The sequence below is a fragment of the Betta splendens genome, chromosome 2 (assembly GCF_900634795.4).
Source record: "Betta splendens chromosome 2, fBetSpl5.4, whole genome shotgun sequence".
Taxonomy (NCBI): domain Eukaryota; kingdom Metazoa; phylum Chordata; class Actinopteri; order Anabantiformes; family Osphronemidae; genus Betta; species Betta splendens.
Window position 1 is genome coordinate 22443055 of NC_040882.2, and position 1123461 is coordinate 23566515.

Sequence of the window (1123461 nt, forward strand, 5' to 3'; positions counted from 1 at the left end):
GTGTGTGTGTGTGTGTGTGTGTGTGTGTGTGTGTGTGTGTGTGTGTGTGTGTGCGCATGTGAGGCTGTCTTCAACGCAGACAATTAAACACCTCCAAGGCACGCAGCCAAAGCCCCTCCCTCGCTCCCAGGCACTCTGTCTTCCACTTGTTTCCCTTCCTCCCTTTGCTTCTTTGCCCCCCCCCCTCCTCAGACCCCCCCCCTTCCTCCTCCAGCTCATTCCAGCCTTCCCTCGTCTTCCTCAACTTCCCTCTCCTTTGAGGGAAGAACATCAGCCACTGGGCCTCAGCGGGCGCGGTGCACCCCCCAGCATGGGGTCTGAGCTCTAGCGGGGGCTAGAGGGGGGGGGTGATGCTGCGGGGGAGGCCGACCACCCTGCTCGCTCGCGGCGCGTGCTTATTTATTTATTCCCGCGTTTTCGGCCCCGAGCGGCCGAGAGGACCGCTGCAGTAGCAAGTGCGTATGTCGGAGCAACGTGCCAACTTCACAGCAGGAACGTATCTGAGAGGAGCCGAGAAAGCCGGAGAATGAAGGCATTCTCTTTCTTATTCTCACTTCAGGGAATATGTTGGAAAACACAAACAAACAAACATAATTCAGAAAAACACATTCAGGTGTTCACACATTCCCCAGGCCGACGCCAAGCCGAGGCTGCTCATGCATTCATTCATGTATTGACCCAACATGCTAAACTTTATATACAAACGCTGTCTTTCACCCCCTCCTCCCCTCCCACGGCTGAGGCGCACACTCAGATCCATGCATAAGAACCCAACGCGGCAGCAGCTCAAAGATCTCTTCATTTTGCACGCACGCAAGGCTGCATCACAAAAACGCTGGAAACCCAGATGTGACCCGCGTACAGCCAATGTACATAGATTCGATTGGGTCCCAGCGAAGGTGATGCTGCTTCGCTGCAGCGCTGTGCCTCCGTATGAATGTAAGCAGTGACACCGTTGTTGACCTTTAAGGCAGGAATTGCAAATGGCCTCAAGTTTTTTTAGGCCGTGAGTCAGTTGCATGAGCTGACTCATGCACATCTTCCCCCTCACACATTATGGATGGGTGGCACCTGTCCTTGACCTTTGACCTCCCCAATGCATCACACCGCGCTTCGCGGCCGCCCACGACTTTGTCCCCATCACCGATACAACTCCTGGCAAAGCGCAAGCATTTGGGAGCGTTCTTTGGCCAACCTGCCTGGGTTCACCCGCGTGTGCGTGTTTGCACAACAGCTTGCTGAGCCACATCTCCAGCAGGCGAGCCTGTAAACTGGCATTCCTTCTGGGAAGTGTGGGGGGGGGGGTTGTCAGGAAACCCGCTCTGCCAACAGTGTCGGCTGTTGCCGCTAATTGATATCAATTAGGTTGTATTATTTAGAAATTTGACGTCATGTTCGTCTTTAATTGGGTGCTTTGATGACTCAGAGACGCAGCTAAACGCTGTAAAACTGTCAAAACACAAGCAAACAAATGCTTGCTCACCACAGGCCTTGTGTAGAAAGCTAATGATAATCTGTTAGGAGGTGGTCTCAGTGTGATATACAGTATATTTACATGCCTATATATACATATAAATATATATATAAGCATCACAATTAATTAAAAGTACCTGTTCTTATAATTAATTATTAAAGAATTGCCCCGAAAGCTCCTTGTGAATATTATTTATTTATTTTATATTAATACTGATTTGAAATAGCTCAGCTCTCCTTCACTTGATCAATTTGTCACCTTCCGCCGCCCGACTCCATCACGGAGATCCTCAGTTCCTCGTCACCCTTCTGGCTCCGCCCCCGATTCTTCCCAGAATTAGATTCCATCTGCGTGTAATTATTAGCTGTCTGCTGATGTGCTTACATGTAGCTCTACGTGAAGCGGTGCTTATTAATATTGACAGGAGCAATGTGTTTAAATGTTCAAGCATGCGTGGACATCCAGCTACCTGGGTCTGTGTGCACATGCCTGAACAAGCACGTGAAGCAGAACAGTGTGGCGAAGCACAAACTTATTTCTACTTCCCCTCTCACTCTCCCCTTTCCTCATAAAAATAGATGAAACAGTGGAACGGTGGGAGAGGGGGGATTATCCTCCCTTTTTGGCCTCCCCTCTTTGAGGACGCCGTTAATGTGCCTCGTATGGAGAGAGGGTGGGGCGGGATGAAAGGACTGAAATGAAACGCTAACACGGCTTAAAGATGGGAACCGTCTGGTGGCAGAGGTGTGTCGAGGTCAATTGGAGGCACATGGCGCGACCTTTGACCCCCGGGGATGCTGGAAGGCATCATAAGTTGCCGAGAAGGACGCCTAAAGAAGGCTTGGACACACAAAAGCACTCAGAGGAACCTCACACAGCCGTATGCATGCACGCACACACACACACACACACACACACACACACACACACACACACGTGGAGGGAAAATATCCTCCTCAGCTCCTTCAGCTCAGGAATTTCATTACTTCCTTTTGGCTGCGGTGTTTTAAAGGGGGCCGCGCTCACGGACACAATTACTCAGGGTCACATATGCATTAGCGGAAAAAAATATCCCCTCTCAAAGGAGATGTGTGATATATATATTTTTCTCTATTTCAGGAGGGAAAAGCGAACGCTCATTATTTTTCCTACCCTGAACAATTCTTCTGTGGTTCCCTCAGAAGTCTAAAAAGAACAAAGAGAGGGTTTTGTCCGAGCCGTCGTCGAGAGTGACTTAATGCATTCTAATTAATCTTTAGGCCGCTCCTTTTCCTTTCGCCCGCTCGGTCCGTCAGCCCGTCTCCCTGGCGACGGTGAGGCAAGATGTTCTCACTCACATCGGTCAGCGTCGCCGTCATACATGTTTTATGAAGTCCGAGAGCTCAGCCAGCGCCAGGCAAACACTCTGAAGCATGTGTGCATTAAGAGGAAATTGTATATGTGTGTGCAGCTAATATTTGCCCTCCCGCTGCTTCCCTCTTGTGAGCCGAAGCTGCTTGCTTATGCATTGTTGACCCATTTAAGGGCTTTAGTGTTTTTTTTTCCCCTATTGTGTTTTCTCTCCTAGCTCACAATGCAAACTGTTTACTCTTACACATATTAGCATCTACATAAATAAACAGAAAAGAGCACATTGTACTTAAACACATTATCTCCCTTTTGCCTTTCTGCTATTGGAGAATGTGAGGCTTTCAAGTCGACTACAGTGCGGCAGCTCGGGGTTTATTCGAGGGCCACGGTGCACGTTTTGGGATGAGCATCCATTGGCAACCGGTGGTTGAAGCTCAGAGTCAACGTGAGCCCAGAACGTGACAAACTTCCTGTCACTGCACATGTCCTCCTCCGTGTTTCTTGCAGTTTCGGTGCACCTGGTCGTGAAGGTGAGGAAGTGTGCGTCTAAACACATGGTGCACGACACAACAAAACAAAAAAACAACAAAAACACAAAAAAACAACAAAAAAAAGGCCAATCCCAAAAGAAAATACAAACCTTAGGGTGTGAATTGTTTTGTCTTTGTGTGTGTGTGTGTGTGTGTGTGTGTGTGTGTGTGTGTGTGTGTGTGTGTGTGTGTGTGTGTGTGTGTGTGTGTGTGTGTGTGTGTGTGTGTGTGAGTCAAGGACACAAAACAAGGATTAGGCATGTACTCTCATCTGCTTTGTGTGCGCGGCAGCTGCCTTTTTCAAGCCAGTGAAATGCAGCAATCACCTCACAAAGCTGCCGTTTAGCCGGAGACAGCTCTGATGGCCGAGGCGTTAAGCACGACTTCCTGTGAGTGATGAGAAAAGCCAAAGTGAGTCGCCATTAAGGCCACAACACAAAAGTACCTGAGAGCCAAAACACATCAGCGGAAACAATCAGGGCGAGGTAACGTAACACTGATGGCAAACAATGGCCTTTAATGCGGAGGGCTCCGATAAGGGAGCAGCAGGTGAGTTGTTTGTCTCACCCGGGGGGGAGTTTACACAAAGATTAACCCTTTGAACAACCACAATAGGGGCACACCTGTGACTGTGATTTTGTGTAAAAGAGTTAACTCTTTGTTAACCCCCTGCTTCTTTGTTAGCAGCCCCACCTGCAGACTAATGGCTGCCCAGAGGGCTAAAACAATAGCATTTATCTTGTCTGTAGTTCAAACCAACCTCAGGCGATGACTTTGGCGGAGGTTGTGGAGCCGGTCCCTGGGTGGTCTCCACGGGACGCGCGGCTTGGATTTGAGCTGAGGGAAACTGACTAATGAAGAGGCCGCCTCACGTGTGACGCCCCGGCTTTGCCCGCGTGTGTTCTGATCCTTTGATTTCCTCTGATTACTTCTTTAAAAAGACGTTGCACAAGCCTCCTTTCAGCTTTCGTCAGGCGTGAGCCGGGAGAAAGAGGAGACGGCAGGAAGAGACTGACATGACGACAAAAGACGCCCCTGCACGCGCCTCCGCCACCGCCACCGCCGGGCTGACGAAGCGCAGCATCCTGATCCAGATGATGTGCCTGAAAAATCCACTCGCGCGCGGCCGCACGCGATGCCGCATACGCGCCCAGAACCACGCGCAACGCATATGTGCAGGGCCGGGTTTCAGCCAAAGCCTCGCTAAGTAAATGCAACGCGCGTATGGTTTGTCGCCGGCTGCGAGCTCGAGGATTTGAGCAGCCGTTGGAGGGGGGTGCTGCTGGGGAGATGCTTATCGCTGGCAAATCTGTGTACAGACGCAGGACGGAGTCTGTGGTGCAGGTGTGCAAACTGCATGCGACGCTCAGACACACTGAGGGGAACACAGAATAAATAACAGTGCTTCTGGGCGGCACCGGGCTACTGCTCCGCTGCATGTGTGCGAGGGCTGCAGGATGCCTCCCACTCACGATGCCAGGCTTAGATTTAAGAATCTCCTGGAAGTGACAGATTGGGTTCATGCGCTGTGCAGCGAAACAAGTTGCAGTCATTATCTTGTTATAGCTGTTATGATCAGCTCCCTCTCAAAAGCACTGGTAGAGCGAACCGCACGCGGAGGCACGGCTTTGGGTTTGTCGGGACTCTAATGGTTGCCTCCACCCTCAAACAGGACTCAAGGGAGAAATTAAAGAGAAAACGATGCGTAAGCTACAGTAACTGCAGAAGAAACATATGATATAACACGTTCCAGAAACAGTGAGGACCTAAATAATGCACCTTTCAGACAATCGAGTAGGTGACGGCTCCATCGCGTCCGCACATCGTGACTGTGAAGTCAGGCCACCGCAGCATAAGTCATTTTAATCCCTGAGTGATTGCAGCCGGAACGAGGGCACGGACACGTATGTGCACACTTCACCTTGTCCTAAATCACCGCTGAAATCGCACATCACTCATCTTCATGTGTAATATTAAAAAAAGAGGCTATGCTCCTTTAACACCGCGGGATTGAGCCGGGCTTAATCTTAATCAAAGCGAATGCAGACTCTAAGCAGCGAGAACAGATGGTTTCTCCCTCCTTGGTGTTATTATGATTATTACTACCCCTGCTTTTGCTGATTTCATTTTAGTCTTACGCACATTATCTGGGCTTAAGACTCACCGACCAATTTCAGAAATGCTTTTCCCCGACCTTTCATTAATGTCACAATCTTAATCCATCTCAGTACATACAAGCACTAATCCTCCTCTCCTCTGGAAAAGACCAGTGCTGTCAACACTTGTGTTCTTCGGGTGAACTCCACCCGAGGACAAAGCAGTTTGCTGCCGAAGCCTCTGGAAGAGGAGCAGGGCGGCTGCAGAGGCGAAAGCGTAGACGTGTAAACAGATATTTGCCGAGAGACTGCGAGAATAAAGACGGCGAGCTCCCTCTTTTGTGGCTCTGAGGCTTTGATAGAAAGCCTGCGAGCCGGAGAGTTTATCCTCTGGCAAAGGTGACGGCGGAAGCGCCGGCGCGATTGTCGGAGGCGTTACACAACCTGGGCAGACTCTTCCCCTTTTTCTCTGGCTTAATTATGCGTGTGTGTGTTTGTGCGTCCCCACGCAGGCAGGAGATTGTGTCAGTTTAATCTGAAGAGCTGATGGTGTGAAGAGGGCAAAAAATAATGAGAAACAAAGAATGCACAGTTAAGATCCAGAGAGCACTTCCCCTAATGAATTGTCTGACACACTTTCATGCGCACACACACACACACACACACACACACACACACACACACACACACACACACACACACACACACACACACACACACACACACACACACACACACTCTAAATGAAGCCTCATCTTCTGGTGCTGATACAATACCAAGAAAAATGAGTTGCACTTATTGGTGAATTCTCTTTCTTTTACGGTGCCGTTATTACGGAAGCTAATTTAGAGAGCGCGACCATGAAGTGCCGTAAAGTTGAGCCGAGTCGAGCGACGCGTACGCGGGACCCGCAGCCCCGTCTGGTGCCAAACTAGGCCAATAGGTGCCAAAGACTACAAAGCTTCCCACTATTTCCAGCGTGAACTCACTTGTTTATGTTGCAGTGGAAATGAGGCCACAGACTAATGTGTCCCTCTCAACAAAACAGGCAGCGGGAATGTGGGAATAATCTTGCTTCAAATCAGCGAACGATCACAGCCCACTCTGTGACACCAGGGTTTTGAATTTGGAGCCTAATGTGTGTGTGTGTGTGTGTGTGTGTGTGTGTGTGTGTGTGTGTGTGTGTGTGTGTGTGTGTGTGTGTGTGTGTGTGTGGACTGTAAAGGTCCACTGGACAAGGCTCTCTTTACTCACCCTGACAGGCAGTGAGCTGTAAAAAATTGCACCATATTTCCTCCCTAGTCTCTTCTGATACTGAGAAGCAATGTTTTCACAGCTGCCTTGTTTCTTGGTTTCTCCAGTTTCCCACTGCGTGTGTGTGTGTGTGTGTGTTTGCTTGCATACTATCTTTTTTGTCTTTTTACCCAATGTGAGCAGAAATGAAAAACAAAAACTAGGTGCCAACTGTTTGAGGCGCAGAGAGACGGAGAAGAGGAGGTCCTTCTTTGTTCCACAAACTTCTCTCCCCTCTTGTCATCATGAATCCACCCCCCCCCCCCCCCAACTCCTCCACCCCCTCCCACCACTCCTCCTTCTTCTCTTCAGACAGCTCGCTGTAATCATCTGTTTATGCAAAAGCCTCAATATGATTCAGACTAATCAGCTTGCCACCTCCCCAAGAAATGTTATTTCTGGCATTTTGGGGCTTATTTAATTGAATTTTTTCCCCCTCAACACTCGATGGCCGTTCGCAGCATGTGAAACATGGATGCCGCCTCGTCTGTATCCAATTAGAAGCCAGTCATCTATGATGACAGTGCTGTGTCGGCAGGGAGGAAGATGGAGGGGCGGGGGTGGGGGGGGGCAGCCGCTACTGCAGCTAATAATAGACTAATAACTCTGTCGATGTCTTGTAGCAGTGTTGTAGGAAAGTTGCAGGTTGTAACTGTGAATGTATTCAGCTGATTTTAACATGCTGGAACCAGCATTTATTCGTATTGTTTACCCGGTGTGTGAACTCTCCATCCTTGACTTCCTCCGTTTCCTCCTGGAGACACCGGTAGGATCCAGTGGGTTGTGTTCTCACCGCTCAGCAGCTGCTGCTTGGAGAAGTATTGATTCCTAAGTTCCGCACAACCTTGGCCGTCTGACGGCGGATATTTTGTGCTATAGGTCGCTTGACCTAGAGTCGCCTCCGTTTGGCTGAATGGACAAACTGCCCCAGCAGGTCATTAATGATGTATTTCCTTTGGCCAGAGCGAGCGCGGCGTATTTGTTGGGGTCTAAATGTCTGCGAGCCGGTTTGGTCGCCCTTTGTTTTGAAAAGAGGGATGCGAGAGGGAGGGTGGCGGAGTCTGCAGCCAAAGGCCGTCACACCTGCTCACGGAAGCCGCTGCAAAGCTGGGAAAAAGCAGTGGCTGGAGAGCGTCTCTCTAATAATAGATGTTAGGGTCTGGGAGCAATGCAGAGAAGAGGTGTTTGCATAATGAGAAAGCGAGTGTCTCCATCTCACACACAGGGAAAGAAAACACACTCTTTGTGTAAAGCCCTCTTTCCAGCCCACACACTGTACATGGCATTGGCTTAGCTGTCACCCATATGCCCGGACTTGAGCAGCAGGACACAGAGCCTCTGAGAGACCGCTGTGAGTCCGAAGGCTTAGGAACCTCAGTGTGTAAATGTCAACCTTTTTTAAACAAGTCCGCCACTGTGCCACTCTGTGCCCTTATTCACCCCTCATGAAGCTGCTGGATTAACGCCGAACTGCCAGGATTCTGGGGGCTGGGCAGAAAAAAGCACCAGTTCGCCGAGGCGCTACATCCACATGCATCTGAGAAAGGATTTGTCAATTGTTCATTAGTTTACGTTCGTCCTCTGTGTTCCTGCGGGACTCATAATCCACAGCGATGACCTGCTTTATAAGCGAGTAGGAACGCAGTAAACGTAGCTGATCGGAGGCCTGAAGGTGATGTGACTAATACCACGACTGCAGCTGTAGTGATTTCATACAGTGCGCGTCTCGCTGACAGGAGGATGATATACCGACTGTGGCAAGTGCTGTCTGACAGTAAATGCGCCCCACCCCCCGTGTTTACAGTCTTAAATGGATTACGGTCCACGGGCAGCTCCCAGTTAACCTGCACACGTCTCCTGCAGGGTTCACGCGTGCCTCTGTGAACGGAAAGACAGCCCAGGACTAGCACCTCCGCGAGCCACAGCGTAGCCCCTGGTCGAGCGCTAGCGCGTCGCTAATCAGATTAGCATCGATCATGCGAGTGCCCCGGCTCTGACCTCGGCGCACCACATGCAGTCGGAGGTGCGCTGCAGCGGGCCGGCTGAGGGCTCACGGATGTGCACTCAAGACGTGCCAATATGTGGGACTCGCTCAGCACGTTTGGCTCTAACTCCAGGCTTCCAGGAGCTTACATGTGTTTATCCCACGTGGCAGCGTGACGCGAGTGGGCCGCAGCGGCGGATACCCCTCTTGTAATATGCTAATGTGCATTAGCATTAAGCTCAGGTAGGGGGAGGAGTGGGTGCGAGGGTTAGTGATATTATGATGAGTGCAATTTTTCTTTCTTTTCATAAAGCCGGGGATGAGGTCACGACGAATGATTCCCCTCGACATAAGTCCGGGAGGAAATGAAGCTTGCTCTTTTCAGTGGGGATAATTAGCTTGTCTGACAGTCGATACCCATTTGCGACACAGATATTTCTCCCCCTGCCCTAGTCTGGGACTATAATCCCTCCTTTGAGGATGTTCATGTGACAGAAGTGGAGTTTTTTTTGTCCTTCTGGAATATTCTGGCAAATACAAAGGGTACAATAATACCCATCAACCCCTTGTAATTAGCAAGCATTTGAGATGATGCTGGAGAAACTGAGAGCCCCTTTGACCTTGGCAGAGGCTGAGCGCCCATACATTTAGCGTGTCTGTGGGTTTCAGCGTGCACAAGGGAGTCAAGTTAGGATGAGTAAGCAGTGTGCCTCTGCCAGAGCACCAAGTGTACCCACGCCACCCTTCACCTAAAGCGCAGACTCAGCGTTAATGCACGCGCACACGCGCACCTTCCAAAAGCGTCGGATTGTGCGAGTTGTAGCTAAAACCCGGGCGTTTGTGTGTGTGTGTGTGTGTGTGTGTGTGTGTGTGTGTGTGTGTGTGTGTATGCCTTTGAAAAGTTCTCTCCACGGCTGTTGTTGTTTTCAGCTGCCAACTTGTTGTTGACTGTCTGTGTCCGGCGATGGCTATCACAGCTGATGATGCCCTTCTCTGTCAGGCCGTGACCCTTTACTCCCACTGAATTATCATCTGTCACAGACACAGGGAGAAGGAGCGAGCGCGACGCCGGGGGCGAGAGCGAGGGTACGGCGGATCAAGCGACAGAGGCAAGATTTGGCCGAGTGCCTCCGAGGTGTTTAATTGTCTTCATTGATGACCGCCCCACCTGCTCGCTTGACACGCACTTCCCAGCCAAGACATGTCACGCATAAACAAATAACTCATGCACCAGCCGCACGGGGGAGATTTATAGGGAGCAGGCAGCCGCCGCCTCGCACAGTAAACAGCCCCATAACAGCTTTGTTAAGTCTCAGAGAGTAGCAGAGATTATGGTGAGGCAACCGCAGACTTCCTGCCCAAATAAACAGCCGCAGTCGAGCGCGGAGGACTTTCATGTCTGCTACGATCGCTAGTCCTCCCTCTCCCCATCGGAGCTGCTCCGAGTCTCGGCTGTATTACAGATTCCTCGGGATGAATGAATTAAGAAGCGGACGACTTGAGGTCTTTATATTATGTAACGGGGGGAGATATATGCCACCGTGGACCTTCGACCTTGGCCTCATCCCACTCTGTTCTACCAGCGCGAAGCTAAGTCACTTCAAACGATTTAGACAAACGGCCGTGTCATTAAATTTAATTGCACAGCGCAAACGTGAGCTCCAAATAACAGCCCTCTCTCCCACTCGCAGCAGCCTAGATTTGATCATAAACACATTGCAAAAATTAGATGCGCGGCAGCAGGGTCGCTGCCTACTCTCCTTTTTTTATTTCCCCTCCCCGGAGTTTAGCACAACTGGAAAATTTTCAATTAGAAGCAGCGATGGCGGTTTTGCCCTCCATCTTTTTCCGTCTCTCAGTGTCTCTTCACTGCAGACAGTAGTTTGTAAAGGTCAGCGCTGTCTGTCGGCTTTATTTGAGGGCGTCTGAAGACCCATTTAAGACTGACTTTAACTTCAAATGTGCTGACCTAGACGGTGCTGATCTGCTTGAGCTCAGGGTAGCATGCTGTGATTTCCCTCGTTCTCTAGCCATCTCTTCACATCAGCCTCTCTTTAATGCTTCGGTTATTTAGATCACTGTCTGAAGAAGCCCTTTAAAAACTGCTTAAACACGCTAAATACCACATATAAAATTTAAATTGTTAGGATGTGGGTGTTTTTTTTTTGTGCTGCATTAAAACCATGGATTCGCTTTCGTTCGTGTAGAACACGTATCTTACAGTGGATGATGTAGTTTCTGACCATTTTTACTAAACATTACACATTTATGATCCTAAAGTGGATGCAAAACATAAAATCCTAAACCAGGAGCCTGCTTATATTAAAAACTGCTCCTACTGATCACTGTACTGCAGCAGCTAGACTTGCAAGGTCCCTGTAAGTGTTAAAAGCGCGGCGTTTGCACCGAGTGAGCTGTTGAATACAGGGCCTTAACACTCAGACAGATCTGTGAAATGAGCCTCATGTATTCACTAGTGATGTGATAAAGTGCTTGTCTGGCTACGTAACCTCCGCCTGGGCACAATGGAAACGATTAACATCGGGGTGTTTGTTTACTTCATGCTTCCAGTGTATTGTAAATCATTTCATATGGCTGGACACCCCATATTTTACTGTGCCTCAGCCGGTCGAGTGTTTATATGAAAGCTACTGTGGGCCACTAGGAAATACACCTCCCCCCATGCGTTCACCTCGTAGCTAGGTATGACACTAATCGTTTCAGAGCAGGATGGAGGCACCAAGAGATGAAAAGCAGACATGAGGGAGGGGTCAGGGGTAGAGGGGGTGTAATGGAAGGAAGCGAGTCAAAGAGTGAGAGTTGTAAAATGGCCAAGGGGGATGCTGTTGGCCAAAGTGGGCCATTTGTGTGAGTCTGTGTGTGTTTGCGTGGCTACGGTAAATAGATGTCAGACCCTATCATCCTTTCCAGCCTAACGAGCCGTGGCACTCTCGCTAGGTGAGGCCATTGGGGCGCGCGGGTCAGTCGCTGTTACAGGCACACAGGAAGTACACAGATGCGCACACACAGGTACGAGCTCACGCACGCAGGCGTTGGGGGAAACCGTATAAAAGCGCGATCCGGTTCACAACCTACGCTCGCTTGCCTGAAGAAGCCGAAAACGGCCACGGATGCTGCGCGCACCCATGGTTTGACGTGTGTCTGCGTGGAGGACTGTGAACATGTCCTGCCCCACTTCTCTCTCCTCGTTTCTTGGTGAGAGCAGAGAGGGTGACTGCTATCTGTCCCTTTCTTTAAATAACCTTTCCCTGGGGCCACTACTGGACACATGCAAAGTCAACCCTGCGAACCCACCCACACTCTCCAGCCCATTTACCCTTCACAACACGGGAGCAGCGTTTTCATGTACGGACAGCGTCGAACATTGTGGCTTCGATGTCTCGGATTGGTCGAATCGATACTGAATCAATAACTGCTCTTTTCCCATCATGTATCCTCTCGTTTGTCTCCTGGCCTTGCTACTTGTCCATCAAATCCTTCCACCACTCGCTCATTCACTCAGCCGCTCTTTCATATACCTCCTATTGTTGCTCTCTCTCTCCCGCTCCCATCACTGACTCACTCTTCTCTCGCGTTAAAGCACATCCAATTTGCAGGGACTGAGTTAGAGGTGGACGATATGAATCTTATCTCACTACTGCTTTAATTATTCCATCTTCAAGGTAGAATCCTTTTTGAGGGGGCCGGGGTTATTAAATAGTGTCCATTTTAATCAAGGCGTGCAATAGCCCCAAATTGGGCAAGTAATTAAAGGTGGAATAATGAAATTGAATTGCAGAGCCCACTACATTTTTCACTGAATTGGGTTTGGTTCATCCTGCGGTCAGCAAATGGTCCTCAGTGACAGGAAGTGGTCTCATGGGACTGAACAGGATTTGTTTCTGAAGGGTCTTTCTCTCATACTTCTTGTGATCTTGCGCACCCTTCCCACTCAAACTCTAGTCCTTCCCGTCCCTGTGTTTCAAGACAAATGGGCCAGTAATGATACCCCTTCATCGGCTGCTTTCCTCCTGGTCTGTTCTCTTCTCCTCGGCGTCCTCAGTCTTCCCTGTACTTTGTAATGAAGCATTACTGTCTCTGTCTCCCAGGCAGGCAGCGATAATTACCAGCAAAGTGAAATAGACCGCAGTGAAGCAGCTTTATATACCACAAAGACACCTTTTATGGGATTAGAGTGTCCCTTTTATTGTGTACCTGTCATGTGGAACAAGTCTGCATTCGTGTGAGTGTATGTGTTTGGTTTCCTTAGCAACATGACAACTCGCGGGGTCCTGCAGAGTTTTGTCAATCTATGTTTTGGTGGAGGTTCATAGAGGGAAGCTTTTAAATGGGGCTCTTGGTAGATGCTTGGCAGTCAGGTACAAGGTGCGTTTGAGCTTCTGTCAGTTTACTGGGCTTAAAACCAACATAAGTTAAAGTTGGAGGACTTACACCTCACCAACCTGCTACTCAACACTACTGAACTCAGTGTCTTATTCTTAATATTAGCACCACAACCCTTCCAGGTTTCTTCCAGTGTCATTCCTATACTATAGCATCTATGCTTCCCCTTCTTTGTGCCCCAAGGTACCCATGCACCCTATCAACTGCACTCCAAACAAACAGCCTGTGGATCAGTCAGGCTACCCTGGGATATGCCTCAGGGAAAAAGAGAGAACAAGGCAATGTAGGAAGGAAGGAAGGAAGAGAAAGCAGACGAGGGAAGAAGGAGGAGAAGCGAGACGCCCAGGGATGAACTGCGAAAGTGATGAAATGAGCGGAAGAGAGTAGAGAAGCCAAGGGAGGGGGGAGGATTTGTGCATACAGCACTGTATGTGTGTGGATGTATTTGTGTGAGATGCACTGGGGGGATTGGGTTGCAAGGGGAATGAGCTCATTAGTCCTTAGTGCATATTTCATCCCGTCTTCCAGGTAAATACACTCCACACACTGACGGAGCTCACATCGATGTGTGTCCCCGCTGTTCTCAAGTTTGCATATTCTGATTCATACACACATGCATATAAAGTTGTTTGTTAGCAGCTTTGCAAGTGTGTGTGAAGCAAACAACAACTGTAAATCAGTCTGGATAAGTGTGTGTGTGTGTGTGTGTTTGTTCCAGAGCTGGTTCGATGTTCTTCACAAGCTTGAAGACTTCTCGCGTTCTCTGTCACTCTATTTGTGTTAGTGTCTTGGCAGCCTTAACGTGGAGCCTCTGTAAGCAGGTAATTAATGGGAGTGAGCAGCACAGCTATGTGAGCTGCAGCGAGAGGGGGGTGGTTCGGAGTTGAAGGTGAAGAGGAATCTGAGGAGAGGAGAGATTTTTAATCTGTCGAGAATAACGGCAGCCTCAACTTGACGTCGTGGATGTGAAATCAAAATGGCTGCCGTGGAAAAGGCTTTTATCCTCAGTGAATGTGCTGTTTGCTGAGTCACAGCTTAGCTCTTTAGCGACGCTTTATTACTCATTTCACACATTTGAGTTTTCCGTCTGTCAAAGGGAAGAAAGGAAAAGAATCGGGTCCGGGGCGGAGGGAGGGAGGGGAGAGGAGCAGACGCCGCTGATTGACGTGAGAGATGAGCAATTCTCCACTGAACGTCAGCGGACCCGTCGGTGTCGATGCAGGTGGCTGCACAATGGGCCACGAGCACAAACGCGGCGATGGGGCGAAGCCATTTAAGCTTAATGATGTGACCACCTGCGCAAAGTCCAGATTGGAAACCCAGAGCTCGCGTCGTCCTGCACACTGGCATCATTAGCTCACTTGTGTCCACTTCCTGAGTCAAGGGTCACCGTGACAATTCGCCAGCACCGTATTTAGGAACATTACCACCATCACTCACAGCATTAATGAGGGAGCAGCAGATGGATGCCATTCTAGAAACCGCTTTTAATGACTGAACAGGGGACCGGGCTCCCTTCTCCAATTGGACCCTGCAGACGCTCGCTCTTAAAAGGGCAACTGCCAGATATTCAAGCCAAAATAGAGGCAGGAGGGCTCATTTCTACTCTTTTCCCTCTTTGTAAAAAAAAAAAAAAAAAACAGCTCTGTCTTGCTCTGGCGATCGTGCTCTCCCTTGTGCTCGTGGCGAGTGGAAACAGTAGATGAGAAGGAGAGCTTTATCCTCCGTTGCCTATGTTCGTCGTGCGCAGGCTCAGTGAAGCTGGCTTTGGTTTGATCCAGTGTCGGCCGTTCGGGAGCGCCTTGTGTTGCCTTGTCCACCCCCGAGTCTCTCGATTCACCCGCAATCCTCTGCTTTGTAAATGGATGCCTGTGATGGCCAATCAATACTGGCAGATTAGGAATGGGATTTAGCATTACAAAGGTGGTCCCACAACATACCATAATCCCCCACCCTCATTCCTCCCTTACACTTTTATTCGGAGACACATAAAACGGAATATAAATAGCATTTATCAGCATAGACAAGCTTAAGCGCCACATTCCGGCTCTCTTTGGCTTTTGCCTCTCCACCACCACATTGATCATTAATGCAGCCATTCCGCAGACTAATATTTCAGGTTTTAATTGCCGCACGGAGAGTGCGAGAGCTACAAAGAATAACAACATGCCTATTTCCTTCCCACTTGTTCACCCTTGTGTGTTTTTTAGTTAAATCACACAACAGCTAGAGGACTGAAAAATAGCTGTTCAAACACTTGTTGCAAAGCTCCGGGGAGGAAAGGGCGCAAGGGTTGGTGCCGGAGAGAGAGCAGAGTCAGGGTGCATCTAGGAGCCCCGAGAGGCTCCAGCATCTCTTTGCTGCGACCTCATTTCCCCTGTTTGTAATTAGCAGTGTGCATTAGCAGTTAGCCAGTGCAGATGAGGGCCTTTCAGGACATCCAGGAGACCACAGGGGGGCTGCTGCAACAGGATATCAGGCGCTTCGTCTCGGGTCCCTCAGGGTGAGCCAGGAAAACATCTAAAGCAAACAGCCTCCCAGGTAGTGTCCTCATTAGTGCTATTAACAACATTACTGCCAGTGTTTTGATTGCTGTCATTATCATTAGCAGCTTGTGCAGCCCAAATATCTACCAAGACAGGGTTGGCGGTGGGGTATGACAGGTGTTTTAACTGCGCTCGTGTTGACAGCCCGAAGACAACAGGTTGTAACGTGGAAGTGAGACAAGACCGGTTTTGTCACTACAGTATTTACTCATTATCTTTCTTCTTACACAAGCTCCTTGACCCGTGAAGGCACTTGAGTAGCGTTTGAGAGCAAGCCGCCCAAACCTGTTGTGTAAGACTCGTTAGCAGATGACAACAAGACAACACAGAAGGGCTTTAACCTGTGGGTTGAGACACCCCGAGCTGCGACACCTCTTTTTTTTTAATAACAAAAGAGCATTAAGTGAAATCTCCCGGCTGTGTGCACCAGTCTCTTAACTGCTCTCGCCTTGTCCGTATTGGCTTGATTCATGAGGCCATTGAGCCTTGCCGCAGCAAATTGCTTTCTCTCCCATAATGCCCTGCTGGTAACTGCATGGCATTATGGTCAGCAAAATCTCATGCAGCCCTGATGTTCAAATATATATATATATATATATATATATATATATATATATATATATATATATATATATAATGAGATACAGGCTGCACATGTTCCTTGGCTTGCCTCCCCGGCAAGTTTTAAATCTTCACTAAAACGGCAATGTGTCTTCTAAACAATTATCTGCTGGCAACTAATATAGTAGGTACATAAAGAAACGAGTGTCCTGTTGTGAGAGAGGGATTATGCCGTGTTGCAAACAGAGGACGAGCAAGGAGTAGATGCGAAGACGATGGTTCACAGCTGCCGGGAGCATCTCTAGCTGGAGACTGACAGCTTTGGCATCAGCGAGGGAACGTGCAAAATGAACTGATGATCCGACACGTGGTACGAGCAGAGCGAGGCGCGCGTTCAACGCTAGCATTTGAAAGTAGCATTTTAAACGGGCGACATTTCTACCTCAGTTCACGCCTCCCCTCTCTTCTCTTTATGTTCCCGTCCTGAATTATCACACAACCTACATTAGCGATAGCGATGAAAGCGAGGAACAAGAGCGACGAGAGAGCTCATCAAAGATGGCAGCCATTCTGCCGCTCAGCCGTGTCGCTCGCGCTCGTTTCACGTGGCGCTTTTGTGCATCTTCCACTGCGGGCCTATGATCAGGTGGTGGCACTAACAAGCATTCGACGGTGAAGAGATTAAACACGCGACTGTCAGACGCCACACCCGACGCGTTAAATTACAGCTGCTTACATGTGACATTAAGAAACCTGCCAGTATTAGACACATCAACAAAAGAGAGGCAGCGAGTGAAAGAGAGGGGAGGGAGATAGGCGCTGGATGTGATGTCGGAAGAAATTAGAGGCTTTCAACTACTTACTGACTATTCTTCCAGACTCTGAGATAGAGAAGAGGGAGCAGTAAAAAACAGGCTAAAACATTAATTGCTTACGACCTCCTGATAGAAAGTAAAGCACCCTTTGAACAAGTTTGCACATACAGGCAGTGTAGAGGGTAGCTCGCTTCTTTCTGTGCTGTCTACCCAACCAGCATGATACAACAGCAACAATCCCTCATTTTCTTTGACTGACAGGTCTTTGACTGAGTACTACACATGCAATTTGACAAAACAACAAGGCATCACGTTTACAGGTGTCAAATGCATCGTATTCCAAACATTAGTTACTCATTTTTTGCACATTCGTTTTCCTGAAGAACACGTGTTGACATTTTGACGACCGCACGCTCAGGAAGCCGGTCTAAAGAATAACTATTGGCATCAGCCCAGGATACCAACATCTTTAGAGTCTAATCCTTCATTGAGGCCATTGTCAAAGCCATGGGGGTGATATTGATTGGAATCTGAAAAGAGAAATCTATGGTTTTTACACACTCAATGGCTGCCTCCCTGGTGCCTAGCATTGGAGATGAATCACGCTCCCCTTAAGGCCCATTATTCAGCCATTATTGGCAAGTGCTTGTGCTCTCTTAATTGGACAACTTGTCTGCAACCACCACCCCCCTGGGCAGGCCAGGACAGAGCCTAAGCCAATCAGCCTAATTGATCCTAGCAAAGGGTCTCAGTCACCATTCAACGCTACAGAGGGATGGTGTGCTTTGGCCATTGTATATTTTTAAAATGAGGGTTGAACAGTAACAAAAGGTGTGCATTCACTCATGTGTTCAAGCTAAGCAATCAGTTCTTCCTCTAAATAGTCTGCAGAATTACCTAAACTTTAAACTTTCTATGTGCTTTATAGCACATAAGCAAAGATGTGCAATCAGTAAATGTTATCACAACACTGGAAAAACAATTCGAGCTATAAATCTTTAAACCCAAAAGGCCAAAGTCGGCCACCCAAGCAGGAGTTGCCTCTTCTTACACGACAGGAGACAGAAAAGGACTCGTAAGTGATTTAGCACAGTCTCTGTCTGCAAACATCCTTCCATGTCAGTGGCTCACAAAGCTAATACGCCTCGATTGTTTGGAGAATTACAATGTCCCCTTGATCCCCCAAGACAGAGCTGTAATTTCCAACTGGTTTCATTTGTGTTTAGGAAAGTCAAGGGGTCCATGTGTGGAGGATGCATTGGACAAGAAACCTGCCCCAGAGTCAAACGTTCACTTGGAGAGGCTCCCTGTGCCTCTGATTAAAGCACCGACAGTGAACAATGACGCACTATTCACGGGTCCTGAATGAGAAGAAAGGCTTTGGCCCGAATAAAAGTAAATAGCGCACGGAATGAGAAGCATTAAGAGCAGAGCATTCAGATCAAATGAGCTCGTCTATATTGTAAGATGCAAGAGAGGTACATGTACAAGCAGGCTGTTGTGAGATAAAGGTATTATCTAATGGGTGTGTGTGGGGAAGGGGGTGCAGGAGTCTGCAGCAAATGGGTCCAGTCAGCTGATTGTTGTGTCTCCTGCATATACATCAGCCACAAAGTCAGAGGAGAGAAAGTGGAGAAGAGAGGGAGAAAGACCGAGGGGCACTCAGCGGGCATTTTAAACACTTCGGCGTTAAGCAGACACATACTGATTCTGGTCCTACTGCTCCAGCTGGAGCCGAAGACACATTTACATTCCACTGCTGATTAGAGACATAAAAAAGAACGTCGGCAGAATCTGTGCAGCCTGAGATTCCTAATCACACACCCGCACGCTCGTCTCTGAGTGTACCTCTTCAAGTGGAGAAGTTTGTGATAGAGTAAAGGAGTAGCTTTGAATTCGACATGCTTTTGATCCAATCTGGCAACTCCCAAATATATGGGGCGGGGGGCAAAGAATGAGGCATGGAGTTAAATAAATAAAAGGGGAGAAGAGGAGGGAGGCTGGTGTGTGGACACCTGCTGTCAGGTCCTTCTGTCAGTGTGAAATATTGCTGATCCCACCACACTTCCAGTGGGGAGGTGCTTGTAATGATTCAGTCCTTGCGGGGGTTCAAAATGTCATCTGTCTCACCCACCTCTGAGTGAACCGGTGTCCTCTGAGCACAGCTCTCCAACACAGACAGGGCTGTTTGTACAAATAAGGGTATATGGATTTAAGGAGGTAATTAAAGAATGGGTTCCCAGTCCGTCTCACACTTACAGTAGGTGCCCATGTGATACTGAAACAGATTTTACTTGCTGTAATCAGGCCCCCGTTCTCTCCGAGAGATGCTTCTTATGTAAGGGATGCTGGCCAGAATCCAGAGCATTAAAAACTTTCTTGAGGAGATGTAAGGCTTTAACTTTGTAAATCAAGTTGCAGTGTTTTTAACAAAGACACCCTGTTTTTGACAATTCAACAAGGAGGCGTGAGGATTTTAGAAGATACCGCTTGACGCTGTTTAAGTTTCATAACAGTCTGAAATATAGCTTTAAATCCTTCTTTTTTTGTGACATCTCTTCCATCGTTCGGAGGAATCAATAGTGTACCAGACTGTTGCTGTACAACCCATGAATATCAACGACTATCTTTTAAAGCTAATGCTACTATTAGCACTGCATATGAACCAGGGATGCAGTGCAACGCCTAGATGAAAGTTGTTCTGTACCACACTTTGCTGTGCAGCTTGTTAGATTGACTTCAGCAGGACGCATTGATTCTTTAAGTGCTCGTGGATGTGAGACCATTACCTCATACAAGAACAATGTTGGCTTTGCAGCATCCAAAGAGAAGCCGACTGCATTTCGCACGTTAATCGCCAGTCAGGGTTCATCGCGGCGCTCTGCCGTTCGGTCGGCCCACGTTCCGACTCTTTCCTCTCTGCGCGCGTGACCCCGTGCGGACCCCTGCTGCTCCTCCTCAGCTGATCGATAACCTGCCCTGATGAGTGGAGACTCCCTGTCACCAGCTGCTCAGTCGATGGGAATCGATGAAGAACAATACCCATCTACATCTACAAGCTTAGTGCCCATTTGTTTTCCTTGTTTACCAGCGGTGGATGCTGTTCCATCAAAATCCCCTCCGAGAGTTAAGAGGAAAAAGTCTGAGGGCAACGAGAAACAAATGTGAAGTAAAATGTCATCGCTTCACCATCTGTTGAGACCAGTTTGCTGATGTTAAAAAACAACAATATGCCCTGTTAAATACAGATCTTTAGCCTGTTAATCAGAATAAACATATATTTATGTACATTTAGATGTATACAGTAATAACCTCGCATCTCGGCGTTCACAGACAGAATCATTCCTGCTGAAGCTCTGAATGCAACAGTATTGTTTATTTTCTCTTGTGCAACAAATGTCACTGGCACAGGCGTTGTGCACCTCCATATAGTCTAATTTAACATTCATATGCTGGCACTGAGCAATGTGTATCTCGGTAATATGCTCCCCAGCTTGTTTGTGTCAGTAAATATGCACTGACTTTCAGGAAGATGGCCTAATCCATACTCAGCTGTTAGCAGCTGATATGTTTGTGGAGTATTAAATATTTGGTGGGTTTCCCTGCCTTGCTATGAGATCCGCAGCGCCAATCGATTGGTGGAGATTTAGTAGCCGCAACGCTTCTGTGTGCGAGCGGCAAAATATGCGCACGGCGCCCGAGATTGTTTGGCGCCTTGGCATGTCACCGTGCGCCCACACACGCGAGGACGTAAACAGAAATCAGCTTTGTTTCAAGCAATTTAACGAGTGACACAATACGGTTTGTGAACGCAGGGAGACAAATACAGAAAGGCAGCGATGAGCCACTGCTGCATGTGCACCTTGGCGCCGTGGAGCCTGCCGGGATGAGATGCTCGCCTTCCTTTGCGTTCCTTACCACGGACGCTCACACAAGGCCCTTCACACGACATAAAGCCATTTCAGAAGCACACTATAGCATTTTTATTTATGTTACACGGCAACGCAGTCACTCCCCTGAATATAGGGCAAACACAATCCAAGAATAGATGGCGTTTCATAGCCTAAGCTCATTTCTTTGATTCTTGCAGTGGCTCACTCACTACAAAATCCAGTGGAAATGAAATTTATTCTCCCCTTCCCTCCTCTAATTTATTTCACAAGCATCGTAGCAGGCGAGTTGTCTCAAAGCTCGGTCAGCTTTAAGCGAGGTACAGAGAGGAAAATAAAGTTGCACGGAATATTTAGCGATGGGGGCGTGAATAGTTCTGACACGTTGGTAACTATACCTCAGCAGCTGTGAAACGGTCAGACTGACCCGCAGAAACAAACCAGGCTGTGATTATCTCCAGAGACCAGTCAGCTTTTTGCCTCCTAGACTGTGTTGGACACGCATCAATTCCAAACGCTCCCGCTGGCACTCACACAGCATCCCCGTTCCTTCTGTCCAGATTCAAACACTAATCCCTTACTATAGGCCTAATACAATTAAACGGTATTGAACCGAAGCGTCTTTTCATACATCGCTTCCCATCCAACGGGTGATGCAGGCGAGAGAGAGAGAGAGAGCGGGAGACACATGACCGAGGTTGAAAAGGTTATGATTGTGGCTTGGGGTACGGCCAAGAAGTGAGCCTCGTGATCCTCCAAAGAAAGAACAACATAACAGAGTTAACATATGATGCATTTATCTGTTGGTTACTTACAGCGTCGTATGTGCTCTTGAAATTTGAATAGGATTGTTGTTGTGGTTTGGATCCAACTGTGCTTGTGTAGCTGGGTTTAAAAGGCATAAAGCAGTACAGATGTGCAGATACACTGTACAAAGGGTTAGGAGAGATGGGCAGAGTGTTGCAGAGATGATTTAATGCACTGGCTTTTAAAATTAGGTCCAAAATTACATTTACAGTGTTGCTTTTAAGGTGCCGTGTGTAGTCCAGGTGCACGGGTTGTACTTGGACTAATGCACGGCCTTGTGATCAAACCTCTGTAGCAGGCGGCTATTCATAGATGAGCATTCACACACTGAAAGATTTAAAATATGACTTAGAGAGCAAAAGTGGTCCAAGTCTGTTTTCAAGGTCTGCCCACAGGTCCAAGCAGGTGATTTTCAGCCGACGGCAATGCCATTCACAGGCCCTCCATCATTTTGTGCCCGCTGTCAGTGAGCGGCCGCACGCTGTGCCCTGACAAGACAGAGAACATTCATAAAGTTCCTGCAACGTCTCAGCAACCTTGACAGAACGTGAGGTGTGTGTATGTGTGAGTGTGTGTGTTTTTTTTCCCCAAACTTATCTCCAGAGGCAGGAGTTGAGGAGAGCTCCACCGTTCACAAGTAGCCTAAGAGCACCTGCCACATTCATGGCGCAAAGACGTCAATAAATCTGGCCACTAATGTACCGCAGAATCTTTTTCTCTCACTCCGTCTCTTCCTCTGCCTCTAATATTAATGAACGCCAGCCGAATGCCGCCACGGGCAAAGATAGAAACATGTTCCTTCCGCTGTGCTAACATGAACAAGGTTATAGCTTCTTCTTCATCCTAAATAGAAGCGGGAAAGAGCGCGTTTGCCAAGCGAAGGTTTATTACAGAGCCATGGGTAACCATTAGCCAGGTTATAGGCAAGAATAAATGACTTCATCCATTCAGGGTGGGTATTATTGAAATCTGAGCCAACAAAATTCCCAGCACCAGGTAAGTAGTTTTAGGGCTAAATGATTAAAAGCGTAAATGAAGAGAAATGGTCCACATAGTGCTTGAATATTAATGAGGAAAGCCAGTATAAAAACTCTCCTTTTCCACTTCTTTGACCCAGTATGAGAGGATAGAAATTGGTTTACGGTGTATGGAACCTTGAGGCTATTTTTGGAGGCCGCCTTCGTCGACAACTCAGCAGTTGTAGCAATGAAAGAAAATCAGTATTCTGTATTCTTTTTCCCCCAAAGAATTGTGATAATGAGGCTTCAGCTGCGACTATGTGCCCATTAATATTTGAGGCATCTGAACACACACGCTCTCACAATTCCACCCGCTCCTAATATACTACACACAACATATGGATTCGAAGCAAAGCTCCCAAATTGTCCCATGTAAGACGTACAGTCTGCGCGTTTGCCGCCACTTCATCTCTCTTAAGAAGGAACGTCAAATCATCGGGGAGCGCGTGCGTCGTGATGTGCCTGGCCTATATCCTGTTGCCATCGTCACGTGGCCTCCCCGAGACAGCAGCCATTTGTTACTGTCCTTTTAATCATGCTAATGCAACCTCTCCTTCTTGCACAGAACCCGGCCAGAATTGTTTGCTCGCGCACGCAGACGTTAAAGTTAGAAGAAAAAAAAGAGTGAGCGAAGACGAGAGCGGCTGGGCCGTAGTCCCCCAAGGCACATGAATATCTTAAGTGGAGGATTCTATAACTCTGCCTCTGCGCACCTGTGGGGACACTTTACACAGTCGCACACATACTCATGTAAATGGATGCACACATGCGTGCAGACAAATGCGAGTCGATTGGAAAACAGAGATGCTGAAGTATTGAATCAAATTAATCGGTAATTTTGCAGCCGATGTCTTTTCCGGGCTCCTTTTTTCTTGACTGCTGCACTTTATTAGTATTCCTCTCAGCCGGCACTCCGCTTTCTTCTTCTGCTCTCCCATAGCCCCTCTCTCTCCTCTTGGGAGTTGAGCCCAGTGCATGTTAAGTGATAGGGCTTCAGAGTCTTACCGCCAGGGGTGTGGGTGCCACATACAGCGCACGTATCGGGAGGGGAAAGAATTGGAGCTGGGCCCCTTTCAGTGAGTCCACCCACCCGTGTAAAAATGATCAATCTCATGAATTTGCCAATAGGGAGTCGTTGGGCGATCAGCAGAGACAGAGGCAGATAATGAGCGAGATGGAGGGTGGGAGGGTGAGAGATTGAGGGCAACAGGGGAGGGGAGCTTAGCCTGAGCTGGGAGGGGGCGGCTGCAGGGACCAGGCGAAGGAAATATTCACAGGTATTGACGGGGAAGAAAACGAAGAAAGATTGAGCAGACACGAGAGGATGGATTAGCAAAGACAAAAGGTGAGCCTCGATGGACAGAGCAGCCATGACACATCAGTGTCTGCTCAGAGGGAGGGAGGGAGAGAAATAGGCCATGCCCCCCCCCTCCACACTTTATGTCCGTGTCTGAAGACCAGCAGCCCGTTTAGGCGGCAGCCGAGCAAGGGGCATGTTTGGGGTTCTTCCTTGTCAAGCGTGTGCAGGTCTCACCGAGGTAATGACAAGGGAAGAGACGGTGGTTGGGGCGAGGCGACTCGGAAAGTTTCTGTCCTAAATTGAAGACCTGGTACAGCCTAAGGGTGATTCCTACACTACCAGGCAGGCTGGTATGTAAATGTCACAGGAGCCAACCGAGCGAGAGGCTGTCTTTTACCGTTGGGTTGACAGGACATGACAGGTCGGGGGGTGCATTTCTCGGTTCTGTTGGTGTCAACATGAACACATTGGGTTTGACAAAGACGAGCGAGTTGCCACTAAAAAGCGACTCGGGGAAAGTTGAAAAGTAAAAGAAAACAATTCAGCAAGACAGATTTAAATGGAACTAATAAGAAAAAACAAAGGATGGAGAATGACCAGAAAAACGTACTGTAGACACCTACAGCAACTCGTGTTTCAGCTGGTTTCCTGTTGTTTTAGTTCGGGACCTCCCTCTCTCTATATGAAAGCATGTCTGATCTGCAAGTGTCTTTTGAGTAAATACATATTGAATATGTAAATACACTTAGAGCTCGCATCCACCGACCGTCCTGACGATATTCAGATGCAGCCTGAATAAGTCCAGTGTGTGTGTGTGTGTGTGTGTGTGTGTGTGTGACCTTAAAGAGAAGAGGTTCAGAGATTCGTAGCACAGGGAGAAGAAAGTGAATAAGTCTTTAAAGTGTAGCCTGGGGCGCATTAGCATGTGTGCTAGCTTTTTTGCTACAGCGCTTTTAGCACACCCGTTTGTCAGAGGGAGGCATCATCCTTTATCGGCACATTTCATGTTTCCCAGAGGACGCTGTGAAGCTGGTGATATTATTGAGGAGCGCTGAGCCTTATTAAATTCCAAAGCATATTACCAGCCTCTCTCGCTCGTCCTCGTACACACTTGCATCTCTCTCTCGCGTGCACGAGCTGATTATGTTTCCCTCTCGCTTAATTTGGTTGCACACTCCGCCGTGGCTCGACAGGCCCCTCCTATTCCTCTGTCAAGAGGAAGCAAAGAAAGTAAATACACGTCCCAACTTATTTTTTCCTTCCCACCCCAAACGGCCGAGTTGAAACCAAACACGCTTCCTTAGCACCGGGCGCTCAAATGACTCATTCGCTGTAGTGCAGCCTCATCGGTTCTGCCGTGTGCCCGGTGAATTTATTTTCATCAAAAGACAAAGACAATGCTAATCTTTCAACCAGTGAACTGGTTAGAAAGCAAATTCTGTGTCAGCTCCGCTTAGATTAAGTTTGGAGTCATGAAAAGGATGTTTTAGCTTTTTTCCTTTTGAGCTACTTCTTTCCATAGACAGTGATAAATCCAGTGGTATTAGTTTAAAGTCATTTTACCACATCTCCCTACTTGAAGGCTTCCTCGGTGATAGAGGCTTTAGTGGATGAACATGGCCCTGCTGCATGCTAAACATACAGCGCATCCTCACATACTGTTTACCCAGGTCAAGGAAAGCCATGTGCCTTTGTACCAGGTGTACAGTATTTATCAAACCAGTTTCGTCTCCTCTGCTGCAGGGAAAGCCTATTTACATATGACCTTGCACGCGGCAATTGGTGGAACAGGCATCGGCAGAGTTTTACTTAGCCGGAATGATGTGCTTTTAGCTTGGACGTGACAGCAGAATATGAATATGAAAATATGAAAAGAGCAGTTGAGTCAGCGGCGACTGTGATATTCGTGAGGATTAGACATAATGTGTTTACTAGCCTGGTGGCTGACTGTATATTATGTCAATGGACAGTTTGTGAATGTGTGTGTGTCCGGGGGCGGTTTACATGCACATAGTGTTGCTCTGTTTTACATATAGGATTGTTCTCTCTGCGTAAATGACAAGCTGCCACTAGAGACCAGGTTGAGATCTGTGCATGTCAATATTATGAAAATAATAATTCGGCCTCTGCCGGTGGACCATACACGTTATGTGAATGCACGTAGCGAAGGAATAGTAAACAGTGATGTGAGTCAGCAGTCGAGGTTGGTGTCTGGGGGATAGCACACAAACAATATCACTGGCCCTTGAGGAATAGCACTAATACCCTGTTGGCATCTTTAATATACTGCAGTATTCACAGACAAAGGAGTGACGCGTGAGCTCTAAGACTTTCATGGTGTGTCATGCAATTAAAATCGGCGCTGCTGGCGCCATATTTGATAGGGAGCACAGACGTGCAGCCTCTGGCTGTTGGGGCCACATGATGCGCAGCATCCAAACCACTGTGCACCTCCAGGCTGAACATGTCTGGGTCCACGTCAGGCGTTTCAATCACTCACACCACTGTTCTGTTTGTCACTGACGCAGTCCAATGCATCAGAGAAGAGACAAACACTCCATCACAGTTTTTTTATTTGTTTTTCTCAAGAAAATGAGTCCGGCCTTTATTGTCCTAATCTGCAGTCCAGCTCAAACTTCCTCGTCTGGTGATTGATATTTTGAGATGTCGGTGGGACAAAAACAGTTTGAGTTCTGACGCTCATGAAAGACCCATCAGCTCCGTCGATCAATGTGAATAACTATTTCCCACAACCCAGAAGCATTAGAATCAAGGACGGGGGCAAAGGGGTAGAAAAAAAAAGGCCGACAGAGAGAAGAGGAAAAATCAATCGGTGTAGAGCTTTGCTAAAAGGCAGTAGGGAGGTGGTGGAGGGGTAGAGGGGGCACAAGGGGGGAAATAGGCCTGTCAGGCTGGGTGAAAGATGAAGCGTGTTGTCTGAGCTTCAAAGGCAAAGGACCAAAACAGAGAAGAGAACTCATATTAATATATATTTTAATTAGCATCACTAGTCAGAAGAGACAGAATTAACTTCTCATGCGTTAGAGGACCGGAACACCCCCACTCCACGACTAGCTCTCCGGATGCGCTACCAGAGCCAGGTTGGTGCTCGCCTTTGTCCTCCCAACAGGCAGGTGCACCGCGCTAACTTTAGGATTCACCACTGGTTCCGGTGCTGTGATGCCGCCTGTGTTTCGAGGAGTCGATGAACTAAAATTGTAACGCGGAACCTTAGGTAACCTGAAATCAATCCACTCCGTTGGATCTCGATAGGATTTGACGGCATCTTTCCAGAATCATTTTTGAAGCCCGGTATTTCCAGTAAGAAGGAAACTGGTTGCACACTGTCTTTTTTTAAAGCATAAAGCTTGTCTGATCCAATACAGCAAGTCCACCATTAATTTAGCTTTTTACAAGGTTAAAGCACGAGAGAGGCATTAGGCAGAAGCAGGCTCTATACAGCCTAACTACTTACAGCCCACCTGTCTACATTTCACCAACCCATGACATGAGTCTCTTTCTCCATGTCTGTCTCACGCGCCGGCTCACTCGTTAGTTTGATAGGGGATCCATTTGGATTAAATTGACTCATTTTGTCAGTGGGAATCGGAGCAGGGAAACTGAAGAGGGAGAAATGGGCAAGGCGGCTGCTGCTGCTGCTTTGATCCCTCCGACAGGCAGCGTGAAAAGTGCATTTCATAAAGGATGTTCGCCTGTGATGAGCCCAACAGAGTGACAAATTGGGCCCCTGGTGCTTTAAATAATACACCGTGTATGGCTCCAGCCATGGCGCTGTGGTTCTACGTATATTGCTAAACTGGCCCGTTAAAAAGGACGTGCTGAAAGAGAGGCACGGTTAGTGACTCCAACCCAGAGTTTCACTCCCAATCATCTCCCTTTCTTGTTCATCCGTGTGATACACGCAAATGTTAATGGAAAACTCACTTTCAAGTGTCCACTCGCATTCAAATCCAGATTGGGAGCTTCAAGGATGGGAAGCGACTTCTGAGTGATAACTGAAAAGAGACTTGTCTCCCTGTGGCGTTTGTTGCTGGAGAAAGAATCATGCACTGATGAATGTTTAAGATGTGGTGTGCCACCGTCTCTGACACCCTTTAGCTGGTGAAGCAAGGCGAGAATGCTCTGACGGGCTTCAGCCTGCATCATTAGATCAGGATCACGACAGACAGGATGCATCTAGTACACACACAAAGGGAATTTAATTTTAGAAATGTTCAAATTAAAGTATGAGTAAGATTGAGTACCAAAAACGAAAGACATCTAGGTTGACAGCTGTCACATTTACATCAGATAGATGTTCATTTGCAGATCCTGTCTACTATAATACGCTCCAGACCCATATCCACCTCCTCCCTTTTCATCCCGATGCATCCCATAATAGCAGAATCATCAGAGAATATCTGGAGGTAGTGTGACCCACAATTGAGTCTCAAGTCAGAGATAGACAGTGAATAAGGAAGGTGACAGCGCTGCGCCTCACTGCAGTGAAAAATCCAATATGCTGCTCCGGGAGGGAACAAACTGTGGCCTATCTGCGAGATAGTCTATAATCCAGGACACCTTGGCGTTATCGGCCTGTATCTCTCTGAGCTTCTACCTGAGCAGGAGTGGCTGGATAAACTTTTAAGTCACTCTACAAATCAAAGCTCGCCGAGCTCCAGAGCCCAATATAAGATGACACGTGGGGTCCATGAGTCTGGACGCGTTCTCTACGTACGACCAGCGACTGACGGAGGCTAAGCTGAGCCAGACTCCCTCACCAGATGTCAGCCTCAGCGCAGAGTGAAGCCTTCATGCTGTCACCAAAGTCTGTTTTGGTCCCGGAGCACCGTGGGAGGTTTTACACAGCAGAGGCACCCTGGTCAGACTCAAGGATACATTAAAGAGGTGCTGGAGAACCTATTTGCTGACTGGCACATCCTTTTAGCACTTTTCATCAGAGTGCACTGTGCACAGCCATTTGATGCAGTTTGTTTTTAACCTTCCCAGTAGGCGTCCTGTCTGTCCTGAAGGGAAAATTCTCTAAAAACCTGTCTGGTAGCTTGTTTAGTTTCCTCGGGCTTCACACTGTAAAAGCCGCGTCTAGAAAACACTGTCAAATCCCATCCTGATACATTTGAGAGGTAAAAAAACATCCAAGACAGCTTCTCCTCTAGGTTGTCATAATGGACATGAGGCCACTGCAACAGGTGTTCACGCTTGGATTTTTTGGGTCCAGTTTTGGGCAACACTTTTTTTTTTTAATGTTGCATAACACAAATTTAAATAAAAAAAATAAAAAAAGAACTCAGTTCCCTTCGCAACACGAAGGTCTCTTGCTTTTATGAACCTTCTAAAACACAGAAAACTAATCCCTCTGGAAAACACAGGCCTTTTTCTACCCTGGAGCTCACTGTGTCCGCTTATGAGCCAAAAAAACTGAAAGCCCGTCCCTTGAGGTCAGCATAATTACCCCCACCGCATTTACACCACTAGCTTTCCATTAAGGTCGTGACTCACCGTGGCCAGCTCTCCCTGGCCCAGAATGTGCTAGCAGCTGAGAGCTAATTGCTACACTCAGGATGACAGGCATGGTGGATAGCAGGTGTTATTTGGCTGACTCACAAGCTAACTTGCTAGCCTGCCACTTTTAACCACCGCTCGCAAGTGTTCGCAAACATTGTTTTAGACATCAGGTGCAGAGAGAGGGAGTGATAATTGGGGGACAACGGCAGAAGGCAGCTGATTGGTCGGTATCTCCTGTTTTGAAACGCATGATTTTTCTCCGCTAGGCGAAATACACTAAGATACTCTGATGCAAATTTGCTGCTAATATTCTGCTTGTATAATATTCATGTTCTATGTGCTGCTCAAGGCTGAGCATGAACCGTGTTCCGTAGAGTTACTCTTCAGTTTAACTACATCAGATTTGACGAACCCACTGATGGAAACGTTGCTTCTGCTTCTGGAACAACACTGAACATTCCCCCCATGCAGACCTATAAAGACGCCAAAGCAAACCTATGATTTAGATGTCCCCTCCTATTAGTGCCATCAGTAAACACCACAAATCACACTTTCTCTTTTTAAATTTAGGGAGGATTTAATTGAAATTGTATTTTGACAAATAACCATTTAATGGTGTAAAACAGGCTATTGTGTGAGCGCGCCTGCGAGTGAGTGATAAGAGTAACGGTGGTGGAGAAGCAATAACACTTCTTTTTCTAAAGACTGGGAGGCGAAAGATGGCGAGCGAGTGTGTGTGTGTGCGCGTAAAGGAAAAACACACTTTTATTTTTCCCAACTGATTCAACCAGTTGCTCGTACACTCACAGCAGCTCAGGGAGCCCTACCATTTTCTACACACAACGCTTTATCCATAATCTGTGTTTGTCTTATCAAATAATGCTGTGTGCTTGTCTGTGGCCGGGAAGGCCCAGCGTCAACAAACACACACAGCGCTTGCCTAATGTATGCGGCAGAGTGTGTGTGGTTGTGGAAATCGGCTGACGCTGCCATGTTGTTTTATCGGTTGCTAGCAGCGTCGCGCGTGTGCTATAGCGGAGCGGCTAATGCTAATCCTCGCCGGGCTGCCATTGTGTTCCTGTATAAGCTTCGGCGAGGAAAACATATATGGGAAGTGATGCAGGACGTTACCTTCTACTGTAATTGGGCATTTCCTGAAGCATAACTGCATTACAGGTACAAAAATGTCAGTAGCTGGTAAAGTGAATTGCTCTGAGAATAAAATGAAATCCTGATGACACAAAAATCCTATGATTAAATGTTCTGTGGGTTTCACAACGCGGTTAAGTGCTCTGGCGCTTGGTGCTGTTGCAGCGGTGTCTTGTGTGTGTGGCAGCGAGCCAGCCCCATCCTTCTCATTAGCAGAGTGGATGAGTCACTCGTGGCCACATCGCCCTGCTGTGGTCCGGGGCCCGGGGTGCTGTCGGGACACAGCCCGGACGAGGGCGACCCGGGTGCCGACTGCCAAACGTGGGAGCGCGAAGCGCGGAAACGCTTGTGGGGGTTTGAATGGGCGGAGGGAGGCAGACGTCCAGGGAGAGAGGACGCGTTGGAGAGGGGGAAGCGGACTGCAATTCACATTTGATAATTGGCTGAGCGATCGCCACCAGAATGAAATTATGCCAGTTAATCTCTCCTCAGCTAATTACCTCAGGCTGCACGACATTTATTATTTTAGCGTATTGATTCTGCTCGTCTCGGGCTCGTAGTGCGCCTACTGTGGAAACGGCTTCAAACACAGGACGGCTGTAAAGAAAAGATGCACCGTCAGCATCTACCTGTAACCCCTGCATCACAGGGAGCAAAGCCCCATGGCCTCTTTCCTCTCTGGGCTCCTCTTTGAAGGGGGTGGAGGCTCCAGATCATTCCCGTCGTCGCCCTCGCCAGGCTGTAAACACTTCACGGAGCTGAAAAGGCGGAGGATAGATCACCCGCTGCCGCTTTCAGCCGTACAGCATTCCTCCATCGCGGCCATGAGCAGCGGCGCTGAAGCCAAAAGGTTACGGCAGGATGCGTTTGCATTCAAGTAGGAGATTTCCTGGCTATAGATGGAGATTTACAAATTACCGGCCTCTTAATAGATGTGAACCGGACTGACGGGGGGCACAGTCCGTGTTCCTCTGCCACTGAGAAAATTCTCCACTGCTGATGTTAATGCCATCAATTAATGCCGTTGCTAGCCGTGCGCGCCATGACTTGCATTTTCAAAGGTCATCGCTCCCCAGGACTCCCCCTGTGTTCCTCATTTTCCCCTGCTCCGCTGCCTATTTTTCTCTCTTCTGTTCCTCCCTAATTGTCTGGCAAACATCTCAGCGAGAGAAAAGACAAACACTGCCTTTTTCCCGTGGATATTGCTCCGTCTGAACTCGCCGTCGCCGCATTAATAATTGAGCGCCCGTTCCTGCGCTCTCGCTGCTCCTTTCTCTTCCTCACCTGATTTTCTGCTCTTGGGCCATTCTCTGTCCCCGCGTTGTTTTGTTTCCTTCCTCCCGCGCCTCCGAAGCCTCGTTGGGTTGCGTCGGCGCGTGTGTTCAGACGGGCTGGATGCCTGTCTGCCTTTGATGCTGAGGAGGCGAGGCGATGCCACGGGGCCAAACACGGGGAGTCGCAATCTCACGCCATAATAAGTTCAAGTTTCACCTAATTAAATGGGAACCTATTAGAGGCAAGAAGAAGTAGAAAAGACTGTTCGCCTGAGCTCTAGCCCCATCTCCAGCTCGTTTTCATCCTCGTATCACTTCGCATTTCTTTCTTTTCTCCTATTTTCTCCATTAGACCGCCACGTTTCCTACAGCTTGGTCTTTCAAGCTAATATTTTCCTTCCCGTGCCACACGGAGGAATCGCCCGGCGATGTAAACCGTCACCTTCGCTCTGATTGCTTGGCCATACAAAATAGATCGTTCTGTACAGGGAGGTCTCTGATGAGGGGTGCGAGGCAATCACAAGTCCATTTCCGAGCTGGACTCACTGTTCCCGAGTCCCGAAAACTTTTTTTCTACCTCATCTTGATTGAGAATACGATGTTCCACTCTGGCTTCAAACTTGAACCATGTGGACGAGTATAAACGACATGCGGAGGGTAAAGTTGTTTTTTTGGCTTTGGAATGGGATAGATGCAGATTAGATTGAGTTAGCGCAGAGGTGAGCGGCGCCTGGCATCTTCCTGGACACAGGACTTCATTGTCAGGGCGATCGTTTGAAAGCGTAATGAGGTTAAACCAAGGTCTTTGGACTGATAAGCTAATGTGCGTGTGTCATGTGCCGCGGGGCTGATCCGACCATGTTACCGGGATTTATTCGGAGCACACTACATCTTCTGTTATCAAAGTTCCTTCTATCATCACCGCTTCCTCGCCTGTCCGCTCCTTCCTCGCTCCTCTCCTTCTCCTGTCTTTGTGAATGTCCTCAATTCTTCCTCCTCTCCTCTCCACTGCTCTCTTTGGCAGTGTGTTTGGCCTGTGACGGCCCAGAGGCAGGCATGCTGTCTTCTCCACTCAATCTGCTGTTTCCCTTCTCCCAGGCCCTGACCCCGCTATACTCAGCACACCCACCCTCCCTCTCGCTCATATTTTCTACCCTTCCCTTCCTTTTCCCATCATCCCTGTCTTCATCATCTCCCCCGTGCCCTCCTCCTCCCCGCTCTGACTCCTATCTGTTGTCCAGCCAAATGCAATGCCCGTCAAAGTCACATATGCAAAAATGCATGTGGGCAACATCACCTCTGTTTTGTTTGCTCTTCTCTCACAGTGCGTCTCTATCTCTCTCTCTCTCTCTCTCTCTCTCTCTCCTCCCCTCCCTTTGCGTTTCGTCCTCCCGGTGCCTCAGCTGTTTGGATTGAATCTGCCGGCCGGAAAAGAGAGGGCGAAAGGTCGGGGAGCTTCAGTCTGTGTAGCGGAGTTTCACAGTGAAATATAGACCGGGGAAGCAATGGTGCGGAGGACGATACAGATCAAAAGTGAAAGAGCTGGTGACGTAGATGAAATGCAGACTGGCAAGTGGGCTTTTTGACATGCCACTGTGGAAACGCACAGCGCAGCACTATGACACTGACAATGTAATTGCCCAGAAATGCCCACACAACAGACATCGGCGCGCTCATTCCCAGAAGAGAGGACAGTGCGACTTTCTATTTGTCCCTCTGCTGCAGCATCTTAGCGAGCGCTAAAGACACCGCGTCCAATCGCTACTGTACCCCAGCAGTGGAGACTCTTTGAAACATCCCACAGTGTAAGCCAGTCAGCTGATAGGCTCGCTGACTAAATCCAGCTAAGAAAAGCCACTGCTTAGCCAGTGCAGCCACTGGCCCACTTTCACTCTGCTTTGTTGCACACATGAAGAAAGACTTCACTCATATAGACCCCTTAAAAACACAGCGCGTGGAGCGAATCTCTCAGAGCCCCGTTGCCGTGGCGTCGTGCCGGGCGATCATCAATTGAGCCGTGCCAAACCTTTTTGTTCCTATGGAATTACATCTCAGACGAAGCCGCTGCTCTTCCGCTCTGCCTGTCGCCCCTCTTACTCACCTGCCAATCACTCCCCGATCCGCCGCTGCCTACCCCTCGCCGGCTCTTTCATAAACCTCTTATGAGTAAATTTAAAAGAGGTCTAATGGATTGCATTGTGGGCTTTTCTAAGCAGCCCCTGCGTGGCTGAGAGCCCTTCTCTTCCGCGGACGGAGATAGCGAGCGCTGCCTCTGGCACCCAGGCTGTGCTGCTGTTTCCTGGCGCTCGGCTAACGAGGCCCGAGCCCTCGGGGAGGTAACCTGGGATGGAGCGGCCTCCTTGTTTGGCTTTGAGCATTGCAGGCTTTGTAACACAGCACAGTGACCCACTTGTATTGTGTTTTGTTGTGTCTGAAAGTGTGGACTCGCTGGATGCTTGTGAATATGTAACAAAAGCCAGCTACTGGGCTGTGTGCGCTTTGTCCTCATTCCTGAATTGGGGCCTGAAAGGGTTTAATAGTATGGCATGGAAGCCTCACCGTGTTGCTTGTCCATAGCAACATCCACTGTACAATTGGCTTTTCAAAACTGTAACATGCTTCTATTCTGTCTGCCTAAAATTAAACCTGTAGATGCTGATGTTGAGTGGACATTAAAATTAATTTAGCATCACCTCCACCTATTCCTCAGCCAGCAGGTTAGAGCACTCGTCCATGTTGAACCCAGCTCTAGCGTACTTAGCTTTGGAGTGCTTGTAAAGTACTCGTATTGATGGCCTAACCTCAGGGGGAGGTGACACTTTTGAAGAGAGCAAGAGCATTTTCGTTTTGATATAGCGGCCCAACTCATTAGCTCGGTGGGAAACGTCTTCATTTTTGGCAAGCCCCGCAGAGTCGATGCGCCGCTGCTCCCAAATAATCAGCCTCCTTTCGTGGGACACGCCGAGCGCCGGCTAACTATCTCAACAGCTCATCGTGCAGGACGGCGGGGATGTGATACTGGGGGGAGGCAGACGTCCTCCCCCCCGATGCTTCTGCTAGTTGGCTTGACTGTGACTGGGGCAAGAGGCCATTGAAGGAACAAGCAGCGCTTGGACTTTAGAGAGCGTCGTTTCCTTTTTTTTTCATATAGATGATCGCAAATAGACTGTTGCCATTACATGCCTTTGCTTTGCTTCATTTTCTTGCTTTCATGTTCGGGACTTAGTCGTGTGCATTTTATTAAACACAACCATTAATGTTTGAGTTTACTAAAAGCTACTTGGTTTTGTGGATGACTGTCAGTCTTTCCCTGAGGCGTTGGCTGCGCGTTGAATAGCGATGATTAGTTGATGCTTTACAAAGATCATTTACAGAAATGCATTCTGACAGCTCCGTAGCAGAACCAGGTTTGTGGCAGCAGACTGTAGGAATGGCACTCTTGAACTAACATTGAAAAGTTTGACGGAAGGAACAGAAGACGCTCATCGTGTTTTTTCTTATCCCCCTCTTCCTTTGCTGTCCTTGTTTTAGCTGCATTGTGTTCTCAGTCATGTGTCTGCTCAGCATAACACCTATTTGGTGCTGTGTCTTTTAGTAACAGTGTCAGTTGCTCCTCATGGTACAAAAATATATATCTACTTTATTGCTAAACATAAAGAGTGATTTCTGTTCTATTTTTTTTTTCTTTTACAGGAGAAAAAGAGCATTAAAAGTAAGACATGGTCCAAACTTGTTTGTTTTTCTTTTGTAACATGGGTAAAGGCATGCTTGGCTTGATTTGCACTCACCCTCGCTTTTGCTTGATTTTATTTTCCCATGCGTCAGGTCATAAATAAATTACATCTAACATAACATAACTCTGCAAGTGTGTGATAGTTGAGCATTTGGTCAAAGCTGGAGTCGTGCAGACTCATTCTCTCCTTCCCCTTGTCCCATATCGAGCCAGTTCCTCAGCTTTGGGTTTCTGTGTTTGGGGTAATTATCATTCCCATATTCCACCGTCTGACAGTAGGGTATCAGTGAGACCTGTTGTCCTGGTGTAGCATTGTAATCACATAATTTGCTTTCCACAATAATACAGTAGACGCAGTTAATCTGAGGCCAGCGCCCAGCTAGGTAATTGCTTAAGACCCCTATTAGTGGATTTAAGAGGATATCAGGGCGCCTGAGCTATTAAGCTACTTAGATCAGAATGTGATTGCCGTCTGTCAATCACCAGATAAGAAAATAGGGTGTTGCTGCTTCGCCTATCTGACAAACATCCCCGCCCACACACATCACAGGCGCACGCCTGTAAATCCGCAACGTAAACTTCAGATCAGAGCAAACGGAGAAACACAAACCGACCGCCTCCCTCCTCTCTCTCTCCATCGCTGCCCCCTCCTCTCGTATTTTACCCTCTCAGCACAAACACGTTTTGAAGCATGACATTATTTCAACTATGATTCACGCCACTGTTTTTTAGTTTGAGGCTGTTGTTGTAGCCAGTGGGTCTTCTTTTCATTGTTGTTTTCTGTTACTGTTGCTGTTATGTGCTATGGGTTCTGCATGAAAACCAGTCTTTATCAACACGAGCTAATCCACCGGTGCCAGAGCTCAGAACTTACCTTAGATTAGGTGCCTGGTAATCATTTTTGATCCGTTCCTATTGTTTTCCACCCTCATTAACATTCAGATGCGGTGAAGCCCTTATTAGAGAGACAATACAGATTCACGCATCTAATAAAGGAGTTCATAAAAGCCAAGTCATGACACGTATCACACCAAACACTTAGCGTGAGGACATTTCTTCAGTTTTAAGTGTCAATGATCGAATTTCTCCCGGTAGTGAAACAAAGCCGCATCACTGAAGTTTCTTTCTCTCTCTACCACCTCTAGACTCTCGGCCCTTGCCTGACGTAGCCATGACCGGCAAGTGCACCCGGGAATGCGACGAGTACGGCCACTCGGACTCCTGCTGGATGCCTGTGCGCACGTCGCCCGAGAGACGGCCATCAAAGTCAACCACCACCCCCCAACAACCAAAGCTTTCCACTTTCATGAGCGGCAACGGTAGCGGCAGCAGCAGCGCCGAGCAGCCTGGAAGCCAAGAGACCCTCGCCATGGCCGCGATGGCCAATGGAGACCCCACCGCCTCGCACATGATGGGCGACCGCAATCGCAACCTGCTCAACAAAAAGATGGCCTCCTCCTCCTCCTCCTACGAGGCGTTCAGCTCGCCTTCCTACGGCTCGCCAGGAGGCGGGGAGGAGGTGCTGGGCCACCCCACAGAGGAGATCCCCTTGGCACCCACTGGGGAGTACAAGCCCACAACTTGTGGTACTCTCACGCGGCGGGAGGTGTACCTGTAGGCTGACGGGCTTGAAAGGCACCTACTGTGTCACAACACATGGCATTAAATTACAACTCTAAGCGTAGTTGCTTGCCTGCCACCTTTACAGATCTAGAAGCTTTTTTAGCTGCCCTTGTTCTTCGCAAGGTAGGACTAAACTTTCTCCAAAGACTTTACGACAGCTCCTTAACGAAAGCTCTAAGTGGATATACAAACATAGTACCATTTTGCAAAGTGCTAATTCCACAAATGCCCTGGAAGAATGGAGGAGGTGGAGGCAGTGTTGAGGGCACTGATTGGACTAATGGAATGAGGCTGTTCCACTGGCGAGTCCGGCTCTTGGGACACAATCTGCTGCCTGACAGTAAATCTGTATAATAACAACCCATTTTACATATACAGTACATGCATGCTTTACCCTGTTCCCAGTGAAGGCCCTACCCTCTGAGGAAGATGACCGCTTCTGCTTTTTTTCTAGAAACACTGTAAATGTGGACCGTTTTGACTTCAAAGTGTAACTAGTTATGCCTTTTCTAAGCTCAGAGGGCAACACTTGACCCAGTCTGTGGCTGCAAGATTCCACCGGACGTGATGGTCTGTCTCACACTGGGCTGTCCATGAGTTCTGTCATCTTGACTGTTTGTGATAAAAGTTGACCAAAACGTGACGTTCATATGTTGTGAGGTTGGGAAAGACTAAGCTTTAACTATTCAGCCCAGGAAACAACGTTCATGTCAGTCCTCTCTTGAAACGGACAGAAACGAGGTCCAGTGGATTTCGTTGCGGCCAACAACAGCCGCAACTCTGTTCATATGATAAACAATGACTGATTCTAACTTAGGAGTGTGCACGCTCTTCACAGATGAAAAGTTACTCATTGTACATAAATATAGGACCACAACAGCAACGGCTTTCATTTCCCTTTGTCTCTCTACCTTCCTCAGTCTCTCATTCTTTGTCCATGATCATTGGGATTGGGATCAAACTCCCCTTTTCGTCTAACAAATGATCTGTCACCTGGAATTGTGTGTTCATGGTTGTGCATACTTGGAGTATTTCAGTGGGATGCTGCTCTTTATAGCATTACATTCTTACCCGGTTTCTCTCAATTTTTCACAAATGCAGATTCATTCAACCGAGGCTGCTAAAGATTCGGGGCTAAGCCCAGAAAGTGGCACAAGGCCGTCAGAGTTATGGAGGCGAAATTGGATTTTAGTGTGGGTATGGGTCACACATGCAGTATATAATAGGTGTGTATAGGCCTTATTTAGTGTAGTTATTGTCCATTAGAAGAGTGGCTAATCCAGTCCTAACAGAGCTGCCAGGTTACTGTTATCCCTTTTTTTATAATAGACTGAGCAATAAATATTATAACATACACGACTGACAAGCATCGACTTCTTTTTCACTTCTCAAGCCTTCAACGTGACACTGACCCACATGGCTGTCTGCGATTTCCTTTTTAGCACCAGTAGAAGTTGCTTTCCGTAGTAAACGCCGATGGCATCTTTGAGCACGAATGTAAGAATCAGCTCAAGAGAACAATCAAAAAGCTACGTGCGACAGAGCAGATGCAGCGCCAGGACGGTTTTGGGAAAGAAAAGAAAAAAAAACTAACAAAAATGGAGTCAAAGTAAGACCAAAGCTTCGCAAGCGAGATGAAGCATTCCCCTGTTTCCTTGAAGTACAACTTCCTTGAGTTTTTGTTTTCAAATGAAGGGATGAGCTTAAATGATAAGAATGTGATGTCTCAACAACACGTCCACAACATCCCCAGAGCTTTGTGATCACACACACACACACACACACACACACACACACACACACACACACACACACTTAAACAATGTTGAGATGTCGTGCCTCCCCGTCCACAGTGACTTCTTCTGTTTCACAGCTACAGAGGTACAAAGTCTTATGACTGTAATAAAGTTAAAGAATATCAGATGCAACAGAACTTTTTGTATGTTAGCGAAACCCCTTTGGTTTGACCGGACCTGCTTTTTCTGCATTCCGGGCAATCTATAGTCTGTAAGTACTACTCGTCGTTCGAAGGAAAGTGCTCCTATACTTATCAACTGTATACATAAATATTTACTTTTTACTGCACGTTTAATGGGAACTTACTTCACTTACTGAGAAGGAACAACAAAAAAAAACACAAAATGTACAAAAAAATGTTATCCCTGTAAACATGGAAATCCGCCTTGTTGCTTGCTTTTGTTATACCTAAAGAAACATTAGTACGACTTAGTACATTCATTAAAACCACACACGCACACTGATGGTTTTTTTATACTTAATCCTTGATCCTCATCTCTGACACTACACAAACCCTTTCTTTTCTTTCATTTACATCAACTTTATAGCGTACGATTTGTCATTTTTTATCCTTGTAGTTTTACTTTTTAATCCCATACAATAACAGACAAAACCATGGAAATAATCCTCACAATGTAGTATGTGTTTTACTTTTTTTCCTTTATTTGGTGCCACTTTGTATATTTAGAGTGCTTCTGAAAAAAGAAAAAAAAAACAACAACAAAAAAAATACTAGAGTGAATGCAAATATGCAATTGTGCCTTTTTATACCGATTGGTATGATTAAATGTTGGTTTGGAATGGTGCATAAACACTGACGCGCTTACACAAGTAGATGGGATGGCATTTAAGAAGAGACTGAAATAGATTGGCGGATCTTAGATGAAATCTAAGATCTAAGATGATGTCAGAGGCTTCTCGGTGGATGACCGGACAAATGTTGTTCACTCTTGTTGAAATATCCATTCCTAGCATAGTGCATTGAATGAGTACAGGTACATTCAGAAGTTGCTTGTTGATAGTAATAATACTAATAATGGATTTTTTTGTCGTGTCCCACTCACGTGTATGACATCAGAGGTCGGGCAACCTCTGCGCATGAAACAAGCTCTAGGACCGATTACAGAAGCATAGAAAGATACAGAGTCGGGGGCGAAACGCTTGAAGACATTTGACTGCTCAGAGTCGAGGAGGCCTAGAGATAAAAATGCTAATGCGACGGTTCACGAAGAGGAGTGGAAGTGGGGTGTCGAAAAAAAAAGCTGCAAGGGAGAGTAGTTGACAGAACACACACCTCACGAAGTGCTCAGCAACACAGTCACACGTAGACTTGGAGCATGCGACTCAGTAGATGATGAAACCTGTCCTACAAAATAAGCAGGTGCCGCGATAGAGTGAGAAGATGCTTCTAGATCAGGCGAAAGGAAAGATGCTACATATTGGAAACTATGTGAAATACATTGTAAAGTAGTTCATTGTTCAAACCAATAGACCAAGTACATTTTTATATTTTCGTATGGAAAGAGGTTGATGCTACATTTGGACATATGCAACGTCTGCCGTCAAATCGTTGCTGCCTTGAGGTGAGTGTTCCGTCAGCGCTGTCCTCTGTCCGTACAGCATTCACAGTGTGTAATGAGATTTGTAATATTAACCATTACTATTTGTCCTGCGACTTGGATGTTGATATAGAAATCGAGGAACCAATTTATCATTGTTTAATATGAGTCACTATGCACGCAGCTTAGCTGAACATGGCAAAGTGTATTGAACGCAAGTCCACTTCTATTTATGAGATATTTTACATAATTTAATTTGCTTTTGTACAGGTTTGTGTAAATAAATTGCTTGTCATTTTTGTCTCTGCAGAAATTAAAATATAACATGTTTAAACCAAACTTGTTTTTGTTTGTTTTTTGACTCATGTTTTTAATAAAAGGGCGTCATGGTGGCAGTAAACAACCTCACTGTATCCATTCATCTCAGCGGATAATGAGTAAGACCGTCCAACTAATTAGATGCTCTCTTAATAAGTTAGGCAATTACTTAAATAATCTAAATTCGTAGCATTTTTCCCTTTGGGTTTAATAAGTTTTTTTTAAACATTTTATCCAGAATCTAAATTAATCTCATTTTATTAATCACATTTATTTTCCCTCTGAGACTAATAATCCTTCTTTTTATCCTAAATCATAGTTTTTTTCTTCTGCTTTTAAGAAAAAAGCCAATCAATTTCGGCAAATCAGTCAAATGACAAGTGATTCAATTGTGACATGTTTGGATCTTTAAGCCGTTATCACATATGCAATGCTTTAAATGAAGGTGAGAGATAACAGATGACCAAGTTTTGGCCCATGAGAGATATAGTAGCATGACCCCACCCCCACATCTGACTGGATGTCAGGAGGTGCAGATGGCAGAACGAGCTACAGTATGCCCATGCACATTATAGAGAGGCGGGACTGATGAGGCGTCCCAGCCTCCCCACATCCTCCAGCTATGCCGATATGTGCTGCCAGTTAAATGTTCCTCTCTTATTTGTATGCCAACCACACCACACTGCAGAATCCACTGTGCCCTGCTATAGGGGCCATGTGCTGTAATGTACAGCACCAGTGTATTGGCATTTGGTGTATTCTCTATGCACCAGGTCAAAGGTCAACATAGAATCCAATTATCTGCATTAATCTTTTTACTGTGAAGATGGTTTGAAGTCAGATTGAATCTCCACAAGGTCACGTCCCCAAAGTTAATGTAGTAGGAGTCCACAGCAACAATAGGCAACACACCGGTCAGGGTGGTGTCGTATCGTTTCCACCATTATTCACAGTAGGAAAAACATTGTTTTTCCACAAGGCTGAAAAGTTACACGTGTTTGAAATTCAAAAGTGCAACAATTGTTGTTTTTCTTTCTCTACATGTTTGTCATGCAGAAGCGACGACACTTCTGAGAAATATGAGGTTTGAATCACGTTGATATGCAAATGCTCTCGCTCATTTTCTTGTCCTCTCTGAAGCAGCTTGAATTGCCTGGCATGGAATAATCAACGGGTGGCATTAATTTTTTTTCTGGTGAGAGACGAGAAAATTAAGACAAATTATAATGAATTAGAATGTAATTAATGTTTAGGCAATGCATACCAATGAATTATTGTGAGATTTTTTAATGAATAAAACATGACTGCATACGATGAATAACATAAATAAGAATAAGCTTTATAAAAACACTGGCTGCTTTGATACGGCTGGGAAGCAGAATTCATCAGCAACGAGCTGCTTTGCATAAACGATCACTTCTTAAATAATGCAGACACGCTTCTGACATCGTTTTCTGATAATATTCATCTGATCCTGTGTGAGCTTTGAAGCGGATCAGGTTATCATCAGGTTGTGCCGCAGCAGCAGCGTGGGAGCAGGTATCACTACAAAGGTTTACAGCACCTTACGCTTTCCCACTGGCAGCGACACAACACCCTGTGGCAGTAGCCACCGCCACTCACGCCTGACGTGGGCCTGTTATCGACGCTCGCGTGCACGGCCGCAGACGGCCTCCTGCACACGGAAGGTCCCGTGAGGCGCTGACCTCCCACACAGGGTTCACTGTGAGAGCACGAGGCCTGACGGAGGCGCGAGGGGAGATGTTCACCTGACCCGTGGCTGAAGCAGAGAACATGTCAGAGGTACAGCTTCCCCAGCTTGAATGTGCGAGCTAATTAATGAAATCATCGATCACCTCTCCATCATCAAACTTGCTGTGCGCCATTTTAATATAAACTCAAATCCCATTTATGTTCACTGGTGCGAAATAACAACTCACAATCACATCAGCCGGATGAATTCAACCATAAACCTTGGAGGAAGTCGTTTGATGCCCACAATTTATGGCTTTTTTTATTGTCTTTAAATTTTATTTTTTCTAGCGTAACCACGGGGAAATGGCACCTAAGGAATGGCAGTTATGGCTTGCTTACATTGATCTTTATTCCATATTTGTTTTATGAACGCGCCGAGGGATTGAGGCCTAACTTTTTTACGCGATGCAGATGAAACAAATAAACAAGTTCATAAGGAAACTCCGGCAATATCTTTGATTTAATTGAGATCACATAAATTCTATCACATTTTATTTTGCCGGGTGATCACACCCGCGAGGATGATGTCATTACGGTTAATTTTATCGCTCTCGAAGCGGAGATGGACCTGCGTGCAGGAAAACGCAGCCGCCGCCTCATTCGGTGATCACAGTTAAACTGCTGAAGTCAGGGCTCTCGGATGGAAATCCATTTATTCCAGTGAAACCGTTTGGATACAGATGTCTTCTTTTTATTGCCTCTAAAATTGTTTTAGCTCATTGTAAATATTCGAATAAACGCCTTATTAAATGTTTGAGCTGTGGGATCCTCGCGAGAAACCGCCATTAACATAAATGCAGCAGTTTTAGGTTGCAGCACTTCTCGTTCCGGCTTCTGGAGGTGATAACGACCACACTTGCAAAATAGGACGCGGGGAGGATAGAAAGTGGAGGGAGAGAGATGGAGTAGGGCGCTGCCTTGCAGTTACTAATCACATGATTCCACCTGTGATACGACAGAACGGCTTGGAGCCATGACAACGCCCATTCACATGAGCGCCGTCCAACGATGAGGGATGAAGGCTACTTGTTATGACGCCAACAAAAAAAAAGGTTATTGAACAGGCAAATGTTCTTGCAACCATTAATCACCCATCAGCTGTGAGTTGAATGCACACAAGTTTATATGCGCTAGATTTATGTGGCAGAAGCAATTTGACAAAAATCCATACAAGTCTTAGGAGTCGGAGTCGGGCCGTGATTAATGGGGACTACTTACATAAGAGTAAGTGAGCGAGCGTAAGGAAAAAGCAGAGACAGAGCTGGAGGACATGTAGAAATGACAAACCAATGGTGGGAGACGATGAGGGGGAAAGGACTGAAGCAAGGAGGTTAGAGTTGTGCAAAATAAAAGTCAAAATCCTTCAATCTACTCTCAAAATCAACAAAAAGTGTAATGCTTTCATCGTTGACACAACATCTCTAGTTCAAGGTCCTCCATGAAATCACCTCCGCATTACGTGATTTACAAGTGTGAAGGACAAATGCCAAACACTTCTCTCCCATTGCACTTAAACAACATTATGCCCATCCTGGTTACACACAGAGGTGCAAAGGTAAAGTGCAAAGTTGACCTTTGGAGACCCCACACCAGCGAGGCCTCGCCTGAATCGCTCCCGTTGCCTGTGTGTTGCCTAGTGAAATGAAGAGACACGAGTCACAGAAAGAAGAGTCAGCGAGTGGAAAAGTAAAGAAGAGGAAGAAGTGAGGGGGAAACAACACAGATGAGTTTCACAGTGAACCTGGAGTCACCTGCTTAGCTTAGCGCGGCGCTAACAACCTGCTAATGTGGACAAAAACAAAGAAACCGCGTCCACTTGCACTACAGTAAACATGAGCTACGACATTTAGCTAAAAGGTGAGTTTAGCATAAATAAATGAGTTGACTGGTTTTAGTTGTTGCGTTACTGTATGAGCAGTGTGGTGTTTTATTGTATATCTGTAGTTTAGGTCTAGTGCTTTTATGACAGTGTAAAAGCATTGTGCAAACATTATTATATTTATAAATGGTCCATATCAAACAAAACATAAATGGTAATGGTAACGATATTGAATATCGTTTTAGGCCCAGGAACCAGGACCTCTGAAGGCTAAGACTAATTATTCAGCAGAGGTTTGACGAGATATAACCTGCCGCTCAGCACACGAGGACTGTGCCTCCTAATACTACAGGTAACGATCAAACTCACTCTTTGTGTTTTCAGATGTGATTTGATGAACATATAACTTTTTAATTAAACAACTCAAACACTCCGATGTGCTTGATCGTGTGGGGAGCGGAAGTTCCTACTTAGAGCACAAATGGTGACGAGGTTCCTTCCTGACATATGAATCATGAGATGATGTTATGCAAAGCTAGCCTGGGCGGTGAAGTCCCGCCGCTTCCCCGGCTCGCAGCCGCGTGCGCTAGCTGCTGATCCGATGCCGGCCGCGCACAAACTGCCCCCGACGTCAGTACGGCAACATCTGTGGCATCTCTTCGCTTTGTTTTCCCTTCCTTTTCCTGCCGTGCATTTCACAAGCACGCTTTCATTTCTGAACCGCGTCAAGCTAACGGAGACGCAGAGCGCTGCTCGCCGCGCGCCGGTTTTACGGCAAAGCGCCACCCACGAAAACGCAACACGCTTCTTTCTCTGAGAGAACGATCCGAGTGATCTCATTATTCCCCATGTGGATAAATGTATAATGTATGGAGCTGCTGTGTGTGCGGGCCGGAGCTCACACATGCCAGCGTGTGTCTCTGAGCTCAATAATTAACCCGGCCCTCCAGTCGGGCCCGTTGTCTCTCTGCAGTCTCTCCGTCGCACACAGTTCCCGTGCCACATCACAAACGCAGCGGCCGGCCCAGCGGCGATTGTATTGACCTCGTGCTGTAGGTGTGTGTAAGTGTGTGTGTTGAATCCCTGACTCATCCTGTGGCTGGAGGCCAGAGTGGAGCACAGCTATATTCCATTCTGACACTTTGACAGACACCGAACCATTTCCATCCCACTGTGCCCCGGTAGCTCTGCCACTCTGCTGCACTTCTCATTATTGTGGGGACCAAAGGAGGCGTGAGGCTAGAAATGGGAAGACGATGATTACTAAAAGCTACACAGCACATACGTGTGACCCTGGTCGGCCTACAGCGCAAAACCAGGGCCTGACATGCTGGGGTATTGTCCAGGATTGGAACCAAGGACCTCAAGACAAGCTTAAGGCACATTTGCCCTGTTTTTCTTCAATATGCATATTACCACACTGTATGTGTGTATACTACTGTAGTGCAGTGACATAAAATGTGCCTCTCTCACAGTATGGGAAGAAATGTTGTGGTTCTGCTATGGTTTGGTGCCCAGAGCGACTTACTACTCAAAGACACTGAGCTACATCCTGCTGTACTACGGATGGTGAATATGAAATCAGCCGTGTTCAAAACAAAAGTGCCAGCGCTGTGATGTTGAAAGGAACGGGGCCTTCGCACCGGCTGGGAGCCCCGTGGATGTCAGGAGGTGGAGCCCGGCCCCGGTGCCCTCCAGCCCCGTTTAACCCGCGGTCAAGTTCATCACCGAGTGCAGGTTGTACAAGGCGCGAGGATCCTCCAGTCTGCAGGGGTCTGGCCTTAGCAGGTAGGATCGCACATGCTCTGCACGGGCGGGAAACTACTGCACGACCTCCCCTCAGGTTTTGGCAGAAGCATCGACCAAAGCGGAGAGGAGAATCTGGCTGCGAGGCCTGTTTAGCCTGCGTGGATGTCTTCAACTTTATTACAGGGAAGACGACTCGTCCAAAACCGAAAAGTCCTCTGAGAACGTTATTTTACCGAACTGTTCAAAACATCCACTCAGCAGATCCTGTTCTGTCAAGTAACAACTTTAGCACCTGATAGTTTATGATTAAATGTTCAAATATACATCAATTATGCACCAAAGTGTGTTAATTATTCAGATGTAATTATTTTCCTTTGTATCTGACAATTACCATTTTAAAAAGAATATGCATCACAAACCATGGATCCCAATAAGAGTTTTTGCTCCAAGGTTAATGAAGAAAAATATTATTCTATAAAAATGACCCGAAACATTGCGTTTGAATTATTGCCATCATTCATCAGAAGCGTAGGGACAGGAACATGTGTCCCAACATAAACAAACGCGTTCACTCCAAGCCATTCAACTATTGATTCCTCGGTGATCTTTTTAAGCAGCCGTTGGTCCAACACGCTGCTGCCTATTTACATAACTCATTTCCATACCAAAGTAACACTGTCCATGACACTTACTCATGAATAATTCAGCAGAGGTGTATTTACATAAGGTGCAGAGCCGAGCCTCAACCTGAATCCTCCACAGGCGCTCGCTGGGAATGACTTCAGGATGAGGTCTTCGATGCGTGGGTGACTTCCGCATCAAGCTTTCTGCCTGCTCCTCTCCCACGCTAATTAATTAGCTAATTTCAGCCCGTGGCAGCATTCGCCTATGCAGGAACGCGTACCTGCGGTGGTGGATCGTGAACGGCGGCCTCCCTTTCGCTAATGCATCTCGCCGCCGCGCGTCTGTTTTTGCGTATGGATGCTAATTTGTTTTTCAGATCGTACAGGAGACACCTTTGCATGCGTCGAGTCCATGGACGTGATGCTAGGTTTCGCACGCGGATGCTAGCGTGTGAGCGTCAGGTTGGCGCCTAATCCCAGGTCAGGAGCTGATTTAAGGTCCTGCAGGAGGCACAAAGTGAGGTTTTGAATAAAGAGTCTGACTTTGCATCCTCTGCCTTCTTCCTCCCTAACACACACACACTCCAAGTGTGAAACTCGCGTCCCTTGGCACACCTCGTTTACTTCCTGTCTCTCGCTCTCGTTCTGCACCCGCTGGGGGCAGGGAACAGCTGCATCCCGCGAGAGGCCGAGTGTCGGGAGCCTTTGGTGAAACCTCCGCCGGCCGCGCCGGCACCTCAAGGAGCAGTCGCTCCTGTGCGTTGTTGTGCATGAGCTCCGTGTGATGAACCCACGGCGCATGAACGCACACAAGCTCGGATGTGCCTGCGCTGCAAATCCAAAGCTCACCTGTATGGCAATGCAATGCACATACAAATCTATGTGCACACACAATAAATCCCCACGGATTTGATGATGCTAAGCAGCAGGAACCCCAGGGAGCTGCCCGTCTTGACTAAACAAAACAGATGTTTATGTGCACAATGTCATGCTAATGTCAGCAGCCGCACTCACAGGCCTCTTTATTAAGCACGCGCCTCCACTCCCGCCGTCTGCCAGCGTGCCCTTGAGCAGGACCTTCAACCCGTGCCGTTGTGTAAGCAAGGCTTGAGTTTGAGTGACTGCGTGCGTGGCGCTGACTGCAAGTGAAGCTAAATCAGAATATGTAGCTCAGCACAGAGTGCGGTAGGAGCCCGGAAGCGTCTCATAGCTCCGTCTAAAGGATTCAGGGGAGGTGGGCTGGAGTCGGCGGAGCATCGTTGGGTCGAATGAGATCGCACTGCCCAAGTGCTGTGGCAGCAGTGAAAATATTTAATTCATGTGTCGATTTTGCAACTCACGAAACCACCGGGCTCCGTCTAATATGTGAAGCACGCCACATCACGGGGCCATTCCGGAGCACGCCGGGGTTCCCCCCCGACGCGGCGTCAAACCGGCGGCGGCAGCGCGCGGCTCTGCTCGGCGCCGCGCCGCCAACAGCACCGCAACAGGTGCGCGCGGCATCGGCAGCGTGGGCTGATAAAAACCCAGCATCGCCCGTCACTGCCATAGCAACCACCTGGGCCGTGCAGCAGCGCAGGCACAGATCACAGCAGACGCTTGGGGCTCCTTTCTGGATACGAGCCCCACGTTCACTGCATTTCCGTTGCCGCCAGTGGATAACATGCTGCTAGTTAACCGCTGAATGCTCCCCTCTCATCGCCCGCTCCGGCCACAATTAGGTTGTGACGCACAATGTACTCACAAAGCGTCAAAAATATTTTTCTCAAACAGACGTTACTGCGTCGCCTTAAAAATACAATGATTATATAATTTGCGTAACCACTGAGCTGGTGTCACTGGAATCAAGGAAAACAGACAGCGTTAACGTCCTTCATTATATTCATGCTCATCGTGTTCCAGACTAAGCACGCAATGTGTTTATTAAGCGATTTAATGACTGATTAAATGTTACCTCGTCTGTTTGTGACAGAAATAAAGTGCATTTCTGTTTTTCATGGGAATAGCATTATATTGGAACTACTGTCCCTGAACTACTCGTTCTGACTGATCTGGAAGAAGTGGTTTTGCATTATTGCCACAAAAGACAAAATGCTCGCTTTAGTTACTGTTGAACTCACGACCCTCTGGACTTCACCATCCGTCAGACCAGCTCCTCTCCTCAAGCCGTCGCCAGTGAACTCACCAAAGAGGCGCTACTTGTGTGCGAGCAACTTGTTTTTCTGCGGTGGAGATGGCAGCCAGCGCGCTGCCTCCAACCTGGCACATGGGATTAGTGTCTGCTCTCACTGCTGCCATGCCAATCAGTTCACCACAGACAGAGGGATGGCAGCCCACCCACAAACACACGTGTAAACACCACCGAGCCACCAGCCTCTTCTGAGGAGCCACATGACGGCGCGGGACCCGAAGCCACTGACAGGTTCTCCTTGCGAGTCAACACAAGGAATGCGATGGAGTGTGTTTAGCCGGAGGGTTGAGGGGCGAGCGGGGAGATGTATTGTGCATTCAGCACACACTGCAGATGTCTCCTCCATCCATCTGCTGTGCTTTATAAGAAGTAGAACTTCGATCTTTTTTTTTTTGTTTTCTTCCCATCTCTTTAACACATCAGTCAATGTCCGTCAGGTGGCCTGTGCAGAAACAGTCGTATGACGGATTCAGGGCTCCAGCGTGTGCACCAGTTACACACCCTGAACATCCGGCGCAGTTTATGTACAGAACCGTAGATATGTTACGCAGCATGTTCAAACGGCATTAATATTTCTCGTGACTACTTTTTCTCTGTATGGAAACAGACAACCAGGAAATGAGTTATCACACAAGAGGAATGCCACAGCTCTGTGCTTCAGCTCTACAACACAACAACAGGATTTAGAGAGTTGAAAAAAGTAGTTTAAGACTCAAAAGTTCAATATCAGTTCAAGAAAAAAAGGTTTTAGTGTAGTTTAGTCTAGCGCTATTCACACATTCATCAAGCAGCTAAAATATATATCGAACCAAATCCCTCCACCTGGTTCTTGCACTCCTACTCGAAACAACAGCTCATTGTTTTGGTTAAAAACGCTTGCCTGCTTTTGACTTGAGGCCAGTTCAAACTCTCCTGCGTTCGCGGCAGCGGCCGAGTCGGAAGCAGCGCCGCCGCCCCAGTCTGCGCGGCTCCGGGCACCGAGTGTACATGTGCGCGCGGGCCAGAAATCTGGGCCTTTGCAGCCTGTGCGTCCTGGCAGCGCACGCACTCCGCCTGCGCCAGGAAACGAGCTCGGCCCGCTCCATGCGGCACGATTATCTATTACACAAATGTGTATGTGAAAACATCAGATGTTGTGTCCAATGCTCCGCGCGTCCTAGCGGCGCCGGGACACATCAGCACCTGAAGCCCACGCCCAGCGTTTCCAGTATTGCCCACCGTCAGCACTCTCCCGACTTAACGCTTTATTTGTCATCGCACTGACACCGGATCCCAGAGGAAGCTTGTCTATAGGATTACATTATATCTCCTGTCTCCAGTATTGACACAAGTGGTTCTGAAGATGGAAGGAGGCGGCGACTTCTTCTGTCTCGTAACGGAGCGCGATTCGAGTGCCTTTGCAAACTAATGACGCTGCGACTTGTGGCGCGGCGGAAAAACAGCGGGGAGATGAGGGAGCTCTCGGGGAATCGCGCGATGCCGTTCGTGCACAGGCCCGTTCGCGTCCCCCGGCGCCAACCCGTCAGCCGTGTTTCGCTTCCTGCTCTTTTCCAAGTGCTCCTCCACTGTAGCGCCGGCGTTGGGCGTCCTCCCTCATCCTGGTCCACGTGTCCTCTCTCTCTCCCCCCCTCTCTCTCGTCCCGCCTCCTGCCTGCAGGTCCTCTCTCCCCTTCTCGTCCGGCCCAACACAGTAAAACGCAGTGATGATAATGAGCGCTCGTTGTTATTCCCAGGGCGCCTGCTCCTCCACTGTGCAGCCTCGCTTCCTCTCTGACATTTTCAATTAGGCGCTCCTCTGACGAGCTCCGTGCCCCCTTCGCCTTAACCTCTTCATCCACACACACACACACACACACACACACACACACACACACACACACACACACACACACACACACACACACACACACACACACACACACACACACACACACACACACACACACACACACACACACACACAAAGAAAGAGGATGCATTAACCAGAAAACCCCCTGGGAACTTTTCCAAAATGTTGTGAGAACCAGCCAGATGATGTTGGCAGCAGATACCGTGCATTTAAAACAGTGCGCAGCTCTCCTGCTGAAACACATGTTAAATGGCACCGTGTCTACAAAATGACTCAGGCATTTACATCAGTTGGGGTAAATACAGACTGCGCGCTCCCTGTTGAGCTTCCATTTGGCATAATGGGATCTATATTTTCGTGGTCTCGGCTCGATGTGCTCTGCATTCGCTGCTTCCTGCGCAGCGCCGCCTGTTGCAGGTGTGCGAGTGTTTGCTCTGGGACGCGCTAGTGGTCGGTGCTTCTCCACTGCCAGCGCGGCGCCTAAGACGCGTTTCTGCAGGAGTTCTGTAATCTACTTGGAGTCCCGCTGCGCATGTGACGGACTCCTCCCGCTTCCACTGACTTATCCAGCAGCCGGATGCTCCGTGCTCCCCCCCTCCTCCCCCTCTGCCGCGGCACGCTGTGAGCGGCTGAGGCCGCGGTGACCGAAAGGGAAAGAGGAGGGAGGAGAGGGAGGAGGGCTGGCTGACAGTTTCACTTTCCCGTCTTGCGCCTCCGTCGTGGCTCGGGGAGGGGGACGATGCCCGGCTGTGGACTCGAGCCCGCAATTAGGATTCTACTCAGCCAACCTCCTCCAATGGCTCAATGGGGCGAGAATAAGCAAGCCCACCGGTGATAAATGGCCCACATCACTGCCCGCGTCCTTCCAATGTAACCTGAGCATTAATTACACCAATTGGTATTGCACTGTCATCAATATCCATCTGTGCTGCAGCCTGTATGTGCAAAAGCGTGTGTGCATGTTTGCATTTGCTGAATCCGTCAGTCTTGACCAGCGACGGAGCAAAGGGCCTGTATTTCGCAGGAACACGGAGACGAGATTGCATCTTCCGAGCGAAGCCTTCCAACAGCGTTCACGTGGCTTGTGTGGAGAATGTGAGTGTTCGATACCGGCGAGCACAGACCCCGCGCTGCTGCTTCCTGCATCGCCAGCTTGCCAACATGATTATGGGTTTGTGCAACAAGTCCTGATTGTCCTCGTCTGCATTATCACGTGTGGGTGTCTGAATATTCATCCCGTAGTTAGACTGTCGCGCCTCGGTGCCATTTACTTTCTTGCAGGAGTCAGAAAAACACACTTTGAAACTTCCAGAAACTTAATCAGGTTTAGTTTAGGTAATCCATCACACAGTGAGCACAAAGCCTTTGATTATTTTTGTCATATAACAGCGTTCTCAGCCATCCATCAAAGCACATCAGAGGAGAAAAACAACAGGAACAAATGCGGAAGAAAATATTCCTGGAATACAGGACGGTGTTATGATGCTCTGAGCCATCATGATTCATAATCAGTGGCTTCACCGCCGGTTGAACCTGCAGGGGGTTTAGGCTTCGGTTATTACCTTAATGTTTGTGTCGAAGATGTGGAAAATCAAATAAATGCTAACAAATTGCCCAGACATCCTGGAAAACAGCTTAGAATCACGTAAAATGGGCAAAATGTGCAAAGACTCATTTGTGGTTTTATCATTTGAGGCACTCCTCTAATGAGACGTGTTCTGAGGGACAGTAGCAAGCAAATATGGAGGAAAGCGATGCATTAGTCTGAGCAGCATCTAGCGTCTGGTTCGGACGTGTTACGTGACAGACGTTCCGGCAAAAGCGAGACTTTCAGCTTCCAACTCAATGTAACGTGTCATTTTCACACCCGGCTGAATCAAATTGACCTTAAAGTGAACAAGCTGATATTTTCTGACTATGATTTCCAGCATTTGCCAAGTCAGCAACTGCGGCAGTGCAGAGGAAGGTGAAAAGAGTGCGACTAGCTAAAGTGACTTTGGCTGGAAACTCACCATCTGGCCTGTCACTTCACCCGCACCTTTACGTTTGGCCTTTGTCCCTCGACCTGGTGCTGCACCAGTCGTCCTATTCTTAATTAGCAGACGTACATACCGAGATGAAGTTATGGTTGGCGTCGGAGTTACGTGGCCCCGTACGACTGACTGGAAGCATCCGAGAAGCATATGGCGAGCAGGGCCCATGCCAATCCAAAGTCTGAGCTTGTTTACTTATGCGGAGGGCAGCTGGTTCCAGAACCTAGCATCGAAAAAAAAAACTTGATGAATAAATGTCAAAATTAAATGTAGTTGGTTAGAAGGCGCAATGTGATTTACGCCGCCTGCCTCAAACTTCAGGTTCAAGTCTGACTGGGCCGGCGAATCGGCAGCTCCGTTGCCACGGGGCTGTGAAATGTGTGTGTACTACATCACGCACCTGACTGCGAGCCAAGAGGCCGTTTGTCAAGATTTATGCATGAAAGAAATGCAAAAGCGACAACAAAAGCACCAGCTCAACAAACTGCTAATCAACCTTAATAAAGCTTCCGAGGTACGACCGGCCTCCTGACATCATCACTTTCCGTTGGCTGGGGCTGCGTGGGATACAGACGAGCTTTGTGCCTCGACATTTATGGCAAATGCAAAATCTATTTATTATTCATACGAGTTGTAAATACACAGTAAAGTACATCAAGGTTGAGTAAGCACAGCTCTAAGAGTCCTATAGGCTCTTATAGGGGTGTTTTGGTGTAACAGTGATGGACTTTTCTGCCCGTCTCACAGTGAAGTTGGTATTTTAGGTCTCGGTGAATAATGTGGGGGCGTTAGAGTGTGGTCGTACACAGCAGCTTCCAGGTATAAAGGTGAGTAATAGCATGTCTACACCAAACACGTCAGCAGACGAATCTGACACATTATCATGTTCTGTTCTAGTTCTATTAGGCTATTTTCTAACATGTCAACACTGAATAAACACAGCTCATTACTAAAACGTCAAATGAATTACTGTTTTGAGTTTCATGCAGGTTCACACTTTCACCCCAGAAGAAAAAAAGTCCATTTTCTGCGACTCAACTACCAGACGACCTCACCTGAAAGACAGAATATAATAGGCAGATCCCTTAATAATACAAACTAGAGTTGATTTAAATGCTGCAAATTTAAAAAAAAATGCCTCCGATTGTGCATCCACCACGAAGGTGTGGCAGGAAGGGGAGTGGATTTGTGCTCTTTTGTCTTTCATCTCGCTCCTTTCGGCTGTAGCCCCTCGTTAAAAATGCCCGACTATGAGTTCATCTCATCTTTTCCGTACGTTTCCGTTTTTGGCTCCTCTGAGCTTTTGAAAGCAACAGTTGGAGGATTGTTACCGCGTCACTCTGCTCCTCGACGTGACCGTCTGAGGCGGAAGAGGGGCAGCAGACAGTCTGCGTTTCGGTCTCATTCCCATGCACATACACAAATCATCCGGCCTCTCTCTTCCAACGCACCTCAGGGGTCACTGAAATTAGGCCCGTGGACAGAAATATCTCCCTTTGTCGGAGCAGCAGTGGACGGTTTGTTTTCCGAACTATATTTATGAGATCTCATTATTTTCATTTCCTATCCTGTCACTTAGTATTAGGTTTCCTCCTTTCAGTGCACACAGGAATAGCTCCAGTCTTGATACCAAGCCAGGATCCTCTGAAAGAGATGCATTTCAATAACAAAGGGAGTATATCACTAAGGATTGGAGGTTTAGTACCATAAAATATCATTGATTTTGCTCAAATGCTTCAATCTTGTCACTGTGCCTGTGCTCTGCTGAACTGGAATGGGAGTAAACATAAAATGGTTGCCTTATTACGAGCGGGACGGCTCTGTTTTTTTAGTCCCTCCCTCATAATATTGCAAATGAAATTACAAACCGTTGTGTTCCCCAGCACCATGTAAAAATGGAAATGCAGAGTGTTAATTCATGCATGAAAGCATTGTTGGTGCTGCTGAGAAATTCCACCGATTCCAGACGCTGGAATCCACCATGGTATTATTCATTAAGACAAGTGAAACGTTGGGAGTCTGCAAGTGTATCTCAAAACAGGGCCGACCATATGTTTAGTGTCAATATGACTTCACGGTTGCCCATGTGGAAAATAGCTCCGGGCCACAGAACGCACACTCACAGTGCTGTGTTTAGATAAATAATCTTGAACTGTGAAATACAAAATAGGAAACGAGAGCCATGCCTAAAAATAATTTCCATCTACTACTTTTTTTAATTGTGACGGGGAGGAAAGTAAATGGTTGATTATGAAGAACTCGGGTCTGTTTTCGCGCGAGGGAAGAGTCGTCTGATTGTTTCCAATGCCCTTGGTGATTCTCCAAGGACTGGCCTGGCATGAAATTGGCAGAAGCAGGGACCGAAGCGAGGAGAGAAGAAGAAAGCAAGAAAATAATGTGCAAGCGAGAACAGATATAACTGTGGGTAAAATGTCCAAGAGTAAAGGAATGGTGTGCAAGAGAGCTGAAATGATGAAAAGACCCTGAAATGGGAGGAGGATAATTTGAGGTCTGCTGGGTTTCCTCCCAGCCAAACACACACTCCAGAAACAAAAAAAAAAAAAGTTTAGCACAAACGATCGGGAGCCTTTAGCAAGAGTCAGACATGGTAAAGCCTTCATTAGAGGAAGGGTTTGCACCAAATATACCACAAGAGTAGAAACAGTTGCCACTAATCAATCACTTGGTAGCTTCCTGTTAAAGGAAGGAGGTGCCTCTTTTTATTATGTAGCTCCTTGGTCGTCTCGATGAGGTTATCTCAGAGTTGAGTAGCATCCTCTCATCTTCCTCCACATCTTTTCTTCTTCAGGACGATATTGTCCCTGTGATTGCGTGTCCGTTCAAGATAAAACCTCCAAACATAGTAAGGGCTGATCGGGTTCAACCGAACCGCTGGTTCAGAAGCTGTGAAATCAACAGACTTTGGTGTTTAGCTGCGTCCAGTGTAAATGATAGGAATAATGTACTGTAGTAAATTCTACCTATCCTGTTAGTATTTCCAAGTCCCGTGGCTTCATTTAACGGAGTTGTTCCATTGAAGCCAAAACAAAACCCACCCACTGCAGGTCATTTAAAGTTTAATTGAATTGTCCTCCTGTTTTGTTGTTTATTTCGGGTTCAACTACAAGTCATTAGGTTAATAATCCACAGTCAATAACACTGGGCCTAAGTCACCACCTCTTGACATTGACAACAATCACGGTTTCTTTCAGATCCCCTTCCCAGGAGACCCCGCGCTCCCACGTGGCCCCCTGCTGTTTTTACAGACCCGTTTCATTAGCCACCTAGCACGCGCAGTCCCAGAGGGAAGCCTTGAGGGCTGCGCTGTTGACGAAATGTGCTTTTTACTGCACATCATCCTTCTAAAAGATGCAAAAGCCTCCATTTAGGAAGAGGGAGCTAAACGAGAACGTGCTAATTGGATTGGCGACTCACAAAAGGCAGATTTGACTTCATGCTAATGTGATCACGCTTTTTCTCTCTGTGTGCTCACAGACCAGAATGAGGTGGGTTAGATTCGAAAGAAAGCCAGTGCAGTTTGGGATTTGTTTCGATTATTATATACCGTACTGTATATATATATATAGTCGCACATTTGTGCAAAATGTGATTGAATAACAAGCAAAAAACTATTTTTACCACTGACCACAGTTTTTACTTTTCTCATTCAAAGCCCCAACGCTGACACTGAAAACGACGGTTTGGATTGGAGTTCCTCTCATCTCTCTGCGACTCTTGACACCCTCCGCCGCTCTTCAACGCCATTGGACTAATCAACCTTATCAGCTGTGTGAGTCTTGAGCACTTCCCAATTACAACCTCAATGGATCTGAGATGTTGACGAGGCCGAGGGTATTACTGTCCAATCACACGCGCTGACACCGGGCGTCGGGCTCATCGACCGGGCCTCCTAATCCTGCTGCAAGAATCCATCTGAGATGCAGATGGACTTGATTCCAAGTGTCTTCATTTGTTTTTCTGCAGTGGTTGATGTATAGACCCTGGGCTCCCTCTCACTCTCTGCTGATTAAGACTTATCCTCCAGCAGGCCACACCAAAGCCACATTAATCATCCCAGAAATGGGTTACATGTCAATTTTGTGGTGATAAGTGTTGAGTTGGATAATGGTTGTCACACTGTGTTGGATGAGCGGAAAACAGAGAAGGTAAGCGACGACTTTTCTGCTGACACAGCCGATATGGATTTTACTATAGACTGTGTTGTTAATCTGCAGTTTTTGATGCTTTCAACTTAGAAATGGCTTCTTAATCACGCAGGTCTTTTCAATAAAGAAATAACCTAATATACTACATCAAATGTCTGATTCAATTGGTTCTTGGCATCTGAATCTCAAGCAGGAAACAAGTGTGATTTCACACATAAACAAGCCTCGATAGGAAAGCGAGGGCAAGAGAGTTGTTTTCATCTTGTAGTAAACAAAACATTCCCCTGCGGGCTGAAATTTCCTCGAACATCTGGCTCCATTATAGGCCCCTGTCCAGTCTGCACTTGCTGTAGAAGCTAATTAGAAGGAGCGAACAGATGAGGAGAAGGAGCGAGGCCAGAGCGAGGAAGACCCAAGACACAGATCCAGATTCCTCTTTTGGCCAGCGATGCACGACCCATTTTTTTTTACTAAATCCATACAAGATGAGAGAAGAGTGAGGAAAGAGTAAACGTCCTCCGCTGTCGAGTACTTTGATGTTTTTGGTTTTTAGTTTTAGGAATTATTTTAAACAGGTTTTTCGGCTGTTGTTGCTGAAAATCAAAATAGGTTCATCTCATAAAACCTAGATCAGAAACTTACGGCTTTAGATTAAGTCAAATCACAGTGAATGCATCAAGTTTCTCTTGATCTCTGCACATTAAGTGCAGAGTGTATTAGTACTAGTATTAGTAGTATTAGTGTATTAGTGAGTATTAGAACCTTTGCTCTCAAACAAAGAAAGAGCAACTAAACTGCACCAGACTGAGTCTTAGTCCAAGATTAAAGCTGAGTCTGTGAATCCTTTATGCTCACGCTGTGCTAGAGATGAATTAGAGGCGTCTGAGTCCAGGTGTGGTCATTGCTGTGGGGGCGCTTCTGATGAGCTCAAAGTCCATGCGAACAGAAATGCTGACCTAATTGACAACGTCCTAAGAGAGATCTGCCCATCAGGCCCCGACGGCTGCTTTCACGGCGGCTTCACATGATCCAGGGGCTGTTCCTGCATCACCACACGCTTCCGCCTCGTGCCTTATTGGAAATACTTCAGGAGAGGATGTTAGAAAGCCATTTCTCCCCAAAGCCCTCGTGACAAGCAGAGACTGCTGACGCGGACACTTTGATAGCAGAATGTGACAGAGCCCTCTCCAGCGGAAGCTGCAGACAAAAAAAATAAGAGCATCTCGCCAAATCAGCTCCTCTCTCCACGCACCACTTTTGAAAGCTGCACAATTGATCTGGTGCGCCGCACATGGGTATTCCTGCAAGCACAGAACCTGCGGCTCTTACACTCTAGGAACCATAGTCGGACTTAAAGGCCGTCCTGTTCAATGCGCCGGGGTAATGGATCTATTTACATGCAGCTCCACTCTCTGGCTGTGGAGGCAAATGTGTCAACACGTGCAGCACACAGTGGCTGAAGTTAAAAATGAATGCATGGCCTAAAATAGATTAATTATATTTAACATTTTACTTCAGACCCATTTACATGAAGTTCTAACTGCTGCTCTGATAGTCAATCTGTTGCCGGCGCCACCGGCGGTCAGCACGGAGAAACTCCTGAAAACTAAGAATATATCTGACAAATTAACTTCACCTATGCAATTAAATTTTCCACGTTTAATTTGTGGAAATAGTCATTAGCAAAGCTACTGAGGTGAAAACAGACTTAAAGCTTTTCTTGCATACCTGACGTATGAGGCGGTGATCCAATTAGCGGGAACCGGGCTTAAAGCAGAACAAGAAATAAGGAAAATGTAAAGGTGCAAAACAACACGAGAGCAGAGAAGTGTGAGAAACAGGTTTGGATCTGTGACCTGAGGCGAGGATGCATCTGTTGATACGTGACTTCAAGACTTCCAGTGGCTTTAAGAGTCCAGCAGAGTCCAATTTCGCATTCATTTAAATTAAGGGCTTAACAATATTTCAATGCGTCTGAAGGAACAGGTTAATTGCTAAATTAGCAAAACTAATTGTGTTTAATACTCGGAAAATAAAAGCTTCTAAGCTCGCGATTGAATTTTGGAGGCTGCAGTTTTTGTTTGACTGGCTAAAAATGAAATATGTGTCTGTTATTAAGTCCAGACTCTTCACTTTGTTTCCTGCTTCTTCTAAATTAGTTTGTATCAGCTAAATTCCACCAACACTGCTTCCGCGTTAAAAGAAAAACCATTGACGTTGCAGCTTTGTGCATTCGATTTGGTTAAAAAGTCAGTGCAGTCAGTTTGGAGCCATATTGTAACATTTATGCAAACTGTTGGTGAGCAGCACAGTCTGGCTGAGCTCTGACTGGAACTCAGCGCTATCCGATCGCAGCTCAGATTAATCCCGTGGTCCTAACCTTTCCCTCTTGCCGCGGAGAGAGCAATTTGCCTTGATTCTGTCGCCGCCGTGGGTGGCTCTCCTCCCGATGACACCTCCTGCTGTGCGCCCAGCGTCGGAGGCCGGCGCGCTCCCCGAGGGGTGATGGAGGCGCCAGAAAAAAGCTCACTAACACCTGCCACCGAGAGCATTGTGCTGATTAAGGGGGAACTTTGACTCCCGGCCCGACGAGAGCAGAAGGAGGCCGGGGAGCGGGACGGGGGGGGCAGCGAGGGACGGAGGCAGCCAGCGGGCGCGTTGCGGATCAGGGGCAACAGCCTTGTTACGCTGACAAGATCACCAAAGTCGCGACACTTCAAGCATTTCATTTGCATGAAATGACAACTTTGTGTTCTATGTATAGAGAGATGTAAGGATCAGTAAGTGCGGCCCTGCATTTCAGGCCATGTGCATAAGCTGCTTTAGCTCACACTCAGCAAATTGGCCGCCTTCTCCCAGAACCAACACGTTCCAGCCGCTTGTTTTATGTGCGTTTAAGACAATATTAATAAGTAAGCTCGGAGCCTGTCATCGCTGCAAGGCCCGAAGCGTAAGCGGCTTGAACTCCTCAACTCCGCCCTTCTGTCTCGCAGACAAAAGGTGGAAGCAGGAGCCGGGGTGGCCTGATAGAAGCCCGATAAATGTGTCGACTTTCGCGCCGTCCAAGACGACCCAGCCGCACAAATCACACCCACAGAGGACGCGACGGACCAAGAAGTGCCTGGGATGATGAAGACGTGGGAGACAACGACAGGGAGGGAGCCTTAGAGGCAAACTGAATTATTTGTTCAAGGCTATTCGCCTTTGTTCTTTGTCAGCAAATCCTCTATTGATATTCAGGCAGGGAAACGGGTCCGTCTACAGCCAGTGAGCGATTATGAACAGAAAACAATAATCCATTTGCTGGGCTCAGTTGATTTCTAAGTGTAATCTGCAAAAAAAAATACTGGCAATTATTCTCAGAAATGGAACTGGGGGCGATGAGTGTTACCGGATATCACACGTGTCTCGTGCTGCGATGACCACTGCGGGACTTTTCCTGCTGGTAATTAACCCCTTCGTCTTCCAGTTCATCGACACCAGATCCAGATTACAATTACATACTAATCACTGTTTACAGCCTTTTGTGTGTTTGCGTAAGCTGCTAATCACTGCTTTTTGGGGGGCTCCACGCTGAGTTTCATTAAGGAACAGCGCTCCCCCACCTCCAACCTCTAAACCTCTGTGATGCTCCTGGCAGATTGCTGGGAAGCTCCGTTGCTTTGAACTCATTAAGCTGAGGTAATTGGGACCTTTGAGATTCATCTGTTGCGATTCGGTGACGTTGAGGCGATACTGCGCCATCCTTTTAAATAAGCCTTAATGGTAATTGCACCACGACGCCAAACATAAAGGCCTGTACTAAGAAGATGCAACACAGTTAGCTTATAGGCTTCTAAGCCGAGCAGCCTCTTTTCTGTCAATAGCGTGAAATGAGCAGCCTGTGTAGTTAAACAATGTAAGAAGCTGTAATTACAATTTCTAGTATCAAATGGAAACAAATGTTCTTGAAGTCAAGGACAAGAGTTAAACCATGACTAGAAACTAATGCAAAATCTTGGAGAAAAGTGCATTGGCTCATTAGTCTCTAATGAGCGTCACCGTTATCTTATACGGCCCCAGCTCCCGGTCAGCGGGTCGCGTGACGCCTCCAGAAGGTTCCACGGGCCGACGCAATGGGTGCCGTCGCAAGAGTTAATAAAAATAACCAATTTTCACTTTACCGCCGTGTGCATGCAACGAAACAAACCATTTAAATGGACTTGCTTGTGATTATGTGCAAAACGGGGAGCGTTTTATACTTCAGTAATTTGAATTCCGCAGTTCGGGGCTGTACGTGGTCAGGGGAGGTTGCGGGGAAAACATAATTACAAAAGCTAGTCAAGCCTAACAAAACAGCGCTCAGAGCCGGCGCAGGCGCTGCTGCCGAGCGAGACTTTTTGTCACCCCCATTATTCACAGTCTGTGCAAAACAGGCAGGAATTAGTTTATTGTAATTCTAGAACACGGTAATAAGAGCGGAGAACAACGTATGCGCGCGTCCCAAACAGAGAGGCAGCGCTATTAAAAGCGGGGCCCTCTGCTCAATTAGGTCCAAACGTCTGAGAGTCCACCTCTTAACTATTTCAAGATTATTACAAATGAAGTGTACCTTGAACATGAAACAGCCATCCATCACGCGGAGGTGCGTTCGCAGAGGGTGCAGACACACAGTGGGGCCCTACACCAACTGGAGCTCATACTATTTCAATCAGAGCGGGGTTTTATGCCAGTGCCACCTGCTGAGGTCACTTTCAACTTCGGCAGCTACCACGACTTATACGACTCGTTTAATCCATGGTGTGTAATTGTGACCGGCAAAGGTAATATTAGATGAATGTAATTTGGATCTCTATTACCCACAATGTCCTAATTTCCCAAATTAGAAAGAGTTAAGGAGTCCAGATGGAATAGAGGTTCCACCTGGTTAGAAAAAAGGCTGCTCTGCACACACACAGGCACCTTTTAGTTCCTCTCATAAACCAAACACACCAAACTTTTGCAGCAATAAAAATAGTATATTCAGAAAGTCGTGTGATGAAATGGAGCAGAAAATTCACAGCATTATTGGATAGAGGCAGCAACGCTCACCTTGGGTACATGCCATCTGTCCCTGGGAATCAATCAATCGCCTCAAGCCTATTACGCCAAGCAAATGAGTGAGGAGAGAGACAGAAGGCAGTGTAGACAAGTGTAGCCTCCTTCTGACCAACTTTGCACAGCTCAGCCTTTGAGGAGCTCTGAAATTCATTGTAATTTAACAAAATCCTGTCGCAATCTATGCGGAAATGACTCAGAATGAGACCTAATGCAATCCATCAACTATGTGCCAATCACTCAAACCTCATTTATCATCGTTCACCTCCCCAGCATAAATTTCAATTAACGGTGCAGACGCGGCGCTCCCCTTAGTTCACGCCTCTGAGTATCAGACTCCCACGCTGCTTCAGGAGCTGGTGTCGTGTTGTAAAGCACCAGGAACTTCATTCTACTAAACACACACCCCCATTGCTGCTTTCAGGTACTGTAACAGCAGGACTGTACGTGACGGGGACAGCCCGTCCTCTGACGTGACCTTGGACTTTACGGTTGGAGCAAAAGACTAACAGTAAACCCGAAAGGCCTGACAGACAGAAATTAAAAATCTGATTATGAAATGATCAGACTTAATCAGCCATGAGAACCAGGCAAAGGGAATAGAATAATAAAGGTAATCAAGAGCAGGTTAACAAGCAGAGGTGAACTGGAAGAGAGGGGGGAAGTCGTCAACAAATAATTACCACATTATTGGGCGTCAGGTGCCAAAATACTGTAGTTTTTGATTGTAAGCAGTAGGTCCAAAGTTATGGTACGTTTGGAACCAATGGGCTGAAAGACTCACAAAGGATGACGCTTTGTGACGCTGGTGAAGCCGTGATTTCAGTGTTTTCCGATTGTCTGGACACTTCAAGGCAAACAATTTATGTAGCACTGTGTGTTTAGAGGCATCAGCTTATCTGAGCCGTGGCCTTGTGGCTTGATTGCTGTTATTTTGCATTATTCTCCAAATAATATACGCTAAACATTACATTATACACAGGGTTTACACACAGCGCACAAAGGCGACTGACTCCGAGGAACGAGACAGAGACGGGTGAGGAGGAGAAAGCAGTGCAGTGCAGGCTAAGTGCGTCCACTTAGATGGATAAGGGACTCATCAAACCACATGAGTGTGCTCACACTGAGTTAATTGAGGAAGAAAAATCTGCCTGGAGCTGATAAACAACATTAATTACCATTATTTAGCTTGAAAGTTGCCAGTGCTTCGTCCTCTCTCTCTTATCGCTCCGCATTCTCGTCTCTTTCTCGGGAAAATCACAAGCGAACGGGATTCGGCGGCGCCACACGCAGGGAAACGGACTCTCGCTGACTCCGCTCGGCAAACGGGACGCTGCGTCTCCTCCTTCGGGCCTCGAAGCCTCGGCGCGAGCGGCAGGAGGCGGCGTCGGACCGCATCTGTCGTCTCCGCGGCGGGAATGACTGTAATTTACCGTGCCACCGCGTTGACCGTATTAGGCGACGAACAATAGTTCTGCCACGTTTTTGGACTTCCTCTGGGCCAAAGTCGAGCCCTTGATGATATATAATAGCACTTGGCATCCAAGTTAATTATAAGCTGGCCTGTAAGACTCGTGGGAACCCGCCATTTGAAGGCAATGTGACTGGGATGGTGCGTGTGTGTGTGTGTGGGCAGCGACTAAGCAGCGCAGAACTGTTATCCAAACTGTCAGAGTCACTTTCAGAAGAGTTGCCGGGACGCAATCGGCGTCAACGCCTCTTCCACGCACACGCTACAAACAACGCTGCAGATGCTGCGCGGGATTCGTGAGCGTAGCCTCCGTGAGCTAGCAGCGCTGCAAGTGCGTCAGCTGGTCAATAGTAGATTCAAATGCGAGTAAGAGTTTCCGGGCCCGACCACGCGTTGCAGCAAACAGAAGAGCTGCAGTTTCCGTTCGCTCCAACTCTCTACATCCTCGCGTTCGTGTTTTGCGGCCAGCTCCACTTCCAAGCTAACGCTGTATTTATGTCCTCAGAATTACAACTAATCTCCCCATCAAACAGACGAGATTTACAGCAGCTTACAGCCAGAGAATCCAGTTTGGCTTTGCCTGTAACGAGCCGAGCCATCTCCCCCTTGTCTTCCATCAATCTGACAGTCGACATCGCTTCAATAAACCTGGCCTCGTCTAGACTCACTCTTGCAGATTTAATTCAAACAGCTGTTCGCTACTTACCACAGATGCCCTGAGCACTTCCACTGAGGAATGGGAAGGGTAGGGAGATGGGGGGGGGGGTGGGAGGGGGGTCTCGTGCCTATCCGGAGAACGCATTGCGACGGCGTGGGAGGAAGTGACCTCAAGGGGCGTGAGGATGTCAACAGCTACTTAGCGACACACTTTGTGATGTTTTGTTTCTGACTCTCATACAAATTGCTTTGGCCTGAACAGCTGTTGCCATTACTGTTTTAGAGCTTTCATTCCAGCGTGTTGCATGGTGTTTGTTCCTCCTCTCTGCGTTTAAAGCAAAACTTCTCCCACTACTACTACCAGCGAATGTCTGTAATGTTTATGTTGTCTTTATTGTGCTGTGGCAATAAAGATTCATTTGCATTAGTGTGTCTTGTAAAAACGGTGAGCGGTAGACGGTCAATGGACCCAATGAGGAAGGTTTTTCCATATTTGCAATGACTCCAACTCTCACTTCACCCATTGACTCCTTTAGATTTTAGAGCCGAACATCGTAACATTTCTTCCCCCAGATTCTCGTGAACCGAATCGTAAGCCTTAACGTCCGTCTCCTACGACTACGTCCAAATCCTGTCCTGAAGGTGCAGAACGCATTAGCGCATGTCTAAATAAGACGAGACGTAACCCGAGCAACACGTGGTGTTCCTGTTATCACCCTGTCGGACAGATGCAGGGGTGTCAGCGTCAGCCTGGTAGTGACTGTGAGCGTGAAGGTGTGGAAAGCTCCGCGTCGTCTCATCAGCTGTAACTTTACCGCATGAATACGCGTCGAAATGCACCCGAAGTGCAGCTCCGTGCGAGTGGACGCCTGTGTTTGCTAAGCCGCATCCGCCATCTTGCCTCGGCTCTGGCTGCTGCTCCTCTGCGGGTGTGTGGATGCATTGTGTTCGCTTCCTTCGCAGTCCAACAGGCGGCCGGGTCTCACGGAGCAGATTGTCTGGCTGCTAAAGAGGTGCCGAAGCCCGCGGTGCACCCCCCCCCCCCAACCGCCTTCCACCGCCCACCCAGCAGAGCGCCGCAGATGCCCAGGTATAGCGAGCGCTCCCGTGCACGGGCGCTGCCGGCGGACGGGACGGGTGCACAGAGGAGTGACAGGCTCGGCCCCACGCTGGTCTCCAAGCTGTCCTGCGGATCTGCTCCCACCGCCCGCTCTCGTCCCCTCTCCATTCACTCCTTGTCCTCGCTCGGAGTGGGCGGAGGGGAGAGAGAGAGAGGGGGGACGGATAAAAGGAGGGAGGGCGCGAAGGCGAGGAAAGGAGGCCCAGTGTGACAGAATCGTGTTGACAGTGGGAGAGCCAGAACAGAGCGGTGAATGCTTTTCATTATGAACAGATGGAGGCCGCGCGTGGCAGCCGCATCTGCCTCGCTCGCTCGCTCGCCCGCGTCTGACTGTACCAGCTTCTGTGTGTCTGTGCGCACATTATTTCCTTTTGTCTTATTTTTGCTCTTTGCTCCTCTTCCAGCACATTTGAATCACAGCCGCCTCTTCATTACAATACCGTTGATGGAAATAGCTGTTATTCACTGCAGCTCAACTAATTTGGTGTGGATACAGATTTTCCCCTTTTTTCTGTGAATTGTAGCCATTGACAGAAAATGACAAACGGATGAGTGAAAGACGCCTCTGACTAATGTAATGTAATGAATTCTGATTGGACTAGAAGAGACTGCATTGACTTCATCACCCGGAACATTGCTCCACATGTTCGTAGTGGTCAATCTAATTATCCTGAATATCTCAAATGTATGAAAACGTAACCTGATCTGTCGACACTTTGACCTCCTGTCAAACATTGTGTTGGACAAAACCAGTCCGTTGACCCGTTGAGGCATGGGCTCCACTGGGCTCCTGCACTTGTGATATCTGACAGATGTGGTACAGCCTCCATGGATCAGTTTGCTGAGTAGGTTCTTCCAGTGCTTGGTTGCTCTGAGATCTGGGGAATTTGGAGTCAGCACCTCCAACTCATCGTTGTGCACAACCATTATTTTGACCTTTGTGTCAAGGACCATTATTCTGCTGGATGAGGCCACAGCCATCAGGGAAAATTAATGGAAGGGTGAACCTTCACCAACTTGCCTTCTTTCCGTAAAGAATCCGACGTACTGTAGCACCCAGGTCCTCCCCAGGTGAGAAACACACACACTTCCAGTATCCCCACATGCATCAGTCAGCCCTTGACCCTGTCCCCAGTTCACCACTCGATACTGACCATGGCAGACCAGGAACACCCCATGACAAGATCTGACTCAATCGTCAAATCTTATCTCTTTAGGCTTATTTTACAGTATAAGTGATGGATGTACACACAGTGTGGTGACACTATGGGGCCAAAAATAACACAGACAAGACAGCATTAAAATATGATACACACAATGACAAGAGAAAATGTAAAGTTTATAATGCCTGGTGTAATTTGACATATGCTAAATGCCAAATGCTACATAGTGCAAATGTAGCGGGCCAATAAAAGTATGTCTGGAAGACCGACGGCTGATGCGTGTTATTTTTCTGAAATGTCATATTCTATCTTCTGTTGTTGTGTTTTCAGTATCGCTGATGCGTTTTGCACTTCAGGGTCACCGTAAATAATCGAAGGAAGCGATTCTGAAAGAGAGGCTGGCAGCAGGACAAACAGAAGGAGCGATAAAAAAAAAAAAACAGGAGAGAAGGTGGAAATGGCAGAAAGGACATGCTTAGCGGGAACACGGAGCCGTTTTGGCTGTGAACTGGCACTTTGGTCTCGCGTGGCGTCAGATCGTGACATCGATGGTGACAAACCTAATGACAGACTCTGAACACGTTGGCTGATGAACACAGTGGAAGATGAGGGGACTGGAAACACGTTGGAGAACATAGATTCACACATGTTAGTTTGTCTTTCATTCAGTGGAATTTACTTCCTGGTGCCACGTAGACTGAACAGTATTGTAAGAGTGGATGAAGCTCCAGTCGTCACCATGCAGTCTTTGCCCTGAGTTCGCTGCATTGGGTGAAACAGGCCGTCTATAAGTCGAAGCAGTTTCCGGCTTAATTGACTATCCTCAGCAAATATTGACGTGGTCGCGATCGGCCGGGGTTTCCCCTTTCTGCTGGAAAAGCATGGCACCAAAGGATGTGTACCGACAGTCTAATCCTCCCTGTATGCGTTGAAAGGGAGTAAAGTGGAGCGTGAGAGGAGTAATGGAGCTCTTCATGCGCTCAGTGGCATAATTGAATCTCACAAGTAAAAAAAAAAAAAAAAAAAAAAAGAGCAGCCTTGAGTTCGGAGCGGTGGACAAACTGGAGCAGAGAGTGGATGAGCGCTCCCACACATATACTGTACGTGCACACATTACGTACCCTCGGGGGCAATTATGCACTCCTGCAAGCACACGTGTGCGGTGTAGGTACAAACGCGGGACAAATGGACAGATGAACACAGATCAGTAGCGACAGGTCTACAGAAGGAAACTCACACATGCTGGGCGCCGGTACCACGACGCCCCACAGACTTGGCATCATGACCTCTCCAGAGGGCACTTAAAAGGCTTGAAGGCAGACTCCCCCTCCCCTTTTTGTCCCTCCTTCCCTCCCACCTTCTGTCCTCCCTTTGGCCTCTGTCCAAACAACCAATCACATTGATGGCTTTGTTTTCAACTCTCTCGCCATCACTTCCTCCTGGAGTGTGGGTAACGTCCAGGAATCCGGGACCGATGAGTCCAGAAGGATGTTTTGGGGGAGGGCCAGCGCCGACAAGCCAAACGGAGACCACTCTCTCTAGCCCCAATAAGCATTAAAACAAATACCAGCCGCAGATTTGTGTATGAGATTGAAATCTTAAATATTCTGTGCCCAATATGTGCACGTCTGACTGCCTACAGTTCCTGGGACATACAGTACATGCTGTCAGCTAAGATTCTGCAGAACCCAGTGGAAAAGCTCAAGGATGTTCATGAGCTCTACAACTAGTTACTGTAATACTGCAATGTGCCCTTGAAGCTTCCAAGCAAATAGTAGTTTATTGTTATATTTTTCTGAGACTTGAGTCCTTTGTTAAGTCTTGACTGATATTTTTTAGGCCAGTGTTTTGGCCACAACCTCCCGCTGCTGCCTGGACGTGACTCTGTCCTGGCACTCGATCGCCCTTCGCAACCACTTAGAATGTGTTGACACTTACATACAGTATCTATGGAGATCGTAGTTAAATGGAACCCTGTTACAGCTGCAGAAAACGCGGGATATTGACGAAAGGAGAGGCGCCACGTTGCAGCGCGATCGCACAAACACATTCCGGTTGAGGCAATAGAGGGAAAACGTCAAATAAGCCCATTTTTATGATAGAACCACACAATTTCATTTGGGATTAACACTTCCTTTATGAGGGTGAATATGCAAATGGAACACTAATGAACTTAAAGTATTCTCTTTGTGAGGACTGATTAACCAAGGGGCTCCTCTGCTGCACATTTACATTTTTCTCAAGTCAAGTCAGGGTTCTCCAGTCACAAATTACAGTGCTTTTCCAGGCCAATTACATTGAACAAGTGCACCATTATCCAGTTCTGAACATCACACATGTATATTTGCCCCCTTCATTTTCTCGAGAGCGCTTCAAGCCGAGGGCTCCTCCAGAGAGAAGGGGGACAAGAGGAAACGGGGGAGGCAGGAGAGGTGGGTGGGGGAGGAAACGTACAGAATGGATGAACAGAAGGAGGGAAGGAGGCGTAGAAAGAGGAAGTGAAACGCAGTCTCCTGCATAAACAAGCAGATTTTACAAGCTCAATTATTTAAGTGGGATGAAAAATTGAATCTGAATCAAGGTGAGCAGCGAACTTGAGGAGGTTTCACATGAATACATTGCTGGACACGGGCGGCACAGAGCGAGGCTCCGGCTTCTTCTCATGAAATCAGCTGTTGTTGGCGGTTGTATTTATTGCCGCCAACGGGCCCCACGTGCCCATTCCCGTCCCCGGAGGGCCAATGAGGTGGCGCGGCTGCACCATTGCCCCCCGCAGAATAGGCCTTTGGATTAGATTGCTTTCGTTCTGTAGTCACGCATGAGCCGAGCAAAGGGCAGGAGTCACGTATTATTGTCGGAGTCCCACAGGATCCAGCGTGAAGCGAGCGCCCGCTTCCTCTTTCCGCCAGGAACGCCGCGCTGCGCTGGCATCCAGACACACAGTGACACCACCTTTTTTGCAAAACAACAATAATAAACCAAAATCCAATCTCACAACACAGACAACTCCTATTGGAGTGACAAATGTTCAGGGGCCATCTCCAGCTAGCTTTCCCACTGTTCTATTCATTACCTTTCTCCCTCTCACTTTTTCTGCTCAGCCGCCGCCGCTGTCTCCTCCGCTCTCGGCATGAAATAGACACTCCAGGAAGTACATTTTGTGCAAACTCTCCTCCCGCTGCTACAGCTGATTTCACAAATGATGGCGAAATGGCCAGGAGAGCGCAGGGGTAAATGGAAAAAGATGGCTGTTGCACAGCACCGGCGTATTCCTCCGCTCCCCCCTTTTTTCATAGCTAACGGGGGATGATTAGAAAACAGCAGATGGGCGGGACAGCGTTAACCTGCACCGGCGGCCGCGGTAAATTTAGTTTGAAGATCCCCGTGCGCGAACTGAGCGTTTTAAGGTCACACACACGCACACGCACACACACACACACACACACACACACACACACACACACACACACACACACACACACACACACACACACACACACACACACACACACACACACACACACACACAGCTCAGGACATCCGCACACAGAATGCAGCCGTGCCATGGCCCTGAATACTATCTATTTTGACAATAGGCTGTTTGCGGTGACAGCTCTGACAAGTCCGTTTCAGACTGATATTTCAGACGTATGGCTTATGTGTGCAAAGGGCACGTACTGTCAATAAAGTCTGTTGAGCCCTCGCCTTTTTTTTGGCTGACATGTTTGGGGCGAGAATAAGGAAAGTAGACATTTGGGTGAAAGCTCACCTCATTGATGATTAAAAGAAAAATTACTGCACATGTGGGTTTAAGAAAAGCAAAACTAAACTATAAAATCATCATTTATAACAGAGGCTCGTGTCCAAACACTACTAGTGTTGGAGAAAATATATTTACATCTATTATTCATCTCATTTATTATATTCATCTAATCATTTATATGTATCATTTACTGTACCTTATACATGTTCCATTCATGGTTTGCATTTGCTGTGCCTTATAACCCCATTGACAGGTGCACAGACTTCTAACCACAGGTTTTCAAGTATTGTCATATACGAAGAACAATTTTGTCACATTTGCCATTTGCTCTGTGCTCCTACGCAGGCGTAGGGGTTCAAAACCACAATAGGGGTTGGAGGAGTACTGCTATGCTAATGTGTGTGTTTCCGCATGTTCAGCAATGATGTGATGATGTGATGATGGAGGCGTGTACAAGCTTCAATAAAATGTTGTGCTTTGGGGAAGTAAGTTGGAGTTGGTTGGTCTCTGAGTGAAGCGCTTACAACGCTAAGATCTCAGGCGAACTCCCCTTGGCCAAGTAAAATCTCTGGTTGGCTCTCAGTGTGCTATATTGTTCTCGTCTCTGTATGTATCAGTGCTGTTGTGGTATTTTCAGACCCAACAACTAGTATTTCAAAGAGAGTTTATTTTTTCCATCTTTCATGTTTTTGCTTTTGCTGATTATGTTGATTGGTTTCTGCACTGGGCCTAAAACATTTATGCCACTGGCTTAAAAGTGTTACAGGATTCTCATTGATGTATGTATGCGCAATAAAAGCCTTTCTCTTCCTACCTCACCTGTGTCTGATTAGGTTCCGTCGGCTGCACAACGCTGAGGATAAACCGCTCTATGGCATCAGACTGAAGCTGCTGAGAGACAATAACAAGCTTAGTGCAGAAGCTGCAAATATTAAATTTGTTGCTTTTTGTGTTTTATCATGTGCATATTATCACCTAGATGTAGCTAACTGACTCACACACATTTAAGCTGATGTTTATATGGCTGCAAGTAGTATTTAAGTAAACGACTACAGCAGTGTGGTATAACTGCCTGGAAGATTATTATAGCTATCAAAGAATGCTACAGAGTTCAGCGTCATTAAGACAACAATTTGATGCAGAGTAGCTCCGAGTCCTGAGACGAGTGAGTGGAAAGTGGTTTTAGTTGTGGCCCATGAGACATGACGCTTCGTAAGGAGCCAGATTAGCAACGCTGAATAATGAGTCATATCCAGGGAGGAGTTTGGAATAAAGTCTAACTTATGAATGGTTGAGCTGCATGAAGAAGAAGAAACAAAGATGAGGTTGATTATTTAGAAATTTGTTCACCTAAACTTTCTCAGGCACCAAAATAAACAAACAATATGGGATTTTGTATCCATAATGAATTTAGTGAAGTGGTAGCAGCTCAGTACCTGTCTACTGATACAAATGATCTGTTTGTATTTAAGGCTCCCTTCAGGGCTGAAGAGGCAGAAACTCACACAAAACAGTATAATTAAAAAAATTAAATTCAATTATATGTAGAACTTAGGTAAATATAAATTCTTTAAAGATGCATGAGTAACTTTGTTCTCAGTCTAATTTATCCATCATGTATTTTATAAGAAAAAAAGAAATAGGCGGTTTCTGAGAAATGAAATCAATAAGTAATAGAAAAAGTGGTCACAGAGGATCAAAGTGTGCTGATTTCAGTGTCCCAGGTTGGATCTATTGCAGAATGTCTGTTCTTAATGGACTTCAATCACTCTGGAGCGCCTAAGTCCTTTAATGGAAAGGTTAGGCTCTAGTTTTCCGGCACACTCACCTGCAGTCTGCACAGCGTTATGCATCAGATGCTGAAAGCATTATCAGTAAAATGCTAAAAGGCAGCCTGGTGCTAATGCAGCGCTGAGCAGACTGGTAAAACAATTAGACTATAAATACAAACTCAGCAGATTTAAGATAAATAAAAGTCTGAATCTAATTTTACTGTCAGCTGCACTTTAGCTGAAGCTGCTTAATCAATCTGATGAGTTGCTTTTGTGCAGCACTGGAACCTAAACGTCATCATGTTTTAAATCTCATTGTTATGCAAGTGCAGGTTACCCCTATATTATGTGGAGTTAAAGAAATGTCATGTTAAAAGTAAAGCGCAGTAAGTGGCTTTGGAGACGATCCTTGAAAAACAAACTAAGATCTTTGATGGGCAACAGCTTGTTGGGCTAATGTTACAAAACGAGCATGTGCTTCAGGTCATGGACCCGTGGTACCAGTCTGTGTGTGTGTGTGTGTGTGTGTGTGTGTGTGTGTGTGTGTGTGTGTGTGTGTGTGTGTGTGTGTCTGTGTGTGTGTGCGCGTGGGGAATTTTTTAAATACATACTGGAAAGTGGAAAGTGCACAGTCTTCCAGCAAGTGGGCTGGTGTGGTCGGAGCAGTCAGAGACGGAGAGAGGCAGCTCTGCTCACATTATCTGTCCAATCGATAGCTACCAAATTATGTGAAACATCAAGCATCTGAAGGGACTGTGTGACTTAAATGGGTTTACTGAAGTTGTAACTGATAAATAATGAATACCAGCTAATAAATAAAGCTAATTTCAGGAAATACTAATTACATTCTGACTGTATATTAAGTTGTTTACCAAATTATTGGTGCTAAGCACTAACTTATCATGTTACTTTATGGCTACTTAAACACCCAAGCTGACACTTGGAAATGTAACGTAATTAAAACAAGACGCTCACTCGATATTTCAACAGGAAACTTACACCAGCTGAATGTCAACTGGACTGTTGCACTGCACTGAATCTCAAGGCTCCTCCACTCACATCTACGTCCTGACTGAAACAATGAAGGACGTCATCAAGTCAAGACCTTGTGAATACAAACCGTGCACAAGTTTGGGAGATTATTAAATAAATGTACCGAGCCAATAAAATGTGCCTTTCATGTAGACTTTGCTCCCAGAGCTTTGGCCTGTCGTTGCCCTTGGAGACTTAGTCTGTAAGTCTGAGGGCTTCATTCGTAATCAGATTAAATAATACTATAATCGAAATCTAAGGCTTTTGCTGGACATGTTTAATTAACAGATTTGGGAAATTTTAATCACGTCGTGTTGATGAAGCATAAATCCTGTCACTGCACGGCCAATTTAACGCCTGTGCGTGAGGTAAATAAACAAACACGAGCAAGCGCAATTTACTTATGTACAGTTTTATGTGATTCTCGGAAATTCATACTACAAATGAGGGCGGCCCTATTTTCTGGATGGGGATTAAACTGCCAAATACTTATGCCATGAGTACCATGATGTGTGCTTGGGACTGTTATTATTCTGTTTAAGTATATGCATCCTAAATGTGTCTCACTCACTGGTCAGTATAGGGCCAGTGCCTCCCTGGGCCCCCCGCCTCGGTCACGCCCCTGTATTTTCTAACCACCATCACTGCGGAGGTCATAGCTTGGGCTTGGCACTGTACTGTATGTGGCTCCAGGGCCACGACCGTTGGTCTGTGGATCTACTCTCTTACACATGTAAAAAGCTTAGATCCTATCACTTGATCCAGAGCAGGGAGGTGGGAGTAACAGAGGCTCCTGCACCAGAGTCTCCCTCGTTGCAAGTACATTTTTGCTCTGGTTGACTGCTTCCACCTTTATGTCTCCTCTGGGGATTTGATGCAACATCTGGGGCATTGTCTAGGGTCAGGTTTGTCCACCACCAGGTCTTATCTAAGCCTATTCGCCTATTCTCTCTGGAAATTCTGCCATTTTAGGATCTGTGGGTTTTACAGTACAGTGTGGGCCTGCTTCTGCAACAAACATGGGCGATCAAATATATCACACAAGAGCATCTTTAATAAAGTTACATGCAGGCGTTTAGCTTTCCATTCACGCACCAAAACCAGCTCCGCGTTCTGCCTTTTTGTAGATTGTTGTAGATCATATTTTTCATGATTTTGACAGTTCCTCATCTGATACCAGAACTTCTGCCAAGTTTAAATCCATACTGACAGGAAGCAAGGCCAGCAGTCCCACCAGGGCAGCAGCTGAAGCCTCGCGTGTGTGAAACTGCATTTCCTCGTTCGTGGATAGAGAGATTGTAGGTGATGGGCTGGAAATACTAAATAGAAAGTGACAGATATCAAAATTGCATCGCACCGGCTCTGATGTCTCAGGTAGAGTCAGGAACTTCTACTGTGCTCTCACTGTTGTTCACCCCGTCACCAAAGTTATTAAATTGGAACCGTTCGCACCACAAAAAATTATGACAGTCAATCATTATGTTACATGGAACTGACGGTTAAGGACGTAGAATATGATGATGCCAGCAGAGATTCACAGAGGAAATGTCGAGGAGGTGAAGGACGAAGCTAGAGCAGCTGCATGTCACGCATTTACGAAGCTCCTTTGCTTTGGTCAGAAGGGTGCGTTTGAGTCCTACTAATAAAGTCTTCATTTAATGACAAAAGATTGGTCAAACACAGCAAAACGCGATTTACACGCAGAAAATGTTTTAATCCTATGATGTAAGATGAGCCAAATAACACACACTGCGTATGTAGCACTGAATCATTGATGAGGAAGCTGGATCATATTGATCACAGTTTTCCCTGTGAGTGCCTCATGTTTACTTCTTATAATAAAGACATGCTTTTTAGCATTTTCAAAAATCCTGAAAATCCTAGAAGAAAGCAATGGAAAATGGAACGTGGTTTTTAACATCTGTTTTGAATCTACACAGAAAAAACGAAGCCTTGGGCAACTATGGCGTTAGTGCAGTTTGTTTTGGTCAGACACTGGACGTCAAGCGTCCACTGGATGCACCGAACGTGACGTGAGTGATCGCTCGTGGCCACACAATTGATCCGCTAATGGAACAGAATGAAAGCGTACATGCAGGACCTTCCCGAGACAGTTAGAGCACACGCAGAATGAACAATGTCCTAAAGGACCATCGGCGGCTGTGATTGACAGAGAGCCACTGAAACGCGTTCTCTCTCAACAGTCACAACAAAATCTAATCAAAGCAGGAGTCCGTCCCAGTCGTTAAACGGGTCCTCGGCTGTAAATGAAACTGCTCGGACTCCCTATAAACCTCACGCGCCTTCACCGACGCCTCGAGTATTAAATCAGAATGTGATCATTTTAATGGACTAATTCAGCTCTGTAGTCAGTTATTTATGAAATTCCTCCTCCTAAAGCCAGAGACCAGGAAGTGCATGTCTAATAACTGATTTGGTACTGATATACAGCCCGGAGCTGCTCCGCTGATGATTATTACCGGGAGATTGAGCACATACAATATTATTTTGAACTCTACCATCCAACTGGGTTCTTTACATTATCATAATTCATACGCTCTCTTATTTCCATAAAATCATCCTGTGCACATAACACCTTTTCTGTCTCCCATCGTCTCGGGTGCGATCTACATAATGGCGCCGCGTCGGGTTAGGAGAGGGTGAAACTAATCATATTTATTTGCGGATGGAGGAGACACTTAGCGGTGCTGCTTATTCTGTTGGCATGTGTCCTGCTGTTTCCAAAGCCAAAACAACCAAGGGCAGAGTGGACTGAGGATGGCGACCCGAGGCCCCGCGCGGTGCGACTTCAAGTCAGCCGCCGCGTCTGACGCGCTTCACACGCTGTTCATCAGGCGTTTTGTCCGGTTACAGGAACGAGCTGAGGGCGGCATAAAAAAAGAGCATGAACCCAAACGGCTCAAAATCAGCAACAATAGAAGCTTTACATTGAGGGGGGCATATTGTTCTCTGTGCAGCCGCGAGCGCGCGGGGCTGATTGCTTTGCTGTAGGTTTTTCTTCCATGCCTTCAGGGCTACGGACGCAGGCATCCGGCCTGGAACACCGTCTCCGTCTGCGATATGCATACGGCAGCAGGGAATTATTCGTCAAAGTGAATGCCATCTCATTTGGGCCGGCGTAATCCTGCGCGCTGATACCATCGTCTCAGCTGGTCTGAGCCGGTGCCCACATATATTGTTTACCAGCTCCGCCTTTTTAAGATCTCAATCTAGAGAAAGCGCCTTGCCCCATTTATTTATTTATTTATTTGGCTCTCTTTCCTTCCACTGCCTTTTATTACACTCAGGGCGTCTTGCTAATGCAATGCACTGCTGGCCCGCTGCCACATGCCAATTTATAACACGATAGCTCCGGCCACCACATGCATACCAAGTGATGCTGATTTGTTGTACGGGCGGTGCTGCTGCTCGCTCGGCTAATGTTCCCTTCCTCCCTTGCCCGGCCCCGAAATGGTAATAAGTGTGGTAAAACACAGCACTTAGAAATGGCGGAGAGGTGATGAAGTGGATGATGGGTACAAACTACCAAAAAACACCACAAACACAATAGAGAAGCGGCACTCGAATAAAAATTTAGTGATGGTGTGAAAAACAAAAGGGGCCCTTTTACACATGTACATATGTGATCGTGAGCTCACACGCTGGAGATGTAGGCGCATTATTATTATTCTCTATACATGATACGCCCACATATTCCAGTGTTTTCAGCCCAAATACATTTAGAAACTATTCTAAAGGTCTTAAAGGGCAACTTTCAACTTCTTTCCTATAGCTGGAGTCTGGGTATACAGTACAAAATATTAGTTACAGGATTTAACTCATGGCTGCTCTTAGTTCAAGGGCTCATTTCTATGCATTGCTAAGTGAATATGACTAATGTGATGAGGTGTGTAGAATGAAACATACCTTCAACAGTCATTGATAGTGTAGAGGAGAGCACCTGTAACCATGGTAACTGTACATAAGCCATTAAGGTCTATATATGCTGTATGTAATTGTACTATAACTAATGAAAACACAAAACAATTCATTATCACTGATGGGAAACAAATGGTGCTAAAACTTAAATCTAAAATCTAATTAGTACAATTTGAACAAACCTAATTAACATGTAGATTAAAACACTAAGACTTAAAGTGAATTAAAATCATGAGCCCAGGACAAAACCGACCACACCCCGCGGAGAGAGTTACTGTAGGGAGAACTCTCCACTGCTGCAGCATCCAAACTCCCATCATGACCAATGCAGACACGCATCCTTGCTCAGCTGCTGCTGCTACAGTCCAGGTATTAGTCGTAGCGATGACAGGAGATCTGTGCAAAGCGGCGCGTTTGCAGAGTCTGCATCAGCCTCAGCGGTTCAGCGGACGTCAAGCGCCCGTTCGCACACGCTCCTAAGAAAAGGTCAGCGGCTCATGATGCGCCTGTTTGGAACACAAGCGCCTGCTCTCGACACGCATTTAAATATCAGCCTATTAGTTAAATGGAACCTCCACATGCTCAGTCGGGGAAAACTGCTGCATCACCAGGACATCAGTGAGGGACCATCCACCCGACTGTGTGCGCTCGGTGCTGGCGGGTCTCAGCGTGGCGCTGCTCAGATCAGTGCAAGGCTCAACCTACAGTATAAACCACAACTCAAAATTACTGGCAGCCGTATCACAGTATAAAGGAATATTATGCCTTTGGCCGCCCTGCGAACATTCAGAAGATACCTTGAGGTCATTAAGACAAACTTGAGGAAGCGTCTTTTCTTTCTGTGGCCTTTAATGCACCGTGGAATGATACACCATTCTCCCACCACATGACTGCGAGTGCTGTCACAAAGGTCCCCAAGGCCGAGCTAAGCATAAAAAACAGCACGATGAGAGGTAATTCACTGTGGAAGCCAGACGTTGGCAGTCATATTCATTGGCCAGCTGAGATGAGAATGTGGCCCCCGGAGGGTCAACAATGAGGCGAAGTGAACAGTCGGCATAATTATCGCTTCCTATTTCAGATTGGAAGGGTTGTGGCGATCTGGAGGTCAGCTAAGTGACAGGGCTGGAGAGAGTGCTTGGACGGGGCCCAGTAACAAAAGGTTAGCCCACTATAAATAGCCCTGAAAGAGCCGGTGCTAATGGCAAGAATGGCTGGAGGACGACGAGGCTTGTTTGTAGAGCTGTTGAGTCGAGGAGCACCTGTACGTCAGCGCTCGGTACCGTGGACGGGCCGGACTCGCACTTTCTTGATTTCATTTCCTTTAATTGCCTGTCTTGAATAAAACTCTAGACATGAAAAAACTCGACCGAACAGGATCGGTTTAAACAGTTGGATCAGATCAGGTGAAGCCTTCACAACGTGACTTTCTAAACACCAGGTGGAGTTTGTGTCACCCAGTCATGTGTCGCCTCATGCGTTTTAAAATCAAATTAGCTTTAGCACTGATGAGGGTGTTTGTCCCTGTTTACACCCACTGGACTGTTTACTGCATCAGGCTGCTAATGTGAACATCAGTAGCACACACACACAGGAAAAAGAGGGGGAGAGCGCCATGAATCAGGAAATCTTTGGCGACCCGCGCCTCTAACGACCCTCCTGTGAATTCGCCGAGCGCCTCTCTCTCTGCATAACGCGCGTTTCATGGTTGCCGTCTCCGTATCAGCTAGCGAACAGGCTCCAGGAGCGGCAGCGCCATTAGCTAGCGCGCGGGCGGGCGCCGGGCCTAACTGCACGGATAACCTTTCAGCCGCACTAACGCCGGGAACTCGCTGGGAGCGTCCTAGCATTAATTGGACGATGAAGCAGGCCCCATTTGAAACGCGTGACTCCTCTGTTTGGTAATTGTCACCATCACGACTCGACAACAACAGTCGGCGCAGTTCAAGCGGTTCCAAGCCCTTTGCTCAATGGCATGAATATTCCGACTCGTTGTTCTCACCGAGCTGTCTCCAGAGAGCCGGCGCTCATCAGCCCTGAGTGGGCATGTGTGCTCAGCCATTGTGGCTGGCGCTCGTCGTGGCTGATGGGAAGGTGCTCGGTTCAGGCATCAACTAATCAACTAGCTGTAGCATGAAAGAAGCTGCTCGCGCCACCAGAAGGAAGAGCATTTGGACGGCGTTTGCATTTCCTAGCGGTGGCGCGCAGCCAGCGATATTCAAGATGCTTTGGCTTGTGGCTGGGATTCTTTTTTCACGTTTAAGATAAAGAAGGTACATTGCAAAAAAACATGAATTTACATATTTTTGCATAAATGACCCAGTTTCACAGAAATTGCGATAATGACTTTTTCTTTATTTTTACGGGTGAAAGTGGAGGAATCTAAAACTAAAGACTGATAAGATTGTGCCATTCGAAAATATAAATGTTTTTCCTTTTATCAAACCCGCAAAATGAAAAACAGCCTCTCACTCTTCGCACCTGAAGTAAAATATAGATTAGCTGTCAACAATTTCAAAACCTGACAGGTAAAGTACACGGGGAACGCGAGGGGCACTGAACCGAGGGTAATCGACTGCTGATTAGCAGCGCATCAACATAATTGCAGGCTGTGTGCAGTCGCGTGTATGCGGCGCCCGTGTATTTATACCTATGGAATAATTCCATGTCGGACACGTTCGTACAGGTGCAGCGTGGCTTCGCGTGTTTGTCTCAACGCGCTGCTCTTCTGCGTGTGCATTTGAAAAGTATAACGGCGTTTTGTTAATTGTCTTACAACTTTTCGAGGCATCATTCCATTACAGTTTCACACAGTTAATTTCCCAAGGCCCGATCGCCAATTCAAACGCGTGTGCACCTTTGATTTCACCACAACCAAATTAATGGGATTAGAGATAAAAACACATGAAAAGCACAAACACCCTTGGCCTAATTCTCTCGCTTTCTAATTTTCTCTCACAAGCGTAAAATACTTTACAGCGACTTCACAATCTAGTAGGAAGCAGGAGTGTTACATGGATTGGGTCAGTTCCCCTGCAACCACGTCACCATCTCACCTGTCCTCACACAGTAACAGGGGTTGAGCTGTGCTCCCGTGTCCACTAATGGCTCCATCCGTCTGAGCGCTGACGCAGGAGCACAAAGAGCGCCGCCCCCCCGTTCCCTCAACTTGTTTCTGGAGCGCTCTCCCCTCTTTGCGCTGTGAATGATAGCGCCCCAGTGGCATTGTGGGCGATAAATAAATCCAGCAGGAAATAGGAACTGGATCCTGAAGGGCGGTGTCCGCGCGATGCAAAGAGAGATCAATGCATCTTTTAATTATCAGTGAGGCTAAAGCGCGTCGTTAGGGTCCAGTGTCAGCTGCTGCAGCCACTGGATCTATTACAGGCTTTAGCCCATATTAGAGTGAACAATCAAGAGTATTCATTACAGACAGGAAATGTGTGTTTGTGGCGCTAGAGGTCATTAATCTGCCTTTATTAGAGGAGACATCTCTGGTTTTATCAGCAATTTAAATCAATACTCTGAGTGATAAGAGTGTTTCCTGCTGTTTTTATGATCCCTTCATTTTTGATGTGCTTTATACAGTATCTCTCTCACATCCAGAACCACATGTGGAGGGACTGGAGGAACTGGGCCGCTGTCAACAGCGCAGCTTCCTCATCGCTGCTGGCAAAGCAAGGGCACGCATGCATAAACACACATTTATCAGACTGAGGGGACGCGAGGTGGCGGCTGAGGATTAGCAATAATGGGCAGCGAGGGAAGGATTCAGTGGCGTCTCAGCCCTGACCATTAATCCGCACGGTAACCGAGAGAAGCAGATGGCGGCCGGCAACAAAATCTAGTGGCACTGATGGAATCTGAGTTAAAAAAAATGCTGCTGGAACACAAGGCGAAGCCAACAGAAGACAGCGAGGATCCGTATCGGCGCCGGAGTCGCCGAAGCCGCTCGCCTTCAAAGCAACAGTGCGTGTCGTGGTTTTTCACCTCCCCGACGCCACGTTCAGACACGGGTGAAAGCAGCCCCTGCGTCGCGGCGTGAATCTCCTGGTTGCCATGGTCACATGATGAGCTGCAACGAGGAGCTGAGAGATTCGACCGCTTTGAGACACAGATCCTGTGTTTGAAAGTATCCGTTTAGAAATCCGATTCGAAAATCCAATTGTTCCCATTAGTATAAACAATATTATAAATAAATAATTAACTAAGCAGATTCTACCTTCACCTCCAAACTCAACTGTGACACTATTGCATGGAAACAGACACCTTCAAGTAGGACCAGGACAAATCCCACATGACGTATGAGGAAGCTCCATCATGACACGTCATCACGTCATGAATAACGAGTTCAACATGCAACAGATGGCAGCCGATTTGAGCTCATCACCCAAAACTCTGAAACCCAAAGTTTACTGTAGGTAAATCACCAGATTTGATGAGTCAGCTTGCGATACATTGTAATTTCTTTTTGTAAGTGGCGACAATGGGTGTTAAATATTTAACACCTCATTAGCATGTTGATTTTTCATTGGCTTACACCTTCTGGCTGATAATGATGCCATATGAATCAATGGCTTTAATTACTACTTTGATAAATCTACGAATCTGCCGCGGGGCCTGTGTGTTATCGGTTATGCTGGTTATGCTGTTTATGCTGTTATTGCTGCGTTAACGCGGCTCCAGACGTTGAGTCGCTTCAGCATCTTTTTCCCCTCGTCCCAACTTTAGTGCCGGCATCTCGGCGCTGGCGTCCTTTCTGTCAGATTGCTGCCTTCTCCCCCCGTCTCTCCGCACCCCTCACACTTTCCGGGGAGAGGAATCAGCTCATGTTAAGACCTCACAGTTGTGATGAAAAGGGTAATCATCTTGTCACGGCGCGCGGCCGGACGAGCGCTTTTGAGATTTTTTAGAGTTACGGCTGACACCGCTGACAGGCCGGGTCACGACGCTGCTGCGGGGGAGGAGGAGCGAGGAATTAGGTGGGAAGAATGGGCGCGAGGAGGAGGGAGGACACAATAGAAGATGCCGTTTAAGAATCCTCGTCGTACGAGTCAGAATTAGGCAGAACAAAGTACGCATGAGAAGTGTGAGGTCGTTTTCGCAGGAGCCACTGTGAACTGTTACACTGACATGTCACTATCAGCTTCTGGGGTGTTTCAATAAAAGTCTGGATTATTCATTTATTAAATTAAAATGGGAAGATGCACGAGGTTCCAGCGCCGAGGGAGACGAGGCAGCGGTGACGTAATGACTCTATTCAGTCCTAATTCAATGAACAGCAGCTCTTCTTCGAGGAGCAGATGCTCCAGACTTTAACCTCAAAGTCACGGGTTTTAACTCAGAGACTTAACTAAGACATGACCTACATTCCACATCACACTGTTAATGTGCAGGAGCAGTTTGTTTGTAAAGACGTAGGACTCCACATCATGAATATACTGCAGCTGTTCTTCTTTCCTTGGATTGAGACGTTTTGAAATCTTCTGCCCAGTTTAATATTTCATAGAACATAGAACGGGCAGCGTCTTTGCCTCTGTTTGTCCTGTGTAAATATGGAGCACGGCGTTTAGGAGGCCGGGGCGGAGTGATGTCACATCGGAGGGGCCCCCTCTGTCTCTGGATGCCAGCGTGAGGGGAGAGACGGGTCATTGGGCTGCACCTGGGGAGAGCGGAGGCAAACAGAGCACGGGACAAAATGCCATCAGCGCTCTGTAGCATACGCTGATGGCGTTAGCCACGGATGGACACATCTCACTGCGTCAGACGGGCACAGGGGACCGCGCTTCACACTTGTGTGGTTATGAGAGTGTGTGTGTGTGTGTGTGTGTGTGTGTGTGTGTGTGTGTGTGTGGACGGCACATGTGCTCACACAGGGAATGAGAGGAGCCATCTAGTGACCGACTTTCCTCTTGGACATCGTATCGTTTCACTGCTGGTCTGACTGCACGCGTCAGCGGTGAATGAGCTGAAGATCTGGTTAAACGAACACGTGAAGCAGACGTACAATGAGTCAGTAGCTACTGTACGTGTCCTTAAACTGGACGCTTCATGTAAGTAGCTACTGCCTGTCCTCCATAGCACAGAATGATTTTATTGAATTAAAATGAAATAGTTTTTATCAGCAATGATCATGTTGTTTATTTCCTGTCTATTGTTGCATTTTAACCTCTATGTTAATGTCGTAGTTTATTTTAAAATTGCTCATCTCTCTTTTAAATGCTCTGCAGCTTTATCGCTTCCGTTTATTCCATTGTTGCTGTATTTATGGCATTGATGGTTTGAAACAGATGCATTTCCCACCCTTTTAATTATCTGTATTTATGTTTGTACTAGTAGTAGAACACACACACACTAGCGGTCGTAAAAGCGAGGCATGAGTGCAGACGAGACGTATCGATTATGAACTTTGCAAACTTTTTTGCTCCTGACCCCCAACTCCATGAATGATGGCACTACACTGCAGGAGGAAATTAATTATTGGCTGACGAATAGGCCACTTTTTCTACTGGAGACGTCTGGGTGCTTCAGCTGCCTTCCAACCGCACTGCTTGTTATTCATCGAGGGGGTGAAGACAATAACAGAAATGCACACTTAATATGCGTAAATCTGAAGAAATGAATGCAGCAGGGTAACTTTTTCATGTCAAAACTTGAGGTTATCACTGATTAAAATATCTGCAATTCCCAGTTGGGTATATTGCAATTATTTGTTTGTAAGGATAAGTTATAATCTTCAAAAAAATAAATCCATCCTAATGAAGAAGAATTGCTGCAGCGGAGGAGAGGCAAGAGTACAGAGGGCTTATTTATTTATTTTTTTATTTGCCTTAATTGCACCATTCTTAAGAAAATGGTTTACACATTTGTGTTTTCTCTTGAGAAATCATCCTTTATAAAATCTCAGCTCAAGCCTGGAAGCATTATTCCTATTGTCTACATCACAGCCCGACAATGAGCTCATTCTGTGTACGTCATCTCCAAACTTTAAGAAGTTATGCTTCCGGACTTTTTCTGCTTACCTCCCACAAACCAATCCAAGACTCTGCAATATGCAGTCCCATCTAAATTACACCTGCCAGTGCCAAGAAACATCTACCTAGGAAAAGTGTGTGCACAGCAATGAATATCCTCTCTTCCCTCCATGTGCACTTTTTTTTTTTCCTGGAGCACAGATGTGCATTTTTGGCAGCAGCACACTTCACTGCATCTGCCTGTACCTCCCTGCTCACGGATTAACTGGGACAACTGAGAGTAATTAACCATGCAAAAACCCAGCCTGACTCCTCATTCACCTGCAGAACAGGACAGATAAATAAACCGATGAGCCCGGAATGCATTATTATTAATATTAATACCTGTGTGCTGGGGACGGGTTGGGGTTAGCTCCCTCACCGGCTCTTAACATTAGCTTGAAGAGGTTTTCCCTCCAGTTGCGAGAAAGAAGAAAGCTTGGCTCCATTTCACTCTCCTCATCCACCGAAGCGAGAGCGCATTTTGGCCTTCATCTCACAATCATTCAGAGGAATCGTTTTGCTTTTATTTTGCAGACTTGATTGACTGAACGCTCGAGATCAAGCGGGGCAATGGCGTCACGTGAGGAGGACGCCGTTAAGAGGATTACCTGTCAAGATTTCACCATATTCCTGGTGCAAATCGGATCACGGAAACTACTGTTGACACACGTTTTTGGAAGCAGGCGTTACATCTGTGCCATAATGGGATCGCATTAAAGGTATTAGGTGTCATTTAAGTTCACCTTCTCGGCCATTTATAGATGTGTGTGTGGGGGGGTGGGGGGTGGGGGGGGGGGGGGGGGGGGGTGAAGAAAGTACCAGCCAGTTGTCGGTGGCAGGAGGTGAGAAAGCTTTTTCCCTTAACCAAAAGGTCACGCAATCGATTGGCACAAAGCGAGCAGCCATCCGTAACAAAGTGTCCTTGAGTAAGACACCTCCATGTGGCTGTTGGAGGAGCGGTGGATAAAGTGACGCACCGGCAGCCGCTGCATTGAAAAGTCCAAATCCAGGAGGGTCGCCTGCTGTCATTAACCCATAGTATTTATGCTTTGCGGGGGGAGACTCCGGTGCAGTGAAGCCGTCCAACAGCAGCAGGCGGTGCTTTTTTTCAAATGACACAATAATACGTTACGGATCATTTGACTCCTCTCTCATCTTCCCCCCGCGAGGACGGCACGTTTCGCCAGGAGGGCGACGGAGCCGCCGGTGCCTCCTCTAATGTGGCATCTGGATACAGTGAAATATCAGAGCGTGGAAACCAGGAGATGGGCGTCCACGGCCCCGTGGGGGGGATGCAGCGATCAGACCTTCCACTTCCTGAAGCTGGAGGGTCTTTTACCCCCCCCCCTTTCGTCGAGGCTATGAGCTAAAGATGTGGTATTACAGCAGCTCGAGAGGCTCTGTCACATGATTCAGTGGGCCATTGTGGGGAAAGGTGCTTAGGGAGTGGAGCACACTACTGCATGAGAAAATTGCAGCAGGGTAGAGTGTGTAGATGTGAACAAAATGGTGGGTGGGAGGTCATTTACTGTGTGAGAGTGGGAACAGGTTAGCAGCTAAAAGTCCCGCTGTAAATGCAGCGGGGAGGAGTGAGCACGCGAGGCTGTTTTACCCTGACATTTGCCTGAGGTACCGCCACGCTGACCTTTCCCTCTCGTCTTTAATTATTATTTCTGCCCGAGATGAAAATAGAAACAGATTTACAGTAGAGTGAAAAAAAAAAACTAAAACGCCGTCTGATGTTCTTTCTCTTCATTTATCCACTCTGTGTTGTAACGTTTGGATTTGACAGGCCTGCGACTGTCTGTCTGCACGTTTGAGGTGCCAGAGAGCGGAGCATTAAAAAGAAAAAAAACAGGCAGACTGGTATAAAAAAAAAAAGTGAGAGGCAGAACTGATAGTGGTGAGAATGGAATAAAAAGAAGGAAATTTGCATTAGTAATGGAAGCAACGATTAATATCAAAAGAGAGGAGAACATTTACTGTGGGATGAATGGCATCCTGGCACTTGCTGGGGATCTACTGTACTGCAGACATGCCCAGGGCCACGATTACTCATCTTCTCGCTGCATTAGAACTACGTCTGCTAGCGTCGATAAATAATACACACGCTTGGCATCCTTTGCTTGAGATATCATGCGAGTGCATAATTGACACGTGGACGTTTTTCTACCCTCCCTCCCTCCTCGCTCGCCTTCTCTCTTCTTTATGCCTCCTTATTTCCTCACTGGCATTTCATCAAAAAAAAAAATCACAGTAAATACATAAAACACTCAAACTAATTAATGATTATGGAAGACTGTGGGGTAATGAAAAGTATATAGATGGTGTAGGAGTGCTAAAACCCATTTAATTTCATTTAGAGATGGGAATTAATTAGGGGATGGAAACCCAGCCAGAAAAGGAGCAGATTTACACAAGCAGGGACTTCAGCCAGTCATCCTTCACTCATTAGGGTGCGAGTGAGTGGCGTTCGCTTGGGACTTTCCCAAAACACAGCACAGCCACAGTTTAGGTGCACGCTTTACTTTTACTGTTCCTAAAGGCATGAAGTTGTTGAGACTGTGTGGCAGTCGCGTGGACCTGTTGGCCAGTGTTACTCTGCATCGGTGAGAAACGTTTGTGGTACTTAGGTCAAATCAAACTCTCCGGTGAGTCTTTGCACCTCCATCCAACCCGACCGCAGGCTGGCCGCGGTATCCTGATGGTAAGATAGCCGTATTCATTGATTTGTTTTTTTTTGCTGCTGTTACAATTGACCTATAATGTCATATTTCACTTATTGACAAACAATAATCCAAACAACTAAAGATAAACATCAAGTAAAGAACACAGAGAGTAACAAGTAATAGAATATAAACTATTAACGATTTCCATTTGACACATTTGAATGACATTTTCTACTAATATTATAATCAATAAAGTAGAAGGATACTTCTAAGATTATTTATCATATACTTAAGTTGTTCAAACAGGACCAATTAAGCACAGGGACCACTATCTACAGTTCTAGATTCGTCTGAAGAATTTATTCTATTTACATCCAAAAGTTGCCAAGTGTCACATTACAGTTTTGGTCCTTGGACATTGGACACTGCAGATCCTGCAGGGGCCCCATTAGTGGCAGATTTGAGACTTTCTGAGGCTGCTGTGTACCGGATATGTACCACTTAGAGTTGACAAGTGTACGGTTTCTTTGAGAGACTTTCTGAGATTTCTCAGCACTTTGAGACAAGCGCTGACAGCACTTTTCTGTGAGACTAGTGAAAGTGACACCATTCTTGAGATGGGAGGGAGGGCAAGAGAGAGAGAGAGAGAGAGGACAAGAGAGAGAGAAAGCAGGGAAGGTGATAGAGAGGGAAAGAAAGTGCAGGAGAAAAGATGGGGGGGTTGCTTTGCCTTTTGCATTTCATCTCTCCAGAGCGCTGACTTCAGCATGGATTAGGCAACGTGTTTGTTCTTACTGCTCTGTTCTCCGGTTGGAAAAGAGGAGACGAGAGGAGCTGTACTTCATGCACTGTCAAGGTCAGCAAATGCCTTGAGATAATGATATTCCACTGTAATTGTACCTGTGTGTTGAAGCCAGCCGTCAGCGTGAATAGATGAGGACCACAGCACGCTGTGGATGCTCGGAATAAACAGCCCGGCTGTGTTTTTCTCCGAAGGTGTTCGTAGTGATGCGAACTAATATCCACCTTTGTGTCGGTTTCTGTGTATAAATTTGCCTACAAATACATTGTGCTGGAGGGCCCTCAACAATATGAAAGCGGCTGTCGATTTTTCCAGCGGTAACGCTGCCTTTAGGATAATGACCGAGGGCCTTGAGAGTCTCCCCTGCCATTTGTGAGAGGAGCCCAAGGAAGCCGAGCCAAGGAAAGGAAATCCCTTTTGAGTGAGAGATACAGGCAGTTGAATCATCGCCATGATAACTTTCCTCTGGTTCACAATGTGCTGGCTACTGGAGCTCTCGTCTCTATAATGAACCTCATGGGCTTTGCAGAAGACACTGAGCTGCCTGAGCTGTGTGCGGTAGCCCTTTCCCATAGCCTCTGGCAAGCTAGCACGCTAATGATGCTGTACTGGTTCAAAGTGTTCCACGGAGCACACTCCTGTGCGAGCAGGACGCCCGATGTGTGTGTGTGTTTGTGTGTGTGTGTGTAGCAGCCTCACTGACGTACGTTGTGTTCTTAAAGCTCACGGTGGATTAGGTGTGATTAATGAAATTCTGCTCCGAAGGCTAGCGAACCAGCTGACCGCGGTTTAGAGAGTAGCTGACACAGGTAGGAATCAGGACGTGCAGATGCTGCGTTGTCCCGCGGCGCTAAGTTACAAACGCAGCCTCATCTGTTGCTGGAGCAATTACTGCTTGGAATAGTTACGTAACACACCTCATGTCAATGGGCGCCACTATACAGTACAGCACCTAGGAGTAAATGCCCTAGCATATGGCGCTAACGTGTTTGCTAAAATGTTCTGTTAGCACTTCCGCCGCTCCATATGTTTTACCAAAAATGCTTTGCCAGCTCGTCTCCGTAACGAGTTAGCGCAGCCGTAATGAGCAGCACCAACAATTATTGGGTGGCATTTATGTTGCAGATGTAAATCAGAAACCGCTCGAGACCTTTACGACGCAACATCTATCAGCGAGCGGATGCGAACACGCAAATCATTCATCAGTTAAATCCAGAGGGGCCCCGAGGAAAAGAGGTAAGAGTTGGAGTAAGCTCAGTGAGGCGAGTCAGCGCCCGGTTACTGAGGGATTATTATACATGCAGGACATTTTTAAGACTAGAAGATTAAAGAAGAAGAAAACATGACGGTCATCAATCACTACAATTACTGGTTCTTTAGTTCTACTAGAACACTGAAAACAAATAGATGGTTTCAAACTTCTCTTTGCTTATAATCACATTTATCTTTATGTCTATGATGATAGATGATCTTCCACATTTGTGTCGTAGACATTTAAGGCTTTCACCCAAAAACAGTTTAACCAGGAGTTACGCCTCTGACCCGTCTGTTCATGGTGCAGGTTCATGAAGACAGAAAGTTTCTGTGTTGAACTCCAAATATTAAACCTTAAGGTGCAAGAACAGTATGTTTTCACCTTCGCTTTATCATCATGGAGCATCTGATGACAGCAGCGTAGCGGTAGCGTAGCTCTTAGCCATCAGCGCTGACAGTCGGTTTCTAACCTTTTCCTCGTGTGTGAAAGCGGAGACAGTGATGGAGCAGTGGACTCATCCCGACCTCCAAGGTCCAGACCGTACGCATGAACTTCTGCTGACGCACTCCTCAGCTAAAGGTCTTCACACGACGTCACCTGGACCCCCCACCCCAGCCCAGCCCACCCCCCGATGCCGGCGGTTTCACTTTCCTTAATGTCAAGCCACTTTTGTGCATTCAGCAGCAGCCTGCTCCTCCGAGGAAAAGGTTAAGATGCTGTGTTTGGGGCGTGAGGCTTTGGGGCAGGACGCCTCCCGTGCTCGCAGCACAATAAAGTCCCGCGGGGGAGGCCACAGCTGAAAGTAGCTGACAAGGCCACTTTGCCAGTAGGTCACTGTGTAAATGTGAGCTAATTAATTTTAGATGCAAGCAAGCAGCTCCACTCATCTCGGTTTGTGTGGACAGCAGTGGCTCGAACACACCACCAGGCCGACTGAATGTGTCGGGGCAAAGCTGCATTGTGCCAAATGTTGCTGAGTGTCTTGCCCTCGGGGCTGTGGATTCCCAAAGGCGGATCCCCGGGGTGACAGTTTGCGACTAACAAGTGCAGCTGCCGCTTTGTGCCGTTTGATCAATGCTTATTCTATGGACTGTTAACCAATAATTGTGCCTGATAATGATGTGAATTTGTCTCATATGATCAGCAGGAGACAGACTTAGCGCCTTTTTATGAAAATAATAGCCGGCCCGCCGTGGAATTATGCGGCCATTTTCAGCAAGTATTATTTCCACAGCGGGGGCAGGAATTTCCGACGTGGACACTTGGCATTCAAAGCGGTCGTGGCGCTCTCGGTCTGATTTCCTCTGCAAAATGAGAAAGACAGAAAAACAGAAATGCAAGAGGAGGATGTTGTCTAATCATGGAGCATGACTGAGGGTTTACAGGAAGGGAATTACAGTACAGACGCTGTATACCCTACAAGCAAACACTGGATTTGTTTCAATTTACCAAAGGAAGTGAGGCATGAATAATTCATAGTCGCCTTAGTTAGACTTTAACTCCGGATGATCCCGCGTCTTTCTTCTTGGTGAATACTTGTGGCTTGACAAATAAAACACTTTTTTAGTAGTGATGCTACCTTGTGCCCAAAGCGGAGCTCATTATCCGTGTGCATTCGTTTACAACATGCTGGGAAGGACCGCTGCCCCGGACTATGAAGATGCTACATGTATGAATTAGCAGGTGCGACAAACCAATAGCGCGTGCTACTAGAGTATTTTATGCTGGAGTTGCTAATCACGTGTAACGGTCTAATCTGAGATCTGTGTACAAGAATGAGGAGAAGCTGGATGCTTTGGCTGCTTCATGTGGCTCCACTGAGTAAACGTGTCAGCATTTATCAGTTTATTTGCTCGCCCTGGAGATCAATTACCAGCTTTGTACAGTACAAGCCCAGTCTTACAGCCGGGGGGGGGGGGGGGGGGGGTTTCGAAGGTTCTCTGCCCCTGAAGGAAAGGAGCTGCCGGCACACGCAGCGGCCCCCTGCTGGCAAGCTGTGCACTACACCCTGACCTGAAACTCTCTCCTCCATAACTAATTACTGCTGCATTTAGTCCTAATCTCCCCGTACAGCCCCGTTTGGGTGTCTCTTACTGTACTTTATCAAGGCTACGTCAGCAGGAGCGCTCTTCCTCTGCGCTCAGCGGGGCGCAACAGATACACGACTATAAATGGAAGAACCCAACGCGTGTCATCGCAGTTGCAACAGGTGATTGGCAGGTGAGGTCCACGAGGTGTTCCCTGGTGAGGGTACGAGAAAGGCAGCTAGAATTGTGAGCACTTAGAGGATTAACAACATTAGCACAGTGGGTCCATTCAGCCTTTCATCACCGCTGTGCCAGGCACATGGAGAGAGACTCGTTCGTGACATAACAATGAGGACACTTTTGATGTAATTCAATGCTGCGCAGCGGGTTTGAAAACACACAGCGACACATGTGGGACGTGGTTCAAAATGCAGGCGAAGCCTTTGGAACAGCTGTGCGGCAGATGAACTGCGTTGTGTGGTACCAGCGCGGTTTGATGGACTGGGCCGAGGTGTAATATAAGAGAGATGGAGCAGTCCTCCCACCATAAGCCTCTTCACATGTTTGCATGTATTAATTGACAGTAAAACAAACTGGGACGTCAGAGTTTGGACAAACATAACCTCCACCTGGAGCCGTTGCAGTGAAAAGAGAGCAAGCGGCACCGTTTTGTGTTCCGGCGCGTGTTGATCATCCACCTGTAGCACCAGCGCACGCCGTGCTCGTCGACGTGTCGCGCTGCAGCAGTTTAGTGGAGGATCAGCAGCGTGAACTCGTGCAACGTTGTCTGCAGGAAATGCCATTTGCTGCAGTGACCGGTGACAGCGTCAGCGCCGGTGACGGTGACGGGCGCGTGGGCTGGCGTGGTGGGAGGTCCATCTGGCGCTACGGGCTGCCCTTGTCACCGAGGGGACGCGGCGCTGACATGCAGAAAGAGCAGGCGACAGATGCTCAAAATAAAAAAAATAAATAAAAGAACTACAAGAAAAACAAAAGGGAAAGGAACACACGTGGACAGGAGCTGCAGCTGGTGGTATATCCTTGACTTGCAGCCGCCTTTCCTTGATAAGGAAGTGAAAGACAAGAGCGCGCGTGTGTGTGTGTGTGTGTGTGTGTGTGCGTGCGTGCGTGTGTGTGTGCGTGTGTGTGTGCGTGTGTGTGTGTGTGTGCGTGTGTGTGTGTGTGTGTGTGTGTTCCGCTGCCTCAGCTCCTTGCCGGTGTCTGTCTGTCGCCGAGGGCCCCTCCCTGGTCCCGGATCAGCTGCCGGGCCGTGTCCATTCACGCTTCCCCTGGCTGCTGGTAAATTAGTCCCAGCAAAGAGTCCCGTCTCTCCTCACACCCGTCTGTCCTGTGCTGCGCGCTGGTGTTCATGCCCTTGAGGGAAGTAACTGCGTGTGTGTACGTGCATTCAGCTGCTACAAGCTGTTGTTACGGCCTTTAAGGTAACTAGAAGTGAATTTGCTGTTTTCTCGGTTTTATGGACATAAGCCAAATTACTGAAATGTATTATGATTATCTCTTTCGGAATTTATAGATCCCACTGGGAATTCTGTCATCATGACAGTAATCCTTTGCTAACGGAGACGGGATGAGTTCTGAATCTGCCCCAGCGACTGCTTCTGTTGTCCAACACCGTTTATCGCATTTACTGTATCAAGGAAGTCGCGCTAATCTTTCTTCTTCAAGACAGTCGTGATTTGACGAGTCAGTGTTTATCAGGGCGATTTGGTTCCATTATTACCGAGGAACATGTGTGTTTTTCCCTTGTAGGTGATGAAGCAAACAACGGTAACAAGCCGGCTGGACGTGACCTCAGCCAGCGGTGGCAGATTGTGGGGACGGCCGTATGCAGCACACGCTCCCTTAATGAAGCGCTTAAGTGAATTAACCAGAGCGCTGATAAAACATTAAACAAGACCACACAAAACCATCCGTGGCATCAGCCGGCCGCACGTCAAGCGCTCCTCAACAGCAGGACGAACATGGGTGTAATACAATATGGGGAATTTTAATACATTCACTACAATCATCGCACAATTTTGTCATAGGAACATAAGAACAACCTTTGTTGCCACAGTATCGGAGCTGTGGCATTTAAAAATGCTACAGCTCAGAAGTATGAATGCTCACATTCACTGCCCCACAATAATGTTTTTATTTTAACACAGTAAAACCGAACATCTGTGTGAAGCAAGGACTTTATGGAGATGTTACGGTACAGGTTCAGCCAGTGGGTGGTTGAATTAATGAGGGTACCGGGTCCCACCGCACACAAGCGGGGGACCTCACGTGTGACGTGCCCCCTCCGGGGCTGGGCCATCCATACTATCCCACCCCCTATGGAGCGGAAGGACGACGTGGATTCTGTGGACCCTGACCTTCTCATCACTGATGTGGAACTGAGGTACACGCAGCTACATTCAAGGCAGAATCACCGGGGTTTCACGCCCACAGCTGGGCCCTTCAGCTTACAGCTCAGCCGTAGCTCTCAAGGGTAACTGCATTTGATTTACAGATCACAAGGAACACTATGCGACTGTGTACATGTAATTTTAATTTTGAACACTGAACACAACACAGTCAGCGTGGGCTCCTGTGCATCCCACTCATAAACCAGCCATCAGCACACGGGAACACTGGTATCCATATCAGCGGCCCTTGCATTGGCAGCGGGGCGGCTCGTCTCTTAAGTCATGAATGTAAAACGAATATGTGCGATGGTGAAATCTAACGCTCTCAGCTTTCAAGAAGACACTTTGTAAAAAGAAATGCAGCCTCCTTCCTAAAACTGCTGAGTGTCTGAGTGTTGTGCTATTGATATATCCTCTGGATCAATTGCCCCAATGTCCAACCTCTGCGAAATCAGACAATGGAAGCCAGAGCCAGATGGTAATTTTCTATTGACGGGAGACGCTGGGGCACGGAGGCACGTCACATCTGGGAAGAGGAAGGGCAGCCAATTTATGGCAGGAACAAAAGGTGACAAAATGGCGCCATTGGTGGAACTGCAGTGTAATTCCGACCTTTGCGTTGCGCCTTAGGTCACATACCGGCAGCTTTTCTCAGATCCAGCCTTCAATCCATTAACTCTCCCAACACATGGTTAAGCCATGAATATTGGAACCCAAAGGGCAACTGTAGGAAGTGTTGGAGCAACCTGGCGCTGGCTGCCACAGTCTGGAGAAGTGGGATTATTTTCCGTGTTTTTCTTCAGATTCAGTTTTATGCATTGGTCTGTTCATATCTCAGCTGCCTTCACATCTTCTCCAAGTTCCTGAAACCTTGTCTGAAATCTCATTTTATTCACATGCTGGAAAGCACCTGGCCAAGTTAATACCATTTATCAGGAACCTTAGGAATATCAAATGCTGTGTGTCTGGGGTCGTTTGCATATACTCTTGTCTTTCTGGCACGAGTGGTCTCCACTGATAAACGCAAGAATGTTATTAAGGGCGCGCGCTGCATGATAAAGAAGATGAGGCATTATAAACCCGGACTCTCCGTGCCTCATTTGGGTTCCGCACTTCAGTCATTGACCAGTCTAACAAACAATAACAATGTGCTTGCATGACCTGGCCGTCGTTTCCATAGCGAACCGCATGGAGCTGAGGCCTCATTAGAGCTGCCATGTAAAGCTTGTCATGTGAAATGTCGCACGACAGATCAAGGGTTGACTGTGTAAAAACACTGAACACTCACATTTTAGAAAAGCCAGCTTATTATTAGCCGCTGTAGGAAGACGCCTTCAGATCAACAGCGGGTAGTGGAGGATGTGAGGAAAAAAGGATTTGGTGCAAATGCTGGAAAAAAAAAGTGAATGATGTGAACAGTAGAACGGTAAAGAGCACAGGTGACTCACGACTGCAGCTCAGGGCTCAGGCATCATCGGCCGATCCCCTTGGATATGACTGATAGCCATGAACCAGCAAGCACAGGAACAAGATTGTTGCCATAAACCCAAATCTCACTTTTCCCAAGGAGCCACAAACACTGTTGACTTTACCAACATTAAATATTCATACGCTGCTTCACCACCGAGATGATAAACCTGCCATGTGACTGCAATCTTGCAGTGGAGGCAGAATGTCTGCAATACACATTTGTGGGGTTTGATGAGAGCAATAACAATGCATGCAGGACTGCTGCTTCGGCAGGCACAACAGACGCTGCAGATTGCACCGTGCCATATATTTTATTTTTAATCATGCAAAGCCCCGAGTCTAACGACCAAAACAAAATGCTACATCAACGATAATGATAATGGCGCTCGTGATTAAGAAAGCAAAGCACTAGTGAAAGTGTAAAAGAGTTTTGCGGTGACAGGAACCGCATTTACGGTCCATATGGTCGCCTGTTGAACCCCATAACTCTCAACAACGCAGGGCCGGACCGGGTGGGACCCGGGAGACGCTCCGAACCAGACGACGGGACTCGGGAGCAAAAGTTTTAGCAAACAGACTTCGATGTGTGCCGATACAAATCAAAGAAAGAGCACCCGCGTCCAATCGTGTGTGTGTGAATCATCGACATACTCGCAATCAGTGAGCAATTACACTACTTCACTCGCAATTTGGACACTGACACTACGCACAGACACTGAAATAGCACGTCGCAAATTAGAGGTGGCGATAATCTTTGTGGAAAGGCGCTGAGGAGCAGACAAGCGGGGCAGATGGCGGCGGCTCCTTCAGCGGCCTGTTGAGCGACACACCGAGCGGCTTTGCCAGGGCCGTATCAGCCCGCGTCCCACATGACCAATTATCAGGGTTTCACCTTGCCTGGTGATGCTAGCATTGGTGCCGGAGTGCGTGGGGGCACCTGTTACGGACACTAAGCTTGTTCTCCCAGTTGCCGGCCGCTTTAAAGGGTCCTCCTTGTTTACTGGGGTTTAATAGCGGCGCTGATAGAGCAGCAGATAAACGCACTATTATACATGTGGGGAGATGCTAAGAGATTGTTGGCTCGGGGCGTGATCAGTGGACGCTCAGCCTTCGATTCCCAGGGCTGCGACTCGCTTGGAAATTTGTCAATTACCCCTTTTGTGTGCAAGCGTTGTCAGTGGGGGCGTAGCACAAAGGCAGATTCTGGCTGTGCTCACCTGGGAACCCCCGTCTTCAAAAGGCAAACCTGTGTTTACCGGCCTTGGGAACGTGGCCGGAGATAAGCGGAATTATCCGGTTGTGTCAGGTCCCACGTGTGAAGAACCGGCGTCATTTGACTGAGATTAAGGAAAACCAGTCGCAAGCAGCCGAGCGTGGGAAGAACTTGGTTGGTGGTGAACATGTTCACACGTCAGAGAATCAAGAAGCACTTCTGCTACACAAATGCTTTCCATCACTAATTCACTACCCTCCATGTATTCACTATTTTCATTTCAGCGTTAACCCAATAGTTAATGCTAAATATCAGAATTTCACTCATTACTCCTACTTTGAACAACCAGTGGAACTGCTTAGTCATAGTGACTCATTCATTCTTTCCTTTAGACACTGAACCGTGTGTTTGCTGTTAAGTCCTCAAATTCAAACCAATTAATGTAACTGCAGGTGGTTGATGGTTAAATTCTGTAATAATTTATCTGTTCTGTTTTTAATATTTGTACTTGCTTGTCATGCATTTGTGATCACATCCTGCGTATTTTTAGGAAATACTAAACCATCGAAGATTTAAAAGCAGAAAACATTTGCCGCATCGGACTCGTGCGTCACGCTGCAGCAGGATGACTCGTCGGAATCTGGCTCCTGACTCTCCCTCCAGGTTGGATGTGTGACACCGGTGTCGCCGCTCCACCTCGCCCGAGCGTCTGCCGTCATCTTTGGGACGCGAGTTGAGCTCCTGCCAGCGTGCCGATGAGCCAAACCGTTGTGAAGCCAGAGAGGAGTGACGCGCTGCCAACTTTGTGCGCGACAATCTTCTTCGATTTGACTCCCCCCCTCCTCCCGCCTCCCTCCTCCCACCGCCCTCCGTCCTCGCCACCTGTCCCGCATCCGCTGAGATCGAGTGTGAAGTTTCTCGCTTTTGTCACCAAGACAAGGGACTGTGACTGTGTGCGACTTGTGCATGTGACGGGAGGCCGGTGCCAGAGACTTGTGGGGTCTTTGAGCTTGCTGGACCTCCCATTTTCCCCAGTCGTCACCCTGTCTCCGCGCTGAAGTGGGGTCCATCTGCCGAGTGTCTGCGTGTCAGGCCTCCGCGGCCACGCGAGTACCCTTGCTACGCTACAAGTTCATCTAGAGTGCAAAGCAAATGGAGCACATCTAGCGTCAGACAGATGGACTTCCTTAGTTTAAAAAATAATAGGTTTCAACTCACTGGAGCTGCTGATTTGGCTGAAGTGGCGCCGTTAATGACTATTATGTGTCGTATCGAGTACGCGTGCAGCTTTTTGCCGCCCTGACCTTTATTCTGCACATATACACACATCTGAAAAGACCCCCCACCCACACGCACGCTTGGATTTGTATAGAACAGATGGCGTTAGTCGGCATCCCATGTGTGGTCATCGGTCTCAGCTAAAGGTGGCGCTTCATTCACATCGCGTGCGGAGAAGACCAGCGCCCAGTCATTAACTCTTTGTGTGTTGTTATTCAGCGCACAGTTTGTTCTCCGGCGTCTGCTGGAGCAGCCAGCGGGGAGATAACAACGCGTTGTGTGCTTGGGCTTCTGATGAGCCTCCGCCGCATCCAGCAGTCGCCTGTTTGGGGCTTTGAAAAAGAGAATCTGCTGCCCTACAAATGTACACGAGGACATAAAAACCGACGACTCTGGAACCAGAGAGCGCTCATCACTGTAAACGCGAGTCAAAGGCGGGAGCTGCTCAGCTCTAGTCTGCAGGACTTGCACTTTATACAAGTATTGATCAACTCAGGAACAAGCTCATTCAGAAATAATAAGCAATGTTCTGTGAAATGCTGAATGTTCCTCCTCCTTACTTTTAAATATATAAACCTTAGGTTACAGCGCTTTCAAATGAAAGTTTTAACATAATGCCTTTTTTCCAATCTCATTTGTCGAACACACGGATCAAATGCCACAGGTTAAACCCGGAGGTCTGCACTGCTGAAACCGCCAATAGCACCTCTTTACATTTTACGACGTTTGTTGTCCTACGGAGACTTCACCAAAGCGCTAATTGCAGCTCTCATCCACCGTGAATATGTATGTTATCTCCCATTAAAATAAAATACCTGCTCTATTTAAAACATGTGAAGAGCTACGTTTGAGTGCTAATTCACAGATGTCTCAGGTTTTGACACCCCGTCATTACGGCTGTTGCTTCCTTGGCTCAGCCTGAGTCTAAATTTAACCCGACTGACAGTAAGCGACAAACCCGGCTCCAGCTTTGTGCTGAGAGTCATCCCAAAGCAGCGTCTACACTCCACACAACGGGTGAGCGGTGAGAAATTACTTTACTCTAAATGATGAGCACAGGAAAAAAAAACTCTATAAGCTGAAGTCCAGGTGCGTTTCTGTGTTGTGTTGCACGTTCTACGGCCCTTTTCTCCAGCTCCCACGTAAACTCGGTTTAATTGGCTCTACGTTGCCTGGGTGTGAGTAGTTGTTGGCTCGTTGATGGACTAGCGACCTGTCGAGGAAGTTCCCAGCGACAGCAGGGATCGGCTCCAGCCCTGTGACCTTTACAAAGACAAGCAGCTGATAGATGGTTGAATAACTTATACCCTGGCACTGTCTCGTAAAAACAGATACATATATACTGAGCTTTAATCAGTTTCATTTGCGTTATGCTTTCTGTTTTTGTCTCCTTAATTGTGAGTCTGAGTTACAACAATGAAGATTAGAATTAATTGAAAGCCTTTCATTAATCATGTTCAGGTTGATATCAGTCTCCAGGGAGAGAGATGTTAGGATCTCTGCTTTTTGTTCCGTGCCATATCTGTTCACTCGCAGTCATGAACGCCATTTATTTAGCTGGATCTGCTTTACAATGGGGGTAATGTGGAGATGGGGACGCATGCTCGACTGGAGGGATTTGCAAAGCAGGACCTGTCAATTTTGATTAGCGCTACAGCTGTGCAGGCGAATGCAGACAAAGAGGCTGGAGACTCAGGGGACTGGGTTTCTTTAAGTCTCTAAACCGTTGTGTCCTTTGAAACATGATTATTCAGTACTTATTTCTCTATTTCAGAGCATGCACATGTCAACGATCCATTTTAGACTCAATTTTAATTCATCACAATTTGTGTGTCTGCATAAAAAGTAACAAATGCTCATATAAGAACAATTTTGAGCAAGTGAGAGTGCTCTTTTGTTATTATTGTATATAGAAGCAAAAAAAAGAAAAGCCTCCTGTGACAAAAGAACACCACATTTCTTCTCTGTTACACTTCTGCTATAGTCTCTAATAACCTTGAAGTATTTTCTAGTACAAAGATGCAATTATGTGAAAAATATATGATGCGCTCTTACTGCAAGCTGGGTGACTTACAGTAGGAGAAGAAATGGTCAGAAGCGGCACAGCCCGATCTCCAGCTCCTTCACGTGGACCTATTAAGCTTGAAGAATTGACAGTGAAATGACTGGAATCCCTGCAGTCATCGTATAAATAAGCTCCAGTCTGTGGGACAACAGCCGAATAGATTGAAGATTTATCGACAAGTTCAAAAATGGGGGAGTCGGAGCGGTTTGGGAAGACAGATTCTTAACCTTAAGTGTTACAGCGTGCGGTGAACAACATGCGGGTGTGATGTGTGGATGGAGCCGCTTAAAGGACACCAGGGACAGAGCTGCACTTTACGGACTTTCACTTTGGATTCCTGTGATTCTAGTGAGAGTATGTTAATGTAAATGGCACTGATATATCTGAGAAATCTAAGAGTTGTTTTCTAGCACAGTCATGACATCAGACCTTAAATCGTCTCCAACTGGAAGCACATCAATGACATAAGCCATGAACTCATTTGGTTTAGGTTTCAATCTTACTTTAATGTCCTGGCAAATGTTTGTTTTCCTTATGTATTTATTCATTTGACAAGGCTTCACATTTACATTAGCTAGTACATCTGAAAATACATCAACAGCATCACATAACCAATAAACCACGTACAGTAAATAGATTAAGAAGCTATTGAAAACTGCCCCTTAATGAAGTAGATGTATAAACACTGGAAGATGTAGTGGAATGTTTTACAAGGTTGTTTGCATATCAGTGTATCAGCTGTATCATAATGTTGCATAGAGATGCCCTTAACAACTAATCTACTTTACTGGTGTAAATATTACCAGACATGCTGTGGCAAACTGACAAAATGCACAAACTACCATAAATATGCTCCTTAAAGTTTGGAGGTTCCTATAATGAGGCTAGTTTGTTATAGTGTGAGACTTATAAAACAGGAAATAACAAAGTATCTGCTGCCTAAACCAGTGCTGTCATGTAACAAAAGCACCACTTTTTCTATTATCGACCAATGAACTGTGCAGTTCGTCTTCCTCTTCACATGCATGAATATATAATGAATTAATAAAACCTGGCACGGAGACAGAACCTATTCTTCTTAAATGAAGCCCCTGGAGACAGTGTTATGACTGGCAGCTTGTTGGATAGTGTCTCACACTTGTGGTTAATGAACTGTGAGATGCTGATCAGTGCCCAGTTGCATAGAATGTATCATTTTACCTTCCTTGAACCTTCCTTTAGTGCTTTGTTTTCCTTTCCCCAGGGATTCTTTTATGGGTGTCTCATACGGTTTCAGATATATAATCCTTAGCCAGGAGTTTGCTTTTTTTACTTTTTTATACATACACGTTATCTTTCATGATAATTTTGGCCGTAACACCTCATCTGAGTTACTATGGAAACTGCCTGCAATTGGAAACGATCGTCAGGCGCTTGGTAAATATTACAAGTATTTTGGAGCAGCTTAATAACTTCCGCTCGCCACATGCATGACGTGTTTGACTGATGAGCAGACATTGATTGTAGTGTGTGCTTAATTAATTAACTTCATATAAGAACAATTTCAAGGGGGATAATACGTTCTTTTGTAAAGACAGTTCTACTTTTAACTCAGGTAATGAGTTTGTGGACCCCTGCCACCAGCTGTTCGTCTCTGGTCTACAAAAGAGTTCTGTCAGGGTTCCCAAGGTAATCCGACTTAGTTAAAATACTGGAGACTTTGATTATGGAGAACAAAAAGGGAAAGGGACAGGTTGGGGGGCATCATTGTTGCATGGCTCGCCTGCAATTAGATTTAGCTGTAATTGAACCCCTGGGGAAGCAGTGATCGTCACAATAAAGTGCGGCATTACCTCAAACTGGATTTAGTGGCAACATGATCCTCCACTGCTCTAGGTGAGACATTTAATTAAGTCCCATTGCTTTTGCAGAGCAGCTATATAACTGAATTAACAGTGCGGAGACCCACCAGGCATGTGTTCACTCGCTGCACTCGGTGTCCTCGTATACAGTGCTGTTGAACTCCACAGAGCAATAACAACAAGGGGATGTGCCAGTGTGTGTCAGTGTGTTCTCCCTGTGATGGACAAACCCTGTCCAACGCCCAGGGACAGTTGGGATCTTGACCAGCAACAACTGATGAGTGGACAGAACCTCATTTAAACTTCTTTTATTTATGCAGTTGGGTTACTTTTTTTAACATTTTTCATTAGAACAGTGTGAAGTAAAATAAATGTCAAATCACCATAATTACCTTCATTTCTTGCCAGTTAAGTGAAAACAGGGCATTTATCTTTAATCCGTCATAGCATCGCTGTGCAGATCAGCTTCCACAGGGAATTCTTTGACTGAAATCAAAGTAACACTGGAAATGAAAATGCCAGGCAGAGTGAAGAAGCCTTTGTTTCCAAATAAATACCAACTAAAGGTTCACTTCCACAGTAAAATGAGCATTTCCAATCACTTGTTCACGCAAGCCTTGGCCAAGACGAAGCCCTCAATGCTTCTATTCATGTCTAAGCCAGGTGTTGACGCAAGGGACGTCTAGGATAATCTGTAGGTTGAGGATAAAGAGATGTAGGAGGACTCAACTGGAAGATAAAGTGAGACAAAATGTCAATAATACTTGTGGAGCTGCAGCAGCTCAGGCATCATTAGTGTTAAAATAAGACACATCCAAGCGTCCTTTAAAGAGAAACGCTGCAGGCTACTCTCACTAAGATCAACAAAACCAGCAGCCTCACTGGGAACGGCTTTTACATTTGAATGTGTACTTGCGATCTGTGGCCGCGTTTGTCACATCTCACATTCAGACCAGCGTCTCTGCACCTTTTCAACAGTGTCTAGTCCCATTGAAGTAGAAGAATAACGTCCCCCCCGCCCGCCAACACCCCCCCAACCTCCCCCTGCTCATTACAGCCATCCAAATAAATACTGAGAAGGCGACAGGACTTCAGCTGCTGGAGTCTGCCTCTGAGCTGGGCGTTTTGCAGCAAGACACTGACTCATCACACACAAAACCTAGTCACTGAACAGAGGAGACAGGGATTGGCAAATGTGAGCGAAAAACATGGAAAGATCCAGCATTAGTTGATATGAACAGGCACAGAGAGAAATGGAGCATCACTCATGTTTTCACCTGCTTCCCGCTCTAGTATTTATATACATACTGTACCTTTAAGGCCTTGTTACGCTGGACAGCTGAATACCATGAAACAAGTTACTGCTAACATTGCTAGCAACTGGAACTCTCTGTATTATCTACTGGAGCATCCTGTAGCCACTGAACAGTCAGTGCAGATAAATTAAGCTAAGGTCGGTGGTTAAGGGACCAAACATTATTCAGCTTGTGAGCGTTTCATTTGATCTGTGAAGTTTCTAAGGAGAAATTTCAACAGGAAAAACTTGATAACATACAGTGCGTTTGCATGTTTGCAAAGCTTGCAATGGGTGGATTTGAATTTTTTCACTGTCAAACCATAGAAAAGTTATTCTTTGTCCTCTCGGTCCATCTATCATTCTCCTGCAAAGAGCGAAGATTGCAGCGAGCCACAAGACAACATCTGTCATAGTAGCCCTCAGGCTTACTCCGACTGTGCGAGTAGGGTCAATAGATCTAAACTCACCCAAATCTCGCAGGGCAGCCCAGGCACCGCGTGGCCCAGGGAAGACACTGGCAAGTCAGAGACGAGATCATTTCCAGGCAGGGTTGCAGCCTCTCGACTGTCACACTCGCACAGACAGATGTGACACAGAGAAGTTCATGTCATCGAAGGCTGACAATCAGAAACACGGGTCTCATGGAGGCAATACATACATGCGTACAGTACATACATACACACAAGCAAGCAGCAGTACCTTCTATTTGGTTTAACCTCACAAAACTGTCATTTTCCAGTAGGACACTTTGACAGGCAGCGTAATCTCCAGAAAGAGGCCAAGCAAGGCCAGCTGGAGGGAGGGTTTATGGACACACTCCTCCTCTCAAAGCCAAAAGCTCTGGAGGTCCCTTAACTAGTGGGTAGATCTGGCAAGGTCCAACAACACAGGACCTTTGTGCCACACATCCGATTACCTGCCACTTCCCATAAGCACTAAAAGTCTCCTCTCTAAAGGTTTAACAAGACCCACAAGGAATACGTCGAATTTGACGGCTGTTCCCCCTGACTATGCCACGGTCCCATTATTTAGACTTAGGTATTAGATATAGTACATGAATAGATTTCTCAGAATTTGAGTTTTTACACAGTTACTGTATGGTCTTGAGTCTCATGTCCAAACACGTTGTAATAAAGGAGCACAGCTTCTTCTTCTGTGGTCCCGACACAGCTTGATTCATCTGGTTGATAACTGTTCCATTAACTAGCCATGCCCTGCTTCATTACATGTCCCTAAGTATTTCTGATTCCGAATTTTACTATTCTCACTGAACATCTATATTTGCACTGCTTTAAATAAATGTCCTTCCTGACAGTGGAGGCAACTACGGTATCACCTCATAATGTACTCCCTCGCAGACAATGTCAGTGTGAGCAGGCTTTATAATAATAATCAAATGGTTCCCTGTCAACCTGAACTCCAGCTTTGAAGCAGGAGCTACATGTTATTACCCTTATTGACATTCACAGCAGTCGCCCTGCACTTTCAAGAAAGACTGGGGCAATTGCCCTTGAGTATAACACTTGAATAAAATTCATCTAACTTCCTGCTATTAAGATATCTTCCCACTGGATATATGAGACGTTATCTATCTGTAACCGATGTATTATTTATGACCAGCCATGCTTTAAAGTCTCTTATAAACAAGTGAGTGAACACAGGAAACAAAAGCCAGTGGGGGTGACTGTGTGTGGAGGCATCTGGATGCAGCCGGCATCGCTGGGAAGTTATGTGTAGCTCACAGAAGTCTAGAAAGGCCTGAATAATGAGATAATAACCCTCATAGGACGGCGTCACCCACATCGTTACACTTAGAGGTATCGCTGCAGCTTCTTGAAGACAATGACGAGAGGTCCCAGTCAAATAATCACGGGATTTTACAAAATATTAGAACTTGAGACGAGCCCAGTGGCGTCGCATGTGCAATGTACAGCGTGGTCATGTGCGAATATGAAATGTGCAGATACTAATCACAAGGTACACTGATTGTTATGTTTAATGTGCCATTTTCATTTCCTCAGATGTAAGAAATAATTGGAATGTCTTTTCAGTCGCCTTGCTAATAGCTTGCCTGGAGGTAAAAACCTCAAAAAGGGAGAAAAGGAATGCAGGCAAGCGTGATCAAGACCTATAATTAATTGCGAGTATTGTTATGAGTTTTTTGATGGAGTTCATGTGCAATTGCTCACATGTCATCACATTTGCACGATGCATATCTGTGGTACCCAGCAGGTGTCATGGAAGAAGTAATACTTTGCACAAACAAATTAGTCATTTATGAAATTTTACTCGTCGCCAACTGATTACAACAAGCTAGCAAACAACAAATATCCATTCTTTTACAAAAGACACTTTAGATAATAAAGCATATCAATAGTTTGTGTTTGCTATTTGTGCCGTGTCTGGCAGCGATTTGACGAAAAGTTTGATACACACATTTTCTGCGTGATATCTGTACGCTCCACTACTTATCTGTCTCCTTTTGATTTACAGCTACTCCAGCGACTGTAGGCTCATAAGACACGATGATTAGATCCCTCCCAGCTTTGTCAGGCCAAACAGGTTCACCTAATTTGTCTTGGCATTCATTCCACTTAGTCTCCCCTTTTTTGCTTCCAACTCTCGCTCTCTTTCGCTCACTCATTGGGGAGTTGTCAGACAAGGATAACACCTTTCTGTGGAGAGAGGGAGCGAATGAGTGGGAGCGAAGGAGACGGCTGCTAGGATAAAGAGAACGCACGGTGAAGCGTTAGTTTAACTAATGAGACTTTTCAGAGTCACATTTTTGGTGCCTTCAGAAAAAATGTGCTAGTTTTACCTTTTTAAAGGTGGCTATCGTTATTAAATGACTTCATGTTTGGTGCGTAAGTGCAGATAAATCCTCTGCACTGCTGGTGTGATGCAGCACTAATTAACTAGTAATTCATAAAAAAACTCTAACACAACCACTTTTCACTGACATACAGTACTAGCAGTAACATCTGGCTGTTGCAGACAATGAGGCCCATTTTATCACACAGCACAAATACATACAATATACAGTGATACAAAACTAAGAAAAACAAGAAAATAGGTAATTACCAATCATTTCAAAAAGCTTTTAATAGAACGATGCAGTGTAGCTTGCTGTAGCTGCGAGTGCATGCCCAGTAGGGATCATCTGTCCCTTCAGCCAAACTACAATAGGTGTTGAACTAAACTCTCTCAACACTTGTATATACATAAAAACAGGAAGAGAAAGACGGTCATTCACTCACTTTGTAGTGCTTTGTCCTCAAATGGGACACACCTATAGGCAGTTTAGAATCTCCAACCAGAGACCAGAAAGACACCTGGGCGCCAGATAATCCAACCTGGCATCACTCTAGGCCTTACTGTAAACATGGTTTTGTGTAACTCAAACACAACAACCTGCATTAGTATAAAGGGCTTTAGCTTCTTTCATCTATTCATACGTCTATTCAAACACAAGCTTTCATTTTTGAAAAATCAACCTTGCCCCTGAACAAAATAGAAGTCTGTTCATAAAGCAAGTAAACGTGGCCCAGGATGCACCAAAGCATAAGATCATATAAGAGCATTTATGGTAAATGATATAATGTGATCTAATGCGATGCTACATTCACTTACCATAACGCTTAGCCCTTGGCTGCCCACCCACATAGCCCCTATGGATATTGTCAATGTCTCTGTCACCAGTTGTTTGCCCCAGAATGTGTGTCCCTCCATTTACTCATGCACACACAGACACACACACACATATTATGGATGGCAGGGAAAATGAGGAGAGAGTCATCCTGTCCGCCAGCACTGCAGGGCTTCTGGAAGAGCGGACGCCAATTACAGCCAACCAGACCGAGCCAAGCGCTGCTCCAGTCCACCGGCCGCCCCTCCATCCGTCCGCCGCAACCCCCGACACCCCTTTCATTCTGCCTGGCTCTGTTGCGTTCCCTTTGGTCATAGCTGTACGTTGGCCAGCCATGTGTTACAAATGGGATAAACTGTAGCGGCTGGGTGATGCGTGTCTGTTCAGATAGATGTGACTGGGAAGCTACGGAAGCCAGCGTCCGGGACGCGACACGGAGACGAGGAAGGTTGAGGTTGTACGTTTACATTCGTCTGCGTTAACGCGTTTGTGTGGATTTGCTTACAGACTTTAGTTTGGCAACGGGGAGCAGACCTACTATACCTACATGTACTCAGGGAAAAGAAAGGGAAAACCTTCTTTGACTCAAATGCTTATTCAAAAGATTTCATTTATTCCCGATGCTGAGCAGCTCTGCCAGTCACCGCCTTGGAAGCACATGGCGAGTCTGCAGGCGCACTGGGCGACCATATTGACCTGGCACTGACTGACACGTGTTGGGGGAGGGAGGCGTGAGGAAGTACGGAGGAAAGGTCACTGACCTGCAAGTGTCTGTCATCAAACGCTCCTCGTGCCCCCCTCTCGCCTTGGAAGGACAGAAAACATCTGCTACGATGCTCCTCTCCCACAGTGAACCCTCACACCCCCTGGAGGCATGGCTAGCTTGGATGCGTGCACACAGCACTGCCCGTCCAACCCTGAAGAGCAAACCAAAAACAAACAGTACCAGCCTCAGCACTGTGGCTCCCCTCTGGGCAACTCATCCTGTGACAAACAAGCTTAAGCACCATTAGCCACACCTGACTGTTTAAATGATTGATGTGCAAACAGTAGGAGCCATGTCTGATGTGGGCATCTGTTAACGTTGTATTTATGACTCAAGACAGGGGCTATAAGGTAGCATACGCATAAACCACCAGGGCCAGTCAAGCACAGGAGCTGCTTGATTTAGATCTTGATCTTTATCCATTTGGATCTTTAATCATTTTGTTGTGATTAAAAATCCCTCCCCAAACACCTTCCCACATTATTGCAGGAACTCCATCAAACAATCGGACTGGAATAGAACGCCTGACGCTGGAACAGGGTCGACTGGGAGGATTGATCTGCCTCTGCAGGGATGACAACTTGCTCATTTCTAGAAAGCGATTCAAGTACGGATACAAGGCTCTAATTAAGTCATCCATCAAACGGCAGCCGATATTCTGAGGGCCGATGCTTAAAAGGAGCGATTGAAGCAAAAATCCTCATCTCCCTGCGAGGAGATTAACCACAACAAAAAATGATGTTCTGATGGTCGGTAACCATTTTTGCACATGGACAATCTCTTTGTGACGTAGCCTAAGGAATGTGATTAGTCTATGATTCTTTCATTAAATCATACCAACTTGAATCACACCTGATGATGACCTTTGATGACAGCCAGTAGTCATATTACAGCTTCATATTACTAGTGTCCTCAGCTAAACCCTTTTCTGATTCTGATATTAAGTTCAGAATCAGAACAGTTTAAAAATCTGCCAATCTGTGGTGTCTTAATAATGGGGTACAAATTACTCAAACTGTGCTTATGCCCCTTCAACTGTTCATTAAGATCAGCCGTGACATTACTTTATGTCTTCATCAGGAAGGGTGGAGAGACGAATGGCGATGGTTGCGTTGCTGATGCCCAGTGAAATGGAGTTGGTGTTAAATCAAATGTGTTTTGAGTAAATCCATTATTCAAAAAGCCTCTGTCTGACATTAAATACAACTTTTGCCAGGGGCCATCTGCTTGACTGACCAGTGTGATGGCTCTTGTTCTTCCACCAACCTCTTGATCAGACCATACCGCGGCTTCTAGCCTCGGGCAAGACTCACTGAGGCCCAATGTTTTATTGAAATGGCTGCCAATGCTCAGACCTATAATTCAAAGATTTGAACTCATCCACAAATGAGGTAAAAGCCAAGGTGTACAACCTTTCTTCATCTGGAAAGACCACATTTTAGAGACAGAATGAAAACAGGAACCATAATTTGCATCTCAACTAAGTTCCCAGTGAGTCAAATCAGCCTTTATCCTAATTGGTAAATGACAAATTAGACTTTGCCAATACTTAATTGAAATTGCTGGGCTAAATGCACCCACGCTGTTGCTGCTGTGCTGTTGTGAGAGTAATTACCAAACTAGTCCACAAATGTACAGAGGGTGTACGAATTATCATTTGTCTTCATAGCTGCAGTTGTGGGGATATTGCTCTTGGGGTCAAATTAATTCACACTGGCTTGCTCACTGGTTTTCTTACAGTATTTTTCAAGCCAGCGTTTAAAGGAAACTCGGTCAACATGGCATTTTCCCCGACGGTGGCACTTCTGCAGGCAGGGAGTCGAGCCTGGAGAATCACAACGGCCTCCGCATCATGTGACTGCTAAACAACAACCCTCACACTGTTGACACTACTGTGCTCTAATTTCATCACTGCAGTAAATATTGTATTTGCCTCAGAGTGTTGCACGGGCCTGAAATTTCAACCTGAGTCTAAGAACGAACAAAAGAATTCAGCCTGAAGCCAATATTTTATCAGCCATATATTTTTTCTGTCTGGGAAACACAGCATACAGACACCGGTGCTCCGTGCAGAGTCTCAGTCTCCTCTGCTGCTATGTATTAGTGTAACACACAGCCTCTGTAACACCAGAGCTCACACTATCTTCTTATTCCCCCAGTGTGTGAATATACCTTAAAGGTCTGTGACATTGTTCCAAACTTCCAAATTAAATTGAAATAGTCCCGGGCTCTCATAGATTATAGATGGTCTAAACTTTAAAAAAGCATTTGTCTTTTATTTCTCTTTGTACTTCCTAGAACATATAATAAATCTCAAGATGATAAAACTTGGCATACTAATCTTGGCCTATTCCCATTTTCCACTTGAGAAGTAAAAGGATTTTGAGCCAGAGATAATGTTCCTTTCTATCTCCCCTGTTCATCCCTAACCTTTTGTGTTTCTCTGGGGTAGCTATTGTCTGGAATATGCACAAGTCATTTCAGGACAAAAGAAGCACCTTCTAAGTGCAGCCCCTGCAGTACTTTAAAAAAATACTACAAAGCAAAAATCAGTTTGGCACCATCTTCTTCACATATAGTAATTATTTCAGCCTTTTTCTTGCTGTATTTTTTGCCTTCCCTTAGAGTTCAAGGTACAAGGTTTCTCTTTGAAACACTTGTACTGGAGCGCGTTCACCACTATTTATTAGTAGCAGGAGCATCTTTCTACATGGTTTTGTCTCCTATGAGAAGTAGATGTTATGTGCAACCATCATTTCAGATCAAACTGGGTAGGGAGGCTCTGTGTGTTGTACACGATTGAGTTTATTTTACAGAAGAGGTTAACACCTCTCTCATCGGTGGTGTTTGACTCCACCTGTTACCTCCAAATTACCAAACCTTAGAATATAGATGAAGGCGAGCCTTAACTTTAGCATTATACAAATGCACAACATACTGTGTAGATGCTTAGCGGTCTCTAGCAGAGAGGACAGGCATATGTGGTTAGTTGAGTCACCTAAAGGCATCAGTGGACTTCAAATGCAGCACTTTTCAGATACACTTCAAGGAGCAAGCAGGGGCTGAAATCATTCCCACGGCCACGCTCCGACCAGCTCCTACATGTTGACAGACTTTCTGTGCCACCTTTGACTGGCACCTGATCAAGTCTTCTGCATGTCAGAGTGGCTAAACGTGCTGGATAGTAGCTTACAGTACCTTGGCAAAAGGCCTTTGTTCCATTGCACCGCTTTTACTTCTACGTATCAAAGCATCTGTGCTCCTCGTCCCACCGGTGCATGTAAGTAAACACAGCCAAGAAAACACAGAAGCCCATGGCCAGACGCCTTTCACCATCGTTCCAGCTGCTGCAGTCCGCTTGTCATGCGAGTGGTAGAATCAGGACACGCGATGTCGTCTCACCCACCCATCGAGGGTGTTTCACCGGCAGGTGTTTGTGATGGTATGCCAATGAATCCAGACCACTTGGCTGCGCCCAAATGAGGAGGCACGTGGCGGAATTAGCCTCTTTCATTAATGGCTCCATGTTATTTCAATTTCCTCTGGTAAAAAGGTTATATAGGAATAATTATTGGGGCAAATAGTCCTGCCGACCTACAAGGAAATAATTGGCTTTTAGCTGCAGAGAGAGATTTCCTTGGCTGCCTGAACACAGAGACAGCCCTGGAGTTGCCTGGCGTGCTTACAGCATTAGCAGGGGACCGGCAGTGTGCAGAGACCCCAATGACAGGGAGAAATAATTATGAACGGAACCAATGTTCAAGCCAAGGAGCCAATTTGTAAATGTCTCCTGGTTGCTGCTGCTGTTGAGCCTGTGTTCTACTGTGTTGTGTTTGCATCTGCGTGTGTGTTTTTTCTTTTTTTTCGTGGCTGCTGTTCAAGCAGATGCTGCAAAGACTCACCTCTCGTCAACCCGGTGACCTTCAGAGACGTGTACTGTAAACACTGAACACACTGAAGATGCTTTCTTGGACAAATATTATGTGGAAATCGTTTAGGTGGCGAAAAAGAAGAAGAAAAGAAAAGCACACAATTCATCCATGTAATGGAATGGAGGAATCTTCTGTGGGTGGTGAAGTGTTTTCTGTAAGCAGTGTCACATAATGCAGTTATGAATAACTAAAGAAGCATCTAAGACAAAAATCTTAGCAGCAGTTACAGCCACGGATAAAAGTCAGAAAACAGGTACATTTGCAATGTTTTCAAGGTACAGTGTTGAAAATAAACCCAAGCAGCATCTGCCAAAATGCTCCCTTTTCCCTCCTCTCCCTCCCTGAGCCTCTGCGCTGTCCTTGCCAGACCTGGAGGTGTCACCTGGTACGGCAGCCGGGTTCCCCCCCGTCCCCACACCTGTCGCTTCTGCCACCGCGTCCCCTCACTCCGGTCATCGGCGCCGTCGGTCTATGACGAGGAGCCCCGTCGCCCTCGGAAACCCGCTTGGCGAACGCACTGACGTCGCCTCCCCTGGTTCTGTGGATTCACTTAAAGCTAGAAGAAGAAGGGGAACTTGAAAGCCAGTGACTTTCACTAACACAGTGGAATTGCTTTGAGGATCTGCTAAAAATAAGAGGGATTTTATGACAGAGGGGGGTGTGGGCTGGGGTAGATAATGAATATGTATGTGCATATTTATCCGGAAAATGATTACTTGCTGGAGCATTCATTAATCGTTTTTTCATAATTCATTCTGTGCATATTCTCTTTTTTATTGAATTTAAACAAACCCATTAACGGGGATTAACTTCCCTGAATGAGACTTTGGTTCTCTTCCCAATTGCTTCCAAAAAGGGCCCCTTGTTCCGTCAAGTGGAATTACTTGCGAGCGTCTCCAATCTCCTCGGAAAAGAATTATAGAACACAAGGGTGTGCTACACCGTCCCTCCTTTCCATTTTTGCCACTCTCCCTCAAGTCAATTTATAATCACTTTTCAAAGGATATATCCTCCCATTGTTCTTTTTTTAGCACAGGGCTGTGTGGAAAATGTTTTTGCAGTAATGAGAGCATTATTGCATGTTGTTTTTAATAACTGCTAATTTGTGTTTGACCATCATCACCATCTCTCCCATGGTTGTTGTCAAGTTGTTTTCCTGGGCTTTGTTGCTGCTTATTGCGTGGCACTAATTATAGCCTAAAGAGAATTGCTTTTCCGGACCCTGACCTCCTGCTTCCACTTAAGGCCACAGAGAGGATAAAAAAAGGGAGGGGGGGTGAATGAACTAAAGAGCTGAAGGAGGGTGTGGGGAGAGCTTTGTAGATGATTAACCATAAGGCATACATTAATGATAATTGGATGAGAGGATGCGAGTGGAGCCATGAGCAAGAGATGCACTCCTTTTTTTTTGGTGCTATAATCAACTCTGCTTCTTTTCTCTCTTAAGGAGAGCGTCGCCGAGTCTGGGCAGAGGATGCGTCTACCTTGGGGGAACAACACTGTATTCCACTGAGTAACGCTGCCCCAGATCTGTAATTACAGTGCACACTGCTTATTATAGTGTATAGGTCAATTCATTTGCATTTTTAAAGCATGTTTTTTATTGTCTTATTGGTTCTGGGATAAAACACACAAATTGAATGAAATTCCATGCAAACCATTCCCACACTTCGGAATGCCGCCTGCAAACGCCACCCTGAGGAAATGCTTAAATTCTTCTTTCACAGTTTGTCGCCTATGAAAACTGCAGATCCAAATGGCAACCGCCACCCAAGCAGGGAGCGCGTCACCCAAGGGCAAACATGGCCGCCAGCATTATTGTTCCGGGTGATGAGTCTCTCAAGCAGGTGCGCCTCTAAACACAAACCTCCAATGAGCACACCAATAAAGCGGCCCGGCGCCTGCACCAGTGCAAATACATCCCACTCAGGTGCTAGTCGCTCGCGCACGAGCAGCAAATGGGCACGCGGGCCTCAAAGTGCTCGCGGGTTGTGTGCTAGCGGTTGGCAAAGCTTAAGAACAACATGTAAACGATGCCAGACAGGCCAATTAGCTTTGATTCAGACATGAGACAGGAGGCCAGATATCACACAGGATGGACGAATTTGCTGTGTGAATCGAATGTTGACTAAAAAAATAAATAAGTAAAAAAAAGGGGGAAACAAGCACACACAAAATCAGATGGGAGTCTCCCAGTAGCTGGATGATACCATGGGACTGGTAAAAGACCAAGCACACCAGTAGGGTCTCTCTGCACCCATTCTGTCGTCACTCACTTCCCCACCTCTCTCCCCACTCTCTCCATTCCCCCCGAAGCCCTTGGGTGAAAAAAATGCCAAACGATCACGCTTCTGTGAGCACCATCTGGCAGCTCCTGCACTTATAGCAGCCATCACATCTCTCACTTTCCTGCCAACCTACTACACCACAGTAGTACAGTTAACCCTTTTTTTGCACAGGATGGAAATTATAATGGCTCATCGCTACGTGTATGTATGACCACGCTGCAGCCGTGGCCCACAGTCACATCGATGCTGCTGTGACCGTTTCCTGTAGCCTCTTCAGAATAAAAGTCGCTCCTTCAAAACTGTGTAGTGGCCTGTTTGCTTGAGTATTTACACGCGACGTCCAAACTGAGGAGGAGCGAAGCAGCAGCTCCGTCTTTTCACTCGGTTTTCACTGCATATTGCATCAAGCAAAGTCTGTGGTGAACTTGATAATCTGGCTTTTCCGTGGCGCCCTGTGCCAAAAGCAATTGGAACGCGGCGCAAATAGATCACGTAGCCGACGCAGACACAATGAATAATTCTGTGCCAATGTGACATTCAAATATTTATGTAATGCCGTGTATTAAACAGTTCAGCGTGGCTTTAAATGTGTTTGTGTTCGCTGAATGCGCTGGGCAAACATTCCTGCCGGGGTTTAGTTGAGATTCAGGTGACAGGCCAGCAGTTTTGTACGGTCATATTTTTATCATTGTTTTTAATTTTTTATGTTTGTTTTATTTGCATAATGGGTTTAATGGAAGTCAAGGGTACGGCATATCCCATCTCATTAGTTTCAAATGCACCTTGAAATTAAAATTGCATTTCTGTCAGTCTCTTTGATGCACTCACCTTTGACAACGTACGACTTCTTTTTCCCCCATTTTCATTTCCCATCTGTATCTACGGCACTCTCGGGGCAAGCAGTAATACAGATTTTATTAAAAACTCAAGCATAATTTGTCATGTTGTACAATAAAAGTTAATTCCATTATCCATTCCCATGGAATCATCATCACTTCATAGCTCCACTCTTTCTTTCTAGCCTGCTGATTAGCGACAAAAGGTGAGTTCCTGTTTAAACTACCAGCTCCAGAACACTGTAAATACCAAAATTGCTTCCTGACACATTTCTGGCAGTCGACGAGAAATTTGCTCAGCTGACAGGAGGAAGGTGAGTCAGCAAACTCAGGCAAAACGGGAGATTGAAATGGTTCTTATGGGGGAGGAAATAAAGTGACGCGAGGTGAGGCACAGCGAGCGACAGGGACAGTGAGTGAACGGGCAGGAGAAACTGGGAAAGAAAGTGGAGAAAAGTGCAGAAACGGAGACAAAACAGACGACTCGTCTGCTTTTGGACGTGTATCACAAGGCGGAATAAAACTTTCTTTTACCCCTTCTTTAATACAGCAGCTACAATTTCTAAGCCTCCGACCCCTTTCTCTCAAACGGTTGAAAGAGATGACTGTCATTCTATCACAGAGGTTTGCGTTTGACCTATGAAAATGGCTGTGGGCTGAAAATCCCTGTGCATCACACATGGGTTAATTTTTATCCATCACAAGTGATACTGTATTTTGAATTTTTATCCCTCTGGAAAAACACAAAAGCTGAAGAACTATAATAGCACTCAGAGTGTTTCAACAAGCCTGCAGCCTTGTTCGACTCAGCTATTGTGTTACTTACTGTAGTTCTACGGGCCTGAACGCCCTTAAAGAACCTTAAACTGCTGTCGAAGATTAGTGGAAGCCATATGTCTTGTTCTCTGGGGAGCATGAATATGAATATGTGCTGCTATTTTAATCGGGACTAACTTGGTGTTGGGTAAAAACTTTAGGAACTACTCTGCCAAGAGTGTGCAGCTTCAACAATTTAGGCACGTAAACCTTGACCCTCCCAGTCTCTGGTGCAATAACAAATACACAAAGCCCACCATTACTTGTGTTTTCAAGAAATTTCCAAGAGCACAATAAACGTGGGACTGGCTGGTGGGCAACCTTTGTGCCTTCTGGGTGCCAAGTGCTCCACTACTGATGCATATTTACATAGCGACCCGTCCCAAAGTTAGCATTCGCCATCTGTTGAGAGGAAAACTCGCGCGGAGATACTTGCTGAATGGTAAAAGCAGGACACGCTCTGAAGCTGTACTTTAACTGAGCTAATGAACCACGGACATGGCATCTGACACGGGAGCAGCAGCAGCATCAGAACAAAGGCCATTAGCATCAAACCCAATCGAATGTTTATTCAGCGTATCCTAAACTTGCTCCACCCTTATGTGAGCTCCGTTGTCCATAATTCCAATCAAGACTTTAGTGGTTCAATTCTATAGAACAGGGTCTGAATGCTGACTCATGGCCAGTGTTACACATGATGGCATACAAATAAATACACAATATGGACCATCTTCAGTCCGGTCTCATCGATCTTCTTGACATTTCAGTTTATAACTTCATCGCCGCGTTTGACTCCTTGAGTTGCGCCGCCGTGTCATTAGTGAGATCCTTCCTGTCGCCGCCTGTGCTTGCGCCGTTTGTGGACTGACGACACCGATAAGCCGGCGTGAGTCAGACCCAACATTTTATAGCAGTAGAAGCCAAGTAGAATGCTGTTTGTCTGGGCTCGCGGCCAAGTCTTCCATTAGGCCTTTGGCCCAGGTGAACAGTAATTAAACAAGGCTGCGCTGAGTCGGCACTCCGCATCGTCCACTGCCTCTGCATTCACATCATTTTTGTTTATGTTGCTCTCTAGCGAGTTTTCCTCTCACTGTAGATCTCGGCCATCTGTTTTTCCATCCATATGCTGCAGTTCACGTTAACGTTGGAGGGGAGGCTTCAACTTTTCCTTCTGGAGACGTGGGACCACGATACCGGGTGAGATAATAAGCATAAGTGCCTGGCAGTTGTCCCAAAACAACCAGAACAGAGGTAACTTAGCGCAACCTGCTGCTGCTTACAAGCTCAGCTGAAGCTCCTTGCATCGCTTGAAGACAAGCTCCCACAATTAGCATTAACAATACAAACGATGTCAACGCAACTTGATGCACGTATTTGTAGATTTAACATGGCAAACCTCCTCAATTGAAGCTTGAGCCAACTGGTGGACCACAAGTCACCCGTGTTTATGGGGCACAGATATCAACGCTCATGACAAATACAATAAAGAGCCCGGCAGGAGGAGAGACGGGCTGAGAGCAGGCCCCGGTGTTGTTGTTGTTTGTTTCTAGCTCCTTCCTCTGTGCTGGGAATCTGTAATCAGTGGAGGGAGGAAGAGAAGGCGGGAGGGGGTCAAGATGAGATAGAGAGGTATATGATGGTGAGTTATCAACAGTGGTAGGAGCAATAACAGGCGAGGAAGCACATAAACAAATAATAAAGACATGACAGACGGACAATGGAAGGAGGGGAGCGACGGTAGAAGATGCCTCTTCATCCTCCCACTCTCTTCACTTATCCCGCTCCACTCTGCTCTCAGTCATATGACTGTTGGCTAGCGAGCCGCCCCAGTGGAGGCGCAGACACAGATAGTGCTGAGACGGCACTCGCCGAAGATTACGACGCAGGCCCCGCAGACCAGGAGCTCCACCATTTTCCCTCCCGTCTGTTCGGAGAGGAGCCTCTGAGCCAATGGGAGCTCTCTACGCACAAACACACACGTTAGTGCAATCAAACTGGGAAATCAGACTGCATGTACAGGGTGTACTGGTGAGCTAATGGGGAAACAACGCTGATACGCAATCGAAGGCGAAAGGGCAAGGGCGATGACAGGGAACAAGCTTGAGGAAAACGCAGTGATATTCAAATCCCCTGGTTGTTTCCCCACAGGGCTGAGGATCGATAGCTCTTTATAAAGGGACTTAGTGAACTAATTAGGTAACTAAATGGCTGTGCATTCCAAATGAGCCCCAATGTGCACAACGCGAATGAAGACGTGGAAGCGCAGCGGCAGCAAACTAAAGGTGAAATAACTCATATTAAACCAAACCCCGGACACGTGACCCTCCGATCCACAGCTGAGTTTTTCCCTACATGCAGATGTTGAGCTCGTTAGCGAGCGGCGTCTATCAAGTTAGATTATTGGGGCTTCGCCGACGTGAGAAACAAGTTAAGCACGAGACATCAAAAACTAAAGGCTGGAAAGTGGAAAGCGGGAGATTATGAGAGAGGAATTACAATTAAGGCTAATCTCCGACTTTCAGCACTCGGGGCAAAACTGTTCCAGAGCATTTGTATTGTGCGCTCTGATGAATCTCTACAGAGAGCACAGAGTAATATTTGCTTTCTAGCATTTAATTTGGGAGCAGTACTGTAGCTTAGCTTCTCCTTGGGTTCATATTGTATTAGAACAGTATGTTCCTTTGGGCTTTGTATCACTCCTTTGCTTAATATTTAGAAGAAAAAAACAACCTTACGTATAGATTTCTGTTTCTCTCAATAGTATCTAATAAAAAAGCCTTTAATTTCTCGAGGCTCTGTGAGACCGTGGAAGACTCGCTTTCGTCTCTTACCAGTGCTGCGTAGTCAGTTCGTTATATTTGTGGCATCAACAGTGAAAGTGCATTTTTAGATCAGCCAATAAATTCGTCTTGTGATTATGGGGCTCATAAAAACAGCATGAAATACAAAGTGTGTTCACAGAGCATGCTGCCAGTCTGTCAGTCCGCCTGCCTGTCGCATCAGAACAGAGCGCAAACCGCCCAATCACACGTTCACCATGAGGACGCTGCTGCTGGTCCTCCCGTACCTTCATCCACACACTCAACATACTTCTCTGCTCTCTACAGTTCGGGAAGCGGCCAGTAATTATTATCAGGGAGGATATGAGAAGAGCTCTGGATGGGGCCCATTTAACTAGAACTGTGTGGGCTCTATGGATCATGCATGCACAATTACACAAGGAATGGTTATCGCATTGCTTGTAGCCTTTTAGCGTGGCTCTATTGCATCAATGAAGTGCTAATGCATTTGTGTAATTGCCAGAAAGGGAGGCTGTAGCTTCTTTCTAATAAAGTATAAAGGAGGGTTGTTGAGTTCAAAACGCAAGCAATAAACTCACTCTGAAATTGTTTACATCCGTGGTCCAGAGAAAATAAGTCATTTTTTTAACCAGAATTACAAAGTAATGGCCAAATATCTCATGTATTGTGAACAAATACCAACAAAAATGAGAGCAATATCACATGATGGCTCGTACCGTACGAACCGTGGCCGAGGACGGTGCCATGCACTCATTTATAGTTTGCTGTGGGTTTCATAATAAAACCCGAAATAAAAATCTCTCAACACACACACACACACACACACACACACACAAAGCTTCCTGCAAAACGGCAATCCCTCCAAGCCACCTCCTATCACCAGGCTGCTGCACAGAGATTGTGCAGATACGCCGTGATTGAAGGGTCCCAGTCGGTTGCCAGGATTACTGGTTTGGAGATGATAGCGAGATTTAATACGCCTCTAAAGCAAGAGGCAATTCACCTACTGAGAGAGAAGCCTTTGTACCCGCCATTGACCCGCTCCTGCCCTGCTGCAGACGTCTTTAACCTTAATTTTTGAATCATCACACCCTGTGATGAATTCGCCGCCTTTTCAAACTATAAGTGGTCCTTCAGAACGTGTCAAATTCTTCAAACCTAATGACCCCACTGACCTTTGCTGCAGGGGGATGGAACACTGTCCTCATGCCAGAATCACGCGGCTGCTTTTTTGGTCCAGAAACTACAACTGTTGCCTCAATCCTGGTGGTTTACTCACTGCTCCTCCCTCCACGGTAGCTCCCCGATTCAAGCTCGCAGTTTGGGCTCAATCTTTTCAATTCTTTTAACATGTGCATTTAGTAAATTAACCTAAAAACACTGACCACTGACCACAAACACTGTTTGATGTATACAGTATACAGTAAAACTGTACAAAGGCTGCTAAAGATAAATGCAGCTCGTGTGAGGAGGTTTAGTGGCCTAAATAATGAACAACTGGCACTTGTTTGTCCCAGCTTTGCCTCTACAGACACCAGTTTATCAGATAAATAAATTATTGGTGAAACAAAAAAAAACAGCCACTGATCAGAACGTCAAACAGGAAAAAGTCAAGGAAGCCCCAGAGCCTCGTGTGTGATGTGTTTCCGGTTTTCTCCTTACTGTACCACTACTGTACCGCACGTCCCGCGGGCTCCTGTCACCGCGCGTGATCTCACATTACATGAAACCATTACTCAACATACCTCACTGATGCTTTTTAATGGTGTAGAAAATGTCAAAAACGCTCTGCACCGTAAAAGCTGAGGCTACCTACAGTAGAGGCTCCTCTGGCTATGGTTTTATTTCTTTGCATGTCGCACACACACACACACACACACACACACACACACACACACACACACACACACACACACACACACACACACACACACACACACACACACACACAGAGTGGGTGACATTTAACATATGGAAATGTGATGACATTTACAGCCTCTGTAGTGTCTTGTAAAATGTAAGTAATTGGATCAGGGTCAAAATGACAATATAAAAATGAGATGTGTGCTAAGGTAGCCACTCGAGACTGGAAGAAAAAATTAATGATCTAGGGTCCAGGGCAACTACTTGAAGCTTTGCTGTTTCAACAGTGTTAAGAAAGAACGCTGGAGAATATTGGGATTTGCAAATCCTTTTAATGCATCTTTAATTGTATATTTTAAAGACTTGTGCCTTATTTGAAACTTTATATTAAAACCGAAACCTTCAGAACAAGATGTGGGACCAGGTTTGGCACCGAGCGCCAGCATTCGCACCCCACCCCCAATAAAGCTGGTACAGTAACGTAGAGAAGAGCAACACGACACAAGCTGCAGAAACCTGCATAAACGGCTTAGTCGTTTATGAATCAGTGACCACTGATGGCAACTTTGTCATTTGTATATCTGTCAGTCTGTTTGACATTTAGGAAATGGAGCAAAGACCAGTTTGAAAATCTGTTAATCATGTGTTGATGCAAATGTTTCTCTGTATATTTACTGATATTTGTCTGGCATTTCCTTAAACCAGTCATTAAATGATCTTATCATTAATGCACAATACACAGTTTTTCCATCTTCGAGTGCGTATCCCATTCTGATTCCTGCTTGGAACCCTGCAGTGGCCTTTCTTAAATCTTAAGTAAATAATTCTCTTTCTTACATGTGTATTTTTTTTTAAAAATCAGAGTTGTTGAAGTTGTTGTTGTTAATGCATTACCAACAAAAATCTAACGTCTAATTACTAATCCGTGTGAGCCGCCGTGTGCTGTACCTGCAATTAGACTGAGACGATGAGATCCAACTTCTGAGAGTGTTAAGAGACAGAGTCTGAAATTCGTTATCTTCAACAGATAAAACTTCAAAACATTAGCGGCGCCGCGGCTCCTCTGGGAGCGGCAGCGATAGGGTTTCACGTTTCTCTCCTGGGAGAAAATATGTGCACAACTATATAAATAACTACGAGTGGGAACAAATACGTTTAGACTGCTGGGCAAAACACGACACAGCCACATTGTGGCGAAGGCATTATCTTGGTTAATTAGAAGACTCATTAAATAAGTGAACATGTTGATGTTGGATTCATAGCAGATAGAAGCTTTTTTGTAAATTGTCTAAAATGGCAAGGGTGTGATATCATATTAATTAATCTTGTGCTCAGCATTACCAAATACCCTCAAGCCAAATGCCTCTGAATCAAAGCAAACGGGCTGTGGATTTGATGAATTAGTTAAATTGTGAGATAAATACATTTTGATCATGGTTTGATGTTGCTTCTCACATCCACGGAAGCTGCTAGAACAAAGGAGACACGCACACACAGCCTCGCCAGGCTTTTAAAGCTCACCACTGACTGTAGACGTGAGGCACGGATCCACACAGAGAGGAAATCTTGACTTGAAGCAGCTAAACCTCTGTGTCCCCTTTGTTCATTTTTTCTCCCATTTAAACCATTTCAGCATCTCTCACAAGAACCAAAAAACCATGTCCCAGTGAGGCCGGGGCAAAGCTGTAATTAGTCAAATCTTCTGCCTGAAGCTGCTGTAAACAAATCATTTCAAATGCGGCGGTGACCTCGTGGAATTTCAATTAACATAAAAAGCATGTAGCTTTAAAAAAGAAACACACTTTAGCACTAATGGACTATTCACAAAGACATCTCCACTTAAATGTGTGTGTAAAACCATTAATCACAGTAACACTGGAGCTGTCAATCACTTAAAAGGGACATTCGTAATAATTACCTTGACTGTACAGATGCGAGTCAGAGCCACCGGTCGATGGACACTAGTGAGTGATTGTGCTGTGAAAAGAGCAACAAATGCTGTGGGTGCATTTCAGCAACGCTAATGGCTCATAGATGGACCCTGAATAGATTTAAATCCAACTGACAGTACCCCCCCCCCCCCAGCTTCATATTCAACAACCAACACCACAGGGCGTTACAAGAAATTTTGTTTGTCGCTATAAAATGATGTTTAGATTGAATTGTAAAATGTGTGTTGGCTACGATGCAGCTGCCTTATGTACAGTGCAGTTATGAGAGCTGCAGCACAGCCAGGACAGTAATGACTTGCATTCCTGTCTTTGAGTTGCTGTAAAGGTGGCATCCGCTGCCTCCGCCTTCCCGTCCTCCGTCACACCTAAGGCCTCTCTCACTCACAGGCACTTCTGCACTTAATTCTGCTTCTTGGTAAAACACAGAGCCCGAGCTCTTAATCCTTTATTGGCAAACTGTCTTATTGGCATTGCTTTATTACCCAGGCAGCCCAATGGAAGGGTTAGTATATTCCTGTCACTGTCAGCTTAGCTCGCTGTCAGTGGAGCGGCAGCAGGTTTGCCCTCACTGTTGCAAAGATTTGCATCCCAATAAAATCTATTGATGTGTTTATTGATATGTGTGGTCCATTTTTTCAAGTCCCACACACTGAACGCTGTCTGTTGATTCACTTACTGCTGCCAATGTGACCAAGAAGCTTTCAAATAAATAAATATCTTGTTGATCTTGGCAGATACAGATGTTTTGGTTTAACAACACCTGGAGAGACTCTGTTAGGCATGAATATGAAAAGAAAACCTTTTTGAAAGCCATTATAAATTAATGGATTGTAAACATACATTTAGTAATGACATTTAAAGAATGTCATGAGGTTTTAAGTTAACAGGGTACTTTTTTTTATTCACAACAGTAAAACAGTATTTCGCTTGATTTGGTCACCAATTATTGTTTCACAACTTCTACTGTAGCAGAATATTTTAAAAACAAGCTCCACTTGTTGTTGGTGGTGGTTTCACAGTGAAACCCAAATTAATGTTTACAAAGGTGAAAAGGAGGAAGGGATGTTATTATGAGACAAAAATGAAAATACAGTTTACAGCATAGACTGTAAACAGCAGCAAATCAGTGGAGGATGTGAGAATTCTTTGCGATGGCGGTGGCGGACAAAGTGACAAAAGCTACATATTCAAATCAAGCAATGAGGCCAGCTATGATACTGAGTAGGAGAGATGCGTGAACTGAACCACAGACTATGTCAACGCACATTTACTGGGGATGAAAGCTGCCTTGGTACGGCTGACTCTCAGTTTCAGCACCAAGGACAGTTACACACACGTTCACACTGGGGCTGCTCACACAGTCCAGTGTTCTGTTCATATGCTTTCGCTGGCTACATATCCACTCATTAAAAGGGTGATTTGGAAATGGAGGAAGCCATGCTGTGGTGTGCATCTTCATCAACGCTGAAGAAGATCTGCATGCTGACGTGTAACTTTGGTTTTATGGTCACAGTGAGGACAAATGCGGCGGCTCAAGAACGATCTCGGGCATCATTTGGCTTTTTTTTCCTTCAAACCCAACGCTCCCACTAAGCTGATGGCTCAGCCATTCTGCTGACAAATAACCCCCATGAAGTCAGTGTCTGCAAAACACTGAGAGTGGCTGTGTCTGGAAATGTCAGGCATAGGTCAGAATCGCACCTGTATAGATTGTGTGATTTTTTTTTCTGTTGAATTGAACTGTCAGTGGTTAAATGTTGGTCCTTCTGCTCTACAGCTTCATCATAAAAGCTTCACAAAAGGCTTTTCCTGACCTATCATGGATAACTTGCCTGATGTAGTCAAATCCAAGGCCTCGGGAAGATTACTTTCTATTCTTTTTTCCACAAACTGCCACACTCATCCCACCCGCTCCTCTCGTTATATCAGCCCATATCAGATTATCCCGCGCCTCACTCAGACCATCTACTTCTTGTCCCCATCCTTTGACTAATCAATGGGAGGGGCAGTATGGTAATTATGCTCATCATGGCACAGAATAGGAGCAATCAAGGAGTATGATTTGATGTAGTTGGCCTCCATATCTTGTCCCCATTCACCTAGGAGAAATTAATGATGTCGAATTGAAGCACTGTGCCAAATTAGCTTTTTTGAGAAGAATAAAAAAACTTAGAGCATCCGGGGCACCTTCGATTAATATTAAAAAAGGCTCTGGACCATGCAGTTTCAATTACCTAAGAGAATCGCAATGCTTAAAAGACCTCAAATTGATTTTCTTTCATAAAAGGTCCTCGCTTTGAAAAGGAGGACGAGACTTTTAGAGATACATTTCACAGATAATATATTCACTGATTTAGGTTTTCATTCAGGTTTGTTTGCGTTTGTTTTTCAGCCTAGTTCATTATATGAAGCTCAGAAAATAGGAAAACACTTAGATCACACATAAGATCATTACAACTTAACTGTTTATTCTACAGTTTGTTAAAAGTGTGTCACATAGAATTGTTTCAAAAATTACACTAAAATCAAATCTCAATCGCACGCCTGCAAAACCAGTGATGTTTAATGGAGGTTTGCGGTTCCAGAACTGAAATCAGAAGAATTGAATTCTACTGGGCCTCGTTCCTTCTACAACCTTGTTGCAGTGACAATGTCTGCATATCTCTGTCCAATAATGCAATACTGTGCAGCTCGAGGCACCGACTCGTGCCACCAGTCACGACACCGGTAAACGACAACATTTGTGAAGAATCAGACAGTAAGAATTAAGAGAGAGCTTTTGTCTGCGCAGGCAAAAACATGGTCTTTGTTGGGCTTGTCATGCTTTTGCCTTCTTCACTGCACCTGTTGTCACTTTCATTTACACAAAAGCAATTTACCCAGATTCACAATCAGTTCTGTTTCCTCAATTGACAGATTGCTTTCCCTGAAGTTTAACTGACTTAGTTTTATGTTGTGATCATGAAGTGATCCTTAATTTCTTTTGAGCGCTGAGCTTAATTAGCTTCGTAAAGAGAGGCTAAACGTTGCTGGCACAGTTTGGAACAAATAACCAATTTAATGTCAAAGTGGACCAACAAGGGGTCAAACTGCAGGACAAGAAGGTCAGAGCTGTAAAACGAGGCTGTCAATCATCCCCTCAGGCCAAAAAGCTGGCTTCACAATGCACATGGTTTTAGCATATTATTGTAACTTTTGATCCGTTGTGCAGATTCAGTCACATCATTTATTCATATGAGAGGTGAAAGTCATTCTCCTTCCACAATATCAGCTTTTAGAAAAAAGAAAATGTTTTCGAAGCATCCACTTAGTGTGTCCAGTCGCCGAGAGCCTCAAACAGAAGAGAAAGTTTCCACATCACAATTTGGACATGAAATGTTTTCTCTCCCACAGCGATGCAGGAAACTTGGAACAGAAAGAAGCAAAAGTTGCATTTAAAGCGTGACCCTAATGTTTTTCCTCCGCTGCTGTGAATGTGTTCGATGACTGAGCCTAAGATGCTGGGCTGATCGGGGCCTTTGTGCCGCTAACACCACTCGCTTAATGAATCTCATTTATTCAGTCATTTATAAAAGCCTTGGCTGAACGTGCCTTTGTTTTGTAGCGCTGAGCATAAATGTGTGTGTGAATACTGGTGCATCACGGCTCCACACAGTCGTGCTCATCAACACACACAGACACACACATATTCGACACAGAGTCAGTGACTTGCCATAAGGTGGAGCGCAGATAATAGATTTAGGCAACTGTAAGCAGATTTGGGCGTGCGCCTTACTTAAAGGCAGATCATTCGGTGGCTGTAAACAGGCTTTGGAGAAATCAAACCGTTAAATGGAAAATACATTTATTAATTCAATCCGCTTAGTTCAGGTTCAGCTGCTTTCCTTCAAATTAAGTTTGCTGGATTTCACAGGATATTAGCGGGCACGAAGAAAAGCGGGGCATCGGATGGCTGCCGCGTTGTCGCAGGCGTGTAGGTGCCTTGATGTGACTTTAACCTCGACTCAGAAATGCCTCGGCCCCGAAAAACAGCAGCGACGACATAAAACAAATAAAGCAAACGGCGGCGGAGATTGAATTTTCAACAGCTGAGTGAATAGCTTTCATGTAGTGGGTGCAGCAGGTAAAAGGAGAGAATAGCTGGGAAACGCTTTCCCATCACAGTAATGGTGGAGCCAGCAGTTATTAACGCGCGGAATGCTCAGAATTTCTATGTTAACGCTCCTGTAAATGGACAGTATGGACTATTTGAATACACTGTGTCCGAACTGCATGAAGCCACAGAAATCTCTGCCATCGAATGGGTCTGTGACCAGTTTCTGCAGAAAAGGGAGGTGATGCATGTGGTTTATGCTTGGCTTTACGTCCCCGGCAGCTTTTTGTGAAACCATCAACATCTCAGTTACGGTCCCACCTGTCTCTGCGGTGTCTGGACTTACTTTATTCTCCCGGCAGCTGCAATCTCATTTTTTATCCTCGAGTGGGAGAAAAAAGAAGAAGAAGAAGAAGAAAAAAAAAAAAAAAAAGATGAAAGAGGTGCGACTCTCAATCCAGCCAGTTCACACCTGGTCAGGATGATGGACAATGGTGAGAGAGTTATCTACAAAAGCCCGAGAGCGTGCGAAAGTCTCTCTGCTCCTACTGAAAGTTTTAGCGCTGATCTTTAGAGCTCGCTGTCAATGTGTGGAGGTCAAGCCTCCGGGCTGAACTCCAAACCGCCGTGGGCCTCATGAAACATGGAGGACGCCTGGCCGCGTCGCACCCCCGCTGCACCGGACGCCCCCGTCCGCCCGACCTTCTCGCAGCTCCGCTCCCGAGTCGGAGGTTTCACGCGGCCCAGCTCACGAAAACGCGTTTGCAGCTGTAACGGGGATTTAAAGGCGGCACAGCACAAAATGGAAATTCAACCCCACCACCAACAAAAAATGATTTATGTTGTTGAGTCGGCTAAATCGCCCTCAAAAAATAATACATCACTTTAGCACTGGCACAGCTAATCGCTAGCCTAATGGAATGTGTGCCTGCCATATTGATCAGCAGCACAGCAATCACTCAAACATCCCTTCAATGATCCACTCTATAAACACATGATCGGCCCTATGCACCTGCTCGCGACTGCCAATCAATATTCCCAGCGAGAAATAGTCGTTTCCCAAATCAGACGCTGGAAATGTTTTCCTTAGGTCCGAGTCGTGTTCGCAGGGATCCTTGCGTTCCTCGCGTTCCTCGTTTTGAATTCATTTTCTTGTAGATAGCCACGTTTTGTTTGGACAGAAAGAAAGCATAGATTTATGACTAAGGGTTGAAACATCATTGGAACTCTGCCCACGGTGCTCCGAATGTCTTCCAACCCTTAGTAATAAATTATTTATTACGAAAACCAGCCTTTTTGTTACCATAGTGTTTCAGAAACAGAGCAGCAGCTCTTGATCTGGTGAGAATTCAACACTCTGATCAAGGATCAGCGGGCCGCTGCTTGAGAATAAAGGGCTGTGGTTAAGGAAGTCCTCTCCACCAAAGTACAGTCCACTGTGCATTGAGCCCTGTTGTTTCTAAATCAGAGGAACAAGTTCAAACTAATTTGATCTATTTAATAGCTGAAATTCACAAAGTGAAGGCGATTGAAAGAAAAAAGACTAATAAAACCATCAGTTACAGACAGAGTATTGAAGGCTGGATGAGCTCATAGACAACAGCTCACACTGTGCATTGATGGAAGTCACAACTTAAAGCTCTAAAGTAAAGAACACACGCACACACACACAAACACACACGGTCTGAACATAAGTACTACTAGCGCAGACGTGTGAAACAATTCACAGCCATTTCAAACTCAATTAGCACCAGGCTTGTGTTGCTTCATCGCCGGGTCGTTACGACTGAGGACGGCTCTCGTTCTCCACTGAACGCTCCCGTCCTCAGAAGCCTTTCAAGACACGACGTCATGAATCGACGGGCGCGACCGGGCGCTCGTACGGTGGCAGGTGTTGAGAGCGACCTCAACGGTGACTGAGAGGAACCGATTGAAGGTCTTCCCACGGCAGCCGCCGCTTCGTTAGCACCGGCGCTCGCTCCATACACTCTGCACACGGCGCACGCCTGGTTCTGGAGGACTCCGCTCCCTCTTCACTCGCACAGTCTTTGCTTGTGAGCTGCAAATACTCAAGACCCGACGACTGATTATCTGTGTGGCGTTTGCCTGGAGCTTGTTGGGGCGGATGGAAAACAGGAGTCAACTTTAAATCCCTGATACCTGCTAATGAGTGGTTCCTGGTGAGATGACAAGCAACATAACCGAGTGTAATTTAAACCCTCACTGGACACGAGTGTAATTAAAACCAAGCGCGAGCTATTAAAAACATCCGTCACTGTTTGGTTCCCTCCTCCGTCGCGTGTTTGTGGTCCACAGACGGGAAGCGGAGGCTCGGGTCACGCCGACGTAGCGCACGTGCGGGCCGAGCCGGGTCGTCCTTCCAAACGGCGCCCAATTAAAACGCATCCCACTTGTTCCAGCGCGCGCTTCACAGATGACAAGTGATCACAGGCTCGCGCTAATAATTATCACCGAGCTCCGAGTTGTTTTGCCGCTCGCCGTCTCATCTCGCTTGGCGCCGCTCGTTGCCACTCTGATTCCGCTCTTAATTGGCCTTTCATGCTTTTTGACGTCTCCCCCCTCGAGTTTCTCGCTTCCTCCTGTTTGACCCGGAGAAGTTGGGATCGTTGCTCTTCTCTAAATCTGTCAGGTTCAGCTCCTGGCTCCGTCTTTAGCGTCTTCAGGTCTGTCTTTTGCTTTTATCCCAGTCAACTTTCCTGCGTCTCCCCCCTCAGACGGTTCTCTCCCGTCTTGGTGTTCTGCCTCTGCCTTTTCACTTCCTCTCAGCCTCATCCGTCTGCTTCTCTCACTTTCCTGGACGGTGCTGGAAGGCTTTACCAAAACAGCAATCTGTCAGGGCCATAGGTTACATTTTGCCATCTGCTGTAAGATTAAATTAGGGGAGGTTGTGTATCTCTCATTGTTCGGGCTGCCTGTGCCCTCTGCAGTGTTTTCTTTCACATCAGGCTTAACATGCTGAGATTGTGTAAGAGATGGAGGGAGGGAGGACGGAGGGGGGAGATGACCTGGATGACAACCAAAGTTGAGATGAGCGTTTGTGCTCCGTGTGTCTGGTAGTGAGATTAGTTGGCATCTCTCCGTGCCATTTTTATTTTCTATGGACTCAGATGTGCATTGGCAGACGCACAACTCCAAATGGCCCCTTTCCTATTTCATTTTTGTTGCCCATATATACATCCTTGGACAGCGAGTACAATAGTTGCATTAAGTACCGGGAGGAGGGGGTACTGCTCAGATTTACAAGCTTCTTCAGAATGTGCACTCTGGAAAATCTTCCCCCAGTTCCCGTCCAGACCCGGCGAGAGCAAACAGGAAGCACACAACCCCCAAGAAATGACGGAAGCCTCCGCTTTTATTCTGAAAGGCACTGCTAATTACAGAAACTACATGTGAACGGCGTCTTTGACCTGTTGTAACACTTTCCAGCAGGTCTCTCATTAAAATGCAAATTTGCTTTTAATAAAACGTTTCCGAATGCCCAAAGGTCTTAAAAACGGCCGGCGAAGGTTTCCTGTAAACAACGTTTCTGTTTAAAATGCATGTTTTCAATTATCAGAATGCAACTCAGGGTTTTTCCAACGTGTCTGTCGCTCGCATGCTCGGATCTGTACGCTTGAGCAAAGGAGGTGGGAAACCTTCCAAACACTGTGGCTGAACTGCAGACTTTAAATTATGCAGGCAAAAATTCCCAAGGTGCAAAGGGAGCGAACAGAAGAAAACAAATTATTTGACTTCACCAAAGTAGCTGAACACATTTACCAGTTCCCCTACATTGACTTAAGAAACTGCTTTAAAGACCTCCTGACCTTGAGAAGCCGAGTGATCCTCCATTTCCCAGACAATACCGTACTGCTACTACAGGCGTGGGGGCCGTCTGATCTCACAGCCCTCAGTCATTTCAGCAGATGTGTAATGTGCTTCACCTGCTAAATGACGGGGAAATGGGCTTGTGTGAAATGGACTGGACAAATGGAGCCTGGACCTCTCCGTGTCTGTCCGGGCAATTAGGGAACAGATTAGCTCAACCACAGAGAAACAATTCAGTATTTGCTAATAGACCAACAACTCAGCTGCAGCTCCGATTTGATGATGATTATAAAGACATATCAACTGGTATATAAACGAGTCGGCGTGTAAAAATACACACATGTAAATGAAAACATGCTTCGTGAGGACGGCGGAGGTGGACGGGGGGGGAGAGCGGAGCAGCAAACGAGTGCACGGGGCCCCGGCCGACCCTTCCAGTGACATCTGGACAGCGGTAATAACACGGTGCGAAATGCCATCCCACAGAAACTGCATATTAACAGGCGGCTAATGCCAGTTATCGCCCCGCGCTGCTCAGCTGTCCCCTCAGCGAGCCAACAGGAAGAGAGGAAGAGGGGAACGGTGTCACGGCAACAGCCTGATGTGTTCTGGAATATAAACGTTGCTATAGGAGTTTAGCTCAGTATGTGATATACGGTCACTGCAATACGAGTGTTGTGACGATGTGCGACATGAACACTGAGTACTGTTGTGTTAATGTTTGTTTCACTGGGCAGAGTTTACAATCTGGATTTCCAACTCCACAGGCCACAGGTCAGATCACAGGTCACCAAGAACGAGGCTGTTAAGCGTTACCCCGCGCCTTCATGCACCAACGAGCCGAGTGAAGTGGTCAGAGCAGGTCAATCACCAAAAGAAAGGCACACTATGTTGGATATAAAAAGAATTTAAACAGAGAAGAGGTTTGAGTCAAACACACAGTACCAGGAAGACAGTATTACTGCCACACTACATGTTATATGTAAAAGTCCTTAAACCTGATCATGACTGTTTTGAATTTGTCTCAGTTTAGTATATTCACACAAAACCAAATCACAAGTCATTTCAAGGTCTTCTACATTTTAAATCAAACTCCCTCCAAAGCTCCAAGAACCAGTATTTTGCTTTTTTTTCTTTTAAATTGAACTAGATGTCATTTCTCTCAGCTGCTCCAGTCTGTTTTGTGCGCGTGTTATTCTCGGCCTTCCTGCTGTCACTCCACAGAAACTGGGAGTTTAGAAACTGGGCCCGGCGTCGAGCCCAGGACTCACGGACAGGACGTAACCAGTCACATATCAGCCTCTTTAGTGGAAGGTCCCTCCAGCAGAACCGGGCTCGGGGTTGGACTGGTTGGGATGAGGGCATAGAACCAGAAGGTGACCCTGAGGTCGACTGATGAGCCAGCGAGAAAGAAGATCGCATTGGATCACTGCAGGATGAGCCCTGGCACCGTCCTGCTGAATTATTTCCACAGAAATGTGGACTCGTCCACCGCAGAACACATTCTCCTGTTGTTCGGTCCCAGACATGAGCTCAGACCCGTACGCGCTGGTATTTCCGCACGTTATTGATGTTTTGCTTCCTCTTTGCATAGTAGAGGTTCAGGTTGCATTTCTGCACGCTGTGGTGGGACCGTATTAAGCGATCGGTTTCCCAAAGCTCTCCCAAGCCCATGTGGCTATATTTATCATGATGCCATGAGCGTTTGTCATGCGATTTGAAGGTCACAAACATTCCACCGTGATTCTGTGCTCACGGAGATTAGAGCAGATCCCATGTATTCACTGAAAGAATCTATGAATCCAAGACTAAAATGAATCTTATGCTGCATAAATCAACATTCAATTTATAAATACTGTAAATGTAATGGAAGGAAACAGACAAAAAGAGATGATGCACTGTTCCTATCACACACTAGCACAGAAAAACTGTGCAGGCTTTTTGAAAGTTAACTTTGTATTGTTCAGTCTTTGAAACACGCGTTTGAAATCCTAATTTGTATTTTGGGAAATTAGTCTTTGAACAGCACTTTTTTTTTACTTCAAAAACCCGACGTCTAGTTAAACGGAGGGGGAGGATGTGTGTGTGTGTGGAGGGGGGGGGGGGGGGGGGGTGTTTGGGTCTGTGTGTTTGATCAGGTGCATTTGAGGTGCTTCTATCGCAGTTGTGACTCCATGTGCAGATGTGCGTGAACCAGTGATGGGTTGTACACATGGAGTGTGTGTTGGCGAGCGCGCATTGTACTGTAGAAGCTGCTATGGGGGCGTGTCCGTTGCTCTCTGACTACTGCCTGCTTTAATCTGGCTCGATAACAAGCAAACAGAAGCAGCAGCATCACTCTGCAGTAACAGAAACCAGACTCTCAAATGGAAAATGACCCGAGAGCAACAATACGAAGGAACCATCACTCACCCCCAAATGAGGAAATGTGAAACAGAAAACCTGGACTCTTACAGGACAAATGCTAATGATTTTATTTTACTTTATATTTAACTTCAGGAGAAAAATATCCTCATCAGTTTACTTCGGAACATTCAAAATACAATACGGTACAGTAACTGCTGGGTAGTGGAATCCCAGCATCTCTTACTGGGTTTTCTCTACAAACATCTGATGATATCCATGTAGAAATTAAGACATTTCCAAAAGGTTCAGGCTCCGCTTTATATGCACATTACACTGTGAAACATTCGCCTTGATGCTGGTTTCTCTCTCCCGCTCCTCTTTCAGATGAGTTTCATATTCATTCATATCCCCTGTCATCGTAGACACTCCTTCCCCCCAAAGTCCACATGGAGATTACAATCAGAGGCTTGTCATGTTCAATTTTACAAGCGATTTGTCCCAATTGCCATCTCTCCATTTCCTCCTCATTTCATTCACTTATGTCACTGTGATCAAAGGCGTTCACCTTAGTTTCCTTGTTGCGGGGGGAAAGGACAGGTATTTACACTGGCACTTTCCATAAGGCTCCCCTGACAGGCTGATCATCATAAACAGTCCTGTGCAGGATGCAATAATGGACGATGTCTGGTGCGCCGCTCTGAATCCTAATCTCAGCAGATACTGTGGAGAGATCAGCCCTGGAAGACACAAAAGAACTGCTGCCTAATACAGTATACGTAGCGATGATACAGTACAGTAAACGCAGACAGGAGGTCAGCGCGAGCCAACAATTTAGCCGCCCAGAGGCCGAACCCTGGGCTCTATTCAGAACTGATGTCATGTGAAAGGCCGTGAACTATGATTAGAGAACTTGTAGTTGAGATGCGTCTCTTCAGGCACAGCCCGAAAGGCCACTGGGACCGCGATCTCTTCCGGTCAACGGTTACGAGCAAAGCTTTAGAACAAATGAAAACTTTGAATTCCCTGAATGTGTTAGGGCATTCTGCTGGAATAAAGCCTCTGAAGCAGTGGCTACTGAATCAGTGGGTGCTGGATGCCGTCTCCCACAAGCGTGCGAGACTGGGAGGAAAAGAGGCAAAGTGAAAACCAAAGAAGAAGAGAGGCAGCTGTCGAAACGCCGAGAGATGCTGCTGTAGAAGGGGAGAAACCAGACGGTTGGTCTTGTTACCGGCGTAGCTCCCGCTTCTCCTATTCGACATCTGAGGCTTGACAAGCGATCCGCGCCAACAGCAGTTGTTCTTGGCCGCGTGCTGTCTGAGCGCGTGGCGGTGCCCTCTCTGACCCACCTGCTTCCAGAAGAGTCCTTTCAAATTACGTTTTTGCATTTTTTTTATGCATGTTTGGGCATAAGTCGATCATAGAGCAGAGGTTTTTACCGGATTCTATGCATTTATTTTTGTATCCGATTTACAGTTTGATGGTTTTTTTTTTCCTGTGGAAGCTCAGTCCCACTCGTCACTTTGTTTACTTAACAAGATATAAAATGTGCAAGGAACCCAAACCAAAGGGTCTCTTAAAAGAAAAATTACAAATCTTTAGAGATAATCAGTAACAAATATTTCATTTTCTTTGTCTGGAAATTCAAAGTGTGCATAAAACAGATGAGTCGAAACTGTGTCACACTGAGGTCCTGTGGAGCTATAATTGGATTTGATACAGACTCTTCTTCTTTGATCATTTTACATGTGAAGTCTTCTTAGAGATGATTCCACCGCGCTTTCCTACGGAAGTATTTGGTACATTTGGGGTTTTTAGTAATAAGCTTTAACATGACGTCACTGGCTAAATGTTTATTCAGAAATCAGTCTAAATATAACAAATAGCTTTCATTTCTAAAGATGTATCCATAGAGGGAACTGATCATCTACTGTAGATGCTCCAGATGGATGAAGTGGCACCTGGAATCGCTTCAATCCCACTTCTCTATACAAAAGCCCCAACATCCTCCGGCCAATTACAACTGGCTCAACCAGGTTCCAAGGCAAAGACATCCTCGCTTAGAGTCAGAAAACTTTTTTATTACCTTTTTAATGAATAGCACAAGTCCACTCTGTTATTTCTGTTGTTGACCTTACTTGACTGCTATCAAAAGAAAAAAAATCATTTTGCGTCATATATATATATATATATATATATATATATATATATATATATATATATATATATATATATATATATAATATGAGGAACCACATCTGTGAACAGTCAGTTCAGTACCTTCCCTGACAGCAGCCTCAGTAGACACTGATGCACTGTAGCCACGTGTTTTGATTGAAGTAAACAAGTTCGCATTTTCTTGGCAGGAAACCTCTCACCCACTGCTCGGGCTGTTCTCGCTGCACTCTCACCCACAGCTGAGGATAACAAGTTCCCACTACGCACAACAGAAACATGAGGTTATCTGATGTTTCCTTTAAGTCCTTTAATGAACATGTTTTCCTTGTTTACGGTCGAGTTTGACCACAGAGACCCGAATGTCACTTGGAGAGACAAGATAATAGGAACAAACACTCCCATGCCTCCCAGTCTGACATGTACTATACCGAGATCGCTTCCTTTTCATGCTTCTTGTTTGATGAGAACAGAAAAATAACCCACTTTTCTTTGGAGAAGGTAATTTCATTTCTAAATGTTTAGGCCTTAATTACCCTTGTTTTGCCACAGATCACAACTATGTAACTGGAAGGACAACTAAACTTGCATCCACGATGACAGCATGATCATTTGATTGCATTTTATCTGAATGAATGGATCCCCGCAGACTCACGTGAGTGTCTGCAGAGAGCTGGTATTAGGTCTGAAGCCCCCGTGAGGTTGAGTTGGGGCAGAAAAGGAGCTCTGGGTTCAGAGACACTTGGACTAAGGACATGGGGAAACTCGGAGCGATGGCTGCACGGCCTCATAGTGACTCACACTCATTTAGTTTTGTCGATAATAACTGCACAACAAACACAGCGGCAAGCAAACACGGGCAGAAAGGAGGGAGGGGGGCAAACAATAAAGTGTGCAAGGAATTAATCACTAATATGACTATAATAGAAAACAGAGTAGTGAATGAGTCGCTCTGAATTTTACAGTTCAGCATTGGGAAATTAATTTTGTGTCAACAAATTCAATGACAATGACTAAAGCAGCAGCAAATTGATCCCATAGTGTCAGCGTTGTTTTGAGATCTATATCACGCAATAACATGGGAGCCGGTGATACTGGATCATCCCTGGACATCAACTCTGGGCCCCACTTCATGAAACTGAAAACGTGGGATGACACTGGTGTTTTTCCTCTTCATATGCACAAGGCAGAATCAAAAACTGGACCAATGATCACGGAGGTCCGTTTTTTGTAGTGGAGAGCTCTGACTGCTACTGGTGAAATCAATAGTTCCATAGAAGTGATTGTACGGCTTATAGCAGGGAATATTCAGGATAGGATACAACCTTACTGATCCCACAATGGGGAGATTCTTTTTTATGATGTCGGGTTTCAAAAAGCATCTTAGAGTAGTTGAAAGACAGTTACAAGCTAAATGTTTAAAACACATTAGAATGGAACCTAAAAATATTATCACTGATTTCTAGAGACAGTTTCCAGCTCGTGCACGAGACGGACGCTTCTCTGTCACAGCTGTCGATGTTTCTGGCTCAGCTGCACTGCTGTGTTGACTCTGTCCTAAGAGTTTGTGGAGCGCCGACAGACGCTTTTTACAGTCAATGCAGCCAGCGAGCCACAGGAACCAGGGTTTTAGTGACAAGCGACTGCTCCATTGTTTGAAGCATTAGGAGCGTTTTGGAAGCTGGGTCTGTGTGTGTCGTTCCTGACTTCGTAGCCCAGTTGTTGGAATACAGAGCAGAAAAATCAATGTTACTGAGCGCAGGCGGGCTGTGACTTGATACACAATGATGTTGTGCAGTCAAGGTCTCCCATTCACCATCTCTCCCACAAACACATTCAATTGTATTTTAAACTATGAAAACATACTGTAACATACCAATTCACACAATGAATGAATACAAAATGAATATGGTGCCCAAAATTTTCCTGATGTTCTAAGTGGAAGTAATTTTATTTCCTAATTAAATGTTTTTGTGCTTTATGCCCATTGGGTACAGGAGTAATTGTAAGGTTTGGATAGAGAAAAAATCTACTGTATGACAGTTCTCATTAGTGACCACATGAACTTACATTAACCACACGTGGGAAGCAATTAGAGCCTTGTCATGAGACAGCCAGCCCGAGGACGAGCTGGTTGCATTGATAAGCAGTAAATCAGGTAGCAATATTCAATTTTAGACACCAAATGCTTAAATTAGTGTTTGCATGCTAATGATTAGTCCTTCATGGGTTTCATTATCCACTATATGGTCATCGTTTAACGTCTCGTAAAAGATACAGCATATTCCCACGTCTGACAGAGCTGTCCTTTACAGGCCTTGCAGTTTAGGTCGGAGGAGCAGGACTGGCTCTAGGTCGTGTTTCACAAAGGCCCCTGAAATGTTCAGCACAGAAAACGATGTTGGCAGCTAAGCTACGTGAAGCATTGAAGCATCCCTTGGCAGATACATTACGTACGTAAGACGCACCTTCGCCTAATTTATTATTTGTTTTCTTCATGATCGTCCGATGAAGCAGGCGTAACATAAAAGACAATTGATGAGCGGCTCCAAAGCAAGACGCACAACAGGCTTTGTCTCATGGCCTAATGCAAAGACACTTGAACATGACAAACTTCAACAGTATCTCAATTTCATTTGTCATAGCCCTTGTCTTGGCATTTTCTGGAAATGCTGTAGTAATTGCATTTTTTAATTGCCAAATGTAGGTAATTTATACCAAAGCAAAACCTTAAGGAAGTGTGCTTTGAAATTATATTTTCTGGTCCACAGTAGTAGCAGCCCTATTATGTGTGCAAACTATTGACATGAAGCTATAGATAGCATCCCGTTAGCTTAGCATTTAAAACAAGCGAATACCTAGCATGTTACTCTGATGAGTTTCAGAGCCCAGCTAAGCTAAGCTAAGCTAAGCTAAGCTAAGCTAAGCCAGTTACAGTGTAGATAAGACTGTGATTAATCTCCACACAAGCACATTTAGCAAAATGTCAAACTAGTTCTGTCAAACACAACTTTGCAGAGGCACACATACATCCGACCACATAAACACACACATACACACTCATTGAATCGCAACAAGAACACGCTGCCACTTCCCTCCAGTGCTTCTTCTTTCCCTGACACCCCAAGCCCCTGAGAAAGCAGAGACATAAAGAGGCACCATGTGTAACACGGCCTGACATGCCATCCCTTCCAGCCACTCTCGCTGGCTTTCCCTCTTTCACCAGAGTGCACTAATGAGTGGAAAACAAGCATTTGTTTGTTGATGTGGCTGTTGTGTGGCTGTCTGAAGAATCTTGACCGGGCTGTTGGGAAGCAAGCACCAGTGACTCCAGGGGCCCCGTCTCCACCAGCGAGCCGGGCATCTTGACACCTCCTGAGCCCTGCTTACACTACAGCTATTATTCCCCGACTGCCACAACTGCTTGAGTAGAAAACACTGTTACATGCTCTTGACCCAGTTTCAAGTTCTAATTCTGTAATGGGTTTTAGCCTAATTTAAGCAAGCGGGTGCATATAATTACAATGAAACAGATTGTTACTTAATTGGAGCTCCTTCTCCGGGCATGGAGGCAGGCATTGTTTTCCGACTGGCGTGGGGAGATGAATGTTACAGCACTTGTGTAACTCACTCTGCACTGAAAGGAACTGACTCGTGGTGAGATGACATATGTGCTAACACAAGCTTGATACTAGACATATTTAAAAAATTTTAAATATATCTATATATATATATATATATATATATATATAATAGCTCTGACTCCTTTTATGTTTTAAAATCCATCATAACTTCACAATATTTGAGTTTCAATTAGAAGTCAGTTGGACCAGTGGTTGCTCTGACCGAACTCATAGCTGCCAACACTCCTCCTCGGTGATTGTAAACATTGCAATTTTTTTCAAAACAATATTTATTGTAGTTTTCATTTGTGTGTGCGTCATATTTCATAAGGCTGTTGACCTCCATTTTTAACCAAATATATTTTAAATGAATGATGCTAAAACATTAGAGGCGCCTCTTAATATCCGGCATTTAAAGCTCCCACTGTGACCTCATAGTGTAGGATTTTAGATTCTCAAACCGTAAACATTACAACCCTTTAAAAGTAGCTTTAATAGGGCTGGTACAGGTGGACCTACAGTAATAAAGTGACTGCCTGAGTAGTTAAACACATACTTAATCAGCCAAGGCTCAGAGTTGGACCTACCTCTGTTGGACACGCTGCTGATATCGCCATAAGTTGTCTAATTCTGCTTTGATCTACAGCGTGTCGACTGTCCATCCATTCATTAGCCTCCTACAGGGCCACATCACAGTGTGATTCATGCAGGCGGAAGTGTGCACATGCTGCTTAGAAAGCAGCTCATAAATACTGTGGCTTGTTTAGAGAAGCATCAGCTGGCTCACAGGCGTAATGTGTTCTTGAGTAATTACGCTTCAAATACTAGGTCTCGCGTGTCACTATCGGACACAGCAGCCCTGCTTCTCTTCTGCTGTCCACCCAGTCATTAGCAGAACCTTCCTGTACACGCTGTCCAGTTATGCCACTGCGCCGGGCTCCGGATCAGAAGCTTCCTGGAGCTTACGTGCCCGATGCTGTCGGAAAGTGGATGTCTGCCGTTTGACCCCGAGATTCTCTCCGTCTGTCACAGTGGCACACCAATCTGTCAAAACAGTGTCCTCTTCCCCCATCACACAAACATCAGCCTCACCCCTGCACACATCTCCGCACAGGCTGTCAGGACTCCAGACATTTTCCCAGGGAAGTAGCTGAAAATAAGTCTCAGTCGGAACAGCGTGAGAAAAAAGGAATGGGCTCGGTAATGGGCAGGAAATTGGTTATGTGCTGCAAAATGAGCAACATTTTATTCAAGAGAACTTGATGCAGCACAGTTGGAAATCAGGTATATCTGAGGGGAAAACAGGGTCACGCTGCATAAGCCAAGTTGATGCATTGTGACTAAAGTTTTCCAAAGCCTTGTGCAGGTTCTTCCATCTAGAACACAAAGACTGTAATGTATGCAGCGTCAACAATCACTGCTTTTATTCTGAAATACGCCAAACTGCAAATACACAGCGAGACTCATCCGATTGAAAATAGCACCACAAATATAAATGGAAATTTTTATGGAAATAAGTCAGCGGCGACAATCTACGAGTTCCAGTCTTTACATGGGCGCCGATACGAACCCAGTGGAGTCGACACAGGCTTATTTGGGCTTTATTGCAGCAGTCGGTTTACAGTAAATGTACTGGATGATATGTTTTACATGGAAAAAGCTGCTGTTGGGCCAATGAAGAGGAGCTCAGCGTGGGAAACACCCTCTGTTTCCCCCACACAGTCAGAGCCAGCTTGCCATCCATTACGTTTCAGCTCGTATCATTTGGAAACTGGAACCAAAAGAACATCCTCCACTTTTGGGCACTTTCACGGTAATAGTTGAAAAGCAGCACGTTGACTGCAGCTGCCCCACAACACGCAGCACGGTTACATCACTAACTACATGGTTTTTGAGTCAGTGCTGACTAATTTGAATAACACGGTGCCTTAGTTAATTTGACTTTCTTTCTCGCCGCGTGTCGGAACCATCTGAACCTCGCGTGATGGTTTCACACAGCCAATTAGTGGTGCAGTTGTTGGGTCTCTCGTACGGTTTACGTAAGTTCTTCAGCTTTTCTCTGGGGAACATTAAATACACGAAGATGCTCTTTAAAAGATCCAGCTTGACTCATGAATATGTTTCCCATTAGAATGCAGCAGCCAAGTCGTCTCTTCAAGTCTCATCCTACTGTACCTGATTTTTTTTTCTATTTTAAATAAATTATTTGAAACCCAATTCATTGTTGAGTTTGAGACTTTGTAATATTGATCAGGAACAGGTTATTAATTTCACTACATTGATTTTGAAAAGTGTTATGGGAAAGCAAGAAGCAATAAAAGACCAATAAAACTCAGCTAGTCACGGAGGAAGCTTTGAATCACCTGGAAGATGCTTCTGTCTTCTCAACAGACCAAAAGTAAAAATCTAAGAGTAGCTGTTATAAATGCACAATGTCTGAGTCTTTACCTGAGATTTAGGAGTCATTCACTCAATAATAGCTCTTCTCTGTCTGTTTTAGTGTCTTCATGATGCCAATACCTGGACCTCACAGATACCTGAGCATTACTGCAAACGCTGAAACACTCAACATTTGGGGATTCATTCACACTCACACTCCTTTTTTAGAAGAACATGAATGAGCAAACCTTGTCCTCCTTATTAGATCACCCATCACAGTCACCGCTCAGTCATCACCCACAAATCAAATAACAGTTGTGGTCTGGATGAAAAATGAGAAGGTTTGTCTCCTGTTATACTCCTGACAGGTCCAGACTACACGACAGGTACAAAGGAAAAAGTAAAGTAATTATTTGAATTTGAGAGAAATCACACAAAGTCTTTCATTTCAGATGAATATTGATGAGCTTTTCCTGGATGAGACCACTTTAGTGTCCTTGTGTTGTCACTGGTGTGTCTGAGTGGATCAATAGCGATCTTCACTTCCTCATCAAACTGCATGATGGGGATTATTAGCTTTGGACTGTGTTCACTAATCACGGACCCTTGTATTAGTTGAATCTGTCCGTGTTTGAACTGAGCATGCACAAAATACCTAATCGTGACAGTTTTAACAGCTTCAGACATCCCACAGTACCAAAGTAACCCACTCTCGTCGGCTAATTCCGTGAAATGTAATAAACGTCCTGGTGCACTCGTGATTTGTGTTTCGCTAACCTCGCCGCTTCATTTTTTCCCACTCTAATAGCTTTCTTCGCCATCAGGACTACTCTTAGACTTTCTCTCCAGCGGACAGGGAAGTTCTCTGGGAAAGCTGCCAACTCACTGGAACTGATCATTCAATCTCCTGCAACTCTTGTGCATCTCATAAGCCCCGCTTCCCTGCCTGGCCCTCTCTGAAGGAAAGGGACCCTGCTCTATTATTTCCTCATCTGATCTCCCATGATACACTGCCGGTGCTCATCGCAGCTCAGCCCCTCGTGTGTTAATCCGGCCTTTCATCTGGCACCAGGGGACCTTTCAGCCCATGACTCGTGATATCAATCAGCTGCACAGCTACCAACGTGGTCTTTTACATGAATACACAGATCTGCTGTACACAAGCTCAGCTGTGGGCTTTACGTCCTCTGATCATCACATATTCAAAGAGTAGGACTTTTAGATGATCAGTAGTTGGACGTCCTGAAATACACAGTGGTTTATGGTTGACAGCAGCCACATTTCTTCATGGTGAACATAACTTTCGATGCGCCTTCAAAACTAAGAAAACAGCCTCAGGTTTAGTTTTTCAGCAGCATCAGAGTCGCTGGTCTGCAGGACTGTTTACACTCACTAATAATTCAGCATAAACCAAAGTGCATATTGTATCGCGTCATTGGCAAACACGGATTGGACGCCAACTTTCACCATCGGCGGCCTTCGCTCACTCTTGGGGTTGCAGCGCGTCTCTTGGATGACATCTTGCAACAGTGGAAAACAAAGTCTCAGCGTGCAGTCGTTTGGCCATTTACAATTCTCTTTTCCCTACAAGACACACAAAACATTGCAGTTGGAAGCATTTTAAAGCGTTAGCCTCAGCGTGGCTATGAAAGCTTGTCTTGTCATGTTTCATCAGGGCATTGTCTAACTGGTAAAGGCTAACAAGGGTGAATGCTGGGAGCGTACACAGCGTAACCCAGCCCTCCCCCTCTTTCAGGCTGCTCCCGAGCCCCCTCCTGCCGCAGCCTTCACATGGCATGAATGTCATGCAGATACTGCTTGGAATTGAAGGTTTGTCCTGTAGACACTAGGAAGACAGGCAATATAAAATGTGAGCTGAGAGCGAGTTAGCAGTAAGACGAGGTTATGCTGTCATTCAGTGTCATGGTTATTTTAAAATTGACTACAAATACGTCAATATGGATCCAGCGAAATGTAGTGTGAAGAGGCTTAAGGAAAAAGCACATTGAATTATCGGTTAATTAGTCAAGTGTTTGGGGACAGACACTACATATGTAATTAATGTAAAAAACTGCATATTTCTCTTCAAATTTCCACATTCAACTTTTTACTGTAAATCAACATTGCTGCAGCAGGTCTTTTTTGAAGTGATCACCTGTGTGTCCGATGCTGTATTCACCGATGACGCTAGCAACGCTGCCGAGTGCACAGGATCAAACCTTGTCTCGTCAAGCAGACAACTGCGTACAATGGGATGCAAATTCCTCTGGACTACATGCGACTATAACATCCCCCATGTATTTGCCTGGCAGTGCCCATGAGCAAAGCAGACTCCCAACACCCAGACAAAAGCCCAGATCCATTCACTGCCCAGATTTAGGGGAGGACCCCAAACAACTCCCGCTTTGGCACCGAGTGAAAACCCAGCCACAGGCTTGTGATAAAAGATTAACTGAATAGAAATGGGATTTGAGTCAGCGCTGGAGAACACAGCAGCATGTGGGGGACGGCGGATTATAAGGTTAAAGAAATTCCTTTGAACGGTCCCGTCATGTTGACCAGCCGCTGTAGTTAACGGGGTCGCGTAACGCTCTTTGTTCTCGGAGGTTACGGATCGTTTTGCAAGTTAGTGCCCAAAGTTGCACATGACCAGATGCTGAGATTCCGCATTTATAAATGCTGCATCCGTTTACATCAAGTTGTCCTAAATTAAGCACAATATGGCGACGTTTGCCTTCTTCAAACAGTCGGTCTCCCTCCTGCTGTCACAACACTGATAAGCTGGTTCAGGTATTTGTTTGCGCTTTTCTCTTCATCCTTCATTCATTTCTCAGTTCGTAACTTACTGACTTTCTCCTAAGCTTCAAAGCCGTAAAGACACGAACAAGCGCTTTCAAACAAAAAGATTTCCTTTGACAGACCGGAGTGTTGTGTATCAAATGTAATTTTTTTCCTCCGGCCATGAAACCAAAGCACCAGGGTTCCCACATTCCGACTCCAAAGGGAGATCAGGCAGACGAATTTGTTTATTTTCAGTAATGCTATAAATATCAGCTTCATATTTCAAGACTTTACCGCGAAGGACCAGAATTAAAACACGTGGCATGGGCTAAAATGGAGCCAATGAAGCCTGCTCTAAGGACGTCATGGAGCAGATACTGAAGTATCAGTGTGGCTCTGACATCCCAAATACTTAAAGTCTCCATTTTCCTATTAATTATCAGTATTTGCCAACATTTCTACCTGTTTCCAATCAACATAAGGTTAATTAAGAAGCTGGGCTGAGTTTCGAGCGAGAGAAAGACATTATTTTTGGGAAGAAATCCAGACAGGTCAGCCATTTTCCTTTGGTCACCATGTCCTAATGAAGACAATCTCCCGCTGGTGCAGAGGGGAGTCAGGAATAGTGAGGAGTGTAATTACCGAGCACCCTCGGGTGAAGCCACACGTTCATTATTCCAGATTATCAGGCGGTGGTGGCTGGAGGTGGGCTTGATTTCGCTGGGCTCGCTCTCTGGTTTCAGACCTTCGGTGCAGATGTTTTGCGCGCTTCACAGGACGGCGCGGGTTTGAATTAGGTGCTGTAATCATTTCATTCTCAGACACCCGTTACCTTACGACCCCCCCCCCCCCCCACACACACACACACACACACACACACACACACACTCTGCCTCCCTCCGGCACGCCGCTCGGCCTTCCATTTCTGCCATCGACTGTCATTCCCAGTCATATCCCCACTGTATTCATTAATTTCTAAAGCTGATAGCATGTCTTTGTCAGAGGATCTCTCATGCATAAAGCCTATATCTCATTAACTTACATGACACATATTTTCAGCCGAGATAATGCTGCCGCTCTCGCTGTCTCCATCGTGTTTTGTTTCCCTTTTCACGGCTTTGAATGTATAGCGTCTCAAACGCCGCCCAGATGATTTTGATTCTCGTGGGTTTTTTTTTTTTAAATGGCTGTCGTTATTGACAGGAGGACATGCAGCACAGATCAGGTAATGAATGAATCTCTCAGCCGTTACAGTTGGTGTAGAACACGTGTCCATTTGTACGTTGCCCCAGATTGAAGGTGCTGTAACTGCTCACATGGAACCAGTGCATGCGATGCGTTGCTGTTTACCCGCTCTTGACTTAACAGCAGAAAAACTCCTTTGCTCGTGTAACAACATGTTTCCAAGTCAAACATATTTGTGCAGCTGTGCTAATGTTTTCTCCCCATGTGGCTAATAAGCAGAAAGGAACGAGCTTCTCCATCTGAGAACGTTCAGATTAGGGTTTAATCCTGTAAAATCTGCCCCTCCTCTGTGGGGATGCTGACACAACGCAGCCGAGCAGAAAAGGAAGAAGAATCGAAATACGATTCAATTGTAAAGTAAATTATACCGCTCCCCTCCCGTGTTCCTCCCCAACTCTGAGCTGACGCCTCGTAAACCTTCCTGACACACATCTGACACATGTTAGGCCGAGAATTAAAATTCAAACACCTCGGCATCTTTGCACTTACAGTAAAACACACAGGCACACAGCTTCAGTGACACACAAACGCGCACGTGGGCACGATTACACACCGCAACCTTTTGATGTGCTGAAACCAAGAGGCAGCTGTTAATTAAAAATGTGAAAGGATAATGTTGGTCTGAATGTATGTCTGTTCACTTACAAAAGGCGACTAATTAAAATTTGAAACGTACCCCGGTGCCACTCTTCGCACGTCGCCTCCTCCTGCAGAGAAATGAAGGAGATCGAAATGCGAGCGGTGACACGGGCGGTGCTGCGTTTCAAAGGCGCCGTGCAGGAATGCTGAGCGGCGCCTTCCTCGCCTGCAGTGGGCGTGAGCCGATCAAGGCGCCGGCTGCTCGCATGGGGCTCGGCGCTGGAAAACAGGTGACTCCTCACATTTCCCCGAGACGCTCGCGTCAGACGCACCTCAGTCAGCCTTCAGGTTGCCGTTCGTTGCCTTTTTACAGCCTCGGCTGCGTAATTGCCCGACGGTTTCGCTGCCTCGAGGAGGGCTTTGACACGTTTTACTCAAACAAAGCTCATCGCTCCAACATGTGGAATTTACCACCGACGGCTTGTGAAGCCTGATGTCGAGCTCTGCTCGCTGAGGTGAAATATTGGAGTTCGTGATTCCAGCCCATCAAATTCTGTTATCCACACATAACAAACTAGTAATTACTTTATGTCTGACCTAATTGCCTGTTTTGTACAATAGTTTCTGTGTATTAATGGAGAGTCCATGGTGAGGGAAGTCTCTCTGCCCAGACTGCTGCCCCACGGTGACCCGGCCCCAGAGGAGCGGATGAAGGTGGATGGCTGCACTTTTACAGCGTTATATCATTTGCGATGACTCACATTTGGAACCACTCACAGCCCAAATCTGGGTCTTCACGTTTGTCGCATTTTGAGTGTGGACCGGATTAACTAGCAGTGACCAAACAAGACACAAGTCTTAGTTTTAGCCTATAATTCAAAACATCTTATTCAATTTGGTTTGCACACAGTGATTTTTGCATCATACAGCTGCAGCACGTGTTTAATGATCAACAGCCATTCTAGCGGACAGCAATACTTTGAGCTGAATGATGCCATCATCGTATTAGTATGCTTCCCATGCATACATGTGCAACAAACTAAAGTACTATACAGCTTGAAATATGGATGAGGATGATGATGAGGATGATGATGATGATGCTCTTGCTCAATAACAGCCCAGAGAGCTGGGACACAGCTTCTGCCTGGACCCTGTGGATTCAGTGGGACCCAGCTGATCAATGCAGCCGTGTGTACAACAATCATACTAACACAATAATTCGTTTTGGTTGCTCTGCTTCACCGTTCTTCCTCCTCCCGGGCTCTTCTTCAATGAGGAAGTAGACGTTTGGCAGAGTGGCAAGCTGACGCTACTCATAGTATTTACAAATCCGATTCATTGAATCAATATTGAACACTCCCGGTTCTGCTAAGAGCCCCATTTACCGTAAACATCTCATTTCCTCCGGATCCAAGAGGCTGGAATTGGCGTTCCATGCGCCTGAGCCTGTCACCAGCGCCGCCGTTCAAGCCCATCGTCGGCACCTAATGCCTCGGCTCCGTCAATGGACCATTCAGATGTATTTATGTAGCTGCAGCAGGTGTCATTTACTCGAGGCACACTGCGCTCAGAGGATGCGCTGGAAGATTGTGCGCCCGGGTCACGTGTCGCGGTGCAGATGAGGTGAAATGTTATGGGAGGAAATAAAAGTGAGATTTGCCAGCATTGCGTTACGACCCATGAGGAAAACAGATCTCGATGGTTTGGGCTGTTTGAGTCTTGACTTTAATCTCAGAATTGTGAGATTAAAGTCAGAACTCAATTATTGTTTATAGTGAGTCTAATTCTCCAACGTCTCTGGAAAAAAGAAGAGGAGAAAGTCGGCTCCACATTTATTTTAGATACCTACTGTACTGTATAAACACCGTACTCTGAAAAAGCCAAAGTAATCAGTCAGCATGTGGAAAAAATTGTGTAGTGAAGTGTCAAAATAGTTTTTCAGTCAATGAAACTGAGGCGTCCAAGGAGAAATTCTCTCGCAGCGTCACGACAGCGACTCCAGCTGCAGGTGAATCCAGTGTTTTACCTCGAGCACTCACATTGTTAATGTCCTTGAAATGCTCAGCGCCGTTATGATATTGTGATTTGGAGAATGTAACAAGTCTTTTTGCAACGCCGCCGTCCACTGATATCAGGTTCCTCAACTTTAAAGGTTCGTTTAAAGCCAGTGTCTCCGCGCTGCGTTCAGGGCTCTGCTCTAGTGAGTGTCTCTCCGTGGTGCGTTCAGGGCTCTGCTCTCACAAGTGTCACCGCGGTGCGTTCAGGGCTCTGCTCTCACAAGTGTCACCGCGGTGCGTTCAGGGCTCTGCTCTCACGAGTGTCTCCGCGGTGCGTTCAGGGCTCCGCTCTCGCGAGTGTGTCTCCGCAGTGCGTTCAGAGCTCTGCTCTACTGAGTGTCTCTCCGCGGTGCGTTCAGGGCTCTGCTCTAGCGAGTGTCTCTCCGCGGTGCGTTCAGGGCTCTGCTCTAGCGAGTGTCTCTCCACGGTGCGTTCAGGGCTCTGCTCTAGCGAGTGTCTCTCCGCGGTGCGTTCAGGGCTCTGCTCTAGCGAGTGTCTCTCCGCGGTGCGTTCAGGGCCCTGTGTTTCGCCACCCTTCCCTCGTTCGCCCGCCTTGTTTGTCGTCAGGCCAGTCTGTTTTCTTGGTCTCTTTGCGACATAAATGAAAAGAGTCGCCTGCCACTCGGCGTGAACCATGAGCTCACTGTGTTTAGCGGTGGCGCCGTATCACGAAGCTCAGCGGAAGCTCAATCAAAACTCACATAGATGGAATTCAGTTCTTAATTGCATCAACTTTTGCTGCAGACAAGCCGCTCAAACATCCTTGAATGTCTGGTTTCATGACTCCAGGTCACACTACTAGTAATTAATGGGGACCAATAGCACCCAATAGGGGTGACTGAAGAAACTTCACATTACAGCCCCATCGATTTCTCCGAAGACACCGAGGCCCATCTGCATGGGCTGTGGAGTTGGTGGTTGCCATAGCGACGGGCCAGCTTGCACAAAGTGCCTTTAATTGCTTGATTAGTGAGAACAGCGTGATGTAGCGTTATGAACACACGACTGGGCTGCCAGGAACACCAGCGATATTCAAAGTGTGTATCAGTGCTAATCTCCGACTTGAGGCGGTTGGCAGGCTACCAATTTACTTGCCATGTATGTTTGTCAGGTTAGTCACGCCATGCATGTTTGAATGTTCAGTGAACTCATTGTTGTAGCGCATGTGTATGTGTGTGTGTGTGTGTGTGTGTGTGGTGGGGGCTGTTCTACCGCAACCATTGTATTTTACTTTCAATCTGATTAGAAAATCTCTCCGCCTCTCAGGACGTGAATGTAAATTTAGTTCAAACCCCAAAGTGCACAATTTGAACACTGCTGATTTTTGTGTTTTACAGTGTGGCAGACGCTGAAGTAAGACTAAGCCCCAAACAGCAGACATTGAGATAAAAGTGCTGAGACTGTGGCCGCGTCTTCTACCAACACAATGCAGGAGAAGTCTCTAATGGTTCTTTATAAAGCACACACGGTTTCGGGAAATTGTGCGAGTTTTTGGTGTTAAAGAAAAAGGAAAGCTGAGACTAATGGAAATCTCTGCCTGTGAGGAATAAACATCCCTTATTGCATTCATTAATAATAAGAAGAGGAGTCTCATGGTCACCACATGCAGATTCCTGTGTGACGCACAACGCTGTTGTCTATACAGAGAGAGGCAGATACAGGTAGAGGCAGAAAAGGCAGCTTGAACTATATTAACATGCTTTTAACAAACTACAAAAACTAATTACCTTTTGTTTCCTTCTCTAAACTGTTGTCATACCTATAAACCAGAGTCATTTTAATCAGAGCCACCATGACTCAACAGATTGCCTGTATTTTGTTCAAATTAATTCTACCTTCACGCAGGTTCACGGCTTTTATTTTGCTTAATTGTAGAGCTTCTTTGTTTTAAAATTCACACGCTGTTATTTAAGTCCGCGTAGATAAATAATTGAAATGCTCCTGTTGTTCGGCAGGATGAGTCAGACTCTAAAGGACCCCTCTGCTGCTCCTCCTGTATCTGCAGCATCTGAACCCCCGCTCTCCTCAAAGCCTTCTTTATAAATGACCTTCCTCCGCACCTTCTGTCCCAAACAATGATGGAGTCTGGGTCGGGGGACAGGAGGCTCCATTCAGCTGGATGAACGCACCCCCTGCTGAGCTTTTGGAGACGTTGGACGCGAACCTGAAGCGGCTCCGGCCCTACTGTACATCATAATGCCTCCCGGTGCTCGGTGCCTCCCTCGATTGTGTCGGCCCCGTCCGCTCCGCTAGCCGCGTGTCAGAACGGCTCACGTCGCCGCCACGCAGCATCTCTCCCCTGGCTGCTGCCTCGTCCTGTGAGCCTCACGCGCCTGTCTGTTTGGCTTCCTCCAACGCGCCGCATCACCTTCTCCCCGCTCTCTCTCACTTTGTCTTTAGCCATCAAGCTCCCGCTCGCTCGCTCGCTCGCTCGCTCGCTCGCTCGCTCTTCTCCGACTCCACTGCTCTCTTGCCCTCCACCTCCCAGTGATTTTCTGCCTGCTGAATATGCAGGGCAGAGTGACACGCTATTGTAATGACGCCTGTCCGGACTTAAAATGAGTGCAAAGAACAAGGGAGACAGTCAGAGCTCAAAAAGAACAGAATGGAACCTGTGATGGATTAATGATGATGATGATGTGATCTTTTTTTTTTCTTTTTAGATGCCTGTCAGAGTCTCGCTGGGAATAAAAAAGGGAAAGAAAAAGCAACAAAGAAAAATGAAAACCCAGTTATGACACACAACAATGCATCTTCCACAGCTGCTTTGTTTGTTTCATGTTATTACCCAAGACATTGCAGAGACACTCTCCCCCGAGTTCCTCCCTGCATCCTTCCCCCGAGAGACCACAGCGTGTTTCACACTGCCCTCTTTTGGCCCACCGTCAAACTGCATGCGCGGAGCCGAGCCCCCGCGATGGGAGGCGAAGAGAACGGGAGAGATGGATGGACGGAGCCAGAGTAAACATTTCTAGCTCGGTATAGATTCCTCAAAGCCCGTGTGCGTATTGCAATGTCAGCGTTTGACTGTAACTATCAACATCAAATCAATTTCTCTGAATGCCCCTCTCTCTCTCTCTCTCGCTCTCTCTGCGCACACAGGATATAAAAAGAATTGTTTGTGTACAGTCAGCACTAAACAGATGGGTTTGTAGCCTGGATTTCAACACTGAGACTGTCTGTGGTTCTGCAACTATAACAAACTGCTCCACAATATTGAAGCTCTGCTGTCTCGTCCTGGTCCCGTGGACGCTCCGCAGATCTGACCGCAGCTTTACAGCGTCAGAGGCTTCCCATCAGGCCTGGTTCCGTGGCAGAGGCGAGCGTGAAAGACGGTTCAGCTGGGAATAAAACACCACATCTGAGTCTTTAAGGAGGTCTGGTTACGACAAGCTTCACTTTTACAGCAATCAGACTATTACTTCCATTGAATATAGTTCTTATTTACTGTAGTATGACGGTATACTGTCGAAAATGTTATACAGTTACCCTATAACTAATGTTAGAAGCCTTTTGAAAACCAAACATGACTGTACAGTATCAGACCCAGGTCCAGGTTCCAATAAGAACCTGGTTGCCAGATGTGCAGCATGAGGCCAGTGTCACTGGGAGAACTACCAATGAACTGAGTTAGAGCAGCTGTGGGACAACACATCTGTATCTATCAATACATCGAGTGAGTAATCGCAGGTCAGAGGAGGTAGGACAGTATCGTGCGATGCTGTGAACCCAAATAAACAAAGCCGTTGTGTGCAAGCGTTGCCCAGCGTGCTCCGTGTCCGCGTGCCCCTGGCTGCTAATAACCTTTAGCTAATTACTATTTCTCCCGCATCCTAATATCTGTTCATAAAGCCATGCAGCGCTAATTAGGGGAAGAGAGTGAGATGATATCCAATTAGGGGCCCGTCTCTTGTCTCAAAACAAGCGAGCCAACCCAATTCATGCTCACCTTGCATGCCCCTCAGCTGCACGGGCGGAAGGAGAGGCTCTTTGAAGCGGCGGCCACCGCTCCCTGAAGGTGCTACGCTATTAGCCAGTCAAAACATGTCGCGGTAATGACGATGGGGGGGTTCGTCTTTGCTGACACAAGCAGAGGTCCCGCTTTTAAATGCAGAGAATCTGGCAAGGCATGAGAGCGTTCCACTGGAACCTTGGATTTAGAAAAAAAAAAGTCGATGTGGAGCAAACTTTCCCTTCCCAAACTTACAACAGCATCCATTTCACAGGACCTAGAAGTGGCCCAGCATACAGATGACCTTGTAGTGATTCAGCTCCAAAGCCTCACAGCGGCGAGCATCGCACCCGGCTTCCTTTGGGTGGTCAAAGAGCAATTACTTAAAACAATGGGCTCGCTTATTAAACTCGCAGAATCAAGGTGAGAGAGTGAGGGCGACACGCACTGTAAATGAAGCCACGGTGCAAGAGGAGAAGGACTCACACTGTCTGTGTGCAGCACCTGTGAGTCACCCAGCACCGGTTGGCCCCGCTGGTCATTTCCTTTTTTTAGCCCGGCCCGGTGGGTGCAAAACAGACCCTTTACAGACTGGAATCGGATTAGTGTCACGGGGACAGCGGCAGTGAATGGGAGTCATGTCGGTGGGTGTCGGCGCGGGGGTCCGCCTGTCACCACCCTGTGTCATTTCAGCCTGATGGCCTCGTCCCCACAGACATCAGAGAGTAGCCGATGTAATCTGCAGTCATTCAGCGGTGACCTGGAGAAATGGAAACCAGCGGCGGCGGCGAGAGGGAGGGACGGGGTAGAGCGAGCGGGCGAGCGAGCGAGCGAGCGAGGAATCTGGTCAGCCCGTGTATTTATCTACCTGACACTCTGAACTCTGCAGGACCTGCAGCAAAGCATCCCTCCTCCGCAATATTCAGACAGAATCCTAATGCAGGCGGCGGCGGCGGCGGAGCTAAGGATGCGAGATTGAAGAGCACTCGGCTAATTGACTGAAATGATACATTAACACATATGCTTACCTAATTGCAGGAATCACTCCAGCATTCTCTTAAATTGCAGCATAAACACTTGAGGTTCTGGTAAATAGTCAAACCGGCTCGGTCTGCTCCCAATCTGACTGATAATGAACTCATTTGAATATATTTCTAGCCTAGTAATTACAATCTAATCGGAATTGATGGATCATTTGGGCCCAACCTGCATGAAACATTCATTATTACAAGCCCAACACATGGTCAGAGCATTTTCCACATCAAACAGAAGCGTTTCGAATTAGGAACGGACTAATGAGGTGGACACACTGTACGACTGCAGCAAAATAGCTGCTGCATGTGTATTTTGAGCTTATGCATCACAGCGAGGCGCATTTCATATTCACGCGTCTCTGCATATCATGGGCACAGGAGCAAATTATATAAATCCCTTTACCATGAATCCTGAACGCGCAGAGAAAGGCGCTGCTTTGAAGCCCGAGCGGCCCAACATATAGTGAAAAAAAAGCAGCACACCCATTGACATATTAATGTATTCAATTTTCATCCGTTTCATTATTAGAAGGAACATTAACATAATTCTCCTCCTGGCCGCTGTCCAGCCATCTCCAGGATCTAAAGTGATGGCAGCTTGGCTTGGCTTTCTCCACATCCCTGACCTGCATTCTCAATGGCCTCACACACACACACACCCACACACATACACACACACACCCACAGGGCTCGGGGCCTCTCAGCGGCAGCGGGGATTAGCAAGCACTTCCTCCATTTTGGAGATTTTGTTATTGAGTTGCACTTTGCCAATGCTAATTGTCTGAGCCCACGCAGGGTCAGAGAGGGCCACCTCCCCTCTGGGACGGATCTCTACACTTCATCTGGACATTATATCACCTCCGGCCATGATCTGCGTCAGCATGTCTGCCTTTAATTCCCCTTAATCACATTCAGGCACCGTGGCAGAATCAATAAAGACATGAGCGTCAGGGCCGTGCTGCGTCCAACAATGCATTAAAGAGATAAAAGCTATGTGCAGTATAAAAACCAAAGCACGGAGAAAGTTTACTTTAATTTGCAGATGAACTGTAGATGTACTGTAAGGCCGTTCTGCTCCTACAGCTCATCTGTCTAGGGCTGAAATTCTACTGTTTCCACAGTTCAGCGACAACTCATCCAGCTCCATCAGCTAATAAAGACAACGCGGTGCGATTCTGCTCCGGGCCTTTTCACCCACTGTTTGCTTGGAGAGCCTCCAGCCTCCCGCAGCCCTGAACAGAGCAGGTGGTTTGCAAAACGCGGCTTATTAGGCGGCCAAGTTTACAGAACACTGGATACTTCAGCGCGACTTAACACAACATCACCTTGGCTTCCTGAACTGGATCTGTCAGTCGCTATTAGCTGCTGGGGACGCAGCAGGTAGCGGAGGCCTTTACAGGTGAAGGCTCAACAGCAAATGTGCGGAAGCGTGCGGTGAACATGCGAACGGATATGCTTGTTGATAATAAGTGAGCTGGGGGATCGGAGGGAGGGATGGAGAGTGGGTCTCAAAGCCTACAGTACTGTATGCCCATAGGGACCCAAACCACAAATAGTTGCCGGCTGTACTGTACAGTACTGTGTGTGTGTGTGTGTGTGTGCGTGTGTGCAGCCGAGAGGATGGATCATTCAGTTCATATCTCCTGCAAGTGTAAACTTTGTGCAGCAAAACTGTCATCGGAAATAAGCATCAAATAAAAGAGCTCCACCGTCGGCCTGTTGTAGGGACTCTATGAGATATTAGGCGGCGAGCGGCGGTACAGTGCATCAGGTAGAGCTACTCGCTGAGAAAGTAATAAATCACTACCGTGCTGTTTGTCATTTTGTCTTTCATGGTAAAATGTTTTTGGCAAGCAAAGTGCTTACTCATGGCACTAGGCCCAATCGATATCAGCAGTTTACGGGCGAACTTGGGAATGCCATGAAAATAGTACGTTTTGGACTGAATCAAGAGGGGGGGACTCACACAAGTACAATTAGTGTTAAACGTTGCAGTGCATGAAGCTGTCAGCAGGAGAATAAAACATGCGACCGGTCCGGTCCAAGTCCAGCGGCAACAGCTGATGCAGCTGGTTACAACATAGCAACACATAGCAAACAGAGAAGCAACTGAAAAATTCCCACGATGCCCATAAAAAGATGCTAAATGTTGTGCTAACACAAACATTTACCACACTGTTAATTTAAAGTGCAGCTTTAATCACTTTCTAAAATGTACTCTTTTGAACCATTCATTGGGGGACGTTACATATATGCACGCGGGCCGTTTCCACTCCAGAGGCGGCGTTTTAGCAGTACATGTATCCTCCTTGTGTTTATTCAAAGCGCTGTCCCTGCGGCTCGACCGCGTGGCCAACCGAGGACTGGAGCACACGGCATTTTAATCTGTCAAAATGTCACCGGCTTCGGACAACGGGGGGAAAAAGGGGAGGGGGGGTGGTGCATTTGAACGGAAAGAGAGGGATGACACTGAACAGTCAGTGTGGCCACACGTGAAACCAGTCAGTCAGTCAGTCAGTCAGTCAGTCAGCGCCGGCTCAGAGGAGTGCACTTCTGCCCTTCACATCCCAGCGGACGTCTCAGCACAGGCGCCCGAGCTTCGGCGCCGCCGCCGTGACCTCCTGACCTACGAGGACCAACCTGCTCATTCAGATTAGCGAGTATCGCTAGCGTAGCCATCGTTCCGCTGGCGCGCGTTCGTCAGCGCCGCCGTCTCCAGCTGGGCGTTTTGTGGTAACAGCTGATTCCCCAGATGACGCGGTGGCGTTAGCTCCTGAACAGCTTTCACAGGCAAACATGCTAAAAGGTACGGTGTTAAATTACAACACTGCTTTTAGGCTGCATGTTGAACCGCGTGTACAAAACAAACAAAGTTCTCTCCCAGGAATACTCCATAGTATTCCTGGGAGAGAGCTCTCTTTCTTCAGATCAACTGAAATGAAGTGTTTACAATAACAGCTTTGGCCTACATCATGCTGAATGGGAGGTGACAAAGCACAGCTCTGCAGGAGTGAGCCCATGTTTCCTGCTTGAAACGACTCCAACAAATAATATTTAGCACTTTCAAGGCTAAGAATTGGACAAGAGGTCATTTCTCCCAGCTTTTCCGGTCAAGTGGTCAGTTGTATTTGTGCGAGCTAACGCTAAGCTCCGCTACAGTGCACTGAGTTAGCTTAGCTGCTAGCAACACTATCTTTGTAACCCATAAAGAGTCACCTGTGACTGTAAACATACTTGGCTGTGGACTGATTCCTGGGCTGCATGTTTGCAGATCTAACACATAATTGGCTGAATCCGACCCCGACAGTGTAAAAAGAGCATCAATAGGAGAAAACACTGTTTTCACACAGTCATTTAAATAATAATAAAATGAATGAATGAATGAATGTTGACACTCACAATATAGAGCAAAAATGTTTCATGGCCTGGTAGCTCAGTTGGTAGCGTGTCGACCTCGGAAGGCAAAAGGTGAGCAGTTCGATCCCCTGCCTCGGCATCAGGTGTGTCCCTGAGCAAGACACTTGGCGCTAGCTCCCCGAGCGCCGCTCATGTGGCAGCTCACTGCTCCCCCAAGGGGGATGGGTCAAAGAATGAATTTCCCCACTGTGGGACTATTAAGGGTTAATTTCTTTCTTCTTCTTTCTTAAACGCACTGGATCGGACCCGGACAGAGGCCGCTGCCCACCTCCACACCCCCCTGTGCCGGGCAGCATCCGCAGAGAGAACGCACACACACACACACACACACACACACACACACAGAGAAGCGGTAAATCACACAGTCCGTGTTGTTTTGCTGAAGTTCGTTTCGCCGCTGACATCCTGTTAAGACACTTCCTCCACACCCTGTAATAAGGTAACGAGCACCAAGTTCAGGCATGGCGCCTCATTATGGGAGAAACCTCGTAGCATCGCGCCGTCTAACTTTTGCCTCAGCGCTGGCTTTGCAAATTATTCACAATGAAGGAACTACTCTGTGCTACTATTTAGGAGCCAACCTTTTGTTTCCTCAGGTAAAAGCTAAAGAAGCACGGTTACCTCATTGCCCTCCTGTGCAGCTCCTGCGCAAGCATAAAGTTAGTGCTACCTGGAGAGAGAAGCACTTAGATCCAGCAGTGGCCTCCGCGGGGTGATAAATATATTACTTTTGAGAAGCAGTCAGCTTAATGGCTCGATGAGACATTAAAGATAGAGCAAACACCGACAGTCAGGGAATTTGTATGGAAGGTGTGGTTCCAAAGGACAGGCGAGGTTTCCGCATCGGATCTGCGTCCGCGCGTCTGTAACGCAGCACAGACGATGAAGCGCGAGCAGCGGCGAAGGCAGGGAGTGCAGATAAGAATGAATGCAAATATACAGCAGAGAGCCACAGATTAACCTTGGACAAGGTTGAGCGTCAACGCTGTGAGCGGGCTGGAAGTGCTGCGGCGCCTGCGGAGCTAACACACACACACACACACACACACACACACACACACACACACACACACACACACACGAGGCGATTTATGGCCACGGCTTAAAGACGAGGGCGTGGACGCGCATACGAGCTGCCAGAGCTCACTTCAGCGTCCACCTCCAACTGCCCAGCATGTTAACGAATGAGAACCTGAGAACCTGCTCAGCTGAAAAAAAAAATCTGATGTTGTAAATGTAATAAAACAATGAGGCTGTAGTTACTCTCGTACTAGCAAAGCTGCTTCCTGAGTGTTTGCTGGGTTATTAAACTGGTTTTGCTGTTGCCCCAGCAACCAACCGGGTGTCGCCATGACTACAATCTCAAAGATTACAACTTTAAGATAAGAATTATGTTAAATCTACGTTCCTGGTGCATACAGTATATAGCCCAAACCAAGATCACGCACGCACAGGGATGAACTGAGCTCATGCACAAGAGCAGACGGAATATATGAGCCAAGGTTCAATTTGTAAAAAGTCTGTAAAAGTCTAATAAAAAAGAAAAAGAGGTTCGTAATGCAATACATTTACATTTGTGTTAAACCTGGACATCGCACGCAGAGACATGAGATTTAAGGGGCCAATTATGACTTGACCAACATACATCATGCTGTTACATAACTGCAGTTATAGAGCAGCAGCAGGTCCAACATGAAACTAACCCTGCTTCATGATGAATTAAGCTCCAGCAGCATTAGGCCTCTTTCAAGAACACGACAGCCAACAGCTACTGTTGCTGCCGAACACTGATGAATGATAACTCTCTCTCTCTCGCTCTATCGCTCCTTTGACGTCACACGCAGGGAGACTGTATCTAGGAGCAGGTAAAAATAGTGCAGCAGAGGTAGGAGACATCAGGTTGTGATGTGCAGAGCAGATGGGAAGAGAAAGCGGTGAATACCAATAAAGTAGCTGTGTTTGGCCCGGGTGGCTCCTCCCGTACAGTGTTTGTCAGATCGCTCAGTGCAGCGTCTCCGGACCCCCTCGGATATAAAACCTGGGCCAGAATGTATAAAGAAGCATGCAACTTGTGAAGGTGCTTCTGTTGCTTAGGTGACTTCATCTTGCATTGTGTGCTTGGATGCTATTTTTGTCATGTGAGGTAAAAACACACCATCAGCGAGTGATCGCAGCAACAGGAAATGAGCCAAGAAGCAGTCTCTACATAAAATGGAGCATTGAATTTGATGTGAAAGCTGTTAGAAATGAAAATAATGCCTCCAAGGATGTTGGTCCGGATTTAAAGCCCTGAGGATGTTTATAGGTTGTGACACACACAGGTACACAGACATCAGTGATACAGTAACCACGTCTTTGAGCAGAACTCTAGATGATGTTTCCTGTGCTTCTGTAGCTGTAAACACTCCAAAATCAGTCTGTGATTCACCCTCCGAACTTGTTTTCCGAGCGGGAGGAAACAGCTCGTCTACCCAGCCCACCGTGCGGACCCTTAGAACCAATTAGGAGCGGCGCACACCCAAAACAAGAACATCCGAACACACGCAGGAAAAATAAATAAGGCGAAAAACGCCGTGCTCAGCCGTTTGCATAGACTAGAGACCCAGTCAGACGCCACATCATGTCGTAATTGAGATGATAGAGGAAGCGCTCAGCTCGCATTCAAAGCGTGGAGTGTAATGGATGAAAACCGTGATAAGCTTCTGACGAGGCGCTGCTGATGGGTAAACAAGATGGAGCGATTAATTTATTAATACTTAAAAACAAAGCTGTGTCTTGATGGAGGAGATGAAGCCCCAACTAAAAAGGGCTGTTCCACTACCAGGGGGCTTACATCATGTCACATTTAGCCGGAGGTAACGACACCAGCGCCGCGTAGCTGCTGTTGAGGACCTGATGACAGGCTGTTATCAGCTCCTGAATGGAGTCATGTATTAGAATAGTGTCACTGATGCTGATTATTGTTGCTGGCGTCGCTGTTTTGTCTGGAGTGTGTTGGGTTGTTGCCTGTTCTGTCATTTTCATGACATTCGAGCAAATCGTAGCACATTAACACGTTTTTAGTGTGCCTACACATTTTTGCTCCTTCCTCCAGTCCGCCTCTGTTTGCAGAGGATTCCTGTGTACAGCGCGCACATTCTGATTCCCTGACCTTTGCAGACCTATGAACTGCCATGTCCTGGTTTGCTTTCTCATAATGCTTGCTGTTGACAGGTACACTTCCTGTTGTCATTGCACTTCCTGACTCTATAAGTGTTAAACAAACAATGGATGTGTGTGTTTTAATAACCACAACAGCAGGAGTGCAGCAGGACGATAAACACCACTGCCTGCAGAGCAGACCAACTAGACTCGCTGCACAAACAGTGGCTAAAACACATCACACCAACAGGACACGTTTTTACCTTATTGGGTAAGTGATTGTTGGAACATATGACTTGTCTCTTAGCTGTATTAAGGACCAAGCAACTGCATGACTGAAGAGGTGAATCGGACAAAGATTTACATGTGAAAACCGTTTTCTGTAATCAGCACCATGGACAGCGACCACACACTTTTACAGCAGAGTTTGCCTGCTACACATCACCTTTGCAATGTGGTGATTTAACCCTAAAGTTGATAGTTTTAACAAAACTGAACATTTAACATAACTACTGTACATCACATACATTATTTAATTGCATTAGCAATTTTATAAAATTGACTTAAATTAATTTAAATCACTGTAAACTAAATGTTTAATTCTATGATCATTTCAAGTTAAGCCTAAATTTCAGAAAATAAGTTGATTCTATGTAAATGTAGCATCGCATGATTCTGCCTCACATATTGTATTGACGTCCACACCTTGAACTTCCTTCATCTCCTGCCTCTTAGAAAACAGCTGGTAATGACCTCAAGCTATTGACTCCATGACTACATTGTCTTCACAGATCTCATTTAGGGTTTTCATCTATGATAATGAATTATTTTGTGATGTTAAAATTAACAAACATTTGGTGAATAAAAAAAGCCTCTTGCATTCGGCTGCTGAAGGTAAACATGTAAGCTTGGCTTCTGCATATTCCTGTAGTGCTTCCTAATACTGATGTCACTTCAGCTTTTGCACAGGAAAGAAATACCGTGTTGGGTTTGGCTTGGTCTTTTTCATGAAGGCATTTTTATTACCTAGACAATTTGATTTGGAGTGATTTGTTTATGCCGGAACAGTGGAAGGTCTTTTTTAATAATCACAGGATACATCATCACTTCACAGGTATACTCCACTTGAAACTCCTAGCGTGCACGTGTGTGTGTGTGTGTGTGTGTGTGTGTGTGTGTGTGTGTGTGTGTGTGTGTGTGTGTGTGTGTGTGTGTGTGTGTGTGTGTGTACAATTATATGAGTCAGAAGCGCTGGAGATGCCGCTGCAGACAATATTATCCTCTCTCAAATGCTCCCGTTCCCCGTCGGCTGCTGTAGCGAAAAGAAGGAGAGAGGGAAAGGTTATACCAGCAAGGGTGGGTATTGAAATGCAAGACCACTTCACCCAGCCCAGAAGTGGCTGTCTGAAGATTAATGAGCTATTTGGGGAGAGTTCAGCTATTTCACATGCACAGGGTCCACATTAGTGATATAATTAATTTTACAACACTGGAGTGTTGTCACCCCTCAGTACGGTGCCATACGACTATGATAAGCATTCCCTAATTAAACAGAAAAAAATGGTCTTGTGGGGGAAAAAACAAGCTCAGGTTACAGTCAAGCTGCAGATCAATCCTTCCTTTCTTCACAGAACACGTTTGCATGAGCTTTACATAGTTAAGAATAAAGTGATTGGATGGATATTGATTTGGCGTCTGCATGGAGGATGTGAGAAAGTGTATGTGCAGTGAATCCAGAACGCGTGTTATTTGATAGAGCTGTTGAATCCCTCACTTAAATACAAGCTTCCAAACGCCTTCATTTAAACCACCACTAAAGTAGCGGTAACTCGTTTTACCAAGCAATCGTTTCATGACTAGTTGAGTGTTGGAATAATCTAAAATAAGTTAATAAAATAAAGGGCACAAGTCTGGACTTTTAAATCAGAATATTTACTTTAACAGGCGCTGTGTGGCCGATTTAGTAGATGTGCAGGTCCTTTGTTTGCGGCTTGCCCAGAGCAGACGAGCACGGAAGAGAGAGAGAAGCAGGCGGCGGTAACTGCTTAGGCTCAGATTAAGGAAAGGGCAAATGCATTACTACAGGAAAAAAAGTTTTCTTTTCCCTTTCCCTGAGCCTGGGGATCAAAAAATTGTTGACACAGCGGCTAAGAGAAGCAGGTGTCTTATTAAAAATTCATCAAAGTTGACAGAGAAAGTGCTCGGAGATGAGTGGACACACACACACACACACACACACACACACACACACACACACACACACACACACACACACACACACACACACACACACACACACACACACACACACACACACACACACACACTTTTATTTGGCTTAAAACAAACACAGTGAGGCCAGTAAACCTGCTCTGGCCTCACTGCGCTTGGACCGCGGCTGTAAGAAGTTTAATTAGACAAAATGTCTGCACTCACATCCAATCAACAACAACATGAAAAACTCCCACACGTTATCTCGCTTAAGACTAAATTATTCATTTACAAGGTTTCTATCTGTTCCCCCTTCATCAAATAAATATGAAACTGAACTGAATAAACATTACAAGAACATTACAAGCTGAAACAGTGAGCAGGGGCGTTTCTGATGTACTGAGAAATTTTAATATGCTTAATACACTTGAATGTTCGAGGCACAGAGGATTTGCATACGTTTATGTTTAGTGGTTGTTTACAAGGTCTAATAGAATGTAAACAACGACAGGGAGGCGAGCGGCACGCGCCCTGAGAGGCGAGGCCCTCCGATAAAGGCGCCGGAGCGGCTCAGCGGTCTTAAAATGCCACGTGCAACAAGGTGCAAATGAAAAAACACAATAATTTACATTCTGCAGAATTCCAGCCTAATGGAAGTGGGTAGCGGTGCCCGGGAGGAAAAACAGGAGGTAATGAAGAAGCCATTTGTGTGGATAAAATGTCACGGTGATTGTATGATTGATGCTGCTATAAATTAGATGGGAAATGAAATCACCGCTTCCTCTAAAGCGGCGTAATAAATAAACTGCAGCTCACATGCGACCTGCACCTGGAAGCGAGGGTCTTTTTCTGAGTTTCCTCCCCGATTGTGCTCGGCAGCGGAGAACACGGAATAAAAGTGACCCTCGCGTCCACGTGGGACAGAGCTGCCAACCGCCGTCAGTCTGCCGGCGATGAGCAAAAGCGGAGAACAGACGAACGCTGCCGAGATCTCGCAGAAAATCAATTTCGTGCTCTTTTGCAACATTTCACACTAAGGAGTTGTGGGCGGAGTCTATATTTATGTATTCAGCAGCTCTGAGACCAGTTGCTCTCATGTTGCGCTTGTCAAATCTGCAGCTGCGTCTTTGAAACGAATCATTTTTTGCATCAAACCCCATGAATAATTTTGCATTTAAAGCTATTTCCACATTTGTATTATTTCGTGTGCAAAGCAGACTGAACACAAAATGTGGGCGCCTGCGGCTCGTTTTGCTTTTGTCATGTTTACACGAATTAGCTGCTTTGTGTGAGTTTGCAGGATTTGACCTCTGCTCAGGTAAAACAATTAGGTTAAATAAATATGTGGCGCTGTGGGTCGAATGGGGAGCGGTCGCGTGCCCCGAGAGCTAAGCAGCGGAGGCAGCATCCGTCCAAGTCCGCCGCTGTCCCTCACCAGCTTGTCTGATAGGTAACACAGGCAAAATGGGCAGAAGTAATGGGCGACAACACCGGCGGAGGCAGTGCCAACAGCTCGCGGCTCCTGCATGTGGTGAGCTGTGCCCGTGCGACAGATGGACGAAGTCTCCGGGCTGATTAATGTGCTCACCGGCCTCTACTTCAGTGGCCGCAGCAACGGAGGAGTTCACACGCACGCACGCACGCAAAAATAAAAAGGGGGCTGGATATTTGTTGTGTCTCCAGAACAGGTGTTCCACTTGTTCATCAGGAAGTGAGACGGAGGGGGAATGACGCAGTCGCAGACAAGGTCGAACTGATTCATGGGCGTTCTTCATAAAAGCATCCACAGGTGTTTACAAATGAACATATTGTATAATATGCATCCTCCATGAGCCCCAGTATTTCCCAGCAGCAGAGCATAGGGGACCCCCATCTCCATTAGAACGCCACATATTAAACAGTATAAAATCAATACGCGTCCTCGTCACACGATCAGTGGCCATGAAGCCAACCAGGACGCCAGGACTCAGTCATCGAAGCCCCCCCCCCCTCGCTGTATGTGGCGAGGCAGGGTTCGTTATCCCTCCCTCCTGATGAACTCCCACACAGCATCCATACAGTATGTCACATCCAGGCTGTGAGCCGAGGCTCCATCCACGGCACACAGCCATGACAGCCGTCCCCTCCGCTGTAAAAACAACTGCAGGCTGTGTTCGTTGCCCACCTAATGCCGCGCTGACACACATTCCCTCCTCCACCGGCGGCTCCTCGTTCTTGTTCATACATCTTATCCCGTCTTTAAAGATCCCCCCCTTTGAGATTAGTTGTGGGTAAAGAAGAAAAATGGCATTTTCAGCACAGTGACATCTAATCTGTTTGGCGAGCTTTAATTTCCCCCGACGACGCGAGTGCTGGTGGGCCACGGGCTCACGACACACTCGCTTTTATCAGAGGACGAGTATGAGGTTGCAGATTTTCGATTCCATCGTCTAATCACCAGAAGCACGGTCCCGGCTCCTTCGTATTGAAAACGCATGTGTCAGGTTTGTGTATGAGGTCACATGATACCTGGAAGGAATCAGACCACGTCTCACCTTAAACGCAGCAGGATGAGTGCGTTTCTCTTTGCTGAACTGCAGAACGTGGCTTTTTTGGATTGTCTTATTAAGTCGCATGTTAGTGCAGCAGCGACGAGGCTTCAGCTCTGTTGTTACTCCAGTATTAGTCTACATGAGCAGAGGCTATTTTTCATCCTGACAGGTGTAATGCGTCCATGTTATTGGCATAATGCGCGAGCTTCCTACTGGCGTCGACCTCCTGATGCAGAAAGGTTGTCATTTAGGCTGGAATTAAATTATTGCTCCTGACGCGGCGCTTCAGTCCCTCGTCGCCCGTCCGCCCTCCAGAGCCATCGTTCAATTCCGAGAAATCAGAATTAAGTTGTCAAATTGCTGCCTTGTCTCAAGATCCATCGCTCCCCGCTTCATGTGGCGAGTGGCCACTGCACCTCTGTGGACGGACAGATGGGGTAATAGATTGATCTCAGGCAGAAAGCCGGATGGGGGGAGGGGGGAGGCAGGCAGGGGGCGGCCGGAGAGGGAGTTGAGTGAATCAGGGCTTCATTTTCTACACCTCTGACATGTGTCATAGTGGAGTTTGCTGCCATTACCCTGCGATGACAACAGGCGGGGTTCAGCGCCGGGCGGCTGCGATATGTGCCTGACAGACGAAACTCGGGGCTGGAGCAGCATCGAGATTTAAACGGCCCCTGCTAGAAAACGCACCTGTTGTGTCCAGCTGAGAGACAGGAATCAACTAGTTTCAAATGTGTTAAATACTGTAATATGCATTTCTGCCAGGACTGTAGTTACTAGGGGGTTATGGTTTTCAGCTGTTATTTGATGAACCCAACTATAGTGCAGGGCAGTAGGATCCTGACTGTGTGTGTGTTATGGGTCCAACCACAACATATGCTCGATCTAGATTGACCCGCTTTAGTCCGTGCAGGGATCATTTTTAGTGGAACCTGATCCATCTACTGTCACTTCGTGCCTGCAGCAGGTGTCGGCGACGTCGGCGCGGCGATGGGCTCCGATTGGATAGGAGCTCTTCCGGCGCCGTCCCTGCCTGTCTGTCAAGCAGCTAAAGACTGATGGCCGGTCTCTGACGCGGTGCAGCGCATTAAGCACGGCAGGCATTTCCACGCCACAGTCCTCCATCACCTCCCAAGCACTTAGCCCGGGTTGTGGGGGGAGAGACCCGACTCATCCCACCCACGACGGCGGGGACTATTAGGATGATGCACAGCGGCCCATTCCTCATCCGGCGCTGGATGGTTGATGGATCCACTCTAGCCCTGGGCACCAAATGGGCCAAACCCATTTGGAAAAGGAGGTGAGGGAGGAGGTGTGGATGCCATGGTGGATGTATGATGGAGAGTTATGAGCTTGAGCCTTGTAACGCCTGCTGGGTTACTTCCCCGCTGACCAGCGGGGTCACAGGTTCGGCTGCTCGCCAAAGTTAAAGATTTCATATTTATGAGCCGTAGCGCTCCATTTTTTATGGTCAACATTGGGAGTAATAGATGTTGGGATAGCGGCACTTTCATTTTAGATAAAGACTCTTTTTATATTTTATGATGATGGAAAATTAAACCAAGCGACACCGACAAAAACGGAATATGAGGAGAGCGGTGGGAAGTTGTGCGAGCGCAGACGGCACCTGAATGAACGACGCTCTAATGGGCTGTTTTCAGAATTCAGATCCAGGCTAATGAAAGAAAGGTGATTCGTGTTATTAAATCTCATCAGCATTAATAAAAATTCAATTAATCTGATTTGTTTAACCTCCGCCGCCTCCTATTGGCTTTTCAACCGGCGTCTGCAGCGGGGACCAGCGTCTTTGTGTAAAAAATAAATACATTAGCGACTGTTAACAGCTTGTTACCACCAAAAGATGTCCTTTCAGCATAATCCCCGTCTGATAATGAAATAGAAAATAGTGCGTAGTGCACACAAGCTCCGGTCAACGCGCTCCCCCATGAGCACGGACGCGCACGTGCACGCACCGAATGCAGCATAATGAATAATCACAAAGTCATAATTACCTTCTAACAACCTTTTTCTCACTACAGTGCATCTTTGTGATTGAAGTCCACCCACATTGAGTTAATTGCATTTATTCCCCGATGCCACAAATACGCAATTAAAATGCAGGCATTACACCCAGCCCTGCAAAGTCATCAATACGGTGCTCAAAAAAAAAAAAAAAACAACAGGCCCGCGTTTGGCTCCTCAAACCTGGTTCTGCCGATGCGAGGACAGCATTGGCTCCCTTTTCCACGCCCTGCGCTCATATCACCGTCGATATCCGTCAGTCACTGTTAAAATGATGCCGCCGTGGAAGCAGACGGACATGACCTCTCTGGAACCTACAGATACTCGGGAATGAAGCTGAGCACACGGAAAAAGAGTCGACTTCAGCCGTTTATCTTACATCAGCTTCCTCTCATCTTTTATTTTGACCCTATCAGCTCTTGCTATGTGAGAAATCCTTTAGCTTCAAGTGTTTTTTTTTTTTTTTTTAAACAGTTTAGCTTGAGAATGTTGGCACAGGTGAACCTTGGCTGCGTTAGACTCTCTGTTCAGTTGGTTGCCTCTGAAACTAAGTTTTGTTTTTTCCAACTGCATCGGTGGGTTCAAATGAGCAGAACCCCCGTCTCACTGAAACCCGTCGTCTCTTCGCGCTAAAACAAAGCTGCCTTCCACTTTCTACAAACTCCAGGATTGCTCATTTGAAACAATGCAGACTCTCAACCGCCGGCCCACTCGTGCTTTGGAGGACTTCAACCAAACGCCCTCCTTGCACTGAAGCAGCAGGAGCACTTTAAACACTTCAAGAGCTGCTGAAGGTCGGATCACAAAAGAAACCTGTCAAAAGAGAGCGCAAGGCAGGTACTTCCTCCACACAATAACTCCTTTAAATGATCTGATAGTAAAAGGCTCATGCTTGGCTGATTGTTTACCTGTTATTAGATAAATATTCAGATATATTATTTATTTCCAGCTGAAGTATCAGTATTGATCTGTTGCCCCCAAATGGAGCAAAGGCTCCTATAGGTTACATCATACAGTAGAATGAACACTAATAACATAAATGGCCGCTCATGTCGAAGGACTTGTTGATAAAGTCCTACGGGAGCGAAGCCAGAGCACAACTCCTCATCTCCTCCAATGAAACACGGCGTTGGTATCGATCAGAGTCAACCCCAAGGTCGTCCATATTTGCTCGGATTCCTGGGTTTAGTGCGAGAGTCCGTGTCCCCATCCACGCGTCTGTGCTGCGCCTTCAGAGGCAAACGACTCGTAATAATGCAGCTCGTCGAGCAGGTCGGCCTCTCCCGCGTTCGCTCGGGCAGGTTGAGAGAAACGCTGATGATGCAATGTGCTGACCCACATACAGTACCTGCTCCCAGCAGAGCGTGCCAGCTGGGGCAACCTCCGTCTGCCTCTGTCTCTTACATAAAGCCTTAACCCTCTTCTCACGTCGCCTTCTGATTTAAAAAAAAACAAAAAAAACAGCATCTTCTCTTTATGGCCCTGTTTTCGCTTCACTCTGCTTAAAAGCACATCTCCTCTCGTGTTGTGATCACAGCAAAAGGCCTTCGGTGTCGTGGTCTCACAGAGCTGCCTGCAGCCTGGTCTGAGAAAGTAACACGCCGGTGATTTAGGCGGGAATCAAAAGCGGCGATGTTCACTGCTGTAGAGCAAAAGAGCCGCAGACAAAGGCTGATGCAACCAGATAGACCAGACACAGAGAGAGAGAGAGAGAGAGAGAGCTTCTGATCAGATGCACCGGGTAACTGGGCTCCCACGCTGGTTAACTACACACCGGATGACCGGTTTCCTGCAGCAGAACAAGAATCGCTTAAAAAAAACGTATCACCGAAGACACGCCTGCAGGGCGTCATTATGTACCTGTAAATGAGGCTGTCGTCCTGCGGGCGCCGTCATAGGTCAACTCCATAAGCGGTGGCAAACGATGTGTACGAGCAATAAAACCGGAGGTTTAAAAAGCGATAAAGGTCACGTTTCATCTAATGAGATTCAAAGCAAGCGTTTTAAAAGCTCCTGCTGCGGAGATGAACGGAGCTGCGGGTTGAAAAAAAAGACAAAGGTGTCAAAAGGTCAAAGTTCACAGGAGCCCAGGTTGAAGCCGTGGCACCGCGGCGGCTGCACATCAGCCCCCGACAGCGCTCACGGGGGCCGGACAGGAAGCTGAGCCACTAGAAAAGCCCGCGAGATGGAATGAGAAGGTTCGATTCCGCCGAGGAGCGGGTCCGAGTCAGATCCTCATCCTTCAAACGCCGGTTTGACGGCATCTCCAGGATTCGTCCCCTCGTAGCGTGACAGACCGCAGGCGACGTCAGAATATCAAAACTCCAACTATACAGCAGAGATAATACTGTGTAACCACAGCAGTCCTGAAACTTAAATCCTTTTTGTGGCTCTGGATCAGTGTGGTTTTTAGCGCGGAGGCTTATGCGTATAATTACATAGACACACTTATTTTCTGCATGACAGGCTTCCTGCCATAATAGCTTCTGTTTTCAGGGGGAAAAAAGAAGAATGAGTATCAGGTAAATTGGAATTCTCTCATGTTTTTGCACTAAGCCCGTGTCCAAAATTACTTTCTCTTTCTTTTGTGAAAGGGATGATTGTGTAACCTAAATGGAAAAGGCTAAAAGGACAAGTTAATATGGGCTAGATTAGGAAGCGTATCTTTCCTTGTACACGTTCGCTTTAGATGCTGCTATGAATCTGAATACGAGTCTCGCTGCACGGACCTCGACGTAAAATCCAGCTCCGGCACTTTCAACAACTTGGTAACAATGAGCCGATCCAACGCCGCGCATTTAATATGTTCACTTGCATATTTAATTGAGCTGGGAATTTATTTCCACCTCGCTTATTGACTAAATATTCGATTTCCACTCTCTTCCGGTTTGATGACATTCACAGATGAATGGCAGCACTTTGGGTTGTGGGGTGTTAATGAATGAAAGAGAAATTATTCAATATGTTGCTGTCACACCCCGCAAAATTTATTTCCTGTCTCGGCCTCTGTATCTGCTCTAACTAGAGGGGCTGAGGGCAATATTAACACACTCATTAGGAGCTCGTGGTTTACGCTTATTATTCCATTATCGACCCTGATCTGGAATTTGCATCACGCTTTATTCAGCAGCAATCGATGTGTGGGAGCCTGTTGAGTTTTAAAACTGATGATTGGCGGTGATAAATGGAGGTGCCAGTTCAGCAAAAAAGTCCAGGTAGAAGATGAGCGGCGTGGAGATAAAAATAACAGGAGCCGAAATCATTAAAGCAGATAAGAGAACAAGAAGATACATTTAACTGGGAAACGATTATAGAGGATCTTCGTGTGGAGAGAGGAGGAGGAGGCGCGAGCTGGTGCTGTAGAGCTGACATCCAGTCAGAGTCTTCATCCCTTAACCCTCAGCCACGAGAGGAGCAGCACAATGAGAGGAGAAGGGACGGGGCTGGAATCGGCTTTAGAAGCGCCGGAGCTGAAGGGTTCCTTTTAAAACCTGGAATAAAAGCGTCGGGAAGAGAGGAAGACGCTACCACCGCTAATCTCCCGAAATGAGTCAGCGGGATGAGAGCAGGTGGAAACGCGGAGCGGAAACAATGCGTGCGTGTTGTTTTGCTCGTCTGCAGCCAAGCTTTCGAGCCCGAGACAGAGCTGAAGCGATTCAGGCTGGAGGAGCTCAACGTTCGGTGCCAAGCGATGACAATTCGCTTTTAATTCAGTGGCACAGCTTGAGTTAGATTGAATTCGCCGAGGAATATGAAGGTCAGGTGCTCGACTATGTATCCGCAGCCATTAGTGCTTACTTATAAAGCCATTAATGTCCATTATCATAATTACCTTTACTAACTCGCAGCCACTGCCACTGAGAGAAATCTGCACAAGTTGCAGAGTCCCTGAGAACTCTCCCCGCCAGCCATTAGCGGTGTTTTTCTCGTCTCGCCACCGCCGCTCGTCTTCTGCACTTCCACCCGACCGCCCTCACCTCCTCGCGGCTCCTCCGCTCGCGCGACTCGGCGCTGCCGCGTGCGCATGTTCGCCCGCCGCGAAGAAGGCGGACCATTAATATGCGAGCGCGCGCCATGAATTAGCAATTGGGCCCGGGTTCAGCGGGGGGGGGGGGGGGGCACCGTTGAGCAACCCCCGGCCCGCTGTTCTCCTCGGGGGGGGCGGGTGTCGGCCTACACCTGCAGCTCCGCTCCCGGAGGGAACGCCGGCTCCACACAATAGCTGCACAGAACTCACAAATAGAACTTTGCGGCAGCGTCAAGACAAATGTGGACGGTGTAAGCTGCGCATTTCTCATGCTCTTGCTTATTTTGCTTGGTCCAAAATAATCCTGTCTCTCCATACATAGAATCCCGCCTAGACCTCATTAGCGAATGGCTCTCTAGTGACAATGCGACTCGCTTTTCTTGCCCACGATCGACATCCGGCAGCACTATTTTATTTTCCCCTGAGTGAGTTTTCTTTTTCCCAGCTGCTGAATTTAACAAGAGCCATAGTACTCGGGGTCAAAGGTTGATAATGGCCAACAATCCAATTTCACAGCGCCTGCCTCTGACAGACACCGTGTGATCTTGGGCAGGACCCCTCCCGGTCCCTCTCTCTGCATATCCTCAAGAACACTTTGAACTTAATCAAACTTTAATTAGCCCTCTGCTTTGGTGATAATTGGCAGTGGAGGCAGGGCCAGAGCCCGGCTCCTGCAAGGCGCGGCGCCTCCATGTATCCACCACTAATCATCAAGAGAGTGGAGAGACGTGGAGCGGTGAAGCCGATGGGTGAACGTTAGCGAGTGTAACAGGGCGTCAGCCTGGCGCAAATGACGTTTAAGCGAAAAGAAAAACGCGTTTACGGATATAAACACCGGAGTGAGCGCCGGCCTGCTCTGATGGGTCACACGCTCAATCCCACTCCTTCGCTCGCTTCTTCCTGTACCTGAGTCCAGTCCTTCGCAAGTGTAATTTGCATATTTGCCAACAGAAATCAAACAAATTCAACCTGCAAATGCAAATGAAGCCAGTGTTCTGGCATCGTTTAAAACGGACCCATTTGGTTTCTACCAGCTTGGCTCTGACCACGGCTAAGAGGAATTATGTGAACCATTCACCTTATATTTCGCCGTTTCCATGAAGGAGTGCGCTGACGCGCTCAGCTAAGTGGCCAGAGCCATTACTACAGTATGCACATTAGTTTTTATTCTATTTCGTAAGGACGGAAAAGCGAGTAAAGCAAAAAAGGTAAATGATTCAAGATGTTGGAGGGGAAAAAAAAGCTGTGAGTGTGTGACAGCCTGCCTCTAGTGCATTAAAGCCCAAGGCTGATAGTCTCAACCTGGGCAAAACAAAAAGCAAGAAGAATGCTTCACCTTCATTGCACTTTGTCCATTAAAAGGTTCATGGCTAATCAAATACAAAGTTTCTCAATATAAGACAGCACTAAAGGTGCAGCATAGAAAAAAACAGACCCGCGTGTGTGTTTTATTGAGCAGGAGTCAGAAATATGATACATGGGTGTGTTTTTAAAGCCAGAAAGTAATAAAAAACAATTATGGTCTAAGCCTCTTTGACCTGATGCAGAAAATCTATGCCAAAGCAATCTTGTTGTAGGTGCTATGATCTTCTGAATCGAATGCCCCGTGAAATGAAATCAATGGAGTTACTCACTCTAGAGCCACATCAATCTGCCGAGATTGTGGTGCCGGTGGATTTAGAGGCCTACTGTACAACCCGTAAGAAGACGTGGCTCAATAGTATTAACGGGAAAAGTTTGAGAATAGCAACAGGGCACGTTCCCGTCAGCCTGAAAGACGCTTCGAGCCGGTGTTTAACACGGACAGGGGCGGGCGGTGAACATAAACCAGAAACAGACCTGGAAGGTAACGGGCTAAAAGGCTGTTACCTATAGACCGTCATCGTATCAGTTCATCCTTCAATCCAATGTGCCGGATTAGAATTAGAAGTCCGGGTTTCAAGTTCAGATGGTTGAGTTCCACAAGAAGCTTAACCAGTTGAGCTACTTCCACACAACAATGCTCTTTGCTCCACAGAAGCCAACAAATACATTAAAGACATCTAACAAATCATTTAGTCAAGGCTTTAGATGGAATATGTTCAGCTGTTAGAAATGTCTACTTAGTTTCAATCGAGTTCTTGGAATTTCAATGACTGAGCTTTTGGGTCTTGCATGTAATCTGATTCTAGTTCAGGTTAAAGAAAATACTGGATCCTGAAGTGTGTGTGATGTTAGATTAGAATTTCATCATATGAAAAAATAGGGTGGGGGGCAAATATTAAAGTGACCTCTTGTTCAATGTTTAGAAAAACATCACGCAGCATTATGACACCGCACAAGGTCTGATATTGTGTACATTTATAATTGAATCATAAACAAGACCAACTGCCCTCGAACATTCATTTACATGAAGAAAGACTGATAACTTTGAGGACTTGTAAGCGCTTGCGTGGTTCCAGCCTCGGGTGTAACAACGCGCCGGCTTTTCATCCTGGATTATTGTCAAAATGATCTGAACATGTTCAAGTTCATTCAGCTCCCGCTCTGAGGATGCGTGCACTCATTTAAGAAGTTTTAAAAGCTCTTTGGTTTATCCTTCTTAAATAGGTCCATTCTTCAGTCAGATCAGGCCAAAACAAAAAAAGGAGAGAAATTATATACAAATTCATGTTGTCAGTTGCCAGTGTCAGTATCTGAATATTTTGGATTGAAAATATGTGCCGTATTAAGCAGAAGGGCTTGAAATTCAATTAATGAAATATGTCCTGCAATGCACTATAACCTCTCTTTGATATAAAGCATGGAGGCTTTTGAGATGGGAGGTTTTTTCGTGTGCAGCCGGAGAAGAGTTTGCTTAATGGCATGCTGACGGTGAAGGTGAGCGGGACAAAGGGAGGCTCTTCATACTGTGGACGGCTGAACTGAAATTCTGCCGCTGCCCTTGGAAGCGGAGCTCTTCAACCAAAACCGGACATTACTGGTGAACATCTGTAGCGCTTTGAACAGCTCTCGCTGATTATGAGTTTTAAAGTTTACGGACTCTTCGCTCGTCTTATACAATGGACGCTTCTTGTTTGTGCACTTTTAGATTTGCTCTTGCGTGTTGTGCGCTTCCCAAGGTTCAGCTCCAAGGACCCCTTCATGCACTGATTCATGGTAGGATTTTGAAGCTCCCTTGTGGAGCGCAACAAAGTTATCGCCCAAGGACACACTCTAGCATCAGCATTCACGAAAACCAGTCTGACACGAACTGGAAAGATTTGTTACCTGCTGAGCTGGGAAAAGGAAAAACAGGAAAAGAGGGGAAAGACTTTGAAGCGGGAGCCTCATGAAATCATCAATAAGTGGTATTGACCATTCCCGCTTTTATTTAATAAGGTTCCCGTGCCTATGGCTTGATCTGCTGGATACTCATTGCTATGCTAGTGGTGCTGCAGCGCGCAGTCATACTGCTGATGCCACGCATTTCCACATTGATTACACTTCTGGGATTAGCCCAGATGCAAATGCAATTGTGTGAGTTGGGGAGAGTGTGTCGAGCTACAGACGGGTAAGAGAAATAATGTGCACCTGTGATTGTTTGCACACAGGCAAGTCAGTTCTTGGGCCAAGGTTGCTTAAATTTATATATAAAAAGTCTGTAGAAGTCATTAAACAAGTTGTTAAACAACTCAATGTGTTTAGGCAATGAAACCAGTTTTCACTCGTTTTGAAGCTTGACCTTTTTCAAATCTGAAACTATAAAAAAAAAAAAAGTAAATGAGTTAACTTACCTGATGTCCCAAAATACACAAAAGCATTATTATAATGCAGTTCTGTACTGTGCAATTTTGATATTTTTATCTGGAAACAGCAAACTGAGCTCTGTGGCTTTCCAGCTGAGATGCCACATGAAGGTGGGTGTCCCATGTCTGGTAGACGAGCGTTGAGGGACCCCCAGAAACACACCAGGTAGGGAGGAGGACACTAAGAGTCAGGGAATGATAGGGGTCAAGCTTTGGGTCACTTTGCTGTCTTTACTGTATGTCAAAACTACTTTGATGACTGAGATGGACAGCACCACTTTAAAGGCTTCCAACTTGAAGCTTGAACATATGTTGGAAAATATGTAGTCAGGTTGAATATTCAATATTTAGTCAAGGTGAATAGTGCAGTAGTGCAACTCTAACTAATTCAAATTGGGGGTTCCCTCATGGCAGCAGAACTAAATCAAGTCTCACACAACTTTCCTGACCTCCGACACCCATGTGGGACACGGGGCACTCACAAAATGTCCTGACACGCTGACCTCTGAGGAGGCGTCAAACTGCAGAACTGTTCAAAACCCACAGAAACTCGGTGTGTGTTTCAGCTTCACTCTGCGTCACGAAGCGTGGGATGTTTCGGTTTCCGTCACAGCGCGGCGTGTTTAGGTGGGCAACCGAGCTCGCTGGTCCAACAGCGCCACGGCAGAAGGTCCAAAAGTCCATTTGGGCCTGTCCCGGACGTTTTCACATAAAGATAAACTCATAACGCTACTGAACCAATGCAGCATGATGACATGCATGCGTCTCGGTTTCTAAATTGCCTCGTGACGCATCTCCAGTGGGCGAGTGGGTATTTGTGCTGTCTAGCAGAAGCACGACTGCTGGAAGTGTCTTATGGACGTGGGCTTGCGTGTCTGCACTGTCAGAGCAGATGCAACAATATTCTGCACACGTTATGAGGCACAGCCTTGTTTATGTTTGGGCCGGTGCCGTCCAGTCTGCTTTTGGCTCCAAGTCCAAAGCAATACAGAACTTTTAGTTTCTCCTTAGCAGATCAGCGCCTTCACAGAGCTCGGCGCACACACTGGAGCCCCTATTAGTAATTATTTGGCGTCAAGTTTAATTTAAAAAAGTAAAATCTTGTGTAACTTTACTTTTAAAGGTCTCAGAGCAACAAATCAAAGCTATTACTGTGTTTATGTGAAACTCCACACTTTTCCTTTAAAGCTATTTCCTTCCCTTCTGCAGGTTGGGGAAAATCCTAAAATGCTGCAAGTGTAAACAAAGTGAAATACTGAGCAGACGTCCACAGAATTTCAAGAACAGTTTGCAGCAGGTTTCCCATGCGCATCAGGAGCACATGCATTCAGGAAATACAACAATGCAGAGCACAGAGGCAATGTTTTATGGACGTGTCACCACGTTGTGTGTCTTAGTGCATATCTGAGAATGTATGCAGCACGTGTGTGGACATGCTTGTATAAGCCTGCACGCTTGTGTGCGCCTGATAACCAGAGCATGCGGTCACCTTGCCTCATGATTAAAGGTTTGTGCTCTTTAGCTGCTTAAAAGGAGCCAGTTTGTCCTCAAAAGGGGGGAAAAAAGCCAGAGAAAAGCACGGTTTATCAGTCGCAGCCAGAACTCAATATTTGTTATTTTCCCCTCAGATTAGGCTTATTCACAAGGTCCTATAGGTGAAATGCCTTCAAAGATAATAAAGAGATTAGGATCACATTTGGAAATCCTTACCAGGGGGAGAGGAAGGCTTTTGAAATAAACAAAGCTATCCAAGTTTCTACAATTTCACACTTTTTTCTTTCCCCGTCGCCATGGCGATTTGGATTTGGCTTATGCTTAACTTCTTAAACATTCACATTAAGATCTTCTGATGACTTCTTTTTTCCCCCATGACTAGGTCAGCTATGAAAATTAAAACTTTTTTAAAATCATACTGTACATCAACACATCAGTAGCAGGTGGAACGACTGCAAAGAACGAGTCGTCCTGGAAAACATTCACTGTCGATGAAAAAGGTTCCTGACGCCACACGCGCTGAAAGAAAAATCTATTCATTAGGCAGAATCAAATGAAAGTTGAAATTAGGAATAATTCTCCTGGAACACAGTCTAACAGAAACTTGATTTTTGCACTGGACATCCAATCAAAACTGTGTATGGCCCCGCTCTCCTTCCAAGCTGTCATCCATTGTCTTGCTGTCAGAGAATTTGGAGGGACACTGGGCAGGCCCCAGGTGTCACTTTAGACTTGAAAATGATGATGTCGTGCTGCCAGTCTCCGTTTTTTATGCTCACTCCACAATATAATCACTAGCAGCCAATCAGAATTTCTATAAATAAATCCAAATGAATTGGCCTCAATTTCGCTTAATCAATTCCTGAAGCCATTGTCGTGCCAGGCTGTGATACTTCTGGGATATTGGACTGAGGCACTAAAAATGACAGAAGGCCATAACTATCAAATTAATAACGGTCTCTTCGATTTCTAATATAATTGTTTTTAAAAACCTTGTCTTCCTCTTCATTTCTCCAGTCCTCAACTTGGTCCTTTTGTCCTAACTACTCCCACAGGTCAATTGCCAAAGGAGAGTGGGCAGATTCACTGAAATGACCCACGCTCCCAACCTCTAATCAGCACTGTCACCAGGGAGGTTCCAGCCCCATCGGCGCGTCGATAGCCATTGGTGCAAAGCCACTGGCCTGCCATTAATACAGAGTCACATTTACATAGGGTGACAGGTACACAGAGCAGGAGCCCTGCCCACCTACAGTATAGCGCCCCAGACAGCTCACAGTGCCTGATGCATGAGAAGCTCCTCTTCATACGGCAACTGAACACACACTGTGGTTTTGACTGTTTATGTACTTTACTTATTAGCTACTCAGGGATTGTATTGCTTTTAAATGTCCTATCTGTCTGAGAAACTAAAAATCATTTATCTGTACAGTAACTTGTGTGGTCATTCAACACTTTCAGCCAAAGTGAAAAAGGTGTTGAGGGCCTAATTTTCACCATCACACTGACGATTTCACAGACAAACTTGCAGTTCCTTTAAAGAGCAGAAGGGTAATTTACTATAGCGTTCGTTCTGACAGGAAGCTGATGGGTGATGTGCTGTGGTTAAAAATACTCCCAGTCACAACAACGTGCCAATTAAGGGAAATAGTAGTATCCATAAAAAAATAACCTGGAATATACTGTAGACATCCGTTGACTACCACAGGCTATATTCAAGAGGTGGGGTGGGTTCCAGAAGAAGCATGTTGGTCGAGGGTGGGAGCAGATGGCAGGACAAACAGCGGATCCTTTGATATGTCGGCTACAGCTCCTCAGCGTGAAGCAGCGGCAAAGGCGACTCCTCCACACGCATTAGAACTCATGACAAATTCAGACTTGGAGAAGCGATAAGAGAGGTTAAGTCTCCAGCCTGTGTTTGCGGATCTGCAGTCAGGTGTCATCTCCTTCTACCATGATGCCATTTAAACCAGTCTCCGAAGAGAGTGAAAACACGTTGACGTAGTTTTTTTTAAATGCTGTGAAAATGCAAATGCGCTATTATTTATGACAGTAGAAATAGTAGTCTGCAGACCCAAACTCTTGAACCTGTGGCACCACTGTAAATGTTTTCCTGTTAACCCAGATGGAGGTTATTTAATGTCCAATAGATGTAAACAAATGCACTGCACTAGTTAATCCTCTCTAGGAAAATAATAACTGTGGGGTCTGAAGTGACCCCCGACCTGTGTAAATATTCACATTAGAGATTGCTGAGCATATACTCTCCACGGGCAACACGTTCACATCTGCATAGAGTCGACTGGACATTTAAAATGTGCATAGTTGAAGTGAAATGAATCAGATGGGGTCTGAGATAGCATGGCTTGAGCGGGAGCAAAAGGGAAGTCAGGTGTACGCGCTTAAGAGGTTTTAGCACCGACGGTTTATTTTTAGAGAGTTATGGTTAATTCACACAGGCTGCTGGGCTTCACAGGCCCAAGAAATGTGTGCTTCACGCGAGCATCCAGTAACACTGGAAACCTGGCACCTGCAGGAGCTGCAAAGTCCAACAACGGCAAAAAAACAGCTTCAACTCCAAAAATGGACTCATTACTCTGGTGGATCCTCACAGACCATGCAACGACTGCCTTGAAGTGCAACACTCTGGGCTTTATCAGGGCACTGGTGGTCCCAGTGAGGCCCCGTCGATAGGTCTTTTAGGCCTCTACTTCTGCAAAGGTATGTTGGGCTGTTAGTTCCCAGGGGTTTCAAAGGCTTTCTGGAATAAAGTCTTGAAGATGAGAAAGGCAGCAAGATCTGACAACATTCTACCATGTATCCACAAATGTGTCACCAACTGAGGCGTTATCTATACACACTGTTGGATATATAGGTCAAAGATCAACATGGATGACACTTTTGCCCGAGATCAATGCAGAGGCAAAGAATATGGACAACTACAAAACTAAAAAAAAGCATGTGGAAAATAAAGGTTTAAAGGTGAGGAGCGTGAGTGTAATAGCAGTTTGACGCTCATTCCATTACAAACGTAGGAAGCACATACAGTAAGTGACATAAGGGTATATGGAATTTTACACTTGAGCAGCAACTTTCTAGTTGTAAAGATTAGTTTTGGTTGATAAGGAGAGTCGTCCAAATATAAAATCTAAAGCAAGAACAGTACAAAGCCTATGCAGAATGAATGGTGACTAATATTACATAAAGTGGTCTAAGCATTGAGTATAAGCGAGAGATCCCATAAAAGAGTTCTAAATCTAGACCACGACTGACAACTCGAACATAACCCAGCTGTCTCGGGAGGAGGCAGAAGCCGAGTCTCCCACTATAAAATCAATAGAGGAAAAAGTGTTAGTTAGTGGCTCCCAGTGAGGCGAGCGTGTGGAAGATGAGGCCGACTGTAAACAAGGTTTGATTGATGCGACGTGCAGTAGGTCTTTGTGGAGTTCACTCTGTCCGTCCTAGAAATATGTCAAAGTTTGATCTCTGCGTGATTCATAATCGTAGTATTAGTCAAAGGCAACAACGCCACAGGAAACCGTGAATGAAAAACAATTAGTGTAATTGAAAAGCGTTGTCATTTCAGTGTGTGAATTTAATCTCAAGTTGCAAAGAAAAAAAAAAATCAGTTTTCAGAATCATTCCCCAGAGACATTCATTACTTCTTCCTCCCGTCTTCCATCCCCCGACCACTCATAACAATAACATTAGCTACTCAGGATTTCTCCCTGCACAACACCTGCCACATTATGTGATGACATGAACCATCCTACCATCCCAGCTCCCATCTGGCAGCTGCCAACATTATAACTGTTGGCTAACACGGGGGTTAATGAAACCCCCGTGTTAGCAAACGCACCTCCGCGTTCAGGGCTCAAGCTGCTTGGAGATCGGCGTGCAGCCCTGAAGGATTGGCTCCATTATGGATGCCAGCACGGGGCTACACACACTTCCTGAATAAAATAATGCGCACACCTGCTACCTGGGCTCAGCTGTTGCCATGCAACACCGAGATGATGCATTCTTCTGTGTATTCGCACGCTGTGTGTACAATGTCTGCAATTACAATGCGATTAGTGGTTTTCCAAAAGTGCGAATTTGCACAGGGGCCATTGTTTTTTTGACTTCGTCCTACAAAGTTCACTTGCCTTTTAGAATTAAAGAAAAAGGAATAAGTTCTCATCAGACACAGTGGGTATTTGCAAATCCTCTGTTCTGTTTCTTTTCCTAAATTCCTGAGAGTTTGACCTCTGCCTTCGGAGACGTTAGCATTTCAGATCAAGAAAGTGGTTTGCTCAATAATCCATTAAGTCTCGCCACTTGCGGGGCCATGCTGGAAGGCTCACCATTTGCATTCAGCTTTGTGAGACACCAGGAGAGGGACATATGTGCTTCGTCGCCATCGATACCGGTCCACGCTCGCACCCCCCCCCCATCTCTGTGCACTTAGTGGATGCCAGATGAAAGATCCAGACCTTTCCTCTCTGGCTTTTCAAACCCTTTGAGGATGCAACTCGACATTTATCACAGGCACCATCTTTGAAACAACATGAAAAGGCGAAGGTACCAATAAAGGTGGAGGGGATCGTACACGGTTCTGGAAAACGGTTACAAAAGCAGCTCTCAGATACGCAAATAGAAGGGTAGAGGTATACAGTAGCTCGACTTAATGCTCTGTGCCTTACAACAAGCCTTTTAGTACATGTCAGACAGTGAAGAGCATCACATTTTCTCAAAGCATTAGAACACTCTGGGCATCAATACTGTATTGCTGTGATGAATGGAACCCATTGTTCTCATGAGAAATTCCGTTATCTTCTATGCAAAGCTGGAGCAGTAAGTATCTGAGCTTGTACAGTTTTCTAACCTCATTCAGGCTTAACTTAAAGAAAATGCAGAATAACATGTATGAATCTTTACACAATCACCCTTCAATCCAGCAGGATAAACATTTGATTTGGTCTGACTCTCTCTAATGCGCAAACTACAACGTGTGGGATGATTGACGACTGCATGAGGACATGGACATGACGGTGTCCTCTTACTCACCTTCCTCATCTCACTTTGCTCTCTGCGTACAGAACAACGCTGATGCACACTAATCAGTCTTGATTGAAAGAAACAATGTGGCACGTCTCCAGAGAGACTCAAGGTGAAGGAGTGGAGGGGGATGTGTTGTTGTAAAGAGGTGCACGAGGAATCAGTAAGTACTGAAAAGTGTGATGCGAAGGGCTTTTATCGGTGATTATAGGTCATATTATATTCTTTATATACATATACACACACACACACACACACACACACACACACACACACACACACACACACACCAATCCTGGTCCCCGACCCTCTGTCCTACTTGTTTTCCAACCACTGTCATGCATCACGTGTTGCACTTGAATGCAGCACTGGTTAGACCATGATCACCAATGACCCTCAATGACCAAGGTTAGACATGTATCTCAACTTGCTGCATTGCTTTTAAACTATCAACAAACTTTGGAATGCTAACAGATTCACTCAAGCATTGAGGTCACAATGAGCCACCCAAGTCTCTCGGCCCGTGTAAAACCCAGCTTGAGGTGCTGTTCGTCACACTTCTTAGAACCTGTACCTTCATGTTGTATTGCTCCTGGGCTTCAAAATAGCTTCATTTTTCCATTTGAGAGACTTTAAAGCTGCAAGGAGCTCCTTGCCAGGTGGGAGAGTTGAAAGGGCGGCATGCAGAGTTAGATGCGGGGTAAAAACACAGTGTGACGTGAAAGGAACTGGTGCATACAGATGTTGTAGAACAAACAGAAGTGCTGTGGCCTGACCCGTTGGTTTCACACACAGCCAACACACAGATTTCAAAACGCCTTATTTGTGCTCTAGTCCTCCGTCATCATTTTTTTCGTTGTCAAATGACGGTACAAATGTAGCCTGTGGATTCAGTGTCAGCTACATTTAATAGTGGATACAATGTTTTGTATCTATCTTCTAATTATAGAACGGTGTCAAAATTCTTCACCATTAAGTAGGTCAAGCTGCTTTGCTAGCATTAGCATTAGCATAGCCAAGTAGAGCCTGAAAGGTGCTAGGATGCCTGCAGGGCCTTGTTTTACTTTGTCCTCTATCTTTGGATGGAGACTATATTTGTATGTATGTGACACATGTGATTGATGCTTAATAATATACTTGCTGATATCCCTGACACGACCCTGTCTAAACAGTTCCTCGTCTACTCGTGCCTGTGATCTTAACATTAATCTCATTTATTATTCGCATTGCTTTCATTTTGGAGACCCCACCACTTTATTACTGCAGGAAACCAGAGTGCGCATGGATGAAAATGTTGACTTAGTACAAGGGCAGTCGTCATTGGTATCTTTGTAATTTGATTTATCCTGACTAGTCACTCCACAAATTGGATCCGACAGTGATCCTTAAAATCCGTCTTTATGTAGATGACTCTGCAGTCAGGAAGGTCGTCGTGTTACCTCTGTTAAAGCGCCGTGACTTTTTTTTAAGCCGATGATGTGTTGATTAAGGTAAGTTTTCAATATTAAACACTTGTCACTCACATTTTAAAACATCAATTTCCTTTGGCAATGACAAAGTGTTTGATTTGCTAATTTGCCTTTGAATTGCAAATGGGTTCTCCTTGGAGCTTTCCACATGCCACCACTCAATTTAGTTTCTCTTTGTGTGACTTTTTGCAGAGGTCAACGCCAACAATGCCGCCGTTCCTCGGTGGAATCCTCCGGCCCGATAAGACGCGGAACATGAAAACCCAACAGAACGCTATCAGCAGTGGCAGCGCACGGCGAAAGCCCAGAACGCATGTTGTGAAAGGATAAGCGGAGCAGGGAGCCCGAGCGTGGTCATAACTCCCACAGATGGAAACGTTGTGATTTGTTTGCATGTGCAACAATGTGGAAATGTTGTACAGCACAATGGGGAAAATTAACTGAGAGACGACTTTTACTTTCTGTCATTGTGTATTGTAATATTTTTTCCTATATTTCCAGTATAAAAGCTTCGACACGTAAAAACCCAACTTCGTTCCCTCCCCGTTAAATGAACACCCTGCTTCCGCCTCTAATCGGCGTAAAACAAAAGACCTAAACGTGATTTTCCTCCTCCGCACTTTCCTGTTTATGGCCGTCTCAGAGGAACACAAGTGCTCAAGCAGACATGGCCAATTACCTTTACTCATTAAAAAATCTTGAGCGGGAGCTAATCTAAGTTCAGCGTCTTGACCCGGCAATAAATAACGTCGCGTGGCAGCACATGCCATTCAGCTGCTCAACACCTGCATTCACGGTAAAGAAGGTCACCGTGTAATTATATCGGCGCATCACAGAGGCAGTTTCAGAGCTGGTAAATCATCAACAGATGGCTTGGCATGGTGTAAAACTGCTACAGTACTATAATAACGCCATAGTTTAGCACTATGCTCATTTGTTTTTGATGGCTGCACCTGTCCTTTATCCCACGGTGACCTCTGATTGTCTAGATTGTCGTTATGAGGCCTGTAGACTTGGTAAGAACTTGTCTTAAATGACAACTTGGGTCCTTGTCTTTTTTTTCCTTGGAGCCCTACAGGACACCTCTTAGCAACCTTGGCTTGAGGCAAACCGTGCGTGTTTTGGCTCCCAGCAGAAGGACACACCTGTCCTGCCCAGGTGTTCAAAGCTTCCCTGCTCTTTGTGCAGGTGGCTGGTCTCTTTCAGTTACCCTTCATCATTTAAATGCTAAAGACGAAGACAAAAGAAATAAATATATGAAATAAATGTATGCGCATGAGCAGAAGCTACTACTTACAGTAATAGACTTGTATCTACAAACATGTAGGAAGTGACATTTCATTCATAAACGGTAATGAGACATTTTAGACGATACAATAACTGACCTAACTGCTGTATACTTGTGTTAAGGACTTACAGCATGTGGTGTATTTTCCGCCACAATAAGTGATAATCATACAGTATCTGCAAATGTACTGATTTTTGCAGATATTTCAGTAACATTTCCTCCCTTTTCTTCCCACATGATCACGTTTCCACCTCCATGCTTCGCTGATGGTGCATCTCTTGTTTACTTACATCCATCAACGGCACGATACAGCACGTTTAATAAGCTAACCACACACCAACTGTAGCACTAAGTGTTGAATTAATAAAACCAACATGGACGTTAGGCATTAGGTCAAAGTCTGAAATCAGCTCATCAAACCAGCTAATGTGACACAATTACTGCATCAATTACCCTTGTGTTTGCAGATGCCCTTGGTTCTATTGACATTCCTAAAATTGAGCCATATTAGAATAAAGAACTCAACTTCCACTGCCCAGGAGTAGCTCTAGTAGTGCATTCAGCAAGGGATCCGCAAGTCATAATGCGATATCATTACTTCATAACCCTCATTACAAGGTCCTCATCTGCCAGGGCTTGAGTGCAATGCTAATTATTGCAGAGGAGTAAGGCAGCGAAGGAAAATTGCGGCACAGAATGCCATTTTGATTGGATTTTTCCCCCTTCTCTCATCAAGACCTCGGCTCGTTTAGGAGTCAGCAAAATGACACGCAGCGTCTCATACAGTACATATGTACTGTACCAAGTGATCAACATAGTAACAGTCCCTGTATTCAAAGTGAACTGAAGCAACAGGCTGATTTAACCAAAGCTATACAAAGAAAGTTTGTCTCATAATTCATAAAGCCAAGGTCACATAAAATGCAGCTTATTGCACTAATACGTGTACGTTGAGCATCTTTATATTTCTACAGTATTAAACCTAAAGTAAATGTGCAATTTCCAGCTACTCGTTTAAATTCTGCTCCTGTTCTTTGTGAGAGTGTGTTAAAACTCACTTTGCCGTAAACAGGGTAATGTTTTTTTTCCCCCCTCTCGTTTCCAGGTAAAAGTACAATTGCCTAAATGAGTAGCAACGTTGCTCGTGCACAGATGGGTAATTAGTGCGAAGATGCCGCCTTCATGCCACAGCGCCTGCAAAAATGTCAGCAGGTTCCCCGACCGCATCATCCAGGCAACAAGGACTTTAAACGCGATCATGTCTTCTCCGAAGGCTGGTAAACATCTATGGTTACGCAGTGATGTGTGCGGAGTTACAGCCACAGCAGAGACGCATGGAGGCCTCAGGTTATGTGCCGCGCATCAAACTCCAGGTTCACGTGTGGAGTAGCATCAGGCTGTCAAGCAGTGTCCCTCTGGGTCGCCTCCCTCTTGTCTCCCACTCGTCTCGTGTCTCCTCATCCGTTTGTGGCGCTCCACACGCGACCCTTCGCATGTTGGGAGGCGCGAGTGTGTCCGTGCGCACCTGTCACGCTCGCACATCATCTCTTATACGTTCGCTCGCCCCTCTCTCTCCCGCGGAGACTGACGGACGAACACGCAATCGGGTCAGGGCCTGCTCCGGAGAAGCCGCAGACGTGCTCGTATCATCGCTGTCTCAGCTCGGCTGTCTTTGAAGTGGATGCAGTCAGCTGGATGTTGGTGGAGCTACATGCTCCTCTGGTGGAGGAGAAACAGAAGGCTCAGCACGCTGAGCCTTGACGTGGCCATGTAAGCATGTGCACGCACGCACGCACGCGCGCACGCGCGCACACACACGCACGCGCACGCACACGCACGCGCACGCACACGCACGCGCACGCACACACACACGCGCACGCGCACGCACACACGCACACGCACGCACACACGCACACACACACACACACACACACACACACACACACACACACACACACACACACACACACACACACACACACACACACACACACACACACACACACACACACACACACACACACACACACACACACACACACACACACACAGCTTGCTGAGCTGCAGATATGGAAAAAGAACAGAAAAAAAAGACAAACTTCCCTGCAGAGGAGAATACACCCAAATCTCAGAGTGTAAACAAAAACCATGTGAGCCAGAGATGCAGACGAGTGGAGGTCTTGACCTTATCAGTCGAGGAAAGTCCGAAAGGTGGAAAAGAAGTGGTGGGCTCCCATTAGAGCCAGACAGGTGAAGCCCAGAAGCATTGGCTTCGTAGGAAACCGTCTTAAAGTCGAAGCAAACAGTGGGAGAGAGACAGTAAAGTGGTGGTGATGAAAACACAGCCTCGCGAAACATACGGCTAAAACACCCAAACGTGACATGAAGTAAGAACAGATGTTTGGTAATTTGATTGTTCTCTACTTCAGATGTGTCTCATGTGTAGTTTGGCTAAACTGTCCAGTGAATACATTAGTTTTATTCCTAAAACCACCGCCCAGCAGTACTTGATACCCACAACACACAGCCAAACCATCTGTTAGTTAGTTCTTTGTCTAGAGCTTAAATTTGGTGCTAATAAGAGCTGACAAGCTGGAGCGAGGAGGCAACACTGTTTCAACTTGTGTTAGAACAAATAAAAAGGAACTACTTGTCTATAAAAGGTAAAAAACACTTTAACTCATCTAAATTTTGGGTCTAAGCGAACAGTGGAGTAGTATTTATACATACAGTGTATGTATTTATCTAAGCTGGAAATAAACGGAGCAGCAGAAGCTGCACAACCAACAATACTGTGTAAGGCCTCAAAGCGTTACTTCAGAGCTCCGCCCACTTTATCCTCCACCAGACAAGCCAGATACTTATCAGGCACTCTTAGTTTGCAGCAAGGCGCTTCAGCTCTAATGGAGACACCGGAGTGCATCCAAAAATGAGTTCTAGCGCCCAATAAATAATAATTACAGAAACATCCAGATTGCTCCAGTTGCCTTCTGGGCCTAATTAGCCATGGATTTTGATTGACACTGGATAATACCTCATCAGCCAGGAGTCTAATTTAAACACGTAAAATCACCTTGAAAACTATCAGAATCAAGGAGGTTCCTTTAGCGGCACACTGCACACAAGCAAACCGTGAGAAACTTTGCATTTCGTTCCGCTGTGGCTCATCTTGGTGGCCATTTTCTACAGTTCTCACTTCTTTACCTTTCAAAGCAAACCTGACTGTTCGTTGTTGTAATTAACGGTATTTTTTAAAAGCAGCGCAGAAAATTGTTTTTTCTAATCTCCCAGTGAGTTGCTGAGTTTTTATCTCCATTTGTATTTGCACCAGCTCTCCAGTGAAGTGGGCTGGTTCAGCCTTTTTCGCTCTTTTTTACCCCTCTATGACCACTAATAGAAAATAGGCTTTTGAGGCAGTACATGAGATGGGACACCATTAGAGAGATTACTACTTGCACAGCACTCTAGCTCTTGTACAGCATGTGGTCTTGGAAAAACACTGCTAAAAACCTTAATAGGTCCGGATGCTGGAGCAGGAGAGAGGAAGAGTGAAAGATTAAATAAAAGAAAAAACCCAAACTTCACACAAACTTTTTTTTTCCCCCACTTTTCGTCCAACCTGACCGTTAAGTAACACAGAGTGCAGTCTGACAGTAATCAGCAGAAAGTGAGGCAAGCATGAATTAAAGCTGATAGGCCATAATTTCATCATTAAATCGCTAAGAACAGACGTGTACATTGTAAAAGCTATGACTGGACGGACGTGCCTGTTTAAAACTCTAATTACCACAACCCAGTCAGACTTTACATCATGATGCCAGGACCTAAAAATGTCCATTTTAATTCAGCAATTTTAAATATATTTTGTCAGATCTTTGGTCTAATAGGTATTTAGTATAATGTCTTCATGTTTGATAAAATAAAGATAACTCCCTCAACCAACTGATGGCTGCATCGCGACGACAGTGAATTCTGCTGTGAAATAATTTCTACCAACATAATAACGGACAAATAGCGTTTATATTCATCTACTGAGTTCAGTTGGATAATACTCTGCTCTTGACTGCGTGGTCCCTGAAAGCCTCATGAAAGGCTGCTCACATTTCACCTCCCGGTAGTCGAACGCCACTCGCTCACTGCAGGCACCTACTGTACTACACTCACATACTGTCACACTGTAGTAATTAGTGGTCCAAATGTACCGGGAAGATGCTGCATTGTTGATTTGATTCATGTCAATGAAGAAGCCAGATAATATGACCCAAGTGTTCACGTTGAACCAGATCTGATCCCACTCGTCGTTTGTGACGAGGTCCATTTGAACAGAAGGGAGGAGGCGTCGCACAGCTGGCCTCGGGGTCGCATATGTAAGAGACGCTCCATCTCAGAACCCTGTCACGACTGCACGGCCCGATGCTATGGTCAAGGGGTTTCAATTATTTCAGCATCTGACAAAGCTCGCTTTATCTTCCAATGCGGTAACTCGGATGTGAGCTGTGATCCTTGGGTTCTGTTGCCAAGGAAAAGAAGCCGATCCACCGAGAGGCTCAGAATGAGCCACCGATGACTCAGAAAGGCTTTGTTGCGAGCAGAACTTTGAGTGGGTGACACGCAGTAGCTACTGGGTTCATCCAAAACCGATCTGAAGCCAGTTTCCCCATCCTAAATTCACACGTTGAGAAAATTTAACCTCCAACTTATCAGAGAACTGATACTTTTTTAATGCAGTCATTAATCTTTTGTGCTGATAATTTTACCAGGAGACTTTTCCAATACTTTAAATAAGTATCACCTCAGAGTGTCTGTGGTGTCGACTGGCTTCTCCAAACAGCAAAAGGAGCTTAATTAGGACACATAATTCTGAAAATATGGAAGCATGTATCAAAGATCACAGTGATTATTGCATTAAAAAATGCAAAAGCAACCAATTACTGAGTTCTTAAAATCTCAGGCTATAATGCATCATTATCCCCACAGTCCATTTTGTAAATGACAGTGAATCCAGGTCTTGACTGCTGTTAACGTGAGGTTTCTCCACACTAGTTCTGTGCGAGTGTGTGAGAGGTGAGGAGAACTGTGCTGACGCGCCTCTCCCCCCACCGCCCGCTCCCCTCGGCCCCCCCGTGCTTGGCACCATTACCCCACTGCAGATCTCAGCTCCTCGCACACGAGGAGTTAAGGCTCCGAAGCCGCGTTTTCAGGCCCTTAAAAGCAGAGAGCGAGTCACCTGGCGGCTGCGATCACCTGAGCTCTTACGAACCCACCGGAGCTCACTGCGTCACCACCGCCGTCCCCCCATTCACTCGTTCATTTAATTTCCTTTGTCTCCCTCTCATTTCCTCTTCCCCGTCTTCTCCTGCGCTCTCCCGTTATTCCCCGTATGCTAAAGCATTAACCGGACCATTAATGTGACGCCAATCTACATATGAAATGTAATTTGCATGAAATGAATTTTAACCCTCCATCTGTACATTTGCTCTTGTCCTTAATTTGTTTTAGAGGAACAACTCCATTGGTCACCATCTGGGCATTTGGAAAAAAAGCAACAGAGATGAAATCACTTGATGCTAATGGCATATGTGATTGGCTTTGCAAAAAAAAAAATTAACCAAATAAGTGTAAAATGAATAAATGTACGTTGAAGGAACACAGATGTCATATTAAACATTTAAAGAGGGTGAATGGAAATGTCCCATTAGCAAGACAAACAACACTTCAGACCAGGAAAAAGTCAGTGACAACAGATGCGCAACATAATATCGGGTTTAGGAAACTCATTCTGGGGGTGATAAAAAATGCTGCTAACCCATAATGCAATGCACCCACTTTAAAATCATCACAGTTGGTGCCTGCGTCAATGGCTCCCCCCCGCTACAGGCTGGTGTTTACCAGTTTGCTGCGCCAACCTCACAGACGAGGAGACATTCTACTGTTGTGGTGCTGGCTGTGAAAGTTTGGAGGCGAGAGGAAATGTGGGAATAGATGAGCAGAGCTCTGGGTCATCTCAACCTCAATTAAAGAATTTCAATCAGGCTGGGGTGTAGCCAAGTCGGCGCAAGCCCCCAAAACTTTGGAGGAAAAAAAAAAAAAAAAGAAGAAGAGGACGAGTAATAGAGCAACAGGACAGAAGAGACGTAAATAAGAGTGTTCAGTGTTCTGCTAATGGGATAAATTACTGAGCATAAAGAAATACAGTGTATGGGAGAATATATTTTAACTCCAAGTCTTTTTGATGAATTCTACGGATATCTATTTTTTGTGAAAAAGCAAACTAATCTGCAAACTGTGGAATCGTTCCCTGTTCCTTCTGCTTTGGGGAAAATATACATACAGTACATGGGCGGGTTCTCTTCCAGGTACTGGGGACTTTAGTTGTCTTAATAATTTAACCTGAATTTCATGAGCCACTTACCAACCAAATGGTAAGTGATAAACAGTCTGCGCGACAATTATGCACGTTCATCTCTAATCTCCATTTTGACCTTTGCACCTTCGTAGTCATTTTCAATTTGGTCAATGAGCAGCTCCATTGGAACCTTTGGGGTCGACAGCCTTGCCCAAGGGCACCACGATGGTCCTGATGAGCAGAGGCAGGCACTCCTACTAGTTCTTCACTTGTCCATCCTAGGCTAAAGCGCTGCAAGAGAGGGTGGCTGGATACTATCAGCACTGTTAGTTCAGTTTTGAGGAGCCTCAAGAGAAACAGGAACATCTGAGAGCTGGGACTTTTTGTAGGATCTACTGGCTGCGTCCATCTGCTCTGCAAACACACTATATGTGCTTTGGGAGAGCACGTGCGACTACAGGGTTGGAAAATAGACACAACTGGAGGCTCGTGCAGGTGCAGTCACAACCCTGCAAGAACTTATACATAGATATGAAACCTAAAAACAAATGGTGCAGTCAAGGTCAGTCTGGAAGGTTCAGCTTCCTGTTTGTGCTCACACCTCCACCAACATGCGTTAGACAGATTCAGTTTGCAGATGTTGTTTCATAGTTAGGACAGTGAACACAGCATCATGAGGACAATAAAAGATAGTTTGCAGTTTTCCTCTTCCCTATTTTTTAATCCGCTCTCTCGCTTCTCTCCGCTCGCACCTCCAAAATGTCCACATTTGCATTTTCCCCGGCCTCGTGGGAGCTGCGTTGAGAAAGGCCCCACTTTACAAGGGAGTAAAATAGCAGCAGAAAGAGGCAGACGCGGGGAGAGGAAGGGGGCGCCGTGCTCACGTGCACCTGCAGCGTTTGATGAATGATGAGGATAATGACTGATGATATCTGGGAGGCCTAGGGGAGAACACCTGAGTGGTTCTATCAGGCACGCACGCACACAGACACTCATCTGCGCAGCCCTGTGGCCCAGTCACGGTCACTGCTCTGATAAGATGGCGTAAAGTGTTTGACGGACCCCGTCGCGGTATTTGCTTTGTTTATCACTTGAAATAACCCAACAATTACAGTCCCACATGCTGAGATTCCTGATTTGCGGCGCCGACTTTTTTGTCTGTAGATGAATTACCTGGCTGTGGGCTTTTCAGCGTGCCCTCGCGCGCCCCGACCTACTCGCACATTCAACTATTCAACACCGAAGGGCAGTGCTACGAGCGAACGGAGCCACCAAAACCGCATGTTTAGAGGTTCTCGGCTTTGTGAACGCAGAATTGCAAATGTGAGGTTTGAAAAGGTCTGCAGAATTTGAATGAAGCCCATTTTCATGCAGTACTGTAGTAAGTTATCCATTGAAGAATGTCCAAAGATAATAAGGGCTGAACATTTTAAAAAGGTGTCTATGCGTCTTTTCCCTCCAAAGGTCGACTTCCACACAACGTGGAAGCGCTCTTTAACATTAGACGTATAAAACGCTCAATCAGGTGTTTGCATACAGTAAGTGATGCACAGACGATGATGACAGAGTCAAAAGGAATCAGTCAAAAAACAAGTGTACTTACTGTATTTACTTGACAATAGTTGTATCATATACTGTATTTCTGTGTCTTACGCACTCATTTTGGCAAACTTTATGAGCCAATTAGAATGTGTGCTGCAGGATGACGTGCTCCTTCACTGACATGCTACAGTAAATATTCATGTCTAGTTGTGAATGTGCTGTGAAATGAAACAAAGGTAACGCTGCATTAAATGTCAGGCAGCTGTACGACTAAGTATAAACCGATAATCAGATGTGATCAAAACGGAGCTCCCCTTCTCTCCAACTGGGTAAAGTAGGTAATTTCTAAATCAAATCCTGGATAACACAAAGCCCATCAGTTTACATTACTGATCCATGAGGGGAAGGAAGGATAATGAGCATGTAGTGGGATCACATGATGGAGCAGACACACTGAAAGAGTGCATGATGGTAGGATTGTTAGGCTGCAACGGTCGCTGAACCTTCAACCCACATGGGGTTTAGGTGAGGCCTCCCTGGTGCATACGGTATGTGGAACAGCAATCACCCTCAGGACCGGAGGGAACTTCCTGTTCCTCCAGGAGAATCAAGTTGGAGTCTCGTTAGCTCAACATGCTAACATTGCATTCTGTTTTATTTTGTCTCATTTTACTGTGAAGTCGAGGTCCGATTCCAGTTGAAATTGTTGAAAATAACAACAGACCTTTTGCATATTCTTACGAACTGTACGTCACAATTTGCGTATTACACAGGAACCACACATTATTACATAGGATCGTAAGAAAGTCTTGTTAGCATCGGAACATGTGTCAAATTAATTCAAGTTCGGTTTTGCTCAACGTAAAAGCCTTAAAATGGCCTGTAATGGTTCCTTCCGCCTCTCGCTCACCACAGTCATTACTGCTAATCACTTTCCCACAGACGTCACCAGGACTGAAGTTTTGAGGCCAGAGTTGAAAGAATCATCGTAAACAAAATGACTAGATTTAAAGATGAATGCTTTGATATTCGGTGTATCGTTGCACGGAGCATAGAAACCAAGCACTTCTGTATTTTTCTGTCACAAAAGCTGCTGTATCGACTACTTAGGCAACAGGTAGACAACAGAACGTGCCAGTGGAGTTTACCCCGAGTTTAAAATGGGGGAAATCATAAACCTTCTTGAGATACAAGTCAAATCTGAAGTGGGTAAAGCCCCCGATGCTATTATCTGCAGGTGAGCTGCTTTATCTCCGTTTGTCAGGTCACATTTCCAAAAAAATCCCAAATTAAAATACGTGTCTGTGCAGCAAGATACTGTACTGATTTATTCATTTTCATGGTGACGGTTTCCCCTTGCGTTGGAGCCCAGCTCTCGCTGCAGGGGGAGCAGCGGTGGGGGGACTGGAATCGTGTAAAGGGACCCGGGATTTACCAGTATGATTTGTGCATGTGTTCCGTTTTTTTTTTTCCCTGGAAAGTAATTAAAGCCTGACACGAGCACAAAGGAAATCTCAGCCAATCACTCCTGTGTGTGTGTGTGTGTGTGTGTGTGTGAGATGTGATGTGTGTCCCCGTGCTTACATTCCTAATTACACTTTAACTGTGTCTCTTTTGGACTATAATAAAAGCAAAACACTCTTGGTGCCACTCAGCCGCAGTCGGCGGCGACGAACGCACTGGCAGGAGCTGCGCCACTGATGGACATCTTTAATTAGCCGGCTCTGACACTGGAAGAGTTTCTGCAGCGTTTCATTCATTTTGAACCACTGCTGATTGGGTCAACTCCATTTCAGCACTGTCCCAAATCTGCTGAAGTCCCGTTTAATGTTCCTCGGCTTAAAGTCATGCAAAGTAACCTCCACAAAATGTGTGATGAATGTACAACGCTGAGGAAGTGGAGCTCCTTACAAATTGGCTCGATTTTTATTTTATTCCCATTTAATCTGACCTCAAGGGTTCGCTACTTAGAACAATTATTGCTTTTTAACACTCGCTTCTTACACTAAACAGCTTTTAGTTCAAAGAGAAAGTGTCCTTGGATCTTGTTAGCGCTGCTTAACTTTGCTTTAGTTGATACGTCCAGACAGGAGACCAATCCATCTTCAACATACAAACTACAAGCAGTGAGTCTGTACACGGCTCTCATCCTGCCAGCTTTGACAACTCATTAGACAGAGCGCTTTTCAGCGTTTTCAACGGAACACTGCTTAAATTCTGGGCTTTCCTGGTTCCCTCTTATCGCCGCGCGCCTGCAAACTTGGCAAGGGTGAAGGGGGGGAGGAAATGATGGCTTTAAGGAGGGGGAGGATCTTATTAAACAAATTCTCTAAAGCATTGAGACCAACTGGTGTGGAGTGCGCTGATAACAGCTGGCCATTTTGGAGTGTCACCTCGTCTGGCAGCTGCACCAGCCGAGAGAGGGAGGCAGAAAATGTTTTATTGGCTCCGGCCCACAGATTTGAACACTGTTATTTTGGCAACTTTTTAATTATCTCCAAATGAATGGCTTGATAGGAGCAGTCGTGACGCGAGGCAGAGATACGGGAACATTCTGTTGCCGCGGCGGCGGCGTTCGCGCAGAGATGTGTAACCAAGATGGCCTCTGGTCCAAACTGTCTAAGGAAACTTTGGAGGGCAAGTTTGCTAATGAGAGTGAAAATAATAAAACTTGCTCCGGGCCGTTTTTGCCATATGTCAGGAACAAGACTCTGAGCGGAGAGGTTTTATGATACGTAGTCACTAAAGCATTAAACCTCCGTGTTTCATCGGTTTAGGTCCATTCAAAGTGAGGGAAATTCCATTTTCTAAATCATAGCAGCACCATCTACTTTCCAACATGACTGATTTATCCCTGATCACTCTTTCTGAATAGAAGCTGCACTACAAACGTTTTAACTCTGCAAAAGCACTGAGTCCATGTAATGGACGGACATTTGATAAAACTACCAAGTTACGTGGGAGGAGTATGAGTCACTACATGCTCAAACTCAAAGCAGTGCCCACAACAGAAACATCAAATCCCAGGACAGACAGCATCAACCGAAACAGAAACTCGGTCCAACAAACTTCTAGAAACTGTAGAACTGGAATCAGAAAGAATCAAGTCAATAATAAGAAAAAAAGACAAAAGTGGGTCCAATCAACGAACCTTCACTGGCAGCAGCGTGGCTCGTGACAATGCTGCCAGATCCATCTGTCGTACCAGTGATATTCTTTGTGCGATTGTTAAAGCAGTGTGCAGACAAACTTGCCTGTGTTGGACAGCGAGGAAGCAGCATAACAGGAGCCCAGCAGATCTGAGCCAAGCGCTGCATTTACATTTTGACAGAATTATTTGCCAGGTCCGTTCAAGGTTAACATTTCCCTTCATTTCTGCTCCAAATTTTCCGAGGGTTTGGCTCTGGTTATCACAAAACCAACACTTCATCTCATGCGATATTTCCTGTCACACTTTTGTAAATGATCCGAATAAATTAGTTTTCCTTTTTTTTTTTTTGTTAAGCTCAACCACCGTGACACACACACTAATATCGTACCCCTGGTTCATTTAAGTAATCGAGAAAACATGTACGAACACATTTGCTACACAAGCTGAAGTGCCAGCGTTGTGTTTATACTGAAACCTAATCAGAAATGTTAATATTGCTCCATGCTGCTGTAAAAGGCCTATATAGCTTCATAAAAGACCTTGTCACTGCAATGGGAACATGTGAAAAAAAAAATTGACTCAAACTTTGTGTAAAGTTGAATCTACAGAAAAGTCTAAGACTAGTTTGTCAATTTCTTCACCATGAAAATACATTTGAGTAAGTTAGAAACAAATATCTAGAAAATGTATCTACTGTACTTGGTTTATGTTACTACATGGTTTGTTTTTCTACAGGTTTAAGCATCATGTTTTTGAATTAACATTTAGCATTAGAGCCACAACTTTCCACCGTCATTCAATCAGCGGCGTCTGCTCTTGTGCAAATACTCCAAGTCCGTCGAGATGAGCCTATTTGTTAAAGGATGCTAAAAATACATTTGTCTTCATGAGGCAGAAATGTCACTCGTGCAGCTAAAGCTAATAAGGCGACTCTTTGTCAGCTGAAGTGTCACAGCAAAAAAACTCCTCTCGCCATAAAGTCAAGCGTCTCATGAGCTGAAATAACAGCGTGTCATCGCGGTACCTCTTCACAGCTGACAAGTCCGTCCGAACACCTGAGCTCAGAGTTTTTACTCTGGAAAGTCCTCCGCGCGAGACGGCCTGTCCTCGTCGGCGAAGTTCAGAATGTGCTGACGCCACGGTGTCAAACCGCAAGAATAATAAAAATAATGAACAAAACATCTAACTTCAAGTGTGTGTCTGATGAGGCCGCTCGCAAAGGCCTAAAAATGCTTCCTGTGTTTTACCTACCAATATTTAAGACTATACATCAGGATGGTGAAAACATCCAGATGACTTGATTTATTAGTTATAACAGAAGACAGAGAGAGAGAAAGAGAGAGAGAGAGCTCAACGCATCACGTTATTCAAATAATGCGCCGGCTGTAGTGGACAAGGACAAGTGAGCTTGAATCTAAATAAATGCACAGTGGCATCACAGCGAAGAAATGGGCTGATGAAGACCTCCGAGCCAAGGTCAGCGTAAGTGGGCGTGAATTAAGCCGCTTCAGTTCAGCCAATGGTGCCAATGTGAGAGATGACGTACAAGATGGCGCTTCGTGTCCGCATTCTTACTGTAGCAACAGGTCCAAACCTTAAAAACGCTTCCCTCTTTGAATCATGATCATCAATTCGTGTTTCACAAACGTATATACGTAGTTTCTTAGCTTCTTTTTCAAAAGCTGCAACTCTATGGTTTATTAATTAGCAAAGCAGACCTAAAGCTGCTCTAACACGTCAGACAGCTGTTAATAGCTAATAGTCTGGTGATTCTCAGAGCTTAGACCGGGTCTAAAGAGAAAACATACAACATACAAACATATTGACCATCAGTCACTTCACAAGAGGCGGCTGTTGTGTCAGACATTCATTAACGCCACCGCTCATTCTGTCAGATTGCTCTCATTCACCAGCGTGGACTCACTGCACTGAAGCCAATTCGCTGCCAGTGACGTTTGCCAGCCAGCGCTGCAGGACACTCACCCGTGGGCCGACACCGGCCTGTAGCCTGACGCCATCATTTAATAGGCAACCGCGAGTAAGACCCAGTAACTGGTTCACTCGGTGCAGCAGCACAAGGCGGATCAGAACCAGGTCAATTGTGCTACTTTAAACATGTCTTGGATGCACAGTATATTAAAAGGTGCTTCATTTTACATTATTTAACATTTTCACATGATGATGGAAAAGATGGCTGTGGTTTGAACCGACGGTCGGTCTGAGATTCTAGATTCCAGATTCCAGGGACGCTGGCGCTTAATTGTGTCTCACAAACACACAAATGGTAATGCGTTTCCCCACCAGCCTCCGATGCACACGTTCATAAATAAAACATAAATAAACAAATCTTTTTCCACACTGTAAACCCCACAAGTCATGACGTCCACAGTCATGATGTAAAAAAAAAAAAAAAAAAAAGAGAGAAGAGCCTTGATTTTGATCTGAATGTGTGGACACAGCTGATCAACAACACTTTGGTTTTGAGCGCAGCCTCGCTTTCCCATGTCCTCTCCCCCGCTCCTCACAAATCCATTTCTGCCTGGGACCCACTTCAGTGCTGCAGCCTCCGTGTCCATCACACTCCTTCCATTCATCCCCTCATCTGAGGCCCCGGCTAAGAACACTTGAGCATCATGTGTCCTGGCTACAAAGCCTCTCTGAACTACAAAGTCCGGAGATAAGCCACAATGCCTTTCATCACATTTCTTCTGACCGCGTGGACCCGCTGGAGAAAACGCATACAGCGGTGAACACGTGCTCGCGGGGAGGAACAGGAATCAGCCTTCGCTCTCATCCGGACGACGTAACCGGCTAAAACTCTAATCACTAAAACAAAAAAGAGCCACAGACTCCCTCAGTTACCTTCCTACAGTAAGATTAGTCCCATCACTGCACTTCCTAATATCCCACCAGAGGAATGAGACCATTTCATGGTCAAATCACCAAAGCGTTGCTTCAACTTTACAATGACATTGTAGTGGGTTAATAAAAAGGGGCGTTTGATGAATTTCTAGCTAATGGTTTGTTTTCCCCTGCGTCTTTCACATCACAGCGGTCTTTGATTTCATGTGGTTTTGCTCCGATGGCATCACAAGACACGTCGAGCGTTTTAGGGATCACATATTACTGTACGTCCAACTCAACGCATCAAGTCTGAAGCAGATACACACGAGACCGATGCGATGAAATGCCTTTGAGTTAAACTGATTGTTCTCTTTTGAAAGAAAATGGGATATTACCAAGCTCCGTTTCTACAAACATGGATAAATACCTTCACAAGCTGTGTTTAGGAGCTCTAAAACCTAATAGATGGTTTTATCAGGTGATACATTTCTGGGTGCGCCCACTGTCTGAACCTCTGAATCCATAGCGCACAATGCTCGTCACCCTCAAGTTATAAAATGTGCAGCAGCTTCAGAATCCTTCTGTATTGATGCCGTTTTGCCTGATTTTAAGTGGCGGCTTTTTCTAGACTTCATTGTAATCAAACACAGTTTAGGCACCTAAAAAACAAAGCTACAGCTGATTTAGAGGAATCTTTTATAATTTCTCAACCCATGGCATTCGTGTTACAGTAGCTTGCAGTGTTTTTGGACTGTCCATTTCTACCATGTACTGACTAAACACATTATTACTACTGGCAGTTTTTATTGCACAAAGTTCTTTGTTGTCTCCAACAAACACAAGCAATTAGTTGTCATTAAAGGGGAGGTGAGGTTCACTAACTGACTTAATGACTTCAGTTTTTGTTTATTTCACATCCTTATTCCAACATGTACTCAAACATGTTTAATTAGGTTTCAGAAGAGCTTCAAGACTCAAAAACCTTCTTTATAAATGCAAGTTTTTTGAGTACAATAATTATTTCCTTTATCATTTGTTCCTTTTATAAAGTAGATGAATCAACATGCTTTCTGAAGTTTTTTGATGCAAGGTAATAAATATATATAATAAATAATAGTCTAATCATCTATTCCAACACCAGCCAGGGTCAAACTAGGAAAAGAGAAAAGGGTTAATGCACAACGACCGTCGATGGATAAATTGGGTAAAATTGCAGTATAATAACTATTTAAGTGCTCAGTCTTTTTTGGCCCCAACCTAAAAAAGGACTGACTCGTTTTGTCAAGGACTGAAAAATTAATGCACTGGAGGTGCTTTTTCTTCCTTCCTTCCTCCTCTCTGTCTGTGCGGTGAAGGCGATGACTGTACCTCATGCCCCGTACTCTGCTCTGCCAGCGACTCGGCCCCACGATTGCACATCATCCTTCTCACCCTCTCTCTCTCGCTCCACAACGGCTGTGCATAATTTCCAGCCCCCTCCTTGAAAACTTCGATGAAGCGGCAGGTTATTCTGTCACAATCTGCTAAAAGTGGTGCACACTGGCCACATTCTGCAGGAAGGAATTAGCAGTGCTCTCACGCCGCATTCTGTTTACAAAGTACACGATACTTAAAAAGAAAAATAGGACAGAGACAAAAACACAAAAGGGCTCTAAATGTAAACACGTACAGGAAATCTTATTCATGACATTGTATTTTCATATAAAGTACATCAGAACATGTTTAGAGTAACAAAGCAATCCAGAAATTCAGCAGCAAGAAGTTGTTGTTGGATTTAGTTTTCCTTTTATTCCTCCTGGTGTTTTAAGAATAAAACAGCACGTTGTCTCTGCATAGGGCAACAATTCAACAGTGGACCACAAACGATTGAAGTAGTAGAAGTAGAACAGAACCTAAAAAGTGTTTCCCTCCTGACTTTATAATGTCGGTTAACTCAACACACTGTGTTAAACTTCCTCAACAAGGCTTTGTTTAAAGTGTCAAAGCAATGCATGCTAAAAATTCAACTAATCTGAAGTCTAAGAATGTAAAGACAGAAAAAGAAAATTATTTCCAGTAATATATTAATATATTCCAGTAATTCCACTTTTTTAGTGGTAGTCCTGTATATCACACAGGTACAACAGAAAAAAGTACATACTTTAATATTTTCTAGAGGGACAAATGAGACACTACTGTAAAGGAGGGAGCTCCTCAAACATTTGTTTGAACTGAGAAAACAACATGGCCAACAGAGGCGAAAGGAAAAGTTTTAGAGGAAGTGCAGTTATACATGATTCATGGCGCTGCTTGGAGAGACGCTTACTGTTGTGTGAAATTTGACATTAAGCATCTTTTATTTTATTCCTGTTTTAGTCGCGGACCCAAGGGCAAAGGACCTGCAGTGTGTAATTTGGTTCCGTGGAGCGTTGTCGGCTACTTGGGCTGTTCCGAATGAGCAACCGAGCAACTGTGAAATGCAGATGGGCCCAAAGAAAAGCACAGCTGAGCCTGAACCAAGGTAGTGGCTTGCTGACATAATCCTATCCGCGCTATCGTTTTAATGTCATATCCAGAATACTACAAAACTCATAGCAACAATTCATTCATTCAGTTTTCTCCCAGTTTTGTCCCTACAAGCTAATTTAACGGCCGACGCAAAAGAAATCAAATGAAATCTGGTTTTGAAAGTGCGGCCGTCAGCACAATCGGAGTGTGTTGTGTACAGATCCACATGCGGCGACGCGCAGCGGTTCGTTCTCACTCCGTCAGCTACAGGGCTGCATGTCATCAACATCTCATTGGCCTCCTGCACGGCTCACAGCGTGCCGCCGTCATCGCCGCTGGCAACATGGTCAGCATCTTCCCAATCTGTGCGCCGCTCCTCGTATTAATGCAATTTAACACGGTGTCTCTTGCGTTGGACTCCCAATCGCCGTCGCCATGGCGACGTGCATACAAAGCGTCTTGCAGCATCTTGTTATTGCTTCATTACAGTTGTTGTTTCTTTTCTCGCCTCCCTTTTTTTTTTGTTCCTTTTTAGCCGGGAACCTTGGGTGGGAAATAAGCATGGCTCCATGAAAGGCTGTCCTCCCCTGCAAGCAATTACCCCTCCAGGATAAGCTCTTGTTATTCCCTTTAAGAGCAGTGCTGATTCTGGTTCGACTGAAGCCTTCAGTGGGCATCATGATGAGTAAATCACAGCTTTGTGTGACACAAATTAGGATTATAATAATTATCGATTCCTCTGCCAGTTATTTTCTCAGTCATTGTTATCTAAATTATTAGTTAATAATGTCAAATACACAATTTGTCAGCGTGGCCTCTTGAAATTGCTCATCTGGGTCTGTATATCTAAAACCTGAAAATAAACCATGTACAGAAGTAAAGACAAAGGAAAAGCAAATAGTTATTAGATAAAGCTCCGTTTACCAACCAGAGTAAGACTCACCTGGTGAACTGAGCAGACACACTGCTTTACACTGGGTGCAAAGGGACTGGAGCGCTGCAAACTCGCTCCTATTGTGCTTATTTACGACTTGCCATTCAGGAAAGATGATCAATTTACAGTACAAGTCCGGAGTCAATTGTTTAAGAGGAAAATCGAATGGCTCCACTTAAAATGTCAGAGGGTCAGAAGAGAGGCAGAGAAAATATGAAGAGTGAAATGTTATTTTGATGATATAAATCCATGCAGCAGCGTGACTGTGTCCTTCAAAGTTAAATTACACTGGGACAAAGGTAGCGCTCGGCACAGGGATGCTCTCAACACAACAATGAGAGGGAGGGTCAGCACAGATGACACAAGATCCTGATAAACACCACAATCACTCAAATCTGAAAAGGAGTCCACTTTAATAATAAGCTGTAAAAAACTTATGGGAAATCATTCTGAAAGAAGGTAACGACTACAGCAGCATAAACCGATGTTTACCAGTGAAATGTGCCATTAGTTGCTGCAGCAGTTTGACTTTGTTCTGAATCCATGTGGCCGATGTAGAAAACGCTGGACCTCGTTGAGTTTGAAGTACATTCTTGTCTGACGTCGAACTGCACCTGCACGGTAAATGTCACAGAAATCAATCTGTCCATTTGTGAAGCAGATGTGGAATCCGCAAACATCCTCCGCCAATTCTATTGGCAATCTGAAATTTTAATGGGTTTTTAAAGCTAAATTATTACAGTAGGAGCAATCATATTTACGTGCTCCCATGAATTGGACTCTAAGAGCTGGACTTGGGTAACGTCATATTTTACATTGAAGCGCTGCAGCTTTACCTTTATATTGGGGAGAAATGTATTAAGCTCAGTTTGAAATGAAAGAATTTTGGGGGCAAATTTATATAAACCTTCACTCACATTCATGCAGAAATGCAAATTGAATCGCTGAAACATATTTTCGCATACGTTCATTAACACGAGGACACACGCTGGTGCAGACTGAAAGCAGTGATTCTAAACATGACCTCGTGCGACTCGCTGTAGTCACTGTTGTCACCGCCGACGTGTTCGCCATCTCATCACCCCGCGCGCATTAAAAATGCCACTTCATAATTTTATATTGGGCGGCACCGGAGACAAGCAGCGTCCTGGACCGATTGGAACGTGGCGGCGTTTGATGGATGGGATGGAGAAACATGACACCGGAGCAACGTCGGAGCAAAAGGCAGTCTGGGGAGACGCGCGGATAAATCACGGGCGCCATTTCCCACTGGAGACGGGCTCTCTGTGTTTCACGCCAGACAATTATTGCGTCTCGCGGCGACACGTGTTTCAAGGGCGCCCCGCGACCGGCTGTCAACTCGTCATCTCTCGGCTGCAGCGTCTTCTGTCAGTCTGAGATGCTGAAGGACAGTCGTCTGTACGTTTCAAAGCGCCTTTCAATTCGTGGATGTTTTCTCGGGCCTCTGTGCTGCAGCCGTGGAAGTTTATCGCCGCTGCCGCTATTGGATTTCTTCTCCCCGAGGTGAGAAGCAGATACCAGCTGCCTTTAACCTCACCCATGTAGCCCCGGACCCTCCGCAGATGGTAGAACATCTGTACTGTTCAACATGGAAATGCTGGACTGTAACAGGAGGTTGGCTCGTCCAATTTCAACTGGCAGCAGTTGACGCCCCCCCTTTTTTTTTTTACTTCCTGTTCCAGCTCGATGAAATATTTACTGTGTATACACCCATTCATCTGTGGTGATAACAGGGTCTGCGGCTTCTTTGTTGGGTTTGTTTGGCGAGTTTCCGGGGGACGCACAATCAAAGCGGGAATCAAAGCGAGAATCAATCACAGTGGCTTGTGTGTAGGTGAATGGCCACAATGAAAAGCTCATTGTCAGCTTTGTGCACCAGCTGTGGCACGGGCAACGGATTTAAAAGGTGTGGGACACAGAGGAGAGCATCTGTGGCCACGCTGCCCTCCCTGGGTACTACTAACCTTTCCACAGGCCAGAACGCCCAAATCACTGGCTTCCTCCTGCCTAGGCTGGAAATTCGCTCGGCTTGGAGCGAGCGGCTGCTGCCACGCAAGTGTCTTACGAATGCAAACGAAAGCAGGTCAGGTCTCTGAAGTGATCCGGGCCCTCTGCATCTTCATCGACAGACGTCCCCCGGCCCATTTGCAAACCCACGCTCCTGTTTATTCCCTGTCATCACCATAATACCAGTCATTTGCGTGACATATTTCACAACATGTAATTTTTAGCTAGTCTCTATCTAGAGGGGGGGGATTTGACGGTTCTTCTCCATACAAGACGTGGAGTCTACACATCCAAGGCTTGTGGGGTGGTTCCGGCCCGGACCACCCATGTGGTTAAGCCTCTGCCTGTGGGTGAACCACACCTCTCACCCAATGACAGCTGGGATTGGCTTCAGCACGACCCTCATGAGTACATGCAGTTCAGATAATGAACAGTTGGGAGTCTGCCAACGGAAGGATAGAAAGTGAGAGGATCACTAAAGTAGTCTAATTAATCCTCAGGGCACCATGAATGTACCAAAAACAGTTGTGTAGAGACTTCGCTCAGGCCAACAGACACAGTTTAATAATTATGAGCAGACATTACTATATTCCAGGAAATGGCATGAGGGCTTCATTTATGTACAGGGCAGCCCCTCAGAGATGCTCATCTGGTTTGCATGAATATATTTTATTCTTTTTGCTTCATTTTCCATGGCTGCCTCTCTCTCTCCCCCCAGAGCGGTTAATCAAGGCTCGTGTTGTGCTCTTATTCGACTCCTCCGCATCTCCGCTTTATTTATTCACCTTCAGGTGGGTTTTCTCATACATCTGTACGTTGAGACGGAATTTTTAATTTCCTGTAATTTTCCTGCGCCGATGCGAACGAGGGGGACGCGGCGGGAGGACACGAGCGCGGCTTCGTTTACAGTGACAAATGTGCCTGTGAGGTCGACGGCAGAGTTTGCTGCAGTGTAGGTTGTCTCACATACCAAAGCATGAAAGCAAATATGGCTTTTCATTTTGTGGCTGTGATTAGAGTCTCTATGGAGGAATCTTCCGATTCAGGATAAAAGTTTTCTAGATCATCCTTTACATTCAGACTTTTTTCCATCAGGAGAGAAATAAAAAAAAACAGAGGTAGAGTCGTATCCAGGAAACGAAACCTCACTCCTGCAGTGACACAAGCAGCAAAAACAAACTTATTTAACCCATGTTTTATTCAATGCATAATGAAGAGAGCTAATTTTATTTCTCTGCAGTAGCACCAGATACTGTACGTCTGCAGGGATTCATTACAAATTCATTGCCCATGTTTTCTCCATATTTACTGCAAGAAAATGTGCAACCTCTTATTGGCGTCTTTATGGTCTATTGTATAGTTTCATTTGCATTGTAGTAAAACATATAGATTCACAGTATTTAAAGACAATTTTTACAAAACATGTTTTACTTCTTCAGAATATAGTAATATTTTATTATATATACACACACACACACACACACACAGTATATATAAACACATTTTATTATTGTTAAATAAAACAAATTCCAACACCAGATTATTTTGAAATTAGTTGATTAAAAACAACCATTAATATTAAACCATTCAGTATTAAACATCATTCGTACATTTCAGGTAAAACAAAAATATTTGAATACTTTTTTGAACTGTGGATCAAATTGTTGGCAGCGGTGGAACATTAAAGGATACGGACACCGTGATTGTCTGTGGAAGTGCTGCTTTAATAATGCAGAAATGAAAGATTAAAAATAAAGCGATAAAAGTCGAAACGTCAACGCGAACGTTGCGCTTGGATGTTGTGAAGCCGCGGTGATGAAAACATCCTCTGCTACATCACCTTTCCTCTCACACCCTCATCCATTATTCCGACAGTGGACAACGCTCGCATTGACTGCAGCGAGTTTTCTCCCCTAACAGCTCACTGCTTCACTATGCAGATAATATCTGCTTGACTGTCAGAAAGACAGTCGCATAAAAATATGTCAATATCCAAAAGCTCACAATCTTTCATGCTCTTGAAACTCTTTCCCCCCCGCCAGCCCCGGAGGGAAGGCGAGGAGGAATAAAGATGTTCCGGTTGCCTCGAGGGAATATTTTCCGCTTCTATCACTTCTGTTGACAACGATGTGTGTTGCTTTTTCCTTTCATTTCCCCACTGGGCAAGGTCACCTGCATCATTTACATTTTATGGGAGTGTTTCTGAGGAGAAGATTCTGATTTGTATTAATGTGCATGTACATGCCACTTTGTTTTGTTGACATGCCTTGAATATTCAGCACCATTCAGAGGTAAAGTCAATAAATTGTTTGAGATTACATGCGAGCGGGTATGGAATCGCTTATTCCCTGGAAATGATTGTCCTGGGGTGGATGTGTAGATTTTAAATATCGCCAAGCCACAAGTATTTGCCCTTGAAAAAAAGTTTCTCAGGAGTTTTTAAGAACAGGGTTAAAACTGACATTTACCAGTTGGAGTGATTGGTCTGAATCAGTGTCAGTGTTACAGCGAATGTAACTAACTGAAAGTAAAAAACAACAAAACAAAAATGTAGGAAAAAAAAAAAAGACACTGCTTTGCAACCTACGACGGTCATGTATGAAAATGACACGAGCAGCCTCGATTTCACGGCCCCAGAGGCGACACTTCCATGCCGCCTGGTACAGTACAGTGGAAGGTGGAGGGTTCATCCATTAAACACAATCTCTGACCTGCACACAAACTACAGGTTAGCGCTGCTCCAATTTACCCCAACAGATCCAAACAACAGCAACATTAGAAATTTAGAGCAGACCTTAAACTATGACTCAGAACTCATTTTGTTTGAATGATGGATTTAATCTAGTAATAAAAGCCCATTAGTGTTGCTTGCATAACATCAGTGGCCCAAAATGACCAGACAGTCACAAAATGAGCCTTTGTTCATCTGTTCGCTGTACAAACGTGTCATCTCCACCCGATTGTGATCAATACAGAGTCAGAAGAGTCTTAACCTTGCTCCTCCAGTCTCCAGTTTAATAAACTTTGTGCACGCTCACATTACTAGTGCATCGGAAATGTCTTTCTATTTAGCACATCACATAGAATAGCTGATGAACCAATACAGTCCCCACGAGCGTTAGCAGTGGCCCAGATGTCTGGACTCCACCTGGAATTAATGTGGCATTTTCAAGCTTTTTAAACTGTCAGCTGAGCTCAGCCACAAAGCTCTGTTTGAAAAAAGCCACAGACAAACATTATTACCTCCCAACTCTAATCCCCGGCACAGACATGAGCAAAAATACATCTTAAAAACATCTATAAGCTCATTATCTTTTGAGTGTCAATAGGAAGCGAAAATCGCCGGGATGAGCCGCAGGTTCACACCCGGGAGTCGCATGTTTGACGCGGATGCGCCACCGATATCTATTTTCTGTGCAGCCATCTCCGTTTCAGCTCATATTTTTTTTTAGTTTTATCTTTTTTATTTCGATCACATATCTAACACTAATCGGCCTCTACGCCGAGCGCACTTCCTATAAAAAAAAAAATAAAAACAGTCCTGCTTTGAGTCGTGCGGCTTTATTGAAGGCTGCAGTTCTTTGTCAGGAAAAAAAATAATAATTGAGTGGGAAAACAACAATGTAAACATGAAGAAGCTGCATCTGCCTCAAGACTGGAGTCGGCGCAAGGTTTCACCGTCTAAGTTTTCACCTAGTTCACTTATTTAACAGCAAGAGGAGTTTAAAGAAGCTCTGCAAACAGCATGGGCGCCCCACGCGCCGGACGACACGGCTGGAACAAGCAATTAAAGCATTGTTCAGCGAACTGCGTTGTCTGGGGTCACGCTGCAGTGAAAGCTCATTCCATTTGCATTTCACCTGCAGACGGCGACGTATGTTCACTCGGCGCTAAAGGACATTAGCCGATCCTCTTAGCACGTGTCGCGCACAAGGTCGCGAGTGCAAGTGCAATTTGTTTTGCTTGAGCAATCTTTACTTCTCGCTTTGTTTGTTCTTCGGCTTGTTTTTTTTTTTGTTTTTTCTTGCAGCTGAACTTCTTTAACACACAAGAAATTGTTTTTCTGCTAGATGTGAAAAGAATGATAAATCCGGTCTGATGCACACAATAAAAACGACAACTTTAAACCTACGTGAACTAAGGCGCTTTTAGCCGAGGACGCTTTTGGGCTGCGGCTCCTTTGTAGCTGTAGCAACATTAGCAGCTAGGCCAATTTAGTTTGTGGGCCTTTGTAACGAAGGCAGCAGGTAGTCGACACTAATTTACTGTCTGCCACTTTAACCAGTGAGAGCAACGAGTCGACGGGGCCACATCTATTATAAGACCCCTGTCGAAATGAATGCTATTTAGACATGAAAAACAGGAAGTAGATGCAACATGAACAGAAGAGTGTTAGATGGTGATGAAAGCATTGTCTCCTAATTAACCAGAAACCATCTAAAAGCAGTTAATGGTAATGTATCTTAGATGGGGGTCTATATATACACACACCGTGTTCAAAAGGTATCACATGCAAACCAGCAGGATCATATGTAGAATGTCTGTTCAGCTGAATGTCTGTTCAGCTGCTGCATCTTGTTGGATGAGAGTTTAGGCAACTCGTGATGCAAACGGCGAGGGAGGTTGGCACCGTGTGAATGTCTGAGGTTCACGGAAACTCTTATGCATTCACTGTGAAGTGTGTATTGTCTGTGGCCATTGATAGCAGCCCTCCACACACACAGCTAATTTGCAGACAACCATTTGCATTCCCCCATTTGCATAAAGTAGCTTTAACACAACAATGGAGTCCATTAAAGCTCTGATGCGACGGCAAAGAGAAAGACACGAGAGGACTCTGCAATCTGCTCCATTAAAAGTGAAATAAACAAACTAATGTAAACATTTACAGCTTCTAACTTTACGACTGTACTCCGTTGAGGTCAGAGGTGAGCGCATGCGTGTGACCTAAACATGCCAGACATTATTTTAATCATCCAGTCACTGAACAGTTGTGCTTGATGAATCTGGGTTTGTTCAAAACCGATAATAGGGAAACGCTTTGTGTTGCATCAATTGGAGAAACAGCCGATGTTGGATGCATGTTAATTACAACCTGCACCTAATGTCTGCAAAACACAAACCAACAAGCGCCGTCTGCTACTTATTAGATAACACAGCAAGGTTCACATACACACAGACCCCAGCTCGCTGCATCCGAGACTCAGACACAAAAAGAAACAATTACTAATTCACCAGTTTCTCTGCCCAGGGTGTAGAGTTGGGATTTGTTGTGAACATCCTCGCTTTTGTTGTGACGTGAGGATTTTAAAAAGGCGTAATATTTGGCGTGGTTTAAGTGCGAACGTTCTACGAACATGACAGGCGACATTTCCAGCTAGGAAAAGCCAGAGGATGCTAATCAACGGGCTTCTCACAAAGGTGCCGATGACAACGTAGCCATAGTAACGCTGGCAACGAGGCAGGAACTTTAGGCATAATCACCAGTAAGTGGAAGGAAATAAAAGCCATCTACACAACTCGACTCCGCTGAAACCAAACTGTGCTCACGTCTTACACAAAGTAACATCGCTGTAGTAAATCTCAGACTATTGGTGGAGACTGCGTCAGAAAAGCACTGATTGAATTTAATGGCCAATTTTAAGGCCTCGTGTTGCACCGCTTAGGATTTTATAATGTCGTATTTCCATTATTCCATTTTGTTAAAGAAAAAGACGGGGAACAAAACAGAAATGTGTTAAAAAGAGTTAAGTAAAGTGGCTTTGCTGCTGATTTATCAGCTGGAGTGTGAGCTGTAACTCGAGCCTAATGTGTCATAAAGAGATGGATCCTTGGGAAGCCAGGAAGCGTTTGTGTTTTATTCTTACATCTGTGTGAAAGCGGCTTAATATTTCTGTAATGCATGGCTGCCGTGAGCCAGCCACCTTCTATCTGCGGCTTGTCACGCTCGCTTTCTGCAGCTTCTGTGCAGAGGAGCCGAGTAGTCGGCGCCACGAACAAAAAGGTAAGACGACAAACGGGAGCAGACACGGAAAATAACAAATCCACCCTGAAATAATATTCTCCACCACAGTAAACACACACACGTCTCTGCGTGCATTCTACCTTCACCACAAAGGAAACAGTTTTACTCTTAGACACAGCTAATTATAATGCAAATATATCACAGCGCTGGTTGAGCGTTTGCCCATAGGTTGACAAGAACAAATGCGATATGGAGATTGTGCCTCATTCTGCTTCACCTAGAAAGCCAAGGGCAAATGGAAATGGTTTAGTGGGGCGGAGAGGCCCGAACGTAACCCTGGTGGAGAACTTTGGTCCCCCCCTTTAATTAATGAGCGCCGGCGTTTCGGAATGTAAATACGCAACTAAGCAGACCAGTGTGCAGCCAAGTGAAAAGGCCCCGACTGCAGGAATATGCATAAGCTGGACTGTCTATTAAATTTGAATTGTCTGTCAGCCTGCACACGATGCCGCCTCGTCTCGATCAAGTGAGCATCGTATCAGAAAGATGATGACGTCAGCCTTGATCCAAAATATTCTCTAATATATAATAATTTCCGAGTATACAGTAGGTCAGTGTGAACGGGGCTTCTCACCCCTGACTCTATTGGCTGTGGCCGACGGTGAAGCCAAGTGTAACGTTCAGCCGTACATTATTCTGTGGGTGGATGAGTAATGAGGACTCGTCCATTGAGGTCTATGATAATTGTCCCCAGATACAGCGGAAGCCGAGCGGGTGCATTAACATTGTTTAAGGGGTATAATCTCCAGCAAGCTGCTGATGAAGACTTTCTGTCTGCTGTCGGGTCAGCAGCCGTGGGCCCTGAATTCAATGCATCAAAACGAGACTGAATTATGGGTCATCAGTACCAAAGGCTGTTAATGCACAGCAGCAGGAGCCAAATGCCAAGTGATCGGCGCTCGCTGAGGGGGTCTTAAAGTATTTAACGACTCACGCATTGTTCTTGGCCCTTCACACGCAACTTGGTTTCTAATTTCGGCTTGTGAGGGGCGAAACACATTGGAGAGTGCAGAAGTGCTTGTGGTTCCTCTCTGCGTGGTGAAACAAAAAGGAGCATGCTTCTAATGAAGGACTTGTGTGTGTTGCAACCACCCAATTCTGCCTCTAGGACAGTACTCAGAAATATGCCTCTTTATTATGCCATGTAAATAAGCAGAATGTGCTCTGCAGGAGCAGTGATATTTGCTGAATATCTACAAAAACAACAAATAGTCCCTTGTGCCGTATCCCTGTGAAATACATTTATTTATAAAATGATGATAATACAACAGGGGAGACAGGAAGCCAGGAGCCAATTATTTATCCCTTCGCAGAGGATGACCCTATGCGGTCGAAGAGACAAAGTGATGAGGTCAATCGCTCTCTTGGAGTTTCCAAAGGAGCTAAGCGGGCTTGGAGGAGGAGGTGGGGGGGATTAAAAGAGCATAGAGAAAGGTGGTTTTACAAGTCAGCATGTCCCACAGCTTCAGCCAGGCTCCAGAGCCCGACACACACACACACACACACACACACACACACACCACACAGAAGCTCCCTAATGAGGCCGCTATCCCAGACGAACCCCCTACAAACACCCGAGCAAGCACTCTTCAACTGATTTCTTCATGTTCTGAGCTGGTTCTGTGGGAAACGGACCTCTCAGACCAATGTTCTCATCTGGCCAAGCAGACGAGGGCCATTTACACGAAGCTTCATGTCGGTGATGTATTCCTCATTTTTGTCAGTTTAAACACATTAGCTTTTAATGCTATACTTTCCAGAAACTCTTGGACGAGCGGTGCAGCATTGCCTCATCATTACATCCCAAATGACACCGTCTGAGGGACAGAGCTATTATTAGGATGTGCAATGACAAGTGAGTGACATTTACATACAGCCAATGAGTGAATTTCAGAATAAAGTTCCCTAATGATTCATCTCTTGTTGAAAACCTATAGTGGAAACGCACACGCCAACAAAAACCTTCCCCTTAAATCACTATTGTCTCAAGTAATGAGGTGTCAATTGGACCCCACCGTCTGTCAGCGGAGAGGAGAACATACTCCAGCGAGCCTTTTGGCACATACGTCCCATGAATGTCAAATAGGCTCCGATTGCTGCAACTGGGTGATCAACTCATTAGATACAGTATAATGGACACATCCTTAGCAAAATTCACAGCGGCCAATACCCAAACTCTTGCCAAGCGCCAGTCCCTGTCGGCCGCTCCTTCCTCCATCCCATACTGGTCCCCTCGGCCTCCTCCTGTCTAAATTAGGCTCTATAGGCACTGAATATACTGGCAGATGCCTGGCTTTTTTTCCTGTGTTTGGCTGCAATCAGATCACGAATTAGAAATCGATTCTTATACGTTGAACACGAGGATGTTCAAAGCGAGTGGTGCATCCGAAGTTAAGTTATGAAGTTACATTTTGTTTTAATTCAATGGAACTTTATTTGACTCATCCCTCAGGTGCCGCACAACTGTATTCTGTTATTTTATACTATGTGAAGTGATGTAAAACGTGCACATGAAACAAGATGTGTATAAAACATATAAAAATATGAAAAAGATGTGGATGAAAGAAAACACCAAACTTTAGATTAATTCTTAAAGATTCTTAAAGAAAATTAAATTTAACAAATCCAATTCATGCTGGGAGGCACATGCACATAAACATTTGTGTGAGTCAAGTAAAAGAAAATTGCTGGAAACTGAGTTGTGAATGTGAAATGATTATTTTGGGTTAAGGGTGAAGGACTTGGCATTGGTGTGTAAATGCGCTAAAGAAGTTATTTTTCTCATTTCATCTACAGTAGATCCAGAGATAAAGCTTTTTTCCCCCATTTTTATTTTATTACATTTGACTAAACAGCCTCAATGTATCTGAGGTTGATCATTCAGAGTTTAGTGGAACACAATTAAAAAAATAAATAAATAAAAATGCAGAAAACACACAGTAAGCTCACGCCAAGCAAACATGCACTCAGAGACACGTGAGTATATAAAGTTAGGATTTGGTAACTGGGCCCACATGCAGTAGCAGCAGCAGTGCATCTAATAATAACAGGGCCTATAAATACGCAGGTAAATCTCGGCTCTGTAACCGCAGGGAGCCGGCTGCAGCGTCCACTGAGGGAGCTCGCTGACTAATGAAGTTGGAAAGCTTAGAGCAATTAGACACATCAAAGCTCAAATCTGAAAATTAATTAGGCTCGCCTCTCGTTTGGAAGGAGCATCCGCTCATGCGGCGGCTAATTAGCATAGCGCCATCAAAACACACAGGTGCCGGCGTTGTTGCCGCTAAGGCCACTCTGACAAGCGTGTGCTCGCCGTGAACGAGGGGACAAAAAGAAGGCGAGTGATGGGCGACAAACGCTCAACAGCAACTTCAGCTGCAATTATGAGAGCCTCCCGTGGTCGGAGACGGAGGGCGGCTCCGTTTGAATCACACGTTTTGTTGGAACCAAGCTTTTCGGTTTGTTCACCTGTCCTTTAAAAAGCACCTTAAACGCGGGCGTGTCACATCAGAAACACAGAGTCGGGGTCTTTGGGCAACTTTTCCCCACGTTCGCTGAAGTCGGAGGCCGTTTTTAGAACTTCATTAGCCACGGCGGCGCTGTTTGGCCGTGTGAAGTCACATCAAAGCCGGGGCAATCACATGCTCATTCACACTAATGAAGAGCTCCTTCAAACACAAGAGCTCGGCTTTAACGACACCTGATTTTAAATGTGAGGCGAATTATGGAAATCGCACGTTTCCCCCCAGTTGTTTCATCCTTTTGCATGATGGTTGTTTAAATCGTGCTGAACATTTTTATTGTTTGGAAGCATAAAGTCTAATATTATAACAAATATTGCGAGTGATATTTTTTGTTCCTATTGATCTGTGATATGACGGTAATCAGGGCTTCTTAACCCGTTTCCTCATTGTAATATATTAATCATTTCCTTCAGCCACTCTGCTTTGAAAATTAATGCAGCCCTGTATGTTTTCCCTTTAGGCTGCGCTGTGATTAATGAGCCTGGTTCATTCTACGTTACTCTGCCTTAACAAGAAAAAAAAAAGATCTTCAATAAAGTTACAAAAGTTCACATCCATCAATTCTGCCCTCGTTGATTGTGGCAACGCAAATGGATGCGGAGCTATTTGTGAAATGCAGGCGTGCGAGAGCGAGTCCAAGCGGACGGGATAATGTCTTTGAGGCGATAATGATTCAAACTCAGCAGGCAGCAGCAACTAAGACACAACTCAGGCTCTACAAGTGAACACAGTGGAGGCCCCCAGGTAAACAAAGTTCAGACTCGGGGTGGGAGATAAATCCCAGCTGTAGACAAAGCCTATATTTCTGTATCCCAGCAGTTTTGCTCTAATCTGTCTCTCTCAGCCCTGTAAGCTATTAAAGGCCAGACAAAGGCAGTGCAGAGTTAAGCACCCTGTGGGGAGATCTTATTTACAGTGTAACTGCCACTTTGACTGCCTGCCACCTCTGTCTTGATCCTGTGCTTCCTCGTTTTTTTTACTTTTGTTTTTTTTTTTTTCTTCATGCCCATCTACTATTTTTTTCCGCCCGTCTCCTCTCGACCGTCGCATCCTTCTCCACTTCCATCTGCTGCTGTGGGCCTTTAATCTCGAGCAGCTGAAATTCCATCTTTCAGCCCGGCTCGCCAGTTTGAGAGGCCTGGTGTTCAACTTCTTGTTTCTGACTTGGCATTTAATGGAACGATTGTTCAGTTTGAGGCATACCCCATTAGCCGAGGCCGCGGGTGGAGGGAAACGTAAGTAATAGGAGGCCGCTCCGGCCATTTCTCTCAGGCTCACCACCATTAAAAAAAGGTATCCCCCCTCACCCCCCACTGCACATCTTCACAACACACGGCAACAAGTTGGGATTTGGTGCAGCCCAACTGGAATCATCAAAGCAGGTGAATTTATTTGGGCTCTCCAGCCTCAGTTGGGGACACGCGGCACTGACAGTGTTCTGCCTTCCGCTTTGTGGCGCTGGAGACGGCTCCGAGTGCTCACCGTTAGACCTCGCTATACATATCTGTGCTTTTAGATACAGTACATAGGTGAAGGGAAAGCAGTTCCCACCAACGCCAGAAGCAAAGGAAATCAATATTGTGTCACTCAGCTTTTCTCCAAACTGTCAGCAAGAAAATATACCCGGGGAAGAATTCATCATTTGCATAGTGTGGTACCTTAAAATGCCCTGACACAAGTAATAAAAATGTATTAGCTTGCTGGGACGCGGGGGGCTATGTTGTGCTGAGCCCGTTACCTAGCAGTGCTGAATAAGCTCAGCCTGCAAAACCTCCTCCCGGGCTCCTGACACGATTCTGCCAGGATGTGATCTTATAATTCTGCGACTAACACCTCGCGCGCGTCTCGTTATTGCTAACACGTCTCCCATCCTGAACCCCCCCAACCACCGCTCGGTGCGTCACCGGCCTCAAATTGTTTTGTTGCTGAAACGCCTCGGGCAACAAAAGCTCGAGCTCGAACCGAACGCTCCCGTTCAGTTGTGACGGTGGAAAGCCGGGGTTGTGGCGGCGGCGGACGAGCCGGCAGCTACGCGTTTCTGGCGGGAAAGCGCCGCGCGCCTTTAGCATCCGCCCGAGCGCTTCCCACAGGTAGAGCGTCAACTGTGAAAATAATAACGGCCACTTAGGCCGGGTTCTACCAGCTTGCTCATTATCAGTGGATGCAGTAAATAAGTCAATTAGCATGCAGGCGGTTGACTCGCAGCTATGGCTCAGCTGAAATTGCTTCATTATTTTGCCACATTCATCGAGTAATAGACAGATTTCTCATAGCAATTTTGACTGGTTCAAGGCAAGACGGGCACCTTAATCTCACATTCAGCACAAAGCTTAGTTTTAGGGCGGTTAATTGCATTTTGGAAAATAATTTGATATCGTTTCTCTTGTTTTATTCATGGGTATTTGTTGTCTGTATGTTTTTGTCATAATCTTGAGGTAATTATGATGCGAGCGTTGAAAGTCAACATAGCAATGATTTATTTGAACAGTACAAAAACAGGACTTTTTTATTAGGAGCTACTTATTCACATTATTGACTTTTTCTTTTTGCTGTAAAATATTAAATGCTTAACGTTTTATCTGTGATACTGACAAAAAGACAGTTCTGCATCATCTGCTGCTAACCACATTATTCTATAGTACAGTATAGAAGGACATCTACAAGCCATGTGTTGAAAGGCTTTTGTGAACAGACAAACAACGCCTCAGATAGAGAACACTACCTTAGAAAATGCCTTTATGAGACAATTGGCTCAGAAAGTCTAGCCAAGGATTCGATTCACGGTAACACGGTGAAAACAACACATAACCTGGCTCGAAGGCTAATGTATGGGCCAAACATAAATCACGCTCTGGAACTTTTATCCTGTCACTCCTCTCTGTACCTGCGACATCTATGGTGGCCAAGGTCAGTCACTGTTCAGACATCAGTCGTTCAGCGACAGTCGACAGAGAAGTGCAGCGTTGCAACCTTTTTTTTCTCCCACTCTGGTCTGTGTGAAGCCTGAAAGGTTGCGTTCACTGGCATTGGTGTGTTCAAGAGTGCGTTTCATGTAAAGCTTCATTGTTTGTTTTCACAAACAGTGAAATTGCACACAAGACACAGCCGACGACACACGTCTGCTGCGAAAGCTAACAAAATGTAAGACAAAGCATATGCTGCATGATGTTTTAGAGGTGAACAGCTGGAGAGGAGATATGGACCGCCATATTTTTCTAAAAATGAAACCCTTGATAATGAAAACTATAATATTTTTAATTTTTTGGAGAAGAGATGCAACACAGGGAAAACATCATTTTGTAGGAGTAGAGTGTGAAGTATTACAAAAGTCCATGTTTAGGGAAATACCATCAAACTATAGCCCAAGCCAAACCTGATTAAATCAGACACAAACGCTGATGAAGTCAATTAAAATAACTAAACACATCGGCATCGTACGACAGTTTCTTTCAAACGACAGAAGTGATGCAAGGACGGCTGACGTAAATACAAAACCAAAGATCTACGGGACAGACAGCAATCAATGCTCAAACATGTTGCACAGAGCTCAAACAGCGACACAAGACATACTGCAAACATACAGAAATTAAAGCAGACACTCACCTTAAGAAGAAGCCTGATGTAAACACATGCAGAAACATGGCAGCATTTTAGCAACATACTGTACAGAGCAAGCAACACAACATGGGCAGAGTCATGACTCGGCAGCCGCTGTAGCAAACGCCACAACACTGCAGTGTTATCACGTAAAAGAAAAGGCAAAGGAACCAATTACAAAACCAGAGCAGCTGCTATCGGACCACTTGGTACAAGTATATAGAAGAAAGGAGGTAGAGATTCTGAGTTCTGTCCAAGTCAGAGTCACACACTCACGCATACGGTCAGTTAGTCGGGCTAATTAGGGGTGAGTCACCGTGGTAAAGTTCACCATTTGTGGCAAACAGCTGCACACCGGTCACATTCACATTCAGAGTTGGTTTTGATTTTCATTTACATGGCCTCAATATGAGCAAGAAAGAACTCACACTCTGAATGTAAAGTACTGTACTGTACCTGCTGTGTGGAGGCTCTACACTGACAAAGCCAATGAAGGCTCTGATTTCAGGGTCTGTTTCGCCAACAGAGGCCCAGGCCTCAGCAGCCAACACACATAAAGCAAAGGGCTGCAGATAACGGCAGAGGGCCCGGCAGCCAATCAAAATCACCAGCACAACCACCCTAAAGCACATTTACTGCCTTACCTGTGCTTCTCTTCGTCCTCGCCGTCGGCCGAGTCATCGTTCCTTAACCCGCTGCCCGACGCTCCACTGCCACAGCTGAAGACTCCTTTAAGACTTTTCCCTTTAAATGGCCGGGATGGATCCAGTAGACGTGGTCCGGTCACAGCACCAGGCTTCATTGCTGCTTGAAGGTAGCGAGCGTGACATGGTGGAAGGTTCAGAACAGTCCCCTGTTGACACCTACTTGCTTCTTCAAGGGGCTTCATCAGTCACCAGCCTCCTCATCACACATTTGATGAACATGTGGTGGCTTCCATTTGCAATACTCCCTTTGAATGCAGGAATTATTTTATTTATTTTAAAAAAAGCCACGAGTCACTGGAAAACACACTTCGCTCACTGTTAACATCTGTGTGAATGAACAGACAAGCATTTTAACTCAAATTGTTTGGGGCGTGGCAAAGACGCCATGACAGAGTTTAACTTCCTGGGTAATTAAAAGCCACTTCCTGGAAAAACCTGGCTGTTCATTGGTCAATGGCTAAACAGGTGGGTGGGTCCGTGCTTAGCCAATAAGAAATGACACCATCCTGTGTTTGCTCCAATCAAACTCCTCTCTGAATGCTTCACCCCAAGACTCTGTTTGACCTAATGTTTGAAAATGAAATTAAAAGATAATAAACTGTAATATCAACAAAGTCAATGATATAAATGGCTGATCTTTGTTTTGGTATGTTTTTCAAACTTTATATTAACCAACTAAATCCAAACTCATTGTGGTTGTTTCAGTGGTTTGTACACAGACACATATAATGAGACACAAGGGGAAGCTCCTCATTACGCCTGGATGACGGCCCCCCGCTGTGATGTGGACAGACACTATCGACCTTCTCTGACTTGTGGTAAAAACAGTGTATGTATAAGTAGATGGGATAGATTAAGAGATCGGAGGGCGACTTTAGGGGCCACAGCCTGTCGATATGCGGTCGTGTGGCCAGGATTGTAATGTTTACACCCATCATAGACGTTACACAGGCCGCGCGGCTACTGAGACCCGTCTTACAATTAAACAACTGCACCAGCGGATTAGCCGCAACCGTGCATTTCACATCCTTCTGTAGCTCTTACAAGAGTAATTACAGTTTTTCATGCCACATCCTCTCCTATGAAGATAAAAAAACTTAACATCCCATCTTATCCCAACCCAGCGCTTGACTTTGGGCTGATACAAAAGCCTCTATCAGACTGTGTTACGGAGGGGAGGGGTTTGGCAAACTTCACATCCAGACTTTTGTTGGTTAATAGGTTGCATTAAGCCCGTCAAGTGGTGTGGTGTGTGATAAGCAGTCTCGCGGGCCCAGTAGGGGCCTGAAGAAGCTCTTGTAATGAATGGTTGGAGCACTGCTGATGCACGGCAATCATTAACAGCCTGATAATTACTCTGGATACCTCGGTGGATGGCGTGCGTGCGGGCGCGCGTGCACGTGTGACGCAGATAGAGCTATTACGATGTGTGAGGCCTCCGAGAAAAACAGATAAGCGCTGTGTTTGTGTAGAGTTTGGTTTGCTGGTTGAAACATTGTGTGTGTGTGTGTGTGTGTGTGTGTGTGTGTGTGTGTGTGTGTGTGTGTGTGTGTGTGTGTGTGTGTGTGTGTGTGTGTGGCCTAGAAACGTCCGACTGCGGCTGTGTGTGTTCATATCCACGCTTACAGCTGCAAATATAAGCACATTCTCTGCTGCTTAGTCTGAAGGCACCGTGTTTGGAAGTGTCTCAGGCAGAAAAGGAAACACTGGCCTGATTAGAGAAGCCGGTGATGGATGCTGAGCGTTGGGGTTTGTGTAAGGAATGATAAATTCACCCATAAACGCCCCTTTTCCTGACATCAAAACAACACGACGTCCTCACCTTAAGCATAAATCAAAACTACTTACTCCAATCTAATCCTGACAAAGTTGCCCCACCTCTGCGCGAGTGTTTAGATCTCGTCTCTGTAACATTCACTTCTCTCGTGTATCAGGTTTCCGAGTGACGTCTCCGTGGGAGCGAATCCGTCACCCAGCGTGAGTGACAGGACGCTTCGACAGAGTAATAAAAAGGAGATGCACGGCAACGCTCCTGTGTGTCCGTCCGACGGCTGTGAATGATACAAAACACAGAACCGTGAGCTCCTGCAGTCAAACCCGTGTGCATCAATCAGTTCATCAGACGCTCCTCGCTCGCGACGCATCGCAGCTCCATCCATGAACACCGCGGCCAACTACTGTACCAGCTTCTCGCCGCTCCGGTCACCTGACAGTCAACTCTCACGACGCTGGAATTCTCTGTGATCTCAGGCCAGTGTGTGAGAAGTACAAAGCGCCAACTGAGTGAAAGAAGCAAACAATGACTAATAACACCGGCTCCCAGGCCTCAGCTGTTTCTGGCTGATACGACTGACAGCGCAACCTATTTTTAATCTACCCAAGTTATTGCACCAATTAGATACAAGGTCTTCATTGCAGCGGAGAGCATGGAAATAAAAACAATATATAAAGATTGAAAAACTACACATTTATAACAGTGACAGGCCAAAACAAACACAGAGGTTTAATTTGTGATTTTATTGATTTTGATAAAGACACTGAGTTTGATGGTTCAAACGGTGGAGACGATCCATTGTCATATTGCACAGTTCTCTCTTCACCTCAAGTTTTAGATCAACATTCCAGCAGCGCTTTGCTTTGTGGTTCCAGGCGCCAGTGTTTGGACCCTGGCCAGAGTGGTGTTTCAGTGATTGAGAGCCCAAACAGTGCTGGCCCGCCCTGCCGGGTTTAGTCTACCGAGGGGTAATTGAATAGCGCGGGGCTGCAATAGCATTGGACTGGAGGAATGCTGAGCTGCAGGGGAATATGGAGAAGGTTTCAGCCAGCAGCAATTAAACAGAGAAATGATGCGTGAAATAGTGAGGAGGAGGGGTCGCCGACGAAGTGAGAGGGAGCGAGAGACTGTAAATGGGAGAAAGAAACGTCTGGAGTTTAAGAGAAACAGTGGGAGGAGGAACACGGAGATGATGGTGAGGAGAGATTAAAGCGGTGTAAAACATATGAGCGACGGGGGGAGGAGAGGGGCGATAACGCGCCCGGGGGCGAGGGCGCGGCGCCGCCGGAGCAGCAAACAGCGAAACGGTGCGTTTGGAATGAAGCGAGTGAGACAAAGGCGTCGTTCAAAGACCAACGCAAAGGGAACGAAAGCGGTGGGACTTTTATTGTCTCGCTAATCAATACCTCCACGTTACCTGTCGAGTCCTGAACCGCAACAGCCCCCGTTTTGTCGACTAAGGGCAAAAAGCCCCACACGTGGAAGGTTCGGGTCGCGCCTCCGGTCAATTCCCCGCTTTTCGGCGTCGCGGTAACTTCATGCGCCCGCTCTGAATCATCGCCGATACCGTAGGAGGACAAATGAGTTGAAGGGTGGCCGTGCTCATGCAGGAGGACAATAGGAAATTGATCAGACTAGAATGTAGCGCGTCGGGTGGAAGGAAACAAGGCTGTCCCCGAACCACAGGTAATACTTTCATTTGGTGCTTTTCGGTTTCAATCGCTGACAGAAATTGGATTTGGAGTTATGATATGATGAAGATGTACGCGGCCGCTCGGGGGGAGCTCGGCGGCTCCATTCTGGTCTGCTGACGCGCGGCCACGCAGAAATTCAGCGCATATGAAGGATAATCAAACATCTAGTGTCGTTTAGGGGTTCGACACAGATCTGCTCCAGCGTAATGACATGAAATAGATGGGAAATGACAAAACGAGAGGCAGAATCCCGTTTTGATGTGCATTATTTGAATAGATTCAAGTATTTCTCTATTTCCTTTTTCATTAGAAATAGCCTAATTACAGCTAAGGCTCTATTTTGTCCTCCAATATTTTCCATTACTGAGCAGCTAAAAAAGCTAGCGCTAAACTGAGAAGCAGCAATATTTGCAGTGGTGGGTTTCTCAGACTCTTGGAAGGTTGAGTGCTTGTGTTGTCAACTTTCACCTGATTTCACCTGATGTCAGAGGTTGGAAGAAAGGCCTCCAGGATGAAAAGCAGGAGGAAGTGATTTCATGCTTTTTTTTTTTTACATCTCCACACACACAAGCTTTTTTTTTTTAAGCAGGCTCCTATCGGCAGCCACAGCTGGCCGAACGCACACATACACAAGGTTCAGGGATTCGGGGATTTAGGAGTTGATAGAGAAGAAGGTTTTAAGTGTGAAGACTCTTGAAGTACACTCAAATGTCAGTGACCGGAGCGATGCTAAGGTCCTAAATGACTTCTGCCTGGACTGTAGCTGAGCCGCCACCGTGCACGCGGCCTAATGAGAGCAGCTCTGTGAGGCTGCAGTGTGGAGAATCCTCCTAAAATTGGTCTTCAACTTTCCAAATGTTACACGAGCGAGAGGCAACTTTAGCGAGGGTGAATCAGCTTCACACTTTTCTTACAAAGCCCGACCCAAATGTTCAGTTTCTGTCCTTACACACACACACACACACACACACACACACACACACACACACACACACACACACACACACACACACACACACACACACACGTGTCATCTCTCTCTAACACACACACCCTTTCATCCAGCTTTCGCTCACGAACTACTCCCCTCGGACAAACGTTTCAGAATAAAATAAAACACGCAATAAATCTGAATAAAGGCTGGAATGGAGATGTGTGGAATAACAGTGGATCCATGACCTCTGTGAGCAGCTGCCCCACCGACTCATCCAGCCGCCCTCCTCCTCCGCCTCCACCTCTCCGCCCTCCTCCTGCTTCATCTAATCCTGCCAGAGGAGTTTAATTTACTGCCTTGAGTTCCCCTCACACAATTTCTTTAAAAGTACATTTTATGAGACTGCAATTCCATTTCATAGGGGGCCCTGTACAGTAAATCCTATTTGCAAAGCGTCATATGCGGTCACATTAACATGACAAAAGTGCCCGGCTGCAGTCCTTGCCCATATTATCGCCTGCTGAAGCCCTTTATAGGATACCAGAGTGCCAACTCGTGTCCATCAGGAAAGTTGTAGTGGCTACTGCTGAGGCAGAAGTGTCGATGGAATGGGAGATAAAAGCGCCTCGGCTACGCAAACAGCAGCAGACACCGAATATGAATCAATAATATCACAGCACTCTCCCAAAAACCATCTCCAGCTTAAATGTTGTTTTAGCAAAGTTCAGTGGGATCAAAACATCAAAGCACTGAAAAGATTGAAGAGAGTGCACATTTACGCTGCGCTGTTGAATTCGGTAATCTTCATACGTCGGCCGCTCCAGACACATTATTCATATTATTTCTGGCGAGCGCAGATCTGTGAGGGAAGAGCTTCCAGACGCACTGAAACGCATGGATTCTTCTGCCGCGGTTCCACCGTTCGGCCGTAATAATGCCTCCACGTGGAGATTCGCCAGAGTTGCACGAGTCAAAGTAAACAAGCAGCGAGAGTTTGTCCCGCTCTTCGAAGTCTTTTGATGGCGCATTATCGCCATATGCCCATTAAACAGAATCCAGGTGTGCCCAGGCTTCTTCACCGCCGTCGTTTGCACAAACGCGGATCAACGCGCTAATGATGAGCTTCCGCGGCGCAGCTAATCAACGAATGCGGTAAACTGTGGGTAAACTTGCATTTAAAAAAGTTAAGAAAAGATGATAACTGCATAGTCGTAGCTATTCGGGGAAGAAAGCCACTCTGGGTTCTTTTTGGTTTTTTTATTTCCCTGCTGATTCCAGAAGGGAGACTGGAGTTGTGAGCCGCAGCCATATGGTCGCGTTGCAGCAGCCCATTTCTCGTCATTAATGAGCTGTGATTGATTGGATCATCAGCGCTGCTGTGTGCGGCTCAGGTGCTGGATGAAAGTAAAACAAAAGAAGCTGGAGTTAGGTGACCTCTGACCTTTATATCGATTTAGGAGACAACGTTATCTGGAGTCTGGTCTTTCACCCATTTCGGGATGAGAAATATTCCCTTCATCTGATTTATTTCCCATAATAATGCTCCGGGTGCTTGTCATCTGTGAACCCACACACGTAAAGATCCACGCACGCTTGTGTTCCTCCACTTTGCATGCTAGTTAAGATGGACGTAATCACAGCACCCTAAGCCTTAATCAAAAGTTGAAAAAGTGCTGCGTGTGCAAGTTTACAGTGGTAACCTTCCAACGTGTGACAGTATTTACATAAAGGATTCAGGCTTGGTTGGAATAGTAATTATTGATGTGAACTGTAATGAATCATTTATAACCACAGCCAATCAGACGCTGCCGTGCCCCAGCGCCACCTGAGGGATATTATATATTTATAGCTCAAGGACATGCTGTCATTGTTTGGGCCTAGCGAGCATACTTACTCCGGGGTTACCGTGGCGATGGGTTTTGTTCCCCTCTCCATTGTACTTCGCCATCAAAGGACGTTGCTATTGGCTGTTCAGCAGAAAATGTACCCAGGAGGAAACCGGAGGCCTCCTCTCACACCTCCGGTACAAACCCCAACGCCAGTGCTCTGCTCCTCGGGCTGCTCTCAGTGCACACTTCCATTCAACAAAGGACACTGGTTTGATGTGCACACGTTGGCTGATGACCTTTACTGCTCGCCGGCACCGTGTTTTATTTTTCCGCTCCAGCGTGAAGTCGCCCGGTGTTATTGGACAAAGAGAGGAGGACGCTTCAATTGCACGACGGCGGCTCTAATAGCGATGCACAGATCGAAAGGGAGGAAGCGTACGACATGATGACGCCACGGCCACACTCAAAGGTTCAATATTTGACTGAGTCACACGTGGGAGAGCAGCAAATGTTTGGGCCGAACCCTTCGTCGCTTGGAATTAACCCCACTCCGGCCGTTGCTATTGTAATTGGAAGTCAGACAGGTGACTTTAATACATGACATACAATTGATAATTAGGAGCCTTCCAAAACGCAGAGTAAATTAATTCCTATAAATGAGCTGCCACAACGGGCGGGTTCACAGGTTGTTCATCAGAGAGGCCTCTTCCTGCAGGAGGCGAGCGGCTGAGGCGCACAGACCATTAAGTCCAAACGCGCCTGCATGTAAATTAAAATTAGACATAAAAAAATCATTTTAACAAACTGTCATCCTCCACAAACAGCAGGTCCTGATAACAGGCTGGCTGTTCACCTGTTTGAAATTCAACATGGAAATGAAAAATGATTGTAGTCCTACAATAAAGCACCGTTTGGATCAGATCAGATCTATGGGCAAAAACACTGGAACATGGCCGACGTCTGTCTGCTCTGCACAGATGAGTCCTGTGAAACTTGCTTTACTTTCTCAGAAAAATGCATTTATTAGGAAGTCAGAAAAGTCGTTTGGAACGTCCTGAAACGAAAACCAGCGCAGCAGCTGACGACAGAAACATCGTGGGAGATGTGAAGACAGAAACGCTGCTTAAAATGAATGTATGTGTGTAAAACTCCACAATAACAGCTGAAACCTCTTTGTACAGATCTTAAAAATGTTGGAGTTTTCTTTTAGTATCTAAATTTCAGTCTGTCTCAGGTAGTAACTCAAACCGTTTTTTTTTACATATCACATCTGTGTTAGTGACAAGCTACAATCAGGACAAGATAAGACGTCCGTTTTACCGACAAAGCTGCTGTGGAATAAAAATACAAACCGCCTTCTCCGCTTTGAAATCTTTAAAATGAAGTCAAATTACACACTTACAGTATGCACACGAGCAGCTAATACAAGCACATTTTCCACATGAATCCTTCAGGAATCTATGAATTCACAATCGGCAGTGGCAATCGTGGCGGAAACCACGGCGAAACCCATGAATATAAACATAAAAGTCTCCTGGTTTCCTGAAGGCGATACAGATTTACATGACATGAGATTTACAGGTATTCCAGGCAGCTCCCTGGTCCCACACTTTCCTTCCAACGCCTATTCATCAGCCTTGGATCCACTGCGAGGGCTTAATTCCGAAGGGATCTGCACCTCTGTCATGTGAACAAAGGCGTATGCGATGTATGGCATGTTTAATGGCGGCACGGCTCCTCCGTATGTTGAATAGATGCCCACTTCACGCTCTGGCGCCGTATTATCCTCCTACTCCCGCACGCCCACGCACGCTGCAGCCTATTGTCGAGTGGCGTGCTTTGCTTTTTTAGAGGTCCGGTTCTTAGGAGAGTTCAAGAAGGAAATCAAGAGCTTCAGAGAGGAGTGGTTTCGCTCCATCTCCGCTACCGGGCCTTGTTTAATGTGGTTTTGCTCTTTGCGCTGCTCTCCGGTGTAACGCGCCACGCGGCCTTAGCCACCAGCAACAGAAAGCACGAGCCCCGAGATGACACAATAAGACAGCAACACATCAATCTCCTTCAGGAGGCGCCTCTCCCATTCATAAATCAATAATCCTCCATCATCCAGAGTCACACAGTTGCACTGCATGGTTTTCTGCATTCAGCAGAGTTCAAGGGCTTTGCATATTTGTGAGAATTATGCAAGCTACTCCCTCTCACCGCTAAGCCGCAGTCTCATAATGGTGCTCGAACCCATTCTACGGGATCCTGTCTGAAGTGGTCCTGGCAGCTGCTGTGGGAGCTAGGTACCCGTTTCAGGAGATAGCCAGACCCATTGTTGGAGAGCTGGCCAAGAGTCCCGGCTCCATTTGTTTGGACATCATTCGGCCTCTTTTCTGTTGGATAACAGAACCGGGGTCTATGGCAAACTGACACGCTGTTAAAGGGGCATGACATAAAAATGAACCTTAAGGGGAGGGTCTCTGAAAAAGCAGCATGATTAAGATCAGAGACCGTGGTGTGTACAACCGTCATGGGCAGAAGCATATCAAGTTGATATCACACAGACTTGGTGGTTTGGGTGTGGTTGAATGTCAGGATTCACCTCTGAACCTTTGGTCGACCTCCTCATCTCTTCTGGCTTCATGTCGCTAGGAGGATTCCTCTGTCAGTCTCTGCAGTAATCTGCCTAAATGGATCCACCTGTTGTAGGCAACTTCTTCTCTCCATGCTCTTGACTCTTCTGTTCTCGCCTCACTGATCTACTGGTGGTTTGACTGTCTTGAGCTGGTTTCTTGTGGTGTGGTGACCACAGCTGTTTCAGAGGTTCATCATTACATCACTGACTCCCTGTTATTCTACCTAAACATCTTGAAACATTTCTGTTGGGCGTTTGTCCCCATATTGCATAAGGGCCATAACACAGTTCAAATAAGACTAAACCCATTAGTTGAATATATCTGTAGCAACTGTATAAGTTTTTCTCTGGGGGGCACCTCCTATGCTAGCAGGCCACTGACATTCACTCTCTTTCCTTTGCATTTAACTAGAATTCCCAATTTGGTAGCTACTGAGGTTGGAAACGTTTCATAAAAATCTGAAAACATTATTCCATGGGGTGCAAAGAAGCCACTGTGTATGTGAAACTTGACAGTATCTACAGTACTACATTAAGTGTAATTGTGAAGCTGTGTGAGTGCGTGCATGTGGGTCTCATCTTTCCTGGCACGTTTCTTTTTTAAACTTAAAATGCAGTTTCAACTGCCCGTGACTGTGCAGCTGCCAGATTTCACGTATTTCCATTTTCCGTACGTTAAATCTCGATAAACAAATCTTTGCCTGGGACGAATTCCAAATCTCACTTTGGGTCGTCACTGCACGACAGCAGGATTATTACGAGGAGCTGTCAACTGATGCAATCGTAAAAACAAATTGTACGCAGTGTCATTATTACGCTCGTAAATTCAACAAAAATAAGCACATTTGTATTGTAACAGGCCCAATACCTTTGATAATGTTCAACTGAAGTACCATTAGGCTTAGCACTGGCACTCCTTTAGAAAGCACTCTTTGGATTACCACGGTTTACAGAGCCTCTGTGTGCCCCCTTTGCTTGGCATATGTTATCTGCAGTCGCAGCTGCATGGCACCAAGTACACAATATCCCCCATCTGCTGATCCAGTCATGCACTCCTTTATTTCTATGCCTCTCATTCTCCAAAGCCCACCTGACAGCCCCAGCAGAGGGGCTAACCTGCTACGAACATGGCTGCTCCACAGCACTGGCAGGGAACCGGCCCTTTCCGTTCCTGGAAGGGGCTGCGCTGCACTGATGTGCCATGCAATCTGCGTGCACTGGCTGATAGTTGCACTTAGTTCCACTCATTCGTGCCAACGCGAACAGCCCCTACTGGAGCCGACGGGACCGCGTGCCAGTGTTCCCAGTATCCCCATGAATGGCCGCGGGGGTTTTGAGCCAAAATGGCTGGTGCCATTTTGCAGCACGCCAATTAGTTGTTGTATTGTTGAAGCCGATGTCCTCCGCAGGCGAATGAGACGACTCCAACTGTACGCGTTTGGCGGAATATTTCTAGTATTTGCTACTTTACATTAGCAACCGTCTCCACTGCGTCTGCGAGCAGACAGACGGACAGACAGCAGTGAAAGGCTCATCAATCAAAACCCTATGAAAGGCTCAGGCAAATATCTTGCATTCTGTGCCACTTGTAAGACTGTTGTGAATATTCTTGCATTCAGACGCTCATCATTATCCCATAATTGTCTGAATATGCAAAAACTAATTGGCAAACACGCTGCAACTGCCACCAAAAGGAGGGGGGGGGGGGGGGGGGGTTCAACACAATATCACTGATTGGCATCATTGTCGAGGTTCTACTTTTTTGACAGGATAATTCGCTATAATGACGCATTGACAGATTATAGTAGCTGTTAATATGCAGTTTATCAGCTTTATTTGTTTACTGTCACATTCTACGCATTAAAAATAGAGAATTGTTCTAAGCGCAGTGCCCCGTTTCAAAGACCTCTTGTTAAAAATGAAGTGTACAGCAAAAAGTTACAATTTAAGTAAGATGAAGGAGCTGCTATTCCTGCTTGATTTACTAACAGTGTTTCTCAGAAATAAATGTACAGCGTAGACAAAAAAGCACTACACAAGAAACTAAAGGGTAACACAGGGGACCCGCGGAGAGAAGGAAGTTATTGCGTTTTTTGCCTGATTAATCAAGTCTGTATTCACTCTCTGCAGCCGGCGAGACCGTTCTATTAGCGCTGTTTAGCAGGAAATAATGTACTCGGGGAGGAAGGGGACAAAAGGTTCGGAAGGGGAAAAGATAGAAAGCGGAAGGAGACGGGGACTGAGCGAGGAAGAGGCGCTAGCAGGAAGTTAAAAGGGGAAGGTCCTGGGTGTCTGCAGAGAAGCCGGAGCCTTTGGGGACCCAGCGTGTACAAGGCAGCAATTAGACTTGATGAAGTGCTTCTCTCCACAGGCCCCTTCAGCAGTCATTTCCCACTAGGGCGCACCACGCCACAGCCACATACATCTTCCTGTTGCAAAAGATCTCATTAACGACCAGTAGATGGGACGTCACTTATCTTTATCAAACATATGCATAAGTGCTCCCCCTCCTCGTGACTCTCTCCTCCCGCCACTCTCTCGTTCTCTCTCCCAGACTTAAGACTCCTTGTCTGTTAAGGGAATCAGTTTCATTTGGCAGCTTAGAGAACGATGGGAGGTTAGTCCAGTCAAATGGAACAACTTTCTACATTACTAAGCAAGTGGCAGGGTTGTCTATTTCTCTGCTGAAGGCTGGGATCAATGGCATTGTAATGGGCATAATTAGCACTATAAAGTCAAAGTAAGAGCCTTGAGAATATGGAAATGAATGTGGATTTCAACCTGGTCAATTACTCCTCAAAGCACAGTCCTGTTACATGTATCAACAAAGCTTTTAAGTTAAGTGTCTTTCATTGTGGAAGCTGGGTTTGAGCAGCCTCCGGGAGCTTGAGTCTTTGCCTAAGGTGAGTGGACTCTTTCACCAAACAACAGGTTTGGAGGCCTCCAAGTCTAAGTAGTGAAAGTGTATCTGACTGACAGCCCAACTACTGCATGCGTGTAGAGAATCTTTAAGCGGGACGATGTGCTTAAATTCAATTTCCATCCTCAGAAATATGATCTACATCCTCATAAAAAGGTTATTCAGCACGTCCGGAATGGTAATTAGCATAAGCCAGAAGAGAAGTGTCTGCAGCGTCTCGCCCAGGAAGCCAAATGAAAGAAGTGTGATCAGACGAGGCCTCGGCTCTACCTTTGTATCCCACAAAGTTCTTTGAACCACCTTTACACTTTCTCAGATAGCATCTTGCTTGCTTGCTTCTTACAATAAGGACATTTTCTCCTCATTTACAAGTCATGGGCTATCTCCTGTGGGCCATTAGTTTTTGCTGCCATTTGAGCAGACTGCCGAATCGGTGGCCCCCGATGATAAGAGTCTGGTCGAATATGTATCTAAAATCGGCATCAAAGAAAACAAAGATCTGCTGCTCAAAAGTAATTAGACTCTGTCGCTTCAGATTTATGCAGGTGGCGTCGCGTGTCTGACATTGCCAGGATTGACAGAAATACCCGGAGCTCAAAAGGAACAAGGATCTAAACTATATCTTCTTAAAAGGAAACTCTGAACACTATCTATTTATCATATTGATTAAAGGAGCAAACTAAGCTGGTAGCTACAAAGATAGATGTAGGATTTCTACAGCATTTTGTAAACAACATCAGGAGCTACAGCCACTGCTGTGCATCCAATATTAAATAGGATATCATGCTAACATAAAGTATCTGTGCTAATTGGATTAGGTTGACCAGATTCTGAGATAGTACATATTATGTTACATCAAGGTTAGAAATCAGTACAGTGAGCACGGCAAAACGCCCCCTAAGGGCAACTGTGAAAAAGTTTGACCTCTCCCCCTCCAAAGGTCAAATCAGTAACAATGAGGAAACAAGCTCTACAAGGTAGAGGTAGAAGGCCAAGCTTGAAGAGCTACTGTACGCTAACAAAGGAGGTGTTTCCAGCTCTGAGTCAAACACACAGGTACAGTCGAATGTGGAGCTTGTTACTCACAGAATGCAAACTGTGGTGAACTGATGAACAAGGTAGGAAATTTAGATTATTTAGATTTGAAGCTGCTTGGATGAGTTTTTGCAGTATGAACAAATGAAGTGAATGCAGTGTGGTGTATGTACTGTACTTCATACCCCACAGTATTACCACAGTAAATACAGTACATCTTTCATATCTACAGTTAAGGTTTGGTGGTTTTATGACACAAAATTAATGATGACAGTCTAAATGTTAAACATTGAGAAGCCACGGTGCGGAATCCAGCACAGTTTAATCTGCTCTATCGGAACATTATTTTGTTAAATGGTCCATATCAAACAGAATAAAGCAAACTATGAACGGTGAAGGCTGAACAACGCCTCAAATAAGCTTTATAATAATATATGAGGTTTGTTGGTAACTGTTGGCGTGGTTTCTAATTGTAATGAATGCCCATCGGTTGCAGGGACCTTTGTGAATCTACGAGCGTCACATTCAAAGCCCTGTTCTTAACCCATGTCATACTGAGGTGCATGGCGGCACTATCAAATCGCTAGCAGCCTGTGTTTTCATCCCAAGCACCAAACACTCGTGTTCCCTGAGCACACTAATCACACAGCCGTCTTCTCCTCTCCTCCATCTGCTGGTCCAATCCCTCCAGCCTCTATTCTGTCTACCTCTCCTCTCCTCTCTTGTCACTCATACTACAAAGGTGCCCAGATGCCTCCAATCTCCAGCACTGATCTCCTGCAGCAAAAGGCTGACCCACGTGGGATCCACCTCACTAATCACTGCCTGAAACCACTCTGGGCTCACAGGCCGAGAGATAAAGACAGCCGCGAGCTTTACTCAGCTTTAGCCAGCCTCGGCAGCTATCTCTGCCCGGACTGACAAGCGATACTGTTTCTAAGGTTAAAAAAAAAAAAAAGAAAGAAAGAATTGCTGTCGGGCGCCCTATTCTGCGTTAGCGTTCCATCTCACTATCCAAAGAATCCCACCTCAATCTGTGGGACAAGCACAAAGGAATGTCACCTTTCAGCTGGAGTGACGCACGCAGCGCAGCAGGTTAACACGGCAGCGGGCCCGTATGCATAATAATCGTCCTTTCATTGTCTTTTAATGTTTATTATCATTATTATTTACTTTTTTCTCCCTCTCTCGAACTCTCGAGAGGTGTTTTGTGATAAACGACGAACAGCGAGACCTAGAGAGCGAGCTTCGCATGGCTGCACTGAATCCACAATTAGCCATTTCATTAGCATCCATTAACATTTCATTTTATTGTGTATATGGGAGCAACAGTAGAGGAGGTGAGGGCAGATGCTACATTTTCCCATTGACCCGTGAGTACACATGAACGCACTCTGGTGGCATACTAATGGCACACTGTGTTTATGGATGTGATCAGCGCACGCAGCCAGGGTGGCCTGATAACTGTTGACTAAGTTTAGGAGAGAGAACGCTGGGACCATCCAGTAAACGTGCATCAAAGCCCGTGGATGTTTGCGTTAATCCCCTTCCAGGACCGAGGCACGTGTTCGTACTTGGGCGGGAGATACAGATATTTCCCGACCAGGTTGGAGACACTCAACTAAGGAGAGAGGCTTAAGGATCTATTAATTACAATGGAGGCTTGGTCATTACAGAGGTAAATGCTGACATTTCAGGCAGCGTGTTATTTTGACTGACTGCCTATTAGAGGGTGTAATGCAGCGCGCAAATGTATACTTCAAGCCTCAGTGCTCCAGCGATGGTCGGGGAGAACGGCCCAATCCGCTGGTCTTCATTTAGCAAGGTCGCCGAGGACATCCACAGGTTTGGAGGCGGACGATGCAACACACTCAGAGGTACGTGGACCGCAACTAGCTCTATTAAGACCCTGCCTCGATGTACAGTACATTGATTCAGTTTATGGAAAATAAGAGTTGTAAATCAATTGTTAAGGGCTTTTAGCCGGACTTCAACTAGTGGAAGTGTCTTCTATTACATCAGCGGTCCTTATCTGCCACCTGACAGCGCCTGCACGCTGCTTAAGCTTTGTCTTCATACCATTTCAGTTGAAGAAATGTGAACTATAATGGTTCGCGCTGAAACACTTGGCATCTCTCACTCACTGTAAAACCAATCAGTTCGCTTGAAATGACATATCGCTTGCGCCGAAAGCCGAACAACACATTATTGGCCTATCTCTTACAATGCGCCAGGCCCTGTAATTTTGAAAATGGACGCTCCGGCTCCCCGTGATAAACCTGCCCGTCACCTCGACTCCCAGTAACAAGCTTATGTGTCTCAAAGCCTCCGAGCTCGCGGGCTCGAACTTTGTCTTTTCGAGTCACTGCAGCTTGCCGAGCGACAGTTCCTATTTTCCTTCCCGCTGGGGAAAGGAGAGGGCTTTGTTTGTTCCTCACCAAGCAAGTGTCACCCCTCAGGAATGTCTTACGGTTCTGGCCTGTTACCACATCTTGTCTTGCTTTTATAGCGACGTTGTTATGTAGGGCGGCTGGTGGGTCATGGAGGGCTGGGCTCGCCCCTCACAGAGGTCCCAGTGCAGCAAAAATCGCAGACTTTTTTATGAGTCTAATTGGAACTTGGCAGTGCAGCCATGTGGGCTGCTGGTGGGGATTAGACCAGTGGCTCAGTTGGCTGACTCCTGATGGAACACTATGGGCCCAGTGCAGACGCTTCCCTTGTTACCCTGGAGGGAAACAGGACAGCGCATATGTGTGTATGTGTGTCGACAGTGCGGGGATGGGGAGGTGCTGAGAGGCTGCAGACCTGCTCCAGAGCGATTTGTCTCGGCCAAAAGGTTCCCTTGTCCTTCACAGATGGCTGGGCTTGCACTTCTATTAGTGGTAGAGACACAAACGCGACACAGAGGCAGGAGAGACACCTGCGCGTCAGCGTCCAAATAAACCCGGGCTGTGAGAACCCGATTTGTTTAATTTACAACCCATCACGCGCACAAAAACACCGTGGAATGTATCCAGCGCAGGATCTGGGGAGAAAAGTTACTGAGGCAAGCAGAATCGCATGACTCCTTTGAAAGAATTAGCATTTTCAGCCCGTGGGGAAAAATGACAGAGTAAGAGAGACGGGAAAAGGAAGCTGGACAGAGAAGGAAGCAGAGGAGCTGGATTCCCACAGAAGGGGATTTTTAAAGTCCAATGCTGCGGAAAGCGCTTGCCTTGAAACCTAATTTTCTCAGAGAGAAACCGTGTTGTCATCAAAGCGCTTTGTTTCCCCCACTCTGCAGCGCTTGTGTCAGACGGCTGGGTCGCGCGGGCACCGAAGGGTTAAAGCGTTTAGTCCGATTCATACAGTTTCAGCGCTGTGATATTTATAGGGAGGGACTGTGGCTGATTGGGGTAAAGAGTTCAGCGCGAGCGAGGGGAGGCTGCAGGGAATATCATGCAAATTCCACCTCTCTCGCCACCGTCCCCTCCCCTCTGTGGGGGGTCTGTCCGTGTGGTGCAAACGCACACTGCAGCCTGGTGGAGCCATGTACACAAACCTTCGAGTCGGGTGAATGCGACGGCCACTCTAAGACTTCCTCCTGCACCCGAGCCATGGCTGGTGGCGGCTGGGGCCGGAGGCAACAGAGCAGGCCCCAAAGCTCACAGAGCCACCACCATGTCTCCACAAGCTCACCCAGTGCATCTAATGAGGTGCGCTTCATAGGACGATGCAGTGCAGCCAACAGTTAGGACTGATTTCTTTTAAATAAGGGGACAAACAAGCTGTAAACAAACACACCAAAGCTGAATCTGGCTCTGTTTCACTGATCAGGCACCACCGGCTTAGAGCCCAGGAGCACTTCCTCTCATTCAAGAAACACTTATATAAAGACACGTTGCCTATGAACCTACTTACACCTGCTCCAAAAACTTCCCTGGGGGAAAATGGGACAGTTGTATGAAAAACCGTGCCACCTGTCACTAGTGCCTGAAAGCAGCCTCTGCTCAACAAGCCGTCCACTCCAGTTCTCTGCAGGAGCTGCTCCGTTCGCGGGGTAGCAGTCAGAAAACAGCATACTCTCAGAACAACCCTAATGTCACGCTTGACCTTATATCTGGAGATCTAATGTAGGTGAAGTGAAAGTCGGACGGTCACGGGCAGCAGTCGTCCTTTAACAGATGATAATCGAGGGCTCCTGAGTGGGGCTTTTTAAGAGCGTCAGCACCGAACCGTGGAGACCAAAGACGTACAATAGCAAATCATGGCTGACACCTCTTAACTGCACAGGTCAGCGCGGCTAATGGCCTTCCCAGAGAGCAGCACAACCACAAACAACCCGTGCAGCAAAGTTCACGTTCTATCTTTGGTGTGTTTTGTAGGATTGAGTGGGCAACGCCACTATTTGCCGGTCAAGTCAAATAAATCTAATTGTGCTCTCTGAGCCAAGTGCTATGACAGGAAGCGTACACAAAAATGTGGTGGCAAGGGGGGGGGCGAAGCACGGCAGCGAAAGGTAAAAGGCAAGATGAAGATGAAAGGTGGTTTGACCCTTTTAGCTACAATTACTTTACTTAAAGGGAATGTTTCCAGCCATGCGGCCTCACGGGTCGGGGCGTAAACAAGCACTTCCACCAAGAGGCTGCAGAGTTACTTCCACTCTATTTCGGGCTCTGTTTTATTGCAAGCAGTCACATTAATTAGTCAGTGAACTGAAAATGATGGTCACACTGTAACTCAGAATCGTAACATTTGAACACACATTTTATGATGTGTTTTTTTTTTCCATCAAACACGAATCTGAACCATCTGTCAGGTTTATTAATACTAAACTAATCATATAAAGAGAGGCCAGGAGTCGTGGTGTAGCCAAGGTAACTAATGGGGACTGAGAGACACTAGTTCCATTGTGAGCTACTTTTCTCTGTTTCCAACTAAAGCCTGTCTCTTTACTGCATGCCAGATGAAGTATTTACTTTAACCATGTAAACATAATTTACTAAAGGTAGGGTATAACTGAATCAGGAGTCTGATACTGTATGGACCAGTTCATCCTTCCTACAGTATTTAGTTTAACTCTAGTCCTGCAGCTTGACCTCCTGCTGGTGTTTAGTCCATAGATCATTAGAAAGGATTTCCCATTCAACGCAAACTGCCGTGTGCATGTGTGGTTATTCCTGATGGTTGCACCACTTCTGCCTTCAGATGTTAATTCAAATTAAGCAGATCTGCACCAAAACCTTAAAGGCTGCTCAGCTGGTGGAAAAGGTCACCCAGCGGAAAAAATGTCCCCACTGCAGTGACATTAAGCTTAGCGAGAACACCCTGTACGTCCCTGCAGATTCTCCGCACATTATGTACAGTATGTCTTCATAAAATCATTCATTCTTTAGCCAGGACCACAAGAAAAATGTCTCAGTCTAGAGCCTTAATAGCGTGGTATAGTTTTTATATTTATGTGTTTAGCACATGGAGATATTAGAAGATGCACTTTGCTGTATTTACGTATATTTTCCAACCAGGCAATAAATGAACACAATATTAGCGACAATAGCTAATTAATTTCCATTATCAAGTTAATTACTTACATGTTTTTTTAATTTTATATGCATATCTTTTAATTATCTTTGGATGTGTGCCTCATTAATTTAATATTACAGAGTATTTTATCAGAATTTATAATAGGCTTAATGAAGTGCCTCTGTTTCATTTAGGGTGGAAATGATTTGATATGTTTATTTGTGACCGGGACAGTGTGAGCGCCACATGATATAGAAACACATTGTCAGTCAACTAATAGCTCTCTAATTCATTTCCTTGGCGTTGAATTGATTTTCCTTTCACGCGAACCCCAATTAACAAATGCACTAAGCTGATGAAGCGGTGGACTCCACAGGACACGCGTCGCTGTGAAATGTGTAGGTTAAACATGCATGTGTCAGAAGCTGTTGTTATGAAACTCCAATCCTTATTCTGTGTTTATGCCAGATACATGCGTTAGTCAGCGGTTCATGATATTTTTCATGAAAAGCTCCTCTTGATGTGAGCATGACCAGAGGCCCAAACAAAGACTGGGCTGTTTTGGCTTCTACATATGGTGGTTCCCTGGTTCAGTGTTGAGTTCTAATCATTAGTTACTATAAAGTTCAGCGAAGATGTAAAATGTGGAGCTGCCATCTTCTTCATGTTTACTCATGTTTAGAACTTTGTGCATTTGGCATCAAAAAACGTCTTTTTTCATACACTCCTCCTACGAGCTAGTGTTTCCCACTAACTGCTTTCATTTTCTTCCTGTATAAGGGGTGAAAGCGAAGTTACAGTATAAACGTATTACAGTGCTCTTAACGCAGTCAACAAAACAAATCCAGCCTTTCTGTTGACACACTGTCCCAGAGGAGAGGCCACATCTAATAAAGTTGGCCACAGTGCCTGAGCGAGCCTTGCAGGAGGGATTAAATGGGGTAAATACACAAACAGGAAGCCGCGCCCAGCTGCTGAGCAGAGCTACAGCACTACTGACACCCCGGCTCCATCCATGCTAGGATGATCAGGGACATCCTCGCTGCCTCTGGTGTGAACAGACTGGATCACTTTGACAGGATTACTTCCAGCATCAACAGAGCCTGCCTCCGTTAACCCCAGAGCCTGCTACTGTAGAGAGAGCAGGGACCGGGGGGGTGAGCGGACCGTTACATAAAGGACGGCACAGAGGTGGTTGTTGAGAGCTGAAAGGATCTACATGTTGGTTACAGTATGTTTTGTGCTAAAAGTTGGGTAGAACTTTGGTAAACACTAAACTAAGGTTGGTTTTGATGTGTGAATGGTGGCCAGGAGCAAAGAACAGCTTATGAAAGCTCCCAAATGAGCAGCACGATAAGAACGACAGCTCCGTGGCGTTGGAACGTAAAGACTTACCCCTGGAAATGCACAGAAAACTGCTTCGCCAGATAATCAGCGGCCGCTACTGCACATCTTAAACACGCAGAGAAACATGCCGAGGTTCTACCAGGCTTTGATTAGGATTTTACATGCACCCCAAGGAAAAATATCCACAGAAAAGATGTTGTGTTCCACTTCAGGTGAAGCCGCTATCTAATTTGGAAGTCGTGGCTGGAGATGTACGCCCCCAGGAGAGGCCACGGGGGAACGATACTCCATATTAATGGTTTTCAGCGGGTAAATACCCTAAATGGATACCTACACCTTCCTGCTGCCAGCTCAGACCTCAGCATCCACCGCATACTGTGCAGCTGATCCGCTGGATTCAATGTAAAATAGGATAGAACAAAACCCGTTTTCTCTCCAGGAAACATATTACAGCCATGTGGTGTATATGTCATGTCATTTCTGTGGATTACACTCAAACAAAGCCGGTGAAAAGAGGTCAGATAAACAGATTCAGACTCTGAAGTTCCTCAGTCATCTGGAGGCTGACTCACTGTGGGCGACTTCTTCCTTTCACTGCTCATCAGCTCACCGGGTTACATGGATGGGATGCGAAACGTATCAACCTGAGAAGAAAGGAGCCCAGATGCCACGACTTCAGCGTCCAGATGTGCAGAATTCTGCTGCAGTGGTTCACTGGGCGGTCCGGTGGACACTGAAGTGATCCCAGATCATCCGTGCGAGGCTGTTGAACGGAGACGCCTCAGCATGCTCGGCTACACTCCTCGCAGCCCTTCAGCCATTACCGCTACGCAAGTGCAATAAATAGGAAGCTATACAACATTTTCGCTGATTGGTTAGATGAGATAAAAAGTGAACCTCACTCACGAACCTACTCCAGGGAGAAATATGCCTCCATCACCCTTAATGCTTATGGCGGCCATAAGCTGGAAGATTTTTGTTAAATTCAATGGGAGAATTTGTCCTATTTTAACAAGACACATTTAGCTAGAATATAAATGTGTTGGTTTAGCTCTCTCCTTGGTGTTTAGTGGTATTCAGTATGAAGCTATTCCAACTAAAAAGTGTCAGATAGGAGTTTTTATGTCATGTAGAAGCAGTTTGCAGCCCTGTGCTTCTCACTGACACACTTCTGTCCTGGCTCACAATCCTTCTGCCTCGCTTCTCCTTCAAAGCAAGGCTCCGGTGGCTCTCCGGTGGTGTGCGGTGTGCCTTGGAAGCCTAAACATGACCAAGAATATGTCGAGTAATCCGGGGTTAATGTGTGTGGTCAATCGGAAATCCTGCTCAGATTGCAAAGCAGCATGGGGGTCGGGCCGCCTCCTACACTGCCTGTCTGTAACCCGAGACGAGCTGCCAAACGCTGTGAGATCTCCGGTACATCAGGTCCATTATAACAACACCGCCGAGTCTGATTATAGATGACAGCTGGGTACAAGCGAGCACGTACTTTGCTGCACAGCTGTGGCTCTCGGCTCAGTCTTACCTTTTATTTGTCTGAGCACAGAGACCCCGGTTACCTCGGGTCTGCATCAGCCGCACACCTGGCAGGAGGTGTGGAAGATTAAGCAGCTTTTCAAACTCTTAACATTTTCCAAAGCACGAAGAAACAAAGAGGAACGGTGACAGTTAATTACTGCTGAGGGAATGGCTCTCTTCAATCTTACACCAGACCTTTCTTCAGCCCCGGGCGCTTCAGGCCTGCGACTTGAAGACTGGAAAGAGACAAAAGAGAGGATTGGGAGAAAAAAAACACCCCACGACAAGCAGCTGCCTCCCCTCAGCACCGCAGTCTGTGTGCTAAGCTAAGCTAACAGGCTAGCCACCTCAGCATGTTAAGACAATTCTAAAACCATAAACAGTAGAACACAACATGTTTTCCTTTAGCATATTATCGGTGTGGGTAGGGTTAGCGTCAGGGTTAGGGGAGATGATTCTACCTATTGTGACTAAAATCCTATCGAACTAAATACAAACCCGCTCAAATAGCCTCAATGGCTAGTTCCTAAAGAGTTGAGGATTTGGTGACTTGTCCATATATGTGAGCAGGTTTGTGTTTTCTGAAGGCTCCTCATTGGTACAGTGCAGTACTGTGGCAAAACACCTGCAGCTTCACTGCCCAGGGAAAACTCAGTCCTACAGCAAGTCTCAAATCAGAAGTATTTGCGTGGGCGTCTCTGGACAACAGGCCAGAATGCCGGTAATATTTTTGGCTCTGCGGCTTAATAAGCATCCATGTGCAGCTTCAGTATGGAACGCCATCAAAGCCAAGGAGGGGTCGAACCCAAAGGGAGCGCGAGGCGCCTCGGCTCCGACCTTCCTCGGGGAATCACTTAGGTGACTCCAAGCCGCCGCCGGCGAACACCTACATCCGCTGGAGCAAAGTCACAGAGAACACCGGCGAGCGCTTGATGTTCCGAATGACTGGAGAGAACAAGAGCAACACAGAGTCGGCTGTGCCAATACATTCATCATACCCGGGTCCCCCCCCCGTGGACCGGCTTCGCTGTTTACCGCCTCCCACAGACGCTGTGGAGTGCACTGATGTGAATGTTATGCAGAACTGCAGCCACTGTAGCATATTAACTTAAATGCCTTTTGCTCTGGCTGGTGTCACTATTTTTGGCTGTTTTGCACTGCGCTGCTTTATTTTGGAGGAGATGCACATTCATGTTTAATTAATTAACCGACCCAACTCGATAGCGTTGCCACCTCTTCCTGCCACTGCCCGTATCCCAGCAAACCTACAACCGGTTAACGAGCATCTATTTCAGCCATACAGACTTTTATTGTCCCCATTACTGTGGTATTATTTCAAACCTCTCCACTTGCCTACAAGGGGCGTAAGAGATAATGTCTAAGCCAATTTCCCTGGAAGAGGAGCCTCAACAACATGTCTCTGTTAGATAAGTTAATTACCTCATATCCTACGGCTACACTCGGGCTCCGTCCTCTTCCCCCCACCCCAAACAGGAGAAATGAAAACAACACTCCCGGATGATCAAGACGCGCTCCATGCTAATGCTAATTAAAGCTCTACTATTATGCTCCTGGAGAAGCAAGCACCTGTTAAGATAATCACAGTCACAGCATGTATGTTTCACATGTGCTGCAGCACATACGTCTCGGGCCTGATTACATATTCAGATTTAATGCAAGGATGAGTTTGTGCACAGGAAGTGAAAAATAGGTTGTCATGTTCATGCTACGCTGTTTTGAATTAACAGGTTTAAAAATAATGTAACAGTCTCTTCATCCCTGACCAACAATTCTTGCTTGTGGAACATCTGCATAACCTAAGAAGGTCGGAGCGACTGCAGCGTATGTCCTCATGTCCTATATTTCACCATGTATCAGTGTCACTGTGAATAAAATGCACGTTGCTAACATTCATTTTTTATTACAGCAAGAGTCCTTAGGAAATGTCTGAGTTTAGAGATAGTAGACGATTATTAGTTTTATTCATTGTCACAGAATTAAATCAAGACAACTCTTAATAAATAGAATCCTCCGGGACATACAGTATTTTTGGAGAAACTTTTCTGCCTGGATTTTTTTATGTTATGATAAAAGTGAGTTGAAGCAAAAAAACAAAAGGATTGAAGATTTTACTTTTATGGGGAGAACAGTCACAAAGACGGGATTCAAGGATGCGCCAGGTTAGATCCTGTATTTTTAACAGGAAACGGCTCCATAAAAACATGGAACCAAGCATGAGTTGATCCAGCTACTGTAACAACCCAACAAACAGATGCCTGCAAACCACTGAGCACCATCGCTGTCCAAAAAGCGCTAGGACGCTGGAGTCTGGCTGAAAAAAAGCCGTCCCACGCTGATGGAGGAGCGTCCAGGCTTCGGCTTTAACCTCCACCACCTCAACAAAGCGAGAGGAGACAACGTTGGAGCTGCTGTGATCATCACATGTCAGGGTGGAAACACCTTGACTCCGTTGTGGGAGTCTCTGGCGTTCGTGTCTGTGAGCTGGACATAAGTGCTGTGCGGTGATGGTGGCCTCTGGTTGTTATGGAAACAACCCTTTTTCCCATCATGATGAAATGCAGTCTGAACTGAGCTTTTTTTAAGAAGAGAGGGGGGAGTAACATAAATTAGTCCTTGACATGACAGCGTTTGGCAGCCCCCTGGACGGCACTGATCCACTGCAGGTTCCTGTCAGATCAGACCGCGCAGACATAATGAAATACTGCACTGAAACACGGTAATCCCCAGTCCACGTATTAGGAAATGTCACATCTGCACTTTGTTTTTTGTTTTTTTTTTGTTTTTTTATACATTTAAACTATATTTAGAGTCGCAGTTGCAGACGCTGCTGCTGGAGTGTCACCAAGTCAGTGTTGATTTGTTTATGGATGCAGCGTGAGCTTGAGCAGCACATAATCCCGCGTGTCAGCACTGCTTTGCTCGCAGCCGTCTCGTACGCTGTCAGTGCAACGCACTCCAGTCGCTCTGCAAATACTCCAACCGCCATCACACACACACACACACGCACACACACACACACACACACACACACACACACACACACACACACACACACACACACACACACACACACACACACACACACGCGCGCTGGCGTGAGGGTCCAGGCCCCAGCGTGAGGCTGCTCCTCCGTCCTCCCTCCTAACAGGTACTACAGGGCCTTGCTGGTGTTTAAAGTACAAGGAGCTGCTAACGCAGGACAACACTGTTAAACGTGACCTTTAAGCGTCGCAGATGCAAACGTGAGCGCGGGTGCACTGCCTTCTGCCTTCGTTGTGCGTTGCTGGCACGTGTGAAGCAGCCTCTGCCTCTGCAGTGCTCCCTTACTCCCCTCTGCTGGCGCACGCAGGAAACGAGCGGCAGCGTCAGGATGTTAGAGTCTGCACCTCCTCATTGTTATGACCCAACACACTCTGCCTTGGTGTTAAACAAGGAGAAACAGTATAACACTTGCTGTAGATTTTATTAGTTGAGCCGAGTGCTGTGACTCATTTTCAAGTCAGGAAGGGAGTTGGGGGAGTATGTGATGAGCTCCTCTCACAGGATGACTCTCTCTCTCTCTTACCCTTTCTCTCTCTCTCTCTCTCCATCGCTGCCTCTCACTCTTTCAGTCGCAGCTGAATTCATTAGCTCCGCTGCCATGTTGCCAATGCAGTGAGGAATGGAAATTAAGGTGACAGAACCAATATTAAAAGGCGTCTACTAACAACGCCAACTGATCCTATCAGGCTGAGAGCGCTGATCGAAAATAAATAAATAAATAAATAACTTCTTCCCCCAGCTGTCCTCCCCGTCTCCTGCTGAGTTATCGCCCTTCTCTCCGTCCACCATCTTCCCCGTGGCTTCTCCGTACTCGGTCACACATGACCTCCTCCAGACCATTACGCTTTGTTTTCAGTCCGTCTCAGAGACCTCATTCCATCTCCGCGCTCAGCCGGACGGACGCAGTCACCGTTTATCCCCATCACCCTCAGCACCCAGCTCTCCAGCTGTACCCGTGCACCGGTGCTGCTGGCTGCAATGTGATAGGGAAGTCAACAAACTTTTATTGAAGCAGCCATGATTATGTCATTTTAAATGTGAGCTGTGGACGCGTGGCTGTAAGAACGGCAGTTTATCATCTTGGCCCAGCTACAGCTACTCTGTTTGGATCTTTAATCTAAGCTGGTCAGACTATCAACAAATTAAAGGACTCAATTCAGGAGAAGCTGTACACCAACGTATGATGTCCATTTTGAGACCCAACACTCACTCCAGTGTTTGAGACCATCACAACTCACTCTTCAGCCTCACATTCAGATACTGCAGCTTTAAGCAGCTTTTCAACCTGCTCAAACTCCTGGAGGTTCCTGGAGGTCACACTGCCCAGTTTACCAGGGTGTCCTCGTGGTCCTCGCGGGAACGCTGGCCTAATCTTCCGATGTGTGTCAAGCTAACGGCGTTCACACTGACGGAGTTGTAACCGAGCCCTGGATGGGAACGCGTTCACCTGGAGTCTCTGGGGAGCGGTGTTAAATAATGAACAAGCTCGTGACTAATGAGTGACTGGTGAATCTCTTCGTGAGCGTTCGTCAGGCCTCCACGCCGCCTCCTCCACAGCTCTTTCGCACTTTTGTCACCGCACCGGTTGCTTTCAGCCGCATACGCTCGCCTTCTCCCAGGGGCTTTAACTTCACTGCTCCTCTCCCAGCACCCTGCCTCCTACCCTCCCCGCCTCTCCCCTCATCTCAGGAATCAGACACAGGTCTGCCACTGCTGAGGAAGCAACAGTAGTAATCCTCGGGCTCAACTTCAAAAGGAGGCTCTAAAGACTACAGTCTCAATGGTTCTAGCAACTCAGCCTGCTACTTCTGCTGTGGGAGGAAAAACACACATCCACACACACACACCTCCCCCCTCACCTGCGTCTCCTCTTCCCTCACTTCACTCGTCTTGGTTCTTCTTTATCAGCACTAAATGTTCCTCAGCTCAACTCCTCAACTCCCCTCGGCAACAAATGCTCCCTTTCTCCTTTACCCCGGTGTTATCAGCACCTCATCTCTGCAAGGCAGGCAGGAGTGGAGGGACGTGAGGAGCGGAGGGCGGAGGGCGGCGTGGAGGATAGACGTAAAACAGAAGGCGGTGAGTGAAGGAGAAAAGGAGGAAGAGACTGAGAGGAGGATGAGAGAGAGCCCCCGGCACCACGAATGGTCTCCAAGGGGCAACGGCCCTCTGTCAGCAGATCTATACAGCTCCACTATGGAGGAGCAGCAGCAGAGAAGATGAGATCTGGGTGAAGATGAGATTATAGGGATTGGCCATGCCTTGGCATCGTTGCTTAAAACAGTAAAAGGTACTGAACTGCAAATGGTTGATGGAAGCGTACGAGTGGAGAATAGTGAGTGTCCGTAGAAATGCAGAGAGGACCCGATAACACTATGCTTCGACTGTTTGGGACTATTCCTTTTATTTTGAAATATACCGCGTGTCAAATAATTGATGTTGACACTGTGTAATCATAACCTGAATGATATCACAGCTCCTCTGTTGCGTTCCTCCCCGGGGAATCGGTGAATTTCCTGTTGAAGGTTTTATTCCCCCTGATCTCTCGCTTTGCTCCATCTCTGTGTACACAACATAACCTTTGCATTACTTTCCTCTCTGATTGATATTCTCTCAATCTTTGTGCTAATTTTGTGTATTTTACCCAGAGGTGCTGTAGCTGCACGCCCGGCTGCCTGGAGGGAAGTGCAACCCCACCATTTCCCCATCTCGCCTACGTGTCATTACCTCGATCTGTCCCCACAGACGCGCTTATTTATTTCATTACAACAGCCCTTGCTTTTCTTTCGGAATGAAAAAGGAGCTGTGAATTAAGTTGTTGCGTTTTCACAAAGCAGAGCCCCGTTGAGGTGCTTCTGCTCTCTGTGGGAGGCAGCAGCATCTTTGGAGGCAGACTGACTCAGACAGGCGCTCGCTAAGACATTTGAAATGGAGGGGGATGCTCCCGTTGGAGGCCTCAGATCTCAACCCAGGTCTTGTCCCAGTGGCTAATGCAGCTCCATGCACTTCCTTTGTTATCATTATTATTAACATTATTACTTTTATTAGTCGTTACCCATTATTATCAATAATTAAATAAATATTATAAATAATAATTAAATGAAACTTTTATTGTATTTACATGTTATTAGCTGGTGGTTGAATTATCTTCATCTCCCCTCTCTATATTCTTCTCTCCCTGCCAAGTCTGACATTACTGATATTCATAACAGATAACACTAAAAATGAACACAGCTCATCAATCAGGAGGACTATATTATGTTTAAATCCTCTGTCTGTCCATCAGCGCGCAGCATCCAGCCCAGTACAGTACACGCTGCATGCTAAACTGCCAGACAGGGTGAGAAAAGAAAAAAAATGGAGGGGCGCCCTCTTCAAAGGAGCGGCCTCGCACAATCAGTGTAGCCCTTTCCTTTTCAATTAGCACACAGTCTGCCGGGCCGGCGTGTTCACCTAAGGGCCGGGCTGAGGCCGTGAAATATTGATGGCCCCATCCCGGGGAGCGAGTGCGGCGCTCTGTGCTCGGCTCCCCTGGGTAGGTTTATGTGTTTAAGATCTTTTGACAGCAGACAGCTGAGTGGGTGATTTGTTTGTGTGATCCAAGTGGGCGTGCAGTGACGCACCAGTAGTGGATTGCACTAAATTCAATCAAAAACTGTCTCAGCAAATATTCCTTTATTCTAACTCAGCAGCGCATTAATCTTTCACAACCATAACACAACAAATGGTTCTTTGTTCGATCAGACGAATCTCATGTCTCTCCATCTTTCTTCCCCGGCCGAGGAGTGATGCTCAGTTATTATCTGCAATGTTTTACAAATCACTCTGCAGTAGTTCACCTTTGGCTGCGGCTTGGAAACTCGGAGAGGGCAACTTTTTGCAGGAAATCAAAGACTTTTGCCTGGAACCGCGAGTAAACAAGACCTCATTATTTTCACCCGTGTGATCCTGCAATCATCGGGGATGTAGAACAGACATCTGCATTGGTAATTGCACCAGTTCAGGTGTTGAGTGAATGAACTCCCTCTGTAAACCACGGCGCTCGCTCGCACAACTTTCAACCTTCTTCTTTATTTTTCCCTCCTAAGAAGGACAAAGCACCTTATTAGTTTCGGGGTTGGTGTTTTGTGGCATTGTAATTAATTTGGCGACGAAGTTTCGAGTGATTTATTTTGCTCCTCGCTAACAAACGACCGGCGCTGGCTGTTTATTCATCCCGACGACAAACCGCAGGGTTTTGGCAGAGTTTGAAGGCTTAAAGAAGAGGTACGATGTAAGACAAGAATCTCACGCAGCTTCAAAACGACTCTGACTGGAAAATAACCGGGGCCTCTTTCTCACTCTGTTTCATTAAAAATAGAGCCTTCAACACATCCAGACCTACAAATTGGAGGGGGAAGAAAAAAAAAAAAAACTTCCCAAGGTTTGAATTCTGACATGCATGACAGATCCCCGGAGACACGGTGCACCGTGTGAAGCTAAAAGCCATGAGAGTGCGAGGGGCAGATTGGATTTTATATTAGAGCTCTGGCAAGTGGAGGGGTTCTACACTTAGTCATACAATGACACAGCCCCTAATGGAGCACAGAAACGATGCACTGATATTCTTAATTGATGGATTAGAAGGATATAATTCCCCACAGAGAGCGGATGATCAAGGGAACGGTGGAGAGGGAGAGGAGCTGGAGCGAGCGCAAGGAGCGGCCACTTGAACATGACCTGAACGCCTAATTAACTGGAGGGGGAAAATCCCGAGATGTTTGAATCAGACGGGAGGAGGAAGGTGACCCAAAACACAGCAGAGCTGGTCAAATATTTGTTGTGTCGCCGAGCGGAAGGGGAGCGTTTGCGCAGCGTGACTAGGAGGTGGATCCAGAGCGGAGGCGCGGTGGAAGGAAGGCGAGGCCTCCGGAGGAACGCGCCGCATCCCTGTCGGCGACTCCCCTTTCATGTGGGCCACGCGGTGCCCGATCAGTCCCAGCGCCCGCCCGTCATCAGGCATCAAAGGCCCGTCTGCGCGCGGCTAATCCCCTTTAAACGCGCCTCCTCGCGGAGCAAAGCCGCCGTCGCACCCACAATGCACCTCGGCGCCGGCCCGCGGACTTTCGGGCGCGGGCGCCATTTCCACGGCGACCGTCCGGCAACGCCCCCGCAGAGAGACGGGCTCCGTTTCCGGCTCCCGGTTCGCGTTGATGAATGCGCCGGCGCCGACCGGGGGGACGTGTAAAACAAAGGTCAGCCGCGTTCGCAGCCAGTAAAATCATTTCCGTGGCAACAGATGACAAATGGAGTCGCTTTCTTGCGTTATTGTCAGGAGGTTCTCCGCTTCCCCTCAGTCCTGGCGCCCGCTCCCCTGCACTCCCTGTTCCTCCCTGAAATCCATGAATAAATAATTCAAGCTACACATTTTTCACTTTGCGGCTGAATATGAAATCCATCCCGCAGCCGATCTCGCCACCACCCACCTCTCTGAAGCAGCGCATAAAACACTCCGCGTCTCTTTACCTGAGATCCAAAGGAGACTCAACGTCATTTCCCTCCTCTTGCTGCTTCAGGATCATCTCTTGAGCCCCAAAATGTTGTCTCTCCTCCTAACTACCTGCCCCCCTTCCCATCCGCTGCCCTCTTTACAGCCTCACGCCAAGAATCGGAGACAGACGAACTTGGACAACAAAGCGGCCGATCTCGACGCCTCCGCGCATCTCGATGCAGAGCGACCTGATGCGGGGCCTCTTATCAGGGCCCTCACGGCACGCTGCGTGTCGCGTTTCATCCGTCGATAAAGAAGCTGAGGGAGAGAAGCGAGGAGGCAGGAGGGGGGCGAGAGAGAGAGAGAGAGAGAGAGAGGGAGGGAGGAGGCTTTGGTTATCACACCGATGGGATTAATGGATGTGTGGGGTTTTAAATTGACTCTCAATGACAGCGAGGGCCTCGACGTTTTTTCATCAGATATCGGCAGGTTTCCCCTCATTACTCTCCCCCTCTCTCTCTTTCCCCCTCCCCTCCTTTTCCTCCCTCCTGCAGTAGCTGCAATTTATTCCTAAAGCTCTTACCGTCTCTGTCTAACCCCGACCCCCCCCCCCCACCCTCCCCCTCCCCCACCCGCTCACCCCCCACTCTTCACTCTTTGAATCCAATATTCCAGACAGCATGATGTCCAAATTAAAGAAGGTGATGGAAGCCAATGAAAGTACAAAGCCTGGTGCGGTAAGTCAACTGCATAAATGGACTCAAAGAGCATTTTCAATATTTGATAACTGAATACACTGTCGAGCCGAGTCAGGGAAAATGCACAGGCCGGCGAATCCAATTTTGTTTGTGTTTCTCAGGGTTCGACCCCTTATTATTTCATCTGGATGACTTCAACTAATTATAGCGAGTGATTATTCAAATGCTTTATCAAACTATTTCAACTGTCATCACGTGTTCTGCTAAATAAATATAACTTTTACTCTTTCAGATCAGTTTTTCCTGCCTACTTTTGCTAAATGTTTGTTGTGGTTTTTACCAATCCATGACTGAATCCTTTCTTAATAAATTCATTTCAGCTCAGTGTGTACATGTTGCATACACACATTCCTCATTCTCTTAATTTGCCACAAACACTGGCGTCTGCGTAAAGTGTTTACATGCATCCGGGAACTCAAGGGTCAGTGCCAGCGATTTTCTGTATTTTCATCATTTCCATAGAAAAGCCATGAGGTACGGAAGTTGTCGCTCGCAGAGACTGCGTTTCGTGTGGAAGGAGCGCGTCACTCGCTGCGGCACCGCGACTCACCGACGTATTCCTGAACAAAGACGAGCTTGCGTTGCAGATTCGCAGACTCTGCAGCGAGCAGCGGTGTCATGTGTTGAATTTTCTAAACATCACTCCCGCGCGTCTGCCTTGTTCTGAATCAAATCACCGCTCCCGCTCTGTAATGGGCTCCGCGGCGTGTCCACAGAAGTGCAGCTGCCTCCCTGGGGCTCCGCCTCGCTTGCTGGGACTCTCTGGGGCACGGCTGGCGCCCACAGCGCCCGGATGGAAACACACACCAACAGGTGCGGCACAATATTCTTTCATTTTAAACTTCTCTACCGAAGCTAGTCTGACACATCTGAGGGCGCTTTCTGCATCGTTTAGGAAGAAGGACGTCGTCAGAGATGTCTATCCGCTCCTCACTTTGGTTCAAAAGCCGCATTCATCTGAAAGAAACTTCTGCTCGTGGCGGAAGATGGGCTCGGAAGGAAGAGGCACCACTATCAAAAAACCCGCAATAGCCTAATTAATTCTCACCCTTGTCGCTGTCAGTGTTTCGCATTGACAGAAGCGGAGGAAGAGGCTTTAACGTGGTGAAACCAAACTTCCACCCTAATACAGCCATTTTTCCGCTACGCACTTGGCTGGCAGTCGCACACATCCTCAGCCTCCATGGTGGGCCTGTGTTGTCAGCTCGGGCCTCCTTTTGTACGCGCTTTTCCTTCATGTCACGCATCCTCTCCGTCGCAAAAGTCCCCTGTAGGTTTCCATTATCCCATGTGAATCCTATCAGTGCCAAATCGCACACGGGGTATTGCGAAGATGTTTGGAAGTGGTTGATTCAATTTGCTTGTTTTTGTAGCAAATAATGTGAGCGGGGTACGCCATTCAGAGACCTCCATGTGGATTCGCAAACATCTGCTGCTGGTGGAAAAGATACCCCAAAAGCCTGATGGAATATGGAGCGAGCGTTACCTGCTGGGAGCAATTTGCTGCTGTCAGTTACAGTGGGAACCTTCAGGAAAATGGCTTTATTCTAAGAAATGAACACCGTGCGTTTTTGGAAATTATACAGGTGTTTATGAAAGTCTTTCACGGTAGAATGATATTGTGCTTTCCCCTCAGGAAATTCTGCTCAAGTAAAAACAACATCAGCTCTACAAGGCTCTGTCTAGCAATAGTGAATTCCTAGAAGTCTGTGTCATATGCTCACTAGAGTGCATGCAGGCTTGCAGGACTGCTGTCCGGTTTGATGTAATAGAGTTTGTGGTGGTGAGAGTCAGGGCTTGCTGCTTGTGTGGCTTCTATTCGCAGGAACGGGGTGAACTGCATCTTTACACATGGCTTCCCCTCAGTGAAGGCGAAATGAAGGGGAGCCCTCAGGGCAAACACAAAGACAGGAGGCCTGGAAGGTCTCAGATGAGTACAAACACACACACACGAACGCTTGAGCAAACAACATTCACTCAAAGAAACAGTAGCTTCACATGTACATTTAACAAACCTTATTTCAAAATTAACATCTCCAGCAACAGCGCTCCTTTATGCTGGTCAGGCGGTTTCAGCACCACGGATAGCGCCTGTTAGTCACTATTAGTTCAGTGTCTGGGTTTTCAGCACTTTTAAATCCATTGGGAAATTAGTAACCTACAATATTTAATGTGATCTCTGGTCATCTGCATGTGTGAAGTTCAAAGACCTCGTCTCACCATTGTAAAGGTTCAACTGTCTGCAGACACAGAATGCGTGGGCCCACTTTCCTCTAAACTATCTAAACTTCCCCCTGAAGAAAACAACAAAAAAGTACTTTATTGCTCCTATCATTACTTCTCCTGGTGGATCATTTCCCTTTGTCACCCCTTCATCCCTCTCTGCTCATGATTTGTTGCAATCTCAAGAGACACAACACTGAAATTGCACAGAGGGGATCAGGAATTTACTTCTTGATAACATCTGTTACTAACTATTCTGCTCGGCGTGCAGAATCAGACACCCCAGAAGACCCGTTTTCCCCCTTTATCTTATTTATTTGGAGAAAGGCTTATATTGTCTCATACACCGCAAGGTGCACATAGGAACCTCTGTGCATGGCTAAACGGGAACTTTTATAGCCGTCCCTACCCAGAATGGCAATTAGCTGCGGTAGACTGGGGAAAACACAGAGCGGAGTTGGTATGCAGAGAGCTCTGCAAAGTTAATGGACTTTTAAATCGACACTGTGCGCCAAATTCCCTCATTAATGCCATCCCTGGTCCCTGCCTACGCCACCGTTTGATTTCAAAGGTCAACTCTCAAATGTCAACATAGGAACAGTAAATAGAGTACACTTTTATGACGCACACACTTTATGTCGAACGTGTGCGAGGTGAAGCAGCGGTGAAGTGATGAGGGCCTCTAGGAACATGACATGACATTTTACCTCTGTTTATCTTGCTGTGTACGGGGCACGCCTTGTATATTGCAGCACTGAATTGCTTAACATATGGCTAACACACAAATACACACACTAAATTTATCCTCTTGTGTAAACAGTGCTGTGGTGTTGGTCACTGTGCAAACGCTACTGGATGCGCCTTCTAGGTAATTTATGGTTATTTTAAATTGCATTGAAGCATTTTGGCAAGAATTTTAGTTTCGTGGACGTATGTGTGGCTCAGCTAATGATCTGAGCTGCTTTATTACCAGCAGCTGAACAGCTTCCTATCCCAAAGAACTGAATGCATTCCCAGGTTTATGAAGGTTAGACCAGAAGATTAGTAGAAGAAGGATGAGGCAGCAGGAAAATGGCCTTAACCTTGGAAGTAACGTACATCTACTATAGAATGGCTTTTAAGTCAACAGGTTGGAGCTGCTCACAACCAGCTGCGCTGAAGCAGCTCCTTGTGGGAGCATAATCTATAATGTTTCCTTTTGTTGTGCAGATCTAATCTAAGTATTTACTGAAAGTTATTGTTTCAAAGTGAGTTTTAACCATGTAAGAAAACACAACATGAGAATTTCATTATCGTTTTCCACCAATCTTGATTAAACGACAGTCTAATCAATCACGTTTGATCCTAAAGACATTATTAAAGATTCTAATTATTTGTGTTACCCGTGGGGTTTATGTGACTTTTTCTCTTTGCTGTTGCTAAAACTTAGGTGTGATAAACATGTTGTCATATAATTATTACAAACAATTTATTTATAAGGACGGGTGTTTTAAACCAGCATAAAGTAAGATTTCAAGCTGTGATTTGATTTCACTCAAAGGTAATTAAATGGCTGCAGCAGTTATTACTGAATCATAATTGCACATGAATGTCTAACAAATTATAGACAGCTGACACTTGTAACAAAAGTCAAACAGAGAGTCAATATTCCATTGGAAAAAAATACCACAAATATGATCCTAGACGAGTCAAGAACAGAGGCTTTAGCTTAGCACCAGCTAGCTGGGGGTGGGATCTCACACCATACTGGAGTTAGAACCTTAACCTGAATAAAAAAACCAACATGAGTCTTTAGGTTATCGACTGTGTGTCCATTTCCAGTAAATGGATCCTACTCCAGTTATACTGACGTTAGCCAAACACAGCGAGTGGTTCAGATCTGACATGGACACCCTGCAGCCAACTTCTGGCTGAAAAAGTAACTAACAAACAAAGATATGATATGTAAAACAGACCACAAGGAAGTTTCATCTTCAGAATTCAGAAATAGGTTTACATTTGTTAATTTCTTGTTTTATCAGTGTGGGTGTTGAAAAGCAACCTGAACTCGACTGCAGGATAGGTGCTGCTCAGGAAGCCATGAAGGATGCTGAACAATAAAAGGAAATGCTGTCATGAAGAAGAAGAAGAAACGGCAAAATATAAATAAGGTGTCCGTCTCATGAAGGAGACGAATGCTGTGCCCTCAGTCCGTTCCATTGAGTTCAGAGCTGGGAGGAAAACTATGCCATACTGCGCAAATCTTTATGTCCAGCCTGAGGCTACAAGCTGTAAGTTTTGACCCTGTGACTTTGACGGATGATGGAGCAAACAGCGCCACGGGCCAAAGTAGCCGGACGGGGACGTGTACACTATAATGGAAACTCCACATCACTTTTGGATCGCGTGCAAAAATATCCGCGCAGACACACATCCATTAATGCGTTGACGCGGGGATGTGCGATGGAGACGAACCTCGCTATCGATTGTGCCGCTGCAGCTTTAGGTGCAGAGGGACCTGGGACGAGCGACGGGGGGAGAGGCGGACTTCAAACTTAGCCTCCAGCCGGCAGACTCTATCTATCTGTTTTAATTTGCTTTCCTAATTATCTGATTACCGCCTGTGCCTGTGGATTCCTTCCCGTCCCTAAATATAGGCCCCGATTGTTTCAACGCTCCGCTCGTGAATTCTATTTGTTTGTTGCCGTCCACACTGTGAAAGAGCCGCTCATCCATAAACAGCGGGTTTGTCTCAAAAGCTTTTTTTATTTTAGCATTCGCGCCTGAGCTTCCGTCGTCCGTCCCTGAGGTGAATCCCCCGCTGCACTTTCCAGATGTTTGCCTCTGCAACCACCACCACCACCACCGTTCTCGGCAAATGTTATTAACACGGGGACGTTTGAACGTTGGAATGTGGTCGGAGAGACGGGAAGAAAAGGGGGGGGGGTTAAGAATGCAACCTGCTGGTTATCAGGTTGAGGGGTGACAGGGCGAGTGTGGAAGTGGCAGCTGCGAACGCTTGTCACAGAAAATTTGGGTCAACACACTGCCATCTCCCTGGGACATCTGAGTCCATGAAAGGGAAATAACACACATCTCCCATCGTACGTACGTGTCAGATTCTTCTAAATGTTCGCCCGCTCTTATCGATTTCCTGCCCCCCCCTCCTCCTCCCCCCAGCGTGATTGATAAGCCGGCCGCATTCATCTATTAGTTTTGGTCTTCCACAGCCACTACTCAAGATGAAAGGGACGGAGAGCGTGCATGTGTGTGTGTGTGTGTGTGTGTGTGTGTGTGTGTGTGTGTGTGTGTGTGTGTGTGTGTGTGTGTGTGTGTGTGTGCGCTGGGAGGCAGCTGCCTGTCTGCAATTGTCTAGACAGAATCATGCGCCTGCATACTGAGAGGGGAGGTGCCGCGCCGAAAGCTGCCGCTGTTGATAATTCTCTGCGACGCTCATTTGCTGTGACAGAGACCTAAAAGTTAGTTGCTGCGGAACTTTAAAGAAATAAATAAATAAAAAAGCGGATCAGGGATTTAAAAGGAAGATCAGCTTTTCAGCATAAAACACTCAACAAACATAACAGCAATGAGTTAAGGGGATTATGATTATAAGACTCGCAAAGTGTGCAGTACAATACTATCGACTGTATGCATTCCCCACTGTGTGTGTGTTTTCTACCACGCCAGGCAGAACTGATGTCATAAACTGCTCATTATTCACTGTATATAAAACCAGATATAGTAGAAAATACTTTCAATGTTTCTGCATGAAAAGTCTGACACAGTTTCCAGCTCGACTTCTCAGCCCTCCGCATCTGCTCTCCATCTTTAATGAAATCCCCACACACACACACACACACACACACACACACACACACACACACACACACACACACACACACACACACACACACACACACACACACACACACACCATCAGCCAATCAAGCCCCCACAATGCCTTGCTGTCTGTACAGTATGCCCCTTGGTTATGGCTGTGCCATGCTATAATGGTTCCCTGCTTATCTGACACGCAGTTATGCAAATATCAGGTTCCACCCAAATATCTGGTGACAGGAGTTCTTCTCGCTCTCTCCCGCTTCCTCCCTGATTATGCAGCGATAGGCTCGCTCGGCCCGGAACGGAGCGCTCGCGTGTAATCGTGATTAGTCATATCTGGTGTTCGCAGTGATGTAAAAGCCATCACTGCCTGCTCTTTATTGTCGGCATGCGTGTTCCTGTTTGTGTGCGAGACATACTGATGGACAGCGCGGGCCAGATGGAAAAGCCTCCCTTCGTGCCAGCGCTTCGGGTGCCGCATGTAATGTGCCGTGTTTGCTAATGATGACTCACTGATGCCGCGATGCTCAAAAGGCAGTCAGCAGTTTCCTCGGCTGCACAATTGAAGCGCGCAGACGCTCTTTTGCCATTAGTGGAATTTAAAGACCCCGACGCAGAGCGGGACGCAAACGCGCGGCGTTGGGAATAAACAGAACACAGAAATGGAAAATAGGCAGCGTTGAGTGGTGGCACCATCCGCCTCAACGGGCCTGACAGCAGTCAGACGGAGGCTCGGTGACATGTGATGGCAGGAGGAGCGAGACTGTAAATGCCTGAAAAAAGGGAAGAGAGCATCCGGGGTTGTGGTGCCTTCGACTGCATGAAGCGGCGTCTCTGAAGAGACTGGAGAGGCTCGCGGGATGAGTAAGCTAAATTGTTTTGACCACTTTGTGTCAGCGCATCGCTAACGTTACTATCATAGCGCTCGTATTAGCAAACAGACGCCTGTTTACGAGCGAAGTGGACACGGAGACAGAACGAATGCAGGCCCGATCTCCATTTCCACTGCGATCTGTGTTTTCGTCTCCACCGTCACTGGAGGAAAACATCTGACTCATGTTAAACTCTCCATTATGCTCATCAGCTTCTAACTTTGTTTGTCTTCCATTTGGCTTTGAGCGTCTGGCCAGCGTTGAGGCTGCCGCTGCTTTTAATGGATTGAAATTAAATTGATGTTGCTGCAGCTGCACGCCAGGAAACACGGAGATAAAGGATGCAACACTTTTGAAAACTGCGGAGTCAGTGATATTTCCCTTTGGCTTTGTTAACAGTAGCACGACTGTTAACGTTTTCCACAGAGATTCGGATCCAGTGTTTCCATTAAAACAACAGTAATTGCAAGTTTAAAGTTAATCAATACTCCGGCTATTTACTGATAACGTTGTGCAGCCAATGATTTCAAACCTAATACAAACGCTGCAGAAACGGCTCAGCTCTCAGGTTAGTGAGCTGAAATGCACAGTGAAAAAACGGTGCAAAGTGAGATCAGCTGCATGTGGTCACATGTCAGTATTGGCAGCTTGTATACTTCTGATTTTTGATGCTCAGGGAAATGTGCTCATGTGACTTTTCTTGGTCAGGTGAAGCACAAGCCTGAGCCAGTCAGGTAATGGCGCCAAGCGGGGCTGTTGACAGCAAGACTGAAGGAGGTAGGTGAGAAGTACGTGAGGAGTAAAATAACAACCAGCTCCCTTCTCTTTATCTAGCTCTCTCGCTCGCCCTCTCTCTCTCACACACACACACACTCACACACAAGCTCCATCTCCCCGAGGGGTAGTGATCTGTGACTCCTCAATGTTCTGTGCACATCTGAGATGACAGCACACACAACACGGCCAGCGCTCCACTCTGGGTTCCACATGATCACCCACAGCAGTACTGTACAGCAAACAAGATACAACCACACTGTGTACCGACAAGGAACCGGGCCAGGACTTTCAGTGAATCCAGCGGTGTCACAGCGAGACTGGGCCACACAGAGCGCGCGAACACATGGAGGTTCGTCTCATCCGGATTTAGAGGCAGATGTGAGACTTTTCCTACATCGCCATCGTTTGTTTGCATCCCGCTTCACTTTTGTGCTGACGACACTATTCTATTCTTACTAAATTGTCCAAATTCCTTTTGCTCGTTCTACTGCTGGAAATATGTTGAGTATTATTAAGTTGGCTCGATTAGCTAAACAGATGATGGTAAACTGATGATCAAGAAGATTCAGGTAAAAGGATCTAACACACCTGTTTTATCATACATTTAATTTAAAGGATGCAGTACATGAAAGTGTAATGACAGGATTTATTCAGATTTGGGGTATTTTATTTTTCCTTTAGAGGAACCAGAGAGATTCTGGCACTAAGATCACATTATCCAGGATCACAGCTTTGGCACAGATTTGATAATAAACATAAATTAGTATGAGACCGCTTTTATACGCGAGTCCCTGAGATACTCATTACATTGTAGTAGGAGCGCGGTGCTACTGGCTGCAGGAGGAGGTGTGAATACTCCCATTCTGAGGCTGATTATATGGAAGCAGTGGGAGAAGAGCTCTACACAGATATGACCAAGTGTTTCCTGAAACACGTGTTTCATCTGTGAGACCACCGGTTGTCCCACATATAAATGTGTACATTCATGTCCCTGTAATTTGGAACCCGAGACATCCCACCTTATTATCAGCACAGGGAGAAGCAGAGCAGATTCAATTTGAGGAGAGGTAGTGGATCATGAAGGCATTTCACCATTCGGGAACAAATTTGATATATGTCTGGAAGTCAGGACCCAGAACGGTGGTGTTGTCAGGAAAAGTAAAATGCTGCTTTATTTGCAAGTCCAACTCCAATTTCAAATCGCAGCTCAAACTTTTTGTCGATCTTATCGCTTCTTCGGACTTTTTCTCGAATTTCGGCTTCTACCTCCATTTCGCCGTTTACCAGTAAATTCTTTCCGATCTATTCTGTGGTCTAAAGCTCAGATTAGTTACTGACCATATAGTTTTGCCAAAGATGAAGACTGAGTAAAGGGGCAGACTAGGATTTTCAAAGACTTATTTCTATTTTTACGGCTGTGCTTCTGCCACGCAACAGCCCCTGCTGTAGATATTCCATTACTTTCACCGCAGTTTGTTGCACACAGTGCAGGGATGAAACAGAATAATATTGACAGGGGCTTGTTTCATCTCGGTCATCAATAACGGACTTGTGTTATTCGATGTTCAGCTTGCATGCTGATAATAATTGCTGCCAGTGCATGTACTAGCTGCAATAAAGACACTATTGGATTTCCCCCCAGTTTTTTCTTATTTCATATACAGGCGTGAATAATCCGTTCAGCTGAAGTTCATTCATTCTTTTCACTTATTGTCCTCGTGCAGAGCTGCACTTTTTCCTGTTCAAGCTGTTACCTCATCACAGCCTTTACACATAATTGTGGTCTCCATTCGACTTTGCACTTTTTGCCAAACCTTTTGTGCTAAAAACCCAACAATTAATGAATGTATGAAACAAATGAAAGTCCAACTTAGACCAATGAGCTTCTTAGGAGGCCTGATCGTTATTAGACTGTAATGGCATAATTATGGACCACAACATTAAGCAAAAGGAAAAAAGCCACCTCTCGTGCTCCTGAAGTCATGTCTTTGTTCTTTCATTCTATTGATATTTGCTTTTAGACCTCTCGGCTTTCTCAGATAAGAATCAGCGTTTCTTCTTTGAAATGAGCCCTATCGTGGTGTGCGTTAAAGTCAGCTGAAATGTGAATTCATACCCATAAACGCCGTTAGCTCCAACGATTCCTTTAAGCCTTCAGCGCGGATCGCTTTTTCAAGCCTGGGAAACCACGTGGGGCCGTGTCTGCGCAACCACCTCCATTTACAGCATGTGTACAAAGCTTTAAACACCTCCACTGTTTATCCCTCTTTGAGGCACGGTTCATCAGTAATTAGCAAACTCCAGCTTCAAGTTTTGAAGTAAGACAATTCCATTGTTTTTTAACACAGCTTTAATTCACACCTCCAGTGAAGCCTTACTAAAGGGAGCGCAGCTTCGCTAACTCTTGGCTCTAATCAACTTTTGTTTTTGCCATTAGCTGAAGGGGTTCACGTACAACCTTTGCTGCTTCGTTTGTCATGTTCGATGTGATACTGTTGGTATATTTAGTTTAAATAATTGCTCATTATTGTAACTTTCTGATCTGATCACTGTGAAAAACGTGTTCAACAATAAAAGTATTTTTAAAAGGTGCGCTTGCTAGTATTTTCTTGCCCCTGTTTGATTTCAGATCAAGCTGATTATGTTTTATTGTGGACCTGGATGGAGATTTCTGACTAATATTTGCCCGTTTCAATCTGTCTTTTTATCCGCCTGCCTGTCAAAGCTTTGCAGGAGCGCAGTGAAACACCAGGTTGGCTCAGTGCCCGGGAAAACAGCGAGAGGGGAAACCGCGAGAAACACGGGAAAGATGGAGTGAGAAGAGACGAGCATGAGAGAAAAATGTGATAGCGGCGAAGGTGCCGTGGGAGTTCGATGATGCAAAAATGAAAGCAAAACAACAGGACAGAAAGCAGGGGAAGAAAGAAAGCGCTTGTGAGTGAGACGTGTTTAACTGCGGGAGCTCGTGTAGGAGTGATGGGAGGCCCTGCGGGGCCCCGAGCTAATCTGCAGGTCTGCTCAGGTGCGCTACGGCGGAGATGATTGTGGTTTTCCTCCGCACTCGCCCGTTTAGATGAGCGCACAAAAGACGCTACGAGCGCACGTAGCATAAAACACGCAGCCGCGAAGATCGTCCGCGGACGTCAACGCTGCGGAAACAGGCCACAGGTCACACAGGTTTCCTCCCTCCCTCCGCATCTCGCGCCCATTTTTTGTCTCTAGCTGTGCTCGCGAGCGTTATTAATGAAACATCTCTGTAGCAATGTCATAAGGAGAGACCTATAAACACCATCCCTCATTAAGATAAAGAAGCACAGAGGCAGCGCGCGGCAGCCAAGTGTCCTTCGCTGTCTGTCTCCATGCAGGTGAGGCCATTTCATCAGCTGCTGCTTTGCGAACTGTCTGTGTTTTTGTTTATCCCTGTAGTCACACACACACACACACACACACACACACACACACACACACACACACACACACACACACACACACACACACACACACACTTTACTTGCGATCTGACAAAGTTTTCTGAAAACACTTGATACAATGGATTCCTGCGCTGTGACGAGACCCTGCTCCCCCTTTTCCTCCTCCCTTTATTTTGCTATGAGAGAGGTGGCAAAACAATGAGATTTAATCATCCCATTCTCCTTTTGCAAACAATTAGATTATGGGTTTGTTTTCTTTCAATTTGATAAGGGAATCTGACACCATTCCTCCCCGCGATCCGCAGTCATACATTATGGAGACGGTGGAGCGTGTTCGTGTTAATAGGAATTGACAGGAGCTGCTACAGAAATAACACGAACAGACTTCTCTGGAGTCTCAGGGCCCCACCCAAGACTTCCACACACAACGACACACATACAGTACACACGCACGCACGCACACCGGCGTCAACACACAACAGCGCCAGGGCATCCATGAGAAATTCTCATCAATTATAAAGGAGCTCTGAGCACCATCCATTACACCCAATCAGCTGGAGACATCACTGTTTTACCACCATTAGCATTCCTCTATTCATTAGAAAAGCCCACACACGCATCTGCACGCGTGCAGACAATGAGCCCAGAAAACACGGATGAATATGGAGGAACCAAACAGTTCTCAGAGTGCGGAAGAAAGCGGCTCCAGTCCCTAGTTTATTCATGACCTGAATAGCGTGCCTGCACAAACAAACGCCGGCTAATGGTAATTAAGCAGAAAGAAGGATCATTAGAAAAGAAGAGTCAGACTGGATTAATCCAAGGACGAATGAAAGGAAAGGTTCAATAGGAGCTGGAAGTTGCAGGGAAAACAATGGGGAACTTTCATTCTTCAAGGAAGCGGCCAGTTTGAAAGCAAAGCACAAGACGCCAGGAGGAGGTAGTTTGAATTATCCATCATAAGAGCCCTCACCCCCCCCCATCAGGCTGCTTGTCATTGTGTCTGATGCATCTTATCATAGTGGTTGCAAAACTACAGTACAGGCCCCCAGGTGGAAGGTGAAGAAAGGAATAAGACAGACTCACAAAGAGGTTATCTTATAAAGACAGTAATTACAGGCAAACGTGGATAACGGTCGATGTGATTTAACGTCGGCGAGCTCAGCGTCAGCGCCCCCTCTGGCCACAGGCGGTAATCGCGGGATAATTGCACTGCAGTGGGAGCAAAGATGAAAAGACATCAGATGAGTGGGAGTTCATTCTGTAGCTGTTCTTGAAATAGAACCGAAGGTCCATCAGCTTTTGTGAGACGTCGGGCTGCATTTCGCGAAGTGACTGCATTGTGCTTCATTATGCATGCCATATTGAGCCGAACCAATAGGTAATCAAGGTGAATCAAATATTCATTGGGACACATTTGGCTGTAGGGCACACACTGACCCCCAGAGCAAGAGGGACACATCAAAGCCGACAAATCTTGTCAGAGCGCGGGCTGCAGAGCGCTGACAGAAGATTTAGTTTTGCTTGGGAAACATGAATTCAGAGCGCGCTGGGCTCAGCAGGGGTTCCCAGCGCCACTGCAAGGAAAATGGCCGTGATTTCAGGGTTTTTATAGCAGCGCCCAGAAGACAGAGAACAAAGACAGAAATAAATAAAATGAAACATTTACAGTAGCTACCTTTCCATTTGATCAAGTCGTTTGTCTCCTTCCAACTCTTTGCATCTCCTAGCAACAGTGAACGCATCCCTGCGAGCGCCTCGGCGTCTGACAGCCGACGGCCGCGCTGCTGTGAAGGCAGGTGTGTTTCTCCTCTCGCTTCCTTTTGGCCCGGTCCGTAATACAGACGTACACTGGTCCCACATGTCACAGAGGGCGTCTTCTTGGTAAATAAGTCAGTGGTGTGTTGAAGAAAGAAAGCGTTTGATGTTTCCGGGCTGAAACAACTTTATCGTCCCTGCCCTTTTTCCCCCATGTCTCTGATTCCTTTCTCTCTCTAACTACGTCTCACCAGAGCACTTGCTCCTCACCCTTCGTCCATCACGACTATGTCCTCTTGTTGGAAATCAACCACATGCGTGTAGACACACACACACGCACACGCACACACACACACACACACACACACACACACACACACACACACACACACACACACACACACGGAATCTTGCAGCCCTGCTGCTGGAAGAAAGTTCCGCCGGCCCGGCTTTGTGTTTCAGGTGGTAATTAGCAGTCATTGTTATTGTTCTGCTGATCAGAAATCTCTCACACCAATGAGGGTCATTATCTTGCCATCAGGAGAAAAATGAAAAATAACAGCCCGGCTCAGGGAAGATGCAGAGAGATGTGCGTCATGTGATATGTATGATGATAGAGTTCACAGTCTTATCAAATAAAAAGGCGAGATTGGATCTTTTTCAATCATTTGCATGCGGAGGAGCTTAATATCAATTATAAGATAAGAGTGTGCGATTGTTTCTTCGTCTGGCTAATTGCACCTTTAGACTAGATGGAATATTGTGTGTGTGTGTGTGGGGGGGGGGGGGGGGGGGGGGGGGCGACTTGAAGGCTAGAAACAAGTAGCCGAAAAAAGTGCTGAGAGTGGAGCAGTTCAAAGGGCTAAAGCAAGTCCAATACAGTAAAAAAGAGGAGGGCGTAAATAAAACAGGAGCTTCCAACAGCCCAAGACAACAGGCTGCAGTTTGAAAAAAGGGGGAAGGTTAAAAACTGAAAGCAGCTAAATTTAGAACAAACAAAATCAGTTCTCAAACTGAAAGAAACAGACTCTGGGAAGCACATTGGCAGAATGTATTGTAAAGATAACAGGAGCCTAAATTTAGTCTTAACCCCTCTTTACAGTTGGAGTCCCCACAAATACAAATGTCCTCACTGTGTAGCAAACACAAAAGCACACACACACACACACACACACACACACACACAGCTGATTCCTTCATTGACTAGAGGAGCGAAGCGCTAACCACAGCCTGTACGAGCAGGAATCCCACTCAGCAGCTTTGCTCAGTGGTTTGCTCACCACCACGTCAGGCTGGAAACACCCCACCCTTTGCGTTTCTTTTGCTCTTCTAATTCCCCTGCCCTGGCAAACACCAGCTCCCTCCACCAGGTGTGTTGACTCAATCATCAGTGAACAGCAGGGAGCAGGGAAAAGCAGCAGGACAGTAGCTGTCGAGGACCAGCATTCTAATTCTAATTGATTTTCAAGTGCTGTATAAGTTACATAATGACGCTCTCCACGTGTGATATAAAGTCACCAATTAGGCTTCGACTGCAATTCACAAATCAACACTGCTGAAATCTGTGAAGCACGGTTTTAAAGCCGCACGTGCGACTTTACTTAGGTTAGAATCAACCTACTGTACAACCCACTGTCCAGCTTCCTTTATTCTCTCAAGCAGGAAATCTCCCAGAGAGGCTTGGTACCGTGGAGCACACGCTGTACTGTACACACAGGAAGCCCCGGCCTCAGCTTTGACTGAGTGAGTAAAGCATATAACAAAAACACACGGCTGTCATTATAGAACTTAACACCGTGCTACCGGCGCTGCTGTTGACTTTGATCTGAAAGCTAAAACTGCTTTCGACAGCGATCTCGTCCTCAGATTGACTCACTAATGCCACACAATTACCCGTATGCAATAATGATGAGCTTTCTGAACTGTGCATATACAGACAGTAAGTCAGATATTAGCCATAACAAACACCAATCAGGGACAGGCAACCTTCAAAGGACCGCTCTATAGGAACACCATGCATCTTTAACAAGCAAATGTTTAAATCCCTTCCACTTTGCCACTTTGCACCCCCCACTGTGTTGATAACTCAATTTAGACCAAACAATCTCGAGATGAAGGTTACCGTGGATGGACAGGCATTCTAGATTAGAAGGGGATAAATAAGTAATGGAGTCAGAATGAGGCAACAAATTATGCTAGTCCCTCCAATTCAAATCAATGGGGTCCAATCTATATCGGTGTCCTTGGGACGGTGTGGCTTGGACCGCTGGGGGCATTGGTGGCGCACAGCGAGCTGCTGACTTTCTCATGGAGCGCGTGCGCTGCTGGTCACTGCAGGGAGCCGGCTGCCCGCTTTAATGGGGCGGTCCAGGCCCCTCGCCGGTGGAGGCGAGCCATCGGCCGGCGTGCAGAGGTTGGTCCGGCCTGTGGTGGTTTGAATGTGCAAAGCGGTGTCGTATCACTATTAGAATCATCCTGCTGCACCGCACGGCGTTCACAGTGAGCAGACAAAATGCCAGCGTTGACAGATTCAACCAGGATCCGTTATTCATCCTAAAGGGGCGCTCTGGAGAGAGGAACTGGATCGGTAAAAATGTCCAGCAGGGGACGAATGTTAGTTATTAGAATGAGTGAAGTGTGTAAAATCTGCATAGTACAATTTCCGTAACGCACCTTGATTGTGTCTCTGCAGGTGGAATTAAAAACGCTGAAGCTGTAGCGTTTATGTTGTTGTTTATGTCATTTATGCTAAGTTTCATTATATTCATCTGGGCCTGACTGGTACATTACATATTGTTATTTATTGTGATTTCACAGTGACTAACGCCTGGCGAGCAGAATGGAGGAGACGAGCGATCTGCAGAGCACACCTGAGCCGCTCGGAGCTGCAGTGTGTGGGTGGGCGGTCGCAGCGGAAGGACATCATCCTCCTCGAAGCGCATGCAAAGTGATAATAAAGCGGAGCTCCACCTTAAAGACAGAGTGGAACACAGTTTCACCGAGCCTCGTTTAAAGATGGGGAAAAACTGAACTATTAGCGGTCACGGTGCATTGTGGGTACCGCAGTGCAGTGTGTATTTGCTGTTTGATCTTCCAATCAACGGAGCTGGAGCCGCACGTGATCACTTATGAGTGTAAACTCATGGACGGGGATTATGTGGAAAAGTAGCGTCTTTGGGTCGGACTCACTCGACGCCTACGTGCAGTCGTGTGCTTCAGCTCCACATAGAGCGCTGTAGTAAGGCTCGTACCCAAACAAACGCCTAAAGGAGGACAGAGTTAGCACCGTGACCCCCTCCATCTGCCGACGCTTCTATGATTCCAATAAAAGGAAATCATAAAAATGATCAACAGCCTCATTCTCCCGCAATGTTTAATTTAGATGTTTAACATTCCCGTCTTTATTAGCTCCGCAGCGACTCGCTCCCTCCCTCGTCTGGAGGAGGAGGGGGACTGATTGAGCTTTCAAAGACTCGATCCCAGTTGTACTGCAATTGCAGAGGCTTTTAATTAGATAAAGCTCGGCTGGTTTGAACATATACTTTACAGCCATGTCAGCCTAAAAGGGTCCGCGTGTCGTAAATATCAGCCGGGACGTTAATAGAAGTGAGATTAGAGGCCAGCGTGGATCAGAGTAAAGGAGGCAGCCAGCAGTGGGACGACTTCATGCACCGAGCTATTTATAGCTGCTAAAATGGACGGCTCCATTAATATAAGCCTTACCCTTTCTGGAAATGTAAATCACCGGGGTCGCGGCTTGACGTCCATGTTATACAGCTGCAGTATGTCAGAACTATCAGCGCTGCCTCCCTGGTTCACAGTGGCGAGGAATGAAGCGCACACGATCGCTGGTGCGGCGGTTGAGCGTTTTTCTCACATGAGGCGTATGTTGATGGTGTGTGCAAAAGGACCACGTGCACCAGGGCTCCTCAGAGCAGCGGACGAGCGAGTCCGTGTTTAAAGTTGCTTTACAGCCGCGCTGAGGCCTGTCGCTCATCTCCTCTTTCACGTCTGCCCTTGATGTTTGTATTATTCACAGACACCGAAGACGGAAGGAGAGAGCGAGAGCGAGAGAGAGACAGAGAGAGAGAGAGAGAGAGAGAGAGAGAGAGAGAGAGAGAGAGACAGAGAGAGAGAGAGAGAGAGAGAGAGAGAGAGAGAGAGAGAGAGAGAGAGAGAGGCCAAGGGCTGATCAATAACATCCACATTTCAAAATGGCCTCGGATTAAATCCAACATGCCTTGTTTAAAAAAACCTAAACACGGGGTTCGGGTCTAATTGAGAAGCATCTCACGTGGAATCGAGGGGCTCGTGTCTGCTCTTTTGAAATAACTTGTCATTCTCGGGCTCTTTCTGGAGCGTATCAGCTCACTGCCTTGCTCTCTAATCCCCCTCCTCTCTCTCTGCTGTCACCGCTGCCTGTGAACGCAGCACACAGCTCAGCTACTCCACTGCTGTGCACCTCCGCATGCGTGAGTCACAGCACGGAGCGCTGGGAGAAACGTTATTGTTCGCTCACTTTGCTAAAACAATGCCATCAGCAAAACGCCGGAGTCTGTGTTTTCACGAGGTTTAAACTGGGCCCAAGTTGAATTTGTTGCCGTGAACGTGGGAGATGTTCATCGGGACCCACAACGTCCGGGTCTGGTCCAGACGCTGGAGGAGACCCTCACGGGTCAGAGCGCCTCCACTGAGCTACACGGCGCCAGGCAGGTTTTATTGTTTGATGTTGCAGATCAGCATCTTGCTTCATAAGCTCCCGACACCTTCAGTAGCAGCCACACAATCCAATCTATAAACAGCTTTGCAATAAGATCCACCTGAAGAAAGTTTATAAAGGTTTTGTTGACACTTCCAGGGAGGTGTTAATTAAATTTCACATTGTTTTTTTTCTTTTTATCTGATTTGTATTTGGTGGAGTTGTATTGGCTGAGATGCTCTTCTAACGCTGAGTTCACACCTCCTGCATCCTGCATTAGAAGGGCAGGGGCAATAACAGCCACAATAAAAGGCCCATTTTAGACAAATGCAACTTTCATGACTCTGACCTCAATATAAACATAAATATAGACAAAGTAAGAGCTGTATCAACAAAAACAACACGGTTACTTCACACAGACATTGTGCAGGTAAAGCTCCGCTCTTTACTGCAGCAAATGTACAGTTCCATTATAGAGCAACCAGCTTAAATACATCAGCTAAATAACTCAGAATATGAAATACAAAGTACTCATCATTGTGCAGCACACAGTGCACATCAGTGCAGTGGATAATTATGATGAACTACAAAGAAGCTGGAAACACCATCAATCAATTTACTGTTACTAGTTGTGAAGGACATTTAAAATAGTGGCTACTGGTCTTAAAAGCACATAACTGAGAACAAGTGATGATCACCAGGGGTTTGAACCAAAGCAGGAAGGAGCCAGAACCAAAGGCCCCGGTCTGGTCTCTGTGTAGAAACCAGGGTCCTGTTACGTGTTACATGACTGGGTCAGAACATCTCATGTGCTCCTTGCGTTGAAGCCTAGTTCCGATAACATTTGATTAAACAGCATGTGAGTAAATGTACCACCAGCGCCCGCGGTCAAAGTCAGTGCTGATATGATGATGTCATGACTTTTCAGAGCTTCTTCACCATATGGTGAGCCTGGACTATGGGCCTCACAGGGACTGAGGAAGTGCTGGGTCACACACACTGAGACAAAGCGAAGCCAATGAACTGCACACGCTGGTGAAACCACGGAAACAGACACACGCGAACTTCACTCCTCACATATCAATTAAAAAGAAGCAGTTCCGGCGCCTACTGTGTGACTGTAGAACATGACCACACATCAGAACCACTTAGCTGGGAGTTAGCTCCAAGAATGAAAAGGACGCACCCCGTGAACACAGCACACTGTTATAATAAACTTAATTAATAAAGGCGAGAGACGAAAACAAATATTCACACAGTCCAAACAAATGCTTAAACAGAGCCGCCTCGACCGTGAACGCACAGACGTGGCAGCGCCATGATTGGAATATGAGGACGTGGACAAAGGACAAGCAGCTGGCGTGTGAGGCATAACCAAAATAAAATGTTAATATGAATTTTTCATGGAGGAACCTGTGTGACAATTGCCTACGTGAGCATTTTCTGACTGCTATACATTATTCAATGAGAGCGTGCGACTTGGGCCACGGAGTTCATTCTAACAGCAGAATTTGATGAAACCTATGAATAAAATTGCGATATAAAGTTTATATAAATAAGTCAAGGATGGAGTCTTTGGAGTCCTGTTCGCACTAAAAGCCCAGCTGCTTCGTATGTTTCCACAATTTAACCAACAATGGTACAATTACAAAGAGACAAGGCTGCACGGGTGAAGGAATCCTGAGAGAGAAGAGATGTGATATGATGGAAAGAAATAAGAGACAGAAGAGCTGAACAAACAGAAATCCAATGATGATGTATAACACACTCAAAAGTCGCGTTTGTGACGATTCTTTCCACATTTCTATCGCTACACAACGTTTGTCCTCCTGCCACTCTTTTACTCAGTTGTAATTAGGTGCTGGATTCGGGCGGAGCTAAAAAAAAGTCAAAACTTGGCTTTGTCTCCGCTCTGTAAAAAAGCCGCGGCGTAGCTTCCCTCCCTGTTTGGGTGACACCTCTGCCGCCATCTGCCTCGACGCAGAAACACAGGAAGGATCGTTTTTAGACGGAGCCCTCGGCAAACACACGTTTTTAATTTGCACTGTGTGAGGGGAGGCTGAAAAAGAGCAAAGAGAAACCTTCACGTTAGTAAAATGTTTTAATGTTCACTAAAGAGCACGTTAACAATGGTGCTGTACAGTCAAAGGCCACGCTGGAAACCGCTGCAAATATGCAAATAACTACTAATATAGAACGACAGTTCACCCGCTATAACGGATGCAGGCTGTGTCTGTGATCCCCCCATTAACAATGACCAGCTGTACAGTACGTGGAGATGTAAAAAACACTGTAAAACACTAAGATCAGCAGCCGTCAAATATCACTGCTGAACTGAACTAAAGACGGGAGCGGGCGTTTGACGGCTCAGTGTTCTCCAAACGTTCTCCAAACGTTCTCCTCTGTAGTGCTTGGCTCAGCTCTGACCTACGGCATCTTCGTCCGCCCGCCGCGTCACTCCTGGCTCCTGGCGCCGCGGCCGCTCTTGCTCAGCACCGAGTTGAGCTCGGTCAAGAGGCTGGGCGGCATCAAGCCCTCAACGCCCGCGGGCGGCTTCCTGGCCTGGACGGGCAGAGGCAGCGGCTGCAGGCGCCTGGACGAGGGGGCGGCGCCCGCGGGGGGGCGGGGGTCCACGGGGGGGCGAGGGTCCACGAGGGGGCGGGGGTCCACGGGGGGGCGGGGGTCCACGGGGGGGCGGGGGGCGAGAGGGCGAGGATCCACGGGGGGCGGGGGTCCACGAGGGGGCGGGGGTCCACGAGGGGGCGGGGGTCCACGGGGGGGCGGGGGTCCATGGAGCCACGCCTGCAGGGAGCGTCAGGGGGCGGGGTCGGGCAGCTGGACGCGGCGTTGGTGCAGCGGAGGGGCACCGGTTCCCTGGACGCCCTCGGGTAGATGTCGCCCAGAGACGTCCTCCTGTCGGCCTGCGGAGCGCGAACAGAGCAAATGTACCCTTTTTCTCGTCAACATTGCATCTGAGTGAGTGCAGTGTGGGAATGGAGGATAAATATCAGCTAAAGGCACAGATAAGACACCAGAACTGACTGCTGCTCACCGCTTTGCTGGAGCTCAGTGCCGGTGGTAGAGTCCTGCTCTCGCTGCTCACAGCGCCCCCTCTGGACGCTTTGTGGTCAGCGGCGTCCTTAGCGGCGAGGAGGGTCCTTGAGCAGAGGTCCGAGCCGTACTGAGGACACACAGCCAACAGAAATGAGGGGCCGGACTGCACGCGCCCCTCCGCGCTTTGCTTTGCTCCACGTCCTCCTCTGCAGCGTCTGCAGAGCTCATTTCTGGCCACGCGTCCCCACGACCCGCACGACTGTCCGTCTTTAACACACCCTCATTCCATCACTGCTGGGACCCGTCCTTGGACCTTTACCCCCCCCCCCCCTCCCAGCTCTAACCTCGACCAATCCATTCCACCTTTCTCCAAGCAAGACCCTCCATTGGCAGTTGCTATGGAAACGGCTGGAGCCAAACGCTCGCTAACAGGTAAGAGAAAGGAAATCAAGAAAGCTGGAGTGCTCTCCACTTTCTCATCCATACCTTCGCTCTGCCCTTCCCACAAGCACCGTGTCCTTCCCACAAGCCCCCGCGTCAGAAGCCCACAATCCCCATATTTAGCGGATTTGGGAGGCGAATCCTAATATTTTTCGCTCGCTCCAGCCTGCTGTAGATTTACTGGTTGCAGAGCTGAGAGCCGTTTCAGAAAGCAGATAAAAGTCACCGAGCCCACTAAACAAACACCTTCAAACACTTAGAAACAATAGGCAGCAATCGGCTCTGCCTTTGGAGCCGTCGCTTGCTAACCCACTCCAAGGCACTAAAAGGCTTTTACAGTAAGCGCCTGTGATGAACAACGCCGCCCCGTGAAGGAAACCAAACGGGGGGGGGCGCGAGCGAGGCCGAGCCATCGGCCCAACGAGGAGACGAGGAGGAGGAGACGAGGAGACAACAAGGAGACGAGGAGGAGATGAGGAGACAAGGAGGAGACGAGGAGACGAGGAGGAGATGAGGAGGAGACGAGGAGATGAGGAGATGAGGAGGAGACGAGGGGTCGAGGAGACCAGCAGCAGCGAGCGGGAAACACTGGAGAGACGGCGACAGATCCTCTCCCCGCGTTTGCTTCGCCTTGAATTATTTATGTCATATGTGCTGTGTCAGCGCCCGACAGCGGCGGCGCACAGCTGCACCGCGGGGTTAAGCACCGCAATGTGATTGTTACAGACGCCTTGACCTTATTCTCACGGCTTTTCCGCATAAAGTGATTTATGTTACTGCTGAGTGACCTCGAAAACTTTACAGTTCTCCCCGTGTTTCATGCATTTCGGCTGCCTCGCAGCTGAATGGGAACGGATGATTGCGGAAAATGTGATTTATCGTATCTCCTTGTTGTGAGATGGATTGTAAAGGCGGATTTATTCCTGCTGTAATCTAGTAGATCTCTCATCCAGGCTCTTTGTTTGCTCTGCGTAAGTTGTTTGTGGTTCGCGGCTGGAAGGCGGCTCCAGACGCACTCGCCGCCGCCTCCCTCTCTCTCTCTCGCTCGCTCGTTTGACCTTCTGCTCATTAAATCGCTTCATCACGCTTTTGCCTCGTCGCCTCCTTCAGCGTCTCCGTCGCACTCGATCTTACCTTCATCCTGATGATGTCCGCCACCCAGGTGACCTGCGCCTCCTTCGTCTCGCAGCAGAAATGCCTGAGGAGGAGAAGCTCGGTCACTTCACTCCCTGATTTCCACCTCATTATTCTCAGTAATTTTCGAGCGGGCGACTTGATTTGGCGCGTGGCGGCGGCCGGCGCCGTTTCCTCCGAGGGGACAGTTCAGTACAGTACGTGCCGGCTGCCATTAGCTGTGATTACACCAGCCCACACAGGTAAAGAGTCCCTTTGGTGCAGGAAGTAGGAATCTCGGGTGATGGTTTAAATAACAGCTGCCACTGCTTTTGTTTGCTTTGCTTTGCAGCTATTTCTGTCCTGCACTGCAAGAAATTCATTAAAATTGTTCTTACATTTGGGAATTTGCTGATTTGGAAATATACTATAAAAAACAAAGTAGTTCCATTCAATATATTGACTCAATCTGCTTTATTTTTTATTTTTATTTTTTTATATTCATTCCCTTATTATGTAACTACTAATCATATTTTTTTCCCATTAACATTTTCTTTTATGTACCCACTGTAACAATAACAACAAGCCTTATATAGCATTTGGACTTTCACTCACTTCCTTTGTCTAACGTGAGCATAGCTTCCTGTTATTAACCCACTTCACTACACAGACCCTTAACTCCAGCTCTTTAACTCGCTGCCCTTCGCTGCTTCTGTGTCTGACATGTTTAACTGCTAAAGTGTAGAAGTCAGCGTCATCAATGATTAAAGCGGAGCACCTCTGTGTGACACTCACCACTGGTGTTTATCAGCGTGGACCGTGAAGCCCCAGCTGTTGAAATGAGAAACACACGGGTCACACTTGGCAGTGTTTTGCAAAAAAAAACATGTTATTTTGCGAAAATAGAAAGTTTAAACTTCCAACTCAACACTTGAATAAAAATGGCGAGGAAGCAGGTCAGAATATTTTCATTAAAATGCAACGAAAGAAATAAACATTCTCAAGTGTTAGGTGCGAAGCAGTGGAATTAATCAAGTTCATCAGTGCAGCTGCAGCCCACGTGTTTACACACGGCCAGACCTCAATATGCTCTGGGCCAAAGCCTGCGATTCACCAAGCGCACGGCTGCTCACCTATCAGCCTCAAAGAACAGCTCGCTGCCAGATACTGAGGCCGGAGAACGGGTGGCGCAAGTGGGAGAGTAACCCTGGTCCCACACTAGCGCGCGTGTGCGTCCACCGCCCGAAAGCTCCACAGCGGGAGGGGCGTGAGCGCCACGGCGGCCGCTCGCAGACAGACCTCTGCCTAATGAGGCGCTGGAGCGCCGCCTCTCCTCACCCGCGCTCTCCGTCTTGATTTCTTTATTCACCGTATCACCTCTCACAGCCCACTCAGCTGTATATCCGTGGAACCGCGCTCTCCCCCGTCCCCCTTCATCTCCCGCTGCCGCCGTCTCATCGAGTTTTCTCCCCTCAAGGACTGCGTAACGCAGACAATCGCGCGCCGGACTCATTTTTCACGCTTCTCCAGACTTGGAAATTCTGACATGGGGAAAATTATGAGGAATTATAATTAGGTAATGTGAAATATAGCGTTTGGCTTCTCGACAATATCCTCCGTGTTTGGCCAACGAGAGCTGCGGCACGTTTGGCATGTGTCATAAATTCTAATAATAGCAGATCATTACAATAAAACAGTGGCAGTGAGGCTTCCTATCTGCAGAGGCAGAGTTTGATAATTTGTATTTGTTAAACTGTAATTATGTCTAATCAATTTCATTCCAGTGAAAAATAAGACGGGGTCAAAGGCGTGTTTGGGCGTTTCCCCTGCGAGGAAACCGAACGGGCGATGAATCTATAGAGAACCATGGATCAGACCAGATACGAAAGCAGCTGGAGCAAACGAGGCTCAGTTCATCCTAATAACACACGGGGGTCGATGTGCTAACAACGCGCAGCAGTGGTTTACACTATATAATATTCTGCACTGGAAATATTCCAAATCAATGGTGTAGTTTGATGCAATGTTTACTGCACCGTAAAACGGGCCGGGAGGAAATGGGAATTTACACAATTGCTCACTAAAAGTGGCCCATAATGCGCGATTGACCAATAAAGCGAAGGCAGATGTGTGCGTAAACCAGTCCGGGAGAAGCAGCCGTTTTACTGGACGCACTGGAAGAATCATCAACGCGTCTGTGACGCCCGAGCGACGGTGAAAACGCCTTCACTCGCGGAAGCAAAGCAGGTGAATGAACGCGAGAGCAACGCCACAGCTAATACAGCAGACGCTGGAAGATTAATGAGCTCGGCCCATTGTTTCAGCAGCTCACGCCGGGAGCAGCGCTCGGCGTCGGGTCCGGGTCAGGGTGAGGACGCGAGCGTGTGCTTTACCTGGTCGGAGGTTTGAGCTTCTTCTTCACACCGAGGAAACACTTCACAGACTTGAGCTGCATCGCTTTCTCCGCTTTAGTGCTCTGCGGGAGAAATAGTTATTAGACCAAAATGAAATGTCAGCAAAACAATCGGAGCCATTTCACAGCATCAGAACATGACAATCATCACTGGAAGAACAGAGGAGAACCAGGTCAAACTGGTCTGACACCTACGAATCACAACCCAGCTTCCTGCCACATCATCCGTCCCACAGACAGAACTGCAGAGGCCATTTATTACGTGTTTACTGTATGTAGGATTGGGCAACATTGTCGTGCAGCTTGATATTTAAAAGCTTTCAGTGAAAACAGCCACCCCACACGCACACATGCAGACGCGCGCACACACACACACACACGCACGCGCGCGCACACACACACACACACGCACGCACGCACACACACACACGCACGCACGCACGCACACGCACGCACGCACGCACGCACACGCGCGACCCACACCCATTTTCTTCTCCCCTACTGCCAGAATTACTGCACCTCCATCTATTATTTACCCTTTTTCACGCTCTTTTACGAATCCCATGTTTCAGCTGCAGAAATGTGGCGGGAGGAAACAGCCTGAGGAGAACTCGGACCCGCTGGGCCTCTCTCAAACACTGTACTCCCATTTCTCCTTGCTCTGCTGTAGCCACTACGTAATTCGAACATCTGGAAACCTGAGACGACAGCGTGACCGTCATCACGACGCAGGGAGCGTTGGGTGGAGTTGGGTCCTTGTGGTATTTATTATATTTCAGTTATTTAAGCAGATCTACAACATAACCTTTTAAAGTCCCCTGTGACCCAAAGCAATCTGTGTTCACCCGATACTTTGTGTTTGCATGTAAAAACCCCAGGCAGCAGGTATTTACAGTGGATGTAGCAGTAGATTAAAATGAAAATAAAAGTCTACTTACTTTGATATCTCTGTAGAGCAGCAGTGTGTCGGCACGCAGTTCCACATATTTGTCCTGGAATTTATGCCCTGGCAGCAGTTTAGCAGATCCGTCGTTGAACTTCAGATACTCAGACTTCGTAAACTGCATTTGGCTTCCTGTAAATGAGTCAATTAAAGGGAGACGTGTGCTATGAGCTTCTGGGTCGGCATCAACACCACTGGGTGAAACTGTTACATCTGCTTAAATCACTTTAAACTAACAAATGTGCAAACAGGAAGCTTTTAGCGCTTTCACTGCTCAACCTAATTACATCCTGGACAAGGGTTCAAAGTTTGACCCTTGATCATCACTTCTTCCTTTTAATTACACTTTTCAATCTTTGGGGAACTAAAGACAGAATTTCGTGTATTTTGTCTGAATGGGTCGAGTTTTTCCTTAGATACGTGGACTGAAATGAGGTCTTTTATGAGCAAACACGCACACCGATGCCCCCACACAGGCGTCCGTGTGGATGCTGATGCAGGTTTGATGCAAAATACATAATGTTTGAAATTAGGCTTTGGAAGATGCTGCTGGAGGCAGAAGGTGGACCTTTTACTTGCATGTCTAATGACACACGGGCGGCGGTTCACCTTTCACGCCAGCGTCTCTCTTCGCCCCAGCGAACTTCTTGATGACAAGGACGGCGGAGCTGGGACTGTCCAGCGCGCTCCACTCCAACACCTGCTCCAGAATCTTCTCGCTGTGGTGCAACGGCCGCTCTGCCACAGAGGGATGCACGGTTAGCATATAGGCCAGCTAGGAACTGCTACAGCCAACAACAACAAAGCCACGCTGTCCTCTGGCTTTACATGAATTATAGATGCATGAAACCAAAAAATTAAATAAATCCATGACGGATTCTAGTTAACCAAATAACAAAATATTTTGTTCTCCCCATTTCCATCACAAAACATTTTAAATTATCTCCAGCATATCAGGACCTGATTATAAAAACACACTCATGTGCAAAATAGACCTATTATCTCTTCCTAATTGGTGAACAGGGTACAAGCTATCAGCTAAAAAAAAAAAGCAGACAATTTGCGTCTCTGATGCCTCCATCTCTACACTCCCCTGTTTTTCATAACCAAAGGATGTTAAAAGAGCCACAGTGGTATAACTTATTCATACCGGTGGGCTTATCTCCTTTCTGGAATCTCAGCAGACCCAGGCGAAGGAATTAGTTCCTCATTTCCCAACAAATATTAGCTCCCCTTTTTTCTGTCTATTGTCCTTGATAACAGTGTTTATCTGTGGTTTTCCCACAAAACGCTAAATTAACGCACCTTCCCTCCCCCTTTAGGGCTTTATGAGCAAAATCCCGTCACGGCACCACCTTTAAAATGAGCTTGACTGTTTACTCTTCCGCAGACGCATTGTCTCAGCATGGAAAATATGCTGAACCGTCAGCAAACGCGCTCAGTATTCAACGCAGCCGCGTCGTCGGGCGAGGACGGCGCGCCCTCTAACTTTGTGAGGGCGAAAACAAGCGGAGGAGCGCGGGGACCGCGAGCGGAGCCACTCCAGCTCCGCTCCTGACGCCACGGCCCGCCGTTTGCTCGCGTGCAGGCCTGTTGGCTCCCTTTCAATCAGGGGAAAGTTATTCGCGGCGGTGAAGACGATTCACCGGCGCTGCTCGAGTCGCTTCTGAGTGAGAACGCACGTTCAGGAAGCAGCTCGCGAGAGAGAGAGAGAGAGAGAGAGAGAGAGAGAGAGAGCATAATCTACAATCAAAAGCCCCTTGGAAAAGACCTGAATGGGAATTACTGCCGCGGTGATGTCATCCTTTCAGTCACTTTGAATCCCATCCTTCTATGCAGCGTGGCATTTGACGCCATTTGACCTTTGATGTAAGTTATTTGTTAGTTATTATTAATAATTGCGTGGCATTCAGGTGACAAATAAATCTGCCTGAGCAGTATTTGTAAGTGAGAATGTAGGAGCTGCTCCTGGAGAAGCTCTTCCAGCTGATTACAATGAAATGCCGGTTTAATTTCTTAAAATGGTGTCTGAGAAGCTGCAATTAGCGAAGAGGGTTGTTGTGTGAGACTGATTTGTCCAAGATGCTGCTTAGAATGATTAATCTCAGCTTGTTAAAATGCGTGGCACTGCACCCGGGTCCCTGGGCTGAGGTTCCCTCAACGGCCACTAGTCTTCAGGATGTACTTGGAAGCGTATGGACACTAAAGAGTCAGATCCATTTTTGTTATGAAAGCCTTCACACTTGTAACGAAGAAGCCCCTTAGGTAGCAATTAAGCGCTAAAAGCGTCTCGGCAACGCTCTACAGGCTTCTCATTGTCCTGGCAAATCCTGTGTGGTTGCATTTCACCGCGGCTTAGCTCGGACCAATCTCGCGCCTTGGCGCCCCGTGAGGCCGCCATTGGCCAGGTGCTGAGCAGCGCCACGAGATTTGAATTTTGTGTCACCCGAGCGGAGAGTCTTTGCCTCCGCGCTTGAGATGCTGTTTGGTGAACTCCGATTCTGCAGTCTCTGCATGAGCCCACGAGCCGCGTTGGAGTGACCTCTGGGTTGCTAAGACCAAGGGCCTGTCTTCCAGTTATTTAGTTTGGCTGCAGGACCAAAACAAGAAACTTTCACTCCACAGTTAATGAAGCTACTGAGCTGTTTGGAAGAAATGGATCTGTGCCCTCGTCCTGACCCGTGGCTCACCAAAGACATTATTGTGCAGGTCTGTGTATCCTAGGAACTGTGTGAAACACAAGAATCCAAACAGGATGAACAAAAATACTCAGAGGTCTATGCACATTTATTATAAAGGAGCTTTTTCTATTGTTGTTATTTCTAACATATTCTCCTTTTTTATGGTTATTGTGTCGAAATACATAGTGATTAATTTCACATTGCTGTCAAATGCTGAAGGAGGTTATGTTTACAAATCCCTTAAAAGTGGCACCAGCCACAAAGCAAAAGTAGAAATGTGAGTGGATACAGTTCATCTGAAGCTGTCTTTAAAGTGCCTGAATTTCCTCGAATGGTTTAGTCTTTGAAGAAAAGAGTGGAAAGACATTCATTTTCATAATGATTAAATTAAAAGAATCAACTTTGTTTAATGTTTGTTTGTTGTTTGTTTGTTTTAATCCAAACATTGATTTGTGTATCTGTGGTAGAACAGGATCTGGGCCTGATCCTGACAACGTGTTCCCTGCTTTTGGACCCGACTCTGTGAGTGGAGGACTCACCCAGCTCCCCGTTCTCCACCACTTCGAAGACGGTCCAGCAGTCGTCGGCGGCGGCGCGGCCGACGTTCCTCATGCTCAGCGCGCTCTCCGCCAGCTCCGAGGCCCGCATGCTGGGCGAGACCTGCGAACCGGCGCCGGCAGAACGAGGACCGGTCAGGAGCAAGTCAACACGTCCTGCATATATATGAGCTCCCATCATAAGCCGCCGGATCAATACCGCGCCCCTCGTCCTGCTGCTTTTGAAGAGTCTTTCAATATTTAACGCGTAACATTAATTGCGCTGCATTCTGACTGGCAGCCGTGTACACAGTGCACTGATTAAATACCTGATTCCTTGTGAAGTTAGTAGAACTATCGGAAGCTAATAACCAGGCTGCCTCCCTCCACAGAGAGAAAGCAGGCAGTTAAAGTCAAACTGTGCACCCCCCCACACACACACACACACACATTCCTATTCTAGCACTGCTGCCGACCTGTGAGACGAATCCGTAACCTACAGCCCTGACGCCGTGTAAAATGCAATTACTCACACAATTAAATCAGACATTTCTTTGATTAGTTCGGTTTGATTTATTTCAGTGGCGGTAATCCCATCAGGTCAAACCACAAATGTCTCAGCCCCATTCTATCAGCATCTCCCTGCCTCTCACTCTGCCCCCACATTCATCCCTCATTCGTTCTCCCGCTCCACCGGCCTCTATCCCCCTCTCCAGCGTACAGGCCGTGGATCCGTGAGAGAAAAAGCGATGCACAAACACACAATTATACCTTGATTAAACAGCAGTTTTCTGGCTCTCTTTTTTCCAGGTACACCTCGAAGATCAAGTCCCCAGCTGGAGAGAACTGGAGAGAGAGAGAGAGAGCCGAGATCAGTTGAATTACAAAAACAATGCAGTTGGGATTAATTGGCTTCTCTGCTAAATTCCTTCTCCAGTGTGGCAAGGATCTAAATGGAAAAAAAGTGAGAGACACAGTTAGAGGATTTGTGAAAAGCAAAAGGTCGCTTGTAGAGCTGGAGGCAAATTAAACCTGGCAGCATTAATTGAACACAAAACCTGCCTAAATAAGAGATGTGAGGAGACTTTAGTACAGACGGAGGCACAGATCTCACCTACAGTAAAAGAACAGGGTGGTCCCACGAAAGGAACGCTGTAATTATTCAGCCCTCACTCACAATTAGGCCTATTGATAAAGTCTCCTATCACACAAGAACAACTGAAATAGCCAATATGTATGTAATATGTATGAACGATGTTGTGTCATACTCAATGGTTTTGTGGTGGTGGTGGTGGTGTAATGCTCTGCCGAGGGGACCTTTAGGGTGTAGTACAGGCCGTACTGAGCAAACAAATACACACAAAATTGTGTGAACCATTGTACATTTTGTGGCAGCACCTAATTGAAAGCGCAGGCGTACAGACTGTGTTCATCTCATTTACCTTAAAGCGGATCCAGTACTGCTGCGTACTCTGTGTGATTATTATGATTTTTGCTTTTGCCCATGGATAGGAACATAGTAAAATCAAATGCATGGTCTTGTGCAGGACTAAAATTTGTTGAGAAAAATGTAATTAACCTGTCAGGTCTAAAATACTCCTGCCCCCAAAGTGTTAGAGCAACAGAGTACAGTATCTGCAGAGAGAACACAGCGGTCAGATTTGATAGTAATTGAGGATAAAAGGTTAGAAAGTCAGCAGTGACATTTTTCTCAAATTGAAGGAGATGATAAAGCACTACACACAAAATGGGGTTATTTCTGTTCAGTGAAAAGGCGAAAAGCTGGAAACAGGTGAAAAGAAATGAAGATTCGTTTTAGCGAGCGTGACTGAGCACAGTAGACCTTGGCCTCTGTGTGGAACAGCAGCACACATGTGGCCAGGTCTCAGTCACCATAAGAAAATTACATTCACGAGGAGAAAGAAAAAAATGCCAAAGATGTGCCGTATTGTTAGGTGACGTGACATTTAAAACCCCGTGTTTAAATCGGAGGTGTTAACTTTAAGTGTACTGTCAACGCGAAAGTGTTTTCAAGACAAACCCTCCGCAGAAAAATGTTCAGTGGTTATTACCGGAATGGAAAAAATAAGCTGAGTGCCAGGAAAAATGTAGCGTAGACGCCAAGACAGAGACACGGGTTGAGTGTAACAACCGTCTTCATCTTGTATTAGTAAATTACATACTGCGCCACACTGCAGGATTTAATTAAAACTTCATTTACGGTGAAAAATGCAGCTTTTTTGCTAATGAAACCCAAAAGTTTTACCGTAAGTCCCCGGCAACACCAAGATTACTGATCACAATATTATTCGCAATGTACTCGTAACAAACGACAAGCTGAAGGATACGCCGAGCCATTAAACAGAAAGGAAACGCTATGCTAAGACCATAAACGCAGTAATTAGCTGTGCCTTTTAGGAAGTAGACTGACTAATATGGCCACTGGAGGAGCGTAATGTGTGTTTATCAGTTTGACAGTGGAGCAGTCGGCTCCGCCAGCTGCTCCCTGCTAGGAATCCATTCATCCTGCTACAGTAATTGTCATAAATTACTAACATCTAGTTAGCGAGCTGCATCGATTGGACGCCGGGTCCGGATCTGCGCCGGCTCAAGGGGAGCGGTCATCAGTCCGAGGTGCGTCAGCAGTCGGCCTCTCTCGCTTTGGGCGAGCGAGGCTCAGGAACGAGGGGGAATCACAGCGGCGTCGCTTTGGAAGCGAAGGCGTTTCTGCTCTTCACCAAAGTCATACTCGCTGCACGCGCCCTGGCCGTAAATGCGCCTATTGATTTTCAGGTGCCACTTTCAACTTGCGAGGCATGACATTGTCTTGCACCTCATTATATCACTGATTTACTTACTCCCCAAGTCTGGACACATTAGCCACTTTCGGGGCTCGAGCCTCCGTCTCATTCTCGGCCTTCAACAGGAAACAGATGAGGTCAGAGCCTCGGCCGCCGGTTCAGCGCCGCCGACCTCCTATACCTTTACCACCTGTGCCTTCCTCCTTGTTCTGCAGTGTGAATAAATCCTCAGCCCTTTCATGTTAAATGGACCGTGAAATGTGAGCCTTTTTACTCCTGCCAGAGTCAAGGCTGCAGGGATGGCGGTGTCAGGCGTCTGGTTGCCTGCTCGAGCCACCTCCTTAGTTCAGACTAAAATATCCCAGTAATGGGTACAGTCATGAAAATAGGCTCGTGTGGCCGGGAACTGATTCCCAGGCATAGCTGGGGTTTATTAGCTCAGGTTTAACCCCAGTATCTTCAGCCTAGCCCTGGATATTTGAGGTACCGCAGAGCTGCACTTGCAGGTTTGGATGAGGGGGCGTGTGGAACAGTCCACCTGACAACACGCACAAATGAAGTTGGTACAGTATCTCCACGCATCACCTTCTACTTGTCCGGTTTGAGCTTTTGGACTGTGCTTGTGTATTTTTTTTCGCCTAATGACCCTGTGTTGGACTGAGTATAAATCACACATCATCGTCTCAAATCATTCAAATGAAAAGCGCAAATCCTTCCTCCCACACATTACACACGGCGCTATTGTACACAACCCTTGAATCCATGTGTGGTAAATGACATTATTACATATATTTTATTTTTCAAGGCTTCTCTGTGTGAAACTAAAAAAAATGGCTGCAAGTACTAATTATCACTTGATTTTTGACTCTGAGATCAGTAGCTGCCATGAGTTCAGCAGCTCTGGAGGTTGTACTGATGACGAACAGCGGCCGCAGGAATACGAACAGTAATAATGTGATAAAATAAACCTTCTTAACGCTGAAATCATTCCTAAAACACATAACATGTTTTATTATTGGACATTCAAGGACGGTGGCGCATGGGAAAAGTAATACCTTTCCCATTTCTGGCCTTTCTATTTGCTACATTAAAACCCTGAATCTCTTTGATTCTTACAGTAACTGTAAACAACATGGCCCCGTTTGCAGCTCAGGCCGCTTTATAACAGCGCTGGGTTCCTCCTGGGTAACCTTCTGCCCCACAGCAGCCGACCTGTTGTGAAAGCCCACAGACAGAGCAGAGAGGATCAGGTGGGAAGGAGTGGGAGGAAAAGACTCATTTCTCCATTTAGCCGGAGCCAGAGAGTCTTTTAATTTTCCCAGTTCTCTGAACCCAATGTTTTTTCCTCGACTTCGGCATCCAGAAACACCAACCGCCCTCCGCCTCCATTATTGTGCCCCACGCCCTTCATTACCTGCTCACATCCAACCCTGGTTCCAGACCCTGACTTACTGTGGTGTCCTTCTTTTCCTTCCAGCGTGTGATGAAACTGTTCTCCATCTCCATCTGTTGAACTTGGTCTTCGTGGACCTGGTGGGAACGTTCACAGAAGCGCATTCATGAGAAACCGCCCGTTCAAGTGAAAGCCTGTGACGGTCATTCTGATTTCTAAATCACACTGTGAAGAAGAATCTAATGCCAGCTGCAAATGGAGAGGTTTCTAATTGTGAAGGTGGAAGTTAGCGTTGGGGTCCGACAGCTCCGCACAGAAAGGCGACTATTTTCTTTCACAAAGCTTCATGAAGAAAATGACGTGTTTTTTTTTTTTCTACATCATTATCATTTTCAGTGAACAATTTGCTTTGTTGGAGTTGTGCGAGCGGAGGAGAAGATTGCTGGAGAGGAAAGAAAGCCTCAAACTCATTGTGTGTGTGTGTTTGGGCCTGATAATGGGCCCTGTCGACGGCACGCGGCACCGAGCCGCCGCTCTAATTAGCGACGCCGCTCCCTCGTTTGTAGTCGCCGCGCGTGCACGCGCCGCTATCGGGGCTCGTGGTTGCTTGAGTTTCACGGCCGTTCGTCACGCGGACGCCGCTCCGAAGCCATTGCTACTCTTTTGAACGTCCAAGCAATCTAGCTAGCTAGCCGCGACCCCGCTAGCAGTGACCCCGCTAGCAGCGAAGATGATACAGTGGTTCCACAGTCGACCACTTGCTAAAGTAGAGTATAAATACGTTGTGCCTGCAGCTCTGTTTAGAAACGCAACATGGTAATAGCTGAACGGTTCCAATGTTATTAGTGTTTTCCATCAATCATATAGTTAGAGGCAGTTTATCTCTGGTGTGTGCAGACACTGAAACTATAATATGATATCACTGTATACGCTGAACAAAAGTTAATGCACAAAAACACTTGAAGAACATATTTTGTGTATGTAAGTGTATGTGTGTGTTCCTCTGATTAGTGTTGACACATAGCCACACATCCTGCACATCTCCTTTCTGTAAAATACAGATTTAACTTTACATGACTTTCTGTTGTGATCCCCCTCATTTTATACATGAACGGGAAAGCTGTTAACACGTCGTGCCTTTAAAACCGCAGCCGTAATCGCAGCTAAAGCGAGAGCCATAATAGAAGCCAAAAGCATTGGAGCTGTGACGTCTGAGCAGGTTCCGCCTCCACTCTCCACCGTGCTCACACACAGAGCAGAGTCACGGGTCTGGTCCCATTTCGCCTGCAGCCAAACATGTCCTGAACAAGACTCCGCTGGTATGTTTTGTTCTAGGTGACCTGTTTTTCTAACATTCTCTGTTTTGTGGAGCCGTGACTTCCGTTCACGACTTTTAATTGTCACAGAAAATAATAAGCATACTGGTCACTATTTTTAGCAGCTACGTGTATAAAGTATGATCCAAGCAAACTAAGCGATGTGTTTTCAAGGTCGCCAGCGCTGACAACCGGAGACGTACCCCGAACAGAGTGACGTAGTTGCTGATGAGGTCGCGGACGACGCCGATTTCTTGTGGGGTTTGTCCGCTGGTCTGGAACAAGCAGGAGGAGAAGACGGAGGCTAGTTTTTCACTGGGCATGTGGTTGACGTGGGAACACTGCTGGATCCTGAATCACGGGGAGAGACGTGTTCGGAATGAACAACACAGAAATGCCAGCGCGTCGCGTCGTCCGCTGCCTCAATCTCACATTCACACGCAATAAACGAAGCGCTAGACCTCAGTCTGCATCCAGTCAAGGCCTGAATGTACAAACAATCAGTCGTTGAGCTAATGCAGCTAAATCTCTGAGGAAAGGCTGTGAAACATAAGCTGCAGCCAATGAGACGTCATCTTATTCCCACACCCTGTCTCTATTTCTTACCTCCTGTAACTCATTACTAGTCCTCATTTATGGCGTTAGCCGGCTGCCTTCACCATGAAAAGCCAGAAAAAGCTGCCATTTGTTTCATGGACTATGAACAAGTATCTGTTTTCTAACTGAGCTTTTAAAGATGAGTCAATCAGGTTGTCTTGCTTGGAAAAGGCCATGGAATGGTGCAAAGAGCACAGAATTGATTCATCACTTTCAACTCAAAAGGCACAACTGTGTGAGAAAGCAAGCTTTTCTTTTCTGGATGTAACTTGTAACAGCTCCATCCACTAAAGTCTGGTGTCGGTGAATCTGGAAAATGATCAGATTAAGAACAACAATAATAATATAATAATAACAAAAGCTTATTGTTAAGAGAAAACGAGAAGCTGCATTACGATATCTTCTGGTTCACAGTGAGTGTCCAGCTACTGTAATAATGGATGAGCTGAGGTTTAGTTTGAGCACAGGACACGAAAACGTTTAGAATTATGCCATAAATCAATGTTAAAGTACAGGGTGAGAAGCTGGTTGTGTTGTTTATTTGTGGAAAGCGTGAACGTCATTGTTTTGTCAGCTTTTTCATCTCATTTTTTTAATTTAAACACAGTTTGTGCTATAAATGTCCCCTTCAGGGTGGCGGAAGTCTAACGTGACAGAGTCGCGGCAGCAGCTGTGAGCGCGTGCGACGCGGCCGCTCCGCGAGCGCGTACCTGTACAGATGCCGCAGCAGCGCGTCGAGCGTTGATCTGTTTATCCTGGGCACGTTCTGTATGAAGGTGGAGTACATCTTTACTCGCTGCCGCTCGTCCTTCTCATCTAAAGAACCGCACAGACAAGAGCGGCTTCAAACGCTGCCAAATGTGACAAACTATAAACACAAACGGGCGTCAGACGGCGCTTTTTTTTTTGTTTTTTTTTTGTTATTTGTCGAGCAGATTCGAAGCGGGACGCCTCCGCTACACACCCAGAACCGACACCCAGTACGGATACAGCTCCTTGGTGAGGAGCGCGTCCTCCGCCTGCGACAGGAAGCTCCTCAGGGTGCACGCGACGTCCTCCAGCCGGTGCTCCTTCTCGCGCAGCTTCACGTCGCGGGCGCTGTGGGCGAAGTCCTGCAGGAGCTGGGCCACGCGCCCGGGGTTCCCCGGCTTCTGGTAGACCCCGTCCTGACACAGGCCTGGATGCACAGAGCGGGACACGGACACGGGGGAGGAGGGAAGTAACTCAGTGGTCATGAAGTCGCCTGTGTGTGCGACGAAATGCAATTATGGGGCGACAACCAACCTCGTGGCCGCGGTGAATTATGGAAAACAGCAGCGTTACATAAGCACATTTGAATCTGAATTGGTGGAATAGAACTATTGGTGCACGATGTATTAACCTCCTGTCCCACTTCACAGTCAGTAGCGCTGCGCGGGTCCCCTTTTCCGCATTTATCGTGCATTTTCCAGGCGACAATTTTTCTTGTGTGTGTTTATATGTGGACGGGACGCAAATCCCAGCAATAGACCCATGCAGGTTTGCAGGGACTCACCGTACTGGGTGACAAACGCGATGCAACTGTCGACTATGATGGGGACGCCGCTCCTCGTCAGCTGCTGGTCGCCGAGGGCCTTGCCGCGCGTGCCGGCGGCCAGCGTGATGGCCGCGTGCCACAGCGTGAAGTCCGCCTTGTTGAAGCCGTGGACGTAAACCGTTCTATTAGAGAGACATCAGCGCTGTGTTAATCGTGGTGCGATACCCATCAACAGTATGGTGGTGGTTTGAATTGCTAAGCCGACGACCTGACGCTGTGCACGCGCTCGCAAAAAAGCTGAGCCGCTAAATAAACATGATCAAAAGTAGCCCAAACAAGCGCTCGCGCGGAGCGGGAGGCGCGTGGTTTGATCAAAAAAAAAAAAAAAAACACACGGCAATTAACAAAGTAAGCGCAAAGTGCGGCTGCACGAGCCCGAACCTGCAGACTCGCGCGAGGCCGCCGTGCGTCACGTCTTCCCCTCCTAACCTCTGCTCTCCAGCGAGGCGGGCTGTAATTACCTCGGATGCGTACAGTAGCTGGAGAGCACGAGACAAAGGCGCAATCAAAGCGGCAGCAGCCCGGTTGCATAATGCATAGAGGCGCTGCGCCACAAACACGCTCCCAATTAAGCGCATCTTTTTTTTTTTTTTTTTTTTTTTGCGTGACTTACCTTCCGCCCTCCACCATCAGCAGCACTTGCATCTTGTCCTCGCCCTCCGTGTGCGTGGAGACAGCTGTGGGGGGGGGGGGGGGAGAAGGGCAGCGGGTTGTAAATGCAGCGTACTGTGTGAAAGAAGACACGCGCAGCAATGCGACGGGAACAATTTGGCGTTGACATTTGGATCCGCTCAATCTCCGTCCGCCGTCGACGCCGTCACCGCCGCCGCTAAAAGGTCTCAGTTCTCTTTAAGTGTTCATTTGTGTTGTGGAGATAATCCAGTCAAATAAGAGGCCGCGTAAATGTCTAGACGCGTCTAACTAGTCCGTTCAAACGTGCAGACGTGCGGCGGAGGGGACGGAAAGAGCAGAACATGGAGGAAATGCCAACGCGTCCCAATGGAGCTAATAGCTTTTTCTTGTATGGAGAACACAAATTCAGTTTCTGTGTCGAGGAAACACTGAAGGTGGTTTCAGCAACAGAGGGAAGTGGAGCACGCGGCGTCACACGCTCACACTGAGGCCACTGTTTAAAGCACTGTAATGAGGAGGACGCGAGGGGCTTCACGCGTCCTTTACCTTCTGAAGATCTAAATAACCTCGGCCATAATCTCCTCCGTGGGTTCAAACAACTCACATCATGACAGCCATCTTCTCACAACTGTACAACATCTGGCTCTCTGGTCAGACATAAATAAAAAGTAAAATCCAACCGAACTGTGAATTGCCTTTAATTTGACCTTTGGGTCACGTGAAATAGTCGAGGCCGAAATGTGTCATTTTACCATCACGACACAGAATAAACAACCCTTTCAATGCCGTCCTCCGCTCAATCTCAGCATCTGCCGCTTTAATAAACCTATTGATCGATAATCTGCACTGACAGGAAATTTAATTTGACTGCTGGCTCAAAAAAAAAAAGGGCCAACAAAGACATGTGGTAGAAACGTTCCACATAAAAGTCTTATTTTGGCAAACAAACCCTTTCACTGTTGAGCTAAAAGAACAAAAGCAATTAAATCCCCAAAGTCTCTAAAGAAATAATTTGCTTTTTATTTCATTTGGCAGATTTTCAAGGGCACGGTATTTTATTTTGATACGTAAAAAAAAAAAAAAGAGGCCCGACAACGTCAGAAACTGGTTTTGACTTGAGAGAGGTTTATTAACAGTGTTATCAGGTAAATGCAAAACACTTGTCATCGCTGTTTGAACAAACACACAACAAAGCTCTTTCATCCAGCCGCAGCTCTGTGGAAATGTTTTTATTACTTAATATGTTTGTGTGATAAGGAACTGAGTCTGTGGCCTTGTTCTCTCCATAATTTGTACTGGCCGTCCTGTAAGAGCCGTTTATTGTGGTTTTATTTAGACGGCCTGCGCACGCGCTCGGCGGGAGAATAAAGAGCTGTTTACTTCAACAGGTATTGCACAATAACCTCTGCAGACACCTGGGTTTGTTTACTCTGGATGGAACAAAGTCTCTAATGAGCGCAGCTGGCTGAGCTCCAACCCCGAGAACGACGCCTCAGCAGCTAACGCGCCGCTGTGCCAGCAGCCAGCGCGGCGCCATCGTGGTCGTGTTCGGCCAATTGACTTTTTGGAACGGGCGAAACAAGAGATGCGTTAATTGATACGTCTCAGGGGGGCGGAGTTTAGGCGAGAGGAGCTCGTTAAGGTCGTTAGGGGGTTAAAGGTCGGTCCAGACGCTATGTGTGGGCAAATCCCGTGGATTCAGAACCTGGGGACAGGTTAGTGATTATCCAGCTGTGTGTCGTACTTTGCGTCTCCTGTTTGTGCAGCAGGCGTCTTGACACAGCGTATCACAAAAATATTAGTCCTCTCTCAAGTACACAGCGGAGCCTCCAGGAAGCCATTTTTAAAAGCAGCGCACTCCGGGTCTCTGGAGTTGGGATTCTCGTCTGTGGCTGTTGTTTTACTGAATTTGTTTATTTATTTATTAAAAGCGCTTTGCAAAAAAACAAACTCGGGCAAAAGCCCAGAGACGTGAACGCAGGTGATCAATAAAAGTGGCTGACATTAGGTTTAAGGCCAATTATGGGGCTGAGTCAAACACTGAATAAATGACAAACAAGGAACTTAGGGATATATTTAAAAAAACAAAAAAACACAGACCTGCGAGAAAAATAAAGGACTCCAAAGAAGGTTTTGACAAAAGGATTGTGAAAAGAGCCGTAGCTGTGGGAGCCTGAGGCCACAAAACTAGGAACAGGCGGCGTCACACTGGCGGTGAACTCCAGTTTGAAGTGGTGCATGTAGGAAAAATGTAGTTATTTTAATTGAAAAGTCTATTTATTTAATCTCTGGATGCTACACAGGGGCCACCTTTCATGTGCTGGTGTCACTGTAGAGAAAATAACAGTTAATCCCATGTCACAGACTGTGGTTCCTAAAGGGATCCTTTCAAAGCTCCAGAACCACCATCCTCCAACAAAACACGGTCCCTCCTGGCGCTTGCAGCTCTGCGGCTGTGACAAATACGGTTGGAGAAAGCCGGGAATAGGAATGAGGCTCTCCATCGCGCCCCAGGTGAGCGGAGAGGGTGGGGCGGGCGCCACTTTGCACCATTTGATCCACATCGAGCTGGAAATGGATTAAAACCAGCCGCCGATTCTCTGCTTCTATCAGTGCAATCAGCTGAAATGTCCTGAAATGGCTGTTGTCTGCCAAAGCAGCGCAGGCCTTTTCGTGCAGCGTTGTGTAAGAAGGGAGATTAGCTGAATCCCACTGACTGGCAGCTGTTTGATGGCGCGTTGCGTAACGTTGACATCCGCTGACCTCACGTTACCACGGCGCCCTCTCGAACACGGGCCCGTGGCACCTTCTGCCTAATACAACAAGTCCTTCAGCCAATTAGAGGCGCGATCAGACAGAAATGTGTAATGGGGTGAGAAGCTGGAGTGCCTTCAGACGCCGCATGCATCCTCTGACATCATTAGGCAGCAATAAATGCAAGTGGCAGGACTGCAGCAAATGTGACAGCCGCGACGGATGCAGCCACTTTATGAGATGAGATTTTAAATCTGATTCATTCCCAATTAAAAGCGCCTGTGAAGCTGTTTAAAAAAGGCCAGTTTGCTCATGTAAACGGTGGCAATTTGGGGCCGAGTGGAGGCGAATGCGGTAAAAATAGGTTTATTCTATTTTATCATGATCAAATACAGAAGTTCAGTATCTCCTTATACTGTATACGTTTATCCTTTGGTCATAATGTTCTGTTGCCATGAAATAAACACATTTCTGGACATCAGCAGCCGCGAAAGACTCCTGTCAGACAACACACAACACCACATCCAGAGCAGCGGCGGTTGTGAAGGGTTCCACACGCTACAACATGGACCACAGAGTGAAATATTCATTCCCACTGCTCCTCACTGCAAAACGGAGGAAGCCCTGATATTAGCCGTGTCCAGTCGGACGATAAATTATAAATGTTGTATGTAACATTTTAAAAGTAGTTCCACCAGATGCTGGATGGAGAACAGCGTGTGCTGAGCAGAGTGGAACGACTTCCAGCCTCACGCCAGCTTTAAAACCGCCCTTAACTCTTAGTTTAGTAGAGAAAATAAATTCATGTCAACATCTAGTCCCCATTAGTCGGGCCTCTTACGTGTAAAATACTCCTGTTAAGCTTTATTTTTCACACTGAGCTTTGCCTCTTGTTCCGTGAGCAGCGCCGCTTTCGGAGAAGGTTGCTCTATTCTGACGCACGCGTGTCAGGGGAACGGGTCAGACATGGGTGTTTGTAAAGGGCAAAATGCTTATTGGATGTCCCTGTAAACTGAAAACCCCCTCTCGTGAGTATAGGAGCCAACGCTCACACCGACTCGGCGTCTATGTCTTACAGCACAGTTGCATTGTGGGTTACGGTTGATACCTACAGTATAGGTGCCTCCACGTTTGGACTCAGGCCCAGCATCATCAGCTGTGTCACCTTTTTAACCCCCACCAGAATAAACCAGCGACGATGCAGCCGACAGGAAGCTTACTGAGCTCTTGGAGCTGCTTGAGCTGCAGGACCTCCTCCTCCTCCTCCTCGTCCTCGCCTCGGCTGAAGTGCAGCACGGAGCCGTCCAGCGCGAACCAGGCCTTCCTCCAGTGGTACAGGTCGTGGCCCTCCTTGTAGAAGAGCCTGCCAATCAGCTCGCTGCCTTTCTGCACCAGTCCCTCTGCTTTGGAGGGGACGAAGCACTGTGAGCACGAACAGAGTTGCAAATGAACAACTTCCACCGCCAACAGCTTGAAACTTCTTTTTCTCTTTTTTTTTTTTTTCCCCTCTCACCGAGGTGCCTCGCCTCGGAACAACACAGAACCACAACATGTGCCGCGCTCTTCCTGGAGGTAAACGCCTTTGCTCGGCTGCTGGCCTCCCAGCTCAAACACGTTTCCCAGCACCTTCCTCTACCTCGCGGTCCGTCTGGCCATTGTTCTGGGACTCAAACGGAAATACGGAGGTGTGGGAGGCCTGTGTTACAGATGGAGAGACATATGGACCAACGCGGCTACACCTCCCACTATCTGTGACTGGGCTGCCTGGGATTAAGCAGATAAAAAGGGAATAGGGGACATATTTACGTGGGGTGTTATTATAAGATGCGTGTGGGGGAAGCGATAGCACGACCACTTGTCTCGCTGAAAGAAAGCGCCCGGCGTGTGAGATGGATGCGATATAGCGCCTTTGTGAGTCTAAGTGAAAAAGTAAGTTACGAGGGGGGAGAAAAAACACAGCGGCGACAATCAGCGCGTTCTCGTGCAAAGTGTGTCACCTTTGTGAGCGCGTGGCTCCAGTCGCTCTGCGTCTCCTGCGTCTCGGCGCCGACGATCAGCACGCGCTCCGACTGCAGGTACAGCTCCACGGGAAACACGGCCCTGCCGGAGAGGCGGCGTCAGATATGTGGAGATGCGGAGACGCGGCGATGCGGAGCGGGACGCGTCCTCGCAAACACACAGGGAGCCGTGCGTTTGTTCGCCGCGCGCACAATAAGACGCGCTCGGGCGCGTTTACACAAGTTTGGCTCAAAGGAAAAGTAGCTGGGAAAAAGTCCTGCGCATTCTGACAGTGGATAAAACATAACTTGTTGTTTTTACTCCACTTCCAGACTGGTCCCACTGACGGTGAGGGCTCTATTAGGTTTTATTATCTTTTAATTAATATCCAACACTTTGCTGACAGCGTGTCTTTGCCCCGAGCCGGTGCATGTGCTCGTAGGGGAATTCGCCCCTCCGGCTACAGATCTGGACATAAACACTGTGATTATATGAGCACATATCAAAAGCGGAGCACACACACACACACACACACTCGCCCCGCACTCGATCATCCACGCACAGACACTACTCGCAGGCAAAAGCCCCTGCTGTCGGAAGCAAAAGGGCAGCTATTAATCTTTGTTGGTCTTTCTCCTCCCGTTGTCTCCGCCTCCATCCTCTCTCTCTCCCCCCGCGCTCTCATCCAGGATACGCGGGTCAGAGTATCACTGTCTTGATGGCTCCAACACACTGCCGAGCGGTAGCTCGTTTTTCATGGGCAGCGCCGCGGCGAGGGAGGCTCTAAATGCTGCAGCGGCGGCCATTTAAGGTGGCGCTCGGCGGGGAGGGGTCACGGCGGCGCCGAGCGGCTCCATTCTCACGCGTGTCATGGGAACAGGTGAGACATGGGTGTTTGCATGACCCGGCGTGACCCCCAGCCCCCCCCACACACGCTCCCGCTCAACCCCCCCTCCTCCCGCTGCCTCTCGCCGGTAGGTAGGTGTGCAGGTGCTCGTTAGAGACGCTCCCAGGGGGAGAGGGGGGAGGGGGAGACGGAGGGTGAAGCTAAAGCAAAGCGCTGGGGGAATGGTATCGTAAAGAGAGGATGGGAGGAGGAAACAGAGGGATGGGAGACGGATGCGGCACTATGAGAGTCCCTGAGGGAGGAGGTGGCTGAGGAGAGACAAGAGTGGCAGATAACACATAATAATAATAATATTAATACCAGGCGAGTCTGAGATAAGGACGCGCAGCCGCCATCACACTTTATTTCACTCAATCTGCCTCCGCAGTTCATTTAAACTGACTCCTTCGCATGTAACTCTTAGTTTAGTTGTACCTGTTGACAAGTGACAACAACTATGAGAGTTTTTAAAATAAAAGTCTAATTTTATATATATATACATACAGATAGACAGATGCTATAACAATTCCAACTTGAGCACCTTTTTTAGATGAGCTACATTTAATATCATAGCTAGATTAATAGATGCTCTCAAGCCCTTGCACTTATTTGGATGAGCTAAAGAAGCAGATTTTGTTGTTGAGTGGATTCTGACATAACTTACAGACACGTCTCCTTGTAGTGGAGTGTGCTACAGATCCTCTCCAGCAGCCTTTATCTATTTCTGAAGCTGTTTTCCTTTGTCTCTGAGGCATTTGTGTGCACAGAGTACTTAATTCCCCAGACCTCTTTGTCCTTATGTATATTATATATATATACACACACGTGTGTGTGTGTGTGTGTGTGTGTGTGTGTGTGTGTGTGTGTGTGTGTGTGTATAGATATAGATACGGATATATATAAATCTATGTGTATATTCTGAGGATATAAACCGAGTTCACTGGGAAAGTTACCGTCGAAGTCTTTCAAAGTCTTTTTTGTTTGCAAATGTGAGAAAGAAAGTGATAGAGGGAAATTTTACCAAAAGCAGACTAAAGTTTTAAAGAAGCTAAAGGAAAAGCACAAAGGTTTATGTCTGTGGTTTTGAATTTAATTTGAAGGTCAGAATTAACTTTGGCTCGTCTTGTTGAAGCAGGCGGACGAGACAAAAGGAAATCTGCCTAAAAAACCTCAACTTATCACCAGCCAACATACTCCCCGTGCATTAATTCCTTAAGTGAGGGTTTGTAATATTCATACAAGTTATGCGTCTGGGCCGTGCAGTAATTCGCGGTGTCCTCTGTCACGGTGAAATTACCCAAACGCCGCGTTTAATGGGAACGACACCTACGGCCTCCTGTAGCACGGCGATAGGCTGCTGGTGGGAGTGTGTCATCTGCATACGTTAATATTCATGAGAGGCAGGCAGTCGAAGGGGCGAGGCGTCGGCGCCGCCGCCGCGCCGGGAACTCGCAAAGTTCCAGAAGTAGGAGAGAGCGAGGCAGGGTTTAATCTAGTGAAACGCACGGCCATTATGAGCGTTAGCGATGCAAAATTAATAGCTTTTCTGGCGGCGAAGCCGTGACCTGTAACTGGCATGTCTGCACTAAATATGGTGCACACAATATTATGTCTCAGTTGTGTGTGTGTGTGTAAGTGTCCAGCTCGTTAGAAAGGTCATAGTTTTAGCTGGACAGATGTGTTTCTAATGGCTGTGTAAATAACATTTACAAATAAAAGCATTGTTTCTTCTTCATAACATCTGCTGCTGTCATTAAGGACCTGGCTTATGCTTTAATCATAAGCCATTATCAGGCACACACACACACACACGCACGCACACACACTCCGGCATCAACAGCAAAGGATGGAGGCATCTGTTTCCTCATTGTGTGTCTTCAAGACGGAATAAAATAAAGTTTGTTGTCAGAAGAACTTTTTAAGGGAATGGTAATGTGAGAGGGAGCGATGGAGGTGGAGGTGCATCACTCGCCCGCATCCCCACCAGTAAAAGGATGAAACACAGCCCTCGTAAAGTCTGACGGGCTCTGATAAACCGAATAATGCTCAACCAGAGATTATACTAACGAGATATATGATGATGTGAAGCAATGCAGAGGAGCCTGTGTTTACGCACTGGTTTAAAGCTCTGAAATTCCTGTTTCTTTAGGATCGGCTGAATGGAACCTTTTATTGTCTCCAGGTTCCATTTAATTACGCTGATGCAGGGTTTCACGTACAGTTTGTGTGTGTGTGTGTGTGTGTGTGTGTGTGTATGGTACCCCGCTCCGGTCATGGTCTCTGTGTTGCTGATGGCCAGACTGACCACCTCGGTGACGTCCACCCTGCCGACGGGCGACGAGCTGCGCTCGTTCTCGTAGTAGCTCAGGAAGCCGCCCTCCAGGGTGCACCAGCGGCGAGCCATGTCTGAAACACACGCGCGGTCGGCAGATTCAGAATCAGTGCATTTTAGACCAAGGGACGGATGCGATGACGCCCGGTGGAAGAGGCCCTGCATTTATGGCCCTGCAGTCAGTCTACTTCATGCCTGTGCTGATAAAACCGAGCCCGTTCGCTGCTGAAGAATTCAATTAGCCTGCGTTGCTAGTTATTGGTTTGCAAACAATAAGCACCACTCCAACCCTCCGCGCCACAGCTAATGACTCTCCACAAGCAAAGACCGCTCGGAAGTTTGAGGACTCAGCGTTCACGCATGGATGAGTATGTGGAGACACGGCAGCTGCCTGGTTCAGACTCTGTTCTTTAACAAAAGCCAAAGCAGACAGACATAAAGAGATCCCACCGACTTCAGGCCAGGACTCCAAGCTAGCATCCTTCCACATTTAGCATCCAAGACACATCGCTGCTGAAAGAAGAACATCTGTACTGCAATTAGTAGAAATAAAGCCTAAAGACAGCTGGCAGACTCAGGCCTTCATTTCCAAATTGACTAAAGAAGTCCTGGCAAGGACCAAAACACGATCTGGGTTTGTCCACATCAAAACACAACATTTGAGACCGCAGTCGCTTGACTATACATCGGCTGTCTGTGCATTAGAGGAAGGAAGCGAGTCAAGTAAAGCGCATGAAGGCGCACACAGCCAGATTTACAACAGTTGTGAGAATCCAAGCGCTGAGCAGATTTCAATCAACAAACATGATCTCAGTGGAAAAGCTGGAAAACACACAACGTTGTCTTTCATGACTGTCTGACTGTGCGATTTACATAGCCAATGAGCATGAAGTTCATAAAAACATACCTAATTTTGGATTTTCAAAGTCATCGTGCCATCTGCTTTTTTGTTCTGCGCGCGCACACGCACACACACACACACACACACACACACACACACACACACACACACACACACACACACACACACACACACACACACACACACACACACAACCCCCCAATCACCCCACCCCCCGCCGCCTGCGACTCCAAAGTTTCCACTGTATTCATCTCATGAATATGCTAATTGTGCATTCCTCCGCCAACTGTGTGTGATGTTTGTGAAGGAACAGATATAGTTCCAATAAAGAGGGAAGTGTCTACAACTGGCTGGTAAAAGAAAAAAGATGTGATAAGCACTGGAAAGGAGAATGTCAGTGTCGCTGTATTCACCCCTGCACTGCTTCTTTGAACGGCGCCGTTTGACTTTTCTTTGTCTCTTCTGTCAAAAAAAGCAAAGAAAGAAAGAAAAAACAATTTGGACACAATTCTGCAAAAAGCTTTAAAACTAGAAATGACTAATATTTATTTGCTTACTGTGGCATTTCAAAAATACTGTTCTTCTGACCTCACTTCGCTGAGTTGAAGAATCATCATCTCTATCTGAAACTAAGTGCGCGCGGGTTCGCGATAGAGGCCGACTTTGGTATTTAAAGCCATTACGGATCCAGACTATGTGACAGGACGTTGTTGTCTTGGTGACAGAAATGATTGTAATGCACTTCACTTCTGCAAATGTGTCCCTGCGCTGCCCAGGGTTTGCACAAAATGTCACGTCCATCACGTTTTTTGCTGGAGGATAGTTGGGCTCTTGTTTGTGCCTGTGGCTTCCTGTCATTTTCTTCCTTCCCCCCGTCCTTCCTCTGATAGGATAATACCTCAACGCTTTCATTTTTCCATCTCTCATAATCGTCTTTAAGAGGCGCACTTGATTTTCTAACTGAAGTCAATTGCTATCATAAGCCGGCAGAAAGGTGTAATGTCACCGATTGTCTAGACATTTTGCTTTTTAATGGCTTCTGCAGTTGCAGGGGTTATTATGCGTTAGAGGTTATTTATGAACTCACCCAGGTTACGGGGAAGTACAGCAAGGCACGATGTGCTGTAATGAATCCCAGGCAGCAGGCGACGCAACAGCAAAGCGAAACGCAATGTTTGCTTAAGGAACTCAGATGAAATTAAGGTATAAATGATTAACCCATCACACGCTTCAGTTTACTGGATGTGCACAAGTTCCTCTCATTTATTTGACCATGTCCATGGTATAAATCTGACAGTTCTGCTTGTAGCTCAACCTGTAGCATGCATAGAGCAGAAACAATTAAAGATGAATGATCTGGATCGTTTGCTAGTTCTCAGAGTAACCGTCCAACCGGAGAGGTCAAACACTCCTTGCTAGCGTCTCCAAGTCAAACATTCTGTGCTGCTTTGTCTACGGCGAGGACGCGCCCTACGGCTCACGCTAATGGTTCAACCGCTAGATGTTTCCAAGTGATAGGAGCCAGACAAATGACTCAACGCTGGACAATAGAAATCACAAGAAAGTTCTGGTTGAAACAGTCAAGCAAATCTTGCACGGACAGAAACGCCTCCATCTTGTTCCACATAAAGAAACACGGCCAGGTCAAGGACAGAGCTTTCTGAAACCTCTTGTGAATTACAGAATTGAATCTATTTTTCTATCTCTATAAACCTGGATACAATAAGGATTTGACAGCCACCAGTGAATCGTGGTTTCAGGAGACAGTGTTTCATTTTAAGTCAAAAACAACTGGGAGTCAAAGGTCAAGGGCATCTGAAGTCCCTAAGAGTTGATATCATACCTAATACTGGTAATAAAAAGTGACTCTCGCAGTCCAGATTGGGTCTAAATCTTATCTGCACTGAAAAAAAGAAAAATAAATTGTTAATTCGCTCTTCATTTCAAGGGCAAAGATGCTAAAAAGCCCACAGAGAATCCAGGAAACAAATTGCTGTGGGATTCTGGGTTCAGACAGTGTGGACTCACGAGAGCCAACGCAGGCTGGTGGTCAAAACAAAAGACAGGCCGAGATTTCAGGGAGTGAAGAACTACTAGAGACGGGCTGACTTTCAGTATTACTCAGCTGTGGTGGAATTCTGTGGGTTTTCCCAAACATCGACCAGGAAACGAGCTCTGTGGAAGCCAGCGCACCGCTACAGCGCTAGCTTCCCCGCTACAGCGCTAGCTTCCCCGCTGTCTTCTTTGTTAGCGCTTCCGCGGGCGGGATCCCACCAGCTCCCACACAAGCGCCAGCGCAGCACAGGCGACAATAGTGCTTGATTCACAATCAAGCAGCTGCGTCCATTGCCAGCTGTTCCCCACACACGGCATCGGGCTCGGTGGCCCAGCCGCTCGCCGCGGGGGTCCGCAGCCATCCGCCAGAGACGGCGCCGGCGGAAGCCAACCGCGGCGACGCGCCTCCACCAGCTAAATTGGGCCAATTAGCTTAGATTCGCCGAAAGCGCTCCCCGCAAAGCAAAGGGCCTAAAAGGGACCGTGGAACTCGTGCTTCCTTTTCTCACTCACTCCACGTATGCAGGATGAGCAGGTTGACTGGGCTAATCAAGTCATTATGAGGCAATTAAACTGTCTCACTGTTCATCAGCTGAATGGACCAACTTAGACGGTAACATTTACTAAAAGGTTTTCGGCTCGGTTTTATTTTTAACTACACCCTCCCAGATTTATCGAATGCCCCCCTAAACTTTTTTTATCAACATCGTGCAGACGCCGTTTCAGTATTAATCAAAACAGCAGGCTGTGCCCCTTCCCACTGAATCACCCTCCTCCCTCGCGCCACCTTCCACCTCTCTCCCCCTTCCCGCCAATCTTCTGCCTATCTCGCCATCGGACTAAAATATCTGTGATGAAGACATCTGCTGGACAGCTTGTCAGGGGGGATGGAAATGGAAATGGAGAAACTGAAGGGATCTGTCTGTGCCAGAATTACAGCCCACTTCATTACAGGAAGGAATGGACAGATATGGCCTCAGATAAAGAAAAAAATCATTATGTGCCACGTATTTCTTGCCTAAGTAACGGCACCACTCACTGTGTACGGCAAGTGGAAGCACAGCTATGAGAACAAAGGCTCCTAAAGAGCATATTGAATTTGAACAATTACTTTAAATAGGCTTTGTGTTGCTTCTTCTAAAACTTAAAACAGATTAATGTACTGTAAAAGTGACTACTTAACATTCTCTGACAACTAATTCTCAGTGTAAACCATAAAGAAGATTTGGTTCATTATCAAAAAAATGTGACTCCGGCTTCGTGGCTGCAAGTAATTGAATTGTTCGCACGTCCTCAATAAAAGGCGGCTAATGTAATTCTACTTCTGTGGCTCTGCTTCCCCTCGCAGTCGGCTGCGGGTTAGCGTTGCAGCGCCGCTGATGAGAAAAAGACGGATCTAATCAGGAATTAGGTGGTGCCATTTCCCTGCTGCCACTCACCATTTCAGACAGTAACTGCCTACTGTCTCTCTCGCGCTGCCGAGCTCGCAAACGGTCGCCGGCGAACGCACGCTCTGCGGCGCGAGAGGAGCATGACTCACTTTTCCTGATTCACGCCGGATCCGAACGTGCAAACCGGATACGGAGCGGTAATAAACCTGCTTCAACCTCGTTTGAGATTCAGCTCAAACAACAAAGGCTGTTGTTTTTCTGCCACTAGTCCTTATTCCCTGCAGCTCCTACAGGGAGACAGAATGTACTCAACGCCAGCAAAAGCAGAAAAGTCTGTCATTTTATCAGGACGATACCAGACAATACTATGACGCCCCAAAGCCATGCCTCAAGGTCATTATCACCGTGCGTACGTCATAATCTGAATATAGTTGTTAGAGACAAAAAGATGCTGTGGCAGAGAGGTCCTATTAAGCCCTGAGCGCAGCTGATGAATTATTAAGATGTTGGGTGTATCTATAGACCATCAAACCATTAGCCTGGGAGCCAAAGGCATCCCGGAGTACATTCAAAAATACCTCCTCCTGCCATGCTCGCAAAGTCCCGACAGTGCTTCCTCCTGATTGAAGGAGCTGGAGCACATTGAGTTTTAAATCCAGCCCCTCTGAATTTTTCAATAGGTGCAGCTGCAGTTAAAGCACCATTAAAGTACAAAAGGCAAAGCTTCTCCATAATGGATGAAATAACAAGGTATTTATTGGCCGCAATATCGCAAGCACTTATCCAAGGAGAGACAAATTTGGAGCAGTGTCTAAAATGGACCGGGACAAAATGGTCACCTGCGGCGGAGCCGAGGAACAGGAAGTGGCTGCGCTGTAGACGTTTTAGAGGAGAAACCAGACCGGGGCTCGTGGAGGGTGGAGCGTGCGGAGGGACGCGTACTGGAGGAGCAGGGCTCACGTTGAACATGCGCTCAGACACTTCAAATGGATGCTAATGATGCCGGCTGTGGAAGCGCGCGGCGGCAGCGCCGTCACAATGTGAAGCCGTAATAGTCACTGTCGTGTTTAGCTTGTTTACACTGCCCCCCCCCCACAGACAACATAAACCCAAAGGATAATTGTGGTGTACATCACTTAGTTTTGTAGTACATAAGGCATTCACAGCAAGTGCTGAAGTCACAGGACAATGCAAAATATTCCAAAAATGCTGTCTGGATAGCAGCATAATTAATCTGCACTCTTTTATCCGTTGGATTATTTACAAGCGGCCCCACACACACACACACACACACACACACACACACACCTTCTCTTCCCCCAGGTTTCCCTCACCCCCTCCTTCCCCAGGGGGCGGCATCTGCAGCCATCTACTTCTCCTAATTACCCACGGGCCCCAGCTACAGTCCAGCTGTTCGGAGAAGTGGGACCACCGCGGAGCCAGAGGTGCAGCAGCAGCTTTGAATATAAAATGGAGCCCGGCTAAAAGTTTTTAGGTTTCTTGGAAGAAAACTGAGGGAGAATGTTGAAGTTTGAAAGAAGCATCTCTCACATTTAGACCAGTGTCTTATCAAAATTGTAATGTATTCTTATGAAGTGGCCCTAATTTAGCCTTTGCGTGTGTAGAGCATCTAAGAACCTCCTGTGTCTGACACGGGCTCCCAGAGGAACCATAAAAGACAAGCGTATTGACGGCTTTGACTGGACTGTTTGGTGTAAGGTTTGGCAGTTTGACAAGCGACAGGCTGACACTGATTGATCGATAAGCCTGCAACCGGAGCAGACTTCTGACAAAAACGCAGAGTAAATTGCTTACAAATGGACTGATGGATTGATTGGTGTTGCCACTCACCGTCTCTTCCGCGGCGGTCCAGCGTGGACTTGGAGACGCCGGGGGAGACGTAGAGGAAGCCGTCCATGAAGAGGGACGAGTCCGATGGGCAGGCTCTGTCTGAGCCCGCCTCAAGTCTGGGGAAGTCTGCAAGGTGAGGGAGGAGACAGAGGTGAGCAAGGAGTCGCTTTCCAGCCGCACTTTTGTGTTGTTTTTGTGAGGTCTCAAACTTTACGTTGTGGTGGTGTGTGTGATTCTTTACCTGCATAAAGCCTACAGTATATAACCGCAGCAATATCACTGTATATTGACAAGATATAATCTCTTAAGTGTGCAGTTTCCATCATACTGTATGTCAATCGTTGCTGACATACCATAATATTGTCATGAATATAGTCCGGATTGTTCCCAGATTAAGATAGTGCTAATCCCTTTTCTATCTTTATATTATTTTAGAGTATTTTTCCACAAGAAGCATAAAACATGATTCTACTGCACAAACCGCTGCTTATTTAGTCATGACTTTGTCTCATGGTCAATCTACAGCAAAGTCACAACGAGCTTCTGTGAGAATTTAAAGCTGCCGAATCTGTTGAAAATGAATTCAGCATTCTGTGGTCTTTTGGCCTTTACATTAGAAGATGTCTTCGCCATTAAGAGCCCCCCGTTCAAGCTTATCCTTCTCAAATTCAATTAGCTCCCATTCCGGAGTTCAATTTTCTCCCACAGTCCTGGCAATATCTTGATTTTTATCTCCGCCACCCCCGGCCCTCTCATCAAGAAAGGTAAAATAACTTTAATTGAACCACTTTTAATTGAAGCCACATTTCCACCCCGCACTGACACCGGCCTCATCTCAGCGCTGCATATTCCACAAAGACTTAGCGGAAACCATCTGATGGCGTAGGCCTGCCCGTTCCGAATGCCTGCGCTCTGCGTGGAGTCACTTTATCAAGCTAATTAATCTGGCACAATAACAATCTATGAATGTACAAAATCAGTCTGAGGGTCAACTACAAGCTGGAACTTTCTGCCTCGCTGAGAACAAAGCACTGCCACAGAACATGTGTTTGAGGAAATTTTACTGTGGAAGAATATGTTTCTACTCACAGTCTGGAGAGATTACTATAAATGTTTGTAAAATAGTTCTGGATCTCTGTGTAAATTGCATGTATAACTAAAAGGAAAAAATTAAATACATGTGCTATCTTTGGTCCATTAGCCTCCGACTGTAACCGGTAGCGCGTGGAAAAAGACTCACCGTCGCCGCATCATGCATTTCTGGCGAGTGCAGTAGTGTGGGTGTGATACAATGGATGCAAAGCCAATCTGGAACAAAAGTGACATGAAGCCTTTATAACATCTGTACTCTGGCTCTTATCGAACACGGAGAGGCTGCACCTCGTGGCCGCTTCGTGACGACAAGGAACCTGACGCGGAATTTAATCAGTGAACTGCAGGGAAGTCGCCGCGCGAACAAATCTCCCCACCGCTCAGGTTGAGGGAATGTAAATAAGCCAGTGGCTCGCCGCTGAAGCCGCTGTAACAAGACTCTCTCTGTGAGCTTTCTAAACAGTCCCCCTGGGCCCCGGGAGCTGGACTCTGTTAAGATGGGACTGTGATGTCTGTGGGGGCGGCAGCTGAGAAGTCTGGCTCGTGCTGATTGGCTCAGTCCCCAGTGAAGGGGGGTGACATGACAGAGTGCTCAATTAGCCATCTGGTCGCCCACGGCAACGGTCACAAAGTGGTCCCCAACAAGGCCCGGACAGTGGGGTAATCAGAGCTGCGCGCGCACACATACACGCACGCCGCCACAAGCGGGAAACCACAACGACGAAGGCTGAGATACAGTTTGCAACGCAACACAGAGACCCGAGCAGATTCTCAAGAGGGTAAACATACACTCATTCACGTAACTATGGAAACTAATTCATTTGTTGAGATCCAGCCAGATGCTACACACACACACACACACACACACACACACACACACACACACGCACACACACACACACTTTGTCGCCAACAACACTCATCTCCAAAATTAAACCCATCCACATACTCAAGCGCAGGAAAAACCCTTAATTTTCCCAGACTCTCAGCAGCATCTCGTGACCTCTCCGCTCTCTCAGCGTCCTGTCTGTCGGTTAAAAATAAAAACACGGCAACGACGAGAACAAGCACTAGAAACAAGGCGGAATGGAAGCCCACAATGAAACAAGGCCTTTGATTTAGTGTTTGTGCAGATGTGTGTGTCTGGGCTCGTGTTGGTGTTCATATTTTTATTATCCACACAATGTCTGCTGGATAAATTTTTAATGCACCGGCAGTTCCAGAGATTTGAGGCATCGGGGACGCTCGGGTGGCAACAATAAAACTCCTTTGCCTCTAAATCCGTTGTGTGTCATTTAAGGAGAGGCTCACTGATGTCAACAGTAGGAGGCACTGGTCTTTAGCTTGAGTTTACAGTCGGTGGTGTCCTGGGTGGAGAGAAGAGCTGCCATTAAACACCAACTCTGAGCACAGTTTAGGCATTAGCTGGGGTTTTTAAAAAAGCTCAGGGCTTCGGTGCATCCACACACAGGGCGTCTAGGGCGAAAAAACTCAATTACAGCAGAGCCAGAAAGTTACTGCTCACGCATCTATTACAAGTCGAACAACCTACCAAAAGATGCCGCATCAGCATTTTTGCTCGTGGAAAAGAAAAGTTTGACACTTAGGAAGCACAAGAGACTAAATCCGCTGCTTTATTACGAGTGAAACCCGAAAACAGGTGAAATGGAAAAATAGAACCGACACAACCCCCAGATGACAACGGTCTCACACACCACGGCCACAGACAAACACACTTCCCTTACACCTCCTGACATATTCGGGTTCTGTGTTTGTTGGTGTGTGGGCGGTGTCTGGATGTTGAAGGCAGCGCTGCCACCGACTAGCCGTCACGTTCCCTCGGCCTAAATCCAACTGAGCGCCTATGGCCATTATGTCTGGTTACATCTCGTACACCACCACCACAGACTGTCCAGCACATCCACCTGCAGTCAATGATGCACTCATTGAAACCTGGGAAGAGGTTTCCAACAACACTATCCGCCGACTCATCAGGAGCAGCCCTAAAAGCGTCTACAGGCACTAGGATGAGCCGTTCCAAATACAAAACACTAAACAATAGAATCAACCATGTGTGATGTCAATATTTCACATCAACCATTTCAATTCAATTTCAAAACAAAACAATTCAGCCACTTTCAGATCCTCTAATTTAAGAAAGTAAACACACAAATATGAAACTTGAGGTGATACAGGAACCATGTGACTGATATTAACCACAGAGGATGTGACATTTTCCCAGGACTCCGGAGTAAGACAGGATATTTAAAGGTTGCATTCTGTCTGTCTGTGTGAACTCCAAACAAGTTTAGGGGCAGTAAATTGTCAACAATATCAAGTGGCAGGTGGTTTAATGTCACGCACCTGCAGCATTTAAAAGCCAATTACCACCGTGTCTGTTGGACAGCGAGCGGTGGCACCGGCGGACAGAGTGACAAGTCCAGGCACCAGCAAACCGTCTGCGTGGTAATGAACTGGGCTCGTTTGTCACCAGCAAAGCCACAGATCCCTTAGTCATTAAAACCAGCAGCAAGATGCCGGTATACAGTATACTCTATATATTTGTACAGTAAAAGTTTCAAAGTTCATCACTCTAGTCTGTCAAGTGATGTTTATATTCAATAAACTCTTTCAGTTCAGCTGGGTTTTGTAAAGACGCTGACACGGGGTTAATTAAACCGACTTTGACTTTTGTTCCTTTCACCTCCAAGTCTGAAAAACAGCCTTAAAAAGTTAAAAGTTTCACATTTGCCTGTCTGGACATGGATGGACAAAGCAGTTTGCCACCAGTTGTGTCTAAAGAGATTATCTTAAAAACCTTTTGACATTCACGCTATTTTTTATCTTTTGGTTTAGTTGTGACTAATTAAAACAGTGTCCTCAAAGACCTTCTACTGTACATTAGGCGCTTTTGTTTGTCGTAGCCTCTGGAGTGTAACATACCACTAGACATAAAGGATGAAAAACGAACCTACAAATACTGAAAGGAAGAAACCACCTCACTGGAAGCCTTGGACTATAAGGGATAGAGCCATCATTGGAGCCGCCCTCAGGGGCTCCTCAATAGACAAGAAACACTGCATCCGAGAGCTGCCATTGGCTTTTTAATGGAAGCTGGAATGGGGATATGTAAATGAAAAGCAGCCCTGGAGCATCCCAGGGAGCTGCGGGCTGAGCAGGTACGGGCGGAGAGCCGGGCCCGTGGCGGCCGGCGACCGAGCGCAGCCAAACGCGCCGAGGGAGGCAGCTAATGAAGTGGCAACGCGCCGCCATCAGTAGACGTCCTAGCGCCGGAGCTACAAATGAGCTGCTGCGGAGGGAAGGGACGGAGGAGGGGCTCGGCTGGAACGAGGCTGCCGGCCTTGTTTTGATTCATTATATCCAGTGGAAACGGAGGCTTTTCCTAGTTTTATTTTTACAAACTGGGAGCACGGATCACGCTGTGAAGAGACGCGGCGCACGAAGAGCTACTCCAATTTAAACTTCAGCTGTTAAGACTCCGAATTGTTCAGGGTGTCTGACAATTGTTTCTCGTAGCGACTTACCCCAGCTTCCCACTGGGGGATTGCGAATTTGTTAAAGGACCCCGTTTCGCCATTTGGTTCGATACGGAGTCTTTTTTTACAGCTCGGTGTGGCGTTAGAGTGGAGCTGAGGAGCATCCTCCTTGTGTTTATAAGACAAACAAAAGGGAATAAACAGGTAAACAGTCACCACAGGTAGGCAAACGGTAGCACGCCGCTAAGCACACGAAGTACTGACAGCGCCTATGTGTGTGTGTGTGTGTGTGTGTGTGTGTGTGTGTGTGTGTGTGTGTGTGTGTGTGTGTGTGTGTGTGTGTGTGAATTGTGTGTCTTAGAACTTAACTTCTAATTGACGGCCGAGACGAAGGCTTTCAAAACTCTGAACTGTGCTTTTGTCCTTGATATTGGCTCCCTCTATTCTTCTGTCTATCATCGCTCTGTCAGCGCCGCGCTATACAGTAGGGACGCTGTCTTATGGTTATTGAACTGTTCCCGGCTCCTTCCAGACACAACACTGCGCATGCAAAACTAGAAAAAAGTTAAATTTGGGTTTAATCAGAATTCCTCACGTTGTGCAAACTGGAGGGGGAACGGGCACAGGACCAACGCAGGCGTCATTAACATGGTGGGAAGTGGCAAACCATCAAATATGATGTTTACAGACGTTTTATTGTTTTACACTGAATTTCACTTTGTGCTGCTCCTTTCAGCAGATCCCATGTGATGAAACACAGCAGTGACAGTACTGTCGTACAGTAAACGTCCTGCAGGAAAAGCACTTAGCCACTACACAGCACAGCCCGTTAGGAAATACCTGGCATTTCTTAATCTAAATGAGTCAGGTTGTGGGCAATAGGTTAATAAAATCCTAGCACAAAATGCTTCCACAGCTTGTCTCCGTGACAACACGGGCTTTAGAACCTATTTCTAGTGTCTATGTATTTTGCTCTGCACCGTTAACACTATGGGATGTGACCGACCTTACAGTATAGCAGCTAATAACCTAATGAACTGAGCTGCAGAACATTTTGAGCAGCATCCTTGCAGCCACTGGTCCCAGCCTGCCCAGTTCTGCACTGGTTCCACTGCCCCTGGGGCGAAACCTCCACTGCAGCACCAGAACATTGCACGTCTGCTGGCGCCAGAGTTCGGTGTTTTTGACCTCCCTGACCGGAGCCTGCAGTATCTGATCAGTTCAGCTGGACTCCACGCCGGGCTGTTTGTGATGCATCCCTGCACCCTGCACACACATGCTGTAATGAGGATGTACAGACGCCCCCCGTACAGTGCAGCACATACAAACATAAATGTGCACGCGGCCGCAGCACACCTCCGAGTAATGGCCATCGCCATGGCGACCAGGTGACCCATGCCAGCAATTAGAAGACCCTAACAAGCTCGGTGGCGGCGAGCGCGCACAGATGCGGCGCATACATTATGTAAAGTACAGTCCCCAGCAAATGGCCCGGCTCCTTTAATGTAAAACATTCTTATCAGCAGCCCTGTGTGGAGCCGCACAAACTAAACACAGACGCACAACACAGCACATCTGTGCCGCACCTCCAGCGCCGGAGCCACAAGAGGTGGAACACAAAGACGAGCGGGAGAGAGCGAGAAATTTCAACTTAAAAGTTAGTGCCTTCAAATCTGTAGGTATTTCTGCCTTCATTTCCTATTCATAGCTGTGGAAGCGTTAAAAAGCCCGCTCCCACTGCGCTTATATAAACACGACGGCACAGCGGCGAGTGCGAGTTTTAAACATGATTGGCTTGTTAGAGTATGAAGACAATGGACTGAAAAATGTGGCGCCAAGGGTTGTAAAGCCCAACTCACACACCTACTTGAAAAGCTGCTCACACACCTGTGCCAGCGCTTTTTAAGGCCCGATTCGTAGCCGCGGTCCAGAACCTCACTAACCACAGAAACGTTCTGCGTCGGCTGAAACAGAACCTGCAGTAGAAGAAGCTGGTGGCTCTTACAAAACCAGCTAATTATTATCAATAATTGTGTGTTTTCTATTAAATCGTAGGTTGGCTGATAACGCAAACTTACCTGTGAGTTTGTTCTGGTGCAGGAACTCCATCTGCAGCTTCTGTCCAGCCCGCTGGGCCAGGAGGTAGGGGGTGGAGAACGACGGCTCCCCGGTGGCGCACATCACATCCGCTCCGCTGAAGACCAGCGCAATGGTTCGCAGCACGTCCGGGGTCACCACTGCTGCACACAGAGCCTGAACACACACGCATGCGCACACACACACACACACACACACACACACACACACACACACACACACACACACACACACACACACACACACACACACACACACACACACACACACACACACACACACACACACACAGTAACAGTTTAGTGGCCACCTGTCATGCTCCCAGTGATGCCTCAAGTCATGACTCACTCACTTTCTATAGCTGGATTTAAACATCTCTGATTCTCACTTCTCATCCAATAAGGCAGAGAAAATGCGGCGAGCGCTACTCTCTGTGTAGGAGTCACTCCACAGGTCTGTGTGTGTGTGCGGCAGCTTGATAGAGGACAAAAAGTCCATAAAGCAGCATCAGAAAACCATATAAAGTTTAGAGTCGAGTTCCACCCGCTGATCTCCAAAGAGAAGTTAAAATAAGATCCAACTTTAATTCTCCCTGTGGGAACCATTAAATATCAAATTCTTGTGAACAGAAGAATAAGGCAAATAGGAAAAGGACAAATGGGCCATATTAAATATAATGAAACTAACAGTTTCAAATAAGAGATATGTGGGTGTAAAAAGGCATGAAAAAAGCAAGAAATTGAGCAAAAAGGACGCTAAGGTGGAGGAAGATCAGCTTTACACGTAAATATTATAATTATAAATCATACGGATGCTGCATTGTTTTAATCATATATCGGCTAATTCCAGCTTTGAACAAATGAACACGACAACATTAGTCTCACAGTCTTATTTTCAAATTAAAGCTACAATATGAAAGTGAACTGCCCTCCCCGTCCCGCCAGGTATTACTTTATGAAATGACAATGAATAATAATGTCAGCACTCAAGCAGAAATAATTGAGCTTCTCTGATTAGAAGGGATGAACCTCGTTCACACACCTTTACAGGGGAATGAATATGAGGCATAGGAAACATAGGAACATATCATTAGTATTATTGTTATGGTTAATTTTATTATATATCATTATGGTGCAGTGTTATTCTACAGTTAATTGTTATAAAGTTGGAAATTTACAGCAACACCAACTTTTCCTGCCTCAAACTGAGTCAATTTCGAATCCCGCTAAATTCCTAATGCAACTTAATGGAATCTTTAATTAGATCTTGCGTCTGGTAAATGTCTTTTCTCTTTTCAACTTCATAGAACTGGGTCTGACTTAGACGTACAGCATCAGCCTGGGGTGCTGAAAAAGCCGGAGTGCCCCTTTAAATATGAACTAACGTGACCCGTCCATCGATATAAAGGCTTCAAATATTAGAATCAAGATGTAGGAATGTGACAAATGCTTGTCTCCAACTCCTTTACTGGATCCTTTATACGAGCCTTTAAAAGGCTACTTAGCCTCGACTCGGCATTGACTGAATTCGCTCTGTGCTTCAAGGCAGCTTCAGCAGACATGCCATACTGTATATACAGTGTCTGGCCACTCCAGTTTACACTGCACTATTCACCAGCGTCTCACGCTGAGCCGCCTAAGTGGAGCAGGAGGAAGGCGGCAGCAGAATGCAGTCGGCGCGAGGAAAACATTTTCTCCCTCTGTTTGTCTCCTCCGATCAGCAAAGTCAATTGATGTGACATTGCGCGCGGCAACCTGCGACAAAGTGGATCAACGGAGAAGTCGAGTGGCAAATAGCGGAATTTCAACGCGCGTGCTCGCCTTTCATCGGACCCGGGCCGAGGCGGTAAGCTGCATCGACCCGACACAAACAAGCGAACGGAGGAGCCGTCGATACCAACACAGGACCCGCACAGCGACGCGGACGCGTAGGAAAAACACTAATTCATGTGTTTTACAGTATCTGCTGCATGAGTGTAAAAAAAAAGGCCTCTCTCACACACTGAGGGTGAGATTATAGCAAAACAGTCCCATGCAACCTGGCCTTATTCTGTATCGTCTCTGGAAATGACCTTCTGTGTCATAGCAATTACTGCAGCCACGAGAGGGTTTATGTGTGCGTGTAATGATATAAGAAGGTCCTCCGACACCCTCCGCTCTAGGTCGTGTGGCCTGCGGAGACTCCGCGGAGGTCGCCGGGACACGGGCTCCTGATGAGGAGCAGCAGCAGAGAGAGAGCGCGGCCGCGAATGAAGATGCGCGCGGGGAGAGAAGTCTGGCGGGAGCTTTATTAAGGCAGTCAGGTATAAATCACGGCGCAGCATTTTTTATTTTTATTTCATTACTGGAACTGACACTTAAAACGACGACTGACTGAACGTGTCGAGTGCGTTTCTTGACCCCTGGGCCCATAAAACCTGTTAAAATGCCATCAGACCATTACAAAATTGCATGAATGTCAATGAGGGAATTGCTGGTATTATTGTCTTTGTTACAGAGACGCGTCCCCAAGGAATAGGTTTTATATAGCTTTTATTTATTCACATTCATACAGTAAGTATATGTGACACAGAAGTGGAACGATGTGTCCAGTGAGATTAAGCTCAGTGTCCTTGTTTACAGTGTGTTAAAAATACTCCGCTCTGCTATTGGCCGCTCGTGATTTATTACTTTGCGTTAAAATAAGTGGAACTGTTCTGAGGAGTGTTTATTAACCCGGGTTGTGGAGACGAGTTGCGAGACGGACACAAACGCGAGCGCGCACGCCGACTGCGCCGCTCCGACCTTTGCAGGCGGCGACACCCCGTAAAAATAAAAGCAGCAAAGCCGCCATCAAAGCGGCCCAAGCGCTGCTGTTGAGGATCCTAATCCACTTTTCCACTTAGCCGCTGCAGCTGCTGTGTCTTTTTCCTCCATTTTCCCCCCGCTCTCTCGCTCCCTCTCGCTCGCCCTACATCTCCATCCGTTCCCTTCTGCCCAGGAAAACAATGCGTAGGGTAAATGCTGACGGAGGTGGAAGCCGACAGCGTACAGTAGTTGCTAAGATATTGAAGTTTTACGGCCAGTCAAAAGGTCAGGGAAGTGTGCGCTCTTCCAGGAACAGTGTGTTCAGCTAATGGAGCGGGCCAAGTGGCGCGTTTAAGCAGTACAGATGAGGGTACCGCCGGTGGCCACTTATCAAACTCCATGAACTTTGTTTCTTTAGAGGAGAAAATGAGTTGGATCTGCCTCAGTCTTCACATGATGCGAGGCTCTAATGAAGTGAAGAGACATAATTCAAGCGGGAGAAAGCAGCTTTGTGGACGAAAGAAATCAATCATATTGACTCGCAGATCAGCGAAGAATGATTTGCTGGGGCCGGCATCATTCTTATTTTAATCACACGCTATGTTTTCCTCTCTCTTATGTGGATTTAAATGCATGTGTCGGTGAAAAACAAGGGCGCCGGATTCATTTCGGCGCGGTGTGGGAGGCAAAGAGATGGAGATCTGAGCGCGTCGGCCGAGCGGAGCCTTTAATAACAGACATGCAGGTTTACCTTGATTAAACGAGGCCGCTTCGAACCACAGCCGCGCTCATTTCCGATCAGATGCGTCCGAAGGCGTCACAGAGTCACAGAGTCTGAACTCTAAGTCCTAATCTGCCGTCTTACCACATTCAATTCTAATAATAAACTGAAGCGTTAGTATTATAAAAAAAGTTGGATGTAAATATCAGAGTTGTTTTATTCTACTGTATGCAAGAACTGGAGCTTTATTTCTAATAGCTCCACCGAACATTAAACGCATCTTGTGGGACAGAAAGCGTGAAGTTGGAGTATGTGACCACACAATGCAACTAGAGCAACAGGACGGTTCTGATATGATGTCTGTAACCGGTGCGAGTACTTATTAAACACTATAACAACCCGACTGCACTACTGACATTCACAACTACCGAGGCACAAAGGCGTCAGAATAAGAAGCCGAAACAAATCAATGTCTCCCTGCTCTGGGATTCAGTGCGCTGCGTTCCTGAGCGCCGGTCATCGTCTGGACCGCGTCCCTGCAGTCGCTGCCTCTGATCTGCCTGCCGTGTAAAACTGGGCACTAACTTTCCAACTTTAATGCGGCACATGAATTCAGCCGCGACCGGTGAAAACAGAGGTTTATGGATTTTGGACGTTTGAACTCGCGCAACTTGGGGAAATGGGTACCTGATTAAGCTGCTGCGGGTCGTGAGAGCCCTCGAGGACCTTCCTGTACTTCCTCTCCCTGTACTTCCTGCGAACGAAGGCGGCGCGTTGCTCCGCCGTGGCCGCGCCGTGCAGGTCCTCGTCCGCGGGGAGGTTCGCGGCCCAGAAAGCATTAGCATTCTTGTTCCCCACCTCCAGGAAGAGCTGACGTGTTGGAGAAACACAGCACGGGGGACAAATACAGGTGAGAGCCGTTCATCTTTTATTCATTCATGGATTGGTCACATGCATCAAGCCACACGTACCTCCACCAGCTCATTGCTCCAAATGCTGCTGTCCAGTTTCAAGCTGCGCACCTTTGAGATGCTCGGGCCGAGGGAGCGGTGGTGCCCTGGTGCAGAGAAAGACCGCCATCACACAACGTCGTGCACGGAGAGCGGCACGAGCTCAGGTTTTATGAAAGCCTCCTCATTCACAGCACATCTCGGTGGGAAGGCTTTCGTACTCACAAAGGGCTTCCGGTCTCGGCTTTCAGTTCTTGAAAAGCTCATGTGAAAATGATGCAAATTAAAAAAAAAGTACATGTATGCAAACAAACCTCTTCATCTGAAAAAAAACATACACTTCAGATGTCACTGATGAAATAAACAATAAACAGGGAGTCACATGATGGAGAAATGGAGCACCACTGCAAGCTCATTCACTCCCTCACAACAGACATATTTAGTCCCCTCACTGCGTCTAATTGGAAATGAAAGCACAGAACGAGGCCCATTAATTGCTAATGAATCATGAGTAATTCATTGTGTTTGTTGGTCGGCCTGTTTATTTGGGTGAACGAGAGGCTTGTGGGGTTGCTGATGGCCAAAGACAGAGCATACATGCATAATACATTAGGCAGAAACACGCTGTATGTGCGAATGTGAATTATTGTCCTGTGTATAACAGCGGATAATTTTAGATTGATGCTCAAGTAGAGCAGATGTGAATGAAAATGCGGGTCCGCGAGCTGTGAAAGGCTGTTTGGAGACGCATCCAAAAAGCGCAGATGCCAAAAATCGTTGAATTATTTCTCACCTAAGACACTAAAAAGGAAAATTTAACTAGGATGTACGTTTTGGTAGCTTGTGATCATTATTTGCTTTGGGACCATCCCATACTGTCCAACTGGAGTAAGCGCCTGAACACATACATGTAAATACATACGGAAACGTCTTTCTCACAAGAACACAAGCATCTTGAGTGGTGATGCCTTCATGAACCCGACGGTGGAGCACATCAACCGACACAACTAACTGCTCCCACATTGGATTTAAATGACTGTACACCAAATTGTGTCCCACAGTCTGGTCAGGCCTGATGTAGTCAGGTGATCAATAACAGGCAAACCTCAGGTTTATGGAATAATGCTCAAAATTATACGCCATATCTGATTGTACAGTATGAACATCTGTGCCACTCGTGCACCACTTACTAGAGTTTTTCCTCTCCAATGTTGCGGTCAAACTGTGATTAAAGGCTTGCTGTATGTGGGATCTGTTGGGTTTACAGTAGTTGTGTAACGTCTTCAACCTTACATTGCTACAGTAAGAGCCTTGAGATAACCTTGTGATTTGGATGGAATTGAAATTTAATTTCTTTCATTTTAAATAATGAGGCACTCAACAAGTAAGTTAGACGTTTTTGATCACATAGAGAGTATATTGAAGTGAGAGCTGCAGAGTAGGTGCACATGTTTCATTTTGTGTCTTTTAGCTCAGAACAAGCTTATCCCACTCCTGCAACGCTCCAACCACTGAGCCAGTTCCCACTTCTATAACTGTATTGAAGCTGACAACCATGTGCACGTACCTCTGTGTGCAGCACATGATGAATACACTGTTGTGAATACCTTCGATTTAATAATATGCCAAAGGCCAATCCCATCACAGCAGTTTCCACGGAAAATGGCTTTAACCAAATCCCACCTCTGCCTTTGGGAACTTTCCAAACATTCCCGGCGACTCCAGCAACAGGTCGTGCAGCATCTCTTACGCTTGTGTGGCATTTTACCTTCGCTCGGCGCCGGAAACAAAGCACAGCGATGAGCGCTGCTTTTTACGTTGCCACGGCAACTGTTGCCAGCGGACGTGTCTAGAAGTTGCATCCTGGCCTAAAGGAGTTTATTGCAATTACATGTGTGGAGAGGGGTCTCTGAGTCTTTAGAGTAATGCCATTTCCTCTGGTGGTTGTGTAAGATAGCAGGAGAAAGGGCAACGAGTGGGAACAACAGGAAGAGAGTAGAAAGAGAGAGGCTGCAGTTATTAAGGAAGTAAAGTTACTGACAAAGGTGAGTCTGACCAGTTAGGGGGCTGGAAAAAGCATTTACAGCTCCAGTCTGCAGTGAAAGAGAAGCCACCTGCCTCCATGTGCACGGTGTAGACCCGCATTAGTCATTCCATGCAGATCTCCACTGACTTCAATCATATTTTATGTTCAGTTTTGGATTTCCCTAAACCATAACCAGACGGCAAGCTGTCTCCAATATTAAGTACAACTCAAAATATGCCCCTGTAATGAAAACGGCCCTTATATTCTAATAAAACCTTGACCTCATGTTTGTTTTTCTTGACTTTCTGACTGGATTCATTTGTTTTGGGATATTCAAAATATTATTACATTTCTAATACATTGGACCCTTAAAGGTGGACATATTTTCGGTCTATGCAAACAAAGACTAAATATTACAGTATGGAGCTGGTCACATCAGAGTAAAGCTACGCACTATTAAAATTCAAGGGCTAAGCCAGTCTGGGATCATTTTTACCATTAGCCTTCTCATTACTTCTTTCCTATTCCTCTTGTTCAGCATTTCTCTTTATTGTCCATGACATGAGAGTGCTAATTAAAAGCGGGAGCCGTCATTGGTATTCCAAATGGCCCGCTGCCTAATTTAAGGATAGCACAGAGTAAGGACAGCTTCCTCATTGCAGACATTCACCCTCTCCTTCCCAGCATATCGACGAAATGTAATATTAAACACCATTGCAAATGAAATCATTTAAGGGTGTTTGAAAAAGGATGTTGGATATCTGATGCGTACCAATTACACTGGCTTTGCAGAGGTGAGGTGAAGCATCGCATTAAAATGTATGACTCCAGGAGGAACCTCGGGCCAGGAGAAGCTCTGGAGGGGGGTGCATAGGATCATACGAGGAGGGAAAAGGAAAAACACACCAGCCCGAACCCCCGCTACGTCAAGCGCGGCTGCTGCTTCTCGCTAATCACGTTTAGCGCGTCAAGGAGCAGTTTGGGATCCTCCAAGTTCTCGCCCGTGGCTTAATCTTTGTTGTCATTTCATCTGAGCTATCCACCATTGCCAAATAAAGATTAGAGAGACCAGAGGCCAGACGCCAACTCCCATAAGTGGCTTATCACCTGAGATCTTATTCCAGAAGAACCTCGGGGTCAGGCTATATACTCACACAGGCACTGACTGGGAACACAGCACTAAGACGCATTAAGTGCTCAGAACCTCCCAAGAGATTAGAAGCAATGACTTGACACCAGCGAAAGCCATAAAACATTAATTAATATACGCAAGACAATTATGCATGTTGGTTGTTCGAGTCCAACTCCAGTTCATTTACCCTGACGTTCATACAGTCGCTTCAGTTTTAAAGATGCGGTAATTCTTGAAAAAGTTAGACTTTCAAAGCAGGATGAAAAGCTTTTTGAAAAACAAGTTGTTTTTCTGTAAACAACCACACATTGGCACTAATTAAAGGGAAAATACTATAGACACATAGTTCAATTGCCACACCTTCAACAATAAATTACAATTAGCCACTTGCATTATCTAACATCCTTCTGGCAGCTGAACACTAATTGGTCTGTAGGTAGGATGCATTTAAACATGAATAATTACTACAAATATTTCTTTGGATTTAAATTGTTTATATCTTTTTATCATTTTGCAAATTACTAGTTTTATTTCCAGGAAATGTCTATGACTCTTGGCTCTCTTTAATTCCGGTTGAATGCTAATTCACTTGAGCGTCTTTCTTTTATTCACACAAAGCTGTGGTTCGGTGTTTGCGCGTTGTTTTCCAGCATCCTGTGCACATGCGTCCTTCAGAAACACTCAGAAGGCGACAGGCCTGTTTGTGTAACCCTTACCTGCACATTTCTTACAGATGACCACACCCAGGTTGACAGACGCCCACTCCGGCTGCGGGGCCCGGCAGTCGGCGCAGGTCCTGTTGGCCGGGTTGAACCAGATCTTCTCTGCCACTTCGTAGTCGGAGAGCGTCTCGGCAATCGATTCCTGGACCGCTTCAATCCACTCCTCCTTCTCCTGTTCTGACTCGGCCGTGAAGCTGCAACAATTGATTTTTGTCCCCCCGCCGCCCCAACAATGCCTCACTGTTATTGATTTGATTTGAGAGAGCAATTAAACAGCATACTATCACTTGGCAGGGTTATGGCTGTATGCAGTATTTGGGAGTAGTTTTGGGGCGGCTGATTAGTGAGTCTGTCAATGTGTGACTGCAGTAGGTTTGATGGAATTGATAGACGGGTGGGGAGCAAGCGACAGGACAGACGGATCAAGCTGTCTCACCTACTGTAGCACAATTAAACTCAGCGTGACTTAGTCTCAAAACACTTTTTTTGACAGAGTATAAAAAAACATATAATACAATAAGAAATTAGAGTGAAGAATTGGGTTTAAAACAGGAATTTGAAAGTCAAGGAATCCAGGGAAATAAGAAGAAAATACTGCTTCTAAACTGAATAGGTGCAAATACCTTAAAGGTGAGTTCACTATAAGCACATGAAGGTAATTTGTCAATATAATGAATATGTTCCTACTGCTAAAAGTGGCTTCCTTTTAATAACGGCACAGGCGTTTTATGGCTATGGGATGCCTGTTGGCCCAATTACAGCTAAATCTTATACGAAATTTTAGGCCCTTAAGACGGGAGTACAACACACTAGACGACTCATTATGTAAAGAAGGAAATCGTTTTCATATGTACTGAAGTAACTGGTTACAATAACTCAAATCAGATTTTTCTCCACCTTTACTCTACACTCGCTCGTGTTGTTTCAGTAAAGAGTCAGACCTACTTAACATTTTAAAAGATAATCTGGAGGCTGCTCCTACATGCTTCAAGTGTCCAAGTACATATGAAAAAAAGCCCAACTGGCCACAATTCAAGCCAATCGTTAACCTAACCTAACCCAACTCCATGATTTGTGCTGAGGGATGAATATCATACTGTAGAACAGCACTGTAAGAAAGCCCAAAAGGGGAAATGAAGTCCACACCTGTAATAAAATGGCACCAGGTTACCTGACTTCATGCACAATGTGTGTGACATTTCCATCTCTCAATCTGTCTGAGGTTCACGCATTAGTTTTCCACACGTGAAGAGATTTTTGGGAGGAAATAAAAACATCCACACACGGAAGTGAGTAAATACAGCACATGTGTGTCTGTTACACTATAATGAGCACTTGCAGGGACAGACAGGGAAAGTTTCTGCTGCAATTTTAGGTGAGTGTGCGTTTTGAAGAAGTGGGCGAACATACTGAGAAAGTCTAAATTAGCTAAATGCATGTTGCATCTACGTAACAATCTGAGAGAGTGACGGGGAGCACGACAGAGATCGACAGCCGTATTAAAACCGAGGAAAAAGTCGGCTCCAGCATGAGCGAAAGAAGCTCTTAGAAGGGAGAAACGGGAACACTGGTCTCCATGGCAACCAGGCGCCCGGCATAAAGTAAGATGGAAGACGGACGGGTGGGAAGGGGCCGGTGGGGAGGGGGGAGCCGCTGCCCAGAGCCGAGGATGTGCGCCAGGTCAACCTCGCCCAAGTAACCCAGCAGAGATCAATAGGTTGATTGGGTTCAGCCGTTGTGCGCCCACAGATCTCTGCCCAGGGCTCGTCTAAGGAGACGACTGCTCACACCGTGTGCTCAGCTGCAGTGGGGCTGAGGCAAACACAGGCAGAAGGCAGAAGCCGCGCAAATGCAGGTAACCACAGCTACAGAATTTTACATATGCACTGAAAGCTGGTGTCAAAATAAAGTGCAGCTCTGAGGGAAATGGGGAGAGAGAAGCACAAAAATATGAAGCCAAACACCTCCAATTATATGAATAAAGACCCTAATCAATCCATCCACACCAATGAAATAGAAAAAAATGAAAGAAGAGAAGCAAAAAGGAAAATTGCTGGGTTTTACAAGCTAACAATAATGAAACTGTTGCCTTTGCTATGATTACAAATCTGGTTATGACTAAGCTGCTTTCATGTGCTTTCATGTGCTCCCGGTTAAATTACAACTTTCAAGAAATCGCAAATTGTTGTTAAATACGTCAATCACGCACACGAGCACAGGTTTCAAGCGTCCATCTTGTTCCTCCCTTCGTGCTGTAAGTACAATCAGAGCGCCGCTCTGTTTCCATACAGCTCCTGTGTAATTATCTTCAAAGTTCTAATAATAAAAGCAAACTTAAGGAGCTACTACTGAGTGTATTTTAAATATTACTTGTGGAATTCTATTTATTATTACAACAGTAGTTTTACAGAATTCACTAAAAAGCTGTTTACTGTGCATAAAAGTTGACTTATTCATTATGCACCCACTAATTAAATGGAGGTGTGGCTCCGGCAGTCACCCAAGGTCCATTGCATTACAACCTCATGAATAGTGCAGCTTTACCTGGGTTTACTGGTACATTCTACAGCATGCAGTAGTAACAGAGCTCCATTATTTGTAAACTGTCATGTTTGAGGTCTACGTCATTGAGAAGCTTTGAATTCACACTACACTAGAGCAGTTCTTTGAGCTATGTATGAGCTACTATGCTAAGATGCTAAGCAGGTTATGTGTTTAATAATATTACTTGGCTCAGTTTTTTTAATAAAACCACTTTTTACACATTAAAAGAAATGTGCTTATTGGTGAGGCATTTGTGGTGCTAGTAGGTTCATTTATTTATGTTCAGATAGATCCCGACTTAGCAGCTTCCACTTCTTTAAGCTAAGCTAAATTAAGCTAACCTAAGCACTATAACTTTTGTACTGAATCAATCTTCCTTTTTTTTATTTTCCCCAATTTGCGACAGAAAATCCAATATGCATATCTGAAAATGTTAAATGATTCTATTAGAACAAATCTCTCACATTCTGTTTGAATTGGTCAAATGACCTTCCCAGACTGGAAATCATCATGAAAATGCATTTTTACTATCAGCTTTATTCACATGTGGGACTTAGCTTCAGTCCGTACTCATGAAAATGCATATTTTATAGCACGACAATTAAATTTGGTAATCCAATTTAATGGGCGTCAGCTTGACTTTTAAAAAATCGTTCTTATTTTTATTTAAAATTCAGTTTTCATAGTGGGCAATCTTAAGTTTACTCCCAGTGGTGCTCCTTTATCCTATTCGGTGTGCAAGGACATTATCCCCTGCTACCCTACATACCACATGTAAATGAGCAAATCAAATTCGTCTTCATGAATGATGAATGGTCATGAGTTCCTTTCTGCGTGCATGCATAATGTAAATAATGGCAAAGGAATCAATACAAAGTGGGTCATGATGTTAAGCAGAAGGTTTTATAAAACTGACAGTCAAAATTAAGTGTGTGAATGTGTGTAATGAAGGACTTACTGTATCGCAGTGCTGCCTTTAATGCAATAAAACACTAATTCTTTTCAATGTATCGAAGAATTTTAAATGCCGACCATCAACACTTTTATATAAGGCTTCATACAGTACCTACAGTACATTTAATCTGATTTTACAACAGTCACCTTGACCAAAGATATGACGTGAGCACATACAGTGGGCCTATAATTATAACATTGTACATGAAGTAGAATTTGTGTACCTAGGTGATAATAAGGAAGGTATAAACATGGAACGTGACACAGGCGATTTCGGTGAATCCTAAATAAACCATTGAGATTTGCAGCACTGTGAAATGTCTAAAGTCTAAAAATATTTTTCTGACATCACGTGAAGGTCTGTTGGTTATTAACTATAGATCCACAAGTGTCACTATTGGCACTACAAGTGAAAGACAAAACACACTATCCTGAAGGAATAATTCAATTTGTAAGGATGCACTGCAGGTTAAAGGGAGGGGCTTAGGAATGAGTCATGAGAGAGGGAAAACGTTAACTTTAACCCTAGACCAGCACATTGACTGTTCACTATGGGGTGAGCTCACTATTTTTTTAATTAAGAGCGTAGTTTTCCAATTTTCGAAAGCACAGTTTAATCGTTTAATAGCATGGATGCTGAAAGACTTGTCTAAAGTTACTTTGCTTTTCCTCCGCATGGGCAGAGTAAGCGATAATGTGATTGGTCAGCAGCCCTGGCCTCCTATTGGCTGGTTAACTTTGATACACGTCGTTTGAAGCGAGAGAGAGAGCGTGAGAGGTTTTGAGAGAGAGCAGCAGGAACGAGAGCGAGGAGGAGGATTTGAACACGAGCACTAGAAACCTGAGAGCGTGAGACATTTTGAAAGCGAAAGAAGGGTTTTGAGAGTACAAGTACTGCATAGTATGAAAAACAAGCGTAAGCCTGTGGTCAGGAAGTATTTCACTCTTCTTTTCCTCTCAGTTGTCGACTTGCCTGTCAACATCACCATACACACAACTTTTGTAACATCAATGTTAAAAACATGTGATGTTACAATATTTGCCAGTGCAGAACCACTAGTTTTGAAGTTTTATACTTTTTTATAATCTATAATTTCCGTTGACATAATACGTTGTTGCCAAATGAAATCAGACGGTTGAAAAGCAGCAACGTCCTTCCAAAAACAACAGCCTGAAAACTCAGGATAATCCACAGACCTTGGTGCCAAGAGCTTTTACTGAGAAGTATAGAAAACTGTCCACAAGTTTCAATAAACAACCCAGACAAACATGGATTTTCTCCAATATGCCCTTGAGCTAGGCATTTATCTGCAGCTTTACGTTAGTAGAAGTGCTTTCTGATCAAGAGTTTGCTTCACTCCAAACTTCTCCGGCTGGTAACATCTCGCCTCTTTACCTCATTGTCATTCCCTCTACTCATAAAAGTCTACGATTGTATCTACCGCATCGGCCTGAACACTCTGGCCATTTAACAGCAGCAAAACAATGGAAAAGCCAAAGTGAGTCTCCACAGCTTAAAGTGATTAGATGAGTTTCTCACTAATCCCCACCTTGAGCAGGTAGGAGAACGCTCCCAGGGCTACCAATCGATTTGATCCAGACACAGACACAGACACACACACACACAGACACACACACAGACACACACACACACACACACACACACACACACACACACACACACACACACACACACACACACACACACACACACACGACCCCTCATCAAAACAATTCGGGAGACTCTGGCTCATTTTAATTCCACCTCTTTTTGTTGCACACAAAATGGCAATTACGTCTGGCGTATTAACGAAGCCGCCAAACAATGGGACCATTAAGGGAGCTGACACAAACAGATCGATCGGACATGCAACAGACAGGTAGAGGAATAAGGAAAAAACATCTCTACACGAGGCAACAGGCAAATGTAGGAAGGGCTAAGAAAAGACAGAAACCTAGTGAACAAGCACATACAAATAAGCAAGCCGCGCTTTGGCCAGGCAGCTGTGACGGTTGTATTCTAAATGGGCCATTACAGCACAAACAAGCAGCACGCCCATTGATTGGAGGCCCTCAGGGACCGGAGTCACCTGAAAGGCAGTGGAACCCGCGCGAGGCTCCCACCGGAGGCTTCATGAAAAAATTCTGATCAATAGCTAATGATTTTTGTACAACACTCCGCTCTCATGTGGCGTGTGCACTAAACTGACCCATAACTCTGTAAGGTGTGAGGTGTGAGTGCATGGACTGGTCAGCAAGGGGGTGTGAGTAACCCAGATGACAGGGGAGCAACGGGCCTGAAACAAATGTACAGTGACTTTATGCCACATGCCCACCTATTAGAGTCATAACTTAGGATGTGAAAGGAAAAGTACTGTATGCTGTAGCTGCTATTGGACAGGGGAAAGTTAAAATGAAAGCACCTTTAAGCCAAATGAATCATCATGAAATCAATCCATTTTTTACCGGCCTGTTTGTTTTGAACTGACAAATGATACTAATACTGATAATTAAGGAGATAAGCTAAAGCAGTTACTGTAAGTAGCTGTAGCTAAAACAGCTCTGTCTGTTTTTTTTCTGTATGTACTGTAAGTATTTTTTTTTTAGCCATTCTAACTTTGTTGCTTGACTTCATCTTTCAACTCTACAAGTAGGTTGGACGAAAATGGAAGATTTGACAACATTGACCACATTCTTAATAACAGTTTTTCATGACAAGCCTTTGTTTGCCTTTTAGCCATTTTTGATGCTTCTTGAGATACAATTGTTACTAATACAGTTTTTTCATAAACTGTGGCTTATAATTAATTAAACTTTTAAAGGCAACGTGAGTAAAGTCAATGACAGTTTTATTTAGTTATTACCGTATAGTTTATTGTAGAAATTAATTTTTATAGTAAACACACTGGGGGCAGATGACTGATATACAGTATATCAGTCATAACACCTACAGTCCATAACCATGATGGTGGCAGTGTAATGTGTGGGGATGCTTTGCTGCTGATGTACTGTAATAGAACAACAATCTAAAGCCTGTAAAGGCAAGTTTAAACCGCAGTAAAATACTGTCAACATATGGTTGTCGTTAACACAAACTCAAACACACATACCAGAAGTTCTTGAATGGTGTGTTGATTTCAAAGCTCTTGCGGTCCACGTCCTTGATATTGGCAGCTGTCAGTTCCACTTCAGTAATAGCCAGGCCCATTTTAAAGTCCTGAAATAAGGTGAGATGGAGATCGATACATTTAATGATAATTAATTGTGAGGTAGTTAAAGTACAGCCACTTTAAATCATCATTAATTAATCACCCTCTTGTCTCCCACAAAAGAAATAAGCTTACGCACATGTCTTGAGACTTGGATAAAAAGATCAATATGTGGTGATTAGCCTAGCGTAGCATGTGCACAAAAACTAAGGCAAATCTTTCTTTAGGATCCTCATTTGGCTACTGTTTGTTGAGAAACGCCAACAGCATATAACTACCAATTTACATTGATGTTGGTTAAAGCACTAACTGTGTTATTTAAACAGCTTTATCAGCATTGATCCATGCTAACCCTTCCTCCCCTGCTAAACATCCAAGTAATGTAAGTATATTGTAATGTAAATAAGTTTATTTTCCAAAACTTAACTTGTTTTCCGAAACAGGCTAATGAATTCACACAGAAACTGTTCTAAACTATAAAAGCTAAATTATAATATAGTTTGATTTTTAAGCATGAAAATGAGGAAAAAATGAATAATCGTAAAAAAATATAACTTGTCTGTACAAACAAAATTATTTATCCAAGCACTTTATTCTTATGCAGAATGTGTTGTCTGGTGTAGTGTTTCCTTTTGGTTCCAGTCTTAAAGGCTAAGCTTCACTACCCTGCAGACATGTGTTTACCATACAGTGTAGGAGTTAGAGCTTGAACCTAATGGTGCCATTTAGTATGATTTAGACACAGATTAGCTGCTTAAACTGAAAGGAACCTCTTAGCAAAATCATTTCTTTGCCAATATCATCAGAGCCTGCAATTGTTTTGAAACAGATGCAAAGAGGACAGAAATACATTAACTGAGAGCTTTTTCTTGACTTTAATCCCCTTCCTATTTTTTTAAGACACAAATACTGTTGACTAATCAATATAGCATAAAAAGAAAAGTAGAAAATCCTCAAAACAGCCGAAGAAAGCGAGAAGGTGACCCTAGACTCCCTCACTAGACTCCATCATGCCCCTCTCGGGCCAAATTAGACGCCTTCCTTATTAAGGCAGGATCAACAGGTTGCCTCATTAAAGCCACAACTTGTTTATCACACAGGGCTTGAATGTCATTTAGTGCAATGAAAATGAACAAATACTGAAGAAGCCGCACAATCCCTGCAGGGACGTCGCTGGTCTCTGCTGCTCCGCTTCCCCTGGACTGTTTTTTTAAGAAATGACACTGAATATAGAGTTAGGCCTGTGACACAGGCCGCTGAAAATAGTTTGTGACAGACCAATAACAAACCCAACAGTCATCGGCTTTTTCTCCCTCTCACAAATGACGCACAAACTGAGTCTGTGCGTGATGTGTGTGTGTATAAGTGTTATAGAGACACAGACAGGGATAGAGAGGGTGTGTGTGTGTGTGTGTGTGTGTGTGTGTGTGTGTGTGTGTGTGTGCGTGCGTGCGTGCGTGCGTGTGCGTGAGAAATAGCAAAGCTCTGCAAAAGGCAAAGGTGCATCTGGGGAATCCAAACCAACCCAAGCTTTCAGCCTTGATGTTTTCTGAGGCCCAATTCAGAAATAGGGGTTAGATGCACAGGCACAGTTTTCATAAGCTCCACTGTATCTCCACGCTGCCTTCCCTGCGCCACTTCACCCTCAATATTCACAACAGTTTAGACCATTTTCTATAGCCTAAAGCTCTGAGCTGAGGCAGGAAAACAGACAGAAAGACAGAGTCCACCTACGCCCACACAAATGTAGGCGCATTGTCAAAAAGGAGCGACATCGCCGACTCCAAGTATTACAATACAAAGAAATACACGCTTTCTCCATCACAGGCACAAAGACGCACAATGGGAGTCAGCGAACGGGAGGCACAGATGGGAAACATGAGCCACACGGAAGGGGACAAACGGAGAAAATTTACGATCAAGAAACTCTGGGTTGTCGTCATAGAGCATTGAAGACGGATGAGAGGTCATCTGAGGAGCTGACACGAAAGGAAATGTATGTAGAAACAGCCAGGACCAAACAGGACCGCTGCCAATATTCCTCAATGGCAAATTACAAATCGCAGTCTTAGCGAGAAGCGCTAAACGCTGCCATGCTGTGCCAGCTAATAGCATGTGTGTTTTCTCTGCTAACTGTTCGTCAGCGGCAAAACAATTGACACTAATTACACTAAACAAAGAGAAGAAAATGAACTGACACCATCTTTGTTGATTGGGCGCCTTTTTGGGGAGAATTCATGGCCCAGCGTTGAGCATATGTGCGTGTGTGTTTATGCTCAGTGCTGTATGTGTTGCAGAGCGCCGAGTTCCTCAACTACAGTACGAAGGAACAAAATCCACTCAACAGATCACAACACATGGAAAAAGTCACCTAAATATTTGCATGCTGCAGGATTTCTACACTGGTTTTCTGCAGAGTTTAGTTCAATGGGGTCTAATGCTGTCAGAATCTTCATTTGGCCATCATTAGCCCCAATTACACTACTTCAAACTAATTTAGAGGACTGCGGTGTGAAAACGCTAGCAATTATTCTGCTTTTCCTGACAGTTCCGCACAATGATAGTCAAAGTGTGAAGAATAGGAACAAGGCGACACGCTGGAGCGGAGGAATCCTTTGTAACGTTATGAGGAATTAAGACACCGAGCTCACAAGAGGACGACAAAAGAGACGGAGAAAGATGAAGAAGAGGCCAAGGCAGCGTGAGTGACATGCCTGAATTCACTGTATGGCCAGGTTCTAATTGAGCTAAAAGTTTTGATGTAAGGGCTTTCAGTCCTGCAGCTGCCTCTCTATCCTATCAATTATAACTACAGTACACGGCAGCCGTGGCGCTTTTAAGTTCAGCGCGTTACGAGGTTTGAAGACGCATGACAGGATAATGAGAGCGCAAGGGTGATGGAAGAAAATAAGCCGAGCTCATTGAAGGCTCGTTACGGCCGACCATTCAGTTCAGGTGAAGATCTGACGGCAGTAACTCAAACACAGAAAGACGGCGGGTATACATCCTCGCGCCGTGAGGACGGAGTCCATGAAAGAGGCCGCTTGTCTGAACGTATGTGCGCGCAGATGTGCGACTGTGCAGAGAGGGCACAGCAGCCACCTATACCTAATGACCCTCATCCCTCTCAGGCAGCCAATTAGAGCGCTGGGTGTTAGCGGCCGTCCGGCCCTCGCCACTCGTTACCTGCCCAATATGTGATGTGGCCTCCTGCCCTCTCCAATTAATTCACCGAGGATTGAGCAAGGGAGGCACGGTGCGCGTAAGGACAGGCACCGGGGGTAAAAATAACCCGCCCAATTACAACAGCCAAGGGGTAGGTGGTAATAATGGCACTTACACCGCAGAAGGAGAGGGGAGAAGGGCCCGAGGTGCTTATGCCAAAACTTGGGCTTTAGCGCTTTTTGGATACTTTCGAATACAATGTCATAAGGCATCTACAAATGTAAAGGCAGAGAAGGGAGAAGAATAATCAGATGAAAGAAGAAAACCAATGCAAATCAAGCAATTCCTGGAAGAAGGGAGAGGAAGAAGATTTCTCTAACCTATGTTGAATAACCTTAACCTGATAAGTGCGAAGCAGAGGCCTGCTTGGAATACGCTAGCCATGCATCCAATTAGAATTCATTTCACAGCTTCCCAACCTCTCATTGTGTGAGTCGGTTGCTCCACAATGCTGAGCTGCTGTAACAGAAGCCTCTACTTCTATCTGCAGTTCCATGTGTTCTCAACCCCTTAAGCTGCTTTAAAAGCACGCGGGGAAAGACGGTCGCGCAGAGGTAGGTGAGCATCCACTCAACGGGGACAAAAGGCTTGATTGCTTTAAACATTAGGCAGCGAGACCGAGAAGGTGCTATAGACTGCGTTAAAGATTAAAAAACGGAACAGAGGAAGACGTCACTTGACTGAAAGCATGGGAACGAAAGGGAGAAGAACGTCGCTGATGAATTAACTTGCAAAGAGCCATTTTGTGACTCTGCACACGGGGAGGAGAAGATTTAAACCACAACCGGCGCCCAGTAAAAGTCATCCCACTGGTCTGTCAGTGACGGTTAAAAGCATTTCATAAAACTTTAGTGCGCATGTGAAACACAACGATAAAAGCTTAATGACTGCCATTTCAGTGTGTGTTGAGTTAGTAAAAGCATTTAGCAAATTAAGCGCTTAGGGTTTAAAACCTGTTTGGCTCTTACCATAAATCACATTCAAATAAACCCTGCAACCAGAGAACATTTTTTCGGGCATGAAATGAACGACTGCCCTTACTGATTTTTTTTGATACGACCAAACAGGCCATGGCCAATGTTAGCATGTTACGGTACATGTAGCTTGCTAACAGTATCTATGACCTGTTCATACTACAGTGCTGCAGATGTACAGTAATGATTAGCTTTAGATGGAGCTGCATTGTCTTCCAGCACGTTGTTTTGCTCATGCAGCTCATGCAGTAGCACGACAAGGCGCTCGTAGAAACTATTTCACATTGATTGTTTCCAAAACGACGGCTACTGTTGCTCCACGATCGCTGGGTGTGTCCAATTCGCGAACGCAGTATTAGTCCGTCTTATCTTCAAGGCGTAGCCAATCAGAACTCATTACCAGACTACTGTAGAACCTCGGTGGAAGCAATTTTACTGGTGTCACAAACTCTCCAAAACGGCCTTGTAGTCGTGGGATTGTGGTAATTGTTACAAAGAAGATCTGGAGAACAGCAAATGGGAAAGAGATTTAATTAAATCAGAGATTAATTAGATCCCCTCTGTTGTCTGGACTATATGTGTAATGACAGCTAGCATTAAAGCACAGAAGGAGATACGTGGCAGATCACTTTTATCCAATTGTGACAAAGGACTTTATTATTGGTGTTTGAACACTGCCGCTGGAGTGAACATCAAGCAGAGAACGCCGGTGATGTATGAGATAAGAGGACGCCCATGCGTCCGCGACAGGGAGATCATTCTGGGAGTAAACGTGCGTGTGCGACACGCTCCGCGCCGCCCGACTTTCTTTACCCAGGTCTTTAAATTACCTTAAACACAGCTCCATCACAGGGCTCGCGGCCTGTGACAAATGGGCTGTGTGTGGGGAAGGAGGAGCTGGAAGGATGATGTTTCCAAAAGCTCGTTCATCATGTTAGATTAAATACTTCACTCCACTGAACTTGAACGGGGCAGCGGCCTGCCTCCCTCCCCGCGCTCCCGCGCTCCATCATCCTTTTCTTACAAGCCGCCGACGCTTGTTTCTGACTCACTTCCACGTCAGAACACTCCCTCCGTCCCGTTTTAACTTCATCTTTCCACTTCTGTCCCTTTGTTTCTGTCACTTACTCTCTTTTTTCCCCCATTTGCTGTCAGCCGTCCTTTATGCAAAATGCACCGCCGCCGCTGTTACTGCATTTATGTCAGGGATTTATCTTGTAAGCTGAAATAATACAATTAATTTGTTCTCTCTCTGATGCTCTTTCCCCCAGTTTTTTTCCCCGCTGTCTCAGATCAAGGAAGTGGAAATGTGCTGACATGGAGTGATACCCAAAAGAGAATTCTAACAAAGATGTTTGTTCACGCTAATGAAGAAAATAATGAAAGGCAAACAACAAAACTACAAGAGCGCGCGAAATGAAATGAGAGCCACGGAGAGATGGAAATGAACCAAGTGTGTGTAGCATTATCAAACACCGAGGCAAATACATGCAAGGCACTTTATGAAGTGTCATGGCGGCTATTAGCTACAGTATCTCGCCATCTAAGACAGGATATCTGCTGCAGCTGCTGCAGCCGTACAGTAGGCAGCGAACAGAGGCTGTGGATGTGAACAGGGACTATCAGGGCTTAATTGGACTGACATCAAATAAGAGACGCTCAAGAGAAACTAGGAGTAAGAGAAATCTTATCGCCACCGTAGTCCACAGTTAAAAGAAGTTGTAAGTCATGAAAACGAGTTTAGGCCGTAACAATATATAGAAGTGCTGGGCTACTTAAAGGACTTCATTGACTTTTGGGCCCCTTGGTCATTTGACAATGAGAGCGACCACAGTTATCTCTGAGCATGCTCATAATTTAGCAGCATATTAAAGAGGAACTGCACTGAGTTAACTTACTGTAAGTGCGGTACTGCACAGCCTGGGAAAATTAATCAAATGATTAGTTGAACACTTTGCTGTTAGATTAAAGACTCACAGGACCTCGCTATAAAGAAGTGAGCGTAAAGACGGGAACTGAGGCTGAGAAGCAACATCAGCTTATGTTTGAGCGTCTCACCTGATCCGATGGGGTTACAACCTGCCATTCTACCATAGGCTAATTGAAGCTCTTTGCAGTCCTAGGTTTCAGACATGAAAATGGCATCTACGTCAAAATATTTTATCAGCCGAGTGTCTCAGTTTGGGAACGAACAGAGACATCTTTAGTCATATGCTGCGTGTAGATTCAAACAAAAAGGCAGGAATACAGTAGTTGCTAAGAGACACTATAGAGTTGCATGATGGGTAGGATGTCGGGTTTTTAGATTTTAATCAATGTGAACTAGATATTATAACACATTGACCTCAGGTTCTTTAATATTGATCGCACCTTTATAAAGTTTGCCTTTCAACAACAACCTGAATTAATGGAAGTGCCATAGGCTACTACATCAGACGTAGTCAAATATAAATTGTGGCGCTTTATCAGAAACAAAGACGCTTGACGCATTCTTTCATCTTCCAGAAGCTTTCGACCCTCAACACTCCAGATTTTTCCCATCTTTTATAACTCAACACAGCTGTTTGTTTACGAACTGCAAAAACAAGACAGGAGTGCACTAGACAGTAAATATGACAGTGAGCAGTTCCACGGGTGATGAAGTAAACATGAAGTTGGAGGTAATGGGAATCAAGGCACATGAAGGTTTAAAGGCAGTTGCTGCACCATTTATATTTCTGAAGCTCAGCTCAAAGAGAAAACTCAGAATTTGAGCAAAAAGCAACAGAATCCTGAGTTGAACACCAACATTTTTACACTACATGTGGACAAATGGAAACATTTTCCATATTGAACGTTGTGTCTTTCTGTTCAAAGCAGGTGGGGTCATTTAGAAAATTCATGAATTTCAGGAAAAAAGGAAGCAAAGCAATGATTAATAGTCTCCAAGGTTAGCGCATAAATAGTCATTGAACTCACAGGGTGTATTTAGAAAGATAATATGTTTGTGAATAACTAATTACTGCCTTGAATTACTGGGTGAGTGCAGATTTAACAAAGGGGAAAAAGGCTAAATTTTAATTAAACAAAAAGAAGAAACAATTCCAAAAGCCAACACAGTGCACGATTTAGTCTTCCAAAACAAACCGACTTCTGCTATTCTGTATTCACTAAGCAACAAGTGCAAATTTGCTTCATTAACTCATGATGACTTTTTTACTCGACCCAACGCTTTGAAAGGAAGCACGATTTTAGACGTCTGTCACGGTCCCGTTTGGTGTGAAAAAGCACTGCCACACTCGCACACAAACCAAAAAGCCTCTTTTAATTTCAAAAAGCAAAAGTGAAGAAGTGGACCAGCTTCTCCGTGCTCTGAACTGAGCATTTGCATTGAGATGCGATTGGACGAGGCGCTGCAGGCAGAGGATCCTCACATGCTAATAACGCCTGTCTGTTTCTGGCTGCTCACATTCAGTCAGGTGAAACTGCAGTTGCACAGACACAAGCTCGCATGCAGAACACAACAAACTGCTGACAGCTACTGATGGGAGCCTCACCCAGCGTATCGACAGATGGTCAATACGTAACATTATGGATTTCAGGAGGCAACACGCTGGTCTTATTTCTCCTCTAACGTCACTCTGCGTCTGTCAATCTTTTCAGAAACGACTGGGATGTACTTTTAGAATAAGAGAAATTACATGACTGCATATGTTATTACAATCTGTCTGTGAGAGGAAAAGCTTCACTTCGATAAATTCATCCTCCACCATGATATCACCCTGCCGCTCATATCTGTCATGTGATGTCATTCTGGAATTAAATGAAGGTTCTCAAGCTCTCAAAAAACCTACAGACATCATGCACTGAACCTAAAAGATCATAAAACACATGCTCAGCAAACAGCACAGCGCAGCTGTTTGCCTCGGCGACTCCAGCACAACAGCAATAAAGGTCTAAAGCACCAGCGCTGGATGGAAGGAGGAGAAACTCGTTATCGTCACAAGAAGATTTGGGTATCTACATAACTTCTATATAGATGTAAGACTGTTATGTTTTGCTTGCTGTCATTTTGAACAAAGGGTCTAAGTTCATGGATTGGTAAGTTCATCCCAACACTTTTAGAGTATAAAAGATACAGCTTTATTCTTTTCAGATGGCTCTGCCTTGGTTTTAGCCATTTGCACATTTTAAAAACACATTTCCGAGCTCCTGAACCACCAAATGTAGAGCATCAGACTTCTCAAGGCACCCTCCGGTGTGTTCACACATATATTTACCTTCTGCATTACACATGCATGAATATCTCCATCCCTTTCATGAAGCGCTCCTTCTTATCCGCTTCAAATAGGTTGTGATTATTATCTCCCCCTTTCAAACGGGAAGCTGTCATCCTGTGGAGAGGATGTCCCGGCGGTGCTGGAAGTACCTGTTCTGTTTTGCAGAGCCTGACTTTGCTCCCCGCCAGGGACACCAGCAGTCTGCCTTTGTAACTGCGGAGCTCCAGCAAGCCTCGCTTGTTTGTGGAGGAGTGGGAGAGGCTGTCTGAGCGCTTCTGGGATTTGGTGGAGGGGAGGCGCGTGGCCGTGTGAAGAGTTTCCATCCACTCCTGGCGCTCCCCTGTGGACACGAGCGTGAGTGGGAGTCAGACACAGTCAAAAAGGAAGATGCATGCGTGTGGATGCAAGCGGGTGAAAGACTGGAAAACAAAAGGGGAAGAAATCAAGCGCAACTCAGAAGCAGAGAAAGACACATCAGGGCGTTCTGACATCTGTGAATCATAGCGATAATTCACATTCTTTAGCTCCTTTCAGTGAGTTACACCAGCTCGTTGGCAGCTTAACCTCTGCCGCGACTGTGACAGAACATTCTAGACCAAAGGGAAAGTAATTGAAACGCCAGATGAAACTTAGGCCGTGCAAAAGGAATTTCTCCACAGATGTAGATCGGCTTCTGTTTCTCTAAGATCCGCAAGCCTCGAGCAAGATGTGGTGGCGTAATGTGAGTCAAAGACAACACCTAATTAAGTGTATATAATGAATGAATGTCGCTTATAATGAGACACAGCCACCTTTCTGTGAATCCACTAATTTGCAGCTGTCTTGTTTTGCGAATAGAACAACTGACTGTTAACTGAGCGCTGCTCCCCTTGTGTATTGTTACTATTGCTGAATCTGTCAAGCTTTACATGCCCACACAGATGAAGACGACAACAGGAGCACACTGATCAGTCGAAAGTATTAGGAAAAATGATAACGGGAGCCCAGGCCTTTCAGAGGACACCGCTAATTTCACCAGCTGAAATGTTAGTCGCTGACGCGCGCTAGCAGCTGCAGCCGGCGTCCTAATACACCTAAATTAGCTCCAACAGATGATTTAGACTCTACAGCATGTGGAGCTGAGGTAAATATGCGCTTGGTGACATTTTTATGTCATGCTGACGATTAGAGAAATTAGCATCTGCGCCACCGGACGGTCACGTTGACAGACGAGGAAGCAAACATTGTTCAGATTTCCATATGAATAGGACCAATGTTTTCGGAAATGGATTGAACACTAACTGACGAGTTTTTAGTGCGATCGTGACACAACCACACCAGGAATCATCATTATATATAAACTCTATGGGATTAGGAGCCTGGTCATCAAGCAGAACTATTTAATTAGACCACCTGTCTACGTTAGATCTATACTCTACAGTACCTTTAAATACATGTATGCTATGCTAATGCTATGCTAAAGGTTAAACAGAAACAGCTGTTTCTAAGCTGTGACCAGACAATCTCTGACCAGACAAGGGATTTAAATGTCCTTTAACTGGCTGCTCAAATGTTCACTGTCTTCAAAAGCCGTTTGTCCTTGTGTAGGGCACTGAATCTCCAACTTATTATAAATCACCCTGGATTACTTCACAGCTAAATGGCTCAAGTGCAACACGACGCATCATGTTCCACCCAGAGTTTACATTCAAACGATGCACGCTCCAAAGGCCCCTCAGATATCTCCCTCTACAACTTTTCAGACTGACAGAAGAGAAGACACGCGGCTGCCGCTGTAAAGCCCGTTCCCCCACCGCCCAAGACATTGTGATATCAAAGCCAGCAAAGTGGAAACATGAGAGATACCAAAGGATGGTAAACACACAAGCGCACACAAACACACATCACAGGTCTACAGCAGCACACGCTGTGTTAACGGCTCCAAAGAAGACAGACGACGACGGAGGGAAGGCAAAGGAAATCAAAACAACCCAGCAACCGAGACCGAATCTAAACCATTTAATTGCAAATTCGAAAAAAATTCTGAGGGAACAAAGTTTTGTTTTTTTTTAAAAACAAATTGCAGATGAATTATAAAAAACAAACCATCAACCAAAACAGTAACGCTGAGACAGAATGACACCTTCCTGAAATACACAAAGTGACGGCGTGATGCTTTCAGATCAATACTGAACACTTGGGTGGTCAGACAGAGGGCTTCGCACCCTCTTTATCAGAACATGTATTTTAGGATACAACTCAGTTGAGTAAACAACAGGATGGAGGATCTCATGAATGTTCACGCTACAAAATAACTCCCTGCTTCCTTTAATTACACTTAATATTCAACATGTTTGTTGCCAAAAGAACAGAAAAGGCGGCGACATGAAAATCGTGTCTGAGAATCGACGCGGCTATTAGCAACACAGGCTAAAGAGGAAACGGTGAACGTCTGCGGGAGGTTAACACACTATGCTGTTGAAGCACGCCAATAGAGGGATTAATTGTTTTTGTGAAACTTATTGATCTCTTTAATGGAAAAATGTGTCTTTTTACTTTCTCCTCAAAGCTCATTTAAAGAACAGAAGACGTAACAACTCAGTGTCTCCCTTAAGAAGCGCTCTAATACTCATAAGATCCGCAAGCACTGGCTGATACTTCTGTTTTCAGAGGCCCAAAGCTGATTACGCAACAAGTTTCCTTTTCTTCCTTTGCACCTCAGTGTAGGAAAACCTACACTGTACAGACAGAAGTACAGTAGAAGACAGTCAGGAGCTGAGTCTCTCCTACAGTAGCCGTAAAATCCTTGCACCTGTCTAAGGTGAAATGTATCCCAATGTAAAGCACAGTCACAGAAATAGTGATGATTACTGTATGACGGTTTGCAGAAATTGGTGGCGATGACCTTTAATCTCCACCAAAATGCTGTATGGCGAGTTCCTCCTTAAGTCGGAGTGGTCATTAATGCCAAATATGAATAGATTCCCTCACGTCCAGTGTAACAGGCTTCATGTGACAGCTGGACAACCATTAGCTCCGGCTGTACCATCACCTGAGGGGAGGAATAAATGATAACATTCAAGACGCTACAAAGTCAGTTGGACACAAATGGACTGTCATGGGCCCCCTGTGATTCTTAAGCTCTTTCGATTGAACGTGTCAAACAGCCCAGAGGATCCGACTGGTGCCAATGACATTATTCCAGGGTTGCGTACCGTACTTGTTGCTTGCGAGGCTCCATTACTTTAGACTGACCTCCTCAACAGACACACCCTCTGCAGAGTGACAGCAGAGCCTTCTGTGAGACCTGTCAATCACCGCTTGCTTTTAATTAGCTCCCTAACCGTGACCTGTGGGCCTTCGCTCCATTCAACCTCGCATGCGGCGTCGTCTTAACTTCTGTTGAAGGTCCTCCTCCAAACACAGCACCGTAGCCACAGGATCCGGAGCGTGTCCCAAACTTCGCCCTGGTCCGGCCGCCCCCCATCCTCCTTATGAATTCACAAAAAGTGAACATCAATAATGAATGTGCCACTGAATTATTGACTGCTCTTTACATCACTAGGTTTTACTGTTCCGTTCCCACCCTGCTTTCTGACTTCCATTACCTGTCCTGCGCTCACTTATTTGCCTGTTCATTTATTCAGGGCCTCTCTCTCTCTCTCTCTCTCTCTCCTCTTTGCCCAAGCTGTCACTCTGAGCGCAGGAGGGAGGGCTGCAGCGAGCAAGGAGGTGGGAGGATGGAGGGAAACTTGAGAAAAACAGAAGAGACAGTGGCGCGGCCATATGCCTGCGTGTTTGCGTGCGCGCATCCGACTCGTGGGCCCGAATATGGCTTTGCATATGCTTGACTATATGTTTTTTGTTTCGCTTGTGCACACGGGCCCCTCGAAAACGAACCGCCAGCACGCTGCCAGGGTTATTTTTACTCATTGCGAAGATGCCCTCACCTCCACGTGCATAAAAAAAAAAAAAACATGCGACGACTTTCAGCCAATGAAGCCCAGCAGCCGCATCTACAGGCGCTTCCCTGTCCGTCCAGAAACACGTGCAACGTACGTGTCAGAATGGCCGTACGGTACGTGACAAGGGATGAGGAGAGTGGCACATAATCCTCAGCCAAAGTGGATGAGATGAGAGCTGGGTCCTCTCGCACCACACTCAGATCTTAGAGGAGGCGCCCACACAGTCTCCATCAACAGCAATGAAAGAGAGAAAACAGAGGGATTGAAGCCATTTACCTCGTTTTAACTCAACATACACCACATGCATCCAGAACAATGTTTATATTACCCATCAATGCGCAGTCTACACATGTTGGCATTAAATGACTATATTTTCAGCTTGGACAAGCAGCAGATCCACGTCTGTATTTGTGTACTGTATGTCGACTTAATAAACAGCAGGAAAAAGCAACTCAGACATAAGAGCTATGGTTTGTTTGAGGTTAATTAGGAGCTGCCATATGAAGATTATTTTTCACATATTCCTGACGACTATATTTTTAAATACAAAATGCATACATTTCTTTATTGCAGTTATATTTTTTCTGTTTGTCTTGATTTTTATATTTTTAGGCCTTGCTAAACACCCACAGGTTTGTATGATGTTATTCCTATTATTACCAATCCAAACTATCTCTCTGTACAAATGAGATCAAGCCATAGGTCAACTTTCTGAGACATGTTCTAGGTGCATTTGAAATGAGGTCAACTTTAGTTTGGGACTAGGACTAATGTCTGGGCCACAGATGACGAAGCTGCACCTCGTCATCTTAGAACGCGTGTAAAATATTAGAACAGATCTGAATTCTGTCTCGTTTTCCGGCCAAATCAAATTAGGACAATGTGAGAGTGAGCCTACGTTGTTGTTCATCTTCACTCACTGCACCACTGTCTCCATCTCTCACTAATCCCTCCCTGACACCGCAAACAAAGCAGCCTGTGACTACCAGGCTCGAGGCCTCGGACTCTAAACGTGCTCGTTTTCTACGTAAACCCCATCTTCCATTTTGTAGCGCGCTCGTCTGCGTCTCCCTCCTTGTCGCGACCGTTTTCCATCACTCTCTCGGCGTCTCTTGCTGCCAAACGCTCGTTCCCCCTCCTTTCTTCTCCCCCTCTCCTACTCCTCCCGCCTGTCTCCCTTCCTCCTTCCATCACTCCTCTCTGGAGCTGACAGTACCTGAGGGAAGAGGCCACCTGCGGACCAAGTGGAGGATCGGCCGACAGCTGTGTGCACACTCTCTCCGGTGGCCTTCAATTATTCACTCACTTCTCCCTGCGCCTTTTCCCTTCCTCCATCTTCACTCTGCCCTTTTCATCGCTCCCTGCTGTCTCTACCTTTACCTCTCTGTTGCCTTCTCACACTGAGATTGCGTGTCTGTCTTTCTTGCCCCGACCAGCCCTTCATTTTATTAAATCCCCGCCTCCCCTCGCTGCTCCTGCCTCGTCTGCTTCCTCACTCCTCCGGCCATCGCTCCTTAACGCCACTTCACTAACCTACTCCTTCTCTTTCCCTCTGTCCTCATGTCTCTTTCTCATGTGTTTCCCCAAAGATTGATGACTCTTCTCCACAAGGTGAGTGGGCCTGTTTAAAGATGCATGAGGTGACGAGGCCAAGAATCCTCCTCCTCCTCCTCCTCCTCCTCCTCCTCTCTCTCTTCTCCTTCGTCTCTTAACTCTTTCCTCTGACGACGGGCGCCACCTCGGCAAGTGCTTCCCACTGATCTCAGGAAGTTCAGAGGCCACCTCCAAATCAGACGTCCCTCTTGTCACCATGGCTGAGAGTGACATATGATGATCGGCCAGAGGACAGTGTGATAAATGACGCAGCTGAGGACCCGCGACTCATAAAGGGACCAAAAAGCTGGCAGTCATCGATACGACGATGCGCCGAATCGACAGGAAGAAGAGTGCGTACCGCTGCGGCTCAGAACTCAGTGTGTTGGGAATAAATATAGAAAAGTTTCAAGGGCAGTCTTTCATGAAACTGTAGGAGTGACAAGTGGTATAAAAAGAGAGAATGAATGAATAATAATACATATACTTTACATCTTTGTTAAGAAACAGACAATAGGTCTTAGGGTGGACTGAATATGAATGACATCAATTTCTGCACATGAAACTTCTTCATAAGCTTTTTTTTTTTTCATTTTAAGACCCCTACATGGTTAGAAGTGTGCAAGCTGCTCTTCACTCAGCACAGTAGCAGCACTTTCATTAGTGTAACAAAGAACCAAAAGGTATTAAGTTTGTATCTGAGGTCTTATTTACGGCTTCAGTAATCATTTAACTCATTCGTCTTGAGGCCAGATCCTTTAGAGTCTGGTCAGTTCAAGCTGTTGCTGCTGAGCACTGAGGGATAAACGAGCAGTTGAACAAACCCAGAGCAACAGGCTGATCCTCAGAACCAATGATGAGTAGGTCAGACATTGATTGTTCTACTTCCAACTCTACACATGTCAATATGTCAATGATTTGCATCGGTCAGTCTCACGGGCACGCGTCTTTACCAGCTGCAACAAACAAAGGGCACAGCCACACAAAACCCAGCCTTTTAATCTCCCTCATTCCTATGATATAAAGGGCAGCCGGCCTCTGACCCCAGAACCGGACCCTCGATTACTAAATGAGCACATTGACCTGAACTGCCTAATAGACTGGCATCAAGCAGGCGGGAGGTAGGGAGCTGCAAGTCTCCCTTTCCCCTCTCATTAATCCCGACACAGACAAAGCCTCCAGCCGAAGGGCGATAAGCACAGACAACTCTTCCTCCGTTTTGTCTGACAGAGGAATGGAGCGCGGGAGGAGAAACAGGACTATTAGCGAACAGTTCCTGGGAGAGCTGGGATTTTCTTCATTTACTCTAACCTTTAAGATTGACTTCATACCAGACGATCAGGCGGGGACATTAATTCCTGCCACCAAGAGCCTCCCTGAGAATCATTGCTTAATATTCAAGCAGCATTTGCTAGAAATGCAAAAGACGCGCTAAAGGAAAAGTGTTTAACCTCATACCCAAATTTGTGTCACTTTCAAAAGTAAGATACGAATCTGAATATTTAGCCATATTTAGCCTAGTTTAAGTTACTATAATTACCATCCCTCTACAAATGTTAAAATAAACACCAATTGTGATTTAGTGACCCACTACCAAAAAAAAGTAGTAAATACTTATTTATGTACTACTGCTAAAGTAGAAACCGAAAAGTACCAGCCAAATAATGCTGCTAGCTAGCTGGGTCACTAAACACATTGGTTTGGGTTTAGAAATACACATTATAAACAAGCAACCCTGTATTGATTATTGAATTAGTTTAGAGGTATGACTTGCAACTCTAGTGCTGCTAACCTTTCATATAAATGTCCTGCAGGTTTGCTAAGCTAAATACGCCCATGCTACAGTAGCGTTGGCCTGAGCTAGTTTCCAGTGATCCAGTAATTAAATGGAGCCAGTAACTTTAGATTCACCATACATACATAAAAGTGGCATTAATCTCTACATTTACGCTTGTTGTACCTTACAGCTCATTATTCCTTTAGAGCCACTGGGTCCAGCAGCTAAAGTCGGGTTAGCTGGTCTGCTCTCTCTCCAGCTTTTAAGCTGGAATATTTAACACTTCCATACTGACAGAAAGGCATTATTGAGAGAGATAGTAACCTCTTCAAGTACAAAAGAAAAGCAAATGTATATATTTTCTCAAAATGGAGCACTACTGGTGTAGACATGGATCCCTCTGAATATTAACTGAATAAAGTCCTCTAGGAGAAGAAAAATAAATGGCAGAGAGGTGAGTCAGAAGACAGTCACAGAGGCGTTCAGAGATAGCAAGAGAGACAAGGAAGACAAAAAGGGAAAGGACACAAAGAGGCAGAGATCCGGAGAGAATGAGGGAGGAAAACAAGGTGAGACGGAGAATGAGATCATCGGAGCAGGGCAGACAGACAAACAGGAAGAGCAGCGCGAGAGGCACATGGGTGACGGGAAACCGGGTCTGGATCTGCTGCTCGTACCTTCTTTCTCCGCCCGGAACACGAAGGTCCGATGGGAGGTGAGTACCTCAAACTTGTTGTCGCCCAGTCCGCGTACCTGTCTGATGGCGCTGGCCAGGATCATGCCTTTGGAGTACATCTCCTGCACGGACAGACACAGAGGGATGAGAGCGCTGCACAAACGGGTACAAACGCACACACGGCTTCACTCGAGCTAATAACGTCACTGAAATGCAGCTTTTCCCTTTTATCTGCATCTGTAAACCTAGAATTACAGTTTTTCCAACACTTTGTTTGCGTGAATAGAAGCATAATTTTGAGCTGTATTACCACGGGCCTCAATCGAATTCGATTGAAAACTGACAGACATCCTCATCAAACTAGAGACACAGCCCATCAAAACTCTGAGCTTTATTTGTATAAATAGCTTTTCCTTTCCATTCAAGCAATAACTTTGATAAATGACAGAGCACATGGACAAAAAGCATTTGAATCAAGAAGCTGCTGTAATAATATGAACAGTGAATGCAAGCACGCACACGCACACATACACATACACAAACACACACACACACACACACACACACACACACACACACACACAAACACACACAGACCATTTACGAAGCCAGAACTAAATTATATACTTGAAATGATGGTTCAGAAAATGGTTAAATAAGACAATAGACAAATACACACACACACACACACACACACACACACACACACACACACACACACACACACACACACACACACACACACACACAAACACACACAGACCATTTACGAAGCCAGCACTAAATTATATACTTGAAATGATGGTTCAGAAAATGGTTAAATAAGACAATAGACAAATACACACACACACACACACACACACACACACACACACACACACGTGTTCACAGAAAATAAAACTAAAAACCTACAGGCTCAAACAAACTTCTCAAATATTTAAAAAGAGACATTCCCTCTGTGTTGGGGATTTCTGCAAAGCACAGGAAGTGCTTGTTGGGTAACCTGGGATTTGACTGTGTGTGTATTGTTTTATTAGCCCCGTGTTTTCCCTCAGCAGCTTTAGTGGAGGCGTCTAAATAAGGAGGATGTTGCACAGGAGACTTCATGACCCTCTTTACAGGCTCCCTTGACAATGGCAATTAAAGTACTGGGTCATTGTCAATGTGAAACAGAGACAGAAGGGGCAGAAAAGGGAATCAAACCTCAACATTATCACTTCTAAAGAAGCTACGAGAGCCTGGTACCAGTATTAAAGCGTGATGTGGCAAGTGTAGGTTGAAGTACCTGGAAAGAGCTAACAGCATGTCAGATTGCAATGTTCTTGCAATAGACAGAACCGGAGGAGAGAACATTATGTTTCCGCAATGGCATGAAAATCACTGATACAAAAAGGCTGTTGCAGACGTTGCATTATTCATGTTGATAATATCATTATCTTTACAAAATATTAAAAGAGACTCGTCTCTTTTCTCCCCTCTATCTGTCGCTCTTCGTCTGGACTGACCCGAATCTGCAGTCGTTTGCACTACGTAATAGCTCGTGGCCATTGTTGTGCACAATGGCGTAAGGTTTTCACTAGTGGAGCAAAGGCGTCACATCCTGCGACGCAAGCACAAGAAGGATGAATAGAGGAAGAACAAGGAAGTGAACTCCTGACTTCCCTCCCGCTATTCTTTATTAAGCCAAGTGACCTTGCCTTCCACGAAATCCTATTTCTAGCCCATACAGCCAAAAATATACCAGCCGGCACAGTCAGTTAGGGAGCGCGGGGGTGGAAGGGAGAAATGGATGGATGGAGAGACCGTGCACTGGAAAAAAAAAGAAATTGGGTTTGTGCAAAAGGCCAAGGAGAGGACTCGGAAAGAAAAGGGAACACTCGTGGAGCGATACAATAAAAACAGAAGAAATCAAGAATGGAAAGGGATGAAGAAGGGAAGGATGAACACGGAGCCACGTGGGGAAAGAGAGACCTCGCGTTGAAATGAAGAAGCCTAAGAGGGTCAGGGAGGGGTCCTGCTCATATTAGAGCGAGACATTAACAATGGCAAGAAGTGGCTCAACCTAATTACCGTCAGCCGCCGCTTCTCTCCCCAGGAGTTTCACGCCGATATCTCTCTGTCTCTCTCTAATTTTAGACAGAAGTTAAACGCAGGTGAGGAGAGGAGACTCTAAATGTTCATTCACGTGGATGATTTAGCTCGGTGCCCGCGCGCTGATAATTATACCGCAGCACGGGTTAACGGTAATTAATAGTTTTAATTCTAGTTTGGGGGTCGCGGAGGAGACGCTTGTTTAATTGCGAGTTGCGCATCTGTAAATACTCCGACAGCAGAGGCAGGAGAGGAGATGATGAAAAGAAGCGGGTCAGCGAGGAAGGAGGTGGACACGGCCTCAGCAGCTCACACGCACAAGCGCACACACACACACACACACACACACAACTGTAATGTTTATAGACTAATCTCTGCCAAGGAAGTAATGAGGCCTCGCGATCTCTCTTTCTCCAACACACCTGACTCAACCTCCATCTGCCAACGATCCGCCACAATCATGTCACTAAATGTTTACCCTCTCAACATTTGTCAGTTCGTGCCATTGTGTTGGCCGCCTCTTGTCGAGGCCTACCCTGCGTGGATAACCATGGCTCCCTTCTCTATAAACGCAACCCGGTAAACTTCAGGAAACAATTAAAGCGGAGCAATGGAGCTAAGGTCTACAATAATAGAGCCAGCGTGCGGAGAAGGGGGGGGGGGGGGGGGGGTTGTACAGAAGGTGGGGAGAGTTTTTCCACCAGACTGGAGTTGAGGTTCTGGGATCTCCAACAGCGGTGGGTTTTCAGTGGAGGCACGAGGACCCCAACTGGCTGCAGCAGAACACTGCACCACCAGCGACGGAGCAGCAGAGAAACGCGGTGCTGATCAGTGGATCGCTGAGTGGGAAGCCTTAAGGGTTTAAACATCCTCAGGGCACCAAGCGGAGACTAAATCGAATCATTTTAATTATATAAAGTCGCTTTAAATGCGTAACACGTCACCGATTGTGTCGATTCATTTCACAGCGCGTTAACAGGCCGGTTTATCCGACGGACGCACAGAAGCAGCGAGTGGCCGTGCGCCGCTCTGCCTTTCAGCCGCTTCAGCCTTTCACTTATTTACTTTCCGTGACTTAACAAGGTCAGACGCCGAGGCTGCTGCTTTGAAGTATCAAGTCAGGTCTTCGGGGAGCGAGTTCACACAGCGGGAGAGTCCGAGTCCTCGTTCTCTGACTTAAGAGTGGCTCGACTCCAAGGGTCGCGTTGCAGATTACACTCAAAGCTGTTTAGAAAGGAAATATCAGAGTGTTTAGCATCTAAAGGCTGAAATAAAAGCTGATCTGACATGTGGAGAACTGAACAGGTGCCGTTTCGATTTGACTTACAGTTCGGTCAATGTAAAAATGTGTGATCTGTGCAACTTTAATGACAAATTATTTATCAGTTGTAATTAATTCTAATGTGAATGTGAATGTGTTAAAAAAAACATGACTATTGCAATGACACAGTAGCACGGATGCTATTCTGATGTGTTTAAATACGTCCCGAAATGTACAAAAAATAACAAAAAACAGACAAATCCTCGTGCCACAGATTTCAGCCGGAGTTCTCACATAATTTGGAGCGAGTCCCAGTGATCAGAATAGAAGGTGCCACAGTGAGTGTGACCGCGGGGATCTTGGGAAAAACACAGGAGGGAGCGAGCGAGCAGAGGAGCTTTCAGCCTTTGACAAGCGACCAAGCAAACTGATGGACTCAAAGACTGAGCCCCGATCCTAGAAGCTCGTCTCCCCTTTGGCCTGCTGCACAGGCTCATCCCTTCATCACCCCCACCCCCCACCCCCAGCCATCCTGCTCCCTTCGCTCCCCCGAAGCCAAGCTTTTCACTGTACTCGCGAACACACACACACAAAGACACGACACCACAGCAGGCCCCCGAAGACTACATCTCAGACCCAAAGCTCTCTCCCATGTCAATCCCAGTGTTGACGAAATCGGGCGAAAGGGGTGATTGATGAGACGGACTGGATACAACGCTGCAGAGAGGGAGAAGTGAGACTGAGGATCTCGCTACTCTCCCACGCCACCGCCGCTACCCCGGTGATGACATCACCGTGGCCAGAGACCTTCAAGCTGCGATGGTGATTAAGTGCGATTAGTTCTGTCTGGAGCTGAAAGATCCCAGAGGATTTCAAACTACAAACGAGTTTTGGGGCTACTGAAAAGTTTGGTGGTGAAAGAAGAAGCATGGGAATGTTTCAGGAGGAGGAATTTTTCTTTTTGTGTACAGGTGGAAAAGATCAAAACAACACGATAACCTGAAGACATTGACCATGACTTCCTCACAAACATAAGCTTTGAGATTCATGTGCGTTAAATAGCACATAGTTACGAGGGAGTCGCCGCCGTGATTTAAAATGCTAACATCCCGAGCTAGCAGATATTTTAGATAACGTTAGCGTTGTCATTGTGCGTATGTTTAAACAATTACACATTTAGCACCAATCTGTCTGACTCAGCTGAACATTTAGATGTATATGAGATAATAGCAGCTTGAGTAAGCTTCATTTCAGCTTTTAAAACCTCTCTATATGTAAAATGCTATGCAATTATGTACAATATATGCTAATCAAGACATTAACATCTAGAATTCCTGGCTGAAAATAGCTGTCGCTTATTCTGTAGTTTGGGCCTGAGAAGAGGCTGAGAATGTCTATTTAAAGAGCGATGAGAGGGTTGGAGATGAGGGGGGCACATTCACACAAACACAAGCACAAAGTGAGTATTTGCTTGTTATTATTGAATACGCCGGTAATTCGCGCCGGTCTCCAGTGGAATAACCTTCTAATCAGCACAACTCTTGTGAGATCGGCCGTGTGCATTTTGAAGCCTCGTGTCACCGTGACAAAGTATAAGACACAGGAAGGTTGTGGTGAGTCATTTCATGCACAGGCATGGCTCTGCTCTGTGTCTGCCGCGAGATGAGGCAAAGCCAGAGTCTCATATATCAATTTCAGACATAAAGTGGCGCCGAGAGACTTCCTCGCCCTCCTCCCCTCCCGCCCTGAGCTCACCCTGCGGAGGTGGCACCAGTTGGCACGCTGGGTGGTGCAGGACCCCAGCTGGCCGCACACAGCAGGGGTCACAGAGCGACCGCACATCGACCTCTCTGCTCAACCAAAGCCTGATGGATCCCTCTGAATTGTCAGAGGGGGGAGTCACATTGGCAGGACTTTAAAAAGTCCAAACAACACTGCCCGCTCTCTCTCTCTCTCTCTCTCTCACACACACACACGCACAAACTTTCATCTTCCTACACCAACAGTGACACAGAGTATAAAGTGCTGACTCGCTGGCATCCCCGCTGATCCCTGCACTGCCGGCGATGGAGCAAATCTTGATTAATAAAGCAACAAATGCAATGGAAAGAGAAAACAAGGGGGGAGGGGGAGGGAGAGGGAGAGAGAGAGAGAGAGGCGGCGAGAGAGCGTGGAGTGCTATAATTAGTAAGTGATTAACGAGCAGGCATCAGACAGGTCCCACATCATTGATTGTGATGTTCTGCAATGCCGCTGCAGCGAAAACGAGCCGGCCCTGAGAGGAGGGAGCTGAGGTCACCGCGCACACACACACACACACACACACACACACACACACACACACACACACACACACACACACAGCGTGCTTGTTCTTAGTGCAAGAGGCATCCAACAGTCGTTAGCGAGGAGATGAAAGTAAAGCACAATATGTCAGACAGGTTACAGCCGCCTGAGAAGTGAAAGTTATTCTGAAAGGGCAAAACGAGGCCGTTTAACACTTGTCGCGTCAACTTTGTCAACATGTTAGTCCATTTCTACGAGATAAATTGGTGATTAGATCAGAATTAAAAGAGAAGTATTGTCTTCCCCCCATACTGTCCTTCTCTACACATAATCACTGCTGTGATAGAGTTATTAATTCCAATTCATCAAAGCTAATGGAGCCTACAAAAATCCATATGAAGTAGCAACAGACGTTTGTTTGCATGGATTAAAACACAACAACACAAATGTCCCAACATGGAGAAAGCAGCACAGCGGGAAACAGGGTAATTTAAAAGAAAACACCCCACTTACTGGGTAAAAGCAGCGACTGGCTTAGACACGATGGTGCAGGACAAAATGTTAATGGCTTGAAAAGCGACAGTGGACCTTACTTTGCATCTTTTCTACCTTCCTGCTGTTATAACTCTTCATTCGCTTGCTCTGCTTCAGCGATCGGGCACATTTTCAACTTCGGACGGAGAATGAAGAGTTACAATAGGTGGAGGTAGAAGTGCTGAGGGAGGCAGAAGGCGCCTCCCTGAGACCTGGCCCGGTGCCAACGTCAATGCGTTTGACTGGGCGGCACGGAGGGCGCCGTCATTGGCCCCTCGTTTTTCAGGCCTTTCTGCCAAGGCAATCATGACGATGATGCTGACAATGAGGAGGAGGAGGAGGAGGAGGAAAAGGAGGAGGGGACATTTAGGGACTTGGCTCAGCTGCTCGCGATAAAGACTTCTGCAACGGTGGGATGAAAGCGTGTACGCGGGGGGTGGGGGGGGGGTGCTTCACCAACCACTGTATTAGCTCATGCAAGTGTGATTCCCGCACCCACCTTGTCGTTGTTGTAGTAGGCCAGGCTGCTGCCGTCAAACCTCACCCACCTCCTCTGGAACACACACTTTCTGCAAAGAGGGGTGAAAACGTGTCCAGAGCTCAACGCAGCAGGAACCACAGCTACAGGTACTGGCATCACATTAAGAGGGCAATTCATTCGTTCATGTCAAGAGTTGTATCAACAGCTGTCAATTAGCATAATCAAAACAAATGGCTACTTTCACTTCCACTGAATATTCAGCGGCCCAGGGGCAGTTTGCCAAACCTATGCAAATGAGCTGGTGAAGGTAAAGATCCCAAACAGGAAGTAGATGATTGATCACATCGACTTCAAGCAATTCTCTAAGACCAAAATGTTCCCTCTGGTTTTGCCAGAAAAGCGAAACCGTGAAAAGGTGCGATGACGCGCATCCAGTCACAAGGTTATCTCCCTACTGTTTAATAGTCCAATGCATTATGGATAGAGCGGCATCTGGAGCTAACAGCATTTAGCTGTTTCAAATAATCATCAAAGGGCTGAGAGTGAGAGGGGAAATCTAAATAAATAGGAAGCAGTGTTTGCAGGCGGTGCTGCTGAGGTTCCTTTCCTACTTCACACACTCTTTGGGTTGTTTGGGTGTAAACTAAAACTTTATATCCAATAAAGCTGCAGCAAAAGTTCCAAACAGCCGATAATGGATCTCAGAAGCTGGACCTACCCTTGAGGAGACAGTTTGTCCAGCCAGCCCACCTTGAGGACCTGGACCTTGGGGGCGCCGTAAAAGCAGGCGTACGGTGAAATGTCGGGCAGGGCCTGTGTTCTCACCGCCGCCCAGCCGTCCATGGGCTCAGTGTAGAGGCTGCACTCCACCATCATCAGGGCTCCGTCTTTAAGGCCGGAGGCCGCTGGTGCAGCAGCGTCGTAGGTCTCTGCCAAAGCTTGGTCCAAAATGGCCGGTGGCGAAAGACCGGCGCCCAGGGTGGCGTATTCCTCTTGGTAGCGGTCGGGACCGGGTGGAGGTAGTGGAGGGTCCTTGTCCTTGGATCTTCTCTTTTTAGGTGCGTTACTTCTGCGTGAGCACACATGACATCTTGTCATTTCGTATTAATGACCAGATTGTTATTTTATAATCTGCCAAGAATTTAGGTCAGAGGGGTTTGGCTGCTTCAGGTACTGTGGCTGTGGTTTAAAAACAATTGAAACGTGTTCATTCACACATCTAACCGCATTTTAAAGCTGTTAAAGACATTTGTTTATCCTTCACATCAATGTGGTTAGAACCCACTCGATGCTTATTTTTAGCTGGTGTGAAGTTACCGTCTGTGAAATACCTTTAAACTACTGAGCTGTTAGTTGGGCCCCGTCTAAACCACCCACGGGTCGTATTTACGGTATGTAAAGTACAGGGAGGACAACTGTAAAGCGCCACAGAACAAAGTAAATTTAGTTTTGACAGATTTCCGAGCCTTAAACCACATTTTCCACGTTTTGTTTCCTGTCAAGCGTTACTAATTTCCTCAAGCTAATTTCATCATCACCAGGTCATCAGGGCTCAGTTCTCCTGAACGTTCGGCCCAAAGCACCATACCTGCGTCTCTTGGGGTTCTTGTCCTTGCCACCTTTCTCTGAACCTTCTTTAGCACCTTGGGCCTATAAAGAACAGCAGATTAGCATCAGACGGAGGCAGCGTCCGTCTTTCTGTCCGACACCGTTATCAAGTTACTGCGCTGAGCTATGTCAACTTTAGAGGCTCGGTGACATTTCTATTAACCTCAGGTGACAAACTGAAACAAGCACACTTTCCAATCCGCTGTGCGTCCACGGTGACGGCCTTCGCACTCAGAGGGAAGTTGAGCGATCGGACCGCGGCCGATGATGCCGGAGACCTGAGAAATGTCTGTTCCTCTTTGGTGAGCTGCTACTCACGCTCCGCTGGTGGAAGTGTGCGTTCTTACCGCAGTGCGTCCGGGGCTGTTGTACAGGAACGTCTCTCCGTAGGGAGCGATGTGCGGCAGGGCTCTTTGAAGTGGAGCTGAAACGGACACAGAGGGGAGACAAAAGTGGGTTTTGTCATGGCCGACAAACAGGCTGAAGGCCTGAATACGCTGCATGAAAGGAAGGAGCCTGATAGGATTGTTCCAGTTGAATTTTAAACCACTCCGATGTTTTAGTGCCCTTTGATTAAACAAACTCGCTGATCTGAATAAACTGGCCAACCCTCCCTCCGCGTCAGCAGCAAACCAATTAAATCTAGTTTCAGCAGACTCCGTCTCGAGCCCTTTCTCGGCCCATCTGGGAGTTCCTCCTCTCCCGTCCACCGCAAACAGGCAGAGTCGCAGCCGAGGCCATTTCTGTGGCGGTCGGTGGCGGCCAGACGCTATCAGACCGGAGACCCGGGGGCCGCCCCGACCGGGCCGCGGCCTGTCACCCTGAAAAATGGCACCGGCCGCTCCCGGGGACCCGCGAGGTGATGGAAACAAGACGCCGCGAGACAGACGCCGACGTGAACAGACGGACGGTCGCACGCTGCCCCTTTAAGCGTTTCACACAAACTTCCACACGATGCAGACTATTACACAGCAACAGAGGGCATGTCCTGGGCTCGGCAAGCTTTATGAAGGGGTGGGTTTACTTGATGATAGGATCCACTCCTGCACAGCAGTTCTCTCTACAGTACCGCTCGCCAGGCAGATAGCAACCATCAATCATCATCTATCAGCCGACCTTCAGGCCTCTCTCACCTCCCTCCCAGGGCCCGTTTCCCTCGCTGCCTCGGTGTCTGGCTTCGTCTTTTGTTCCTCTCACTCGACCCCGCTGCGTCTCTATCTGCTCCCGAGCACGCGGCCTCTGAAGCCGGGCGGCCGTCTAGGTGCAGTCATCGGCGCCGAGTTAGTGAGGAGATTGATTTTGCTCAGAATCGCTCGGCGCTTTTAAGTCGGGGGCTGCGGGTCAGTTTGTCGTTATGGCTTTTTCTGTGCGACTCCTACACAAGGCCGAGGCCTGGATTTACATCAGTCGGCGAAATGTTCTGTCCGTGAATAGCAAAAGAAAATCAATTAAAAGGGCAGCAGCGGCTTTGGTTTTTCCTTTTTTCATTAAAACAGATCACGTTTCTTTATTGGGTTGTTATGCTGATGTTAGTTCCTACTTCGCCGCAGTGGCAGCGCAGAAGCATTTTATGCCGTTCTCGCCCAAAACATTCCTGCATTGGCAATTTATCACAAGCGCTGTGGAGGATCTACCTCAGATTTGGCACAAAAGTCCAGTTACATTTGGGTGGTGAAAACCTGAGGTCACTGTGACCCCTCGACTGCAGTTATCAGAAAAGCTCACTAGAAACACAGGCATGTATGAACTACAGCTTGAGAGGCATGTCGTTTATATCAACAATTCAATTCAACAAGATATAGATTTATTTATATATTGCATTTTTATATATTATATCACAGAAACTCACCCTCACAATTCTGTTCCTTTAAAAGGGGAAAGACTCGACACGAAAGGTGTTAATTAAAATTCTATCCGACTCCATTACCCAGTTTTGAATGAATACAACAACCTGGTCTGAATCTTATCTCGAAATAAACTCTTCAAATTCGCTCGGGTAAAGTGATATGTCAAATACCACCTTGCTATGAAGGGAAATTCAGCCTGCCAGTGGAGCTCCCCACGTCCCTGCTCGGGGACCACCTTGGCTCCCTCTCTCGCTATCTCTCAGCCTTTTCTGCATCCATCTCCTCGTCCTTCCTCCCAACTCTTTCTCTCTAGTTTCCTTCGCTGCCTTGTTCCGAGCAGAGGAAAAGTTTGCAAACACGGCCTGCCAAGAGACTGCAGCGGGGAGACGGAGCAAGGAAGGAACATATTCATATGCTGCATCACGCCGGGGTCGAACAGGGTCCAAGGCAGACGGACGCGTCCACAGGTGTCCACTCACAAACCGACAGCCATCAGAAAAACCCCACAACCGAGGCCCAGAGAGCGGCTCACGTACAGTAGCATCCTGTCAGATAGGACACGAGGCTCGACTAAGCCCAGTAAATACAGCTGGGGAGGAGGCAGAACTCAAAACACATTTGTAGCGGTTGTACTACACGCCCCTGTGTTCTCTGCAAAGTTAAACAACTCTGAAAAAACTTCGGAGAGCCGGGCGACGGCGGATGCGCCGGGGCCTCGTGGAGGCGCGAGATGTGAGGGAGCGCATTCCCTGTGTGGGAGCGCGTGAAGACGGGGGTGACGCCATTTCCCGCGACGCAGCCGCCCCACCCCACCCCGCCCACGCACCCCCACTTTCATCCGGGCAAACAACAGCACCGCCGGCTCCACTGCCGGATGAAATATTCATGGCGCAGATGAGGCGGATGCAGCTGAAAGACGCCGCGTACCTTTCTGTGTGCCGTCGGCACCGGTGGGACCTTCGGAGCCGGTTAGGAGGTGAGCGCTGCCTGCTTGCGCTGGCGGTGTGCTCCTGAGGAGGAGGGGGAGAAATCATCGGATCAGAACCACCGAGGCAACATTCCAGGTCATACATGCTGTGACCGTGACGGCCTTCGGGAACGGAGATGTGGGAAGCGAGAGGTCAACAAGACTCTCGCGTGTGGACGATACACAGCACCACTTTGCTAGCTTAGCGTAGCATGACACTTCTAACAGGCAGGTGCTAAAGATACCTTAAAGGGGAAGACAGGCATGACATGTAATTACCTCAGGCCGGCAGACGCTACATTACGACAAACTTCCTGCCTCAAACAGTGCGTGTGTTGCCAGTGACCGGCTTAGCTGGTTAAACCAACGAGTTGCTGGAAGTGTATGAGTGAGTTGGTGCTTCTTTCGCCTCACACTCAACACGAAAGCAAATAAGCCACTGAGGCGTTATCTACCTGTCTGGAAGCAGTGCTATGGTCGGATTGGGGATTTCAGGCACAGGCCGATGCCTCAGGCGGTACGAGCGCGTGAGCCGCGGGGCGCGCGCCTCGTATATGGCGTTCTCCACCATTTCGCCCTGGAAGCCGCCCTGGTCTTCAGCCGCGGTGGGAGGTGGCCCTTCAGCCGGAGCGGGGGCCGCGTGGCGGCATGACAGCTCTGGGGCCGTCTCCCAGTCGGGCGGCGCTTCAGAGACGGACAGACATTCACTGCTGCTGCAGCTGCTGCTGGAGGTCACGGACGGAGGGATGCGGACACGATCCGGCAGAGGCGCCCCGATGTTCTCAGGGTTACGTGGGGCTGGTTGAGGCGGCCGCGTGCACACGCTCCCAATCACATCATCTGTTTTTATTCCCAGTCCTGCTCCCGGAGGCAAAGTCTGACCCCCGTCCACGTGACGCCCCTGCTCTGTCTGGGATGTTTCAAACACAGTCATCTCGTTTTTAAACACATTTCTTGGATATGGAACCGGTTTCCTCTCCGACCGCGGGTTCTCTACCCTTCTATCGTCCTCTTCACACCCACCACAGGTCTGGGCCTTTAAACCCACCGCTTCCAGACTGCGGAGGATGCGCCTCCGATGGCCTGTCGGCAGCACGTTGAGCCCCAGCAGCAGGTCATCTGTCAGGGCCCTGCAGTCTTCCAGCGACTGGTATCCTGCCTCGTGGAAACAGGAGGTATACTGGGAGAGGCGGAGGGCGGCCAGCCACCGCACAAGCTCCTGGCTGGGCTCTGGAGGCTGCAGCATGGTGCCCTGCTAGATCCACATGTGGAGGCCGCAGTAGAAGGTGCAGTGGTCTGGGTTTGAACTGTAGACACAGAAAGAAAATCTAAAAGGAAGTAATGGCTGTGTAAAAATGCAGCGGCCTAAAATACTATTTAAGCTTTCAGTTGAGATCTATGTTGGCGACTCCAGTCCTCAAAAAGTTTATTAAACTTTCAAACATCCATTCACTTTAATAAGAATCATTTCAAATATTTAGAAGGCTCTTGTATTCGCAAATGAACCACAGTAGCTTCGTCCTATTGGCCTGAGTTTGACCTCTGATTATCAATTGATGGCGGAGGAACATTACATCTCAGGAAAGAAAAAAATGTCAACACGTAACCACACAAAGGCTGCTTTGAGTCCGACCGAGCCATTTACCTGCAAAAATCCCTTTCAGCGAAAGATGATGCGCGTTCTACCTCAGCGGCCTTCATTTGCAACACGGGATGAAACAGCAGGAAACAGCAATAGCTGTGAGGAAATACCAGGGCACCCTCAGCGGTGCAGTGTGCTCAGGTTTTAGTCGCACAGGTTGGACTTTTTCACACTCGTCTCTGTGAAACACTGCAGAGCTCAAGGATCTCGCCCACGACAGTGACAGGCGGCCGTCGACGGCGTCCTGGTGTTTCAGAGCGCCGCTCCGTCTTTATTTATCTCTACATCTATCGCACACAGACACTTAAAGCTCACAGGAAGAAAGATCACCATCACTATCTTGTCATGTCCGCTTCTCCTTTGTAGCGAACGCACCAGACGTCAAGTGTTACTTCTGCTTTCAACGCCAGCGCGGCGTTTGTGGCTCGTCTCAGCTGATGCCGCCCCCAGTCACTTAATGACCAGTCAGTCGGTTAATGGTACAGCGTTTACCAACAACGACGCGGCGGAATAAAACCGTATTTATAAACAAATGCTGCATTTTTTTTATCACAACCACAAAATGAAAGTCACCGCTCCACCTACACAACTATGAGGCCGGTATAATAGAGCCCGATGAGGCCAGCGGGACCAGCCGGGACTTGCACCAGCGCATGCGCGCGCCCGAGCGCGCGTCTGACCCGCTCCGCTCCGCGTCTCAGTCTATTGGGAGATAATGAAATACACACTGCACTCAGGGACCGACTCACAACCGCCTATTACTGCAGCGCACTGTTTGCCCTGTTTGTGAGAGCAGGGCTGCGTTCCACCCACCAAACAACCTTCTCCCGCACCACAGGTATGAGCAGAGAGTGAAGAAAAGTCAACACGCACGCCCAACACACACTGAGCGCGTCTCGGCAAAGCACCTGAACAAAGTCCAGAGAGTCGCCTTCCTGGTTGGAGTAAAGACCTGTCCCCTGCAGAAGCACGGTCAGCTTTAATAGGATCTAGCGTTGGATGGACGGGGACGCACGTGTTTTTTTTTAAAGAAACGCCAGTTGAGTCAACTTTCCTGGAGTTATTCACCAACTGTTGCTCGGACCGAAGTGCGCGTTTTCAGCAGCAGCGCGGCTCGCGCCGCTCTACTGCGCTCATTTGCGTGTTTGCAGTTCACTGTCCGTACTGTACGTGAGCGACACATGACAACAAACGTCCCGTCGCCGCGTTTAAACGCGCGTTTCCATCAGGCCGCGATGCGGCTCGGCCGCCGCCGCCGCCGGTCAGACGCAGCCGCACCGCAGCCTCCGGGGTCTGAGGGTGGATCATCTGGTCCCCGGTCCGCTTCAATGGCTTCGGCCGAGCGCGCGCCTAAAGTTGGACGCTGACGTAAAACTTACCTAGAGTTTAAAGCCGGAGGAGCCGTCGGGCATCACCGTTTACGCACGCCGCGTGTCCAGCTCGTGTCACGTCACGTCACGTCACGGAGCGGACCAGCGTTCGCCGTCCTCGCAGCGTGCCTGCACGCGCCGCGCTTCCTCCCCTCGACCGTCTCAGCGCTGCGGGCAACGCCACGCCCACTTGAGCGGCAGGAATCAGGAATTCGGCACCGGCGGCGGAGGTGAAGTCGTGGGTTTACCGGCGCTCGTTGAGAAGTCCAGAAGCCGCAGGTTGGAGCGGTGCCAGCATCCGGCCGGGCCTCGTTGCGCTTCGCGCCAGTCGGTGCTGGTTCGGGGTCCGATGAAGCTGTTTCCTGTTAGAAAATGTGCGCGCAGATGATGGAGCCCACATGCGCGCAGACTGGAGGCGGCCGCTGCGTCCACTGGCGTGTCGCGGCTTGATCCACGGGCCCCAGGCTACCGATTCAACACGGGCAGGAATGCTGCGCAGCCGACGAAGCCACTTCAGCTTCATCGTTCGCTTATATGAAACAAACGCACGTGGGATCTGTGTTACAGATGTGACGGACAGAGTTCCTCATAATTTGAGAAAATGTAATAAAATATTGTAGATTGTGTTTGTTTTGTTTAATATAAGGAGCTTTTGTCACTAAACAAGCAAATAAATGTCAGCATAAATTTTGATTTAATGTTTTTGTATTTTAAAAACAACATTTTAATATCACTATCGATGCCGCCACATTACAGTCCGTATATGTTTCGTTGTTGGCTCTTGTCAGAACGAGTGAAGCACAACACGTGTACAATGATATTATGCAATTTGCAGGCGCAGCCACACGATGGCGGCACAGAGCAAGTAACCAGTGGCGCTTCAGCAGTCTCTGCACGGGCCTGTGCCTGCTTTACGGGGCCTTCTGCCGCCTCGCCTTGACAGTAACTGTGGTCTTCAGCCGTCACTGGAACGGGACCTTCAGCAGGAGCGGGGACGACGGGGCTGCTCGAATGCGGGACTCGTCCCGAGGAGTCGGCCTCCGAGTCGGACGGCGCTTCAGAGACGGAGAGAGATCCGCTGCTGCTGGAGGTCACAGACATTGGGGTGCGGAGATGATCTGGTGTAGTTGCCCCCATGTTCTTAGCGTTACGTGGGGCTGGTTGAGGCGGATCATCTGTGTTTATTCCCGGTCCTGCTCCCGGAGGCAAAGTCTGACTCCGCTCCACGTGACGCCCCTGCTCTGTCTGGGATGTTTCAAACACAGTGAATCTTTTTATAAACACATTTCTTGGATATGGAACCGGTTTCCTCTCCGACCCCAGGTTCTGTACCCTTCTATCGTTGTCCTCTTCACACCCACCACTGGTCTGGGCCTTTAAACCCACCGCTTCCAGACTGCGGAGGATGCGCCTCCGATGGCGAGCTGAAAGCACGTTGAGCCCCAGCAGCAGGTCATCTGTCAGGGCCCTGCAGTCTTCCAGCGACTGGTATCCTGCCTCGTGGAAACAGGAGGTATACTGGGAGAGGCGGAGGGCGGCCAGCCACCGCACGAGCTCCTGGCTGGGCTCTGGAGGCTGCAGCATGGTGCCCTGCTAGATCCACATGTGGAGGCCGCAGTAGAAGGTGCAGTGGTCTGGGTTCATATGCAGCACTCCTGGATAAAACAAGAGGAGGAAACATCATGCAGCTCCATGCGTCTTTGTCAAAACATATTTTCTTGTATTGCAACATTTACCGCTGTAGAGGTTAAAAATAAAGTAAACCACTCATTTTAATTGATTTAAAAACTTACCTAGAGTTTCAAAGCTGTCCTCCACAGTGTGCTTTCACATTCCGTTTCAACGTTGCAAGTTATTCCACTCATGTGATGGGTGTGGACCACATCCATCACATGAGTGGAATAACTTAAAGATGGGTGTATTTCTGCAACCATGAGGTATATTTGAAGTGTCATAATGTAGTGGACACTTTTGAGGTGTGATATAATATATTATATATATTTAAAGATGTGATGTTTATGAATAATGACCAATTCAATTCTTCAGTTCTGTCTGAAGAATAATCCACTTTCAGGATGAATATCTCTGTAAATAGAGGCCTCGACAACTGTCAGTCAACATTAGCTCAGCAAAAAGATGGTTTTGATGAAGAATAACGATTTTTATGCAAACAGTCAGATGAGGTTCTCAGTCCACTAGGTGCTTTAGTCCACTAGTCAATGTGGACTATAACACCTATAATAGCAATAAAAGTGGTCAATATACCCAAACAACAGTTATTTATGCCTATCTGACTAAATATAAACAGTGTCCAGCCATTGTCCAGCCTGTCCACATCTGTCACATCTGTCTAGGTGGTAGGCAGGTGGCCATATCGCCGCCTAGCAACAACTGTAGTCAATGAGGTGTCATTTTACTCATTAGAAGCTATGCAATTGGCCTAAAAACACCAACCCAGAATTGACAGGACTCCAATCCAGTGAGAGTCACCCAACTGTTAAACCCGAGCAATAAATCACTTCAGACAAGCTCTGTGGCAGGACTAGAAAGTCACAGAGTGATTGGGTAACTTCCCAGGATGTAGGAACCTTCTCATCTGTGCTTGATACACCTAAAGTACATTTATATAGTGCTGTAGCCCATGTTCTACTGTTTAATGTGATGTCAGGCCTATCTTTAGTACAGCAGGTCAAAGGGATCCAGTCTGGACCAGTTGGTCTAAAGGAGTATCCCAGAAAGTTGGCTTGGGGTTGAACGGGTTGAAAGCTGCAGGTGGAGGAGTTGCAACTTTCCTGCTGGGCCTCGTTATGTCTCACACCAGTGTCAGTGTGAGCTCAGATCTATTAATTGAAACTGTTTCCCGTTAGAAAATGTTGGGATGATGGAGTGCCACAAGCAGCTGCTGGGTGCATTTGCATGTCCCAGAAAGTGCCACCTGTTTAACAGGAATATAAACTTAGATTTTATTTTTGCACACCATCAACACAGTGACATCTGCAGGGTCACAGAGACAGTTTGGCCGTCCTACTGTCGAAGGCGTCTCTGATTTTGTTTGTTTTTTCTTCTTCGGTGGTCTTGTGTCTTTTCCTGGTCATTGTGGGAATACTGTACCTGTTCTGCCATGATACCACAACAGGTGTAGGTACGTAGGCGTCACACCCTGGTTATTAGCTCCTGTGGACATGTTGAGTTCTAGTTATACTAGTTTTTGATTGTTTCGTTTCTGGTTTGTTAGTTCCTGCTTGTGCTGAGTTTTTAGTTCTAGTGCATTCTAAATTTAGATTTTGAGCCTGTGAATTTCAATTCATAGTTTTGTGTCTAATGTTTTTTGAGTTTGTCCTGCTTGAGTGGTGAGTTTTAGTTAGTCCAGCTTTAGGCATTTGTCCCATCATTGTTAGTCATGTCTTCATCTTTGTCTGTAGTCCTAATAATTTATGTATGTGGTTGTTGGCCGTGCATGTGGTTGCTCCCTCCTGTCTGTTTGGCCTCTGCCTCTCAGAAGTGATCAGATCACACCTAGAGGTCTAAAAATGTCTCAGAAAGTGACTGTCAATCCTCCATGTAACACTTGTTACGGTGTTAGAGTTACGGCGCCACATCGCAAACACAATAAGAGACACCACTCACTATTACATGTACGTCTAACACCGACGACCAGCCCAAACATCTACACATAAACCACCAGTATACACATAAAGATCCCACTTGATCTGCCCATAACTCTTAGCATGTCCACTGCTAGCTACAGTAGCTAGCTAGCTAGTTAACAGCAGTTGCCGCTACAATGTCACATTTCTTGATACAGACAAACAGACACAATGTACACAAGTCCTGATGGACTAAACATACATGTTACCAGTAATACTGTGCAGTAGGTGAAAGGCCATTACCACTTCAGGTACAGTAGTGGTAAAAGTGGTAGTAGTACTTTAGTATTACAAGTACAGTATTTACAGCAGTTTTATGAAGTTGTATCATTATGATAACAGTAACTCATAAGAAGGGAGAATGTATGCTGCCTTTTTCACAGACCTGGGACTTTTTTTACTTTTATGTCTGTTTTTTTTTCACATTGAAACATACAATCATTTTTACAGACCGAGTCAGAACTCCAATGTGGCCCATTCCACCTCTTTAGAGAAGCAGCTTCACTCGCTCTGTGGCTGAGCAGATTCATTTACATTGAATTAAATTCAAGCGGCCTCTTATGGCAATACTGTAAAGCCCCTCTTTTCTGTCACAGAAACACAGGAGCACATGAGATTTTGTGCTGCCTTTGACAGACTTCGGACCTATTGGGCCCCACAGTACCAGTGTTGGTACTGTGTGTTTTCATGTCTCCATGAGAGGGGGTTGGATGACCACAGCACATCACAAAAGCCTGAATGTAGGTGACATTTGATTGAGCATCACAAAACCTGAATGCGGGTTGTCCGACACACACCCACATTCCTGAACATATTGGGCCCACGAAACCATGATGTAGATTTTGTAGATTACACTTTACAAGCTCAGTAAACCTTCTGATAATGTCATTTTGAAGTCTCAGGTTTATTTACATGCACCTGGAGGATCATTGCCCGAAACAGTCAATCGCCACAAGCAGCTGTGGTTTCCAGTCATTTGTCCTACAGGGTTAGTCGCATTCCAGCACTGCAAAACATGCAACTTCCTCAACCTGCACCAGCCTGCAAGCGTTTAAGTGTCACTGCAGGATGTGCATTTAATGAGAGAATACAACCAGTACAACAGGAAAACAGCGCTTCTCAGAACAACCCAGTAAAGCACCTAAAGAATGTCACATCAAGTGATGTAAGCTTTGCTTTTCATGGTAATAAGAGTCTATTTCTAATTTGTGTGGGTGACAATGACATGTCTCTGAAACCCCCAAAATATTCCAGCGTTTGTAGGTTCACCACAGACACCCACCCACCCACTGTGAACGTCCACAGGCATCTCATATTCAATAGTATGTAAAATCGCTATTGAGTATTGTTCATTGATTCAGCAGTGACTGTGGCTGAGGACCTGACGTGTTTACTGCCGGCAGTCATAAAGTGAGTGACTGCCGAACAGAGGCGATGGGCAGCGGATCTGGAGGACAGCGCTCCGTCTTCCTGCGGCTCCTCTTTGTCCCTCAGTATCGCGCCTCCAGGGGTCGCCTTGGCAACATGTTTTACTACTGGCAGCCATATAAATGCTGCGCTGGCCCTTGTAAACTGGAAAAAGCTGTGCAGAGTGACGCTCGGTGCCAAAGACATAGCAAACAAGGGGGCTTCAGGAGCAACACAAGGAAATGTAATGACTCCGTAGTTAATGCTTTATATGATTCACTAAGAGTTTGTATAAAGGAGCAAATTAGCATGTAAGTATTTCAACGTGGCCTAAGAGGGAAATGGTCTTGACCTATTGTATTTTTCAGCTCAGCATGGATCATGATCTAAATGCACAAACGGAGGAAGCTCCTCCTGGCACAAGGAGTGAAGACGATCTCCTCAACACGCTGGTTGAAGCTGGTCAGGAGCTGGAAGCCGTCAGGGTCAAGCGCCATTCGAGCAGAGCACTCGGCCCAGCAGGCGATGGCGAGGAGGATGAGGAGGGAGGACGGAGCCCTGACGAAGAGCAGGCCGAGCGCGGGCGCAGGAAGGGCGTCCTGAGGGCGCTGAGGGACCTGAGTGTTCGTCATTCAGAGAGAGTGGCGGCGTGGAGAGAAGTCTGTGTGTTCCACGGGTCTCCACCAGGGGGCAGAGCCTCACAGCCAGGCTCCTCGGCCGGTGAGAGAAGTCAGCCACTGTTTGGAGAAGTTAAAAGAGCAGTTTAGAGCGTGGTGAGATTGCAAAAATGCAGGAACTAAACACGAAGTCGGTGTCAGACAACCCTCAGACAAAGCGTTACAAGTGGCATGTGATGAAGTAGAATATTTGAAGGCATAAGGCCTTATTTTACAGTCAGTAAAAATATCCTTCAAGCGTGTGAGCAACAGTGAGGAGACGGTTTGAGGCTCTAAGTGGAACTGAAGTTGCCCTGTCTGCCCTGAAAGTGGTCCATGTGTTAAAGCGCATTAAATTGTAAGCATCAAAAGGTTTAACCGGAGTTCAGGCTTTTAGGCCTAAGTGTTTCTGAAAACGCATCACGCTGGAGCTGAAGCTGGAGCTGAAGTGCAGGTTAATGCTACAAGTGTCTGCTGTAAAGGTTAAAACACCTGACGCTGTCAGACACAAGCAGCTGGGAAGGTGCGAGGCTGTTAATAGACGCTGGTAATAGTCCAAACCTGAGCTTTAAGTGAAGACAGCAACACAAGCAGGACGTTTGTTAAAGGAAGTATATAAGTAGGTGGAGATTTAGATATGATGTGTGTCTGAAGCACTTACAGTAACGTGGAAATGAAAGTTCAGTTTGTATGAAAGTCAAGGGAGGTTGGAATGTTTTTGAAAGCGCTGAAAGCGAGTCATGTAATATTCTGTCGTTCATGTTCAGTAGTCAATTCCTCAAAAAAGCGTCAGGCTGGAATGTGTTTATCAGCTGTGAACACTCTTATCTAGATCTCAGCAGGTCAAACATGCTGCCGTTCATGTTCATTATTCATCTGCTTTGTTTCAGGAGCAGAAAGTCACTGCTTCAGCGATACTTTGAAAAGCGTTGGTGAAGACTCGCTCATCGTTCTGGACACACTGAGGGCCATCGTCACGAAGCTGGACGCAGAAATCCTCCGCTCGTGTGCAGAGGAGGCCTCGACTGACGACGGCCCACCGAGCACCCGCGATGATCGGGACCCCGACTCCACAGCCGAGGACGGAGGCGAGGAGGGCCGTACGTCGGGCTGCAGCCACGTGGAGGAAAGCGGGGAACAATTAGACGCTGAATGTGAAGCGAATCCGGAAGAGGGGTCGCGCGTGGATTTGCAGGAAAAGGAGACGAGGACGGAAAATGACACGAGCAAAGAGGAAACGAAGACTGAATGGATCACCGTGGGGTCAGTCAGGACAAAAACCTTCCCAGTTGTCCCCGAATATGAGGTGTAATAATCAGTAATGTTGTGTTGTGGCTCACTGGTAGAGCGGAGGACAGCCGGTCACAGCTGCTGGAAGCCTCCTTCATCCGGGCGCCTCTAGGAGTGGCTGCAGCCCTGAGGTGCGAGTCGGCCGACGCCCTCAGCGGCCTCATGGTGAGCGGCTCCGAGGAGCTGGTCAGCAGGGTGGTCCGGGTGGAGGTCCAGCAGGGGGCCAGCCTGCGCTTCCCCGTCACCGTGGCGGTGCCCTTCCGAGCGCGTTACCGTAGCAACTACAGGGACGTGGCCGTGAAGATAGTGGACGGAGCGGGGAGGACGAGCTACGTGAGCCCGGTGGTAGCGGAGGAGGCGTGGGGGGGGCAGAGGGTACGAGCGCTGGATGTACAGTAGGTGGTTGGACAGTGTGACGACCTCAGATTCACAGATCCGGGTGTGTTCATTAGGGGACGCTGGCGGAGGTGAGGGTCTACTCCCTGGGCGTGTTTGCAGTCGTTTCCTGCCTGAAACGAGAGCGCTACAGCGTTCCCAGCAGGGGGTTGTCCCTCAAGCTGTCCACGGACCCTCGCGTGTCCCTCAGCTACCTCCCAGGATCCTTCACCGCCCCAGTAATGGCGCAGGTCATGGTACGAAGGCGGCGATTTGACAGCCCTCCGTCTGTTTGCTAGTCGCAGCCTGACGCCTTCGTCCTTGGCTCCAGGTGCAGCCGGTGGACGCCATCCTCTTGGCGGCGGTCAGGTCCCGGAGCGACGGCCACCGCTCGGTGGTGTCCACCAGCCCGCTGCTCCACCTCACCCACCCGACATCGCAGCCCCTGAGACGACCCCTGAGTGTGACGCTCCCCTGCCCCCCCAACCCCGAAAGGAAGAAGGACCCAAGGGGACCAAGGGAGGAGAAGGAACACCAGCACACTTCCACCAGAGGATCTGCTCCACCTCAGGATGGAGGCGATTCCCACAAAGTCAGGTACGAAACAGCCTCAGCAACGCCTCACGCGCCAGTAGAGCTCACGTCAACTAAACAAGCATGTTTGGCCTCGTAGGATTGTACAGGCCTCTAAGGAGACGTCCAGTGAGCTGCTGGTTGCTCTAGGCTCAAAAGACAAACACTGGAACGTCCTGGAGAAGGTTCATGTCAGGAACCAGCAGAACGGACTGGTGTCACTGGAGCTGACGGAGAGCGTCGACAGGTTGGCAACGCAAGCTTTTCCTTTAGAATGCTTAAACGCAGCGTGACACTGAGAAAAGGGCTAATGAGCTAATTGCTAATGAGCTAATTGCTAATGAGCTAATGGTTAATGAGCTAACATCACATCACATGGGGTCTGATCAGGCCTTTTCCAGTAAACTAGACATGAAAGCTTGGATTATTGTCTACAGGATGAACCATAAGAGAAGCTAGTTTCTTTGTTCATCACCTAGAAAATAGCCTTTTATTTTACCACCTGATGAGAAGCTGCTGTGGGACACACCAGGCCCAGGGTCATATTCACATCTCTTTTGCTTTTGGTTCATCTTCCCACATGAAGTAGATCCTCGCCGGCTGCTCTCACGCCAACAAATAAGGATGTAGTGAATTTTACTGAAAGCAGACGGATGCTCGTACACAGCAGTTTGAGTGAAGTGAGATCAAGACCTTTGACCTTTCAGCTGTTTCATGTTGTGACTCCGGCGCTTTCTCAGGGGAACCGGGAAACCATATTAATCTCTTTATAACATCCTGTTGAGACCAAGCAAGGGTCTAAATAATGTTGTTGTTGTTGTTGTTGTTGTTGTTGTTGTTGTTGTTGTTGTTGTTGTTGTTGTTGTTGTTGTTGTTGTTGTTGTTGTTGTTAAAGAACAGCATAATTGTGCATCCGTGATGCCACTCAGCTCTGTGTCTGCATAAGAAGCATCCCTTGACTCAGCCTCAGCCTCCTCTCTCCCCCTCCTGCGCTCAGGCTGCTGGTGGCTCGCCTCCTCCCCCCGCTGCAGCCCGGTCTCGCCGCCTCCTTCGCCCTGGAGCTGGAGCGGGCCGCGTGCAGCCACGCGGTGGCCGTGGTGCTGGGCCGGCGGGGGGACGACCCCCGCGGGGTCCTGGTGGCCGCGCTGCCCAGCAGGGAGCTCGGCTGGGAGCGGAACAGGCTGCGGGCGCAGGGCTACGGCGAGCTGCTGGAGGCCTCCCCAGAGGTCTCCATGTGCGAAGGGGACCAGCTGCTGCTGCGCTTCAGCGGCAACGTCGCCTCCGCAGAGGCAGGTCCGTGTCACTGCATCCGCCTGTCGTGACTCGTACAAGCTCGCGTCATCATAATTAGTTGTGTTTCACAACAGGAAGCGGAACCCAGCGTGTGGAGTGCGTCACCTTTCACTCCCAGCGCAGGAACCACCTCCTGGTTCAGCTCACTGAAGTGGACCCGTTCGGGAACTACAGCTCTCCCCACTACAAGGGAACGCTCCTGTTCTTCAAGGTCGCCAGAGGTCAGCTGCTGTGGAGCAGCGACGGAGCGTTCCCCGTCAACACTGCGCCGCCGGACGCAGATCCCGTCTGTAAGCTGCCTCTGACTTTACCCAAGGTGAGGAACTCCCAGGAGACGTAACTTCCCGACTGCTGTTATTCATTTCACCCAGTCAGCAAAAATCACTTCCCACCTGATTTCAGAAAGCAAGAAACATTAACCGGCCGATCGCAGCTAAGGTGAAGTTATGCGGGGAGTCAGGTGGGTGGAGCCTATTCTCTCTGTCATCACTGAGTGCTGCTGGACACTGATACAGGATGTTTTTACCTCGCCACCAGACTCCCTGCCAGACGCTCTTCTTCTCTGGTTGTCCGCGGAGCTCTCGGAAGACGACCTGGCGCCGCTGGCCGCCTCCCTGCGCCTCCGACGCGGCGCCGCCCAGCTGGTCAAGCTCAGGGCCGGGAGCAGCCTCTCCGCTCACGCCTTCCACGTGCTCGCCATGTGGAGGCGAGGGCTGCCCGCCGCGCCCGCCCAGCCCAAGGCCGCTCAGCTGGCGCAGGGCCTGGCCAGGAGCGGCAGGCCGGACCTGGCCAGGGAGCTGCTGCAGCGGCAGGCGGCGGCCGCCGGGCGGCGCCCTCTGCAGCACGGAGCGAAGGAGCGCTAGTCCAGCTGCACGCAGGGTGACGTTTACGCCACCAGAGGGCAGCGTTGGACCGCGGGAGGCTGCCCTCTCTAGCTAGGAGTAGGAAACGCTGCTTAGTAGTTCAGTGGAAAACTAGAAAGTAGGAACAACGCAACAACACGGGCGCCAGCGTTCATCAGACGTCATTCTGCTTAATAAAGGCTCCAAACTTTCTCATTCAGGGTCTGATTTGAACCATAGAAGTGTAGTTTGTGTCGAAGGTTTTCATCAGAACCCCCGGAACCAGCAGCGAGCCGACTGCCTTCAGCAGAGGAACTGTGAAAACGGGAGTAAGATGGAAATTAAAAGGCAGCTGGACTCACACGAACACAACTTGTCAGAGAAGCAGTGGACTGTGAACATTCACTCAGACAGAGCTGTGACACAGACACTGAGACACAAACGATTCTCACAGCATCTCAATATATACAGTACAGTACATGTAACTAATAACCAAGACGTCAATTCACAGCTCCATGAATTGGTGAATGGAAACACAATCAGCTATAAACACCCATTTGATGCACATAATGAAAATACACAAAGCAAAGGTCTTCTTTGACGCTTTGTGAAACCATATCTCCAGTTTCTTTTAACTGAAACTAAGCCTGAGTTCTTTGTGCCGAACCTTGACCCAGCAAGACGCCGCCACCCTGTAACTGACCGTTAGATGAGAGGAGCTCATGTGTGGGATGGAAATGTTATGATGTGATCTAACTGTATGGTTCCACACACTGTACCACAGCCTCGATCATTTTTAAACAGCCGTCGTGTGACGCAGCTCCTGATGTGCCTCAACTCCACGACTTTCTACGTCCTTTTCCAGACTCAGACTCAGCATTAATCTTTGACAGCGCCGTCACATTCTCACTTTATTTCATAGTTTATCTCCAGAGACAGCGCGCTGATTTACACAACCAGTCAGCCATCTCACTGTGTAAACAAACACTGACACTGAGCCATGACCTCTTTTCAGCTGCCTGACACTGAGTCATCGTTAAGACCTGATGGAGTCCGTTGATAATTGATTAGATAAAGGCTCATCTCTGCACGCCGAGGGGATATTTCTGGAAAATAAACCCCCGCGTGGAAAAGCACACAGACATTTTATGTGTGGATTTGAATAAACATCCTGGAGGTCGTATGTTGAGGTCACTGTACCCTCAGGTAAACAATTTTTGGCAATAATAATAAAAGTGGAAATCCCTAAGCTGTTACACTTGACTGTGTTATGGATTAGTAAAATACTTTCCCAACTGTTACACACCTCACAAACCCGCATTGAAGCTGGAAACGTTGCCTCCATCTACACCAGTCTGTTCCCATAACGACCTTCACCTGGACTCCGCCTTACATCTGTTTTTGAGGCTCACGTTCCAGCTGTGTGACATTCAGCAGGGTCTGAGTAATGATAGATGGGGTGTGTGCAGGTGTTGGGGGGAGGGGGAGGGGGGGCTCCCTGTGGAAACAGAGGAGACCACCTACAGCTAGAAATGGAGGGAGGGGTGTTAATGAAGCACAAACAGGAAACGTGTGGCGCTAATAGATTAAACTGAATGATTTCACCTGCCTCCCCTCCCGTCACTCCCTCGTCTCCTCTCCTTATTGACCTTTCCTCTCCCCTTTATTCCACGCCCTTCCACTCGTACTCTTTCCACTGCTTCACTCCGCTCTTCACACTTTCCCTGCTTCATCCCCCTTAGTGCGACTCTAAAGGACATGTGCGGCATCGCTAGCAGGAGAGTTTTGTGCCCAAAGCTCCTGTGGCAGAAGGGGGTATCATTAGTGGGGAATAAGACCATCAAACACACACACACACACACACACACACACACACACAAACACACACACACACACACACACACACACACACACACACACACACACACACACAGTGAGGGCCTTGCTTGAGGTAAATGTCATGGGGGGGGGGCTCCCACAGAGCCAGGAAATCGTTTCCGCTCTTATTTCATCTCCCCTTCCTCCCCCCTTACATTATTGAAAAGGCCACGCAGCAAAGCACTCTGGGAGGCTGCCGGTCGTCCAGCGGGGGGGGGGTCTGATGAGGTGAGGAATTCCCACCGCGTGTCAGCGTAAAGAGGGTCTTAATTAAACCTCATTGGTTTCATCATTAACTTCATCATCCGTTTGTGAGCAGAGGCGTCATTTTTGCTTCACTGTTGTTTTCTCTAAGTAGCTTTTAGCAGAACAGTTGAAGGCTAAACTTAGTTACATAAGCCTATTTATCCCAACACTCACGGCCGCCAAAGCGAAAACCTGAGTAAATAGAAGCAACGGAGCCTCACTCCAGTTCCAGTGGGCGATGGGGGTCAGTGTGTGTCTGTGAACCCTGAGATGAGTGAAAAATGGACAGTGTCCCTGCGCATTCACACAAAACTAGGATGGGTGAAATCTCAGGGGTGGTCCTTTGAATCACATCCTGGCCCTCATGCAGGAAGAACCCACGGAGTGAGAGGCCTCTCAGGTGTAGTGCTCAGTGGCCCCTGACCAAATCTTCATTTGTCCCTCATTTCAGTGGCAGACAGGCCTCAGAGCCTCAGTCAGGAAGGAAAGGCTGCACGGGGCCCATCAGCACAGTCACGTAGGCACATTAGCCTTGTTAGCCACGGCTGCGCGACATTAGCTGCACGGTAGTTGTTTGTAATAAAAGGGGCCGAACGCGCGAGCTTAAAAAAAACAGTGTGGAGAATTTTTAGAAGCTGGTTGGATGCAGTTTGTGAAGACGAGCCAATGGCTTTTTCTAGGGAATTTGGGCTTTCTGGCCCAACCATCAGAGCCAGACTCTGCGCTGCAGCTGTCGTGGAGTTTGTTTTGGACCGGATGCTGGCAGCACTAGCTGGTCGGTTAATAAAAGCATAAACAACGCACATGGTGGTTCTGAATCCTAGGCCTTTGTTTTAGTCGTCTGATGCAGGATGAATGTAAGTGCACACACAAAGACACCAATGCAACTCCAACAGCGTCCACATCCTTGTCCACCATTTTCGGACGCAATCAGATTGGTATTGTTTACCTTTGAAATCCTCAGTCTCTGGGTGAGATGCTGTGAATGGGAGCGGGCGGGCGACGGAATAAAGGGCCGCATCGCGCCACGGCAGGGGTGAAGAGGTGTGAGGGAAGAGCTTGTGAGAGGAGCGGGATGAGGAGGAGGACGAGAAGAGGCCGATACGTGCGGGGGAGTGGGCGTAACGTGAAGGCAGCCTGACATCTGGAGCGTGTGCACGCGGGCGTGAGCGCGAGGCGCCGCAGAGCCTCGACCCGCGCTTCCTTCACACTTAGCGCTGAGGGGGGAAAAAAATAACGCCACAAACACGTCTGCTCTGGCTGAAAAGGTTCCTTTCTAGGTCAGAAGGTCACAGACAGAGTGAATCACAGCACCGCCCGCGACAGCTAGGTTTCACAAAGGCCACTGCAGGCCCATACAAACTGCAGCGCTCCAGATGCCCGCAAGCAATACAGAGCATTATCCTACTGTATGTGTACATTTTATACACGGTCTGTCCAACTAGTGCATCATCTCATTGTTAGTAGTATCTGTACCTCATGACCTGTGATCAGAGTAAACATCATCATAATATCCACAGACTCGCTGTGGGCCACACTAGAAATCAGGCCTGTCCTGATGGAAGATCCAGTCACAAACCAGCTTCAGCTTCCTCTGAGCCGCCGTGAGTTTTCTTCTACTTCACTCAATAAATCAATTTGCTTTCATGGAGCCACTTTGACCTTGCAGCTAAGTATGTTTCTAACAGGACGTTCGGTCACGTCACTGCTCCTTTTGTATATTTGTCCTCTTTTATGAAAGGCAATAATCTTTCTTCTTAACGTTTTTGTAAACGCTTGCAGATGGAATCATTTTGAGGCTGGGTTCAATTAAACTGGGAGAAACAACCTTGTGTTGAGCTCTTAAACTGTATTTACTAATGACGTGGGCTCTGCGAGTTGAGAGTCACCAGTTAACATGACCTACAGTAACTGGGAGGACGAGCCAAACACAGCAGCCAAACAGGAGCTCAGCTCTCTGACCTGAGGATTTGACCCCATGTCCTTTTAGCTGTGCGACAGGGCTAACAACTTCACCAGTGTCCTGATTAATTAGGGCAAAAAGCCTCCTTGACTTTCATCTCATCCCGATCAACGTATTGAAACAGGTTGAAATGTTGTCTTCTATGCAAAAACACACAAATAAGACTTGAGTGTGCGCTGGAGGAGGAAACGGACGATTGTTCTTACACGTTGCCTCAACAAGCAGCTGTCTGATTCCACCAATCCCTGTTGACCCCGAGTTCTAGCTCCTCCGACGCGTGGTCCCTGAGGTGCGGAGGAGAAAACGCTTTCACCCAATCACGTTAAGTAAACGACTCAACACCTGTACGTGTGGCGCTTTGACGGGAGAGGAGACAGACAAAGCAAACACAAACACGCAACGCCGCTCTCAACAGACAGTCATTCACCGATTTTCCATTCTACATCGAATGACTGGAGGCAGGAGTGTAATATATCCAACGCCCCACACGACTTTATTAATGTTTACAAAAGCCGTGGTCTCATTTGCGTCAAAATGCGACGAAGTGGCTGTGTCGCGGTGCCCACGGCGCCGGCCTCGCGTCGCCATTTATTACACGAGCACCTTGTTGCTCCCCCCGTGAAAGCGAACAGGCCGTCTGCTCGGCTGACCTCTCGCCGGCCTCTGCTCCTCAGCCCTCGGCGATCGCAAAGAGATGCAGCGCGGCTGCCAATGTTCACTCCAAGTGTAGCTGACACACACCTGGCCATGAAATGTGCTGTGCCGGAACTGTCACTGTGGGACCACTTTAACTCATATTGTAGCGGCAAACACCCCACAAGGCTTTACATGACAACGTCCAACACCGAGCTCCACAACTGGAAAAAACAAGCAGGTTTTCATACATGAAAAACAAAAATTAAACAGAAAATTATCAAACAACAACCACTTACATGCATTTGAATCTTTTTCTGTACTACTAAAGTAATATGCTCATGCTGTAAAATGCAGTCCTTAAAGTCAGGAAGTGATTAATAATTTACTGTACTCTTAATGCTCCAAACATCCACCGTGATAGCGATACACCTTAAACCACTCAAGCCACTACATGCAGTGACTATGTTATAGCCAAAATGCCCAACATACAGTAGAGCGTGGTGAAATGAGATTATTATTCATTTAAACCTTTGGCTAACCTAGCTAGCATTCGTCGGTTATTCAGTTGCTAGTACCAGAACAACCAAAAACGTCTTGGTCAGACCTATGACGCATGCTGTGATTTAACCAAACGTCTTCTATCGCATGCTCTTAATGCAGCATTCCTGTTTGTAGGATGTTTGGAACGAAATGAAAATGATTCATAACGGCGACGCTTACGCTAATTGGAGGCGCGCTCACCGCACGGGGGAAGTGATTGTACTGAGTCTATGACGGCTTGTACAGCAATTTGGTAGAGTGTGTGAGAGTGTGAGACTAAATGCCAGCGGAGATGCTAATAGCTGCAGGCTATTACACAGCACGTAGTGGTGGTAGTAGCAGGAGAGCAACAGTAAATATTCACATCATAATCATCTTAATGAGCAGTGGCACCGGAGCCATTTCAAAGAGCTCTGAGGTCTTCCTCTCCCGCTGTCTGCTTTCACAACACTTTTCATTCCTTCAGCGTTTGTTCTGTGCCTCATCCCCAAACTGTCACCGCTTTCCTCCGAGGAGCGTCAAAGCAGCTGCATCGGCCTTCCGGATGCGCTAAAACAGCTGTGAGAACAGAGGCAGCCGCAGACAGCTGGTCACTGGTGTGTAGAACCATCAGAACCACGCTGCTGCGCCGGTTCGGTCAGAGCGCGAGCGACGCCATCGGCGTCCGTTAAAAAGATTCGGTGACGTCATTTCATCATCTTCACCACCAATGCAAAGATAAGCTGCAAAGAACATTGCAAGTAAATGCAAGTAAATGCTCATTATTCGTATTGGAAGGTTGGAATTCACACTCAATACATATACTGTACACATCAGAGCTGAGTGCAAATGCACTTTTGTTCAATTAGACTTTTTTGGGAAATTGTAAAATTGTAAGCTCGGCCGTCGGATCGGCGGGCGTGGGCCCACGTATTCAGGCGTGTGGTGAACTGGTGCTGCAGCGGAGCCAGAAGGCTCAATCTATGCTCCAACCCTGGTCTATCAGCCTGTTACCCAAAGAAAGAGGGGGGAAATGAAATCCAGCCGTGCAGCCGTTGGCCACAGAGCTGAGAGTCTGGCTTTTTACAGTAATGCTGCTCTTTGCTGTGTCAAACGGGCCTAGATGAGACGCTTTATCAGAAGATGAGTGCTTTGGTTCAACCAGATAAAATATACAGTATATGTAAATATGCCCATACTGTAACAGAGTACAGTACAGAGCGGTACAGTGGGTGCATATTGCTTTATTGTAGAATTCATCATTTTGTCAAAGTAAATCATCACCATTTGCAGAAATCCTTTCATTTGCCTCACGTTTGCCAAACTTGAAGTGGTGGTGACTCGAGGAGAAGTGCTGCATCTGTGGAGGCTCCCATGCAGCTGTGAGGCCATAAATAGCCCAGACAGTGAATGAATGAGTTAAAAGGATTTCGTCCTGCAGTCGGTCAGACAGATAATCAAATTAACTGGCTTGATTGAGAAAAGTCATGTCTGCTCAGTGTCTAGTGTGGCGCACGCGTGTGCTCCCGGCCTGTGATTGGCTGCCGGCCTGTGTTTGCTGCAGCTCGTCTACCTGTGCTGGGGGTCAAAGCGGCGTTTTGACGTCGCAGAGGCCGCACCACTGTGATTTCAGAGCGCGCGCGTGCCCGTGTGGCTTCCTGCCAGCACCATTTGGCATTTCTCAAACAGCTGTCAGCTTCAGCCAGTGTTTCAGCTGACTGATCCATAAACGGGGCCAATAAGTTCCCACACAGAAGCCGTTCCCTCCGCACGGACACTTAGGCGATATTGCTGCATCAATCTCAACACATCAATCCTCATCCTGACGTCTGTTACTCTCTCCAAACATCTTTCCTTTGAGCACTCAATTCATATACGTGCTGCTTCTTGTTCCACCTTCTGTGTAATGCATTTTCGCATTTCCGCGTTCAAACGGGAAGGTGTTGCTGCGTTTGTTTAATTTGTTGAAAAATGTTCAGAGCAGTGTTATCCATAGAAGTTATGATGGGAATAATAATGATTAAATGATCATGACATGAGGAGTTTAGGGTCAAAGTCAGGATTCAAAATAAATATAAATGCACAATTTTTTATTTTACAAATTTTTCTCATAAGTTAAAATAGTGTGAAGACAAATTTTCTTTATACTAAAATACTACTATACTACTACTATACTAGCCTTCTGTTATCAGTCCTGACTGCTCCCCTGCAAAAAGCATCGTCTGTGCTGTTGTACATGATGTTATAGTAAGAGGACAGAGGGGAACATGGTAAAAGTAGTGGTCTGGTCTGTTTTGTTGTCACCTGTTGGCCACAAACATCAGGTCAGTGCAGGAAACCTGTTACCTTTAATGTTTCTGCTCCTGTTAAGAATTGAGGAAATGTTAGAGCCTGCACCAGGTACACAGATGTACCCAGACTTACAGTGCGCGCATGTGTGTGTGTGTGTGTGTGTGTGTGTGTGTGTGTGTGTGTGTGTGCGTGCGTGCGTGCGTGCGTGCGTGCGTGCGTGTGTGTGTGTGTGTGTGTGTGTGTGTGTGTGTGTGTGTGTGTGCGGGTGTGTGTGTGTGTGTGTGTGTGTGCGTGCGTGTGTGCGTGCGTGCGTGTGTGTGCATGCGTGCGTGCGTGTGTGTGTGCGTGTGTGCGTGCGTGTGTGCATGTGTGTGTGTGTGTGTGTGTGTGTGTGTGTGTGTGTGTGTGTGTGCAGACTGCATGCATTCATGGGTGTGCCACTGCTGGGGGGCGTAAACCATGACGAGGCTGAACCACGGAGCATCTCTTCTGGTCCCACCCCCTGCCCTCCAAGCACCCCCAAAGGACGGCCAGCCCATTACAGTAATTAACTAGAGAGGAGGTTGATGGGATGGAGAAAAGAAAAGGGTTGGAGAGAGTGGAAGGAGGTGAGAGATAGAGAGATCGAGAGGCTTGGGAGGGAGGGAGGGGCGCTGGGGGCGTGGGGGGTCCTTTTCTGCAGAGGCAGCATGTGGATGACGGCTGCTGCCTTCCTGACTGCCGTTAATCCCTGAGTGACTTTCACTGCGTACAGTAAGAAGTGCAGCGCAGGCCAGAGCCCCCCGCAAATTAATCTAGCAAAGAGCCTGACGCTCGGAGAGCCCCGCTTTACAACCCCCCCCCCCCCCCCCCCCCCCCCCCCCCCCCCCCCGAGGCGAGAGGGAGGAATGGGAGAGTGAAGCAGCAGAGAGGGAGATGAGTTGCTACTGTACAGTCCGGCGAGTGCAGGGGAAATGGAGGACACAAGACAAAGAGGAGGTGATGAGTAAGGAAGGAGCTGAGGAAGGTTATTTAGTGTATGCGCCAGCGCCCGGGGACGCGATGATGTCACCGTACCACGCAGTCACCGTCACCGCATTGCTCCAGCGTTGCCCTCGCATCATTACAAACAAACGCGGATGTTAAAGGGCCCGTGTAGGTCAGTCCCTCTGAAGGCCTGCAAGTGCAAGGTGTTTAGCCTAGCTTAGCATAACAAAGCATTTGGCTTTGGGAAAATACGTACTCTCAATAGTGAAAATCCAATTTTTTTTTTGTGTCAGCCGGGTGCGTTTAATCTTCATGGCTGATTTGAACGAGGATGACTCTGAACGGTGCTCTTGACCTTTATCAGACACCGCCTCCCTCTCGTTTCTCCTGCGCTTCGCAGTTTAGCGACGTTTGACCCAGGGAGAAAGAGACGCGCTTGCGCCGTCACGACGACCGCGTCTCCACTCGAACGGCGGCGCGCGCTGTCCTTGATGAGACTCCGAGCTCTGCGATAGCGTTTGCCACGAGGTTGCATCTATGGAGCTGCAGTGTTTTGTCATTGCATCAGCTCACGAAGGCGCTGGCGGGTGGGCGGCGCCGTCCACGGCGGCGTTCTGCTTAATCCTCGTCCTCGCTCCTACCTCTGCTTCTCCCTCCAGGGCGTCCAGGCACAATTCCTCCCTCTCGCCGGCACTTTGGTGATCTACCTGCAGCTACAGCTAATTGAAAGGAGCCTCACTGTGCAGGGAGACGTTTCCTCTCCATCCTTTGTTTCCTCTCTTCATGCTTTTCTCATGTCTGTATCTAATTATCCCCTTTTCTCTTCAATCAGTCTCTCTTATTTTCTTCCACTGCCAGCAACTATTGGATCAGCTCATGTACTGTACCTTTACCAGTGGCAGCTGCTTTAACTTAATGGCTAAATAACTGCAGCCAACCAAGGAGTAATGATGAATATGATCATACTAAACAACCTCCCAGTATCCTTTTTCATTTAAGCTGCCCCTGAGGCCAACGGGCTCTTATTGAGCTCTGTACTACACTGTTAAGCCTTAGGGCGCTTGCTACCTCACCTACAGTGAGCTTGATTGATCGTATCCTTCATGAGGATGCCCAGTGCTTCTCCCATTTGCAGCAACTGCTTCTTTTATGCTAGTGCTGATTGCTGGACAACGCACAGCACGCACACGAGGGGTGAGCGATTGTGTGGCATTAGTTTTATCCAAATATAATGTTAGGAGCCATTCAACTCATTTGAGGAAAGTCCTGTGTGGAAATGGGTTGTAGCAGATATCTCTCACACACACGCACACACACACACACACACACACACACACACACACACACACACACACACACACACACACACACACACACAGCTTGACAGACTGCAGGCTCACGTTATCAGGCATTAAACTGCACATTTATGCCATAAACTGACCCAGAGCGAGATGTGCACTGACCGAAAGAAAACAGGCCCAGCATCACCATCACGCTCGTGTCAGAATGCCTCTTCCCTCCCTTGCTCCTTGGGTTCCATCTGCCATTCAAACAGTATGTAGACTGGATTATAATGTAACACTAGCAACCTAACACTTCTTTATTATTTCAATTAATGCAATTAAAAGCATTAGTAAAAGCAAGGCTGGATGTAGTCTGGATTTGATAATTGCGTCTTCATAGCCACAGTGCAGCATCCAAGGAACTGGTCTGAAGTGTCTCACTAGGACCTTGGACCTTCTGCTTCCCAGGCCAAAGCTCTAGCTACCGAGCTGCCAGGCCACTATTCACTCATTAAATGGGAGGAATCAGAGTTTGTTTTATGTCAAGGCTGTGTGCACATAGTTTTTACCTGCAAATTCATTATTAAAGATACTCCAGACCTGAGGTGACCATGATTTTATGATTTTCTTGCAATAATGACAACCTGCTGGTATGTTTTGAATTTCCTTCTCTTCGATAAATGTAAATAGCTATAATTCACACACTCATTAAATGGCTTATCAAACAAAATAACCCAAGGGCACCATGGAATTATTTACACATTGGCCTAAATGAATATGCATTTTTCTGTTGGAATATTTCTCAACTTCAGGACTGTCATGTCAAAATAGGTCAAAACTGAATAATTTTTAAAGCTTATTTTTGCCTTTCATTATCTAATTTCAAAATACAGTTGAGCACTAGTCTACAAAATGATGCTTTTTATTCTCTAATGCACCAGTTGAACACAGCAGCAGTTGTTCAACACACTAGTTTACAAGTTATGAAGTACCTTGTTTATTCTTGAGTACAAAGCCACAAAATGGCTGAAATGGTCTAGTACTACACACTGTAGATACATATATATACCTAGTATATGTAATGGTGAGCCATTAAAGCTTGTGCTACTGTAATATCATCGCTCTCAGCCAACCACTGAGCTGGTGCCAGCCACTGCGATAGAAGCAGACATTTCTGGATGAACCTTCAACAACAAAAGATAATTGCAGAGCCCAGGACTCAAGTCAATTTTGACACACGCCGATAGGTTTCCCCTGCAGAGCGGCATCACACAATAACTGTGGACCAGGTGTCAACAGCTCCAACCAAGCTCACCCAGCAAGCACTCAAGATTAATTACACCTGAAGATTGTCTCGGCAGAAGCGATTAGCCACCACTGACACCACTCGAGTGTTTCCACGTTGCTGTGTCAAAGGGTTTAGCTGCAGCCAGTCAAAAGCCCGGGAATAAAAAAAAAACATCACCGTGTTCAAACCTTCAGCAAAATAGCATAAAGTTTCATCTGTGTGTGGTGGAGGATGTGGAGATGCTGACTAACGAAGGTGCATGAACGCCATGGGAAAAAGAGAAAGGCCTGGATGCGTTTGTGTCCTCTAATTGGCTCCTCTGGCTTTCACCTTCACAGGTCAGCGCGTACAAGCACACACAGAGTACAGAGGTGTGGGAGGCTCAGGTCAAAAGGTGACCAAGTGTCTGTTCCTATCTGCCTGCGTGCATGTGGTGATATGTCTTATTTAACGCCACATCTTTGGATGTAAAAAACAAAAAAAAAAGACCGGAGCAGGAGGAAAACAAAAGGAACGGAGGCGTGAAGAAGAGGAAGAAAAAGGCTGTGTAATTTGCTGGCTGCTCCGCTAATTGAGCCACCGCAGCACTTCTGGAGAGGCTGGTCGGCTGCAAGATTGGACGGATTGATACGGATGCACGCTCGGCCGCCGGTACGCGGGGAGAGGAGAGGCAGCGGATAGGAAACGCCTCGCACCAGCTTTCATCTGTTGTCTTCCTCCACAAATTCGATTAAGTTCTGCACAGGCAAAAACAGGAGACGGCGGCTGCTCTTAAAAGCTGCCTCACCGAGAGCTGCTTTAGTCCAAGGATGCATGTGAATGAGGTTCCACTCGCAGCCGTTTGAAGGGGGGATTCTGCGCACAACTATTTTACACACAACAGCGTCACAACAAAGGAACCTTGAGGGAAATAATGACTTCCATAAAGGTTATAACAGGCACTCAGACTGGGAGCGTTCCTCTTATCTGTCTCCTGCTTCTGCCGCAGCACTGTCTTAGAAGGCAGGAATTAGTCAAATATTAAAAAGCACTAAAGCGATGGCGGGAGAGAGGCCTCATGCTTCACGCAGGCAAATAAATCTCTGCATTGTTGCTATTAAGCCAGTGTCAAACAGCAGCGCATCCGTGGATTTCCATCGCAGCTTTGCATCTCAATGCGGACGATCCCTCCGCACACAGCAGCCCTCAGATTAGCTCATCATTTAGGATTTTTAATGACACCCGGAGGCTCTTTTTCCACGGTGACGAGGCCCACGTTTTATTCCTGCCCATGAGCGTCGCCACTAGAAATGACTAATTGTAGGTAACGTATGTTTAACTTTAGCTGTTTTGGTGCCCAAAGCATGATGACATGCCCCCCCCCACCCCCCCGTCTGGAATACTGACCAGCGACATGGTCATTTCAGTCACACGTCCAACAGCTGATATCAGTGATTTTCAGCACACGGCAAAACGAGGTGGAGCAGGTGCAGAGCAGCTGCACTGGATTAACGATGATGATTCACAAGAATCCTTTAGTCCTTTGCATGTGTCATAGCATCATTATGAGCTTCCTTTACTTTACAGTCGCTGGTATTATACATGAAGTGTTTTTGTGCAAAACACATTCTAAAATTTGATTTAAAAACAACAAACCTTTGCATTCATATTCTTTCCTTATCTTATTCTCTCTTCTCTTTTCATCCTTATTTTAACTTCTCACATAAAGGTTTCAACCTTTTCATTCATGAACTAATACCTGACCTTTGCCATCATTCAGCCTGTCTCCCTCACATATTACAATATATTGCAGTAGCTGCTTTACAGTAGATTCAAGGACTGTGTAACATTCACCAAGAACCATAACAGCCACACTGTTTTTTGTTAATAGTCAAAGGAACTCCTTAATTTCACCTCTTACGTTAAAAAAACTCATCAGTATTAGGTTATTGTTTTAGATTCTTGGACTAATTTAGCCTTCTAGCCACTAGCATGAATAGCCACACATGCTAATTAGCACTGTGGATGTAAGTCTTGGTAAAACCCATAAAAAGCCTGCACCCACACATTTGCAGAGCTTAATCTCTGACTTAATTCCTCCAACTGAACAAATTGCTTGTCCGATGGTTTCTCTTATGAGCAGATTAGCAAACAGTCAATGAGGCATTGCGCTATTAGCCACAACAATGTGCTGCGTGTTGCATGATTGCAGAACATTAAGTTGGCTGGGAAACAGTTCAAGAAGTAATTAACACGACGACTGTGCAGCAATTCATTTCTAAATGAGCTGAATTGAAACTGAGCTTGTCAGACATTCAATAACAGTGAGCCTGACAAAATAACTAAGGAGGCCTTCGTTACAGCATCCCTGCATAATTATCCGGGTCCCTAAATGACCAAATCGCTCCTTGTGTCTCCATCATACATTGATCGGGGATTCAGCATTAGCTTGAAGAAGCAACCGCTACTGCAGCAATGTCATCAGCTTTTTATTCCTCATTTCAAGGATTTTAGGCTACACGACACACTATTACCTTCAGCCACTGAATTGTGAATGACATTTAATAGTGTCTGAGCGTCATTTGGAGAAAATAATGTGAGTTTAACTAAGCCCAGGGGCCTTTTTGGAGTATATTTGTGATGACAGCTGGGCCTCAAGGCTCACAGAGGAAGCATTTCCCCAGAGGCTGCTGGCGAACAGGAATACTAACAAGCCAGGCCAGCACCAACTCATAGATTCTCCCCAATATGTGTCGTTTTGTCCAATTGATTTTTAAACCTCAACATAAATAATGCCCTGAATTAACTATTGAATATAGGCTGAATAAATAATGATGCTGGCATTTCAAAGTAGGGAAAAACCATATCATTGTGAGTCAACGTGGCTGCTTTCTGGCATCTCAACAGCCCAAGCGTGTGTCCAGAATGGATGCTTCTGGTCTAGGGGGGAAACGTGTGCCACAAACGGGCACAATTAGTGAGGTCTGCTCCGCCTTGTTATCTGCCTGAACTCCATCGTCTGCAGCAGCACAAACAAGGACCATCTAATCATGGTTTCCTGTTGCAGCGATTGGTGCCCTGCAACTACGCCTTAAAGCAATTAACGAGAGTAATGTTAGAATAGCAGGTGTGTTCGAGGACTGAACTGAGGATGTGTACGAACAAATGTAATGGAACCTTTGTATAGATGAAAATGTTGTGTACATGGTCTGAAAAGCTACACTCTTAAAAGTACATTGGTTAAATATTACATTCCAGGCATCCTAGTTTTCAGTGCTGACTGTAATAATGGTTCCATCCAACAAATCCTTGAGCTCCTCCGCTGACAGTAAGTCAAGAAAAACTCCTCCAACAGCATAACAGCACCCACTGTGACTTCACAGGCCGTGGAGACACTTTTAGTTCACAGCTTGGAGACCAGCATTCAGGAAAAAGCAACACTGATGGAACAATAATTGCTGTAGTCTGTAATTTCTCCTCAACTGACAAGATGAAGTCATCAGTTCCAGGCTCGAGGTGCCAACGTCTCTCTCAGAGATAGAGTTTGGGTTTGGGCACTTGTAAATATTGATCGGCTCGTCCAAAATCCCTGGATGAGCACAATGTAAACGCTCCTGAGGGATGGATCTATGTTTGAAACCTATTTTGTTCACTAACAGTTCATCAAAATGTTAAAAATATGCATGAGGTTGGAAAGAGCTTCAACACGTGGATGTTCAACAGACGGCGTGTTTTATTAATACGGCGCCAGTCAGTGATTAGAACTTTAGTCACGATGCTACTTTGTTTTAACTCAGTCCAGGACCTTTTCTCTCTGGCACATGGAACCTGAGAGAGCTGAAAAAACTGCTGTGGATGTCACGTTCTAGCTGAGACTTTTGCTGCTCCTCCGTTTTTTTTTTCCCACGGTGCGTTTCATCATTCTTCCATCATTGCATGTAAGAAATCCCAGAAACAGGATTCCTATTAAAATTGTATTACTTTCCATTCGAGACAGGAGAAATTTGTCAACACGGCTGCTGTAGCGAGCTCCTGGGAGCCATTAGGGGCTTGTGTTCAAAGTCACAGTGATTAAAGGATGCTTTGTTGGACACATGAAAGGGAGACGAACCGAGCGCGAAAGTATGGGAAAGAATGTGGAATCTTCTCTGTCCTGCGCATCAACAAGACGCCGACTTCACGGCGCCCTGTGCTGCTCCTTTGGGCAGCAGCCTGTTTGGAGCTCTGTTAGCTGACTGCTGATTGATTCATCCCCATCATCAAGGTGCTACAGCTAATGAATGTAAAACCCATCCATTGCGCTGCAGTTTGCCTCCTTCAATCTGATAGGACGCTGCTATTGATGATTCTGGCATTTCATTTCCTGGCTGCTCTGACCCAGACAGATGCACAGCGTTATCATCTGTGAAGAGACTGAAGTCCAACCAAGTACGTGATAAACTTTTGACATGTGTTTTTGTTCCCATTGGACCGGCAATAAAAAACAATTCAGGCGAGTTGGTTGGTCACTTGTTGAGGCAAGCGTCAGCTGTGATACTAGATATTTGAAGCAAGCCTGTCATTCCTCACAAGTTATACCTGAATATTAATAATCATAATGTTTATTATAGGCAGCTCAGGATCCGTGGAGGCCCCACACAACTTTTGTTCTGCTGACACCTTTGTGTCAGATACCACAGGATGCCTTTAGGGGTTTAGCAGCTCAATACTGGCATGTGGCCATAATGTCATGCCTGTTCATATAATTAATATCATCAAGTGTCTATTTAAAATGAAGAAAAGTGAATCAACAAATTGAATGTGATGGTGTGTGTTGTACCATACTGGTCCGAGCGGCGCCTGTGTGTACAGTGTGTTCAGTCTGTCTCTGCTCGGCAGCCTGGGATGAAGCACGGAGCTGCACTGGGCTAATTTAAAGCGCAGTCGGGTCCCTCACCCACACATCCCCGACTTGATTATTCCACCACAAGTTCAAGGGAAAAACCATGAATGTTCTGAGTGAATGAGTCTGTGTAATTATATGTGTAGGGAACATACAGTATATAAGCAGGGTATGTCCTCGTGAGAGTGCGTGTGTTGTTTTGAGATTATTGGAGGGTGTTTGTTTACTGTATATTAAGGACAGTTGCACTGCATGGCTCCAGCAGAGCCTGCTGATATATTGGCTTTGCCAAAGAATCCCCAGTGATCAAGTCCAATTCAGCAGCCCTGCTCTAATAAGCTGTGCACATCAAGGCTTTTCTCCCGATTTCTCTCTCTTTCTCACCTCGCTCTTATCCTTCCTCCCTTCCTTCCCTTTGACTGCCACCCATTACTCAAACCAGACCACACAATAGAACTCAATCACATCTGGCAATTTAAATTAGGTCTATTTTCCCCGTCTCCCGCGCTGCGAAGCGTCTTTGAACAGAGTGGCCCCAGTGCTGGCGCTGCAGCGAGGTGATTTTGCTGTGTGCATGTCGTTATTTCCAACTCCTACTCCGAGCGTAACAAGAGGAACAAGGACGACGGAGGCCAGCGATGACGGGGCCACACTCATCCAGGTTTTGTAAGGCATTTTAAGCGAATCCCGGCACTATTCTGCCTCAGGCAATTAGCTTTTGCATATGTGTTGGTGCATATATATGAAGACAGAAAGAATTAGACAGCTTGTCAGTTAAAGAATCCCAAGGCACCTCTTTCATTGCTCATTCCTTTTGAGTTGCACACACACACACACACACACACACACACACACACACACACACACACACACACACACACACACCGAAGCCTAATTAAGAGATAAACGCCAAACTGATGCTTTTTGTCCTGTGACATGAAGGCACCCTGCGTGAGTGTTTGTGTGCAGCACGTAATGCCCGTGTCTTTTTCCCAGCATGCTTTTAGGCTTGCGTGATGCAGGCCCACTGGCTGCAGTGCAACTGCATGCTGCTATGACATAAACACATTAGGTGTAACAAGCTGCCTGCACAGGGAAGCAGAGAAAAAAACGCTTTAATAATAAAACAAGTCACACTGACGTGCCATTACTATTCACGCAAGCACGCCCACAATACACACACTCGCGCTTCCCATACCTTATAATCACTCTTTATCTTTCGCTCTCATTCACACATTACACAAACAGCAACATGCACACCCACACAAAGCCTTTCTTAAGAGAAAGCTTGGCAGACAGCTGGGAGCCTTGGACCTCGCTGTGACTGATTGGGAGTGTATACGACTCTGAAGGCAGTGACACCTCTAACCCAGGGATAAATAAATCACCATGGTGAAGAGAAAGAGAAGCAGAGGAGTAAGATAAAGAAGGCGCAGTAGGGGAACAACACAGCGCTGGGTGCCAGAGAAATCAATTAAAGTAATGTGCTGGACACATTAAAGGCTGCTCCAAAGTTTAAAACGCTGCATATCAGTTTTCTGCATGTCACAGGTTACACATACTTTGTCTTCATGCCCAATGGGGTCATTCGAGTACAGGAGACGGGCATTTAGCTGCATCTCTCTGCCCTCCTGTATCAGCATGCAGCCATACAAGACGCCAAGCAGGGGACTCAAACTCAAACGTAGTCACTAGGTTTTAAAGCTTTGTTTGACTATGTAGAAAAAACTGTGGTGCGTCCTCTACAGTTGAACAATGCCATTGATTACTGCCAATGAAATCTCAGTCACTTTGCTTAGCAAAACGCTTCTTTATATCAAATCCATGACTTCTGGTGACCTTTAGTATTCAAACACTGAGTGAGTTTTGGTCCAGAAAAGCTGTTGCAACTTCTGCAGTGGCTCGGTCTCGGTGATTGCATGGCGCCACTTTCATTTTCGAGGGTACGCCAGTCAATTTAGGGGTGACAGCACATTCCAATTTTGTGCTTTGAGTCTTGTTTACATTTAAAGCTTACATTCGAGAGGACAAATTGTGACTATGTCAACTTTGGCAAATGACACGCTGACAAAATCCATCTTGAAGTGATTCCCCGTGTCGGCTCACCCTCCCACTCCGATCCTCCGTTTTCTCTGTTTACGCATCCATTTCATCGCTCAGTCACTAATGCTGCAATATTCTGTCTCCAGTTCCCACATACTGAACTACATGTCACGGAACCTGGCCCCGTCTCAAACAACCCACTTGCTCACCTGCAGCTGATTAACTCAGTCGCTGACTTCTCAGCGCTAACTAATTTTCCTGCATTTTCCTGGTTACTTACACTTGTGTGTATTTTGGGAATGAAGCAGCGTTGTCTTTTGTCACACAACACACAAGCCTTGGTTTTTCCTCACTTTGTCGTGCCTGCATTGATTAAGCAGCGCGGCGAGCAGCTGGGGAGGAGCAGCATTCGCGAGTGATAAAATCCCTTCAGGTGGAACTCTGTCAACACCTGCCATCTCCGCTGTGCTCTCAGCAGATGCAGACGGGCACCAGGCAGAGCATCGGCAGTGCAGCAGCACTGCTCCCGTCTGGTGCACCCGGACAGCTGGGGGCCAAGGACGGGTCAAGTGTGTGTGTGTGTGTGTGTGTGTGTGTGTGTGTGTGTGTGTGTGTGTGTGTGTGTGTGTGTGTGTGTGTGTGTGATAGCGGGAGAAGGGCAGAAACTTTATTTGGTCTTGAACAGATGCTTTTCGTCCCTCATCAGCTCACACTTTAGTCCCAATCAGACATTTAGGATCTTTTTGGCCCCTGGACGGTACCAGTGCCTTGTCTCCTCTCCAGCATCCTCCTCCTTCACCGCTCTCATGCCTTCTCTCGTCTGCTCAGAGAGGAAGTCTCTGCTGCAGCTTCTTTTGTGGCAGCCAGCTTTCACGCCCTCGGTCCCCCTCTCATCCGCAGGCACAAACAGCTGCATATATATGGACCCAAATGAGGCTTTGTGAGCTTTTATGGCTCTTTATGATACATTAATATTTATGCCCCTGCCAACCAAGATAACGTTTGAATTTGTCAATCGCAATTAACAAGTTCCAGCTGCTGCTCGTGGGGTTTGTGCGGATGTTTTGCGCGCGCGTTAGGGCATTTGCGTGTGCACAGGCCTTGAAATGAGAGATCGTGAAGAGGGGGAGTTAAATGTTCCATTTAAATGTTAAGTCACGAACTAAAGGGCAGATTAAATCAATCTTGTTGAAATACAATTAGGAATTGCCTGCTATAAACATGATGCTACTTCTTTCTCACACACACACACCAAGAAAGGCAAGTACCTCTGAATGAGTAGATAAGAACATCTACTGTAAACTGTATATGGGTTTATGATCAGTCTATTATTATTGCTTTATCAGAAAGTACCAGGCTGACGGCTAGAATGAAATAAACATATTTTTATCTATCATTCATCTTAACTTATTGCAGCCCATATTCTCTCATAACAATTTCCCTTCTTCTGACATGTCAATTATTATCAGCGCCTTGAGGACTAAAGCTGAGCATAGAAATAGGAAGTTTAATAAATATGTTATTTATCCCAACCCGCCTCCCGTCATGGGATTTTCCTCGTAGCTCTGTGTGTGTCTGTGCGTCATACGCTAAATGGTCTTAGTCATCCCTGTCAGACACGGGAGACGGGGCAAAAAGGACGGCGCATGAATCACTCCCACGTCTATTCGGTGGCACCGTGGAAATACAGACATGAGTGATGACATTGGTGGTGACAGCACGGCGGGATCTGCATCTGCTACCTGTTTGTGTGTGTGTGTGCTTCCTTCAAAAGGACTGTGAGGGTTTCAAATATTCAAGACAATACTTACTGTATATATATATATATATATACCTCCTACGAACTAAAGCTCATTTCTTTTAAAATTTACGAGTAGACATAATGTAAAAATGCACTGTAAAACGTAGCTTCACAGATGTTGATGTGATTTCCAGTCCTAGCGCTAACATGCTAACTACTGTAGCTACTGCTTGTTGCCTCCGAATCAAAACATTTTAGGAAAACTGGTGAGCACAACATAGATACAGTGTTAACAGTGTTTCCCAAATACTGCTAACATCGGCCCGCTAGCAAATCCAAGTGTTAGCCAGATGTGCTAATTAGCATTTAGCCAAATGTACAGCACAGTATTAGCTGTGAAACATCTCTCTTGGTGTTGTGTCCATCAGTGTAGTTGTAATACATCAAACTAGTGAACTAACAGACCCACTCACCGTTTCCCCTCAGCTATGGCTAATAGCTATCTAACAAAAACTATTTTCTTGCTCTGGTTGCTTTGGTTCCTACTCTTGCCTGGGTCCTCTGTGGATATGCTATCATAAAAGCAAGTGAAGAGCTATAACTGACAGATCGATAGCAACAGCTCAGAAAGACTGGGATCAAGCAGGTGAGTTTGTCTCTTAGCGTAGTCTAGACACAAGCCAGATTACAGGCTACATACTGTAACATGAAATCATGACTCACCTGCACAGTCAAATAACCTTCATCAAACCAAAACTCAGACACCAATAAGTGCTGTTTTTTTTGCTGGCAGCTCTAACATGTAATCTATTCCTGCACACAATAATTCTAAAAAGTCTTTGATGGACAGTGTCATGTTTTGTAATTTTCATCCAATTCTGCTTGGCTGATTTCTACAGCACTAATAAGGTTCTGTTCTGTGGAAGCGAAGCTTGACACCACTTTGTGGATTCTGAGCTATTCTTATAAGTATCTGAGCGTAATAAGAGCCCGGGCTGCAGGTGAGTGAGGACATTCAGTCAGCGGGTGGAGGAGACGAGTGGAGCCGCTCGTTAGTGAACAGGTCCAGTTATCCTTCCTGGCAAGTCAGAGATGTCTGATCTCAAGCATTAGTCCAGACATTTCTCAACCATTTCCATGGGTTCTGCAAAAAGACACGAATAAAAAAAAACGTCCCTGTGATGACTGCAATATTATTTTGAAAGGTGTGGCCAAAAAGAAAAAGTGAATAAAAGAAACAGTTGGGGTCTGATAAAACAAAAGGGTCCGGCAAAGGCTGCAAAACCAAACAGCGAGACAAACAAGCAGAAAAATCCTGAAAATCCCCATCTCCTGTGTGTCAACAGCCACACGTCGGTGTCCCCATCCTCCCTCAGCAGCCTCACACCTGCTTTCGCTCCCTATCACACATATTCTCTGCAGGCGTCAACTCACATCTCTTTGACAGTGATGTGCTGTTACATGTACTGTAAGAGGGACTGGAACTCAAGCAAAAAATGGATCGACTTGGCTTTTAGGGAATGTATTCACCATTGCACTAAATTAGGTGAGAGGAGGGTTTGACTTTTGCAGGTTTGGGATGGTAGATGTTGTGCATGTCAAATGTATGGTGAGCGATTCTAAGAGACATTAAAAGCTTCTTTTTCCTTAATGGAGTTTTCAGACCACTCTGGCAGCGTCACTGGGCTCGTGCATTTGTACTCGGCGGAACAGACGGAGTGAAGGGGTGAAGGTTTGTCAAGGATTATTCTTACAGGGAGTCAGTGGCTTCAAGCGGTCTTTTAAAACTGAACGCAAGCCAACATCCTTTGAGGGGTTTTTTCACAATTCTTACATTTTACACATCAAAGTCTGTTTACAGATCCTGGGGAGTGCTAATGTACAGTGGTAATCAAAAGCAATTGAACCCTTTGGAATAAAATGCCTTCATCTATAAATAGGATTGGAGTTTCATCTAACTTACAATTATGAACAAAACAACCAACACTATCAATAACACACATATTCCGTTATTGCACTGCTCTTAATGGGCTGTGGAAAATTGTGTGATTCCCATAGTGTGACAACAACAATTCTGGAGCCTAATGAATAAAAAAGATCCGAGGTGTAGATTAGTGCTACTTGATGATAAATACACTTGAACATTTTGAATTTACTTACAGTAATCTCAGTTCACCATGAAACCAAACCACTACCCAGATTTTCATACTGGTTCTAATATGAGAGAAGGAAAACAGTTTACTTCAAGTTAACAAGATGAATGGAGAATAATCTAGACTGAGACACACTGGAGAAAAGCTGCAGATGAATTAGGTTTTTTCTGAAACTTCCCAAGGGGAGTTCTGTCCCTGCCGGTGGGAGAGGACCTATCGATGGGCACATTTTACTCTCTCAGTCTGGATGGGCCTCAACAGACAACTCATTATTTTTCATTCAGAGGCCAGAGATAAAATGGCTGCCAGTCTGACACTGATGTATGAGCATCTCATTGAGGGTAAATCCACTCTGCTGATGCTCTGAAACCAAACCTAAGCTAATGGGCAAAAATCTAATCGAAAGTGATTAAAAACAAAATGAATAAAACCAGCGGGGAAATAAAAAAGAATCACTCGCCATGCGCTGCGTAAGCACAAGACGTCTGCAACGGATGGGTTGGTGAACAAAATGCAGCAGATTTCACTCTCATTTGTTAAGTGAGGTGATTATGTAAATCATTCCCAGAGTCAGTGGGCAAAATAGCCCTTTATAATCAAGGGCAGTTCCACCAAACCACCTACTGTACTGTGGTCTTGGTTCTCCTTTACCTCAAGTCCCACCAGCAGTGAATGCACTTAGCACATTAAAGCTTTAAAGGGATCGTTTAGCTTTATTATCTATAAAGATACAACATAGTAATGTTACAATATTGTAACTGACCAATTCTCTGAACACTGTCCTTTTCTTTTTCAGCCTCAGTTTCAGGACGATCAATAGTAAATCGCTGTCTAGTCTTGTGGTGTAAAGGTCCTTCATGTGTATTGAAGAGGAGGAGGGGAAGCCTTAATGGGTGGGGGGGAGTCTGCGGGGTCATTTAATCATTGTTCCATATACATCCACTTATCATGCCGCAGCAAAACTAGCCCTAATGGCTTGGCCGTGCCGGGCAGGATATTATTTCATACATGGGGGAATTAAATGAATGCGCGACAGAGTTCAGCGAGAGAAAAATAATGGGAATCCGCTCTGCCTAAAATATTCGATTTGTTAATGAATGGAAGCAGTTAATCTACGGCCTGAGTGAGAATTGTCAAAGAGCAGGAGGAAGAATGGGAAACACGGTGACTTGCTTCACATTTCCACCGGCTCCTGGCAGTGACACAGCCGTGAAATGCCATGAATGCGTACACAGCGGTTGTCAGAGCGTCCCCAGTGGAGGGTTTAGATGAAGGTCACCCGCCGGTTCTCGAGCTCTGTCATTATCTGACAGCGAGGGAGAGATAAGGGGTTGCTGATAATAAATGCTTCTCCATGATTGGAAATAATCTTGACAAGAGTCTCTCCAACAGTCCAACAAAGTCCGTCAATGAAACAGGATTTAATATGACATGTTTTTGTGCCAGCCTCATAGAATATGAGCGCGACGCAGTTTCAAATAAATCTGCAAGCGGTGCAGTCAATGAAGGATGATTTATGCAGGCGCATTAGCCACTGCTGGTCTTCACTGGGAATAACGCTCGCGCAACCTTTGCCTCCGAGTGGAGAAATGGGAGCGGTGATGTGTGGCTGCTTTCATCTAAAACATGGCCAAGCAGCGGGGAGATGCACTGTTGGCTTATATCAGGGAAGTGAATTGGTGACTTCCAGTAGCCTTCAAGGAGGCTACTCCATTTGTCATTTTGTCCACTCCATGAATGCAAACATGGCACCTGCTACACCTACTATAGGCTTCTTCTTCTTCACAAAACACAACTTGGACTCCAACATATATACTGTGGAGCTTTCTATTGATGCTTTATTTTCATTCAATCAATCGATTTAAATTAGAATTTAATTCCAATCATAATTAAAGTCTGCAATTGAAGCAGTGATGTACTGTATGATTATTTAAAACTATTTCTCAGCTTTCGTGCCTAAACATTTGTTTGAATTACCTCAAAGTTAAAGTGAAATTCAGCAGTTTAACCTTTGTCATTGTTTAACCTAAAATCCAATTGTTCTTGAGTACAAAGCTAAATCAATAGAAAATTCATCACTGTCCAAAATCTTAGAGTCTGCACAGTATCGCAGCCTGCTTCAGTGCTGCTAAGTTCGAGCACACCGCATGTTTCAAAGTGTTTGTAACTCAAGAAGTGGGTGTATGATAAAGGAACAAGGAGGAGGGTCGAGATGCTCCTATTGTACACAATGCATCACTGTGCTTTTACCAATTTTATCTGGTGATTCGTTTGCTCCTTCTTTTCAGAAACACTAAGCCTCCCCCCCAAAAAATCACTATAGTGAGTTATTTGTTTAACAGAGTGGTATGTAACTATGAAGCTAACACGTTAACACGTCACACACAGACCTTACAGATGCATCACATCCTTTAAGACGATGGAGACAGTCATTATTTGATATCGTCAAACCTGCTTTGTCTTATCACAAGAAAATCTGCATAATGAAGCCGTTTCCAGCAGCGGTGTGACAGAAAGACGAGGTTCTGTCAGATGTAATCAAGATTTGATAGAAAGTCTGTTGTTTGCAAAGTGTTGGCAATGATTTTTCCATAGTCCTCAAACTGCAGGTTAAGAGTTTACCCTCTTCAGGTACATTAACTTTCTGTCTGGACCGTAGACAAACTGCAGGGAGCTCATTAATCTGTGTTTTTCTATTCAACACTGTGGATTACAATCAATACTTTTTATCTCAGCGTAGCGTGGGCTGAGCAGCTCCAGGTAGCGCATTCAAACGGGCTCATGCTTTTGTTTACTACGCGCAGAAAGAGGTGCGTCAGCGACTTGAAGGAACATGAAAACACTTTAGGGGCGTCGGAAGCCCAGCGCTCCCGAGCAAGAGCGAGTTCAGAGCCCACAGTGCAGTGACTGGGAGCTGACAGTCACCTTGGCAGCGCTGCTTCCTCCTCCGGAGGCAGCTTTGCAGCAAAGCCGGAGAAACGTGTGAACCTGCACCATCCGGACCTCTGTCTGCTCTCTCGCCCTGTCTCCAGGTTGCTGATGAGCAGCATCTGTGCAGGATGGAACACATCAGTGGTTCGGTTCAGGTCATTATCAAATTTCTGAGTCCCTGCATTCATATGAAGAAGCAGAGTAACCCTATTATGGTCTATTGGGACTTTTATCCCTCGTGAATGTGGTTTCGTTTCCAGTAGAGGTAGGTTTAAAGTATGCAAATGGAAAACAGTGTTTGTGTGTAAATATTGTCTATGAATCATGGGGATTAGCTTTTATTGTCATTGGCAGCTCCAGTCTGACACTCGTCACTCTGTCAGGAGCGATTCTACAATGAAATGACTGAGCTGCGTAATGGAGCATCCATTAACACACACACAGAAAGAGACTGAGTGTCTGTTTGCGTTGTCTGTGGTCGCGGTGCTGAATCCTCACCGTTGTCGGCAGCCGCTGAAGCAAGTGACAAAGCCAACGCGGATTAACGGCACACGGTGGGAAAGAAGCACTCAGAGCGGAGGAAAGATGAATGATCACGTTCTACTTCCCTAACAAGGCAACTCAGGAACTTAGTGCACAGACATCAGCTCTCTGCACAGTCAACACGCGCTGACCTGCAGCTCATTAAACAGAGTCACACGACAAGCGGCTTTTCCGACTGATGAAACACACAAAGAGCGCATTTAAATCAAACACATGATTCTTACTTTACTTTAATTAAACTGTGGGATGTGGAAGTCACCAGTGCATAAACGCGCACACGTTTAATGAGCCACTGTGCAACCAGTCAGTTTGTCGGCGCTTCTCCTCCTCTCGCTGCATTAATGTGGTCCTCGCTCTCGCTCTGTGCGTGGAAGGATCACGGTCTCGTTTGGAGACAGCGTTTTCCCTGTGTGTTGTGTCAGAGGAGCGGCTGTCTGAGCCACGCTGCAAAGAAACGCTCGCCTTTTTCCAGTGTGAAACCTAAACTTATCCGACTTCCTAATTGCTCATTTGAGCTGAAGATTTTGTAAAATCCTAGGTTTTCACCCGCACACATCAAGTGGTGTCAATGAAAAATTTACAGTACATATCACTGCAAAACAACAATATCAATAAAGGTATATGTTTACAAATATATAAAATTTGTTCAAAAAAATATATCTACATGTAATTGGTTCCCAAACACCGCTTCCCTCCTTCCTGTCAACTTAAATCCATTAATCTCATTAAGTCTCCTTCTCTTGTCTCTCTTTCACAACCGCAGTTTTCGTCCGCTCTTTGATGTCTGACTGTACTTGATGCTGTTTAAAACATGAGATAAGACGAGTGTGTGAACAAAATGGGAGGGTAACGCCGCAACCTCGCCATTATATGTTATTTTAGCTCTTCAAAGCAAGTTACTGGTGGAAGCAATGAGAGAGAAAGTGGAAGGAGGGCGAGAGAGGCTGTGAAACAGTGACATCCTGCTGCTGTGTATTTTCTGGTAGAATTTTCCTGCGTGCTGTCACTTTACACACTTCCTATTTTTGCCCTCATGCCATTCTTTAATTCCCCCTCCTCTTATCAGCAGTCCCCAGCGCCACCCATGCTTCCGTCGCTCCCCGTGTTGCAGCTGGCCGGGTCAGTGAAAACCATTCATTTGGACTGACAGCTTCCGTAGATACAGCACTTCGTCCTTGCGGAGGAGGTAATTTTCTTTAATTCTCCAAACCGCTGCGATTTAAAAGTTTAAGGCCTTTTCCGTTTCCGTGCACAGCTCTGTGGAGGAAGGAGAAGCGTGTTCCCACGTGCTCGAGCGCATGTGGAGAGAAACAGGTTGCTGGTTCCCAGCTGGTTATTTGTTGGCTATGGAATGGAGCTTGAGGCATAAGCATGCATTCAAGGCTGAACCCCCTGCAGTCGTCTGCCGACTGCTCTGTCTGCGCAGCGTGGAGCGCTAACAGGTGCTTCCCCTCTCCTCTGCATTTGTTCCCGGTCCTGGTCTCTGCGCGGTAAATGATTTAATTCCGTGAAAGAATAACTGATGAGGAGGAAACTGCACGCTGAGCTAACGTGCTGAAGGGCCATTAGCCCGTGGCAGTTCCTTTGAAACAGTAACATTTCACGCTACAGTAAGATTCTCTCCAGACTAGGCCTCACTTCTACCATGTTTATTAGAACATAGACCTTATCAAGTGTTTCCTGATTACCTGAGCGAAGGTCCAATCAGTGAGGATCCATGAGACCAGTGCTATAATCAAACGTTGAATGCAGAGTACTGGTAACATACTGTAATATTATGAATGCATTAGCAGGCACACAATCACAGTGTTGCATTCAAATGTAAACTGCCTGCTGCTTTTCAAACACATGAACTGTTTCACATACACAACACAGAGTGATAGCGCCTCAGCTGCAGCAGGAGGAAACAGCCCATGCTGATTGGTTCCCTGCAGATGCTACTGAGTGTGTTATGACTGCACGTAAACCACGAGGCTGCAGCCACGATCGGTCGCACGCTGCCCCAGGCCTCTTCAATGAAACGCAACAAAGTGCTCGGTGCTGCGACGCGCGGGACGGAGGCGTCCACACGGGGAGGGATTCCCCCGACGCGCACGTGGCAGCGGCAACGCCGAGCGACGGCACTCACACACACACACACACACACACACACGGCGAGCTGTGAGCACACGAGGGGGTTTATTAACACAAGTGGACAGGAGGGAGGAAAATCTGCCTTGCTAAAGGGCTCTGATGACCTCAACCGCGACCAGAAGCCAGCACACACACACACACACACACACACACACACACACACACACACACACACGCACGTCAGGGGCTCATCCTCCGCTGCCCTTTCCAACACTGCGCCGTGTTGTCAGGGGCTAATTTTACACCATGCTACACTGCACACTGATGAGCTTCACCTTCCTAGGATTAAAAAAAAAGCCGAGCTGAGCTGTGACTTAGTGCAGCATCTCACATAACAAATAACCTGGAAAAAGCACGCTGTGGCACGAGCCGCGTCGCCGTCTCTCGCCCGTTTCTCATTTTCACGCACCGCAGAAACGTCCGTGAGACACAGACGGGCGGGGGAGGCGGGGGAGGCGGGGGAGGGCAGACGGGGGTTTCCAGGAGGAGAGGGACGACCGCCTCACTCACTGTCAGGGTCTCTCTCCCACCCGCTCTCTCCTCTCGTTCCCTTTCTCTTCCACCGCTTGGCTCGTGTGCGTGTTTGTGCTCGTGTGCGTGTTTGTGCTCGTGTGTGTGTTTTTGTGTAAGTGCGTGCTCGGCAGCGTTAGTTCACGCGACATAAGCTCATGTGACAGGCCTGAGCAGAGCCCAGCGACGATGAGACCGGCTGCACACCCGTCTCCCCCCTTTCCTCCCTCTTCCCCACCATTTTTCCTCTTCATAAGCTGCGTTTGGCTTGCATTCATTCTTTCTCATCCATCCTGTGATTGTATCTGGGGTTTTCACTGAACCCTGCAGTGGGAGAGTGTGATGTCTTCTTGTGCAACCCTTCCTCCTTCAGCCCCATTAAATAGGCCATATAAAGCAGATATGTGGCATCTACCTGCCCCCAAGGTGTGTGTGTGTGTGCATGCGTGATTGTGTGTGTCTACAACATGACACCTCTTAAAGTGGATTTTCAACTAATACTCTTCAACTTATTTCTGCCGAGCCTCTGGCTATTTTATTTTCTCTCCAATTTCCAGAATTGCAGAGGAACAGCACTGGGTCCAGCCTCATGCTGTTTCCTGCTTATTTTTTTCCCCTTTCTTCCTCATTTCTTTTGCCTGATCCATTAGCAGCCCTACAGCATGAAGCGCCACCAGCTCAGCTCTCCAGGATTGGCTGGAAGAGATATCCATTTCTAGATGTAAATAAATCTGTTACTTCCCTGACAGCACAATTCATTAGCTCTCGCAGCAATCTGCCTGTTCACGCAGAGTGCTTCCGTGTGTGTGTGTGTGTGTGTGTGTGTGTGTGTGTGTGTGTGTGTGTGTGTGTGTGTGTGTGTGTGTGTGTGCAGACAAGAAGAGAAGAAGAGGGGGAGGGTGCTAGGGGTGTTAGGAAAATGTGTCAGCTCAGTCTTAAGAGGTTTGTGTGTGATTACAGGAGGGACATGCGTTCACAGGACACAGCAGCGTGAGCTCAGGTTAACAGTGACTAACTGCAGCATCGCCCATTTCCTCACGCCGCTGCTGGCTCCGCTTCTTTTGTTTTGATTTATTCATTTTTTTACTTTCCTAAAGTGGTTAATTAAAGCGTTGGTTTAGTAGAAAAAAAAATACAGCATAACAACCCAATGAGATGGGAAATTTCAACAGTACAGCAAATATGCTATTTTGGTTTTTAACATCATGTCTACAAGGACAAAGCCCAGAATAAGACTTCATGAAATGCCTCTCAAGGCTTCTCCCCACTGCTCACAGAGTTGGTGAACTACTGTAGCTGTGAGCGCTATAACCGCTAACCAGCTGTACGGACAGTTACAGCGTGTCATTCAATCCACTGACCCACACTCACCCAGCGCACTGACAGCAGAGGACGTGGGAATTTAACTTAATTCTAACTGTTCTGGAGCGTTGTTATTATTCATAATGTTGCAATGATGGTGTAGCACAGCAGCGACATGTGACCTCATCCAATAGTTACACTACATCCCATAGAAACAGTTGATCATCCTTGTTTTACCCAGATCTGTAGGAGCAGGTCAGGGTCAAAACTGGACCTGAGACGTCTAAAATGAGTCATATTTAAATCAACACTGAATGTAAGCGTGGAGTAGGACCTTGATTACACTAAGAAAGAGCCCAGGGAATAAAGAGCATGTGTTGATGGGGATGGACTGATGGATGAGCCAATTTACTGCAGCTCCAACTTAAACCAGTCACAGTAGTTAAATAAAATATATATAATGATATTTTTGATGAAGATGCTGCCCTGTGTTTTCTCCATCACACTGTGTTTAAAACACCTGATTCATGCAACTCTAGCGCTGCACCGCACAGTGGCTCCCCAAAAAGCCACCTTCAGCCATGAGTCGGCCTCCAACAAGTGCCGCTCCCTGTCGTACGCTGCGTCGTCTCCCCCTTCTGCGAGGCCGCGTCCGCCCCGTCGCTGCATTAATGTGCTGCTTAGGCAAATGTGGAAAGAGACATCGCTTGTGTGACATGAAAAGCCGCGCGCAGAAAAAAAGCCTGAGAGCGTGAGTCCACACTTTTCTGTGCACTGTTGCATAATAGATGGCAAAGGAGCAAGGCAGCACAAAAGAAAGAGCTTGGGCGTGTGTGTGTGTGTGTGTGTGTGTGTGTGTGTGTGTGTGTGTGTGTGTGTGTGTGTGTGTGTGTGTGTGTGTGTGTGTGTGTGTGTGTGAGAGAGAGAGAGAAAACTAATTAGCACAGCACTTTGAGCATCACGGGACACAGACTGCTGCAAGTGGGGACTGCCACAGACAATCCCAGTCAATTTTCCCACTCAGCGGAGAGAGCTGAGGCATGCTCTGACATTGTGTTTTATCTCAGCAGGCCTCTTCACTCATGTCAAGAGCTGGAGAGAGAGAAAGAGAGAGAGAGAGAAGGTTATAGAGAATGGACAGAGAGAACAGTTAGAGCAAAGTGGAGTAAAAGGCAACGCAGACGGACGAGCAGGGAGGAAGAAGACAATAATAATAACCCTGGCTGCTTTGTAACACTCAAACGGGGGCGTCCTTCTTTCATAAAAGCACTTCTTCCAGTTTTAAGACTGGTGTTGTACAACTAGGTCGGTCAGAAATGACTAGCGTTCCACTGACAGTACATAGTATTTCACAAAACTGGCCATTTTTGTGACTGCAGCTGCGTGGTGGCACCTACACTCGCTTGAAGCCAGAGGCTTTGAGTCGCATGTTAGCTTTGGCTCCGGCCTATCTCATCTGAATAAATCATTGTATGAGGCACTGGAGCAGCTCTATTTATAAGGTCCCCCCACCATCAGCGCACAGCACCCATCTACATCTACAGCCTTACAGTACAGTACATGGGTGACACAAAATATTTCTACTGTGAGTGGACTGCTTGCTTTTATTAGCATACATGATGCTTTCATTCAAAAACGCTCAAGTAAGGATTTTGAAATATATAAAGATAATTTGCCAGTTAAGCAGAAGATTCCCAAACACAAGAGGTGTTTTCCTCTTTTGCACCGATCTACCTTCATTCGAACACACACTCACACACGTGGACGAACACTGTGGGAATTCATTAGCTCGCTGCTGATTTATGGCGCGCTGTTGTCAGCGCATAATTAGCAGTTGAGGATTGTTTATGATGGTTTTGCAAGTGGAGTGGAAAGTGTGCGGTGGAGTGTGTGGTCCAAGGTCAGGCAGGCTGAAAGGAGGAGGGGAGGGGGGAAGACATAAAGCAACCTGAGCGGCTGCATCGGGCGTTTACCAATGCTGGAGTTGACATAATTAGCTAATAAAAGTGTGTGTTCAGGTTCTGAGAGGAAACGCAATCTGGGTTTATTCATTTAACGGGAGCGTGAGCAAACAGTCTCCTGCCTCCACAGACGCTCGATAATACTTAATAAGTATTGGGTGGAAATTCATCTTTTCTTGTGTTTGCAGAAAAATGACTGTTGGAGGGCTTCTTATGTTGAGACCCACACGAACCCATGTACCAAGTTTTGTAAACACAGGCCAAGATTATGAAAAGCCATAAAAGCCCAGTATCATCATAAAGGAGGACTTGAGTTATTACAGCCACTACAAGCTACACAGTGTGTAGGAGTAAATAGATGGGACTGCTGAGTCCCCATTTCTGTCCTCACCTCAACTAATCCAACGCTCAACCCACTCCTGCAGGATCCTGCCCGACCGGTGCTGGTGCTGGTGCTGGTGCTGGTGCTGGTGCTGGTGAGGGCCTGGCCCACTGCTCTCCATACAGTAACTCCACCGCTCAGCCATGTTGTCCAACCACGTTTGTCTGAGACCATCTTCTGCTGAGACCAACAACGTACAGCTGATGAAGGCCATTTACTGAAAAAAAACAGGTGTATGAAGAAAGATGGTCCTGTCATGACTAAACGTGGGTGGTTTTTCGTTCAATAGAGGGAGCCATAAGTTGTTCACGTCGTCTTTAGCCCGCTGACATTTGTCTGAACACACTCGTCAATAAAACAATGTTACAAGAACGATGCAGGTTGAAGGTTAAAAGCTAAAGTCTGTAATTAACAATAACTATACAACAACACACCATATGAGGGCAGTTTATGGATCATGCAGTCAAATACTGAATTGGCTGAATCTCCTTAATATTACTATGCGTATGCTAGCAATGCTAACTATGCTAACTATGCTAGCTTGGTAGGAAAGGTCAGTGGATTGATACTCGTCTACGTCTCACTTCCAGTTTGTTTAAGACCACGTCCATGTCCCTCTGACACACACACACACACACACACACACACACTAAAATCAAAGGCACGTTGATCTCAGAGTAGGGCTGAACTGCTATCTGATCTGTTCTCAGGTCAGCCGGTCTCTCTTCACCAAAGCCGGCCCACAACGTGCGTGTTTTATGTGTGAGATCAATACCCAGTTACAGACTGCTCGAGCTCTACAAAGCCTCAGGTCCTGGGCTCGGAAAACACACAACTATACAAACGCAGATTTAAAGAAGAGAGAATAAAGAGAACACAGAGATCTGACTGAGTCAGGGCTTTAAACCACACGAGTCCATCTTTGCTTCTGATGTAAAGACAGAAATCAGACAGAAGGACGCAGAAAGACAGATAAAGCCAGGCAGTGGACAAAACGCCCCTTGAGAGAGTCATGTTAAATCATGTGACCATATACACAATGAAGAGAGAGAGACGGGGGGGGCAGTGGGCAGGAGAATAAAAATGACAGATAAGGAATCTGAGCGACAAGGACAAAGACACAGCAAAGAGGAAGATGCCGAGTGTGGAGAAATGAGGGTTTGTGGGGCTGCACTCGCTGCAGGAGCCCCCGTGCTTCCGCTCCACTATTTGTGCCTTTATTATTAAAACTCCCAAAGTGGGGAATGGGTGCCGGATGGAACCAGGGGGAGGGCGTGGAGGTGGGGAATGAGAGCGGAGGATTCCTCCAGGCATCTGCTGGCTCCACACCCTGACAAGGTGTAAATTGAAATGAAAATGTGATTTGACTTAGATTAAAAACTGCATTTCATTATTGCTCACCGTCTTTCACCGTGCTCCACTTAGGCTCAGTGTCTCCCACAGAGGGCACACGTCAACACTGTTTTCCGAGTAAAGGAATAGTTCGCATAGATCAAATGTCACAAGGTCCTCGTTGAACCTACAACCAGCAACCACAAACCGCACTGAACGGCTGCTGTAGCATCAGCGGAGCACAAACGCTGTACATGTGGGTTTGGTTGAGAACAGTAACGGTTCCTAATGAAATATTTAAGAAAGACGTTCCAAGCAATGAGGCAGACGTCGGCGGACAGTGTTCTCATGCTGGACTCCAGCTCTCAACCTGCGCTTTGCTTCGCCTGCTCCACCCAAACAAAACCTGAGGGTACAAATATTTGGCAACTGCTGAAACATTTGTAAATGATGGTTAGAAACGTCTGAGCCTCACAGCTGAAACGGATCTCTTACAGCGCCCTCATTTCCGAGGAAACACATGAGCTTTTAGGTGATTATAGACCAGATTTCCTCCTTTTCTTGAACATCCTCAGATGAAAGACACGAAAAAGCATCTCAGATATTCCCTCCGTCAACAAATCCGTGTGATTCCACCCATCCGCAGCCCAGCCTAATCAGAACACAAGCCACATACGGATGAATAGAAATGGATTAGAAAGTCACTTTCTTTGACGCTCTGCTCAGAATTCATTGATTGCCTTCCTTTTCCTATCTCGCCCCATTTTTCCCCCGTCGCTCCCTCCTTCGCTGAATTTTTCTCAAACTGCTGTAATCACCGGCAACTTGCAGGACGTCTCACAGCTGGACTCTTGCCCACTGCTGACAGATGTGCATATGCAGGGTTGGGGGGGGGGGTTGCTGCTTCTGCGTGCATTTCTCTAGGTTCCTGCACAGTTGTGTTTCTATCTAAAAAAGACCTATTAGGAGACAATGAGGTCCATCTGGGTATTGGGTTTGCAGCATAGGCTGAGGTCCAGAGGGGGACAGCAGGGTTTTTACAGATTACCTAGGGGGGTCCCTGGACCTAAATTGAGTTGGGGGCCAAATACACCTTACTGCACGTACAGCAACCTTTAATTGTGTTGTCCCTGTGAGTCTCTGGCCTCGTCCCACCACCTCACTGGCCTGTGGATCCACCCGGGTTTTAACAGAAACCTCTGCTGAAGCCGGATTCACTCACACTGATCACAGGATTTGGAAGAGCGAGTGGAGGAGCTAAATTGTCAGATTGAGATAATATTAATACAGGAAGATTCAGATTTTCGACTGCCAACGTTAGTCCGACTGGAAGTAGCATTAACATTACATCCTGACCACGATGACTCGTGTTAAAGTCTGGCGTGTCTTATCAGTTCTTTTTTAAAGTTTCTCCAATAGGTAGTAGATAAATTGAGTCCATAATCCCCCACGTTTCATAGGCTTCATTTGTTCTGGGAAAATCACCAGGAGGTTTGCTTATCTGGAACAGACCTAATAATGGTGAATGCAAGGCTGTCCTCCAAAATCTGCTTTGCTCTCCCATTAATTTGCATTAATTTAATACTGGTGGAGGCCAAATGTGTCATTTTAATAAATATTGTTGCATTATTTATTACTAGATGCAAATGAACTTGATTTAATGATGAATTCTGTTTTATTTTCTATTTTTACCTTTTTCGCATCCTGTTAATTTAACGTTTATTGGTGATCTGGGGGCTGCAGGCCTCACTGGACCACAGATAAAAAAAGCCCCACATTTAAATACACACTGAAAGAATACAATGTTCTCCTTTCCACCTCAGCACCTTCAACAAACAGTCACATCCTGCTGGTCCTACAAGACCACAGCTTTGAGACTTTAAAATAACTCTGCTGAGACGTCAGTACAAAAATCCCTGGTTAAAGTTTTATAGGAGGCCGGCTGGGGTAAGTGTGCCATGTCTGGCATCTTCCTGCTTTACAATTTCCATTTACTGTAGCTGTGCAAATTGAAAATGAAATCAGCACAAAATTTCTTCATTGCACCATGTAATATCCTGTAATTATGTGATGTTCGCTGAGAGGCCGTGGATTATTAAGGCTTTTTATTGTCAGACATGTTTTTATACCCGTTGCCAAACGTGATTGCTCCATTAATTTTCAGCTTGGCTTGTATCACGTATTAGCCATAACAACAGAGGTTTGTTTCCCTTCCAGTCCTTCAATCCCTCTGTTATCATTTTTATTATACATTAAAGAACTGTAAAATTCGTATTGTAAACGTTCATAGGTGATAATTTATTGACATTCTAATCTTAGATTTACAGAACATGTGGGTTTTTAGATGCCGAACAAAGAAGCACGCACGCACACGCACGCACACGCACACACACACACACACACACACACACACACACACACACACACACACACACACACACACACACACACACACACACACACACACGCACACACACACACACACACGCACACACACACACACGTCCCTCTGTGAAGCCTGACTACACAGAGGCTTTCATGGAGCTCTGGCAATAACAGTTAACACAGAAGACATCTGCACAGGGCCCAGTCCCTCTTCCTCTCACCCACACACATACAGCACAACAGAGGAGTGCAGAGGATTCAATAGAAGCGCTAAAAGCCTCGGCAGCTGATAGGTGTGATAACAATATAAGCTTGTTGCTATTTGCGTTACACTTGGCTGCCATCAGGAAACAAGGAGTTGTGCCATTACACGATACCCTTGTGGCCAATGAGAAAAAGAGGTAATAACACAGCTCGGGGAGGGTTGAAGCGGCGAGTAACATTCCATCTATTCTGTTCCTTCCCATAAATTATATCAATGAATCACAGCAAGACCTCCACTCATTTTCACCTTTCACACACATTCACAACATCCCCAGACACGCCACAGTCACCCTGCACCAGGCTCTTCAACCCCGTTTGATGCCTTTTTCCCAGGAGATGACAGGAGTGGATGATGTATGGGCACTCCTCTCTGAAAGGTGATGGAGGAGATATTATAATTGCCTACGGTGTTTTGGCTATTCAGGCTGCGTGTTGGGGGATGTACAGGTACAGTACCGCATGTGGTATGAGTTGTTCCTGTGTGTGCCTGTTTCCCACAAACCTTTTTAAAAAGGAAAACATTAACTCCTTTATCTGTATATCTTGAAGCCATTCCGTCTGTACTAGCACTGTACTGTAGTAGGTGAGAAAAGCAGACGTTTCCAGGTAAGAGAAGATTTCATCAGTCAATGACTTCATTAGTTAGGATTAAGATTAAACAAGTATTCTTCATATCTAGAGACAGATCAAATGGTTACAATGCTCGAATCCTTTCAGTGTTTAACCATCACCTCAGTTTTATGTTGCGTTTAATGCTTATTTGCAAATTTTAGTAACACTTTAATTCTAAGAAACCTAACTGAACATAATAAATCTACTTTGTACTTTAGCATATTATCAATATCATAACTGAGATCAACATCGAGCTACTGTACAAGTTCTTCAGAATTTAAGTCCAACATACTGAAAAGACACAAACACTACTCATAACATAATGTTCACTTACTGCAGTACCTGTGTTCTACTAGGAACCATCCTCAGGCTGTTACATAACATTAGCTAAGCAACTGTGTAATGTTAATTTTTATGCAAATGACACATTTTTATTTGCCTCATCAGATAATCGAGCAACTCAATTTTGCTGAGATGCTACTCCACATGAAATCCATAAACTGTGTCTCTACTTTAGTCTCAGTACATACAGAGATAATCGTCCCAACAACAGACTGTCAATAACATTCACAGCTGAAATGTGTCTCGTCTTTGAAGGATTAAAGTTTGTTTGCACAGATTTTGTTCAAACAACTCTTATCTCTGCAGAAATCCCCTCTTCTCTCATTTACAGTACTGTAACTAGAGCATGAACCATTAACTGCTTAATTTAGACATATACTGTACATATATATGCACACAGTAATAAATGAACTGTAATACATGCTTTAGTTAGGGGCCTCAATTAAAGGAGTCTCACTGACCTGAATAAAGGTTAAAAATACTGAGACCCCCATTAAAAAACAATTATCTCTACAACTTCAACGCATTAAAAAACAATCAATAAGCTTACGAAGGTGAGCAATGTTAAAACTAAAAAAATCTGCATATCTACTGTACCTCACAGGTCTTGAGCTTTGGCAAATGGCTTTTTAACACACACACATACACACACACACACACACACACACACACACACACACATACACACACACACACACACACACACATACACACACACACGATTGATTGCTAAGCTATTTTTAGACGCCCACATTTAGCATCGGCCATGAGCTCAGACGCGTCCCGAGAAGGAGCCATTTTTACAGACATTATTTCTTTATAATTAACAGTGATGAATGAATCTAGTAACCTGAGAAGGATCAGTTTCCAGTTATAGCTTATTTACTATAGGGTGTTAGTGATAGTGAGGCCAAACTATTGATGTTAAGATAGTGGGTTTAGCTTGAAATCTAACATTATTATTATGGCAAATAGATCATGACAGCAGCCACACTAGGTGCTATTCTCTGATAGTGCCATTAATCAGAGCAGACAGACTGCTGTTAGCTGAGACTGTACTTTCACTCGTCCATGTGTGTGTGTGCGCGTGCGTGTCATTGTGTTTATAGAAGTGTCTCTTTGAGTGACAGGGTTCTCAACACAGCACAACATTTAACGGGGAGAGCGGGGAGGGCTTATGACAGGTTGCCGCGGTCATGGTTTATTTGACAGGCGTTCCACTCACAACCCCGTCAAATGACTGAGTGCTGGGACTGACGGCTGACACCACTGCAGCAGCCAAGCAACCGCACAGCACCGACAATTTCTGCAGCGCCAGGCTCGGCTGAGCCACTGATTGGTGGCCTGCCATTTGCACGGTATACGCACGTTGCATTACCATGTACTGTAGAATCGAAGCAGTGAGGCTTCCCTGATACTAGAATATCAGATGGGAGGGGGCTTGAATTCCCAGTAAAATGAACTGTTCTCTACAGGTATTTACTCAGCTTGCTTGTAATACTTGTTAACTAGTAATTGTGTTTGTGGAATTGTGATGCCTACCTTTTCTTGGCACCAGCTTGGTTGGGAAGGTTGTGGAAATGCTTGAAGCCGTCAGCAGCTTTGTGCCTTCAGCATCTTAAAGAGGGAAACGCAAACCAATCAGCGTCACTCAAATACATAATACACCAACAACTAGACGTTTGCTGCTTCCTCTCTTCCTCTCTGTCCCCTGAGCCCAACCAGTCAAGGCAGATGGCCGCCCCGCCTCTGGTTCTGCTACTCTCTAATACCACATGGCAACATGTTAACAATCACAATTTACAATAACGTGTGCAGTGAGTAAAATAATGAAGTAGCACAAAGAGTGGCCTTGTTGTTTCTATTTACTACAGAAGCCTTCTGTACTTTACAATCAGCTAATGAGATAACTTGATTTAAGATGATGCCTCCCAATTTATTCTTTGATTACTCCATCAGCTAAACTCTTTACCCCTGAGGAACGCGCCGAAAAGTCATCAGACGTGGCTGCCTGTGTGCTCAAAAGCCTTCAGCTGGGACGACAGAGTCCGGCTGACGATGTGTGAAGCAAACACGCAATTTGAATATTTAAGCAGCTTCCAATAAAACACTGATTAATTTGAGAGCCCTCCAGAAGTTGCCAGAGCATGAAAGGGAAAATGAGGAGGGAGGGAGCGAGGAGACAAAGAGACGAGCGCGTTGGTGCACACACGAACAGTGCTGTAGGTTCAGGCATCAACGCCTGTCGTGTGTCGCGTTCTCTTGCATGTGCAGGGACAGTATTTGTGCATTTCCCAAGAAAAGTTGTGTTCTTAAGGAATCATATTAGAGCAGTAAGCCTCTGTTCTGCCGTCTAGACCAGCTGTGGCTTGCTGATATTACCAGATGTCGCCATGTTGCTACAGTAGTTTAAATCGGAGGTAAAATATTCAAACTATTGTTCTGGCTTTTCTACTGTATTTCTGAACTAAATGAATTTGACCCCTTTCCTGTCAGCTTCTCCCACAGAGCGAGGGTCGTCCTAACAGCTGGGGGGGGGCTGCTGATGGAGGCTGTCATAACGGAAATGAAAAGCCTGAAGCAGGCAGCTGTTCTGCTGACAGGCTCGGATATTTTTTATTTCCGAACCTTTAGTTGAAAGGATACTAAATAGTTTGGCCTTTTGTTTGCTGACACACAATACTTTCAAAATGAAAAATGTTTTTTTTTTTCTCTAAGCATTGTTCTTCAAGGTTGGGCTGATTATACAGTAGCTACCCTCTCAATTTCCATAGTTACAGAGTCCTCGCTCCTAAGCAGCCAGCGCTCCACTTTAAATGCAGCACCCCTTGCGTTGCTCAAGGCCTTGCTGGCGTTCTTTCATGCAGGTTTCATGCGCCTCGTCTAAGTAATATTCCCATCACGGGCTTGTCCAACGTTTAAGCTTTATCTGCAGCCACTTAAAAAGACACGTGAGCTTTGAAATGCAAGGCGCGACCTCGCCTCGCGCCGCCTGCCAATTGTTCAGCCCATTACAACAGACAGATGTTCATTTAGTGGATGGGATGGCCACTGGCGTGTACAGATGTTACCTGAGCCTGGGAGACGCTTTGAGCGGCAGGTCCAGATGCTGAGAACCACTTAGAATCAGCTGAAGATACAGACGTGGAGGCTGAAGAGTAAACAAACACACAGGACTAGGGATTGTGTGGAATGTTACAGCATTTGAGTCTGAGTGCTTTCTTTGCTCAATTACCAATACAACTAAAAGGCAAGACAGCGCCGCACACTGTACATGCAGGAGTTTAGGAGGAGATATTGTGCCTTTCTGCAAAAAAAGTCCACACATTTCCTCATTATGGTACATACACACATACGTACGTATTTATGTCCCCTCTGCATGTTCAGACGCACATCCAAACACACTCCATCAAACAGTACTGACACATTCATAACGAGATTTCACTTTCATCTCCACCTCGACTGCAAACCGGACCCGCGTATACACACACACACACACACACACACACACACACACCACACACACACACACCACACACACACACACACACACACACACACACACACACACACACACACACACACACACACACACACACACACACACAGCTCAGACCCATTGAAATGCATCTTCACTCACTGTCCTCAAGAGCCTCCCTGAGTTGCAGCTCCACTCTCCTCCATAACTCAAGCTTACAGTGTGTCTCCAGATGCTCCTCACTGATCCCCTGTTGTCTGAGGACGACACAAACACTTCCCACAACGCATGAACATGATCTTCATTTCCAATGATTCCCCTACAGATTAAAAGAGATGTGAGCATATGATTGTTGAGATACGGTATTTAGTGGGGGGGTGCAGCCAGTCGGCGAGCAAGCTTAAGGTTACAGTGTGCGTTGATAGTGGTTCCACATACAGGCAGTGTGTTTTGTAGGAGACACCTAGAGCAGTGGTCTTGAATTAAATACAGGCTCATGGTTACATCTCGCTACCATAGTAAATATGACAGAAGATGTAGAATCCAAGCCATTCAACAGCTTTAAAAGCATATGAAGCGTGTGAAATAGCCATTACATTGGTGATTTGTTCAAATCCTACATCTCTAAATAAAAATGAGAACCCAACGTCATGGCTGTGGAGACATTTTATGAGGAACCATCAATCATTTACCATTCATAGAGGTACAGTGCAGTGCCACTGCACTTCTCTGTGTGACTTCTACGTTTGCTTGAATATACTGTAAGCTTGGCCTTTCATTAAGCTCATTTTCAATTTAAAGTCCCTTTAATCACTTAACCTCATGCAAACCTCTTTGATTAGGATCCGCCCATGTCGTACTAACACAACCAGCTGACACATTTCTCCTTTTAAACAGGGATGTTGTCATACAGCAGCTCACTGTGTGTGTGTGTGTGTGTGTGTGTGTGTGTGTGTGTGTGTGTGTGTGTGTGTGTGTGTGTGTGTGTGTGTGTGTGTGTGTGTGTGTGTGTGCGCACAGGCAGGTGTGCTGAGTGTGATTAATACCTTGGCAGACATGCCGGGGAGGGAAAATTAAATTAGGAGGACAATTTAAGTTTTTCAAGCTGTGTAGAATCTGCTTTGTTTGTTGTAAAGGGAACAAATAAGCACACAATACAAATGCAGCAATGTAAAGACATTATGCCAGTGTTGAATGGGGACATTATGCAATATTTATCATTCAGAGCTAATATAGGGGGATGGGGCAGAGATGCATGTATGTATAATTCACAAACCAGGGGTGGGCCAACCGTTCAGAAGGCCTGTGATCTGCTGAGGGATTTGGCAGGCTACGCTACGCTAAGCTAAGCTAAGCTAAGGCTAGACTAGACTGGGCCACGCTAACCGGCTGGTAAAGAGAGGGCTGGTGGGGAGTAATCTGTCAGCGTGCCAAACCGGCGCAATCCTGCGGGAGCTCATTAGCTTAGCATTGTGCCTCAGCGGGCTCGCCTTGAACGAATGGGAGCACAAAGACAGGAACAGACAGTCGTCGTGCCGCCTCCCACAGACCGTCCCTCTGCTCCTTCCCCCTCCTCCCATCCTTTCTCACTCCATGCCCTTCTTTATGTCATTGCTTCGCTTCTGTCTCATTTTTTTGGCCAACTGCATGGACTAGTAAATACTGTACAGTACGTTGTGTAACCTACTTTGGGATTCATCATGATGTTAAAGCCAAAGCATCTCCATGCAAACTCAAACACTGGCCCTGCACCAAACGAATTCTCGCTCGACTGAAGCCGCCTCACTCAACTTCCCATCACTTATATTCCCACTTTAATCACAACTCAAACGGAAAAACAAAAAGTTTTCTCTTTTCCCTTTTTGTCAAGGATTGTGTGTACCATCTGCTCCTCCCCTGCAATACGCTTTCTGTTTGTGACAGCTTGCGAGACATTTATATCTCCATCATGCAGCACCAGAGCCGCTCCTCCCCTCCGCAGCTACTGTACAACAGACAGGTGAGCCAGCAGTCCAGGATTCCCATTAACAGACACCAGCTCCGCCGTGTCCTGGTGCTGCTCTCTGACAGCAATGAATCAGAGCTACCTGTGGATGTGCTGCTGATATATGGACTTAGAGGCTCTTTAACCGAGATATCAGCTGTGTGATGTGAGTTATTAGGCCGGGATCGCCTCGCCTTGCCTGGTGTTAATGATAAGTAATGAGTATGCAATCTCAGTGGAAATCAGGCCCCGCGTCTGGATCTGAAGCCAATCAGAGTCCCTGTTACATTCTGTGCTCTTTATGGCACAGAGATTGTTGTTGATGCATGAGGATTCCAAATTATATTTCATGCAAATGTGCACAAATGGGGCAGATATCAACACCCCCTTGGAGTCATTATCTGCCATTCAGAAGATACCATGAGGAAGAGTCTGTGAATGTGCATCTCCATTATTTAGCAGTTCTTGGAAAGCAGCGTACCCGATCAAAGGCCTCACATCTCCACTGTGGAGAACCTCAGTTCCAGGAAGGAAATTGTCATTGTATCCCTCTCATTCAAAAACAAAAAATACATTTTGATCAGTTACAGTCACAGGTATGCATTATTCTGTGCCACACACTCACACACCATCTGTACTACAGCCGACAGCTAGAATATTGATGAAGACGTTTGCTATTAACGAGTCGCTTTGACGTGCACTGTGAGGAAACGAGCACCCAAAGTGGAACACAGATGCAGAAATACAAGCATTGACACAAATACACCAACTAAAATAATGGCTTTCACTAAGCAACAACGTCTCTCATATAACATAAATGTGCATTTAAAAGACTTTTTTGTACAGTTCTTTGCATGCTTGTAGAAAAGAGTATACACGCTGTGACTCCTGCTATTATGATCTTCAACACTCAGAATTCATGCAGACTGTGTGTACATCGGGAGCCCCCCGCCATTCGTTTAGGTTTTCCAGTGGAGCAGAGGTATTAACTAGAGCGGTTACAAAGAGCGCAGGGAACATGGAGGGCGACATACGTGACATCATCTACCACATGAGACGGGTTTTGGGTGGAATTCATAGTTTTCAGATTTTCTTCTGCGGTTGTTCTACAGTATAGCAAGCCAAGTCATTCTCTTAAAAAAAAAACACTCTCACAACATACATTTAACTGGACCTCATTTGTAATAACTGCTGGGTTTGCAATTAAGTACCGCGCCTAAACATAACACATAATCCATAAAACATAAGCATTCTCAAAATCTGATTTTAACAAGTCCAACAAGCTATTTCTACTGAACAGTACAGCGCAGTACAGTAGGTACAGTAGCTGAAGATGTTCCATTCCATTAATCCCTTTCTCACCATTACACAAATTTATTAATCCACATATTGATTCAAAGCGACTGAGCTCCCGACCTTCACTCTGACCTCTACTGATTGGAAACAGGCCCAGTGAAAAACAAAAGTAGAGAATAACTGCTATTTTGCTACAAACAGCAAGAGATTTGAACCATACACAGTATATACATATTAAGGAAAACAAAATTAATGTTATATATGTCTACTGCAGGCGTCTACTGCATGTTTTCTGTATTAATTTTTTTAGTCCTGGGTTGTGGGAATAGGACATTGAGCTCCTCTGAACGTACACTGCGTTTGTATGTTGACACTAGGCTCTTTGTTGATAGATGCATGTTTTTGTCAATTCACAATACACAAACCTTTGTTTGACGCATTGGACAAGAACGCAGTTATTACGTTACCTATCGTCTTTAGATGAATATGATGACAGGTTATGCTTATGCAGCTGTCATGGTTCTGCTCTGCACGGTCTCCACTAAACTAAGGCCAAGTCAAACCAAATACCGAAAAGTTGCTGTAATAATTCCTGCTGGCTCTTCCACGTCTGAAATCGAACAATCTGTTTTCTGTTTTGCTTTTTGTCAGTGGGATGCGGGAAGCGTCAGGGAGCCGCTTTCTACAAGATTCACTTTTTGAAACCACGCAGCATGTGACAGGATCTGCTCACTGAACATAACAGGAACACTGAAGTTGTAACAATATACATCTTTGCAAATTATGGGTGATTTGTCGTTCACAGTTTGAACTGTAACTTACTGATTATACATGCATAATTTAACCCACCATGCCCTGCTTGCAATTACTCGTCCTTTTTTTGGCAACATCCTTTCTCTCCGTCCTGCACACAATACATTGCTGTTGCATGACTGCACCTACTACAGCTAACGTATGTAAGTCTGAGTCCTTATTGGATATGACATGTTAAAGCAGCCGTATTTCTCCTGCCATTTTGCACGTAAATAATGCAGTGTGCGACAAAAGTCTTTTCTCTGGGTTGTTAGGGCCTTACAAAAGGGATAGCATCAGGGGAAACAGAAATGAAAGTAGGAGCAGATCACATTGATATACAGGATAGATGGTCTATTAGGCAAAGCAAAGATCAGAAACTGGCCCTACAGTGGATGCAGCATATGGCCAGTAGTGTTATCCCTTCACATGGCTGGCTCACAGTTTAAATTGCAGAGAGAGATTCCACGGCTACATTTTTCATTATTGATGCTACATTTCCTGGTGGTTGCCTCACACACTTTTGTTGTGTTTAAGTCAGTTTGCACTTACTGACTGCGTTTGAGCAAGTGATATTTCACTTTAAGACCCCCTGTCTTCGTGCACACACACACACACACACACACACACACACACACACACACACACACACACACACACACACACACACACACACACAAGCTTTTCCTGACTGATCCCAGCAGCAGCCTGTCTACTCCACTGCCTGTCCACACACAACATCTTAGTAAACTGATCTATTGGGGTCTAACATCCCAGTCTGCTACACACACACACACACACACACACACACACACACACACACACACACACACACACACACACACACACACATCTGAGGCTACTGACCTACCCGCAAAACATTTACATCCATGAATGTGCATGTTCACAGTCAGAAAATTGTGGGAGATTTTCAACAAGGTCATTGCATGAAACATAATGTAGCACTTTTTACTGAGCGATTAAAACATCACATTCTTGAGTTGACTTCTAATTGCAGAGGAGACAAATAAACTTCAGCAAATTCTGTGAAATGGTGAAAGTGTTCTTCAGTAAGACACTAGCTCCCCTCTTACTTTGTGTGGCTGCCCTTGTTCTGGCATATCCTCACATCTACTGTATGTGCAATGGATGTATCTGATAGTGGATCTGCAGAAACATGGGCAGTAAACCTCTCCACACAATGCATGTGCATTTACATGTCTGCTCTGTATATTTGGATCACAATCATTTCACAATTAATGTCACCCACCTAATAAAAAAGAGGCAAACACAGATCAAAAGCAATTACACATCATAGGTCACAGTGGGAACACTACACCACTAATTGGTGAGTGATGAAAAGTGCTGCAGTTGACGTGGCCATAAAGTGCTGCAAATAACTGCAGTCCTCACCTAGGAGGTGGTTTGGCATTAGAGTAATAAAAGATAGCTAAAATTCATTTCATACTCCCAGTGACCAAATATAACTTGGCTGTCTTGGCTGTGGCATGTTGTGGAGGATTCACACTCTGAAGGAAGTTAGCAAAGGGGTGGGAGGATGTGTACAAGTTGTGTTCAAGTGTTTCAGTCTGGCTAAAATTGTAATATTGTTTTTTTTTTGGCTTCAGATATTTAGCTGATAATCACTGTGACTTTAGAGGAGCGAGCAGCTAGTTTAGTTCCTGCCTTATTACAGAGTTCCTTGACAGTACAGGCTACATTAGGACTGTGTCCTGAATAACTCCCCTTTATTTAGTTCACTCTGCAGGTAGTGTGTCCATTATTTTGTAGCGGTGTCCAAATCTAATGTTTGTAATTAAGATGTACAGTACACTGCTTTCTTATCAAGCCTTTGGCACTTTAGTACTAACTTTAGCACATAACTCACTACCCAGCAGGCATTTCAATGCTGAGACAACGTTGAGACAACATTGAGGCAACATTTTAATTATGGTTGAATAACCACTGGATTTTATTTAGATTTTGAAAGGTGAATCAACGTTGATGGGGCAACGTTTTTTTAATGTTGCATTTTGGTTATGGAGTGTCAACGTTACATTTACGCTGATTTATGGTCATTCATCAATGTTACGTTGATTTATGTTTTTTTATCAACCTTGCATTTATGTTGATTTATGGCTTTTTATCAACCTTGCATTCATGTTGAATTAACTGTTGATTTTGAAAGATGCAAAACAGTTAAAGCACAGCACAACCTGTTAAAACATGGCTGTGTACCAAACTGTGAGTGAGCAGACTCAGACCCAGAGACTGGTTGCAGAACAGGCAATATTTATTGCTAGAGTACAGAGGTGAAATTGGATCTATGGAAGCTCAGATCAGGGAGCTAAAAAGTCCAAAGAGGAGAGGAGCTGCCGGGAGTCCGAGGCAGGTGTCGGAGCCAATGGAGAGGTGGAGGAGACAGAGATGTCGTCAGGGGGTCAATCCGTTAGCGGCTGCAGGTGGATCTAAATGAGGAATGAGATGGATTTAGTAATTGAGAAATCACCAAATTAGAGCCTATAGTGTCAATACTGACTGGTCAGGTAGCATGACGATGTGGTCGCTCTGGTGACCATAGACCGCCTGGTTGAGCCGTGCTTGTTGCTACTTTTTGTTTGTTATGTCATCCACCGAAATCCACCAATGTCCACCGTCAAACTACAACATAGATACAAAAATTAATGACTGACAGGAAACAAACGTAAAATAATCACTCACAACCTCACTGGCTGCACACATACATAAGGGGGAATGGAAATGTACAATAAATCAAAACATACACTGTGTAACTTTAGCGTTTATACTGCCGCTTTCTTTCACATGCTTTCCTTTGTGTACCAATAAAACATGTTCGGACAAAACACATGAAGTTTTCTTACGGACCAGCATTGAACATTGAGCAACTCACATTAAATAAATACAGACATAATAAATCTGTGTAAAGTGTAGAAAGTGTAAAATGTAAAGATACCATTTAAGTCAGTTAAATCTAGCATCACCAATATTGCAACTCACACTGTCATTAAAATTGACATTAAAACTGACAATAAGTAAACATTAATCAAACTAACTTACCAAACTATTCCCACATGTGAAACAAATGATCACCATTACAAACGAGAAGCAAACATGGAAATCACATGACACCACAAATAAACAAACAGGGCAAACACTGGACGAAACAGCGCCACCTGGCTGCTGGAAGACAACATGAAACAGAAACACTTAAAGTTCTATCTTTGTTCCACCACCACCCAATCACTCTGGTACATAAATGTTAATTGTTTTCCATACATTTGAGGATGTAGTATCATAAGTTTTAATGATAGCATCTAAGAACAAAAATCAAAACACAAATTTAGATCATTTTCATAAATTCTGCATATTTGAACCAATGTAAGAAAATTCCGTTAAGGACACTTACGTTCAAACATAACCATGGACTAACAGTCTACTAATTTGTTCAAATAATTTTGACTTACGTTTTAAAAATAGCTGCTACGTCGCCGTGCTCTTTCAAAAACAGTTGCTGGGTGTCTTCCCATCACCATTTGGGTGACAATTGATACATTTTGAGAACCAAATACAATCTATGAAGAGAACTCAATAAAACAGCTAAAAATGGAATGCATGACCAAAACTTTATAAAAAAAAATATTAATTGAAATGATTATTTACATCTATAGTAAATAAGTATGGCTAATAATATATGTTAAAGACAATCGGTCAGTTTAATATAAATATTTTTTTTGGCTTTTTACAACCATTAGCATTAAATGTTGTTTGACATTATTTCCACCATATCTCAATGTTGATTTATAAGCATTTTGTCAACCTTTTTACAATCGTTAGTATTGTTGTTTTTATCAACGTCATGATAACAACTGAAACTTGCAAAGTTGATTAATAGGTATTTTGTTAACCTTTTTACAACCATTAGCATTAACGTTGTTTCAACATTACATCAACATCACATCGACAACTGACATTATTTCAACCTTATTTTAACACTGAAGGTTGGTTGTGTGCCTGCTGGGTGACTGTGGTAAACACCTGAGAATTATCTTAACATTAGCTTTTTTGACTGACTGAAAGCATGTTATCTCTTGATTTAACTTGGTGTATGTAAATGCTATACAGCAGGGATTTTTCAAAAACAAACGGATGGTACATTGCCTAGGTTTTATCAGCAGAATAGCATTATTGGGTGTGTCAGCACTGTGTGAAAGAAATGTAGGAGAACAGATGTGCTGATTGAAAAATAACTAACTCAAAGTAGTCGAATCATTTTTGAACATCACAAGCAGTAAGAGCCGCTCCTGTTTAGCAATTGTGTAATTTTTCACTCATGAATAAACCTGGTGATTTGCAAGGTGCCAAAGTTAATCTGCTTTGCATAACTGAATTGGTAAGCAGCATCTGTTCTTTCTACAAGCTTAAAATGGAAGTCAGGAAATCGCAAAATTATCCAATTACACATAGACTGCTAATAAACCCCAAAACACTGGCTCTTTATCTTTTAAGTAAAGAAGAAGAAGAAGTCAAGGTGTCATTTTAACAATAGGACAATAGGGCATGCAAGAAATGTTACAGCTCTTTCAAATCAAAGTAGACAGGTAGTAGATAGAGCAATGGCCTGGGAAGCAGAAGGTCCCAGGTCCCAGTGGCTGTCCACAGGCTCCCCTGGGGGATGGGTCAAATGCAGAAATACATTTCATTACCTGTATGTAATGACAAACTTAAATACTATTCTATTCTAAATATATTAGGATGATCCGTAATCACCATCAAATACAATATTTTAGATTTGATGCACTTTTTAATAGCATTGGAACTTTCTGTATTAAGAATGCACACATGCAAGAATAAGCTTTAATGGAAATGACTGGGAAAAAGGGCTTAAAAATCTTTTGTATGCAGTTAATTAGAGATTTTTTTTCTGCAATGAATCTTGCTCATTAGCATATAAATTCATTGTGATGCAGTCACTTGTGCATAACATTTATCCAACCTGTGTTTGAGGCTATGCTGTTTGTCGCTGTTTAACATTGACACTCATGTTCATGTTCCCCAGAGGATGAAACCAAATTAGTTTTCCTCCATTTTCCTATTTTATTTTTCTCATCTTCACCTAATTAGCTAATTTTAACATGCTAATTTGCAAGGGGGGAACTAGAGGGCAGCTTAGTGGTGCCGCCTTCGCCTGCTGGTCCCCTCCTACCAACAAGAACTGTCAAATTTGAGACTGTAATGAACTTTTGCCAAACTGTAATTGAGGTGCAGTTGTAACAAGACAGATAATATCTGCACAGAAAAGATATAATATTTTACCAACTAATGAAAACTGCCAAAGTTTTTATTATCCTTTTATTATCCTTACAAAGTCATTGTAGCAGTGGAACACAAAATTTCCATCACTTACAGTAATTACACACTAGCTAGTAACAAACTTTTTTTTTTTTTACATTTTCTGTTATTTTCTTTTTTGTGTCCATCTGGCCCTGCCTTTGAAAAATTGCTTAGCAATCATGCTCTAAGATGGCGTAGGTACAGTATGTTAGCTTTTTGTTAGTGTAGAGGAGTCATTTTAAATGGTACAATTAACAGATTTGATTGTGCAATAACACTACATACAATTCAGTTAATAGTGTTGAGTGATTTATTTTATGTTGTGATATTTCTGATAAATTGGAATTTTATTTGATTGATGAGGTTTCTGATGTACAAGTACACACATTTGCTACCAATACACTGACTTGAATCACATTTCTGGGAATTTGTCCAAGTTAAGATTTCCCATCACTGACTTAAATCCCAGTGGTGCATTACCATGTGTAGTTGAATGCCCTTGCTCTGAGTCAGCTAACTAGAAAAACCCAGTTCACAGTGGGCATTTCAATTAAGGAGTTAATGTAGTGGTGCCAGTGGCTAGAACATAGAAATAGACATTCTGAACTCTCTTCCCTTACTCCTACTCCTCAGTTCCTTTCCAGCTGTTTTGCAGTAACAACCATCCATCACCAGCCATTTGTGAAATTGGTGTGTGTGTGTGTGTGTGTGTGTGTGTGTGTGTGTGTGTGTGTGTGTGTGTGTGTGTGTGTGTGTGTGTGTGTGTGTGTGTGTGTGTGTGTGTGTGTGTGTGTGTGTGTGTGTGTGGATGTTTGCCAAATGAACAGCTAGAGTCTGTCCTTTGTGTCTGTGTGTCTCCCAGGTGACACATCACATCTTATCACCACAGTGACTCATGTTTGCTTGAGGGGATTTAAGGTTTGGGGGCCTGGACCATAAAATAATACAATGACATACATTCCAATAACCTTACTTGAATCTTTAGCCACAACCCCATTCACAAATATAAAAACACAATTTTCACCAGCCACATCACATCATGCTATTAAGCTGAGGAGTAAAGTGTATCCTTTTGTAAGACTCTGGTGCATTAATCCAGTGCAGGTGCACTCATGATTAACTGACTGGGGATTATGAGAGGGAGCACGATTATCAAGTAAAGAAAGGTCAAAACACTGTTGGGAACAGATTTCCGGTTCCTGGTGCCCTGCTTGAGCTTCTCCAGAGCTCTGATGCGAGCTGGTAGCCCTGCAGGCTGGTCTTAAATGGGTCGTTGCGAGTCTGCAGAGCCCTAGAATCATCCTCAAGACCCGCAAGAGAACAGTAAGTCTTCTTGTACCTAATTATGTTTCCTACATAAGGTTTAAAATAGTTTAAAGTGAAGTTTGTAGCTAAAGCGAGGTGTCACCTTGGGGTTTATAATCCAAGGGGATTTGTAGTTGTGATTTAGATCAATGACATAAATTGACACAGTTACTGTTCCTTAAATACAGTAAATATCTGTGATACTAAATTGCATTTTTAGGTATAAATTATGTGTTCGAATTTTTATTCTTTTGGTCTCTAGGCTGAATATGTGAAAATATGAGATATAAGGTATCCTAAAAATCTGTCAGCTGACAGGAGTGCAAAATGTATAAGATGCTGAAACATTAACCTCGTGCATTTACAGTCCTGATCCTTCCTTTAAATGAGCGGATAAAAGCATCAGTGCTGAGGCTGAGCCGAAAGTTCAGGCAACACACACTCTTCATCAGATCCAGAGACGCGCTCGCTGCTGCCTCTCTGCTAACACGGAGACTGAGAAGAGGAAAATATATGGTTCAGCGTTTCCCCCGTCCCGCCACAAGAACAGCACAGTAATCAATTCAGTTTAGTACAAATCCAATGCACTTAAACTTCCAGCGCGAATAACCAGAGGCTGCAGAGCAGAGGTACACTTATCGATAAAGCAATTAATTTAAGCCCTGGCTCCCCCTCCTGCTCCCTGCTGCTACAGAAAAACGTTCTTGTAAAATGATACTTATAAAATACCATATATATATCTATAGATAGATAGATAGATAGATAGATAGATAGATAGATAGATAGATAGATAGATAGATAGATAGATAGATAGATAGATAGATAGATAGATAGATAATATAATTCATAATATAAATATTGAATAGGAATAACTATTCAACTAACAATTATGCTAAGCTAAAGAGTATCTTCTAGTATTAGCATTATATCAAGATTTGCCAAAGCTAACCTAAGCTATAGCTCACAGTTCAGGGGCATTAGCTAAATTATTTATTGAAAATGACTATTAGCTCATTGTTTACGTTTATGTTGACAACATAAAAACTTCTTTCAACGTTACCATGACGCACAGCAGATGTAATGAGCCCTTGGTGCAGACTTTCGTGGCCGTCATGTGTCTTAAAAGTAGCAGCTGACGTTAGCTGCGTTAGCTGCGTTAGCTGCGTTAGCTGCGCTGCTGACTTCGCGGTTAGGTGTGATTTTAACGGGTGGCGGTCTGTCTACGGAGAGGAGGGAAACGGGCGAGAGAGGAGGACGGAAAACCCGGAGCCCATCCATCAAGTTGACATCACGAGCTAGAGAACCGCCGGGACTTCACATTTCAACATAAAAGCGTTTCTTGTGGGAAGGCGGGACAGGTGAGTACGGGGTTGCACCACGCTTTAAACTCCACGCGTGTCTGTGTTTGCATGATTAAACCCGGAGCTTATTTACAAACACGTCCAGTTCCCGTCTCACGTGCGCATCCGTCGATGCACGCTGGTGAGTATTTTATTTTGAAAAGGCAAACCGGCAGTGGCGCCGTTTGTCTCGTGGAGCTTCACACCGGCTCCAGCTGTCAGAGCTCGGTCGGCTCGTAGAGACAGCGGGATGCCAGGCAGCGCGCTCCGACACACGGCGTCCGTTTTACCGTCGCCCGGCGTCGCCTCTCGGCCACGGCAACTCTGATGGGCGTTTTCATTTGCCCTTTACCGTCCTCCGCGCTCGGATATTTTCGGAAGCCGCGAAATGAAGCGAATGAATGTGAGCAACAAGAAGTGTCCTGTTGTTGTGCCTGTCTCCAGCATCTCTAGTCAAGTCCTCTCGGTGGATGCGGTGCCTCTATGATCCTTAGTTGTCTGGATTTTATGTAGTGTTCACTAGTGGACTATCCAACTTTTCCCTGCTTTTTGTTGTCTTTTTCGAGGTTTTCCGTGTGTGAAACAAAGCTTTCGGGATACACCAACTCCGGAAAACCAGCGACTTGACATCAGCTCCTGGCGGAATAACCATTGTAGCGGTTATTCGCCTTTACAAGCATCTTCTCTGGGGGTGGGAATACGACTGATGCTTGCCATGCTCGCCTATTCGAGTTTTGTATCGTCTCGTTGTTTGTCTGTTTGTCCCACAGTGGCATGAAAATTCATGAATGCGTCCAATTACGCATGCACCATGACGGTAGAAGGCTGTGCGTAATATCCTATTATTATATCCCTACCACACGAATGCAATGACAAAACATTCAAGCTCATTCCTGTGTTTGGAGGGGATTTGGCGGATGCATCCTAACTTGTGCGCGTGTGTATGAGTGCGTGTTTGTAAAGCACGGGCGTTATGTGCATGGCGAGGCTGGGACCGCGCTCGTGCCCTAAATATCCAGATGTTGTAGATCAACGTTAGGCGAGAGAGACTCGAGCGACAGCGTGGTTTCGAAGCCCGTCTTGACCAATGTGACACACACGTTTAGCATCGGCGCTAGAATGTGTGTACGGAGCATTATTTAGTTCAGTCACAGTTCTGTGCGAGTAAATGCGCCTAAAGTTAGCTGCGAATTAAAAAGCCGTTAGACGGAGCTCCCCACCACTGCCATAATTAACGCCCGTACGTGTGGATGGATCAGGAGATCCCGAGCGCAAACATGCATGTCTGTCCATGTGCGTGAGCGCGTGCGCCTTCGGCTGCGCTAACATGCCTTGTGTGTGTGTGTGTGTGTGTGTGTGTGTGTGTGTGTGTGTGTGTTTGTGTGTGCGTGCGTGCGTGCGTGCGTGCGCGTGCGTGTAACAGCCACGCTGGAAGTCGCCCCCCATGTGGCCGTCGGGAGCGGGGAGCAGGCAGCCCTGCCCGCGGGAGTCGGCGCTGCGCAGGGCGGCCGTCAGCGGCAACATCAACGCCCTGCCGCCGCACCACGTCCCCACAGGCCGCAGCGTCCGGGTCTTCATCTGTGCCAACCCCGACGGTAGGAGTCAGCGTGACCGACCCACACACACACACTCACACATCTGCAGCCTGCGGACTAACAGTGACACGAGACAAACACTTCACCTTTATCTGCAGTCACACTTAATGGCTGTTTTTATCGTTTATCTGTTGTATAAAATGATGTCTATCACATCTGCCTTTTAAAGATAGATTTTCTTCATATATGTGGGTCCAAACATTAAAGCACCTGCAAGTACAGTGCAGGCAGAACACAAAATGCAAACTGGTGATTTACAATACATCTTAAACAGATATGAAAGCTGTTGCATGTCACAGAACAGGCCTACTGTACATCAGCTTCTATTGGGCCAGAAGATATGTTGTGTGTTATTCGTTACGATATCGCATTGAAACAACAGATTGCTTCCAACAGCGTGCATGGTGTGAGCAGAGAGCAAGGCAGTCTGGTCATGAGGGAGCTCTGCATTTGAATATGCCCCGTGGGCAAAGGGGGTAAAAATAGTCTCAGTAAAGTAGAGTAAACAAGGCAACGGAAGGAGAGTAGGCTACGAGGGAGATAACGAGGGAGGAGGAGGAGGAGGTCAGGATTAAAGGAAGGAGATTGTTCCTGTCGATACGTCCCCGTCACGCGCTTGTCCTCGCTGAGCAGACGGCTACGCACCCAATGAGTCGGCCTCCGATTATTCGCAGCGCTATCGATCGCAGTAGACGGCGCTATGCGCGGCATTGTCCGGCCACCTGTAGCTGACTCAGTGGGTCCCAGCATCCCGTTGCGGCACAATAAAAGCCAGGGGGGGGGGGTTGTGGGTTTGTGGTCAAAGCGTCAGCGTTCGCACCGTCCTCACACGTGGAAGGACAAACATTTCACCCTGAGCTGTGATTGTGAGGAAGGCAGGGCCCTCATGACAGCGTGTATAGGCCATAGAGCCCAGTCACTTCACATGAGCGTGTGGACAGTAGAACTGGACTGTGTGTAAGAGGGTGACGCCAACAGCGGAGGAACGTGCACACTCATGAGATCTCACGGGCGCGGGGCTCCATGTAGCAGTGACCCCTGCTGTGATGGAACACGTGTTCGCATGCGAAGGCGAATAATCCATGAACGCGCCTGGTACCGATGCCAGGAAAGCCCGGTGTAATGTGTTCCGGTACCGGTGCCGCACGTCGCTCGTCTCATCTGTCGGTTTGCGTGGGTATGTGTGCATATGTTTATGCGCATCCATATGAGCGTATCCATTACCTCTTCATATTCAGCTGCGAGGCTCTGGCAGTGGCTGAATGCTATAGGCAGCTATTTGTATCCAGACTCTCGGTTTAAGCCGTTTAAAGTTGATAAAGCCATAAGGCATCAGGGATATGATGCATAAATCCATCAAACCTCCAATTCGCTACGTCTCTCGCCGTAATTATTGCCATAATCATTGTTGTTTTTGAGACGGTGTTGTAGGATTTTAGCTCAGATTCCCAGGATTGAACAAGCACTGCTACAGTAGGAGAGAGTGTTTCAGCCCTGCTTTTTTCTTTTTTTTTTGAATGGACTGTGGTGAGCGAGAACCAAAGAGCGAGTGGGAGGAAGCAGGGAGGACAGGAGGAGGCACGGCAGGTGAAGGGACCGTGTCAAGGGTGGCTTTTGTTTAATAAATTGCCTCTCCGGAGCCGGCGAGCGTCGGATTCTGGGGGGTGCAGTCTATAGCGCGTGCCGGCCGGCTTGTTCCTCGCGCTAGAGTCTCCCTCCGCCCCGGTTCCCCCGCGCTGCTCCTGACGGGACGTTACTGACCCCGCTCCGGGTTCCCCAGGGCCCCGTGGAGCGGTTCTGCATTAGCGGGCGGCGGTTCTGACGGGTTCAGCAGCTGCCCTCGCACACTCATCACCCCCCGGGTGCTCCGGCCATTTCAGCAGCAGACTGAGACATTTCATCCGGGACTGATGCTGATGATAGCAAGCATAGAGATACACCTGAGTAAAATTACATAGTGATTAACCTCTAGAAAACGACTGTGGTCTGCAAGTGCTTTGTAACTAATGAGCATTTTATTTTATGTGCACATCAAGGGCTGTTTTATGTGCTGAGGGAGGCTTTCTGGACTTCAACTGTTAACCGAGGCTGAAAATCAACAAACCGGTAACTTCCAATGAATGTTTCATTGAGCGGCATTTTAAATGTTATATAATTTGGAAGCTCTCAGTGTTTCCTGCTACATTTACAGCCAACATGATGGTAAGAGGTGCGCTTTCAGGTTATGTAAGATACCGTGTCCTCAACGTAGTTACAACATTGGCAGGTTGAACTTTTTATCGCTCTATTTAATTGTTTTTACAATTAAAACATATTTATTAAAAAAAATAATCAAGCTGAGCAGAAGCTAGTTCATTTTAAAAATGCCATGAATATTTCACACACGCCTCACTTAAGATTCTCTTTTCTCTGGTTTAATTTTTGCAATTTTAGGTACGAGCTTAAGCGAAGCTTAGAGAACGCAGTGAACCAGCTGTGATGATCTGAGCGAGCAAACATGTAAACTATGTAGAACAGGCACATTATACTGTACATCCTCAATAACTTTGAAACCTGCTTATTTTATAAATTATGAATATATACAGTAGAAGTATAAAACAAGCTCAGTAATAAATCTGCCTATTTCAAGTGACATTTTCACTTCGAGGCAAGAAAAGATGAACCTGAAAAAAAAAAATCCATGGGCAAGCCAACAGTTCTAACATGAGGCACATGTGCGCTGTGTAACCATGGTAACCTACTAGGTTTTACACGCAGAGTTTCTATAGTGTCTAACATTGGCCAGTAATTACTGTAACCGGGCTTTATGATGTCTAGTGTGTTCCTGGAGCTGACGTGAACACGTTGGACCCTACAAGCCCCACTAGTGGATTTTGAAGCACCAGCTGCAGGACCAGATGTTACCCAGTCTACTGGTTATAGTATATTTCTATGCCGGGTCTGTGTGCAGCCACGCTTATGTTTATTCATTCAAACTCAACGTTTCTCACTGGCAGATGAACAGGAGACGTCCCCAGTCCCTGCCACTGTCTTCTACCTCCAACCTGTGATTATCACTTTTGACTGCACGGTGTTATTTGGAGTGGAGCCGCCTCCTTCACCCTCGCTCGTTCCACCCAGCACGCAGGAGCCGCAGGAACATCTGGCCTTTACGGATGGCCGCTTTACACAGCCACAGTTTGCCTGCATGCTCTTCCGGGTCATTCGGTATCGATTTGCTCCCTCGCGCTGCGTTGCGGTGCGGGTCCACGTGCGCGTTTAAGCGTGTGCGGTGAACTCAGTGGCGTGAACCATCTCAATGTCACCGATCCCACACACACACGTGAAAGTACTGCGAGATAATAAGAAATAAATGAATGTCCCCCTCTGAAACACAGTCTATAGAGTAAAGGGTCAGTCACACAAATTCTATATTTTCCTCATCTATTTACAGAGCCAGAGTCTCAAATTACGGGTGCGGGTGCCAGACATGAGCCATGAGACAAGGTTTCCCATATATCTACAATCTGTTTCTAATTGTGGTCTGAATGTACTGCTCGTTTTACTTATGGTGTAGTTATTATTAGATTTCCTAGCAAAGCTGCATAATTAATGCGTGAGTAATGTTGTTGTTTTTTCATTTAATGCTTAACAAGCTGCAAACACCAAAAAAAAATAAGAAATGTGAAGTGAGATGCGGCTCAAGACGCGTTGTGTTCCAGTTCATTCCATGTTTCTGGGTCTTCTGTAATTACCTCAGTGATATTGGGCCGCGTTGTCGTTGCTACGGCTGCACGTCAGCCCTGGTCGCCCTGTGGCACGTACTGCATCAAATGACTGGGCCTGGTTCAAATGCACGTAGGATGAAGTCGCAGCTGCCGAGTCGGAACCTGGACCCGTGACTGCAGAGCCAACATTTTCTGTACATGGAATACACATTTACAGATAAAGGATGGAGATCTACAGTTCATAGACCTAGATTCTTTATAATTGCACCCACAACAGGGGACAAATACATAGATCCTGTGACGAACAATGACCCTGATGGCAGAAACATCCAGCTACAGGCGCGTCAGAGAGGCAACGAGCCACATCGTAACCTTCAAGGCCAGTCAGTCCTTTACTGTACACGTAGCTCACACCAACAGGTGCTGATGAATCCATGTCATTGTTGTTCCGATTACTCTTGCTCCTGGTTTTAATTACCGTGTCCAGCACAGCGACGGCTTTGTCAGTGGCCTCACAAACTGTGGAACTGTAGATATTATTAAACTTGAGCCGTCACAGAATCACCAGCTGAGCTACATGGAGACAGTATTTTAATAAGTGGAAGGTTTTAAAGGAGCAATTACTCCGCAGCCTGGGCTTTATGTAAAAGAAAGCAGGATGCGAAGCAGAAGCTGGAACGTTTGACTGCGTTTCTGTTCCGCCGGCCGCCCGTGAGTTCCCTTAAAGGACGAGGAACGGAAGCGAGGAGGAAAAGAGGCCGCGCTGACAGGACACATCTGAACGAGAAGACAGAGCGGTCGCCTCCATTGAAATAAGCAGATTGGAAAATTGGAGGGAGGGACGCACGCAGGACGGGAGAGCGCGACTGCGGCATCCAGTCTTTGTTGCTTCGCATGTGGGCGTGCGTGCGTGCGCGCGGCAGCGGCGCACACGCGTCAGGCTGCCACAACTCGTCAGCGTCCCACAACAGCGCGAGCGGCGGGGAGGCGTCTTGCTGTCCTCAGCACAATACCAACAACGCAGGTCCGGGTTCAGGGAGGAACAGGTTGCATGTGGGTTCTGGCGCGGCCGGCGCCACCGTGGCTCGCTAGCGCGCGCTCGTGCTGCTGCACTGGAGCCCCGATGGAACCGGACCGGAGCTCCGGCCATTAGAACATTTGCATACGACATCGGGTCGGGTTTGACGTGACATTTCCCTCCGCTTGCTGTGGGCGAACACACGTCTGGCCGCGGCCCCGCAGCCCTGCTAAACATAGACGGGGGATCTGTCGCACTACATTTGCGGGCTCCACTACTCACGCCGCGTATGACACGGTTGGCGGCCGAGGGGACGCTCACGCACGCGCGTGTGTGTGTGTGTGCGACCACGTCGGCCGCTCGGCCACGCTGGGCCTCTCTGTCGGGCATGTTCTGTTTTTAACTATCCATCCACACCCTTCAGAGAGGGAGGGCGGGGGGGGGGGCTGTCCGAATAAATTACAGTAACCATTTGGAAGACAGTGAAAAGGAGGGGAGGGGGAGGGAGGAAAGTGGGACACAACAACAGGCCGTGGGCACTCGCTCTGTGACACTGACTTTCCAATATGATCGCTGCCGTTGTAATGCTGCATAATCGCACATTCTTCAACAGTACGCGTCAGCGCCGGCTCCACTAAGCAATAAAATTTTAATGGGTGTGAAAAGCATATTCATAAATTCTACATGGGAAATCGTGCATCCGATGTTATTTAGGTGAGGGTTGAAACAAATGGCCATTTAAAATTCAAAGTTCACTGGGATTCTCCGAGCAGCAGCGGTTTGTGTTGATTCGAGCCGTCGAGGCCACAGAGAGACAATAAGCAGCAGATTAACAGATGTCAGTTTTCCCAAATTAAATGCTAAAGCAGGGAGAGCACTCGGACTCGCCGCGGGACGGAAACCAGGACGAACCTGTGTAAATATTTGCAGAGCAGTGGTTCCACAGGCGGAGGCTTTGTTTTTCCATTGGAACCTAGACGGGGCGACATTTGGGTGGAGCGTCTCTGTAGCCGTGTCTGAAGCGCGCCTCTCGCTCAATGACAGCTGGGATGAGCTCCAGCGCCCCGCGACCTTTCCGAGGACGAGCTGTTTGAATAATAGATGGCTGGATATTTGTGTACGTGTTGCTTCGGATTTCCTTGGTTTTCCGGCCATAGCGGCCGGTTCAGCGGGGGACGCGCTCCAAAGGTCAAGCTGAGGTCACGGCTCGTCTCGATTCCTCCCCGAGACGATCGATGCCACGTCTCGGTGTTGGTGTTAGCCCAGGGCCCAGCGTGAAGCAGCTTCTCCCTAAATCCTCCATGTAAAGATGCTTGTGTGAAGTGATCCCTGCTTTCCTCATTTACTCCAACCTGCCTTTAATGCACAACTCCCACCACCTTCTGTTTCCAGACACAGAAGCAGAGAGGAACGCACTGAAAGAGCACGTCTACCCCAAACTACGAGACTTCTGCAGGGAGAACTACGGCATTGAATTCCAGGTAACCTCCTCTCTCCTCCGGCTTTCTCCCTTTCACGCTTGCCCCAGTTCTCCTCCTTTGCCTTCGTTTCCCTTCCTGTGACTCAAAGACCTGAAACTTCCAGAGCTGTAGTTTGCCAGCGCCGACTTAGCGTCGTGCCTGACGTGGCCGTCGGTGCCCGGGGCCCCAGAGCCGCGTGCAGATGCTTCTGTCCCTTTAAGCGCACAGAAGGCCAGCAGAGATAAGGCTTCCATCAGCGAAGGCAGGCTGTGGATAAGGGAGCACAATGCGAGGTATTTCCCTTTGTTGTCGCCTGAGAGGTTCCGTGTTCCCCCCGAGGTGTCCACTGATCAAGACAGTTTGCAATGCAAATATGTTGCCATCAGAGGTTTGTTTCCAAATCCACGGGATTCCTCCAATCAGGTGGACTGGAGGTTTGTTACAGATGAGGCGACCCCTTGAATTGTTTCCAAAGCTGTGCTCAGCGGGACGTCAGAGGCTACAGTATTTCTATCTCACACCAACACAGTGTGCACGTCTGAAGACACCAATACAGTGATGGTGTATAGAAAATGGAAGCAAACATGTACGTGTTGGTGTCAGAGTCAGATCTCAAGTCAGAAGCGATTTCTTCCTATTGTGGTTCCTTGATTGGAAGATGGTTGTTGCACATTCAAATACTCAACCTATTCAGATGTTTTTTTATTTAAAAGAATTTAACCTTGGTAGCTGCAACCGAAGGCCTTGAACAACAATAATTATGATAATAGTAATACATACACGTTTCAAAACTTGCCCTAGAAAGAGCTTGTCAAGAGCATAGACCCATAAATTTTAATGAAATTAATAAAGAGAACAGTTAAACAAGCAATGATGAAAGAAAACACCAAAAGTCAAATAAATAAAATGCAATGATAGATCAACGCATGAATTTGATTAGTCTGGGTGGACGGACGCTGCCGTTCTCATCAGAAATCATCAGAAAGGTCGTTCCTCTGTGAAAAGCAGCGGCCAACGTGGCGGCGGCCATATTGGATTTACTCACGCTGCCGTTAATAGACGGCTGGCTGGGAGCGTATTTTAGCATTTCAGCCACGTGTCACCCTCCACATCTGGATGCACTGCAATGCAAACCCTGCTCCAGAATGAATGTGTGGATGCAGAACCGGTCCTCAAACCCAAACTGCAGCTGCTGTTTTGCACTTGAGCCATTTTCGTTCAACGCGGCTCGTTTTCGCGAATCGGTCGATGTCTAACATAAGTGTCACACGCATATGCGTAAGGTCGAAGGGTCGAACCCGAGGACGGACGCCCCACAGACGACTCTGCATCCTGCACACGCCTGCGTGTGACAAGGAAGAGGCGCTCTGGCTCCACGTGTCTGTCTGGTGATTCAGCGTGAGCTGAAATCGTTATGCACAAGGCCTGGGAGTTAATACTATGACTCACTTACTCCCCTCCCCCTCCCCCCCGAGCTCCCCACTCTCCATCCTCACCCACGCCATTGAGAACTGGCACCTCAGCCCAAGCCACAGTTCACTGCGCCTCCGTCGGACTTCCACCGTGGACCCGTCCCCTCGGTCCCCGCGCGGAGCCTGGCGCGCGAGCGTTCATGTGCAGTCATGTTTCCGCCAGCATTCGTGCCGCGCTTTGATTTTTAATTCATGTGCGAAGCGGCCTCATCGCAGCGCAGCGCTCGCGTCCGCTGGGGCACACTGACACACATATGCCAAGCCGACGAAACCCCATTCTCCCCGGTCCCTCGTCGCTTGACTCAGTTTCCACCCAGAACCGTCCCTCAAGAGGCTGGGGAGGGATCGCATGAGACGCAGGGACGGACAGAGGGAGTCCAGCCCAGGGGCCGAGGGCCGCGTCCTCATTCAGTCATCGCAGCAGCGGTGGGGGGAAATCTCACTTCTACGGCTTCAGACGCCGACTGTCTGCCTCCAAACGCTACGAACGGCGCTTGAAAATCCCACTTCCTGCATTCACGACGCCCCCCCGAATCAAATAGTTACGGTCAAACCGCTCCCTCCCACGTGCAGCAGCTAGCGAAGCGAGCTAACACTGCTAACACAGCGCCACGGACGCTCGTCCGTGGCGCTGGTGAGGGCGCGTGCGGCTCTGCGCCGTTCTGAGGCGCGAGTCGGACCCGGCGCTTGGCGGGCGCCCCGTTTGGACGTCGCTCCTCCGTCTGCTCACCTGGCGGCCGCCTTTGTCGTCCTCGCGTCGCATTCGTCTCTCAGTCTGTTTCCTCCACTCCTTGGCAGCCGGCCACCGTCTCCATTCACTGTCCTGTCGTTTTCTCTATTTACTCTCTGCAGAAACGCATCGCCGTGCCAACCGCCTCCGCAGGCATCGTACCAACAATCAGCAGCGATGATCAGAAATCAAATAGGGACGACATCTCGAGCTGAAGCTTCTCTGAACCCTTTGTAACCTTTCGGACCAGTTTTTCTCAGTGTCTTCGGTTGTCAGAAGACAGGAAACGGGTTTCTGCAAAGTACGAGCGTTAAACAGACCTCAGCTCACATAAGGAAAGCTGCTTTGTTTAATATAATGCTGGCGTGCAGCAGAACGCCACGGAAGATGCCCCCCGCCTCATTTCCACCACGCGCCAGGCGCTCTCATTATATCACGTCTTTAACCGGCTCTTAACTCGCCACACTTTCGCTACGGCCTCTGAAAAACTGCATTCATTACCCCAGCGCTGGAGCCTGATGGATTTCTCTCAAAGGTGAATGTAAAATCTCCCCCCAGCCTCGTTATTGACAAGCTGAATCATCTTTATTAGGCTCCAGTAAAAGCCCACTATGGAAGTAAGTAAAACATCAGACACTGATGCTCAGATCCACTTAACCTCCCTCATAACTGCATCACGGCGCAAAATGTCGTAGCTGGGTTTCCGTCTTCTTCCCACCTGCTTTCATGGCCTCTTTTTTCTGGGCATCTCGGGCGTAATCCCACAGTCAGAGAGTGTAACATTCAATAAATAAGACCGGCCGCCGCCGCCGCTCTTGACCCGCCGCAGGCGAACGCCTTCCAAGGGCGTTAGAAAGCTGCTTAGTCGGAGCCGCGCGTTCAGGGGAGCGGGGAGGAGGCGGAGCGACCAGAGGGAGAGAGGAGCAGCGACGGCGGAGTTGGCCGAGAGGAGGAGAGGAGGAGGGCGAAAAGACACAAGGAAGCTGTGAAAGTGTTGCGGCCAAATCCGCTCCCACGTGACTCCCTTCGTTTCCCTCCGCGTGCTCCGTTTAAAAACGCGCCGCCGCTCGTCTCGCATCCAGAACTCCCTCCTAACTCAATTTGTGTGTTCCTGGCTATTTTGGGATAAACCTCCCGACTTCTCTCCCCTTTTCTCCTTCATCCCTTCGTACGTCAGCGAAGCGCAGTGGGCGACGGGGGCAAATTTAATCGGGAGGCGCGCGCGCGCGCGCGCGCTCACACGCGGAGCGGGCGCGGCTAATATCTTCATTTAGCTTTTAATTACTGTGCACGCGCCCAGTCACCCGCTGCAGCCCAGTAGAAGCCTTCACGCCCCTCCCACTGGTCCTCGCAGGCTCGTTGGAAGTTGGAAGCAGATTAATGACACTGATAAAGATAAACGACGGGCCTCGCGCGCAAACGCGGCTATTAATGCTAGCTACGGCGCGCGAGGCGTCCTCCTCCTCCCAGACGAGCCCGAGTTCGCAGCAGCGCAGCGTGGGCCGCAAACACATTTACAGGCGTCCCCTCGCGCGCGCGCACGCGCGCGCGCTCCTCCAGCGGGAGAGTCGCCCCGTGGCGCGTTTACAATTGGAACCGTCTCGGCTGCCGAGAGCGGAGGGAGACCCCCTCCCACGGAGGGGGGGAGGGGGGCTAATCAGCTGATCGCTAGCTCGACTCCTACGTTTGTGAGCGACGCCACAAGCTCACGTGCACACTTCAAAGTTTAGGCTGACGCTATTGTTAAGTATATCAACATTGCTGTTTGTTTACCGTGTGCTTGACCCGCGTGACCTGTGGATGCCTCCGGCTCACGGCTCTGCCCCCGCAGGTGGTGGACCTGTACTGGGGCGTGGACCCGGAGGAGTGGGACAGCCCCGACCTGCAGCGGCTGCGCATGAAGCTCCTGGAGGAGTGTCTGAAGACGTCGGCGGGGCCGTGCTTCGTGGTGAGTCTCCTCCGTCGCCTCCACGCGTCCGTTCGCCCCGTTATCTGACTTGACATCGCGGCACGTGCACACTTTGCATAATAAGTAGAAAATCTGTTCAATCACAGTGCGCGGCAGCTTTTTCCGCCATCCATCTGTATCTCATTACACGGCTGTGATGCGGCATTAAAACGGGATTGTGAAGCTCTAATAGAGATGTGAAAGTACCTGAAAGGAGTGAACTCACTTTTATTGCAGACCGGCATTTTTATTTTATTAGTCATGTTTGAATAAATGACGTCACAGTCTCTCTGGATCAAAGTGGATTATGAGTTGATCATCTGATCTGTGCAGGAGGAACCTGCTGTTTATCGGGAATATTTATGGAATTCCACTTGTATGAATGACTTATGTGAGGAGCTGTGTGAGAAGAGAGGGGCTGGCGTGACACGTAATTACAGCTGACATTTCAGTCGCCTTTTTTTTTTTTTTTTAGATAATTTTAGGGCACATAAAAAGGAGAAGAGAGTCATTTATGAGGGAAGGAAGCGGAGGAGACACGAGGAAGAGACAGTTCTGGTGAATTATTCAAATGGAACATATCCTTTTCTACTGGTTGATCACAGGGAAAGGTAGCGCGTCGCGGGCAGAGGAGCCCGTCTCCAGGGAGCGTCGGCTCCTACATGCTCCGCTTCCTCCTCCCATTCACCGGGTGTTCTTCTCTGTTTGCGCAGGCGACAATAAGCAACAATAAATAACATCGATGCATTTTTACCGAGCCACAGTAAAGCGTATTTGGACCCGCACGGCCCATAATAGTGAGCAGGGCGTGTAACAGGGTGCTTTGAGCGGCCGCCAGGTTGTCAACACGTGTTTTTCCCATCGGCCTCAACCCAATTTCACCATCTTAACCCCGACTGACCCCGAGCGACACGGCGCAGACACACTTAGAGCCAGCGTTTCGTTCCTTCTCCCGCTGATCCCTCGTCTGTCTCCAGCACACGCCCACATGGGCCCGGCGAACAGAACCCACGGCGTGTTCTCTGTCAAAGGAGTGAGAAGCAGTCGGAGTTGACTCTGACGCTGGCGCCGACGGCACCTTCCAGCAGTTCGCTGCGGGAGGATTTCATGCTCAGAAACCCCCGACAGCTGCCGTGGCCCCTGTGGCCCAGCCTGCCGTCATCAGAACCAGGCAGGCCCTCGCTTCCCGGACCGGGGCGCTGCATCGGCGCCGAGCCCTTTGATCACGGACCCGATCCTCGTTCGTGACAGTTCTGGGTTGTCTGGGTCGTCTCCAGAGCGCCGTTGTTTGTATTAGACCCAGATTTAGACGCGAGTGCTGTCTCTGCAGCAGGATGCAGTGGATTCAGTTCCAGTCCACACACGACTGTCACGGCTGGGTTTAACGGCGCTGCAGCGTCAGGAGGAGCAGGACGTGAAGGAGACGCTGCTGTGGGGGTCCGCGGCCAACAACAACAAGCAGAGCAAAGCGCTGATGCTAAATTACGTCTGTGCTAATTGATGTCAGAAAAAACAGAGGCGAGCGCTTCATTGAGAAAAATAGAGATGGAAGCGGAGGATCGGGGGCAGAGTGGGAATAACGGCTTCGTTAGAGACGCTACGGAGGAAATGGAGAAGAAGGAAAGGTGCGTTTTAGCGCGGAGTCTGATCAACAGGAAATCTCTTAATACTCGTTCAGGGCTGTGAGGTCCCTGCTGCGTCTGTGTCAAAATAGCTTTCATCTTTAGTCTAATTCATGTGTTTCTGAGATTCTTGATCTCAGCCTTGTTAGCGGAGAAACGCTTCTCTGGGGAAATTACGACAATAAAACAGGAGTTCGTTTCATTTAGGAGGCGTCTGTGACAACGAAGACTTAAAGTGGTTTTAAACCACGAGATGCAGCGACGACTGTTTATAGGAGCGATGGAGCGGACGCGTTGGCTTCTTAGTTTATGAGTAAAAAGTCTGTCAGAGGCCACGGCTGAGCACAGGACGGGCAGCAAGCGTCAGCAAACACACGCACACACACGTACACACGCACAAACACACACATACACACAAATGTACGCACGCACAGACACACACACACACACACACAGACAGACACGCAGATGCAGACACGCACACACACACACACACACACACACACACACACACACACACACACACGTAGCAGCACAGCGCACCTGGGTGAGGGGTCTTTTCTCTAACCTGTCGATGCAATAAAGACGGTTTCCATGGCGATAGCAGGGGTTGGCATGGTGATGGTGTCATTGACCTGGAGATTAAGCATTACAATGAGCCTTGACTGTTTTTTTTCCCGTCTTTCTCCTCTGCTCTCCAACGATCTCAAATTCCCTCACGTATAAAAACAGTAAAACTTGACAAATGCCTGGAGGCTGCAGCCGCTCATCCACTCCTGCTGGTTTACTGTTGGAGAACAAGCTAACCGAGGAGGCTGTGGCTCTCATTTTCTCCGCTCTCTGCCGTTCAGCTAACGTGATGTGGTTGTTGTGTGATGACTGGCCGCCTCACCTCCGTCCTCAGCGCTCCACAGACGCCTGATGTTGGGCCATATTCCTGCCTGCCATAATTGCCGCGCGCTGTCGTTTCTGAGCCAGTCGGCATCAGGACTGAGCGCCGTGAGGAAAAACCTGCTAAGATTCTGCAGCGTTGCTATGACGATAGCGTATGACTTATAAACAAAACAGCACAATCTGAAGTGTGCTGGCTGTACAGGTCCATTCACAGATTCCCAATAAGACAATAAAGTGGGGCCCAACGCGACGATGGAGAAACGCTGTGTTTTGCTTCCTCCACTCAGTGTTAATCAGTTCATTTCACAGATGCTGTGGACGTTTATTGCCACTGCTTCACGTTGCTGACCAATAGAGGGCGCTAGTGATGTTTTACAGAGCAAAGACAGAGGTCATGTAAATGCTATGAGAAGCTCAGGTGCGTTCATGTTGTAAAACCCTTGTTCAGACCGTGCTCTTTGTTTAATGTGCTTGCACAGACACCGTTTCATCCCATCCCATCTTTTGTGATGTGGTCATCGCACATCATAAAACGGAGGTGGCGATAAAAATAGACGGACGAAACGGGTGAATTAGGTCACTTCACGCAGCATCTGTCCACAGCAACCTGCAGTCAACCTCAACATCTGCTTCATGCGCTCCTGGTCCCTCGTTGAGTCACGTGACCCCTGACATTTGTTGACAGTAAGAAGCGAATTTGCTATAAAAACGCCATGTTACAATAAGAGCCTGGTGTAAAGCGTGAGTGTGAGGTGGGAATTAGCCGCGAGCCCAGTTAAACACTGTTCTCCCTCCAGCGAGAATGAACCATTCTGTGGCCGCGTTTCCTTTCAGAGCCGCTCTCGGTGCCAGAGCTTATGCAGCAAATATCACAGCAGCGGGCTGTGGCTTCATTGATTGATTGACCACGTGAGTGATGGACTCCTGATTCATACTGCAGCTGTGCACGACGTCTCCGCCGGCTCATCGGATAAAGTGCATTTAGTCAGAATATAAAAGCCAGCGGACGGAGGAGGGGCTGGATCGCGTTTGGGCCCTCGCTGCTTCACTGCAGCTTCCTCCAAACAGACACACAAGGAGCTAGTGAAGCTCCACTGTGCTGTGATCCGCTCTCCGCCGAAGACAAGGGCGTCAAACACGGCCGGCAAATATTTAGACACTGGGTACAGTTTGGGTTCGGTCCTGGGAGTCAAGGCGGTGACAGGGGAGACAGCTGATCACACACAGGGGTGGACCCGTGTCACATCATCCGTGCGCCTCTGCACGTGTTAGCATTTAAACACTGGATGCGGCCGCTTCAGTAGGAAGCAGCCGTTGTCCTAATCTCTACCTCCAAACTCGCTCCATTCATCCTGTTACATCACCGCCAGCCAAGTTGACAGAGACTTTGTCAGCAACTTGGAGAGTGACTGTTTTCCCTGCGCACACACACACACACACACACACACACACACAGCGTCCTCCTCGCTCTCTCAGGATTACTGAAGTGTAGCTCAGCCCGGAGCCTCCGTCCTCTCCTGACACATCACTGCAGCACCGTGACTCATGCAGGGCCACATACTGTAGGAGAGGCTGCATCAGGGGCCCTGTAGGGGCCAGCACAGATTCCTGGAAGATCTAAGGCCCAGTTCCTGTTTACGGGTTATTTCAAGTAAAGCAGGAAGATCACACCTGATACCACTTCAACCCGCGCTACTACAGTAGAGTCTCCACCAGCATATAATAGAAAGATCCAAATCCAGCACCGACACATGTGGAGCTGGAGAACACGATGCTAATGTTACTGCCGCTAGCAGTAACCCAAGCCAACATTGCCTCCAAAGCCAGGGGCCTTTTCATGTTCATTATTCTGTAAGGTTTCAGGTGACTCCCTTCACAATAGCGCATTGGCTGCGTAGTGAGTGGTGGATGCTACTCAGGTAAATCAAAGTGCAGGTTAACGCCAGCTCTTTGTCCCGTTTATTTACACTACAGAGACCTCAGAGACCTTGTGTTGATACATTGGCCCTGCTCTTAATTCCCTGCTTAAACTGGACACAGAAAACCTGTTGGTTCATGTATCTTATCTTGGGCTATTTTCACCTCTGCATATGTACGTAATCTGCCATTTCTGCTTAGCTGCATGCTTATATAATTACACTTATGAGTTTGTATCCAAAATTAAACAGCCAGGCTTTTCAGTGACACCTCCTCCTCCAAAACAACTGGTACTGTTCTCCTGTATCCAAAAGACGCTGCAAAATGAACCTTCGCCACCAAATGTGTGCAGCACGGACACGGACGCTGTGCCCGCACACGAGTCCAGCACCGGCGTTGGTGGGTTCTGAGAGTGGGCCGTCCGCGCCACACTCCATCATCTGATTCTCTGCATTTGCTCCCACCGCGGCTGCCAAGGGAACGAGGAGTCCGCCGCCGCGAGCGCAACGCCGCCGTCCTCCCGCCTCGCGGCCGCTTGGCCCGTCCCACGTCCCCTCCGCATGTTCCCCCCCCACGAGGCTTTTTGTGCGTGTGAGCTGCGACGCAGCCGGTGGAGATCAGCTGGTCGTGAACCAGGCACAATCAGCTGTGGCTCCAATCAAGTATGCAATGCCTTCAGCAGATGTGCCGTGGGATGAAAAGGCCCCTGTTTAATCTCTCTGCACAATTATGCAGCTAGTGTGATGTTCTGGTTCTGGATGAAACATATTGTGTGGACGTTTCGTTGATACTGGCTTGTGTGCAAAGACGAGAGAATTGTGAAAGGCTGTAGTTGTGATGATGATGCGTTTTTGTAGACATAAATAATATTCCACACTGTGCACAATGTTCTCACAAGGCCACATTGTTCCCCTCCGTTAACGGGTTAACTTCCTTTCTGTTCTACGTATGATTTCCTCAATGCGGGTGATTACTGTGCATTCGGAACATTTGGCCACGGCTGTGCATTTTACATAACAGCGTGTCATTCAAACATTTGCTGCGCAGCAGCAGAACAAATCGGTCTTTTCCTGCTGAAAAGGGATTGTGCATCGTGCATTTGTGATTCCAGCCAACACGTCCTCATAGCACCAGATAAGAACCCGACTTTAAAGAAGATATTTATTATTCTGAATCATAATTATGCCCACGTGTCCCCAGTGTCACAGACTGGTTGCCGGCCTCTGGCTCTAAAATCACCTGCACCGCGTGCATCGCTGAATCCGCCGTTCACTCCGCACCAGTGATTCACAAAATAGAGCCTGGAAATCACCTGAAAGATCGCGGCACGCGTTCCTCACTTTCTCTTTCTTCCCCACAAGGGCCTGGTGGGAGAGAAGTACGGCAGCATCCGAGTGCCGGGGGAGGTGGACTCGGCGGAGTTTGAGATGATCTTGGACGCAGCTGTGGAGGCGGGACTGGACACACACATCTTGGAGGAGTGGTACTGCAGGGATGAAAACTCCGTACCACCCGCATACTACCTCAAACCCAAAGCCCAAATGCTCAAGAACTACCAGAACTCTGTGAGTCCAACTCAGCACACACAGATTTGCTGATTATTTGGCTTCCGTGTGTGTTATTTCATTAATACAAACACTTTGTATGAGGCATTGTCAATGCTGATAATGGATTTTCTAGACCTTGAGCTCAATGGATCCTATATTTCCGTCTTCTCTGGGTTATTTATTTTATTATTATTGAGCTTTTGAACCTTACAGTCAGCTGAATAATGAGACCGTAACCATATTTTTCCACCGTAAATCCCTTTATGCTAATGTTTTTCGCATAAACACAATCCATTGTCATTGCGACTGTTACTGTTGATGCACGGGGAAAGCGTTTCCTCTGAAGACCATGGGAGTCTTACTGTCTGTCTCTGCTTGGCCCCCGCCCTGCGTAGATGGAGTCCAGCAGCGTAGCCAAGACCAAGAACGACAAGGCCTGGAGAAACGTGTCGGAGGAGATCAAGAGGATTTTCCGAACGGCAGTGCTGCAGCTTCAGGAGAAGGGGACCATGAAGAGCGCTCAGGCCAAGAAATTCCTTTGTTCTGGTTAGTTTCAGGTCCACTTTGTCACTTCCTGTCACTTCTTACTGTCTGTTGACAGACATCCTACCATCTGAAAGTCTGTTTTTAAATGTTCCTTATTAAAGCTTTACATTCTGTGTTGAAACACTATTATATGTTCCTATGTTGGCTTATATATCAGCCGTATTCAACTTTCTGCTTAGTATTATCTAGAAAATCTTACTGAGTATTTTATTGTGCAGTATGTCAGGTGCTTTCACTGAAAGTCAGTGGCAACATTAGAAAAACCTAATGATAAAAATCACATGGCCGCGCGTTGAATGAAGGATGCAGTTGTTTAGAGTGTCACATATTTATAAAATTGATGAGATGAGATGAGATGCAATCAGAGTCTGTCAGACTGGGCTCAGCGGATGACAGTGACTGATCGATCACATTGTTCAGCTGGCGGTAATTAATCCAAGCGGCAGCCTGCAGTGTCACACTCACACTGAGAACATTGTTCCTAGAACCACTGACGCCGCGACTTGTAAAAACACTTTTTCATTGTATGTTTTAATTGTAATCTTTCTATTATTAAGTATCGACTAATCACACTATGTTGTCCTTTAGTGTGGCTCTTGAAAAACCCTGGAAAATACTATTTTTGATACAGACTGCGACTTCAAACATCAAAACATGGACTCGAGTAAAACAAAACACTTATTCCCAGTTTTGGTGCCTTATAATTTCCGCTGAACGAACCACTGGTGATCACCCGGTTATTGCTGAATTGTTTGGACAGCACTGAACTAATCTTTGAAGACGCCTCTTGTTATTTCCTCAGGCTGCCTCTGTGGGAGATGATCTAAGCAATGTGCTATTTGTGTCAGATGACAAGTCTTCATTTTATCGACCTGCGTCTGGCCTTGTCTTAGAGTCTGAGGTTGCTTCAGCCGGCTTCAAGCACGGCTCCATTGTGCTGTGGGGGATCGTTGTGCAGTGTCTTGGAACTCCCAACTTTCCTTTCACACTTTTTCTCCCTCCCACCTAATTATCTGGCTCCAATGTGAGCTCAACTACACAGGAGATGCTGGCACAAGTTCAGTCAACCGCCTCCTTGTGAGAGAGCCTATGATACAGTTCAGCAATCCTGAACTTAGATGATTTTTATCAGCTTTAAATGAGGCTCCAGGTAAATCTGTGTTATTATAGGATGAATGCTTCCAAAATCCGTTCAACTTTCTCCTGAAAGAAACCTCAATCAAAGTATGTCAGGGATTTCTCTTCTCTCAACTATCAAAGGTTTCTACAAACAAGATGCAATAGAATTAGGCCATTTTCTAATTTACTAACACAGTGCAGTAATTTCTCAGTGTAATAAATTGGTGTTCTCCTCTCACTGCAGCCTTGGAGGATGAATTAGACTTCGCCCTTGGGAAACAAACGCCTGCCTTTCTCAGGAAATGCGTGTGCTACATTCGCAAGATCTCCAACTTCGACCGCTTCGCCAAGCTTCCGGAGATGACCCGATACATGGACATCGTGGTCAGCGGCGATCGCGTCATGCGCAACCAGGAAGCCTACGAACGCCTTCTGAAGGTGCGGGATGAGTTCATCCCAACCGTCGTCGCTGCCTCCAACCTCCGCGTCTACTCTTCAGTCACCCACTGTGACATGAAGCTGGGCTACTCTCAAGAAGTGGAAAGCCACTATGTGGAGGGTCTGTGCAAGCAGTTCTACGAGGACATGGTGGATATCATCCAAGCCACGGTCCAGCAGAACTTTGACACAGAGACAGACCCAATGTACGACGAAATCCTGCAGCACCTCTCCCTGTGTAAAAACTACGCAGCCCTTTACGAATACAAGACTGAGTCACTGGATTATGTGCAGGAGTACCTCATGCCCTCCAAGGGGAGCAGAATGAGCCCTCTAGTGGTGTACGGGGGTCCGTGCACTGGGAAGACACTGCTACTGTCTGAGGCTGCCAAACAGGTGAGGCAAAAGCAAAGCGGTGAAGTCGGTGTGTGCTTTATTTGATTTGTTTGTTGCTTGGAGGGTTTTAGTGCCGTGCATGTTGTCTATGTCTCCAGTATCTGAGTGCACGTGAGTTTCCAGTCTGCGTCTTTGCCATCTGGCTGCCTGGCTACTTTGGGATCGCGCCGTAGCCAAGATCCCATAGTAGGCGTCAATGTACAGTAGCAACACAATATTGGGTAAATGTCATAGTAGGGAGTTAATTCATGAACAACTGTTCATATAACAGTGTGTTAGATACAAAAAATGATACAAGGTGCAAGATTTTAATGTTGGCCTTTACCTGCTTTAACCAAGTACTACTAAAACAACATTATTATTATTATAATCAAACAATATAGTGTTTTTTTGTATAAGAACAAGAACTGTAATTGGCCTCTGTTGAACCTCGGTCTTCCATAACTAGTGGCTTCTGTGATAATCTCCAGATTTTTATGACAAAAAATTATATTTGGAAATTCAGAGGCCTTCCTGTGTGCAGTAGTTTAATTAGAATTATGTCAGTAAGGGAGAGGAAGTAATCTTTGGCCACTGTGCTCTGTCCACTGGGTGTGATTCACACCTAACCAGTTTAGTTTCATTCATCTGAGCCCTGAAGCATTTAAGACCTTACTTTGGAGCTCAGTCCACTAAAAAAGGCAGGTTTGTGTCACACTCCTCAGTAGTGTCAGCAAAAATGTCATGTCATTTAGTAATGGGGTCAAATGGTCAACAGAGTTAAGCATGACATTTTACAGTAGTTCTCTAGTGGACCGATTGCTCTGAAGGACTGGTCAGAATTCTAGTAACAAGCACCCTGTTGTTTTAAATGCTTATGTACGCACATAAACAAAGTCAAGCGTGAACAGCGAAGGCCACACCAGCTTCATGCTTGTAGAAATGTTATGAACTGTATTTCACTGAGGAAAATGAAAAAACCATCTTACCGTAAGTCAGAGCAGTTAATGAGCTCTAAGCCTTGGCCTCAAATATTAAAAAAATATGCATTCACAACAAAACAAAAAAATCTACTCTAAAAGACACTTTAGGCTTCAAATGAGTTTTGTTTTGCTAACAAGTGTGTGTGCATAAAGTCATATTATTAGCCAAATCACACAGTTGTTGAATATGAATAATATGTATGAGAAGATAAATTACTACTTCCTAAACAAGCCATTATAAAACAATATGCAGCCGTATATAATGGGGCCCTAATGTACTTAAATTGCTGCTGTGGCACAGTTAAACAATATTGCCAATTCAGGAATGAGGCCTGAAACGACTGTGCTCGATTGCACAGATAATGACTGGTATGTATTGTACATAATATATATGTAAGTAATCTGCATGTAATACAGTGTATATATGAATTTGAAGGAATAAAGGAATATAAATGCAGCCTCAAACCTTTGGCTGCATGCTCAGTCATATATGACATATACTGTAAAGACTAAAATCTACTTATTGATGACTTTGACAATATCTTTTCTGGTTTTAATATTTACAGAATTGATTCATAAAAATATGTACTATTGTTGTCTTTCAGGCGTACACGTGGCTGCAGAAAGAGATGGGCCCTGAAACTGACCCAGTAGTCATCACGCGTTTTATAGGCGCCACACAGCTCTCAACAGACCTACGCACGCTTCTCCAGAGCATCTGTGAACAGATTGCAACAAACTACCGCTGCCTGATTCACTTTTTGCCTAACAAGATCCAAGAGATGAGGGAGCTCCTGATCAATCTTCTAGGGGAGTCTTCATTCCACAGGCCCTTGGTCATCATCCTGGATGCCCTAGAACAGCTCTCAGATGCTGATGAAGCTCGCAAGCTGTGGTGGCTACCCATACACCTGCCAAGGACCGTCCGTATTATAGTTTCAACATTACCAAATAAACATGGCATCCTGCAGAAGCTCCGACACCTCATCCATGATGAGGGGTATTATGTTGAATTAATCCAGAGAGACCGCAAGGTCTGTAGCCAAACATTAAAACAGCAGTTGCTGGGAGTGAAGCGCAAAGTCACCTCAGGTCAGCAGATATATGTGAATGAAGCACTTGCAAAGTGTACATTGCCCATGTTTGTGAACCTCATTTACAGAGAAGTAGTTCATTGGAGGTCTCACAAAGATGTGGATGACAAGTCTCTTTGCTCAACAGTGCACGAAAGCATTGAGCATCTCTTCTACTCAGTGGAGAACAAGTTGGGCCAAAGATTTGTATTCAGAGCATTAGGGTACATCACCATGGCCAAAGCTGGACTAACTGAAGTCGAGCTGGAAGATATTCTCTCTCTGGATAACATTGTTCTGGGGGATGTGATTGTGGCAACCTACCTTAAAAACCCTTTGAGGATCTCATATGACTTGGTTGCAAGGCTCAAAGAGGAACTTGATGGTTATCTGGTGGAACGTCAAATACGAAACGTCACTCTGATGGTCTGGGCCAACCGACATCTGCATCTCATTGCCCAGAAGCTGTATCTTAGCAATGAGGAGGACGTGCACCAAATGCACAGCCTCCTTGCAGAGTACTTCCTTGGTGCATGGTCTGGAGGCAGGAAGAAGATCTTCACCTATGATAACAACCACTTCACTTCTCTGAACATATCGCATCACAAAAACCCTCACCATCAACAGTCCCACGAGAAAACATCTTCTGACAAGTACTCCTATGACAGACAGACCCCAGAGCAGCCTTGGGTTTTTCAGTGTAACCTCTTGGAGCCTGACATTTTCTTCGTCAACCATAGAAAGATGACAGAGCTCGTGTACCATCTCTCCCGGAGTGGCCGCACTGATGACCTAATGTTCGGTGTCATAATGAACTTCAGCTGGCTCTATACAATGATCAAAATTGGGCAGTTTGAGAAGGCTTTAACAGACATCGACCTAGCTTACAGCTACACTCAAGAAAAAGAACTGAAGTTCCTGGCTACCACTCTGCGTAGTATCAAGGTAAAGGTTCTAAAGAACCCTGCATCACTGTCTGCAGAACTTCAACAAAGGCTTCTGCCAGTTGTCACCTCCCTCCCGAAGCTCAGACATCTCCTCCTGGAGTGCGACAAAGATGGCCCAAAGTACTGCTCCATTGTGCCTCTCCACTCCTCTATGGATGTGACTTACAGTCCAGAGAGGCTTCCTCTGTGCTCTAGCTACATGCAGATTGTGGACATCTTGCCTACTTTAGCTCCAAATATAGTCCTTGTAGCCTTGGAGGACGGCTCCGTAAGCACCTGGGATGTAGAGAGCAGACAACTACTAAGACAGATCGACACAGCCAGATCTGTTGTGCTGGGAATCAGACTAACTACTGATGAAAAATACCTGGTTGTGGCCACAACCAAAAACACGCTGCTTATTTATGATAATCACAAGTCCTGCCTTTTATCTGAGGTTGAAATCAAGGGATCCAAGCATGGTGGCATAACAGGTGGAGTGGCCTTCATCAATGGTTTCACTCTGTCCACCCATCATGCCTTGGCTTGGCTTGAGGCCAGTAAAGACGTCAATGTCATTGACCTTCTCTATGGTTGGCCTCTCTACCAGTTCCACTGCTGGTATGAAGTGACTTGTGTTCAGTGCTCTCCAGATGGAATGTATGCCTTCTGTGGTCAGTACCTCAACACTGCATCCGTCTTTCACCTGGGAAACGGAGACAAGCTGGCCACTGTGACCTCTGAGTTTTCTGGGGGGTTTGTCAAGTCCATTCTGGTTCTGGACACGCTAAGTCAAATGGTGATGATTGACAATGAAGGCAGTTTGTCAGTATGGAACACCAAAGAGATCACCAACCCGAAGCTCATGGAGGATTATGACTGTAGAGGGGATGAGAGTGAAGTGGTAGGTATTGAGTTATCTGAAGACCAGCGCTCTGTTCTTATTTGCAAGGCCAGAAGTATCGAAGTTCTGGATACAAAAGTATGGAAAATGGTAGAGAAGTTCAAAGCGAAACGCAGTGAACGATTTGTGGCTGCTGTGCTCTCAAAAAATGGACAAAGCATTGTGGCCTCCATGGAAAACACCTCCTCCATCTTTGTGTGGAGACGGGACAGTGGACAGTGTATGGCCAGCCTGATTGAGATCTCAGGGGCCATCGTCAAACTCATTAAATCGGTCCACCACAACCTGCTGCTTTCCGTCGCAAGCAGTGGAGTGCTGTCTGTTTGGGACATTGATATAATCACTGCCATGTCCAATATTGACAAAACAGGCAAAAAGATCCAAACCTTGCAGCTGTCTGGCAGAGAGGATTACGTGTTTACAATGGATGGTTCAGAGGCTGTCCACAAGTGGAACTTCAGCACTGGCTTTATTGAGACAGTCTTCAAACATGAGGGCATAGTGGAGAACTGCGTTCTTACTACTTCAGGGGATCTAATGGTGACTTCTGATGACAAGTCCAGTCAGTATATTTGGCAAACCACCACGGGAGAAAATATTTTCCGCATCAACGGACAGAGAATATCTCAACTGCTAATCACCCACAACGACCAGTTTGTAGTGTCCCTCTGTGAGCAGAACGCCTCCAGAGTCTGGAGGCTTGGAACTGGCCACAAAGTGTGCAACATTTTAGTGACCCTCCAGAACGCAGTGATCACCACAGCAAACACATTCCTTGTGGGGACTTCCAAAAACAAGCTCCTCGCAGTTAGCCTGTGGTCGGGCAGCGTATCCAAGAAGTTTGTGTGCGATGACGGTATTACCATTGTCAACTTCAAGCTCATTCCTGACTGCCCTGACTGCGCTGTGTTCATCACATCCACAGAGACTGTCTTTATCTGGAGTGTGGCAGATGAGTCAATTTGCAGGCGAGTCCAATTGCCGACAAACTTTCTCAAAAATTTAGAAGACTTCCAGATCTCGCCCAATGGAAAACTAGGAATCGTATCTAAGGGGGATGAGAATATCAATGTTCTGGACCTGCACACTGGGAAACTGAGGCTTGTCCATGCTGCTGGTATAATCTGGCGACAAAAGTTATCGAGGGACGGACGGTACCTAGTTTACGTCTGTTTCCGAAACTGTGATGAAGATGACGATGCCGGTGTTGTCTCCAATCTGATCGTGATGCGTCTTGCTGATGGTAAGAGCATCGGAACGTGCTCCCTATACAAGACGCCAACCTTTCTGTCTCTCTCCCAGCGAGCATTAAACATCATCATTGGATTTGAGGATGGCAGCATCGGCACTTATACGGTAGTAGACCGCGTCGACGCCGCCCTCAAGATAAAGATAGCCACCTCCAACAGCCGACAGATTGTCAACAATGCCTCACAGAAGGTGCGGCCCAAGTGCGGGAACCATTCCTTTAAGACTGTCGCCGACTGCATTTGGAGGGAGTCGACAGAGGTGTTCTCCAGGGACAGCCCCATCAATGTGTCAGACTCTGGCGAAGGTGAGTCAGTCACGCCTACAAAAAAGGACTGAGCATAGATGAGTGGATCACTGAGGTGATTAAGATTTGAATCTCGGGTTGCAGTTGATTCTTGTTTACAGCCACGTGATTCAGCTGCAGATGTCAGCCCTCTGGGTAGTTAATGGGCCGACAATTTTAACGCTGCACTCAAATTATGTATTACTTACTTCCAACTTATGAAACCGTTCGTTTTACACATTAAGACTGTTAGATTTTTTTTAGAAGAATTTATGTGGTATTAGTTTGCCATTATGTGTCCTTCTGCATTTGAAGAACAAAGGTATTATTGAGACGTCTTAATCAAGCATTTCAAAGCCATTCCAGTGATTTTAGCCACTTTCCTTTGACACGCTGTATTCACCTTTATTTACATTGTGCATATTAAGCCATAATGTTGTTCTTAAGATTATATTTATGTTTGTATTTACATCAGTCAGTACTGTACAAAAAGAAAGAACTATGAACATATGTACATATCTCTTTTTGGCTGCTGCAATTTGTGCAACTCCTTAAAATGTTAAGTTGTGCTTAATGCAATCAAAGTGAGTGCCTGGAACTAAAAATGTTCTTTATGTGCGGATTACAAGATTTATGAAAATGCAGGGAATTTGTAAACATAGTATATACACATACTGTATACTTGCATTAAAGCTAAATCTGAATGGTCAGTGTACTTAAATTTAGTCAACGACATCAAGAGATTGATGGCATTGCTCTTTGTAATGATCGATCATTACTTTGTAATGATCTGTCATTCCTTAGAAGTTCCTAGAACAGTTTTCGTAATTCTGATGTGAATTTCTCTGTGGTTTCATCGATATGTATGCTGTACTTAAGGGAAACACCACTATGGAGCATACAGTGTAGCATAGCACCATACACGTTCACGCCTTAACCAGTGTACTTGCTTTAGGTTTAGTGGAGTTTGCTCAGATGTTCCAGTAGAACAGGACAGAGTGATTAGCCCAGCGTTTTACTGAAACAATTTGGAGATGTGAATATTTAGAGGTTTAAACTGTAGATGGAAGCACTTTGAGTGGTTTGTGACAAAATATTAGATTTATTGATATGAAACGTTGTATAACTAGTTATTAAGTGAGTTGTCTTAAAACAGGTCTCAGATTTGCCTGCAAGAATAAACAAGGCCTTCCGGGTACTTTCAGGCTAGGTTTTTTATCTACAAATACAAATGTCTTTCCCACATTCACGGACTTGCGTTTGGTTGCAGGTTTCATGTGATGATATACAAACACAGGTTCTGAAATTGTTCCTGAGCAAAATTTCATGTCCTCTAATGTTTTCGGACCCTCATATGAGCCAATAGGTGTCTGACTCTGGTACTGTAACATCGTGATGAGGAGGATGAAATAGAAGCTGATAAAACATCACTCCAGTTTATTTTATCCTGTTGTATTTCTCACGATGACTGTTGTGGCCTTAGTCATACTACCTTTGCACTTGACACTTCCATTGTAGAGATTTGAGGAAATGAAAATTGGCACAGAAAACACACACTACTCCAAATAAATGCCATTATTACTGTCCATTTACTTTCCAGTCTTTTCATTTTCTCCGAGTCTGACTAAAGGAAAGCACAGAAATGTGGCATCTACATCCACAACTCTGATTGAACTAAACTCATCTAACTGTAACTCACAGCCCCAGAGCTGATTAAACACCGCTGTAAATGTTCTCGTTTCGTCCTTTTTATGCGTGGACAAAGAGAGACTTGCACAAACCATGTCCAGGGGTGTCTGCAGATGTGATGTTTGCTGCCAGTGGGACGCACATTTTTGTAATATCTCACAAAGCTTTTTACGCATCTGGGGACATATCGATTTCCCCAGTTTGGCATTATACAGTGGAGTCTCTAGAACAAAAGCTGTCCTTAGTCAGTGGTCAGGACTGCACCAACGTTATAAGGAACTCGCCATAATGCATTGTTTTTATTTGGACTACGTATACTGTACAAGTTTCTTGTACAAGTTGACATCTGAGCTTGGACAGATGACATTCCTCTCACAGCAGTAAATGCGGAGTTGGAACAGCACATCACTGTCCAGTGCTCCTAATAAGTAAGCTGGATAAAAAGGGGACTTGTGATGCTTGATTTGGTTTTACATATTAGTCAATAGTCTCCATCAATACATTATGTGATGTTTAAGTTTAAAGGGCAAACACATACATGTACAGTGTAATCCCTTGATTTAAAACAGCTAAGAAGAAGGCTAATTTGATCTCCGGTTCCTCCCCCCGTTTCTAGACTGCATCTGTTGTGTTCTTTGGTCGTGACCATGAGGGGAGTGACTGGTGCTGATAATAGTCTTGAGTGGGACACTGTAAACTGTCAAAGCAGACTGTCAGTGCAGGAGACAAAAACTTGCAAACCTGAGAAAACAAAATACAGAACATTGGCCAAACTAAAACCATTTCCCTAACAGTCAGCCTGAAAAGAACATGGAATAAAGGAAATCAGAAATAGGTAAAAGTATTGTGCTGTGCCAACCATCAGATCAGAAGAGCACATGAGCGTCCAAATCCACCCACAGAGTTGTTACAAACCTTTGAATATTCGCTGACTGATGCTGGATTGTGTCCTCTTTTCTTCAAATCTTTACATCTAAGGTGACAATAACATTGTGTCATAAAAGTCACATTGATGGGAAACACACATAACCCACCGTTATCTGATCTGGTTTCCTGGTACCTCGCAGGTGCCAGGACGGCATTTTAAAAAACAAGTCGGTAATAATCCAAAAGTTAACTTTGTAATTTTGATTTGAGCCAAACCACCTGCAGGCATGAAACAGAAACCACTCACTTACACATTGATATACTTTTCAAGGGCTATTCCATCTTACTGTATGTTTACTAGGTATGAACTGTTGAGACTATGGCCCTTGGATTATTTCAAACTGGGTAGCAGCATCAAGCTTTAAAATACTTTATGTCCCCACATCTGAAGAATTTCTAAATTAAAAAGAAATATACTCTATCATGTAAATGCCAAAGTCCTAATAATTGTTTGTGTTTCAGTTTGTCGTCTCATTTGTTTCTGAGGCTCGTACTGTAATTATATCGTTACCAAATTGTTTCAGTGTTTTACTGTGACTATGTTTATGATAGAGAAAAACGTGCTATCTTTGCTAAAAAGTTGAAAAAGAGTCATCTTACAAAAATATATTGGAATGCTAGTTTAAGAGTATATTTGAATGTGTCCTTATGAAAGCCAGTAAATGGTATTATTGTATGTTAAGTAACTTGAATGACTTTTAATAACTTACATGTTTGCAACTCATAGTTGACATACTGGTAATGAATGTTTCTATGGTATTCTTTGTATTGTCAGGACTGACTTACCTGTTTAGAGATTTATATTTTCATAAATGTTGTACTTACATTTTGTTACAGAGTTGTTTAACTGGATTCAAACAGAAAAGAAACTTATGTCTGAAGCAATATGAAACTGGTGTGTATGCATTGTTTGTATGAAACATTTTAGTGTAATAAAATGGTTCACTTTTTGCCTCCACTGCGCCGCCACTGTGATCTTCTTGACTCTAATTAGACGCTGGTACAAGACGTGTTCCTTCATTTAGTGTCTATATTAACAGCTCCTCGTTTCGGAGAAGACAGCGACTGATTTGAAAAGCTATTGTGTAATTGGCTGCAATTACCCAGTGCCGCGGTACGTGTGGCCGTGAGGTGATTTGCAGAGCATGCGGCGAGGTTTGCGTTTCTCCCTCCAGGGTCAGAAGGGACGCTGCCTGTGCCGACAGCCCCAAACGCACGCGCAACACAGCTGTAAACTGATCTGATGCGCCGCTAATTGCTCTTGTGAGTGCGACGGCCAATGGCAGACAAGCGTGGTGAATATTTCTCCAACACTAGCTGACGTTGTCGTTCTAATTAGTCGAGGCGTGCGTGGTGCACCTGTGCGTAAATACACACACTCCCTCAGTGAGACGCACAATCCTGCAAGGTAAACACAACAGACACTGCTGTGATTGGCCAATAAATCCTCGTTGCCTTGGGCTACCGCTTTAATTTCCCGACGGTGTCACTCGAAGCCAATCTCCGAGCGCGTGTGCCTGCGAGTGTGTGCGTGGCCTGTCTCCACGGCAACATCAGGTCCACGGCGGTGACAGGCGCGGCCACGCCTCTCATTGTGCTGATGGTGAGCTCACGTCTGTTGGCTGCCTCCAGTCCCGGTGGCAGAAGCGGCTCGACGGTCGCTAGCACATTCCACCTGCAGCGGCACACAGGCATATCATTACACTTGTTTGTTGAGCAGGTCTCCACGGGCCACACCATGCGTGCAGTACAGTATGTGTGAGGCCTACAGCAGGTACAGGGCGACGTTGCTCTTGTTTACCCAGCCTTAAAATAGCCTCTCCACTCCAGCATTTATTCCACAAGCCACAGCCCACCTTCTGTCATCTTTCTATTTTTTTCCAGCTCTATTATTCAGCGATGGGGAAGCCCGTATTTTTCTCCCTCCTCCTTTCCGCTCTGTGCCAGGGCACATGAAGCAGCCATGACTAAACGCTTTAACCTTCCTGACGCAAAAAGAAATAACTGCGCAACATCAGGACAAAAATAAATGTAATTCTCCCCATGAACTAAAAAACACTTTTGTCAAATGTGCCGTGTTTCCAGTCAGAAACCGTGAGGTTGCGTTTAACAAGGCCAGTGTTTGAGATTGAACAGCTAAAGGTCGCGCGTGTCGTTTGTCTTTCCTCACTTCACCCACTGCTTCACAGAAAAGAAATCCACCAACAAGCTTTGACCCAATTCCTCGCAAGCATCCTGGGAGGAGAAGAACTGATATCGGATAGAAGGTAGAAAGAGATGCTTTTCTGTAATGGGTCGGTGGGAATAGTGCCCACTATGTGCTGCTACTGGACGTTTAAGAGATACAGCATTCAAACACATCCAGCACAGGTGGAACCCAAAGACTCACAGTATTTACTATCTTAAACCTGCGAGTTAAGTGCCGCTCTCTCTCCTTTGACATAGACTTTGACAGTTTAAGGGCAAACGCCTGTTCAGCTGCATAACAAATTCCATTTAGTGTTCAGCCAACTAAGACGTCACAGCTGAAGCCCAACAATGGGAAAATTCTACAAAGTCAGACAATGGATCAAACATATTGCTCCTGGTACACAAGTCATTCAAAAAATAAAAACAAGAAAGAGAATGAAATGTAGATTGTTCTCCCGCAACCAACCTTTTTCAGCAAGTATCACATTGTCCTGAGCTCGGAAAAAAGAAGGTGAAAAACAACTGAACCCTTCGGAAGCTGCTTTTCTTTTCTTTTCTTTTCTTTTCTTTTCTCTCACAACTCGTGTTAAAAAAAGGAGGCAGTGGAGTAAACACAGAGATGGGAGGAATTTATGCAGCACCACTGACCGTATCTTTGCAAATGTCTAAAAGGGCTCTATTTTTCATCTGACGTGTCACACTGTTGTCATGTTTTGTGTCTTCGCCAGAATGTTTGCCGCCTTCCTGTCAGCTGCTGCCAGAGCGGAAAAACACATCCAGTGTTTTTCAATGATATTCTGAGTATTTTGCTTTGAAGCAGAGGGTGTCTGAAAACCTTCACACCTTCAGACTCACACATACGTACAGCAGTCATGAGAAAAAGGTGTTTACTGTACATGAAAACAAGAGCACGTGATCGCATGCTGACGAAATATCGATTTTTATTTGGTTTTAGCTTAAAAGAAAAAGAGCATTTTGTTTGATTTTAATGACTTATTAAAGTTTTCTGAAACGCAATAGCAATTCAAAGCAAGGTGAGACGCAGGCTTTGTACCCACTTCTGTACCTCACTCTTTGTTATAGTTTGTAACAAATTTGTAAACTGGATATGAGCACTGTTTTTGACCCAACAAGGATATACCTGCTTACTGTAAATACATAAACCGGTTCCTCTGCTGCCTGCCATTATCAAGGAAGTAGGTTGTCTACCAGGTCACCCAAAACAGCCACCTTCTTGCAACAGTTTGATGCATGGTTCCTGGAAGAGGGGGGAGGGGGCGCATGTCGTTATTTTACCAACTTTACATTCCACCAGTATACATGTGGTCCATCCGTGTCCCGAGGCCAGGTTTGCAATGAAGAGAAGGCGTGTAATGAGGTGATTTCACTGTATTTGCATCCATGTCATATGCTCAACCATGATACTGTGAAGAGGAAGGTCAAGTCAAGCTGCATCACGCTGTACTGTACACAGACTGACAGGTGAAGGCAGGAAATGTGGTGTTTTGCATGTGGACACTGAGGGAAAGGGGCAAATTATAGAGGTGGTCGTGATTATTACAGGGCAGACATGAAAATCTGAGGCTCACCACTGGTTACGAAATTCTGTATCCACATAACCTTCATAGGTTTGACATTGTATCTTGCTATTAGAGCAGTCTGCAACCTACTTGGTTTAAACCAAGTCGACGTTTCACATTTTATGGCCGATACCAGCTTTTAACGGAGCAATTACAGCATTCATTTAAATAAATGGGCAGAAAGGTTAAAAAAGCGAAGAACACTTTAACTCAGTTGGTAGATAATAAATATTTAAACACGCAGAGTTACTTTGGGATTTTCTTTGAAGCTTGTGCTAATTTAAATTTATGTATTAAAGGGATGTTTTTTATCTTTTATAAAAATGTAAAAGCACAAATTTAATTACATCCCCAAACATATGATACAGCAATATTTACAGAATGCTAACTAGGTAAAAACATTAAAATACCTACACATATCTACATACATAAAATTTTAAATAAATTTTAATTTTACATACCTCACATTTATAAAATTCCTGCACACAGGATTCAAAACATGACGACAGTTAACCTGACTCACTAAACGGTTAAGCTGCAGAGACTCATGCGGTAAAATCAAACGTCAAAAGCATGTAAACACAAACGTGTTCACACGAGGAGAGTTACGGCAACGTCAGGGGGCAAAGTTTAACTCAAACCAACTGGAAAAAGTAGGAGACGTTGAGATTAAAGTAAATTAGAAAAAACGACCTCCGCAAGATCCGCAAACCGGAAGTACCATAGAAGACGTGACCAGAGTTAGATTTTGTGTAATTACAACAAAAAGCAATATACAACCCGATTACTTTAGCCTTTAAAATTAAAATAAACTGCACTTAATGCAGCGTGCAAAGCCTGTTTTTTATCTGTTTCGCGGTAATAAATAGTTGTATATGCTAAAATCACATGACAAACAGCTAAGACAAATATGAAATAAATGTATCCTGACACAAAGCCAGGAAGCCAACTTTCCAGTACAGTTGAAAAAAGTTCACTCAAGTTATCAGGTGTTTTTTTTTAATCAGTTTTATTGTGAAGGTGATGACAGGAAACAGTCGTGCATCACTAATTGTGCTCCGATGGGAGGAGGGGGGGCGGTAGTTCCCTGTCGCTAACTAACCATCAGCAGAGTGGCGTTCAAACAGTGGACATGGGACCGTGGAGTCACCGAGAGAGAGGGCGAATCACCGCGACGAGTCACATCGACGGAGCGAAGCCATGTCCCGCTAAGGATGTTGTACTTTTTCACCTGTGTTTCTGTGCCTGAACTGAGTCGCGGAGCAGAAAAGGATCGAGTGTCAATGACCGCTGAAGTTGCCTGGTTCGTGCTCAGGCTGAGGTGCCACACCTTCGTTTAGTCCGACAGGTGAGTGGAAACATGCGTCTGTCTGTCCCGTCGGCTGTGGTTCCGGTTCGCTTTGGTTCAGCAACTGCTAAAGTGGATGAAAAGCCTAATTACAACGTTAGTAATGTCTTCACACAGCCAGTTATAAGTGGACCCTGCAATACTAATATAACTGTAGTTTAACGTAATATAAAGTAATTATAAGAACAGTTTAATAACATAAAAACAACATAACAATACGTCAAATGGATATACTGTAATGGAAAGTATTATAAAGTCTTGCTTGAACTGCTACGTTTGCGTGTACATCTGTTGTAAACAATGTAATTTGCTGTTAACACGTTATTAAGTGAACTAATAACTAGCCTCACACTGTATGTATTGGTTGGGTTAACTGTAGTAAGATTACATTTAGAGAAGAAAAAACGGTTATAATGAATGCTACAACCCTAACACAAGGTCATCACAACTTGTACAGTAATAGCTTTTTTATTAACCAAGATCCAGTTTAAAATGCTACAAAACAAAATATTGAGTTTTTTTATTTACAAATGTATATGCCAACCTACATTATACACTTTAATGTTATGTGCCTTATAATGTGAGTTTTGTTCTTAAGTAATTATTATGTTGCAATAAACCTAATGATGATACTTTGAACTCTAGACATTTAACAATGTCTAAAGTTCAAAGTATCATCATTAGGTTTATGCTATTGTCTGGTTAACACTATAAAAGGTAAATAAACAAAAAAAGAAAATAATTACAGTCATGTTTAAGTAGTTCTGGTCTACCAAAACAGCAATGAATTGCTTATTTGAAGATTGTTCATCTTTTCTAATCATTTTGACTATTTTGTAGATAAATGTTTTTAGTATCAAGTCACAGATATTCAACGTTGAACATACAGTGGCGTCACTAGGCCTGTGTGTGACGAGCGTCGATGTGTGGTTGAACCCCTTTGGGGTCATCCCTGAGTCAAAGTGTACAGGAGCCAGGCTAAAAATTACCATCCAGCCCATTACACATGTGCAGGGCCAGTTAATGAGTGAACGGAGAGGTCTCACTGCAGATGTTTGTTTTTTGTTGGGGTGGTTTGAAGAGGTGGAGGAGTGGCCTTAAACAGAGCTCACATGCGCGGCCTTGGGCCTTGTTTGCACAGCTAACACAGCGTCAGAGCTCCCTGGTTAATGGAGTTAAACTGGTTAAACTGACCTGGTCTCGCTGCTTGTCGTACTTTTTCAAAGTTCAGATGCATATGAGCAGTGTGTCTAGAGCTTCACGGTGGTTTTTCTGATGTGTTTCTTAGCACCTCGGCAGGTGGGAGTTACATCATCAGGGCAGGTGGTTTACACAGGATGCTAAGCTGAGGTTGGCTAAGTCCATTCGTTGCCTATGGTGGCAGCTTGTTAGACAAAACAAGACGAGATTAAAAGTGGATGCAAATACTGTTTGCCAATGGACTGGTTTGCTTTGCACAAGGGCTACACCTGGAATTACGTGGTACTGGTGTGCAACATAGATGGCTAAGATAGGCTAAGGTGTCATTGTGTAATAGGGAAAATCCAACATTTCTGTTAAAAGCCTCTATTTTGATTGGAAAAAGCAGGACGTGAGAACCATCCCCTGTAACACTGACGAGAATGAGGGTGCATGAAGCCTTTATATAGTAGCATCTCGAAAAAGAAGAACCTCATTTTTATTAGGCTTAGGCTTATGTGCAGATCATGATATATAGGGATTTCATGGCAGAAGTGACCACAAAGGATTTGGGGTCAAAAGGTCACTGAGTCCTCATTCTTAGGGCTCAAGTCTGTCTCAGATGTCCACTTGTGCCCGTGCACAAACGTATTAGATCAAGTCTAGACACACACGCCTGTAACCTGCAACTAGTGCTGTGCAGTAGTTCTAGTTCGCCTGTTGCTTCTGGGCATGGCGTGTTTTAAAACTGCATCCCTCTCAGACTTCTAGGCTCCTGCGTTGCTTGTTTACTTGCTAAAGCGCGGTTCAGAGCTGCCGGGTCAGGAGGCTTCATGGGAGGAAAACAGCAGCAGGCTTGTTTGCAGTGCGAGGCGACGCGGAGGGGAGCAGGTGGGGGGTGGCTATAGATAAGTGGGGGCTGCTGGGTAATAGAGAGGAGCGAGGACTTTGTTTTCATCAGAATGCTGCTCGAGGCCAGTTGAAAAAACACACGAACACACTCTGTTACCTTCAGTTTCAAATCAAAATAAAGCTACGCTAATAAAGAAACGCTGCCGCAGAGCGTCCCCCGACGTTATACGCCGCGTCGCCGTGGCAACCACACTACGGCTACACCTGCCTAATCGCACCTGGCCCATTCAAATGAGCCGGGCCGCGGTCGGCGCGCGGGTCGAGCGCTCAGGTGAAACGGGCCGTTCTGAAGGAGCGACTCCTCGGCCGCGGTCCTGACACGGACCAGCGTTTCATCTCTTTGTCGGGGCCGCGATTGGAAGAGTTGCACAATACCGCCGCTCGGATGAATAACTGAGGCGCTTTCACGGGAGGCGCTATCAGAGTGGAAGGTTATCACGCCGGCTGTATATGCAGGTTATTAAAGGCTGCATGAAGCCGTGGGTGAGACAGCGGCGGTTTTACTGCGCCAGCTTCAAAACGCTGTATTGACATTTCGGCTGGATTTTAAAAGCCTCCGAGCTGATAAGAGCCCGAAGTTGACAGCGTTATTGAATGCTACAGTTCTCTCTCTAGAGAGATAGAGAGAGAGCGAGCGATGCAGAGGATCGTAGAGAACGTGGAGGAGAACACGCACGTCCTCTCAGTAATTGCTCTGCTTTCTGGCACACGTCACACGTTTAAACTAAGTCTGTCAGGACGGTTTTGTAAAGGTTTGTTTAGTGGATGTTAGAAGAGGAATCAACATCCTGGTGGAGCCTAGTGTGTGTGTGTGTGTGTGTGTGTGTGTGTGTGTGTGTGTGTGTGTGTGTGTGTGTGTGTGTGTGTGTGTGTGTGTGTGTAGCTGGTCAGTGTAACAGCTGTTGTTTCTAGCATCCAAGGAGAAAAATATGCTACAACAAACCCTGACGAACAGCTAATTCAGTTCATTCATAGGCAATCGCATATTTATATAAAGGGAATCTCAAATATGGAACCTCTCTGAAAGCTACTATTATTCACCTGTCCGGATTTGGACCTGATGTGTTTTTGGCACGTTGCACAAAACAAGTGTGCATCAAAACATCAGGTGTTAAAATGGCCGTCTCTGTCACACACCTGCTGTAACTGGCAGACAGGAGTCCACGTCGCCGCTGTCGCAACCCGTTCCAGCGCTTGTTGCCGTTTTTCCGTTCCCGTCCGCTGCCGGGTTTTATTCCGGCTCAGTGTTTGCCGACGGCGGGACGCGTCAGCAGAGCAGCAGGACAGTCAGGCTAAGGCACACGATGCGTTCAGGGACACCTGCACTCAGCCCCCAGAGCCCAACACACAGGCCTGGATTGTTTGTGGGCCGTGGCTCATCATTTTATTACTTATTTATTACTATGTTAACTGAGGTGCATGTTGTATTTGTTAATAAAATAATCTGCGTCATCGTGGATCAAAACACAAAGATTATCATCACAATTGCGAAACTTCAAACACATATTTGTTTCTATAATGAGCATAAGATGTTTAAATGAATCTACGATTTGTTACTGACTAATTATTAGGCCTAGATTGGACCTTGAACGCACGGAATGTGTTGTTGTGCAGACGTCACAGCGTCTTCATGCCGTGCCGCTCACGAGGCGACCTTTCAGGTAACTGAGCCGCGGAGCAGCGAGACTCACACCTCAGGCAGCGACACCTTCCATTTAAAGATTAATAACAGGCGGCGCTGCCTTCGTGACGCTCGCCTGTATCTGGTTCAGCGTCTGCGGAAAGGGCCGTGTTTGCACCAGCAACTCGCACCCACACTCACACAGGAATGTTTGTGGATGGATTTCAGTCGGCCAAGTGCACAACAAAAACAACGGGTCGCAGATATTTCAGAGAAGACACGGCACAGGTTGAAGCACCTGCGGTGTTTGTGTCCACTTCGGGCCGTGTCTTTGGGAAACAGAGCCGTCCAGAAGGTCAGCTCACGTGTACGTGGAGCGGCTGCTTAGCTTAGCTCAGCAGAAACACAGTAAATAAAGGGCCGGCTCCTTCCTGGCGTAAAGGTCACAAACTTCACACCTTGTTTAACCCACAAATACAGGAAAAAATGCAAGTTCTAGGTTTTGCTTTCGAGGGAGATGTTCCAGACACTGAGGATTCTCAAATCCAGTCACACAGCTTTTATGTTCTGTACGTGTGTATGTACGCACCAGTCCAGCACCGCAGCAGCTGGAGAAGCCTTGACATTGAGAGGCCAGTGTTTGCTCAGGTGGAAGATTGTGGTAACGGAGCTGTTTGTTGCTTGGTTTGTCTGTTCTTCGCAGGCTGATCTTTGTTCTGCGACCGTGGCACCAGCTCAGAACCACGACGGGACCGTGGGTTTGTGTCACGGTCCGGTCCAGTGTCACATTCAGGACAGTTCTCCAATTTAATGTCTTACTTCGCTCGTCTGTAAAAATAAATTAGCCAAAAAGCTCATTTTAATGTGGTTCTAAACTCGTCCGGGTAAAGTCCCTCATGTAGTGTCATAATAACACCCACTCAAACATGTAATAAGTTTTGATTACAAACACAAACCTCTTCCAGAGCAGGACTTATTTTTAGGCCGTATCATTGTGGATCAACCATGAAATGACCCTGGCGGCCGCTGGCATCCTGTGGGTTTCCATCCAGTCCGCATTTAGAGGACACTCTAGTGCCAGCTCACTCTTATTGCACCTGTTTCTCCAAGATGAAATGTTTCAATTTCCTCTGAGGAAAACTCAGAAAGTGGAAAAATGGGAACGAGGCCAAGCTGCCAGTGCTGAAATATCTCCCCCCTTCAGTAATCGCTGTCCGATCTTCCCTATCTGAAAAACAGGAGCAATATGTAATATATCAAATGGCACAGAGCAGATAAAGCTCTATTATTGCCAGCCAACAACAGCCAATATCTGAATTAATGATGGTCATTTGATGCACAGATTGAATCTTTGATCTCGTAATGCCTTTGCTGAGTCTCCGCGGGAACAACGCGATGGCTCATTTGGATGCTCCGTTGTGAGTCTCGGCCCTCTGCTGTTGTTGACGGTTCAAACTGCGAGGAGGCGGCGAGGGAGGGCTGATTACGCACCGGCTCCCGCTCGGCCCACAAACACACAGCGCCGCTCGGAGCCGTGGACGCGGCCCGCGGTTACTGACGTCCGGGGAGCGAGGAGGCGGCGCTGATGCGGCGCTGATTGCTTCGCTGCCCTTCAGCCGGCGCTGATTGCAGCTTCCAAATACAACAACACAGCGCCCAGTGGTGGAGGAGCACGGATGCAATTACATAAAAATAGAGGCATCGCATTTACATTTTAGCGTTAGCATCATTATTATTTCCTACAGGCGTTTGTCTTTAATCAGAGCTCAGGGAGCTGTGTGTGACTCTTACTACGTGATGCAGTGATGCAGTGGGTGGTTGCTCATGGGACCCTGGATGCCCGCGGGGGTGTTTTTAGCTTAGATGGCACTGTGGCGCGTCTGCCCTGCAGCACTGCTTCCCCTCGGACTGCTCGCTGCTTCTGCTGACCGGCAGCGGAATAATTACCCCCGGGCAGGTAACACTACAATCACATTGTCAGCACCCAGTCAGCCCAGAGCCAGTTTTTTTTGCCTTGCAAATTCGCAATCCAACTCCATCTGGATGCAAAGGAGCTTTTTCCGAGCCAGTCGTCCGACCATTAGTGGACCTGGATGGACGAAGCCTGGCAGAACGCCGCCCGGCGTGCAGACCTGCCCACAGGAAGCATGACGAGGCCCTGCGTGTGGAGAAAAACCCACTCTCCATCTAAAAATGAATTCTCACACATTTCACTTAGTTGCAGTTTAATCTCCATGAGCTTGTCGGTTTGATCTGTTAATTTATCAAGGCTAAACTTGCATTCAGCCTGCATCAGCGTTATTATCCTTCATGGATACGGCGTGTGACTGTCTCATCCTTCCTGTATGTGAGATAGCGAAAGAGGCTTAACTGCAGCTGGTCACAATCTGTATGGAAAGTGATGACTCGAAGCTAGAGGAAGTCATGAGAGTCTGGTGGTTTAGGCATTTTAGACCATTGTCTTCTAATATTCTCTTCTATTATTATTGTTGTTTTAGGGGGAACAGTAGTTACCAGTCTCACAGCACATATAGAGTCTGGAGGATGTAGTTCCATCTGTATCACTGAGAATGTGTCCAGCAAAAAGTCCCTGCGCCGTGACAGTGTTTATCCTCAGTGACAAACTTATAATTAATCCATAACAGCCGAGTCAGAGACAGAAATGTCAGGGGATTCGTGGCTGTCTATCAAAACAGATAAGCGGCCATTTTACGGCAGAGGAAACTCTGAGCGCGAGGATCTGAGCGGCGTCGGAGGCTCTGACCCATGAAAACACCCAGGGGTGGGAGCAGAGAGTCACAAGGTTATGGAGCAGACGTAACGCAGGCCGAAGACGCTCACGCGCAGCGATCACGGGACTCAGAGCCTCTCAGGTGACCGCTCACCTGCCTGAATGTGACCCCTGATGCTTGAATGTGACCCCTGATGCCTGAATGTGACCCCTGATGCTTGAATGTGACCCCTGATGCCTGAATGTGACCCCTGATGCTTGAATGTGACCCCTGATGGCAAAGCGGGCGCCAACGCTCCAATGCAGCACCCGACGCAAGTGGAACCGCTCCCAGTGCCCGCTGGGAAATTAACTCCTCTCCCTGAAGATAAGGGACCTGTTCAGGGGGGGGGTGCCTGTGCAGCCAGTGCAGCAGTGTGTGAAACAGGGCGCTCCATCAAACCACTGCCCCCCCTGGGCTGTTTCCTAAGTGGCTGTTAAGGTTTCGGTGCCCGCGGGGGCGGCGGCGTGAGGACGGCTCCACTGGGGCGTGAGGGGGCGCCTCCGCCTCCGTCCACCCTGACCCCTCGTGCTGTCAGCGGCTACGCCCACGTGTCTGCGATGTGTTTTTATGGCGGTGCGAGGCTGCAGACCTGCGGGGGGATAATTAGATGTCTTGGGATAACTAAGTCATGCTTTGCTGCTTTCTGCACAGAGAGCACAGGCTTTCATGAGACAAATGTGACCCTCTGTGATTGATGGCCTTGTTTTTAAGCTTGTTATATATAAATGATAGAAGTGGCATGAGCAGATCCGCCCGCCTTTATCCCATCCTGACATGCTGCTGCTCCTGGAGCTCTTTATTGGCTCTACATACATTTTTCATAGCGGTCCCAGGAGCTAATATTACCCCATGCGCATCTCCGAGCTTGTTACTGTACCTCAGGGGCTTCGCACAGAGATGTATGAAGTCCCATACATGCACCTAACGCTGTCACACCTTGGCCTCATTGCTTCATGAACATTTGCAGTAGATGCATCAACAATTTACAGCAAGAGATCAGAATCACTACATAGGTTGAAGTGTCACAGTTCACACTTGGTGCTGGGATTCAAACTTCTGCCATTCAAAGTTGAGGTCGTCTGCACACGGTTTTGCCCCGTGGACACACATCCGTCCTTTTGTTCCACAGGGAGATTCTGTGTCCTCTCCCTCTGTCGATCTCCCTCTCCTGCGCTCACAGACGAACCCATTCAAGACTCCGTGATTAATTATTTACCCAGGCAATGAAATGCCAAAGCCCGGAGTAACACACCACCAGCAGAGGAAAGGTCACGGCGGCCCTGCATGCAGTGGACGCACACAGCAGTGATGGATGGCAGGAACGTCTGTATCGGAGCTTCAGGCCCACGTGCTTTTCCTCTCCTCCAAATACAGTCAGGACCAAGGGCAAAGCCAAAACCTGACTGATGAGGCGAAGTCTTAGCGAGAACCTGGAAAAAGCTCTGGTTTGAAACCTCCGGAGGTGATGAGCTGTCGGCTCAACGTGCAGCTGGAGCGAAGCGTCGCGTGCTAGGACGTCACCCGCTGAAGACAAAGTTCTGTCAGCACCGATTCTGTCTGTGATGTTGTTTGTGAGAGCGAAGTCTAATTGGCTTGTTAATGTCCCTCCACAGCTCCTCCACACATCTGGCCAAATGGGGTGCCAATGCTGCAGGATGATCAAAAGGTGAGCAGTGTCTCAGCTCCTCTGTCTGTCTGCTGTTAAAGTCTAGCTCCTCAGCATCTGATGATAGACCTCACTCTCCTCTGCTGAACGTAGACTCACAGTATTAGTCTGAACCACGAGCTTGTTTCCACACATAATACACATCATGACGTTAAACAGATGCACCAAAGCCACTGATCGGACGTGAAGCAGAGGCTCTCGACAGCCCATAATAACATCAGTAACGTAAACCCGGGCCTCCCAACGCACGCTGTTTCAACATTATCCCTAACTGTCACTTCCACTTCCAAGGCCTGTTTCCATAAGAGCCTCAGTGCCTGTGGAGAATCAATCTAATATGTGTTTATACAGCTCATCACTTCCCACGAGCCCCAGATGTTCGCAGGCTGAACGTCCAGATGAAGTGGTTCAGATGACGAGGTGACATTTACACCTGACGTACACCTGTGTTACAGTATTCAACTATGACCAGTCAGTCACAGCCACACTCACATGAGACTTTAACCCTCATCCAGGATTCATGTTTTTCTGTAAACGCCTTGTAATGCGTCACGTTTCCCTGTTCCTCCGTATTCTTGTATTAATTTTATAAATATCCCATTTGTTTGCCTTATCAGTCACTTTAAACATTACTGTGCCGTTCCTCTGTTGCTGTAGATTTCTTTATCTGCGCGGCCGCGGTGCCAATTCAAATGTCTCCTTGGCCACATAATGATTTCTTGTCTTGTTTCATGCAGATAGTGAGAGGTCCATTTATAATACGTCTGCACTCTCCACCTCACGTGGGCTCTTTGTGCAAACTGTGAGTCAATATGCCAATAGCCATCACCCTGGCTTAGTGTATTTCTATGCAGGGCTGCCTGTTCATTAAAAGCCTACAAGACGCCGTTGTCAGGTCCCGACGTCAACGAGGTGAAAAAGAGAAGGAGCTGCACGATAAAAAAAGACTTTGATTGTGGGTTAATGACCCCCCCCCCCCAATCAAAGGCACGTGTGAAAGCTTGTGACACACACGTCTAAATACTTGTGTGCAGTGTCACATTTCTGGGCTTAGCATGTTGAGGCAGGGGTGGGCCTGTGGGTTACTGGGTCAGCAGGGAGACCCTCACATTCCTCATGAGCCTGATTTGGTACCAGAGTTTAGCTGCAACAATCGGTTCTGATACTCAAACATACAGTAATGTGAGTAGGACGAGACCGTTGTTTAAAATGTGAGATCACAGGCAGGGTACAAAATGAAATAGATGTCCTGCAGTAGTAGTTAAGGTCAAAGGTCACACTCGTTTGATTTGATCAACCTAGAAATGCAGGTACAGTACAGGTGCAAACGCAGCCTGCGTTTTATTTAGCAGCAGGTCTCAGATCATGATCTGACCCAACACGGCGCCGTAAACATCGTTATCTGCTTCATCTTCCAGGGTAAAACAGGCAAAACCAGCCTGCTCCTGGATGGATTTGTCTCTTTAATCTGTTGGAGCATATTCAAAGAAGGGAATCCCTGCAGAAGAAGGGGAAATCCCCAAAGTCTTATGCAACAACCTACATGCAAAAACCCCCTTTTGCCATTAAAATCCAGGCTTAAAACTGGGAAGATGCTGCGTCTTTGAGCAAGCTGTGCCTTTATTTGCCTCTGCTCCGTGAATTTGCTTGGAGACCGAACAGGTGGCGGCCCCTGTCAATGCTGAAAATGCAGGTTCGTCTTCTCACGCGGCGTTTGTCCGGCTTTATGAATCACTGGCTTTTGTTTTTGTACCTGATAGAACACCTCGCGTTTGCTTCGGATCTCACCTTGGTGCAGCGGCGGCAAGAGAAATGGAAAACAGTCAGAGGGAAGGATGGAGGGAGGGAGGGTGTGTGTGTGTGTGTGTGTGTGTGTCCTCTTCTTAATCCTGACGTGTGTTCTTCTTATGGACATGAGAGAAAGTGAGAGCGAGACAACAGAGGAAGCTTTAAGGACGCCACTCAAATCAAGCTGAAGTCAAGAGCAGAGGAACGGCGCATTAGTGAGCGGCCGCGCTCAATGACAGAGTAGAGGGCTGCTTGGAGGCGGCGGGAGGTGCAGAGAGCTCTGCCGCGGCTCGGAGGAAACCAAAGATGGGTGTGAAAAACACCCGCGTGTCGCAGCGGGCGGCGCCTGAAAGCCTGTTTCACTGCCTGCAGAGTAAAGGCCCCCCGCTGACTGCCTGATGCCTGCACAGGTCTGTGTCAGACGGAGCAGTCTCCTTCAAAACCATGACGAGAGGCCGGGACGTTTGTCAGCGTGGAGCTCACATTACATTAGCATTAGCATGAATGAGACTCCTGCTGTCCTGCGTGGACCTGAGACGTCCTCTGACGCAGCACAGAAGTCTGTACCAGAACAAAGGCCAGACTAATGGAAGAATTATTCAAATCAACTGGGAATAATGTTTTTATGCTGGTTACAGGTGAACTGTCCTCATCATTTAAATGGAGGCATTGTTTCATTTAAATTAAAAATCGTTTCTTTAAATTTACATATTTCCGACCGGGACAGCATCTCGCTCGTTTCATCTCCAGGCACTTTACAACGTCTGACAGCGGCAGAACATGCTGATGCACACTGGTGCCGTCGGCTGTAGCCCACCGGTTTAACCAGAGATTCCTTCCAGAACCACCTCTAAGTGTAACTCAGCAGCCTTTTACAGCTTCAGCATCCGTCTGCTGATTAAACACAGGTCCGGCATCTTAGAAGAGGCCGAGTGACTTCCTGTTGTTGTTGTATCAGCCTGTCGGGTCAAAGCTGAGCCTGGAAGTTACACGGTGTTGTGCGTGTGGTCTTGTTTTTCCTCTTTTCGCATCTATTTTCCAGATTTGTGTAATTTCCTTCTGGGTCAAAAACGCGCCGGCTCCCTACAACCCACTTTGCATAATACATCAGACCTGTAAACACGGAGCTCGGGCGTCATCTGACATGTCGTAGTGGCATTTAGGCCTCGTAGCCGTTGTGTTTCCATCGATTGCCACCGCGGTATCAGATTCCTGGAGCCGAGCGAGGCAGAAATAGACTCAGCATCTGTCACCGGGGAGTCAAACAAAGGAGCCGGGTCAAGTGCAGCGGAACTTATGGGGCAAATTCACCTTCCGTGTTTATTGATGCCGGTTGAGTCACTCCATCTCTCTCTCTCTCTCTGCTCCAGCTACATCTACGACCCCTCGGTGGCGGTGGACGTGAGGAAGCCCGACGGCGCCGGCAGCTCGCTCTACCAGCCCCGCCTCCACGCGGCCGGGCCGCCGGGCTGCGACCCGCTCGCCGGCCACGCCAAGCACAAGCACGGCTTCCACAACCTGGGCTACAGCAAGTCCAACGAGAGCACGCTGAAGCTGGAGGCGGACAACAACCACGTCAACCAGAGGCTGCACGCGGCGCTGACGCCCGTCAAGGACTCGGCGCCGGCCCCCGAGGGGCCGTACATCATCCGGCCGGAGCCGCGGGAGGTCCAGCAGAGGACGCCGAGCCAGGTGCCGGTGTACCCGAACATCCAGGAGTACCAGGAGAGCCCGAGGAGCCCCGATGGCGGGTGGGACAGGTCGCTCGCCGAGTGCAGGAGCGGCAGCGAGAGCCCGTCGGCGGACGAGGGCGTGGGGGGGACGCCCGAGTACCCGTGCGACACGGGGGACGAGGGCAGCGTCCTGTCGGTGGACGTCCACACCAGCACCACCAGCCTGTCCTCGGCCGAGACCCGGGACGGCGCCGGGCTCCCGGGGGCGGAGAGCGGCGTCTCCGTGGCGACCAGCGAGGACGCGGCCGCCGGCAGGGACGCGGAGGAGGCGCGCAGCGTCACCGACTCCATGGTGGCGGAGGCGCTGGCCGCGCTGGAGGCCGCCACCGCGGGGGAGGACGACGAGTGACAAACGTTTACAGGACGAAGGGACTTGTTTTCAGACGAGGAGGCGTGAGCTCAGCGTGTCCAACACTCCACAGTCGCACCACTGCCCTGTACAGGTATTAGTCGACGCTACGCTGCTTCCAGCGCCTCTCGGACTCGTCTCCTTATTTATAATGTCCATTTTTGAAGAAACTGGTGCGACAGAGCAACATGAAGGACGAGGACCTACTCATAAGTTATGCTCTCATTATAACAGGAGGGTTTGAAACAACTATGCACATTCAGTACCAAAGGAAAAGACCTGCACAACCTTAGTTCCTGCAGTTTTTCAACCTTAGCTTAACTTTTTCAAATCAGCCGTTTCGCATCACTGTCGATCGTTAATTCACTCGGTGGGTTTTGGTTTAATTAGAGTTTTCTGATCAGGGTTTGTGTATTATAGTCTGGCCCGTGTTGGTTCCAGTGACAGCTTGATTATGTGCCTATAAAAATGAGCTAATTGAGGCGGGACGGTGCGACAAATGCACTGCAATGAATGATTTCTGAAGACTTAATTGAAGAGTAGCTGAATGAGCTCAGTGACGTTCTGCAGTCGTTTCACTGCGAATCCACATCAGTTTTTTTCTGCCAAATCATTTCTACTCATATTTATATTGTAAAAATAAAGAGACGGGCTTCAGAAAATGACAGCGAGCTACTGTGTTCGTTTCCATCTTAAATGACAAAATGCAGCTCCTCCACTCTCGACCGTGTGTTTGCTTGTTTACGAGCGCGTCCTCGCTGGGAGTCGGGTGATTAAAACTCGCCATCGCAGCACTTAGAGCCTCAGCAGGAGGCGTTCAGGGCCCCGGCTAATGAACACCTCGGGGCTTTTCGCTCCAGCCAGCGACGCGCACACACAAACGCACACGCGAGCCTTGGAAACCACCACAACAAAAGCGTCTGAAAAGCTCCTCATCGTCTGATTCGGCCGCTCGCGGCGGGAGAGGCTGCTGGCACGAGGACGGCCGCGCGTCGCCACGGTAACAACCCTGCCTCTGGACATCAGCTGTTCATCTCACCCCTCTTTTCATCCTCCCCTCACAGCTTTCTCTGTTAAACCAAAGCTAATTTTGGTATTTCTGTTTTGATTTACTGCATTATCGTCATATAATCGATCAAGTTTATCTTGATGTTTCGTTAACTGCATACCTTAGTTATTATTGCATAACGCTCAGGCGTCAGCGGTGTCACATGGGAGTGTTCAGCACCACTTGAGACAGACCAGCGGGCTGCAGCCTGTGGTGAGGTCTGCGTGTGTGAATGCGATCGGAATTTGGCCAAAGCTTTGATCCACAACCACTGTGGGCAAGTGAACAAGCCGCTGTGTCTCGCTCAGACACAAGAGGCTGTTGTCTCTGCAACTTTCTCCTCCCTAACGATGGACAAGATAAGTTGTGGATGTAGCGGCTGGATCATAAGTCAACAGCTTGTGCAAAGAAGGAGTCACAAGCTGAGTCCTCAAAGAGGAGCAAATCAACACTGGACGCATTCAGTTTAAATTAAGATATCAGCCTGCTTCATTGAGGTCTGAGCTGCCTTTCTGAGTCAGTCACAGGTGCTGGTCACTGTGTATCTGTCACCATGAGCTGGAGAAACCATTTCCATACTATTGAACAGGACCTGATGTAAAACTCGTGACTCATCTTTTCAAACTGAAACATCTGAGCTGAGCTCGGCTTGTGCGTCACCACGCTACTTTGATCCGTTCAACAACACAGGAAGGTGGATGGTGTACATGTAAACAAAGTCAGCTGGGGCTTTATTACGGTATAAATAGACATGTTTAATGACACCATCACCACCGGTGAAGCAGGACGCACGTGGAGGCTCCCTGTTTAGAGACAACAGCAACTGGAAATGCGCTTTTTCTCATTTGTTAAGCAGTTTTAGTTTCCACCATAATTAATGAACAGACAGGTGTTCAGAGAATTGATAATCACAAGGACTCATGGGAAATGTAGTCCGTCTAAATGAAGCTCAGCGTTCACACTTCAGGACATTTTCCATGAACTCCAGACTCAACTGCTGACTATCAGATATTAACGGTTTCATATAGAAACTGTGAAAATAATAATAACAACAATCATTTGGACCCCAGGAAGTGGAGTCCACCTTCCTGTTCTCTGTCCGTTCCCATTAAACTCTGTCGCGGCGCTGACTCACACTAATCAACTGAGCCTCTCCCGCCTCCAGATAACCACACAAAAGTACTTTTGCAAGGAGTTAATTTGATCCACAACCTGATGCGTGTTTCGATTGAGTGTTTGCGGGCAAACACACAGCACTTGTGTGTCAGATTCCTTCGTGTTGTTTTTATTAGCTCCATTAGACGGAGAGTCCCCGAGGTGTGTGCGCGCTTGGTTAACGTGTTTGTTTTTGTCAGGGCTTTGTTGGAGTTAATGATGTCACCCTTAATTGTCGTACACACACACACATACACTCCTTTGTCTCCGAGGAGGAAATATTCCCATAAACCGCAGCTTCTGTTGATTCACGCAGTGAGGTCACTCACCTGCAGTACAGAGGTTTCCTGTAAATTCACTTCCCCACTTCCTGCCTCTTAAAGCCTTTTGAATTCACCTGAAAAGTCTTACAATGAAGCCCAGGAGGAACTACCTCACCTGCCTGGAAACGAGCTAATGGTCCACTACAGTTACAGTACACATTAAACCCCTGGGTCAAAAAGCTCCTTTAAATCTTCCCGCTGCACCTAAAGTCAGGCCGGCCGGCGGCCATTTCAGGAGGTCATGGTTTCTGCAGCCCTGATGCTGCTCAAAGGTGGTAAACATTGACTAGACTTCCTCCCTCGCCTCCCAAATGCCCCCCCCCCTGTCTGCGCCACAGCCTCATCTTCTTGGCTGATATCCAGAGACAAAGATAACAGCGTATGTAGGACACTTAGCCTGGCATCAGCATGGGAACCCTGTCGCCCGCGGGCCTGAATTATTCAGCGCCTCAGATAAATTTACTGCTTATGACAGGAGACACGGGACGGAGCTTCATTATAATCTACAGCATTTTAAGTGCATACCTACATTTCCTCACAGAGACCTTTTTTTTTTCAACCTAGTGTGAGAACCGTTTCACCAAACCAGCGACACCCTTTGTGTTTTGTCCCAGAGACGGCGAGAGCAAACAGCAGCAGTCAATATTTGCACCAGGTCCGCGTTCTGCCCCGTCAGCGGCGTCTCTGTGACACCCTGAAGACGGCGTGTGCACACGCGGGGGTGGGAGGTCGGTTTGCTCTGAGCCCACAGCCGTGGGCGGGGGCGCCTGCTCCTAATGCGCTGCATGTAAATGTCTGTCAACACCCTGAAAGCGGAGCCTCCCTCCAGCAGCAGGTGTGCCTTTCACAGGCGTGTTTGACAACGGTTTAATCTGGCTGCTGTGCCGAATAATTGGGCCTTAATAATTTACGGCGCCAACAGGCCAAACTGGCAGATTTGAAACGACCGTCATTGGTCGTCTTTGAGCGACTTGACCCGAGGAGACGCCGAAAGGTCAAGAGGAAACAAAGAGTCGAGTGTCCTTAATCCCGGCTCAAACACCTCCACGTCTCCATCTCATCTCGATTATCTGGAAATAATGCGACGGAGAGCCCTGGGGTCGTCTGACTGCCCGCTGGAGATGAAAAAGACAAATCATCTTTTCATTACGACACGAAGAGCGAGGGAGGGAAGGAGGGAAGGAAAGGGAGGAAGGAAGGAGGGAAATGAGACAGAACAGAATATGAGGACAGATGGCGCAGACGGACGAGGGAGCGGAGAGGCAGCGCTGGGCCTTCAGGTCAGCGCACGCCGCTATAGGCTGTCAGCGCTTATATAACCACCACGCCAGTGATTTATGGCTTGATGTGTAGTAGCAGTCATGTTTATTTGCTTTTATTTTGGCATGACAATAACAATAAAAACAAAGCACGGTCCCAAAAATGTGAACAACAAAAGGTACGTTTAAAAACGGAGGCACAATGAACGCGTACATGCTTTGATTGAGGCTGAACGCGAGGCTGATCGCATCTCGCCTCACGAGAGTCTCTGGAGGGACGCGCTCACACACAGGAGCACATACAGATTTGGAAAAGGGTCAAACTCAAAGCAGCAGAAGCTGGAAGAGACGCGAGAGTCTCCGGTGTGGGTCAAGCGTTCCGACTTCAGCCTCGATGTCGCTCACTTCTTCCACAAAAGAGGTAGACACTTGATTTGTTCTGGGTATTGTCAAAAGTGCAGGCATAAAAATAAATATTGAATGTCACAAATTGAAAAACTTCAAAGATTTTACTTTTTCTCTCAATGTTGAGTCATAGAGATTTACTTTTTCCCCCAAACGTGGCTGCTTCAGACTGTGGGCCATGCTTCTGTTCTCATGTCGACACATGCTGCATATACATTAAATCTGAATGTGAATCAGAGCAGGCTCCGCCCCCGTTCACTTTAAACAGCCAATAAAACCAGGAAAGAAAGGTAACAGCCAAAACAAACACAAACGTGTGTTTATGCAGTTTTTACTGTGTGTCTGTCGTCTCCTCGTCAGATAAAGGCTCTTCACTGGGACCTTAGCTGCCATCAGTGGCTTTACGTTGAGGTAAACTGCTGATTTCAGACTCAGTGTGATGATTTATATGAAAGTGAAGGCTTCCAGTTTTTGCATGATTCACCGTCCAAAGAGCCACAAATCACACGACAAGGGTTGATAATGGTTCTCATGAACTCAGAACTAGGACTCATGCTCCTCAGTAGGACAACAAGTCCATTACGCTTTGAGGTGTGGCCGTTTTGCACGTTCTTTCTCCCTCGTGCACATTTAAAGTCAAACTTAAAGTGTTTGTGGAGATAACATTCAACACAGACATGACGCGTTTGCTGTAAACGCTCATTAACGTCGTCAACCTTCCAGTTTGCTGAGCCGTTGCCAGACTTTAAAACATTCTACCGAATGAAAGGCACTACATCCTGCTGGAGATCCTTACATTAAGTCGCTTGTACAATGATGAAGGCAGCTCAAGGTAACACGATTAATCCAGACTTAAATTAAGTGGCTTCAGTTGAGTTTTGCCTTCACACACAAGATCGATTAAAATGAATAATTACAGGAAATTTGCTTTGAAGCTAGTTAAATGTCTGTTCCTTTAATATACGTCCTATTATACAGTATATTTGCAATATAATAATAAAATGCATTTAAAACTATAGTTTTGGTATCAAGGATACATTTTAACAAATTCTTAAAAAGACTGTACACTTTTCTTCATGCAGCATCATAACTTATAGTTGCACCAGTCTAGATTCCTTCGGTTCACAACTGATTAGGTAAGATGTGAAATTAAAAGGGGGCCACTTGTGTCAAACTCAGAATCTGTCTTCTCACGTCTCTGTTCTCACTCCTCCGAGTGTTACCTGCAGCGTGGCAGATTAGCATTAGCAGCTACCTGGAGATGGAAGTGGAGCATTCTGCAGCAACAGAAACCGGACCTGAGCCAACAATATCAGACACAAACCTACATATAAATATATCAATGATGTAAAATACATCTGAGATATAAACCAAAACAATAAATGCAGCTTTTAAAGGCTCCAAGTTGGACTTTGTGCCCGCTGGATCTGAATATTAGAGCTCATTTGATTTATGATGTTTTATGTTCTACTAGAGGTCAATTTGAAAAAGCAACTCTAATAAAGAGCTAATGCATTTTAAAGGCAGACACGCTGACCCGACAACGCGTGAGGCCGTGAGGCTTCATCTCGCTGATGACAGGGAACATCTTGACATCACGTTCACGCCGTTGCAGCAGGCGATTAGAGCGGCTTTTCTCTTATGGCGTCTCATAATAAACACATCCGTCGTCTACTTCCTGGCTCTGTGGCTGGATCAGGTTGTTCCTTCTTCCTCCTCTTCTTCCTCTTTACCTGGAGGCTTCATTTTGTAATTTACTGACTGACGCTGTGGTTTTGAGCGCACATCATGGACCACATAATAAGTTCATTTGGGGAGAGCCCTGGTTCAGGCCTCCGTGACATCGCCAGGGGCCCCTCTATGTAACACAGGACAATATGTATGTGAGCTGCTACCAGAAACACACACACACCTTACCCCTGTCTAGTTATTAAACTGCTGAACCACTGCTTCTCTTCGCCAGCAACACTCCCTGTGTGTCGTGACCACGTGGAGGGACGACTCCCGCACCGAATCTGCGCCTCTGGTTCGCTCTTTGCTCATGTTCTAATGTTCTCATTTGGGTTTGGGAAATGTCCAGATGTTCAGCCATGTCGGTGGAAACCTGCCAAGTTGAGGAAACACGGTAGTTAGACACCGCCTGGCTGTGGGAAAAGGCGATTTATCAGATGGATGATAAATAACAACGTCTTACCTGGATTTCTACCGTTTCTCTGTGTTCAGGTTTTCTGTCTGGTGAAAAACAACAGAATTCAACAGGTTTCAGTCAGATTAAGTCGGTTACGCAGTGCTCAAGGCTTCGCCTGTTTTCTTGGGCTGAAGACATTTTTCTCTCTCACACAATCAATACAAGAAAGCTAAAAGTCAACAGTGTGAAGTGACAAACACTGACTCTCCGTCAGTGTTTTTGGTTTTCCAAAGCTGTAAATGGATTATTTGCAACGTCTATGAAACCTGAGCACAGCGTTTCTGCAGCCTGAAACAAATGGAATTCAGGCACCAAGTCAACGTCTAGTGAATATGAACACACTCATCCTTAAGCTAAGAATCACATTACGGATCTGCTGGGCGATTTAGGTCAGAATGCAAACAAGAGGAGCTCGGTGGTGTGTGACACAGCACCAGAGGCATTTTAAGAATAAATACCAGTCACAATGTTTAAACTGACATAATTAATCTTTCAGACTTTCACACTGTGACAACATGGAACCTTGCTTTCAAAAGAGGGTTTAATCTTTTCATAGAGGAGGATTAAATATTTAATGTTGGATCTTCAGCACCATGACACATATTTCAGTTTTGGCTGCGTACCTAACTTACCTAACTACCTACCTAAACTGTAGAAGAAGCCCTGACAAACGCACATGATGATGATGCGTCAGCTTTTAAAATAATCTGAGCTGCACAGCTACTGACGTGCTCCTGAAGTGCGTCTTCTCCTGATCCTCTGGCAATGACTTTTGGAAGTTAGAGACTCTTGTGTCCGATTAGTCGTATTGGTTATTTCTTCCAAGAACTTTGTCTAGGTCGGGGTGATCATTTTTTTAAATTCACCACAGTTTAAATATATTCCTGGTCTGGTGCATTACGAGTTTTACATAAAATCTATCCCTATCTTCCAATAGATTTTCAGTTTGTCCTCAGAGTTTTACCATCAGGCAGCCACGACGTTTTATAGTTTCTGAATGTTCTGTCTCAATCTGAAACGCAATCAGCTGTGAGGAAATGTCTGCGTTATTCAACAGCAGCGCAGACGGGAAGACAATTTCAGTGCACAGTCAAGTAAACAATGAATTAAACGCTGAGGAGAGATAAGTGGAGGCTGATCATGATCACCTGTAACACAGCAATGCTGCGATGTAAACAGCGGCGCAGGAGGCTGAACGCTGCTGCACCTGAGCTTCGTAGCACTGATCCGTAAATACTGGATCTATCCCATTTCTTAAAAATCACATTGACGCTAAAACATAAGACAGGAAGACGACAACAACAGCTGTGTGTATAGAGCCTATGCTCCAGCCTTTGTTTAGGAAGTAAAGGCTGGTTCAAGTTAGCATCTGCGGCCTTCTGCGTAATCTGACCAGCTGTGGAGGAAAACGAACAAACAAAAGCAACACTCATTTCTCAGCAGGAAAAGAGCGAGACACAGGAGAGTCAGACCGAGACGCTTCCAGGACACAAACCTCCGATGTTGTCCGGTTCCTGGGTTCCGCCTCCGTGGACGAAGCAGGAACAGCCCCATTGGAGTCAGAACTGAGCAGAGTTCGCCTCTCCCTGACAGGTTTATCACACTTTGTCACCCGAAACCTGAAGAGAGGCAAAAATAAATGAACCCAAAACACACAAGTCAGGAGTTCCTGCTGCAGAGCTGGCTCATTAGATGGATGCCGTGAAGTTCAACACTTTCAAGGATGTTTGTGGAGCGTGAATTATTTTTCTGGGTCAACATAAAAACACAATTTGCATGACCCAATGTGCTGTTCTTTTATTTTTAGTTTATTTACCTACAAGGCCGCATAAATAAGAGCCGTGCAGGAGGAGCCACGGCTAAACTTCATATTACTGAACTTAAAACTCGGCGGGTTCCAGCATTCCTCATTTGTGCCACAGCCGGCGTCTGCCTCTGCCTCTTCCCACGTTAAGTGTGATTCTCACCGAGCTGAGTGCCGCACCTCCCATCTACCCATGCACACTCTAAAGCTTTAATTAAAGGAGCAGATGAATATTCGTATCCAGGTCACAGTGACCCTCGCTGCGTTTGCGGCCATTTATCTGGGGGAGCGAATGAGAAGCAGCCTCTCTGCATCCCAATCAGCTCACAGCAGGACACTGGGCAGCGATGCTTCCTCCTCCTGGGCCTAGCTTTCCTGACTCACTAGAGAACATATAAAATCATTTCTTTAATTCCGGCATCACAAACAGTTTAGCTGGTTATTGTTCACTTCGGGTTGGTGGGAACCACGACACAGGGAACCTGGCAGCTCAGCGCACTCTGAACTCTCCATCTTCCATTTCTCCTGCTTCACCTTGACTGTTTTCCAGGTCACTTGTTTTGCGTCAAAGTGCACAGCAAAACAAAGGTGTATCATTCTCCTACAGTGGTTAATGTTTGATTTTAAGGGCAGCGCGTGTATTAATGTCTGATATACCTCTGGGCCAGACTGAGGAGGGCTTCGATTCCCTCTACTAATGAAATCACTGTGTGGTATGATTCTCAGAAACTCTGCGGATTAAAATGTTTTTGTTAAGCAACAACAACCTTGCACTGTCACAACTCTGATTTGTCAGACTGCACAAGAGAAGAGGCTCTGACTGCAATACTACTCCACAGCTTTTAACACAAACACAGAAATCTGAGGCCTATTTAACACAACCAAGTTAAACATTACTGTTACATTCTGTGTGAGTCTTCATAAGACGATGACTGTTGCAAAAATCATGATTATTTATGGTCAATGTTTTATCCTTTGTCTGTGAGATTATATTCATGCATTTTAAAATTTTCCAGGGTATTAATATATTTTTCGTGTCAAGATCTAAATACACATCTAAAATAAAAACAACAAAGTTTTAGTTCACATTAATCTCCAGGGTCCAATAATCAGCCCATGTGGACAAGGCTAATAATGTAAATTCAACACATACATCCGTAAACTGGGAGAAACGCATGTAGCAGCAGAGTCATGTGGAGATGAGGGCTACTGTTTCCGCTCCGCTGAACCGTGCTAAGCCTCAGCGGCCCCAAGGTGACGGGAAGGCGCGCGTCTGCACGTGCTCACCTGCCGACGGCGAGGACCGTGACCTCCCCGTGGTGGCTGCGCCGCGGCTCCGCCCTGTGCGTCGACGGCTTCCTCATCAGCGGCCACTTCTTCTGGTTGCAGCGGATGCAGATGTTCTTGTGGCCGCTGGCGCCGCCGATGGTGTGCAGGTGGCTGCAGGTGTGCTTGGCGGCGGCCGCGGGCGCGCCCGGCGACACGGGGGTCAGCGGCGGCGTCGGCGAGGTGGGGGAGACGGGGGTGAGAGGAGGACTGGGGAGTGAAGGATATAGTTCACATATTAGAAGTGGTGTAACAACACAAGCGGTCTGTGAAGAGGCACTAACTGAGGCCGGCGCACTTGTCGGCCTGCCCTCACATCTTCCCTTTCTGAGTGGAGCTGGATGCATGTTTAATGGCCCTGGAGAGCAGCTCTTCACATTGTTTACACACAAAGGTAGAACAAACAGTGTTTCCGCAGCACACATGAGCACATTACATACAGGCTGTATTCATATGAAGGTGTGTCCGGAGACCGGCAGCGTAATAATGAGTTGGGCCTTTCAAAGTTAATCCCACTGAAATGGATGTTTAAGAGAATGGAGACAGAAAGAGGACAGGAAGTGGACAAGCACTTCATCTGTGCTGGTTAACGTCGTGTCAGACTTATGCATTTACATTTCTTGACAGAGGAGCAGCTGTATCTGCGATGCGTTTTATCACCAAATAGCAGGAACCTGAGTGAGCGATATCAGGCGTAATTCAGTCTGAAGACGACGGACACAGCGCGCATTGGCACAGCTCACGGAGATGAACGGAAACCTTCCTGCATCGGACCCACATATGCATTTAGGCTGAGGATCCCTGATGAGCGGAGTGGTGTGAAACAAGAGTCCGGCCCGCAGATGAGAGCAAGCGCATCACAAGGGGACACTGACTGATGTGCACAATGAGGGAAGGGGATTGAAGGATGGCAGAGAGGTGGCGAACCAATGGACAGAGAGCAGAGCATGGAAGTTAAGCAGCAAATGTGGAGCGGCAGATAGCAGGCCTGGCCACGCTACAGTCACCCCCTCCGGGAACCCCCCCCACTCGTCCTTTTTCTGTCCATCCGTCTGTACGGCTTCCTGCATAAGTGTCCCACAAATTGCCCCCACCGACACCCCTCTTCCTCCATCTCTAAGTGATCCACTGGCAGGTTGCCCACGCTGGCTGAAAGAAGGATATGAAGAGTAATCGCAGAGGCCGGTACAGAGAAGCAGGCGAAGGGAAACAAAGAGACAGACTGATGGGAGAAACCAGGGCTGCAGGAGACGGTGGACACGTGACGGTGACGCTGGGGAAACGTGTACATTTGCCGATTCCTGCCAGGACACACAGAATACCTTTGGAAATAATTGCTGGGAGAGTTCGTATTTATCCGCGACAGCTCTCAACAGTTTTTATCTCGTGTTCCTACCAGAACAATATGTAGCAGGATGAAAAAGATGACAGGAGGAGAGAGCGGGTAGAAACATACAGCGCAGGACTCCACTAACTCGATTTACTCGGACTCCTCTGCTGTCACAAGCATCTCCGCCTCCAATCTGTCCGGCTCCCCTTATCTCAGCGGCGACGCAGCGCTACACTTGCTCATTTACTCCGCTCGCCGCTTTCTACGGATCAGCGGCAGGATGAGGAGTGAAGGGTCATTTCAAAGTGAGTAACGCAAGGCCTTTGGTTTGAGATGTGAATGTCAAAATGTGAGCGACCCACTGAAATCCATTTCAAGGCCCATCGATTTCATGCTTTTAGGAGAACCCTGGACTTCAGAGCACCTGCTCATTACTGTTGCATCTTAATGTTTCTTTAAACAACTGCTGTTTGATTCCCCACTGAAGGCTTCTCTTTTCTAGATGGCTGATGCAGAATTAGCTGGCTGAGTGTCAACTAGCAGATTTCATCAGCTGTAGCTAATGTTGGCTTAATGACTTGGCTGAAAACACCGTCTCTAGACACCGTTTGTTTTAAGATGATGTCGCTCTAAAATGGTGAGATTAGGGCAAACAGCTCCCAGGTAATGAAACATCAGCTGTCCTCGTACGACAGTAAGAAACTAGGCTACTTCTTTTAGACGCTGGGGTGAGTGAAGCTGAATAACGGTTCATTTCAATTCTACAGCATTTCAAGTCAAATAAAGTGAAGCTGGATGAGGTTCTCTGATATGCTGCATCCAGCAGCAGCTTCTACACAGTGGAAAGATCATTTCCTCCTTGGGCTCTAAGCTGATCTGTCCCCGTTTACAAAATGTCCCTGTGGGGATTATTAAATGTTCATTAACATACAGTATAATTTGCTTCACCACATAGACAGTTACTGGAACTAAGTAAAAATGTCACAACCCAGACATAAGCAGATGAAGCTAACTCCATCACCTATGGTCTAATCGCTGCTAAAGTACTAAAGTGCATTACTGTAAAATAAGGTGGTTCTAAATAGCCTCTTAGCTCTTTTTAAATAAATATGGTGGCTATGAGTGGCCAGTAAGTGCAGTTCAGTAATCAAGCCAATTATTTTCAATTGATATGCCAAAACACTGTATAAACCAGTTACTCCCAGTGTGATGCGTATAATTTTTCTGTCTGCATTCATGTGAAGTAGTGAGTAAGCGGCAAACTCTTCCATTCGAGAGGCTGCGGCTTACAGCTTAACGCCAGCTACTCTAGTATTTCCACCACTTTGTTTGTCAAGTCCCACTTGGACACACACGGTTTAATAATACCACCGCACAGTGATATAGGGCGCAGTGGCATTTCAGGCACAGTCCCCAGCCGCTTGCCCTCAATCAGACCCGGCCAATCTGGAGGAGTATCAGAAGAGGAACGCGGCCCCATTGCCTCAGCTGCTCGTTTCCTGCCCCGCGTGCTCCCAGCGCCGCCAGGCCGCTACGAAGGCTGATGGCGCCACCTCGTGGTGTAAACTGCAAATCAACTCGGGCTGTTCCTTCAATAGATTATATTAGATGGATAACGAAACACGCAGACTGAATGAAGGCTTCGGTAGAAACGCCTCACACTCACCCATCAGAATCGATGCTGGTCTCGTGAACCATGGCTTTCAGGGCGTCTGAATTTGCTGTGGATGGAAAGAAAAAGTTAGAGACGTAAAAAGCGTGTTGGGAATTAGCAGGGGGACACTCCAGTGACTTCAGAAGCAGTGCTTATTGAAGGATGGCTGCAACAGATTAACTCCTTAGCAAAATTAAATGGCACATCGCATGCAGCTAGAGCACACAATTACTGCACACCTCAGGGGAAGGAGCCCCACCAGGGCAGGATAAACATCTCTATAATGGCACAAAGAAATTAAGCCCGACTCGCACAGTTTGCACATGACCAACTAACTCCAGCTTGAGACAAAGCAGAGTTAATACAGAACCAACAGTGCAGACATAGATTTACATAATGTGCTCCCATAGATTTCCCTAAGGCCCCGGCCTGATGCGTTCAGTGACTTCACCAGGAACACACGGTGCACACAGACGAAAAGGACCTCAGCTTGGAAAACAGGGAGCAGCACAGAGCAGGACTGAGACAGAAGATGAGTCATGCAGGAGGACGTAGGAGTTTTATGTCAGGACTCTATGTAAACACAAGGGCGCGCGATACCTTATTAGCCAGGCTCATCAGGCGCCACGGGGGGGTTAAAGGAAGAAAACATCCTTGGTGATGACCGCTAGTTATTTTTAGTCGGAAGGTTGGAAACCTGCTTTTGCTTTAGGGGTTTGTTTAACAGTTTGAGGATAGAGAAACGGCGTAGGAGCCGACGTTAGCTACGTTCCTGAGGGTTCAAGTTAAGCAAAGTGTTCGCTTTTCAATATTTAAATTTAATTGTTCATTGGAAACATTAAAGACATTTAAATTTAAGAAGATAAAGGTTTTTTTTAAATAGCGTAGTCATGTGTGAGCCACACACAGCAGCTTTCAGCACACTTATCACAGTCACAGCTCATAATGTTTCTGTATAGACAAGTTATTTATCCTTTATATGGATATTATTCTGAGGTTGATTAAAAAAAAATTAATAATGTCCTCGTCTGCAGATGGCAGTCTTCACTAAGGCGTCACACCCTGTGCATTTTTACACAAACAATTGCAACTGCTGCACATTAGCTTCTTCACGTGCTAGTAAAGGCTTGGGTGCGTAGGTTGTGGGTGTGTCGGTTAAAAGGTTGAGACGATCATCTTGGACGCAATGACCTGAACGCATATAATTTCACGGTAGGGATCCTGAAACAGACTGACTGTTACCACACGACACTGCAGGGGTGAGTCACAGTCCAACAGCAGCAAAGACTCACAAAAACGTCCACATTAGCAGCAATCCGGCGTGCGTTGTGTTGCTGTGTGTTAGTCATGTGGCTGAACTAGCTGGAGGAGTGGATCTTCACAGCTAAACGTCTCTCAATAGAGGACTTTAAAATATTGACTCTGCTCGACTGAGGTGGAAAATAACTGCTGTACTTGAACTATTGTCCAGGGTCAACAGATGTTTGTGTTTGAGACAAGCATTCTCATCTATTTAACCTCCCTATTTGACAGCTATAGGCACCAAAGAGGATTTTTTTACCTATGACAATTTTTGTTACAATAATAAAGAATCCAGGAGCGTTTGATGTTCAACAAGCAGAAGGAGAGCTGCTATATTAGTATGTTATAAACCATTTACCGCATGTTTATTTAGTGCTTATTCATAAGTCAAGTCTACTGGATTTGTTTTCATTCACAGCTCCAACTGAAGGTGCTTTTCCCTTAGCATATATACAAACACTAGATCTGGTTCTGAGCACAGTCAGAGGCTCATTCAAGGGGCCAGCTTAGATTACAGTCAACTTATTCCTAGACTTTGTGTAAGTGGGTTCAAATTATGTCATATTCTCTCTAAAGGAATTATCAAATCCTCATCTTTGATTGAAGCTAAGAGCATTATCCAGGAAATGTAGAGCCCTAAGCCACAAGCCTTTGGAAAGACATATCTCTACATCCACATCGTTTTAGGTTGTGTAAGACCAGAGTGGAGAGCAGCACCTAGTCAAAATTATAGCATGATTTACTGGAGGATAATCTTCTTTATTACCTTCTTTCTTCCTATATCTCCCTTGGGCTTGGTATCATTTAGTCTAAGTTGTCTAAAACATGTTTTCACTTTTAAACTAGTCAGTAAAAGCTCCCTGCTGTGAAACACCCGGGGTCTCCCTCCTCCTTCACCGTATACAACCCTTCCCTCCAGTTTGATAAACACTTCATCTGAGCACACACAGAGTCAATATCTTACCCAGCAGGCCAGCGCGTGTCATGGGAAAACTTATCTCCACATCTTTTTATGGACATCTCCCAAGTAAAACTACTAATGAACTGAAATAACTGAAGACTGAACATTGAAGTGCCAAGAAAAGCATACATTATCCATCAACCCCATGGCAATTCTGCCAATTCTAATGCAGTCCTTTCAGATAGACTTGAGTATTTAGCAGGACTTCCATGCTAAGCGTGTTCCAGTTTCGATCAACATGCATGTTCATCTGATTCATGCTAGGAAGATGAAGCAACGCTGCCTCACTGCCACTTCTGAACTCGACTCAAACTAAATAAAAGCATTTACTTGCCAGAAGCATCTAATTTCCAGGACATCCCAGTTTAATTACCTGGCAATAGGGTCACATTTCAGGCAGTTCCACAGTCATTCAACATTTCCGTTTGAATTAGCCTGCAGTCACCCTTATCCGTCAGACTCTGAGTCCTGAGAGGAGTGTCGCATCCACACCGCTTCCACTATACTAATCACACACACTTCCTTCCTACACAGTGAGGGAAATGCCAAAACAATAGTCAAATAACAGCTGTAAAACCTCCATGGAGGAGGGCTGGACTTGACAGTGGTCGTCTTGTAAACATACCCAGCAGGAGCTGCAAATGTTAACAGGCCAACAACAGCCTTGTCCATGTCCTCGCATTCCCTGCTTGTGCTACTTCTCAGACAAGACAACAAACATGGTACCAGTATTACCTGGATAAGAGGTCAGGCCCCTGTCACACTAAAACCATCTGGCCACTGGAGGCTGTAGTGATTTCACGGTTCAAAGTTCAAATACATTAGGCTGTAGAGCAAAGCTAAAAAGGCAGAAAACGTGTCTTGCCTCATTGCACAAGAACATAGATGTGAAGAGAATCTGAGTCTAACTGCACTATTGGGTTTACAAAAGTGTGGGATACTGCACATACCTTCATTGTTCATGATGAAAGTCACAATCTGTCCGACTGTGTCATTGTTATCACTGAATGTGTCGTTCATCTCTGGAAGAAACAGAGAAACACTGTTGTTAAATAGCTAGTTAAAAACTACTACAATGTTCTAGCCAGAGCTGAACAATGAACAGACTCACTCATTTTGTAAATGAGAAACAAGATACCCATAAATCATAATGTAGGAACACTTAATATAACTTGCCGTAAAATAAATACGTAAAAAAAAAAGTAAAATAATTTAAATGGACTCACTCACTCACTCACTCACTCACTCACTCACTCACTCACTCACTCACTCACTCACTCACTCACTCACTCACTCACTCTTCTGTGGGACCAATATCTTTCAAAGAAATCAAATTGAGACAAGATAATACATTATTCCTGCAAGATGAGGTTAAGAACTGACGTTCTAGTACTAACTCGAATGCAAATACAGCATTTACTCTACTTAAGTTCTTTCTTATTAAAAAACCCCTGAAGGAAAACTTTGTCTCTTAAGCTGAAGTCAAACCGCTAATGTTGTGACTTCTAAAACTAAGAGCTAACAGTCGTACACACAATAATACACACTGTATTTGTATTCATTGCTTCCACTAAGACTCAAAACTGGAATATGTGTCTTCCTTCTCTCCACACACCCAAGTGAGGCACTTCCTACAGCTTCCTGTTGATTGCTTTCTGAGATTTTCCTCATTTCATAAACATCACACCACCAAGTCATCTACAGCCGCATGCAAATGCTTGTCACAAGATTAGAAGGTCAGAAGGTACGAGAGAGAGAAGCAGAATGAGCAAGGGTAAAACTAAGAAACCAGACTCTCAGGAAAAGAGGATAGTGAACTTGGTGAATGAATTCTCTGTTCTTTTGTTTCGATGTATGACAAAGACTGGGTTGGGTTGTCACAGATACAATGGGGGAAAACACTAACTCACTTTGACTGCAGGCGGAAAAAAACCAAGAAATGTGGCCACAGTTACCAAGAGTCACTTGGAGAAAAAAAATCAAGCTTTTGTAGATATGAAAAACACAGCACGTGAGCAGCACGACTGTCAAAGAGTGTGCAGGTCAACAGATAAGCATACAGTATATACAACTTAAACAGTACATTCCTCATGTCTATACTGCACATGCCAAAGAGCTTTGCAGAGGTTGTGCACATAAGAGTGGTTAGTGGTGGTGTGCCTCAGCAAGATAGCAAACTGTTCAGCATCAGAAGCAACAAGACAGAATCTGATAGCAAGTTAGCCATGACTCAACACAGCGCTAGATGTGAGAACATCAAACATTTCTCAAATATACAAATAAAATTCTACATCTATAATCAGAAAGCAGATTTTCAAAACTAAACATTTTTTTTTAAACAAAATTTTTTGTAACGGTATGATTAAATGTTCACAGATGCAAACAAATGAGGTTTTTCAGACAACTGAACTGGAAGATAATCACTTGACACAAGAGCAAACATTTGTAAATTACCAATTCCTTTTTTTCTAGATAACATCTGCCCTACATATTTTCAGGCACTTCTTGACCCAGTGTTTAAAACAATGCCAGCTACTGCGTTTTGGCAAAGAGAATCTTTCCGTAACCTGGCACACATCAAACTCATTATAGTGAGGAATATAGTTCAAGCCCGTCCCCAGGGAGCAGGTGAGAGCGTCGGCCTGACTTTACTGGCCTGGATTCTCAGTATCACATTTCAGGAAAACCCTGTACGTGCCAATGCTTACTGAAACCCAAACAAAGGTAACCACCACCTCTGCATTTGTAAAGCAACCGATCCCATTCTGACAGAGTTTGACTTCACGTTTCATTTGATTAGGCTGTCAATATGAGCTACTGTTGTTAAAATATGAAGAGAATAACAATGACTTTAAAACACAGACTTCGATCTTCACTCCTCCCAAAGAACATGATTAATTTTTGTTTAGCTGACACAAACTCTTTCCATTACATCCACTGTAAAGGATTCATAGAAACCTGGTTGAACAATCACTTTGGGTGTGTCGTGTACAGAGAGAAAACAGCTGCATACACTTAGAGGAATAAACACATAATCATAATGCTGACGGACATTCTTTGCCCATCAGTGACAGGTTTTTCCCACAATGTCACATTTTTTGTTTCAACACCTCTGAGTTTATTCAATTGCCTCACCTCTCCTATCATCTAATTCAGATCGTCTTACCTCCGCCCAGTTCAGGATCTTTCTCTTCCTCGAAAACCTCCTCTTCAGCACCCTCGGCCTCCGTGGTGCATCGGTAGCCTTTCTTTTTCAAGACATGGCAGATCACCACCCCGACCAAGCCCAAGAGAAAGAAAACGGGCAAGATGGACAGGAGAGTATAGTCCGAGTGCCCCTTGTCTCCACCTTCAGATTTGGTACCTGGCTCTGTTAGAAAATAAAGAGGCACAAAAGGGGAAGATTTAATGATCTGGTTTTGATTACTGTACTATACAAGGACATAGAAAGAGAGAGGATAGATAAACGACACTTAAAACAACACTCACAATGGCAGTGAAAACTAACTTTAAAGGCCAGGTTTCTATCGAAGCAGTTTGAAGTAAGTGGGTGTAATTCAGAAACGCGTGAAGCAAAAGAGCTTGTTTTCTCAGTGGTGCTAGTGTCCAGGTTTATAGCTTTATTATGCTTTGGAGTCCACATACAGCATGTGTTTTGTGACAGTGTTTACCTCACAAATTATAGCAGAGCACAAGCAGGTGTGCAAACATACTAGATGCTGCTCCGTGCGCATGGGTCCTCACCTTTACAGATTTTAGACTTATTATTATCATTATTACTATCATAGCTTCTGTTGCACGTGCAAGAGATGTATGTAACAACTTAATATTCCAGCGAGGCTGCTGAAACTTCTGAAATAATTTGAATTAAAAAAAATTAAGTTTTATTTCCATTGTGGTCGAAATGGACTCTTACTGTCAAGGTCAAAGGCTACAAAGGCTTGACCGTGACCCGTGGCCAGCGATGGGCGAAGGCTCTCCTGCATCTTGTTGCTGCTGCACCACGTGAGCCATGACGGCACAATACACAACAAGGCTTTTGTCTGCTTTTCTGTTCAGTGTATTTGAGACAAAAACGGTCAGAGAGAGTGAGACAGACAGCAGACAGCATCTCAGGCGTATTAAACCTTCATGGCATTTCCCCTGCACCTCACCATGTCTCCTGGTGCATTCCTGTAGTTGCATGATCCATCACAACAGACAGACTAATAAAGCCCAGTCACAGACAACTGCCTGCCCCATGCCTATGTGTTAATCCACACTAGCGTGTTGCCCCTTAGCGAGTTATTACCAGTTAACAAGAAGTGTTTAAAAGTAATAAAATGGATCAGAGAGTGGGTGAATCCCAGTCACGTGATGAATAGAAACTAAAGACGTGGTTTTATGCAATCATGATTTGCAGAACTAACTGCCCATTGTGGGCTTTGGTAAAAAGAAAGACTAGGTCACTATTTAAAGCACGACATTGTTGAACAGCAGTAAACCACTTAATCTGAGCTGACCTAAAGTCAGAAACATCCTTTAAAGTGCAAGCTAAGTCCACAGCACCGCTCTTCTGCTAGTTTAATTTCCTGCAGCTTATAAGTTTTATATCAATGACTGCAAACACAATGGGAAAGTAAGTGTCTTCAGAGATACAGCAAAACCTGAACCATGACTAATTTTGCTGTGTGTTGTGTGTCTTCTGGACATTTTTATACCCATTCTTCTGATCGTGTGCTCAGGTAGGGAACTATTTTAGCTACTATTAATAATGCCTGTCAAATGTAGCCACTAAAACATCTGTCACTCCTCCTTTCATTCCACCTGCGCCTACGTAAGCAAATAACACACTGTCATGACCACAAGACAACAATGTTAAGTGCAGCTCAGAAAGGTATCTGCCATATCTTATAAAATGTAGAACCAACACAGAAGAATATAGAAAACCACCCACTTTAGCCACCCACTAAAAGTAAACACAGTGGAACTTTTTGAATTGACCACATCAACAAATTAGACAAATCTGCAACAAGATCACAAACACTAATGGACCAAAACCTTGGACCATCGAGGTTTACCCATTTCCCTCATGGTTGGAAATTATAAGCAGCTGGTGAAACACCGGAAATGATTCAAATAATCAAATATGAATTCAGTTTAATTGAAACAACCCTGTCATTTGAGGTTATTATCCATATAGTCAGTACAGAGTCACTGAACAGCGATCAGAGAAAGTTCTTCCCCATCACTTCGCCAGAAGCCAACACCAGATGGTGATGACAAAATACCCTAGAAACTCTCGCAATGATGAAGACTTCCCAAATAAGTCTGGGTTTATCAAGTTCAGCTCTGCACATAGACAAGTATGTGCATGTACTGGCACAAAAGGTCTTGCCTGCATTCTTATACTGTTCAGTGAGTAAGAAAATTTCAATTTCACTCAATGTACAAGCAGAATCCTTAAGTAATAACCTGGTTATTTAAAGTAATTGATTACATTAGTTGACTTATATAACAATATATTGTATAAAATATAATTTTTAGACCGAATCAACTGGCGTTTTAGAATGCCAACAGCATCCTAATAACAACGTAGCAGCAGCCTTTCTGTCACTGGCGTGTCTGAAACCTCAGCTTGATATGAGTAATGGCACGTCTCCAGTGCTCATACCTGTTTAGTTTGGAGCAGCATCCACTCAGCTAACTCCTCATTTGTTCCTGGAAAACTTTAAGGCCCACTCCCTCAGATGGCATTTGACTCTTCTGCCGGCATCAAGCTGGATATTCCTAATACCAGCTGGCTTTAGTCGCAAGTAAATACAAATTACTGCCATAGCTACAGACTATACCTACCTAATGCTTGGCCTAAAACCTGTCTACAACAGTGTTTCACAATTCTCTAGGCAGAGAGCTTGTTCACTCGTGGGAACTTGAGTCAACTCCCATTGAATATCGTTTGTTTAATACAAGTCTTTCTAGGGGCCTGACGAGAGAACTCACGTCTGCTGTTTTAATGTAACCTAAAACTACTTTACATGAAGTGGTGAAAACAGCCAAAGCTGCCCTGGTAGTTGAGCAAGTGTGTGCTGTGTAGACACACACTTACACTAATGTATTGTTGCTTCCAGACCAGCATAGTGGATGATGAGCTGTAATTGAATGAGCCTGAGGTTTCAGCACTGGCCTTTGGCAAACCACAAACTTCTCATGGAACATGGAACATGGCCCAGCTTTTTAAAGGTTACAAGCGAGCAGCAGATGGAAAAAAAGAAGGATACTTGATTATGTTTTAATGTAGTTACAGTATTCTTCTGTGGAACAAAACTATATTCATGGGACTGCCAATGTTTGTGATTGTTGTTAAATAATTTATCCTGGTAAGCCATGTTTAAACTTTTTTTATGTATATTATCTACGCACCGACAAGGAGACCATTGTTTGCTTTCCTACCATTCATTTCTGCACTCAAACAGCATCCTGAAGAGGATTCAAAATGCAGTATTGACGCAGTCACTAAGCCTACCTTAGATACTGCAAGACAACTGTTTCTTTTTATGGCTTTTAATTATGGCTTCCTAGAAAGATGCATATTATCATACAGTATGTAAATATTGTTTTCACATTGTCAACCCTTTCTTTCTGAAGGTTTAGGTTTGCTCTGACAACGGGGTTCCAACTCACTGTGTAACCGTACAGTCCAAGTCACTAGCACAATCCCAGCACTTTCACCAGGCCTTGGTATTTGTCAGAAGTCACTGGCATCAGATTTTTCCAGTGGAAAAACAAAAGATGAAACTTCCCTACTTTATCCTCAGCCCTGACAAAAGCCAGCATTTAGATCCTGATGTACGTAAGCAACTTAAATAATTGTACGTTACAGTGAATTTTGATGTGGTGCTGCTGGTCAGACGTCACTATCATGTCTCTTTCATCCATCATCGGAACCGTTTGGCCTTGAAAAGTCACGGGGGTGTTGGAGTTTATCCTAGCTTTTATTTGGGCGAGAGGCAGGTTACAGCCTGGACAGGTCACCAGTACATCACAGGCAATCATACACGCTCAGAGGATTCCATTTCCATTCCAAACGGAGCTTCTATTTTATTAAGCCTAACCTGGTTTAGGAGGTTTAGGAGTAAAAAGCTCCTTCCATTTTACCAAAGTGCTGCACCTCTCAGCTGTGGCACACTTTGTATATACACTATCTGTGTCCACAAAAACTGTAGAATTACAGCTTGGGCGACTTAGGTTGGTTTTGTGATTTTTTTCCTTCTCACGGTGCATGACAGCTACCAGAATTACAACATACTGTATGTATGATAACAGACAGCCCCTGCCCATTGAAACACAAACCGCAGGCTCACAAAGGCCTTCTTGCATTTTTTACATTTTGTTCAGGTCTTATCTGTCACTCTGCTGCCAGGTATTGTGTCCACCTGGTACCCAATGTGTTTGGCAGAAGTGTCTTCAATGGTCATTTCGTGCGAAAACTCTGGAACACTCATGAAACAGAGTTTCACATACTTGTATATGTCACAAGACCTTGTGGCACAAAATTTCATCACACCCTTAATAACAGCTGAACTTTATTACACCGTCAGAGAGATCACAGTATTAAAAGTATACCACAACTAAAATACTATACACAATCATAGTGAAGGAGAAATCTATACAATCTACAAAGAGCAATCAATGATAATTTTGTCGTACAGTACTTAATACACTAATAAATTTGGGTAGTTTTGGTACTAAACATAACTTTTTTTATGTTTACATGTACTTTACACTCTGGACTAGTACAGTGTTTTCATTACATGTTCTGTTTTAGGAATAATAGTGCTTACATATTACCAGTGTATCACCTCACAACAAACGCTTTACTGGTATTAACACATCATCTGTCACAGATGTACCATACTTTTAAGAATAAACATAAAATAAAAGGAGAATTTATTCATGCTATAAAGACTGTACGGTAACTCAACAAGATGTAAGATATAAGTATCTGAGAAAAGGTCACTTAAAAAGGTGCAGTCTTCATTCTCAAGGTTGTTCATTTGAGACTTTTTGGCTGAAAGGAACTTGATGGGAACAGATCCCTGATTGAGGAGGAACATGACGTCTATGTCTGAAGCAAAGGTCTGTAAGGAACCAAGTACTGCCCACTTTTGTGGGCAATTGTAGCTTCTATGTTTTGCCGCTCACAACACACAAGTAGCCCCTGGTCAAACTAGGCCCATAGACACATTACGCATACATCATGTTGACGACACAAATAAACTCACTTTTTTTAGGCTATGATCTAATCCAGTGAACCTCCATGAATCAGAAAGTGATAAGCAGACCTTGAAAGTGAACTTTATTTTAAAGGGCCATTTGAGTCAGGGTTATTATTGGATTTAAGTTTGTTTAATGAGTTTTTCCATTGCACAAACTGGTAATTACCTGCTAACAGGTTATATCTGTACCACCCCAATAGTAGGCAAAACTTTAAACTGTCACAATTGTAGTTTGTATCAACTTTTAAAATATTTTTGTATTAAAATTAAGGGATTTATATAGCATTGTAATGATCACTAAAATGAGTCTTGAGACTAAATATTGAAATGACAATAATTTGCTGCTGAGTATTACAAACTTATCAGAATAATATAACCTTAGGACAGCACTACCTATTTTGCTTCCATATGAAGTCACACTATTACAAATAAGATGTTATATTCTACTTTTCTTTATTTTTCAATTTGTTCTCTTGAAGCTGTACATGAATTACACTGAAACGAGTCCTGAACGCATTACATAAGCCGCATTTATGAAGCACACGTGGAACAAATGTGAACTACGTGTATAGCGTACACTCACAATTAACAGCAGTATCAAGTTCATAGGGTTCATCAGTAACACAAACTATATCAAACGACATCCAATAACTCACAAAAGTACTCACTAAAGGTCCTCGTGTTGTTGTAGATTTTGACCATTTTTAAGCGTGTCCTTCAGATGTAAAGTGAAAGCAGCGTATTTTAAGTCCGTTACTCGGACTTTGGGCTAATATTTAGCTTCATTTGTGTATTTATTCCATTTCTAAAAGCAACTCAAAGAACATCTTGCGTGCCCCGTCACGTTAGACACTTATTAATACTTTTATGATATGAGCTAAGTATTTGTATTAGCCCTTTTTCTATAGTAGATGTACACGATGACTATCTGTCTTCTGCTAAAATAAATATGTCTACAGTTGAATTTATTCATGCTAGGTTAGCTTACACTGTAGCTACGTTTTCACAAAAAATGGTGACCCCGCAGCGTTAACTTGGGTAAAAAAAAACCTAACTTTTGAGCAGGGGATGAAAACAGTTTGGATATTATCGAACTGCAATGACACGTCCACGGAGACGTTAAGTAGGAGGGGGAAAACTTACCAAGGAGGTCTGTGGAGTTAGCCATTCCCAGGCAGGACCGCAGCTAGCCGGTGGACGGCTGGAGATCGTTCCGACAAACGGCCACTCAGCTTCTAGTCGTCTGTCCCCATCAACCGCGGTCAAACCGAAATAAAGGAGGGGCAAGCATGAGCCAACTTCCTGATTTACAAACAGAGGATACACCCTGCGCATAAAGCCGCGCTGCCGCCACCAGAGAGTGGAACAGGCACCGCAACAGCATTTACTGACAGACACTTCCGCCTTCGTTTATTGCTTCGAAAAAGTCGTTTGTAATACGACATAGATTTTTATGGGCCATTTATAAACTCTAAACGCGCTCCAGTGAAATCAATGTTGTCACTAAATGATGCATAATCACACCAAACAGCCTCAGGCGTCAATAGGCGTCATCATAGTAAGGCAGAAAGCCTAATATTAGTGAGAGAGGTGCCGCCATTGTCACCGGAAGTAGATTCGGGTTCCAAGGGACAAATGCCAAAAGGACAATAACACAAATTTGAAGTTTAGAATTTAAGCTACACTTCAAATGTAAACTGTAATAATAATTAAAAAGACTTTATGGTAGTTACAATGGTCACGTGATTATTTAAAATAAACGCGTTCACTTTGGGAAGCTAAATTACATTGACAGGACATCTAGTGGTTATAGGTTGTTAAGGCAAGTAGGCTTTTATTGTCATTGGTCAAATTGACCATCAAATGTCAAATTATACTGGTCTGTTACGTTAACAATCTGTAATGTTGCCACTGTAGGGAATATATATTTTGAACATGCATTGCAAGACATAGTGTAACAAATGTAGAGCAGGTTCAAAGTCAAGATAAATATCAACATGTCTATATTTATCTAAAAACTAGGTCAAATACATCTTCCACTCGCTGTGTAATTTCATGTAAAACCGATTGAAGTCTGTAGTTTACAGGTGACTGTGAACAGGTCAGTGAAATGTAGAAGGGCAGAGAATGATGATGAGTTCACCCCTCAGAAGGCAAATCCATCTAAATAGTTCATAGTTCTTATTTAATGAGCTGATTTAAAGACTCTATATGTTAAATCCTTGTTAAAAGCTGCAGCAGTCTGAGAATAGGGGAACACATGTAGCTAGTGGTGGCTTCCAGACAGTCCATCAAGCAAATTTTTCATGTGCGTACAAGATAAATCATCATCCTCTGGTGCACATTAGTTTTATGTTTAACTCTTCTGTAATGGATTACACAAATAATATTGATATGAGATATGCAATTTTTTTCTGTCTATGGTTCTCCAATGATTCTTAAGTGGAACACATTGCCTTGCTGACGTTGGCGTCCAGGAGTCCTCGCCCCTGAGGATCACAAGAAATAGAGGAGTTGACACAAGGTGTGCTCTTCATGGCTGAGTGCTTATATTACTTTACCACCCTTTCTGCATGTTAGGATCATGCAGGACATTCTTAGCACAATTAAATTGTGTTTTGCACTTGTTTCCAAAAGAAAATCTGCATCAAAATAAGGAGGGTGGAAAAACAGCCTTTAGGATGTTCATGTCATGCTCAAAATGCGCCTGTAGCCAGGCAGTGGGGAGAGGTTCACCTGGGCTTATGAACAAGACTCTACCAGAGGTCATTCTCAAGGCTTTCTACAAATTAAATCATCTCTAGTAAGTCACCACTCCAGCTTAATGTCTCCTGTTATTTCAGTCCTGTAGCCCAATGCCACCCTCTAGTGGACAAAATCACCTTTGTTATTGCTGATGGACAGCATTAAAACAACAACAGCTGGAGTTGGTTTCAATATACACTCAGTGTTTCATGTTGTTGTAGCATATAAAATGGTCTCTTGCTTCAGATGTGATGGTCTTATTCAGGCTTGGGTGCAGATAAGACGCTATAGTGACTAAGTGGCTCAGAGCTACTTGAGCCTGTGGGCGGTGGGTTCTCCAGGCCTCTGGTGGTTGTGAGTGGGGCTGAGCTGACTGCTGGTGGTATAGTGTAATGGCTGTTTAGAGCCAAAGGAGGACTGTCCCCTCCTCCTGCGCAAACCAGGAACCAAAACCAAACGTGATGCAAAGTGAAAATGTACTAGTGTAAATGAAAATGTGATACAAAGGTGAAGCACTTAATCAAGCTGAAATAAGGTCAGCACAACAAACTGTTTACTCTGAGTCCTACAAAAGCATCAAAGTGAAACAAAAAAACAACAATCAGACATTAATTTATCTAGAAAGCAAGAGAAAAATAATGCAAATCACCAGCAGCTTCAAAAGTATGTACATAATGTACAAAATATACAAACTATGGCACGAGGCCAAACTACGCATATTCACAATATGTGTAATAAGAAACGATTTGACTAGTTAATGTGACTGTTTTGATGTCTTATTGCTGTTTTTCCTACTCTGCTCCTTGTATTAAACTAGTGATACATATTTACACACTGGCATAAGTGCCCTACATCTGCTCTGTTTACGGTCCAACAGCAACCACCCCGTCGGCCGCGTGCCTTCACACAGAGCGAAGAGAACAAATGACGTCACCGGGCCGAGAGCACGTTGACATGTGCATGCAGCGGTCCGGGCGATGCCGTAAGTACGAAAGTAACGCGCAGCCAAAAAGCTCAAACAGCACTTACACGCATGCGGACGCTGAAGCTCCGTACTGGGCTGGTCCTCTTCGTATTAGTGTCATACTAAGTGGCTGTGGTCAGAAAGAAGACACTTTGAGACTCTGATGAAATGCATTTAAGATGGTTTTAAGGGCAGGTGCAGCTCAACAGGGGTGCGAAGGGGGCCGATGTTCAGTTCCAGCTCCTGTGTACAGCTACTGTACCAGTCTATTAATGAACATAACTACTGTGCGTTTTCTGTGTATACAAGACCTAAAATACCAGAGTAAGTTGAAAATAACAGATCATTTATCAGATAACTGGATTTTTCATGTGTATCTGTTGGACTGGTGAAAAAGCTACAATCGTCAGAAGACGGAAAAAGACTAGAAACTGTCTATTTCATCTACTCACCCTTCATCTGATTTTATACACCTGCAATGCACAACAATAGTGAGTTTCTTTGGTTGGCAACAGCTGAATAGAGAAAGTTAAAAAAATATACAATGACAAAAATGTAACATTCCCAGTCCAGTTTCTTGTCCAAGTACACTCCCAGGTATTTGTACTTGGTCACCACCTCCACCGCTTCATTTTTAATAGTGAGAGGGGCCTCCTTAGTTTTACTGATGTTTAGCTGGAGGTGGTTCTGTCCACACCAGTCCACAAAGCTGTCCACCACTCCCTGATACTGTGACATCACCACCCTGGACACATCCTACAATAGCAGAGTCATCAGGGAACGTCTGGAGATGACAGGACTCTGGGATGTACCTGAAGTCTGAGGTCCACAGGGTGAAGAGGAAGGGAGACAGGACTGTCCCCTGTGGAGCCCCTGTGCTGCAGAGCACGGTGTCAGACACACAGTTCTGCAGGTGGGGGTGGTTGGTGAGGTGGTCCATGATTCATGGAGGGGGCTAAACCTGCATATGTCCTTCAGTTTCTCTCCCAGCAATGTGGGCCGAATGGTGTTAAATGCACTGGAGAGATCAAAGATCCTCACTGAGGCTCCAGGCGTGTCCAGGTGGTTGTATGCGATGGAGCAGATGTGTGACGGCATCATCCACTCCTAGATGGGTTCATATGCAAACTGGAGGGGGTCGACTGAGGATTTGACCAAAGAACAGAGGGACTCAATGATCAACCTCTCAAAAGCCTCTCACTGTTGCGGCTGGTGATTTGTAATCATATAAGATGTCATAATGAAATAACTTTATTATGTATTTCTATGTACTTGTTGATATACTGACGCTTTTAAATTTTCCTCACTGTATGTACTGTATTTATACTTTATTTCTGTTACTATAGGTCTTTGTAATGAAATGATCCAATCTAAACCACTGTGACTGTAACACTTAGCTTGTTTTAAGTTAGTGGGGAATACTGTATAACCACCAGGTCTCCTGCCAGCGCCTGTGATGTCACTGCGGTTCTCCTACTGGTACTACGGCAGGCAGCGGAGTGGGTACGGTCTACGCCCTCTCGTGTTCCAGTATGTTTAGAAATGAACAGAGGCCCAGTCACACTGCAACGTGACCGCGCAGCCCCGTGCCGATGGCCACGCCCCCTCCACCCAATCAACGCGCGCTGGGGGCGTGTAGGGGCGGGTACGCGGGCTAACGCGGACCAATCACAGTAGCGTGTTTAATATTACTTGCCAGACCATGCACTTGCACGTGTGTCACTGCGTGTAGAATACTGTAGAGGAGGAGGGAGAACAAAAATGTCTGAGGAGCAAACACAGAACGCCGTGCAAAGACAATCGAAGCAGTCAGGGTTTTACACTGGTCTTTTTAGGTTTACGAGTATCTAATCGTGGAATATCAGACCTTTTGTTACGAGGCACATCTAAGGTAAGACGGTGGCGTTTGTGGTGTAACTGTTGGTCGTGTCTGATCCTTTGTAGCTAGCATGCCCGCCGTTAGCCTACAAATGGAACTGCTTTATTTTGCTGCCTTTTAATTAGCGAGACCCGTCGTATATGTGTGGAAACACCAGCTATTTGTAGTTATCACAATGTACAAGTGGAGAGCGTGCTTCGTTTTAAACGTATAGAGACGTCATAATAAAGTTGCGACGTAGGAGATACCAACACTGCTAAGGAATTGTGCTGCGTACAATATTTCCTTGATTTGAACCTGTTATTATCTGTGTTCCTGTACTGTATTTGACGTGTAACTTCACGTGTCTTTGACAGCTTCATACTCAGTTTTATTTAAAATGTTGTTGTGATGTGACGGCTCATCAGATTAAACATTAACTATGTTGTTCCCAATGTGATTCTGGGTGTGTAACCCTTTGACAACATTATTTTGACACAGACATAGTGGTGTGATAATATATTCATCTCTTTCATATAAGGGGGTGGTCTGACAAGCCACATTTAATCCGCGGTCCTTCATCTTATTTAGCATTTTGGGAATTTTTTGTAGCTGATATATGTATTATAGTTTATGTTGACACGTTCAAGCTGGTGATCTAACTTAAAGGAGCCTTAAGTAGAAGTCCACATAATGTCCTTCATATGTAATTGTTCGTGGATGCACTTCTACTCCCATACAGGATAGTCTTTAGGTGACTTAAAGTGCTGGTGAGGGTTGGCACGCATGCAGTGCAGTGCCATTTCATCTGAGCGTGGACAGCTGCTGCAGTGCATTAATGCAGTACTTACGCTGTACCTACATGGTTATTATATCCCAAAGAGCGCCACGCAATTTCAGCATAATTTGGTTCCAACAGCCCCTGTGATGTATTAGATTTAGTGTTCAGAGTGCAGAGCCCCCATCGTGCACTGTACTGTAGATGCTCTGAGGGCTATGGCATATTTTCTGCTTTAGAGTCGACTGGATGCTTAGAGTTACACATATTTCTGCACAGATGCAACTGTGTGGGTTCATCAGGAGAGTTTGAATGGGCGAGGTCCGAACTGAACATTGAAAAAGGGAACTTTCAAAACAACCTCCCCTCAATTGATGTGAGACCCAGTAACAAGTCGCAGGGAGAAGATGACTTTTCCAGCTTGTGCATGAGTAAACTTGACACCAATGTGGAGCACTACCTTTAGGAGAAGGTGAAATGGCAGAAGTGGTGTGAAGTACATTTTTAAGCATTCACACTGCCTCAACACACCATAAACAGTCTATAATTCCTTCTCTAAATGAAAGGTTAAGCAGCACTGCCTAATGTATTGTGAGCCATAGTACAAGGTCCTCCATGGAAGCACTATTCCAACCTTAACTAAAGGCTGAAAAACAAAATACATAGTTTGGTTGTAGAGTGTCCATGTCCTCAGATAACAATAAAACAATAAGGACTAACTGGTTTACAACAGGCTGACAGGAAGCTCCTCACTGACGGTTCTTAATCATGCCTCAGATAGTACGGTCTCCATGTCAGACGACCTTAAATGTTTTTTTTATTAGTTTGTGTTTCTTTAGTTTACCATTTAAACCTGTTGTAGCCTACTTTGTTGTCTACCGGTTTGTTTACACGTTTTTTGGCACATATTCAAGAACAATTAGGTGTCAGTAGAGGTTCAGTGTACACAGTGTACACTTGAATATAATTCTGAACATGTTTGTCTCGAGGGCCAGTAACTAGATTGATCTGTAATTTAATGCTGTTTGCTCCTGAAATTAGGTATTTAATATAAATACAATGTTAAGTAAATTGGGGTTGTGGTTGGAGGCAGAGACAGTTATCTCTCTCTTAGTCAACAGGTCACTAACTTTGTAATTTCTTTGCTCGTTGTTTTTGGTCAGATTTCACAAATACATTTATGTAAATGAGCAGGATATAATTAGAAAAACACCTCAGTCAAAGAGGGCTTGCCTACTCATCTTTGTCTAAGATTCTTTCATTGGTGTGGATCAAGGATGATTACAGTTCTTACTTTGATTCTCGTCCTACGTATGGCAGCTTCTACAGACTGGATAAATCGGTACGCCGAATAATGTGCATTTATTGTAGTGGATAATAAAGTGTGTGGGATAGTACCTTGTAAGAGAGTTTGTGAAATAAAAGTAGAAGCACAAAAGCTTTAAAGCTTAACACAGTTTTATGACACTACAGAGAATGCTCTTTTGTTTAAAGATGTTTTACTACCTTTAAAAAACGATTTTTTTGTTAGTCATTTTAATGTGCAACGGTAGCTGAAAGCCAACCCAAGCCTAGCAGGAAGGCAGTTAGTTCAATTTATCTGTCATCCATCAGCCTTATTATAGCTTTCTGACACAACCATAACAAAATCTGTGTCCCAGTCCAATGAAGTGTCTTTAGCCAGGTTGTCACCAGGTAAGGTTGTATTTTTCCTGTTTTGGTGAAACGGGCACCAATTATTGGCAACCACTGGTAGCTCAGTGGGTCTGGCCTGGGAGCCAAAAGAAACCAGGTTCAAGCCCTCCAGGTGTGTCCCTGAGTAAAACACTAGCTTCGCGGGCATGGCATGCCAGCCCACTGCTCCCCCAAGGCATGGGTCAAATGCAGAGGACCAACTTTGTTGTGACATTGTAACAAAAAATGTGATAATCACAAATGAAGGCTTTCATCTTCTTCTATAAATATGAGACACGGCCTGAGTTCGGCTGGAACTACCCGACTGGGGTAATGAACATGACAGTACAGTATAGCTCAGAATAAAGCCATGTAATGACACAGAAGTTTGGCAGGATTACATAATCATATTGACTAATCACATGAAAAAATGTGTTCCCATCAAAAGGAAAATAAGCTGTAAATCTAGAAGAAACTAATTATTCAGCATGACACTAGGCCAAGTAAACTTGTATTACATACCTTTAAGGGAGCTTCAGTTTTGAGTTTAAACTTTGCCTTAACTGAAATATATTACATTTATCACTCTTGTGTAGTAATAGTTGCTCTCTAAAACATTTACAGTGTCCAGTCCTCCTTGTGACTGTTACTACAGACATGTCGAAACACAGTGCAACTGGTTGAATTGCGAACTTTCCCCCTGATTTAAGCTGTGATTTTCAGCCTATGAACAGATAGGGAAATTCTCTTCAGAACTAAATATTAGATACAGCGCGTTGTTTATGAAGGATGTGTTCCCTGGCCATCGGTTTGTTATTGGCAGTTTTAGAAGTCTAAAAAGATGATTGATAATGGGCTGATTAAAACCAGTAGAATGTGTGGCACCTAAATATTGTATCAATCAGCGCTGCGTTTCTCCGCGCCCCGCTGTAGCGTGTCAGCGGCCCCGCCCAGCCCCCTGGGGGCGGAGCTTAGACAGGACCAGGTTCTTGAGGCGAGCCACGCCTCCGCTCCGGCGCCGACCAATCGGAGCGCTTGTGGGAAATCACCGCCTCGGACACGTGCTATGTACACAAAGCGGGGGCAGAGCGGCCGTGGACGACACGGTGCGAGCGGTGTACTCTCGACGCGGCGTGGTGCGGCCGGCCAAGTCGACGACAGCGCGCTACAGCCGCGCTAGCGGCACTATAGGCGTGTCGGGACGCGCGGCGCGGCGGAGGAGTTGACACATGTTTACGCACGGGGCCAGGCCGCAGCTTCCTGCAGCCGCCGTCGGTACAATGCAGTAGGGAAGCGTGTCATGTTACGCTGAATGCGCTTCAGGTGACTGTAGAAGCAGTGTGATGTTGTTGTTAAAGTTGGCTGTAGTGTGTATCAGGGGCTTGCTTGTGTGTGTTTAGTGCTGATCGTGCTGTGATTCTCAGTCGGGGTTGAGGAAATGCTTTGTGCATTATTTGTGATGTTTAGTCTGTAAAAGAAACGACGAGGACTTGATTAGTGGCCATGACTTTTACAAGCCTGGTGAAATTGCTGCCAACAAGTTGGCCAATGCAGATTTTCTATCTCATCTATCTTTTTATAGATCAATTAACTAATCATTTGAGCCGTACATGCACATTTTTGTTTATCTCCAGCCTGTAGAAAGTTTCAGAAGTTCTTGTGAGCAGTTTTCCTCTATACCTGTTACAGCTTCATCTTTCAGTGCGGTCTTATCGAGTGACTGCAGCTGCAGCGCTCGCCTGAACTCGCGATTATTACAGTAGTTGTATCTGTGGCTTTGTGTCAGATTGCTTGAAGCCTTACAGTACTTATGAACACTTGCATTACCATCATAGGGAGCGGATCTGCAGCCAACTCTTGGAGCGGAGCCCAGGCAAAATCATGCAGAGAATGGCTGCTTGATGATGATAGTACTGTGTGACTCTGCTAATTATAGTGGTGGGCTGCCTCCTGCGTCTTCCTAAACCACGCTGATTTGGATGTGTTGCTCACAGTAGGTAAACGATTCATTTAGCTCCAAAACATAGCGCTATCACACATGAGGAATGTGTCGCTGGCAGCAGACAGTTCTCTGTATACTGGGGCTCTTTGCTGCCAACACCCACGTTTGGTCTGGAGACGATGTGTCAGCAGCCATGTGCCTCCTCAAAGCCATATGAAGTTGTTGGTGACTCACATTTAATACAAGCTTTGTGTTAAAACAAAGTGTCCATGACTTACTGACTCTGAAGTTCTATAACTAATGGTTAATTGGAGATTAACACTTGAGGTCAACTGCATACTCCCACTCCTCCTCTAGATATTAATGCCTGTGTGCCTGCAACTGTGGTCGGCGGCAACGATGTTCAGAGTTTTGGGATGCACAATACAAGTCAGTGCTATGTCACATACAGGTATTTGAGTAGCCGGAGACCACCACCACCACCTCCACCCACTGCCATGTGTCTTTACCATATGCATGGACGTCAGCCCATCTCAACGCCCACTCACACCCTGCTTGCATACTTCCATTTCCATAATTTTTCTTTTCCCCGCCCAGTTCAGCCTCAGCACACACAGTTTGTCATGTGCGTTATCCATCTGACGAAACATAATGCTGATTAGGATTTCATGGCCTGGAAGGAGGCAGCGTACTGTAGATGAAATGATGTAGCATCAGATCAACTGGCGTAACGGAATTACTTCATTTGCAGTGTCCGTTATTTATGTATGATGCGTTACCTTGGTCACTGGCCCTCCACACATGTCATCCTCTAATAATTAAGTCTCCAGCTGGCGGACTCATTGAACATGTCCACTCAGCCGTATTTGGATTTTTGCGTCAGAACTTGAGGCTCAGGTCTGTCTTAGCTGTCGGTGCAGGAACACAGTTAATTCTGTCCGGGCAAATTCTGCATCAAAAGCATCAGCGCGCACCTGCGTGAGGACGGTAAAGAGGGTTGTGGGGCAGCTTGAAGTACAAAACTGACACGATTAAAGGCTAAGAGCGGGGCTGTGTCGTCTTATTGTTGCGTCCGCTGGGCTTATGGGCTTAAGGGTGTCTCCTTTGCCTAAAGAATAAATAGCTCTAGACTTTTACTTGCGTAGGTGGTGGCCATTAAGGTATATGCTTTGAGTTACTATTTTGAAACAACTCTAAATTTGTAACAGCCCTCTAATGTTCAGCTTTGTTACCTCCTCATGACGTACAGATTGCCTTGAGTATGACGACTAACAGATATCCTGTGCAATTTTGGTCAAGGTTCACCCGGTCTGTATTTAGACGCGTGTGCAGTATGTGCACTTGCTGGCAATTAGGGAAGGAAGATTATTGTCCTTCTGTTTTTAAAATGAGGTGATAATCTGATTGAAAGGTTTGCAGTTTGTTCTTCAAGCCAGAGAAAACATTTCATGGCCATATTTGAATGTTCTGCGAAGGCCAACACAGTAAAGTGGTGATAAGCGGTTTTTGTTGTAGTTGCATCCTTCAAAGACAAGGGTCAGAGCATGAGGACTGTTGTGTAATTATGTATCTAATACAGCCAATTCTCTTTTTCTGTCCATTTCTCTCTTATTCGTTCACCTCAGGCGGCCTTTTGCACCTAGATCATCACATCTCTGCTATAAAGTGAAGAGTGTTTCTTGCTCGCACCAAGAGCTGATTTTCTCACTCTCCCTCACAAACATCTCAGCCCATCTGTTGGAGCCCCAATGCCAAGGTTGTTTCATAACCAGGAATTCATCACTTGTCTTCTACGTTGAGTGACGTGACCGCTTTCGCTTTGGAAAGGAATCATTCCCGTCTTCGGTGACTCGGAAGATTTTTCTGGCATTTTGGAAATTTCACTTTCAGCATCGTCCAAGACAGACACACAGAAAAGTGGACAGCTTTTTATTGTTTTCAGGAGAAAGCAGGCAATTCTCACCTTAGTTTCTTTTCTTAACAGCTTTCAGCCATGCTTCACCTGTGTATACTCAGCAGTCCCACTTAAAAAAAAGCATTTCAAAATTTTTTTGCAACACCTCATCTTACTCTAGTATGAGTTATGACAACTCTAAGTCAACGCCCAGCAGTAGTAGTCGGGGGCGAGGATCAAGGTCCGATGACAAAGACAATGACCAGGGAGCAGAGTCAGAAGGGTTGAAGTCTCCACTGGCCAGCAGTGGTCAGTCCAGTGGCAGCGTTAGCAGCCAGAAGCAGGACAATGGGGAGACAGGAGAATCATCCCCCAGTGGAGGATCGGGATCTGGAGGTTCTTCTGGCGACCGGAGGGGCCCCAACTCGGACGACATGGACGGCCTGTCCAGCGGGAACGACTCCGGGGAGCGGGAGAGCGAAGGCGGAATGGAGCGGGAGAACAGGTCCCGTGGGCCCCAGTCCACACGCAGCTCCCACAGCTCGTCGAACGGCAAGGACTCTGGCATGATGCTGGAGACCACCGAGAGCAACAAGAGGTAAGACAGGGGGAACCTGTTGAATTACCCCAAACGTAGAGCTGTGCCGACATAAAACACAGTAGATCCCAACACATCACTCAGCGCTCCATCTGACTGTGTGCATGCTGTTTGATTGGACTTCTTTGGCAGCGTAAGCAAACAATCCCACAGCTGTTATCTGATTGGTGTGCAGACATCCATGAAACCCTCTGTTCCCTTCCATCTCAAACCAGAGAGAAAACTGCAAGCAACCACACACACAATCAGTCAAAACAACAATACAACGAACTGGTAGAGCTCAGAAGTATTTAGACTAGAGAGGTTTTTTAATAATTTTATCTTTGCACAGCAATGTAGATTTGAAAGAACACAATCATGATGATATTAAAGTGTAGAGGTTAAGCTCTATTTTTGGCAGATTTCACAAATGTACGGCCTTTACCTGAGCAGCTATTGTCCCTTCCCCCCGTACACACGCCAGTACTTCATCCATGTCATAAATCCTCTTCATCTTTTTCCCAGCTCAAACTCCCAGAGTCTGTCGCCTCCCAGCAGCTCCCTGGCCTACAGCCTGCTGTCCACCAGCACCGAGCACGACCACCCCTCCACCTCTGGCTGCAGCAGCAACCAGTCTGCCAGGATCCAGACTCAGAAGGACCTAATGAAGGCCATCAAGGAGCTGAAGCTCCGTCTGCCAGCTGAACGCAAGGCCAAGGGCCACTCCAGCACTCTGAATGCCCTCAAGTATGCACTTCAGTGTGTCAGACAAGTCGGAGGTGAGCTTTTGGATCACGTTATGAATCTTAAACAGGTTTCTTTTTCTTCCCTTCATACAGCCTTATGTACTAAACTGTTTACCTCTTTCCAATCGCTGATTGATGTACTTTTAATGATTGCAGCCAACAAGGAGTACTACCACCAGTGGAGCGTGGAGGAGTGTCACGGCTGCAGCCTGGACTTGTCCACCTTCACAATTGAGGAGCTTGACAATATCACATCAGAATACACCCTCAAAAACACAGTGAGTTTACCATAATCACATACATGTTACACTGCAAACTAATGGCAAACAAGAGGTGTAAACTGGCAACACATGCACAGATTAAAGTTATCTTATAACTGGCTTTTGTTCAGAAGCAGCCTCTTTCACACACCTTAATTCAGTAACAGAACTTGACACCAGGTAGCTGCCAAACACCAACACGCTCCAAGAATGAGCCTATTGACAGTTTGTTAAAACGTAAGCGCAGCCCAGTAAACGGCTCCTCCATCATCTGATGATCTGTGTTCCTCCACAGGACACGTTCTCCATGGCTGTGTCCTTCATGTCTGGGAAGGTGGTGTACGTGTCACCCCAGGGCTCGTCGCTGCTGCGCTGTAAGCCAGAGTGTCTCCAGGGGACTGTGTTTTCTGAGCTCCTGGCCCCGCAGGACGTCAGCACTTTCTACAGCAGCACGGCACCCTGTCGCCTGCCCACGTGGGCCTCCTGCATCGGGTCTGGTGAGAGAAAGCTGTGGGGAACATAAGAAAGTTTGTTAGGCAGTAAAATCCCAAGATCATGCAGTGACCAATATAGCCTGGCTTCCACCTTAAAATAAAAGTTGCTATTTTGCAGGAAACTTTTTCCCTTTTTTGTTCTAAGCAGCCCTTAAATTCCTTTTTCACAGCTTCTCCTCCAGTCGACTGCACTCAGGAGAAGTCCATGTTCTGCCGGATCAGTGCTGACCGGACACATGGTGGAGACATGCGCTACTACCCGTTTCGCCTCACGCCCTACCAGCTCACCATCAGAGACTCGGACGCTGCTGAGCCCCAGCCCTGCTGCCTGCTCATCGCAGAGAGGGTCCACTCTGGCTATGAAGGTATTTAGAATGGAACTTGGCTGTAGAGTGAAGCTAATTCAGCCTTTAAAAAGGTGCCTCATGTATCGCCTCTGTCTTTCAGCTCCTCGCATCCCCCCAGACAAGAGGATCTTCACCACAAGCCACACTCCCAGCTGTCTCTTTCAGGAAGTTGATGAGAGGTCAGTTGCCAGACTTCTGTCGAGATTGGAAATATCAAAAGACATGAATTAATAATCAAACAGTAGCAGCTACAGTATATGCAATAAATGTAGACGTTAGAGATATTTTAGCCGTAAACATATGTTTATTGCTGCATAGCAGTAACTGATGGGGCGTTACTGTGGATCACTCTGTAAGTGTAATATGTGTTTTCAGGGCGGTACCGCTTTTGGGCTACCTGCCTCAGGACTTGGTGGGAACCCCCACCCTGCTCTACATTCACCCTGAGGACCGACCCATGATGGTGGCTATACATGAAAAGAGTGAGCCTGTGGATCTAATATCCCCCATAAAGAGCTACTTGTTTCAGTTCAACCGTAAAGACGTTGTTCCTGTATTTCTGTTGTTCAGTTTTTCAGTTCGCGGGGCAGCCGTTTGACTATTCACCTCTGAGGATGTGCGCTCGTAACGGGGAATATCTGACCATCGACACTAGCTGGTCTTCCTTTGTCAACCCCTGGAGCAGAAAGGTGGCCTTCATCGTAGGGCGCCACAAAGTCAGAACGTACGTTCATGTCGTCTACAGCCGATGTGTTTATGACTGTTTTGCAACGTGGCAGCAATGTTTTATCTACTGTGTTTGTTAGGAAAAAAGTTTTTGTATGAAATTCATCCTTAGCTTCAGACCTGAGCGGCACAGCGCTAATCAGCCCTCTGCCTCACCTTCTGTTCCCAGGAGCCCCCTTAATGAAGACGTCTTCACGCCACAGAGCTGCGAGGGCCAGGTCACCACGCCTGACATCGTCCAGCTGAGCGAGCAGATCCACCGCCTCCTCGTGCAGCCTGTTCACAGCGGCAGCTCTCAGGGCTACAGCTCTCTGGGGTCCAGCGGTTCACGAGGCTCCCGCCGTTCACACCAGCAGCATCTCAGCGCTTCAGCGGCCTCCTCCAGCGACAGCAACGGCCCCGCAATGGATGAGGCGGCTGTCGGTGTCACTGTACATAAGCCTGTGAGTCTGGTTTGGGATCTAAATACATTACATTTAGCTGCATTGTGCAGTTGTCTCGTTGTAGGGAAGGAAAAATAAGAAAACCTCTCCTTTTAGGGTTCTCAGTTGAGCCTTTTCTGTTGTTTTTCCAGATGACGTTCCAGCAGATCTGCAAAGATGTTCACATGGTCAAGACCAATGGACAGCAAGTTTTTATCGAGTCCCGCAACCGGCCACCACCCAGAAAAAACACCACCACCAGTGCAGGTAAATGAAAAAGATTGGAGTAAATGGAAATGCTCTCATTTGCAGAAAGTAGGTGCTTTGTTGAAATAAACAGTGGGAAACATTCAATAGGTTTTTCCAGTCAGATTCTAAGAAGAAAAGTAGCCTCAGCTGAAAAGCTGAACAGATTTTAAAACAAGCTGATAGACATTTCTGGTTTTGTGTTCTAGTATAAAAAGATCTGTTTATTATATCTTCCATCATTCATCTCTTCACATTGTGGCTTTAATTACACTTGGACTTCAGTCAGTGCAAACATTTCCACTTCGGCTAAACCGTGTGAGGATATTTAGACTTTCCAGGGATCCCACTTGTAATGTAATAAAACAAGTGGAGGTGGCAATGTAAAGCTGGCTGTTACATGATAATAAAATGTAAAGGGGTAGAAAATGTGCTGTGCTTGTCGCTTTCGGCAGAGATTGATTCGAGGTAATAACCATATTTTTCATTTTTCCATCCTTTTAATGTGTCACACAGCTTCTGCAGGCATTAGGGCCATCAACAGTGACCCAATCAGGGGCCTGATAGCAGATATGACAAGCCCTCCCCGAGCATTGGTCCCTGCGCCTCTTGTGCAGAAGGAGCCCACTACTGGATACTCCTACCAGCAGATCAACTGCCTGGACAGCATCATTAGGTTTGTGTTCAAGCCAAAATCAATACACCAAGATACAGTATAGCCCTCTTGATCATCACTTGACTCATCCGGTGATACTTTGTGTCTACGCAGGTACTTGGAGAGCTGTAACATTCCCAACACAGTGAAAAGGAAGTGTGGCTCCTCCTCCTGTACTGCCTCATCCACGTCTGATGACGACAAACAGGAAGCCAGTAACAACAACAAAGGTACTTAACTACTAAAAGCTGAAACCAGTTTGGTTTGTTGTTTATGTAATTGTCTAGGGAGCAGCATTGCAGGCCAAAGAGGTGGGGGAAACCACTTCTAACATCACAGAATATGAATCACAAATCTCTTATATGTTGTCCAAGCCACAACCTTTTGCTAAAGCTCGATTGTGATCATGTTTTTTTCCCTACAGGAGGGTCAGTTACCCTCGTCGGTGAACCACCTCCTCTGCCTCCGCTCACCATGGCCACAAAGGCAGAGAGTGTAGCGTCAGTCACGTCACAGTGTAGCTTCAGTAGCACAATCGTTCATGTTGGAGACAAGAAGCCTCCTGAGTCAGGTGGGCATCATCAACACTCACCTGTGTTGGGGAAATTCTTCGAAACCTGGGAGGCTGGGATTGTCGCCAATTCTCAAAAGACTTGAACCAAAAATGTAGTGGAATAATTCGCCTCAGTTTTAAGACAGAAAAGACATAAAGAGTGTTCTAACCATAATTTCTACAAACCATGATCTTATAGTCTTAATCAAAAGGATAATCAATGATGGATGTAAACCAGATGCAAACCCATCATTCCTTTATTTAGGCTACCTGTAGTTAATCTGTTCAAAGTGTGGCTCTTTAACCTCTCAGATCTATATGATGTTACATTTAAAACAGAAAGAAGGTTTTTATTCTTTACAGGCCACACAAACATTAGCTATTAAGACCTAACTATCTGTAGTAGATAATCCAGTAGATTTGGATTACACTTACATATAGTTGAATCTTTGTATCTTCTTAAAGTCAGAAACTGGCTTAGAGGCCAAGTAAGATCCAGTAGAACTATAGCCACTGAATAATCATGTATCTTGAAAAACAGTGTTCATTTCACCGTTAATGAATTTAACTTTTTATTTGCAGAAGAAGGATTTTCTTATTTCTTCCTTCAAAAACTACATTGTCAGTTTAAGTCATCGTCACCATCTTTACTTTGTAATGATTCCTCCCTCCTTCTCATTTCTTATCACAGACATCGTCATGGAGGATGCTCCTATAATCCCCACACTGGCTCCTCCCACCACAATGCCAACTCCTCCCACCAGCGGGCTGACCCCTCCCACTAACACGGCCATCACCTTTCCGCCTCCGCCGCCTCCACCCCTTCCCCCACCTGCAGCACCTCAAGCTACGCAGCCAGAGAGGGACAGCAGGAGGAGTGGAAGTGTTGGAGGAGGTGGCGGAGCAGCGGGAGGGAGTGGAGGAGGCCGCCTCGGCCTGACAAAGGAGGTGCTGTCAGCCCACACCCAGCAGGAGGAACAGGCCTTCCTTGATCGCTTCAAGGACCTCAGCAAGCTGCGTGTGTTCGATCAGACGGTGTCCTCAACTGTGCACTGCCGCACCCCTGCTGCCAACCCACGGTCCCGAGGTAGGGACGCCACACAGCCTGGAACCCCACAACTTATGCAGTTCCAGGTTTTTTTATCAACAAAAATATTTTCATGATATATGTGTTTACCATTTCCAATAAATCTATTGCATCCTATTCCCTTCTTTTCTCTAGGAGTGCGTTGCTCTCGGGACTACCCAGCTGCTGGAGGTAGCACTGGCCACAGACGTGGTCGCGGTGGCAAGAGGCTCAAGCACCAGGAGTCATCTGAGCAGCACAGTTCTCTAGGCTTCAGCGGGAGCCGCCATGACCCCAGGGCAAATGCTGCCCCAATGCCCCTCAACATGCCCCTCGGACCTCCAACCAACTCCTCATCTTGGCCATCCGTAGGCTCCCAGGCCAGCATTCCCTCTATGCCCTTTGCCCCTGGTATGCTTCCAATCTACCCCATGTACCCACCCCTCGCGCAGCCTTTACCCATTCAAGATCCCTCACGGTTTCCCTCAAGCCCAATGGTGCCTCCCATGATGGCTCTTGTCTTGCCCAACTACATGTTTCCTCAGATGGGAGCTCCCATCCCTCAGCCAGGCCCTGTCCCTGGACAATTCTACAATCCCAATTTCACTTACCCTGGTGCTGCGCCAGCCCCCGTCCCCACTCTCATCTCCAACACTATGCCCATCCCAGGCACCGGCGCCCCTTCCCGTAGCAGCACTCCTCAGTCCTACAGTCAGACACCTGCTGACCGAGAGGGTGCGGAGTCCCCCCTCTTCCACTCTCGATGCTCCTCCCCTCTAAACCTGCTACAGCTGGAGGAGTCACCCAGCAACAGGTTAGAGGTGGCCACGGCACTGGCAGCATCACAGCAGGCGACTCCGTCCGTGCCGGGCGGTGCAGCCAGTGGACAAAGCTCAGCCAATCAGAGGAGCTCTGAAGACACCTCCAAGGAGAATGAGAACGTAAGCACACATATGTTTTGATAATATACTGGATATGGTGAGTTTGTTTAAACAATATATAAGATCTAGAGTCTTTTGACACTTCTTTTTTTTTCCTCCCCTCAGGGCGAGGCTAATGAGTCCAACCCCGATGACATGTCCACCTCGAGCGACCTGCTGGATCTGTTGCTGCAGGAAGACTCTCGCTCAGGCACCGGCTCAGCTGCTTCAGGCTCAGGTTCCTCAGGCACAAGGTCCTCTGGTTCAGGTTCTGGCTCCAACGGCTGTAGCTCCTCTGGCACCAGCGGCACCAGTTAGTAGATTTAATTTTATAAATGTGTGGCAGGTATGCTTTTTATTATTCAACTATACAAAAGGTGTGATCTTATGTTTGTTATGTTCATATAAAGCAGTAAAGTCAATTATGCCTTCATGGCATGGAATCTTTAAGGCATTTGCTTACTTAAGGTGGTACTTCAAGACCTCTTCAAGGTTGGCAGGTCTGTTAGACCACACAGTGAGATTTATTTTGTCACAAGCAGGTCTATTGTGCTTTTACCAGGAGTGATGGGGTCAGTGTGACAGTGATATAAGTCAAACCGCCTCCTCAACAGGATAAGACATGTCAAGGGGCAATTTTTCTTGAGACATGTTTTGAAAAACCTTTTATGGTCTTGATGTAATATATCAGTTGTTACGATATATTTTTATGAAACTGCCTTAAATGTGGACAATCAATGCAGTATTTAATGTAATCTAATTAATGATCCTGTTGGCTTAGTTGCTTAGGTCAGGTAGAACTAAATGCTGAGACACAACCACACTTTGAAAATATGGCAAAATAAAGTATGAGACAGCCTTTTCTCTTCTCCTTCCTTTGAAGCAAACATATTCAAACAGTAATACCTGAAAATTGTGTTGTTACAGGCAGCAGCCAGGGAAGCCACACCAGCAAGTACTTTGGTAGCATTGACTCGTCGGAGAACGACCACTCCCGCAAACAGACAGCAGGGGGCAGCAGCAGCGGCCAAGGAGATGGCGGTGAGGAGCAGTTCATCAAGTGTGTCCTGCAGGACCCCATTTGGCTGCTGATGGCCAACACGGATGACAAGGTCATGATGACCTATCAGCTGCCCGTCAGGTAGGAGTGAGGAAAACACCACACTTAATTTTGGACCCTTCAGTTGTGTGTTAATTTCTTAGATTTAGAGACATGACGGGCTAAGACTGACTCGAATGTAAAATAAAATTTGACCAGTCCATAACAGAAAGGCCGCAGAGTCACAGGAACCGTTTTCCCTGTGTTTGTGTCACAGGGACATTGAGACGGTGCTGCGTGAGGACCGAGAGGCCCTGAGGAACATGCAGAAACACCAGCCTCGCTTCACAGATGAGCAGAAGAGGGAGCTGAGTCAGGTTCACCCCTGGATCCGCACAGGACGTCTCCCTCGAGCCATCAATATTTCTGTACGCACACTATGAAAGATTCAAATTAGAACAACTTAAATTGCACCTAAGATGCCACCAGGTAACCAACCACCTGTTTATTTTTTTTAACTCAGGGCTGTGCCGGCTGTAAGTCCCCCCCCAGTGTGCCTCCCGCTGCCCCATTCGATGTGGAAATCCATGAGATGGAACTGTGCAGTGTGCTGAAGGCGCAGGAGGAGGACGGCAGCAAGGACAAGAAAGGTCACTCAGAAACCGCCATGGATGAAATTCAGGCAGAGGAGGATGACGAGGAAGAGGAAGTAGAAGAGAAAGGCAGCAAAGACATGGCAGCAGAGGAGCAGAAAGCGTCCTCAGATCCTGTGGAGAAAAAGGCGGATGCTCAGCCGCCCGAGTCTGACATGACTCACTAAGTGGGTGGCCAAAGATAGAAAACACTATCGTGACTTTTCTGAGCCGATACACAGATTATGCACACTCTAGGACTTTGTGTCTCTGTATGTGCTGGGACTCGGAGGTGCATAATGATGAAGACAACTGCCATTTGTTATGTAACAGTCACGGCTTTGATGGCGACACACTGGGTATGCTGAATAACTTTAAATGCCAGAAAGGATGTGCACACTCGGTTTTAGAGAGTGAGTTAGGATACTTTCTGTTTCTTGTAGTTTTCTGCATATTTATTGAAGTTGTAAAATAATCGGGACTAAGGTGAATGTGTTAAAAAACGCCTTTACTTAAAGATGGGTGTCGTCCTTGACATTTCATCCTCGTTTCTTCTTTTTGAATGTTTCCCAGGTTGCCTGGGATCCAGCTCCCACTTTAATCCTGCTTGTCTCTAAAACTGAAGGTTTTTTTAAATATTCTAAATCATACCCCAGAAAAAGAAAGATCCCAAAAGAAGAATAACGCAAAGTCACAACTAGTTTATTTTGTAAATACTGTGTATATTTTTATACTTTCACTGCATATAGAGAGAGGACGGATGCTTGGCGATCGCCAGGAGGCCCTTCAGCAAGGCATGAGTGCATTTATGACCGAGGAACAAGGCTTAACAGTTTTCTCACAAACTGAAGAAATAAACCTAAACTGCCAGCACCCAAAGGATCTGAAAAGCCGTCAGCGGAGGGAGAGCTTTTCACGCTGCCAGTGTTTAATCACGGCAGTAAGAGGATGTAGACAGAGGAAACTCTTGAGGAAGTGTTTAGCGTTCAGAGAGTCTTTATATCTTCACTTTTCCTCTCTGTCCCCCTCTCAGTCGTTCTCCGTTCTGTGGCACTGTTCTGGTCATGTGATATCCTGTGCTTCATGGCGTCCGTGATCTCTGCAACAGTTTCTTAATATTTTTGTGAGATTCTTTGTACAATAAAAGACAATAAAACAACTTGAAACGCCTTTAAATGTACAGTCTTGATTTACGTGTTTTCTCTTCTCCGGCGCAGATTGTAGTGTGATTACATCTCTCTCCAGGCTATTTTTGCTGGTGGGTGTTTTGCAGCAGTTGGCCTGAAAGTGTCCAGAGCGAACTGGAATCAAAGAGCGGATCAGGGCAGCTGCTTTCCTCACCACAGTCTCCTATTCAGCTGCGGTTTCCACCCAGAGTGGTCACGGCAGCCTAAAAAAGACAAAGGCGCGCTCTCCTTTAGACAAACAATGCGGAAAACGATCTCATTGCACATTAGGATTCTAACAATGGCTAGAATGATTCTAAAGCATGAGATGATGGCAATCAAATCTTTTTTATAGTAATAATTTAAGTCACTCTCTTGCAGAAATTACTGTATCTAAACTGTTTTTGTTCTCATTCTGTCTCTGCACCCTCGTTAGCAGCTGGTGTGAGGTTGTAATGCACTTTGCACAAATTTTGAAAAATGTTAATCCATAAAACAATACATTTGACACTTGGAAAAAAAAGAGGATCATCAAAGCTGGAGTAAAATAATAATAATTTACGTAGCTAAAGCTTTTTCTTTATTGACAGCCTTTAAATTCACTTTACTTCTTGATGGGACTTACACTATTAGAGTCATCCTCATGACAAACCATGATGGGCTGCTGTCACTAGACAAACCTATCGACCAAGCGAGGAGCTTTCAGCGTCGACGGGGCCTAAACTGAAGATCTCAGCAGACCATCCAGTAGTTGTTGAGGTATTTCTGTCTGCACAAACAGATCAGCGCCGCCAAGCGTACAAGCGGTGGCCAACGAAAGCCTGGCTTGTAGCTGGTGGAGGCCGTTATACACACACACGCAACAGTGGCACTCTGTCCGGGACACACCTGCAGAAACACGCTCTCCCCATATATTCCATCCCTACTTGTGAGGAGCTGTGCACAGGTAGTGTACAGTTCTGCCGGGCGTCGGCTGTAGCGCCACCCTCTCATCCACCACGGCCGCTCTTTCCCCTCCCTTTTCCAACCTTAACATCTCTCCACGCCTCTTCGTGCATCGTGCTCCTTCTTCCTGCCTCTTCTGTTTTCCCTCTGCTTTCCTCATCTGGAAGGGCTTCAGGATGGAGGACAGGGTGTGGACCGTGTGCCTTCTGCTCACTTTGACGCTGGGATGCGCCGCGGCTCAGACTCAGCCCAACGACACCAGGTTAGTTCCGCTTGCACAGTGCGGATGTTACGCCTTCAGGGATGAGGCCGTCAGTGACTGTTCGTTTGCTTCCTCTAACCTGTCGCATGTCCACATCTGTGAGGATCAACCACCACGCTTTCCGTCTCCTGGAAAACACAGGGAGATGTGGTTGGCATCCCGCAGACAGACAGACAGACACAGGATCACTGCTCTGCTCCTGGTGCAGTGATTGGACCGGGCTCCTCCACTCGAAGCCTCACTGAACCTCACCCGAGTCGGACTTTCGCGTGGAGCTTAATTTGAACATGTGAGACAAACAAATGCCTGTGGGCTGCAGAGCTGCGCAGGGTCAGGAGGGAGGGACTCGGCCGCTGCTGGATTCTTCTCTGCACCACAGCATTGCCTGAAGAACAATAATGGTTGATGATTACAAAAACACAGCCCGCGCTGTAAAAACGGTTTGTTTTTCTCCCGAAGCCGCTCAGCGGATGAAACCCGACATGATAAAACGCAGAGTTCAAGGGGAAAAACAGAACAGCAGACGTTTTCAATGAACAAGTCTGGGGCTGCGAAATTAAAAGTTGAGGCCGACTCGGCTTTGATCTGTGTTTATGTGAGTGTGAAGGGGTAGGTGTGTGTCACCGAGCTCCGTGTGTGAGCAGCGCTTGAAGGAGCTGCTGGAGTTAAGTACAGCGTGCGCTATGGCTGGTGCCCACTTTCTTGTGGCGCAGGCAGTGTGTGGTGAGTGTGATGAGGAGCCGCCGGGCTTGAACAGAGACAGACTGTGATCACATCATGGTCTGTGTGCGTTTGCAAGAAGCGTGTCTACTCCAATGCAACGCGTAAGAAGTGAAAGAAGTGCTGAACTGCGGCTCATCCTGGTTGTTTCCCTGCTTCTCTTTTCTTCCTCAGGCCCAATTTCAAATGTGGAGGTCACCTGGTCACAGACTCTGGCATCGTGGCCAGTGAAGGCTTCCCCAGTCACTACAGAGCCAACACCAAATGCACCTGGTTCATCACCGTGAGTCCCTGAAAATCACTGAGCCCAATGTAACTGGGTCATGTAACAGTCAGGTTTGATCCAATCCATCGTGTTAGAGGCAAACACAGAGGCGGTTTTGGTGTCATTGTGCATTAGGAACATGTATTTTAGTGTATTTTATTATTTTATATTAGGTAAAGGAACAAAACACATACAAATAACACGTACCAGCTGCTCAATTAAACAAAACAAACCTTTAAAAACATCCATTCAAATTTTTTGGATGCTGAACATCACTATTTATGAGGAACATTCGTGCAAACTCTCACGTCACTCTTTTCGTTTCCTGTCACTCACTGTTTGAAGAAGGAGCTAATGATGAGCACCTGCCCTTAATTAAGCACCAACCAACGCTGAACAAAAGAAATGCATTTAACTACAGTAATAAATTATTTTATTTGGCTCAATTTTTTAAAATAAAAAAATAAAGTAAACAGACAGATGAAGCATTTCAAAAATAGCAAACTCTAAATATGTTAGCTGCATCATTCAGTCTGGCTGACTGTACTGTATCTGCTATCGCACTGCATTTCTTGCTTTCATTTTTATTTTATTAGTGCAGATATTTTCTAAAAAAATATTTGAATTGTTGCAAAAAGATACAGTTGAAATGTATTTCTTAACCCGTTGCTTCCGGTGAATTCTGGATGCAGGTCCCTGAAGGCCACGTGGTCATGCTGTCGTTCCGCCTCTTCGACATGGAGGCCGACCCCACCTGTCGCTACGACTACCTGGACGTGTACAACGGTCACACTCACCTGGTTCAGAAGCTGGGGCGCTTCTGTGGAACGTTCCGGCCCGGCGCCCTCATCTCTACCTCCAACACCATGATGCTAGAGATGGTGTCGGACGACGGCACCGGCGGACGGGGCTTCCTGGCCTCGTTCAGTGCGGGGAAGCCACACGTGGAAGGTGGGGACTGTTCAGGGGGTGAACAAATCCACCCAATCTGTCTGGTTTGGGCTAACATTGCAACTCTTCCCCCACCCCCCCAACACACAGAGAACCAGTTCTGTGGGGGTCGGCTAACCAAATCTCAGGGTGCGGTCAAGACACCCAACTGGCCCAACTCTGACTACCCAGCAGGCATCAGCTGCTCCTGGCACATCTCTGTAGAACCAAGCAATGTGAGCCAATCAAACCTTATTATGTTTTGTTATGGTATGTTATGAATGGAAGGCTACCTTATCCCAGAGACAACATGTGAAGAAGGCAGCCTAGCTAACAAAAGCTAATCATCCTGTTAGCTTAGCTCACACTTCCCAAACCTTAGAAGAAGTAATGAAAACAGAACTCAAGGGGCCCATGACTAGGAAAGCTTCCTCGTGTGCTGTGCGGCCTGTTTGTGTACATGAGAGTGTGACCGTAGCCTCGTTGCGTAGCTAAATGAAAGGCTTCATTGAGCGACCGAAGCCGCGTTCATGTGTGCCAAGAGATTGAATGAAAGGAAGGAGGGAAAGGCCGCAGTAAATGGCCTTCTGTACCTCCAGAAGCCGGGCCGTTCCCCACCTTCACCACATCTATGTCTGCACTGTACTGGATGACAGGAATGTAGTCATGTAGCAGCTCCCAGGCATAACCCTGCGCCGCCACCTCTCTTCCAGGTGATCGAGGTGAAGTTTGAGAAGATAGATCTGGAGGCCGACACATACTGTCGCTATGACTACGTGGCGTTGTTTAACGGGGGAGAGACCGACGACTCCAGAAGGATCGGGAAGTTCTGCGGAGATAAAACACCAGAGTGAGATGACTGGTCACAAATGTGCTTCAGGAAGTTGCATAATCAAAGCATTCCACACGTTTAACCAGCTGCTTTGCTTTGCCCTTTTCACTTCCTTGGTTCTTTCCACCTTTGTCTTCTCTACAAAGAACTGTGGTGACCAATGGGAACGAGCTCCTTGTTCAGTTTGTCTCCGATCTCAGCGTGACCTCAGATGGCTTCATGGCCCACTACTCCAGCGTGCCCCGCGGGTCCCGAACGCCCACCGCCGGAGGCGACTTTATCTACGGACCTCAGACTACGTCCATACCACAGAGAAAACCCACGAAGCCAAGCAAACCCACCAAACCAACCCCTAAAGCTAACCCTGAGGTCCAGCCCAAACCCACCAGAAAACCATGGGTGAGGAAAACTCTACCACCCAAGCCTTTACCTAGACCCACAGCTAAGCCCAAACCAGCTAAACCCACACCTAAGGTACCTGTGAAGAAGCCCACCCCTAAACCCAAAGCCGGACCTACACCCAGGCCTCAGCCGACAGTCAAACCTACCATCAAAGCTAAAGTCACACGTAAGTTTATACTTAAGACCAAGCCCACCATGAAGCCTCGCGTAAAACCAGTCAAGCCGACCCCCAAAAGTGGAACTAAACCAACAATAAAACCCAAAATGAAGCCCAGCACAACGGCAAAACCAAGACCAAGCAACACCGTCACAAAGAAGCCAGCTGTGAGCAAAATACGTGAGTGAAGCTGTTTTTAAACATCTTGGCGATGCCTCCGTTTTTTTTAAGTTCAAGTATATGTGTTCATAAATGCGGTGGTGTGTGTCTCCATCAGCTTTACCACTAAACCCGCTGTGCACACAGGCCTGTAAGAGGACAGGAACCCTCCAGTCCAGCTTCTGCACTCATGACTTTGGTGAGTCCCATTTGTAGATAAACACAAATGCTCAAATGCTCCAGTTAGCATGAAGCTGCTCTTCATTCTTTGCACTGTGACTGTCCTCTGTCATCATCCTTTCTGCCTCAGTGATTACCGGTAAGGTTACGTCAGTGACCCCTGGTCCCGCGGGCTCAGCAACAGTTGAGGTGTTCCTCATCAAAGACTACAGGAGAGGACGCCTTAACATCACCAAGACAGGACCTGCCATGACGGTCACACTGAGCACTACCTGCAAGAGATGCCCCAGCATAACCAGAGGTACGTCCCACACACATAACATATGTGGCAAATATATTCAAAAGTGAGAAATGCAACATGAATGTATTATTTATATGGGATGTTGGCATCACTTATTAATGATGACTATGAATTCAATCATGCCAGGAATCTTAAACCCAATTTAGCTGGTAATGCTACAGTATGAATGACCATTCAAACCCTGTGTCCGACATCCAGGTCTGAACTACGTGTTGATGGGAGATGTTGACGAACAGGGCAATGGGCATCTGAGCCCCTCCACCTTCACGCTCCTCTACAAGCCCATCCACAGCAAAGCACTGGACAACCTCGCCCGCACATCGTGCTGACATCCCAGTCAAAACCAGTCAAACCGACAGACCTGACTGGGGCTTTGGAGCTTTACTGGAGTAAAGCAGCATGTAGAGAATGATATACATTTATAAACAGCTTTGATCATTCTGTTTTTTATGTAAATTATATTATACTGTATGTCTTGTTGTATGTTAAACTATCATAAACAGAGTCTGGGCTCATTCATGTATCCACTAGGCCACATGACCCAGTAAGATCACAGCCTGCAGCAGAGCCTCATCCATTGCTGTCCTGGTGTACTTCACTGCACTTGGTATCAAACCTGGGTCATGTAATAAAACTTTTCCAGTCATTGTCTTTGTTTCTTGTGTTCCTACATATAATCAGCTACAGTTTCAGTCTGTAGCAGCTTCCTGCTGCTGTTTTGTTTACATTTCACTCTGGCTAAATCCTCCCATCAGCATATTTTGTAATTTTAATAATTTTTCCCAAATTCGTCAGTATTTAATAAGTGTTGGAAAAAATACTATCACAATTCTGGTTGTTTCTTTTAAAAGAATACAGCCTAAAGAGATTTACACAACAGTAACTGAAGCTTTCGGTTCGGTGATCGATTTCAACCTAAAAAACATTAGTTGATTCTAAACACATTATGTATAAAACACAAAAGAGCAACTTGACCACTACACGTTGTCGTAAATAACTGTTGGACACCACAGGCTGAGGCAGAGCGGTAATAAGCAATGTACAAGGTACACAAACATGATTGAGTAGCCCACGATGGTGTAAAACAAGGCAGACTGGTACAGCGTTTTGTTGCAGTACAGCTCCGGGCTTGCTGGGTTCTTGACAAAGTCGGGCTCGTAAATAGAGCAGATCCATATACTACCTGGAAAAGAAAAAAATCAAACGTTCAAAACTCAAACAAATGAGAAATTAAATATTAACAGATCATGTGTGGAGTGAAAGGCTGCTGTGAATACACGCAAATAATAAAATGATTAATAAAATAGGAAATAAAATGATGTGTTATGTTTTCATTCATCTAAGTGGATGTGTCGATTGCACCTTAATGGACAGATGAGATATGAATTGGTCACTTTATTACGTCTCCGTGGGAGTGTATGATGTGAATTATGATACGTGTTTCAAAGACACAGTTATTTCATTGCATTACATCAGGACCTGCCCTGAGGGTCTAACACAACACAGCCTCCAAACATATGTATTAAGATAACAAAAGATTTGAAAAAACCTTACATCAAGCTGGCTAAAGTCACATGGCCTGAAGCCATTTTACCTGAAGTAGCTTTTTGCACGGTGTATGTAATAAACAAGCAACTAATAAATCTAATGAAACATTGCTGCAATATGAATGGAAAAGGTGATTTAGGGTGACTTTGAACGTAGAGTGGCTGTTGGTGCCAGACGCGCTCGTCTGAGTATTTCAGAAACATCTACTGGGATTTTAATGCACAGCCGTTTCTGGGTTTACAGAGGCATTTGCCTTGTTGCTGCCAGAGGTCAGAGTAGAATGGTGAGACTGGTTGGAGCTGATTGAAAGGCAACAGTTCAATTCAACAGCACAAAATCTCAGCCACAAAAGATTAAGGCAGTTCTGAAGATGGTCCAACCCGGTACTAGTAAGGGGGAACCTAATAAAGTGGCCAGTAAGTGTAATAAAAGTGCTTTATGAGTTTTAAGCACCACAAAAAATCAAACACTGCCTCATATGAATCTAAATTGGATCTACTTGCTCCAAACTCAGCTGATACGTGTATAAACATACCAGCAATGAACCAGCAGAACAGGAAGAGCTTGGTCAGTGACGTCCAGGTGGAGTAGAGGCAGCCGGGGGGGTCTGGGTTGCTGTCACCCTCCTCCCTCTGGGTGCAGGGGAACCAGTACAGCACCGCCATCATAAAGCCAAAGACCCCCCCCACGATCAGGTAGATGGGGATGTAGGGCTGCTGCGGACACTCATTGCGATACATAATCCCTGTCACATAACAGGAGGATGAGGCTCATTTATACGTTTGTGAATCTTAACATTTCAATAAATCTAATCATCAGTAACTCACCGATTCCAAAGAGAAAGGTTGGCAAAAAAAAATGAAATATTTTGCACATTCTGAAAAAAAGTCAAAAATATTTCATTAAAACACACAGTCCCCGGGAACAAGCTGAACAAGCTGTGACTCAGTATGTGACCTTACGTGGTAAAAGTATAGACAGCAACGGTGTAGGAGTGTTGGGCCTCTGCCAAATGAATCCAATGTTTGACATGATGTAGCAGTGGCGACTCCAACCTGCAGGGAAAGAGTAGGTTAATGCTGAACTATGAGCCCATGTGAGTATGACACACAAGCAGAATAGCTGATCAACACGTCATTTGGAGAATCGTTGGGTCTTCTCTCTAAAAAAAACAAAATGTCTGAATGTCAACTAAAGAAAAAAAAATGTCACGAGACGTAAGTCCTAATGGCAAAATACATGTCTCTATAAAACCCATCAAATCAAGCTGAAAGTCTTAACGTCTTGTTGTTTTTTAACTGTATTTATTTATTTCAAGCATGTAAACATAAAAAATAAACACAGGTAATATATAATAACATTATTCATTCATCTCTATAATTCATACATTACATGCTTGACAGTCAACTTTTGCTTTCAGACAGTTTACTCTGTATGTATCTTATGTGTGACTTATAACACTTAGAAATTTTATCTCATACACTCTTTCTACTGTATATTAACCCGCTCAATCTTGACTTGTATGTTATTATTTGATTTGCGATAGACAAATGCCATAAATTTTGTCTTTCCAAATTTAAGGATAATTTGTTTTTTTAAATGCATTGTGGTGGGTGAATGTGAATAAATCATCAATAAAATTCTGCTATTTAATAAATAGTAATTAAGACTTATTCTAGTTACTGTAGCTCTAAGTGTGAAGATGAGTCACTGAATTGAAAAGGGATGCATTTAAAGAAATTACAAAGTATATAATTTAAACATGGCTCTAACTTGTTGCTGCTGTCAAAGGGTTATTTCCATCATTTCATCATCATATAATTTCCAGTAAACAGCAGAAAATAAACGCACCCTGGGACCCACAATCAGACCTGAGTGCAGTTTTACTCTATGTGGCTCAATGTTGGGAACATTGGACGCATCTTCAACTTAATGAAAGTAAAAAACAAGTACCTGCAGTATGTTACTGTAGGCTTTAGCAAACAATAAAGTCACAACAGGTGTTCAATAGAAACAGAACAAATCACAGTCTGGTGTTTTTAAGTTTTGTCAAAGGTCTGTGTCCGATAATGGGTTTAGTGTCAAACAAAAGTTTCCTGGTTTCTTCCCAGACACTCACCTTTGGAGAAACTGGACTAAACTCGCCTGCTTGTGCCGTGAGAACGTCTGACAGCTGAGCTCGAGTGGTGGCAAGTCTTTGTCTCCTGGAAGAAACGAAAGCGTGCACAGACGGAGAGCTTCGTGCACATTAAGGGCAAAAACGAACTTTCAGAAAACTACAGAAAACCTTCACTTCCCTAAAAAGAAACAAAAACTCAGCCAGAGGAACAAGTTCATAAGGAAGCTTACGTCTTAGTGTAGTGATTCACAAACTACTGTAGATAATGTGGGTTCACAACAGCTGTTCCTACAGTATAACCAGCTTACTTATTCCATCTTGAGTCCCCCATCAAATCCTAAGGTCCAGCCCAAAGCCTACAGGAGAGGGCGCCTTAACATCAAGTCAGGACCTGCAATGACGGTCACACTGAGCTCTACCTGCAAGAGATGCCCCAGCATAACCAGAGGTACGTCCCACACACATAACTTGTGTTACATGTTATTGCTATGCAGGGTCACGGGTGGTGCTGGAGCCGATCCCTGCTGTCTTTGGGCGAGAGGCAGGTTACACCCTGTTGACACAGACAGACAACCATTCACACCATTCACCCTAACATACATATATCAATAACAATGATATACAATATTTAAATGTAAAGTGAGAAATTCAGAAAGAAATGCAGAAATGGCAAAAAGAGTAAAATCTCTGACTCAATGCAAATAATATTACCCTTTATTTTAACTGAACTGAACTGAATATTTCAACGTTAATTTTAAAAGTATTTTGTTAACCTTCTTACCACCATCAGCATTTAACATTGTTTCATTGTTGCAGCAACATCACAATAATAACATTAACATTATGTCAACCATATTTTAACGTTGAAGGTCGGTTGAAGGACGGTTGTGTGCCTGCTGGGTATGGATGATGAGTATGAGTTACATAATACGACAAATCTTAAAACCAAATGCTTTAAACAATTCTAACATGAAATCTGACATCCAGGCTTGAACTACAGCACATGTTGATGGGAAATGTTGATGAACGAGTCTGGGCTCATTCATGTATCCACTAGGCCACATGACCCAGTAAGATCACTGTCTGCAGCAGAACCTCATCCATTGCTGTCCTGGGTTTACTTCACTGCACTTGGTATCAAACCTGGGTCATGTAATAAAACCTTTTCAGTGATTGTCTTTGTTTCTTGTGTTCCTACATATAATCAACTACAGTTTCTGTCTGTAGCAGCTTCTTGCTACTGTTTTGTTTACATTTCACACAACATACATGTAACAGCTCAAGACTCTGGCTGAATCCTCCCATCAGCATATTGTTTGATGAATGTGTTGGAGAAAATAGTATCATCAAGTTCATAAGGAAGCATACCACAATTATGGTAGTTTATTTTTTAAGAATGCAACCAAAAGACATTTTCACAACCTATTGAAACTTTTACTGGACAAACACAATCTATTACAGCCTAGAATACCAGCGTTGCTGATTCTGAGCACATTAAATAACGACAAACAAAAGCAGAGACAGCAGTGGTTTGGTGATTTCTCCCTTCCAGTTCTGGAATGATGACGACTTAATTGTAAAATATAAACTTCGAGTCCGTAAAACAGGCTGTGCATTAGAGTAGTAGTACTGAAGTACTAAGTGCAACTCGGCCGCTACACGTCGTCGTCAGAAACAGCTAGACGACACAAGCAGGAGCAGAGCATGAAGCATAAGCCCAGTACAAAGGACAGACCCGCGAAGATGTAGCCCATGGTGGTGACCCAGAAGGCAAACAGGTACAGCGTTTTGTTGCAGTACAGCTCCGGGCTGGCTGGGTTCTTGACATAGTCGGGCTGGTAAATAGAGTAGATCCACACATTACCTGGAAAAAAAAATCAAATATTCAAAAGTCAAACAAGTGAGAAATGATATATTAACAGATCATGTGTGGTGTTAAAGGCTGTGAATGCACACGTTTTAATAAAATGATGTGTCATGTTTTCATCAAGTGGATTTGTCAATTGCATCTTAATGGACAGTAAATTGGATCTACTTGCTCCAAACTCAGCTGATACGTGTATAAACATACCAGCAATGAACCAGCAGAACAGGAAGAGCTTGGTCAGTGACGTCCAGGTGGAGTAGAGGCAGCCGGGGGGGTCTGGGTTGCTGTCATCCTCCTCCCTCTGGGTGCAGGGGAGGCAGGAGAGCAGCGCAATGACCAAACCAAAGACCCCCCCCACGATCAGGTAGATGGGGATGTAGCGCTGCCGCGGACACTCATTGAGATACAGAGACCCTGTCAGACGACAGGAGGATGAGGCTCATTTAGACGTTCATGAATCTGAACATGTCATTAAATCTAATCATGAGTATCTCACCGATTACAATGTGAGCGATTGGCAAAGCAAAACCTAAGAACTGTGAAAATACTGAAAAAAAGAAAAGGTTTCAAAACACAGTGACCGTTTTCACCAAGCTGAACAAGCTGTGACTCAGTATGTGACCTTACGTAGTACAGGTACAGGCAGCGACGGTGTAGGAGTGTTGGGCCTCTGCCGAAGCAATCCAACGTTTGACATGATGTAGCAGTGGCGACTCCAACCTGCAGGGAAAGAGTAGGTTAATGCTGAACTATGAGCCCATGTGAGTATGACACACAAGCAGAATAGCTGATCAACACGTCATTTGGAGAATCGTTGGGTTTTCCTTTAAAAAAACCAAAATGCCTGAATGTCAACTAAAGAAAGAACAAATATGCCACTTAGCAGGGATGTGAGTCCTAATGGTAAAAGGACTCACATCCTTTTACCATTATGAAGTCCATCAAATCAAGTCTACACGTCTTGTTTTGTTTTGTTTGAAATGCATTGTAGTGTGTGAATGTGATAAATCAATAGTAATTAATACTTCTTCTAGCTACTGTAGCTCCAAAGGTTGAGTCACTGAATGAAAAGGTGACGCTTTTAAGAAAATTACAAAGCATATCATTTACGTATGGCTCCGACGTCTTACTGCTGTCAAAGGGTTAAACTTAATCTAAAGTTAACTTACTGTCTCAGAGTTAGTGGCTTTAGCTGATGTAATGTAGAAACTATCTGGGCACAAATAGAACATTTCACTTCATTTCAATTTTTTTCAGGACGGAGTGAAAAGAAAAGCTGCTGAACTGTTGACAAACGGTTTGACGCCATTTCCAGTAAATCTAGTTCAGCGGCAGAGATATGAATGAACTTGTGACCCACAACCTGAGACCTAAAAGCAGTTTTACTCAATGCAGCGCAACTTCGGGAACATTTGATCCATGATTCATGAAAGTAAAAAACAAGTACCTGCAGTATGTTAGGCTGTAAAACACTAAAGTTTCAAGAAAAACAGAACATATCACAGTCTGGTGTTTTTAAGTTTTGTCAAAGGTCTGCGTCCGATAATGGGTTTAGTGTCAAACAAACGTTACCTGGTTTCTTCCCAGACACTCACCTTTGTAGAAACCGGAGTAAAATCACCTGCTTGTGCCGTGAGAACGTCTGACAGCTGAGCTCGAGTGGTGCCAATTCTTGTTCCAGTCTCCTGGAAGAAACGAAAGCGTGCACAGACGGAGAGCTTTGTTCACATTGAGGGCAAAAATGAAGTTTCATACAGGAAACCTTCACTTCCCTAAAAAGAACCAAAGCCAAAGGAACAAGTTCATAAGGAAGCTTACGTCTTAGTGTAGTGATTCACTAACTAGGTAATGTGCGTTCACAACAGCTGGTGCAGTTCCTGCAGCTGTTCCTATAACCAGCTTACGTATTCCATCTGGAGTCAGCTGTCAGTCTTTAGCCCCAAAAAACAAATTCACCGGTCATCAAAGCCGGGCTGCACTGAGTGGCAGCTTGATGAGGCCAAAGAACCAGGGGCAAGTGTTGGTCCCAGTCGCTCTGATGCCGGCTGGTGAGGGTGTGAAGCTGGGTGGCGATGTCGATGGCCCACCACTCATGCCCAGTACAACCAGCTCAACCCTCTCCATGGCTGCTTCTAGCACAGTAGGTAGTGTTGCAGAGGACCCTTGTCATGCATGTGTCACAGCAATGGGTGTGAGGCTCTGCGACTTGCCGATAGTTTGGCCATTAAAACAGCCTGTGCCGTTGTTTCACTGTCTTTGTATTCCCAAAGTTTCCAGCACCCTGTACCCTGTGCCCAAGTGTCACGATGGAGGTTTGGAGCCCCTCAGAATGTTCAGAAATTCAGCTCAGCCTTCCCTGAACACTGCCCCACCTCCAGTCAAACCTTTCACCTCTGTCAGGGTTGGCTCCACCTCCTGCTGCAGCTGCAGCAGCTCTGCCTGCTCACTTTTTGGTCTGGGAGAGACACCGTTGGGGGGCCACCTGTCCGGGGGCGGGGTCAGCACAAGAAGAGGCAGGGCCACCCAGGGAGTGGGCGGAGACACTCCAAGAAGGTGCGGGACCAGCCTGCTGGAGCACTGCTGCTCTCTCCGCCATTGTTTTTCCTCACTTACAGCACTAATGTTCAGTAGTGAAGGTCCTGCTGTATTATATGGAAGACAGGAGGTTCTACAGTGTTAGGACAGTCTGATATACGCGATAATTGGTTGAGCCAGCTGTTGGTGCACAGTGCATGGATGAGAACACAACTGAATATACCAGTGCTGCAATCAGTTTCACCGCTGACAGTTTCTCTGGGATCAAGGTGAGATTTCTACTGCTGACAAGGAACGTACAGTACGTACAGTACTATTTATGAGTTACAGAGCTTCAGTTTTGGCCCACATACAGTACGGGCAGAGGACCACTGGAATGTTTTTTATGCTTTGTGTGTCTGGAGTAGCGCTAGCTTGTGTTGCTAATGTTATTACTTACATTTGTTTTGAGTGGTTGGCAGCAACTCTAATACTAAAATATTAACATAACTGTCTTGTTCTTCCTTCATTAGTCCAACAGCATGGAAATTGCATCTTATAACGGCAAGGGACAGCAAAAAGAAAACAGAAACTATAGAAACACACATCCATGGACAGAGTAAATGTAGTTAGCAGATCTGGTTGAAGTCTTATAGCAGCAGGCAAGAAAGACCTGCGATATCTCTTCTTCACACATTGAGGGTGGATCAGTCTGCTACTGAAGCTGCTCCAGAGCAGACAGTGAGTCCTCCAGGGGGTGAGAGTCCTGGTCCATGATGGATGTGAGTTTAGCCAGAACCCTTCTCTCACCCACCTCCTGCACCAAAACAGAGCTGGACTTGTTGATGACCCTGTCCAGTCTCTTCCTGTCCCTCACTGTGATACTGCTGCACCAGCAGACCACATGTACAGGATGTACCAGTCTACAAAGTCCTGAGTCAGTCCTCTATACTCTGCATCGTCATCATCAGTGATCAGTCTGACAATCGCAGAGTCACAAGAGAACTTTTGCATCTGTGCTGTGTCTGAGGTCTGACGTGTGGAGGGTAAAGAGGAAGTGGGGCCCCCACACTGCAGGTCAAAGTGTCTGACACACAGTCCTTCTGTCGGTAGACGAATCGCAGCGGGCCCAGGTCGGTTCCCACCGCAGAGCGTAGGTGATTCAGAACCAGTCTCTTCAGTGTCTTCATCAGGCGTAAAACAGCATCCGAAGGTTCGTCTGTGAACCGAAGGAGTAACTATCTGCAAACACGCAGTAGGTGGCTCAGGTACAGTAGGTCCAATCGCTGCAGCTCAGGAGATTCGTTAGAGCACAATGCAATCTGTGCGTTGTAGGATTTGACCTTTTTCATCCACAACACATATCACTGCAGTTGTCCCTGTTTTCTCTAGACCATCTATGTTAAAGGGTTTTGCCCATTTTAGCTAATAAAACGTACAATTTCTTATACCATAACTTGCTTTTCATAGGTGAAGTATCACTTTAAGTATGCGTTGATAGACAGTTTGACAAAGAGGGCAGGGTGAACTAGGCGGTTGCCTAGGGCGTCACCTGCTGGGGGGGCGCCGCTCCAAGCTTTCAGCAAACAACGTGCGTAAACGCGCCTGAAGCGGAGGCAAAACCAGGATCTCGTCCAGAGCGCGAACTTGGCCAGAGACGTGAAAGAGGGAAACACCATCTCAGCCCCTCCACCTGCACTCAGTACATCATGTTGACATCCCACTCAACACTGCTCAAACTGACAAACCTGGCAGTCACTTTGATGCTTCACTGAGGAACTAACGCAGGATGCTGAAAAAGGTATACTTTATATGTTAAACTGTCACAAACAAAGTCTGGGCTAGTTCGTGTATCCAATAAACGACATGAGCAGTGAGATTAAACCCTGGAGTGAGAGCTTCATTCACTGCTGTCCTGGAGTAATTCAGTGCACTCTACATGTAGGTACAGTATCAAACTTGGATGATGTAATAAAAGGTTTCCAGCAATTGTCTTTGTTTCTTGTGTTCTGTTCCACATGATACACAGTTTCACTTTGCAGCAGCCTGTGGGACCTATTTTGCTTACATTTCACACAGCAGCTCAAGACTCTGGCTGCGTCCTCACATCGACATATCTTGTCATTTCATGCATTTCCTCAAATTTACCAGTATTTGGTAAGAGTGTTGGGTAAAAAGTCCACAATTCTTGTTGTTTATTTTAGAACACAGAACCTTTTAATGGACAAACAATCTATTTTTACGTAGAAAACAAAAGTTGCTGAACACATAAAATAAAACATACAAGCACAGACTTAAAGTGGTTTAGTTCAGTTCTCATCTGTTTTGCTAAAGTGACATTTTTTTGTCATAGGATACAAATAGCTGATTAGTATTTGGTCAGTTCTTGTTGTGTTACACTTCCCCTTTCAAGTTTCCTCGCTGCTTATGATGGTGAGATTCCTTATCATAGGCTGCACAGCAGAAAAAAAGGGAAGGAGGGAAGAGAGACTGGACAATATATGGGCAGAACGGCAGATTGAAAACAGGTAAAAGAGAAGTCCTTGCTGCACTAATAAGCTAATAAGTGCATGTTTCAGATTGATTAAAATACCAAGTACTGCAGCTACAGCTTCAGTGGCTACACATTGTTGTCGGGATCAGCTTGAACATACTGGCGGAAGCAGCAGACCAAGCATGAGCAGGATACAACGGACAGACCCGCGAGGATGTAGCCCACGGTGGTGGTCCAGAAGGCAAACATATACAGCGTCTTGTTGCAGTACAGTTCGGGACTCGTTGAGTTCTTGGTGTAGTTGGGCTGGTAAATAGAGTAGATCCACACATTACCTAGAAAAGAAGGAACATTAAAGAAGCAAAAATCAAACAATAAAAAAACAACATTTGGCTAAGCTCATTGTTAACATGGCCTGAAGCCATTTTAACTGAAGTAACTTATATTTAGTTTTTGCCTGGTGTATGTAATAAACAAGCAACTAATAAATCTAATAAAACATTGCTGCAAAAATGTGCATAAATAAACCTGCCCCCACAACATAAGCGATGCTGCCACCCAATTGGCTGGGGATTTAACACCACAGAAATCAACTATCTGCAAATGTGTAAATTGGAAATTAATTGCAATTTGTTTCAACTCCTGTCCTGTAAACATACCAGCAATGAACCAGCAGAACAGGAAGAGCGAGGTCAGTGAATTCCAGGTGGTGCAGAGTATGATGAGGGGGGTGTTGCCTGCGTCGTTGTCGTCCTCGTCCCTCTGGGTGCAGGGGATGCAGGACAGCAGCACATTGAGCAAAGTTAACCCCCCCGACGCGATCAGGTAGATGGGGATGTAGTGCTGCCGTGGACACTCATTGAGATACAGAGACCCTGTCAGACGACAGGAGGATGAGGCTCATTTAGACACTGTTCTCTTCATATAAAATAAGATAGGATATGACTTCAGTCATATCTTATCTTATCAGTCATTTTAGAGTCATGAAACTCAAATTAGTTTCAACATCTACATCTATTCATCAATAACTTACCAATTACAATATAAGCAACTGGTAAAATGCAAGCAATCGACTTTGAGCAAACTGAAAGATAATAAAAACATTCATTAGAAACACAGGCACAGTTTTTAACTAGAACTGAACAAATGATAACTCTGTACCTAACTTACCTAGTACAGGTAGCGTTACTTTAGTTGTGTTTCGAATGCCCCTAAGCAATTCAATGTTTGACATGATGCAGCAGTGACGATTCCAACCTGTAGGGACGATGTACTGTAGGTTAATGCTGAGACAACGGAGGCATCTGAATATGACACACAAGCTGATCGACAGATCACTTGGAGAATCTTTGGGTTCTAAACAAATCAGCGGTAAAATTTCATGTAACATTTTATGTATGTTTCAAAGAAATAAAATGTTTATAAAATTATGATTATTCCATAATAAGAAAAAGACAAGAGACAAGAAGACTAGAAGCAACCTGAGACCTGTCTTACTCCATGTAACGTCATTTCTAGAACATTTGAAAAGCCTTCAAGGTCATTAAGATTAAAAAAACTGCAATATGTCAGGCTTTACTAAACACTAAAGTCACAACAGGTGTTCAACAGAAACAGAACACATCACGGTCTGGTGTTTTTAACTTTGCTAAAGGTCCTGTGCCCTGCCCTGGTCACAAAGGTCAGCTTCAGTCCTCTGGTAATGGGTTTAGTGTCAAAGACTTGGAAAAAAAAGGTTTCTGGTATCTTCCCAGACACTCACCTTTGGAGAATCCGTGTAGTCCGCTGACGCTCCTGGAATAAAGGGAAGCACAAAGACGGGGGGCTTGTTTTATACTGAGGTCAAACCTTTAAACCTTCACTTCCCTAAAAAAAAGATCCACAAGAACAACTTACAGTAATAAGGAAGCTTATGTTATAGTGTAGTGATTCCCAAATTAGCGGCCCCTGTGAAATAAGTGGCTGGAGGTGAAGAAAGCTGGGGTGCACTAACTAGAGTGGCAGTTGGATGAGTCCAAAGAAACAGGGAAAAGTGGGGTCCCAGTCTCTCTGATGGCAGCTGGTGTGTGTGGTCAGAGTCTTATTAAACCTCTCACTCTATACTGTATGCCTTGGTAAAATAATCCATTGCCACGAGGACATATCGGTTGGCTTACTCTGTGGTAGGAAAAGCGTCCAGTACAACCAGCTTAACCCTCTCCGTGGGTGAAGTGTCTTGCTCCAGAACACACTTGAGACAGGAATGGAGCATGGGATGCTCTGCTTCCCACATGCTCGTGCATGAAGTTTGTCTCTCTGGCCAGGAGGTTTGAAGCACAGGCCAGCACCTCTCCTAAACTGTCCAAAAATGTATAAATGTCTCCAGCATGCACCAGCAGGTCGTTCAAGGAGAACATGCAGTGACTGTGGGGCACTTCCCAAACACATTAATATTCATATATGAAAAACAAATATATATAAATTCTAAGTACAGAAAAAATCTCATACTATATGCAGATGATACAGCCCTTTATTTCAAGACTATTCATTAATGACATTTATGTATAAAATAAACAGAATATCAAGTATGCTGAATACAAGTATATGGGATGTAGGTTCATTTTTGGATCATGACTATGAGTTGGATCAAATATTACATACTGTATACAAGTGAAATTATCTGAGTGGGTGATGTTGTGAATGAGCATTATAACCTTATATCTGACATCCTTCACTCACCACCTTCAGCACATCATGCTGACATCCCAGCACCACCAAACAGAACCAGTGTCAAGTGTCTTGCTCAAGGGTACACATAGGTACACAATGTAGGTATTAAAGCATATTAGGAGTGGTAAACAACTAAAATTTGCATATAAATTATGTTTTATGCTAAACTCCAGTATAATGAACACTCTTGGCTCATTCATGTCTCCACTAAGCGACATAAGATTAAAACCTGCAGTGAGAGTCTCATTTATTAATTGAATTTAATGCACCCTAGGTTTCAAACTTAAAAATCAAAATAATAAAACGTTTCTAGTAAATGTGTTTTGTTTCATGTGTGCTGTTCCACATTAGACACCTACAGTTTCATTCTGTAGCAGTTTGACGGAACTATTTAGTTTTCACACGATGTAATAGCTCAACTCACAAAAAAGTTGCTGAACACATCGCACAAAGAGCAGAGGCCTGTGTGTGTGGTTTAGTTTAGTTCTCACCTGTTTTGCTAAAGTTACAATTTTTTTGTCATATGACACAAACAGCTGATTAGTGACTTCCCCTTTAAAGTTTCCATATTATGTTTTTGCACACCGCAATTATACTGATTGAGGGTGGGAATCCTTATCACAGGCTGCGTAGCAAAGGCAAAGGGCCAGAAGGAGGAGAGACTAAACAACGTACTGGGCCACTAACAACAGAATGAGGCGTTGGCATTTACCTACAGAAAACATGGAGGACAGAGACTGGACAGGTGGAGAATAAAGGCAGGAAAAAACAGCTGAGCATGAGTTGGTGAGAGCTTTCTGAAGAGGCAGAAAAACAGATATACTGTAATTCATTCAGAAGCTGAGCACTTTGCACTGGCCTGAAATTCTTGTGTTTGAAAAGGAATTTGTTAACACTGCATTTTTTGTAAGTAAAGCTTAAAATGAATTAAATCATGGATGTAAGTATTTATTGGGAGAAAACCAGAAAAGGTAGCTCTCCCTAGAACCACTGCTGGCATGAATAGGTATTAGGTAATAAAGTGTTGCTTTAGCAGGGAACATGACATGGCATCAGATACGTTTAGCAGTCGCTTCCTGACATCGAGTCATTTAATATTCAAGTAGCACATCATCATTTCATCCTCTTCTCTCTACAGGTCGACTCTGACGTAAACACTAGATCTCCATCTTCAGCTAAGGCAGTCAAAGAAAAAAAACATAAAACACAGCAGCTTGTGCAGAGGTAGAAAAGTCTCAGCAATTCCAACTATCTTAGAGATGTAAATAAATGTAAATATGCATCTAAAGGGGGCTGTCAGGAAAAGGTAAACAATAGTGCAACACAAGGCATGAATTCAAATGAGACGCGTCAGTCTTTGCTGCTGATTTGACTCATTGTCTAGAAAAGACTCGTCTAAGCTTCTTCTGTGTTACTTGGATGTAGTGTAAGGCATTATTCCATTTCATTGTACTAAATAAGTAAAGTATTGTGTTTCCATACAGGCTCTCAGGTGTAAAAGAGGAAAGTCTTTACTGCACCAATAAATAGTGCGTGTTTCAGACTGATTAAAGTACTAAGCGCAACTCATGCGGCGACAGCTTCGGCGGCTACACGTTGTCGTCAGGATCGGCTCGTCCACACAGGCAGAAGCAGAAGAGGACGCAGAAGCCGATTACGAAGAACAGGCCCAGGAGGATGTAGACCAGGGTGGTGGTCCAGAAGGCAAACAGGTACAGCGTCTTGTTGCAGTAGAGATCTGGATGTGTTGCATTCTTGTGGTAGTCGGGCTGGTAAATTGAGTAGATCCACACGTTACCTAAGAAACAAAAATTCAACACTCAAACACTGGAAACACCTGTTTTGCAGACGCACCATGGTCTAATGCTGACATTGCATTTGATCAGGACCTGCCCTGAGGCTCATCAACAATCAAAACACGCAACTCTAGAAATCTAATAAAGCATTGCTGCAATTGATGCATCATAGTATAAAAAAAAAACTCCTTTATGAGAAATAAAGCCCTTCAACATGAGCAATACTGACATCTAGCGGCCAGGAGATTAAATGCCACACCAATAAACATTGTCTCAGATTAATTTTCTGCAAATTAAACTAAATAAAGAAAAGCTATTTGCTCCAAACTCCCCCTGACTGCCCGCCTGTCAGCTGATATGTGTATCAACATACCAGTAATGAACCAGCAGAACAAGAAGAGCGAGGTCAGTGAATTCCAGGTGGTGCAGAGTCTGCTGAGGGGGGTGTCGGCTGCGCTGGTGTCGCCCTCGTCCCTCTGGGTGCAGGGGAGGCAGGAGAGCAGCGCGATGAACAAACCAAAGACCCCCCCCACGATCAGGTAGATGGGGATGTAGTGCTGCCGCGGACACTCATTCAGATACACAGACCCTGTCGCACAACAGGAGGATGAGGCTCATTTAGACGTTCTGTCATTTCAGTGTCATGAAACTCGACATCTATTCATCAGTAACTCACCGATTACAATCTGAGCGATTGGCAAAGCGCAGCCACCCAACTTTGAACACACTAAAGGAAAACAAATGTTTTGTTAACGAAAGACACAGTTTTCAACCAGCTGAACAAATTATAACTCAGTGTGAGACCTCACCGAGCACAGGCAGCGATGGCTTAGGCGTGTTGCGTATGCGCCGGATCAAACCAGTGTCTGACATGATGTAGCAGTGACGGCTCCAACCTGCAGGGAAAATATTTACATAAAAAAAACATAAAATATTACGTTATATTAGAAAAGTTTAGATTATATTATAAAAGTCTACAGCATGTGATTCAGTCCACCACCAAACCAGTACACAGCTTAATATGAATGTCCTTTTTCACAAAACTCATCAAATCAAGCTGAAAGTCTACAATTGATTTCAAATGCATCGTGGTGGTGAATGTTAAAATCATAATATGTCTGCTATTATCTAAATAGCTGCTGTGGCTTATGTGTTTTGTGAAGATGGGTCACTGAATTAAGAAAAGAGTTTAGGAAAGTAACAACCCGTATAATTTAATTAGGGCTCAGATTCATTGCAGTCAAAGTTCAACCCGATCCACAGTTAACTTAACTTATTAGATTAGTTATTAGAGGCACAGTCAGTGGCTTTAGTCGATGTTATGTAAGAATTGCGTGCACACATCGCAGTTTGACGGAGTGGAAAGAAAAGCTGCTAAAGTGTTGACGAAGGGATCGACATCATTTCCAGTAAAGCCAGTTTAACAGCTGAGACATGAAGCAACCTGCGACCCGCAACCTGTGACCTCACGCAAGATTTAGTCCATGCGGCGCAACGACGGGAACATTTGACGCGTCTTCAACTCAATAAAAGTAAAAACAAGTACCTGCAAAATGTTAGGCTTTTGAAAAACACCAAAGTCACAACAGGTGTTCGGCAGAAACAGGACAAATCACGGTCCGGTGTTTCCAAGTGTTTTAAAGGTCCTGCGCCCCGCCCCGGTCCCAGCCGTCCGATAATGGGCGCACAGCGAACGCCACAGCTCCACGCGAGTCCAAGTTGGTTCTTTGTATCAAAGCAAGACTTCAATGCGCGAAAAGACTCCTGGTTTGTCCGCAGACACTCACCTTTGCGCCAACCGGAGTAAAGTCGCCTGCGTGTGCCGTGAAACCCGCTGACAACCGCGCCTTGAGTGGAGCCGCGCCTCCGCCTCACGGGAGCGCGCACGCAGGGAGGGCGGCGTGCACGGAGGGAGAGGCGCTTCACAGTGAGGCCAAAAATAAACTTTTGTTTACAGCAGACACTTGATTAGCTTCAAAAGAAACGAAAAGAAAACACGAGAACAACCTAATAAAGACGCGTATGTTTAATGTAGTGATTCTCAAACTAGGCGCCGTGACGCCCCCAAGAGGAAGAAAGAGACTAAAAAAGCATAATTATCGGCCACATACCAATTGTGTAGTGATAAAAAACCATGACTCATGTCTCATGTCATTGTAATCGACCTGAAAAATGAACATTCTCCCTCTGCTTTTCAGATTGTGTTAATATTTAAAGTAAGGATTAATTAGATAATAAAATAAGAAACCTGGTTTTGATGGGGTCAGATTTTCCAGTTCTGAAGAAACACACTGCATCGTGGACAAAGACAACAAATGTGACAAACCCAGAGACAGAAAGTGCTGATAAAATATAAAATACTTTCAAGGTAATTATCATATGTTACCAGCATTAAGCTTCTCCTCTGTGAAAGGCAGCAGTAAAACAGGAGGCAGCTCCTGATAAACAAACGAGGTCACACAACCTTTATCTGCAATTTGCATTGCAGCAGGTTTGGTCACAGCTGTAGTAGCTCTTGTACGTCTCCCTTTGTATTTTTCAAGCCAGTAACAAAAATGCAAACACTTTTTGTCAATTGGATTGTTGCAGTGAAACTGTACTGATTTTTGTGACGTTTATCTTTTTAAGGTCGACATTTAGAAATTCTTCTAATTTAGAAACTGATGCATTTTTCTATATTGAATTGTTCATCAGACTAAAATCAGCAGAGAAATCTATTTTCCCATGCGCTCAGGCCTGCGCTCTCTGTCTCAGAGCGTCTCCGTCATCTTTGAGCAGCTGCTGCTTTTCGTCTTATCTAATCACAGAACTAATGAGGCTGTGTCTCCAGAAATGAATGAAGGGCAATGCAAATCTGCCCGGATACAACTTAGTGACACCCTGGTGGTAGCGCTGAAAGTAAAACCTTCCCTTAAATAGGCCGTCAAGCATTTTAATGATTTGAAAATTAGAATCGATTCAAACTGAAATAGCAAATATGACGATACAAACAGCACTAATCAAAGAGCAGAAATGTTACTGAAGTTATAATACACTGGCCAAAAAAAAGGTGCTACCAACAAAAAAAGGTCACACACTCTACAGTAATATTCCATTGAACCACATTTATCTTTGATCACAGCACGCCTTCACTGTGGCATTGTTTTAGATGAGCTTCTGCAATGTCACAAGAATTATTTCTATCCAGTGTTTCATTAATTTTTCACCAAGATCCTGCACTGACGATGGTAGAGTCTGACCGCTGCACTCGCCTTCTCCAGCACATCCCAAAGATGCTCACTGAGGTTCAGGTCTGGACTCTGCGGTGGTTGATCCATGTGTGAAAGTGATGCCTCATGCTCCCTCGACCACTCTATCTGACCCTGGCATTGTCATCTTGGAATAAACTGGGAGCAGTTTAATTCATTTCTGACAAACCGCTGAAGACATGTCAATAAACCTACTTAATGCCACTGCAGTATTATGTCCAGTGCAGTTCGTAGTAACCGGGTGATGCTATAACATAAAGCCACCAGAAAAGCATTTGTGAGAGCAAGAAACCTCTACCACACATGCCTGTAGCTAGAACTAAACCAACAGAACCGACACCTACTGTGAGGTAGCCGTGAAAAAGCCCAGCCCTAAACCCAAAGCTCAACAGCGCCTTTGCACCTTTTCTATTGTATAGAAAAGGTTTGTGTAACCACACATGCATCCCCCCGTGTGTCATGGAGGCGCCGTGAATCACTTTTGCACTGAGTAAGCCAGTGCGGCACCGAGGCCACACGCGCAGCAGGGTATGATGCAGCAGAGGACCACAAACAGCAGGCCCAGGAGGATGTAGACCACCGTGGTGTTCCAGAAGGCAAACAGGTACAGCAGCTCGTTGCAGTACAGCTCCGGACTCGTTGCGTTTTTGCTGTAGTTTGGCTTGTAAATGGAGTAGATCCACACGCTGCCTGGAAAAGAATTAAAAGCTAATAGTCAACACAAGTCAAACACTGAAATCAGCGCACAACTATGGTCTAGTGCTGAAACGAGATATCAGTACATATTTGTAGTTAAAGGCTGCTCTGAATACGAAGCTATAATAGTTTTGTGTTATCACAAGCCTTTTCTAGTTATAGCCGCTACCAACACAATCATAGTGTTCATTCATCTCAAAACTAATGATCATTAACAAAAAACAAATCCTGTTTTTCAAGAAATGTATTAAAACAAAGCAAGCTTTTAATTTGGCTAAAATCATAGTCAGCATGGCCTAAAGTCCTTTTACATTAAGTATTTTAGTGTATGTATTAATTAAACAGGCAACTAACATAATCTAAAAAAACAGTGCTGCAATTAATACATCATAGCATAAATACCTGCTTTTTGAGAAACAACCCCCCACCACATAAACAATGCTGCCACCTAGTGGCCTGGGGGTTCAACTCCACAATATTAAACTATCGGCAAACATGTCTTCACTTCTGTCTGCTGCTACATGATTAAACATACCAGTAATTAACCAGCAGAACAGGAAGAGAAAGGTCAGTGAACTCCAGGTGGTGCAGAATCCGCTGAGAGGACCGTTGTTTATCCTCTGAGTGCAGCCGATGCAGGACAGCCCCGCAATCATCAAACCAAAGACCCCCCCCACGATCAGGTAGATGGGGATGTAGGGCTGCCGCGGACACTCATTAAGATACAGAGACCCTGTCAGACGACAGGAGGATGAGGATCATTTGGACAGATCTTAACATTTATTTATATCTTTTCATCAGTAACTCACCAATTACAATCTGAAGGATTGACAGAATGCAAGCAATCAAGTCTGAACACACTGAAAAATTAATAATAATTAAAAAAACTGATGAATTTTATGAACAAATGATGACTCAGTTTCTGATCTTACTTATTACTGGTATCGGTTCAGCCATGGTGCGGAAATCCCGAAGAAACAGAACGTTTGACATGATGTAGCCGTGACGACTCCAACCTGCAGGGATGGTGTAGGTTAATGCTGAACAATGAGCCCAGAGTCAATGGAGGCATCAGAGTATGTCACAGAAGCAGAAAAGCTGATCAACAGGTCATTTGGGGATTAATGCTGAACCGGATGATATTTTATTTGATAAGAACAATGGTTTCAAGTGGATTTAGGCCTACATTCATTTAAGTGATCACCTCTAACTCTCCTGATGTTTGGAGAGTATGAATCCTGATACCAAGGACTAGACTAGACTTTTTTGGTTTATAAAAGAGAAATAGAAAAATAAATATGTTTCATCTCTCTCTGTAAGTGGTAATTTAATATCTGACCCTTCTATTATTGCAAATTATGTTATTGCATAAGATTTATTTTAATAACTTATTTGTGTTTGCTATAATTAATATGAATTTTGTAATGTTACCTTGCACCATGTCAATTTGTCAATAAAAATAATTTGTAAAATATCATCCGTGAAATAATTTAGGGAATCTATACTGTAGGTAAAGCTTCATTTAACATGTTATACCACATTGTGACACCAGAGGAGCTAGTGTGAAGTTGTCTTGCTCAAAGACACGCTTGGTGCCAGAGGTGGGGACTGAACCAAGGCCAATGCTCTACTCAGCTACAGTACTACATACTAATACTGTTTTGCTGGAGTTTGTTCTGAAAGAGAAACTCATCCTTCATCTGAGTAATACAAACGCTTAGTCCACCACCAAACAAATATGCAGCTTAATATGAATGTGAATCCTAATGGTAAAAGACACAATTTTATAAAACCTATTAAATGAAACTAAAAGTCTACACTTATTGTTTTGCTTGAAATGCACCATTGTTGCGTGTGAATGTGAAAATTCCAGTAAAATCTGAAGATGAGTCACGAAATTAATACGTTAAGCCCTTGGGGGAAGTCACTATCCATATCATTCATTTATGTCTTTGACCTGTTACTGCTGGAGATGCTGTCAGTTATTAGAGACACAGACCTGGTGGCGTTAGATGATACGTGCAGAACGTGAGAACAATGCATTTTACTTCAATTTGGATATTAAAACTTTCCAGTAAAGCCAGTTTAACAGCAGAGACAAGAAGCAACCTGTGAACCACAACCTGAGACCTGAGACAAGTTCTGCTCCGTGCGCCTCAATGCTGTTAACTTTAGAAACGTCTTTAACTTCATAAAAGACCAAATGAAACACAAAAAGTACCAGCAAAATCTTGGGTTTTAGGAAACACTAAAGCCACAAGTGCTTAAGAAATCAAAAACATTCAATCACGGTCTGGTGCATGTACAGTTCTGTAAAGCTCCTATGCCCCCGGTCGTACAGTACATTATACAGCATTAAAACCAGCCGTCCGCTAATGGGTTTATTCCAAACAGACCTGCTTTTTCTCCAAACACTCACCTTTGCGCGGACTGGACTCCGTGTGTGCGGTGAGAACTGTTAATACCCGTTAATAACCACATCTGCCACACCTCCGCCTTCCGGGAGCGGGCACAGACGGGGAGTTCGGTTCCCATTGAAGCCATTGTTAGCGTTGATTCCCAAACCAGGGGTGGGAACTGTAGGAGACTCGTTTGGGTCAAGTTTCTTCCTCTGTGTAGTTGGATTATTTGTGTGTGTGTGTGTGTGTGTGTGTGTGTGTGTGTGTGTGTGTGTGTGTGTGTGTGTGTGTGTGTGTGTGTGTGTGTGTGTGTGTGTGTGTGTGTGTGTGTGTGTGGTGCCTGATGCTACTGGTGCGATAATAAAACACGCTGAATTATTTGGCAGCAGTTTATTTCATTTCCGACCAACTGCTGTACTTAATGCCACTGTATTTTGTCCAGTACAGTCCAAGTTACCGTGGCTCCTGGTTACCAGGGTAACCAGACGATGCTGTCACAAGTCTGTGAGGCAGAGGCTGGAGGACGTGTCAACAATCAGAATCCCTTTGTTTTCGGAACGCGAATGGCCACCGAGCAGATTTAACAGATGGGTTCGAGTCCTGTCTGAGGTCCTCGTAAAGAGCTGAGCCTCACTCAGCACCGAGTCCCACAGCGGACCCCTGCGCCACAGCTGCACAAGACAGGCGCAGTTAGCACTGAGTGTGTGTGTGTGTCTGTGTGTGTGTGGGGGGGCACTCAAACCTCTATAGAGATGTGCGTGTTCGGGTGTCTCCTGTAGAAGATGGCTCGCAGGTTGAACTCAGGGTTTGCGTCCCTGAACACTCGGGTCCTTACGGTGCTGTTCTCACACTGCACCACGGCATAAACATCTGGACCTGTGGGCCACAACATGTGATTGGCACCCAAGCCTAGCTCTCCATGAGGCCGGACCATGTTATTGTGACCGACCTGCGTGTTTGGGAGGACGGAGCCCCAGCGCCCTGCGGAGGTGCACTGTGGTCACTACAGTGGGCTGAGGCAGAAGACACTGGAAGACAGAAGGAGACGGCAAATCGTCCCTCAGCTCCCTTCGGGACGGGGACAGAAAGGAGACAACCATGACGCCAACAGACCGGAAACGAGCCCCTCCTCTGCTCCGTACGCACCTGAGTCGAGCGTGGGAATGGGAGAAGAGCCGCAGCAGGAAGCGGCCGGTGGCGCCGGGCAGGAAGGTGGTGGGCAGCACCACGTAGCGCCCCGGCGCCAGGGTTCCCCTCAGCGTGACGCTGCGGGAGTCCATGTAGACGGAGCTGGCGGCCTGCTCCACCACACACTGCACGCGGCTGCAGCGGTTCACCTCCACCTGTGGCAGAGGAGGCGTTTAAAAGGAGGCGGGGCCTAGAGGAGGTGGGGCCTGGAGGAGGCGGGGCTTGGAGGAGGCGGGGCCTGCAGGCGCCGGTCCGTGAGCTCCTCACCTTCAGCACCTCGAAGCCGATGGGCAGGTTCTGCCCCCCTCCCTCCTTCCTCTGGATCCGTCGGTCCTCCTGCTGCAGGCAGATCAGCACCTCCTCGTCTCTGCCTCTCACGTCGAACATGAACTAGGACGGGAAGAAGGAAACGTGACGTTTCTGTTGATCCCAGCGCTCAAAGCGACGTCTCGCGCGTCCGCTGCACCTGTGGGTTGTGCAGAAAAGTGTCTCTGTGGTTGATGCATCCTCCGCATCGACTCCTCCGGTCTGTCTGCGCTTCCCAGCTCTCAGTCAGCTCCTCCTCCTCCTCCTCTTCTTCCTGTGTGTCTCTCCTTCCAGCGTCTCCTTCCCTCGTCGCCTCGTGCTGACTCTCTCTGTCTCTGCTGCTCCCCAGATGCTCGGCCTCTCTCCGTCTGGCGCCGCTGACGGCGGAGGGAGTGGCACCCGCGGCACCGGGGGCCGGAGCCCACTCCCCGTAGCAGCGCACCTCCCTCCAGTGGGACCGCGGCCACAGCAGAGCCCTCTTCACGCGACGACACACCACCACGTCTGTGAAGTAGCCGCAGAAGTCTTCGAAGTCCATCCTGAGCGAGAAGGAAACGGGGAGTGCAGACGTGAGGAGGCGGCTTTGCTCAGGTTCACACAACGAAAGCATGAATTACCAGAACTCCCCGATATCCCGAACGGTGAGGCCCATCTTCTCGCGCTCCGTGCGCGTCATCTGCTGCCACTGCTGGGACCTGCAGAGGGCGTGAAAGGACAATAGTAGAAAAGTGAATATCTGCACATCTGTGAAGTCCAACACGCTGGAAATGAGATCAGAAATACATGAATGGTGGTTAAACCTCTGGAAACCCCTATGGGCGCGTGGTCATTTTTCATAATGTCAGCAGCAGATGTCTTCCAGTAAAACACATCCACACTAGTGTAAAACGTCACCAATCCCCCGGCTAAGTGGCAGTGGCGTTGTAAAAGTCTGTGAAACACCAGGGGCTTCGTCCCCAGAGCAGCTGTAAACGCAGCGTCCGACGTAGGAACCCGGGCCTCACCCCTGACTCCAGGCTCCGGTCCAGTCGGTGGTGCCCCACGGGTTCCTCATGCGCACCATGAACAGCCTGGAGCCCCCGCTGGTCCTCAGCTGCTCCCCCAGCCTCACCTTCCTCACGGCCGTGATCCCGTACGCGTGGCCTCGCACCAGGCCACAGTCCAGCACCGACTCCACCGTCTCCCCCTCTGCTGGCTGACAAAGCCTCGTTTACATTCATGTTGCGTACATTCACCTTTCAAGTGGCGCTCTGGGGCCGTACCCGTATGGAGCAGGTAATGAGAGCCTTGCATTCGTGGGCCTTGGCTAACGTCTGGAAAAAAGCCCTCCTCTGGTCGCTGTACAGGGCGAGGGCCTCGCGGTCCAGCGTCAGAGGCTCCGAGACCCCGCCGGTGAAGTCGATCAGGGCCTCTGCGGTGTTCCCTCCTTCCAGAGCCTCGTAGCAGCCATTGAGCCTTAAAAGGAGCCGAGAGTGGGATGAACTCGCACCCGCTCGCGTCAGACGCTAAAGGGGAAAATGCCCCGGCGCGCCACCCACTTGGCGTAGGCCTTCTCCAGCAGGGCGCTCCAGAACTCTCTGGGAGTGGCCGAGCGGCAGAACAGCAGCACCCCGTCGCTGCTGACGGGCAAGCGGTCGTCAACCACCACGTCCACCCATCGGCCCAGGCGCCAGAAGCGGAAATGGAAGATGCCTGCGTAGAGGTCGGGGCGCTTCGGGTTCCACTCCTGGTCCATGTGGTCGGGTATCACCTGGGAGGCGGACACGCCGATCAGACGAGGACCGGAGGTGAGGAGCGAGAGAGGGATGGAGCGGAGGAAGGAACGCAAACTCAACCTTCTTCCACAGGGACGGCTCCGACGCGAGGCAGGAGATGGCGGCCACCATCCAGCAGTTTCCCAGGCTGCCCTGGTGCAAGTCACGGGTGCTGATGCCGTCGACGAACAGACGAGGGTCTTTACAGATCTCCTGAAAGAGAGGGACGAGAGGGAGAGATGGAGTTTAGTTAAAAAAAAAACATCAATTTAATTAAATGTTATAAACACTGTTGAAAACTGGTGAACTCCTGGATAACACATAACGACCACTAAACCCAGTTATGAGGCCGTGATGAGAACCTGCGACGCCATGAAACTGCACTGATGAAAACGCAAACTAAACCTTTGTGTGTACCCAAAAACCAGGACAATGAGCTGATAGATGGTGAATGAAGGGACCTGCTGACGAGGGTAATTGGACCCAGCATGAATTTAAAGTATTGATTACACGTTCCAGTAATGTGGAATAAGCATGTGTTTTATGAAGCCTGTGATCTGATGCGGAGTCGGAGCCCTGCTGAGCAGACGGAACCTCCATGTGGACCTGCTGATCTCTGTTTGGACGGAGTCAGGTAACTGTAGAAGTACGACGACACACAAACACGCACACACACGCGCACGTACACACACACACGCACACACACACACACACGCACACGTGCGCACACACACGCATGCACACACACACACGCACCAGCACACACACACACACACACACGCACAAACGCGCACACACTCGCGCACACACGCAGGAACATATGCCTTCAGCGGTTATTACATCGTCAGGTGAAACCCTAGGAAAGACACAAGATCATGTTTATAGCGGTGAGCAGATGAGGCCTGTGCGGTTGCAGCAGCGAACCGAGGGCCGTCCGGCTCCCTGCTGATACGAGCAGAGAGTGGAGCATCAGGGACGGAGCCGCATTGACCCCATCAACGCTTTCTGTCCAGCACCGAATCAGCACATGAAACACATTAGCCTGAATAATAAACAAGCCTCTTGAAGTGTAATGTGTCTAAATTAAGGTGCAAAACATCTCAGATTTTCAAAAGCTCCACTGTTGGACCTGGTTAGTATTTAATACAGCATTTCAGGCCTGAGTCAGGGGCAAGTTCACAACTTTGTTGTCCGTTTGTGAAGCTCAGAGTCCAAGTGTTGCAGTGAATATGTTCCCATTCATCATTTCCATTCACTTCTCTCCCATTTTATATGTGAATTTCATATTTGACAAAAAATCCCTTCACCCAAAGTGTAAACGAGGAGGGGCCATTTAGGCAGCAGCTGTTAATGTGCTTCTGCTTTTATACTGACGCTCTAGTCATTTTCCAGCAGCTCTTGGAGCGGAGCAGCTATAAACTCCTCCACTTCTGCAGCTTGAGCAGCAACGCTGGGCTAAAAACACCTGCACTATTTAAACTGGCTGCTGCTGTTTCTACTGTACTACAGTCACTAATATAACCGTCTGTCAGTAGCATGTGCTCCAGTGTTCCGCCCTCTGGATGCGCTCCTATAATAGATTGAGCTTTAATTAACCCAGTTTGAGTTAAACGGGGCCACGCTGAGCGGATGGAGACCGCTTGTGTCCACATATCTGTTACAGCGGGTGTTGGAGCTGTACTTCAGCACCTGAGGCCTTTTCCAGGTCAGGCCGGGTGGAGGCTCCCTCCTGTAGAACAGGGACTGGGCCGACGGTGGGAAGAGCGGATCCTTGAAGAACGCTCCCCGACGCAGGCAGGAGCGCCTCAGCTGCTGGTAGCTCTGACCCTGGAAGTCGCTCACTGGCATCGTAGCGCTGACGAGGGACGTCTGAAGGAGCAGAAATGGGATTTATTGAATAGAATGAACGAATTAAAGGCAAAACAGACTGCAAAAACGAATCACACGATGAGCCCAGAAATGAGCCCAGAGGCTGGAGGTGCTGCAGGGTCAGGGGCAGGAAGGTAATGGCAGCGTGGAAGTCATCAGAGACATGAACCGGTGTGTGCAGCAAACTGTGTGACTCATACAGTGGACGGGGTGTGTGTGTGTGTGTGTGTGTGTGTGTGTGTGTGTGTGTGTGTGTGTGTGTGTGTGTGTGTGTGTGTTTAGAACAGGTTCCGCTCTCTGGGCCTCGCTGTGCAAACTGTGCAGATACCGAGCGAGTCACAGTTATCAGTTATCATAAGGTTGTGTTTTATTTCTTTAGGTTCATGTAGAGGTAGAATATTATTTTATATAAAGAAAACATGGAAAACATCTTAACCCACCGCGTCTCACAATTTATATTTCTACTCACAAAGTACGGACTGCAGTTTTATGAATCACTGTATAAGAAAAAGTGGCCACATAATAAAATATATCCAATACACAAATACCCAAAGGTCTGAGGTTTGGCTGCAGTGGATTTCAGTTATGGTGAAACATTTTAAGCATGTTCTGAATGTTACTACATCAGGGCCTCCAGTGGATTAATGTACCAAATAAAGCTCATAGTTTAATCAAATGTTGATCCACAGGCTATTTAAGTGTGAAACACAACAACCTAAATATACAGTAGTGGGAAAGGACTCTCATTACAGCGGCAGTGCTTTAACTGACCACACATTCTGATTATATATTAGAGTACAGCCTCACACGCCTGTAACACTGTACTCTAATGTGTAAACTCTCATTTTTAACTCTTTTACTGTTACATACATCTGTTTTAAAGTTTCTTTCTCATAAGTATGAATTTAACTGCAAACAGTGACATCTGATCAAAACAAACCATGAATACATTTTTTTATGCACAGGGTTTGTCTGAGCCTGAAAAAGGAGGGCAGGAGATTTTACCTTTCAACAAAACTAGATGATTCAGATGATTCCTCAAGTCCAGACAGCCGATCCAGGTCCATACCCTCGTACGGTCATTTGAGAAATCCTTCATGTAATCCTAATTTAGGGACAACCATTAAAGACGTTATAAAGCATAGTTCCACTATTTCCTCAAGTGAATTGAGTCCGATTAAATAATAATCATAGTCATTCCAGCAGCTTCAGTTGTGAGAGCAAGACGTTTCCTGACACCACTTGTCTCCTCGCGACAGTGGCTCATTTGTGTGTGTAAGACCCTGTAGAGTTGTTGCGTGTGTCCACAGAGCCGTGACATGGTGGAGGGTGACACTAATAGAGCTGAGAGCCTGTGTAACTCTATCTTCCACCAGAGAGACAATAGACAGACAGTCACATCAGAAGACGTTACAAAAATATGGCTGGAAAAAGCCCCTCACAACAGTGAAACGTAACACATACTGCAGTTATTTAAGCACAAAAATTATGAAGAAAATAAGAAATGTTTTTATAGGAGCAAGTTTTGTGTATATGAATATGTATGTAAGTGTGTGTGTGTGTGTGTGTGTGTGTGTGTGTGTGTGTGTGTGTGTGTGTGTGTGTGTGTGTGTGTGTGTGTGTGTGTGTGACTCACTCTGACTGTTGCTTCTGCCTCTCTGCTCATTGACTGTGTGCATTCTGTATTGCTTTCTTCTCCTTGGTATCTCAACACTTCTTTCTTCCCTCCTCATTTTAGCATGGCTCTGGACTCCCTTTCGTCACCTTTTCTGTCTTGTCTTTTCTCCTCCTCGCTTCTCTCGTCCGTATCTCCTCCCTCACAGGCTGCTGGAGTATCTGTTGCTGCCCAGTGTATTTCCCCTGACACCTGAGAAACCAAGAGACCAGCACCTTCTATTTTAACCTCTTCGCTGCCAGATATCAAGCTAAGAACCTGCTGTTTCAACCATAGCAACTTATTGCAGCAACAAAGTTAGAGACAACATTATTCAAAAGGTCATAACACAGCAAGAACAAAACACCTACTGTACTATAACATACTTTTTATGCAGTAAATACTCATATGAATAAATTGCTCCTCCAGCTGGTGCGGTGATGAGTTGACAGTGCTACACAAACACATATCACAATGCATCACATATTTTTAATTAAACAGAAATCATCTAACTTCATGTAAATAAACTTGTTTGATTGCTTTGTTATACAGATGGAAATTAATATTACTACCAAACTACCTACAGTATGAGAAGTTTTGGTATTTGCATACTGTAACATAGTAATAGTAAAAAGACCGCATGCACACACAACTTACCATGTGCCTTATTTTTTATTGCATATTTGAGTCTACATACAGTAGTACTTTAAATAGAAATAGTTATATTACATATGCTCACATGTTTAATGTTTTGATTCAATAAGATGTCTTTAATCATAACCTATAAACCACAAAGAAATATGTTAGAATTTAAAAGCAAGCTTTAAATGTAGGCAACAAGTGCGACTTGCTAATGGAAATTTAAAAACTAACAGTAAAGAAGTAGTTTCGGTTTCAGCGCTAGTGAGTTCGTATTTTCTTGAGTCAACATTTTTCCTGGAAATAAAACCATCGGGCCTCGATTGGTCGAGTCTAGTGGGATACACTACGCATGCGTACTTGTTATGTCGATGTGGCTCCTTCCCTGTGAACCAAAGTTTCCACTTTTAGTTGGGCTTCAGGTTTTTCAGAGCAAAGTTTCGTCATGCGAGTTTTTACTGTGGCTTTGTTTTGCGTTTACAGTCTAGTTGCAGCAGTTGAAGACGACAGGCTGCCGAATAAATGCGAAGGTAGGACGAGAAAGTGACGCTAGCTAACATCGTTTCACCCGCAGCGCGTCACCTTCGCCAGATGCTGGATAATCGTCACTTTGTGCTCGTTGTCCGTCAGTCTGCAAGTTCCTGACCGTGGAGCTGCAGGAGGCTCTGGAGAAGAGCGGCCGCTCCAAGGAGGTCCTGGAGCTCGGAGAAGTCCTGGACACGGGGAAGAGGAGGAGGAAAATAAAATACAACACCTCGTGAGTTAAACGGTCGCTTTTATAGTGACCGCATGATGCCGTCCAGCAGGCGTGGGGCAAATAATAGCAATAACCGCCTGAAAACCCGCAGCCCAGACGTGTGCTTGTTTGTGAGACCAGTGCTTTGGTTCCAGGGAAACGCGGCTGACGGAGGCGGTGGACAACATATGTGAGCGCATCCTGCAGTATAACGTCCACGCAGAGAGGCCTGGCAGCCTCCGATACGCCAAGGTGAGGTTAGTTTTTATCGTTTATAGGACCGAGACATTTAAAATGAAATGAATCTGAGTGCAACTAATGTCAGCGGGGCTAAGAGCAACTTCTGAGCGCTGGATGGATGTCAGGGTCCCATCTGGGACTGTCTGTGTTGGTTGGAGCGCGTGCAGATGTGTGACGGCTCGTGCTCTTGTGTGCTGCAGGGTGCGAGTCAGACCATGACGACTCTGAAGAACCTGGTGCACAAAGGAGTGAAGGTGGACCTGGGAATGCCCTACGAGCTGTGGGACGAGCCCTCGGCTGAGGTGTCTGATATGAAAAAACAGGTGTGTGTGTCACACAATCATAGTTCCCCTGTCAAACACGTTGCAGCGTTTCATACAACTCTATTGATTGTATTGTTTGTGTGTTTTTTTTATTTATTTCGTATTTGTAAGACAATGTAAAACTGGTAGTAGTTGGTATTCAGCCCTGGGAGATCTCTGCTGACCCCTGCTGGAAAACACTCAAATTAATTATTTTCAATTGACTGACAAGAAAACACTACAGTAGATCACAATGACAGCAGGTAATTGAATTATTACTATGGTGCAGGTATTAATGGCAGTATTATGAGTGACAGGTGCTGAGTAATCGTTATTTAGTCTCTTGTGGTTCTTTTGTCCTACACTCAGTGTGAGACGATGCTGGAGCAGTATGAGGACGTGGTGGAGGACTGGTACTTCCATCATCAGGATCAGAGGCTGGAGAACTTCCTGTGTAAAACCCACGTCCTAAAGACGTCAGAGCGAGGTAGCCAACACACAGCCCACTTCCCCTTGTGCAGAAAACATCCACTGTTGCTGAATGTCGTTTTCACTCTGTCTCCCTCCTGCAGAATGTCTGAAGGAGGTGTGGAAAGGAGACATGGGGACAAAGGGGGGAGCTGAGGAGGAGACGAGGAGCGACAAAGCAGCAGCAGACAGTGAGACAAAGGAGAGGGGGAACACACACGATGGTGGAGAGCTCTGAGAACAGCCATTTTCAAACTGGGAAATGCAGAAGACAACACTAAACCTCAGTTTTGGAGAAATCTTTGGCTAGAAGTTGTTCTCTTGTCTATTTATTTCTATGGATTCATCCATTGTGAGACCAGTCCAGTGTTGTAGTTTGTGGGCACTGTTACATATCATTGCTCCTTATCCCAGCATTATATGGTACATATGAATGTTTTTTTTACCCTGAACTGCAGTCTTTAAATGCAATATATAATTTTTTATCATGTAAAATAAAGGTCTTTTATAACAATGTAATGTTGTTGTTTATTATGAAGCCAGGAAACGTGATGTTGCAGGTTGTTCGTTAAAGATGATTGGTTTCAGCTGTGGCTCTGTACTCACTTTGACAGTTTACCTGGGAAAAAATTGGAAGTTGGAAGTCTTTAAATGCAGCACCACAAAGTCTACTGTTACTTCCATGCTTGTTCTCTACTGTTTAAGTTAATCACAGTCAGTGTTCAGTGTTTGAAGTCAGCTTTTCTGTCATTGTCTGACCTAGAGGATGTCGTAGCAGCTGGAGGTGAAGAATTCAAGCTCGGGGCGTTTGCAGTGAAGTGGTATGAGGAGGTCGTGATCACAGCTTTTCTGTTTGACCTGCGCCACACACACACACACACACACACGCACACGCACACACACACACGAGGCTCATGCTCCCACCTACTGCATGTTTCAGTTCACGCAGTGCTGTGCTTTACGACAGCCTCCTGCAGCAACTCTGCTCCTCTGTCGCCTGATGACACACTTCAAACAGAAGGAGCTGGTGTTCCAGTGCTGCGCCGATACAAAAGGTAAAACACAACATTGAGTAGATTTTAGATCTTTGTGCTGCTGCTGGCGCTGCTGCTGTTAAATGAATCTGGCTGCGATAATTTTTCCTGGAGACTAATGCTCATTTCTTTCTTTACTCTGCAGGACACACGCAGCCGAACCTGGAGTCCACTGTCCCAGCTCAACCTTGACTTTCACCTCCCACAACCTCATAACAAGTGAGCTGGTTCCACAGTCATGCAGTGAAGCCACCTGGTGCCACAGGATGTGACAGTAGTCTTAATACATACAGTATATACATACTGTATGTGTTTACAGTGATTAAAATGTTTTAGTTTTCTCTTTTCAGACGACTGGAGCGCTGACAAAAAGTCATCTGTCTACTTCCTGGGTGAAGTTCGGTCAACACTGAAGCCCCTGTAGATCGACGTCATCATCATCTTCCTCTCCATCTGTATGTAGACAGCTGCCTGGCTGCTTTGAGCTGTGACGCAGCTTCTCACCCCAGACACCCGTTCATAGACCACCAGGGGTGAGTCCTGCAGCAGTTCCTCCTACAGTGCTTCCTCTGACCACACTGCCGTGCTCCACATCCCCCCAGTTCCTGTGGCCCGTTATTATATAAAGCAACCCACAATACTGATGTCATCCTAATTCTGACGGGGGGCAGACATTAAATGAGACGCCTGTTCCTTGCAGATGTTTTACGGACTCTAAGCTGAACGACTCCTGCTGTCATTTCCTGAGCAGAGTCCAGGACAAACTCCTCCAGATTCAACTTGCACCTCTTCTCTTCCACCAGGGCGACAGGCCGTCAGCAGCCAGGACTCACATTACTTCTGATATAATCCAAGTTTTGTATAAATTGAAACAGTTCTGTGATATGTATCATGTCGTTCTGTCTCCTTTTGATCTTTATAACATGTTACCTGGAAGCAGAACCAGTTTCAAACATGAACTCAAAGAAAAAGGCCTGTTCCTTCACGAGTGGGAGTAGGCTTCAGTTTCACGGCTATTTCATTTCCCTTCTATTATTCTCAAAAACCCACAGGATATTAAAAAAATCATCACTAATACATTTTAATCCATCAGATGGAGATGTGGATGGTGATCGTTATGTCTGTGAGGTCTGCGACAGGGTGAAAAAGTCGAATCGCAGCGGCAATGCAGTTTCCAGCCAGAAGAGGGCGCTGAGGAGAAAACAACGTACAAAGGAAACAGTTCAGTATCTACTCTCAGGCATTGATTTATTATTCATTACCTTTGAAATCTTTACTTATCTAAATGGAGATCTCCTGATTGAATAACCTTCTCCTCCTCCTGCAGAGCTGCACAGTGAGACCACTTTACATTCAGCCACCTTTCTCCCATGCAAAAGCTGAGAACAGTGTGAAGTACTTTCTCTACTGAAGGTCACTATTAGTTCTTTAAACATGGATCTGATACATATTATTTTATAATTGAAATTATTAATTAAAAAATAATTTCTTAACCAGGAATATTTTCTACTGGAAAAAAGAAAACAGATTAGATTAGATTAGATTAGATTAGATTAGATTAGATTAGATTAGATTAGATTAGATTAGATTAGATTAGATTAGATTAGATTAGATTAGATTAGATTAGATTAGAACGTTTGAAGGGAGCCTGTTGCATTTCCAGGTATAAATAAAAAGTTGGGGCCCCCAGACTTGGAAGCACAGTTCACTGCAGACATTCACTAAACCAGCCTAAGGTCACCTGGCTGATCACAAACAAACTAAACCTTTAAGATGGAGTTGTATGTTTTGTGTCAGTTCTGCTCGTCAGGCGTGTGATGATTTATCTGACATGTGATATGAAACCAGTAGAGATACAGTGGAGCGGGCCCCTGTTCAGCATCTGAGTCCTATAGACCACGGGGACGATGCACAGTGATAAATACTGTGCATGTACTTACATGCTGTCGACAGAATTTCTGGAATTTTATCAGTCTCTCTCCTTTGAGGACAAATCACCGTTCTACCAACAGAAGCAGAAGGTAAAACATTCATTTTATTCTGATCTTTCCTTTTGATCACCAAACCTTGAACACAGCAGGTTGACTCCAGATTTATTGACGACTTGTCCTCCACCGTAAAGCTGTCTTCATCCAGAGCCTGTCGGCGCGGATGCCAAAGACGACGTGAGGAAACTGAGGGGAAAACAAAAACACAGCGTTTGCGTTCATGGCAACCGAAACGTCTCGCTCTGTTCTTGGTGCCAACAATGTTTCAGAGAGCTCTCAGTCAAGATTATTTGTTGTTTTAAAAGACTTCATACACAAACACAAAAAAACAAATCATGTCAGTCAGAGAAGACGATGCTCTTCTTTTCCTGCTGAAGATGAGCGACGCCTTGTGTTTGTGTTTGTTTGGGGATTTATGCCTCTGCCGCTGCCAGTTGTCATCCACTGCGGTTCAGTTTACAGCTGCTGTTTTCGCAATGAACTTTTCAAATCCATCATCTGCTTGAATGCCGACTCTGCACTTTGACAATAAAGCAGCTGTAGCATAAAGCTGCATCCAGTCGAATGTATAAAGGAGTGTCGTCTGCATACGTTCACACTTTTTGTTGAACTGCTGTAGATTATGTTCATTGCAGTAACTCTTTGACTTGTAGCCTCTGTGTCGACGCAGATTGCACTTGTTGGACAACAGGGTGCATCTCAAGGTTGTGTAATGTGTGCTTGAACCCAAGGTACAGAACCATTGTGTCATGCTTTAATTAATCAAATCAGACACTCGCATGTTGTGAAATCTGCCTCTATTCCGTCACAGAGGCTGAAGGTTGACTTTTATAATTACACCTCCATGGTGGTTTGTTTATTTTGATTTCTGTCTCTTAGCACACCCGTAGCTGCAAGGCGCAACATTTGGCACCTGTCAAGGACCACCTGAGGTTATTTACGGAACATTTTCTCACCTCACTTTGGGGGTTATTCGTGTTATCAGTTCATTTTTGTGCGATTTAATTCATTTATTCAAATTGTACCATATTAGCGCTATCTCAACTGGCTCAAACCTTGTGTGTCCTTGTGTTTATCCTGCCAAAGTACAACAGTGAACCATAAACGTGCTCAATTTACTTTATTGCACTTGTCCTGCGTCCAAGGATAGCATTTCTTAAGTGCATTGTAACTACTAGAAACACACACACACACACACACGAGCATGCATACACAAAACGCACACCTGGGGAAACATTCCTCGGGGGAAGTCATCAATCAGTTTTATGGCTTTCTCTGGGAAAGTTTCCTCCTCTCCAATCAAGCGTCCTCCCTCCCTCCCTCCCTCCGCCCTCCAGCCTATACCTCGATTCTCTTTCTTATATTTCCATCTGTATCAGTTTTGCTTCACATCTGAGAACAATCGACCGCAGCCAATTAACTTCAGCCATTTTTCCTATTCCACTGAGGGATAATTGGAGGAAGGTGGAGGGTGAGAGCGTTGCCTGGATGATACGAGATAAGACTACTGCAAGTAGTTTTTTTTTTCCTGTGACAGACCTACAGGTGGAGAGAATAAAAAAAAATATTAACCCACCATGAAACCTTAAAATGAGCTTTGTAAAAACAAAGCAAGACAAAAAAACTGTTTGAACTTCCATAATGATTTAATGTTTTCTCTGTGGTGTGTAAGAATAATACAATTAAAGTAAAACTATGACACACAACAGAGCGTGATGGGAAAACGTTTTCAGTGTTTAGTTAAGCTTTTTGTTTTTCTAGTGGCAGGACTCCACATGTAAGTCAGATCTGTATCCCTTCAACTGACAGCTCAGGTTTTAATTAAACACTTAATAAATCTTGTTTTTTTTTTCAGGTGTGAAAAGTACGCTCTAAAATCCAAAAGGTAATTCTGTATAAAGTTCAAGTACCAGAAGTATTAATTTTGCATAAATGACTTCATATTATTTTATCATGATCAGTGGCTGAGTAATATAAAAACTGCAGCTCTGGGGTAATTGTATCCTGCTGTGCCTTTGAACGTGTAACTATGCATCATATGAACCAGCTGAGTGTAGACACAGTTTAAATTAATTCAGATTCTTTTCTAATGTTGAAATACTATAATGTTCAAAGACAAAGTATTTTACTTTTACAACTGCAACATATTTATCGAACTTAATTGACGTCTTCATCTGTCAAATAGGTCGAACAATCATAACGTTTCCCACTGAAATTACAATGTATACAAAGTATAATGAGTCAATAAAGATGTGATCACGGTAAGTATGAAGTTAGAGCAAATCCACTCTCTTGTTTTATCTGTAGAAGGATAATCAGACGTTTGTTTTTACTTTTGCATGTGTTCAAATCACTAAACTATTCCATTCATGTGTCATTCAGAGTCTTCATCGCAGACACGCAAACTGCAGCAAATTGTATTGAACGTCGTGCATCCAACCTCCGGGTCGCTGGACCTTTTACGCCGCAGCTTGTGCCATGTGAGCCGGTCTGGCAGCGGCGCAGGATGTGGCTCCCGTCGAGGTGGGAGCTCTTGGCTCGCTTCGCAGTTACTATATGGAGAGACACCTCCCAGCTGATGCCGTTAATTCGCCTCACCCACCTCCACACCTCCTCCCCCTCCTCCAGCACCCGGCGCGTTGCCCCCTCCCGGGGGCTTCTTCCTCTGCAGACGAGCTGGAGCTGGATGTCCGCACACTCGCTGCGCGTCTCCTTCTGACCAGGAGCGTGTGCGGGAGCAGAAGGAGCGAGGAGACGGAGACGGAGAATCGCTGGGACGCACATGGTGAGTTTGCGTGAAGTCGCTCAGTGGCTCTGCGGTGACTTGGTGCGGTTGTCTCCGCTGAGGGCGCGCGTAAAGACGAGCCGCACACGCACACGCACACGCACACACGAGACCGGGCCGATATTATAACAGGCCGAAATTCAGGAGTTCAGTTCACTTTAGAATGAAATAGAGAATTCAGCCCTGAGGCGTTTTCTAGTATAAACATTCATATTGCGAATCGTTAGAAACGAGGCCAAGTTGGCGTCAGGCTTTAAAACTTTACTTTTTATTTTTTTACATTTAATATTCTTTTTGTATTCAATGATTTTATTTACAAAGACGTAGGTTTCTATTTACTGTAATGTGTTTTATTTTAGCAGGTAAATGCATTAAACCCTGATAAATTACCGCTTTTATTGAATCGCGTTCATGTTTTATTTATTCACGTTCCTTTTATCTTTGTTTTAACCCAAACTTGACCTTGTCATACACTTCGCTACGACCCTGTTCTTTAGAAGCTGTTCATTTTCATATGGGTTAGAGTTATAATATGAGTGATTCACAGAATAAATGCAACACGTCTCAGTAACGTGGAGTTTATTTTTCAAGAATTTTTATTCATACATTTAAAAAAATGTTATATTTTTGCTGCTGCGTCCAACCGTAAAATAAAAGATTAAGTAAAAGAACCAAACAGTATCACAGATTTAAATTAGCTGAACTGGACTTTAATGTCAAACACGTGCGTCTAATAAGACTATGAGAATTTTGTAAATCCTAAATTAAGTTGTTTGATCTCACTGCGATAGTCTGACTGTAAATATTATTCTTCCTCTCTGAGAGATATGAAGCTAATTGACTGCAGCCAATTTCAGCTCAACAAGTGCAATTAACTCTGCAGATCTGAGGTAATCAGGCTCCGGGCTCCATTCTTCACTCTTGCCAAAGAAATCAAATTAAATATGATAAACATTTACATTTATTGAACCGTTGCGCGTGAATCATTAGAAGAACGTCAGGTTCATTGTGAAGCAGCGCCTGTAACCTGCGCGTCACCGCGGGCGGTTCGCCTTTTTGTGGTTAATTAGTTTCTCTAAAACCTCTCGCTGCACGTGCGTGCAAGAGAAAATATAATGCTTCCGTCAATGCAGATATCTGAGAGCTGTTTTATTTTATAGGATATAAGCGAGTCAATGTTATTGCATTTACAGTGGAGGCCGCCAGTGTCGTCGTTAATTAAATCAGACCGTTGAGAATTTGTTTTTATAATCCAATAATCACTTTTAATAATAATTATCTGACAGAAATCCTGCGCGCCTTTATTTGCTGTTGCGCGCGTCCAGGGCGCAGCCCGCGGTGCTCGTGTTTGGTTTTGCCGCCTGCTCCTCATTATTAAGCCGCCGTATGACACCGGGTGGATTTCACTGACAAGCAATTACAACAGGGGACTTTTATTTCCAGCGCGTCTGAGGTTGTCTTTGGCCAGACTGCAGCATAGAATCACAATGATTTCATTTCCATCTGTTTTTCAATATCAACACGTGAAGCTGCGGAGCCTCCTGCCAACATGTATGAGGCTGAGAAGGGGGAAGAATTGACAGGAAACCGAGGTATCGGGCGGGTGCCATGTGTTTTCTTATTCAGAAGCGGAGCTGGTGGGTCAGTGCTGAGGCCGAGGCTCCCTTCTGGTGCCTGCGGAGGTGCAGCTGGCTCCTGGAGGCCCTGAATGCACCACCCTGGCTTTGTTGGAGGCGCAAGGCGAAGCACAGAGGCCTTTAGCTAAAGATACGAGCAGCGATAATCCAGTTTGTGCGGCCGCCCCACTAAAATTAGATTATTACACCTAAAACAGAACTGCTGGAATCCGCTCCGTGTGGAATAACACACACACGGGCTTCGGCCGCGCAGGCAGGAATGCAGTTTGGGAATACAGAGCGCATACGCGGCCCCGGGGCCAGTGTTGTATTTCTGACTGGCTGAGGACAATTGCAAATTAACAAAGGTGTCAGTGTGGTAACATGTGCCAACAGGTGCTTTGGTTCAGCTTTAAAGGCGCAGGCGAGCGGGAGCGCTGATATAATTGATTGTATTTATTTAAAGGTGCTGTGACTTGGGGCAGAGTTGGAACCCTGGGAAATCTTCCCGGCGACTGTCCGGATTTAAAACTGCCCCTGCAAACTCCACTACCTGTTTATTTACATTATATAAACCACGATTCAGTCTGTTAAAACTCACCGGAAAGCGACGGAATTTGCTTCCTGTGACGGGACCCGTTAAACTGCGAGACAGGCCAAATCCAGATCATCTGCTCACCAGACCCAGCTTCAGACCCAGACCGGCCACAACAGCAGGACCAGGAGAGTTAACAGGTAGCGAGAGCGGCGTAACTTCCCACGCGACCTCCGGAGGTTTGCCCACGTTGCTGCAATAAACCGCTGCAGGTCTCATTTCCTGCTGCATTAGGAGAAATCCGTTTTAAATAGGATTTATGGCCAAAAGCGCCACAGAATGCACAGCTCGCTAATGAACCTTCAGTGCAGCCCTCGCTTTGCAGCAATAAAATACAACAAAGGACATGGAAAAAGGCCTAAACATTAAAAATTACATATACGCAAAAAGTTTAAATGTTCACAGTTTAGGTATTTTACTTTTATTTCCCTACAAATCCATTAAATCTCATTGTTCTCTTGCAAACAGAGAACAAAATGCTGACTTTAGCTAGCAAACACGGCCAACAAGTGTTCTGCAGATGTCTCCGCGTGTAACGTCGTCAGTTATGTTGCAACAAACAAAATAAATGCAACAATTGCTCTTTCAACCCACGTTTGTGCTTTTCTACTCAACCATTAATCAACTGCTGTCAATCAGGCGCCTCCCGTGCATTTCGGCCGAATGCGGCGGGGTCGAAGGCGCGCCGCGCGGCATCGGCTGCACGGGCGCTGCTGCTCGCGGCCTCGGGGCGGCCGTCTGCTCGCCCCGCGTCCGACGGCGCTGTAAACACGCTCCCAGGTTGTCAGCAAGTATTTTTCCAGGCCCGTGCCAGCCAAGCATAGCTCCTTCTAAAGATCACCCGCCGGATACGTTGTCGATCTCATCATTCCTCTATTTGGCTGTATAAGCGCTTTAAAAGTCGTAGAGACCGCTGCCAAGTTATTTCAAAACGTCTTTAGGTTTCCAGCGTGCAGGGATAGATATTTGCTCTATTCCATCGTAGGGGCTGTTTTTCCTGGGGAGAAACAGAAAAGTGGATGATTGCCTCTTTCCAACATGTGCAGTCGCTTTAATCGCTGTTATTTAAGTGCATTTTCTGTGCATCACACATCTCTTTGCAGGGAATGCTGCTCATCTGCAGCGCGTCCTTCCGATGCCCCGGCTGTGTGAATTTATGGAAAGCGGCAGAGAAAACCGTTGAAAGCGTATCCGGTGGGTCGGGGCGGCGCTGCGCGACAGACGATCTGCTTTCGGAAAAGGAGACGGCCCCCGAAACCTCGGAGGCATCTCTCAGCTGAGAATCCATTTCTCAGAGAGCTTGTAATGGGCCGCTGTTTAATTAGTCATGTAATGTGACAAAGACAAGAACAAGTGCGTGTCATGGGAATGTTAAACAACCTCCCCCTTTCTCCCCCGGCCTCCACCACCCCTACCCGGCCCTCCGCCCGCCTACGCTCATCCTTCCCCGTCCAAAATGAATTCCTTCGTGTGCTTTCAACACTCGGTTGCTTGGGCGAATCCTCCAATGACCTTCACCCCGCTCATAATCCCCTCTGACACTGACGTCCCGTCGAACACGGCTAAGACGCAGACACCGCGTGTAACCAGAGAGCTAATTAATCACTAGATTATTTTATAAGTCCTGCTTTTTATCGGTGCGTTGGGGTTCTCGGGGGGCATGTCTCGACGCGTCAGGAATGGACAGCCGAGGAATTCTGGACCCCAGGAATGTGGCTGTGCGGCAGAAGGGTCACAGTCAAAGCGCTCATCGCTGCAGACGCTGGTTGTAGCGTTTCCTGTAGCAACCTCGCAAAACAGAGCCGCCCCCTCTCCCGCCGAGCACCTTTAGCTTGCGTGGTTTTTACTGCCTCCGTTTTCCGACGTCACGCCACGGCCTCCTCAAAGGCCCCTCGGAGCTGTGTGGTCCCTGAGGGAAGCCTCATGTTTCGGCCGTTGGCTAATTGAGCGGGATGACGAGGCTGGAGAGGCTCTCGGCCCCGTCTTCTCCTATGGATTTGGTTTATGCAGCCCTGCTGACTTCGCTGTCAGTGTCAAACGCTTGTTAGGACGCCATCAATCTTGCAGCAGTTAAGAATATTCCCAGAGCAGAATGAAGGGGGCAGGTGATAGATGGGCAGGCAGACAGTGAAGCTGAGGGAGAGCTGTCTGAAAACACGGAAGGAAGGTCGATGTTTATGGGAAAATGACAGTGGTCCTTTCAGGGGAAGAAGGAAAAATGACCACAAGTGAAAGTGGAAAGTTGAACCTTCATTGCAAGTGTTCATACTTCATAAGAATGTGCTTCTGGGCTTCGTGTGAGCAGCAGAGACAATAAATCACAGCTTCTGGACAACTTATTGTACATTTTGTCCACATGCCAAAATTAATGCTGTCGAGCATCTAATATTGACGCAGGAATAAATGACTTCCATCACCAGTGGTGAAGCAGGAAAAGCACGTACACAAGTAGATGTTTGTCTTTACGACGGAAGGATCCACACAGCGGCTCAAGGCGAGCACACATAAATCATTCTGGACCATCCCGAACACTAATCTCCAAATCCTCCCCTTCCCTCCCTGCGTTTCTTCCTGTCTGTTTTCTCAGAGCCTCTTTTCTACTCGGCAACACTTCGCGCCGCTCGCGCTCAGCCCCCATCGCTCGCCTGCAGCACTGACCAACAGTAAAGTGATTTGAAAAGACAACCCATAAACGTGATGGATGTGGTCCAGTTCTGGGTCTAGCCCCAGCTGTCGTGCATGCTTTTCGTCATCTCAGACAAGGCTCGCTAGGTGTGTGCCCTCCTTCGGCCGCACTCGTCCACGAACGTGTTCTTAAACGCTGTGGAGGTCACGAGATTGAACCAGCAGCCAAATATACTGCAAAGCTTGGCAATAACATGTTTACAAGACGACATCTTCCCTGGTTTCTTTAGAAAAGTGCCCTTGATTTGATGCGTTGAGCTGGTATCACATGTTTTCAATAAAGACACAGGTGGTTGACCTCAGATTTCAGTTTTTGGCTTCGAGTGCTGGTCATATAGATCAGTCAGTTGAGTTTTTTTTCCTTTTATGATCGAGCTCTCAGGGCCTTGTCCTAAAAATCCTCTTTTTTCCTCCACAGGCTCGATGACATGATGTTTCTACCCTTTCCCCCTTTCCTCTCTACCTCTCTCTTCCCTGTTGCCTTACTCATCCTTTTCCTCCCTCCTCCCCTCGTCTCCTCCTCCCTTCCCCATACCCCACTGAGCTGGACTTCCCCTCATGACCCCTGCTACCACCTTGACGGACGCCCTCGACACTGCATGTCAGAGTTCATCAATGCTGCCTATGGGGTCCCGGTCAATGCTAGCCACCCAATACAAGGGCCCGACTATGACACCAACGTCACCTCCTTGACCGACCTTCACAACCCCCATAACGTCACCTGCTGGATGGCTCCCAGAGGTTCTGACACTGGGGAATGGGTTCTTAATCTGCCTCTCGGTCGTCGCTTTGAGATTACGTATATAAGCTTGCAGTTCTGCCACCAAGGGGAGCCGTCGGACCCCATCTCGATTTCCATCCTCAAGTCGATGGACTTTGGGCGCTCTTGGAGACCGATGCAGCACTATTCCAGTGATTGCCTTGGGAATTTTGGACTGCCGTCCCAGACTGTGGCTAAAACCAGGCATCAAGAAACAGAGCCCCTCTGCTCAGACCCTCGCCCCCTGCAAAAGCAGAGGGGTGGCATGGTGCTGGCTTTTTCAACCCTAGATGGCCGCCCATCGTCTCCCGATTTTGATTATAGTCCCACACTTCAAGACTGGGTGACAGCCACAGACATCCGTGTGGTCTTCCACCATGTGTCCAAAGACTTGAAGTTGGGAAACACGGATATTTTTGAAGACGCACAGAGGCGTGACGCTGCAGAAGATGACAGAAGGACTGGGCTTTCACGGTGGAGATCTGACACAATCAACACAGACAACACACTGGCTTTTTTTGACAGGGAATCAAAAAAGACACACACAGACACTAAGGTAAGAAACAAAGGAGAGAAAATGGACAAACGTGGCAGAAAGGGTCAATATAAAGGGTCAGATCCGGACAAAGATGGACACAATGTGACCAGCAAAGAAGGAGAGGCTGGAGTTCGTACAGACGAACTCGCCTCTGCAAAGAAAGGAGGGAAAAGCAGAGGGCGTGGCCGCAAGAAGGAAACTCATTGGCTGCCGTGCCCAAACAGAGGCTGTAATTGGACAGTCGAGGGGCGGGGTAGCAGCAACAAAGGGAGAGAACTGAGGAAGAGGAGGAACAATAATCTCAACACGCGACAAAGCGCCAGGAACCTGCAGGTGGCTCCGCCCTCACCTGTACCGACTCCTCTGGCGCTGTCGGACCTCCAGGTTGGAGGCAGGTGCAAATGCAACGGACACGCCTCCCGGTGTCGCCGTGACGACGCAGGCCGTGCCGCGTGCATGTGCGAGCATCACACGGCGGGGCCCGACTGCGACGTGTGTGAGGACTTCTACTTCGACAGGCCGTGGCATCGAGCCACGCCCACGCACCCGAACCCCTGCGTCGGTGAGTCCCGAACCTCTGTGTGGATGTTTGTTAAGTCTGTCATTGTTCACGGTTTCTGCTCTATGTCCACCGTCCAGCCTGCAACTGTAACGGCCATTCAAACAAGTGCCGCTTCAGCATGGAGGTGTTCCAGAACTCGGGGCGCATCAGCGGAGGGGTGTGTCAGAAGTGCCGCCACCACACGGCCGGACGCCACTGCCAGTACTGTCAGAACGGATACGCCCGCGACCACAGCAAACCCCTGAGCCACCGCAAGGCCTGCCAACGTCAGTAACTGGAGGCGTGTGCGTCTGAGTGTCCGCGAGTCGAAGGGAGGCACGGAAAAAACTCCAAATGCACAGTTTTAGCTTCTCAGTCCTAGTTTTCGTCCTCATGTTCAGAGCTACACTGTTTCTCTGCAGCCGCCTCCAGGAGGTTGGCCGCAGTCCCGGGACCTAAAACAGCTTATTAATATTAGCAACTGTAGTCAAAGAAACGTCCAACCGATGTCAGCATCAAACGCACAATACCAAACAAAACAATGAGAAGTGTTCTCAGTTTACGCAGGCCGAGTGACTGAGTGTGAGACCGAAGACACCTGTGAGACCAGGACAAAACACAGTGGTCTGCTTGAACTCTCCCCACTGTACACTCGTTTACCAACCCCAGCGATCTGCCACCTGTATCCTCACTGCCACCACCAGCTGGTGCCCTCTGACCCCTGACCTTTGACCTTTGGTCACATGACACTCACGTTGTGTGATACAGTAGAAGTTAAGGGGCCCAGTCATATGTACATGTACGTCTCATCCTCAGTTTATTTGAGTATTTCACCATTTATTGGCCAGCGGTGATGTCATTAGTCATTTGTTGTTTAGACTCACAGCAAGAACTTCAGTCCAGTGATGTAAACATCACTAGACGGTGAACAGAGCTGCTGAAGAGTGGCTTCCTTTCTCTATGTGTCTTCGCTCACCGGCTCTAATGCAGAGGGGTGAATTAAAAGCTTTGCAGTGTAAACGCTGTGGATCCACACAGTAATCGTTAAGCAGCGTCGGCCGTGATATGATGTGGAGAAGTGGATCTCAGTTTATTCGTCTCAGCTCCTGTCACTGGAGGCGTCGCGTCCTGATGCTCGCTGTCGTGCAGGATTAAAGCTGGGCTCTGCTGTTGACCGGCGGTGCTCATAATCCTGCTCCTGCGTCTTTCTTACTTTCCATCTTAATCTCTGTTATGGTCGGAGTGAGGATTATATTCATTCCTGTGCCGAGCAGACAATCATGTATTGCATTAATTACTATATTTCTACCTCACTGAAACTCCTGAATAATTTGTACAAATAAGGAAATATCGTCATAACCTGAATAATAACTTTACACAGACATAATATAAATAGATCATTTGTATGATTTGACGAATCTGTCTGGGTTTTTAATAAATGTGCAGACGGTTTACGTAAGAAAATTCATGCAGATATATTTCACGTTCATATGTGACATCTTGGCAGGCGTCTCTATGCTGCTGCGCTGCCAGTTTTAGAGTTTGGGCAGCAGATCGTATCATCTGTGCCAATACTAGCTCCACATGCAACACCTGCAGACCGCGGTGCACAGGTCAAAGGTCAAATATTGATAATGCTCGTGCTAATAGGTGTTTTTGAATGCAGCTTGGCGTCTCACATGCCTGTGGTCTGTTCCAGCGTGCCAGTGCCATTCTGTGGGAGCAGTGGGCCGCTGGTGTAACCAGACCTCGGGTCAGTGTCTGTGCCGAGAGGGCGTGACGGGCCTCAGGTGTAACCGCTGCGCCGCGGGATACAAGCAGGGGAAGTCGCTCCTGAGGCCCTGCATACGTGAGTCCACTGTCCGACTGTTGCTATGATCAAAGCCTCACCACCAAGCAGCAGAAGCACTGCGTTGTTTTTGAGGAGGGAAATGTTTCTCTTGGCAATTAATGCTTTGAATTTAATCAAACCTTTGCTGTAATAGAGGCCGATGGAGGGAATAATGGAGAGGCTCCGTTACTGTTTATGTTAGATTATGTCATTATGTTAGAGCCTCACGTTTTAAAGGTGCCTTTGATGTTTGCGTCCCTTCTCAGATACTTCAAAGACTTTTAATAGTTTCTAGTCCCTCATGACAAAGTGACCTCTCCTCCAGTCTCATGTGCTTGTGGCCTAAATGGATTAGACTTTCTATTAAGCTTTAATCCTTTATCAAATAGTAGCTCAGTATAAAAGAGGCCGCTGCTCCGAGCCGGTCCCCTCTCACCAGTTGTGGACCCGCTGACACGCGAAGGATGAGGGAAACCTCATCTCCAGCTGATCAAGTCGTCCCGTCGCTCCGCGCGCCGCCCGAGTCGAACCCGGGGTGGCGACAACCACGCGGGCGCTGACGCCGCGTGGGCCCCGGTCAGGTGACGCGGGCGCTCGCGGCGCTGCGCTCCACACCTGTCGCTGGGGTTAAAAATTCCCCCGTCATAACTCTCCGCGCGAAAAGAGGGAGTGATAGAAAACCTTGTTTGTTTTTACTGCCAGATCTTCTGGGGCTATGAATAGATGCCCCCGACCCCCCACCGCCCCCCACCCTCAGACTCAGAAGCACGCAGCAGTCGGCGTGAACCTGAAGCCACTGTAGGCGCCTTTGAAATCTAAATACAGGACATATCTAAACAGGCTCTGGTCCAATTAGGTAGAATCATGGACAACTAGTCAGACTCTAACGACATGACATCTATCAAATCAGATTGTTTTGTTTTATTATTGAGCTCCTAAATGTTTCCTAATATGAACAGGTGCTACTGAAGCCTTGTGTGACCTTGTTGATCAGAGATGGTCACTGTCTGTAGTCACATACTGTAACATGGAGCCGTTTTACTAGACTCACACTTAGGTTAGCGCTCAGTGGATTTGGAGTCTGTTCCTTACGGTGGATTGATCTTGTGTCTCGTTTTGAAACTGGAATAAGTGCAGTAAATGAATCTTGGTTGTATCATGGTTCATATTCATAGTACATGTACTGTAGTACTGCGATCCTCCGGTTTTCCTCGTTTTGACCTCTCATATATACTGTGCCCATCCACAAACACCCCCCCCCCTCAACAGGAACGTGAGCGTCATGATATATCGCACACACTTTTACAAGAGCCCTGGACAATGTATGTACAGACCAGCAGGGTGCCATGCACAGTGTCACACGCACACACTCATTCAGAGAGCAAACGTTGTTTAATGTTGAGACAAAAAACGCGCAAGATGATTGGACCTGTGCTTCAGAGAGTTAGGCTTTATCCCATAAAAAGACCACGCTCTCACACACACACACACACACACACACACACACACACACACACACACACACACACACACACACACACACACACACACACACACAGTGAGCGCGTCCTTGTCACCTGTGTGATGCATGTTTATGCCTGCAGGGATTCAGGAAGTGGCTCCGACCCCAGTGTTCCAGCCTCAGTACAGCATAGGTGAGTAGAGGACTAGAATAGAGATGAATAGACTAATATGTAATGCTTTATTGAATTTAAATGATCTTTAAAGGGATTTGTATTCTTTCCGATTGTTTTACTTGTACTCTAGGTTATGTCAGTAAAACAACTGTGTTTGAATATAATAATACCGGGGTCTGCAACGCTGGTCCTGGAGGGCCACAGTCCTGCTGGTTTTCCAACTCTCTGCTGATCACCTTGATCAGGTGTGTCCGGCAGCTGCTGATTGGATAAACACACCTGGTCAAGGTGATCAGCTGGAACAGGGAGAGTTGGAAAACCAGCAGGACTGGACTCAAGGACCAGGATTGAACACCCCTGTAATAATAGATGTACACACTGGATTTATACCAAGGGCAGGTGTAAAGTCACGCCTGTTAAAGCGTAATTATTGTAATTATTTAATAAATTAACCACTGACAATTTGTTCAGGCGCTTCAACAAACACGTTCCAGGTCGCAGCGCGATTAACGTCTAATATGTAACGTTCACCATTTACACAGCTTTAGAACTGTCCATAGGTTCAGTCTGCAAATATTCAAGCGAACCTCCTTAAAAGACAATAAACTCCCTCACGCAGCAGAAACACACCTGGAGCTAATCAGCCCCGATGGTCCACACGTGTTCAGATGACTGAACCACACAAGACTCTGAGAACTTCAATCACGTTTTGCTCCTCGCAATGTAAAAAGCTCAACCTTTGCCAGTGTTTGATGCTGTTGTCAGGTTTGCAGACGCCAACTTCATGGAAATCTATATATACAACTAGCTAGCTATATAATACAACTAGCTCACATACAGTAATGCTGTGAGTGGGGGGGATCCAGTCTTAAACCTTTCAGGGTGTTTTAGATGTTCAAATGAAAGAAATGAAAAGAAAGAAATGTTTAAACACCTCAGTAACGTGACGCTGCAGCTATTTGTCTCCGGCCACGAGCCTCATGGAGCCTCATGGAGCCCCGTGGAGCCTCATGGAGCCTCGTGGAGCCCCATGTAGCCTCGTGGAGCCTCGTGGAGCCTCGTGGAGCCTCGTGGAGCCCCGTGGAGCCTCGTGTTTTCTGGGGCTTCAGCAGTGTTGCTGTCCATCCAGATGCTGTAGCTAACCACTCCCTCCTGGTGGCGGCTGCAGGAATGTTCCACTTGCTGCGGCCCAGGGTCATCTGTTAGTCACAGGATACTGTGATGACAAATAGAAGCAGCCATATTGTAATTAGGGGAGAAGACATGTGCTGATGTGCCTGCGGTGAAATAATACCCTCTGACTGGACGCCTTCTCCCTCCCTGTCTGCAGCCGAGGAGTGTGTTTCCTACTGCCAGCCGTCCCAGCTCAAAGTGAGGATGAACCTGGAGACCTACTGCCTCAAAGACTATGGTTGGTGTCGCCGGGACTTGACGCAGCGCCGCGCTAATGCCCCCCTCCCCTCATGGCTTGTGTTGTTGTCTTCGTCAGTGCTGAAGGTGCAGGTCAGAGGGATGGAGCGCTCGGGTCCCTGGTGGCAGTTCTCCATCACCGTCCAAACCGTGTTCCGCGCCGGCTCCGCCTCCCGCGTGCGCAGGGGCCCGCGCTCCCTCTGGGTCCCCGACCGCGACCTGAGCTGCGGCTGCCCCGCCCTCCACGTGGGCCGGACCTTCCTCCTGATCGGGGCGGAGGAGGGCGAGCGGGGCTGGGCCCCGGAGGAGAGGCGCCTGGTGGCCGACCGCTCCACGCTGGCCCTCCAGTGGCGGGAACACTGGAGCCCCAAGCTGCGGGGCTTCCGGGGGCAGGACAAGAGGGGCCGCTGTCCTCCGAAGACCCCCGGCGCCGCCCACAGGAAGCACGCGCGGCCCCAGGATGGGTACATCCCGCCTCACCTGCTGACGGAGGCCGAGGCAGACACTGACACACGCACCTCAGCGGCGCCCCGCACACTGGAGGTCAGCGCGGACACGACCCCCGCAGCCACGACACCGGCCCCGGTCTGCTCTACTCACGGCCCCCAATGAAACAAACCACAAGGGGAAATAAAAATGACAGGATGATCTTAGCTTTTACTCTGCGAACTGACACAAGCCCGAAGCAGTTGTTCTTTAGACTCCTCAGCGTAAACGCACACCTTCACTGTCACTTGGTGAGATGTCAGAGACACGACGGTGCACAAGACTCAGGTCCACGGTCTAAAAAAGGCAAAGACGTGTGAAATACTAGCCATGAGAAGCCAACATTTTCAGGACAGAAACACCTGAAATCTAAAGTCACTTATTTTAACAGTTGAATTTTTAAAAAATGACAAAAATGACAAAATAAATGGATCTAACAAATTTATTACAGTAGGAGTAAACATTCTACCTCAGATGTGTTTATTTTTCAAATAATTTGAAAATAACAGTAATTAAAAGGTTCATAAAAAAGTTGCTATTATAATTAGTAATTTGGGTACATTATCTATTATAACATTATGACAGTCAGTTCAAATATAATTAAAAGTTTTAGTTAAATGAATAAAGATCACTTCATTTGTAGCATCTTTCAGGATTTTTTGTCATCGCCACCTTTTCAACACAATCCACCGTGTGCACACGCGTTACATCTTGTGTTCCCACTGCATACATATTTACATAATATTTGTGGAATTGAAGCTTATCTACAATCAGCTCCCTCGCTGACCAGCTGACGCGGAGACCAAACTAACCTCAGTCTCATTTCCTAATCGTACAGGAATCCTCACATCGGCCATCAGGAGCCCTGATATGGATCTAAACAGCATCGGTCAAACTTGTCGTCATGACTTATGTTTCCATTTGGCAGATGTGGCGTCATGGCCCAGGGGAGCGAGTGTTGCTTGAGGTGGGGGTTATGGAGACAGATGGAGCAGCTCCTATTTGTTGAGCGGCCATGTTGTTTTGGCAGCGGCTGTGACAGCGATTGGCTGCGGTGCCGAGTCTTTAGCCTGCGATTCAAAATAAAAAGAGAGAAATAGCCTCGCTGACTGATGACGGCTCAGTGCATCTGCACTTACAGTGAGAAGGAAGTGTGTGGCAGATTGTTTTCTACTCATGGCCTTCACAGGAATCTCCAGCTGGCGGCCTCCAGGGGCCCAAACCAGCGCATAAAGCTCCCTTTTTAAGTTTATTCCAATAAGATATTTTTACTTGTTTGTACAGTTTTAACTCTACAATAGACAACAGAAAATTACAATAAGTTTTACTGAAATAATTATATTTATATTTAGTTTTCTCCAGTGATATTTTACATTTTATCAGGGGCCACGTGCGCATACAGTATTAAATAACAAACTAGAATTAATGTGAGCTCATACTTTACATAAACATCACATGTACACTGTAAAGACGCTAAGGTCGCAAATACAATCTACATGCGTATATTATGCATTGTCATTTTTAGGATTCAGATGCTGCCTAATTTTGATTATTACTATATACAGTAGTGCAAATAATATATATTTTTACTTTTTTTAACTCAGGGTTGCCAAAATTAATCTATTATTTTAAAAGAATGCACAAAAGTTAATTTTTTTTTGTAATTGAATTCAACTTATTTATGAAGTAACAGTTCAGAACAAAGGTCATCTCTAGTTATTTATAATAATTGTAAAACTTTAAAAAATTGTGAAACACAGGAATCCCTTTAATGAAAGAAACCTCCAGCAGAAGATACAGAAGAACAGTAGCAACAAAAGAAAACTAAGTCAAGAAGCACAGTGAAGCTCAGCTACTGGGACAAAACCACAGACATGAGCATGAAGCCTGAAGCCAAAGCCCACATCTGCACAGTCTGACTCCAAACGGGTGCTTTACAGGGAAAGCGAGCGGGGGAGCGTCACCGCTCACACAATGGTGTTACGGAGGCCGTGTGCGTGTGAGAATGCGAAGCACCTGCTGCGTCGCTGCAGGAAGCACCTGTCAGCGGTCGTCTGCTCGGTGCAGCCTCTGTGGACATGAGAGTTTGATCCCTGAAACTCCCCGAACACACACGCTTACACAGACACGAACAGACAACTTAAGCCTGCGGCTCGATGTGCTGCTGAGGCCGCTGTCTTACTGGAGTATGGAAAATCAGACTGTGTGTGTGTGTGTGTGTGTGTGTGTGTGTGTGTGTGTGTGTGTGTGTGTGTGTGTGTGTGTGTGTGTGTGTGTGTGTGTGTGTGTGTGTGTGTGTGTGTGTGGTATTATGTTTACAACCTGCTGAGGGCAGGTTTTACGAGAGGTGACTCCTCCTTCACTGGAGCCGGAGCCAAAGTTCAACTAGACCTCATGCAAACACACATTCAGTCTTATTCTTATTCCTTCATTTAATTCTTCTCTCTCTCTCTCTCTCTCTCTCTCTCTCTCTCTCTCTCTCTCTCTCTCTCTCTCTCTCAAGCACACACACACACACACACACACACACACACACACACACACACACACACACACACACACACACACACACACACATATACACCCTGTACGATCCTCTTCCTCACACACTTATAGTTTCCCAAGATGAAAAGAAATTCTGCAAGGTTCCCTGTCACACTCTGAGAACACATTCACCTACAAACACACACACACACACACACACACACACACACACACACACTCGGCTTCTGTTAACCTGAGAGGCTGAGGGTCAATCCCTGTGATCCGCAGCCTGCATGCCTTCCATACAGACATGCCGCCGACACAGAAACCTGACTCCCGTCCAGATTAGGACTAATCAAGCATGGCCCCGCTCCGAGCAGAAACCCCAGCGCACACATGGAGACGCACTGTACTGCAAACATGTGCACGCACTCAGGCTGTCCTGCTTGGCGTTTTTGTAAAGTTTCCCTAAAGCTGTAGACAGAAATTTTACGTTCAAGAGCAAATCACTGCTGTCGATAGGCGCATGCAGCCACGTACAGTATGGGTCCAACGGAATTGTTCCCACATGCTCATCGCTCCACAGCTCTGGCTTCACTTTGTAAAGCGTGATCTGTGGATCCAAGGTTCAGAAGACTTTAATCCCGGGGGTAAGTGGCGTCTGTCTAAAAGAGTAAAGAGCCACACAACATAAACATCTGTCAGTAAGGAAGAATAACATGCTGTAAATGATGATGATGATGGTCAGGCATGGGGGCGAGGTGATGAAGACAGTGAAAAAGTGCAGATGCACAGTAATAGCGGGGAAAACGTGACTGAATGTACGACTGCATTTACTGTATGGGGCACAGTGGAAGGTTTCCATCAGTAAAAACACCCCGGAGACGTTCTACCTGTCATCTGTCCTGGAGACGCCTTAGGAACCCAGGAGGAGCTGAAGAAGGCATCTGGGGAGAGGGGTGGCCCTCCTGAACCTGCAGACTCTGAATAAGCATCAGAAGATGGATGTAGACGACAGCGTCACTGATGAGATCATGAATGAATGCGTTTTAACGTATACCATGACATCTTAATGCAGTTTGACTGGATGCAGCAGATCAGTCATGCCACAGAGTTGGTCGGTTTCCGTTGATGCCTGTTCCTGTGGCCAATGGTTGAAGAGTTGAGTTTCTCCTTTGGAACTAGGGGGTTCAAATCCCACCTTGCGCATGGCTTTAAAGTGATCTGTGCTGCCATCAAATCTCAGGCAGATTTTATATTATCACTCTTTTTTCAGTACGTCTACAGTTCTGTTAATGCAGATTGACTCAATAAATCATGCTGCAGAGGTGGTCAGAGTTAGCACATAATTGGCCCTGTGGTTAGTGGTTCAATGGTTAGAGTGCCAAGCTTTGCATTCAGAATGAGAGGTTTGAATCCCACTTTTGGCATGTGTGAGCTGTGCTGCAACTACAACAAATCTAGTTTTATTGCATATTGACATGCATCACTTTGTAAACTCTACTTTATCTTATTCCTCCTTTGCTTAGTTCTCAGCAGTGAAGTTTGTCCAGTGGCAAAGGACACTGCACGCAAGCTAGTGAAAGTAAAGTCGTGGGTTTGAGTCCCACTGAAGGTATGTTTAAAAGTGTAAACTGAACCATCTTAAACATTTTGTGCTTGACAAATGCTAAAATATATATTTATTGCAGAATTTATACAACACAATGGCATTTTCTTATCTCATAATATACTGTGACAAAAACTTAAAATAGAGAGCTACATATTTGATAACAACTCATGATGGAAATTATTTTTTACAATTGTCTTTGAAATTTTAGGACTTTCATTAGTCTCTGACTAAAAATGATTTTTGGAATTTATGGCCTTAAAAAGTGTCAGACAACTAAATAAATGACCCAGCACCATAAACACGCAGCCCCAGGACAGAGAATAAATCAAGTTACTACATGAGCTACAGATACAGACTATAAAGGCTTTGAATTTTCACCTGTCTTGCAGTGGATGGCCTAAAAAGGTCATCTCATCTCACCACGCGAGCTACAAACACTGACTTTGCTGTCTTTGAATTTTGAGGACTTTTATCTTCCTTCCAGTTAATGGCTTTCAAAACATTTTAGGCCACATAAGCTTTAACCTGTACAATCCAGACTTTGTTGCTCAAAACCTCTAAGCTTTCTACTCAAACACATGGTCGCAGCCACATGGAGCATAGAATGCTTTATTTAAATCTATCCAATTAGTTTCATTTGGCAAATGTTTTTACTGTGGAGCCACAGAGTCGCTGCCGTGTCTCATGTTTTGGCTGAAGTGACACTGATTACAGATTTTTTTTTCATACTTTACTATGACACCTTTTTCATGACATACAGTACAGTACCAGCTTTGAAGTTGAAGCTACAAGAAGTACAATAATTGCTAAATGAGGTCCCAGACACCATATCAAAAATGAACTAATGAGGCAAAACATTACATTTAAAATAACACGTGATTTTTTTTTAAACAACAATTTCAGATTAAGTGACGGCAACATTAGCTACCAAATAATGAAGTTCAATCTTTGTAGATGGAGAAGACGTCCATAAACTGACTTCTGCTGTAAAAACGTTCCCACCAGCCGCAGGTGTCGGCCAGTGGTCTGATCCATTCTTTGTTAACATGTCTGGGATGTCTCAGACTCTTTCAGCTTTGTAGTCTGAACCTTATTCTGTCTTTGTAGTCGTCAAGTGGAACTTAAGTTTGGCAGCCACCGTGTTAGTGGGGACAGGAGATTTATGAGGCACAGGGCAACAGGGTGATCCCACCATATTTTTTTTAACTCTCCGGACTTGTTCTGGATTTTGTTATGACATCCTCACGTAGTCTGCGGCCTGGAGAGCTGGGGGAGCCGGGCTGGGGGTCCAGGATTAGTAATCAAAAGACCAAGAATGGCTTGTAGGGGAGGGGGGTAACACAAACCCGATCCTCCCAGGTGGTGTGCTTGAAAAAGAGACTTCCATCTGTGGTGTGGATGGGTCGAACACGGGCCGTGTGTGTATGTTGCTTACAGCGTGCTGTATATATGATGTGCATGACTTTTATGGGTCGTACACTTCATGGTGAACTCTGTCTAGTTGGATCCGAACCATTACTGATTGGATTTCAGGCTCAGGGACGTGACCCTTGACCTTCTTACAACATCTGCGGCGCTGATTCTCCTCTCTCCCACATTTCTACTTTACTCCCAATGCCACCCAGTTCATCTGCCTGCCCAAAACGCCACCGCATTTGTCCAGCTTGAAAATATAAATCAGTTTAAACTTGTAACATAATCCAAACTGTATAGGAACGTACGTACTAAGGGAGCCATGGTTACACATAAAATAAGACATTGATCTGGTCGATGTGTAGAAAGTGCACAGATGTCCACAAGTCAGTCTTCTCTTCAAGTAGCTTTTATTCTTCAGCAAGTAATAAAAATTTATTTATAAGAAATGATAAACGCTTCTTACATTTTAGTATGATACAGATAATAGTTTGAAAGCTGCAAACAATCTCCTAAATCTAGATTGATTTCTCACTTTTATTTATGTACAAATAAAAATATACAGTATTTAATGGATATATTATAATATTAAAATCTTATACAAATATGTTGTCTTTTATGGGTTTCTTTAAATAACTACAAAAAACAGTTCATTTAGTTGCGTCTTTGATTAAACATAGTCATGTTTGCAGGTTTTGAGCAGAATGTGTAGAATGAGCTTGTTCTGTCAGAATAAAGCTACTGCACCAATGACGAACACACTTTTACAAAATGTACAACAGCGTTTGAAAAGCTCCTGTCTTCAGCCAATAAATACCTTTATTCTCTCAGCTCAGATATTTTATTACACGCGCTATTTTAAATTCCTGCCAGTGACAGTGATGGTGGTCTCATATGTGGGTGGTCTCTTCTTCAGCCTCTGTGTCATGTGGCAGAGCGATCTGGGCCTCAGGAAGGTTGTTGCACTGCAGGTAGCAGGAAGCCACTTGGACCTGAAACACAAAATGTATTACTGAACCTTTACACAGAGACATTAGAATATTTATACTCATGTTAATCATTCATTTTTATACAAATACATTTGCATAAGGTAATGGTAAAATTCAATATTGTTATTCTGTGCACATTATTCATTTCTAATTCCTTCAATACATTTTTGCTTACAATGTTCAAAATGTAAAACCAAACATCACTCATTTTATTGCAGTACTGAGCAGTGCGGCCTCATCCTCACCTGGACCTCCACCTCCTGGGAGATGTCTATGGGAGGAAAATCATGCCCCAGTTTGGCCACAGGGGGGCGCAAGAGGCTCGGCCCAAACACTGTAGCCAGGTTCAGCAGAGACATCTTGTTTACGTCCTGTCTCTCAGAGACTCTGTAGACAAAGGTTAAAGCAAACAAGGTTCATCGACATCAGTCAAGTGAAGCTGCCTCTGCTGAATGGGGTTTGCGCTGTCGGGTCGGAATCAGACCGTTGCAGGTGGTGCATGAGGTAGAGGAAGGTGTGGCGGTTGGGGTCCGGACAGCACTGCAGCAGGGACAACATGGAGACCAGCCGAGAGTTAGAGTCCGGCACGTCTGAAGGGGAAACGGGTGCTGTGAGTTCACTCATAGAGGTGATGTCACGGCTGTGATCGTCCTGGGTCCGTCTTACCCAAGGTCTTGGCCAGACGCTGAAACATGTCAGTGGGAAAGAGAGGTTCCGGCAGCTCTCTGAAGTAGAGCTTCAGGACTCCTGCCACGGCGTTCACCTCCGCACTTCTCAGCCTGGTTACTGCTTCACGCAGGTCTGGGCGGCACAAAGAGGTGCACATTATAATTAGCGTCATTTCATCTTGGTCCACTTTTAGCTGAGACTCTCTTCCTTTCGAGCACCGACTAGCAACAAGCTAACATGCACACGCGTGTTCTTACTGCTGTTGAACGCAGCTTTGAGCATGCCGATTTCACTGGTGGTTCCTGAAATCCTGTAGATCCCAACCTCGTCCATCCCCCTCCTCTCCACCTCCTCCACGCAGCATCGCACCACATGCGGAACCAGCACTCCCTGCTGTCTGCGAGAGGAAAAGCTGTTTGATCGGCTATTTCGTTTCATTTTTGACATCCTCGTCTCACTTCTGCTTCTGTTTCATCAACTGTGCCACTGAACACACTGCCTCACTTCCTCAAAGTAATTAAATATAGAATGAACCAACTCTGCTAAAGCAGGTCAGAGAACCTTTACAAGACCAGCACACACTTACTGAGCCACAGTTTCAATGGGGACACCGAAGACGAGTTGCCGTTGAGCTGTGGAGCCGGGCGGCTCCAGCGGGTGAGGGCTGTACTTCAGAGACAGAGTCACCTCCACCTGGCCAAGATGCAGCGTCTGTCTCTTCCATCGATTATTCAGGGACTTAGCATCCAACTTATCAACACAACACAACCCAGCATAAGTTGACACAATATTGACTGCAATTCCAATTTTGTGATTCTCTTTTTGCTCCGATTTGGGTCAATACCAACTTCTAAGTACATGTTGATTAGTGGAAGGTAATTTAGCTCAGAATCCAAAAAATGGATGAAATATTCATCAGTAATCAGTAAAAATATTGGGTTGTTCTTGTTTTATTATTCACTGGGACAATAAAGTTAGAGCTAGTGTCTTAGTACCCGTAAGGACTCCTTCCCCAGGACAGTGTCGTCCTGCTGGTCCGACTGGCTCACACAGAGCACCCTCATGTTCTGGGCCCCGTCCACCTGGAAAGACAGCTCCTGTTTGAAGAAAGAACACCGTCAACACTGGCAGTGACACAGGAAGCAGGTTCTTATTCCAGTAGCATGGACATTGTGCCTGGTGATTACTACCCTGACCCAAACACTCTCTCTCTCTCTGCCTACTGATTCCAGTCTGTAAGAGATTAGCTTCTCATGCACATTCATCCACATTCCAAGACTAGAGCACTATAATGAGTTGTCCACTGAGCCCAACCTGGTCCCAGTGTGGGCTGGTGCTGAGGACTGAAGAGTGCGTCTTGGCCTGTTTGTCGTAAAACTCGTAGCCGTCTACTTCCACGCACACATAAACACCTGAAACACAAATAAAACCAACAGTTGTGGTCGGCACCATGGTCTCATCTCACGTATATTTTGGTCACAGCCTTCTCTGTGTTCAGCATTTTGAAGACGTACAGGCTGCTGCCTGCAGGCCGTCCGCTGAGTGAATGGCCACGCTCAGGGTCCCACACAAGGAGCGCTCGTCCTCTGGTGAGAGACAGACAACATGCCCAGACGTTTAGCGTCGGTCGAGAGCACGCAGCAGAAGATTGTGCCGCAGATACAGGATGTGCTGATGCGGTGACCAGCCGCGTCTGTACCAGCGTTGGAGCTGTGAAGCGGCGGCTGCTGGGTCATTCTCAGTTTCACACATGCACTGGTGAGAGTGAGCAGGTCCGGGGGCACGGTTTCTATGCCTGACAGAAACCAGGAAACGTGGTTGAGAGCGGTCACCAGGCGACTGATGGTGCAACGCAGTGCTTGAGTGGACTTACTGCCAGTGGTGAGCTTGTAAATGGCCTCCCTCCAGTCTTCAAGTTCATACAAAGAGGAGAGGAGGAAGGAGTGGCTCTGCAGTGCGACAGCGTGAATGCCTGTTAGTGCGGGTGCTGTACTGTGTGATGGGGACAGCGGGCGTGAGTCTGGGTGCGTACGGTACCTTGCCACTGGGGCTGTGCAGCTCCAGTCTGTGCACAGGGGAATGCTTAAAAAGCATCAGCTCCAGCTGCTCCAGCTTCTTCCGGGCCCGAGCTGCCATGGCCGCACCTTTGGATCCCTTCTGCAAACGCACGGGCAGGTTACACGCCTGCGCACACGGCGCTCGCGCCCCCCTTTCTGTCTGTTCACGCACCGCCCGCTGCTTCAGCTGCTGCCGGAGGAGGAACATCTTAGATCTGATGTCGTGTGAAGTCCGAAGGTGGGAGTCGGACGGCGGTCCCTGATCCGCGAGAAAGCGTAGCTTGAGGCCAGCGAGGGGCAGATACCAGCAGAACCTGTACTGACTCTGCTTCCTGGAAGAAAAGGAATAGAACTTCATTATATAGTTAGTAAATGGCTTTAAATAACCCACCACTCAGTTTGGTGAGTGTGGCTGATTATAACCTATGCAACTTTTCCTGATTTCCTGATTAAAATGTTCCTGCTTGTTGCTGTTGCTGCTTGTTTTTAGCCATGCAACTAGTTTCCATTGCTTTAACTTCACTTCAAGACACATAATGAGGATGCTCCATTACTCCTAGCACCTTGCAACTCTTTATCCATCTTCGCTTTTGTACTATGTCTGCACCATCCACTACTTGTGGTGCAGCAATCTACAGACCTTGAACCTATTTTCAGTAAATAGGTTCAAGATGTTTGTTCAAATTCAGTTTGTACAGTGTTGTTATTGCAAATAAGACCAGGTGCTCTGCACAGATACGAGCTGCAGCTCTCACCCCTTGGTTGCATGTTTAAATCTGGTGCACAGCAGTAGGTCGGTGTAGAGGAAGAGGTGACGCAGGCTGCCCTCCCCCTCGTTCACATCCACCACGAAGCCGTCGCGTATCAGCTGACGTCTCTGAGATGAACACACAGTCAGACGCGGTTGTGCTACTGTTGCAGAAGGCATGTGGGGATGACAGCGACGTAAACATGCAAAGTCACACAATTTCACGTCTCGGCCAAGATTTGACCAAGACGTGGCAGCAACAGCCTCACCATGCCGTGACTCAGCGTGACCTCCCGTTTGCACTGTGAACTCTCGTTTACGCCGGAGAGGAAACTGCGGGATAAACGCAGCGCTTCCTGTAAAGCTGGGAGATCTTTGTGCTCCTCCGGGGTCGTCTTCAGGAGGTCCTAGAAAAAGACGCAAAGGTCAAACAAGGGCAAAGCTCACTACAAGTCATACTGGTGCAGAGGAGAAGCAAATACAGAGTCCTTTCTCCAAACGTACAAAAAACAGTAAGTTTAAGACTTAAACAAGAGTAGTTTGTATCTGTAATCATTTTATATCAAACTTGAAAACCAGAACTGTCGAAATGACAAAGCAAAAAAGCAGACCAAGTAAAGATGGACATCAGAAGAATTATAATCTAACTGTTAGAAAACAGCAAAGCTGCAGATTATCCATCTGATTATCCTCACTCGCAGGACTAGTGTGGTCCTGGTCACTCTGTCCAAAGGCTTGTACAGCAGAGCTGTGAAGGGACAGACAGCAGTCAGACAAGCAGGCTTTGCATTTTCAAAGTAATTCAAACTCCGAACACGCACCTTCAAATGTGTATTTGGTCCGAGCTGAGCCGTTGTTCGACGTCATGCTCTGTAAAAGCGAGAAACTGAGTCACGCCCGTGGGAAACAGCTTGTGCACAGCGTAAACTCACGTTTTCTCATGGAAGAATGTGTTGGTACCTCAGCCAGAGTTCGGAAGCGAGGGTCGGTCTGGGTGCACTTGCGAACAACTTGAACAGCTTTTTGATAATTTTCAATGAAACCGCCGTACAAACCAATCTGATTCACCTGTATCAACAAAAAGATGCTGGTCAGAATAGAAACGCAACCTAGCCATAAATATGTACATAACGCCAATTCACTCTTTTATCAAAAGAGATGTTGCTTTAGAAGAAGAAATGTTGAGTGAGGCTGAAGCTTTTTACAGAACAGTTACAGAGGTGCTATTGTATTTTCAGTGAGGTTGGGGAACAAGGCCCCGGTACAGTACATAAAATTAGTTCCACTTGCGCTTTTCCTGATTTCACAACTAAGAACATGTTCTGCAATTGAGTTTGAGCAGCAACTGTGGACGCACGTGTTCCGTTCAAAGCGGTGCTGCACATTTTGTTTACGGTTGATTACGCAGAACCACATTTAAAGAGTAAGTATTTTAAAGGCAATGGCGGATAAACTGGCATCACTTCAGTGGTGGGAGGATATTTTAGGTGCGCAGTATGTTGGCTCACAAGCACCCTTTTCTAAAAGACAGGAATATATGGAATATAAGTGTATATGGATAAAACAAAACAAGATGAAAAGCATATAATACAAATATTCTGTGAGCCATTAAAATTGTGCTACTGTAAGTACAGTGACGTGCGGTCAGGGTAGGCAGCCTGGCCTGACAATACCATAAGGTTACTAAAAAAACGTAAAATAAAAATAAATTTCTGTCCATTGATCTGTGTTATACGTGTTATGAAATGTTTTTCTCTTTTCTAAAAAAGACTTACTGAATGACACCGCAGTAAAACAATTCAAGTGCTTGAGAAGTGAATTTGAACCTTGAGTGAAATATTCTATTCCTAATAAAGAGCAAACCTAACAAACTGATTAAAGCTGAATTTTTAGTTTTTAAAAACAACATCAACACCAAATATGTTCCTTTAGGTGAGATAGGAATGATAAGAAAATGTAAGATGTGCCCAGTAGTATTATGCATTCTGACAATAAAATTGTAAAAAAATACACTCTTTTAAGGTATCATGATTGTGAAATCTGACTCCAGAGGACTTTGTGCCTCACCAGCCATGGACCTCACCACACGCCACTGTCTAAGTAAGACATGTTTCTGTCCACATGGTGAATTTAACTCATTTATTTACTTTAGCTTTTTATTTCACTTATCACTGACCAGCTTAGTTCAGTTTAACTATATGAATTATACAGGATGAGTTTATCTGAACATTTTTAAACAACGCAGTTTCTGCAGAAGAGATTTAAACAAAAAGAACAAACTAGGCTGGTGAGGATGAGCAAAATAGCACTGAACCAAAACACAGTTAAGGTGCAAGTGCTGCAAATTTCGAATTGTTTCACATTATGCAAATCTGCACAAAATGCATTTATGATGAATGCGTTTGTCTGTGCACCACTATCAATGCAAATCTCTTTTTATTACCATAATGGGGGACCAGAGGCACTGTGCCTCAATTGTTCTTTATAAAACCTAAACAATCAGCTGATAAATGCAAACCCACACAGCAGCCATTAGTTTAGTTTTACTTTAACCTATAATAGTTTAATAGCTGCTTCAGCCTTTTCAAGAGGTTTGTGGTGACGTATTACAAAAGACAATTAAGTGATGTAATTGACATCAGAGTTAAGAAGCTTACATAATTACACTACCCATACTTTTTCAACAGTGCCTAATGAAATGTATTTTCTACAATTTCTGAATTTATGAAGTCATTTAGCACTGGTCGTTCAGATGTGAATGGCTCGACGCAATAGACTACACACCACACCCGTTTGGACCACACCCAAAATGGTGAGGTCCAAAAGAATTTAAAGAGAAACAACAGAGTTTACCATTTTCAGGAACAAGTCTCCCACAGCCAGTTCAAAGCCAGGGTGACTCGGCTCTTGGTTCTCTCCCAAGCAGGTCTCTGTCTCGCTGTGAGTGTCCAGTCGTGCCTTCAGGCCAGAATAGAAGGTTTGATGCATGTCTCTGAGCTCGGGCACCTGGTAGAAAACGGTCTGGACCTGTTGGCTGGACAGAACAGGCTGGGACGTCCCAGCCGAGGCCCGCAAAGCCTTCATGGGCTGAAGAGAAAGACAAATGGTTTGATATTTAAGACCGATTAAAGATTAAAGGTCAACTGCTGCTGGTAAAAAGAACGTGCTGTGCTGTGGTGAAGTGAGAAACAAACGTGTGAACGTTCTTAATGGAGTGCAGTGAGAGCACGTGCAGTAGGAGCTGAATGACTGCGCTGAATGTGTTGGTGAAGATGCGGAAGCAGACGAAAAGCTGAAAAAATGCACCATATCCCACATGGTTCCTTAAGTATAACATAAGTCACGTTGTTTAAGAATGAATCATGGAGGTTCCTGATGCTGTTAATAGCACAGAGAACACGGAGAAGCCACCCAGTCACTCGTTTTTGCGCCATTATTTTCTGAAAAATTGTGTTTTTTGCTGGATTATATGTGAGATGACTACAGTCTACTGAGAATTTATAATATTTAGTTTTTGGCATGGCATGAAGACTGGATAATGGAGAAAACAGCCGTCTGGGTACACTTAGCCACTGAAGCTCAGTCCAGACATTTTCTTTGGTGTCTGGATTTTGTGCTAAGCTGACTGCTAACCTGCTGTAGCGTCATACAAGCTGCAAACACATTAGGGTGAGATCAGTAATGTGAGAATAAGGGGAAACAGTTTGTGGTTAAACAATAAAACATGTTGCACAACGGTAAGAGTGCAGTGCTGTTCTTAGGCAGACACGAAACAACCGGCCAAATACACATTTATGGCCAAATGCAATAACAAACTGTAAAGAAAATATTTACTAACTGTCTTTCCTAATTTAAGTTACAATGTTTACATTATCTGTGAAGTTTATGAGAAGCAGGGAGGAAGTAAAAGAGAAAATAGGAAGTTAAGTTTTCTCATATAATCGTATCAACGGGGCTTTTATCGTTTTGCAACAATAATTACGTCAATTCAGTCTTGGACTGGCATTAACATGGTTGTGTTCATTTCCAAAAATCCAAAAGTAACATATGTGGCTTCACAAACTGCAGGAGGCAGGCGCTCACCATTAGCAGGGTCTCCAGCTCCCTGAGGTACAGCTCCTCACTCTCCAGGATGCCTTTAAGGACCAGCAGCCTCCTGTCCAACATGTCCTCCACGCTGCACGACGTCTGAATCACAGTCAACAAAATGGCAAATGAAGTGAGCCATCAGTCTGCATTTACAAAAGTTATATAATAATTATATATAAATAACTCTATATAGCTAAACTATAAATAACACCAGTGCATACTACAGTGCTGTCATTTGTAACTTTGTATAATTGATTTTTATTTGTAAAAAAGTGCAAGGAGACAAACTGAACTACAGAAAACTACTGTGTACATCTATCAGTGAAGAATAACTGTATATATGTATAACATATATACAGTTCATGATGTAGTTCTCTATATGTTGCACGATTCAACCTTAGTTGATAAATGTGCTGGGTCTGTCTTCCAGATTGATGTGCGAAATTTCTTCCCTAAGACCATTACCATTGTCCTTCACACTTGGCGCTGTTTTAACACACAGCTTCAGATTAGCAAACTGTTAAACACAGCAAGCAATTAGGAAAGGTTAATTATTAGCATCATTTGGCTTCAGAGTTTTTTACTTAAGTTTATAGCATCAGAGATGCTATAAAATGACGTGAAGAAAAACAAAAATAGATGAATACAAGAATGAGGCGTAGCAGATTCAGTTTATGTAGAAAGAGTGCTTTCTTGCCAGCTCAATATTAAATCCCTGATTTTCCCTTATTTACTTATACCTAAGTGATGCAGTGTGCGTTTGCATGTCAATACAGAAACACAGACTAAAACAGGAATAGGTGGTTAAATCATATTTATGAAATTAGAATTGATTTGTGTTATTAATTAATCTTCCATGCACACAGAGGTTAGTTATGTTGTTCCACAAGGTTCTGTGTTTGGACCAAAGTTTTTTTTTTCTTTAGGTAAATTTATTCTCATTTATCAATTCAGAATGAACCATAAATATTTAAATATTATATTATAACACTTTGTCTTATTTGCATTTTACAGTTTTCAGATGTAAAACTCTTGTGGAACCAGTTCCCAGTTCAATTCCGGGCAGATGGCCCCTTGACATTTATGACTAGACTCAAAATGTTGTTTTTTGAAGTTTATACATGTAGTTAGAGCTCAGATGACGTTACGCCATCTCTCAATTATAGACTGATACTGCTGGTGAACATCTAATACACCAAGCTCCTGCTACAGGGGAGGAAAGCAAATGTCATGTTGTTCAAATGTCCTCATCAAGGTTCTATGAATGTCACTGGTGAATGTTGATGATAATTTACCATCATCACCTCAATGTCTAATCCACTTAATGCTCTGCTGAGCTTGCTGTGCCAAAGAATAGCAATTGTCACTTATTAGCAAAGCTTAGCATGTTGAGCAGCTGAACATTAAATATGATAAATGTGCTCAATGTCATGTTACCATTAGCATTTAAGGCATTCCTCATTATTTCCACCTTCCTGGTGGCATATCTCAGAATTAAGAGTAATATTTTACACTGCATCATAAACATGTTTACCACTAAATTCGACCACTAGAGAACAAGAGGAACAGTGGCTTTGCTGAGGTATTCAGAACATGTGTGTTGTGTGTGAAACTCACTGGGGTATCGGGGAAGTCGATACTTTCTGTTTGGAGAGGAGACAGAAAACTGGACACCACCTCATCCTGGAACACGTCCTCCTCCAAGACATCGGGCTCTACTTCTAATATGGCTGAAACACAGACACACAACAATAGTCATGAAGAAACAACAATAAAAGGTAGTGATTGATGAAAGTTCCCATATCTGCTTCTCCACTGATATACACAAGTAGATGCTGGATGAATCAGTCGTCTGTTGATGAAACCCAAGTCGCTCACCTGGCACCTGCTGTGACTCCAGATAATCCACTGCCTCCTGGTAAACATCCATCACAGCTTGGAGGTGTTCCCCGCTCAAGCGTTGCCTGAGCTCTGCACGAGCAGCATGTGAACGCACTCAGCCGGTGACAGAAAACTTCCTCTTTCAGTGGAGGATGCACAAAAGTGGAAAATACAACTTCCTGTCGGTGTGAAACCTGCTAAAACAAATCAGAAGCGGTATCTGACGTTCAGTCCATTCCCACAATTGTGCTTCACTTCCTGTACATGTGTTCGTTTCAACATACTGGCAGCAACTTTATTTTACAATCAAATCTATGATTATGCTTGTGCTTACGTACGCCTGTACTTTATAGAATGGTTAGCGTGTGCAAACTGTATCAACTCAACATGAATGAAGCATGTGGTTTATTCTAAATTTATGAGATTGCAGTGAGAAGGATTTAAAAGCATAATATGAGAAAATGTGTTAAAGGCAACCTGAGAAAGTTTCACTGAACCATGTCGAGACACAAAGAGAATTTTTTATTTGGAAACTAGTTTGTTTTCCCTTTACTGTCTGATTATCATGTGAAGAACTGAGGCGGGTGTTTCTCAGACCAGCTGCATCCTCTACAGGCCAAGCCTGGTAGCACAGACTCATTACGTAGTCTGTTTTGCCCACCACAATCTAGGTTCTCACGTACTAAACAAACAGCAGCTGTACTTCTGGTTGGTGGTTTTATCAAACCATGTCTGTGCACTGACACACATTTTAAGACCAGTAGAAAGTGTTTGCATGATGTTTAAAGGGCCTTTAGAGTATACAATATCATCAATTCTAGCTGCTCCACTGTGTTGAACGTCCGTGTCATGTTTAATATGTATACATGAGTATACATATACAATGAGTATCCTTTGTGTCTAGTCTGTGTATTGGTCCGTTCAGTGTTGGCATTGAAGTAATGTGGTCAACATTACTCCTACAGCGTCCACTGTAGGAAACAGAAAGCCAGCCGTCTGGTTAACACTCACCAACAAACCACAAAACCACAGTCCAGTCTTCGGTCAGAGCTTTGAAATAGCTCTAATTTATTACCATCAGTAAAATTCTAATAGTAAAATTATGATTTTACATTTAATGTTAGAAGATCTTATTCAACAGCAGAAATGAACTGCAATCTTCACTAATTTGTTTTACAGCTGAACAGCTGCTCTTCCAGGAGTTAAACAGCGTTGACTAAACTTAAACCGGACCTAATGATGAAACTTGATGAAAGTCACAAGATCTTTTTTTCAGTAAGATGTTTTCAGCAATGACTAGAATTCAGTGGTCACACCAAACAAGAAAATAAACAGAACAACCCTTTTATATTAAAACATTAGTTACATTAGTAAATGACTTATAGTTATATATTTTAACAGCATTATAAGCAACAATGTATTAAATAGCAACCTGAGAATGTTGAAGGATTATTGCGTGAAGAACCCAGGGGGGGTTTCTCAGTCAAGTTGCGCCCTCTAGAGGCCACAACTGGTAGCACAGCCTCATTACAGCCTGTGTTCTGCACTATGACTAAGGTCATCCCAAATTCCTAAACATTTAGCAGCTGTACTTCTGGTTGGTGGTTTTATTTAAACGGTCCTTGCACTGACACATTTTAAGAGCAATAGAAAGTGTTTGCATGATGTGTAAAGGGCAGATATAATTTTTACCTGGCTCTGGGTAGTTGAATGAGCCCAAGTTGTATTACAATTAATGTGAGAATGTGGGCAAAGAATAGAGGCTTGAACTTGACCTGTCGATTGCAGTGGTGTTTACGTATAAGTCTTAGTCCATGGAGATGTGCGTGAAGAGTTTGGAAATCATAGTCTGGTACAGTGTCTAACGTTACCGGTGAAGTGATGGGTAGTTCTGTAATGTCTGTGCAGACACACAGGGAAGTTCTTCTTGTTTGTTTAGACTTTAACAGGGCTGTAGGTTGTGGTACAGGTTTTCTCAATGTTTCACATGTCCGGCATCTGTCACTTGTCAATGTCAGATCTCTTTCTTGGCCAATAACGCATAGTTATAACTTCCTTAAATGTACGATTGCACTGTAATGACCAGAGCAGGGGTCACCATGAAGAATCTTCATTGACTGTTGGGATTAATGTACTGGGAATCAACGCCTTATACAATAACGACTAACCAGGAGCATTAAGAGCTGTACAACAGAGCTAATCATTACACAATAACAGCTTAGGAAATTGCCACCAACATTTCCTCAGTTGTTTGTCTTTCACCTGTCTAAGGTAAGGTCTTTTGTGTCATTTTACCCAGTCAAGTCCTACTGAGAGAGTGGGGTCGCTTAGATGTTCAGCCAAGATATCATTTCCCTGACTAGCAAATATGTCTTGTAACTGGTCCCACTCTGAGTTGGTGTGGATAACAGCATCCTCTTGTCCCGTTAAACATACCTGAGCTGTTTTCCCAGTCTGTGAAGAAGGCTGCACTGGGACTGGAAAAGTGGCCAGTAGAGGAGCTGTCTCTACAAGAATTTCTGTTGGAAGACTTATAATGGTTGTGATCAACCTTGTCAGAAAGCATCTGCAGTGACTTCTGCATGTTCCTGAGGTTCATCTGTAGTGACTAAGTGTACAGCAGCAGTAGCAGATGATACAGGAAGCTGAATAGGGCAAGCAGTAGGTGATACAGGTGTCGGACAGCAACGCAATCTATTGTCCGTTGTTAAAAACATCTTGCTGGTCTGATGCACATCTTTAATCTGCATAAATGTTGGATAAAACAAATCTCTTGTTACAATATCATTAATTCTAGCTGCTCCACTGTGTTGAACGTGTTGTACAGTGACGAGTGTGGTTTTGAAATGTCTATATAGTATCTAAAATTGTGTATCTGCTTTATGGAAATAAAAAATAAAAAAACTCTATACTCTGTTATACTCTAATATTACACTCTATCAGGGTCGGTCTGGTAGAGGAGTTCTAATAAGTGGCTCCATTTGCTGGGACAATGTTTACAAGTTTACAGGTCACGTAATGTAAGAATTGCTTCCCTTTCTGCATATGAGTGCCTTTGGTTGGTTTAGTTGTTCTTGTTTGCTGGAATTTCTTTCTTTTTGATTAATATAATTAAGCTTGATGGTTTTCCTTGGGTCCAAACACACTGTTTGTACAGACTGACGGCTTGTGGCAGGAGTTAAGGCTCTGTTGCACACATTAAAAATGAACCACCTTTGTCTTTCTTACCACATGTAAATCTTTACGACACTGCTTTTATGGTTACCATCGATTACTGGCTATTCAGAGTCAATAAGAAGAAACAACAGATGAGGAGTTCTTACATGGCATGAGTAATCGAACAAATAGTTTGATTAAAACTCAAAGAAAAATTCTGGCTTTAAAAGCTCAATTGATTGGATTGGAATTAGTTTTGTTACTGAAAATAAGATCACAACAACAAAAACTGCTGAGGGCTTAATTTGATGACTATAGCAGATGAACTGCAGAGAGTTGATGGAGGGAAAGATGGACGACCCGTACATTTTCTGTTTACTGACTGCTTAGCATGTGAAGAAGAGGTGTTTCTCACTTCAGCTCTGCCCTCTGCAGCCAATGCCTGGTAGCACAACCTCCTTATGCTTTGTCAGTTCATTTCAGTGCTCTTTGTTAACATCACACCACCATATCACATACTTCCCGCAGCAGCATCTTATAGTAGATATACCTGTGTTTAGCCCTTTTATCAAACCATGTCCATGCATTGACACATTTTTAGAACATTAAAAATGTGCAACATTATCCACTCCTTTCCAAAACAAGTTATCCCAATTACCATGCCATTTAGTAGTGTGAATGTATAAAAACCTATTCCATATGGTCTTTATATAGTCCATATAAGAATTTATCCTACACTAATCCTGACTAATTCAGAAAGCATTATATTTGACCTCCTACACGCACTCAGCTCATTCCCTCACTTTCACTTTCTTTTTGTTCACTCGAGAACCTGAAACTTAACACTTATTTGTGTATTTGTCAAAGCGGAGACGAGCTGCTGTAACTGGCAGGACTAAGTAGAAAACAGTAAATCAATAAAGGTAAGGTTATCAGTGACATACACGTCGAGAATAAGACGAAAGGTCAGAAGAAATGGGTCAAAACTGAGCCATAAAACTAGGAAGTGATGTGATCGGTGATGTGGGTGAACAAGATGTGCTTGTCATTGATGCCAGTATTGAAGTTACTGTGGCTGATTATTTCATTTCTCTAATGTTGTGTGATTAATTTATAAGTGGTGGAAGTGGTTCTGCTGTTTGTTTCTTTGGTTGTCATGGCCATTGATCGCTTGGCAACCAGCTAGTGTCTCTGTGATGCTCTACTTGTTACTTGTCCTGCCCCAGTGTTATCAGAGCTTGCCAACATCAGACACTGTCCTTCACCTTGGTTCCCAGTGCTCAAAACAAACTACGTAGCTGGAAACCTTTAGTTACACTTCATGCACACACCACGGGTGTGGTACATCCATAACTCTCCTTATTGGCCTCATTAGACAGTTTACGATCTGTTGTGGGTTTAAAGATCAGATCTCAAAAAATGTATATATAGGTGTGTGTGTGTGTGTGTGTGTGTGTGTGTGTGTGTGTGTGTGTGTGTGTGTGTGTGTGTGTGTGTGTGTGTGTGTGTGTATTTTTGTGTATATGAATATGTATGTATGTAAGTGTGTGTGTGTGTGTGTGTATATATATGTGTGTGTGTGTGTGTGTGTGTGTGTGTGTGTGTGAGTGTGTGTGTGTGTGTGTGTGAGTGTGTGTGTGTGTGTGTGTGTGTGTGTGTGTGTGTGTGTGTGTGTGTGTGTGTGTGTGTATATATATATATATACACAAATACAATATACAAATATAGTTTGTTGATGTATATTGACAACATTGATGCCGTGCCATCCAGTTGAATGTGTGTGCTTCATGGAACAAAAGTCCTATTGTGTATTGTGTTGAAGACAATGAAGCATGATGTTGGCAGCAACCTAAGTTAAAGACATGGACGCAATCCTTTTACCGTCACTCAGGTTAATTTGAGGAAGGAATCGCAGAGCAGCAGTGAGACTGTGACCATTGTTTTATTTGCAAAACTGCGTCAAAGGTCAAACTATTTCACTTACTTATGAAAACACTGAACAAGACAAACAGAACAACTCTTCTTTATTGCAACATCAGGAAAATACTTCTATATAGTTTTATATTTTTTACAAATGTCTATACTAGCTTACACGATCAGTAAATCGCTAGTTGTGTAGCTGTGTAGTGACCACCTGCACAGTGGCCACCTTCCTGTCCCGGATCTTCAGCTCGCGCCGCATCTGGCACCAAACGCAGGGGTAACACCAGCATATCGTACAGTAGTCATTACAACACGAGCCCTGTAGGGAGGAGAAATAAAAACATAACAAAAACAACACATTATGGAGGATGAAGTATTGATTATGAGTCACAATAACAGATGAATTGCTGGCATTTACTGTGGCAAGACACAAACAGTCTTGGTAAAGAAATCATAGTTGTTTCCTAAATCTTTAACCTCAATTCCAACCCGTCTCCCGCCCTTCACACTCGCATCTCTTACATGAATGTTGTAGCGCTCTCTCATGGAGGTCCGGAGTAGGTAGGACACCACGCAGCAGTAATCCAGCGTTGCAACGCAGCAGCACCAGCCAAACCTATTAGCAGTCTCGCACTGCATGCAGGGAAAACACCAAAAGCCGAAGCAGCCTAAAGAGCACGAGAGAGGGAATAAAGCCATTGGTCTTTTGGTTGTATTACCTTGAGTGAATGGTAAGTAGACAAATGTCAAGAGTTCAATGACAAATGATGATGAATGCCACATCTTTGGGGTTTGTTGACGTACAGGTGCTCATATCAGAGCAGCAATCGCAGAGGCCAGTGCTCCAAGTGCCTGGGTTTTGGGAGGTGGTGGTCACAGTTGTTATCTGGGTAGACTGAGGCTGTACTGCTATCACTGGGCCTTGGGAGGTGGTGGTCATTGTCGTTATCTGGGTAGGCTGAGGCTGTGCTGTTACTGGGCCTCCGTAGGTGGTGGTACTAGTGACCACTCCAGTTGATGGGTATATGGTGGACATGTCTGTACGTTACAAGACAAAAACATACAGTAAGAAAAAAGGAAAAGGGGAGCCTGAGGAGTTGGTGGTGCTACAGGTCTGTGTTTGAATCAGCAACAGCGGATGTCCATCTCTATAGAAAGGAAAGAATCTTTATGTTAATAGAATTTTGCAGATTAGTTTTATTAGCTGGTCTGTCGAATGGTGCACACTAATAAAGTACAGGACTGTACCTAAAAAGGTAAGCAAACTGCTGGGGCGACAAGCAGCACCCTAACAGGATCCCAGTAATGTACCTGTGTTGGCTGTCAGTAGGAATTTTGTACCCTTACAAATAATCAAAGGTCCACTTTTGTCACCTTACGGACCATTGTTGATCCTTATTTAAGTGATACAAATAAGGTATGTACAGTAAAGTAAGGTAAAAAGGTGCAAAGAGTACTGCTTTGGCGACAAAGATTGCATACATAATTGGGTACATTCCTGTACTTTAAAATCAAAGTGTTTAGCTAAGTCAAATACATTTCTTATTTCTTAACTGAGACCACTGACCAAACAGCCCTGGTCTTGTTTTAATGTTAACTAAGCTATGGACAGCAGTAATGTACTGTACATTACAAGTACATTTACAATCTTACTTTGTTGTTTTTAACTCAACTCCAACATTTTTGTCTTGACAAAAATGAATAATAATAAATAATTTACTGCAGTGACTGACTTCACATATTCATAATGATGTGCTGGTTTAAATTTTATGTAGTAATATTACTAATGACATTGCCTTTGTTGTATATTTATAAACTAATTCCTACTTTAAAACAGTACACTGAAGTGTATTGCAAATACAGCTTTATTGTTTGTCTACTAGCTATATTTATGATAATCCAGTTTTTCAGTGGAATCAAAGAATCCAAGACTTAAGATTTAAAGGCTGTTTAAATGCGGAGAACAAACTGCTTACTGCAGCCTAACCGGTTTCAACTAACATTAAATTTACTTTTTCTTACCTTTTCACTTGTTTAGAAAAATTAAAATAAAATGTGAAGAGTTGCTGCAAAGGTGTCCACTTTAAGAGGAATTTATAGCATCAAGCAGAAGACCTGTCCTTTGGTTAACACGCTCACCAACAAACCACCAAACCACAGTCCAGTCTTCGGTCAGTGCTGTAAAATAGACTCTAATTTTTTAGCTTCAGTAAAATTAAAATAATAAAATTATAATTTAACATTTATGAATCTGATCTGAATCAAAAACAAATAAATCAACTGCAATCTTCACACTTCACTGATAGAACTTAATGAAAGTTCTTTTTCCGTAAGACGTTTTCAGTAGTTGGTAGAAATCAGTGGTCACTGGCAAGATGTTAAGAGTCAGATCAGGGACTTTCTATTTCTCTCCAGCCACGCCTCCTGTGTTGACCACGCCCCTTTGATCTAGACCTCCCACTTCGTCGTTTTTTCCTGTTTGCCATGGTCAGCTAATCAGCCAACTCTACTCACCTGTGCCTTCCCCTCGGTCCCGCTGCAAATGTAGCTCACCTCAGCCCGTTCGTTGGCTTACTGAGAGGTGCCATGCATCCCCTCCAGGCATGTTGACCATGTGTTTTGACTGGTCGGATTCCTCCTCCAGCCACGTTAGGCCTTGCTTATCTCTGTCTGTTTCACTCACTCTTTGAACTCGATCCAACACCTTGCGGGTTGAAACATTGTCAAAAACACTAAATTGAGTGAAGGCAAACAAGCAAACTGGTGGAAAACCACGTCCTGACTCCAACACAGGAGCTTCATGTATATGTGATACAATGTGATGATGTCGACCTTTGGGCATGATTCAGTGCATAGAAGTCATGTGGGTGATTACTGATTATTTCATTTCTCTAATATGTATATATAGTTAATTACAAATCCAAATCCTAAAGGAATGAATCGTAGAGTTTCTGCTGTTTGTTTCTTTGGTTGTCATTGACTGCTTGGCAACCAGCTAGTGTCTCTGTGATGCTCTACCTGTCCTGCCCCAGTGTTATCAGAGCTTGCCAACATCTACCCAGGCTGTAACTCTGTCCTTCACTTTGGTTCCCAGTACACAAAACAAACTGTAGTTTGTAGATGTAAACCTTTAGTAGCATTTCATGCACACACCATCCTCAGTGTGTTGACAGCAAGATGAAATCAGGGCGTGGTATATCCGTAATTCCTGCTTGGCCTCACGAAACAGTTTACGATCTGTTGTGGGTTTAAATGTCCACAGCTTCTCTTCTGGATCTTAGTGCTTTAGTCAATCTTTTACATGTCTATTGGAAATTTGTTTGTGTGTGTATATATGTATACATATACACTCCATTGCACACCATTTTTTAATTATTTTTTTTAATTTGTGCCTCATGGAACAAAGTTTTTATTTGTTCTTGATATATTGCACTGAACATTGAAAACAAACATGTTGGCAGCAACCTTAGCTGAAGATTTAAAGTTTGAAGGCTTCCTGTACGTAACGCTTTTACTGTCACTCAGGTTAACTCAGCGAAGGAATCAAAGAGCAACGGCAGTGAGATTGTGATCAGATCAGAGGTCCTTCTAGCATTTCACGGTAACTTGAAACCTAAAACACTTACTGTGCAAGCATATCAAAAGTTACATGCTACAATTGACACATCTTTTTCTTGTCATCCTCAGCCAAACACTGAACAAGACAACAAACAGAGCAACACTTCCGTATTACAACATTAGAAAAAATATATAATATGTAAGACTCAATCAGTACATCTGAGCAGTGTGTACCCGCGGTAGCTGTGTAGTGACCACCTGCACGGTGGCTGGCTTCCTGTCCCGGATCTTCAGCTCGCGCCGCATCTGGCACCAAACACATGGGTAACACCAGCATATCGTACAGTAGTCATTACAACACGAGCCCTGAAGAACGGAGCATAAGAAAACATTACAAAAACAACACATTAGGAGGATGAACTATTGATTATGAGTCACAATAACAGATGAATTGCTGGCATTTACGGTGGCAAGACACAAACAGTCTTGGTAAAGAAACCATAGTTGTTTCCTAAATCACCAATTCCAACCTGTCTCCCGCCCTTCACACTCGCATCTCTTACATGAATGTTGTGGCGCTGTCTAATGGAGGTCCGGAGTAGGTAAGACACCACGCAGCACAAATCCAGCGTGGGAACGCAGCAGCACCAGCCAAACTTGTTGGCAGTCTCGCACTGCATGCAGGTAAAACACCACATCCCGAAGCAGCCTAAAGAGCACGAGAGAGGGAATAAAGCCATTAGTCTTCTCCAAAGTTAAATGTGGAAGATCTCACTTTATTATATTTTTTTCATTTCATATATTTTTCATGAATGGTACAGTAAGTAGACAAATGCCAGAAGGTTTCTTTACGGATGAGAAAACAAAGTCTGAAACCAAGTCTGTGGTGTGATTTCCACATCTTGGTGGGTAACATGTTTATGGTTTGTTGACTTACAGGTGCTCATATCAGAGCAGCAGTGGCAAAGGCCGGTGCTCCAAGTGCCTGGGCCTTGGGAGGTGGTGGTGATCGTCATTATCTGGGGAGGCTGATGCTGTACAGCAATCCCTGGGCCTTGGGAGGTGGAAGGCATCGCCATTATCTGGGTAGGCTGATGCTGTACGGCCATTCCTGGGCCGTGGGAGGTGGTGGTTATCGTCATCAGCTGGTTTGGTGGATATTGTACTGCCGTCGCTGGGCTTTGGGGAGGAGCGGTCGGTATCACGGTCCGGGTAGGCTGATTTTGAACCGCCATACCAGGGCCTTGGTATTGGGTGGACCGTGTGACGACCCCAGTAGATGGGTAAATGCTGGACATGTCTTCAAAGAATAAAGAAGAGTACTGGGTTTGATTCAGTAACAGTGGACGTTCATCGCCACAGACAGGACAGAAGGAGCACAGTTCTCGTCAGTTACACACACACTTTTTTAGCAGTCATCTCAAAGGACTTCACCAAGTGTCCAAGTTCAAGAGTACAACTGAAAACCCAACAAACCATGAGCAACCTGTATAAACCTGAACAAATACAAGGTTAAATGTTATACTGTACATATAAACCATCAATAAAAGGCTTATAAGCAATAAAAAGTTAGTTCAGAATTATATGAAGCAGTTTCCCAGGCCTTGATTCTGTTGATCACATTTAAAAAAAAGGTATATGCAAAAGTTGTATGCATTTATTTATAGCTGCCAAAACCTTTAACGCCGTATAAAGCATCCCATTATGTCCTGCTTCCTCTTTGTACTAACGTAAAAACTGAATTATGAAGGATTAAACTTCATTTTTGTGTATGATACAGTGCCTAAATCCCAGCCAGGCGTTAGGACCCAGCAGGCGCCTCATGCTGTTATTATGAACAAGAAAATCTTTGTAATGTTTTGAAACTAAACGGACAAATTCTGTCGTCGTGGCTCATTAGCTCAGATGTTTGATTCGCTGCAGTCGACTCGCGTTTCTCTGTCTCTTAATGTAAACGCATTTGACGGAGAACACTGACAAAGCACCTGTAAGGTTTTCTTACCTTTGCGCTGGCGCAGACTCCGAGCTCCTGAAACGCAATCAGAGAAAGACGGGTGTCGCTGTAAATTTATAGCAACACAGCACACTCCCACCGGACCGGAGGACGCACACCTGGACCGGTGCGCAGCAGGCAGCTGGTTTACGGGCGGAGTGCGCGTTACCGTAAATACTTCAGACGAGGTACAAGTACGCTTCGGTAAAGTACTAAGGGACAAACTGGCCTAAACGAACTTAAATTATGTTGTCGTAACGTTTAATTTCGTATTGTTGCGTCCACAGGCCACGTGAGTAAAGGTGGCGAGGGAGATGCTTGCGCGTGCGCACAAGCGCAGCGATCTTAGACCAATAACAGGGGAAGCGTGGATCTTACGGAGCAAAGTACAAGGAAGCGTTTTGATAAGTTAGACTGATCTGCTGATGAAGCATTACTTCTAGAACGGTTAATAAACGATGTTAACAGATGATTGAAATGTGTAAAACAATACAGTAAAAACATGAACTTGTGTAAATTACAACATACCCTGTTAAAACATGTGACATAGTGACGATTCCCTGAAGATTCTGGAATCATGCACTGACCCTGATCATTTGGCTTCAACATTAGTGATGAGATGGGTTGTATCAAATATTACCTAGTTAATGGAAACAGTAATAAGTTTAATGGAATCTTTAAACCCAAAGATTCTGAACTGGAAAAAATAGTTACCTGCACATTGATACTGTGAAATGACTTCCTATTAACATAGACTCCCTCATTGACTGAAGGAGCTTTAATGTGGGCGCTATCGATGCACCAAATCACGTTTGGAAACTCTGAAACTGAAGGTAATAAAGTAATACGGAAAGTGTGCGTGTTTGCAGTACGTCAGAGGTGTACGTATTAAAATATGTGCCATAGATTATGATAAAAAGGACAAACCTGCCACTCAATAATGTCCTGATGCAAAAAACGAAGCGCTACGCACAGAATGCTGTCTGTGGTAAGTGCAGACCCGCGGTTGTTGAGTTTGAGATGAAATGTTTCAAATGGTTCGTTAAATACACGAACGATTCTTTAGAAAAACGATGACGCTCCCTTCTTCAAATAATTCTCATGAAAATCATATGAAAAAAACATCGATACGTGTCTTCATGACCCTCTCACGGTGGAAATAAATATAATAAGCTGCGCCTTCACGTCCACGGGCTCGTCATCAAACGGGAACGCCCTGTTCAGTGACCTCCGAAACGAACTTACCCCGAAACACAACCTGCTGTAGAGTGTAAGTTGCTATGGTTACATACATACCCTGAAAGTTACCTCCGTTTTTGGAACCGAAAGCTGAGGGACTGTTTGAGGCGTCCGCGTCACTGATCTAGGGTCGTAGGGGGTGGGGTCTTACTTAAATATTCAGTTTTTAACATTTACATTTAACATTTACGTTTATATCTAACATTTACATTTAGGCTTTAGCACATGTAACTAAATGTGAGAAAACTAGTTATAGGGGCTCCTTTTACGTTCGGCACCCCATACAGAGGTTCAGTTGTCAGTGATATTTATTTCTAGTTCTCTAAATAGTTATGGTTATGGTTATGGTTATAACAGTTATTTATAGTTAAATAGTTGTTTCTTTCTGCCCTGTGCAGTAATTGTTGGTAGTTGCCCGAGTGTCTGTTTTCAGTTTTTAGTTAATGAAGTTTTGCGTGTGCGGCGTTAATGGGCACAAAGTCGACCCTGCTGTGAGGCTGTGTCTCCGGTAGAGGGCGCTGCTTCCGTGTGCGGCAGCTCGATGTGCGACAGAACCTGCATCGACTCCTCTCACGCAGCTCTGACTCTCACTTTCTGGAAACAGAAACTTAACTGGATGCGGGAACAGAAGCGCTGGAGCATCTGTGTGGTCATAGCTGGAGTTGAGCAACACCAGTGTTTGACTCAAGCTTTAAAGAGGAGACGAGGGTCTGCAGCATGAATCAGGCTGGAGAATAAAAACGGAATAAACAAAAATGAAACTCATTTGATGCTAATGCATCCACTGGTTGTATTATTAACAGTCTGCATATGACAGAATAAAGCTCACAGTGAGATTCACTATTTTTCAGCTCTTCCTGTAGATGAAGGCTCCACTTCCTGAAATCTGCACGCACCTGGTTTGTGCGTTCTGTGTTTGTAGGCAGGATGTGATCTTCCTACGCTGTGTTAGTTTCGGTTATGGAAGAATCAATGTTTTTTCCGCAGACTTTATCACGATGAAAGATGAACGATAAGGATCTCGGCCTTCCGTTTGTGCGACATTCGCGGCTCAGTCTGGATCAAATTAATCATTAACCTTTGCTGGACTGTTTATTTGCGCTCCATTCTGTGCGGCCAAGCAGAGTTCCCACTCAGGTTGTCCAGACCTGATCCCGTTGGCTCCACTTGTCTAGTCCACATCCCACTGGGGCAGCAGTAGGTCTGCGTCTCCCACTAAGCCCAGTCTCCCCACCAGTCAGCGCCACATCCCAGCAGCAGCAGTTTGACGCCTTCCAGAGTTAAATCTGAGGCCTTTTCCTTTTACCTCATGAAGTGGGAAGTCGCACAGACGACCACAGGCTTTTCTCTGAGCCTCTGAGCGTTTGAGTAAAGGTTTATTGATGAAATGAATTATATAATCATAGACCCACTATAAAAAGCTTCTTTCTCTTTTGATTATTGTGAAGTGATTGTGTGCATCCGTTTGTGAAGAAGCTGTGAAATCAGGAAATGACAACGCCTTCAGTCAAATGTTGACGTCCTGAACTTCTAAGAAAATTTTTTTGGAGTTCAGTGACAGAAGTCATTTATATCCAAACAGTTTTTATTCTCACACAGGTTAAAGCTGGCAGGAGTCAGATTACATAAAAGAACAGGACTCAAAGGTCGGCGGAGAATCTGCGTTGGCTTCATGCAGTAACCTTCAAACTCGAAACATTTGCTTTGGGCCACAAATATGAGGACACGTGGGCCCAAATTACATCACAAAGTCATTACTGAATCACCTCCATAACTTAAAACATGTCTTCCCGTTCTTCAGAAGTCACACATCCATGAAAATTTAACAGAAAATGGTTAATCTGCCTAAGAGGGCGATTGTGAGCCAGTTTCACTTGTTCTGGTTGGAACGATACTGACAACAGGTGCAATGGAGAAGCAGAACCGCCACAACCGACGTGGGCGCCTGTTTTTGCATGTGGCAAAAACGAGGCTTTCGTTATTGCTCGTCCCTGATTCCGTCCCTGTGGACGCGGCTCCCGCTTGGTTCGGTTTGTGTTCCACAAACTTTTGTGTTATTAAAGGCCTTGTTTTATTTGTGTAAAATATCAGATATGTATATGAAAAAAAAATAGCTGCTGTCCGATCACAAGTAATCATAAAAAAGGACCAGTAAAAGTTATAATGAAACAAAACGTGAATTCAAGAAAACACTTCACAGTAAAATTCAGCCTAATGAATCTTAGCAGTTTAACAATTATCTACAGAACCTGGAGTTGTAAACAAAGGGAAGAATATGCTGGGGATCCATTTTCTAATTGTTTTTCTGTTCTGTGTTGCAAAAGGTTGTGTCTTGTTTCGTTTGCTGATTTGTTTTATTTTGTTTTTTATTCAATAAAAAAAATGAGAGAAAAAAAGGTTATTCAGTTAAAAAACCTTTGCCTGGATGCATTGCATGCTTTTAAAATGTTTTGTTTTTTTTATTTTAAACCAGGTGGAAAACCTTCATTTATTTTTGAGCTGCACTTTAAATAAATCTGGGAAGCATCTGTTCACATATCCTCATATTAACGTCAGTATGCGTGTGAGCGTCTGCTCCAAAAGTCAAAAAGGCACTTGCAATCTTAAAAAAAAATGTCATCTTTAAAACCAAATGAAGTGACTGGAAGGCTTTTCCTCCACCTGTGACCTGCGACGCTGGGTGGACGGGGGCCGTCGTTCACACCACCTGTGTGGTGACCACATGCGAGGTCGCCGGGCCGTTGCCCCTGATCTTCACCTCCCGATGCATCTGGCACCAGACGCACATGTAGCACCAGAGGACCGAGCAGCAGTCGTCACAGCAGTCGCCCTGATGAGAGAGAGAGAGAGAAAGAGAGAGAGAGAGAGAGAGGGAGGGAGAGAATCATGTAGACATTGTTTCAGGCCTCTGAATGATCAACCACTCGTCTGTTGTAGTTCTCTGTGTGCGGAAACCAGGGGTTCTGTGTGTGTGTGTGTGTGTGTGTGTGTGTGTGTGTGTGTGTGTGTGTGTGTGTGTGTGTGTGTGTGGAGAGCTGTTCAGTAAACACCACACCACAGATCTGAGGTCTGTGTCCTCACACACTGAGGTGCTGATGCGTGGCTTCCTGCATTGTGCACTGAGAGGCTCTAACTGCCTCTCTAAAGCGGGACTTCCTCCTCCGAGGAGACGAACCCGCGGCCGTGAGGCCCGAACGGCCGTGTCGCAGCCTTACTGGGATGTTGTACTGCTTCCTGATGGAGGCGCGCAGCGCGCAGCTCACGGCGCCGCACACGTCGCACATGGGCAGGCAGCAGCAGAAGCCGTGCTTGTTGGCGGCGTCGCACTGCATGCAGGGGAAGCACCACAGGGCGCAGCAGCCTGCGGGACGAGGCACAGCGGCTCAAATCACAGCGCAGGACGTCAAGTGAATGAAGCCTGGACAGATCTACGTCACCGGGGGCTGAGCGGCCAGCGTGGTGGGGACTTACAGGTGCCCATGTCGGCAAAGCAGTCGCACAGGCCCGTGCTCCAGGCCCCGGGGCCGTGGGTGGTGGTGGTGCTCACTATGACGGCGGTGGGCTGATGTTGGACGGCCATGTCTGCAAGAAAGCAGCGAGAACATGAGGACGTGGAGGTGGAGGTGGAGCCACGCAGCACCACCGAGCGTCAGGACCGAAGCCGGTCTGTCCTGAGTCAGGCCTGCAGGTCAGAGGTCAGAGGTCAGACTCGGATTCAGGCGCACGGCACACGCGTCCTGATTGGTCAACGCCTGCGGCTCGTTTCCAGGAGCTGGAAACCAGGTGGCAGCAGGTGTGAGCCACAGTTAGCCACATGTTAGCCAGGCGGCCGTGAACCACCGGGCTGAACCGGAACCAGCGCAGGCTCCAAGCAGCTCAGCTGTAGCCACAACATGAAGCCACAGCACGAGCAGCACAGAGGCGTCACAGGCGCGCGTCGCGGAGAAGGAATGGTCCTGAATCTGAGTGACCGCGCTCCTTCCTGCGGCTCGGGAGGCACAAGGTTGCAGGTTCGAGCCCACCAGAGCACCAGGTGTGTCCTTGAGCAGCTCCCGGGCGCCCTGTGTGCTGTCTGCTCCCCCATGGGACAGTTTAAATGCAGAGGGCTAAGTGTAATAATGACAAATAAAGGATGTCTTGCTTTAAAAAGGTGTTTTTTATCTGGAAAACCTTAGGTTTCACTTACTAAATCCACTCAGCTGCGTCTGTGTATGGGTGTGTTCACACCACCAGCTTTAGTAGAGAAGCACCAGGAAACCGAGGTAAAGAACCTTTACTAACGCTCCCTTTAACCTAAGGTTTCAGAAAAGTTTTTTTATAAGTCCATACGTTATAATTGTTTATATTTTGTGGTTATTGTGACGATCACCAAATTGTGCAGTAACACAAAATTACTTTAACGCCTATGAAAGTGTGCGATAAGACCCTGTTGCTTTTTAGAACCGAGCCAAACAGAATCTCATCTGTTATTTACAGATAAACCATTTTCGTCATATTTTTCCCCAAAGTGAAAGTAACGGTGACAGCTCTGCCTCCACGGTGCCTTCATGGCCTCATCTTTCAAAACAATTACAGAAAAATGAACCGAAGTTGGAAATATGCTTAACGGTATTTTATGTTTTCTGGTGTTGTTGCCTCAGAATGGGCCAAAAACGAATCAGTGTCCAAGTAAAGCGAAGGAAAGCACGTGTTTTACCTTGTCGCTGATTCTTCCACGTCTAAGAATGTCTTCGAGGATGAAAGTGATTCGCTGCTCCAGCGCTGGTCGACGTTCCGTTACCCGTGGGTGGGTTTCTCTCAGCCCTCCCGAAGCGCCTCCCCCCCGTTTGCGCCAAACCAGTGCGCACTCACCGGTTGGCGCAAAAAGTCTGAAGAGCATCCCCTCTGACGCGCTGGGGTTTGTAAAGCAACTGAAGATGCAAACCAATAGTTTTAAATTTAGAAAGAAATCCGTTCATCTCGCAGCTGCGTCTGTAAAAGTGCAACAAGTGCCCGAAGCAGCGCGTGGCGCGCAAACTGGAGTGAGGAGTGGGAAATTATTAAGATTAATTTAGCGGCAAAATGGGGCATGATGAGAACAGTTAACGAACGTACGGTGACAAGCGTCATAGAGAGTATTATGTTATATGACAGTGATTGCAGCTGCCTCACTCGTATAGATTTCGTGACGGTGTAACGCACGTCCCGCCCACTAGGTGGCGCAACAGCCTCAGGGATGAGTTCACGCGCAGGCGGACGCCTAATCATGTAACGGACGCCGTGTTGGTGCAGCCTGCCTTTAGATATGAAGCTCGTCCGGGCGGAGATCACGCTGACGCGCACGTGTGCATGAGTTGAGATGACTAAAAAAACCGCCGTCAGGTTCTCTGAGGAGCAATGACTGCGCTTTTGACGCCCATCCGCACTCTGTTTCACATTTGCGCAAACCTGCGACAAAGCACCATTTTCGTTTTTATTGGCGAGTGAACGAGAGTAACCTGTGTTCCGTTTCTATCTCGTCACATTTAAGTCATATTTTTGCAGAGATAGACATTTTTTAAAATGTTCGCAAACTCCCAAACAATTGGGGAAGGACGAGAGAGAGAGGGAGAGGCGGGGAGAGCGAGAGCGAGAGAGAGAGCGCGCGGGGGGAATCGAGCGCCTGTCTGCGTCCGTCGTTAGTGTGACAGCAGAGAGACCATCATGCGGGGCGTGAACCGTCCGTCCCGCCTGCTCCGGTTCTTTGATCACCATCTCCATCAGCCCGCTGAGGAATAATGTCAGCGGCCAACAGCTCGGGAGGAGCAGAGGTGAGCGATTACCCCTGCGTGCGCTTCATCGTGTCCACCGTGTCCTTCTCGGTGCTCCTCTTCTTCAACCTCATCATCAACTGGACCATCATCCGCGAGGAGCGCCTCCGCACCCACGCGCGCTTCGTGCTGATCGTGCACCTGCTGGGCTCGGCCCTGGTGCACCTGGGCACGAGCAGCGTCTTCTACTACCAGATCCACGTGGACGCGCGGCCGGCGCGCGCCGCCTGCGTGGCCATGACCACCGTGCTGATCAGCAGCGCCTCCAACATCCTGCTGACGCTCACGGCCATGGCGCTGGACCGCTTCTGCGCCGTGTGCCACCCGATGCGCTACTCGGCCACCTGCGACGCGCGCCCCTGGCCCTGGGCGCTGGGCGCGCTCACGTGGCTGCTGGCGCTGGCCATCCCGCTCAGCCTGCTGCTGCGCGCCGACCCCGCGGCCGAGTACCGCGGCACGTGCGGCCCGGAGCAGCTGCGGAAGGGCGGCCTGGAGAAGCTGGTGTTCATCGGCGCGTGCGCGCTGCTCATCCTGTACAGCTACGTGAGGATACTGCTGGAGGGGCGGCGGCTGGGCGTGCTGAACCGGCGCAACCGGGCCGGCTGCCGGACCATCGCGCTGCACGGCAGCCAGCTGGCGGTCTACATCCTGCCCAGCTTCGTGAGCTCCGTGCTGTCGGTGCTGTACCGGCAGAAGCTCATGCGCGCGGACACCAAGGAGCTGTCGGCCGTGGTCATCTTTGCCTTCTTCAGTCTGGCGCAGTGCGTTGCGCCAGTCGTTTACGGGCTGCGCAAAGAGGAACTCATGGAGCAGTTGAGTCACAGGTTCCCCTTCTGTTCACGGTACTTGAAGAGCGCCCTGGGCTGGACGGTCCGGGCCAGCCGGCAGCACAGCCAGCTCCGATCACGGTAGGTCCCAGTGGCTTCTCCCTCGAATACGGCCAATCAGTCACACACCAATTAAGGAACCGTTCACAGTCAGATTAAATTAGATGCTTATATGTTGAACTGAACACCTGAGACCGACATCACGTGGGCGTCTTCACCGCGTGCAGAGCAGCTGGTTTGACCTCAGCCCCAGTTAAACACACAGCAAATATGTGTTTGTTCCAACAACATCTGGCTGAGGTCCTCACTAGCGGCGCTTCTCTACTTTTGCATGTTACTGGAGCCTGACTCTGGCTCTCAGCTTAGAAACCCATGGCTCTCCTGTGTTAACGCTGACTCTCTTCCTCCTCAGAGAGCGAACGCTCACAGCCCAGACCATCATCTCCTTGGAGGTCCCACACGTGCCAGAGCCGGAGGAGGCGACCGAGCACGAACCCTCGCTCGACCCGAACCCGCGTCGAGGCGATGATACATGAACAGAGGCCGGACTTTCACACGAACATTTGGATAAACGGACCGTTTCGTCCTGAGCACAACGTGACGGTTCTGAGGGCCTCACGTTTGGACTGATGGAGGAGTTGAACAGTACTGGGCAGCGGACCTTCGGCTGTTTGACCAGTCGCAGGATTCATAAGCTATAACGTCTTCAAGCTCTGGACTACAAACAGGCAGAGAATATATTTAACTTATCGTCAGATGTGTGTTTAACCATGAGGACATTAAAAGCTGTGAGTTAATGGTCTTGAGCCATTTCAGTATTTATAGAACATGAATGGATCAGAATGGATCCTGGGCCCAGAAGTCTTAGGATCCCAACATGACCTAAAACAGACGCACCAGTCAATAGAAAGGAAAAAAATGACAAATGAAATTTAAAAAAAAACTTATGGGAAAATCCCACCCAGTAGTAAACAAAATGACCAAACACTGAGCGCGTCCCTAAAGGGAGCGGCTTCTCATAATCCATGTGAACATTCACTTATTCAGAGCTTCAGTTTTTACTGTTCTGAGCAGCACAATGACTGTAGTGACAGGAGGGTCGATACCACGGAAAACGTCTCATCACGTTCTGTGAGCATTAATGCTTTACACTATGCGTGACACACTGTCACACACCCGCCTGAGTAATTAACAGTAAAAAGCACCTGACCGGGAGGATTTCGTCCACAACATTGTCTTAATATTCCAATTAATCAGTAAGAATATGGTCAGTTTATCGCTGGATGGCACCAATAGAAATAAATACTAGATTTAGGGATTCTATAAATGGTACTTGAGGAACAACTACACAAAAAAAGGAATTTGGTTTGTTTGTTGCAGTTGCTTAGTTTGACAGTTGCTTTTTTGGTCAGACAGAGTCACACACGCTGGGGAATTCTCAACGTTTTAACCACACTCGTCTCGCACACTCGAGTGTGAGCAGGACGCGTTTCACCCCAGCTTCACAGCAGCGGGCGGGCGAGCGAGCGAGCGGCTGCAGCCGTCGCGTGAGGGCAGGTTCTTACTGGAAACCCTGGAAGGACCGGCGCTGCACAAGCGAAAGCACATATGCAGATTATAATACAGCAGAATTAGGAAGTGGGTTAGTGGATGGAGGTTTGTCGCTTGTCTTCCCACCCATCGTGCTGATGGTTCATATTTATTCTATTGCTACGTGTTCAAAGTGGTTGTGTGATTGAAGTAAAAAGTCCCCACAGTTCAGTGCAAAATAATCTGGAAGAATCTGGACTTTACAGAGGCAACTGTTATGTTTAATGACAGAATAAATGGTGGCACAAATTAGGCAATAATAGACATTAGATCAGGCAGACGAACCCAAACGTGTTGTTGAACCAACCTCAGAGTAGATCAGTACAAACGACCAAACAGTTACATAAATAACCCGGCTGAAGAGACGCCAAAATGTCAAACGGCTCAGAGAAGAGTCATATCTCATTCAAGCTTCGACTAAAACATCACCACGTGCATAAACATCTGTGCACGAAACATTCGATGAGCAAAACATCTTGAACAGAGGCAGACGGACGTGGAAGCCTTAAACTGAGCAAACACTCATCAACCCGGACCAGCGTCCGTGGAGCAGCTTCTAAGGCAGAGGCTGTAATGTTTGTGAGCGTAGACGTGAAGAAAACCACAACAGCACACTATAAATAACATGGTGAAAACAGTCCCAGCAGCTGCCGACTGGCCTCCTACCGCTACGTTGCATTGACATTGCTGTTTACACGTTCATTATTATTGTGAGATTGTTCGATTGATTACAGTCACAACAGCTGCGAAGCCAAGTGAAGGCTGGTTTCAAGCTCTGCACACGTGAGAGACTTAAACGCAGGCCTCGAGTTGGAACTGAATAAATAACAAACCTGATGGGAAAATAACTGCACAGTGTGGTGAGACGTGAGCTTGACATTGTAGAATACTAATAAAACTTTAATAGATTAGATTCTAGGTTAATAGATGGCTAGTTCCTCCTGATGCTCTCTGTGTGTGTGTGTGTGTGTGTGTGTTTTTCTCTACATGCCGGATGTATTAATGCAGCTACTGATGATAATGGCGATAGGATCTTAACAAAAATCCTATGAGAAAACCAACGGAGCACAGCATTAGAGACTATGAACTATGGAGAACAAAAGGAGCAAACTGATGGGAGGTTCCAGGGAGAGTTCTGTGTTCAGAAACCCAGAGGATGAGGAGCCACCACTCCTCCATTGTCCACCATGGCTGTAGAGATGCCCCGCAGGTTCTTGAACAACTTTTTGGATTCAGCCGACCGCAGGAGCTTAATGTCGTTCAGGACTCTGTCGTGAGCCTGTGGAAAAAAAAAAAAGTTAACTTTTATTCACACATTCAAGTGTGTTCATAAACGATGTGCCCCATTTCTAAATTATGCATGAGGAGCATTTTTATTCGTGTTCTCAGAGAGAGGCTCCTACCTCCATACACCAGGTCTCACACAGCACCTTCTCGTGCTCAGCTGAGGCCTGGCCCTGAGTCAGAGAGCGCGACGCCCTGCACGCGAGAGGAAAAATGAAATGTCACTGTGGGCTGAGTGGGAGTTTGTGTGTGGAATTAAAGGAGACAAAGTGAGTCAGAGTCAAACAGGGGCACGGAGTGAACGCGGACGATTCGACTGCTCTACCTGGACAGGACGACCACCATGGCGTACAGGTTGATGGCGCACTCTGCAACTCGATTCAGGACGAACTGCTCGTCTGAAACAGGAAGTGAGCAGAGCTGACTTCAGTTATTAGACCAGTACAGAACACTGAATAATAACAGGGTGCAGTGTCAGTAACATAAAGGGGTTTAAGGTTCACTTGGGTCCAAAGGGACAAACTGTTTCTATATAAGAGCCTGAAGAGCGATCTCACACCTCTGAGATGACTCCTACATACATGAAACTGACCTGATGGGGCTTTTTATTCGACACCCGTCCTCCCCCACACTCACCAATGATCTTCTTGCCATGTTTGATGAGAAGCTCTTCAATCACAGCTCCAAACTGCTCGATGGCTTTCACCGTCTGGATCACGAAAAAGGAAAATATAGATGTGAGGAAACAGGCGTCGGTAATGGATGAGCAGCTAAGAGGTCTGTCCCGTCAAACTGGCATTCAGACGCCCACTCAGCCCCTGATGAAACGGCTGCTCACCAGCTCAGCGCTCGGCGCCAGCTCAGGATGCACGGACCCCTGCAGCGTCAGACCCGTACCCAGGCCGGCCTTCCTGCAAAGACACCACTGGGTTACATCAACATGTAGAAATAACAAACAGCAGCCGTGACCTGAGGTCGGTTCCCAGTTAGAGCACAGTGGAACATCATTAATCGCGGGTTGTGAATACAAACAGATTTAAACTGTCGTGCTCAGGAGCTGAATCAACTCCACGCTGCACCTGGCCTTCACAGAAAGTTGGCCTCAAATTGTTCTTTAAACATAAATTCAAGCCCAGTTTACACCGTGTGTCAAACGCCTGATCGTGTTTACATCAGAACCAGAAACAGACAACTGAGTCTGTAGCCATTTTAAGTCAACTAGACATAAAAACAAATAATGAAACATACGCTGGACGTTGCTTTGACTGAAGGTCAGTCGCCCTAAAGGGCAACGCTGCTCCTCAGCAGGTGATCACTGTTTTGTGGTTTTCTGTGTTAAACTCTGTATACATTAACGCAGCATGCGGTCGGATCGACAGAACAAAAACAATTTCAGTCGCCGGCTGATGAGAGCAGCACAAACTACAGCTTCACATCCGGTGACCAGTGGACACGAAGCAGCTGCAGTCAGAAGGAGGCGAGACGCCACACAGCACAGGGGTCAGGGGTCAGTGGCAGAAGCATGAGAGGAGCTAGACGCACTAGAGCCCAGCACCCAGAGTGGAACAGTAGTCGCAGCATTAACCAAGCTGCTGGAGGAAGTTTCAAATCAGATTAGAGTCAAGAGAAGGGGGGATTCTAATTCTGCGGCTGCTGAGAGTGCACAAAAATGCACAGGGGAGTAGTTCAAAGATGCTGAAATCCTGGACGGTTTAATCTTCAGACGGACAAGAACAGGAACAAATCTGTTTCTGTTCAGTCGTCTGGTGCAACAAGCGGCTTGATACACACACAACAGCATTAGCAACTCTGTGTGTGTGTGTGTGTGTGTGTGTGTGTGTGTGTGTGTGTGTGTGTGTGTGTGTGTGTACCTCTTTGCTCTCTTGGTGAGTTCTTCTGCCAGCACTCCAGCGTTGCCCAGCGGGTTCTTCAGCGCCTTCTGTAAACTCTTCAACTGGGTACCAGCGCTCTGGAGGAAGCACAGAGTCGTGAGCAGGTCGTCTACAGGTTTAACGCCCAAATTACACTAACCTTCAAGGTTCTCTATCTCTTTTGGATGGACTTTATTAGAACACTGCAGCGTGATGCGATTTCTCTCTTAGTAGCGTGTTCTAATCTACCTGGAAACCATGGGTTTTCTAGAGTCTAGTTAAAGATACCAGGCTTCCCCTTTACACCACTTGAGCAACCAGGTGTAGTCAGCTTTTTCAAGTAATACGATTTCCTAAGTGCATGTTATTGCACTGGTTGAAGTGCAAGTACTTTCAACCTCCTATGGCTCATTAATTTACTGATTTTTAGCATTAGCTGCATAACACCTCTGAAAATGATATGACTCATTGCTACCACCACAAAAACGCAACATGAATACAGTAGAGGAAAGATCAAACAGAAGCACGGCCATGCACATGTTTTATATTAACCAACGTGTTGGCAACTGTCAAAACGCTGCATCTTGATCATTTCTAAACCTACACGAATTTGCAGCACCCACTGAATTGCATAGGAAGTTCTGATGGACTTTCAGACAGCAAGCAGAAATCACTTCCTCTCTGCAGAGCGCCTGTACTTTCCACACACACACACACACACACACACACGCACGCACACACGCACGCACACACACACACGCACGCACACACACAAAGCAGCACACTCTGCTGTTACCTGAAAGCCATTGAGAGCCACAAAGAGTCTGAGGATGTCGTTGGTTCCCTCAAAGATCCGGAAGATCCTCAGGTCCCTCATGACTCTCTCCAAACCTGTATCCTGTGAAAGCGCAGAGAAAAATATGCCATTTAATTCCTGCACAATTTACAATTTCCTATCAAGATTGGGTCGAATGTAACAGCAGTTAAGTCTGAGTAAAGCTGCAGACTTGTAGTAGCACATTATGAAACGACACGCGGCTTCTTATAGTGGCTTTTTATAGAGAGCCTTAAAAAGATGATTCAGACCTCAGCTTGTCACGCAACACTTTAAAAAGTTGTGAAAGCAATAAAGAGCGGCAAACGGATAGAGGAACAGTAACCATGACTGTGTTAGGTGTTATTTTCACAAATCTTTCTGTAGCAGAAATGAAAATGTACATGGCACATAACAGAGAACGCTTGACTCAAACCATTCTGACCAGAAACATCCAACTACAGATCTACTGTCCCACTGCTGCAGCCAGTTCATACCCAGAGTTCACTTTCTACTGCTGTCACACACTCCTGGCCTGTAGAAACATCCGTACAGTTTCCAGAGAACATGTTAATGTGTGTGTGTGGAGGAATTCTGGTGACTGATGGCCTGGGAGCCACTGCAGTGTACGGGTTGTTTTATTGCACCAGTGCTGCCATAACTCCCAGCGCTTGTAGGTGCCGTTCCGTGAGCAAGCATACTTTCCACTGCCTCAAAGGCATTTGCACAGACGTTCAGACATAACAGCTGGTCTATTTTTAGAAGACACATTATTGAAAACACTTTCGCCCACATATTCAGCTCACAATGGTCTATTCCTGTGGTGGTGAACTGTTTATAATGGGGGGGGGTTGGCAAACGTGTGGTTTCAGTGTTTTCTGGGAACAAGTGGCTTAAATGTAGCAACTACGTGACTCAATACGACGTGCCTTAAGTGCTACCTTACACTCACAAACTAGGACTTAGAGCTCAGCTACAGCAACACAGTGGTCTGGTTCGGTTAATTATAATCACCACCAATATGAATAAACCACTGTGGCAATTAGTCGTTACGTAAGTACGGTGAGCAGGGTAAAGCAAACAAAGGACTGGCAGCATGTTTTCTCAGCAATGATCAGATGTGTTAGAGGAATTGTGCTGGGAATCAGGGAGTGACTGGAAATAACCTGACAAGTTAAAAATCCCCCATGTGACAATCACTGGAGAGAGAAGAACATCTGTTACCACAGTAAATAAGAAATCACTTAAACTGTCCAATCCCTAAACCTCCACCACACTGGATTTGGCCAAAAACAAACGTGTGTTTGAGACTAAATTTGCACCAAACCAAACAAGTGCAGTTTCCCTGAGAGAGATGTTTGAACAGATGCTACAAAAAAAGTACAAGGGTAGTATCAGTTTGTCTTCTGTTGACTCGTTCATGCCTCATTGCTGTTCAGGTGAGTAAGGTCAACACGGATTCCTGTCACATTGCAGGTCCAGCGGTCCAGCTTTTATATAACGACTGCAGGCTGAACAAACACGGTTGTACCTGCATTTAACGTCTGTGTTAGATCACAGAGCAATGTTTGTCAGTGATTATGCTTCTAATCATTCTGACGAGCCTCTTTGGGAGGAGGAAACTATTTACGCCCTAGTTCTTCAACTCTATACACCATAAAAGGTCTGTAGTAAGGTGCATGTGTTCAAGTTCATCATCGTTCTACCTAGAACAGCCTTGGAGCCATCATCCCTGCCTAAACAGCAGAATTAGTGCCTTACCACCACTTGTAGATTAGTAGTACCCTGCATTAGCTTCACTACCTCTTGTGCTGCTTCCAACAGACCAGATGTTGCTAAAACATTTATTCCAAACTTTACGAGTCGATAGTAACTTAGTACAGTTCTTTGTTTAGACTTTACACTCACCTTCATGAAACCCATGCCACCCATGACCTGAATGCACTCGTCAGTCACGACCCATGCCGCTTCCTGTCATAACGTACGTGAACAACAAAAAAAGAAAAAAAACAACAGACATAGCTTAAGCAAGTGTAACAGCATACTTCCTCAATCTTCCGCCTTAAGCAGCTTTCCACAGAATAAGGAAGTCTAAACATTATGAAACAGCTGCTGTGTTTTAAAATTTTTGCCATGACAAGGACAGTCTGCCAGGAACTGCAGGACCCAGTCCCATTAATCCCAGAGGCTCCTTACAGAGGCAAAGATCTTGCTGATGGCAGCTTCGATCTGGAACTCAGTCGCTCCGCTGTCCATGTTGCCACTAATCATGTAGGCCATCGACTGCAGCAAAAACACAGAAGTACTGAAGTCAGCAAAAAATGTATGAACTATATAATGGTTGGAGGGCACCGTGGTAAAAATAAATTTAAATAAATTAATGAATTAGAATAAAAATAATTAGGGACAGGCAGGAAGTTGATCTGACCTCTGTGACATACTGCATCAAAGCCATGCGAGCAAGCTTCTCCTGGATGGTGCCGTAGGTGTGGATCTTGCTCCCGAACTGGGTTCTGTTGGCTGCATGGTCAACCTGATGCGAGAAAAACTAGAGTCACACTCCCGCTCGCTGCGGAGACAAGTCACCCACACAAAACAAAGAAATGGTGCACATCCACATGTCTTAAGGCAGGAAACAGACTTTTTGCAGGCTTTTTTCACATCTGCTGAAAGTTTCATGAGCAGAGAGAGAAACGGTGTGGCGGTAGTGCAGCACAACGACATGCAGGACAGGAGGCACATGAAGAAACTAGGTTCCACCACATGTACTCTGGGTTCAAAGGAACTATCACAAGACCTGAAGATAAACAATAAAATTAGGTCAAGCTGGAGACTATCAAAACACCAAATCACCTGCTTCTCACATCCAACTTCTGATGTAAGTGTATGTGTGTATTTATTAAAAGTTGTGTCATATTTCCTCACCAACAACAACTCATCAAGTTTGGCCCATAGTCTGATCCACATTTCCCTCACTTGGACACTGAAACGAGGACAGATTTCCTCAGTGGTCCTTTTCTAATCTACATCAAACCTAACCTATAACCAATGTTTAACAGGTTTGCAAAAGCCACATCTAAGCTACGGGCTTCAATTACACCCCGCTGCAAACTCACTTTATTAAATCATATTTGAATTAGGAGCATTTATACATCAATCCAAGAGCAAGTGAAGCCATTTACTTTCCAAGCTGAACAAACATAATAAATAATAAAACTACACCACACGCCAGTGTTTTAGCACCAGCTTTTCTCAGACGGCACCAGAGGAATGAGTTTTATCTTCATGATAACAAAATGTAGAGTTAACAACTGTATATGGCAAAACAAGTATAGATCTCATTCTGTGAAAGACAATCATGGTTCACGCTCTTCCCAGAATCATGCAGCCACAGTAAACATCTGCCCTATTTCAACTTCGCTGATTCTAGTGCTAATACAATTTACTGATGCTCAACTTAACGGATTTTTAAAAAAATCCTTCACGCTTTCAGTTATGAGAACATACAGTTTTCTGCTTTATGTTATTTTAAGCTAAATATATTTTTGTTTATTTTAAACCATATTCAATATATTTCAGACGGTTAAGTGATTAAAGATTCATAATGGTTAAAAAAGATTTTCTCTCACCCTTTAGTTTTTAATATAATTTTCAATCTGATTTCTGATTTTCTATTTGACAGAATTATTTGTGGCACGTTTCCAGTGATTTAGGGAAACAAGCTTCTGTTTTTTTTGATGATGCAAGATTTCAACAATTTGACTCACGATTCTCACTTCAAATCACAAACTCTTCTCTCTTGCCGTTAACTGCTGCCTCATCAACGATCTCCGTTTTACGAGCAAATTGCGCAATAATTAAAAAAAAAAAATCACCACATTTCAGAGATGGCAGTCGCCTGGTTTAATTGTTTTGTGTCGTTCAAGACCAACAACAGACAGGCTCTGAGCACATTTGAATCTTCAGCACCTGTAACCCGTAGCAGGAAATTGCACAGAAGCAAGCATCAACAGCGACAAGAGGAGGAATTTCCCACAAACCCACAGCAAAGAAAAGGCTGAAAGAGAGGGAGGCTCATCACACAGAGGACTGATAAGATCAGCGCAGCAGACACCTGTAAAGGCACAACGCTGCGAGTGGAAGGATCTACTGTCTCACACTTCGCAGCCCCATTCCGTCACATCAGCATTCATTTTACCGTCAGTACTCACGGCTTTGGCGATGACCGCCTTCATGGTGCCGGAGAGCGCGGCCGCCATGCCGAACCGCCCGTTGTTCAGGATGTTCATGGCGACCTTGAATCCTCCTCCTACTTCTCCGAGCACACATTCAGCCGGCACAGTGACATTATCAAAGTAGACCTCGGCCGTGTTGGACGCCTTAATGCCCATCTTCTTCTCTGGTGGGCCACTGAGAGACAGACAGAGAGTCAGCGAGTCCTAGTGCAATTGAGTGTAGGTGAATGAGTAGCAGATTCCTCCCGTGACATGTGTTTAGTTACACTGAGACAATTAGGAGCAGGTTACAAAGTCCTGACACTGTGGCGTTCAGCAACTAAAAGGAAGTCCCTACATTAAGCCACTGTCCAGTATTGATATATCAGGGCTGTTAAATTATTTTCTAACCAAGGAGCCACCAGCTTCAAATCTATTTCCAACTACATTGTTCATGCGTTGAACCAGGAACCTCAACTCTTGACTGTAGCTGCATTTGTGTGTCACAGGTTATTTGCACACTGATGACCTAAAAAAATTTTCCTATTGACACGTGTCACTTCATCCCGTCACGGTGCTTTTATAGGGATGCGTTTAGTCGATGGATCCCATCACATCAGGCAAACCAGTTCTCACTGCCAATTGTGCTTTAATATTGCCCAGATCAACCCCATTGTATGGAAACTTGATGCCTTGCTGACATATGGATGATTGTGTCCCACACAATCGGCTCAGGCTCCACCACCCGACCGGTCTGCAGCTCCCTCTGGAGGCGCACGCGGCTGGAACCCTATGATCAGCAGCTGGATGTGAGCTGGCTCTATAGCTTCCCGCTGTGTCACGCTACCAAGGACAGACGCCTCCAGCAGGACTAGAGCTGTTGTTATAGAAGATATGTTTGCACCATTGTGCACATATTTTTTTACATCTCTCAGCTAACTGCAAACGAGTGGCTGTATATTTATCATTTATCGCTGTTCTCCGGTGTGACTAATGATGGTTTTTACATAAGAGTTTCCCAGTTTCACCTCTCGCCAACAAACCGGCAGCTGTAGATTAGTACTTACGCCAGGCAGCATGCTACCGTAGATCTGCGCATTTCTACTTCACATAGTTATTGATACATCTGACCGCAAGTGTAGATTTGTGCTTACGCCAGGTTTTTGTGCGTACCCCTTGTACATGATGCCCCAGAACACAAAAACAACTTAACCCGACTTCGGTGGGAAGTACTGTAGTTAATAAAGTTAAGATGTGCTCACTGTGTGACTCCACCAAAGCTTTTCTCCACAACAAAGGCTGTGATCTTGTCCTTCACTTCTCCAGTCTTGGGATCCTTTAGGGGCGTTTTCGCAAATACTGTGAAAATCTCTGCTATGCCTCCATTGCTGCCAGAAGACAAAAAAGACCAACAAGCAGCAATTATCTCTTAGAATGTTAACATAATTACTGTACAATGGTGCCTCCTTGTGGTCAAAGTATAAACTTAAAAAGTTAATCTACTGCTGAGTTTTCACCTGATCCAGATCTTGCTTCCATTGAGAGTGAAGTACTTTCCACAGGGGGACTGAACAGCTGTGGTCTTGATGGAGGCGGCGTCAGAACCACTGGCTGGTTCAGTCAGACAGAACGCGGCGATGTGTTCACCTGCAGGAACAAACGCACACGCACAGCATCAAACCTATGCCACGTTCATGATTTAGTAAAGGGAGCAAAAATCAATATTCCAAATTACACTGGTTTTAGAAAATTGAGAAGGATATCTCATAGAGCTGTATCAATTGTCAAAAACCTCCAATCTTCCTTGGGACCTTTGTAGCATCTTTTAAAGCATTACCATGAAATGTATACACACCACAAAGCTGATGTGATGTCTAATGGCCGCTTAGTTTTACCTGTGGCAACCTTGGGCAGGTACTTCTCCTTCTGAGCCTTATTCCCAAAAAGCAGGATGCCTTTGAAACCAATAGACTGGTGTGCTCCCAGAGTGATGCCAACCCCCAGGTCATGACTGCCAACGATCTCCACCAGTCGAGCATACTGTAGGATGGATGGAGTCACGTAAGGCTTGTTGCACCTGTTTACGCAGCTCTTAGTGTGTGTTTACTGATATGCATGTACAGAATAAATACAGACGTACCTGTGTGTTTGAGAGGCCGAGGCCACCTAGGTCAGCCGGCACCTGCAGGCCGAAAGCACCCATCTCCTTCAGGCCCTCCATGGTGTGATCCTCCACCATCTCTAAAGCGTCATTCTTGGCTGGATCATTTACCTCCTGTCCATCAGAAGCCAAAGCAGAGATAATCACAGATCTGAATTACAAATATCAAATGACTGGGAGATAAGAGGTTTGAAATTACCTCAAAGAATTTGCTGACGGGGCCCACGAGTTCTCTGAGAAACTGCTCCTGCTCCTCATTCAAGGCTACAACACAAACAAGCAATTTCATCACATCGTTTTCCAGGTTCTAACAAACTTTTGAGTAAAATTCCAAAACCATTGCCCCCTGGCTCACCTGATGGGAATGGAAACACTTGGGGAGTTGCGATCTGCCCTTTGAAAATGTTGACAGCAAACGATTTGGATTCCTGTACAATAAAAGTCACGCAAAGTGAGGCTTGTGCATAAACAAACAGGTTACACATGTTTCACTGAGAGCACAGTTTACTCTTCAAGCCACGTTTACAATGACAGTTGGTGTTTCTCTGTAGCCACAGGGTCTTACAAATATTTGTAGTCCATTTTATTCTTTTTTTTCCTGAAACTATTGTTACGTCCCTATTTACTAGTTTGCAGTAGTGTCATTGCCTTTGGTGCATTTCAGGAAAATGATCGCCAATCAGTGGAATAAAGTGAAATTATTTAAGGTTATGTGAATCAAAACATACTGGAAAGTTACTCAAAAAACATCGTCATAGTGCTATAAAAGCTTGAACACTCAGGAGCAAACCTTATTAGATTTAAATGTGTTAATTAAAATGACAGAGATATGTGCAAACCAAGTCAAACTTTACAAAAGTAGTAACATACAGCAGCAGCTGACTTCTTTTCCACGGCAGAGGCAGCATCAGCTCCGACTGCTGCTGGTTTCTCCAGCACTGCCTAAAGTAGTGAAGAAGCAAAACAAAGGTTCAAGAGAAATCAGCTCTAAAGCTGTTCAGTGATATTCTGCAAAAAAGATAGCAGAAGTTTAGATATTAAATTTGGACAGATTTTACACTGAAGACATCCGATACCTCAGAGTGTATCTGAGACTGATGATGTAATGATGTAAGGACTTTCAAAGTATCTATTCAAAGTGTTGATGTCATGTAAGGCCTTGACAGGCAGGTGGATAAATGTGGCCCTGATAAGCTAGGGCAACGGCTGGAGGTGGTAGAATAAATATATGCCATGGAAAAACTGACCCACTCCTACAACAGTCTCATTCTCAGCTGACCTGAGATCAGCTGATCATAAGCGAAAGGGACATTGTGTACAATAACAAAACAGCTGTGGAAAATGTCATATCAAAAATGTTTTTTCAGACAAACACACTGAAGGTCCTTGATGAACGGAAGAACAGTTTTTAAAAATTAATCTTGATTATATTATTACAATATTATTGTACTTGTATTTTTTATATACAAGTTACCTTTAGGAACATAAATAAAAAGGTTACCTTGCTCTATACCTGTAATAATTTCACATTTATTACAGTGGTACTGTACAGGTTAATTATAAAGATAATTAAATAATTCATGATCACAATGTCAGAAAAAAATAATACCTAAAAATTATATCCATGAAGCTACTAAGTAAATCACTGTGGCTACTCATTGCTTGTGCGACAGACATAATGTCGGCATAACAGCTTGGTTGGAAATATGAGCATTCATGACCATTCAATGTTTTTTGTTTCTGCTTCACAAATACAGAAAACTCGCATTAGAGCCTAAGAATCAGTCCTGTCACGCCACTGCCTTTGTCTGGCACACTGACTCCACTGACAGACTGCCAACGACTGATTTCCTTTGCAGGTCAACTCAGGTTGCGATAACTCTCATTATCTCAACATAAACAAAAAAACAACTCGTCCAGAAATAATCTTAAGCAACAACCATGGACGCCATGAGTCCTTATAACACATGAACCTCTGCCTTAAATCACGTCAGTTGCCTAAGACACATTACTACAATTAAAAATCCTAACTATAAACCAACCAACTGATAAAAGGAGGTCAGGCTCAAGGGCACATTGACCATAGGCACTATTCCCATACAGATGAGGATTAATACTGGAGGAGATGGAGCATAATAGCAACACTAGTACCATTAGATCAAATTTTTCAAATGAGTCTTAATGTTTAAAATTACCGATTAGGTGTGATTCAACAATACAAGACGTTCCCAGAACAGCTGCAGTCACCCACATTCACCGTGTCACCTCTAGGACCAATCATGTGACCAGTGAACTTTCCCCTACTTCCAGCGGGCGGGGATGACAACGTTATGTCATCCAGCCAACGCATATGGCCAAACACAACAATAAACAGGCTCATTAATGTCGGAACCGCAGCCACACGTCAACGTACGGTGCAAAGTGCGAATTTAAGCGGAATATTTATGACATTTCACGCAAATGTTACGCACCTCTGCAGCTTGACTTGCGTAGAGACGAGCGTTTTGCACAGCCCCGGCCTGACGCTGACCTCTGTAGCCCAAACAAGGAATAAAACAGGATATTTAGCATTGAAGGGGTTCATCGATAACTTCAGTTGCATCTTTACATATCGTCCACATACGCAGACAGCGCAGGAGGAATCCTGAGAATGGCGCCGCACAGTGCGGAAGACTGGCTCACTTTGCGAAGCAGCATGGTTTAAATCTAGAAATAAAGAAAAACAAGACAGATTGTGGTTAGTTAAAAAAGTAAAATGATCATTAACACATAAGCTAAGCGAGCGCTAACGGCAGCTAGCGATAGCAGCGACGTAGTGTTCCGTCGTAGTGTTACGTCGCTGGTTTGTTTTGTGACTTAGCCAGTCTCACTCGCCGTTTCTCTTTGTCATATATTTGGTTTTCTTCTATCGAAAATACAATAACTACTTCTATTTATCAGACCTGCGCAAGCTGTATTGAAACGCGTCCTCTGTGGTCGAGCAGCTGGAGACCGTTTCCCCGAATGACCCACTAAACTCAAACCTGGATATTTTTTTTCTCCGGAGACCGGCTTCACCGGATGTTTGAATTGCCGCGGTGCTTGATGGGATTTGCAGTGCTGCCCAGAAAAAAATCGAATTAATAAAATTCAAATTAATTACAAATATAAATGACTATAATAATTAATTAAAAATGAATAGCTACACATGAAGACCCAAAAGAGCTATTATATCCACAAAGCTTCCCAAGTAAAACAAATTATAGAAACAGATAAAACAGGTTTTTAAAACATTAGGTGTAAATCCATTACAAGGCTGCAGTCTTTACTTGAAACTTAATCCAATTTAAATTTAAAACAGATGCATTTTTAACATTTGCTTATAACATTTTCATATGTCATATGTTGAATTCTTGTAAGATATGTGTATATTTTTATATAATTCACAAATTATAAGCTCTACAGTAAATAAATTGAAACAGAAGCCTATTTAAATTGTAAATATTACACACACACACAGACACTATGTTTACTGGGCCAGTCCTTTGGCCATACTAATGATGCGAATCCTTATCTTTGCCTTTGGACTAGTCTGCAGCCATTGGAATAAGAGAACATGTATAATAATCCTAGCCACGAAATAAATTAAACAGAGAAAGTAACGTGGCTGAGTGTGCGAGAAAGTTTACTTCACATCTTTTCATCCCCTCTTTAATAATAATCAAGTCAGGAATGTACGTCAGTATCAAATTTATTCTCAAATACACAAACCAAGGTGGCCATACAAAATTCAAACAACGTGACATTGTCAAAAGTTATTATTTTTGAAACATTGACTCTTCATTTAGCACCTTAATAGTTTGGTTATACATGATTTACATAGTCAGTCATACAAAAATGAAATGGGTGAATAATGCGAGTCAGTAACATAAAAAGAAGCACGTGGAGCTACAGTTTTGGATCACAGTTACTTTAGATATACACTGTATGCAATCAAAAAGTACCACTGTCAGCACTGTATTGCCAATTAGTACCATTAAGCCTCTATAGTCCTACAATGAAAACCACGGCTCTCCTCACAATTAGTGATATTTGATGCTGTCATTTTCTGGACCTACTTTCCTTTTCACATTAGATTTTCCTGTTCTGGTTTGCAGCATGTACATTGGAGTGGCAGATATATACAAAGGAGTTCACGGTCAAACCATGCTAGACCATGATGTACCTGGAGTGTTAAAAATGTTGTTCGAAGAGTAAGGCACTCAACATACTCCTGTGCTCTTGAGGAATCTGGCCGGATGATCAAGACACACATGTAGGATTGTGTCCTTTTCAAGTACGGCGTAGACCTCACCCTCTAGTGTTGTACTGTTGTCTGTGCACTTCCTGGATGGACAGTTCTATGATTTAGTGGCTCCTAAAGAAATATTTTTCTCACAAATGAGCTCCTACTACAATAAGAAGGTAGAACTGGTCTTGCAGGATTTAGGAATTAAATCGATGTAGTGTAGTTTGTAGTGGATCCAAAGAAGAAAAAACTAGACAAATTATTCCATATGAATTAATTTTGTTCGTCCTATTTTCTCTGTAAAAGTTAAACCCTGTTCTCACCAAGTGTGTAACAAGTGCCTTCAATCCAGAAGGCCCTTGTGAGCTCAAATAGCTACCACTAGATCCTCGTCAAAACAAGTGGGAACTGTACACCAACTGCACACGAATGGTCACTCAACACCAAGATAGGAAACTACATTACATCCACAAAGAACTCGCTGGGGTTTCCCATGGCCAGGTGAAATGACTGCCGCGACGCAGTCAGCTCAGGGGGAACGGAGCCCAGGTCACGAGTGGGTGGGGCGCCAGGAGGCCCCCCTGGAGTGGAGGAGGGTGGCGGGGGTAGAGCTGGGTGCATAGGGGGTGCAGGCATCTGCTGCGTGTGAGGAAGAGCGTGAGCAGCCGCCATGGCAGCGTGTGGGTGCTGTGGTACCATCATCACCATCATGGGGTTGTAAGGCAGGATGCCTGGAGGGTATGGGGACAGGTGGGGTGGCTGGGGCATGCGGTGATGATGTGAGCGCTGAGAGGAGGCGTGGCTGTGCTCGCTGGGGGCGGCCGAACCATGACCGCGTCTCAGGCTGCTGCGGGTGGAGTACTCCGATTCACTGCCGCTGCCCGAGCGTGAGTCAGCCCCGCCACCTTCTCCTCCCCCACCAGAGGGCGATTTCTCCCCTCCACCCACGGTGCTCCCTGGGCCCTTGCTGCCGCGACGTCGCTCGCCCTCGCTTCTTGTCGAGCCGCTGCTTCGGCTGCCTGTGATAACAAGAAAACACAAAGTAAACAAATCTGAGAAAAAACTTGCTGCAACGTCCACAACACCTACTAGATTGTCTCTCCCTGCTCGAGTTAATACTGATTAACAGGATCAGTGTGTTCAGTCAGTCAATCAGCAGCTAACTGACACACCTGATCAAGGTAATCAGCAGGGAGAGTTGGAAAACCAGCAGGACAGTAGCTCTCGAGGACCAGAGTTGAACACCCCTGATCTAGACTGTTTTACACTGAGATCAGTGAACCAGGCTTTGGGCTGCCCATTTAGAAGTGGCATTTGTAGTAAGACGTGATCATCCTCTGTGCTCACCTTCGCTGTGCTGGCTGCCGGTGCTGCCGGGGACGTAGCTATAGCTGGTGAGCTCGTGGTAGGGAGGTGGCTGGCTGGAGTAGGGATGTGTAGGGTAGGGCTGGTAGGGGAAGGTGTGCATCATGGGCCACGGGGAGGCACCAGGGAGTGGCAGAGGGGCCAGCGTGTCCTGGTCGGAGGCTCCACTGGAGCCATCATTGTCATTCAGTGACAGATTGGCCATGTCTATGGGGGAATAAAGAGGAGGTGAATAACACTGTGAACAACATGGTTCCTGACAGTCCTGACAGTTAAGTGTCCAAGTTTAGAAATAGCACTACTTCCACGGAAAATCTCATGTTTGACCCCTACAAAAACACTGAGCACAAAGACGTTAGCGGTTACTGGTAACTCACAGTTCTCACAGTCGCTTAAGTCTCCAAAAACGTAGTAGCATTGTTCGGAAAAGGTGATTTTGTTGACTGTGTGTCGAATGAAGCCTGCCTTCAGCAGGTTGCTGGCGTATTTCCTGGCTTCACGGCGGTCCTGAAATCCCTCAATGTGGTGAAAAAGCCACTCTACTACATCTGAGCCTGGAGGTGGATAGAGACAAAGAAGATCAAATAAAAATCAGTCTATGCTCATCCTAGAAATTGAAAGACATGCATAAAATTAGAATGATTTAGGGGTGTCTGTAATTTAAAAGAATCCTGTGCTTAAAATGTTAGATAGCATAATTATACAAGACATTGTTGGAACAGAACTGCATGGAGCTGTTTAAGTAGATAATTACCAGGCTCCATTAAGGACACTCCAGAGTACAGCCTGTGCATTTAGCAACACTACCATTTCTTTTTCGGCCCTGAAATTTACTGTGTTCATTAGTAAAGCTTAACTCATCTTATTTTAAACACACAATAAAGTAGTTAAATTTGATTTATTCCATCAAGAATAAACTCTTCACATGGAAAAATCTAAAAATTCAGAACGACCTTTAAGGATTGCGAAAAGTGCAAAACGGACAAATGTGGTTTACGTAATTAGTAGTTGTGATTCAGCTGCAGGTGATTCCAATTAAACAGATGTTTCCAGTCAACACAGGCACTCACGTTAGTAGATTCTTTTTTTCCTCATCCCACATGTCACACGGTTTTAATTTTGAGAACATAATGCCTGCCCTGTAAAGTCATGTGAAGCACAGAGCGTTCATGAAACTAATCTACTCTACTCAACCAGTGTTCACTTACCAAGGAAAGCGTTGGGGATGGTGATTTTAAGCCACATGCGGTCCCTGACCTCTAGACCCGACTCTGGTGAGGCCATAGCCTTTGCAACGGACGCCATGTCAGAGTGTAGTGACAAGTTGAAGTCGTCAAAACCTAGGGTGAGGAATCGTCATTCATCAAATCATTTAGAAACACGAAAAAGATGCAAATGGGAGGAAGAATGAAAGGACAATAACTGAACTGAGTCAAAAAAGACGGGAGACATAACAGTAACAAAGGCAGAAGGACAGATGTGAAACGAGATTCATTCCAATGTCATGAACATACTTGACTTATTACCAGAGTGACAAAGATACCTGGCAAGGTTCAAAAGCAGAGAAGACAGCTGTATGTGAACAATGTGTACAGAGCCAGAATTAGACCACACACAAAGACAAACAAGACTTCATGGAAAAAGACCCTCACGTTCAGTCTCTGTGACAGAGGAGGACGAGGTGATAGTGCTGAGCGAGGAGCTGCCTGGGTAGGGAGGGTAGGCCCCAGTCATTGCCACAGAGTGACTGACCCACGCTGCCGGGTCAATGGGTCGGATTGGTTCATCTAGGTGGAAGAGACATGCATAGCATTGTGTAAACCAACAGCATAAACGTAACTTTGCTGGTGGGTGTAAAAGTGCTGCACTCACTACGAGGCAGCGTGAAGTAGCCCTGAGGAGAGGGGTCCCAGCACTTGGCCACTGTGAGGATGATGGGTCTGGCAAAAGGGCAAAAGGAAAGGAAATGAGTAAAACAGCTGAAAACCTAAGTTTGATACTGTCCAAAATGGGAGCAACAGCTCACCCTGGCTTGTGTACGATCTCTCTCAGCACTCGCACTGCATCGTCGTTGCTCATGTTCTCAAAGTTGATGTCGTTCACCTTGGCGAGAGGAAAAAATGTGGTTCAAGCCAAAGCATTAGCCAAGTTTTTTTAAAAGAGAGAAACTAATAGATAACCTGCTGAAATGGGCCTCAGCGGCTCAAAGCCAAAGACAAACAACAGCCCTGCTTCAAAAGTACCATTTTACTAAACAGTGATTTGATAAATGAACAAAAACACCATCAGTGTTTCAGGATTACACCTAAATCCCCCCTCACCTGCAGCAGCATGTCACCGGGCTCTATGCGCCCGTCTGCAGCCACAGCTCCTCCTTTCATGATGGAGCCAATGTAGATCCCTCCGTCCCCTCTCTCATTGCTCTGACCCACAATGCTGATCCCCAAGAAGTTGTACTTCTCTGTACGTGAATTCACAATGGGAGGGTTTAGCTTTCAGCATTAACAAAGTATTAAATACTCTTGGTAACATTTGACATCAAGTATAAAAATAAAGAAGGTGTGCACAAACCCATGTTGAGAGTGACGGTGATGATATTCAAGGACATTGTGGAGTCGGTCACACTGCTGAAGGAAGAGGCCTGAAGAACAAGCTAACTTTATGAAATACATCCATACTTTAAGGGAATGTTTTATCCTTTAAATTACTGGTGTGGCTCAAAAACAACCACCAGCATGGGGACGTACCCTCTCCAGACGAGGGGGGCGCTGCTTCCTGCGTCGACGGTGCCGTTTAAGAAGCCTAGAGGCTGTGCTCTGCTCCGTTGCACTGCTGAACCTACAAGTTCAAAGGTCAACAAAGGTGAGAGGTCAGACGAGAAACATGCAGTAATAAACCTTTAACAAGCTGGACGCTGCCGCCCTCTGCTGTGATGTGGTTTATTGTGTGAGGTGAACAAAGGAACGATCAGTTAACAGCCGATGCTTTAGTCATTTCACGAGTTGTTTATGGATCAGTCCTATTTTGAGTGACATTCTGACCAATTTAACATTTCAGTCCAAAGAGCCAACACGAAAGCTTCCAGAGGAATTCTAATCTTAAACCAAAATGATTTACCATCAGACTTTAAGCCAAAAATTTTATATTACATTTTTTATTGACTAAGTTCTTGAGTCACTGCCTGAAAATATTAAAAACCCAAAATGTTATAATTGTTTTTATTATATTATAGTTTTTATTACAACTATGCACAAACTATTAAGTTTTACTATTATAAAACTATCTAAAGTTCCTTTATACCAACAATACATAACAGAAAACATACTACTACAACTACTACTACTACTACTCTGTCAAAATCACCAAAAGAGGAACAAAACATTTAATCAACATTGATTTCTCATAATTTCTCATTATTATCACACAATCCTGATTATAATGAAAAAAAAATGTACAGACTTGTACATTTTTTCCCCAAATAAATCACTATAATACTTACAGCCAAAATATAAAGTTAACTAGAACTCTAACTGCACCTCTGAACATGAGTAGGAACCAGATTGAGATCTCTTTCCTCACCTGCTCATGGTGTCATCGTCGTCAGAGTCACAGAAGCTGGTCGTCTCCAGCTCGCTGCTCATCATGGTGCTGGAGCTCTCGTATCCTGCCAGGTGGCGCTCCAGACGACTCTGGCCATTTATACGAGGACCTGGACACCACAGAAGACACCGCAAAGACATGAAAATTCATGTTAGCCCAAGTTAGTGTTTACCTTTGTATCCAAAGATCACAAACATTCCCCACTTCTCAACATTCCTTGATTATATCACCACACATTCAGTGTTTGGATGCTGGCTGAGTCCCAAATCTTGATGGGACACAACTATATTTCCACACCACTGTGCTGCGTCTCACCGTGCTGCTCCATGTTATCTCGGTGCCGCGGCCTCTCTCTCCTGAAGGAAACTACAGACTCTGTTTCAGTCTGGTCGTCCAGCGTCTCCACGCTGCCGGTAGCATTGGGGCTGTATAAGGACACGTAGGAGCACAGATGCAATTAGATCACAGCAGGATTTCATGTGTGGTGGTTTCTACAAAACATACAACAGGATGATGCGATGGATGGCAAAATGTACAGTCATTTTTTCCCCAATATACAAGAGATAAAACCACTTTTACCCTGTGGGTAGTTACAGAATTAATTATAGAGTCTGTCATGTGAATCTGTGCCTTTGGTGTTTGCAGCAATAATTAAACATTTAGCACTGAATATGGGCTTGGAAAAATTTTGTCTCATTCCTCGCAAAACTGCTTCAACGTTAACCGTCTGCTTCAGGTCTTCCCACAGCATTTCTATAGGATTACAGAGAAAAACCTGTGTCTATGGTTGTTCCTGCTGAGCTTCAGTTAATAGATGAACACCTTAACATTTCACTGCAGATTTTGCTAATAGACCAGTGAAGGCCAGGTGCCCTGGTCCACCACCATGTGTCACAAGTGAAATAGGAAATACCAAGCACTGGAAACAGTCCTTTGTAGTTGCCAGCTATAACATTCCTGGTTTGAGAAAGGTTCTGCTCATTTGCTCTTTCACAAACATTATTAATAGTCATTTTTTCAACTTTGTCTCCATTATGTACATTAAAAAGCAGGAAAAATCCAGACTCCAGGTCAATACCAGTCAAAGAGCGAGTCTAATATGCAGACTTTAATACCACAAAGGCACAAGCAAATGTTGTGATTACAGAAGGAGGAAGAAAAGGCCTCATTCATGGTAATGACCTGATGAAAGAAGTGACATTTGTCTTCATCAGAGCATCACAGCATCCTACAGTTTTCAAGAATTACAATAAATTTCCCTGTACAAATGACAGCACTGATCCAACTCCAGAAAGGATGGAAAAAGTGGAAAATGGAAAGAAATAACTAACACGATTAATCCTCCACTGGCTGGAAACCGCACATTTAGTGAGGATGAAACGATATTGTTTACTTTAAAACAAATTGGATTTACAAACCACCACGACATCATCCAGAGGCCAAAAGAGACAGAGAGGATGAAGTCCAAACAGACGTTAGGGATGAGTGCTCTGCAGCCATAATGGATGGTGGCACTGATGGATAAGAACTCCACGTGACCTCCAAAGCAAACTTAAAGACCTCCAGACGGCGTGAGTGAAACTATTAAATGTTACGAATATTTAGTTTTAGAGTGTACAGTTTTAAAATTGATTCATCAAACTTTAGTTTGATGAAATAATGCTACAGATAGTGGAGAGTTTTTTTTGCTTTTTTATTGCTATTGCCTCACATTCACTGCTCTAATCAGCATCCTTTAAAACCTAAACACACTCTATGCTGCCTGTCCTGATCTCTGGCAGAAAAATAACTTAAGTTAGAAGCTGTTAAATATTTAGCTGCTCAAAAGCAACATATTTTTGAGTTGTATAACTAAAACAGGGATATAATGAATATAGACTTACACTTATGATGTTGACAGAGAGGTTGCTACTACGTGATAGTAAATAAGTTGTATTGTGTTTATGGCCTATTCCTTTGCTTCCAGGTAGCAGAGGACAGAAGACAAGTTTAAATATTGAGATCTCTGGTTTGAAAGCCTTTTTGAGAGTTTGTCATGCTAAAAAGAAGGGCGTCCCCTGCTAAGATCAAATTCAAATGAGCAGTAGTATTCCTGCTATTCTTGTCGTAAGATGATACTGGGAGTGCACAAGATATTCAGGATAACAGCGTATACACATTACAGCTGTGGGATAAGGAAAAGTGGAGATTGTGGTGAACGGCAGCTTGTGCTGTGTTAAGGGGTTTTGGCTCTGTGCGGTCCCCGTTTAGAGGAGCGTGTGCGTTGCTTACTGGAAGGAAGGTGGTCTAGAGTCCCCGATACCCCCAGTTCTCTCTGCAGGTGGGGGTGGCAAGGGCGGAGGAGGGGGCGAAGGCTGGGTCGGGGCTTCCACCGGCGGGACCACTGCCACCGGAGGCTCTGCAGCTACAGTGTCCGAAGATACCAACTGAGAAAAAGGGAGAAGTAAAATGATTTACAGCCAAAAACAGAACAAAGGTTCCAAATGTCAAGTAATTAAAACATAAAAGGAGCGAATAAAGAGAAGTGGCGCAAATTCAAACAGAGGAGGAAAAGAAAAGGGGACAGAAAGGAGGTAGACTGGGAAAAACGAGCAGGATGTCAATTACTTTGACACACAAACACTGTCCCCTTTTCAGATGGACGTCTCAAGAGTATATGGAAACTTTATCCTACACTTAACCTGTCTCTCTTCATTATAGGACAAAAAGTGTCCTTACACATGCGCGCGCGCACACACACACACACACACACACACACACACACACACACACACACACACACACACACACACACACACACACACACACACACACACACACACACACACACACACACACACACACACACACCAGGATGAATGAATGCCACACAGCTTCCAGTTACATTAACTGTAAAAATGAGCTGTACTGGGTTAAAATTAAGTCAGCCAGCGTTGGATAGACCGTCCATTCATTCACGTTAACACCCAATCACAGCAGAGCAACTGATGAGCACACGCTGCACACGCAACCTTTGGAGGTTCTGTGTGTTGAGTGACTTCAGATGAATCAGCTCAGCAATACCCATCAAAATAATTCAACCAAATGGAGTCTATCGGCTTCAAAAGGCTGACGTTCACGCTGTCTGGCGAGTCACTCCCTGCGCTAATGGCCGTGCAGCTCTGAAGCATTCGTCTTCTGGGATCCTTCCATCAGACTTGGCCTGCAGATCACATATCAGTCCCTGCGCTCTGCGAGCTTTGTGTCCCCCCTCACTTTAAATGCCTTCCCTCTTTCTTATGCACTTAACAGATGCTTCTGTCTCAAACCTGCTTATCTGGGCCAAGTCCCCTGTTTTTGTCTCAATTCACATGTAAAGTGCTGGGTGGGGCATAACAACTGGAAAGTATGAAAAGTATACCAGACAGCTCGCTGTACTGGAACCAGTAGCAATGTTTAAGCTCACTGGTGAACACAATGACAAAATTTGCTCTTAAAAGTAATAAAACAAACAAAACATCTGTCTGGGTTTTTTAGACAAATACAGCAACTTTTTAGAAATCAAGTTCACTTCAGTAAAAATAACCAGATTCTTGTTGGAGGTCACAGGTCGCAGGCTTTGTAAGCACAATCACTGGTTAAAAAAAGCCCTGACCATCATTGCTGCTCTAACATCTGCCCTGATCTCTTCCTCATGACGTTTGTGCCTGATGTGAAATGGTGGAACGAATTTGATTCATATTTCAACCCGTTGATGGTTTGGGGTCCTGACCCAACTTTATTTGCGGTTGAATCCTTTCCAAACAACAGAGCAAGTTCCCCTTCCTCAGGATGACCTGCTCCTTAGAAGATCCAAATGACAATACGTTTTGATCTGCACCACAGTAAATGCCACTTACGGAGCAAATACCTCACCCAACACTCCCTGAAGCACAAAGCTAAATTAGAAAGCTGTGGAAATTTGATATGGAAATTAAACATCTGAAATCTGAGTTTGATTATTCTGTTTTATTGCTGCTTGTTAGACAAGATTGCTAGGGAGAGAGGTCTCAGGGAATGCACAGGAAAAGGAGAAGCACTTTGTGAAAACAGCCTTGGGCTGACAATGTTGGCTGACTTTAAACTTAAAAAGCAATGTCTTGGCATTTTCAGACAAACCTCAGTGGGAATTTGTGGAAATTAGGTCAGTTGTGGATTTAGAACAATGGTCACCACCATTTATTATTAGGAATACGTAGCAGGATTAAGATTTCTTACCCATGACACCACTCTGCCGTTGAAACATGGCAACTTGGCACTATCGTCAGAAATCTCTTCCTTCACCACCCTGAAAAACAGAGAGCGCGATTGAGCTTCAGCAGGTACAAATTAGAAAGAAAGAACAAAGAAGGCTAAAACCTATACAGAGCCTCATAAAGCGAAGCTAAAAGTACACAAGAATCAAAGAAGAATTATTACTGACACTTTGCATGAAATACATTAGGGTATGGCAACAACATGGCCATAATAAATCAAGTGCGGGACTTAAGTGTAAAATATCACCAAAATGTGTTTTGACAAGCTGTTTTTGTTCATGTGCTGTATTTCTTTTACACGGCGCTGTCTGTGGCCTCTGCTCAACACAACCGCCTGCAGTGGTTCTGGGCGAACAATGCTTCAGCTTACATCACGTCAACAAAACAACAGTGGATGTAATTGAATCCACCCTGCTAGTTACTGGTGCACAGTGAGAACAAACTAGCCCAGAATCTGTGGGTTTCCCATTATAATATCAATATACAGCTTTGCCCGGCGACCTAATGAAAACAAAACATTAAGGTGACGGCTAGTGCCATAAGAGCTATTGGTGCTACAGTACTGAAACCTAGGACACATTCCATATAATGAAACTGATGCTTTTGTATTAGTTTCTGTACTGTAAGAAAACCCAACCCCTGTTTTGGCTGGTGTCTAAATACAGCTGAAATCGTTGGTAATTTAATATTATACCGCATCACAAAAACTCCACCATCACATGTTAAAAGATTATTATTTTGTTTCACGTAGCCTTCTTGACTCTAGGAATGAAATCATTGCGATAGACCACCACCAGACTCAAATGTGATTGACTGAATGAATGCAGTGGATCCGGTAACATTGCTTCAAAGTGTAGAATTCTTATTAGACGTCACCCTTTTTAGGTTATTTATCCATTACACATTTAATTTAAAATTTTGTCTTAAAGCGACCGACCACTCAACAACTGTTCCCTCATTCAGCATTCCTCCATTATAACCAAATCCACTTGCAATCAAAAGTATAATTATATGACTAGAATTACAAACAGATCTAATCACATTACTTCCACACCACCACGGCCACAAAGCCATCATTCAGCAGAGCTATTAAAGAAAAGAATAAACGGAGCTTCTTGCGGCATATGGAATTTCTTCTGTCACAGTGATAAGCTCTAACACACACGCTACTCACTGCTGCTGTGCCTCCCTGCAAATTACACAAGCGCTAGGCCAAATCTACATGTAAATCCACTACACTCCTTAGTTACACCTCAGTAACAGCCACGGTGGGAAGCTAGCGTGTACAATGGCAAAGCTCTTTAAAGGCAACACACCCGTCTGGCTGTTCTTCCCTCCTGCGTCTACATCAGACATTCAAACATTCAGCTCTTGCAGTGTAATGTCTCCCAGCAGGCCACCACTGTTATCAGAGTAATAAGTGCTACAGAGGGGACACTTGCCCACTCGACCCACCCCCTAAAATCTTTCTTTTTCCAGCTTCGTCTGCCAGTGAGACTCGGTCGGGCTCCACTGGGCTTTCGTAGGCAGCTGTTCAGAGCTGGATTTGTGGACGAGCATTAGTATACGGCTGGATGGTTGCGGGCTGCAGGAAGCCTCAGCCTTAGAGCACGGTGTGTACGGCTCGCTAAATGTTAGTTGACAAATGAGCCAGTCTTCCGTCGGTTTTATTTAACTTTTCCACCCTCGCATCTAGATGGCAGAGCAACAGATGCGACATTCTTCTCCAGAGAGTGTAATTGTCTTCATTCCTCAGCCCTCCATATAAACAAGTGACCACAGTTGACTCATTACACACATGCACGCACACACACACACACACAAAATATTATTAACGCACCTAGAGTCCACTTAAATCTCTCCCAGCCTCTTGTTACCATTGAATTCCTCGCTCCTAATGGAGCATCTCCTTCCTTAAAAAAATAAAAGAACACCCACCTTCCTGACCTCCCTCCGCCAACCATAAACCCAGCAGAATATTCAATAACTCTGAGCAAACACCACCCCATTTTTTCTCCTCCTCCTTCTCCCTATGGACACCCCAGACAGACACCCAGCAAATGGCCTCCATCCAGCCCCAGCTTCCCAGTACCGGCCCTGGCTTGCTCTGCTGCTCGGATCTCCCCCACTGCCACACACACAGCTCTCCTCGACAGCTGGCCTCGTACCAGGGCAAATGAAAACACACACTATTACACACTCCTCTCTTGGGTCGGAGCGAGGGGGGAAAACGTCCCTGCTTTGATTGGACAGCTGACTCACAGCTATGTTTGAAATTTTCATATGAACTCAGTTTGGGGATATTCAAACGAGCGTGTGTGATGCCAGGCTGCACAACTGAACACTAATAACTGGGATTTTTCTTCCACGCTGTGACTGAAAAGCTGTGAAGAACATTGTTTACTCCCTTACAGCTCACAGTAATCACATCCTGTGTGCTTACACAGGAACAAGCTCGTAATTTACACACTACCTTGGAAATTACACTTCTGATGTGTTTTTGTTGCGTTAGCAGGAGTCGAGCTAAAGAAATGACCACGATTACTGTGTTTAAAACATACCGCCATGTGCATAACAATTAAACATGATAGTTCTGCAATGAATCATACTAATATGAATTAATTGGATAATTCATTATCCAGTCAAATATTATATTACTCTGCAATTATCTAGTATTTAATGGTTTTTAATTTTCAATAATAAATTCTTGACTGCAAATGTGAGGACTACCTGCATGTCTCCTTCCTATAGAATAAAAGTGTGCACCCAGGATTGTTGATCAAACTGAAGACGCTTTCAACAAATTTTTTCCAGGTAAAAGATTATTAATATTAGCAGCGACAAATAAAAAATCTCATTGCAACTAATACAAGTTGCACAGACACTCTTTCAGGCAACAGTTAACGAAGCATAATCGATAAGGATATCATTTGAACCAAATGTTAAGTATTTTTAAATGCACCCACCACTGATTTTCTCAAACAAAAAAATTCAAGTGGTTATGAGGTGTATGAAAAGTCAGCTAAATGCTGTATCCTCCTTTTAGCAAAGGTGGCATCCAATGAGCATAAGACAAAAACAGCCCAGCTTTAATACTTATCCAAGGCTACAATGCATTTAACAAAAACCCTAAGGGTCTCACTGGGTGAATAAACCACAAACATGCATTCCTCTGCAGGAAAACGCACAGCAGACACACAGGGAAAAAAAGATTAATTGATAGAGGAGAGGAGACAGCTTTTTTTCTAGGAGGAGTGCGCTGGGGGAAAGGGGAGAGGAAGCCAGGGAATGAAAGGATGGCTGGCAGGCCAAAGTGTTAAGAGGGGAGACAAAAACCTGGCTTCAGTCCCGAAAGAAAGAAAAGGCAAGGATTTCACAAGATGATGGACTGAAGGAGGGAGGGAGGGATGAGGATTAGGCTAAAGAAAAGCAGCAGGGTCAGGGAATGCCTCCCATTGTAATGATGATGTTTTCTGAGAAATGCCCCAGTCTACATGCTCCTAATATCTACAGAGCCACTTGGATATTCATCACAAGTCATTAGAACTTGGCAGTTTCTCATTAAGGATTTGCTGGATTCATATCACGTGGATCCAAGTCCCTCTCTGTGGGGAAACGCACAACAGCTGATTTTACATTGTTCTGTGTTGAAACTCGAGGGCTCTTTTCTCGTTCGTCGCATTCACGTTGCATTCGACCCTCATCACACTTGGTTTTGCAAAAGCACGCGTGAAAGAAAAATCGCTGCAGCTCACCCGAAGTCCTGGTCCATAGACTTGAAGAAGAACTTGTAGTTTGGTTTGTTCAGGACCTGTTTAAAATCCAGCAAAGTGATGTTTTCGGCAGCGATGGGGATCTTCACCAAATACGGCGTCTCCTCTTCGTCGATGTGATAAATTATTTTGGTTTCCGCCATCGCCGCGGTTGCCTTTTCTCGCCACGCAAAGGTGGAAGCAGCCACAAGAATGGGAGTGTGAGGCGAGGTAGCGTTAACGCTGCGGCTAGTCGGCTAGCAGCGGAGCTAGCTAGGTGGCTAAACGGCAGAGGTGAAGCGATAACGGCCGGACAGATTTCCACTCCGAGCCAGAGGACGTGAAGCGTCAAAAGCCTGCTGGAAAAGCTCGCATTCCCTCTGCTCCCGGGGGTCTAACGGACGACGGACACACTACATTCACACGACCTACAACTTTTCCCCCAACAAAAACATACAGAGGAGGGGGTCTGAAAACTTTTCGCCACTTTCTGCGAGCCAACGCGGCGTGTGACGTCAGCGCGTACCCCCCTTACTTTTACGCACGCGCCGAGTCGTGCCCCTCTCTCTCCCCCAAAAGCCCCCAAACATTTTTATTATCGCCGAATAACAAACGTAACCTCGGTTTTTGGAAGTTTGTCTCTTTCGCCTACAAAAACAAACGATGAATATGACTAATTTTAGTGCTGGGATTTTGCATTTTAGAGTCTGTGTTAGAGTTTTACACTGCAGCTCAGCAGAGGAACACGAAGGAAGAGCTGATGGTTTGTTATCTTGTAACTCATATGTAGTTAACGTACATTTGTTTTTAAAGCATTGCATTATGAAACAAAGATCTTGATTTCCAGCAAGGGAAAAGTTTATATTGATTATTTTGCAGTTTTACTATCATTTACTACAATACTTCCACATGATTAAAATGGAAATTATCAAGGTAATAAAATCAAGTACTTTTATCACTTTATTTGACAATCGATATTTTGTGATACATTGCACACTTGTAATCAACTAATAAAATGTTGAAATAAATCAATTAGCATATTTATCATCTCTGTATATACATGTGAAGTATAAAATTAACATCTGTATCATCATTAGTGCTTGTGGTTAAATTCTACAAGCAAGTATAAAGATTAGAGTGAAGTGAAACTCAATACACACAATACAAATAAAATGTGTATTTAACCAAAAACAGAGAAAGCCCAGCTGGTGACCAGCAGATTGCTAATGGAATTAGTTTACACACAAAGATGGTTTCTATTCATACACATGATTTCAGAACATGAGCAGGTGGACTACAGTTCAGATGTGGATTGACAAGTCAGTATTAATAGATTTATTATTCAGCAATTAAAATCAAAACAGCCCAAGAACTAACCTACAAACTGAAACAAATGACATAATGATTATAAATAATGATTTATTTAATTTTTCTGTCTTGCAGACAGATTTGATCTATTAAGTGTTGAATGAAAAATTCAGAAAATTCAGTTTCTTATCCTGTCAGTTTCTGTGTAAACAAATAGATTTCGTTTTGTTTAAAGTGAGAGTAGAATTTTGGCCAAATAATAAATAAACCACTAGAGGGAGCTCTTCACCAGCCTACTGGCACCACTCGGATGTGCAGTACAGCGAGTAAGGATCACTATAAAAAGTGGATCTGAATGAAATTTCCATAAATAATTTAAAGACTATCTGTGCTCTGTTCTCTTCTAAATGTCATCACAATGGATGTTTAAAAAGTTTGAAGGCACCTGCTTCACAGTTATATAAAATTGAAATCCTGTTTCCTACTCACGCTTCCTGGTAAAGAAATGCGGCCCAAACACCACGCCGACCACACACGTGATCGCGAACAGCACCCAGAAGACGACCGCCAGCATCTTCACACAGAACAGCTTGCTCTTGCTCTGCTGCATCACCTCCTCCTCCGCCAGCAGGCCGGGGGCCGCGCCGTACGGCCTCTCCGGGTGCATCTGCTGGACCCGCAGGCTGACGGTGGGCAGGATGATGAAGCGGGTGTCCCTGCTCTCGCCCTCCAAGGAGAGCAGCACTCTCGGCGAGGCCGAGGCCAGCCGGGCTGCCATGCTCATGGGCAAGTGGAAGGCCATTGGGGGCAGTTTGGCCAGGATGCGGGAGTTGGAGGGGAGGCAGAGGGCGCTGCCGGTTCCGAGCGGTGTGAGGTGGCGGCACAGGGGGCAGGGGATAGCTGGTGGGCTGGACGGGTCGCTGGGCTCACGGGGGCACAGCCGGAGCCTCTGGAGGCACTCGGTGCAGAACACATGAAGGCACTCCAGCATCCGGGGGCATTTGTTATGCTGGTTGTACTCCTGGTAGCAGATGGGGCACTCCACATCCATGGGTTCCCCTGTGGGTGCTGCGGCACCCTGCAGAAGAGTGGGGACCACGTGCTCCGTCATTACAGCTGTTTGGAGGCTTATTGTTAAAACCTGCGGATGACTCTTTGAAATAACGTCGTAGAATCTGTGCAGAGAAAACAAGGTGGAGATCAGCTCTAAACCGATAAGTTTACATGATAATTCAACATCAGAATCTGCTCAGCACAGATGCTGCTTTGTTTCTCCTGTGTTTTATGGACAGATTCCACGGCCTGTGAGTCACAGCAGTTTAACCAGACACTGACTGTCTTTAACCCCCCCACTCGCAATGATCGGCGAGTGTGCGCTCGCTTGCACGACACGCTCCGAGCAAAGTCTGGGAAACATTGGTGTCATGAGACCGTGTTAAAACAAGCTCAAGTTTATGTACAAGAAGCAGGCTGACATTTGGGGAAAACCCACAATTCCCTAAAGATACGGAAATGACAGGAGCCTTCAGGGTGATACGATGACACAGCACCTAAAGTTCAACTAGTCCGTTTTTAACACTTTCCCGGTTCAGGGAGTACAGTACGTGATTAGTCCCTCGTTTCCTCCCCTACATCAGCCTGCAGCTGGCAGAGGGAGGACCTCTGCGCTCAGACGAGCCTCGCCGCTCCGATTCCAGAGGTCGTAGTCATGGTCGGCTCCTACCCATGACATCATCACCTAAAAATGTGACGTTCAATCCAGCCCCCCCCCTCCGTCTGTTTGCCTCCATTGCTCTAAAACAATGCGCTTCCTCCCTGGCTCCCAGCACAGATGAGTCACAGGTCTGATTCTGTGGCGCTTGCTGAAACTGGAAACAGGAGGAAGCGGCCATTTTTGCTGTTTCCAGCCGGTCTGCTCTTCAACCCAGCAGCCTTCAAACGGAGGCTCAGGTTGTGTTTTTGCTTCAGTGGCAGCTTCATTTGTCCTGCAGCCCGCGGGACAGATACTCATGAGGGCCTGTTGCCTAGCAGCCGGGGTCTCCTCAGCACCGACGCCTGGCAACGCGCGGCCCGAAGCCTCTTTCGTAACTAACTTGTTTTCTGAACAAAAACGCGAATGAAAACAGAATTTACGGCAAATTCAGCAGTTTTAAACACGTTTTGCGTCCGTTAGAGTTGCAGCGGCGGCGTCTATAAATAAACGAGCATCCAGCCCTCTATATTTAGGTTGACGCTGGCAGCCGGCCACGGCTCTGGAGCGGGTCTTACCAGTTCCCGGCGCGCTGACGCCAGCCTCCGGCCCCGGGGTTTCCCTTCATGTTTCTTCAGATCCGTCTGTTGTGCACCTCAGGCCGCGTCCTGACACGGAGCGGCCGCCTGTGCCGGAGCGTCCCCCGGTTCTGATGCGTCTCACCTGACTCCACACGCCCCCCTCTCCGCCTGCTCCCCCGCGAGGCACCAGCATGTTGTGCTGTGCAGTAATTAAACCCGTGGTGGCGAGATGGTTACTGAGAGCAGAAAAAGCCCGGTAACATTCCCAACAACTCACTGCAGTGTTAATGTGAATGAGAATAAGAGTTTAAATGAGCTGAATGTGACATTTGCGATGTGATGTTACACGTCTACACCCAGAAAAGCTTCACTCCAGCTTTTTCAATCACCCACAGGCTAAATGACTAACAGAAGTAAATAAATTGCAAGAGCAGAACTGCCTGAGTGTTTGCAGAGCCGGTGGACGTGACTAACGTATACAGGTCAGTTATTGACAGATAAATAGAGCCTGTGACTCGTGAACTGAAGTAAATATACGGTGCTCCCTGAATAATTGCCTTGGAACCGGTTTGTCCTGTAAACGTGCCTTTACTATTTTTGGCGCTGTGTGTTATCAGGTAGATTGCAGTCGTAAATTACGCCTCGGGGTATTTATGCATTGGAGGATACAGAAGGGTTTGGTGGGATAGTCTTCCTAGTAAAGGTGTGTTGGATCAGTAGACTGTTGTATTCCCCAAACTCAGAAACAACCAATGCCCAGAGAAGAAGATTACATGGGAATTATTCCAAGGCAACACATCGGATAGTTGTGACGGAAACACAAAACGTCTGTCAATGTTAGCAGGTGTTAAGTCTGGACTTGTAGCTCTGGAACACAACGTGGACCAGTGTGAAAAAAACAAAACAACTACTGTCTTCTTATCAGCATTTCTGCTGACAGCGTGGTTTTACTGGAACTGGAAACGTTTCCTTCCATTCTATCCCCACTTTCTGAAAAGTAATGGATTGAGGTTGTGTCCTTACAGTTAAATCAATGCAGGCGGAAAGGCCATAAAAAACAACATGAAAAAAAATCATGAACTCTGTAGAGTCGCTGCGTTTTTCAAGCTTTGCCAAGATCCCAGCGGAAGTCACCATGAAAGGAGTTCAGCCTGGAAAAGCTGACAGCGGGAGGGGCGGTGACGTCACGAACACACCCTGACTGTCACTATGTGATAATCAGGGTGAATTCGGGGGGAGCTCACCTGGGATCAGCCTGTGTGGAGTTTCACTCATTTACTGGACTTTAAAAAAGGTTTAGGAAAGTTTAGGAAACTCTCAACGTTTTCTACAGTTGTTTGTTTTTTTGTGACTCACGGCCGCCACTTACGCGAACTGGGTCCTCAGACGCGTAACTACGCTCGCCGCTGGTGGGATTGTGCAACATGTGAAGGACTGCCGGTGTCAACTGGCCCACTGCGCGCGTGTAGTTCCGCTGGTCTCCTCGTGTCGCGTGAGGTATTTTTAGCTCCATGACGCACAGGTTGTGTTTATTGGGCGAGCGCGCGGCGCGTCTGGCGCGCGTCCACAGCCCCTCCTCCCGCACTCGCGCGCTGCGTCACACCCACGGTGGATAAAACCGGCTCGCTGGAGGCGCCTCGCTGTTCAGAGACGAGACGAGACGCAGGATGTGTTCAGAGCTCGAGTGCGGAGTTTGTTACCTGACGTTCAACGCGGGCCGGCGGTGTCCGCGGGAGCTCCACTGTAAACACAGCTTCTGCGAGAGCTGCCTGCTGGCGCTGGCCCGGCCCGGCGGCGCGGGGGAGGGCCGGTCCATCGTGTGCCCGTTGTGCCGACGGACCACCTCCATCTCCGGCGAGAGGCGGATGAGAGCCGAGCTGAGGGTGGACGAGGGCGTCCTGCAGCGGCTGCTGGCCGCCGGCGTCCTCGAGCGGGAGGATGGGGAGGAGGTGGACCGGGAGGCGGAGGAGGAGGACGCTCGGACCCGGTGCCGGTGTGAGGAAGAGGAGCACGCGGCGCCGGGCGAAGCTTCGGACGAGGAGGGCGTCGCTCCCGCGGCCATCAGCGGCGGAGCGCTCCGGAGGTCTCTGAGGAAAGTTTGGAAGAAGATCAGCGGAAACGGCGCACGGCCGCGCGGAGAAAGTGAGTAGCCGAGTGTGATGCAGGGAAACGTGGTTGTCGGTAAATCAAATTACGCGAGGGACCGTTTTTTTGTTTAGGATAAACAATAACTGTCTTTCTACGGATCTGTAGTTAATAAAACTTTTCCTAACCTCCGTTTCCTCCCACAGACTGCATGACCGACGCCGACCTGAGGAGCATGGCCATGATGGCCTGCTACATGTTCTGAGCGTCGACGTCCGCAGACGCTGGTCCAGCGTTTTCAAGTTTTCCCTCGGCTGATGATGATGATGATGATGATGATGATGATGAAGCCCAACCGACGTGTCGCAGATATTCTAACATTCACCTGTTCTTGTTCTGTATCTGATCAACACGTAGCTGTCACTCATGAAACAAAGGTGCTGAAGAGGCTCATCTCAGAGCTGTGTTAATGCAAATGTATGCGCTTATTTATTCTTCATAAAGTTATTTCGACTGTATATTTATTTGATACCTGTTACATATTTAAAGAAAAATAAATATGTTCTGTTCTTAATGAATTCTGGATGTGTTTAATTAAAAGTACACAGTACTGACAGAAATGAGTCTCATTCAAATTCAGGAAAGAATCTCCTAATAATGATGGGACAGAGACGAGAACTTGGTATAAGACTGCTCACAAAACTATGAATTATATATATTTAATTTATTTATATACGCTCAAACCGTCCTTCAGTTTGCCAGGAAGTGGGTTAACGACCCAGGTGAACAGCATTGTCTCCAATCAGATTGACAGCCAGCAGCTGAGCTCCTCGCTGCTGTGACCAGTACATGGTCTGTTCACACTGCAGCAGCGGCTCCTCGTTTTGGAGCAGCTTTCCCATTCACGTGGAGGAGGCCGTTGATCATGGCGCCGCGTCTCGCCCTCTCAAGGTAAAAGCCCGTTTCAGTCTTCCTGCAGCACCTTTCACGCGCGTAGGCGTTCATACAGAACTGCAGCAGGACTCCTGCGTGTGTTTTCCCTTCTCCCACAGACTCCTGCATGTGTCTGCGCTGCTCTGTGCAGCTGCTCTGTCCCTTTTCACATGTTCAGGTGAGTCATCTCACAGCCTGTGCGTTGAATCGTTTACCCTAAAACTGAAACTTATTTATTGCCGGGAATTTTATTTGACATGTTTAGACTTGGGAAGGGTGGTGGTTTCCCCTGACGAAAGAGAATTATTTATCGTAAAGTACTGGCATAGAAAAAAAAATATCTCAAGCTTAGTAGACCACATTTCTGACCTTTGACCCGATACCAGTTTCAGTATCACATTCTATCCAAGCATAATTCTTTATTTTCCACTTCCAGCCAGTCCAGTATTAACCCAAGTGGACAATGGAGTGAAGCACGGTGTCCTGAGATCTATGTACAGTTCTCACAACCAGAACCCCCCCTTCTACCTGCCGCCAGAAACTGGCCGTGAAACCAGGACAAGTGAAAGTCTCACACGGGTCCCGTTAATCATTGACCAGGAATCGTGCCATCAACAGTTTAGTTATGACCAAAACAGCCCGCACAACAAGCAGCCCGGAACAGCAGCAGGTGGCGCGTGGAGAGGACACCGAGGTGGAACGAGGCCAGGCGGCAGCAGGTCAGACAGGCCACAGCCCAGAGGCCGGTACCGACCCGTGGACACGGACGCGTCTTACAGTGCTCCACAGGTCATAAGGAGGTCGCCTCAGGCGGAAGCTGGGAGCCGCGTTTATCTTTTCCCACAGCTTTGGACGCCCGTAAATGCGCCCAAACCGCCCAAAGAGGCAAAGTACCCGGGCGTTTTGTCCTTTAAGGTGGTCGATGATGGAAGCGATTGGACGTATTCAGACTTTTCTTTTCGTCTTCACCCGAACAGAGACTATTGGAGCGCGGCGCTGACTCCGCGGGGGCGCTGCGGCGACAGACAAGAGGCGACCGGGCTGCGGAGAACACCTGCGCCTCGCGCACCGTCACTCGCACAAAGGTGGGACGCCTTCATTAAAAACCACCCGAGCCCGGAAGCACAGGCCGCGTCCGTGACGGATTCCACCCAGAGGGAGAACTCGCACAAAAACGCCCCGTCGTATCCGTTTAAAGACCCCCAGGCCTCGGTCCACCACGGGGCGACAGCTGGGTTCGCCGCGCGCGGCTTCGGCAGCGTCTCCTCCGGGCTCATACGATACGAAGCCCCGTCCGAGGACGCCCAGCGCGCCCCCGACAGCGCCCGCGCGCACGCTCCGACCGCACACCCGCCCGCGACCAGCGCTCCCCCCGCACGGCTCCGCCCGCTTCCAGCTTCAGACAGAGCATCGGAAGGTTCGGCCCCCGTGCGTGACGCAGGGGCCCCCGGCAGCGGCGGCCCCGGCAGCGAGCGACCTGTCGCAGCGCGGCCGGCGAGTGAGGCTGGAGGGGCCGCGCGTGACGGCGAACGCGCAGCGCCCGCGAAACGTCTCTACGGCTTCAGGGGGTTTGAAAGCCCCGCGAGGAGCGCAGGGACGGAGCCGCCCGTTCTCTCTAAAGGAAGCCTCAATGCGGTGGAAACTAGGGATGCATTTACGTCTCTGGGGCCCGGGTTCCACGGAGCATCAGCTACAACACGAGCAGAAGCCGAGGCGACGCCCACACGCCCCCCCTCAGCTCCGTCTGGGTTCCAGAACGAGGGGACTGACGGTGGTTCCCGCGTGGGCAAAGACCAGAATCCCAGACAGGTCAGAGTCTCTGCAAAAGCACACGGGCTCGGGGGATTTAGCATTCGGCCACACGAGGGAGCTGAGGCTCCGGTTGGAGAACCAGACGAGCCGCTCCCGCAGGATTTGGAAGGTTCTGAACCCAGGGGCGCACGAGCAGAGCAAGGTCCCGGCACCGATTCGGCTGATCTGAGACCAGCAGGGGGTCCCACATCTGAGCCGGGTGGAGCTGCAGCAGAGCAGGCGCGTGCCCCCCACTCCCCCACCAGCAGCGTCGTCAAGGCCACGCGCGTGACGGGGAAACGCAGGGACTGGCCCCACGGCGCCACGTTCTCCAGCAGCGCCGCACGCGCAGCCATAGTCAGGCCGCGCAAGTGGCCCGTCGGCGTCCCGCACGCGCACATCGTTGGGAGTGCGTCATTCCGCCGCTTCGGGGCCGGCGAGAACGGTTTTAACTCTACAGCTACAGTTGAAGAACACCGTGTTAAACGCGAAGGGGGCGACGGTGGGACGGAAACGCCACACGCTTCGGTCAGTGGTAGAAAGAGGCCGGTTCGGGTTCGGTGGCAGAGTCCGACCCCGAGAGGAAAACCGTCAGCGCTGGATCTCCTGCGCATCCGCCGAGTCAGCGACGCTGGCGCCTCCTGGCAGGCGGTGGCAAAGCCGGGGCGGTTCCAATAAAAGCTGGAATTAAGTAGTTGTGGTTTTCTTTTGGGTGATGCGGGTGCTGGGAGTTCACGTATGAGTCACTTAGTTGAACAGCTGGGAAGCGGCAGAGTTTCCAGGGAAAAGCACAAGTTAAACTACACAGTACACGAATGTTATATAATGTATGAATCTAACCCTGTGTTCTTTTTATGCCAGAAAAATAATAAACAATGGACATAAGGGGAAACATTCAATGCACACGTACCCACAACAGACTATTATAATTATTAGGAAAATTCATTATTAATAGAATAAAATGAGAAAAAACACTGCTCTCTAGTTTATTTAAGTGATGATCAGTCATCTCAGTAACTTGACCTGGACAGGATTCATCTGGTTTTAAAACGTTTGCGCAAACCGTTATCGCTTCTGCTTTTTCTATCGGCGCGGTCTAAACCACTCGTAACGAGCCGGTTAAAAGGAATCTGAGGCGGTTCTTTGAAACGCAGCGCGGCTTTAATCACGTCATCAGCTCCCTGAAACCGTGTGATTCGTGGATGATGTACACGGGCCCAGCGCGGCCTTCGGGTCAGAACATTAGCCTCTGTTGGTCGATGATTTGCATCATGCAAGGTCAAGTATGAACTTGAGGCACTTGAGGCTTTTTCCAAATTGATTGCGTTCCCATTCCTTGTGTCCTCCTTCCCAGGCACTGGCACAGATTTTCTGCCTCCTCTTTGGAGAAAGGCCTGAAGGAGCGGATCTGTGTTAACACGCTGACAGATGGAGGAAGCTGAAGGTCCCTTTCTTCACACAAAGACAGTTATAGAAGAAAAAATAGTCTTGTATTTACTGTTTAGGCACAGATTTAGTATTTGTAACGGCTGACAGGAATATCCTTACATAACCTCGTCCACCGCTGACCGACCTGGTGCTCGGCCGCATCCGAGCCACTAGATGGCGCCACGCGTCCATTTGATCGCCCCGCGTGCGGTCTGGACCGGACCACGCTGCTCTCCCCGTCCGTCAGGAGGGTTCATAACTTACACGCAAAAAGGAATTTGCAAAACAAGTTAAATAGACGAGATAAATGACATAATTACTGGTGTGCCGTTTGGGCTCCTTCATCTTAAAAACGTACAATTAGGAGGCAAAAAGAACCACGGGACCGCTTCAGGGCCACTGGGTCCACGCTAATCCCACATCCAGGCTCCAAACACGTCGCTCCGCTCCACCTGACCCTTCGAACGTTCCCATCAAGGTTCTGCTCAGGTCCTGCTCCTCGGGCTCAAAGGGGCCCCGAAGTGTGGAAAGGGAGGGAGGGAGGGGGGCTGCCAGTCAAAATTACACACATTGTACATCGCCCCCCCCCCCCCCCCCCCACACACACACACACACTCATACCCGTGGAAAGCGGGACTGTCCACTTTCCCATAGACTGGAGGTATGAAGGAGGTCCGACGTGTGGAGGCTTTCGTGGGGCGTGGGTCCGACGGCGTCTTCAAAGTCGCCCTCCTTTGTGCAGAGTGTTTGTGTGTCTGGTTCACACACACACTCTTCTTTTCTTACAGCGTGTACTCGCCTATAATATTCCCTGTGTGTGTGTGTGTGTGTGTCTTGATGCAGACAGTGTGGTGTTCTCTTGCACCCCCCCCCCCCCCCTCCTTTCCTCCCCCCTCTCCCCCAGCGGGGGAATTCTGTACCATGTGTCTGCGGTTTTCAGGGAGCTTTCAAGGAAAATAAAGCACAGAGGCCCGAGGAGCGCCCCCTCCACCGGCACCACTCCCCCAAAACGCCCTCATTACCCCCCCCCCCCTCCTCTCATTGCACTCGCTCGCTCACTCACCCGCTCCATGTGGCACTTTGTGTTTCCACCGTTTCAGCTTCCTCTTTTATGAGAAACCGCTAGAATTTTACACAATTTTCTGTCGTTTTTGAGCAAATTGATTCCGACCCACAAACTGACTTCACTCGACCGGGTTCCGACGGCGGTCTTGCACGACTCTGAGAAGAGACGCGTCGCTGTTCTTCACTCTTCAGTGATTACTGTCAGCTGCCTGTTGCTTAAAAACACTGGTTAATGGTTGAGTTAATTACAAACTGTGTGTGTTATGGGGGGGGGGGGTGGAAGAGGCCTTTAAAACAGCCTGACTGCATTCCTGTCAAGGTCATGGATCCTGTGTTTGGGATCAGGCTGACGTTTCCTTTCCTGTCACTTCACTGTGCCATCTGGACGTGTTGCTTCACCCTCTCACCCCGTGCAGCCCCACCCACCGGGGTCCCGTCCGTGCATCAGCCTCACGCCCTGAGCTGGACCGCCCTCATTTTGCTCTCATCTGCGTCTTCTCCGTTCGTTTGAGAGCCAGTTTTCATCAGGCTGCTTCTCTGCACCCGCCTGATGCGCTGTTTTTCCCAAACACTGGATTTGTGAGCAGTAGCTTTCTTCCCGCATCCATCACGGAAACACATAAGACTCTATTGTTGAGTCAGAAGCACCGTGTGTGTGTTCCTCACTGCAAACCCGTCTACCTCTGAATTGTGTGTTGATATTTTTCAAGCCTAATCACTGTAATGTCTGTTTTGGGCCCAGCGATGCTCAAACAGGGTGGAGTGTAGTCTTAGTAAAAGAGCTTTGGTCAAAAGCGTTCTTGCATCTGTGTTCAAGCAACTGATCAAAAACATCTGCCCCAATCCCTGATAATTGTCGTGCTCTGGTTCAGACAAATGACAATCGTGTCTCAGATAAAGTGGAAGCTAAGATCCCATTACCCAGAATGCATTGCCACGCTTACCACGCGATTTTACACATGTTATAATAACATCCCAAATCTGGCCTGTCAAATGTCTGCAGATACATCTTCATCACGCGTTAGCTCATTGTACATCATAACATATTAGAATGAGAGTGAGTGATGGGGAGGAAGTCATTTGGGAGCACGGAACTGGGCTGAAATTAATTCTCCCACATCAGCCGTGGGAGCTGCAGCTATTTCCTTGTCCTACATTCAACGAGCTTCCTGTGGTCTGCACTGTGGAGGAAGTCATAAAGACAGGAAGACTTCCTGTATTGTTGCCAACGGGCTGCAGCGCGGACCGTGCGTGGCCTGCACAGCCAGGGAGCAGTGATGTCAATGCCATGAACAGCAACGCTCGGCGTCAGGTTGAGTGGTGCGTTTCACACAGGCTGCACACAAACACAGAAGCACCACTCCAGAATAAGATATGATCTGGAACACAGTGAAATAAACAGAAGAGGCAAAGTGTGCAGTGTCTGTTAGAGACAACAGGTCAGAGCTGCTGAGGATCCAGTCTCTGAACTGCGGAGGCGCCGGAACCCTGCGAGGACACAGCACGACAAAACGCACAACACAACAAGTTTATCTTTCAAAATAAAATAAATGTGGAAGTGTGGTGAAGTTCAAAGTTCAACCTTCACCTTGGAAACCACATTAACGGTGTTTGAAAAGGTGTTTTCATAGCAGATGCTTATCAGCCGACGGACTTTGACAGGTGAAAAGTTTGTGGCCTGCTGAGCGTTATTCTGGCTTTTCATTCACACGGCTCCAATCTGAACACAGCAGCTAATAAAGCAACAGAAGAACAGCTCCAAAGGGACCTTGAGCTGCATCCCACACAGTACATTACAGTAAGTGCTGGCTCTGCAGCGGTGGGACTGTGTAAATATTTAGGCCCAGCGCGTCACGCAGCAGGGTCACTGAGTTGCCCGGCGCCTATGGGAGCGTCATGTAAATGCAGCAGCGTTCGGATCGGGTTCACCTTCACGCTGGGCTGCTACCACACGCAACGAGGATCCGCCCCACAGGTCCATCTGTTGGCACCTCCCGGTGGTTGAACCCCGTGTCCTCTTCTGCTGGCTCCCGCCCAGCACCCCCCCCCCGCCGCCCCCTCCCCTCCCTCGTCTTGACCGGAGATGTTGCCACCGCGGCGAAGGGCTGGCATTGTCGCTGCCCATCACCACGACAACCAGATGGCCGCTGTGCCAACTACCCCCCCGCGCGTCCGAGCGCGGCGATAGCGCTCCACTGTTCCGTCATGCTCTGCTTGTGGATGCCGTCGTCGCTGGGAAGGATTCTCATACTTCTCATACCAACCACAGCGTGAAATCTGAGGGGTTTCGTTGCATAAGAGTGCACGTTGTCCTCATCAATGCATTCAGTCATTCATTTAATCAGTGCAGCGCTAACTTTCTTCTTAATACAGCATTTACTGCACAGAAACACTGCTTGTGCAGGAGCATCACGTGGAACAAAGTGAAGGTTTCAGTCGCCAAGCAGCTTCTTCCTCTCTCATAACCTTATTTTACCCAGAAAGAAAAGTGAGACTTTCTACAGCTGCAGGCCTCATTTCCGTTCATTCCTGCAGCGCCTCCGCGGCCGCGCTCGCACTCGCACTGTGGGTTGGATTTCTTGGCCATCTGTGGTGGTTGAGGACGATACGAGATCCCGTGCGCGCTGGCGCTGAGGAGAGGGAGAAAGCCCGGGTTTTACCGTGCCTTAAAAAGCTTATTTAATTAAAGCGAGTGTTGAGCGAGCGGGAGGCTCGTATCACACGCGGCCTGACCCGCGACGTCGCTCGAATTACCAGTGAGGCCAGTGCTTAGCTCCGCTGGCCAGCCGCCAGCCTCCAGTGCAAATGATCGTATCAATGGGAGCGATGGCGGAGAGTGAGTTTGTGGATTTTAATCAGGCCGTTTCCTCTTTCCACATCACAGAGCCACACGTGTGCTGCGGCCGCGGCCTCCGTCTGTGTTTGTGTGTGAGTCGAAGGCGGCGCGTGTGTGTGCGCGTTCGAGGGGCTCGCGGCGGCTCGCGCAGATGTCGGCACTCGCCTCAGGCAGTAAATCGTCTTCCTCCCGTCTCCTCTCACATCAGTAGCTCTGTTGTGTTTTCTGTCACTTTTGAACAATTATCCCCGTTCGCATCACTCTTGGGGAAACTTGGCAGTTAGTCACACAGACAAAAGAAACCACAAGTCCTTCTGTTGTTTGGCTTCTCGCTCAGAGTCAGGCTTTCTTTTTCAAGCTCATGCATGGGAACGGCAGTAGAAAGGGCTCAAAGCAGCGCCTGTCAGGAGGGATCTGAGACGCTGGAGCAGCGTGGTCTTCAAATCCCCCCAGGAATGCTGGCCGACAACACGCTGGAACTCCGGCTGCGTCCGCGCTGCACCCCATTCAATAGTAAACATCTCTTATATGTCCTGCAGGCGCCGGCCGACTAAAATGGAGCTCTTCCAAAATGGCCTCTGCCACATTCAAAGACCAATTCACCCTCATCATGTCCACGTGTGCATTTTGTCACCTGCCCAAAACCAGGGGGGTCCAGATGGATCCTACGAGCGGCACCAGCGCCGTCTCTTTAAACTCTCACACGAGTAAAATAAAATATCACTCGTGTTTATTTGAAAACCCTGATTACTGTTGTTGTTAGCGTTAGCACACGGTTTTATTTGTGATTTCTGCATTTTGTTCAGCTTAACACAACAAACCTATTCTTGGTGTTGCCAGACGCTGACTCGTGTGCGCTCACAAACCCAAGTGTAGCATGAACAGAAGCATGTGTTGGTCGTGAGGGTGAGCGGTCGAGGATCAACTCGGACTCGGCCGCTCTTCCCGTCTCCCTCCGATCCCTCGTCTGCTCAGCATCAGCGCGTCTCGCCTGTTCCCTGGCGTCGTTCCCGCCTGCTTAGTAAGCAGGAGGCTTTCTAATGCGGATGTAACTGCCTTTTCGCACCTGGATAAACACCCTCGCCACCACAACACACCTGGAGGAGCCACTGCACACAGAGCAAACGGGCAGAGAAACAGCTTACAGCAACAACAAGGGGAACAGCGGTGTGTCGGGTCCCAGTGAAACGCACTGGAACAAACAAGTGGTCAAGCCACAGAGAGAGAGAGAGAGAGAGAGAGAGAGAGAGAGAGACCATGCTACCTGTAGAGATCAGCTCAGCTGGATGAAGGCACTGGAAGCGAACATGGCTTTGCTTTTAACTGTTTAATGATCAAAATAGGTCGTCTACTGCTGCAACGTTTGATATCCTACACAACAGACGTAAAACTGTCTACATCAAAGGTAAATGAGACAATATTTTCATTTTGGACTTCCCAGTGGAAGAAATTCAACCAATTAGGACAGCAGCAACGCTTTCCTGCGCCTTTTAGGAAACACCTTTACATCAACAATGCAAAAAATGAAGTCATTCAGCCACTGAAACTGACGGAGGATTCGTGGTATTTGGCTGTGGTTTACATTAGGCAGGCGAACGACCTTTAAATGGCAGGATAACCACGCTGAAAGCAGATCAGTGCGCGCTCTCCTCTCTAAAATACAGGTACCTTCAAGCTTTTGCTTTGGCTGAAAACTTCAATATGTTGCTGAAAAGTTTTGATACGAGAACATTTTCCAAAGTACATCAGAAACATTTCAACTGAGTGTCATGGGTTTGACTGCGGCCCTGCTTCGAAGCAAACGACTCGGATTCGCGCGTTGGCGTCCGAGTGCAGGTGTCGGTCTGCTCGTCATTGTTCCGCCCCAGTCGGTCACGGGCCCAGAGCGAGAAGAGGCTCCTGAACGCCTCACGGCAGCCGCAGACAGACACATGATCACAACACACAGCTACAAAGACGCATTTTCAGGTTTCAGTTGTTGCTTTTCCGTGGCCTTTTCTTTCTCTTCGTGCATTTGTGTTCATCCACTGGTCAAAGTCACAGGCAGCTTCAAGGTTAAAGCATACGCACGTCTTCACAACGACCTTCTATCGCGGAGCCTCACGAGCAGCCTGCCAGTTGAGATATGTCACGGTTCGTCCCGTCGCTGCAAGAGGAAACAACCTAATGTAAAAACAACGCAAAATGTCCAGACTTGAGAGGTGAGAGTTGCTTCTTGTGTTGCTGTCACACTTGAGGACAGCTCAGTCTTTCTTGTTTGGCACCGACGGCCCTGCGATGCATCAGTCCTGCATTATTAGGCCAGACAGTCCCCGACGCCTCCGACTGGGGCTTCGGCTGTCAGTCAAGTGTCAGCACGTCTCATTATCACGGACAAACACAAACAAGTCGTTTTAAGAGAACTGTACGGCCACACCAGACCAAATACACACACAACAGGCTCGATAGACTCTGCTAGGACGGTCAGATTAGCGCTAGCTGCTGAGACACAAAGACCAAACGGACAGACAGGCACTTAAGTGCTGATGCATAGCAGAGATTAACGTGAGAGCCGGAGACGGAAAAGAGGGAAGGAGTCGCAAGGAAGGATTTAGTGTCAAAGAACTTTCATTTCAAGCTCTTAAAAAATGTAAAACCACTTTCTTTAAAATGTTTGGTAGATTAATGTATAAAGTTTTTGATATTATTTAGTTGTTTTGTTAGATTTATACTTACAAAACAGAAAAATGACGACCCCCCGTCTGGTGCTTAAAGCAGGATGCTGACGGCGACAGGGTTAGCATTAGCATGGCTATTGATAGGATCTCTATCCCATCCCTTAGCATCCTAACAGGAAGAGGATTAAGTCAGACACAAGTGTCTGAAGCTAATAGCCCTAATGGGATTGCCTGGCTTTACATCAGGTGTCTGCAGCCGGAGACACGTTTGCTATGTCTATCCTAGCTAGCGAGCTAAGGTGTCCCTGCGCTACAACTGCTTCTTTTGTATCTGAAGCCCGTTTAATAATTTTGGTGAATGGCTTTAATAGAATATTTAGATTGAAAAAAAAAAAGAATCAGAAGACTTAAAGCAACACAAGCTACGAGGAGCAGGAAGCTAACAGCAGCTAAGGTAACGTTTCTCACAGTAGACAGGAAGCCCAGCAGATTGCTAGTACCATTATTATTTACGTTAGCAAAAATGCAGCGTTCACATCATACTGGATTAATGACTTTTAAAAATGTTGTTATAATCTAGGGAAAGGTGCTAAATTACACCTTTTCTTTTTATCTTTTGCACAAATCATGCAAACATGACCTACCCAAATAAACAGATGCAACAGGTTTGAAATCTTACCTTTTACTGTTTTCAATCCTATATGACATGAACGCAACACAAGCTTACACCAGTGCTACCCACCTTTGAATATATTCTGCTGCACTCTTAACTACATACATCAAATCAAGCACAAAAAATAATCATTAACCTCAGTTGAAGTTCTGTAAAATGGCTACAATCACTAAACGAGGCACTTTTTGAGCAAGTACATATTTCTATACATTTTCTTCAGGATTTTTCATACACGAAATAGTCAGTCATTAATGTTGCTCTGTAAGATTTGAGTTTCTGACTTGCATAAAAAAAAAATAAAAGAAGAAGAAAAACACCATTCTCCATTTTTGTACCCTTCGATGGTTGGCGGCTTTCACTCAAGGAATGAGAGCAGCAAATAGATTTTTCAAGAATGTCATTTGGCACACGTCCCGGTCGGTCTCCACAACCGGCGAGATAAAAGCGACGAGGGGAAAAAATTGAAGCGTCTTCCATCAGTCTCTGTCAAAGTGCTTCGAGGGTGTGTCTGATCCAGCTGCCTTCTTGATGTGACGGTGTCGCAGGAGGAACAGGCGGCTTCTGAAGCCGAGTCGTTCCACTCATTCTCGCCAACCGACATCAGCACTCTGGACGGAAAGAAGAGAGGGAACGCTTCGGTTAGACGTAGAACAAACAAGTCCGAGAGGAACACGAAATGAACAACACCACATACAGTGTCTCCTCCATATCATGTTAATTAGACTATCTAATGTGCGGTATCAGTATCTGCTATCAGCCCAGGGGAACACGGTGACCCTAAACAAACAACAGCCATGCAACATGACCAAACCGGCTGGAAAATGACTAACCGAGACGAGAATGAAGTGACAACGGCAGCAAGACAGCGAGGACGCCTACAGCTGCAGGCGGGAGTCGAGTGTGTGGAACCCAGAGACCCAGAGGACAGGTTCAGGATCCTCAATGCAGCGTCTTTTCCGGCCTCGTGCGCGCTTTGCAGAGGCTGAACGGGACTCACGGGGTCATTTTGCACCGTGTTGTCGTGCAGCCGGGTGAGCGGTGGGTCGGACCGGGACACGGCAGCAGCACATTCGAGGGGTCGGCCCGCTTTCAGACAACGTGCCTGTTGTTGCTGGACACCCCCCCCTCGACACGGCCCGTTCTCGCCGGGCTGTCGTTTCCAGAAACCTGCCGTTCCGCTCCGTCGTGGTTGAGCTGCACATTCTACGCCCGGGTGCCTTTCCAGCTCACGTGACCTTTAGGGACGAGCGAAGGCTGTGTAATTGTGGCCAAAAAACTGTTGATGCTTGTGGAACATTGTGAAACGTAATTATGCCAGGATAAGATTATCAGCCTGATAATGGCCCAACCCGACAAATGTGGGGCAACCACAAACAATTATGTGTTGCAGCCCGACGATGTTTTAAGTCAATACTGCGGCTGCTGCTCGCTGTTTTGGCATAAACATAGTTTAAACAAACAGCTGATTAAATTAAAAATTGCTGCTCATGCCGGAGTTTTAAAATCTGACCTCTTTAAACTCCCACTATGTAGGATCCACGTCTATAGAGGACCACACAGTCTGGAACATGCCAGATTCATTCTGTGACAGAGTGACGCCCAGTGCTTTCGCCCCATGTGACATGCAGTTGACCTGCATCACATGATGCGCAGGGCCTTTCTACACAATGCCAGCGCTCATATCCTCCTTGTAACGTATATAACTATGTTCTAATGAAAGAGTGGGCCAAGATCCCGAATAACGAGTTCTAGACTTTCAAATTAAAGCTTGATCACGACCACCACACACACCACACAATGGCCTTTAAACGGGCTCATTGCTGTCTAATGTGATGACTCACTCCAGAAGCTCCGAGGCCTTTGGCCAAAATAACAAGTCCACACAGCTCGAAAGAGAGCGAGCTCCGAGAGCGCCCCGTGTCGCGTTCCCTAAAATTTCCCAGCAGCGTTCGAGTCTCTAATTGCATGAGGGTACTCTGTATTTACGCCCCTCCCTCCCTCCTGCTCCGGTTTGTGTCTTCCTGGTGCAGTGAGCTATATTTAGTGCCCGTTCAGCACAGACGCTGCCCGCCAGCCGGTCGAGCGGCGACGGCCCGATCCGAGCGGTGGAGGAGGAGCGGAGCGGAGCGGAGCCGCTCCTCGTCCAGGCAGGAGGCTCCAACACAGCAGCACAATTAATCAGGGCGGCCGAGCGGAGGGAGCGGAGGAGACAGGCGGGACACGCACATGCAAACACTCACGAAGCCAAGCAAACAAAACCAGGAGGAGAGGACCCGTGTAATTATGCCCACGACGTTCACTTAATGATGACCTTTCCCCAAATGGAGACATGTGCAATTATACGCGGGGACGTCCTAAACAACCGCCTGCTCCTCTTATATGTTTACTTCCACCCACCCACCGCGCCTCCCTTGGTGGCTGGATATCGACCTCACGCGCCTCCTCACATCCTCTCGCCGCTTGTGGGCGAATCGAAGGCGTAACGGCTGCGCCGGCGATCGCGTTGAGGGCTTCACTTGCCCTTTTTTCCCCCCAGACTGTTTAAATCAAGAGGCTGGATGAGGCTATCTGCCACCAAAGTCCATGTCTGGCCAATAAGTGTGTGTGTGTGTGTGTGTGTGTGTGTGTGTGAGTGCGTCATTAGGAGAGTCTGGGTCTATGCGACGCCTGAAGCTGAGCCAGCCTGGTCTCTGCTCGTAAATCGAGCGTGCCGGTCTGTCATTTCCATGCCACCATGACTCCCCCCCCCACACACACACACACAGAGCTGGTCTAAGCAAAGGGATGTGGGGCACTGGGTTCACCGGCCACTCACTTACTTTGGGCTAAAGGGGATTTTACTACACAGCAACTTGTCAGACGTGTGTCAGGCCTGAGAAACCAAAGCAGGAGCTGAAGAAAAGACCGAAGGGAAAGTTGTAAAAACACCACCAGCACGAGTTGAAGATTAATGAAAATCCCTGGAAATCCCCACGATGGTTATAGCTACATCCCGTTTTTTTTTAAGCGTCTCATGAGCCCCAGGCCAGACAATACGCGGCTCCTTGGATCCGTCTATCTGTGTCCATCTTTGCTAAAAGTTAAAGGCAAAAAAAGAAAAAGAGAAATCTAGGATTTCGAGCAGAATTGTCAACAGGAATCTGAGCCCCAGAGATTTACTGGTGGATCACGTCCAACTGCAGGAGAAGCCACTGCGACCTCTTACCTCCAGTACACGCTGAGGGAAGCTAAGAACCTCCTCCTGGAAATCATTAAGGAATTAAAATAATATGAGGATGCGAAAATCCCTGTTATCCCACTCAAGCCGTTTTTCCACAATGGCAGCGATTTCTGATTCCAGTGACTTCAGCTGCTGCACATCCCACGATGCTTCTATTACACGCCGTTCCATTAAATCATCTGTCCTGAGTGGGTGAGAGGAGCGACGGCGCAACACGAGCCGGGCCTCAGACATCAGGTCAGCTGCCGACGCACGGGCCGAGCGGCGGCGGCGTCCCCTCATTTCATTTCCCCCAGCGACGCCAGAATGTCTCACTTATGAAGATATAATGTTGGCAGCTCGACCGCAGCGCGTGTGTCTGCTTTCACGGCGCTCACTCCCACCCGTGAATCTGGCTCGGGTGCCGATGACAATTAGTTTAAAGCCAAACTCCACCCAAACGCTATCGATGAGCACCAGGAACTCGCGTCCCGCGGGCTTTAAAGGCCACTGAAGAGTTTGACAATTGCCTCTTCATGGAGGGTGACTCACTTATAATTACAGTGACTTACTGTTCTGCCAGAAAAAACAGTCAAACATATTATTTCCATTCCTCCCGTCCTCCTTAGGACGAGGCCGAGCCAGCGTGTGCTTCGACTCCCTGCGTCTCTGGTTAGAAACATCCAGAGACGCGACGAGAAGGAGGCTGTGGACGGCGGCTCGGTCACCGAGTCCCACCGTGCGCTCATTTAGCTGTGAAGGATTTAAAAAATAAAAGCGACCTCCAGTTTGTGGAAATGAAAGGTTTCACTAAAGCAGTGATGCGGAAAAGCTCCTGCTAAGGTCCTGGCAGGTGTGAGGCCACGCGAGGAGGTGAAACACAAGCAGCCTGTTGTGCTTATCTGGAGAAGCTTCAGTTCAGCCTCAGCGATGATGAGTGACAACCTGCAGTTCCTCTGAGGTACTACTGTATAAATACTGCCAGAGTAAAGACTGAGCGATTGCACGCGTGTTGTCTGTGTCTGTGCCCCACGCGTTAAATGAAGTGTTTGTAAAAAACTAAACCAGGAACACAAAATGAAGCGAACGTCAGCGCACGGCTCAGGTTCGTCTTCCACCTACACCTGTGTTTGTACAACCTTTCCTCAGTAGCTGTCAGAAGCACAGCGAAGAACCAAGCAGGCACGAACACGACCAGCTCTGGGAAACAATATGAGCAGAAACGCCGGCGAATGGATCAAAAGACACTTGTGTCAGTGGAAGCGTTTGAGGGCGAGAACGGTGGACGGGGGCGCGTTTTCTCGTAATGCCCAGCTGTAAATGCCCATATGTTACACCACACAGTCACACAGTTGGCAGCGCACATCAGCTGCAGGGTGGTTATTGCAACACACACACACACACACGCACACACACACACACACACACACACACACACACACACACACACGCTGTCAATCACTCCCACAGAAGCTACAACAGCCACAGAATGTGAGAAGTGTTTATCCAGGTGTGTGTGTGTGTGTGTGTGTGAGTGAGCTGCACACAATCGCAGGTGGAAACTCAGATGCCTACGCAACACTTCCACACACACACATCAGAAGCACATTAAGCAGTGTTAGAAGGTTCTGCCTGTTTTCCATGTGCTTTGCTTCTGCAGATTCGTCTGGACCGAGGCGCGGGCGTCAGCGTGGGGTCCCATTATGCGGCGACGCAGCGGGAGTGGGTGTGTTACAGCACACAGAGGAGCTGGAATGTGTGAGCGGCGGCAGCGCTGAGTCGGGGGAAATCGGGGCGGGAGAGCGGCGCCCGCGGCCTCACGTGCCGCCGGCGTCCCCGTGTTCTTGAATCGTGCCTGAACCGGAGCGGAGCGTTAATGGCGGTGACAGACGTTTACGGACGTGCCTGTCAACAGCCCGCGAGTGACAAAGCGCCAGCTCTTACGCAATTACGGCACATTAAAGGAAGCTGGCAGCGTTTGAGTGTTTGCTGTAGGCCGTTTACACAGTGTCACTGGGTTCATTACAAAATCAAACCTTCCTCTAAAACTGCTGGTGGAACTGAACATCTCTGCAGATGTTTTAACAGACGAATGGAAAATTAGAACATTTCGTTTGCAAATAAAACTCCTGCATCTCCCAACAACACAGACCAGAATAGAAGCTGTTTATAGAAACAACAAAGTGCAACTTAATCTTCTTCTGTGGCACCGGAGGTGAAGGGATGCGCCAACAAAATCACAGCTACTCCACAGCAAAATAATTCCATTTCCAATCTAAAAATAAACGTGCACTTCAAGAGGAGACAAGGTGTGTTTTCATTTTGTGATAAACGGCAGCGGTTGAGCCCAGTTTGGGTGGTTGTAAACAAGTGCTCGTACTCATGGTCCTTATGCAGCAGAACCTGGCTGCGGTGCTGGTATCTGACATGGACATCATGTTCTGGGACGACACACGGACGCAGCGAGCGCCACCTCATTCACCGCCATTGTTCGCTGACTCAGACCACCAGATTTATCTCTGTCTTTGTGCGTCGGGTCACTCCACCAGTTCCACCGCTTTCTGCCAATGTGACACACACACACACACACACACACACACACACACACACACACACACACACACACACACACACACACACACACACACACACACACACACACACACACACACACACACACACACACACAGAACAGGCATCTTGACTGAAGTCATATATGCAGTGATGGCCTAAACAGGTGGGGTTCTCACTTCTCAGTGAGGCGTTTCCCAGAATGCCTGAGGCCCCGTCCTGCAGCTTGGGCGTAGACAGACACAGGTACAAAAAAACACACAAAACCGACTGACAGAGATGCCGTTGAGTCGTACGTTGTGTCAGTCTCCAACAACTTGGATCCACACAATTTAAATAACAGTCAGCCGGAGTTTGTTTTTCACATCGTTACAGCTGGAAACACGATCACCGTGCGCATGTAAGATGCTGTAGCTCGACAAGTCAAATAGATTAATGAACTGATATGTGATGCACGGTTTCATTCCTGGAATGTCTCCATGTCCGAAAACCAAACAAGACGCCAACACAAAAGCTGAAAGTTTCCCCGTTTTACACTCTTTAGGTGCGTGTCTGTGTTCGAGGGCTGGTTTAGTCGTTTTAATCACCACTTGCTGAGAACTGCACATTGTGACACCACAATTTAGTAAAAACAAATATAGCGGTTGACTGTATAGTAACTCATCTATAACCACTGTCCAGGTTTATTAATGATTATGTTAAAACAAATTGTTCCTGTCTTTCACACTAAGTAACCGGTCACAGCTACTGTATTGGTGAAATGAAATAACAGCATTTGCTAATCAAGTTTTTTTTCCCCCTGGAAACAACATTAAGCTTTTAAATCGCTAAACGATGACGGGCGGCCTTGACATCGACTGGAGAATCCAAAGCTCATGTGATCTGCTTAGACGTGACCTCCAGTAATAGACGTGCTCGTCACCCACTGAACCCAACTCCACTCCGAGGTCTTTCGCCGTCCTCTGAGACGCGTTTCAGACTATTTAAAAAAGAAAAACCAGGGGTCCGGCTGCATCGGGTTTGGAAATCCTCTGTCTCACAGTGAGTGTGTGTGTGTGCGCGCGCGCGCACGCCAGCCACTGGCCTCTGCTCTGGTCCGAGGATGATTTGTGTAATTATTAATAGACAGTCCTGCTCCGTTTGTGCAAACACAGCCTCAAAGCTGCAGTCGAGCGACGCTACATGTTGCACTGTACGTTTGCATGTCGGGAGAGAAAGCCAGTGGCCAGGTTGTGCATGAATGCACCGACTGACAGCGGAGACGCGACAGTATGTCATGTCTCCAGGCTTGGCCAACAGGCACCACAAATATTTATGTACCGACGCTCTGGAGGCTCCGGCAGCGATGATCCTCGTCTCCACAGGAGGGAGAATTTAGCGAAAGAATCCTCCTCCTGCTCTCAATCACAGTCTCGCTTCCAGGCTCCTCGCCCGTCTCATCCCCTCCTTCGCCTCAACGTCCAGCGCATTTAGCGCTGCACTTCGCTACTGCTCAGCTCTCGATGTGAAACGGTCTGATTTACTGAAATCACTGTTGACTTAATGCCGTCAAACGTCGTGCTGTAGGTCCAGCTCAGAGTCCGCTCACCACACTGCAGCAGGACAATGACAGGGGACCCGAATGGGTGTAAACACCCTAAAATTAAACATCAAAGTCCCCAGAAAGCCTCACAGTAGAACCAAATAAATGTCAATGTGGTTTCATACAAGCTTTGTTTGGCAAATGTTACCTACAAATCAAGTATAGTTCAAATAAGTGCTGTATAATTAGAGTTTCTGAATATATGATTATTTGCTTCTGTTTCCATCACAGTGAACATTTATTTTTAACATTTCCTAACATCGTCAAGACTTTTAACAATCAGTTCAAAAACGAATGTAGCCTGAACACGGGTCAGATGTTCCTAAAACACACCAGCATGAAGCGATGTCGCACATGAGTGCAAACTGTGGTGCGTTTAAGGACCGCTCCGCGCACGAAAGCTGGCGTTCGAGACGTTCAGGAAAGACGAGCAGTCACAGCGTTGCAAGTGTCAGATGGCACAATCACATCATGCGCCGGTCGTGTGTGTGATTTATGAGTCAATGGCCCACAAGTCATTGGGAAACGAGTGTGTGTGCGTGGAGTCGAGCCGTGCAGACATGTGGTGATGTAACGAGCCCATGGACATCCAGCTACCAGGTCACATTAAACACACAGCCCATCCACGCGCTGACTGGTGTGTGTGTGTGTGTGTGTGTGTGTATGTATGGCGGTGATTCATATTCAGACTCCAGCGTCTGCGATCACCGCCGCCCCGCTGGGACGTGGTCATGGCGACCAGGCCCACGGGTCCGGGGCGGCGGTGACGTGCAGCCGGACACGTGCCGACAAAAACTCACGGGTTCCCAATGTTCATGAATACAAACAATTTCATTAATGACAAATGTAATTCGGCAGGAAGATAAACAGCAAAACGGCGGAAGCGCCTGCTCTCCATCACGTCCCGCTCATCCTAGCACCCTCCTGACCCCTCCACTTGTTTGTTCTTCACCAGGTATGACTAATGAGTAAACAGGAGAGTTCGGCGCATTTCATTTCCTCTCCGCTGCCAATTGGAGGCTTTTAATGCTCTGCTGAGGTGCCGCGATGCCTGCAGCGGAGGAGAACATCCTGTTAGCGGCGGCGGAGAGGGAGAGGGAGGAGGAGGGGGGGCTAATTGCAGATGCCAGAGACGGCCCCTGTCTGGGCGAGAACAGAACATCGCGTGCACGAAGGCGCGCCGGCGTCGATGCCGGCGCCGCAGGTGAACGCACGTGAACCAGAAACGCGCCGACGTGGCTCGCTCGCATGCGGGCGCAAGTTTCCAGAACGGGTTTGGTGGCAGCAGGTGCGGTTTCCACATCGTTTACGTTGAGCAGGAGAAGGAAAACAGTCAGGTTATGGTTGGCAAAGCTGCTGGAGGCTAATGAAAATGTGTTTTCAATGCTAGCACCCAAAAGCTGCGCTAACACGGAGTTTATGGCGATCAAACACCAGGTGAGTGCTGAAGGTTTGGTTCCGGATCCGGATCCACTGTCAAACGGTGGTCAAGTGTTAAGCGCTAATTTCGGACCCTGTGTCTCCTCTGGCTCTGGACGTATTGCCACTTGCGAGCTTCCCAGCATGTGATCGCCTTCTTGCGCCAGCAGCTACTCAGAGAACGCCGTGTCGTCCAGCGCGGCTTAATTGGAGCTAATTCAACGGTCTACTCAAATCAAGTCTTCAAGGAAGTGAGGAGAAAGGATTTCACAGCCGCTCCCCTGAGAATAACTTGACCTCCTCCGCTCCAGGAGGCTGAACCGGGTCGACCCGTCGTCCCCACCAGCCCTTCAGCGGACCCCCCGGCGCCGCCTCCGACCCCCTCTCATCTCCAGCAGCAGCAGCAACTCGCTACGAAGGACGCGCCCAAAGGGCACGCGGAGGCGCTAAGCTAACACACAATAACAATAACAATAACAGTACGCACACCCGCGTACGAGGCCTCCATGTGAGAGGAGGCTCGTTAGGAGGCGCTAATCAGCTTAGCGCTCTCCAATGCCCGCCGGCGCTAAGCTCTTCACAGACAGGCCCAGTTAGAGGAGCGGCGCTGAGCGAAACGCCGCGGCGCCGTCGACTTCGGGACGATCCCCCGAGGCGCGTGGGGGAACACGGAGGAGGTCCGAGGGGGGAGACGGAGAAGCCGGGAAACAAACCCGGAGTGAGAAGAACGCAGAACACCCAGGCGAAAAAAAGGCTCCGATGTTTTCCTGGTAGAGTGTGAGGAGGGGGGAATGAGAAGGAGTGTGTGTGAAAGCAGGGAAGCACTCCCCCTCCTCCCCCTCCTCCCCCTCCTGTGCACTCAGTAACCTTGCTGCTTTGGTGGGTGGCTGTGCGTTCTTTCGGGCAGCGCCGCGGCCCGACATACATCCCATACCACAGCGCACAATCAGCGCTCTGTAGCCAGGACGGGGCTCGTACCGGCAGCCAAGCACACACACATTCACACGCTACGTAGCGGCTAACGGGGGCTACGCGCCGCTCAACAAACAGACGGGTTGTGTGGACGCAAGGAACTGTGCGAGCTCATTGTTCAGTGGAAAATGTGCGATTAAAAAAAACCTCTGCAGCAACAGAAAGTATGAAGCAGTCTGCTTCGAGTTTGTTTACTCACATGGAAGTCATGAATATTGTTTGGACACGAGACAGTTAGCTTAGCACAGCAAGGATTTTCAACAGAGTGAAACATGATTATCTATAATGATCAAATCCAAAACATAAAAATTAAAAATACAAAAAAAAGATAAATTTAGCATTTGCTAAATCAGAGGTTGACAGATTTATGTGCTTTGTTGTATGAAATACTTTTCTATAATATGATGCACTTGAGAACTGTTTAGCATTTTAGTAAATAATGTAGGTGTTAGTTTAGTTTAAAAAGTTTTGTTTGAGGTTTAACACAAATGCTGTGTCAGTCAAGTTCTTTATAAGACGACGTTCGTAAATCAGGGGAAAGTGTTTGTTTGAAGGTAAACTGAAAGTCCCACAAATCCAGCTAGCATACATGTGCAGCGCTAACGCATTATGTAAGCGTGTGTTCTAGCAGGTGTCTCTGAACGGCACCGGCTCAACAAACAACAAAAGGCACATTTGATTTCCACATGGATTTCTGCAACTGCACCAACCTGGAATCTCTCCTCTGATCCAACTAAATCAAATCACGCAATTCATACAGTATCTGACTGATGGCCTCGCTCCAGAGTGACCCTACAAGAGGGCGCATTCATTCAAACGGCTCAAACTCGGCTGAAAGAGCCTTTAATCTCCAAAACATGATTGCGAGAAGAAAAAAGAACAGTCTGGTGCAACAATGACACAAGAGAGCAAACACAAAGTGTGTGTGTGTGTGTGTGTGTGTGTGTGTGTGTGTGTGTGTGTGTGTGTGGAGCAGGCCCACGTCAGTGAAGGCTATTTTAGCCATTAGCTGAGCAGCTTTTGTCTGATCCCTGACTGACTCTGTGATCCGTCTCAACGTCTCGTCACCGACGGCGACGCAGCCTCCACAGTGTGTGTCACCGACGTCTTTGTCCGCGGGTCCAGTCCACAGACTGAGGAGCGCGGCGGCGAGTGACCCGCACACACAGGTGTGACCATCAGAAGCCTCTCTGTCACATCCAGCGACAGCTTCGATAGCAACAAGGCTCAGCGCACACACACACACACACACACACACACACACACACACACACACACACACACACACACACACACACACACACACACACACACACACACACACACAGTCTGTCCAGCGGCGCCTCTTTGACTGACCAGGCTGCCAATACAATTCATTCCCTGCCACTGTGTTCTTGTGTGTGTGTGTGTGTGTGTGTGTGTGTGTGTGTGTGTGTGTGTGTGTGTGTGTGTGTTGCGCCAACTGCATGTGAATAAGGCACTAGTCAGTCAAAACATGACTAGAGTACTGAACCATTAGCTGAGGTTTTACTACCTAATTACCATTTGCTCAACTGGGCAGCTCACCAGAACACACACAATTGAAATCCTGTTGAGGGGCCTTTTGCATGAGCCTCTTAACCACTGAGGACGAGGACGAGCGTAATCGACTGTAGCGGTTTTCATGCTCTGCAGCCATGAACTTATCTACACATCACCCAGACGAGCTGTGGACCAGAGGCAAATGCCCGTAGCCGCTGGAGCAGACGTTAACCTGACCTCACCCTATAAACATGTCCGCCTGAGCCAACGTGGGATTAGAGCAGAGGAGCGGACACACACACACACACACACACACACACACACACACACACACACACACACACACACACACACACACACACACACACACACACACACACACACACACACACCTGGTGCTATCAGCTGATCGCTGTCCCTGTGCAGGATTCATGTGACAAGCACAAGAATGAGGCTTCTCGGGTATTTTTGGTGCTCTGACCTCGTGAACACGGCGTCAAAGTCAAACGCGTCATCGTTCTGCAGCTATCAGCAGGATCACACCGCGTACAAAGATCAAAGTGTGTGTGTGTGTGTGTAGGTACTGTATGGTGGCCTGATCACGGCCTTGGCAAGAGAGAGACAGGAAACACAAGCAGGCGGGCGACAACATGGAGGGAGAGAAGCAACGAGAGGCAAAGAGGAGGCGTCCGAGGCAACGGATGAACGCGGCTTCTTCACCAAGGTAACAAACACAACACACACACACCTGCTCATCCAACATGTGACCACACACAGCCACGACGTCCAACTCCCACCAGCCCCTTCCTAAACTCAACAAATGAGATCATTTCCAGCAGAACGCGTCTGCGTTCACACGCCTCAAACTAATGCTTAAACCTCTGGTGACGTGTGGTTTTAACGTTTATTCTGCAAAAGCAGCAGCAGCAGAAAACCTGGAGCTACAGTGAGAGTCGGCTAAAGTAAAAACTAAATGTCCAAGCCCCACTGATACTGGTTGACGGCTGCCATGTCCGTTTGTTTTGCAGACCCACCCATGTTCCGTTTACAGACCGACAACAGGCCACACGAAGACTCAACACAAGCTTCTATTAAAAGCCCAGTTTACACCAGGCGCTGTCTGGCCCTGCAGCTGGAATCCAGGACCGGCACTGGTGAGAAGCAAGGAGCTGTGGGAGCTGTGGGAGCTGTGGTCTACGTGTGCACGAGACCCCACGTCGGTCCCAAAATCTCCTTCCTCGCATGGAATCGCGCTTGAGATTTGTGCGAATGCTCCTCATGCTTTGACTCGTCGCCCCAGAACCGCATCGTTTTACGACGGCACTCATGTTTATGGCTTTATGAGCACGAGACGTGCACTGGGAGAGTTTAATGACCAAAAAAAAAACAGCTTTGGAAGTGGAGCTGTTACTTTACATGATCTGTGTTCAGAATTAATGGAGTTTTGGACAGTGTGCATTCTTCACAGCTACATATTTTATGCTGTGTATATAAAGATCCTGCTTCATTTTACTCCAGAATTACATAGTAAAATTCACGCTTTTCATCTCCATACAAATGAATCAAGTGGGTCCTTTCAGCGCCGCCCTCCTTCATCGTCGCCGCTGTCTCGCTGCGCTGGAATCGGGCCTCATCCATTCTCTGCACTCCTCTGGCTCCACTGTTTGAGAGTCAACAGCGTTTAATGAAAAGGCCCTTTCAACGCCTGCGGCGACGGGACAAACGGCCGCCGTGTGAGAGCAGACGCGCCGATCGCAGCGAGACGCAAACAGGCGATATCCGACGCCGTGGATATTTAGCCTCCGTTGCCCCTGCAGAACCAGGACCTCCCACCCGTGACGCGACCGGTCGTATTGTCACAGTCCCGTTCAGCCGTTTGTCTTTGAATCACACCATTAAACGCTCCGATCAATAAGTCATCAGGGAGATAAAGACGCCTTTCTGCTGTTTGGGTGTTTGCCTGTGCCGGCGGTGCTCAGCTACACTGAACAGCTGATTGTATTACTAAACATTAGGCTGGTCCGGAAACCAATATCCCCCAAAGGCGCATCTGATTGATTTAGCGCTGCAGGCCGCGGCCGAGCCATGCTTCACGGTTTGTCATGCTGCAAACCCACCGTTTCATTAACCCCTGTTGAGGCCGGGAGCTTGAATAGAAATGTGTGTGACTTCTAAACTTCACGCGACCACGGAGGCAGCGGCCGATCTGCGGCTGATGACGCTTGAAGCGACAAAGGAGACGAGGTCGCACAATAACTGTATCAGAATGAAAGGATTGCCTTTTTATTGCCATGTTAACATGCTGTGACAGGTTTGTTCGGCTCAGATCCAACGACGGCCAATAAATCATCCTTTGTGAGGTTTATCATGTGATTACCCACAACACCAGTGTCCAGTGGTGGTTTGTGACTCCTGCGCAGGCTGCTCTTGTCCTCCGGCGCCACGTGACACCTTTCTCTTCTCCCGCCACGCGTCTGTGGAGCTCGACAGCAGAACAGAAGCAGCAGGATCCCATTGTGACCCAGAAGCAGCCAGCAGCGCTCAGCCTCCACAGCTTTGTCGTGGGCCTCGCGCTGCTGATGGGTCACTGTTGAGGGACCAGCGGCGCCTCGATTGTCTGTCACGAAGCGGTTTGTGCGCTGCTATTTCGAGGCCGAGGTGCTCGATGCGTATAAATCGGTCGTGCGATTTGAGCTTTTCAGCAAACGCTGCACTCGTGCGACTCAACAGCAGCCTTGGGCTCCTTCGAGACGCACGTGGCAGCGCAGACGCACGACCTTCAGGACTCCCTAAAAACCCAAACACAGGTCGGGACCCAAACAATGCAGAGCTCACGCCCGAGGCGGCTTCACACACGAAAAGGTCCTTGGTTCTCGAAGAACGACGCGTATCTGAACGTGTGGAGAAAATACTGAACAGAATGATTTCTGCCATCTGAGGAAAATCAGTTGAGAAGGGCTTAATTTATGCTAATAACACAATCTGGAGCGCACGCTGCAGAGAAATGTGAGCTAATTTCCAGCTCATTGTGGATTATGTAACGCAGAGCCGTTCCTCCGCCTCGTCCTGTTTTTCACATCAGCCAAGCTAGGAGAGCGAAAAGTCTGGAAGCTAATTAGTAGCTAAAACCTAAATCTACTGCAGTCGGTCACATTATATAAATAAATGCTAAAAATAAGATCCCACCTTTTAAAGAACGGCGACGCGCAGGATTTTGGAAGTTTAATCCCGACCTCTGGTTTCGTGCACATGTTCTGCCTCCTGGGACACATCTGTGGGCTTTTACACAGATCAGTGTGTGACTCACTGTACGGGCAAGACCGGAGCCGGGACGGCCTCCAGCAACACAAACAAACAGGGAAATAAACAAACAACGGGCCCAGCACAACAAATAAACAGCCCAGTGCATGCGCACGCACACGTGCATGTACACACACACACACACACACACACACACACACACACACACACACACACACACACACACACACACACACACACACACACACACACACACACACACACACACACACACACACACACACACACACACACACGTACGTGCACACATGCACCTCTCTCTCTCCTCCACATGCTCGTGTTTTACATAACACTACTAGTGCTTCTGCTGTGACCCCGCTGGCCTGGATCACACACACGCAGGACAAGCTGTGTGTCGGGTGCAGAGGAAACATCATGAACTCACTAATCACTTTATGACTTAATGATCAACTCAGACCTCATACAGTTTGTTTGTTACTAAACTTTTTGGAGCCCTCTTATCATTACGGATGATAATATCGACATCTCACATGATGGCAGATGACAAAGCACAAAGTGCTGTAACAAAAAAAAAACATAAGTGTTTTTTAAAATAGTATCTTTGAAGGTCACGATAGATGTGCATTGTGTGGGCACACACACACACACACACACACACACACACACACACACACACACACACACACACACACACACACACACACACACACACACACACACACACACACACACACACACACACACACAGTCTCAGTCTTACACTCTGGCTGAACTTGACGCCCATAAAACGCAGACGCATCAACACACGCTCACACTTTCCATATACAGACACACAGCCGTAGAACGTGTGCCACATCGCCGATGCTGTGGCACATTCAGCTCCATCTCATTTTGTTCCTAACACACATCACTTAGAGTGAAATGGCTACTTTTCCCTAATTGCCTAAATCCTGAGGGGCCCGTTTCTACATATTACATAACCACTGTCCAAAAGGATTGTTTTTGGCACATGTTCTGCTACTGATGTTCAATTTTAGCCTCTGGCTCCGGGTGCCAGAAGTACGCGCCCCTCAGACATACAGTCTTTTCCTATACAGGCTGGTGCCTGTTCAGGGGAAAAGTCCCTGTAATTAGAGCAGATCACAATTCTTTAAAAAAGCACACGCTTACCCCCCCCCCCACACACACACGACAATGAATCACTTCTGTGCTGTACTTGTTTGTAGTAACGCACGGATTAGTTGTCATGCAGCATCTCTGGGTTCCTGCTTCTCGCATTTGGTCTCGTCTCTTTGTGTCTGATTGCTGTCGGATGCACAGCGTGTCTACTAAAATCTGTTTGCAGCGCGTGGACAAATATTTAAAACACGTAGTGTGACAACGTGAATAGGGGCGGAAGACAAAAGGCATAAAAACAAGGGAGGTTTTGACAAAAACCTTTGTTTTGAACAATAGCACGTGTAGTGAACAGTAGGGAGGGAAGGAATTTCAAAAATCCATGCGCCTAGATGTCAAATGAGGACAAAGACTGTGGAGAACATATGAAGAAAAACAACTTTAGAAAGACGGCAATGATGAGGAAAAGTGTACAAAAACATACACACGGGAAACAAACAAATTATGGACTTTCAGGAGAGTCCACGAGACCTGAGGCTTGGCCCTGCTGAGGCCTTCCAGCCCACCGCGGCAAAAACACTCCAACAAAAGGATCATTTATTGGAGGAGGAAAGAGGGGGAGGAGGAATATATGGATGAAAGGAGGGGAAACACTGTACAGAGGCATTCGAGGGCCGTATGAGTGAAACACTGGCCCCATCTCAACATTCACAGCCAATGTGTAACATTCTCCCCCACACTGTCCCGCTGACGTACTCGGCAACCGGAGCCCGTACGGTTCCGCTGTGGCAGCCGTTCTATTTAAAACCCACCCAGCGACGCCGCCTGCTTCCACCAGGAATACCTTCATAAAACCAGCACGCCGACTTATGGATGCAGATGCTGGTGATCTGTTTCCATCTGTGGAAGCCATGAAAACCAACTGTTGGGAGCCAGATTCTCGGCACTAACCGCAAGATCCCATGATAAATTTTTGCTAATGCTTTAAATTCTTCATTAAATCCAAACGCGGAGCGGAGCTGCGAAACGTTCGCCGCAGGAACTCCAGGGGTTTAAATCTAACACAACCTATGGTGCAAATCATGTGGAAGCTAGCAGGGCTACATAAACAACAAGGCCTGGCAGGATGCATTCATCACAAGAGCCCCACTGTGCAAGGTTAAGTAAGACTACTGAGTGTTTTACTCATGCATATAAATCCACATCTCCATTTAAATGCTGCTCTATCTGCTTAAACTGCAGGCGACTATTTCTTAGTGGGCTAATTTAGTACAGACAGTAGCTCAAAGAGACTGCTTTTCTAAGAGGAAACGTCTCACAGTGACCTAGTTGAGGCATTGTTTAGTTGTGGTGGTACCCCACGGCTACAAAATGGCCTCAAACAGTAGGAGAAGCTGTCAATACAATGAAAATTCAGCATCTGCCCTTGCTGACCTCCCTCACCAACAAAAAAAGTTAGGAATAGTTTTTTTTATATATCAAAAACAGCAACATATTATTAAACTAGAATTTAACAGCCAAATATAAAAGCCCTCAAATAATTCATATTGATTTTAATTCATGTAGATACTCGATTGTCAGATTAGAGTATTGAAAGGGTAAAGTTCCACTTTATTGACCTTTATTGACGCTATTGAAGCAGCTGAATTCTGCTGCCTGCCGCTACAAGCAACACAAATCTCTTAATCTGACCCGAAAACACCAAGAGAGAAGCTAACAGGGGGTAAAGTAGCACTGGGAATGCTTAAAAAAACCTTTAAAAGGATCAATACAGGTTTCCACAGCGTAGATACTGGTTGATATTCCAGTTGGTGACGTGGCCTTTACCATTTTACATAATCACATCAGCCAGCAGTGCTTCTCTTTAAAAGTACACAGAGCCCCAGACCAGAAAATCTATTGACAAATTGTGAGGGCAGCGTATGAATTCATTTTATGGACTCTGCATACAGTCATACAAATCAAACTAGTCCCCAATCTGGCGCCAGGTGAAGTTTGATTAAAGCATAGATGGAGTTGCAGAACGCTTTTCAAATGAGTAATGAAAAGGAGCAGAATATGAAAAGAAAATGAAATGAGGAAACAGTAAAATGAAAAATATGGCATGGCAAGAGATTACACATCATACACATTTGTGTCAAGAGAAAAAAGGATTATGATCACAAACAGAATTAGACAAAACTTTTTTTAAAAAGAAAAAAAACACTTGCCTGTTCCCTCTTTGTTTGCGTTCTGATGCGTCCGGAGCTCTTCTGATTTGTAGAAGTCAATGCTGGCGTAGGTGTTAAGGTTGGAGCTGCTGCTGCTGCTGTTGGTATTGTTGCTGCTGCTACTGCTGCTAACTGCTGCTCCAACTCCCCCGACCCCAGAACCTCCACCCAGCACGGAGAAGAGCCGAGATGGAGCCTGGCTACCTGAAGGCCCATCCAGACCCGAATGAGGGCCCTCTTTGTTAGCCAAGTCCAAGTCAATGTAGTTAAGGCCCTGTTCTGTAGATGAAGTGCTTGTGGGAAGGGACTGCTGTCCAGAAAGAGGTAACTGAGTTGGGGTATCCGACACAGCACCATTTCCCCACAGCATGTTTTCAAAGCCAAGCCGACGGGCCACAGTCTGGGCGTGTTCAGGAAAGAGCGAAGCGGTGGAAGAAGAGGAAGTGGATGTAGAAGTGGGGAGGGAAGGTGAGACAAGGAAGGTTTCTGAGCAATGTCTTCTGCGTCCTTGGGGGTCAGCCCGGATAACTTTAGCTCCATGGTCTAGGTTGAGTCCTGGTTTGACAAGGGGGAAATCGAGACCCCGTGATAGAACTGAAACAGTCCTTGTGGGGGAAGGGGTTTTGGGGGACACATTAGAGGTTGGCCTAGGGGCAGTGTTGTTATTCAAGCTGAATGCCATCTCTGTGTAGTCACCACAGGATGTAGGGGACTCAGACTCTGTCACTGAAGGAACACTTTCTCTGTTTTTTCTAACGGGGGCTTCAGCTACTTTCACAGCCTCTTCATGAGGACTAGTACAATCCTCATTACAGGTTTTAGGGGCATGAGCAAGAGTTGGAGGTGTAGGGGGTGTGTGAAAAGGGGGGAATATTAGCGGGGTGAGGGAAAGAGGGGACGGGGACGGAGAGGGCCCAAGATCCATGTTGACATACTCTGAGGCAGCCGGGGGGGTAATGGGGGCAGAAGGGCTTCGGGAGATAGGATTAAAGTTTCCTAAGCAAGACATTGGCCTGTGTTGAGGATGGTGACTGCTTGAACCATGAGGCAGTGATAAGCCATGCCAGAGACCCCTGCCACGTGCTCCTCCAACCCCAGTCTGATTGATCTTCTCTCCTTTAAACTCGATGCTTACGTATTCTCCAGGGCTCTTAGGTTCTGGGGGCAGGGGGTTCTCGCGGACCCTAGGAAGGGTGTTAGCCTTCGATACATCAACAAACAGGCTCACTGGTCTGTTCCTAGTATGGTTACCCTGCTTGGACAAACTGCTAGAAACCCTTTTCTGCTGGAGCTTATTCCCATCTTTGGACTTTGGTGTTCCTCCAGGCATAGTGACCCCAGTCTGGGCAGCTCGGTCTTCACTGTCCCCAAGGCTTTCACTACTGGCTGAACTGGAGGAGTAAGAGGAGGAGGAGAGTGACAGGTGGCATCCACCGACTGAATTCCCTGCTGCTGCTTGTTCCTGATGATCTCCAGTAGTCCGAACGCCACCCGCTCCTCTATTGCTACTCCCATTGGGCCTTCTGCCTCGTCTGGGCCCATCGTCAAAGTGTCCAGGAGACGCATTATGTTTGTAGGATCTTGGAAGGGAATAATAAGAATACACCATTTTGGGAGCTTGTTGTTGAGAACTAGTCTCCAAATGCCCACTGTGCTCAGGAGGTGGGGGGCTGCCATTTACAGAACGTGCACTGATTGGCGACATGTTCATATAGTCACTGCCTGCCCTGCTGTCTGCGCTGCCACTGCCCAGCCAGGCCCCTCCAGAGAGCCCTCCACGTTGGTCAGGAGAGCAGCTGCTATTAGGAGACATTATCATGTAGCCGTCAGACGTCGGTGGTCGGATCTGCTGAGGAGGAGACACACTGCTGTTGGGGGTCATGGCCATGTAATCATCAGCAGTTTTAGAATCTGAGTCTGGAACAGAGACGGCCAATGACTGGGATAGAGACACTGGAGGCTGAGTGACACCAGGCAGCATAGACATGTACCCATTGTCCACACCCAAATTTACAGTGCCAACAGCTACACTACCCCCTTCACCTTTGAATTCCTCTGCTACATCCAAGTACCCTCCTCCTCCGCCTCCTGACCCAGGACCTGCTACTGATTCCCTCTGTGTGGAAGAGGAGGTGGAATGGAAAGATTCACGACTTGTGCTTCTTGACATGATGGCATAATCAGTAGAGTCTTCGTTTGCCGTCTCCTCAGCTCTCCGCTGTCGTGGTGCCAGCCTCTCCAGGGTCATAGGCGGTAATGAAGCTCGCTTGCTCAGTAGCCTACGTTCAGCTTCACAATCACGGCTGGAGGAGCGTCGCAGCACTCTCCTCGAAGGGGGCTGGGAGCCACCGAGTGGTGTTGATGGTGAAGGCAAGGTGCCGGATGTTAAACTCCCTTGATTACTGCTGCTACCACCACCCCCACCACGTTGGCCCATCAGAATATAGTTTGCTCCTTCCTCCCCAAGAGACTGGCTGCCAACACTATCAACAGAGCTTCCAGGGAGGCTCGGGGAAGGGAGTGTGTGATCCCCAGGACTAGAGCCATACTCATCTGAGGATCCATAATCACTGGGTGAGCCTGAGACAGAGGAGCGATGAGAAGGAACATGACTATAGGCACCAGACCCTGGGCCAGCACTACTAGAAGATGTATCACCTCCAAATTCAGAGCCATGCCCAGAGCTAGAGCAGAGGCTTGGAGCAGTGTAAGGTGTTGGCGTAGAGATAGACCGCATTAATCCCAGAGGATTTTTAGTAGCCGTGGTGGATACTGAACGGACTGACTTTGAACTAAGAATTGGGGTAGTGGAACAGGAGCCATTGGTGGAGGGGCTGGAGCTACGTCCTTGGAGCAGCGTAGTCCCTGCTATTGCGTCATCTGCCTTTGCCCCATCACTGGCGGTGCGAGACCTTGGGAAGCTATGGCGTGGGGTGGGAGAAGCATTGGCACTACTGCCCCCTGATCCAACGCTAGCTCCTCCAGGTGGCTCCGTTCGTGGCCGACGGGTAAAGCCTACCTGGCTCGGAGGAGGGTTTGTATGGTGACGACGCGAGGGGACACTGATGGGGTTAGAAGCAGTGGCGCCTCCTCCAGGGCCGGAGTTTGACTGAGATTTGCTTCTTTGGCGGAACTCCTCGCTCAGTGCCTTCATGGCCTCTAGCAAAGTTTCATGCATGTTCTGGGCCACCACTGAATCATCCACCTAAGATGCAAAATAAAAATATTCAAACTATATAATTCTGGAGCTTTATATTAAATTTAATTTACACAACAAAACATTTAGAAAAGTTAGCTGAATTAGAGTTAGCTAGAAGCAAGACAAACATTTACAAAACCTGGATAATATAAGGTTACATGAACAGTTTCTTTCATTCTCTTCATTACAGACCTTTAACAAAATGTGATTGGAAAGTAAAACTGTCAACATCAGGAGAAAGTAGAGCTCACCTGCATCCAGAACTCGCCTGGGCCTGTCACAGCAGAACGTCCCACCTCAACAAAAAAGAAGTTTTCTGAATGGCCGCAGCGCCGGACATTCATCAGCTGCAGCACAACAGCAGCTGCATCTGAGTTGAGCTTGACAAAGTTGACAGTCTTGTCAGTCAGGCAAAGACGATAGATGCCCACCAAGTTCTTGGCCTGACCTAGACCTTTGGGCCACACCTTGACCTGCCACACCTCTTTGAACGCAGGACCAGGATTAGGCAGCCCATAGTCCCCTGCAGCTCCGCTGTCGATGGGGTTCTTACCTTTAAGGAAATAAAGAAGATATAAAACAGTGGCATTAAAAAGTGAAAAAGCAACAGAACACAAAAAGTTATCAAAGTGTTTTATTCATATTTTAATTATGAAGAACAAAGGACAACAAATATTACACTGCTGTAACAAAGAAATGTATCTGTGAACCAAGGGTACACCAGGTAAAACCACCCCTATTTACTTTAAGCAGAGGGCGAAGGTGCCTTTATTATGTAAGCTGTGCTGATATTGAGCTTTTTCACTGATTTTTAAACAAGATATGATGTCAAAGAGCATGCTGCAGGTTGTGAGACCGGTTTACTGGGGTCAAATACTCAGACACCTTGACACACATGACCACACATACAAACAGAGACACGTAACAACCGACAGCTGAAATGCTGAGCAAGACTCATGACTATGAAAGTAAAGCAGAGAGAACCAACTTGGATGATGCTTAAAAATTGTCTGTCTCCAAAATCAGTAAACAACATCAGTGACAATAGTCAAATAGCTAAAAGGTCAAGAGACATTTTCTGAAACTGCTCTCCTGACGAACTAACAACACGTTGTGTCTTTTAGCAGGAACACAGGCAGTCTATTCATTCTTTGAGGCAAGTGTTTTGTATTCAGACCTGTAAGGAATTACTGAGTGAAAGCTCCTGGTGAGTCCTGATTCCAGCAAAACCAAGGCGGGAGCCTTACTTAAGCATCTAACAACATTTGATGTTGTTTAGAGTCTCACGTAATTTTCTGGGGTCATTTCCAGCTTCAGATCTGTGACAATGCTGTGACTTCATTCTGTCATTTTGTGCAGCAACTGAAACTGCCTCTGAAAATATCACCGATTTACCTCTAAGCTCTTTCACTTACGGCCACAAGGGACCTGACAGCTGTTGACTGAAAAGCCCAGGATTACAGAAATACCGTGTTGTGAGTCATGTTTCAGGGGTGGACTCTTATCCTTCTCAGAGGAACCACCCTTAAATGTTCCTTGCACAAGGCCCCTTTCACGGCCATGTAGCACATTTCTTCATCTTCCCAACTGCCAGCGTGGATATGTCTGTGCATGACAAGCACCAAGGTACAATACAAACTCAATCAGCCTTATGACAAGACTGAAGAAACAAAGTTTGACAAAGAGGCTCACCTGAGCTCTGCACCAATGAATTTAAGCCCACCACATCTGGCATTTTTGAATATTAAAATATTGACCTATTGTTCTACTGCTTTGGCCCAATCAGACACAACGCACGCTGGCCACAAAATTCCAAACACATTCTGGTCTGTCTGCACGTGTTTGTTCTTCCTTTCCAATGCCCGACAATGACAACCATATGTGGGTACGACTCTACGCGTGCACAGCATACGCCGCACTAACTGGGCTTGTGTTACGACAGACATTTCACACATCGTCTTCCCCAAAACATTTTTTCGGGCGATTGCAAAAGCGAGGGAGAAGCCCAACGTGTCTCGCCATTTCCTATTGCAGTTTCCTTCCCTAAAATTGGAGGATCACTCGGAGCCTAGAATAGATGTGTTTTGTTGAAGGCGACACAGGCTGGGGCTCAGCAGCTGTGTGTGTGTGTGTGTGTGTGTGTGTGTGTGTGTGTGTGTGTGTGTGTGTGTGTGTGGCACTCCCCCTACATTAGATGACTCAGTCTAGGCTGTGCATGGCTGTTTCATGTACTGCCTCTCTCTGTGTGTGAGAGGCTGTGTGCAAGAAGCCCTGTTTGCCTTCTGGATTTAGATTTACAACAGGAAGGGGTGGTTTGGGGATTTTTCAGTGGGGCGAGAGAATGAGGGTGTGCAGGAGATTGCACAGAGATATCAAAGAGGGCATTTAAAATAAGTCTTTAAGGAGTAATTAACTTCATTTGGGATTGCTTAAAAGAAACTCGATGCAATCTTTATTTATTGTGAAACTTAACTTTTTGCCAGTTTGCAGGGCACACGGAGAATGTTGAGGATTTCAAATGTCTGAAGGAAAACAAGTGCGCTGTTTATTGTGAGTACAATGCAGCCTTAAGCAGCACTACACAAACACAGATATAAAGATTCTCACACGATGCACAGCAATTTAGCCTGAATATCACGCGCCTCCCTTGACAGTAACATGAAGCTGGGCTTCACGTTCTAGTCCTTCCCAACGGCGGCTGTTGAGTGAGCGGTACCGCTGGTTTCCCTCTACATAATGAAGCTATCAGCCACCGCTCCACAACATAATGAGCCCTCAGAAACAGTGGCCCCCACACACCGGCCCAACGCACCTGGAGCCGACGCATGTGCCTCGGGTTTGAGGCGCCAGCCTTGTGTCAAACACGGAGAACCGGGCGTCCGAGCGCGTTTGAGACTTCCCGTTTTAGCAGCCTTGCTCGCTTTCACACGCACCAGCTCTTCACCTAATTTGCGGTGCGACCGCACATCAAAATTACCAAGAGGGGGCGACGCCGCCATCACAGACCACACGTAACGAGGCCATAATCTGGCGTTTTAAGCCGCGTTACTGGCGTCGCCTCCTTCCTCTGGGTGCGTTCGGGGAACACTTGCACCATATTTACACCCCGACAGCTCCCTCCTGAGTGAAAGGCTTATTGTTGTTATGGTTATCACACAAACCCTAAGGAAGTAGCTCTTCCATGAGGGTCTGGAGATGGTATCGGCCCAGAAACAGCCAACACAGTGTGCGGGCACATTGTTAGTGAAGCACTTCGTCAATGGGTGGGTTTCTAGTTGGTTTTAGATTACGTTTTAAGATGGAAGCACACATCGCCTCCAGTTTAAGGGTCTGTATGATAAGTTCTCAACATAATACATAGAGTATAAATAATTAGTTGCCACAGCCCACATTTCTAGAAGGGCCCCGTTAAAAGCCATTAGCTAATGCGGCATGTAAATCATGGAAAACTACTCTGGCATTGAACCGGCAGCTCTCCCTGGGTTCTGTTTCAAGTGTGTGACCTCATTGCCCCGGCTCGCCGTCGCACCGCACAGCGCTGCACAGCAACTTCTAAAGGCCGAGCCCCATTTTCTTTCCCCTATCTCAGCTACTGTGCCTTTTCACCACCGCCCCCCCTACACCGCTTTGGCGGCGTGGATAGATAGGAGACAGCTGTGTACATTTTGTCCTCACATGTATTGGGGGGGGGGGAGAGCGAGCCACCCAGCAGCGAAAACTGTTTGTGTAATCTCTGGCTGACATGTGTACCCATTTTCCTCCTTTTCAGCTCCTCCACTTCCTATCACCGCGTTCTCTTCTACCATCTGCGATCCCCCTATCGGGGCCCACACTCAGGGACACACAACGCTTCCCCTACACATGTGGTTTGTGTTAGCCCACAGTACGCACAAAGGCGCATGAAATGAAATTATTGGTGACCCATCCAAGGGTTCGCTGTCCCCAGACCAGACACGCACAGAGGAACCTAAGCGGGACGTGAGCCGAAGACGCCCTCCTCAACCTGGCGGCCATCTTGGTTTCTGCGGGTTGTAAACACTGTGTCTCAGAAAGTCACAAAAGAAACAACAGCCGCCCTCCCTGTTACAAAGAGTCCTGATTTACAAAACACGGTTCTCCAAAGCGCACGTTTGAAGGAACCGTGAAATCTGTGCACATTAGTTTAAGGCCATGGGCACGATTCAAGTACAGTTTCTCCTATTAGACACATTTTCATTTACTAGCTTCATTAAATGTAAATGGCTGTAAACGCTGAAGGAAACGAGAAGCGCTCCCACAGTGCACATTCCTTTGAGCCGAGATGTTGAGGACTAAATATTTTATTCTTCTCTCACTCCTGGGTTTCATTTCACTCCTTGCAGCAGAGCGAAGCGTTTCGTGATCTCTTCCGGGGACTTTGCTTCATGTCTGACACCATTCTGTGACGACTGACATGGTTCATGAGGTTAACAAAGGCTTTTCAATAGTTTCACTTACATTCGCTGTAAAGCTGCTAAATCCCTGCTGCTGATGAACCTCCTGACCTGCACTAACGGTAGTAATGGGCAAGTATCAACCAACAGCGATCAATGCAGCCCACTATAAAAGGCCGCCATGCATTTAAAGCCCCGCAGGTCCATGACGGTCAACATATGTGCACTCATCGACTAAATGGATGGCGTTGCCTCCGGCTTTTCTTTGCTGTCGATCATATCTCGGCACTTAATTGACGAGCTGCTTCCGCCACGAGCCGACCCACACGCACAGACGCAGGCACACACGGAGACGGATCCGAGGGCACCCCCCCCCCTTCTGACTCCGTGCCCTCCATGTTTTACTGTAGCCGTGATGCAACGAGCCAGAGCCGTGTTAATGTGCACGGCCTGTTCGTGTGGAGGGAACGTCCTGTGGCCGCGCGGACAGTCTACACAACCATCTCCAAACAAGAAAGGTGGACGTGTTCAACCGTTTACATAAACATTGTGTCCCGACAGCATCCAAGTCTGCCTCTCCTCCAATGACTTCATCACAAACAGGCCCGACTGTGCCGCCAGCCGCTGACCCACCAGACACTAATTACTGCCTAATTAGGGAGACGAACAGCGCTTAAGCGCGGCTTAATGTCTAATCGCGCGGCCGCCGGTCGGATCCGGTCGTCACCGGCCAGAGAGCAGCCAAACAAACACCGGATCGCACGGTGAAGTCCGATCTGGCAGCAGCTCTCGACAGGTTCTCGCTATGGTCGTTAAAGTGCCACATTTAACATGGGAGCAGTCCACGGAGCTAACAGAAAACACATTGACAGCGCTCGCACTGAATTAGCATGAGAGACCATCACATGCGGAACGAGACGTTAAATGTAGCATTTAGGAGCTTTGAACTGAAGCACACGCTGCAAAATGATATATAATAATCTATATAATAAAAATGAATGCAGCTGTTAGTTAGGATGTCACACAGTGAACACATCCAGCCCAGAAGTATCTGGGTTCAAAAGTGGACTAGATTGATTTCTTTTTCTTCGCTCGCTTTAATCTCGTCCCTTCTTTGTTTTAGCCAAAACAGGCGACGCGGTGCAGATGAGGAGCATCCTCCCTCCCACAACATGCACCACTGTAGCGGTCGCTCTCATCCGGTTTAACGGAGCCCGACCTGCTGCAGCGGGTCAGAATGGGAGCGAGCGGCCTCATCTGCGGCAGCCGTGACGTAAGAAGGCAAGATTTTCAAAATCCAAAGACTTAGAAGCCTAAAATCAGCCCACAAGTGCATTAGCCGGGCTAAGATAATTAAACGTGGCTCCGCTCAACACGTAGCAGCTGATACGCGTTCTGCTGTGTTCGCGTGGAGACGAGACCGACTCGGTGCAACGTGTGAAGTTCAGCTTCTCAAAGATCAGTTTCACTGCGTTTGCGGAGGCGAAACTGAGCAGAAGCCTGTTTTTTTGTTTAAATAATTCTACTCTGTGGCGTCAAATCAGTGTTGATGCAGCTTGTCGATGGCGTCTCCCTCTCTGTTGTTTAGCTCCACCGGCTCCAAAGTTTAACTTAACTGCTGTATTGTTATATCCAGGTCAGAAACAATTCCCGAGGTGGTGCCCGGGCTGTGGGAGTTCTCCTGGCAAACGACTATTGTGGGCCGCACCTCCCCCTCGACTCACGGAGGTTAAGCCTTTACACACTCGACTGACTCTTAATAGCGGAGGAAACAGCCGCCCTCCAGCCTGATACTGTATGCCCCAGCGCGCTGTGAACCTGGGCTGGTCTGCGCTGATCCGATCACCGTGTTCTGGCTCCCGGGCCGCACCGCTGACGTCTCGGCGCCGGCTGCAGCACCGCGAGCCGACGTCAACCAGGATTCCTCCCAAGCTCTCATGGACTTGAGGCAGCGCTGATTGGATCAGCTGCGTCCCGGTGCGTTACTCTGTCTCTGCTCCAGAACCCGGAGCAACGGCGCCGGGAGTGGGGGAGGCGGGAAAAGGCCCGCGGGCGTGTGGTGGATGAACATACAGACACCGACACCAAACCCAGGAACTGTGTGTGAGCTGCACATACCAGAGGAGGGTCATTACAGGCAGGAATCCTGACAGCCTCCAACGTGTGTGTGTGTGTGCGTGCGTGCGTGTTTGTGCGCGTGAGCTATTTTCACACATGCAGGTCTGAACAGCAAGTGGCCTCGACCCCACAACTCCCCCGCTCTCACCGTAGCCTCCTCGTACAAGATCGCTTTTCTTCTGAGTATGAGCTGCATCACAGACTTTAAAAAAAAAATAAAATAAAAAAACACAGGCCAGCAGCAGCTCTCTGTCACCGTCCACGAGGGACGCAGCCGCTCGGCGCTCTGGTTTCCCAGGAGCCCTGAACGCACTCACCTGCTGAGCTGCAGCCCACATGCGTTCCCTCCCCTCCTGACACACACCCGCTAAATACTGGGAGACACTGGGCTCGCGCACACAAACACTACGGCTTCGAGCACGTTCCCATCATGCACCTGGTGGCGTTGTCACTTCACCGTCGCCAGTCGGACGCTTTATGTAACGCCGCAGCTGATCCTATGAGAGGCACCTTGAACTCCAGTCTCAGGATTGTGTCATGTGTCCCCTGTGGCCTGTCTGGACCAGTGGGGGAGGAGGGGGAGGAGGGGGGACAGGTGATGTGAAGTTGCGGTGCTGGCCACTGCTGCTCTGACAGCTGTGTTTACACTCAGTCTGATAGACACCGTCTGAGAAAAGCACACACGGGTGTTTCTGGTCTTGTTTTGAGGAACTGGACGCAGCACAGTTGCTTGTTGCTTTTGGTTCTAGCAGCGTTTAATGAATGAATAACGAGCCCGGTTCCGCTCCTTTTGGGTCAGCGTGGTGTAATACTGCAGACAGTAACAAGCGAGCAAACAGCGGTTCACTCGGAGAAGAGAAGAACCTCCGGCGTGTGGTTCAGGACCGGGAACAACCACCAGCCGGAGACGGAGCTGCAGCTTCGAGGCGCGCGTCCGCACGCGCACTGCGCTTCGTCAACAACACGAACCTGCTTCAGAGCCGCACACATCCACGCACTCCCTCCGTAAACTAACTCCCCGCGTCGCCCGTGCCCACGTCCCGCTCCGCGCCGCCGCGCGCTCCTCGTGCAGCCACTGCCACGTTTCCCCTGCTCACGCAAAAACCCCCGTTCAGCGCCTGCTGCGTGCGTGCGCGCGCGCGCGCATGCACGTGCGTGCGTGCGCCGGACTTTTGCTTACTTTTGCACTGCAGCTCCACCATGGCCTGGTACCACTCCTCCTGGTCCGCCTCGTTCTCCACGGCGACGGCGAAGCTCTCGGCGCGGGTGTAGAGCACGATCATGTGCTTGTTCTTGGCGTCGGCCCGCTTGTTGATGTTGAAGCACGTCTCGAGCGCCACCGCTTTCTTCGGCGCGGGGGCCTTGCCGCGGAATTTCTTCTCGCTCTCGTAGTACTCCAGGCGGGCCGGGCCGCGCTCCGAGGCGGCGCGGAGCACGAAGTAGCGCCGGTGCATGGACTTGTGCTTGCGGAGGTATCCGCTCTTGCGCACGTCCTCGCAGCAGTGCGGCTCGCCCGCGTGGCTCTCCATGACCCCGAGCGGCGAACGCAACTTCTTCGGGGTCCCGCAGTCGCACCTAAGTCCGGCGAGCCGATTCACGCGTGCCCCGCGTCCAGTCCCCTCCCTCTCCCCCGCATCGACGCGGGCATGTGGGACGGGAGGCAGGGGTCGGCGTGCGCCCCCGCCGCTGCGGGTCTCGGGTCACAGCCGCGCCGGGGTTTATTGATCAGCTCGCGTTTTCTTCTGCGTGTTTGTCGCCGGCGCAAGTTTCCGACGCGAGCACATGCGTGGCAGCGCGGCGCGGAGCTCCCCCTGTTCCCCGCTGCTACTACTACCGCCGCCGTCTGCGCGCTTGAATCCGGTCCGGTGCGCGGGCCACGCTGCTGCACGCTGTGCGCCTCTCCGTCCGCCCGACGGTCCCGCGGCTCTGCCCTGCGCGGCTCTGCGCGTGTGTGCGTGGAGTGGAGAGCAGCTACCGTGGAGCTGGACTGTCACTCACCGCCGTACTAGTACTCCGGGACGTGGTGCGTTCACGGACCTTGAGACTTTTGAGCGCCCAATTCACGTTTCCACGTTTATATCCCAAATAAAGACAAGGAACTCTAGTCATAAAACACGAATGTCCTAAGTGTACACATGTTAAAAAATACTTTAATTTAGTGTGCATTGATTTATTTTACATAAGCAGCTACAATGTTAGGAAATTTCCCAAAACAAACTATGACTTAATGGCATGTCTAGATTGAAGTCGAAGAGACAAAACAGTCTGAAGCTGAAAACTAGGCTAGCTGTGAAAACTTATTACTGGATGACAAACAGCAGCATTCTCTTTTTTTAAACCAAAACAGGTTTGTGTTCTAGTAATGTAATGTGTGATGTTAAGTTTTATTCTCCTTTTTGCTTTATATTTTTGTGACTTAGTCTTTATCTGGCGTTCACCCACTCAACAGTCAGAGTTCCCACAGCATGTGAAGGCATCAGCATTCCCAGTGTGCTGGCGCTTCAGAGTCCATCCTGTTCTATTTTTGTTAAAATCCCCTTCTGTCCTGCAAAAAACTGTGACTGTATTAACAGAGGAAAGCGAGCACAGACTGACGTGTCACTGTTATGTCGCTAAATATTTAATTAAAACTGCAAGATGCTGCACAAAACATCAAAGGTCACAGTGAACCCAAAGGGAAACACGGTGATACTGGGGCACTAGTGATAAACAGCAGATTAATCTGATGTACTTGGATAAAAGGAGTATTTACAGACGTATTATTTCTGTCTAGACTCACTGTCTGAGCAGTAGAGCCTTCATTTCTCTGCTGCAAAAAGGTGATTGCATGGATCAAAATGTATCATGCAAAATATTACAGGTGCACGGTTTTGACTGAAAATCACACTGAATCTTTTATGGTACCAATAATAGTCATCCTGATAGCTCTAAAGGGTTTCTATCTTTGCACTCAACGCTTATGCAGTATGTATGTTGTTATGCAATATGCATCCAGGAGTAACCTTGCAGCACGAGGTCAGAGAAAGGTGGACACGAGGCGCCCCCTGCTGCTGGATGACGTCATTACAGCGTCTAAAACAAGCTGCTTCATCACAGTCTTACGTTATTGTATAGGAGTTAAATAAACACCAAGGCGGCTGAGCTACGAAGCAACAAACCAAGTTTATGAACATGAATACTTGTCATTACAAAGACATTTTTACACAAATCTTTTTTTGGCAAAATATGAGAAAAGAAAATCTGCCTCATGTCAACCAAAAAAACAAACCGAACGAGAAAACATTTTGGTCCGGACATGAAGCGATGAAGTTTTGATACACACCTTTGTGAGTAATTGTGAAATTGCTTTTACATTCAGTAGCATCTCCTTTTAGCCCTCGAAGCGCATGCAGCCTGAGTGGACAACATGAAAACAGAGCACGAACACGTTGCACACGCTCCCTGCAGAGACGCCGCCTCGCTGTTCCCCCCGACGCGCACGCGCCAGGAGGCCGTTCAGGCGGCTACAACCGTCTGTAGGCAGACGTGACGCGGGGTCTGCGACTCCACGGGCCGTTTCTTTGGACAACTGAAGGATGTGAATGTTTTAAAGCATAAGGAAACGCGGACGCATTTACTGACGGGCTGGTATTTTTTTGCACTTTTATGCAGGAGATGAAAGCAAAGTAGCAGCAGCAGCGACATGTGTGTGTATGTGTGTGTAATATATACTGTGCGTGTCTGCAAAAATCATAGAGGCGTCAATTACTCGTGACTCCCACAGAGCCCTGAGGTGGCGTCTACTGGCACACGAACACCTTTTGACATGTCACATGATACAAACACAGCAGGCCAACACTCTCAAACATACACGTTTTCCGTAATTACATTCACACCTCGTTTCCTCCGAAAACACGTAAACACAGAGAGGGGAGGGTGCCGAGGGAGGGACAGGGGTCTCCCTCCGAGGGGGGAAAACACTCTAGAGGCTTTGAAATGGCAGCAACTCAAGTTCACTTCTCCCTCAGGTCCCAGAGACGCGTGGCTGGGTGAAGGAAGGAGAGTGGGTGGTGCTGGTGGGACGGATCAGATGAAAGGGTTTCTTGATGTTCCTCGACTGGGGTAAACATTCCCCTGGAAGACAAGAGAGTGGCAGTGAGAAGGAGCATGGAGAGGCTTACCACACTTCACATAGCCCATAGAGAAAGAGAACTTGACAAAAATACCAATTATCCCTCTGAAGTGCACTCGGTGCCACTTGCTTGGAAGGCTGTGAAGAGGGTACTCACAGTAAACGGGTTCACCGACATCGACCGAGGGACTTTAGGCTGAGATTCAGAAGCAGGGAAGGAGGCGAAACCTGCAACAGCATGATGGGGAAAGCATGAAGTCTGTAGTCAAACAAGAAACCAGAACAAGACAAGAGCACAACTACCCACCATTGGCTTCTTGGTTGCTGGCTGACTCGTGAGGAAACGCGTTGTGAGTGGTGGCGGCGGGGAAGGAGGCGGTCGGGGGAAAAACACAGGTGGGCGAAGTGACGAACGGGCTGGAGTCACCTGGAGGAGAGGCGCCAATCAAAGCACAGGATCGTATTAAGAGCTGAGGACAGAGCTCACACATCCAGTATCTAAAGGAAGAAGGACTTTAAAATGTAGTGTACTACTTAAAAACTACTAAAACTGTAAAAACCAGTGTCAGTGGACAGATCACTGATGCTTGTATATGAAATGCAGCCTTATTTTAGCAAGACAGGACAAACCTCTTAAATTGAACAATGGGAAAAATATTTGCATAATTAAAAGGCACTCAGATCCCAAGTGTTTAAGTGTTGGGAAAACAAAGGTGACAAATCCTAGTGGTAGAAATGCCCAGGCCCCAACTCCAGAAGACAGCAGCAGAACATGAGTCTCACCTCCTGAGGCATTGCTGAAGGGGTTACTGGGGGAGAGGGCAAGGGGCTGCTGGGAAGCGGCGCCGGAGCCGGAGCTGAATGGGTTTGGGAAATCTGAGACACACAGGGTGACAAGAGACGGGGAGATAATTCTCAGTGTGGGTTAGCGGGTTGAATTCCTGACTATTCAAAGCAGCGCCGCTTAAAGGAGCTGAACGTAAATAAGGCTCAGCAGGAGGAGCCCAAACGGGTCGTGCCTGGCACCTACTTGCAAAGGTCTGGGAGCTGGAGACTGTGTCGACACCGGGGGAGCTGGAGAGAAACAGAACCAATCACAATGTGACCTTTCAAGGGGCTCGGCACACAGCAAATCTAGAAATGTGTCACTGAACAAGTCGGTTTGACAGGATTGGATTTCTTTTCCCCACCTGGCAGGCGTGGAGCTGGACGAGAGCCTGTTGCCGAAGATGGTGCTGTACTGTGGAGGTCCACCAGGGGGCGCTGCAAACGAGAGTTTCACACGGACAACATGACCTCAACGTTATGGGAACCGCTATGTTAACAGGTCCAGTGCTATTAGCTGAGATGCTGGTACATAAACACACAGTTCACCGAGTTCATCTGAAGTCATCAGACAAAAACACGTTACAAATGACCTGAATAAAATATGGTCTCAGTGCTCAGCTTGATGTGAACCAAAGCGAGCCGGGGCAGAAAATCAATAACCTTCTAGCTCTGCCAGATGAAGGTGGGGAAACAACAAAGCTCCTTTTAGAAGCTCAGGGCTTCTCACGTGAGACCTATGCATTAAAATCACAGACCTAACTAAGAAAAAACACAACGACGACAAGTAGGTTCTTTCAGTACGACTGCATGATCTGGAGTAAACACCACGAGCATAATTCAGCTGCTGAAAGCTTTGGCATTTGGAGTAAGGATGTTACGCAACCTCTCTGATCTGGCCGCGACAATGTGGAGCAAATGAGCTGCCTCTGCTTGACACAATAGACAATAAAATGGAGCAGAATAAAAGCCTCTAGAAGAACAAAACCCACTCATGATGTTAGACAATAAATACTAGTAAACCTTGTTGGGGACCGAAGGCCGGTTTTACACGTTCCTGTAAATCCTGAGAGATTATGAGACGATTATCCCACAAGTATTTCATTAGTCCTCATGTTATGAGCAAACGCCACAAATGGGTTTTCGAATAACGTCCTCACAAACAAAGCTAATAATATAGAGTAGCGTAAAACCTTAAACTGCTTCCTAAATACGTGAGTAAAGTTGGTTTTAGTTCCACTTCTGCCTCTGCAAATCGACTCTCACACAAATAACAGAATCAACATGTCAGACACTCCCCATCCACACCAGACGTACTTTTTCCACCAGTGGTTGAGGGCGTTTCAGAGAAGACGCTGTCCAGCTGCGACACAGCAGCGTACCTGTCCTGGGCTTTGGAGCTGCTGACCTGCTGCGTGGCCGGGGCGCCGGTCGCAGGCGGCGGCGGCTGCTGCTGCTGCTGGGACAGAGACTGAGGCAGCGTCTGCGTCTGAGGATGGTTCAGGCCTCCAAAGTCCACACTCAGAGACTTGGGGAAAGCCCTGAAAGGACCCGCGGCTCCTGTGGCCGATACTGTGCGACCTGAGAGCAAGAAGACAGGACTGAGACACATTGAGGACCCCCCAAAAAGTCACAAAGCTACAAAAAAGAATGAATACTTCAATCTACAGGAACTTCTATTATACAAAAATCATATTAGGGAAGAGGTTAAATTAATGTTGATTATCGTTTCCAAGGTCAAGCAAGGACACTGAACCTCACAAAGAGTTTAGTGGCTGTTTTTAAAAGTCAGACACAAATGAGGGAAGATCTTCATCATGCTCGATCCAAACCAACTCACTAATCTGATCTTAGGAAGCAACAGTTGTTATCATTACAAACTAATATTTAAAGAAGTTATGCCCCATAAACATGCCTTCAACAAAAAAAATGACCCCATGCTACATTAACATGTACATACATGCTATGAGGCTGATCGTCAAAGGCAGCATTAGCTTAATGTTTAGTCAACATGATCAACAGGAGCCAACACGCATGTTTTGCAAAGCAGAAAACAAAAGCAAAACCTGCAATGTAGCAAAGAAGGACAAATTGCAACCACACCTTTCCAGGTAGCAAGCTTTCCACAACGTAAGCCATGAAGCATGCTAATGCAGCGCTAGCATTGGGGACCAGGTTTTCCTCACACACACTGGCTGGATTTACTGCTGCGGATTATGGAGGATGTAAATGTGCCTCTGGATGTTTCTGGGACACGGTCATTCACTCAATAGACATGGCTCGTTTTCGCCGACATACCTGAACTACTTCGAATGAATACTTGTCAATGTGTATCGTGAGCTTACAGCTGTGTCCCACATAGTTTTCAAAGTGCTTCGACATCGACGCGGCGCGAAATATCAGCGTCCCTCTGTGGCAGAGGGCAGCAGCAGCAGCCATGACCTAAATATAGCCTGACTGTGAACGTCTTCTGAGGGAACAGTGTGTGCCCCTTCCCTGACCCCCGGAGCCTTCAGATCTGGGCTCTGAAGTGGAAAACCTGACCGATCAAGAGCAATATCGACCCCTGTCGCAGCAGCAGGTGCCGCGGGCCCACAGAGCGGCAGGCCGCTGTGAGATAAAGCTCGAGTCACGTCGGCGTGAGGCGCGGCCGGCGGCAGCGTGGCCCGGAGATTAAAAATGTATGCAAGCGCAAGAGCTTATTGATCCCAGCCATTCAACACACACCCAAATGAGGCCAGAGCTGCTTCTTACCTAAAGTGAAGTGGTTTTTGAACGAGCTACTGGCTACGAGGCCGAAGAGGATGAGACAAGACAGACAGAGAGAGAGACATAAAAGAGGGATAAATAGAAATAAAGGACAAAGTGTCACCATCATACAAACCTGACGTCTCTGCTGTTGACTATTCATAAAGTCCAGGACGGACACGCACCCATTTCATACCCACATGCCATTTAACTGTGCAGCTTGAGTAATTCTCACTCTGTCCTTCCAAGAGTCAACAGCCGCGCCAGTGAGAATTTGACGATCTCAGCACCACATTATGACACCACACACTGCCAGACCATAAAGCTACAGGCTCGTTTTTACAGGACAATCCATTCGGCTCCTTCCTTAGCTCACATCAGGGAGCAACAGCATCGTTCATGTGGATCGGACACAGACTGCTGGGGTTTAGGCACCGTCTAACAAGCGCTCTTTACAGAAACACAGGCAACTTCTTCAAGGTTAAGGCTGCCATTATTCCCGTCACTGTCAACAAACAAATCAAAACTAAGGAGGTGTGGGTCGATGCGTTTCTGCAGTGCTACCGCCAAGCTACTGAGACATCTTAGCTGCCTTTACCAAGAGCCAGTTGTGGTTCTATGGTGACTGTATACAGACTATAACAAGTCGTTTTACCCCCCAGATAGATTGAGGCAGGCAGGCGGGACGCACCTGAAGGCCGAGGGAGTGCAGGGAAAGACGAGCCGTGACTCTGAGCTCCCAGCGCTGACGACATGGAGCCTGGACGCTGCCTCTCGATGCCGCACATGGTGGGATCTGGAATCAGGAAAGAAAGTGACGATAGAGTAAAGAAACCAGATGAACCTGGTCTAAAAATATGCACTCCTCCAACCAAGAGCAAACCTCCACCTTTCAGAGGGGGGTCTCTGAAGCTTTGGGAGCGCGACGGGCGGGCGGTGAACACGTCCGTGCGCATGTCGGCTGGCGAGATCGCAGGAGCCCGGTCCCACGACGGCAGCTGGGACTGAGACTAGAGGACGGGAGACGGGCAGAGGGAGAAGGAAGCAGATGGTTGATAGAAAGATAGGAAGAGAGACACAAAGGTTGAGAAAGCAAGCCTCTCTCATGCGCTCTCAATTATTCATCCGTAGCTGCTTTGATGTCGAGGCTACCTGGCCTCTCTCATTTCTTCACTTTCTGTTCTCTTTTATTGTTGATCTCTTTGAACTAACCTGTCTCCTTTCACTTCCTTGTTTCCTACTACACCCGTCCTACGCTCCTCTGCACCTTAGACTCAGTCTATTCCACGTACAATGAGGTCACATTAGCTTGGTTACCATGGGCCGCGCAGCTCTGCCGTTGGACGGGAGGCCGTGCGAGGGTGCCTGGCTCCCCAAGGGGCCGTGGGAAGGAGGCATAGCCTGGACGCCGGGGCTCCAAGGACCCTCCACATCCCTTCGGTTCTTACTTTTGGAAAAATGCCTGAAAACGATGCAAGAAAAACATACGTCTGTGTCATAGGTCTCTTTAACGCACCACACATTACTCTTGAGCTATATTTTTGAGTGGGTGTCTCACTTTCAAAACGTGGAGGTCTAATTTTGGAATAAACGGAATCTGCTGTTTGGTTTGAATATTATTTAGTTACTGTTATGAAGAAGAAATAATAATAATAATAATAAGTAGTAGTTATTATCGTTATTATTAGATAAGTCTCTGATTGCAAATTCCCCTGAAATGCAGCTATAGCAATGCTAGCTTGCTAATCTTTAGTGTTAGCACGCTAACACCTGCTAACTAGCCGTAGAGTGCAGCTAAGCTAACAGTAATGTTATTGATTTTGTTTATCACCAATACATCATCGCGTGAAGTTCTGACTTCCTAATGTTCCTACGCCAATGATGCTAACAAGCTGGTGTTAAAACAAACAGAAAAATGTCATTTTGGCATAAAGGCAAGAATGAGCCACACTACCAATAAACAAACGTCCCACCATTTTTTCTTCTCGTATTTGTCCTGGAGGAACTCCTTGAATTTCTGGGAGTCCTTCATGTCGGCGCAGCCGTCGGTCTTTGGGTCAAACACACACAGCCAAGTCCTCCTTCCAACCTGAACACACACATCGCAGCAAAACACTGCATAAACCTCATCACGCAGGTTCAGCCACTCATACGGCACCAAAGGGTGTTTTTTTTTTGGAGGGGGGCGCCGTCTAATTGCTGGAGCACCAAATCACACCAGAAACGCCGCTTCTGTTTCACATTTCTGCGGCGAGAGAGAGTCTCACAAACAGATTTTCACGTCGGTGATTCATCGCCGGTGCCAGAGTTTAGCGAACAGCACAGGCTGTGAATCATAACGGGCTGGGTGTCTCTTCGGAGGGCAATGAGGCGGCGCGAGCTGGACGTTACACACTCCGGCCTCTCCTCACGCCACACTTGGCTCGCGCGCGCGCGTGCGTGCGTGCGCACACTTACATCACGGCTGGTAAAAATCGCCAGCACTCGTGCTGATAGCCTTAAAAACAGCCCGCTCCCCCTTCATCCGTGTGATGTAAGCTCGGCAGAGCGCTGCCCACGCCGGCGGCTCCCGAGGTGGGCGTCGTGTGCTTCATTTCTCATTGTCGTTCGCTTTGTGTAATATGATTATATCCTCTCGCACAGGAAACGCGCAGTCGGCCTCCAGACCAACGTGTGAATAAGTGGCATTTGTGAAGCAAAGGCTGATGTTTAAGTGATGAATGTTTTAATACATTTTTCTTTTGTGCTAAAACAAAAAAAACCTACATGCTGTCATCTATTAGCTATTTGTTTTATGGATAAAGTTATTGACTTAGTAACTTTAAATGATAAAAACAACCAAGTTACTCTAAACAAGCCTATTAGTTATGCTAATGGATGCGTTGGAACAATTTGGGGCTTTGGATCATTTATATTATCTCTCTCAGACTTGTACTCGCTGGGACGAGCTCTGGTTGGAAAATGCTGGGAACCAGTGGCCCGTGCACCAAAGCGCAGCCAGACCCAGAGAGAGGAAACCGACTGTGGTTTGGGTGGGACGCTCCGCCAGCGCTGGTCCTTTTGTTTCTTGGCAGTGTTTGTGTCGAGGAGCAGCATTTTTCCCCAAAAAAGAAAAAAAAGCAGCCTGGACCACAAAGTCTGGGTCAACAAGAGGCCACGACGGACATTTTATGTCACAACCAGAACGCGCCGCCGTTCGATACAGGTGCCTCCACCTGAGGACCCGGGAGCCATCACTCACCTCGTTGCCATGGTTCTGAAGGAATTCCACTTCCTGTTGGGAGAAGGTTGTCATGGAGATGGACTTGACTCTATGTGGAGGGTTGAGGCCTCTCCTGGGACACAGAGGAGAGATGCAGAGAGGAATCTGAACGCCAGCGAGGCAGAAACGACGTGAGGACAGAGCAGGTGGGACAGGAAATGTCTGACATGTGACGGAGCTTAGGGGCAGATTTGTTGTGAAAAGGCTGCTACCACACGCACGCACACCCGTGACGAATGAACACATGTTTTTTATAACCGAACCGTTTTGGGTTGTTTTTTCCTCCATGCTGGGGAGACAAAGTGGGACGTTGCTGTGCATGTGCAGGGTTGCGCAATAGCGCTCAGTGAAGTGCTGAAACCGTCTTCCTGAGGACAGGACTTAACATGCAGAGCACAATGTGACAGTTCACATACAGACACACACACACACGCGCACGCGCGCGCACACACACACTATGGAGAGTAGCCCAGAGAGAGAGAGATGGAGGAGGAGGAGGAGGAGGGGAGATAGTGTCAAACCTGCACCATGACGAAATGAAACGTAACTCAGAGCTGGAAAATGACCAACTAGCGGTCTGTCGCTTATGAAGCTGTTGGAAGACACGCATGAGAGAAGAGAGACAGACACTGCGTAAATTAATGTGTGCGCACACGCCCGGCTGTTGCACCGCACCGCACCGCACCGCACCGCACCGCTGGACACCAACACAAGACGCCGTGAATCTGGGCGGTGCGCGGCGCAATCTCAGGCCTGGTACTTTGTACTCACTGCGCGTCGGGGCTGATGCTAAACGCGCCGTAGACAAAGCCGAGCACTCACAGCATTCCGGAGCACGACGTGCAGACGAAGCTGCCCACCGTGATGTCGGTGTACGTCACCCCGGGCTGGTTGCACTCGAAGCAGTGTTTGTTTACTCCGGACTGGGCCAGCTCCCGAACCTTGCGGGCGCAGATCTCCTGGTTGTCCCGGTGCTTGCGGTTCGACATGGTGCTCTGGCCGGTGCCGGACGCGCAGGCTCGGTGTAAACCCTCCGCTGTCCTCCTGGATCCCCCTCCGTTTACTACGAGGGGCACTTCACACCCGCATTATGGAGGAGCGTAATATGCGGCTTCACCCCAGTGCATGGCTACACAGAGAGGCGCGTCAAGTCCGACGGAAAGACCTGCGGGCACACCGGAAGCTCACGCGGTTCCTTCACAATAAGAGCAAACAACGGGCGGCGCTGCCGTCAAGTGTGATTTTTGATGCCTGTTTCTTTAAAATACAACAAAATAATCACGGGTTATCTCATCAGACGTGTTTGTAGGTCAGCGTGTTTTCCAGTCTTAGTACTAGTATTCTGTGATTCACCTGTTGATAAATTACTTGAAGGCAGCAGGGAAACAATCGATGTGCTTTATTGGAACAGCTGCTTGATTTATCATCTGAATTTGCTTAGTCTATAATATTTGTATGTCTGTGTTTCTGGCCATTTACAGTTAGTTACTCATTTGTCAGTTCAGTTCAGAAACAAACAAGCGAGGTGCAGAGTTAGTGCCAAAGGGCATAAAGGCCACATAGAGCAAAGGTTTGTTTCTTTTTAACTGCTCATGAATTAGTAGGCAATAATTACACTAATACGTTATATTTATAGGCTCCTTTCATAACATTCATGGGGAGCATATAGATGTAGGCAAGACAATACAATACAAACAATAAAATATATCAAGAAACAATATGGCTCATAAAATAATACAGTAAACTATTATATTGCACAAAAACAAAATAATAATAAACAGTGATATTGACTAGATGTCCATATTGGCTTTAAAGACAAATTCTCTATTGTTGACAAACCTTGTGTGAAACCTGGGTTAGGGTTAGCTTATTCATTAACATGACGCTGCCTCTGGTAAAACATACAGAACCCACTGTCCCCAGTACAGAACCCATCACCTGAGTCCCTGAACTCTCACTGAATTAATATTTATCTAACAACAAGGCCTCACACTTGCGGTAAATATTGTTTTTACAACACATATGTGTAAATATAGAGTTTTAGGTTATTGCTAATTCACATACAATAAACTTGTTCTGTCTTTAGAACAGTTTAATCTAGCGCGTATGTTTAGTGAGGGGGTGGGGGGTCATGCTTCAAGATAGCTGACAGTGGAGAACTGACCGCAAATAAGGACAGAGCAATGGACAAAGGTCTTTAGCCGGCATGAATGTCTAAACCTTAACCCCCAGCTGACCAGCCGGTCCAAAATGAAAAATAATTTTATTATGGCATTTAATAATATTTCAGTGATGGTAATGGGCATGGTTATAGGGCATTTAATGCTGATAACATCGACCTGCTTTTAGCAAACATTCAAGTTCAGCAATGAGTCTCTAAGCTTCAGGATTTTACTTTCAAAAACTTACCGGATGTGATACATTAATTTGTGTCACATTTCACACTTGGACAGACGCGTAGGGGATCTCCTTTCAAAGACAAATAGGAACCTGTCGAGTAGCCAAGTTTTACGGGGTCCGTTTTTATTCGTTTGCCAAGAACCAATGTCGGTTCTGTTGGTCCCACTCTGCCGCGATCCTCGTGTGCGCAATTCACGCACACACACCCTTATTTGGCGCATCGCTGCACTCCAACGCTCTAGCGCGCTTTGAAAAAAGCACGGAATATTTTAAGATAAGGGAAGTTGGTGATGTAGTAAATGCTAAATAATTTGTGACGCCGGTTTTAAGCCCACCATCATATAATTAGAGTTTGCACCTGGAGTTCCTGGACGCTTGTGTAGGTTCTTCCCTTTGAACCCGTTTTACTTGTCCGTTAAATACTATTTCCCACGGGTTTAGAATAGCATCATTGTAAATACAAGTTACAGTTATTTTCCCGAGGGAACACTGGGGGATATTTATTTTGATGAATCAACTTAGCAACACAAAATATTCAACTACGCCCTTTCCGTGACGTCTGTGACGAGATATCCTGGATTTCAGTTTGGGTGCAGTAAGAAGTGGAAATATTTGCCAGCGTTGGGGTCAGTGAAGGCATCACCGTGAGGCGGAGGAAAATGACAACGTGAAGAACAAATGGCGTTGTTTTAAAGCGTCCTAGTCAGAACCCGGAGCCTGTGCTGAGGAAACCAAACTTCCCCCACAGGCGTCGGTGTCAGACTGAGTCTGTGGTGATGCGTTCAACGTGCTGTCGCTTATTCTGCGTTGAGCAACGCGTCGCCTTTTCCTTGTTTGTGACACTTGCTACAGTAGAAGCTCGGACGTTTCACTCCTATTTGGTCTTATTTCACTTCATTAAGGTTAAAATTAAACTTCAAACACATCATATTCTGCCATTGCCACTACTGTCTTGTCATTTTGGAATAGTTTAGACTGTAGCTTTGACCATATTCTGTTTTATTGTTTATTGTTTTTCGTCTTGACTTAATTTCACTCTGTCATTTACACTTCAACAAAACAAAACACAATGTTGCCGGGCCAGATTACACACCCAGTGTGTGTTTGGAGCTCACGGCTGACTGAAACTCAACAGCCGAATACACAAGGGACCTAAAGAAACGAACGGCTCCGTAGAATTCTTCCACGTCGCGTGTTGTTTGCTCGGGTCAGAACAACAAACTATTTGAATAAAGTCCGGGCTTCAGTTAGTTAGTTGAAGGTTCCTCTTGAAGAGTGTTGGCGTAACCAACGAAAACCGCAGCGCACCACGAGTAAGAAACACGGAAATAGCGCGAGGGGGGGCTGGACCTGAGGAGCGACGCAGACGCGGCGGAGTCCGGTCTGCGCCCTGGGGAACGGCCACGCATCCACCGCGGGCGGTCATCTGCTTCCATCGGCCTCGTGCGGGAGTCGTCCCGCAGGACGTTTTCACAGCCTCCGCACCGGCGGCGCGCGCGCGCGGACCCTCTCGCCTCGTCTTCGCCGGATAAGATGGTAATAACGCACGCGACGCCCCCTGCGTTGGCTCCGGAGTGCTGACAAGTCGCCTTCTGGGCTCGGATGTGCGGCGGATCGCGCACACGGCGTCCCCCCGAGAAAGCGAGCCGAGCTGCGGCAGGAATACAGATTACACCCGTGAACGAAGAGGACTCCGAGCAGAACAATGGCTGAGGCTGCCGATGTGGAGCGTTGAGACCCGGCAAGGCTCGGTTTGGTCGCCCCGTCCCGGTCCCGTCCCACCTCCGGCCCGGATTCAGTGATTTCAGTCGTACCTGTGTGATCTGCGGCTACGTGAAAGGATGACGGTCACGCTGGACTTTGAGGAGTGTTTGAAAGACTCCCCACGCTTCAGGTAAGACGTGACCCTGCTGAGCACTGATCTGTGACTTCCTGCTCCAAAATGTCAAACAGCCTCCGGTTCGTTTAGCTCCTGTAGTTTAACATCTCCCCAAAGACGTGGATGAACCGTGTTCTGTTCATTTAAGAACCATTAGAGTCATATTGTACTGTCTCCGTCAGTCTGAGCCGCTGATGCTCCTCATCCGTAGGGTCTGAGGTCAAACCTGGCCTGTTATTGACTGGGTTGGGGTCAAAAGGTCCTGGATGCAGGCCTGCAGGGCTGAAACCACTGATCTGAGGTCAGATGAGCAAAGATGAACCCTGAACCTCATGTCTAGGAATGACGGTCATTTGTTTCGCAGCTTTGCTGACGATAGCTATGCAAAGAGCTGCTTTGAGCCCACGCCACCAGGTTTCCAACCAAGGGTGTCGCCGCCAAATCTGCGTGGTCGTTGTTTTTTTTTTTCTTCATCTGGTAAAATCAAATGGGAAGTGTCACAAGGTCGGTTTTGCAAGCGGCTCAGGAGACAGCGAGGCAGGGCCTGGGTGTGCCCTCGCTTCCTGGCCCCGTGCCCGGCCCGCAGTGGGCCGCGTCCGCCTCCTCCAGCTGATGTGACATCTCAGGTCTCCCGCTCCGCCTGTAATTTGCGGGGCGCTTCGCTGAGGCGGAAAGTCTGAGCTGTGGCAGCGGGAGGAGAGGGAGTCGACGCGACGCACACGCGCAGCGGACGGCGCTCGGACCCCCCGGGGCGGCGGGCGAACGGCCCGCGTGGGGGGGGCGAGCGCTGGCTGTGCTGCCTCCTGTTGCTAGGCGACGGCGGGGCGGGAGGCCAACAGGAAGTGGGGCTAGATGTGCTGAGGTGATCAACAGGAGAGACAGGAAGCGTGTTTTCTGTGGGGAGAGCGGCGGCGGAAGCGGAGCTGTAGCTCTGTGTCAGTGTGCGTTTTGAAAAGCGCGACGCCGATTCGCGTCTTTCTTTCTCACGAAGGCGCCGCCGTCCTCCCTTCTCCTTTCTCCCCTCGCCTGCGTGGCGGCACCGTCCTCCAGTCGCATGCTGAGAGGCCTTTGTCACGAACACTTGCTGTCTGTCCCGTCCTTCTGTCTTTCCACTGTCTCTCTCTCTCTCCCTCTCTCTCTCTCTCTCTCTCTCTCTTTTCTCTCTCTCTCCCCTCTCTCTCTCTCTCTCTCTCTCTCTTTTCTCCCCCCTCTCTCGCCCCTTTTCTTCGCCTCTGTCTCGCTGTACTGTTGGTGGAAGGCGGCGGAAACCGCACGGCCTGCGCTGCTGCTGTGACGAGAAACGAGCGCCGCGGCACAAGGCCCGTTCGAGCGCACGAGGAGCTGCAGGAGGACAGTGTGTTGTCTGTAAACGCGTTCGTCACGAAGCTCAAACAGCCACAGCTTCAGTAAAAGCCCCTAAAGTGTCAAACAAGGAGAAACGGCCGCTCCTCGCGTCAGTCTGAATGCTGCTAGTTACTCATTTATCCTCTGGATGTGTTGATGCCACCTGAATCGTCAGCATCTGCTTCTGTTACCTATTGTCTGCTTTAGTCCTTTACACACATTCCACACATGGAGGGTGATTAACGTGTAGTCAGATTGCTGCCAAACCTGTTTATCCTACATTGAGAAACGCATATGGAAAAATGCAGCACGTAGTTAAAGAGAGTTAAAGACATTGATGTTATTGTAAGTATTTACCTTAGACCAACATTAAATCTATATAATGTTAGACGTTCATTTTCAAGTTTTCAGAATCTTTAAAGACAAATTTTTGTTTAAAGTAGAGAAACAGCTCTGATAACGTTTTGAGTTTCATATGTTGAGTGAAGGCGAAGTGACCTTTGACCCCAGGATCCCGGCTGTTTGTGTGTTTCAGGGCCGACATCGAGGTCGTGCAAAGCGACGTGAGTGAACTGGAGACGCGGCTGGACAAGGTGAGACCTCGGCGCCCTTTGACCTTTGACCTTTAGCGCGTGCCGCCGGTGCGAGGGCCAGTCGGGGGGCGGAGGCGCGTCTCACCTGACGCCGAGCAGGAAGAAGCTGCGGCCGTGGCTTCCTCATCGCGTTGTTCTGCTTCTGCGCGCGGCCCCGCTCTCCACCGTGTCCCCACGCTCTCACATGTGTTCGCTCACACGCGCCGCCTTTCTGTTCCCTGAGCTTCGGGCAGGTGGTGCAGCAGAAGCCTGACGGCGCCTGCATCAGGGCTGTCAGAGCCGACGCTCGCTCGCTCGCAGGGAACAGGTTCCAGGCGTTTCCGGTTTGTTCAGCCTGGTGTCACGGTGTTCTGCTCTAACACGGATCCTTACATACATGTTACTGGAGTGCATTGACTGAGGAGGTGGAGGTTAATGCTTAAGTAGCTTTATAGGAGTACAGTAGTATAACTCTATTCAGGTCACTTTGACCTTTGATCTCATCGCTGTTGTTTTTTTTCTCGTCCCACTTTGGGGAAAAAAATGATGACCAGAATATGCAGTCTGACTGTAAACGGAACATGTTTTCCACAGCAGAGACTGTAAATACTGTAAATACTGACGGCGACTGCGAGCCACCAAAACCAGTACCTGAAACTGAAACGGGGCGCTGAAACCCAATAATGTTTTCTCACTTGTCCAAATACACGTGGTCTTTCTATAAGACACGCACACGCACGCACATACACACACAGACACGCACGCACATACACACACACACACGCACGCACATACACACACAGACACGCACGCACGCACATACACACACAGACACACACACACACACGCACGCACATACACACACACACACGCACGCACATACACACACACACACGCACGCACATACACACACAGACACACACGCACACGCACGCACGCACGCACATACACACACAGACACACACACACACACGCACGCACGCACATACACACACAGACACGCACGCACATACATACACGCACGCACGCACACACACACACACACTGCCTACTGTATCGGTGTGTATCCTGACCCGGCTCGTGTCCTGCAGCTGGTGAAGCAATGCCAGGCCATGCTGGACGCCGGCAGAGCCTACTGCCAGACCAGCAGGAGCTTCGTCAACGGCCTCCGGGAGCTGGGCCACCAGTGCTCCGGGGACAAGATGATGGAGGTGAGGACAGCACGCACACAGACCCCCACACACACACACAGCACAGTTATTTATACGCTTCTTATCTCGACTGTTTCCACACTGAGCCTGTACCACGGGACTTCAAAGTAAAGGTCCTCATTCTGTTCGACACGTAGCATGAAGTGTTTTTCTGAGACTCGTGGTAACGTGAGGCGTCTGTTTCGCAGGAGTGCATGGGCAAGTTTTCCAAAAAGCTGTCTGTCATCTTAGACGCGCAGGAGGTGAGTGTGTGCACAGCTTCCGCTCGGCCGAGCACTGAGCGCGGCTGCAGAGCACCGCAGCACGTTCAGCGGCTGCTCTGGTTCCTTGGTGACGCTCGCGTCTGTGTCTCCTGTCACCGTGTAGGAGGTGATCGAGATCACGCAGAAGTCGGTGAAGATGAAGCTGCAGAACTTTGTGAAAGAGTGAGTGAGCTGGTCCTCTCTCTCTCTCTCTCTCTCTCTCTCTCCCTCCTTCTTCAGTGTGACTCACTCGTCCGCATGTCGGCAGCACATGAAATAAATATTAGAGGCTTATGATCTTTAATGTTCGGTCTTGCACACTTAGTGCTGAAGTCTGTTCCTATTAGTGTGAGTGATGGAGGATTAGAGAAGCCTGTGTGTGTGTGTGTGTGTGTGTGTGTGTGTGTGTGTGTGTGTGTGTGTGTGTGTGTGTGCGCGTGCGCGTGCGCGTGTGTGCGTGAATGAGGCTAAAGCGTCTAAACCGTGACGTCTGCTTTTCCAGTTTCACGCACGTCTTTCCCCTTTTTCGCCGCAGAGACGTTCGCCGGTTCAAAGACGTGCGCAAGGAGTTCGAGCGCGGCAGCGAAGCCCTGGAGGGGGCGCTGGCGAGGAACGCCCAGGCGCCGCGGGGCAAGCAGCACGAGGTGGACGAGGCCACCAACGCCCTGCTCAACGCACGCAGGACCTTCCGCTCCGAGGCGCTGGACTACGTGCTGGAGGTGAGACCGGAACCCGGGTCCGGGCTGTGATTCTAGTCCTGAACGATCACGGGCTTCTTCCCTGAGCTCCTGTCTGTTTCTGAACCCGCTCCTCCTCCTCCTTCTGCTCCACAGATTAATGTCATCGAAGCCAAGAAGAAGACCGACATCCTGCTGGCCGTGAGTTCACGCGCGTCGCATCCTGTAACGTCCGTCAAATGAAAACATGAACGCGCTTCAGTGTTGGCGTTTCTGATCAGATGCTGTCGCTGATGGACGCTCAGGCGCAGCTCTTCTGCCACGGGAACCAGTCTCTGTCGGAGCTGGACGAGTATCGACGGAAGCTCAGTGAAGAGGTGACTGCTAGTTGTACACGGTGGACGTTCCTGCTGATGCTGCGCTGCCTGTGGTGGCTGTTTGTGCACCCTACACGTCCTGCTTCCAGCTTTGCTTCAGTTCTTAGTTCATGTGGTGGAAAAACCACAGTCTGACGTGACGCTTTTTATCGCGAGAGGAAAAAGTGAGCAACAGCAGGAAATATTTCACGCCCGCGTGTCAGTGTTGGCGCTCGCTCCTCGACTCTGGACTCCGGACACGAGGCTTTGCACAACGCTTTGCATCAGCAGTAATGTTGAGTGTTTTTTGCTAAATGAACTTCAGAGCAGGAAATGAACCTGTCAGCGATGAATCGATTTGCAACAAAGCGCTTCCTGTTCGATGAGGACATTGAGATGAATAAGAATAGACTGGGAAGAATAATAATAATCCACTGAACGCTCCCGCTGCAGGAGCCTCCCGTGTTGTTTTCAGTTTGGCTCCGGATACTCAACACTTCCTAATTCCTGTTTCCTGAAGAGGCTGCAGCGTGATAATCTGCCTCGAACCCGTTGATCTCGCTCCGTCTCCGGCCTCTCATAGAGGAGAGGAGGAGAAAATGGGAACGTTATCAATCAGACAGAAAACAGACACATAGAAAAGAAAGATGAGGTTAGGCAGCATGTTAATGAACCTGATACACACACACACACACACACACACACACACTTTGTTTGGTTCTTTCCCAAACATTTCTGTCTGTTTCTGCTTTAACAGCACAAACAGTTTGTCCTGAATGCAGCCAGAGAGAAGAGGGACATGGAGCAAAGATACGCTGCTATCAAGAAAAAGGTCTGTGGTCTCCACTGTGTGACTGCTCACGTTACTGCAGCCTTTATTGGCTGATACTAGAATAACCCGGCTCTCTGTGGGCCGTTGCATTGTGGGTAATTAATCTGGACCTTGACTCTGGGTCAGTGCTGTTTGCTGTGACTTGCTGCAGCTGCAGCGTTACAGCGACTCATAGATCTCAATCTTCCTCCAGGACGTGTCCTATGACGACTCCATGATGGACTTCAACGCCGACGCGGCTAACGGCATCGCCATGGAGGGCTACCTGTACAAGAGAGCCAGCAATGCGTTCAGAACCTGGAGCAGGTACAAGACTCATCACAAACCGCTTCAAACCCAGCCTTAAAGGGAGCCTTTAAACAGTGGGCGACCTTGGATGATCCAATGGTGAAACCTCAAGCTTTTGTCTCACGTTTCCTCTGCAGACGCTGGTTCTCAATTCAGAAGAACCAACTGGTGTATCAGAAGAAGTTCAAGGTACGTTGTGCACTTCATGGAGGCGCCAACGCGCCGCCGAGCGCAGGGTTCAACGCCGGCTCAATGTGCCTTTCAGGACCAGCCCACGGTGGTGGTGGAGGACCTGCGTCTCTGCACAGTCAAGACCAGCAGCGAGAACGAGAGGCGCTTCTGCTTTGAAGTGGTCTCGCCGTCCAAGTGAGTGTGTGTGGGCGTGCGTGCGTGCGTGCACGCGCACGCGCCGCTGCCGACTAGCTAGCGGGCGTTAGCGTGCCTTTGTGCCTTGCAGGTGCTGCTTGTTGCAGGCGGACTCTGAGCGGCAGCAGCAGGCCTGGATCCTCGCCGTCCAGAACAGCATCGCGTCGGCCTTCCAGGAGCGGCGGGAGGACCCGCACAGCCCGGTGAGGCGGCGCCGGGACGCGCCGGGCCTCCGGCCTCCGCGCAGACGCTCACTCCTGTCTTTGCCCCCGCCAGAGGCAGCGCTGCAGCTCGGTGTCGGCCAGCAGCTTGGGGGGCGGCGGAGGGGGAGGCGCCGACCAGGAGAGCGAAGGCTGCAAGGCGCTGGAGGAGATCCAGGCCATAGCGGGGAACCGGCAGTGCTGCGACTGCGGAGAACCCGGACCCGACTGGGCCTCCATCAACCTGGGCATCACGCTCTGCATCGTGTGCTCAGGAATACACAGGTTTGTGCACCTGCTGAACACGTGCCCGGGATCTTGAGACCTGAGCTCTAATGGTGTCGCTCTGTCATCAGGAGCCTTGGAGTCCACTTTTCTAAAGTCCGCTCCCTCACGCTGGACTCCTGGGAGCCAGAGCTCATTAAGGTACTTTATCCACCTCATTGTTTCATTAAGCTCGGTACCAGAAGCTAATGGCTGTGCAACACATCATAGTTTACCTCCAATTACAGCATCTTTTGTTTCTGTTCTTTTTCTAGTTGATGTGTGAATTAGGAAACTCAGTAATAAACAGGATCTACGAGGCCCGAATAGATGAGATCACCATCAAGAAACCACTTCCCTCCAGCCCCAGGTACGACTCATCACCAGCTACCGTTTGGTTGCTTTAGCCTGGCTCCATCTCAAAATAGCATCTTATGGGCCTTACATGTATCTGCATTTAAAAGTAGAAGAAGTATCATGAAATAATTCTATTGGTAGAATTATCAGAAATTAAACGTTGAACTTCTCCTCTCACTTTGTGGAAGCTTTAACACATGCGGATGGTGAAAGTGAAATGCCTCCACTTCACACAGAAGCAACACTACAGACGTTTCCCTCAAGCTCCCACTCTGAAAAGTGTACAAAAGCATCTGAGTTACAGATAAAACATTTATTCAACTTAATGCTTTAGATAAAGCCACAACATTAATCATAAGCTATCATTTATTACCTGATTGTGTTTAGTATACTGTAAAGATTCTGCATCTGTTAGCAAATATTGAAATACAGTGAAAAAAAATTATAAAGTGGGAATACAGCAAAGTCCAGCTTAAATAGCTGAAACGATTCCTTCTTCTGTGAATTAGTGCAGACTGGACATCAGCAGCAGACGACAGTAAACCACTGGTTAGACCTTAAAGAAGGTGCATTTATTTACATTGCACAATGACTTTGAGGACTTTATTCAGCCTATCGTGTGTAGCCTGCTTCAGCACACACACACACACACACACACACACTGTGCAAAGTGCCGTGCGGTTTTACAGGCGTTCTAACAGCAGCCGTTGCTAGACTCACTTTCTGACTTCCTGTTCTCTTTTGTGTGTGTCGCAGCCGACAGGAAGCGCCACAGGTACATGACACAGATGGTTCATGTCGTGACTGAAGTGTCCTGCGGAAACGCTTGCACTCTGCAGCATGAGCTTCTACTCTCGTCTCGTCTGAGCTGCCAGTGTTTGATTAGTTTGACGGCGTTTCCTAGACGTGCTTCGTGTTTTTGTGCCGTGTTTACGTTTCCGTCACATTAACGGTCAAACCCCTGGTGGTGCATGGCTGCTGAACATGGACCTGAATGTGGAATGGAGCAGATTCAGATTTACTGACTGAGTTCCGAGCGCAGACCCCCCCCCCCCCCCCCCCCCGACCTCGGCCTTTGGCTCCTTTAGCTGAGTTCTAATTCATCATTTCTGTCCCACAGAGGAGACAAAGAGTCCTGGATCAGGTCAAAGTACGTGGAGAAGAAGTTCATCCAAAAGCTTCCCGAGATCGGCAGGAACCCGCCGTTGAGGCGGTCCAGCGCCAGGAGGAACCGGGCAACCGTGCAGGACCGGAATGTGCAGCGGCCGCCAATCAAGCCCAAGCCCAACCGGGCCACGCTGGCCCGGGGCACCGGTGAGTCGGGCTGAACGGAAGCTAGGTTTTAAGGCCGCAGTAACTCAGCTGCTCTGTGTGCGGAGCTTCATATTCCCGCTGATCTCAGCAAAAAAGCAGAAAGGCGCACACAGAGAAGCTGATGATGTAAGAGCCTGGTCAGAGTCAGCAGAACAAACCATGACCAGACCTGCCTGTGTGTTTCCTCAGGGCTGAGTTCCGGTGACCTTGTCCAAAAGAACAATACAGGCTCTCACAAAGGTGACATGAGCACACACACACACACACACATGTACCCGTCACAGAACGAGCTGTTACAGCCTGTGTGAATACAATGTCCCTCAGATGAGGAGGAGGAGGAGGAGGAGGACCTGAGCGGCCTTCATCCCGGCGCCTTGCTGTACCGCTCGGCGGCGCTGCAGAACTTCCCCGTCATGGCCGACGCTTTGGCGCACGGCGCCGACGTCAACTGGGTCAACATGGCCGAGGAGGCGAGCACGCCGTTGATACAGGCCGTCTCCGCGGTGAGTGACCTTTGACCCCCGCGGCCGGCGGCGGGCCGGGACCGCGCACGCGGCCGTCCGTGGGAACCAACCTCTGGTGTTTCTGGCAGAACGCGCTGGCAGCCTGCGAGTTCCTGCTGCAGAACGGCGCCAACGTCAACCAGGCAGACAGCAACGGGAGGGGCCCGCTGCACCACGCCACCATCCTGGGCCACACCGGGTATGAGCGACACACACAGGCCACACAGGGAGCTCAGAGTCCAACAAACAGAGCACAGCAGAAACACAAAAACCGGCGAACGAACAGATCGCGCAGTCGCAGGAGGTCGATAAGCATTGACAGAGCTGAGGAGCCTGACCCTGTTGACCCAGTGACTCCTTTGTGATGGAAATCTCAGCACAAAGGAAGCAATGAGCGAACTGAAACACAACAAAGTTCAGATCGTGGGTTCATGTTTATATAAATGTAAAGGATTAAACAGGTTTAAACTGCAGCAGCTGTGTTCCAGCTTTTAGTACACGTCTGTCTCCTCTCCACAGGTTGGTTTGTCTCTTCCTGAAGCGGGGAGCCGACTATAATGCCAAAGACAAGAACGGCAAAGACCCCATCACCATCGCCGTGGACAACGCCAACGCCGACATCGTCACGTTGTGAGTGTTTGAGCCCAGAGACGCTCTGATGAAAACAGGATGAAGGCCTTTCTAACGAGTCCTCTCTGTTTCAGGCTGCGGATTGCCAAAATGAACAAAGAGATGCGAGAGATGGATGGAGCGTTTGGCCAATCAGGTCACTCGGGGGGGCAGGGCTCTGGGGGGGGGCTGGCCACCACCAGGAAGGGTCTCCAGGCTATAAAGAACCACATAAGTGGCTGGGCTCTGGGAGGTCAGAATGACTAGTGTGGACTCTGTGTGGTTCTGGTTCTGGTTCTAGGCTACGAGGAGAAATCACCGTTTCAAGCTGACGCAAGTCAAACAGACATTAAATTCAAGATGCGGTACCACAAGCATAAAACCAGTTAGTCAGCAACAACTGGCAAACGTGTGAAGTAAAGACTGGACTTTGGGCCACATTTGCTGCTGATATATTGTGCATCCTGGGTGTTTCATGCACTCGTGTGTGTAGTGGGGCTGGGTTTTAGCTTTTATGAGGTTGGGTGTTTCTTTCTGAGCCCAGTCACTCGGTTCTCTGGGACCGTTCTCTCCCACTATTCTGTGAATAGTAAGGCAGTCGAGCTGTTCCACTTTTCTAAGTCATATGTTGGTATTTATGAGACATCCATGCTGTCGGCCGGCTCCAGGGGGGTCCGGGGGGGGGGTTCTGTTTGCATTCTGTCACACGGCTCCACTTTAAGCTGCAGAGTCCATTCTCTCTCCGTTAGTGAGCCGAGACGTGAGGCTTCTGTCTGCCCCGACCACTGCTGCTCAGTATTTGACGTGCTGTGCTTTATCGTTGTCTTTGTTGTGTGCACTCATGTGCCTTTGCCTTCTGCCCGCTGAGATGTCCTGGTCTCAACTGCTTGTGCAGTGTGCCACCTACTGAGAACCACGAGGTAAAGTGCATGTGCATGTCCTATGTTTATTGTCCTGTTGCATGCTTCTCGCTCTAGGGTATAAATGTGTTAAGGAAGTGGTTTCATTACTAGAACGTTGCATCCTTTTGGTGGCAGATCTTATGTTTTTGAGTCTTTTTACCACAGACAGTAGAGAGAGAGAGCAAAGATGGATGCTTACAAGCTTGTAATGCTCCAGGACGTCGAGCTGTGAGGCTCATATCTTCTACTATGGTCTGTTACAGGTGATGAAACCTACCAAGACATCTTCCGAGACTTTTCCCACATGGCTTCAAACAACCCAGAGAAGCTGAAACGTCGGAGCGCGGACCCCAGATATTAACCAGCTCCTTCCTCCACCATCACATGTTTCACACTCCTGCACAACACACATGCAAACGCATTTTAAAAGCATGCCAGTATTCAGCCATGTACACGTACACACACACACACACATACACACACACACACACACACGTACACACACCTATACACGTACTCATGTACACAGACACCTACAAACATGCACACATGTACATATACACACAAACCTACACACACACACACACACACACACACGTGCATACACACATGTACACATATACACACATACTCAGGTACACAGGCACCTACACATATATACACACACACACACACACACGCACGTTTTCCCTGCCTATGTGCTACGTTGGGTCATAGCTCAGCTGGTGTTGACTTCAGAGGGGTGTTGTGTGTGTCTTCGCTCCAAACAGTGAATTCTTTGTGTGAACGTGTCAGAGCACAGCGATTGTGTTCATTGAAGACGTGGGGAAGGTTTTATTAGAGCAGCATGAGGTGTCTCCATGTCTGGCAGAGGGCACCGCCGTCACTCCCACACTTCCCTGATTACATCCAGTAAATCTGCTGTTCTCTCCTCGACGCCTCTTTGTGTTCCTCTGCCATTTCTTTTGACTTGTGTTGAAGTATTCCATGTAAATGGATGTAATTGTTACAAACGTTTTATGTGAACGGTCAGTTTTAGTGTGTGTTGATTGTTACATTTGGACCAACTTTACATGCTCTTTGTGTCTGTTTCAGTAAACTGTGTCTGGTACTTGGAAATAAATTTCATTTTAAATGCGTTGAAGTTTGTTAAACTGCACATAAAGAAAATTGCGGTTGTGTTTTACTCCATCCAGCAGAGGGCGCTATATGTGCGTGTGTGTGTGACACTAGGTCACGGTGACCCAGTGACAGCCCTGGCCTCATTCTGTCTGGTTTATGGTTTACTAAACGCACAAACAAAATGAGGGCGTCATCGGCGAAATGTGCCCGTGAGAGGATGCTTGTTGTGCAAAGATAAATTCCTCAGGTGCTGTGTCAGTAGCTGTTTGCTGCTAATGAGTCAGTGTTACTGCTGAGCAGCACAGAGGAGAGCTGGTAATTACTGGTAAGTGGTGCAGAGACCAGCAGTGGAGCAGAGCAAGAACACTAGATTCAGTCTTATAGTGATTTGTAAAAGTCTCCTTTCCATCGCACACACATACATAATATACGCATGATAATATAATAATATATGTCGTCAAAGAATGCATCTACACATCATCTATAAATAATTTCCATGTTTGGCATCAGGGGTTAAGCTGAGTGTTTGAGTTGTCGGCCGCGTCTGCTGTTGTTGCTCAATTTGCCTGAGATAAAACATCATTGCCTGTCGTGTTCCTTACTGACGTCTCCTTCGCCGTCTCTGTGTTAAAGGCTGCTCCAACCCTCGAGTTCCACAGCCCTGAAGGCGATTAGGACGCGCCGTGTGATAGCGAGTTGATCTGCTCCAGCTCCGACTGTAAACCCTTATCTTTAACGTGGTGGGAACGTCTTTGAGGGGCCGGCGGATCTGCGCGCGAGAAGAAGCCCGGCAGCGTGGCCAGGGTCAAAGTGCCCAGGATGGGGAAGGAGCCGGCCACCGCGAAGGAGGCCATGTAGTTGCCCGTGAGGTCTTTGAGCAAACCTTCAGGAGAGGAGGAGAAAAGAGTGAGAACTCAGAAGAATCACAGGACAGGCAGCAAACAGACACCGTACCTGACAGAGGAGCCCCCAGCAGACCGGCCCCGCTCTCGATGAGCTGCAGCAGACCCAGGGCCTCCAGCATGCGGTCCACGCCCACGATCAGCGGCACCACGGCGAACACCACGGAGGTCAGAGCTCCGGCGCAGAAGCCGTAGAGGAGGCTGATCGCCATCAGCGCCGCGTAGGAGCCAGACAGCGAGCTGACGGGCAGCAGGATGATGAAGAGCCCCGCCAGCGCGGTCCACAGGCTCGCCAGGTGAAGCAGCCGGAAGTGACCCAGGTCGGAGAACCAGCCCGACGCCACGCGACCCAAGATGTCTGTGATGCCGGCGGCGGACATGACGAAGGCGGCCCGGTAGTCGGAGAAGCCGGCCTGGCGGCTATGGGCGACCAGGTGGAAGTACGGCACAAAGAAGCCGATGTTGATGAAGCTCATGGCCAAGCTGTAGGTGAAGAAGGGCCGCTCCAGCAGCAGCTGCGGCTGCAGGTAGGAGATGAGGCGCTGCAGGCCGGCTGCACACGGCGCCCCGCTGCCCGGATCCACCTGCTGGGAGGGGGGAGACAGAAGCGTTAGTGTCAGCGTTAGCATCAGTGTTAGCATCAGCGTGAGTGTTAGCATCAGCGTCACCATTAGCGTCAGCATCAGCGTTAGCATCAGTGTCAGCATCAACATCGGCGTTAGCATCAGCGTTAGCATCAGTGTTAGCATCAGCGTGAGTGTTAGCATCAGCGTCACCATTAGCGTCAGTGTCAGCGTCAGCATCAGCGTTAGCATCAGCGTGAGTGTTAGCATCAGCGTCGGTGTCAGCATCACCATCAGCATCAGCGTTAGCATCAGTGTCAGCATCGGTGTTAGCATCAGTGTCAGCATCGGTGTTAGCATCAGTGTCAGCATCAGCATCGGCGTTAGCATCAGTGTTAGCATCAGCGTGAGTGTTAGCATCAGCGTCACCATTAGCGTCAGTGTCAGCGTCAGCATCAGCGTTAGCATCAGCGTGAGTGTTAGCATCAGCGTCAGTGTCAGCATCACCATCAGCATCAGCGTTAGCATCGGTGTTAGCATCAGTGTCAGCATCAACGTTAGCATCAGTGTCAGCATCAGTGTCAGCATCAGCGTTAGCATCACTGTCAGTGTTAGCATCAGCATCAGCGTTAGCATCAGCGTCATTCTTAGCATCAGCAGCAGGGCTCAGGCCTGCACAGTTGGGGTTCGGCCCACCTCATCCTCTTTGGAGCGTTGCTGGGGGCGGACCAGGGCCCCACAGGCCACGAGGTTGAGATTGAGGCCCCCCAGGATCAGCAGGGCCCCCCGCCAGCCGTACAGCTCCACCATCAGCTGGAACAGCGGGTTGAAAGCGAAGGAGGAGAGGCCGATGCTGCAGAAGCCCAGCCCCACGGCCAGGGTGCGGTGCCGGGTGAAGCTGGCCATGACCGAGGACACCATGGGCGTGAAGATCAGGCCCCAGCCCAGACCTGGAGGAGAGGCCACCGGCTTTAAAAGGGGCTCGGCCCACCGCCGTTCAGTCCCAGAGGAGGCTGTGGGAGGTGCTACCTGAGAGGACGCCCATGCTGAGGTAGAGGTGCAGCAGGCAGGTGGCCTGCGAGGCCAGCATGAGGCCGAGGCCAGCGAGCAGACCCCCCACCATCATCACCACCCGGGGGTTGTACGCGTTACACAGCATGGCAGCCAGCGGACCTGGAGCACGAGCACACACACACACACACACACACACACACACACACACACACACACACACACACACACACACACACCCAATGATTAACAGTATTAAAGCTCCAGCAGCACACTCAGTGCTCAGCTCCACTCACTGAAGAACTGCAGCGCTGCCAGGCCCAGGGAGGAGATCCAGGAGATGGCCTGAGCGCTCTGCTCGAAGTAGCGCACGAACTCCACGAAGAAGATGCCCATGCTGCGCATCACGCCGAAGATCAGGCTGTTGGTGACGAACAGGGCGGCCACCAGCACCCAGCCCCAGCCCCCGTCCGGGCCCCGGGCTCCAGCGCTCCGGGTCTCTGCTTCGGCCATGGCTGAACGGGACGGAGCAGAGCGGGAGTTAAAGGGCCGCGCACACGGAGGAGCAAGTCAGAGCGCGGGTGTAATGATTAACGGGCGCGGGGCTGTAAATCACCTCACGGCCCGCTAGGCGTGACCGAGCATTTAGGCAAAAGGTGAAACCTGGTGAAATACTCTGAAAGTCAAAGTGACCCATAAATCCACTTTCCCTACATTCACTTTCAGATCCTGGATTGTGCATCACCGCCTGCAATGGTTAAAATACATTAGTGTCATTATTCTTATCTTACCTCATTCTTATGCAGGTTCTAAACCGGTCAGACTGAGCGAGTAACATTTTGCACTGAGGCTAAATAATAACCTGCAGAAAAACTAAATAAAGTCAATAAACAGCTCAGGTGTTTAATCACTCACACCCAAATCAGAGAGTGGAGCTTCTCGTTGGTTCTGTTCCAAGTTTGACAGCACATCATCACAATTCCTTTTTAAAAACAAGCCCTTCTGAGGTTGTTTTCTGCTGCTGTAACATTGAGCTGATCACAAGACAACTGTTGCTTAACCCGCAGCAGCAGGAAACGCTGACCTGCGCACTGACCCTGACTTCTGCTTCTGCTCATGCTTCACTCTGAGACCCGTCCATCTCCAGGAGTCGCCCGGTTTTATTGCAGCCTGTGAGGAAGCAGCGCCTCCACTCACGAAGGCTGTCGTTTCCACCTGCCTCCTTCCCACTTACTGTTTATCAGAGTTCCCACTGTGTCTGCGCTGCTGCCTGAGGCCTTTTCCTCTCTAAGCCGTGACCTGGTTCGCTCCTGACCCAATGCCGCTCACTTCAGGGCAGCAGGAATTACAGGAATCCGCAGATTTGAGAAAAAAACAACACACTCGTACTGAAACACGTTCTGCACAAAGACTTTTGCTGGTTACAACACATCAGTGTCTTCATCAGAGTCGGACTCCCCCTCATTTCTTCCCTTATTGCAGCTTATGGTCTTAGCTTCACATGAAACTGTGGTTTCATTTCTAAACGTGTCAGTGTTTTAATTGTTGCTGAATCCGTGGAGATTCAAAGTCCTTACATGGTTTTTCCTCACATCCAACGCTTCTCCTCCGTCACGTGACTCCCTGACTCTTGTTTGGATGAAAGATCCATACAGACGTTCTGGCCTCCCCCATTTCCATTCAACACATCTGCAGCAGATGTTCCCAGGACCAACGGAGCCTCGCTCATCAGACCCACTGTACTCTGAAGTGCAAAGCAAAGTCACGGCCTCTTTTCTTCCTCATCGTCACTTCAGACGAAACTGAAACATTGTTTCCTCTCATACTTTTGCGTTCTATCACATTCCCGTTACATAAAATCAATGAGTTCACATCAGTGTGTTTTAACAAATCCTTGGCCACAGAATCAGAAAGGTTCCGTCTTAATCCTTGTTCTTTACGAACCGCACGTCACACAGCATCTGTGCGCGCGCGACGCCGCGACGCGACGCGCCGCTCCGCTCCGCTCGGCGGTTGCGCAAGTGACGCTGTCAGGAGACACGCAAATAAATGAGTTGTGTTGGAGTGCTGCTGTTTAGTGCCTCCTGAGTTTTAGCAGGTTTTAGACGCGTGCTTGAGGCCGTTACAGACTCCGGTATAACGGTCCACAGACCGTCTCCCTCCGCTCGACACCGGCTCGTACTCGTACTCACACCGGCTCGGTCCGTCAGCTTCGTCCGGAGCAGCACGTGGTCCAACGGCCATCGGTTTAAAGCGAGACGCACTGACACGTCAACGCGCGTGCGCAGTCTTCGTTAACCTGAAGTGTGGTAAATAATAGTCGACTGTACCTCTGAGACGTGTCTGAGCGTCAGTCAGCGGCCGCTTCAGCTGCTGGAGTCCTGTCTGTTACAGCATCTCTGACTGCTTCCAGTTGCTCTTTGCTCCTTGTTGAGCTGTTAAGTCTTGGTTAATAATCACTTCCCTCAACTTGAGCTCTTGTTTTTAATTGATGGGGTCGCGGCGTCATGTGCTTTCTCAGATCAACAACAAAAAATACCCCGAAGGAGTTCATCACATTAAAGCGTGTGACAAAATTGCTGGTTGTAGAGATAAACAGCCCTGGGAGCGATGGGGCGTTCAGGGACCCAACGCAAGAGGGAAGCAAACGCAGGAACCAGCTGCTGCTCCTACTGCTCGGCTCCTCTCACTGTCGGCCTCAGTCTTTAGTTGTATTAAATGTAAATTGGTGTAGAAATACTTGCACATTTTATGCTGTAAGTAACACAAGACTAAACATACACATGTAGTATAATCAAGTAGTAAAACAGAGACGCTAAACGTTATAGATTAGATCCAATGGGAACTAAATGTGTAAAATGCAAAACACAAATTCAACCTTATTAGAGACTCGACATCATTAACCTAAATACAACACAAGTACCACAAACAAGTACCAAAAATTAGTAGTACCTGTACCTGAGTACTGTTACTTGTATAAATGTATAAATGTATCTAAGTCTTGTATTTCCTGGGGGAGTAATTGCAATAGATTTGACTTTTGGTCTTTCCTTCTGTCCCTCGCAAAGAAAATACTTCTCTAAAACATTCTGGAACAATAGCTTTCAGTGCATTTTCAATAAAGTACTTTGGGTTTCCAGTAATACTCACTTCTTCAAATACTGTTTCCCATTTCATTGTAACTTCCTGCAATGTGTTCCCCCCAGTGTCTGACAGAGCTTCTATCCCTGTGTGAGCTGACGCACAGGGAGGCCTCGCTCCGGCCGTCGTCGCTCCCTCCAGGAATACGCAGCCACACAGTTCTCCTGCTACTGGTGAATTCATTCTTTCTGAGCTCTTGTTGCCCTTCCCTTCACTTCATTAAATCCACCGGCCAATATTCAATTATACAATATACAAAACATACACATAACACAATGACGACGTTTATCCGACGTATAGAAAAAAACAGAAGCATGAATAAATTCACGACAGGAAACAATCGTAAATACACATACCTCGCTGGCTGCACACGTATGTATCACAATGAATGAGGGAATGAATCCAAAAGTGAAACGTATCAACACATAAACACTACGTACGACACTTTAGCTTTTTGTCTTGATGACTTTTTTTTAGTTCCACGTGTCTTCTCTCTCTCTGACGCTCACGGCACCAAAATATGTCACTGTCACATTAAACAAACCTCGCTCCAGGCAGCAACCAAGCGAACAAACACAAAACACAAAACACAAAACACACAACACACAACACACGTGAAAACAAAATGCAATAAATGACGCAATACTCGCAAAACTGCCACCAAATCACAGTGTTTGTGGTTTCAACTGACAAATAACTATGTTAAAACAAGCAAACATTTAATCTGCTTCAAGCAATAGAACGAGCTTATGCGCCGGTTCGTCTAGATGAACTGGCTTGAACGCATGTTTTCTATTACAATTCAGGTAGAGTCTCTGATCCCGTTCTTAACGTTTCAATCCTCGCTAGTTCTCAATCGTTGATTTCAGTGCTGAACTCTTCTCTTCGGACTAGTTTTTGCGACTGCAGAGGCCTTGATTCCAGTCTTTGGACTCTCCTCATGTGCACTGATTTCGAGCACCTGCAGCTTTTGAAGTTCTGGGTTATTGTCACTGAGCTCTCCCTTTACTGTAGAGTAAAGGGAGTAGATCCCTTTCCCACAGAAGGTCTGTGCCAGTGAACCAGTCTTAAGCAACACGCTCATGTGCTGTTAGTTTTCTGGATGCATGATCTGCAGAGCACACAATGCCCATGGGGATCTGGAATGGACTTAACTCTTTGGACTCTATTTGTCACAGACACATGAAGGCAAGAACTGCATGTCACAGGTTTACATTTCTGTGTATAGAGAGGGCATTATGGAGTCTGGAAAGTCCCATTAAACATCCAGTGTTTGTCTGCTGAGCACAGACAATGAGCGGCACTGGTCTCCACTCATCAGGGAGCAGGAAGCTGGGGGTGAGAGAGGGTGAGGGAGTTCAGTGGGAGTCCACAGCTTCCATGTGGTCACCCTCATCTCCAGGAAGCAGCAGCGAGCGTCCACACGTGTTGGTGGCTGGCAGTGGACGGACCCTGGAGGAGGAAACAGGTGCCCGCGGCTCCATTGTTTCCACACCCACACCAAAAACACACAGCAAAACAAAGCAAAAACATTGCTTCGGGACAGAAGATGTGATTCACGGGCCGAGTGTGTTAATGAGAGGAAGGAAGTTCATGGGGAAAGAGTGAAGGAGGAAGCGTTTATATGAATGCGAGAGCCAAACAACGTGCAGGTTAGTCAGAGTTTTGGGTAAATTCATCAAAGCGGAATAAATAATCAAGAGTCCAAACACCAACGGTCCAATCGGTAAAAAATGATTTATTTGAACTTGTATAAAACAAAGTTTGGCCAGCAAATGAACTCATACAAACCTAATCTTTTATTGGTTTCGTTAAAAAGGATCCTATTCAAAAATATATTTGATTTGAAAGACAACTAAGTCCTTTGCCTGCTTGGACTCTAACGTCAGATATTACAGGCTCCAGGCCATAATTCTAAGTTAAATACGTATTTATGAATGAAACCTAATATAATAACACAGATTAAGTGCTTGTCCATAAAACCCATGTTCCAAACTCACTTACTCCAAACGTTCACACGCTTCATGTTGCTTTCAAACATCCTAAAAATGTCTCTAAACTCATACCTAACTTTGTCTCTGTCCCTCCACAAACCTCCAATATCACTTCCTCTGACATTACTTCCATCTCCAACGTCAAACCTAATAAACACATAACACTTTCACATCTCCGCACGCGTCTTGAGTTGTTTCCCCGACTCTTTAACTTCATGCGATGCCCAATCTCACGTTCTGCTTCACTTCACTAATCAGGACTGAGGGCTCCTCCTCAGCAGGCCTGCACCGCGGGCTGGTACGGCTCGCTCAGGACCTTGTAGCGGATCTTGGTGTTGGTCACGGCCCCGTGCTTCTGCCGCAGGTGGAGGCGCAGCTGGCTCTTGTGGCGGAAGTGGAGGTCACACTTCTCACACTGAGGGACAGAGCGTAAACAACGGATGAGACGGCGGGAGCGGGACGGGATGCCCGGCGCAGCGGCCCCACGCGGTTCTGACTCACGGTGTACGGCTTCTCCCCGGTGTGAATGCGCAGGTGGCTCTTCAGGGTCTGCAGGTGACGGAAGCGGGTGCCACAGGTGTGGCAGGGGTACGGCTTCTCCCCTGTGTGGATCAGAATGTGGGCCCGGAGGTGGGCGACCTGACGCCGCGGCAAGAAGAGCAAAGCAGTCAAGCCAAAGGTCAACTGAATATCTGGATCTGAATGCTTTTAGGTGTCGGCACACGCGAAATGAGGAGAAAGACAGAGCTTCTCATCCTGTACTCACTGAGACACTAAACTGCTGACTCAAACAGCCCCCACCTGCACAAACCGCGCCCCGCAGGTGTCGCAGCGGTAGGGTTTCTCTCCAGAATGGATGCGAGCGTGCGTCTTCAGGTTAGCCGGCCGATTGAACTGCGCTCCGCACACATTACAGCGATAAGGCTTGTCACCTGCGGGAGCAGAGTCCACTATTAATAAGGGCCAGAAGCTTCCACATCTCACGCTCACTGTCAGAGACAGGTAGAAATGCTGATTGCAGTGATTTCGGGCCTCACCTGAGCAGACGGGCTTGGTTCCGTGAAGGTTGCCGGAGTAACAAAAAGGAACAAAGTAGTTCTGGGCCTTGGGCGCCTGCTGGGTGTGATAGGCAGCTTCTGGGTCAGTGGGGAGCCGTTTGGGGAACATGGTGGTGGGTGAACCTGAAAAACAGTTTTCTTTGACAACACGTCTTGCAGGAATGTGTTTGACACATTGTGTGAGGATGGGTTCATACCTTCCCCCTGCTTGTGAGCGGGAGACACCGTGGGGTGATCCACAGAGGAGTGTGGCCCGAGGGGAGGGGCTCGGCCAGAACCCTCGTAGCAGGAGGCCTGCCCCTGTCTGACGGAGGCGCTGGAGTTAGATTTAGTTCCCTTTCACAATGCTTCGCGTACACACACACACACACACACACACACACACACACGCCTCCTACCTATCAATCTGACCAGGCACTTCTCCAGACCACGCCTCTGTTGGCGCTTTGGGCGTCAAGTTCATCCTGTCCACGATGGGTGACGCGTTACACTGAGGTTCCTCCATCTCCTCCTCTTTCACTGCAGTGGCTGCACAGAGAGGGTTGAGGACGATGTACTTGTATTTCTTCCAGTTGCAGGCCTTTGGGTCTGGGTGGGCTTTGGTATCAATCTGGAGGAATGAGAGAAAACAGTCAATTACTAGACACTCATCACACTTTTCTTCATGTGGAGGATTCAACAATCTTTTGTGTTTTGTGAAATTACCACAGGGTTCTTGTTACAGGTATTGGACTCGGCCGGGGAGTTCGGTTGGCAGCTGGAGCGAGCCGGGCTGTCTGGTGACGGAGTCGGCTCAGGCTCTGCCTTCAGTTCCTCTGACCTGGGCTGGCAGACCGGGAAAGCCCCTGGCTTGAGAGAGCATCCAGCCTCCACAGGGACCCTGCAGAAGAAACACAGGAAGTGCTCTAATTAGCGAGACCTGCCACAGACAAAGGGACGCCGACAGAGCCCACCAGCAGATACAACTGGAGCCATCTACACACACTGGCACAGCCGCTGAGGGGCCTTCGGTTCAAATGCAACGTCAGAGAAACGGCTCACCTTGCTGCTCCTGACGCGGGGAGAGGCCTCTGGGGTCCTGGATGGGGTAGGTCCCCTCCTCTGGGGGCAACAGAGGCGACAGACACCCTGGAGTCCAGCTCCAGTCGTGGGTGTCTTGCACTCCTATTCTCCCTGCTGAAAGACAGACGAAATACCACTGAACTCAGCAGCTTGACGCATCAATAGCTCGCGGCTCCTCCCTTCCTTATAATAGATGTGCTCACCAGTGCAGCTGCATGAAATCCCTGCAGGTGTCCGCCACGTGGTCCATCTGCAGGTAGGTGGCCACGTCGAGCACGCCGGGCACGATGCTGGGTGTCAGAGGGAGGCGGGAGGTGTACATGAAGTCGAGGAGCAGCGAGACGCTGGAGGCGTCCAGGGTGTGGGGCAGCGACACCAGCATGAGCGGCCCCGCGCTGCCGCCGCGCCCCTGCAGCAGCGCGCGGCGCGCGTACAGCGAGTAGAAGAACCCGCTGGGGGAGAGGGGACGAGGGTGAGATCTCTGCAGAAGCCAACGGAAGACGGCGCCGGCGGCACATGCACCAACCTGCAGGCCACGAGCACGGCGCAGTGCGCCGGGAGGCGCGCGTTGCCCACGACCAGGGTGGCGTCCGTCAGGATATTCCGGTGCCTGAGTTCGTTCAGATTGAGCAGCACGTCGTCGGCGTGGCGCGTGAACTCCTTCACGAAGCCCTCGGCCCTCATCTCATGCCCTCTGTGGACCCTGGGTCCTTCCAACACCTCCATCACGCTCGTCTGTGTCTGCAGGAAGGGCGTCAGTCAGCAAAAAGGTCCTGGATTGTGTTTTCATGTATATTGTAGAAATTCACTTACCTGTGTGTAATATATAGAATAAATAGACTGGAGTGTTCCAGACACATCTATTAGGTGAGACCAGCTCCCTACTCGTACCTGAAGGAGAGAAGAAAAGGAAACATATTTATATTGAAGGCCGTACTAACTAACCAACCTGCAACTAGTCCTTTAGCCCTTACATTTTAAATCAAAAGGTACTTTTAAACACAAGCTATTGCATCAACATGTATTAAACCATTCAACCCCACTCACCCCGACCAGCAGGGACGAGAACCAACGTGCTCCTCGCTGACGTCAGACCCCTCGGCTCGGCGTTCAGGCTACGACGTGGAGCAGGGGCTCGTCCGCAGCCTCCACTGGCTCTGAGCAAGACTGAACGCAGGCTGCAGGGAGGGATCTCTTTATAATGTCATGCAGGAAGCCCCCATGCGAGCAGAGCCGCTTGTTTCCTCCTTCCTCAATGGCCCACGCGCTCACTGGAAGCAGCGCAGGAAGAGCCCTGGCCCAGGCCTCGCACTACAAGTATTTTTAGTGGCCTATTAGTTTTTCTAAACCCCCATAGCTTGGAGCAAAGTAATGGCAGGAAGGCGTAGTGTGTTTGTGTGCCATGTTGAAAAAATATATGTGAGGACCCCTGGGGAGAGGCGATACGTGCCTGGCTAACCAGGGGTGAGCCGGGGAGCATCAGGCTTCCCCCACCAACGCTTTTCCTCCCCTTCACCACTCTCAGAGGAAACTCTCTGAGAGGAAGCTGGCAGCAGCCTATTATTCAGTAAACAAGTTTCATTGTCATAGAAATTCTCATAGTTCGTCAAAGTTTTTCTGGTGTCATTGTTTGTGTTGTAGGCGTGAACTGCTGAGCCGACTGGTTCAGAGGCGGTGGGACTTTGCAGCGCGCGAAAGCTCCTGGCTCGACGCCCGCGAGCAGAGGTGTCGCGGTGCATGTAGACGGGAGACACCCACTCCCGATGCCGAAAAACAATCGCGTCCACGCCCCGGCGGGGAGAAATGAAATCAACAGATGTGCAGCCAAGCGCACACACACACACACACACACACACACACTGGCATACGCATGCTTGAACGCAGCCTGTGAAGCTGCTCAGAGCAAAGCCTGAAAACGCCTGCACAGGACATCCGTGCAAAATAAAACGAGCCGGGGTCAAAGGTCACTAATAACTAAAAAACAAACGGAAAGCAACCTCATCCTGAGCTCAGCCCTGGGTCCAACCAGGAACTGCACAGTTAATTGAACAAAAATTAACTGTGAACTTATTTACCTCAGATCCAAGTGTTTCACTGAAAGTGATCCTTAAAGAAGGAGAGAATTCTTTACGGTCCTAGAAGTAAAGATTGTATGTAGAAACAAGAGTTAATTTAATTGGCTGTCATTTATTTATAGATCATCTGCCTGTATGTAAGATGTCCTGAATCCTATGCTCAACATATCGTATCAAACAAATTCAAAATCAGGTAAGATGACCATGTTTGGATGCAGAGCCTTGGAAATGGGACTCGGAAGTGGAGCGTTTCCAGCCGCGGTAGAACGACTGTGGGTGTCCTTGTGCTTTTATTTGTTTGGATGGAGGTCGGATCAATTGTGTGCTTTGTTAAAGGCCGAAAAAAAGGAAAAACCATAAAGGAAAACAAGGATTAAGAAAACAGAGAGGGAGATGTAGGTCTCGGCTACTTCCAGGCATTGTGAGAAAAAACGGATGAGGGGGGGTTGGGGTGGGGAAAAGTGAGAACATTACTAAACAGGTTCAGCAATGGGCGGAAGCCATTGAGTCTGTCCCACTGGCAGAGCGGGGCAGCGCTCATAGTGACATCCTGCAACTCAGCCCGTCTGTCAACGACCCACTAGACCCGCGAGTGATGAATGCAGAGCGGCTCTTTAACCACCAAACTGAGTTCTGTGAAGTCTGATGAGATTTAACTCATCTGACGTCTTGTCATGTGGAACAAAAGCAGGGATTCCCCCATTTCTTGGGCTTCCTGGATGCCTAGACAGAACTGTGCTGTTCAGCTGATAACGCATGGACTCGAGCCATGCTTTGACTTCCAATCCTACAACAATAGTAGATCTGCTTAAACTACCTCTTCCTGTGACTGAAGGCCTCGGTGGACATATAAGGGCAAACGGCACAGAGCTACTGGAAGGAGGAGCAGGAAGTGGAAGCGTGGAGATCCCAGCCTCGGTTGTTTGTCCGCTCACTGGCAGAGACTCAGAGATGAAAAACTAATCATTTACCCAGGAGACTTGGGTTTAGGCAGCGTGAACCGTGTGGCTGAAGTAGAAGAGGAGAGAGGGTGAGGGGAAACACAACATTACCACAGTTGACCCAAATCTCACGAGGCACAGAATAATAAAGCACTTGACCTCCATATTTGCTGCTGCTTGTAGGATGACTAGTAAACAACCTGTATATGGAGCAAAGTCATTCATCCCAGAGCAGCGGAAGATCTTTAACAATAGTTTATTAATGCTGAGGAAAAACTAGTTTGCATTAGCAATGCACATTCTATTATTAATTTAGACTCATTAGTCTCATTAGTGATTTATTTATTGTTCAAGGAGCCTTTTCCTTTTCAAAATTAAATCCTTTTAGAATAAATGCATTTATATGCAAATGCTCTTAGGGCAACCTTTAGAGCTTGACTTCATTAATATATATATTGGTTAACAGTATTTTGTGCTTATATTGTATTTTATTATAACATCATGCAAGTATAACTTTACTACATAACACCATCAAACTGGACTGCACCAAACTACCACTTACGATTGATATATAGAATTAGTTTTAGGTTGATGCTTGTGTCTTGTTTTGTTAATTTTTCTTAGCCTTTATCTCAATCATATCATGATTTAATAATTTAAAGTGGAAATTATTTGAAAATGTTCGAAACTGTGCATTTCTTCTTCAGTTGAATACGTAATTTTTGGCAGCCTTATAGATTTCCCTATAAAACATAATAATAATAGATTAGTATTAGTACATGTTTTGTTTTTTCCAAAATGCTGCAATCAAATGTGAATCAAATCTACACTAAAATGGAAACAAATTGTTTGTTTATTTACAGTTAATGATAAATATTTACATCTATTACTGCATTGCTACATCTCACAATGACAAGAGCCCTAAGCTTCAAAGCTCTATATAAATATCGAGATATCATCACAACCTTGGCAAAGAATTCAGTGGCGCGCGCGCACATGCGCACGCACAGAGGAGCTACGTCACACACCGGGAATGCGCTGTGGAGCTGCTGCTGCTAAAGGCCTCATTAGACCCGATCCACGGTACGTTAACGACTTACGGCCAGAATAAAGTTCTTCCCTGGCACCTTTCGCCGGTTTTGACCCCCTGAAGGGGGGTTTTAACGGGGTCCTTGCGGCTCGGTTCAGACGGTAGGTCGCGGTTATCCCATGCCTTCGTCTGCGGTTGCGTTGAAGTTAGCCTGGAGGCGAGGCACGAGTTTAAAATGGGCTAGAAAACTAGTAAACAAGGCTGTTATTAAAGTTAATTATTGCTACTTATCCTTCATTATGGCTCATTATATCACTTCGGTGCCTCGTGTGAGGCACAGAGGACAGATTTGAAACAGCAGCTGGACGCTTAGTCTGTAGTTCACCTTATTTATTGAACGTTTATCCGTTAATGTTGCTGCGCGGAACTAGCCGGCTAAGCTAATGCTGCCTTCAAACACATGCCAACGCTCTCAGCTAGTGTATCTTTGATGTATCTGTTTTATTCCACCAATCTTGTTGTTTTCTTGGGTTTGTAACGTTAGATGACACCGAACGAGGGAGGAGACTCGCTGCTGTGAAAGGTGTAAACGGTAAGACACGCCACTAGGCTGCTAATGTTTACCGTTACATAACGTTACTTAGTTTACAGACTATTTCCTTAACATACTGACTGTTTGTTATTTGTATACATACGCCTACATTTAGCTGCAGTGTCAAACACGTTAAGCTAACTACAAACATTTGCCTTCAGAATAAAAGCGCAATCTAGTCTAATACATATACGTTATACGAGAGAGTGCGAGTAAATGGGTACTTAGTCAGTTTGTGTGTGTTTGTTTAAATATCTTAATCTTAATCTTAGCTTTCATTATCATTTTATGTGGCTTTAGCGTTAATGTTAAAAGTATATCCATGCCTTTCGTTTTTTTTTTGAGCACCGGATGTTGTATACTTTATAGTTGCCCACTTGATGCGTGTCACTGACTTTGACAGTTGTTAAGTTGTTGCGCCTCCCTTTGAGACCAGTCGCGTTAATCAACACTGATTTTGCAAGTATCATTGTCATTGTCCCAGGCTTAACACTATTAGCTATCAGCTCATTTACACCCATTGTGAAAAGGAAAATGACAGAGAGCCAAAAAGCATAAATAAGTTTTATTCAAGACATCCAAAAGTTAATTATCCAACACCTTGGTGAATTTTACCAATATTTTAAGTAAACTTGTAAGTCTTCTAACAGTTCTCTATATCTATAGGGCTTTTCTAGAAACTGCTCTTCACAGACCGGTTGTGCATAGTTTCTCAAGTGTGAACAAGCCACTGCATGTGTGCGTTATGATATACTGTATCTAATGATTCAGCCACATGCATAGAGTAGACAAGAAAACTTTAACACTTAAAGCATTAACATTTATTAATTTTTTGTGTTTTTAAATAAGATAAAAGCCTCACACCTGGCATTAAACTAAATTAGAACTGTGGGGTTTGAAGTTTTAGTACAACCACCCTTTAAATTTGTGGTAATCTGTATCCAGATATGAGCTTTAACTAGGTGGATACCGACACTGGGAATTGTTAACACAATCCTTCACACAGTGAGCGTTTGAAGCCAGATGAGTCCTGCTGACATTTTGTACAGCAACTGTTTGAATGCAAATGTGACGAACAAAACGTCACAGACAAAACAATTCTTCATGCAGTCAGACATTGTATTTTGGTGTGACTACATCATCCTCTCATCCGTTCTAATCCACTTATTACAGCCACATGACCCACATACAATCAGCCTTAGTGGGATATTGATTTATGCACTCTGACAATACAGGTTTACTGTGACGGGTCTTTGCAATCCACTTTAACATGGTGTCAACCACAGCAGTGGCTTTTTTAAAATTAATTTTGTCACAGTGTCGAAATGATTAATGACAACCGATGGGATTATTTAACCATAGACAACCTTAAAGTATCTACATATGTAAACATTCTAATAAAAGATTTGCACATTATCCACCCCTGAAAAAAGATTTCAGGTCAGTGTCTGTTTTAGTTGTGGACTATGATCTTGTGCGTGACCACACTACTTTCCTGTCTTCAGTGTTTCCAAGTTTGCTCCAGTGTCACTAAATCTAGTGAATTTAGTTTTATATTTCAGGCTCATTTAGCAAATTTTCTGTCTTTAAAAAAATGCCCCTTTTAGCAAACCTAGCATCTACAGTATTGTTCAGAACTGCTGTTTTTAAGGTGAGCAGTTTAAATTTGTCATTGTCCTGTCCAACTATTTTTTTATCTCAAATTCTGATTCAACTTAAGTAAAAATCCTTTAATATATCATTTTTTATAGACTTTTCCATCTATAAGACCAGTGTTGTGAGGCCCTTTTTATAGGGGGCAAGGCAGCACTTTGTCAGCTCAGCTGTGTTGTTATCTATTCCACATGGAAATACATGATATATTGTTATGAGCCAGGTGTTCTCATGTATACAGACACACATCATTATACAGTATTTCCTGTCTTGTTTTTGTCCTCACTTCACATTGAAATCAATAATACTGGCGTGTAAACACCCCAAAACAATAACCATTGTGGAGGATAACTGAAGCAGTGGACACGTTTGCACCTGTTTGTGTATCTTACGTAAGTGTGTGTGTGTGCTGGAAAATCTTTCCACGAGTGTTTGTTTGTTAAAGCAACAACACACACATGATTTTGGGCTATCTGCTGGAAATCCCCAACCCTTTTAGAGCGGCGGTTCTCTTCCTGCTCCTCAACTAGGAGTCTATTGTTTAGTGTGTGTGTCTCTGTGTGTGTCCCTGTTGCCATAGGAAACATGGTTTGAAGCATCTTCCACCGGTAATTTATTACAAAATACACACCACAGCTGCATTTACGCAAATTATTGCTTAAAATCAAGATGCGCTGTCTAACAGAAATTGCACCAAATAATACCAGTACTGTTTGCCTCTGATTAGAAGTATTACAAATGCACACAATAGTTAGATAACAAAATAATAAAAACGTGACAACAAACCTTTTTTCCCTGTTTAATCCTAGAAATCTGCCATGTCTGGTCCCACCTGGCTTCCACCAAGGACTCTGGACAGCCCAGAGCGAGCAGTTCCCCAGATGTCCCATTCTGCCGGCTCAGCAATTTACAGAGCTCCTAACAAAAAGGGAGCCTCTGAATTTCGTCCAAAATACAGTCCCTTTGACCAGAACGGGGGAGCAGGAGGGATGACCAATAGGTACATGGCTACAGGAGCCACAGGTAAGACCGTGCTACTGCAGTAAGCCAGTAAATGGTACTGTTGGTTTAGTTACTTTCAATGTAATGGTGATACAAATTTAAAAAAAAGATTAAAACAAATGAAACACTTTTGACTTTTAGAGTGTCTTAGAGTCTTTTTAGAGTCTTTGAGTCTTAGAGTGTAACCTGTGTCTTCCTTTCTATTGCAAACCTATGGAAAAGCAGGTGGACCCATTCATCACTCATCTAGCGATCATTATTACTCCCCTCCCCATGGTCCCAATGAAGACCGCACCTGGAGCCCTCACATGGACAGCTACGAGCTAATGGTAAGTGTCGTTTGCATAGGTTCCTTTTTATAAACTATACATTGGTTCTTCTCTAAATGCTCCTGGCTCTTTGTGTATGGATTCGGTTTCTACTGCTGTTCTTCAGCATCGTGGTCCTGAACAGCCAGCTGGCTATCACTCCAAGATTGACGCTGATATCGACTCTCTCACCAGTATGCTTGCTGATCTGGACAGCCACCCACAAGACTCCAGCACACAAGTAATCAGGAGTTTTATTGGAAATGATCAGAAATGTTATCAAGATATTTCTACAAAAAGCTGATTTGAACATTGGTTTAATTTAGCTGCATTATTAAAGCTGTAAAAATTCTGTCTTTTGTCAACTTTGTTTCCACAGCTGTACGACAATGTGCCTTACAACAAATACCTCTCAGGGGATCACTACAAGCCTGTACACCAGAGTGCAGGCCCTCCTCAGGGTCGGCCATCGATGGGCTACTCCGCCCACCCCCAGAGTCAATACCACCCAGCGCCGCCCTACCCCAGTGATCACCAGGCTCCTCAGTACTCCCATCAGCAAGACTATTACTCCTCCTCCCCAACCCCTAAACCGTACCCTCAGCCCGTGCCCGCCTCTTACACCACTGCCTCAACGCCTACGGGGCCCAGGTTCAGTGTCCAGGTCAAGACGGCACAGCCAGTCACCTACTCTCAAACAGGGAGGCAGGCTGAGCAGGCCTACACGCCTCCCCCTCCTCGGCAGCATGTGTCCCGTCCCCCACCTCAGACTCAGACAGGTCCACAGGTGTGGTACCCTCCACATCCCAGTTCACAGGCTCAGGAGATGCACTCTGGGGCCGGGTACAAAGGGAGTCCCTCAGGGTCCGGGGGAAGGGTCAGCCAGGTTCCAGTGTCTCGGAGAGGAATGGAAAATAATCAAGCGGGACTAGGATCTGCACAGAGCCCTGTCTATCAGCCCAGCAAGGTAGAGGACTCATCTATGTCTAGTCTGTTTAAACACAAGCTTTCAAATGAAGTTAAAAAACTGTAAATGCAGATCATGATTACTTTTGGCAGAAATAATGAATTAGAATTCTGAATTAAATGTTTGTTGAACTTCAACATATAAAGTTAAGTGAAGTGTGTGAATCGTGCTTTCTTTCAGCAGGGGGCGGCATCAACGAGGCCTGAGGAGGAGCTGGATCGACTCACTAAGAAGTTGGTATATGACATGAACCATCCTCCAACAGAAGACTACTTTGGTAATAACTGTATTGATGAATGATTAATTAAACCTACCCGGAGCTCGTCTGCGGTAGCAACATGTTTGTGTCAATCGTTGGCTTCCAGGCCGCTGTGCCCGCTGTGGGGACAACGTGGTTGGTGACGGGAGTGGCTGTATCGCCATGGAGCAGGTGTTTCACGTGGAGTGTTTCACATGCATCACCTGTCACGCCCGCCTCCGAGGGCAACCGTTCTACGCGCTGGACAAGAAGAGTTACTGTGAGAGCTGTTACATTGTAGGTACACTTCTATATTGTCACCTTTTGGTCGTTACGCTGTGCTGCCTGGATCTATACTCCCCTCCCTCTCCTCATCAGAGTACACTAGAGCGCTGTTCAAAGTGTTGCAAACCCATCCTGGACCGTATCCTGCGGGCGATGGGAAAGGCGTACCACCCCCGCTGTTTCACATGCGTGGTCTGTAACTGCTGCTTGGACGGGGTGCCCTTCACTGTGGACGCCACCTCTCAGATACACTGCATAGACGACTTCCACAGGTGAGAGACGTTCAGCTGTTTGAAGTACAGCACAAGGTGAAGCGACGTGCCTGGTGGCTGACTGGACTGGACTGTTTGCTTTGACAGGAAGTATGCGCCTCGCTGCTCCGTGTGCGGTGAGCCCATCATGCCAGAACCAGGCCAGGAGGAGACGGTGAGGATAGTAGCTCTGGACCGCAGCTTCCATGTTCATTGTTACGTCTGTGAGGTGAGTCAGCGTCTTAGTTCTTGACAGGAACTGATCTTGTAAAATGAAACTTGGCTGTAATCACCAGTCTGAAGCAAATTTTAGGTTGGTTGTAGCTTGGTTACATTAAATTAATTTGTGCTTCATCAGGAATGTGGACTGCTGCTGTCGTCTGAAGGGGAGGGTCGAGGCTGCTACCCACTGGACGGACATATCTTGTGCAAGAGCTGCAGCGCACGCAGAATACAGGACCTCTCAGCAAAAATCTCCACCGACTGCTAACAAACGTCCTTCTCGTCCCCTCGGCCTCAGCCAGCTCGCTCGCTCTGTTGGCGTTCGTGATATTAAAATGACAGATGGCTCTATAGTTCCCTCTGTTGGTCTGAGGTACACATTTGAATTTTTCCTGCTTTACTGTTTCTGATCAAAATGAAAGGCGTGTAATGGGGGTTCTAACTTGCGGGGTTTCTTTTATTCAATTCAATTGTTGTTATTTCTGTGTTTTGCACTCAAATGTCTGGTGTTCACATCGTTTAGGTTAATATGACTGACAGTGGCCTGACCTGCAGGCAGCTTAGGATCCACGTATTCACAATGGTACTGCTCAAGAGTTCACCAGCACATTCACACTCAGACTATCACTGTCAAGGACAATGGAAAATCTAAATGGACTTTACAAAAACGTGTCGTATCATGGGACCTAAACCGTTGTTAAACGCCAGACGTCAGAACTGCCTCAACACAAGCACATGAAAGCACACGAAGCAACAGCAGCTGTGACTGTACAGGCCAGACAGCATGTAGCCTGTAGTGCAGTGAATCTTTGCAGCGCAGTAGCCTCACAGAATGAGAAATATAGACGTAAGGATTGTGTAGTTCACTTTACAGCCCATGTTTTTTTTTGTCTTTTTTCGCTTTTCCGAAACACTTACATCAGTGTTAGTTAATAACAGGATTTTTGCCATTTTTAATCATCCAGAGTGTTGTTTTTGGTTTTTTAATGTCTACAAAATGGTCTTATTTTGATTTTCTTTGTTGTTTGGTTGATACTTGATTGTTACATTGAAGCTGATGGTGCAATGAAGTCAAACAGTTTCTCCTGTCTAAAGGAAAACAGGGTGTTGGTCACTTGAAAACATCCTGCTGTGTAAAGGATCCTCGTCTCAAGAGCCTGAATGCTCTGTTTTAAGGGTCAGTGGTCACATGTTGATCACTGCATTAGAAATGTTTAATTCACACCCATATTGGATCCCAGCTTTTCATGTGATGTTTTTTTTCTCTTTATTTTAACATGTTGCACTCATGGGCCAAGAGACATTGGCGCTACAGTATTCACGCTAGTTGTTTAACCTCCATCTTATCATCCTGACTTTGTACATGTGTAACATTTGGAAGCCTTACCTCTAATGTCATTCAGTATCATTATAAATCCGTTTTGTGCTTGTTTTGTTTGTAAATTCTGCTTTTGTTGTGACAGATCTAGATCATGCAACGAGATCATAAAATCTCAATACATTTATTGTATTAGTGTCAATCAGCCTTTTACCATCAAGGTCGGCCAACCTTAATGTTCAGAGGCGTCATTTCTAATATCCTGTATAATGCCACATTTGTTTTCATCCTCTTTTCTTACCATGTACTCAGTTTGAAATGCTGTGAAGTGGAGTTTGTAGATATGAGTCTGGTACTGCAGCAGCACTAAGAGGAGGGATGGCAGTAGACGTGGCAGGTAGTTATTTATAGTAGGAGAATGTACTGTACAAAGCCATGAGTGCATTTTCTCTTGCTGCAGCTTGTAGTAACAATTGTTTATTAAAATGACAATAAGCTCCTCACGTTTCTCATTATTTATAGCAACGTGTCACATTCATGCTGTTAAAGTTTGATAAATAAAGCTAATAGTTAGATGAATTGGAACCAAACAAAGTGAGGCTAAAGTTCGGTTTTTACAACTGTGCCACAATCCTGCTTCTTTGTCCCACTGCTGATTATTTGGATGAGGTGTTGAAGCTGGGAAGAGGTCCAGCATTAACCACCTTGTTCAGGATTCCTTTCAGAAACGAAAGCAAACACGTCAAACGTCACCATGGTTTGACTGATGTAACTGCACCTACAGCAAGCAACACACAAACATGGAGTCACTTTGAAAGCTAAAATGTCTTCTCTGATTTCTTCATAAATGAAATCAAGAGATGTTGACTCTCACAGGGCAACGCAGATGTAACAAAAGATGTGTTGCATAATAGGAAACATAGGATTCAAGGGTTTTAGTCCAAACTCTTCAGATCAAGTTTAGAAGCCCAACCTCTTATAGAGTGCTCTAGTGAAGAATATAATATTACCAAAGACACAAAGAGCACACAGTCACATTCCTGTGTTTTATTTGTCATGCTGCATTCATCCACTTCAGAAACATGGATTCACTGACCCCAGAGTGAACCACCAAACGACTGCAGCTCTGCTAGCACGCCGTGAAGGTCTTCCAGAAGAAGTTGCGGCAGCCTGCCTTGCGCTCTCTCTGGGAGAAAGAAAGGTGTCGCCGCATCACCTCCTCCTTTTCCTCCAGCTCTGGGAGCGTCCGGTCTCCTCTCGCTGCCACCAGCTCAGACACAAAGCTGTCGAGGAGCAAGTTAGCGAGATCCTGAAGGACAAAAAAGGAACCCTGACGCCAGCTCCAAGCTCAAGCTTGTTGCTGAGCAGACTGTGTCGCGTGTGAGTGACTGACCTTGTTCCTCGCCTCGTCTGCTCCCAGTGCCTGTGGCCACAGGTCTGTGTGTGGAGCTGAGCTCACCTGCCCCAGCAGCGCCCAGCAAAACAGAGGCAGCAGCAGCCGCACCTGAGACGGCAGCATCTTCACAAGAGCCCGCACCTGGAGCCACTGATGAAAAGCCCCCTGGAAGCCCCCCGTCAGATACTGTGCTTCTGTTGGCGTCGGATGTGTTGGTGATAAGCAGGCGCCTTCGTCTTCCTCCTCATCCTCATCCAACAAGGTGGAGGAGGAGGCAAGCGGTCAAGGTTGCGTCACTGGACGGGCGACGATAAGGTCAACGCTAACGCTGAAGACAGGATCCCAGTGTTGACCACTAACCAGGCTCAGGTTCATTTATATGTGAACTATAAAAAAACATCAATTGAGTCAATGAGACATTGTTGTTTACACCAGGTTCATTCCTGCCCTGTAATCAGCGTGGTTGTTAATGACACAATGTGACTCAAATGTTAATGAGGCTGAGTGGAGAGTGACACAAGAAATCTGAATGTCAGACTGCAAACGAGACCAGCTGTGACTGTTTAAGGCTTAGTTCAAGTGTCTGTCTTTCTGTCTATGGATCTATTGAATTGTACAGTTTAAATAAAAACCAATAATGATAAGTGCTAAAGTACTTAAGCAGTAATTACCACGGTGTTAATTTCACATCCCATCTTTTGAAAAGCTTGTGACCTTTTCCGCTGCTCTTTCTCCACAGGACTCTGCACTGACTTGGTAACGTTGACTTAGTAACATTTTCTGAGGACAGGAGGAGCTGCAGGATCCCAACATGATCGCAGCAGTTTGTCAGGATTAATTAACCGCCTCCTCCTGTGCTTAATTAGGCTGCAGTTCCTCCTGGAATCTCAAGATGATGACTCAAACACAGATTCTGCAGGTGCTCCTCCGAGTCGGAGGCGACCCTGCAAACGCGGAGGAGATGAATGACTTGCATCAGACTTCAGGTGTGTTTCAAAACTGGCGACGTTTCACACTGAAGCGCCAAAGCGCGTGTTCAATGCCGTTCCGTGCTTCCGTGCTAACACAAATTATGTCTGGTGAGTTTGTAGCGCTTCTCAAGCTTTTTATTCCCCATCGCACCATCACCAGTCAGTTTGGTTTCACGGGTTGGATCGAAAATGTGTGCAGCTTCTTACACTGTAGGCAATGTGATATTTAAAATATTTTCATGATTACAACTTGGCAAATTATATCATCTAATCAAAAATATTCATTACAATTTGTTCTAAATGGGGCAAGTGGTGATTTAAATGAAGATGACCTAATTAAGTTCTTTTTATTGCTGAAGGATTTCTTTCTACCTCTAAGGTGCAGTATGTGTCCAAGCGTCCTTCAGGCTACATTTTGATGTATTAACTATATACTAAAATGTAACTTTGGCACGTCACATTCAAACTTCTAATTCACGTTCTACTGAGCCACAGCTTCCCTTTAACTCGACATCGCCTCATTGCTCTGCTGCTGTTGTGAAGATGTTTGCTGACTTTGCAGGGTTTTGTTTCTTCAGTGGAAGTGTGTGTTGTGGATGCAGAGTCACTTGAAGTACTTCCCAGTACTTCCAACATCTATCTGCTTATTACACACATGCACCACCACAGCCCTCACACCCGCAGCATGTCTCCATCAGTGTGTTTGCCATGAGGGAAGGTGGTGGCACTAGTCGACACCACCTACACCAACCCGCCTGTCAGTTCCAACGGAACCACGCTGTTGGCTTCCAGCTGCGTTACCATGGAGACGGACAGTGTTCAGCCCTCAACTCCTGTGGGACACTTAATTATGAAATCCACACACGAACCTGCCTCTTATCTCCTTATTCTTTACTTAAGACTAGGGGAAACCCCCTGATTTATGAAAGTGTCTGTCATTAGATTAGTCATGAGATTATCTAAATAATGTACATGTTCATTTCAATAATCTTTTCTCTTGGAAAAACACAAGCCTTAAAATACTTGAAATTGTTAGTATTTGCTTTCATCTGCAAACTTTCCTGCTCCTGTCAAGAAAAATGAAAGCAGACATTACCTGATTTGACCAATCTTTAATTCATTACCAACTTTTCTGTGGTAGTCTTCATTAAGGTGTATGTTGCAGGGTTCACGTAGTTTCAGCCAAATGCTAAAGCACGACTGGGTGAACGCATCGAAGCAGCTGAACCAGTGGAACACAGACCTTCATTGGCGCGTGCTGAATGCACGATGCAGCCAACGCCGTCGGCGTCCGACTCAAACCTGTGCAACGAGAAGAGTCGTTGGAGGCCTCGCAGAGGGTACGAGCACTGCACCGTCACACTGCAGGACAAGCACAGTGGTTTAAGGAGAGAGCTGAAGGACGGAACGGAGCTGCAGGCTGAAGGGCTGCACCTGTCAGCGTCGCTGCCCGACGAACTTGTCGCCGCGTGAAGGTTCTTGCTGAAGAAGATCTTGTTTTCGTAGGTTACGGAGTGTTTTCCAAGCTGAGGGGAACATTAACACTCAGGTGCAGGCACATTTACAATGAGTAAACGTCATTTCAAGCAGCAGCGGCACCTTGATAATGGAACCGCAGGTGTGGAGGGGAAAGGAGAACAGAACCCTGGTGTCGTCTGCTTCCTTGGGTCTACACCTTTTATTCCTGAGGCTGGTTCTGGTAGGGATCCCCGGGCTTGGGTCGCCCAGCGACAGGTCGGCCACCACGACCATCCTCCCATCAGTGGAACACACTGTGGACACGCTGTTTAGCATGTCAGCTACATACAGTACAAGTCTTAACGTTTTCGCTGTCCTTACCTATTAGTTCAGTGGTTGTATTAAAAGGACACATCTTGACAGTTGACGTCTGGATCTCTAACGTTTCCTTATCTTGAACGAGGATCTTAAATATGCCAAGAAATCCCTTCAGAGTGACGTTCTATAAAACACAGGCAGCTCAGTTACTGATCGCAGTCATCTTCCAGTCCTTCCCCTCGACTTCACCTCACCTTGTACTTGTATCCGGGTGTGAACAGCGGCACATGGAGCTGCAGACTCTGGCTGTCGTTGCTCATGACGTATCCGTGCCGAGCTGCAAGGTCTGAGGTCAGCGGGTCAGAACCAATGCTGAACGCCCACAGGTAGTTAAAAGGCCGATGGTCCAGTGTGAAGCTGATCCCAGATTCAGAACAGAAGGCGTCAAACACTGGAGGAGCTGTCAAATGGTTTGGTGGATTAAAACCGGCCAACCTAGATTGACAAGTGCTGTAGGACGTAAAATCAATGACTTACAGACATTTGTCAGTGCAATGAGTGATGTTACATGATAAAAACACTCATTTTCAGGTACAGTGGCCAGTATGAAATAGACGTCCAGTTTGTGCATCATCACTGAATCTTTATGAAACTGGAAGATGAAAAAAGGTCTAGTTGAGTCACATTGGGTGAAGCTCTGCCAAGGACATGAATCAGCTGCATCAGACCTTTACCTCATGTAAGACAACAGGGTCATCAAAAGCAACCTTCAGGGTGTAACCGTGGGTGGTGTTCGGATGAATACTTGGGATCATGGAAATGCTTGTGCTGGTGAGGGGCAGTGTAAATGTATGTCCATTAAAGCTGACGGCTACTAACTCAACATCCCTAGGAACGCCTCCGAGGTAGACGCTGAACATTCGCTCCTCAAGATCCGTTCCTTAAAAAAAAAAAAAGTCAATGCAGTCAGATTTTGACTGTCTCAACTTGGCAAAAGTTTTTTGTTCACATGTGAACTTACTGCGAATAGTGAACACAGAGCACAACACTAGAGGACTGGTAAGCGTTCTGTAGTATCGGAGCCTGGTCTCCACTTGATCCTCGTCCACCGCGATTTGCTCTAAGTAGAGATTAAATACGTAGAACTCGAAGAGGTCTCCAACCACAAAACTCTGCAGGAGAGCAGGTTTAGGGAAGTAAAACAATAAAGCGATTATGGAACTTGTTATAATCTGTGCTTCCAGACCTTTCTGTACCATCCTTCAGCAGTATAAAGAATGATGATCTGGATTGTGTTATCTGTAGTTTCCACAGTGTAGCCTCTTTCTTCTGCAACCCCCTCCTCCACAAGTTCACCGTTGACCCCAGCATTGATCTTTGTGCTGTGCAGATTCAACACCAGCGGATGCACAAACTCGGGAGCCTTCCACACCATGTAGCGCCTTTCATCAAAGGACCCTTCATCTGGAATAAAGGACAGATTCAGCAGTCGACTGACAAGTGAAAGCAGCTACATGTAGCTGGAGCAAAGTAAGGACTGCAGTACTGACGCATGGAGCAGGCAGCCACCATGTCGACCATGAGGACGACCCAGCGCTGTCTGGAGAACAGCGTTGCATGGACCATCTCTACTGGAACATCATTCATCTGAGGAGAGATTCAAAGCTACTGAATCTGGCTTGGGTTTAAACACCATGGACTGTGTGATAGACAGCACAGCACTACATTTTGCATCCTTTTACCACAGTGATGAAGGAATCAGGTTGTCTGTAAGGTGTACGAAAGACAAGGCGGCCCTCTGTCAGGTCAAACACATAGCCTCGCCTATGGGCTTCAGACAGGTTCATGGGCATCAACTTCTGCCCCACCGTCTGGAACACAACCTGCCAATCTGAAGCAGCTGAGGCATGCACCTAAGAGAAAGTGCAGTAAAATTTAAACAGAAACTAAAAGTGCTAAATCCACACTTGAGTCAAGATCGTCATACAGTTTGCAGAGCGGCATCCCAGTCTCTGTTTGTTGTAGATGGACAGACAACGTCAGTCCTCACAGACACCTACAGATAAATCAGGATTAGACCGCGTCAGGACAAAGTAGAACTTTAAAATGGTAATTTAGCGTACCTCCATGTAGTCAACCTCACAAGTAACCTCTCTGGGAGACCAGGGGAGAGATGGGGAACAGGTCTTGTTAAGTGCATAGTGGACCTCCTTGCCTTCATACGTCAGAATCAAGTTGAAGTTAAATGTGAACACTTTGTCATCCTGGAAGACCCAGCAAAAAAAAGGTGATACACTATGAAGACACTAAGGTGTCCCATACTCACATACAGACAAACATGTTTATTAATGATGGTGTCGGTCCTCACTGTGTTGCCAGTGTGACAGCTGAAGTAAGACGCTCGGAGCTCCAAGTGGCCCAGCAGAGCGACGACATCAACAGCGTAGCCACACCTGGCTGCGTACTGCCTAGTGATGGGGTACGCGCCTGTGCCATCTGGGAGACAAAGCCTCAGTATGCTCAAACTGCTCTCAGAGATATGTGGCAGGTTTTACAAATTTATTTATAGTTGGAGGACTCACCAACAGCTTCAAAGTGAGGTTCATTCCCGATGCAGGAGCCATCAACGGCTATCATGAAATAGCGATCACGACACTCCATTAGCACAGATCCTGTGAGAACAAGTGATCAGGTCAGAATAATTAATCAGGTGTTGATGAACATGGCCTGTGTCGGAGCAGTAGGTGTTACCCTCAGGAATGTGGTCACATTTGGTTCGTACTGACATGAACAGGGCGACGCTGTAAGACAAAAAGCACATGAACCACCGTCAGAAGCTAAGCAGCAGTTTGTACGTCTAACGTCGCCTCGGTCTCACCTAAAGCAAAACCTGAAAGCCATGGCCACCGATGTGCTGGTAGATGCCTAGCTGCTAGCGAGCTACAGCTGCTGACCAACTCAGGGAACCCACTGCTTGGTAAATCCTGGCCAACAGTGTCATCTCCTACACAGCTTTTCAAGGTCTGACCCTTGTCCAATCACAGACTCTCAGGAGTTAACAAAGACATGTGTAGCTCATCAGCAGCAGCCACGCGTCTCACCAATCAGCTGCATCTGATGAGGGACTTCCTGCCGCGGAGGGGAACTCATAAAAGCTGGTGAACGGGCAGCCCCACGTGGTGCAAGGACATACCGAGCACATTGTGTGGTGTGTTGGTCAGCAGGTGTAGTTTGCTAGCAGCTAAGCTAGCCTTAGACACTGCCAGAAATCAGTGCCTATGGCTTCGTGGCTGTTCTTTGGGTAAGTACCCCAGATGACAACTCCAGCTGCCGTGTCTCATAATTTGCTGAGATGCTTTTGTTTTACAGTTTCGTCGTTCTGCTGCTTGGGTGGTCAACTGCAAAATGCAGTAGTGTTCCTGACGGTAGTCCAAGTTTAACCAATTATGAGCTCACGAGGCCTTGTGGTGTTTGTTACTCACATTTGAACTTGTTGAATCTTACAGGAGTCGTTCACATGGAGTGTCATGATCGTTACTTCGTGATAGCTGTTGATTCCTCCTTCACTGGGGGCGAACCTCACTTTGATGCTGTTGGTAAGACATCGCTTACCTCTGTTGAGCCTGTAGCTGAAGGGGGAGGCTTCAGTCTTAAGTTTGTAAAGGTGCATCATGCTTTCAGATGAAACGGGCATTTACCCCATCACGCCTCGGTACGCAGCCAAGTGCGGTTACACAATGGTCCCTCTGTCAGACCACGTGGAGCTCAGAGCCTCGTACTTCAGCTGTCACACCGACAACCAAGTGAGAGCGCAATCAAAACAAGACCTGATTTGCAGACCTAGGTTGTGACTCCCCTGCTTGGCCTTTCAGGACGATACTTTGTTCACCTTCAACTTTAATATGATTGTGACGCATGAAGAAAAGGAAGTTGCGTATGAACTGAACAGCACCTGCTCTCCTTCTCTCTCCTGGTCTCCCAGGGAGGTGACCTGTGAGCTTAACTACATGGAGGTAAGCTAGGATACGTCTTCATGTGGACCTGACATCTGGTGAATCTCAACAACTGCTTTGTCTTTTCAGGTGTCTGTGAGGAGTGAGGTCAGCTGTCCGTCTGGGACCATGAAGGATGACTGGAATGCTCTGAAAACCGTAAGCTTCTCATTGCTGCTGTACAAGCTCACACCCTATAAATGCCAAGGGCCTTGACTAAAAGCACTTCAACCTCTTTCCAGGCGTATAGCTCCACCACTTCAGACTGGCAGGTGATGTTTCACAGAGCAGAGGAACAGTTGCAGCCCATGAGCCTCTCTGAAGCTCGTAAGCAGGACTACGTGTTTGAGGTGACTGGTGGAAGACTTGTGTTTCGGACGCCGTATGGACAGCGCAACTCAGTCCTAACAGAGGTCAAAGCGTAACGAAGTTGATCATTCGTCGTAGTTGTTTGGATGTCCGTCTAAGGCTGCCTCTCTTCAGGTGAATGATGTTCCAGTGGAGATGGTCCACGCAACGCTGTTCTCCAGGCAGAGCTGGGTCGTCCTCATGGTCGACATGGTGGCTGCCTGCTCCAAGTGTCAGTATTGCAGTATTCAACACTACAGTGTGTCTGGTTTTAACTTTGAATTCAAACCGAAGCAGCGTTGTGTCAACAGTCAACGGCTCTTCTGACGACGCCGGACATGTGGTGTGGAAGACTCCCGAGGCGCTCTACGCCAGCCTTGACACTACACAGCTCAACATCGGACTCGGTGGTGAACGTGTCTCGCAGCCAGTTGCTACTGAGCGAGGTTATGTTCTAGAGATGCACAACGGCATCATCCAGATCAGCATCCCTACCTCATCAGAGGGGGGGAGGAGGAAGGTCAGACACACGCAGGCGCCAAGTACAACTGAAATCTAGTTATGAACTGAAGCTTTAGAGAGCATAAAGTTGTTTGTAGATTAATGCAAGTAATTGCAGGACCCTCACATGTTGTCTTCCTGTTTTTGTTTGTTTACCTTCTTGTTGCAGAGCTTTGTGAGGGACAACCTCTACGAGTTCTACACCTTTGACTTCTACTTGGAGCAAATCTTGGAGGATGAGGATCGTGTCGAGACCAGGCTCTGGTCGCACAGGATGCTGACCACTCCCTTGCTGCCGCTTCCACTTCCTGTAGTTGCAGAAAACCAAACGGACCCCGAGAAACGAGCATTCAGCGTTTACCTCGGGGACCTTCCTGAAGATGTGGAGCTCATGGCTGTTCAGATAAATGGACATGAGTTAACGATGCCAACTTCTAATACTAGCACCTACACGATCACTAGAGTTGTTCATCCCAACAGCACTCATGGCTACAGCCTGAAGGTGCCTTTTAATGACCCTGTTGTCATATACGAGGTAAACTGTCTGATGTTCTGTGGGTTTTTTTTTTGTACTAGAGTCCATTTATGTCAGTCATGTGTCGTGTCCTAGTTCTCCAAAGAAGATGCAGTATATCGGTGTGAGCTGGGCCTCAACTTCACATTGATCGTTTTGCCTGAAAAGAAGTCTTTTTATCACTTTGAAACCATTGTCACGTTTCTCACGGATATCTGTAAGTCTTTTAAATTCTTCTTTTAAATTTTACAATTGGCCATGTAGCACTTGTGAGCGCTGGGTCAGCGTTAACCCACCAAACCGTTTGACAGCTCCTCCAGTGTTTGACGCCTTCTGTTCTGACTCTGGGATCAGCTTCAAACTGGACCATCAGCCTCTGGACTACCTGTGGGAGATCAGCGTGGGTTCTGACCCGCTGACCTCAGACCTGGCAGCTCGGCACGGATACGTCATGAGCAACGACAGCCAGAGTCTGCAGCTCCATGCGCCGCTGTTCACACCCGGATACAGGTACAAGGTGAGAGGAGGAAGGATTGGAAGCATCACATCTTGTGTTTAACTTACCAGAGTTCCCTTGAATATTGAAATCAATTACTAAACTGTCTGTTTTAATAGAACATTACTCTGAAAGGGTTCTTGGGCACGTTTGAGATCCTTGTTCAGAATCGTATAACATCAGAGCTCCAGAGTTCGACTGTCAAGACTTGTTCTTTTAACACCACTGGGGAATTAATTGGTAAGAACATCCTTTGGTTCCGAGCTGCTGAGGTTTTGGGTCGTGTGGCTGAAGCGATGACTCCTCTGTAGTGTGTTCGACTGATGGGAGGATGGTCGTGGTGGCCAATCTGTCTCAAGCCGTCCCAAGTGGAGGGATCCCTGCCAGAACCAGCCTCAGAAATAGAAACTGTGGGCCCAAAGATGCAGACGACACCATGGCGCTGTTCTCTTTTCCACTAAATGTCTGTGGATCCAGCATTAAGGTAGAACTGAAACCATACAGTATAACCTACCAGTGCTTGTTTATAATGTTCTGTCTGGAGAATTGATCAACACTTGTCTCCTCTCAGATTGGAAAGGGAAATGTCACTTATCAAAATGAGATTTCCTACAACAAGAAGTATGTCGATAACAATGATTCGGTTGTGGCAGAAGCTCCACAGAGGTGAGTTCTGCAACGATCAGCTTTGCTTTGTTTTCTTGGCCACACCTGTAAAACTGCTGCGCTTTCAGGGTGATCGTCCAGTGCACGTATCACCTGGCTGGTCTCCATCGCCTCTTCTCAGCCTTCAGGTTCGAGTCGGACACAGCTGGTGCGGGCGCGATTGTTCGCACGGCGCGAACGGACGCAGGTACAATGCACGATTCCACTGGAGCAGTCGCGACTCCTACAGGATGGTGAGAATGTCTCCATGGATTTCTGCTCTGCAGACGTGCAGAGCTCCACCACCACCACCGCTGCTGTACAAACCACACCTGCTGCATACGGACCTAGAATCCCCAGGATGCTCCTGCGCGCGTTCCCTCCCCGCCAGAACCTCGGGCATTCTAGGGTCCAACTAAACATGATTTAAAGGTGAAGACCGGAACATTTCATATTCAAAGGGTTATTTCTTGTTAATTTGTTTAATGTATTAAAACATTTATATTTGTAATTTATTAAATAGCTGTGACCTTTAATAAAGATGTTTCTAAAAAGTGCAGTGTTTCTGTTTTTATTCTAAACTAATGGAAAGACACGAGTGTTAAAAGTGCCGAGTTTTTGATTTACTAAGCACATGACAGATGCCCATAGAATCAATGCCTCACTGCTTTCTGTGATACTACGAGTACTCGAGTATTGGTACTTCTATCACCTGTGTCGCACTTCCGCCACTTTGTGCGCTTTGCGGCCGCAGCAGCAGGGGGCGCTGCTCACCCTCCACCGCCAGGTAAGCGTCCAGGTCCACGTGCGCGACCCCGACTCTTCACTTTGGTGGTTTGGTGCTTTACGTCGGGGACGTGTGGCTCCGTCGAGGTCCGCCATGAGCCGGCGCGAGGAACGTCCAGCCGTGAGTTCCCATCGCTTTCGCTCCACTGACCTCGACGGCAGGCACGTGCGTCCAGGCGGCCGAATGTGCGCGTGTCCTCCGCAGCAGAGCTCCAGGGCGGCCGTGCTGCCCCCCCTGTCCGGCCGGACCCTGCACCACCCCTCCTTCCTGCCTCACTACACCACCGCGCACTTTGGACGCCAGCGCAGGAACGGTCACAACCAGGAAGGTGAGTGTGCGCCCGCTCCGCGCGTCTGCGCCACAGCAGCGTCCACGTGCGCAGACTCTGATCACGCCGCGTGCGTCCTCAGCCCACCCCATCATCCCAGCGGAGTTCTTCTACAGCGACCCCGCCATGTGCCGTGGCACCAGGATCCACAACGAAGTGACTGGCCTGAGGGTAAGGGACGCAAAAACCCATTTTAATCAGGCAAATCGGTTAATTGTTAATTATGAGGCGGTGTAGTGGTTTCTGGCACCTCGCGAGGACCTGGTGATTGACAGTCATCGGGTGCTCATACCTTCATGGGGTTTGTCTCCCACCCACCACAGACCTAGGTTGAGTGGCGGGTGTCATTTGTAAATGTGCTGCTGTCTGTTTCTGGGTGACCTCTGGCCCATTAACGCCCTGCAAAGACGATGGGGTCGAACGGTGCTGTTGGGTGCTGTTAACGTGGGGTAATAATGACATTTGATTTGAAGGGCAGTGTTTCTGGAGGCTGGAAGTGGAAACACAACCATTAGTCCCAAAGGTCAAATATGCTAAATTATGCAAATTCCATTCAGAGTGTGAGACTTTAATTAGTGCAGAGAGAAGATGTGGGGGTTCTCATGGGTGCAGACATTATACAGGGGCTTAGACACAGGTTCTCTCCTGTCTGATAGGACTGAGCCCATCTCATTAATTGTCGTGAGACCCAGCAGTTTGTCAGGACAGCGTTTCAGAAATCCATCATTTTGATTTCAAACACCACGACAGTAACAGGATGTGAGTGAAATTATCTAGTTTACACACAGCATGACTGAGTTGTTAGTGTGGCTCGCATGAAGGAATGGAGGAGGTTTAGCATCTTATTATCATACGAATGAGCTCATCTGCATTAAATGGGAGCTAATGGGTTCTTCTAATTACCTACATTAAGGTTTCAGGCTTTTTATCCTCTGTGTGGTACCAGTTGAAACCAAAACTCCTGCTGGACTGTTTCGTGTCCTCTTGGTGGAAACTGACCGGTCCTGAAGTTAAAAGCCAGTTCTTCTGGGTTTTTCTCTACTAATTCTTTGAAGGAAATTTTGCATCCCCTCTTCTCATCAGGTTCTGGAGTTTTTCAAGCTCAACACTCCGCCCCCAGTCATGTCCGCTGGTCTGGCAACACCAAACAGACCAGACCCCTTCGGATGTGGACCGCATCCCATGCGAGACCTGGGCAGCGCCAGCTGGATGCTGCCACACCTCCGTCCAGTGCATCCGAGGCACGTCATCGTCCAGCTTTCCCAGGAGGAGGACCAGGTCATCACCAACCTCCTGAAACTGCACCACCAGAGTCCATTAGCAGGTTCTGAAAGCTCCAGCGCTGCTAAACTGGACTTTTTCAGTGCTGCAGGGCCACCTCTGGGCTTTAACTCCAGGCCGTTCCTCCAGGCGCCAGAACACCACACTTTACACCATGATGTGCAGCCGAGTGCTTGGTCCGATTCAGAGCTGGAGGCAGCAAACACTCTCGTGAGTTGCTTTGTCTCATCACAGGGCGATGAAATCTGCCACCAGTATGAATACGGATGTGCAGAAAGAGGTCTGGGGCTTCTGCCAGACCAGCTTTCATCCTCAGGCACTAACAGCCCACGTGGACCTGAGGCTCCGCCTGCATCCAGTCCCCACTCACAGAGCGCCCTGGCTTCCTGTTGCATGGGGCCGAAGGTGGACGCCAGCAGGCCGGACGTCGCGTCAGCGGAGGACGGGCTGACGTCTGGAGGTCTGGCAGAGGTGAGGGGTCAGACGCTGGCGGACTCAGAGGGGGACGCTGTGCATGTGCTCTTGAGCCTCGGGGAGGTGGAGCCTGTTGGACCTATGCAGTGACTGTATTCAAGAGCATGATCACATGTTTATCAGTATATTAAACTCAGGTTCCATATTTTGCATTTTGCAGTTTTTTTGCACAGCATTTTTTTAATGAATACATAACACCTTTTTTTCCAAGAATGAGAATTTATTTCCCACTTTAAATAACCAGTATTTTCATGCCTGTATTGCACAAACCTTGTTCTTTTCTTAGTGTTCAATAAAAATAATCCCCACTTGAGCCTGTTACTTAAAACATCCATCCTGTAGCTAAAAAACACAGATTCTTATATTAAAAGCACTACTGGCACATATTTACAGTACTCTCGGCGTGCTGCAGGGGGAGCGACGGCCTGGGGTCCTGGCAGTGAAGTAGTCAGCGAACGCATCGCAGCCTCTACAGCTGCACTTTGAGTTCTTCTGCTTGATCTGGGCACCAGAGCCCTTTTGGGCCGAGTCCTTTTGAAGGCACTTCCTGATTGAGTATTTTTGTCCTGTGGTGGGACGCGCTCCTTTTTGCTCTGGGTATTTGTGCTATTACAGGAATGCGTGCGACTGGCCGAGTGATGCTGGTGAACTCTGGGACTTCAGCATAGACGTGCGTGTGGCAGTCAGATGCGTTCACGTACGGGGGCGTCGACTGCAACACCCACGGCTTTTCTTTGCAGCACGTCTGGCATTACTGCAATCTGGTCGAACGGCGGCTGGAATGATCGCTATGTCAGTCAGGAGTGAGGAGACTCACAGTGCGATCCTTGTTTCGAGTCCTGCAGGTTTTGCTTGTTGTAAACAATTGTCCTGGAAATTAGGCAATTAAAATTCTTCTCGCGTATCCTCTGCGGCAGATGGGAAGATATTAAAAAGGCTATTTGACATATATACAGTAAGAAGTAAAACCTCCCCAATGAGTCGCGTTAAACCTGGAGCTGTTCTTTGTTAAAGCCTTAACAACGGCAGCGGTGAAAACGTGTACCTAAACATGGGTCTCGAGCCAACGGGAGGTTTGTGCGGTCCGAGCTAATCTAATCAAGGCCCCAGTGTTTTTAGTGTAAAGCTCCCTCCACCTGTTTGTGTAGACAGTGGTGACCTTTGGAACGTTGAACATACTGTGAATGAAGGTGACTTGGTGTAACGTTGCTGCTTCTTACTGCGTCAGGACTCGTACGAGGCCCCGACGAACAGCCACCAAACATTGGGAACTGACGATCTGTGGCTGAAGGTAAACACTCATCTCTCAGTGATCTGCTCCCGTGGTAGAAATGAGGCATGACCCGGGTCTCCCTAGGTCGCTGGAAACAGACGTGTCGGCTAAAAAGAGAGGCTTTGCGCCTGAAATCCCTAGTGATTACATGTAAACATCCGGATCCTACTGAGCGCTGCCCATTTTGTTGGTGACCAGACTCGCGGCCTGTATGACCCGGTAGCGCTCCCGGATGTTCCGCCGCCTCACGTGCTCGTTGGTGATCTCCACGACGTTGGCCGAGGGGAACCAGCCCTTCTGGCCGTCAGACAGGCGGCTGCCCTCGTACCAGCCTGCGACAGGGGGGGAGGGGGGGGACAAACGGAGGGTTTGCTATCGGTCATGCAGGAAAGTCAGAACAAGTCAGTAAACGGCGGTGGTGGGTTCAGACAAGCAGAGCCAAGCAGGTCATGACAAACACGCATGACCTCGATGAGCGGTAACTAAACAGAGGCAGAGACGAGCAGGTGTGTTCACTCCTCACCCTCGTTGGATTTGCGGATGACGTTGACGATGTCCGTGGGCTCCAGGTTGAGCTCGTCCCCCTGCTGGGCGACGTACTGCTCCAAGCACTGCACCTGAGGGCAATCTGGCACCAAAGCAGAGGCGTAAGCAGCAGCGGGCGCTGGACGATCACCTGCGCACCTGCACCTGCGTGTGCGTCTCACCCCAGTCCTCGTAGATCACTTCGTTGTCCTGTGCGTCCGGGTTGGTGGGGCTGGGGAACATCGCCATCCACCTGTGCATGTCCGACCTGCGGGCCACGAAAGGGGCCTCGTCTCAGGATCCGTGAACCGGGCTTTTAGTTTGTCAACGTGCAAAGACGGCAAAAACACGGGACTCACTGGGTGGGAACCTTGATCAACCGCTCCATCATGCGCCCCTGGTGGTTTTCCAGCAAGGTGAGGTTGAAGAGCTGCTCGCAGCCGCCGCCGCCGCCGCTGAGCTCCACCGGCTGCACCTGCACCAAGGAGCGATGGGCGTGATCCACCACCACGAACCGCTCCGCGCTGCTCAAGGAAACGAGGGGAGTCATTCTTTCCACTCTGTCGCCATTAAAAGGTTCAGGGGTCGTGTTTTAACGCCGCACCTCTTCTTCACAGCGACGATGAGCAGGTCGTTGAAGAGGAACAGGTGGATGGGGTTGAACTTGGCCTTCATGTTGAAGATAGTGCCCCCTTTGGACATCTCCTGCATCTCCCCCTTCTTCTCCAGAAACCGGGTCTGGGAGACGAGGGGAATGGCCTGGAACACACACAAACACAAACACAAACACAAACACAAACGTTTAGCTTTTTTTTTTTTTTAAAAGCTGCCGACGTATATAAATCCTCAGCGCGTTCACTCTCGCGCTACCTTGAGCTTGTCAAACTCCAGCATCTTCGACACCTGGATCAGCTCCTCCATCCGCCGCATCTTCCCCACCTCCGTGTTGCACTCGTCAATAATCTGGGAAAACAGGACCCGCTGATCTGTGAACAGCCACTGGCGTCGCTACAGGAATCACAGCTGGGAGTGTCTGGTGCCTTCCTTTGTTCAAACAGCGTGGAGTCAAAGTCCGTGTCTTCTCCGAGCTCATGCAGTAGGAAAATCCCTTACTCACTCATGGGCCCATTTCCAGGGGAATGCGAAGCACGCCAGAGTCAAATCGTATTCATTCATTCATTCATTCATTCATTTATTCATTCATTCATTCATTCATTCATTCATTCAGAGAGTCTCGGCTTACCTTGGACACTGCACCCAAGGCCTTGGAGACCATCAGCTCGGAATTCGTCTTCTCGTTTGTTCTCTTCAAGATGTTCTGCAACGACAGCAGCAGGAAGCATCATCGCACAAGGTGTGTTTGTTTGCGGGTCAAAAGGCAGCGGCTCGCGTTAAGGCAGGATGAGTGCACTGGAATCAGGACGTTCCAGTAGCACTAAAATAAACTCGACCACAGCCTGGTTGGACCAGGAAAAGCTCCTCACACAATGTACTGTGGCGTGTTTTTCAAATACCAGACAAAAATATTTATAACTGCTGCAAGTTTACTGTCGTCAAGCTCCAGTTACATCCAGCAGAGACGAGGAAAGCGAGGCCAACAAGGCGTCTCTGCTGATTGCGCTCACCTCAACGAGCATTTTGATGCGCGTGATTCGCTGGAAGGGCAGCAGCAGAAAGGACATGAAAGGCAGCCGCTGGCACTGCGGCGACTCCTGCAGCCGCGCGATGACCGAGGCGAACTGCGGGTTGGACTTCCTGTTGACAGACACATACTGTAGAAACGCATGCACAAAGACGCCCGGCATGCGAGTTGCTGGGAACATTGCAGAAACACAGCGTCCTATTGATTTTGCCCCAAAAAGAGCTTTGAGTCACAGATGGAGGGGGTTCCTTACATGAGAGTGCTGAAGGTCTGATCCTGGTAAATCTGGTTGCGAACGTAGTCGATGAAGGCATGAAACTTGTGCTGTGCATGGTAGAAAATGATGTCACAGATGTCACTGAAGACCACCTCCTGGAATATGCGCTCCTCCAAGTCCTTGAGGAAACTTTGGAACCACACAAACCATTAGGCTTCATCCTCCCAGTCCTCTCCTGCTGCCCTCTCTGCGCTCTCTTACCTCTCGCTGACCTCTCGGATCTTCAGGATGTTGGAGAAGAGGGTTTTCTTGTCCATGATGATTAGCGTTTCGTCCAGGTCCCTGTTCTCCATGAAGTGCTCGATGAGGATTCGCAGGGAGCGAAGGTAAGAGGCCTCTGAAGTCAAAACCTCAAACATACTCTGCCAGTCAAGAATAGGAGAAACATCAGCTGCTGCTTTAAAATGTTACATTATCAAACCGTAGAAGCCTTCGCTCCAGAATTTCTTTGTTTAGAAATATGTTGCGAGTGTAAAAGCTTTTATTAGCTTTATTATATTATATTACAGCAGTAAGTGAAGCCGCTGGAGAGAATGGACTTTATAGAAAACACCACAATTACTGTCAAACCAGATTTAGAGCTCGACTCCACGTCTCCCCTTTCTCTCCTTGCCTCATTGATTTCCCCCCTCCCTCAGAACCTCTCACCTCCTGGTACTTGCACTGATCAGATGTGAGCGTCTCCAGAACTCCGCTGTCCCGTACGGCTGGGAGGTCCTGCCACAGGGTGCTCTGGGCCGCACTGGGCACAGGGCTAACCTTCCCAGGTAAAGTCCCATTTCCGTTACCAATGCGAAGGCTGGTCACGTCCACAGAAAAGTCCCCGCTCGCTTTACTGATGTTGCGGCAAACTGTCTGGCGCTTGATTTCCTTGTGGATGACAGTGGCACGGTACGTCTGGTACAGAGGCTCTGGGGGAAAACAGAGCAGACGTCCAGTAAGTAACTAGGAGATCAGGTTGTTTTGTTAGCAAATACGAGGTCCCCCAGGGCCCTATTCTCGTTGTTTCACCTATTTGCAAAATTAAAAAGTAAAGTAAGCAATTTCCATTTTATGGGTCTAGAACCATAGAGGAGTGGGGTGGCTGCAATATATGCTAACAAAAAAGTGATTGTTTCATTCTCACCGTCCTGCAGGCGGGACTGCCAGTTCAAAATCGATCCCCTCCTTAACGTCCTGGAACAGGAACAGGAACCATGAATTATAAATCATTTTTCTATACAAGCCCCGTAAAAAGACAAATCCCCACCATCTGTTAGTCAAATCTGAAAAAGATGCTGGAATCAGGACGGACGGCTGTCGTTCGAGACGAGAGTTAATCTGCTACAGCACCGAGCCACACACATAACTCACGTTTCATCTGCTTCCTTCTCTCCTTCGCTCTCTCCATTCTCGTCTCCATCTGACAGGAGAAAACCAAAATGCATCATTTCACAGACAAAGTCTCTGCGTATCATCCGCAGCTCATCTCCGGTAACGCTTTGCTTGGTCCAAACCTTTCTTTAACGTGAGGTACTGTGACGAGGCAGTGCTGACCCGCCTGGAGTTGGGTGGCGGTGGCGGAGGGCGGTGGGGCACAAGGGGGCTCCCTGTTGGGACAGGGGCGGGGGGGCTGCTGTGGGACGAGGGGAGGAGGGCGCGCCACTCCTCCAGGGTGGGCTGGGGGAGCGCGATGCCGCCTCGGTGCACCGGGTTGTGGCTGTGGGTGTCTGGGGCCGTGGGCATGCGAGGCGGGATGGCCGGCGGGGCCTCCGTCAGGCCTGAGGCGGGCTCGGTGCTGCTGTTCATGTGCTCCGGGGGGGCGGAGGCCAGCTTGGACCGCCGCGCCGGCATGCGCACCTTGACCAGAGGAGGCTCCACCTCCTTCTTGGGGGCGGGGTTGATCACTTGAAGCACTAACTCGTAAATGCTTTCCTCCTCGTCGTCGTTTGGTTTCTGGTTGACGCAGGGCGACTGAGTTCGTTTCGGAGGAACGGGGGGAGAGTGAGAGCGAGTGATGCCAAGGGAGTTGAAAACTGCGTGAGGGCCCGGGTCCGAGCGCCTCCTCTGAGTCTCAGATATCAGAATGTCCAACGACTGGTGGAACTTTGCTTTGTCCTGATTCACCAGTTGACTCTCCTCACTCACAGACGTCATGTCCACCTCGTCCCCAGTTTCCTCTCCATCTTCAAACTCATCACTCTCCTCCAAATCCCCCCCGTCCTCCCCTTTCTGACTTCCCTCGCTGGTCTCGTCCTCTCTTTCTTCCTCTTCCGCGTCCACGGGCACCCAGACCAGTTTCATGCCCGGTCGATGACGATGGCACATGCAGCTGCAGCCTGGCTCGCAGCAGGGGCTTTGGGCCGGGCCTGCGCCGTGCTCCGCCTCCGCCTCACCTCCCCCGACAGGAAGGACCTCCACCTCCTTTCCATCAGGAGCTGCGTCAAAAAGCAATTAACTGGATTAAAATGTTTGTAAAGAAGGAAGGCAGCAATCTTGTTGCTATAAATATAATGCAAAGCTCCACTGTTATAAAATGTGCATCCCCCAGACAGATGAGCTCACTTTGATTAGTGGCTGCTGTTTGGCCTTCTATCAAGGCACAAGCGTCTCATTGCTACACAGTAAGTTTGGAAAACCTCAATATTCACATAAGGAAAAGGAAGCAGGGCAGAGGAAGAAGATAAACTGGGTCAGAGGCCACGGAAAAGAAAACTCAAACACACAGACAGAGCTGGTGTGTGTGTGTGTTGGAATAAGAATCCAAATAAACTTGATGATTACAGTGATTTGCAGTGATTTGTTATTTTTGTTTCAAGGTCCCATCTGAAACGTTGGTCATGAAATATTTGATTGCAACCGTAGCAAATGTGACTGTACTCAATGTCATGAAGAAAAATTTTAAGATTTCTGTTAAAGGGGAAGCAAAATTGGGAAGTGATACTGTATGGGTTACTAAGCAGGAAAGCAACACAATGGCTGTTTGTGTTCCCTGCCATGAATCACCTGCAAAACACAAACGCATCTGAAGCCTCACAGGCCACAACCCACAGACTGAAAGTGAAAGGATCTCCACTTTAACGCGGTTGACTGATAAAACAACTAGAGGCCTCACAAAGCAATAATGAGCACACATATGATGAAGCGTCTCGGACACACACACACACACACACACACACACACACACACACACACACACACACACACACACACACACACACACACACACACACACACACACACACACTTAAAATCAGAGCCATCACACTAGTTGTGCGCAGCAGACTACTGTGAGCGCCCCTTTGTGTGTTCTGTTTTGTGTTGATGCTGAGCGTGTGCGTCCACCGTACCCGAGCGGCGTCCGGCCGCACCGACGCCCTCTGCCCCCCCCCCCTGCACGCACTCCTTCTGCTTCTGCAGCGTGCCCCTCGTCTTGGCCGGCAGCGGCGGCGCCTGAAGCTGCTGGCTGACGCGGGAGGGCTTGGGCTTCACCGGAGGCGGGCTCTTCAGACGCTTGCTCTGCGCGGCGTCCGCCGCCTCAGTGGCCGGGTGCTCCTCCGACACGGAGTCCTGCAGGCTGAACTTGTGCACGATCCTCTTGACTTTCCCCCTCGCGCCGCCGTCGCCGTCCTCCGGAGAGGGGTGGGCGCTTTGCGTCGGGGGCTTTGGAGGGATGTCCGGTTTTGACTTGGCCTCGAGTTTGAGGAATGAAGGAGGCGTGGGCTCCTCGACAGACATGATGGGTGGACGGGGTGGTCTTCTGTCACAGCGCGTCACCCTGACCAATCAGAGGCCAGGCTTTGAGGACGCAGGTCAGCCTGAGCAAGTCATGTTCACCTGAAAGAAAAGAGCGACATTATACTAAACACAATGGAAACTACTATGCAAATCTCGTTTCCCTGTTTCACATTCACACATTAAAATAAAAAGGATTAACATCGATGCAGCAGAAGCTCAGTCTCACATCCTCAATTTATGTAATTTAGTTTCAGTATTGTCTCATAGTTTCACACTGAATCTCCCAGATGCTGTTTACAGAAGTTTGCCAAACACTTTAAATTTCAATTGAATGTATATAATTAGTGTGGTTCCTTCAACTCTCTCGCATGAGCCCTGAAGCTTCCCCTCACGCCATCGGCCACGTTGCATTATATGACAATCTGCTTCATTTCTGGGCAGTTTTCATCAGAAGGTGGTAGAAGAAACAGCAGCAGCCATGTTCATTCTCAGCCTGGGCTTTAATCTGTTGCAATCACAGAGTAAATGCCATTAATTCTTTGGTTGATGATTTTAAAGGTCTTTGATTTGTGACTCCTAACAAAAGGCACATTATGCTTCAATTATAGCATTTTTATTGCTAAAATAAACATTTACAACAAGGCTATAACCGCTAAACAAGTCACTAGTTCCAGTACAGTGTAATCTTGAGATCAGACTTTGACCTCCGTGACACAAATTCTCCAGTGAAAAACCTTGAAGGAAAATGAACCCTACGCAATAAACAGTCGGCTCATTCCTGCCGTCACCACATTCCTGCAAACAACACAACTCAGAATGTAAAGAATCCACGTCTGCGTCCAGCTCCACGATTCAATGAAATCCTTAATACACGACTGCCGTCTCAATATGAGAGTAAGCAAACAGTGGCTCCACCTCGTCCAATGTTGCCCTGACAGGTCGAACAACCTCGGGCAGCGTGCTCCCACTCCTTTAATACCTATACGCACACAAACACAGGCCCTTTAAATAGACGCACACTGATTTCATCTTTTTAAATTCAGAAGCAAATGTCCAATATGAAACCAGTGCGCTCATAAAACCACAGGGGTCAAATGAAGCATGTGAAACCATTTTCAGCCCGTGAGCGTCTATAAAAAGGCCAAACGTCCGCGCTCGATGCGACCGGAGCGGCAGCTGATGTCACAGCGAGCCTGACAGGCGTTAGTCATCCTCTGACTCACAGGAAGCAGAGCAGCGGCACAGAGCAGCACGTTGAAGCTCCACACACACTGATTAATCAGCTCGTCTTCAACACAGAGACGCCCGCTTGCAGCTGCTGACACCAGCGATGGTCCAGAATGTAACATCTCAGCAAGTTGGATCCTCCTCAGACATTCACCAAAATCAAAAGGTCTCGTGATGCTACTGCATTGTGGGAAATGTAGGCTCCGGACTACACTACTCTCTAAAAATCCAACATCTAAGCTACCGGCTGCGCCATTCTGACTTTTATTTTGTAAATCTGTCCCAACAATCTCTATGCAAGCAGCGCCCAACAGGACCATCACAAAGTGCTCTGTGCCTTATGGAAGATTATTGGCGCCTCATTTCATTTTACAAAGATCAGGCAACAGAATTGGGAACGCTATCGGCGATTCCCTGTAAAGGCTCGGCCCGAAACAGTCACTAATGTCAATAACACAAGCAGCGGCGGCTTGTCATTCTAAAAGCGAACCAGCTGGTCAGACCAGTTTGAAGAAGCTGCTCAGGGAGCGAGAATATTAGAAAGACACAGTGGAGGTTTACAGTGGAGTTACACCTCTGAGAGCAGAATGCTGTATAAAACAATTAGGTCACAGAGAGCAGCAACAAGGTGCAGGAATCCATAGGGCAGCTGTTTATAAAACAACATCCTTTGCATGGTTTCATTTCCTAATGCTCCGTCTCTTTCCAAATTCTTAGACACCTGATTCTTAAAACCTTTCAAACTAATCTTGAGCATAAATGCTACTGTTCACTTGTTTGACGATCACAAACATTCCCTATCAGTGTCCTGTATGTGTATGAGAGGTTTCAGTTTCGGGCCCTTGGGTGCCTGCTATTGTCCACATGGTGATGTGTACACCTCTAATGGGTGGGGGCTGCTCGCTCTCAAAGCCCCCACCACAACGTGAGGACGCGCTTCCCCCGAGTGTGTTCGTGCACTTATAGACCAGATGAGACAGAATACGCTTGACCCCACATTCAGACCTCCAGTGTTTCGTCCGCCTTTGCCATATTGACCTGTGTTATTCAATCTATGAAGTCTATCGGACCCTTCACACTCATCCTGGGTCACTGGGCCAGTCATTCATTCCAGCAAGTGTATTTGTCCTAATAAATCCACTATATATATAAAAAATGGTGTGATCCTTTAAATCAGGCCGGCTTGGCAACAATGCTTAAGTGCTTAAAGAGTGTGTCCATTAACACAATGATGTGTGTGTGAGTACAGTGTGCCATCTGCTCCACAGACTAGTGGCTCAGCCTGTATAAAATGGGTAAGGGGGCTTTAAGAGGGCTACTCCAGCTTGGACAGTATTATCCTATGTAATATGATGTGCCTGTAAGCTCCACGTTGGCCAGGAAGAGGGCACGGAGAAGGTGTGTCGCCAAAGAAGACGCACACGAGCCGTGGGACTGCAGGAAAGTATGATGATTTGATGTGCGTGTTATTGGAAAATATTAACTTTACAATATAAAAGTATAAAAAATATTAACTTCATACACGTAAACAGGCTGCCCTTATTAAGGAAGTCAACTAATTCTAAAATAATGACATATCTAATATTTAAGATTTGTACTCAGTATTTCTTGTTGTGGAAAATGTTAAGAGAAAATATTACAAAATTAAACACTGGGATAAACATTACTTTACAGTATATCCAGATTTTAATCCTATATTTCTCATAAGACAGGTGTCTGCGAGCTCTGATCAACTAAATCGCACCTGTTAAACTCCTAATAATGACCTAACGTCGCCTAATGTTGAACAGCAGGAAATAAAACTCACCGGTTTGATTGAGACGTGTCTGGATGTGTCCCTGCAGTGATTCGGCTCTAAAGCTGGTGCTCCCCCATACTGAGGTTAGATCTGACGAGGAAGAAAGCTTCACGTCCAAGTCGTCCCGGGGCGCAGCTGCGTCGCTGTAGTTTACGTTCAACTCTGATCTCGCGGTGGAGAAATGTCTTAAAAATAGTGAGAAAAAAATAGGAGACAACGCGGTTAAAATCTTATTGTCTGTGTGACAGGGTTGTGGCGTGAGCGCCCATCATCCCCCTGTTGTTGTCTGCTCTTTGTTACCAGCAGCGTGAGTGAGAGGACGGAACGGGAGGCAGGAGTCCAACACCCCCCTGAGCCTCACACCGCCTGATTAGACACAGTCACTACGAGCGGTTCCGGTCGTGGCTTCCAAAATAAAATTGTAACTTGCCATGTTTCTGATGGTGTCTGACACACGTGGGTTACACAAACGATACATATAACAAATAAAACAAATGAACTCCATCAATTTTATTAGATATAATGGTTTAGTGGGGGCCTCTAATGAAAGGAAATGTAAAGATGACATAAATGTCTAATGATTAGAAAGAAACAAAGAAAAAAGATATATGTACTAACATATATTTAATAGCTTTCTAATAGACATTGAAATTGTTCATTTATCTATGATGTTATCAGGATACTTCAGTTAAACATTTTTAGACATATATTGTTAATTCAGTGGTTGGCTACTGATATTAGGTAATATAATAACTGTATTTCAAAACCTGTTTTTCAAATGTTTTATGTTTTACATTTGTATGTTCTAGATTATTTTTGTTCTAGTATACATTTCTCAAGTTTGCAAAGTTATCTAATTTGAAAATCAACCAATAATCAAAATAGGCAGTTAAAGTATTGACGCTGTAAATATTGTAATTTGAAGCTGTGGTTTTATTTTATGAAATTGTGCAATCTATATTGTCTTTATTAGCATTTTTATTTCAGGTCATTATTAATATACACATAAATATGGAGATGAGATGCTGTCAATCATAGATTATTCGTAAAATCATTAATTAACGGTGTTTTATTTTGAAATTTTGTCTGAAACAGTTCCGGCTCTTTAAGACAAACCGTAGAAACTATTATTCTTAGTCCTGTATTTCACGGTTGATCTTGCGAAAGGTAACTGCTTGTACTTGATTCAATGTTAAACAGTGAATGATTCTGACCAAACCATATAAACTAATGCTGAAGTGCCCATACACAGGTGACGATGAGGAGGCGCCTGGTTGGTGTAACCGCCTTCTGTCACCTTTACTTTGGTGACCTGCCTCCACCTGGCGCCTTTGTTTGGAACTTGCGTTAAGGTTTTTACTGTCTAGATTCACATGAAGTATTGTTATGTCACTTTACCCATAAACAACAGTTATAATAATAACCTCAATATTTTCTAAGTGTTGATGATTAATATTGTTTTAACAATAACAGTTGTTATTCATTTCACTGATCAGTCAGATGACATAGTATATAGCTAATAACTTAGACATTATTACATATATATGTTAGATAATTGTTGATACCCTCTTGAAAGATTTAACTGCTATTTCCATTGATTTATTAGGTCATAATTTACTATTATCTAAAAACATAAAATTACTTTAAACTTTTCTTTTACATGTTTTACATACTTTTCTTTTAAAACTAGACAGTGTTATTCGTTAAACAATTGTGAGTATTTGTTCGCATTATGGTATTTGGTATTTTAGTGTCGTCTGCAGGTGAAACTGGACGAAGTGTGACGCTCTGACTGCTGTAAGCATTGTAACCAATGTCATTATGAATGAGAAGTAGACCCGGTCAGTTTGATGGACGTGACACATTTCAGGGGCTGAAAACTCGGGTCAGTCTTTCGTTGTCGATCATGTATCAGAAGATCATATGTTAATCTTCTACGAGGGCTGTAACAACAGAGCAAGAGGAGCGCCACTAATATTAATAGGGTCTATTTGACGTGGATGCTCCTGTTGCGCAAAGATACTGCGGCATTTCCTTTATACTCAGTGAGTCGCAGTGCACGCTAGCGTATCACTCCGCCAGCAGAGGAAATGGTCCTAGACCAATCACATCTGTGTTTACACCATCACCTGTCAAACACACACCCTGAGCTACGTTTTCTCTCTGAAAGGTAGGACTTCTGTTTTTATATAGCATTTTAATTTTTGTCTAAATGTAAAACAGTGAATGAGAGGGCGTTTGTATGGCAGCGAGTAAGCCGGTGCCTGTAACGAGAGGTAGCCGGGGTTAGCGAGCAGCGCCCCCGAAGCTATCGAGCTGTAGCTGGTTATCCGCCCGCCTGGCTTGTTTTTTAGCCGATTATCACAAAGTCCTTGCGCCTAATCATCGCAGCACACTGATGCGTGTTAGCTTAGCCAGCTGCATGCTGTTTGCAACCACTAGCTCGTTTTCGCCATCATTAGCAGGTGTTAGCCGAGTAGCTAACACGAGATGCTATGCAGTGCATCCTTAAGCTAGCTGCAAAGACGAGTCGAGGCGTCGGTTCGAGATGTGTTTAAAGGGGCCGGAGGAGCGAGGACGGAGGGGATCACGGCACTGTGTGGCATGGCACGTTATAATAATGAGAAGAAGTAGTATTGAAATTACTATTTTAACAGTGTGGTGTAAGTAGAGGACCTGGTGATCAGTGATGATGGAGCCACCAGTGTATTAGCTTTGTGAAATGTGAAAAAAATGGTATAACAGAAGAATAACACGTTATGTTAGTAAACGATTATAAACATCGCCAAAACTTTAAGTATCCAAAGTACATTTGAATCGTTATGTTGTATGTTCACACCCCCGTTACTTCTAAATGCATTAATTTCCTGCAACATTTTCTAACAGCATATGCAGTAAGTTTTGTGTACAGTAATACTTTAGCCGAGTACAAGGAAGAAATCACAATAGTAGTTGCCTCTGAACAATTGTGAAGTAGATGCCTAATTTACAGTACTTTTTGTTTCTTTGAGGGGATTTCTACTTGAATACAAAACATCAGTTTCTTAACTCAATAAAGACATCAGGAGCAGAAAGTATTAACTAGTGAGAGTGAAATGAAGGGTGCTTGTTGTGTGCAGAGTGCGACAGATTCTCGTACATTCAGTCACACATTTCCTCGGTCATTGCATTCATGAAACTACAGGAGAGAGAGACAGCTGAGCGATGCTGGGAGGAGATGGGAGGGAAAGGAGGAGAGTGAATTAGATCCAGACAATAAAAGGTGCAGTGCAGTGTGGGTGTCTACAGTATTAGCACAGCTACGGTGCTGTAGAGCTTTTTGATTTACAGTGCTCACTTTCAGCCTCTTTTCTTCCGTGCATCCAGGAGCTGAAACACACACTCACACTGAAGCGCCTACGGTAGCCGCTAACTGGACGGACTCTCTGGTAATTGACCTTTTGCAGGTAAGTCTGGGTTACCTGGGTCTCCACATCAAATGACTGGACTGTGTTCGCAGTGGACAGAATGTTAAGTATTTGAGACATTTGGTTGACAGTGTCCGAAGTGACAGGATCCTGTGGTTATGCATCTGAGAGCATCAGCACCAGTTGTTTTCAGTGTTAAACAGCTCGTAGGGAATGGCTTGTGATACAGTAACATTGTCCCTGAGGCTTTTAGCATTGTGTGTTTGTCGAAGGCTTGTAAAATGTTAATTGGAGCGTCTCAGGTGTAGACTGCAGCATAGGTGCAGTGTAGCAGGGCCACAGAGACAGCCTCAGCCTTCTGGGACTTGTAAAAGCGATCCTAAAGGAAATACTACAGTGCACTCGAAGAAGAAGGAAAAACAATGTAGGAGACAGACTCTGAAAAGGTCTCGTTCTTTTGGTCTTTGGCTCTTGGATAATTCAGTTAGTGGTTTATGAATAGTTCCATGCTGATTTCCTCCTCAGTGGTTATGGAGTGTGAATTATTCTTATCTTTGCACTCTATCCTTTTCTCTGTCATAGTGGAATAGAGGAATAAGTCTTGAACCATGAGCTCAGTGGCAGTGTTGACCCCGGAGAGCTTTGCGGAGCATCGCAGTGGCCTCAAGGACCAGGACATTGCAGGTAATCGCAGCCATTCATTTATCTGTTTGTGCCAGCTTATTTTTTTGCATGGTAGTAGCCACGGCATAGCCACCTACTAGCTAAAGTTCAGGTAAACATCTCTCCACACAATCTTTATACTTAGCTCTTGGTCTTCATGTTCCCATGCCAGGCTGCGTCCCGGAGGATGAGGCCTACATCCCCACCTACTTGGAGGCCTTCCCTCCTCTCCCAGAGAAGGGAACTCCAGGGGAGAAGGCCGGGGAGCCTGCATCGGCATGGGGCAGCAAGATCAGGCCCATCAAAGCCTCTGTCATCACCCAGGTCAGGCAGCCTGGCCAAGCACGCTCTCCCTCCACAAGTAGAAAGTACATTTAAAAGTATTGCAAGTAACACTTTAAACAAAGGAGGAGGTTTGCATGGACAGCATTCAGTTTCTGATTTGCAGACTGCTTTGCCAACATGTATGCAAAAAGATGTAAATACATTAGTATTGTGCTTTTGCTTGTGAGCTATTTTTCTTGGTTGTAACTATTTTTACTACAAGCTGTTATAGCACAAGAGGCGCTTTTTGTAAAATACACCTCCCAATTTGAACCTTCGCCCCAGGTTTTCCACGTGCCCCTGGAGGAGCGTCGCTACAAGGACAACAGCCAGTTTGGCGAAGGCGAGGAGGCCAAAGTTTGCCTGGACATCATGCAGCGGACTGGGGCCCACATCGAGCTGTCTCTTGCTAAGGACCAGGGCCTGTCCATCATGGTCACCGGGAAACTGGACTCTGTCATGAAGGCTCGCAAGGAAATTGTGGCTCGCTTGCAGACACAGGTACGTTTAGTATCATATTTTGTGTCGCAGTGGTAAACTAATATATATTGTTCATATTGGAGTTTCAGTCACCAAATTGTAAGAAGCTTTGGCTTGTCAGCAAATAGAATGATTAAAAATGACCACAAGAGGCTATTTTTTAAACTTGAACTGACATCTGAGAATTGTTTTGTTTTTTAATCCTCACATTATTGTCAGTCCAAACTTATACTGTACATATACAGTATACACATACAGCCATACTTAGTAATAACTGGAGCTTGTGCAGGCCTGTTTAGGACAAAAAGTTGAGCTGAGAATTGAGCGTCAGGTCCCATGGGTGGTGATTTTGGGCTTCAGCAGTAAACATGCTGATTAACACTTCAAATGGGGCACTGAGGTCCACCTGCTTATAGCTGAGCTGCAGTTATTGATACAGTGGTGCAAAAACCCACTACGGAAAGTCGAGTACTGAGAGCCAATAGCGCGTGATGTGAGAACTTACAGAGTTCATTATTCATTTACTGTTGAGGGTGAGTACACACCAGAAGCACGGACAGATCTATATGCTACTGATAGAGTGAGTACAGACTGGATAAGGTGGCCTCATCCAAGGTTCACCTCCTGCTTCCTTCTATCTCTGTGCTTCTGTCTAACTGGCTTTCACCCTGACACCATTCCAGGCCTCGGCTACTGTCGCCATTCCCAAGGAGCACCACCGATTTGTGATTGGCAAGAATGGCGAGAAGCTGCAGGAGCTGGAGCTGAAGACGGCCACTAAGATCGCTATTCCACGTCCCGACGATCCGAGCACCAACATCCGCATCACTGGCACCAAGGAGGGCATCGAGAAGGCTCGCCATGAAATACTTCTCATCTCTGCTGAACAGGTGAGCCAGGAGAACGTGAAATATTACCATGGATTCATTAAGCAATATATTTTAGAACTAACAATATTTAATAAATCTCTCCTCTGGTTAACTGGATGCTTCTGATTCCCCCATCAGGACAAACGTGCCGTGGAGCGCCTGTGTCTGGAAAAGGCTTTCCACCCCTTCATCGCTGGTGCCTACAACCGGCTGGTGCAGGAGCTGAGCCAGGAGACGGGGACCCGCATCAGCATCCCCCCACCGAGCCTGCCCAAGGACGAGATCGTCATCACTGGGGAGAAGGAGGCCGTCGCCATGGCACTCAGCCGCATCCGAGCCATCTACGAAGACAAGGTGAGTTGAAGAGGAACTGTTTACAGCGACTGTAGAGATCAGTTACCAGAACTGATTTATATGCAACTGGTGAAGCTCACCTGAGCATAATTGTGTGTAAAATGTGTCGGGGTACAAATGAATGGATGCTGCATCATGTGCACAAGATCTGAAGCATTTTAATGCGTCATCTCCAGTGTGGCATTGTGAATATGCTGTAAAATGTTACAGGAGACTAATTGATTTCACACACGTGGCCTTCTGATTGGCCTGGTTCTCCTCCGCCAAGCCCCACTGCCTACGACACGTCCCGTCCCTTGTCCTGGATAATGAAACAGCCAGTGCAGGCGTCACTCTGTGGGGTATTTGTGGATTAAATGCCTGGAACATAATGGTCAAAGCTCTGTCCAGTGAACAATGCTCCCTAATGGCACAAACCACCAATGCGCCGTATCTGATATCTCATGTGTCAGCAGCTCACCATCGAACAGCTCCATCGAAACACAACAACCAGATCGAACGTCCGAAAGGTTTAAGTAGTTTAGCTCTGTGCATCATCTTTACTCTATCATTCATCCATCATTTTTGTTCTTTGTTGTCACATTAACTTCAGTTAGTATTAAAAATACTTCAATCAGTCTCCATTCAACAAGTTGTTCAATGTTTGTTATCAAAATAATCAAAATTAAGAACCCACAAATATTGGTGTAAGAAAAAGGAACTTGACAGGAGCAGGAAGAGAAATACCAGAACACTGAATCACAGATGGCACAAGCCTCACTTGTTATACTTCTCCTGTTTTTGGATATTTCTGATGCTTTGTGGCTCGTTGGGTAACAGGTTTCACTTTACCTACTTGGCTCTGATGCATTCGCTACAGCTGTGTACAAGAGGACTGCGTATGATGGATTTATGAAACATGGAGAGGAAGTGTGTGTGTTTTGTTTGTGTGCAGCAGATTAGCGCTGACAGACAAGCCAGAGATAATGTGGGGAGAAAATTGGATTTCACCAGAGAACAACAGGATGGCTCCTTATGACATTTAGCGCATATTTATGAGGCAAAAACAAACACGTTTCTCCTCTGCTTTCACTCACTCTCACTTCCAGTCTGTCTCATGTTTTGTAGTTTTCTGCTCTCTTCTTAACCTCAGATTCCCTCCTGTCTCCCTGCATCTCTGTCCTGCCAGTTCTGTTCTGTCCTCCCAGTGTCCTCCAAGTTATTTTTCCATCTGTGTTGCTATATTTCACAACTTCCTTCTGCTCGGCTCTCTCCACCACCGTTTCCATACTCCATGTCTTCAGAACAGCTAGTATCATCAAGCATCGTCAGTTCCGACATCCAACTCTGCTGAAAAGACTGAAAAATAAAGGTTCATGAAAATAAGTTACTTTTTAATAAATGGTGTTTCTGTAACATTGTCTCTGTTCTCTTTGTAGAAGAGGAAGACCACCACCATCTCCGTAGAGGTGAAGAAATCTCAGCATAAGTACATCATTGGTCCAAAGGGCAACACCCTGCAGGAGATCCTGGAGGCTACAGGCGTGTCTGTGGAGATGCCTCCTCTGGACTCCAGCTCTGAGACCATCATCCTCCGAGGGGAGCCCGATAAGCTGGGACCAGCCCTCACCCAGGTGTACGCAAAGGTGAGAGAGGAGGCAAAGCGCTGGAGTGTGCAACAGCCTGGTTTTTAGGGCCGAGAGTTTAGATTTATTATGGTGTGAAACCCTCTGCAGGCTAAGAGTGTGATGGTGGTGGAGGTGACCGCTCCAGCCTGGCTGCACCGCTTCATCATCGGCAAGAAAGGACAGAACATCGGACGAATCACGCAGCAGTTACCACGGGTGAGCAGAGAGCGAAGGTGAAGGGGGGGGGGTCTGATTTAGAAATAAAGAGAGATGAAGATCAGAGATGATACGCAAATCCCACATCCTGCCTCTGCAGTGTGACAGAGGGAAGATGTGATGCTGTGCCTGCGTGTGGGTCCTGTAGAATGAGTAGCAGAAAAACACTATTAGGATCAATGCACGAGGCTGTTTGACTGGTTCAGCTTCTTCTGTGCGTAGGTTCACATAGAGTTTACAGATGGCGAGGAGCGCATCAGTCTGGAAGGGCCCACGGAGGAGGTGGAGCAGGCTCAGGCCCAGATACAGGAGATCATCAAGGACCTGGTCAGAGAGCGTGTGCACACACACACACACACACACACACACACACACACACACACACACACACACACACACACACACACACACACACACACACACACAGTGTAAATATGATGAATGTAGTTTCTACATCTCAGCTCAGTTGACTGCTGGGTGCTCACGCTGTTCTTTTTGATTATCAGTGTTTTCATGTTTGTCTCCTCCGTGTAGCTGGTGCGGATGGACTACACCGAGGTCATTATAGACCAGCGCTTCCACAGACATCTCATCGGAAAGAACGGAGCTAACAGTGAGTGAAAATAATCGGTGGTGAGCTCAGAATCTGATGGACAAGTGGGACAAACGCTTTAAAACTTGACATGTTTGAAACTGGAATAAATACGCTGTTTTATACCAGTCAACACACACCTTCACACTCATCACTGTTTTCACAGCTTTGGCTTGTCACTCTTTTAAAATCCATCTTCTCACACCTTTTTCACATAATTGCAGCCAATGTTGAGGGTTTATCTAAATCATGCAGCCTTATTTATAATTTACTGTAGGTGCCAAAGTCAGAAGTGTGACTTTGAAGTGTGTAAATGCACATACAACAATACATGTAGATCAATTTTATTATTACTGAGAGTCTTTGATTTCTGTCATGATCATATACTTAAAGTGAATATTTATCAGATTAGATAAATAAATTGTTTTGATCTACAGAAATCAGATAAATACATTGTTTTGATCTACAGAAACCAGAACTATTCAGAATTGTGAGTCCTGCTGCGATAGCTCCATGTTTAGTTATGACAGTGTCTAGCTGTGTTGCTATGAAGCCTGTTGCTATGTGCATATTTTTATTTTCTTTATTTTCTGACCCTCACTAGTTTACATCTCTGTCACAGTTTAACAGTTCAGCTGGCTGCTTTTATGTGGGTAATAATGTGCAGTCTAGCGTGAACTGAAAGCTTCTCGCTTTTTATTTAACCGCAATAAAAACCTATTGAAAAGCTTCCACAGCGTCGCTCAGACAAGTGGATTATGATGATGAAGTGCCTTATGAATTGTTTTAATACTCTTTTACCACCCTGGAAGCTTTTCATCCTTAGAATCTGACAGAAATCGCAGCCAATGTTCTCATGAAAGATTACATAATATTTACAGGTGCATATGAAGTCACTGGTTTGATCTTCTGAAGATTGGTGTGACATACTGTGACACATCTCCTCCCTCTTCCTGCGTTTCTCTCCTTCTCCCCCCTCTAGTCAATCGGATCAAGGAGCAGTACAAAGTGTCGGTACGTATCCCTCAGGACTCAGAGCGCAGTAGTCTGGTCAGGATTGAGGGAGACCCCAAAGGAGTCCAGCTGGCTCGGAGGGAGCTCATCGAGATGGTCCAAAGAATGGTCAGAATGCTTGAAATATCAGTGCTACAAAACCAAATACTGTGTGTTCAACCCTGCCCTCCTGTGATCAGGAAAACGAACGTACCAAAGACCTGATCGTGGAGCAGAAGTTTCACAGAACAATCATTGGGCAGAAAGGAGAGAAGATTAAAGAAGTCCGGGACAAATTCCCCGAGGTGAACCTCCCAGCGGACGTCTACTGCGCTTTATCGCGCCTCATCTTCACTGTAATATCATTATTTCTGACTGTAATTTGATCAGTATTATCTGACTGACATCCAGGTCATTATCAACTTCCCGGACCCGGCGCAGAAGAGCGACATTGTCCAGCTGAGAGGTCCGAAGAACGAGGTGGAGAAATGTGCCAAGTTCCTTCAGAAAATCATTGCTGACCTGGTACGATTTTCAGTTTTGTCCTCTCCTTCTGTCTCTTTACTCTGGACTTCATAGCAGCTTCTTCTCTTTTGCAGATCGAGAATAGCTTTTCACTGTCTGTTCCCATCTTCAAGCAGTTTCACAAAAATATAATTGGTAAAGGTGGTGCCAACATCAAAAAGGTGAGACTTGCTTAGACAGAGTTGCTACAACACTATAAAACAGAACGCTCACATACACCGTGGTCACAGTGTATGACTGTGCTGTTATTGCCTCCAGATCCGTGAAGAGACCAACACCAAGATCGACCTGCCGACGGAGAACAGTAACTCTGAGATGATCATCATCACAGGCAAGAAGAGCAACTGTGAGGCAGCTAGAGACCGAATCCTCTCCATCCAGAGGGAACTGGTGAGAGAATCCTGGTTTCACGTTCAGACTAGAGAGTTCATGGGGCGTTTCTGAGCTCTTTAACTGCTCTAATCTGCCTCTGTCTCTGCCTCCAGGCCAACATCAAGGAAGCGGAGGTCACCATTCCCTCCAAGCTGCACAACTCCCTGATCGGCTCCAAAGGCTGCCTTGTGCGCTCCATCATGGAGGACTGTGGTGGCGTCCACATCCATTTTCCCTCCGAGGGCTCCGGCTCAGACAAGGTCACCATCCGGGGACCGGCCGGCGAGGTGGAGAAGGCGAAGAAGCAGCTGCTGCAGCTGGCCGAGGAGAAGGTGGGTTGAGCTGGAGGGACAAAATAGAAGCAGAAGGCAGATCCGAATGCAAGCATCATTTTCTGGACTTTTCCTACTTTACAGCAAGTCAACAACTTCACGGCTGAGCTTCAGGCAAAGCCCGAGTACCATAAGTTCCTCATAGGTCGAGGTGGGGCTAATATTCGCCGCGTGCGGGACAGGACGGGAGCTCGCATCATCTTCCCGTCGCCGGACGACACGGAGCAGGAGCTCATCACCATCGTAGGGAAAGAGGAAGCTGTGCGTCAGGCCCAGAAGGAGCTGGAGAACCTGGTCAAAAACCTGGTAGCTACCTCCACGGAGCATGGCCTTCATCTTAACACGTCCATCAGCGTCTTCCTCCCTCTACACGCTGCTCTCTGTGTCCCAGGACGACGTGGTGGAGGACAGCATGGTGGTGGACTTCCGCCACCACCGCCACTTCGTGTGTCGGAGAGGCCAGGTGCTGCGGGAGCTGGCCGAGGAGTACGGCGGCGTGGCCGTGAGCTTCCCCCGGACCGGCGCCAACAGCCAGCGGGTCACTCTGAAGGGAGCCAAGGACTGCGTGGAGGCCGCGAAGAAGCGCATCCAGGAGATCATCGAGGACCTGGTGGGAACGGCTCAGCCAGTTAAAAATACATTCATGGACATTGAAATGTGTTTAACCTGAATGATCCTGTTCTTAATGGGTTGTGAAATACTTTTGCCTATAAAGAGGAAAGATTCCTGGCAAGAGACACCAACGGATCGATATCTGTGTTCAGGTCAAAGTCAGTTAATGCACTGAGGTGCTGCCAGATGCAGCTTTCACATACTGGCTAAAATAGTCATTTAGTGCTTCCTCTCATTACTGTGTTTGCCATCAGCACCACTCTTACCTGCTTGTCCCCCTCTAACGAGCAGGAGTCCCAGGTGAGTGTGGAGGTGGCCATCCCCCAGCGCTACCATCGCGCCATCATGGGGCCTAAAGGCTGTCGCATACAGCACATCACCAGGGAGCACGAAGTCCAAATCAAGTTCCCCGAGAGAGATGAAAGCACTGCAGGTCAGAAACACAACAAACAAGCGAAGGGAAGACGAGTAACAAACTGTTCTCCGCTAACATCGAAATGTGCTCATTGGTCAAACAGCTACTTTAGCACCTCAACACACTTGTTTACACAATATTTGAATCTAAATCTGGTGCCTAATCTGCCATCTTGTGATTTTACAGGTCAGGATGCTTCATCACAAGAAAACGGTGACGTCAGTCCAGATGCTGAGTTTATTCCTCGCAAATGTGACATCATCACCATCTCTGGGCGAGCGGAGAAGTGTGAGCTGGCCAAGATTTCCCTGTTGGTGGGTTCCTGTGCTCTAGTTCTTTCTCCTCCCCATCGTCTACCAAATAAACAGCCACATCCTCCTCTGTCAGGCCTTGGTGCCCATAACGGAGGACGTGGAGGTGTCATACGAGCTGCATCGCTACATCATCGGCCAGAAAGGCAGTGGAATCAGGAAGATGATGGAGGAGTACGAGGTGAGCAGAGGTTCTGTGCTGCCATCTTCAGGCCAAGACGAGACGTTTAACTCCGCAGGTTAAACGGTCCGCGTCGACGACGTCGTGACAGCAGCTGTTAAATAATAAGCGATCCGCTTAGAGTGAGGGACGTTAAAGCTCTGTTTGCACGTGCAGGTGAACATCTGGGTGCCGCAGCCGGAGAAGCAGCTGGACGTGATCAAGGTGACGGGCCTGGCGGCGAACGTGGAGCGGGCCAGGCAGGGTCTGCTGGAGCGGGTCAAGGAGCTGCAGGCTGAGCAGGAGGACAGGGTGCGCGCTCGCTCTCACACCCGAGCTCGCGTGAGAAAAGCCCGGCAGGCATTTTAATCGCTGCTGTCTCGTCCCAGGCGCTGCGGAGCTTCAAGGTCACCATGTCTGTGGATCCCAAGTTCCACCCCAAGATCATCGGCCGCAAGGGGGCAGTGATCTCACAGATCAGGAAGGACCACGACGTCAGCATCCAGTTCCCTGACAAGGGAGACGAGCAGCAGGTGTGTTGTCGTAGGTCTTCATTCTCATGGTTTCTTGCATCATTTATAGAAAACATATACTGCCTTTTCTTGGCTCTAGCTGGTTTAATGTCACCCTCAGTCCAGTTCTCTCTGACCCCCAGCTCGACTGTGTGTCTCCTCCCCTCCACAGGACCTCATCGTGATCTCGGGATACGAGCGTAACGTGGAGGAGGCGCGTCAGGCCATCCAGCAGCTGGTGGACGAGTGGCAGGAGATGGTGAGCCAGGACGTAAATCTGGACCCGAGGACCCACGCCCGCATCATCGGCGCCCGTGGCAAAGCCATCCGCAAGCTGATGGAGGAGTTCAAGGTCAGATGGTGTGAGGAGCTCAGAGGGCCGTCCTCCCTATTGTTTTAATTGAACGTGTTGCCGCTCCTCTTCAGGTGGATATCCGGTTCCCTCAGCCAGGATCTGACGAGCCCGACAAAGTGACCGTGACAGGTCTCCCTGACACCGTGGACAGCGCCATCGACCACCTGCTCAACCTGGAGGAGGAATACGTGAGTCTGCAGAGTCGGCGTTACTTTTTACCGACATGAACTTTTGAACACACATTTAAGATCCGTTTCCTCCTCCCTCTCAGTTGCTCAGCGTGACGGAGACGGAGACCCTGGCAGCTTATATGAAGCCTCCCTCTCGCTGGGGAGGAGGGGGAGGAGCAGGAGGGATGGATGATGGCAGTGGGGGTCCAGCTAAGGGTTTCGTGGTGCGGGACGCCCCCTGGAACGCAGCAGGAAACAAGGTGAGACCTGCTCTGTGAATCTCTAAGGGGGTGGTTCCTTTACAGCGTCTGTCTACATCCAACTCTGTATCTGCCTCCAGGCTCCCGACATGAGCAGCGCCGAGGATTTCCCTACGTTTGGAACAGGCGTTGCCCCGAAACAAGCGTCTGCCTGGGGGCCCAAGAAGTTCTGAGCCCCCTCCATGTGGAGGGCAAGAGACACTCATGAAGTAGATGAGAGACAAAACAAACCTTGAAACAAGTTGCTGCTCGCCTTCCTTCCTTCGCCCCGCTCTCCTCCTTAGTGACCCCCCCCTCATCTTTTTCTCCGCGTACTGTCCTCCCACAACCAGCCACAAAAATTCTGGGAGAACAAGCCCCTCTCTTTCCCCTCGCGTGGCTCTTCTAGCGTCTCCTCCTCCTCTCCTCTGAGATCGACGGCGCATCGAGTGCTCTCTCCGTACGGTAGTTTTCCTGCTCTGCCTCTCGGCTGCACCGCCCCAGCTGGTCTTCTTACCTCACTGTCAGAGAGCTGTCAGCTGTTCAGAGGCCGCTGAGTGAAGACGGGGCTGTTAAGCTTGAAAGAATGTGGGGTCTGAGTTTGTACACATGTTTTAAGGGTCTTTTCCTGTGGTTTTTACAAGGATGCTTCTCTTGTTGGCTCACGTTTCCAGTCCCTGATGTGGTGCAGCAGGTGAGATGAACAGTGCGCGTGTGTGTGTTTGTGTGTGTGTGTTAAGGAGAGGTTATTTATCCACATCCAAGTGTTTGTATCCCCACCCCCCTTTTTATTTATTTCTGAACTAAGAGTAAAACACCTGGTGTAGTCGAATTCTGGAGGTTTTTCTTTTTAAATCTCGGCAAATGTAGACGTGTAGAACTCCTGTGCCGGGTTTGAGTTCTTATTTATTCCACAATGAGCCATTTTATTTGAACTACTGTGATCGTTCGTTTTTATAAAAGCACTCACTGTAGCTTGATGCTTACGAACTTCTGTTGGGAGTGAATGTTGTGCGTTAAAAGACTTGATGTAAGTGTACAAAGAACTTTTTGCTATTTTTTTAAACTGTGTGGGATTTATTTGTTGTTGGTTTCTGGTGTATTTGAAAGAATGTGTGCGTGTGCGAGTGGTTGTGTGTGTGTGTGTGTGTGTGTGTGTGTGTGTGTGTGCATTCAGGTGGAAGTTAAGATGTACATTTGAATGAAGCTGAACCAAACTTCTACATGGTCTTTGTCTGTTTGTCTCCTCGAAGCTTTTCCCAGAGCTCAGTGAGGTTTTCATTCTCTCGGCTCGTCATTAATACTTGACCTTCTGTCAACGCGCATACGATGCTGCTTACGCTCTGACCTCCCCTCTCAAAAGCCCAAGTCACAATCAACAGCTGCACTTTGTTTGTCTCTCGTACAAGTGCTTCACGTGTATTGTAGCAAAAAAATGTTGTTGGCCCTTTTTTCAGTTCTAAGAAAGCGTGTTGTTGAATTAGTTTAATCAAAGCCGACACCACTAAAGCTCATGTCCACAGGCGTGAAGGAATAGTCAAACATTTTGGGAAATATAAATGTGCATTAGCTTTCTCTCTGAATATTTAATGAGGACAGTCACTGTGGTGTGTCTGTGTTTAGTGACCAGAAGGAAAAAGTACCATAACGTTCCTGCCGTCACCCTCAAGCTTAGTTGTACCTTATACATTTAAGCCATAAAAGAAAACGTTTAAAGTGACAAAAAAGCAGCTCAGTGAAGACAAATAAAGAAGGGAAATAAATTTAAACTAATATCTACAATCCCCTTTCAGGCCTTTAAATGCAGATCAGTAACTTATAGGAAACTAAATTTGCACAATTGTTCAAAACAAAACCATAGAAAATACTGAATATGGAAAAGAAATGCTGAGAATCTGATCAATGTGCGTGTTTGCTGTAATTGGAGCGTAGTTGTTTTCAGCCATCCGGGCTAATTATCTCCTGGCTCCAGCTGCGTGCTGATCACAGCACTGAGTCGTGTCTCAGAGAAGCTAATGAGAATATCTCCCAAAATGTTTCCACAGAGCCGGAGTCAGCTGAACGTAAAGCAAAACAGAAATCTCAGGGTCCACTTTAGAAGCCACAGCTGGTGTAGAAGGCTCTCAGCGACTGACGTCAGACTATGCAAACGGCTCCCTGCTACAGAACATTACTGTATTTAGCCTCTATTTTCTCATGTCTGACTTTAGTTCCTGAACCTTTGGCAGAATCACTTCATTTTTAAATTGCTTCAAATCAGGATACAGCTACTATTAAAGCTATGAAAAACCCACTATTGGCCTTAGTCGACAGCATTTTTGTGTGATTGAGTTAAGTATGCAACACTGCAATAACTTGTCAGTGACCAGACTTTTTCCTATAAATAAAACTTGAAAAGGAACCTAAAGCAGCAGTAGGTTTTGTCTACTTTCTTTTGTGTATTTTTTGCATCAAACTTAAAAACCCCGCTCACATCTACGATTCTGTGCATACTGTCAGTTTATTTATTTTATATAAATCAGGAAGATATGATTTGTTATGTAACAGCCTGTACAATGCAACATACATAAAACCAAAATTAAATTGTACAAAGCAGCACTGGGCTGTAAATAACCCATTGTTTTTCACATTTTTGACTGGAAGTTGTTTCTATTTGCCGACCACAGAGCTTCAGTCACACCACAGCTGCTCTTAGAACGCGACTGAGCCGCTGTCATTTCTGAGTTTGACTCATAAAAACTCAAGAGGAGAAAAGATGTTTCACGGTCTGTAGCAGGTTCATCAAATTGGCAACAGGAGTGAGGATGGTGGAAAATAAAAAAGCCTTTCACATACAATCAATGTTTAAACCGAGACAAATGTAAATCATACCATAGTTTAAAAGTGCTGCAGAGCCCCAGTTAATAACATTCACATGTAAACACCAGCCTGGGTCCAGGGTCATGGGGTGCAGACTTGCTCCGTGTTGGTTCTGGAGGACCTGCAGGTAACACACACAGGCTTAAAGACCACTCCATTAGAATCTTCAACATTCATCTTAACACTTTTCAAGAAGAGTTTGACATTTTGGCAAATCTGTCTTCTTCCCGGCGTTTCGTGGTCAGATTGATAACTTCGAATGGTGGCCTGGCCCAGTAAATGGCACCACAGCACACAGCTCACTGGTAAACACGTCGTACCACATTTCATGTGTAAAAGCTGTAGGTCACTATTTTACAGGTGGTTGTGGGGGGCAACCTATGTCTGATGCGGAGCTTTTTACTTGTTGCCAGGCAACCAATGGAGTGTCTTGATTGCCAGGCAACCGCCAGATCGACACCTCATTTTTAATCAGTATAAAAACGTCCATGTAAACAAACACCCAGCGCATTATTGTAGAGCTTTACAGGTGCTGATGGGAGGACAGCGACGGCCCAGTGTCGGGTCAAATCATTCAACCAGCAGTGCTCAGATGTTAGTTATTATTCTAGGGCTATGTCTACAGACAAATCATAAATTATTACGTGGAATAAAACTAACTGAATCAAGGTGGCAGCTGAACAACTAGGGAGAACATGTTGAGAATATTTCTTGTGCAGTGTTAAAGTTGTCTCTTGGGATATTGGGAAGTTAATTTACTTAAGGAAGCCAATTGTTACTACTGTAATTTTGTGTGATTCCAACACTTCCACTTCACTCAGACCATTCAGCCTCAGCCTGGGTCTGACTGTTGGCAGGGCTGACTCTTTTCAGGGGACCAGTCGATCCATGGGGCTCAGCGCTGGTCGCTGTAGGAATTCTCTCTTCTATAGAAGCAGACGAGCTTATTTCACAAAATGTCTAAGAATTAACTTCCAGCTTTCCAGTTTGACGTGGAGGTGACGTTGGGCCAGAACAGAAGCAGCAACAGGGCTGATGAAGCAGCCAGACTGCTAACGCATGAACATTAAGACCACATACAGCGAAACGCGTGTAAACATTTTCTCCTCCTCCAGTTTTAAAAGCTTCCTCCCTAAAGAAGTCTCCGTAACTAGACACTCCAGGGTTTATTCTCAGACTCTAGTGTCTTTTTCACTTTTTTTTGTTGACCCACATTTCAGTCTTTGCAGGTGCTGCTCCATTAACGTGCATGTTGGCAGGAGACAGAGCCTCCGTAAATAAACACTGACCAGAGCGAAGGTTGTGACCAAGGTAAGTGCCAAATAAGAAAAAAAAGCAGAGGGGTTAAATAAGATGTTGGGAAGAATGAAAACTAAACTGTGGCACAACGAAGTATAAACTGCAGTGACTGGACATGTGTCAAAGAGAATTTAGTTTAAAAATCGCCCACGAGTGTCTGAAACATAAAGTGCAGGCAGTGTCTGTTCTTCTCTGAAACCGCTGTAGCCTCCGGCCTTTGAAAGAGTCCAAGAGCAAACTACCAACAGATAATCGAAACGGACAAAAACAAAAATGCTGAGTTGTCCACAGCTGGAATCCAGAGGAGTCTGTTGCTGAAGGCAGGGGTTGGATTTGGTTGTCAGTTAATTCAAAGCAGGAGCGCGTCGTCCCAGACTGTCCCCGCTCCCGCCCGGACGCCCCCGCTGTCGCCCCATCACTCCACCCGGATGAGCAGCCCGTAGAGGAGCGTGCCCCCCTGCTCCTTCGTCATCCACTCGATCTCCGAGTTGCTGAAGCGAGGGTCCAGGGACTCGCTCTGGCTGAGCGTCTGAGGGCCCACCTTGTAGGAGCCCGGGCGTACGCACACCTGGAACCCCACCTGAGCCTGGTGGCTGCGGTGCGAGCGGGGGTCCCGAAATCTGCGTGGGAACAAGCAGAGTCATGAGGAAGTGGCGGCAGCGGGTGTGAGCGAACGCTTCAGCTGGACTTACTGCACTTTAGGAGCAAAGATCTCCAGGCCGGAGTAGCGCATGGTGGGGGAGAGGCGCACGCGGGGGACCTCCCTGCCGGGGGCGCTGTTCTCCTCGGGCTCAGTGTAACCGTTGGGCCCCTCCGCCTTCACCGGAGACACCGAGAAGATGGACGACGACCCTGCAACGACAAGGGCAGGTTTCCAGATGTGGCGAGTGAGCGAGCATCAACAGGTGAGCTGACGCGTGGGGACAGCTAGCGCGTCCTACCAGGCAGCAGCTGGCTGTGGTCCAGCGTGCGCCGCAGAGCTCCGACGCTGGTGCCGTGGTACGCGATGTGCCACTTCTTCATTGCATTAGAAACCTCACAGTGGGGCTTGATCCTGCACAGGAGGCGCACAACTCGTTATTCTGCAGCAGTCAACTGTGTATAGACGCAAACGAGGGCGTGGCGCTCACCTGAGGGCGAAGCGGCACCATCCGAAGGGCAGGGCGTAGTCGCGAGGGGGCTCTCCCCTCTTGTAATAGGCCTCGTCGCCTCGCAGCTTGTGGCAGGACTCACAGTAGCACAGGTTGTACTTTGCGTCTTCGTTGAAGTAGCCATCTAAACATTGAAGACCAGCGTAGAAGGCGTGACTTTGACCGCGTGTGATGTTACTGTAGTTCTGAGCTCAGAAAAAGGAAACAGCCGTCACCTGGCAACGTCAGCAGGTCCTTGAAGCGCGAGCACAGCGCCTGGTACTCGCAGGTCTTGTTGGGGTTGACCTCTGGAGGGGGCGTCCAGCACACGCTCTCTTTGATTCCTGTAGAATAAGATAATGTGAGCGAAGTTCAACACATGATCGCTGAACAGAGGACGAGTTCCTACCATCAACCATGTCGGCCTTCTCCATGTCGCCCTGACAGCGGGTCTCACCGCTCTCTCCACCCACAGCTGGCACGTTGTTCGTTACTATGGTAACCTGCGAAATGACAACATTAATTGGCATATTCACCCTCTAACCTCTGAAGCCTTGAACAAAGAGAATATCCGCTTTCATTGATTTAAAAATAATATAATAGAGCACCCGTGTCACGCTGGTTGCTCGGTTTGCTTTGTTGAATAAAACAAAATCTGAGGCAACATCCAGCAAGAAGCGCCGACACCATGTCGAGCCTTTGAAAGCACCCAGAGCCAAGTACACAGTCTGTGCAGTCACATGTGAAATGCAGGGAAAAAGACTTAAAAGGCTGCATTTCCAGGGCGACAGTGGGAGATCTCTGTCAGTCTACAGTTTATGTTCAATTCTCTGATGATAGGTGTATGTCAATTTTAATATTTATTATTTACAATATCGGTAGCTTTATTAGCATTTGCCCTATAGACAGAACAGAAAGAGAAGCAGGGAGCCAACCTGTTCACACTGGCCGTAGAGGTCGATGAAGGGGTAGCAGGGCGACGGGATGTCCTGCGCCGCCACGCCCTGGTCCATGCCGTTGACGTACAGGTGCAGACAGCTGTTGGCGTCGACCAGCAGACCCAGCACCGTCCCCTCCGGACACGTGTCCAGGTTAGGACCGTAGTTCTCACATATCTGAGGAGCAGAAGGAGGAAAATGAGGCAGGAGAGCCGAGTGGCAGCACACGAGGCATGGACGAGGCTCCTGGCTTTGGACCTTCAGGGAGTTGTGGAAGACAGAGTCCCTCTGCAGCAGCCAGGTGGAGCGCTTCAGGCAGCACGCTGTGGAGGGGAAGTTGAGGCGGTCGGGGGAGTGACCGATCACCCCCAACGACAGCGACGACGTCCACGACGGGTTCAGGCGGTCGATCTGAAACTGGTGGCGACAAACGGGAATTTTAAGTCCTTTTATCTTAAACTCCTCGTGTCGTGCAGACGCTGATTTGTTGCTGTTAAAACGTCAGTGTTTCTGCTGTTTATGTTATGCGGTTTCCTCTAGCATTTGAGTTTGTGTAGATATGTTTAGTGTAAAGGCATATTCAAAGTATCCCATGGAATAGATCCTCGTATTGAGGTTAAACTATAAAAAAACAACAACACTGTATTATGAATATTGCAGAACTTTCATGAGGAAGCTGCTGCTTTTCCCAGATCACTGGATCAAATGTATTTATTTTTCTTGATGGACACCTTTGTTTTCTTATTAACCATTTCATTCATATTTTATTTGAGCCTATCATAGGTGTAACTAAATCAACGCTAATACTGTGTAGATTTGTTTTAAAGTTAATCTTAGGAGATAAGCTTTCTTTGTAAATCACGCCGTACCTGGAAGAGCTGCTGACGGGCCAGCGGCTGGGCGGTGACCAGCAGGCCCTGGTTGTAGCTCGACACTCTGGCTGCCGTCAGGTTCTGGTTGGACAGCTGGATGTTCTTGCCGTGGTTTTCCAGGAACGCCATGACAGTGGGCACCAGGGAGCACGGCTCAGACTCGGCCTGGAGGCAGCCAGAGGTGCAATGAGGCCGGGCCCGTGGGAGCGGAGCGCCCGGCGCTCTCTGACCTCTCTTACCTCTCTGACAGGGGTGCTGTCCTCCTCTCCTTCGCTGCAGCTCTCTGAGCAGAGCGAGGGCGCCTTCACGCTCTCCGCGTCCTCCATCACTGACGAGCTGACGATGGACACTGCGGTTATCCGCCCGTACAGGTCCAGAACCGCGTACACATTCTGAAAGGAGAGGAAGATGCTGAAGCGCAGCGTGAGGCCCAGCGGATCTGTGGACGGACATTATTATTATACCTTTGCCACCGCAGTCGCTGCAGGTCCCATGTCCTCTCCATCGATAAAGATGTGCATGGTGTCATCGCTGCATCTCTTCACACCCACGCGGTTGCCCACCTGGAAACATTTAGTAGATTTAGCCTGAATAACAATGAATGACAAATAACAATCATGACAGCCTCTGATGTGACTTCTCACATAATGAACCCTGTTTTTTTTGTTTACTCCTCAGAGAGCAGCTCACCGTCAGCCGGTCCAGTGAACAGCCGTAGTTCTGCCGCTGCAGCACTCCATTGCGACGGACTTCAGAGCCACAGAGCAGCCAGGTGACCTTGGCTCGGAGCTGCGGGAGGGAGGGGGAGAGGCCCGACAGCGGGCAGGAAGGAAGCTCGGGAGGTGCCAGAGTGGTCAGGCCAATGTGCAGCGAACCGCACCACTGCTCGTCCACTTCATCAATCCTCACCTGCAGAGGCGCAGAGGAGAAGATCACAGCGGGGAGCAGGGCCGCGCGACGGGCGAAACTCAAGCAGCGTGACTTTGATTTCTGCATCCGTCGTTTCGAACCAATGTGGTACAAAGACCAATGGCGAATCCATTTTCAGAGCTCTTACCTCAAACAGCTCGTCTGCTCTAAGCTCCTTTGCACTGAACACGATGCTGTGAGCGTATCCTCCAACTCTAACGGCCTGGCAGCCCTCCCCCAGCAGCACCACGTTCTTACCGTGTTTGCTGTGGAGCCGGTGGGCAACGCCTGCTACTGCAAGCACAAAACAATGGGCATGGGCTGGAGCCTTTCAGGACACAGGGATGCAGCATTTGTTCTGTTCACCTCTTCACTGCTTTAATTAAATAATTACAAATACCGGTGTGCCACATCGATGTTAAGTTGGTTGAAAACACACACAAGTTAATATTCAGTTATTAAGCATTGGGAAATGATGAGTGTCTGCGTTCTGCTGTCTAGAAGGTTCGTGTGTCACGTACCTGGCGAGTGGATGGGGAAGCTCTTCTCAGTGATGTTGCTGGTGCAGAGGCTGTTGTCCAACAGGCCTGACGAGCTGGTGATGGACACCTGAACACACTGACCATACAGGTCGATCACTGCAAATACCTCTGAAAGACGAATGAATCGGTGGATGAGGAATTACACAAATCACTGAGGTTAGACTGTAGCAGTGTAGCTGTTCACTATGTTCCACCTGGAGGGAGACCGGAGCAGGCCACGCCCTGGTCCACACCGTTGATGTAATAGTGGAGGTTGCCACTGACTGAGCGCATCATGCCGATGCGTGAGCCTGTGGTCAGGGAATCCAGGTCACAGCCGTAGTTGTTGCGCATCGTGTTCCCGTCCTGCATGATAGCTGTCCCACTGTGCAGAGGGAAGGACGAAGGTCTGAGGTCAGCATCTGAACTGAATACTTGCACACGTCTTCATTTTCACAGAGTTGCCTACCTGAGCATCCAAGTGTCGTAGTCGATATCAGTCATAGTGTTTGGAAACTCCAGCTCCTCTGGCCTGATTGCTGTCACGCCTGCAAAACAGAGCACATCAGCGGGGATGCAAATGTGTAGAAGGCGGCTATAAATAGAAATGATTCCTCACCTGCTTCTATTGAACCCGACCAGCGGTCCACCATTTTCTGAATAACGATTTCAAACAGCTCTCCGTCTCGAAGGCACCTGCAACAAGGTGGTGACGCATCAAAAGCCCTGCAGCTGCACAAGATACATTAAACCTCATGACAAGCAGAGGAGGAGCCCTCTTTATCTGTTCATTACCCGTGTGTAATAAATGAATAAAATAATAACATTAGAAATTGTGTTTCGTGGCTTCTCACCTGTTGGAGATGACGATGGCGTCGTTGAACTCGCTGCGGCAGTTCTGGCGCAGGGCGGTGCGCCCCCCGTTGGTGATGACGGCGTTGGTGCCGTGCAGCTGGTGGAACCGCAGGTCGGTGGTGGTGGTGGCCCCGGCTACTGAACAGGGGCTCCCAGGGGACATGGCCGTGGGTCCCTCGGAGCAGTCCTCTGGGAGAGGGGGGAGGTCAACTAACAAAAGGAACAGATTCAGGCAAACACCCCACAGGATTTCTGGAGCGTTGATCTGAGGCGTCCGTCTCTCACCCATGTCGTCCATGATGGTGGCCTGAGCAGCCTGCCCATAGAGGTCCACCACGGCGTAGACGCTGGGAGGGACGTTCCACGCCGCCGGGCCCTGAGCTACACCGTTCACAAAGAAGTGCAGGCTGCCGTCCTCCTTCCGCACAACGCCTACCGTGTCGCCAGCCTGAAGGGGGGAACAGGCGAAACAATTACTGCAAAGGCTTAAGGTCACAATGCATGAGACGGATGGACAACCGAGAATAAAAACAGAAAATCGAATCAAATCTCACTCACCTTGAGCCGGTCGAGGTTGTGTCCGTACTCATCCAGGATTGTAGTTCCATTGTGCATCACACCATTTCCCGTCATCATCCACGTCCCTGGAAAACATCACCCAACAGTCAACACCCGAAGCCGTCCCTCCACTTAGCAGCCTCCTGCACTGTGGACCGCTACCTGAGCGCAGGTTCGTCATGGTGGAGGGCAGCTGCAGATAGGCGGGGTTGTGCGTCGTGACACCGATTTCGATGGAACCCGCCCACTTGTCCACCATCTTGTCGATACGGACCTGAAAGACCTCGTTGGAGCGCAGCGGCCGGCTGCTGAGGACCACACCGTGGTTGAAGTCATCGGTCGCGCTATGAAGAGACATTCATTTCATTAATGAAGCCTCAACGTTCATTATCATTAATCCAAGCGAGAGGGAGGACGTGAACTCACTGTGGCCGCAGCGCCGTCCTGCCGTCACCGATGATGGCCGCCTTCTGGCCACAGTTGGGGTGGAAGAGCAGGCGCTCGGGCCCCTCGGGGTCCGGCGTGAGGGACAGGGCGGGCCGGGGCCGGCCCACGTCGGGGGACAGGGCCCTCATGATGGCGTTGTTGCGCCTGAGGCGGTCGCTGTGGTTGTGGTTGTGAACGATGGTGACTTTGACGGCCATGCCGTACAGATCCACCACGCCGTAGACCACGCCAGGGGTCTGGGCGGCGGCAACACCTGGGAAGGAGGCGCTGAGCTTAACAAAGGCTCTACACATGAACTAGCTCAACTCTTGGGATTTAAACTGGTGTAACCTGCTCTGTCAATCATCTCAAATATGTGCTGCTTGTAAAAGGAGGAAACCTTCGAGCATTTAACTCCTTCCGCATAGTGATTTGCTTGGTGTCTCGTGTCAGGGACATGGCTGAAAGTCCTTTTAACCATCAGTCAGTGATAGCAGCCTCCACCGGCCAGCTCTCCATTCATTTTTCCTGATAAGGGTCTTGTTGTGTCTCACCTTGGTCGATGCCGTTGATATAAAAATGGAGAGCACCGCTGGCTTTGCGCATCAACCCTATGTGATCTCCCTCCTGAAATATGACCAAAGTAGATGAAGCAGAACTAATTAACTTTACTGACACATTAATGCTGCATAGAATGTGATTTATGTGCGTTTCTAACCTGAAGTTCATCAAGGCTGAATTCACAGTATTCTCTGCGGGTTCCTTTCCCATTAGTTAATATCCCACAGCCACTCATCATGATTGTACCTGCGAAAACAAAGCCACTGATGTCACCAGCTCACGCCTTCACTGCTTCTGCCCACGTCATCGGAGCGCCACAGTACCTGAGCGCAGATTGGTCATAGTTGCAGGATAGTCTAGGTTGTTGGGGTTGTGCGTCGTTACGCCGATCTCTATGGAGCCCGACCACTTGTCCACCAGTTTATCAATGCGGATCTGCAAACGCAGCAAACAAATAAATTATTTGTTGCTAGAATTTTGCAAAAGACCTAAAATGGTCATTTCTAAAACTAAAAAAAGCTTCCCTGCAACCTTTACAGGCATAACGGATGAAAGCATTGAAGCAGCTCTGCTACAGACCGAGTCACTAATAAACCGTATGCTCCAATTCAATGTGCCCAATTCCTCCAAACCTCCCGCCTTCGTGTTTGGATCACCTCAAACATCTCGTTGTGTCGCAGGGGCCGGTTGGTCATCACCACGCCGTTGTTGAACTCGTCCAGCGGCCTCCTCCGCTCTGCCGTCTTGTTGTTGTTGCTCAGTTTGATCAGCGTGCCGCACTTCTCGTGGAACAGCAGCGCGTCGTTGGTGGTCATCCCGCCGGCCAGGACGCCTGTGCCCAACCCCCCGTTGCCAGTAGGACTGCTGTTGGTGTTTCCACCATCTCCACCGCCAGCTCCTCCCCCGCTGTCACTGTTTCCCGTGCTTCCTCCGCTGCTGCTCCCTCTGTCGTTTCTGGAAGAAGAGGAGTCCGTCCCTGAATTTCCTCCTTCCGCTGCGCTGCCTCCCCCCGAGCCCCCTCCACCTCCACCTCCACCGTCTTCCCCCCCGCCCTCGTCCTCTGAGCGATAAAAAGATACTATTGCATTGTTGAACACGTCGAAGAGCTGGTGCTCAGTCAGAACTGAGGACGCAAAACAGATAAGAATCACTGTTAGTGCATGTGGATCAAATGCTCATTAACTGGCTGGACGAGGAGTTTTACGTTTACCTGTGTCAGGCTCCAGGTTGTTGGGGAACTTGTCGGGTCGGCTGTGACTACAGCTCAGCTCAGGCACTGACAGGGAGAAAGATCAAAACGACAATGAAAACTACTAAATCTGAAATATGGTTTGGCAGAAAGCGATAAAAATCTTCCCTTACCTTCATTTCCATTCATTAATCCATTAATTGCTGCGACATTCATCAGTGCAGTGATGCCTGTGTCCTCCTGACCCGCACACACCACCACCTCTTCCTCCTCCTCATCCTCCTCCTCCTCCTCCTCCTCGTCTCGCTCCACTGTCTCTCTCTCTCTCTCTGCAGAGGGCGGTGGCGGCTCACAGCTCACCACCGTCACTTGGGTGCACTTGCCGTACAGGTCCACCACCGCCCACAGTCTGGGCGGCAGGCCGCTGGCCGCCGTGCCGCAGTCCTGCCCGTTAATCCAGAGGTGGAGCTCTCCGCGGGAGTTACGCTGGATGCCCACCCGGTCGCCCTCAGCCAGCTGGTCCAGGTCGCGGCCGTACTCCTCCAGGACTGAGCGGCCGTCGCGTAGCACCGAGCAGCCGGACACGATCCAGGAGCCCCCTTTAAGGCCCGTGGCGCTGCTGGGGAAGTCCAGCGCAGCGGGGTCCAGCGCCGTCACGCCGATCTCGATGGAGCCGCTCCACGAGTTCACCTGAGTGGAAACGGGACAGCTTCAATTATTAGTTACACTGCTAACTATTTACACTGCATTCTCCATAAGAGTTTCCCTTTTATAGTGTTTTTTAATATTGCAAATGAACGAGAAGCTCAAACTCAGGGACTAAAATAACAACAGACCCAAAAGTAGAAACAGAACTGCTCTTGGCAGCTGTTACTCTGATCACACACAGTTTTTGTAGAAGCAAGTGAACACTGCACTGTGTTTAAAGCAGGGAGACGGGTAGCTGTCTATTCCTGTAGTACAGTGCAGTATTATTAGTTCTGTCCCTGAAGGATGCTCAGATGCCTCTGTAGGACGATGTGGTCACACACAGCAGCAACACAACGCTGTCATTCACCGCTGCAGCACCTACAAGGTTTAACATGAAGAATGTCTTCATGTGATGAATCACTGCAGATTCCATAAAAATGAGGACCAGTGGTTCACTGTAGGTTCAATCCTGGTGTCTTTGCATGACATTGGTCTCATATCACATAACAAGCGGCCCGAGATAATGATTCTTCCCAGAAACACTAATCTCAACAGCAGCTCACAATAACATAATACTTTATTGATCTCTAAGGCGTAAATTCTGTATTTCCCATATTTATTTGCCCCCGTGGTTTGGAGGACACGCTGCAGTGGTATAAAACACAGGCAGTGCAGCTGGTGGAGAGTCACAGACTTGGTTAGAAACAGCCACAGGGGCAGAACACACATCGCCTCACTGAGCAACGCTCAAGTGGTTCCATCTCCAGGAGCACACACGCAATAGTTTAGCTCCTCGAACAGAGGGAGAAAAGTTGACAGCGTCCAAATGTAGCCACTGTTTTCCCAGAGGTGTTTTTCTGCAGCTCTCCTCAGTGTCAGGTAGAAACGTGATGTTTTCCACATGCCTCCTGGTTCTCCTCTGGTTCCCTGCGGCGCCCGGTGGCAGGTGCTGCTGTATGTGAGGCAGTGTGTATCTGGGTTAACGGATCTAGGAGTAGCTCTGCCTGACCGGGTGGCTGTGGAGGAGACACACATCTCCTTGGCTGACGTAACGCCGGCCTGTGGGCGTCTGCCTGTGTGTGTGTGTGTGTGTGTGTGTCCAAACGCCCAACAACTACAGGACGCGGCCTCGCACGCCAAGTGGGAGCAGCGGGCAGCTTTTCAAAAGAACGTGGAATTGACCTCACGTGGGTCAGAATCAAAAGCAGGGACTGAGAAACACTCAGACGCACAACACTAGACACTAGATTATGACAAACAGCCAAGCTTTGCTCTAATCAAAACACTAACCTCTGCTAGAATATGACACTGGTTGAACTCTTAAGTAGCTCTAATGTAGTTCCATGCTGTCCTGCCTGTGTGCAGCCATTTCCAGCGTAGCTTACTGGATGTCAATAGACCGGGTGGGAGGTCATGCCAGTCTGCGTGCTCTGTGATGGAACGTTATCGATTCTTCAGGCGGGCGATGCCTGAGCAGAGCATGTTGACGAGAGCCCGTATGAGGCCGAGCAGGATGCAGCTGGTGCTAAAAACGTGACGTGAGGTCTGACCGGCGTCCAGCTGCAGAATGCAACGCCACCGCCACAGAGAATCCCTCCTGTGCTGATAACGCTGCACGCGCCTCCGTATGATAAGGTGGGAGCGCAGGCACGTGCATGCGTGATCACACACCGGGCAGACAAAACTCTGAGCTCTGTTGTGATACAAGCGGCATATGTGTGTTTACATCCAATAATAACAACATGACGCACAGACGGCGGGGATCTGCAGGGTCTGTCCTGCCTGGTTCTGGTGTTTCGTCTGAGTCAAACAGGCTGGTGCCACATGTCAAAGCTAGTTGTACAGTGTATTTACACTGGGTGCTCCAGTACTGCAGTGTTATTAGCTCTGGGCTCGGGCTGACGGAGACACAGGCGGGTACGGAACCCCCCAAAAGAGCGTCTCTCCGGTGCAATGAACACTAGACAACAACAAGTGCCTGACGTTGTGCCGCTGTGTCCGTGGCAGAGCCTCCTCGTCGCCTCCAGGGAAGCTAACGGCGGCTAGCTAGCGGCTCGTTAGCATGGCTAACTGCTGGCAGCTCGGTGGTCCGTTCGATGCATCGGCGAGCGAGGTGTTGTTGAGTCCGCGGACCCTGTCAGCGCCCCGACAGCTCGCGCGTCAAGTCCCCGAACACCTGCGCCAACGGCCGCGGCTGTCAGCCCGACAGGAGCCCCCTGGCTGCGAGAAGCCCCCCACTGCGGACAGCCACGGACCCCCGGCACGTCCCGCCAGCGCTGCTCCCGCACTCCCACAGCGCTCACCCCGCTGAGGAGCGGCGGCGGCGGCGGCAGCGGGCCCACGGGGCTTTACCTTCTTGTCAATGCGGACGGTGAAGACATCCCGGTCCCTCAGCGGCTCCTTGCTGAGCACTAGGCCGTGGTTGAACTCCTGCACTGGCTGGTTGCGCCGGGCGGTTCGGTTGGAGTTGGAGAGGCCGATCAGCTTTCCGCTCCGCGGATGCAGCTCCGCCGCCATCTTCACGGGGCAGCCAGTGTTCACGACACTGGGCGTTTGCGACAGCAGCGTCATAGCAACCGACCGCACGGCACCGCACCCATTTCTGCAGACGGCTGTCCTCTAGCAAGGCAGCAGGCGCTTAGCGTCTGTGCGCTGGTAGCGGTAGTGCAAATAAATCCATGTAGCTTTATTCAGTCTCATAACGCATGAGTATAACTCATATATAATTGTAAAATCAAATTTAATGTCAAATCCATTAACATTTTTGTTCAGAAACATTTAATGCTTTAAATGTTCGCTCGTCTGTCGTTGTTTTCAAGCCTAAAGTCTTATTATTGTCACGCCATGCACCGTGCGTAATAGTATGTCTGTTACAGATTAAACAAAGAAAAAATGTAGAATTAACATGATTTTGCTTATCAAGTTTCAAATTTGTGATTGTATTGATTCATGGTAGATTTTTCCATTATAGTAATATCAAAAAGCCCTAAAACGCTTGATTAATTTATCTAGAGTTATTATATAATTTTAGCTTGTGTATCACATCAAACGTCACGTCCCCGTCCTTGCATTATTTAGCTGAAAAGCTCCTTTGTATGACATCATATGGATGGAGTTTCTATTTTCTCAACACCCAGGACCGAGCCGCCTCCCTAATTGCTTTTTAAAATGTAAACTTATTTATCACTACTGTTTTAATATTTTTGATTCAACCTAAATGTCATTTATGGCACGTTTTCCATGCATCTCAACAATGTTTTATAACATCCACTAGATGGAGCAAAATCTATGTTTAATATGACCTATGTTCTTTTCTATTCAATTAAAAAATAAATATTTAGCGAGAAGCGTGAAAGTAGAAGTATATTTTATCCAATTGCAGGAACAATGATCTCAGAATACATTTCTCCAATAGATCTGATTCTGTTAAAACGGGGTTAATAGAAAATCCAACACATTTCTCCTACGGTGCCTCCTTACGTTCACAGACAAAGCAGAATTTGACACAGTGACTTTTATGTCATCTGAACTCTTTGGCAATGGAATAAACCTGTAAGCAACTCCCAATGCACCGTATACACACATCCATGCTCTACGCAGGGCAGCTGTGGGGCGACACTGACTTGTGTTTCACAGCTAAATCCAGATCCAGATCCCGCCCTTGGACCTGGATCTTCTCCAGGCAGCCTGTCAAAAACTGGGAGCCAGCGTTGCCTTTACTTTCACCTAGAAAGAGAACGAAAGGAATAAAAGGCGAGTGGCCTTGGATTGCATTCAAAATACTTCCATGTCTGGCGTAATCCATTGATTTCCTGTGTACACATATTTTGTCACAAGTGACCATTTACCTGTGTTTTCACCTAGAAGGCCTCCGATGGCTAGACGTCCATCTTTCCATGCTGAAGAATGGCCAAGCTGGACTGAGAGAGTCCCTCCGCTCATTACAAATGCAGATTCCTTTTCTTTGTCTTCATCTTGAGGTGAGTCTGCCTTCAACATTATCTCCAGTCTCTTTAAACTGTCCTTCATAACCACCAATTTTTCATTGTCTGTGACTGTGAGCTCCTGCAGATTCAGAGGAAAGTGTTTAATGCCTTAATACCTGGTTTAAATGTGCCAACAGGCACATGTGTTGAATACACACGTTTAATAATAAAACACTCTTAAAAACACAATTTCTAATGTTCCGTCATCTGATTTATTTGCATACCTGTGTTTTATTATTGGCCACTAGAACGAGTGCTGGCTTCTGTCCAGGAGCCTTGATGCTTAAAATGGTTCCGTCCATCTGATCGAAATCTCCCCATAATTCAATCTTGACACTATGACCTTCCTCAACGTGGAAAACTGCAACAGCACAAAATTGACGAACATCTTAAATCAAGTTAAATCAAACCATGACGACAACCCATGAGGTGCAAGCCTGCATTAAGGAGCCCGGTGGGAGGGAAGTGATGACTTGTTCATCTCTTTTATGACTGAGAAACATTTTCCCACCTGAGGTGTTGTAAATAGCAAATCCATTGCCGGGGAAGTAGCTGCCGGGTTGAATGTTCTGATAGCAGGGCCAGAGGTCCGGCACCTCGCTCTTCCAGGGGATGCTGAGGTTCAGCCAGTTGCCTTTCCGTACGCAAGCATCCATCTGTGGCCCCAACTAGAACACAACAAAGCTTTTAAGGGAGTCGACTGCAAGATAAGAGTGAGAGGAGGAACCGCGACCTGTCCGTGCGCCATAAATCTGCAGGATTTAAAGCTGCTCATGCTTTAGCAGAGCCGAGAGAGGGTGCGAGCAACAAGTGTAGTTGATGAAAGCTGCTGTACAGAAAGAGACAGTTTGGAGAGATATCTGAGAGAAAGATGTGATGCAGCCACCAAAGGCAAAATGCATATTCTCTAGTTTCTGAACTTCATCATTAAGATCAACGATGTGCATTGTTTAAGTGAACGGCAGAGATTATTCGAGACTCTACCGGAACGAGCAGCTTCTCTTTGCTGATGAGGATCCCACCAAGGGCCAGGCGGAGGTCCCCTGAGAGGTCATCCTCTGTCACGTCCGAATGCATGCCCACCACCAGCCCATCAGAGCCGTCCACCTCAAGAATCACAAACTTCCCCTGGTTGCTCACCTCCAGCTTGATGGGACGAGCAGAGGGACAGACAGCATGAGAAGTCCATGGAGCAACAACAGTTCATCGTCCCAGGACGATCCACCCACCGTGTGCCACTTCCCATCGTTGAGCTTGGGCCCGCCCGCCGCGCTCACCACCACGTTCAGCTTCCTGATCTGCATCAGGGGCGCGCCGCCCTTCAGGGACAGAACGAACCAGTCCTCCCCGCTTTTGGTGTCCCCATAGAAGATCACGCCCTCGGGGTCGAACGTGCGCATCTGAAAAGACGACTTGATGCTGCGGACGCAGAACAGAGCAGGTCAGCGGGGGTTAATCTCTGCCAAACGGCACCAACAGCAGCGTCACCGTAGCGACGGACGGGGAGTCTGGGCTCATGTAACGCTTGTAGCAGAGGCTCCTGCAGGCTGGTTCTGCTCACAGGTTCTGTCTGTACTTTCCAGAGCCTGCAGGCGTGTGCTGAGCGTGAACGCTCTGCCGCTGTGCTGCTGCTCACGTACCCCTTGATGTCGCTGAGTTTGACTGTGGTGTGCATCAGCGGCCTCCACGTGTCTCTGTCCTGGCCCAGGTAGACGGTGGACTGGCCCGACACCTCTTTCTGGAAGACGCAGGTGTCGTTAGGTGACTCACTCGCCCTAAATCATTCATTTCCTCCTCTTGCATTCTCCCGGATTTGTTAGCATTTAAAGTCATTATGAACATACTGATGCTTTTATTCAATTACAGGTAATTCCACTAAAGGGTTCACTGAAAAATCTAAGTGGGGATAAAGTGCAAAATTGGTCATTTATTGACCAGGGAGCCATTTGGCGTCCAACTGGTGTTGCAGTGGTTATGGTGTTGATTTTTCCTCCCACAGCCTGAGCAAAGTCCTAAGTTTAAACAAATTATTATTAGGCCAACCAGGGACCCCCCACTACTGCGTACAGTATTTAATCGATTCAGATATTAACGACTATTAAGCTTCGAGCAGCTTCCAATTTTAATCACCTATACAATTATGACAAATGTGATCAGAAAAATAAATAACTTATTACAGTAAATCACACACGTATCATTACAATATTTTCAAAATAAAAGTCTGAGCTGATTCTTTCCAGTCATTCCTGTGTGATACTTCCTACATTTACAATGAACAAACTGGATGGCACGTGAACATACCTCACTCCGTCCGTTCCCCTGGTCCCCGTCTCCCCACCCCAGCGCAGCGAGGCTCAGCGTGAGCACCAGTACACTCGCCATCACTTTGCAAAGCACAGACATCTTTCGGCGCGTTCATCCAGCGGCCCTTAGGAGGTCCACAGGCTGCTCTGAGGCGTCAGCGGCGTAAAGAGGAGCAGACACACTCGGCCAGTGTGTGAAGTGGTGCTGTGCGCTGGCACCCAGTCCGCGTGTCCAGAGGGCAAATATGCCGCAGTCTGTGCAGGTTATTGATCCCCGGAGGGTGCGCTTCATGGCAGCGACTAACTGGATGTTTGTAAAAATGAGGCGCGATGGGCAGCAGACACAACGATGAGGTGAGAGACACGTGGAAAAAGTGAATATCTTCACTGTGATTTATATAGAAATAAAGGTTCAAGCTAAACTGTGCACCCCCATCTGTCAGTCTCCTCAATCCGTAGCATGAGCACCACTGGAGGCCAAAGGAGTGACCTTCGCCAAGCCACTGATGTGTGTTTACCCACTACACAGGAACCCGGATTCGCTGCCGCTGTCCATGATCCAGAGTGGAGAGAAAAACGGAGAAAGAGCCTTTTTTTCTCCTTTCCTGGCTGCCTTCCCGTGATACAGCCTCCTTCCAGGAAAGCCGCGATAACTGGAAATTACTAGGAAAAGTGCAACACAGCACGTTGAGGAAATCGTAAACAATTTGTCATTTGGTTGCAGAGGACTTGAAATGTCAAATCAGACCAAAATACCTTTTTTTCTCCTCGTGTGCGCAGCAGCAGTACAGTAAGTCAAAGGCGTAAAATAGAATCATTCATAAAGGCTGAGTGGCATTTAACATCAGTTGCCACAGGCTATTACCATAACTTCCACACATGCAGAGATTAAAGCTTTAGTCATAGTAAGTACATTAGTAATAGTAATGTTTTAAAAAAAATCATTAATATACTCAATTAAGGAATCCATCCATGAAATCAAAATATGGGAGAAAAAAATAGTGACTAGACTGTTCCTGTTTAATCCACTGAGTGTCACTAGTGGGAAATGGTTGATCCTAAAAAAATCAGCTGGCGTCTCTGCCAAGAGGAAGTTGTAATCAGCCTCTGGTTTATGTGTCAGCAAGCAGCTCTCAGGACATTGTGTATTTTTATACATTCAGGGAAACCAGGAGCGTGTGCTGTGGTTTGTATTACATAAAGGAAACAATCTAGGAATGAAATATGAAATGCGCCCAAATAGCAGCACAGAAACCATTAAATGAATCCTGAAAGCACAACGACGCGTAATGATGTTCTCTGCCCAGTTCAGCAGAGGGTCAAACAATGCAAAAGCAGATATGACTAACAAACAAATAAGAAGGAGACCAGACTGGAGCTGATTTCGTTGGGTCATCAGGTTAATACTTTATTTTGTTTGCAGCAAAGAGAAAGAAAGGGAGACGAAAACAAGGGGAGAGAGAACAAGAAGAATGTCGTAAAAGGAGACTACAGACTTTAGGAGAGCTGTGGCTACAAGCCTTTGTATCAAATCTAAAGACAAAGTCATCAGGCAACATTAAAACATCTCTTAAAAATAACATTAACATATTTTGTGGGCTCTATATGGCACAGTATTACCCTAGACATGTACACGATACCAAAACAGTTTAGCCACACCCCTACGTCTATGAACAGCTTCATAGCAAAACGAAGCCATGAAATCTATCTCCGAATCGTACAGTTCTCCAGAAAACGCTTCTTCGAATTTCTTATGCCATAACAAGGCACCTTAACAGTTGAAATCTGGCAGATCCACATCTTACTATAGATAATTATTTAAATATCAAAGCAGAGGCACATTCATTTAAACTAAAACATACAGTAAATAGTTGTATATTACCACCAGATTCCAGTCCAGTCACTACAATACGTCGATTTGCATGCTTTTGGTCTGTGTGATAACCGTGATGGCGAACTATGGCATAAGAAATGGTCCAAAAAACACAAACATGTCCATCTACAGGAATGGCTTAAGATAGAGTACTGGAGACAGCAAGGCTTTTTTACACTGAAACTAACCCACGGAAAAAAGTCAAAGAACGGAAAAAAACCCATAACAGGTGGCCCATATACTGCCGAGGGATATGCTGCTTAGGCAGATTTATTTTGGTTTTCTTATTCACGCAGTCACTCGCTCTCGTACACAGAACACGTACGCACACATGCAAAAGGCTTGTAACCACACCCAAGGGGATGCTTGTGCGCCCCTGCAGTCGGCCACGCCGCGCTTCAACACCGCCGCCCGAGTACCGTCACACTCACGCACGCACGCACGCACACGCGCTGCAACATATGCACTTCATTCAGAGGAGGTGCAGTGTGTGAGCGCACGCTGGAGGAGGGGGGGGGGGGATTAAACAGCTCCTAAACAGTGACTACGAGATGCATGTGTGGTGGCTAGTCTTGTGATTTTTTTATTTATTTTTTTATTCCAAATTGTGGTTTGCAGTGAATAAAACTTATTAACAGAGATATGGAAGCTTAAAAGGCCAGAGAGGATCAAAGGAAACGGAAAGGAAAGCTGTGTGCACTATGCCAGAGTTGCTGAGGATATAAACGGTTAGGAAGCGTTGTGTTGCTCATGCTGTGTGGATACAGAAGCCAAGTTTACTGACATGTTCCTAGGTCTACTGTATATATGCATACCAGACGTTATACTGTTCTTTAACAGGTCATTTGTGTCAAAACAAAAAGGAACTGAAACCGACTACTATTAATGCAGCTGTACTTCATTAACCTCATGACTAAATTTACATTCATTTTTAAGTTTACTCCCCCTTTTCACTGAATCCGCGTCCATCTGGTCAGAGGGCTAAACAACATAAAATAAACAACATCGTTGAACAGAACAAACATATAGAGATAACATTACACGTAACAAAAAGGCCCCAGGAGGGCACCTGGGGGATGCGGCCACCACTTTGGCTGCTAAGCTCAGCCTGTTACCACCTCTTAGTAAATGACACAGGGCATGAGGGCAGGGACAGTTCACACTATTCCCAGACTCCCCCCAGAGCAGTGTAACAGTTTTAGTCCCCACAATCGTGTCTGCGGGGGCCTCCTAACTCTGAGTCCAACAGTTTTGTGGCCATATATTTGCTTTCCTATCCGGAAATAACTCAATACCCTGAATCAATTTTCCTTCTTTGCTGTCGCTTTCGTCTTCCTTGAAGCCCGAAGCCGTTTCCTCTTCCAATCAAAAGAGGAAAAAAGCCACGCAAGATGAAGGCGGACTGGTTTTTATTTTTCTTTCCTTTTTTTAAGTGAAGGAAATGAGATGAAGAACGGAAGTGCAATGGTCTACCAGCCTTTAATTCTTACCCAGTGGCCAGCTACATATCCAGAGCAGCTACAAGTGTCCCCTTTAAGTGACCACACGTTTCTTTCTGTTTTGTGCACATAAAGTATAAACTATGGTGAATGCTATACAGATCCTACAGTGTCATCTAGCTCAGCTGAGACGTGAGAAGCTCAGATGAACTGTCATTGTCACAGACTCGCACCTAGCCATAGCATGGACTTCATAATGATTTGTATATGAGGAATTGCTCCTAAATGCACATCTACACATTGACCTACAGTAGCTGACTAGAGTAGGAATGCTGTGTGCGTCTCACTCGGAATGACCATTCATGCACACACTCAACACACACACACACACACACACACACACACACACACACACACGCCGGCCCAAGCCCACCGCCACATGCACAAATCCATACACACATGTGCATGTACATGCTCAGATATATCTCTCATGGACAGCTTCTCATTCTCACAAACAAACATACGTAAAGTTTGAGTTGCTTAATGCTCCGCCTCCAACTGTGTTGAGTCCTGTCCCATCCCTTATCCTTGCCCACGAGAGCGGTAATCCTCATTATGCAGTGACTATAAAGGGAAGCAGACTGAACTAAATTTTCAAACACACACACACACACACACACACACACACACACACACACACACACACACACACACACCCTGTTAGCAGTTCTTATTTGTATAGTATAGATAATATAATGAGTCAGAGAGGAAGATTAATCAAGCTCTAGAACTACGACACACTACAGCAAGACAGGAGAAACATGGAGGAAGGTGAGCAGGAGTAAAGAGAGAGGAGTAAAAATACATTAGCATGATATTGGCCTCCTCTCCCCATTTCTTTGCCCCTTCTCCTCCCTCTGCAGTTACTCCTGGTTCAATGTCTTGCTCTGATCTCTACTAGAGACAGGAGCACTGTGCAAGCACACAGCCCCTTCCGCTCCCTTCCTAAACAATCCAGGCCTTCCTGTTTGAAAAATATTCCCTATAGTGATTCTGTTGTCCTATGGTTTGCTGCTGCTGCTGTCTCGTTGCTTCTTGCCGCTGCCGCTGCTGCTGCTGTACAGGCTGGGGTTTGCCACAAGAGCGTGAGGGGCTGCACCCATGTAGGGTCCAGCAGTGGCTGCGTAATTGAAGATGGCAGGGAGGAAAGGCAAGGGCTCCACCTTGTCTCCCCCAGGTGCCATCATATTCAGAGCCACAGGAAGAGCTGCCAGGTTGTAGGGGTAAGCTAGCAGCTGGGGGCCATAGAGCAGCTGGTAAGGGTCCGGATAAAATGGCAGCTTGGCCAGGTCCCCACTATTAGGGACCATCACTTTTCCCAGTGGGCCAAAAGGAAGCGCTCCTGCAGGATAGGAGGACATAAGCAAGTTTTCTTCCTGCTTCTTACCCGAGCGAAAGCTGTCCGGCACAATAAGGGGTAGGGGATAATCCTGGGCAGGGTAGCCCATCGGGGTGGAGTCCCCCTGCTGGGAATCTCTGGAAGATACAGTGTCCTGGTGCTCCGGCTCAGGTGGCTGGGGGACTCGGGGGAGAAGCAGAGCGTGGGCCGAGGGGCGGTCACAGGAAGCAGCTGCTCCGGTGGGCAGTGTCAGCCTTTCAAGTCCTTGTGAACTGGAGTGAACCTGGCGGTTCGCTTGAGCTAAGAGTCCAATAGTTGAGGGGGACTGACAGGCGGACTTAGGAGTGTGGCGGTGTGAGGGGGGGCCATTCATAGTGGTTTGAGTGGGGATATGTTGCGGGGACGGCACAGGACTCAAGGGCTCTTCTTTAGGGACCAGCAGCGCAACATGCTCCTCAGGGGCATGAACAACTCTACTCCTGTGCTGCACTCTCTCTAGCTCTCTTTCTCTCTCCAGTTCTCTGCCCCTCTTCCTTTCCCTTTGTCTCTGGAGCTCCCTCTCTTTCTCTCTTTGCCTCTCTAACTCCCTCTCTCTGGCTAACATCGAGGACATGGTCAGGTCTTGTGCTTCGTTGGGAGACGGACTTCTGGACAGGGACTGAACTTGCGGATCTTGGACAAGGGGTCGCTCCTCATAACTTGCATGTGGAAATATACCACCCCCGCCCTTCCTCTCCCTGTCCATGATGACCCCATCCCGTTTCATGAATCCCCCCTCAGAGTTGGGAGCTGTTGTCATGGAAACAGGAGGAGCAGCAGTGGTTATTCTGGTCTGTGACGTCATGGGCACATTTGGAGAGGTGTTGGTGGGTGCCACAATGTGCACAGGGCTGGGTATTCTGTTGAGCTGGCTGTCTAGGTTCTTTTTGCTGAGGGTGCGGTAGTCCAGACATTCAGGACCGGTCATGACTAGTACACTCTGGAGAGTCGAGGGTGTGGCGGGCATGAACTCCTGTTTATTGGGTGTAAGGTTAACTGGACTTTCTAATGGAGGATCTGCGATTTGCGGGCTGGGCTCTCGCTCTGCAGCTGGATGTGTGAGCTCTGTTAGCTTGGGCTTGTCGGTGGATTCTGACATCTGATGTTTATCCGGCAGTTCGCTGAGACGGTCTTCATGGTGCTGCGATGCCAAACTAATACCTCTGATGGGTGGGTCTGGTGTTGAATAGCTGATAACTGAAACAGAGAGAGCACTGGGAACCAGTCCTTTTTCAGCGTCTCTGACGGCGCTAACAACTGTTTCTGTTGTTTTTGGCTCTGAGTCGTGATCTTCCTTTTCTCTTTCTGGGGAACTGCTTAATTCATGGCGTCGGATGTGGCGAGTAAGTGCGGAAGAGGTCTTGCACACCTTGTGACACTGTGGACAGGTGTGGCGTGATAGCGCTCTTCTGCTCAGACCACTAGAATTGCTGCCCATTAAACCCAGTTGCCCTCCTTTATCTTCATCATAGTTTGCGCTCTCTTGCACAGATTTCCCCCCGACCGCTTCGCCTTGTTCCCCGGGTGTCATTTTAGTGGGCGCAGAGGGTGCATCAGTAGGCTTGGGATGCTGGGCTCTCTGGTGGTCTTCCAACTTATCCCTCGAGGGGAAAGTGGCACGGCAGAAGAGGCATACAAACTCCAGCAGATGGCTCAGCTCATGTTTGTCTCGCTTCCTGGGGCTTGAGAACCAGCGGCCACATGTGCCACACTCTGCTGCATTCCCATTAGTCCAAGGACGCCTCTTTATTCCCATAGGAGCCACTGAGGTAGATAGGGGAGGCTTTGGAGAGTGCAGTGGAGGGCTGGAAACCTCATGAATGGCCTCCTTAACTTGTTCATCAGTTTCTTTGTTTTTCTCTTTTAACGGAGCAGATAGATATTTTTTCTTTTTCGTCTCTCCCTGTTCTCTGTTGGCGTTTGACAGCTTCTCAGCTTCAGCTATCTTCCCATCCTCTTCCTCATCATGTGATTTTTCTATTTCTTTATTCACACGGTTCTTGAGCCTCTCTGCCCTCCTCTTCAGCTGAATGGAGCGTTTGTACTTCAGTTTCCTTTGCCAGCTCTTGACCCTCTGTAGATGTGCCTGGGCCTTTCTCTTGGGCTTGTAGGAGTAGTAAGGCCGCCATAAGTTATCCTCAATGTCATGGTCGCTGTCCTGCTCACGCACCTCCTGACGGAAATAGTACTCTCTCGCACCATCAGGGGATTTGGAGCTCTTACTCCCAATTTCCTCCTTACAGTCCCCTGCTTCCTTGTCTGCTTCTGTGCTGGCTCTGCGATGCAGGCGGTGTTTATGGTGGTGGTGGGAGTGAGAGTGGCGCAGCTCCTTGGATTCGCGTGCAGATGATATTTCACTTCGTTTGGTTTTAGGGGGGGAAAGGCCCTTATCTCTTCTAAGATCTGTCTCAGAGATGCTACGCTTAACTATAGCCTCCTCACCGATACGTACAGTTATCTGGCACAATGGCCCAGCCTCTCTGATTTGTGACCCTACAGATGATGACAGCTGTTTTGAGCTAGAGATGTCACTCTTTCCATGGGACTTGCGTGATTTGTGAATTAATCTGCCTTTCTCTGTGTCCTGCCTACCTCTTGAACCCTCCTCTGTGGTATCTGAACTGTCTCTTGACCTCTTTCTGTGGTTTTCTGTACTATCCCTTTGCTTTTTGATTGGCCTGGGGCTGCCATGGTGAGATGTCTGACTGGTGGCTTCAGGGGATGGGCTGCTCACTGGGCTTTTTTCACTTCCAGAGGTGACCTGGTTGCTATGCACAATGACTGAGGATGACATTGCTGCTCCATGTACTATGACAGAGGGCTTTGTGTGACCATATGTTATTACAGAAGGCATGCTTGTTTCTGTGCCTCTACTAGATTTGGCAGTTTTGTTTTTGCTACTACTAGATATTTTGAAGCTGCTTCTCCCCTGCTCTAACTCTAACGCCTCGCTCTCATGTTTTCTGACTTGGGTTATGTTTGCTTGGGGGAGGGGTGCTAGTGCAGAAAGGTCAGCAGCCACAGAAACAGGAAAGCCATCGGGAAAGGCATCTGGGTCAGGCTTTACACTTTGAGGGTGGGCTCCACTGATAAGACTTTGTAAATCGCCGGGACCCAAAGCACAACCCAAGCCAGGCAGGGATAGGGAAGATGTTTCACTTGGTGGCAGCAGCAGGCCATTATGCAAACTATCACTGTATGTCTTGTAGGGTCTCTTTTGGGAGCGCATGGGGAGAAGGCGGTATAGCTTGAGGGCATTGGCTTTCTGCTTATAACCTCCATTAGCTGTCTTTTCACTGGATATGAGGCTGGGATTGATCCCATGAATGGTCTTCTGGTGAGTTTTGAGATTGTAGTATGTGGCGAAAGCATCCCAGCAGAAGATGCACTGGTAGCGCCGCTCTCCTGTGTGCCACACCTCGTGCTTTGTGCGGTACTCTGCCAGGGCAAAGACTTTGTCACAGTAATGGCACGGATATTTCCGGCGCCAAGAGTGCACATTAGAATGACGCTTCAGGCTGGATAGGGTCATGTAGGAACGCTCACACACAGAGCAGAAGTAAATGACATTGCCATCTACCACCTTCACAAAATGGTTTTCATCACCCGCTAGTAGCTCTGTGGCTGCTGCATCATCACCTTGGATACGTGCCAGGAGGCTCCTTGCTTTCTTCCCTGGCCGTGCCTTACCGATGTTTGTCTCTCCCACAATAACTCCCCCCTCCACCCTCACCTCACCCTCTTCCAGCGGCTCCTCCTTCGGTTGCACAGTGAGTGAAGGAGGGCCCAGGCTGTTGGTGGGTAGGCCTGACACCCTGCAGGATGCCTCATGGGATTGCAGTCTCTTGCTGTGGATGAAGACCTTGCCACAATAACGGCAACTGAGGGCCCGGCTGCCACGATGCAGCCGCATGTGGACTGTAAGGGAGGAGGCTGAGCTAAAAAGACGATGGCACACCCCACAAATGAGCTCAGGCTTCAGGCTGTCAGTTGGGGAATAGGAGGATGAGTGAGGGGGAGCTGTAAGGCCCTCAGATGGAGGTGGAGGTGGTGGGGGTAAAGGAGGAGGGAGGTGGAGAGTGGGTGGGTGAAGGCTTGGTCCATGAGGGCTTCCTATTTTCCCAGCTGGTCTTCCTGTTATTTTCTCTCTCCTCTCTGCCTCCCCACCCCTCTGATAGGACGATGCGCCCAGATTAAAAAGGATCTGGGCCGTCTGAGAGGGTGAGGCTGTACCATTGGCCACCCTGTGTCTTTCATCCCATCCATCTCCACCGTAACAGCCCCCCAAAGACCCGTTGGAGGATCTTGGGGGAGACCTGTGAAACTGAGTCTCTGGACTGAGTTTGGAGTATTTGAGAGGAGGTGGGGATTTTATATCCTTCTTCATAAGTGCATGAATAGTCATGGGAGAAGTGGAGGAAGAGGGTGAAGAGGACGGAGAGCTCTCATGCCTCTGTGGCTTAAAAGGCCTGTGCTTTACGTCCATAGTAGCGTCCAGTTTCCACAGCGAGCCCTCATCTGAGCTCTTGGATGATGGCCGCCGTCGGTGGGGGGAAGGGGAGGATGAGGAGGCGCTACGACAGTGGTTTGGAGATGTCAGGGAAGCTGGAAGGGGTGCGGCACTAAGTGGGAAGCTTAGGGTGATTTTTGCATTTTTAGGTCCATCATTCATGTCCTCCAGCCTGTCCTCCATCACAGCTTCTACTCTGCCTCCATGCCTTTTACCCTTCATCTTCAACTGTTTAGCTTCCCTTCCCTCCTCCTCTTTGGGCGGGAGGGCCCCTCCAAGATAGTGGACTGGTTTGTGTAGTCCTCTGAGGTTGTTGATAGGTGGGTGTAGGGGTGATGAGGCCCAAACTTGGTGGAAGTTGTCTTGAACCACTAATGATAGCGATGTAGAAGACGGTGATGAAAACTGCTGGTGGTGTGCAGTGTCCTTAGTTGCTCTACGTATGAGGTTGCAGAGGGGAGTTAGGCCTGCAGCCGGATGTTCACTCAGACGTGACTGAATAAGGCCCACATGGAGGGGGTCCCACACCTTCTCACTGGACACCATGACCAGCCCCCAAAATCTGAAAAATAAAACCAAACAAAACAAAACAGAAAGTACATATTACCATTACAAACAGCGCACGAGGAATGTACAACATGAAAAGGTACCCTGACACAAAGCAAATAATTCATCACACCAAGCCTTTGCTTCAACATTCAGTCATGGCGCTCAAGAAGCACTTTTGTGGAAACGGCAAAGAAAACTAAATACCCCAGCAATGCTGAACTCCAACAGCTAAGCCAGGAATGGTAAGTGAAGGGAGGGAGAGGGTAGGGGGAAGGAATGAATCTGCGGCAGTGCTGGTTTAGATTTCAGCGTGCCACAGCCAAGCCTTCAGAAAGGCATTCCAGAGATCCATCGCTCTCGGCTATGACACAACATTCCCTATGCCTAATTGGAAGGTGATCAGATTTAATCAACATTCCCTCAAAATAAAGTGGGCACTTAGATCCCTGGCCTTAGCACACACAAAAAGTCCCACTCTCTTGCTATGTGAGCAGGAACCTTGCTAGCCAATCCTGGCAGCGGCTAGTATTTGCCGGGTATGACTCTAAGCATTTATTTGTGAAGGCAAAGGCGGAGGGGAAGGAAAGAGGTGATGAGGAGAAGGGAAGGAGATTGCATGCATGTGCTCAGAGAAAGGCTGTTTTTCCGCCCTCTGCATCCGGTACAATCTCAGCTAAGCTGTAGAAGACGAGCGACAGGCTATTCTCATTTCCATCCTAATTCGCCTGCCATGGCGGAGGATGCAGTCCGCCAGCAATTTCTCCATACATAAGATAGCTGCAGATTTACATGCAATATGCAGTGTGCTATTATTACTTATTCAAAATGGTTATATTTCTTGGCAGTCTGCGGAGTGGGAAGAGGAGCGGAGACGGTATAAGGCCTAATGATGCGATGAGAAGAAAAATCCTCAGTCATGCTTTTCTGCCTGCGTTTTCAAGCAGCAAAGCAGCCAGGAAGGCAGGCCGCTGTAAAATTCCACAGGCCGCCCTGAACAGGCAGAAACTAGGTCAGCACTGTTATTGCAGAGGGAAGAGGAGGGAGAAAGAGAGAGAGGGTGAGGATGAGGGAGAGTGAAAGGGTGATAGAAAAAGGGAGAGAGGAAGACAGTAAGGGGTTAGTGAGTGAGCAAGAGACAGAGAGAAGGAAAAAGGAAGACGAGGGGAGGGGGTGTTGAAACGGGAACAGCCAGACACACTGCACCGTGAGGCAGACGGGAGCCCAGGCAAACGCTACCACAGACCAAAAAGCAACCACACGAACACTCACACGTATAGCATGCATGTGTTCACACTGTACATGCACTCACACAAGCCCACGGAGGAGGCAGAGACGCATAAACAAAGTAGTTCGGCATGAATAGGCCCAGTTGTAAATGACATTCAAAACCAAAAGGTGAGTCTGAGTGCAACACAGCGGTAACACGGAGGATACAGGCGGAATAATGTGGAGTCACCAAAAGAAAACAGAAAAGTCGAGTACGGAAACACACACATTGCCGACAGTGACACACAGTTGGTGTTGTGTGGAAACAAATCAGTTCATACCTACTGAAGACGATCTGTCTAAAACAAGGATTCAGAATCCGGTCCTGCAAGCTTTTCCTGCCATATTTTGTTGCTCTGTATTGAAACAGGTTTATATTGTCACTCACATTTGCTGAGCGATAAATGTTCTGCAGGAAATCCCTTATGGCAAGTGCCAGCCTGCTACAAGTGGGCGGACACACTGAGAGACAGTGCTAAGGCTAAAAATTTCACCATCTCATCTGATGCTTGCGCACGGACAGGAAAATGCGTATGACGCCCCCTCGCTCATTTTCTTTATCTCCCTGTGACGCACGCAGCTGCTGCACAAGCAGAGCATGCACGACACGCTGTCTGACTGTGACAGGCAGCTTTTAACAGGCTTTAAATGTGCTGGTATTAGTCACACACACACAGACATGCGTGCATGTTTGCTCAGGACATGCAGAAAACACTATTACCACCTTGCTGTTGGTGCAGATGAGGGGATACACGCTTAGGCCCCCTAACTCCGAGGCGCACAAACAAATGTGACCATGAACGTGGCAAAGACCCCTGAGCAAAATCAAAATAAACAGCAACACTCTTCCCACACCTCTCTGCAACAGGATGTTCTGTGCAAACAAACATGTTGGTCGGCCTATGAAGTGTTCCTCTATTTACGCTCGTGGCACTATAAGACCGCACAGCATGAACAGGTGCTCAGCTGGTGCAGGACACGTTGCTAACATGAAACACATTATGCCAAACGTGCTGGCTTTTAGAAAATGACAAAGGCTCTTTAGCGACCTACTGATTTCAAATGGCACAAGTGAGCCGTAATAAGAATAAGGTCTGCTTTTAATCCTGTGAATTTGGCAGTTTCCGTGTTAAATCATTGAAAACAGCACGATCCTGCAGGCCAGTCTCCTTCTCTGAGCTCGGTTTACCTTCAGGGTCAAATTACCTATTCAACATGGCAAAAGTGTAGCATTTGACTTTGAGACACTTCTCCACTAGCATCTGAAAAACACAGATGACTTCATGACCTTGGAAATCATGACTTAGTAATCTACTGAATCGAGTCCCTGGGAATATCACAAAAGTGGCGTTAAAAAGCATGAGGCAGAAGAGTTTACTGGTGCGGCTCAAGGCCTTGAAGCAGTCGTCGAGCAATTTGTTTATCCCACACCTAAACCGATACTATGCTGTCAGACAACTGTTAGGATTCAATAACCATCTTTGTTTATTTCTTGCTTGTCATCTTCCATATCAAGGATAATTAGTCACAATTCTAACTGCACGTATCACGGTATTAAGCACTTAAAGTAATGTCTGTATAAGCTAAAACTGAATCTGCCCTTATTGTTGGTGTTATTGTGACACATTACAATAACACTGCATATACAACTCAATTTGCATTTGAATATCAACATAAACATCTGGCATTTGTCCTGACATTTACCCCTAATAGGCGATAAACAATCAAGCTTCCTCACTGCAAGCGTAGTTAATTATAACTTTCATTTTCAAAGTTTTAGCATCATACTTCTCACCAAAGCGATTTCTGTTCTCTAGGGACACAGCAAATTAATACGCAGAGGAGAATACGTGCAGTCAGATGATAAGACTGGGTGCAAATGAGTTTATATTCACCCTGCACAGGAAATCTATGTGTGCATGAAGCTGCTGAGAGAACTTGTTTCTCATGTACTCCAGGTCAAAGATGAACCAGGAAGTCGTGTATGATTAGGATATCTCAAAGTCACACTTTTCTGCAACGTCACTGCATGTAACGATCCTCGTAATTCGTGGCGAGAAACAATGGACTAAACTATGGCGGGCCAAGCCGTAATGAACCAAAATCATCCGTAACCGTGTGCGTGCAGTCAACATGCATGCGCTTATGTGAGGGAGAGGTTAAAGAGCGTGCCTGCGAGGCAGAATGTGGGGGGCCTCGGTGTTCCAGCCGGTGAGCCAGCGGCGAGGAGCATGTGGGAAGAGGATGGTGTCGGTTGGGCTTTCTCCCCAGTGAGGGGCAGCCAGAGGGGCCCAACTATCAGAGCAGCAGTTGGTCTGTGAAGAGGAGGGTTTATGTGGGTGGGTGGGTGAGTGGGGTAAGCATTGTTAGCATGAACAGCTACTGAACTTTCCACAACCCCCCGGCCAAGAGAGCATGGCGGAGCCCGACAGATGGGATTTAGGGAGGGAAAGAGGGAGGAGGCGACGGGAGGCTGGTTTGGGTGGGGAGTGGCTGAGCAGAGGTGGGTTTGGTGGCGTGTGGGGTGCAGGTAGGGGTAACTTCAAACGCATCTCTTCCATGTTCCCATTTGACGGCTTCCATGTCGTTCACATCCCCCTCGGCGGGACTGGCTGCGCGCCCCCTCCCCACGCGCAAACGGTCGTATTGTGGTGTTTTCGCATGCCGCTCCACGCACCAGCGACCCTGCTCTCGTCTAAAACGCAACGCTTTCCACGCTCTGTTAGCTCTCAACCCACCACGTAATTCCCATAATTCTACTCACTGCAAGAGAGTCATGGGGGGCATTATCAAAAAGGAAGGCCCAAAGAAGTGGCCCCGGAGACCGGTAACACTACACCGGTAACCTTTTTCAGGTAATTTCCCCAAATCATTTTCAATTTCATGCCCTGTCCCAATTGCAGGGGATGTGATAACACTGGAATTCTCAGTCAAAAACAAGCAAGTACGCATGGCATGTACGACGGTCACACTGTACAGCTGATCTGACATAGTTACGGTTCTAACTATAACAGATCACAGAAAATGAAGCGCTGAACCAGTTTCCTGAATGAGACTAGACAGTGGTATATTGACATCCTTTATGTTGTGGCGTTAAAAAGAACCTGCGCCTTGTAAACAAAGCAAACCAACTCCGCTTCTGCAAGCCACAACACTTGCATGCAGGCACTTTTATGTCCATGGCAGAAACAGACTCAAAGGCAAACAGGAGACAAGATTTATCTAATGTGTGACTCAAACACAAATAACCACAATAAAAAGGCTGACACCACTGTGACAACATCAGCTGTGGGACATCGTAGAGCAGAAAGCGACTACTCTTCCTACTGTCTGACCTATGACCCCAACCCTGCGGCAGTGTGGACCGCATTTTCCATACATTGCTTGGCTTCACATCCATGGAAACCAGGAATGTGGAGGAGATGGCAGCAGGTACTGTGTTGTTTTGGAAAAAAGTGAGGCTTAGGGCAGCAACGACGGGGCTGGTGACATCAGTATGCCCTCTGCTGCTGTACGAGAGACAACCTCGAGCAAAACAACAGCCTGATAAAATGGTGGACCAGCTGGGCGGCCCAAAAATGAGACGGGAGGAAGACCCAGCCGCGGGACCTGGGCATGTTTACCGCCGTGTGCGTCTAAGTTTTCCTCCATAAACACTTTCCCTGTTGTTCCTGAGTTGACGGCCGCGGACAGAGGGCTGGCCCACCATGTTTAGACTTAAACAGCAAATCTCATGTTATGTTCAACGCCTGTGCGGACGTGTGCAGGCCCCCCGCCGCCTGCGGTGAGCCCGCAGAGGCGCGAGGGGCTTCGGTGAATTAAAAGTTTCATCACAACCCCGAAACGAGTCGTCGCTCTTGAAAAAGAACTGCGTGGTGCGCCAGCGACAGAGGAGAGGATGAGGGAGACAGGGCCTGTTACTGGCACACACGCAGACAAACACACAGGCGCGCGCAGACACACACCGACGAACCCAGCGCAGTCGCGCACACACACGCACCAATGCGCTTCCACAAGCCCACACGGCATAAATACGCACACCCACCAGCGCTCATGCCCCGACACACGCACAGTAAAATAAAAACCTTTTCCTCCTCTTCACATGCGGCGCAACCAGAGCCACGGCAGCGGAGTGAAGCAGAAAAACAAGCAGGAAAACAACAGATTTCAGCCTCTCTTCCTCTTATTCTCTCTGTCTGTCTCTCAGGAAGGCAAGCATACAAGAGAACGTACCTCGGAAAACCTCCTGCTGCATCTCTGCTGCGATGTGTTCTCTCCCCTCACACTCCCTCTCTCTCTCTCTCTCCCCCTTGGTCTGTGTATGCGCACGTCTGAGTGTGTGTTAGCGAGAGAGAGAGAGAGAGAGAGAGAGAGACGGAGCGAGTGAGAGAGGGAGAGGGACAGAGCGGGCGAGAGGCGGCGCACACACACGTACGCGCACATTCAGGCAGCAGTGTGTGAAGACAGAGGGCAGAAGCGATTCTCACACTCTTGCCTGCTCTCCTTCACCCGCTCCCTCTTTTCTTGCTATCTCTCCTTCTCTCACTCTAGTTTTTTCGCCTCGGACACACGATTTTGAATGTTTTTGCTCTTTTTTGCCAGCAAGTGAATCCCCCCGCCTGCACCCATCCGTCAACAACCCCCCCCCCCCCCCCCCCCCTCCAAAACACTGAATCCAATCTTCTTTTTATTTGGAAGTGTTGTTCCCTCTCTCTCTCTCTCTCTCTCTCCCTATCCCTCTCTCTCTCCCTCTCTCCCCACGCTCACACTCACATGCACGCACATACACACTACTTTATATACACAAAGCCCAGCGATAGGCAGAGGGAGGGAGAGGCAGAGGGAGAGCAAGCAAGCAAGAGGACGCCATTTAAGCAGTTTGTTACGAGCACTGCAAGTCCCCAAAATGGCTGAAAACAAACAGGAACCACGCCAAGTCCAAAAACCTGGGCGCAGGGACGGACAGACCAGACAGACAGTGAGGGAGTGAGAGACGTGTGAGAGAGTGAGACGGCGAGAAAGTGAGACAGAGAGAGGACAAACCAGCGGTAGTCAAATGGCGGATGGGAGCACTCTGTGAAACATGTGAAGTTGAAGGAAAAATGGAGGCATTAAAGGGGTACTCCTGCCATTTTGAATGGCGCTTCATCAAAGTTTGGGGACTTAGAGGTGCCAATAACAAAAGGAATGATTGATGCCACACAGGCTGAGACGTCCTGACTTTACGCCTCTTCCGTGGGTCAAGCGCTAACATTTTGCAAGTCTTCCTAACAGGGCAGAGGTTGAAGATGGACGATCTGACCAATAAATCCACAGTGTCTGTAGCCTAAACGCTGCACAGTGGTTTATAACACCGTAAAAAGGAGTTTATACACTAATGCTATCAGAAATGACTTGGATTCAAGCACAACTTGAGTAAAGGACCCCCATAAATAAAAGGCCAACCTTCACATTGCATGTTAATGACTGTCGCCTACAATGAAAATAATAAATTCTACTGTACTTGTACAGCAACGAAAGCTCAAACGTTTCAAGTTAGTTAAATTGTGTCCCGGGACGATGTCTTTCCAGCGACGACACTGCGCCAACAGGGTTGCCTCAAATGGCAGCCATCAACTTTTCCTCCTCACATTTTAAAAAGCCAATCTGTTGTTCAGAAGCTAAGTAGTGACGAGCAACCTGATCTTCAAGTGCAAAAGCAGTGGAGTGCCTCTTTGAAACAGAAAAGGGCTGAACGGTGGCCAGACTGGGACAGAAACTGGGGTAGAGAAACTCTTTGATTGACCACGCATTTAGCTAAAAGGGTTCAAGTGGCATCAACGACATTGCATTGCATCATTTCAATTAACTGCTTTTAGGTCAACCTGTATCCTGGGTTAGACTAAAACCACTGACAAGCGCCCAGTTGCCTCTGAAGCACTGATGCAATCAAGGCGTGCAGCTGGATGTGGCTTCTAAATGATCTGTATCCACGCTGAATGCCTCAAAACAACATCTCTCTTCATTCTGGTTGTTCTCAACTGTGTACGTCATAGTCAGTGGAAATTCCACATATCTCTGCTCTCCCTCCGTCGGCTGCCTTAGATCATGGGGTATTCTCTTAGTTGGAACAAGAGGGGAAAAAAGTAAGAGGAGGGGTGGAAGAATGTTCGGGTACTAATACAGTACAGCACCATCATACTTCCCACTGTCCTTTGGAGTAAAGCTGCCCCCACCAACTCCCCCAGTACCCACCAACCTTGACGCCAACAAACCCACCCTCCTCCCACTATTCCCCTGCCCTTTCCCTCTCTCCCTCTCTTTCATCACTCTCTCACCCTCATTGTACGCTGCCACACTTGTCTCCATGGGAACCGCTCTGGGATTGGGTGTTGTTCCTGTGACCTCTCTGGCTCTTGGAGTTGGACAAACCCCCCACCCCCCCTCTCCCGTCCTCTCCCATGCGCTCCTGCACGTTTTCCAAGCATGCGGCGTGCTGTGCCAGTTGTGAGCGGCTTCCCGATAGGACAGTGGGATTAAAAATAGACTTTAAATTACTATATGTATTTGTTGATGCTGCAAAAGTAAAAGAGGGTGTTGTGAGTGAATCCGATGTTCAGTTGGCAAAGACAATACTGTGTGTCCGTCCAGGAGTTCGGCTACTCAGTCCACACGTGTGCTGGCATTGTCCCGTGGCTGCAGCCAGTCACCAACTCTATATTCAGGGGCACCCCCTTGTCCAGACTCCCCTATTCATGGATGTTTGGTCAAACGTGATCATAGCTGTTCACGCTGTGCTACCGAGCGACACTCAAATCTGAACACAGAGCTGTAAGACCTTAGAAGCCAACACGGAAGCTATCGCAGTGACCACGTATATCACAAACAAAGGCCTGTTATGGAGAGGGAATTATTAGTTCACTAATACAAGCAAACCTTTTTACATGAAATCGTTCAGTCAATTTTATTCTAAGAACATTGACTACAGCCTCCAGCATGACAAACATTTGGGTCAGAAACTTTGACTGTAGACAAACTCAAAACCATGTGGTTTATGGTTTAAAAAGCTGAATGAGTCAGGCATTTTAATTTTGATAAGGGAGGGAAAGTTCACTGCCCCTGTTACTTCCTAAAATGCAGAGTCAGACATGACTCCAGACATGCAGTCTGCGCCCAGACTCTCAGACATGCAGTCTGGCTACAAACTGTGCCTTTGTGCCAGGCACATAAAGTCTTGAGTTTGGCTTTGCTTGGTTCACAACAAACAATATAACATAAAGACAAAATTTAAATTCAGCCAGAAACCCTACCAATCCATGTGTGTGAATAGTTCCTGAGGCATGCTCCAGCATTAGTAAACATCCTCAGTGACCTCAGAGGAGGGATGACTAACCTGCTCTCCAGCTGACTTGGACTGAGATCAAAGTGGGAAGTCAGCGACGTTCGAGAAGTTCAAATGTCAGTGGCTTCTTAAAGAGGAAGCAGCAGCTTTAGAAGGACGATGCAGCAATTCATGTTTCTGTGGCCTGCACACCTAAACGTAAGGAAGGAGAGGTAGGATGAAACCATAGCACAAACATTGTCAGCAAGAACATGTACAGATAAGTATGTCAGGAGACACGTACACAGATACTGGGCGTTTCCGCCCTCGGCACTGTCTTGCAGACCAGGGGGCGGGACGCTGAATAACTTCCCGGAACCTGCCAGGAAAGAAAAGGGGACGAGTGGTTTAAGCTGCTGTTTACAGAAGCAAAAAAATGTTATAGCTGCAGAAAAAACACAAACAAGTCATTCAACAGTTTTGCCCTGTCATTAATGGCAGCTCAGAAAAACACATATGTTTTTCCTGCTTATTTTTTGGCTTTTGCAAACTAGCCAAGATGTTTACTTTTACCCAGAAATTAAGGCAGACATTCAGACACGGTGTAAGAATAAATGAGTATAGGCTTTTTAGTCTTCACTGCTCTGGAACTCCTAAAGCACTGTTGTTGTTGTTTGTGTATAAATTAGACTTTACACACAAAGGCCCTTAGCATTCTCAAATTAATATTAAGTTTTAGCAGGTTCCGCCTGCAAGACAATACTGAGGGAAAAAAGCACACCATGCCACCGTAGGCAGATGTCCACTGCCTGCATGCTGCAAAATTCAGATTGTGTTTCATACATAGGATGACAGCAGAGGAAGGATTCACACCTGTCAGGTGATGTATAGGTAAATTAGATTAGTACGTATCTCAGTAGATGGATCTACCAAATCTGAGTATAAAACTGGGAAATCAGAAATGGGTTTCATTATCAGACATCTGACAGGCTCACTTCAGATCACTGAAGCAGACACGCTGAGCTGTAAGAAGCACGTTTGTGTGAGCAGCAAAACACTGCTGAGTCACACAAACTGTCCCATGGCACACACAACAGATAAAATGCTTTAAAAAGAAACAACATGGGTGTAGACCACACAAGGGAGTTACAGTTGGCATGTGGTCTACAATCAGTTTGATATGAAATAAACTCCTGGCAAGATATGGTTGTGTAATTGTGATGAAAAAAGCAAAGGAGAAAAGGAACTGAGAGTTCATGCTGTGGACGTTACCAAAGGCGACTGGAAAGGATAGGTGGAAAATCATCTGGGAGGGGGTGCCTGATACGGTGCGGAGGAGGGATGGGGGACGGACGGCTGGTTTTTCCACTGCCAGAGAGAGAGGGAGAACGGCTAAATCAAATTAATTAGCTCCTTCATCTCCGAGCAGCTACTCAGGCATGCTGTACTGGCAGAGAGAGACAGTCGGAGGGGGAGTGGGGGCTGTAGGCACAGGAGAATGGGAGAAAGCAAGATAGGACATGGTGGAGGGGTGAAAAGCCTGCTGTGTATGTGCGCCATTCAGGAGGACAGACAGCAGAGGGGAGGGGTGCATAATTCTCTGATAAGCGTGAGGGTTGTTTTGCTGGAGCCTGTGTTCAGCCATGAGGAGGAGGAAGTGGCTGCACTGGCTGACGCTGCGTGCTGCTGCACTTCAGGGCAATGGTGCTTCCTGTTTCTAGACAGCCTGTATTTTGAGGGTACTGTAAACAACCCTGCTTTTGTGCACGCCTCTCTAAATAGCACACAGATACTTCAATCAGAACCTCCTGGACAGATGAGGAACTGAGAACGTCTGGTAAAGACAAAGAGCTATTGAGCTATTGAAATAAAAGTAAATTTATTCTGTGATCATAAATGGAACAATAAATCACTACTAGGTGTGGGGACATCAAAGGAAAAGGCAAAGACAAGCACTAAAGAGGGAACAGGGGAGAATGAGACAACGAGGCAGATGGTCAGAGGCAATGGCGTCAGGCCAGAGGAAACAAAACAGCAGCGGAGCAGGGAAACTAGACCCAAAAAGTGAGAAGAGAGGAAAAAAGGCAGGCGAGTCACGGCCACTGCAGTCAGCATGTGGTCATCTTTGAGACTTAGTGTGCAACACAGAGGGATGAAGGGAAAGAAGCAAGGGACAGAAGATCTAGACGAGGGCGTGATAGCAATTGTGAAAAAGGTTTGAGAGGGAGGATCAGACAACTTGGGAGACGGTTTTGCAAGGGAGGAAAAGCAATTGTGTGACTAAACCAAGAAAAGAAAAGATACCAAGTTGAATCAACGAAAAAATAATGTTTTACAAAAGTTCAACAATAAGATAGAAAATACAAGTGAAAATGGGATGTATGGTAACGGAGAGCACAGGAGACACTGCCAGAGGTCAAAACCTTGGGAGAAGAGAGCAGCGGACAGCTCAGTTCAGCAGCGTCGCCCAGACGAGACTTGGCTGCACTGTGAGAACCCCAGATTAGCACTAAGCCGATTGCAACGCGAGGTGGGATCAAGAGCAATTAATTTAGCACCCAGAAAGTTCCAGGAAGAGGATGAAAGAACCTTAACAAAACTTAGATCTCCTGCAGAACTCTGGTGTATCCTGAGTCAAACACTAGTGGACTTCAAATTCCTTTTTGTGCCCATTTTCTGCAAATGAGCTGCCTGAAAAGAATCTAGTGTGAAAGACAATAGATGAGAATTTGAAAGCCTTGAAAGAGTGTGCGGATGATAAAAGAAAGATGAAGACACTTGGCAGGGGCCGACATCAGCCAAAATAAACAGCCGAAGAACAGGACATTCTCTAGGAGACAGAAATGGGCCGGCTTGTTCCAATGAGCTCTCAGAGAGCATGCCTCCAACCCTGCGTCACACTCATTACAAAACAACATCCTGATGCATAACTTAGGGGGGAATACAGCCAAACACAGATTTCTTCCTGTCCAACCCGAAAGCGGTTATTTTTAAAGGCATTAATAACAGAATTTAGAACTTTAATCAGATCCAAAATAAAATCTCCATTTCCAGGTCAGGTTCCCAAAGAGCTTGTCTTGGTTTTTATTATCCATGCTCACAAACACTAACAGAGGTGACAGAGCATTGCTCTCTAGATGGATGGCTCTAATGAAGGCGCCGTTATGTTGCCCGTAATAGTTTATATAGCTTTCGGTTGTAAATCAAACAGTGGAAGCAGTCTGCTCCTCTGACTGGGATTTGCCTCTGCCTGTCTGTCTTGCCCTTCCTCCCTGTGCACCTATTTGTTGTGCTAAAAAGCCACCTCCTTCCCATTAAACGCCCATACCCATTTAGAGACTGACATCACCAGTCAAGAGCTCCCCCTAGGTACAAGAATCCCCACCTCTTCCTGGAATTAATGCTGATACACATACAGAATATGAATGAATATACTAAATCAGCCAATGCAGAAACAAAAACTTAATTATGGCCAAAACTAGCACTTCATCATATCAACTTGTGCTTTAAAATAACTCAACACCTTTAAAAACCTAGAGCTATATTTAAATATCAGAGGAAATAGCCATCTAAATATAAAGAGGAAAAATTGTCAGCGGGTTATTTGCGAGTTCATTGAGTTTTTTTTAAAAAGGGACAAATTTTACTTTTGTTGTCTAAATCAGCAAAACAACGTTCACCTCATCAGTGATAATCAAACATGTGGAAACAAAAAATGTTGAAAGAAAATGTAAGCAAATCTTAACAAACATCTGATATTAAGGGACTTTAATCAGCATTTCAGACATTAAATGGTAACCATATAAGTATTGAAGTAAATCTCTTAATTTTACACAATATATTTGCAAAATTCACAACGTAAATGATATCCTTAATTGGTTCACTAAATATGCAGTTGAGGCTAGAGGCCTAAGCCTGATCGCAATGAGATTAATAATTTTACCCATGATAAGGTTTTCACAGATAAAAGGAAATTCATTCATTGTGCATTCAGATGTTTCACATAAAAGACAACATACACAAATATCAGGAGATGTACACAATGTGAGTAAAAGTAATCAATGGAGACAATGCAGACTTTGAGAATGTTATTAGATGGTTATTGCGCAATGTCCACATAACCTAACCTGGGATGTTCACACACTGACTGATTTCTACATAAAAATACTTTCAGGATAGTGGCATACTAATCAGACCTTACAGCTGTTACAGGCCTTAAACACCTATCAACACACCTCACAGTATTCGACCTCTACTCACTAACCTGCTTGGAGCAGTAGAGGGAGCCTGTCTGACTGCCTGGTGGGACCCACTTCCGCATTGAGAATGTGGTCATGCTGTCTTTGCAATGCTGATCATTCTCCATATGCGCCAGAGGAGGGAGCCAACTGGTCAAAAGTGAATCCTTTGTACCAACATGGTGGAACAACGTGATTATGTGTCATTTTCTGCTAAGCATTAATAACCAGGCAGTCACATTGTTTATAGCTTGAAATAACAAGACAAGGATACTGCACAAGTGACATGCTGCTTCTGGACTTGAATGATGTCTTGCTCTACTGGACCTGCTAAAGAGATGATGGCAGAAGGCATGTTCATGCTGGCAGCAGCAGACTCACAAAGCTCTCCCACTCAACAGGTTTCACAAACAGTATGTCCGGCGAATTGCGACATATAAAACATGAAACTTGAGGTAAAAAAAACAACAACCAACAGTTGATCATATTGCTTTTCTCTTTATTTAGAAAATTGCAAAAGGAATTGTAACACAGCATATCAAAGTGTTTTCCGTACCATTACAGTAATTGGAATAAATGCTATAACAAATTGAAACTATGAAATTGTATCAGTAATACAGGCTTTTCAAGCGGAGTGTTTCTTTCGGTTTCTTTTAACTAAGACCACAAAAGAAAGCCTATCTTAGCATATAAAAAAAGGTTCACTATAACTACACATAGGGGATCACTTTCAATAAAAACAACTTTTTGCTTAAGATATTTACATTTTACACACTCCCCCACTTTTAATTAACATGAGCAAACTACTCAATTGTGTAGCAAACTAATGGTAAATTCTAATTCTTGTGGGCAAGATGAGTACATCAGGGGATCACATTATATTTTTCATGTTCCATCTGCTATTTACTTTTTTCTATTTTCTATTTTATTTTCTAAGGTTTGGCGCCCACGTTATACAGGGTCAGATGCCCCATTAGGTGAATGTGTATTTGTAGGGTGGGTGAAATGCCCTAGTTTAAATCAGGCTAATTTGTTTTGTTCTCAAGGGTTTTCAAAAATGCACCAGTTGATGTCAAGCGGTGTCAAAGTCCATAACCGGCCGCCCATAGCGGGGCTTCTTTAATTTCTCAGGTTAGCTGCTAGGATTCTTTTCACATCTAACGCTAGTAACAACACAAATGTAACAACAAAGGACTAGTAGAAAGTGTTATTAACGTTGCTTGCTTTTCCAAAACTATAAATATATCATTAATACAGTATTATTACATGGTATAAACAGACATTAAGCAATGTTTTATAGGTTCATGGAATTGCATGGACGACTTGTTTCACAATTTGCAGCAAGATTCTTTGGCTAGACTGGTACTGAAGGACAGTGCTGTGCCAACTGGGCACCATTCAGTCGTAGGAAGACTTACACAAGCTGACCAATCACAGCAGAGTGGAGTTCAGGTAAGGGGGACTTAAAGAAACAGGAGATGGAACAAGCCCTTCAGTTCAAGGCCAGAGGCGCTGTTGCATAAAGAGGGATTACAACATATGTTTAAGCTTTTCTTTAAACGTAAAAATCCTAATGTATTGTCAATGAGGCCTCAGAATCTAAAATGAAATCAACATAAGGCACACTACGGCCATTTAAACTGCAAATGAGAACATTAAATAAACCAAATGCCCAAAAAAGTGGCACATTTCGATTAAAAACTAAGATGTACACTAACCAGCAAGATTATTATTACATTAACATAACAACCAATATGCACCGAGTTACATTGCAAAATGGCTTCAGCGATCGACACCGAGGAGGAATAAACACTATTCAAACGCTGGTTAGCGCGTTTCCACGTCGTCTCGATGCTCATTTAATCCCACCACGACATAATAAATGCGACCGACAGTAACAGAACCTTTTCTTATTTAGTCACGTAGGTCGACGGTGGAAGAGGCGCAGCGCGCGGGCCGGCGGAGGTAGCGAAATCCAGCAAGAATATTCCAGACTCCATCTTTCTCGTTCACAACAAGAGGCATATCAAACACCGCCATGTTGAGTGCTAATGGTGCCCAGTGTGCTAGCTACACTAGCCTTTGTTAAGTCTTAAATTAACGTTTCGCTACAGTGTTAACAGTGTCTCTACACAACATCCTCGCCAACGAAAATAAACTTGGCTGAAAAAGCCCAAACTGTTATCAAGTAATAAATACCTGTAACCCAGCTACGCTCATTGAACAATTTGTCTTGTAACGTACAACGAGGCTAAACCATCAGGCTACCTTACCTTAATGCTACATAAAGATAGATATACCGTGGACCGCCATTTAAACCTTACTATGTGATTATTAAAGCTACATTATCTAGTTATACACTATAAATACAAAATAGTGAGCCTAATAAAATCAGTTGTACAGTAAAGAACATACCGTCGTTGTTGATAACCGTACTGTCCGTTGTACTGCTAAATAAAGCAAAACCTAAACACTGGAACAAAGGCGTAATCTGTCACCGTGTGTATCATTTACTGTAAGTCGTATTAGCATTTAAAATATATATTTATCAGCTTGCAAGTAATTTATTTTGTACTTAACCGCCAAAAGCACGGCGTTTCAGATACTGCCTTCGAAGCGTGGCCTACGACGACGTTGCAAATTTCAACAAAAATATTAAATACGTAACAACAATTTAACGACATTGTCTGTCACAAAGCACACACATAATACGCGTGTGAAAGAATTGTACTTATTCACTTCAAAACAAACGTTAAATATACACTTAAGGCTTCTTGCTGATTTTCCTATTGGGCGTGGGGACAAATCCAGTCCTCTGGTCGGCCAACATCCACAGGAGAGTCCGAGGCTTGCAACAAAGTCCCAGAAATCCAAAGGTACGCACTGTGGAAAATAAAAAAATCAACGTGTTTCTGGAATTGCTCGAAAAATAATCCATAATACAATGTTTCGAGGTGAAAATATCATGAATTTCGACAGTTTCCCCGTGATTCATGAAAGGTTTTAACAGGCCTCAGCCTGAACCTCTTTTCTTAGAGCCCAGGCTGGTCCAGAGCGAGACGAACGGGGGAACAGAGATTTTTTTTATTTTTGCTCTGAGGGAAGAAATTCACATCGGCACCTTTCGGTAAACATCGGAGATGAGGAGGGTTTTGTCAAAATTATACTAACGTGACTAATTCTCTCGCTGTTATTGGCCCATCTTTTCTTGATACTCAATATTAATGAAACTACGGACCAATCAAAAACGTTTTGATTGAATATTCATATCTTAAATGTTAAATACACTACGCGCCTCCTACCTCGTTTTAATAGAGCCAATAAGGATGATTTCAGATTAAATCAACGCCTTTTTTCAGTTGTGATTGGCCGAAAAGGGAGTCGTGCTTTCTCATTCGCTGTACGTGCTACAAGAGTAATTATTCATGTAACTGTCCTAAATGGCCAATGAGCGTTTTACTACAGTTATACATGTCCCACCTTCCGAAGAGTCAGTCCCTGCCTTTGTGCGTGTGTAACCCCGTAGTAGGCACCCAGGCTATATAAACAAGCGTAGGACCGCTTCACGCTCAGAAGCGCTCAGAGCGCTCCAGAGTGCAGATCAGAAAAAGGGAGGGGAACAGCCAGTGGCCAGTCGACTTAGGATCAAAGTAGTTACAAATCAGCTATACGGGCATCAGACAACAGAAGCCCCTGGGATATCGCTTTCGGAGACTTTCCGGTCACCGTTGGCGGCCTGACCAGAGTCGCGGTGGTAATTTACAGGCTGTTCCTGCTCACAAAGCGGCGTGCTGAGGAAGGACGCGGCTCTTTGAATAGACAGGATGCACGGACCGCCCTCCGGCGACAGCGCATGCCCATTGCGCACGATCAAGAGAGTACAGTTCGGCATCATCAGTCCAGATGAACTTGTAGGTTTTCTTTTTGGGGACTGGGTATTTATTGTTGATTCTCTGAAATAGTATTATAACAGTTTCTTTACTAATATCATGGTTTAACATATACGGCATACAAAGACACGGTTCTTTTTACAACGGAACAGGCGTGCTATTAGCCTAGCCTAGCTAGCTGGTTCAGGCTAGTGGAGCTTGTGCTGACTAGCATGTTGCAGGAAGTTTGACAAACTTGAAGCACAACATTTAAAAAAATATTTGATGCTTTCACATGAATCAAACCCCCATTCTATTCACGAAATGTAACATTTATGCCCATCAGTGAGTGAAGATGCTGGTTATTTTAGTAGATGCTCGATTTTGGGGACAACGTGTTTGGTATTTTTTGCTTCGTATTACCCTATTTTAGCTGACGATTATTAAATAAAAGGTAACTTAAACAAAGCTATGCGCGTTTTGTTTAATTATTGGATTGTCCGTTTTGTTAAGCGTTAATTTCATTTACTTGAGAAAAAAGTTGTTTACTTAAATCGTTTAATATGCGTTGATTTTGTTTTGCATAGCAGTGTTCTTTTCTTTTTTCAGAGAATGTTAGTTCAGAATTCTTGATGATTGTGAAAGCTAATATTTATGACTAGTACGTACTAGATACTCACGTTGACCCACTGATGGTATTTGTGAATGTGGTGACTTACTAGCTATATTTTTATTTTATCTCCAGAAACGGATGTCGGTTACAGAAGGGGGGATTAAATACCCCGAAACAACAGAAGGAGGACGTCCTAAACTCGGTGGCCTTATGGACCCTAGACAAGGGGTCATAGAACGAAGTGGAAGATGTCAGACATGTGCAGGTACAGTGTCATGTTTGTTCTTTCATAATTAAAATCCAAGGTTTTTTTTCTATCTGATGTCAGCGCTGTGTTTTATGTTTGTTTGTTGTTTTACCTCAGGCAACATGACAGAATGTCCAGGTCACTTTGGACACATAGAACTGGCAAAGCCAGTTTTCCATGTCGGCTTCATAACGAAGATTATGAAGGTTCTTCGATGTGTCTGCTTTTTTTGCTCCAAGCTCTTAGTGGATTCAGTAAGTATATTGAGTACATCTCAAAAAATTGTAATGACAATTCAGCTAGTTTGTAGTGTATGGTTGCATTGTCTTATATCTATATTAAAAAAAATGTTTGTTACTTCTAGAACAATCCAAAGATCAAAGACATCTTGGCCAAATCTAAAGGGCAGCCAAGAAAGCGTTTGACACACGTATATGAGCTGTGCAAAGGAAAAAATATATGTGAAGGAGGCGAGGAGATGGACAGCAAATTTGGAATGGAGCAGCAGGAGACAGAGGAGGACCTGACCAAGGAGAAGGTAAATGGTTGGATTTTGTTTGGTCATGTTACAGTTTTTACTGCACAGTCAATTGCCCTTTGCACAATATCTGACACATCTTCACCATATGTGTCACATACAGGGTCACGGCGGCTGTGGGCGCTACCAGCCACGTATCAGACGCTCTGGCTTGGAACTGTACGCTGAGTGGAAGCACGTGAATGAGGATTCACAGGAGAAGAAAATCCTCCTGAGTCCTGAGCGTATACATGAGATCTTCAAGCGAATCGCAGACGAAGAGGACATAATCTTGGGCATGGATCCAAAGTTTGCCCGACCTGAATGGATGATTGTAACTGTACTGCCTGTGCCTCCACTGGCTGTAAGGCCTGCTGTGGTCATGCAGGGATCTGCTCGCAACCAGGTACGACAGTATGAACACAGCCCAATTGTTTTTGAGGCGTTAAACTACCTGTTTACCTGCTGTGCACCAGACAATAGCAACACATCATAATTTCCCTGTTTTTAAAGGATGACTTGACCCACAAGCTGGCTGATATCGTAAAGATCAACAACCAGCTCAGAAGAAACGAGCAAAGTGGCGCAGCAGCTCATGTCATAGCTGAGGATGTGAAGCTGCTTCAGTTTCACGTAGCAACAATGGTGGATAATGAACTGCCAGGCCTGCCAAGGGTGTGTACTTCACAATGACTTTAGATGAGTGTACAGGTGGATACACTTAACTATGCAAATGTGTCTCTGATTTCATCTTATAATTTCATTATAATTTTCCCAGGCAATGCAAAAGTCTGGCCGCCCTCTCAAATCTATTAAGCAACGGCTAAAGGGAAAAGAGGGTCGAGTTCGAGGTAACCTCATGGGAAAGCGTGTGGACTTCTCAGCTCGAACTGTCATCACCCCAGACCCCAACTTGCAGATCGATCAAGTGGGCGTACCACGATCCATTGCTGCCAATATGACTTTCCCTGAAATTGTCACACCCTTTAACATTGACAGGTACGCTAGAGTAGTTAAACAATTGCATTGCTACTAAAAGCCTGTGCTTAGTTTGATTCCAACTAATGCATTAAAATTACTTTTAGATTGCAAGAGCTGGTGCGAAGAGGTAACAGCCAGTACCCAGGAGCCAAATACATCATCCGTGACAATGGAGACAGAATCGACCTGCGATTCCACCCTAAACCAAGTGACCTTCATCTCCAGATTGGCTACAAGGTTCCACAATAGCTTTGTTTTTACATAATGATTTAAAATATAAATTTTGGGAAAAAAAGGAAATTGACTGAACCCTATTATGTTTAGGTGGAAAGACACATGTGTGATGGTGACATCGTGATCTTCAATCGACAGCCTACACTACATAAAATGTCCATGATGGGGCACAGGGTTCGGATTCTGCCCTGGTCCACATTTCGACTCAACCTCAGGTGCCAAGCGAAAACCAGGCTAAGACAGTGTTTATACTAGAAATGATGAAAAAATATAGTCCTGACTTTATGGTAGTTTGATTTAATAAGAGGATTTTACTGTATCATGTTAGTCATTTTTCTAGAGTAAGAACGGTCTCTAGATATTTGTGGTATCCGAATAATGCATTAAGTCCTCATAGCTTGTGCTCTTGTGTCTCCCACCAGTGTCACCACCCCATACAACGCTGATTTTGACGGTGATGAGATGAACCTTCACCTCCCTCAGTCCCTTGAAACGAGGGCTGAGATTCAGGAGTTGGCTATGGTGCCACGTATGATTGTTACCCCTCAGTCAAACAGACCTGTCATGGGCATTGTGCAGGACACTCTCACAGCAGTGCGCAAATTCACCAAAAGAGACGTCTTCTTGGAGAGGGTAAGAAGACTGATGGATGGTTAGGCTCATTAACATCTACTGTCTGTAAATTTAACCGCCTCCTGTTACGTTACCAGGGTGAAGTGATGAACCTCCTCATGTTCCTCTCCACCTGGGATGGGAAGATGCCTCAGCCAGCCATCCTCAAGCCCCGTCCTCTGTGGACAGGCAAACAGGTCTTCAGCCTCATCATTCCTGGGCACATCAACGTCATCCGCACACACAGCACCCACCCTGATGATGAAGACAGTGGCCCCTACAAACACATTTCACCTGGGGACACAAAGGTAAAACAAAATCCATATTTACCTGTAGATTAAATAATACAAAAACCACTACATTCTACATAACCTGCCATTCTTTTAATTCCCCCAGGTCATAGTGGAGAACGGTGAATTGATCATGGGAATCCTGTGTAAGAAGTCTCTGGGAACATCGGCTGGCTCGCTCGTCCACATCTCTTACCTGGAGATGGGCCACGACATCACCAGACTCTTCTACTCCAACATTCAGACTGTGGTCAACAACTGGCTGCTTATTGAGGGTGAGAAAGCCACTAACTTAATGAAGGTTTTGCTGAATCATAGTTTTGACCACACTATGTTGTAGTTGTATTGACTCATGTTTAACTGTAAACTTAATCTTCTTCAGGTCATTCCATTGGTATTGGCGACTCTATTGCTGATGCCAAGACGTACCTTGACATCCAGAATACAATCAAAAAGGCTAAACAGGATGTGATAGAAGTAAGAAAATATTTCATCTTAGTTTTTTTTCTGTGGATTTGGTATACAGAAAAGTGATGGTTTCCTTTGGTCATCCAGGTCATCGAAAAAGCCCACAACAACGAGCTGGAGCCGACGCCTGGTAACACTCTGAGGCAGACGTTTGAGAACCAGGTCAATCGTATCCTCAACGATGCTCGTGACAAAACAGGATCCTCTGCCCAGAAGTCTCTGTCTGAGTACAACAACTTCAAGTCCATGGTGGTGGCTGGTTCTAAGGGATCAAAGATTAATATCTCACAGGTAAAAATTACTGAATTACAATAGATTATACAATGTTTGGTAGCTCAGCATGTTTCACAGTCTGGTTCATCTTTTCTCTTAAGGTTATTGCTGTCGTGGGGCAACAGAACGTGGAGGGTAAACGAATCCCCTTCGGTTTCAAGCACCGTACGCTGCCTCACTTCATTAAGGATGACTACGGCCCAGAGAGTAGAGGCTTTGTGGAGAACTCCTACCTGGCCGGCCTGACGCCCACAGAGTTCTTCTTTCACGCCATGGGAGGCAGAGAAGGTCTGATCGACACAGCTGTCAAGACTGCAGAGACGGGTGAGTTGAGACTGGCCTGGAAACAGGGGTCTGAAATGTCATGTGTTTGCCGATGTGTCTAAAATGCCTCCTATTTTTAATGTGCTGGACTTGTTCTAACCCTCCAGGTTACATCCAGCGTCGTCTCATCAAGTCTATGGAGTCTGTGATGGTAAAGTACGACGGCACAGTGCGTAACTCCATTAACCAGGTGGTGCAGTTGCGCTACGGTGAGGACGGCCTGGCAGGCGAGAACGTCGAGTTTCAGAATCTGGCAACAGTCAAGCCATCAAACAAGGCCTTTGAAAAGAAGTGAGCCACACAAATACTTGGACTTGCAAACCTGAAGAATCTTATTTAGTTTGAAATAATTTGAGTAGAATGTGGTTTAACGCTTCTTCTTGTGTAACCCATTAAGATTCAAGTTCGACTGCACCAACGATCGAGCGCTGAGACGCATATTGCAGGAAGACGTGGTGAAGGACGTCATGACCAATGCTCATGTGCAGAGCTGCTTGGAGAGGGAGTTCGACAAGATGAAGGAGGACAGGGAGGTCCTCCGAGCCATTTTCCCTACCGGGGACAGCAAGGTGCGGGGTGACTCATGCCTCTGCATGTTTCTCTGCTAAATGAACTCATGCTCACGCAAAGGTTTCCCCTCCCCTCTAGGTGGTGCTGCCATGCAACTTGGCCAGAATGATTTGGAATGCTCAGAAGATCTTCCGCATCAACACTAGAACCCCAACTGACCTGAATCCTTTAAGGGTGATTGAGGGTAAGTTGGCAAGAATGCAGCAGAAAGTCCCGTGAAGAGGATATTTGCAGTGAATCTCAACAGTCACGTGTTCGGGTTCGCAGGTGTTCACGATCTGAGTAAGAAGCTTGTGATTGTCAATGGTGACGACCCGCTCAGCAGACAGGCCCAGGAGAACGCCACTCTGCTCTTCAACATCCACCTCCGCTCCACGCTGTGCTCCAAACGCATGATCGAGGAGTTCCGCCTGTCCACCGAGGCTTTTGACTGGCTGCTGGGAGAGATCGAGACCAAGTTCAATCAGTCCATCGTAGGTTGAGGTGGAGAGGTGTCAGATGAGCTGGGTGGCTTCGTCAGATGGCTCAACTGATGCCACGTTTTGCTGTTTCAGGCCCACCCAGGTGAAATGGTTGGAGCTTTGGCTGCTCAGTCGCTGGGAGAGCCTGCCACCCAGATGACCCTGAACACTTTCCACTACGCCGGTGTGTCTGCCAAGAACGTGACGCTCGGTGTGCCTCGTCTGAAGGAGTTGATCAACATTTCCAAGAGACCGAAAACGCCTTCACTGACCGTCTTCCTGTTGGGCCAAGCTGCACGTGATGCAGAGCGGGCCAAGGACATCCTCTGTCGCCTAGAGCACACTACCCTGCGAAAAGTAATGACATTTTTACTGAAGACTTACTTAAAACTGTACTTGCCACATCCTGTCATCTAATTCTTAATATTGTGACTTTCTTCAGGTGACTGCCAACACGGCCATCTACTACGACCCCAACCCTCAGAACACGGTGGTGGCTGAGGACCAGGAGTGGGTCAACGTCTACTATGAGATGCCCGACTTTGACGTGACTCGCATTTCACCCTGGCTGCTGCGCATCGAGCTCGACCGCAAGCACATGACCGATCGCAAGCTGACTATGGAGCAGATCGCAGAGAAGATCAACGCCGGTGGGTTGCTCGCATGCCCTCATGTCACTCATAAATGATGCACTTGTGCCTAATGTCTTAGTTCTCACTCAGGTTTCGGAGATGATCTGAACTGTATCTTCAACGACGATAATGCAGAGAAGCTCGTTCTGCGGATTAGAATCATGAACAGCGACGAGAACAAGTTCCAAGAGGTGAGCAAAGATTTATAGTCGCTAGCAATAATCTTTCTGGTTCTCCTGTTATTTAAAAATAACCTTTTTGTATGTTTTGTCTAGGATGAGGAGGTGGTGGATAAAATGGATGACGATGTGTTCTTGAGGTGCATTGAGTCCAACATGCTGACAGACATGACTCTGCAAGGCATCGAGCAGATCAGCAAGGTGCCAAGGAGAACCTGGTTTTCAAACAGCATTGTTACTGTTTTCATAAGCTAAACACTACTAATAAACATTGTGCTTTGTCTTAACCTTTCTTTAGGTGTACATGCACTTGCCCCAGACTGACAACAAGAAGAAGATCATCATCACAGAGGATGGTGAGTTCAAGGCCCTGCAGGAGTGGATCCTTGAGACGGACGGCGTGAGCCTCATGAGAGTGCTGAGCGAGAAGGATGTGGATCCTGTCAGGACCACCTCCAACGACATTGTGGAGATCTTCACGGTACACCTCAGTCTGAGCCACTGGATTTGTCTGTGTGTTTGTCTTGATCCCTCATAATAATCGAATCTGCTGCTCTTCTCTCTTGTAGGTTTTGGGAATCGAGGCTGTGCGAAAGGCTCTGGAGAGGGAGCTGTACCATGTCATCTCATTCGACGGCTCCTATGTCAACTACCGTCACTTGGCTCTGCTTTGTGACACCATGACCTGCCGCGGTCACCTCATGGCCATCACGCGTCACGGCATCAACCGTCAAGACACGGGGCCACTCATGAAGTGTTCCTTTGAAGAGACGGTGAGAAGATGAAGACATGCTCAGACACATGAAATGTATTTCTCAGGTGTTTGAAACTTGAATTGTGTGGATTTTGCTGTCTCCAGGTGGATGTGCTGATGGAGGCCTCGTCGCATGGGGAGAGTGACCCCATGAAAGGCGTCTCGGAGAACATCATGCTTGGCCAACTCGCCCCTGCAGGAACGGGCTGCTTCGACCTGCTGCTGGATGCTGAGAAGTGCAAATACGGGATGGAGATCCCTACCAACATACCTGGCATCAGCGTGGCTGGACGTAAGTGGCGAGGAGTCCACGTGATGCTGAACTATTCCTTTTGTAGATTTGGCTTGCGCGTGAACGTTGTGATGTTTATTGGCCTCATTTGCAGCCACGGGAATGTTCTTCGGTTCAGTGCCCAGTCCCATGAGTGGCATGTCACCGGCCATGACCCCGTGGAACACCGGCGCTACTCCGGCCTACGGCGCCTGGTCCCCCAGTGTTGGTGAGCATCACTTTAAGTTGTTTTAGCAGTGCTTCTCCTTTTTACATTTTAAACTCACTCATTTTGTTTTGTTCCTCTTTGTTTTTCAGGAAGCGGCATGACCCCAGGAGCAGCAGGTTTCTCTCCCAGCGCCGCGTCGGACGCCAGTGGCTTCTCTCCAGGCTACTCCCCCGCCTGGTCCCCCACTCCTGGGTCTCCAGGTTCTCCGGGGCCCGCCAGTCCATACATCCCTTCTCCAGGTCAGACGCTGCCAAAATCTGTGCTTTTGTTTTTGTTTTTTTCCATGTGATTTGCAGGATTAAATGACCAAGCGGAGATTTACTGGCACAAAGGAATTGAAAACACTTTTTCTTCTTTTAGGTGGAGCCATGTCACCAAACTACTCACCCACCTCACCCGCCTACGAGCCGCGTTCCCCTGGAGGCTACACCCCCCAGAGTCCAGGCTACTCCCCCACATCACCCTCCTACTCTCCCACATCTCCCTCTTACTCCCCCACCAGCCCCAACTACAGCCCAACATCTCCCTCCTACTCTCCCACTTCGCCCAGTTACTCCCCAACGTCTCCTTCCTATTCACCCACGTCTCCATCTTATTCCCCGACTTCTCCATCCTACTCCCCCACTTCCCCTTCGTACTCCCCGACCTCCCCCTCTTACTCTCCCACTTCTCCGAGCTACAGCCCAACGTCACCCAGCTACAGCCCAACGTCGCCCAGCTACTCTCCCACTTCGCCATCTTACTCACCTACCTCGCCTTCCTATTCTCCAACATCACCTTCCTACTCCCCCACCTCTCCTTCTTACTCCCCCACCTCGCCTTCCTACTCTCCCACCAGCCCAAGCTACAGCCCCACCTCACCCAACTATACCCCCACCTCGCCCAGTTACTCCCCCACCTCGCCTTCCTACTCTCCAACATCGCCTTCCTACTCGCCAACCTCCCCCAACTACACCCCGACCAGCCCAAACTACTCCCCCACTTCTCCCTCATACTCCCCTACCTCTCCGTCCTACTCACCCTCCAGTCCACGTTACACCCCACAGTCTCCCACCTACACCCCCAGCTCACCTTCATACAGCCCCAGCTCCCCCTCCTACTCTCCCACTTCTCCCAAATACACCCCAACCTCACCATCATACAGCCCCAGCTCCCCAGAGTATACCCCGACCTCACCCAAGTACTCCCCCACTTCTCCAAAGTATTCCCCTACGTCGCCCAAATACTCGCCCACTTCTCCCACCTACTCCCCGACAACCCCAAAATATTCCCCAACCTCTCCAACCTACTCCCCCACCTCACCAACTTACACCCCCACCAGCCCCAAATACTCCCCCACCTCACCAACTTATTCCCCTACTTCACCCAAGTACTCGCCCACGTCGCCTACGTATTCGCCAACCAGTCCCAAAGGCTCTACGTACAGTCCCACCTCCCCCGGATACAGCCCCACCTCCCCCACCTACAGCCCGGCAATCAGCCCAGATGACAGCGATGAGGAGAACAACTGATGAGCTGCGCAGGAGGATGGGAGGCGGTTGAAGATGCTGGTCACCTCAAGGTGAACACCTGAAGGACAGCGCATTGAACCAGCTGGAGGTGGCAGTGTTTTCTAGCCACACGGGTCCCAATTGTCGTAATTTTTCTTTGGGGACCCCTGTCTCAACCACCTGGCGGGGTTATCCCACCTTTACCCTAAAATAGTTAAAAACTATTATGTGAAAGACTTGAACTGCTTTGCCTGAAGGAAAAAAGGCTGCCTTTTGAAATAGTTTTTTTTAATTTTCACATGGGGTGTTGACGCAAAACTGCAAATCCCAAGAGGGAATAAGAAGGAGAGGAAAATGTAAGCGAGTGAGGGAGGGGGAAGAAAATGTCCCTTTTTAACTTTATATATTGTACTGCATCCAGTCTCTCTCTCTGTTTCTAAATGTTGGGTGCATAGTTGTCCCTGGAAGGCAAACCTTTTGCCAAAAGCCTTTTTGAAAAAGCAAATCATATTAATCACTCGAAGAAAATCTGAGGTTTAGATTTTGTTTACTGCATATTTTAGGAGGTGTATCCTATTTGACCTTATGCTGCTTTTGTGAAGGTAAAGTTGCTGCCAGTTGTGGTGGCTCTTTATGAATGAAAGCTGGAGCTTTAAGTGTTAAGTTAAAATTTGCAGGGTCAGATTGCTTGACAGAGATAATCAGCAGAATATATAGCATAGGAGAGAGGAACTGGTTTGCACGGCAGAGAAGTTTCACTCTGAACGCACCATTAACTACATAATTGTATGTACTCATAGTCTTCCTCCCTCCTTCACACCCCAAAGACAAAAAACCTGAATGATGTCATAGAAACACCCACCAGCATCCTCTACCACTTTTGGAGACTTAATGCATCAAAAGCGAGAAGCAAACGAAACACTTTTCCAGACATTATTCTTCCCTTGACGCTGGGAATTTAAAGATTTATATAAAAAAAAAAGTAATAGAATGATTTTTCACTTTTAATTTTGATTCTATAGGAGGAAATGGGGGCAAAGGTGGATGAGGGCTAGTAGTTTGGCGTTGCTGCTTTTGTTATCGTTTGCATGAGTAGCACATGTTAATACATTTGAATCAAGCTTTAGGTTGAAATGTTGTTTAATCCCTCCCACTGTCTTTGCTAATTTTCGTCCCATTTCTGAAGTTAAACAAGTTTATTTGGGCGATTCAGTTTATTTAAAAAGCCTAAACTACTACTCTCTGACTACAAATAGAGAAAATTAAATTCAAATTTGTTATTGGTTTTTCTCTTGTTTGCTTTTGGTGACTCTGTAAACCTGTTTGCAAGTTCATACACTGTGGATGAAGGGGTGGAGGAGGGAGGGGAGTGCATTGTGCTAAATGTGACATTGATGACGTTCAGGACTTCAGCTTAGGGGACATTTAGTGTTTTGACTTCTTGGACACTGCAGGGCAACATGTCTTTTATTTTCCCTCTCTATAATGTCGACCTGTTTTATTTTCTTTCAAGCTGAGATTGTTCAAAGTAACAGCCCTAAAGGTTTCTCTATTTAACAAAAAAAATTTTACCCACTACATTAGTGTGAACTTTTTTTTCAACATGGGGTCTGTTTGTCACAGCTCGAGCTAGTTTGACTGTCCTAGTTTTATGTGATCACGCCAAGGGCCTTATCAGTTTATCGGAGTTCTGGGTCTCCTCCCTCCCCCCCTTCATCCATCAGTGAGCCTCATTTTTGAAATCAGTGTTTCTTTTTTTCCATCCGTGTATGTACCTGTGATGAAGGGTAGGGTGCAAATGTATTGGGTCTGACTGGGAGTCCTGAGCAGTAATTTTTTCCTTTTGGTTATGGTCTGAAAAATGTCTTTTTGTAAAACACTGCTTCCAACTGAGTCTTGACTTGAAGGGTCCCCATCCTCAGTCCATGGAGATTAAGCAGGTTTGGTAATTGCACTTAAGAAATATTGTGGTGGACCCTGACTCATTCCAAGAAACCCTGGAAGTTGTGATTTGTAGTTTGCTACTTTCTCATCCAGTCCTGTTGTTTTTAACTGTCCTGCAGAGTCTGGTCAGGACTCCCAGTTGAGTGAATGATCAAAGGTGTGTCTGTGTGTGTGTCCAACGGCGAGACAGGGTTTCGAGCAGAGGAGAGGCTTCACGTGTCTCGGCAGAGGAAGGTTTAACTTTAAATTGCCACTGTATAAAAATCAAACCATTATCTCATTCTCTGTATCTTTGGTCTGTATGTTTTTTTGACTTGGAAAAATGAATAAAAAAAATTTTACTACATTTTTGTCTTTGTGTGGGACTAGTATAGTAAAAGGTATGTAGGTTCACCACAGCGAATGAGTCACATGATAGATACCACAGCTGTGTGCCACAGCTGGGGCCTGTATAGTAAAAAAAAATGTTTTTTTTATTTATTTCTTCTATTTATTAATTTAAACTGGAAGAAAGTGCAACTTTGGTGTAAAAACTAATGGGTTAGATCATGGTACATCTTTTTCTTCTTTGCTCTAATATACATACAATAGAGGGTATTATGGTTGAACGTTTCCAGCCTAACTTCCTATTTAGGACCAGTTTCCCCACTGTGAGACTATTAAAAGTAATGTATTTACTTATACTCACGTGCAAATCAACCCGCTGTCCCCCAGGGGGCGCTGTCGCCTCGCTATGAACCCACCTGTTCACCGATAAGAATTTTGAACATTAAAATTGGCCAAGAAGAAGTGACATGACGTCACAGTTAATTTACGTTGTTGTAATTGGAGCGTGGCCCCGTTTGTTGAAGGCATCTGCTCTGAGCTCATACCTACGAAAAGCGGTGGGTGTTCTGTGGAACTCAACTGTGTGGAGCTCAGCTAAATGTCTAAATGTATTTTATTTGTATTTTTTTTGTATTTTATTTTTGCCACAAACAGGTGTCAGCCAGCTCTACGTGAGCGTTGTATTAGCTTACACAGCTTTGTATTAGCTTTAGCACACACAGCTAGTCATTAGCTTCTGTATAAGCTAATTACATTTAAGATAAGACTGTTTACAAACTGTGTTTAAATAATGTTTACTGATTGAAAAGATTGATCTCAGTGTCTTGATGACGGAGGTCATTTATTATACGTTTAATTTGATTGTTAAAGGCTTTTGTTTGTAATGAAATATGCCCGTAACAAGTGCAACCTAATGTTACCAACATGTGTACAGGACCCATTGTATAATCGAAGCGCACAACGACTTTGCACCTTAGATAAGTCAAATCGTCCGCTGTGTGTGACGTGGTCCACGCCCGTCCGCAGATAACAGGGCTTTCCTAGTTTCTGTGTTGATGCTGCAGCAGAGGTCACCTGTGAATCATACTGAGACGATGCCACATAACGATCAGAGTCTGAGCCGTGGGTGTGAGGCCAGGGGAATCCACGTATGACTAATAACTATGTAGGTTGGTTGCCATGGTGACATAAATCCGAGGAAGAGGTGGTGAATTACTAATGATAGGGAGTGTATTTAAAATAGTTTATATTACATGCATGTTGGTGGTTATGAATGAGCTGCAAAGGAAGCGTGCAGATTGGTGTTGGTGAAAGGAACTGGAGTTGAACTGTTGAGTTTGAAGCAGTGCATATGCTGCTTCTCCCTCCCCGACGGCCTGAATCTGGTTTACTCACTTCTTTCTTCCTCTGTGTGGAGTCAGAGGGGCCGGGCCTCAGCCGGGGCCGGGCCTCAGCCGCCGCCGGTGTGGCAAGACAAAGAATTTGTGTTTAAGGAGGCGTTTGCCGCTGCATGACTGCTTTTCTCCCCCGTCTCTGCTCAGACGTGTCGCGTCCCACCACCAGCTCACTGTGCAAAGTAAGTGTTAACAGGAAACTTTGTTGGCGCTGATATACTGTTGTTTGATATCAGGTGTGTTCCTGCCTTTGCTTTTATTACTTCCTAGAAGCTTTTACTCTTAAAACCTGCTGTTTTCTTCCACACAGCCTTTTCTGTCTGCTCGTCACATTCAGCTGAGGAATTTCCCATCAGGACAGTTTAATTTGTGTCACTCTGACTCTTACAACCACCTTTTACTCAGATTTATCCTCCGCTACACAGCCTTTACTGTAACTTCCCTCGTCGGGCTGCTCCTTGTCTCACTTCCTTCACATCATTCTTTCAGCCGCAGCTATTTCACAACATCCTCAAAGTCAGGGCGGGTCCGGCTTAGGGCTTCATTCAGAGGCCTATGGGGATAAAAGGAAGCTCCCTACAAACGGTGGAGGAGTTTTACTTGTTTGCACTCTGGTTCAGTTTCTGTCTCTGTCCTGATTTCACTCCCACATGCGTCCTGTGCGCCCTCGTACGCTGACAGTCGGACGACAGATTGCTCTCAGGTTTCTCCACGCCTGCCGCTCCGGCCGCCCGCATATTCTCCGCACTCCTATTTCTGTTAGCCCGTCAACGCATGAATAGCCGATTGACTCGGTGACCCCTGCAGCTCTGCATCCATGACCGGGCGTCTCCATCTCCAGTCCGGCCTCCAGTTCACGCCGCTGCCTCGGCCTGCGTCTCGTTTACACCTAAGTGGTGCCAGTGAACGCCTCAGTGGTCAAGGCCGTTTTCCAGTAATTGACTAATGATTTTGGTTCATAAATTACTTATGAATTCATTTAGTGCATTCACTTGGGTGTAAGTATGTTTGACTCGACCTTAACTATTAATTCTAGGAAGCAAAATGAAGATATGGAAGTAAATGTGTTGATATTAGATGGGAAGCTACGTGTAGCTAAGCTAAAATAAGACTCCTTAGGGAGCATCAAGGAAAACTGTCATGGTGCCTTCCTCACGCTCTCTGCGGTGGATTTGTTCTGCACCAGTACTGTCCTCCCACTTATCAGCTGATCAGCTTCCTGAGACGATCATCTAGGCCAAAACCGTTTTTAAGCCCACATTTTGTGAGTTGTACTCGCATGTCCCCTTATGAACTTGCTAAATTTGAACTCCTTTTATCTTATCTTTGAATCATTTCCTTCCTCTTGTAGTGTGAGCCAGTAGTTGACCTGGAATATAAGCAGTGAGCTGGACACGCGTTATCCAAGTCCTCTTCGTCAAAACGCTTCCTTTTTTGACTTTGTATTTTTACAAACATCCTCCCTTTTGCACTCCATCAACCACCACACTTTATCCTGCAACGAGTTCTCAGGTGTTTCAGGCCCAGTGAGGCGAATATGTGACGGCTGCTCAGAGGAGGAGCTCGGATCAGTGGTTACCTGTTTGTGTTGAGGGTAGAGGAGGAGGAGGGAGAGGGAAGAGTGGAAAGAGAGCCAGCAGCTCGGTGAAGTCAGGAAGTAGGAACCCGACCCAGCGGGGCGTCCCGCCCACAGGCTGCAGGTAGGCTTTCATCACAGCGGGTCCGGTTACCTGCCTCATAAGCTAACGGAGCAGGTGAGCGCAAACATTCTGCAGCAGATCCCTTACTACCTCACACACACACACAGTTCAGTGGACGCGCAGGATGGAGCTGGACCCAGAAAGCATGCCGGAGGTACCGGAGGCCATCATACAGTTAAGTGGACCGGGCCTTTTGACTGCCTCTGTGTCGAAACTGTACCCATGTGCTGCCTCGGCGCTTTCTCAGTTTCCTCCTCCTTTGGTTTAACGTTGGCCTCATCTGGTTTTCTGGTCAGTAAACGTAACTCAGTAGACCAGAATGACGCAGAGTTGTAAAGTCAGCATAACATTGTTAAGTCGGTGGAAACGGAGGCCTGGAGCTGCTGCTGGCTTCCTGTGTGGCCGATGACAACACAGACCAGAAGAGCTATTTCTAAGGACGGTGCAGCCGTGACAGCAGTAGTTTCACGTCCGGCTGGTCTTCGTTGCCTGTTTTCTCCTTCATCAGTTACGTTGCACATGTCGTAAAGCTTCCCACCTTGTGTTGATACTTGATATTTAAGTGGTTGTGATGGTGCAGCGTGAAATATACCAATCCAGTAAAGCAGCAGCATCTGATCAAAGGCAGGAAACCTCAGTAGAGCATGTTCATATAAGGTTTGAGGTGTGTGTGTTTCCCCTGAACAGCAGCCGTTTTATGTGTACAAACATAAACCTCTTTCTGTACAACTCAGTTTTATTGCATTCTGTTTGTTGAACAGACACAGTGACAATGAGAAGCTCCATTTTGACCGACCTCCTGGGGGGTTTGTGCTGTGGATGCGAGCTGCGAGTCGTGTCTGGCGGCTGTAGGAGGCCGGAGGATGTGGGCAGAAGCCGCCTTGGCAGCGCTGCCAAGGCTGGGGAGGTGCACCTAGCGTTTGTCCCGTAGGTTTGAGGGAGGTAGAGGAACATGAGTAGGTCAGCTGCAAATGAATATGGGATTAGTTGTACTACTGAAAACAGGAACTGGTTTGTAGAGCTGTCGGTTCCAGCCCATTGGTCGTCATTAGCTCACACAGGCCCAGCTGTGATCACAGAACCTGTTGCAACAGTCTTATCCTGGTCACAAATATGGAAATACTTTTTAGTGGACTTTGATTTAAGAGCTGAGAAGAATTTCTTCCAAATTTGAGAGCCGTGATGAGGAGCTTCCAGTTTCCTGCTAACGTGTAATGTGCAGGAGATCACGCGTCCTCTGACAGACGGTCCGCTCGTCTTTATCCTGTTTCTTTTTCTGAAGGCCTGTTGGTGAGAGAGTGTGTTGGCACATAACACTACAGGAGAAAGGGCCTGAGCCTCGTCTGTCTGCACGTAGACCTCGATGCTGCAGGAGTCGACAGGAAGAGCGCGGGTGCGGTTGGGTGGCGCTCGCGCCAACAAACGCTGTTGTGTCATGTTCTTCTGAGACAAAGTGAGATAAGCAGGAGTGTCTGAAACAAGTCTGAGCTCGGCTCCTCTCAGCTGTTAGAGCGACAGCTGGTTTGTGTGGGGTTCTCTGTGTCACGTCTGGATCTGGTTCAGATCCAGCTTCTGTGGCGTCTCCAGCTGAATGAATGAAGGGACTTTTAGGAAGAACGGTCCAGATTTAAGTCCCCCGTCACATGATTGTGTCTTTAGCAGTTCCTACATTATTAGGTCTTTGTGGGTCCGACATCTCCTTTCACTTCTCTTTTCTACAACCCAAATAGAAACAACTGGCATTCTTACAATTCCTGTTTCTCTTGGAAATGATTTGTGTTGTTTCTCATCAATTTCCAATAATGAACCAATGCTGAAATCCATGTATGCATTATTTTTATGGCCTGACCTTTGAGCCTTTGTCTCCTTGCAGTATGCTTCCCAAGGCAGCACCGGGTCAGTTCGGCCCAGAGGTCCATGAGCCGGGCCTGCGGGTGTGGAGGGTGGAGAAGATGAAGGCGGTGGCGCTGGACAGCTCGGAGGTGGGAGCCTTCTACAACGGGGACTCGTACCTGGTGCTCCACAACTGCGGCGAGCAGGGAGCCAACATCCACATGTGGTTAGGTGAGAAGCAGAGAACGCGAGAGACGGTCTCAGGAGGAGTTTGTTGGTCAGGAGGCGGTCGACGTGTCGACTCTTTGGGCTCAGGGAGCTTTGTGAGCGCTGCCTGACACTGTGTCAAAAGCAGGAAATGCAGCCTGCAATGGAAACACTGATGTTGGGTGAACCCGTCACCTTCAGTTTGGAGCCGCGTCTAAACGAGCACGGCAGAGTTATGGACCAGTGAAGCTGTGTTCACTCAGCAGACGACTAGGGTGTCTGAGCATGTGGCACATTTACAATGATGGCATCAGATTTCAGAGTAAAATCCATCAGCAACGTCAGACAATTAAAATTTAATCAAGGTAAATCCATTTATTTATTCTAGAAGAGCTTGATGGCAAATGAACTAAAAATTATCATTAAAAGTTCTGAATAAAAAAGAATAATCTTCATTTTGTATAAGTGTAAAAGAGATTGGTTTGATGATAGTCAGTTAATCAGATCTGTGTAGGAGGCTTTAGCGTCTTTCTGAGCGATAAACAGGAACAGATACGTTTCCGCGTACGTTGCACCAGCTGCAGATAATCTGACGACAAAGAAAGAGTCATGGATGATTTCAGTTGATTTTGGTGGACTTCAAACCCGTCACCCAGCACAATGATGAAGTTTAGCTTCAAAATAACAAGAATCTTTTGCTTCTGGCTCAAAAGGCCGAAAATCGGATCTTGCTGGAGATTTAACAGCAAACAAACGGGTGGAATGACTGAACAGACTGTCCACAGCTGGACGGAGGCTTTCTACCTGTCTAACAACGCCCGGCTCCTGCTAATAATAACACGCGATGACACACGAGCCTCCTGACCCGCTGCCACGGGGGTGGGGGGGTGATGAGGGGGAGGCGAGGCCACCGGGAACAGGGCTGGCTTCTCAGCGGGGCTCATTAAAACTGCACGACTGCTGCAGAACTCAGCCGTGGCGATGGAAGTGCACAAACGCGTTGCCGTCTTTCTTCAACAGGGCAGAAGTCGTCCGGGGACGAGCAGGTGGCCTGCGCCATGCTGGCCACTCAGCTGGACGACTTCCTGCGCGGTGAGCCGGTGCAGCACAGGCAGGTCCAGGGCGGCGAGTCCTCGGAGTTCATGGCCCTCTTCCCCAGAGGGGTCACCTACAAGGTGAGGGGGTCGGCCCGACGTGGATGCGTGGGTTTAAAGTGAGTGCAGTTTGTTCCTCCCAACTCTCTGGACGCTCCACTCACAGGAGGGCGGCGTGGAGTCGGGTTTCAGGAAGCCTCAGGACTCGGGGACGGTGCAGAGGTTGTATCAGATCAAGGGCAAGCGTAACATTCGTGCCAAGGAGGTGGAGCTGTCCTGGAAGAGCTTCAACAAGGGAGACTGCTTCATCCTGGACCTGGGGGAGGTGACGATGATGAACTGACTCCACATTCACCCAGTTTGTTTGTACTGAGAGCTGTTCTGAAGTGCGTCGCTCTCTCACCAGAACATCATCGTGTGGATCGGGTCCCAGGCCAACATCTTCGAGAAGCAGAAGGTGCGCGAGATCGCCTCGCTGATCCGCGACACGGACCGGCACGGGAAAGCCCGTATCGTGGACGCGAACGAGGGGGAGGAGCCTGAGGAGATGCTTAAGGTGAGAACAAGCAGTCCAGCTCCTGGCGCTGGTTGTTAATGGAAGCTGGTCATCAGTCTGAGTGCGTGTCGTGCTGAGCAGGTCCTGGGTCCGGCGCCAGCGCTGCCAGAGAGCACGCCAGAGGAGGACAGCAAGGCCGACGCCTCCAACTCCGCCTCCCTCTACAAGGTAAGCTCCCCCGCTGTGAAGGGGCGGCGCCGCGCCGCAGCATCAGCATCCAACACGCCCGCGTTCTCGCCACAGGTGTCCAACGCCTCCGGCTCCATGAAGATGAGCAAGGTGTCGGAGAAGAGCCCGTTCGCCCAGGACCTGCTGCTCCGCGACGACTGCTTCATCCTGGACAACGGCGCCAACGGGAAGATCTTCGTCTGGAAAGGTGAGGGAGGGTGACCTGTCCGAGCGAGTCAGCCCGGCCTGAGGGGCGGAGGGGTGACGCGGTGTCTGTTTGACCTCCAGGCAACGGCGCCAACGCCGAGGAGAAGCAGGCGGCGCTGGCGATGGCCGACAGCTTCATGGAGCAGATGCAGTACCCTGTGATGAAGACGCAGGTAGAGCTCAGCGCCGCTCGCCCGGTGGGTTCACGGCGTTCACCCTGTTCACCCTGTTCACTGTGCTGCAGGTGGAGATCCTGCCTCAGGGGAAGGAGACCATCGTCTTCAAGCAGTTCTTCAAGAGCTGGAACTGACCGTCGCACGGCGCCGCTCGGGTTTTTTTATACGCACCCACACGTTTGTACAGACCGTTCCTGGACTAGAAGCAGATGTGTCGCCACTTTTGTAAAGAGGGTAAAGATGCAAAATGATTTGAAAAGAACCTTAAATAAACACGTTTGGCTTTTGTTTTTTTACATTTGCTCCATTGAGGAATAAACCTGCTACTCGCACAAGCAGTGCTCTGATACTTCTTCCTGTTTCAAGCCGTCCTCTAAATGTGTTGATGCTCTCGGTCACGTCTGTTTTTTTACGTAACGCCTTTTAAACGACGCCCTCCCTGTTGCCATGGCTGCACGAATATTATCTGCACACAATAATCCAGAGCGATGCCACGTCACTGGCGATCATTCAGCAGGTGCAGAGATGCACTTCACGTCGCAGTGTCTCCACTTAATGCCACTTTACACATGGGTTTTAGTTGCTAGATGATATTTTTACAATCTGTAATAAGCAGGTGAAGATTTTAAATTTAAGACTGAGATTGGATTATAAAACTATTGTAAAACTTTACTGCACAAGTTCAAAATTCAAACACACAAACAGCTGTTAATGAGGATGAACCCTAAACCTGCGTTACAGTTCATAAAACACTGACCCAGAGGTCAAAGGTCACACATGAGCAACCGTTCAAACCATTCTCCAAAAACTAGTTTTTAAAGAAGCGTAAAATCGAAACAACTGTGTTCCAGAGCTGATTTATAAAGGTTATATGCTTTTCCATATATTTGATGCAGTCTCATGCTGCTGTTCAATGGTCCTCATCAGGCCATGATGGCTGGAGGTCATGAGAGCAGAGTGATGCTGCCCTTTAGGCGGCGGGCGGCTCCACCTGTGGCCCAACAGAAACTAACGAGGTGGTTCATCTTCGCTGAGTCACTTTTATGATCATGCTGCCATCGTCCACTGGGAGCACGCAGGTCACACGAGGAAAAGCCTCAGCATCGTCCCCACGAGTTGCATAACAAGCCCGAAGCGAAGTGGGGGGAAAATAGGTAAAAGGACGACAGATGAATTTATGAAACTTGTGTCTTAAATTTTGACAATAACATTCATTTAACACAACTTTATCAGAGCTTTACGATGGTTGTGTCTGTTTATCTACAGGTCGTTATCCGTCCTCCACACTATCGGCTTTTTATGGAGGTTTATATTGAACCAAAGATACAAATCACTGCAGATAACAAACTATCTTACAATCAATATTATTTGTGTAAGGCACAAACAAACAGCACTTACTGAGAGCAGCTGCCTAAAGCAGGAAAACATAGATCAGGTTCAAATGAAGTTCATTACTGCAGTGACGTCTGATTCTTTCAATTAAAGGTTTCAGTAATTATACGATCTGTTTAGGTTTAGGTCATTCGGGAGCCTCTATATCCTGTGTTTTTCTGGTTAGCGGTGATGCATCGTGCAGTGCCTGTGTGAAAGCGGCCGTTCGCTCCTCCTGCTGCTGCTGATGTTTATCACTGCCATAAAGACGCGTGGCTCCTATCGCCCTGTGTTGAATGTGCCAGCCTGGCGTCCGGGAAGCCGGAGGGAGTTCGTGTCCGCTGAACGTTTCCGTGACCGCATGACGGGCAATAAAAGGTCCAAAGGCCGTGGAGACGCAGCGCGGAACAAAAGCGGCGCTCAGGGAGGAGCGGCCGCCCAGTGTTGTCCACACGCAGCGCTGCACCACAGCTCCACAGAGACAGGTAGGACGCGCTGAGCAGCAGAGGCCTATGGGCCCAAACAGCACGTAGAGACGTTTACTGCATTTATGGCTTATCTACTAATATATGTAATATGTTTGTACTGCATGTACTGCATCTATCTATCTATCTATCTATCTATCTATCTATCTATCTATCTATCTATCTATCTATCTATCTATCTATCTATCTATCTATCTATCTATCTATCTATCAGCCCTAACACACTTGTACATTGTTAAAATATCTAAAATATATGACTTTTCTGTAGTTCTGGAAATCTAAGCTATGTTTCTTCTGCTTATGTATTCAGTTTCAATTTAAATCATTTTTACGTATATCTCTATGATTGATGCAGTAACTTAACGGATTTGGGGTTTTTTGTGTGTTCTCTCAACAGGAGTGAGGAGTGAGGACGCCATCATGGAGATGAAGAGTATCTTGAAAACTGGCAAAAGTATGTTTTCACTTTTCGTTTCCGCAACATAACTGTTTATATGCTCAATGTGGCGTCTCACAACCTAAATTCGAGCAATCGGCACTGGTGCTCACCTCAGCATTAGTGATTCGCTTTCCTTTTACCTGTGCTTGACGTCGCTCCTGAACCTGTGTTTAGTCGTAACTCAAAGCGGTTCTCCTGTTCTTCCCCAGAGGCGAAGCTGCTGCCGAGGGCGGAGGACGGCAGCACCACCCAGAGCAGCTCCATCGGCGCCGTGCGCTGGAATCTGCCCGAGGAGTCGCTCCAGGCTCACAGCTCGGCCCCCAGCAGACCCAGCAGACCCAGCAGACCCAGCAGCCTCAGCAAACACTCGCAGGTGCGCCTCCCTCACAGTAAGTCGCCGCTAGCGCTGCCACAGCGGGAATGAACACTCAACCTGTCCCATCAGCACCCTCGGCAGAACGGCCTGAAGAACCTGCGCAGCCTGCAGGAGTGCGTGCAGTTCATCCAACACTGGAAGAAGCAAGTGGATCGAGTCTGCAAGGTGGGACACCAGCGGTTTGTTATTAGTCACGAAGAACGCTGTGAATCAGACTCAAGTGAACAGCATAAACAGATGACAGTTTATTCACGGTGACACCAGGTAGAGCAGTTCATTGCCCTCCTGCTTTATTTGCTGTGTAAAGAGTGAAAGAGGATTTATGGTGGCGCAGATTGGACGGAGCTGCTGCGGGAAATGAGCAGGCTGATCTTTCACACAGTGGTGACTGCGTTGCCTGAGTGGGTGGATGCTGATACGGACGCTTTTTATCGGCGCCTTTACAGCCTCGTTACGTGACCCTTTGCTCCAGTGCGCGAACCTGCAGTTACGCTGCGTCAACACCGCTTGCTGCGTTTGACCCCTTTGACGCCTCCGAGTTCCCACACGGAGCCCAGCGGGCGCTGATAAGACGCTGAACCAGCTGTTGTGTTTCAGCAGGATGGAGGAGATCCAGACGGGGGTCCCGGGAAACCAGAGGCCCCAAGGGCGCCTTCACACGCTGGGCTGAGCCTGGAGGAGAGCAGGAAGCTGATCCTGGAGTGGGCCGACGAGCTCCACCACGTCGACAAGGTCGGCGCGCTCCGTGGCGGCGTAGAGATACGTTAAAGGGGTGAAATCTTAACTGATTCTGTGTCCATTGGTTCTGAAGGACGCTCCCTGGACGCCTGAGAGTGTAGAGTGCGACAGTAAAGAGGAGCAGGATGCTAATGAGGAAGCACAAGTGAGGATCATGGAGTGGGCCAAAGAGCTGCAGGCAGCAACTGAGGTGAGGAGCCTCGCGGCCCAGACCTGCAGACGGACCCTTGATTCTGTGCGCCTCTGGTCTCTGGTCTCTGGTCTCTGGTCTCTGACGTGCTGGTCTCTGGTCTCTGGTCTCTGGTCTCTGGTTTCTGGTCTCTGGTCTCTGGTCTCTGGTCTCTGGTCTCTGGTTTCTGGTCTCTGGTCTCTGGTCTCTGGTCTCTGGTCTCTGGTCTCTGGTCTCTGACGTGCTGGTCTCTGGTCTCTGACGTGCTGGTCTCTGGTCTCTGGTCTCTGACGTGCTGGTCCTTGTGTCTGCAGAGCTGCGGCGTGCAGAGCAACGAACTGGGCAAAGTGCTGCATCTGCTGGGCATGAAGAGCAAGCGCCTGGTCAACCTGTCCCACCTGCTGGAGTTCATCACCTGGTCTCTGCTGAAGGACGACGGCACGGTGAGTCCCGCTAACGTCCTACAGCAGGTCTGAGGGTGAACTGGTTCCACAGGAGGGACGAAACGAAACAGGAAAGATCAGAATTAGAATAAACCACCATGGCCGACATATAAAGCTGTAAAGGCCGGGACTGGCTCCGGCCCAGGACCATTAAGCTGTTTGGCGCCATGTCACGGACGTGACTGGGTCAACCATCGACTTATGTAAAGTTTGATTGGAGTGAACTCTGCTCTTTGATATGCGTGCAAAGCAGCGTTGAATGGACTCAGTGATTAACATTATATGATCTTCATAGACTTGGGGCCTGATACAGCAATCACTGGGACTGATAACACTTAATGAAAACTCAGTCAGGACAGATCAACTACCATCATGCAGATGACGTACATTAAAATGTGCCTGAGCCAGAACTTGTACGAAGCTGGGTTTTACCCAGAGGGTCCACGTCTTCCCTACAAACACTGAGACGAGGTCGTTTGTGTTTTCAGAACACCATTCCCCAGTTATGGCTGCTGGCAAAGCAACGGACCTGGGAGGCAGGGATTCCCAGATACATCCCTCAGTCAGGTGAGGCTCTTTTACCTCCATGAGCAGCTTCCCTCATCGATCCACTGTCCTCTATAACACGCCTGTGTCTCCGTTTGCAGTCTGGACCTGGATTTGCAGCGCCGCAGGTGAGACCGGCCGGTGCCGAGTCATTTCAATGCCTCCAGACTGAGAATGGCTGGAGTCGGAGTCTAATGAGCTTGTTTTCCCTCGCCAGCTGACGTGACCCTCGACCCTGTGACCAGCCACCCGTGGCTGAACCTCTCCGAGGACCAGCGTATGGTCCAGGAGGCGCTCTCCCAGTCGGACCTGGCCCCCGGCCCCCAGCGCTTCGACGTGTGGCCGTGCGTGCTGGGCTGGCAGGGCTTCGGCGCCGGGCGCCACTACTGGGAGGTCGACATCGCCAACAACGGCTACTGGCGCATCGGACTGGCGGCCGCGGGCTCCCCGCGCCACGGCCGCTTCGCCATGAGCCCCAAGGAGGGCTACTGGGTGCTGTGGCGCAGCACCCGCCAGTTCTACGCCTGCGCCCGGCCGGAGGCGCCGCTGCCGCTGGGCCTCGTGCCGCGGCGCATGGGGATTTACTTGGACTACGAGGAGGGCCAGATCTCCTTCTACAACGCGGAGAGCAAGTCGCACATCTACACGTTCAGCGGGAACTTCCGGGCCAAGCTGTACCCCCTGTTCGCGCCGCTGGACGGACGCACGCTGATGAGGATCGTGCCGCCGCGCCCGTCCCCGGCAGAGTGACGGCGCTCGCGGTGTGGAGGTGGACTGACAGAGGCGCCCAGCGTCGTTTTTGTTAGAAATTCACCCCCTCTTTGAATCTTGGTCTCAACGCTGAGCTTCTTCAAGGTGCATGTGATCAGGCCACAATAAAAAGCAGCAGACTGCTGTTAATACAGATTTTTATGAGATCACAAGTGTAAAAACTCAATAGTTGAGTGAATATAGGAATATTTATTTAAAATGTTTTAATTTAATGACTTTACCTGAGTGTGTCAAAACATCCAACATATTATCTGGACGTAGCAGACCATCACATTATGCACCTATTTACTGTTCATGCACGCACTTTATAATGCACTTTCACATATGCACAAACAGATGTCATATACACTTCATGACGTGCTGTTTTTGTTGTATTCATTTTCATTTCGTTTTCTCTCATAAACACTTCAAGGATCGTTGCCTTTAATCATCTGTATGTTATAGCAGACGACGTGTAACTGGAGTCACATGACGTCATATATGATGTAACGGTGTACTTGTAACGGGGGACATGTGAAGAACCCTGTGAATAAAGAGATATAAGCTGTGTGGGTGTGTGTGCTGTCAGACCCTCCCTCCTCCTGGGGGGGGGGGGGGGTCTATTTGCTGCTGATGTGACCTCACACACACACACAAGTCCGTGATGCTGAAGAGTTCCACCTTCAAATCCAATAAAACTCATGCATGACAGCATCTTTACAATAAACACTAATTCATGTATGAAATAGTGTAGATATAATAGTTGTAAATCCTGACAGTGTATATATGTGTATATGTATATGTGTATGTATTATATGTATTTATGTACAGTATTATCTTGTAATAAAAGCAAATGGTTGAGGTTTGTGTTTTCTATACATCTGTATTAGTGTGTTATTCCTGCATGTGCTGATACAGTTCAATCAGAGCAGTTCGTTATTTTTATTTATTAAATTTCTTCTTGTTGCAACGTCCATGTTTACATTTTCTATTCTGTCTAAAGGAGTGTCAGAAGTCTAAAGGTGAAGTGTGTTACTGTATAGACCTGTACATGTGACATATACTGTACATGTAGGTATTTAAACTCACCTGGATATTCTAATTATAAGACAATAATTAAGGTGTCAAGAAAAATAATCCATCGCTGACATTTCCACAACTGACCTGCAGGTGTTTCCCTCCTCCAGGTCTGATTCTGATGGTTTGTGTCACTGCTTCATAACGCGGCTGGATTCAGGTCTGTAGATACACAGCTGTGCAGCATCAGCAGCTTCCACGTGTTTTTGTGTCTGTGACACTGCTCGCCTCATCTGATCCATCTGCTGCTTATCTGTGGATTGCATCCCGGGTATCGGTCCAAGCTGTCAGGGTCAAGGCGACGTTCACTCCGAGGTGACAAATGACGTCTGCTGCTGATAAAAGGTGCAATAACTTGTTGTTTTCTGAACCTACAGCGTTTCACGTGGCTTTAGCTTCTTTTACCATTTATGTGTCTGTCCCACCGCTATAAACATGGTAAATAATACACCAACACTGACATTATTTGAGTAATAGTGTTGAACTAACATAAACAGTGAAGACTTTAAGACCACGTCCATCCCGGTAATAGCTTTTTATTATTAAGAAGAAACATCAGATAATAAAAGTCAGAGTAAAATCAGGGAAACGGACCAATATGATGCTGAGATTTATTACAGGAAACAGGCTTTAAACAAATCAGCATCTTGAAAACTATTTATACTTTAATGACAGAAACCCACCTAAAACACAAATTACTCATTTCATTAAATATTGCATAAACACATATTGTGATGGTTAGTGTAGTACTACTGCTATTCCTACTAATACTACTCCTAGATGCAATACAACATTTGTATTTAATGTTCACCAACACAGTTTTATGAAACCTATGGAGCAGGGTCTGGGAAGGTCTCGTTACCTAAGCTCCAGAAAACGTTTTGGCCCAACAAGTTATAAATGGTCGCGTTCAGCTGCAAGAAAACACAAAGTTGTAACATTATTAAACAAACTATATTCATAAAAAAACAAACTGAGCTGGTGCTAAATATTTTCTGCACCTGATTCATCATTTGTGTCATGTAGGTTTATCTCTCCTGTGCTTGTCGACTCACCTTTTCCAATATTTCCTTGTTTGTTGCATTGTGGGAGCAGAGCAGAGCCGTCGCAGAGGAGCACTGCATCGCCAAACTGATGTCCAGCAGCTCCGAGTCTGGAGAACAAGGGGTGCAAAGAAGAAACCCGTGAAACACATGATAAAAGACATCACTGCAGGAGGAGAATCAGCTGATCAGTCGGAGAGACAGGCCGTTCAACTGCACCCAGTGCTCATAGGCTCCGAGTCATTAACAGTACAATGTAACTGTATATTGTAACTACAATGTAACAGTACAATGTAACTATGACATTGAAATACATGAATTCACAGTAACTGAAGCCACGTGTCATCCTGGAACATGCCACTGAACAGTTACACGCATTCATTTTACCTGTCATTGCCGACGCTGTTGTCGGCTTACTCTTCAAGTCCCCGGCCAGTGTTCTCACTTCAAATGCGTAACTAGAGCCTGATGTCAAGTTCGTGAACATGTAGGAGGTCTGGTTTGTGGTGTCATTCCAACTCTGGCCCCAGAACGGCGAGCTGAGGGTGACGGAGTAGCTGCTGGTCCCTATGTTTGCAGGGGGGGTCCACTGGAAGGTGAGCTGGTTGGTGCTGTTGGACAGGACTGTGGCTTTACCAGGCTGCACCGGCACTGAGCCGGAGGAAAGAGAGACAGCAGTCCATCAGTTCCTGCAGCTGCACCGCGCCTTAGAAATGTTAGGCGCGAGGAAACGAAATGAAACAGCTGAAGCGTTCGAAAGGTTTCCCACAAAATGGTAAAATGCTGTAATACGACTGGAGCCGCCACAGTGAGAAGTGACATGCAGAGACGGGGCAACGGACGTGAACACACAAACAAAGGAACCAAGACTTACAGGTGAAGTTGGAGCAGATTTGAGGGGAACTTTGCGTATTCTCAACAACACTCCACACAGTCACTGTGTAATTAGTTGCAGTTTTCAGACTAGAAAAACTGAACCAAAGAGTTGTTGTATTAGATGAATGATCCGTGTCTGCCGAAGACTTGAGCAGAAGCAAGAAGGGTGAGTAGACGGGTGCAGAGTAGTTCCAGGTCACGTTGAAGGAGTCGGATGTCGGGTTCATTTTCAGGTTAAAGACGGGATCAGGAGCTACGAGGAGCCAGAGGGTCCGGTTAGTGATGCTCAGCACAGCAGGACTTTGTGTGACGTGAGGATCGGTACCTGTGTAGTTAAACATGTGGACGGGGACCCCCTGCTGACCGTCAAAGCCCACGACGGTCACAGTGACGTTCACCTGAGTCCCTGACGGGAGCCCAGTGATGCTGCTAGAAGTCTGGCTTTGGTTCTGACTCCAAAGGACTGTACTGTTTGGAAGAATGAAATGGTGAGTAAACTCATCACGTCACCGTTATCTTTTAAATTCACATGAGCCTCAGGAGTCACAAATGAGGAGATGAAGAAGCAGCAAGATGCAGACGAGCCTGGTGTTCAGCTCCTGTCAGAAGCGGGTGGAACGATGAATGAATGAATCATCCATCTATTAAACAAATCAGCGAGGCCATTTCCTGGTTGTTTAGATATTGTTTTTGAATCCATAAGAGCTGGTGAACTGAAACCACTGGCTGATACAATCTCCTATTAGCATTTTTTTGCGCATTTAATTCAGGGCAGGTTCAAATCGCCAGTCTGCTCTGTGCGCCTGTTAGTTCTGTACCAGACAGTCCCTCCATCAGAACCGGCACCCAGGAGCCATCACTCAGCTTCCAGACACCAATGAGTTACTGGTTTCTCTGGTCTCGGTCACTTTCAGTTCGAATAAACTGCACACTGCGTGATCTACGCAGTAGCTACAGAGTAAACAGCCGAAACAACTCACTTATTGAACACGTTAACGGCCAACACGTTGAAGCCTGCGAAGGCTCCACTGGGACCGGTCCAGTTGACCGTCAGTGAGGAGCTGTTGCGGGCCGCCACCCCCAGGTTGGACACGTTGTCAGGCACTGGAAGAGACGGCAAACGGAAAGCGACGGCACAGGCGTCACTGTTCAGAAAAGACGGGGCCCATTTGCCTTCGCTCATTTGAATTTTACGTAGCACCTCTTCCTCGTGACAACGACTGTGACTGTTGCTGGATGTTTGTGTTCTCACATTACACTTAAAACTGACCCCAGAATAGAGTTAATGCGATACACACTCACCCGTGTACAGTGAGATACTGGTTGGTTCGCTCCATTTGGAGGTGTCATTGACTCCCGACCAGACGGTGAAGGTGTACTGGGTTCCAGGCGTCAACCCACAAACCAATATGCTGTTTGGGTATATGTTCTTTGATACATTTGTGTACTGAAGGCGATACAGGTCCACGCCATCATCTGGTTTGGTCCAGGTGAGGCTGATGCAGGTTGGCGTCCGCGCCGTGAATGTGAGGTTCACAACTTTGTTGGGGACTGAAAGAAACAGGCCGAGCTTCTCGTCAGTCTGCGTGAACTCATGCGACCAACAACCGGGCGCGTTGAGGAGAATAACGGACCACTCACTGGTGTAGAAGCTGACCCTCTGGGCGTCGTTGACGTCTCGCTGGCACTTGATGGCGAACACCGCCACGTCGTACCTGGAACCTGGCGTCAGGTTCTCCAGTCTGTAGGTGTAGGCGAAAGGCGGCGCGATGTCCTGCTGCAGCACCTCGTACGTGGTGGTGTTGGTGTATGTGACCTCCAGGCGGTAGCGGCTGGTGCCGTTGGGCCCGGGCAGCCAGGCGATGATGGCGGTGCTGGCCGTCACGTTGCTCACGCTGGCGCCGCCGTAGAATCGATCTGTGGTTGGAAGTGAAAGGGACGGTGGAGGGGGCACACAGGTAAAACAAGCATTGGGGGTGTTTGCTGTGTTGAGGGCTTCAACAGACCTTCATAACAAATAAAAGGCAGCAGGTCGGAGCAGTTCTTCTCCACCCAGGCCCCGTTGCTCAGCATGGCCACACACGAGTCTTCGATGTAGTCCTGGTCGGGATCAGGGTCCTCTGGGAGCACTGGGAGCACTGGGGCCATAGGGGTTCTCTCACATTGTGACGCGACCGGCATCGCAGGCGAGACGCTGGCAAACGGACTGGACCCGGCCGGGTAGTTCAGGTTTGGTGTGCTGTTCAAGTAGCTGCCGTTCAATATGTCTTCCGCGGTGACGTCATAGTGGGTGACGCTCGTCGGCACCGGGTCCGGCGCTGCCGGGCAGGTGCAGGCGCAGCTGCAGCAGCTAATGTTGGGGGGGTTGGGTTTGACCTTGGGCCAACCAGGGTACCAGTTCTGGAAGGCCAGGGGGCCCCCGTTGGCCCAGCGGGACCAGGGCAGGCCAGCGCCGCTGCTGGAGTTGGAGGTGAAGCTGCTGGAGGGGGACATGTTCTTGCGGAGGCCGATCCAGTAATCGGAGGTGAGAGTCTGCGACGCGATGATGACGTTGGTGGTGTTAGGGATCACAGTCACAAGATCCTGGAAACAGCGCTAAGACATGAAAATGGGATGATTGGTAAGAAAGGAATGAAGAATCACATCTGACGTCTCAGGGGTCACAACCAAAAGTCAACTGGGCGGGTAATGAACCCAGTGAAGAAGACTGGTGTGATCTGATTTACACTGTGTGCGTTATAGATTACGCCTACATGCAAATTAACACTTAACCCTTGTGACTCCCTTTGGCCGCCTTTGTGGCCTTTTTTGCCACGCTCATAAAAACGGCTACAAAATCATCATACATCAATATTGTTTTTGCTTTTTTTTGTAAATCACTTAAACAACTTCAGACCTGCCCAAAACTACAAAGCTTTTTAGTTTCTTCAGAATTTAAACCCTTCAAATGCCAGTTTTTCTATATGAAGTACTGCTTATTTTTTGTCAAAAAACACAAAAACTTTGGTTTTGATTGTAAATTCCTAAAATTCCTAAAAAAAAATAATAATAAGCTTGTTAGTTTTGGGAAGGTCTGAGGTTGTTTAAGTGATTTATAAAAAAAGCAAAAAAAAAGATGATTTTATAGCCGTTTTTATGAGCGTTGCAGAAAAAGGCCACGAAGGTCAGGAGTGTATACAAAGTGTTTGACTTCTATATAAACGACAACAGAAGTGGAAAGACAATGGATTTAAAACATTCAAAGAGAAAGTAACATTTCTGACAAAAACAGTTCCAAAATGATCAGCAATTGAAAAAAAAGAAGAGGGCCAAAATTGTACAAAAATGCACGTAGACGGCATGAGGGTTAAACAAGGCAGGAACCAGTCCTCCTGACAGCAGCGGACTGGTTCCTGGTCAGGTTTTATCTGTGAGCGAAGCCTCACATCGCTCCGTGTTTGGCTGTTTCATACCTGACACTCGCTCCGGGCCTCATCCCAGGTCACACTGTTATCCTGGAGGAAGTAGAGCGGCTCTGCGTCGCTGTGCTTCAAGACCACGACTGGAGGAAGACACACTCAAAGCATCAGGCCGATACTTCATCAATAACTATAAGAGGTGTTTTCTAAAGTCACGCCAACTAATGTTACACACATGAGACATCTCTCCACAGTAAAAAGTCAAGAAAACAGGGTTCAAGTAAAATCTAACCTCAACCAATGTTATCCTTTAAAATGGGTCATTTTAATATTTGTAACCCAACAAACATTTGAGTTTTCCTTTGTATTTTAACACTTATTGTACCTATTTGCAGCATTTCAGTGTTGAAAATAGAATAATTAGACTTACCACAGAACAAGAGACAGGCTTCGCAGAGAGAGAACTTTCCCATGTTGGCTTCCCTTCAGATTCAGAAATATGACCAGAAAACTATCTTAAAATGAGCTAATAAGAGGAAGATACTAAGCCACAACTGTTCAAAGGACATTCGAAGACTGACTGAGCAGCTCTGTTTAAAGGTGAAGAGTCTGTCTACTGAGCCAGGCTCCGGGAGCATCCCACTCCCACACGGGATCATGACACCCAGACACCTGCTCACCAACAGGTAATACACAGCACATTTGAATATCAACATAATGCTCTATTCAGCTCGAGGAAAAGGACGGCATTCAGATGCTGCTGGATTTGCATTTGTCCTGCAAACATGCAAAAGGAAGTTCAGGCCAAGTAGACGACACAAAGAGCCCGAAGGTGACACATGTACAGTTAATATGCTGGATAAGAAAGGATGCAGAGGAAACGGTCCGATATCCTGCTTTTATTTTCACTTTTACATTTGAGTAACAAAATGCACCCAGTTACAAAATGCAGTAAAAAAAAAAATAGAAACACAAAGCTCTGATACAAAAGTATGCTGCAAAAGAATCTATAAAAGAAAACAAACGCCTTAGGTGTCAAAAACAGCTTTGGTCCAACCCAATGGCATCAAAGATCAATAAAAGAAAACAAAAAGTTACATTAAATCATGATCAATGTCTAAAATCCTTAATACCGACAAGAGATTCATAAAGTTCCTCTTCCAACACCCCCTCCCCCAGTCAACAGCTACTGAAAAGGCAGGTTAGGTTCTGGGGGATCCAACGAGCCCCTCCTCCAGCAGTTCATCTGAACTCGATCATGCAGCCTCCTGCTGAGGGATGTTGGCCAGGAAGCAACACTGAACATAACCTGCAGGAGATAAAAAAAAAACTATTTAAAGGGCTTTGTAGTTAAAAATAGTAAAGCCCCACTGAATCGTTAATACATTACTGCTCAACGTATGCCCTCAGACAGATGGCAGGAATTAATGTAGAAACATCAAAGGGAGGTAAACAACGATTCATGATCATGATCATAGATGTTTGTATTCGTACATGGCAGTTAAAAAGAAGGCAGATTGCAACTAGTCGCTGTCGCTTCTTTCTGCTTTTTGCAGGACACGCTTTCCACTGGACGGCAGCAGTTCCTTAGAAGCCCTGTTTTTGTTTTTACTGTGGAGAGAGGAAACAAACAGACCATGCAGAACAGAGATGTTACACGTCTGGTTTAAGGGAAAAAGCATTTAACACTACAGCTATGCAATGCTGAAAGTCTCATTCATCTGTTCCGTAGCAGCTAATGTTTATCAAACTGACATCCGATCACAGTTTGTGTGTGTCTTGTAGTTTAAGGATACTTACTCCTCTTTTTCAGCCAGTTCTAATGCATCATTTATCTTTTTTAACATGTTATAGCGCTCACGGCCTTTAACCTGCAGGAAAAAAAAAGGATTTAAATTGAGAACTGCAATTCTGTGACAACACTAGTTCTTGAAATACTTTGTGTACTAACTGGCAACATAAGAACTTCCTCCTCATCTGTGCTGGAGCTAGACTTCCTTTTGCACATATCAGGAGGTGGTGCTGGGGCACTTTCTAGAAAAGCAAAACGTGATCCGTAAGATAGAAGACAGCCAAGGTGCAAAGACAAACCCAGCATTAATAAACAAACACATACTTCTTTTCTTCACTTGTTTGGCCCCTGTCTGCAGTTTGGCACTATTTGCCTCTTCTGTTTTACGATCCCTGCCGGGACACGCGCAGACACGCACCTCGAAGCATCTTCGGCCCAAAAGTTGTCCGCTAAAGACAGTAGAAAAACATTTACTAAGGCTGCAAAAGCTATCTTTGAGGTGGGATAACAGTGATGCACAACTTTACTAAGTTACATTTAGAAACAAAATAAATATAAACAGGCAAATACATAAAGCAGGAGATCAAGTCACACCACGTCAACCCTTGGTTTCTATGTACCACTACTCTTTATCCAGCAAATACATTTCAGCTCCCACCAATCCTGGTAGATGAAACCATACGTACTCTGAAGTCTCAAGGGTCAGGATGGTGAGGATGGGTCTGCGGTTCATGCCTCCCATGCAGGAGCTGTTGCACATGAAGCTGAGTAGGATGGTGGTGATCTCTGAGCCCGGCTGAAACACATGCAGGATAGTAGTCGTTTAGTGCACAGGTAATTTCAGGGATGACATACCATGAAAGCAGAACGAGAGGCACAACAGAATGATAACATTTAATTGCTACGTTAGGGGAAAGGTCAGAAGTGAGAGGCACTGATACCTGGGGCGGCTCATAGGGAACAGTCACACTGTGCCTTTTTGTGTTATAATCCTCAAGATACTGAGGCCTCTGGCTGCCCTCCACTCTGATCAAATGACTGCGATGGTCTGCAGCTGAAAAAGGTAAAACAAAGCCAAAGCCTCTCTCTCGTTTTCTTTTAACAAACATTTTAAAACAGAAGGTATTATTTCACTAAACGCTTTCCTTACCGTCTCCATTCTGGTGATGTGGACACCTGCGGACCACATCTGCCAGATGTTCCGTCTTCTTGTAGACAGCCATTACTCTGAGAACCGCACCATGTGGCGGTTCTTTAGTCACAAGAATCTCCACAGGGCTCGTTTTCTCCATTTGGCAGTAGAGTTTGTTAAGCTCCGGTGAATACTGACAAAGCAGAGTAAATGTACATGTTATCGTCTGTACAGCTGGGGCAGGCAGAGCTATGAAATCAAAGGAAACTGGCCTGAGACCAGCAAGCACTACTCCAAGCAATAATAACTTAAACGTGATGCTTAAATTCGACGAAGTTAGTCAAACTATTCTGACTTCCACAATAAACTATTGAATTCTTAAACATTTGTTAAGTTAGAGAACTTTTACCTAAATTGTAACCCCTTCAGTGCTGGAGGAAGACGGCGCAGGAACATGTCCCGTCATGTCAGAGCTGTGCTTTACAACCAGGCTCAACTCCCCCACAGACCGGTGGACAAGTCGCAGGGGGCGGGAGCTCCTCGACAGACCACCCTAACCTCAACTAAACCTGCCAACAGCAGCACGCTGATCAGTGACTCGCTGTGGAAACATCGATGCCATTGGCTCTTCACACGCAGCGACTCACTCTGGGCATGAAAATTTAGCGAATGGCCACAATGAACAAGGCTGCACACGAACGCCACAATGAGAGCTACGAAAGAATGGGTTTCTAACGCGCCGCCAAGGTAGGACGGAGTTCTGCTTATTTAAATTAGTGAAGCGTTTAAACATTTTAAATTGCTTTTGTGTGATGTAACTTAGATGTATGGGATCAATATGACTTGTCCTTTTATAAACTTCAAAATGTACGGATAATTTCACTTTATTCAATACCATCCATACCATGAACCAGAACTTTGTAGTACAGATGATCACTCTGGTGCTCTCCAAAAGACTTCTGCTTCTTTGCCATGTTTGATGACAGGACAACATAATTAAAGTCCTGACTCTCTAACATTTACGTTTTAGGTTTTAGAAACAGCAAGTAAATTCAAATGACAGTAAAACATTCTAGGTCAGCACATACTTCAATTTAAGATTTACACAAGATTTAACCTTTAGAATTTGCAATTCTTCATTTTGAGACCTTTACCCTGCAGATACTTACAGTGGAAGTGACCGACTTGGCCGTGCCAGATTTCTGAAAACGAAGCTCCAAATCGCACTCCCCAGGCCAGTCCGTGGTAACTGGCACGGTGGAGGACGGGGGTGTGACATTATCTTTGGTTTCCATCACTGGAGACAACTCAAACAGCTTCTCATCAAACTTGTCAGGAAGGTCTTGAACATCCATGAGCTGTAAAAATAGCAAAGATCTCAGTCCATATACTTCAGGCCACTATTAACACAGAATGAGCATCTTCATGCTTACCAGCATGCCCATGGGTCCAGCTATGGTGTCAGTTTCTGCTGGCATGTCAGAGATATAAGGAGCTTGTCTGCAAAATCATATATAATGATTACTTTCTTTTTCAGGAGTAAAATATAATTTCACATGCTCTCTAAAACACAACTTACACGCTCTCCCACAGCGTCATGAAATTTTGTTCTTCCATAGTCTGTCCTTTCTCTGCAGGCCGAGAGAGAATGAGGAGGACCCAGGAGGCCAAGCGCTGAGGAGATCAACAGGAAGTAACAACTCAATCTCTCTCGAAATCGCGATTTGTCGTTTTGCTTAATGTATAAACCTAATTGGAGTCATTGTTCACTTTGAAGACAGCAAGTGACACATGCAGTAGATATCGCAGCTTTCAAAATCTCAGTTATACCTTTAAAAGATTTACAACCAAAATGACAACATTTTCTGGCTTAAAATCAACGTTATACAGGTTTAATGATAATTAAATAATAAAAATATGAGATCAAAATAATGTTAAACGTGCCAATTCTTCTTGAAAATGAAAGTTAAAAAGTTAAGTAGGCCTTTGCCCTTTGCGTTGCTGAGTAAACTTAGCAAGAACAACTCCAAGAAACGCAAGTAACTCGACGAAAGAAGCTTTGATGAAGACTTCGTTAACAGAATTACAATTTAGCAGGCACAAAAACTAAAAGCACAAATACGAATAACGCCGCTAACACTGTATAACCTCGATTTTCTACAGACGACAGGCCGGGCGCTAAATGAGCAGTTCGCGTCGCAGGGACACAAAGTCGGCACTTAACCGTACAATTACCCAGTTAAAGCGGTTTAATAATAGCCACAGCATATGAACATTTAATTTCTATCGACTGTGGATCATGCAGTTGAACTTCACACAGGTTTCGTGTAGCGGCTAGCTAACTTGGTGTTAGCCTAACTAGCTAATTGCGTCGGTACGACGTTTCGTTAAACGACGGATTTAAGCTAGCTAAACATCCAAAACTTTCTCAAATGAGGCCCTCTTTGCTTCTGTTCGTTAAAAGCGGAGGTGCGTGTGCACACAGCTACCTCGTACGTTCCGCAGCTGCTGTCCCACCGAAATGAATCACCGTCAAATACAAAGGAAACGCTCTGAAGCTGTCGAAAAAAGCCAAAATATTTTGAGGCGAAGTCGCGCACGTTGTTTGGGGGGAATTACCACAATTCCCTGATGGGAGGAGCTCTAGTTAAATAACCTACAACGTCCAATCACAGAGCGCCCTGCTCTCCTGATGCGTATTGCGTCACACCGCGATGCTTTCATGGCTCTCGGAAATTACGCAACTTTACATCACCGTGAAAAAAAGGAAGGTCTAAATAGACATTACTTTTATCCTTATTTTATTAGGATCATAGTCCACTTAACTGAATTATAAAGCTAGCTTATATATCCCTGTTTTTAATATTTGTTATTATTGTTGTTTACGTTATTTCTGATAACACTGGACCACAATGCAATTCTTGTATCTTGATACTTTAAGATTAAATCTGTTTCTGTATTGAATGAAAGCCATTATGCAGAATGACGCATTTTTAGAGTTCAACAAAATAAAATATATATAATTAAATAAACAGTTCAATAAGGTCAACCTTTACACAGATCAGTATCTCACCTAAGAAACGTCAGGAGGTTTTGTCTTGTGTGGAGCTGGACATTTGTACAGATGGAGCGGCAAATTTTCGTTGCCTCGTTGCTGCAGGATTTCACACTGATCTTGTCATGACATTAGCATGATTTAGGTATCATTCCACCAAGCTGCCCTACAGCAGTGATGTGTAATCCAGGCCCACAGGCAGATTAGAAGTGAACAGAAATGAGCGTCTTAAATGTAAAGTAGTTTATAACTGAATATAAAGTTATTTATGTCTAAGCAAGTAGAAAATTACAGGTGTTATGAATACAATGACCTTTAGTCAAACATTCAGTCAACATCCACATGGATATTTTATTTGTTTTAATTATACTGTATTGTAATGTTTAGCTCTACATTTACTGGCATTTTTTGATAACTGACAAAGACCAAAAGCTTCCTTAGTCTGAGGGAAGTTCCATATCATCCTCCAGTTTTGCTTCACTTCACATTTGCAAAGAAGTAGCTCGTTACGTGAACAAAAGACACAAAAGTGAGTAGGTGTGATGAACCCTCCCCCAAGAAGGACACCAGACTGAAAGAGTTGACATGACTCAACTTCCACACAACTTCAACTGAGGCATAAAAATCAAATATATTTGTAAACTGCTTAAAAAGAAAATTCTTCATGGATCCATAACTTTAAAGGTTCCACTCAAATCAAGGCTCTGTTAACATAATGCTGTATGAAGGAATTTAGTTACTGTCCATACAGTAGGTCTCCCTCAGAGGACCAACAGCCTAGTGGTTAAGGCACAGGAGCTCCCAGCTAGAGACTCCTGGTGTAAACTTGCCTCCGGTGTCTTTCGTTTACCACACAAATTCAAGTGACACAAAATACAGAGATCTGCATACATATGTGTTATGAGTTATGCCAGCTGATATTCTTTCAGTTCTGTGTCATTTCAGTCACCTTTTACTGCCAAATGTCACCGCAATCGGCTGATTGTGACTGCTCAATAATTTTAAACTTAACTTACTTTTTTTTAAAGCAGAAACATTACCAAGAGTGCAGGAACCTTCAGTCTGAGTAAAGTTAGGCACTATCGTCTATTTACAATAGGCTTCACTTCACACTTGTAAAGAACTGGCTCATCAGTTGAGCAAAGGACTGTGAGAAGGTGTGAAGACCATGTCCCCCATGAAGGACATATAATGTAGAAGCTCCTTGACAAACATTTCTGCTCTAAAAGAATGTAGTGACCCAACTTTCAGACAACTTGGTTTAGAAAATGGTCAAATGAACTGGACGTTTATAAAATCTGTAAATAAAACTTGTTAAAAAGAAAGTGTTAAGTCTATGGCTTTAGGATATAAAAGTTATCTTATAAGTGATGGATGGATAAGGTAGTTCACAAATGTATCTGGTTACATCAGGTAACAGCACTGCAGGACTCTGGTGCTTTGGGGAGAAGGGGGTGGTGTGAAACCAGTCTAACTGGTGCTGTGGATGGTCGTTCTGGCTGAAACGAGGCTCTCTATTGTTATGTTCATCTAAGCTTGATTAGAACATTGAAATGTTCTTTTTTTAATTTAAAACAGCTCCTGAAGCAGGCAGACTGACACACACTACATTCAAGTGAATAAGAATAATATATAGAATGAGAATTTAATAATTTCATTAGGTAATTTTGTGAAGTCCAACTCAACCTAATGCAGCCAGTAACTGATAAACCTCCAGAAGGTAGTTTGGCAGCTGTGGCAGCGTGAGCTGCCGATGCTTATCTATGATTAAAAAAAAGTTAGTACAACATTCAATTCTGAAATGAAGTCAACTTTTCAAGTTTTCTCAACTTTTTAGTTGACTGTTTAGACAGACTATTGTCTGTCTGTCTGTTTGTCTGTCTGCCCTAGCAAACAGTGTAGAACTGACATTATCAGATCTATGTCCTGTTCTCAGAACTGTGCCTATACTTGCTGTTTGACTCTAACTCTACGGGTCAGATACTAAAGCTCCACCTTTTGGTTTTACCCTGGAATTGCGTCTTTGGTGCTAAAATGGGGGTGGCCTCATTAACATTTTTAACACCTTCCCCAGACAGACCAAGGAGGGGGGCTGCTGACAGTCGGCTGATGAGGGTGTGATAAGTGTGTGATCAGCGTCAGAAAGGGCACTGACAGTCGACTGAAATCAGCGAAAATGAACCGCTCCATCTGTACAGTGGTCTTATTGTCTAAAATGCGTTTAAAATGATGAATCCTTTCATTTTACACTGATTAGTGACTTCAGGCTGGATGACACCGTTACTGGTGCCGCTCTGGGGCTATGTGGCTGTTTGACCTTTGAGTAAATGCTTTGACGGTGCCAAGGATTGCACTGTCAAGTGATACCGAGTGGCACATATAGATGCAACAGTGGGGCCAAACGGGAACAGGTTAGTGAGGTGAAAGAGCTTTTTTGTTGTTTTTTTTTAAATGAAAGTCAGCGTCATGAGCGTTTACTGTTCTGTCCAGTCTCAATGAAAATCACACAGAAGCATCTAGCACAGTACAGATCCTCTCACGCATCATTTTACCTTTCATGTTTATCCTTGAAATCAGGGACACAGACGACCTTTCTGCACGATTCACTGTTTTTATTGTAGGCGTTTTTATTGAGACACCACGAGGGACAAGACTCAGCCACGGCAGCAGGATCTAATACCAGACTGATGTTTAGCACTGATTGCATGAAAAACTTCTCAATTTTGTTCCACCATATATTTTTAGTTTGGGTTTTTATTTCAGGGCTAACACCAAATGGGTCCTGGGAAAACTAAACAAAAAGACATTTTCCTGATTTGTTTCAAGGGAATCAGGGGCATTTGAATACAAACAGAAAGGTATATCATATGTGAATTATTGAATTGAGATCAGACTGGAATGCATTATATTTTGTGTGGAGGTGCTTCATATTGATGTGGGCCAAAGCAATAAATGGCTTCTTAATATGAAGCCGCCCAGTACGGCTCCATCTCCCACTGTGACCTGTGGCCACTGAGTCCATTTGAATAATGATACTTTGCATGATTTTGCATAAGCCATAGTTTTTTGCTAAATACAACTTGGCCATTCTAATGACATGGCTCCTTGTAACGGCTGAATGCGGCTCACCAGCTCTTCACCCTCTTGGCCACATGTTGAAGTCGAACCTAAAGATGCACACTTTTATCCTGTTGCATCAGATCACGTAACAAGCGCTATTCTGGGACCCCCCCCCCCCTTCTAACAGACCTGAGCATGTGACGGAGGACAATTTTACACACGCGTGCAAAAAAAACCTCATCTCCTGCTTTTGTCTTTGCACGCGTGAATTCGGCGCTTGGTCACGCACTCGCACGTCGGCTGTGAATGTGTTGCCTGTCACACGGCGACGCCTCCGTCACAAGGCTAAACTCACTGTGGGTTCCCAGACACAGGTCACGACAGCCTCTTTACATGCATCGGTGAATGATGGAGGGCAAAGAACATTGCAGGTGCTTTCCAATTCTGAACACAACACCGACGACACATAGCCAGTGTTTGGTTAATAATATTTTGAGTGTAATCCTATGTGTACGTTTGTTCCCAGTCTCTGGTTGTAGGGCTATAATTGTTCTTGGCTCTGTCTGGGATGAATTCACAGGATATACTGTTTGAAAATGTAATGTTATCGCATCCCTCCACCTCTGGTTGCTGTGACGTCTATCGGTAGGAGCTCCACGCCTCTGTTCTGGGGTGTAACATTTCTCTGCTTTTAGTCCCAGTCACACACACACACACATGACCGTGTGGGGGCCCCGTCCTGTCCCGTCCACCAGGGGTGTCCGGTTCCACTCCTGCTCTTTCTCAATGTGCGTACGAGGGCAGCGAAAGGAAAAAGGCGAGCGGGTCCAGGGGGTGAGGGTGTGTCTGCGGGGGGTGGGCTCCCATCCTTTCATTGACCCGTGTCCAGCAGCCATTTTTTAAAATGAGCTCTGTGGCAGGAATGTTCCAGTGCGGCCCCCGGACACACCGTCCACAGCCACCAACTACAGAGCGCCGGTGACTCAGGCGGCACGGCCCAAATTTAGAGGCCACCTGTCGCCCGGTGGAGGAGGGCTTAGCTTTGTTGTGTTCAAGGGGGGGGGGGGGGGGGGGGGGGGGGGGGGGGCTGTGCTGCGCGACCTCTCCGGCATGTGGGCCGAAATAGAACAGGATTTATGCCGGGCTGACAGACAATGGCAGCCACGGCGTCAAAGACAAGCCTCCCTCCGCCGCGCGTGAGAAACGCTGAGTCACAGCGTCGAAGTCACACCCGCGGAACTGAGGTCTGCGTCCGTTTCCCTCCTGCAAACGAACAAAGCAACCACTCCCCAGCTGTAAATGACTGCGTCATTATAATTCACGTCCAACATTACCCAACATCTAATAAAGCCTAGAGCTGCTGCCTGGGACCAACCCAGCGGCTGATGAATGTCTGTTGGTTTAAGCAGGAATCCTCTGGCTGATCTTACGTAAACCAGGACAGAAACCAGAGCTCTGACAGATCCCACCAGTCGTCTGTTGTACAACATGATCTTCTTCCCACACGCGCTCTCGGCCTCTCGCTCCTCCGGCCGCTTGTTGCTGAGGTCAAGAAAGCTTCCCGCTTGAGTCCTGACCTCTGTCGCATGACCTCGAAATCAGCGCACAGGGGCCTCTTCAGGGACGCACCCCCCTCAACCCTCAGCCCCCTCCACCCCCTGGACGCAGAGAGGGCAGTGCACGTGGGTGCAGCTGGGCTCGCGCAACGCAAACGCCAAAGAGGGCAGAGCGCGCTGCAGGACCGCGTCCTCGGGCTGATCCCTTTGGATTTGATATATTTCTAACGCCTTCGCCAGTTCACAGCTGAAGGCGCACATTTCGCCTCGCTGTCCTTCGGGGGGAGCTGCGCGTCGTTCCATCTGGCACGCGTCCGTCACCGTCCGCTGCTGAGCGTCAGGAGCCGCCGAAGCCATGCCGGCCGGGTTTCACCAGCTCGGAGGGGAGGTAATTACTCCGTGGCAGCCTCGCAACGCGTAGGTTTGCTCCTAAAGCGGACGCGACGAGTTCTGCGTTGTCGGTTCGCGTGCGTATTTTGATTTGGAAAGGTTTTACGCGTGCGCTTTTCTTCGTCATGTGTTAAAGAACCCGCATTTCTGTGAAGCCAAATTCCACTTTTCTTTGCCTCGTTTAATAAAAAGACTGTTTTGTCTAAGAAAAAAATAGTATTTTATGAATGTATAATATATAGTCGATTGTATGACAGATGTGTGGTAGTTAGATATAAAACAAACATGAGTTAGAACAGGAACCTGGTCAGCATCATGAACACCTCACCTGTAAAACTACTGTACATATAATGAGAACAGATTCTAAGATGCCAGATTTCAGATTGTTACAGTGCGTGACGTCTAAAGTCGTGTGTGCGTAGCCGGTTTAGTTTCCCATTAACCCAAGTAGGAACACTGGACTGAGCTCTGTGATGCCGGCACGGCATCAAGCGGCTCCACTATAAACAGGCCGTGAGGCTGCAGGATAAATGAACTGTCTGTCAGAAGACTAAACAACCAGTTTGAGACTTCGCAGGAGGGTTTTTGTGCGTGAAATCTGTGATGATGAAGTTATAAAACAGAGTAAGTGAACTGTGAAGTTATTAGTTATTAACCCCGTCGTTCCAGGCACAGCGGCTGCACTGGTGTAATGAGGTGCAGCTCGGGTTCCGGCGAGCGTGGAAACGCTGGCTTCTGGCGGCTTTGGGCTTTTCTGCAAGGACGCGTGCACACGCGCAGACAAACGCGCAGACAAACACGCACACACGCCTCTGTTTGAGGCCACGAACGCTTTAACAGCACTTATCTGTAGACTCAACATGGCAAGGTCACGACTTAGTGGGAAAGGCGGTAAGTGAAAGGCACAGAGGCGAGTTTGTTTTCAATGCACCGTTACATGAAACACACTGGACACGCGTGTGCACCATCCCTCCCCCGTCACGCTGCTGCTGTGAGGAGCTGCTGCTGCAGCGCCGGTGCAAAGCTCCGCTGCAGGAGAAGGTCATCGTGTCTGTCACCGTCGGAACAGGTGCCTCGGACCCGCGGTAGAGTTCAGCTCAGGCGCCGGTGAACCGTGAAGTCACCAGAGAGATCGTCTCTGATCAGGATCATAGTTATAAATAGTTCATGCTGGTGCACGTCTATATCTATAATTGTACTGTATAGGCCAGTTATATTAGATTGTATTTAAAGCATTATATTTAACAGTTTTCAACAAACGTTCATCTTGAAAAATAATAAATTAATCCTACATTTTTTGAGTTGTTCCTAATATCATTTCACATCATATGTTGAAGCTGAAGTCTCCATGCTGTTTTCAATGTGTTGTGTTGTGTTACTGCATCACTTGGCCTGTGTTTACACCAGCTGAATTATCATCATCTCGTCATTCCTCATTCATGCTCTCTTTTTACTTTCTTCATTCTCTCATAACTTCCTTGTTATTCCTGTTATTATTCTGCCCACTTTGCATGAAAGCCTCACTCACTGAGACGATCGCAGTGTGGCTTTAAACGTGTCTCTGCTGCAGACGGTGACTGGAACCCTTGCTCTCTCCGTCTTCACCGCCGTTCTGGGCTCTTTGGAGTTTGGATATAACATCGGTGTCATCAATGCACCTCAGAAGGTAAAATCTAACGGATAATGAACGGAAAGGGAAGTCATGACTCCTGCAACGTTTGAACACAAACGCAGCATAGGTTCACACGCAAACACACTATAATGTCATGGAGACACAAAACAAGAAGCTGAGCAGCTGTTTGAGAGCTATGTGATAAATCTGTTGGAGGAAACCAGGTGTTGTTTGGATCCATAGATTTGTATCTCGCTGTGTCTGTAATGAGTGACTTTTATTTTGTTAATCTGCATTTCTTCACATTCAGCAGGACAGAGTTCACTGTTACAAAGTCGACTAACTAAGACTTTGGTTTATGGACTAAAGAGAGAAAGGACCCAAATGCACAGAATCGAGACTCACAAAAACCTGAATGTTTAATTACCATTAGGAAACACAACACTTTGCGAGATCAAATAACTTAATAATACAAAGTAGTATTAAAAGTAGTATTAGTAAAATGAACCAAAATGAAAATGAGGGCACTGCAGCCCGCTGTGAGCAGCAGTTTGGTGGCCCGTCAGCTCAGAGTGGGCCTGGAAAGCACAAGGTGGTCGGTTCGAAAGCGAGACACTTCACACCCGAGTTCTGTCTGAATATAAACTGATTAATGAACGGAGCGGTGAACGGGTCTCTTCATTGTGTGTGGCTGTGCTTCGTGTTCCGCTCAGATCATCGAGGACGACTACAACTCCACGTGGGTGCATCGGTACGGGGCGCCCATCCCCGCCGGGACCCTCACCTCCCTCTGGTCGCTGTCGGTGGCCATCTTCTCCATCGGCGGCATGCTGTCGTCCTTCAGCGTGGGCGTCGTCTCCGAGTGGCTCGGCAGGTAGAGCACCAAACCCGGATCAGCCCCAGCCTCCAGTCTCAGTCGTTAGGGAGAAACTGTGCCCAGGGTGCTTCCCGTCCGCCCAGTTTCCTGCTGTAACTGGAGCTGGTTACTGGACGACGGGCCCTAGTTCCACGGGGTCAGATCGGACGCTCGCACTCCTCCTAAAAAAAGCAGCAGTCACCAGAGTGGCTGTCGGAGACGCCGGGAGCGCGTCCAAGAGGTTTAGATGCAGATCAAGCGTCCTGCAAGAACAGACTTCACCTGTAACAGAAGATCCAGTTAGATTCAAAGAGAACGACAAGGACTGGATACGTAGAACTGTCCCTAGTGGTTGATCTGAAATAAATGATACAAAATAGAAGAAAGAAATGAGACAGACAAGACGTAGTGAGCGTTAGACCTGAGTCAGCAGGTTTCCTGGGGGGGGGGGCTCCATCATCAGGCCTGGAGCCAGGCTTGGCATCTCCTGGTGCAGTAGCTGCTCATAACTGTGTAGACGCTGCCCTCTGCAGGTGAATGGCTGCAGCGCCTCCAGAGACCCTCAGTAGCGTCATGTGTCACGTCATGTGTAGTTACTGTAAGGACATGTGCGTTTCCAGGAGGAAGGCCATGCTCATCAACAACCTGCTGGCCTTCATCGGGGGAAGCCTGATGGGCCTGTCCAAGCTGTGCCGCTCCTTCGAGATGATGATCCTCGGCCGCTTCGTCATCGGAGCCTATTGCGGTGCGTCCCTGTTCGCTCACATTCCCACAGAGCGCTCCTTTGCACCCAGCTTCTGTCCCCGTCTGCCCCCCCCCCCCCCCTCCGCAGGTTTGGCCTCGGGCCTCACACCCATGTACGTGGGGGAGATCTCCCCCACCGGCCTCCGGGGGGCGCTGGGCACGCTGCACCAGCTGGCGATCGTCACCGGGATCCTCGTGGCTCAGGTGCGGAGGCGCCCGCGCCGTTTTGAGTCGCGTGACAGGAAGTGGCTGAGCCCGGTGTCCCTGTGCAGGTGCTGGGCCTGGAGTCCCTGCTGGGCAGTGAGCACCTGTGGCCCGTGCTGGTGGGCTTGACCGTGGTGCCGACCGTGCTTCAGATGGCTCTGCTGCCCTTCTGCCCCGAGAGCCCGCGGTTCCTCTACATCGTGCGCTGCCAGGAGCACCACGCCAAGAGCGGTGAGCGAGACTTTAAGTGCACTGGAACAGCCTCCTTACGCTGTTTAACGCGTTTAACGTCCATCTGTGTGCTACGTCCAGGCCTGCGGAGGCTGACGGGCCGGCAGGAGGTGGGCGACCTGCTGGCCGAGATGAAGGAGGAGAAGAGGAGGATGGACATGGAGAGGAAGGTGTCCATCGCGGAGCTGTTCCGCTCGCCGCTCTACCGCCAGCCCATCGTCATCTCCATCCTGCTGCAGCTGTCCCAGCAGCTGTCTGGGATCAACGCGGTGAGCAACGCGGGTCCCACCATGTGCACAGCCACGTTATTTAATGGCGTAAAACCAGAGTCCCCAAAGGAAGATCTTCACAATGAGGAGCCGTTGATTTTGCAGCCTTCGAATCCTCTTTGCAGATTTTCTACTACTCCACCAGTATCTTCATGAAGGCAGGGGTCCAGAGTCCGGTCTACGCCACCATAGGAGCCGGCGTGGTGAACTGTGCCGTCACCGTGGTCTCAGTGAGTAACGGCCCTGTTTCAGTCCGGCTCGGCCCGAGCTGCGTCTCTATCACTGTTTAACGTTGTTATCACAGAGTAAACACGCACCACGGCAGGCTGCTCACTGAAACGTTCCTGCATCCCAGCGCTTGGTTTTGTGGGTCAAGTTGTCCCAACGTCACGTTGAGCAGAGATTGTGAAAGTGGTAAATACTGTATGAAAGAGATCAGAGGTACCAGCGGGCATTTGTGTAGAAATGTACAAAAATACGGAGAAATACAGAAACGGAGCGTAAGTCACATCAAGCGATACAATAAATGCGTGTCAGTGATTTCAAAAGTACATCAAAGTCCAGTTTTCACCCCTAGAGTTGGACGGTGCAGCAGAACAGAGCGAGTCGGGCTGAGACCAGCAGACTGTGCTCCGATTAGGACCGTTTTGGCTCCGAGCCGCGGCCTCGTCTCGTCTGCGAGCGCCCGTCGGGTCGGGTCGGGTCGGGTCGGGTCGGGTCGCGGCACCGGCCTCACCCCTCCTCCCCTCCTCCCCTCCCCACAGCTCTTCCTGGTGGAGCGGATGGGCCGACGCACGCTCCACATGCTGGGCCTGGGCGGCATGTGCTCCTGCGCCGTGGTGATGACGGCGGCGCTGTCTCTGCTGGTCAGTGGGCTCCAAAGGTGCAGCGTCTGTTACAGGCTGGCTGCTGTCATGCACCAACCCTCTGCCTCCCGTCCGACAGGACCGCGTGCCGTGGATGAGCTACGTCAGCATGCTGAGCATCTTCGGCTTCGTGGCCTTCTTCGAGGTGGGCCCGGGCCCCATCCCCTGGTTCTTCGTGGCCGAGCTCTTCTCTCAGGGCCCGAGGCCGGCTGCCATGGCCGTGGCCGGCTTCTCCAACTGGACGGCGAACTTCATCATCGGAATGTGTTTCCAGTATGTGGCGGTGAGTATTTCTTTCCATTAAAATTTGAATCATGTTGCAGACGTTCTGAATGATGGGGAAAGTAAATTAACCTGGACGCCCCCCCTCAGGATCTCTGTGGCCCCTACGTCTTCCTCATCTTCGCCGTACTCCTCCTCTTCTTCCTCATCTTCACATTCTTCCGGGTCCCAGAGACGCGGGGGAAGACCTTCGATCAAATCGCATCCACCTTCCACCAGCCCTCGTCAGGAGGGATGATGGACATGGACCTGGACCTGGACAAGACCAGCACGGAGCTGGATTACTTGGGGGAGGAAAACATCAACTGAGCCGCGGGCCGAGCGGACGGATCAGACTACGTGTGTGTGGGCCAGACTCAAACACATTGCGGACACGTGCAGTGATTTCAGAAGGTTTTCAGACGCCTTCACTTTTTGCAAACATGTGTGTTCATTTTCAACGGCCATCAGCGTCCCACAGTAACAAAATGGAGACAAGCGTTAGCAGCTTGAGGCCTGTTGTTCTAGTCATATAGGTTGTAGTGCCAGAACAGACAATCTGGGTGTTTTATAATCGTCCTTTTCTTGTACAACTGCAATCCAAGGTTTGTGGCTGGGAAATTTGCCTCGACAGGCAACGTTAAGGTTAAACGGTGACTTCAAGGAAAAAGACGCACATAAGGAGAAGGTGTCTGGACTGTGGAGACACTGACAGTATGGTAGGATTTGATTCCACGGTGAGAATCTCGCTGCTGAAGTCACGATGCTGGAATTCCTGCACTTTATCTATAAAAGACCGTTAGTTCTGGGAGGTTTGTTTTGCCGCATTTGTACAGAGGGGGATTCAGTCAAGGTAGTGATTGAACTAAAGGATCATTTTGTTTATTTAAGCGTAGCTCAAAATGAAGCAGAGCCAATCATTCAGATCTCTGCTACAGCTAAAAATGAGAATATTTAACATACCTCAAAGCATCAGATCAGTTCTGGCCCGAGGCTCAACCTATTGATCAGGAAGGAAAAAGCTAAACGTGCTGATCCACTCACTTAAATCTGCCCCTAAAACCTAGGGCTTTACGTCCGTGCTGACCAGACCACAGTGAGACGTGAACCCTGCCTTTAAGGAGGCGCTTTTGTTTGAATTAATCTCAGCCTTTTCATTCATACCTGAATGTTTGAGTGGACCTTTACTGTGCTGTCAAAGAAGCGGCTCCCGGACTTCATGTTCAGTTGTACATGAATTCAGCACCATTCGTGCAAAAGACAAATTCAAACTCAATACTGAGATTTGCAAACATGATTTATTAATTAGCATTTAAAGTATTAACATTGCACAAAATCCCCTCCAAAGTAAAGCACACATGTACAACAAAGGAAATAAAGCTTCTTTGCATCATTTTATCAACCTAGGAGACAGAGTTGCCCGTTTTAAGACTAAGGTGGAAACAGAACTTAACTTACTCCCAATGCACCACCAGCCTCACACCTGCTTGTTTTTTCCCCTCTCAACCAAATTAAAAATGTTAAAATGAAAATAATTCAAGGTTGCATCCTCTAAACTACTTGATGAGCCCCATCTACTCAATTAAATCTAAAGAACCGTTTGTTTTTAAACAACTGGGCGACCAAGCACATTGTCCATTCTCTCTCTTTTTCTCTAAAGATGTACTTTTAATTTCTCTTCAAATATGCACCCACCATCCACTTGTTTGCCGCTTCTTCCCGACCCGCTCCGGTCCAAATGTGGCGTCACTAAGAACACAAAACAATGAGGAGGAGAGAGGACGGGGGGCCGAGGGATGACGGCAGCATGAGGTGAGTCGGAGGATGGGGGATTGCAGGGAGGGGAAAGCAGTGCATGTGCTCTGAAGTAGGTTCAGTCCTTCAACTCTAGGACCTGAGAAAAGAAACAAAAATAAGGTAACAGTGATTGAAAGACTACACAAACAATTGAAACTAAATTGAAATCCAGGTTCCCTCCATTGAAAAGGAGTCAGACCCCTCAAGACTTCCCTCCCTTTGAGTCAGTCCACCTTAAATCTGATTGACCCGGCTGTTTTGACAGACGTAACACAAGTGCAACCCTACACCCCCGATGTCAACCACCCCCCGCGCCACGGTTGCGCCACACTCGCGTCCAGTCCCACCTCTTGCCAAGGGTCACGCGACCGTCAGTCACTCTGCTGGCGCTGGGTCTGTCGCGGCAGCTGCCTGCTGCGGAAACAACGGTGAAAACGCTTGTACGAGCAGAGGGCGAGCGCGTTCTGTGTCAGGAAGGTACCTCGGGCGATTTGGACGACTTGGGAGACGTTTTAGGGGAGGATTTGGGGGACTTTGTGGGTTTCTGCTCCGCTGGCTTTGAGGTCTGAAGTGGGGTTCCAGGTTCTGGTGCAGATTTCTCCGTATCATTCTGAAATATTCACAATAAACAATACTTAACAAGTCTTAAGCCTTTAACACCTTGTTTTTCAGACTGTTCGCATTGACATACTGTCACATCAGCATGTGCTGACTTTGACTGAAGGAACATTGTGAGGACGCCACCGATCGATGCTTTAAAAAGGAAAACCTTTAGGCCTTTCCAGGTTTTACCGTCGTTGACCTGCTCCGAGCGCCGCTCGGAGGCAACACTCACTCACTTTTGAGACGGAGGACTCGGAGGCTCCCTGGCGGCGGCGCCTCGGGCGCTGCTGCCTCTGGCCGTCTCCCTGAGCTGCTTCTGCCTTGGTCTGGGGCCCTTCAGAGGCCTCCGCCTGCTTCCCGTCACCCTGTGGCTCTGCTGCAGACTGGTCAGGAGGCGGGCGGGGGCGGAACGGTCTGTGGACCCCAGGACAGAAGGCACCGGATCAGCTGTGCATTAGTCAGATTCAGGGTGGGGGGCTGTTAAAGTGACCGGACCTTCGATATGGACGCCAGAAGCGGCGCCGCGGCGTCTGGTCGTCCCCCACGTCTCCGTCCTTTGGGTCGTCCGCCTCCCCCTGACACACACACACACACACACCAAGCACCGGGTTACCGCGAGCAACCAGCTAGTCAGCGTTTTTAAGCCACCGTCAGCTCACGTCTTGCTGGTCCTGCCGCGGCCGGCGAGGCCGGCGCCGGCGCAGCGGCGGCGGCCTCGCCCGGTCGTCGTCCCCCGCGGCCTCGCCGTCGCCGGCGGGGGCGTCGCCGGGTCTGCCCTGGTCGCCGGGCCGAGGGCTGCGAGGGAAGAAGCGCTGGCGGAAGCGGCGCTTGTTGGGCGCGTAGCGGCTGCCCTTGACCGGGACACCGCCGGGCCCGGTCACGTTGGCGGCTTCCGAGCCCTGGGGGGAGACGGGTGGAAACAGAGACGTCTGAGGAGCGCGGGTGAACGGTACCGGGGGACGCGGTCAGCGGCGCCGCTTCACGCACCTTGGCTGCTTCGATCACGTCGAACTCCACAATCTCCCCATCCCCAACACTGCGGAGGAATTTCCTAGGGTTGTTCTTTTTAATAGCAGTCTGAGGAGATGATAAAAGAATGGAGGCGAACGTATGGGATGGACTCACTGTTACGGTAAGTATTTAATTCAAGACTTTAAAAAAAAAAAATTTAAAAATTAGGGTCATTCACATGTTTCAGGCAAATTTCCGCCTTAGACCACCTCAGATACAACTGATTCACTTTTCACTTCTAAATCTCACCTGATGAACAAATACGTCTTCTTTGGTGTCATTCCTGTGATGAATAAAAAGCAGACCGTTAGCAAACTCAGCCTCCGCGGCCCAGTAAAGGTCACTAATCCAGAAACCTCACCTGTTGATGAAGCCATATCCATTACGCACGTTAAACCATTTCACTGTGCCTTGGACCAAGGTGGCTGCAACGACAGCGCATAGGTCAGCGAGCATCCTGGCAACGTGCTACATTTTCCTGAAGACATTTGTTTTTCTGGACTGTTAACGCGCAACGGGAGCGGCGTCAATCATTAACAGTCAGACTGCGGCAGCGGGGAAGTCTGCGGAAAAATAAACCTCTCGCTTTTAGGGACGCGCGAAAACACGTCAAAGAGATTTAACGCGTATCTTCCGCCTGTGGGAGACACGCAAATAAGGGTTTAAAATCTCGGTTCTCGCTTCCCGCTACAAATGATTTGCACCTGTGCGGGCGCGCGCGTCCCAGTTGAGGCGCACGACAGCTGATAACAAGAAAAGAGCATTTAGGTCAAGCGTTCACGCCGTTAAAAACACATTCGTGCACGTATACATTTGTTCACATTTGTTCTTCTTACGCGTTTGCACCAGACGCCGGGAGGCTGGAAACATTAATTAGACTCCACGTGCGAAAACACGTCCAAGTGGAAGCAAACGACGTCTTATCTACATGACTGCATGACAAATTAGTGCGTTTAATACGTCAGCGAGTCAAAGTTTATGTTCACAACACACTTGACATCATTGGTATAAATAGATGCTTCGTGTGTAAAACTCAGCCCACGTGTTGTAATTCAGCAACGTTCAGAGAAAACATCCACTAAACAGGTTGTTACCGTGAATCCTATGACCCCGCGCTAATGATCGCTGAAAGTTCCCCTCCGCACCCACCTATGACTTTCCTCTCCGGCTGCGCGTTGTCTTCCACCGGTGCCGATGGTGGAGCGCTCTGCGCCTCGGCGTCGGTCATGCTCGCTGTCGTATCACTACTCTGTCACTACCGATTCCCCTTCCTCCTACTCTTCCCAAAAGTCTTCGAGTCCGCACGGCTAAGTTTTTATCCCGGCATGCCCTCGGCCCGTCAGTCCGAGGCCGCGCCCTCATTGGCTTCGCGGAGGCCGGAGCTGGACAGTGATTGGCTGGGAGGGGTCGGCAATCGGGAGGGAAACATTGACAGGTGGAGGACAGGTAGGACCGACGGAGGCGTGTTCGCTGATCACTGAGCAACAATATAGTTCGTTTTTCACAGAATGCTCTTATTTCGTTATTCTTTGTCTATTTTTGTTTTGTGCTTTTTTTCCAGACATACAAATTCAGAAGAGGAACAAACTTTTCTTTACTTTTCACCAAATATCTATATGGTTTAAAAAAATGAATATATGTGTTCACAGAGTAAAAACCTAATTCTTCATGGGCTGTTGTTTTTGCTATTTTTTTAGTTTTTACTCCAACAAGATACATTTTAACTTATGAGTTTAAAAAATAACTTAAATTTGATCAAATCAGCAACACAGGTTGTAAGCGTTTGTATTTTAGGAGAATAAATGACGGACTTTTTATCTGCTAATACCCCGTCTTACATGTCAAGGTTATTATGTCTAGGCAGCACACTAGGTTTGGTGGTTCTGTAGATCCTTAATGAAAACAGTATTTAGAAAAGGCACTTGTTACCAAGGATGCTGTTCAAAAACAGATTTTTGATTTAGTATTTAAATATGCCTTTAACTAAAGCCCTGAGCACATAGGTCAAAGGACTCTAGTTTCATGACACTAAAATTAACCCAGCATGCAGTAAGAATCATTCTTACCTTTCAAAGTGGAAGTGAAGGACCCCGCTGACTGGATGGCATCACTCACAGTGAATATGAAAGACTTTCAAAGACATAGGGTCTATTATAACAATAGTCAAATCCAGTTTATTGAAGTTTTATGTAATGATCTTTTGAATACTCTGGTTAGCTGCATTTTGCTATGACGTCCAAGTAAAGGCAGTAGTATTTTCAAGGGCACTGCAATTGTAATATGTGGCAGCAAAACGCAGCTTACAATTTGTTAAATAGAGAGTAAAGTAAATAGTATTCAAATGTTTGACAACATGCTTTTATATTTTAGCCCACAATAGTATGATAGTAGATGTAAAAAAAATAGCAAACTGTTTCTGAAAACGTCAAGTGAGAGATTATCTTGAAACAAACCGTGACGAGGTCAACTCATACATTTGTGGCATCACTCATATACAGGCTCCACGTCCCGAGTGTGCGCTATCCGGTAGTACAATGAAAGGTTGCACATGCCCAGTTGTGTTTCGGACGTTAAAGCGAAGCTGCAGTGCGGTCGGAGATGACCGGAAATGCCCCGACTACACATTCAGTGCAAAAGATTTCTTCGAGTATGTTTTACGTTTATCACGCACGCCACTAGCTTAGTCGCCCAAAAGGAAAGGTAGGCAATTGCTTCAAGCAGTAAATCGTTATTACCTGAAGGTTATTACGTAATACGACCTTTGACTTTATTGGGGTGCGCCACGTGAAGCCACGCTTACCTTTGTGACAGCTTAATAACAGTTTTATTGTGACAGGGTCAAACAGGAAGTTTGATGTTGTGATTTCCCCGCTGATAGTGGTGAGGCGCAGGAAGAGGGAGACCGAAGGTGGAGTGCAGGCTGCCGACCGTGCATTCACAGCGGGCGTCAGGGCTCTGACTCTTTACGGCTGAGTTAAGCGCTTCTTAACTACCTCGCAAATCTGTTGCAAACGCGTGGCCTGATCGCGGAATGAAGACATAGCCTCGCTGACACCCCCCCCCCTCCAAACGGTATTGACACCGCAGCCGAGGAGGAAACAGAGCCGAGCCGAGCCGAGCCAGGTGACCCGTTAGCGCGGATACGGGAAAGGTAACGAGACGAATAACAACAGCTACAGAGGTGGAGGAGGGATCACAGGGAGGACGGCTGCCGAGTAACACCGGAGAGGACACCCACCATCACTAGGGTGAGTTCTTAGTGCAAACACCCGATGGACGGGGCGTGTTTGCGCCTGAGCAGATGAGTTATGCTTTGCACATGTCAGCCGTGTTATGATGCGTTCAAGGCTTTAAACGCCCCCTGGGGACAAAACAACTGCGCGTTGGATGGAGGACCAGCAGTACTAGCTAACGAGGCTGGTCGGAGAGCGTAACCGGCGACTCCTGCCCCTGTTTAATTGTTTAAGTTAGCAAGTCCCGCACCACTCGGCTGAATTAGGCGTCGTTCGCTCCGCACGCACGCCACCGCGTCAAACCGCGCACACAGTGTGTTCAGACCCACTCGTGTCGTCGCTCTCGCTGCGTGGGGATCCCGCCGTAGCCGTGACTATTAGCTTAGTCATGACTGCGGAGCAGCGGGCCAACGTTCAATCAACCGCCTCGGCTGCGAGCTTGTTCTCGGCCAGCGCACGTTCAGACGGTACCCGGAAGCCGCGCGGACGCTTCCAGTCGCCGTAGCGGACGTGCGACGGGCCCGGAGGTGGCCGTTATCGGCTCGCGCATCAGAAGGGCCGCGGCCCGAGTGCGGTCAGTGCGCACGGATGCGGGGACACGTCGAGTGCGCGCTAGGCCGCAGTCCGCCCGGTTCGGGTCGGACGCCGCGGACGACGCGCTGCCCCCGGGGCGCAGTTAACGACACGTTTGCCAGCGTTTAAAGTCCGGTTGGCAGCGTTAGCCGACGCCGGACGTCAAGCCCGGTGACGCGCGCGTGCAGCTTGACGTGTGGGTCATTAGCGTGGATCAGCGTCCCAGCGTTGACGTTTTTCGGCCACTCTCCCCGATTGAGCCTTTACATTCACAACATTTGTGTCTTTGTGTTGTCTTTTCTGTAAGGCGTGTGTTTGGATCTGGGTCGGTGAAGCGTGCGTAGTTGACTGTGCACACAGTGTGTGCGTGCGTGCGCGAGCGCGCGCGTGTACTCGTGGCACGTCCAGGAGCTGTGCTGCACCACGGACATCACAGCAGTCCAAAAAGTTTAACACAAACACTGGCAACGTCAAATTCAGACGCTTTTTATTGCAGTTCTAATTGAATTAAAGATTTATTTCCTATCTGGGCTGAGTTTCATCATTTGCTGCTTTATTTAACCTCTGGTCTCTGCTGTGCCTGCTCAGCGCCACTGATTTGTGCTTTCCTCTGCACCCCTGAGATCTTACGTTTCCACCCGCTTCTGTCCAGACAGACGAGGCCCGACTTTAATCAATAACTCCAAAATATGCAGTTGTGATATATAAACGATGACCTAACTTCATATGAATCATTCATTGTGTGCAAAGCAAGCAAGACGATGCCAAGAATCACAGTGTGTGTCTGAAAGTTGAGTCACGGCAACTAGACTTCTAGAGTAGATTAGACTTTCTTCTCAAAAGAAAGAAGTCGACCCTCAGACAACTTCACCCGAATGGCTGAGAATCTTCACTGTTTTTCTTTGTGGCACCAGTAAGTAGATTAGTAACAGTGAAAAGTGAGTGGTTTGTTCTTGTTTGCCCAAAGTAAAGTCTTACACGTGTTACCGTTGATCTGTGTGGTTTTGAGGCTGTGAACGTGATCCCTCCTGTTGTTGCCTCCGCAGCAGCATGGCAGACGCGGAGCTGGACTTCCAGACGGGCGATGCCGGGGCGTCCGCCACCTACCCCATGCAGTGCTCTGCCCTGCGCAAAAACGGCTTCGTGGTGCTGAAAGGCCGACCCTGCAAGATCGTGGAGATGTCCACCTCCAAGACGGGCAAGCACGGCCACGCTAAAGTCAGTGAATGACTAGTGATAAATGCGTTGAAGCCGACTGTACTCTGTTCATTGATTTCTTACATCAATAGTCATTAATATTAATGCACATAATGGACGCTTTCAGACAAACCTCTTCACTGACTAGAGATATTCCGCATAGAGCTGGGGTATTTTTATTTCTGAGCACCATGTTTCAGTCTGGGTTAGATTTCACCCTGTGTTTGTTTTACTGCTGCAGGTGCACTTGGTTGGTATCGACATCTTCTCTGGTAAAAAGTATGAAGATATTTGTCCTTCCACCCACAACATGGACGTCCCCAACATCAAGAGAATGGATTACCAGGTGAGACAGTCTGCTTCACATTCACATTGTGTAGTGAGATTATGTAAAATATACAAAAAAACAATCAAAAGAAACACATTTCTCAAATAGAGGAATGAATTTGAATATGGCACTTCCATAAATTTGTGGATTCCTACATAAATCACTACAAGAAACCCAAGTTCTTTCTTTTGTTTTTCTGGGACCGGACTGTAAGGCACCTTTTATAATTCCAAAGCACATGCACAGAACTACAACATGTCATATTTTCTATTGTTCTGACTCAATTAACAGATTAGAAACTAAACGGAACAAAAGAGAGAGTGACAAACAAAGGAGAGTTAATGGGACCTAAGTGAACAGGTTCTGCCAACAACACTGATGAAACTGTGGGGATTAAATGTGTTGTGTGTGCTGGAATGCTCACAGGCTGCCAAGATGGAAAACCAATGCTGCAGGATTTCCTGTAGAAGTGAAACCATACTAGTCCCAGTGCTCCCTATACCCTGCTGTCAGGAAGTTCATGTCTGCAGACCCCCCACGGGTCTGCAGACAGTGGAAACGGTTCTTAATGACACTGGGTCGGACAGTCTAATGACCTCTGTGGTCTGTGTAGTGAAAATGATTCAAACTGAAATGTTTGTGCATGAATCAGCCCTGCTCAGCTTGTAAAACTACTGAAGCTGCTCTCGTCCCCCTCTCCCAGCTGATTGGGATCCAAGATGGCTACCTGTCCCTGCTCCAGGACAGCGGGGAGGTGAGGGAGGACCTAAAGATTCCTGAGGGAGACCTGGGAAGAGAGATAGAGTGTAAACATGAAGCTGGAGAGGAGATCCTGGTCAGTACCTCTCAATTATATTGCACACAATGTTTTAGTGTTCTGTCCTCAAACAACTCAGGGAATGAAACAGTGAGTGGATGCCGTGACTCGTCTGTGCTCTTTTTCAGATCACCGTTTTAAATGCAATGGAAGAAGAAGCTGCAATTGGCATCAAAGCCTTGGGTAAATAAGCCACTGCAGGTAAATACAGAGCCACAGCTGTTTCGACATGACCCCTGACCCAAGCCTGCCTGAAGAGGAGTGTGTGTATGTGTGTGTGGATGTTACACCACGAGCCACCAGCATGTGCCATGCCAGTGCAAGTGTGTGTGATGCCATGTGTGGTTTATTTTGCATCCGTGGCGAAATGGGGAGGCAACTCCAGTCGGGAGGTTTGGTGTTTAATACCATTTAAATCTTTATTTACAAATGTGCATATCCTCCAAACTAGAAGTATTATGTTCATGATCTTAGCATTGCATAGAAGCGTGTTACGTGTATATATTTGAACTAGACATTTTGGTAATTGGGTGCACTTTAAAGATTTCTATTTAGTTGGTGAAATTGGGACAAATTCATCATTTGAGACTCATGAGGCAGTGGCTGCGGTTCAGTGTGGTAACCGTGGATTTGCCCGCCCCATAGTGTCCTCGTGGGTTTATGTCAACACTATTATGAGCATGTGTCATTTTTATGTACCACTACAAATATACCAATTGAATTTTATGTATTGTTAAGCAATGTATTATAATTTGTGGGGTGCACTTCATTTTACAGCCTTTCTGTATTTCTACTGCGTGAAGCATTGTTAGGATTGTTGGTAGAACTGTTTTATGCACTTTCTCTCCTGCTTCTCCTCATTTGTAAACTGTTGGCTGTAGAATAAAGTGTCCTCAAAAATCAGTGTAAACTTGGTGGCCCAGTGTTTACTCTGAAACCCCCTGCTGTCACATTAAACATGTGTCTCCCATGTTTCTTCCTTGAGGACGGTCCTTCTCTGGGTTCTGACTGTCATGCCTGCTTTCTTCTTATTTCTCCTTCCTTTTAAATCTGTTGCAGGGGCAACGAGATACACTGGACCTGCAGAAAAGGAGGGGATGTTGCCTCGTCAATGCTATTCTTCCCTTTTAATCTAGTTTTGTCTATGTTTTTCATACTTTTATTTCCCTTGCTCTGTTTTGACTCCTCTTTCAAATAGAGAATAACAAAAATAATGGAGAAACATTCTCTACATACATGCATCATCATAAAGCCACATGAGTCTGGATGCACACATGTAAAGACTCGTAGAGGATGACGTTCCTAATAGCGTTCGTAGGTATCCAGATATTCAGTGGGGACCTATTATCCAGGTAAAGAGGAAGATTTTATGATACAGTAGTTGTTTGTGTGTTTCAAGGGCTTCAACTCAACATCTACGGTGTTCTGTTGGGGCCTGTTTGCCATATGCCACACAGCTTTTGTGGCAAAATAAGAAGCTCCCACATTCTGCCGTTATTTATTTCCCCCAACTGATAAAAAAAAGGCAGCAACGTGACACATGCAAGGTTCCCTTTTTTATCCCAAGGTTTGAAAGGAGGCGCAGGAACAAACCCCTGCCCCAACAACACAAAGTCTCCTTTAACCACACCTCAGTTTATCTTGTCCACTTTCCTTTGCAGACAGTCAGACCAGGCCTCACACACAGCTGTTTGGAGATATGACCAGAGTATTATTTGGCATCCTCTCAAACTGAGTAACGACTCTGAAGGCAGAGAGGTTGTTACAGTTTGGTATCCTTACTTTGTGTTCAGACAGCAAGTCCAAACTGTGCAGAATGTCTCCATGGCCGAAACAATAAAGACGTTACAAACTTTTGCATGTGGCTTTTGCTTATGGTTTTATTTGGCAACTTAAAACCTTTAAAATAAAGCACAAATGTATGTATGCTGCAGAGGATAAAGCTAAACACTGAAAACTCTCCTTGATTTTGAATGTCATGACATATAATCTGGCAACCAATGCTAGTGGATCCAATTTGATCCACCAGAACACAGTAACACTTCAAATCAGTAATATCGGCTAAACCAGCATGTTCCTGCTTTTGTAGTGTTCATAGGTGTCCGTGTGATCTTTGCACAAACCTTGATTTAACTGTTACTAAAAGTCCCTTCTGAGTAATTGCAGGAAAATTAAATTCTCACCTGACTTTTCTAATGTTAGTTCCCAAAGTATCAGTGTGGTTCATGCAGTGTGGATTTATACAACACAAGCACCAGAAAAACAGGCTACTTTGCTAATTAATTTTGTAAAAAATTTAAGCTTGATGTTTCAAAGGCTTCTCATCACTCATTAGGAAAGGCAAAAAAACATTTTAAAAACAAGACGTTTAACACTTAAAGAAATAAAATGCTATCTATATGGCAAATCATCCAACCGGTCAGATTTCAACAGGGTCTCCAGAAGGTTGAGGAAAGCTGGGATGCCAGTTACTTGCCGTGGTGATAGAACCTCTGTCCCGTCTGGCTGTGGGGGAGGAAGCTGTGACGAGGAGCACCCTGAGGAGAGCTCTGGAATGGGGCCTGGTGACAGGAAACAAAAGTGACCAAAAAAAAACAATCAATGTTCACTGCATCCATTACCTAAATAGGAAAACAAATACTCAGTAATCACACTGAAATCTGAACTGAAATGGAATGGAATCTGCACCATAGGTGACTTATTAGTAATCCTTGGTATGACAAAAAATGTTAAAGCCAGCTGGAAGTGATAAAAACAGAAATAAAAAGTTGCATGCTACTATTTGTTCACCTTTGCAGGGGGGATCTGCACTGCCATAGATGGCGTGGGCAGCAGGCCCGGGGCAGAGGGATGCATGGTGGGGGGGTGCATGGGCCTCAGAGCACCCTGAGAAAAGATCAACCAAACCAAAAGAATTCAGACACAAAAGACAAAATAGATGAGTTAATGAAACCAACTTCTGATTTATTGACAAATTCCATCCATGTTAGCGCCTTACGGCATCAGTAAAGCCTGACTGTTGGTTGGCGTGTTCCAGCTGCTTTTGAAGTGGGATCCCTGCTCCAGGAATGTATCCTACAAGAGATGGATGGGAGTAAAGCAGCAGCCGTGTGGTACAATATTTAATATTTCTGACACCACTAGGAACTCAAATCCAGGTACAAAGAAGACTAACCAGGCTGAGTGGCGAAGTGACTGTGGACGGGGTATCCAGGCTGCTGGTGGGGAAGATATTGCATGGCCTGAAACGCAGATGGGCCTGAAGAACAAACAAATATAATTTTAATTAGATATTTTAATCTTAACTTAAGCATATTGCCTCATATTTCACTCCCTGACTCATGTGCTGTACCTCTGATCTGAGAGCTACTTGCAAAACTGACAGGTATCGACGGTCCAGGAGCGTAGGAGGAGGGATGCTGGGCCTGAGCCACGCCGTAGGGCTCATGGACCCCTTGGCTCCCACTGAACTGGCCGTGCTCTGCTGAGCCAGAACTAAAACCAGGCGTTTGATAGTGACGTGGCTGAGAAAGGCAAAGAATGCAAAGTGGTGAACACCCAGTAATGCAGCTGAATGACATTTATTAAACACACCCACACGCCCTGTAATAATGCCTTGTTAAAACCAGGAAACAGAAATGTAATGAAATGTTTTTATCCTGTGAAGAAAGATTTTTGTGATCCTAATTTCTAAACTTACTGGAATCGTTGTTGGGAAAAGCTGTTTCCGTTCTCCAAGCAACGCACCAGTTCGACTGTGACCGACTGGACTGCCTGATAGATAAAGAAAATATAGGTGACGCTGGGTAAATAATGACACAGAGGACAAAGACGTTTTGTGCTGCAGAGCTGAGAAGTGGTTTACCTTGAATACTAAGGAGGTGCTGTCCTGCGTGCATCGGCAGACTTGGCTGGTAGCTGGCTGATGTGAGCGTTGTTATGTCACTGAATACAGGGGACACACATATTGCCTGAATACAGTTCTTAGGCTGCTTTTGATATTTGTATCACATTTCATTAAAACACAGAAGTGACTACCTCTGCTCTTTTCTGCGTCTCTTTTCTTCTTCATGAAGGACCTTCTTTAGCTGTAGGAAAAGCTGATGTTTCTCTTCTTGGAGTCCCTGAAGTTTCTCACCCATCTTCATCACCTGAAGATTAGACATGTATTGTACATTAAATACACCATACTATAAAAAAAAGCATACTGCTTTATGTTCTTCCTCCCCCCAACCGAGCAAAATCAAAATGAGAATATTTAATCAGTTTGTGTAACCTGTTCTTTGGTTTCCTCCAGTGACATCCTCTCTTCTATTTCTTTTGTCCTCTTTCTCTCTTCTTCCTCCTTCATCTTCTGCTCCATCATTTTGTCTACTTCTTCCTCCTCTGAAAAATTACATTCACATTAGTGCTCAGTGATTATAATAAACGTTCTTAGGTTTAAAAAATAATCCTTCAGTGTCTATAAGCCATTTTCTGTATTTAAAACCACGAAGTGCAAATGCACCAAGCAGTTAGACAGAAAATTACAGAGACTCCAACCAGCCAGGCCCTAATTGCTAAGTCAGAGCATTGTAAAATTTAGTTCCCTAGTGAAGAAGACTAACGAGGATCATCTCCTGTTGCATGTGAAAAGAGCGCCTTTATGAAATGTAACCATTGCATTAGTCACACCTTATGGGGATCCAAACAAATACTGCAAAATGCACAAAAACATTCAACTCTAATTAGACCAGCGTTGGGCGCCCAGTAAAAAGCAGTGGCTCACCTTGTCTTTTCCGCTCCCTCTCTCTCATGATGTGTTTGTGGAGGGCTCTGGCCATCGCATTAGACAGCTTGGGTCTCTCCAGCAGGGCGGGCATGGTGACGGGCAGTGGAGGGGCCAGCTAAGCGGGTGGAAGGTTCAGTTCATCAATGCGGAAAAAATCACAAACCGCGTTAACTGTGCGTTGTTTACGTATTACAAAGCCTACATCGCGAGTGAAGGATAGTGTCCCGCTTAGTAAAGGCCTGGGGTTGGTTAGCTGCTACCCCGCTAGCCTCTAAGTTAGCATACTAGCCTTGGTCTACTTCTATTACAATACAATTTATCAACGACTACTTTGGAGCGAAAGCCTGATCTGTGTAGATCTTAGAAGAGTGAACTAGTAGCAAAAAAATGTATTTTTAAACGGGTCTAGGCGCAAACTATTAGCAATTAGCTCGCTTGCTAGCTACGTAACACTAACGTAATGCATGCCAAATAAATCAACATTTATTAGGTTAAACGTGACACAATGCAAAACTCTTACTTTTATTGTTAGTTGGGTCGTTTAAAAAGAACCTAACCGTCCTGCGGCTTTTAGTTACAGGCTCCTCGACTGTTCTGGAGCCAAAATAAATCCCAAACTTCTGTCAAAATATAAACAGACTAAGAGGTTTCTGCCCGGGCGATAATGTTGCACATCCGGTAGAGAGGATAACGTCCGAGTTGTCGTTTGAACTGCATTGTGGGTATTGTAGTTCCTCCGCACATGTCACGTGGTAAAGATAATAAATTAGCTTATTTTTCCCTTTGCATGGGTCACTTCTATTAGGCACATGTAACGGGTGTTTGCTGTAGCTGACCACCACCTGCACACACGCCCCTGACGTGGTCTAATGCGTAGTCTGCGTTTTGTTCTAGTTGAGCAGCGCTGCTGCAGAGAAAACACCGGCAACCTCGTTTCTCAACTGCGGCCAAGTGAGCCGTCGTTCGTTCATCCGTCGTTCAGCCAACGTCTTTGCTCGCTGATGAGGCAAACATGCAAATACAGAACTGATAACACCACTCAACCGCATCACTAATAATGGGTGTTGTGCAGATTGTAATGAAAGATAGCAATGGCCACAGATTATTGTGTTGAGCTGGTCAGTCCACAATCCATAACACAATTATGAGAAAACTTCAAGGTAAATAATGCATATATGAATTAAGGCTTTTTACAACGCATATAAATAATGTATTTAAAAAAGACAAGAAACACAATTAGCTTTTCATCATGTTTTATCATGTATGGTCATGGAGAGAAAGATCCAGTAATTCAGCTGTATACAGAGTTCTTTTTTTTTTAAAAAAAAGGAGACAAACTTAATAAAAGAAAAAAACTGCACTCAGCTTTACAACACCTTTAGAAATCAGGCCATCTAAAATTAACAATAAACAACAACAATAATTATAATAGCAGTCAACAGAATAGTTTTACCACTGAAAGCAGAGGATGATTTAGTCTGAATTCTATTGTACTCCTTGATGAGATCAGTTGTTGGACAGCATTACATTCTCATTCACTGACTTCAATGGCTGGTGAATTAACCACATTACCCTATCCACATATGGATTTTCTAGGACAACTGCTGCTAAACAGTTCCCCTTTACTCTGCCACAGACCAAATTAGGTGGCTTCATTTGGTGAATGCTACTTCTACACTCTAAGCACTTTATCACCTTGCACACCAACAAAAGCGAACAACCATTAGCCATTAGCTCTTTATAGTCAACAAGGGCCGATTTAAACTCACGTATTATGACTTTCTTCCCTTAATCCAAACTAGATATCTTTATATTAACCTAATTCTATTTTTTTCCTTTTATGTAGTTTTATCGATTATGACTGGCCATGATACAACTTAAGTCACTACTGAAAATTGAAGGAAAATACAATTCAGATCATAGAATAATAAAAGACATAAAGGAGGGGTAATTAATGGTGATGAAGGTGCATTTGATTTATTTTCTCTGGGAACTCTAGGCTTCTGAGCTGGATTTAATATTTAAATGAATTAATGAATGGTGGAGGTCTCAAAGGTGGATCCTGGTTGGGGATGTTAGTGGGATCAGATTTCCCTTTGGCTGTTCCCATACACACTCTCATCACTGTAGGCAATGTAGAGGAAAAAGTCCTCTTCGTGGTGCTCCTATAAAGAACAAAAGAGCAAAACAAAAAATATGTTAGTGCCACATGAGCCATGTCAGGGAACCGCCATTAGTATAAAGGTATTCAAGAGTGGAACATGCTGATGAAGACAGAGTGAGACATGGCCAAGTACAGCAGATGGGTGTGTAATTCACCTGGTACAACAGGCCCATAGTAGCTGAGGTGGGTGGAATGACATTGTTTACAAAGAAGAAGAGAGCATCCTCAGCTCGCAAGTGGATTCTTTTCCTGATGAGGAAGTAAAACTGGCCCACTAAAAAAAAAGAGAAAGTGAACACAAATTTGAGATTTTTACATACTACCGTCTAGTAATAAACCTAAGTCAGAACATAAAGTGTTTACCTGTCAGATCAGAGGGGACAAGATATTTCTTCTTGTCCAAATCTCCTATTCTGGCTTTTGGGGCTTTCTCCACAATGACCTGAATGAATGAACAAAATGAATAAATTGTTTAAATTCATTAGGAAATTATTCTGATACATTTTCCACTGAAAAAGTCAAGGGGAAAGTACCCAAGCAGCATGTTTCACATTTTTCAGAAAGGGGATCTGAGAAAGTTAGTAAGTACAGTATGCTTAACCTAGATGTGTCGGGAACCTATGTCTAAAAATATTTTGTAAAAAGATACCAGAATGTTTTTTGTGTCAGACGTTTCATTTCGATCAACGAGATGAAGGAAATATACAAAAACAAAACTCAGTTTGTTCATGTCTGCCTAAAAATAGGCTTTTCTCAGTAAATCTAAGATTCTGTATTTATGACACCTATATGTAATTTTTCTACTATGCTAAAATGTACCACTGTTGCAACATGGCAGTTTCCCCATTGTGGGACTAATAAAAGCTTTTATTCTATTCTATTGTAAAATACTACTTGAACACTGACCTGTCAGTGAAGACGTTGGCACAAAAAACAATAATCCAGTGGACAGAAAATAATAATTTTGAAAAAGTTCTATTTTTAATTAAAATTTCAGGACAGTTGCAAATTCCTGTAGGTTATTATGTTCTAGCTTTCTGAAAGTATGTGGTTATATAGGACTAGGACAGACTACCTCGTGAATAGTTTTACTACCTGACTGACGCAATCTATTGAGCTATCTATTGAATCTATTGAAGCAATGTGTGTGTGTATGTATGTATATGTATAATCTAGGCAGCTTGTATCGACAGGTTAGCTTTGTCATGCATTACTGAACGCATAAAGCACGTTGGTCAGCTTGTCTCTGCGGTTTCTGACTGATGTACTGCTCGAGGCTGCGTCCCCCGTAAACAAGTGACCCGTTTGTTGACACTAACTATTTTAGGTGTTAGCATTTCAACACAACCTAAAACGACACCCCGTCCCCGTGCGTTCAAACGTGAATACATCTTCGACTCGAGCTACATTCGCTACCGCCTCTAGGACGCTATATTATTCTACCTTTTGTTATATCGCTTTATACTCAAGTTATATTAGCCGGAATTATTAACTAAAGGAACGATTCAATGATGTGGCCTCTTGCTGGTTAACCTCTACTAGCCTGTTAGCTATATGGTGCGAGGTGAATTGACATAATAGGGCGGTTACATCCTTCCACAAGATAAATACACGCCTATATAAAACGTTTATATAATAGGTGTTACAAATACTTAATGTTACAATAGCCCTAGTTTAGCTTTGGCACACTTGCTAGGCGTGTAACTGCCCTGAGCGAGCGAGCGAGCTAGCTAACATTAGCTACTTACAGGTACCCTGTCCGGATACTTCTTCCTTATTTTCTCGCCTTCGGACCGCCTTTTCTCAAAAGGATGCTCCTCTTTGTACTGGAACTTCATCGTTAAGAGAGATGACAGACAACAAGTCGGTCACTCCGGGATTCTACGATGGTGTTTAGCGGGGTTTCTGGTCAGATCGCTGGCACACACGACAAAAACAAACGACGCTAACTAGCATTAGCCGCTACAGCTGTTTTTCCTAGTGCGACTGTGGCGGAGGTATACAATAACAACATGACGTAGGGGTGAGGCTAGTTTGCAGGGGTGTACTTCCCAGCGTTATAGCTCGTACTAACATGGATCGTATTGTGAAAATCGTTAGTGAATAACGTAAGATTACCTATTTTTTGAAAAAGATTTATTTTCAAGTGCTTTAAATGTTTACCGGTGGATGTCATTCTTGGGGGACTATTTTATTTTGATCAACCGCTGCGCATAGACACGTAGGGTAGTGAGGAGGCATCTGTCCTTGTCATATGACCGAGGCCCAGCAGTTAGCAACCACAGAGAAGAAACGCAAAACGTGGGCGAGCAAAGCGTAGCTTGGGCTTTATGAATCAGCCAGACGTAAGATATGAGTCCAGAGGACATGCAGCCCGTCAACGGTAAAATGGGGCCTAGAAAAATTTACTGTATCCACCAATCATTGGGTGCAATTAGGGCTAATTTGAGTTGAACTTCGATCAGTGAGGTCACTTCTGGACCCCGTGACCCTCTTTAATTAAAACTTGAAAGGGAAAAGCAAAGTGATGATCAGGAATCCCCTCCAGCTTCTTGTCGTTGTTCTGGTTCTGTGACTGAATAGCAGCACTTAGTAGTTTCAGACTTTTTCTTATGTCCAGATGAAATTCACAACTTCAAATGGTTTAATGGATTAATACAATCACCCTGAGGTAGATTTCTATGTCTGGGGGTTTACCGAGGTATTGACTTTAGCACCTACTAGAAGTTCAATATAATAATAAAGAAAAAAATAAAATCTATTTAAGTGTAACTATAGTAGATGCGTTTTCACCTGACATACGTGCTAATTCAATACACAAACTGTAACAGTCCTAAAGCAGATTATTCTTTCATATGCTCATTCCCTGAATTGCTGGTGGGAAAGCTGCCAACGTTTCTATTGCGCAAGTGACCTGACTCATTGCTCATGTGGCATTTCCAACCCAGCCTGTCCTCTCTGTAGTCTTGTGATGTTTGTTGTGTACAGCGACAACTAGATTGTGTATATAGAAAGTTGGCCCTGTGTTGATGCTTCGCACACAAACCAGACAGCTCTGAAAATGAAAGAACCTGCAGTAACTATTTGAAAACAGACTACTACTTATGATGCATCTGGATACTTCTAAACATCAGTCTGCAAAAGCTGTCCTCTTCATTATAGTCAGGTTGACACTTTATCACCTATAGATCATATATTATACATATATTATACCTTACTGGGCACAGGAAGGCTTGTGCTGGGTAGTTATTTATAGCTGTAAACCATGATGATTATTGTGGGTTTAGTTCAGGGACAACAAAGTGTTCACAGAAGATTCAAATATTCGGTGTGTAACATCTGCCTCATCCACTGAAACCCACTGGTGTGAGCCCAATAATCCCCTTGTAGCTACAGAAGCTCAGATTGGCCTCATCAAAGTCTGGGAGGCTCCTGCGTCATGTTACAGTAACCTTTTCTCAGGAGGTCCATGCTGACAGAGAAACATCATAATCTGCCTGTATTTGTCGTTGTTGATCTATCTTAAGACTTCTGTCAAAGAAGAATAGAAATGTTGTGGGATTCCAGTCAGACAGCATTCCCAACACATTGAAATTAAGACAAGAGAAAGAACATAGTGTTTCATGGAAGTCCCCTTCCCAAGGCTGTTAACTCAAAATTAAACATGGCTCTTAATTCGTTTATAAGAGGAAGGTTATATTGAAGTTCTGCCACTTTGGCGCCATCCCAGTCCTCGGGGACCACTGATCTACTGGTTCTCCTACTCTCCTGCCGATCACCCTGATCAGGCAAGTCAGCTTTTCTAGCTGTTGATTCACTGATCACAGCTGCTTAACGTAATCAGCAGTAGCTGGGGCAGGGGCAGTCAGAAACCGGGCAGGACAATGGGCCATAGCTGCACTAGAATAATAAAGCTACTCTAGCACTTGACTCTAAACTAGATCTCAATGTGGAGCGATGCCTTGACAAGCTTCTGAATGAGGCACACCTTTGTAACCAGACACAGAACTTGAAGTATTTCTGATGACTAGCGATGACTATGTAGCTTATTTTTTCCAGGCAGATTTTAAACATCCTCTTTTAATTCTGTGTTTCGTGTCCAACAAAGTGGTTTGCTAAAATGCAGTCGTGTCAGTGAGGCCTACATCTCAGAAGTCCTGTCTGATATGTATCTTTTTCTGCCCACTAGAATTAAATGAGGGGGTACTAACTTTTGGACACTGATATATTATAATTTCACAATGACTCACATCTGAGGGGCTGTTTGAGAGCAACAGAGCAGAATGGAAGCTTATAACGATAATCACCAGCAGCTGTGACTAGTTTAAAAATGAATTTAAAATGCCACTCTGCAAAAATGAAGAGAAAATTAACAACAAAATTTCAGAGCAGCAAACCACACCTTAATCAAGAACCTGTGATACAGCTCCTTAAAAGACCTGTAGGACGTGAGTCATTTTCAAAAGTCTCCATGGGAAGATCATGACCTTACACAACCTTCCCCATTCATGGCTGCAACAATTATTAACTTAGTACTGATTCACTGTGTGTTTGAACCACTGACTGCAGAACAACTGCTCTATTTTATGCTAATGCAATTAAATATAATCACTTTGTTAATTATTACTATCATGTAGGAGTGTTTCAGATATCATACAATTATCTAGTCTGATCTTTATAAAGCTGAGCTTGAGTTACACTCACCAGAAACATTCCATTGATTTCTTTGCAAAAACTAAACGACAGTAAATGTCTGAATTCAGTATTTCAACGAAGCAGTTTCACATTAAACCACACGATGGCAGCAGATTGTCATCAGCATAAAGTTTGACTTGTTGCTTGACTCATATTTGTCCATTAATGTTATTAAAGAAAATGAATAATTGCAGTGAAAAAGAAAAAAATGTTTCTGTGTAGTAACTGGTCGATACTGACAAGTGTTTTATTAGTAACACAGACCTGGAGACAGAGCCAATAAGAAGCCACTGTTAGCTTTGACAGGACTGACATTGCTCAGAAGGCATTTAAAGATGGAGGGTCTAATAGTTGAACCCATACATTAAGAGAATTGGGTAAAAACTCAAATGGGGAAGGCTGCAAATTTGAATCAAATACAAACCAGCTGAAAAAAAAATTAAGTGCGATTCCTTGTGGATTAAATCAGGATGGCATCAAATGGTAAAGGGGGAGAGCAAAATGTCATCCTACTGTATGCAGAATTGATATTATCATATATTATGGTGACAGACACAATCAGATATGGAAGAGTCACGTATCATTACAACCCTCTCTTTTGTCCTCACAACTTTTTAGTCAAGTTTTTTTATTACCAAGTCCCACGAGGAATTTTGGAGAAACAGTGACATTTATGGCTAAAACAAAAGAAAAAAACTTCCCAGACTGTTTGTCCTGAGAAACAGCCTGTGTGCAGCAAGCACAAGTCCATCAGTTATGTCATGGAGGTTGATCCATTCTTTTCAGGGGCATAAAAAAGCGTACCTTTGTAATCAGTGAATCACTGTGGGGTTAAGATGTTGATCAAACAGGGGTAGTTTTCTACATCCCCCTACTTATTTCCTCTGACAGGCAAGGACAGATAACCAATAAGTGGTCTGGTGAAGTGCAATGTTTGGTGATGAAATACTAATGTAGAATTGTGTCTGTTGCTTTGCTGATCCTTCTTACCCCCTTCCCAATCTTCAAAAAAGGTTTAAAAAAGAACTACTGAACTCAGCAAGCATAGTCCAACTCATCATACGCACAGTCAGTATCAGGAGCAATAAGGCAGAGAGGCTCCGTTTTTTGGAAAAAAATACAAATAAAGAATCCAAAAGAAAAAAAAAATAAACCAGCTGGCTCCTCCTCTCTCCCCAGTAGTTTTTGGGCACGGGTGATCCCATACTGAACATCCCGTTATAGGCGGTCACCTCAGCCCTCGTCTCCTCAGGACACGCTGAGAGGCTCAGAGAGGGCTGGGTGGGTCGCCTGCGTGGGAACGGAGGGTAGGATGGAAGCCGGCGAACAGGGAGAGGCTGGTCAACAAGCCGCGTCCTCCTGGATTCAGCCAATCACCAGAGCCGATGCTGGTGGAGGTTTCGACTGAGGACGGAGCGAACATCAGCAGTGAACCTAAAGGAGAGCGAGAGCGAGAGAGGCTTTAAACCAGCGGTCCCAAAACTTTTTTGTGCCACGGATGTGTGGAAGATAAACAACCAAATAGAATGACACAACCGGCATAAAAACGAGTACTTTCTAAACACAATGACAAACGTGAACCCATTGTGTAGCAGCGTCCTCATAACTGCATGTGTGAAGAATGTAAATGTTTCTAATGTGCTAGACAAAGCGTCAACACAATCACATGTCCTAATACTGCTGCATGTTACACTTGAGCTAGTTTTGCACTGTGGTGAGAATCTAGATAGAGACCAAAGGAAACCCGACACTGAAGAGCAGCGTACAGTAGACGTTTAGTTATTTATCAGGCTGTACAACATTCTACATGGACAAAGATGTTCATGGAAAATGTTCCAGGAAAAAATATTGTCTGCAAATAATGTCTGTAGTAAAATTTAAATCTGGAACAACTAAAATGACTGTGTGCCACTTTAAATGACCACAAAGCATTTGCATTAGGCATTCTAAATGGATGACAACGTACAGGCCAGCAGTCAGACATCTGTGTTTGCACAGGCTATTTGCTTTTCGTGTCCATGTTATTGTGCATTTTACCTTAGTGCATCCAGCATAGGCAGCAAGTTAAGGAGTGCTGTGTCACTAGGGTCGCTGAACCAGGACTTGATGGGTATTGCATTGTCTGGAGGACAGAAAAGAGTCAGTCAGTTGTGTCTGAAGGGCCAGAGTGGAGAGGATAGTATTCATTTGCAGCGACACTAAACCGTGTAGTGAAACCTTTTCATGTTTCAATGTTTCACAATTATGGAAAAAATCTAGATTAGGACAAAGTTTAGATGAAGACAACTCTGCTGCTTTTAGTATTCAGCCTAAACACAATGTGATTATGATTTTAAGAAGGTGATGTCAGTATTGTACTGTAGAATCTTTTCAATTACTGTACTAGTGACTCAGACCCACAAATGTCAGCCTCCATTAGACTAATGTTCCCATATTACTGATATTACTGTGTGCTGATTGTTTTCTACTGCTGTAGCAGTGTTTTTACATTTATCACTTTTGTGGTCTTCCATATTTCATCCACTGACTCACTACTAATGACTATTAAGAAATAAGAAAGCCTGATATCTTGGTTTGGCTGTTTATCTCAGACAATTTTAAGGGTCCTAACATGATGCATTAACCCAGTAAAAAGTGCTACACTTAACAAAAAAAACCTTCAGTACTGAATGATTGAATATGTAATTTCATTTGTTTAAAGTTTGAAACTACAAATAGCAGCTTAAGATTTTTTGGGCAATGTATGAAATATAGGTATCGTTACATACTTTGCCAGGCATTGTATAGAATGACAAGTTCTGTCTTAGGCAGATCAGAAAGTTCTTTAATAACGACAACCAAAACAATCAGAAGTGTGGTCACTTGCTGTTTGTCACAGCAGGGAAGGCTACCACAGCATTTTGAATCGCACCTCGTTTAGTTTTTTCAGTTTTAAGCAAAGGCATTTGTTACTTTGGCACTTCTGAGTTGTACCACCACCAAGTCGTCGTTTCTGCAGCCACCGTAGCGCTTTAAGGAGCTTTAGTTACATCATTCTGTAATTTTACATAAGTCGAAGCTTCCGTTACAAAAACAATTTTGTTCCTGTAGGGTCGTCCCATATTTGGGGCAGTTCTTTCAGAACCGTTGTGTCCTGTGCCTGTCGGTATTTGCAACATCAGTGCGGTCTCTGGAACCGACTTTCTACCAGTCCGCTTAGTGGCAGCGGCACTTTACCCAGCAGGCAAATAAAAAGGCTTCTGACAGGGAATAAGCTTATTTTACACTCTGTCTCTTTGCCCCTTTAGGTGTTGCACAGAATGCCTGATTTCACACATTGGTGGTAACATCTATAAGAAACATTGTTTAAGATGTTTTTTGGGGTATTTTGACTTGATTTGACCACCTGGTACAGGTGGTACTAACAACAATAGCAAGGGCTTTGCTGTAGTAATTATGAAACGCAGCATACATTGTGTTTATTTTCACTTTCTCTCCACAGATAATGTGTAGCCTCTGTGCAGTGGCAGTGTGCCACTTTATGTTATGCATGAACTGAATGCAAGGGAAGCCATAGGTCTTACCTGGATGGCTACGATAAGCACCAGGCGAGTTGTCCAGGATGACGATGCTAGACAGGTCATCATGTACTACAGACAGGTCTTTAATATAACTACCTAGATCCAATGTACAATGCTGCCGAAAGACACAAAACACCAGTCAGGGCATTATCAGAGAAGAGGGCAAACAATCAATATCAACTTGGTGCCGTACCTGTCTATAATATCTGCGTTTCAGGACATTCCTGTTGTTGTCTAGTTTGTCTGCCACTGCTGAACCATAAATCTCCATACTAGCTGTAAAAACCACCAGCTCATACCACTGGCTCACCTGTGTACACAAAGCACAAAAGGTTATAACTACACAGTTAACAATCGGTGCTCCATCAGTGACAATGGACCATTGCAAATAACAGGCAGGACATGAGCACAGTCACAGTTTGCGCTGCAGCTTAACACTCACCACTTCTAAAAAGAAGTCCACATGTGGCCTTTTATGTACAAAGAATCTAACTGGGTGCTTATCAATGACGACCTGCATAAAAAGGAGAGGAACCCTGGTCGTTAACACAAAAACACAGCAAGGCTTGAACAAAACAGAAATATGCTTTCTCATACTTTGAGGATGAAGTCTGGCGGCGTGCCAGGTCTCACTGTGGGCCTGAGAACCCCATCATGGTGAGAGTGGATCAGCGTCTCATCCAGGTCCAGAACTAGGATCTTCCTCTTTACTGAATCTGGACATTATAGGACAATACAGACACTTCAATACATAAACACAGGCAAGCGAGCATACGAAATGTTAGAATGGGTTTGCAGATATTCAGATTCCTCCTGATCCTTTCAAGGACCATCAGGTCTGATGGGAGGTGTCTGAACTTTGTCTCAACAGAAGTTTAATGTCTGCACTTTAGTTGCACCAGTCAGGGAGAGTCAGAACCTTAGCTTCAGGTCATAAGTGAACTCAGTCATGCGCACTGGAACAGGTTTTTCTTCATGTGCAGTGTTTCTTGGTCCACACAACCCCTTTCATCTGGGTGTGCTGTGTGAATTCTTTGATTTTAAACCAACAAATTTAGAAAAACACTAAACTAAGCAAACTTAAAGGCACAAAAGGAGGCCTGAATACTTCTTGAATTGACTGTGCTTGTACTGGAGCAGGTTTGTCTTGCTTCCTGTGACCTTGTTAGGAAAATAACTTGTCCAGTTTGAAGGTTTTGTAACAAAAAGGAGACACTTTCAGGGAGTTCAGATAGCACAATGAAAGGAAATGCTCTGTAGTGGTACTACTTCAAAGAACTAGTGTATTTTACAAATGCTGTTGTACACCTGGGGGGTGGGCTGCAGGGTTGTGATCGGTGCATGTCAGGACAGCGCCACATTTTATAGTCCGTGACCAAACAATAGTCAGACACCGATATAAACACTGAAGTCCTGCCTCCTGTTTATACTGGCTATTAAAAGATCTCGTCCTGATGGGTTTTCAATGTAAGCGACCACTCTTCAGTTACTGTAATTCTGCCCACAATATTATCAATGACTGCAGAAGCAGCGGCTATGTATAGCTGGATGTACAGCATATGAAGGAATCACTCACATACTGGAGACTGGACCTGAGTCTCCAGCTGAGGTCACTGGAGTGAGTGTAGAGAGGTGGATAAAGTCTAGCTGAAACTCAATCCTTCCTCTAAGTCAAGAGTGAGCTTTTGAATGAGCTCCCTGCAGACACGAGCGAGGCTCGTTGAGAGCAGACACCGGGTCAGGCAGCGTTTGAGTGCTGCCTGTAACATTTATGTTTCCTCTTCACTTCCACACCACAAACACATCTTGTTATTATTAGCAACAGGGCAGGAAACTATTATTTCCCCACCAGAATGCTACAGTTTAAGGGGATTCTGCGTGTGTTTACACAGCGCACTGGATTACTTTATAATCCTTTAAGTGTAGCATCCTGGTCACAGGCTTTGAAAAACATCATGCGGCTAAAAGCGCAGGGAATTTGTCAGGTGTCATTGACATTATGCTGTGTAGGTATTGCTGGATTTATGAACTTTCATATTATGCGTGTACAACCATGAGATCCACTTCAACATACAAACAATACAATATAACCTAAAGATGTCAAATTCTCTACGTGGTGGAAATATCCAAAAGTAACCCTGTCACATCAGTAAGAAGTGGTGACATTTATTGTGAGATGAGATAAGCTCTGAGAAATGAACCCACGTCTTAGCGTGGCCCTATGTGTGTTATTATGACAGTAGTATTTTTCTACATACTTCCTTCTCAGCAAACCGGTTTAACTTTGTCTTAAATTTCAACATAACTAATGTTAAAATATTTTTTCCATCATGAACTAAATAATATCACAAGAAAACAAACGTGTGCAGGTGAAGGCCTGACTGTATCCTTGGATTTAGTTACACAAGAGCTCTGACAGATCATTAGCGTAACTGTGTACTCACTGAGTCTGTTTCTGGAGACAGGTGACAGAGGCAAAGTGTCGTATCGCACCGTCTGATACTGGATTATCTGCAAATGAGATCAGGACAGTGTTAATATACTGAGTGAATTACTCTCAAGCAATTCTTTTCAGTGTACAAACTGTAATTTTAATATCAAGTATATTAAAGACAACTGTTTTCACCTCTAAGGCATCAACACCTTGTGTGATTTTTACACATACATAAAAAAGAACAGCTGATTTTAAGTGCAGAAATTCATAATCCACTTTGAAAAAAGCAACACAACTGGCACTTAACTGTGCTGGGGATGATTTAGAGTGCATGTCAGGGTAATACATGCCTGCAGGAACAGCTTCTTAGTAAATTGGCTTATTTTTTCCCTTACACCTCAGTGGCCAACATTAGGAAATGAGCATTCTGGTGTTCACCCAGCGGATCCCTGCCTCACTTCCTTTATCTGGTCAGAACGACCGGCTCAGGATCCTTTCCAGTGTCGCTCCAGCCCAGGAACACTACTTCTCCCCACAGAGCTATTTATATCCCCCCAGCTGTCAGGGGGTGTCAGCGGAGCAGGGGGCACACACAGGAAGGCATACTTACAGGGTGACTTTGACTGGGCATGGGTGCTTGGTACCTAAGCTCTGAACAGGGCCTCCCTTTGCGCCCCCCTCCTTCGCTGCCTGGCAGAAAAGCTCGGGGGAAGCCTGCTAGTGGCAGCAGCTGCTGGGCTCTACGGGGGGGAACCTTACTCTGAGTCCAGCTCTCTGCACCTCTGAGGGCGTCCATGTGGACCCAAGCCCTGCAAACCCCTTCTGGCTCCTTTGCCTACATATTTACGTTAATTCTACTCTATCACGTGCCATAGCTTTAATATATATTCAATCAAAATTGCTGTATTTATGTCAACAGCAGTGTCACACTTCTGTCCTGGGTTTGAGGCCACTGCAACATCAACTTCATCATCTTACCAGATCTGCTCTTCATCAAACAAAAACCTACGGCATGCACTCCTGCCCAGCTGAATGTCCACACAGACAAACACCATAGGAAAGTTCTATCAATAAAGGTGTGTCTCCTTTCCACAGTAACCTAGTGCTTTATCAAAGGGTAACTTATTGCTATAGTTTTGCTATTAGCTACTTGAATAGAAATAAATTAACTTTCACATTCAGTGAGTAGATCAGTTATTTTTTAGATGATAAGACAAACAACAGAGCAGGAAAACTACTTAACCAAAGACAATATTAAAATCAAATTCATGAAGCACTTTCACACTATTAAAAGGTTATCACAGAAGAGATACGAGGCTAAACATAATTACACAACAATGTTAATTTGTAAAATGAGTCATCTGTTTACACAGTAGTGTTTATGGGATTATGACCTGGTCCTAATATTCATAATCCAATAAACCTTTTATTGATCCAGGTCTTTGAATCAGGTCACTTTACGCACTGGTTTTCCGGTACTGAAAACCCTTGATTGTCCTCATTCACAAACATCGGATGGATTTACTAAGTGAATCATTATGATGTCCACTTGTGGCTAGTGAGAAAGGTGTAAACGGCATATTCACATTGATGAGCTGCTTCATCTTGAATCACCCCACACGTCTGTCATGGTGCACCTGACAGCCATGATGAGGATAACCTACATTTTTAGCGTTTGATACATGGACGCTCTCTGGATATCGTTGCAGGGCATCACAGATTGTAAACAACAGAGTTAAACAGTGAGTGAGAATGAGAGAGGGAGCGCGAGGGAGTGAGAACAGTACGCTCTCTGTCCTGACATAATCCCTCTCACTTCAGCCATAACATGGACTGAACAACTCTCTCCCGGGGTCTGTTGACAACCCGCAAGTGTTTGTGCCACACAATAAACTACTCAGCAAACTTCCACCAGCGAGATGATTACAACACAGCCCTCCACTCCTCCAAGCTTTGTTCAATTGGTATGGCGTTAGAGTCGAGGTCCGCTCAAGTTACATCACATATGCATGTCTATTAAAAACTCTGCAACACCTGTGGTGCCTAGATATAAGCAGGTGGCTTTGTCAACTTAAATTCTGTGGTCATAGTGGAGGCATCTGCGAGCAGGTGGAAGTGGCCTGCAGCCCCACGTACTGATACAAATATGGAATCTGAAATATATAAACCACACCAACATCATACTTTCTGCACAGCTTACCACACAAGTAGTACATTATGTACTATTTGTATAACTTTAAAACTAATTGCAGAGGCCCGTTATCATCAGTGCGTTGGGTGATAGAGGAGGAAGTAAAACATCAATTTTACTGAACCCATGCGAGAGGTTGAAGCCCCCTCACAATAGGATCTGTACTGGGTAAATCCATCACAATGCAATGACGTGATAATGAGACGCAGGTGTCGTCGCAGGTAGTCTGGCTCTCAGAGCAGAGCATCCCTACCTGCCACCACTGACCTGCGGGCACACGGGAGCATCGGCACAGTCAACATTTAGAAACGACAGGACGAACCATGAAGCCTGTTTAAGAGCCGCTCTCACCGTTCTTAGGTGCTTCCTGAGGATGTACATGATGAAGCCCCATATTCTGGACGTCACGCCGAGAAAAGTGCGAATGCCAAGTAAACACTGCCGGGTCTTCAGCATGTTGATGAGCACGCAAAGACCCCACAGCAACTCAACTGTAATATTCAGTTTATAGCTCGCCTTTGCCCAAACTTATTGGGGAACCTGCTTGGGGCACTTGCTTGCCAGTGATTCAAAATCCGTCTTTAGCCACAGTCGCCAAACTAGCATTTCAGTTTCTCCAGAGGCCAAACAAACGTGTGAGTACCTCGCTCTGCACACTTGCAGCCTCCTGGCATTAAAGAGCGTCAACTCGCATCGAAACTGTGAAAGACAAACGCAGGGAGGAGAAAAGCTGCCGCTGGATGGACCTTAGCACGCAGCTTCACGGCTAGCTAGCTGTACGCCAGCTAACGTTCGCTAGTAGCTACCGCTAGCTCGACAGGGTGACCACCTTGAACCCCAGGCAAAAATACCACAAAAGAAGCCGCGGGACCGCTCGTTGCCAAACACCGGTTCGGCGAGACGTCCCTCCGTGCGGCGTCCGAAGAGAGACAGCTGCACAAAAGTTCCTCAAAGTCCAACCGGTCCGGTTAAAATCAGTTTGTAGTCCAGTGGAAATCCGGAATGAAACTGCGAGCCGCCATCGCCGCCTTTCCGTCACTTCCGCGAGGAACAGTACAAGTGCGCGCCGCACGTCCACGTGGAGAGAAAATAAACAGACGTGCACGCGCAGAATAGCAAATCAGTCCGAACAACCCAGTGGTGATTTACCCAAATACTTTAAGTAGGTTTTAAGTACCTCAGTCATCTACTTCAAATTTGCCTTTTTACGATAAACCTGGTGGAACTAATGCACCATTTACGCCATTGAATTTGTTTTACATCTTTAGTTAATTTACCTCAAACATTATCACAAAAAGTCACCTAGTGGTGTTTTGTTCCCCTCCACAACCCATGGATAAGTTTACTTTAACAATTTGCATATTTATTTAACAAATCATATTAAATTGAACATAGTTTAAAACAATAGAGTACTTGTAATTTTACTTTAGATAAGGTCTTTGTGAATGCTTGCCACATCTGTATTTCCTTATTATTCTTTCTTTGCTTGACTTTCTGTATCTACTGTTTATAGATATGCATACATTAATAATACTTGACAATTACACCTTCTTCTTAGACTCTCTATTTATACCCTTAGCTACACTTTACTTAAAGTGACCTCTTCTGTAGTGTTTACAAGGTGTTTCAAAGTGGCTTAATTTGTGTCATTTGTGAACCTGACAACCCAATGTGATTTAGAATTGTAGAACGATATACTGATTCTTCCCAGTTTCTGTAGCAGGACTAGAAAACCATATATTAATCTAAAAAACTAATTGTGATTCTTAGAAAAAGAAAGGTAGTATTTGCCTTAACAACAACAATCAAAAGAAGCAACAATTTGTCCAATAACAAATAAAATTGATTAATATTTAATAAACATAACATAGATTTCTCAGAAATATTGGCATTATATTTTTTTTTCAAAGATTTATGTTATATGCTTATAACTGTTACACATCAAGATCATCATCTGGGTCCTCTTGGTCATAGTTGTCGTTGGCATCAGGTTCATAGAGAATCCGCCCCGAACCCGGGCCTGAGTGAAGTAAAGCTGTTTTCCTTTAAATAAAAAGAGATAATATTTTTGAGTTGTTAGTAAACATTTTTGAGCAAACTAAAACATTGGTCACCAACAGTGAAAATGCGTTTTACTTCTCTTTGCTGAAGACAAAAGGAAGTGCAAGTTTCTCCTTTGCCTCACGCTCCGTGTCAGATAAGCGAAGGTTAAAGGTCAAGTTCGCTGTTGGGTCTGACTACAGCAAAACAAAACAGGCAAGAAACCTTTTAGTTATACAAGGCTTGAATCATACCTTTGTTCTATTGATCTGACAGAATAAATGTCATATTGTACCTCCTGCTCCTCAGAGTCAGTCCGTTTGCTTCCAGCATGGTTTGGCTTGTTCTGTATTGTAACTGTGAGATCCTCATTGATGATAAACATCTCCTCCTACAGAAATCAAATTCATGGAGCTTCTTTAACAGTATAGAAATACAAATTTCTCACTACAAAGCAAATAGTACTTACATCCTGCATAACCTTCCCCGATTTAGAGCGCTTTGTTATCTTTGCCACTGCTTCATCCCTCTTCGTTCCAGGTGTCACAGTGATAACAGACGTAGCCAAATGGCACACACTCCCCACAGTACCATTCTGGTGCATATCCGCATGGAGCAAACCAATAATACTTCTCACAGCTCCCCCTGATGAAAATACAGTAAAACATTGAAACGTGAAAATTCTCCTCAGTCTTAAAGTACAGCATCCTGCATTCCTTAACAGAATGCACTTGGAGAGGTTTAAGTACAAAATTAGCAGTGACGTGTTGCACTTATAATAATCTACAAGTACATCCAATAAGAACATAATTTGGCACCTTTTTTGAGTTGCTGAAGAGTTTTGCAAACTACAGTCGGACTGACATGTCTCAAAATCCACGAAAGAGAGTCGATCACCAAGTTAACTGGTTTGTGCTGTGATGTTTGCGTGATCAGATGTGTAAGTTCTTCAAAACTGAACTGCTGGACTGTGAAAGCTGGGTGATCTGTCCAGCCAAGAGGATCCGAAAAGGCATCATGAATGTGTAGCCTGAAGTAACAGAAACAGATGACTGATGGTCAGCTTGGTTAAAAAACAAAAATTTGCCTAATCTGCTAATTTCATCCCGAAAGATGGCCTTTGAACTTCATTGTGCTTCCATTTAGGATGTATGTCACTTATTGCTAAAATGAGGCTGAAAAAATGCCACTATTTTAAGCAAATTTATGAAATATTATAAAAATATTGCACAGCATTTAAAAAATGATTTCACAATTCCATGCCCATACTGTTTAGTCATATTACTGTGTGTGCATTACTTGTTAACTCATTTAATTTACTTAAAGATAACTTTTTTAGTAGTAGTAGTAGTAGTAGTAGTAGTAGTAGTAGTAGAAGTGGGAGCTGAGTGACCACTACTCGAGTAATGTTACCTCTGATTGTTTGGCTCTTTTAACCCGTGTTTTAGCTCTTCTTTGCTGATCTCAAATCCCAGGACATGCACAGCTTCATTTCTAAACTCGTGAAGTAAGTAACCAGAAGAGCAGGAATAGTATTAGCTTCAATAAGCAATACTACATACATAAAGTAGTATACACTTTATGTACCTGTTCAGTGATGCATTGATGAAGCTTTTCAGAAGGTGTCGACCAGAAAAACTTGCAAAATCTATCAATGCAGAAATAAAACCTGTTTTATGACAGCGTATGATACAAGCAACAAGTTATTCGACAAGTAAAGGTTTACCTCGTATTATAAGAAGCCCGCCAGCATCAGTGGATTGCAGTAATTCAGGCAACATGGTTCTCAGTACCAGCTTTGGGTTAGCTTCATGTAGCTAGTTAGCCAAGCATGCCTGTGATTCACCCTCTTTCAAAACGTGAAAACTATTTTTAAAAATTAAAGCAGCCTAACATTTAAAAAGCAACGGCTTACCCTAAACATTAACTGGTAAGAAACATTATTGTATGGTATATGCAGCTTCTCTAGATAAACCACGTCGATATTGGCTACAGAGAATGTTTGGGTTTTCTTCTTTGTTGGTATCAAAAAGTACTTCATAGGGCAAATAGCGCCACCAACTGTTAAAACAAATAAACTTGCGGCGCAATTAAACCTAGAAGATTTGTAGTTATTTTTTTGATTTCCTGCTTTTTATGCTGATGTTTTATGTGATGCGTTTTTATTAATTATTGCAAAAAAATTACAGGATTTCTAAGCAATATGTCTTGAACATTCTATACATTGTTTCTACACATATACACTATATTGTTTATTTTCATTTAAATATAGACATACCATAATCATTCTATACTACTGTATATGACACCTACTGTACTGTGAAGTACTGTACATTAGTAAATTGATTACTTATTTATTTTTTTAAGTACCCTCTTGAACTTGAACTGAACTTGAAGTAGAAAAAACTCTCTCGCAAAGGTTGTATTATTTCATAAAACATGTATTGCTGACATAAGGAGGTGTAGCATCAGTGAGATTCTCTGGATGTACAAAATTATTATTATTATTTAAAAAAATAATGAACTAACTACTAACAGTGAACTAACAATGATGTAAATATTCAGCAGTTCGGTTCTTAGATGTTTGTGTGATCTCCATAAGAATCATACAGAATAATAAATCTGTAAACTGGTGGTATTTTGACAGTTTATTGTAAAATATTAATAATAGTGATATAATCAACACACAAATCGCTGAAATTTAAATCAAGTAGATATATTATTTAAACATTATATTTATTTTTATTTATTTTTTAAATATGTGTATTTCGATTAATTCTTTACTTTTCTGCTTGCACAATGTGAAATAACTGCAACATTACATCATCAGACTAAGAAAAAAGTACTTTAAGTATTTACAAATTATAAGAAATGTTAAATAAGAATAGATATGATTTAAAAACTGTTCCTAATGTGGCACCAGAGACACCAAAAAATATGTCCTTCAATATCTGCCTTGTTTGGATTGTACAGTGGCAAAAACACCACATCCCAGAAGCCCTGTAAACGTTACATTTGGCCTTATTTGGGAAATGTAGTTCCCTAAACCTACGTTCTGAGCTTTCATTGCCTGCATGGCTGCAGGACAAACTACGTAACCCAGAATGTCTCACAGGAAACAGCGCTGGCAGCCTGAAGAGGCTTCTGCCGCGCACGGAGAGGACAGTGCGGAATAGAGTCAAAACTCCCGTCGATTGGTGCTCTGACACCTAAGAAACGAAAAACTTGCTTTGAGAAGTTCCTATTGTGGACTTACATTGACGAGTAGCGATGATTATCGATTATTTTTAATGTGTTGCCGTGTTTCGTTATTGATTGCTCTATTATTGCTGTGAAGAAGAGGCAGGAGCTTTAACCGACAGGAATTAGTATTTGTCGGGTTAATAACGTTGGAGTGTCGACACTTCAGAGGCGGTTTGCCGCTAGTAGTTAACGTTAGCAGCTGTTACTGGTCTCTGCTGAGGAATTGCTACAACTTGGACCCACACTGGAGTTGATTCTGAGGAGCGTCGTCGGTTTTCAGCACCCTTGGCTCGCTGCGGAGAGAGCTGCCCGGTGGTAAGGTGCAGCCACGCCGGGGAGAGGCACAGCGCGACGGCCGCCACTCTTCGGCTAGCTCGCCTGCTGCTTCTGCTTGCTGGATCGAGGCCTCGACGGCGAGGCGACAATGCTCGACATAATGTCTGATCACCAAGGTGGGTTTCATCCGTGACACGGGGGCTGTTCGACACCTTGCGATGTTCAACTGCTCGCCGCTTAAATGCGTCCGTTTTGCGGACATTACAAAGCTAATCCAGCGTAGCTCCATTTGCGGCTAACGTTAACGTATGGTTGCAGATGTGTAACTTTATTAATAACGCCACCTAAGACCGATCGCTCTCCATGGTGTTGTGAAGACGTTATTAAAGTTGTGTTAGGTAAACCTGGGGTTTGGTGTTTGTTGTAGTTAACGTCGTTGGCTAACCTGGTGTTAGCGTATTATTGCACAGTTAGCAAGCTAGTTGGTTAAGGCGCCGATCCACCGTTACTGGCTAATGTTGCCCAGCCACCGCACTAAAACACTACGGTGTCAGTTCTACATTGAGTTTTTATATTTTATTCCACATTATCTTGATTTTCAGTGCCGACGGAGCCGTTGATCTAGCGTTACACCACCCTGCCGCCAAGCTAGCTCGACTATTAAACTGCCAAACCTCATTTGAAGAAAGTCAGCGTGATGCGCTAATTAACTAGCTGTGGCCAAGTGGCTGGTTGGTAGTGCAAGTTCACTGCCTGGCACTTCACGGACCGTTACAAAACCAGGATCGCCCGTGTCTAGTTTTAGGCAACTTACTAACCAAATCGAGCGTTGATGAACTCGAAATACTCCGCACTACATTCGCGGTTGTTGCCACAGACGACGTAACGTGTTGTTAGCTTTCACTGGAAATGTCAGCTAGCCTACCTGCTAACCCAGATGCTAGGCAGACCATAAAATGACAAGTTAAAAGCCTGACAGTTCACAGACCGAGCCGTGCGTGTTTGTTCCTCTTGTAAAAACAATACACACTTTGAAGGCTAATAACACGTTAATGATCTATACATAACTGGTGCTTAGTTGTCAGCACATTGTATTAAGTCGAATAACTGAGCGAATGACACCGGTTGCGGTGATTAGCATTAACCCCCGAGGAGATACTTATTTCCACATCACACGGTTAAATTTACATTTTGCGGGTCAGTTAAACACAATACGCAAACGCTACTGTCAAAACGGTCAACGTGCTCCTCTCTACTTTTCCAGATTAAGTTATAAGCCGTGTTAGCAACCAGATGCTAGCGTTTTAGCCCCGAAGCCCTGCAGGAAACACTGTGCTTCGTGTGTCCTTACAAATTTCTATTTTTCTTTTTCTCTCTACCAGATTCACTGTTGGCGTGCAAAACAGAACCTTTGGTGAGAATTTAAGCATCCGACTTTCACTTGCTGCCTCGGTGTCTTTCTGTTACTGACGCTTGCTTAGCAAAGCTTCCAGCTTTGTAACAAAGGCATGTTCTTTCTGTAGCCCCCAGAGAGGAGAAAGAGGACCGTGGAGGACTTCAACAAGTTCTGCAGCTTTGTCCTTGCGTATGCTGGTTACATCCCCAGTCCAAAAGAGGTGCGCTGCTTTGGATGTGACTGTTGATAGTACAAATAGCTGTTGTTGTTGGCTGCTCAAGTTGTGACAATACAATTGTGTTTTTCCTCTGTTTTAGGAAAGCTCGTGGTCTCCAACATCATCCAGCTCTGCACACAGTTCAGGGTTGTCTGCAGATGGAGGTGGTGGAGGCAGCAGCTCCATGGCCAATACTTGGACAGATGGAGGCTCCGATATCCACACCATCCACACGTTTGTGCGCAAAGCGCGAGCAAACAAGGGTAAAAGTATTCGACGCATGCACTCTGACAGCACTTTGCTGGACAAGATGCGCCTTAAGGACTCCTTGTATGGGAGCCAGGCCAGCTCCAAGTCAGAGCGCAAGAAGGACAAGAAACTGAAAAAGTTGTCACTGGGTTCCGCCATGACGGCAGCAGATAGTGGCAGTAGTGAAAGTGAGAAACGAGCTCGCATCAAGCGCAGCAAAAACTCAAAACAGCCCAAAACTAAGAAGCTCAAGAGTCCAGCTGCTCAAAGCGAGACGGACTCGGAGGCACAGCATCCGCATACAGAGGTACGGCCGGTCAGAGAGGAGCTGGCAGAGCACGGCGGCTCCACCACCAGCATGCAGGGCCTGGGAAAGGTGCAGCCGGACGAGTCCATTAGGGAAGCAGAGATGAGCTCCAGCGAGGGCGAGACCTGGATTGCAGATGAAGACATCATGGTGGAGTCAGGTATGTCTTTGTGCTTGTCCTAATTTGTGGAATCACTTATAGCAATTTCTGCCTGGAGTAATATAGCTTCATCTCTGTTTGTGTTTCTGTTTGTGCACCAACTTCATCTAAAGTGTAAATGTGTTGTCTTCATGAACGCAGGAGATGATTCGTGGGACTTGATCACCTGTTACTGTGGGAAGCCATTCGCAGGGCGACCGATGATCGAGTGCAACCAGTGCGGCATATGGGTGCACTTGTCGTGCGCAAAGATCAAGAAGTCCAACGTTCCCGACATCTTTTACTGCCACAAGTGCAGGGACTTGAGGCGGTCGGGACACAAAAAGGACACCTAGACACGAAGAGGATGGGAGGGATGTGGGTCAGCCACCCAGTTTTTGCTGTTCTCTTGACACTTCTTTTCTTTGATGCCTACAGCCAAAACAGCCTAAATTATCACTTTGATGGCAACGGTATTGTCAGTTTGTAGGAATTCTTTTGACAATCGTAACCATTTTTATTTATCCCTCAGTCTTTTTTTAAACGTTAGTCATTTCTTTCGGCTACTGCAAAGAACTAGACAGAAGGTGACAGCGGGGACTCCTTTACACATCAGTTCCTACATTAATTGGCTTCATTGTGGTGTACTGTGCTGGTAATGTGCACATCATTCTTCATGATCGCTCTTATCAAAGACGTATTTTTAACTTTTTTCAAGATATCCAGATTTCCTTTAGTGTCTCCAGGAGGACTGTTTCAGTTCCACGGCCATTTCCTTGAAACTTTAAACCATTTTATGCGTCAGTTTCATGTATGGCTTTAGAGATTGCAAATGTCACTCCCATATGTCTGGCTCTGTGGGCAGCTCATTGTATTTTTTGGTTAAATGTTGTTGATTTATTTGTGGTGACCACTCATCGTTGTAGAGATCTCAATCCTCTAGAACAAGTGCTGTTTACCATTTATTTTTGCAGTTGCATCCAAATTGTTAAATTTCAAATTGCACACAGACAATTCTTTGAGCAGTGCACTTTTAAAATCCAAGCCCTGATACCGTTTCCTCTGCGTATGTGGATGGTATAGAGAGTCTGTACTTGGCATGTAGCTGTGTACATTGGTGATTGAGCGCTTAGTGTTCCTCCCTGTCTGGCTTGTTAATCGATCATTGATAGCAATTTACCATGAACAACATTTACACAGAGAGCAGTTAAATTTTGATGTTTTCATTTCATGTGTGTTTTTTGTTTTTCATGTTAACTGATTTGACGCGAGAGGATAAAGTTGCTGTAAGGTGAAAGGTTCGGCTTTACGACGTCAAAGCGGCTCTAAGGCTTTTTGATGAATGGTTGTAAAATATATATATATTTTTTTCATTTCATGTAACTGTTTATTTCTTAGCTTCCTGAGGAGCAGGAGTAGAGATGACCCGCATCAGAGAATGGACATAAGATTGTCTCACGTGGAGAACAAAGTTGTAGTGTACAGAAAATAAGTTGATGCCACTGTAGACTGTGGCGTTTGTTTGTTGTTTTGGTTTTACTATGTGCTTTTTGTTTCGTTGGTGGGAGAGGTTGGAAGTCTCCAGTAGCAGTTGCACTCTCTCTACAACTTCAATTCTGTGTACATATCCTGTTCTTTGACAACTGTACATATGTGAAAGTGAAGAGAGAAAATACCCAAACAAATCTATATTTTCTGCAGTCTGATATTGTTTTCTTTAATTGTAGCTTGAAAAATAAAATTCTTTGGCAACATAAACACTTGATTTTCTCATTTTATTATTTGTTGTGTTCTTGTTTTCTCCCACTAGAGGGAGACGATGGACAGGCAGCTCGTGTGTTAGTATGGCAGATGGAATAAATACAAGTTCACAGAGATTAGCATGGAGGAAAATGGGTTTCTTCAGTCGCTGGCATCTCCTCAGTAGACCTCAGGTTCATCCTGTAACAAACAGGCACCCTCTAAATGCTTAAAGCACTGCAGCAAATGACTATTTGACCTTAAAGCGTAAGGAATCAGGCCGAGTCCTGCAGAGGTGGTGTCCGACTAACCTTTCGGTTCCGTTTAGTGGACATCTGAAATCTGCCAATTGAATCCATTGGAGCGATTTTTCTCCTGTGGAATCAAGAGAAGGAAAACAAACACGCTGCTTTGAGAATGTTAATTCTTACACAAAAACTTTAGGCTGTTTTTTTTTACAAATGTCTATAAAGTTGACAACGTTGTTCATATAAACAGCTTATTTGTCATTCCCTCACATAGAATGAACACAACAAGTTAGCTGTTAATTACATTTGTCGACTCCTCACATGTAATAAAACTGAACTTCAGGTTTTTGTTGCTCACCTCTTGTCGCTGGCTTTGTGCTGGGACTGGTTCAGCAGCACAGCGAGGCCCGGGGAGCTCTCTGAATGAGACGGCCGACTGTCCACGTGCCGAATCACGTCCCCTGCGTCGCCCACCGACAGGTCGGACTGATCAGACAGGCGTGAGAACTGATCCTGGTCCAGCCAGTTGGCCTCCTGAGGACAGGAGCCACAGAGGAGTCATTTTAATATTACGAGACATATCTAGTGACTAATGACGCCCATTTATGACTTACCCTTTTGTTTTTCGAGCCTCTCGGGAAGACGGCAGCAGATATTTCATCCAGCAACAGGTAAAGAGCCAGGACAGGAAGCACACACCTGGAGTAAAGCATCTAAGCGGAGCCAAACGGTTAATGGAACTTCCTCTAGAAACAGTAACACGCTGTAAGGAAGACACTGGGTTGGAACAAAAATCAGCCGCTCACCTTAAACCTTCAGTTCTGTCCGTAGATTTCTGAGTGCTCTCTGCTGGGAGTCGAGGGTCTTCTGAGCTGCTGGAGCGGCTTGAAGGCTTTTTGTAGCCGTGCATCAAGGGTGGGTTTATATTATGGGGCTGGTATCACTGGCTGTGAGTGTGTGTGTGTGTGTGTGGGGGGGGGACTTCAGACAATTACATCTCCCGCCTGCTATTGTCATCATTAGTGTCAGACCTCCAGTGCCACTCTTAGGAGATCTGAAGTGCTGACAACATGAGTCGACACACGTACGAACACGTCGCCTCAACCCCACGCCCTCCTCCATTTTCCTTGCAGCTGAATGAGAGATGGGAGCACGATAAGGCCATTGTTGTTTACAGGCTCTGCTTGGGGTAACACACTACCCTCAGGTTTGAATAGGTTTGAACCATTTGGATCATATGAACAGCAGTGCTTTCCTAATACCCATGTCCCGATGCAACGCCAGAAATAAATTACAAGGACGTGAAAGTCTTGAAATGGAGAAACTACTGATGCAGAGAGCAACGCGTGTGCAACAGGTCAACCTGGGAAAACAAGGTGATGAAAATCTCATGATGACAGCAGCGGCATCAGTCTGAGGCAAACAAAGACATTTCAGATGCTAATTGACAAAGAAACACGCGCCTCGTTACTTTCTAAATCAAGTCAATTTTGTCTCAGTGTAAATAAGATAAAGTTAAAACATAATTAAGAAACTTAATGTGAAATATTTATCTTTCAAGTAAACCACGCATTTTTCTTTAGAGTTTGAACTTTAGTTCAGGAAACACCAGCAAAGAGAGAAACTGTACTGAAACCATTGGATGCTCCTATGGTTAAAACCCTCCACAAGAAATAGTTAGAAACAACACTTTATTTAAAGGACAGTAAAATTGTATTCAGTACATTTTATGATTTAGATGCTTGTAAATGAAATGACTGCGATAACTTGTTGATCTCAGGTAAACAACAAGGGCTCAATTATAAAGTAAAGCGACTTGAGTTGATTTTCTCATTAAAAACCACCGTCTGATGTTGAATTGCTGTAGAATCAGAGATGTGGCGTCAGTTCGTGGCCAGTCATTTAGCTAAAATGAATCCAGTGAAATGAATCTTCCCACACTCCTCTTAACTCAAATACAAAAACAAAAACTGATTCTCAAGCTTTCAAATGCTGGTAACAGCTTAATGACATTGAAGCATGAACAAATGACTGGACAGACTCGTGTTTATACACTAGAGCGATCGCAGATACAATCAGGCCCCTGCTGGACTCGCTGGCAGGCGGCCACTCCTTCCAGACCACACACAATAGCTCCTGAGCCGCCGGCCTGCTGCCTCCGTCTGCAGCAAACAAAGCACAGAGCGGGGATGGATGGAGAGCCTGGCAGCGGCTGGAGGCGAGGGGGGTCCGAGCGCATGTGCCTTCAGACACGTTTTCACTTTTCCTCTTTTCCCGCCCTGTCCTAATTATTTCTATTTTGGGCCACAGAGGCTCAGCACACGTAGAGCTGGCGCTGATGGATCAGACGTGCATAAATAAACCAAGGCAGGGCTGGCAGCATGTCTGCGTGTCTGCAGGGGCCTGATGGGACGCTGATTGGCTCCATTAGGAACGGGCATCATTAGGGGCCCCTGGGCGGAAGTCAGAGTCAGACACGAAACCTGAAGCCCAAACCCTCCAGTAGAGATAGGCATGAGGTAGAATGTAATGTAATGAGGCGTCTCATTTATATATTAACTCAGTAAACACATCACCAGTTATATGACGTTTGTATTTGTTGGCTGGACAAACTACAGTGAATCAATCAAAGACTGCTGTGAGTGATTTAAAAAGACGATGCTAGACACAGAGAGACTGAGGGTCCTCCCTGCTCAGTGCAAGAAGACTGTCTTATACAGCAGAGAACAGGCTGAAATACTGCCAAGCAAAATAGATTTGATTTATTCAGAGAACCCGTCTGTCTGTCTGTCTAAATATTTAATGTGGATATTAACATCACCTAAAATAATTTACATGCACCACATGCTTTTGTAACATGACTGAAGTGTGTGTGTGTGTGTGTGTGTGTGTGTGTGTGTGTGTGTGTGTGTGTGTGTGTGTGTGTGTGTGTGTGTGTGAGTGAACTTCCCTCATACCCGCCCCAGTCTAGGTGCCTATAAGTACCAGACATTTAAGCAGGTGCCAAATATAGACTCAGTCTGCAGAGCCACATAAAGAATATATGAATTACATACATAAAATACATCATCTTAAAATGATCAATACCACAGTGTAGACATCTGTTGGAGTGAAATTCTGCATTCAAAATTATATTTACAGTAAAATGTCTTAATATTGCCTAGTATCTATACCACTTAAGGTTTTGATGGTAACCTTAGAGAGAGAGAGACAATAAATGCAGCCTTGTATGTTTGACTCTACAATGTTTTGCGCTTCACTGAGGGGGAAATCCAACATGTCGTAAGGTCACAACACGTCAGTTCATTTCTTACCACACCCTCTGACTCAGCCTGCGAGAGTCAGGTGACCCGTCGGGTTTGACCTGCTGCTCACACCAGGACAGACAGGACTGGCGCCAGCGGCGGTCGGGATGGAACGATGGACGATTCTGTAACACCATGTCACAGAAAACAGTGTGGCAAATCAAGGTCAGTCAATTAGTAATGTTAATATTTGGTCAAAACAGAAGGGGAGTGTGCATCCACCTACACGTTTCAAGTCTCATTACTGTTGTATATATGAATATAGGTTTATGGTAAAATCCTTTTACTTTTCTAGATGCTTTCACTGTTTGCAGTGATGGTCACTGAAGGCTTCCCTTTGCTCTACTGAGGCGGCAGCGCCCTCTGGTGGCGCGACCGTCTATAACCTCAGACTCGGAGGACGCGTCTAAGCAGCGGTCCCTCCCTCCCTCCCCCCCCTCCCGCTGCAGCGCTGATAAAACCTCTGGCCGCTGCAAATCCCTACGTGTGAAAACAGCACGCGCGTGAAACAGAACGAGTGAAGCTTCACAAAAAAAAACCCGTTGACGTCTGTTATTCTGATCCTCATACGCGTCCCGAGGTCTGACGCCTTATTGAAGCCCATCTGAGGCTGAGAGGGGGAGGAGACTGGAGTAATGATGGGGAGGAGGAGTGACGCCAGGCTGAGAAAAACAGGTTGAGTTCAAGGCCGACGAGAAGCGTCCACGGGTTCCGGAGCTCTGAGCCGTCTCTGCTTCACTGTCCGGAGCCGAGGAGACGCCGGCGCCGCACAGGTGAGCGTTCCCCTCAAAACCACGTGATTCGGCCTAATGAAGCGACGTTTAGCGTCTCCTCGCGCGCCGCGGTGGCTGAACGAGAGGCGGCGAGCTGCTTGTCTAATTACTGGAAGCTACAGGTCGGACTTGATGCGGATTTGAAAGCATGTGTCGCAACCGGAAATTCACTATTTCCTTCCAAAGTTGCATTAGGTGAAGTGAAGGGAACGGCGAGACACGCAGCGCGGCTGAGCGAGTGATCGCGTGGGATCCAGTGGAAACATAAATGACCACCCTCCTCTCCCTCCCTCAAACACGTCACACCCACTGTTATTTTCATGCCTTTTATCATCATGGGCTCAAGGACTCTGACTTTAGACCTTGATTTCTGTGAGCCGATGCGGTTCTAGCTTTATAGCTCGTAGACGCTCGCCACTCCGTGCGTGACTGGGTGAAACCGATCTTTGCTGGACGCGCTCCCTTTTTGTTGCTGCTTTGTGCGACCCCCCCCCCCCTCTCTCCGCTCCGTGGGTTCTGGCATTCATTACACACCTCCTCCCTCTCCCCGTTCATTCCTCCAGCTCCTCGCTGAGACCCTGGGACTGGGCCTGGAAGCGCCACCGCTCTGCTGGGAAGAAGCTTCAGCCGGCTCCTCGTCATGTCTGCTCCGGGTGAGTGCCAGGAAAAGGTCAACAACGATGTGGCTTTGATTTTACACACGACGTGCCATGACTTCTGCGTGTCAGAGTTTCCATGGCACCGTTGCGCGTCTATCGGAGCATCAGGGCGCGATGAATACGCACCTTGTCCCGTCCCCAGATTCCTGCAGCTGCCCTGAGGAATTTCCCCCTAAAGACTGTACAATTTGGGAGGAATCCCACAAACGTGCAGTTGAGCGTGTGCACACACGCCCCCCTGTTGATGCAAAGAGCAGGTTTATGGTGAAAGCGCCAGTTGTCTTGACTTGTTTGTCCCTGCTTTCTTTAAATATGCTAGTTGGAATTTCTTTGTTTTGTTTGCATTTAGTTACACAATGGAATGTTGAAAGACGCGGAGCACAGGGCATTTTTTAAATAGCAGGCGCGTGTTGGGAAGGCGGAAGGAGCGCGAGGGCCCAATTAACGTCCGACTTTGGACCACGAGGCCTCATTAGATTAATTCAGCTTTGAAGCTGCGTGCCTGCGTGGTCACGACCTGAACGGAGGAGGAATGAACTAGTCCAGTCCAGTTGCCACTGGTCCAGTAGCAAAAACCAGTTTGGCGAGTGGTGAGTCACATCTGACTCTATTGCATAAGACACAGTTTTCTATTGGTCTTTTGCAAATGCATGAAAACGTGACAGGCCTCGTGTCATGAGACCGATGACCTGATGCTGCACTCAGGACAGAGTCTGACAGGGCGGTGGTTGGAGCGTGAAGGTGGAAAAAAGAAGATCAAGCTGGTGATTGGTGGTCTGTTGTGTTTGTGTTGGTCACATGTTGGTCTCTCTCAGATGTGGTTTCTTCTAACCATATTAACTGATGTATAAAAATACAATCAAATCTGGATACACACACAACAGTAACAGTAACAGGATGAGTCATGAAATATAAAAAATGAGCAGCTTTGTCTTTGACCACTGACCAGATTGGACTGAGGGGAATTTATATACTATTTATATACCAGTGTCAGTCTTATATAAATCACCTGTACACCTGTTGATGTGAAGATTTCATTTTATTAATAATTTAGGAGTTATTGGTTTGTAAATGGAAGCTCTCACAAACAGTAAAGTGCGTTTCTTAATTCCATAAGTGTTTAACCACTCTTGTCAGTCTTGACATAATCGCTCTATAAATGATCAGTATTGGAGGTGGTTCTGAAACAACCGCCTGAAATAACTTAAGCAGGAAGCGATCGCATCTGTGCCGTAACTCTATCGATGCCCCGATCCACCTCACATTAACCGAACGTCGCTCGGAGAGCCGTTGCCGTGGCGACGGGGGGGGGGGGGGCATCCGGTATTCCCAGGCTCAGCTGGTCCCTTACTCTCGTGTGCAGTAAGTGCTTTGGAGCAGTGAGCCGAGTACTGAGCGGCGCCGTCCAGCAGCGGGACGGTCCACAGGAAGCGGGCGTGCCCTCACCCACATGTTAGCGTCTGCTTTTAGCCACAGAGAACGCTGCGCCGCATCACTGTGCTGCTGCTTGGTGCTTATCTGATCGTAGCATTGAGCACTGGTCTGCAGAATTACGGCGTTGGTTCTCCATGTTGTTGAGCACTCGTCGTTTGTCGCTCCCTTTTTTTCCCGTTGTGGCTCATGCATGGCTGTATTTGTCTCCGCCCAGGCCCCTACAACCAGCCCCCGTACCCCGTGCCTCAGCCTGGTGGACACTCCGTGGCCCCGTATCCAGCTCCTCATGGGGGCTACGGGGACCCGAGTCAGGCCCCTCCACCGGGCTTCAACATGAACTACAGCCCCAACCAGCCCGCAGTCATGTACCAGCCCGGCCCGGTGGGCCCCGGCCCGGCGCCAGGGCCTCCAGGAGGAATCGCCCTAGCCCCGACTGGGGCTTCAGTGGGTCCCGTTGGAGTGCCTCCAGGACTGGAGTACCTCACACAGGTAGAGCTGAGCAGGTGGCGATGCGCAGTCACGGCCGGTGTTGCCCTGTCTCTGGATGAGTGATGAGGGAGCGCGCGAGAAAGCGGCTCAACCTGTTACAAGTGTTTTCTCAGGAGTTTCTTTATGGTGAGCGTCGTCGTGCCACTCCTTTACATCTGTACGTCTCCTGCGGTTTCTGGACTTTCACCTCGATGAGTCACACAGATGAAGGACGGCTGCGCCGACGGGTGGCTCAGCTTATTGTGTAGCATATCACACGTTGAAACGAGCCAAACGCGTTCCAAATGTTTTACTAATTCCAGAGATAAACCTTTATTCTGAAAATATCATGCGTTATGACTCATTTCCATTGCAAACTAGCTCTCCCTGCCTCTTTCCATATCTTTCATAACCATGTTTTATTCCCTGGTTGTTTTAGATTGACCAGATCTTGATTCACCAAAAAGTGGAGCTCCTGGAAGGTAAGAGTGTGATGTTTAGCGTTGCTCTGCTGAAAGCAGCCCGTTGTCAGTTCTGTGAGGTGTTGAGGCTGCCACAGCCTTAAACCATGTCTGCTTGTCACAACAATCCACAATCCCACCTCTTCCTCTGTCCCCGTCCCTCCGACGCTGCCCAGCCATCATCGGGTTCGAGACCAACAATGAGTACGACATAAAGAACAGCTTGGGCCAGAAGATCTACAAGGCCAAAGAGAAGAACGACTGCTGCACCCGGAACTGCTGCGGGTCCCTGCGCAGCTTCGACATGACCATCAAGGACAACATGGACCGTGAGGTCATCCACCTCATCCGGCCGTTCCGCTGCGTCTCCTGCTGGTGTCCCTGCTGCCTGCAAGAGGTGGGTTTGTGTGTCAACATCACTGAATATCATCAATCACTGCTATCTGACATATTCCTCCTGTGCATTGCCTGTTTGACCCTATGTACCGCTATTAATGCTAATATTTAACCACTAGCCGAGGCCACAGGAGGCTCAGGCCCTCGTTTGCAGCCTCTCGGATCCCCCTCCGTCTCCTGCATCCCTTTGTGTTATTGTTCAGTTGCTAGGTCGCTGAAGCGTTCCACCGTTTTTGTGCACCAGTCGTCCCAGGGAGGGGTTTGTCGGGAGCATGAATGGCCCTTTTGTCTGTGCAAACGATCTCCTCTGCCATCCCTCCACCTCTGGGACCTTCCCCTGTCTCCGTCTCCCCGTAATCGCGTAGTTGGCCGCAGCACATTCCCACTGGCCGCAGCCCAAGCTCCTACACCCTCACAGAGCGGTTTTCTGTTTACTGACCAGACAGGAGCCATGTGAGATGCATTACCTTTTGTTATGTGTTAACACAATGCTACAAGTCTTCTCGTGTATCAGTCTTGTTGTCCTGTAGGACACCCTGCGTGACCTCATGATGTATTATTTATAGCAGTGAGGGAAGGATGGCAGCTTTCCAAACGCCATGGAAGGACAGGGACTAATTTTGTGCCTTGCTGGTATTTGCGTTTAAATATGGTCCTGACCCACAGCTGGAGGTCCAGGCGCCCCCAGGCACCACCATAGGCTACGTCAAACAGGAGTGGCACCCGTGCCTGCCGAGGTTTGCTATCCAGGGGGCCAACAAGGAGACGGTGATGAAGCTGGAGGGGCCCTGCTTCGCCTGCAACTGCTGCGGGGACGTGAACTTTGAGGTGAAACCCCACGCAGTCGATGCTCATTTGCACTGTGCAGAAATTAAACAAAAATGTATGTGCAGGAACAAGCTAACAGGGAACAGGAACAAACTAACAGGGAAATTCATGCATTAACAGAAAACTGTACAGGAGTCAGGGCCACTGCCAGAGCAGGAAAAGGATTTAATGAGCCTCCAAAGGAAGTCGACTACACTGACTCACTTCCATGGAACCTAACTACACACAAAACACTGCTGGAAGCAGGGGACGACTGTAATGCAAATTCACGGCTTAGCAGGGGATGAAGAAGGGAACAACTAGACTAGACAGTAACAAGGTCACAGCCGCAGTGAAACGAGTCACTGGTGGAGAGGAATTAAGAATGACGAACGTATGTAAGAAGGTGTTATGTTACGAAATGATAATTTGAATAGGTTTCTGAAATACTTCAAACAGGATTCGGGGCTGTTGCCTTGTTGCTGGGTTGAGGAGGACCTTGAGCTACAGCAGCAGATGTCTGTTAGTGTTAGCATCCAGCTAAATGCCAGGCACACTGTTTTGTAGATTTGGATTTCGGTTTAATTTAAGCAATAGATGTATTATGACATGTATGTGATCATGCTTTTGAGTAGATTTGGTCAGATTTAGGCTAGCTGCTACCCCTTGCTTCCAGTCTCTAAGCTAAGCTAAGATAAGCTAACTGCCTGTGCTTTTCGAAGGAATTTGCAGCTCACAGTATCGGCCCTTGACATCAAGGCTGCCATTCTTGTTGTTCTGCAGCTGAAAACCAAAGATGGCGAGACTCCGATCGGTCGTATCAGCAAGCAGTGGAGCGGCCTCCTGAAGGAAGTCTTCACCGACACGGACAACTTTGGCATCCAGTTTCCCCTGGACATGGACGTGAAGATGAAAGCTGTCCTCATGGGGGCCTGCTTCCTCATTGTAAGAGCCTAATCGCACGACTGTAAATGACACCACGGTCAATTTGTGAGGTCCTGTTGAGTGATGATTTCCTTCCTTGTGGTCGCGCTGCAGGATTTCATGTTCTTCGAGAAGGTCGGGGAGGCCAACCAGCGCAGCACCGTGTTCTCATAACAAGGAGGGAAGGGAAAACCGGCAGCATGGGAGCACGGACTTCATCCAGATACGCTTTATTCATCTACTTTGCTTTTTTATCTGTTCTTCCCCAAATTCCAGCCACTCTGGTGCTAACCCCCAAAACCACACAAACCAAAATGGGACAATAAACTCTTGATTCCAGATGTTTGCTAGGTTCTGACACTAGCTGCCACCTTGCCAATGTTTTGTAGGCTCTGTATAGTTTTAGAGCTTTATGACTGTCACATTGTGAAGTGATCACCTTTAGCTGACTTTTAATCCCTGTGAAGGTAAATCAGCCTCAGCCTCACTGTCTCTTCCAGTGCCTACAGGCCGAAATAGTGGATGTTTGATTTAACTGTATACTATAGTGATGATGACTTTTCCTGTTTATGCTGCATGTTAATCTAGTTACATAGAGTATAATTATATAGAGTATAATAGTGGATGTTGAAGCTGTATGTTCCTTAGCCATGCTACTTTACCTGTGGCAGCATTGGTCACGGTCTACACTGATAGAATGGGATAATTTCAAACTTTTTCCACAATTAATCCAATGTTTTGTTTTTATAAACATGTTGCTGCACTAACATTAGCATTTAGCTCAAGGCAGTGGAGCAATCAGCTGTTGACCCCAGAATCATAAAATAACAGAAGTGTAACATTAACCACAGTAAAGAGCAGCTGGGTATTTAGCTGAAAATGGCTGCGACTTCAGTGAAAGGCTGGTTTCTATGCATTATTTACCAAAGTGCTATACTACCTCTCCTGCCTTTATCTTTTCTCTTCCTCTGTGTCCCGTGTGTCTCAAAACCATTAGTGCATTATTACAGAAAGTCGTCAGTGCAAATGATCATGTGTTTCCTCTGTGGTCCAGTGGTTGTCGTGGTGACTCCACGTCTCATCTCATGCAAACACACACTAGTCTCTTGTCGCTATGTTCAACACGAGCCAGTGTAGTCATACAGGACCAACACAATGGGGAACACACAGTGGACCGGACTTTAACAGAAACACTATGACACAACCTGGTGAAAAGACTTGAATGTTGGTCTTTACCAGTTTTGTTTGCTGCTTTACAATCATTTAAAGGAGCAAACGTTGTGCCTTGTTCAGCAATCACTAGTTGTTAGGCAGAAAGCGTGGGTGTGATTCCTGTGAGGCTAGATACCACTAGTTGTTGCATTTATGCAGCTCTGCTACACTGTCGGTAACTAAATGTGTTTTATGGTCTGCGTGTTTATATGCCACAATCGGCCTTGTTCAGTGTGTCCTCTGACAACAAATGAAAGCCTCCCAAAGGATGTATGATGCATATTTATCTGTTATACATGCTTTTGAAAGTAAATCTGTCCATGATCATAAGTTTAAAGTTTTCTGTTTCTATCAAATTGTTTGTCATTGTTACATGCATTTATTACAGAAACAAACAATATGAATAAATAAAAGTTATACATTGATTCATTGTTGAAGTGTTGATACAAAAGACTTTTCAAACAACTTTTGACATTTAAAATTTTTTTATAATCCTGCATTAATTTATATTTATGCCTTTCTTGTCACCTCTGGGCCTTCATACTTTTTTGGATGGTGATTGTCCAGGAAACCTCAATGTGGAACATCTGGTTTCACTTGCTGCTTCAAAGGAAAATCCCTTCTCAGTTTGTGGAGCCAAAGAGACAAAGTCCCTGTCCTCTGGTTAAAGGTTAACTTTTTAAATATATTTACAGATCCTGTGGGGTGTGAAATCCATACCCTGCTTAGGAACCGCCTTCATTCCTCTATGCCTCTGCTCCATCTGGTGGAAACAAAAGTGAAGTACATTTGCAGTATTTGTAGCATGTCCATCAAACCTGATGGACTTTGTCCTTCTCTTAAGTGTTTTTCACTTGAACCTTGCTGCTGCACTCAGTGTTTGCTTTAATAAACCTGCTGTATGTACACAATGGATATGCAAACAATCTTTACCTTGTTACTTCACATGCAGGAAAATGAAAAGCTTAAAGTGCTACTACTTTCACGTCAATATTTTCAAAGAAAAGTCTTTGTGAATCAGGTGCCTACATTACCCACAATGCATCAAAGAGCAGGTTGCTGCACCCTAGAAATGTTTTTAAATGTGCAGTTTTACAAAAGACTCAACAAGTGTTTATATCAGATTTTAATAATTCCTTATATAGTCAATATTTATATACACACCTTCATTCAGATACAACAGCTATTTGCAAAAATACAATAGGGTCAACTATTTAACTACAAATATAAAAGTAAAAAAAATCTGGCGAAAATTTCTTGTATTTAAAAAAACTTCCTGATTCCATATGCACCGGACCTCCCGAGCGTGTTCCCACTCCACCGTGGTCGAAGAGCAGCTTCCTGTGCCGCAGTGTCACTGTGAAGCACGCTGTTGCTGAGAAAGTCAACAAAGGCTCGACAATCCACCGGTCGCGTCACACGCGTCACACGCGCCTCTCTGCGCTGATCTGAGGCCGCTCTCTGTCCACTTGGCCCAACCTCTCGTCCCGGGACCAGCGGATCAGGTAGCGGCTGGCCACCTGCAGGTTCCACTGGTACCGGGAGAGGATCTTCACACAGTCCTCCTTGGAGCAGAGGCTCAGCGAGTACAGCTGCTCTAACTGGAGGAGAGGATGCGGCTCAGAAGCAGAAATACGGTCGACTGATAAAACGTTAAATCATGCCGTCGGTGTCTGACCTTCAGCTGTTGCTCGGCCCGTACTGGGTTCCATTCGCTGCGCTGGAGTGCGGTCTGGGCCTCTTCGGTGGTGACCCCGTGAACTGCCTCCATCACCTGAGCGCAGCCATAAAGCATTAAAGCATGTATATTAACCCATACAGCAAAGCGCCTCCTGCAGACAATGACCAGAACAGTGGTGACGCCCTCTCACCTGCGCCACCAGACTGTCTTTGGGGTTCTGCGCGTACGCCGACTTGTCCCGCTCTCGGACCCGTTCCCTGTCTCTGCTGTCCGAGCACTCGTCCAGCTGCGGCGTGGAGCGAGCCAGGTTGGCCATCTTAGCCAGGTTGGAGCCTCCGTAGCCCTGCGGAGGCTGCTGCGACTGCGCTGGAGGAGACAGGAGCCCCTGGGAGGCCCACGAGGGGCCTGGAGCGGGGTGGACGACCGGCTTCCTCTGAGCCTTCAGGTTCAGACGTTTCAGGTTGGGCGGCGGGGGCCGGGGGGGGGGGTGATGCTGGCCTCGCTGAACCGCCGGGGGTCCTGGTGCAGCCCCGCGCTGCGAGCTGCCATGACAGCGGGCAGGAGTCGGCCCTGCTGATCGGCTCTGACCAGCACCTCCGTGTTAGAACGAGGCCGGGGGGAGCTCAAGACGGACTCCAGGCTCTGAGATAAACCTGGAGACACAGTTTAATGCGTGATCAATCTGACAAGTGACGAAAAAGCCAACAGCTGTAGAAATCCCATAGTTGACTGCTAGGTGTCAAACAACCACCAGGAGGCAACAGTGAGTAAACCAGTAAGAGGCAACACAGGAGGCCAGTAACATTCACATGTACCCGTACAGTCAACATGTGACCATCTGAGTTCACTGAGTTCACTAAACGCAGGGGAAGGTAAGTTCCATTTTCAGGATCTTAAAAAAAATCAGCACAATGAAGACTTAAAGGATAAATACATAAATGTAGACATGTTTTTGGTCCACACATAGAACTCTAGACTGCGTCATGACTCTGGAGCCACAAGGACTAAGGAACTGTAGGGAACATCAGGAAGCAAAAGCAGTGGAGCTGTTCCTCCATATAAAATTATCCATTTGACTTCCTAATGAAACGCTTTTGTTTGTTTCTGAATCCTGTAACATCATAATATTCCACATCTCTGCTGTGATGCTGCAGCCCAGCTTTGCGGGGCTCGTACCTGCCATCTTCTTCAGATTGGAGGTCTCCTTCGTTCTGGTGGCTGCCGCCCTCCAGGTGCTGCTGGACGGAGCGGAACGAGAACACGTTAGTCCGACAGAACCACAAACGACTGCTAAGCACATGAACCGAACCTACAAGACGAACCCAGGTGCTGAAACTCACTGCTTGTTTACGTGAATTAAAAGAAGATGCTGTGGGACACGACCTGGCTGCTTTATCATTAGTCAGCAAACAAAAACTGCTGAGTCATTCTTAGTGCTGTGCAGCTTTATGGTTATACCCGGATAGGGTTGTCTCCCTATCTGTTAGAGAAGTCGCTGCAGTATCACTGACCTGTCCACGCTCTCTGGCGTTCCCCAGCAGCGCTCGGCCTTGACGTCTCCGTGTCCCGTGTGCTGCAGCGTGTCCTTCACCGGGGTTGAGATGAAGCTGGTGCTGGAAGCGGGGTTGGGCCCAGCGCTAGCAGCAGCAGCAGGAGGAGGAGGAGGAAAGAAGGGCACCGACAGACTGGCAGGAAACCAGCCCACGGCCAGCGTCCTCTGGTTCTGGCCTTTCCACTCGCTCATCTCCAACCTGCAGCAACAGAGGAATGCTTACAACACATTCTGTGGCTTCTACTTCTACTGTAAAAACAGGTCTCCGGAGGAGGTTTAAGAAATATTTGGTCACTAATCCCTTTTTGATCCCATATTAAAAGGGAATATTCAATATCAGTGTTGATCATTGAAGTGTTTTGATGGCAAGATCGATTCGATAGATCCGAGGTTATGCAACAAAACGACATGACGTTGGTGCCAAAGCTGTCGGTCCGGTTCCAACTTCAGCGCTCGCTCACGGTTGGAATGTGCGATTATGAGCGAGCCCATTCAAACCCTGCTTTCATGTCGACAAAGCACGCTGCCACTTCAAAGTCCCCTCTCACCCACCCGTGGTCTATGACGGTGATCAGGTCGCTGGGCGCCAGCGCCACCTTTCTGGGCTCTGCAAAGTCCCTTGTTGCCTGGACCTCCATCGGTTTTGCCTCGGTCACTATGGCGACGAGCTGGGCGAAGCTGGGTCTGTCGGCGGGGTTGCAGGCCCAGCATTTCCTCATGACCGCGTACAGCTCCTGGGGGCAATCCGGAGGCCTCGGCAGACGCACGCCCTCCTGCTCCACGCGCCACAGGATCTGCAGCGCAGAGGACAGACGCGCTGAAGCCGCGAGTCAGACAGAGGAGCCGACCGCGTCAGGGCGGGGACGCGGAGACAATACCGTGATTGGCACGGAGCGGTTATGAAAGAGGAGCCGTACCTGTCGGCCCGACAGACCGAACCAGGGCTCCTCGCAGTAGGTGAACATCTCCCACAGCGTCACGCCGAACATCCACACGTCCGAGAGGTGAGAGAAGGAGCCGACTCGAAGGCTCTCAGGAGCACACCTGCAAAACAATAGGACATTGTTAATAGGGGATTCTAAGTGGTGTTGACTTCCCACTCCCACGCTTCCCAGGGGTCCTCACCAGGCGAAGGGTATCCGCCTGTGTGCTGACATGATGTAGACATCCTGGTTCAGGCCTCTCATCAGCCCAAAGTCCCCGATCTTCACCATCTCCCTGGAGGCCAGCAGCACATTTCTGGCAGCCAGGTCCCTGTGGATGTACCTCCTGGTCTCCAGGTAATCCATGCCCGCTACGATCTGGGTAGCGAAGAGCCAGAGGCGCAGGAGGGGGTACTCGTACTGGCGTGAGCGCAGCGTGTCGTACAGAGAGCCCACGGGGGCCAGTTCTGTCACCTGTGGGGAGGGGGCACGGGTCAGGGCTCTGCATCTAGTCTGGACTGACCGTAACCTGAGTAACCTGCTATCCCACCATCTTGAGGGGCTGCGTGAGCACCACGCCATAGAGGCGGATGATGTTGGGGTGGTCCAGTGACTGCATAGTGGTCACTTCCTGGAGGAAGTCGGTCAGCGTGTCCGTCTGCCTGCTCTTCAGAGACTTCACAGCAACGGGCACCTGCGAGCAGGAAAGAGGTTTAGTCCCAGGCTGATCCCTACACGCTGACCCTTCAGCCTCAGACTCTGTTATCATGGCCATGTATCAGGCTCCACATACTCGGGTCCGATCACACCGGGGACCCTTCACCCCCTCGTCCACCTCAGGTTTAAACCTGCATTTAAACGTCAGGCCATGCACCCATCAAATCAAGTGTTCCTCACCACTTTCCCCGTGGGCGTGTGCCACTCTCCTCTCCTCACCACCCCAAAGGACCCCGAGCCCAGCTTCTCCCCCAGGATCAGCTCACTGTCCTGGATCAGAGAGGGAAGAGCCCGGCTCCCTGCTTCCTGGGCAGAACCACTCCACTGGTCCCCTCCCTCTGGGCTTCGAATGTTGGACGTCTGAGGGAATCAAGGAATTTCATTACTGCTGCAACTATTGTAGGTAGTCAACATACAATCATTTTGAGGATTTTGCACCTTGGGCCAACGGGAATTTGTCTTGTAGTTTTTCAGAGCGTGCCATAATCTTCTTTGTGCTGTAAAACAAAATTGCCAAAGATGACGCATCATCGTTTAAATCAACAAAATGTTGTTGATCGATAAATATATTCAGCACAAGAAATGCAACCACAACTTAAAAACATTAATAAACAAAAAATTAAAGTATATTAAACATTTGCTCATTAATTCATTGACAGAAGTTCACAAAGGAGATCTTTTATACACTGGTTTATCATTATATATGAAGTATCAGTTACTTATGGAAAATTGCAAAATTTAAAGATCTGCGTCTTTTCATTTCACATTATCATTAAAATATCTGGATCCCACAGAACTTTCACTGATATCATTACAGCACAGGTCTAATCTGTATCTTAGTGTTAATAGACCTTCTTTTACAGTAAATAGTAGACAGACGTGTGACAGTCAGAGGCAACATCCATGACTGAAGCCTCTTCTTGGGGAGCACAGTGACTGATGGACGGCTCTACTGGAGCAGACATGATCAAAGAGGGGTTTGCTCACCGGGTTTGCTGATCCCGATCTGCTCCAGGTCGGACTCCTTCACATAGGAGAAGTGCTCAATGCGGGTGATGTTGAGGCCATCTCTCACACGCAGGTAGAACTTTTCCAACTGGACCTCTGCCAGGAGTTGGTACAGCCACTGAGTGTCCTGGTCCATCAGCATGACCCGGCCGACAGGCCTTCAGGGTCAAAGGTCAATCGTTCAACCAGTGTTTCCACTCTAGAGATCTAAGACAAACCAGAAAGCACCATTATAACCTTAGTTCTCCTCTTTCTATCAAGAAGCTGTCAGGTTACCATGGCAACGTATCAAAAAGCTCTAAGGTGTGAAGCCAGATGGGACTGTTTAGTCTTTAGCTGTTGTATTTATCTTCAAAGATCTCAAACAGAAACTCGTTTCTCTTTTCTGCTGAGGGACATTTTAAAAATAGCACACGTTTACAGGAGCAACATGACGAGTATCACTTGACATATGTATCAAATGAGAGTAAAATCACAAAATGACAACGCTTGAGGGGAAACCAACAGCAGAAACGAATCTCATTTCCTCAGAAGCGCAGACAAGCAGACAACGGGGGCAGTGTTAGGGGAATGGGTTGTTTGAATCCTCGAGTCCTGCGTCAATGTCAAAAGGGGCGGAAACGCTAGCTTGAGCAGCTGAGGGACACCAGTCGAACCGGATCCTGACACAGTATGAATGAAACTAGCGAAGTCGTGGTCCGCGGCACCAGCTGCATGGCTCTGTTTACACTTTCAAATTAATTATGTACTTTGACATGCGCATGTTGTTAATGTTGATATTTAACCAGCGTTTGGGGTGATGCCTTGTGACGCACGGGCCCGTTCCACTTCCTCGTGGCCTCAAAGTCACAGCGCTGCAAATTCTTTGGGTCGACGCGATCTCTGGCATCTGGAGGTTTGTGCAGTTATAAATCGCCTGCTTATCAGCACACCAAGCCCAGCAGGTATGAGTCAGAACAGGCTCCACCATTCACCAGCCACCCAGGTCAAGATTACCCTCCACACCAAACAACAAGAGGCTCTACCAGCAACCAACCTGCTCCAACAACGCCAACTAATGAGGCAAACGCCAGGTAAAACTCTCCCACAGAGGTGAATGGTGGTGCACAAAGACAGCTCTGTCTCCCTGTGTGCAGAAGGATAAATCTTTAACCCGCTCACCCCCCGAACCCAACCACCGACGCTTTAGTTTAGTGCTGTGTGTGACCAGGGGCTGTTTAGCTGATTTGGATGATTAGGTAGAACTTTATCACACAAAGCATTTTGTTGAACAAGTGTTTGTTTACACTGGTCATACCTGCTCCCTGAGCCCAGGAACAAGCCAGACTCCTGTAATTAATCACTAATGCACAAAAACTTGCTGATTGACTTTAGTATCAACTCCAGTATTGGGTCAAATGAACACACAATAATCCATCATGACGTGATGTCAGCTCCTGGACACCTGTTCTGAGAACAAACGATGTGAGATTAAAGGCACTGGTGTTTACAACAGACAGGCATCAATGTTATGGTACATTATGGACTATAATGATTTAATGTTGTAGCTGAGATCTGCTTAGCTACACGTTTTCCACGTTAAACAAGTGCAGCTGATCAACAAGTATTTATAGCCCCGAAAAGGAAATAAGAGAACATGATTTTACATCTGTAGAACTCCAAGAGCCTCCGTGAGTGTGTATAGGAGACAGTTCATTTGAATATTGGTTCATTTTTCTGTATAATAACGGAGTACACAAAGTAAAATCCACTGTAACACAATGTAATAACACCCTTTTATACAAGAACACAGGTTTCGACGCCAGAACTCGCTAAACCACACACACTCACCGTTAATCACTGACTGCGCTTCTCCGGTTGCTCACAGCCATTTCTTCAAACCGAACACACCCCGAATCAAGCGATCCATGAAGCTTTGAAACCTCCAGAGACGTCGAGTTTCCCCTTCAGTCAAAACTCCAGACTCCTAAAAGCACCGTAAACAAACCACCGCTTTGAAATCAGTACGTTTTTCTCGGAATACGTCGCTTTTACAAACGACAATGCGAGTGTTTGCGACCTACCTGTCCATTGCCCCGCCCCTTCTCCAGGCCCCGCCCCTTCCTGCTCCTGCTCTCACCTGAGCTTTGAGCAAAACAAACTTCCAACAAACACAGGTTGAGCATCGTCATCAGTCGATGAGCGACATGAGCGATGATAACGTCAGTTAAGCAAGAAATAACTATGTGTCTACCCATCACTTCCTCCACTGACACTTACAGGAAGAGGAGCTGCACAAAAAAGGTCAAATTATCCAATGATCGATGACAACACAATGATTCAAGGATCAAACAAATTCGTCAAAAACCTAAATAACATGAATTATCATTTGTGTCGCCCATAGCTAAAGCAGTTAAACTGTACACAGACGAATAGAGTTTGTCTCATAAACTAACCTGGGTTCATGTTACCCAATCAAACTACATTTAGATTGATTTTATCTGTCTCATTTGCCTGAAACCATCTCAATGAAGTTTTATATTCAGTCTATGTTGTGTGTTTAAGGCAGGTGCCACAACCTAAATACTGGAGTTGTGTTTGTGGAATGTTATGACATAACATCCACGTAGCTGAAACGCTAATAATCATCTTCCTCTGCAATGATGGGCAAAAAGCTTTTGCTTGGTAATAAACAGCAACAGGTTTATTGTGGCAACTTGTTTTTCTGCATTCATATAATAACTATTCAACCGGAAATTATGTCATTACAAAAATTGAAAAATTGTGAAAACAACACAAACAAAAACATTTAAATGTCCATGAAGTTAAATTATTGTGAATTATTGTAATAAACAGAATCATTTATAGCTGCTGTGTAAGAATCTGTAACTGGGATTTTACGTTTACAATAACCTAAATCTGTGTCTCCTCTGATCGTGACAGGCTACTCATACTGGGATGTGATGTTGACCTTTATTAATCAAATGATCTCATTACAATTGTCACCATCATTACCACTATTAGACAGCTAATTTCCCATTAGTCACTGCTGAGGTGTAACAGGCTACCAGGAATAATATTCAGTTTCTAAATGGGGATGGTTTAATTCTCACATTAAGACTCACATGAAACTTGCCGTGAGTCAGAAACTCTGATGTTTTGTCAATGTGTTTGCCATTTTCTCCTTGTTGCAGAACTAGTCGGGCAGGATTTTTCCCTCCCCCACGTGACTGTACATTTGAATGCAAACCAGGCAGCGCAGCAGAGAGCCCGCCTGCACTTTGCACTTCCGGGTCTGGAGCAGTTGTTCCCTGAGACTCAGCACTCATAGAGTCCAGTGCCGCAGCCGCCAAGCTGTTTGAACATAGGTCTAAATGATCAGAAGGCATTTTGGCCTTATGATAAAATATTTATCAGTTTGTGTTTTTATCATCTTTGGGAAATATCATTTAGATGAGCATAAAAAAATCCTTTCATTTATATTTTTGTCATATTTCTTTGAGTCTTTGAGTGGTTGCATGCAGCTATGTCCATGTCACTACTGTGTTTAAAAAAAGGAGTGTGTACTTTATGTATATGTATGTAGTACCACAGATAGGTTTCACATTCCAGGTTTCTCACAACTCCAATAAGGTGTCTGTTTTCAGAAAACTTGAGTAACCTGAGTGATGCCTTCACTGACATTTCTTCTACTCATATAAGATATTGGTTTGCAACAAATGAAGGCAATCAGCTTAACTCACAGTGCAAGTTATGACAAGCACCGGTGATGAATGTGTAGGAAAATTACAATGACAGGATATTCACACTTTTTCACAAACAAGACATCTTCACCCTCTGAGCGCCCACTTGCAGCATGGGACGCATCCCTGGTTGGTTTGAGTGTGGGAAGGAGGACCGTTTGCACCTTCATGGACATAATCGACAGAGCTCTCCTGCCTCAGGCATGGGCTGTGTTCACCCTGTCAATAACCGACATAATCCCTCAGCGTCTCTTCTTACACTGGAAATTTTTGAGTTATGAAACATGATAGAAGAATAAAGATGCAACCGAGCCTGAGGCAAGACGTCAGCAAGACGTTTTTGGCTGCTATGGCAACTGAAATTCTTTTCCACTTTAGGATAAATAAAGTTCATCCTATACAAGAGTAAAATAATCATGACCGTGTTGTTTCCTGTACAATCAATAACAATAATATAATACAAATATAATCCAAACCTCCATCGCCGCCTAGCGGTGAAATATCTGTTGTGTCGCTTTTGTAAACGTCATCACGCAGCGACGCAATATTTCCTCTCACGACACGTTCGTATTGAAGAAAAATAAAGACAAACATTAGTTGTCTAACATGAGAAGTTAAACTTAGTTTATAGCCCAGTTTAGTCACAAATATGTTTTTGTTTTACGTTTACCGCCAACATGATAACTAAGGCGAAGTCCACAGTGAGTTCATAAACGACTGTGCTGCGATGTTCAACGATGCCACAACTCTTCGACATCACGTTTCCAGCAGGATGTAACACTCTCCCTGAAGGTTTCTGGGCGGCTGTGGGTGTGTGGATAAAAAAGCCCCATGTTGTGAACAAGCGTCTGTGCGGAGTGAAAGAGACAGACGGGGAAGACGCGGACGGAGCGGAGCTGCGCCCGCTGCTCAGTGACCCCGTCCTCCGCTCGGAGCTCCCCGGTGACGTGTTGACCTCCATCACCTGTGGAGCTTCACCTGCACAGACACACGACGAGCACAAAGCATTCTCCTCTACTGTCAGAAGAATTGTCCCCAAAATAAACTCCTATGGGGAAATCCTGCACAAAGATGTGGTCCTGAAAGGTAAAACCAGGATCTACTGAGCTCAGATTCGAAGACACGTGTTTATTTACTTCTGTGTCTTCTCCAGACTTTGACAGGCAGAAAGTGACCTTTGTTCCATATGAAGAGGACGCAGACGGACGAGTGTCTTTAAAAAAGGGCAACATTTATCAGATTCAGCTCTGCAGTCAAGACTGTAATGATTGGTAAGTCTGAAATCATTTGGACAGAATATTAAGTATAATGTTATGTAAACCTATGTTTATCTGAACATAGAGTATTAACCAGTACCCAGTGCTGTTAGTTATTTTGTCAGTTAAACAATAAAAAGCATGGTTCTTAGATGTCTTTGCTTTTGTCTACAGGTCCTTGAAGCTGTGTGCCTTGGATCCAGATGCGTGGTTCTCTGACGGTGTGATTTACCCCAAACTGCCCTGGCTGGGCTCAGAACTGCTGCCTAAACTGGTGCGCTGGGCCACCGAGAGCAGGAGCGGTGAGTTCAGGAGCACCTTGTCTCTGCTGCCGGTGGAGAAGTACAGCCTCATGTACCAGCAGCTGAAGGACAAGTACAAGGCCATGGTGAAGGTAGAGAGAGTGAGAGTCACTGCAGCTTTTCACACATGCTGTGTATATTCTGATGCGTTTCTTTTCTAGGTTTGGCCTGAAGTGACAGATCCTGAGAAGTTTGTCTATGAAGATGTTGCTATCGCTACATACCTTCTGGTGGGTTTACGTCTGGTTGTTAATATTCTATATAAAACAGTTTTGGCCAATCTTGTGCCTGATACACTTCAGACCACCAGCAGCTGGTGTCAAACTTTAGGTGTTCTGTTAAAATAATGGAATGTGTCCTGGACTTTCAGTAGAGCTGAGTGTGTATCAATGTGCTGTGCAGGTGCTGTGGTCTGAGGAGCGAGCACAGAAAGGCCTGACCTGCAGGCAGTCTTTTGTAGACCTCGGCTGTGGAAACGGCCTCCTGGTTCACATACTAACCAACGAAGGGGTGAGTTTACCGTAGCAGCTGGAACATTTGGTCAGTTCATGATCATTAGTTAAAGTCTTTCAATTATTCATAATGTCAGCCTCCATTCTCCTAATGGTCTCAATTTTATTAGGCATTGTCTGTTTTGTGGGAATCTGCTCAGAAAAGTAACTGAATTTAAGAAATAAAACAAATAAACATAGGTTTTAATTTGTCAAATTGCAAATGATTAAGGTGACAGAAATAATAATAGTAAAGGTAAGCAGAAACATTATTAAAAAAAATACTTAAATAACATCTTTTAAAATGTAGAAGAGGAGAAGTATGACAGAAAGCCTGGAAAAATTAGGAAATATATGATAAATATCAGTTAATATCATAATAACTTTAAGGGCTTAATGTTAAACATGATTACAGTAGACTTTCCCATAGCAGATATGAGTGAAGAGGTTAAAACTAATCGAAATCTATTAGTTGTAGTTTGGATTATTGTTTTAGTGTCTATTAATGTTTTTATCAACGATTAATCTACTAATTGTAGATTTTTTTCAAATGAACTGATAAATTATTTAGTCTGTAAAATTTGAACTAGATACAGATTACCACAAAGTGACTTCCGTGTACTAGAAACACACTAAGCAGACTGGGGTTCTACCACCAGGTGAACAGTCTGGTGTTAAACTGCTTTTAGCCAGAGATTTTTCATTAGCGCCAATCTTCAGTGGCAGCTTAATCAATGATATGCTGCTGTTTGGAGCACAGGTGAAGGGACTCATGCGTTAAAATTACACTTTGATGCTTCCCTCGTTGTCATTCTTATGTGGGATCAGCTGTAATTGAAGTTGCACAAGCCAGGTTATAGTCCCAGTGTGACTGTGTCTGTGTGCGATTAGCGGCTGACCGCTATATCATCCTCTACATCACCTGCAGCATCCTGGAAAAGGCATCGACCTTCGTAGGAGGAAGATCTGGGACATGTACGGCCCCCAGACTCTGCTTGAGGTGAGTAATCCGAGCATGAACCATCCCAAGGTTTTTTAATTAGTGTTATTATCTTTTCACATTTAAAGGGGGAAACCACGTCAAATGACGCTTTGAGCTGCCCCCTCTCTGGTATAAATACGTCTGACTGTGTCTAAATGGAGAAGCTATTTTTCACGTTTTAACAGGTTCACCAGGCAAAGTCATTATAAGGGTTATTTATTTATTTAATTTTGCAGAACAATTAAACTCATTCATTTTTGAAAACTCATATTTTAAACTACAAAGTAGCAAAACAGTAGAGCCTCCTGTGTTAAATGAGAAGAATTGAGTCATGAAGAAGCAAGTGAGTTGTATAGGCACATAATTAAATCTAAGATGAAACTGTTCATATAAGTAAAAACAAACAGTTGATCCTTGAGTTGAAGCTGTTCACTCCTTGTTGAGGTACAAGGCTGATAAACAATTAATTGAAATGTTTAGTTTAGGCTGATGTTGCATAAAGGTCTCACAACAGTTAGTGAAGTCTTAAGTACACTGATTAACATCCAGTAATTTACCACAGTTAATAAGTAAGTGAATGAATAGATGTTGTTTAGTTTGTGGTGTTCCCGCTATAAATAGGAAAATGTTCTCACAGGGGGCTCATTATCTTGTTAACTTAGAGAGAAGCTGAATCAACAACCAGCTTAGTGACTGAATCATAAATTCATCTTCATCACATCTACAAGTGTTAATAGAAGCAAAGTTTAATTTTAAGTTTCAGAATCAAGTCATGTTCTCAGGTGCACTTGTCTATTTTAGGAAAAGGCAATTACTCCCAGCGAAAGCTTCTTATTCCCGGATACAGACTGGCTGATTGGGAACCACTCGGACGAGCTCACACCGTGGATCCCCGTCATCGCAGCCAGGCGAGTCTTCAGCAGACACAATCTCACCCCGCCGCTCGAGTGCCAGCTGATCTCTCCAATTTGGAATAACATTATGTGCAGAGAGCGGATGTGTCAGTGTGTGTTTCTCTGCGTGTTGGTTAGCGAGTGTGTGTTTATCGAGACGGACACCTGATGGCGATGTGGAGCTTCGTGTTGAAGCAATCTGCTGTTCCTCATGGTGGTGGCCTCTGGTTGTTGTTGTTCAGCTCAGGCTGCTTCAGTTTCACAACCTTCAAAAATATTTTTACAAAAGTAGGAGCTGAGAGCACGGGTCGAACCAGGACAAGGCAGCACAATCCGACAACAGGCGTAAAAAATAAAGGGATGATGAGAAGGATATTTGTTTAAGGAAATAGATAAGATTACAAAGCAGAGGGTGGAAAGAGACCTTTATATTGGGCCAGACCAAAAGTACTCAGATTATTGTGCCCTACTTTTTGCATTCAAAGAATGAATAAATATATAATTGGAAATGCAGTCAAATGTTTGTAGTTTAGTATCTAATAAGCTTGTGATCAATTGTATGATTGTTTCCGTTTGCTGTCTCGCTGTAGGTCCTCGTACTCCTGCCGCTTCTTCGTCCTTCCCTGCTGTTTCTTCGACTTCTACGGAAAATACCAGAGACGCCAGTGCAACAGGTCTCAGTATAAAGAATACATCGACTTTGTGGCGGAGGTCAGCCAAGAGTGCGGTTTCAGCACCGAAGAGGACTGTCTGAGGATCCCCTCCACCAAACGGGTCAGTCAGAACCGAGCTGCACAGACCACATTTGAGCTTTTCATTGTTCCCAGTGGGACCCTGGTTCATAGAACGTATCCATTAATACTCATGGAAGCGTGACAACCAAAGCAGGCTCATATTTACTGGGCTTTATTGTACTGGAATCAGTTTAGTGATAAATAGAAAAACTGCTTTTACACATGGGAGCAGTTTTAGAAGATAAGCATGGATCTAATTAGATTGTGGAAAGTTTCTTTTTCATTGTTCACAAGGTCATGGAGTTTTGTGAAACAATAATTTTGTTAATTTCTCTAAACGTCAGCAGAGGAATCTAAAATTAAGTGTTCCGTGGTGCTTCATCTTCTTGTTTTGCCAACAGTGCCTCGCTTATTGAAATCAAGTGAGTTGTCAGAAATAATTGAAGCCAGGAGGCGGTGATTACATTTCTGTTTCACAGTTTTGGGCCTAATCATGGAGGGGACTCCTCCTGACATTTCCTCTGCAGGTGTGTTTGGTAGGAAAGTCCAGAAATTACCAGGCGTCCGCCGAAGCAGAGGCAGAGCTGCGCAGAGCTCATTACATCCAGAGCCGCCAAACAACCTCTGGGGTCGCAGTTCAAGAGTCAGACAGGACGGCCCACGTGACGGGCGGCTGGGGAGCTGGCTTCCAGCCCCGAGACAAGGTCGAAGCGGTCCGAAACTGCGCCACCCTCCCCCGGGACGTTGTCGACGGAGTGGTCCTGCGCGTTGCTAATGTTCTTCTGCAAATGACTGAGGATGATGGCAGGAGGTCCTCCAGTGACTGGAACCAAGGAGGTAAAGCAGCAAAACACCACAACAGCAAATCAGACAGGTTCAGATGAACATAAGTTTACATGATGGCTAATTATCTGTGAAGTGTGCAGATCCAGTCCATTAGACACAAACCGGAAAGTTACAAGGCCACAGTAAAGTTTTCAGGCTGGCTGGAAAAGCAGATAGAAGAGCTGTAAATAATTCATGGTATAACTTTAAACTTCGACAGCATTAAGGCAACAAAATAAACAGGAATACAGAAAACATACTCAAGTAGTAACAAGTAACTTTACTCGAACATTTTGTTAAAGAGGTTGAAGATAATTTAGCTTTTTCACTGATTAGTGGTTAAAAATGAAATCTGCTGTCGATATAACAATAAAGTCAGAACCTGAGATGGGGGAAATAGATTTGCTTGGAGGGGACCGATTCTCTCACGATCGGCTTCAGCTGCTGCCTCATTCGATACTTGAACACACCTGACTGATACAAGATGGCAGGAGATTAGATCAGACATGAGCTGTGCACATGAAGTTCAGCTTTCACATCAACCACTCGCTTCATGGCGACAGCGTCATACATATTTTTCCGGATAATGGACCTGGTGCTACACTGAGACATTACAAAGACAAAATGCTCATGGCTCATTAAACGGAAAACATCAGTAGGCTCATTTAAAAGGTGTTAATCTAGTGTTTCATGTTTTAGATATGAAGCTTCAAGCTGGTAACATGAGGATACAATGTTAGCGGTGGTTCCTGGGTTTTGTTGTCTTCAGAGCTGGCGAACGTGTTTGGACCCTAACTGTTTCTGTATCTCACAGATACCACTCACCATTTAGCCTTTTTCCCAAATATCAAACTGTTTTTCACAATGAATTACTTTGTTAGTGTCTGCCGGCCTTGTAGATGGCAAGGAATTTAACCTCAACCCGGCCAAAACAAAGCATTTACCGTCGGCATGTGCTGATGCATTCCTGGAGCTCCTGTCTGGTACAGTGACCCAGCACCTCGGCGTCGGTCGTGACTCAGAGCGAGGCCTCTTTAAACTCCTCACCCTCAGTCAGCTGCCTCTGCACCACACACACACACACACACACACACACACACACACACACACACACACACACACACACACACACACACACACACACACACACACACACACACACACACACATCACCTTTGCTGACACCCCTGCAGCCCCATTGCCACACAGACACACACACAATATGAATGAGATGAGGACGGGTGTGATTAAAACATAAAATTCTCTGTCAGGATGTCAGAGCTTAAATTAGAGGTAGAAACTATGAGGCAGAGCGAATAAAGGGAGGCCGTTACTCTGTATAGAGATGACTGGATGAATAATGCACCGCCGTGTATGATTTATGCATGAGTATGCATTTGTATGGAGGTATTCCTAGCAGTTATGTGCTGTGTAAGAACAAAAGGTAAATTCAGGGTGGCCCAGCTGATATTGAATAGCTCCAGGAGGTCGTCAGAGTCAGGGACAGGCCTTTGAGATTCAGTTTCTCTTCATTTTTAATGCATCTTCAAAGAATATGAGGATTATTGATATTGTAATTAATTCACGTTTCATATTTCTCAAGTTTCTGACAGACAGAAGACTACGAGTTTTCAAATATTTTGTCAAGCAAATACGTGATGTTGTAGGTCATGGACATGACTTCAATCAAAGTTTACTTGATTTTACTTTAGTGAGTGCATGTTAAGACCTATTTTAATCTATATTATACAGTACGTTGAGCGGTTTGACAGCGATGCCTGCAGCACCAAGAGTAAAATGTACAAGCTCTACTGCTGTCATGCAGAACGCCTTGAGCTCTGTAGTTGCACTACTTCACAGTATTCAGCTGTGTGTTTAGATACTGTAGCTTTAAGTCAAGTTACTAATTCATGCATGCTTTACTGCTGACTGGGCTCATGCACTTATGTAACACCGAGAAGTGCACAAAGTCACAAATCCACACAGGGTCTGGTGGAAATGTGCTGTTCCACCGTGTTATTCGGGGGTGGACCGCACGCGTCACGCTTTGGGCCCACGGTCCTGCAGGAGGCGCAGCCTGTACTCATGCTCCACCTGCACGGCTGAAGGAGCTGGCACCTGGTTCACGCTTTGATTAGGAAGCTTAATATTTAGCTGCTGACCACTTTATGTTACTGAAAATGATCATTCATATTAAACCATATATTCATAATTGATGTATTGTTTAACTAAAATACCCCAAACCAAAGTTATTCTTATAAAAATAGGAAAACTAGCACACTAGTGGAGATTTCATCGCCTTGTTAAATCTGAACTGCTACTATGAAAAGAAGAACGACACAAGTACAGATACAAACAATCCCAAGAGCCACAGGGTCCTGAGTCAATTAAAGAAAGTTTAGATTTCGTGCCACAAATTTCCTGTTTGTCTCTGGCTTCATTCTTTGTAGTAGACGTGGAAAGTTCATAGGGATTAAATACATAAAAATGATCCTCACATGTTTTATTCAGAACCAAGCAAGGCCAGAGCTAATTGTTTAGTCACTTTGGCTCATTCTGAATTGGCCTAAGCAGCAAAAACAGTCCCCCTCAACAAGCAATTAATTGTTAGTGATCGTCTTCAGGGGACGTTGAACCTCACACGAGAGCAGCCGCACATAAAACGGAGCCATTAATAATGGTCTAAGCCTGCTCTTGGTCCAAGCGGAGTCTGGTCTGCCAATACTGGCCCTCTGGCATTAATCCCCATTAAGAGTGCAGGCAGAGCGGGGCGGCGCTAAGCAGCATATTGATATTGTATTAAGGCTGGGGCTCCCCGGCGTCTGGGCTGTGTCTCCACAGTCTGCTCATTTCACACTCGGCACAAGGCTGCTTCTGGCTGCTTCAAGTGTCCGTGAACGTGGGAGTGTGCTGCATATTTTAGGGATGAACCAGTTACACTCAGGCTTTATTTTGGGCGTCCAATATGTTTGTTCTGTTGAACTTTGGTGGCAGAAGAGAAGAAGAACCATCATAAGTCAATATTGGCCTTACTGTTGAATTCTAACTCATTTAATGGCAGCTACAGATATCATTAATTACTTGGCGCAGACGTTTTTACTGGTGATTTTCTGCCATGTGCTCTCGTCCCTGCAGTGCCACCAGGGATTTAGTGTAAAAGTTCGATGAAGGCGGCATCTCTGCAGATTTAGGTCAAATGTGGTCATGAACCGGCATTAGAAACCAGGTGGTGTGTCCCTCGCTGACATGTAGAAAAGAGGAGGACGATTGTCATTTGTACAAAGCAAAGGTCAGCTCTGATTGAATTCTGTCCTGGGGAAAAAAGGCCAAAGCCTGAAATGTCGTAACTCTGAGGGCGCGTGGTCCACAGCCCCGACCCACGTGACCTGCTCATGGCTTCTCCGCGGTCTCGTCCTCAGGCAGCCTCTCTGTGAGCGAGGTGGCCGGGCTGCTGCAGCAGGAGACGCTGCAGCTCCTGAAGAACGAGTGCGGAGGCCTCCAGACGCTGCTCAGGAACAACCACCAGGTCTTCAAAGGTAACTGGACCGCTCCTGCTGCTCCGCCGCTGAAGGACTGGCTCATCCAGGCAGAGAAGTGCAATGAAAATATTTCAGTTCACAGAAAAAAAGTTTTAAGAAAAGCTTTACGTTTTGATTCTCAACAAATTTAGATTTGTCCTTGAGTCTGTGTCTCAGATCAGCTGGTTGACTGTCCGCTAATCAAACTGTGTTACTACTAATATAAACAGGCTGTGGACGTCTCTCGTACCTTATAATAAATACAGCGGGAGTTTCCAGATTTACACACAGTGTGAAAGAGGTCTGGGGAGGAACTGCTTGTGAGAGTATCCAGCCTCTGCTCATTTCCTGTCATCGCTCCACTGTCTTCTAATAATAAAATACCTCCCTCTTCCCATGAAAGATAGATCTTTTCTAACGCGGTGGCTCATCCTTTGTGCTGATGATTCAACCAGGAGAGTTTCATTGTGGACGGCGCGCAGAAAATAAAGCGCTTGTTTACTGCCGGATGCCAGAAATAACCCCCCGTTTTTCTGCGAGCGCTGATTTATTTGCAGCGTGCGGCTGCAGCGTCCTTTATTTCCCTCTGGTTCCTTCTCTCGCAGTGGAGGCAGGAGCGGTGCACATCAGGGACTGGCGGGACAAGACGTCCTCGGCGGCAGACGCCAAGCGGAAATCCGTGGCGCCCGGCGCGCTGAAGACCCGCGGCTGCTGGTTCCACGCCCACCATCCTCAGGGCTGCCCTCTGCCGGCCCAACGCTGCGCCTTTGCTCATGGGCCGGAGGAACTCAGGCCGTCCGCCGGACCTCTCAGGAAGAGGAAGTGTGATGCTTTCTCATTTTCCACCTGAACATTCAAGTCCATTTATTTATTCATTCATTCATTTTAAAACTACATTTTTGAGTGACTGGAGGTGAAATAACACCAGAACCAACAAGAACAAGAGGTTTGTTTACATGTTTTTGAGTTTCTTTGCTGAGTCGGATCTTCTGTTCAGAAGCGGATGCCGCTTCATATTAAAGCTAAAGCTAAAGCTCTCTATCTGACTCTCTGTCCGTCTCTCTTCATACCAGCGTTACCTTCGAGCTCAGGGTGTTTTTTGAACTTCTCAAACAGCACGAGCGCCTTCAAAGCTCCATCGTGCACGTGGGCTGAATTCACATCAGACCAGGCCTCTAAAGTTCATGCGCTGGGCGGTGGATAAAGACCAGGCAGCATTTGAACAAAGTAAATGTTAGCGCTATGAATTATTTGTTGGCAGCAGCGGAGGGGTCGGGCGGCGCGCTGTCCCCCTGGACGCCGCTGCACGCTTCGCCGTCGCCCTGTGGCTGAAATGTCACCCAGCAAAGGCCACAGCAGGACCGAGGACGCCCTTCACGCCCGCTGGCTTTGTGTGACACAGAAGCAACGAGTCAAACGCTAGTAAACTGTTATCAAAAAAGCCTTGATAACGGTCTGGGTGGAGATGGTGATGATTCACCAGCATGCAGTGGTCCACAGCCCCCTCCTGCCGTGACCTTTTGACCCCCGGCCCTTTGCCACCGGCTGCTGCCCAATAACTCCTGGTTACGACTGTGCGCGTCCGTCTCGCTCCGCTGCCCCAGAGACCGGAACCACCGCCGCCTCCGCCCACACGGAGCGTGACTCTCACACAAGCCCGGCTGCTGGCTGCGTGTGGAGGAAGCGTTACCATGCTGATTAGCACCACCATGTTTCGGCGCCATCTGTGGGTATCGAAGAACAGAACAGAAGAGTTTAGTTTAAAAATAGGCAGAATTTGGATAAACGGGGTTTATTTGAATGTCTGGTTTACAGACTATGTAGTTGTCGTGATGCTGATCCGTTGAGTGATGCCTCTGTGAATGCTGCTTATCGGCTTCATGGTGGCAGGTTTGAGCCGGAGGCCTCCAGATGTGGAGGGTAAAAAGCCCTGCAACAACTGGGTTTTGTGTGTCACACATTCAAAGCAGACCGGCTCTGACAGTTGATGCTGTGACTGGGAAGCTAATAATCATGCGTGCAGGTTGGAATCCCGCACGCCCACAGTTGAGGTTGTTGGTTCTAATCCCGGTGTGTTTGTAAGACATAAGGAGGGCTCCTGGATGTGTGGCTCCGCCGTGAAGCCTGCAGGAGGACGTGTGATGGATTCAGGAAGCTCCTCTTGCACTCAAGCAGCATGGCCACAGCCTTTAGTAGCAACACGCCGTCCCATTTGGTCTGCACTTACTGGGACCATGACGCAGCGCAGTAGATCAGTGGAAACCTGCATCTTCTACTGGTGGTGTATGTGATGAGCAGGACACTAGAATACACGTGGAAGTGTTTGAGCTGCAGGGAAGGTTCTGCAGAACGACGAGAGGCTGCGTCGCACCTGTGCCTCCTCAGCTCCTGGTCGAGTTCTGGTCCCCTGGTGGATCCTTTGTGATGTATTGATATACTGTGGCTGCTGCAGCAGCACCTGTGCGCCGCCCGCTGATGTACACTGTTGGCGTAATGTACTGCTGTAGGAGAAAGCGGAGAATAAGGCTAAAAATATCAGGTAAATCAGCTCAAAACGCAGCAAAATAGGAGACTGTAAGAATAATTCACACAATCTTGTCTCATTTTAAACTGCATTCCCATAAACGTAGACGAACATAAACATCAGGATTGAGAACTAGTGTTGTTGTTCTCTGCACTGAACAGCAGTCATGCGTGAGGGTCTTCGGGGGCCGGTGGCTGCTCCACGGCTGGTCCCAGACCAGCGTGGTTCCAGCCAGAAGCACCGGAGACGCGCTGTTCTATTGGAAAGCTATGCGCGGCATGTAAACAGATTGGTCCCTTTTAAAGTGGCTGGCTCTTGCGTAATGTCAGATGCTGGCTTTGCTTTGTCACGTCCCGTCTTTTCGAGTTCTCAACAACAGCCTTGGAAGAAAGTGCTCTTAATACAGTTTTTTATTTCCGTCTGTCTCGCACAATCCAGGAGCCGAGAGCTCCAGAGAGGACAGACGGACGCGTCAGGAGGCAGAGGAACGACTCTGTGTTTGAAATCTGGGTCGGGGATAAGTGGCTGCATCTGTTTGCCTAAGCTAACAACTCTCCTCATGCTTTATGCATGGCGGCACCGTGGGGTTTGATACCACGTCTCTCACGCTTCATTTTGGACGCGGAGACGTCTCTCTTCTCAGAGTGAGCCACGCAGGACGCGAGCGCCGACAGCTGTCCCTGAAACGACTTCTTTTGTTCCACTCGCTGCCTCCTCCTCTAGTTGCAGTAAATAATGTGTGAACCGCCTCAGCTCCCTCTTCTCTGCGCCTGCCGTTAGAAGAATCCATCTTTACTTTTTTCTATTTCTATAAGTGCGTTTATGAGCGTTCTTAAAGTGGTGGAGATGCACGTGTTAACAAAACCCCTCATTTTAGGCCTTTTAGGCATATCTCCATTATTATTCAGCATCCTCCCATAAAAAGTGAATGGCTTTTGTGACTAAGTCTCCTCGTAGGAGAACAGATTAGTCACCGTGATGCCTCTGACCTGCTATTATAAATTAACAAGCTGTGGGTGAGTCACTGGGTGATTTGATGTGTGGACTGAAGTGTTGGAAACAAGGAAGGTGAGGAGATTGTCTTTTCCACCACCCTCTTTGCTTTGGAGGGGGGTGTTTCCTCTGGGTCAGCAATCACGGTCCGCAGCAAACGCAATATATAGTCGTCAAGTATAAAATGTGCTTGGACGCTGTTATCGATGGTTTGTTCTGTAGGTAAAAAAGTCAAACACATGCCTTTAGTCCACTCTCCCACCTGTGTAGAGAAGCTGAGGACGCTTTGATCCAGGATCGATGTTTTGAAGGTGACAGGTCGCAGGCCGGAGCCTCTTCCTGCGCGTGTCCCCGCTCTCTGCAGGAGGATCCTCCTCCTCCTCCTCCACCTTCCTCGTCAGCCGCGTTACTCAGACCTGGTGGGCGGCGCTCGGAGGTACTGGTGGTACTTGTGTTAGACTCTCCATCTGCAGGGAAGGACGAACCAAAATACAGCGGGAGGAAGGTTTGTTTGGAAACATTTCCATTTGACATTTCTCCATTCACTTCACTTGAAATTCAAAAAGCTGAGGGCGGTGGCGTCAGCGGTGGAGCGCTGCCAAGCGTGGATGGTGCTTCTTCTCTACACACGGGCCGAGCTGCGGCGTCCTCCCAATTAACTCCACTTTACATTTAACATACGGTTAAAATTAGAAGCCGTCTGTTTTCCTACAAATGGGAAAACACACACTTACGGGTTTAGCCCTTTGTAAAAGCTCTCTTTCCTCCATCGCTCTCTGGCTGAGCCGCAGCATCAAAGCAGCTTCTTTTGGCCTCACGTCGGAGCCAAGCCAGTCACTTAATATTTCATCAGATGTTAATCTAATACTGTGTTCGACACAGGCCTCAGAGTGGGAATGCTGGGAGCCGGGCGACGCCTCCTCTTCCACAGCGAATGTCCGTTTCCTTCATCCAGTGGTAAAATGACATCCTACTCCACAACGCAGACTTCAGGGCTGCTTGTTTGTTTCACCACTAATTCCCTGTTTAGTGTTGGTTTTTATGTGCAAACCTCGGTTCCTGTGGCTGCCAGACTTTGCTGCAGGTCGAGTTTTTCTCCACCTTCCTCCTTATAAATAAATTAGCTACATTTTGGGTGTTGCTGCAATTGTTTATATAATCAAATGATGTGAGCGGTAGATAAAAGGCTCTGGCTGCATCCTGATCCAGTTCATGTCAGCATGTTGCTGCACATCAACCTTCCCCACGTCGTGGTAATTAATCTGTTTTATGTATAATCCAGGCTTCCTAAAATATTTATGATGATTATTGGCTGAGCTGCAGGTAGATTAGCTTCTGTATGATACCACGTGTGACATCACACCGTTAGCCTGTGACCATGTAAAGGCGCCGTGGGCATCCGGTCCCCGTGGGGCGAGCGACTCACCTTGTTAAAAATTGCTGAAGTGAAAAAGGGGAATTAATTTGAGCAGCACGAGAGCGGCGCGGCAGCTCTGATGTGCAGCGAAAGTCGGGGTTACCATAGAGGCAGACCAGAGAGGGGGCGTCGTTACCAAGGGCGACAGGCCGCGGTGACCCAGATGGCACAAAAGCAGCTGAGCCTGTTGGACCGCGGCGCTCTGACAGGTACAGTACATGAAGGCTTTTAGAGAGAAGCCGGGAAAGAAGCTGTGCTATGACGCGGTAATAACCCTGATTGATGAGCGCGTGTTAAAACTAGGCAGTAAATATAGAATCGCTCCTGTGTGTGTGTGTGTGTGTGTGTGTGTGTGTGTGTGTGTGGCTGCGCAGGACGAGGCAAACAATGATGCTGTGATGTTTGGCCAATGAAGGACCATCCCAGAGCGGCCACCTGCGACGTGAGAGGGGCGGAGCCTCGGATGCTGCGTCACATGGCCCCGCCCCCTCCACCGCCGCCCGGTCCATGAACTTTCTGCATGTTTAACATGAAATCAGCAGGCTCTGGTGCTTCCAGCGGCCTAAGCACAACCCAAGCAGCCTCAGTGTAATCGCGCCTGGACAGGAATGTCTGGCGGCCGTTGCTTTTAAAGCCCCCCCCCCCCCCCTCCCCAGAGAGGGACGAGTGGGCGACGGAGGCCCAGAATAGCTCTGGCAGAGAAAGGATGAATCGATGTTGCACCTTATGCTTAATTAAAGATTAAAGAGGAGCGGCATGCTGATGTGGACGTTCCTCCAAGCCCGACTCTACTCCTCTGATTAGGGTTATGTAACACCTGTTAATACTGCATGGCCACTCCGAAAAGCTCGTGACATCTGCCCCGCGACGGGCTGCAGACTGTGGAGCTGGTGCTCGGCCAACACGCTGATTCACTGGCTGTCACTGAAACAAAGACTCTGAAACCAACATGTTCATATATGAACCGAACTCATCAGTGTGCGTTCATTAAAGGAGCTGTTGCTGCATGTGTCTCCTCCAGCCTGGTTTTAAGGGCTTCGTTGTGGTGTTTGTGTCTTTACCAGAGGAACCGTGTGCAAACACAGCCCTCGGCTCAGGCCGGCGTCCCTGCTCCCGTGTGCAGTGTGTTGTGGCTGCTTTCCTCCCGCTTTGACGCATTTAGCGCGAGTAGCTGCTTCAGCGGATGCTCTCGGACCCGCGTGCTGCGGGGGAGCGTCGTCCTCGGGGCCGAAGGGTCGCGGTGCAGACTGGACGGGAGCGGGGAAGTGTGCGAGATGCGCCGCCAGGACCGACGGCTCCCGCTGGGATTCAGCTCCCGGCCTGTGTTTATACTGGGCTGGAGCCAGTGAGTCAGTGCTGAGTTTACTGTGGCAGAGGGTCAGCAGGAACGGTGACGGCGGAGGAAACGGTACATTTATAATAGCTGCACTCCTGGAGTGGAGAAAAAGTGGAGACACCTTCAAACTGGTGCAGATCGGTCATTAACCACGTTGCATTAACCTGCTGCCAGCACATTTATTTATCTGTTTACTGTCCTTGTTTATATCCTGTTTTTGCAGCAGTAGCCACAGTTTAAACTGGTTCTGACTACATCTGTTTTTGCATTTTGACTAAACCTTTTTTTAAAACCTTTTTTTCAGTTTTCCTCCAACAGCAGAAATGAGCATTTATGCATTTAGGAGAGTGAAACCCATCTGTGTAGTGAAATCCAGTGTTTGAACTGTGGGTTTGTCTCTGATGACAGTGATGGGTGGTTGTGTGATGGACAGGGCTTCGTGCGCCTCGAGCCCAGAGCACCGTGTGGTGGAGCCGGCCTCATGCTCGGTGCGTGGCTGGAGGTTCCGCTGCTGAGTAAATGTGTCTTTTATTTAAGTGACTTTATACTATATGAATGAAAGGTTAGACTGTAAAATCAAAACATGTGACTTTTAGTCTGTGTTCACATTTTCTTAATCTACTTTACTTCCACAGTAAATGACTTGGCTTCAGTGATGTATTGCAGTTTCGCTGAGTGAACCCTTAATAGGTAAAAGGCCGCGTCCCGTTCTTCTTCGTCCTGGGCCTTCTGCCGGAGCCGCCCGCTCCGTCTGCTTCCGAGGGCTCCTGTCATTAATGAGAATGAATGCGGGCGCCTGCTCAGTGCCGGTGGACCCGCCGCTTCCGTGGATCGTTCCCTCGCTGAACTCCCTCACCTGCGGTCGCTAAAACAAAGCGTTTGTGGCCTCATGGTCCAAATAAAAGGAATGCTGCTCAAATCCAAGGCCAGTGCTGCACTCAGCAGTCTCTAACAATGCTCAGCTCCTTCTCCTCCCTGTAATAGATTCTAGTCTTCCGCTTTAAGAAAGGATTGATGAGGGGATCAATAAATGGGCTGGATCATTAATAAAACACTAAACGCGTCCTTAGAACGTGGCTTGTGTGGGCCGTCCTCGGTCCATTTCTGTTCCGTCCTCACCCCTGCGCTCCTTCAGGTCCGCGGGTAAAAGGGGGCACGAGGCGGCGGCGCCTCCGCCCTTTTGATGTGAGGCTTCATATCGTGCGAGCGGCACGTGCGTCCAGAGCATGTGCCGAGATGGAGCGATAACTTCTCAGACGGAGGCGTTGCTATGGGAACGTGACTCAACAAGTCTTGCCGCTTTAACCTGGAAGCTGTGCCGCGCTCCCCCTTGTTCGCGGAGCCGGGCCTCCGTTCTCAATAACGCGTCACATCAGATGTCTGGAAAAACACGGCTAAAAAAAAGGGCTTTTGTTTCGCGCGGAGCGTCTTTCACAGGAGACGTGTTTATTAGGCGCTGCTCGGTCTTCATCAATTAGTCCCACACATTAGGCCACATTGTGTGAGGAACGGCCAAGAAAGGAGCAACTGGAGCTAATGGAGGCTTCATAATACAACGCGTTCTCTGCTGTTTAACATAGTCATAGAGTGCTGTTGCAGCCTCATTATGCACAGTTGATGCCTGTGTAATAAAAACATTGTGAAACGTGACAGGCGTTCGCAGGTGAAGGTGAGGTTCAGAGCACGAATGGGAAAACGATATACATCAACCAGAACCATTTGCCTTCATTATTGAATGTTTGTAAACCATATGATCAGATGATGTCTGATGTGAGGGTAATTAGCGCTGGTGGATGTCTGTTACCTGGAGACGCCGTGAGGAGTTTCTGTTGGTGAAACAAGCAGCAGCCGCTGCAGCCGTGCTCCTTTCTTCCCACCAGCTGCGCTTCCAGGGAACCGCGGCTTCTGCTTTTTGCTTTAAAGCCACCAGAAATGAGCGTCGGCCTCTTTTTTTTCTACTAGTTCTACTGTAGAAACAAGTGCGGAGGACGTCCGTGTGTTCCAACGCTACTCGTCCTGTAACCACATCCTCGCCGCCATTCACAGCCGTGCCGTCCTCTACGGCCGCGTCCCAGCATGCAACGCTGCACAGCATGAACCATACCCACACTCAACCCTTATGGCGCCTCAGGTACGCGTTGCCTGAGGAGGATGCGCCGTCTGAGCTGGAGACCGAGCATTGATCTGTGTGGGGGATCAGTGGCGCGCGGGTCTGAGCACAGCAGCCTCTGAAGGTGAGCCAACACTGACCTTGCTTCTGAACCTGTCTGTGTTCCTGCCTCGACCTCCACCAGTTCAACCTGCAGTGCGTCGTGAAACGGGCTTGTCTCTCGTTGTGCTGTGATCCCTGTGGATTCAGACGAAACGGCCGTCAGATTAACATATTTACCTGCTCATGGAGGTCACAGGTCTGTGATTCAGTCCGGACCGACTAAGCTGCGCACACCTGGAAGCCGCGGCGCGAGGAGCAGGTTGACGAAGCGGCAAACAGGCGCCGCTGCGCGTTTGATGGCATTTTTCACAGCGTTACAAATAGGTTGTGGATGAAGATCCCTCCTCGCAGGCAGGTAGAGCTTCAGTAAATCACTTCACGCCTGCTGGTGCCGTGTTCCTGCGCTGGGCCGGAACACGCAGCTCACCGGACGTCTTATGAATCTTTTAGTGGTTGAACATGCAGCGTAAGTCCGGATCTGTGCCGGCCCGAGGCCTTTTACGCCACCAGGCCGTCCTCGGACCGGCCTCTGGAGCTGCTGCGGTGACTCTGGGACGAGGCGCACGCAGCGACGGCTCGGTTGAAGCCTCCTCCGTCCAGGCCGCGGGCTCTTCTCCACGGAGACGCTGAAACACTGAGTTCAGAGCCGTGCCGGTGACGCCCCAGGCGGCGCTGTGGTGGAGACTGTTCCAGCGCCTGCGAGAGGTTCGTTTCACTGCTGATTAATTACGTCTTTAATTTAGAAAATGGCAGAAAGCTGCAAGATGAATGCTCGTCATAACTTACCAAGGACGTGCTGCTATCGTGCCCAACACATTGAAGCACACCGTGTTTCGTGCAGATTTAAACTGAGCGTGGATCTGATCCTGACTCTTTAGTGCTGTAGCCTCATTGTCCTGTTCCTCATTTCATCTCCATTAATCACTGTTCTCACTCATACATGACACAGTTTGATTACTTGGCAAACGCTTGTCAAGCACAAATGTCACACATTGTATCTGCTCTTTCAGAAATTGCCCTGAAACGCGAGGACTTGTACAGTATGAAATTGAATACGTTGTTATTATTGATTGGTTCAATGATCTTAAATCCAAATAATGTACCACTTATATCTGTGAGTTATGGAGGCAGAAGTTTAACATGTGACATTCCTGGATTTCTCTCATCTCAGCTCATATCTCATCTCATATCAAAGCGCAGCGCAGAGCGCAGGGCAGAGCGCAAGGCGCAGAGCGCAGCGCAGAGCGCAGAGCGCACAGCGCACAGGCACGCGCAGGGCAAGCAGAGCGCAGGGCAGAGCGCAGCCCAGAGCGCACAGCGAGCGCAGAGCGCGCACAGGCAGCGCAGAGCGCGCAGAGCGGAGCGCAGACCGCAGAGCGCACAGCGCAGCGCAGAGAGAGGGCAGAGGCAGAGCGCCAGAGCGCTCAGTCATCTCAGCTCATCTCATCTCATATCTCTCACATCTCATCTCATATCTCATTTCATATCTCATATCTCTCATACATCTCATATCTCTCATATCTCATCTCATCTCACCTGCACCTACTGTCCTGTCTCCACTTGGTTTCCATCGCTCTGTGACTCATAATGAATTAGAATTGTGTTCATTCTTCTCAATCGCGGCTCTGGAGAGGAGCAGCATCTTTCCCCTTTTCTGCTGCGTTACCATATAAACCAGCTCCGTGCTGCTTGGAGACACGTAAACATTCAGTTAGTCACGCGTCTGTTTGACAGGCTCTGCTGTAATCAGCTTGAGTTTGGGTGCATTTGTTGAGCTGCTGCAGGTCCTCGAGGCACATCGGAGGATTCCTGAAACAACGGCGGCTGATTACTCGACTCACGTCAAAGCGTCCTCTAAAAGCAATCTTGTTTGTGGCTGCTCGGATACCTCTGTTAGGTAACACGCGGCGCCGAGAGCTGTATTGGAGGTGACATCCCAATAGAGCTATAAATAGCGCTGCACTTTTCCTCCGTGAGCCCAGCTGTAGCCTTCTCCCAGGCATTTGATCGCCTGTTTGATATCAGCCCTTTTGTCTCTTTGACTCCTCAGACCTGTGGCGGCTTCGTTAGCGCGTCTCTCATCATCTGCCGGTGATGGGGAAGCGCCCCTGGGTTTCCCAACACCACAATGACTCGCATAATACACTCGGCTACTACCACTGTGACGGCTGCGGGGTGGAAAAAGGCTCGGTTTCGCTCCCAACTAAGCAAAACTGTGCATTTCATTGAAAGGGACGGATTTCGGCACCGGCCTCAGCACCAGTGTGTGTAAATAAGAGATACATGAAAAGCCTGCAGGCTGCGTCTGACCCTTGTGAGTCACTGGCTGCACCAGCTTCCCCTGAACTGGACTCAGTACATCAGCACCAAAGGGGCTCCTGTGAAGGCTGCAGTTGTTACTCCAGTTTGCACTGGGCATCGTTTTACTGCTCTGTGATTTACGCCATGAAACGACCCAAATAGTAAAGTTTGTCACTTCCTAACTGCCCCTTTCTTTATAGATGGACACAGTAAAAAAACTGCAAAGATATATTTGTTTTAGATGATTCTTTCAAACAGCTATTATCATATATGTTTTACATAAAAAAACAGCTGGAGGTCACACTTTACAAACTACAAGCTACTTGGAAAAAGGAAAGCAAATTGTATTATTAGATGCATCTTTGTAACTATATATTTCCCTTTGTCTTTCAGTGGTTTTCATTGTTCCATAGGGACCAATGGTGTAACACTGTTTAGTTTGCTTTAATTAAAAGCTACAGTTATGCTGAAGACTTATCTCATCAGGTTGGTAAAATGAAGCATCTGCTCTTCCTCATTAACACAGACATTATTCCTGATTTAACATTTAACATAGCAGCATCCTCTGTATATTTTTGCAGGCTGGACACAAATGGTAATAGTACAAACATCTACTGCAGCCGTGGGGTCATAAATAATTCATTTCAGGAATAGGATCTATTTGCCCCCGTGCCTCCCAGGCGCGTGTGCACCTGGTGCCATTCGGTCACGGCAGACGCGTCTCCAATCGTCAGGGAGCGCACCCCCGAGTTCCTCTGCGCGCTTTGTCTCCAGATCCGCTTTTATTTCGAACCAGGCAGAGGATACGAAGAAAAACCCCGTGTGAAATAGCAACGCGGCAGCTGGATGAGCGGTTTGCGCGCAAGTTTGCGCGTGGGAATCAAACGGTGCGGCGTACGGGGAACATCTGTCATTTAAAGGAAGTCATGTGAAGCTGTGGGAGCTCGATGGCGAGGACAAGTTGTTTCCGCGTGTCACTTCACGCCGCTTTCTGCCCCGACCCTCCTCAGTGCGCGTCCTGAGGCGCGTCCGCCCGATGCGTGGGCCGTTCCTACGAGCCAGGCTGCTGCCGAGCACACGCGCGCAGACACACGCCGCGTTCACTCTCGCCGCACGTGTCGCGCGCGGGGAATAACCGCGGGGTCGGGGGCGGCATGGTGGCGGCGGCTGGCTTCAGCACGCTGGACAGCGCACGCGGAAGTTGGAGGAGACGGCGGCGCGCGGACGCACGGGAATTGAACTGACGGCACTTTAGCGGAGACGGGAAAAGACGCGCGCCATGGTTGAGTCTAGGTGTTTCTTATCGGCAGCCGGCGCAGGTAAACCGACAGCGGACCCCCTGGTGTGAGACATGGACTTTGCTGAAACCACTGTCGCGTTGTGCATCGTCGTTGTCGCGGTCGTCTCGCTGCTGTCAAACTTGTTGGTGCTGCTATGTTTCGTCCACAGCACCGAGATCCGCCGACAGGTGCCCGGCGTGTTCACCATGAACCTGTCCTTCTGCAACATACTCATCACCGTTCTGAACATGCCGGCCACTTTGGTGGGGATCGTCCGGAACCAGCAGCCCTTCGGGGACCGCGTTTGCCACGCGCTGAGCTTCCTGGAGACCTTCCTGAGCGCCAACACCATGCTGAGCATGGCGGCGCTCAGCATCGACCGCTGGATCGCGGTGGTGTTCCCGCTCAGCTACTCCACCAAGATGCGCTACCGCGACGCGCTGCTCATGGTGCTCTACGCCTGGCTGCACTCCTTCACCTTCTCCCTCGCGGCGCTGCTCTTCTCCTGGGCCGACTACAGCGACGCGTACGCGTCGTGCACCCTGCGGCCGAGCCGCGGCGGCGGCGGCGGCGGCGGCGACGCCGTCGGGTTCGCGGTGTTCACCGTGGTGTTCCACGCCACCAGCTTCGCGCTCTCCCTGCTCATATTGTGCTTCACCTACTTGAAGGTGCTGAAAGTGGCCAGGTTTCACTGCAAGAGGATCGACATCATCACCATGCAGACGCTGTTCCTGCTGGTGGACATTCACCCGAGGTACCTCACCTCACCCACACCAGTTCAAACTGTCACCGACGTCACGTTTTATCAGTCGGGTTTGTTACAGTGCCAATTAATTAACACCGAGCGCCTTTTGTCTGCTGTGTCCAGCGTGAAACAACGGTGTTTGGCTGAGCAGAAGAGGAGGAAGCAGAGGGCAACGAAGAAGATCAGCATCTTCATCGGCTCCTTTATCGTCTGCTTTGCGCCATACGTCGTCACAAGGTGAGCGGCAAAGCGTTTCCTCTACTGCACAACATCGGCGCAACTCGCCCGTGGACTTCCAGCCCTGCGGCGGAACCCACGCAAAAAGTAAATGACCTCGGCGTTGTCCTCGACTGTACAGGACTCCATCTGTCAGATGAGATCAGCGACAGCGCGACAGCAAAGTTCCCGTTCTCTGTGCACCGCTACGCTGCTTATTTGAACCTGACGCCGTGTTGCGCAGCGCTTGCCCGATTATTGCCCAACGTCACCGCTTCGACCTGGGGACCTTTGTTCCACTCGCTTTTCCCAGTTTGCTGTTAAAAAAGTTGTCTAATAATAATAATAATAATAATAATAATAATAATAATAATAATAATAAATAATAATATATACTGTTTAATCTTGAATCGTGGCTCATCAGGTACTGTGCTTGTGCTGCGCAAACAGGTTCCAGAGAAACACAGGTAAACATTACGCAATAACACAATGCTGCCAGCGCGAAGTGGCTTATTGAGAACAGGGGAAATACTTCACTGTGACTCGTCAGCCAGATGTGGTGTCGATGCGTCGACGTGATGCTGGTGGTGTGCGTGCATGGGAGAGCGACCTTCTGACCAGTTCCTGACCAGTTCTTGACCAGTCCCGCCTGTTGGGAGCAACCCGAGAACCCGAAACATGTACTTATGATCAGTTCTCCACGTCCCATCAGTTTAAGCACAGACTTAAACTGGTGCTTCATTAATGGTAGAACAGAACAAAATGGCAGGTGCTTAATTGAGTTTGTTGTAAAATGCCCCCAGTTTTAAAGTTCAGTATCAATTCCTCCGTCAATTAATATATGGATGTTTTCATCTGAGTCACATAATTGTGAAGGACCTTGAGTGACAATTCCACAATTTCACATTAATTTCCCTTAAAACCTAATCTTTAGTCACAAACAATATCAAAATGTGTGAAAGAAATATGGTGAAAATCGAAAAAAAAAAACAATTAATTGGTTAAATTCAATATAGTGGCAAATAACAACACATCATCTCAAGACACTTTTTAGTGGTTTAAAACACAAACATGGGGTGGGAGGTCATCTGCCTCCACTGGTCATAGGCCAAAGAAGAGAGACTACAAAATGGAAGAAAAAAAACAAGACACTCTTTGTGCTGTTTATAATGAAATAAACCAAGACTCACTCTGGTGCTTATCTCTAAGTGTAATTCTTCTGCAGTTTATTAAAAGAAGCATCAATAGACTGTGTTTACTCATGTTTCTGCCGCCGCCCCTTCAGGCTGGCTGAACTCCTGCCGTCCGTGGACATCAGCCGCCACTGGGGAATCATCAGCAAGTGCCTGACGTACAGCAAGGCGGCGTCCGACCCCTTCGCCTACTCCCTCCTGCGTCAGCAGTACAAGAAGGTCCTGGTGACTGTCGTCAACCGGCTGCTCCGCCGCGACCTGTACCCCTCGTCCGGCCACAACAGCTCTCTAGACACAGAAAACGACTACTGCCTCCAGAGGATCAGCTAACGGGGACCGCGCGGACGTGACAGGAACCCACCACAGGCCAAAAGTAAAGGTTGCCTCTCGGAGGGAGAAGGTGGGCGGAGGACAAGAATGTGGAGCGAGACACAGAGGACAGGATATTGTTAAGAAAGGGAGAGATAAAGGGGACAGACTGTGGGTGGGTGGGTGGGTGGGGTGGGGGGGGTTTCTGAGCACAAATACGGACAGCGGTGGGTGGAGAGGACTGAAGAGACAGCGGTGAGGGAGGGGGCGGGACAGCCGTCGACAGGAAGTGGACGTCGGGGTCGATGTGAGGACGCCGGCTCTGACAGAACACACGAAAAGCAGCGGCGAAGCTTCAAGTTCCACATTGACTGTGCTGGACTGCTTCACGCCAGCCCACTGGTCCCACTGGTCCCACTGGTCCCACTGGGGCTGTGAAGGGTCCGACGGCTGCTGTGAACTCCTTTAATACGTCCAGAGGAGCCAAGCTGGAGCTGCACGTCATCAATTAGTGCCACGATTAAGTGACCTTTAGTGGCCGCAGTGATTGTGTAGAGACAGGAGTCAGGGCAAAGACACGCATTATTAATTCAGTCAATGCATTGAAAGTTTGAATGAAGGTTTATGGGACGGCTGAGATCACAGTAGGAGGTTTATGTTTAATTACAAGGTTACAGGCGACAGAACAAACTTAACCCTCACGTGTGAGGCATCGATGGTCACATCCTTGAAGGGAAACGCGTGGAGCTCCTCCACCGACCTGAATGAAGCTTCTCCCGCTGACGGGAGCCGCTGTTCCCGCGGACATTTACATGGTGTTATATATTTTACACTGTACAGGGAAAAACTTTCTGTCTAGATTAAAGGCCGTGGTGTGATGTCACACAGAGATGCTCTTAAAGTGCTTTCAAACACACTTTTCCGTCTGTGCCACAGTTGAATGTGTGATTTCTTTTAGCAGAATCGCTTCTTTACTATAAAAACGATATATTGTGGATGTATTGGATACTTTTCCTCCTGTGAGCCACTTGCTGTACTTTGGCAGTGTGATTAGCTATTAGTTAAAATGTGCAATAAAAGCTGTCAGTTCTGAAGCTATTAACCATATGGATGTCCTCACAGTAATGCTATTGAATCGAGATAATGCCCTTTTGATTTGATTTGAAAGTCTGTAAATTGAATTCAAACCGTGCAGTTAAAAGTCTTGGACACTAAATGACAAATTGTACTTTTATTTCACTAATTACAGGTTTATGGAAACATTTTTGTCAATATTCCATATGTGAAATTGAAGGATGCAGGTAAAGGGTGGAGGGAAGTTTTAATGAAATCCATTCAACACATTGTGGTTCCTTGTTTACCAACAGCTCATCTGCGCGTGTATCACATCGTTATGGAACCATCTGCCCTGTGGCCCTAATTATATCACACACAATATGTGGCATAAATACGACCGTGGCCGCGCATGATCGGCCTCCGCGGCTGCCGAGCGTAATAAAACAGACAGGTCTGCAACAGCATTTGATTGTTTGCGAGTCTGATTCACGCATCTCAATAGTGACTTTAATTATCAGCAGCGTTAATTGAGGGACTTAATGCAGCATCTTTGAACCTGGTCAGCACCTGAGAAGCAGCTGACATTTAAACCGGCTCGTATGACGTATGAGGACGTGTGTGTGTGCGTGCTGAAGTCCACATATGTAAATGGGACCAGGTGTGTCCAGCTGCTCATACTGCTTCTTCTATAAATGTCATTAAATGTATTTATAGCTCTCAATTCTTAAAACTCAAACTTCAAAAAATTCAAATAGCAACGTTTCCAAATTACTTGATCCCAAACCAAAGAACAGCACAGACGGAAACTTTGACCTTATAAGTAAAACGCTGAGGCACCATTCACCCAGAGAATAACTCAGCTTTGTACCACATTTCATCACAATCCAATCAATAGCGGTGACATTACTGCACAAATGTCAACATCGTGCTGGAGAAAAAACGGGGGATCATCGGAGTGATTGACGTTCACACCAGGAAAGACCATAAATGCTGTTGGAATACACTGATATGTGGTTTGAGTAGATGTTTGCTCATACACATCTCCCTTTAAGAAGCAGTACGTTCATTCATCTCCTGCACTGTGCAAATTAATGGCCCTATTTACAGCACAATTCATATTCCTGCTTTAGCTGGAGGATAAACTAGGTTTCCATCCTTCCCTCCAACAGGCACCGCCCCAAACTCCCTCACTCTCGCCGTCCTCTATCCAGTCCGGAACCCAGGGGTCCTCGCCTGCCTGCGTGATGAACGATCACGACTGCCATTATGCTAATTCGCGTCAGCCCAGCTTCAAGCAGAGAACACCCTGTAATTAGAGGAACGAGCAAAACAAGTTCACGTGCGAAATGCACGTAGCCACCAGGAACGGCGCCGCGTGTCGCGCTGCAGGAGAAGTGGAGCGGTGCGCGAGAGGCGAGCGCTTCCGTACACTTACAAATTGTACAGTACAGCTGCTGTGCTGGAAAACGGGTCAGGTGGGAGCCGAGTGACCTAGAAGTGACTTTGTGAATCATTGCTGCATTAGTGTGATGTTTAGGACTTAAGGCACATGTTTGAAAGCGCCATTTCTGATGAAATGATCCCTATATATGTACATAAGTGTAAACGAGTCTACGCGGATTCACTCGCAACAACACTTTAGGAAATGGGCCTTCCAGCTTCAGGCGGTGGCGGCTCAGTGATGCTCTGGGGCTGTTCCCTGTGTGAGGCGCTGGAGCCCAGGTGTCTGAGAGTCTGTCAACAGGGCCGTGATCCCCCGAAAGTCATCCAGCTGCGGCTGCAGCAGAGATCCCGAGAGATCCTGGATCAGCCGGCACGGGCACAGGATTTTCCTAGTTGCACTTGGGTTGAATCTGTAGGAATTACAAACAGCGCTTTTGGAGTTTTTCCAGTCTGCTGTAATGGGTTAAATACAAATGGAAAAAATCATTTTCATTGTTAATACAAGCAAAGAACTGGAAATGATAATGCTGAGGTATGTTTTGTTTATGGAATTTACAGCAGCATTTTAGAGCTTACGTAAATTCTGGCTGCTCAATCTGTCTGACGTCATGGGAGGTGTCAATAGCAACTCTACAAAATAAAATTTAAAAAAGCTCAAAACCTACAGTAGCTTTAAACAATATGATGACATTCACACTAACCAGAACTCAATTACACGCTGAAATAAAAAAAATTAAACAATAAACATGACTCAGTGAGGAGCGGTTTGATTCGCTTAAACCTCAAGTTTGCGTCATCCTCGTAAAGTCTGAAGTTGACATTTTCACGCACGTCCCTACTTCACCCCACAGCTATTTCCTCTGTAACTCGAGAGTCGCCCGCGCGTGTGCAAAGTCGCTTTAGGAGCAGTTCAGAGGGAACTTCTGCAGACTTGGGAAGTTCAAACGCAAACGCGCACCCTCCGCCTGGCTGCGTGCGCGCGTGCGGTGCCACATCGGAACGCGGCGGAACGCTCGGACGAGGGAGAACCATGCTGCTGGTGCTGCTGCAGTTCCTGTCCGTCGCTGCGTCGTCCTCTCTGCGCTGCGACCCAGCGTTTCGAGGTAAAGGTTCTTACTTTAATCACACGAAAACGTTTTCTGCTGCGCGCACGCGCCCTCTTTGCGTCTTTGCGCGAGTCTCTGGACACTTCCAGGGGAAAAAAGCGACTGTGATGCGGCAAATTACACGCATCCAACCTTAGTAAATGAACGCTGCGTGATTATGATCAGATGGCGGCGTCAGATTGCGTCGTTTCAGTCCTGATTAACGTGGAACCTCTGGTGACAGAGACGAACCTGGTGCGAGGCCAAACCAGGGGTTTATTAGCTGAAGACAGGCCACATCAAGACATTCACAGAAGCCACTCTGCCATCTAGTGTCAGCTAATAACAATGACGTGTCTTGCAGGAGCGTGCAAACCGACGGTGGAGGAGAAACGTGAGTACCCGCTGGCAGCGTCCACGTGGACTTTGCATGTCTGGACCGCTCGCTCCTTTCGCTCCTCGTCCTCCCACTCTGGACAGGAGCTAACGCTCTCCATCCACATCCCTGTGGATTCAGCTTGAGTCACTGTTTAACCAACAAAAGGGATGAGCTCATAAGTCACACTGGGTCTAGTTTTAATGGAATCTGGCACCAAAGCCATGAAACCATCATGTGTATTTTTAGATGATCAATGGCACTATGAAATATTAAAATTCTAATTTCCCGAGATAATAGAAATACTAAGGAGCGGCGAGTGGAGGGGAGAATGGAGAGGTTTATTATTATCTTATCCATACAGATGGAGATAAGTTTCCTCATCTTTTAAAGTACGATACAGTTCATCTCATTTTCCCCACTGATCTGGGCCGAATCTCATTTCACGCATCTCAGCCACGTGCACAAGCATCCTCCTGTCCTACTGCGAGGACATGGCCTACTCCCAGACCATCTTCCCCAACATCATCGGCCACCGGACGCGCGAGGAGGCCGAGGCCGGCGCCGAGTACCTCCTGCTGAGCGTGGTCGAGTCTCTGCTCGGCGGCGAGTGCAACCCCGAGGTCCGCATGCTGGGCTGCTCGGTGCTGGCCCCGCGCTGCGAGGCGGGCCGGGCCCTGAAGCCGTGCCGCGGCGTCTGCGAGGCGGTGCAGCGGCGGTGCGGCCGCGCCTTCCAGGCCATAGACATGGCCTGGCCCTACTTCATGGACTGCGATCGCTTCTTCTTCAGCGAGCAGGAGGGCTGCTACGACCCCCTGGAGGGCCTCTCAGGTGAGGCCGCCGCTCTGACCTTTGACCTCTTTGTTTCCGTGGCTCGGCTCACACAGAGAAAGCCTTGTCCCGTGTCAGCGCTTCCCGTGGCTGCATTTGCTCCACAGGAACATCAACACTGACTTGTAAACCACTGGAGTGAAAGCTGCCTCGTGTGCGTACACGGTGATAAAAGTCTGAACCATAAACCAGCCTCTGTCTCGTAGCGTTTTATTGCAGGGGCTCAGTTTTTACGGCCTTTCCCTGTAACTGGAATGCGGCTCAGATGTCTGGCAGCGCGTTTGACATCTGTAATTATTTCCATATTCATTTCAAACTGAATATCCTGTTCTGATATCATGTGACCCAGAGTCCTGTGCAGCGTTTCCCATTCGAATACCAGCGTCCCATCCCAGTGCTGTATTTTTTTTCATAGACGAAACAATTTCAAGATGTGACTTCAAATACTATGAATCCATTAAGAGGTGATGGAAACATGGCAGTATCTGGTAATTATGGATGCATTCTTGGTTTCTGCTGCACATACCAGACTCCGCTAACATCCTACTTTGACCCTGGCACAACAACAGCAGCGTTTCTCTCTGGGAGCGCTTTCATGTGGTCTCTCACCGCAGCCCAACGCGCGTTAATCACAGCCGGTGTCCTTCCTGACAGCAGAGCAGAGAGCGGAGGCCGCCGACGTGCTTCCTCCCGACGATGCGGCGTCAGTGATCCACTTCGTCCACCACTCCAACGCGCAGATGATCAGCGTCCTGAAGAGAACCGAGGAGCGCTGCTCCGACATCGCCCGGACCTACAGCATCGGCCGCAGCGCGGACGGCCGGGAGCTGCTCGTCATCGAGTTCTCCAATAACCCCGGACGCCACGAGCTGTGTACGTGAGCTCCTCGACGAACGCATCGACACCCTGCGCCGTCCTCAGCGTCTCTCTCCTCATTTGCAGTGGAGCCGGAGATGAAGTACGTGGGCAACGTGCACGGGAACGAGGTCCTGGGCCGCCAGCTGCTCATCTACCTGGCCCAGTACCTGTGCTTGGAGTACCGGCTGGGGAACGAGCGCGTCCAGAGCCTCGTCAACCGCACGCGCATCCACATCCTGCCCTCCGTCAACCCCGACGGCTACGAGGTGGCGGCCGCCGGAGTCCAGGACAGTAACTATGGCGACGAGCAGGAGGTCAGTTGGGCTCATGCACTCGCATGTCTGGAGCTGATAGGCGCCAGGTCACCTGAGCCATGCTCAGTGCATTATGGGATTCAGCCCTGGATTTCTGAGCTGCCTCATGAACAGATTATCATAAAGATTGTATTTAATTATGCTGAAATTTAGTTGATAATGCGAATAATTAAGCCTCATTGCGGTTGTTGGATTTCTCAGGGTCTCCGATACGACACCTCCTCCATCGGTCGAAACAACGCCCAGAACGTGGACCTGAACAGGAACTTCCCTGATCTGACCTCCGTCGTTTACAGGCGGCGCAGACAGAAGGGCTACCGCACCGACCACATCCCAATCCCAGACTCTTACTGGTTTGGTAAGGTACAGTACGAGTCCTTATCCATATGCTGTCTGCTACGTTCCTTCTCCACTTCCCTTGTGAGGCTGCGCATCGGTTAAAGTCTGAATGCTGCGGTCCAGGTCGCGCCGGAGACGTACGCTGTCATGAAGTGGATCCGCTCCGTCCCCTTTGTGCTCTCTGCTGACTTCCACGGTGGAGACCTGGTGGTGTCGTACCCCTACGACGTGTCCAAACACCCGCTGGACCGCAACATGTTCTCCCCGACGCCGGATGATCAGGTACCAGAGCCTTGAACTTCAGGCTTTCAGGTCTCCTTTTGACCAAAACTCCTACAAGACATTTGTGTCACAGTCCAAATAGGGATAATACAGAATTTAATCTGTAATATGATCAGGTTTAATTGCAATCCAATAAACTGTTGCAATTTAAGAGAGACAAAAACAATAACATATTCTATTTTGTAGGTGTTTAAGCTTCTTGCAAGAACTTATGCGAATGCCCACGGGACAATGTCCATTGAGAGTGCACAGTGTGGTTCATCCCGGGCGTTCAGCCAGAATGGAACCGTTAACGGTGCACAGTGGTCCAGCTTTGCAGGCGGTGAGTAGGAGCACTGGATGTAATGTCACATGTGGCCACTAGGTGGCGATGGGCGACTGGTTGTTTCCTCTGGAGCTGGAGGCGGAGGGTGAGCACAGCTCCTCAGTGTGTTTTGTTTTTGTGTTTAGGTATGCAAGACTTCAACTATCTGCACACCAACTGCTTTGAGGTGACCGTGGAGCTGGGCTGCGAGCGGTTCCCTCCAGATGAGGACTTGCTGACAAGCTGGCATGAAAACCAGGAGGCTCTGATCAAGTTTGCGGAGCTGGTGAGTAGCGATTGGACCTGCAGCCCAACCAGTGCATTTTCACTGTGTGTGTGTGTGTGTGTGTGTGTGTGTGTGTGTGTGTGTGTGTGTGTGTGTGTGTGTGTGTGTGTGTGTGTGTGTGTGTGTGTGTGTGTGTGTGTGTGTGTGTGTGTGTGTGTTGTTCCTCAGGCTCATCAAGGTATCAAGGGCATCGTCAAAGATGAGGATGGAAACGGAATCCAGGGGGCACGAGTATCAGTCAGAGGGATACGCCACGACGTTACCACAGGTACTGCTTGTTATCATGTACGACAAAGAAAATAAAGGGAAGACTTTAGCTCTTTGTCTCAGTCCCATGGGTCACATCATCATAGCACTTCTTGAAATAACTCATTTCCAAAACAGCTGAAAATGGAGACTACTGGCGGCTCCTGACCCCTGGCATCCACATCGTCAGCGCCTCGGCTCCGGGCTTCTCCAGGGCCATGAAGAAGGTCCGCCTGCCTTCTCGCATGGACTCGGCCGGACGAGTGGACTTTGTGTTGCACAAGTCCGTGGTGGAGCCGGACGTGCAGGAGGAGGCCGATTCCATCCCTTCCCTGGGCACGTACGACCGCTTTGACCCGTACAACCAGTACGAGCGCTACGCCACCATGACCGATCTGAGCTCCATCCGCGAGGAGAGAGCAGAGAAGCCATGGTGGTGGAGCTACTTTGCCTTGCCGGGGAGACCTGCCCCCACCTGGCTGCTGAAACACTACTAGAGCTGCAAGAGTGAAGGCTGTGATACATGACGTTCCGCTTCCATTGGTGTTATAATATACACAACACATATTTGTATTTCATAGTTATACGACAAAAATAAACAACTTGTAGGTTGTCAGAGTTTCTTTCAGCTACTATTCATCCATCTCCTCTTGCTGCCAACCTCATCATATAGTGTTCAAACTCTCTTTCCCTAAATGAAACATGCACATTGCAGGTAATGACGGCATGTGGCCAGCAGGGGGCGGCCTGAATCAAGTTATTGAAACCATGAGGTTCCTCTAAGGTTCCTGAAGGACTTCCTCCAGGCCGCTTCCCTGCTTCTTTTCTAAAACCATCCTACCCGCTGCTGATGAAACACACCAGTTCACTTTTCATTCTTCCAGGAATTTATAGACCTGTACTAGAATTATCTACCGACGGCAGCTGACGTAACCTTGTAAAAGCAGAATAAACTGACTGCACAGGCCTGTTTACATACTGTATGGACTTTATATATTTATCCTATTGTGAACTTCACTCCTAGAGTTCTGAACCTGGGGAAACATTTGTGGTTCCCAGCATTTTACTTCCAGTTACTTCAGCTTAACCTTGTGACATAACTTTAAAAGGATCTAACCACCACGTTCCCACTAGAACAGTGGCAGCTCACAGCAGACATCAGTCAATTGGTGGTGTGTGTACAACCCAACAATTAAATCAGCTGTATATTGGCCTCCCACACTCCTCCGTACCTGCTGTGATATATTTGATGTCATTACCGCAGGTTGGTGCAATACCTCTATCGTAAAGGCCATAAAACAGTGACAGGCAGGAGACAGGAGAGGAAGGAACGTCTGACAGGACAAACAAAAAGGAGAAGTTCAAACTCAGGCTACGTCAAAGCAACAGCATAAATTATCTGAAAAATCTGAGCATCTGAGGACTGAACATGAAAGGGAAGGAGTGCTTTGTGGAGTAGACCACATAAAACCAATAAAGAAGAAGCGATAGAAAACATTTGTCAGCACAAATGCAGAACTTTGCACAGACACCAAAGACAACGCAACGATCAAAACTAAGATGAGGAAGAGCGAAGCATCCAAGAGCGTCGTCGGCCTCAGGGTTTCAGCGTAGTCCCAGATCCTATAAACAAACAACTCTTAGGATTTTCTGTATAGGGTCATGAAAGAAGCATGGGAAAATCAAATTACTCCCAGATAAAGGTCGAGGAATACTATTACCGAATCATTGAGAAACGTCTGCTTCATGAACTACTGGACCTGTGACAAGTCACTGAAAAAAATACCAGACTTCTCAAGGGATTTGCAAAACACAAACACATGATTTGGCACCAAACTCGGTCAGGAAAACAGCGGAGGGGAGACCTCCATCTTTAGAAGGTTTGGAAAATACTGTACATCGCCCCAGTAACCCACTGTGACTGCTTAGGTCTGCTTCAGATACTAGGACGTGATGCACACCCTGCTCTAGAGGCCGTGAACAGTCTGACTGGGATCCAGGTATTCACGGCATCCTACAGGTTCTGACTTTTACTCGTACAGTATGTGGGGTGTTTGCATTATCTACAAAGAGCTCTGTCTACAGTATACAGTAGCTGGGTATAATCTGCCTACAATACCTCTCACAATACACCTATGTTTCCTTCTGAAAGCTCTCAATCTCTTGAAGTAAATCATTAAATATGAGCCAACATACACCTGTAGGCCCCTTGGCTGCCAGTCAGTTCTCAGCCATCTCACAGCCGGCTTCGAAGCCAGTAGGCGTAAGTCTGTCACTTAGCAAGGAAAGGCCTGATTCACAAACGTTCTACACGCAGGAATGTTGAAACGTGACATTAATGCTCCAGTAATCCCTCTCACGGAGGGCCCAGAATGACAGCACTGAAGTCCAAACCAAACACAGTGTCAGACGGAGCCCAGTGCAAGGGAACCGCTGCTCTGACCGGTCACATGCTTAACAGAGAACCTACAACAGACCTGCGTAGGCCTGAGCTGTTTGCTTTCCTAGGGCCGGCTCCCTCAGCCTCCAGTGTCAGGTGGGGTGCGAGGCCGCCAATTACTCGGTGAGGCTGAGAAAGTAGCAGAGAGCTGCCCTGAGCTGCCATGTGGCATTAGCTTCATGCTGCTGGCGAGTATGGAAGTATCGCCTCATTTCAGTTCAGTGAACCTTCGCTCTCTTCTCAGAAGAGCTTTAATACACGTATGTCCCTCCTCCAGATCAGTTTGCAACTACTAGGACTATTTATGAACACCCGGTCCACTGCATTGTTACAGAGCCACTAGCTCACCGTTCATTTATTAAATGCCCAGCACATTTTTACAAACCGTTCTTTCACTACTGTAAATGTCACAGTGGAGGCTAGTCAATCAGTATTAGCACTCGAAGAATTGCGGTCATTCATAAATTCTGACCGCGGATGTTCTACAGTTCTGTCTCTCCGTGCATTTTTGATTGTTTTTACCTCCCAAAACTGCAAAAGCAGCATTTCATTTCCTAACAATGGCTCAGTGTCAAGTCCAATTCCATCTGCTTGTTGAGCTCCAGCAATTACTAAATCATACATGTGCAGACAACTCCTGCAGCGGGTGATAATAAGCCACTTTCTTTGTTACCGACCTTGAACAAACTCGAGGGTGGGGAACACGTGAAGCAGAGATAATGCAGCCAGTTGAGCGTGAATGTATACAAAACCCCACAGATCGTTCCTGTGGAAAAGCCCTCAGCTACGACAAAAGCACGTCCAACTGGGTTAAGGTGATTCCACTTTAATAGTGTTGGGATTTCCAACCACAACAGGACATAACAATAGCACATACACCTGCTTCGATGTGAAAGTCACTTCCTATTGGAAATAAGACTGTTTGGTTTGGTTTGAGCGGTGTTTAGGAACTGGGGAGGTACGTTGAGGATGGGAGACTTTCTTTGTGATGAGTCTCTGTTGGTTTGTTTGGGGTTTCTTCTACAGCATGACGGTCAGAGGTTACTGCACAACTTGGCCGCGCAGGACTTAATCTGACCTGCAAACTCTAATAAAGAATCATGTTTGTTGACATGTTCCTCCAAAGTTTGATTGTGTTCATTTGTTTGCGTTCGTCCCTGCAACGCTCTGATAACTGCCATAGTGACGGGTCAAAGGAGCGAGGGCATCGTCACGCCGGCACACCGTGGACTGGGAGCTGGCAGGATGTGAAGCATTGGTCCGTCCTGGGTTCAACAGTTCATCCCATAGGAAACACTCACCTTGTCCTTAGCTTGAGCCCAGCACTAACCTATTCCTAACCTGGTCATTCAAACCACTGTTAAACTCCCAAAGCCACCTTTTCCAAAACTGGCACTAGTGCTTGTTATTTTACTTCCAGGTTCAGGCGTCAGTAATAAGCTCATTACTGTTTAGCCCACCACAATCAGGTGGTGCACTAGAAAACTCTAACAATGGTATTTAAGCACTAGAAATGTTCTAAAGCTAGGTTTTGACTTAAATCAAATAAAAGACTTGTGGACAAACTGGTCTATTGGGAAAATGTACATCTGGACTCTGAGAGCTTCTTCTGAGTGAGACAGTCCCACAATTGTTGTTTAGATGATTCAGTCTGCATCAAAGTAGTCAAACCCCCTGATACCATCCATAAAGTGGAAGCTTTAAAGGAGTGAGCTGAACCCAGTAAAGTACTGTACACAGCACAGTGAACCTCCTTCTGGCTTGAGCTGTTTGAGAGCATGTTTTGCTCATCAGCCAGTTGTGTATCATTGAATTACAGCCCTGTAGAAAGACCTAACCATTGGCGTTTGCACCTGAGCTGTGCTGACCCAACTTTCCAGGATTACAATCTTAATATTAAACACAGAAAGGGTTCAGCTGAAACACCAGAGCAAGTGAAAAAAGGGAAATAAGTCAAATGATCCAATGTTTAGCAGCAGAGAACCAACACTTTACTGCAGGTTACACACACTGAAATGCTCTGTAGACAGAGACGTTGCAGACATTTCCACATTGTTGGTGGAGGAATCACATAGTTTCAAGTTTTTTATTCATTTACTTTAGTAATATTAAGGCAATTATATTATTTGTCCACAATTAATTTACCATAAATGGGTTTTTCTTAAACAAGAGGAAGGTGTCACGTGGGACTTTTATTTTGGAATTCCTGTTCCTGCCTACCTGCCACAGGAAGTAAAGGCTTTACAGGAAGTTACTCTTATACTCATGGGATGTTTCTAATTTCTTTTGGACTGTGTGAACTTGTTTCCTAAAGCGCAGGTGAGAGTCCTCTGTCTTAATATGGTCTGATTCTACCTGTAACCTGTGTTTAAGTACAGAAAAGCATGAATGGCAGCGTTAGTTGCTGAGTTCTGGCTACTATTTGCAAACACTTCTTTGCTAATCATGACTCATTATATGTATACTTGTTATATGTGGTCAGCACAAGCCCACGAAAGAATCAACACATGATGTAAATCTCTTCTAGCCACAGGCAGATGTTGTGTATTTCTCTTTTTGCCACAGATGCATCATAAAGTGACACGTTTCTTCATTTCTGCAAACATGACCAATGTAGCTGGCTTTAAGCTGATTGCTCATGCCCCTTGCAGCTGCTCTCCACCAATCTGTGGCTAAAAATGTGATAAATTCAAATAATTTACAGTGGATAGCTTTGAATAACTGCTGCATCTTCAGCAGAATCAACAGACACAGATAGTGTAGCGTCATTAACTGGCACTTATGTTTGTAAATACATGCTTAGATATTAAAGCGTGTTCTTTTTAAGTGTATGATTACCTGGATTAACCCCTCTTAAAGCAGAGCAGACCAATGCTGGCATACTCAGAGTCAACTCTTTAAAGCAGGGAATTCTCCCATGCAAGCTATTCTCAGCAAAGCACGGTCTAGACAGTGTTGAATTTATAGCCAGAATAATAAAGCACAATTGAAATAAGTGTTCTTGATCTTAATGCACATTACGCCTGTGTCCCAGGGCTAAAACACTTAAAAAGACTGTCATGAAGAAGAAAACGCCTGAAGGCTCTTTAGGCTGGGTACATGTCTGAGATGCAGCCGGCTACTTTAGCTGTCATGCAGCAATATCTCACAGCTTCGCAGGGTGCACTGATGCTTGGCTTAAGCCATTTAGCAGCGCCCTGGTTAACTGAAACCGACAAAACTTCTGATTCCAGCCTGATCTTAGAATAACACCTCTGGCAATTGTGAGGCTGTCTTTGCCCATTTCATCCAGGAGGGTCCCACTACTACATTTGCAGCTGACAGGAGATATGGAAGAAGATGCCTCACAAAGTTATAAATGTTGCCCAGAGAATTAAATTAAATGAAAAGCATTAAAAAGAGAAATCAGATCCGGCTTACAGTTGTAGAAAGAAAATGGGGTAAGACTTATGCTATTGCTGAGAGCATCAGAGCTCAAAAGTGCAGGAACATAAATAAAATAAAATGAGATGGCATTTGGCCATTTGAAGCCGGTGGGTGCTCCAAGGGGTCCAACGGGTGAAGTGTTGATGATTCCAGACAAACATTTGCCAAGAGTTGCTCTTTGCACAAAGTATTTGCCCAGAATCTTCCAGGGCAACAACATTGGAAGAGAAGATGTTTACAGCTCAGCAGACATGTGAGGAGTCAAATCTGCCCATGACACTGGACAAAATTTCACTGAACATTACAAACACAATGTTAACAGAGGACATGACTCTACTGAATATTGCTGCTTATGCAGCACAGCATGTTGAGTTAGGGCGTGATGGACGGCTGGCTGTAAACTGCACAAACATGACCGTGGCTTTAGCAGATGATTCACCAAGTAAAAACATCTCAGCTTTTCAAAATCAGTGCAGCCATGTCTTTATTGCGCCTCAAAAGACAGGGCCTGACACAAGCACCTTTGGAATCAAGATCTGCTGAGCTGGAATCTGGGCTATAGAAGAAAGAACCACCATATTTAGTTTCAGTAAACCGCTACTGTTCATTTAAAGAGCACACAAAGACAAAGAACATTGACTTGAATACATGAGTTGATGTTTTGGCGACACAAGAGGTTATTTTTATGAAAGCTCTGTATCCAGTGTTATATGTATCCAGGCTAATGCTAACCCTATGATTAAACTTGCACAATGTAAATAAAAGCCTTATGCCATTATCCTCTATACATTATACATTGTGAACTCACAATCTGTTTTCAGCTCATCTGTCTTTCCTCCACTGACTAAAGGCCAAAGGTTGATGAGGAAGATGGCAAACACATGATGAGGAACTTTGAAGAGGACCATCCAATACTGGTGAGTCTTCTGTATCTTTACACTGGCACACATCTTAATGAGAGAGTTAGATAAGTGATTACTAAACAGCTGCCACAGTGTGCCTGTAGTTTGCATGGTGTTGTATCAGTGTTGTATGTGGCGTCCTGCAGAAATCAGACATCACAACATCACAAGACAGCAGAGCAACCAGACTACAGTATCTGTTAAACAAATGCAGTCTATAAAGGGCAGCACTTTTGTCTCAGCATGCTAATGCTAACAAGTTAATTAACCATACTCCCGTGCACATGAACTTTAAGCTTGTATTATTATTAGTCCAAAGATCTGCCGTTAGGTGCACTGAGCTAATTATGTGATGATAAATGCTCTGTGGCATGAGGTAATTTCTCAGTGCTCTTTAAAGATAGTAGAGAATATGGCAGATAACTGCTCGGAGCCTTTGCGAGTCAGCAGCAGCTAAGCTAAATGTGGCAGCAAGTGTCAGGCCAAATCAATACACGCTTCCCAGGATTCCTTTGGTGCCATAATCCAGGCTGTGGTGGGCACTGACCCTGGGGAGGCCTGGCCTCTTGTTTTCTTGCCCTGTTGTTTCAAAAGCAGCTGCACTTATGGATATGACAGCGTTGAGCACAAGCTAATTACCTTAGAAAAAGAGCAGATTTTGCGCTGTGAACAGCTTTGCGTAAATGGAAGGCACATTTAAGCAAATCTCTACCCAGCTACAGTCGCTGTGGGAAGTGGGACGTTTAGACCTTAGGTTTGTGGATGACCTCAAATTACTTATGCAGATATACATTGTTTTGAATCTAAACTCTTAGATTAATTGGATTTTGATTTTGATTTATTTGGGTTTAACTTTCCCTTTGGTCTTATAACTTTGGTCAAAGGTTTAACCTCAACAATTCCTAATCAGAGCAGTATGAACAGCAGAGAGGCCCTCCGGTGTCTTCCAGCTGATTTCACAGATCTCGTTAGGTCATAATCTTGTATTATCTGACTTAAAATAACAAGCGATAATCCTGGCATCAGGCTAATCAGCCATGAAATTGAGGAATCTCCTTGAATAACTGGATTCCACTGCAGCAGGTTAACCTATAGCATGCACAGTGTGCAGCAAAGTACAAGTCTGCATCCTTGAAAGCTGCAGTTTTATATGAACATTGACAAACCATGAATAAAACCCTGCTCCATCCTTCACTCGCCACCAGAGATCTTTAATTCAGGATGAGGAGGTGGTGGAGGATTTCCAGAGCATCACATCTTCTCCAGTGTTGTTCACTTACTTAGGCCATCAGCCACTCATTAAAAATGTAAAATTAACGTTTTTAAAGTGGAACATGATTCTGGTCTGTGCTCAGCGGGCAGCGAAGCGTGAAGTTTGCACATGAAATGCATTTGGTCATCCCTCTGGCAACGAGGAAAAGGAAAAGGTGCATTGAGCGAAACAGGAGCAGATTGCTTTTATTCTTTATTTAGAGAGTTATTCTAGACACTGAGTCACAGATGCTGTGCCACTGTAAAAACCCTCTGTGCTCAATTGGAGAAAAATGTTGAAGGCTTGTGCCTCTGTGGGGAAAAAAATATTAAAACGCAATCATGGTTTTATATTTTTGCTTCTGTTTTCCATTTTTAAACCAGTCACAGCTTCAGACTGTTGACAGTGTGTCTCTCCTGAGACAGACGCTTACATGAAACAGCAACATTAAACAGACTGCATGAAGCTTGTTAACAGGCAACATCCTTCATGGAACGAGCTGCAATGTTTTGGCTGGAGCAAAGGTCACTGATCCAAATATATCTGTATTAATGTGTTCCAGTTGTGTCGAGTGCAATGTAATAATAATGTCCTGCACATTGCTTCCTGTTCCTTTTATAATTGACCTCAAGGTACAGTACTTAAACCCAATGTTCAGAGTTCTCTTACTGCAGATGTGGCTATTGGCACATAATGACTCATAATTAACAATTAAGTACATCAGATAAATGCTCTGATAAATGTCTGAAGTAACTGAGCAGACATTATATGTTTTACAGTATGCTAGTTAGCATGCTAACGGGCTAATCAAAGGGGTTTTGGGCTAATAACTACCTAGTAAATGTATAAGCAGTTTGACAGATTGATACCGGTTCTGCTCATATCATATCAGCTAGATAATAGTATCTGTACTGGCCTAAAAATGCAGAAAATATAGTGCTTTTAAAACTTAAATTGATTCATCTTTCTAACGAACACCCGCGTACTCTACTTAAATGAACAAATTGTATGTGTAATGTGTTTTACTTTTATTAACCGGATAATTTTAGCCGCTAATCAGCTGAAACCTCACGTTTCAATGCAGCTTCCTGAGGCTCGTCTTAAACGAGGAACAACGTTCACACTGAGGATTTAAAGGCACAAATCATTTCCCCTTCTTGTCATCATCAATCATAATTACGCAACAATTTCTTCACCTTGGACCAATTTGTGCCACTGAGATCAAACGGTGGTGCTAATGGGTGCCCAGATTTCTCTAAAGGTAATCTATATCATGTGGTGCCTTTCAAGCCTCCAGTCCACTCATGCCGCGTATTGTTTGTCTCTGAAACAGTTTTCCCTGCAGCTAAAATGTAAATATGTTCTTGTGTAGCCTGTGCATAGTCGATAATTAGTTTTTTTCAAACAATACAACGCTGCACGTCTTGATGTAAACTCTATTAAAACTTTACTATGGGATGATATAAAGCTATAAACCTGCTTTATATACGTGGTTGCTTTCCTAATTACTTGTGACATGTGAACAAGTCCTAATCATCATTGTTTCAGTCACAACACAAACTGGGTCTTCAAAGGTTTCACCCATGCTGCAATTACAGCAAATTACCCTCACCAGTGGAGCCGCTCTGCCTGCAAACAGGATGTTTGAGCATGTTATGAGTGCATGTTATTAGGAATGTAGAAAGAACTACTGTAACATATCACGTCTTTCATGTCAGCAGAACCACACGAGGTGAAATACAACCAGTATCACACCACCAGAATGAGAAGAATCCTTGATTTAATGTACAGTACAGTACTAGTCTTAAAGGTGTCCTCCATGTCACAGCTTTTACAGCATCCACCTGCAAAGAAACCTGTGAAGAAAATAACTGAGTGATACTGTATATTACCAACTGTTTTGTTAGTAAGAGAAAACCACACGTTCACCTCAACTGCTGAGAGCCTCCAATAGTATTCAAACGCAGACCAGCATAATCACACACAGTAGATTAATGACACTGATCAACGCTTTGTCTAAAAGGAAAATATCAGAAAGAAACCTAAATTAGATTCAATGGAAATGTTTATCAAGATGATCTACTGTATACCAGAATGTTGTCATGGCGGTAACACTGCACTTTCCCTTCCTCCAACCTAATCAAACAAAGTAGAACTATAATTTCTTGCATAGCATTATTATTTACACTTAGTTACTGTCTTAAATCTACTTTACAGACATAAAAATGGAACATAGTGGATTTTAGTGAAGTAGCTTTCGCTATGAGCCCTCGTTCTGGTGTGATGACGATGATGTAGAAGCAGCGCCTCTGCTCAGTCAATTTGTTCGAGTTTCTGTAGAATGAGTCAAACAGCGTTGGTCTCATCCACTTCGAAATTAGTTTGCACCACATCATAAAGTTGCGTTGCCTTTAAAGGCGCTAGTGCTCATACCCAGGAGGTGTAACACTATAGTGTTGGGAAATACAGTAAGAAACGGATGAAAGGGCACGAGCCCATCAGTGTTCCTTACATAATGTGTTTGCAGTTAGCGGCAGGCAGTTGTTTCTTACCCCCATGTACTGTAGTTTTAAGCACCCTGTCACTTTAAACTAGCGAGATCTGAAATTTTGCGGAGTGACTGCTGAGAATGCTAATGCCTTGGAAGTCGTATCCTGTGGCTCTTTGGCTCAAATCAAACCCAGAGAGCCACGAGGAAGAGCCAAGCAGCAACCGTGCCCAGTCCAGAGGCTGGAAACATGATCCTTCAACAAGTTGGTTTGAGATCCCAGAGTGGGTGATACACAACTAATGCTCCACCTCTGGTGTTTTTATTCGTGACTAGGAGGCCTGCTGTATATCAAAGAAGCACTGTAAACGTTCTTGATGTTTGGGATTAAGGACCGCAGGGTCCTAGTTGTGAATTTAGCCACTTGTTTACAGTACTTCCTGCTGAAACAGGCTGTAAAGCAGCTAGTTCCTCCTTCTCGTTGCACAGTTGTTCTCAGGTTTGACCGGATCTGTTCAGTGTGGGTCCGATTGATTACAGATGGCAATAAAGTCATCCAGTGTGTTCAAATGTAAGGCACATATTGGTGTTTCCAGTCGTTCTCTCTTTTTTTTTAATAACGCGTGCTGGAGACATCGATGATGCTCAGGAACGACGTACTGTGCCAGTACATAAACCACTTTACCTAAAGTGGTTCCCAGTGCTGCACATCAACAGGCCAACTTGCTGCTTGTTTCCTCCCAGGAATTGTTGGGTTGTCTACTGGGTCACTAAATTCTATCAATCGTGGCCTTCTGACCTTCTGGTAATGTTACAGTAAGTCTTCCTCTTTGACTGACACAGCAATGTTGAAACAAACCTTTGTCCACTGTGTTTTAATTTTCAGCTTGTCTGCAGGTTTAGATTTAACTACCTGCTCATATCACAAACTTCAAGAATAATAATTTTATCGTATTATTTCCCTTGGGTGGAACTGTAGATACAGTAGGTGGCTGCATTTGGGTTCTGGGGTTCAGTGGCTTTCTTGTCCAGACACATTTTGAGGTGGAACCAGTTGTGGTGTTGATGGCATTGGTGAGGTAGGTAGAGCATGTCTAAAATGGAATGTGTTGATTTCATATATAGGAGGGCAGTATATGAATTATTAATTCATGCATTTTAACAGAGAGCGTCAAGTCAAGTCTACCACACAAGAAAATGTGTTGTTCACAGAAAGAAATACAGATGCGAGCTGTGATTTGACATTTGAAAGGAAGAAAGGACAGAAATATCAGGAATTCACCTTCAGTTCAGCTTAGCATTCACACAAGGAGCTTTAGGTTGAGTCAAACACTAACCCGAACCCTGTAGCAGCATAGATCTAGGCTTCAGCTGCAGCTATGCATTTTCCATATAACCATAGTTGCTGCCCTGAAATGTACCAGCTGACAGTGAAGGCTTTTTTTAATTAATTTAACATCTTGTAAAATATTCATGAGCAGGAAAGGGAAGTTTGGCCCCATATTCAGGATAATACTTGGAAAAATGAACAGCGTTAACATGGCGGCGAGCTACACATTGATTGTCACTGTTTATTACAATCACTTCTCTTCCAGCTCATTGGCTCATGCAAGAAATGAGTTTGCCAGAAGTAGTGCCACATAGGATCAGACTGCACTTCCTTATTTTACAGTTTGCTCAGTCCAGTTATAGATCCACAAGGTTGTACTCACTTGGACTTATTGCAAACGGTCTGTTATAAAACAATTCACTTTGATGACCCATGTTCCCGTCACAATGATGAATAACTGGTTTCTAATTTCCAAATGTGTGGGCGTTTAATGAGGCCTAAGACATTTTATTCTCCTGCTATAACGCTGTCGACAAAGTTGCGCGCTGCTGAGTGTAATCGTGCAATGCTATCTGGCACAGACACTCTCTGGCGGCAGTGAGGCAAAACCTGCAGCCCAGAACTGCTCCACTTAAGGGAGGCTGATGTGAAAGGAGCAGACAGGCGAGAGTGGAAGGCCCTCCGGTCATGCAAAATGCAAAAGAAATATGACTTTATTACAGCTCCCTAATGGTGACATAACAATCTGTTCAGCCACTTCCCTTCAAATCTCAAAGCATTTTGGTGGAGTGCTTCGGTCTAGAGGATAGGAGGGCTTTGGAAATCTCTGAGATACAGCTCCGACCAGCTCATCTGTGAGAGATGTTTTACGGGTTGTTCATTGTCGAGTAATAAACCATCCAAATAGACCCAACGCTCCTGAGTGTGCAATGAGAGGATTGGTACTGATATCAGTAAACCGTAAAATATACCAGCATGCCTGTTTACATCTTACCTAACAGTGTGCTGTCTAACAACCCGCCTACTTGTGTGTGTGTGTTGTTCTAGGCTTTTTTCCCATACAGTGGTTTTCCTAACGGCTTGTCCTTATCATAAAGGTAACTGAGCCAGTCCTTTGGCACTCGCGAAGGTCGGAGTTCAGCTGCAATATTCACAATGCGGTACTCATCAACATGAAACAAGATGTTTCAGTTAGCATGAAGATAAGAGGCAGCGTAAACCATTGGTACACATTGATGTTCAAGTACATCTTTTTTTATTTACAGTTTGTGCCTGTGAACTCAAACCTCTTTCTGATAATAGAAAATTCCAGATATTGGACATAAACCTTTCAGGCCAACCGGACCATGGTGCTTGGTGATACATTTTTAACCAAGAACATTTTACAGTTGTCTATTTGTGGATTTAAGGAATAAATAAAATAAACGCACAACTCTGTTTTTGTAGGTTGAGGAATTAAAGTGGTGAATAATACATGGCTGAGAGAACCTGCTTCTGAGCTCCCTCTTTTCCTGGGCACCGGGGATCAGGTGGTACAGTACAGATATAAGCGTTGGTTGACTTCAGAGCAAATAGCTGCTGTCAAGTCATTCGAACACATGAAGATCATCTTTGGAGACTTTTTTACTAGTAGCATCTGTTCTTCTTATCCTTTCACTTAAACTACTTTATGTTACTGAATCATGCCATGACCTTGAAATATTAGAATAGAGACTTGTGTAAAATGATCAAATCTGCAGGTGTTTGCAGGCTAAAGCTGTAGTTGTGGTCTGACAAAAGATGCCACTATGTTGTATTTTGGGAAATGTAGGCTCAAGTGTGACGCTAATTAAGGACTAAAGGTCCTCTGATGCTAAATGCTAATCCTAAAGCACAATGACACTTACTATTATTCAGTGTATTATTGTCACTTCTTGTAGCACAGCTCAGTGACCATGAAGACTAAACGTCTATAACCCCAGGTTATTTATATGTTTGCTAAAAAGGATCTGGAACTTATTAAACATCTCAACTCCTACGATTATCTGACTTCGCACATTACATTGTAAACAACCTTCCTGACGTGTCCTGCGTTTTCATAGTTAACTGTGCGTTGTGACATGTGAAAACAAGTACACACTCAGACACCTTCAGCGATTGTTTATACGTGTGAAGCATCACTGGAATGAGAGCGTGTGGCATTCATTGTCCTCTGATGTTCAGCTGAAGTGACGCAGACGTTTGTTGACAATCTGAAATGCTTTTGAACTGCGACCTTTGCAAACACATCATTCAAATGGACTGATGAGTAATGTTGACAGGCTTGTTAAGACTGGCTTGGATGACAGATGACGGCTTGTGTGAGAGGCTTTTGAGCATCAGATGCTGATGGGAGTTCAACCTCGGGCTGCTGTCAGGCTGCCACTTGTTGGCTGAAACGTGAAGTGGAGATAATCTGGAGCAGCTTTATGATTTCTTGACATTTTTATCCAGGAAATTGTTAAATAGATGTTTTCTGATTGAGGAAGAACTACTGAGTTCCCATCATGCAGTAATTAGCGGGACTGTTAGTTCTGTTGCACCATCTGTATCCGTATATTGCTCAGAGTCACTGGGTTTGTTTCAGATGAGTGATTTGGACAGAAATAGTTTCACTGTTAGGGAGCTTCGCTTGGGATTCCAGTAGGAGCCACAGAGCTGGTGAACGGGTCACAGCTCTGATGCAGAGGCAAACCTGCCCACGGAGTGGAAAGCTGTTCAGTAGGTCGCCAAACGAGCATAGTGCAGGACGGCGCCGCTGCCTCTCCAGTGCTGTGGTGAATCCAGGCTTTCGTTAAGAGGAAGGCGCTGAACATGACAGAGCTCGAAGCGGTGACGCAGAAATAAAGCTCAGCTGTTGACAGGCACAACTCATAAACCACTTAGTACTTATTAAGTGGTATCGCATGTATCGCACCGTATAAAGTCCACAAAGCCTTAAAGCATACTATAAATCGACAGATTTGTCGCTGCGTTACACCAGCACTGGCTGCAGATCTGGTTTGTCACGTCTCTCGTTCAGCAGATCACGGCTGCTTCTTCAACACCAAGCCAGCTTGTGACTGCAGCCAGATGTTTCCCTCGGGGGTTGGTGTAGACCACAACAGAGCCAAAAGAAGAAATACATTCTGAAATGAACACATCTGTGCACGCACTGTACAGTGTGTTCATTTCTCCCAAATAAAGTGTCCACATAAGTCAACACATTACACGCGACCTACTGGGACCTGGGTGTTCGTGTTCGACCATTTTTCGTTGGTACTTGTTACTTGGTCCATTTTCCTCGGCGACTGGCTCGTGTGCATTGTGTTTTTCTTCAGCTGTTATTCAATAACACTCTCACGCGCTAACGGTTTAACTGTAGTGATGATGCCGCAGGTGCGTCTACCTGGCAGGCAGCCACTCAGGATCCGTCTGTGGGGAGGAGTTGCCCTTTTCGCTGCAGCTCCATTCGTGCGCCACTCTGACGCCGGTTGCCCGCTGATATGTGTGTTTGCTGGCGGTAAATTCCCATGACTGGGCTGTTGCGCTTGTGATTTCGGGCTGTCGCACAGGATGAGCGGAGCCATGCGCAGCTGCTCAGCCCTTGGGGTGGGGGGTGGGGGCGGCGTGAGCTGGGAGCACATGCCGTCAATTCAGAAGGCAGCTCAGTATTATTACATTTCTGTGGTGGGAGATGTGGGTCAGGTTACTGTCCTGTCACCAATTGCCTGGAAGAGGAGGATAAATCAGCAGAAAATACACCAGCTGCCAATTAACACCATCGTGTCAAATTGTACATACACAATTTACTTCTATCTGGCTATTGGACACCACTGACAGAGAAAAAATGTAAAAACGTAGGAAGGTGCTTGGCCATGCAGGGCTCAAACTGTAACTGCCAGAGTCTTGACAGGAAGCCAGTGTGATAAGTCAGAACTTTGCGCAAGACTTGGAAGCTTGGCTGCAACATTATGAGCCACCTGTGCGGTAAATGTTCTAGGGAGGCGGTAGGGAAGGTGAGAAGGAAGTCACAGGAGTCAGGATGAAATGAAAGCATGAACAATCTCATACAGCGAGCCCTTAACTGTGGTCTAGATTCAGCGTGTGGTCCATCTGCCAGAATGAGCAAATCTACTGTAGTTGGTCTAATTGTCTAGACCTGGATCCTGCCTACAGTTTACAGATTAGACCTAATGATAAGACCTAATCATATTCTGACCCATCACTGAACAAACCTTTGCACCATTTCCGGGTTAAAGCAAAGCAAGTGACCAGTTACAAGTGAAAAAGTTGGAAATGTCTAATTTAGCAGATCCTAAGATGCAAAGGAAACACAGGCAGCAAGTGATTTGACCAGAGTTAGTAGAGAAAGTGGACTTTTAAGGGATATACAGCAAATTCAAAAATAAGGAGTTTGTATCTTACTTTTATTAAGAAACTAAAGAATTTGAAACGCTACAGTATAATACAGGCGCTCTATTATAGGCATGATTAACATTTCAGATATCAAAGCATGTTGCCCTTCAGCAGAATATCGAGCAGCTAATAAGCCGCTATCGATCAGAGCACGCATCCCTGAAGACTACTAGGAAACTGATATGTCTACAATCACACATTTAAAAGGTGCACATGTACTAGTGCCCGAACAGACACATTTATTTTAGTGCTTGCATTCACAGACTCTGTGCCTCCTGGTAGCATGTTTGTTACTGGGGCTTCTTCCCAATTCAGTCGATAGGCTTCCATTAACAGGGGGTAGACTGTCAAAGCAAGCTGTGACCTCCTCTCGCCCCCTTGGAGCCCACCGGCCTGTGAAGTCCGTATCAATATGAATTTCAACCCTTCGCGCCCATCAGCCACAATTCCCAGTGTCCATTAGTCTCAAGTATCTGTTTCCTGCAACTTGTATTATTGATTTGTCGTGTCTTTTGTTCAGAGCATGAACGCTGATCTTCACAGATCACAGACAGAGGTTCTGTCACTTGGTTCCTCATCATTCCGCTTTTTAAATGATTTCAGAACCTCTGTCACTGAGTGCCACTCCGACTCGCCCTCACGGTGCAAGGCAGCTGTCATCCGAACCAGGATCAGATGACAAGTAGCTTGAAGTTGACGGGACCAGTGCCCTCGAAGGTCAAGTCTTTTCATCTCAGAGGCCACAATGAAACGGGCCGTTGTTTTCACACACACAGATATCACCGCTCAGTTAGAGCAACAACATGGTCTCTCTTCATTTCCTACATCTGCTACTGCAAAGTGTCATATTGACATATCTGACTTCACCTACTTTAACAGAATAGACTTAGGCAACGAGTCGAACACAAAGAAGGCGCTTTAACAATCGTTTCTTTTTAAATGATGGTCTGATGCCTCTTATTTCAAGCTAAGCAAATTCTTACTTATCATAAGAAATGGTAACTTGTTGAAGCCTATTAAATAACTAAAACATTATGCCGCGGTCCACTGCCTCCTCCCACCGTGTGACCGGCTTACGCTGGCATGCAGCTGCAGGCATATCTGCCACCAGGGGGCCGGAGGGAGCGACCAGATGATCCTTGAGGCCGCAGACCGGTTCCTGACAGACAAGGATGAATGACCTTTGGCTTTATTTATGTCGCCGCCACTCGTGCCGCACCTTTTCATCAGATACGGTCGCTGTAATCCCTCAGCCCCCATTCAATTTACAGAGGCACTGTGTCACTGCAGACCACTAAAGCTGACGAAATTAATGGATCGATAGGCCCCTGAAAGCCTGACGGGAGGGTCCAGGTCCCAGCGGTCACTCTCGGGTTACCGGCCATAATGAATGGGGTGTTGTTTATGTTGTAATGTGCAGCGTCACTGAGTCTTTTGAACAAACCAACTGCTTTGCCAGAGCTTGCAGCACTGGAAGAAGTAATCTGAACTAAGATCAGATCATAATATAGAAGCGTAACTACTTTCATTACTGGTATTTGTACTGTACTGTATGATGCAGCATTAAGGGTTCAATGGGCCGTGAAACCTCTAAAATTCATTTCATCGTTTTGCATCATTGAACTGTTTTTTAGCTTATGTAATGTTGTTATTACCCCTAAAATTACAACGATATACAAGGACTCACCTTTATTTGGAAAGTGGACATATGAAAAACAAGCGTCCTCTTTCCAAGTGACTTGAGGTGGACACAATCCAGATGGAGTTGTCTGTATAACAAATGCTCTTTTATATATTTTTTGAAAACATCTGTAAATGTAATGAAAAAATAAAGAAAACTGAGCTTTTATATTAATAGAAAACACATTGATTTTCTTTTCCTCAGTTCAACAGAAGCCACAGTTGAGGGCTGTGCATTATGGCCCAGATTTGTTACAGTGTAGTCACATTTCACAGCGTGTGTGGTCCCTGAAGAGCTGCAGCAACTGAGACCTCGTGCGTATTGAGGGTGCTGAACTGTTCCTTGCTCTCGTCTACATCCAGTCCTAAACAGCCTCTTTTTTTCTGACGGTGGTTGGATTTGTTCCTTCTGACACTGAAAGCTGTTGTGATGTTCTCTACGCTTCCTCTCGGCGCTTACTTTGCTCCAGCTCATACCTTTGGTTTTTGGTACTGCACCTGGCCAGCGCTAAGTGACAACCAGCATGTAGTGACGGGTGGGGTTAGTTAAGAAAGAAGAACAGACTCAGATCTGAGAGGCAGAAATGAAATAAATGGGCAGTATATGTTTAACTATTATTGACAGCTATCTGAAAATGCTTGAACTGCCCATTAATTACTGTATTGTTATGTCTTTCCGCTCTGCAGGGTGGATCAGCATAGTGATAGTGTTTTACAGCTGCATCATGTTACGTTTAGTGGTTAAGCTTATTTCAGAAGCCTCGGTTCTCTGAGTAGTGTGCACGTGGAATATTATGGCCGTGCATCTATTCAGGTTTTCAGGTCCGCTTCTGAACACGACCCGTGTTAAAGGCCTGATATGGAAATCTCAACCAAAGCTGTCCGGAGGAGGTGAAATGAGACGTGACAACACGTCAGTTTCCTCGGTGATGAAGACAAAACGATGCTCTGCTGGCTAACGGAGACAGCACACGCTACGCTACACATGCTACGCTACAAGCACTACGCTACGCGCGCTAAGCTATGCGCGCTAAGCTACGCGCGCTAAGCTACGCGCGCTAAGCTACGCGCGCTAAGCTACACCCTACGTGCAGACGGTGGCCTCCGTTGACTTCCTCTACGTTGTCAGCGTGATTTGAAATGACTTACCCAAACTTCACAGGGTGGCTAATGGAGACCCCGTTGGTAAAACGAAACCGTAGCACTTGGATCACGTCTCTGCATTTGCATGCGAGCGGCATGAGAGCAACTCCCGCCACAATCGTTCAGCGGGGCCACATCACCACTTGCAATTCAGGGGGATCAATGACTCACCAATGGTGCCCAGCATTCATAGGTTTAACGCCGAATGGGAACCATGTGCTGCGTGGGTTACTGATGGTCAAACTGGAGAAACGTGCTGACAGCTCTGGACGGCCTTGAGGTGCAGATCAGCCTGGAATAGCTCCACCAAACTCACAGCTCTGGTTCTGTCTGTAGGAAAACGCTCTCTGCAGCCACCGCTGGCAGTAAGTCAACCGCATGCATTACTGCCCCACAACGCTCGCCAGTCACTGATGGCCCTAAACGAGCACATATGGTGTCTTTGGGCGTCTTTTTGATCAGGTTGAGCTTTAATGGATTTTTCTTCGCCTCTGACAGACAGGGCTCGGGAGGAGGAGGGGGGGGGGGTCTCAGGGACGACTCCAGGCCAGCCGGTGGGGTCATTTGAACCTTGTGGTTGCAGAGCACAAAGAGCCAACGCTGCGTTCACAAGTGTCCGACAGCGGAAGAGTCAGGAAGTCTGGCGACTGTAAACCCCACCCAGCCCCGCTCCCCCCACCCCCAGCCGTCCTCCCCCTCCTGTCATCAGACGGGCCAGGAGCAGCCGAGCGGGCACCTCCGTACGCTTCCCAGGACATTCGTGCTCACGTAGAGCCCAGATCTACCTCCAGCTCAGTGATGATCACTGACTTATTGGTAATATGGTAGGAATGTGTGTACAGTAAATGTAATATATAGTACAGTAAATAGTAAAAAAAATACATCATATAATGTATCTTGTTTAATTTTTAATCATTATTTCTAATCATCAGTTTTTTGTATATATTTTTTAAACATATAAAGTATATATGTCATTTTTTATATATACGCTTATTTTCTACACCTAAGCCTTTCATATGGCATACTGGAAATAAGTACCAATAATACCTCTCTAAATGTAAATATGATATAGTATTTTGCAGTAAATTGTGAAATATTTGTAAATATTGGTGCCCAAATTTTTCAGATAACACAAAACCTAATATGTCATATATATTTAATTAGGGAGTATTTAAATGAGTCCTTCTTGAAATACAGTATCTTTGTCTGAATGGATTATTTCCCCGTCTCCATATTGGTTTACACATAAATATATCGTCAACTTGACATGATTACAACTCTTTGTGTCCTCTGTGACCTTCCAGCGCTGTGTGGGAATAATGGGTTACAGTACAACTCCACATACACAGCAAAGGTGGACTGGAATTTAGCAGAGAAAACAACAGATTTGCGGGCAGTCTAAGTGGTTGAGTGAACAGGTTAACAGCGACGGGGCCTTGAATAGCTGTGACAGGGAGAAAGCAGTGAGAGGCTCTAGCACTGAAGGGAGAAGTGACCCGGAAACGGCGCGTAAGTGCAGCTTGCAGGGCCTTTAGGAAAAATCTCTCCAGAAGCACTGATGCAACTAAGCACTGATCCACCTAAATACACATTTCTCTTACTTCCTGGGCTCTTTCTGCAGAGATGCATGACTTAGCTACACTTTAACTGCAAAGACAAGCACATGACAGCCAGCCCCTGAATGTATGCATCTCCCACAGCCTGTCGCTCAACACCAGACACTGGAGTTTTAGCAGCTTTATAGCAGAAGAATCACTGTTTAGAACAAAGCATGGTCATAGATGAAGCTTGGTGGTGACAGACTGATGGATTCTTATCAAACCTACTTGTGGCTTTAGCTTTAGTTCCTTCACCATCGCATAACGTTGATGTTTATGTTGATCAGCAGTACAAATACTGTACTTGCTTTTCATCTTAGTAAGTGACTTTAAACCAACTGTATCACAAGATTCCACCTCTCTCACGTTAAATTTCTAACTGTCTTCAACATACAGCCTGGACCAGCTCCACTTCTGGTGGCCATAACAGCCCTTTTTCATATTATTCGATGTCTATGGCCAAGGCTGTCCTGACATTTTAGCATGAAACAGATACACTTCAAATGCCTCTTCAAAAAGAGCAACTCGAAGTTTGACTAGAAAATTTAAAAAAATTAAATAATCCCTAACTACTTTACTATTAGTTTGTTCTCTTAATTAAAAGTTATAAAAGAACTCTCATTGAGTTAAAGTTAGCTTTTTATTTGATTTTTTTGTTAAGTAAACTTCTAAAAACTCATCAAAGATGAGAGTCAGATTCCTGATAGAATAGCAAAATTCATAAAAACAAATATGCATATAAACATTTTTCAAACTTTCTGCTCAAATATTTAAACTGCCGCAACTCTAAAAAAAACTTTAAGGAACATTTTTAATTGGTAAAAATTTCTTTTTGTGAAGTAGTATTTTATAATTATAAATAATACGTTTAAGTTGAAAACGCTTTTATCGTCTTGTTTACATTTTTTTAGTTTTTTTCGGGCATTTTGCAGCCTGAAAAAAGTGGTACATGATGGCTTTATTAAGAAATGTTGTCATTCACTTAAAACATTTAAACATCTCAAACAAATAAAAAAAATTGTGGATAAAAAATGTTTTGAACAAAATGCGCAAAGAATAAACACGTGGCAGCGGTCAGAGGCGTTCACAATCCTGAGTTTTAACTTTTTGCTATCAAAACGCTTTAAAGTTGCACAGAAACTAACAATAAATAAATCTGTTCTAGGTATAAACTGCTTTAGCGAGAACAATAACACATGCAGGTAAGCGTGATATTGGCGTAAACGAGTTTGTGATTTCAGCCTTAATTTTAGTAAAGTAGTGAAGTAAATTTCTGTCCAAATTAGGAAACGTACGGAAGCTGTCAACTTTAGGTTTTAACGAGTCTGGGCCTGCAGGAGACTGTTCCCACCTAATGACATAACACTTCCTCCGATACAACTTGACTCTGGGTTAATTTCCTAATAAAAACCGAGAGGTACTCGCTTTAAAAAAACATGACGTTCCATTCGTTCTGCATCGTTCTGATCTAGTTAACACGCTGACAAAGTCAAATATTAACGTTTTATTGCAAAATGTATCGTTGTTGTAACATAACTGTATAAACACAGTTTAGTTCTGTTGTATGAAGTATCAAGTGAAAACACACAAATGTTTAATTTACAACAATAATAATACCATAAGGCCTTATAAATACAAACGAAGTGTTGATGCGCTGTAAATTGTTAAAACTTCAAATGAAGATGTTTTATTGCGGAGCGTTGCTGCAGCTTTACTCCAAAAGACATGTACATTCATGAAGATGGTGCTGGTGCGCAAAATAAAACTGCTCAGGAACTTAAATGCATCATGTATATTTAAAAAATGTAGTAATAACAATAACAATAATGATAATGGGGAAGGCAAAAAGTGGCACATGCATTTCTCGAGTTAGTTGATTTGTCTTTGAACTAAAACAAAGGGGAAAAGTGACAGGCTCGTCTAAAGCCCAAATCAAGGGAACACCGGTGACTGTTCTCGTCCAACTGTCCTCACACTCGCATCCATCAGTCCGCATCAAACAGGCCCAAGTATTTGCCAGTGTTGGAGAAGTAAATGTAAGGCGCGGAGTTTGCAGTCGGGTACACGACAGGGAAAGGCATGGGTAAAAAGCATCCACCCAGAAGGCTGCTGTCCTGGTAAAAAGTCGGTAATTGCACATTTTTCGCTGCCTCAGAGAAGTGCTCGGCGGCCGGCGGGCCCTCCGCGTCCGTCGACAGCTGCCTCTTCAGCTTGTTGCGGCGGTTCTGGAACCAGATTTTGACCTGCGTCTCGGTGAGCTGCAGCGAGCCGGCGAGGCACGCGCGCTCCGAGCTGCTCAGGTAGCGCTTCACGTCGAACGTGGCCTCGAGCTGAAAGATCTGTCTCTTGGAGAAGATGGTGCGCGTCTTCTTCTTCACCGCGGCTTTAGCGTCGGCCGCCTGTTGCTGCGGCTGCGGCTGCGGCTGCGGCTCGGACGAGTCCTCCGAGCCGCGCGCGCTGTGCGCCGCGGGGCTGGTGGCGGCGGGCAGCGGCGGCGTGTTTCCCGCGCGCTCCGCTCGGTGGATTCTGGTCTTCACTGTGAATGAAGCGACAAAACGAGTTTTGGTGCGGCAGAACAAAGTCAAGCGCGCGCTCCAGTGACTGCGTGCGCAAAAAAAAAAAAAAAAAAAAAGATGACAAGAAGCCGCACAAACGCTCATCTTCACTTCTTGCATTCACCCCGAGCCCCGGTTTCTTGGCGTCATGGATATTTACTCATCCGGCTTTTGTCGCAACTTATCACAATAAAGAATGTAAACTTTAAAGTTACCTGCGTCCTCTGATCCGCTGCGATGCCGCCTCCTGGCGCTCCGCACCGCCTCCTGCTCCGCTTCATCTTTCGTACATCCACTGTTCCTCTGCGCCTTCGACCCAAAGTCTCCGCCGACCTGCTGCTTGAGGTTGAGGATGTGGTCGATGGTGAAGGTCAAAGAAGCGCTCCGGCTCGGGGCGTCCTCTTTGCTCATGTTCCCCGGCATTTCATCTGCGCCTGCGACAATCGCGAAACACCCTCGTATCCGCCAGGTCCGAGCACCATCGCTCCTCGGCTTCGACTAGCGCGCGGGGGAGTCGGCGCGGCGCTCTTCAACGACCCGGAAGACTGCGATTTAGCCGCATTTGATTGGCGAGGTTGCGGTGCGGATGAGGGCGGGATGCAGATTTATAGGTCTGGCTGCCATATTGTAGCTTCAAACGCTTGAGCAGCCGAGGACTTTGCTTAATCAGCCAACACCTACATTAATGTTTTAGCACGTCTTTTCCGTATGTATTTACTGGAGTCACGTGGATAATGGGATTTAACACCTCCTTGATAGAAGCATGGCGATGTAAAAAAATAATATTTACTTTCTGACTTTTCTTATTGATTGATCCTGCAAAGCATCACATTTATAAACACTCACAGCCTAAATCCATTGTTTCTCCACTCCTCTATTAACCACCACCACAAATCGACCTGTGTTACAAGTTTTATTCACACGTGATCAGTGTACAAAAATCTATAATAAAATCCTCTTAAATAAGAAAATGTGTCGGAGAATACTGCTAAAAATAAGCTCACAGCTTTAAAAGACCAAATGGTCCCAAACAAAAAAACGTCTTTTCATTATTGATCTGAGCAGTCCAGGACAGCGTGCATAGTGTTCTCATGTTATACAGGTTCAAAACGAGACGCAAAGCTTCAGAGCATGTGGATGAGACACCAAAAGAACGCAGGCAGTGAACTTTTTGGCAACGAAATTCATACTTCAAAGTAAACAAGCTTTTATCTTTGTGATGGAGTGTATTGTGTATTTGCAGATGCAGAAAATGCTTTCTAGTTTATAAACGTTAACCATTGGCTTGCGAGGCTGAACAGTAGTTCATTAAATGTGTCGACCCTGTATATGTTAAACAACTTAAGTGGTCCAAACAATTAGCAAACCTCAAATAAATAAAGAGAATCATACAATGAATGTAGTGAAATGGTCCAGACATTAAAGCAGCATAGTCCGTACAATGAGTGATCCACTTTAACCCCAACCTGGTTGTATTAAAGAACTGGTTAAACGTAGAATTAATTCTCCTGAGTGCAGTAAAAACATTTCTGACTTCACAGATCTAAAATAAACATTTCGGAGCATCTTTACAAAGAACTGGTGTCGAGTCACAGAAGTCTTTAGCATCACTTCCACGCCGGCGGTCACACCAGTCCAGTCATCTGTGGTGCCACAAACGACACTGGATGAGTGAAATGAGCAGTCAGCGGGTAGTTAACGGCGTTAGCGAAGCCAACCACGGGCGGGGATCCCTGAGGCAGGCCGCCCAGCGTCACGGGCGCCGGCGCGTTCTCGCGGTACAGCACGGGAACCCGGACGAGCCTCTGGGCCGTGTAGGCGACCGCGCCGGCGCCGGCCTCCATGTCCGCGGCGATCTGCCTCTTCCACTTGTTCCTGCGGTTCTGGAACCAGATCTTCACCTGGGTCTCGGTGAGCTGCAGCGAGGCGGCCAGCGCGGCCCGCTCCGAGCTGCTCAGGTAGCGCTTCGCGTCGAACGTGGACTCCAGCTGGAAGACCTGGCTCCGGCTGAACACGGTGCGGGTCTTCTTCTTCCGGCCCACTTTGCTGTCACCTGAGAGCAGGAGGAAGCAGAGATCGAACTGTAACTGGAGCTGTAGCAACCTAATGCAGGTGATACATAAATAAACTATGGGGCATTTTAAAGTGGGTTAAGTAACCACAATGAATTGGGAATTTTTGGTTAATACAATAAGTTAAGCCACTAATGATAATTCTTAAACTATCTACCTTGTTTTGTTTCAAAGGTGCCCCTGAGGGGTCTTTTCCCTGGGACCCAGGAAGCCTTATGTACAGCCCTGTTCTGCTAAAACATTTCTATTAATTCACGTGAAAATCTATAACAGTTTAGCCTAAAACACTACGTGCCCCTCCCACTGGTGAAAACAAACACACAACAGTTTTATAATGGGTTTTTATGTCCTCGGGAGGACGGCGCATGCGTGGTAACGAGTCCCCGCAGCGCGCGGTGTACCTCAGACACGTGTCACCGCGTGCTGTCTTCTCACCTGTGTCGCCAGTGTCCTCGCGACAACGGCGGGAGGCGCGCGCATCCTCCTCTTTGTCGTCCGGCTCGTCGTCCTGCTCCTCTCGCCCGGTTGGAGCGGAGGAATCCCGGTCACTGGTTGGCACCGCGTCTGCGTGTTCGTCCTCCCGACGAGGACCTGCGGAGGTGGTAACAATATTTAAAAACCTACTTTGAACAAAACGAAAAACTTCATATAAACATGTCTTCGCGACGCTATTCCTCGCGTCATGGGAGTTGATCCAAACACCGGGTCTGAGGTGTTGGTCGTTGTGGGGCAGATCCCGTTAGTTGTGTGGTTGCCAGAACGCTGCTGGCCCGTACAGAGCGCGTAATTAAGGACTCGGGGTGCTTTACGCACGGAGCTGGGGCCGTTAAACGCGCTTCAGCCCCCGTGTCACGTCCACTCATGGCCCAATGAAGCGGCAGAGAGTCCGGGGAGATGATCAGCGTCGACGCGTCCGGTGCCTCGTTCTGGTCCGGGTGGCGATGTCAAGCGTGCGCGCGCAGAATGAGTGGGGTGCTTTATAATTTACACAAACTGCACGCGGTTGCTCGCGCGTTTAATGACCCAATATGAACACGGGGCCGTTCTAAATAGCAGGTACTCACTCCTCGAGCGGCCGCGCGCCGTGTTCGGTGACGCGCCTCTCCAGATCAGACGTGTTGATTCCTGCAGCGGGCTGTGGACGCGCTCCTCGGCGGACGTCCCTCTGTGCGTCGGTCCCAGCAAATTCTCTATGAAAAAGCCTCTCGATGGAGGCGCCAGCTTCGACCGCGGCGCCTGATCGTCCAGCATTTTCACTTTTCTGTCTCCCAGAGGCTTTTAAACAGACAATCCCAGACGCGGACACTATAAAATCATTCCCCGCGTATATGTGTCATTTCCAGCCTGACTTCTCAACGAACCCCGGCGACGCAATCCATGAAAGGAGAGGCTGGTGCCATGGAAGAAATCCAGACCCTTCGTCTTGGTTGAAGTCACGGAACGAGCAGGGATTCCTCCACGAGCGCAGCCGTGCAGCCTGTGTGATATTCTGCCTTAAGGGAGCGCAGAGATGCTGTATTTAGGTCAATTAGGGAGCGAACCGAGGCAGAGATCCAGCGCTGTCCTCGGGGCCGGAGACGGAGACAGCTTCACGAAGACTGACACACACTGGTCTGAAACACACACAGTACCGCCTACTGGCTGCGTCGGTCCATGCACGCGGAGCCTGAGCGACCCGACACCGTTGTTCCCTCACTTCGCAAGCTCAGTCTTATTCAAACGTCCAGAGAAAGTATTTCAGGTATTCGACCGCGAAGCTGTTTTGTTATAATGATTATGTTTATTTAACACGCATTTAAATTAAAGCAGTTGTACGACAGGCAGTTTAAAGCTTTACATGAGAAAAACCGCCCGGAAGAGTTTTCAGTGTATTCAAATCCTTGCCACAATATTATTATGTAACTGCGTAACAAATAGTGATCATTTTCCTAACATATAAAGCGTAATAATAACAATAATAGTTATTATAATTCTAAAGTGGAAAGACGTGTATAAGATAGAGACGAGTAAATGCAAAAGGACCTCAATGTCAGTATTTTAATACTTTTCAGTGTTTTTTACACAAGTTGTTTAAAACATCGTTTTTATTTCCTTGTTTGGTCTTTTGTTAAAAAAAAGCCCAAATGTTGAGTGAAATGTTACGCTCATTGTTTGTGATTATGATTTTTCCCTATTAACGCTAAACATCGCTCCATTAATTTGTCCCTCAAGGGTTTAGCATTTGACTGTGACACAGCATTCATGAACAGAACACGTTGCAAACACGTTTTTCAGACCTTTCCCCCATTTTGACACTTGCACATCAGGTTTTTACTCCTCGAGCAGATCGTCTTTAAATGTGGTTCTTTACGCAACCTTCAGAACATCGTCCCACCTCCAAACGGAGGCATTTTACTGCAGCTCATAAATCGTGAACATTCAAGTGTAGATTATCCTCAGAGATTTCATGTTTGCCTTTTTTTCTTGGAAAGAGGCTCTGCACCTTAAATGCCCGTAGATGGACTGACAGTGTGTTCCAGCTTAACGTGAGTTAATTAATGCAGAAGGTGGAAAATGTTTAGTAGAACCTGAACAGTGGAGTAAAACAGCGCCGCGTTACGAGCGCTAATAGGATTTAAACGCTGTGAAAAGCTTACTTTCATCTGTAAGTAGTCCTGAACAGTTGCTCGGGACATTCCAGGCTGCAGGTTTTTAGGCTACATGTTGATCAACCTCGTAAAATCAGACTGCATGGGTTTCACTTATATCTAAAATCTATCACACGACAGTTCCCTAAATAACAGTGAACAAATAAAAAAGGAAGAAAGCGACCAGAGCAGAGGAGCAAAAATAAAGGCCGTGTGGATCCGAGCAGCAAGAAGAGGCCGAGAACAACAAAGTGTTTGTTCTCTGAAGAATTACACTCACAATTGTTCTCCATGTGCCACGAAATTGACTTTATTAAAGCCTCTTTGCAAGTAATAACCTGGCAACCTAATACCGCGGATTCAGATCGGAGCAGAGCACCTCCAAAAACACTTGTAACTGAATTCCCGAACCGTAAGAGGATTTCCCGTTTAGGATCCCACTCGTTAACAAGCGTGGATGATGATGACGTAGCCCCCACGCTGACATTGCGTGGGTCCAGCTAACAGTTACCAGCCACCATGAGATGGGCCCGTGGCAAAGCGCGAGGTTTCCAACCTGCGTCTGACTGGTGTCGGTGTCAGGTCGCAGAAACGAGCTCGTTCCTCGTCGCCCGCAGCAGCAACGCAACGCTTCCTCTTCGTTAAGCGCCTCACAGAGGCATGTTCAGCGTCTCCTAATCACCGATGGCACGGCTGCCTTGAAAGGTACGTGATGCAATGAACAACTTGACCTCGGCGGGAGCCGCTGCATTAACTCTTTCACGGTACTTCATCTACTACGAGAAGTAGTGAAACCGCAAACCTAAACATGTGTTCTATTCAGTAACACTGAAGGAAACGTAGTGCAAAGTGGAATCTGAATTAGAGAAGATTATACCAGCATAATAATGTCTGAGAAATACAATAAAGTATTAATCAGTATCATAAAGTAATTTTACTCCCCTACTTAAATCCTACTTAGTATTTTTTCCAGCTCTATCTATTACTTTGCTTGTACAGTGTTAAATGTAAAGTTGATATTAAATCATGAGTCTCGTTAACTGCTTCCACAGATGATCCTTTCTGCCTCCCGACGACCTTCATCTGGGGTCCAATAATCCAGATGAGGCTGTAATCCAGTATCATTATCAGTGCACGTTTGTCCTGACGAGAATCCCCGTCCGAATGCGAATGCTCATCATTATACTGGAACCATAATGGGCCACTGTGGCCATGCAAGCTGCTGAGGTCAAAGCCGTGGCCCAGAATGCAGCAGTGTATACGAGGTCAGGAAGGTCCAGACATCTTAGGTCGGCCTTAAAGGAGGGCAGTCAACCAGAAGGCCCCTTTATGCCACGCTGAGCGAGGAGCTATTGACCAATTTGTCTGATTTTTAGTCCCTCCCGCGACCCCATGCGCTCCGTCTGCGCCGCCGTGTTATTTCCCTTTGTCTTTCGCATTCAAACGTTTAAATTTAAACCCGCCGGATGAGAGCGCGGCCTCAGTAGTAGGTCAGGCTGAGTCGCTGCGTGAAAACAGACCCCTGTGCCCCCGCTGTCACTAAGCAGGAACGCAGCTCATACCTGCTCAGAACCCCCAAAAAGAACACTCTGGAGAACAACCATCCAAACTGACACATACTTCTCCCACCTAATCCCTATTAGGCCTCAGCTGGCTGCACCCAGAGCCCACTTCATGGGGAAAAAGCAAAAGGCATTGTGGGAGCTGTTTGGTTTATTGCAAAAGCTTTTGCAGCCGCGCACAAAATCCCGCTAACAAAAATCTCTTTCTTGTTTTTGGTTCTGTGTGGATTTTATCTCTCAGCCCTCTAATCTAAACACAATCGAGGCTCGGCTGGAACAAACTATTAATGCCTGTTTGTTTAACCCTTGAATGGCAAATTAACCCCTGTTAGAAGCAGCTTGTCAGCTCAGCACAAAAGGAGGCTGAGCGCGACGCTGCAGCCGCATGGCCTCGACCAGAGCCGAGCATCTTCTTCAACCACCAAAAAGACGTTTTAAACCAACGTCTCAAATGAAGCTTTGTACCATTATTCAAACGGCCACGGGACCTTTCCTTCGCACTATTAAAGCGACTATGTTGGTCACATGCGATGAACAACAGATGAACAGCAGGTACAATAAACGTGTCTGGGGGTGGGGGTGGGGTGAAGGATGGAGCTCCTCTGATGGATTAAAGGCCCACTACAAAAAACTGAGGCTTAAGGGACATGAGATCAATGGAAAAACATCAGGCCCTTGTAATACCACTAATGTCTTTAGCTGAGCCAGGAACTGGTGTCAAGCGTCAACGTTGGGTCTGATTTTCAGGATCATTCCAGCTAAATATTAATCACACACAAAGTTGTCATTGACTTGTATGTTACTGTATGTGTTTCTTCCAGCACGCTCTGTCCGACCCAGGACGTCCATGCTCAGCTTGGTTTTTACCCACACACTCAAATAAATGTTTGTAAGGCAGAGAAAAGGGGGACACGGCGCCGAAGACGCAGGAGTGGAGGGATCGCGTGAGGAAGAAGCAGAGCTCTCAAGGTAGCAGCAGAGTGCACCGCCCCCGAGGTCAAAGCACTTCTGTCATATTAGCTTATACACATGGTCCATATTTTTCAATAAATCATGTCCCTGAAGGACGAACTCTGAGCCGCAGCCAGTCCTGCTGCTGCTCAACTGCAGTTAATGAGGTCATGTGAGGTTCCAATTTTGATAAACTCCACTTAAAGTTGGAGAGGATTCTAATAATTGTATTAGTAGAAGATTATTTTTCAATGTTTAATTGTACGGAGTATAAAATAAATATAAATAAGATTCATCTGCAGGTAATTTTACACATGCAAATATGATAAAACGTTACTACTACTGCTACTAAAATACTATAATAATCTACTCTTGGAGTCTGAGGACCTCCTGGTTAAAGATACATGCAGAGAGACAGACCATGCAAACGATGAAAGATGAAAGAGTTCGGCGCTAATGTTGCCTGCAGGACACGTTTCGACACAAAGTCCTGGGTTCCCTCCTCTTGTCACGCACGTCCTGCTGCCATGGGAAGCACAGCCCAGTCTGATGAAGAGACAAGGATCAGAGGAACCGAATGATGGTGTCCTTCTTTAATCAAGCTCGTGCATCACGTCGGTGTAGAGTGACAGCATCTGTGAGCAAATAAGGAGCAGTTTGTTGAAAAAGACGCAGATGTTGTGATTTGTGGTCATTTACACGTTGATCTCTCAAGTTATGTATTTATATGTTTATTTGCAACAGACGCTGCGTCTTATTTTATAAACTCTGTAAGTAGTCGCTTTTTAACTTTTTTATGAAAACATTTCATATTTTCAGAATAGGTTGGTGTTCGTTCTCAACTTCTTTAACACAACTTCTTCAGTCAGTCTCAGCAAATACATAATACTTATTAGAAAACAAACAAGGACTTGTTGGGAAGCAGACCCACCGAATTAAAAAGATTAAGAATTAAAACTATACAACATATGAATAAAAACAAACTAAGATTTTTTTAAATCACTACAGTGCGTAGATTTTCTGCCGTGAAAAATAACATTTCTTTCTTTTATTTTTTATAGAATGCAGCAAAACATTCGCTGTTTGAAATTAAATTAAAAACATTTAAATAGGAAGTCTTTTCACCAACTAGTAGTTCCAAAAACAACATTAAACCCTTATTAACTTATAATATACACGTGATTAAAGCTACAATAAATGTCTTTAGTGTAAACATGGGATTTTAAAAAACGAAATTAGACTAAATATAGAAGGATTGTATTTTTACACTTTATCAACTTATTTATTATTACTAATATTTTATTAACGTATTTTCAAAGTTTTTAAGACACACCATTCACCACATGTGTAAGACTTAACTCCTTAGTTTTCAATCGTGTTCATAATTAAATAGTTTATATTATTATTGTCATTATTATTATTATTTTTATTATTATCATTATTATTATTATTATGTTATTATTTTATTATTATTATCATTATTATTATCACTAAGATTAATAAGAATAAGAATAATCTGTGTAAAGAAAACGCTCTCCTGTTTACACACTATTGTAATAAAGTCAGGAAATTCAGAAAGACGGAGAAAAGAGGTGTCTGACTTATGAAGAAAACGCCATCTTCATACGCTCCCAATTAAAAAGAAAACAAGTACACACAGTTATGAGCACGTCACATTTCGCAAGCAGTTAAAGGCCTTATTCACCAGAAAGATGCTTTTATGTCCACGTGTTCCCAGTTAGAGCAAATCAACAGCTTTTGTTTTGTATGAAATCTTCAATGCACGCGCTTCATATTCTCCACCACTGCCGCAGTCTTTGTGTTAATCATTTCGATGCTGTGACATGAAAGAAACGGGCTAATAGTTTCAGAGGAGGTGAGGGAGGGAGGTCACTGCAGCGCCCGCAGGCTCTGAGGCCTAAAACTCGGCTTGGTGTTACGTGCGGATGTGGAAACGCAGAGCGAGACACTGTCATGTGCAGCCTGTTTGTGATCAGCGCTCTCCTGCGTTCTCTCACTGCGTTTGATGAGCTTAATGCGTGTCTACATAACGATTAAGGAAAGTCATGAGCTAAATGTGAACACAGCTGAACATCATTAATACAAACACGAAGTTAGTCATCGCTCATGTTAAGTACATGAACCACATGCTCACCTCCGTCCAACGTCCTCAACACACGATTCAAGAGTCAAATTGCTGCAGTTTGGTAGTTCCACATTCAACCAACAGGGGGCAGCAACCACCGCACTACGGTGGAGGACAGTGCGTTTAATAGTTGTTTTTATTATGAAAGTTTGCCTGCTGTTTACATTTGTTTACAACGGTTACCTTGTGTTTAGCTCTACGATTTGTTTGGCCCAAATATTAATATGTTATGCTTTTAGGCCGTTTGAATTTAAAATCTGAACTAGACATTCAAAATATCAGAACCTTATTCTTAGATATTTTCAAAACATCTATATATACAAATAAAATAAATGTATAAATTAAACGTATATATGGAATATTAAGGGTGCCATGTCTGTAAGACTTCACCTCCCGGGGATAATACTGCATGGATTCGATCTGTGACAGCATCCTCTAGTCAGTAGATGGCAGCGTTAGTCTAGAGACAGACTCAAGACCTCTGGGACCGAGTTACTTCAACAGGAGACAGAAACGTTTTAGTATTTACTCTGTAGAGAACAGATTTATAATAATAATATTGATATAAATAAATTGAATAAATATTGATAATATTGCTATATAGGTTGAAACTAAATGTTTGTGCGTTATTTTATATAAATGAATTATATATAAATTATATATGTATACTGTGTATATACAGTATAATTAGAGTATACATATGATGTACTATAATATAATATAAATATTAGTATAATATTTCTATATATTATAGAGTAATAAGCTGAAATACTTAATTCTGAAATGTTTAAAATTAGATTTTAGGCCTAAATTCTTCTAGTGCCCAGCAACAAGTCAGGTTGTGAGTCCATAAACTGATTTGTATTGTGGAGACTGAGTCGTGATCACTTGAGGTGTTCACTCTAAGCTGGAGCAGTGAGAAGTGACAGGGTCAAATGAGAAGCCAGTCGTCGAGAACAGGAGCTGTCACCGAAATCCCCAGAAGAAAACAAATAAGGCCGTTCCACCCTGAGTGGCCGGTTTTCCTCTGCGGAAGCAACACCTGCCTGGATTGATGGTGCCTGATAACTCTGCACGGCAGCGTGGACGCACAGTGAGTGCGTGGCTAAAGTTGAGGATGTGTTTAGACCCTTGTGCATAATGTACAGCTTAATTCATCACCAGGAGACAGAGGGCTCCTCCACGCACACACTCCCCATGCTTTCTCTCACAGCATCAAATCAAATTAGTCCTTCAGAGGAGCTTAGATGGAGAATAGTGCTTGTCACGAGCTTCGAGAAAGTAACAGAGAGAAAAATGAATAATTACATAAGGCCATCACTTCTAAAGGAGAAACACTTTCATCATAATGCAAATTAGCGTTAGTGGGCTTTCATATGAACAGGATTCTTAAAATGTGCGGCGGCACCGGCGCTGCAAGGAGGCGGTTTCCTAGGAGTCCGCTTAGACCCGGTCATTTGCACCGCCTGCAGCCGCCGTGGTCCCTCAGCAGCGTTGGCAAATCATGTCCCTCTCCAACACAGACATCTGTATGGAACTAAGAAAAGGCTCGGCTGAGTGTGGACCGAACGGCTCAGACGCTCCATGAGTTACACAACTAGACGAACAAGTTCATCACAACTGTCACACGTCAACCTCTAATGGACAGACAAACCCATGAAAGGCAATAATGATCCATGCAGTGAGATAAAATAATAGAAGCATGAATTAGTAATTACATCAGGGAAACTAATCCTAAATACTTTATTGGTTTCACAATCTACAAAAGCCTGTTTTGATAAAAGCTGTATAGTTCAGATTGAGCCATCATCTAACAAACCCAAATGCTGAAAGTTTCGGCTGTGAAGAGTTTGAATTGTGGATGAACCTATTCCACGCACGCACGCACGCACGCACGCACGCGCACACAGACACACAGACACACACACACACGCACACGCACACGCACGCACGCACACACACACACACACACACACACACACACACACACACACACACACACACACACACACACACACACACACACAAGGAGTTGACATTAAACTGCCTGAACTGTCAAATATCATATCAAAAGCTATTGCGAAGGCTTGAGCCCTGGTGGACGCGCGTTTTCATCATCTGTGGGGGATTTGCCTCTGACACTGAACCTCTGTCTAACGGGATGAAGGAGTAAGACTTCTTTTATCTCCAGCGATGTCAAATTATTAAAGGCTCAGGCTGCGCGTCCGTCTGGTGCTCGAAGGTGATCGCCGGACTCTGAATCGCGTAAAATTCCCAGTAATCGAAGGGCTTTGTTACAAATGATACTGACTGAGTTAGTTTAACATTAGTTGTACCTCAGTGTCCTTTCAGTCGCTCTGGTGGGAACTTACAGTGAGTGAAACCCAGTGGATCCCAGTCAGAGGAAGACACCTGAACCGCTCTCAGGGTCCAGCGTCTGAAGGACAGAGGAACCAGCCGACGCGTCTTCGTTCAACGCTGCTCTCCACCAACCGCGGCTCCTGCAGCGTTAGGTGCATCCAGGAGCTGAATGGGAGGCGTGTCACAATGCATTAGCACCAGTCCAGTCTCCTCCACGGTCTTCAGGGAGAACAATACCACGCGCCCTTTGCGTCCTTATCAGCCTCCCACATGGTTCTGTGGCTCGGCCCGACTCCGTATTCAGACCCTGTCTGGTTTTAAACACAGAGGAAGGCGTGAGCTTGTAGTCTGTGGGGACGCGTGGATCCCTGCTCTCCCTGTCTAATGAACCCGTCCTCAGTAACAGGGCTGAAGAGGGAAAGTGGCACCGAATGGGAGCTCACTGTGCTCAGTGTAACCAGGCCCATATTGACCTACCTGATTCTGACCCACGTAATGAACGTGGAGGAAATGCGCCACGCGCCGATCAAATCAATCGATCACAACGACACCTTGGATTGTGTCGCTCTCCTCGGGCTTCTTCCCGTCGTCGCCGCCTTGTGTTCCTGTAATGGTTTGTGCTTTGCTGCAGTGATTTACTGGAAACAAGCTCTTTAAAGAAGCAAATGTGGTTTTCAGTGGTAAATTACTGCTATTCTGGGTAAATTCAAGGTTGTTCCTCGCACCAGCTTAAAAAGCCAGCTTTGATTTCACTGTAAACACACGAACGGCCCTTGTCAGCCAAGGTCCACATCAGTCTAGAAAGTAATAATAAGTCATAATTCTGAATACTTCCCATTTGAAGTGACACAGTCACTGCTTCGCTCTGTTTATGTGAACGTCTCGTTCTGACTAGAAATGTTCAGTCTTTGTGCTTTCATTAATTTTTATATTATCAGCTATGTGCAGATTTGTTTTTGTACCTTTCGCCTTTGCTCCATCCAAACTGCATTTGATCAAGCGTGTGAGAACGCCTCTGAGGGCTTTGCAGACTTGGACTAAAACATTCTTCCCCGAGTACAAACTGAGCTCTTTCTGCAGCGTCCACATTTAGGAAAGAACAAGGTTTTATCCTGGAAGGAGGATTTTTCAGTTTCTTACTGTCTTGATGATTTTACCTTGAGTGGTGCAGAAACTAATGAATATGTGGACGTGGCCCTTCTATTATCTGTACTTTGGATCTGTTAGGTGTTTGACCAGCTGAATGTCTGTGTGAGGTCTATGTTCTCCTCAGGTTCTCTTCAGGTTCTCTGGCTTCAAAACTATAGAAATAGAAACATTTGTCAGGAACTTTCACATCTCCATTAACAAAACTTCCTCCATTTGTACATTTCTGCTTCCTAGAATCCCCAAATCATTGGACAAATGTAAAATGCTGATTAATAATAATAAATAATCATTATCCGATGACGTTTCCTTGTTGCTTTTAATGCCTTGTTATTACCTGAGGGAATTAATATCACATTTTTAGCCGTCATTGGGCAAAGGTGGATGAAGACATTAAAGCGTGCACAGCATTATTCAGGTCTTTTATTCAACACATTTATCACAAGGACAATTACAATACGTCCAATTTACTGTCATTACTTTGCAGCTGAAATCTAATTTCTGTCACCTTCGCTTTGATGTAATTTGTGTGAAAATTGAGTGTGCGACATCAAAAGCTTCCTGCAGTAAACAGAGGCGTCACGACCGCGGGTTCTGGCTGTTCGCTCAGTCATTCATCGCCACGTGCAGCTGGCGCCGCGCGAAGCAGCGGGACGCGCGTGGAAAATGTGGGTGCAGAAGTGTAGAAGTTTGATAGGTACGACTTTGTCGATTGCTCGCTGACTGACAGCTAATCAAAAGTCGTGAAAGTGTTGCGTTCGGGAGACAAAAACATTTTTTTTTCTCCTCTCTTAAAGAGATTCAGAAATACAATTATTATCACCCCTGCCTTCTTCCACAGCATGGGAGGAATGAGGAGACGCTGCGAATGGAGCAGATGCAGGTTTTGGGAGGAGAGGCTGCTCTCCTTTCTACACGCGGCGGAGATGTAAAAATACCTCCTGCACTGCCTGCGACCCGTAATGGGGGAGGTGAGGCCGGGGTTAATTATTCCCTGGGTGCGATTTGAATTGCAGTAGTTTATGTGGCGACGTGCTACAGGCGTGAACCGGGCCGAGCCTTAAAAGCAGATCCATAAATATTCCTGATCATGAAAGCGCACTACGAGGCAACAAAGTGCTTATTTCTGCCCCGATCGGTTTTCGAACGTCGGACGAACGGCCCCCGCTGATGTCACAGGCCGCACCCACTGTGTCTCAGCAGCTGTGGAATATCCAGATGTGCTAGGTAACGCCTGGTGAGAGAGGAACAAAGCCGGAGTCTGGAGGAAACGCCGCGGAGCTGCTGACTGTGAAGCATGAAGCAAGAACCAGTGTGAACCGCACACCCGGGGAAACCAGCGCCGGAGCAGCCACAGCTCGACCAGGCCACAATTAAAGAGCAGCCTCTGCGGAATTAAAACATGTAGAAGTAAACTGGAGTAAGTTTTAAGTGGATTTGTGGCGACTTCAGCCTTCGGCCGGCTGATTTCCCCGGTGGCCTGGCCTGTAATATACAACATGATATTCAATTTGGGCTGGAGCAGTTGTTTCACTAGCAATAACTCTCAATGGAAGATGAGGCGGCGCGAGGCATGAGGCACTCCATTAAGAGGAAATCCCAGACCTGCCCTGAGCCCAGTTCCCATTAAAGCAGAACGCAGCCATTTGGCAAAAGTGCTGAATCAATAATTCCTCTGTGGTCCCAGCTGATTCCCGACCTTGTCTTCCAAACTCATTTGCAGTTTATTTGCCTGCGAAGGCGCGAGTCAACACATTCTCTCTGAAGGAGCCAGTTGGAAGCGATGCTGCGTGAGACGTGAGCACACGGCCGTCGACTGTGGATGGAGGCTTCGGGGCGCTTCCATCGGCGCCGCTCTCCGGCTCAGACTCTCGGACTCCTCGTCTCCTCCACCCGCTGCTGGAGGTACACACCGCGGCTAATCCGACGCACAACACAGCATGTGCTGTGTTGTGCGTCGGCCATAATTAGGACCTCATCAGCCGGGGCGGCACGAAACGAGACGTTTCACTCACCGACAGGTCACAACTGAACGGAGGAGTTCCACTTCCCTGCGCGTCTGAAACCCGGTGGTCGACTCTAAAAGGCTTCCGGCCTCATTGAACTTTCCCTGCGTGACGTTGACCCCGTGTGTTTTAACTCCACTGTTTCAGCAGCCTTGTATTGATCCATCCCTCGTCCCACTGGTGCCTCAGACCTTGTGTGAGTGTGGTGGTCCGTGTACTGATCAGTGTGCACATACACAGTGTGTGTATGCGTCCAGCTCCCTGCATATTGTAATCAGTGCGCTAAAGATGTACCAACACAAACGCACACCATTTGCTGGATATTTGTAGTCAGGCTTCGGACTCCTGCGCGTATTCTCTGGTGTAAAAGCAAACGCACAGACACATAAAACTGTCACATAATGAGACAATAAATGAAGTCTTCCTCCGTGTGCCCTCTCGCCCCCTGCACAAGTAATTATCAGCAGATTTACACAGGGTTCCAGGCTGTATTTATAATTATGAGTTAAGTTTGACAAGACTGTTGCCATGGAAAAGTGTCTCATTATGTATGATGGGATTTCAACCAGTGCTGCAGCAGAAGAGCGGATCTCTGGCGTCTTCCCTGGAAGAGCCCGAACAGAAGCCCATGAAGGTCTAGTGATGTCGGGGGGGGGCTGTTCAGCAAACTGCTCTAGGCCTCTGTTACACAGGCTCCTACCGTGAGGATGAACGAGGATGCGACAGGTGCCTGGCTGCTTAGTCGACCCTGCTGTGAAGTCATGTGATGCTGTTGGCGTCCTCCGTTCTCGGCGCCCCGTGTCGATGAGCTCAGGTGAGAGCGAGTGAAGCGAGGTTCAGGCCGATGCACGCTTGTCCCAGAGGAGCGAATTCATCGCCCAGTGAAGTGTAGATTCGGGCGTCGTCCCACTTTGATGCCGCTTCAGTGAACTCCACTGTGTTACATTAACGAGATGTTAAAAGGGTGTGAACCGTGCTCTTCGGTCCTGGCTCCTGTCTATACGTGTCCTGAAATCAAGTCAACATTAGCATGTTTTAGCATTCAGGGTTCAAAGAGGGGAAACTTCCAGTGAACCTTGTTTTGCTGAGGTGAACGCGTGCCTCTGGATCAAACTCATTTTTGAAGTCTCAGCCACCGAGCGGCTCTTGCGGGATGGGATTGCTGTCGCAATCTCGCCACAGCTGCCCCATATTTCCTCACTGTTGGGGTCTGATGTTTAGCAGAAAATTGCAGCCAGTCAGGTGTGGCGGCGTCGTAGCCACGAGACTCTGGAGAGCGCTTTCATCTTTCACAGCATTTGCCAACTTTAATGATGACATGTGAAACAGCTTCTGCTCTTTCTCAGTGTCCTGAGGAAGGAGCGAGTGTTTACGCTCAGTCCACGGTGGCCAAAGCAATAATTAATACGCTAACGACCTCTGGCCTCGTTACAAACACTCTTTATGCAAACCTCACTGTTTGTGGCTGTCAACAGGCTTTGAACTGTACGTATTCTGCACCTTGAACACAGCTTCCTGAGAGAACAGTGGGTTTTTCACTCGGGTGCTGCTGCCTTCGTACTCTTTTTTTTCCAGAGGGGTAATTGTATAGTTCAAAGAAAATAGGCCGTTTGTTCGTTGAGATGTTAGATGTGACCAGGAAAGACATTCTTCAGCATTTACAGCGGTGCCTGGAAGTTTGTGAACCCTTCAGAAATTGCTTTATTTCTAAATAACTTTGACCTAAAAAGTGTTTTGCCCAGTTCTCCCCATAGAACACTTTAGACTTGGGAGTGACTTTTGGAAAGGTTACATTTCTCTCTCTCTCTCTCTCACACACACACACACACACACACACACACACACACACACACACACACACACACACACACACACACACACACACACACACACACACACACACACACACAGGACACCGTTCTACAGGACAATTAGAAATGACTGTAATTTATTATTAAATTATTATGGTTTCCATGACGACCATGGTGACCATGTACAGTGTCCAGTCATTGTACAGTCATCAAGGCCTCGAGGGACTTCTTAAAGTCAGTTGGTTGTCAGTTTTACAAATCTCATTACTCAAACTGTAATTTGGTTTCTGCCGGAGCCCAGAAGGGGCTGAGATAGAAGGAAAGTCATCACCAAGACAAGCTTGAGGCGCTGTCAATCACACACTTCTCTTTAGACTTTGACTTATTGTTTTAAAATAATATTAAACTGGCCACAAATGCACATTCAAACAGTGCCATTGTTGTGCGGAACTCACTTTTCTTATTGGTTTGTCTTTTATTTATTGTTGCGTTCTCCCCAAACAACCTCCCACCTGATCTCATATACAGGAGTTACAGCTCATATTCTTTGCTTCTTACACAAACAAATGATCGTTTTTACTGACGCACATCAATCATTCGCATTTTCCTCAGTGGTTGGTGACAAATCCTCCGTTCAGTCCGCTCCGATAAAATCTCCAGCAAGGCTGAAATATTTGGACTGAGATGACGACAGGTAATTTACACTTGTGGACAGAAGTGAGATGTTACATTAAAGTGTCATTGTCAGAGATCAGTTATGAACCAGCATCTTCACACGTCAGTGAGAAAATCTGGCCTGAGTCACTTGGCAGGAACTGAACTGAGTTGTCTTTTCATGTTTGCCCAGCACGAATTACGAGTGATTGTTTAGTTTTGCAGTCCACAACTGCACTGTTTGGTTTTGCATTTCAGCCTCACACTCACTCATCATTACAGGAGGAGCTTTTTTTGTATGGTCATCTCAGAGTATGTGCTTTTTACCTGTACGAGGCTTTTACCTGTTGCAAAATCTCCTCTTTGAGATAACTTTTAAAGAAATGTTCCATAAAGAATGGAGTTAATGTGTTATTTCACATGTCGTAATACCATGAAATGTCTTTCAGTTTTACCAAGTGACACCAAAGCCTCTTTCATCTGAAATGAAATCTGCCTCCCTGGTGAGTCTGACGCCTTGATTTTAGGCCAGGAAAAGTAATGGATCGCCTTCAATTTCCATCATTGGACTCTCTGTGCTGACTTTTCAAAAGGCTCCGCAGGTCAAAAATGAGATCGGGCGTCAGTATTTCAAGTATTAAATACCGGCTGCTGTGAACCTGAGGGGTCGACGAGCAGCCAGATACTTTGTTAATCTACAAAAACGAAGCCTGTGAATATATAATGTGGGGAAAAACATGATGGAATTCATTTTCCTCCTGTCTTTGTTTATTTGATATCATTTATGCTACTGTGATGCTATTTGCGCACATTTATGAACTGATCACTGCTGTTCACAGGTCTCGCTGCTCCGCTTCAACCACTTGACACAAACCTCTCATACAGCACATGCAAACAGCAGGTGGAACAACGGCAGATGGACCCGTAGCCCGTTACAAATGGCGCTTGGCTGCGCACGCTCAGACACAGCAGAGAGGTGGGAGGAAAAACAGCAAGAGTTTCAGGCAGGGAATTCAGTTTCACCTCAGTCCTGCCGACAGGGACCCGGGGGAATGTTAGATTAAGAGGCAGCGCTGTTGTTACTGCACCAATCTGCTCTCCATTTAATTCTAAATACAGTCAGAAGCTCTGCTGTGGATGTTTTAAAATGAAATGACGACAATGTTTCACGGCAGCTGTCTAGTTTGAGGGTGCACGTCTGCACGGCCATCATTGGGATCCATGCTTTACTTTATTTTCCATTTTTTGCACAGCGGCAGACAGTTTAAGCATAGGAAGGAAGTGTACTGCAAAATATTAATAAAAAGAAAACAACAGCAATAGAAGAGCAACAAACAAAGAGGTAGTTCTTTGAAAACAAACGCACACAAAATAATTGGCTACTGACCTCATCACACCATGGAAATAATTAGCTTATTGTCTCAAGCTTCAGCCCTGCTTAGAGTTTCTACATTCAGTAACACATTAGTTAGTCTGCTGTTGTGCTTTACCATGAGTTATGAATGATCATATTTTACCTTTGAGCGCATGGATACACCTTTATTTTAATTATTGGAAGTTTTCGTAATGCGCTGGATGTGAGCTCCTCATTTCAGGCCAAACCAAACAATCTGACGCATAAAAACTTTGGTAAAACTGTTCTGAGCTACTGGTAAGAGTTTGGTGAGATCAAGATCTAAAAGAAAGATCTAAAGTTCACATACTTAGTTATTTCTGGGTGTAGAATCTGCTGAAGCATAAGTTCATCCATTATTGGTTTTAAGGGACTGTAACTTAGCTGGTCGCCTAGCAACTGATCTGGACTAAAATCATTTCGTTTTGCTTCAGTTTTGTTTGGACTGAGACATGGCTGGTGGCGCTTGCTGTTTCTCGCCCTTATGCTAAGCTAAGCTAAGCTACGCTAAGCTAGCCAGCTGCTTACTTAGACTTCACACGTGATGATCAAAGTCCCAAAATCATTAACAAAACTGAAGAAGAGTGGGCTTTAAAGTTTTCAAAGTTCAGTCTTATCAGTGCTGTGTCACTCACTCCTACATTAACATGCTGAGTCACAGCTTGCATCATCCCGAGTTTGAGGACACATTGCACAGGGAGGAGGAGAGACTGAGGGGGACCCAGCAGCTGATTTTGGCCCTTGGTGCCATCTAGGACATGAACTGAACGCACGTGTGTTGTGGGGATGTTCAGAAAGCGTGGTGGACACTATACGGCATCACACAACACCAGGTGAAGGAGCGGTGGCGGTCACTGACCCTGTGATGGGAACAAAGACGCTTGTGCAGAAGGTGAATCAGGTTCACAGCCATGACTGAGTCACAACAAGACAATGAGACGTAACATGATGCAGTCATCGTTTTTTTTTTAAAATTCATTTTAAATTTGTCTCCGTGGCGCCGCCGACCTGCATCCAGTCTAAACGGACTTCTTCCACGACTTGCAGACGATCTTCTGAAAGGCGCGCCTGAAGTCCCGGTTGAAGATGGTGTAGATGGCGGGGTTGAGGGAGCTGTTGCAGTAGCCGATCCAGAAAAAGAACTTAAAGAGGGGGTCGGGGATCTTACAGGAGTCCCTGCACACGCTGTAAAGGCTGTAGCTGAAGAAAAATGGGAACCAGCAGACAACGAACACGCCCATGACCACAGCCAGCACAAAGGTGAACCTCTTCTCCCGGGCCTGAGAGACCTTGGTTTTGGCCACGGAGCTCCGGCGGCGTTTCATCCTGGAGGCGAACAGGTCTATGGATTTGTTGCTGACCCTGGAGATGCGCGTGGTGTGTTTGGACAGGGAGCTCTTCTTCTCGCCGCCGCTGCCCTTGTCCCTCAGGGAGTCGCGCCGCTGGGCCCGGTGACCCGCGCCCTCCGAGGACGAGCTCTCGTCCACGTCGGCGTCCTCCGTGCGGGGCCCCGTGGTGACGGTGCGCTGGCTGGGTGTAGGCGGGCACTGGCACTGGCACTGGCACTGGCACTGGCACTGGCACTGGCTGTCCTCCTTCTCGCCGTGGAAAGGGGGGGTGGCTTTGCTGAGTCCGTTCTCAGTCTGTGTCGCGCCATCTGGCCTGGGATGCTTCCCAGACATGGTTCTAGTCCTGGTTTTGGCCACCTGGTATATTCTGATGTAGACCAGCACCATGATTAGGCAGGGAGCGAAGAAGGACGCGGTGCTGGAGGAGAGGATGTACCAGGTGTCGTCGTTCAGCCCGCACTGAGGCTGAGCGCTCACGTCGCTGTTGCCGTCTATAGTCAGGAGCGGAGGAGACGAGATGAAAGCCGAGATCAGCCACACGATCAGGATGATGCACTTGACGCGCTTCGGAGTCCTCTTCAGGTTGTACTCGACCGCCTGCGTGACGGACCAGTACCGATCCAGGCTTATTGCGCACAGGTGCACAATGGACGAAGTGCAGAACAACACGTCCAGCGCCAGGTAGATGCCGCACCAAACTTTCCCAAAATACCAGTAGCCCATGAGCTCGTTGGCCAGAGAGAACGGCATCACCAGCGTGGCGACCAGGATGTCCGCGGTGGCCAGAGACACCAGGAACAGGTTCTGGGGCGCTTTGAGCGCGCGGCTCGTCAACACGGCGATCACCACCAGGATATTTCCCACCACCGTAAAGAGGATGAGGAAACTTACGAGGGCGGCGATGCCGGCTATCGCTGCTATAGAATATCCACTGTCCGGGCTCCAGGAGGAATTCAGATGGATCACCGTGAACGCGTCTATTCCACTGGCGTTAGGCGAATCCATGCCGACCGTGTGCGCCCGTGTGCGCAGAGGATGCGCGTCGCGTGAATCCACGCTCGGTGCTAATAACGGCGGAGTTCATCGGGAGCGCTGGACAAATTAGACGGCATGTCGGCGCGCGCGGCAAAAGATCCTCACTTTCTGGAGTCTTTAGCGGCCGATCGCAGCCTGTCGATCAACGGCACCTCAAGGTAATTCAGTTGGTTCAAAGGAACACTTTCCCGTGCAGTCTGTGCGTCAGTTTTTGCGCCACTCGTGCGCGGACTTGACGTGCGTCCAGCCGCAGCGCGCCGTCCTTCAGCATGGTGCGCTCTCTCTCGCTCCCAGTGATGCCCCATGTGTCGTTCCCATGAAATTCACCCACTGCTGCCCCGCCCCCAGCACCGAGCAATTTTTCATATTGTATAATTCAGAAAAGCAAGGGACGAGCCGGGTTGAAATTTAATTGTAAATACTATAGATGCGCGAAGGGAGAAGCTCAAACCAGATTCAGTCCCTTGGCAGACAAAAAAATCTGTGAACGTGAGGCTCAGTGATGCAGGTTTTGATTTCAGGAGGAGACAGAGAGGGAGGCAGAGTGTGAGAGGATGGAAGACGTGAGTGAGGGAAGGTAAAGACGTGAGCTCAGTTAAAGGTGAGACAGGCCTCATCCAGACGCACAACTGTGTTCACCAGCAGCGGAGGTTGGACTCCAGCATTCTGCTGCAATTAGTGCAAATAATCCAAGTTTTAAAATTAAATGTTATCATGTACGTTTTCTGCAAGTAACCGACAGGAGCCTTTCCCCCTTTGCACCAAATCACCATCAGCAGTTTTAACCTCTCTGTTCACTTGATGCCAGGACTAACATCTAACATCACAAAGAAGGAGGCTCTGCAGACGAGGCTGCAGAGTAACACAATACAGGGCAGCGCACATGCCTGTAATGGAAGTCACAGCCTTGTTTTAAGGGTCAGAGTAAAGCCATAGCATTTTAGTTTCAGATTGTTTTTATTCTATTAATTCAATCATCTTAGTGTAGGTACAAATGAGTACTTCATTCAAGTACGTCCTATTTTAACATGTAGGTATGTAAAAATAAAAACATTCACTTAAGGTTGTATGTTTTTGTGCAGAAAGAAAATATTTTAATCATAGATAATTAAATCATTCCTTCTTTGCTGGTTAGATTTACCACTATCAATCACTATCAGCAAACTTAAAATGGTGGCTCAGGGGGTAGAGCCTTGGCCTGAGATACCAGGTGTGTCCTTGAGCAAGGCACGGAGCCCCCTGCATGCAGCTGTCACTGCTCCCCCAGAATGAGCCGGATGCAGAGCACAAAATTCATCGTAAGATTGTGACAGATGACATGAGTGAAGTAGAACCTGCAACCTCAAAAGTCCCTACAGGTAAATGAACTTGGTGCTTTCCCCCAAACACACATTTAGTGGGAAAAGCTGATTGACGCAAAGGTAAATTGGATGCACAAAAAAGGTGGATGCTAATTAGCTTAGCCCATAATGTTGCTCATCCACAGGTGTTTTTCTGCTCATCCAGATCAACCAGTGACCTCTGGAGCACTTCCTGCCCGTGTCAGCTCCCAGTAGCGCTGCAGCAGCGCCCTCACGGGTCTAAGGTGACCTCTAGACGGCGTCTCGTCCAGAAAAGCCCTCGTTCCCTCCCCACTGAGCTCACTGCAGCCCCGCGCGCGTGCTACAGCTGTCAGCATCTGCACCGCAGAGCCCGACCTGCACTGAGGCGCCTTCGCCGTGCGCTGATCGCAGCTGGATTGGATCACAAAAAGCACTTGATACGAGGCATTTTCTCCCGAGATGGTTTTAAGTAACATCTGGAAACATGTTTGCGATGCTGGAGAGGAGGGCGATCAGGTAGCAGTCATCTGCCGCCTACGAGCTGTGTGGAGTGTTTAAACAACTCAGTGGGAAACGCTGCTGCTGCTTTCAGCCATAATTACTTTGCTACTTGTGTTGGTCTCGACTGTTGGTGTGAGTGTCATTATTGTAATAGGCGTCTGCGTGGTGGGAGCGTCTTGATCCCCTCGTTCTCATTGAAGTCACACATCCTTTAACGCCTCTCTGTGAGGAGTGTGCAGCGTTTTTGGCCAATCACGATCAACATAATCGCCGATAGATGGTTAAACATGAACCTTTAGGTCTGGTCGTGTACGTGGGTCTTACTGTAGGTGACATGTTCACCCTTAAATAGAAAGAGCAGGAGCTTTTCAAGTGCATGATTTACAACTTTTGCTCTTTCATCTCAATATTTCATTTTTTTTACCGTATTTGATAATTAGTCTCTAATTAACTAAGTAGATCAAAGTTTCCACAGAGTTCTGTTTGTTTGTCCCATTTTTGGCATGTAGCGTTTTATTTATTATAGTTGAGTCTGGAGGAATTGAGCAGATTTTATGGTGGCTGCTGTCTGTTGCTGTGACCTTGTTGACTCCGTGGAATGACTTCAGAATATTAACTGTCGGCGTCTCGTCCTCGGCGTGTCGTTCGCATTCAGGCGAGCGAGACTCAACTGGGGAGGTGCAGGGACCGGCGCCTGCATTAACCGGACTTCAGCCTGGAGCCCGACCCGTCAAGCAGAGCCGAGCGAACAAATGGTCTCTGAAGAACGGCGGCGGAGGGGGCAGCGTGGTGCTTAATGAGCACAAAGGCACTTGTGAGGCTTGACAAGAAACAATGAGGGTGAGAGGCGCCTGAGTGAAAGCTCAGCATGAACCCTTTGTTGGCACATTAATATGGGAGGCGGCGGCTACAGCCATAATTAGACGTTTATTTGTGGCGTTTAGTTTGGAATTATTCATTAATAGTGTTGGTAAAAAGGTTTCTACGAAGTTCATCCTCATCCCAGCAGGTCCTTCTTCAGCAGCAGGTGCTCTGATTCATGGCTGTGTGTCTGTAAATACCTGACAAACCTGAAAGTGACCGTCACTGCCACAGGCACTTTATTACTAAAGTTTTAGGAGGATGCTACTTGTCATGTTTCACACCTTTTGTTTTCAATATGTTTTTGCATTGTTGAGTTTTAAACAGAGAACTGTTTGGACGCTTGAGACAACAATGAGCCTCCTGGCTGCGATCCTCAGGGTATCAGATGAGAAAACGCACACAAGCGGAGCCAGATCCACAATTAGGTTCTCAGTAACACTAAGAATGTGGCGTTTAAAAACAGTCCATGGAGCGAGTGAAGCGATGATGTTAGACAGTGGGCCACACTTTGCTCTGTACGCTTCCCCTGAATAAGTCCAACTCAACTCATGGTAGTCTGTGCACACAGCTCCATGTAATACTGCACCTCCTGCTGCTATTTTTTCATTTATGTCCCTGTTTGATATTGATTAAGTTCAAAAACACAGTAAGCCTTTAATAAATAAAGTAACAGGATTTGCGACTGGGCTGATTTGGCAAAATGTTACATAAACAAAAGTTATATAATAGACACACAAAGCCCACTCACATCCAAGCTAATTTCCTCCAGTAACGACATATTTCACACCACAGCATGCCCAAAAACAAGACCTTTACTTATTTAGCTTTGTTGTCCAACACTATTCTAGTCTATAAGAAGCATTAATAATTTAAAGCTAACTGAGTGCAGCACGGTGCAGCAGGCTTCAGTAATGAACCCAGTCATAATGATGAACGAGTCGCCTGCCTCCAAGCCAATACAATTAATAAGCAGGCAATTCATGCATCGTTACAGTACGGAGCCGTCAGGGTGGAGCACGTGCTGTCAGTGGCTGCTGACGACTCGTCTGTCTGGAAGAACTCCAACAAGAAGCTCAGCGTTTCTGAGTAAGAACTGCTTTTATTAGTCAAAGTGATGAAGTGATCATGAGTCTGAACAAACCTGGACTTTGAAAACTGCAAAAACAGTGGTTAAATCTCTTCATTACGCACTAAATTAAAGAATATGTTTCTTTGGCAAGGGGGAGTGGATGCGCCTGTGAGTAAACACCAAACCATGATACAGAAGCTGATGCTTATTTACAGCTACAGATGTGCCACAAGTCAAACGTTTGCAGGATGCTGGACACATTTGTCCATAGAGTTTCTATACAGTCAATGCCACAATGTTCCTTTGCAAAACATTGGATGGGTCTAAATGCAGAGAATAATTTTCTCAATGTGGGATCAATAACGTCAACTTATTATTATATTATTTTATTGTGTATTCAAGCTATAAATAGGCTTTTATTGCTTTTTTAAATTGACAATGATCCACTTTCTGCTGAGCTCACTGTGAAACCCAAGTCATTCTGGTCGTGAGGCAGCAGCTCAGGCCCAGACGATGACACAGCCTCCGCCGTGCTCCGCTGAGGGTTCGAGGCAGCCCTGAGCAACTTCTGATTTGAGCCAAAACATCTCACTTCTTTGAACATAAGCTGTATTGTTCTTCTTAGTTGTATTGTCCATGCAGTTTCCATGATTGTAGATTGAACTTTTCCGCTTGTCCGTGATGATTTGTTGCTGAATTGGTTGAAAATTATTTTAAAAGAGCATCTTTGACATTAGAAGTGTTTCCATGAAGTGCAAATGACCAGAATTTTGAGAAAACACGTAAAAGTGGTGAATGGAAATTTGTTAGAAAATTATTAACAGGGGATGATCTGCTGAGCAGGACAATGAGAAAGAGGCCAAAACAAACATGAATCTTGCTAAAGTTTTGACAGCTGTTCATATCATATATTTGCTGGTCTTTGGGCTGAGCATACAGTAATTATCTGGGTGTTATACAGTAACAGCTCTTTCTAATTGAATCAAACACAGGCATATTGTCCTCGTTGCACATGGTGACAGAGAAGCGGGATTAATGCATCAGCGTTCAGCAGCAATGACAAACTTTCATCTTCCTTTTAATTCCTTTAATTAGTAGTTTTGTTGCCATGAAATCACAGTCTGTAGTATTTAGATAATGATTTCCGTGATTGTATCCACCTGCTCTGCTGATCTGGTGCAAATCAGTAAATTATCGCAGTGGCTTCAATTGTTTGTTAAATAATTACTCACCAAGACAACTACAAAGTAAAGACAGGTGTTAATACGTTTTCCAGAAGCATTGTGTTGCTGACGGGCATCGAACCTGGCACGGCTGAGCCACTGAACAGACCTTCAGTCCACCACGCTTCCCCTCAGCTCACGGCATCGCAGCGGATAAAGGATCCAGATTAATATTAATGCCGTCACTTGGCGGCGATGAGCTGATTGCGCTGGCTGACTTCTGAGGGTGGTTGTCAGCGGTTTGGAGGTGGCGCCGTATCAAGAACAGACAGGTGAGATCGAACACGACTTCATCAAAATTTCAGGCTCGAGGTGGCTTTAATTGTCCCCTGAAAGGAGCTGCTGTATGAAACTCAGACAAAGCCTCACGTTAAAAATGGAACACCCTTGAATCAAGCACGTTATTAATATAAAAGCTCCAGATCCAGCTCTGAGGTCTCAGCCAGTGGACATGAACATCTGTCTCTACAACACTTTGGCAAAGCCTTGACTTAATCGTTATGAAGAGCTTTATGTGAGAGGAAAGTAGAATAGTGAAAGATGGGGAGCGGCGGCTCTGGACTTTCACCGAGCAGCAACAGAGGGCAACGCAAACAGGGCTGCCTGCTTTGTGGAGCACTTATCAGCTCACTGAGCTGCTCCCGGCTCAGCGACGCGGCCATACATCAGTGGATCTTCACAGCCATCTGTGAAAAGCACGTCCGACGCCGCGTGAAAATGAAATAATGGATCACTGCCATCCCCCTGATGTCCCGACAACATTATCTGAGAGCCTCGTGTGTGTGTGTGTGTGTGTGTGGGGGGGGGGGGGGGGGGGGGGGGGGGGGGGGGGGGGGGGGCGCACGTGCAGGACCACCGCTGCTGGAGAGGGACGAGCGAGTCGCTCCACAAATTGAATTCCCCTCGCAACAATGGCTCCGTCTGATTATAATAAAGTAGCACATGCACTGGTAACGGTGCTCCTTCGCCGCAGCCGCTGGAGCTGAATCAGAATTTAACGGCTGTTGCATCACTGGGACATTAACAGTGTAAGCTGGCTTCCAAACCGTGTCCAAGAGCCAAAGCAAATGCATGATAAGGGCCACGGAGACGTCCCATAAATCATGTTGCTTAATCATATAAACAAGCATTGAAGTTAAAAAATCAACATCTGCTTCTCTTTCCTGAAGATTAAAACACAAATGTTTGTTTGTGATGTGAAATTTAGCTCCTATCAGTAGAAAAGTACATTAGAACTGTAAATACATACATGCATTGCTTAGTGCTAATAGTTTTTGTGTTAATGCTAAAGAATGATGACTAGGGAAGAAGTCGTTAGGGCTCATCCTCTGGGGATCCTGAACGTCTGTACGTCAGAATCCCATTGGTGAAGCTGCATCTGGGATATTTCAGGCAAACGTGATGCGAGTGATTAGATGGAGGTACTGCCTCAGAGTGGGACATTTAAGGCATTATAGTGAATTACATCCTTTGTGTGATGAGTCCACAGGAGGCTACACAGCTGAGTGTACAGTGTGTAGTACTCAGAGCTGCAGTTACTTCAGTCGGATGAGCCCAGACTGTGTTATCAGAAACACACTTATTCATAAAGTACTTCCAAGGATAATAATCTGTTATTTAAAATGTCAAATAGTCACAAAGGGCAACATTTACCTTCACTGAAGTAAAGTGGATTATTTACCCTGAACTGAGCGAGTGGGGAAGAAATAAAGGGTCATTAAAGCCGCATTGAAGGGTTTGAAAATAGGCTCCTGACTTGGGAGCGTTTCGTGGTAAATTGTGAGACATTGGCTAATTTCTTTTCTGAATTCATCTTTTCATGAAAACTCCTCCACATTCTTTCTATGTGCCTCCGGCCTGAGAGGAGCGACACACTTGGTTTATTTTTGCTTGATTAGGTCTGTTATGAATCACAGGACGCAGTGTGCACAGAATACATCCCATCTTCTTTGAATTGAATTAAAACCGAACATCCCGGTGATGGATCTGAGAAGTTTCTGTGTTTACACAATGCTCAGCATTGTGTCTGCTGCAACACTGCGTTGCACTCCGAGCTTGATTTGCCCAAACAACATGTAATGATGTGTTAAACGTCCTGAATGGTAACGCTGGGCTTGTTGTGGGGTTGTGCAAGATGCTTTAAAGCACTGGGGCGTTTTATTCGCAGCCCCGGGGGCCGAGTTGGACTAATTCAGAGAGACATGGAGAACAAGGGATAGGTAGAAAGTCTGCTTTAACCAATCAAATGAGGGATAAATGTCAAGGCACGGAAAGGCCAGGCTCAGAAATGAAGATGGCTGTTGACTCCCTGAAATGTCAGCTAATATTTGTGCTGCATGAAACAGGGGTGATCATCCCGACTGTACCTGGTCTAAATGCAGACAGACACGCACACATACGGCCCCTGTTAGTGCACCACACAAAGGCCGCTGCCGCCAGCGCGTGAGGCGTTTCTGGACATTAGTAGGGACGAATTGCTGTGCCTCTCCTCGCGTTCAGATGCTGCGTTCACGCCGCTGCTCCAGCTCACTAACGCTTATTGACTTTCTGAGACAAGTGGAAACTCATGAATTTTATCCGGCCTCATTCCCAGTATGCCAGGCTGGGTTGGCTCGAGTGCTCCCAGGTAGTGGAGGATGGAGTGAAATTTCAAGTAAGTGAAAGTGTGTGTGTTTGGGAGGGGATACATAATTTATAATCTGTTTACGCGCACGGTGCAGGTTCACCCTCAGAAAACACGACCACTCACAAACAGTGAGGGAAAAAAGCCGAGAGGAGCGTTGCAGGAGATGTTTTCTGTGTGTTACCAGCATCACACCTGTTCCACATCTGCAATGGAGGAAAAACAACCTCATGGATGTGATCATGGACGTCTATATTACACAACCATCAAAGCTAAATAAACACAAACTAAATCTTGCCCTATGACGTCGTTATGGTGTAACTTTCCAAAGACTCGAGAGATTTATTCTGGACCTCCTAAAACTTTCCCCACAGTCTTAAAGTTAGTTAGTTTGGAGTGTGTGAATGTCCAGCAAGGATTCACCTGCTCAGGTACTTTGGCCATTTTTCATCCTCCACCAGAACAAAGTGGAGTCAGTTTGAAGGAGATTTAAAGACACAGGATCAAACATCTAAGAAACAAAAACAAAAGTTTTTTATTGTACTTGAACTTTGCATAATGTCGGTTAAGAGTCTCAGTCGTCCACTTGAGGACGTACTAGTCCAGATGCAACAACTCAACTTCCAGACAACTGTGCTCATCGTGATCTGCTTTACAGGAAGATGCTGGACTGACTTCACACAGAAGCATTCAGCAGCTGTTGCAGATTCAATGCGCTTATTTGCCTTCAAACAAAACCCATCCTCCTCTAACCTTAAACACAGAGGCTGATTTATATGTAACTGTTAAATTACTCATCTCAAACTGAATCTACAAGAGAAAAGTCGACAGCGTGGGCGTTTCTGCCAAATATGCACTGATACCAGGTTATCGCTGACACTTCTTATGGAAAATAGAGAAAGAATCTACAGCCACCAATTTATTTTGCACAAAAGGAAAGACTCACCTCGATCCAAATCTCCCACTCCCCTCGGACCCGGAGCCCTGTTCTGTGCACCTGCTTCGCCCTTTGAGTGCAAGAGATTGACGTTTTTGAGCTCTCTCTCCTCACAATTCTCCAAATCCTCCGTGGTCCGAGCGGCGGTGAGATTTAAGTGCTGAAGCATGTCTGAGCGAAGATAAACCGCCGAGCCCGGGGATCAGCGGCCCAGAGCTGCACTCGGAGAAGGGACACGTGTCCGGCTGCTGCTTGGTGCCTCTGGATGGAGTTGCCTCAATCCTACAAAGACGGAGAACATCAAAGGTCGCCTCTTTGATGGTGTGTTTACAGGCAGCTACAAAAGGTCCCACAACTTCTGATTTCCTGTGCAACAACTCCTCCTGTCACCCAAACAAAGCTGTAGGCCCGACTTTCCTGTTGAGAGCAGTGCATTTCAAAAAAGATGGAAGTTTAGTTTCCAGCTCAGGTTGTTCTGAATGTTTCTCTTAAGAACGTCCAAAAACCAAAAGCAAAGAAGCAGAAGCGCTAAAATGACCACTGATTACTATTACAGGCTTTTACTTCCTGTTAATAATGAAAGACCTCGTCCACATCACTGCAGCCGGAACCCTAACAAGCTTCAGCTTTTTGCTCATTTGAGCATCAGTAATGCTGAAGCAGCTGCTTCCACGCGTGCGCCGAGGCCTCCGGGGAGACGGGCCGGGTTAGAAGAGGTGAGAGGTTGGTGCCGGCCGACCCGCACGGCCCGGACGCTCAAACTGTAGGTTTTACCATTTCTCAGTGTTCCAGGCGCCAGTGTGCTTTGAACCCAGTCTGCAGTATGTTGATCAGTATGAATGCATGCTCAGTTTTCGATGTGCTGTGAAAAGACAGTGATTAAATTTAAGAATTTTTTTCTTTTTTGTTTTTTATTAGAATCCATCAATGTTCATTTCGAGTTGAGAAACACTGAATATGAAACAGCTGAGGTATAACAATAATGTAATGTGACGTACAAAGGCAGGAATCTCATAAAATGAAAAAAAAGAAAAGATTTTCTAAATCCAGGGTTGGAAATGACCAATCAACACTGAACCTTTACTGGTTATTATTTTTGAGTGCAGACCAGATTCATACAAGCAGGATCCTTTCCTCTTTTCAATTTTGTGGCTTTAATTTGTGGTACTTTTGATTTATTCAGAACAGCATTTCACCAGCCGTTCCAAAAGCAGGATTAGAATAATATCCCAGCATCGCTGTTGTTCACAGTTACTGAGGTGAGACAATCTACATCTAGAGACTTGCTGCTGTTTAAAAATAATGTGGGTCCAGTGACGCATGGGGAGCTTCATGGCTGCCGAGGCGCTGAGGTTTCAGGTTGTATTTAGAACCAAATTCTGCTCTGATCAGTTTTAATACAGGTTTGCTCCTTATGGAGAGAACAAGACAGGTTTTATGGCAGAGCGGCGACTTCCTGCTTCCTTCATAAGACGATGAGGCAGATAACTCTCCTGCCTCGCCTGATTGTTTTCTCTGCAGTACGTGGCAAATAAAGCAATTACGTCACCCACACATCGATAAACACGTAACACAGGTTGTAGAATGTAACAAATGCATCTGTATTTCCCAAATTAGATGGGAAATGGGTAAATTCAGCGATTGTTAATCAAGAAAGTTTTAAGATTTATTTAAATGATACAGAAAATACATTTCTGTTTGATGTCATCACAGTCATATCATGGTATGTTTGCACATCCCTGACCGTTCCAGTGTCGTAGCAGTCAGTCTGTGTTTCTCAGAGACCAGGTCGACCTTTGCAGGTTTCAGGAGTACAGCTGGTTTCCCGGCCCACGGTGGTGACAGCCCTATCGATTGTGTCCCCTCTTCAACCCATTATCAGGTCTGTGTCAGGAAGCCTGCGGTTATCTGCTTTCCCGTTTTATGCACATCCACCAAAGCTCGTGGTTGTGAAGGGCTGACGGTGGCATCGCATCGCGTGGCACGAGGCTTCCAGCGCTGATGATGTTATTGTTGACGGCAGGGCAGTAAGTGAGTGTGATAGTCCTGCAGCCGGTGTCTTAATTACACTCAGTCTCTTAACTGCTTTATAATGACTTGGCCTCTGTGCTGCTGTAGTTCTGTGGCACGGCACCAAAGCTCAATCTATTTACTTACAAGTGAAAGCGTGTGTAATACTATACAGACAGTAACGCACAGAGAAAATGCCGCGTCATGCTTTGAGGGGCAGTCGAGTTCTGTTGAAGCCTTCATACTTTGATCATATTTTTCCAGCTTCAGCTCATGTGAATTTTACACTAAATCCTTCAGAAGAACAGAATCTGTGTCAGAGAAGTGGACTCGCAGCGTTGTCCCGCTGCTGCGAACCACTCACACTGCTGCTGTTGTTTGGGCGAGTTCATGCGACACGCACCGCTTCCAATCCGCTCACCTTCAACCACGCGACGGCTTCTCTGGACACGTGTGCAGCCGAGGGGGAAAAAACGTGAATGCGGCAGCTGCTGGCACTGATGACGATACAGGAAGTGAGGCTGAAGACGCAAAGATGCATCCGCAACTGTGTCTAAAACGTCTAATGACATCATGAGTTAAAGTCCAGAGCAACATTATCCTCTGAAGTGACAGGACGCTGCCTACTGTATCTGTCCTGGATGAACAGCGTGTCTGCAGAGCACTAATCGATGTGGAAAGTACCTTTTTAATATCCCGCCGCATCAATATGGCCGCTGCAGCCGAACAGGCCATTATGTTTCATCATCGCGTCCTGCTGCCAGCGCTTTGTGAAGTATATCTGATCCAGTTATGTGTGAGTGTCAGCGGCGCTGCGTAGGTCCATCACTGCGATGTGTGTGTTAGCGGCGGCACGCTGAGCTGCAGAAGCTCTCACCCCTCCCACGCCGGCGTCTTCTGTCTGAGAGGAGAAAATGGTGAAAGCGTCTAGTGGCTTTTAAAGCGGTGCAGTTACATTGAGGAGATCGTGATTGAAAGAGAAGCAGGTGCTCTGGACTCGTTGAAGGTCGTAATAGGCATCGGTAATTGAGACGCTGGGTGTTTATGTCCTGAGGAGACCGGACTTTCTGTCTGCTCTGGAGCAGACGTGTCACCGTCGTCAGATCAGCGCGGGAGCATTACAGCATCTGCTCGCGGGTCCGAGAGCGCAGGAATAATCTCCACCTACATTTCGAGCCACGATTGTGCGTTTTCACAGCCTTCGCCTCCAAATCCTTGTGAATCAGCTCCGCGCGTGATGCGCCTCCTTTGAGTCGGGCCTTGAAGAGCTAATGAAAGGCTGCATTTTCGGCCCGGCATCATGCTGGGACCCCATGAAAACATCACGGAGCAGAGAATGATGGTACTGTAAGGTAAAGAAAGGCGCGGGCTGGTGCTGCAGAGGGTTATTTAAGCCTTAAAGGTCCAGAGGGGTTCTGGATCTCCACTCACTGACCCATAAGAGCGCGTTCTCCTGAGCAGGTCTCTGTCGGTGTCAGACATAATGTAACGCAGCACCGAGGTCTCTGCCTCGGCCCCGGTCCCGGCGCTGCTGCTCACCATTAAGTTTCACCTGGTCATGTGTGCGGATCAGAACTCAGCTCTTACTCCGCATTTTAGCTCGTCTGTGTCGGAACAATGCCGTGTTCTTAATGCGTTTGGTGTCACATCGCCGAGAGCTGCTGCTCCTTTCACACACGCTACTGTATTTTCTGCCACAATAACAAGAGCAACATACATTTGCATCAATTATGATTTAACTGTAGTGCTACTATAATTATCATTTTTACCCGAATATGGGGTTAAATTAGCGCACAAGCCAAGGAAAAGGGACGGTTGCGTGTAAAATGCACATTCTCTGGTCACTTTTTTAGGGACGCCTGCTTCATGATGCCAAATAAAGCAACACAAGGCTTCCTCACACAAACTCCTGCATCTTCCTTTGCTTGTAAATCACCACATCTCTGACTCTCACATCCAACTTCATCTGAATCATGCTGACGACATTTGCTTGAGTGGAAACAGAGCAGCGACGTGAATCGATTCCATCCACAGAGCAAGGTGTTGAAAATGAGCTGACGTGATTTAGGGCTGAGCTAAAGAAGCACTTTGTTGCTCTGCCTTGTTCTAACAGTCAGCAGACGAGCTTCCGGTCCCCATTTGGTGCGTTACCTAATTCGCAGACAACAAAGCGACTACAGCAGCAGTGGTCAGAGAAGGAGCCGCACAATAATATTTGCTGTTTCTCCAATTATTAGTAAGATCTAACAGCTGTTGGCTGCCGCAGTGATGTGAGTAATTTCACAAGCTAAAATACATCACACCCATGGCCAGAGATGATCCCATCGATGTTTGGCACCGTGATAGTTGTAGATCCACAGCACGGCCTGTGGGCATGAACAACCCAATTAATAAATAGAATGTAATGAACACACTATTATTAACACATGATCACATTCATAAGTGGGGAAAAACTAAACGCACATGAAGATCAGACGACATAACGGCTGCATCGCAGACAGAATGAAGCCTCCATAGTGGAAAAAAGAACGAGATTAAGGCATTTCCTCCCAAGAAGCCTCGTGGGCACTGGCTGCAAGAGGCTCTTTGTGTGTTTGTGTGAGGCATTAGGGGTCGTAATCGAGTTGTGCTGAACAAGGCCAATGACAAGGGCCCAACGACCAGAACAAAAAGGTCAGCGGCTGCAGTTTATTGGGTTGCTGTTTGGAAATGCTACTAAAACCTGCAGGCTCGAACCGTTTGCTACAAATCTCTTGCGACAGATAAACCCATCAGCTGCTATTTGTGGAGGCATAACATTTACTTAGAAGCCATGAAGTTGTGTGCTGGGGCATCAGTGCGGAGGTGAAGAGGCCATTGTTCAGCGCTAAGTGAACTTGTGAGGTTAAACACTGCGGAACGATTTCTAAGCTGAAATCAACTGCTTTTATTTTATTCATTTATGGATTTGGAGGGCGCGAGCTGTGAAGAGGCTGAGGCCGGAGAGTACAGTAGGACGTCACAGTCAGATGAGACTCATTAGGTCGGTAACTCATGCTAGTGCCTCTAATGCCCTTTGCGGCTGTGCCAGGCGCCACCTGAAGAGCATGTGCTGCTGTAATCACATCTACTGCTGCAGACAGACATGAAGAACAGGATGTGGTGAGGAAGGGGAACGCAGTCATCGGGAAACAAGGCTTTAGCTTTAGCTTTAGCGACACGTCTGCTTAGATTTCATACTGGACATAACGTGTTACCTACTGTTTGCACTGAGGGCAGCACAGAAATTCAAACTCCCGCCTCCTGATCAGAAAGTTTGTACTGAATGCAACTTAATGCCAGACTGAATTAAAGGGGTGATTTATGGTTTGAGAAATACACAGCTGTCCACAGAAGCTCAGTTTTAATATATGCCGTGTTCCTGTTGATTCGTTAATGCTTTTTATGACAGGACTTTCTAGTCCGGCCTTAAGGTGCCCTTGATATAAACACCAGCCCTTCTCGCAGTCCCTGTGCTTTTTAGGAAATTAAGTTTCTCGTGATCTGATGAAAGAAGCAGCGGGATCAGTGGTGAAGTAACAAAAAATGACCTTGCATGAATAATTAAATAGATGGAGATGTTTGAGTCTGTTTTTCGACAAGCAAGTATACGACCGACAAAGTAAAGCGGACAGTTTGATTTGCGACCAGTGATTATTTATTCAGCAGATGTAATTTTTGTAGAAGCGAAGCAGGCGATTTCAGGTAATCGAGACAGAACAAGGACCAGAACTGAAAGGTCCCTGACTGTTATACAGCCCCAACGTAGAGTCTGCATCCAGCTTTAGGGCCTGTCTAGTACAAAGACAACAGACCTGCAGTGAAGCTACTTCAGATGGGGCTCTAATTGAAGCCTCATCATCATCATCCTCGGGACCAACCTAAACTCTAGGTTCTCGTTATATAACCAAGTCATAAAAGGTTGATACTTAGCTTTAGGTTGGAACCTTCGTCTCGTTTTAAACTGAGCAGGTTTTATTATTGTGAGTTTCCAGATCTGCTAGCCAGATGGCAGCCTAAATTAGGTTTGCGTATTCCTTTTGGTGGACGCAGTGGGAAAGATTACAAAACTCAGCCCAGAGGAGCTCGACTGCTGCTTCGTACGCGCAAAACAGGCCCAGTAATTACACACAAGCTGTCTGTGGATTTGCATAGTTCATTTAACTACTGCCACCAGTTACAACGTGGCATTAACATTAATTTCTACCGTTTGACTACAGAGTCGGCCAATTACTCCTCACTTCCCTGCTCTCCGGCTAAATTTAACGAGTAAATGAGCTTTCATGAGACACTTGGCTGCGTCGTAGACTTTCTCCAGGTCACTGCCTGTAATGTTCACAGTGCAAGTGACAAGTCAGTGTGAATCACGTGACTTGGCTGTTACTCGTCCCTTGATGGACAGGTTTCATTTGAACTGTTAGCAACACACTGAAAATAATACACAAGACACGCTGTGGTCCTCTATCCACTTTTTTTTCAGCTAGAAGTGTTTACAGCACACTGAAGAATTATTGGTGCTCCTGTTATTATGTCCACCTTCAGGGTTCAGCACGACTCATCTTGTTGTTACATTATTCATATGCTGTCACCTCGCACCATAGCAGATCATGGTTTGTATATCGGGTGGCACAGACATACCCGGGTTTCAGCAAGCAGGCACTCACCCAGTGTCTGTGATGTACTGGGCTGTATACTATCTTACTACTACTGTATACTAGGACGCTATCAAACATTTAAAACATAGCTAAGTAGCTAACACACATCGCAATACATCGCTAACGCAAAATGTTTAGGCTCAAATTGAGACAAATCGTAGTTAAATACAGTAAATCCCCAGACACACATTAACTCAATTATTATTATAAATGACTGGTCTAACACAGTTCTCCCAGTTTACCCTGGCCGTGCAGAATTTAAGGTCTTATTAGTGTGTGTGTCTGTCTATTTATACATGAATTGGGTCACTGGTGCTAAAAAGTGTCCATATTTAAATATCCGCGCCTCCTCCAGACCACTGGGCCCAGTGGGCCACTGGTACAGTAAGTGTGTGGTCAAGTAAACGCCTGCAAGTTGACTGAAATCAGCAAAAAATTGGCTCTGAAACGCTGCATGTGTAAAACCAAGAAGCCAAGAGTGGATGGCAGACCCAGCTCCTAATAGGCACAAATCATTACTATTCATTAGAACAAATGCAGAATAAATTCTCTTCATTTATCACGTAAAAAACTGACTTCAATCATTAGGGTTTTTTAATGATGTGATGGCAAACTGGATTTCAGCAGTACATGCAGGATTACATTCCACTTCCACTGTACATGATCCAGCGCTATAAAATGAAACACGGCATTGTATATAATGTACAAAAGGGTAACAGGCACTTCTCGACTTCTTCCATACAGCTCTGTACATACACCATCAAAGTGTATGTCGATCAGTTGGAAGGAAAACATATTTACATATAGCAAAATAGAGACAAACAATACACTAACATGAGTAACTCTATAAAAAGCAACCGAATGTGTTTACATAATAAAGTACAAAGATTTACACACACACACACAAAACAAAAGACATCACTCCAATCTGTTCATTTAAATGAAATTCATCAATATATAAATACAGACAGTTGGTTAACACCTGTTTCTGAATGACAACAGTATTTATGTTTCACACTGAAGGTTTTCTAAAGTACGAGGTGGTATTTTTATGCCAAGCCATCAACTAACCTGAGTAAGACTGAAACGTTTGACTTCAGTCTGAACACAGTGGAGTTTCGTGATCATGGTTTCATGATGTGGAAAGAAATGAATTTGTCCTCCTGGTGCGAATGAACCCTCTGTGGCTTCTGTTCTCCCAAACACGTCCCATACCACAGCGCGGAGCGATTGGGCGTTTCTTGCAGGTTTGCGCTCGTGGGGGGCTTCAGTGCGGCGTGGCCCTCCTCCTCAGCTCCAGCGTGTGCAGGCCCCCCTGCCGGCCCAGCGCGTGCTGCGTGCCCACCTTGTGGGCCGTCTCCGTGGCAGTGATGTCAATCTGGGCGTATCTGGTGGACGTCTTTCCTGGCAACACACACGCACAAGTGGGTCCTCGACGTTAAAGGAGTCATGAACTAAGTTAGCTACACTCAGTTGTCAGGTAGTGACTGGTGGGTTAACTGATGTGAGGAGGGGGGCTGGCCTTGCTCTCCAGTGTTTTCGATGAAATATAACGTTCATTTAAAAAGAAATTATTGTGCACAAAACCTATTGGCATAAGAACTATTGCTGAACATTACTTCACATTTAAAATTCCGAATCTGATGAATGTCTAAAGAAATGTGACTTGAGCTGAGATGAGTTCAGAGTGAAGTGGCTCTTTGGCCTCCCTTGTTTATCGTGTGCAGGCCAGTGTCACCATCCAACGCTCAGGGAAATGCAGATGAGCGAACCGAGGCCGTTAATAATTCCCTCACGCACTGTCTGTCATGTGCATTATGATAATGTGGTGCCTGGCTTTAATCACACAGACGGAATTGCCCTGAATGTGCATGAACATCCCTGCGCCGTTGTATCTCCTCTTCCTGCTTGAAAGACTTTCGCCGGCCCGTAAAGTTGGACAAATCAAAGCCAGTCGCTGGATGAGGATCCCATTAGAGCCAGTGAAGTCGCAGCTGTGATTTGAATGCCCCGTGACCCCTTGTCAGCGGCGACGCGGGGCACCCCTCCTCCCAGGTGACAAATTAATGAGGCCACATGCCACGATATAAACTGTCCCGCTGACATCAGATATTAACCTCCCTCGTGTCGGAGCTGGAGCGGCCTCCGTGTTCCTGAGGGCTGTGACGCTAATGGGCGACTTATCTGTCAATTACAGCTCACTGCCGCGTCTCTAGTGACAAGGACTCAGCTGTCTCACAGCGAGACCAGACCAAATCAGCTCAATGGCTTCAGAGCGATTCCTGTAACTCTACTCTCTTCTAAGTAGAATGAAATTACAGGAAAATCACAGTGCAGAGTCACTTTTCATCCTCGCTTGATGCAGATACTGGATTGCGTTTAAAATTAGGCTACAGAATTTAAATAGAAATCACATTTTAAAAACTGTGCTGCTGCAAAGTCCCAAAGATTCTCTTTGTTCTTTTTCAGATGTTCTTCAATGTGTCCTTGGTCTTTCCATATACTAAAGATGCTAAGAAACTAAAACTCCTTCGTCTGAGGTCGACGCTTTAGTCTGGACTACGTAATACAACCCTGTTCATAGCTGATTTGTTTGGGATGCGTCCTCACTCTGTGCTGGTGGCGGCGCCGCAGTCCCTCGGGTGCCGAGTCCAGGCTCCTGCAGCTCCAGCTCCATGTAGTTGAGCTGCTTCTTGGACGTGGGACTAACAGGGATATTCACATATGTCACACCTTCACTCCGCGACCTTTCGGGAAGTGCCGCATCTGGGGGGAAAACGAACACTGGCCCTGCAAACGCAAGAGTGGAACCCTCATAAGATGGAGCTTGTTCGTACAGGAAAGTGGTTTTCTCGCTCACTCACTGGACCCAACAACTGCAACCCAACAATCTAATCTTTTGCCTGACTCAATAATCAGTAGTTTAAACTTTAATTAAACTCTATGACCAAGTGTCAGAGTATAAACACATGAAACAGCCAAAGAGAATTAGTTTTTACATTATGACCCTAATTTAAAGACAGTATAGAAGCATATAAACAGCAGCTGATATTAAAGCACACAGTCATAATACCTTAATTAAAAGCTGGAAAACATCCACTCCAGGCTGGAACACTCTTGAGACATCAATACTGAGCAGCTTAATGTTAAATATTCATTTGCAGTCAAACAGCAAAGCACGTGTGAGATCAGCATTTTACTGTACATCTCACTGAACTTCCCCTTCAGCCCCAGAGCATAATTAGACGTTATTAGCTTGTGTCCCCAAAGGCAGATTCTGGGCCATATTATAGGCATTTTGTGCAATAGGGTAGAAACCTGCAGCTTACTGCCACTTTAATAAAACCGCCAGGGCAGTTTGTCAGACTGCTGTAAACGGTGGCCACATCCACACGTGCAAAGCACCAGGAGCCACGTCAAATAATAAGTCCATTATCTGCGCTGGAAACGGGCAGTTTCAACAGAAACATTCTGCACAGACACAGGTAAAGCCTCGCTAATCCATGCAGTTGATCAAACAGTGGAGTCAGCAGGAACGAGGGCTTCACGCGCAAGCACCAAAGCAAACGATCACACGGAGCAGCCTCTCCGTCGCACAAACCGTCGCCCCGATGCTGCATGAAGTGCATTGTCTTGTGTAATTTACTGCACTTGATGAATGGTGTCTATTGACTTCGCGAAGCCTCTGTCAGCTTTACCCGTCATAAACCTGAAAGCCACCAAGGATAAAAGGTGCACAGTTGAGTTCAGTGCCGGCTGCATAAATTGTCTGACTCCATGTCTTTATACTGAGTCAGAACCGCTGAGTAAATTATGCACATATTTTAGCCCTGTGATGTATATTATTCCAAAAAATATCCCTGTAATCTACAACAGGAGAAAGATCCCGGAGAGAAACCTGAGGACAGTCTCTTCTCCTGCATTAAAACTGAACTTCAATGTCTATGTTTAATTCATATTAATTTGTACGTGCCTGTCTTAATATAGAAGAATATTTTCTGTTAATATTTGTTTTTTGGTTGATGAATGTTTATTTCCATGAATTAATGGTTTCTAGCAGTAGAAATGTCTGTGTCAGCTGCTTTCTATTGTAATCCCTTAGTTTCCATAGTCAAACTTTCGTGTGTGTGCAGTGTGTAATAGTCGAGCTGTAACTACACAATTGCCTAAATGCAGTTCTCTCATTTTTGCATTGATGCTGGTATTATCTAACATTTCAGGACAAAGGACGTCCCCTGCTATTGACTGGTCCGTTATCAGCGGCTCCGAGGCTCCCACCACAGGGGACGCTCGTACAATCAGCCAGAAGCCATTAGACGCCGGCGGAGCCTCGCTGGGTGCAGCCTTTGGCAGCATCGCAGAGGCCTGAAACCTAATTGATCAGTCTCCGAGCAGCCCCTTTGCAGGAGCGTGGTTTTATAATGGCTGCCATTACAACAGTGGGGTTGCCCGCAGCTCCAGAGCTGGGAGGCATTTCAATAATGCCCTGTGTGAGGCTTTGAGGAGGGACGTTGGGCTACACCTGACTGAGTTTACTGACCCAACCTCACTAAGGCAGCGGCTTTAAGGGGGAACGGGTGGTCTCGCGCCCGGTCCTGGAGGCGGGAGGCCTGTTCAGGATGGCTTTCTACTCAGCAGGGAGACACTAAACGGTGGTATGGAGGCAAAACCGTGTCAAAAACACTTGTCTCACTCCCATTTTGGGTTTCACCTGCCGCCCCTGATGTCCCCCCAGCGGCTTTAGGTTCCCAGACAGGCCATGATCCCTCCTTAGGGCTCCCAACCTGCTGGCTAACGTCTGCAACCAGGCCACGGGTAGGTGTAATGTCCTCATGACTGTAAGTAATGCCCAACCAACCACCGCTTGTTTTCTAGATCAAGTGTGATTGATGCAGGAGTGATTGACAAACAAGAGGACACCAGGAAACCCGCTGAGCCTGGATAGAACCAACAAAACATGTCTTGGGCCATTATCTGGATTCTAAATCAGGATAAAAGCTGCTTTCACACTACATTTTGCCCCGTAGCATTATATGAATGAGCCTTCATGTTCACAGCAGCCTGAAGTGACCCTCCTGCACCTTCCGACACCTCCTCTGAGGCAGGATGAGGGGATGGAGGACCCGGGAGCCAGGCGGAGCCCTGTGTACAAGAGCACGAACATGACTGATGGCTTCGGCGCCTCGTTGTGACAGCTGCTGGGACTACGTGGAGCCGGCGCGCATCAGGCGGGGGCCCTGTTTCTGGGCGTGGGGCGCTTAAGTGGCCGAGCGCCTTCCCGCCGCGCGTCAGGGCACCGGCGCTCGCTCTCGTCGGCTACTCATCCGCTTCTTCCTTCACAGTTGACTCACGCACTTGCGGCGTTGCACGGCACGCAGATCAAAACGTTAATATTCACTCTGGGATGAGAGGAGAGGATGCTGAACCAAGCTATTTATTCCGAGTGACACTTAACGGCAACACAAATTACACAGGACTCATCCCGTGTTCGCTTCACACGCCTCCTCAGAAAATTAATGCCGTTTCAACCGACACATCAGCGCGGCTCCAGTCGGTCGCATCATTAGTATTACATTCATGTCAAAAACAAGAGCTAATAATAATAATATCAGTAGGAAACGTGATGTTAGAGAACCAGACCGTCCTCTCATCATCAGCTTTTTGTTCTGAACGCTAAGCTACGTTAGCGGCGCCGTCACCTGCCCCGGGCATTGATGCTCGGTCACAGCACAGTCAGAGCCGCCATGTTTGACCTCAGTCCACTCACCTTCAGCCTCCTGAAGGAACCTCTGCTGACTGCAGCTGCCCATTGGCTCGTACTTGCTTTTTTCTTCTGCCTGCGTTGAAGGAACAGAAATCGCAGTTGATTACCCACCGCGGCGGCTGCACCCCGCGCATTGAGTCATTACGGCACACATGCGACCGCCGTTTTGTGCGTTAGGGAGGCTGATCCGCTGGGAACACTGGCCGAGTCTTACATGTGGAAACACAGGCTGCGGCGCCTCGTCGTCACAGATGGATAACCGTGCCTTTCAACTCGTGCTCTATAATCTCCGATTCCAGGCGGCCATTGTGGGAACCTCTATTGTGGTGTGAAAATTGGTGGTGGAGTGCTGCCACACTGCTTTCAGACTCGCCGAGGGGCCATTTCCTCCGCGGGGTCACCATCACGGCTGCACATAACGAGCGTGACACCCGAAGTCTGTCACGAACATCAGCCGACGACTCTGCTGTTATTACACGTGGAAACTTGCCACTCGTAGCGGAGTTCTGAGGCTTTAGGGCTGAAAACAGACCCAACCACGCGTCTAGATGTACATTCTATGACCATGAAAATGCATTTATCTGCCATTCGATCGGCCCGTAAACAGGAAATGGGGTAAACCAGTTACGTAGCTTCACTGTCACCTTTTACGAGACCTATTTATCACATCCTCTATAACGGGCGGCACAAATCAAACACACCACAGTCTAGTCTAGTGTCAACACAAGCATATACCAACAACCTGACAACTGAGACTAATCTAAGGCGATATTTACCCAAACAAACACCTCTATCAGACATTCAGCCACTTTGAAACATGGGCTTTTCTTGCTTTTTCTAACCGTCCCAATCAAATGGCTTCACTCACAGGGCAGAATGTGTTACATTGTCAAAACGTTTCAGAAGCTGATGATGGCATCTCACCTCCGTGTTCCTCTCCGTCTTCCGTGACTCCATAACTTCATAATCAGGGTCAGTCCGGCGTCTTTCCTCTTTGCTATTGAGCCTTTTTTCTGTTGGGAGAGAAAGACACCGAGTGATTTAAACATGAGAAATCATCAAGTTCCTAAATCTGATGAAATCATCCCACTGTGAGTCTTAGGGCATAAAACGCACAAATACCTGCAGATCCACTGATCTGGTTGCAACAAACACCTTGGGACAGATTCATCATCTCACAACAACAGACTATTGCGCAGATGAAAAATAATCTAGTTTTGCTGCCTGGTGCTAAAGGCAACCGAATAATCAGAAAAAGAGGTGGTGCTTAAAAGAAGAGGTTCATGCAACGATTGGGTTAATTCATTTTCATCCTGTGCAAATGTAAAACCTCATCAAAGCATCCTCCTAATAATTGGTATTGGTATTTTATTGGGCAGAAAGAGACACGATTAAATATGAAAAACCTATTTAGACACTTGTCACCATCACCAAAAGTGGCATTTTTCTAAACATCCCTCCATGACCAATCACACACATCTGTCAAATCATTTCTTATTTACCAGCCGATACCCTGATGTACTGACTTCACTACGGTTTTAGTATAGAGGTTATTTGCAAGCATCACATTAGTTTGTCCACAAAAGAACAGACAAGTTCACACTGAACCTGAGCTCATTACTGAACCGATGACCAACTGTTAGCTTGTTTGTGTATGGATCATACTGTTATCATGCTGCCGTCACTTACTGTAAATATGGGGAGGTTTCTTTGTATTTCAGACATGCCCAGAGAAACGTGTGAACTGTGTAGCGACTGTTTCCACAGGTTGTTAGAAAGCTCAGCGGCAGAAAAGACATTGCAAACGGAAGCATCAGATCACAGGACACGCCGTTGATTCAACAAAAGATGAAGAGAAAAGGGTTTTTTATTGAAGATAAAAAGAAAATCAGGACAAAATGAAAGAGAGGATCCGTTTGAAAAGGCCGGAGGAGCTGGAACCAAAGGCTACGCTGATCTTTGCTGTCGGCTGAAGAGGCCTCTTACCTTCGCTGGTCGACGCCGGGCCCTCCGCCTCTTCAAGGCGCCGCCGTCCCTCCACGCCCTGCTCTCCATCACTGGGACCAGGACACGGCAGCTCCTCCTGGCTCTTCTTCCCAGTTAAAGGCGTCTGTGGGATGAACGCGTTGCCGTTGTGGTACATCTCAGCAGGTCCGACCCGTGACGGAGGGTGGCAGTGCCGGCTCTGACACTTGAGACAGTTTTCATAGATGGCGTCTCTCCTCTGCCGCCGTGAATCCACCGGTTTGAGATCGCTTGCGACAGCGGGGCTCATGGGTACGTACACGTTTGCCTCCGGCTGCATCTGTGCACTGGGAACGCTCAGCAGGTCGGCTAAGAGACGGGCTAGTCCGTCGCCTCCTTCCACCGCCAGCAGCGGCGACTCCTCATTCGCCTTCGCCGAGCCGCAGGTACTTCCAGAACCGAGCTGGGCCCGAGGTTCCTCCGCTGCCAAGCTGTGTGCACCAGCAGAGGCGGCTCTGCACGGTGATGTGACGACGCCCTGATCTGCTGGGTTAAAAAGGCACCGCTCTGGAGGCAAACGAGGGCCGCTACAGCAAACATGCACCCAATGTAAAGCATGCGAAGGACAGCGCATGCAGCGTGCACGCGGCGGCGCAGCTGAATACACTTACGTGGCAGCGCAGGTATCCCTGAAGCACCTGTCGGAATATACGGCGTCCCCTGTTGAATGGTCAAAAACAATATGGCAGTTAGATTGGTTAAAGAAACATTGAGAGATCATTCGAAACACGTTTTAAATATATAGAGAGAATATTCTAATATTCCAGGGTTTTTACTTCCAATGGCCACAAAGAAATACAATATTTTACCACTACAGGGGTGAGTGAAGAGAGGAGTAACACACACACACACACACACACACACACACTCCCTTGCGGTGCTATAAAAGTGGGGCCCCATCATTGGAATATTGCCCCTAACCCTAACTATTAAAAATAAAGGCACACATCTAACCTTTGCTCTAATCCGTAACAAAACCTAATTCTAACCTCAGCCCTAAAACCACATCTTGACCCTCAAAAAGGCCTTTAAAGTTGTGGGGCCCAGCCATAGGGCCCCACTTCCTTTTCCTAAATGCACCACCAGCAGGTGGAGCTACGCGTTTAACTCTTGATCCAGTCATTCACAGACAAGCAAAAAAACTTTACAACATTTTTTTTGGAAAGGCTGTAAAATGGAAAATGAAGTTGATGAATTAGCTGGTGGTCAGTCAAAAGGAAGAGAAAGAACATTTCCACAAAAAAGCAACCAAACCCTTCAGCTCAGACTGGGAGGGTTTTACGCACTGTATGCACATTTCCATCATTTTGGTTGTAAAAACAGCAAATACACTGATGACATTCAGATGGAGCCGCTCGCAGAGACCAGAACGCTCCCAAGTTTTAGGTCCGGCAGTGAACAGAAGGCAGGAGCGCGACAGCGGCGACGGCGTCACTCACGAGATCCAAATCAGCTGGAAACACTGGCAGAGCGGAGCTCAGCTGCTGATACGCACGTTAGACAGAAGGACCGTGGGACCGATCGCTGCTCTGACACCAAACACAGGGTGGCGGCGGGTTACGCAACACGGGCGCCACTGACCTTAAATCCCCCACACGCGGCGCAGATGGTCACGATGGTTTTGGAGGCAGGTGTGAGCGAGCTGCAGCCGAGGCAGGAGTCGGGGCGGTCAGCAGGGGGCGCCGTCTTGGTGAGCGGAGCCTCCTCTGAAGGCCTGGGCTCTCGTCCGCACATGGACCGTCCTTCAGTGGGACCCTGGGAGGCGGCGGCACTGCCCTGCTCCCCCTCTCCTGACTCTGTAACGAGGCTTTCAGGGCCCCTAGTCGGGCTGGAGGGTTGGCTGTGTGCGGTGCCCTCGCTCCCCTCCTGTAAAAGGCTCCTGGGAGAGTCATAAAGGTACCGAAGGGATGTCGGCACCTGGTACTCGTGTCCAGGGGCTGTGGAGCACGAACAGGGGCTGAGGTCGTGAGCCAGGTGTGGGGGCAGGCTAAAGACAGAGCCGAAGTCCTCCCCGGGGGCCGTGTCCAGGCTGCCCGCGTAGGAGGAGCAGCTCCCGGAGTAGGAGGAGTGGCTGCCGGAGGCGATGCCGCTGTCGGCCGAGCTCTGGCGGCCGATGTCCTGGAGCTGCCGCGGGGCCTTGGCGGCGGCTCGGCCCCCGGCCCCCGCGCCGGCGGGGGGCTTCTCCGCGCCCGGCGGCGCCGGCCCGGCGGCCGCGCGGCCGGCGGCCGCGCGGCCGGCGCCCTCGGCCGGGCCGGGGGCCGGCTCGCTCCACGCGGCCGGACGGCTGCCGACGCTGCAGTCCGAGCGGCTGGTGTCCGAGGCGTCCGAGGAACCGGAAATGCTGCGGTCGTCGCCTCCGGCAGAGGGGAAGTATGTGGACGACGCTGCCAAGAGGGACGAGAGTGACCCAGAGGAATGAAGCGCTTGAAACCATTACAGAGAGATGCAAGTCTGTGTCCTCCACAAAACAAGAACAATAAATCAATGAGAGGAATGTCAAATGCCTCGACTTAATGTAACGAAAAGTTATTAAAACTCAATGAATAATTTAAAATGCAGAGGGAAAGAAGTGCTTTGGGGGATTTAAGTCATGAAAGATGCACTTGGAACATCAATATTTATAGGATGGAAGTGTGCGTTTTCAGCCTGATTACAGCGACTGTACCTGTGCTGCTCCTGTGAGACAACATGCTGAGCCGCTTCTCCAGCTCCTGGGCCTCGTGGTTCAGCTTCTCCTCCGAGTCGGTCTGACCGGCGCCGGGGTCTGTCGGCGAGAGCGTGACGTTGAAAAACCCCACTCTGACGAAAACACGAACCGAGCGCGGCTTCCGTCACGGCGGCCGGGGATCAAGTGTGACACAGCTGAGCATTTTGTTGTGCGCCGACAAAAGGCGCAGCTGTGAAAACACCTCCGAACGCTCCCGAGACGCCGGAATCAACACTTTAAAGCACGGGGGTCTCGTCTCCACATCAAAAAATCCACACAAGATATTTACTAAAAAACAAAACTATTCTAAAATGAGTGAGTGTGTGTGTGTGTGCGGCTGTTGAAGCCGGCAGCCGGGGGTCACGGAGGGGAACACCTCGTAGCCCTGCACAAATACTGCCGGGTCTATTAATAGCGCTGCCACGCGGGCGGATCAGCTGGTACCGAAGCCTGTTGATGCTGTACGGCGACCTAATGTACCTCGGCCCGGCAAGGTCAACTCTCACCCCGCGCTGGTTCCTTTCAGTCTGTCGGGTCCCACAGTAACGCGGGACACGCGTAGGCACGGACTTTACTGAAGTCCCTGAACGCAGCGTGCGGCATTTTGGGCGCCACTGTCTGGACTTTGGTGTCGTATCAACAGTGACGACACTGAATCGTTGCAGTTGTGCATTTTCCACTGGGGGCACCAGTGGGATCCTGTGGGTGAGGTTACACGCATGCCCGGGGCGATTAGAGGCTTTGGCCGCTCCGCTTGTGTGAACTGTGACTTTGACCCCTCCAACATCCTCCCTGCTATTTATTCCACTGTGCGGCGCAATAACGGGCGCATGAGCTCAACCTGCGACGTGCGAAAAGCAGCCTCTCCGCGAGCCACGTTCCCAGTTAAAGGTGCGGACTGGGTGAGAGGGAAAAATGGAGAAGCGCTACTGCGGCGAGCGCGAGGCGCGAAGTGGGCGGCGGCAGCGCAGCTTTGGTACGAGGAGCCGGGGCGAAATGTGCAACATTCACAAATAGACACGCTACATGCATGAAATACAGGAACACCGCGCTGCTAGTGAGACTTCACATTAGATTCTAATCACATCCACACTTTATAGTGTAAATGGTTATTTTATTGGAGATTTCATTAAAAACAGAAGTTTTCTCACACGTCAGAAGCTCCGGAAGCGTTATGTGATTTATGATAATATTGACTCGTTGCATTGTTTTATTTCTATGTATTTAAAACTGTGTTAACTGGTTTTTGACCAGTTGAGTGTAAACTTTGCTCAGTTTTAGCGTTTCAGTGTTTTTGTTTTGTGTCGGTTAAAGGGCTGTTTAGCTAAAATAGCATCTGAAAACAAGGCAGAACCAAAACAATGGGGTGTTGGGCCTCTTTTTTACCTGTTGATAACAATTATAGTGTTTTAGCCCTAATAGTAGGGGATTATTTGGAAACAGACAGTGAGCTTGTTTGGTGCACTGCTTTCCAACAGACTCCAAATAAAAAAATGCCCAACAACATTTTCCAGCCTCCAAACCTTAAGAAACTTCACTTTCTTATCAGTAAATACGAAGAAAGGCTCCAAACCATGATATCCTCTGAGAAGTTCTGCATGTTTCATGGGGATTCATTTTTTATGAATCCTCTCTCAACACGGACATTAAAAAAATACTGCTAGTGTTATTTTACAGAAACTAGCAATGCAGACTTTTCTAAGCAGGCTAATCAGATGCTGTCAGGTCTGCACAATGGGAGGCAGAGCAAATGAGCTCAGGGTGGACAGGTCGCTGCTTGGAGCTCGTTATACACAAAAAACAAGCCCACAGAGGCTGTTGCCATTAGAGAGTTAAAAAAATGTGTTATACTTTAGTTATCAAATATTCACTATTGGTTCAAATATTAGTTTCAGCATTTACAATTAGAAATCCAACGTCACGTTAATGTTTGATCAGCCTCCTGCTCATCATGCGCCGCACAACGCCCTCAGCTATACATAGAGCTGAATATGCGGTCATGATTCATAGTTAGCACGCTCGCTGATGTTTAAGGTGACCCTAAGCCTAGCATTTGCCACAGTATATTTAAGTCAGGGGGTTAAGGATGTGTGACTAAAATTATAAATTGCTTTGGAGGATTATCCAATTATATTTAAAAAAAAAAAAAAACAGCTGCCAGCCAAAACGTAGTCACATCAAAGCCAGCGTCTGACTCATCCTGCCAAAAACGTCTGGATTCCTGGAAGGCAGAACACCTCTCAACGATGATGCATCCTTAGCGCCGCAGCAGGGGAGGTTACTACTGTTACGGTGGCAAGCGTTGACTATGAGTTTGCTCATATTCGGCATCCATACGGCCACAAAAATAAACAGTGTCATGTAAACTGGTGATTGTGATGCGTGGAGGAAGTAAAAAATATAAAAAAAATGGTAGTAAACAGAAAAAAAAAGCACAGAAGAAGTCCTCGAAAGCTTCTGAGCAGCTTCGAACGCCTCAGGTACTGACCTGGCAATAGTGGCCGCAGTCCGAACGGGCCTCTGGTGGGGGAGATGCCTCGCACGATGCAGTCGAACAGAAAGCTGATCTGCTCGCTCTCAGCAGATGTGAGCAGAAAAACACCGGCCCCTGCGAAAAGAACACTTCATTAGTGTCAAGCTGTTGTTGATGGAGATTCATTTCATTCCACAGAATCTAGACAGTGCAGCAGCTGCCGGTATAAATGTCAACACCACATCAGGTTTCCACTTTATGGCGCCTTGTTCGCCTGTTGTATCGATTTAAAGCGCCGACGCTTTAATGAAGCAGGGGTCAGGGGTCGCGCTCTCTGGGGGTCTCGACCCCTGGCTGACAACACAACAGGTTGTCCATTAGAAGGTGTCAGTGCTGAGACCACCCAAGTGAAGTCTGACTCGTCCTAGGAGGTGTCTCCAGATCTACTATTCTGTGGCTGCATCTAATCAGCCCATGCCTTTCTACCTGTTGTGAGGATGCGGAGCACACGGCCTTTGGCAGCGTCTGGCTGAACATCAGGTGAGCTGCCAAAAGCCGGGCTGCAGAAAACACAGCGCTGAGCAAAATGCAGAGCAGGTGGCGGCGTTCGGTTTACGACACGAGAAGGTTCTGTGCAGGAACAAACAACTCAAGAGGCCTCTCCTTTAGAAAAACACAGCATCCATTCAAAGCAGCACTACTTATTATATCGAGTTCAGCAAGTTGGAAGTGTAAATTAGCTCCAATCTTCACAGTCAGTTTTCTTACCACGACACCAACACACAAATCCCAAGTAACGTTAAGAGAAGACACATTTTTCCAGCTGTCACTGTGTAATTACATGTTTTATACAAGAGGCCTGAACAAATTAAGCAGAGGGAGGTCTGCCTCGTTCTGTCCCCACCTCTGCAGCATGGTCCTATCATAATGATGATGATAATGATGAAGGTCACCGCTGTGACAGGCTGCATAGTGCTCATCTAATTATCTGCTTTGCTCATTTTCTAGGTGACGGTTGTGTTTGATTGTCGAATTTTCTAGTACGCGGTAAAAGCAGCTTTTGAATGCAGCTCCTTTGACCCAACCTCACCCGACCCACATCTCGAGGGGACCGTGACCCAATTAGCTTCGCACTAACTCTACAACAACAAATGACTCGCCTCAGAGACCAGATGCTACAGCCACCTAACACGCTAGTCTCCCGTTAGCAGCGTTAGCACTGCAGCTGGGCTGAATTCAGCAGCCGGCGCCGGCTACAGCACGTGGCCATGCGCTCTTTACACCACTACGACTCCACTGCGTCACCGTCAGGTCCACCGCCCAAGGCCTGGCGGCGCTGAATAACCCACGCATCACATTCTCCAGTGTCATGTTCACGGCAGGGTCACGGCGCCTGTAGAGCTCTGATGCCTCTGGCGTTCCCCTCGCGTCCCCTTCGCGCCGTTGAAGAGTCCGCTCCCCCGGGTTGAAAAACAAAGGGAACACGTGACGCTGAAGCATGAGCTCAACGGGAGAGATCGCACAGACGGAGCTCATTTCCACCCAGCAGGCTCCTGGTCAGGGAGCAGCCGCGTGCCCGACGCTCCAGCAACCGGAGCGTTCCTGCACGGGTTGGACTCGCTTTTCCAATATGAGACAGAACCCCGGCTCCCGTCAGAACCCGCTGGGGTCGTATTCCTACACGGCGACACTCCTGTCTGAATTAGATCCGCTGCATGAAACTAATTACTCATTATTCTGTCTCCATGCTGCACCAACAAGTGTTGTGTTGTGCAACGGGTCAGGTCAGCGAGACGTAAACAGTGACTGTAAGTTCCTATGGACGTGACTCGGCTCCGTTGTCGATACAAGCGTAAAGTAATTGTACTGCGAGAGGTTTCAGTTTTAATGATGCTGCATCGGTGAATTCAGCATTTACAATAAACTGCAAATGAATCATAGTCGGCAAAACACAAAACTAAAACCTGGCGGCAGCAGAGGAGCCGTCCTCAGGTTCCCATCGCAGCTTCCTGTGTCAAACTGGGACATCCTAAAAACCTCCCAGTGCTCTCACCATGACAAATGGACATCGCACCCTTCTGGCAGCAATAAGACAAATGTGAAGGGCCCATTTTTTTATGGAGCTCTTTTGAGCATATTTCTCATTGCGTCCGCCTGAGGGAGGCCAGATGTGTTGAGGAAAACACACGCCGTGACTCAGTTCAACCCACTGATCCTAATCTTGACACTGATCGCTGCTGCGCTCCGACCGTCACGCTGCAAATCAGCGCCGAAGCATCCGGGGCCCGGCGTCACATCCGTCATCGCGGCGAAGACGCAGAAACGAGAGGGAGCCGAATTTATTATGTGGCGCGGCTCCTCTAAATAAACGCACTTAGCGCCGCGGACCCCGGGATGAATCACGCTCGTCCGTCCACACGCGATCAATTATTCATCGCCATCGCATTAGAGGCGGCGGCAGAGCGGTCGCCCTCGCGTTACGCCGGCGCTGCAGGACCCGCCTTCACCCAGACGCTCAATGCTAAAACCAGCACTTCTGGAAAATGACTTCCACCACAATTACTCATTTCCTCTGGAGTGCTGCACAACAACATCCTTTAGCCCCGTATTTACAGCTTCTGTCACTTTTTAATATTCCGCTGAAACTCCAACTGTAGCGTGTGCTTTTCATTTGCTGCTGCACACACAGACGCGGTGCCGGGAGGGAACTCCGGCCTCAAATTACAGTCTGGAATCGCAGCCAGTGATCATTCCGGCTGCTTGATAAAGACATAAGGAAATGAGCGGTTAGCCGCTGATGAGGTGAACCCATGTGACTCAAAGCTCATTCAGCCACGGGAGGAAGATGGAGTTAAAGACTGTTGCTCTTTACTTTCATTAACTTGGGTTTATTTTTTGCCTCCATTTTGACCCTTGACCCTGTTAGCGCCTTAACCTACAAGGATATCAACTGTGGAAGCCAGAACCTGAAGCCAGACTTCATTTCACGAACAGCGTGTTAGTAAAAATAAAGGAACATAGCGACGGAAAACTCACAAAATCCACATCTGGTTCCACCCTCAAACACGAAGCCGTTGGGCACGGGTCCATATCTGCGCAGGTCCGGAAGGCTCCAGTGGCCGATGACAACAGGGGGGACGTCCCGCGCCAGAGCCAGCAGGTTGTTGCACAAATGCAGAGTTGCAGGTCCGCCCTCCAACTTGGTCCCTGGTAAGACTCCAACGCTGAATCTGTGAACTGAGCACATGTAGACGCAGATTTTTGGAGACGGAGGTTCAAGGTTTGTTGTTGCGAGAACAAGGAAACCAGGCCGCCTTTTCAAAATAAAACAATTTCTCAAAGCACGTCTTACTTTGAAGAGGTGCCAAACCCCTGACAGAGCAGAGAGGCAGCAGTGGAGAGACACCGGCTTCTAAGAACGCGGCTCGTCTTTCTAGCAACGAATGGCTGAAGGTCTGTGCAGAGCCTGGTGGGGTGAAGGGGGGGGCGTGAGGCCGAGTGGACCCATTAGGACCCACACGCTGCACGCTGTGGCTGTATACGACGCTGGAGCTCCGACACCAGGGACTGATAAAGACAAAGCTGCCCGTAAAGTGTTCAAATCCCACTGAGACGAGGGAAAAGTAGGGGATGAGGAAACGCTGCTCCTCCGCAGTGATTGTTTCAGCATGGATCTGATTTATTCCCCAATAAAAAGAAACACCAGCTGTGCTCAGAGAACGAAGGCCCTGAGCCGTGAACGCGACGGGCTCAGATCTGCAGCCCGGCGCGATCCAACGCGGCCGTGAGCAGCTCCACGCCAGCATCATCGCTAACGAGAACCCCATTGAGAACAAAGGCAGAGGATTGAGAAATCGCTGTGCTCTGGGAGATCGCTCTGAGCCCACAGGTGACAGGTCTGAGGCCTGCAGCCACTCAGCTCTGAGGAGTTCATCCAATGCATCCATAGGACGGAGCCGCGGGCAGTGTGATGCAATTTGTCTTTGGCGCCGCGTCCTCTTCCAACAATCAGTCTGTCATTCGTTACTGCTTTAAAATCCAGCTGGGCCTCTGCCACCAGCCAAAGTGGCCAACATTATTAATAGCCCCTGTTTGTTTATCGCTCCGATGCCCCAGCGGGGGGTCTGTGTCAGAGGCACACACCAGCCACCGTCCCAACTCTGACCTCAAAACTCCGACCCGCCTGCAACTACAAATGACAGGAGCTTTTAGTGGCTCCGTGGCGCTGCCAGTGTTTGTCTCTGTGTCACGGCTCCCACCAGCAGAGGGCGCTGGTTCTACTCGCACAGGACAGGCCCACCCACTAATGGGAAAGATGATCAGCAGGTGATCAACAATGTTTTTGCTTGAGTGCAGCCCAGAACAAACTTCTCATAAGAATCCTGAATAAGTCACAGCAGAACCTCTTGTAACTTGTAACGCTGCCCAGCTGTGGGTTTTTAACAGGTACCGGTGACCTTGTCTGAGTTGTGGACCTCAGACGCAGGCTTAGACAAGTCACGTTGGAATTCTTTGTTATTTTTCCACTGGTTTTGTCAAATTGCAACACTTTTCTTTGACCGCGGTGAATTTCAACAAGTCAAAGCTGTCGACATGATGAATGAACGCATCCGGCGGTCGGGAATTGCTTAAACGACAGCGCGGCGAGCTCGGGACCAGCGCTGTTTCGTGCAATTTTCCCTCGCTGGCATTTGCTTCACAGCTCGGGCGCAGGCACATTTTCTCACCTTCTCCGAGGCTGTAGCGCAGGCGGGCGTCCCACGCCTGCAGGGCGTCCCTGCTGTCGAAGCCCAGGAGCGCGGCCTGGTTGAGGCACAGCACGGCCAGGGTGAACGCCGCGCCTTCGTACGCCGGTCCCGCCTCCAGGCCGCAGATCTGCTCCAAGGTGACGCCGGCCCTCTCCCTGTTGCCCTGGGCTTTGTCTGACCTGTCCTTATAAACCAGCAGCAGCAGGCAGTCTGGACGAGGCGCGGCGCCAATGAGAGACAAGACACAGGCACAAAGGGCTTAGTGAAGTGGAGCTGTAACCTCTAGCACGCGGCTCAAAGGCCCCTGTAAACAATCAGCTGACCAAACAAGAGCGTGTCTCCTTCACACATAGAACTGAGGCACCGCCGACAGCTGTGGCAACACTGGCACCAAAGGTTGGTGGACAAGGACTCAACCTGTGGAAACAAAACCGTCCCGTGGCTCGGAGTCAAGCAAGGAGTCACTTCGGAGCACTTGTTATTTAGAAAATAGTTTGGGGACTTGATGAAGATGATGATGATGATGGTGGTGGTATAAAAACAGGTTTCTGGAAATGACTCCTCCACGATGAGGCAGCAGCAGAAACACTTGCATCTGTGAACATCTGGCTTCAGAGCGAGAGACGTACGTGAACTCGTGCTACAGCTGAAACCCGTCCTGCTACGACGCTGCAGCGCGAGGAGGCCCCGGTTCTGAATACCGGACCAGAACCCGGGTCTAACGCGCGCACCGCGCGGCCGCCCTTCGTCCGTCGCGTCGCGTCGCGTCGCAGCCATTTGCGCACGCTTGTTTACGCACATTCTCCCGTTAAAGAAGGAAACCAGCGGACTCGGGCTCCGCTTCGGTGACGTTTACCTGCTACAGGCGACGGCTTGCGAAGAACGAGCCACCTAGTTTTCCACTGTGGAAGGAAACACAACAAACTTTTAGTGCGAAAGCTCGCCGCCGCGCTCGTGCCACCGGCGTCTGCCAAACTACACACCTTTTTCCCGTCTCTGAGTCTGGCGTATCCCTCCACGACAACAGAATCCGTCATCTTCAGTCATGGTTCCTGACAGCTGCACGGTCGCTGCCTGAATGAGGGGTCACTTTCAAAATAGCTGCGCCTCGGTGCGCGCGGGGCGCACACTCACCCCCAGCGAGGCGCATGGAAAATGGCGTGACCGGTGCGCGCGCGGCCACCTGGGCTGCTCCACGCCACGCACGCCACGCACGCCACGCCACGCCACCTGCTGCTGCGGGGAAAGCTGCTGGCTGAGGCCGCCACGTGGTCCGCATAGCGCGCATTCCGCGGGTCTCGGTTTGGAGAGAATACATGTATTCTGATACAACAACCTGAGCGTAGAGAGTACGAGAGCAATTTTAAATCAAAGGGCTTTTATTGAAAACGGGTTGTTTTTGTTTAACTTTCAGTCCGACAGCTGCTTCACTTCACTTCTTTTGAAACGGGGCATTAATCTAAACACAGCAGCGGAAGAAAAGAGAAAATCGGAAATTTCCCACTTATAGAGAGATTCCAGCTCCGTGGGTCAGTGCACTGTTGAATCACGTGGCCTCATTAACAGCAATACTTTAATAAATAAGAACACGCAGTCATGTAATTGTAATACTTTTCATTATTTTTAGTACTGTGAATGCATCCTCTTCTAGTATTTTGTATATCGGTACCCTTTTTTAAAAAACTTTTTTAAGGTAAATATAATACTTTTAGTACTTTATTTTCTGTGGTAAGTACAAATTCAAGGTATACGTGCTTGCTTGTAGCTTAACAGATGTTATTAATACCAATTTCTTTTTGTGAGATAATTGCTTTCAATTTCAGTTTCAGTTAAAAAGGACAAATGCAAAAGTTCTAACAGTAAACAATGTGTCAATAATTATATCAATAGCTTTGTCAAATAAAGTTTTATTCAGTCACAACATATTTCACAGTTAAAATGAGGACATCACAGTTCACCCTTTGTAATATAATATAGCATAATAGAATATATTAAAGCTAATGTCCATCAGATTTGTACTCATGAAGCCTTGGCTGTGCCTTTGATCACTGAATTGATCCAGTCGATGTAGTTGGGCACTCTGGTGTAAACACCAGGTTTTCCAGAGCGCCCGCAGCCCTCTCCCCAGCTGACGATCCCATACAGGAAGCTGACGTCACCCCTCACACAAGCCAGAGGGCCCCCGGAGTCGCCCTGCAGGAACGCACAAGTGCATAGAGTGGCATAAACATGCAGGCAGATCCCAGTGGGGACGAGTCACAGACTGGTGAGGGCCAACAGCTAACTGGGACATTTAATGTAAGAGGCAGCCTCCTGAATACTTCAGGCAGAGCTCAAAACGACGGCAGGCTTCATGAGCGAGACCCCCCCCTGCGTCAGTAACGTGGCTGTGATAACCACCTGGCACGCGTCCACGCAGCCGTTGAGCCCCGCGCACAGCATGTCGCCGGTGACGTGGTTGCCGTAGACCTCCGGCCTCCTGCAGGTGTCGTGGGGAATGAGCCTCACCCCGGCCTCCTGCAGGCTGGAGTAGTCCCGCGCCTCTGCCGGGCCCAAGCAGAACACGGCTTTATTATTGCAAGAAAGTGAGTCTCCCTCACCGCTTTTGAAGTGCGGAGGTCACGGGTTCTGTGCGATGGCGGTGCAGCCGACGTCCCGGGTACTCACTCTCGTGCATGTGTCCCCAGCCGCTGATGGAGCAGCAGTAGTGGTCGGGGAACGCCGTGTCTTTGTCTGGGAGGCAGATGGGCCGGATGAACGGCGTTTTCTTCGCGCAGCGCCCGTTCTGCTTCTTCAGCTTGATCAACACTGGCACACAGACAGGCGGCGTTACGAAACACGCGGCGGCGGCGGCGCTAAACTGGAGGCTAGACTCGTTCACGTGGGAGCGCGGGGACACAGCTGCTCAGCGACGCACAGCTGTGCGCGCAGACCGGGCTTTCTGAATCAGGAGGCCCTGCGAGTCGCCCGTGTGCGAGGGTGTTTGTGCGGCTTTTAATTACCAATGTCGTGCAGCGTGGGGTTAAACACTGAGAACTGCTTCGGAAAGATGTAATCGGCCACTCCGAACGTCCTGGTGTTGGGGTTGGTGACGTTGAAATGCTGCTGGCCGAGGACCACGCGAAGCTGAGACTTCGGGTAACTGCGGAAGGACGTTGTGTTAATTCATCGGCTACGTGACAACGCACACATACGGTTACAAACATCATCATCTCAGTATCTTTAAGCTTTGTATTTGAGGAATATTTACTTCTTCTAATATTATGTAACTTCCCTGTGTCAGTGTGATGAACACCACACACTCCTCTCTGATCGAATGTCTGGCGTTCAAGAAGAACACATTCCTGATTGGTGGCATTTGCCTGCGACGGCATCGGCATCGACACAAGATGTTTTTAGAGTTTCCTCGAACTGGATGCTTGTCTAATTATAGCATCTTCATAAAAGTTTACCGCTCAGGGGTCAAACGCTGAGTTATGACCTCTTCTCCAGCTACAAAGTGCCTTGGTTAAACTCTCGCCTTTGAACCATGGTGTCGGGTTTTTAAAGGGTGATGTTATTTTTTTAACGGGTCAAACTGAGCCGAACGCCCTCAGACACAAAATGCGTTTCCGGTCATGTTCCAGAATTATTTTGCAAATCTTTTTACATTTTGTGAAACACTGCACATCTGAAACTAATTAAATCGAGTCCATCTTCTGGTATTGACCCCTTACGTCACTGTGTGTGCATCTGTGACGTACTTGCGGAAGAAGCAGTGCGCGGCGGAGACGACCCAGCAAGACGAAATCAAGGTCCCGGCGCAGAAGTCCGACTGTCCCATGTAAATGGCCGCCATCCAGGGGTGGGTGCCGGGCAGCGCCGCGGTGCCGCCCAGGATCCGGCCCGTGGGCATCGACAGCCTCTTCTTGTGCTTTTTCCCACACACAGGCTTCCGCGCCGGCTCGGCGGGCGCGGGCTTTTTAGGGGTGGGCAGGACGTTAAGGACGCTCGTCATCCGAGAAGACGCTGCGTGAGGAGAGGAGTCGAGGTGCGTGAGATGGTGAGCGCCGATAAGTGCTAGCATAAACCGTGGCGCTCTGCAGCTGCACAAACTGAACCGCTGCAAAGTGCTTGACAACGTCCTCAATACCTCTGCGGGATAGTTTGGATTTTGCCTCGGTCTGATTTCCCCCTGCAAGAAGCACAAAAGCTCTTCTGTAGGTTGGTGAGATCAGGCAAACGAAGCAGCGGCAGTGACCTGACGCGACGTGCTGATTCAGCGAGACTCACGCCTCCTTCCCTCTCGTCTCATCGGGTTTTAGGGACAGCTCCGCCGCAGAACCAGGCCGGAGCCGCGCGGCGTGAGTCAGCAGCTTTTTAGCGCTGGATTCCATCATTTATCATTGAAACGAGGCCGAGACAATGACGATGTCATGTCAGACAGAGTGCGTTTAATGGATAGTCTCAACTTCTGCTTCATAATGATGAGATTAACGCTTAATCACCTTGGCAACAGACGTGAGGGTGTCAGAGGCTTAAAGCGTCCAACGCGACTGTATAAACGCAGCAGATGATTCATTTGAAGCTCTCGCCCTCAAGAAGCAGGGCTTCTGCGCCTACTCACACGCAGCCGTCGCACAGGGCGGGACGCCGCAGTACTCCCAGGAGATGGCGTTGTCATGTAGCGTGTAGCACCACGGCATCGCGTCCCCGTCCGGGTTTCTGCACACAGAAACACGGCGGACAAAGTGAGTGTGGACGAGGCTCCACCACCACCACCACCACAACACACACTGTGGCCAGTAACGCTCCAGTCGAGCTGCACACGTTTCCAGTAATGAACAAGTCATGTACTTAAAGACTGTGGAGCCACCAAATGTAACAAATCCACATCTATCTTTTTTCCTTTGACGTCTGGACATTCGGGGGCTTGTGTCACTGAGGACGTGCCACATGGCTGGTGGGTTCAGCCGCCGAACGCTGCAGGGGACGCAAGACGAGCCGGCTACAAGACGCTGCTCTCATTCATCAGGCACCAGCTGGGTTCACCAGGCGCTCTTCAATGCCGGTGGAGGCTGTTCTGGCGCTGGGGCCTCGTCCACGTGACAAGTTTTGGCACACAAGCTCGGCAGAGCTGACGGCTTCGCTAGCTCAGGGTGAGAAGTTGGATAAAAGCAGATTTCAAGGGAGAAATATCTGGCGCTGCAGATAAGCTGCAGCTGCAGCTTCATTACAGAGCAGAGCGGCCTCCGGATCGTCAGGATGCCGCAACACGCACACACACGCACACGCACGCACACGCACGCATGCACGCACACACGCACGCATGCACGCACACACACACGCACACACACACACGCACACACACGCACACGCACGCATGCACGCACACACGCACGCATGCACGCACACACGCACGCATGCACGCACACACACACGCACACACACACACGCACGCATGCACGCACACATACACACACACACACACGCACGCACTCACACACGCACACACACGCACACGCACGCATGCACGCACACACGCACGCATGCACGCACACACACACGCACACACACACACGCACGCATGCACGCACACATACACACACACACACACGCACGCACACACACGCACAAACACACACACGCATGCACGCATGCATGCACACACACACACACACACACACACGCACACACACCTGCAGTAGGCGTGCTCGCCGAGGCCTCTGAGCGCCGCCGCCACCGCGCCCGCGTGCAGCTCGTCGTGCAGCAGGTCCCAGTTCCACGGCAGACACCGGGCGCCGGACGCCGTGGTGCTCGCCGCCCCCCGGTAACCTGAGCCCCTGCCGTTATAGCACGCCGCGTCCGGCTCTGCACACACAAAGCACAAGACCACAGCGTGAAGGCGGCCGGCTCCCACATGTGGATGTGTGAGGGCGGAGCTCTGCAACACGTCAGCACGAGGCTCTCTCTCTACGCGTTAGGAGCAACAGGGCGCGTTCGGCAGCGGGTTCAAGTCTTCACCTGCTGCCGCTAATTAGCATTACCATTACCACACACACACACACACACACACACACACACACACACACACACACACACACACACACACACACACACACACACACACTCTTTACTCACCAACGTCGCAGTGCCGGCCGCTGTAGCCATGTCTGCAGTTACACACCTCGGTGCCAGTGGATGTGATCAGCCGACATGTTCCTCCGTTCTGACACGGGTTTGAGCGACACACTGGGCACAAGACACACAACCACAGTGTTAAATGTTTAAGTCTGTGAACTCACATCCACAATGAACTCATCTTATGACACTACTTCTCTCACTAGTTCAGCACTAGTCTATATTTTTACTGTCTTGTATTTTTTCTGAAAGCAAACACGGTGCCTACAACTTTAAGAGGTTCTGTCCTGCAGGTTCCTTCGTATCTACACAGCTGTTTAGCATCTGTCTCTTCACTGTTTTGGTTTCCTGGCCTGCAACAAAACAGTCCTAGCTCACTTTCACTGCTCCACTCATCTCGGTTCCAGGCTGTTTAAATGCTGTAGTTATGAAGACTCTGCTGTTTTCTGTCCAGCACCCAACAGCAGGACGGTAATGTGAGCAGGCAGCTGGTCAACATGGTGATAATGGATTCATGTGTTGGTGGTGACAAAGAAAAGCAAAAGAACGCATGAATGTTGATTTTCCACCAGCTCAGAGTGGGACAGATGTGGAAATGCTGCATGTTTCTTAGGAACAACTGGAAATTTAAGTCAATATTATTCATCCAGCGCATTTCGCTGCCCCCCCCCCCTTCATCGTTAGTCACAGTCACGTGACGTCATGTTCACCACCTTCAGGATGGTTTGTTTCATTCAGAGCTGCACACACTGGTTCAGCTCTGTGGGCGTTTTGGAAGATTCGAGATAAACAAAGCTGGAGTTTATGCCGCTTTGTCACCTTGGTCCCAGATCTGTTGCAATGTATATAGAATAAGGTCTGGGGAGCGACCTGGAAAACAAGTCAGAGCACATTCAAGTGCCTTTTTGTCTGTCCTCGCTGTAAAATGAGCAGCTAGCGCCGGTTCACTGACTCGTCCTGCTTTATACCTGGGCCTCTGTTAAACGTCCGTGAACATCTCCCAGGTGAGATGAAAGCAGCCTGTGGAGCGTGGGGCGTGTCCCACAGCACTTTCTTCTGAGTCACAGTGAGTCATTTGATCTGTGTATTCTTCCAGGTGAAGTAACTCTTGTAACTATGGAGCCGTGATCAAAGAAAGGGCTGAGTCGGCCTTTGGAAAGGAGAAGAAAGCGTCTCCTCAGGCCATATATATTGTACTTTAGAAGGCATGTGTAAATCTATCAACCAGAAAAAACTACTGTCTACAGGGCTTTGAAAGATTAAAATCAAAATGTAGCAGCTCCTCGGTTCACTCAACGCGATTCACTCCCGTCACCGCAACAGAGCCGAGCGCGTGAAGCCTCGGGGCCGTCTTACTGGTGTAGTGGACCCTCTCGCAGGCGCCGGCGCCGGCCGCACACGTGCACCGCTCCACGTTACGCATGTGGACGCGGCCCCACGACTCTCCGGTGTCATAGTAGCGCAGGTGGAGGCTTTCGAAGCACCTCTCTGAAACGGAACACGGAGGAAGGGTTGAAACGTGAGAGGCGGGTGAGGAGCTCAGCGGAGGAGAGTTACATGAACGCTCGTGTGCAAATAACAGGGCTGAGATTACAAAGGGACTCATAAGTGATTTTCTGCTCTGGATACAGGTGAAAAAGTAGCTTGGAAATATGATATATAAAATGTACAAACTCCACTGAGAAAGAATTTTAAGCTTTAAGACAAATTGTTTGACAAACTCTAATCATGAAGCGAAAGGAAGCAACGCGTAGCTGTTTGACTGTTTTCGGCCTCTCGCCACAGAAACCCACTCTGCTCACACCGTCTCCCAGAGAAACCCTCGGGACACGAGCACCCGAACGCGTGTCCGCGCGCGACGGCCGCGCACACGCCGCCGTTCTGACACGGGTTCACCTGACACGGATCCGCGGCGGAACCTGGAACACACACAGATGGCCGTAGGTGGCGTTAAGTACTGCGTTGGTACTGCTACTTACTACTACGGGCAGTAGCAGTGCAGCTGGTGCTTCGGGTTCGGTGGACTGACCGTTTGCATGGGTTCTGTCGGGCGTGCAGAAACCCCACTGCCGGTCCCGATCGAAGTTACGAGTGAGCGAGCACCTGAGAAAGACACAATAAACAGACATTCAAAATACTGCGACTCACATTTTCCATTCTGTCCCATGGTTTTAGTTAGTAACGCGTAGCCCCTTATTTGCCACATCTCTGTTCTCTGAATGTCCTTTTCCCTGACTCAGCAGTTTTGCCTGCTTTGTGTGTGAATAGTGCACATTCGGCACCAAGCATGAACGGACCATAAACAAGCATAGCCACAAATGTCTGGAACGACCAAAGGTCGGCTCTCATCAACCGGGGCCTGAACAACGTGTTCCTATAAAAAGCCCGGTTAATGAACCAAAGCGGACCAACACCAGTGGAGCGGCGACTGCATACCTGTTGCTCCACCTTGCTGCATCCACACCCTTCACTCTGCCTCTGCCCCCAAAACAGCTGGGTGAGACAACACTGCAGCTCGGCTGTGTGGTTGTGACACGCACATAATTACAGCCACACGCAGTTACAACGGCTCAGCCACCAGGAATTTATTAAACACAATTAGCTCATTAGGAGTTGCATTATGATTGTGGCTGCTGCATAAATCGCTGTTTGCTGTAATTAGGCGCCGCTACATGCCGGAAGGCGTCTCCTCCACCACTGGAGCAATGAATGATGGGAAATACAAGTGTTACGCTCGTTTACGGTTGCCTCACAGCATACATGATGTCATACATACTGTACAGTGAGAGGAGAGGGTGTGTGCGTGTGGGGGGGGGGGGCAGGTCTGCAGAGATGCCCTGTGGTTTGCGCGCGCGCCTCTGTGAACCCAGGCGCGTCTACCTGTCTCTGCTGGTGCGCGTGGCGTGCGGCAACCGCAGCGCACGCTTGTGCAACCGGCCGCGGCAGACGCGCTGCCCGGCGGGGACTCACCACGGCCGCGGGGACAGGACGGTGATGCAGCGGTGATGGAGCCGTCCACCCTGGCGGAAGGGGAACCTGCATTCTTTGCCCGTCGTGGTGAGAACTGGCGACAGAGCAGAGGGCGGTTCGTTGGCAATAAACACACAGCATGTGTCGTTCACGCTGAGTTTGACAGACCTACACACGCACCAGCACCCACATGATGCGGCTTCAACTCACACCACTAACAGCTAAAACAGCCCCCTCCCTCCTGCTTTTCCCCAGGTTCGAGTGAAACCCACCTTTCCGTGTCTCTGAGGAGACGGCTGCTTCATATCCAGAAACGAAGATGCCCTAAAAAAACCAAGAAACGTCATTTATTGAACGCCTTTTTTGCGCCTAGCGCGAGTGCTTTGCGGAAAAGACGCAAAGAGCTCAAACTTACCGCCCGTGAGATGAGCGCAAGCGGCAGGAAAAGCAGCGCGATGTGCGGCATCATTCAAAATTTGCGTCCGCGAAGTTGCTTCCTGAACTCCACGGGCGCGTGTGCGCCACTCGCGTTATATCGGGCAGCTCCAGAGAGCGCAGCCTGCGTTTGGTCACGGGAAACCGGAGGAGCCCTGCAAGCGTTGTCCTGTTCCTCACAATGTCAGGCTGCGTTGAGTAAAGCCGTTGCGTCATTGGGCTCGTCGCTCCTCGAGGCATCCTATATTCCCACTGGTGTTCCCTCGACTCCCTCTCTCCGTGGACGCCCACGGCTTGTTATCACTGCGCAAAAGTGGAGCGCGCAAAACTTTCCAGACGCAGCGGCAGGAGCCCCGGTTTCGGCCCCAACGCGTCACTGGGTGTCGGTAACACACAATCACAACACAACAGTCAGTTCACGGGTGATTGACGGACAGAGTCAAAGTTTTCAAGTGAGTCTTTACAACCACGGCAAGACGTCAAAGCCCAGCGTTTGTCACCAGCAAGTGGGAATTTGGGTTTCATGATGAAACTTTATTCTTCCGACACACTCCTACCTACGCATCCACAGTGCGGAGCCGAAGGACCGGAAGTGAGCTGTCAGGGTGGAAAACCCGAGTGTCCGGCGAACCGGTCCCCACGGCGGTGGCAGCGGCACGCAATGGGACCGGCTGCACGCGCGGCGGCAAAACAGACGTGACCCAGGCCACAAGCAGCTCAAATAGTATCACTCGTCAGCTTACTCATCTGCGAGGCTGTCACTCAACCGGTGGAAACAGGCGCGCGACGTTTCTGGAGGAGTTCTGTCGGGCGAGAAACGAAGCACTTCAGCAAAGTTCCCTCATGCTGTGAAGTTAATTGCAGAGGAAACCACATTTTTTATGGTCACTCGTTATAAAATGAATGAGATGGGCGTGTCTGTCCTTCACAATAAGAGCGTGAACATACATGGCGTTAAAGGCTCTGTCAGAGCAAGTCTAGACATCATAGCATTTACAGGTGTGTTACTAATGTTTTAAGGTGAGACAAACGTGTCTGGCCGTTATTACTGATCCCACAACGGCTCAATGTGCAGGTCTCCAGCAGTGACATGCTGCGTCAAGACAGCTCCTCACACTCTACCCTCTACTTTTACCAGTCCTAATAATCTGCCTGCGAACGTTGAAGTCCTCGTGAGACTCCAGGTGGAGTTGAAATAGCTTCAGACACAAGCGGTTAAACTATACCGGCAGTGAATTATTCACATTTCTGACTAACTTGCTCGACTTGTTTATCTGCCAGGTAGTTCCTCTACTTAAGTCATATAAACTAGAGGTGGGCAGCAGATCGATACCAGCATCAATCATGCCCAGCGCACAAGAAAAGAGTCGTTTGTTGGAATTACGGCCATCAAAGCTTTTTAATCGGTCAATATTTGGACAAGCTGAAAAGCACAGAGGCAGGAAGTACAGGCGATAACTGAACCATCACGTATTATATGTAAAACACAGGAAGGAGAAAAACGCTGGAAATAGTTCAATGTCCAAAAAGAAGTGAAGTTTTCCTCCCGTTACCATTCTATAAACTGAGTCCCGTCAAAACAATGGTCCAATTACTGCCAGTGCCTCCTTCTAACAGGACACAAATCATCCAACTGACAGACAAAGGTCATTGTCATTATCAAGAACCGAACTCAGGGTCCACTAACATCAGCCTCAGTTGACCTTTTAATAATTCTCTCGATCCGTGGCCTGTAATTAACAGCTGTGCGATTGTTAGAGATCTGTAGATGAAGTGTGTGTTAGGAACAGTTTAAGCTTCTTCTGTGCTTGTCCTCAGTCCAACAGCACCACAAACAAAAAACACTGTCCCCAAATTACAACCAGTACTAAAAGTTAACGAGAAGACGCCAGAACTCAACAATATATAATATCTATCACCATGATGTTATTTTTTGAGTGTTGATTGACAGTTTTATACATGCAGCCCGTCATGTGACTACTCCTGTTGTACAATCAGTGCCTCGGGCCTAAAGTGCAGCAGTGGGGGGGGGGGGGGGTCCCCTTAGACAATTGTGGCCTTAAAAAGTTCTGTGTTGCAGTCCTGGCCCTCCGGCGGGTTGCGGCCGTTCTGGGGCCCCTGGGCGTTCCTCATCCTGCTCTGGCACTGCCGCAGCTCCGCCACGTAGCCGTGGAAGCTGAGGCTGAGCTCCGGGTCCTCTCCCCGGGGCGCCTCGTGCGCCCCCTCCTCCAGGTGCACCCCCTCCACGTCCGTCACCTCCTGGACGGGGGCGGCGGCGGCGGCGGCGCCTGGACCGGCCGCCGGCTCGGGGGGGGACGCTCGTGGTTTTCCCTCTGCGCACGAGAGGAAGACACGTGAAAGAGTTAAGGCCGGTTTCCACCGTTGTTGATAAATATTTTGATGCAGGTTGTAAAAGAACGGGCAAACATTTGAAGATTAAAGTGCTTAAAGCTGCTGACATTCATTTTTTTCATCCCACAGTCAAATATACAGCACACACTCATATACACACGTGGAATCAGATATATCCAGCATGAGCTCAGAAGATACAAGGTTCTGTACATGTAAAAACACTGATCTGCAGCTTTAAATGAGCAAATTAAAACTAAACGATATTCGTATATTTATGAACTAATTCTTTGTTATGTGCACCTTTGGCTAAAGTTGATGACTGAAACAAGTTTCACAGCATCTAATTTTTATTCTAACACGCAACTGAGCATCTGTTTAAAATAAATAGAACTGTGTGGTTGCGTAATAACGATGACTTTTGTCAAGTCGCTTAATGACGTCACGGTTTCCGCTCAGACTTGCTTGACTTATTAGTCAATTCCTGGGAAAGAGGTAGAAGAAACTGCACCAAGGTTTTACATTTAACTTCCCTGCTTGTTGGCACATGTGGTGTATTTCAAAATGACTACAGCTACTTAAATTCAGCCTGTTAAAAGTTGCGTGCCTTCAGCGGGAGAAACACAATCTCATAAAATCTATAATTGTGGTTCTAATATTTGGCCGCTCTCGTGCAAGCGCGGTTAGAACCTGGCGTTCCGATTATGACCAGTGATAAACTCGCCACTTCTCATGTGAACCCCGTGGCCCCACGGACTCTAAACACCGAGGCCCGAGCGTCTCACACGCAGCGCTCCCAGCGCACGGCGCCTCCTCACCCAGCTGGCCGTGATTCACCGCTGCTCGTTTCAGATGTAAACACAGCCTGTGAGTTCCAGCCGCTGACCTTACACAGACCTTCAGAGTAAATGAGGTGGACGGCGGCGACACGCCGCCAGCACATCCAGTGACTTTCCAGCACCTGTCAAGGTCTGTGATTCAAGGACATGAGACTGTGTTGTGCTGTGAAAGTTGTGACATTGGTTGAAAGTGTAAAATATTCTGCTTGTCATAACTGGAGCTACTGTATATTCCACAGGATGGAATGTATTAATGCTGGCGTGTGCAAATGATGATGACGCATTTATGGTGACTTTGCTCTTTTAGGAAGTGAGGTCACTAACAGTTATTTGTGTAATGAGGCAATCCATCGATTATTCATTTCATTTGGTTTAAACAACGTCAGAAAACGGTGAACACCTTCAAAAACCTATTTTTAAATAGTCATGAGATATTCAACGTGTAATAAAATGACTTCATTCGTCATCCTGAATGAAAATAGATGGTGATTGGTCGAGTCCAGCGGACAGAACCAACGCTATGATGGACCCAGGACATCACTGCTGTCCTCAGGTCCAGTGTCATCGTTGCTGAATTCCAGCGGTGTTTTGTAATATGTCTGATTTCTTGGAAAAGGCTGCAGTCTGTTAATTCTGTGGATCAGTATTTCCATATATACCAGGGGGGCACTTCACAACAATACGTGTGAGTGTTTTTTCTCCACTGTGCTGCGACTATGCAAATTACATCTCGACAGTGGTTAAAACGCCTCCTGTGGCGAGTCCACAGCTACAGTGGCAGCAGGGAGGTGACACAGAGCAGCCAGACTGGAACGGACCCAGCTACAGTCCCTAATGAGGCAGACTGCCAGAGATCTGTGTAGGGTCCTCTCCTGTCCGCCAGATGGATGATCAAGCTGGCCCAGGGTCAGCAGCTGCCAGCTCTGAGAGCTGATGCAGGGGCACGAGGAGGAAGAAAGTGAAACAGGCCTGGAGAAAAATTCAGGCATATGCTCCCTGAGGTGCCCACTGATGGCTGGGTCATTACAGAGCCTCTTTTGGAAGCAGCCGGGCCACAGGACACACGTCTCATCTGCTGCCAGGAGTCCTTTAATCTTCTCTGTGAAGAACGTCTCAACTTAGTCTTTGCTACAGTTTCTTTCTAATTGTTTACATAAAGGTGAGCTAATGCTGCAACTAGTTCGTAAAGTCCAGCATCATGTAGTACATGCCCTGAGTTTAAATCAGTGACAGCTCACTGTACTTACACTGTGTTATGTCGCCCCCTAGTGGAGGAAATAATTCCTACAGACCCACAGAGACGTGGTTACAGACACAATTAGTAGGTGATCGTGGCCACACAGAGCTCTGGGTACAGACGAGAGGCGCAGTGGTTCTCATTTTAACAGTTCTGGTGAAACTGCCTGTTAATACCACTTAATAAAGCGTACAGTCAGAGTTTATAATAACTGAATGAGACAAACTTTGAATCCAGGTAAGGTGTGTTGTTGATTTGTACATCTCAACCTGTTAAATTGCCCTTTATTAACTACTAGTTTTAATCATTTAATCATGTAATTGATGGAAAAATATAGTTAACAAAAAAAATTTTTCATCAACACGTCTGCTCGTATGAGGAACGAATACAAGCCTGGTATGATCTTGTCTTCTTTATATTTATGTGATAATGTATTATGTAAGTCCAGAACAAAACTGAATGCAAGAACTTGTTGATTGACCTCAGCGGTGACTACATGTGTCCGTGGAACAGCAGGGGGCGTCAGTATAACAGTAATACACGGTGGAGATCGACATCTGTACAGAATGAATAAAACACACCGGAAAAATAGGCATTTATGCTTAAACTGCCCCGTTTCGATGATTGTGTTCTTCCTAACACAACATTGTGACTTTTCCAGTCAAATCTAAACAGATTTCTAAACTCTCTACAAGTGGTGACGTGAAGGCAATGCTGCATTTTCACGCTTGCAGATCCAGGCACGAATCAATGGCGACGAGTTAAAAATATGGCTGCACTGAATCATAGCCATGTTTCTATTTTAGCGAATCGGAGGAAGGGAGAGAGAGGGAGACAGGGAGAAATAGGCTGGCAGATAGATGAAAACCAGTAGTGACAGCTTCTATCTGTAGCTCAGTCAACTCTGGACAAGGTTACCATGGCGCCCGGTGGTGGGAAGAATCAGCCTGATGCGCTTAGCAACTAGAAAAAAGGAAGGGAGCCTGTAGAGGAGCCAAAAGGCTTCGATTCCTCCTCATCACTTTGTGTACACATCCCCATCAAAGCTGAGCTGTTAAAACAGGGCAGCGAGATCAGAGTCAACATGTTTGTGATACTTCAATCAAGTGCTTTGAAGTACAGGATATTCCTCAAATGAGCAGGCTTTGTTGATGGGGAGAAGTGCTGAGCATAATTATCTTCTTTTGTGCAGAGCAGACAGACTTTCAACATTTTTCTTTAAAGCTAGAAGTGAAACTGCAAAATAACCCATCACCAATAACTAATTCACCCCGTGTTTAGCTCCAAATCTTAACAGTGGGCAAGCGGGAAATGACAAATAAATGGAGGGGGAAATGGAAAACGAAATCCACCTGCAGCTGATGATAACAATCGCACCAACCGTCACTTCGTAAAGCTCTGAAGACACTAGTTTGCCAGATGCAAGAGTTTCAAAATACCAAGTTAAAAGTGCACACAAGAGAACAGTGCCCCACCAAAAAGACGAAGATTGCCAAGCAGGTAGGCCAAGGGATGCTTAACCACACACGCCATCACACAGCGAGCACCAACACCGTGAAACCAAGACACGCAGAAAAGTACACAAAGGAGTGGGAGCTGATGAGAGGAAGGAGCCACAAGACAAAAATGACACAGAGCTGAGGGAAAGCGGGAGAAGGCATGCGGAGGCGACGGGAAGAGGAGGAGAAGTGGTGATAGCTATGCGGGGGGGAGAAAAACCTGAGCTGGCAGACGTGTAAAAAGACAGACGAGAGTGATTTCCAGTTTCTAACATTTATTAGATCTACTCAATCACAGGTACAGAGTTTATTGGCAGTGATTATCTACAACAGGCATCTAGAGAGGGAGCGAATGACCCAGATAAAGAGTGACAGGCAATTCAACAATGTCACCGCTGCCGAGGAGTATTTGTCCTCCAATGACTAATTATTTTCACCGTTGCTCAACTTCAGCAGCAGGAGCTGACACCATTAAGTGAGTCACCAGTTGTAGAACGGTGTAAAAAACATTAAAACCCTTCGACACTAGCATTGTTGAATTGCTCTTAACAGGAGGTGGTGGGGTGGAGAGGTGTTCAGCAATTGTTTTGAAATCACTGTTTGGCATTTGCAGGTCCAACACTGTAAAACTATTTCATGGACCTGCTCGTCACATTGCTTTCAGTTGTTCCTCTGCTCTGAAATACAGTCTTCAGCACAGCATTTACTGCGTACAAGAACTCTAATCAGTAATCAATATGCTCATGGACCCCTAACTACAAAATAATCTGTCATTTTTTAATCTAGAAAACAATCCACTCCCAGTCTTGTGTCATAGGAACTGACATCCAAGTACATATTACTGAACAAAATATACACATCACTATTTACAAGATGATCTGAGTGTAATTAAGATCAATCACACACGTGCTTTGTTCAGAATCACAAATAAATCAGTTCCAACAATTGGCAAACTGAGAAAGAGTCAACATCCATGAATAAAGTGCATCAGAGTCAGTAGAGAAGGAGTTTTTTCATGAAGGCGGTTAAGCTAGACCACCGCAGAGATCACACACATGCACGTACGACACGCACGCAACCACACAGAGAGCTAGCTTATTACACTGTGGAAATACCTGAAGTGGACTTTCCCTCTTCACCTGCATCTGGAGACATGGAGCAGGGTGGTGGTGGCGTGAAGTTGGCTTCAGGCAGGCTGCTATCAAAGGGCGGCATGGGAGATGGTGAAGGGGGCAGCAGGGTGCTGTTGGGGCTGCTGATGTCGCCCTCTCCTACAAGTGTCAGGTCAGTGTGGGCGTCCTCCTCCACAGTGCGGAGGCTTGGCCGGGTGTCTAATGGCCGGGAGATGGGGGACAAGTGGGTGCCGAAGGTCGGGTGGCGGGGAGGGGGCATCAGGCAACGCCTGGTCCCGGAGTGTCCATTGGCACTGGAGCTGAGGGAGGAATCCAGGCTCTCCGAACGAAGGCTGGAGGTGAGGGGCCCCCTGGAGGGGACGCCGTTCTCTCGGTTCTGTCTTAGCGAGTCAGGAGTGGAGCAGGCCAAGTTAGAGGAGACGGAGAAGGAGGAGGTGGGCGGGGTTAGGCGCAGGAAGTCAGGAAGCACCAGGTCTTCTTTGCTCAGAAGTCCACGCTGGTCGTTGGCTCGGCTGCTCTGTGCTCGGCTCAACAGCTCAAAGAATTCTGCAAAACAGATCAAACAAGTTCCCCAACTTAAACTTTCCAAACATTAGAGGACCAGGAAGTAAAGCATTAGTTGGATTTAACATGCAGCACAGCAGCCTCACACCTGACAGAAAAAGCTGCCAACGATTTTGTTAGTCCTGAGGCAAAGCGAAGAAACCATCCACCACAAGTCTAAAAGAAGGAGAGAGCGAACATAGCAAAGGGGGATTTACCTTCTGCTTCATCTATATTAATCTTTTTCTGTTTTCTCTTTTCCACTGGGAAGGCTGAGTCTGGTCCACTTGCTCTCACAGAAAAGTCCTTTGGTGTTGACCTCTCATCTCCCTGCAGATGCAACAATAACAATGCACTCTGTTAGGGGATGGAGGGATGGGGAGGAGGAAGTCGGAAGAGGAGTCCGAGCATGAGCTGCCATGCACCTTAATGGGGGGAGTGTCCAGATTTACTGAGACATCCATGCAAAGAGGAGACTGGTCCATCTGCTGGCTGTGTTCTACTGACCCTGCTAGGATCTAGACCAAGAACAAGCTGCCTACATATGCTGTAACTACTAGAGCATGACAAAAATGAGTAAGTGAGTCAGACACAGGCAGTGTTAGGGCGATGAATTAAAAATGGGAAATAAACACCAATTGACAGCTCAGCACGGGCAAAATGTTAATAAACTCACACTGCAGCTTAGCAAAAGGAAAAAATCCCAAAACACCATGTGCAGTTTTTAGCAAGATGTAGGAAGGCGAAAATGCTGTGAGGACTTACTGCAGCAGAAAGACTCCTAGTTGGAGGGTGGCCCTTCAGGGAGGAAGACTTTGATTTGTCTGTTTGAAAGAGATCAAGAGAGATAAAGATTTATGCAAGAGACAGAGAAAATAACATATTCAGTAATTAAGATAAACTTTATTGATCTCAGTGGGGAAGTTCAATTGTTGCAGCAGCTACAGAAACAGTAAGGTGCAAAATAATTTTAAAAAAGGAAAACGTGCATAGTGTGCATAAATAAAAATTTGGCAAAAATGTACAATTTATACGAAATGTCCGCAGTATGATCGTATTGGATTATACTGTGCCATACCTTTCACTGAAGCTGGGTCTGCTCGCTCTAAAACAACTCGCAGTCCATCTAAACTCGATATAGGGGCTCCAAGATCCAGGGGCTCAGTCTCTCCACTCTAAAAAACACAACAGGTTGGTATCTTTGCCTTTTTCATTTTGGAAACGTTTTATTTTTTACATTCAGCATGTGGATATTTGTGTGCATGAGCTGTTGCTTAATTTAAGTAATCTTTTAACCACGGTCCACTGTATTAAACAGTCATAATGCCTGCAAACCCACGGGACTAAAATAAATCATCTGGCGGGGCTTTAGAGGGGAGTTAAGAGTCGGCATGCTTGAGCTGTGTCGTCATTCTTAATTATAGCCCTGCTGCTCCATCTTCAGAGGCTGGGCTGACTCACAGGGCTAACCACCAAGTAGCGATGGAAAAGGATGCGGTTGCTTCCCGCCCCTAACCATGATACTCCACCCTGTGGCCCTGTCACACACTGCACACGCTGCACTGCGTTTCAAACAGAATGAGGCACTGCAGCCACCAGGGAGGACTTACTATTTTGGCCACAAGCTCGCTGAGGTGGAGGCCATATTTGGCCACCACAGGACGCAGGACCTCAGTGACTGGTTTAGTAGGTTTGGCCTTTAGTCCCACAGAGCGGTTAATAGGTACTAGATCCAGCCTAGGATTAAAGAGAGAGCATAAGGAAATATGATGGTATTAAAGCCATGAACATACAGGGTGAAGATGAAGGTACAAAAATAGGCACAAGGGCAGAACTGTTCGCACCTAAACAGCGTTCGCTTTTCCAGCCGCAAGTCTCGAGCGCTGAGGGTCATGCAGTCTTGATCTAAAACTAGAGGCTATGAAAAAAGCAATAATTACAAATTATATAATAAATCAACTTCACAATATAACACATGAATGTCTGTTTTATCCTCTATTTTGTCAATATATATATTGTTTATTCACACTAAATATATAAAGTATCACATTTTACTTAAGATGAGTCACTTTGTTCTGTGTCACCATCTGCCAGAAACACATGTTCCCAGCATTTGTCAGCCTCCCTCACCTTCTCTCCTCCCACCAGGAAGAGGTCAACGGCTGCGATGTTGACGCTGATGTTGTGACACAGATCTTGGAGGACTTCTCTGATGGAGGCACCGGGCCGCAGAGTGACAGAGGAGCAAGAGCCATCGGGCAAAATCACGCTGCAGTGTTTTGGTGTACGCTCCCATGCGCCGAGTGAGTGGCGATTATCAGACTATGAATAATAAAAAAGACACAAAAAGTTATGGTTGCTAGGCAACACGTATAGCGAATCAAAGTTTTAATTGTAGCTGCAGTTGTTCCTTTATCCTCTGATCCATTCCATCTAAAAAAATCGGGTAAAAATAAAACTGGACTATTTTAATGGCATCACCAACCACTGGGCTCTGTGTTTCCATGGAGACGTGTCCAGAGGAATCTTACCTCAATCTTGCCAGTAGAGCAGGAAGTGGCCATCTCTAGACTGGTACCGGACGACAAGGAGCCCTGGGACTCTCTTCGCCCGTTACTTCCCCAGTAGTCTGCACAACGCACCACAGGGGAGGAGGAAGTGGTGCAGATATTTAACCACAAACCTCATCATTTATGTACAGTCACGAGTCTTATATATATATTACAGAAATGCATTCATTTTCACATTACGTGACCTTAAGTTAATATTGTGGCGTCAGAAAATATTTTGTCAGAGTCAACTTTGTATTGCTGCTGAGAGTGTGTCTAATACAGGCGGTTATGTGGTATTTTAGTGGCGGTCACTTCAACAATTTGTGGCTGGTAAAGCATTTAAACACTGGGAATTTTTCAAACCCGATGGGTTGTTAATGCATTTCTTACCAAGGTTAATGTCTCCAATTTCCTTCTTCTTTGGACCTTTTCCAAAGCTCCTGTTGCGAGACCATGAGAAGAAGATGCCCCGTTTCTTGTCAGCGCTCTCATCTTTAGTCTCCTCATTCAAAGACCTTCCAGACCTCTGCTTTCTGGCCTCCTGAAAAACAAGATAAATAAGGTGTAAACGTACAACAACCTGATTAGCAAGCAACATATGCCCATGATCAGTAGCTGCATCACAGTATTTTATGAATCCTGGGCGTTACCTTCTTTGGAGTAGAAAGGGTGGATCGGTCAGAGCTTGCACTGTGTTTAGACGGTGCAGGACTGCAGGGGATCTGGTAGGGGTCCGGCAAAGGCTGACCGTCTACTTCAGCACGTACACACTCTTGGTAAAGGGAAGACTTGAGGAACCGTGAATAGCTGTCAAACTTCATGAGGTTAAAGATCTAAAGGAGGAGGTGACGAAAAGAGTTAGTGAAAGTGAAAACGATATAAGCAGAGGAAGAGATTAGATATACATAAAGAGATGCTGGGTCATGAACTAGGAAGCAAAGCAAAAAATGAAAGCCAGGGACAAGTGTTAACATATGGTTACAGCTGTTATGACAGGTGTCTTAACAGTTAACATTTTATTATGTACATGGGCAAGCTGAAGATATACAGATCTTTGAGTGTATGTCTATGTGTCAGTGTGTTCAGCATGCACTAGATTCTCTGTAGGTGTGTGGTAGTTTCTGTTTATCACTCTAGTAAAGCCTCAGAGCTCTTTCGTAAACAAACCCAGATGGTCACAAAAAAGCCCCAATATGCTTGTGCAAAGTGACCAGAGGGCACATAAGAACAGATCCCTCCAAAAATACTGTCTAGGAGTGTCTGATCTTCAGCGTGGACAGACTGAGAGTTTAAAAGGCAGAAACGTAAACTTATCTAATAAATATAGCGACAACACATCGCAGAGTAACAGATTAAAGCATCTGAATGAATGAAGCCCCCAGTTTCTTGCTTGTACCTGTAACTGCTGGGTCTTGAACATGTCAGGCTGTGGGGAGGTGAGGACATCATCGGCCAGCTGTGCTTGGCTGTCGATGTTGACAGGCATGGTGGCCTTGCTGGACAGGAAGCTGTTGTAGATCTCTCCTGCTCTCTGGGAAAGCTGTGGGAAAAAGGATGAAGGATTTTCTAAAGACTTCAGAAAACTATCCTGCTTCAAGTCACTTTTTAATAGATGTTTTTCACCCAATTAAATAGGAATCAAGTTGGCTGCTGACATGCACTGACCCTTTGCTGTTAGACCCATTAGTGGCTGTATTACTCTGCTGTAAAGCAGTGGGGACACAAATGTAATGACAGGATAAGTCGTACTGGGTGGGAAGGAGAAAATCGGCAACATATTTCTCGTGCTCTTATTCAGGCACTGAAATAAAGTATTTCAAAAAATGCAATCATATTGATTCATTAATAAGGGAAGACGACAAAGGGGATACAAATAGGTTTTATTTTTAACTGGAACCTACTTAAGCTGTTAGTTTGCAATATGCAAAAAAAACATCCCCAAACTGCATCTGTTGCTCTATACTATTTACTTACCTGTTTTTTATCTGTTGCAGGAACATGACTGAAGTATTCACAGGCCTGCCAGAACAAGATATTCTCCTCACTGAATTCTTTCTTAAGGAATTCCTGTGGAAATACACAATAGACAAATTTCTATATAATCTCAAACTGGCCATCACATTCTCAACTTCGTTCCTGTTATTGAAAATAGTACTGAAATGATTCAGTGTAATGTTGTGAACAAAATTGCTGTAAGCGTAGATGCAGGGTTGTGTAGGCGAGTGTATCTCTGATCGGTGTTGAGGGAAGGTGAGGAGGGAGGTGGTTCTGGGATGCCAGAACTTCATGTCAAGCCTTCCTTTAGGTGTTGTGGGCTAAAAAATGAAATACGCATCTTTTATGTAGGAGGCACGGTAAATAAAATGCCTGTACTTGCTAGCGTTGAAAACTAAGAAATGGTTGTCACTCAAGTCTATCTGTGCTGTCCCTTCACTTGCTCAGGTTCCGTCAATATTAGTGGTTACACATGATTCAGTGCTCAACAACAGTTACACAGCAGAATGTATGATAAGTACTTCATGCATGGAGCCAGTGAGCCTACTGCAGCACGATATAACAATGCTGATTTTTTAAGCAAAAGTAAAATGGCTGGCTTCCAGCCTAACTTACTTTCCTTTCCCACTCACACAACATGCCATGATTTTTAAAGGCTTCAACTGTTAAAATCCAAACCACAATGCTACTGTTCGCCCACGCTGTTTTTCTGAAACATCTTGAATCTACAGCACAAATAAACTTTGCGTTCGCTATTTAATACTTTTGCTCAGAAGGGATACAATCAACTTGAGAAACTTTTTCTCAGCTTACCGAAAAGTAGCGCACGCCCACCGGATCCTGGAGGAGACGCTCAAAGCAGGCAGCCCAGCTGGCCACTCGCTGCTCTGGAGCCCCTCGGTGGCTCCCTGTTCCTGGTAGACTGCCATTACTGTTCAGGCTGCTTTGGCTGCAGCATCCCTGCAGCTGAACTCCACTGTAGTCTAAAATACAGGAGAGCAACACAAAGGTTAGCAGGCTCCCGTGTTAAAGAGTAAGTCCAGCCAGAGGGAGCATTAGCATCAATCTCTAGTTTTTTATCTTGCACCTAAATGTTTATGTGAATATTTCTCTTTATATTTTTAAGACGTTTTGCAAGTCCAGATTTGTTTATAGCAAAGTAAACAGCAATAAAGTATGAAGTAGAATGAGCACATTCAATTCTAAATGAGTGCTAATGTTCACTATTTATGCTTAACTACCATATAAAACTCTTTCCTTTTTTAACAATTACCATCTGACTATAGCTTAATAAAATTGCAGGAAAGGGGTTAATAAGAAAACTTAATCCTGTTGAACTACGGAGATGTAAAAACATGTCATGAACAATCTAGATGTAATGAGAAAAGGTTCCCTAGATGCACCAAACAAGAACATCAAAGCCTGCATTAGTAAAGGTCAAGGGTGTTAAAAGTTAATGGCTCCTTGTTCTACTCTTTGTGCTATTCATCAGCTCCGGTTGCATAATATGTTAATGTCAAAGGTTAAAACATATTATGATGCAAGAGAGGATCTGGTTGCCCAGGATAAAGACAAACAGCAAAGGAGGACTAATGAGAGGAGGAAGCTACAGGAATAGTGGTCAACTAGCGCAGAGGCCTCGGTCTGCACAGTACCTGCTATCATGGCAGCAGATGGCCACTTTAGAGCTTTTGGCCACGCAATGAGGGAGAGCACAGTAAAAACAAGAAACAAAAGGGTCACAGCAGGAGCAGTTAGAGATACACAGTAGCTTTTTGTAGAGAGTCAACTGGTTGGCATGGGCAACTGGTGTGACTTTATCTTCTTTACTGTTAGAAACAGAAGCGTTAGCTAGGTCAGTTAACAAGCAGCGCTGATTACTGTAGTTTCATCTGTCCAGAACGCCTGCACGAGGAGGGGTGCAGTTTAACTGTGGTGTTGTAAAATAAAAGTACCACAGAGTGACTGACATCACTGGCTTACACATGGTTTTCTGGGTTGCGACTAGTGTGACCTTTACTTCACCTCTTTTTAAGCAATTTGTTTAACTGAGGCAAATTCACCGGTTTTATGTGTAGCAATTTAAGGAACAGTGGGTTTTTACAACAAGCCCAAACGAACAGTTATATGCATCACTGAGTGCCCCTGCCTACAGTTTGCTGAAAAAAACATTTATTTGAGCTTGGTTGATTACTTTTAGGACAGAGACACAAACTCAGTTAATGATGTGACATGAGAAAGCACTGCACCTACACCTACAGTGAAAAGATTGGAGCTACACTCCGTACCACAGCCTTGGTCAGCTTGTTAGGAAGTACACTCAGAGGCAGGACCAGACAGCACACATGGTAGCCCCAACTAAAAACCTCAAACTCACTCAACAAGCAACCTTTGTTAATGAGGCCTGCAGCATACAGCAAATACATCATCCTCACTAAAAGTCTGTTTATAGACATTTTAAGACCTTTTTTATTAAGCAACTACAAGGCTTAACTAAAATACAACAAAGCAGTGCACCGTGAATAAGGTGAAATAGATTCACTATTAAAGGAAATATTAAAGGAAATGTACTCACCGCCATCTGAAGAAGCAGCAGACTGAAAGAGAACAAAGAGAGACATGAGTGAGAGGCTGCCCTCATGACCTCCTGGACTGAGACAAGAGGCTGAGGACTGTGCTGATAGCACTGTCTCTCCAGGCATCGCTCCACTGAGGTGTTGTGTCTTTGTGGCGTTGTCCTGACACTAGGGCTTTAATTTGTAAATGGGTGGACCCCTAGTCTCTACCACACACAGCTGTTCACACCTCCATGCTAGGACCCACCCCTCATTTTTATAGGACAAAACATACAAGCACTCACAGCCCTCGATGTGTGCATTCCTGCTAACTACAGCAATCGAGCAACTTGAGGGGCCTTCATTGGTTGTAATGATCCTCTGTTCATTTGCTAATGCGGGGAACAAGTGGTTTATGCATGTGTTGAGATTCCTGTATAAACAGCAAGCAGCACAAGCTTCCCTAGTTGGCATGCAAACATCATGGTGGCACATTTCCATATTTGAGTGTGAATACAGACAAGGGATAATACTCCACATTACCCAAGTCTAATCTTATAATGGATCAACAGATATTCACCTGGCAAAACCTAAAAAACAAATCCCTACTTCAGCTCTGGGCTTCTTTTTTCTTGGCATCATTTTGGTCAGATAATAAGTCAGGCATGCCCAAACTGTTGTCCCAAAATAATGTAGTAATGCAGGGGAAAAATGAGAGGCGCATCGGTCCAAGAACGTTTGAAAAATTGGTGCGTTGGAGGTTTCTTCTGAACACGGGAGATTATTTTTATGAGCGTTTTCTGAGTTGGTGGAGCTTCAAAGTGTGAATATTCAAAGCTGATAATACACCTAAACAGGTCTCCTACTGCCAAGAACAAGGAGCACATACACTTTGAGCTTTAGTGAAAATGCTTACCACTGGACTATATCAGGTGCTCTCTCATTCTTTAAACTCTCAGTTTTGATTTCAATAATAGTTTTAACCTTCATATATCTGCCTTAGAACACAGGCATTGACGGGAGACATTTCTTTCTGTGTTTTGTCTCATACAACTGGCCATCTGAAGATGGGGGGGGGGGGGGGGGGATCATGTGCACTGACGTGACACTTTGTTCCATTTTGGGAGTGACCACATGTAAAAGCCCTATCAGACATAGACCACTAAACCACTAATTGTCTGTCACAGCCTCTTTACAACTCTGCTGCTGCTGAGTCCAGCCCCATATAGTCAACACCCCAAAGCCACCCCTCTGTGGTGACTAGCATGTGTACAGTAATCATGGGTGGGTAGAATAAAGACCAACGTGAAGTTGAAACAGAGGAGAGGGAAATGACAGAACACCCAATCCATCTGTCCATCCCCTTTAGCTCTAAAAAAAGCTAAACCTCAGACCTTAAAAATAAAACGAATGTTGAGATTGTGGTTTAAGACAGACATCACACAATGTGAGCTTAATGTTCTTAGAAAAGTAAAGGTTCCAAGTTAAAATCTGAAATCACAGATTGGTGAATTTACTACAGTGATTATTTTTCACACTTGCCAGTGTTAGAGTCTTCAGAGATGACAAACATAACAAATATTTACTTCTAAAAAGGGGTGGAACTTCCCCTTAACCAGTGATACATTAAGTAGGAGTGGGAGAGGTATGAGGATTCAGAATGAACGCTGTCTTGACAAAGGATTGATGTAATAACGTTAAACCACACTCTTGTAAGAGGAGAATGTCATGTCAATGAATGTGTCCTGATTGCATAACCCTGCTTATGAGTCTATATAAGTACAAATGTTGCAAAACATGTGTAATTCTCAAATGTTACTGTTGTTTGTTTTGTAATTTATTTTGTAAAATAAATTAACTGTGCTATAGAGAGAAATGAATGTGTTATTGTGTCCAGTTCAGAACCAAGAAACATTCAGTCTACAGGGACATAAAAGAGATGAAAAGCAGAAACCAGCTGTGTTTAGGAAGTAAAAACTAATGTATAGCGGCCTGCTCTGAAAGTTTTTATAAAAATAGCCACTAAACCACTGACATAATTATTCATCGCACGTGTACATATGATGGTGTGGTCTTGTTTGTATGTATGAGGCTGCTGAAGTTAGACCACACACCACTATATATTTTTCAGCTCATTATAGCTTGCTTGCTTTCCTTGTCTCCTCCAATGAGGCTGAAGTGTCACCCTTACCTCTCATCTACACAAACCCTTCCTCAGTTGACACCTCTAGTGACCAGCCCGTCCACTGTGGGTGGCTCGGCAAAAGTACAGGGCCCCTCTGTAAGTATATGCTAATTTGCAAATATTTCTTTAACCTGCTTGAAGTGTCTTGTAAGTTGTTCATGTTATACACCAAATGTGTGACATCACATTCATGTCACAGCGTGTATCCTATCCCACAAGATAACATGATTTCAATGGAAACCACTCTTCCAGTTTTACCGTGACACAGCCCCCACGGCGTACAGTTTGGCATCTTGACACACAACATGTTGGAGTAATGTACATATACACAAATTTATCTGCATTTGGTGTGAGACATGTGAAACATCATCAGTGTAAAATTAGTTGACACTACAGTCGCTCTAATGAACACCTCTCACAGAGTGTTCTGAATTTCCAAGGTGTTAAAGTGACTTATTTTGTCTTTTTGGGCTTGTTTAGACATGTACCTGCCTTCAAAATCTAAATGTGCCCTGCTCTACACTTCACAAAACAACTCCTCCAAGCCTTAACACAAGTTAACACCGCAAACCAACAGTCCGTGCCGCTTCGAACAGCTGTTCTGAGTGGGAGAAAGACAAGCAACAGAGAGGGAAATTAATGAGAAAAAAGCAGCTGACTGAACAAAAGGAGTCACTCTGCTTTAATAAAGTGGAGGAAGAGGAAGAGGAGTCTCAGCTGACAATCAGTTTACTTACAGTGCCAAATGTCCAGGTTCTCTTGAAGGAAAGTCTCTTTTTGAGACTCATTGTTCCCTACTCCGCTACTCCAAGAGCACACAGACAAATTATGTGCATGTGAGTATGCGCAAGTGTGTGTATGTGTGTGTGAGTGTGTGTGTGTGTGTGTGTGTGTGTGTGTGTGTGTGTGTGTGTGTGTGTGTGTGTGTGTGTGTGTGTGTGTGTGTGTGTGTGAATGCATACCTGAACATTCCCCACCCAAAACTCAGCAACCATGTCTGTACAAGTCGGAGAGAGTGAGACAGAGAGAGGGAGAATCAGAAGGAAATTTGACAGTGTACTGGACAGAAAGAAAAAAGGAGGAGGCTGCAAAGGAGGAAAGAAAGATTTTCTTAGTCTGCAGCTGTTGCCATGGAAACCCACTCGACAATACATACAGTCTCTGCCACAGTGGCATGGAGGAGTCAGACGAATTAAACCCCCCTTTATTTTCCTCAGTATGTCAAAACCGCACTGGCCTTCTCCTCTTTTGTTTTCAATCAGGGCACTCTCTTTTTACTCGGGGAGAGGAAAAGAAATATCCAGTTAGGGAGTTTAAAGTGAAACCAGATGAGTTACGCATAATCAGAATAAAACTTTAGCGGCTCACAAACTTAACTCTGAGCTGCATTATGAACTGCCACAGATCACCAAACGGTGTCACTTAATGTTTTCTGTTAGCAATTAGCCTGACGGACCAGAAAAGAATACGTTTTTATTTCCTCCTTACTCCTGGACTCTGCTGTAGTACTGTGCATTCAGATTTCTAACAAAGCTAAGTGCTGACTGCTTTTAGACCAGTTATTATTCTTAACGAAAGGGTGGCTCATTCTGAGGTTCATCCATCAGGCTAGATTCCTTTAGAATCCGATTTTTAGTGTGAGCAGCGAGAGAGAAACAGAGTTTGGTTCTCATAGAACTTTTGTTGCGTTCATTTGATTCTGATGATGTCCTAGAGGTAGATTTGATTACTAAATCTTACGTGTTGTACGTGTTGATGTGTTTGTACAGTATATGACATGGTAAAGGTGCCATTACAGTATGGAAGTATGTGTCTATTGCCACTGAATGTACTGTACCATTGTGGATAAATAAAGACTGCCCAAACTCTTTTGGACAGTTTCTTCCAGAACAGTTTTATTCTGCACCTGATTGCTCACAGAAAAAAATGGCAGAAGTATTTGTGTGAAGATTTGAAAAAAAGAGATGCTTAAACTCGACATTCACACCTCCTGGCTAATCATTGTGCGAATTGTGAGATGCAGCGTCCCCAGTTACACTTTTATTTCACATTAGGTATTAGTGAGTTGATTAGGATTTAAGTGACAGAATGGATGTTTCACAGTCATTTTGGTGACATCTTATTGACATTGTTACATTTTGACTAAGACACTCGACTCAGATTGTAAACAGTGTTTTCTCTTTACAAATTTGACAGTATCTCTTATGTTCAACAGAACCCCACCAATAAGTATGCTGGGCCCTATCCACTAATATTTCTGTTTCCTTAACATACACACAAAAACATCAGATTGATTTCAAAAACACCTATCTACCAAAGGGGACATAAAAGGAATCTTGCACAGAAACTGAACACTTAGAAGGTAGTGCATCAGACAAAACGGCATTTTTCAGTAGTATTAAATGGAAGGCTTGCAGCTAGAACTGAACTGCAAGTAAACATCATGTTTATTACTATCAGCAGTAGAAATAATACACTCAACATGAATCTGGAGAAAAGTGCAAAAATATGTCTGAACACTAAGATTTTGTTCTATAATTGCGTAGTCAGTGCAGTAAATCCCAAACAATCAAATGTCATGTTCGGGAACACAGTGTAAGTGGGTTCTGGGATAACATTTTCTAAGATTACCTGGTATACACTTTATGCTTTAGCACTTTGAAACTAATTCTGCCCTTTGACCCTTTCCTGAGGCAAAGACGTGCACGTAAGTGCAAGATGTTGGAAGGTTAAAGTCAAATGCCTCCAGGAAAAGCATGTGTGTATTCCTGCGTTAGCGTCAATAACTGGAGAATTCAGTATGTTCCACAAAATAAATGGCTTTCATGTGGGCTCTGAGCAGACAGGCTACAGCGACAATGAGCACCGCTTGTCACTAGACCTAACTAATTGCATGTCAAGCACTCTGCCAAACAATCTTGACTGAAGACGGAAAATAATCTGAACACGCTATCTGTGTCAGACAAAAAAACATTCCCTGAAAATAACATCAAGAAAGAGCCATGCATGGAGGCAACTTCCTTTGGAGGGAGGGGGGCGAGGGTGCGGTGACTGATAAGATGGAAGACACATTTCTCTCCTAACCAAGCAACGAGGGCAGTGGAGGAGGGAGACACTACAGACAGACAACAATGCATTTAATTATTGGAGAAGTAGGTTCCCTTGTTTCTGACGTGGGAAATCTTGTTGTCACTATTGATCCAGATCACATTAGCAAGGACCTCATTAGGTCAGCATATCCAGTGATGCCAAGGAATCCAGCAATGATAAACAACATCAACACAATTAGAGTCCCCATAGGTTTGCTATCTACTATCTACCAACACATCAAGGGCTCTAAAATGCTAAACCCTTACAAGAGATATTTTCATTATTAGCACAAAACAAATAAGGCACCTTAATATGCGACCGAGAGTCATGCTCTGGTAAGGAATCCCATTGCTGTCACAAAAGCCTTGGAAATGATGTCAGTTATGTAATTCTAGGTTTCCTTGTTTTGCAATAGGACTAATGATCCAATTAAACAAAATACAATCTGTTAGTTTTGTGACTAATTGAAAGTGGTTCTAAATGCAAATATAAATGTAAGTGCAACAGCGTTTCCCCTCCCACATGTGCTGGTAAAGATCATAATTTCACCCCACTGGCAGGTTTATTCAATTGTTTTTAGGAGAAGCTTTGAATGACTTTAGATTAAACATTAAAATGATGATGGCTGGATGCATTTCTAGGCCTTGGCCCTGAGCCATGAAAAGTGTCCAGACTTGCGTTGAGGGAGCTTTTAAGTGTAATCCCCTCTGTAAACAAATGAGTCATTCTCGATCCATTTAAAGACATGAGTGATTTGCATGTAAAAAGGAGCCATCGTCACACTGCGTTTCATCTCTTAATCCCCCCCGATCAGCAGTAATCTACTGCCAGTTCCCCGACCCTAGCCGGTTAGCCACAGCAGATGGGTACAGCTCTGCTCCTGTCTGGATTAAAGTGGCATTACTATGATTTGTGTGGTGCTACTAGTCTGCGTTTGTGTTAGCCACTTGTTGCTGATGAAAGGCTGACAGGGAGAACTAGCATTCCTCTGTATGGAGATGTTTACCTCTTCTCTTTGCTGCCCTACTTCTTGCAGGGTCAGAAACACACAAAGCACTTTAATATCAGTATTTGTCTTACTGTCACTTACGACAACAATGTACAGTCTGAGATGAACCAATGTTAACTCTGCCTGGACATGTTCTGGTAAAGGTAAAACACTGTAAATTCAAACCTATAACCATTAATGAGAACCCAATTTTTTTTCTAACATTAAAAGGAATCTTGGTATGACACAGGTGGGTAGGTTGGTAGAGCTAAATACATCTGATTTCCAAGGCACAGCTGAACTTCACAGAGGGAAACAAGAAACAGTGACCACGACCCCTCCCATCTCAAGTTATTATCATACAGAAAAGGCTGCGCTCCCACCAGCCTGGAGGGCTCGAGTTGGGTAAACCACATAAGATGCCGCCACACCCTACTGCCGCTTTCTTTCTCTTCCATAAAAAACACCAAAAATGGACTTTCCAACCTGAAACCTGACACTTATTGAGTTGTTGTTCACCATTTTGAAAAAAGGGTACATTTGCTATGCAATATTTAGGGAGGGTATAAATGAACATCTCACAGCTTTTACACGCCACTGTATAACAAGAGTGTGACTTATATGTAAACTAACTGCTGGTCACTGTTCAGACGGCATTTCATGTTGTGAAGCAGCAATTTGTAGTCTAGGAACAAAATATCACAGAGAAAGTAACTTGGCTGTCCTGTCGATCCATGTTTATGACATCAGCAGCTAGTAGACAGGACCTTGGCCCAGTTCTGCAGCATCTCGCGCCAACACAAGGTCAAAAAGATACCACCTACACTACACTTTCTAAGCCTCCATACAGTCCTCTACACTTCAAATATTTTAGGTTGCTCAGTGTTTCACCAAAAGCCGGTGAGTCGCTGTGTCGTCTGAGCTGTGTGAGGTAGAAAGTTGAAGATCACGAACAGCCTCCTGCATCCCAGACATGTTTCAATTGTTACCGGGGAGGAGATAAAAGACCTTAGTAACTTTGAAGTCATACCTTTTTTAGTAACCACTACAGACACATTTACTCATAGCACAACAGGGATAGGAGAAAAGTTACCAATCATTCCCAGACTTTGTGTATTACATCACAGTGTATGCACACTGTTGCCAGTCAATCAGGTATGATGAATAGTGTGTGGTCAACTAAAGAAAAATCAAGTGATGACTTTCAATAGATGACGTCACAGAGTCAATGTACTGTACAACAGCCAAGAGTAGAGCTGCAGTGCATCTCAATCCAGTCAAGGCGACGCAATATATTTTCCGTGGTTACAGTTTGGTCAAACTGCAAACTCAGCAACCACAGCCACATCTGGTCATCGGGTTATTGGCTGTTGCATATTCATACAGTGAGCAACAGCTGGACAGTTAAATAACTGCTACTCAAGTTTTGCTGTTTTAATATACTGTTTTTCCAGTTGTTGGACTTAAAGAGAGCAATAAAACCCTGTTGCAGACGGAGAAAAGAAGAAATGAAATCATAGTGGAGACATTTAGAAAATGTCAGGCTGTTAGTCTTTGCATCCTATAATGTTAGCCTAAGGACACATTTCGTGAGCGCAACTGTCCACCCACACTCCAGAGCTGGCCATGTGATGTGAGATAAAAGTGTGCCGTGTTTGCCTCCCTCTCCAACTAATCCCCAGGAACACGCCATTTCTGCTCATCTTTTCATGTCACACCCACATTCAAATAAAAGAAAGAGTTTATTAAATTACATTTGGCATCTAAATTTAGTAACTGTTATATTATTAATGATTATCTTAACAAGATTCTTGCTTGTCTATAAGTTCCTTTAATGTGTAAAATGAACAACAACCAGACAGAAGTCATGCAACAGCAAAAAAAGAACATATTTTGGCAGCTGGCGCTCAGAGATAAGTCAGACAGAAGGCTTGTGAATCAGAGTGGGGACATGCCTGTACAAAGCCAAACAGGGGCAAGGCAAAACCACAGGCAACCATTTCGAGTTCAGACTAAAGTATAGCTGTTACACGAACACCTCAAATTACTCCTGAACATTCAGACAAGACATAATGCTATCTGACAACAAGAGCCTCCAATCTCTCTGCCCCACACAGCAAATCTAACTTCTCCCTCTGTCAGCAATTGATGGCAGAAAGGGTCAACTCTAAGGGTGAGTGCAAAAGAGCACACTTCATTCAAAGGCCCATGCAGTTCACAATAATAATCTTTGGTCATTACAAAAAATGCCATTCAGTATAACGTCAAATTTAAGGTCAGCTTGCATCCTGATATAGATACTAGACCACATCCTACTGTATACAGCGGCACAGTGTGTATTTTACAGCATATGAGATTTCAGCTGGCACTACTCAAAACATTCCTCTGACAGACCACACAAGCTAACCACTGTATGCTTCTCTAAGGCTCCAACCAGAGCCACAAAGAGCCCAAAGAAGGAAAAGTCTCAGTGACAGGGATGATACAACTGGGGTCAAAGATGAAGATGGCATCACCAAACGGAGGAGAAGTGAAGACATGACAAAATGGAGATTTCAAGATTCCACAAGAAGACTTACAGAGTTGAGAGTTAAAGTTTGCTCCATGTATGGCGCTGTGCGTGTGCTTGGCTCGTTTTCAGCGCTGCTCCACACGCCTGGTGTGTGTAAACGAGTCCATCCGCTGGAGCGCCGTGGTGCGTGTGTGAGTCGGTGCTCGCAGTGCAGAGAGACAGAGCTCAACTGGGGAAGGGGGGGAGGAGGGAGCGTGCAGGAGAGCTGAAAATCCTGACAGCTACTGGGAGTTCAAAAGCTCCCTCTCTTCCTCTGCTGCCGGCTCCTCGTTTTCCCTCCCTCCCTCCCCCCCTTAGCTGTAAATTTCTTCTCTTTCCCTCTGTTTACCACCCTCCCCGTCTCTGTGTCTTCATGCCTTCTCTTTCTGCTACACCCACAGGATAGATCTATTACCCACAGGCATGCAAACAAGGGCTGCTAATGTCTCCACACCTAAAAGGAAAGGAAACTTCACATTCACGGAGCTGGAGAGGTGCCCCAAATTTCCCAGAAAGCACCTAGAGAATGCCTGCATAATACGGAGTGCATTAAGTGCCGGCTCACATTAACAGATGTTTTCACATCCAGCAACACTTCAGAAGGCAGAGTCAGTGTGAACACCGGCACAGCAGCCTGCTAATGGTGTCATCTCCGCAAAGTTGAACACGCTGTCATCTGCTAAACATCGGGGGCGCATAGCATCTGTTTGGAGCTAGAAACAGGGAGTCTGTGATGAAGAAAAGAATCGGCTCGTGGTGCTGGAACAGTGGGATGTTGGGGCATTTTTAGCAGCTTTGACAGTAAGGAATAAACAAAGCAGCCCATTCGTTAATATGCTCAAACATTGGGGGTCCTGACAACAATAGCTCAGCATGCATCAAAACACTCAAAATATTCAGGGAAACGAATCAGCTGCAAGAACATAAAGCATTTCCTCCCACTAATGAACCAAAAGCAAACACTGAACCTACTCAAAAGCATGATTTCATAAAAATATGTATTTTAGAGCGTTCCGTCTTAATGTGTGGGCAAAAAGCAAAAAGCTTTGTAATGTGAAGACAAACAACGAGCATTCACTCATTCCAGCGCAAGCCGAGTGACGCACACCACTGACCATGGAAAAAGCAACACGGCCACACGTGTGCAAATTGTTCTGGGCTCGTCTACAACATGCAGCGAGGCCACATAGAAGGGTTATCCACAGGGGTCTGCCCCAAGCACTGATGGTGAACTCCAAAATAGCCTCACAGCGTCCTTGTGAGTGCAGATGCATGCACCGACCGACGGCTTATCACATATTTTTGCAAGACTTGCCATGAGAACAGTCCTTCAGAACAATTTCCACGACAACAATGCACAAGTTGTGTGCCAAACACTTTGGCTGCTGAAGTTTGCGCCTGCTCTAAAATTCCTGCATATGTATAGGCCAGGAGTAATCTGAGGGCAATAGCTTAACTCGACAGGTTGATCATTCATTATCCGTATTCTGTCTGAAGTGGAGAACAGCCTTCAAAAGCAAAATGGCTCTCGTTTCAAGCTCAACTTTACAATACAAAAGCTTCTTAGAGATCCTAGAATTAAATTAATTTCTTTGGACTGCTCCTAACAAAAACAGGTAGATCTTGTACACATAATGCCTCATCAGTACATAATAGGTAACACCACTGAAGGGGCTTTGGTTTGCTGTGGCAGGGGCTTTCAGAACTGTGCATTTGATCCCTGACTACGAGCCCAGGGTAAAGTTCAGCCCTTGAAACCTGACCCTGTGGTAAGGGTCTAATTGCCTTTAATAACCATAAAACATCCCTTGTGGTGTTATTACTTGGCAGGTATAGTTCTACTTTGACCTTAAACTACAAAGCTTAAGTATTGTTCTTTCCATGTTCCATCCAGCATTATTTGTGTCTAGTATGAACATATTTTAAATTACAAAAAACAGCAGCACAAAGACACTAAGGATATGCACTGCAACGAATCAAAGTGGATTTGTTTTGTTTTTAGTAAAACAGTGTTATTATACTTGAAAAAAGTCATACTTGTTAACAAGTAACATTTCACAAGATAGAAAGGGCTTTTTGTAAGACAAAACATCTGATTTCCGGAAATCTTACCAAGACATTTTTCACTTGTACTATTGGCAGACATTTTTGTCTTATTGTAAATTATAAATGAAATAATAATAATATAATAATTGAAATAATATAAATCTTATTTCAAGCACAATGACACAATTTTACTAAAACAAGACAAATACTCTTGATAAGATTTTGATTTTTTGGAGTGCGGTTACAGTGATATAATGATACATGTGAGTACTCTTCTTTAAGCAGCTGCATTGAATGGAAGTACCACAAAATAGAAGTAGGACAGTTTTACCACAAATACAAGTCTACTGTTGACATGGTTGTAACAGATAGCTTTGTTTTCTACAGTATGTATACTATACTATAGTTATGTTAATATCTCATGTACCCTTTATTCTTTTCTATCTTATTTGCATTCCCCAGTCATGAACTTGTACCAAGAAGCATAAATCTGACATGTTCAATGAAGTGTTTTTTAAAAATAGGTTGACTACATGTTCTGCACAGTCTATTATAAACAATGAACTCTAACATCATAACTTAATTATTCGAGTATCTAAAGCATGAAAAATGCATTTCAGTGGGAAACAAACAAATCAATCAGAGCCTACTTCACAAGTCCCTCATTTGGCCATTAATTCCAGCAAACTTGGAGGTGTAAAAAGAAAACCAAACACAATGATAAAAGCGTGAAAACATCCAGACAATGTTTTTTTAAAATAGGAAATGGATTTATCTAGTGTGTTAGTGTTAGTGTTAAATACAAAAACTGACAGAAGCCTCTTGATTTCGAACAATTTACACATAACAGAGGTGGGAACAACGAGGTTTAGACAGCCACTGTGTTGGTCTTCAAAGAGGATGATGTCAATTTATGAATCACATTATCACACCAAGACAAACAAATGGTAATACAATCAAGAATCATAAAATCATAACATATTAATGGTTAAGAAATAAAGCCCAAACTTATTTCTTAAAACATTACTTGTAATTATGTGTACTAATGTCAACATGGATAATTACAACCACACTAGTGGACTTTTCAAAATAAAAGAACATATAGAGAGTGTGCTATGCGCACAGAAAGTCGTAACCTTCCATACGTAAATCTGCAGCAGAGCAGCTAATAACCTGGAGCTTTCTATCCCTATAGGACTATAGGACTGTGTGCATATTAGGACAGTCCAGGGAAGGAGATTTGTGCTTCTGCCTCTTGAGTACAATGTGTGGTCTGCGGGTGTGTCTGGGTGTTATAACCATGACTAATGTGTGACTATACAATACAGTATGGCCCTTTTTCAGTTTGTTTTTGTGCCTAGTCAGAGCAGTTATGAGTTATACGAACAGTGTGTGTTTTTATGAATGTGAATCAGTGTGGATGAGTAATGCATGCACGCAGAGAAACAGAGTTCCTCAACAACATTAATATGAGTGAATGTGAGCACAATATTCGGTCGTGCTGCAGAGCTCATTAGCGAGGCCAAACAAACAGGACCGTGCCTGTGGCCTGCACAAAGACCACTTTGTGAACAACCCCGCACCACAAGTGTAGCAGCAAATGCAGCGTTCAAGGCAACGGAAATGAAAGGTTAAAAAAGAGAGGCAAAGTGAAGCAGCTTCAGAAAGGGGGTGGTTCAGTTCAACGTTCAAATTGGTCATGATGACAAAATGGGAACAAAAGTAAACCAGACCATTAACGTGACATGAATTTACTTCCTATTACACAGTGCAACTGCAAGATCAGGTAAAGAACTTTGTTCAAGAAGAAGACAAAATAATGAAGTGATAAGATAATTGCTAAAGGTTTTGTTTTTCTTTTTAAATACCAAAAGGCAAAATAAGGAAATAAATACATAAATAAATAAAAGAACATTGTGCCTACCTCAAGGTCATCCAGTGATCGTGCCATACTGAGACGTTTAGCAGAACGACGTTTAGAGGTACGGATGCCACCAATACCCCAAAACCTGGAGCTCTATCAAAATAAGACAAAATACTACAGTTACACAAAGTATCTCAAGTGTGAGACAAAATGAAAACATCACAGTATTAATAAGACCCCCCCCCCTAACAATTTGCAAATAGTACAAGCTGTTACTGCCTAACCAACTATCATAGGAGATCAGGTGGAACCACCCTGGTTTCCTGTCAGTATTCAGTAATAATAATGCAGTTTAACCAGCCATGTCATCTTCATATGATTGGAAAGGCTGTGTCTAACATTTAAACAGCTAAGAATTGAGGATAATTACTACTGCATGAAAAGGGCTCTACCCTGTAATTTGCCTGGTTTCCTGTGCAAGACCGTCTTCTTTTTAATCTGAAGCAAGCCAAAGGACAAAGACACAATCCAGAGCAGCAAAATATTTTGCTTGAACAAGAAAGGCTGAGAGAACTGGTTCAGCAAACACATGACTGTTACATTTTGATCATGATTGTATCCAGCGTACACCGCATATAACATATTAACATGCGTTTCTACTTATATATAATGGCTGCATGCTCATTAATTAGAGCTGTAGCTGAAAGGAAGAAACCATTTCAGATTTAATGTATACAGCATCTCTACTCTCTTGAGAGAGGCCCATGGACCACCACCACATGGGTACACAGGGACATCTTGTGGGCAATAGGAACATCAACACACACGCACACACAAAATGCGATCACCTTTCAGATGCATTTTTATGTCACTGGTATCATTTAGTTACTGTAGGTGCATCATTTTACTACTGGTGGTAATATTGGCTATTTATGTCAGATTTATTGCCATTCCCTGAAAGTCTGGTGGTAAGACAGGTATTGATGATGATGATGACTGTGTTAATAAAAGAAATATCTGCAATTGGTTACAAAGAATCAAAAGCAGACAGTGTTACAGGGTTACGAGGAAATAGGGAAAATAATTTCACAAAGTTATAAGGAAATAGGGCTAGAAAAAATAGTGTCACAAAACTTGGGGAACGTGGGGAACCTGCGTGACCAGACAAACTGGATTAGCATTTCTGAATAGCATTGTAAGTTAAAGATAAAGTCAAGATGTGACTGTTGACAACCTGCATGTTCATGCTTGTGTTGTACTTACATTTCTGCCACCACCATCTTTGCGCTGTTTCTCTCTCTGTTCAAGAAACCTTTTGGTCCATTCCTCTTTGGGAGGCAGCATGATGACCTCTGCCGATTGATACCTGTCTGAAGGGATCTGAGTCATTGGGGGAGGCAAATTATTGGTGCTGGCGCTAAGACTAACACCAGGCAACCAATCATTGTTGGACATCACTTGAGGCTCTGCATCACCACTTAGGGCTTTAGGCCACCTTGATTTTGAGAACCACCTTTGGCTACTTCTAAGAGGGTCAGCAAAGAAGTTTGGTTTTTTACTCAAAGGCAGAGGAGGTGGCGGAGGCTTAAACTGGAACTCGAGCCTGGGTGGGGGACCACCATAAAAGCTAGTTAGGGAATCAGGACCTGGAAGTGACTCTGAAAGAGAATGTGTGCTGATATGGTTCTCTGTTTTAGGTTTATGGTCATTCTTTAAGAGATTAATTGGACTAAGGTCTTCATCCGGAGGATAATCCCATGGACAGCTGGGAAGGTGGGCCCCAGGGTGGTTTTGGATTGCAGAAGGGAAATCCCTGTCCGCTCTCTCCTCAGGGGGGGACGCATTTCCAATTCCACTGTCTGCATTGCTGCTGGCACTCCCTTGTTTACCAGTGCTGCCATTCTCCTTGGCTTGCTGCTGAGCCTCCAGGTCCAATTTGACTCTAAGCCTCTCCACAGTCTCCCCCATGTCACTGTAGAGGACTGTTACAAAGTGAAGGACATCTGGAGGAGTCTGAGGGAATTCCAGGCAGCCTAAAGAATCTGGATCTGGTGTGCAGTCAAAACCAAAGCGCCCAGCAATCCCTATGTGGTCCTCATGGTTTCCTAACTCTGGGTCAATGAAGAAAACATGACAGGAAGCCCTTAGCGGACTGTCCGCTGGGACGCGACCATTTATAATATGTGCTGTAGTGACGAGACAAAAGAAACGTGGGTCTTCAGCACATACAGCCCCCAAGACAAGGTTCTCAGCAGGAAAAGCTGCCAAAACTGCTCCAGTGTCGTCACAAAGTCGTATGCAGTCAAACATGATCTTCATTATCACCAGGGTGTGGGTATTCTGCTCTGTTCCCAACTGTCTTATTCGTTCACGAATGGCTCTTAAACAATCCTCCTCTGATTCTCTAGTGTTTAGAATCAGCTCTGTGGAGCTCAGGTAACCTACTACCATTGTCATGTTTAAAACACTCCAGCTTGGGCTGAGTTCCTCTGTACCTGCAAAAGTACAGTTCACGCCCCTTATTCTGGAAGTTTCCTCCTTTGGCTGCTCAGCTAAAGAGCTCCACTGTTGTGACCACTGTGACATATCAGGCTCTGACACAGGCCTCTGTCTGGCAGAGACGCCGTGACTCGAGTTAATTGAGGAATTGCTTGAATCATCTGAAACAGTGCGGAGAACTGCAGCCTTCTCGAAAATACCATTTTTCTGGCAAACCCCAAATTTTGCATCATGAAGGATGGGGTTCCCCATTATTCGTCCTTCGGTGTGCACCACCAACCGCAGGGGTCCTTTGCAGCTGCCAATCAGCTGCACCACTGTGTCATGTGGCGCAGTGGACACATCCGTTCCACTGATGGCCATGATGCGATCCCCTTGTTTGAGTCCCACCAGGTCAGCAGGGCTTCCCTTCAGGATGCCCCTCATCATGCACGGCCTCTGTCCTGCAATGGTAAAGCCATATCCGCTTCGGCCACGGATGACCTCCACACTCCTGAGCTCACCAGCTACATTTAAGTCCAGACGCCTCCGCACGCCCTCGGGCTGTCCTTGTATCCTCATCTTACTTGTAGTGTGCTGTGAGGAATCTGAAACATCTGTAAGTTGCCAACACTATTGTGTTGTTGTCATCCTAGACATACACAAAGGGAGCACAAAAGAACAAGCAATGTTGGTGTCAGTAAAAGTCTTGTAAAAGTTAATTTTAGATAAACAAATTGAGGAAAGTTTTTATTTGAGACGCCGAAACGACCAAATTGTTACTTGTCACAATCACAGTTATTGCTGTTTAATATTTTAAAGCTCATAAAAATATTCATACTTTTCACTCTGTATCAGTCACGTGTATTTGTTAGGCCCATTTATTTATACACTTTACAATACACAACCCTAAAAAGGAACATATTTAACTGGATTTGCAGCCCAAAGTAACTTAATAACTATGGTAAGCGCTGATATCAATCTTAGTTTAGCAATTATCTGTCTGAGAAAAGACACAGCTTGCAAATGACCCCCCTCCACCCTCCATCACGCCCCAAACATAGCGCCAGCTGGCTCCCTGCTCCCCACAACACTACAGCCAGCCAGTTCTTAAACGTTTCAATGCCCCTTTCACCACAAAAGATACGAGCATTATAACGCCTGAAAAGCCTGGAAGGAGTTTTACACGCATCGCTTGGAAAAACAGGCAAACCGATAAAACTGTGTGGAGGCTGCGCGTGAGACCCAAACAACGAGCCTCTGTGAGCTACGGTGACTTTTGAAATGTTTAATATTACCTTTTTCAGGAGAGAAAAGTTCCGCCAAACACCCGCAAGTTTACATTGGCGTCAAAAAACGTCCCCAAGTTCACATCTTTCACATCAAATGTCCGTTTTACATTGTGCACAACACTTCTCCGCCGCCGTGATTCATAAGTTACCAGTTGTCCTTATGGCAACGAGCGCGAGCGCCGCCTTCGTCCAGTCGCTCACCGCGGCGACCACAAAGCGTCTTTCACTGTAACCATGACAGCGTAACGTCTCTTGCGCACGTGACGTCTCGTTCTGGCCAATCGCCGAGCACGTCGCATTCAATATTCAAACAACTAGAGTGACGCTATTGGCTGACGTTGATGGCAGTTGACAACATATATTTTACATAATAAAACAAATTTTCATGACTTAAGCACCCTATTTATTCACCTTCAAAATTAGAATATGAGAAAAGGGCAAAAAATTCAAGGATCGTAAATAAAAAAGAAGGAATATAAAATTTAACTAATGTATATGTCAAAGTAACCAGTTTCTGACTTACCTGTATATTTATACAGGTAAGGTATATTTTTTGCAGTCCAGTTGCACATGGGACGGTCCCGTCTCTCTGGCTCTGGTGCTGCTCTTCACTGCAGGGCTTGTAAACAATGCTTCCCTGGTCAAAGGGCTGCAACGGCTGCACACAGGCCACACGGCTTTGCTGCACACGCCTTTGCATGATAAAGGGTGTAACTGGCAGTCATTTGATAAAATGCGTCATGTGACAATAGGATTGTTCATAGAGGGACAAGGCGTCACTCACGTCACTCACCTTGTCATTTGAATGGCTGTAGTAAAGATTTGCTGTAACTTATTCTCGGAACAACATTCTTGTTCTGGAGCCAGTCTGTAATATGGAGTTGGAACCAACCTAATCACAGGTTCTGGCAATTAAAGACTGTAGAATCACTCTTTGTCCCTTAGTAATTACCCCACATACAAACAGTAAATGTTTTGGTTACAGTGGATCAAATTACAATTAAACACATGATTTGATGGCAAGATTTTAGGTTTTATTTTACAGACATGCAAACAACAACAATCATTCTTACATAGAAACAGTTTGTGCTATTGATTTCTGTGTTGTAGTTTGCAACGGTTTAAATGCTACATTCACTTTATTTAGTTTGCAGGCGGATTATCCTCATGTACATGAATAGAAAAATAACCATTACTTGCTATCCTAGATCTTTCCGCTGAAAAGAGGAATTTCACTATTATTAAAAACCAAATAGCGCGACTGTCATACAGTTATTTAAAGCAAGACCAATAAAAGTCAGAAAGTTTCCACGAGAGACGGCAGCAATTTGGTTTATCACCGATTTCATGAGGCCTGTGTGGGTATTAGCTGTCTGTCCTCAAACACAATGGGGATTATTATTATATTACTGTCCCAACCACCAGTTCACACTGCTACAAATGGCTCTGCTTTGGCATCACATCTCTCAAACCTGTAATTATCTTTGCACAGTGGGAAATTAAAAGACAAGATGAGTATAGTTTAGCAAGCATGTTGTTCCCATAGCGATTTTAATTAGGTTCTTGACAAATCATAATGATACAGCTATTATTGATATTAAAACGCAGACCGGAGCCTTAAAATCTCGACAGCCTTCGTTTGACCCTCTCCATACTTATTTTACTGGTATGTGCTATATACACTGCAGTTATACAACACAATGAGCCTTCAACATGTTAAATAACATTAGCTATAATGCAATACATGTTTGAGTGAAGAGTCTCAGTTCCAGGTGAAGTTGTCTGAATGTTGAGTCAAACCGACTGAAAAGAAGTCCAGTTGACATTAATACGTGTTATTTTAGCTTCTATTATGTAAATTAATCAAAACCATGCCCTTGTTGACAACCCTAAGCAGCACACTTCACGGTTTCCCTGGATCTTTGGCTCCGCTGTGACTCCACGGCACCGATGTGGGAGAGGGAATCTGGATCATCTTCTCCAGAAGATTCATCATTCGCTCCTGCAGCTGCAGACACTGGACCTGGAGCAGGTTCTGCTGGTGCATGGCCCGGCGCGTCTCCCTGCACATCTCCTCCACGGCCCGACTGGACCGCTTCTGCTCCTGCAGCATGGCCTGCATCACGCGGAGTTTCTTCCTCTTCATCGACAGATGCCTGTTGGCAAACCTCTTCCTGGCTGAAATGGGATGTGAGCTGAAAGACAGCGAGGCAGTGTTCAGAGGCACAACTTTGTGGTATTTCTTCCTCTGCTAATTCAATAATTATCCTGGGATTTGTGCTCACCACCACCTGTCTAATGAAGTGTGATGACAAACTAGACCGGCATTGATAAATCTGGACTAGTGCTCTACAAAGTGGAAAACGGCTTATGACTAAATCAAACCTGGCAGGTCTGACAAAACAGATGTCATACGTGTAAAATATAAAAGAGAAGTGAAAAAGACAGATATTAATGCGAACAAGTTGCACATTGGTGCCCCTGTTACCTGGAGCCCTGCGTGCGCTCGCTGTCAGAGCTCAGAGAGTCCAGCTCTTGTTTGATCTCCATCTCATCTGAGGAGCCTGTGTACTCGGGCAGGAAGCCCACCCCCCCCTCCTCCGACGGGGGCACCAGGCTAATGTCTGTGGACTGGGAGGAGGTGGAAGGACCTGCAGCCGAGGCCTGGAACTCCAAGGGGTTCACCCGCCCGTTCTCAGGCGGCTTTGAGAGGATCTTCTCAATGGCCTTATAGTACGGCCAGTCCGGCGTCTCGCCGCCGTCACCGGCTGTGGACTTCAGTCGCCTGTTGGAGCAGAAAGGGAACTTTGTAGCCACGCGTCACTGCTTCAAACCTTTCTTATTTTGGATATGATGCACTTGCCTGTACTGGAAGGACATGTTGGTGATTTTCATCTTGATCTCCTCTTTGAACCTCTGCTCTCCCGTGAGCTGGAAAAACCTCTGGGACATCTTCTCATAAACCTTAGCGTTCCTCTTGCTCATTTTCAGCTCGTTGTGGTGTTCCTCCCAAACGTACAGGAGCGCTTTCATTTCACCATCGGTCCAGTTCGGGGCCCGTCTGTGTTTCTCACTGTGGCCTGGGATCAAGTAGCTGAAACCATCCTCTGCTGCCATTTTTTAAATAGTTCTCTTGGCCTGTGCAGGCTGTGTTTGCAGGAATAAGATCTTTAGAGGTTGGCTTTAAAAGTCTTTTACTGTGCTAAGAGCGGTGCTGAGTCTGCAGTGGGGGAGTGATACATGCTAGAAGGCACACACACCGTCCTGCCTCTGCCCTTCCCCCTAGCCTTGCTGAAAGAGGACTCAAAATGGGGCCTAAGGCAGGAGACGAATCTGGTTAAAAGCTTTTAGTGGTGTGTGATGTCAGCGTGACATCAAGTTGCCGTGGCAACAGAGGGGGAGGCCCTTCTTTTTTCCTCCCCCATCCTCTAACCACTCCCATTCGCTCTCTTTTTCCGCTCTATTTTGGCTTCACCGGCACCACAAAAAGCTTTTAGCTGAAAGGCAGCACTGTGAGCGCACGCGATTGCTGACAGTTTTGAAATATGAGCCTCAGGGGAGGGCAGAAAAAAAAAAAGAGAGCGAGAGCTGACACGGGTATGTGTTTCCTTGGCAACAAGCTTTGCATTTGGTAGTCGGCCAACACAGTGCTTCGTTTAAAAGCTTTTAATAATAGACAGGCCGTTTGAAGGCAGGGAGAGGAAGGATTTGCTTCATCTAGCGCAATGCATAAGAGAAGAAATCACACCCTGCACGAATTTCCTGAGCTAAAGGGAGGAAGCCTTTCACCGCACAAGTGTGAAACACTGCAGGAGGAAACATCAGACAACACGGCAACATGTGGCGATCAGCTAGTGGGAGACAATGTCCTGTTTGCTGGATTCAGCCCTGTATTCACAGCCAGAGGGTGCAGACAATGGGACCCTGCAGGGAAGGTATCTCCACTACCAGTTGTACGCCCCCTCCCCCATTTACATCTCAGCAAGGGGCTGATCTTCGTCAATCCCCATCTCAAGCACTCTAATCTGCCTTTATTGTATTGGTATGTGCATTTTCCCCCTCTTCTTTTTCATTACATCGCTTTCGCTGTTGCTCTTTTGAAGCATCAAAGCTACACAGTCTGTAATCCAAACTGCTCTCTCTGCAGCACTTTACCCCGTCTGTTGTCTGCATAATTATATTTGCAGAATAAAAAGAGCAGAAATGTTAATGCATCAAAGCAAGTTACCAAACCTCCCTCCGTCTTTATTAGTGCCACTAGTTGCTGACGCAGGGCTTAACTCACGCCTGAACTTGGCCTGATTAGACCCTGAATCCATCTGCTCCTCTGTGGCCTGACAGGTGGCTGATGCATTTTCATAGCACAAATTGGCAACTTTGTCCGATCCATTACATCTGTCACTTAATACAAACGTTAAGCCGTGCCGTCACAGACACGGAAGAGTGAATGAAAGTTGCTGTGAAAGGTTTGCTTTGGTTAAATGATGTAGGGCTGAAAGGCTGGTCCTTTGGGTTTGACCCTGGATTCAATTCACCCACAACACGCTTTGGCCAAAACATATTTTTCCCGGGGATATTATTAAATAGAAACATAAATTAAATCACAAATTAAGATGTAAATTTGAATTTAACTTAAATGTCATATTTCAGTGCCATCACAACAGAATGTTCTCTTTTATGTTGATATGTGCCTTTTTTCTGAGCTGCCTTATAATGTTGTTTATTTACCTGTTTTTTTCATTCAGTAAATTGAAGGTAATCCAGACTACTAATCCAAGAGCCAGACTAATCTACAGATAAACTGGTCCAGCATTGTTCATGGTTTTAAGTAGGTAATGTAAGCAAGCCGTAAAATCAAATCATATTGCAACATCTAAAACCTATAAATGACCAAAATCGCAGGGACCTTTATTACAGGAATGATTCACAGACTTTCATCTTGCTTTCAGTGCAAGAAATTTGTCTGCATTGTACTTACACCACACGTTTAACAAGATGTAATCAATATAAGTGGGCTCAAGAGCTATTATCATCTTATATCCTAAGCACTTGAAGAGTAAACTAAACCATTTAAAACACAACTATGACTTCTGCCTCTTCACTGTGACACAAATACAAAAACTAAGTTGTCTGTCTATAATTCAAATGTCTCTTAATTCATAGTTCCTGTATTAACATTTATTATATTTTAAAAGCTTTGATACTTTTGTGAAGTAAAAAAAGTTGTTTTCTTTTTTAATCTTAGAAAAATGTTTAATGCAAATTTGTGCACATAAAACACATACAGTACAGTGCATACATAAAGTATCAGAAAGTATAAATGCTTCAAATGTTGGCCTACATTAGTATGTCCACACATACTGTTGTACATCTAATCTAATGTACCTCATAATAAACTGGTCCTTTGTGGACCAAATGCAAACGGACTGGACCACTTTGGCCAAAGCTGGATCCACAACATGAGATAGTCTTTTGCATCTGCTCATGGCGAGAACTAAACACGACAAAAACAACCCATGGCGACATTTTGTGTGATTAGAGCAATTTGAGGCTGGTGTGTGTGTGTGTGTGTGTGTGTGTGTGTGTGTGTGTGTGTGTGTGTGTGTGTGTGTGTGTGTGTGTGTGTGTGTGTGTGTGTGTGTGTGTGTGTGTGTGTGTGTGTGTGTGTGTGTGTGTGTGTGTGTCCTACACGCAAATACAGTAAATACAAGCAGTCTGTTTCCTAGATAGAAAGCTCTGTGCAAGTCTGAGCTCAGGCAGGAAGTCCGACCCAGGCCTTTTGGGACTGGAGGGTGAACACTATAATCTGTAGTAGCTTTTTCTCCATTAGTCCCAGACATTAATGCAGATACAAGAAAACAATGAAAGCCATTAAATGGATCCATGCTCTGAGGGTTAAAGAATTAAGGGAAGTCAGTTTCAGAACCTCGTAAATACAAAATACTAAAAATGTTTTTAAAGAAAGGGCTGGTAAATGGCAAGTGTGAGGCAAATTCTGGTATAATTTTGTAGTAGTGGTATCCTCGCATCGGCCAACCACATCTTAGCCCCCATCCCACCTGGAATCACATCATATTAAACAAAATGGAAATTATAAGAAACATGATAGAATGGTGACAATTTATATCAAGTACATAATATACAACAATAAAATTTGAAAAGTAAACCTGAAGAAATGTAGTTGTGAAAGGTACCACTAGAGTGCAGCAAACACCCAAGCTCAGATATCCAGTTATACACTTGAAATTTGTATCTGCAGTGAGTTTTATCTGCTTGTGGACTAACACTTTGCTTGTTTTCTTAATCTTTGCCTCCATTCGACCCACATAGCAGCAGCAGTACTAGTAGTAGTAATAGTAGTAGTGGTGGTGGTAAACACCTCAACAGCTCAGCAAAATAATTCACTTAATTACATTCTTAATACGAAGTCTCACAGTATAAATGACAGATTATTTTAAAACCTAACACTGACGCGTATGTGCACAGTGGTCTCAAATGTCTCACTGAATAACATCTGTAATCTTGACAAGGTTACTGCATCAGGAAAGAAAATCATTGCTCACGTTTCAAAACTGATTCACTCAGTCTTCAAAGAGAAACTTCAATATTAGCACATTATGCTGGAACAATTTCTGTAATGTTCCTGTGACGACTTTTTTTTTCTTTTTAAACAGTTGTTTTCCATCTCGGTTGGTAAAAGTTCTTCAGATTTTGGAATAATTTGTCTGTCCAGCTGTGGATCCTTTCCCAGCATCGCGTGTTTACAGACTTCAGCCTGGTGTCTCAGACGTCTCTGTTCAGTCTCTGGGTAGACACTCCTCCTCGGTGATGCCCTGAGCCTTCAGCTCTTCGAGAACGTTGTCCAAGTGGCCGGGGTCGGGGTAGCCGTGGCCCGTTAAATTGGAGCCGAACTCCGTCTTGTGGTGCACCTCATTCCAGATGACTGTGTCGGACTCTCCCGTGGTGCTGGAGGTGCCTACAGAAAAAATGAGTCTGCGGTCCCACGCTACTAGAAGCAATCTCAGAACCTGAACAAAGACGTTAAGGAAGAAGAAAACAGGTCAGTTTATCATGTCACCCAGTCAGTAATCTTCTTCATTAACATGTTTTATCTTTTACCTTGCGTCCCTTCTCACTGTCAGGGAGATAGCAGTGTCTGGGGAACCCGCGGGCAGTGAAGGGTTTGCCTGGATTGGGGTGCTCTGGGCCCTAAAAAGAGTAAGAGCAATGAGCAATGAACACATCATCCTGGCGAAGCCTCTAACAAACTGCATGCATTTTTCACTTGTGTGCAAAATTTACCTGGATGCCAGGAGGAATGTTGTAAATGATCCGAATGGTTTTGCAGTCAGGGTGGCCGGGCAGCGAGTGGGGGATGACGTGGTACTCCATCTTGCCTGGGGGCTGGTTGCCGGTTTTGACCCCATAGATGGTCTTGCAGGTGGGACACTGCAGACTGCCATCCTTGTTGCCGTTGTTGTACATGGCAACAAGACACTGGAGGTGATACTGGTGACCGCACTGTGCCAGGCGGCCCACCGACTCGGCGCGGGAGATGCCCCCTACACCAGGGCCTTTGTAGCCAGAGGGTCCAGCCAGGGCCTCCATGCAGATGGTGCAGTCCTGGGTTGGAAGACAATTGAGATACATTGTTCTGATCACTTGCTTTGATTTGGTTCTATTCTATCAAATCCCAGTGTGTTAAGAGCAGTTTCCTAGTTGTAATAAATAAGGATCACTGCATACTACCTGAAACACCTGCTATATAAACAAATCCGTCAGCTCACGGGGTGAGCATCTTAAACTACTGATAAAGGCCATGCAAAACTCCAGACAGACACGTGAGCACTGCTGTGGGCGACTCGTTGTGATGTGTCACAGATGAACATGTTTTTGTCTACTACCTTGTTAATAGTTAAAACCTAAACTTCCTGCCATGTTTCATGCTGGTAGTGGAAAAGACCCAAAGAAGGAGAACTCACCTCTTCCGGGGGGTTGCGGACTTTCTGAAGGTACCTCTTCACCACCTCCTCAGGGGTTTTGCCTGTGAAATAAAAAAGGACAAAGTAAGAAGACCTGCACACAAGCAAATAGTTAAATGCCTGAGCAAAAGCAGATTTTATCAATTGGTCCAAACGACCTTTGCGGGCCTGCTTCTTGGTGGTCTTGCGGCAGCAGTGGCCCAGTCCTGGTACAGGCTTGATATCGCTCTTGCTGACAGGTGGAGGATGAAGCACTAACTTTGGGGGGCGGGTCAGGCAAACTGGAAGTCCTGCTGCGCTCATGAGGATGCCTGTAATACCTGGAAACATCCAGCAGATGGGAGGTGAAGGCACAGTCTTTGGACCTTGTTTAGTGTGAATGGGTGTTTATTCTGGGAATGATAAAACTAGTACAAGGTGACTAGTGTATTTACCAAAATACCAGGTGAATATGGGGCTAAATTACATTAGGTGCAATGTCTAAGGCTAGAAAGTACAAGACCTAAAATGTTTTTGTCTTTGCGTTTACCTGCCAGTGCAGGGTGAACCGGGCTGGATCCATTCAGGTTCTTCACGGGAACCGTTGGGACCCTGCAACACAAAACAAATAGACCCCTTTTAATCTGTGGGCTGCTGCGATACTAACGCAGACGCGCTCCTGGCCAGGTCACCTTGGCAGCCCGGACACCGAGGTAAGTAGCAATCTGATGAGTCACCTGGGAACTACACACAGCTGGCAGCAGCATATGCTAGTGACTAGTTCATCCCATGTCAACAGGTTAAGCAGCTTTTGTCGAATCATGTGAAGCAGACGTTGCTTATAACCAACTCGACAGCCTGTCCTACTCCGACCAGACAGGACTTCCTGTGATTTATGGTTCAAGGCAGGATGATTACAGCAGCACCGAACACCAGAAACATGACAGTTAAGTTATGCTGGTTCCAGTAAACATAAGAAGAACCATGAGGAACACTGACTGCTGTCACCCTGGAAGAGTTTAAATGTTTTGTTTTGCAAGACAAATTCAAGTAGCACAACTCCTGTCTAGTTCAAAGAGGTCTAATTTTAGCCAGACATCATCCACGTTCATGACGGAAACAGACTAGACAACAAAGCTCTGTAGGTGTTGTTGCTGAATGATCCCAGACATCAACACAAGAGCAATTTTTTTTTAAAAACACAGCATCTCTGCTCAGCAACAGGTGAAGGACAACAACGATTTGTGATGAACACAATAGCACTGCCAGTATGAGTCAGAGGCGTCTACTTACGGTCTGCCAGTTTTGATAATAGTCATCTCAACACTGATAGGAGTCAAGGTATCCCACCAGCTACTGTATGTTGCCTCAGTTTTCGTGTGATCTCTAGCAAAGTGTCAGGGTTCCTGTTCCTGTGCGTCTGTGCTGGTGTCAGGTCTCCCTACTCTTTTATAGGGCTAATCCGCCTGTTTCCATCTGTTAACTAAACTCTGGTTGTAGGCCAGAGATTCGTCACAGCAGGGATTACCTGGCAGGTTCAGCGTCACACTGCCAGGCAGCCATAAGGCTGACGGGCCCAGGCACACACGACAGTATACAAACACAATGTGTCAGTAAAACTCATCACCAATTAGACCTGGCAGAGAAATTACAATATTCAGCTGGTGTCATCTACTGTCATCAGATATCACATATCTGTACATTAATGCATGTGAATCTAGCAAATGCATCAAAACACATGAAAGGAATAAATGTGATCATGGCTGCTGTTTTGTCTCATTGCCACTTTTCATTCTCCATTTAAGAAATTAATGAATATAGAAAAAAATAGATTTCTTCACCTTCTAATGTAATTCTAAAAATACTATACAGACTATGCCATTATTTTACAAAGCAAGCTTTAGGTTCTCTAATTAGACATGACAGGCATAGTGCTTTTTTGCTTCAAGGTTGTTTTTCTTAAACCAAATGAAACTTTACAAGTTTAAAATAGCCCACTAGTGCACATATAACAGATACATTTACATTTAAATAAATGTTTCTGCTATATAATATAATTAAAAAAAAAGGACAAACTCTTTGTCTCTTTGGACAAAATAACCTCACAACACAAAGGCAAGAAAAGGCAGGAAAAGAGAATGTTTACTTTAGTTTTTTTTTATTTTATTTTAGTGACTGCCTGAGGTGTTGGCGGATAAAGTGTGGTTACATTTCATTAATGTTAAGACATTTGTTTAAGTAGTTTCATACTTTCCTTAATAAGACACATGATGCAACCATGACAATAAAACCCATCACAGCTAAGGGCTGTGTTGATGTCCAGGTCCTGTACTGGTCAATCAGATTACACTGTACAGTACTACTATATTTGTTTGTTTACCAACGAAGGGTACAAGCTGTAGTATTAGCTTCCAGAGTGCGTGCCGTGTGTGATTCACTGACTCCATCAAACCAAAGCACCAGCCTGAAGGCTGACATTGACGTGTCCGACTGGAAAATGTGGGAAGGAGGAAGAAAAGGAAAGAGTGGGAAACAGGAGCCGGAGAGGTGTGTCAGCTAGTCACGTTTCCCTGATCTCGGCTAATCTGGTGGCATTAGTGTGGCTCCATCTGGAGCGCTGAAAGCTCACACCTTGAATCAAGTCTAATAATAACAACAAATAACACTGCCCAGGTCCATATAATGAGTGTGACACACTTGTTGAAATTAAACCATCTGCGCCTTGAGGAGAAAGGAGCGTGACAGGTGAGCTCAGCAAAGGCATCTGTCATCACAGTGACCCCTGTGGATTGAAAGAGTTCACCAAAACAATACAACTCACTCCCAGTTAGTTGGTGTACAACTAAGCACCAAAACTGAGCAAATAATAAGTAACCGATTGCCAACATCGTGGCCATGACTACTTGCCACCAACTGGCCACATAAATTGAAGAATGCAGCTTTCAGTTAAACCGAGGCGAGCAGAACACTGGGAACGTTTGTGAAGCTAACACCCTGCTTCCAGTTACAGATTTAAATGAAAAAGAATTGGGTCCTTCAGCTTGAAGGGATTATTTTGTGCTCATGTGGCACCACAAGTGAATGAGGCTGTAAGGCAGTAAGGTGAAGACAGCAGGAATTCTAAGCTAAGAGCAAGGAGAAGGTGAGCAGAAGCTCCTAAGATGATGGGATCAGTGACGGTGGCGGTTTGAACGCAGCAGCAGGTACAACCATCTGCCGGACAGAGGAGTTTACTCTCACCAGTCATGTTGGAAGGATGGGTCAGTCATACAGCTCACAGAACACATGCTTGAGGAATGTTTGGTATTAATCTAAGGCTTAGCTGCATCTTAGCTGCTGCTAAAATGCTGATTTATTCCTCTAATGAGTGGTTTCAGTCTGCTGAAGTTGGCCGTGCTACCTTCAGGTGCTTAACTGTCCATGCAAATTTATTCCCACCATGTTGGCACGAGTTAATGTTTCATCCCAGTGCAGGCATCCCAGTTCATTCTGCACTCATGTGTTCGAACAATCTGGAATGGACCACATACTGGTCGTCTACTACTGAGTGTGATTTAACGTTCTATCAGTAAATATGCTCCGAGCTGCTGCTAATGAACAGGCCTCAGACATGGAACCAAACAGCCCCCTCTGGCTACGACACCTGGATACTGTGACTTCTCTCACTTCTTGACATGCAACGCTGCTAACAAGAGCAATAACTGCTCTGAACTAAATCCTGACGACAAAACGACCCCACAGTGTTGGTTCACTGGGTGATGGCTCCTCGCATACAGAACCTACATCAATGTGGAAATATGACACAAACAGAGCTGACGCACACGCAGATCTCAAATGTTACTTTTTCATTATTTGAACAATCAAATACTGGAGCTTTGAGCGGGGCCGACAAAAGATGACTCCTGGAGTGTAAGAGCACTGAAGGCACTGAAAGTTTGCACGCTGAGCTATGACTGGCCCAGTCCTGCTAATGGATCTCAATGAGACTAAGGTTCAAATGCTCACACTTTTATCAGATTAGGGTGAAAATGGTTTCCTAGTGTAGAACTCTGCCTTTAAACATCCAAATGCAGCAGACAAAACAGAATTTAGGGTGGAGAAGGCCTCCTCTCCACCTGATACTTGATGGCCTCTCAGTTTAAATTTGTGATGAAAATAGGTTTCTGGGAAAAATCAACAAATCTCTGCTTTGATATGATGTGGACTTGATACGACCATGGTCGCTGTCTACTTACCCAGAGGCGATAAGGGCACGTGACTGAGCCATGGCTATTCGCTGGAGTGCAGGCCTGCTCAGTCCTGCTAGGCTGGACCGGGGCGGAAGCGGGGCGGCACAGGCAGCAGCACTAGATGAAGACACTGGACCCAGGACGCGGGCAGAAGGCGAGGGCGTGCACGTGGAGGCGGCCGTGGAGATGAGGGGAGGGCCCGGGGCCGGCGCTGAAGTGGCAGGACAGGAGGCAGACAGGGAGGACGAGGTGGAGGGCTGAGGGGGAGCGGGGGCAATAGAAGAGGGGGCGCTGGAGGGCGGGGGAGGAGGCGGGGGAGGAGGGGGCAGAGGTGGAGGAGGGGGACGGGTAGAAGACAGAGAGAGGGCGGCGGTAGCTGAGCCGAGGAGGGAGAGAGAGTGGGTGAAGCCCACCCCAAAACCGAGGCCGCTACTGCCGATGCTGCTACCACTGACAATACCTGGACCTCCAGCACCACCCAGACCTCCTACAGCAAAGCCACCCGTTGCCCCAACTATGGACGTCCTGTTTGGGGACAGCGAGCGTGACAGGGACGGAGGCCGAGGGAGGGTCAGGGAGCCAAGTGTCCCTCCTGGGAGAAGGTGGCTGTGGATTTTAGGACTAGGGGGTTTGGTCTGTGGTGGTCTGCGACCCAGAGTGTGTGCAGTCGACATGGTGCCTGCTTTGACACTCAGCACCAACATACATTGCTGGCATGCGCAGGGCTGTCCCAGAGAGGTAATGGCTGAGGCCGGGAGGGCGCCGCTGGGGTAAGCGCTCCCGTTCCCCGTCCCACTGCTGCTCATCCTGACCCCCATGCCGACGCCAGAGACGTCCACGCCGAGCAGTCCCCCGTGGCCGGACATGGACATGGGCCCCCATGCGTGGTGGGACTTGGGCAGGGGTCCGGACACCAACGGGTAGGCCAAGTCGGCGCGGCGCTGGATGCGTCGGCAGCGCTGCGTCTGCCCGTTGATTTGGGTCATGCTTTCGAAGTCGATGAGGTAGCAGAAACCCAGCGGCGCCAGGTCCAGCCAGGGCTGCTGGCGGTCACGCGCTGCCTGGATGGCGATGCCCACCTCCGTATCGTACGCCGTCCAACTGCCAGCGTCGTTCTCCCACTCCCACAACCAGCCCTGCCCCGGTGCTGAAGTGGGGTCGTAGAAGCTGCGTCGCACAGGTCGAAGGGTACCTGAAGGACGAGTAGAAGGTTTTCATGCACGGAATGGGGTGTCAGTGAACACGTCTGACCATGAGCAACACTGCCAAATCAAGAGCTAATCCCCATCAATGAGAGGCTGAAGGGGAAGGTAAATGACTGACTTCACTACTGTTTGCTGTGGACAAGTAAATTACAACTTTAACAAATTCAACATGTCTGTGTTTGCTTGCTAAGAATTTGGGCAAACAGGTTGCTCCTGGTAACAGCACAGGGTGTTCTAAATTCTGATTGGTTGGCAGACTTGATCCAACCCAAAGCTGCCTCTATTTGCTTTCCCAGGGTGTCCAGAGAGACTAAAACTACCGAATCTCCAGTGTAAACCTTTAAATACCAAATCCTGTGTCTTGAACAATAACAACAAAAAGATTTATTGAACACAAGGGAGCTGGAGCTGAGAGGAGGTATTTTGGCGACATAAGTTAAACCATAAACTTGTGTTTTATATTCAAATATAAAGATAAACATGGCACCATCTGAAAGCAACAAGACACATTTAAACATTAGATATTTTAAAACAATTATAAAGAAAATGTCCCTGAAATGTGCACACCCAGTGTTGTTGGCATATGTCTAGACTCTGAGCATGACAACAGGGGAGTTCTTTCATAAAGTCTGTTCCCAGCGACCCCATTTTTCAGTGACCTCAGAGCTCTTAAATTCCTCCTCCCCCTCCTTCTCATCTCTGTCTCCCATTTAGTCTGGGGCAACCAGCCTGCCCCATTTCAGCCTCTGCTGGGTTTGGAAAACAAACAGCACAAAGGCTTTTGTCAGTCAAGCCAATGTTGGCGTCTCTGCCAGTGTTAGACGTCTGACAACTGACATTTCCCTGCTGCAACTCACACGCCCAGTTTGCCTGTTCTCTGGGAAGTGAACTATGAGAAATGGTGTCGTGCATCTATATTTGTCTATTTTTAAATGTATATGTTCTTTAACTATGTAGTTGGTAGTGTGACTGGACATTTAGCCTGGAACTACATAAACACACACACACACACACACACACACACACACACACACACACACACACACACACACACACACACAATCAGAATGAGTCACTCCACTGCTGACACCTTTGCCAGTAGCAGACATTCAACGCATCCCTCTGACATTCTATCATCTCTGTTAAATGTAAGCAAACACGGGGAAAATCCTGAATTATGCAGAGCACATCTGTAAATATTCAATAAAAAAAACAACATTTAGGCCACTGCTGCTTCTTTGCAGCGCAGCACATTGACCAAAGCATTAACTTCTCAAGCAGCATCATTATTAAAGGGCTTTTAAAAATAAAAGTAGGCACGAGCATTGAAAGGCCTCCACCGCAGGCCCGGTAACAGCGTGACACACGCCGCCGCGAGTCCCGTCGCCTCTCCTCACCTGTGTCTTGTCGGAACTGGTGCATGGAATGCAAATCGATGATGTAGGGCGAGAGGCGAGAGTCCACCTGGCCGAGGACAACACTACCACACCGCGGGTCGCTCTGGATGACTGCCTCGATGTGATGACAGACAGCCGGGCTGTAGGGCCGCCAGCGTCCGTGCTCGTTCAGCCATTCCCATACCACTACGGCGGACGCTAGTAACATCCTCCTCCTGCAAACGCGGGCGACAGGAAAAAGCGACAACGTTGAGGCGCGAGCGGCAGCGGAGCCACGGGAATGGAGGGCATTCAAAGATACCCTGCTGCAGCTCCGCCGTGCATCCGTGCGCACAGCGGCGCTGCATCCATCTTGGATAGTTTGCAACCCAGATGTGTCTCCAATCTGTGGATATAAATACATGTACTACAGTGACACTATACGAAAACGGTACCTTCCATGTTTGCAGGTTCGGATGTGCCCAGCAAAAAGCTAGTAGCTCCTTGTATCACACGGACAGAACGCAGAGGGTTACGGGACGCAAACCCCTTGCAGAATGGTTGCATTTTACTCCCTATGCAGATGAGTGACGTCTGCTGAAATCATTTCTCCGGTACAATCAAGTTAGGGTGAGAGGCGAAAACGCAAGTTGGATGCTCTCGGTGGTGCGGCACTCATAAAGTAGGTTACTGTGGTAAAACGCGTTTAGCGACCACACCAAGCTGGCATATTTTTCTTCTACCGAATCTGTGCGGATCAGGTTTAATTTCAGTTAAATATTGTACAAATAAACAAACAATTACCGGGTTAGATCGACTCCAGCGTCTCCAGATAAATCACGGTTGTGCAGAAGTGTTTGGGTGTTTTAGTAACGATCCACCTGTCATTGTGAAAATTCCTTCGAAGTCTTCGATTCTGGTTACATAATTGGTTAAATCGTGAGACTCGCACTTATTTTAATCTACTTTGAAACCGGGCTTATTGATTGACACATGCACAACGTGTCGACGTTCGACTAACACTCTCCCAGCAAAGAAAATAATTCTACCGGCGAAAAATAAATGTTTGGCGTCTCGTGCTGATCACTCCTACGCCTCGAAGGTCTCCAGCAGCCAATCAAATTAGAGCAAGAGCTTTCTGTGTCCAATCCCGAAAGACTTTCTAACAAAGTCGTTCCGTGTGCTGAAAAACATTTATTTTCGAAATGCTCTGGTGCGACGTTTGACGTTAAATAGAAGTATTACGTTTATACTTTCAGTGATTGTCGTCGAAGATAGTTATCCTTTAATTATTTATATGTATATATTTTTTACGAAAAAAAAAATCTTGGAGATGCCGGGGATTGAACCCGGGACCTCATACATGCGAAGCATGCGCTCTACCACTGAGCTACATCCCCATTGGTTACCAGCTGTGGAACATACGTTTTTGTATGTGCTATAGCTCTGAGACAAGGCGATGAATGTTATGTAGGGCATCAACTCAACAAAAATAGAAACACACGTGAAAAGTAACATGACTTTCTTTTATTTTGTAGCTGTTTAACACAACATAGCTATCATACATATGTATATTTATATATAACTAATGTGCATATACTACTACCATAACATGGGCAACTCATCATGTGCCATACATGAGAAAACTTTAAAAGTACTACTACTACTACTACTGTTTAATCCTTAATGTACATAATTGTTTTATATTTAAGCTTAATTATCTATTGTAAACACTTGATAATTTACAGGCAACATAACCTTTCCTACTAAAAACACTGAAAGATTCATTGAAGACACTGTATAAAACCTAGCTTGGCAAACTTGATAACTGTATGTTAATACGTAATATATTATGACATATATACATTAATTAAACAATTTCGTAAATGTACGATTCCTACTCAAAATGGTGAAAATATTTTTATTGTTACATTATTTATTCACAATTTATAATGACTCTTTACATTTGATAATGACACATCTTTTTTATTTTGCTATCATATTTATAAAAACTATTAAGGCAAAAACTAATTTTAGTCTGTAATCTGCAAGCACCACTTATACAGTATTACACATAAACCACAAAGTAAACTCTTACACAAACATTCAGTCAGATCCAGTGGATGCCTGCATCTTACCAAGGACTTCAAACATCAGTCACATTTAACCCTGACGAGAAAGAGCAAGCACATAGTTGTCATACTTTTTGCTTTTTACTTTGCTTACTACAACATCATATATGGGACAGATTCAGTATTTCACCAAAATTGTATTTGTGATTGTGCTTTTTACAGCGCAGTCACATCTCCACACTGACCTGCTCCTTCTTCAGACCAGATGGCACTTCCAGAGAACTGCTTTAGGTCAATTAATAACCCAGCCCCTCCACTTGCTTCCCCTTTACTTTCCCCTTCTCCCACTTCTTCCACATTCTTCTCCTCCGTCCCCCCGTTTGACTCTTGTTGATCAAGTAGCTCTCTCTCCTCCTCCTGCTTTGGACTCTCAGAAACTATGACATTATTGTCATCATCATTATCATCATCATTAGATGTGTCATCTCCTTTCTCCTTTGCCTCATCACCCTGGTTTGTGCTATCATCGCCCTCCTCCTGGTCATCCCCCTCACTGTCGCTCCCCTGTTGGCCACCATTCTCCACCCGTCCCTCAACTTGGATCTCCTGCATTTCCTCGCCATCTTCCTCTGTTTTACCATCAGGCCACAGCTGGACTCCAAGATGTGTCCCCACAGCCAATGCTGCACCTCTTATCCGATCCCTGATCCCTCCTTCCTTATACACCATATTCCGGACGGTATATTTTCCATCAGCTTCTCTGTTCAACTTCTTGTACAAGATGAACAGCAAAATCATCAGGACAAGAAGGAAGATGAGGAGGATCAGTATAGTTGTTAATGGTGTGGATTCACTCATGCCTGCAGTGAGGAAAAATAAAAGGTTTAATCACTTTAATATACAGTGTCGTTTATTTTTATACAATAAAATATGTTTGTTTTTACTTGAACTGTCCCTTGAAGTAATTTTGAAACTTGAAAAAGCAAGTAGTTTTGTTTTTAAAATTAAGGCAACCTGCATGATAGATTTTGTTTTGTATTTTATGTAAAGATTAAGAAAAAGTCTTGAACTGTTATTAAGTTGGCTGCAGAGCTGCAGGTATGAAGATTGATTTACTTTCACTATAAAGTCACGCTAAATATACCCGCTTTTTTCTTTATGCTAAACTAAGCTAACATGGGCTAAGCTAAGTCAAGCTAAGCTAACGCCTGAATGGCTCCTCATTCAGGCGATATATTTACTATAGAGACACACAAGTGAATTACAATATTATATAATATTAGCCTTTATTGGAGCAGACTTTAAAAGAAAGTAAATAGGATTTGATTACTTATTTTAGCCACCCATATGGGTGTGGCTTGTTATTTAACAATCCTACTACTGAATTTAATACAAACTATTTTTACTAGTATCCCAATTTTAAAACAACAGACAACATACTTTAAACCAGGCCTTATTTCCATGACCACTAGTAATTTCCCAGTGTGGTCAACGATTGAATCGCCCCAAACTAGAACACATAATATTTAGAAATGTGCCATACCTCCTCAGATGTGTTCTTGTTTAGTCAAAATAAATCGCACTGGCTTAGTGTGATGGTTAAGGGCAGGATTTTGCAGTCAGACCCACATTCAAAGCACTGGTAAAGTTTTTCTCACATAAGCCATTTGTGATTTTACAAAGAACCTGTAAAAAAAGCTAAATTAGTAAATAAAATGATTCACAGTCTAATAACACAATAATAACACAATGTTAGACGTACATCAAATGGACAAAAGTTTAATATAAAAATATATATAAATATATATATATATAAATTGTATACATACGCTTGCAGGAGATGGAACAGGAAGTCTGTATTGCCTTGAAGTGTTTGACTGTAAAACTTTGTCTGCGTTGACTGGAAAGACAGGAAGTCAGCAGACAGCGTGCAGTGTTGCTGGTTTCCTGTTGAATTTATAATTGAACATTGACACTCTGTTGTGGGAGGAAACCTTTTTTTTTAAATTGTTGATCATAGTGAGTACTGTAACATTAAAGTAAAAAATATCTAAAATATTCAAATAAAATATACAAGGAAATTACCCAAATAGTAAATTAACCACTGAATATTATAAGAAACTTTATATTCTGGATTATTCTTTGAGAGAGATCAAGTAATTTGTTACACATCAATAAATTGAACTGTAAATAACTTACCAATATTGTGAGCAGAAAATTAGGTATATAGAGCTTAAAACACAGAATAAATAGAAGGAGACAGACGTGTGACATTTAGAGCACTTTTGAACAGCAACGCATGGGGCAGAGAATGAAAACGAGAGAGAGGGGGTGGTGCATGAAATGTGGTGAAGAAAGCTAGTGTGAAACCCTTTGAAGTAGGGGGAGGTAAGAGGTACAATTTGAAAAAAATCAAGCTTGGTGTGGTGGAAAGCACAGATAAGAACATGTACCAATATTCATAGAAAAGGGAAGAATGTGTGCTCTAAATACTTTCTGCTACTGAGAGCTTGGCAAATCAAAAGCATGGAAATTCTGAATGGGATACAGATAACATACAAATTATTTTAGTTGACTTTTATCGCTTTGATTATGCAGCACAGGTACAGGGTAACCAGTGCAACAATTTCCTCCTACTAAAATCAACCTTTAGAAATACAACATACAGCATCGTTTAAGTATTAAGTATTGTTGATGCTAGAATTAAAAAAAAAATACTATTAAAAAGCACAAAACACAATTAAGACTTCAAATATGTCATCCAGCATGAGTGTGAAAAATTTGCCACATCCTGTTTTGCTTCGATGGCCCCAGTTCCTGCACTCAACAAAGACAGAAACCTGTACAGTAAAATGAATAACTGTATGTAATGCTGAATGACTAGTGTGCAATAATGTCAACTTTTGAATCATCTGTTAAAAGGCAGTTTGACAATGTTTAGTGTTAAGTCCAATTTAAAGGCCAGACATGTTTCGACATGTACAAGTTTGGTGAATGTCTCTTCTGTTTTTTTTTCCTTTTACTCTTGTCTTGTTTAAAATGGCACACACATTTGCTTTGTTTGTTTGCATTACAATACTTCTGAGATCTAATGTAAATCTGTAGATTTAGAAAACGAAACTCCTTCATGACTAACATGTTACAAGTGGAGATTAACTCTGGTTTAATATGCTTCAATGAAGTTCAGCAGCATGACCATGTGCAGGACATAGATTTCCTGAATGTGAAGAAACTGATCATTTGAGTTAATATTATTTTCTTATTTCATACTAAAACAAGCCTGGTTTAGACTTTTATCTAACTCCCAGCATTTCTAATATGCCATTTTAATTGGGAAAGTGGGAAGCTGTCCCACTGTTGCCAGTCTCTCATTCATGTTGCAAAGCCTTTACATCAGTGTGACCTTTAGTAAAGAACACATTCCTCCATCATAGAGTATCTTCAGGTTTTATCTAATGTGTGACTAATATAACTAAGAGCTGTGAACAACATGTGTTGTGGATTTTACACCCAGTAAAATCCTCAGGGTGTTTCCTCAGTGTATTCTGTCTGTGTGCATATTTAATTGAAGCTAGCAGCAGCTGCTTCACACAGTCAACACATTCAAAAGCAAAACATAGCTGCATAACAAGAAATGACCACAAATACATGATCACAAGCATGAGCATCTGTCACTGTAAACAAAAAGCTTCCCAAATAATACAAAGAAGGAATTTATGTTTATTAAATTTTCACAATGTAGTCTTATTTGAACTCCTACTGGTTTACAGTTAGTGCCATGAGGTCAGTGCATAAAAGAACTGTAAAGCAATATAGAGATGCTTGATGTATGGAATGGACCATGTCACACTGTAATTCATTGGTTGACATGTAACATGGAGGTAAATGTAAATGTACCATCAAAGAAAACTTTATGAAATTAAAAACTGATGTTGACAGAGCATAGAGAATGTTTCACATTTTACAAGAACTTCCTCCTTTTTGTTGCTGTGAACACATTATTGAACTGGGTGTTTCAGTAAAACTTTGCTGTAGTGTTAGCTTTTATTGTAAGTGCTGTTTATAGTGTAATTATTATCTTAGCCTTAGTGTATATCTATGTAGACATTTATCTGCTCTTTAGATGTTACAGAAAACGGAGGTACAAAAATGACTATTTTATCCTGTCACTGACTGCAAAGACTACACAGGATTACGATACACATACATATTTAACTACAGTCACCATTTGTCATTCACACAAATTTCACTGATTGATTTCGGTATCAGAAGACTTTCCTTCTTCTAAGCTTTCTATAATGAAGAAGTGAAACAAAGCACAAGTCACACACACAATGAGTTAATAACTGGGGGTCTGACATGAAATCACAGTTTAGCAGCTTTTACTACCTGATTAAAATAGCCCTAATGGTTACATTAGATGGAAAGATAATCCTACTGGAGGTACGTAATTGTTTTGCTATAGCATGTCAGCCTTTGTTAGCTTTAATGTAATGCTAATAGTTTCTGCCTTGTACATTAATGCAAAGCAACGATGCCTTGCTATGTTGTTCAAAGCCTGGACTGTGGATTTCACTAAGCTCAACCAAACAGCTGCTACATCACTCATTTGATTAAAAAACATTATCTCACTGCCAAACGTCACTATGCAGGTGACACACACCTTTGTCACCCACAACCTAAGAAACGGAAGCTGAAACAAATCGTGGTCTTGTTTTTATCACAATAGTTGTGATGCCTGGCTGTAAGCCACTTTGACTCCAGTTAGTTGCTACCCTACACCATATGCTCCCTGTCACACAGCTTAAGGTACTGTTGATTCTATAAGGCTATGGTCTATGGATTTCGTAGGAAAGCCCTCCCAATGCAGTCAAGCCCCATCTTCCTCATACGTCTCCATCTTCGATCCGAGCCAGTTGCCTCTCCAGCAATTCGATCCTCTGGCTCTGAGCCAGCACAACAGCGCGCAAGGCCTTCATCTCTGTTAGCAACTCGTTCAACAGGTCATCCTAAAAGAGAGGGAGGGGACAAATGCTTACGAGTGAACTCCAAGCCTAAATACGTGAGTAGGGTCATTCTGTCCACTGACCTCTTTCTTCGGCCTCTCACTATTTCCATCGGTTTCTCTCATGGACACTCTGGGCAGTGGTGACTCCTCTTCCGACTCCCTGGCAGCAGGGCTCGGTGAAAATGTGGGAGTCGTTACGCTGCCGGCTGTGGGGGAGGCAGCCCCACTCCCAGAGTCCTGCGAGACCAGCCTGGGTTTGCTCCTGAGGGTGTCTCTGTGCTTTGCTGGAGGAGCCGTGTACCCACCGCTCAGAGAAACCAAGAGCGGGGCAGCATCCTGCCCTGCAATCCATTCGTCGGCCAGGAGAGACGGCTCCAAGCCGGCTGTGTCTGGGTAGAGGTCACCCTGGAAAAGATCTGACTGCAAAGGCAGGAGGAACCACGTCGATACGCATTCTTGAATGAATGTGCTTTAAAAAGCTGGTGCATGGCTAACCTTTCTGGGAACAGTCATAGAGATGGGTTCCACCTTCCGTTCATGCAGTTTGTAGAACCTACAAAGGTGCAGGTCATAAGTAAGGAATATTTCCAGGGTATTAATATTAGTTCTTCCAAAATCATATCTTAAAAATACCAAAACCCTATTTCTAAAGACTATCAATACTGTCTTCATGGTAAAAACAGAGCTCTTTGTCTTCATTATACAAATCAGAGAGAAAATCAATTACACCCCACTTACCTAGCAATTTCACACTTGTTGACATCTACTCCTCTTTTACTGAGGAAGCCTGCCCCTCTCTGAGGCTCCTTGCTGCTGTATAAGCTGAGGAAGTGAACATATGGTGATTCATCTGTCACCTCAAAATACCGGATGGTGCAGTCCCCCTGAAAACAAATAGATGAACTCATCAATGTGACTTGTACATTGTAAAACTGTAATAAACTGAATTAGCAGAGCAAAAGCGATCTGACCTTTCCACACAGGTAGACCATGTTTGTGTCCGGGTCATAAAAAGGTAGAAGCACCCCATTACTTGTGTCCATCTCCTGCACTGCCATAGGCTCAGAGAGATCACTCTGTGAAACAAATAAACCCAATATTGAGAAGAATTTAACACTGGCCATGATTGACAGGTGTCAGAACATTCTGTACATTGCATCTTGTTAAGGTTAAAGCTGTGCAGCATGGCACATAATGTGTGCAATGCAGTAAATTATTCTTAATTACGCTGTGCTGGACCACAAGGCAGACAAGGGCATAGTTACACATACCATATCCCACAGTGCCAGCTGTCTCTCACTCATTCGGCTGAAGCCAGTAGTTAGAATCTTCCCATCGGACAGGAACACAGCTCTCATTGGCCTGGTACCATCATGGACCTTCTCCCTGACCTGATAAAACAATACAAATGCAATGTGGAGGTATGATGGGGGTTAATATACGTCCAATATGACCTTGTACTAACCTTGAGGACGGTGCCTCTTCGTGGGTCGATGACTCGCAGGGCCTTGTCCTTACAGACGGTACAGACGGCACTACCGTCCTTGTTCCAGCTCACACTGTATATCAGGTCTGGATGGGTATCAGTCAGCTGATACACGAGCTCCCCCGTACCCACGTTCCACACACAAATGACATTATCACATCCTGAATAACACAAAACAGGGCAAAACATCCAGCAACATTAGTCTAAAGGTTGAAACGTGGGACATGTGCTCGCTTTAAACTTTAGTAGCTTCAGATTTACACAATGTGCATCAACCAGTCATCAACACGCCTCTCAGTCACTGCAGTGAATACGCTGGACCACTCCTCACTTCAAACAGACTTGGAAATAGAGATCTCGCTGAAGAAGAGGCTGTTTCGTGCACTTGCAAGAAATCTCAGAGGTTCCTGTTCACACATGAAGCCCAGCTTTAAAGTCTTGACATGTTTAGGATTCCTGGGTATGTGCGAAAGGGCCTTCAGATCTTTCTGTTATGTTCTGATAGTTCTGTCAGTGAGAAGCAAAATAATCTGATTCATAGAGATTTAGTTGAGAAGCAAACACAAGGTTTGCACTGAGCAGACTAATCCCTCATAACCACCAACAGAACTAAAAATTCCAACTAGCCACAATCAGTGGTTTTAGTTGTGCAATTTCAGTGATCTGCTGTTGCTGGTACGGGCTCATACATGTGGAGCTGCTCACCGCCTCATCCTGCAACAGTTTTAGCAACACATGAATTTACGCTTTCTGCCAGGGGACTGTCTGATCCAGCCACACCTGTACAGTTCTAAATGAGACCACCTTGAGTTTTTATGTGTTGATCCACGACATATTTTTTAAACTTTAACTGATCGTTAGCGTTTTTATTCAGGATTATTCAATGCTAAGTCTGCTGTAAGGTTGACGTCTTTGTGTTTGTTACGCATCATTAGCCTAGTTTCATTTCTAGGTTTCTTACATTTGCTGCTGTTGCAAATGGTAAACATTTCTTTTGTCCTAGCGGTCACAGAAGGAACTTGCAAGTTAGTATGAAACCTAAGCATTAAATAATAAATAATAAAGTACACAAACAAAGGCTAGTAGGATGTGCCAAGGATACACACCACAACAGAGGATGCATTTCAAATGTAACAAAATCTAGAGCAAAGTGTAATTATTATTCAGGCTAATCACATTCTCCTGTAAACTGGTGCTACACACTATGAATTGCTGAGAGGAATCTAAATCCTTGCTTGTGTAATGCAGCGCTATCTATGCTGGCACTGAACACCATCACAGCAAGATAAGAGGTGTTCCTCCACTCTCACTATTTACAGATCTGTGGGAGCACTTCTTGGGATCATTGAGAAATGTACCTTCAACATTACTAGGCCATTGGTTGCCATAGTTACTGGCTTTATTTTATGTTGCAAGGTCAACTGAGATACAAAGGCTTGTTTCATGTACGCTGTCCGCCAGGTCATGACTGTCGCTTTATGTAAATGTATGTAAATCATGAACCACATCGGTCTAAAGAGCAGCAGTTGGAGGATCTTGTCACGCAGAGTTTTGGGCACTTTTCTGTATATGTGGCACGAGGCTTCGACGAACGATCTCACCTGCTGTAAGGAGGATGTTGAGGGCGGACGGGTGCCATGCCAGGATTCCCACTCGTTTACTGTGGCCTTCAAGGGTCACGATGGCGTCGGTCATTGGGCTTGTCAGGCCCCCGTCTGGGATGTGCCACACCTAGTAGCAACAAAGCACAGACATAGTCATTTGTTTATGCACAGCAGTCCGATAAACATCTTACATCCGGTTCGTATTCTACAGTGAAATGCGTTTTGGGCACACCAATGCACCGTCTGACCACAGTAAATAACAGCTTATGTCCTTGCTCAAATGCGGCCTTAACAGCCTTAATACTGTTAACCTGCCTTTATTGTGCAGTCCTCTGAGGCACTTGCAATGATATTATCATCATGAGGGGACCACTGAATGTCCAGCACTGGGGCTGCGTGGCCGCACACGGTCGGGCAGGACTGATCGATTCTGCCGCTCTGTGGGAGAAACACAAATGAGAAAACCTGACCCAGTGACATTTGGCGAGACACATTTTAACATAGCAGAGGAGTGTGAACTTTGTCCACTGTAAAAGTGCTGCATATGCATCAGCTAAGTGGTGACATGATGCTTTTAATGGCTCAGCCATTAAAAAGCTTAAAGCTTTTTCAAAGATATTGATTGATTTTTATTCATGATGATTATAGGGAAGAGATGGGCCAACCTTGCTGAGGGGAAGGACGAGGAAGGCTCCTCCTCCGCCCGCCTCGATGATAACGGCGATGAACTTCGGGTTGACGGCACAGAGGGGACTGTCCCACGTCACGCGGGACACCCGGACGTCGTCGATGCAGTGCTCGGTTTTCCAGGCCTGAGCAAAAACGTGGCGGAATTTGCTCTGCCTTACCACACCTCGCCGAAAAGACATGTCTGCGGAAGAAACAACAGAACAAATTCAGCTGAGAGACAAACTTTGTACTTGGAAAACAGAGAGAAACGTGTCAAGCATCAGCAAGTTAATCAACAGCAAAAAAAAAAAGCAAATCTATTACTTATATATACTTGGACCCCTTTATGTATTTGATATTATTTGTTCAATTAATAAATGTTATTTTTCCACTATTTTAAATGCTATTAAAAAGTGATGCTAAAAATACAACATGAGCTGTAAATACCTTTCTAATACATTCCTTTTGTGTTCCAGTCACTGTGTCTAAGTTGATACATTCACTGTGTTGTAACCAGAGTTTATACAAACAAATATAAAGCTCTCATCCAAATCCACAGGCACTATTATTTCAAAATCCAATGAATTCCGCCGTGGGCAATCTCTGCAAATTCTTTATACTTGTTTGTACAGGCCAGCTGTTTGGCATCACTCAGAAATACAAATTACCTATACAGTACAGGCTTTGTTCAAGGCTTGACTCTGTCCTTTAAAAAGCCCTTTCAAATCCACAGCATGTTTAACTAATTTAAAAAAAAATTTCTATTGTTTACTCAACGAGACGGTCAGCAGGGGTAAATGGAGCTGTCAAAACAGCGGCCAAGTTCTTTCATACAGTACGCGTGCCCTGAAAAGTCGAGTCAGGCTTCAGTGGACAAAAGGACATGATCCATGTGAAACCATAACACTCAGTGGCAGAGAAGGGGGGGTCTGGGCAGCAGGACCGTCAACCAGCGCTTTACAGTGGTCAAAGACAAGGGTGTGTGAGCAGGTGCGAACGCCGTGCATTTAAACGGCTTCACATCCATGCGTTATAAAACGGAGCCCAACACTGTGACACCTCCATCAGTATTTAGGTCGGCGCCGCGCTTGTGTAACGGCGTTTGCGTTTTTCTTCAAATTGCCACACTGTGTCCCCACTCGGGTCGCGTTTGGGTCTCTATTGTTGTCTGCGCACAAGACCCAGAAACCTGTTCCTGCACAGAGTACGACTACGGGTTCATACCGGCGCAACAAAGAGCGCGTAGCAACGCGTAGTTAACGCCGCATTCCGACAAAAGCACGCCGTTACGCGCGGAGCCTACCTGGCGTTGGAAGAGCGCTCGTTAGGGGGATCGGGCTGACCAAAGCGGGCTCAGGCGTGACAGGAGGAGGCCAATAAAATAATCCGGGAGCAACAGTAACTTAATCCTCTCCTGTGTCCGGGAAGGCGTCGATTGCGCAGACCTAAAACAAAACACCGTTTTACATCAAGAGCCATATTGCCGTATGTATCGTACTCGATCCGTATCCGTAGTCGAGGCCAAACCTGAGGGAGCATGTCCCGGGCTGATATGTCCACTGTGGCGCTGAACGGAGCCGCGCTGTGTGCGTGTGATGGTTTGGGAAGAGATGCAGACGGCACTCGCCCAGCCTCCCTTTACGTACGGCTATTCTGCGGAGAGGATGGATTCAGCGGAATCCCGCACACTTCCGCTCACGGCGGGAGCCATCAAAGACGACGCAGGAGTCGAGAGAGATACCGCCCGGTTACATTCACATTGCTCTATGCTAGGCATACAGGCTGCGGCGGACCCGCCTGCTAAAACAACTTGAGGATGCTATTATAAGATTTTTCATGAGCATTGTAACCAATTAAAGGCGACTGTTGCCTAACTTAATTCCACATATTTCCCCCTTCTGAGATAGATAGATAGACAGACAGACAGACAGACAGAGAGAGACATACATACTTTATTCATCCCAGAAGGAAATTTACATAGCAGCATAATGCACACTAAATATAAATAAACACTATAAAAAATACAGATAATAATAAAGCAATAAGATAACAATAAGCGTGCCATTGTACCCAGTAACAATAGATTAAATAGAGTGCACAATACAAATGCCGTTGTTGCGAAAAGTTTCGATAAGGTGCAAGTCAATTTGTTAAGGTGTAAATGTGTTAAACTATCGATGTTTCAAATGCAAACTAATGCGGTTATACGTCATACAGCGATATCAATAGCGATTTAATAGTAAATTATATGAGCCCAATTGACTACATGCGTGCAACATGTTCCGTGCCGTTAGCGCCACCTTGTGTTTAACTTATATGCAAAATGTAGGTTCTCTTGGGGGCGTTGCGCAGTTCTGTCACACAACTTTAGAAACAAATTCAGAACCGTATAGCGTAAATATAATTTAAGACACACACCAATACCGATAACGCAGAATTGTTATCGTTGTTATTATATTAAATAAAGTAAAGCATGGCATGTGCAACAGGTGGCTCCGTGGCGCAATGGATAGCGCATTGGACTTCTAGGCAAACATGCAGCAATTCAAAGGTTGTGGGTTCGAGTCCCACCGGAGTCGCAGTTTTATAAAAACATTTTACAATATTGGAAAAATTGCCAAACTAAATTATTCATTTTGTTTGTTGACGTTAACTAATGTCACATATTTCCGCAATCTTATTAATTTCAGCTTGGAAGCCACACACACTGATAAAAATATAGTATAGTTCAGTTATTGAGGCACGAAAAGAATCATTTTATGCTTTCCACAGATGACGCGTTCTTTTACTAGGAACAATAAATATATGAAATTGATATCCTTCAACTTAACATATAAATCTATATTAATGTATCTATTTTGAGATATGAAATCGGTGTCATGCGGCAGATGCTGTCTAAGACTTACTATTACCGCAAAAGCCCCTAAACACCGGTTTCAATGTGCCAGGTTTAAGATCTTTGCTAAGATTAATAAGCTCGACGGAACTATGTTGAAACAATGTAGCCAGTTGTGCGTTTCCAGACGGGACCAAATAGTGTGGCGCCGGGTGTAACCAACGAGCTAACGTTAGGCTAGTTAGATGTAGCTAGCTAGTTTAAGATTGTTTTCGGTGTACGCAGTAGGTAAAGTAACATTGTACACACTTGTATTGGGGATTACTAATAAAACCCGTTGGTGTCACCCTTCTTTACGGGCACACTACTCGTGTCGTCGACGTCTTTCGTTTAGTTTTCACTATTAGCTGTCCTGTGTTGGTCAGCGAGCTAGTTAGCATACTTAGCTAAGCCTAGTAGCTTATGGGTGTCAAAGTTAACCGTGACTTCACCAGGTGTCTGGTTGCTTGATCTCATTTTCTGGACACGTCAAGGTAAACATTTAGCGACCACTAAGTTTTTTTTCCCACTGGCTAGTAGGATATCGTTTGTTTAGCACTGTTTTTGTTTGTACAACATTGTGAATATGCACACGTCAGCAGGTAAACTTGGAGCTAACGTGTCAACTGGTTTTTCCTCCCTTTAAGCTTATGGTTTGTAACAATGATCTGTTCTTAATGACCCGCCCCCACCACCACTAATTGTGGCCTAAATAGTGTTATCATGGCTAGTTATGTTATGAGCTATACATTGGTTTTGAAGTTTACCGTCTCTTTGTTTCAATAACTGGACACACTACGTATCGCATAAAAGCAAATTCATTTGTTTTTTAAGCAACGTTTATCATTGGTTTCAACTAACATTAATGACATAAAATTAAAAGTATTAAGATTCGCGCTAAGAAGATTTAATCAGAACTCTCTTCCATTTTTTTAACTTTTACTGCAGGACTAGATATGCTTGTCGGTGAATTATAGGTTAACTTGTATTGATTTAATAGTTGACCTTTGACCTGCAGCACAGTTTTTGAAACACTAATATCAACCTAAATTGTGGTTGATTATGATGTCTAAGACAAATGAAAATTCATGGGATTACAGAATGTCAAAAGTACTTTTTCAGTTTTACAGAGCCTAAGTTGTCATATTAATGTAACTTATCCTGCCATTAATATAATATCCAAATATTACAGTTTAATAAGAAGAAGACTCAACAGGTTTCTTTAAATCTATCATTTCAGCTTCCTCAAATCTGTACCTTGTTTTTTGGGTCTGTGATGTCGGAGCCCAAGACCCCCACTCCCACCCCTCCTAGTGACACATACAAAGGATGGGTGTTCAAGTGGACAAATTACCTCAAGGGTTATCAACGGAGGTGGTTTGTCCTGAGCAATGGACTCTTATCATACTACAGGTATGCAGTCTCACAAATACAAGGAAGCAAAGATAAACCTAAGGAATGCTACATCCGTGATCATGTTTGATAAATTCCAAAAAAATTACAAAAAATAATTTGTTTCCTTGAGAACAAGAAGTTGTTAGCAAGGTCATGAATTCATAAAACAATCCAGTCACCATGGCTCAGTTTACAGATTACGCAACATAATTCCTGTTAAGCAAGCATGATAGAATATATATACACTTTCACCTAAAATATGGTTATGGTTGTCAGGACCCAGGCAGAGATGGGCCACACATGTAGGGGGACAATCAACTTGGCTACAGCAACTATCACTGTGGATGATGCCTGCAACTTTGTCATATCCAATGGTGGGGCACAGACTTATCACTTGAAAGCCAGTTGTGAGGTGGAACGCCAGCGCTGGATTACTGCCCTAGAGTTGGCAAAAGCAAAGGCTGCCCGCATGCAGCCAGAGTCAGGTAAAAAAACAGAAATATGTGGGGAAACAAAACATATGTTGTTTTTTTTGTGGAGATTTAAAGATTAATGTTCTCAGTTTACTCTGATGTCAATTTGATTGTAAACAGATGATTCTGGAGATGACTTCTCATCATCTGCACCTGTTGCACCTGGACAAGGTGGAGGGTCACACAATTCAGAAGTCCAGTCTGCTCTCAGAACACTAGGCAGCAAAGTACAGGATCTTAGCACCTGTAATGACCTCATCTCAAAGCATGGTTCTGCCCTGCAGAGGTCAGTCTTGCTCAGTCTGTTGCTTGTTTTTGCTCCAGTGCTTAGGCTTGACTTTATCAAGGAAATGCATCATGTGAAGCACATACAGATCAGACTTGCTTTTACAAAAACACTGACTCACATGCAGTCCTTTTGTTTTTTGTACCCGTGTTTTGCCATGTGTTAAATTAAGGTGTGGCGTTACACGCCACAAAAGAACAAATTCCTGACTTAGGGTTCACTTCTAATAATAAACCTTGATGGGTTATTACACTATAATCCAATAATATATTGTCCCAAGAACTTGTCCATGTTGCACTTTTTTACTTACATTTACACTTATGTTTTGACCTTTTTAGGTCTTTATCTGAGCTGGACAGTTTGCGTCTAACTGGAGAAGCTGCAGATAAGATACGTCAGGTGACAGAGAGGGCTACACTCTTCCGCATTACATCTAATGCTATGATTAATGTAAGTATCACCACATCACAAGTATATGGTATATAAAAGTTTGACCCATGCAGTTGTATTTTGACCAAGCCAGATTAACAAATAAAAATGTCTAATGTTAATATCAATCTTATTTGATTGGTGTTGCTTGATTCTGCTGTTTTACCTGTTAGGCATGCAGAGATTTTCTCACATTAGCTCAGACTCACAGCAAGCGGTGGCAGAAGGCACTGCAAGCAGAAAGAGAGCAGAGGGTGAGGCTGGAGGAGACTTTAGAACAACTGGCAAAACAGCACAATCATCTGGAGCGTGCGTTCAGAGGAGCTTCACAAGCTAATGCTTCTGCAGACAATAAAAGTAAGAACCAATCCCCACTCCAAGTCTGTCCTAAAGGTACAAGTCAAAACTCTTTCCATTTCCGTATTAAAATACCTAAGCACAAAAAGTAGTTCTTGTTGTTCAAAAGCTGAATTCATTTATCTTATCAGAACTCAGAGCTAGTTATGTCTGAATTATAAATGTTTCTAAACTGAACTTTATTAACAAACGTCTACTAAGGTGCTGATGGACCAGGAAAAGGTGAAGCCAGTGACGAGGATGATGACAATGAGTTTTTTGATGCAATGGAGGAAGCACCTGAATTTATCACCGTGCCTGCAGATCCCCAGTTACACAAGTTTGTCTATTCTTGTTTATGCCAAGTATTTTAACACAAAGAAACTTGCTGTTGTTAGTAGAAAGTTGGAATTTTCCCCAGCTGATGATGTATTGTTGAAGTGTACTTGTTGCCTTTTCATTTATAGGTATAGGTAGCATCAGCTTTGTTGGTTTTGTGTTTACTTAATGTACAGTGTGTTGCAATATGGGCAGTGGCCTAAATTTTTATTTGCATATTTTTTCAACAGAAGATCAAGCAGTAATGTCAGCGGCTTCAATACTGAAATGTGTTCGGATGATCAGTCGGTATGTTTCCCTTAAGCTTCTGGGAACAGTGTTGAAAGACTAGTTTGCCGTTGTTTACATCCAAAGCACTAGATCATTAATGCCACTACCTATGTAGTGTCACAGTTGTGATAAAATACATTTTAAACAGTAAAAATTTGCAAAATCTATTTTAAGGGTTACTATTTCCAGCTTTCACCTGTCTACTGTTACTGATTGTAATATTTGCCTTTCAAGCTAAATGAGGAGCCTTTAGTGATCAACCAGGAGTCCCCCTCTCAGGAGTTGGTGCCCTTGAAGAAGAGGCGGACACGTATCCCTGACAAACCTAACTACTCTCTCAACCTGTGGAGTATCATGAAGAACTGTATCGGCAAGGAGCTGTCCAAGATTCCAATGCCTGTGAGATTTTTTTCTATTGCAGATTTCTCACTCCACAGCTGGTCTGATAAAGAGCAGGATTGATACCTGTTGAAGGCTTTTAAGCTCTCAGCAGTTTGACCTCATTTGGTGTAGTGTAAGAACATTTAGTAGGTCGTTGGGGCCCTATCCTTGTGACATCATTGATACAAAACAGATTCTCTTTATGTTTGAAATACTGGGTCAGCAGCATTCTCATGAGTTTAAAATAGTTTGTATTGACATATCAAAGAGTCACACATCATGTGGTTCAGGTGTATTCAGATAAGCCTTGGGGCATTGCGTAGATACGCAGCTGTGTCTTTTTTTAGACTCAAACGTTTGACAGTGATGCGTAAGTTGATCTGGCATGCACACACTGTTCCATTTCTCAATCGTGTTTGTGGAACTCATAGCAAGTGAAAAATAAAATCCACTGATTAGCTTTTGTGTTAAATACATTTAATATTAAAGACATCAGATCGACATCATTATACAGATTTATATCATAAATTTTACTTTTGTTTTACTGTATATGTAAGTGTTGCCAGATTTTAAGAAACAGTATTGGCTTTAAAACCTAGCACTAGTTGGGCTTCAACAGGAATTGAAACGTATCCTCAAGCCCATCCTTGCTTATTTTCCCGAACACTCATGCCCTCACTACTTCAGATAAGGTGTGTTCAGTCGACCAGGAACTCGGTGATAGATAGATGGCTATTACACCTTGTAATATGTCCCCAGTTTCCTCATGTCGTCAGGGAACCTGTTCTCATAACAACCATATCTGTGAATGTTGGTTATGCTCATGATGTTACTTTTTCTCTTTTTTTTATTTTTTTATTTACACTTAGCCCCGGCCGTTTGGCGCAGTGGTTCAATCCCCTCAGAGAGGGGTTGTGTCAGGAAGGGCATCCGGTGTAAAAAAACTTGCCAAATCAGTCATGCGAATCATTTGCTGTAGTGACCCCTGACGGGATAAAGCCAAAAGGAGTTACCTTTCATTTACACCTAAATGTCTATTTAAAATCTGATCTTTTGGCTTTTAGGCATTTAAAACACACATGTTCTGCCAAGCACTGAAATATTTTGGCCTTTTAAAATGCCTTAACATATGGTAGTTTGGTACTTTTTAAGAAATTTGGAAAAGGTGCAGTTATACAAATTTAATAAAATACAGGTAACCTTTTAAAATTGACTTTTCTTCCTATGTTTTTTTTAACAATGTGTTCAATTTGCATAATGCTGAAGAATCAAATTGTTCTTATCTCTATAGGTGAACTTCAATGAGCCCATTTCTATGCTGCAACGGTTGTCAGAGGACCTTGAGTACCATGAGCTGCTGGACAAGGCAGCTAAGTGCCACAGCTCCCTGGAGCAGATGTGCTATGTGGCTGCCTTCTCTGTGTCCTCCTACTCAACCACGGTGTACCGCACAGGCAAGCCCTTCAACCCTCTGCTAGGGGAAACATATGAGCTGGACCGTCAAAGGGAGAGTGGTTACCGCTCCCTGTGTGAGCAGGTGAGTGAAAAAGAGAAGAACAAGGAAGTGAGCAAAAAATGAAGGAAGGAAAACTGTAGAATTCCTGTTGAATCTGTGAAATTTTTGCTTCCTTGAATTGATGTATTTGAAGTTCCTTCTGGAATCTGCCATGTAATTGTTACTGGTAGATTCCCTAACTGTGCTGGTGATTGAAAATAGTGATGATGATGATTATATTATTGTTTGCAGTTTTATTAATACTTGCGAAGACCTTAGCTAGTAACAAGTGGAACATTTTGATCTTAAGGGATGTGACATTTCCTTGTTTTACAGGTCTGAACCTTTTGAGCATCTTGAGCTACAATAAAGTAGTACTTAAGAAGTCCACATAGCCTTTGGTTATTTCAGTCCACCACTCATGTACATGATCACACGTCTCTTCATCTGTCTCTTTAAGGTGAGCCACCATCCACCTGCAGCAGCCCATCATGTGATTTCTGATAGGGGTTGGACCCTGAGGCAGGAAATCACAGTTGCCAGCAAGTTTAGAGGGAAGTACCTGTCTATTATGCCTTTAGGTAAGATTCAGCTCTGAACATTTCCAGCATGCCATGTGGTCTAGTGACGTAGATTTTAGGGTGTGGTCAAAGGTCAAAATTCTTTTCTCTGAATACATCACAATAGAAAGGCATGTTTCTAAATTATTTTAATCAAGAAATTGTGAACAATGTTGCCACCACAACCCAGATTATTGTTTGTTAAACAAAAGAAACTGTTGACTAACAATAGGATATATTTTCTGGAGTCTGAATAAGTTATACATGTACTTTATTTCCCTCAGGCACAATTCATGCAATCTTTGGGAAAAGTAACAATCACTACACATGGAAGAAAGTTACCACCACAGTGCACAACATCATCGTAGGGAAACTGTGGATCGATCAGGTGAGAATCATTTGAAAGAGCATTCTGCAGTGTTTCAGTGATTCAGTTGGCAGTAATCTGATTGCTAGTGTGATTTTCTTTGTTTCTGTGTGTAACTCTAAAGACAAATCTAAAAATGTTTAAAAAATATTTAGGGTATACCTTCCAGAAAAGATCTGCACTTTATCCTGTAGCTTTATGAGTAGCTTCTAAAGTTCAAAACAACCACTTGCAAACAATGTCGTTAATACACTGGAAGATCGGAATGGGTAGTAAAATGTGCAATCCTAAAAATGATCATCCGTGGAACAATGTTGATATACCCTTTTGTGAATGACACAAATAGATTTTAGTTATAGATTGTTAACATCTGCCCAAAGTATGTTTGGCGTCACGGTTTGATGCTGGTAGGGCGCAGCCTTCATCAGATAACTAGAGGATTTTTACTTGTGCTCTACTGCACATGTCACTTGTTTGCTGTTTTAAAATGGCAGCAGCTCAAAAGCTTTGGCACAAACAAACTCATGCAAGGCCAAGTTGACAGTGTGTTGCAGGGCCACTCACCCTGGCAGATTTGGCCACTTTAACCACAATAAATAATAATAATAATAATAATAATATTCTGTGGATGACTCTGTAGTACTGTGGTGAAGGTGTACTGGAGGTGAAATCAGCTTGAATGTTGGAAATCTCTGTTTTTGCTAAAATGAAACTGATCTTATTTGGCTGTTGTTCAGCTGTAGCTGAACTGATCATCATCAAATTACATGTTCGAGAAAGATGAACTTTCCCTGTACTTTAGCTGAGCTCCCATCGAAGCAGAATCACTCTGGGTCATATAACATATGGTAACATAATTCCTAATGGGTGGTAGTCGATGGCTCAGACATAGCCATATGGCTAGTAGCTTGCTAGTTAAACTACAGATTAATGTTATTGAGTGAAATCATATATATATTACAATATTTATTATTATTAGTGTACTGTGATGTGCTGCAGTAAAGCCATTATCAACTGTTAACCACACTGGTAACACAACTTGCAAATCGCTGTGACTTGATTTGCAACATTTCTTGCATAACTGCTGCAGACAGACATGCTGGCGGTAGCTTCTGTGACAGGAACATGCAGAGCAAACTTTCTTAACCTTTGCAGGAAGATTGTAGATACCAGTAGCAATTTACAGTTTCCAGGCATCTGTGAGTGTAAATATTGTCCGCAGCATATGCAACTGCAATAAACACTAAAGCAAACAGTACTTCAATACCTTTACTATATACCAAACATACTTAAAATGTTTTACAATACTGGGAAACATTTAGAGCCTTAATATTTTCATGTTTTGCGTTAGTTTTGTTATAATTTTTCTTATATTTTCCTTTTTAGTATTATTGTTTATCCTATGTTTATCGCATTTACATCAATATTAACTGTGCAAAGGGTGCACATAGTTATTATGTAGAAGTTTTAAAATGTTTTTAATTACTATTTGTATTATTCTACATTTTCTTCTTTTACAGTCAGGAGAGATAGACATAGTCAACCACACCACAGGAGACCGCTGCCATCTTAAATTTGCTCCTTATAGCTACTTTTCCAGAGATGTGGCCCGTAAGGTAATTAACTGAACTAACTGATCAAGCTTTTACAATGCTATTAAATCTCTATTAGGGTCTTTAGTGTCTTCAAATGTCTTTGTTTTATGGTTTCTCCTGTATGACATAATAAACTGATCTGAACTGCTCTCTGTCTTGTAATGTGCCTCATGGGTCATGACTCACCCTGCCCCTTTCTATTTTAGGTGACTGGTGTTGTGATGGACAAAGATGGCAAAGCCCACTATGTGTTGTCAGGGACATGGGATGAGAAGATGGAATTTTCTCGGGTCATGCAGAGCAGCCGAGGAGGAGAGAACGGCACAGAGGGGAAACAGAAGACAGTCTATCAAACCCTTAAGGCCAGAGAGGTGTGGAGAAGAAACCCTTTACCGTAAGTACTGTTACGTACAATAACTGGGCGTGTTTTGATCCACAGGCATGTTCTTGCTATTGTATCAAAATATTGAAGTCATGCTGCATCATACTGCATGTACTAATAAATATGTCACGTGTACATATATAGTTCTTCGGGCTGGGTCCCCAGCAACACACAACCACACACAATGACTCAATCATCCAGCAAAATCTCCCCCTGTTGAATATATTTTCATCTTAATTATTCTGGGGAGCTAATGGCCTTTATCTAACATTGTTTGGTGCAATTTTGACTTTAGAGAGTGCTGGTATTTTTCACAGTGAGGGAGCAGAGACCATGTACTACTTCACTGCCTTGGCACTGACCCTAAATGAACCAGAGGAGGGTGTGGCACCAACAGACAGCCGACGCCGGCCTGATCAGCGGCTGATGGAGGACGGTCGCTGGGAAGAGGCCAATGCCGAGAAGCAGCGCCTGGAGGAAAAACAGCGTAGCGCCCGCAGAGAAAGAGAGAGGGAGGCCGCCAACCAACGCACTGCCAGCCAATCAGAAGAAGGTATAGTTGTATGTGTTAATGCTGTTTCGCTTTTGCGTTCCTCCTTTCATGGGAAAAATCTTGAAAAAAGGGGTAAAAAGTCTCTTGTGATCCCCTTTTCTCTTCCAAAAGCTGTCGATGAGGACTCTCTTACTGACCCCTCCTTAAAAAGCAAGTACTCTTTTGTTTGTTTGTTTTTCAGCCATCTCCCGATGCTTTCATTTCTCTCCTAATCGTCCCTATGCTTTATTTAAGTTGTTAAGTTGTACTACTGTTTTTTTTTTTTTTTCAGATGCACCTCATGACAACTACCAGGCGATGTGGTTTGATAGTTGCACAGATGAGGTGACAGGTGATCAAGTCCATATCTATAAGGGAGGCTACTGGGAAACCAAAGACCGTGGCAGCTGGGAGGGCTGCGCGAACATATTTTGATCTCATTTTGACTACAAAGTGCCCTAAAGAGACAGATCCAAGGCCATCTGATGGATGGCTGCCACAAAGGCCTGCCTGATCCCCTATTTGGATGGCTGCTTTGCTCCAGTGGCTCTCTGTTCTAAGAGATCTCCAGGTTGGTCACTGCTGTCTGACACCGAGGGAGGAGCAAGGTTTTGTCTCAAACCTCTGTCACCTCCCCGTTTGGGTTCCTGTCTCTTTGAGTCTTAGCCTCTACCTCTTTGTTGCTGTCACACACCAGAGAGGACTGGAATTAAAATTTCTGTGCTGCTGTGACTCAGGTCAGGCTGAGTATAAGGGAGAGGAGATAAAGGGACAGTGCTTCCACATCTATTGTAGATCATCCTGTTATTGTCTCTGCTGACGCCTCTTTACCCTCCTCCATCAGGAGTTTTTATGCTGATGCCACCCTGTGAAATAATGCAGTGTTCCTGTTGTCATTCATAGCATTGCATTTGTTGGTAATGACTTAAAAAAGGGGAGTTAATTAATAAATCAAATTAAATATACATAGGTAAATAATAATTTCATTAAACGTTGGTGGCCTTCATGTATGACTTAGTGAGGACTTCTTGTTAATCTCTGATTTAGAGTCTAAATGTAATGAAGTAATGCTTCTAGTGTGTTTGTGTGAATGGCTGTGTATCTGCTCTTCCATCACTCTACAACACTGCCACTGGCAGAACAGTGTGGTTAAACATGATTGTCTGGAATCCAGGGTGACCCTTCACACTGTCATGTTTTGTAGCTGGGGTTTTTCTTTATCCAAGTCCTGATAGAACTTATAGTTAAAATGATCATGGATGCTAGAAGATCTCAACTCTCTCTTTGCCTTAGAAATAAGCACCCTGATGCTGGATACGATGCTGACATTTTTACAAGGTTTCTTGTGAAAATACAAAACCGTTTTTAGGGAATTTTGTGGAGAAAGACTTTAAAGCTGTAAAATAGCAAAAGGCTTGTTCCATTGCTGAAAAACCTGACATTAGTGCAATTGTATCCACTACTGGTAATAAAATTACAAATATTCACAGTGTAAAAATGATGTTTTGCAAATTGCAAACAATGTGAACGGTAACAAAGTTTCATGGCAGTAAAGTTGTTTTTTAAAAATGGTTTAGTGGCAACAGAAATGCAAACACAAACGTACATTGGGTGAAGACTGATGCCGAATTCCCTGTGAATCAGCTGAAGAGTTCATACATATGCAAATATGCATTTTGACACCAAAAACATGGTGTGTGTGTCTGGTTGTGTGTGTGCGTGTGTGTGTGTGTGTGCATTTGATAATTTTGTTTGTAAGTGTACTTAAAATAAAGAATAAAACAATTGCAAATAAGTGATTTATAAATTATACAAAATCAAATGATAGTATTGATAAATGTAAGGTAGATTGTTTTCTTATACTTTTGGTTCCTCTCTGATCATGGAACAGGGTCTTCATTGTCACAGCAAAAGGAGTTTCTGTACTTTAAGGCAAGAGGAGGCATTGTTCAGTATTTTATATTAACAAAGGAGGAATGTTTAATAAATGCTGTGATGTCAAACATAGATTTTCATACTTTTCTTTAATTTATCATTATTTGGTAACGTACTTGTTCTACTGCCAAATCAGATCTTTAGGGATGTTTGTCTTCATGTTCAACAAGCTAGATGAGATTATGCTTGGTGTTACAATTAATAAACATACTGCCATCATTTTGGATTCTCGATGTGTACATTATCATTACTGTAAAATGTAGCGCAAATAGAAGTTTGAAACAACTAAGCACCTTACCTTGGAATGTTTTAATATACTGTATATGAATATCAATATAGACGATATATTCATTTTGGTCGGGACATAAGTATCAGTCCCACAGCAGGGGAAATCGCATCAGCAGCCAGTTCGACCAGTGCAGAATCTTGACAGTGGAAGCAAGTTGCAATACAATACAATACTGTAGAAAAAGCTAATACTAAATATAAGGGATGAACACAACGTTGACAAGTAAGGTTTATTATGGCTTGAACTTGAACCTATGCTCAGTTTAAACCAGTAGAGGGTGCTTGTCATATTCCAAGTGGAGCCGTTTCTTCCACCCATTGCAGTCGTTTCTGCTGTGTCATGCCAGCACAATTATTTTAAGCCTTGTTTCGAAAGGCAGACTAGAACATACCATCCTATTCACACAGGAAAGAGAAATGGAGTTGTGGAAAGTTGGGGAGGGGCTTGCGCTTCGGCTGACCTCAGAGCTGCTGGGACCGTGGGAGGCGATCGATGCAGTGCATCACGCTCGGGACACACCCTGCCTGTGATGCAGCGCAGTGCAGTGGACAAGAGGGGGACAGTGGGAGTTTGCATAACAGGCAGTTACAATATCCACAGAGGGAGGGATGGGAATGCTGAATCAGTGAAACTGCGTGAAAGCCCGGGAGAGGGTGGAAGAGGGTACACGAGAAGGGGGAACAGCCAGGGGAGTCTGGGTAAGATGTAAAGCATGATGCCTCGAATGTGGAGCTGACAGGTCACTTTGTTCTACCTCCCACTCTGTTCTCACTTAGGAGACTTTTAATAGACTTTAATCTCTGCGTCGCTTTTAGCGCACAGTAGGGTTTGAGGGTTTAAAGCCGGAACTGTCCCTCTCAGCAAGCCAGAGTACAGGTAAGGTCTCACAAATCAATATCTCTGCTTTGTTTTGCAGCGTTCTCTAATATACGCCCAGACGCATCAACACTGGAGTAATAGATACCTCCCACTGAGTAACAAGAGGGAATCAAGTTACAAGTGGGACAGAATTTGGTATTGATGCATAGGTTCAATAAAAATAAATAAAAAGGGTATTAATGGAGAACACGCAACCAATCTGTGCATGTGCCTCACAACACTGGATGCTTCATACTGAATATTGTACTATAATAATAATAATCCACAATCCTTACAGACCAATTTCTCTCGCCTTGTTCAACTGGACCTCTGCCAGTTCTTAGTCAGATGGAGGCAGATAAAGTGATGTGTTTACCAAAGTTGTCCCGGGTCGCTGTGTGCGGCGGTACCCATGGTAATGAGATGTCTGGGATCTACCTGGTCAAAGAGCTGCTCAAGGCGAAGGCGAAAGGGGTGGAGGAGGAGGAGGAAGAGACGGTACCAGCACTGTTGGTGCTTTCGAACCCGCGGGCCATGCAGCAGTGCCGTAGATACATAGACACCGACCTGAACCGCTGCTTCACCCACGCCGCCCTCACGTAAGGCGACCATGAGAAGTGCCGATGCTGCTCATGGACATAGTTCTAATGGTTTCCTGTTTCTACCTCCCAGTGGTCCCATGTTGGACCCAGAACTGTACGAATTGGTCAGGTCCAGAGAATTAAACGCCACGCTGGGGCCTAAAGGCAGTCCTGAGGCGGTGGATCTCATCTGTGACCTCCACAACACCACTGCCAACATGGGCCTCTGCCTCATCTCGCACTCTGACTGCGACTGGATCTGCCTGCACATATTCAGGTACCTTCAGGTAAGTCGAGGCACATCCTACAGTCATCGGACTGATATTTGTGTGTGCACTAGGGCACTTTGAAGTAAGTAAGCTGAAGTGAAGCTGGACGTCTTTTTTAGAGGCAGATGTCAGATGTGCCGATTAGGTATATCCATCTTGATGTCTCCAATAAAGAAGCGTACTCTCTTGATTCAGTGGGAAAACATGGCTTTGGTGAGTTTTCATGTTTCCTGAAAGGTCAGAAAATTTAGAGATTTGAACTGTAAAAGTCTGTGATCTGCAGCAATGGAGATCGGCCCCCAGCCGCACGGCGTGGTGCGTTCCAACGTCTACGCCGTCATGAAGGCTGGAGTGCAGCACATGCTCGACTGGGTCACTTCCTTCAACTCAGGTACGGTGAATTCAATGCCTGGCTGTTCTGGCTCTGTCACAATGACTTTCAAATCCTCAAATCCATCTATTCTTTCACTTCCTCTTCATCTTCAGGTAGAGCTTTTGAAAGTGGATTTGTGGACGTGTTTACCATGGTTAAATGTATTGACTATCCGAGAGATAGTAAGACCCACAACATCACAGCAACCATACATCCTGAACTCCAGGTGCGGTTTGTTACAACATTATTTATCCATTGTTTTACTGAAACGCTGCTGAGCACAAGTACATGACGTAAAATAAAAGAGGGAGTGGCCAAAACAACTATGGTTCCTGGCAGAATGAATCAGAACATATAATCAATGAATCACAAGAGTCAAAATCTCACATGCGCAAACACAAAAGAATATCTTTTGAAAGTCACAGTGTCGATGGATCCTAGCTCCTCTAAAAGACAAGCTATTGCTTACCTTTAAATCAAAACGAAAGCAACAAGGAAAACCACATGCTGAGCATAATGTTCATACCTTAACGCATCTGCTTTGTTAGTGGAGGAAACTAATTTATTTCAAAATTCCCCCATTTACACAAAACAGTTTCAGAGCATAGAGAAAATTACAGCGTTGCAGGGACATGAAGCTTATTAACCGTGTAAACTGACAGTTTCAGACAGATGTCGAATTTTAATAAAATGTTTTCCATTTTCCACAGAGTTGACTATACCAGTCACTGCAGGGCCGGTATAACTGCTATGTTACTGCCGTCAATGTAAATTACAGCAGAATGCTAAAACAGGAGGGAAAAGCCTGGGGTGAAACTTTGACAGCTGTTGTTATCAAGGAATGTGAACTAAAATGTCTGACTGAAAAAACAAAAACATTCCGTGTGTGCCATCCACACCCAGTGGTGTTTTCCAGATTGTTTTGTAAATAACGTTTCCACCAATGACAGATAGCAGACTGTTGAGCACCTGGGGGTGAAGACGAGACTGCGACTGAGAGACGAGACTGAGAGCGTTTACTCCACTTTATTGGACCCAAAATTACTGCTAATAATTATATATATTTATATTATAATACTTATATATAAGTATTCTTAATAAATATAATATGGATAAATATATTGTTCATTGGTTCCAAATCACAAAGAAACTTCTTTAGAAATGAGATGAAATTACAGTACAAAGTACAAACCCACAAAGTTTAAGGTTTTAAAGTAAAGGCAAACTTTAATTCATATAAAATTTGCTAGGTTTTCCTCATGTTCATTCCGTCATCCATTTCTTCTTCGTTTTTCTTTGTGGGGACATAATGGGAGATAGAGAGTTGCAGTACGTAAAATTACATATTTAATTTGTATCTGAGTTAATCAAATAGAAACTTTGGTCGATGCCTATCTGATGAACTGCCACCACAGGTGACACATGTTTCGGTGTTGTGTAAGTGCATGACTGTCGTCAGGAGGAAGACTTGAAAAATTGTGACTGTCTTTAAAAAGAAAAAAAAAATTTAATTGAAAACTTATACACAGTAAGAGGTGGGTTGTGTTTGCATTTTTGATCCCAGTGCTGTTGTTTGATGCGACTGGCATGAATCGCAGACTTTCCATAAATAACCCACTCTGTTTAGTTACTATTGACGCTCTTCGGTGCTGATTGACATCTGCAGTCGTTCACAGGGTAATTTGATTGAGTTGTTTCGCTAACACTGGCATGAGTCACTACGCGATTTGTCTGCTGTCGTAGGTCGAATAAGGTCAAGAATTAAGGAGTGTCATTTCCATCATGGGTTTAAATAGATCATTACTAAGCAAACATAATGTTGTTGGTAGTGATTAAAACTGTGTTAAGACTGAGTGTAATGAGAGCAGATGATGTGTGGTTCAATTACTCTGTCTAGTGTACACTGTTTAATGAGATGTAATTTTTTTTAAGGATAAGCCTTCTTAAAACACAATAGTCAGGACAAGGAGAGAAGTTTGTTTCTTTAGAACATAAGCCCACATGTAAAAATCCATACGCTTAGTATTTACAGAGAGCTATTCCTTATTCTTTATTTCAAATAACACCTGCTATGAGCTGTTTTGAAGCATTGCCATAAGTCCTGTGTTGCTCTTAGTAGTCTGCCCTTCCCCACAGGACCGGGACTTCTGCCTTCTCTGTCCCGAAGACCCACTGTTCCAGACTTTCTCAGGGGAAACGCTAAGCTACAAAGGGACCGAACCACTTTATCCGTTCTTCATCAACGAATGTGCGTATTACGAGAAGGGCATCGCTCTGTGTTTGGCGAGACAGAGGCGCCTGAGAATTCCTGCGATCCGAGTGCAAACGGAGCAGGAACAACAAGCTAATAAACAAAGATCTGCATCAGAAGAAGAAGAGTGAAGATTGACAGCACAAGTCACAATGGAATACAGTACAAAAAGAAATTTATTGCCATTACAGCTTTTGCACAAATGCATGTGTACTTGAACATTCAGTCACAATAATAAAGTGTACAGTATCAGCTTCAGCTGAAAGGTGGGAAACATTCACAAAGCACAGTCGTACAGTTGCTTTAATATCATAATGGGTTCAGGGTTCAAACAATTTCTCTGGCTCACCCTAAATATGAGACACATTCTGATTTATCATCGACCACGTATGGAGCCACGATCCACAGACTCTCATGTCATGAGTCACTGCAGCGGTGGTTCTAGGATGAGAGTGGTGTTTTCACTAAAGGTACTTGCTTAATGGATCTTTTATGCAATCACAAAATAGAAAATTACTATCACTGTAGCAATATTTAGGATATTTTAAAAAATAATTTAAGTGCAAAATACTCTATCTTATCATAATATGGCCTTTAAAGTACATTCATAATGCCTAACAGGGAATAACCATTTCCCTCATATCCTGTTGATTTAGTTTATGTAATTGTTTTTTTCCAGTGGCAAAAAAAGGACAATAAATTTAAGTCAAAAGCAAGAATGTGGAGATTAATGGGAAGAATGCACAACATAAAATGTCGAAAATGCACAACTACGGTGACAGTTAATTTTTAGAGCTTACAAAACCTATGACAACATGTAGACATGAATAAAAATAGCAAAAAAACATACACGAAACAGCTATGCGTACGCGGTGACGCGAAGTCAAACGTCACTGGACTTGAAAATTGGTTAAGAGTCAAATGTCAGCGCTGTGTGGTTCCTGAACTCAAAGGTTCACACAGCAGCCGCTGCAATGCGTCGCCCTTTGCAAGCATCCGTAGGCTACATTTTGAGGCAGCTGTTGTCAAAGCTAATCACACAACAGCTACTCCCAGTCAGAACAACATGCAAGGTGTGCCGAGACTTTGACATCACTGGCAGGTTTTTGTGCGTTCAATGAATGGAAAATGATGCCGCGCCTGACTCTGGGTGTGAGCAGACATTCAACAGGAATTGTCTGTCGGACCTCTGAAAACCTGAACTTGAAGAAGGTTCAGTTAAATTTGTCCCATTGCAAAGCACACTCTGTACTATACGTATGTACAGCACTGTTTATAGAGATTCATATGAATGCACATCAGTCAGTCTGCAAAGACTAGATTTGAGCTCTTATTTTTTATAATTATTAACAACTTGTAAATACTGCAAATGCTATTTCGACTTATTTAGGTTGTTTTGGAATTGTTTTCTATTAAACTAACACTGTAATCCTCAAACATATGTTGTCTGAGTATGACTAATTAAACCAAAATGCCTGTTGGTTTAATCAGTCAACTACAGGTATCTAGGTTTCTCATTACAATATGTTCATCTTCCCTGCCATTGTATCCAAATCATGCTCCCAGCCCATGTTGTGTAGCCTGTCAGACCTGTTCTGAGCAATGCAGCTGTGTTACATAAGTAATCCAGCAAGTATCGCACACAGCTTTTCAGGTGTTGCGGGACTGAGCTAAACGTTTGCAGTAGAAGGATGCACATGGGTCTGTTTGACCTTTCTAAACCCATCCAGACCCACTGGGGCAGAGGGGTCCCACCCTGGTCCTCGAGAGCTACTGTCCTGCTCGAGGACCAGGGTGGGGACCCCCCTGCACTAGAGAGATACGGTAAAGGTCAAATCTGTTAATGCAGCAGAGAGGGTCATCACTAAAATAGCAATCAATCATGGGGAGAAACGTAAAAGATTAACCCACATTATCTGTGATCTGTGGTCTAAAAAGCCTCTTGGAGTCACAGCGTGGTATTCATGTATCTAATTTTAGGCTACGCCACCCGGTAGGCAGTCATGCGGTAGTAGTTTTGACTGTGGCTGCGTGCGGCCCACACGAGCAGCGCTGCGGCCATCATGTGCAGTGGCGAAGACATGAGGGCCAGGTACAAAGACCAGCCCAGGGAGCCGTCCACCTTATCGGGAAGCATGGACACCCTGTGGAGCAGGTCCATTCCCGCCAGGTAGCAGCAGACTGTGGCGAGGCTGCAGAGACCTGTAGTGCACAGGATGGGGAGGCATTATTCAGCAGCGACTGCATTTCCAAACTAAGCTGGCTTTGGAGGTTTGACTTGATATCAGGGAGAGGTGCTAAAACACTAATGCTGAAAGGAACAAAACTTCTCACATGTGGGAAGGAATAACTTCTTGTTAGAACACAAACATGCACAGTGAAGCTTGAACAAGTTAAAGGTGAGGTGTGATCATGTTGTGGAAGCGTGCAGTCTGCAGACAAGCCCATTTTTGAGCTTTTGTTATTCAAGAGCACAGACATTGTCTGAACAATGGTGGCAGTTAGCTCAGGGGTTAAACAGTTAAACAGGTCTTACCACACAGAAGGTGAAGCACTCCTATTCCAAGCGTGGGAGTGAGGCTTTGGCAGAGGCAGGCACAGAACCCAGCTAGTCCCGCCAGTACCACCAGGCCCAGAGACACCAGTGGCAGCAGGAACTGGCACCTCCACAGGTCTAAATACACGGAAGGCCTCACTTAATGGGGTATTCATGCCATCACAATGTATAGAGGTTCATTGTGGCGTAAATGTTTGTGCAGCTTCTTGCAGACCTTGACCTGGTAAAATCAGATAAACCTGTCGTGGCTGAACTTACACGTTCGCACCATGTCCTCGCCGCTGTTGTGGTTTCCTGGTTCCTTGTACTTGGGAGTGAGCTGCTGAGCTAGAGTGAAGCTTCGACACTCCAAAGACAACTTGGCATCTGAGTGAAGTGATTGACATCAACATACTGTCAGTGCATCAACAAAGCAGTGTCACTGATTAATAGGCTTGTATGTTGACATACTGGTTGCAAGTAGACTTTGCAAGAGATGTGAAGCGTAAAATACACAAGGTTTTACACTGAAAACGCCAGTCATTTAAAGGATTTGCTTCAAAACTAATTGAGAAAAAAGTCACTGATTTATAAATATATGCACATTTGCAATAAGCAAAGCTGTCTGGTTAATTGTTGAACATAACTGATGGACATAAAACTTCCATTTACTTCTAGAAACATTTTGGAGTGATGGTCATTTTACACCACTGTTAAAACAATAATTGCGGCTGATAAAAATCATTGTTGATTGTAGCCTTCAATTATAAAATGCATTAGGTTTTCTATAACCTAATTATTTGATTCCATGTAATTACAAGTGCAGCAATTACTACACAGACCAACAAGATGGAGGATTATATTGTCCTGCAGCTCTTCTCTATGTCACCTAGTGTAACACTACAGATGGTCTCCCACTTTGCCCAGGGAGACCATAATCCACAATCAAAGTACCTGCACTCTTGCCTTTAGGCTATGACGCACACCCCATATGCAAACACAGCTATGACCAGACAAGGTGCGGCCCATTAATACTTAACAGCTTAATAGTGTTTGGACTTCAGAGACATAAACCAATGAATCAGCCGCCTGTAGTGTTCGCGCAGACGAGGACAGTTATACGAACGTACCCGGCTCCTTGTGCCAGTGGGCGCTGCCCGGCACGAGCACGCACCGCCACCACAGGCCCACGGTCCCGTTGAGACGGAACAGGGTGTCGCTGTAGGTCTTCTCGTCGAACTCCCCGTCCATGAACTCCTCGTACAGGGAGCGCAGCTCGGACACGTTGGCCTCCCCGCGCACGCCGGGGCTGCTGTACTGGTACCAGTGCTGCGTGCCGACGGCCACCGACAGGTACACGGTGGCCAGCGCGCTCAGCACGCAGGCGATGACCGCGGCGGTGGCGTAGCGGTTGTCGACCATTGTTTACCGAGCCAGACGCACGTCAAAGAGGGATTAGGTCCGAGCCTTCGGTCGCGACGGATCAATCTGGTCAACCTTCGATATTTCCCGTCACCAAAACACAAACCACAGTCACTGTAGCATCTTTAAATGTGTGCAGCATCCGTCGGGAGCCCTTTTATCTCACCGCCTGACTCTCAGTTCGGTGCTGCCGCTATAAACGTCAGCCACAGCATCCGCGCAACCAGGCTCGGATGCGCCATCTGTTCCATTGTCCCACTTCCACAGATGGCGCGTGGCCTGGCGCAGCCACAGACGAGCGCACAGCGACGGCGCACGAGAGCAGCCCCCTGGTCCTCGGCAAAGACACGGACGCAGCTCCGCGTTTTAAGATGCGCGACGTCCGAGGCAGCAGCAGGTTACACAGGCAAATTTTATGGACCTGGCATTTAGCTTGAAGGCCGGTGTACCCTATATAATGGTAAACACACTAATCCGTGCGTGTTCCTCTTCCGGTTCACCCGCACATGCGGTGCATAAATTAATATAGAGTATAAAGTAAACAAATAGTAAAATGATAATAACCGAAATTTAGGCAAACGCTGGTGGATTCTGTGGTATTCTAGGCACTACAGCACAATTTAATATTATTAAACGTTATCTATCTATTTCTTAAATGTTTCCCGTGATGGATTTGTCATATGGGCTTGTGCAGTCGCCCTCCCCATCTAGCTTCAAGCTAATACAGGGGCATGCCCAAAACTGAGTTGGCTTTCCCTACCCAGTCTGGAGGTGCAGCTGCAGAAGCAGATGACTCCAGAAAAGACGGTTGAGTCCACCACCTGAGTCATAAAACGTGTTCGGTGGTAATCCATGCACTCCAAAAGACCTTAGTCTCTCCAGAGAGAGTACAGTTTATCTTTCAGGTAAACCCCCAGATATTTGTAAGATTACTCTCACTCAATGTCCTTTACCTGGTTACATATGGCTCCACAAAGTGTGACCCTGTACCAGTGCTTTGGTTTTCTTTCGCATTCATTTAAAGGCAGTCCACTTACACCAGAAATCAATGCCCTATTCTATCTCTTGTTATATTATTAAGGTAAAACAATGTCATCCAAGAACTTATGCAGGTGACAGGATATTGAGCTGAACTTGAAATCTGCAGTTCACACACTAGGCCAGATTTCAGTTTTTGCTTTAAAATATTTTTATTTTTTACAGAAGGAATTTCACAATAAGTTGTTTGTGATTAAATAATTAATATAGATACATTTTAAATAAATAGGAACAGTGGTTGTACATTTTAAATATGCATGTTATGTTCATTTTCATGTAGCACACTGACGTTTAGCACATGTAATCCTTCATTTAGTGTTTACTCTCCATTCTGTGCAGTTTATTCATCTGGCAGAAGAAGAAGACTAACTCAGACTCGTCAGGTTGAATTTAGCTAGAGAGCAGTGTTTAGAAAAGCAGGAAAGAAAAATAGTTTCAAGAAATCCTAGGGTTTAATAAATATTTAGTTACTTTATTTATTCTATATTCTATTGATTCAGTGACTTTCATTATCCTTTTAATTATGATCCACCTGAGTTCAGTACAGACTATTGGTGGCTTGACAGTAGCAATGATAAGAGCACGAGGCAGGACGCAGTGACGAGGCTGATCTTGTGTGCTACTCCACCTGAAGCTGTGAAAGAAACAAAAAATCGATATTCAATAGAGTAAACTGATAATTGTGTGATAATTGCATGATTACAATTGGGATTCAACATCACTTACGTATGTTATTCACAATGATGGAGCTGACTTCAATGTCAAAGCCAGTGACAAATGAAGATGCGTTGCTCAGAACACTCGCAACCTGAGTGTTGTTAGGAACGGATGTCTTATTAAAGATCAGGTCAAAGAAGTTGTAGATTGATCCATTGCTGTAAAAGGGGGAACAAAAGTGTCACGTTAAATATGATAACAAGGCCCCGATTGTTAAAATGTAAAAAAGAAAAAATTCAAAAAATAATTACCTGTATTTCAGAACAATAATGTCGATGAAGCTCGGAAAATCATTTTTAAAAAGAGGTTTAAGCTGTAAAAACATGAGGTATTCTTTGAGTACTGACTCAGTGCTTCTGACATATATTATTTATTTAAGTTTTTTTGTGTGAAGTTTTAACAGTGAGGCTTACCTGTGATGTTATCGTTGCAGTTCGCTGTATAAAACGTGCAGATAATGGATTATTTAAGTCACTTGTAAATGTGTCAGAGCGAGATCTGAAAACCACTGGTATTATTGCAGTTCCAGCTGTTGTAGATGCTGCAGTTGTTGTTGTTGTAGATGCAGTTGGTAGAGTTGTAGATGTTGTAGATGCTACAGTTGTTAAAGTTGCATTTGCAGGTGTAAAAGGTGTAGACACTGGACTGGCTGTAAACCAAGACCATACAGGTAAGAATTCACTTTACTTTGAATGCAGTGAAACACATGCTGGTTAGAGAAGAAGATGTACTGTTTACTTACATAAAACTGTAACTGTAGAGGGGTTTATGCTCACACTGAAATTATTAGTAGTGTTATTTGCAGCGTCTACTAATGTTTGGGCGACAACAGCATTTGATGGGAGATCTCCTGTGGTAGAAGATGAGTTGAAGACAAGTCCCATGTCCACTGCAGTTGCATCTGCTCTAGATTGAACTGTAGAAATACTGTATGACAGAACCAAAAGTTTAACTATATGTGACATCAGGTAAGTAGCTATTTATGTCTAAGTACACAAAATACAAAAGTAAACATCATGTAATAATATAAAGAAAAGTATAACTGCATAATCTTCAAAATCACTGTTAATGATGTTTTTACCTGAATTGTATTACAAAGCAGAAGTCAAACAGGACACCAAACCGCTCTCTATATATTATAGTGAACTGCAAAGATAAAAATACATAGATGTAGCATGCTAATGGATGCTAATTGTTCAAATTACTAATTCCAGTAAAACATAAACAATAAGTTGTATATGATGAATGTTACTCACCGTAAATACACAGCGGGATTCAAGGTTTTTGTATGCACTGCTGCTTTTGTTGGCAAGATCAGCTGAATAGGGTTGATTTACAGCTGCAGAGATGGTATACAGTATTGGAGCAACTGTTGTCGATTGGGTTGTAGTTGTTGCTGCTCCAGTTGTAGTTGTTGTTGCCCCAATTGTTGATGTTGTTGCTCCAGTTGTCTTTGTGGGTGCCTCAGTTGTGGTGGTTGTGGGTGCCTCAGTTGTGGTTGTGGTTGGCTCAGCTGTGGTTTTAGGCGCCTCAGTTGTGGTGGTTGTGGATGCCTCAGTTGTGGATGTGGGTGCCTCCTTCGTTGTAGTTGTTGGTGTCTCAGTTGTGGTTGTGGGTGTATCAGTTGTAGTTGTGGGTGCCTCAGTTGTGGTTGTGGGTGCCTCAGTTTTGGTTGTGGGCACCTCAGTTGTGGTTGTGGGTGGCTCAGTTGTGGTTGTGGGTGGCTCAGTTGTGGTTGTTGGTGCCTCAGTTGTAGTTGTGGGTGCCTCAGTTGAAGTTGTTGTTGCTTCAGTTGTGGTTGTTGTTGCTTCAGTTGTGGTTGTTGTGGTTGCTTCAGTTATGGTTGTTGTAGGGGCCTCAGTTGTTGTTGTTGTTGCTTCAGTTGTGGTTGTTGTTGTTTCAGTTGTGGTTGTTGTAGGGGCCTCAGTTGTTGTTGATGTTGCTTCAGTTGTGGTTGTTGTGGGTGCCTCAGTTGTTGTTGTTGTTGCTTCAGTTGTGGTTGTTGTAGGGACCTCAGTTGTTGTTGATTTTGCTTCAGTTGTGGTTGTTGTGGGTGCCTCAGTTGTTGTTGTTGTTGCTTCAGTTGTGGTTGTTGTAGGGGCCTCAGTTGTGGTTGTTGTAGGGGCCTCAGTTATTGTTGTTGTGGGTGCCTCAGTTGTGGTTGTTGTTGCTTCAGTTGTGGTTGTTGTAAGGGCCTCAGTTGTTGTTGATGTTGCTTCAGTTGTGGTTGTGGGTGCATCAGTTGTAGTTGTGGGTGCCTCAGTTGTGGTTGTGGGTGCCTCAGTTTTGGTTGTGGGCACCTCAGTTGTGGTTGTGGGTGGCTCAGTTGTGGTTGTGGGTGCCTCAGTTGTGGTTGTTGTTGCTTCAGTTGTGGTTGTTGTTGCTTCAGTTGTGGTTGTTGTAGGGGCCTCAGTTGTTGTTGTTGTTGCTTCAGTTGTGGTTGTTGTTGCTTTAGTTGTGGTTGTTGTAGGGACCTCAGTTGTTGTTAATGTTGCTTCAGTTGTGGTTTTTGTGGGTGCCTCAGTTGTTGTTGTTGTTGCTTCAGTTGTGGTTGTTGTGGGTGTCTCAGTTGTAGTTGTTGTGGTTGCTTCAGTTGTGGTTGTTGTAGGGGCCTCAGTTGTGGTTTTTGTGGGTGCCTCAGTTGTTGTTGTTGTTGCTTCAGTTGTTGTTGTTGTGGGTGCCTCGGTTGTGGTTGTTGTTGCTTCAGTTGTGGTTGTTGTTGCTTCAATTGCCGTTGTTGTGGGTGCCCCATTTGTGGTTGTTGTTGCTTCAGTTGTAGTTGTTGTTGCTTCAGTTGTTGTTGTTGTGGGTGTCTCAGTTGTGGTTGTGGTTGCTTCAGTTGTGGTTGTTGTGGGGGCTTCAGTTGTGGTTGTTGTAGGGGCCTCAGTTGTGGTTGTTGTTGCTTCAGTTGTGGTTGTTGTGGGGGCTTCAGTTGTGGTTGTTGTAGGGGCCTCAGTTGTGGTTGTTGTTGCTTCAGTTGTGGTTGTTGTTGCTTCAGTTGTGGTTGTGGTTGCTTCTGTTGTGGTTGTTGTGGGGGCCTCAGTTGTGGTTGTGGTTGCTTCAGTTGTGGTTGTTGTTGCTTCAGTTGTGGTTGTGGTTGCTTCAGTTGTGGTTGTTGTTGCTTCAATTGTCGGTGCCTCAGTTGTGGTTGTGGTGGCCTCTGTTGTGGTTGTTGTTGCTTCAGTTGTGGTTGTTGTGGGTGCCTCAGTTGTGGTTGTTGTGGGTGCCTCAGTTGTGGTTGTAGTTGCCTCAGTTGTGGTTGTGGTTGCTTCAGTTGTGGTTGTTGTGGGGGCTTCAGTTGTGGTTGTTGTAGGGGCCTCAGTTGTGGTTGTGGGGGCCTCAGTTGTGGTTGTTGTCGGGGCCTCAGTTGTGGTTGTTGTTGCTTCAGTTGTGGTTGTTGTGGGAGCTTCAGTTGTGGTTGTGGTTGCCTCAGTTGTGGTTGTTGTTGCTTCAGTTGTGGTCGTTGTGGGGGCTTGAGTTGTGGTTGTTGTGGGGGCCTCAGTTGTGGTTGTGGTTGCTTCAGTTGTGGTTGTTGTGGGGGCCTCAGTTGTGGTTGTGGTTGCTTCAGTTGTGGTTGTTGTTGCTTCAGTTGTCGGTGCCTCAGTTGTGGTTGTTGTGGTGGCCTCTGTTGTGGTTGTTGTTGCTTCAGTTGTGGTTGTAGTTGATTCTGTTGTGGTTGTTGTGGGGGCCTCAGTTGTGGTTGTGATTGCTTCAGTTGTGGTTGTTGTTGCTTCAGTTGTGGTTGTGGTTGCTTCAGTTGTGGTTGTTGTTGCTTCAGTTGTGGTTGTTGTTGCTTCAACTGTGGGTGCCTCAGTTGTTGTTGTTGTGGTGGCCTCTGTTGTGGTTGTTGTTGCTTCAGTTGTGGTTGTTGTGGATGCTTCAGTTGTTGTTGTTGTGGGTGCCTCAGTTGTGGTTGTAGTTGCCTCAGTTGTGGTTGTGGTTGCTTCAGTTGTGGTTGTTGTGGGGGCTTCAGTTGTGGTTGTTGTAGGGGCCTCAGTAGTGGTTGTTGTTGCTTCAGTTGTCGTTGTTGTGGGTGCTTCAGTTATGGTTGTTGTAGAGGCCTCAGTTGTAGTTGTTGTTGCTTCAGTTGTGGTTGTTGTTGCTTCAGTTGTGGTTGTTGTTGCTTCAGTTGTGGTTGTGGTTGATTCTGTTGTGGTTGTTGTGGGGGCCTCAGTTGTGGTTGTGGTTGCTTCAGTTGTGGTTGTTGTTGCTTCAGTTGTGGTTGTGGTTGCTTCAGTTGTGGTTGTTGTGGGGGCTTCAGTTGTGGTTGTTGTAGGGGCCTCAGTAGTGGTTGTTGTTGCTTCAGTTGTCGTTGTTGTGGGGGCTTCAGTTGTGGTTGTTGTAGAGGCCTCAGTTGTAGTTGTTGTTGCTTCAGTAGTTGTTGTTGTTGCTTCAGTTGTGGTTATTGTGGGTGCCTCAGTTGTGGTTATAGTTGCCTCAGTTGTGGTTGTGGTTGCTTCAGTTGTGGTTGTTGTTGCTTCAGTTGTGGTTGTGGTTGCTTCAGTTGTGGTTGTTGTGGGGGCTTCTGTTGTGGTTGCTTCAGTTGTAGTTGTGGTTTCTTCAGTTGTGGTTGTTGTGGGGGCCTCTGTTGTGGTTGTGGTTGCTTCAGTTGTGGTTGTTGTGGGTGCCTCAGTTGTGGTTGTAGTTCCCTCAATCGTGGTTGTTGTTGCTTCAGTTGTGGTTGTTGTGGGTGCCTCAGTTGTGGTTGTTGTTGCTTCAGTTGTAGTTGTTGTTGCTTCAGTTGTTGTTGTTGTGGGTGCCTCAGTTGTGGTTGTGGTTGCTTCAGTTGTGGTTGTTGTTTCCTCAGTTGTGGTTGTTGTTGCGTCAGTTGTGGTTGTTGTGGGGGCCTCTGTTGTGGTTGTGGGTGCTTCAGTTGTTGTTGTTGTGGGTGCCCCAGTTGTGGTTGTTGTTGCTTCAGTTGTAGTTGTTGTTGCTTCAGTTGTGGTTGTTGTGGGGGCCTCTGTTGTTGTTGTGGTTGCTTCAGTTGTAGTTGTGGTTGCTTCAGTTGTGGTTGTTGTGGGGGCCTCTGTTGTGGTTGTGGTTGCTTCAGTTGTTGTTGTTGTGGGTGCCCCAGTTGTGGTTGTTGTTGCTTCAGTTGTAGTTGTTGTTGCTTCAGTTGTGGTTGTTGTGGGGGCCTCTGTTGTTGTTGTGGTTGCTTCAGTTGTTGTTGTGGTTGCTTCAGTTGTGGTTGTTGTGGGGGCCGTTGTTGTGGTTGTGGTAGCTTCAGTTGTAGTTGTGGTTGCTTCAGTTGTGGTTGTTGTGGGGGCCTCTGTTGTGGTTGTGGTTGCTTCAGTTGTTGTTGTTGTGGGTGCCCCAGTTGTGGTTGTTGTTGCTTCAGTTGTAGTTGTTGTTGCTTCAGTTGTGGTTGTTGTGGGGGCCTCTGTTGTGGTTGCTTTAGTTGTAGTTGTGGTTTCTTCAGTTGTGGTTGTTGTGGGGGCCTCTGTTGTGGTTGTGGTTGCTTCAGTTGTGGTTGTTGTGGGTGCCTCAGTTGTGGTTGTGGGTGCCTCAGTTGTGGTTGTTGTTGCTTCAGTTGTGGTTGTTGTGGGTGCCTCAGTTGTGGTTGTTGTTGCTTCAGTTGTGGTTGTTGTTGCTTCAGTTGTAGTTGTTGTGGGTGCCTCAGTTGTGGTTGTTGTTGCTTCAGTTGTGGTTGTTGTTGCCTCAGTTGTGGTTGTTGTTGCGTCAGTTGTGGTTGTTGTGGTGGCCTCTGTTGTGGTTGTGGTTGCTTCAGTTGTTGTTGTTGTGGGTGCCCCAGTTGTGGTTGTTGTTGCTACAGTTGTAGTTGTTGTTGCTTCAGTTGTGGTTGTTGTGGGGGCCTCTGTTGTTGTTGTGGTTGCTTCAGTTGTAGTTGTGGTTGCTTCAGTTGTGGTTGTTGTGGGGGCCTCTGTTGTGGTTGTGGTTGCTTCAGTTGTCGTTGTTGTGGGTTCCCCAGTTGTGGTTGTTGTTGCTTCAGTTGTGGTTGTTGTTGCTTCAGTTGTGGTTGTTGTAGTGGCCTCCGTTGTGGTTGTTGTTGCTTCAGTTGTGGTTGTGGTTGCTTCAGTTGTGGTTGTTGTGGGTGCCTCAGTTGTGGTTGTTGTTGTAGCTTCAGTTGTGGTTGTTGTGGGTGCCTCAGTTGTGGTTGTTGTTGTAGCTTCAGTTGTGGTTGTTGTGGGTGACTCAGTTGTGGTTGTTGTTGCTTCAGTTGTTGTTGTGGTTGCTTCTGTTGTGGTTGTTGTGGGGGCCTCTGTTGTGGTTGTGGTTGCTTCAGTTGTCTTTGTTGTGGGTGCCCCAGTTGTTGTTGTTGTTGCTTCAGTTGTGGTTGAAGTGGGTGCCTCAGTTGTGGTTGTAGTTGCCTCAGTTGTGGTTGTTGTTGCTTCAGTTGTGGTTGTTGTAGGGGCCTCAGTTGTGGTTGTTGTTGCTTCAGTTGTGGTTGTTGTGGGTGCTTCAGTTGTGGTTGTAGTTGCCTCAGGTGTGGAGGTGGTTGCTGCAGTTGTTGTTGTTGTTGCTTCAGTTGTGGTTGTTGTTGCTTCAGTTGTAGTTGTTGTGGGTGCCTCAGTTGTGGTTGTTGTTGCTTCAGTTGTGGTTGTGGTTGCTTCAGTTGTGGTTGTTGTGGGTGCCTCAGTTGTGGTTGTTGTTGTAGCTTCAGTTGTGGTTGTTGTGGGTGCCTCAGTTGTTGTTGTTGTTGTTGCTTCAGTTGTGGTTGTTGTAGGGGTCTCAGTTGTGGTTGTTGTTGCTTCAGTTGTTGTTGTGGTTGCTTCTGTTGTGGTTGTTGTGGGGGCCTCTGTTGTGGTTGTGGTTGCTTCAGTTGTCGTTGTTGTGGGTGCCCCAGTTGTTGTTGTTGTTGTTTCAGTTGTGGTTGTTGTTGCTTCAGTTGTGGTTGTTGTTGCTTCAGTTGTTGTGGTTGCTTCTGTTGTGGTTGTTGTGGGGGCCTCTGTTGTGGTTGTGGTTGCTTCAGTTGTCGTTGTTGTGGGTGCCCCAGCTGTTGTTGTTGTTGCTTCAGTTGTGGTTGTTGTTGCTTCAGTTGTGGTTGAATTGGGTGCCTCAGTTGTGGTTGTAGTTGCCTCAGTTGTGGTTGTTGTTGCTTCAGTTGTGGTTGTTGTAGGGGCCTCAGTTGTGGTTGTTGTTGCTTCAGTTGTGGTTGTTGTGGGTGCTTCAGTTGTGGTTGTAGTTGCCTCAGTTGTGGTTGTGGTTGCTTCAGTTGTGGTTGTTGTTGCTTCAGTTGTGGTTGTTGTTGCTTCAGTTGTGGTTGATGTGGTTGCTTCAGTTGTGGTTGTTGTAGGGGCCTCAGTTGTGGTTGTAGTGGCCTCCGTTGTGGTTGTTGTTGCTTCAGTTGTGGTTGTTGTGGGTGCTTCAGTTGTGGTTGTAGTTGCCTCAGGTGTGGAGGTGGTTGCTGCAGTTGTTGTTGTTGTTGCTTCAGTTGTGGTTGTTGTTGCTTCAGTTGTGGTTGTTGTTGCTTCAGTTGTGGTTGTTGTGGTTGCTTCAGTTGTGGTTGTTGTAGGGGCCTCAGTTGTGGTTGTAGTGGCCTCAGTTGTTGTTGTGGTTGCTTCAGTTGTGGTTGTTGTGGGGGCTTCTGTTGTGGTTATGGTTGCTTCAGTTGTCGTTGTTGTGGGTGCCCCAGTTGTGGTTGTTGTTGCTTCAGTTGTAGTTGTTGTTGCTTCAGTTGTGGTTGTTGTGGGGGCCTCTGTTGTTGTTGTGGTTGCTTCAGTTGTAGTTGTGGTTGCTTCAGTTGTGGTTGTTGTGGGGGCCTCTGTTGTGGTTGTGGTTGCTTCAGTTGTTGTTGTTGTGGGTGCCCCAGTTGTGGTTGTTGTTGCTTCAGTTGTAGTTGTTGTTGCTTCAGTTGTTGTTGTTGTGGGTGTCTCAGTTGTGGTTGTGGTTGCTTCAGTTGTGGTTGTTGTGGGGGCCTCTGTTGTTGTTGTGGTTGCTTCAGTTGTAGTTGTGGTTGCTTCAGTTGTGGTTGTTGTGGGGGCCTCTGTTGTGGTTGTGGTTGCTTCAGTTGTTGTTGTTGTGGGTGCCCCAGTTGTGGTTGTTGTTGCTTCAGTTGTAGTTGTTGTTGCTTCAGTTGTTGTTGTTGTGGGTGTCTCAGTTGTGGTTGTGGTTGCTTCAGTTGTGGTTGTTGTTGCCTCAGTTGTGGTTGTTGTTGCTTCAGGTGTTGTTGTGGTTGCTTCAGTTGTCGTTGTTGTGGGTTCCCCAGTTGTGGTTGTTGTTGCTTCAGTTGTGGTTGTTGTTGCTTCAGTTGTGGTTGTTGTTGCTTCAGTTGTTGTGGTTGCTTCTGTTGTGGTTGTTGTGGGGGCCTCTGTTGTGGTTGTGGTTGCTTCAGTTGTCGTTGTTGTGGGTACCCCAGCTGTTGTTGTTGTTGCTTCAGTTGTGGTTGTTGTTGCTTCAGTTGTGGTTGAATTGGGTGCCTCAGTTGTGGTTGTAGTTGCCTCAGTTGTGGTTGTTGTAGGGGCCTCAGTTGTGGTTGCAGTGGCCTCCGTTGTCGTTGTTGTTGCTTCAGTTGTGGTTGTTGTGGGTGCCTCAGTTGCGGTTGTAGTTGCCTCAGTTGTGGTGGTGGTTGCTTCAGTTGTGGTTGTTGTTGCTTCAGTTGTGGTTGTTGTTGCTTCAGTTGTGGTTGCTTCAGTTGTGGTTGTTGTAGGGGCCTCAGTTGTGGTTGTAGTGGCCTCCGTTGTGGTTGTTGTTGCTTCAGTTGTGGTTGTTGTGGGTGCTTCAGTTGTGGTTGTAGTTGCCTCAGGTGTGGAGGTGGTTGCTGCAGTTGTTGTTGTTGTTGCTTCAGTTGTGGTTGTTGTTGCTTCAGTTGTGGTTGTTGTTGCTTCAGTTGTGGTTGTTGTGGTTGCTTCAGTTGTGGTTGTTGTAGGGGCCTCAGTTGTGGTTGTAGTGGCCTCAGTTGTTGTTGTGGTTGCTTCAGTTGTGGTTTTTGTGGGGGCTTCTGTTGTGGTTATGGTTGCTTCAGTTGTCGTTGTTGTGGGTGCCCCAGTTGTGGTTGTTGTTGCTTCAGTTGTAGTTGTTGTTGCTTCAGTTGTGGTTGTTGTGGGTGCTTCAGTTGTGGTTGTAGTTGCCTCCGTTGTCGTTGTTGTTGCTTCAGTTGTGGTTGTTGTGGGTGCCTCAGTTGCGGTTGTAGTTGCCTCAGTTGTGGTGGTGGTTGCTTCAGTTGTGGTTGTTGTTGCTTCAGTTGTGGTTGTTGTTGCTTCAGTTGTGGTTGTTGTGGTTGCTTCAGTTGTGGTTGTTGTAGGGGCCTCAGTTGTGGTTGTAGTGGCCTCCGTTGTGGTTGTTGTTGCTTCAGTTGTGGTTGTTGTGGGTGCCTCAGTTGTTGTTGTTGTTGCCTCAGTTGTGGTTGTTGTAGGTGCCTCGGTTGTGGTTGTAGTTGTCTCAGTTGTGGTTGTTGTTGCTTCAGTTGTGGTTGTTGTAGGGGCCTCAGTTGTGGTTGTTGTTGCTTCAGTTGTTGTTGTAGTTGCTTCAGTTGTGGTTGTTGTGGGGGCTTCTGTTGTGGTTATGGTTGCTTCAGTTGTCGTTGTTGTGGGTGCCCCAGTTGTGGTTGTTGTTGCTTCAGTTGTAGTTGTTGTTGCTTCAGTTGTGGTTGTTGTGGGTGCCTCAGTTGTGGTTGTAGTTGCCTCAGTTGTGGTTGTTGTTGCTTCAGTTGTGGTTGTTGTTGCTTCAGTTGTGGTTGTGGTTGCTTCAGTTGTGGTTGTTGTGGGGGCCTCAGTTGTTGTTGTTGTTACCTCAGTTGTGGTTGTTGGTGCCATTGTTGTGGTTGCGGGTACTTCAGTTGTGGTGGTTGTGGGCAACTCAGTTGTGGTTGTTGGTGCCTCAGTTGTTGTTGCTTGTGCTTCCCTTGCTTTTCCTTCTAGCATCAGGACTGTGATCCGGAATGGTAAAATATATATTTTTTTAAAATAATTTTTTTAGACCAATTTCTGACGTATTTTAGGAACTGAAAGCATTAATGTGTAGGTGCATAAATACATATCAATAATAGTTTTGTAATACCATTGTAATTTGTCATATTTCTTAAACATAATTAAATTCTATAAAGAACCCTTAAATTAATTGTCACAAAATGTCCTTACCTAGTACAATCAGGAGGATGGCCATCTTTATGACTTCCATCATGCTCCTTTTAAATCTGTAAAATAAACCGTATAACTTAGCATATGTTGAAGTTTAACATTCAGCCATTTTTAAAAGTTCTGTAAAATCTTGGGACGTTGTGCACTGTGTTAAATTGATTTTGGTAAAAACAAATTTCTTAATAAATTTATCAAAATAATTGAGTATTCCTACTTGGCTGTGCTCACACTTTAATTGTTCCTCATATAAATGTTATAAAATTGTAATTGGTAAAAAACAAACAAACCTATGCCTTACCTATTTAAAACAACACAGTGAAGCACAGTAGTTCCCTGGTGGCTCAATGATTTAATCATTAAACTTGGCTCCTTGAGATGGAAATCTAACCAGTACAGTATAAGACCCAGCAGGCACACAATCGACTTTAAACCGACCTTTAACCTTAAAATATCATTGAAATATTGTCAGCTATTGTTGTGACGTTGATGCAACATTGAAACAACGTTGGTTGCTGATGGTTGTAATAAGGTGAACAACATACTTTTACTTACAAATTAACAATGAAATATTGTCAGTTGTTTTTGTGACGTTGAAGCAACATTGAAACACTTGATCTGTGTTTCAGTGTTTATCAGTGATTAACGTGAAATGCCCGTTTGCCCCATTAACGTTGGTTCACCTTTTGAAAATCAACACATAACCCACTGGTCATTCAGCAATAATATGACGTTCATTCAACTATAATCCAACACTGAAAAGACGTAAATGTCCTTACTGTGGGATCAATAAAAATTACAATAGAAATATGTGAAAACAAATTCTGATTTCCAATTCAAGAACCCAATGGGTTCACAGAGCTCATTCTCATTTACATTTCTTTCATCTTTACACTGACCTCAGCATGCAGGAGCCTAGCCCAACTGTCAATCAACTGAGAAGCAAGTCATCAGTCTATCACAATGAGACAGAGCCTCTTACAACTTACAACTTAAATTTCAGGGTCTTTATTTCAGTCTAACTGCATATAATTAGTGTTATAATTTTATCATTTAACTCTTGACTATTTTTTGTGTCACAATATTACTGTTTACTTCTGCTTGACAGTTGCTGCAGTCAAGAACCTACAGTAAAACAACCTTTAATCAAATTGATACAAAATGATCTTACTAAGAATCTCTTTATCAAATTTTGGTGGTTAAGTGGTTAATTATTAGAAATACGAATTTCTGATTATTTATTTTTGTGTGTATAACATTGTACTGGTTTAGTATTCAAATATATTTCTAAAATTAAAAACAAATGAAATATAAAAAAATAATCAAACTATACATTTATAAAATGTACTTACCCAAAATAGACAGAAGAATACGTACAAATTCTTCTTTTATTGAATATTTATATTGGTTTTACTGAATCCTTCTTCCAGTTGTGAAAAGGCAAATCCTTCACTTACTGTGATACTTGACATGTTTTAAAGCGTTTTAATGTAGGGAGGGAACAACCATCTGTGACGCAACTCTTTTTTTTAAACGTAAGATCAACAGCCATCACCCCGTCAGTCTTTGTGAAATTCAATGCGTAACACCTAGGAAAAAATGCTGGTACATTCCTGAAATGAATTTCTTCCAGTTTTACCACATGTCGAAACAAGTGAAAAAAGAGGGCTACTGCGGTGACGTGAAGCTGTAAAGCACACAATATTATGTGTATGATATTCGGAGTAATCTTACAAAATATTTAAAAGGCACAATGCAGTTCAAAAAAGCAGCATTTATATGCTGAAACAAAAAGTGTAAATTAATCATTGTTTAATTTCCTCATATTTCTTTTAGGGAGTGTCAGCCTCTAGCAGTCTGATGCCAAATAAAATATGTCATTTAATAAACCACGTCTAACTATTATTTTATAGGGGCTCTCACATGTGCCCCTTGACTTTTTGAACATGTTTTATCAGTTAATGATGGATTTGCTCTGTCGTGCGTTTGTACATACAAAAACCTAAAAATATTTCCATAGATTGTTGTTGCTTACAGAATGCAAAACAGTTTGTTTCAGTGACGTTGTCCTTTGTTGTTTTTATGTTCCACTTCCAGGAACACATTGGTTACACACTTTAAAAACCCCTGCAGTGACTTTTAAAGTGGGTTTAGTTTTGTTTTTACAATATATTGTAGATATATGTTGATTTATGTCTTGATTTATTTCATGATTATAAAAATTGCATAGTTTTATATATATTGTATTGTATTACTGTGTTATAATATTGTAATTTTTTTTAACCTTTTTAACATTACTATCAAAGACCTTAGCATCAGAGGACAATTAGGATCAGATTTGGTTGGTTTGTCAGCAAGATTATTTACTCGACCATGTTTGTCTGTGTAATTTACAATATAAATGCAAGATTACCAAGTGTGTGAAATGATAAAACTTATTTGGACTAAAATAAAACAAATATAACAATAAAGTCATCATAATGTGAGATAATAATAGTAATCTTGTCAACATTTATTAGAATTGAGTGGATGGAGTGTTTATTTTTAAGTAGTTTTAACTTTATTTACTCCTTATTTTTTAATTATATACGAAATACAACTATAGCGGTTGTATGCTGAAAAATAGTAAATATTTTGCCTTTTATTACTCAATGCGCATTCGGTTTCTGTCAGACTTAAGATAGACATGCTCTGACGTCACGTACGTAGCTAATAACGACCTCGTGACACCAAGGCAGCAGGAATTTTTAAAAGACATCCGTCTCTAACCTGAGATCATGTGTTTACTCTGAAATGTTTTTTTAAACATTTTCATTACAAACACAGATTTTATTACAGAACAAATATTTTTACGGTTTAAGATTTTAGATTCATACACAACACCCACACAGACAATTAAACTCTGACCATCGAAATATCTGACAGATCAATATTTAAAATACACCTTGAGTTTATTTTAATTTATTAAGTTTTGGTATTTGTATATTTAAGTTTGCGTTTCCGTTTAACCTTTTAGACAAATATCACATTAAATATTTGATTTTGTTGAGATTCAACTATATCAGAGTTTTTCATAAACGAAAACCGAACAATCAAACATTCTCACGGGACGCGAGATGGCATCTTAATGCTGCTGGTAAAGCCGGACTGTCCGCTTTGATCGTTTGTTTCCGCTTCGTGCTGCTGCCGCATTTCTGTGTCTGTTCAGTGCAGTTTTTTCTAAAAAAATATAACCGTTGCGCATTTATCAAAACCTCTAAATGTAAATCTGTTGTTACTAAATTGGAGAGCAGAATCTTCTGCTTGGTAATTCAAATCAGAATAGACATGGGTGAGTCGTGATTGGGCTGGTGTTGAGGAGCCAGATCAGTCTGAGGCGTTCGGTCCCCAACGCGTCGTCAAAGTCGTGTGTCCCCATTTGTTTCACGCAAACATCGCTCATTGTTTCTTGATCCTCAAAGACAAAAATGAGACCATGAAACGGCACTTAACAATCGTAGGCTTAGGGAACTAATAAACAGAGAATGAGTGGAGATAAATCGGCCCATCGCTCTCTCTCTCTCTCTATCTCTCCCTCTCTCTCTCTTTCTATGTCTTTCTCTCTCTCTCACAGACACACACAAATCCCCTGCAGGCTACAAGGTGTGTGTGAGTGGATCAAAAACACATCTGCACAATCACTTCATTATAAACTTATTTCACAATTATACAAAGCTAACAGCTGAACAACCAATTCATTGATGTGGTCAGAGATCAATATATTGTCTCTGAAAGGCTCATCTGCTACGGACATTTTTTTGAGTCTGTCTGAGTGTTGCATGTTCTTGCTGTTGCTGCATGGATTTTATTTTGCTTCCTCCCACACTCAAACAGTAAAGCTAAAATGTGGCATCTTTCTCTACTGGACATTCTGCTATATTACCTTAATTAAGTTAAACTGACAATGTTTGATATATATGGTATGTTGATATATGTTTACATATGTTTTTTAGAAATTATTAAACATTTAGTATGAAAATGTCCGTGTAGACACAGGATCTAAACAAACAAGGACACAGAAAGTAAGGATTCACTAGAGAAACCAGATATAAGGGAGTTAGAAACTGTGTTTCAGGGGGCAACCAGCAGTTTAGGTGGATGAATGTGCGGCAGGGAAATGAGCTGGGGAATGGAACTAGGAGGAGGAAAACAATGGCATATGAGCATCGATGAACGAGGCAAATATGTCAATGGTCCAGGTCTGGTCTTAGAAACAGCAGGGAGGTCGGGAGGAAACGTAAGTATCCAGAAGGATCCACAGTAGGTACTGATCCACAGTATGTAATCCAAAACACACCCAGTATGGTTGAACAAAAAGCTCCTCAAAGTCCAAAATAAAAAATTCTACAAATGTCCAATCAGAACAAAAGCCGGAGGAAAAAATGTTCTGCGAATCTTCTTCTGAAGAGAAAGTTTGCTGGGACAAACATATCAGAGCAGGTCATCTTCTCCAGTCAAATTTTCAAGATTTAAATATTTTTTCCAACTCAGAGTAACAAACATCTTGGCCATGTAAGTATTCCTACTTCTATGATTTAGAAATAATACTTGAAAAATCAAAAAAAGGCAAAAAAGACTTATTCTGCCAAAGATATAAAACATCACAAAAGAACTATATTTCATTATTTTCTTTATTATGAAAATTATTTTGTCAGAGAAAAAAGAACAGGATATAATTATTTATGATTAAATAATCAATACATTTAATAAATACATTTAAAATAAATAGGAGCAGTAATTGTACATTTATACTGTGCATTATGTTCAAGTCCATTTATTTCATTTAATGTTTAGTCTCCAGTCTGTCCAGTTTATTCATCAGGCAAACAAGACTAAAGCTTCATCAGGTTAAATTTAGCTAGAAAACAGTGCTCAGAAAAGCAAGAAACAGTGCAATAGTAGAGTATATAATAGAGTTCAAGAAATCCCAGGGTATAATAAATATTTTGTTAGTTTTGCCAATATTCTATTGATTCAGTGATTTTAATTTTAATTTTATTTGATATTTATGATTCACCTTAGTTCAGCACAGACTATTGGTGGCTTGACAGTAGCAATGACAACAGCACGAGGCAGGACGCAGTGACGAGGCTGATCTTGTGTGCTACTCCACCTGAAGCTGTGAATGAAATAAGAATCCATATTCAAATAGAGTAAACTGATAATTTTGTAATATTTGAATGATTAAAACTGGGATTCAACATCACTTACGTATGTTATTCACAATGATGGAGCTGACATCAATGTCAAAGCCAGTGACAAATGAAGATGCGTTAATCAGAACATTTGCAATCTGAGTGTTGTTAGGAACGGATGTGCTACTAAAGCTCAGGTCAAAGAAGTTGTCAATTGATCCATTCCTGCAAGAGGGGGAACAAAAGTGTCATGTTAACTATGATAAGAAAGCCACGATTGTTAAAGTGTAAAAAAGAAAATATTAAAAAGAAATTACCTGTATTTCACAATAGTCATGTTGATTAAGCTTGGAAAATCATTTTTAAAAAGAGGTTTGAGCTGTGAAAACATGAGGTATTCTTTGAGTACTTACTCAGTGTTTCTGACATTTATTTATGTTTTTGTGTTTTAACACAAGTTTTAACAGTGAGGCTTACCTGTGATGTTATCGTTGCAGTTCGCTGTATAAAACGTGCAGATAATGGATTATTTAAGTCACTTGTAAATGTGTCCAAGCGAGATTTGAATGTCACTGGTATTATTGAAATGCCAACTGTTGTAGCTGCTGTAGTTGTTGTTGTTGTAGATGCAGTTGGTAGAGTTGTAGATGTTGTAGATGCTACAGTTGTTAAAGTTGCATTTGCAGGTGTAAAAGGTGTAGACACTGGACTGGCTGTAAACCAAGACCATACAGGTAAGAATTCACTTTACTTTGAATGCAGTGAAACACATGCTGGTTAGAGAAGAAGATGTACTGTTTACTTACATAAAACTGTAACTGTAGAGGGGTTTATGCTCACACTGAAATTATTAGTAGTGTTATTTGCAGCGTCTACTAATGTTTGGGCGACAACAGCATTTGATGGGAGATCTCCTGTGGTAGAAGATGAGTTGAAGACAAGTCCCATGTCCACTGCAGTTGCATCTGCTCTAGATTGAACTGTAGAAATACTGTATGACAGAACCAAAAGTTTAACTATATGTGACATCAGGTAAGTAGCTATTTATGTCTAAGTACACAAAATACAAAAGTAAACATCATGTAATAATATAAAGAAAAGTATAACTGCATAATCTTCAAAATCACTGTTAATGATGTTTTTACCTGAATTGTATTACAAAGCAGAAGTCAAACAGGACACCAAACCGCTCTCTATATATTATAGTGAACTGCAAAGATAAAAATACATAGATGTAGCATGCTAATGGATGCTAATTGTTCAAATTACTAATTCCAGTAAAACATAAACAATAAGTTGTATATGATGAATGTTACTCACCGTAAATACACAGCGGGATTCAAGGTTTTTGTATGCACTGCTGCTTTTGTTGGCCAGATCAGCTGAATAGGGTTGATTTACAGCTGCAGAGATGGTATACAGTATTGGAGCAACTGTTGTCGATTGGGTTGTAGTTGTTGCTGCTCCAGTTGTAGTTGTTGTTGCCCCAATTGTTGATGTTGTTGCTCCAGTTGTCTTTGTGGGTGCCTCAGTTGTGGTGGTTGTGGGTGCCTCAGTTGTGGTTGTGGTTGGCTCAGCTGTGGTTTTAGGCGCCTCAGTTGTGGTGGTTGTGGATGCCTCAGTTGTGGATGTGGGTGCCTCCTTCGTTGTAGTTGTTGGTGTCTCAGTTGTGGTTGTGGGCGCTTCAGTTGTGGTTGTGGGTGCCTCAGTTGTGGTTGTGGGTGCCTCAGTTGTGGTTGTGGGCACCTCAGTTGTGGTTGTGGGTGCTTCAGTTGTGGTTGTGGGTGCTTCAGTTGTGGTTGTTGGTGCCTCAGTTGTGGTTGTGTGTGCCTCAGTTGTGGTTGTTGTTGGTGCTTCAGTTGTGGTTGTTGTGGGTGCTTCAGTTGTGGTTGTTGTGGTTGCTTCAGTTGTTGTTGTTGTGGGTGCCTCAGTTGTGGTTGTTGTTGCTTCAGTTGTGGTTGTTGTTGTTTCAGTTGTGGTTGTTGTAGGGGCCTCAGTTGTTGTTGATGTTGCTTCAGTTGTGGTTGTTGTGGGTGCCTCAGTTGTTGTTGTTGTTGCTTCAGTTGTGGTTGTTGTAGGGACCTCAGTTGTTGTTGTTGTTGCTTCAGTTGTGGTTGTTGTGGGTGCCTCAGTTGTTGTTGTTGTTGCTTCAGTTGTGGTTGTTGTGGGGGCCTCAGTTGTGGTTGTTGTGGGTGCCTCAGTTGTGGTTGTTGTGGGTGCCTCAGTTGTGGTTGTTGTTGCTTCAGTTGTGGTTGTTGTGGGAGCCTCAGTTGTTGTTGCTGTAGCTTCAGTTGTGGTTGTGGGTGCCTCAGTTGTGGTTGTGGGTGCCTCAGTTGTGGTTGTGGGTGCCTCAGTTGTGGTTGTGGGCACCTCAGTTGTGGTTGTGGGTGCCTCAGTTGTGTTGTGGGATGAAGCAACCACAACAACCTCAACTGGAAAGAAAACAACAACCACAACCTGAAGCAACAAACAAAACAACAACTGACCGGCACCAACAAATAAAACTGAGGGCACCAACAACCACAACGAGCCACCCCACAACCACAACTGAGGTGCCCACAACAAAAACTGAGGCCACCCACAACCAACAACTGAGGACACAAACTCAACATGATGCAACCACAACCCACAACATAAGCAACATCAACAACAAACTGAGGCACCTACAGCAACCAAACCTGAAGCACGAACAACAAACAACAACTGGGTCCCCTAAACAACAACAACTTGAAAGCAAACCAAACAACACAACTGAGTCACCCACAACAACCCAACAATATGAGCAACATCAACAAAACAACTGGAGGCCCCTACAACAAATCAACAACTGAAACAACAACAACCACAAACTAAAAACAACCACAACAAATGCAACGAGGCCACCCACAACAACCACAATGAAGCAAAAAACAACCACAACTTGAGGTTACCCACAACAACCACAAAACTGAAGCCAATCCAAACACACAACTGAAAGTCCTACAACAACACATGAAGCGCAACAACAACAACAACTGGAGTCACCCACAAACACAACCACAAACTGAAGCACATCAAACAACACCGATGAGGGCCCTACAACAACCACAACTGAACACAACAAACAACCACAACCTGGAAAAACAACAACCACAACCGAGGCACCCAACAACCACAAAATGAAGCAAACAACAAACAAACAATGAGGACACCCACAAAAACCACAACTTGAGGCCCCTACCAAACCACAATGAAGCAACCACACACAATACACTAATGAGACACCCAACAACAACCCACAATGACATAGCAACACAAAAACACGAGGACCCACCAAAAACCACAACATGAAGCACAACATTAACAACAATAGGTCTCAAACCAACTTGAAAACAAAACAAACCACAACTGATCAGCAACAACAACAAATGGCAACAAAAAACAATGAGGCCCCTACAACAACCCATAAACTAAAGTCAACCCACAACAACCACAAAATGACGCACAACAACAAAACAACCCTGAAGCAACAAAAACCATCAAACTGAGGCAACCAACAAACTACAAATGAGGCCCCACAACCACCAACTGAAGCACCCACACACCACACTGAGGATGCCCACACCAAAAAATGACGACAACCCACAACCCACAACAGTGAGGCCACCCACAACTACAAGGATGGCCCCAAACAACCACAACATGAAGCAACTAAAGCAACAAACTGCAGGCCCCCCTACAACAACCACAACTGAAGCACAAAAACAACATAACACGAACAACCAACACCACAAATGGGGCACCCCCACAACAACGGGCAATTGAACGGCAACAACAACCACAACTTGAAGACAAAAACAACACAAAAGGGGGCACCCCACAACACAACGGCAATTTGAAGCAACAACAACACAACTGAGGGTACCCACCAAAAACCCCAAACGAAAGCAAACAACAATACCGCGATGAAGACAACAAAACAACCCACCAAACTGGGGCAACCCACAACACCCACAATGAAGCAGCCACCAACCACAACAGACGGCCGGCGAGAACAACCAACTTGAATCAACGACACCCAACAACAATGAAAGCCACAAGACCACAAATGAGGCCTCTAGGACAACCACAAACGAAGCACACAAACCAAAACTGAGGCACTACAACCAAAAATGAGGCACCACAACAACCACAACTGAAGAGACCACAAACCACAACAGAGGGCACCACAACAACAAACATACTGAAGCAACACACAACCAACAACGAGGCACCCACAACAACCACAACCTGAGGCCCTTACAACAACCACAACGAAGAGAGAAAACCCACAACAACACCAACTGAGGTCACCACAAACACAAACAAATGAGGCACCCACAACAATCCACAACTGAGGCCCACCCTACAAACAACCCACAAATGAAGCAACCACAACAACTACACTGAGACACCCACAAAAACCACAAACTGAAGACAACAACAACCAAAAAATATGAGGCACCCCACAACAACCACAAATGAAAGCAACATCAACAACACAACTGAAGTCCTACAACAACAACAAACTGAAGAAACACAACAACAAACAACTGAGTCACCCACACAACCACAACTGAAGCAACATCAACAACCAACTGGGCCCCCCCTACAAACCACAACTGCAAAAACAACAACACACTGAAAGCAAACAACAAAAACCAAACGAGCACAACAAACACAACAACTGAAGAAAGAACAACACAAAAAACTGAGGCACCCACAACAACCACAACTGAGGCCCTCATAATCACCACCACAACTGAAGCAACAACAACTACAACTGAGTCACCCACAACAACTACAACTGAAGCAACAACAACAACCACAACTGAGGCACCCACAACAACAACACAGAAGCAACATAAAACAAACAACTGAAAGTCCTTAAACAACTACAACTGAAGCAACAACAACAACAACTGAGGACCACCCACAAAAACCCAACTGAAAGCAAAATTAACAACAACTGAGGTCCAACAAAACAAACCACAACTGAAGCACAAACAACACAACTGAAGCCCTACAAAAACACCACAAACTCGCCCCTCAACAACATAACTAACAAGCAACCACAACGAAGCCAACAACAACAAACAACTGAGGCACCCACAAAATAACACACTGAGGCCCCTACAACAACCACAAACTGAAGCAACCACAACAAACTACAAGATGACACCCACAAACAACCACAATGAAGCAACAACAACAAACAACTGAGGGCACCCACAAAAACCACAATGATAGCAACAAATTAACAACAACACTGAGGTCACACAAAAACCAACAACTGAAACACAACAACCAACCAAACTGAAGCAACAACAACACAAACTGAGGCCCCTACAACAACCATAACTAAAGCAAACCCCAACAACCCACAATGAAGCAAACAACAACAACAAACTCCTGAAGCCCCAAAAACCACAAATGAGGCACCCAACAATACAAACTGACACCCACAACCACAACTGAGGTGCCCACAACCACAACTGAGGTGCCCACAACCAAAACTGAGGCACCCACAACCACAACTGAGGCACCCACAACTACAACTGATGCACCCACAACCACAACTGAAGCAACATCAACAACAACTGAGGCCCCTACAACAACCACAACTGAAGCAACAACAACCACAACTGAAGCAACAACAACCACAAATGGGGCACCCACAACAACGGCAATTGAAGCAACAACAACCACAACTGAAGCAACAACAACCACAAATGGGGCACCCACAACAACGGCAATTGAGAAAAAAAAACAAAAAAATGATCAAGGGGTACCCACAAACGACACCAAAACTTGAAGAAAAAATAAAATACAGCTTAAAGCAACAAACAACAACAAATTGGGGCCACCACAAACAACCACAACTGAAGCAGCCACAACCACAACAGAGGCCCCGAGAACAACCACAACTGAATCAACCACAACAACAACTGAAGCAACAAGAACCACAACTGAGGCCTCTAGGACAACCACAACTGAAGCAACCACAACCAAAACTGAGGCAACTACAACCACAACTGAGGCACCCACAACAACCACAACTGAAGCAACAACAACCACAACAGAGGCACCCACAACAACAACAACTGAAGCTACAACAACAACAACAACTGAGGCACCCACAACAACCACAACTGAGGCCCCTACAACAACCACAACCGAAGAAACCACAACAACAACAACTGAGGTACCCACAACAACCACAACTGAGGCACCCACAACAACCACAACTGAGGCCCCACAACCACAACTGAAGCAACCACAACAACTACAACTGAGACACCCACAACAACCACAACTGAAGCAACAACAACAACAACTGAGGCACCCACAACAACCACAACTGAAGCAACATCAACAACAACTGAAGTCCTTACAACAACAACAACTGAAGCAACAACAACAACAACTGAGTCACCCACAACAACCACAACTGAAGCAACATCAACAACAACTGAGGCCCCTACAACAACCACAACTGAAACAACAAACAACCACAACTGAAGCAACAACAACCACAACCGAGGCACCACAACAACAAACAACTGAAGACAAAACAACAACAACCAAATGAGGCACCAACAAAAACCACAAATGGAGGCCCCCTACACCAACCACAATGAAGAGCAACCACAACAACTACAACTGAGACACCCACAACAAACCACAACTGAAGAAACCAACAACAAAACTGAGGCAAACAACAACCACAACTGAAAGCAACAATCAACAACAACTGATTCCTTAAACAACAACAACTGCAAGCAACAAACAACAACAACTCTGAAGGCACCCACACAAAAAAACGCAACTGAAGCAACATTAACAACAACTGAGGTACCTACAAAACCACACTGAAGCAACAACAACCACAACTGGAAGCAACAAACAAACAACAACTGAGGGCCCCTACAAAACCATAACTAAAGCAACCAAGATGAAGCAAACAACAACCACAAACTGGAAGCAACCAAAAACCACAAAATGAGGCACCACAACTACAACTTGAGGCACCCACAACCACAACAATGAGGCCATCCACAACCACAACTGAGGTGCCACAACCAACGCTGAGGCACCCACAAACCACAAATGAGGCACCACAACTAAACTGATGCACCCACAACCACCAACTGAAGCAACATCAACAACAACTGAGGCCCCTACAACAACCACAACTGAAGCAACAACAACCACAAATGAAGCAACAACAACCACAAATTGGGCACACCACAACACGGCAATTGAAGCAACAAACAACCACAACTGCAAGCAACAACCAACACAAATGGGGCACCCCACAACAACGGCAATTGAAGCAAAGACAACAACCACAACTGAGGTACCCACAACAACCACAAATGAAGCAGCAACAAAAAACTGAAACTGAAGACAAAACAAAAACAACAACTGGGGCACCCAAACAAACCACAACTGAAGCCAGCCACAACCACAACAGAGGCACCGAGAAACAACCACAACTGAAATCAACACAAACAACAAACAACTGAAGCAACAAGAAGCACAATGAGGCCCCTAGGACAAACCACAACTAAAGCAAACACACCACAAACTGAGGCAAACACCACAACTTGAGGCACCTACAACAACCACAAACTGTGGCACCCACAACAACACACAACGAAGCAACAACAACAACAACTGAGGCACCCACAACAAACACAACTGAAGCAACAATCAAAACAACTGAAGTCCTTACAAAAACAACAAAAGACAGACAACAACAACCAACAACTGAGTACCCACAACAACCACAAACTGAAGCAACATCAAACAACAACTAGGGCCCCTACAACAACCAACAACTGAAAACACAACAACCCACAACTAAGGAAGCAAAAACAACCACAACCGAGCACCCCAACAAAAACAAACTGAGAGCAACAACAACAAAAACGAGCACCACAAAAAACACAACTGAGGCCCCACAACAACCACCAACTGAAGCAAACCACAACAACTACACCTGAGAACACCCACAACAACCACAACTGAAGCAACAAACAAACAACAAACTGGGCAGCACCCACAAAAAACGCAACTGAAGCAACATTAACAACAACTGAGGTCCCTACAACAACCACAACTGAAGCAACAACAACCACAACTGAAGCAACAACAACAACAACTGAGGCCCCTACAACAACCATAACTAAAGCAACCACAACTGAAGCAACAACAACCACAACTGAAGCAACAAAAACCACAACTGAGGCACCCACAACTACAACTGAGGCACCCACAACCACAACTGAGCCACAACACACAACTGAGGTGCCCAAAAAACAAATGAGGCACCACAACCACAAACGAGGCACCACACTACCACTGATGACACCCCAACCACAAACTGAAGCACAAACATCAACAACCAAATGAGGCCCTACAACAAACCACAAACTGAAGCAAACGCAACACCCACAATGAAGCAACAACAACCACCAAATGGGGCAACCACAACAACGGCAATTGAAAGCAACAAAACCAACACAAAGAGCAACAACAACAACCACAAATGGGGCACCCACAACAACGGCAATTGAAGCAACAACAACCACAACTGAGGTACCCACAACAACCACAACTGAAGCAACAACAACTAAAACTGAAGCAACAACAACCACAACTGGGGCACCCACAACAACCACAACTGAAGCAGCCACAACCACAACAGAGGCCCCGAGAACAACCACAACTGAATCAACCACAACAACAACTGAAGCAACAAGAACCACAACTGAGGCCTCTAGGACAACCACAACTGAAGCAACCACAACCACAACTGAGGCAACTACAAGCACAACTGAGGCACCTACAACAACCACAAAAAATGGCGACACAAAACAACAAAAAATGAAAGCAACAACAACAACAACGAGGGCACCACACAACAACCACAACTGAGGCACCCAAAACAACCACAACTGAGGCCCCTTACAACAACCCACAAATGAAGCAACCACAACAACTAAACGAGACACCACCAACAACCACAACTGAACGCAACAACAAAAACAACTGAGGCACCCACAACAAACACAAAAGAAGCAAAAATCAATAACAACTAAGGTCCCTACAACAACAACAACTGAAGCAACAACAACAACAACTGAGTCACCCACAACAACCACAACTGAAGCAACATCAACAACAACTGAGGCACCTACAACAACCACAACTGAAACAACAACAACCACAACTGAAGCAACAACAACCACAACCGAGGCACCCACAACAACAACAACTGAAGCAACAACAACAACAACTGAGGCACACAAAAACCACAACAGGCCCCTTACAACAACCACAACGAAGCAAACCACACAACAACTACAAAATGAGCACACCACAACAACCACAAACGAAGCAAAAACAACAACAATAGGGTCCCTACAACAACAAAACACAACTGAAGCAACAAAACAACAACTGAGGCCCTACAACACCACAACTAAAGCAACACAAACAACCACAACTGTGAAGCAACAACAAAAACAGGCACCCACAACACAACAGGAAGCAACAACAACAAACAAACTGAGGCACACCCACCACAAACAACAACTGAAAGCAACATAACAACAAAAACTGAGGCACCACAACAACCCACAACTGAAAGCACACATCAACAACAACTGAGGCCCCACAACAACCACAACTGAACACAAACAACAAACCACAACTGAAGCAACAACAACCACACGAGGCACCAACAACAAACAACAACTGAAGCAACAAAACAACAACAAAAAATGAGGCACCCACAAAAACCACACTTGAGGCCCCTACAACAACCACAACTGAAGCAACCACAACAACTACAACTGAGACACCCACAACAACCACAACTGAAGCAACAACAACAACAACTGAGGTCCCTACAACAACAACAACTGAAGCAACAACAACAACAACTGAGTCACCCACAACAACCACAACTGAAGCAACATCAACAACAACTGAGGCCCCTACAACAACCACAAAAATGACAAAACAAACAACAACCACAACTGAGCCAAACAACACCAGAACGAGGCCAACCCACAAACAACAACAACAAATGAAGCAAACAACAACCAACAACTGAGGCCACCCACAAAAACCACAAGTGAGGCCCTACAAACAACCAACAACTGAAGCAACCACAACAACTACAACTGAGCCACCCACAACAACCACAACTGAGCAACAACAACAACAAACTGAGGCACCCACAAAAACACAACTGGAAGCAATTAACAAATAACCAACTGGACGCGGTCCCTCAACACCCAACAACCTATAGCAACAACACACACAACTGAAGCACAACAACACAACTGAGCCCCCTACAACAACCACAACTGAAGAACAAGCAACACAACGAACCAAATAGCAACAACAACCACAACTGAGGCCACCCACCA

The 1123461-nt window shown here is 46.3% G+C and overlaps 76 protein-coding genes, 6 long non-coding RNA genes, 2 other non-coding genes and 1 pseudogene across 170 annotated transcripts in view; 33 read left to right on the plus strand and 52 right to left on the minus strand.

Annotated features, from left to right (window-relative positions):
- The window catches only part of pcdh7b (protocadherin 7b), an 89888-nt gene extending 48819 nt beyond the window's left edge, over window positions 1–41069 (plus strand). The window contains 2 exon segments of the mRNA XM_029139415.2: window positions 35712–35730; window positions 36897–41069. Of these exon segments, the coding sequence (XP_028995248.1) occupies window positions 35712–35730; window positions 36897–37369 (492 nt within the window). The 3' untranslated portion in view covers window positions 37370–41069.
- A 224207-nt stretch (window positions 41070–265276) lies between these two features.
- On the minus strand, window positions 265277–349608 carry arap2 (ArfGAP with RhoGAP domain, ankyrin repeat and PH domain 2). 3 transcript variants are annotated; one of them, XM_055507049.1, is made up of 33 exons: window positions 349095–349608; window positions 346529–347380; window positions 346034–346116; window positions 343607–343683; window positions 343240–343301; window positions 342370–342720; window positions 341670–341739; window positions 335000–335120; window positions 327158–327348; window positions 318452–318558; window positions 311838–312037; window positions 307985–308070; window positions 307701–307883; window positions 303488–303662; window positions 296821–296946; window positions 290591–290735; window positions 287443–287545; window positions 286666–286867; window positions 282672–282735; window positions 282017–282180; window positions 281447–281659; window positions 281193–281298; window positions 280089–280236; window positions 278629–278706; window positions 275147–275221; window positions 274379–274499; window positions 271768–271896; window positions 271154–271290; window positions 270196–270278; window positions 268598–268633; window positions 267824–267887; window positions 266247–266375; window positions 265277–266115 (listed from the first exon to the last, which is right to left on the minus strand). In XM_055507049.1, the coding sequence occupies exons 2-33, from the start codon at window positions 347317–347319 to the stop codon at window positions 265723–265725; spliced, it is 5013 nt and encodes a 1670-aa protein (XP_055363024.1). In that variant the 5' UTR covers window positions 347320–347380; window positions 349095–349608; the 3' UTR covers window positions 265277–265722. The 3 variants fall into 3 exon arrangements, with proteins under 3 accessions (XP_055363024.1, XP_055363025.1, XP_055363026.1); XM_055507050.1 differs by having other exon boundaries at window positions 346529–347401; XM_055507051.1 differs by lacking the exon at window positions 349095–349608 and adding an exon at window positions 347719–348276.
- LOC129603827 (uncharacterized) lies at window positions 279711–283475 on the plus strand. 2 transcript variants are annotated; one of them, XR_008694055.1, is made up of 3 exons: window positions 279732–279888; window positions 280060–282894; window positions 283001–283475. It is a non-coding gene; the product is annotated as an uncharacterized LOC129603827 (long non-coding RNA). The 2 variants fall into 2 exon arrangements; XR_008694054.1 differs by lacking the exon at window positions 283001–283475 and having other exon boundaries at window positions 279711–279888; window positions 280060–280828.
- A 154-nt stretch (window positions 349609–349762) lies between the features above and the next one.
- On the minus strand, window positions 349763–390830 carry LOC129603826 (arf-GAP with Rho-GAP domain, ANK repeat and PH domain-containing protein 1-like). 3 transcript variants are annotated; one of them, XM_055507058.1, is made up of 3 exons: window positions 350879–351010; window positions 350418–350740; window positions 349763–350330 (listed from the first exon to the last, which is right to left on the minus strand). In XM_055507058.1, the coding sequence occupies exons 2-3, from the start codon at window positions 350667–350669 to the stop codon at window positions 349836–349838; spliced, it is 747 nt and encodes a 248-aa protein (XP_055363033.1). In that variant the 5' UTR covers window positions 350670–350740; window positions 350879–351010; the 3' UTR covers window positions 349763–349835. The 3 variants fall into 3 exon arrangements, with proteins under 3 accessions (XP_055363033.1, XP_055363032.1, XP_055363030.1); XM_055507057.1 differs by lacking the exon at window positions 350879–351010 and adding an exon at window positions 390809–390830 and having other exon boundaries at window positions 349763–350740; XM_055507055.1 differs by having other exon boundaries at window positions 349763–350740.
- On the plus strand, window positions 354094–359381 carry dthd1 (death domain containing 1). Of its 3 annotated transcripts, XM_055507053.1 has the most exons (11): window positions 354094–354383; window positions 354508–354859; window positions 355686–356058; window positions 356142–356460; window positions 356538–356717; window positions 356792–357057; window positions 357134–357280; window positions 358031–358326; window positions 358401–358642; window positions 358729–358786; window positions 358864–359381. In XM_055507053.1, exons 2-11 carry the CDS (start codon window positions 354514–354516, stop codon window positions 359187–359189), a joined length of 2553 nt encoding a protein of 850 aa, XP_055363028.1. In that variant the 5' UTR covers window positions 354094–354383; window positions 354508–354513; the 3' UTR covers window positions 359190–359381. The 3 variants fall into 3 exon arrangements, with proteins under 3 accessions (XP_055363028.1, XP_055363027.1, XP_055363029.1); XM_055507052.1 differs by lacking the exon at window positions 354094–354383 and having other exon boundaries at window positions 354448–354859; XM_055507054.1 differs by lacking the exon at window positions 354094–354383 and having other exon boundaries at window positions 354448–354859; window positions 356142–356250.
- Window positions 390831–405297: 14467 nt separating the features above from the next.
- Window positions 405298–411141, minus strand: LOC114851196 (uncharacterized). 2 transcript variants are annotated; one of them, XR_005898707.2, is made up of 4 exons: window positions 411002–411141; window positions 410294–410436; window positions 405824–407970; window positions 405298–405752 (listed from the first exon to the last, which is right to left on the minus strand). It is a non-coding gene; the product is annotated as an uncharacterized LOC114851196 (long non-coding RNA). The 2 variants fall into 2 exon arrangements; XR_003785010.3 differs by having other exon boundaries at window positions 405313–405752; window positions 405824–405945.
- An 18-nt stretch (window positions 411142–411159) lies between these two features.
- On the plus strand, window positions 411160–440663 carry LOC114851194 (NACHT and WD repeat domain-containing protein 2). 4 transcript variants are annotated; one of them, XM_029142866.3, is made up of 9 exons: window positions 411321–411684; window positions 411848–411972; window positions 412705–412876; window positions 418994–419082; window positions 423095–423211; window positions 429006–429209; window positions 429587–429737; window positions 431101–431690; window positions 433258–440663. In XM_029142866.3, exons 1-9 carry the CDS (start codon window positions 411609–411611, stop codon window positions 437140–437142), a joined length of 5409 nt encoding a protein of 1802 aa, XP_028998699.1. In that variant the 5' UTR covers window positions 411321–411608; the 3' UTR covers window positions 437143–440663. The 4 variants fall into 4 exon arrangements, with proteins under 4 accessions (XP_028998702.1, XP_028998699.1, XP_028998701.1 ...); XM_029142869.3 differs by lacking the exons at window positions 411321–411684; window positions 411848–411972 and adding an exon at window positions 411160–411299; XM_029142868.3 differs by having other exon boundaries at window positions 411321–411972.
- Window positions 415253–426343, minus strand: LOC129603828 (uncharacterized). The gene is made up of 5 exons (XR_008694056.1): window positions 425726–426343; window positions 425377–425468; window positions 423037–423912; window positions 416611–416775; window positions 415253–416207 (listed from the first exon to the last, which is right to left on the minus strand). It is a non-coding gene; the product is annotated as an uncharacterized LOC129603828 (long non-coding RNA).
- A 147-nt stretch (window positions 440664–440810) lies between the features above and the next one.
- Window positions 440811–444421, minus strand: LOC114851197 (uncharacterized). The gene is made up of 3 exons (XR_003785011.3): window positions 443937–444421; window positions 443037–443153; window positions 440811–441380 (listed from the first exon to the last, which is right to left on the minus strand). It is a non-coding gene; the product is annotated as an uncharacterized LOC114851197 (long non-coding RNA).
- Window positions 444422–444519: 98 nt separating this feature from the next.
- Window positions 444520–457510, plus strand: zgc:194930 (uncharacterized protein LOC557813 homolog). 2 transcript variants are annotated; one of them, XM_055507059.1, is made up of 4 exons: window positions 444520–444823; window positions 452923–452975; window positions 453327–453395; window positions 456134–457510. In XM_055507059.1, exons 2-4 carry the CDS (start codon window positions 452944–452946, stop codon window positions 456843–456845), a joined length of 813 nt encoding a protein of 270 aa, XP_055363034.1. In that variant the 5' UTR covers window positions 444520–444823; window positions 452923–452943; the 3' UTR covers window positions 456846–457510. The 2 variants fall into 2 exon arrangements, with proteins under 2 accessions (XP_055363034.1, XP_028998510.1); XM_029142677.3 differs by lacking the exon at window positions 453327–453395 and having other exon boundaries at window positions 444525–444823.
- A 3203-nt stretch (window positions 457511–460713) lies between these two features.
- On the minus strand, window positions 460714–481425 carry rell1 (RELT like 1). Of its 2 annotated transcripts, XM_029139649.3 has the most exons (8): window positions 481002–481419; window positions 474767–474970; window positions 472551–472622; window positions 469350–469404; window positions 466315–466563; window positions 464719–464842; window positions 463230–463267; window positions 460714–463139 (listed from the first exon to the last, which is right to left on the minus strand). In XM_029139649.3, the coding sequence occupies exons 1-7, from the start codon at window positions 481024–481026 to the stop codon at window positions 463238–463240; spliced, it is 759 nt and encodes a 252-aa protein (XP_028995482.1). In that variant the 5' UTR covers window positions 481027–481419; the 3' UTR covers window positions 460714–463139; window positions 463230–463237. The 2 variants fall into 2 exon arrangements, with proteins under 2 accessions (XP_028995482.1, XP_028995472.1); XM_029139639.3 differs by lacking the exons at window positions 460714–463139; window positions 463230–463267 and adding an exon at window positions 463293–464619 and having other exon boundaries at window positions 481002–481425.
- Window positions 481426–485287: 3862 nt separating this feature from the next.
- Window positions 485288–501566, plus strand: per1b (period circadian clock 1b). Of its 3 annotated transcripts, none has more exons than XM_029130960.2 (20): window positions 485289–485458; window positions 491445–492311; window positions 492816–493069; window positions 493193–493314; window positions 493592–493793; window positions 493961–494155; window positions 494238–494316; window positions 494513–494619; window positions 494708–494861; window positions 495033–495306; window positions 495438–495552; window positions 496048–496207; window positions 496301–496416; window positions 496611–496757; window positions 497431–497826; window positions 497962–498746; window positions 498852–499038; window positions 499653–499866; window positions 500042–500192; window positions 500288–501566. In XM_029130960.2, exons 2-20 carry the CDS (start codon window positions 491896–491898, stop codon window positions 500582–500584), a joined length of 4371 nt encoding a protein of 1456 aa, XP_028986793.1. In that variant the 5' UTR covers window positions 485289–485458; window positions 491445–491895; the 3' UTR covers window positions 500585–501566. The 3 variants fall into 3 exon arrangements, with proteins under 3 accessions (XP_055360829.1, XP_028986793.1, XP_028986803.1); XM_029130970.3 differs by lacking the exon at window positions 485289–485458 and adding an exon at window positions 488992–489200; XM_055504854.1 differs by lacking the exon at window positions 496611–496757 and having other exon boundaries at window positions 485288–485458.
- Window positions 501016–502677, minus strand: LOC129603477 (uncharacterized). Its single transcript, XR_008693356.1, has 2 exons — window positions 502188–502677; window positions 501016–501786 (listed from the first exon to the last, which is right to left on the minus strand). It is a non-coding gene; the product is annotated as an uncharacterized LOC129603477 (long non-coding RNA).
- pcolceb (procollagen C-endopeptidase enhancer b) lies at window positions 502639–507362 on the plus strand. Its single transcript, XM_029130982.3, has 9 exons — window positions 502639–502769; window positions 503664–503772; window positions 504447–504705; window positions 504796–504920; window positions 505398–505534; window positions 505663–506255; window positions 506353–506433; window positions 506545–506715; window positions 506914–507362. Exons 1-9 carry the CDS (start codon window positions 502684–502686, stop codon window positions 507042–507044), a joined length of 1692 nt encoding a protein of 563 aa, XP_028986815.1. The 5' UTR covers window positions 502639–502683; the 3' UTR covers window positions 507045–507362.
- Window positions 507363–507458: 96 nt separating this feature from the next.
- Window positions 507459–510519, minus strand: LOC129603476 (transmembrane protein 272-like). Its single transcript, XM_055504862.1, has 5 exons — window positions 510383–510519; window positions 509226–509318; window positions 509091–509140; window positions 508799–509008; window positions 507459–507898 (listed from the first exon to the last, which is right to left on the minus strand). The coding sequence occupies exons 3-5, from the start codon at window positions 509137–509139 to the stop codon at window positions 507693–507695; spliced, it is 465 nt and encodes a 154-aa protein (XP_055360837.1). The 5' UTR covers window position 509140; window positions 509226–509318; window positions 510383–510519; the 3' UTR covers window positions 507459–507692.
- A 1214-nt stretch (window positions 510520–511733) lies between these two features.
- On the minus strand, window positions 511734–514002 carry LOC121202094 (transmembrane protein 272-like). Of its 2 annotated transcripts, XM_041069892.2 has the most exons (5): window positions 513845–514002; window positions 512877–512969; window positions 512746–512796; window positions 512454–512663; window positions 511734–512246 (listed from the first exon to the last, which is right to left on the minus strand). In XM_041069892.2, the coding sequence occupies exons 2-5, from the start codon at window positions 512944–512946 to the stop codon at window positions 512038–512040; spliced, it is 540 nt and encodes a 179-aa protein (XP_040925826.1). In that variant the 5' UTR covers window positions 512947–512969; window positions 513845–514002; the 3' UTR covers window positions 511734–512037. The 2 variants fall into 2 exon arrangements, with proteins under 2 accessions (XP_040925826.1, XP_040925827.1); XM_041069893.2 differs by lacking the exon at window positions 512746–512796.
- Window positions 514003–516957: 2955 nt separating this feature from the next.
- LOC121202095 (transmembrane protein 272-like) lies at window positions 516958–519141 on the minus strand. The gene is made up of 5 exons (XM_041069894.2): window positions 519020–519141; window positions 518428–518514; window positions 518291–518341; window positions 517917–518132; window positions 516958–517592 (listed from the first exon to the last, which is right to left on the minus strand). Exons 2-5 carry the CDS (start codon window positions 518489–518491, stop codon window positions 517384–517386), a joined length of 540 nt encoding a protein of 179 aa, XP_040925828.1. The 5' UTR covers window positions 518492–518514; window positions 519020–519141; the 3' UTR covers window positions 516958–517383.
- A 607-nt stretch (window positions 519142–519748) lies between these two features.
- On the minus strand, window positions 519749–523729 carry LOC121202078 (transmembrane protein 272-like). The gene is made up of 5 exons (XM_041069772.2): window positions 523550–523729; window positions 522572–522658; window positions 522439–522489; window positions 522136–522351; window positions 519749–521764 (listed from the first exon to the last, which is right to left on the minus strand). Exons 2-5 carry the CDS (start codon window positions 522633–522635, stop codon window positions 521556–521558), a joined length of 540 nt encoding a protein of 179 aa, XP_040925706.1. The 5' UTR covers window positions 522636–522658; window positions 523550–523729; the 3' UTR covers window positions 519749–521555.
- A 44-nt stretch (window positions 523730–523773) lies between these two features.
- LOC114851183 (calpain-5-like) lies at window positions 523774–536246 on the minus strand. Of its 2 annotated transcripts, XM_055504236.1 has the most exons (19): window positions 536098–536246; window positions 534859–535089; window positions 534228–534327; window positions 533043–533222; window positions 531435–531566; window positions 531138–531349; window positions 530862–531054; window positions 530604–530794; window positions 530217–530294; window positions 529760–530138; window positions 529561–529683; window positions 529252–529448; window positions 529055–529173; window positions 528848–528981; window positions 528126–528776; window positions 526639–526722; window positions 526516–526566; window positions 526242–526439; window positions 523774–525700 (listed from the first exon to the last, which is right to left on the minus strand). In XM_055504236.1, the coding sequence occupies exons 4-15, from the start codon at window positions 533199–533201 to the stop codon at window positions 528600–528602; spliced, it is 2094 nt and encodes a 697-aa protein (XP_055360211.1). In that variant the 5' UTR covers window positions 533202–533222; window positions 534228–534327; window positions 534859–535089; window positions 536098–536246; the 3' UTR covers window positions 523774–525700; window positions 526242–526439; window positions 526516–526566; window positions 526639–526722; window positions 528126–528599. The 2 variants fall into 2 exon arrangements, with proteins under 2 accessions (XP_055360211.1, XP_028998668.1); XM_029142835.3 differs by lacking the exon at window positions 526516–526566.
- Window positions 525486–526663, minus strand: LOC121202077 (transmembrane protein 272-like). The gene is made up of 4 exons (XM_055502532.1): window positions 526646–526663; window positions 526516–526525; window positions 526242–526439; window positions 525486–525700 (listed from the first exon to the last, which is right to left on the minus strand). The coding sequence occupies exons 1-4, from the start codon at window positions 526661–526663 to the stop codon at window positions 525486–525488; spliced, it is 441 nt and encodes a 146-aa protein (XP_055358507.1).
- cnpy4 (canopy FGF signaling regulator 4) lies at window positions 535847–537780 on the plus strand. The gene is made up of 6 exons (XM_029142837.3): window positions 535847–536045; window positions 536146–536272; window positions 536407–536503; window positions 536692–536814; window positions 537163–537280; window positions 537366–537780. Exons 1-6 carry the CDS (start codon window positions 535961–535963, stop codon window positions 537497–537499), a joined length of 684 nt encoding a protein of 227 aa, XP_028998670.1. The 5' UTR covers window positions 535847–535960; the 3' UTR covers window positions 537500–537780.
- A 481-nt stretch (window positions 537781–538261) lies between these two features.
- LOC114849923 (zona pellucida sperm-binding protein 3-like) lies at window positions 538262–540832 on the plus strand (annotated as a pseudogene).
- A 1833-nt stretch (window positions 540833–542665) lies between these two features.
- ntn5 (netrin 5) lies at window positions 542666–555809 on the plus strand. Its single transcript, XM_029141735.3, has 8 exons — window positions 542666–542806; window positions 542912–543068; window positions 548383–549824; window positions 549902–550090; window positions 551503–551652; window positions 553239–553289; window positions 554602–554682; window positions 554761–555809. The coding sequence occupies exons 3-8, from the start codon at window positions 548393–548395 to the stop codon at window positions 555291–555293; spliced, it is 2436 nt and encodes an 811-aa protein (XP_028997568.2). The 5' UTR covers window positions 542666–542806; window positions 542912–543068; window positions 548383–548392; the 3' UTR covers window positions 555294–555809.
- Window positions 555810–561069: 5260 nt separating this feature from the next.
- si:dkey-33c9.6 (active breakpoint cluster region-related protein) lies at window positions 561070–571265 on the minus strand. Its single transcript, XM_029143052.2, has 22 exons — window positions 571107–571265; window positions 570846–570958; window positions 569223–569327; window positions 567993–568226; window positions 566100–566207; window positions 565961–566009; window positions 565835–565887; window positions 565409–565546; window positions 565147–565268; window positions 564564–564723; window positions 564372–564491; window positions 564208–564283; window positions 564034–564129; window positions 563849–563920; window positions 563649–563746; window positions 563330–563431; window positions 562921–563084; window positions 562592–562731; window positions 562332–562466; window positions 562150–562255; window positions 561911–562052; window positions 561070–561668 (listed from the first exon to the last, which is right to left on the minus strand). Exons 1-22 carry the CDS (start codon window positions 571156–571158, stop codon window positions 561567–561569), a joined length of 2487 nt encoding a protein of 828 aa, XP_028998885.1. The 5' UTR covers window positions 571159–571265; the 3' UTR covers window positions 561070–561566.
- Window positions 571266–576272: 5007 nt separating this feature from the next.
- LOC129603371 (cornifelin-like) lies at window positions 576273–579392 on the minus strand. Of its 2 annotated transcripts, XM_055504272.1 has the most exons (4): window positions 578211–579392; window positions 576993–577226; window positions 576711–576856; window positions 576273–576507 (listed from the first exon to the last, which is right to left on the minus strand). In XM_055504272.1, the coding sequence occupies exons 2-4, from the start codon at window positions 577222–577224 to the stop codon at window positions 576373–576375; spliced, it is 513 nt and encodes a 170-aa protein (XP_055360247.1). In that variant the 5' UTR covers window positions 577225–577226; window positions 578211–579392; the 3' UTR covers window positions 576273–576372. The 2 variants fall into 2 exon arrangements, with proteins under 2 accessions (XP_055360247.1, XP_055360248.1); XM_055504273.1 differs by lacking the exon at window positions 578211–579392 and having other exon boundaries at window positions 576993–577259.
- Window positions 579393–579530: 138 nt separating this feature from the next.
- LOC114851120 (cornifelin-like) lies at window positions 579531–583130 on the minus strand. 6 transcript variants are annotated; one of them, XM_029142692.3, is made up of 5 exons: window positions 583036–583101; window positions 581749–581775; window positions 580684–581046; window positions 580310–580455; window positions 579531–580112 (listed from the first exon to the last, which is right to left on the minus strand). In XM_029142692.3, exons 3-5 carry the CDS (start codon window positions 581042–581044, stop codon window positions 579957–579959), a joined length of 663 nt encoding a protein of 220 aa, XP_028998525.1. In that variant the 5' UTR covers window positions 581045–581046; window positions 581749–581775; window positions 583036–583101; the 3' UTR covers window positions 579531–579956. The 6 variants fall into 6 exon arrangements, with proteins under 6 accessions (XP_028998525.1, XP_028998526.1, XP_040923893.1 ...); XM_029142693.3 differs by lacking the exon at window positions 583036–583101 and adding an exon at window positions 582667–583022; XM_041067959.2 differs by lacking the exons at window positions 581749–581775; window positions 583036–583101 and adding exons at window positions 582268–582379; window positions 582454–582656.
- A 1415-nt stretch (window positions 583131–584545) lies between these two features.
- On the minus strand, window positions 584546–587810 carry LOC114843961 (placenta-specific gene 8 protein-like). Its single transcript, XM_029130885.3, has 4 exons — window positions 587675–587810; window positions 586450–586560; window positions 586194–586339; window positions 584546–585808 (listed from the first exon to the last, which is right to left on the minus strand). Exons 2-4 carry the CDS (start codon window positions 586556–586558, stop codon window positions 585677–585679), a joined length of 387 nt encoding a protein of 128 aa, XP_028986718.1. The 5' UTR covers window positions 586559–586560; window positions 587675–587810; the 3' UTR covers window positions 584546–585676.
- Window positions 587811–587981: 171 nt separating this feature from the next.
- zgc:194312 (uncharacterized protein LOC794943 homolog) lies at window positions 587982–590400 on the plus strand. Of its 2 annotated transcripts, XM_029130872.3 has the most exons (3): window positions 587982–589675; window positions 590007–590140; window positions 590183–590400. In XM_029130872.3, exons 1-2 carry the CDS (start codon window positions 588735–588737, stop codon window positions 590128–590130), a joined length of 1065 nt encoding a protein of 354 aa, XP_028986705.1. In that variant the 5' UTR covers window positions 587982–588734; the 3' UTR covers window positions 590131–590140; window positions 590183–590400. The 2 variants fall into 2 exon arrangements, with proteins under 2 accessions (XP_028986705.1, XP_028986696.1); XM_029130863.3 differs by having other exon boundaries at window positions 590007–590400.
- Window positions 590401–591383: 983 nt separating this feature from the next.
- Window positions 591384–604606, minus strand: acadvl (acyl-CoA dehydrogenase very long chain). The gene is made up of 21 exons (XM_029130850.2): window positions 604471–604606; window positions 604152–604234; window positions 604000–604060; window positions 602399–602470; window positions 601884–601956; window positions 601728–601792; window positions 601508–601642; window positions 601263–601407; window positions 600885–601014; window positions 600630–600755; window positions 599365–599563; window positions 597582–597686; window positions 597350–597436; window positions 597062–597124; window positions 595136–595237; window positions 594340–594437; window positions 593307–593379; window positions 593105–593177; window positions 592794–592866; window positions 592588–592663; window positions 591384–592463 (listed from the first exon to the last, which is right to left on the minus strand). Exons 2-21 carry the CDS (start codon window positions 604223–604225, stop codon window positions 592326–592328), a joined length of 1968 nt encoding a protein of 655 aa, XP_028986683.1. The 5' UTR covers window positions 604226–604234; window positions 604471–604606; the 3' UTR covers window positions 591384–592325.
- A 634-nt stretch (window positions 604607–605240) lies between these two features.
- Window positions 605241–619303, minus strand: dvl2 (dishevelled segment polarity protein 2). The gene is made up of 15 exons (XM_029142358.3): window positions 618790–619303; window positions 614997–615066; window positions 613032–613186; window positions 611076–611185; window positions 610740–610869; window positions 609908–609998; window positions 609732–609801; window positions 609482–609621; window positions 609187–609263; window positions 609033–609100; window positions 608813–608947; window positions 608369–608500; window positions 607538–607714; window positions 607143–607367; window positions 605241–606814 (listed from the first exon to the last, which is right to left on the minus strand). The coding sequence occupies exons 1-15, from the start codon at window positions 618948–618950 to the stop codon at window positions 606252–606254; spliced, it is 2304 nt and encodes a 767-aa protein (XP_028998191.1). The 5' UTR covers window positions 618951–619303; the 3' UTR covers window positions 605241–606251.
- Window positions 619304–619625: 322 nt separating this feature from the next.
- On the minus strand, window positions 619626–623870 carry si:ch73-335l21.2 (RING finger domain-containing protein). 2 transcript variants are annotated; one of them, XM_029142752.3, is made up of 3 exons: window positions 623735–623870; window positions 622363–622601; window positions 619626–621269 (listed from the first exon to the last, which is right to left on the minus strand). In XM_029142752.3, exon 3 carries the CDS (start codon window positions 621203–621205, stop codon window positions 620576–620578), a length of 630 nt encoding a protein of 209 aa, XP_028998585.1. In that variant the 5' UTR covers window positions 621206–621269; window positions 622363–622601; window positions 623735–623870; the 3' UTR covers window positions 619626–620575. The 2 variants fall into 2 exon arrangements, with proteins under 2 accessions (XP_028998585.1, XP_028998587.1); XM_029142754.3 differs by lacking the exon at window positions 622363–622601 and having other exon boundaries at window positions 623735–623863.
- A 162-nt stretch (window positions 623871–624032) lies between these two features.
- si:ch73-335l21.4 (E3 ubiquitin-protein ligase-like) lies at window positions 624033–625028 on the plus strand. The gene is made up of 2 exons (XM_029142755.3): window positions 624033–624507; window positions 624657–625028. The coding sequence occupies exons 1-2, from the start codon at window positions 624033–624035 to the stop codon at window positions 624713–624715; spliced, it is 534 nt and encodes a 177-aa protein (XP_028998588.1). The 3' UTR covers window positions 624716–625028.
- A 206-nt stretch (window positions 625029–625234) lies between these two features.
- On the plus strand, window positions 625235–627865 carry LOC114851332 (mucin-19-like). Its single transcript, XM_029143107.3, has 3 exons — window positions 625235–625401; window positions 625503–625561; window positions 625820–627865. The coding sequence occupies exons 1-3, from the start codon at window positions 625376–625378 to the stop codon at window positions 627850–627852; spliced, it is 2118 nt and encodes a 705-aa protein (XP_028998940.1). The 5' UTR covers window positions 625235–625375; the 3' UTR covers window positions 627853–627865.
- Window positions 627866–633815: 5950 nt separating this feature from the next.
- Window positions 633816–665452, minus strand: si:ch73-335l21.1 (insulin receptor substrate 1-B). Of its 3 annotated transcripts, XR_008696688.1 has the most exons (5): window positions 664615–665452; window positions 657156–657457; window positions 653706–656910; window positions 650284–651907; window positions 633816–636441 (listed from the first exon to the last, which is right to left on the minus strand). XR_008696688.1 is itself a non-coding variant. In XM_029142876.3 (4 exons), exons 1-4 carry the CDS (start codon window positions 664961–664963, stop codon window positions 636434–636436), a joined length of 3864 nt encoding a protein of 1287 aa, XP_028998709.1. In that variant the 5' UTR covers window positions 664964–665452; the 3' UTR covers window positions 633816–636433. The 3 variants fall into 3 exon arrangements, 2 of the variants coding, with proteins under 2 accessions (XP_028998709.1, XP_055370662.1); XM_029142876.3 differs by lacking the exon at window positions 650284–651907; XM_055514687.1 differs by lacking the exons at window positions 633816–636441; window positions 650284–651907 and having other exon boundaries at window positions 653086–656910.
- Window positions 665453–666577: 1125 nt separating this feature from the next.
- Window positions 666578–675547, minus strand: agfg2 (ArfGAP with FG repeats 2). Of its 6 annotated transcripts, none has more exons than XM_029142881.3 (14): window positions 675203–675547; window positions 674360–674453; window positions 673092–673207; window positions 672436–672580; window positions 672008–672128; window positions 671810–671914; window positions 671125–671157; window positions 669688–669951; window positions 668736–668808; window positions 668576–668619; window positions 668329–668421; window positions 667853–667972; window positions 667703–667773; window positions 666578–667547 (listed from the first exon to the last, which is right to left on the minus strand). In XM_029142881.3, the coding sequence occupies exons 1-14, from the start codon at window positions 675367–675369 to the stop codon at window positions 667500–667502; spliced, it is 1494 nt and encodes a 497-aa protein (XP_028998714.1). In that variant the 5' UTR covers window positions 675370–675547; the 3' UTR covers window positions 666578–667499. The 6 variants fall into 6 exon arrangements, with proteins under 6 accessions (XP_028998714.1, XP_055370670.1, XP_028998715.1 ...); XM_055514695.1 differs by having other exon boundaries at window positions 675241–675378; XM_029142882.3 differs by having other exon boundaries at window positions 675152–675345.
- A 2206-nt stretch (window positions 675548–677753) lies between these two features.
- Window positions 677754–689835, plus strand: acap1 (ArfGAP with coiled-coil, ankyrin repeat and PH domains 1). The gene is made up of 23 exons (XM_029142878.3): window positions 677754–678674; window positions 680539–680596; window positions 681667–681786; window positions 681975–682028; window positions 682153–682211; window positions 682564–682747; window positions 682862–682906; window positions 682987–683082; window positions 683819–683893; window positions 684087–684199; window positions 684319–684370; window positions 684447–684547; window positions 684639–684750; window positions 684824–685032; window positions 685104–685173; window positions 685287–685381; window positions 686489–686682; window positions 686872–686922; window positions 687007–687185; window positions 687275–687384; window positions 687705–687815; window positions 687890–687951; window positions 688960–689835. The coding sequence occupies exons 1-23, from the start codon at window positions 678622–678624 to the stop codon at window positions 689055–689057; spliced, it is 2301 nt and encodes a 766-aa protein (XP_028998711.1). The 5' UTR covers window positions 677754–678621; the 3' UTR covers window positions 689058–689835.
- Window positions 689836–690202: 367 nt separating this feature from the next.
- Window positions 690203–695949, minus strand: slc16a13 (solute carrier family 16 member 13). Of its 6 annotated transcripts, none has more exons than XM_041069897.2 (6): window positions 695792–695949; window positions 692591–692809; window positions 692313–692456; window positions 691980–692233; window positions 690773–691307; window positions 690203–690701 (listed from the first exon to the last, which is right to left on the minus strand). In XM_041069897.2, the coding sequence occupies exons 2-6, from the start codon at window positions 692805–692807 to the stop codon at window positions 690490–690492; spliced, it is 1362 nt and encodes a 453-aa protein (XP_040925831.1). In that variant the 5' UTR covers window positions 692808–692809; window positions 695792–695949; the 3' UTR covers window positions 690203–690489. The 6 variants fall into 6 exon arrangements, with proteins under 6 accessions (XP_040925831.1, XP_028998722.1, XP_028998719.1 ...); XM_029142889.3 differs by lacking the exon at window positions 695792–695949 and adding an exon at window positions 694625–695118; XM_029142886.3 differs by lacking the exon at window positions 695792–695949 and adding an exon at window positions 694487–694619 and having other exon boundaries at window positions 690773–691304.
- Window positions 695950–697153: 1204 nt separating this feature from the next.
- On the minus strand, window positions 697154–701309 carry bcl6b (BCL6B transcription repressor). 2 transcript variants are annotated; one of them, XM_029136618.3, is made up of 12 exons: window positions 700597–701279; window positions 700363–700440; window positions 700076–700290; window positions 699753–700001; window positions 699529–699663; window positions 699193–699367; window positions 698886–699097; window positions 698685–698791; window positions 698467–698610; window positions 698231–698361; window positions 697931–698068; window positions 697154–697844 (listed from the first exon to the last, which is right to left on the minus strand). In XM_029136618.3, the coding sequence occupies exons 3-12, from the start codon at window positions 700273–700275 to the stop codon at window positions 697704–697706; spliced, it is 1632 nt and encodes a 543-aa protein (XP_028992451.1). In that variant the 5' UTR covers window positions 700276–700290; window positions 700363–700440; window positions 700597–701279; the 3' UTR covers window positions 697154–697703. The 2 variants fall into 2 exon arrangements, with proteins under 2 accessions (XP_028992451.1, XP_028992460.1); XM_029136627.3 differs by lacking the exon at window positions 697154–697844 and having other exon boundaries at window positions 697930–698068; window positions 698196–698361; window positions 700597–701309.
- A 2227-nt stretch (window positions 701310–703536) lies between these two features.
- trip6 (thyroid hormone receptor interactor 6) lies at window positions 703537–710931 on the plus strand. Of its 4 annotated transcripts, none has more exons than XM_029136577.1 (11): window positions 703537–703648; window positions 704140–704187; window positions 706650–706863; window positions 707065–707171; window positions 707278–707391; window positions 707530–708117; window positions 708298–708394; window positions 708483–708652; window positions 708734–708912; window positions 709000–709120; window positions 709250–710931. In XM_029136577.1, the coding sequence occupies exons 3-11, from the start codon at window positions 706659–706661 to the stop codon at window positions 709379–709381; spliced, it is 1713 nt and encodes a 570-aa protein (XP_028992410.1). In that variant the 5' UTR covers window positions 703537–703648; window positions 704140–704187; window positions 706650–706658; the 3' UTR covers window positions 709382–710931. The 4 variants fall into 4 exon arrangements, with proteins under 4 accessions (XP_028992410.1, XP_028992438.1, XP_028992428.1 ...); XM_029136605.1 differs by having other exon boundaries at window positions 708301–708394; XM_029136595.1 differs by having other exon boundaries at window positions 707068–707171.
- Window positions 710932–711475: 544 nt separating this feature from the next.
- On the minus strand, window positions 711476–713776 carry sst5 (somatostatin 5). Its single transcript, XM_055504147.1, has 3 exons — window positions 712499–713776; window positions 711825–712213; window positions 711476–711740 (listed from the first exon to the last, which is right to left on the minus strand). The coding sequence occupies exons 2-3, from the start codon at window positions 711948–711950 to the stop codon at window positions 711561–711563; spliced, it is 306 nt and encodes a 101-aa protein (XP_055360122.1). The 5' UTR covers window positions 711951–712213; window positions 712499–713776; the 3' UTR covers window positions 711476–711560.
- Window positions 713777–713895: 119 nt separating this feature from the next.
- Window positions 713896–717623, minus strand: LOC114848373 (uncharacterized). 2 transcript variants are annotated; one of them, XM_029138822.3, is made up of 17 exons: window positions 717453–717623; window positions 717326–717375; window positions 717157–717246; window positions 716943–717070; window positions 716698–716838; window positions 716562–716630; window positions 716317–716487; window positions 716125–716221; window positions 715821–716038; window positions 715596–715746; window positions 715309–715514; window positions 715112–715226; window positions 714829–715034; window positions 714638–714758; window positions 714398–714570; window positions 714233–714324; window positions 713896–714160 (listed from the first exon to the last, which is right to left on the minus strand). In XM_029138822.3, exons 1-17 carry the CDS (start codon window positions 717473–717475, stop codon window positions 713977–713979), a joined length of 2235 nt encoding a protein of 744 aa, XP_028994655.1. In that variant the 5' UTR covers window positions 717476–717623; the 3' UTR covers window positions 713896–713976. The 2 variants fall into 2 exon arrangements, 1 of the variants encoding a protein (XP_028994655.1); XR_008693131.1 differs by having other exon boundaries at window positions 714022–714160; window positions 714398–714581.
- Window positions 717624–717713: 90 nt separating this feature from the next.
- Window positions 717714–721627, plus strand: LOC114848361 (uncharacterized). The gene is made up of 17 exons (XM_029138802.3): window positions 717714–717875; window positions 717944–717999; window positions 718081–718170; window positions 718256–718377; window positions 718447–718587; window positions 718657–718725; window positions 718809–718979; window positions 719050–719146; window positions 719226–719434; window positions 719585–719950; window positions 720026–720146; window positions 720241–720446; window positions 720545–720665; window positions 720737–720909; window positions 720997–721091; window positions 721160–721278; window positions 721358–721627. Exons 1-17 carry the CDS (start codon window positions 717853–717855, stop codon window positions 721498–721500), a joined length of 2322 nt encoding a protein of 773 aa, XP_028994635.1. The 5' UTR covers window positions 717714–717852; the 3' UTR covers window positions 721501–721627.
- Window positions 721628–721816: 189 nt separating this feature from the next.
- On the plus strand, window positions 721817–724248 carry LOC114848379 (uncharacterized). Its single transcript, XM_029138836.3, has 3 exons — window positions 721817–722185; window positions 722268–722356; window positions 723269–724248. Exons 1-3 carry the CDS (start codon window positions 721951–721953, stop codon window positions 724028–724030), a joined length of 1086 nt encoding a protein of 361 aa, XP_028994669.1. The 5' UTR covers window positions 721817–721950; the 3' UTR covers window positions 724031–724248.
- Window positions 724140–734743, minus strand: arhgef15b (Rho guanine nucleotide exchange factor 15b). Its single transcript, XM_029138789.3, has 16 exons — window positions 734409–734743; window positions 730987–731473; window positions 729154–730074; window positions 729011–729059; window positions 728784–728833; window positions 728306–728568; window positions 727859–728019; window positions 727634–727786; window positions 727364–727493; window positions 726982–727056; window positions 726609–726701; window positions 726343–726497; window positions 726098–726262; window positions 725921–726006; window positions 725737–725841; window positions 724140–725545 (listed from the first exon to the last, which is right to left on the minus strand). Exons 2-16 carry the CDS (start codon window positions 731372–731374, stop codon window positions 725379–725381), a joined length of 2961 nt encoding a protein of 986 aa, XP_028994622.1. The 5' UTR covers window positions 731375–731473; window positions 734409–734743; the 3' UTR covers window positions 724140–725378.
- Window positions 734744–736417: 1674 nt separating this feature from the next.
- Window positions 736418–749130, plus strand: hdlbpb (high density lipoprotein binding protein b). 2 transcript variants are annotated; one of them, XM_029127265.3, is made up of 28 exons: window positions 736418–736569; window positions 737766–737845; window positions 738389–738490; window positions 738642–738793; window positions 739079–739294; window positions 739957–740163; window positions 740281–740496; window positions 741915–742121; window positions 742212–742319; window positions 742542–742646; window positions 742854–742932; window positions 743894–744033; window positions 744105–744209; window positions 744316–744429; window positions 744504–744590; window positions 744688–744819; window positions 744915–745133; window positions 745218–745439; window positions 745525–745743; window positions 746037–746178; window positions 746347–746474; window positions 746548–746652; window positions 746809–746943; window positions 747021–747164; window positions 747316–747495; window positions 747570–747686; window positions 747770–747928; window positions 748009–749130. In XM_029127265.3, the coding sequence occupies exons 3-28, from the start codon at window positions 738415–738417 to the stop codon at window positions 748099–748101; spliced, it is 3807 nt and encodes a 1268-aa protein (XP_028983098.1). In that variant the 5' UTR covers window positions 736418–736569; window positions 737766–737845; window positions 738389–738414; the 3' UTR covers window positions 748102–749130. The 2 variants fall into 2 exon arrangements, with proteins under 2 accessions (XP_028983098.1, XP_040923511.1); XM_041067577.2 differs by lacking the exon at window positions 736418–736569 and adding an exon at window positions 737598–737661.
- Window positions 749131–750388: 1258 nt separating this feature from the next.
- On the minus strand, window positions 750389–763920 carry neurl4 (neuralized E3 ubiquitin protein ligase 4). 4 transcript variants are annotated; one of them, XM_029127252.3, is made up of 29 exons: window positions 763067–763920; window positions 760198–760714; window positions 760046–760111; window positions 759492–759958; window positions 759159–759270; window positions 758993–759081; window positions 758829–758901; window positions 758275–758548; window positions 758011–758192; window positions 757849–757934; window positions 757576–757738; window positions 757290–757479; window positions 757055–757131; window positions 756905–756983; window positions 756651–756820; window positions 756436–756564; window positions 756063–756208; window positions 755696–755914; window positions 755470–755568; window positions 755245–755397; window positions 755003–755170; window positions 754392–754550; window positions 754131–754310; window positions 753605–753698; window positions 753432–753539; window positions 753196–753340; window positions 753007–753119; window positions 752758–752917; window positions 750389–752685 (listed from the first exon to the last, which is right to left on the minus strand). In XM_029127252.3, exons 1-29 carry the CDS (start codon window positions 763283–763285, stop codon window positions 752481–752483), a joined length of 4842 nt encoding a protein of 1613 aa, XP_028983085.1. In that variant the 5' UTR covers window positions 763286–763920; the 3' UTR covers window positions 750389–752480. The 4 variants fall into 4 exon arrangements, with proteins under 4 accessions (XP_028983085.1, XP_028983077.1, XP_028983073.1 ...); XM_029127244.3 differs by having other exon boundaries at window positions 756063–756205; window positions 757290–757500; XM_029127240.3 differs by having other exon boundaries at window positions 757290–757500.
- A 139-nt stretch (window positions 763921–764059) lies between these two features.
- Window positions 764060–768238, minus strand: shbg (sex hormone-binding globulin). Its single transcript, XM_029127275.3, has 8 exons — window positions 767002–768238; window positions 766341–766438; window positions 765930–766119; window positions 765685–765846; window positions 765212–765368; window positions 764925–765061; window positions 764563–764779; window positions 764060–764440 (listed from the first exon to the last, which is right to left on the minus strand). The coding sequence occupies exons 1-8, from the start codon at window positions 767101–767103 to the stop codon at window positions 764307–764309; spliced, it is 1197 nt and encodes a 398-aa protein (XP_028983108.1). The 5' UTR covers window positions 767104–768238; the 3' UTR covers window positions 764060–764306.
- A 147-nt stretch (window positions 768239–768385) lies between these two features.
- On the minus strand, window positions 768386–785591 carry zbtb4 (zinc finger and BTB domain containing 4). 5 transcript variants are annotated; one of them, XM_029127213.3, is made up of 2 exons: window positions 785451–785591; window positions 768386–776825 (listed from the first exon to the last, which is right to left on the minus strand). In XM_029127213.3, exon 2 carries the CDS (start codon window positions 776807–776809, stop codon window positions 771377–771379), a length of 5433 nt encoding a protein of 1810 aa, XP_028983046.1. In that variant the 5' UTR covers window positions 776810–776825; window positions 785451–785591; the 3' UTR covers window positions 768386–771376. The 5 variants fall into 5 exon arrangements, with proteins under 5 accessions (XP_028983046.1, XP_028983018.1, XP_028983028.1 ...); XM_029127185.3 differs by lacking the exon at window positions 785451–785591 and adding an exon at window positions 782312–782622; XM_029127195.3 differs by lacking the exon at window positions 785451–785591 and adding an exon at window positions 782164–782305.
- Window positions 785592–793173: 7582 nt separating this feature from the next.
- On the plus strand, window positions 793174–804920 carry polr2a (RNA polymerase II subunit A). The gene is made up of 29 exons (XM_029127169.3): window positions 793174–793527; window positions 794231–794363; window positions 794463–794599; window positions 794710–794883; window positions 794987–795268; window positions 795376–795537; window positions 795641–795861; window positions 795948–796080; window positions 796168–796292; window positions 796500–796710; window positions 796788–796997; window positions 797086–797254; window positions 797362–797456; window positions 797535–797738; window positions 797822–798044; window positions 798152–798335; window positions 798442–798613; window positions 798693–798798; window positions 798882–799087; window positions 799169–799432; window positions 799518–799725; window positions 799798–799898; window positions 799983–800087; window positions 800185–800367; window positions 800456–800659; window positions 800746–800932; window positions 801027–801140; window positions 801230–801379; window positions 801501–804920. The coding sequence occupies exons 1-29, from the start codon at window positions 793441–793443 to the stop codon at window positions 802649–802651; spliced, it is 5901 nt and encodes a 1966-aa protein (XP_028983002.1). The 5' UTR covers window positions 793174–793440; the 3' UTR covers window positions 802652–804920.
- A 433-nt stretch (window positions 804921–805353) lies between these two features.
- capgb (capping protein (actin filament), gelsolin-like b) lies at window positions 805354–812574 on the plus strand. 3 transcript variants are annotated; one of them, XM_029127289.3, is made up of 10 exons: window positions 805354–805458; window positions 806443–806477; window positions 809869–810059; window positions 811056–811210; window positions 811296–811454; window positions 811536–811685; window positions 811767–811853; window positions 811929–812061; window positions 812142–812233; window positions 812305–812574. In XM_029127289.3, exons 1-10 carry the CDS (start codon window positions 805369–805371, stop codon window positions 812368–812370), a joined length of 1158 nt encoding a protein of 385 aa, XP_028983122.1. In that variant the 5' UTR covers window positions 805354–805368; the 3' UTR covers window positions 812371–812574. The 3 variants fall into 3 exon arrangements, with proteins under 3 accessions (XP_028983122.1, XP_028983131.1, XP_055362736.1); XM_029127298.3 differs by lacking the exon at window positions 806443–806477 and having other exon boundaries at window positions 805442–805458; XM_055506761.1 differs by lacking the exons at window positions 805354–805458; window positions 806443–806477 and adding an exon at window positions 808105–808169.
- A 569-nt stretch (window positions 812575–813143) lies between these two features.
- Window positions 813144–818509, plus strand: si:dkey-219e21.2 (zinc-binding protein A33). 2 transcript variants are annotated; one of them, XM_029143274.3, is made up of 10 exons: window positions 813144–814092; window positions 814490–814546; window positions 814741–814904; window positions 814977–815072; window positions 815505–815639; window positions 815719–815835; window positions 816129–816257; window positions 816746–816824; window positions 816905–816931; window positions 817021–818509. In XM_029143274.3, exons 1-10 carry the CDS (start codon window positions 813855–813857, stop codon window positions 817551–817553), a joined length of 1575 nt encoding a protein of 524 aa, XP_028999107.1. In that variant the 5' UTR covers window positions 813144–813854; the 3' UTR covers window positions 817554–818509. The 2 variants fall into 2 exon arrangements, with proteins under 2 accessions (XP_028999107.1, XP_028999108.1); XM_029143275.3 differs by having other exon boundaries at window positions 815508–815639.
- A 641-nt stretch (window positions 818510–819150) lies between these two features.
- On the minus strand, window positions 819151–824683 carry LOC114850491 (fibronectin). The gene is made up of 11 exons (XM_029142323.3): window positions 824378–824683; window positions 824002–824090; window positions 822556–823144; window positions 822191–822466; window positions 821852–822100; window positions 821530–821653; window positions 820875–821017; window positions 820548–820802; window positions 820061–820324; window positions 819686–819783; window positions 819151–819544 (listed from the first exon to the last, which is right to left on the minus strand). Exons 1-11 carry the CDS (start codon window positions 824418–824420, stop codon window positions 819461–819463), a joined length of 2214 nt encoding a protein of 737 aa, XP_028998156.1. The 5' UTR covers window positions 824421–824683; the 3' UTR covers window positions 819151–819460.
- A 148-nt stretch (window positions 824684–824831) lies between these two features.
- Window positions 824832–829520, minus strand: tp53 (tumor protein p53). The gene is made up of 12 exons (XM_055505331.1): window positions 829361–829520; window positions 828451–828545; window positions 828305–828371; window positions 828041–828229; window positions 826890–827064; window positions 826681–826793; window positions 826426–826535; window positions 826064–826188; window positions 825899–825981; window positions 825748–825818; window positions 825442–825558; window positions 824832–825256 (listed from the first exon to the last, which is right to left on the minus strand). Exons 2-11 carry the CDS (start codon window positions 828486–828488, stop codon window positions 825471–825473), a joined length of 1059 nt encoding a protein of 352 aa, XP_055361306.1. The 5' UTR covers window positions 828489–828545; window positions 829361–829520; the 3' UTR covers window positions 824832–825256; window positions 825442–825470.
- A 4899-nt stretch (window positions 829521–834419) lies between these two features.
- LOC114843113 (solute carrier family 2, facilitated glucose transporter member 4-like) lies at window positions 834420–840784 on the plus strand. The gene is made up of 11 exons (XM_029129354.3): window positions 834420–834930; window positions 836503–836598; window positions 837258–837418; window positions 838021–838145; window positions 838233–838348; window positions 838417–838579; window positions 838661–838848; window positions 838974–839078; window positions 839613–839714; window positions 839794–839997; window positions 840087–840784. Exons 1-11 carry the CDS (start codon window positions 834898–834900, stop codon window positions 840303–840305), a joined length of 1512 nt encoding a protein of 503 aa, XP_028985187.1. The 5' UTR covers window positions 834420–834897; the 3' UTR covers window positions 840306–840784.
- A 470-nt stretch (window positions 840785–841254) lies between these two features.
- Window positions 841255–844722, minus strand: LOC114843126 (Y-box-binding protein 2-A-like). Of its 3 annotated transcripts, none has more exons than XM_029129386.3 (10): window positions 844536–844722; window positions 843748–843811; window positions 843636–843669; window positions 843363–843452; window positions 843035–843274; window positions 842871–842950; window positions 842612–842789; window positions 842254–842382; window positions 842120–842183; window positions 841255–841869 (listed from the first exon to the last, which is right to left on the minus strand). In XM_029129386.3, exons 1-9 carry the CDS (start codon window positions 844612–844614, stop codon window positions 842148–842150), a joined length of 930 nt encoding a protein of 309 aa, XP_028985219.1. In that variant the 5' UTR covers window positions 844615–844722; the 3' UTR covers window positions 841255–841869; window positions 842120–842147. The 3 variants fall into 3 exon arrangements, with proteins under 3 accessions (XP_028985219.1, XP_028985211.1, XP_055361349.1); XM_029129378.3 differs by having other exon boundaries at window positions 842120–842186; window positions 844536–844717; XM_055505374.1 differs by lacking the exon at window positions 842120–842183.
- Window positions 844723–845417: 695 nt separating this feature from the next.
- LOC114843139 (eukaryotic translation initiation factor 5A-1) lies at window positions 845418–851390 on the plus strand. 4 transcript variants are annotated; one of them, XM_055505379.1, is made up of 7 exons: window positions 845418–845502; window positions 846265–846634; window positions 848239–848410; window positions 848631–848735; window positions 849421–849552; window positions 849663–849735; window positions 850594–851390. In XM_055505379.1, the coding sequence occupies exons 3-6, from the start codon at window positions 848243–848245 to the stop codon at window positions 849723–849725; spliced, it is 468 nt and encodes a 155-aa protein (XP_055361354.1). In that variant the 5' UTR covers window positions 845418–845502; window positions 846265–846634; window positions 848239–848242; the 3' UTR covers window positions 849726–849735; window positions 850594–851390. The 4 variants fall into 4 exon arrangements, with proteins under 4 accessions (XP_055361354.1, XP_028985241.1, XP_028985234.1 ...); XM_029129408.3 differs by lacking the exon at window positions 845418–845502 and having other exon boundaries at window positions 846193–846634; window positions 848242–848410; XM_029129401.3 differs by lacking the exon at window positions 845418–845502 and having other exon boundaries at window positions 846204–846634; window positions 851196–851390.
- Window positions 851391–851396: 6 nt separating this feature from the next.
- On the minus strand, window positions 851397–854990 carry gps2 (G protein pathway suppressor 2). Its single transcript, XM_029129367.3, has 11 exons — window positions 854826–854990; window positions 854303–854420; window positions 853811–853920; window positions 853573–853685; window positions 853400–853479; window positions 853235–853308; window positions 852887–853058; window positions 852710–852793; window positions 852533–852609; window positions 852325–852420; window positions 851397–852095 (listed from the first exon to the last, which is right to left on the minus strand). Exons 2-11 carry the CDS (start codon window positions 854394–854396, stop codon window positions 852003–852005), a joined length of 993 nt encoding a protein of 330 aa, XP_028985200.1. The 5' UTR covers window positions 854397–854420; window positions 854826–854990; the 3' UTR covers window positions 851397–852002.
- Window positions 854991–855541: 551 nt separating this feature from the next.
- On the minus strand, window positions 855542–858447 carry gabarapa (GABA(A) receptor-associated protein a). Its single transcript, XM_029142375.3, has 4 exons — window positions 858218–858447; window positions 856833–856911; window positions 856625–856743; window positions 855542–856470 (listed from the first exon to the last, which is right to left on the minus strand). Exons 1-4 carry the CDS (start codon window positions 858305–858307, stop codon window positions 856390–856392), a joined length of 369 nt encoding a protein of 122 aa, XP_028998208.1. The 5' UTR covers window positions 858308–858447; the 3' UTR covers window positions 855542–856389.
- Window positions 858448–861393: 2946 nt separating this feature from the next.
- ctdnep1a (CTD nuclear envelope phosphatase 1a) lies at window positions 861394–870414 on the minus strand. Its single transcript, XM_029141214.3, has 8 exons — window positions 869701–870414; window positions 867169–867235; window positions 865322–865440; window positions 865167–865238; window positions 864918–865034; window positions 864728–864839; window positions 863202–863286; window positions 861394–862598 (listed from the first exon to the last, which is right to left on the minus strand). The coding sequence occupies exons 1-8, from the start codon at window positions 869803–869805 to the stop codon at window positions 862538–862540; spliced, it is 738 nt and encodes a 245-aa protein (XP_028997047.1). The 5' UTR covers window positions 869806–870414; the 3' UTR covers window positions 861394–862537.
- Window positions 870415–871186: 772 nt separating this feature from the next.
- Window positions 871187–873437, minus strand: elp5 (elongator acetyltransferase complex subunit 5). The gene is made up of 8 exons (XM_029141202.3): window positions 873116–873437; window positions 872977–873037; window positions 872803–872883; window positions 872208–872419; window positions 871859–872034; window positions 871685–871780; window positions 871486–871586; window positions 871187–871392 (listed from the first exon to the last, which is right to left on the minus strand). Exons 1-8 carry the CDS (start codon window positions 873168–873170, stop codon window positions 871284–871286), a joined length of 891 nt encoding a protein of 296 aa, XP_028997035.1. The 5' UTR covers window positions 873171–873437; the 3' UTR covers window positions 871187–871283.
- A 1067-nt stretch (window positions 873438–874504) lies between these two features.
- Window positions 874505–878513, plus strand: phf23b (PHD finger protein 23b). The gene is made up of 5 exons (XM_029142254.3): window positions 874505–875084; window positions 876291–876322; window positions 876432–876524; window positions 876622–877237; window positions 877379–878513. The coding sequence occupies exons 1-5, from the start codon at window positions 875057–875059 to the stop codon at window positions 877570–877572; spliced, it is 963 nt and encodes a 320-aa protein (XP_028998087.1). The 5' UTR covers window positions 874505–875056; the 3' UTR covers window positions 877573–878513.
- Window positions 878514–882990: 4477 nt separating this feature from the next.
- On the plus strand, window positions 882991–890068 carry LOC114848617 (phospholipid scramblase 1-like). Of its 3 annotated transcripts, XM_029139271.2 has the most exons (8): window positions 882991–883282; window positions 883846–883935; window positions 885590–885864; window positions 886283–886325; window positions 886481–886701; window positions 887367–887528; window positions 888291–888452; window positions 888546–890068. In XM_029139271.2, the coding sequence occupies exons 2-8, from the start codon at window positions 883923–883925 to the stop codon at window positions 888603–888605; spliced, it is 936 nt and encodes a 311-aa protein (XP_028995104.1). In that variant the 5' UTR covers window positions 882991–883282; window positions 883846–883922; the 3' UTR covers window positions 888606–890068. The 3 variants fall into 3 exon arrangements, with proteins under 3 accessions (XP_028995104.1, XP_028995113.1, XP_055361346.1); XM_029139280.3 differs by lacking the exon at window positions 883846–883935 and having other exon boundaries at window positions 882992–883282; XM_055505371.1 differs by lacking the exons at window positions 882991–883282; window positions 883846–883935 and adding an exon at window positions 884360–884531.
- Window positions 890069–890754: 686 nt separating this feature from the next.
- On the minus strand, window positions 890755–897577 carry tnk1 (tyrosine kinase, non-receptor, 1). Its single transcript, XM_029127077.2, is given in 14 exon segments — window positions 890755–891244; window positions 891322–891417; window positions 891515–891813; window positions 891816–891977; window positions 892501–892562; window positions 892836–893075; window positions 893429–893670; window positions 893794–893920; window positions 894002–894273; window positions 894350–894493; window positions 894697–894876; window positions 894955–895013; window positions 895504–895731; window positions 897355–897577. Coding segments are annotated over 13 exon segments (2223 nt in total). The 5' UTR covers window positions 895667–895731; window positions 897355–897577; the 3' UTR covers window positions 890755–891067.
- A 2175-nt stretch (window positions 897578–899752) lies between these two features.
- Window positions 899753–909286, plus strand: trmt44 (tRNA methyltransferase 44 homolog). The gene is made up of 11 exons (XM_029127115.3): window positions 899753–900332; window positions 900400–900517; window positions 900677–900896; window positions 900966–901034; window positions 901207–901314; window positions 902224–902295; window positions 903079–903185; window positions 903761–903944; window positions 904432–904741; window positions 908149–908265; window positions 908853–909286. The coding sequence occupies exons 1-11, from the start codon at window positions 899984–899986 to the stop codon at window positions 909095–909097; spliced, it is 1899 nt and encodes a 632-aa protein (XP_028982948.1). The 5' UTR covers window positions 899753–899983; the 3' UTR covers window positions 909098–909286.
- An 8007-nt stretch (window positions 909287–917293) lies between these two features.
- Window positions 917294–923875, plus strand: gpr78b (G protein-coupled receptor 78b). Of its 3 annotated transcripts, none has more exons than XM_029127155.3 (4): window positions 917294–917434; window positions 920480–921064; window positions 921179–921292; window positions 922557–923875. In XM_029127155.3, the coding sequence occupies exons 2-4, from the start codon at window positions 920517–920519 to the stop codon at window positions 922792–922794; spliced, it is 900 nt and encodes a 299-aa protein (XP_028982988.1). In that variant the 5' UTR covers window positions 917294–917434; window positions 920480–920516; the 3' UTR covers window positions 922795–923875. The 3 variants fall into 3 exon arrangements, with proteins under 3 accessions (XP_028982988.1, XP_028982962.1, XP_028982982.1); XM_029127129.3 differs by having other exon boundaries at window positions 917333–917434; window positions 918780–921064; XM_029127149.3 differs by lacking the exon at window positions 917294–917434 and adding an exon at window positions 918187–920349.
- Window positions 923876–926132: 2257 nt separating this feature from the next.
- Window positions 926133–930811, plus strand: LOC114841889 (carboxypeptidase Z-like). 6 transcript variants are annotated; one of them, XR_008693505.1, is made up of 11 exons: window positions 926133–926375; window positions 926722–926751; window positions 927190–927564; window positions 928219–928437; window positions 928507–928736; window positions 928938–929099; window positions 929199–929357; window positions 929544–929679; window positions 929808–929990; window positions 930065–930215; window positions 930332–930469. XR_008693505.1 is itself a non-coding variant. In XM_055505322.1 (11 exons), exons 1-11 carry the CDS (start codon window positions 926303–926305, stop codon window positions 930359–930361), a joined length of 1740 nt encoding a protein of 579 aa, XP_055361297.1. In that variant the 5' UTR covers window positions 926134–926302; the 3' UTR covers window positions 930362–930496. The 6 variants fall into 6 exon arrangements, 5 of the variants coding, with proteins under 5 accessions (XP_055361297.1, XP_055361292.1, XP_055361294.1 ...); XM_055505322.1 differs by having other exon boundaries at window positions 926134–926375; window positions 930073–930215; window positions 930332–930496; XM_055505317.1 differs by having other exon boundaries at window positions 926142–926375; window positions 930069–930215; window positions 930332–930811.
- A 4026-nt stretch (window positions 930812–934837) lies between these two features.
- Window positions 934838–948297, plus strand: LOC114851229 (uncharacterized). The gene is made up of 3 exons (XR_003785019.3): window positions 934838–934952; window positions 936881–936976; window positions 947051–948297. It is a non-coding gene; the product is annotated as an uncharacterized LOC114851229 (long non-coding RNA).
- Window positions 948298–951636: 3339 nt separating this feature from the next.
- LOC114851228 (homeobox protein HMX2-like) lies at window positions 951637–953971 on the minus strand. The gene is made up of 2 exons (XM_029142922.3): window positions 953639–953971; window positions 951637–953404 (listed from the first exon to the last, which is right to left on the minus strand). Exons 1-2 carry the CDS (start codon window positions 953844–953846, stop codon window positions 952854–952856), a joined length of 759 nt encoding a protein of 252 aa, XP_028998755.1. The 5' UTR covers window positions 953847–953971; the 3' UTR covers window positions 951637–952853.
- A 335-nt stretch (window positions 953972–954306) lies between these two features.
- On the minus strand, window positions 954307–957108 carry LOC114851226 (homeobox protein HMX1-like). Its single transcript, XM_029142921.3, has 3 exons — window positions 956560–957108; window positions 955931–956086; window positions 954307–955476 (listed from the first exon to the last, which is right to left on the minus strand). The coding sequence occupies exons 1-3, from the start codon at window positions 956744–956746 to the stop codon at window positions 955049–955051; spliced, it is 771 nt and encodes a 256-aa protein (XP_028998754.1). The 5' UTR covers window positions 956747–957108; the 3' UTR covers window positions 954307–955048.
- Window positions 957109–970542: 13434 nt separating this feature from the next.
- Window positions 970543–974970, minus strand: LOC114844655 (alpha-2 adrenergic receptor-like). The gene has a single exon (XM_029132202.3). The coding sequence runs from the start codon at window positions 974504–974506 to the stop codon at window positions 973172–973174; it is 1335 nt and encodes a 444-aa protein (XP_028988035.1). The 5' UTR covers window positions 974507–974970; the 3' UTR covers window positions 970543–973171.
- A 15364-nt stretch (window positions 974971–990334) lies between these two features.
- Window positions 990335–1008831, minus strand: LOC114844626 (protein Dok-7-like). Of its 7 annotated transcripts, none has more exons than XM_029132152.3 (13): window positions 1008459–1008813; window positions 1008332–1008377; window positions 1007455–1007685; window positions 1005764–1005964; window positions 1002743–1002862; window positions 1000213–1000311; window positions 999129–999931; window positions 998159–998207; window positions 997509–998033; window positions 996447–996535; window positions 995526–995595; window positions 992369–992548; window positions 990335–991162 (listed from the first exon to the last, which is right to left on the minus strand). In XM_029132152.3, exons 1-13 carry the CDS (start codon window positions 1008510–1008512, stop codon window positions 991026–991028), a joined length of 2604 nt encoding a protein of 867 aa, XP_028987985.1. In that variant the 5' UTR covers window positions 1008513–1008813; the 3' UTR covers window positions 990335–991025. The 7 variants fall into 7 exon arrangements, with proteins under 7 accessions (XP_028987985.1, XP_028987977.1, XP_028987994.1 ...); XM_029132144.3 differs by having other exon boundaries at window positions 997509–998054; XM_029132161.3 differs by having other exon boundaries at window positions 997509–998030; window positions 1008459–1008812.
- A 535-nt stretch (window positions 1008832–1009366) lies between these two features.
- LOC114851159 (hepatocyte growth factor activator) lies at window positions 1009367–1017854 on the minus strand. Of its 3 annotated transcripts, XM_029142766.3 has the most exons (15): window positions 1016981–1017854; window positions 1016838–1016889; window positions 1016566–1016659; window positions 1015625–1015698; window positions 1015389–1015514; window positions 1014952–1015083; window positions 1013596–1013706; window positions 1013154–1013325; window positions 1012082–1012179; window positions 1011608–1011649; window positions 1011219–1011483; window positions 1010478–1010617; window positions 1010143–1010283; window positions 1009876–1010018; window positions 1009367–1009668 (listed from the first exon to the last, which is right to left on the minus strand). In XM_029142766.3, the coding sequence occupies exons 1-15, from the start codon at window positions 1017032–1017034 to the stop codon at window positions 1009495–1009497; spliced, it is 1818 nt and encodes a 605-aa protein (XP_028998599.1). In that variant the 5' UTR covers window positions 1017035–1017854; the 3' UTR covers window positions 1009367–1009494. The 3 variants fall into 3 exon arrangements, with proteins under 3 accessions (XP_028998599.1, XP_028998600.1, XP_055359044.1); XM_029142767.3 differs by lacking the exon at window positions 1011608–1011649; XM_055503069.1 differs by lacking the exon at window positions 1014952–1015083 and having other exon boundaries at window positions 1016981–1017853.
- A 526-nt stretch (window positions 1017855–1018380) lies between these two features.
- Window positions 1018381–1048837, minus strand: LOC114844663 (regulator of G-protein signaling 12). 6 transcript variants are annotated; one of them, XM_055503041.1, is made up of 19 exons: window positions 1048720–1048837; window positions 1045690–1047556; window positions 1044487–1044579; window positions 1031723–1031744; window positions 1029961–1030130; window positions 1029127–1029219; window positions 1028549–1028692; window positions 1027803–1027985; window positions 1027543–1027693; window positions 1027132–1027229; window positions 1026731–1026922; window positions 1026445–1026518; window positions 1026211–1026337; window positions 1025679–1025775; window positions 1025366–1025424; window positions 1025026–1025118; window positions 1024819–1024930; window positions 1024040–1024603; window positions 1018381–1019333 (listed from the first exon to the last, which is right to left on the minus strand). In XM_055503041.1, exons 2-19 carry the CDS (start codon window positions 1047484–1047486, stop codon window positions 1019044–1019046), a joined length of 4359 nt encoding a protein of 1452 aa, XP_055359016.1. In that variant the 5' UTR covers window positions 1047487–1047556; window positions 1048720–1048837; the 3' UTR covers window positions 1018381–1019043. The 6 variants fall into 6 exon arrangements, with proteins under 6 accessions (XP_055359016.1, XP_055359014.1, XP_028988045.1 ...); XM_055503039.1 differs by lacking the exon at window positions 1048720–1048837 and adding an exon at window positions 1048203–1048420; XM_029132212.3 differs by lacking the exons at window positions 1025026–1025118; window positions 1048720–1048837 and adding an exon at window positions 1048203–1048419.
- Window positions 1048838–1049217: 380 nt separating this feature from the next.
- Window positions 1049218–1052454, minus strand: msantd1 (Myb/SANT-like DNA-binding domain containing 1). Its single transcript, XM_029135041.3, has 3 exons — window positions 1051060–1052454; window positions 1050685–1050981; window positions 1049218–1050391 (listed from the first exon to the last, which is right to left on the minus strand). Exons 1-3 carry the CDS (start codon window positions 1051311–1051313, stop codon window positions 1050100–1050102), a joined length of 843 nt encoding a protein of 280 aa, XP_028990874.1. The 5' UTR covers window positions 1051314–1052454; the 3' UTR covers window positions 1049218–1050099.
- Window positions 1052455–1053750: 1296 nt separating this feature from the next.
- On the minus strand, window positions 1053751–1064055 carry dtx4a (deltex 4, E3 ubiquitin ligase a). Of its 4 annotated transcripts, none has more exons than XM_029168757.3 (9): window positions 1063772–1064055; window positions 1062989–1063373; window positions 1060393–1061578; window positions 1056708–1056769; window positions 1056337–1056498; window positions 1056179–1056240; window positions 1055499–1055819; window positions 1055316–1055405; window positions 1053751–1055224 (listed from the first exon to the last, which is right to left on the minus strand). In XM_029168757.3, the coding sequence occupies exons 2-9, from the start codon at window positions 1063194–1063196 to the stop codon at window positions 1054994–1054996; spliced, it is 2322 nt and encodes a 773-aa protein (XP_029024590.1). In that variant the 5' UTR covers window positions 1063197–1063373; window positions 1063772–1064055; the 3' UTR covers window positions 1053751–1054993. The 4 variants fall into 4 exon arrangements, with proteins under 4 accessions (XP_029024590.1, XP_029024582.1, XP_029024572.1 ...); XM_029168749.3 differs by having other exon boundaries at window positions 1062989–1063203; window positions 1063772–1064054; XM_029168739.3 differs by lacking the exon at window positions 1063772–1064055 and adding an exon at window positions 1063423–1063737 and having other exon boundaries at window positions 1062989–1063203.
- Window positions 1064056–1064295: 240 nt separating this feature from the next.
- Window positions 1064296–1064367, minus strand: trnaa-cgc (transfer RNA alanine (anticodon CGC)). Its single transcript has one exon. It is a non-coding gene; the product is annotated as a tRNA-Ala (tRNA).
- Window positions 1064368–1068739: 4372 nt separating this feature from the next.
- On the minus strand, window positions 1068740–1075494 carry coro1b (coronin, actin binding protein, 1B). Its single transcript, XM_029168803.3, has 12 exons — window positions 1075334–1075494; window positions 1075110–1075251; window positions 1073803–1074008; window positions 1073453–1073575; window positions 1073135–1073264; window positions 1071513–1071694; window positions 1071319–1071438; window positions 1071019–1071123; window positions 1070786–1070931; window positions 1070543–1070600; window positions 1070129–1070467; window positions 1068740–1070048 (listed from the first exon to the last, which is right to left on the minus strand). Exons 3-12 carry the CDS (start codon window positions 1074004–1074006, stop codon window positions 1069926–1069928), a joined length of 1530 nt encoding a protein of 509 aa, XP_029024636.1. The 5' UTR covers window positions 1074007–1074008; window positions 1075110–1075251; window positions 1075334–1075494; the 3' UTR covers window positions 1068740–1069925.
- An 803-nt stretch (window positions 1075495–1076297) lies between these two features.
- On the plus strand, window positions 1076298–1076385 carry trnar-ucu (transfer RNA arginine (anticodon UCU)). The gene is given in 2 exon segments: window positions 1076298–1076334; window positions 1076350–1076385. It is a non-coding gene; the product is annotated as a tRNA-Arg (tRNA).
- Window positions 1076386–1076815: 430 nt separating this feature from the next.
- Window positions 1076816–1087675, plus strand: LOC114866703 (oxysterol-binding protein 1-like). 2 transcript variants are annotated; one of them, XM_029168780.3, is made up of 17 exons: window positions 1076816–1077175; window positions 1077922–1078094; window positions 1078353–1078561; window positions 1078670–1078835; window positions 1079174–1079285; window positions 1079438–1079621; window positions 1079823–1079940; window positions 1080170–1080227; window positions 1080444–1080608; window positions 1081882–1082127; window positions 1082546–1082666; window positions 1082930–1083033; window positions 1084533–1084628; window positions 1084814–1085001; window positions 1085307–1085542; window positions 1085654–1085692; window positions 1085814–1087675. In XM_029168780.3, exons 2-17 carry the CDS (start codon window positions 1077958–1077960, stop codon window positions 1085954–1085956), a joined length of 2322 nt encoding a protein of 773 aa, XP_029024613.1. In that variant the 5' UTR covers window positions 1076816–1077175; window positions 1077922–1077957; the 3' UTR covers window positions 1085957–1087675. The 2 variants fall into 2 exon arrangements, with proteins under 2 accessions (XP_029024613.1, XP_029024623.1); XM_029168790.3 differs by lacking the exon at window positions 1085654–1085692.
- Window positions 1087676–1088129: 454 nt separating this feature from the next.
- On the plus strand, window positions 1088130–1092335 carry LOC114865726 (N-acyl-aromatic-L-amino acid amidohydrolase (carboxylate-forming) B-like). Of its 2 annotated transcripts, XM_029167115.3 has the most exons (8): window positions 1088130–1088443; window positions 1088662–1088759; window positions 1088902–1089202; window positions 1089276–1089471; window positions 1089573–1089666; window positions 1089737–1089844; window positions 1089940–1090052; window positions 1091963–1092335. In XM_029167115.3, the coding sequence occupies exons 3-8, from the start codon at window positions 1088952–1088954 to the stop codon at window positions 1092206–1092208; spliced, it is 1008 nt and encodes a 335-aa protein (XP_029022948.1). In that variant the 5' UTR covers window positions 1088130–1088443; window positions 1088662–1088759; window positions 1088902–1088951; the 3' UTR covers window positions 1092209–1092335. The 2 variants fall into 2 exon arrangements, with proteins under 2 accessions (XP_029022948.1, XP_029022938.1); XM_029167105.3 differs by lacking the exon at window positions 1088662–1088759 and having other exon boundaries at window positions 1088130–1088621.
- Window positions 1092236–1096537, minus strand: LOC114865748 (claudin domain-containing protein 1-like). Of its 2 annotated transcripts, XR_008693997.1 has the most exons (5): window positions 1095744–1096537; window positions 1094893–1095000; window positions 1094614–1094751; window positions 1093890–1094279; window positions 1092236–1093839 (listed from the first exon to the last, which is right to left on the minus strand). XR_008693997.1 is itself a non-coding variant. In XM_029167146.3 (4 exons), the coding sequence occupies exons 1-4, from the start codon at window positions 1096033–1096035 to the stop codon at window positions 1094059–1094061; spliced, it is 759 nt and encodes a 252-aa protein (XP_029022979.1). In that variant the 5' UTR covers window positions 1096036–1096537; the 3' UTR covers window positions 1092236–1094058. The 2 variants fall into 2 exon arrangements, 1 of the variants encoding a protein (XP_029022979.1); XM_029167146.3 differs by having other exon boundaries at window positions 1092236–1094279.
- A 1739-nt stretch (window positions 1096538–1098276) lies between these two features.
- On the minus strand, window positions 1098277–1105829 carry LOC114867666 (mucin-2-like; the record flags this gene model as incomplete). The annotated part of the gene is made up of 5 exons (XM_055502556.1): window positions 1098277–1098439; window positions 1099783–1101365; window positions 1101429–1102205; window positions 1102614–1102913; window positions 1103613–1105829. Coding segments are annotated over 5 exons (5040 nt in total), but the record flags the coding sequence as incomplete, so codon positions are not given.
- A 385-nt stretch (window positions 1105830–1106214) lies between these two features.
- Window positions 1106215–1107503, minus strand: LOC114867675 (uncharacterized). The gene is made up of 3 exons (XM_029170547.2): window positions 1107480–1107503; window positions 1106326–1106885; window positions 1106215–1106254 (listed from the first exon to the last, which is right to left on the minus strand). Exons 1-3 carry the CDS (start codon window positions 1107501–1107503, stop codon window positions 1106215–1106217), a joined length of 624 nt encoding a protein of 207 aa, XP_029026380.2.
- A 4973-nt stretch (window positions 1107504–1112476) lies between these two features.
- LOC114865755 (uncharacterized) lies at window positions 1112477–1114596 on the minus strand. Its single transcript, XM_029167177.2, has 7 exons — window positions 1114319–1114596; window positions 1114144–1114208; window positions 1113805–1113989; window positions 1113476–1113711; window positions 1113316–1113377; window positions 1113075–1113223; window positions 1112477–1112982 (listed from the first exon to the last, which is right to left on the minus strand). The coding sequence occupies exons 3-7, from the start codon at window positions 1113944–1113946 to the stop codon at window positions 1112897–1112899; spliced, it is 675 nt and encodes a 224-aa protein (XP_029023010.1). The 5' UTR covers window positions 1113947–1113989; window positions 1114144–1114208; window positions 1114319–1114596; the 3' UTR covers window positions 1112477–1112896.
- Window positions 1114597–1116544: 1948 nt separating this feature from the next.
- LOC129603057 (integumentary mucin C.1-like) lies at window positions 1116545–1119849 on the plus strand. The gene is made up of 3 exons (XM_055502586.1): window positions 1116545–1116634; window positions 1118850–1119558; window positions 1119800–1119849. The coding sequence occupies exons 1-3, from the start codon at window positions 1116545–1116547 to the stop codon at window positions 1119847–1119849; spliced, it is 849 nt and encodes a 282-aa protein (XP_055358561.1).
- Window positions 1119850–1123461: the final 3612 nt, after the last annotated feature.

Bases quoted from the DNA above. Each gene is read 5' to 3' on its own strand.
- LOC129603371 (XM_055504272.1), bottom strand. From the start codon at position 577,224: ATGTCCACCATATACCCATCAACTGGAGTGGTCACTAGTACCACCACC. The intron at 576,857-576,992 runs GTACGTCAACAA...CGTGCTCTTTAG, and splicing joins CTGCTCTGATATGAGCACCT to GCTGCTTCGGCTTTTGGTGT. The intron at 576,508-576,710 runs GTAAGAGATGCG...TCCTCCCTACAG, and splicing joins GAGAGCGCTACAACATTCAT to GGCTCGTGTTGTAATGACTA.
- dvl2 (XM_029142358.3), bottom strand. From the start codon at position 618,950: ATGGCGGAAACCAAAATAATTTATCACATCGACGAAGAGGAGACGCCG. The intron at 609,264-609,481 runs GTGAGGGGGGAT...CCTCTCGCCAAG, and splicing joins CCGGTGACATGCTGCTGCAG to GTGAACGACATCAACTTTGA. The intron at 609,101-609,186 runs GTGAGCTGTTGC...CCCTTTTGCCAG, and splicing joins GAGATCGTACACAAGCCAGG to ACCCATCATCCTCACAGTGG.
- LOC114865748 (XM_029167146.3), bottom strand. From the start codon at position 1,096,035: ATGGTCGACAACCGCTACGCCACCGCCGCGGTCATCGCCTGCGTGCTG. The intron at 1,095,001-1,095,743 runs GTACGTTCGTAT...CACTTCACTCAG, and splicing joins CCACTGGCACAAGGAGCCGG to ATGCCAAGTTGTCTTTGGAG. The intron at 1,094,280-1,094,613 runs GTAAGACCTGTT...TGTGCACTACAG, and splicing joins AGTGCTTCACCTTCTGTGTG to GTCTCTGCAGCCTCGCCACA.
- gpr78b (XM_029127129.3), top strand. From the start codon at position 920,382: ATGGACTTTGCTGAAACCACTGTCGCGTTGTGCATCGTCGTTGTCGCG. The intron at 921,065-921,178 runs GTACCTCACCTC...TGCTGTGTCCAG, and splicing joins CTGGTGGACATTCACCCGAG to CGTGAAACAACGGTGTTTGG. The intron at 921,293-922,556 runs GTGAGCGGCAAA...CCGCCCCTTCAG, and splicing joins GCGCCATACGTCGTCACAAG to GCTGGCTGAACTCCTGCCGT.
- neurl4 (XM_029127234.3), bottom strand. From the start codon at position 763,285: ATGACGCTGCTGTCGCAAACGCCCAGTGTCGTGAACACTGGCTGCCCC. The intron at 759,082-759,158 runs GTACTGTGGCGC...TTGTTTTCGCAG, and splicing joins TATGACCAATCTGCGCTCAG to GTACAATCATGATGAGTGGC. The intron at 755,569-755,695 runs GTGAGCTGCTCT...AAATGTTTCCAG, and splicing joins GTTCACTGGACCGGCTGACG to GTGGGCAACCGCGTGGGTGT.
- LOC114844663 (XM_055503041.1), bottom strand. From the start codon at position 1,047,486: ATGAGGATACAAGGACAGCCCGAGGGCGTGCGGAGGCGTCTGGACTTA. The intron at 1,026,338-1,026,444 runs GTGCGAACAGTT...CTTTAATCCTAG, and splicing joins GAAAAGCGAACGCTGTTTAG to GCTGGATCTAGTACCTATTA. The intron at 1,019,334-1,024,039 runs GTATTTCCACAG...TCTCGTGCGCAG, and splicing joins AGAGGGAAAGTCCACTTCAG to AGGGAAAACCACGAGCGTCC.
- LOC121202094 (XM_041069892.2), bottom strand. From the start codon at position 512,946: ATGTCAAACGTTGGATTGCTTCGGCAGAGGCCCAACACTCCTACACCG. The intron at 512,664-512,745 runs GTGAGATACTCA...GTCGTCTGACAG, and splicing joins AATCGCTCACATTGTAATCG to GGTCTCTGTATCTCAATGAG. The intron at 512,247-512,453 runs GTATGTTTATAC...TTTTTTTTCCAG, and splicing joins GTTCTGCTGGTTCATTGCTG to GTAATGTGTGGATCTACTCT.
- LOC121202095 (XM_041069894.2), bottom strand. From the start codon at position 518,491: ATGTCAAACATTGAATTGCTTAGGGGCATTCGAAACACAACTAAAGTA. The intron at 518,342-518,427 runs GTAAGTTAGGTA...ATTATCTTTCAG, and splicing joins AGTAACGCTACCTGTACTAG to TTTGCTCAAAGTCGATTGCT. The intron at 517,593-517,916 runs GTATGTTTACAG...CTTCTTTTCTAG, and splicing joins GTTCTGCTGGTTCATTGCTG to GTAATGTGTGGATCTACTCT.
- LOC114851228 (XM_029142922.3), bottom strand. From the start codon at position 953,846: ATGCCGGGGAACATGAGCAAAGAGGACGCCCCGAGCCGGAGCGCTTCT. The intron at 953,405-953,638 runs GTAACTTTAAAG...CTTCATTCACAG, and splicing joins CAGCGGATCAGAGGACGCAG to TGAAGACCAGAATCCACCGA.
- si:ch73-335l21.4 (XM_029142755.3), top strand. From the start codon at position 624,033: ATGTGTTCAGAGCTCGAGTGCGGAGTTTGTTACCTGACGTTCAACGCG. The intron at 624,508-624,656 runs GTGAGTAGCCGA...TTCCTCCCACAG, and splicing joins CGCACGGCCGCGCGGAGAAA to ACTGCATGACCGACGCCGAC.
- LOC114851159 (XM_029142766.3), bottom strand. From the start codon at position 1,017,034: ATGATGCCGCACATCGCGCTGCTTTTCCTGCCGCTTGCGCTCATCTCA. The intron at 1,016,660-1,016,837 runs GTGGGTTTCACT...CTCTGTCGCCAG, and splicing joins CTCCTCAGAGACACGGAAAG to TTCTCACCACGACGGGCAAA. The intron at 1,011,650-1,012,081 runs GTGAGTAGGCGC...TGCTTCTTGCAG, and splicing joins GCCCTGTGCGACGGCTGCGT to GGGGAAATCAGACCGAGGCA.
- acadvl (XM_029130850.2), bottom strand. From the start codon at position 604,225: ATGCTGCTTCGCAAAGTGAGCCAGTCTTCCGCACTGTGCGGCGCCATT. The intron at 597,125-597,349 runs GTAAGGAGCCTC...ACGTTATGACAG, and splicing joins TCAGCAAGATCTTTGCCTCT to GAAGCGGCATGGGTCGTGAC. The intron at 594,438-595,135 runs GTAACAGCAGAG...TGCTTCCTCCAG, and splicing joins TGGCTCTCAATGGCTTTCAG to AGCGCTGGTACCCAGTTGAA.
- agfg2 (XM_029142879.3), bottom strand. From the start codon at position 674,701: ATGCACAGCAACGTCCCACTTTGTCTCCCCAGCATGGAGGAAAAAACA. The intron at 672,581-673,091 runs GTGGGACGTTTG...CATCGTTTTCAG, and splicing joins AAATACGAGAAGAAAAAATG to GCATTTTTCCAAAAGTAAGA. The intron at 667,548-667,702 runs GTGAGTACCCTC...CTTGTCTTCCAG, and splicing joins TGTCGGTGAACCCGTTTACT to GGGAATGTTTACCCCAGTCG.
- gps2 (XM_029129367.3), bottom strand. From the start codon at position 854,396: ATGCCCGCCCTGCTGGAGAGACCCAAGCTGTCTAATGCGATGGCCAGA. The intron at 853,480-853,572 runs GTAGTCACTTCT...CCCTGTATTCAG, and splicing joins AGACGCAGAAAAGAGCAGAG to TGACATAACAACGCTCACAT. The intron at 852,610-852,709 runs GTTAGTCTTCTT...CATCTCTTGTAG, and splicing joins TCACTTCGCCACTCAGCCTG to GATACATTCCTGGAGCAGGG.
- capgb (XM_029127289.3), top strand. From the start codon at position 805,369: ATGACGTCACAGTTAATTTACGTTGTTGTAATTGGAGCGTGGCCCCGT. The intron at 806,478-809,868 runs GTAAGTGTTAAC...GTCTCCTTGCAG, and splicing joins CCACCAGCTCACTGTGCAAA to TATGCTTCCCAAGGCAGCAC. The intron at 811,854-811,928 runs GTAAGCTCCCCC...TTCTCGCCACAG, and splicing joins ACTCCGCCTCCCTCTACAAG to GTGTCCAACGCCTCCGGCTC.
- msantd1 (XM_029135041.3), bottom strand. From the start codon at position 1,051,313: ATGGCAGCAGAGGATGGTTTCAGCTACTTGATCCCAGGCCACAGTGAG. The intron at 1,050,982-1,051,059 runs GCAAGTGCATCA...CTGCTCCAACAG, and splicing joins AACATGTCCTTCCAGTACAG to GCGACTGAAGTCCACAGCCG. The intron at 1,050,392-1,050,684 runs GTAACAGGGGCA...GCTGTCTTTCAG, and splicing joins GAGCGCACGCAGGGCTCCAG to CTCACATCCCATTTCAGCCA.
- LOC129603476 (XM_055504862.1), bottom strand. From the start codon at position 509,139: ATGTGCAAAATATTTCATTTTTTTTTGCCAACCTTTCTCTTTGGAATC. The intron at 509,009-509,090 runs GTGAGTTACTGA...GTTATGTGACAG, and splicing joins AACCTTTCTCTTTGGAATCG to GGATTATGTATCGCAATGAG. The intron at 507,899-508,798 runs GTATGTTTATAC...TTTCTTTTCCAG, and splicing joins GTTCTGCTGGTTCATTGCTG to GTAGTATATGGATCTGCTCT.
- ntn5 (XM_029141735.3), top strand. From the start codon at position 548,393: ATGATGTTTCTACCCTTTCCCCCTTTCCTCTCTACCTCTCTCTTCCCT. The intron at 549,825-549,901 runs GTGAGTCCCGAA...TCCACCGTCCAG, and splicing joins GCACCCGAACCCCTGCGTCG to CCTGCAACTGTAACGGCCAT. The intron at 554,683-554,760 runs GTTGGTGTCGCC...TGTCTTCGTCAG, and splicing joins CTACTGCCTCAAAGACTATG to TGCTGAAGGTGCAGGTCAGA.
- LOC114844626 (XM_029132144.3), bottom strand. From the start codon at position 1,008,512: ATGACGGATTCTGTTGTCGTGGAGGGATACGCCAGACTCAGAGACGGG. The intron at 1,002,863-1,005,763 runs GTGAGTTTTCCG...TTCTTTTCGCAG, and splicing joins TGGAACCAGATGTGGATTTT to GGGCCGGTGTTTTTCTGCTC. The intron at 998,208-999,128 runs GTCAGTGGCGCC...ACCATTCAACAG, and splicing joins CCGCGTGTGGGGGATTTAAG to GGGACGCCGTATATTCCGAC.
- LOC129603057 (XM_055502586.1), top strand. From the start codon at position 1,116,545: ATGAGGCCCCACAACCACCAACTGAAGCACCCACACACCACACTGAGG. The intron at 1,116,635-1,118,849 runs GTGAGGCCACCC...AATAAAATACAG, and splicing joins ACAACCCACAACCCACAACA to CTTAAAGCAACAAACAACAA. The intron at 1,119,559-1,119,799 runs AGGCACCACAAC...AACAACTGCAAG, and splicing joins AGCAACAACAACCACAACCG to CAACAAACAACAACAACTCT.
- LOC114843139 (XM_055505379.1), top strand. From the start codon at position 848,243: ATGGCAGACGCGGAGCTGGACTTCCAGACGGGCGATGCCGGGGCGTCC. The intron at 848,411-848,630 runs GTCAGTGAATGA...TTACTGCTGCAG, and splicing joins GCAAGCACGGCCACGCTAAA to GTGCACTTGGTTGGTATCGA. The intron at 848,736-849,420 runs GTGAGACAGTCT...CCCCTCTCCCAG, and splicing joins TCAAGAGAATGGATTACCAG to CTGATTGGGATCCAAGATGG.
- LOC114843126 (XM_029129378.3), bottom strand. From the start codon at position 844,614: ATGACCGACGCCGAGGCGCAGAGCGCTCCACCATCGGCACCGGTGGAA. The intron at 843,453-843,635 runs GTGAGATTTAGA...TCATCTCCTCAG, and splicing joins AAGACGTATTTGTTCATCAG to ACTGCTATTAAAAAGAACAA. The intron at 842,383-842,611 runs GTGAGTGAGTGT...TGAATATTTCAG, and splicing joins CCGAGTCCTCCGTCTCAAAA to AATGATACGGAGAAATCTGC.
- LOC114866703 (XM_029168780.3), top strand. From the start codon at position 1,077,958: ATGTCGGAGCCCAAGACCCCCACTCCCACCCCTCCTAGTGACACATAC. The intron at 1,079,941-1,080,169 runs GTTTGTCTATTC...TTTTTTCAACAG, and splicing joins GCAGATCCCCAGTTACACAA to AAGATCAAGCAGTAATGTCA. The intron at 1,084,629-1,084,813 runs GTAATTAACTGA...TTTCTATTTTAG, and splicing joins CCAGAGATGTGGCCCGTAAG to GTGACTGGTGTTGTGATGGA.
- LOC114848379 (XM_029138836.3), top strand. From the start codon at position 721,951: ATGAGCCGGCGCGAGGAACGTCCAGCCGTGAGTTCCCATCGCTTTCGC. The intron at 722,186-722,267 runs GTGAGTGTGCGC...GTGCGTCCTCAG, and splicing joins GAACGGTCACAACCAGGAAG to CCCACCCCATCATCCCAGCG. The intron at 722,357-723,268 runs GTAAGGGACGCA...TCTTCTCATCAG, and splicing joins ACGAAGTGACTGGCCTGAGG to GTTCTGGAGTTTTTCAAGCT.
- LOC114851332 (XM_029143107.3), top strand. From the start codon at position 625,376: ATGGCGCCGCGTCTCGCCCTCTCAAG. The intron at 625,402-625,502 runs GTAAAAGCCCGT...CTTCTCCCACAG, and splicing joins CCGCGTCTCGCCCTCTCAAG to ACTCCTGCATGTGTCTGCGC. The intron at 625,562-625,819 runs GTGAGTCATCTC...TTCCACTTCCAG, and splicing joins GTCCCTTTTCACATGTTCAG to CCAGTCCAGTATTAACCCAA.
- gabarapa (XM_029142375.3), bottom strand. From the start codon at position 858,307: ATGAAGTTCCAGTACAAAGAGGAGCATCCTTTTGAGAAAAGGCGGTCC. The intron at 856,912-858,217 runs GTAAGTAGCTAA...TCATTCATTCAG, and splicing joins AGTATCCGGACAGGGTACCT to GTCATTGTGGAGAAAGCCCC. The intron at 856,744-856,832 runs GTAAACACTTTA...CTTTTTTTTTAG, and splicing joins TGTCCCCTCTGATCTGACAG to TGGGCCAGTTTTACTTCCTC.
- arap2 (XM_055507049.1), bottom strand. From the start codon at position 347,319: ATGCTGCAGCCTCCAGAGCCCAGCCAGGAGCTTGTGCGGTGGCTGGCC. The intron at 343,302-343,606 runs GTAAGAACGCAC...TGTTCTTTATAG, and splicing joins ACAGCCCCGGACGCACTGCG to GCCCAAGGTGCTAAAGAAGG. The intron at 278,707-280,088 runs GTACGTCTCCGG...CGTTCCCACCAG, and splicing joins ACTACGTCACTCTGTTCGGG to GTCCACGAAGACCAAGTTCA.
- dtx4a (XM_041073829.2), bottom strand. From the start codon at position 1,063,391: ATGTATTTATATCCACAGATTGGAGACACATCTGGGTTGCAAACTATC. The intron at 1,055,820-1,056,178 runs GTGAGTTCTCCT...CTTCCAACCCAG, and splicing joins TCCGCAACCCCCCGGAAGAG to GACTGCACCATCTGCATGGA. The intron at 1,055,225-1,055,315 runs GTAAAAGATAAA...GTCTTTGTTCAG, and splicing joins ACAGTGAGAAGGGACGCAAG to GTTCTGAGATTGCTTCTAGT.
- LOC121202077 (XM_055502532.1), bottom strand. The intron at 525,701-526,241 runs GTATGTTTAATC...ATTCTTTTCCAG, and splicing joins GTTCTGCTGGTTAATTACTG to GCAGCGTGTGGATCTACTCC.
- LOC121202078 (XM_041069772.2), bottom strand. From the start codon at position 522,635: ATGTCAGACACTGGTTTGATCCGGCGCATACGCAACACGCCTAAGCCA. The intron at 522,490-522,571 runs GTGAGGTCTCAC...GTTTTCCTTTAG, and splicing joins GCCATCGCTGCCTGTGCTCG to TGTGTTCAAAGTTGGGTGGC. The intron at 521,765-522,135 runs GTATGTTGATAC...TTTGTTTCTTAG, and splicing joins GTTCTGCTGGTTCATTACTG to GTAACGTGTGGATCTACTCA.
- phf23b (XM_029142254.3), top strand. From the start codon at position 875,057: ATGCTCGACATAATGTCTGATCACCAAG. The intron at 875,085-876,290 runs GTGGGTTTCATC...TCTCTCTACCAG, and splicing joins CATAATGTCTGATCACCAAG to ATTCACTGTTGGCGTGCAAA. The intron at 877,238-877,378 runs GTATGTCTTTGT...TCATGAACGCAG, and splicing joins AGACATCATGGTGGAGTCAG to GAGATGATTCGTGGGACTTG.
- arhgef15b (XM_029138789.3), bottom strand. From the start codon at position 731,374: ATGTCTGTCGAGGAGCCCACGCCTCCTTCATTCCTCAAACTCGAGGCC. The intron at 727,494-727,633 runs GTAAGGAACCCC...GTCTGTCAACAG, and splicing joins CAGACCTTCAGCACTCTCAT to GAAGTCCAACCCGCAGTTCG. The intron at 727,057-727,363 runs GTGAGCGCAATC...CTGTCGTTGCAG, and splicing joins GCATCAAAATGCTCGTTGAG to AACATCTTGAAGAGAACAAA.
- coro1b (XM_029168803.3), bottom strand. From the start codon at position 1,074,006: ATGTCTTTTCGGCGAGGTGTGGTAAGGCAGAGCAAATTCCGCCACGTT. The intron at 1,071,695-1,073,134 runs GTGAGATCGTTC...TGTGTTATTCAG, and splicing joins CAACATCCTCCTTACAGCAG to GATGTGATAATGTCATTTGT. The intron at 1,071,439-1,071,512 runs GTTAGTACAAGG...TTGTTTTATCAG, and splicing joins GAAGAGGCACCGTCCTCAAG to GTCAGGGAGAAGGTCCATGA.
- sst5 (XM_055504147.1), bottom strand. From the start codon at position 711,950: ATGCTGCCGTCTCAGGTGCGGCTGCTGCTGCCTCTGTTTTGCTGGGCG. The intron at 711,741-711,824 runs GTCAGTCACTCA...TTTGTCCTTCAG, and splicing joins CAGACGAGGCGAGGAACAAG to GATCTCGCTAACTTGCTCCT.
- polr2a (XM_029127169.3), top strand. From the start codon at position 793,441: ATGCACGGACCGCCCTCCGGCGACAGCGCATGCCCATTGCGCACGATC. The intron at 799,899-799,982 runs GTGAGCAAAGAT...TGTTTTGTCTAG, and splicing joins ACGAGAACAAGTTCCAAGAG to GATGAGGAGGTGGTGGATAA. The intron at 801,380-801,500 runs GTCAGACGCTGC...TTCTTCTTTTAG, and splicing joins TCCATACATCCCTTCTCCAG to GTGGAGCCATGTCACCAAAC.
- si:dkey-219e21.2 (XM_029143274.3), top strand. From the start codon at position 813,855: ATGTTTATCACTGCCATAAAGACGCGTGGCTCCTATCGCCCTGTGTTG. The intron at 814,547-814,740 runs GTATGTTTTCAC...GTTCTTCCCCAG, and splicing joins TATCTTGAAAACTGGCAAAA to AGGCGAAGCTGCTGCCGAGG. The intron at 816,258-816,745 runs GTGAGTCCCGCT...TTGTGTTTTCAG, and splicing joins TGCTGAAGGACGACGGCACG to AACACCATTCCCCAGTTATG.
- trip6 (XM_029136577.1), top strand. From the start codon at position 706,659: ATGTCTGGTCCCACCTGGCTTCCACCAAGGACTCTGGACAGCCCAGAG. The intron at 707,172-707,277 runs GTAAGTGTCGTT...GCTGTTCTTCAG, and splicing joins TGGACAGCTACGAGCTAATG to CATCGTGGTCCTGAACAGCC. The intron at 708,913-708,999 runs GTGAGAGACGTT...TTGCTTTGACAG, and splicing joins TGCATAGACGACTTCCACAG to GAAGTATGCGCCTCGCTGCT.
- shbg (XM_029127275.3), bottom strand. From the start codon at position 767,103: ATGTCTGTGCTTTGCAAAGTGATGGCGAGTGTACTGGTGCTCACGCTG. The intron at 765,847-765,929 runs GTGGGTGGATCG...CGTCCCATCAAG, and splicing joins ACGATGGGAAGTGGCACACG to CTGGAGGTGAGCAACCAGGG. The intron at 765,369-765,684 runs GTAGAGTCTCGA...GTTGTGTTCTAG, and splicing joins AAGAGAAGCTGCTCGTTCCG to TTGGGGCCACAGATGGATGC.
- LOC114851120 (XM_029142694.3), bottom strand. From the start codon at position 581,044: ATGTCCAGCATTTACCCATCTACTGGGGTCGTCACACGGTCCACCCAA. The intron at 580,456-580,683 runs GTAAGTCAACAA...CGTGCTCTTTAG, and splicing joins CTGCTCTGATATGAGCACCT to GCTGCTTCGGGATGTGGTGT. The intron at 580,113-580,309 runs GTAAGAGATGCG...TCCGTTCTTCAG, and splicing joins GACAGCGCCACAACATTCAT to GGCTCGTGTTGTAATGACTA.
- bcl6b (XM_029136618.3), bottom strand. From the start codon at position 700,275: ATGGAGGTGTTGGAAGGACCCAGGGTCCACAGAGGGCATGAGATGAGG. The intron at 698,611-698,684 runs GTATGAACCCAT...ACTGTTTTTCAG, and splicing joins CGCTCACAAGCAGGGGGAAG to GTTCACCCACCACCATGTTC. The intron at 698,362-698,466 runs GTGAGGCCCGAA...CTGCTCCCGCAG, and splicing joins AACCAAGCCCGTCTGCTCAG to GTGACAAGCCTTATCGCTGT.
- per1b (XM_029130960.2), top strand. From the start codon at position 491,896: ATGAGTTATGACAACTCTAAGTCAACGCCCAGCAGTAGTAGTCGGGGG. The intron at 494,317-494,512 runs GTCAGTTGCCAG...ATGTGTTTTCAG, and splicing joins TTTCAGGAAGTTGATGAGAG to GGCGGTACCGCTTTTGGGCT. The intron at 495,307-495,437 runs GTGAGTCTGGTT...TTGTTTTTCCAG, and splicing joins GTGTCACTGTACATAAGCCT to ATGACGTTCCAGCAGATCTG.
- LOC114865755 (XM_029167177.2), bottom strand. From the start codon at position 1,113,946: ATGGGACTTGTCTTCAACTCATCTTCTACCACAGGAGATCTCCCATCA. The intron at 1,113,712-1,113,804 runs GTAAGTAAACAG...CTTGGTTTACAG, and splicing joins CTCTACAGTTACAGTTTTAT to CCAGTCCAGTGTCTACACCT. The intron at 1,112,983-1,113,074 runs GTAAGTGATGTT...TTTCATTCACAG, and splicing joins CATCATTGTGAATAACATAC to CTTCAGGTGGAGTAGCACAC.
- LOC114848361 (XM_029138802.3), top strand. From the start codon at position 717,853: ATGGCTTCGTGGCTGTTCTTTGG. The intron at 718,378-718,446 runs GTGAGAGCGCAA...TTGGCCTTTCAG, and splicing joins GCTGTCACACCGACAACCAA to GACGATACTTTGTTCACCTT. The intron at 719,435-719,584 runs GTCAGACACACG...TTCTTGTTGCAG, and splicing joins CAGAGGGGGGGAGGAGGAAG to AGCTTTGTGAGGGACAACCT.
- LOC114848373 (XM_029138822.3), bottom strand. From the start codon at position 717,475: ATGGCTTTCAGGTTTTGCTTTAG. The intron at 716,488-716,561 runs GTATGACGATCT...ACTTTCTCTTAG, and splicing joins GGGATGCCGCTCTGCAAACT to GTGCATGCCTCAGCTGCTTC. The intron at 715,035-715,111 runs GTAAGTCATTGA...ACCATTTGACAG, and splicing joins CATTGCACTGACAAATGTCT to CTCCTCCAGTGTTTGACGCC.
- zgc:194930 (XM_055507059.1), top strand. From the start codon at position 452,944: ATGGGGTGCCAATGCTGCAGGATGATCAAAAG. The intron at 452,976-453,326 runs GTGAGCAGTGTC...GTGTTTATACAG, and splicing joins TGCTGCAGGATGATCAAAAG to CTCATCACTTCCCACGAGCC. The intron at 453,396-456,133 runs GTGACATTTACA...TCTCTGCTCCAG, and splicing joins GAAGTGGTTCAGATGACGAG to CTACATCTACGACCCCTCGG.
- LOC114851194 (XM_029142866.3), top strand. From the start codon at position 411,609: ATGGGCGTTTTCATTTGCCCTTTACCGTCCTCCGCGCTCGGATATTTT. The intron at 411,685-411,847 runs GTGAGCAACAAG...GTCTTTTTCGAG, and splicing joins GCGAAATGAAGCGAATGAAT to GTTTTCCGTGTGTGAAACAA. The intron at 423,212-429,005 runs GTGAGTCTCCTC...CTTCCCCACAAG, and splicing joins CGGCGGGGCCGTGCTTCGTG to GGCCTGGTGGGAGAGAAGTA.
- rell1 (XM_029139639.3), bottom strand. From the start codon at position 481,026: ATGGCTAACTCCACAGACCTCCTTG. The intron at 474,971-481,001 runs GTAAGTTTTCCC...ATTTTCTAACAG, and splicing joins TAACTCCACAGACCTCCTTG to AGCCAGGTACCAAATCTGAA. The intron at 464,843-466,314 runs GTGAGCACGTGC...GCCTCTCTTCAG, and splicing joins ACGGTCCTCGCCGTCGGCAG to GTTTCGGGTGACAAAGTGTG.
- LOC114848617 (XM_029139271.2), top strand. The intron at 886,702-887,366 runs GTGGGTTTGTGT...CCTGACCCACAG, and splicing joins GTCCCTGCTGCCTGCAAGAG to CTGGAGGTCCAGGCGCCCCC. The intron at 888,453-888,545 runs GTAAGAGCCTAA...GTCGCGCTGCAG, and splicing joins TGGGGGCCTGCTTCCTCATT to GATTTCATGTTCTTCGAGAA.
- LOC114844655 (XM_029132202.3), bottom strand. From the start codon at position 974,506: ATGGATTCGCCTAACGCCAGTGGAATAGACGCGTTCACGGTGATCCAT.
- LOC129603826 (XM_055507057.1), bottom strand. From the start codon at position 350,669: ATGCTGCAGCCTCCAGAGCCCAGCCAGGAGCTCGTGCGGTGGCTGGCC.
- LOC114843961 (XM_029130885.3), bottom strand. From the start codon at position 586,558: ATGGCCGTCCAACATCAGCCCACCGCCGTCATAGTGAGCACCACCACC. The intron at 586,340-586,449 runs GTAAGTCCCCAC...CTCGTCCCGCAG, and splicing joins CTTTGCCGACATGGGCACCT to GCTGCTGCGCCCTGTGGTGC. The intron at 585,809-586,193 runs GTAAGGCTGCGA...CTCTCTCATCAG, and splicing joins GGAAGCAGTACAACATCCCA to GGCGACTGCTGTGACGACTG.
- LOC114865726 (XM_029167105.3), top strand. From the start codon at position 1,088,952: ATGGAGGCAGATAAAGTGATGTGTTTACCAAAGTTGTCCCGGGTCGCT. The intron at 1,089,472-1,089,572 runs GTAAGTCGAGGC...CGTCTTTTTTAG, and splicing joins ACATATTCAGGTACCTTCAG to AGGCAGATGTCAGATGTGCC. The intron at 1,090,053-1,091,962 runs GTGCGGTTTGTT...CCTTCCCCACAG, and splicing joins CCATACATCCTGAACTCCAG to GACCGGGACTTCTGCCTTCT.
- cnpy4 (XM_029142837.3), top strand. From the start codon at position 535,961: ATGCGAGTTTTTACTGTGGCTTTGTTTTGCGTTTACAGTCTAGTTGCA. The intron at 536,046-536,145 runs GTAGGACGAGAA...GTTGTCCGTCAG, and splicing joins GCTGCCGAATAAATGCGAAG to TCTGCAAGTTCCTGACCGTG. The intron at 536,504-536,691 runs GTGAGGTTAGTT...TGTGTGCTGCAG, and splicing joins GCAGCCTCCGATACGCCAAG to GGTGCGAGTCAGACCATGAC.
- hdlbpb (XM_029127265.3), top strand. From the start codon at position 738,415: ATGAGCTCAGTGGCAGTGTTGACCCCGGAGAGCTTTGCGGAGCATCGC. The intron at 742,647-742,853 runs GTCAGAGAGCGT...TCCTCCGTGTAG, and splicing joins AGGAGATCATCAAGGACCTG to CTGGTGCGGATGGACTACAC. The intron at 747,687-747,769 runs GTGAGTCTGCAG...CCTCCCTCTCAG, and splicing joins TCAACCTGGAGGAGGAATAC to TTGCTCAGCGTGACGGAGAC.
- ctdnep1a (XM_029141214.3), bottom strand. From the start codon at position 869,805: ATGCTGAAGACCCGGCAGTGTTTACTTGGCATTCGCACTTTTCTCGGC. The intron at 865,441-867,168 runs GTGAGTACACAG...TATAATGTCCAG, and splicing joins TGTCTCCAGAAACAGACTCA to ATTCAGTAAAGAGGAAGATC. The intron at 865,239-865,321 runs GTATGAGAAAGC...CTTTTTATGCAG, and splicing joins CGCCAGACTTCATCCTCAAA to GTCGTCATTGATAAGCACCC.
- si:dkey-33c9.6 (XM_029143052.2), bottom strand. From the start codon at position 571,158: ATGGATGTTTACCAGGAGGCAGTGGATTATCTGGAGTCACAGCAGGTG. The intron at 569,328-570,845 runs GTGAGTTTCACA...ACTGTGATTCAG, and splicing joins TCGACTTCCCCGATACCCCA to ACGTCGTGCAGCGTGGAGGA. The intron at 562,467-562,591 runs GTAAGAACACGC...TGTGCCGCCCAG, and splicing joins CAAAGCTGCGTTCAACAGCA to ACCTGCGTGAAGCAGTAACC.
- LOC114867675 (XM_029170547.2), bottom strand. From the start codon at position 1,107,503: ATGGCACCAACAACCACAACTGAG. The intron at 1,106,886-1,107,479 runs GTAACAACAACA...ACCACAACTGAG, and splicing joins CACCAACAACCACAACTGAG to GCAACTACAACCGCAACTGA. The intron at 1,106,255-1,106,325 runs TGAAGCAACCAC...CCACAACTGAAG, and splicing joins GAAGCAACAACAACCACAAC to CAACAACAACGACAACGGAG.
- zgc:194312 (XM_029130863.3), top strand. From the start codon at position 588,735: ATGTCAGCGGCCAACAGCTCGGGAGGAGCAGAGGTGAGCGATTACCCC. The intron at 589,676-590,006 runs GTAGGTCCCAGT...CTTCCTCCTCAG, and splicing joins CACAGCCAGCTCCGATCACG to AGAGCGAACGCTCACAGCCC.
- elp5 (XM_029141202.3), bottom strand. From the start codon at position 873,170: ATGTTGCCTGAATTACTGCAATCCACTGATGCTGGCGGGCTTCTTATA. The intron at 872,420-872,802 runs GTAACATTACTC...CTGTTACTTCAG, and splicing joins AAAGAGCCAAACAATCAGAG to GCTACACATTCATGATGCCT. The intron at 871,393-871,485 runs GTAAAACGCATT...TTTTATTTAAAG, and splicing joins TTTGTCTTCAGCAAAGAGAA to GAAAACAGCTTTACTTCACT.
- zbtb4 (XM_029127213.3), bottom strand. From the start codon at position 776,809: ATGGTGTCCAGTGAGAAGGTGTGGGACCCCCTCCATGTGGGCCTTATT.
- pcolceb (XM_029130982.3), top strand. From the start codon at position 502,684: ATGGAGGACAGGGTGTGGACCGTGTGCCTTCTGCTCACTTTGACGCTG. The intron at 505,535-505,662 runs GTGAGATGACTG...TTCTCTACAAAG, and splicing joins TGCGGAGATAAAACACCAGA to AACTGTGGTGACCAATGGGA. The intron at 506,256-506,352 runs GTGAGTGAAGCT...TGTCTCCATCAG, and splicing joins GCCAGCTGTGAGCAAAATAC to CTTTACCACTAAACCCGCTG.
- LOC114841889 (XM_055505317.1), top strand. From the start codon at position 926,303: ATGCTGCTGGTGCTGCTGCAGTTCCTGTCCGTCGCTGCGTCGTCCTCT. The intron at 926,376-926,721 runs GTAAAGGTTCTT...CGTGTCTTGCAG, and splicing joins CTGCGACCCAGCGTTTCGAG to GAGCGTGCAAACCGACGGTG. The intron at 927,565-928,218 runs GTGAGGCCGCCG...CCTTCCTGACAG, and splicing joins CCCCCTGGAGGGCCTCTCAG to CAGAGCAGAGAGCGGAGGCC.
- acap1 (XM_029142878.3), top strand. From the start codon at position 678,622: ATGACGGTCACGCTGGACTTTGAGGAGTGTTTGAAAGACTCCCCACGC. The intron at 682,748-682,861 runs GTGAGACCGGAA...TCTGCTCCACAG, and splicing joins CGCTGGACTACGTGCTGGAG to ATTAATGTCATCGAAGCCAA. The intron at 685,174-685,286 runs GTACTTTATCCA...TTCTTTTTCTAG, and splicing joins GGGAGCCAGAGCTCATTAAG to TTGATGTGTGAATTAGGAAA.
- slc16a13 (XM_029142885.3), bottom strand. From the start codon at position 694,538: ATGGCCGTTGGACCACGTGCTGCTCCGGACGAAGCTGACGGACCGAGC. The intron at 692,457-692,590 runs GTGAGTGGAGCT...CTCGTGCTCCAG, and splicing joins GGCAGCGCTGCAGTTCTTCA to GTCCGCTGGCTGCCATGCTG. The intron at 691,308-691,979 runs GTGGGCCGAACC...CCCCCCTCCCAG, and splicing joins AACGCTCCAAAGAGGATGAG to CAGGTGGATCCGGGCAGCGG.
- si:ch73-335l21.2 (XM_029142752.3), bottom strand. From the start codon at position 621,205: ATGACGGAGCACGTGGTCCCCACTCTTCTGCAGGGTGCCGCAGCACCC.
- trmt44 (XM_029127115.3), top strand. From the start codon at position 899,984: ATGCCACAACTCTTCGACATCACGTTTCCAGCAGGATGTAACACTCTC. The intron at 900,333-900,399 runs GTAAAACCAGGA...TGTCTTCTCCAG, and splicing joins CAAAGATGTGGTCCTGAAAG to ACTTTGACAGGCAGAAAGTG. The intron at 903,945-904,431 runs GTCAGTCAGAAC...TTTCCTCTGCAG, and splicing joins GGATCCCCTCCACCAAACGG to GTGTGTTTGGTAGGAAAGTC.
- LOC114850491 (XM_029142323.3), bottom strand. From the start codon at position 824,420: ATGGGAAAGTTCTCTCTCTGCGAAGCCTGTCTCTTGTTCTGTG. The intron at 821,018-821,529 runs GTGAGTTGTTTC...TCTTCCAAACAG, and splicing joins GCCGTTAACGTGTTCAATAA to TACAGTCCTTTGGAGTCAGA. The intron at 819,784-820,060 runs GTAAAATGAATG...CTTGTTCTCCAG, and splicing joins AACAGCGTCGGCAATGACAG to ACTCGGAGCTGCTGGACATC.
- dthd1 (XM_055507052.1), top strand. From the start codon at position 354,481: ATGGTCTTGACCTATTGTATTTTTCAGCTCAGCATGGATCATGATCTA. The intron at 354,860-355,685 runs GTGAGAGAAGTC...GCTTTGTTTCAG, and splicing joins ACAGCCAGGCTCCTCGGCCG to GAGCAGAAAGTCACTGCTTC. The intron at 356,059-356,141 runs GTCAGTCAGGAC...GCTCACTGGTAG, and splicing joins ACTGAATGGATCACCGTGGG to AGCGGAGGACAGCCGGTCAC.
- tp53 (XM_055505331.1), bottom strand. From the start codon at position 828,488: ATGGAAGAACAAAATTTCATGACGCTGTGGGAGAGCGT. The intron at 828,230-828,304 runs GTAAGCATGAAG...CTATTTTTACAG, and splicing joins CTGGACCCATGGGCATGCTG to CTCATGGATGTTCAAGACCT. The intron at 826,794-826,889 runs GTAAGGAAAGCG...TACCTTTTTCAG, and splicing joins ACATCACCAGAATGGAGACG to CTGCAGACCATCGCAGTCAT.
- LOC114851183 (XM_029142835.3), bottom strand. From the start codon at position 533,201: ATGCCAGTGAGCGACTTCCAGGGTCAGAGCTACCAGCAGCTGAGGCGC. The intron at 531,350-531,434 runs GTTGAGTTTGCG...TCCGCCTCCCAG, and splicing joins AGCCGTCCCTGTGGAAGAAG to GTGATACCCGACCACATGGA. The intron at 529,174-529,251 runs GTGCGTACGGAG...CCCGTCCCGAAG, and splicing joins CATTCCCACGCTCGACTCAG to GGAGCTGAGGGACGATTTGC.
- LOC114851226 (XM_029142921.3), bottom strand. From the start codon at position 956,746: ATGCTGGACGATCAGGCGCCGCGGTCGAAGCTGGCGCCTCCATCGAGA. The intron at 956,087-956,559 runs GTGAGTACCTGC...CCACCTCCGCAG, and splicing joins GGCGCGCGGCCGCTCGAGGA to GTCCTCGTCGGGAGGACGAA. The intron at 955,477-955,930 runs GTGAGAAGACAG...TCCTGCTCTCAG, and splicing joins CGAGGACACTGGCGACACAG to GTGACAGCAAAGTGGGCCGG.
- si:ch73-335l21.1 (XM_055514687.1), bottom strand. From the start codon at position 664,963: ATGGAGAGCCACGCGGGCGAGCCGCACTGCTGCGAGGACGTGCGCAAG. The intron at 657,458-664,614 runs GTAAGCAAAAGT...ATTTCCTTAAAG, and splicing joins GGTGGAGCTGCAGTGCAAAA to GTAAGAACCCCATCGACAGC. The intron at 656,911-657,155 runs GTGAGCTCTACT...TTTGCATCTTAG, and splicing joins CAGGCGAGTTCTGGATGCAG to GTGGATGATTCAGTGGTGGC.
- LOC114843113 (XM_029129354.3), top strand. From the start codon at position 834,898: ATGCCGGCCGGGTTTCACCAGCTCGGAGGGGAG. The intron at 837,419-838,020 runs GTAGAGCACCAA...GTGCGTTTCCAG, and splicing joins GTCTCCGAGTGGCTCGGCAG to GAGGAAGGCCATGCTCATCA. The intron at 839,998-840,086 runs GTGAGTATTTCT...GCCCCCCCTCAG, and splicing joins TGTGTTTCCAGTATGTGGCG to GATCTCTGTGGCCCCTACGT.